At 40.1% G+C, this 1,069,981-nt stretch overlaps 16 protein-coding genes, 5 long non-coding RNA genes and 2 pseudogenes across 39 annotated transcripts; 14 read left to right on the forward strand and 9 right to left on the reverse strand.

Annotated features, from left to right (window-relative positions):
- Window positions 1-2,349: 2,349 nt before the first annotated feature.
- LOC134210861 (uncharacterized) lies at window positions 2,350-539,829 on the forward strand. 2 transcript variants are annotated; one of them, XM_062687235.1, is made up of 9 exons: window positions 2,350-3,194; window positions 434,964-435,345; window positions 436,015-436,299; window positions 436,363-436,838; window positions 457,337-457,521; window positions 525,837-526,032; window positions 536,614-536,826; window positions 536,891-537,121; window positions 537,190-539,829. In XM_062687235.1, the coding sequence occupies exons 1-9, from the start codon at window positions 3,059-3,061 to the stop codon at window positions 537,336-537,338; spliced, it is 2,253 nt and encodes a 750-aa protein (XP_062543219.1). In that variant the 5' UTR covers window positions 2,350-3,058; the 3' UTR covers window positions 537,339-539,829. The 2 variants fall into 2 exon arrangements, with proteins under 2 accessions (XP_062543219.1, XP_062543220.1); XM_062687236.1 differs by lacking the exons at window positions 525,837-526,032; window positions 536,614-536,826; window positions 536,891-537,121; window positions 537,190-539,829 and adding exons at window positions 472,378-472,573; window positions 472,633-472,845; window positions 472,918-473,148; window positions 473,326-474,942 and having other exon boundaries at window positions 2,354-3,194.
- On the forward strand, window positions 307,810-311,179 carry LOC134215129 (uncharacterized). Its single transcript, XM_062694383.1, has 2 exons — window positions 307,810-308,895; window positions 308,961-311,179. The coding sequence occupies exons 1-2, from the start codon at window positions 307,870-307,872 to the stop codon at window positions 309,615-309,617; spliced, it is 1,683 nt and encodes a 560-aa protein (XP_062550367.1). The 5' UTR covers window positions 307,810-307,869; the 3' UTR covers window positions 309,618-311,179.
- A 10,255-nt stretch (window positions 539,830-550,084) lies between the features above and the next one.
- On the reverse strand, window positions 550,085-555,471 carry LOC134215130 (uncharacterized). The gene is made up of 3 exons (XR_009980036.1): window positions 555,399-555,471; window positions 554,547-555,110; window positions 550,085-550,639 (listed from the first exon to the last, which is right to left on the reverse strand). It is a non-coding gene; the product is annotated as an uncharacterized LOC134215130 (long non-coding RNA).
- Window positions 554,481-555,227, forward strand: LOC134215131 (uncharacterized). Its single transcript, XR_009980037.1, has 2 exons — window positions 554,481-554,583; window positions 554,647-555,227. It is a non-coding gene; the product is annotated as an uncharacterized LOC134215131 (long non-coding RNA).
- A 9,564-nt stretch (window positions 555,472-565,035) lies between the features above and the next one.
- Window positions 565,036-582,796, reverse strand: LOC134210862 (uncharacterized). Its single transcript, XM_062687237.1, has 7 exons — window positions 580,975-582,796; window positions 580,010-580,921; window positions 579,903-579,944; window positions 565,800-566,805; window positions 565,543-565,694; window positions 565,305-565,475; window positions 565,036-565,238 (listed from the first exon to the last, which is right to left on the reverse strand). Exons 1-7 carry the CDS (start codon window positions 582,696-582,698, stop codon window positions 565,082-565,084), a joined length of 4,164 nt encoding a protein of 1,387 aa, XP_062543221.1. The 5' UTR covers window positions 582,699-582,796; the 3' UTR covers window positions 565,036-565,081.
- On the forward strand, window positions 567,520-571,422 carry LOC134215256 (uncharacterized; annotated as a pseudogene).
- Window positions 582,797-583,509: 713 nt separating the features above from the next.
- Window positions 583,510-595,167, forward strand: LOC134215132 (uncharacterized). The gene is made up of 4 exons (XR_009980038.1): window positions 583,510-583,603; window positions 583,669-583,927; window positions 583,994-584,986; window positions 594,948-595,167. It is a non-coding gene; the product is annotated as an uncharacterized LOC134215132 (long non-coding RNA).
- Window positions 595,168-596,961: 1,794 nt separating this feature from the next.
- Window positions 596,962-604,967, forward strand: LOC134209252 (uncharacterized). Its single transcript, XM_062685234.1, has 4 exons — window positions 596,962-597,064; window positions 597,126-597,235; window positions 597,370-597,544; window positions 604,885-604,967. The coding sequence occupies exons 1-4, from the start codon at window positions 596,962-596,964 to the stop codon at window positions 604,965-604,967; spliced, it is 471 nt and encodes a 156-aa protein (XP_062541218.1).
- A 1,649-nt stretch (window positions 604,968-606,616) lies between these two features.
- LOC134210863 (formin-binding protein 1-like) lies at window positions 606,617-796,697 on the forward strand. Its single transcript, XM_062687238.1, is given in 13 exon segments — window positions 606,617-607,086; window positions 753,972-754,087; window positions 769,803-769,856; window positions 773,394-773,829; window positions 773,917-774,095; window positions 774,178-774,200; window positions 774,203-774,366; window positions 786,626-786,655; window positions 787,021-787,367; window positions 787,450-787,536; window positions 793,479-793,639; window positions 793,703-793,866; window positions 795,600-796,697. Coding segments are annotated over 12 exon segments (1,785 nt in total). The 5' UTR covers window positions 606,617-607,062; the 3' UTR covers window positions 795,600-796,697.
- Window positions 796,698-804,691: 7,994 nt separating this feature from the next.
- On the reverse strand, window positions 804,692-805,664 carry LOC134215133 (uncharacterized). Its single transcript, XR_009980039.1, has 2 exons — window positions 805,299-805,664; window positions 804,692-805,206 (listed from the first exon to the last, which is right to left on the reverse strand). It is a non-coding gene; the product is annotated as an uncharacterized LOC134215133 (long non-coding RNA).
- Window positions 805,665-808,529: 2,865 nt separating this feature from the next.
- On the forward strand, window positions 808,530-845,883 carry LOC134210864 (potential E3 ubiquitin-protein ligase ariadne-2-like). The gene is made up of 5 exons (XM_062687239.1): window positions 808,530-809,307; window positions 836,251-836,978; window positions 837,979-838,347; window positions 838,415-838,681; window positions 844,846-845,883. Exons 1-5 carry the CDS (start codon window positions 809,238-809,240, stop codon window positions 844,990-844,992), a joined length of 1,581 nt encoding a protein of 526 aa, XP_062543223.1. The 5' UTR covers window positions 808,530-809,237; the 3' UTR covers window positions 844,993-845,883.
- A 6,478-nt stretch (window positions 845,884-852,361) lies between these two features.
- On the forward strand, window positions 852,362-857,670 carry LOC134209253 (uncharacterized). Its single transcript, XM_062685235.1, has 2 exons — window positions 852,362-852,764; window positions 852,809-857,670. The coding sequence occupies exons 1-2, from the start codon at window positions 852,362-852,364 to the stop codon at window positions 857,668-857,670; spliced, it is 5,265 nt and encodes a 1,754-aa protein (XP_062541219.1).
- A 13,122-nt stretch (window positions 857,671-870,792) lies between these two features.
- Window positions 870,793-907,126, reverse strand: LOC134210866 (zinc finger protein ZFP2-like). Of its 10 annotated transcripts, XM_062687240.1 has the most exons (15): window positions 906,805-907,126; window positions 892,218-892,505; window positions 891,297-891,435; window positions 891,157-891,234; window positions 887,979-888,062; window positions 883,153-883,236; window positions 881,575-881,658; window positions 881,294-881,377; window positions 880,788-880,871; window positions 873,324-873,407; window positions 873,126-873,209; window positions 872,969-873,052; window positions 872,790-872,873; window positions 872,218-872,428; window positions 870,793-871,747 (listed from the first exon to the last, which is right to left on the reverse strand). In XM_062687240.1, the coding sequence occupies exons 1-15, from the start codon at window positions 906,817-906,819 to the stop codon at window positions 871,066-871,068; spliced, it is 2,169 nt and encodes a 722-aa protein (XP_062543224.1). In that variant the 5' UTR covers window positions 906,820-907,126; the 3' UTR covers window positions 870,793-871,065. The 10 variants fall into 10 exon arrangements, with proteins under 10 accessions (XP_062543224.1, XP_062543226.1, XP_062543225.1 ...); XM_062687242.1 differs by lacking the exon at window positions 883,153-883,236 and having other exon boundaries at window positions 906,805-907,125; XM_062687241.1 differs by lacking the exon at window positions 881,294-881,377 and having other exon boundaries at window positions 906,805-907,125.
- On the forward strand, window positions 895,335-897,370 carry LOC134215263 (uncharacterized; annotated as a pseudogene).
- Window positions 897,418-900,112, reverse strand: LOC134215284 (uncharacterized). The gene is made up of 3 exons (XM_062694505.1): window positions 899,497-900,112; window positions 899,126-899,389; window positions 897,418-898,784 (listed from the first exon to the last, which is right to left on the reverse strand). Exons 1-3 carry the CDS (start codon window positions 899,516-899,518, stop codon window positions 897,418-897,420), a joined length of 1,653 nt encoding a protein of 550 aa, XP_062550489.1. The 5' UTR covers window positions 899,519-900,112.
- A 7,581-nt stretch (window positions 907,127-914,707) lies between the features above and the next one.
- On the forward strand, window positions 914,708-915,746 carry LOC134215136 (uncharacterized). Its single transcript, XM_062694387.1, has 2 exons — window positions 914,708-915,055; window positions 915,287-915,746. The coding sequence occupies exons 1-2, from the start codon at window positions 914,859-914,861 to the stop codon at window positions 915,462-915,464; spliced, it is 375 nt and encodes a 124-aa protein (XP_062550371.1). The 5' UTR covers window positions 914,708-914,858; the 3' UTR covers window positions 915,465-915,746.
- A 12,433-nt stretch (window positions 915,747-928,179) lies between these two features.
- Window positions 928,180-929,594, forward strand: LOC134215135 (uncharacterized). Its single transcript, XM_062694386.1, has 2 exons — window positions 928,180-928,519; window positions 928,751-929,594. Exons 1-2 carry the CDS (start codon window positions 928,323-928,325, stop codon window positions 928,932-928,934), a joined length of 381 nt encoding a protein of 126 aa, XP_062550370.1. The 5' UTR covers window positions 928,180-928,322; the 3' UTR covers window positions 928,935-929,594.
- Window positions 929,595-940,419: 10,825 nt separating this feature from the next.
- LOC134210868 (protein FAM136A-like) lies at window positions 940,420-948,769 on the forward strand. The gene is given in 3 exon segments (XM_062687254.1): window positions 940,420-940,695; window positions 948,316-948,502; window positions 948,505-948,769. Coding segments are annotated over 3 exon segments (423 nt in total). The 5' UTR covers window positions 940,420-940,608; the 3' UTR covers window positions 948,654-948,769.
- A 3,602-nt stretch (window positions 948,770-952,371) lies between these two features.
- On the reverse strand, window positions 952,372-956,960 carry LOC134215137 (uncharacterized). Of its 7 annotated transcripts, none has more exons than XR_009980042.1 (4): window positions 956,806-956,960; window positions 956,336-956,514; window positions 954,191-954,330; window positions 952,372-952,828 (listed from the first exon to the last, which is right to left on the reverse strand). XR_009980042.1 is itself a non-coding variant. In XM_062694389.1 (3 exons), the coding sequence occupies exons 2-3, from the start codon at window positions 954,203-954,205 to the stop codon at window positions 952,385-952,387; spliced, it is 459 nt and encodes a 152-aa protein (XP_062550373.1). In that variant the 5' UTR covers window positions 954,206-954,330; window positions 956,336-956,960; the 3' UTR covers window positions 952,372-952,384. The 7 variants fall into 7 exon arrangements, 3 of the variants coding, with proteins under 3 accessions (XP_062550373.1, XP_062550374.1, XP_062550372.1); XR_009980043.1 differs by having other exon boundaries at window positions 956,826-956,959; XM_062694389.1 differs by having other exon boundaries at window positions 956,336-956,960.
- A 1,528-nt stretch (window positions 956,961-958,488) lies between these two features.
- LOC134210867 (cysteine dioxygenase type 1-like) lies at window positions 958,489-990,429 on the reverse strand. 3 transcript variants are annotated; one of them, XM_062687252.1, is made up of 5 exons: window positions 990,165-990,427; window positions 989,916-990,063; window positions 975,057-975,407; window positions 958,825-959,293; window positions 958,489-958,744 (listed from the first exon to the last, which is right to left on the reverse strand). In XM_062687252.1, the coding sequence occupies exons 3-5, from the start codon at window positions 975,365-975,367 to the stop codon at window positions 958,736-958,738; spliced, it is 789 nt and encodes a 262-aa protein (XP_062543236.1). In that variant the 5' UTR covers window positions 975,368-975,407; window positions 989,916-990,063; window positions 990,165-990,427; the 3' UTR covers window positions 958,489-958,735. The 3 variants fall into 3 exon arrangements, with proteins under 3 accessions (XP_062543236.1, XP_062543237.1, XP_062543235.1); XM_062687253.1 differs by having other exon boundaries at window positions 990,028-990,429; XM_062687251.1 differs by having other exon boundaries at window positions 989,916-990,427.
- A 30,645-nt stretch (window positions 990,430-1,021,074) lies between these two features.
- Window positions 1,021,075-1,022,314, reverse strand: LOC134215139 (craniofacial development protein 1-like). The gene is given in 3 exon segments (XM_062694391.1): window positions 1,021,075-1,021,863; window positions 1,021,865-1,022,046; window positions 1,022,156-1,022,314. Coding segments are annotated over 2 exon segments (828 nt in total). The 5' UTR covers window positions 1,022,041-1,022,046; window positions 1,022,156-1,022,314; the 3' UTR covers window positions 1,021,075-1,021,211.
- Window positions 1,022,315-1,032,021: 9,707 nt separating this feature from the next.
- On the forward strand, window positions 1,032,022-1,061,095 carry LOC134210870 (transmembrane protein 170A-like). Its single transcript, XM_062687255.1, is given in 3 exon segments — window positions 1,032,022-1,032,801; window positions 1,058,839-1,059,627; window positions 1,059,629-1,061,095. Coding segments are annotated over 2 exon segments (393 nt in total). The 5' UTR covers window positions 1,032,022-1,032,801; window positions 1,058,839-1,059,375; the 3' UTR covers window positions 1,059,770-1,061,095.
- A 4,403-nt stretch (window positions 1,061,096-1,065,498) lies between these two features.
- Window positions 1,065,499-1,066,728, reverse strand: LOC134215140 (uncharacterized). The gene is made up of 3 exons (XR_009980044.1): window positions 1,066,496-1,066,728; window positions 1,066,357-1,066,427; window positions 1,065,499-1,066,258 (listed from the first exon to the last, which is right to left on the reverse strand). It is a non-coding gene; the product is annotated as an uncharacterized LOC134215140 (long non-coding RNA).
- Window positions 1,066,729-1,069,981: the final 3,253 nt, after the last annotated feature.

The following is a 1,069,981-nucleotide window of genomic DNA, read 5'->3' on the forward strand; positions in this document are numbered from 1 at the left end:
TTCAAGTTTCTCAAAAAAGCGAAGGACATGGAAGGAAGTTATGGATAAAGAATAATCGATTATTTAATACACGTAAGTGAAAAATAAAGCACTCCACTAAGTTGTGACGGCACTATATCGACTGTAAAAAATGCACGTTTCCGTGCCACCGTTAACGAAGAAGTGAAGCATTTAAGGCGACTGGAGCGGATCTACGCACCGTGTAATATCCTCTATCTTTGGTACTTTCCAGTTCTTTAGTTCATTCGCGATTTCGGAAATAAAAATTTCGATGTCAATATGATTGATAAAGCTGGAAATTTGTCAGTTGTTGGTTCATGCCGAGAAATGCTTTTTCTAAACTGAATAGCATGCTTATTGTCGCAATAAAACCACAATAAATAAGATCAAATGCCAAGAGCTGTGTGAATGTTACATTGGAGGAAACACCAAGCTCGTCTAAAATCGCGCCAATTTTTTTCTGTTCACAATTGTACAACTAAATGTTTCAGCAGGAAGGATTTCTTCCTGCATGCACTTATTTATCCTTTTTTCAAAAAAAAATGCATAATATTGAAGACAAGGTTCGAAGTCCACTGAAGATGACCAGAATCACTCAACTTTCAGAGATGCATTTTTTTAAATATGCTGCGTTTAAGCAAGCTCAAAGTGTGCTCTTCGATTATGTATGATAAAAAATTGGGCGTATTGTATTCATTATGCAAAAATTCTGGACCTTTTTCGATACTACTTGTTTCATATAAAATGCGAAAAATATTTCTATGTAACTTATTATGTAAGCAAAAAACACTTTTTCAATTTTTTTGATGGGCCGCCCTTTTATTTGATGCCCTGGTGCTTTGGACAAAATTTTAGCCAAATCGGTCAACGTTTGGGCGGTGCTAAGCTCGTTGGAAGTTGATATGCAAACATGTATGCAGAAATATCGAAAAACAATGATTTTCAGTTAGACGGCACAATTTACGATGAAGAACCACGATACTCATTCAGTTCTTGTAGAACTAAATACAAAATGCTGAAAACCGTGAGAATATTAAAGTTCATTAGGCGAAGATTTTACATAGTTCACCAGTGTATATGAATCGAATTAAATTCAGCATATTTTTGGGTCTGCTGTTATCCATTAATTGTACAGCCAATTTAGGGATATCCAGTACCAAAACCATAGGAATCTAAGTACCAATGAAACAATCATCCATATAGAGTAGAGGCAGTACATATGCAAATGATTACATATGATCGAATAATCGAATAATATGAACACCCTTTCGATGTTTAACAAATCTTATTTCAAACTTTAAGAAAGAGCGGATGACCCAATAACATTAGTTATCAACTCCTAATCATATCCAATTATATCTGGACTTAATGATCTATTGAAACTTTGAACCACTTAATGTATGCCATAATCGCATAAAAACATACGCCTACGATCGTTTCACACCGCTCGGGACATAGCTTCTGTGTTCTCTGACTCTCTTACTTCTCGCATCAGCTCCTAACTATATGCCGGATAACTTCAGCCCATAATGCTGACCAAGGTGTCTCTGCCTATCTTTCTATTGCACCTGAAAACGACGTGAAAAATCATCATCAAGCGAAGAGACAAGAGTCAGCAGCCGTTACACCACCCACTCCCATCCTACCGCGCCGGCTGCCGACTTCAAAGGCAACACACGACGAAGGCGTCCAAAAGCAAACAGCAAACAAGATCAACTACTCTAGCGAGCCCGCGCGCGATGATGACGGTTAAGGCAGTGGAGCGGGAGGCGAGACAAATAAAACAGTTCACTTTCGATCTCGTTTGAGAGCAACAATACGGTACCTACATGGCGGGAGCGGTAAACCGAGTGCATACCCAAGCAAGTTTAGTTGTTATGGAAGGGGTCACTGTTCGACGTTGGTTCGGTGGCAACGGTGGCGCTCTGAACTGGTGCCCCACTTGTTGGCTACCGTGGAGAGTGTCTCTCTTGCCGCTTCACCTGCGATTCTCAGCTGATCGCGATTCGAGCGCGGGTCTTGAGGTAGTTCGCTCGGAGTGTACGCAAAGGGGTCTTAAGCTCATAAAAGCTCTCGCAGAGCTCGGTGAGAAACCGTAACGGTACATAACGCCTCACACTTTGCTGGGGCCATGCGACTACTTGAGATACTGACTGTTGAGTAGTCACGGCTCGTGTGGATTAAATTGGCGTTTCTTTCGTGACTGCCCCTCTTGAAGCGGTAGAGTGGAGCACGGTGCGCTGCGATCGAGAGAGCCCAGTTCCGAGCCCCGTCTGGAGCCCGATCTAGTCTAGACCAGAGGTGCCCGATCGATTCGCAAAGAGAAAGGTTTTATATAGCGATCGCATTTTCGATTGCAATTTCAGTCTGAGCATAGCACGGGTCGCGTGTTGATATAACCACACGGCGAGCCCCCCCGGTTCTGGAGTTACATCCGAGTCCCTCTCCCGAAGGAGTTGATCCGTTGCAGTCCCTTCCGGTGCGTTCCCACAGGTAACCCGGTTCATTACGTCATCGTACCCCGGGCCCCGGTGATCCTGCTGCCGGTTTGAAATCTCTGGAGATATTCGAATGTGTGATTGACGGTGACAGAGTGTGAAGTAGCAAATTTGTATCAACCTACACTGGAAAGTCGCGGAACACCTGGCATTCTTCGGAGCCAACCTTGTCTTAGGTTCGTGCGCGCGTGCCTCATTGCAAAGTGAACCTTCGAAGTGGAAACACCGCAGAGCCGCAGTCGGCTTCGGTTGTCACGCATGGATTAGTCCGGATTCCTTGAAAGGAATTTGAGAAACAACGAGCCAATCAAGGGTGGATAAAGTGCGTGTTGTGTGTGGTACGATCAATGTGTGTATGTGAGCACGTCGCACGGCAATAGCGAGGATTAACTGGTTGGTTCTCTCGGTGGAAAAGCGGAAAAACAAAAGTTGGAAATTGAAATACATTCACCGGATAAAAGCGAGGAATAGTTAAGTGGCCAAGCTTGGCATTTACCCACTGGAAATACTTCAAATTCTTCCCAAGTGCTAATACAAGTTCAAGTGATAACGTTCTTACGATGGCCATAGACTGGCGAAATAGTGTGAACACGATAGCACTCGGTGCTATCGTCCTGATGCTGGCTGGTGCATTCCAGATAGAGGCAGTTCGTGTGACGCCGGCGCAACCGCCGCTCAACTCCAGACGTGTATCAGGTGAGTAGGACGACGATCGAAACAGTTGTTGTAACAAGGATAACCTCGTACCAGTAGAGCAACATGATAACCAGAATCCGTATGACAGTGGATCGAATGCAATGTGGGAACATGTGATTTAAATTAGTGAAAAGAGATGAACTGATAATGGCAAGGACTGTTTATGCACACTGGGTAGTGGTTGAAGAATAGCAAGCTCACAACTGGAATTGTGGAATGATTTTGGAAGATTAGAGGCTATACAATTCAGTCATGCATTTACTGATTTGTTCAAGTTGCAATAATTAAAATAGTGAACCCTGTTTACCTCGTAAACTTTATTTGTTTTGGACATACACGCAAATTCACCTAAAATAATCAGTCGAAAAATTAAAATTAAAAAAAAAATATTAAATTCCAGTCAAATTTTATGGAAAAACTCCAAGAAAAGGTCAAATCCTATTAGTAAATCTTACTTATAGAATTTTACTTTTTCTTGCCATTTTTCCATAAATTGGCATTTAATATTTTTTTTATTTTGATTTTCCAACTGATTATTTTAGGTGAATTCGCGTGTGTGTTCAAAACGTGTTAATTTTCGAAATAGACAGGGTTCACTATTTTAATTATTGCAATTTGAACAGATCAGTAATTGTATGACTGAATTGTATAGCCTCAATAAATCATGATTTATTTCGAAAAAAATGTAGGTGTCGGCAATCTATTTGGCACTTAACAATAATTTATCTCACCTTGATTATCAAGAATGGAGAAAATTAAACAAAATGGCATGAGCATGATGACCGTGCATTTCGTAGCTGCAACTCCGTGCAGAAGCGGTAGCCATATGACCACCAAACAAAATAGTGAAATATCACGTTTCTCCAATTTTTTCTAAAAGAAGCAACATCTCCAAAATATAATTTGATCGATTTAATTTTAGGATATGTTCAACATATTGATCAATTGTGTTGGATTATTTGGGTTTGTATAATATCTTATCGGTACTGGATATAATACACTTCTACTGATGAATCACTGTATTGTTCTGACGATTCAAAATGTTGAAAACATACCACCAGACATAAAACGTTCCCTTCGAACCCTTGAAAAAGATGGCATATCCCATTGAAACGTCGGGCAAAGAAACAAACTTTCGTTTTCATCCAAAATCCAAACAGTCGAGAGAATCCAGTTAACTAATCATCAGAGTGGAAACTATTCGTACTTGTGTACTTGAACCTTAATAAAAACCAAATAAAAGGATCGATGATAAAAAACATCTTGGTATTGTAGCATGATTACTTAAAATCAGTATTTTTTTTGTGTCTTTATTAAAGAGACTTTCAGCCCGAGGCTGGCTCGTCTCCGAAAATCAGTATTTGATTTCCAAAGAGAACAATGACTGCTCCTTTAAGACTTTTTTTATCCTGTTCGGATGTCGAACTGCGACCAGTTATTAGATCTATTGTAGCATTACCCGTATCCTAAGTGTATATAAGAGCGAATTACTCCAGTGCTAATGAGAAGCAATGTAGTATCGGTTTCGATACAGATTTTGTTTTGTTTTTCTCATAAGCTTCAGAACTAATAAAATATTGTGACAAGGTCCCGCTATTTAGACCCTTCGCTGAGAGTTATCTCATTAAAGGCGCGCCCCTTATCAATCAATACTTACCTTTGTTGTGAGGAAACCAAAATAGTAATACTGTCATTTTGCCATGCATCGGAGACCCAGCCATATCCGTATCTCGCTTCTATAATATCACCAGTGAAACACCAAACCCGGGATTTAGCTCTATTTACAAAACCATTTCAATCTAGACAGTTTTTTGAGTAACAAGGATTACCGTGTGTTCCTCGAACTACCAATGCTTACCAGTTCATAAAAAGTTAGTACGTATTTAAACCCCCAACTAGATTTTTTTTCTGGCAGTCAGTTCAGCCTAGGACACTGACTCCAAGGTTTTTTAACTAATTGATAGAAAAGTTGTTTTCGCTGCATATAGTTTAGCCTCAAACAAGAAAAATTTGAGTCTTTCAACCATCTGCAGGGAAAAGTTATTTTTTGATATACTTCAACTGATACTGGTATAGAGAACTAAATACGATGAATTCCTGAATTACCACAACTTATTGACCTAGCTCGAAAAATGGATTAGACTAGGGCTCGGTTTGGTAGATCTTACACCATAAAACACTAGGTAAAAGTGATCTACCAGCTTTTGGGAATCCTATAAGACTTGGTAGAATTCCTACTTCCACAATTTTACCAAGTACTAAAATGGATTAAAACAATTAGTTCTCTGGGCATTACCATTATAAAGAAACTTTTCTTTTAGATTGATTATTCACGACAGTTCGCGTGTTTCTCCCTCCTGTGAAACATTTTTTATAGTCGTGAAAAATTAAAGCTCTTGGCAGTTGCCAAAATCAAATCAAACATCATGATGAACGAATCTTCCATTTATGAACAAGACATTTTTATTTTGGGAAAACCGGAAGCTGCAAACCAAATCTAATGATATAAAACCTGTCTCGAGTGTACTTTGCCTTTGTTTGTCTATACTCATTTGAAGCAACACCAATTCCAGATTCCATTCCAGATATTTGCATGCAGAGGGGCTATTTGTTTTTAATTTTTTAGTTGAATGATTTGTGTCGAACAAACTTTTGGCATGTTGCTTTACCAAATAAAAATTAAAAGCACCGAGTTAGAACATTTTTCTTCTATTTGGGCGATGTACCATTTTACCGATAGATATTATGCGGAATTCATATTTGCTCCAAAAGACAAGTTGGTGGATTTCCATTTGGCGGAACATACTATTTTTCGAAATCCAGTTGGGAATAATGATTCATTTAATGATTACGTAATTAGTTGCAAGTTTTAGATCTAGTGTATAAGATCTGTTCGGCCACCTGAAATGAGGCAGAAAGACATGACTCATTCTTTGAAAATCGTGTCTGCTCAGGTGACACGAGGAGATAATTTCTTGTTTACATGAGCTCATCTTTACGATGCAAAACCGGTGGAAAGCTGTATAAATTAAAGAGAGGAGTTTTTTCTTCTTTTAAAAACAAAAATACATATCTGCTCAATATAAAGTATAGAAAAAAATTATTCCAAGAGAGGAGATAATGCCTTCTTTTAAAACTAATCTTCTGCTCGGTAAAATGCAAAGGCAAGAGTAAAACTCTTCTACTTAAAATGCGTCTTCATGGTAATTAGGCAAACAGGGGGAAAATTTCTTGTTTTAATCCGTACATAATGTAATGGTTTCGGACCCGTACATAATGTGTATAAGACCAACAAATGAGATGTCTGCTACACTTGTGCCCAGTACAAGGCAGAAGGCCGATACATCAGTCAACGTACTTAAACCAAGCTTTGTACGGCCGACATAGGAAAAAATAAAGTGCGATAATTCCACTTTTGAAATAACGCATCTGATAACGGGCCGAACAAATATTTCTATACGTATTCTCGACGTAAGAAAATCATTTGTTCTGAATTAGTTAAGTTGTTAAACAGCAGGCACGATAGATCATCACCTTGTCGTAACCCTCAGTGCATTTCAAAGGGACTCGACAGCGTCCCTGAATCTTGAACTACGCAAATCAACCGATCCATGGTTGCCTTGACCAATCGCATCAGTTTGTCAAAAAATCCCTGTTCTTGCATGAACTATCATAGCGCAGTTGATGCTACAATCCAGTTTATCGCCCCTTTGTAGATGGGGCGTACAACGCCTTCCATACACTTTTTCGACAGAGCCTCATCACCCTTCCAAATCTTAGTGATTTTGCGGTGCCCTAGCCAGTTCAACATCACCGTGTTTAAGTGGCTCCCCTGACAGTTGATGATCTGCAGGGGCTTTACTGTTTTCTTGCAGGCCAATCTGTTGACTGAATTTACTTGCTTCCAGATTCTTTACCATACCGCTCTCGAACGATGTAAATATCCGGGATTTCGTCGTAGATTACTCGGTCGCAATCATTGAAGCCGAGGGACTGTGATGGCAGTAGGCTGTATTGAAATAATAATTAAAGATACCGAATAAAAGCATGAATTATTTGAGTGCAATTAAATATGTTAAACAAAGCAATCGAGTTTCAAATGGTACATGTCCATTATTACTCAAATATGAGCTCGATTGACAGAACGAAATAAAGAAACAGAGGCGGTACTAATCCGAACGTTTGGTAAATCACCAATTGATCACTAAAGGTGCTTAATCTGGAGTCAGGACATATTTTTGAGCCTCCAGCAGGAGTTAAATTTGTGAAAATGGCCAAACAAGAATCCATTACAAAACCCAATAGAATTTTCATCTTTGTTGCAAAAGTAGTCAATAAGATTTCACCTCGAGCTACCATGTCGTGTAGGCGTGCGAGAAGCATCATGGCCCCAGATCTGCGTCGACTGAATATCTCCAAGTCCGAGAAAAACAACCAAAGGAAACTGTTTACGAGTTTTGATCTCGAATATACGTCGCTGGTCCACCAATTCTTAAAAGTTGCCCTTCGCTGTCGTACTCCCTCAATAATGCCTTCCTTTCGATGTTGTTGTCTCCCAAGAAAATGCTTGCTTGTCCCGTTACACATGTGAAACATCGCCTAGAATATCAACTATGTGAACATCAGCATCATAATTTATCAAGCATCCTAAATCCCTTTCTTTCCTACTGTATTATTGTATTTCATTGACCAAACCGCGAGTCTTCAGGTTTCCTAAAACTAGCATTATTGTATGAGAATCACAAAAAACTGTATTCAAAAACATTTCGGCAAATCAGCCGCCTAATTGAATGCCAGATAAAACAAAAACATTACCTCGTATCGAATTAATATGAGCTGGAATAATCGTTGATTTGGATAAAATCGTTGATGACGATGCCACATGAGTAAGAGTTATAGTGAGAGTATGCGCTACGACAAGCCTGCCCAACCTTTTCAAGTCACGGGAAATTCTTTCAGAATGACCACTTGCTGGCGGGCTAGAAAATATTCGGTATATATTTTTTCTACATTTTCAAATAATCTATGTAGAATACATTTTTTTTTCAGAATAAAATTTTTTGTAGAAAAAGCAAGCACGATTTTATTGCGTCTTTTGGTCGATCATTGAGAAACTACTCTTCAATACTCTTCAATACTCAACGAATGTTGATTTCACCATCGGTGAACAAATTTCGCAATCAGATAATGAAGATCAACAATTACTATTCACTGCTTTCATTCTTTTTCATGTAACGTAGTTTTCAAATCTTCAGCGATTCTTTAACCGAAATTTCGTCATAATTGAGAGATCGATCGTAGTAATCGTCGCGAAAGGATGCAACAATAATTTCTCTCATGTCAAAACTCTGCGTTTCCATATAATATGATTCGGCTGGTAGTTTGATATTTAGTGAATTTTATAATGAGTGATGATGGTGAAATATTGTGCGCGGTACAGTGCGGGCGGCGATGGTTATCAGGTGGTAACAGGCTTTCAAACGTGTCAAGCTCAACATCCCTCACACTGAGATTGTCAAGATACTGAAAACTCGAATCTTCTGTCAAGAAGAACTACAGATCAACATTCCCATTTCTTTTCAAATGATGGCAAGGTTTGAGGGATGTTCTTGAAGAACTCCGGTTTGCAATTTTGTCTGGTGAGTTAGTTCCTTTCTTCAGTTTATAACGAGTGAGTTCAGAATAATTTATCTGTGTTTATTTTATTTCTTGAAGTAGCAGTTGTTCTTTCCTTGGTTAATTCGACAAGGAAATGAGATAAATGTGTAAATTTGTATTTCATCTAATAACGAAATTTACAACATCTGCGTTAGTGTTTAAACAAATCTGCACTTTGTAACATCTCGTGAAATCCATCATTTCCGTGATGAGAAAATCAGAAAAGCGTAATGAATGATAAACTGTATATAGACCTCTGACAAGATTAGCTTTCACACATACTATCGTCGTCTTAACACATAACTGGTGATTTAACAGACTGTTCTGAAGACAACTAAACCATCATTGGCAATCGAGATAATATAATTCATTATTTCAATCAATAGTGTTTAAATTTATAAGTCAGGAAATTAAATGTTGATGACATGCTTTTTTGGTCGAATTGAAAGAAAAGTGTGTTTGAGTATTTCCTTCAAATTTTATACACTAAATCAATATTTTCCTAGAAACGAGTTGTCATATGATTCTGGACCAATAATTATTCAGTTTCCATATATGGTGTCCTATGCTCTTTTGTACATTGCTGTGTAACAATAGAATTACTGCGATGCATCGATATTGAGGGAGCTAAAAAGATCATTAAAATTACTTGTCACATGACAATAATTGTATTGAAATAATACAGATTTTGTATATGCCCAATTATTATACAGTTTCTGCAAGGTTCTTATGCAGAACTGTATTAAAATCTGCCATCCGCTGGTTGGGTGTAGTGTCTCGTACTTGTCTCAACAATATTAGTACAAGCTCGTCTTATGACAAGTGAAATACATTCCACTAAAAGCATTAAAATAAGTTTATTGATTTCAAAATTACCTATACATATTTCACATTTCCATTTTTATTTTTCTCAAAGAAATAATGAATTTTTAGTTAATTGAAGAAATAATGATAGCGTTGGTCCAAATTCAAATGAACAATCACTCACTTTGGGCGATTGATGGTTTGTCCTCGTGATGGATGAACAATTTACCTTTTAAGGGGCAGCAGGGACTATGTCCAAGGGCTTGACGACCCCTCCCCATGGCCACTGTGAGTTAGGGAGCCTGCCTAGGATGTGGTGGGGTTTGACAGTGGGCTCTGTTAAACCTCTACGAAAAGCTGCATTTGTCTATAAGCAGGTCCTATCAAACCCAGTCAACACATGAACGTTTATGGTGTCGTATAGGATGCTGAAATGGAGGCGATAGAGGTACTTCTCCTTACAATACGTATGTATATCGTCTTAGCATGTATATCGTCTTTGCCATCTTGTACTGCACCATGTACGATTGTATATAGACTGGGAAGTGACCGTGTGCCGCTCAAAGCGCACAAGCCCAACACGAGTGCCAACCGGCACATCAGGATTAATACCAGTGAGATCCTGATTACGGTATACTGGTCACGGCAAGCGACATACACACGTGCGCGAAAGTAATACAAAATAAACTACATGTAAAATAAACGTAAATTAACAAAATATGTCTGGCTGAACATTCTTATTTAACCTCAAATAGAGATAAAATAAGGGTTGCTGATTCACATTAGCTTTCATATTACTATCAATCTGGTTGAACAGCCGTGAATATTACTTAATTTTCAATTTTAATCCATTTTCTTTTTTACTTTCCTTACGTTAAAGAAATGATGACGCGGGCGCCTAATCCGATATTCAAATGAATAATCGTTTACTTTGAGCGATTGATTGTTTATTCTCGCGAAGGATGAACAATTGAACAAATTAAGGAAATGCTAATACTTTAGTGTAGAAGTTGCATAGGTCACATCACTTTCCATGGTGAATCCCGATCTATGTTACTGATTACCCCACCCAACTAACAAAACATCCTTCCCGGGGTTATTGTGGAGATGCAGAGGTATTCTCGGTCTCTAGTAGCAACAATAACCACACACTAACATTCCCTCCCTTTCCCAACTGACTGTAAGGACTTGCACTTCGAGAATAGATGGTAAATCCCAACCACTATTCACTTGGATCGTAGTGCAATTTGCACCAGTTCTGATCAATCACGGAGTAGCAACCATTGATATGTACAGTCAGTCTAAGCTAAGCTAAGCTATTCAAATCTTCAGCGATTCTTTAACAGAAATTTCGTCATAATTTTACCGAAATTCGGTAAAGTGTACCGAAATATCGGTAAAAATGCTACCAAGATTCGTCGGAATTATTGCCGAGATCCCAACTGTTGGATTTTCGGCAATAGTAAAATTTCGAAATTCAATTTTGTAAGGCACAAGATATAACCAACAACTGATATGCGTTTCCTAACAAGTCCTTCGCTCTGGAAAGGTTTATCCATAGTGCCAAATTCTTATTAACATTTTTTTTATGTTCACAAATTAAGCAAACATTCCTTTGCGTTTCGATTTCATTTGGCAGAACAACGTAAAAACTCCTTTTTTTCCACATGCCGAATTAGGTTCCATTTGCTTGATTAGTAAACGAGTTATGCAGAAATTAATGTTCTATTTGTATAGGAGCCCCTCCCCCTTCAAGAGCAGGGAGGGGTCTCGAACTACCATAGAAACATTTCTCGTCTTCAAAGACCTCCAAATGCCAAACTTGGTTCCATTTGCTTGATTAGTTCACGAGTTATGCAGGAATGTGTGTTGCATTTGTATCGGAGCCTTTCTTCTAGAACGGGAAGGGGTGTCGAACCATCCTAAGAACCTACCCCGGCTTCAAAAACCTCTGCATACAAACGCTCACACCGATCGGTTCAGTAGTTTCCGAGTCCATAAGTATAGATAATGGAAAGCAGTTTCTCGAGCCAGATAGAAAAGCATGCGGGCTGGTTATGAAGTTTTTTTTTAAACGTTGCGGTCAACAAAGGTGCCGCATCCGGCCCGCGGGCCGTACGTTTGGCAGCCCTGCGCTACGAGATCTACACAATTTCGAATATGACAATTGTTCAGGATAATCGTTGTTTCAAGTTAGTAGCTCACTTTCCACTAAGACCCAGCTTCGCGTATTTTTTCCGATTTAACGAGATATGACTAAAAGGGAACTAACAATTTTCGGCTTGGATATGGTCTGGTGCACGATGATTGACGACGTACGGTGGCCGAAATTCGAGACGCCAACTCTGTTTACAATCTTAGCTGTCGGCTAGAAATTGATAAAAAAAGACACAAAATAATTCAAGCAACATCATTAATGTTTTTGTTACTACCTAATATCTACAATATACATAATTGAGTATCTTATGTAATGTAATAAGGGTTACTGCTCCTGGACTTCATCTCAAAGTTCCGATATTTATCCCACGGAAAACAATGCAATGGAACGAAATTTGATTTATTTCTCATTTCTAAGCTTTTGGTTGAATATTGAAAGTATTTTTTTTTTTGCGACGCGGCTTACATAACTAAAATCTTCATTAGCAATTACACGAACCTGTCCGATCTCGCTCGGACTCACTCTAGATCGGAAGCCATCAATTCTTCAGTTCGGAAGCCATCAATTTCTTCAGAACTCAATGAAAACGTTGCATACGAATAATATTCTCCCACTTCCCCATCAAATTTACTAACTCGTCATATATATAATCACTGAGAATCCCAAGCCGAACCGATTAGTGAGAAAATTTTGCAAATCGGACAACCCGTTCGTAACTTACATGGCTTCGAAGAAAATGCTAAAACATTTTTAAATATACAGATTTAAATAACAGTTGTTGACTTCGACTGTAGTGTTAATTTTTTAGATTTTTTGGCTATGCAGTCTGGTTTATTAGAACAAATTTTTAAATTTTGTCTAACGTTTCGACATCGGGTTCGATGTCTTCTTCAGGGAAAAAAATTTGATTGCTCTTTGTTAAGTGTGATGGGTGTAAGATAAGAACTATAAGATAAGAACTACAGTGCCCATAACCGTAATAGTTATAATTAATGTTTTTTTATACGTGACAAAACTATTGTGATAATAATCAAACCTATAAGATGCATACCGACCAAAAATCAAATTGACCGTTACAGAACACCCATCACACAGCAATCATTCAATCAATTTTCCATGAAGAAGACATCGAACCCGATGTCGAAACGTTGGACAAAATTTAAAAAAATGTTCTAATAAACCAGACTGCATAGCCAAAAAATCTCAAAGATTTAAATAACCAGAATATCATTCATGCCCAATCGTAATAACAGAAATTCGTTTTAATATCCAGCACAAGAACTGGAATAAGAAATAGTCCATGGCCAAAGCTGTGTGGTAGACCAGGTTGGCTTTCGCCAAGAACACCACACTTTAACAAGGAGTGTAGAAATCAAGAATTCTTGAAATTAGAAAACTATTCTCACTGTACCAGCATGGTTTGGAGTTTCACCTCCTTACAGTCAATTTTGGATTAGGAGAGGAAAATTAGTTTGACACTCATTGCTACAAGAAACCGATGATCGCCGAGAGTGCCATCTACAGGAAGTCACCTTGGTAAGTGACTGAATAATTATTTGGTATGAAGTAATGTCAAAGTAATCAAAAGCGGGCTTGGTAGTCATATGGCTACTGCTTCTGCCTCATACGCAGGAGGTCGTAGGTTCCCAGGTCCGTTCCATTCTCCTACTTTGTAACTTTCTCTTTATTTCTCATGTTCTAGCAATCGCTAGAACTGGAAATGGACTTCCATACCGCTTCCATTTCTATTCCTATACCTTCAACTTGAATATTCTAGCAGTAATCTGCTAGAATTGGAAATGAACTATAAAGCTCGTTTCCTACATCCAATTAGAAATTCCATCAGTTGCTTTCTCCTATCTATCACATTGGCAACTCGTTAACCAAGACGGACCTCTGCCTGTCGATCTTAACCCGAAAAATCCAACAAATTCCGCATGAACTCGTGGCAAGTGCAGAAGTATATTCGGCTTGTAGTAGGCGAGTGATTGCATCATCATTTCCTCCCCCTTCCCTACATTGACACTGACTTGCAAGTAATGTCAAAGTAATCAAAGTAAGTTCAGTAAATGATATGCTCAAAGCGTTCTTCGTTTTTCGTACAATGAGAAAACACGAACAAATTCGCACTCACTTTAAACACTGTTTATAATGGGGAAAGGCCGTTTGGCCAAAACCATTTGGCCGAATGCCACTTGGCCGGATATACCATTTGGCCGAACATACCATTAGGCCGAAAGTCATTTGGCCGAACAGGAAAAGGCCATTTGGCCGAATAGGTTATTTGGCCGAATAGGTCATTTGGCCGAACAAGTAAATTTTCCGAATATGCTATTTGGCCAAATAGGTCATTTGGCCGAATATGACGGTCTAATGACCGTAATTATGCAAAACGTTCGTTATGCCAAAAGGCATTATGCCAAATGACTTTACATCAAATGGGTCGCTCTTTGACAATATGATTCCTCCTTTCAAAGGGTGCATTAGGCAAAGGAAATATGGTTCCTATTTTAATTATTTGAGCTATTTTTTATAACTATTTTTTAATTTGAGCTTCTGGTTACTCCATGTGCGTAGGAAAAACAGGCTCCTGACTGCTCTCTCTCTCTGCTGTTTTGTTTTGATTCTGTGTTCCATTTCGCGATGTTCCACTTTTCTTTTTTTGCACACCACGTAGTTCAAACCAACCAGGTTCAAATGAAAAAGTGTTCAAATTCAAAACGGTCATATTACCGGGAGACCACAGGACACTTATTCAAAGGATGTATTTGCAAGACATAAAAAACGGAAAGATGTTGTTTTTGCTTTCAATTCATGCATTTACTCGGTTTAAGGCAGAAAGAGATTTGATTCCTATATTCAAAGCAAGGTAGAAGAAGATATAATTCTTACTTGAAAAAATCTTGACTTATGACATGAGAGGATAAAAACTCGCTTACTGCTTCAGTATGTAATAAATAATTTCGCAATTAGAAATATGCACATTTGAAAGTGGAAGGGTAGTTTGGCCGAATGTCATCTAGCAGAACTGAACTGAACGTATAACTGAAACGGTTATTAGGCCAGAAAGGTTTGGACGAAAGGGACATACGTCCGAAAATTTCAATCGCCGAGCTGATCATTTGGCCGGAAAAGTCGTTCGGCAGAAAATGCCATTTGGCATAAAGGGCCGTTTCAACTAAAATGTCGGTAGGTTGAATAGTTCGTATGGCACCATAAAAATGTCGTACACTGAACAGGTCATATGGTCGAAATGTCGAGTCAATTTGAAAAGTGTGAAGTGATTAATGACAAATGAGAAGTGAGTAATGAGAAATGAGACGTTAGATGGCTCTTTTGTCAAATCTCATTTCTCATTTACCTGTTTGGCCAAATGGTTCTTTCGGCCAAACGACCATTTCTGCCGAACGGCATTATCGTTAAAATTACCTGTTCGGCCAAACGACATTTTCGACCGTATGCTCATTTCGTCATTTTTTTTCTGTTTTTCGGTTTTTCGATATTATCATAACAAACTACAAACTATGCACGTTCAAACCCCTTCTCGAGTTTAATTTAATTGGTGTCACTTATTACGATTTCTCCATTGATGCATTACAACGTTTTTAAGATCGATCAGTTTCATTTTATACAGCGTTTAGGCCCGTATTTTTAGATTTTTCTAAGCTGAATCTGTTTATCATATTACTTTTCTTGATTTACCGTTTATCATGCAGGGATCTCCCAAAAATTAAATAATATTGTCTTGTGGGTACTCCTTTTGGGCCCTCCTTAGCCGTGCGGTAAGATGCGCGGTTACAAGGCAAGACTGCAAGGTGCGAGGCGGAAATGGGGAATGTAATGCTAATGAAGAAGAAGAAGAATATTGTATTGTAGTTTAATTTGTCAGAATGCAGCGATCAACTGAACTATGATCTACATTAGCAAACTTTGCTCACATCGCAACATTACTTTATTTTACCAATGTTAATATTCAACTTAATTCAACTAAGTCGTATGCCAACATGTTCTGACAGCGCAATCTTCAGATCATTTCATATACCTTCAACAAGATGAGAGCTTGGGATGGAAAACTGTTCTCTACTGTGGTAGTGATTTACTACATTAGCAACAACTCCGCAAAAAAATGTTCCACTATTTTCCCATCCGATTCGCACGAATATGTGCAAACCAAATCGACCTGCAGCTAATGCAAAGTCACTGCGAACGGGGTGTTGGTAAGCGATGATTTCCCAGTTCTGATATCGCTGCCGTGTGCAATGTCGCGCAATGTTCATCCACCATCGCTTTTCCGTTTCGCTCGCTACTCGAGAGAAGAAACTCCCAAAGTAGAACAATCATGCTGCCGTTGTTGTTGGAAGTCGGTTGGCTCTCTTGCACGCCACCGCCTTTACTGACGATCGTTATCTATCCCACACTACTGCTGCCACACTGTTTTGCTCATTCATGGGGCCGCCGCCCGCCCCTGCCAGAGTGACGATATTTACGTTCTGGTTTTCTGGTGCAACATGCTAAGGTGCTAGTGCCATCCAATGTGTGTGAAGTAGCTTTAGCATTGCTGCATGCACTTAGCCCGGGTAGGTACCCTAATTGCGTCAGCGAATTAGAAACGTATGATTATATTGTATGTGGCAGCAACAACGGCTGCTAATTTTCGCGAACCCATTATTATTGGTAGAAGTTTGCATGCTTAGGGTGTATCAAACGAAAACCATTCTGAAAAGAATTCAAGACATAGCCGGAATTCCCATCTTTGAGAATAAGTAAAAACTGGTTGAATGGGCACCTACGCCGAAGATGCAGTAGTAAGAGGCGTAGTTCTTTGAATCTCTCTAAAAGTTACAGAAGTTTTTGAGATACTTTCAGACATTTAGAGAGAATATCATTCGCTGATTCCTAGAACTTTGTCCGTCATTCAAAGATAGATAACTCTTGAATACTGCTCTGCGCAATTTTGTTTCTTGAATATTTTGTGTGCTTCTATTCAATTATCAATCCTGGAAACCCAAACCATTTATGCTTTTCGTAAATTACCGCATTTGAACTTATCTTGTACTCCCTAATGAATATGTGCGAGTGTAGTAAAACTCCTCGCCTACGCGCGCAAGAAATTCCTACCCGCTGGAAAAACGAATTAAATAATCGCTGACGTTTTTCTCGCAGCCCTTTTCTGGGTAAGGTCTCTACCCGAAACAAGGGAACTGAAAGCAATCTGCACAATGACTCAAGGCTGCAATAATGTGCAGTATGCGTTATGATTTTGTTTATGATTTTTTGAAACTAAATATTGTTCAGTAATAAAACAGAATGAAAGAGGCAAGGTTATTGAAAAACTGTGCTAGCAAAGTGTATGATTTACTTAAACCATGTCCAACGGAATCAATAATTAAAACAAAACTAAACCAGAAATAGGTTTCTAGCTGAAATTTGTTCGATTTTCCAATTAATGCTCACTTGCAATCCAAACCATCGCATACCCTTACGGGCCACTACCCACCCACAGCAAACGGTTCAACGGTTTCGAGTCACTTCCATGACTAGGTGAAATTGGCACTATTTTTTTTTCTCACCGATCCGATCGACCGTGCATTGCTGGTGGTGCATAGAGCAGTTCTCAGCCCCAGTCAAACCAGGTGCAAGCTGTCTGCCCCCTTTTCCCATTTTCCCTTTGAGATCTCAATGAAGTTGGGCGGCCCTCTGACTGCCTATAACACTAACTGTAGGTAAGTAAGGCACTGAGCAATGCACCAGCCACCAACGACAACATTATGCAATATTGTTGACTCTTGGACACGATCGATTTTCCTCCGGTTTTGGGCTCTCCCGTGCAGTTGCCGATGCAACACAATTCCGACGTGATGAATTGGCATACCAATGATCGTCGGCGGACATGGAAAAATCTCGTTACATATTACTCAAAATTGTCCCAATTCTTGTAGGCTGCGCTTTACAAACATTCCTAGGAATAGGGCCTCGACTTGGAAGTCGGTGGTCGAACCGTGCGCTTCCCCATTTAGGAACCAATGACTACGGCAAAGTAAGGAATGTTGATTGCCAGCCCAACGTGGGACCTTTCTAGGAGAAGATGCAACGTGAGCGTACCATTTACGCTCGTACACCCCGAACGAATGCACATTGGTTGGTTGGTTCGAAAATGGAATCATCGTCGTCGCCAAGCTTTTAATTTTTTCTACATCGGACTCCTCTCTGATACAGAAACCCACTTTTCTCGGAACGTGATTTGGTGGTAGCCACTTTTTTCTTCCTTCCTTGGGGTGCTCCTGCTGTGCCTGACGTAGGCTTTAGCCTCAACGGACGGTTGGTTGGTCGCTGTTGGTGAGCTGCAAAGTGCGCCATGTCAGAGCGCGTTATGGTCAACGGCAAAGACGATATCGTTTGCTTTTGCACTTCACACAATTTTGCTTGCGGTGGATATTGGCTCTTGGCTGGAAGCGCGCAGCAGGTGTTGTGTTTGGCGAAACCACGCTCGAACGCGCGCGCCACCAAAAGAGTTGTGCGAAACCGTTGAAAACAAATAAAAGATAAATAAGTCTCTCGGGGACGGCAGGCTATTTGTTTAGAGATTCGCTGAGATTTTTAGGCATCATCTTGCTAATTAGTGGTAACGGTTTATAATGGGCCATTCGAGCGTGTAGAACAAGACATTACGCATCTCATTCTGTAATGGAGATCTAAAAGCTTTCCCCACGGGTAAGGGTCGGTCTCTGCCTGCTACCATTTTCTGCGTCTTGGAAAAGTTTGTGACGAAGATAAGGATTCTCTTTAGTGGAAATCGTCTGCAATGTCAACAAGCGTTAGTACCCTGTATGTATCAATCCATTTAATGTTTAACTGGAAATCAATTTTGGCAAATTTATACCAAAGCAAGCATTTCTAAGAAAAATCACGGTATGTATCAGACAAAGTTAACTTTCTTCTATCGGATAAGAGTTTTGAAGAAAGACGTTTACGTTCTACGAAATCGATAAAATAATTGTTGTTTACCAAGTAAAGCACACCCCAAAAGCAAGATGGGCCCAATATAAATGCCGATATATTGATTGAGGTTTCCTCTTCACTAACATCGCATTCCAAGAGTAAGGCACTGTCACCTTGTAGCGCGGTATTCATTCAGTACTTCCACAAACTAGTCGCCTTCGGCAATGTCATAAAAAAGGACATCCACGGACATCCACGGAAGGCCGCAATTCGAGTGGCAGTTTCCAGAGAATGAATCGACTGCTTTGAGCGTGTTTACAGCGGCACACTAGGAGTTAACTTCCTGAAATCAGTATGGCGAAAGGCATCTAAGGTTCGATTTCTCAAAATTAAGCACTTTAATCGAAAAAATATTTGGTAGGCGTAGTAGCGGACACCATCCCTCATAACCGGTACCAAATAGTTTTTCTTGAAAAGTTCATAATTTTGAGAAAACCAGCGTTAGATGTCTTTCGCCATACAAATTTCTGGCGGTTAACTCTTGCTGGCTATTTTGTGCATATACTATAGCGCCTGGATGTGGCTGCGGCGAGTAGAAAATCAGCCACTGCCAATAATTCATTACAACATTAAAGGGAAGGGCGTGGGACCAAACCACGGCTGCCTTCTGAGTATTTGACAGATACAGAAAATGTTGGGCTGACTGGCTCGACTTGAAAGACTATGATACCACGCGTCAGTCAGAAAGGCAAGCTACATAACGTACAGGACAACCTCACAAAACAAAATGCAGTTTTCGTAAAGAGAACAACAGAAAGAATAAAAAACGAAATGAAGACATTTTTGAATCAGAAACACGAAATCGCATATGTTGCAAAATAAGATGCTAAAGTGAAAGCAATATACGCACATATTGTATTGGGAAGGATTGTACCCCGTTTGGCATAAAGTCATTTGGCATAATGCCGTTTGGCATAATGTCGTTTGGCATAAAGTCGTTTGGCATAATGGTCGTTTGGCATAACGGCCGTTTGGCATAATGGTCGTTTGGCATAAGGTCATTTGGCATAATTGTTATTTGAGCTGGGTAATTGATAAGTAAGATTTTTAGAGCCATTCAGTTACGTGATTTCCTTCATATGAGTAATAATTGGGAACCGAGTTGTACGGCGTGACAAATTTAGAATAAATATGCTTCCTGTCAGAACAGGACCATTTGAAATATTAACGCACCTATCAGCAAGATAGATCAGCATTAAATTAAATTGACATTGAATATTTTTTCTGTAAGGGCAAGAAAGAGAACTTAAGCAAACGGTTTCTAAGAAAGGACCATATCTCCCCTTGCATTGAACCGAGCGAAACAAATGCTTAAATTGAAAGAAGGAGTCATATCGTCTCTTGCCGTCTGCCGGGAAAATGCACCTTTTGAAAGAAGGGAAATATCGTTCCGTGTCTTAAACCAAGCAAATTCCTGAATTCAAAGAAGGAACCTTTTCGACTCAATGACGCCACCCATATATCCATTACCCATAATGCCAATATCCCAAAGGCCACTACCCCGAACGCCATTACCCCAAATAAGCCAGTACCCCAAGTGGTCCTGATTTCAAATTTATAGTTTATTTCAGTGAAAAAAATTAATCAATAGAAATTTATTTATAATTGATGTGAACGATTACTACTTGTTTTCCAACTTATTCAATAGCAGGGCGACTCCAGTTGAGTAAATAATACAATTTTTATAATAATTTTTATCGTTGATCCTTACTTATTTTTCGATCCTTTTACAAGGTTCACCGTGTTGGACACGTGATTCGTTTCATCAAACTCCAACTGTTTGAAAACAGTATAGAACGAATAGTTCTCGGTCCAAAAACTCTCATTACATATCATGTGCTACCTTTGAAAACTGTTCATATCGGGCAAATGCCTTCATCTAAACAAGGCATTATCATCTCATTATCATCTATCATTAAACCGACAAAAGCGTTCATTTAAAGAAGGCATTATCTTCTATGTTCGCCTTATACCGGGCAAATGCGTTCATTAAAAAAAAGTATTACCAACTCTGTTCGCCTTACATCCAGCAAACGTGTCCATCTAAAGAAGGCGTTAGAAACTCTGTTTGCCTTAAACCGGGCAAACGCGTTCAATTTATTTATTTATTACACACCGTCTTCGAAAATAAGTAGTACGGTCAGAAGCTTCATTTGAAGATAGCGTTATCAACCATGTTCGCTTTATATCAGGCGTATTTGCGTTCATTAAAAAATACATTATCAACTCTGTTTGCCTTAAACCGGGCCAACGCATTCATTAAAAAAAGGTGTTATCTCCTATGTTCGCCTTATACCGGGCAAATGCGTTCATTAAAAGAAGGCGTTATCAACTCTGTTCGCCTTATATCGGGCAAATGCGTTCATCTGAAGAAGGCATTATCACCTGTGTTCGCCTTAAACTATTATCCTCTGTTTGGCTTATATTGCACAGATGCGTTCATTAAAAGAAGGCATTAACAACCCCGGGGCGCTCCTTAGCTCTGCGGTAAGATGCGCGGCTACAAAGAAAGGCCATGCTGAGGGTGGCTGGGTTCGATTCCCGGTACGGTCTAGGCAATTTTCGGTTTGGAAATTGTCTCGACTTCGCTTCATCGCGTTAGCCTCATGATTTACTAATGCAGAAATGGTAACTTGGCTTAGAAACCTCGCAGTGATTAACTGTGGAAGTGCTGAATGAACACTAAGCTGCGAGACGGCAATGTCCCAGTGGGGGATGCAATGTCATTGGAGAAAAAGAAGAAGAAGATCATCTCCGTTCGCCTTAAACCGGGCAAATGCGTTCATTTGGAAAAAAGCTTTACCTCATCTGTTTGCCTTATACTGGACAAATGCGTTCATTTAAAGAGGTATTATTTCCACTGTACACTTATGTTAATAGAAAGAACCATTTCGTAGGATAGAACTTTTCCAGATAACAATGAATGATAATTTAAGTCAAAAATGTTTATTAAACAGAAGCTTTATTGCGTTTCTCTAAGTGACTCTAAGTAGTACGTTCCGGGATGCGTTCCGTGTAAAAAAAGTTTTCAGTTCAAAATTTGAAAATCCGTGTAAAAAAAGTTTTATGATTTCTCGACGAATCATGCAAAATGGAGCAATTTTGCAAAAAATTTGTATGGGAATTTTTTTTCACGGCCGTGTAAAAAAAATCCGTGTAAAAACAGAATCGGGTGTATATAATTTTGTTCTAAACAAATTCTTTTCAAAGATTGTCATTTTACGATTCATCGGTATCTGTGGGTGTTAAAAATAGTAATAATAAGTAGAAATCTACAGATTCGAAATGTATTCGGGCTAATGGATTTTCGGGGTAATGGATCTCGGGGTAGTGTCCCATTCGAGGTAATGACTTTCGGGGTACTGTCCCATTGGGGGTGGTTGCCTTCGGGGTAATGGCATTCGTGGTACATGAGTGGAGCCACCAATTCCTCTCTTGACTTCTGCCGGGCGAATGCATTTTCTGAATTAAGGGATCTCATCTTCCCTTACCTCTAACCGGGTAAATGCTTGAAATGCAGGAAGGAGCCATATTATCTTTTGCCTTCTACTGGACCTTCTGCCATCCTCTGAAAGAAGGGATTATATCTTCCATCGCATTGAACCGAGCAAATGCCTGATTTGGAAGAAGGAACTATCTTCGAACTTCGCTATCTGCCGGGCAAATGTATCCTTTGGAAAATTGAACCATATCTTCTCTGATGTAACTGTCGGGAAGATGCATCCTTTGATAGAAGGGATCATATCATACTTTGCCTTAAACCGAGCAAATGCCTTCATTGAACAAATGAAAAAAATCTTCCCTTGCCTTCGCCAAGAAAATGCATCCTTTAAAAGAAAGAACTATATCTTCCCTGAACTGAATATTGAACACATTGAGAAAAGAACCATACATATTCTCCCTTATGGTATGCCTGACAAATGCATTATTTGAAAAAAGAAGCCATTTTAGACTTATGAACGACAAAGTATGCTTTTAAAGAGATGAATATATGTCATCCAGATATAACTTCATTTGCTTTTCATTGCCTTTTTTGTGTAAAAGTGTTTTTGCTCTTGAGCACTTACAATTTTGCTATTTGACTCTCCATATTTTGTAGTTTGTTTTAGTCAACGACGATCTTGCTGCTGCCCCAGAGATAATAAGATTCTAAGTGAAATAGGCAGATAATAAAAAGTCTATCAGAGTGATTTGATAGAATCTGAACTTTAATTCGAAAAAAAAAATTAAAACATCTCTCTTATAATGTTAAATTGACAATCATTATACATAATTGAACACATTATGCAGAAGTCTCGAAATTGATGATTACACAACTATTATGCCAAATGACCATTATGCCAAACGGCCATTATGCCAAACGGCCGTTATGCCAAACGACTTTATGCCAAATGACCTTTATGCCAAACGGCCTTATGCCAAACGGCGTTATGCCAAACGACTTTATGCCAAATGACCTACCACCAGTGGGAAGTACCTATATCGTCTCCACTTTATCATCTGATATGACCCTATATACGACCTACGAAAATACTGGCACCCGGTAATGATACTCTAATATAAAAAGAATATATGAATCATACTTCTTCTCCTTCTTCTTATTGGCATTACATCCCCACACTGGGACAGAGCCGCCTAGCAGCTTAGTGTTCACTTAAGCACTTCCACAGTTATTAACTGCGAGGTTTCAAAGCCAAGTTACCATTTTTGCATTCGTATATCATGAGGCTAAAACGATAATACTTTTATGCCCAGGGAAGTCGAGACAATTCCCAAACCGAAAATTTCCTAGATCGGCACCGGGAATCGAACCCAGCCACCCTCAGCATGGTCTTGCTTTGTAGCCGCGCGTCTTACCACACGGCTAAGGAGGGCCCACAATGAATCATACATTGGATCGCTTTTACGCGGTAAGATTTTAGCAATATCTCGGTCTTCCTCAATGTCCACAACTTTTTAAATACCTTCTGTTTTTTCTTCAATTTTTGTGATTTTTTCGTGAGGTCTACTCAATGTTTCATTAAATCAAAGGCCAGAAAAAAAAACAAAATAAACCATATAAAAAGCGACCGCATGGCGCAGAGTATGTCCGAGATTGTTTCTACAAACGAATTTACAGAATAAACATGATCGTTGGTTACAGTTTTGAAAAAATGGTTATCAAATAAAATTCAAACAGTGTAACAAACCTATTGAACCATAATAATACGTTCAGGCAGACGATACTGACTTTTCTCTCCGCTATCTACGTGTGCTCGTAACTCAAAAACAAATAACAAATATATGAAATGACAGATGTTGTATTTAAATTATGACAAAATAAGTATTGCTGGACTTGTGATTTTACATTTATTTTAGCATTAGCATTAGCATTGTTACGGTGTAATTCATAGATTGGACACTAGTGATATTCATGTTTTACTTTTGAGATCCTTATCTAGAATGCAGTCAGAAATCAAGAAGAAAAGTGGCCCTTGATTCCATTCTTAAAAAAAATAACAAAAGCATGAGGATTACTACTGCTGGCCACGCCCATCTTCATCCTAACTAGGAAGAGGAAGGAAGTGTTGATGTGGTACTTACTTAACGAGAGGCCACTGACTTAGCGACACCCTCATAAGTACCATGGAGTTGGATAATGAGGAAGGTATCCGTTGGGTCAGGATTTGCCTGTAGATGGCAATGTAACCGTGGTAGATCTTACCCCGTAACACACCACGTGAAGCTGTCTACCCAGCGTTACGGATCCTTGTGATTTTACATTTATTCACTGGTCATTAAGTTAACGTCTCAGTTAGTCAACCCTGCTATCATACAGGTACGCTTTGATAAGGAGAAAAACAGGTTATTTGTTAACCAAAGAATGTTGTGACCGAATTTAACTTAATAAACCTTCAAGACAATAATAGAACACAACCAGCCAAATCCACCGTTTCCCCTGTAGATAAATCTAGGCACATCACAGATAGCGTGGTGATGTGGCTAGAGTAAGCGCACCCCTACGGCTATTATTGTTACTATTCTGGGTTCGAATCCCGGCGCGGCCATACAATTTTGTAATTGTTTTGTGATAATGTTCCCCCGGTTTACGGTAATTTATGTGGAGTCCTTTGAGGAATTTCTGAAGAATCAAGAGAAATTCCTTGAGGAACTTGAGAACTGGTGGACATTCTAGAGGATCATCCGTTGAAAATCTAAATAATCCGCAGGTAAGTTTCTGGAGGAATTCACGGTAATACAGTCAAACCTCCATGAGTCGATATTGAAGGGACCATCGACTCATGGAAATATCGAGCTTCTGGACGAAATACTGGAGGAACTTCTGGACGAAATCTTGGAGGAACTCCCTGACGAAATCCTGGGGGAAGTTCCGGACGAAAATGTGGAGAAAGTTTCGGACAACATCCTGGAGGATCTTCAGGACGAATTCCTTGAGGAATTTCTGGATGAAATCCTGGAGGAACTTCGGAAGGAATTCTTGGAGAAACGTCCTGAAGGATTCCTGGAGGAGCTTCCGGACTGAATTATTTAGAAAATTCTATACGAAATCCTGGATCAACTTCCGGAAACCCTGGAGAAATTTCTGGACGAAATTCTGGAGGAACTTCCCAACGAAATCATGAAAGAATTCGTTGGAAAATCGTGGAGGAGCTTTTGGACGAAATTCTGTGGAAACTACTGGATAAAATCCTGGAGGAACTTCCGGACGACATCCTGGAGGAACTTTTGGAAGAATTCCTGGATGAACTTTCGGATGAAATCCTGAGTAACGTCTGGACGATATCCTGGAGGAACTTCCGGACGATATACTAGAGGAACCTCCGGACGAAATTCTGGAAGAACTTCCGGGCGAAATTCTGGAGGAACTTGCGGATGAATTCCTGGAAGATCTTTCGGATGAATTCAAGAATGAACTTCCGGATCCTGAAGGAATGTCCAGACAAAATCCTGGAGGAACTTCCGGACGAAATCCTGTAGGAACTTCCCGATGAAATCCTGGAGAAACTTCTCGCTCGCTGCGCTCCACGCCGGCTCGTACCTGCCGGATCGGAAGCGAACACCATCTTCGCAGGGTTGCTGTCCTGCCCATCGCACCCTTCCGGCTTTAACTACTTTCTGGATACTGGGTTCACTCATGGTTCATTCTTCACCGCCACACACCGTCTTCTTGCACACCGCCAAAGATTGTCCTAAGCACCCGTCTCTTATTGAGGTACTCCTGAAGAAATTCCGGAGAGTTTTGGATGCTTGAAATAAGTCCACGCCGATAATCAACGGCGGAGTGATGCTATCGCCGCCTGCTGAAAATGGTCTATCACGCCGTCGCCGGTAAAATTTCAATAGGCGCACATGCCCAATAAAAAGATCATTTTTAAAACCTCGCTTTTCGATCACAGCCGCAACGAGCAATCATTACTCATGTTAATATTGCTTGGGCAGGGTACAACAATACAAGTATATTGGTATAGAATCTATGACAAAAGGTCGAAAAGACAAAAGGTCGAAAGACAAAAGGTCGAAAAGACAAAATGTCGAAAGGACAAAAAGTCGAAAAGGCAAAACTTTTTTTTATTTTCTTTATTAAAGAGGCTTGCAGCCCTAGGCTGGCTCACCTCTGGAGAGGGAAAAGGCAAAACGTCGAAAGGGACAGAAGGTCGAAAGGACAAAAGGTCGAAAAGCAAAGAAGGTCGAACAAAACAAAAACAAAAGGACAAAAGGTCGAAAAGGATAAAAGGTCGAAAAGGCTCAAAAGGACAAAAGGTCCGAAAGGAAAAAAAGGTCGAAAGGAACAAAAGGTCGATCAAGAACAAGTTGATAACAAGTTGGGTGTATTCCAAAAGAATTTGGGAAATGCATTTAACTTCAAGCAGAAATAACACACGCATAACATCAATCAAAGTTGAAGAACGAGCAATTTTCAAAGAAGAAACAATATTATGAATATCAAGATAGTTCTGTTAGAGATAAAAAAACATTGTTGATTTAGGAAATGAATAAAACTTGTATTGCGCAAGACAGCGTTGTCCTATACAGTTGGCAAAAAAGTTGCTTGTTTATTTTAAACTGTGCGGCGTGCCTAATTTTGACAGATCAAAGTTTCAGAAAACTCAACATCCATCTATTAGTTGTATCACTGAATGAATTTTATTTAATTGTTAAAAATTGTTAAAAATAAAAGAGTAGAATTTTTGCCAACTGTGTAGGGCAACTCTGGTGCTAGATTGACTCTCTCCGTTTCAGTTCCTTGTCCCTTTCGACCTTTTGATCTTATTGATCTTCAGATTCTTTCGACCTTTTGTTCCGTTCGACGTTTTGTCCTTTTCGACCTTTTGTTCCGTTCGACCGTTTGACCCTTTAGACCTTTTGTCCTTTTAGACCTTTTGTCTTTTTCGACCATTTGTCCCTTCGACATTTTGTCTTTCGACCTTTTGTTCTTTCGACTTGTTGTCTTTTGACCTTTTGTCCCTAACCCATTGGTATATGTGTATGTGTTATCTACGTGGCTGTCTATTGCATTCAAAATCAAGAAATACTGTTAGCTATCGTCGATTTCATTACATATATTTTTTTTTCAACCTGCATTGTTCGCATGTTACTTATCGGATGCATTGTTGGTCAGTGTTTTGAGCCAGAAAAAGCAAATTGAAAATTCGACATTGTACAGTGATTCAATCTGCATACTGCCTTCATTATGATCAGCCGTACGGGATTACATCATATGCAATGGTCTGTATCTGTTGCTTGATGACACCAAACTTTGGAGAAGCGGTCGCTGTATGTGAAGGATTTTGTGCCATCACATACCATTCCAAATGTGTTGGATTGTCCACCGAAGAAACAAACAGCTACAAATTAAAACGTCACATGTTCTGGATAATCATTAAATAAATAAAAAAAAGTTAAAAATTGAACCCATCTACCAGAAACCGTAGAATCTGTTTATTTGGATCACCTAACCTAACCTTTAACTAGTAGAAGTAACTGAGTGGTAACATGACGGACTCTCACTCAGTGAATCGGTGTACAAATCCCGTCTGGGTTATAATTTTGTTGTTGTTGATCCTTTAATTGAGTTCTATTAAGGTACACCGGGGTAAGCTGAAACGGTATTTTCAAAGTTGAACTTTGAAGTGCTGTAAAACAATCACCCTTTGATTAAATTTGAATCCGTTTTCGGTGCTTACTAGTTCGAACCAAAGATTACACATAAAAAAGCAACATAACTAAACTTTCTTTAAAATATTTTATATTCAAAAATTATTTTATTATATGCATCGTTCCACCTTATACAGACATAAGCTAATATTGCCGTGTTAAAAATCAAATATATGTAGTTCGTGAGACTTTAGCCCCCGAAATAATTATAACGCCAGCGCTGTTTTTCATACAGAATAGTCAAGTTTAAGGATCACAATCTCAATCTCTAGTGAAAATATTAAGGACATATTTTGCCTCGCAGCCTAGAAAGAGCTCAATTTTAAATTATTGAATGTTATTTGGATCCATATTCACTGAAAAGCCAGGCTTCAGTTGGAACGAATTATAAATCCACCACTTTTTATGGGTCTTCGTACAAGTGGTGTTCACACAAGTTCACAAGTAACACATTAACCAGCGTGTCAGTGGGTGGGGTGGGTGTAAGAGGGGACTGGGAAGAATGTTTACATGCTTCAAGTTTCAAATTCTTAGAGCAAGTGCTTACTAAATATGGGGAAAAGTAGATTAAGAATTTCAAAACTATACCATTCAGTTATACATGGCTCCTTTCCTTTCTTTTCTCTAGTGGAGATTAAAGGAGAGTTGCATTTATGAATAACAAAGGGAAAGACGGAAATTCATTAAATATATTTTTAGAAATGTGAGCCTTTTTCTAATCTTATGTTTTCCGGACTATGTTGAGTTATGGAATAAATTATTACTTTCAATTGCGTTTTGAATCGTAGTTTCAACTTGCCCCGCAGCATGTATTTCTATTTGCCCCGATGGGTTGCAGATACGAAGCGATTTGAAATGAACAAAATCCAAAGAAAAAACGGGTCTTTCATCGATTTTTCATAATCATTATGCTTATTTAGCATTGAATGATAACCTACAAATAAAATTTGATGGAAAAACTCTTCCAAACAATATTTTGAGACCTATTTCACTGGCACGCCAAAAAGTTGGCTTGGATTTCGTCAAGGGTGAAAATTTAATAATGGCAGAAAGCCATCTATGTAATCTGCAATTTTTCGGGTATAACAGTCAAAACGTGCGCTTAGGGGAGTAGTTTGTTGAAAAAAATAACCAGATCATTCGGTCATTTTCGGTATAATTTACAGCTTCCGTTTCAACTTAGGGGTCGTACACTAATTACGTAAGCACTTATGGGGGAAGGGGGGTCTGCCATTTTCTTACGCTCCATATAAATAAAAAATGATTTGTATGGGAAAAATCTTACATGGGGGAGGGGGGTTGAAAAACCCAGAAAAAATGCTTACGTAATTAGTGTACGGCCCCTTACCACCATTTAAACTTGCCCCGGTGTACCTACTAACACAAATTCAAAATTAAAACGTGCATTCATCAACTCCATTAGTTATAGCGTGGACCAAATGTCCTGTTCGGCCAAATGACTTGTATTGCCAAATGACCCATTCATCAAAATGAACTTTTCGGCCAAATGACCTATTCGGCCAAATGACTTTTGGCCAGATGGGTTTCGGCCTAATGGTATGTTCGGCCTAGTAGCATTCGGATGAACGGCTTTCAGCCGGATGAGTTTTGGCCAAATGACCTTTCCCCATTATATACCGATCATGAGAACATTGCAAAAACCTTGGTTGAACCTGTAGATATCTTGGGTTGGATTGGGGAACGTTTTAAAGCATCTTGAACAGCTCGTATTCAAGAGAATTGGGTTTACATGAAGTGCATGTACTTATTGAACCAAATTGAGTAAATACCGGTGCTAAGCAGTGGTGGAAATCTGCGAACCATGCTCACAGAAGCAGGCAATGCAAAATACTCGCGTGTTGCCTTCTTCTTTTTTACTTGCAGAGAAAACAGATAAACGAGCTCTGCAAAATATTCGTGAAGCTTCGTAAGTCATTCGGGTTAATTTGCAAAATTTCATAAAACACAGATGTTTGAACAAGAAAACATTTGTTTATTGTTAATGTGTATTGATATTTATCCATGGGGGTAACGTAGCGTAGTTGGCTACACGCTCGCCTTATAAGCGGATGGTCATAGCTTCGATTTCCAGCCCCTTCTCCAAACCCTCGTCAGTCGCCGGATCCGATATTTTAGTTACCAGATAAAGATTGTCGCTGTCGTCGCTGTCCGGAACACCTTTGCTGGCGAGGATACGGGATCTAAATGTCAATGAAGGCAAAATACATGCGATTTGACAGTTAGGTACCACACATGTTTTGGACAGCAGAACAAAGGGAACCGAAGCGACAATCTTTATCTGGTAACTAAAATATCTTTTGTTTCGACGTATGTTGAATCATTTTTGATAGATATTTTGTTGGTTTTGCTGGGCAGCACCAGCCATTCTTATGACCGAAGGATTTCATAATTTCCTAACTGTCACTTTTAAGTTTAATTTGATTTTAATTCGCGAATCGGACCGAAACCTAAGTAACCACAAATACTCGCGAACAAAATACTGCGCTGCTTTTTGTCTGTTTGCGCCAGAAAAATGCAGGAAGTAGGTTTGCGTGAGTGTGGCATTTTTGCTAGGCTCAATTACACTATTTTCTGACTTGTAAAGCGAGTATTTCCACCACTAAGTGCTAAGGACATTGCAAAAGCTTCGGTTGATTCAGTAGCAAATTAAAAGCTTTGCTAAATTAATGATTTCGTGTGTGTTACTTCTACGTGAAGTTGAACGATTTACAATGATATGGAAATGCTAATATCATCTTCCAAATTCGGACGTACATGTTCATGATAGCATTAGAGGCGAAAGTATAGAATTGATAGTTCCGTTAGGATACGGCAGGCATGAAGAATGTTTTTATAGAAGTCGATTTGAAAGCGAGCGGAGGGCAATATTTGTGATGGCATATATCGCACGACCTTCCTTCTGCCAAGCTCCCGTATGAAGGGGGAGGGAAGAATATCAGTGTGGAAGCTGATATATCTCCACTGGCAAAGGAAGGTGGTTTGACTTGCTCATATGCCATCGCGTGCGGAAGGATTTGCTATCGACGAGTACTGTCTCCAAATTTCTAATATGACATCAGCATTTAGACGCAATGAGAAAACAGAACTGTGCAATAAAAATCCTATTCGACTAAATGCTGATGTCATATTAGAAATTTGGAGACAGTACTCGTCGATAGCAAATCCTTCCGCACGCGATGGCATATGAGCAAGTCAAACCACCTTCCTTTTGCCAGTGGAGATATATCAGCTTCCACACTGATATTCTTCCCTCCCCCTTCATACGGGAGCTTGGCAGAAGGAAGGTCGTGCGATATATGCCATCACAAATATTGCCCTCCGCTCGCTTTCAAATCGACTTCTATAAAACATTCTTCATGCCTGCCGTATCCTAACGGAACTATCAATTCTATACCTTCGCCTCTAATGCTATCATGAACATGTACGTCCGAATTTGGAAGATGATATTAGCATTTCCATATCATTAAAAGCCTTGGTTGAACTCGAAATCGTTTTGTTTCTTGAACATCTCGTTTTTAAGAAATTTAGTTAACATGATGCTCATATACTTATTGAACCATATTTGGAATATACCAATCCTGATTGATCTTGTAGATACCTTGGGTCGAACTTTTTTTGAAGTACTTCGACAATCTCATATTTACGAATATAAGGGGAGATCCCCCAGTGCCGGACATATAAGCCATTTAACGAAAAACTCTCTAATTATCGGTGTTATGTTTACTTGTACACCATATACGCAAAATATGATCATTTATGATTCATACAAACTATAACAGATCATTTGAACACGTTTTTGGACGATGTATTTTGATGTTGAATTTTGGTGAAACTTTTCACGGTTCAGAAAAGTGTCCCCGAGTGCCGGACACTATTGCATCATGTTCAAATATGTCCATGTTCCTATTACATGAGTAAAGACATCATTTAGAATAGTAACATTTTTCATTTGCTTCAAGTTGTAGATATAAACACGTGTTAATAGAGCTTATTTGACTCTCCAGCTCAATTTCTTACATCATACTCAAAATTCCCTCCATGCTCAATGACATCTTCAACTTTTGTTTCTGATTATTTATTTGGTTTTCTGATACATTAGCAAGAAAAAACAATTAAATTGTAGTAAGTTTAGCAAAACAAGTGCAAAGAACGGTTAGTTGATCACATGAAAAACTCACTGTCCGGGGGACAGCTACTTGATACAGAGATTGATTTTGTACCATAGATTTATAATATATCTAACAAATCATGAGCGCTATTTGAAATATGACTAATGTACCCTACTTATTGAACCAGACTAGGTAAATTCCGATGCTTAAGACATTACAAAAGCCGTGGTTGGTCTGGTGTCTAAGCTCGAGAACGGTTTGCAGAACCTTGAGCATCTTGTATTCCTGAGAATTGATCCTTGACTTAACGTTCAGGCTGACTAAACTTAATTGAGTGTTCAGAATTATCTAACAATGTGGTTTCAAACATTTCGGATTCATTTGCATGCTTTCGGAATTCTTCCCAAGGTTTCGGTTATCTGTATCTTCAGGGTATAGTCAAACTTGACCTCCGATATTTTTCTGTAAAGCCAGCATTCTGATAAACAATTTTGCTGAAGAAAGTTGCGACTTAGCTCTTTTGTATGATTTCACACAGCCACTCTAAAACACTGGGCATATATGACCATACATCCTAAAAGCGTTAACAGAGCCCATTGATAAACACACCACATCCTTAGCAAGCAGCACAACTAGCAGTGACCCAGGGTGAGACCGTCAAGCCCTTGTCCATGCTGTCCGGAAATATCCTTAAATTAGTAATCAAACGGAATCATGTAAATATGAGACAGAGGCACACTGTCCACTTTGCAGCATGTACTCTGGGCCTTAGAAATATGTCCAATTTTGAAACCAACCCAAACCATGCGAGGCAATACATACAGAGACTTTTTGAGGATCAAGAAAGTTTTGGAAGTGGCAGAAATAATTCAAACACGAGTATCAAACTTTATAGTTTGGCGAGGTGAGATCACAATGGTATAAACCAGCGGTTCTCAACCTGGGGTACATCCCAAGTAGCACATGCAACATTATGATATTAGAAAAATAATAAAATAGGTTGTTAATGAGTTATAGTTAGGATTTGTGGTGACTAAAAGTATTATATTAGTGATAAAACAGTCTCCAATATTCTTCTTACAAACATTACCACCAATGTTTTAGTTTAACCCAATAAAAACATTTGGTTTCTTATTGCCATAACTGCCACTTATTAACAACTCGTTAATATCATAGTAATAAATCGTAAGGTACATTCAAGTAATTTTGGAACCTTGTTAAAACAGTTGGAATTGCCAAACAAATATTACATTTATTTCACTGGTTTATAATCGTTCGATGGACGCCAAGCACAGATTTCGCTTAATAAATAGCACTTAATGATCAAAATAAAAAGTAATCCAGAAGTTAATGACAAATTATATTCCATCATCTTGGATAGGATGCTGGTGAAAATGGTATCTGGTCGGCACCGCTTTCATTCCTTGTTCACCTGAGAAATAACCAGTAGTCAGATAAACATACTTATGATCAAACAAACTGTCCTACCTACCGTTTTTAAAAAAGCTTTACCAGAAACGCATCTGATAAACAAGTTAATTTCTTCCTGTTTCGTCGTGGTTAGACCGAGACAGTGAACAAATGTTTCTCCATAGCGAACATTGCACTTTGTTTACTGAGTAGATAGATAACTAAGATCGATATCCCTGGATATCATCAGCATCTTTGCTCAGAAGATCGAATAATGGGATAACATGCAATGCCTGGTTTCAAACCACTAATTATCCTGCATTCTGCAACTAATATACGCTTTTAAACCTACCTTCGAATATTTTTTAAAACAAACGGTCACAGTCGTTTATTTTGTCCATCCCCTGTAGGTATGTTGAACAGGTTTGCTTTTCGGAAGCATATTATCAGTGTCAACCAATATCTTTTATAAGATAAATCCTGCTGGTTTATTACACTTTGCTAAAATGCTAACCATATTACCTTTCGCAAACTTCAAACCTTTGCCTTGTATCCGTACAAGGAAATTCATGGTGAACCACTTCTAGCGCAAATCCATTCTTTCCCGGGGAGACCTTGTTCGGCAAGAATTCAACCAGAACAGCTATGACCCCAATTCCGAAAATGCGCACATGACAACACGTTTCGTTTGCACAGCATTGAGCCTCGATGCGGTGGTGGTTGGTTGGTTCCGCTCTGGCCGAGGCGCTATTAATTGTTTCAATTTAATTTTTACCCTCAACGGTGTCCCGGGTCTTGGTCGAATCTAGATTAAATCCCCTTGCCGCAATAAAGTATTCCGGCAACGAGCGGTGCCTATTGCAGTGTTGCAGCGGGCCGACACCACGGCAGCCGCATAATCCATTTTAGATGTATCATTACAAACTAAATAGTTGCAACCGCATTGAATGGCTTATTGGAGAGCTCGAACGAACAAACGCCACATTCCAGGAGCTATTGGGTCGTCGTCGCCGTCATCGTTACTTGCAAGACGGAGGAGGAGGAAGCACCGGTGCCCACTACGGCAGCACCGGAGTGTTATAGATATAACCTCATCTACATTAATGACCCGAAGCGATAGGTACCTCATGTTCAATAGGTTTCGCATAATAATACTCCTCGAGGCCTAACATATGCTATGGAGCATGATATTGCTTTTGGACATGAGCGTCATTGTTTGCATACAGTAGAATCGGCCCCGGTTACCCATTCACCTACTTACTGGGCCATAGGATGTTCCAAGAAATACAAATGCTAAAACAATATTATTTTAATTTAAATTCATGGACTGAAAATGTAAAAAATACTCATTTTATGAAACAAATTTTGTAAATCTCAGAAAAAAAACTGAATAAGGAAAAGATTATTTGCTGCCTTCCTACGACATATTTTTTCTGAATCTATTGTAAGCTCTTTGATGTGGGGAAAAAATAATAATTTATTTAAATTTTGCATTTGGAGTACCCTACGCTCTTTGTAATGAGCCATCAAGGGACCATTGGTTCCATTTATATCTGGCTGGCTATATCTTGTTAGGGAAGGCACTACCGTGCTTGAGCTTATTTTTCCTCTATTATTTCTTTGCCGCTCGGCTGTTGGCTATCGTCACTTATTTCATGTTTTAAGAAAATTCATGTCGGAAAATACTTGACGCGAAGTCGTGCAACTTCTTATGTTTATCTGAACGTGAGTAGGGCGCTCGACTGCTCGGTGTTCTCGACCCCCTAGGGGTTGCTTTGTAAATACTTTTGCGATTTGCGTAGGTACTTAACGATATGCACTCTCAAATGTGACCGACACGTTGGTCGCCTTGGTGGTGGCTGGCTTCGGCAAGCAGTTGTTGATTAGACTTTATGAAGGAGAACAAATGGGATAATTTCGTTACATGAACTTTGAGACGTTTAGTGGCGATTACTGATACATGACGGAAGCTCAAAGGGGTTTTGTTCATTAATAGGTACTCTGGCAACCCGTAAAATTAGCTTTTATGTGATCGCATTATGCAAGCTGTCATTATAACAAACGTGGGAATGCGAGTGCACTGATTGAAGCGAGCCGCCTCCCACAGACTGCCGCGAAGGACTTCGTCATCGTGACCAACGTCCGCGTAGCTGAACCAGTTTGCCGTTTTGGCGAAAGTTGATCCAGTTTAGATCGTTTTTCGAAAGTTGCCCCAATCCCAGAAAATATATGTTTTAATCTACATCACATGATGTTTCACCTTCAATAACAATACCACACACCATAAAATTATCCCCGAAATCATCCAATTATGACCATCGAACCACTCGAGTACCGCTAGTTACGCCTAGGATCAGCGCTCCGAAAATGGTGCACCAGAACTCGTTCGTCTGTGATTTTGTTGCTTCCATTTAGGTTCATTGTTGAATGGTGGTTGATCGCTGATTCAATTATCGGAGCAGCGCAGTCTCAGCCGAACCAGGTAAAACTATGAATGCGAGAGTTGAATCCTTGAAGCGGAAAGAATTATTTAATCGAGCACTTTCCTTTACTTTTTCCAACCTGTCCGCACGCTGGTAATGTGAGCTCTTGTTCCAATTTTCCATGTTTGGCAAGATGTTACTTTTTAAACAATTTGAACGAAAAGCGCGCGCGTGTTCGATAGGCCAGATTTCACTTGCATACCCGCCCCCGCTGTTCATCATAAGTAAAAAAAATCCCATCGATGATAAATGATCAACTGGGTGGATGGGTGGATGGGTGGATAAATCGTGGTATGGCAGGTGCCACGCGTGGGTAGGTCCATGTGCGTGTATATTAATGCGTAACCGCTTATCCGAGTATGCGACTTTCAATCTCGATAACAGCGGATTTGGGCGAGCCAAACTCGAGGGTGGTAATCTGAAACTAATCGACGATGGGAACTCACGGAACTGTTCCAAATTAATTGTGTTCATTAGCATTTATTCATATGCTCGCTGATTGCGTCTTGATAGCTAATTTATGGAGGTCGCCTTTTGATTACAATTTTCTATACATTTTAGGTACAGCTTCATGTTTTTTCTAACATTCAAGCGTTGAAGACGCAAGGCGCCAACAAACAAAGATGAGCTGCAAATAAGCATACAAGCCGAATCATTGTTCAATTGTGATCTTCATAGCTGAAAAAAATCAATGCTGAATAAAACGCTAGAAAGATTTTATTGTAGTATGTATTTGATTCAATCAGTATTCCTACTTGGCCTATTTTGTTATAGATTACCGTTATTTAAAGTCGAGCTAACGTTTTTCGCTCCAGTGTAGTCGAATAGACATTGGATAGAAAAATAACAAACATTCTTTGCTTTGCATTGACCATTATTCTATTATACTCTTATTAACCATGAAATTCTCCAATCACATGTCAAATAACTGCAGTGTTTATGTGTGCAACGAGCCAATGATTTGTTGAGGCATATTCAACCTCTCTGTCTACAGACGGAGAGACACTCACGCAAATATATTTGCGCCAACTGTAGTGGATACGGCAGCTCAATAACTACTTACAGAAGTGTTCCACGTCCATGTAGCAGCACTCACTAAATTCCTTGGAAAATTCCATTTCGAATAAGTTCTTTTTTTCCTGTTCGGGTGTGCAAATGCGACCAGTTATTCGATCAATTTGTAGCGTTACCCGTATCCTTAGTGTTTAAGTGCATGTCGAATTACTCCAGTGCTATTGAGAAGCAATGCAGTATCGGTTTCGATACAGTTGTTGTTTTGTTTTCTCAAGACCACCATGACAAGGTCCCGCTATTTAGACCCTTCATAGAGAGCAATCCCATTGAAGGCGCGCCCCTTATCAATAGGAAATCAATCCTTTCTTGAGAAAACAGAACAGTAATACTGTTTTTGGCCATGCATCGGAGCCCTAGCCACATCCTTGTCTTGCTTCTAGAATATCACCAGTGAAACTCTTAAAACCCGGGATTTACCTCTGTCTACAAGACCATTTCACGCAAGAGAATTTGTTCAGTAATAAGAACTTCCGTGTGTTCCTCTCACTACCATTGTTCACCAGTTCAAGAAGAGTTAGTACGTATTTAAACCCCTAACTCGATTTTTCCAGCAGTCAGTTCAGCCTAGGACTGGGTACCGAGGTTTTTTAACTAATTGCTTGAAAAGTTGTTTCCGCTGCATACAGTTTAGCCTCAAACAAGAGGAATTCGAGTCTTTCAACTGTCTGCAAGGTAACATTAATTATGTTTTATTTCTGAGACTGCTGTTGGTAGCGAGGACTAAATACGATGAATCCTTAATTACCACAACTTATTGCCCTAGCTAGAAAAATGGATTAGGCTAGGGCTCTGCTTGGTAGATCTTACACCGCAACACACTACGTCAAAGTGATCTACCGTGTTACGGGAAGAATAAGTTCTTGATCTCCTCTGTAAGTTTTTCGTAAAGGAAGTTAACAGTTTTTTCCACCTTTGAAATCGGTTTTCCCCAGTGTACATTGGTACTGATGGAATACAATAGACCCAATTTCTATCTCTACCTCTCCGTGGTACCGGCAGGGGTACAAGAAGCCTTACCGGAGATCGGGTAGTAAACCCCGGTGGGAACTATGGTCGTATGTTGACAGAGAAGGGGAAGGTTTGACTCTCTTCTGGGGTGAAAATCAGATCGAACGCCTGTTCTCTTAGAAGCGACTCAAAACAGTGTCTGTTCCCCATTTTAGAGGCGGATGATCATCGTCCGAGAGGCAGTGAGGGACGTGATACGGGTAGCGCAACCACGGCGATGTAGTCCACTGAAGATTCTACCAAGAAAGACAAAAGTAGAGCAAACGGATGTATTCAACGGCAACATATCCGGAAACAAATAAAGGACAACGATTGGAAAGTATGTTCTTGAAACGTGAGAACTTTTAACGGACCCGCACGTGTTGGGCTCGTGGTTCGTTAGCTGCAGAAGGTCGGCGTGAGCGTGGCAGCGATCCACTGGTCGACGAAGGTAACATGGACGAAATATAGGTGAACAGTTGATCCAAAAACCCGGAACCGGTCGAACAGCAGAGATCCAAGTATCCATTGGTGGCCTTGATGCAGGACCTGTTGTCGGAGATGCTATAGATGTCTTAAGGTGATGACCATACCGCAGGAGTCGCCAATCTAACTTTTGATTCCATATGGTCGATAGATGAACTCAGTATGAAGAGATTTTCGAAAACTTGTGCTAGATTGAACGCAGGTTTATCCAACAGGTAACTAGACTGAACAGAACGCCTGGTAACAGACGAAAACAATATAAAATCAGAACACTTTATTAAAGTTTTCGACGGCAGCATTTTCAAACTTGCGGTGCTGCAAGAAACGACCAGGAAATAGATGGAGCGGGTTAGCCGACGTTGTTGGAATGGGAGAGGTGTGTTGCCCTCTCCTAGCTGATCTTATTGGAAACCATGGTTAAGGTTGAAAAAGGGTGCTTAGAATCCGGGTTAAGGTTCCCGGGTTGCCTGGTCATTTGGGGTGGGAGCTTACAGCCTTGGGAGAATTCAAGGAAAGCCCGAGCGCCTCGAGTTAAGGGTATTATACCGAGCTTATCCTTGTTGAAGCCGTTTGGATTGGATGTTCCTATATAAGTCCCCATCTTTGAGGAAACAGATGAAGGCAGTGATGCTGGGTGCATCATTTGAAAGCGCGTTCATGATACTGGCAGGTATCCCCAGGAACCTGGAGTTTGGGACATTGGCATATATAATGTTTCACAATGTTGTAGACCCCGCAAACCTCGCAGATAGTCCGGAAGGAGCTCCCCCCAAAGCTGTGTTAGAGCCGCGTGTGTCCTGTTCGGAGCCGAGAGATGATTTCTTGGTCCTTTATTTTGCCCAGGTTCGTGCGTTGATTCTCCGCAGCTGTCCGGTTGTGCAAGCTCTTCATGACATTTCCCAGTTTCTCGCACTGTCTTTCTTATTCAGGTTTTTACACAGGGACAGTTGACCCATATCGCTGAACTTGATAACTGATTCCGATAACAAAATGATCGGCCGTGGTGTTGCCAGACACTCCGCAGTGCCCCGGGATCCAGGCAAAGGTCGTATTCGGGAGCATATTTGCTAGGATACCTTGGATCCAGGGGTGTTTAGGCGTTTCGCTCTGGAGTGCGGAGATAACACTAGCAGAGTCGGATAGGACGAGGATGGGCTTCGTGGACGGGTAGGTGGCGGCGATGAGAGCTGCAGCTGCTTCGGCCGAAAAAATGGTACAGATGTCCGGGAGACTATCCGAGATAGTCATGTTGGTCCCAGTGACCCTGAGGCCTACTCCACGGCCTGAAACGGACCCATCCGAGTTTTTGTGATCGTAAATTATTGAATTCTCTATTTAAAAGCTCGGCCACCAAACTTCTGAGAGCCAAGGACATGCCAATGGACTCGCGCCACTACTGGGAGGAGACCAACGCTGGCCATAGCGTGCAGTACCCGGTCTCCTTCAATAAGAAGGGGGATCCTTTATTTTCCGGAAGTTACGGCGACTTTGCGGCATATGGCCGCTCGCACACGATGGCTAAATAGCAAGAAGCCTGCATCGGCACAGGCAGACTCAGCTGGTGTAGAGGATAGCAACCCGAATGCGACTCGAACGTATGAGTTGAAGCTCGGCAACAGAGTTTCAATAAGGTTACGGTGGGCGATACACTTAAATTCCAAGCCGTAGAAGAAGCGGCTATCAATGATAGCTTGCGCGATCCTTAACCGGAGCATTATGTTATTGATTCGGTGCGGTTTGGATTGAATCCGAACCAGATTAACTGTTGTCTTACCAGTGGCGCCGGGAGTGGGTGGGACAAGTAGGACATGTCCTAAGCATGGAAATACCTGGGTAGGATAGTCGAAGCATTATCCTACCCATGATTATAATAAAAACATATTATATGGATAACTAAAAGATCCGATACTGTTTCAATTTCTAGATTAAAAAAAATTCTTTTAAACGTTTCAAAGTTAATTAGAGGTTAAACTGACAATCGTGAAGGTTTTCGGGATTATAATAGAGAAATCTATTCCAAAAGGCACTTCAGAGTCTCTGAGGATTTTTTCTATTCCAAAAAGTGTTCATTGATATATTTAGATTTTCCTACAAAGTCTTGAATTTTCTAATAGTTTTTGTTCTTCCATAAAATTGTAGGAAATTTGATGGAATATCATAAAATAGACAGAGCGACAGGCGAATTCAACAAAAGCTGAATATCTAAACAAGGATATAGCCTGTATTTTGAATGAAAAACAACTTATGTGTTTTCTTTCTCCAACGTTTCGATCCTTAATAGGACGTTTTCAAGGATTCGAAATTTTGGTTGTTTTTTCGTCAAGTATAGTTTTGTAACTTTTAACCGTCATTCCTTGTTTCGTTTTTCGTTCCTTTTTCCTGAAGAACTTTGAATATTTTTTTTTAATTTGTCAGGATTCGGACCGCTTATTACTATTATTGCGCGCTTTTTTTTCTCAAAATAGCATAGATTAACTTGTACTTGTCAGTGGTTGACTAATCAGGTTTAATGTAAATTGCGTTCGATCCAACTGAATAGAGGTTGGAATTTACCACCTATTCTGGATGTACGCGTTTAGGCAGCACTCTAATATGGATCAATAACGTTGCCTGTCAGTTGGATACCCGCAATACAACGGAAAGGAAATTTCTGTAGGGTAGATAAACAGAAGTGTACCACATCGAGGATTCACTTAAAAAAGTGATGCAGTCTATGCCACATTATGTAATTTATTCTTTGTCGGACCTTTTGTCTATAAGTGACCTCCTGTCTCTAGCGACTGCACTAAACGGCCGAGCTCGTCTCCAAAAATTGAAAAACTAAGCAAGGATATGGGAGAAAATTTCCAGAAATATGCAAAAAATAAGTACTCTGAGGCTTCTTCGAGTTTATTGAAATCTGTAGGAATCACAAATACATCTACATTTGCATGAAATCTTAGAAGTTAGAAAAAAACGTCTAAAATTCGGAGTAATATTATTCTTAAGATTTCTGAAAACCAATAAATGCTACTGTACTGTACAACTACTAGTACTGAACACACTGAAAGATTCTTGGACGATAATAAAGTTTACTGGTAGATCGTAGCGTTGTTTCAAAGATTTCTAAAGGCTCAAATTCCTAGAAGTTTGTGATAGTTGCTTGATTCATATTCTTTAAAATTTACAGAAAACCACAATCAATTATGTAATTTCGCAAAGATGTTTGAGGACGTACTTCTCCGAAATGTTCTATAAACTCTGGATATGTAATGATTGTCTTAATAGTCATAGAGAGTTTTATAACTTATCTGTAGATGTCCGGAAAAATCTTCTGATATCCAAGAGGATTACCGGAAAGTCCCAAACTCTCTAAAAGTATTCTATAGATTTGATAATACAATTTTTGTCCTACCCACGTCTCGGAACGTGGACGCGCCTCTGTGTCTTACAATTAACTTTGACTTCGCGAAAGTGTGGTAGGAATGAGAGGCTCCGGTCTATGGAAGCTCTCCCAACATGACGCTTGGTCCGGACAACTGGTGCCTACAACGGTAGACATATCCTCTGACACACTTACTGGTGGTTACTTACCGAGACTAGTAACAGTGACTTTCATTCACTGCCCGAGCCATCCCCAGAAAGGATGTACGGCAAAGACGGACGCTTCGATAATTTAATTATTCTCAAATGGCCCTCGCATACTTCAACACCTTTCAAACCATTTTCACACTTGTCGCTGCCTAGCGATAACATTCAGACTCCGTTTCTTTCCCATCTGCTTTCTCACACACGCTGCTCCCTTCCTCTATACGAGCAGCATCAAGACCGATATGCCAATAAAATTAAATTTAATATTATCTATTTCTTGCAATTTGCCATTATTATGAAATTCAATAGTGATCAACAGCGTTTTAGTCTCTGTCGGATGCAATTTGTTGCAAGAAAATCGGTTAAGGGTTTCTATGTGAAAATTTGGCTAATGTTTTTTATGGCATTTTGTGCACACACACACATACACACACATACATTTGTTCAGCTCATCGAGCTGAGTCGAATGGTATATAACACTATGGGTCTCCGGGACTTCTATCAAAAGTTCGAATTTGGAGTGAAATGATAGCCTTTCGGTACAACTTAGTTGTACGAGAAAGGCAAAAGGAGGTTGCCGGAAAATCCCCAGTCCTGTTGAAGAGCTTGGAGATACCCAAGAATACCAGGTCAGCGTGTTTGCCCTCATTGTAAGCGTTTTGCAAAACGTCACCCAAGTTTGCAAAGTATGTGCCAGTACCGTACCCTGGGCGGAACGCGTGCTGCCAGAATCCGAGTCTACCTTCTGCTTCTAGTTTGTCGCACAGCCGCCGGTTCACCATCCTCTCGACGACTTTGGACACACAAGAGGTCTGCGAGATCGGCCGGTACTTCGTGAGATCCCTTGAGGAGATTTTGTTCTTAGGAATGGGTATGGAATGGGAATGGAGTAGCCGTTCACCAATGCTACCCCGGCAAAGTACTCCCCAAGTGTGTTGGCTACCTCAGTGTGATCGGTAATGGTACTACCAGGTGTCAAGGTGGATGGGAGAAGATCTTTGCTTGCCACAAAGCGCGTTGACTTTCTCCCTGAGTTCAGCAGCGGGTTGAGCCGGATTGACCGAATCGAGGAAATCCTCCTACTGTTTTCTCTTGGCTTCAAATATTATTGACCTGCATTCATAGTCCTTCTCTTTGTAGGCTTGAAAAGCATTTACTTTATCAGGAGTACCAACGGGAAGTATCCGTAGTGCTCGAAGGGCCTTTCTTCTCGCTTAAACCACCCGATGCGTTTTATCTGACCACCAGCGTAGGGTCAAAGACCCAATAGTGGAGGAACTAAGCCAGTCTCAACACTATTCACTTAATTTCACACAATATATGAATTATCAAGCTTACCTCATGGATGCATCCGGTAGCTATTGGCATCTATTTTACATCCATAGTGTTTCCATTACAGTAAAATTCGTCGCTGTGCTCTAAAATACCTCCAATTACTGGTACACTGTGCCAATAGTTGCGATCTTTATTATTTTTTGTCCCCATAGTCGCGAATCCCATTGTTTTCATATGGGACTCGCAACTATAGGAACGCTACCGCAACTATTGGTACAAAGGCAATCAAATACTAATGAAAATTAATGATACTTTACCAGTTTCGAGTAATTCCGAAGATGTTTTCTGAAAATGTGTGTTATGACACGTAATGTTATTGAACAACAATGTGGGTTGCTGCGATTAATTCGTATTTTCTGCGTAGAATACAATACCGCAACTATAGGTACACCAACAACTATCGGATCATTTGCCCTAGTGCCTTTCGTCCAGGCTGGTGCTGGTGCTGATTTGCGGGATGCAGGCAATGGCGACATCCAGGAGGGTTTGAACGAGGGTTGTGGACGTGTCTCGTTCAAATGTAGGTTGGAGGTGGAGGCCAAATCAGCAGCATCGTAACGCTATCTTGGCCTCCGGGTGATGTCCGGTGGCGAGGTGACAAAAATCGGATAGTGGTTGCTGTCGAATAAGTCTGTAGACTCTTCCCACTTGAGAGCGGAAAGAATAGACCGACTGGCGGCAGTCAATGGCAGTGGCTGAGTGGCCATTAAAAAGCTGGGCGAGCCTTTTCTTACCTTTCTTATGATGCCCGGTAGATTGCCACAGGGTAAGTAAACGTTTACCACGCTAACTGGACAACTACCTCGGGGACGGAATCCGACAGCTGGGAGGTCTTCGAACTGGAGTACATCGAACGGGACATCCCTATCGCCACGGAATGTCGGATATTAGAACCTACCTTAATAGTCCACTTGTACTTCCTCCAAGGGAGCGATCCATGGAGTCGAGTACAACACGATTGACCAGCTGCAGGCCAATTATTCATGGCTGGCTCCCGTTCATTAACAATTCCAGATTGGGAAGGCTATTTCAGAAGGCGTTGATGTTCCACTGGAGACAGAAATTCACCTCCAGCGGAAGTGTGGAAGTATTGCACTGTTCTAGGGCAAACTTATAAATAAATCGATCATTTCTAGGGGTGTTTTTGATTTTTCGTATGGTGACGGCATCGATCTAACAATGCTTTAGCAATTGTGGCTTATAAATATATGTGTCATTAGACATGATTTAGTTGCATCCATTGACAATCTTTTGAGGGCATGCTAAAACGGTTTTGGAGCCATTGAATATTCAGCTTTGTTTATTTTTATGTATAAGTTTTACAATAAAAGTAGGAACAGCTGATCCTCAATCAATAAACGATTCTAAAAATGTATGAGCTGACAATTATTTTGGTTGTTAGAATGCACATGTTCATATATATCGTTGAAAAAATCCTGAATTATTGTTGAGTCAAATGCGGGTCAATATGATTCAAACCACCAAGCCAAAGTGTTAGCTTTGTTAACACCGTATAAGAAAAAGAAAGTTTATCTTATTTGTATCTATTAGAAATAGAGGTGTGCGCCGCCGTCGCCGACATTTTGGCATCGGTGCGCCGCCGTTTGAAATTGATCACGCCACTGTTTCATAATTTTCCACGCCAATTCAAATTTGAAAATCCAAAGATTCAGATCACGTTGAAACTCTTGGAACTTTTTCGTGAAAATACCAATGATTTCCTTGAAAATTCCATACGATTTCCCGTCGAAATTTCGAAAAGATCTTCGTTAAAACTGAAAAAACTTCGTGTGGAAATCCTTAGGATTCCCTGTTTGACTGAAAAAGTCGGTTGCCGAAAAGTGAAAAAAATTGACCAAAAATGCCCTTTGGCCCAAATGATCGTCTTGCAGAAATGGCAATTAGGCTGAAATACACATTCGGCCAAAAATATCATTTTGCCAAAAAGTCTTTCAGCCTAATAGGTCATTTGGCAAAACAAGCCGTTTACCCCAAAAAGTTGTTTTGCTTAAAAGTCATTTTCGAGCCATTTCTACCAAGCTATTTCTTCGAAAAATGATGTTTCCGGTCAGTTAATCTATTCGGTCAAACGACTTTTTCGGCCAAACGGCCTTTTCGGCTAAACAACATTTTTAGTCAAGTAACCTGACAGAAGAAACAACAAGCCAAGTTTGGCCGAATGTTCCTTTCGGCTGTATGTCGCTTTTGGCCAAATGACATTTCCGGTCAAACCGATTTCGATCTGACAACCGTTTCGGACAAACGTTCGATTCGGCAAAAAGAAATTTGGCTAGATGACTTTCGGCAAAATGTGTTAATCGGTCAAGTGGCTTCCAAACAAACAACGGTCAAACAACGCCGAGGTCATTTAGTCGAACAAACCATTAGGCCAAAACCCATCTGGTCGAAAATGTCATTTAGCCAAAATAGACATAAGGCCATAAATGTCGTTCGACCGAGCTGCTCATTTGGCTGAGGATGTCGTTTGCCCAGATATGCAATTTGACCGAAAATACCATTTGTCAAAATGGTTCTTTGGTCGAAAAGGTCATTTGGCAGGAAAGGTTCTTTGGCCGAAATGGTCGTTTGGCAGAAAGAACATTTGGCCGCAAATGTAATTTGGCCAAACGGGTGGACATTTTTGACCATATAATACCTGTTCAGTAATTGACAATTGGTCGAATGACATTTTGGCCCAAATGTACCTTTCTGTCAAACAACTATTTCGGCCAAACGGCATTTTCTGCCTGATGACCTATTAGATCAAAAGACTTGTTAGGGCAAACAGCAAACGACCAAATCATCTGTTCGGCCGTATGTCGCTTTGGCCAAATGAAATTTTCGTTCAACATATTTTCGATGCATCACCCAAACGATCATTTCGGCTAAATGCAATTCGGTGAAATGACTTTTGGTTCGACGTGAAATTCAGCCACATGTCTATCCGCCAAAATATTTTCAGCCAAACAACCCTTTCTCTTTTTAATAATTTCTTATGTAATATCAGAAGAATTTGTTATGAACAATACAATGAATTTTCCGTAAAAAGCCAAAGAAATTTCTTCAATATTCCGTTGAAATACAGAACAGATTTCCGTGAAAATATTTTTTTGCAGATATACTGAAGAAATTTAGTGGAAAATCCTGAAAATACTTAGTAGAAATTCCAAAGAAATTCGAAATAATTCCGTGCAAATTTAAATGAATTTTCTATTTTTCCGATGAAATCCAAACATTTTTTGGTTGAAATCCACATTTTGAACAATCTCCCACGGAAATGAAGAATTTTCCGTGGAAATTCCGGAGAATTCTCGTGAAAATTCCAGAGAGTTTCCAGCGGATATTCTGAAGATTTTTTGGTGTGAATTTCGAAGAATGCTCAACAAGAACTCCCGTGGATATTCCGAACATTTACCTGTAGCAATTTGGAACAATTTCCCGTAAAAATTCTGAAGAATTGCTCATGAAAATTCCAATGAGTTATTATTATTATTTCAGACTAAGGCCGAAGTGGCCTGTGCGGTATGTAAGAGTCTTCTCCATTCGGCTCGGTCCATGGCAACACGTCGCCAGCCACGCAGTCTACGGAGGGTCCGCAAGTCATCTTCCACCTGATCGATCCACCTTGCCCGCTGCGCACCTCGCCTTCTTGTGCCCGTCGGATCGTTGTCGAGAACCATTTTCACCGGGTTATTGTCCGACATTCTGGCTACGTGCCCGGCCCACCGCAGTCGTCCGATTTTCGCGGTGTGAACGATGGATGGTTCTCCCAACAGCTGATGCAACTCGTGATTCATTCGCCTCCTCCATGTACCGTCCGCCATCTGCACCCCACCATAGATGGTACGCAGCACTTTCCTTTCGAAAACTCCGAGTGCGCGTTGATCCTCCACGAGCATCGTCCAGGTCTCGTGTCCGTAGAGGACTACCGGTCTAATGAGCGTTTTGTAGATGGTCAGTTTGGTACGGCGGCGAACTCTATTCGATCGAAGCGTCTTGCGGAGTCCAAAGTATGCACGATTTCCAGCCACTATACGCCTCCGAATTTCTCTGCTGGTATCATTTTCGGCAGTCACCAGTGAGCCCAAGTACACAAATTCTTCTACCACCTCGATTTCATCACCACCGATGCCAACTCGCGGTGGGTGGCTCACATTGTCTTCTCTTGAACCTCTTCCTATCATGTACTTCGTCTTCGACGTGTTGATGACTAGTCCGATCCGCTTGGCTTCCCTCTTCAGTCTGATGTAGGCTTCCTCCATCTTCTCAAAGTTACGTGCCATAATATCTATGTCGTCGGCGAAACCAAATAGCTGGACGGACTTATTGAAAATTGTACCACTCGTGTTAATCCCTGCTCTTCGTATTACCCCTTCCAAAGCGATGTTGAATAGCAGACACGAAAGACCATCACCTTGCCGTAACCCTCTGCGGGTTTCGAAGGGGCTCGAGAATGCCCTGAAACTCGAACTACGCACATCACCCGATCCATCGTCGCTTTGATCAACCGTGTCAGTTTATCCGGAAATCCGTTTTCGTGCATTAGCTGCCATAGCTGGTCCCGATCGATTGTATCATATGCGGCTTTGAAGTCGATGAATAGATGATGTGTGGGCACGTTGTATTCGCGGCACTTCTGCAGTACTTGGCGAATGGCGAACACCTGGTCCGTGGTGGAGCGTTCGCCCATAAAACCCGCCTGGTACTGCCTCACGAACTCCCTTGCAATTGGTGCTAGTCGACGGCATAAAATTTGGGAGAGTACCTTGTAGGCGGCGTTCAGCAATGTGATTGCGCGGTAGTTGCTACAATCCAGCTTATCGCCCTTTTTGTAGATGGGACACACGACACCTTCCATCCACTCCTGCGGCAAAACTTCCTCCTCCCAAATCTTGGTAATGACCCAGTGCAGCGCTCTAGCCAGTGCCTCACCACCGTGTTTAAATAGCTCTCCTGGTAGTTGGTCAACCCCAGGGGCTTTGTTGTTCTTCAGCCGGCCAATCTCCTCCTGGATTTCCTGGAGATCCGGGGCCGGTAGAATTATGTCCTGCGCGCGTTCCCCTAGGTCCATCACCATACCGCCATCTTCGTCTGCCACATCGCCATTCAGGTGCTCTTCGTAGTGCTGCTGCCACCTTTGGATCACCTCACGCTCGTCCGTAAGAAGGTTCCCGTTTATGTCCTTGCACATATCAGGCTGTGGCACGTGGCCCTTACGTGAACGGTTCAACTTCTCATAGAACTTTCGTGTGTTATTAGTGCGGTACAGTTGCTCCGTTTCTTCACGGTCTCGATCTTCCTGCTGACGCTTTTCCTCCGGAAAATCGAGTTTTGTCTGTTCCGCGCCTGTTTATATCGTGCCTCATTCGCCCTCGTGCGGTGTTGCAGCAATCTCGCCCATGCTGCATTCTTCTCTTCTACTAACTGCTCACATTCGCCGTCATACCAGTCGTTTCTCCGATCCGGGGCACCGTGCCAAGTGCAGCGGTTGCGGTGCTACCAATGACGGACCGAATATCTCTCCAGCCATCTTCAAGAGACGCTGCGCCTAGCTGCTCTTCCGTTGGGAGTGCCACTTCCAGCTGCTGCGCGTATTCTTGGGCTAGCCTACCGTCTTGTAGCCGCCCAATATTAAGCCGCGGCGTCCGACTTCGACGCGTGTTGTACACCGTCGAGAGTTTTGAGCGCAGGCAAACTGCAACGAGGTAGTGGTCGGATTCAATATTTGCACTGCGGTAAGTGCGGACGTTCGTGATGTCGGAGAAGAATTTACCGTCGATTAGAACGTGGTCGATTTGGTTTTCCGTTTCTTGGTTAGGTGATCTCCATGTGGCCTTGTGGATATTTTTGCGGGGAAAGAAGGTGCTTCGGACTACCATTCCGCGGGAGGCTGCGAAGTTTATGCATCGTTGGCCGTTGTCATTCGATACGGTGTGCAGACTATCCGGTCCGATGACCGGTCTATACATTTCCTCCCTTCCTACCTGCGCGTTCATGTCACCGATGACGATTTTGACGTCCCGCAGTGGGCATCCATCGTATGTCTGCTCCAGCTGTGCGTAGAACGATTCTTTCTCGTCGTCGGGTCTCCCTTCGTGTGGGCAGTGCACGTTGATGATGCTATAGTTGAAGAAACGGCCTTTAATCCTCAGCTTGCACATCCTTGCGTTGATTGGCTGCCACCCAATCACGCGTTGGCGCATCTTTCCCAGCACTATGAAGCCGGTTCCCAGCTCGTTGGTGGTGCCACAGCTTTGGTAGAAGGTAGCCGCCCGATGCCCGCTTTTCCACACTTTCTGTCCTGTCCAGCAAATCTCCTGCAGCGCCACGACGTCGAAGTTGCGGGATGTAATTCATCGTAGATCATCCTGTCGCAACCTGCGAAACCTAGCGACTTGCAGTTCCATGTTCCAAGCTTCCAATCGTGATCCTTTATTCGTCGCCTAGGTCTTTGCCGATTATATCGAGTCGCATTATCTCTTATATTGTTCGTAATTATTGGTTTTCCAGGCGGCTTATTGGGCCTGCGCAAACCTCCTGTCTCGCCGGAGGGCCGTCGTGTCAGGGCTGTTTAGCGTCCCACCTAACACCAGGACTTGGGCTTGTGCGCTTTGAGCGGCACACGGTCGCTTTGGCGGAGCCTACTTGCGGATACATGCAGCTTTTTATAGAGGTTTAACAGGGCCCACTGTCAAACCCCACCACATCCTAGGCAGGCGCCACAACTCGCAGATGGCCTGGGGAGGGATCGTCAAGCCCTTGGACAAAGTCCCTGCTGCCCCCGATGAGTTTTCCGCGAATATTCCAAACAATTTCCCTTAGGAATTCCAAAAAGCTTCCCTTGTTGATTTCATAGGAACTTGATAGTATTTCCCAAGATAGGTAAATTCGAAAACAATTCCCAAATGAACATTTTTATAGTTACTTTTTTATTTTCATATTTTCCTGTGACATTCAAAATATTTTCCCGTCAAGACTAGAAAATGTCCCAGAAAATGCAGGAAAAAATCTATAAGAAACGAGAGTAATAAAAAAAAATTATCACGCCAATCCACGCCGCCGCAAATGCTGGCTAAAATGGCTTTCAGCCAAAAGATATTTTAGTTACAAGATAAAGATTGTCGCTTTGGTTCCCGAACTTATTGGGTATCGAACTGTCAAATAGTATGCATTTTTCCTTCATTGATATTTAGCATCCCATCCTCGCCAGCAAAAGATGTTCCGGACAGCGACGACAGCGACAATCTTTATCTTGTAACAAAAATATCTATTTTTCGGCCTGACACCGAAAACGCCGCCGACCAAAATTCTAACACCGTCGCCGATTTTTGGACCAGCGCATTCCATTAGAAACTGACATTGTTCGTATTTCAATTTAAACATGATATACACTACGAAAAAGCGCAAGTTAACATGGGAACAGTGATCTTTTATCCACTGAATGAAAAACCAACCTTTCCTTAAAAATAAGACGCGATCCGGATCGAAGGGTGGAACACATTAATTAGTGTTACTATTATTCTAGCACAACAATCCATTGTTTTATTTTTATTTGCAACCTGCCTACCTTAACCAATCACAATCAAGAACTAGTTCTCTGCAAATCGTTTTACTATACGACATCGCAAGTCACAACAATCGATCCAGATGTTAAAAATCGCGCATACCTCCCCATCAGCGTTCTACTACACTACTGCATTGACTTTGCCACCAAAGTGTACCAAAGTGTAGGACTTGACATTTGCGATCCTGGCTGCCTGCCCGCCCGCATTCGCCGGTTTCGCTGCGCTCCCAAAGGTTGCGATCTGACCGCGCACATGCACATGATCTACCAGCCAATTGTATAACTATTTAGGACCCTCTCTCGGTGCCTAGACTAATAAAATAATACCAAATCGTGACATCGAACGCCTTCACGCTGCGCGCAGTTCGGTGCGGGCAGACGAGAAGTCACTACCAACTGACGACTGCCACTGACTCAGCCGCCGAGACAGGGTTTCGATGCCTAGTAGTTGTAAGGTTCTGCGGTTTGTTGGCGTGGTTCGGAACACGGAGCGAGCGGTTAACCGATGGATCAAACTGTGATGTGGGACTGGTTATGGCGATCCCCGATCGAGGAAGTTCAATCGGTAAATCAATTACAAAGTTGGTACTTAGTTTCCAATCAGACTATCCATTGCGCAAGGGCGTGGGATTACCATACTGAAGGTGGTGAGTTTAAATCGCCCGCAGAAATCGGAAATGATACTGACTTTGAACAGTTTTAAAATAATGAGAGGCAAGCAAAAAGTGTATTTATGTTTTATAGTTTTGATAAAATGAGCAGCAATGGTTTATTGCCACCGGGTTCGGCTTTCACGGACAGTCTAGAGGTCGATCTACGAAGCCATTCAAAAAGTGCACATAAATTGTTGTTTCTGATCTCAGGTTAATCAAAGCCATTGTCAAATATGCTTAGTTAATAAAACACTTAACCATACTCATTTTCATTTGATCCATCGTCCTTTTTTGTAAATTGTACGACAGATCAAAAATCGTCGAAAGAGGATGAAGATGAAGGAATTATAACTTTATAATAGGAATTTTGCATTGAACGAAATTAATCCTACCGATTGTACATGTCTTCATGGGCAAGCAATTAACCACTACCACATAATAAATCATACCATCATTAGTCTTTGAAACGCCAACAAACTTAATTAGATGTAGAACCATTTACGCAAGGTCACCGAGCGAACTAAACACGCCCAGTTTCACCAATTCGCCAATTAACACCCGTCTCCTTGTAATGGGCTGTTCGCCATCGCGTCTAACCTGCCCGAAGACTTGCTAATTAGATATGCTCACGAAAAAAAAAATCCGCATACCTCTATACCCATATTGGGATGTCGGTTCCACACTGCCCTGCACAAGATCGCTCGCAATTTGAGCGTAAAACCAACAAAATCAAATCAGCTCCGATGCAAATGGTTTGACGAGCCTGATGGGGTGTAGCTGCACCGCGATATCGTCCACCTTGCGCGATGGCATTACAGCAATAATGAAACGATGACGGACGGTGACGGCCGCGATATATTGCGACCAACCAATTCCTACAACAACAACGTACGTGTTTGTGTTTGTAGAGCTGCCCAAGTTCAATGAGCCGCAAAACGCACCATCAACATCGCGATAAAATACACAAAAATTTGCGCTTAACAACGTAGCAAAATGTGCCATAAAAGTCGCCTAAAACCATGGTGCGTTGTTCGAGCACATACAAAAGCATTCATTATACATACCAAATAGAGTTTTGTCCAGCGTCGTCGGATCACTGTGCTGATCCGATGGAAATTCATCGAAACACAATCGGTCGACCAATTTCGCTCAAATTGTTTGGCGTAAACAAAATAGCGAGCTCGCAGCGCTTTGCTTGAAATAGTTATACGAAATTCCGTTGGGTAAACATTTTGCTTGCCCTTTTGGATTCACCCATCAACTACCCACGATTCTGAATCCGAGGAATGCTTTCAACTAACCACAGCTTAATTTCATGCGTGTTGTTTATAACTTAATTAAATAATATTTTAACGATTGCTTTTTTCTCTCTGTTCTTCTTCGTTGCAGGTAAATGGAGCTTAAACGACGTACTACCTACCTTTTGAATAAAGCTGTATCTGCGCATCGTATCGAAACTTTGAAGAATTAGTCGGCTGTCACGGCACGATGGCGGCAGGTTGGTTATTAAAGAGTTTTGTTGAGTTTGCGCTATTGCTAATTGATCGGCCGAATCTGTGACAAAAACGATCGCCGTGCAATTTATTTGGCAAGGCAAAAAAAAATCTTTAGTCGATCTATGGTCGATCCGGGCTAAATGAAGAAGCAAACGCAAATTTCCGTCTAACACAATGCACCTAACGTTCCAAGAATGAACCGTATTTGTATTGCCGGAAAGCCATGCTCTAGCATAGTTTGCTATAATTCATTTCGTTTCACTGAATCATTTGAAATAAAAGATATTTTAGTTACTAGATAAAGATTGTCGCTGTCGTCGCTGTCCGGAACATCTTTTGCTGGCGAGGATAGGGGAGCTAAATGTCAAAGAAGGAAAATCCATACGATTTGACAGGTATGTACCACACATGTTTCGGACAGCAGAACAAAGGGAACCGAAGCGACAATCTTTATCTAGTAACTAAAATATCTTTTTTTGAAATCAATAAATTAGTCAAGAACAAAGAATTTCCGAAGCATGTCGAGATACAAAGACATCGGTAAGAAAGTAATCGATATGCAGAAAGCAAACATGTAAATGAATTCAAGGAACCACAAAAAAAATCATCAACATGGGCAAAGATATCGAGAAATCGAACATTGACATGATAAGAGTCGACTGCACTCCCTGATCAATATTCAATCGGAAAGTGAACAGTGCAGAGCTGACCATGTTCTTTCCTGAAATCAACTGACAAATAAGAGAGATGGCCATTATTGCTTTTAGCAGGGACAAATCTAATTCGAGAAATACAAAACGATGTTTCTTGACTAAATGTAACAGTAAATACGTCGCAGTCTCGCAGTAGTACCATTACTTTCCATGGATTACCTCCCACCGGAAGCTTTCTAATTCCGCATAAAAACCATTTGACACCAAAATTAACAACCTTCGGTTACTGCTACGAAGGTTCGCAGTACCGTCGTTATCGTCTGGTTTCACGGAAGCACCCAACATCTTCTCGTTGAATTAACAATGCTGTTTGCTCGTTCGCTCAGTGACCGTGAAAAGTTGCGGTGAAATTATCCGGAGCCGCGCTCTCGTGCCCTTCCTGGGGTAGAATAAAAACAATACGTTGAGCACTGTTCTGTGCGTTACTGGCTGCCACCACCTCTAACCGGTTTGCTTGACACGAAACAGACTACACCTACTTACCATCAGGATCTGACATGAATGATGGAGTTTGAGAGAAAATGGTAGGGAACCAAAAAAATGTAGCATAACGAGAACAACATAATGAATAGAGTAAATATAACAGCACGATGACAAAAACAAAATCCGCGCTGTGTTTCTTGGGGCGAGCGGCTTAAGAAAGTTGGTATGTTCTTTTAAATAAGGTAGGAAAAAACTATTCATTAGAATACTTTTTACCTTATCAAATCATAATGTCAGTCGAGATTGAGTATTCAACCTATCTCTCAAGAAGAAGCGTTTTATAGTACTCACATGTCTTGTATATTGTGAAGACAACAATCAATTAACAATTTACATGATTACATTTTGCATAACTAACATACAATTGTAGAAAAACAGTTCAGAACGTGGACGCTGGCCTATTAATTTGGTCAACGCGAACAGTAAGCTTCTCGGTTTAGTACATCCTTGTTCTTAACGCGGTTTTATTTTAGTAGATTCAGTCCTCCGCCTTTAATGCAATTTTGACTCCTAGTAAAAATCCACAAAAAACAAAGAAAATTCAGGTGATATTATAAAACCTGTGTATGATTAGTTGACCTTCTGCTTATTGGTTAAATATAATATTACATCCCCCAATGGGACATTGGCGCCCCGCTGCTTAGTATTCGTTCAGCACTGCCACAGTTATTAACTGCGAGGTTTCTAAGCCAAGCTACCATTTTTGCATTCGTATATCATGAGGCTAACACGATGATTCTTTTATGCCCAGGGAAGTCGAGACAATTTCCAAACCGAAAATTTCCTACACAAACCGTAATTTCTTGTCAAACTTATATGTTCACAGTGTAACTAATAACAGTAATACAATCAGTTTGTGAAGCTTGGGAAATGTAAGCTTGAAACCAATAATCGCATCATAATTTTTGAAAAGGGTCATTCATTAATAACTTATAGGCATACTTATTAACTATTTGAATAATAAATATTATAAATAATATTGTATCAATCCAAAAGAGAATGAAAAAGTCTCACACCTATCATCTCTGTATACATATACGATATGTAGCATAACGTGAGATACTTTTTCCGCAAGCTGTCATGATAAAGCACTGCTTCGGAGGGCTGTGCTCCATGATAAATTTCTTTTAAAAAGCTCTAAACGCAGGGAGCACTGGTTCTAATGATGCATTTCATCTTGTTCTTCTCAGCTGTGCGGTCCCCAACACAAAATGAGCGAGAACAAAGCAAAAATCATCACTTCTCGGTGGGGCGCTATCTATCCGATTTTCGCACTTGTATACAAGTCTTATAAATGTGTTTTCATTGCTTGTTATGATTCTGAACAGTTTTGTCTTTCTTTTGTCGTTGCTCGTTATTTATTGAGAGCGATATCGGCAAACCCTGGTCATGGATTTAGTGATGGTTTTCATTTTTTCGGCGGGGATTTTTTGGCTTTGCAGTCACTTTAGCAATGAAAACGAAAGTTTGTTTCTTTGCCCGACGTTTCAATGGGCTATGCCATCTTTTTCAAGTGTTAGAAGGGAACGTTTTTCGTCTGGTGGAAAACGTTTCCTTCTAACCCTTGAAAAAGATAGCAAAGCCCATTGAAATGTTGGGCAAAGCAACACACTTTCGTTTTCATTGGTAAAGTGACTGCAAAGCCGAAAAATCCTTGGTGCTAAGACATTGTCGCTTCACAGATTAATAGTCATCGAGTACTGAAAAGTTCATTATTCAATGCGAGGTTTCTAAAATAAGTTAACATTTATGCATTCACATATCATGAGATGATACTCCACGATCAGGAAGTCGAAAAAACTTCCTGCCAATTTGGGAATGGAAACCAGTCGCCATGCCTTGTATCTGCGCACCTTACCGATGAACGAATCATCGTCTGTATCACATAAACGTTGAAAATGATAATGAATCAACCAACGTGTTATCATAGCCCTGAATGAAAGTATTTCGCCCGTAGATGCGCATGAAAATTTCTATTTCGCTAGAAGTCATATACGAAAAGTCCATCGTTACGCTGGTTGATCCGTAAGTCTATACTCCAAGAAGCTCTTGGATGACCTTCAAACATTGTAAATGATGATAAACCACCTAGCGTGCTTCTATGGATCAGAATCGAGCTACCTCGCTAGAAGCCACAAGTGAGAAGTCCATCGTTGTGCTGGTTGACCCGTAGGTCTATTCTTCAAGGAGTTCTTGGATGACATTCAAACCTTGTAAAAGATTATAAGACACACAACATTCAAACCTTCTAAATGATGATAAAACACCTAACGTAATACTGTGGTCCAGAATTGGACTACTCAGCTAGAAGTCACTCATGACAAGTGCATCATTACGCTGGTTGATGTGAAGTACTATACTCCAAAGAGCTCTTGTATTGCCTTCAAGAAGTTCTTGGATTACCTAAACTCACTATAAGGCTGATCTGGCCCTTATAATTGTTCATTCATTTATTTAGATAACACTGAATCAACAATTTGACGCCACAATGCACGGTTCGAGGCCGCATCTCTCCATCCTCGGATACGCCCCACGCTCGCCAAGTCGTTTTGCACCTGGTCTGCCCATCTCGCTCGCTGCGCTCCACGCCGTCTCGTACCTGCCGGATCGGAAGCGAACACCATCTTTGCAGGGTTGCTGTCCGGCATTCTTGCAACATTCCTGCCCATCGTACCCTTCCGGCTTTAGCTACCTTCTGGATACTCGGTTCGCCGTAGAGTTGGGCGAGCTCATGGTTCATTCTTCGCCGCCACACACCGTCTTCTTGCACACCGCCAAAGATGGTCCTAAGCACCCGTCTCTCGAATACTCCGAGTGCTTGCAAGTCCTCCTCGAGCATTGTCCATGTTTCATGTCCGTAGAGGACAACCGGTCTTATAAGCGTCTTGTACATGACACATTTGGTGCGGTGGCGAATCTTTTTCGACCGTAGTTTTTTCTGGAGCCCGTAGTAGGCCCGACTTCCACAGATGATGCGCCTTCGTATTTCACGACTAACGTTGTTGTCAGCCGTTATCAGGGATCCGAGGTAGACGATTTGTGATTCTGACTGCAGTGGTGATCTCCAGGTGTACCGATACGGGAGGCTGTGTTGGAAGTAGGTGCTGCGAATGGCCATATTCTTGGAGGCGGCGAAATCAATTAGTTGCAGGCCGTTTTCAATCGTCAGCCGGTGAGCGCTGAACTTTCCAATAGTCGGTCTATACTCCTCCTCTTGGCCAACCTGAGCGTTCAAATCTCCTATGATGATTTTGACGTCGTGGGTTGGGCAGCTGTCGTACTCACGTTCCAGCTGCGCGTAGAATGCGTCCTTATCATCATCAGTGCTTCCGGAGTGTGGGCTATGGACGTTGATTATGCTGAAGTTGAAGAACCGGCCTTTGATCCTCAACCCGCACATTCGCTCATTGATCGGCCACCACCCGATCACGCGCCTTTGCATTTCGCCCATCACTATGAAAGCTGTTCCCAGCTCGTGTGTGTTGCCGCAGCTCTGGTAGATGGTATGATTACCTCTAAACGTTCGCACCATTGATCCCTTCCAATAAACCTCCTGCAGCGCTACGATGCCGAATCCACGGTCCTTGAGCAAATCGGCGAGTATGCGTGTGCTCCCGATGAAGTTGAGAGATTTGCAGTTCCACGAACCGAGTTTCCAATCGCTAGTCCCTTTTCGTCACAGTGGTCTTCGCCGATGGTTCCGGTTCGTACTCTCTTGTTGATTGTTCGTTGCTTATGATTTTTTAAAGGCTGGCTTGCAGGGCCTGACACCAAACCCCCTAAATTTCCGGAGGACCATTCCTCCTTATTTCCGGTGGACCATGGTGCACAGTTTCACTTAGAGTCCCTCGCTGGCACCCGGACGATGATCAGCCGCCCCTAACATGGAGAACAGACGCTGTTGTGATCCGATCCTGACATGGAGAACAGACGCTCAAAAAGATTTGCACCTCCGGAGAGGAGCAAACCACCCCTTCTCTGTCAGCATACGACCATAGTTCCCATCGGGGTTGGTTACCCGATCTTCCCTAAGGTTGCTCGTATCCCGGCCAGCACCGCGGGGAGGTAGGGATAGGAGTTGCTGGGTAAGAGGCTAAGGACCGCGAGATTTTATTCCTTCAGGCACGCGAAGTGCCAATGGTACGCTTTACCCAGCATTTGCCGTGCCTTATAATTGTATCTCATGCAGATATGACAGTATAACTATTGTAATGATTAATGATTCACAGTTGTTGTGGACCAAAATTATGCTGCGACGGTAGTGATTAGGCTTGAAAGTATTCTAGTTGCATTGTTGACCGAGTTAAACGCATGGGTCTAGGGAACCACTTAATGAAAACCGTATCTCGAAATGTTGTGCCAAGCCCGAGAAATCAGCGTTACAAGTACTGTCCTTTATACAGAACGCTGGGACTTGCATCTGTCCTATTTTTAGAACGATGGGATACTATGAGTTAATCAAGTGGTGGATGGGGTAGTAGTAGAGTAGCTCGTATTATGACAAGTGAAATCTGTAAAGATACAATGACTAGGGACTAAATTCGGCACTTATCGTTGAGCTACCTAAGCGTTATTTTATTTTTATTTTTTCAATAAACACAAAGATATTCAGGTTGTATGCAATGAAAGTCCTTGGCTCTTGCCTCGCATAGGGGAAAACAGTGCATAATGCACCCTCGGGGCAAAATAGCCTCACTCATAAAATCACTCATATAATCTGTTGTAGGACATTTATGAACGAATATTGCCATTACAATTCATAATTAGTTATTCATTATTGAGTTCCATTAGAAAAAATGAGTAAAATCCTTTCATATTCACTCAAATTTAACAATTTGCGATTCTTCCACCTCACCCGTAAGATTGCCATTCAATCCATTAAGAAAAAAACAAACAACCATGCGTTCATCATTATTTTACATGCAATTGAGTCATTTTACACCACCATTCAGGCGTTTTGCCCCATGCCTATGGCACAATGGGGTCTTGTCCGACCCTATCCGGGTCGGAGCTGGTGTGAGGCAAGGATGTATTCTATCATCGTTACTGTTCCTCATCGTAATCGACGAGGTTCTGGTAGGTGAGATTGACCGTGAACCAAACCGCGGGCTGCTATGGCAGCCTATAACCATGGAGCACCTAAACGACTTCGAATTGGCTGATGACGTTGCACTCCTCGCTTAACGGCGCTCTGATATGCAGAGTAAGCTCAACGGCCTTGCCGAGCGCTCTTCTTCGGTAGGCTTAGTCATCAACGTCGACAAAACCAAATCGTTGGATGTAAACACGGTGTCCCCTTCCAGTTTCACAGTAGCCAGGCAACCAGTGGAGAATGTTGAAAGCTTCCAATATCTTGGTAGCCAAATGGCGTCAGACGGCGGTACCAAGATTGACATAGGTGCAAAGATCAAGAAAGCAAAGTCTGGCTTTGCGATCTTAAGAAATATCTGGAAAAACAGGCAGATAAGTGAACGCACCAAAATACGAATTTTCAACTCTAACGTGAAATCTGGCTGTTATACGCTAGCGAAACATGGTGTGTATCAGTGGAGAATACTCAACGGCTGCAGGTGTTCATCAACAGATGCCTGCGGTATATAATTTGGGCCTGGTGGCCTCACAACTGCATCTCAAAACACGAGCTCCATCGTCGTTGTCTACGTAGGGGCGGAAACGAAATCTATAAACAAGCATTAGACTGAGACCCAGCGGGCCATCGCAACAGAGTTAGACCCAGAGGCTCATGGCGGCGGCGAAGCCTCAATAAATAAATAAATGAAGTAAGTAAAAAAGAAAGTTTGAAAGTCAGTTAGTCAAAAAAGTGTGTAAGCCTTATTGTTTTGAATAGGAGATCATTGTGAAATGTAGCTGGTTTTCTAAATTTTGCATCTACACGTTGAAATGTTTCGGAATTCTTGTTTATGTTGATGAAAACATCGAAAAAGCTTTAGGGGTGCATTTTGGACCGCTCTCTCCTACCTTGATGGTCTCCCGATGGCCTTTCGCGAAGTCAATAGAATCCCCGACAAAGTGTGTTTTTCCTGTCCTATATTTTAAGCCGAACGCAACTTTATTTTTGTCTCTAGAATTCTAGGCTACGCATCTGTTCGAAGGGCTGTCTTTCACATGCGAGGAGGAATCGTCAACAGTAGCAGACATACTAGAATAAGAGATCGGCGGAGATGCCATCTTGTTTTCAATCGACCGTCAAAAGCGGTTTCAATTCGTCATGTTTATATTTTTTACCCATAAGAGTTCAAGTGATTCCAGCTTTATTTTCTCACGATTTCACATTTTTTCATACGTTGCCATTTTGACAGTTTTTCACTCCGCTAGTAGTAGGACAGCAGTACCATTGCCGGGAATTCTTATCGTTACATCATGAACAGAGTTTGCGGAATTCGCGCTCATAGTGAACAACGATAAAAGAAGGGCAAAAACCATTGGCGTAACTAGCCCCGATGGTTGGGGGTAGGGGAGGTGTGGGTCTATAGCCCCTTCATATATTTTATCTATTTTGAGCTTTACCACCTCATTAAGCTATCTTAGTGGTAATGTGATAAATACGGTTCAACCACCTAAGGCAATTGCGGATCAATCACATTCACCCATTTTCTCTTTTCTCAAGCACGTGCTTTAAATATGCAAGGGATTCTGGAGCAAATCGTCGAAGTATTCTGAAACAAATCGTCGAGGAATTTAGAAGCAAATCTCCGAACGATTTCGAAACAAATCCTCGAACGACTCTGAATGATTTTAACGAAAGATTCTGAAGAAAACCATCCATGGATTATGAAGAGTATCCCCCACAGATTCCCAAGGGTATCCCTCGACAATACCGAAAGGAATCCAGTGTGAATTCTTCTGGATTCCAGTTGGAATACTTCGACGATTCTGAAAGGAATTCTTTAGAGATTCCAATGAGAATTCTTCTCATCTCTTCTTCTCACTTCAGTATCGGATGATTGACCACATGACTTTGACTGCTGGCGAAGTACCACGATTGTTTCGAATGATATTTTGGTGGCTCTCCGTTGTTGTTCATATAAGGCTTACCTTGATGCTTTAAAATTAGATATTACATTTTCATTATTAACACTGCCACCACACAAGAATCTTTCTCAGAAATGAGAAACAAGCTCATTTGCTTTCCACTCATTTCATTATTATAGGGTGAATATGAAAGACAACTCTTCGGTCTTCAAACTTTTTCAGTAATTCATATGTTATACATATGTTGAAAAATCATATCACTGCTAACTAACTTTTCGAATCCTAGGGGGGTTTATTTTTTTTTTCTATAGAGGGACAAGACCTCCAACCACCCCCCCCCCCAGCCCCCCCTTATTTACGCCAACGGCAAAAACCACATCGAAACATAACAAGAATCCATGATAAAACGCTTTGTTATCGCTCAGTTTTGTGTTGGGGTAATTATAAGATAAGTATAAGATTTTTCAATTCTGCTTTGCATTCAATGCCTGAATTAATAAATATAGGAAAGGCATTCTCTATTTAAATTTTCGCTTTTCAATTATATCTACAAAAGCTTATTATTCTTGAAACTATTCCAAATCATTTAATAAATTCATAATTAACTAAGATATAACTAGGATTATGTGTACTTAGTATACGCGAAAGGCAAACATAGTTCAAAATAAGATAAACTAGCGTCAACAACGTGAAGTAATGAATTTGTTATTGCGACTGTTTTCATTCATGTTATATGACCAAAAGAACCGAACAACAATTGGAAGTGCAATTGGACCCCCATTATTATTTTCTTTAAGATTAGTGATTCCAATTCCACTTGTTAACCTATTACAACAATCCACTGGGTGGTTCATTAGGGTCCGATCCACGCAAGAAAATTAGATGTTTACTACCGCCGTCCAGTTAAACACCGGAACCGTCGCCTTCGGGCCAGTTTTACTTAACTCCCAACAATAAATAACCCGCAGCGTGTGGTCGGCCTCCCTGGTTTACTGAGTGCAACAAGTTTGGCTGAAATCGGAACCCGAGGCATAAATTACCGCTCGTTTGTCGAAAACGTGAACAATCACAAGCAACTGACGCGCTTTCTAGCGCCCCATGACTGTGGTAGCCCTCGATGGGAATTTAATAACACCTAAGACAACTACGACGATCCGTACAGTGTACAGTTAGTTGCATTTCAGATGTCTCTCACTAATAAGATGTGTAAAACGATTCGGCATTTTCTCCGGCAATCAACGTCGTCGTCGTCTGTTTGCGGCAGCGCGTGGACTAAACGGCAAAAATCCCGCTTGGTGCAAATTGCAGCAATTACAAAAATATGGATATCATTTCCCCCAATGGATGACGCGCGACCGTCATGGTCACACTCACTGCCCTGGACACTACTGGGACCGTATAATGCAGCACTTTTTCTGGTTATTTTCCAATTTAAACCCCCTCCAATATAACCGTATCTAATGTCCAATAAACACGCGCTCGTCGTTTTCCCCGTTTCGATGTTTTCTCGTCACCAACGGACCCTTAAAATGATTGGACGTACGGACCCAGGGTGGAATCAAGTGAAAGCGCGATACGTCCCTTATTCATCTGCTAGACGTTAATTGAGTCTACTCAGGATGCGAACATACGCATTTATGAAATACAAAATAATCCTCTTCAACTCGAAGCAATCCTATTTAGAGCACTTTCCCGGAAAACATGTCATAGCTCACATAGTACGTCTCTGGAAACAAGTGGATTGCTCATTAAAAGCGCATTATTACGAAATTGTTATGACTTCATTTCAAAAGTAAACCGGAATGAAAGCGATTCTTAAAGTTTAACTCAAGTGCCGAGCCGTTTGCAAAAACAATGCCCCGGCAACGGGAATGGCTGACTGGCACTGTCTGTATGGTTCTATGGCGTCGTCGTTGTGCTCGCTCGGTCCCATTGAAAGCTGGAAAATCCTTAGGGCGGTCCGACGGTCTTGCAGATGGCATTCCACTCAGTACCAACCAACCAACCAACCAACCGATCAACGAGCAGGATGAATGCAAAGCGTAGCGCTGAAACAGTGGATACGGTGGCGAGTTGTAGATATACTGAAAAGGGCTGTCACAGCAGGAAATCTGAACTAACTGCAAACATCGCCAGGATAAGAGATCCAACGTCGGAAGACCGTGGAAGTGCAGAACTATGTTGCTTCGAAAGTTCCTACCGCTCCTATACACCATATTATGCAGATATAGCTTCATTTTGTTGTACGGAGGCAAGTGACACTCCAGTTCAAGCATGTTCCTCGGGTGATGTGTTGACTTTAGCTAACTTTAGCTTGGCGAGTCTAGGTGGGTGTTGATGCCGGATTTTCCACAAATTTGACAGACGTTGAATGTATCCGTCCATACTTTGTGGGAGTTTGTTGATACTTGATTGTTGATTATACCAAGCTTCGGAAATGGTACAATCCACATAAAGTTTCCCATGCTTGGTAAATTTGCAAAAATATCATCAGCCATGATTAGGAAAATGGAAGAAACTTTCAATTGTGAGTTTTTGGTTATTTCTCTTTAGCACGGTTTTGTTTAACTTCTGAGAAGTCTGTAAGAGCGATGAACGAATCTCACCTTAACACCCGTCTCCATTTCCGATAACGGTATTAAATCGAAAAATTTACTTAACAACCAATTAGTAAATTCTTCTCAAACGAGCAAAATATGACACAAATTGAAACTACGAACACTAGCATAATGGTTTTGTTGTTGAGTTGTTATAAGCGAGGACAGATATTCAATTCGAGAGACAATGTCATCATAAATTTGGTAGCAATTTGAAAACAGCTCCACCAGCCATTCTTTCAATTTACCAATTCGCATTGACTAGCCCGTCATAAATTCTCTTGGTAAAATAATAACCGAGCCAGTACACCGATTTCGCCACATTCAATTCGAACTCATAAATAAAAGAAAAACAAACTGCAAAACTCAATCGTTTGCAAAACTTATTCTCACGACCCACGTGCTCGCTCGAAGGTCCAGCCAGCCAGCAACAATGTCCACTAATAAAGAGCCCAACATTATTGCGATGACGATGGCTGCGATGACATGGAACGAGCCTTGCACAAACATACTTAGCGGGCCCACACGCCGGTTGGTGGTTTGGCGATCGCGCGCTGGACGCGGTCGATTGCCTCTAATTGGTTTATTATTATTCGATTTCGATTCGTTTCGGTGGAAATCGATATCGATGCGTTTCGCGTTGAGACGCGGCCAAATGGTTCAATTTGCGTGCGTGTTTATTATTTAGCGATTTGTTGTTTATTTCTGAACTGCACAGTGGCATGGTTTTCATGTAAAAGTTTGGGGAAAATTAAAATAAATACAAAATTCATAATTGCAAATAATCTATTATTCAATAAGGCTGGGTTCCTGAATTCCTGCCATTAGAATATTTCTGTCCAAGAACCCTTGTAATCAAATTTCTGAAAACACATATACAAACTTCTTTTTACTGAGTTTAGTAAAATTTGTGCCAAAATTTTATTTACATCTAATGCCACATCATACAGGGTGAGGGTAACATATTTTTCTGTACAGATTTAATACGTTGACTACTATTATATAAACTCTCTAGTTTGCCAATAAAAGTGCATGAACCAACGAAAATCAAATTTTCATCTTGCTGCGTTACATTTTGCCATACAAAATATTTCAGCGAACGCGCTCCTGAGGCTCTGGAGTGCATTTTTTAATAGTTTGACATGACATTTATAAAATTTAAATAACCCTCTATTAGTTACACTTACAAAACTAAGATTATAAAATAGCTCAGATGGAGTAAAATCAAAGAGCAGAATCTTTTGCACAGAGTGTAGGAAAACACTTATCAGAGAATTTTTCAATTGTTGGCGAAACGAAGTTCGTCGGGTCTGCTAGTGAACGCTCCTTTTTCGGAGTTATGCGAGGAACTAGCCAAATTAGGAAAATGGCCTAAACTGGTACAGTTACCCTAATATAATTATAATTTTCTGAATTACAAAAAAAAAACAATTTGTGTTCCTCTGTCTACGTAATGAACAGAAATACCGTAAATTAAATGTATTACTAGACCAACATTTAAAAAGGGCGTAATAGCCAAAATTTATTCCTTCTGATTCTTTGTTTATATATATAGCTATATATGTAGACCAGTGGTTCTCAACCTGGGGTACATGTACCCCTGGGGGTACCTTTTCCGGACCCAGGGGGTACCTCGGACAAAAATGCATAATGGTGGATTTATTACAATTTTTGATAAAGTTTTGATATATGTGTATTTTTTTTATTTCAGAATTTCGTCTTGTAGATAATATGCATGGCATCCAGTAATTCAGAGTTCCTCGAATCCTGTCCTCCACAACCAGCACAGTGGATGAAGGGTTGTAGGACAAAAGATCAAAAGGACAGGACGACGAATGAGCAAATTTTAAAAATCTCCTATGCAATCTACCTGATCGAAACAAAATGTTGAATGATATGTTAAGAATATGCTTCTGAACTTAAATTTAGAGTCTATACGATCAGAATCCTCTATTTGAGAGACATGAGGGTTTTTTTATTTTCAGAAAAGCTCGGTTGCTTCGTTGCAAGAGGATTGGAAGTATCTTTCTACGCTTCTCGAAAGCCACCTTCTAAGCACCTCGGAGTACTCCTTCACGAGGATTGGAAGCCTCCTTTCAAGGACCCGGAAGCCTCCTTTCAAGAGGCCAGGAAGCCTCCTTTCAAGAGGCCCGGAAGCTTCCTTTCAAGAGGCCCGGAAGCCTCCTTTCAAGAGGCCCGGAAGCCTCCTTCCAAGAGGCCCGGAAGCCTCCTTCCAAGAGGCCCGGAAGCTTCTTTTCAAGAGGCCCGGAAGCCTCCTTTCAAGAGGCCCAAAAGCCTCCTTTCAAGAGGCCCGAAAGCCTCCTTTCAAGAGGCCCGAAAGCCTCCTTTCAAGAGGAACGAAAGCCTCATTTCAAGAGGCCCGGAAGCCTCCTTTCAAGAGGCCCGGAAGGCTCCTTTTAGGAGCCCTAGAAGGCTCCATTCAAGAGACGAGGATTGGAAGCCTCTTTTCAAGGACCCGGAAGCCTCCTTTCAAGAGGTTCGGAAACCTCCTTTCAAGAGGCCCGGAAGCCTTCTTTCAAGAGGCCCGGAAGCCTCCTTGCAAGAAGCCCGGAAGCTTCTTTTCAAGAGGCGCGGAAGCCTCCTTTCGAGAGGCTCGAAAGCCTCCTTTCAAGAGGCCCGAAAGCCTCCTTTCAAGAGGTCCGGAAGCCTCCTTTCAAGAGGCCCGGAAGCCTCCTTTCAAGAGGCCCGGAAACCTCCTTTCAAGAGGCCCGGAAACCTCCTTTCAAGAGGCCTAGAAACCTCCGCTCAAGAGACCCGGAAGCCTCCTTTCAAGAGACCGGGAGCCCCCTTTCAAGAGGCCCGGAAGCCACCTTTCAAGAGGCCCGGAAGCCTCCTTTCAAGAGGCCCGGAAGCCTCCTTTCAAAAGGCCCAGAAGCCTCCTTTCAAAAGGCCCAGAAGCCTCCTTTCAAGAGGCCCGGAAGCCTCCTTTCAAGAGGCCCAGAAGCCTCCTTTCAAGAGGCCCGGAAGCCTCCTTTCAAGAGGCCCGGAAGCCTCCTTTCAAGAGGCCCGGAAGCCTCCTTTCAAGAGGCCCGGAAGCCTCCTTTCAAGAGGCCCGGAAGCCTCCTTCCAAGAGGCCCGGAAGCTTCTTTGCAAGAGGCCTGAAAACTTCTTTCAAGAGGAACGAAAGCCTCCTTTCAAGAGGCCCGGAAGCCTCCTTTCAAGAGGCCCGGAAGGCTCCTTTCAAGAGGCCCGGACGGCTCCTTTCAAGAGGCCCGGAAGGCTCCTTTCAAGAGGCCCGGAAGCCTCCTTTCAAGAGGCCCGGAAGCCTCCTTTCAAGAGGTCCGGAAGCCTCCTTTCAAGAGGTCCGGAAGCCTCCTTTCAAGAGGCCCGGAAGCCTCCTTTCAAGAGGCCCGGAAGCCTTCTTTCAAGAGGCTCGCAAGCCTCCTTTCAAGAGGCCCGGAAGCCTCCTTTCAAGAGGCCCGGAAGCCTCCTTTCAAGAGGCCCAGAAGCCTCCTTTCAAGAGGCCTGGAAGCCTCCTTTCAAGAGGCCCGGAAGCCTCCTTTCAAGAGGCCCGGAAGCCTGCTTTCAAGAGGGCCCGGAAGCCTCCTTTCAAGAGGCCCGGAAGCCTCCTTTCAAGAGGCCCGAAGCCTCCTTTCAAGAGGCCCGGAAGCCTCCTTTCAAGAGGCCCGAAGCCTCCTTTCAAGAGGCCCGGAAGCCTCCTTTCAAGAGGCCTGAAGCCTCCTTTCAAGAGGCCCGGAAGCCTCCTTTCAAGAGCCAGGAAGCCTCCTTCCAAGAGGCCCGGAAGCTTGTTTTCAAGAGGCCCGAAAGCCTCCTTTCAAGAGGCCCGAAAGCCTCCTTTCAAGAGGAACGAAAGCCTCATTTCAAGAGGCCCGGAAGCCTCCTTTCAAGAGGCCCGGAAGGCTCCTTTCAAGAGGCCCGGAAGGCTCCTTTCAAGATGCCCGGAAGGCTCCTTTCAAGAGGCCCGGAAGCCTCCTTTCAAGAGGCCCGGAAGCCTCCTTTCAAGAGGCCCGAAAGCCTTTTTTCAAGAGTCCCGGAAGCCTCCTTTCAAGAGGCCCGGAAGCCTCCTTTCAAGAGGCCCAGAAGCCTCCTTTCAAGAGGCCCGGAAGCCTCCTTTCAAGAGGCCCGGAAGCCTCCTTTCAAGAGGCCCGGAAGCCTCCTTTCCAGGGGCCAGAAGCCTCCCTTTCAAGAGGCTCAGAAGCCTCCTTTCAAGAGGCCCGGAAGCCTCTTTTCAAGAGGCCCAGGAGCCTTTTTAAGAGGCCCGGAAGCCTCCTTTCAAGAGGCCCGGAAGCCTCCATTCAAGAGGCCCGGAAGCCTCCTTTCAAGAGGCCCGGAAGCCTTCTTTTAAGAGGCCTAGAAGGTTCCATTCAAGAGGCCCGGAAGCCTCCTTTCAAGAGGCCCGGAAGCCTCCTTTTAAGAGGCCTAGAAGGCTCCATTCAAGAGGCCCAGAAGTTTTGTTTCGATATGCTCTGAAGTCTTTCTTCAAGGAGCATCTTTTGAGCATTTTTTTGGGGCTTGGAAGTCTACGTTCAAGAGGCTTAGAGGCGTCATTTCAAGATGCTTAGAAGCCTCCTTTTAAGTGACTCGAGAGCCGTCTTTCAAGAGACTCGGAAGCCTCTCTTCAAGAGCTCAAAATAATGAAAATTTCAGCCAACTTTATGAATACTCATATATTCCGTTAATTTTCAGTTCCAATTTTAATATATTTTATGAGTTACACTTATTTTCATTTACAGCAAATAGGGGGTACCTCATTCGATTCAAAAGTGCGAGATGTACCTTTCAAGAAAAAAGTTGAGAACCGCTGATGTAGACGAAAAATCAGAAGGAATAAATGTTGGCTGTTACGCCCTTTTCAAATGTTGGTCTAGATTAGAAGAAGGATTTCGTGATTAATTGTATAAAACTTATGTTTATTATTGTCCCTTGCAACAAAATGACAACTTTCGTGATCATTTTCCAAGGCACTCATAGATGTGTAATCCGCAACACAAAAAGCACGTGTTATCAAAGCATTCACCGTCAGAATCCACCACGTAGCAGTCAAATTTTAAAAAATAACAAAGTAGCTTTTTTTTGGAAGGTCTTTTTTCTTAAGCGGCTATCTGGCGCTTATTTTTCGTTGCGACTAAAAATAAGAAGAGGAGTAGATTTTATTTTGAGCGGTACTATAACAATAAACACATTTGGGCTTATTCTACGAGCGGAGTGACGTGAGATTGCTCGAATGACGTGAGAAGAGTCGTATTTTTTTTTTTTTTACAAGGGAGAATGCATTTACACACTAACCCAGTACACGTGCATTGTAGTTGCCAAACTACCACACGGAAGTGTACTGGAGTGTCGGACTCGACCATACCGGTAATACCGACTAAACTCCCTTGGGCTCCACCATCGTTTCCCCAGGAACTACCTCGCAGTACTACTTCTGGGGATGGCAGTACTAAGCGTACTCGCTCATTATCGCTCACACAGGCACTCGTCCCACGCGAGACTGACTTGGGTGCTCGCACACCATTCACTCCATTTGAGTCTTACTTGGATGCTCTCCCGGGCGCTCCGCTGCCATGCCTCGAGGTGTCAATAGCGGTAACTGCCTGGGCCTACAGATATTACGCTACGACACTCCTGCCTCAGCACGAGCAGATCAATCACACCACTGCCGAAGCAGACCACACGCTATCCTGCCGAAGCAGGGACACTCCCCATGCACCACATGTGCACAACTGTAGGTGTGTGGTACAACCCACTGCTACCCTGCCGCCAAAGCAGCTTCTCCAAAGACCATTCGCTCCATGTGACCCTTTTCGGGTGCTCACTCTAACACTCCACTGCCATGCCTCGAGGTGTCGATAGGTACCTCGACTCCTACCTCAGCATGTGCAGTCCATACTCAGATTTCTGCTGCGCTTCGAGGTATCAATAGCGGTAACTGCCTGGGAGTTACAGTTATTACGCTACGACACTCCTGCCTCAGCACGAGCAGATCAATCACACCACTGCCGAAGCAGACCACACGCTACCCTGCCGAAGCAGGGACACCCCATGCACCACATGTGCACAACTGTAGGTGTGTGGGTACAACCCACTACTACCCCTGCCGCCGAAGCAGCTTCTCCAAAGACCATTCGCTCCATGTGACCCTTTTTCGGGTGCTCACTCTAACACTCCACTGCAATGCCTCGAGGTGTCGATGGGTACCTCGACTCCTACCTCAGCATGTGCAGTCCATACTCAGACTTCTGCTGCGCTTCGAGGTGACAATAGCGGCTACACGCTGCCACTCCTGCCTCAGCACAACCAGATCACTCACTCCCTGCCGAAGCAGCTCATGCGCTCTCCTCCCTAAGTAGGGACGCCCCCCATCCCACCCGAACACTCCACGGCCGTGCCCCGAGCAGTCGAAAGCGGTATGTAGGGACCAATCAACGATACTACGCTACGACACTCTTACCTTAGCATGTGCAGTCCATACTCAGACTTCTGCTGCGCTTCGAGGTGACAATAGCGGTGACGCGCTATGACACTCCTGCCTCAGCACAACCAGATCACTCACTCCCTGCCGAAGCAGCTCACGCGCTACCCTACCGGAGTAGGGACACTCCCCATGCCAATTGGCACTCCCTGGCTTGTGCATTTGAAGCGGCACACAGTCGCTTTGATAGAGTCTGCTTACGGACACTTGTGGTTTTTTTGGGAGGGATTTAGCAGAGCCCACTGCTAAATCCCACCACGTCCTAGGCAGTTCTCCCTGACTCGCAGACAGCTGGGGAGGGGTCGTCAAGCCCTTGGACATGGTCCATGCTGTCCCTGCTGTCCCGAGAAGAGTCGTATGGCCCCATTTGAATAACATGGTCACCTCACGTGAGAATTTCTATAATCGACTGACCTCACGTCACTCGGCTCGTAGAATAAGCCCAATAAACGATCTTACGCATATCGATAGCTCCATAGATATCGTCTGCTTGACCATTTCCAGCTGTCATTCCAGATCGAAGGCCATACAAGTCCAATGCAAAGTTTCCACATCCCGGAGGAATCCTTTGAATCTATCTAATAGAACTTTCTTTCAACACTTTGCCAAGCACATTAAATTCCTGCCGTCAGGTTTGTGCTGCCTTCTTGTTTTGTTTTTTAAGTCTTCTCCAAGTTCCAATTGTCGGCTTCAGTATGTAATACGTTTAATGCCAAATTTGATCAAAACGGATCGGAATAATTGAATCCGATGCCCAGACAGTTGCGCATTGCTTCTTTATTAAGTGATGTGCCCTTGAAAAGGCGAGAAGATTTTAATTTGGATTCCGGAAGGCTTGTCTTTAAAGTCACAGGAAAGGGTGAACGCGTCGCCGGAATATCTTCGACAAATATATTTTGGAAATATATGCAAAAATATATTTAAATATATTTCTCCAAAATATTTTAGCCATAACTTTCGAATCCATAGTGCGATCTGGCCAATGCAACTTGTCGCAAGCAAATCAGTTAAAGATAAGTGCCAAAAAAATGAGTGACACTTTTTGAACTTTTTGCGCACACACACATACATACACACATACACACGCACACACAAACATCACCCGGGTCAACGGAGTCTTCTTCTGCAGCTGCGGGGGCAGATCCTGCTGAAATCACTGGCCATGTTGGATGTGAACTTGGTCACTGTCAATAGCAAAAGTACCTACAGATAGAACCGGGCCGAGTCGATTATCGACGTTACGTTCTGGAGCCCTGGCCAAATGAGTAGTTCGAACTGGAGGGTAGATGATGGCAACACTCACAGCGACCACCTGGCGGTTCGCTACAGTATCGACTATACGACCAGCATTCAGCGGACGGAAGAAGGGGCGAGGCCTAGTCCTCGTATGTGGAAGACATCATACTTCGACGACGAGGTGTTTAAGGAAGCGCTCCGCCGCGAGCACAATACTCTCGGTCTGAACGGCAAGCAGCTGGTAACAGTACTCTCGCGTGCATGCGATGCCACCATGCCTAGGAAAGTCCACCCTAGGAATGGGAGACCACCGGTTTACTGGTGGACTCAAGCAATTGTGAACCTGCGCCGCGCATGCCTATGGGCACGGAGGCGGATGCAGCGAGCACGCACAGATGAGGAGCGTGTGGAACGACGGGTGGCGTTCGTGGCTGCTAGAGACCTCTCTGAAGAGTGAGATTAGATCAAGCAAAAAAGCCTGCTTGGAGGGCCTGTATCAAAGTGCCAACGCGAATTCATGGGGTGACGCCTATAAGGTCGTAATGGTCAAGACACGTGGGGCGATGGCCCCTACAGAGCGGTCTCCAGAGATGCTGGAGAGCTTCATCGCGGGGCTTTTCCCACGTCACGACCCCTTTGTGGAGCTGCCAGGGCCACGGTGGCCGACGAGAGAAGAGTAACTGTGGCGGAACTTGCGGGGATTGCACAGTCCCTTAGTGTAGGTAAGACGCCAGGACCGGATGGTATTCCGAACCTGGCCATCAAAGCGGCCATTGCTGAGGCTCCCGAGATGTTCAGATCTGTCATGCAGAGATGCCTGGACGAGGGAGTCTTCCCTGAAGCATGGAAAAGGCAGAACTTGGTCCTATTGCCAAAGGCGGGAAAACCATCCGTCGGCATATAGACCAATATGCCAGCTTGATACGGGGGAAGGTGCTCGAGAAGATCATCCTCAACAGGTTGTTGATACGGGTGCAGATGGTCTATCGAGTAACCAGTTTGGCTTCCGAAAGAGTAAGTCGACCGTAGACGCTATCTTGTCGATTACCAAATCCGCGGAGATAGCTATCCAGCGTAAGAGGATATTGTGCAGTAGTGACTCTCGACGTGAGGAATGCTTTCAATAGTGCCAGTTGGGCAGCTATTGCAGATGCGCTCCTGCGTGTTGGAATTTCCGAGTACCTGTACGAGATCCTCGGAAGCTACTTCCAGAATCGAGTACTGGTATAAGACACGGAGGCTGGGCGGAAGTGCGTTGACATAACCTCAGGGGTTCCGCAAGGTTCCATACTGGGTCCGGTGTTATGGAACGTCATGTACGACGGTGTCTTGGGGCTGAAGTTCTCGGTGGGCGTGGTAATCGTCGACTTCGCTGACGATATTACGCTGGAGGTCTACGGCGAATCGATCGGAGAGGTGGAGTTGGATGCAGCCCACTCGATCGCAATTGTGGAGGAGTGGATGAGTTCCAAGAAGTTAGAACTTAGCGGTCACCTCTGAACGCTCCATCAAACTCCTGGGGGTAATGATCGAGGATAAGCTCACCTTCGGTGGCCACGTCAATTACGCCTGCAAGCGTGCCTCTACAGCTATAGTGGCATTGTCCCGGATGATAGTTCTGCGGTTTATGCCAGCAAGCGCAAGCTTCTGGCTAGTGTCTCTCTGTCCATACTGAGGTATGGGGGGGCAGCTTGGGGCATGGTCCTGCGTATTGACTGCTACAGAACGAAGTTAGAAAGTGCTTATAGGCTCATGTGCCTAAGAGTTGCGAGCCTGTACCGTACCGTGTCGCACGATGCACTTTGCGTCATCACCGGTATGATGCCTATTGACATCGTTATCGGTGAAGACATAGAGTGCTTCGAAATACGCGGCACGAGAGGCATCCGTAGGACTGTAGGGTAGATGGACATATAGGTTGATACCGGAGATAGGTACCTGCGTCAAGAGGCGCCATGGAGAAATCACTTTTCACCTAATCCAGGTCCTTACAGGCCATAATTGCTTCAGACAGTATCTACACCGGTTCAGACTTTCGGCCTCGCCCGAGTATCCGGTGTGCGCAGGTTTAGAGGAAACTGCGGAACACGTACTGTTCGTGTGTCCGCGTTTTCGCGCAATGCGTGACCAGCAGGGAATCATTTTTTTTGGAATGCGCCTGCGAAACAAGCGACAAAAGAGAACCATCGACAAACCTTTGTTTTTGTCGGAGATAATAATGACAAAGATCCGAAAAATTTTGTCAGCAACAAAAAAGAAAACAATCTTGTTGCTAACTTTTCATCCCGTTATTTTGCATTATTTCTAGTGAAAATTTCGGTTTTATGCTATCATAGTTTCTGCTTTTATGGAAATATTCGAGAATCGAACAATGATTACAAAATTAGCAGCGTATTTTCGGAGATATCAGCATGCAAGGCAAATGATTCTTGTCATATTGTGTTTGGGTTCTGATAAAGGTTTGTCGCTAGGTGCGTTTGTCAGTGACAAACTCTGTTGATGACAAAGAGAAAGAGTATATTGTTAGGCGTTGCTCGAATATTGATTCCCTGGTGACCAGCTTGCCACATGTGGTCTGGACACTACCCCGGACAACCTAGTCCGGAGGATGTGTAAAGATGAAGTTGGCTGGAACGCCGTTTTATCGGCTATCGCCCAAATCATCTCGGAGCTACACAAAAGGTGGCGCGTGGACTCAAGGATGGCTAGTTCAGGCGCAAATAAGAGGTGGTCCAGGGTTCGGAGTCGGCTTCATGGGTCATACCGGTGGTCATGCCATGTGGTCGAACTCGATCCTTTTATCGAACAAGTGGCCGCGAGAAGAACAACATGGTATCGTTGCTTTCGCGGCGTCGGTCAACCGGGCGGGTTCCGAGCCCGAGGACGGAAAGGGGTCCTCATCAAGGCTGGGACAGGTGTAGACACCGCGTCGGCAAGTCCCTCTGTGTGTTGGCGAATAAGCCCTATCGCGGAGAGGTCAATTTGGGATACCAGTGCAAAGGGAAACAGATGCGAAGTCGACCCTTCTCACCTTCCGATAACATAGGGCGTCGAACTGAGTCGATCGGTATATAACACTATGGGTCTCCGGGCCTTCTATAAAAAGTGTGTTTTTGGAGCGATCATATAGCCTTTACCGTATACTTAGTATACGAAAAAGGCAAAAACAACGAATGACATTTTTATCAGAGTAAACAGAACACGATTTTTTCTTCTATTTATTCCTGCTTTTTTAAGTACTTCCTTACGACACTTTAACTCCCATACCACATGCCTTCTAACTACGGAAAAATCTATTTCACTTCTAGCTTATTGTAAAACTTTAACGGAAGCCGTGACAAAGTGGAAAGAAAAGTGCAATGTGCTATTTTTTCGTCCTTCCTAATTGGATGACTCTTTTGCCTGGTCCACGAGAAGAAAACTTTCAATTGGTTAATAGTTTCAGTCGCGTTGAGATGTCTTTGCGATGACATACTTCGGAACTGTTTTAATTAGCTGTTCCGGACAGTGCACAGCAGTGGTTGTGGTTATTTTTCAACATTTGATAGGATTCTGATGAAGTTTTGAAGTTTATTTCCCCCAAACTTGGTTTCAAACAAGATAATTGACATTATTCTGTGCAACGATATAATTTTTTAGCATAAGCATACGGTGAATACGGCGCACACCAGCACAGCAGTCTCTCGTGGAATGAGGAAAACGCGAAGCATACTGCTCTTGATGGCCTTTATCCAGAAGTTGCACAGACTGCGATCGTTTGGCTTTGTTTGGCTGGGCTGAAGGGCCCGCAGCCAAATACCTACTCTCCAGAAAAGATGTGAGTGCCGGCACTTGAATTCGTGACAAAGTGGTAAATGTCGCACAAGATGTGTCGCCCCCTGGGTACTCGTTAAGCTGAAATGTTACGCTTTCGCGAAGGGGACAGACGAAACTGTTTATGCAAGAGGTTAGTCACACTGAATCTGGTTCTAGGGAATGTGAAACGAAATTAGTTGTGTGGTTTTTAATTAATTGAAATCCTAAAAACACAAATTTGAATCACAAAACCTAAACAACATTATTTTTGCAGTACGGTATTAAAATCGTTCAGTACATCACATGTAGTAAAAAAGTTCTAATTGAATCGACTAATAATTCCATCGCAATCCCAACTCAGGTGCATATTGCCATTATAACTGAAACATATTTAAAACCAGGACTCTCCATTAAAAGAGATCCAAATTATTTTATCTACAGAAATGATCGTTTTCACTATGAGCATATTTTTGCAAGCTCTCAGACAAGATGGATGTAAAATTAAATGCTATTGAAATATAAAATAGCTTTTCGAATATGAATTTGAATTAGATTCGAATGAATTCGTTTTATCACGGGAAATTCCTTCGAAATTCACCGGGAAAATCCTTGAAATTTTGACAAGAAATCAAATTGAATTTCTACGGGGAATTTCTTTTAAATGATGATGTTCTATTGAATTTGCGGAATGCTGTTTATCACCAACCATGAGAATACTAACATTATTTAAAACACAAAACTGTGGGATTCGAACAAGAGAGAACTATTCTGAACCATTTTGTTTTACCGACTATAAACAAACAACGTTATATGCACTGCCAACCATTGCCCAATCATGTTTTGAACTTTTCAGAGTCTCATTCATTCCAATCGCCTAAGGCCATTACTAAACCCAAAAAGAATTCCGTGGTGTTCTGGTGGATGTATTTCTCAACCTTAACCCGTTCCCTGTCTATTCTCCAAACAAACACCCCGGTCCAAACTCACTGAAACTTAAATCGCTGTTTGCGGCAACCGGCGAGTTCCAAGTTCAGATCTCTAACTTCGGTTGCACTTTTCATTGGCACAAGTAACTGCACTCTACCTGTTCTGCCGACCGATGCTAGCTTCAAGTAAGCAACCGGCATGCATAGGTTTCATGTTTCAAGTTTTCAACAACCGTACTCGAACCCGCTTCACAGTTCGGCTTTATTTAGGTCAAGACACAGTCGATTCTACATTGCGAAACTTTTTAGTCTCCGCACACCGTGCCCCCGCTCGCCATCTAGTTCGTATTATTGCAAACTGCTCCAAAGTAACCTCCGACTTCCAGCCTAATGTGCTGACTTCCGGACGTTCCGTTTTTTTGGCATTCCCGCGCCACTGAACGTGCGCTCGCATCTCAGAAATAAAACTTTGCCCAAAATAATTTATGGCTCGTTTGCCCTTCGTCTCGTCCGGCGAAAATGGCAGCCTTTTTTGACAGCCATCGCTTCTGGTATGGATCTATCCATGATGGGCCCTCGGGGAGAGATAATTCACCGTTCATCCATCCACATTGGTGGGGCGATCGATGCGCAGTTGCCGGGCGGTTGTTGGTTCCTCCTGGAGGGGAATTCCCTATTTTCGTGACTAGCTCCGGGGGTTTCACGAAAATATTTTATCGATAGCCAGCCGGTTACTTCACCAAGCTTCGGCCAACGTCGTTGAGCTGGCTGGAGCGGCGTGGACGAGTTGGGTCCATTAGTTCTCTTAACTGCTTAATTTATTTGGCGCTTCTGGGAATTGGCTCGGCACGAGCTCGGGCGTATTGGCACGGACGCGGGTATTGAGAAATTTGGAAACTCTGTTTGTTTGGTGGATAATTATTGCCAATCTGGGGTCATTTCTCGTGATTGATGTAATGCAGTTTTGGATTGTGCCATAATTGCTGGTTTTAAAATCAACGTGTATTTATTGCCGGTAAATTGTGTAAGCATGGTATTGTTATTTGAATTGCAAAAAAAAGTTGTACAATTCGTGGTTTGACATGACTGAGAGCCTTATCACATGATGCTTTCATCTTCAAAAAATCGTATTGTATTAACGGGTTAACGGGTGGCCTGAAATAAAGTGATTTTTGATATTATTTAACGATTACTAGGTATACCGTATTTACACACCCAAAAAAACATATCTGACAATTATTGTATAAAACTCGGTAATATACAATTCTGTAAGATTTTTATACAGATATTGTATTAAAATAATACAAATCTGTATAATTTCAATACAACAATTGTATTAAAATCTTCCGAAATCGTATATTTCCAATTATTATACAGCTTCTGTAAGGTTCTTACACAGAATTGTATTAAAATCTGCCATCCGCTGGTTTCCATCGGCTGGTTTCCGCTGGGGCCTTCCTTAGCCGTGCGGTAAGACGCGCGGCTACAAAGCAAGACCATGCTGAGGGTGGCTGGGTTCGATTCCCGGTGCCGGTCTAGGCAATTTTCGGATTGGAAATTGTCTCGACTTCTCTGGGCATAAAAGTATCATCGTGCTAGCCTCATGATATACGAATGCAAAAATGGTAACCTGGCTTAGAAATCTCGCAGTTAATAACTGTGGAAGTGCTCAATGAACACTAAGCTGCGAGGCGGCTCTGTCCCAGTGTAGGGATGTAATGCCAATAAGAAGAAGAAGAATCCGCTGGTTGGGTGCAATGTTTTGGAAAACTGAGATGTAAATACGTGCATTCTTCTTTTTCTTATTGGCATTACATCCCCACACTGGGACAGAGCCGCCTCGTAGCTTAGTGTTCATTAAGCACTTCCACAGCTATTAACTGCGAGGTTTCTAAGCCAAGTATTACCATTTTTACATTCGTATATCATGAGGCTAACTCGATGATACTTTCGAATTTAGGGATAAATCATCAATTCAACCCGTACACAATCTTTGGATAGACTAAGTTTGAGATCCTCGAAGATCATGCGGATTAGTTTTGCGGAGTTAACGTTCCCCCAAACACACGCGATGCAACAGTCGCGACGCGATTCTATCGCTTGGCGACTGCGATTCTGTCGTCGTTAATATGGAAGTGTAAATAGAAAATTGCCTGCAGCGACCCAACGATAGAATCGCGGCGACTAGTTGTCGCCATCGCGGCGATGAAATCGCTTAGGTCTGGGGGAGCCTTTATGTTTTAAAAGCTTAAATACTGCACATCAAAAATTACATCATGCGACATTTCAGCCATAGTTTACATTAAATCATTAATAAACAGAAAAGTTTTCATTATTTGAATGTAGTAAAACATGCCGTACTCATAATTTGAAACAAGCAATAAGATCCACTTGATGGAGTGCCAATTTTGTAAGAATTTATCTCAAACGGGACCCCTATCCGTTTTACCCACCCTGTCCATTTCGAGGTTGTTAACGTTAATCAACGTTTAACGGTGTTACGTTGAATCGTTGACGTTATTTTCAACGTTAAACGCTAAATGCCCTGGTTAACGTTAACATTAACGAAATTCGTTAATTAACGTTAACTTTTCGCGTTAGTTATACCGTTGATTAACAGAAACCTTAGTAAAGCAGCCTCACAATAATAACAATTATGTACAAAATAACAATCCGGTACTTACTAAAAAATGAACTATTTTTGCTATGTGGATATCGGCAGCATCCGGCAGTTTCACTCCCGTACCACGAACACCTTTTTAGTGACAAAGTACAAGTTTGGTTTGGTTTTGCATCCCAAAATTTTCACTCATGGCACAAATCTTCCACTATGAGGTGAACGTGCCCCCTGAGCCGAAGTTTCCTGATCGGTCCTTATTACAAACTAGTCAACCCGGCAGACGTTGTCCTGCATAGTAGGCGAAAATGCGCGTTGTGAATTGCCCATGCGAAATTTCTATACGAATCCTTATTTTAGTTTATAACAATTTAATCAACCTTACCCGAGCAGGAGCGACGACCTCAATAACAGAAATTGGTATGAAGTAGCCTTGTATAAGAGGCAAAATACCAAAAACTGCAACTGCAGAATACTTGAGGCATAACATGTTTAGGTATTTCAATACCAAACGAATAATAATTGGTTATGCATTTGGTATTGAAAAAGAATTTAATAACAGAGTATGTTATGGCTTATTTTTGGTATTATCACTTTGGTATTTGACCTCTTAAACAGGGCTAGTTCATAACAGAGTATGGGATCAATAACAGAATTAGGTATTATTTAGCCAATTTCTCCTGCTCGGGTACTCATGATTTTTGCATTCATATGCACACATTTCAATGCATTTTACATTCATATAAACCCGTCGGAAACGATAACGAACATATCGGCTGAAGAAATGCAGAAAATCCATCCAGCCGTTTTCGTGTTATGCGGATACGAACACAGACCATTTCATTTTTATTATATAGATAGATAGCGTAACTTGATCTTCTAATGATATTTTAGGGCAAAATATTGATATTATTTTATTTCTTATATCAATCATGTCCATATCTCATTTTGCTATCTTATCAACATTTGATATTATTGAGCTATTTTCGTCTACTCGAGTTACAATTTTTGCATTCGTGTACGGTTTATTAGAGAAGAAAACAATAAAAATCACTTTTTTCAAAAAATCGCCTATGAAATATTTTAAAACACCCTGTACCTCATTTCTAATGACCTTGCCTAACTTTCTGTGAAAAAAAATCAGAGGTACATGAAACTTCGATAATAATCAATTTTTTACACCGTATGTGGCGAATAAAACAAAGATATATTTACATAAAAATGTCCAACAAATCAATCGCGCTTGGTTTCATTGACCAGAAGGCTTTTAAAAGGCCGTTTTTACCCCCATTTCCTGATTGATATAAAAACTTTTGATATTTTTCAGCATTTTTTTAAATCGCTATTGGCTGCGGCTTATAACCAAAAGTTATTCTTATATGAACACGCCCAGAGTATCGGCAGCTTTTGGTTTTATTAACCTTTTGTCTGTGCTCTGGGGTCAATATGACCCCAGGCCACTTTGAGTAGTCGCCATTTTTTTTTTATTTTTCAACCGATTCTCCTAAATTTTGGTAGTTTGGTAAAACTCGCCGAGATCTGTCTCCTAGGTGCAAATTCGTTTGAAAAATCTTGAAAATATGCGCTACAGTGTGCTTTTTTCAAAAAACTTACGTTGTCTGTGCTCTGGGGTCAAATTGACCCCAAATTTAAATTGCTATAACTTTTTTAATGTTTGGCCATTTTTGGATTTTTGGGGCTGTTTCGAAAGATAATTTAATCATCTCATCAGGTCGTTACCAGATATTGACTATAGGTGGGCGGGTACATCGCGGGGAGGGGTTTTCGTAAAAAAGGGTACAAAAAAAGTGATTTTTCATGATTATTTTACTTATATCTGAAAATCCTACCCATTTTGCACCTTTTCAAAAAGGTTATGCAGGAAGGCGTGTGCTTTGACATGAGGCATTGATTAGTTTAGAGCTTGGTCGCTAGGTGGCAGTATATTTGAATTCATTATTTTAGACTACTCATGTAATTCCGATATACGATATATTTTCCTCATTGTAAATATTCTTATCGCACAAATTTGAAATTTGTAAAGATGACGTCTTTAACAAAGTTCGTCTGGTGGGAATGGTCTGTCATGTGATGGAATAAATAATGGCAGCCCTTACTTTGCACCGTTCAATGTGGAAAAACGATCCATAAAAGAATGAAAAACGATCCAAATGAATGTTCCATAAAACGCTACCATAAATCCATAAAATAGTTCGAGAGATTCCATAAATAATATTTTTATGATCCATAAAGACATGGCAAATGATCCATAAAAACTATATATTGATCCATAAAATTTCAAATTTGCGCAATTAATATCCTGATGATGATCCATAATTTCAGCCATATGATCCATAATTTTGGTCATATGATCCATAATTTTGATAATGTGATCCATAATGCTTGGAAAGAAGGCCAATGAATCTATATTAATTGATCCACACATTTTTTAAAATCTATGGACCATTTATCAAAATTTATGGATCATATCACCAAAACTATGGATCATTTGAACAAAATTATGGATCAATTGGCCAGAATTATGGATCATATGACTAAAACTATGGATCATATTACTGAAATTATGGATCATCATCACGATAAAAAAATGCGCAAATTTGAAGTTTTATGGATCAAAATATAGTTTTTTATGGATCATTTTCCAAAGATTTATGGATCATTTGTCACATTTTCATGGGAAAATAGCAAGAATTGTATTGTTTTTCTTGACCATATTAATGGAACATATTTCCCAGTTAATTGCTAAATTTTAGCTTAGTTATGGATCGAAAAATTATTCTTTATGGAATCTCATTAACTATTTTATGGATTTATGGTAGCATTTTAAGGAACATTCAGATGTTATTTATGGATCGTTTCCCAGTTTATTGGATCCGTTATGGATCCGTCTTTATCGTTTATATGCAAAAGTATGTTTTGCCATAAATAATTAGGAAATTTACAAATAGGCGGCGCTAGTGTACTTCCAATATTCTTGCATGTTTGCATGTTATTGCTTTAGCCTGAGATCCCTCATACCTACTCCCAAGTTGTATTCGGCAACATTGTTCAGGATGTCCAGGATTACAGAGTGGTGCTCAATATAATGAGCACTTCTTCAAAGATGCGTCGCTAGTGAGCTGTTATATTTGAGTATATTGTTCCATGTGAGATATGATGTATTTTGGTTTTTAGCATTTTTAGCAAACATGAATGTTGTGGTAGAGTTCATCAAAAGTTTTCTTTGTATTCAACATGCTCCAGCGATGCTGCAAATAATAGAATGTGTCCACAGATTATGTTTTAGGTCATCCAAGAAAACCCTGGAATTAAGGCCTTTGGGTCTACATGCGTAACCAAAGATCAGCCAATTTGCCGCCTATTTGTAAAATTCATAATTATTACTTCCGTCACAAGATAGTCCATTCCCATCAGACGACCTTTGCTTAAGACACTATTTTAACAAATTTTAAATTAAATTTAAATTTAAAATCAATTTTAAAGAATATTTACACTGAGAAGAATTCTATATATCGGAATATCTTGAGTAGTCTGAAATAATGAATTCAAATATACCACCACCTGGCGGCCAAGTTCTAAACTTATCAACGCCTCATGCCAAAGCACACGCCTTCCTGCATAACCTTTTTGGAAAGGTGCAGTTCAAAATGGGTAGGATTTTCGAACATAAGAAAAATAATCATGAAAAATCACTGTTTTTGTACCCTTGTTCACTAAAACCCCTCCCCGCGATGCACCCGCCCACCAATAGTCAATTTTTGGATACGACCTGGAAGATGATTAAATTATCTTTCGAAATAGCCCCAAAAAACCAAAATCGGCCAAACATTAAACAAGTTATAGCAATTTCAATTTGGGGTCAATTTGACCCCAGAGCACAGACAACGTAAGTTTTTTTTAGCACAGACAGAAGGTTAACCGGAGAGCATTTTAGAAGTCGTTTTACTCGAACTCCCTAAGTAATATATTAAATTTTGATATAAAAACAAACCACGACTGTTCGGCATAACGTTGCTCAGAATAACGCCGTTTGGCATAAAGGTCGTTTGGCATAATGTCCATTGGCAAAACGGTCGTTTGATATGTATATGTATTGGTATTTTGACATAGTATTCAGTTGTGTAATCAACGATTTTGGAACTAATGCAAATTATGTTCAATTTTTACACTTATTTCTTCGCTTGAACGTCATAAGAGGAATCTAACACAAAAGGTCAAAGGACAAAAGGTCGAAGGACAAAAGGTCGAAGGACAAAAGGTTGAAAGGACAAAAGGTCAAATGGACAAAAAGCCGAATGAACAAAAGGTCGAAACGACAGAAGGTCTAAGGGACAAAAGGTCGATATTACAAAATGAATTAAAATTGAAAAGCCATAGTCTTGAAAACAATACAAAGCAAAACTATTATTTAGGTACCGTCATCGGAGGTAACAATAGGCCAAATAGGGTTGGGATTGAGGCCTTCCATAGCCGTGCGGTAAGCAGCCCGGCTTCAAAGCAAGACCATGCTGAAGGTAGCTGGGTTCGATTCCCGCTCCGGTCTAGGGAATTTTCTCGATTTATCTGGGCATAAATGTTAGCCTCATGATATATGAATTCAAAAATGGTAACTCGGTTTAGAAACATCGCGGTTAACAACTGTGGAAGTGCTAAAGGGACACTAAGCTGCGAGGCGGCAATTTCCCGGTGGGGGATGTAATGCCAATAAGACGAAGAAGAAGGGTTAGGATTGGGCTATGTTTTCAACAACTTAGTATGACTTTATAATGGAATTAATGTATCTAAGGACAAACAAGATATCTTTTTATTCGATTTGGATATCCGACCTACAGACTGTTCATGAGAACGATAGCCCAATCTTGGTTTAAGCCCACGAACTCATATTTTAACACAAACGTCTACCATCAATATGCAATATCCATATGCAAAACCATGATTATAAACCATTGATTATGCACCATGATTATGTTGTGTGCCTTGCCGATGTTTTAGTTAGTGTTCTACAAAATACAACAGCGTGTGTGTTTGAGTGATAGTTAACATTATTGTTCGTAAGGCTGAATCGCCGAACAATTTGCAATTAATTGTGTTATGCACAGTCTATATTGTTGGTGTATGTTATTGCCTTCGCGAATACTAAGTATACGTAAAGGCTATAGGATCACTCAGAAACCGAACTTTTTATAGAAGGCTCGGAGACCCATAGTGTTATATATCAATCGACTCAGCCCGACGAATTGAGGTGATGTCTGTATGTGTGTATGTATGTATGTGTGTATGTATGTATGTGTGTGTATGTACAAAAAAATTAAGACACACTTTTTTGTGGGTATACTCCGCGAAGCGAGCCGAGTCCTCTCCGGAGTGGCCCCAGCAATCTCCAGCTCCTAGGGAATGTGATATGGTCGGTGGAGAGAACAAGCTCTACCTTAACTCTAATTTATTAATTCTAATTACGTGCTATATATACATTGTCAGGTGACTATCGAGAGGTAAATATTCATAATTATTTACCCGTCGATGAGCTGCCTGTTTTTATCATCCTAAACTACCTCGACGGGTAGTTGGTAAAGGACAATGTAGTGGTAGATCACCACATTACTCATCCCCTATGAGAAAATAAATGATTTACTATTTAAATCATTTATTTCTTCGGATTAGCTGCTTCTTCAGTTAGGGATTAATGACGAGGTGAATATGGGAGAAACAAATTTTGCAGTGATTTAGGCTATTTTACAATTCCTGCACTACGAAGGCACTTCTCGAAGCACGGGAGTGAATAAATGGTTGTAATAACGACTTCGTCTCGAGAAGGATCATTCATTACACCCTGCAAAATACCTAGCTTAAATAGAAAAAAAACACTTAATTCAATTAGATGCACCTCGCTAAGTTAATCCGTCGCTGATAATTGCTTGCGCTGCTGCTGGACGATGTGATGAATCTTTCCTGTCCTCAAACGTCCTGCGAACTGCTCAACGCATCCCACCGCTGCCACCAATGAAGCGAGCCGAGTCCTCTCTGGAGTGGCCTCAGCCATCTCCAGCTCCTAGGGAATGTGATATGGTCGGTGGAGAGAAGAACAAGCTCTACCTTAACTCTAATTTATTAATTCTAATTACGTGCTATATATACATTGTCAGGTAACTATCGAGAGGTAAATATTCATAATTATTTACCCGTCGATGAGCTGTCTGTTTTTATCATCCTAAACTACCTCGACGGGTAGATGGTAAAGGACAATGTAGTGGTAGATCACCACACCCGTTAGGCATAAGTACGTTAGGCATAAGGACGATAGGCATAAGTACGTTAGGCATAATGGACGTTAGGCATAACGGACGTTAGGCATAATGTACGTTAGGCATAATGGACGTTAGGCATAAAATGACCCAAAGAACAGCTGGGGGGTCCCATAGCGTAGTTGGCTACACGTTCGCGCTACAAGCGAATGGTCATGGGTTCGATTCCTAGCCCCTCCGCTAAACCCTCGTCAGTCGCCGGATGCGCAGCCCAGGGAACGCGTCTTACCGTCACGGTTGCCTGATGACGATTGACAACTTGTTCTTCCCGGAGGCATTCCTCCAACGGACCCAGCTTAATGGACACTGAACAATGCAACGAACATTGGATGCACGACATGGACAAACAGACACAATGAACTCACAATGAGATGGACTGGCAACGACAACAATAATGGTAATGGAAATCTAAAACAGATTCTGTGTGGATTCTGTTCAGCAGAATACCACAGAAGATTTCGGCACAATAGCGGTTGAGTAACACAGAGTGCCTAACAAATAAAGAAAGGAATAAAAAAATAAAGAAGGATGCAACAGGTTGCAATCGACGCGGAATCCTTCCTAATTTTTCGCTGTTGAAAATTTGCCGAATCGGTCATTGCGTTCCGGAGTAACAATTATTACTTATATTACTTTTTTCCCCATTTTTCCAAAAGGTTCCCCCTTGGAAATTTGTTTTTTAAAATCGATATTTTTTCAAAAACTGCTGCAATGCATTCAAATGAACGTAAATAAAAGTGAATTGATGGAAATATTTAAATCTATCTCTCTAAAGTGCACTTTTTACCTCTCTTATGTGCTTTTCTTGTTACTTTTATGAGTTTTCTTGTTTTATAATACACAAGAAAGGCACCATCTCCGCTAGTTGGTGGTGGTTCTTAATTTCACTTAAAGAACTCTTTTACATTTTCGCGAAATATATTTTGAACTTCCTTATGATTTTTTGTTTTCACTAAATAATCTTTTGAATAAATAAATGAAGTTTAGCTTAGAACTTAGACAAAAAGTTCCCATGAATTTCTCAAAAGAATTCCATTGCAATTAACTGAAAAGTTATTCTGAAGTTTCACGAACATTTCCTTTGACATATGTACGAAAAATTGTTTGATTGATAATTCTAAAGATATTTTTTTCCATAAATACACTTTGGTAAATACCCACAAAACAATCTCACGAAAAATTTCCTTTTTGAAATTCTTATAAATCTGCCTGCATTTTTTTTATTTTCCTTGGGAAAATCTTCAATACAAACTCTTCGGAATTTTCTCGAGCCATGGTCCAGAATTCCCTGGGAAACTCTTACGAATTTCTTCGAAAAGTTTTTTTTTTTAATCCCTTAGAAAAACGTTTCAGAAATTGCTCAAAAAATTCTTGGGAATTTCCTTGAGAAACGCTTCAAAATACCAGAAAAATGGGAAATTCTTCTGTATTTTCAAGGGAATCTTCTTGGAGTTTTGTGAGAAAACTCTCCAGAATTCCTCGGAAACCCTTAGGAATTTCTGCGACACACGCTTCGAGATTTCAGAATATCATTTGTAAACGATATCAAATTTCCTCGCAATTTTCTTCAGAATTTTAATTGGCAAACGCTTCGGAACTTTCCAGGGAAAGGCTTCGAAAATTACTTGGGAAACTCTTTGTAGTTTCCTAGGAAAACCTATACTGTCAAAAATTTGCATAGTAAACGCTTCGAAATTTCTCCATGAAACGCTTTAAAATTCCCTTGGGAAAATTTACGCGTGAATCCTTTCAGAATTTTCTCAGTAAACGCTTTAAAACTTCCTTGAAAACTCTTTTAAATTTCATCGGAAAAAACTTTAAATCTTTTATTGGAAACTCTTCGTAATTCCCATGGGAATCTCTTTAATATCTCCATGGGAAAGGATTCCAAACTTCCTCCTGAAATATTTCAGAACTTCCTCGGCAAACGCATCGAAACTTTCTCATACAACTCATTGGAAAAAACTTCTTCTTCGAAATTTTCCCGGGAAACGCTGCGAAATTTCCACGAGAATCTTTTCAGAATTTCCTCGAAAAATGCTTCAAACATATGATCAACAATCAAAGCATGTTCAATCTAGAAAACACACAAATAATAGATCGTACTTTTCGAGAAACAGCTCTACCAATATTAGAGATGTGTCATATTCAAAACACACCCAATACAGCAAACTACCATACCGTGCTGATGTTTTTTTTTTTTTTTTACAAGGGAGAATGCATTTACACACTAACCCAGTACACGTGCATTGTAGTTGCCAAACTACCACACGGAAGTGTACTGGAGTGTCGGACTCGACCATACCGGCAATACCGACTAAACTCCCTCGGCTCCACCATCGTTTCCCCAGGAACTACCTCGCAGTACTACTTCTGGGGGACGGCAGTACTAAGCGTACTCGCTCATTATCGCTCACACAGGCACTCGTCCCACGCGAGACTGACTTGGGTGCTCGCACACCATTCACTCCATTTGAGTCTTACTTGGATGCTCTCCCGGGCGCTCCGCTGCCATGCCTCGAGGTGTCAATAGCGGTAACTGCCTGGGCCTACAGATATTACGCTACGACACTCCTGCCTCAGCACGAGCAGATCAATCACACCACTGCCGAAGCATACCACACGCTACCCTGCCGAAGCAGGGACACTCCCCATGCACCACATGTGCACAACTGTAGGTGAGTGGGTACAACCCACTGCTACCCTGCCGCCGAAGCAGCTTCTCCAAAGACCATTCGCTCCATGTGACCCTTTTTCGGGTGCTCACTCTAACACTCCACTGCAATGCCTCGAGGTGTCGATGGGATACCTCGACTCCTACCTCAGCATGTGCAGTTCATACTCAGACTTCTGCTGCGCTTCGAGGTGACAATAGCGGCGGCGACACGCTATGACACTCCTGCCTCAGCACAACCAGATCACTCACTCCCTGCCGAAGCAGCTCACGCGCTACCCTACCGAAGTAGGGACACTCCACATGCCAATTGGCACTCCCTGGGCTTGTGCTTTTGAAGCGGCACACAGTCGCTTTGATAGAGTCCGCTTACGGGCACTTGTGGTTTTTTGGGAGGGATTTTAGCAGAGCCCACTGCTAAATCCCACCACGCCCTAGGCAGTTCTCCCTGACTCGCAGACAGCTGGGGAGGGGTCGTCAAGCCCTTGGACATCATGCTGTCCCTGCTGTCCCTGCTGCCCCCATACCGTGCTGATGTGGAGGGTCTGAATATAACATATTCATATTCAGGTATACTCCACACCATTAAAGCAAATTCCTCTCGCAGAGGAATTGCTCACCACCACTCAATATCAGAAAGTGTAAATGACTTTGAACAGATTAGAATTTTATAGCATCCGACACCGTGGGCTTCGTGGCCGTGCGGTTAGCGACGTCAATCGTCCAAACGCATGCTCTGTGGAGTGTGGGTTCGATTCCCGCTCCGGTGAGGAGAAAACCTTTCGTAAAGCGAAAAGTTCTCCACTGGTCCACTGGGTGTTGTGTAAATGTCCTTGTCCGTTGTCTCATGCTAGATGTTAAGTGTTCAGTCTGTGCGACCTGTGACGGTGATCCTGTCTTTTTTTTTTTTTTTTTTTTTCAAACCAAACATTGAACATTGTCTAGTCCGATCTATTATTGTAGTGCAAGTCTCGTGCAATAGCAGTGTTCTCCAAAGTCCCTATGTTCAATGTTTAAACTGTAAGACAATTCTCATGTGAATTAAGTTATGGCCTTATTATGTTTTTATGTGTTACAATTGAAGGATCACGAAAGGCCCTCCCTATATGAAAAACGGTAAACCAAATAACGAAAAACGGTAGACTATGTTTTATTTTACTATGCTTTATGTGCTATGTTATGTACCTGTTAAAGTCCATGTTCTATTTTAGTTCACCCTTGAAAAAGGCCAAATATACAGGCCGAAACGTCGGGCAAAACAAAACTAATAGTTTTGACTAAATTAGACTGAGAAAGCCACACAACAAAACGCCAAGTCGTAACTCTTTTGCAATGCTTCAAAACTTCCTCAATCTCTTTGGAATTTCTTCGAAAAACTATTTAAATTTTCTCGGCAACACTTCTGAATTTCCAGGGGAAACTCTTTGAAACTTTCTCGAAATATACTTTGGGATTTCCCCGGCAAACGCTCCAACATTTCTTTGGAAAACGTTCGGAATTTTCATAGGACTCTTCCGAATTTTCTTGGGAAACGATTCAAAATTTCCTCGCGATACTGTTCAGAATTTCATCATGCGAACGCTTAAAAACATCCTCGGGGAACTCTTTGAGATTTGCTCGGAAACGCTTCAAAATTTCCTCGACAAATGTTTCGAAGCTTCCTCAGAATACTCTTTGGCAGGGAATCAATCTTTCTTGGATACGCTTGCGAAACAAGTGACAAAAGAGAACCAACGACAAAGCTTTGTTTTTGTCTGAGAGATTAATGAAGATCCGATTTTTTTGTCAACAACATAATGGAAGGTACACACGGTCAAGCAGTTTGACAAACATTGACTCCACCTCCCGTTTATTCAAACATCCATCAAGTTTTACTAACAGCGACACGAACAATCAATTTATTCGACCAACAATATCACACACGAACGACCGAAGCACCAACTCGATCACCAACCATCAAAAAATATATGGGGGTTTGTGCAACTTCACTACAAATGCTCAAACATGTTCGGCGAACCTTGACTCCACCCCCGACAACTCAAAAAAAATCAAACCGTTTTAATTTTTTCTAACTGAGCCGCCAACTGTCAAATGGTTGTTCAAACAACTTCACACACGTTCAAACAAAGCAGCAATCGAAGCGTTTTCTTGGGGGCGGAGTCAATGTTCGTCCAACTGCTTGACTGGTGTGTACGTTGCATAATAGAAGACAATTTTGTTTCAAACTTTTCATCCCATTATATTGCATTATCTCTACAGCAAATCTCGGTTTTAAGTCATCATAGTTTCTGCTTTCATGGAAATATTCGAGACTCTAACTATGATTACAAAATTATCATCGTATTCTCGGAAATATCAGAGCATGCAGGCCAAATGATTCTTGTCATATTGTGTTTGGGTTCTGGAAAAGGATTGTTGCGAGGTGTGTTTGTCAGTGACCAAATCTGTTGACGACAAAGCGTATATTGTTGGGCTTTGCTCGAATATTGATTCCTTGCTCTTTGGCATTTTCTCGGGAAACGCATCAGATTTTTTTTCGATGTTCTCTTTAGAACATCCACGGTAAACGCTTCAAAATTTCTTCAGAAAACGCTTTAAAATTTCCATGCGAAACTTTCCAGAATTTTCTAGAAAACACTTAGAAACTTCCTCAGAATACTTCTTGGAATTTACTCGATAAACGATTCGAAGTTTCCTCGGGAAACAGTTAGGAGTTTCATGATCTTCAAAAATTCTTTGGAAAACGATTCGAATATTTTTCTAAATACTCTTCAGAATTTCCACGGCAAACGTTTCAAAATTTCCGCTTGAAACGCTTCGAAATTTCCATGGGAAACCCTTTCAGAATTTTCTGGGCAAACGCTTCGAAACATTCTTGGAAAACTTTTTAGAATTTCCACGGAAAGATTTCCAAAATTTCCTCGGCAACATTTCAGAATTTCCTCGGAAAACGCTTTAAAATTTCTTTGAAAAGCTCTTTGGAGTTTTCCCGGCAAACGCTTCGAAATTTCCTCGGGAAACGATTCGAATTTTTCGTGGGAAACTCATCAGAATTTCCTCGGCAACTCAAAACATCATCGGAAAGCTTTTTGATATTTCCTCGGAAACGCTTTTAAAATTTTCCCGGGAAACGCTTCGCAATTTTCATGCAAAACTCCTCAGAATTTTCTCAACAAACACTTCAAAACTTCCTCAGAATGCTTTTCGGAATTCCCTCGGAAAACGTATTGGATCTTTTTTCGAAATAATCGTCAAAATTTCCTCGTGAAACTCTTCAGAACTTCTTTGACAAACGCATTGGAAATTTTCCGGAAAACTCTTTCCGTAATTTCCTCGAAAAACGCTTCAAAATTTCCCTGTGAAACTCTTCGATATTTCGTGGGAAGCCACTTCGGAATTTCTGCTGGAAACTCTTTGGAACTTTCTCGAGAAACTCTTTGGAATTTCCTCAGAAAACGCTGTGATTTTTCTTTTAATGCTCTTCAGAATTTCCCTGAGAAACGATTCCAAATTTCCCTACGAAACTATTCATTATTTACTCGACAATCGCTTCGAAATTTTCTTCTAAACCTTTTAGAATTTCCCCGGGAAACTGTTCATAAATTCCTCGGGAAACGCTTTAGATTTTTTTCTGGGAATGCTCCGAAAATTACTCGGGAAATATTTCGAAATCTCTCGACTTACACGGAATTTCTTTTTACTGACGGTTATTGATTTAAGGCAAAGAAAGATTTAATACCTTCTTTCGAAGAATGCATTTGCCCAACAGGTGATAAGATATAATGTGATTGCTTTGGTAAAAAGCATGCATTTTTCTTCTCTCGGATTCTCGGATTCAAAAAGAGAACACATAGCACGATAGATGGTCCGGAGTTCCATAGTGTTCCATATTAATTGACTTCGCTCAAAAAATAGAAGTAATGCCTGTGTGTGTAAGCGCTTTTTAAAGAACGTGAAAATATAATTCCTCTTTGAAAATATTTGTCAAAACGCATGAGAGAATAAGATTTTTTTTTCCTAACATAAAAGAGAAATTCACAATGGACAAGTTTTTCTGTATACCCTTACATGGAAAATAAATCTAGCCACCAATGTCAAACTAATTGTCCATGGTTTGTAGCCGAATGCTCCTTACCACCGAGGCATGGTCATCCTCTTTGTTGTACGTGTTAAACAGTGCGTAGAACCTCCCTCCCTCTCTTAAGCTTTCAACTTAGTGCTTCAATTGCACTAAAGTATCAATTTTGCATGAATGTTCGCATGCGACTTGAATCCATAATTAGACAACGGGAATACCAATGGCAGATATTCTAAAGATAATGTCATCTGAAACCAAAAGGTTTTCTGTCAAGCATTTTCCGTGAAAAACAAGTTGAAGTTAAAATTAACTCTGATAAAGAAAAAAAAATCGCAGCATTTACCGTCGGAATCTTGAATCCCACATGGACAAACGTTTCCTCACCTAACGGCAAAAGGATAACCATTTATGCAGTGAGTAATTTTCTCGACTCGTTACTCACTCGCCTAATGAAAACGTTACATAGGAAGCAAAAAGCGATCAATCTTTGTTAACTGTCCCCTGACGTCCACCCAAAATGTGAACGTGCCACCAATCTCTATGCTAAGACGTCCGAAGCCAAATAAACCAATCCATTCTACTTAGTGCCATGTATCGCCCAGCAACAGCCTCATTGCGATACGTATTAATATTACTCCACCGTGTATCTCAATAATCGAAATGTTCACAATAGAAAAGCTCAATTCTAATAAATCACAACTGTTGAATTTCTCAATGCAAACCAGCATATGACTGGAAAACGCTGAATGGACGCAGCGCGCGGACTAATGTAATCTCCGGCTCCAATTGCTTCGTAGATTTGTCACAACCAATCAATCCGCGGCCAGCCACCGATACAACTGAGATTCAAATCTTAGGAGATGGCGGTGGCGTGTGGAGGCTAGCCATCTGTACTCACCTACGCCTATTGCGGTTAGTGGTCCCGTCATGGTCACTCCCATCATCGATGACGATGAACGATGGGAACTTTCGCGTATCGGTAATCGTGCATCTGCACCCAATCGCGTGTTTTACTACGATGCCGGGTATGCCGAGAAAACTGACACAGTTGTACATATGTCATCTGTTGCGATCTCTCTAATTTATTTTCTGGCTCGGATCTGTGAAGTTGAAGTTGATTGTCACTTCATCAAGGTCGCTGGCAAGAATGTTTTGCAATATTTCGTGGTTGTGATCAAGTTTGTACCAGAAGCAACAGTAGCCTAATGGGCTCCTACAAAATTCCATAGAAAACAAGAAAACGGCTTAATGAGACTTCTTTGAACCACATTGGAGTCGCCCGCCTGTTTAAGAGGTGGAATTGAGTTCAATTCAGCAGCGTTTTTTGACAAGTGCACATTCCAGTTATGGTCATGCGGTGCAGCGAGCAAACTGCCAGCAGCAGGTGATGGAAAAGGCTGCCATAAGAAGTCTTCAACTTGGCCGACGTCGTTAATGTGGAAGAGTTTGACAACATTGCTCGTCCATGCGACCGACACCATTAATTATTCCGTCAGTCAGTCTTGGTGAAACCATATGCGTTCGGCCATAGACCCATAGACCTCTGCCTTTGCCGAGTTGTTGCCCATGTGCGACTGCTGCGAGCGACGAGCGAAGCTCTTTTGATTGCATTACGTCAGGTCGTTCGTTTTCAGAACAAGGAAAAACAGCAGCAGAACGCGTGCACTACCCTGACACCGTGCGATCGGGCTGGGTGTTTCAAGGTTGACCGAAAGCGGCCCCCAATGGTATGCGAAAAAAAGAAAGTGTCGGCTGTAGCGGAGGCCAAGAGCAGCTATTGCTGGGTACTAGCTATGGCCTCGGTAGCAGTAGTACCGCACTCGTGGGAACAAGTGAATGGGGGATTACGTCAAAGGATTTTCAGGGCTACGAGTGGATGTGTTAAAAACTTTTGCTTTAAGAGGGAAAGGATTTTATTGTGGGTGAGGCAATGAGAGCTTATGGCTTCCAGCAAAAAAAAAGTTTGCAATCATTAAGAATATGCTCTTATGCTTGTCATATCCCCAGACAGACGAACCCAACTAAATTCTTTCTTAACTGGTCATTATGCGAGCTCACAGCTGAAACTAGAGGAGAAAACACAACTCGGAGTTAACGCCGTTTTTTCAGTATTTCAATTTTGCATTTTTTTTATCCGCTCAAAATTTTGCATATGCATTCTTCATGTGTCATAAGCCATGTTTAGTATTATTCTGTTTAATTCCATCACGTCTTTACCGATACATATTTCGACCACTGTAAGGTCGTCTACAGTGTCTCGTGTTGGAGTTTACTCGACTTAAGGGTTGTCAAATGTTGATCTATTATTTGTTACTTATGAACGAAATTTATTTTCCTTAGAAGGTGATATGATAAACCAAAAATGATGGATTTGGAATGATCATTTTAATGGAATTTCGTGAACAACTAGTTTTTAGAATTAAAATTTAGGTAAATAAAGTCTTCGTTAGACTTTAATGAAAATATAAAAATTTCAATACAGCTCTGAAGTAAACCCCATGTTTAAACAAATGGAAAATTCGATCTTTTATCCCATCTCACCTTTTGACCCGTCGACCTTCTGTCCTTTAAACTGATTGTCCCGGCGACCTTCTGACCCTTCAACCTTTTGTCCCTTTGACTTTTTGACCTTAGACCTTTTGTCCTTCGACCTTTTGACTTTCGACCTTTTGTCCTACATCCCTTAGTTTATGGGATTGAAAGCGGATAGATGGTGGAATTCATATCGCCTTAACACTATAACTGTTATTGAGAGTAATGTACTACTATATTATCAAAAACTTTCAGCGAATAAAATCAAAAGATTGTTCTGAAAAATCTAGATCTAAACACTGACTAGACTGAGCTGTTACTATAAAGGCATCATGGTCATTGAACGCTACAATAGTGGATGATAATGAATATTTGTTGTTCCGCTTTGGATGGATGAAGCGAGAGCAAGAACCGATTAGAGAATCATGGATTGTACTCCGTTGGATAGAAAGGTTTTGAGTAGAAACAGAAAAGAAGGTGGTTTATCGTGAACTTATGTGCGATCGTATTTTCGGCCAAAAACTCATAGACAGATTAGCAAGATTATTGCTATGTTTTTTTTTTGGGAATTCTAAACTCCATATGCGCAAACTTCAAACAAACTTCGTTCTAGCAAGAACAGCTACGATCGGTGCATTGACGACTCAAGGGAGCGTAAGAAGTAGCCATTGTTCAATAATCCAAGCAATTTCCGTCGTCAACTGGCACTTGCAACACGGCTTTGACCCAATTTGGTGTTGATACAATTTTGATGACTCTAGCAGTCCCGGGTTTTCTATTCTAGAATAGCCCCTTCTTCTTTTAATAAGGAATCACATGCCGCCATCGGTCCTCGACTGGGCGTTGCACAATCAGGCCTCCATTGAAGCCAATAATCGACGTCGCCGATATTCGACCACCAGGGGGTGCCATTCAGCAAAGCAAAGCGAGCTTTCACTGAAGACACTTCCCGCCGTTGCCTTCCACTAACAGGACACGTGTCAACCGCTACTCTGCCGCTCAGCTGCTGTAGAGCTTCTTTCATGCTCCTTCCATTTTATGCTTTTTATGATCTTCTTTTCATGCTTGGGAAACGAAGGTCTTAGCGGGCTTGGTAGTCATATGGCTACTGCTTCTGCCTCATACGCAGGAGGTCGTGGGTTAAATCCCAGGTCCGTTCCATTCTCCTACTTTGTATCTTTCTCTTTATTCCTCATGTTCTAGCAATCGCTAGAACTGGAAATGGACTTCCATACCGTTTCCATTACTATTCCTATACCTCCAACTTGAGTATTCTATCAGTAATCTGCTAGAATTGGAAATGAACTATAGAGCTCGTTTCCTACATCCAATTAGAAATTCCATCAGTTACCTTCTCCTATCTATCACATTGGCAGCTCGTTAACCAAGACGAACCTCTGCCTCTCCAACCTAACCCAGAAATTCCAACAAATTCCGCATGAACTCGTGGCAAGTGCAGAGGTATATTCGGCTTGCAGTGGGCGAGTGATTGCATCATCATTTCCTCCCCTTCCCTACATTGACTTGCATTCTGACGTGGCAGGCGCCAGTATGACCTAACAAATGAGATCACCAGTACTTGTACATTGAAGATGTGTGCTAGTCCCAAGCAAACATCTGTTGGTTCCCTGTGCAAGAACAGCTGATCTGGTCATAATGGAGTAGCAACTACGAGCAGTCAATCAAGCTCAAGCTCAAGCTCAAGCTCTTCTTTTCATGCTTGGAAAACGAAGGCTAGATTATAATATTGTATGTACGAACTTTCTTCTGGAAGGAGATTCTCTATTCATCCCGTGGATTCGCATAAGTGTCTCTGCTTATGGAACCACCACACCCATTTTTGGCCCTTCATACAGGAGTCTGATGAAATACAAACAGTAGTATAGTCATGATCAAATCGTTTGTCAGATATGGCCAGTGCTATCGGCAGGTGCCTTGCTACAATAGATGGTAGTATCATCATCATCATCATCATCATCATTTATGATCTTCTTTTCATGCTCAAAATTCTAAACCACGCCTCCCTTCTTCCGCCCAAATTCAAAATAACGTTTGAAAAAGTTTCAAACATTTGTATAAGGAAATTTTGAATTGGTTTCAGAGTTTTTTTTTTGCAGATGAACTAACTTTGAATAACAATACTCGTTTGACAAATAATCCGATTACGTTCGTGTCTGTTCGTAAAAATATACTTTGTTTACAAAACTACATTTAAAGAACTCGTAAAATAGCCGGCTACAAATATTTATATTGTATATGTTATCCGCGCCGAGCACTCAGCGATAAAAGACCCAATAGTGGAGGCAATAAGCACCCGCTATAATTATTTAATCGCTTACATCTGATCGATATTGCATTCAACTTACCTTGAGGGTGTATCCAAAAGCTCATTAACACTATTTTATGCGAAATATGGGACCTAACCACTAGGAATTCTATCTTACTTACTTACTTATGGATCCTGTACACCTCCGGTGGTGCAAAGGGCCGACAGGAATTCTATCGCTGTCGCCTAAAATCATTCCTCCAATTATTGGTACACAATGTTACAATAGGTGCCCCAAGCAACACCACTTGTCTCTCAGTGAGTAACATCAACTGTGGTGTGACTTACAAAATGTTTGACTTATGCACGACGCGTCGTATTTGGAACTTCTTTGTGACACAAAAGCGCAAGAGGTGGAGCCTGTTTGCAACATCTTGCGGCTACAATGAAAATAAAAACACAAAAAAAAACCGGGAATCAAACCATGGACCTTGAGATTTGCAACCTTCTACTATAACCATCACACAAACAATTCTATTTGGAGTATCTGCTACAAGTGCACTACATAAACAACAAAGTCATTTGTAACTTCATTGTACCTTATACGGAACATGCAGGGGACTGTCAAAAATAAAATTCTGCTCAGCTGAGCTCAAAGTGTTTTGCAACATATCAGAAACATTGTCGTAACAGCAATGAACCGAACTGTTATTAATTCTGCAACTTATTTGTTTTGTTTCTGATATGAAACACATCGAATTTTAAACTACCCAAGAAGTCAGATGGGTAGAATATTGTGACGTCACTTAAACGGAAATGAAACATTGTGATTATCTGAAACTGGGAAGTGGCTGAAATGTGACTCGATGTATTGCCAGTGTCTTCAATGCAATTTATTAGGAACAAACACCTATTTGAAAGATGTTGCGCGTGCTGCTTGGGGCGGTATTGTTTAATTCGTGTTCCTATAGTTGTAAATCCCATTGCTTTCTTACAGGACTCGTAACTATAGGAACACTACCACAACTATTGGTACAAAGGCCAAAAATAAATCAGGTATTGGAGGATGTTTTACCGTTTTCTAGGATATTCCTAAGCTGTTTTTATTTGTTTCGAATAATGACAGCTCACCTAATTGATTAATGTGGGTTGCTTCGATTAATTTGTAGATTATCTAAAAACTACACTGCCGCAACTACAGGAACATACACGACTAACGGAATTTTTACCCTAGTTGTTACAAAATGTCAATTTTGTTTATAAAAAACTGTTGGAAAACATATGTTTACTCGAAATTCGAGAAGCTTTATCAATAGGCGCCATTTTGTTGGATTTTAACTATTTTATCTCTTTTCAAAAATTAACGTTTGTGAACTGGACTAGTAAAATTCATAACTGGCCTCTCATGAATCATCTACTGATTATTTCAAAAGCAATGCTTTTTATACACAGTTACCTTCCCGAGTATTCAAACGTCGATGGACGTGTAGTCTTCTTATTAGCCTCCCGACCCCGACATCTATGTTTCGAGCCCAGTCTGCCGCACTTTTTTTTTAAATAAGAATCATCATTCATAAGGCAACATATTGAAATTCATACCGATTCATTGTGGCAAATTTTCATAAGGCGTTTGGTTGAAAATTTTCCATCTTCCTCAGTGAACAATGAAGAAAACTCAGTCAAAATTGGCCAATCTGTCTGTTTTATACTGTCATGTAAAAGTGTCCTCTCAATAAACAGAACAGTCCTTAATGTCGGTTGGTTTTGTAAGTGTACCGATGTCAAAAATAGAGCTTCTATGCTGAAATTTGAGAGCCTATGACAAGCGAGGTATCATCATCGTCAATAGACATAGCCCGCTGTCATCACTGAAAAGCAATATGACAAAAAATTGTGCCCGGGATATCAAGGCTACAATCTGGCTATGGGCTAACAATAGGATGTCAGTAGCCTGGAAATTTGTATTGCAAGATTTGACAGTATTATTTATGTATGAGTGAACAACATGTACAAATATGGTCTATCGGGTCGCTTTAAACCTTCGAAACGCGTGCGGTCCTGGATCGTTCATATTTTTTCACTACACCCAAACGGTGATTGTTAGATTTTCTAACAATTCTGTATAAAAACCTAACAAAACCTGTATGAGAATATATTGTTGAAAACCCTACAATTTTGCCAGCTTTTTCTTACAATATTTGTTAGTGAGCTTACATTTTTCTGTATAAGAATCTAACAGTTCGCATATGTAAAGATCTCATACAGGTTTTGGTATGTTCTTACAGAATTGTTGAATTGACCTTTCCCGTCAAAATTTTTTATTCGCTCAATCGATTCTATATTTTATTTAGGATCAACTTTCCCAAATAACCCATATTTTTTACGCCTTTTTACGTATTTTTAAAATTTAAAACAAAAATTCCAAAAAGTGCTGGTTTTCAAGATTGGCCTAACATTTGCCCGATTTTGAACGAACATCGGGTGAATTTTTCAAGCCGGTTTAACACGTTTAGCACTTTTTCGGTTTTTGTTTTCGATTTTTAATATAGTTAGAGGCTTAAAAAATATGAATTCTTTGAGAAAGTTGACCTTAAATAAGCCAAAGAGTCAAGATAATAAAACGAGATACAATTTTTGACAGGAAAGGTCAATTGGCATGAGACTCTTGCTCTCATGTCTCTCATGTCATGTCTCACTGTCTCTCGGAAGAAGAAAAAGACTCGAAATCATCTACGAGACGAGCCAGTCTCGCTAATAAAACAAAAAAGACTCGAAATCACCCATGCATTTTTTTTTATCTCGTTCCCCAGTTGCATCAGGGTCACACTCACATTCCTTCTTTTTAACTTTAAAAGTAAAGAGTGGTTGGCCTTACTATTGACCGTTAAAAAGGATAAACTTTTGGAACACTAAATCGAAAAGGTTTGTTTGTTTGCTTATGAAATTGCTAATGTTTTTTCTGTTTTTTTCTTTCCAGGTAATCAGATGTTCTGAGCGGTGGAAAATATGGAAACGGATCCACTAACGGTTTGTCATATGTGTAAAAAATCTTTCGAAAAGTGTTAACAAGAATCATTCAAATTAAAAATGTTATATGGTGCAACCTATGAATAGAAACAGTGAATATTTGAATGATTGATATTGAATTAAACTTAAATAATTATTTTAAATATAAATCGTCTCGATCAAACCATAATCATGGTGGTGCATGGTGGTCCAACTGGTGGTCCAACTTTTTTACTACCGGACCTCACTGGTCTTCTAGAACCACTTATCCCACTGCAATCCAATGATCTGTCATCAACACTATCGATTACGTAGTATTTTGGTGATTCCAAGCTGTTGTAAGATCAGCTGAGATCAGTAAGCAATGAGGACGTCTGGACGACTTTTATACGACTTATTGTTTTAAGATTTATGGCATCTACAAATCTATTGGGACGATAGACTACCCGATGGGTTGATTTCGAAATGGAATGAATGGCTTCAACAAACAGCAACGCTTAAGTTAGAATACCATAATATTATTTCCCAAATATTTCGTCGTTTAAAGGTATAGAGCTTCATGCCTTTTCGGATGCAAGCGATGAAGCCTTTGCCAGCGTAATTTTCATGGTACACCGATGTTCGGATAAATCGCACGTTGCATTGGTTCTGGCAAAGTAACGTGTAGTTCCTTTGAAGTAACAAACTGTTCCAAGACTTGAATTGCAAGGATATGAAATATTTTGTAAGTTTACACTCATTTTGATGCACATATTCGGAGCATAAAAAAGACGCAAAAATGAATGTTTTAATCTTAAATCTAAATGGATTTAATTCATTGATTAATGTGAAAATAGTTTTAAATAGTTTTAATAGTTTATATTTGCTTTTCTATTTTATTTTATTTTGCAATTCTATTTTACGCGTAATTTAAGTATCATTTGTACACGCCTCGTCAATCTTCTCGGCCCTCCTAACACCGAGCTAGTCATCCTGAGCGTTTATGTTTTGGTCTCAGTTCCTTCATGACTTCTGCTAACCAGCTTTTGAATGTTTTGGATTAAAGCTCTTCTTAGACTTTTGCTGACCTGCTCCGATGAATTCGATACGCCGCTACCCATGATTAACGCAGTCAATTCATGATCCCACGGCGCCACGCGACCGATTCATGGATCTCGTACTGCGATTACGTCAAAGATTAGTTACTTAATTAGTTGGGACTAGTTTATCGACACTAAGTTGTAGATCTGGAACCATTCCTTGGCCTATAACCTGTTGATGAATAGGGGGAGCTGTAACCGCTGGTAGAAGTATCAGTCAGTAACCTGCAATGGAGTATAGGGAACTCTACTATTGTGTTTTCGTTGTGTCATTCGAAGGCAAATTCCTGTTGAAGCAAGCATTTTTTTAGAAAACCACCGTATGTATCCGACAGAATAAGCTTTCCTCTATCAGATAAGGGAATCGATAAAACAATGTTTGTTTACAAAATAAGTTACGCCCAAATCGCAAATCAGTCCCGGAATGGTCTAAGCCTGTGAACCATTCCAGCGATTCGTTTAACTTTTAGTCAAAATTTGACAGTTCGATGGTTATTTCTCTGTGGTTAAAAATAACCCTGCTCCGGAGCATGGTTAGTTTTAACAGTTCGATAGTTAAACTTTGTTCGCGAGAAAATTGGCGCCAAATATATTTTGTTCCAAATAACTATCAATCTGTCAAAACTCAAATGGGTCGGCTTCGGGGTAAAAATTTAACCACGATGGGAAAATAACCATCGACTTGTCAAATTTTAACTAAAAGTTAAACGAATCGCTGGAATGGTTCACAGCCTAAATCTATATATATAAAAATGAAATGGTCTGTGTTCGTATCCGCATAACTCGAAAACGACAGGATGGATTTTCTTCATTTCTTCAGCAGATATGTTCGTTACCGTTTCCGACGGGTTTATATGATATTTCCTTATGCGAAAATTACGCGTAAGGTCGTGCAAATTGTGAAAAACTAAAATTAGGATTCGTATGGGAATTTCACATGGGCATTTTCGCCTACTATGCAGGACAACGTCTGCCGGGTCGACTAGTCCAATATATAATACAAACAATCAAGCCTACTTCGACGGACAGCGAACGCGTCTTTTCGAACTCGGCGAACATTTATTCCAGAAACCCTACTTTCCGATACAAACGCAAATACTATTTGCTTTTTAATGTCAAACCAAGGATCGATTTGAATTAAAATTGAATTTAGTTTTAATTTGAATTCTGTATCATCTGGCCTTTCTAAAATATGAACTTTACCCCTAAACTTTTCAAAACAAAAAATAATGTTTTAAAAACATCGAAAATTTCCGGGATCCCGGGATTTCCCAGGATATATCAGAATTTTCATCCCGAATCCCGGGACAGAAAAAATGGCCGAGAAAAGGAAACTCTACGTCTGATGAAGCTGTAAATTTTCATGTGTACATCAAGTACATGAATACGAAAATACTATAAATTTGCCCGATATTCGGCGATTCTCTGACTACAACCGTTTGATAATATCAATTATTATTATTATTTGAAAATGAGAAAAATTCTATCACTTTCAAAGCACGAAAAACCAAAGAAGTTTACAATCAATGTGCACGATATGGAACAAGCAATAAACATGTGGTATAAACGAGTTCAAATAGAATCCTTTTTCGATGAAGTTAGCAGCCTGAGAACAACTGGATTTTGAAACAATCAAGCTGTTTATATGCATATTTCCTTTTATGATTGATAGAATCGTCAGGATGAGAGGACATATTCAAGATAAGAACAAAACGTTCGCTGTTAGCAATCCCGTCATATTACCCGATAATCATAATTTTACTAATTTGTTGATTGAAACGTTTCATAATGCAAATGCTCATCAAGGATTATCAAGTCAAAAAGTTCAGAAATTCCTGTATAAAATGCAAGGAGCTACACGGAAAACCGAACAAATGGGTAATTTGCCAACAGAACGAACAATTCCTTTTGTTTTTCCTTTCACACACACTGGGATTGATTATTTCGGTCGACTATTGGTAAAAATTGGACGGCGTATTGAGAAACGGAGGTTCGTGTTATTCACTTGTATGACCACCCGAGAACTACATTTGGAAGTGGTACCATCTATGAATACAAGCAGTTGTATGATGGCCATTAGGTGTTTCATGGCAGTTCGCAGCGTTCCTACAGAAAATCTTAACGATAACGTTACAAACTTTACGGGTGTAAATCAAGAGTTGAAGAAATTGACTAAGGAATTTGACCAGCAGCAAAGTTAAGAAACTCTAAGCGGGAGAGGTGTAGAATGGAGTTCCATACCACCAGGATCCGGAGACGAGCCAGCCTCGGGCTGAAAGTCTCCTTAATAAAGACAAAAAAAACACCAGGATCGCCACATTTCGGAGATTGTTGGGAACGATTGGCACGTTCAGTCAATACAGGTCTAAGCGCTATGTTGGAGGAAAGACATCCTACGGAATTAGTTCTTCGTACTACCTTATGTGAAGTTATGAATATTATCAACAATCGACCATTAACAGAAATTTCAAATGACCCTCAAGGTCCTGAACCAATATCTCCAAACTTTCTGTTACATGGAAGAAATAACCACATGCAGTATGATTACGATTTCGAAGAAAGCAATTTGGATTGTATAGCAGCTTATCTTCTTCTTCTTCTTATTGGCATTACATCCCCACACTGGGACAGAGCCGCCTCGCAGCTTAGTGTTCATTAAACACTTCCACAGTTATTAACTGCGAGGTTTCTAAGCCAAGTTACCATTTTTGCATTCGTATCATGAGGTTAACATGATGATACTTTTATGGGAAGTCGAGGCAATTTACAGTCCGAAAAGTGTCTAGACCGGCACAGGGAATCGAACTCAGCCACCCTCAGCACGGTCTTGCTTTGTAGCCGCGCGTCTTACCGCATGACTAAGGAGGAACCCATCAAGCAGCTTATAAGCATGCGCAAATATTTGCTGATCGTTTCTGGCGTAAATGGGTGTCGGCTTACCGGCCGAATTTAATGAAGCGACAAAAATGGCAAGATAACCGAAAGTATTACGAGTTTGCAGTAGGTGATTTGGTTTTGATTGTGGACGAAAATCTTCATCGTGGATGTTGGCCTAAAGGTATTATAGAGAAGGTCAATTGTGGACCAGATGGAAAAGCACGAACAGCGACAATACGAACATCCCGAGCCATACTTGTCAGACCAACTTCGAAAATAATAATTTTACAGGCTAGTTTCGTTGATGCCTTGGAGAATGTTGGAGATCAGTAAGCTATGAGGACGTCTGGACGATAAATTTTATTACCTTAACATCCGTTGTGTAGAGCAGATCAATAGAATTTGTTTAATTTTCACACCGTATAAAAGTCGGATTTCAGCTTTTTAAAAAACAAAGAAGAATTTTCAGATAGGGGTTTTGGAAGCTCTACATTTTTGTGTTGTGAATAAGAAATGCATGGTTGCATCAAGCTCGGAGCCATCCTGAGTGCCCGACCGACTGAAGTAACACAAGCGGTACAATGCACAACGGATCCATAATTCTTAGATAAAATCGCTTCTAGTGAACACTTCACAATAACTGAAGTGAAGAAATAGAAAAAAAATAAAGTTAACTCTAATAAATATTTAAAAAATCACAATTACTGTATTACGTTGAGTACTATAGATTGGCTAAGCTATGACCGACGTAGTTTTAATATTTCGCTAGTTTTTGCTAAAATACGGAGACAGTACATGCACAACGAAACAGTAAATATACATACAATTAAAGTCATACAATTGAAAATGTATTGAAAAATTAAAGATCGTTGTCCAATCTACAGACAAAAAAAACCGTTCTGCCGATTGAAGTAGCCTTCCCCAAAGACGCTTCTTTCCTGTCCCCACTTTGATGACATCGAATGTTGAACCTCCACAATGAGCCTCGAGCTTGGGAAGCGTAGCAGTTGCTATTGTCTTTCATAGAAGTAATTATTTTCGATTGATTGATTATATGCACTCTCATCTGAGGTCGCTTGAGTGAAAAAAAAGAATAGTTCATCGGTTCTTTTTGCTATCATGTGTGTTTACCGATAAAAAAATATGAAATAGGATGGAAATAAGTGAAATGAGCTTCATCTCGTTTCCTACTGCAATAAAATTTATTATGGTATTAAAAAAAATCATTAACATCCTTATATTTTAAGAAAAAAGTAATGCTGACTTTATTCCATCTAGGAAAAAAGGCTCCAAAGTGTCCCCCCCTCCTCACCGAGGGAAAACGCCTTGCGTATTCCCTCCTAATTACCGTGTTTAAGGCCATCTTAAAACAAACAAACAAACAGACATAAATTTATGAAGGTTGGGCACACTTTTTTGTCAAAATAATAGATACCTAGATAAAATAATAGACATTTCGGCGAGACAAAACGCCCTAGTGGGACTAACGTACAATGCACTACGCGTCTCGACGCACGGTTCATATCAGAATGCAGATTCGCCGACGCGGGGTACTTTGTTCCCTAAGAGATGCCAGCTAAAAGGCGTTTTGCCTCATGAGTTTTCCTTCAACGAAAAATCATCACTTTTTTGAAATGTGAATATTATCAATATAATTAAGATTTTCCTATATTGCCCCCCTCCCCCTTATCCTACTCAAATACACATTCGGCACATTAGCAAAACGAAACAATTGTAATGGCCGTTTTAAATTTCCAGGTCAAAACCATTAATCCCCATTTGAATATATTTTCCCTAATACGTGGAGATGTTCCCACAACATAGGAATGGCATTGCAAGGTTGCGTACAAAAATCGTCCATGGCCTGCACCACATATGACGATGATGCTGTTCTCCGAGTGATGGATGGTTTTCCAGAACCGAGAAACCACATTAACGAAATTCAAAACATAAATTCGAAGCCATGTGGTTTCTGGTTAGTTTCGTTAGACATTCAATTACTCCGTGCACCTCAATCGCAAAGTCTATTCATGTGGAAAGTTTTTGGCAGTGCCAAGGCAATGCACATTTTATGCCGGTCTGTTGTTTGGTGGGATTCTTCTTGTGATGACCATCATGTGCTCACTCAAAGCTTCAAAATCGTTTAGTGTTTATTCAGAAAAAAATATCCAAAATCTGAAATCTATTTGCAAAACCAGATACAACTTAATATAAAAGATTGCATGCGATTTGAATGAATTCAAACTTGTTTCAAAATTCCCAAAAGCTTACCTACTTTTTTCATACATCTGAGATTCAATTTAATACTTTTTATAGGCTCCCACTAAAACGTTATACGTCCAAAGCAAAAATCCAAATCACACTGCAGGCATTGCCCAACAAAGGACAAACAACCATAATAATTCATCTTTATCATGAATCTATCTATTCCCTCTGATCTGTACGACATGCCTTTGAAGGACGTCGTTGGTAAACCAGTCAACTAGGTATAATAGATAAATAAAGCCTCCAGAGAGAAAAAATACTAACAAACATCGGCATCTGCTGATCATTACCGAATGTTACTGCACGATCGCTCCCACGACGACCGCGATCGGTCACCAAATTAGTCCCACTATAAAAGGCCACTAATAATAAAGCACGTCCGTCCATCTCGGTACCCCTTATTCCGATACAAAAGTAAGGTATCTAGCAAGAATACCGAACTCGGGCGTTTGCGTTTATTACCACCTACTGAAGGCACAGCACGCCGAGAGCAAATTTAATAAATTGATACCGCACATCAACGCACAGATTTGGAACGCGACCCTGGGAACGCAAACCAGAAAGACCCCAGCTTCACTGCAAAGTGCAGCGGGCGGCCGGGGCGTAGCAAGCAACACAGAAGCAGCTACTGGTGGCTGCTGTGGAATGTCACAATATTGCGCGCTTTCCGTCCGTTCGTTCGTTCTATGTGACTCGAAGGGAACTTTTTCGGTTGCCCTGTGGAGCCGAGGAACAAGCTGTCCCGACATCAACTGGAAAATTAAAAAAGTTTTCGCCGCTCTGATGCAGTCGGAAGCCGACGTCGCCGTCGTCGTCTCCACCACAAAATGAAATATTTTCTGTAAGTCCCTTTCGGGAGGAGCTGACAAATAGTTGTAAAAACTTGTTACGATAAAATTTAAAATGACCACTAATGTTGAGAAGCATGAATTCAATCATCGGTGAATATAATATTTTAAAAACGTTACTTTGTTAGAAACAAGGAAACAGTATTTTCTTCTGCTTTTATGAAATTCATTTTAAAAAAATCTCGGGAAATTCTAATGAATTTCTTCGAGGAAATCTTCTGATTTTCTCCGTAATGGAAAATTCTTCTGAATTTCAGCGGGATGTTCTTTCAAAGTTCCAATGAGAAGTATTCAGAATTTCAACCTAAAATTCAGGGAAAGGGCATTCGCCTGAAAATTGTTACGATTTAAAGATTTGGTAGAATTGGGTTGACTAAGGAATATTGCATCTCGTTTTTCTAATTGTGCTTACTCCTGTCACGATAAAACAGAAATGGTGCAGCCCAATCGGGTTGTACGCAAAGGTGACGTAGGACCACGTAGCTATACGAAATGGATATTATTTGTCATCATAATTTGTGTCTCTTTATTAACATTGAACAAACTGCTCGCAGGTCAACCAAATTACGAAGCCGAATAGTAGCTCCCAGTTGGACTTTGAGTATTTCCGACCGCGATGGAAGCGTATGTATATCGTTTACTAAGGCGCCGGTGGCAAAGTGAGAAGAATTTCTAGCTTTAATTGCACACAGTCCTTTTCAGGACTAAAACTATTTATTTAGGAGAGGTATTGATCGTTGGAAAAAAAATCTTCACTCAGACAAATGACTTTTTATCCGATTAAACGACAATGACGATATTGAAAAGATCCTTTATTTTTAACAATGCGCCATTTCAAACATTAAATCAGCTAAACGAAATTTTCACTAAGGTGGCGTCTTCATAAATTTGGCTGTCGTCGGCGGAAAGTGAAATTTTCTGGCAAGATTCTTTGGTTTCGTTTCTGATAGTCATTTGAAATAAAATAGATTTTTTCCGGGCCATCATTTTATACAAAAGAAGGTTAATCCGAGATAAATTTTCTTCAAAATGCAAAACTTAATCGTTTGGCGACGACAGAAAGTTGCCCTTCGGTAGCAAAATCACAAGCGCGCGTCGGAGGGAGATGATGCAATAAATTTGTTTGAATGGATGGAATCACTCACAGTAACCAAGCTACCACGCCTAATGCCAATACCACCGAAACCGTCGATTTTTGCAATAAACTCTTTCCGTTCAGAAAATGCTGGTCCTGAGAAAAACCAATTGTCTTTCCCCAATCCGCCTTTCTAAAAACTAACTGCAACCGAACGTTTGTCAGAACCATGCGTTGAAATTCCACTTCGTCCTGTTATTGTTCGACGGCCACTCGATGACTTTTCGCCACCATTGGGAATAAATTTTCAGCATTTTCAGCATTCTGTTAAAACTGCCACCAGCGTAGCGGCTTCGTGCTGCTGTGTCCACTCCGCTTCTTCCGCTCTGCGTGAAATCTTGTTCGACCACTCTCTGCGGAATCCCGATCCAAATGGTTCGCGCGCGCCAGTAAGCAGCTTTCTTGCATTCGCCGGAAATCAGCTTGTAAAGTAAGCCCGTTAGCTCCGCCCTCTGTGATCTTTTTTGGGAGTAAATATGATGTGCACTCACAACGATTAACGGAGGGGCGGGGCTGTTGGGGTTACTTTAAGATACAAGAAAGCTGCTTTCCAGCGCGCGAGCCATTTTGATCGAGATTCTACAGACAACGGTCCAGAAGCATAAGAGACACTGGAAATTCAAATCATCTTGTGAAATTTCCTCGCAAGATTCTGAATTTGGCTATGAGCTGTTAATGATTCAAAATATGTTTTGTTGAAAAGAGTAACAAAAAAAATTGACCCAGGACGAAGCTATGGTCGCCTATCGGTGGTTGCTGTAGAAATTTTCCTCTAAAGCAGCGGTTCTCAACCTGGGGTACATGTACCCCTTGGGGTACCTTTGCTGGTCTCTGGGGGTACCTAAGGCAAAAATGCGTAATGGCGGATGTTGTATTATATAATTGTAAAAAATACTCACTTTAGGATTGATCTTGAAGTTTTAAACGAATTTTATTCTGTTTATTTCATTCATGTGACGTTACAACCAGAGAGAACCTTTTTTGTGTTTAGCAGATTTGTTGTCCTGAATAAAGAGTACAGTTCTTATGAGTTTAGGGATTTGATGAGATTTTACAATCGCTGTTCAAAGCCCAAGATCAAAATGTATTACACTTTTTTAGACAAAGTTCATCAATTGATGTAGGAAAATTGTTTGAAAATTTATTCTCAAACACAACATAACATGTTGACGAAATTATAATTTCAATTTCGTATTGGCCAGAGCTATTTCTATGAAGTTTGGGACAGGCTCTGTAACATGCATTACGTCGAAAAGGGCGAAACGGAACTACCAACGAGGTTGCAACGAATTTCCCGCTAATACAGCAAACCTACGTATTCTGCTTTCAATGTCTGTCAACATCATTTGGAATTGGTGGTGGTTGAGCTCCCTCGCGTTGATAAAATTGATTGTCGATCGTCTAAACTTCAAGAATATTGATCGTTTTCGCACTTATAATTTTCTTGGTGAATAATGCAGTGTGCAGGGAAATGCCATCATAAAGCTGGTGATGCTGCTCCTTTCTTAGAAATGTCATAATGACAGTAGTGTTCTTTCCAATGATTGCCGGTGCCAGCAACATCAGATGTAAGGCCAGTTTTTAAAAGAGAGTCCTTAAGACAGGTCATAACATCTTTTCTAAAGTATTTTCCGGTAGTCGTTGCACTCATTGGAATCAAAACTGCCAATTCCTCTGTGATTTGAAGACGATCTACAATTCCCCTTGAGAAAATGAAATGATTTTCTGCCAAGCGGCTCAGCGCTTAACGCGTTCGAACATATTGAGCACTCGGCAATATATCAAAAGTTGTAACAAAGATAACTACCTGTGCCATGTTTTCACGAATATCGAATTCGAGGCAGGAGTCTTTTTCACATAATGTAGTTTTCAAATCTACTGCGAGAATTTTTTATCTTCATTGTGTTCCGTGACAAACTAATACTACTGAAGTATGCTTTTTCTTAGGGCAGACGATGCCAAGAACAACCGATTTGGATTCCGTAACCAATTTCTGCGTTCTTTAAATCGGAATGGTTTGGAACTGTTGACAAAATCTCACCAACAGCAAAACTAACACGGGCTGCATTTTCAGAGTTGGTGTTTGCTCACTCTTCAATAAATAATTTCAATCAATATTGTAAATTTATACTCAATAAGCACCTTACATTTGAAGCTTTTTCAACTATTTTAATGATCCAATAAAAATATCACATTTCGTACAAAGCTTGGTCTCGTAATGTCGTTAAAATTCCTTCAAAATCAAATCAAACATAATATTCCCTCAATACAGTAACAGTCGTAAACTTTTCTTTCAAAATTCTTTGCATTTGTTTCTGTTAGTCATTGAAAATGAGATCGATTTTTCCGGTCCACTATTTTATGCAAAAAACCCGACTTGAATGTGAATGGAACCCTTCTTACACCTTTAAAAGGTTATGGGTGCACTGCATATTACAATTTCTATGCATAAACATGAACTTTAATTGGATAACAAATAAACGAAATTTTATGCTCGAAAAAAAGTTCGAATCTTTAGTTGGTAATTTTTTTTCGGATTTCAGAGATATCAGCAGGATCCAATATCCGATTGAAAAAAAAATCATTTCATGTCAATATTTTAGCTTCCGCTTATAGTTAAGAGAGCTCAATCAGATAGCAACCAATTGAGATCTTGAAGGCTCTATCTTGTAACATACACATTTTATATCTAGTTCTTTGATCTGAGTTGATAGTTATGCGATTAGGGTAATAGTAAAAGGGGAAAAAAGTTTTATGAAATTAATATTTATTATTTTTACAAACAAAATAATTCAAGCAGCACCAAGACACAAGTGAGAAAGTCGTATATCCATTAAAAGCGAAATAAGCATAAAGCAAACATTGGTCGCTAAGGAAACGCTAGTGATATTTTTTATTGTTTTCAATATGAAAAAGCAAACATTGGTCGCTAAGGAAACACTAGTTATAATTTTTTATCGATTTCAATATAAAATATTATTTTCATCGATTTCAAAATAAAAAACCCTGATTAATCCACCTAGCGGTGATGGTGCCTTTCTCGTGCATTATAAAAATAGTGTTTTGGCCATTACTCTTAATCCCATAATCCGATCTGGCTCTGGCCGATCAGTTTTCAATAGGAAACAATGGGAGAGTATTCTGCGTCGAATGCAACTTGTCGCGAGTAAATCGGTTAAGGATAAGTGCCATAAAAATGAGTGACATTTTTTTACTTAATTTTTCTATAGAAGAAAGTGGTATTTTGGCCATAACTTCCAAGCCCTTAGTCCGATCTGACCAGTTTTCAATAGGAAACAATGGTGGAGTATCCTGCGTCGAATGCAACTTGTTGCGAGTAAATCGGTTGAGTATAAGTACCTGAAAAATGAGTGACTTTTTTTTGGGCGGGTGCGCACAGACACACACACATACACACACACACACACACACACACACACACACACACACACACACACACACACACACACACACACACACACACACACACACACACACACACACACACACACACACACACACACACACACATACACACAGACATCACCTCAATTCGTCGAGCTGAGTCGATCGGTATATAACACTATGGGTCTCCGGGCCTTCTAAAAAAAGTTTGTTTTTGGAGCGATCATATAGCCTTTACCGTATACTTAGTATACGAGAAAGGCAAAAAAGGTATAATTTTCGATCCCATAGTCCGTTTTGGCCAATTTGAAATAAGAAACAATGGGACAGGATTCTGCGTCGAATGCAACTTGTTGCAAGCAAATCGGTTGTGAATAAGTGCCCGAAAAATGAGTGACATTTTTTACGCGATTTTTTCGTATGAATTTGTATTTTGGCCATAACTTTCGATCCCACAGTCCGATCTGGCCAATTTCAAATAGGAAACAATGGGATAGGATTCTGCGTCGAATGCAACTTGTTGCGAGCAAATCGGTTTAGGATAAGTGCCCGAAAAATGAGTGACATTTTTTACGCGATTTTTTCGTATGAATTTGTATTTTGGCCATAACTCTCGATCTCATAGTCCGATCTGGCCAATTTCAAATAGGAAACAATGGGACAGGATTCTGCGTCGAATGCAACTTGTTGCGAGCAAATCGGTTTAGGATAAGTGCCCGAAAAATGAGTGACATTTTTTACGCGATTTTTTTGCATGAATTTGTATTTTGGCCATAACTTTTGATCCCATAGTCCGATCTGCCCAATTTCAAATAGGAAACAATGGGACAGGATTCTGCGTCGAATGCAACTTGTAGCGAGCAAATCGGTTGAGGATAAGTGCCCGAAAAATGAGTGACATTTTTTGAGTAGTTTTGCGCACACACACACACACACACACACACACACACACACACACACATACACACACACACACACACACACACACACACACACACACACACACACACACACACACACACACAGATATCACCTCAATTCGTCGAACTGAGTCGATTGGTATATAACACTATGGGTCTCTGGGCCTTCTATAAAAAGTTTGTTTTTGGAGCGATCATATAGCCTTTACCGTATACTTAGTATACGAGAAAGGCAAAAAGGGATATTTCTGGAAATTTAACAATTTTTAAAAAATACAAAAAGACTGCAGATTTGATTTGCCGCCTTAAATGGCAATATTACAGCTTCTGTTTAAGCCCAAAAGAGTTCAAATCGGGTCATAGACGGCTGACATATTGGTGTGACAATTCTTCATTAATATTCTGAAAATATGTCTCATATTCGTATTTCACAGATATCTCTGAAACCGAATTTCCGATTGCAGAAAAAAATTAATGGGTCCAATGACAAAAACATAGCTTTCGTTTAAAGATAAAATCATGCAAATTTGTTTACAGACGGCTGAGATATTCATGTGACATTATTTTGTTAGTTTTCTGAAAATACACTTCATGTTCGTATTTCTCACATATCTCTGGAACCAAATGTCCGATTGCAAAAAAATTGAACTTGTACAATGACAAAGTCATAGCTTTCGTTTAGTGTTAAAATCGTGCAAATCGGTCCACGGACGGCTGAGATCTTGATGTGACATTTTTGTAACGCACACACATACGCACACACGCACACACACACATACATACATGTGCTCAGTTCGTCGAGCTGAGTTGATTGGTATATACGACTTGGGTCTCCGAGCCTCGGATAAAAAGTCGGTTTTTCAAGCGATCTGTATACCCTTCTTAGGATGTAAGAAGGGTGAAAAGGTTGAACCGAGATTTAAAAAAAAACTTAATCAGGGTTAAGAGACTTCCACTATAATCCTATGACAATTATATACTATTCGTATACTATAGTATACTATTCCATAGAAGTAAATGGAATATTGAAGTATTTCAACCCTGTAACATTTCCCCCTAAGACGCTCAATACTAATTAATCAAAACATAATCGTTTGGTTTGTCGTATTACTATTATAAACAATCGTTAAGTGGCGACAGAAAAATGCTCTTCGGTACCAAAATTACAAGCGCCAGAGGAAATAAATTTGTTCGAATGAATGAAATCACTAACAGCAACTCAGCTATCACGGCGATGCCACCGAAACAGTCTATTTGTTGCAATCAACCCCTTCTATAAAATGGTCATGAGAAGAACCAATTTTATTCCCCCAATGCGCTTTTTTAATAACTAATTGCAACTAAACACTTGTCGAAACCCTGTGTTGAAATTTCACTTCTTACTATTATTGTCCAACGGCCACTCGATGACTATTCGGTAAGACGCCACCATTTAAAATAAATTTTCTGCATCGCGCAGATTCGCAACAGATACCTTATCTAGGATTGTCGGTATTGTTCATCAACAAGAAGCAGAGGTACTTACGAAGAAACAAACTGACAACACTGGAACCGATCGATGAACCGCTGAAGAGGGTATCGGTCCCCTAAGATAAACACATCACCCACCAGCTACGCCATCGACTAAGGAAATTCGGCATCGATTTAGTATTCTCCAACAGAAATTTACTTAATAAAATGCTGGTTCGTTGAGGTTGATTGACGACCAGCCGTGATGGTTTTCCGTTTGAAATGCTACCATCGCCTTTATGCAGCTGTATTCGCTCTACGTTAAATCTTATTCGAACTGAGGATTTGAACCAAACCCGAAAATTGCTTGATTTTGATGTTTGTGCTTGTGATGCATGTACGGGATTGGTTGTTTTACTATTTTCAAACTGTTTGACATTTTTTAATAGTAAATAGTTGAAAATATATATTTTTAGAACAATACAATGAAGCGTAAACTCATACTTGTTCGAATGGTCCAAAAATATTGGAAATTCATCGAGAAACGGCTGAGATATTAACTTTCAAAGCCTATCATGACGGTCTCCGATTTTCACAATTGTAAAGTGTACCCCAGTATAGAAAAGACAGACGTAGTCCTACGTTAAAAGTGTACCATGAGCAAATAAATCTAATTTTTAAGGTAATTTTGCTTGCCCTTCTAAAAACATAGTTGACAATTAAATATTAAATAGAGCATTGGCTTCATTATTAATACAATTCCCTTATTTATTTTATATTCGAAAAGGGAACGATTTCGGCTTAATTGGGGTCGTATTGTATCGCTATCGTGCGTGTCCACCGTTGAAAAAAGACAAAAATGAGAAACAAAGTAATTTACGCTCCAGTTCTTTGTTTTTTCGAATGTTATTGATATGCGTAAATATTATGCATTCAAGGAGCAGTAACCCTAAATGAATGAATTATTCAAGACAATCCCACGAGATTGAAGTAATTTCCTACTCAATCCTATCTTCGTCAGTGTTTTAAAAGCTCGTTTAATGTTTAATCGGAATTTTGTGTTTTTCTCCACATTGCCCAAAGGCACTGACATAGGGCAAAACAAGAACCATCAGACAACGTCAAGCGGCCCCTCTCACCTTACTCGTAATATTTGTAGACTTCAATGTTTACACGCCCTTAGCCCCGGCTCAAGAGAACAAACATTTCAATCCACGTTCACCCGCATTGCCTACACACAGTACCCTGCGAAACTCCATCGAATGATTTACGATGGAAAATCCTTATTCCACCGAAACGGATGAATTTCGTTCCTTTGTAACGCATATTCGGTGGCTTACGATACCGCGCGACTTCCACGAACTGCTGAGGCAATTCGGCGGAAAATAAAACCAAGTGACGTTGTTATTGTGATTGTCAACGATATCTCGCTCGCTGATACGCATCAATGCCGTCAGAAATTTCGCATACCCCGCAGTTACCTGGCAGTCGGTAGGTGCTGCCGGTGCTGGATAATTTCTGATTTTGACTTAGCTCCATCGTTGTATCTGCCTCGCCCCTTGTTGGGGGTCTGTGGAATGGTAAGCAGTGGCACTGCCCCACAAGCAGTGGTCAGTCCCCGAACGGACATAAACTGGTTCAAGGTTAATTAATAGCGTTGCGATCGGGCTTAAGTCGAGGTGGATGTTGCAGTCTCTATTTGTAGGGTAAAGGAAGGCAAAGTTGAACGAAATAAATTTTGACCATATTAAAACTTTACATACGTTAAATTACACTAATTAGAGATTGCATCAAGAAAAAGACACTTGAGGTTATTGCTTTGTATCTGTTAGATATCCGTTAATTTGCAATTTATCATTACAGCTCATAGTAGACAAGCTTCTTCTCATTTTTAGGTCGTCTTTCAAGTACGTTTTAGTAGCAAGCCTGTAAATGTACCTCGATTTGAGAAAGTGATCGATATTTTTAGAAGTACCGATTGGTATACTAAGGTCACCCCATTCTCCCCTATAGATGATGCATATCGATTGCCCCGGTTGCATAAACCGCACGGAATTGAGCGAATGCGTTGCATATTTCTCGTTCCAGTTGTTCACTGTCAGCAGTGCCTTTGGGGTCGTAGGAAATAAAACGACGATGGCGAAAGTTGTCCTGTCTTGGGCACCAGCCGGGTGTACTCAAGGACGTCGTCGCCCGATAAGAGCGGTTGGATTTATTTTTTCTGTTTGATGTTTGGCATGCGGAGACCGTGTGAGTAGGTATCTTACGAATGAGTATGACTCAATACGCGGTTGCAAATTGATTGCAACTTAACAGCTTCCCAAGGTCGTTTCTGGTCCCACACATATGGGGGCTCGGTAATGGTGGTTCAATGACACTCGTTTGAGCGATTGCCGCAAATTTGAGGGGAGTTGTTGGGCTTTCCGAAATGGAGTCCTTCACGCCTTTATCCCACTGGCGGTTTTGGATCACAGATCAAAGATACTGAAATGGAAACATGCAATTAGGAGGAGCGCTTGCATCGTAAACAATTTATTAAAAACAACGTTGAGCTCGTTTATTAACGGCTTTATTTCATATGATTGACGGATATCGTTCAACTTCAAGTGGACTACGGTTGGAAAATGTATGAAATTAATATAATGAGCGCTTTTAATGATTCTTTAATTAAAATAGTTATATTTCTCATTATCAGACGATTCAACACTATTGCATTTAATTCCACCACTTATTTGACCTCCATTTTGAAGTATTATCAGTGTATTACTGTTATTGATACACTTCTTTGCCTACGTGCAATACATGTTGGATGACAGCAATACTGTTTCTTTCGATGACTAAAAAAATCTAAAAAAGCAAACCTTAGTCCCAGCTTGCTGGGAGCATACTGGAAGGTGACTGAATTCGATTCCCGGTCCGATCTAGGAAATTTTCGGGTTGGCATCGAACCTTCATTTCGTTTAAAATTTGTCTTTATTGTATTTATTGTTATTGAACAACATCGCCCTTGATTCTTCGACGTGGCCAAAAGGAATCGAGTTCCGGAAGCTTGACGACTGTATCCTTCAAGAAATTCGGAAACCCACAACTAGGACTCCTAGATTATTTCTGGAAATACAAATACTCAGACAACGCTTCAGCACTCCTCTACGAAAGTCATAAGCAAGCCACCCGAAACAGTCGAGCCTTTGGAATGCTATCAGATTTGAACTATCTATCAATCGTTTGTCTTCTACCATCAAGGTCAACCTAAAACGAACGTGAGCTGTACGACAACCTCACCCTCCGTTGGAAATCTCTTTCTCTGTTCGCCGAGATCTTCTTTCTGACTGATATTTCATATGATGAAGGCGAATGCCTGGTCTGCATTTTAGCAAGGTTGATTAAGTATTACTCTGGGACATTCAAATGTCGATTGGGATTGTTTAAACATGTGTTTGGGTGCTATCGAAATGTTGAATAAATTCTTTCCCGTTGCATTGTTCAAGTTCAAGTTGCAATCAAATGTAATGCTCAATGGCGTCCAAAGTCGGCTCAAGTTGTGTTATGGTGTTGCTATACCGATCTAAAAGCGGCCTTTGTCAAGATCGATCAACATGTTGCTGGTCAATTTTTTTATCACAGCCACTAAATTATCATCACAGTTAAGCTCACAACTAGCTGAAAGAAAGATACGAGTGATCGATTATGGTGTTTCATCGATTTACAGCACTGCATCTTCTATACTCCAGTGAAACACTATTATTTATTCAAATTATTTCAGGCCGGAGTGACCTTTATCTTACACCACAAAAGTCATCACCATTCATGATTCTTCTCGGTCCATGGCTGCACGTCGAAAATCACTCAGCCTATCTTCCACCTGCTCGATCCACCTAGCTTGTTATCCACCTCGGCACAGTAGCCGGGTAATCAGTGGAGAATGTTGAAAACTTCCAATATCTTAGTAGCCAAATGGCATCGGACGTCAATCGACATAGGCGCGTGGATCAAGAATGCAAGGGCTTTAAGAGATATCTGGAATACAGGCAGAAAAGTGAGCGAACCAAAATAAGAATTTTCAACTCTAACGTGAAATCTGTGCTGTTATACGCTAGCGAAACATGGTGTGTATCAGTGGAGAACACACAACGGCTGCAGGTATTCATCAACAGATGCCTTTAATATTTTGGGCCTGGTGGCCTCACAACTGGATCTCAAACAACGAGCTTCATCGTCGTTGTCACCAGAGGCCGATAGCAACAGAAATTCGAGATCGAAAGTGGGGTTGGGTCGGCCACACTCTACGTAGGGGCGGAAACGAAATCTGTAAATAAGCATTAGACTGGAACCCAGCGGGACATCGCAGCAGAGGCAGACCCAGAGGCTCTTGGCGGCGAAGCCTCAATAAAGAAATAAAAGAAGTCGACCGAAATCTAACCTGGCAATAGGTTAAAGCGATAGCTGGGCAATGCAACTGGGCAACTGGGATGGAGATCTTTCAAGTCGGCCCTTTGCACCACCGGAGATGTACAGGATTCATAAGCAAAAAACTCAGAAACCTCGCGGTTAATAACTGTGGGAGCCTACGCCGTTAAACTCCCAAAGGCAGCCCTTGCTTTCTTGATTCGTGCACCTATGCCGATCTTGGTACCGCCCTCTGACGCCATTTGGCTACCAAGATATTGGAAGCTTTCAACATTCTCCACTGGTTGCCCGATTTGGTTTTGTTGACGTTGATGACTAAACCTGCCGAAGAGGAGCGCTCGGCAAGGTCGTTGAGCTTACTCTGCATATAAGAGCGCCGTTGCGCGAGGAGTGCAACGTCATCAGCCAATTCGAAGTCGTTTAGGTGCTCCATGATTATAGGCTGCCATAACAGCCCGCGGTTTGGTTCACGGTCAATCGCATCTACCAGAATCTCGTCGATTACGATGAGGAACAGTAACGGTGATAGAATACATCCTTGACTCACACCAGCTATGACCCGGATAGGGTCGGACAAGACCCCATTGTAGCACTCTACACGAAAAGGCCTCGTACTGTGCCTCGATGAGGCCGATGATTTTCTCAGGAACCCCCTTTCGTCTCAGGGCGCCCCACATATTCTCGTGATTGAGACGGTCGAAAGCTTTTTCGTAGTCAATGAATACTAAGTAAAGGGACGCTTCGAATTCGTTGACCTGCTCCAGAATGATGTGGAGTGTGACAATATGGTCCACACAGGATCTTCCGGCACGGAATCCGGTCTGCTGCCGCCGGAGAGTCGCATCGATCTTCTCCTGAATCCGGGCTAGAATAATTTTGCACAGAACTTTAAGAACGTTACACAGCAACATAATGCCTCGCCAGTCGACTGGGAAAGTTGCTGTATCCCAGATATTACGAAATAAAGGATGCAGTAGTTGAGCGGATGTCAGGGGGTCAGCTTTGAGCACTTAAAAAAGTTGTTCGAAGTGCTCGATCCAGCGTTTCAGCTGCTCAGTTGGGTCGGTCAATAACTGATCATTCGTGTCTTTCACAGGCATCGTTGCATTCATCTTCGCTCCGCTTATGCATCGTGAGATATCGTAGAGGAGGCAAATGTCCCCGGTTGCAACGGCTCTCTCTCCTTCGTCGGCCAGAGAGTCTGCCCACGCTCGCTTGTCTCGTCGACATGAGCGTTTTACTTCCTTCTCAAGAGCCGCGTATCGTTGACGGACTAAAACTTTGGCTCCTCTTGTTTTTTATCGCTCTATCGCGGCTTTGGCTTCTCTTCGCTCCTCTATCTTCCTCCAGGTCTCATCGGTGATCCATTGTTTTCTCTGGGTGCGCAGTTCGCGCAGATTGTTCTCGCTGGTGGCGATGAAGGCATTCTTGATGGCGGTCCATTGGTCTTCCACGCTGCCACCTTCCGGAATATCTGCAGCACGCGTCATCCAGTTCTTCAACGAAAGACTGTTTCACCGTGACATCTTCCAGTCGGCGTGTGTTGAATCGTCGTCCAACTCTTTCCTCCTGCCGACGAATCCGCGCAATGCGCAGGCGTATTTCGCCGATAAGGAGGTGATGATCAGACGCGATATCGGCACTACATTTATTCCGTACATCAAAAAGACTCCATTTCATTTTCGGCTGTTGCAGATGTTGTCGTTTTGATTTTCTGTAAAGCCGTCACGGGATACCCACGTGACCTTGTCAACCAATCGAGGAGGGAAGAGCGTTCCCCCGATCAACATGTCGTTATTACCACAAAATTCTGCGAACAGCTCTCCGTTTTCGCTCATTTCTCCGAGACCATGGCGTCCCATAATGCGCTCATGGTTCGAGTTGTCAGATCCGATCTTCGCATTGAAGTCGCCCAAACAGATCTTGATATCACCCTTCGGAATTCTATCTACGACGGCATTGAGTTGACTGTAGAAGTTCTCTTTGTCTTGCAGATCGGCAGCATCGGTTGGCGCAAAACATTGGATTATAGTAAGGTTTCGGACCCGTGTTCTAAATCTGGGAACGATTATTCTTTCACTTATAGGTTCCCACTTCATAAGGGCAGATTGTGCCTTAGCGCTTAGAAGGAAGCCAACTCCGCGATGCCGGGAGCGTGTTCACCTCGTAAACCAGAGTATATCAGAACTTGTCTCGACGGCGTTCTGTGTTCTCCAAAGCTTGGCCAACGGACCTCGCTCATTCTCAGGATCTTAAACAAGTTGTGCCAATTTACCCTGCTGGGCTAGGGTTAAAACGTTCCATGTTCCTATTCGTGTCCGTTGTTTCGCGCTAAGCGTCGTCGCCGTAAAATCAGTCCGTATTCTTTCATTATCGAATTCTCGAACAAATTGATGTTTCGGGAACAGTAGGTTGTTGGCCCAAGGTTCCCCATCCACCAGGATGGGGCTGCCATCTTAGGTATAGCTTCTGGGGAATAGCATTTTATACTCAGCCGCTGGATGCCAGAACAGACGCTGTTGGGGCCGCACATCCTTGGTGAACAGACGCTCGATCAGTCGGGTCAAATTTGTTTAAAGTCCCACCCAACACCAGGACTAGGCTAGTGAGCTTTGATAGGGCCTGCTTGGGGACACATGCAGCTTTTTATAAAGGTTCAACAGAGCCCACTGTCGAACCCCACCACACCCTAGGCAGACCCCACTGGACCCACCCTCTCACTCTAGCTGATGTCAGAAGGACAACAGTGCCCAGGCTACACTGCCAGCTAAGTACGCAACCCTTAGCTGGCGGTCAATTGTCATCGGAAAACCCGTGGAAGCGCGAGTATTGGAACTTGTGAGGACCCGAGCTATGTTAGGCGCTCCTTCCCGGATGTCAACTCACCGATTCGTAGCCCGAGGTTTCTAAGCCAGGTTACCATATTTGCATTCACATATCATGTGGCCATCACGATAACACTTTTATGCCCAGGGAAGTCGAGACAATTTCCAAACCGAAAATTACCTAGACCGGCACCGGGATTCGAACCCAGCCACTCTCAGCATGGTTTTGCTTTATAGCCGCGCATCTTATCGCTAGACTAAGAACAACCCCTAATACACATTTGGTCGAAAGCATATATTTAGCATACATTACCTCGAATGGACATTTAGTGGAAAGCAAATTTTCGAATGTTTTTTTTTTAATTAGCTCGCTGAGTGTGAGTCCAGTATGCTCACAAGGATAACTCCGGAAACATGTTTCCACAAGTAATAGGGTAATCATATGTTTTCCCACAAGAACGGAACCGTGCAACCTAAAGTTTCTAGATTCAATATTCTGTAACCACTAATATTCTTTAGCTCAATGCGGGATCGTCCTTATTCGGTATTGAAGATATAGAGTAAGAGAGACTCGACTATTTTTAATCACTTGCTGTTTTACCGTTTCGATGGCAAACCTTTTTGAAGGCCCATCAGCTTAAAAAAGCATGCTTCCGGAATAATTTCAATAATGTTGATACTTATCAGGTTTTCCCGAGCGATAACGACCACCAGCTTAACTCTGGATAGTTTCAAATGACGTTCCTCTGGAGGTCAACCGCAACCACTGTTCTGAACATTCTAAACAATATGGCAAAAAAGAAGCTGTGGATGCAATAGATCCACACTTTCCTATTGGCTGCATTGGTTTTCTTTTATTTTCTTTACCTTCCAGTTTCTTCCTTTTTCTCCCGTCAAACTTCTCCCTACTCACTTCTCGCATATCACTTCTCACTCTTCACTACTCACTTCTTACTTTTCCTTTCTCATTTCTCACTTTTCACTTGTCTCTTCTTATTTCTATCATTTCACTTTTCTTTTTCCACTTTTTACTTTTCACTTCTCACTGCTCACTTCACACTATTAACTCCTAACGTGTCGTTCAATCTAAGACCATTCGGCCTAATTCTTGAAACAATTCTTAAAATTTTGATGTCCATATTGTTTCTTCTAAATGAATTTGTGGCCACTTCAGGGCCTCCGGGAACCTGTTCCAGGATGGCCGTTCCGATTGCCATCAATCCTATGGTCTAAACTACTTTTAAAACATGTGTCCGAGACAATTCCAAGAACTTTGATACCCATATTGCCAGGGTTTCTACTAAATGGATTTGTGACCACTTTAGGCCCCACGGAAAACTGTTCCAGAATGGCCGTTCCGATTGCCATCGACCCTATGGTCTAAAGTCTAAACTACTTCGAAAACATGTTTCCGAACGAATTCCAAGAATTTTGATACCCATTATGACAGGGTTTCTTCTAAATGAGTTTGTGGCCACTTCAGGCCTTCCGGGAACCTGTTCCAGAATGACCATTCTGGGTGATATCCATCCTATGGTCTCAACTACATGAAAAAACATTTTCAGAAACAATTCCAAGAATTTTGATACCCATATTGCCAGGGTTTCTTCTAAATGAGTTTGTGGCAACTTAAGGCCCTCTTGGAACCTGTTCCAGAATTACCATTCCGGTTGATATCTATCGTATGGTCACAAGTATATGGAAAACATGTTTCCGAAACAATTATCAGATTTTTCTAAGAATTTTAATACCCATATATCCAGGGTTTCTATAAATTATTTTGTGGCCACTATAGGGCCCACGGGAACCTATTCCGGGATGTCCGTTCCGAGAGCAAATGGTCAGGTGGTCCTCATACGTCGAGAAGTCATAATCCTCAAATTTTCTACGTAACAGTTGATTCAAAAGTATAAGATTGTTAATGTCGTTATTGTTCGCGTGACTAACATCTAGGTTACTTCGACCTGGCAGCCAAAGTACCGGTACTGCAATTGTCAAACCATGTCAAACCGATGTTGGTAATGAAACCCAACATGCACTACAACATGATGCATAAATTATGGCCAATTGAAGCTTGTTGAAGCATAATTTGGCAAAATAATTCAAATGACTACAGCGCCACTAGCGTTCTAGTACTTATGCTTCTACTCTGGTAACTCAGGATACAAGACATCACATGCATACCAGGAATGACAATATTATGAAACTAAGATGAACCTGTGATCTGTTTTCACAGGGTTTTAGTATTAATCATCCCCTTCCAGGAAATCATGCGATCAAAATATTCTATCGGTGAAAATTTAAGAAAATTAGGTTTTAAGATTTTACAGGGGTTGACATAAAGGTTTATATAGAAAGAAGATTGTCGAAACTCAAATTAGCTAAACTTTTCGTAAAACTTTGATAAAAATGAAACCATTGGATGCTGAATTTTTTTTAGGTTTTACCACAGATTAAATTTCATATTGTAGATGTTCCGGAATTCCGAGGTATGGGTATGGTATGCATTTATTTACTGATGCTTTTCATTATTTAAGACGTAAACTTTGAATATTGTTTAGGCTTTCTCCAGGAGCTAGCACTAGCCCAATGCGGGCTTCATGTCGATAATTTGCAAAGAATTCTCAGATATGTGGACGTTCTTGTGGAATTGATTATGGGAATGTAAACGACGTTGGAAAGACGATGACTGTAGAGATTTTCAGGTGGGCTAGTTTCCTTGTAATATGTTGTTGGGTATCTAGAGCGTGAGATACAATGGCCACTCTGTAACAGGTTTTCGGTGCTCGGGAGTCGTGACAATTAGTTCAGGGAATATAACCAAATTGCTAACAAATGAATTTATGTTTATATGGGTATCAAACTTTATAGTTAAGTGAAGCGATGACTATAGAGACATTTTCAAGATAATAATTAGAGCTTTTTCCAGATTAGCCAAGAATGCCATTTTTTGTTTTTAGAACACAAGCATTCACAGTAGAAATTCGTCTGTCTACTGTAACAAAATTCTTTTCATGGCCGTTGCTCATTACAATTGTTCAATTTGATAAGCAAATTTGGCAAATGCTGATTCCACTTTTCTATGGTACTCGGAAACTGATAAAGATTGGTCAGTGAGACTTACAGTCCTGGAAATCTAATCAAAACCAGAACAGGAGGTAATAACATACATATATCATAACCCCCGCCCCCCTCCCCCCCAAAACAAAATTTTTAGAAGAAATTTTTTTTTTGCGAAAAAAAAATGTTCAGAAAACCCCGCAGACCAATTTTCTGGCTACGCCACTGGCTGCATCTGATTCTCAGGGTGGTGCTAACATATATCATAACTTGATATTAATTAATGATACTTGTCATAGATAAGTAACAATGACTGTAACACGACCTTTTTAGTTTATATGAACATTGCTGTGAAAAAGTCGGTCTAAACTGTGTCGATAGAATTATGAAAATCTCAACCGGGTTTCTATTGTGTATTTGGTATTCATGGAACGTGGTTGAGTTTCTATTTCAGAAGAAAATTATTGCTCATTTCTAGTGAAAAATTTTCATTGTCATAAGACTAGCTTAGTACAATTCCATTTATTCAATTCATGGAAAATTTTTGGTCTGCAAATTAATGAAATGTAAAAAAATATAAAAACCCAAATTAATCCTCATAACGATGATGATGCTTTTCCCGTGCCTTTGAAAAAGTTAAAAAGCATACAAGAAAACTCCAAAACATCACTGATAGGTAGATAGGTCCTTATTTATGCATTCGTTTATACTAATTTTTAAATTTCACATCGAACGCAATTTGTTTCGAGTAAATCGGATGAGTATAGATGCCAAAAAAAGAGGTTCTTAGTGTGCCATGAGTAAAGACGGACGTATATTTTTTGCTACGTCAGTTTTGGTCTTTGAAATCGAGTTTGAAATAGGAATAAAAACCGGGATTATATGTATTTCAAAATGTGATCACTGACAAAAATCGTCAAAGGCTGGATACGGATATCGTCAAGCTGAAGTCCGACCGAAGTCAACAAGCATATGTGCGATCAAGAGGAAAATCGTTGACAAATCTACAAGCTTTGGAGTGCGGCCCACCGGATAATTTTGGATTTCCTCAAAGTTGCTGTTCAAGACTTTAGAATTCGCATGGTTTCCGGTTTGAGATTCATTTATTTGGATCAATAATCCTTGAGTATAATTTGTCTATATATTTTCTGTTTCCTTTTTCTATTTCTGTATTTCTGTTATAAACTCTTTTTGGCTTCTTTTATATAAGCTAACGGATTAACATCCTTATGCTCTTCAGATGGTCAAAGGGGCGAAAAAAAATCCGTCTGTTGCAATATGCAAGCTATGTGAGTGTGTTTTAACAATAGTATATGGAGCGTTGACAACTGTTGAAGACGGGGCGCCGCCGTCAGCTAGTAAATAAATTCATAAATAATTTTTATTCTAATTTTCATCTACTCATTATTGTAGGATTGTATTTTACGTCTCTTTTTTACATGGACATTGTGCTCGATTTCCGTCAGAAGCAAGATCACTCATAGTTTTAAGTAGTGCTTTTGACGGGGGTCGAGTAGAGTTTCCGTGGAGAAGGCAATACGATTTTACTCAATCACTGAGTAGTTAGGTTCTCGCAGTACCCAGGTTAGGTTAGGGTGAAGCCAGAGTAGACGCGACCGCGTTTAGATTTTTACAGAGGAAAAAAAGGACAACGTCGATTATTCTAAGTGTGATATTCATGATCCCACGACGACGAAATTTTGAATATGCCAATTATAAATTTTTGATGTATGGTGACTGGTGATATAACGAGCTTCAAAGCTACAACATGACATATGGCCGGGATTCTGTCAAATAACACCATACGCCCTTGAAAAATTAACCATTTTTTCCCTAAGTTTTCATGTAACAGATTCAATCAATAACAAACTGCATTGGATATTCGCTAGAGCTATAACTGAGGATATCCTGCAAGAAATGTTCGCAAAATGATTGCGCGATTATCTAAATATATCCAAATATCTTCTTTGCCATTACTCCCAGAAAAATTGTTACAGATCACTAGGTTTCATCAACGCAAATTTAAATTATTTTCACTCAACCGGAACTACGGCTGAACAACCCAAATTTGGCTTCCACGAAAAAAAAAAACACATTAGGTAAAACCAACTCTTTTTAAAAAAATTTCATAGACGAGAAAGAGAGAGAGAGAGTGAAAGATCTGGTGAGTTTAAAAATCAAACTTTGTATTCAGTTTGGAGTAGTTTAAACTATTTTTAGGTATTTTATTTTTTCTGTGTAGTGCCCGTGCGATCGTGTTTTCTATTGTATGCAGAACAATCGCGCGATCGTCGTAATTATTTGTTCTGCGTTGTGCGGACGAGTAAATCAATTAGCAAGTAAAGATTTGATCCGCGTCCGATCATGTTTCCTTTAGCACGCAGAACGATCGCGCGATCATCGAAATATTTTGTTCTTCGTTGCGGGTGAACAATTCAATTACAAGTAGAAATTTAGTGCGCATACATCGTGTTTCCTTTAGTACGCAGAACGATTGTGCGATCATCGAAATATTTGTTCTACGTTGTGCGGGTGAGTGAATTAATTAGCAAGTAGAAATTTGGTGCGCGTACGATCACCTATCGTTTAGTACTCAGAACGATCGCGTGATCATCGAAATATTTTGTTCTGCGTTGTGCGGGTGAGTAAATTAAATAGCAAGCAGAAATTTAGTGCGCGTATGATCGTGTATTCTTTAGCACGCAGAACGATCGCGCGATCATCGAAATATTTGGTTCTGCGTAGTGCGGTCGGTGAGTCAATTAATTAGTGCACGTTCAATTGTGTTTTTGTTTGAACCTTGATAAAACTACACGCTACACCAGGCATACCATTTACCAAAACGAACCCTGCTACACTACCTACCATATATCCAACATCCCAGTGATTTCTCGTGGAAGTGCAGATGACTCGTCGGTTTCCATCAAAGCGAGTATCACGTCAACATTTTCCTATCTATTCCCTAATTGACCTGCATTCGGACACGACAGGCGCTGGTATTGCTGCTTAAATGTGGGTCACCAGTTTTTACACATTGAAGATGATGTTAGTCCCAAACATCATCTTTTTTTTTTTATTTCATCTGTTGGTTCTCTGTGTAATTACAGCTGACCTAGCAATAAAGGAGTAGCAACCGTGGGCGGTCAATCATGCTCATGCTCATGAGTATAGATGCCAAAAAAGTTATTTTTCTAGACACGTTTTGAAATTAGTATTTTAACCATAACCTTCGAGCCCATAGTCCGACCTGGCCAATTTTCAATAGGAAACAATGGGAGTATGGAATACAACCCGTTTAAAGCCAATCGAATAACACTGAATTATTTAACGAAAAATTATGCTAAATTGAATTTCGACATTTTTTCCTATCTCAACCTTTATATCTAACCCCTGTAAAATCTTAAAATATAATTTTCCTAAAATTTCACTTGATCGCATGATTTCCTGGAAGGGGATAATTAGTACTAAAACCCTGTGAAAACAGATCGGAGGTTCATTCTAGTTTCATAATATTGTCATTCCTGGTATGCGTGGCATCATCATTTGGTTTCTATACCATCAGCATATACATTTTTGAGACATGGTCCAGCAAATTCGCAACTCCGTTAACCAGATAATCCAAATAGGTTCAATGTAGTATAGATCGGATAGAGGACGAATTTCTGAATCCATAGCTAACGGAATCGTCCAAATCGGTTGAAAACTGACGAAGCCCCCCCTTACTGGATTTTTATTTTGATATCACCCAAACCTAAATTTTGCCGAGTTTGAAGATGTCACGGAGTTTCAGTTCCTGCGATGCTTAGAAACCTAAAAAAAATCATTTGAAAACGCAAAAGGTACCCGGGTACCTTGTCGGTAACATAAGGGTTAACAGTAAAACGTTATATTGATAACAAAACATGATATGAACTTGTTTGAAATAAGAGTAAAAATATCAAAAATTTGCCCCGAAATATCATAAAAATATCAAGTTTTGCCATTAACAGGAACTTCTCAATATCTTGAGCTATTAGTTTGGTCTTGTTAAAAGCAAATCCTGATATTTCTATGATGTTTTGATGCAATTTTTTATTATTTTCGCTTGTTATTTTTACTCTGATTTCAAACAAGCTCATATTATGTTTTGTTATCAATAACACGGCTTCTACCCGGGCAATGTTGAAGAAAATCATAAAAATAAGAAACAAATCAAATTGCTTTCCATTGCTTTGTTTTCTATGGGATGAATATCGGAGCCATGAGATGAATTCCAGGAGCAGTCCCCATGAGAGCCACGAGATGAATTCCAGGAGCAGTTATTGAATGAAAAAGTAGAAATCAAAGAAAAAAATTGTAAACTTCTTGCAGACGTACTGAAAGCCTTTGCCTTTGTATCGAGTAAATGAAAATCAGTCGAACGGGGAAGCGACCGCAATGCAAAACGATAGCCTTGAATTTCCACAGTTCCGCATTGCAAGGACGGTAAAGAGAAAATCTTCAATTGTCCACGCCACACCATTTCGAAGGCAGCTGTTCAGTTCATTGGTGAGTTTAGCTGAGGCACACTGGCTGGACACGCGACGTAGACGACGACGACGACGACGACGACGACGACGGCAATGGCTATTGTCGATGCCAAAGGCGAACACACTTTTTCCACCATTAGCCTCCATTCTAATGATTATTGTTATTGGCGCGAGAACGAGAACAGCCCGCCCAGTTGCTCCATTCAGTGTGCTCACTGCCAACGACGACGTCACCGCATCGCAGCAGTCAAGTGTACGTTTGAGTGCCCATCAACGCCACGGCGTTTTGGAAGAATCGTGTTCTGAGTAGTCCGATTCTTATTTGATTGGGTTTGATGATCAAAAAATTCGGCTTAATGTGACTTAAACATTATCTCTGAGATGTTGAAGCTATTGAGAAAGTTTGAATTGTATTGCCTTCTTGAAATTAAAAAGCTTTTCCAAATGGATTGAAATATTTAAACTGTTCTAAGGGACTATTTGCGATATAATTACCATATTCAGCGCTAACCGTTAAAGCTGGCCGTACTGTTGAGTGCGGGGGTATAAAAGCCTTCTAATACGCGGCAGCGTGTAGCGAAAATGGAAAATGGTAGCAGCATAAATATTAATAATGCACCAGCAACAGCCATGGCCACCATGCGGTTGCTAGGGTTTAGGTTTGGCTTCCTCCAGATAAAGCAGGGGTTTTGCCTCCATTCACTCAAGCTTATTTGGTGGTGAACCCAAACGAAGTGTAGGCGAGGTAATTTCACTGAATGAATTAAAATGGGATTTTTATCAGTAATCATTAATACCGGAATTGAAATTGCTGCCGTTTAGGAGTTGGTTGTTATTTTAGAAATTGGATAGATCTAAAATAAGCTGGCCCAAACTAATTGCAGAGTGCTAAAATATAATTGACCATTTCGTTATAATGAATAATAATCTTCACCCCAATGGAGAATGAATGTCAAATGATGATTTTACTCAACATATATTATTGTTATCCCATAATTCCAAAGTGAACCATACGTTTTGGAATTCTTTTTAACGTTTCACCCACGTACTCAACAAGTCAAGCCGCCGTAGGTAAGCGAAGACATGGGAAATCCGGCTTTCCTGCAGGTGCCTCAACCATCGCCCCGATCCTCTGGGGAAAATTTGAAAACGATTCCGCCCTTTCCGTTCCGCATGAATTATTCCTTTTCCCAGTTTAGCAACCAAGAACCAATCAAGCAGCCAACCCGTTTCCGTCCCCATATGGTACGGTCTGATAACTCGCCGAAGCAATCGTACGTGATTGTGTGAGCGGCTGAAGCCAATTTCCCGTGGATCGGGGATTGTTATCGTATGTAAACTCGCTTACGTGGGGAAAACTCCTTGAAGTTATTCTACATGGTGAAGTTGTGAGCTGACAAATCATACAATGTGAATACAGCAAAACTGATTGAGGAAAGCTTAGCTCCCGGTCTGATTACAATTCAGTGCTATGAGTGTGTACTGTGTATGTGCGTACTTGGCGGGTTTTTCACATATTTGCTCACTACAAGTTTATTTCGACAAATAAAATCAGTTGCTAATGACATTAAGAATGAATCAGATTAATCAGTGTGTTTCGAGAATACACCCAGGTTTTTTTTACACGGTTGGAATTTGTTAATTTCTCAGTTAACCCGAACTTTTACTGCTTTTTAAATACCACCTGAATTTTCTTTGATTTTTATTTGAAATTTTCGTGGGGTTAACTCATTGTTTCATTGACGCTGAAGGTCTTAAACGACTAAAACCAAACCGTGTAAAAAAAAAAAACCTGGGTGTATAGCCAAAACACAAATTTCAGTCAGTGAACTATTAAAAAAAACTAAAACTAAATAATTTATTAGCTTTATAAATCTAATAAATGAATTTATTTATTTTTCAGGTACATCTACAATTTCATGAAGCAATGATGAAGCATGTTTAAAGGGTAATTACAGATTCGGTTTGTGAATATTATAATAATAGCACAGCTTGCATTAAAGATACTCCCCAATATTCAAACTATGAAATATTGATTTTAGTAATTCCATTTATATTGTTGTTGACAAACGAGACTTCGCGATTATAATGATCTCTAATGGAACTAATTGACCCAAAAATTGGAGCAATAGCAACTTTTGCTATAATGGGACACTAAAAACGTTTACTTTATGACCTCCGTTATAGCAGTGGACTTGACCAACAGATCCCACCCAGGCATTCAACCAAAACAAACTCTGATGGTGGAAAGTGTCCGATATCGCCTACGATAGCGTCGACAATGTGAATGTGATGCAACACACCCGGGGGTAGCCCGGACGGAACGAAAGCACGCTGCCACCATAGAGTTCATAAACATTGAAATCCGCACTTAGAGTTGAATCAGGTGCCATGAAATGGAACTGGGGGGCACGGTCTAACGAACCAGACCAAAAATCTGCTATTTTCACATTTCTTCTTCGCGGGTTTCATTTTTGTTTTTTTTCCGAAGCACATTTTCTTTTGGGTTTTGTTTCGGTACGGTGCCCCGCGATGACCACTCAGATCGGTGGTTCAGCGCAGGGCAAACCGAGGAAACACCGTTATTTAATAGTGGCGGAGGCAAGGTGTATACGTGCAGCAGCATGGGGGCCAAACTGAGCGAGCGCCACCGTGTCCAAATACGGACAACCGGAGGTCGACATGCCAACTGATTAATTAGAAGGAAGGAGGGGTTGTACCTTTGGCGACCCTTGAGGTGTTTTGTTTGTTTGGATTGAAATTTGACAAATGGCAGGCAATTAAGAGGTAGACTAATGCTCGGTAATTGTTTCGACATATTTATTAGGTTTATGTCTTCTGGTGGGTTACACAATTTCGGTAACAGCTCACAACCAATCGGTTTTTCGATCTCAGAAGGAATTAGGTGCAGACATGATCAATTTGGGTTTTACCCCTATTCCCGTCCCCAACATTAATTGCTCGGCGGCGTTCTTGGTTTTTATCACATGGTCACTTCCTGTAGCCGTTAGTGTCAGATATCAAACTTAAGTAATAAAAGCAGGAACGGTACTACTATTTCACAGAAAGAGAAACAAAAAAAAAATATTTTAAAAAATCGCAGATCGAAGCGTTTTTTTGGTTCTATTTTGATCGCACTAACGAGTGTTGCTCGTCTTCCTACCTGAAGAGTTTCAGTCAATTCTGCTATGGTTCCATGATGCTCGACGTACACGATCGATACCCTGTTGGTTTCACAACACGGAGCTTACTTCCCGGAAGTGCAAGCGACAAGTGAGTGGATATCATTCGATACATGGGTCTAATGAAATCTCATCCCATGTTCAATCTTTTTAGTCATGGTTTATAGATATCTGCGAAATGCAGCCACCTCTTGAATCCCTATTTTTTATAACCAATTAGTCAACTATTGATCAAATTCATCAAAGGTCGCTTGTGCATATTGCACGGGAAAACCTCGTTGCACGATATGAGAACATAGTACTTTTATTTATTACTCCAGTGTGTTTTCATGCTATGAAAATACACTCGATTCATGATTGCATGAACTATTTACAGGTAACGCATCCGGTGAGTTACGATTTGGCTCTTAGGATTGAAAAAAACCGTCTTTGCTTCTTAGGAACGAAATAATCGAAGAGTAATTGGCTATGCATTCAATCAACTGATGAACATTGTACAGGTCATGAAGTTTGAAATTTATTAAATAGGGGAACTTTTCCGTTTTCCATCTCACTGAACATATATTCATCACACCGCAAAACAAAGAAATACAGCACCAATCTTGTCGCTTCTGTTTGCAAACACGCGTGCTCACTTGTTAAAAAAATCACAAAAATGAGAAACAATCCAAATTCCTTTTCATTGCTTTGTTTTTGATGGGATGGAAATAGGAACTATGAGATGTAGTGCTGAACCGTTCCCCTACTTCGAAGAACAAATTTTAGAATCCATTATTTCAAATCCGGATTCACTCTAGCACTATCTTTTCTTTCACATTGTAGCTTGAGCTTGAGCTTGATTGACTGCTCGTAGTTGCTACTCCATTATGATCAGATCAGCTGTTCTTGCACAAGGAACCAACAGATGTTTGCTTGGGACTAGCACACATCTTCATGTACAAGTACTGGTGATCTCATTTGTTAGGTCATACTGGCGCCTGCCACGTCAGAATGCAAGTCAATGTTGGGAAGGGGGAGGAAATGATGATGCAATCACTCGCCCACTGCAAGCCGAATATACCTCTGCACTTGCCACGAGTTCATGCGGAATTTGTTGGAGTTTCTGGGTTAGGTTGGAGAGGCAGAGGTCCGTCTTGGTTAACGAGCTACCAATGTGATAGATAGGAGAAGGTAACTGATAGAATTTCTAGTTGGATGTAGGAAACGAGCTCTATAGTTCATTTCCAATTCTAGCAGATTACTGTTAGAATACTCAAGTTGAAGGTATATGAATAGTAATGGAAACGGTATGGAAGTCCATTTCCAGTTCTAGCGATTGCTAGAACATGAGAAATAAAGAGAAAGATACAAAGTAGGAGAATGGAACGGACCTGGGATTGTACCCACGACCTCCTGCGTATGAAGCAGAAGTGGTAGCCATATAACTACCAAGCCCGCTCTTATCTTTTCTTTCACATTGTAGGTGAAAAAGGCGAAACATAAAAATTATTCGTACGATTGTTGCATTTTGCTGAGTGCATAACAATCTAATTTATTATCTCGATTTAAAACGGATAGATTGTGGAAAATGGCTTCAATTTCGCAAAAATGCAATAATTTCACACTGTCATGCGATTTCCAATCGGCAATCGGCCTCCGCAACACTAACCATCGAAGTAAATTGCGCCTCCTCACGGTTCCTCATATCATAATAAAATCAGAATAAAAGCGGACGCATGGTGCATCGGATCATTGGCAAATTCAAGATTTTTTTTATTATTATCTTTCAGCCCAGGACTGGATCGTCTCCGGAAATTCAAGATGATTTCGGTGGTAGCGGGCGCCCTAATGAGTTTGAGTCTTAAAATCTTCAACCTTTTCTTCTGCAATGGTTCTACATTTCAACCGCACCAAACGCCTTTTTGATTGACTTGTGATACTTTGCTCGTAAAAGAAAAAAGGAAATAAATTCTTATAAATCTATTCGTATATCTGTAACGGAGTTGAATAAATACGGTTATTTTAAAATATTTACATTATTTCATCACCATTAACCAATTAATTAATGATCTTTATGTGGGTTTTCACAGAGCGGATAGTTAAAAAGCGAAAATAAAATTTTTTTTTGCCCATTTCTTTTGATTTTTGCCATTAAAAATGTGTAGATATGTATTATGCCGATAGAAATATTTAAAAACTATTTTGTCTCCTCCCCTCCCTCGGATTTTTTAGCCAAAAAGTAATATTTTGAGGGGGCAACAAAATAAAATTCGGATAATTTTGAAGATTTTCAAAACATTCTTAAACAAATCCGAGGAGTTTTTAGATTTTTTTTATTTTAATATTAATTTTTTATTTTTCACGCCCCCCCCTGACCTATCGGAGACCAGTAGGACAAAAAGTTAATTAAATATTTGTAACGACCTTAGTGAGTATACATAAGGGCTATTGTTAAATAATGGTTTGTGCAGGAACCAAATCGTAACTTGGTCCTCGGTTAAACTTAGTGTTTTATCAGATATTCCACAGATATTATTTTCCATGCCTGCCATATCATTGATATTTATTATGTGTAGCAAGTACAAGAAAGTCGAGAATATTTTCCATCCGTAACATCCTAGTCCGCACCGAAAATCTAACTTGTCATCTCCAGATTAACAATCCTAAGTATTTACTCACAATGCTTTCTGGAAACTGGAGTCATCAGAAACGGTTGTTAACATAATAATCCCTTTTTACTCAGTTCATATCCACCCAGGTAGGGACGTTTGAAAAAAAACATTCCGCCGAAAGCTATTTGGATGAAGTGGACATTAGAGTGACTCAAATTTTGACTTTTTCGCTCCCCTGTCCTTAAACGATTGTTTTTGCTATTTTAATAGTCCTCCCAAATTTTTAGCTGATTTGGATGTAATTTGGTTGTGCACGTGCCGTTTGAAGGTTATATGAAAATTACTATGAGCATTGCCACTTATGTAAAGGATCGTTTCGTGAAGCAGCCCAGAATCTATTTGAATATATTTAACGCATCGCCATCATAGAATAGATCTTAAGCTGAAAGTCAGTTGTTGTTGCGAAGCAATCTGACTTTTGTTAGCAAAACTATAAAGAAAACAGAAATGCTCATTATTGATATTGATGTTATTCTTTCACGTGTTAAATTGAATTTCCCTCAATTTAGTATTTCCCTAATAACTTTCGTTGCCAGCATCAAATCGTTTAGCAACAACGACGATATTTTCCCTTGTTAAATTTTTTATGTTGCTAACGTATTCATACATTTTTAGAGCTTAATGGCCAATGATGGGGAACGGTTTTTCACAAAAGTTACTGTTTTCATAGTAATTTTCATACAAACTTCAAACTGCATGTGCTCAGTCAAATTACATCCAAATTAGCTAAAAATTTAGGACGATTATTAAAATGGCAAATGCAAAAAAGTCAAAATTTGAATCACTCTAGTGGACATACGGCCGAAAATGTCGTTCGCCCTAATTGGTCAATTGGCCAAAAAGTCGATTAGCTAAAATGGTCATTCGACAGGCAGAGCCATTTGACCGATAATTTTGTTGGGCTGAAAAGATCATCAACCGTGAATGATGCTTGCTGAACGGGTCATATGGCCAAAAATGTCGTTAGGCCGAACAAAAGTGATTTTGGAGATTCTCATTTCTCACTGCATACTTCTAAGTTTTCACAGTGAGAAGAGAAACGAGAAATGAAGCGTGTGAATTGAAAAGTGAGAGCCTCATTTCTCACATATCAGCGCTCATTTCTCGCTTCCTATGTATCGCATCCCTTTTCTCACTTCTCATTTTTATAGTGAGCAGTGGAAAGTGCTGACAAGTGCGAAGTAAGAAATGCTTAGTGAGAAATGATAAACGGGAAGTGAGAAATAGGCCGTCTTTAGCCCAGAAGTGAGAGATAAGACTTCTCTAGTCTCATTTCCAACGTCTCATTTCTTTCTTCTCACTTCACACTTTTTACTTTTCAAGTGAGAAACGAGAATTAAGAAGTGAAGAGCGAGTCGTCTCATTTATTACTTCTCTCTCGCCATTTCTTACTTGCCACATCGCAATATATATGCTTTCCACCATGCGATGTGAGACTATTCACTTCTCATTTCAAACTTCTGACTGAGCATGAAAAGTGAGACGTCTCTTTACACAATTCACACTCCTCACTTCTTGCTGTGAAAAGTGAAGATGGAAAAGCGAGAAGTGGGAAATGAGACGTGATGTGTCTTACGTTTTATTGCTCATTTTTCACCTCTTACTTTTTACTTTTCAAAAAATCAAGTTACGAGGATGTCGAACTATTGCCACCGCATCTCCGGTTTTTGTATGTACGCAAATCATCGAGAGCGTGCTTCTTTTCAAATACATGCCTACCGCCAGCGCGAAATATCCATACGAATCTTAATTTTTTGTTTTTTACGATCTATTCATGGTTTACGCACGAGAAAAATAAACTATAACAAACGTAATCTGCTGAAGGGATAAAGAAAATCTATCCAGAGTTAGGCGGATACGAACACAGACCATTTTATTCTTTAACATATAGATTTATTCAAATCAATCAAGCTATCAACATATTGACCGATCAAAATATTGACCAACGGCAGTGTGATAAATTCGTTCGCAACAAGTTCTATTCGACGGGAAAATTGATCCGACTGTTTCCTTTGAAAAATTGCATTCAGGAACTATTAAAAACATTTTTCTAGAAAAGGACTGCTCTAGCAGTTATTTTTATTGAACAATTAATTCAAACGTACTCCAATTAGATTTAGCTTAGCTTTAGCTTAGCTTTAGCTTAGCTTTAGCTTAGCTTTAGCTTAGCTTTAGCTTAGCTTTAGCTTAGCTTTAGCTTAGCTTTAGCTTAGCTTTAGCTTAGCTTTAGCTTAGCTTTAGCTTAGCTTTAGCTTAGCTTAGATTAGCTTAGCTTAGCTTTTAGCTTAGCTTAGCTTAGCTAGCTTAGCTTAGCTTAGCTTTAGCTTAGCTTTTCCAGCCTTAGTCCACCCACCCCTGTTCCACCCTGTTCCCACCACCACCCCACCACCCTGTTCCCACCACCCCACCCTGTTCCCAGCCCTGTTCCTGTCTGTTCCAGCCCCACCCCCACCTGTTCTGTTCCCTGTTCCACCCTGTTCCACCCCACCAGCCCCACCCCACCCCACTCCTGTTCCCCACCCTGTTCCCACCTGTCTGTTCCTGTTCCACCTGTCTGTTCCCACCTGTTCACCCACCCCACTCCTGTTCACCCTGTTCCTGTTCCCACCCTGTTCCTGTTCCCTGTTCCTGTTCCCACCCCACTGTCTCTGTTCCACTCCCCACCCTGTTCACCACCCCACCCTGTTCCCAGCCCTGTTCCCACCCTGTTCCACCTGCACCCCTGTTCCCACCCACCCTGTTCCACCTGTTCCTGTCTCACCACCTCCAGCCTCAGCTCCCACCTCCCCACTCCCTGTTCCTCAGCTCCCACCCTGTTCCCAGCTGTTCCAGCCTCCCAGCCTCCAGCCTCACCTCACCCCAGCTTAGCTTTCAGCTTAGCAGCCCCCAGCTTTAGCTTAGCTTTAGCTTAGCTTAGCTTTAGCTTTAGCTAGTTCAGCTTCAGCTTTTAGCTTAGCTTTAGCTTAGCTTTAGCTTAGCTTTAGCTTAGCTTTAGCTTAGCTTTAGCTTAGCTTTAGCTTAGCTGTAGCTTAGCTTTAGCTTAGCTTTAGCTTAGCTTTAGCTTAGCTTTAGCTTAGCTTTAGCTTAGCTTTAGCTTAGCTTTAGCTTAGCTTTAGCTTAGCTTTAGCTTAGCTTTAGCTTAGCTTTAGCTTAGCTTTAGCTTAGCTTTAGCTTAGCTTTGACTGACAACACATATATATGATTGCTACTCTGTGACTGACCAGAATCAGTGAAATTGCACAATGAATCATCTCAATGATTTACTGGGATTGTTCAAGCAGGCTCACTGTGCAAGTTTCAGTGACTCAAATATTCAAATGATCTATAACGGTGCCGGCCACGTCCTTGTCATCAGTTAGGATTTTTAGTAAGTGATTTTTGCTGTTTGAAGACCGTGTTTTCCTCTGCGTCTCCACAAAAACCAGAGGAAGGATCATCAGCTAGTGGGTAGGATCTGGATTCACTCAGATAAGCGATGCGACCGCGTCATTTTTTTACACATTGATTTTAACTAATTATGATTCGGCCGCACAAAGCAGAACTACCTTACTACTTGCACATCGAGCAGGAACACGATCAAACGTATATAAATTAATTTACATCTCGACCGCACAAAGCTCAACGATACCAGATCGTTACAAATTACCTTGTCCATCGACGAGAAAAAAAATCACAGAGGCTAATGCAAACTGTGGAGGATCGCACTTTAGATGATAGGAAAGACGCGCAGCACTATGTACTTTCTTGCTCGATGGCTACTACAAACTCTTAATTCTTTTTTTTTTATTTCTAAGACATTTTTCTATTTTCACCTCGAAAATACATAAGTAAGCACTAGTTTTCTATTATAAAATGAGTGGAGAATAAAAATGATCCGAACGTTCGGCGGCATCGCGAAGTTTTTTTTGGTGGTATCTAAGCTCGAGATTTGGTCGATCATTATTTTATTTTCATCCGAACGGGGAGCAGCGTGACTTTTCCAAGCAACTGTTGTTACCATGATGGCATTTGCCTTCCGAATCCTAGTGCCATGCGACTTCCGGCTGTTAAGTATATCGGTCGGGGTGGTCCATCGGCAGCTTTGAAATAGTTCAAATACGAACTGTAGAAGAAATCACGACTGAGGTTCAATCCGCTTTTGGACACTGACATCGATTAGCCGCTTCAGTGCTTTTTTCCGCATTTCTAATCATTACTTGTAGAAATAATTTCAAGCACTTTCAGCTAAAACACCGGAAGTCTTAGGATCTCACGAACGAACACACCGTGACGCTTTTGCGACGCTTTTGTTATTTTTCCCGCAGTACTTCTTATCTCCAGAAGGTAATGGACCAGTATGTCCTGCTTTTTCGTTCTTAGCTCGAAATTCATTTGAGGATAGCAAGCTGATCGTTTTTCCTATCGAAACTATTACACGATCATTGAGGTGGCTGAAAAAAACACCTTTTCAAATTTTCTGATGAGCCGCCCTATTATATTTGGTTCTGTTTAATGCCTTGATGCTCTGGACAAAATTTCAGCCAAAACGGTCAACGTTTGGGCGGTGCTAAACTCGTTGGAAGTTCATATGCAACAATGTATGCAGAAACATCGATAAACAGGGATTTGCAGTTAGACGGCACAATTTACGATGAAGAACTATGATAATCCTTCAGTTGTGTTGTGTGGGTGGATTTATTTCTTTTCAAGGATAAAAGAAACGAAATTTGCTCAAACTACACTTCAGAGAAATGCTAATAACTTCGCCTGGTTAACACTTATCTTATCGCAATTTCATTCTATAATTATTTCTTCAAGGTCTGAATGAGTATCATAATAATGTATCGTCAATTGTGCCGTCTAACTGCAAATCACTGTTTTCCGCTGTTTCTACATATATTTTTGCATATGAACTTCCAAAGAGTTTAGTAACTCCCAAACCTTGACCGATTTTACTGAAATTTTGTCCAGAGCATCAGGGCATTAAATAGAATTGAATAAAAGGACGGTCCATCAAAATATTTGAAAAAAAAAACCGTCTAAGACGAATTAAGTACTCTCTGAGTGAGAGTACTTAATTCGTCTTAGACGGTTGAATACATTCCACTAAAAGAGCTTGATATATTTTTTCTGATTTGAAAATAGTTTTTTCTATACTAATTTGAGCCACCCTAGCGATCATCCAGATTTGAAAATTTTCTATATTCCTCCTTCTAGGCGTTTGATACGGTTTAGCAGACCCACAACAAATGAGTTTAACAAGTTTTAATTTAAATCCCAATTTGAAAGTCCAACAACATTTGCAATGAAGTCGTTGACACTCCCCAAACAGCGATGACATCACGCACATCGATCTATTCATGCATTCATGAAAACAATCAATCCAATCCTGCCTCACCATCCAATCCATCGCCAGCCGGTAGAAATTGAAAGTGCAAGCAAACTAACTACAATTCCGACTCAGCTGACCCACATTCGGGCCGGGCAGCACTTATTCTCATTTACAATTACGCCTCACCTTCCATTAAACGACGATGACGGCAACGACCGCGACACGGTAAGGGCCAAACAGCACGCGAGAACTTCGAAGCGAAACCTAGCTGAAAACACTCCAGTTCAGGCTCCTGAACGGGGAGAGTGTGCAGAGACGCTTTGTTATGTTATGTATTCTTTTAAAAATTTTAAAAGTCGTTATCCTTGTTTGTCCCACAGGTTTTGACTTATCAGATCTTCTATGATATTTGTTGAAATCGACTAGCAAACAAAACATTTTCTTTTACATATATGACTATTGTATGAATTTGAATTGAACAGCTTTCAATTCCTTCAACATGATTCTGGTTCTTTCTAAGTAATATGAAGTATAGCAATGATAGAGTATTAATAGCAATTACCAACTCTTAAATTTGTAAAAATGTTAATTCGGTTTTGTCCACGTACCCCCTAAGAATATTCGCAAGTTTACGCTGGGCGGCGCACGACCGGTCTCCCCATCTCCATTAGCCAAAAGAAAGAAACACGAAAAAAGTGATCGTAAATTTAACGTTTACGAGTTTGTGGTGTGCACTCGGTGCACAACGTTGCGGCGGCCGGAGTCGGTACCGTGGCGGACGGAAGAACCGGTTTTCGTCCGGTTCGGTTTGATCTGTTTCAATCAACAAGCCGTGATTAACCTCGCCGAAGGAAGGCGCTCGCGCGCGCATTCGATGATACAATCTCGGCGTAGTAAAATATAACCTTCATTTTCCTGTGGCGGGGTCCGCGGCTCCTACTCCCATTTCGCCGTTTCCCATGCCGTGCCGTCGGGCAGGAATGGATCCACGTAATATTATCTGTCCTAGAGCGTTTGAATGCCCTGAGGGGAATTGACAAAATTTTACTTTCGCTTTCGGTGGCGGCTGCGGCGCGGTGATTTCGATGTGAACTGAGCATTTTTATGTCTGGGGTGGGCTGGTGAACCTTAATGGACGTCCCTACAAGGGTCATTGGGGTAATAAAATGGACCAAATTAGTGTTTTCATGGTCAATTGAGCTCCCAAGACGATGGATTGAGATCAGTGATAGTACGCTACGGGGATGACGACGGCGACGGTAGATGGTGGAATTTTGCGATTCTATTATTGTCACTGTGGAGTATCACTTGGTTTAGATTACAATCGATGATTGCAGCGGATGCAGCTGTCATAAAGTCGAAATTAATGTCACAGGTACTCAGATCACTTGGCGTGTTGCTGCGTGGTAGGTTCCTGAAATGTATTTTATGGAATTCTAGAAAACTTGATCCAGATAACTGGAGCTTCTCTCATTGGACATTAAGCATAGGCTATTCCAAAATCAATTATTTAGAATAATTGTGATATTATTATTAACTGATTATGGATCGACTGTACGATTATATTTATTGAACGGCTATCGAAACGTCGGGTTGATAATAAACTCGTTGTGAAACTGCGGTTCAATAAATTTAATTACTATTGCCTAAAGTTAAATATGGCATTGTTTTATTATTCTATTCTGTTCCGAAAAGTAACTACGGTGATTCGAAAGATTTCTGTAATTCCGAACACAATCGATCGTAGATTGCTTTCAGATTCTTTGCCCAAAAAGATATTTTTTTTTTTTGTAAGCTCCAAATGATTTTAGAAGCCTAGAAGATCTTCATTCAGATGCACAAACGATTCAGTTTAGAAGACCAAAAGATCACCGCTCGAAAGATCAAAAGGATTTCTGATTGGAATCTTTTCGGTTTTCCGTTGGGATTTTATTCGAAAGCACAAACAATTCCGTTCAGAAGCCCAAAAGAATTCCTTTCGGAAGCATAAAAAGGATGAAAAAAAATCCGTTCACAAGCTGAAAGGTCTCGGATCATAAGCTCGAAAGATTTCCGTTCCATTATTTTGGGTCTCAAAACGGATTTATTTTGGCCTCCGAGTGTGATCAATTTGGGCTTCTAAATGGAATGCTTTCTAGCTTCTGAATGAAATTTATTTTAGCTTTCAAACGGAATTCTGTTGTGCTTTCGGACGGAATCCTTTAAGGATTATAAACGGAATTCTTTTGGGCTTCTGAACGAAATCATTTTGAGCCCTCAAATGTAATCCTTTAAATTCTGAGCTCAATTCTTCTGGGTTTTCCAATAGAATTCTTTTGGACACAATTCTCCTGGGCTCCAAAACGAAATTGTTTCGAGCTCCCGAACGGTTTTTTTTCGTATTTCGAACAGAATCCTTTTTGTGCTTCCAAACAAAGCCCTTTAAAGATGCGAAAAAGAAGCTTCTGGAAATCATTTCGCAAGCACAAAAAAAAATCCGTTCAAAAGCCCAAAAGAGCTTTACTCGGAAGAACAAAATAATTCCACTCGGACGGAAGTCCAAATTATTTCTTTCTGAAGCCCAAAAGATCTTCATTCGTAAGCTCAAGAGAAGTCCTTTTCGTTCTTCTGGGTTCTAGAACAAAATTATTTGGGCTTTCAAACGGTATCCTTTTGAACTTCCAAACGGAATTCTTTTGGAATTCCGAACGAGATACTTCTGTGGTTTCTTTCGGAAGCACAAAATAATTCCATTCAGAAGCCCAAATAGGATTCCATTTGAAAGCCAAAAAAGAATTCTATTAGAAATTCCAAAAGGATTCCGTTTACAAGCTTGAAGAACTCCGTTCTTAAGCCCAAAATAAGTTCATTCGATTATTTTGAGTCTCCGAATGGAATTATTTTGGCTTCCAATTGTAATCCATTTTGGGGTTCTGAACGGAATACTTCTTGGCTTCCAAATAGAGTTCTTCTGGGATTTTGATCGCGATTCTTTTTAGCTTTTAAATGTGCTTCTGAACAGAATCCATTTAAAATTCCGATAGGGGAGTACCATGGATTCCTTTCGGAAACACAAAAAGATTCCGTTCAGAAGCCCAAAAAAAGATTACATTTGAAAGCCAAACAGAATTCCGTTGGATAGTCCAAAAATATTCTTTTCACAAGATCAACGATCTTCATTCGTAAGCCCAAAAAATAGATCGATCTATTTTTTGGGTCTCCTAATTACGAATGTAATCCATTTGGGCTTCTGAACAAAATTCATGAAATTCTTTTAGTTTTTGGATCATCTCAGTTTTCGAACGGAATTCTTTTGGGCTTTCGAACGGAATTTTTTCAGGCTTCTGAAAAATATTCCTTCGAGCTCCCAAAAATAATTCTTCTGAGATTCTGAACTGAATTCTTCTGGACTTTCAAATGGAATTCTTTTGGGATTATGAGCACAATTCTTCTCAGTTTATGAACGGAATTGTTCTGAGCTTACGAACGGAATTCGTTTGAGATTTCCAACAGAATCCTCTTCTGCTTCCGAACAGAACCCTTTTCAAATTTCGAAAGGGTTGTTGCTGGATTTCCGTTCGGAAGCCCAAAAAACTCTACTCGGAAGTACAAAAAGGTTCCGCTCAGAAGCTCAAATGATAGCTTTCCGAAGCCTAAAACATCTTCATTCGTAAGCTCAGATGAAGTTCTTTAGGATTCCAGAATAAAATAGTGTTCGTATTGTAGCTCAAAAGATGTCCGTACATAAGCCCAAAAAAAAATCGTTTGCAAATTTTGGATATGCGAACGGAATTATTTTGGCTTCCGAGTTTTATTCTTTTGAACTTCTGAACGGAATTCTTTCGGGCTTTTGAATGGAATCTTTGTTGGGCTTTTAAATAAAATTCTTTTGGGCTTTCGAACGTTATACTTTTTGGATTGGGAACGGGTTTCTTCTGTGATTCGGATGCACAAAAAACCATTCAACAGAGATATTATTCGAAAAAACCACTGGATATTCCTCGGAATTTCCATGGAAATTTAATCGCAATTCCTGCAACAATTTCTTCAGAATATTTTCAGGAAATTCTTCAGAATTATCACAAAATATTTTATTACATAATTCCACGCGACCTTATTTTTGGATTTTTTACGGGATCGGATGGTTTTTAATACATTTGCGATCGGAGTTCATTTACTATGAAATACAGATAATAAGCGTGCGCAAGCATCATCAAAGCGGCACTCAATATGCAACAGTTATCAGTTATAAAATAGTGTTGGAAAATGTTCAATTCCTTTTACAATCGCATTCCATTTGGTGGAATTAAACGTTAGACCGAAAACTAGTAGGCTGAATAAGACATTTGGCCGAAGAAGCCATTTAGCCAAACAGGATTTATGAGCAAACATGAACGGGTCATATAACCGAAAATGTAATTTAGCCGAAAGGAACATACAGCCGAAAATGTCATCCGGCCGAACTGGTCATTTGACCGAAACAGTTATTTGGCAGAAAGGTGCCATTTTGCTGAACAGGTCATATGGCCAAAAATGTCGTTTTTGCTGCCGCAGACATTTTCTCATCGGTGCGCCGCAATAAATTTCGAAGCGTTTCCCGAGGAAATTTAAGAGTATTTCCTGAGGAAATTCCGAAATGTTTCCACAGAAATTTCGAAGCGTTTCCTAAGAATAGCTTGAAGCGTTTCCCAAGAATAGTTTGAAGCGTTTCCCGAGGATATTCTGAAGTTTTTGAAAAGATTCTTAAGGGATTTCCGAGGAGTTTTCCGAAGAAATGTTAAAATGTTTCCATAAAAAAAAATCGAAGAGTTTCTCGAGGAAGTTTAGAAGCGTTTTCCGAGAAAATTCTGAAGCGTTTCCCGAAGTATTCTCAAAGAGTTTTATTATGGAAAATTTAGAAGAATTTTCCGAGGAAATTTCCAATTGTTTCCATAAGAAATTGCGAAGAGTTTCCTGAATAATATACAAAAAGAGTTTCCGGAGGAAATTTCAAAACGTTTCCATGGGAAATTACTTTGAAACGATTCTCAAAGAAATTTCGGACCGTTTCTTGAGGAATTTGCAAAGTGTTTCCTAAGAAGAGTTTCCCGGGGAAATCACGAAGCGTTTCCCGAGGATATTTCGAAGCGTATCCCAAGATAATTTTAAAGCGGTTCTTAAAAAAAATCAAAGCATTTTCCAAGATAATTGCAAAGCGATTCCCGAGAAAAATTAGAAGCGTTTCCTGAGGAAATTTCAAAACGTTTCACGAGGAGCTTTTGAAGAGTTTCCCGAGAGAATTCCGAAGGAAATTCGATGCGGGAATTTCGGAAGGTTTCCCGAAGAAATTTCGAAAAGTTTCCCGGGGAAATTCCAAGAAAAGCATCCCGAGAAAAATTCCGAAATTTCCAGTGGTAACTAAGTGAGTACCTAAGTTAAATTAATTATTGCAAACAAATCTCTTCGTTTCACTTAGTTTAGTATCCGAGGTACAATTTAAGAATTTACTCCATCAGAATATGTACACTTATACGACAAACGATTTTGTACAAAGCTCCTTTTGAAGAAGACTCGAAATAGAGTCGAAACGTCGGAAAAAATCTAAAACCTTCGTTTTGATTATTCAAGACTGCAACGCCGTTAGAAGATCCGATATTTCTGAAGAAATTTCGAAGCGATTCTTGAGGAACAATTAAAGCGTTTCATGACGAAATTTCGAATAATTTCCGAGGAAATTTCGTGATGAGTTTTCTCGAGGAAATTTTCTAGCGTTTTTAGAGGGGAATTCTAAACGTTTCACTAGAGAATTTTGAAGCGTTGTCAGAGAACATTCCGAAGCGTTACCAGAGGAATTTTCGAAGTGGAAATTCCGGAACGTTTCCAGAAAAAAACTCCGAAAATTTTACTTACAAAATTCCAAAGCGCTTCCCGAGGAAATTCTAAGAAGATAAAATTTCCTAGTTTTCCGATAAAATTTCGAAGTATTTCTAGATGAAGTTTCGAAGCGTTCCTGAGAGAATTTTAAAGGTTTTATGAGGGAATTTTAAAGCGTTTCTTGAGAAAATTTCAATGCGTTCACCGAAGAAGTTTTGAAACGTTTTTCAAAAAAAAAGTTGCCGAAGAGTTTCACTGGTTAATTTAAAAAAAAATCAAAGCTTTTCCAGAGGAAATTTTGAAGCGATTCTTGAAAAAGTTTCGAAACGTTTCTTAAGGAACGTTCAAAGCATTTCATGGGGCAATTTCTAAGCATTTCCCGAGTAAATTTCGTGAATAGTTTCCGCAAGAAATCTCGAAGCGTTTCCCGAGAAAATTTCGAAGCATTTCCCAAGGCAGTGATTCTTGAGCAAATTTCGAAGCGTTCTGAGGGAACTCCGAAGAGTTTTCCAAAGACATTCCTAAAAAAAATTCCGAAGAATTCCCAAAAAAAAAAAATTAAAAGCATTTCCTTAGGAAATTTCGAAGCGTTTCACGAGGAGTTTATGAAGAGTTTGTTGAGGAAGTTCTCTAGCGTTTCCCAAAGGTATTTTGAAGAGATTCCTAGGAAAATTCCAAGGAAATTTCAAAGCATCTCCAGAAAAAATTTGAAGCTTTCCTTGAAGAAATTACGAAGCGTTTCTTGAGGAGTATTCAAAACGTTTCATGAGGAAATTTTGAAGCATTTCTCTAGGAAATTTCGTGCAGAGTGAGTAAATTCAGAAACATTTCCCAAGGTAATTACGAAGTGACTCTTGAGGAAATTTCGAAGCGTTTCCCGACGGGATTCCGAAGAGTTTTCCAAAGATATTTCGAACAAATGTCCAATGAATTCCCAAGAAAATACAAAAGCGTTTCCTTCGGAAATTTCGAGCCATTTCACGGGGAGTTTACAAAGAGTTTCGTGAGGAAATTTTCAGGCGTAACCCAAGGGAATTTCGAAGCATTTTTCTAGGTAATTGGGAAGCTTTTTCAGAAAACATTTCGAAGCATTTCCAGATGAATTTTCGAAAAGGGAATTCCGAAGAGTTTTCCAAAGAAATTCGGAAATGTTTCCAGAAGAAATTTCGAAAATTTTCCCGTCGAAATTTCGAAGTTTTCTGAAGAAATTTCAAAGCGCTCCTGAGGAAATTCCGAGAAGAATTCCTTTGATAAAATCTCCTATCGTTTTCCGACAAAATTTCGAAGTGTTTATTAAGAAGTTTCGAAGTTTTCCAGAAGAAATTTTGAAATGTTTCCTAATGAAATTTTGAAGCGATTCCCGAGGAAATTCCGAAATTCCGTTCCTTCATAAAATTTTGAAGCGTTTCCATAAAAAAATTCGAAGCGTCTACCAAAAAAAAATCGAAGCGTTTCATGACGCAATTCGGAAGCGTGGGGAAGTTTTCTGGAGTATACCAGGGAATTTCAAAGCGTTTTCCGAGGACATTCCGAAGCATTTTCGGAGGAATTTTTGAAAAAGCAATTCCGAGGAAATCCCGAAACGTTTCTAGGAGAAATTTCGAAAACTTGTCCGACGAAATTTCAAAGTTTCATGAAGAAATTGCTAAGCGCTCCCCGAGGAAATTCCGAGTTGGCTTGATCTAATTTCCTAGCGTTTCCCGACGAAATTTCGATCCAATCTCATCCTTTTTTGTACGCGTGCAAGATGTCTGCTCACTCCTCATTTTTCCTTTTACAGGGTGTTCAATAAGTTTGGATACACTTTTTATGTTTTCCTGTGTCCTTTTTATTGAAAGCACTGTTTATAAGGAACGGTACAAAATTTCTCTTAGAATTATCTCTGTTTTGTACTTCTTCACGAGTTTCAAACGTTCATCGAACCCATCGCAAAGAGCACGCACGGTCTGCATGGACATTTCGTCCCAGAATTTCAGAATTACCGCGTTTAACTGGTCCAAGTTGCTTATTTTGTATTCCTTCAGCTTCGGCCTTATATAGGATCAAACAAAAAAGTCAAGAGGGTTTAAATACGGGGAGCTGGGAGGTCACAAAGTTTAGTCCAAGAGTGTACAAAAAAAATGAGACACACTTATTTTTCTCTATTGAAAGTTGGCCCAATCGTCCATTACGTTCCAGAGTTATTTAAAAAACATCGTTTTTTTTTTCATTTTTCCCATAGACAATTTTTATTTAAAATCGAATTTTTTTTCTAAAACTGCTGCAATGCATTCAAATGAATGTAAATAAATGTGAATTGATGAAAATAACTAAATCTACCCCCCTAAAATGCAATTTTAACCGCTCTGACGGGCCTTTCTTGTTACTCTTATGTGTTTCTTGCTTTATAATAAACGAGAAAGGCACAATCACCGCTAGGTATATAATTCTGGGATTTTTTTACCAATTGGTTCATATTCGAGGTGCTGCTTAGCCCAGCTTTAAGATGCGCGGCTTCTTCTTATAAGGTATTTCACTCTTTTTGTGATGCCCATAATTGGATCATAATATGTCACAAAAATATGCATGATATGCAATGTAAATTTAAATTATATTGCATGTAATCTAACGCGACTCGACACGACAAAAACACGTGATACGTAACACAAATTTAAGTGTTGTAAACTGAACTGAATTTTATATGAATGTCATTGGAATTTATTCATGTGACCTTCAAATATATTTGCTGTGATACTTTTCGATCAAAATTCCTTCCTGATAGCTGCCAATAAAACGTCATACGACGTGCGAGGTGACATTAGGTACAATGATACAAAATTGAAAGATATTTTTCCGAATGGTTAACCGACAGAGTGATCGTACGCCCAATGTCACTGTCACGCTTGGCCGGCGGAGCCATGGATATTTATGGACCTCCGGCAATCCCATGCGAAAGGCCTGCGTTGAACTTGAGACAGCTGAATCGATTCGATCCGTTTAATCGAGCTGTGCTATCGTTTATATTGGGGGGCAATAAAAGTGTATTCAGTTTTTAGCCTTTGTTGGCCACTGCACAGCCTGGGGTAAGGACATGCCCGTAGTATGTGACAATCGATTTGATGTTCTCTCAGCGGTGACGGTGGCGGTCGCCAGAAAATGCGGGCGTTTGCTACTGGCTATAATTGGTTCCAAAATATGAAGACATTCTTTGATTGCCATTTAATGATAGGTGGGAACTTTTCAGAATCGAATGGTTACCAATTCTCGCCTTCACCTTCTAAGGCAAGTTTTTTATTACCTCATTATTAAGTCTAAGTTTTGATTTTACTGCGCGACTAACCTTACACAATCAGGAAGCGTTGTAAAAAGATCCAATTAGAAAATTCGCATTTTTCGATTTGTTTAGAACCGTTTCTGTACGGCATAAACCCTTCATGAATTGAGCTGATGAACAATTTATTTTTTCCTTTAGGTGTATCAACCATGGTTTTCTGTTTGAAACATTGTACTTCCAAGACCCACATTAGGTACAACAAGTTTGTAGCACCATTGGATTATTATAGCGAAACTCATTAACGATTATTATTTTACAATTAATCATAAATAGTTTCAAAATGGACCGATCTGTTTTACTTATTACAACCCTTCGTCATGAATATTGCAGCATAAAATAAACCAGCAATCAGCGAATATATTTCTGTGCCAATTGGTGGTGGCCCGATATTGCGCGCGCACTTGGAATCCGGTTCCACCTCGTGCCGTACGTCGTGAAAGCCATCCCTACTGAATATTCAATTTGACATGCGGCAGCAGTTGCACACGCACAACATGCAATTAAAACATCAAAATGCAATTTACCCAAGCGGCTCGTCCGAAAGAACTTCATCAATGCGTCCAGTCCAGCGCGAAAGTCTAGGGAGCAAGACGCGTGCGGCTGTCGTTGTCATTTAGTAACTCTGGGTACTCGCTGCAATCAGTCGTCATTCCGTCAGTATCAGCTGGGTTGCAATATTTTACGCAATTAAGACCGCTTAATGAATAAGTCTTATTTTTTCTGCGACTATGACACACGCGAGCCATGAAGTTTACCTTTGTTACTTTCTCGGGAATGAGCGTAGTGAGTTTTGTTGAATAAATTTTGATCGGACCTACAACAAAGAAAACCATTTGGGTCAGTTTTAAATGACGTCCATTTAAAACACTTTAAATGTGAATTATTTTCACGCCACATAGATTCACCACATCATCTCCCACATGATCTATCCACCTTACTCGTTTGTCAAACGGCGCCGGACACGTTTTTACTCTCAGTTATGTAGATGGTAGGAATAGCAGTAAGCGATTTTTGATATTTTATTTAACGCATTTACCTCTGCGTTTCCACAAAAGTCAATGGATGGAATAATAGTTAGCTGCTAGGCTTTGTTGAATCTGGATGAACTCTGATAAGTGATAAGTTTCTAAATTCAAAAAACTTCTTCCGTGTTCATATAAAATTCTTTCGTGTTCATAATAATTTTATAAAAAAAATACCTTTCAATTCCCTCAATCCGCTAGCAAGTTAAATCGTGACGAACCTTTTCTCCAGTGATTCAGTTTACTCCGCAAATAGTCTGCCACATTCATGCTTTCTAGGTACATAATGGGAAAAGTCGCATTTCACGATCCGACGAGCTTACACCTTCAAGTGAATCCTGCAGCTCCGTTGCCACCATTTTTTTTGCCATTATTCCATCATCGAAAGGATTACTGCAAAAGCTTGTTTACTTTCTCTTTTGTTTTAATTTAAGCAAACAGTCGAAGCGTGCATCAACATGGGGATTACACAATCGCTGCAAGCACTTTTCGGATATAGGTAACTTAATTCTGCGATTCTTTTCACAAAGTTGAGCCCGCCGCTGTCAGTGGTAATTCAAATGAATAAAATAGGGTAGGAATACCTTCTTGAGCCCTCTCAAAGTAATTTATATGTGTGACATAAATGTGTGAGATCTTGAAAATGAAAATATAGAAGAATTCCATATATTTAACATGAAATTGTTTCGGAATTCGTAATTGGAAGCGTATTACAAACACATTTACCCTGGTAACAGCTCCATGTTGTGGGAGAGGGGGTGGGAGCGAAAAGTCTTTGTCTGACATCGTCGTCGTCACCGTCAGGATTTCACGGGAAAAACGTTTTGACGTTCACGGATTTTGGTTGGATTGCGATAAAAGATGTAACAATTCCAGTTTAACCGTGAAATGGATAACTGAGTATAATTGAAGAACGACAAACAGAAAATGCATCGTGCGATATCTGCAAACAAGATACGGTGTCGCATTTTTTGTTTTTTGAAGAGCCGGAATTTTTCAGGCAAATTAACACCACTAAGGAAGTTGTTATTGTTGACACCAAATGTAACATATTTAACTGATAGAAGCTTCTCAAATGGTAACCTGAAAATAGTAAGGAACGAGTAATTTTATTTCAAACTTTGAAGTGCATACTGCATAAGCTCTGTGGAGCTGTGTGCGAATGGAAGGCGGCAGCTCAAAAATACTTGAGTGGAATTTCACTTTCGGTATCTAACTGTTAGAGTGTTTGATGATTGGCAGACAAAGTTTTGTTTGATTTTAAAGATGTAATTAATCTGATTGTGAGGCACTTATACGGCGATGGCAAATAGGTATTGAGTTTGGAATAGTATTTAGCGAATACTTGATGCGAGCAAATTGTGATTGCTATCACTGACGGTGTTCCAGAATTTGGATAATTGTAGAGCGGAATTGATAATATGACGTCAGCAGTGAGAGTTATAAATGGAGAGGTTAATTAGTTACGTGATTAATCAGTTAAAAATAGTCAAGCATTTTAAATGTTCGAATTTCTAATTGTATTTTCTGGAAATGCTTTAGTGATTTATTGAAGAAGCTTCTAAAATTTTTAATAATTTGTTCTCCGAAAACTTCCACTACCTGGAATTGCTTCCGAGGGATTATCTTGACATGCGGTCTAAGTAACAAAGTCAAAAACAGGGTAGCAAACAAAATCCTATTTTAACTCTGGAATTAATGCCAACAAAAACATAAAAAAATCAGAACTGGTGTCGACCCGTTATCATACTTCTTCGGATATTCTTAAAAGTTGCTTGAGACTTTACTGCAGGAGTTCCATCCAAAATTCCTCCAGAAATAAATTGGAATATGAATTTATGTAACATTGCATAAATCTATCCAAAAACTAAACCCAAAAATCCTCCAGAAATTCCATCGTGAATATCCTCAATTACCTCTAGATATTAACTCGGTAAATCACTCAGAAATTCAAAAATTCCTCCAGGTTTTTTTTCGGAAATTCCTCCAGTAAATCATTTTAAAATTCTTCCAGAAATTCCTCCAAAAAGAACCCAGAAAATTCTTCAAAGATTCCTACAATCTTCTTCAGAAATTGCTTCAAGGCAACCCTCAAGGAATTCTTCCGGAAATTCCTTCAACTTTTTTTTAATTCTTTTAGAATTTCCTCCGGAAATTACTTCAGGAATTCCTTTCGAAAATTCTTTTAGGAATAATTTCAGTAATTTCTACAGGAATTCCTTCGGAAATAATTTCAAGAGTTCCATTCCTTCAGAGATTTCTACAGTGATTCCTTCGGATTCTTTCCATAAATTCCTTCCAAATATCTAGGACGAAATATCTAAAAAATCATCAGGACTTTCCGAAAGAATTCCCATAAAACGTCCAATATACTTTAATTTTTCTAAGAATTTTTTTAGACATGAAAATCTATATACATAAAAATGAATTTCTGTCTGTCTGAACCTTATAGACTCGCAAACTACTGAACCGATCGGCGTAAAAATTTGCATGCAGAGGTTTTTGGGGCCGGGGAAGGTTCTTAAGATGATTTGATACCCCTCCCCGCTTTGGAAAGGAGGGCTCCCATACAAATGAAACACAAATTTCTTCATAACTCGAGGATTAATCGAGCGAATATAACCAAATCTGGCATGTGAATGTTTTGGAAGCGAAGATATGCTTCTGTGGTATATGCATAACTCGAGATCTAATCAGAAAATAAATCAATCTTAGCCGAAACGAAGTTCTTCGGGTCTGCTAGTATTTCTAATAAAATAAAAAAAGGGAATTTTAAGAATTAATTCAGAGCTTACTTCAAGAATTCCTTCAGAACTTGCTCCAGTAATTGCTTCGGAAATTCTTTCAGAAACACCATAGCAAATTCCTTATGAAATTCTTTCAGAAATTTCTTTGGTGGCTCTTTGGAAATTATTTCCAAAATATCAGCGAACATTTCTTCAGGAATTTCTATGGCAAATTATTTAGGGATTTTTTCGAAAATTCCTTTACGAGCTGTTTTAGGATTTCTTGTGGAATAGATATTCCTTCGGAAATACTTAAGCCAATTCCTTTAGGAATACCCTCGAAAATTGTTTTAGGAATTGCTTCAGAATTCCTTCAGGAGTTTCTTGGAAAATTGATTTAGCTATTCCTTCGATTCCTTTAGCAATTATTCCAGGAATTTCAATGATAATTTTTTCCTGAAATTTCTTCTGGAAACCCTCTTTGAAATTTCTCTAAAATTCTTTCAGGAATTCTTTTAAAACATTCTCCTGGAATTTTTCAAGAACTTTCTTCGGGAATTCTTCAGGAAGTTCGTTTATGAATTCATTCAGAAAATTCTCTTCGAATTTCCAGAAGCAAATACAATTAGAAAGTAGTTCAAAATATATTCAAGATTCTCTTCATTCTGGATTGTTTAACCTTTTTGGGGACGTTAGATTTAGCATCCAAGTTCTTCCAAAATGATCTTGAGTTAAGATCAAAATATCTACCAGATGCACAATGACTAAGGAGGTGTTTGTGTCTAGAAATGTCCATTTGAATGCACTAACGGTTTTTTTTCTTGTTGGGATGTAGAATGAGAGCACAACCAATACTGCAAACGATAACGGTCCGGACTCCCTCTGGAAGAAGCCAAACAGGCCTTCTATAGTAGTACTACGTTGTCGAATTTCCGAACAGCCGACTAATGGCCGAGCCACCTCACCAAGTCACCCGATCTCTACAAAAGAAAAATGTGACAGCAAATAACCAACTACCAGGCGAAAGGTTATGCCCATCACCCTACGCCAAGCGAACTAAACGCGTCTGGCACCTCTCGTAAACCCAAGGAAACCCGAAAAACTGTGCATTGTCTGGAATGTAGCCACCGTAGTGCTACTGCTGCTGACAATACTACTGAAAAGAGAAAAATTGTCATAAGCGCCGATATTATGGAAATGTTCAATGAAGTGCAAAAACGACCATCGAAAATCGATAAGCCCAGAGGTTCCTGTGAAGGGACAACCATTTTTGAATCCACATGCTCACCATGTTCCACCCAATGTGCCAAAAATGTGAATGCCGACGATAACGCAGAATTGAGTTTCCAAGAGCAGCTGTTACAAACAAAAAGAATCACTAAGCCGACGACTGTCTGGATAGTGTCAAAAGCATCGACAAAGCTTTACAAATGGCTTCTGAAGTAAAAACAGTTCACGAGCGAGCAGGTTTGAAAATACGACACTTGATGTCGAATTCCCCCGAAGTACTTCAACGATTTGGAGAAGGAGAACAAAATACTAGAACAAATATCTAAATATCTTCATAATGGACAAGGACAGACAACAAGAACGCGTCTTAAAAATGATCGGGGTTCCTAACGAGGACATCTTCTTCTTCTTATTGGCATTACATCCCCACACTGGGACAGAGCCGCCTCGCAGCTTAGTGTTCACTTAAGCACTTCCACAGTTATTAACTGCGAGGTTTCTAAGCCAAGTTACCATTTTTGCATTCGTATATCATGAGGCTAACACGATGATACTTTTATGCCCAGGGAAGTCGAGACAATTTCCAAGCCGAAAATTGTCTAGACCGGCGCCGGGAATCAAACCCAGCCACCCTCAGCATGGCCTTGCTTTGTAGCCGCGCGGCTTACCGCACGGCTAAGGAGGACATGTTCTGATAAATGACAAACTTTCGTATCGAATTGAAACACATTTTCCCCTTAGAAATCATTCCTATCAAACGAGAGGTTCTGAAGCTGGTAATGAGTATGTGCGATCCTCTGGGGCTCGTTGGATAGTTTTTCGTCGAAGAGAAAGTCATTATCTAAGAAGTTTGGATGACAAAGGACGGTTGGGACAAACGTATCCAATTTCATATCGTTCCTCGATGGCGACAATGATTGGAGGTGATCTGACCACTGGTTAAAGCTGAAGATTCCCAGGATACAGCAAGGAAGCCTATGGATCACTCGTACTACGTCTACGTCGACGCAAGTGGGAGCACTTTTACCGCCTACTTTAGAATCGTCGATAAAGGACAGGTTCGTTCCTGTTTAGAAGGAGCGAAAACTAAAATTGCCCCACTGAAACAACTCTTTATCCCTCGCTTGAAATTACAGACAGCTACGATTGGAGCGCGGCTAATGAAGTCCATCACTGACAACCATACCGTTACAATCAGATGCCGATTAATCTGGAGCGATTCACAAACCGTGCTCTTGTGGTCAGATCAAAAGCGATACCGTCAGTTCGGGGCATTCCGTGTCCTGGAGATAGTAGAAGAGAAGAGCGTTGCTAATTAGAACGTGTTGAGTTCTAGATCTGGCAGTCTTATTATTAACTCGAACGAACTATAATGTTCTTGCTCAGACGTTTCGGTTCGGATTTGAGACCTTCTTCATGGATACAGAATTGATCGCCTAATACCTAACCACGTTACACACCTTCTTGTAAATTGATGTCACCGGAATTTTGGCCACGCAAAGCTACGAAAAGCTGCAGTTGATGCTCTGGTTCTACCTCAGGTTCCAAAAATGGTTCCCCTACCGTTGGCTCGGATTATGCCCTACGTATGGGGGCAGCAGGGACAGCAGGGACAGCATGGACCATGTCCAAGGGCTTGACGACCCCTCCCCAGCTGTCTGCGAGTCAGGGAGAACTGCCTAGGGCGTGGTGGGATTTAGCAGTGGGCTCTGCTAAAATCCCTCCCAAAAAAACCACAAGTGCCCGTAAGCGGACTCTATCAAAGCGACTGTGTGCCGCTTCAAAAGCACAAGCCCAGGGAGGGAGTGCCAACTGGCATGTGGAGTGTCCCTACTCCGGTAGGGTAGTGCGTGAGCTGCTTCGGCAGGGAGTGAGTGATCTGTTTGTGCTGAGGCAGGAGTGTCATAGCGAGTCGCCGCCGCTATGGCCACCTCGAAGCGCAGCAGAAGTCTGAGTATGGACTGCACATGCTAAGGTAAGAGTGTCGTAGCGTAGTATCGTTGATTAGTCCCCACATACCGCTATCGACACCTCGAGGCATGGCAGTGGAGTGTTAGAATAAGTTGTGGAGTGTACCTACTTCGGTAGGGTAGCGCGTGAGCTGCTTCGGAGGGAGTGAGTGATCTGGTTGTGCTGAGGCAGGAGTGTCATAGCGTGTCTCCGCTGCTATTGTCACCTCAAAGCGCAGCAGAAGTCTGAGTATGGACTGCACATGCTGAGGCAGGAGTCGAGGTATCCCATCGACACCTCGAGGCATTGCAGTGGAGTGTTAGAGTGAGCACCCGAAAAAGGGTCACATGGAGCGAATGGTCTTTGGAGAAGCTGCTTCGGCGGCAGGGTAGCAGTGGGTTGTACCCACACACCTACAGTTGTGCACATGTGGTGCATGGGGAGTGTCCCTGCTTCGGCAGGGTAGCGTATGGTCTGCTTCGGCAGTGGTGTGATTGATCTGCTCGTGCTGAGGCAGAGTGTCGTAGCGCAATATCTGTAGGCCCAGGCAGTTACCGCTATTGACACCTCGAGGCATGGCAGCGGAGCGTCCGGGAGAGCATCCAAGTAAGACTCAAATGGAGTGAATGGAGCACCCAAGTCAGTCTCGCGTGGGACGAGTGCCTGTGTGAGCGATAATGAGTGAGTACGCTTAGTACTGCCGTCCCCCAGAAGTAGTACTGCGAGGTAGTTCCTGGGGAAACGATGGTGGAGCCCAAGGGAGTTTAGTCGGTATTACCGGTATGGTCGAGTCCGACACTCCAGTACACTTCCGTGTGGTAGTTTGGCAACTACAATGCACGTGTACTGGGTTAGTGTGTAAATGCATTCTCCCTTGTAAAAAAAAAAAAAAAAATGCCCTACGTTTGACTTTAACGCATAACTGGACTATTTAGGGCCTCTAATAGTTTGACAACCCGGACAATACACCTTTTTCAGAATAATAGCAGCGGAAGCCGTTTTTCATACAAAATGGTCAACTTTGACAAGCTGTAACTTTGTACCCCGATGACCGATTGAGCTGAAATTTTGGCAGTGAACTACAAATATGTTGAAATTCACACATACTAAGTAGCATTTTTTTTTTGAATGACGCGTTCAAAAATTACGCACTAGGTTAAATTGTTAAAAAATAGCAGCCTTTATTTTTGATATATTGGCCAATTCAAATGTCGAATTCAACAATTTGTATTTTTTAAATCATAAACTAAGTGTCGCGCAGCACCTGATATCAAATTGATAATATTCCAATTAATTGTTTTCGTGATATTTCCAAAACAAAAACTGCTATTTGTTGAACTGGTCAAACAAATGCGATGTGTCAACCAAACTCTCGCTTCCAGTATCACTAACCTACGGGCCCAGTGAAAGCTCAACTCTCTTTACGCCCCTCACATGGGTGGCGTGTAGCAGGGGCTTGTACGCTCCGTTAAGAAAGCACTCGGCCAAGGGGCAAGAAACTATTAACTTTGCGAAAGTATTACTCATTGTCCCGCCATAGTATTTCGTGGTATTTCTAGTATCCATGATTTCCTCAAACGAAGATACGGTTGCTAGTTTGATTGTTATGGCATTTGACAGTTAGTTGTTGGAACACAGTGTTCCCCCGTTTTGGGAACACCTGATTTGTACTTTCTGCAGATTCTAGATATCTTTCAAACCATATTACATATTTCTAATTGAGCTTGAGCTTGAGCTTGATTGACTGCTCGTAGTTGCTACTCCATTATGACCAGATCAGCTGTTCTTGCACAGGGAACCAACAGATGTTTGCTTGGGACTAGCACACATCTTCAATGTACAAGTACTGGTGATCTCATTTGTTAGGTCATACTGGCGCCTGCCACGTTAGAATGCAAGTCAATGTAGGGAAGGAGGAGGAAATGATGAATGCGGAATTTGTTGGACTTTTTGGGTTAGGTTCTAGAGGCAAAGGTGCGTCTTGGTTAACGACCTGCTAATGTGATAGGCAACTAACTGATGGAATTTCTAATTGGATGTAGGAAACGAGCTTTTCAGTTCATTTCCAATTCTAGCAGATTACTGTTAGAATACTAAAGTTGAAGGTATAGGAATAGTAATGGAAACGGCATGGAAGTCCTTTTCCAGTTCTAGCGATTGCTAGAACATGAGAAATATAGAGAAAGATACAAAGTAGGAGAATGGAACGGACCTGGGATTGAACCCACGACCTCCTGCGTATGAGGCAGAAGCAGTAGCCATATGACTACCAAGCCCGCTAAACCATATTACATATTTCTAATGCCAACAAACCAAAACGGGGACCCCAAAAATTGTCCAAAAACTATTAGTAATAGAATTGTTGGTCATTTATTTTTTGAGAGTTTAAAGTAGACAGAAATTATAAAAAAATAAAAAAGGGTATCTGCGATCAATTTACCATAGATACGACGTAGTTTACCGCCAATATTTTAAGTATTTTTGGATACTGCCGTGAATTACCTTCTACTGACCTACTTACCCCTGATCAGTTAAATGAATGAAGCCTTTGTGACAAACCATGTTTTGCTCCTGAACTCATTCGTGGTAGTTTAACCAGCAACGATGCACACGTTAGAAGAAGCAGCTCTCCGTTCCAATTGGAATGCTATCCTGGTTATGCTGGACAACTTCTGGAAGCGATGGATTAATGAGTATCTCTCAGTAATGTCACCTCAATCAAAATGGTTTGGGGAGATGCAAAATGTTCGAGTTAGAGTTAGACTCAGAGCGAATAAGGCGAGTCAACATACAGACTACAAAGGAAGTTCAAGAATGTCCTGTATCAAAGATGGCTGCACTGAACGTCGCTGAAGATTCTGGTATCGTTGGAAGTTCTGGCAGTAACACGAGTTGGTGTATGAAGTCACTGAACCCATGTCGTGCCGCCCCAACAACTTCGTCAAACTTTTAATCGAAATGAAATCGCTCGCACCAGTAGTGTGTCAAAACAAATAATAAAAACAACATCAAGTCGCAAACCACAAGCACGTGAAAAATTACTCCGGCACTGAAACCGAGTTTGTCTAAAGAAATTTTCGAAATTCCGTCCCATATCACACTGCGTTGGGATCCCCGTAAGCCCTGCGAGCAAAGGGGTTATGGCGAGTACGATTCTCGGTCCAGCCTAGGATATTTTCGGGTGGGGAGCATTCTAGGCTGCTTGGGCATAGTCTATCTGTTGTGCTTGCCACACAAGATACATATTCAAGCAATTAACGGGCATATAGAAGCTTTCAATTAATAACTGTGGAAATGCTAATGGAATACTCAGCTGATTGGGAGGTAGTGCAAACATATGGAATTCCAGGACGTTTTAGAGAACCGAAAAGGTCTGTAGTAAGTAACTTGTATGTATGTATAATAAATGATTAAAGTTATATCAATCAAATGTAATGTAACTAACTTTTAAATAGCTACGCTCCCAACGAGAAACTCATTTATTTAATATTTTATTACTATTTCTATTATCTGGAAACGTTTGGTACGGGAGGTCCCCGCTTACTTCCTTTCCCTTCGATTCCAAGATATGAATCGACTTTAAGAGTTTACAAATTCTACATAGTTGGCCTGGTCCTATGAAAAGAAAAATGATGGAATTAAAAAACCGTTATTTTCCATGATGCTTTTAGGTATTTGGCTGTGCAAGTATGATATTAGATAAGGTTTGATTAGACACAAATTAAATGTACCTACTGGATTACGATAAATCGGGGAAGGGTCATTTGGCCAAAACCCATTCGGCCAAAAATCATTGGCCGAAAGGGTCGTTGGGCCGAATGGGTCGTTTGGCCGAAAGGGTCATTTGTTCGAAAGGGTCATATGGCCGAAAGAGTCATAAGGCCGATAGAGTCATTAGGCCGAAGGTGTCATTTGGCCGAAAAGGTCGTTTGGACGAAAGGATCATTTGGTCGAATAGGTGATTTGGCCGAATAGTTGATTTGAAAAGTGAGAAATTAGGAATAAGAAGAGAGACGTCTCACTCTTCATTTTTTTCTTCTCTCTATAAAAAAAAGCGAGAAATCAGTAGTAACAGTACTACCCACTTCGCACTACTCACTTTCACAGTGAGAAGTGAGAAATGAGGAGTGACAAGTGAGAAATGAGGAGTGAGAAGTGAGACGTCTCATTTCTCACTTCTCGCTGTTAAAAGTGAGAAGCGCGAGGTGAGCAGTGAGACGTCTCACTATTCACTTCACGCTTCCACTTTTTACAGTGAGAAGAAAAATGTAGTGAGACGTCTCACTACTCATTTCGTGCTTCTCACTTTTTACAGTGAGAAGAGAAAAATGGAGAGTGAGAAATGAGACGTCTCTCTTCTCATTCCTAATTTCTCACTTTTCAAATAAACTATTCGGCCAAACGACCCTTTCGGCCAGGGGCCCTCCTTAGCCGTACGGTAAAACGCACGACTACAAAGCAAGAGCATGCTGAGGGTGGCTGGAATCGATTTCCGGTGCTGGTCGAGGCAATTTTCTGATTGGAAATTTTCTCGACTTGGCATAAAAGTATAATCGTGTTAGTCTCATGATATACGAATGCAAAAATGGTAACTTGGCTAAGAAACCTCACAGTTAATAACTGTGGAAGGGCTTAATGAACACTAAGCTGCGAGGCGGCTCTGTCCTAGTGTGGGGATGTAATGCCAATAAGAAGAAGAAGAAGAACCATTTCGACCAAATGACCCTTTCGGCCTCATGATCCTTTCGGCCAAATGACTCTTTCGGTCAAATGACCCATTCGGCCAAACGACCAAACGGGTTCCGGCCTTATTGTTTGTTTGGCCTAGTGGCATTCGGCCAAATGGCTTTCGGTCGAATGAGTTTCGGCCAAACTACCCTTCCCCGATAAATCATTCATAAGTTGAATAATGTGAAAGATCTTAAAATCTGAAATCCATAACATTTTGAAGAACCGAAAAGGGTCTGTAATACAGTAGATCCTCCATCAGTCGCTAATGAAAGATCCACTGCAGCTTGTAAAAGTAATGAGTGAAGTCCCATTAGCTCGATGGATCTGCTGGGTTCTTCTTCTTCTTCTTCTTCATTGGCATTACATCCCCCACTGGCACATTGCCGCCTCACAGTGTTCATTAAGCACTTCCACAGTTATTAACTGCGAGGTTTCTAAGCCAAGTTACTATTTCTGCATTCGTATATCATGAGGCTAATACGATGATACTTTTATACCCAGGGAAGTCGAGACAATTTCCAATCCGAAAATTGCCTAGACCGGCACCGGGAATCGAACCCAGCCACCTTCAGCATGGTCTTGCTTTGTAGTCGCGCATCTTACCACACGGCTAAGGGACCTGCTGGGTTGTTAAGCGATATACTGATATGTGATTGGTTGATCGTATGTTTTGAACTCCAGAACGTTTTGGAGACCCTGACATAGTACGGTTTGGACGGCCTAAAAAATTCGAGAAAAAATGTCAACGCCTTCTTAGTTCTGTTCATATAGATTCGGTAGGATCCAGTAATTAAATCTGTTCGTTAGATCTATGTACATAAAAAATCGTCCTAAAGGGCTTAAGTAAAGCCAAAGGAATTTTCGAAGGATTTCCTGGGGCAGCAAAATAAAATTTACTTAAAAAATTAGACATTTTCCATAAAAAATAGGAAATTGCCAATAAGGAAATCAGAGTATAAGCAATAAATAACTATACAATTGTCCTATATAATGCTACATTCCCCAAAACAATAAATAAAAATAAATCAGCACTTGTGAAAGCAAAAATTGCAATTTAAAAGAAAAAAAAATCCACAACGAAATCAAAATTTTCCATTGAAAAAAAATATATAAAATTTCCATAAACCTCCGGACAAAATTTATTTAAAATCCCCAGAAAAATCTTTCAAGTTTAAATTTCCATTAGAAATTCTTTGAAAATTCCACGTGAAATTGTTAGGAATTTCCAAGGAAAGTTCTTTGGAATTCCTGAGAAAAATTGTTTGGAATTTCCAAATGACAATGTTCGGATGACAATGTTTGAAATTTCTGCAGAAAACTATTCGGAATTTTGGAAATTTCTTCTGGAAGTCCGCAGGAAATTCTATGGAATTTTCATAGATTTTTTTTTTTCAAGAGCAGAACTCTTGGTCATACGCCAAATAACATTTTCGGCCATATGACCCATGCTGCCAAACAACTATTTCAGTCAAATTACCTATTCCGCTAAACAACTATTTTGGCCAAAGGAACAGTTCGACCAAACGACAATTTCGGCTGTATGTCCATTTCGGCCAAATTACATTTTCAGTCAAATGGCCCTTTCTGCCAAACAACCATTCCGGCAAAACGGCATTTTCGGCCAAATGACCAGTTCTTTCAAACTTCAGTCAAACGGTCGATCAAACGGCTTTCGGCCTTCAGCGGAAATATATTTATTCAAATGCCACTTGGCCGAAAAACACGATGAGCCGAAAGCCATTTAGGTGAATTTTGTTTGAGCGAATTAAACGATTTGTGCAAACGAATATTTGCTCGAAAATGATTTGGGTGAAAGCGACATACGGTCGAAAGGGACATACGACCAAACTGGTTATTTGACTGACAAGTCGTTTGGCTCAACAAATAATAGGACCAAAAATGTCGTTTGGCCGTTTGATTAAAAATATCGTTTGACCAAACAGGCAGTTTAAAAATTTGATTTTACCGAAAATTTATTTGGTTTTTAACGAAAATTGCAAGGATATTTTTTTATTTGATTTTTCTCGTAATAGTTTTCCGAAATGTGCAATGTATCAGAATAACAACGGAAAATTCTTTCAAATATTAACTCGGAATATCGATGGGAATAACTTCGAAATTCTCTATAAAAAGCTGCATGTATCCGCAAGTAGGCTCCGCCAAAGCGACCGTGTGCCGCTCAAAGCGTACAAGCCCAAGTCCTGGTGTTAGGTGGGACGCTAAACAGCCCTGACACGACGGCCCTCCGACGAGACAGGAGGTTTGCGCAGGCCCAATAAGCCGCCTTTAAAAACAACTATTACGAACGACATAGAAGATAATACGACTCGATACAATCGGCAACGACCTAGGCGACGAATAAAGGATCACGATTGGAAGCTTGGAACATGGAACTGCAAGTCGCCAGGCTTCGCCGGTTGCGATAGGATAATCTACGATGAATTACATCCCCGCAACTTCGATGTCGTAGCGCTGCAGGAAATCTGCTGGACAGGACAGAAAGTGTGGAAAAGCGGGCATCGAGCGGCTACCTTCTACCAAAGCTGTGGCACCACCAACGAGCTGGGAACCGGCTTCATAGTGCTGGGAAAGATGCGCCAACGCGTGATTGGGTGGCAGCCAATCAACGCAAGGATGTGCAAGCTGAGGATAAAAGGCCGTTTCTTCAACTATAGCATCATCAACGTGCACTGCCCACACGAAGGGAGATCCGACGACGAGAAAGAAGCGTTCTATGCGCAGCGGCTTAACATTGGGCGGCTACAAGACGGTAGACTAGTCCAAGACTACGCGCAGCAGCTGGAAGTGGCACTCCCAACGGAGGAGCAGCTAGGCACAGCGTCTCTTGAAGATGGCTGGAGAGATATTCGATCCGCCATTGGAAACACCACAACCGCTGCACTTGGCACGGTGCCCTGGATCAGAAAAAACGACTGGTTTGACGGCGAATGTGAGCAGTTAGTTGAGGAGAAAAATGCAGCATGGGCGAGATTGCTGCAACACCGCACGAGGGCGAACGAGGCACGATACAAACGGGCGCGGAACAGACAAAACTCGATTTTCCGGAGGAAAAAGCGCCAGCAGGAAGATCGAGACCGTGAAGAGACGGAGGAACTGTACCGCGCTAATAACGCACGAAAGTTCTATGAGAAGTTAAACCGTTCACGTAAGGGCCACGTGCCACAGCCCGATATGTGTAAGGACATAAACGGGAACCTTCTAACCAACGAGCGTGAGGTGATTTAAAGGTGGCAGCAGCACTACGAAGAGCACCTGAATGGCGATATGGCAGACAACGGTGGCGGTATGGTAATGAACCTTGGAGCACGCGCGCAGTACATACGACTTCCGGTTCCGCATCTCCAGGAAATCCAGGAGGAGATCGGCCGGCTGAAAAACGATAAAGCCCCTCAAGTTGACCAACGACCAGGAGAGCTGTTTAAATACGGTGGTGAAGCACTGGCTAGAGCGCTGCATTGGGTGATTACCAAGGTTTGGGAGGATGAGGTTCTGCCGCAGGAGTGGATGGAAGGTGTCGTGTGTCCCATCTACAAAAAGGGCGATAAGCTGGATTGTAGCAACTACCGCGCAATCACGTTGCTGAACGCCGCCAGCAAGGTACTCTCCCAAGTTTTATGCCGCCGACTTACACCAATGGCAAGAGAGTTCGTGGGCAGTACCAGGCGGGATTTATGGGTGAACGCTCTACCATAGATCAGGTGTTCACCATACGTCAGGTATTGCAGAAATGCCGAGAATACAACGTGCCCACACATAATCTATTTATCGACTTCAAAGCCACATATGATACAATCGATCGGGACCAGCTATGGCAGCTAATGCACGAAAACGGATTTCCGGATAAACTGATACAGTTGATCAAGGCGACGATGGATCGGGTGATGTGCGTAGTTCGAGTTTCAGGGGCATTCTCGAGTCCCTCGAAACCCGTAGAGGGTTACGGCAAGGTGATGGTCTTTCGTGTCTGCTATTCAACATCGCTTTGGAGGAGTAATACGAAGGGCAGGGATTGACACGAGTGGTACGATTTTCACGAAGTCCGTCCAGTTATTTGGTTTCGCCGACGACATTGATATCATGGCACGTAACTTTGAGAGGATGGAGGAAGCCTACATCAGACTGAAAAGCGAAGCTAAACGGATTGGACTAGTCATCAACACGTCGAAGACGAAGTACATGATAGGAAGAGGCTCAAGAGAGGTCAATGTGAGCCACCCACCACGAGTTTCTATCGGTGGTGACGAAATCGAGGTGGTTGAAGAATTCGTGTATTTGGGCTCACTGGTGACCGCCGATAACGATACCAGCAGAGAAATTCGGAGACGCATAGTGGCTGGAAATCGTACGTACTTTGGACTCCGCAAGACGCTTCGATCGAATAGAGTTCGCCGCCGTACCAAACTGACTATCTACAAAACGCTTATAAGACCGGTAGTTCTCTACGGACACGAGACCTGGACGATGCTCGTGGAGGACCAACGCGCACTGGGAGTTTTCGAAAGGAAAGTGTTGCGTACCATCTATGGTGGGTTGCAGATGGCGGACGGTACGTGGAGGAGGCGAATGAACCACGAGTTGCATCAGCTGTTGGGAGAACCATCCATCGTTCACACCGCGAAAATCGGAAGACTGCGGTGGGCCGGGCACGTAGCCAGAATGTCGGACAGTAATCCGGTGAAAATGGTTCTCGACAACGATCCGACGGGAACAAGAAGGCGAGGTGCACAGCGGGCAAGGTGGATCGATCAGGTGGAGGACGACTTGCGGACCCTCCGCAGACTGCGTGGTTGGCGAAGTGCAGCCATGAACCGAGCTGAATGGAGAAGTCTTTTATGTGCAGCACAGGCCACTCCGGCCTTAGTCTGATGATAAATAAATAAACTTCGAAATTCGAAGGAATTTCACTAGTTTCCAACGGACATTTCTTCGGAAGCTTTTTTTCAGTTTTTAAGGAAAGCTTTTCGAAATTTCACAGCGAAATTGTGCAGAATTTTGAAGAAAATCATTGGTATTTTCACAAAATAAATCGGAGTGAAATATTTTGAGCCACGGCGTGAAAGATTTTGAACAGCGGCCTAGATGCAAAAATGTCGGTAGCGGTATGATGCCTATAACTGTTGGTAGTGGCGGCGCAACCTTTAAATTTCTGGCGGTGTTCCCAAAAGAAGTTCAAGAAGATTTTCGGAATAAACTTTTAAAGAGATTCATGTAAGAATTTTCTAGCGGGTTTGAAAATATTACCAAAAATTGCTTCGGAAATTATTTTAAAAACTTCTGCAAAAATTCCTTCGGAATTTAATTCAGAAACTCCTTCCTGAATTTTTCTCAGGAATTATTTTCTTTCCTCGAAGAACTCATTTGGGTTTTTTTTCTTCTAATTGGCGGAAAATTAGTTTTTTTTAAACAATGAAACTTTTTTTTATTGTCTCTTTATTAATGAGGTTTTCGGCCCTTGGCCGGTTCACCTCATTACAGTTAAACTTGCAAATCTAAATTTCGTCTAATTTTTTATACAAGATACTGAAAACTGCTAATACCATTCTTTTGAAGTGGCAATGAATTTCCTCCTTCCTGATTGAATTTATCAACCCATGTATGCAACGCAACAGGCTACCCGTTTTCCAACTTTTTATGACCGCTGAGACTGCTGCCTTCCTCAGGCACTTCACTTCACCCTAGGCTACACAACACTTTCAAAGACACACCATCCGAAGAGTGGCAGAATCAGGCACACGCCGAACGCGTTCGAAAGCATGTTCTGTACTTTTGCACAACACACGAAGCTAGTTGCCTGCCGGCTCAGCCGACCTACCAACCAACCCAACCAACCTACTGACCAACAACTCTACCGAGCCTGCTGACCTAAATAACCGAACGACCAGCGATGGTCGCCGGCCTTTCGGTCAACTGTTGCTGCCGTGTGTGCTATTTGAATCTTTATGACTTTTTTCCCGCTTCTAAGCTGGTGTATCTTGCGCCGAAGCTGCAATAATTCTTCTAAACACACGCCTTGGCCGGACGATCAACCGACGCGCTGACGGTAAAGGACGGTGAGGCCAACTCGTTCCAAAGGAACGCGTGCCGTGTGTGAGAGGAATGATGCCGGGGAGAACGGTCCGAAATGTACCAGTTGAAAATAAAAAGCCAATTTGTTCGAAATTTTCATTCCGTTTTACGACGCGAAGTTAAATTCAAACAATTTTATTTTTGCCCGAAGAAACAAATTAATTACGAAGCGTAACCTTACTCCGATCCCTGGTTGGTTATATTTGTCCATCCTCTCCTATTTTCTGACTCTGACTGGTTGAACAAAATTCTCCACTTGTTTGTTCGATTGATTGACAGGTGCTGCCGATGTCGTTGCTGCTGCTGCAGCCAACAACATAAGAGAAAGAATCTGACCGACCGGACCTGTGTTAGTGTTGTAGTCACCCGTGAGCAGCTTCGAAGCGATGAACCGGGGGATGTTTAATTCATTCTGGGCCATTGAGTTATGCAATCAATTTCTCACTTCGCTGTTGTATGGAGGTGACGAGATTGAATGGATTGTTTGCAACAAGTTCGTAATAAATTGAAAAACTATTAACAATGTAGTAAATTGATTTTGTTTGGCAGTTGTCTGATATGAAAATCATTCGATAGTTCATAGTTGGAAGTTATGAAATTTGTTCGTTAGGTCTGAAAATGATTTAAAAGTACATTGGGTAGTCGTTGCCAAAACTCAAAATTCCAATTCCAAAATTCGTCACTTTTTTTAAACCTGCGAATTCACGAAATCTCTCCAGTAGACAGCAGATCAGTTTGAAACACAATAATATATTTGACAAAGTGCACAAAAGTCCATTGCATAATCTAATAATTTCCAAGATAAATATTCAGGGCAGTGATGGAGTGTTGTTTGTGAATAACCAAGATTAACCGTTGGGTCCAAGTTCCCACCCAACTCGAACATCATTTAATTCCACATTTATCTTACGATCGCTCTCATGTCAGTTCATCAAACAAAATTTAACGCTAATCCCCATTAACCTGATTTGCCGTGCACGCAAAATTTCGCGGCTGGTCACGAAAACCCATCATAAATTGATAGAACCAGACAATGCCATGGCATGCAGCAGCAAAACCTGCCACATACCATGCCCTAACTCATATATTGGGGTGGTCCAATATAGTACCTTTTTTGAAAAATGGAGTCTAATTATATACGCTTTAAATTTAATTGTTTTTGCTTTAAATTTTCCATGAAACTTTTCCGTTTTTCATCTTTCCAGATATTAGTTCGATTATAAATATGATTTTATATCACGCATGGAATATTTTGTCAAAAAATCGTACCTTTTCTCACATTGAGTGGAATACCCTAATAACCATGTCCTATCCCACAAGTGCTCACTAACCACACTCAATCTCACGTGGAAAGAAAAATAACAGCATACAGAAATTACCTCATCGGAACACACGATTAGGGCAGCATGATGTGGTACATTTTTCGGTCGGTCTGCCCCATTCACCAAAAACTAGGTAACTAGCATCATCAGACTTCGACTCCTTCCGACTTCTCCCTGCATCCACCTCACTCATATGCGCCGGACCGGGCTGAGCTAGTTTATTGAATTTTGTAATACCGACAAAGCGTTATAACCACGAGACTTTCTTTCTTCCGACCATCCCATCCGGAATAACGATGATGGCTAAGACAGCCAGCGACGACCGACGGCCGGGCGGCAGCGATTGTTGAAGCGAAGAAAAAGCACAATTAACTGCGCTTTTGGCTTCCACCTTTTGTATCGGGTCGGGCGGGAGCTGTCTGTGAGCCGTTCTCATTTTTCAACGTCCCGTCCCGTCCCCCCATGGTGGTGAGTTCGCTTAATCGGACCTCCCCAAGTGATAGCAGTCGAATGGAGGTGCCTGCAGGCGAACACTGCTGCCGGCTGCGCAAACTCTGACAGCATACAAATCCGATAAGAGGTCCATTATTGTCCATTTCCATGGGATTTACCATTCCGCGGCGTATGGAATGGATGAACACCGAAACGAACTGCCGATTAACAGTTCCATAATGGGTGCCACTCAAGCCCGCTCTTATCTCACAGGATTAGTTACGTTTGAAGTGGTCCAGCATGGGACTGAGATATGGGAACAGGTTAGCGAGCATGACCACAAGGTTTGCGAATTTTAAATTTATCATTGCCCTAGTTTTAGGCATTATTGCAATTTTATATTTTATTACTTATTCAGATTTCTTCGAAACCATGAGCATGATGAACCTATAATTGCTTATGTGCCCACAGCAAACCAAATTAAACATATAACTTACGACTGGGCAAAATTTCTGTTATGTTTAATAAGAAGGTCGGTTGACGGTTACTTAAATCCAAATTTATAGAAAATTGAAATATGTTGAATCCAATGACTTGTTGTAAAGCGAAGGATTTCTTGTGTAAAAAAGCTGTTTAATTGAAAAAACACAAGTTCTGGCGCTGTTCACTCAATTTCAAAATTGGGTAGTGTTTACAGGGAAAAGGTTGACCGAGCAGTTGTTTGCTCATTCACTGTCTAAAGATCTATGGAAAATGTTCATAAAACAGCATTTCAGTTGCGTCAATGTGGTCTTCATAAAAATAAAACAAAAGTATCTATTGTCTGGTTAAGTCACAAAAATTGGCAAATATAGCATTTTTGGAAAACCTCGAACCAAAATTCACAAGATGTGATACATTGACATTACAACTCATTTGCATGCTACTAAAAATGAAAAAAAAAACGTCTCAATCTAGTGCAATATTTTGCCGAAGTTCGTCACAATCTCTCAAGTAGCTCTTGAGATGGCATAGGAGCAAAAGCAGATCCGCCAAAAATCATATGCGCTATCATGGAAAAACCCACTAGGCCGCACAGATTGATCGGAAAACAACTGGGCGTTCATAATTCGACGATGAGTCAGACGACTCAGCAGCGGGTAGGCAGCGTCGAAGAACCGAAGACAGTTAACCCGGTGAAGGCCACGAAAGTCTTGAGTCTGCTCAAGTGTCTGCCGAATTTTTGAAACGCAATGTGACTAACAAGGAGGATGTTTCCGTCTGGTTTATCTGAAAGACGATGAAACATGCAGCCTTCACGATTAGGCAGATAGCAAAGCGGAGTGACAAACTTAGCATCGTGGTTCAGAATTAGCGCCAAGAAACTATACCAGGATGAGGGGGGGTCCCGTAGCATAGTCGGCTACACACACATAGCCCCTCCACCAAACCCTCGTCAGTCATCGGATCCGCAGACCATACGGTGGCGTTTGGGGTACGCGCTTTACCGTCACGACTGCCTGATGACGACTGACAACTTGCTGTTCTCGGAGGCATTCCTCCAACCTTACCTGGATAAATGGAAACCGAACAATGCAACGATCATTGGAGGCACGACATAGACAAAACGGACACACGATAAGATGGACTGGCAACGACAACAATAATGACTAAATGGAAATCTAAAAATAGATAATGGATTCTGTGGATTCTGTATAGCAGAATATCACAGCAGATCTCGGCACAATAGCGGTTAAGTAACAAAGAGTGCCTATATATATGATATATCAAATAAAGAAAGAATAAAAAAACTATACCAGGATGACTGATCCAACAAAGGTGTGTCATAATGGAAGACGTGGCTTACATTAAGGCGGACACAAAGTAGTTTCTAAAGCAAAAGTTAACGAAACATCGCATCGTTTTACTCAGAATATAACTTCCAGATCTTGATTAATTAACTTAACTGTTACGCACGCACAGCAGGAATTGAGACTAAGAACAAAGTTGTCTCTTTTTTCCAAATGTAATGGATATGGTCAGGGTTTTGCAGAAATCGCTCTCGAAAAATAACAATAACAAATATAGAAGAAAGGCAAAAACTGTTCCGAATCGTAACAAGCCATGATAACAAATTTATCAAACTTGTATACAAGTGCGAAAACAGAATCGGATGGGCGCCCCCACAGAAAAATGATGATTCTCGATTTATTGTCGCTCATTTTGTGTTGGGGACAGCACTGCTATGTATTTCAAGTTAAAATGCAACATCAGAACCGGAGAAGGGCCGTTTGGCCGGAAACCATTCGGCCGAAAGTTGTTTAGCCGAATATACCATTTAGACGAAAGCCATTTGGATGAATAGGTCATTTGGCCAAATAGGCCATCTGGCTGAACATGCCATTTGACCGACCATTTGGTCGAATAGGTCATTTGGCCGAATAGGTTATTTGGCCGAAAAGGTCATTTGGCCAAATAGATCATTGGACGTCTCACTTTTCATTTGTAGAACATTATTTCTCACTTCTCACTGCAAAAGTGAGAAATAAGAAGTTAGAAATTATGAATGAGAAGAGAGGCGTCTCCCTTCTTACTTCGCTCTTTCCTTTTCTCACAGTAAGAAATGAGAAATGATCAGTGAGAAGTGAGAAGTGAGACGTCTCACTTCAAACTTCTCGCTAATCATTTCTCACTGTAAAAAGTGAGAAGTGATAGGTCTCACTTCTCACTAATCATTTCTCACGTCTCACTTCTTAATACGTACTACACACTTTTTACAGTGAGAAGTGAGAAGTGAGAAATGAGAAGTGAGAAGTGAGTAGTGAGACGTCACACTTCTCACTTCGCACTACTCACCTTTAAAGTAAGAAGTGAGAAGTGAGAAATGATTAGTGAGAAGTAACAAAGAACTGTTCGGCCACATGACTTTCGGCCAGATGGGCTTCGGCCGAATGGATTTCGGCCAAACGACCCTTCCCGATCTTGATATCTGTTTCCTGAGAGGGAGCCTTGAATACTACACATCAAATTAAATAAATACTGTCGTCATGCAACAAGCAAATTTTATAGTAATATTGCCTTAGAAAATGTTCTTGCCGACAGATTTGATTTCGGCTCACTCTGACAGCTATATTTCAGCTCGGCTTGACATACACATTTTTTTAATCTGGTTCTTCCTCCCAGGCTGTTTCCAACGCGCTTGCTTCTTGTCAAATCGCCACCAATAAAGAAATCAGGGTATGAGCAATAAATAAATATCAAATTTTCAAAAATAATGCGGAATTTCCATAAACATTTAAGAATTTTCCACAAATCAAAAATAAATAAGCACTTTTAATAACAATTTTAAAAGAAGATTTTTTCTAAAAGCAATCAAAATGTTCCACGGAAAAAATACAAAAAATTCCATATCTAAATCAATATCAGCAATAAACATTTACTAAATTTTCCACAAAATCAATAGGGGAACTGTACCGGTTTTGGCCATGTTCCTAATTTGGCCAATTTTGCGAATAACTCCGAAAATAAAGCAATTCGCGAGGGTTTTATTAGTTCCAACAAAAGATATATCCCTCACGGCTCAACGCTGCTTTCAACTGATCGATTATTTTGGAAAAATATGTATTTTCCAGGGTTGGCCAAATTAGGCACTAAGTTGGCTAAAGCCGGTGCACTTCCCCACTATTAAAAAGAAAACTTTCCACAAAAAAATCAATAAAAAAGAAAAAAATGTTAAAATTCCCATAAATAAATATAAAAATGAAATGGAATTGAGCATTTTTGTATAGATTTCACCTTCTTTGAAAGTGGTTAAAGGTTAAAGTGAAAATTTTATCAATTTTATTCCTTTTTTGTATTTTTTATGGAGATTTTCTTATGTTTTTATTGCTGTTTATGGATTATTTTGTGAGAATTTTTTTATTTTTCATGGAAAAACACATTAATTTTGTGGAAAATTTTGTAATTGTCTATTGCTAATATTGATTTATTTAGGGAAATTTTGGACATTTTGACTTCTTTATGGAAAATTGTTCTTTTATAATTAAAAATTTGGCTTTCAAAAGTGCTTATTTTTTTTTGTTTTGTTAGAAATTCTCAAATTTTGTCGACTATAGTCGGCAGTAAAATAAAATTTCCGTGGAGAAATAGAAATTTTGCATAAAATATATGAAATTGTCAATCAATCAAAAATCAATAAAATTTCCACAAATAATGCAAAACATTCATTAACAATTGAAAAATTTCCTCAAAACAAAAAAATAAGCACTTTTAAAAGCAAATATTGCAATTATAAAAGAACTATTTACAATGAAGAAGTCGAAATGTTTCACGGAAAAAATACAAAATTTCCATTAATAGTCGGCTCTTTTCGACTAAGTCAGAACGATTTGAAATCAAATTTCGGATCTCGTTTCCTCGATGTGATGTTCATAAGCGAAAATTTTACATCCTGAATGTTAAGTCGTAGAGGCGTTGCGATTATCGAATGCGAAAATCGAAGTGCTTCTCGAGAACATGATAGACTTTGAACGTTGATATCTCAGCCGTTTAACGCTGGATTTTTTTGGATCATGCGATCAAGAAAGGGTCAACTCTTCCTTATAATTTTCTAAAAATATAAATTTTCAATTATTTATCATCGATAATTAATAAATAGTTTAGAAATGGGTAAACCAACCAATCACGTTTACGTATCGCAAGCACAGACATCCAAATCGAGTAACTTGCGGATGGAGCCAAATCCTTAGTCCGAACAAGTAGCGGCGACTACGAAATATGATCAGTACCGGTGATGGTCGTCAGGATGTTTGGCTACGAAGAATTCAACCTCAATTATGGCAGCTGTTGCAGTTTAGCGGTAAATCATGGAATGGTTGACTAGCAGCTGCCTATGGTCGCATATCAGTCCCATGTGAATTTTCGACGTTTTCCAGTTAGAATCTCTAACGTTCATATTTATCATAATATTATCGCATTTTTTTAAATTTATTACCAGGCCGGAGTGGACTGTGTAGTACACAAAAGTCTTCTCCATTCAGCTCGGTTCATGGCTGCATGTCACCAACCATGCAATCTACGGAGGGTCCGCAAGTCATCTACCACCTGATCGATCCACCTTGCCCGCTGCGCAACTTCCCTTCTTGTGCCCGTCGGATCGTTGTCGAGAACCATTTTCACCGGGTTACTGTCAGACATTCCGGCTACGTGCCCGGCCCACCGCAGTCGTCAGATTTTCACGGTGTGAACGATGGATGGTTCTCCCAGCAGCTCATGCAACTCGTAATTCATTCGCCTCCTCCACGTACCGTCCGCCATCTGCACCCCATCAGAGATGGTACGCAGCACTTTCCTTTCGGAAAATTTACCGTCGACTGAAACGTGGTCGATTTGGTTGTGAATATACTCATCGCATGCAACTCTTAAATAGGGATGCTGCTTCAGGAAAACTCGATAAAAAATATCAAGCCAGATGGAAAATGATTGCATATGAGTCCCGTTTTCTGCGAAAATGGGACTCATATGCGGGCATTTTCAAGGTAGGACAAGTAGGCTTCCAGTTTGATCCTTTTTTGTCTTTATTGTAGAGGTTTTGCTACCCTGAGCTGGCTCACCTTTATGCTGTTTGATCCTCATTTTCTACTATTGATGTTTTTTATATGGGACCATTGTGATTGAAAAGACGCGTGAATAAAATTAATTAGGGCCAAAAATTGTATATTAGAAAAGAAGAGAGTGAGAGTAAATCGGACAGGAAACATTATATGAAAATCACAATCGGAAAGGACGCAATTGAGACGCCTATATTTAATTTGGTGGTATATCATCGAGTAGTGATTTTTGGCAGAAGCATTTCCTCGCATGCTATTAGTGGTTGCAGAAGCCCATTCTTGAAATAAATCGGTCGTTTTTGAGACCACAATTTAACAAAGAGAAATGTTGGATTTGACATATTTGATTTTGATACTTGAGTGAAAGTTCTCGCGAAATTCTAATTTGTTTTTCTGCTGTTAGTAATTTAAAAACCCAGATTAATCCACCTAGCGGTGACGATGCCCTTCAATCCCTTGGTTTTCCTTACGCTTAGGCTCTTGCGAATGCTATAAGGCAAACAACCAAACAACCGCATATGGTTTTGAACGCAATGACCGATCGTGATTATATTCAATAGTGATCAACTAGGGTTTGTCATTACTAGGTAATGTACTAGCCCTGCATAAGAGGTAAAATACCAAAGAAGTTATATCAAAAATTATTATGCACAATTTCTTCAAACATAAAATATTCAGTTAAAAGACTATTTATTCTTCCATTTACTTCCACTATTAACTTTTTATGTATCAACAAGCAGATACGTATTTCGTTTCCTACTTGGAAACTTCTTCAGTGTTTGTTATCGACTGAAGAAAACATTGCTCATTAACTTTAAATATGGTGTGAAGGTAGAACTGTAGGTAAAAATTAGGGCATGTCGCTTGGACCGATTCGTCGTCGTCCCGTGGGTAGTAATCTAAACAGCCAGGTATATCCGTTTCCTTGATCTTTGTTAAGTAAGTTTACTTGTTTTTGTTTGTAAATTTCTGAGCTTTCCGCTACGTCAAGTTTCCAAGGATTTTGTATTTGTCTGAGAAGTGATATGTTGTCTTTGGTTAATTGATGATCTTCGTTAAATATATGTTCGGCTACTTTAGATTTGAAATGATAATGTATACCTTTTTCAGTGTCTTTGTTTGCTTTAGTTACTTCTGCCAAATGTTCTTTGAACCTCGTGTCTAGTGTTCGTTTTGTCTGTCCTATGTAGATTTTGTCACAGTGTGGGCATGATATTTTATAAACTCCAGATTTTCCTAATGCGTCAACGGGGTCTTTTGTGCTTCCAAGTAGTGTCTTCAGTGGGTTGTTCCTGCTACTGAAAACTAATTCGATTCCAATTTTTCTAAATTTAGAGCGTAATGGTCTGGTTATATTATGGTCAAAATTAACGGATACTCGTCGCAATTCATTTGTTATTGGTGATAATGTAGTTAATGATTTTCTGTACTGGGTTTTTCTATGTTTGTCTATAATAGCTTGAATAGTTCTAGTTGAGTATCCGTTTAGTCTAGCTGTTTCAAAATGTAATTTAATTATTTCTGTTTTCCCTGTGACGCTAAGTGGAAAAGTCTCGAGTATATGTATCATGTGTTGGAATGCGGCTGCTTTGTGTTGGTGTGAATGGTTTGAAGTGTTGGGTATAACTTCTTGTGTGTATGTGGGTTTTCTGTAAATTTCAAAATTCATTTGGTTTGATTCTCTAACTATTAAAATATCCAAAAAGGGCAATTTTCCGTCTTTCTCTTGTTCAGTGAACTTGATATCCCTATGTGCACTGTTAATGGCTTCTAGGATTGATGGAAGTGCGTCTTTCCTAATGATGCTGAAAATATCATCTACATATCTCCACCATCGTTCAGGAATGGCCCCTTTTTCATTCAAATCCTTTTCAAGATTAGCCATGAACAGTTTACATAAGAAAGGGGACAGAGGATTACCCATTGATGCTCCTTTTGTCTGCTTGTAGTATTATCCTCTGAATGTAAAATAGTTCTCCTCTATGCAAAGTCTTGTTGATTGTAAGTATGGGCGTACTTTTGTCTTCCAAGTTGCGTCGGATTTTTGTTTAAGTAACCAATCTTCCAACAAGATAATAGCTTCTTTTACGGGTACACTTGGGAATAGTGCAGCCACATCAAACGAAACCATTATCTCGTCTTCTTCGATATTTCCTGAGTTTTGCAATTTTTCAATAAACTGTTTTGTGTTTTGTACTTGTCTAGTGTCTGTTTGTGTATGTGTGTAAAGTGTTTGGAATTCTTTGACTAACCATTTTGCTATTTTGTGAGTTGGAGATCCTTCCGCAGATATTATTTCTCTGATTTCGTTTCCGGGTTTGTGAATTTTTGGTTGTCCTCTAATTCTAGGCAAAGTTGGGTTGGAAATTTTAAGTCGAGGCAAATTTTCAAATATGGGTTTACATTCTTTGATGGTTTTATCTACTTTTTTCACAATATCTGTCAAGGGATCTTTTCTTTGTTTTCTGTATGGACCATTATTAAGTTTTTCTATCATAAGGTTATCGTAATTAATTTTATCTAGAATGACAATTGCATTACCTTTGTCGGCTTTTGTATAGAAAACTGGTTTGTCTTTTAATTCCTTAATAATGTTAGTCTCGTGTGTGTTGGGTGTGTGTTCTAGTGTCTTTAATGTGTGTTCTGTAAATGTCCTAGCTGTGTTTTTCTGGTCAAGGGAAATTTGGCAAGAGTCTATGGCCGTCTCTAAGTCTATAATTATTTGGTTTAAATCAGGCTTTGAGCGTAATTTAAACCATTTTGTAATACCTGTACTTGTTCTGGTGAAAACTCCTGCGGTGATCTGTTGACGACGAATCCTTCCAAGGGTTGCACTTTCACTTTATCACTTTTCACTATATCACTTTTCACTTTATCACTTCGGAATTTTAATAAATTTAGTTTTTTAACATGTAACAATCTTTTGCGCTCAGACTCACATTTTTCTGCTAGTTTTACTTTAGTCAAAAAAGAGGGAAATTTAATCATAATTATCATTTATTAATCATAAAATATTCAGTTATTACAATGCCAAACGCATCACAAATTATTATTCGTTTTGTAATGAAACCCCTAATCATGGGGGAAGGTCTATTTACCCGAATACCGTTCGGTCGAATGCTGCTAGGCCAAAAGTTGTTTTCGCCAAGTATACCATTTGGCCGAAAGTCATTTGGCCGAAAAGGTCATATAGCCGAATAGGTCATTAGGCCGAAGCCATCTGGCCAAATAACTCATTTGGTAGAATAAGTCATTTGGCCAAATAGATCTTTTGGGCGAATAGGCCATTTGGCCGAAAAGGTCATTTGGCCGAATAGCCATTTGGATGAAAAGGTCATTTGTCCGAATAGCCATGTGGCTGAAAAGGTCATTTAGCCGAGTAGCCATTCGGCCGAATCGATCATTTGGTCGAACAAGTCATTTGGCCGAATAGGTCAGCTGGTCGAATAGATCATTTTGCCGAATAGGTCATCTGGCCGAATAGGTCACAATTTGAAGAAGAGATTTTCTCTCTTCACGTCCGGAGGAAAACAATTGAGGAAACTATTATCCCCGATGTTTAAGAGGGCTTATCTCTGCAAAGAATTGTCTTTCTTGAGGACGGACCTTAAAATATTTTGAAGCTACACTTTCATGTTCGATCAAACATTGCATTTCCATAACTTATTCAATTTCTATAACTAATTCAGTAAAGATCTTTTCCATACTATGTACAGATATTAGAACGTGATGTATAATAGTATCAGAATCTGATTTGCTTTCTTTTTTTGTAAGTCCTTTTCTAATATTTATCGAGAGTTTCTCCAATTTTGGAAATGCCTGTAGAACTGCAATACCAATATTTTTATATTTCCTGTTTATAACTATTTCATATCCAAACGACAGATCGATAAAAGCAGTGATAAACTGATAGATTTCTTCATTTTTCTTAAAAACTGTGTGCTATATGGTCCTGAATTGATGATGATTTTCCCGCAGAACAGTTATGCAACACATTCCACTCAAAATCGGCCCAGATTCCATTTCCCATTTTACAAATTCCAGGGAAAAAGTAACAACATCGTTCACAACCCCAACAGCGGATGATCACTTTCGATTGTCTGCTACGCAGTGATGGGAAATGTCAAAAAAATGTCATGGGGTTGCTATTACTAATTTGCTAATAACTTTTTTCAAAAGTTGTTTACAATTCGGATTTTTGTATTAACATGTAATGCTTAAAGGATCCTACAACTTTGCCAAACAGGTCATTGTTCTAAATATACAGTGTGAGGCATGATAACGAATTTAAAAAAATGTCACGGAATGTCATGACATTAATGTCATTTGACACTAATTCGGCTCTCACGCCGCCAATTTCAGTTTTAGAGCAATGACCTATTAGAAAAAGTTTTAGTATCCTTTGAGTGCTTTATGTTTATATAAAACATACGATTGTAAATTACTTGTGAAAAAAGTTATTAACAAATTAGTCCCATGACATCAATATGACATTTCCCGTCACTGCTGCTACGGTGCTCGATGGGCATGAAAACAAAAGTGAACCGAATGCGCCTTGAATGTGAGCAAATCGTTCAATGTACATTACCATGTAATAGATTTGGCACGCCGCCAGCTGCTCTCGCGGAGCATTTTCCAGCAAAGAAAGGTGAACGAGGTATCAGTGGACCTCTCGGTGCCCTTGCTTTTGACATACAAAACAGAGTCGGAATCTACGTTGCTCTATGTAAGATGCTTGTCGTAACAAAATCATGCTGAAGGTGGCTTAGTTCTCGAAACCTGTTTCAATCCGACAAGATTTTGGGTAAACAAATTCCTTATATCGAATCAAATCGTTTTTTTTTTCACGTATTTATGTGAAAAAAGTATTTTTTAGAGAAAAACACGAAATTAACTCACCTTCTTCTTCTTCAATGGCTCTACATTCCAACTGGAGCTTGACCTGCTTTTCAACTTAGTATTCTATTAGCATAAATACTTTTGTGCGAAACGGCAATATAAACCAAACATAGTTACCCTATTTGAAATCAAGAATTTCGCTATTTAACACGAATTTTTAACAAATGGTCCATCAACAGCGGATTCACCCTACTGTACCTTTCGGATGCTACATAACTTCGATTCGAATCACCCACAGAACAATGCGCCGCGTATGCTCCCCTTCAGCGGCGTTTTGTTACTTTTTTTTCCATCGCCCACAATGGAGAAACATTCCGAACCTATTACAAGAATTATGTATGTTACCTTCCGTCTTTCCCCGTAGCCCACCATATTCGATTGATACGACCGTCCCGGAGTCGCGTCGTCGCCGGTCGGAAAGGTATACGCTTTTTCGATGTTTTCCATGTTTCCGAACTGTTGCACTCGTTTTTTTTTCTGCCGCATGAAAGATGGAGTGTTGAGCGGAAGACAGTCGATGTACTTGAGTGTTCGAGCGATTTACCATCGTACAACGTTTAGCAACATAGGATCGGATGATCAAGTACTCGGTTTGTAATCGATAGTGTTGCGGTGTGTTACAGTTTTGTTGATAGGTAGGTGCAATTAAATCGATAGTTTCTTTATGTGCCTATACACAATCCTCGAGAGCCCTTGTCGGAGTTGCTAAAAGACACAAAAGTAGGAACTTAAAAGAGCTTTAAAAAAAGTTATACAGTGTCATAGTACCACTTTTGCGTTTTTTAGCGACTTTTTCACAAAACTTACTTGCCGTATTAGTGAATAATAAATCACACTTGTTTCAATATGTCATTCAGATGGAAAAATAATAAATATCATCATCTTCGCTCAATGAGTTTATCAACATGAATACAAACACCTGATGGAATAGTTCACCCATTTCATAACCCGATCTCGTAACCTCTAACTTTTCTTTTCAAGTACACCTCCGGCACTAAACACGTCTGTTAATGCATTTTTTTTTCGGGTCATACTTTCGCAACCTCTTTTCTGCACTTCGCACACAAGTAGGAGGTATGAATCGGCGAATGAGCAAAATTGCGCCACCAGCAACCCGATATCTTGCAATATGAGGAATAATCTCCATCAGGTTATAAAATTAACACCCCGAAATAGCCGGGCAAAAGAATTAACATTGCCAAAAATGGCACGTCTCTTGTGCATCTGTGTGTGACTTTGCTCCCCTAGGGGCCAAAAGGACCAGCAACAAAAAAGTGCCCCCAAGTTGCAGCAAGGGGATTTAATGGCTTCAGTCCCATGTCGATCGCTCTGATGGACGTCGTCGTCGTCGTCGTCGGTAGTCAAAGGCTGTTTGCGCAACCGATTCAGTCAATCAAATTCATCGTATTGGACGTCTCTGTCGTTTGGCGTCGTCATCCACAGCGCACACAAAGTTGTGCCAATTAGAAGCAGATCAAGTGGAGGCTTCTCGCGATGAAAGGCCTACGTATATGAATTTCAAATGTTCAAATGTGTGTCACCGGCGAGGGCATGTCGAACGGTGCACGAAGTGATTGACATCACCACGGTTGTCGATGTACGGTACAATTGAAACGATTTGCGAATTATTGGTTTTCATGAGACGGTTGATGCGGCTTGGTTGTTTGGCATTGAGCATATGATGCGGGAAATAAATTGTATGGAGAAGACATTTCTCAGGTCCCCTTTTCTACGCCATGTTACGTTTCTTTTGAAAAGATGGTGAAGATTTATTCCATATGATTGGCTTCAAAACCAATTTTAAGCGAGAAGTCTGAAATGTGGCCGTCATTTTCTAATTACGTGCGGTGAATATGCGTAAGTGTCACACATTGAGGCAATTGATATGCGTGATATTAGGCCATTGTCGAGCGTGTTGTAAAGCATCATCTTCACCGGTGTTGAGGGACGTTCATCCAATTTCCCCGAATGCTTGGAGCATGCAACCAACTTGTGTGTACCCTTCAACAATTGTTTTCGATAGTATTTATTGCAACATTAGCACTAATAAACCGGCCAACTAAAGAGTTCTGTAATAATTATTATATTTAAAATTCTCACCGTCTGTTATGCGTTTGAAAGCTACGAAAACCAGTCCATCTTTTAGAAAGTCCTAGGATCTGGACACGTAAAATACCAACAAAGTATTCGGGGTTTGATACAAAGCAATTTTAATTTCAGAGATCTAAGCTGCAGCACACAAAAACCTTCCTGAATTCGTAAACTTGCCAAAATACTTCTTCTTTGGTGGCCTTTTGTTCCAACTGTACAAAAGAAAGCATTCCCGAGTTCTCGAACCAGCAAAACAGCAGGGTTCGGGAGCACAAGTTACGTTTTCTAAATCGTTCCAGAAAACGTGACTGTTGTTACCGAAACCGTGAGGTCAATCACGGTGTATTTTTGCTGATCCACGAATTCGGGAACGCTTCTTTTTGCGTGTGGTACTTGGCCTGTTTTTCAATTGCGAGACTTTCGTTGGCTACCCAATCCGTAGAAAGTCTTACATCATTATCACATGTCACAAGTGCATCAAGATATATAAACTCATCGACAACTTCAAATCGCATCCCTTCCATTTCCATCTTGGAACAACCATTTGGACTGCGTCGTTCTTTGCCAGTCACCAAATATTTTGCACATCAGATCTGATCACATCAGATTAGAGACCGCATCACCCTGCTCCAGTCCGTCTAATGTTTTGAACAAATCGAATGTCTCATTAGACTTTCTAACGCTCGATTTGGACTCAACGACATCGTATGAATCAGCTTTGTCGGAAAGCCATATTTTAAAAACTGCCACACTCCGTTCTATTTCATTGAGTTGTAAGCTTCTTTAAACTTTAAAAACAGTTTATGAATTCGGGGCCTTCCTTAGCCGTGCGGTAAGATGCACGGGTGTACAAAGCAAGACTATGCAGAAGGTGTCTGGGTTCGATTCCCGATCCGGTCTAGGAAATTTTCGGTTGGAAATTTTCTCAAACTTCCCTGGGCTTAAAAGTGTCATCGTGATAGTCTCATGATATACAAATACAAAAATGGTAACTTGGCTTAGAAAACTCGCAGTTAACAAATACTTTATGAATACTAAGCTGCGAGGCGGCAAAATCTCATTGGGGGATTTAATGCCAAAAAGAATTATTATTATTATTAAATTCTTTATTAACGAGGTTTTTAGCCCAAGGCTAGTTCACCTCCGAAACATGTCAAAAAGAAGTTATTGCAGAAATTCTAATGTTCTAGCAATCGCTAAAACTGGAAATGAACTTTCAAACCGTTTTAATTTCTATCACCTAAACTTGACTATTCTAATAGTAACTGCCAGATTTGGAAATGAACGAAAAAGCTCGTTTCCTATATCCAGTTAAAAAACGGAACCCTGCCCCTCGATCTCTTGCAATGGGCGAGTTATTGCCTCATAACTTCCTCCCTCTTAGAACCCCCCTAAGAACGTTAGGCATAAGAACGTTCAGCATAAATACGTTAGACATAACATTATGCCGAACGTCCATTATTTCTAACGTACTAATTTTTAATGGGGTATACCCGCTACAGAAAGCCATTCCTCTAGCTGCAGCAAGATTCACTATAGTGGCTATAGCCTGAGGCTGTTTGTCATTTGCAATTTCGTGAGGTCTCTCCGATTGCTGGGCGAAAGAACTCATTCCTACCGATCTGTGCATTTGCGTCACCGGTCATGAGTTTCACGAAGCATTTTGGCCATTGGGTCTGTCGTTGGATGGAACATATGTATTGATCAAGCTGTAGTTGAAGAACTTCACCTTAATTCTAGAAACGTAAACTCGATCACTTAACATCCTTTTTGCCTTTGGGTTAAAAAATCTGCGCGACAGACACCTGAGCACCAAACAATGCTCGAAGGCGTACAGGGCTGGGCTCCTGTCCGACCTACCAAAAATGTGCCTGCCGGAAATACAGAAGATGTTTACCGGGTCTCTTATCCTTTTTACCTCGATCCCTCGAGACCACGAGATGCTGCGACTTTTAGTCCCTAGCGTAGGCTACTTCGCCGACTGGTTGGCTGATCCACTGCTCCACTGCCACGATCCTCCTGACTCCTGGAAACTTCCGCACTGATGATGCTCCGAATACCGGCGGCTATTTCAGAGAACGCTCTCGCGTATTTCGCCGACTTCGTCTTCGGGTTGCAAAGATGGTCCGAAAGTTCCGGTGGTGGATGACGTCCGCACTGGCGGTGCCCCACATGCCCGAAGCACTGCCTTCTGCTTTCTTCTTTCTTCAGCAGGTCGGCTGATCGAGTGCCGAGGTCGCACAGTGCTGTGTCCCTTGGACAAAAATGGAGAAATCGACTCACGTATTTAGTCGAATCAAGTAGACCATGATATTAACATATGTTTCAGTTATGCTGTATGCGCATTAGTATATTTGTGAGGTCACTGGGACGATCAAAAAAACTCTATCGCTGAAAGTGGATGATTTATCACCTGTTAATGAAAAGCATCTTTTTCATTGCCTAAGTTTTCGAACGGTCCCTTTCACTGTGAAAATCGATATGGAAAGCGTAAAATCAAGTAAGTAAGATCCAATTAAATGTGTTTCGGGACATATTTCGATCATTGTGATAAGTGAAGCTTCCAAGTCTTGGGCATGACGTTATATAGGAAGAAATAATCTACAAATTTAAACAGCTTTTAAAAAAAAGTACATCTAAACACATCTCTGAAAATCGCACCAGATCTCACTTATAGTACTCTTAAGAGAATGGAAGTGATTCCAGCTGCTCCTATTTGCTCTATTAATAGCTGTTAACGATTTTCTTGATGATACTCCTGCGATCAATAACATGGATTTAGACAAACAATAGCTTTCCGTTGATCCGTCCTAACGAAAAGCTCGTGTGTTGAAGTTTGTGTCTGATTTATATAATCCAGAAGATTTCTCCGAGGAACTTGAGAAAGAACTAAAGTAGTTTTGCAAAATCTTTTGTTTGAGAATTGATCAAAAATAATTAAAGAGCTTTCGATCATCCGAGAAATTCGAGAAGCAAAACTCTCTGATTGTCTTCGATGGTAAATCTTCTTCGCAATCCGAAAATAAATATGAAGGAGTGCCGAGTCTTCATTCAACATCGCGAAGGGTAGACCTCAAAAACCGTTTCAGGAATATTCGAATAAAACCAAGAAACTCTGTGTTGAAGAACTTACCAATAAAATGAACCTGAGGAGCTAGCATTTGTGGCCAATATATCAAGTAGCTCATGCACAAATCATGAAAAGGTATTGACAGCGACACAAGTACTGGCGTTGTACATTGACTTGAGTTCATACGACAGAAAGTACAATCTGCTGCAAAGTACTTTAAACGAGGTGGATGCAAATCTGCTTCCTAGCCTTTACGCGTTGAAAAAGGAAAAGGAAAAAAAACATTCCTAAACAGGTTTCCCCGTCTGAAACGTCCGCTGAGGTTAATTTGCAAGACCTGATGAATTGTACCTCGCTAAGAATTATGCAAAAATTTTCGGTAGAGAGCTCAAGGACGGTGAAACTTGAATGGAAATAGAGTTTTGATGGACGCATAGGACATAGCACCTACAAACGAAAATTTTCGGAGGATGAGAGCTCAGATGAGAGTCTGCCTGTTGCTCTCCTGCCCATGATTTCATAGTTAACGTATCAACCATTCGAAATATCAGCAAATTTCCTTCATTCTGCTGGTGATCCCAGTCACCACGAGAACGCTGGCTTCTACCCTGTTACTGTTACTAACTTCATAATAAGATGATATGATTGTACATATCACAAAGAGCCATGGCTCCGTAAAGAGTTATACACGCCTGAGATTACCAAATAAGCAAACTTGGAAAAAAATATAACAAGTTCCAATGATTTCTGATACCGTCGTTAAAAAACAATCCCTCAAATCATTACTAAGGATATTCTTATTCTATAGTATAAAACATGAGAGGTAGCGTTTACGTCACTTATGAGATGATCAATTGAAAATTGGTCATTTATTGTAATAAAAACTGTTATCATACCACATTATCATATCATATATTTTTCGTAAAAAGATCCTGGTTCTTTGAGGCATATCGTAAAATCTGGCGTTTACGGCATTTATGCAATTATATGGTAACATAGGTCAATTACGCAAATAGTAGTTTTTATCATAAATGACAATTTTCCCAAAATGATCTCGATTATACGAAGCGTATTATATGTAATTAAATTTGGCGTTTACGCCACTAATGCAATTATCAATTTAACATAGGTCAATAATGCAAATAGTAGAAAAACTAGTTTACAATCATTTTCCCAAAGACACCATTGAGTTAAAACGTGTAGAATGTAAGTTATGATTTTTGTCCCGTAGTTCCATACGTTCGAAGCACTGTGGGTCGGTTCGATGATACTGGTTGACAGAAGACTGGCTGGACTCACTGCGCTGGATTTTTTTTTTTCGAACCGACGCTTCTGTGCTGGTCCTTTCCCATCTACGCTGCAACTCTGACAGCATTTACGTCACGACCCTACTTACCACATTCCACGTATCCGCCCTCAGGGCAGGCATTCCTCTACGTGCTTCCGCAAACCTCGGGCTGTCGAATAACACGTGCTCTGGAGTCTCCTCTACGTTGATACATGCCGGTCGAAGTGGCGGTGACGCATGGCCACACCGATGCAGATATTGGCGTAAGCAGCCGTGTCCGGGCATGAACTGAGTGAGGTAAAAGTTCCATTCTCCATGCTCCCTGTTCACCCACGTCGACTCATTTGGGATGAGTCACCTTCCCTTATCCGCATTGTCCCACTGCTGCTGCCATTTCACCATAGAGTCCAGTCTCACAAACTGCCTCCGACGAAATGGTTCTGTACGCACTCGCAACTCGGATGGCCATTAGACGAAATACGCTTTTCAACTTCCTGCGGTTACGTTTCGTCTTGAGCGCAGCTCTCCAGGCTGGAACTCCGTACCTCAGTACCGAGGAAGATACTTCCACCAAAAGACGCCTACTGCTGCCTTTCGGACCACCGACGTTCGGCATGATCCTTGCTAGCGCAGTGACCATCTTAGCCACCTGCTCGCAGGAATAGCCGACATGGGTGTTGAAATTCAACCGAAAATCACTCCTAGATGTCTTAAAGCCCACACGGACGGTATGTCGTACCCTCCTACGGTAATCTGCATCCGCTGGATCCTTCAGCAGTTGCTGACCAACATCAGTTCTGTTTTGTGGAGAGCAAGTTGCAGCTTGACTCCATTCATCCAGTTTTCTACTGCGTTGGTCGTCTCCGCCACCAGCATATCTACTTCTTCCTGCGACTCTCCGATTATCGTAAGAACTAACTACAAATAGTCAGGGACCCGCATACCGTGCAGCGCTACGGCGATGGCCTCCAGCTAGCACTGTTAGACGTTTTTGACGTCAATCGTTACTACAGCGCAGAATCGATTGCCGCACATTTTCTTCTGAAAGGTTGATAGCTTCCACTGTCGAACTACCTTGTCGGATTCCGAACCGCTTTTCCGATATGCCAGTCTCCGATAAGCCAAGCTCCGTGAACTAGTCAGCTGATTAAGGATAATCCTTTCCTGTAGTTTTCCCAGTGCATTCATCAGGCATATGGGCCTAACCGATACTGGATTCCCTGGTTTTGGCAGCAGCACCAGTTTATGGACCTTCCGCGTATCAGAAAAATAGCAATCTACTGAACACTTCTGCAAAACCATCCTGAACAAGTCAGGAAACGCCAAAATTGCGGTTTTCAAAGCCACATTTGGAATTCCATCCGCCTTTCTCTATATTCAGACTTTCCGCCACGATGACAGCTCGCTATTGGGGACTTACATACCTGCAGCAGTTACTCATTTTCGTACGGTGTAGGTGGCCACGTCGTAGAGCCATGCTGCGAGAAAAGACCGTCCCCGATGGTCTTTAGCTTATCCGGACACATTTCCGCTGGCGTCACTGGACCCCTGATCCTCGCTGTTACGGTCCGATAAGCGTTGCCCCAAAGATCAGCGTCAGTTTCTCGTCACAACTCCTTGAAGCAGTTGAATTTGCTGATTTTGATCTCCCGTTTAAAAGCCGCTCTAACATCACGGAAAACTATCTTGCGCTCCTCTCTGATTATTTAAGACCTAACCCTCTGAAAGTGTCTCTTGGCTTGAAGACAGGCAGCGTGAAGGTTGGTTGTTCCACCATTAATTTGGACGCCGGATGTACGTTGGTTCTAATTTCCTCGGCATCACCGCATCGCAAACCCTCGCTAGCGTTTCCGTCAGCTGATTTGCGTCAAGGTTTGTAGCGCTGCTATCTGCTAGAAGTGCTTCGATGAAAAGATCCTTATCAACATTATACCGGATCGCCTGGTGATCGCCATGGGTATAGTATTCACAAACCCTCCGGTTGATGAACCTCGCCAGTGACGAACTGCAGAACGTGACGTCGATGATGGATTCCCTGTCATGTCTGCGAAATGTGCTTACGGTACCTTCGTTATCCAATCTCACTTCTAGCTTTGCTAGCGCCTGCAGCATACTGTAATCTCTGGCGTTAGTCAGTCTAATTCCCCAATCCACTGCCCAAGCATTGAAATCGCCTCCGATGATTACCGGGTTTCGGCCGATCAGCTTCTCCGTTATTTCCTTCTGCCTATAGCTTTGTAAATGTTTTACCAGATATTTTTTTTATTCCTTTCTTTATTTGTTAGGCCCTCTGTGTTACTTAACCGCTACTGTGAATACTGCTGTACAGAATCCACACAGAAACTATTTTTAGATTTCCATTAGGGACACGGCAGGTATTTTCGTCTGTTCGTCATAGTCTCGAAAACCAATAAAAGAGACGCTTTTTTGTAAAACTCATACGTACCAAATCGTAAGCTCAGGAGAAACGTTCTGCTATAGTGGAGTTCTAACAAATGTACGTTGCTTTCGTTGGTTTTAGCCCCTACGACGATGGACGGAAATACCTGCCGTGTCCCTACCATTATTGTTGTCGTTGCCAGTCCATCTCATCGTGAGTCCATTGTGTCCGTTTGTCCATGTTGTGCATCCAATGTTCGTTGCATTGTTCGGTTGCCATTTATCCGGGTACGTTCGAGAAATGCCTCCGAGAAGCACAAGTTGTCAGTCGTCATCAGGCCGTGACGATAAGACGCGTTCCCCAATACGCTACCGCATGGGCTGCGCATCTGGCGACTGACGAGAGTTTTGGTGGAGGGGCTGGGAATCGAACCCATGACCATTCGCTTGTAAGGCGAACGTGTAGCCAACTACGCTACAGGACACCCCCCCCCCTCCCCAGATATTTTTTTTAGTTAAACAGAATTTGAAAATAATTTACTGCGATATTCTTTTTACGCTTAATCCTTCACTCTTTGAACCTTCATAAAAATATGGACCAGCAACACCTTATACCGTAAATAGTTTGCATTTATCCTGAAGTCCTCATTCTAGCATTACATCTACTTCAGCCGCCGTAGTTGAATCCACAGTGCAGAAATCTCGTTCTCCTGTTCCTCGTCTTAAAACCTGCTGAAGAGCTGCAAGAGCCGAACAAGCTGGCTAATAACTTGGTTGCACGCCATTATAGGGATTTAGGCGGACTTTAATCGGAAAATCCACTTTCACCAATAATGTTTTCACAATTTTATTTCGAAAGTAGATTCGAGGTATAGTTTTTGAGATATTCGTTATCAAAGTTGAGAAAAGGTAAAAAAGGTTTTTTTTTCTGATACGATACCAAGGTTTATGTATAGCATTGTAAAGATAATTAAAAGAGCTTTCATATCGTGCTAACGAAAATCGTGATATCATAAGGAAAAAAAATTAAAAAAATTAAATACGGGGAAAACACTGTAAATTAGATGTATTTTCAAATTTAAAAGTCAGCCATTTTTTCCCACATTTCCTTGCGGATATATTCAGTTGGGAATCATATTTGAGATGTGTACTTTTAGATTCATTTGAAGAATCTAGCGCAAAAATGCGCCATTTTGAGAAAACGTGATTTGAAAAAAAAAAAACGCTTGTGGGGCAAAACTTGTCTGTTTTTCCTTAGTGTTTGTCCACCAGTTTGTATGGGGAGGCCCCATAGTACACACGTGCTGTGTGATGTCCATCCATGTTGGTTGCCCGATGAATGAAGATGTTGACTCATGGGGGTATACCCCGTTAGGCATAAGTACGTTAGGCATAAGGACGTTAGGCATAAGGACGTTAGGCATAAAATGACCCAAAGAACAGCCTAATAAACATGACATAAGGAAGGCAGAATTATGCCTAACGTCCATTATGCCCAACGTCCATTATGCATAACGTACTTATACCTAACGTCCTTATGCCTAACGTACTTATGCCTAACGTCGCGGACCCGACTCATGGCCTGCTATTCACTAATGAAAGATTGCCAAAGATGTGTTATACGGATGATAGATCCATATCTTGGTGTGTATTACCCAATATCAATATATCACACCCTCACACCAAGTACCGTGTTTCCATTGAGTTCCCGTCGTACATTGCTGTACCATTGTCGATTGTTCAAGCTATTCACTATAGACGAATTCAAGTAAAAATAAGAAGAAGACACACGACGGTGTTAACTTTGACAGACCCTTCAGCACAGCATAGGAAGATCATTTTAAAATGCTTATAATAAATTCTAGACAAAATTTAATTAAAATCTGATTGAAGTATGATACGGAAAAAGTTCCGAACTGTATGATAGCCACATTTTTGGAAAATATTCAAAAAATTGAGATAAGGTTCCAAACCTGTAATTCAGAACTTTTTCCGTATCGTACATCAATCAGATTTTAATTACAATTTGTCTAGAATTTATAATAAGCATTTTAAAATAATCTTCCTATGCTGTACTGTAGGATCTGTCAAAGTTAACACCGTCGTATGTCTTCTTCTTAATTTTACTTGGATTCGTCTATTCTCAATTACATGTTTGGGGTTAACTATTTGTTTTAGATATGTCTACTCACCAAGGCAACGGCACCAGAAGGATTATGCACGACGCCCTTGCCCAATTGCCATCCCACCGTTTCGTAGCCTAATCTGAGCCAATATAGCATTGATATTGTAAAACTTTTTCTTCAGCTTCCGGGATTCGCATGGTCCTAGATCGCTCACGCAGTCCCGCCCTTGTTGTGAACAAAAAGCGAGCTTATTTCGAAGGTGTTGTACTTTTTACAACTGTACGAGGCTAAATGTTAAATGTTATCCCTTCAGACAATTCCCATTCATTAAATATTACTTATCATTGCATCTGTTTCATTAAATAAGAAAAACTTCTGATCTTTTACCCACCGTTATCTACACTCATACCAGATTTCTACCATTTCACCGAGTGAATGGCTGCCAAGCTTCATTTCCTCAAAGCTACATATCAGCCACATTACTGTCCATTACCAGTGCAGTGTGGCGAGGGCGTGTTTGCCATACTCCACATGTTCTATGGCAACTATCATATTTACAACACAATGTTTCCAACCTGCATGTCTCCACCTTCACCATAAACTATCAATGCTGGCTGCAGCCCATTACGATTCGGTTATGCAACAAAAACCGCCCATTTCACTAAGATATTACCCATTCGACGGTGATGTGATGTTCGACCCCTTGATGCGAACCCCGCCGTTCGTTCGATGTCGGACCGTTCGATCGATATTTTAGAATCTTTCAATGTAGGTCACACAATCCCCGTCATACTACTGCTGGGTTAATCTTATATTCACTACTATACCCCGTTGACAAAACAAGATTTATTAAATATTGATACAGAAAATACATTGCACTAACTTTTGCCTCGTCCACCCCCGCCTTCGTCACCATCTGCTTCCACTGCAGTAATGTGTCACATTAGCGACTTGGCAGGCACTTAAAACGGCCTCGCTGTGAAACCAAACTGCTTTTTGTTCTACACAGAGCGGCCTGTCCTCACCGTGCCGTCGTGTGATGTTCGATTGTGGATTGTGTTGTGTTCCAGTCGGAAAGCTCACTGCAACGCTGATTCGTATCGATTCGTGTGGTTGACCGACTGTGGGGCTATAGAGAACAGATGCCCGGTTCAATCGTGATGCAATAAATTATCGTCTAATTAAACATTTCTCAGCTCATTGATCTGTGAAGCGAGTGGCCCACCACTGGAAAACCGTCGTTGGTCGGCGGTTTGGTGCCGTCCTTCTCGGTAGGCCGCTGGCTGGTCCGCACGGAGCTGGCCGTTGAAGAACCTCAGCCTACTGGCACAGAATCGTGATTTCTTTGAACAATATGAGTTTGGTTTTGAAATTTTGCACACTGAGTATCGTAGGGTGGTAACCCTAACTACAGTCGCTGTAGTTATTTATATAAAGCGTGTTGTAATCGTAGATAATTAAGTACGAAAATCCTGATTTTATTTGAATACATTCAAAAACACAAAGCAAATTTTTTGCTTCAAAACGTTTTTGTGAATAAAAAAAACCTAATAAGCATTTTTATTACATTGTAGACTTCTAAATTGTACAAAGCTATGGAAAAAAAGAATTTGAATACGGATAAGAGATTGTTATAATACGAATTGAAAATCCTGGGATCTGCCCCATTGTGCATCGTTAGGTCTCCAGTAGACGTCTGGGGCCGAGAACTGCAAAAAGAAAAGCCGGTGTGATACTTGTAGATGCCTCAAATTGATAAGTTGATTGACGACAAGGGCAATCTGACACGCTCCAATCATTCACTAGTCTTTTCAACCATGCTCCAACAGGTTTTGGTATGGCGTCCCGGATTTCAGTCCCCAGCACTGTATGTGCGGACAACGAATCGATTGACCGATGGTTCCACTCACGGGTGAATGGCGAACTATTTGCCTGTAATGGGTTCGACGCGCTATAAATCTATTTCTAGGGCCATTACTTTAATTTTGTGTAACTGTTTGTACTGCAATAAATTCGCATTATGGGTTCACGCCGTTTACGCAGTCCGGGCCGATGGCACCGTTGGACGGTAGTCGGTCTCATTCTGCTCATGCACCAACAACAAATTTGCAGTCCATTTTGAAACAAAGACCGCCCGGGTGGGAGCATGTGCTCCGAACAGATGAGCCGGGTAGCCCAAACGGGGCTACCCTTTCAATAATCATTTTCCTCGGTCAGTGTTGGTAATGAAGATTGATGATCTTAATCCACAGTGAAACCGGTGGCAATTTCATTTCGGAAATGACTCGCCAACAGTGATCAGATCAACAAGTGAATTATTTGACGGCATGGTATACCCCGGAATGAAATTTGGTTTTAAAATCAGATCATCATGATGAAAGTTGCCCTGGTCGAAATAATGAGAAAAATCAAAATAACCGGACGAATATGGAGTTAAGTTTCGTGAAATTACAATTATTCACCAAACTCCAGTTTGATGCTTCGAATTTAACGATTTTTAAGTTTACATATATCCAGGGCCAGATTTATGGGGGGCCGGGGGGGCCGTGGCCCAGGGCCCCCACAAATCTTATGTACCAAAATTAACCTTTTTTGTACATTTTGGGGCCCCCACATACCGTCGGCCCCGGGGCCCTCTTCCGGCTAAATCCGGCCCTGCATATATCCTATAGGACAGAACATAAGGGACAAATTCTTTTCAATATAAATTCGTTAATTAAATTTAAGACAAATCATATCATAAAACGATATATAATAGATTTTTTTTATTTTTTATTTACAGGTAAATGCCAAACATTGCTGAAGAATGTTTAGAAGTTTAAAGTATTTTGAGATAATACACTTTTGCAAGATTATTCAACGGATAATGTAAGTATGTACTGATATTGCCTATTTCGACTAGAATATACAATTTAAAACTCTTAAACAGGAGGGACCGTTCTTTGCTGCTGAGCTTGAGCGAGAATTACGAACCTCACATTTAAAAAAAAAGTTTCATCACATTCTTTAATGATTTTTTTTAATCTAATAATAATTATTATTTATGTGGCTCACATCTGTCAACAATTTTGCGCCACCACAATACACGATTCGAGGCCATCTTTCCATTCTCAGTTGCGCCCCACGCTCGCAAGTCCTCCTTGGGCATGGTCTAAGTTTCATGTCCAAAAAGAATCACGGGTCGTATGAGCGATTTGTACATGATACGATTTCGTATTTCATTATTATAGCCGTTAGCAAGGATCCAAGATAGACAACATCGACCACACAGGTATCCCCGACTACCGTAACACTGCTTCCTAGGCGGTACCTGTCGCGCTCGGTTCCGGCCACTAACATGTACTTTGTCTTCGGCGAATTCTTCACCAGTACAACTTTCATAGCTTGACGTTACAGGCGGGTGTAAAGTTCTGCCAACTTTTCAAATGTTCGGCCGACAATGTCTTGATCATCCGCGAATTGACGCGAATTGAAAATTGACTGGATCTGTTGAATTCTGTACCCCGGCTCTTCGCATGACACCATCACCTTGTCTAGCCCCCAAATTCAACAAACTGAAGTAAATGCTAGATCTAAGTTATTGCTAGACAGGCCGTTTTGAAAAGCAATCCTTGAAATAAGCGAAACTAGGTATGCGTTTCAGTATGAAAATTTCCAAGGATAGTTCTTATGAATTTCCAAGAGAAACTGTTTTCAAGATTCCAAGAAAAAATCTTTTAATCTTCCAAGGAATATTCTTTTCAATATTCAAAAAATATTTCTCTGAAATTTCGTTGGAAAAGTATTACGAATTTTCCCGCGAAATTCCTTCATATTACTCTAAAGTAATTCTTCTGAACTTTGAGCATGTCTAGTCTCTTTATTCTTCTTCTTCTTCTCTTCACTATCTTAAAGCTAGCACTCACTTCCACATCGTATCTCATACAGTGTACCGAGTTTTCGCTCCAATCCGATTCATTTTCGGCAGCGATGCGCTAATTACTCTTCCCTATCTTAGGTCAACTGGACAAATTCACGCGCCCTAACTTTTATGGCGAACTTGCCGAGCCTTCCTTTGAAGATGCGCCTTGTAACGTGAAGTGATTGTCGTTAGCATTACTCTCGTACCGGATCGAATTTCCGTGCTTTCTTGTCCAGCTTCGAACCTCTGTCTTTTCCAATTGCGCTGGCGCTGGTTGTTTGTTTTTGTTTGGCTTCGTACATCGTTCCACCGTGGTAAATCCACCTAAGCCATTTAACGCAAAATTCTCAATTTTAAGGCTATAGACTTTCTTCATACTTTTTCCTTTGAAGGCGAAAACATTTGTTTGAGGAGATGAATATTTATGAAATATGCATAATTATTCATCCACTGCCAGAGTTTTATACAGATCAAATTTCGTTTCCGGCTGCATGTTCCATGCATTTTGAAATACATCGGCGCAAAATTTAACGGTTTTTAAAAGTGTTCCCATATAACACCGGACACTGCTGCAGTATAATTATGGACAAATATGATCAAATTCCTAATACTTTATAGCAGCGATCCCCAAAGACAGGCCCACGGGCCACATGAAGCCCTCTAAGCCTTTTCATGCAACCCGTGAAGAATTTCAGAGAAAATACTACATGTGGCCCAAAAATTACATGAAGGGAGAAGCGTTTCATCGTACCTATTTTTCGTGGTGCCGTAATTCGGGGGAAAATAGATCATAAGTTTTTATTATTTTGCATATTTTTCCTCCGCAAGTTAAACCATGGCATTTTTCATATGTTGAAAACTAGTAGGGGAAGTGTACCGGTTTTGGCCACCTTAGTACCGAATTTGTCCAACAATGGAGAATGCATATTTTCCAAAACAAAATGTCGATCAATTAAAACAGCGAAGAAAGATAAGGAATATATCTCCCGTTAGAGCTTATGAAACCCTTTAAGACTGCTTTACATCTGGACTGCTGTAATCTGAAAAAGTGACGTTTGTTTTGATTATAATCTATAATTTATTTTGAAATTCGTTTATTTGATAGGCTCAAGCGTGTATAATACTTTACTGCCGTTGTGCTCGATGTATGGTTCAACTGGGAGCATCTGCCGGATGGTTAGGGCTACAGAGCTCTACGGAACATGAAAGCAGAGACAAAACAAAAAAAAACTTTATAAAAGAAGAAAAAACAAAGTAGGGGAACTGTACCAGTTTTGGCTATGTTCCCAATTTCTCGCATAACTCCAAAAATAACGAAATTTTTGAGGGTTTTATTATCTCTAATCCCGTTGCTTCTTCATTGTTGAAACTGAACTATATTTTTTGGAAAATATGCAATTCTCAGAGTTGGCCAAATTAGGCACTAAAGTGGCCAAAACCGGTACACTTACCCTGTTAGACTTTGATGTCAGAAACGTAAAGGAAACTATGAATAGCCTGCATAGGGGAAGGAGGGGCATTATGCCCTAGCTAAGCATATACTGCTTTCATACCTTAGCTATAACGTTTTTCATGGGTGTTTCTACCTCATGCAACAGTTGAACAATATAGCTAGCTGATGCCATATGTAAATTAGAAAAGAACTCAATCATATTGATAATAATAACATTTCAAAAATGTGGTGATAACATAAGGCAAAACGCCTTTTAGCCGGCAGCTCTTAGGGAACAACGCACCACGCGTCGGCGAATCAGCATTCTGGTATGGACAGTGCGTGGAGACGCGTAGTACATTGTAGGTTAGTTCCACTAGGGCGTTTTGCCTCGCCGAAATGTTAGATGTTTCATCAAAATGTGTAAAATTTCGAGCTTTAGCCTCTTTTAGCGTTTTGGGGCCTCTTCCCCTATAGACCACATCACGATCTCCCAAAACACCTCTTACTTCCCTGAAGAATTGTTTACCTCGCCCCACAAGGGTATCCAATAACTGCTCTCTGGAGGTGTCATTTTCCGAACAGTAGCAAACTACATGATCGATGTCATCGTAACATTGACGAGAAATGTCGTTTCTTTTAACTGTTTCCACAAGTTATTCACAATTATGTGTTCCATATAAACATGTAGCCGTTGAAAACTTTTTCTAACAGGTAATTTCTCTAAATATGATATTGGCGATGTGAGAGCCGAATTAGTGTCAAATGACATTGATGTCATAACATTCCGTGACATTTTTCAAATTTCGCTCTGATGGCTCACACTTTGTATTTAGAACAATGATCTGTTCGGCGATGTGGCGAAGTACTACATGTTAATAAAAAAATCCGATCTGTAAATTACTTTTGAAAAAAGTGATTAGGAAATTAGTAATAGCTATGCCATGACATTTTTTTTACATTTCCCATCACTGCATCGTAACCGGCTCCAAACCTACATAGATTTACATCGACAAGGTTTATTCTGAAGAGATGTACGTTTAGTAAATAGTGATTGGACATAAGCCTCGACATCACGCGAATGAAGCCTCGACTGAAGTCCTCACCGCTGAGCCACGCTCTCCCAGAAACTGGCAGCCTGATGTATAAACTTAATTTAAACTATTTGGAGACCGTTACTGTGTGGGCCTTACCACCTAAATATCAGTAAATCTGGAATGTCACTATATGAGGAGTACCAAAAATCTTTACATATATCATTTATTATTTATTATCATTTATTTATTACATCAACAGACTTGATACAGCCCCAATGATGGTTAAAAAAATATATAAATACAATATCACATCACTACATTAAAAACATTGTCAAGGATTAAAATACAATACAATCACAAATACATTAACTATAGTCTATGTGCGTCATTTGTTCTGGTCGGTGAAAAATGATGTGAAGAACCGGCGGAGGACATCTCTCGTCAAGTGGAAATCAAACACCGACGCCACTCTATTGAAAACACGCTGCCAAACCATGCACTACGTAGTCCATAGTTTGTGCGACGAAAAGGAAGTCTTAGCATTAGGTTACTCCGCAGTTGTCGGGGTTGTGCGTTGACGTTTATTTGCCGCAGAACCAAACCATGCAAGCAGGCTGCCTCCAATTCCCAATCTATCAAGCTTGGCGATCGCAATGCTGTGGTTCAACTTATCAAATGCTGCAGTTAGATCCGTATAAATTACATCTGTTTGATCACAAGCAAGCATACTGTCTGTAACGTATGATGTAAGACACAGTAGATTCGTACCTGTGGAACGTTTTTCCATAAAGCCATGTTGATCGGTACTGATATAATGTTTACAGTGACCATTTAGAGAATCCATGACGACCAGCTCAAACAACTTCGATACAGCGCAAAGCGACGTGATTCCTCGATAATTATTTATATCGCACTTGCTTCCCTTTTTGTACACAGGAAACATTTCAGCTGTCTTCCAGCAGGACGGAAATACACCATTAGAAAGGGAGAGCTGGAAGATTCGATGAAGTGGATCCAGAAGGCAGGAAATGTTCGTTTTTAGGTAAACCGACGGAACACCGTCAGGTCCCGATTTGTACGTCGTTTTTAGCCGCGAGGCTGCTCTCGCTATGACATCCTGTACTTACATCGACAGCGTTTAGCGTTTGATTCATTAAGGGTACATTACCCGCTGCGCTGGTTATGGAGTCATTGGAGAGGCGCTCATTGACAAACACGCTAGCAAACTTGGCCGAGAATAGGTTACAAATCTCTTGTTGAGTTGACGCCATGTCTCCATTGTAGACCATAGACAATGGAAGACCTACTTCCTTACACTACTCGTTAATATAGTTCCAAAAAGATTTCTGATGGGATTTAAGTCGTCGCTGTATCCTTCGCTGATAACATTGTTTTCAACGACTTAACCGTTTGTATTCATGGTTCACCCTAGCATAATGATGTTTCAGAGGAAGAGTGCGGAACTTCGGCAATACTGCAATAATTCGCCTTGCGAAAAACATATGACACAGCCGTTGAAGTACCAACATAGTCACGGACGTCATCATTCTCAACTCCAATTACTAGAGATGGATGGTGAGGGGAAGCCTTGACCAAAGGAACAGGTGCAGTGGAAATAAATGGAGCGGTGTAACGACCGCCAACGAAGCACAGTTCCAGCAAGCGATTATTCTCATTCACGATGCAGTTAACTTGAAATAAAGTTGCAGTTCTGTAATTATCCAGCAACCTGAGAGCTCCCGGGTGGAACGAGGAATGCTCCTGATCAGGGCGTAGGAAACCGTTGTGAATTGGAGCCCACGCGACTCCTGCAAGGTTGAAGTCGCGCAGAACGATGATTTCATCGTTGAGAGACGCTATTTCCGACGCAAAGAAGACTGGTCGACAGTGCGTGTCGATGAGTTCCAAGTCCCGAGTTCGGTCTGGAGGAATGTACACCGCACAAACAAATAGTTTAAGGCCTCCAAGCTGAATAGATACCCAAACCTGCTCCACGGTGTTGAACGAATCGTCTTCAATTACTGATGCCTTCAGCCTAGAACTTACAGCGATTATGATGCCACCTCCTGTCGATTTCCTGCTGTTATTCGAGTTTCGATCACATCGAAAAACCTCGTAACCAGTTCCAAAAATATAGCTTGAAATTGTGCGAGAGTCTAGCCAAGTTTCGGTCAGAACTATGATATCGTAACAATGATCCTTGAGCGCTAGTCCATAATCTTCCACTAGACCATTCATTCCGCCAACGTTCTGGTAGTACATTGTAACGTGCGATTTCGGACGGGGGGCTGTTGCTCTGGAAATCGGGATAATATCAGGAAGAGAGGCGGTGGTTGATTGATCGTACTTGCCGGTTATAGGAATTCGGAAGACCCCGTCTCCCTTCCCATGCGCAGGACCAGGACGGCTGCTGGACGCTGGCAGGAGGGGTTCGACTGCGATGGGAGGAATAAGGGCTTCCTTAGGACTTGTGACACTGAAGCGTGTTCCGTTAGCAGCAGACTTGGTTTGGCTTGACGAAGTTCCACTGGAAACGATAATCGATTCAGGCAAGGAATTGTTCGTAATAACAACGTACTTGCCTGCAGGAGGAGTTCGGAAGACCCCGTCTCTCAACTCAAACGTAGGACCGGGATGGCTGATGGTCGCTGGCGGGAGGGGCTCGACTGCGATGAGAGAGATAGGGGCTTCCTCATAGCTAGGGGCAAGAGTGCATCCCGTACAGCAGAATAACGGTTGTTGATTGCTCAGTTGTCCAAGACAACTTCTTTTGTCAGATGGCTCCATAGATTCGCACACAGCAGTGGGTTCGGGCGTAGAGATTTCGCGGTTCACGTGATTGCATACAGTGTCCAAAGGACACTTATTCATAGAACTTGTAGTACACTTGCGTGCAGATGTCGAAACGGTTAGAATTGAAGGCGGTTGTTCAGTTGATAGTCGACTGGAAACAAGGATTTTTTCAGGAAGCAAAATGTTGTGAATAGGAGCGTACATGCCTGAAGGACAGGCCCTCCTTAGCCGTGCGGTAAGACGCGCGGCTACAAAGCAAGACCATGCTGAGGGTGGCTGGGTTCGATTCCCGGTGCCGGTCTAGGCAATTTCCGGATTGGAAATTGTCTCGACTTCCCTGGGCATAAAAGTATCATCGTGCTAGCCTCATGATATACGAATGCAAAATGGTAACCTGGCTTAGAAACCTCGCAGTTAATAACTGTGGAAGTGCTCAATGAACACTAAGCTGCGAGGCGGCTCTGTCCCAGTGTGGGGATGTAATGCCAATAAGAAGAAGAAGAAGAAAGAAGAAGATGCCTGAAGGACAAGTACGGAGTTTGGAGGACCCCCTCTCCGGTCTCAAACACAGGACCGGGACGGCTGCAGGTCGCTGGCAGGAGGGGCTCGACTGTGTTGAGGGGATTGGGGTCTTCCATGAAACTAGCAGCAAAAATGCGTCCCGGTGAAATGCTGAAGGAAGTTGCTAGAATCACTCGATTACCACCATTTCTGTTTCCGCCGGAATGCCTAGCGGATCGTTGGTCGCAGGTGGAGGTTTTGGCCGCCAAAAATTCTCTGGAGTTGTCGTCGCAAAATTCTCGGTAAATAATTCCTTTAGGCCATGTCGAACTCAAAAGCGCTCTCGACTTTAATTCGGCATTTATTCCAATTTAGAATGAGACAAAAGATAGCGAACTTATGTCTTTCCTCTTAGGCACCAAACGAGCTACTTGAACGTCATTGGTTTCACGACGCATTTTTGTCAATTCGCCAATTTGATCAGCTGAAACGTCTGGTGCAATCCGCGACAAATAAATCCAGAATTTAGGCTGGGGCTTAGGGACGGTCTTGGTTTCTGATGAAGGCGAAAGAGTGCTGCCGGTTTCGAGCAGGATATTAGGTTTCGTAACTGGGACAGAATCGTTAGTCATACTGAAAAGGCGCCGTTTCTTCGTAAACCGGGGTTCCAATATGACTCTGTTCGTTGCCTTCGGGGTGAGCAAGTTAGAGTTCATTAATTTGGTAAAATTCGTCTGGATTTCAGATTTCAGCTCCGTCAGTATCTCAGACTTAAGCTGCGCCAAAATATCCCCATGATAATTCGAATTCCAGCCAACTGGGCAACTTGAACGGTATTCCGGAAACGCATATCCTTCATCAACGAGGTGCACGATGGACAGAACCAAAAAAAACTTGATTGATATCCTTCACCATCTCACGCACGTCGGCAGAAAGACCGGTGCATTTAGGGTGAAATGTCGCTTTACAAAATCCTCCACATTTGACGTAGGTTTCGTTTGCGTCACCGGCACAAGAGTGGCAAATCAGAGACATTTTCAACATTCACAATTTGAATTTCTAAAATTTGCCTTTCGCAAAACAAGACAACTTGACGGGAGCACGCGTCAGTGCTATTCGCGATGTTTTTGATCAGACCACCACGTATCGAAAAACTATAGTGCTTGAAGATATACCACTCGCAATTCAATATCGGTGAAGAGCAGTAATTTCCTCGGCAATTTCTCAATCTTCCTAGCAATTATGCCGATAACTCCACTTCGCGAGTATGAACTAACACTTTAAATGTACGATCACACAAAACACCACTTTAAAAAATCGTTCGAATACGGATAGTAGCTCGAATTAAATACGCTACGAAACAAAACAAACTGTACACTTATGCTGTGTCCACACAAATGTATTTGATGTCTTTATACTGAGCAGAGTGACCTAAGCTTAGTTTGGAACACACATTACGTGTCTACATGATTGTAGATCTGACGACCTGAACTCAAGAACATTTTGGATGGCCTACGGTGTGTTGGAATACAGAAAGATTTGTATCACATATGACCGAAAAATCTGTTAAGCAAAAAACTAGAAAAAAAAAGCATTTAAAATCTTAACCGTCGGAGGAAACTACGTTCAAGAAGCATACATTTTCTGTGCAACTATCATCATTGAAATTCACAATTTTTAAATGAAATATGAAGTCCAAACTACCCCCAAAATAAAAGCCTTCGGGGTTTGCTTATCAATGTTTCCTACCAGTTGGCCAATTAAAAATGCAAATTCGCTCGCCGGTCCTATCGAAAATCGAGTGCCGCTTCTGAACTGCACCCGTCAATCAAATGACGCACAGAATTGATCACCCAATCGCGTGATTGGGCTGGCTTGTTCGGTCGGTCAGTTCGTTTGCATCACAGTTCTGCATCACCACCGCCGGCCGTCCGTGTGGCGGAGCTTCAATGGTATGGTGGTATGCCTTCATTTTATAACCTCAAGGCAATCGGCTGGCTAATGCGTTCAATTGAGTGCCACTCGGCATGTTCAACAGGAAACCGAACCAAAACCAACACCCAAAAACAGAACACAGGTAGCTAATTGGGGAATGAGAGGCCGACCTGCTGCTTAATCCTTTCACCGCAGCCGAAACGTCGTCGGCCCTCGCCTCGGTCGGTAACAAGATCTTGTTCAGTGGGATGTCGACAGAAGACGAAAAGTTGTGCAATACACGTGCCCGGTTGCTGGGCGATTCTTTCACTCGAGCAGGTAGGAGTCCGATGTGGTTTGTTCAACATTTTTACTGGTTGTCGGAACTCCCGTATCGTTTATCCGACACATGCAAGAATTTGGGTTCTGGTCAAGTTTGCCTTTGAAGGTGAGGACTGCGCTTATGCAATGACGGCTTGCCATTTTTTTCTCAGTTACGCTCTGTCAAAACGGATACATACATCAAACACACCTTTCACTATCTTTCGAGGTTGCCTATCAGATTTTGTTTATTTTTGTGGAATCAAGTTTTTGCTCTGGTTTGTCGTGGGATTAAAATTTTTCGAAATAAGAAAAGTGAAAGGAACCGAATGATACAAGGACATGGTGATTGCAATCTTTGTGTTAAAATTGGGTACTTTAAAACAAAGGAGCGCAAGAAAGCCAAACTACTTTCACTCCCGCATTTGGTTTTCGAAACTCAAAACCAAGTTATTTTCCACTGCAAAATAATTTAAATTTGGATCCGAAATGGGTAACCATAAAGTGAGTAGACACAGAAAAGATCTTCAAAAAAACGGATACCCTCTAATGTAATGCATGACATATTAGACTGAGACACAAATATTGAAATTGCCTGTCAGTTGACGTTGACTTATAGTTAGAATACACAGTTGAGCGGAGATAAATCTTTTGTCGTTAGAAGAACTGTTAAACGTGTCTCCAAATGTATCTACACTATCTTAAGTTGAAATTTCATATAAGATGCGTACCAGTCTACCATGAACCTGTTTGCAACAACCTGATCGATTGTTCCTGTGAAATGAAATCATTGGACACTTTCACTGAATTGGATGGATCCGGACCGGCATTTATCGAACAATGAAATTAACAAAAGTAAATAGACAAGACAGCATCATCGCCAAAATGGATAACATCGTCGAATCAGCAGATGATGATCGTGAGACTTTTTATCGCGGTTGGTTGACCGCCGCGCGCCGTCGTTTGTCGGAAGCCAATCGTTATGAGCCGTCAAATTTGTTTCGCAGATCATCGCCGGCGGATTTGAAGGCTGGGCAGATGATGGAATCAACGAAACTGTGAATTATTACTTTACTCAGTCCGTTAGTTTTTGCTTGACGCTGGTTCCACTTCGCCGGCGCAAAAACAACAATTCGAAAAGAAAATAATTAAATTCAGCACGAGGTGTTACCCGCCAGTTTCCTACCGTCAGTTATGTGGTATCATCATGCTGCGAGAGCTAGGCGGAATTGGGGAGGCCGTCATCTGGTTTGAAGGGTTGAATTGTTGGTTTCTGTAGAAATTTTAAATTAAGTTATTTTTCCTGGTGTATGCACTTGCCTCGGGAGGTGGCGCTGATGAAACATTCGTGATAAAGTGAAGGCGGTGCTTTCCGGAGATGTATTTGGTTGGAGATTGTGTGAAGAAGAAAGGGATGATTTGCTTGCAATATAATTAGGTATTTGTCGAGCTTGATATTTTATTCATTTTTTGAGTGCGATTCGGGTCGAAAAATAAGATAAGACCTAAGCAAGACGCTTTAGCATTTTTTTAAAGCAATTGAAATATGTACATAATTAAAAAATGTGTGTTACTTTTATCATCCACTAAATCGTTATCAATGTATCATGTAAAAGATTACGTTATCGATGTAAAATTGCTGAAGGGACCCTCCTTAGCTGCGTGGCCACAAAACAAGACCATGCTGTCGGTGGCTGGGTTTTATTTCCGTTGACGGTCTAGACAATTTTCGGTTTGGAAAATGTCTCGACTTCCCTGGCCATAAAAGTATTATCATTGATATACGAATGCAGAAATGGTAACTTGGCTTACAAACCTCGCAGTGATAATTGTGGAAGTGCCTAATGAAGCTGCGACGTAGCGGTGGGGGATGTAATGTCAATGAAGAGAAAGAGAGTATGTAAAATCAATGTAAAAATTTACAACTCTTAGAAATTGGATTGGACTGGCCTTTTCATCATGTCGAATAAAGTCACTTCCAACTAAAAATCATGTAATTCTGCATCAACTTTATCTTCATAAAGTCATGGCTGAAAGATTTACAAAAGGTTTTGTCGCGTGCCACCGTTTGAATTTTTTGTTGTTGTCTTGATTTTTCCGTGCTTTTTTTTCGGCGTGGAGATACCGTGAACTATTTTGGACTCTTCTTTCATGATGTGAACCAATCCGTTTTGTAACCCAGATAAGACGCCAATTGATATAATGATTGAAATAATAAGAATTAAAAAGGTAACGGTATGATTCCTGGTTGAATTGATTTTTTGTGTTTGGACGAAGTCAGTAGGTCGAATTCCTATCCCAAAAAAGACTCTCCTTTCATGATGCTTCCAAATACCGGCCTATCTCACTGACCTCTTGCATATCAAAGGTCGTACAGAGGCTGGTCAACCACCGACTGCGTGAGAAGCTTGTAGCTGTCAGCATATTCGGCTTCCGACAACATGCCTTCTGTTCGGGGTACGGCACCGGCTCCTACTTTGCGAATTAGAAAACGTCCTCCAGGACGCCTGCGGCTGCGAGTAGTGTGAACACACAGACCTAGTACCCTTCGACATCTCGAAGGCGTTCAACCGTACGTGGACGCCTTTAGTGTGGGGATTTCCCGGCAATATTTTGGCCTTTGTCGGATTTTTCTTTTAATTGAGGGATTATCTTCTAATTAAGCCCTTGATCTCCTCTGTGAGTCATCCGTGAAGAAAGTTATCAATTATAGTATAAAAAATTATGTCAAAAGAGCTTTCAGAGTTGTTTGACCTCAAAGTCCCTTTTACCCGAAGGTTCTGGTTGTCAAACCAGTAATCTATCAATCGACTCGGAAACTCTCCAGCAATTTGTAAATTTCGTTGAAATTTCTGATTATTTATGATAAACTATTGAAAATTTTAACTCTTGTTCTTCTTCTTCTTCTTCTTCGTCTTCTTCTTCTTCTTCTTCTTCTTCTTCTTCTTCTTCTTCTTCTTCTTCTTCTTCTTCTTCTTCTTCTTCTTCTTCTTCTTCTTATTGGCATTACATCCCTACACTGGGACAGAGCCGCCTCGCAGCTTAGTGTTCATTGAGCACTTCCACAGTTATTAACTGCGAGGTTTCTAAGCCAAGCTACCATTTTTGCATTCGTATATCATGAGGCTAACACGATGATGCCTTTATGCCCAGTTAAGTCGAGGCAATTTCCAATCCGAAAATTGCCTAGACCGGCACCAGGAATCGAACCCAGGCGCCCTCAGCATGGTCTTGCTTTGAAGCTGCGCATCTTACCGCACGGCCAAGGAGGGCCCCGTTCTACCCAATACAAATATCAGAACCAACCAATCCCGTCATGCATTCCCAACACAGACATCATAATGATGGAAGTTACGGGCCTTTTGACCCACCGTTTCATATTCTCTGGGTATAAAAAGACCCGTGTTTCGCGTTTGCGCGTTGAGGTTAAATTAAACCAGCAATCAACTCGCGCGTTATTTATCTTCGAGGATCCACGGTTAGTTGTCATGGAGAATGGACAGAACGATGGCGTTGGTGGCGGTCCCAGCATCAATGACGGTGGTTTCTGCATCTGTAGCAGTTCAGTGGCAAAATATCCAGTGGCTATCGTCGGCGACAGTGGCACTCCAGTGAAATTTTGGAAGGCGTATTATTGAAAATAAATCGAATCTTTTCAGAACCTCAATATAATAGAGAAATCAGAAAAGTTATGTACAAGACACGGCCACCCGACGTAAACTACGTAAAACAGATTATAAGATAATTCATTTGATTACCTATGTAACTGATTTAAGCATGAGCATGATTGACTGCCTACGTTGCTACTCCATTTTTGCCAGGACAGCTGCAATTAGAGAGAGAGGGAACCAAAATATGATATTTGAAACTAATATCACCTTCAATGTGTAAAAACTGTTGACCCAAGATTAAGCAAACCCGGCGCCGGCCGTGTCCGAAAACAGGACAATCAAAGAATGATTAGGAATATAACAAGTAACATGTTAAGTTTATAACACTCTCAAAGACCATTACTATGTCTGAAACTCGATTATGCATATGCACAACATGTGATAGATTTAGTTCGGAAAAGGTATTGGAGGGTAACCGCCGCTTCGGTGGGCTTTGATCCCACAAGCTCAGTACGCTAGACAGGTGCTTTCCCCACTAAGCAACGAAGGACCTCCGTCGTCCTCCGCAGCTTAGCGGGTACTGATGAAACCAAATTCCCAGCACCGGGCCACCAGCCGAACTTTCGCAATACATTTTCAGAACTAACTCTCTCATATGTATTTTTGTACACATGCCAACCAAGTAGGATGAGTATTTAGTATTGTCCGATGATCACTATGATGATGGATATATTGGGCATGGAGGTAGCGAGGTTCGTTTTGGTGAACGGTATGCCGAGTATAATGTGTAGTTTTCCGAACAAAGTGGAAAATAATCTGAAACTGTTCTGTTTTCGACCGCACACAACAGATTTAAATAACTCGATTCTCAAGACCGTTCTGCACATCCAAATCATGTTCAATCGCGCATCAATTTTTTGATTACCTATTTCACTGGTTTCGAGCAAAACTCGCGTAACTCAAAATATGAAAATTGTTGGATACGACAATGCAAAATTTTCACTTGATAAGCCCAAATTTGTATCTCAATGGTGATGATGATTTTCTCCGACTATTGGATTCGAGTGGTTAATGCATCTGAAAGTTAATTGCCAATAAAATGACGATTGAATTCTTTGAAGTGTGCCAGAATCGGTGAATCGGTCGCGACTGATCCGAATCGAGATCCGTGTCACACGGTTCTGAGCTGGTAGCGCGCAGCTCTCGCTTCCATGTCACAGCAATTTCGAGCTGGACGACAACATGAGCTGAGAGTTGTTCGGATCTTCGGATCATTTGCTTGGTACGATTCGTTCGCTACCGCACTACTAGGTATCTTTTGTGTGTCCGTTCGTAATGCCGAGTATGTGGGTATGGGTATAGAAATAGACAGTAGGCTAATTTGATTATTTTAGCTTGGGGGCCGTACACTAATTACGTAAGCAATTTTTCTGGGTTTTTGAATACCCATCATGTAAGAATTTTTCCCATACAAATAATTTTTTCTTCATATGGGACGTAAGAAAATGGCAGACCCTCCCTCCCTCATAAGTGCTTACGTAATTAGTGTACGACCCCTTGTGTGTTTCTTATTCCTTTCTGCAGCAGAAATGAGTTCTGTTGCTTGCCTTGACGGTGCTTTAGATGCAAATAATAAACGCTTGTGAGCGGAGCCCCCCGGAGCCTCCTGAGCGGAGCGCCCATCTCTACTGGGCAGAGTCAATCCATTGCATTGTACTTGCCACACAAGATACATATTGATGCTATGGTGGGCATAGGAAGCGTCAAAATCGGCCATTTTCCAAATGTCACAAACTTTGTTCATATGAGTATTAAGTTGGCTCAAACTTCAGAATTTTGCAAGACAAGTAGAATTATGACATCCGGATATGCTTCTGGGGACATTGACCACCTTGAGGCCAGTTTTGGGGGCCCATGGGGAGCTTCCGGAAGCGTCAAAATCGGCCATTTTCAAAATGTCACAAACGTTGGCAATATGGTTATCAAACTTCAACATTTTGCAAGACTGGGGATACCAGAGGAGCGACATCCAATTTTTTTACTATGGATTTTGACAGGTTTGCCTGTTCGTTCTTTTCTGTCAAATTACCCCAATACTGATTTATTTTGCAATAGTATGTGCGCGAATTTTGAATGTTTTCGTTTTTACAGGAGAATATGATGCAAAACACCCATGCCACTTAATAATGCAACATGATACAATCATGATTTAATAGAGAAAAAGAGGAACAAACTGTAAATTAAAACTATTTTACACTCGATTCCTTGCTTTAAACTTAAGAATGTTCAACTTATTTGCTCATTTCTTCAGAATGCTACTTTCACAAGGTACTGTCTATGCTTTTGTTCGTTTTATATCATGTTCACCCTCGTAATTGTTTATGTTGCATTCGCAGTGCACTCGTATTGGTGACTTAGAAAAGATGTGACAAAGATGGCGTAGCTTGTCATCCCCGTGGGGGATACTGACCATCCTGAGTTCAGTTCCGAGGCTCTAAGAGACGGTTTATGAAGCATCAAAATCGGCCATCAATCGGCCAATATCATTTGTATTGCAAAATCTTATCCCATTTGTCTTGTCTTGCTGATACTTGATACCCATACTGCTATAGCTTGTAGTATTTTACAAATGCCCAATTTCGATGCCTCCGGAATCGAAAATATCCCCAGAATCATATCCGGATAATATTGTTTTGCCAAATTTTGAAGTTTGATATTGCCATACTTTGTGGTATTTTGAAAATGTCCGGATGCCGCAAGGGCATCGCTACTGACCTGAGGTTGGCCAATATCTCCAGAAGCAAGTCTCAATGTCATAGTCCTACTTGTCTTGCAAAATGCTGAAGTTTGATAAGGACTGTTCATTAAAGAAAGTGGACACCTGTTTTTTAAAGGAACATGTTTATTTTGAAACAAATTCATAAGGTTGCTTTATATAAATGACAATCAACATACATATGAACGAATTCAGGTGATTTTGAATATTTACTTCTCTTTTCTGAAGAATGCTCGGACTTTTCTCTTGACAGCTCCCATTAGATTCTGCACAACTTCTTCCGTAACTTTCATTGTGCCGCAGACCAAATTTTCTTGAAGCAGTCATCAGAGCTTGTTTCTCTCCCATCTACCTTAAGATGCCGCGTAATTATTGCCCAGTATTTTTCGATAGGACGCAGTTCAGGGCAGTTTGGTGGATTTAGGTATTTTTCGACAAAATCGACTTCTTCCTTCTTCAGCATCTCCAACGTAGCAGAAACGTAGTGAGCCGATGCCAGATCCGGCCAAAACAATGGCGGATCCGTATGCTTTCGGTAGATGGTTAGAAGTCGTTTTTTGATACATTATTTTCATCAATTTTCACCGTTGTTTGTGAAATACGGAGTCACAGGAGCAAATTGCTTGCCATACCAAAACATTTCCCCCAATTTTTTCGGTTCGGATATATCGCGCGTCATCAGGCACATCTGTCCTCTGTTCAGCGTTGAAAAAATGTGGCCCTGGAAGTGTACCGGTGGCCAATTTGAGGTATATCTCGTCGTCCATCAAAATGCATTATACCATTTGTGCAGAATTAATCTGCGAGTGATAAACTGATCCTACCTATCGTTCGGAATTTCTAAGGTTTTTCCAAATTTTTCAGGTGTGCTGCAAAAGTAAACAATTTCTTTACAAATAGAGCGAAAATTACGAATTTTCGTTAAGTTTTAACCTTAAACCATTCATAAAAAGGTGTCCACTTACTTTAATGAACAGTCCTTAAGCATATTGCCAACGTTTGTGACATTTTGAAAATAGTCAATTTTGATGCCTCCGGAAGCTCCCCAGCAAACATTGAAAGCTGAAAATAGGCTTATTACATTAAAAATATGCCTTTCTAGCTAAATATCCAGCTTATTCAGCTTAAATTGTTTGTAAGGTCACCCAGGTGCCTCGGAACTAATCTCAGGGTGGTCAATATCCCCAGAGTTATATCCAGATGTCATAATCCTACTTGTCTTGCAAAATGCTGAAGTTTGATACCCATCTTGCCATAGTTTGTGACATTTCGAAAAAGGCCGATTTTTATGCTTCCGGAGGCTTCCTCGAGGGCTTCGGAACTGACCCCAGGATGGACAATGTCCCCAGAATCATATCTGGGATGTCATAATCCTACTTGTCTTGCAAAATGCTGAAGTTTGGTGCTAATATGGAGCGAAAATATTGAACTGGCCATTTTGGGGCCGGTTCCCAAAGGGTCACTTCAAAGAAACCTGTTGTTGGCCATTTCTGGAACAGGTGTCACCATGATTTTTGGTTCTGATATAATCCCTATATACAAATCTACCGAAATGGTATAAATAGGGACGAAATAAACGTCATTTTCTTGGACTTATATCGCCAAAAAAGGAAGTTGTGGTCAAATTTACTGCATCTGACCCAGTGACCCACCGGAATAACTCCGGATAGGAGGACCACATCACAAGTCCCAACATGTATTCTGAATTCTGGGATCCGTACGAGCAGAACAGTAATAAAACCAGGCCAATACGACATAAAATGACGAAATGGCAGCAATTTGATTTTTTTTCCTTCACTCAGGCCGATACGGGTTAATAACTGAGGAAATGCTTATAGAATACTAAGTTGAAAAGCTGGCTAAGTTCTAGTTGGAATGTAGAGCCATTGAAGAAGAAGAAGATGAAAAATAGTTATTGTTATCGTCTTTATTAACGAGATTTTCGGCCTGTCTCATGTCGAGCTTAATAAATACATAACAAAGTGTTCTGCGTCCATGAAACAGCACTCACTGAATTCGTTAGAATATAATCTTCTGAATGCGCCTTTGTGAGTTCTTCGTGAAGAAATTTTTCTACCTTGAAATTAGATTTCTCAGGGCGCATCGGTGGTGGCGGCGCACAGATCTAGTCCCAAGTACTAAGCTCCCAGGGAAGCTTATGGGATACCAACCAGTATTGTTTAGTTATCTATCAATTCGGTGGTACTTTTGAACTCCTTGACCGACTACCAACAAATTTCAAACACATGTTCTCTTTCATAGGAAGATGATTGTAGATTGGTCATAAGGGCAATGGGTGCGTAGGCATATTTATGAAACGAACGGTTTTGCATAACATTTGGAAAAAGGGGAGGTATGTGGGAGGTGTAGAGTGCGAGGTTGTGCATAAGTATCTGAGGCATACAAACGTTAGGCATAATAAACATTGGGCATAAAGGACGCTAGGCATAATTTAAATTCTCCATTCTTACAGTTAATGCGAATTTCTTTGAGATTCCTCTACAGGGTGTTCAATAAGTTCGAATACAAATGTTTGATCATTGTGTTTGTAAGTCCAATGTACATATTCTGTATTAGTATTGGTGTCAGCGTTAGCGGTATAGACTAACGCAAAATGAACTCCCCCAAGAAATTATGACGTTTGAGCGGGTCGCATAATGAACGCAAAATGAACTTTTGTTCGAGAAGACGACCCGCTCAAATGTCAAAATCCATCGGGTGAGTGAATTTGATGAACTCCTGCACAGGTCTATAGAGCTTGCTGACGTTAATCATCTTTCTCTTGCACGCACACGGAGGGGATAGGATTTGTTTTCATCGGGAAACGCTTCGGAAAACAAATCCTATCCATTTTGTGCGCGCACAAGAGAAAGATGATCAAACGTCAGCAAGCTCTATATATACGCTAACGGATGTGTGTGGTGTTGACATTTTGTCACTTGTTGTTTGTTTATTACGCAATTTAAACCTTATATGGGGACAATTTCATCGACTTTTTGGACAAAACTTTGCAACCCTCCAGATTCCCGGATTTGAACCCTCTTAACTTTCTTGTTTGGTCATTTATTATGTTAAAGCTGTACGAATACAAGGTCAGTAACTTGAACCAGTTCAAGACGTTATTTTCAAAATCTGGAACGAAATGCCCATGCAGACCATGCGTGCCGCTTGCGATGGGTTTTAGCAACGTTTGAAGCTCATGAAGAAGTACAAAATAGAGGTCATTCCAAAAGAAATGTTACAATCGTTCCTTATAAACAATACTTTCAATGAAATTGAACCAGGAAAAGAAATAATGTAATCTCGATTTTTAAACATTTTTTGAAAGTATATTCAAACTTATTAACCTAATGCACCTATAACACAAAAATGTCATTTACCTGAGAATGGCATTTTCCTGAATATGATATAACATTTCCCCGAAAATACTATTTTCCTATTTCCGGAAAATGATATTTGCCCGATTATGATATTTCTCCGAATGTGACATTTCCCCGGAAATTACATTTCTCCGAAAACTTTTCCAGGAAATACCATTATCTAGAAGATAACAAATTTTTTTTCGCTATAATTAATGTATCCAAAGAGAAAATATCCCTTCTTTCAATCATTGAATATTCTGTAACCAATATTCTGCCCTTCTCATCAAATGACCAAGTATCAATAAAAAACGCAATGACGTTAGTGACAAACTGGTTTTATCAATTCTCGTTTGTAACAGTAAATGAGAAAGATTTTTGCAGACAGCGTTCTGGAGTTATGTTATCGTTCCTGCCTTCAGTACAGGCGTACTGCTTAACACCATTACGGAAATCCTCCGCACTGATTTTTTTCTTGGCCAGTTTAATGGGTCGATCCTATGTGTGTTAAGGTTGGACGATTCACCTCCAGATAATCCTGTACATCCCCTTGTTTCAACGTTCCTCGATTGGAATTCCCCACCGTAGAAATCGATTACCCCTACTGTTTTTGATGTCCTTCGTCCTCGTCATCAACTCATTTTTAACGATTTTAAAGTGTTTAGCATTAAGTATTGCTTGTTAACTTTGCTTGCGGAAGTCCCCCAGGTTGGACTTTACGATCACTGCTTCAGCCTTTTCCCTCAGCCAAACGCACTGACGGAAATTACGAGTGAAGAAATAAAACCATTCCATAATTCACACAAATAAAAATTGGTAAAAAAAGAACCGCCGAGCAAGCTGTGAAATTAGTTAGACCGAACTTGTTTTTTGGTGGTGACCTAATACCAGTAGTGTTATGTATCTTTTGATTGAAGAAGTAATTATGCCTCAAAACTTGGATGGCCGAGCGGTGAATTTGGTTCTTCCGTTCTTGAACGAAAAGCCATTCTTCATAATTGCAACGATTTTTTTTCCGCGAATTCAAACGAAAACTTTCGAATTTCCCACGTAAAATTATACGCAGCATTAAATTATGTAGCATTCTTCGGAATTTCCACCGTAAATTCAACGGAATTTAATATGAAAATTTTTTGGAACTACTAAGAATTTTGGTTTACCATTTTCCTCATATTTAACCATTCAGCTTGCGCGCGGTTCTGGAATGCTCATGCAAGCTCGTTCGTGCTGTGTACTGCGAGCGATGTTTTTTTCGTTTGTGTTGTACAAAATACAACAGCTAGAGTGTTAATACAATCAATAAGGCTCGTAGAATCATTGAATTATTTTTCATTGTCTGACTTCGTAACATGCGATTGGCCAGAAAATCTTTTTGAAACAACCCATCGCAGATGCTTATGCAGATATAAACAATTGTACGTAAAGTTACAGCAAAAAAAAATCCAGTTTTGTGAGACGTGTTTGTGCCTAGTTCTAACTGATTATAATAAAGTTTTTTCACCTACGCCGTTATTTTAAATGAAATAATAATGATCCATGAACCAAGAAGTCAACTACGTACGTTTATTGGCTCTCACCATCATTATTAACGATTTATCATACCCTATTATAAATATACTTCATAATGACGGAACAATCTGAACCTACATCATGAACATAACTCGTCCGCAAATAGAGCAAAAAATTCACTCCACGATGGAGAAAAAAAAACAATGTGGCTAACAAACAACATTGCCACAATGCAAACATTTTGCTCGCTATTGTGAAAAACTTAAACTGTTTCAACGCGTGCCCCATGCACAATCCGAGCAGAACCCACACTTACCGTTTGCTGCTTGCACATGATTTTTTTTCAGCTGCACATTTTCCGAGAAGAAAAATCCAGCTTGCTCTGCGGCACACGCTATACCTACCCCAGTCAGTCAGTCAGTGGGCAAGCCTATCACGAGCACCATTTCTTCTAAGTTGTTGTCACCAGAAGCAGAACTCTCGCTCCATACCGCGCCACAATCGTCAGGTGATTGGCTGAGGGATTGCTCCACCGGCTGGCTGTTTTGTTGTGGCCGCACACGTCATAAAAGCCACCCTTTGTGCATCCAAGTCACGTAGGTTGGCTGGAAAATTGCGCAACACCGGTCTAGGGTACCAGTCAACAATAAAAAAACAGAACATTCTTATAGATAATGCTGGGCTCGTAGACTCAAACTACAAAATTCTCGAGTTTGTTTGATCTGGTTTTCCTTGCCATCAGGAGTAGACGCAAGGCTCGTTTCCGACCTGTATTGAAGAAAGGAAATACATTTCAATGAAATCTGTTTTCAAAGAGCAGTTCTTCGAAAATTGACTTTATATTTATGTTGAGCTTCGGCGAAGAAGACGAGTCACTCATGCCATTGATCAACTAGTTTCAACCACATAGAATGTCTCCATATTTGTACTTCTAAACAATGTAGGATTTTGCTCGGAAACACAACTTTCTTGGTAGGTTGGTGATAATTAAACTATTACGTCCAGAGCATTTGTTTTTTATGTCAGCCCACAAAACAGAAACATAATTTTTATTCCTATAAATCATAGTAGTGAGAAATAAGTAAAAATAAAGGGTAAAGAAGATGAAAATCGGTATAAGCTGCTTGAAAATGGATTTGATGTTCTCAATGTGTTGATAAATACTTTTTTAAACTGTTTGGACGTCTGACCTCTACCTTGATACAGATTCACTTCAAAAACGATTCACACCATTGAGGATGGTACTTATGGAAGACATTTGGAGCTCGCATTAAATTTAATTCGATCAGATTCATAATTCAGAACAAAAAACATGCTTAATGGATTCTGAATAATACATCAACTGAGACAACATCAGCAATTTGAGCAGCTGAGCAGCTCCCAAAACGAGCAACCGTTCAACATAATGGAAAGCATGCTGCGTTCGTAAAAAGTTAGCCAAAATGTTATGTTAAGCGAAATGTTGGAAGTTTGATATTTGAAGGCATAGAAGGCATATTGGCTCATTTTCACCTATTATTATCGAGTGAACATTATGACGGCTACTTCCAGAGAAGTCGAATGGCAATCGATTGTATGACAAACTAATTAAATTATGATGCTGCTTACCGTCCTAATGAATTTCCACAATACCCTACGGGATCCATGCGTATGTGTTGAACTAATTGATGGCATAGGTATATCGAGATAGTCGTAAGTTATTTCCAACTTGTCGAGTGTTAGCTTGTAATAGTCGTATAAAATAATCACTTGGCTACCAGGATTTTGAGTTTGGAGTGTTTTTTCTAATTCTTATTAAATATTGGGGATTCTAGGGTCCAAGCCGATTTTATGTTCGAAATTTCTTTTTCTCGTTATGAATCTTTTGAGCATAATTTCAAGCTTGTTTAATTTCTTGCAATGAGGTGAGTCACTTATGCTATCGTTATCATTGCAACGAACTACTGTGGTGATGCTAATTTCCAATAATGGAGCAATGGAGTTTATGGTGGTCGATGGTGACGATATGATTGACATAGTTCATAGATTCCGATGGCATCATAATTAATATCACTATTGTATCCAACTAATTGGATGACGACTACCAAGAATATAAACCACATGAACTGGAACATAATTTCAATCATTCCGTATCTTATCGTGCGGAACTATCAACATTGTGAGAATTTGGATTGGATTTGGATTGGATTTGGATTGGATTTGGATTGGATTTGGATTGGATTTGGATTGGATTTGGATTGGATTTGGATTGGATTTGGATTGGATTTGGATTGGATTTGGATTGGTTTGGTTGGATTTGGATTGGTTTGGATTGGTTTGGATTGGTTTGGATTGGTTTGGATTGGTTTGGATTGGTTTGGATTGGTTTGGATTGGTTTGGATTGGTTTGGATTGGTTTTTGGATTGGTTTGGATTGATTTGGATTGGTTTGGATTGGTTTGGATTGGTTTGGATTGGTTTGGATTGGTTTGGATTGGTTTGGATTGGTTTGGATTGGTTTGGATTGGTTTGGATTGGTTTGGTTGGTTTGGATTGGTTTGGATTGGTTTGGATTGGTTTGGATTGGTTTGGATTGGTTTGGTTGGTTTGGATTGGTTTGGTTGGTTTGGTTGGATTGGATTGGTTTGGTTGGTTTGGATTGGTTTGGATTGGTTTGGATTGGTTTGGATTGGTTTGGATTGGTTTGGATTGGTTTGGATTGGTTTGGATTGGTTGGTTGGTTGGATTGGTTTGGTTGGTTTGGATTGGTTTGGATTGGTTTGGATTGGTTTGGTTGGTTTGGATTGGTTTGGATTGGTTGGTTGGATTGGTTGGATTGGTTTGGATTGGTTTGGATTGGTTTGGATTGGTTTGGATTGGTTTGGATTGGTTTGGATTGGTTTGGATTGGTTTGGATTGGTTTGGTTGGTTGGATTGGTTTGGATTGGTTTGGATTGGTTTGGATTGGTTTGGTTGGTTTGGATTGGTTTGGATTGGTTTGGATTGGTTTGGTTGGTTTGGATTGGTTTGGATTGGTTTGGATTGGACTTGGTTGGACTTGGATTGGTTTGGATTGGTTGGATTGGTTTGGATTGGTTTGGATTGGTTTGGATTGGTTTGGATTGGTTTGGATTGGTTTGGATTGGTTTGGATTGGTTTGGATTGGTTTGGATTGGTTTGGATTGGTTTGGTTGGTTTGGATTGGTTTGGATTGGTTTGGATTGGATTTGGTTGGTTTGGATTGGTTTGGATTGGTTTGGATTGGTTTGGATTGGTTTGGATTGGTTTGGATTGGATTTGGATTGGTTTGGTTGGTTTGGATTGGTTTGGTTGGTTTGGATTGGTTTGGATTGGTTTGGATTGGTTTGGTTGGATTGGTTTGGTTGGTTGGATTTGGATTGGTTTGGATTGGTTTGGTTGGTTTGGATTGGTTTGGATTGGTTTGGTTGGTTTGGATTGGTTTGGATTGGATTTGGGATTGGTTTGGATTGGTTTGGTTGGTTTGGATTGGTTTGGATTGGTTTGGTTGGTTTGGATTGGTTTGGATTGGTTTGGTTGGTTTGGTTGGTTTGGTTGGTTTGGATTGGTTGGTTGGTTTGGATTGGTTTGGTTGGTTTGGTTGGTTTGGATTGGTTTGGTTGGTTTGGATTGGTTTGGTTGGTTTGGATTGGTTTGGTTGGTTTGGATTGGTTTGGATTGGTTTGGATTGGTTTGGATTGGTTTGGTTGGTTTGGATTGGTTTGGATTGGTTTGGTTGGTTTGGATTGGTTGGTTTGGTTGGTTTGGATTGGTTGGATTGGTTTGGATTTGGTTGGTTTGGTTGGTTTGGATTGGTTTGGATTGGATTTGGTTGGTTTGGATTGGATTTGGATTGGTTTGGTTGGTTGGTTGGTTTGGTTGGTTGGTTGGTTTGGATTGGTTTGGTTGGTTTGGATTGGTTTGGTTGGTTTGGATTGGTTTGGTTGGTTTGGATTGGTTGGATTGGTTTGGTTGGTTTGGTTGGTTTGGTTGGTTTGGATTGGTTTGGATTGGTTGGATTGGTTTGGATTGGTTTGGATTGGTTTGGATTGGTTTGGATTGGTTTGGTTGGTTTGGTTGGTTTGGATTGGTTGGATTGGTTTGGATTGGTTTGGATTGGTTTGGTTGGTTTGGATTGGTTTGGATTGGTTTGGATTGGTTTGGATTGGTTTGGATTGGTTTGGATTGGTTTGGATTGGTTTGGTTGGTTTGGATTGGTTTGGTTGGTTTGGATTGGTTGGTTTGGATTGGTTTGGATTGGTTTGGATTGGTTTGGTTGGTTTGGATTGGTTTGGATTGGTTTGGATTGGTTTGGTTGGTTTGGATTGGTTTGGATTGGTTGGATTGGTTTGGTTGGTTTGGATTGGTTTGGATTGGTTTGGATTGGTTTGGATTGGTTTGGTTGGTTTGGATTGGTTTGGATTGGTTTGGATTGGTTTGGTTGGTTTGGATTGGTTTGGATTGGTTTGGATTGGTTTGGATTGGTTTGGATTGGTTTGGATTGGTTTGGATTGGTTTGGTTGGATTTGGATTGGTTTGGATTGGTTTGGTTGGTTTGGTTGGTTTGGATTGGTTTGGATTGGTTGGATTGGTTTGGATTGGTTTGGATTGGTTTGGATTGGTTTGGATTGGTTTGGTTGGTTTGGTTGGTTTGGATTGGTTTGGATTGGTTTGGATTGGTTTGGATTGGTTTGGTTGGTTTGGATTGGTTTGGATTGGATTTGGTTGGTTTGGTTGGTTTGGATTGGTTTGGATTGGTTGGATTGGTTTGGTTGGTTTGGATTGGTTTGGATTGGTTGGATTGGTTTGGATTGGATTTGGATTGGTTTGGATTGGTTTGGATTGGTTGGATTGGTTTGGATTGGTTTGGTTGGTTTGGATTGGTTTGGATTGGTTTGGATTGGTTTGGATTGGTTTGGTTGGTTTGGTTGGTTTGGATTGGTTTGGATTGGTTTGGATTGGTTTGGATTGGTTTGGATTGGTTTGGTTGGTTTGGATTGGTTTGGATTGGTTTGGATTGGTTTGGATTGGTTTGGTTGGTTGGATTGGTTTGGTTGGTTTGGTTGGTTTGGTTGGTTTGGATTGGTTTGGATTGGTTTGGTTGGTTTGGATTGGTTTGGATTGGTTTGGATTGGTTTGGATTGGTTTGGATTGGTTTGGATTGGTTTGGATTGGTTTGGATTGGTTTGGATTGGTTTGGTTGGTTTGGATTGGTTTGGATTGGTTTGGATTGGTTGGTTGGGATTGGATTTGGATTGGTTTGGTTGGTTTGGATTGGTTTGGATTGGTTTGGTTGGATTTGGATTGGTTTGGATTGGTTTGGATTGGTTTGGATTGGTTTGGATTGGTTTGGATTGGTTTGGATTGGTTTGGTTGGTTTGGATTGGTTTGGTTGGTTTGGTTGGTTTGGATTGGTTTGGTTGGTTTGGATTGGTTTGGATTGGTTTGGTTGGTTTGGATTGGTTTGGATTGGTTTGGATTGGTTTGGTTGGTTTGGTTGGTTTGGATTGGTTTGGTTGGTTTGGATTGGTTTGGATTGGTTTGGATTGGTTTGGATTGGTTTGGTTGGTTTGGATTGGTTTGGATTGGTTTGGATTGGTTTGGATTGGTTTGGATTGGTTTGGATTGGTTTGGATTGGTTTGGATTGGTTTGGATTGGTTTGGTTGGTTTGGATTGGTTTGGATTGGTTTGGTTGGTTTGGATTGGATTTGGTTGGTTTGGATTGGTTGGATTGGTTGGATTGGTTTGGATTGGTTTGGATTGGTTTGGATTGGTTTGGATTGGTTTGGATTGGTTTGGATTGGTTGGTTTGGATTGGTTTGGATTGGATTTGGATTGGTTTGGTTTGGATTGGTTTGGATTGGTTTGGATTGGTTTGGATTGGTTTGGTTGGTTTGGATTGGTTTGGATTGGTTTGGATTGGTTTGGTTGGTTTGGATTGGTTTGGATTGGTTTGGTTGGTTTGGTTGGTTTGGATTGGTTTGGATTGGTTTGGTTGGTTTGGATTGGTTTGGATTGGTTTGGATTGGTTTGGATTGGTTTGGATTGGTTTGGTTGGTTTGGATTGGTTTGGATTGGTTTGGGATTGGTTTGGATTGGTTTGGATTGGTTTGGATTGGTTTGGTTGGTTTGGGATTGGTTTGGATTGGTTTGGATTGGTTTGGATTGGTTGGATTGGTTTGGATTGGTTGGTTTGGATTGGTTTGGATTGGTTTGGATTGGTTTGGATTGGTTTGGTTTGGATTGGTTTGGATTGGTTTGGATTGGTTTGGATTGGTTTGGATTGGTTTGGATTGGTTTGGTTGGTTTGGATTGGTTTGGTTGGTTTGGATTGGTTTGGATTGGTTTGGTTGGTTTGGTTGGTTTGGTTGGTTGGTTGGTTTGGTTGGTTTGGATTGGTTTGGATTGGTTTGGATTGGTTTGGATTGGTTTGGATTGGTTTGGATTGGTTTGGATTGGTTTGGATTGGTTTGGTTGGTTTGGATTGGTTTGGTTGGTTTGGATTGGTTTGGATTGGTTTGGATTGGTTTGGATTGGTTTGGATTGGTTTGGATTGGTTTGGTTGGTTTGGATTGGTTTGGATTGGTTTGGTTGGTTGGTTGGTTGGTTTGGATTGGTTTGGATTGGTTTGGATTGGTTTGGATTGGTTTGGATTGGTTTGGATTGGTTTGGATTGGTTTGGATTGGTTTGGATTGGTTTGGATTGGTTTGGTTGGTTTGGATTGGTTGGATTGGTTTGGTTGGTTTGGTTGGTTTGGATTGGTTTGGTTGGTTTGGTTGGTTTGGATTGGTTTGGATTGGTTTGGATTGGTTTGGTTGGTTTGGATTGGTTTGGTTGGTTTGGTTGGTTTGGATTGGTTTGGTTGGTTGGTTGGTTGGTTTGGTTGGTTTGGATTGGTTTGGTTGGTTTGGTTGGTTTGGATTGGTTTGGATTGGTTTGGTTGGTTTGGTTGGTTTGGATTGGTTTGGTTGGTTTGGATTGGTTTGGATTGGTTTGGATTGGTTTGGATTGGTTTGGATTGGTTTGGATTGGATTTGGATTGGTTTGGTTGGTTTGGTTGGTTTGGTTGGTTTGGTTGGTTTGGATTGGTTTGGATTGGTTTGGATTGGTTTGGATTGGTTTGGATTGGTTTGGATTGGTTTGGATTGGTTTGGATTGGTTTGGTTGGTTTGGATTGGTTTGGTTGGTTTGGATTGGTTTGGATTGGTTTGGATTGGTTTGGATTGGTTTGGTTGGTTTGGATTGGTTGGTTGGTTTGGATTGGTTTGGTTGGTTTGGATTGGTTTGGTTGGTTTGGATTGGTTTGGATTGGTTTGGATTGGTTTGGATTGGTTTGGATTGGTTTGGATTGGATTTGGATTGGTTTGGATTGGTTTGGATTGGTTTGGATTGGTTTGGATTGGTTTGGATTGGTTTGGATTGGTTTGGATTGGTTTGGATTGGTTTGGATTGGTTTGGTTGGATTTGGATTGGTTTGGATTGGTTTGGATTGGTTTGGATTGGTTTGGTTGGTTTGGATTGGTTTGGATTGGTTTGGTTGGTTTGGTTGGTTTGGATTGGTTTGGATTTGGATTGGTTTGGATTGGTTTGGATTGGTTTGGATTGGTTTGGATTGGTTTGGATTGGTTTGGATTGGTTTGGGATTGGATTTGGATTGGTTTGGATTGGTTTGGATTGGTTTGGATTGGTTTGGATTGGTTTGGATTGGATTTGGATTGGTTTGGATTGGTTTGGATTGGTTTGGATTGGTTTGGATTGGTTGGATTGGTTTGGATTGGTTTGGATTGGTTTGGTTGGTTTGGATTGGTTTGGATTGGTTTGGATTGGTTGGATTGGTTTGGTTGGTTTGGATTGGTTTGGATTGGTTTGGTTGGTTTGGATTGGTTTGGTTGGTTTGGATTGGTTTGGATTGGTTTGGTTGGTTTGGATTGGTTTGGTTGGTTTGGTTGGTTTGGATTGGTTTGGTTGGTTTGGATTGGTTTGGTTGGTTTGGATTGGTTTGGATTGGTTTGGATTGGTTTGGATTGGATTTGGATTGGATTTGGATTGGTTGGATTGGTTTGGATCGGATTTGGATTTGGATTGGATTGGATTTGGATTGGATTTGGATTCAATTTGGATTGGACTTAGATTGAATTTGGATTGTATTTGGATTGTCATTAGGATTCGGATTTACATTTTGATATCTGGATTTGAATTTGTAATTGAATTTAGATTTTAAATTCGATTTAAATTTGGATGTGGATTTTTATTATGTGGGATTCAAAGTGAGTAAGGAGATGATTTTTTTTTAAAAACGGGATTTGGCGTTTATATTCAGATTAAATTCTTGATTTATAATTTTTTACTTTTGTTTTTAACGAAAGTATTTAGATTGTATGGGTAAGAAATTTATTTCTGATTATGATTATAATATTAGGATATTTTCAATTGAACTTGCAATTGAATTTTGACAAGTACTCAAATTTGGAATGATGTTTTATTTGAAAATGTGTTTAATTTTATTCCTGGATTGGGATTTGCATTCAAAAATGGAATTGGATTTAGTGGATCGCGGCGTCAATCTGAATTGGATTTATTTGATTGGTTTTGGATATTGGATTTGATTAATTTGAAATTGGAAAATAAATATTTAGAATGGTTTCGATATGAATCATCAAAGTACAATTCAGAGTCAGCCGTTAATAGCTTAGCTTAGCTTAGCTTAGACTGACTGTACATATCAATGGTTGCTACTCCGTGATTGATCAGAACTGGTGCAAATTGCACTACGATCCAAGTGAATAGTGGTTGGGATTTACCAACTACTCTCGAAGTGCACGTTTCAGCAGCTCGCAAATATTGATCAATAACGGCGCCGGCCAAGTCCTTACAGTCAGTTGGGAAAGGGAGGGAATGTGAGTGTGTGGTAATTGTTGCTACTAGAGACCGAGAATACCTCTGCATCTCCACATTTACCACGGGAAGGAAGTAGTGTTAGTTGGGTGGGGTAATCAGTAACATAGATCAGGATTCACCATGGAAAGTGATGTGACCTATGAAACTTCTACACAGCAGTATTAGCATTTCCTTAATTTGTTCAATTGTTCATTCTTCGCGAGAATAAACAATCAATCGCTCAAAGTGAGCGATTGTTCATTTAAATTTCGGATTGGGCGCCCGCGTTATCATTTCATTAACGTAAGAAAAGTAAAAAAGAAACGGGATTGAAAATAATTGATAGTAATCGGAAAACTAGTGTTATTCAGCAACCCTTATTTTATCTCTATTTGACGTTAAGTAAGAATGTAAATTTACGTTCATTTTACATGTCGTTTATTTTGCATTACTTTCACGCGCGCGTGTCTGTCACTTGCCTTCACCAGTATACCGTAATCAGGATCTCACTGGTATTAATCCTGATGTGCCGGTTGGCACTCGTGTTGGGCTTGTGCGCTTTGAGCGGCACACGGTCGCTTCCCAGTCTACATAAAATCGCACATGGTGCAATACAAGATGCTAAATTGGAGACGATATACATACATGTTGTGTGGAAAAGTACTTTTATCGCCTGCACTTCAGCATCCTACACGACACCATATATGTACGTTCATGTGTTGACTGGGTTTGATAGGGCCTGCTTATGGACACATGCAGCTTTTTGTAGAGGTTTAACAGAGCCCACTGTCAAACCCCACCACATCCTAGGCAGGCCCCCTAACTCGCAGTGGCCATGGGGAGGGGTCGTCAAGCCCTTGGACATAGTCCCTGCTGCCCCTGCAATATTACAGCTTCTGTTTAAGCCCAAAAGAGTTCAAATCGGGTCATAGACGGCTGAGATATTGGTGTGACAATTTTTCATTAGTAGTCTGAAAATATGTCTCATATTCGTATTTCACAGATATCTCTGAAACCGAATTTCCGATTGCAGAAAAAAATTAATGAGTCCAATGACAAAAACATAGCTTTCGTTTAAAGATAAAATCGCACAAATCGGTCCAAGGACGACTGAGATCTTGATGGGACATATTTTACCAATGTGTGATGCAATTCAGAGTCAGCCGTTAATACTTTAAAAACTGAATATGAGTTTTGACATGCGTGTGTTACCTTTTACGTAAGAATAAATAGATATTTAAAATGTTTTCGCATATTTATCTGAGGTAAAACCAAACATATGATCGGGTTTTATATAATCTCATCCAATGTCATGTAATCCCCGGCCTCGCATGTTCATTGTAGTAATACAATCCTTGTCATCCATGAAAATGAACCATAATGAGATCAATTCACATGGGAAAGTCATATTGCCAATGACGATTAAGGCCTACATTTGCCACCGGTGCGGTGTTGCCTAGTAAACAAAAAACTTTCAATTAACTGAATTGTGTGCGTGCTTTACATTCTTGTATTACATTTGCATATGATTGATCAACAAACTGTGTCTCCACAGACACGGACACAAAATGATCGAAGCCCAAAAGCAGCCTTAATCTGATGCTGAGCGGCAGACTAGTTCAACCGAACTATCTGTCAGTTTATTGCGCTTTCGCTCTCGAATAGCAATTGGTTGACGAGTTCGGCGATCGACCGCACTGGATGGATGGCACTGATCCGTTTATTTTTTATTTATTTTTGTCTTCTTGCACGTAATCAAACCGAATCGGGCCGTCACAAAATAGATAATTGGCTGGAGTGAAATTTTGAACGCGAGTTCCCTTGTCGCAGTTGAGCTCAATCTGGCGGGGCACCGTGGCCGAAACTCGGACGTTTCCTTGTAATCAAAATTTAACTAACTGGCCAGCAGCACGTTGTCTTGCATGGTAGTACAGTATTTAAAAAATCCTCAATCCTTGATATTTATTCGCAATCTTAGTATTAAACAGTTGTCCCAATTTTCTTCAGTTGTCTCCTAATTTTCCCAATTATTTGATGAATCCATCAGTTAACCTGTTGGACCCTCGTTCCAGATTTAAAAAAATATTTGCTGAATATTAGTATTTTTTAAATATCCATCTAACTTGTATGAGGCGAGAAATATTTGAATGTAGAACTTTGATTTGTTTTCTCAAAACTATTATTTTATCACTTACATCTCGTTGCGTTTCATATTTGACATCCAATAGTAGTGTTTATACTAATTTATCCAACAATCAAACGAATGCCCTCCACTCTCATCGAGAGTCTGCGCCGGGCCACGCCAGCGGATGTTGATGACGAATGAAGGCCGTCGTCCGTCGCGCCGCCGCCGCCGCCGCCAGTCCGTTGATTAGCTACGCGGCGCAGTGCGGATACATTACTGGTCGGTAAGGCAACTTACGTTACAAATCTGATTTCGATTGTTTTTTTTGCCTCATTTAATGGATTAGTCCGCGCGCGGCTCTGCTCGTTTGCCGATGCTGGCCAGCTGGAGTGGTTAATAGCGAAAACAAGATCAGCATACAACAATGCAACTATGGATGTCTGTGACTTAATGTGCTGGAACGCGGATTTCACCGGCATTTACCTGGCTGCAATAGATGTGAGAAGCTTTTTCTTCCACCGCTATTTGCAATGCTTTCGATTTCATTGCTGCAATGTGGGTGGACGGGGGCTTGTGTGTGATGTCAATTCAATTGCCGTTTATTCCTCCCTCCATTGGAATGGGAACTGAACGTACATACAATACGACACGGTGAGATTAGCTCATTTTGTGTGATTTATTGAGTGAAGGAGCTTAAATAACGCAGCTTGAATGTCGAATTAAGCCGGGTATCTTCTGAACAAATGTTTGTCTGCGAATTACCGCGCAAAGGAATGCCACATTGTTAGCATAATGTCGTTGACATTAGGCCGCTAATTTGCTGCTGATTCACCTGTCCAATAACGTTAATTTATCGAACGTTGCATTTGCCGCACTCACCATTTTAATCCTCCAATGACTGGTTCTGGCAATCTACATAAAATGAATGAATTTTTCGAATGGGCGGTCCTGCTATTGTGACGTTGAACTAAATGTCACCGAATTCGGTGCATTCAAAGCACGTAGTTAATTTTGATTATTTTGGTTGTCGACGAGTCCCATTCCGTAATTGATGGGTTGTGGTTATGCATATAAATTTATCTTATTAAAGTGGGATTAATCCATTTGGGAGTTACCGCGGAACTTCTCGTTGTGTTCTCCAATCAGAGAACATGCGGCCATTCATGCAATTTGAATTGAATTAAAATTATTTTAATAATTAAAAGTCAATGCTACTAGGCGCTAATACAACTTTATTTTTTCAGATCTTTGTAAAGTTATATTCTAATTTAAATATTTTTTTCTTTTTCCAGGTAATCCCCCTCAACTAGACTACTGGTACAAGTCAACAATATTTTCATAATTTATTCACACACACGGTAATATTTAAAATTTCCTGACTTCGTAAACTTGCAAAAATCCTGAAGGACATCTTGCTTAGCTCACACTATGAGTACAAGCTGAGCATTTTTATATAAGTAATGGACTTACGCGATATTAACAAGAATAAATATTTTAAAAATTCAATTGTATATAAATACTAGAGGTACAGATTTAGTTGTTAAACCTTTTATACGGCTAAACTTCATCTTCAAGCGTCAAGAACTCGCAAACCTGTAAAAAGACAACATCAGCGAGAATAGTTCACTTAATGAACATTAGTCAAGAAATTTGCATGAGCGATCCATGACCATGCCATTATTTCCTCTGATATTTTCGTTTGATGATTACAGCTTGGCTCTATAACGTTTATTTGTTCTAATTATTAGTTGGCGATCAGTTAAGGTAAGATAAGTCATTTAAGGAGTCCAGGCTTAATTCCAATTTTCTTCAATTTGAATATCATCATGAGAATATCTATGCGATCAAATGATTTACTTAAGTCCGTATAAAAAGCTTTATCGTGGTTTCCTTCATCAATTGCATTCAGCGTATAATAAAAAAAAATCAAGGAGATTTGTTGAACTTGAAAGAGCCATGCTGCGCATCTGAATACGGTTTTTTTACTTGCTGGAATAATTTTTCGTTTTGGAATACAAGATTTGATGGATACTCTATGATAATTACGTATGTCTGATTTTTGCCAGATTTGAAAATGGGTATCAGAAATGAGTTTTTCCACATATTTGTGCATTTTCTTGCTTCTAGTAACCTATTATATAGCCAAAACAATGGAGAAGTTAGTTTCATTGCAAGGGTTTGTATAAATAGAGGAGGGACTCCGCCAGGACTAGGACCTTTCCAGGCGTCAAAACTTTATAGGACCTGCAAAATATCCTGAACTTGAAGTTGATTTATTCCAATATAAGTCGAAACGTGAATAGATGTAAACTTTAACCTCCGGTGGATGTTTTGATTAGCGATTAGTATTTGATTAGCGCTTTCAAAAAAAGATTCATACTTGTTTTAAAAAGCGTGATTCTGGTGGGAAAAACTCCAGCTATATGAGTTTTTACTAGACATGTTGAAATTCTTTGAATTTATTTGTTGTGATGATCACCCCGCGTTCAATGTTGGTGAGCATTTTTTCAACCTGGGAAATCGACTCATCGTGTGTGTTATTCAGTGCCTCAAAGTTTGTAAGCATCTTGTGGTTTGCCATTAATGTGTGTTCAATCTTCTCTGAGATGCTTTTCAGAGACATTGACAATGTATTTAGATTTAGCTCTTGAGCAAACCTTTCTTGGCAATCATTACAAAGAGGCAGCATAAAAGTACGTAACACCTCCTTGTGATTCCGTTGAACGCCAATGCATACTGCGTGAAAGGTAGGTTTGCAGGATCCGTGGCAGTGCCACAAAAAGTGATTGTAAGCAATTTCCAATTCCACACTTCTCGCTTAACTTTTCAAAAGGTCCTAAGTAACATTTTTTTCATGAATTAATTTGAATAGCGCAATCAACAGACCAACATGAAAGCTTTTGATTGCAGTACTCAAATTAATTCATGAAAAAAATGTTACTTAGGACCTTTTGAAAAGTTAAGCGAGACTTCATTCATATTCCACACTTCAAACGCGCGGGTTAAGATACAAAAAATGTAAACGCGGGTATGTAAAATAAAAATATTTAGCACGTCAAGATTGGATGCTTAAAAATTGTAAAGAATATTCTTGTATGAATATGTTGTAAACTACTACCATTTAAAAATGCAGACCCCATTCAATTTTGGCAACACCTTCGGAATATTTATGTTACCAAAATCGAATGGTTTTTGTTTTCTCATGAGCGATTCCACGAACAAGTGGAAAATTTGTCCAGTTTTTTTTTGTATTTTTTTTTTGCATGGAACCTTGCATACAAGTTTTTGGGGAAGAAAAGCGCCGTTTTGCATACTTGGTTCGCCATTTTGAATCTAGCCTTACTTATGAGGAGAGCCTATGAAAAATGTACATTATATCTTCAAAAAATCTTGTATCTCGAAAACGATTTGTCCGATCGGTTTGGTGTCTTCGGCGAAGTTTTAGATAATTGTTGGTGCTATATGAAGAAAATATGCACGGTAAAAAAATGTATGGTTTTTGTGTTTTGAACTAAAATATATATTTTCCCTTAAAAGTTACATGTCAATAATTTTTAATAATTATCCTTATGTTATAGCTGACTGAAAATGCTATCTAGTGCACAGTGGGTTGTTCTGGAGAAAAATAGGTAACAATGAAAAATATTTTTTTTTGTATAACGATTTTCAAAAAAGCTATTAAGAAAAGTCAAAAAAGTTTGTCACCCTAATTTTATGTACTTTCATCAAATTTGCAAGCACACAGTATTTTGGCACTTCGATGATACCTATTTCACATTTCTTCACTTTTTGTGACACGGATTTTTAAATCTAAGCGATTACACTGAAAAAAAAACTTACACGGTCTAACCAATTTTTTCGTCGTTTTCGGGGTTTTACAATTTTTTTTACGAGAATTTTGAAATTTGAGCATTTTTCTTGGAAAGTTTTTTGTGATTTTTTTCTCATCTGTTTACGGCTCTAACCAGATTTTATACAAGGACTATGAGATTTACGTAGTTTATGAGCAACATAAAAAAATTTAAAAAAATTGTCGCCAAAACCGAATGATCATGTTGTCAAAATCGAATGGCTTTGTTGCCAAAATCGAATGGGTCTGTACACTGAAAAAAATGTTTGTTGAAGGTTAAAATTGTTAACCCACATTTATATACAAGTTTGTTGAAAATAATTCCTCTCATATGTTTAATTAATGGCTCAATTATATTAGCTGGGCATGAGGGCAAGTCACTTATTGTTTTGATTTCTGATCTCGATTTTTAAAATAGCAAACTCTAGCAGTACACACGTTTCACATAGGTTACAGCAACTTAAATATGACCAGATTTAGTTACAATCAAGTTGCTGCAATCATTTTTGCCGCTCGGGAAGTAACACCATTTTAGATATGTGATAACAAATGTTCCAAATCTGTCACTAGAACTATTTTTAATGGGATTACCCCCAAAAAAATTCTTTCAAATGGCCTCTAAGAATGTGGTCAGGAATTCGTCCGGAATTTTCTCTGTCAGTAACCTACAAAATTCCTTTAGAGAATCTATGCATTGACGCTTCTGGAATATCTCAATGGATATTTACAAGGGAGAAAGATCGTTTGGCCGAAATCCATTTGGCCGAAAGCCATTTGGCCGAATGCCACTAGGCTGAAATTTTTATTAATAAAATTTTTATTAATTAGGCCGAGTCAGTTGACAGCAGGTACTCTCAGACGCCAGACGCATTGCTTCTATCGCTAGTGTTTTTTACTCGGTTTGCTTACTGTTTGAGATGAGCGTTCTACGAAAGAATACTTTGGTGATCGACTTTGGCATCCTTCCTAAGCGGCCCGATGCAGGAAAGGTCCAACAATTTTTGAAGGAGGATATTCAATTGGATTTATCAGAAGTGGAAAACATCCAGTTCCATAATATAAGGAATTGTGTTTTTGTTGGAGTGAAAGATGGCGAAACTGCTGCACGCTACCAGCGGCTGCACAACAACAGGCATATAATCTTTTAAGAAGATAAAGGTTTTAAAGGTAAATTGTGTTCCAGTGCGGGTTCACGATCTTCAGCCGGCGATGAAACATAACACGGTAACCGATTTCCTTAACAAGTATGGTGAGGTCTTATCGGTTCCCCGTGAACGCTGGAAGAATTATTTTCCTGGCGTCTGCAATGGTGTTCGTATTCTTCATATGAAGATAAAGCACTCGATTCCCTCGTACGTTTCTATTAATGGATATTCTACGACGATTTCTTATCCGGGGCAACGCACGTGCCAATATTGTCAAAAAGCTTCCCACCCTAAGCAGAAATACCTAGAGGTGGCACAGGAAACAATCAACCAAACTCAGAAAACAAAAACTCCGAAATTATCGAGTGCATGCTGTTTGTCTGGTATGAATGATTTCCCTCCACTACATCAACAATAAGAACCAGCTCCGTCAGCATCAGCGCAGTTACTGGCTGAACCATAACCGTACCTACGGCTGCGGAGCCAGTTGAAATTGAATCTCCAAACCAGAATCAGGAGCAAAGTAACTACGACAACGACGACGACGACGACTACGGGGAGAACACTAGTTCATCTGCTTCTGTACAATACGATGCCACAGTAACAAGCGACGAGTGTCAACTAGACGTGAGAAGGAGAGAAAAAAAAATGTGCTCGAGCCAGGGATTCCAAAGTGATATGCCTAGTTTCAGCTATCGTCTACCTAATACCCTAATAATAAAAAAAGAAATGATTTCTTCGGGTAATAATAAGCTCAACAGTTCAAGTAATAATTTTAAAAATAAGAAAAAATAAACAAACTTACAAAAATAAGAGGTGAGTCAGCCTAGAGCAGCAAACCCCTCTAATAAAAAAAAAAGGAAAAATTAGGCTGAGACCCATCTGACAGAAAGTCATTTGGCCTAACGGGGCATCCGGCCGAATAGGTCATTTGGCCGAATCGGTTGAGACGTCTCCCTTCTCACTATTTATTTTTCACTTCTCACTGTGAAAAGTGAGTAGTTCGAAGTGAGAAATGAGGAATGAGAAGTGAGGCATCTTACTTCACAATTCTCACTACTCACTGCTCACAGTGAGCTAACTATTCTCACTCCTCGATTATCACTTCTCACTGTGATAAATGAGTAGTGCGAAGTAAGAAAAGCGACGACTCACTACTGACTTCTCATTTCTTACTGTAAAAAGTGAGAAGCGCGAAGTGAATAGTGAGACGTCTCACTTCTCACTTCACACTTTTCAATTTTCACAGTGATATGTGAGAAATTAGGAGTGAGAAGTGAGTGATGAAATGACACTACTCAACTCTCAAGCCTCTTCTTTCACTTCGTACTGTGAAAAGTGAGTAGTGCGAAGTGAGAAGATGGACGTCTCACTACTCACTTCGCACTACTCACTTTTTCCAGTGAGAAGTATAAGATGAGAAGTGAGAAAAAAGACGTGTCACCCCTCGCTGCATAAAATGAGAAGAGCCTCTCATCTCACTAATCACTAACTTCTTTTTCTCAATTTCCACAGTGAGAAGTGAGATGCGAGGTGATCAACCTGTTCGGCCAGATGACCTATTCGGCCAAATGACCGTTTCTGTCAAATGTCCTATTCGGCCAAATGACCTTTTCTGTCAAATGTCCTTTTCGGCCAAACGACCTATTCGGCAAACTTTCCTATTCGACCAAATGACCTTTTCGGCCAAATCGCCTTTTTGGCCAAATGACCTATTCGGCAAGACCCTTTCAACCAGATGACTTTCAGCCTAATGGTCTGTTCGGCCAAATGATATGTTCGCCCAGCAAACTTTCGGCCTAATGACCTTCGCAAAATGGCATTTGGCCGAACGGTATTCGGCCAAACGGCCCTTCCCCTCCCTAAAGTACTGCGGAAAATCCATTGTGAGTTCGTTCAAGATTATCTTTTAATTTTACTCCAATACATTCGAGATAAACTTCATCCTGTGAGTAAATAATTTCCGCTTCATTTTGTTCATAAATTCACCTGGCAAATGTTTCGCGATTTTTCTTCAAAAGTTACTATGTCTGAAACACGAAAATGTTTTGGAGGGAAACCACTACCTTCGGTGGGATTGGATTCCACGAAACCAGTACGCTAGACAGGTGCTTTCCATACTAAGCTACGAAGGACCTCAGTAAGGAAAGCACCTGTCTTGCGTACTGGTTTCGTAGGATCAAACCCCACCGAAGGAAGCGGTTACCCTTCAATGCATTTATCAAACTTAATATGTCACATGTTGTGCATATGCAATGCATAAATCGAATTTAGACCTCTGCGCCGATTGTTATTTTACCAGCTGAGACGTAATAGATCATTTTTAGCCAGCGTTGATGATCGGTGGCGTGGATCGGCGTGGGCTAATTTTATGCATAAAATATTCTGCGGACTTCTTTGGAAGATTCCTCGAATTTCTCAGGAAGATCCTCGAATAATTTCTTTATAAGTTCCTCCAGGAGTTCATCCGGAAAATCCTCCAGAAGTTCCTGCAGCGATTCCTCCAGAAGTTCCTCCAGGAATTCCTCTGCAAGTTTTTTCCAGGAATTCCTCCGGAAGTTCCTCCAGAGATCCCTACGGAAGCTCCTACAGGGACTTCTCCGGAAGTGCATCCAGGAATTCCTCCGGAAGTTCCTCCAGGGATTCCTTCGGAAGCTCCTCCAGGGATTCCTCTGGAACATTCTCCAGGGATTTCTCTGGAAGTTACTCCAGGGATTCCTCCAGAAGTTCCGCCAGGAATTCCTCCGAAAGTTCCTCCAAGAATTCCTCGAGAAGCTCCTCCAAGAATTCCTCTGGAAGGAATTTCTCATGAAGTTCATCCAGGAATTCCTCCGGAAGTTAGTCCAATAATTCTTCCGGAAGTTCCTCCAGAAATTTTTCCATTTCTACGGCCGTTCCTCCAGGACTCCGGTATTTCCTCGTCCAGGAATTTATCTGGAAATTCATCCAGGAATTCCTCCGGAAGTTTCGCCAGGAATTCCTCCGGAAGTTCGTCCAACAATGCCCCCGTAAGTTCTTCCAGGAACTTCTCCAGACAATCCTCCAGGAATTCCTACAGACGTTCCTCCTGGACTCCGGTATTTCCTCCAGGGATTCCTCTAGAAGTTCCGCCAGGAATTCGTCCAGAAGTTTCTCCAAGAATTCCTCAAGAAGCTCCTCCAAGAATTCCTTTGGTAGTTTCTTCAGGAATTTCTCCGGAAGCTCGTTCAGGAATTTCTCCAGCAATACCTCCGGAAGTTTCTCCAGGATATCCTCCTGAAGTTTGTCCAACAATTCCTCCGGAAGTTTCTCCAGGAATTTCTCCAGACATTCCTCCAGGAATTCCTACAGACGTTCCTCCTGGACTCCGGTATTTCCTACAGGAATTTCTTCGGAAGATCCTCCAGGAATTCCATCGTAGTTCCCGGAAGTTGTCCAGATTTTTTTTCGAAAGTCCATCCCGAAATTCCTCCTAAAGTTCGTCCAAAAATAGCTCCGAAATTACCCCCGGAAAATCTTTCAGAAGCTCCTTCGGGAAATCCACTAGGAGCTAACGCAAAAAGTTACATGAAAATTGGATTATTTAACAGATTCATGAACTTTTCATAAATAACTCTCCTGGAATTCTCTTTGAATTCATTTCGAAATTCATTAGGAATCCTCAATACTCATCTCCCATCAAGCTTCCAAGAGTTTTACCGGAAATTCCTCCAAGTATTCCCCCAAAATTCCTACAAGAATTCTACTTCAGAAATCCTTCTGATTATTCTTACACAAATTGCTACAAAAAAAAATCAAAACGAGAAACAATTGAATTTTTTGGCGATAGTAGTCCGTTTTTCGCTCCTACATCCGACTAATCGAAATGTCGGAGCAAAAAACGTATTTGATACTTATTAAAACTGCTATCGTCGAAAAATTTCCATCTCAAAAGTACAACTTCACTCGTCCATTACAAGAAATTACCTAGATAAATCTTCTGGATTTCTTTCCGCTAAATTCCTTCAGGAAGCCCCCTTGGAAATTCTCCCAATTTTTCATTTACGAGGTTTCCTCTAGGAATTCTTCCAAAAGAATCATCCAGGATTTTCCTCGGAATTTATTTGAAGAGTTCTTCCAGAAATCCCTCCATGAATTTCCCCAATAATGTCTATGAAAATTTCACGGGAATTCATTTTGTAATTTCCCCACAAATTCCCCAAGATATTCATTAGAAAATTGCATGAATGGCGCCGGAAAATTCTTCTTTTAGAAGAAATCACGATTAAATTTTTGTAGAAAAATTCGAAGGAGGTCCTGAATGATTTCATGAAACAATTCCTGGAGGATTTACTCAAGAAATTGGTGATCTCCAGGTGTACCGATGCGGAAGGTTGTGTTGGAAGTAGGTGCTGCGAAAGGCCATATTATTGTACGCGGTGAAATCAATTAATTGTAGGCCTTTCCAATAGTCCGTTTAAACTCCTCCTCTTGGCCAACCTGAGCGTTCAAATCTCTATTGACGATTTTGACTTCGTGGCTTGGGCAGCTATCGTACTCACGTCCCAGCTGTGCGTAGAATGCGTCCTTATCATCATCAGTGCTTCCGGAGTGTGGGCTATGGACGTTGATTATGCTCAAGTTGAAGAACCGGCCTTTGATCCTCAACCTGCATATCGCCCGTCACTATGAAAGCTGTTCCCAGCTCATGTATGTTGCCGCAGCTATGGTATGATTACCTCTAAAAGTTCGCACCATTGATCCCTTCCAACAAACTTCCTGCAGCGCTACGATGCCGAATCCACGGTTCGTGAGCACATAGGCGAGTATGCGTGTGCTCCCGATGACTTTGAGAGATTTACAGTTCCATGAACCGAGTTTGCAATCGATAGTCCCTTTTCGTCGCTGTGGCCTTTGTCAATCCGATTGCCTAGACTCGCACCGGGAATCGAACCCAGCCACCCTCAGCATGGTCTACCTTTGTAGCCGCGCGTCTTACCACAAGGCTAATGAGGGCCCCACAACCGCCTTCTTTATCTAATAATACTCCCATCCCCTCCACAATCGTCTACTCAGGATGAAGAATATTTGTACCAATCTTGGTTGAAATCGGTCAAGGGGGTTAGAAATTACAATGAATTTTCTATTTTCTAAACAATACCCCTCAATTCACTCCCTCTTTTTTTTCAATGACCCTCCCATATAATCGTTTCCTCACACAGATCATATGTTCAAAAGAATCCATGAAGGAATCAATCAGTTAGAAAGGATACAGATACAAAGGGTTGCTGGAAATTCTAGCCATGAATGCGAAAACACTCGGACACAATCGCCACAGCATGCTTAACAAGTACTGTATGTGAAACATTTCTTCAGTTAGCATAATTTCCACTACATCAATCTTTGCTGCATATTAATCATTTTGAAATAAACATAGCGTCTATAACAAAAGTTTGCTCATCAAATTCAAAATCATTATAAACATTTTAATAACCTTCCATCACCGTTCAACAGCAATCATGCTCTGACTGATATGCGATGTCACATGTGTGCAATATTTTCATCATCACCGTCACTACTTCCATCTGTGCCATCAAAACTTTAAACGATTCCACTAAGAAATTGCCGTAATTACCAACATTGCGTCTCATTCTCATACACCACCTCACTTCTGCATCAATTATTAACTGGATGCCACACACAAGCCGTACGTCTTCCCTGTCTCAATGTGTACGTCTTCGCACCATCGTTGTCAAAGTCTCACGCGCACGCAATCCGATCGTTTGTTCTAGACACCGACCGTCGTATCTATGTACATATGTACCCGCAGAGTTGAAATGCAATGCCGCCAATCAAGTTTTAGCACCTCAACGACCTCCCAGCCAGCCAGCCAGCAGCCGTTGCTTCTCAACGCAGCTATTCCCACCAAGCCGGGCACGATTGTCGAGGAAACCTTCATCTGGAGCAGCTCTACCTATCAACCCGGGGCTGCTGCTGGCTACACGCAGTCGGAATGGAACTAATTCTTAAATGTGAGATTGTTCCTCTTTCCACCCAGTCAATAAGCTAAGAGGTGTGAGAACTTTTGCGGTGGGTGGCAGAGCTTGTACCGAAGGCTCTAATTAAGTTGCTCATGTCTCACGAAGTTTTACACACACGCTTAATTAGTTCGCAACGAATCACTATGCAAGTTTTGTGTCTGCTCTAGATTTCCGCAGCAACGAACTTGTTGGAAGTGGTGTCGTCGCCGGTAAGCTCGAGATCGCTGCATCGGTACAGCTTCTCCCAGAGTTGATACGATCTGTCGGATTCTGTTGGGCTGTGGTTTGTGGAAATTGAGCAATTTGGACACCAAACTGAATGAGATAAAAAAGATGAGAAATTTGTTCATAGATGCAATGTACGCGGGTGGAGGCCATGCAACGATGTTGCAATATGGGCGCATATGAAGTTCTCAAGGTGCACTCGAATGGAGATTAACTTTTTTGCGCTGCATCAAACGCATTGCTCCGGCAACCGCCCAGTTGTTTTAACTATAACCAAGTCGCGATATTAATAAAATGTAGTAAAATGCACGCAACCACGAAAAAATGTAGCCGCATTTACGTTTGAATGTGGTTGGATCGTAGTACGAGTGCTGACGACGTTGCAACGGTAAGTGATTGCCCTCCCGTCAGTGTCTGGAACCGGTGAGTTGCCTGGCGATGGCAGCGTGGGTGCGGGAAATTAATTTATGAGTGCAGTTCGCCCTGAGATGATGAAGTCGTAACGTATGCGTGTAAAAAGTGCCGCGGAATGTCGCAAGCGTACTACAGCGTACTTTACGATGTGCTTGAACCAGCCTCCGCTGCTGCTTGCTACTGACTACATAGCGGTTCGTTTAACGCAAGGTAGTGTTGATTGATTCTAGGAAGCGAAGGACTATTTATGTAGATTTGCGAAATAAGGAATTTCCTTAGAGCGTTGGTTTATGTTGCAAACTGAGCTGTAAACGTTGCACATTAAACGGCTTAATGAATTGATTTTACGAGGGAACTATCGAGTACAGCCGTTGAAACTAAAGGAAAAAAATAAGCAGGAAGTTGTATAATTGCTGATCAATATTTTGAACTACAATAGATGATTTTGCTTGAGTCGGTTGTTGATCTTTGCTGAATACATGGACTTATTTGCACCATAATACATATAAAAATTTAACACCAACAATCATTCATCACATCGTACATCATCAAGCATGTTAACCATGTGGTGACCTAATTTACGACACAAATTGATGTTACTACACGCAATCATACACCAATTGAAAATGCTGCAGAGTGCAGAGAACTGTTTAGCATACATGTTGGAAAAAAAGCATAATTAAAACGTTGTACTGTTTCAAATTAAGGATATGCGATATTCAATACACAGTATTAACTGATTAAGGAAAACGGGCTTAAATTCTTGCCTGTTGTTAGTTTCCAATAAAAAAAAATACATAGCCCTTGCTGTTCTATCAAAACGATAACAGGTAATTATGTTCCTCGTGATTCCAGTTCCCGCATTTCCATCTACGTCAGAACTGGTCCGTCATTGCGTCGAAGGTTCGACTGGCTTCTGCAGGCTTCCCTGAAGTTCGTATCACCCCGTTATAGACCTGTGCGCCGCCGCGCCACGCCACGCTTATTGACGTACGCCGACGCCGGTCAAGGTGTCGGCGGCGCACCATACGCCGGTTGGCTCCACGCCGCCGAATTTCGTATTTCACGCCGATGTTTGGCCAACACAAAAATCACATTATGCAGTGCGTTTGCATCTGCCGGCCCAAGGCAACCTATCAAGCATTAATTAAATAGTTATTATACCTTTAGCAGATTTGTTTACTTTTATCCCTGTCACTTTAACCCGCTTTGGCGTGTTAAATATTAGGTCATCCAAAAACTTATTGGCTACAGATCTACAAACTAATGAGCGTGGCGATTAACTTCTAATCTCATATGTAACTTCATGTGGAATAACCTCATTCTGGTCGCATTGGGTGGTTCATAATCTTTTTAAAGGTTGGAATGTTACATATCTTAAATGGTCCAGTGCTTACACACTCAGTTTTTATTTACACAACTCGGCAAATTACACACAGCCGTTAGCCCAGCAAAATAAAAACTGATATCCCGTCAAAAATAACGTTTGTTAGCTGGTTTTCGGTAAATAATTTGCTGATTTTCAGCAATTTTTACAGAAATCTCGGCAAAATACATGTTTGCTGGGGCTCGGCTGTACGAATCTCGGTAAAAGTTCAACAAATTGCTGAGATCCCGGAAAAAAAAATAGGTGTGTACAAACGCGGCTACAAATCAACACCATAATGAATGTTGGATTTGGATTCCCAGTCTGGTATGATTTTTTTAGCTTCTCTGGGCATGGAGTATCATTGTGTTAGCCTCATGATATGCGAATGCAAAACTGATCTTTTGGCTTCTGGAGCTGGAGCACGATTGGGCACGTGACCCAACAAATTGAACATTTCCTGCACTCTTCCTTGTAATTGCTAGATTTGTTTAAAAAATTGGTTTCGATTTATTTGGATAAACAATTCCCAAAGAAATTTCTTGGTTTTCTTGAAATAATTTCCAGGAAGTCCTGAAGGAAGTTCTGAAGGAATATCTGAAGAAAATTCTTAGAGCCTTGAGAAATTTCTGAATTTATCTCCGTTGTAATTTCTGGAGGATTTTCTGAAGGAATCTCTGGAGAAAATCAAAAAGGAATTATACGAGGAATTTCCAAGGAATTTGTTTAAGAAATTTAAGTATGTCAGTAATTCCTTTAGGAGGTCCTTTGAAAATTGCTCTAGGAATTCGTACGGAGATATCTTAAAATTCGTCCTACAGTTTTGGAAGGAAATGGTGTTGAAATGTCTTATGAAATACCTGGAAAAATTCCAGTGGAATTGTTAAAATAATTTCCGAAGGAAGTTTGTAAAAAAAATTAAAAGTATGTTTGTATGTATGTGGTTATCCATCACCCTGGCTTGAGTCTTGCTCTGCATGCGGCTCCATCCATTAGTACAATCGAATTAAATTACCATTCTGCTTTCAATGCACTTCTGTGTGAAGGGCAAGAAACGGAGGTGGCGGACCCGTAACCAGAGACACTTACGCGAAGCCCGCGGGATAGAGAGAATCTCCTTTCAGCAATGTAATCCAACAGACTAATAAATAGATTCGCAATCCTTTTTGATTTTTCCGAGGGATGGCTTCTTCGAAGAAGGGCACGTCGAGTCCATTACAACTGTGGGGAAGTGTACCCATCTACATGAGTAGAAAATATTAAAAGTATTCCAAAAAGAATTTCTAAAGGAATTCTTTATGGAATGGTCAATATGAATCTTATATGAATTTTTGAAGGAATTTCCAGAAGAATTCCTTAAGAAATTTCTTAAGGTCCTAAGAAGTTCGGAAGCAATTCCTAGGGGGAATTTAAAAGAAAAGCCTGGTTTTATTTGTGGATAGTTTTTTAAAGGACTTCTTGAAGAAATCGACCACGTTCTGATTGATGGACGGCACTTCTCCGACATTATCGACGTCAGGACTTATCGTGGCGCTAACATCGACTCTGACCACTATCTGGTGATGGTTAAACTGCGCCCAAAACTATCCGTCATCAACAATGTTCGGTACCGACGACCGCCGCGGTACGACCTAGAGCGACTGAAGCAACCTGATGTCGCCACTGCATACGCGCAGCATCTCGAGGCAGCGTTGCCGGAAGAGGGTGAGCCTGATGGGGCCCCTCTTGAGGACTGCTGGAATACAGTCAAAGCAGCCATTAACGACGCAGCGGAGAACAACGTCGGGTATATGGGTCGAAGTCGACGGAACGATTGGTTCGACGAAGAGTGCAGACAGATTCTGGAGGAGAAGGACGCAGCGCGGGCGGTCGCGCTGCAGCAAGGTACCCGGCAGAACGTGGAACGTTATAGACGGAAGCGGAGACAGCAGACCCGCCTTTTTCAGGAGAAGAAACGCCGCCTGGAAGAAGCGGAGTGCGAGGAGATGGAACAGCTGTGCTGTTCTCAAGATACACGCAAGTTCTATCAGAAGCTCAACGCATCCTGCAAAGGCTTCGTGCCGCGAGCCGAAATGTGCCGGGATAAGGATGGGAGCATCTTGACGGACGAACGTGTGGTGATCGAAAGGTGGAAGCAGCACTACGAGGAACATCTGAATGGCGCTGAGAGTACAGGCAATGAAAGTCAAGGCAGCGGAGGAGATGACTACGTCAGTTCAGCGGACGATGGAAGCCAACCAGCCCCCACCTTGAGGGAAGTTAAGGATGCCATTCAACAGCTAAAGACCAATAAAGCAGCTGGTAAGGATGGTATCGGAGCTGAGCTCATCAAGATGGGCCCGGAAAAGCTGGCCACTTGCCTGCACAAACTGATAGTCAGAATCTGGGAAAACGAACAGCTACCGGAGGGGTTATATGCCCCATCTACAAGAAAGGTGACAAACTGGAGTGTGAGAACTTTCGAGCGATCACCATCCTTAATGCCGCCTACAAAGTGATATCCCAGATCATCTTCCGTCGTCTGTCACCATTAGTGAACGAGTTCGTGGGAAGTTATCAAGCCGGCTTCGTTGACGGCCGCTCGACAACGGACCAGATCTTTACTGTACGGCAAATCCTTCAAAAATGCCGTGAATACCAGGTCCCAACGCACCATCTGTTCGTTGATTTCAAGGCGGCATACGACAGTATAGACCGCGTAGAGCTATGGAAAATTATGGACGAGAACAGCTTCCTGGAAAGCTTACCAGACTGATCAAAGCAACGGTGGATGGTGTGCAAAACTGTGTGAAGATCTCGGGCGAACACTCCAGTTCGTTCGAATCGCGCCGGGGACTAAGACAAGGTGATGGACTTTCGTGCCTGTTGTTCAACATTGCGCTAGAAGGTGTCATGCGGAGAGCCGGGTGTAACAGCCGGGGAACGATTTTCAACAGATCCAGTCAATTTATTTGCTTCGCGGATGACATGGACATTGTCGGCCGAACATTTGCAAAGGTGGCAGAACTGTACACCCGCCTGAAACGTGAAGCAACAAAAGTTGGACTGGTGGTGAATGCGTCAAAGACAAAGTACATGCTTGTGGGTGGAACCGAGCGCGACAGGGTCCGCCTGGGAAGCAGTGTTACGATAGACGGGGATACCTTCGAGGTGGTCGAGGAATTCGTCTACCTCGGATCCTTGCTAACGGCTGACAACAACGTTAGTCGTGAAATACGAAGGCGCATCATCTGTGGAAGTCGGGCCTACTACGGGCTCCAGAAGAAACTGCGGTCGAAAAGATTCGCCACCGCACAAAATGTATCATGTACAAGACGTTAATAAGACCGGTTGTCCTCTACGGACACGAAACATGGACAATGCTCGAGGAGAACTTGCAAGCACTCGGAGTATTCGAGAGACGGGTGCTTAGGACCATCTTTAGTGGTGTTCAAGAAAACGGTGTGGCGGCGAAGAATGAACCACGAGCTCGCCCAGCTCTACGGCGAACCCAGTATCCAGAAGGTAGCTAAAGCCGGAAGGGTATGATGGGCAGGGCATGTTGCAAGAATGCCGGACAGCAACCCTGCAAAGATGGTGTTCGCTTCCGATCCGGCAGGTACGAGACGACGTGGAGCGCAGCGAGCGAGATGGGCAGACCAGGTGCAGAACGACTTGGCGAGCGTGGGGCGTATTCGAGGATGGAGAGATGCGGCCTCGAACCGTGTATTGTGGCGTCAAATTGTTGATTCAGTGTTATCTGTATAGATGTAGACTAAATAAATGAATGAATGAAGAAATTCTTGATCGGATTGCTGACAGAGTTTTTGAAGGTATTTTAGAATGAGTTTTTTGATGACTTACCGAATTAATGCCTGAATATTTTTCCTAGGGGATTACTTAAGGTATTTATGAAAAAAAATCTGTTGAAATTTCCGAAGGAACTCGTGCAGGAAATTACCAAAGAATTCTTGAGAATATCCGAATATCTGCAATCTCGATATTTTGGGAGTCTTGATTCTAGATCCAAAACTGACTTTGTTTTACTACTGTCCGGACTTTCGAAGAAATTTCTGGAGAACTATAGGAATTTCTGTGTACATACCAATAGCTATTTGTTCGGTTAATCCATTAAACATTTCTTCGTAATTTACTTTCAGAACTCTTTCGGATATTCCTTCAGAAATTCATTTATTTTTTTATTCTTTATTATAGAGTTTATACTTTCGTGATACTTATATGACTGAAAAAGCCGATAATAGTCCTGGTTAATGGCCCTGGTTCACCTCTTTGAAATTCATTTGAAAAATTCAGTTAGATAATCTTTTCATGTTCTCTTTCGGTTATTCCTTTAAGAATTGAGTCGGAAATTCATCCAGGAGGTAATTTTTTCAGAAATTCGTCCTGGAGTTCCTTAGGAAATTCCTTCAATAAACTATACAAATTCATACAAGAATAATTCCGGAAAGAATTCATATGTAGAGGAATTTATAACGGAATTTTCGAAGAAATTTCCAAAGGTATTTGAGCGTTAAACTTATTTTCAATTAAAAAAAAACACTTAAACAAAGGTTCAAAAAAATTAAAGGAATTTAAAAACAAAATTTTAGAAGATTTCCCAAAAGAATGTCTGAAGATATTCTCGAAAGAATTTTTAAAGGAATTTTGAAAGAAACTTTCGAAGTTCTACAGGAATTTCTGAAAGAGTTGCTAAAGGAATTTCCGGAGGAATGTTCGAAGAAATTCCTATAGGAAATTCGGAAAGAATTTCGGGAGAAATTTCTAAATAAGTTCCAGCGGGAAATTTTGAATGAATACCAAAAATATCTTCCTAGAGTCTTCGAAGAAATTCTTTAAGGAATTACTGGAAGAACTTCTATTAGAAATTCCTAAAAGAAATTCTTGAAGGAATTAAAAAAAAACAAAATCAAATTCCGAAGGCTTTCTCCTAAAGGGATTTCCGGATGTATTCCTCAAACAGTGTCCGTAGGTATTCATGAAGGATTTTCCATGGGTGTTTTCTAAAGAATTCTTAAAGGAATTTCCGAAGGAATTCCCAAAAAAGTTTTCGAATGAATTTCCGAAGAAATTCCCAAGAGACTCCGTAAAGGAATTTCCGAAGCAATCCCTAAAGTAATTTCCAAGGAAATTCCTGAAGGAACTTTTGAAGAAATTCTGGAAAGAATTTCCGAAGCAATACCCAAATAAATTTTTCAGGGAATTCTTGGAGAAATTTCTGGAGGAATTCATAGGGTAATTCTGAATTAGTTCACCGAATTCCTTTTTCGAATTTTCTGGGGAATATCTTGAGGAATTTCCAAACGAATTTCTTGATTTATATCTGAAGTACATTATGTGGGAGTGCCTAGACGTCTGAAGTTTAGCTATTAAGATTGATTTTTTTCGGCGATAGCGGTCTTAATAAGTAGCAAATATTTTGTAACGTCGGATGTAGGAGCAACAAAGCATATGCTACTTATTAAGACTGCTATCGCCGAAAAAATTCAATCTTAATATCGGAAGTATTTTCCACTGAATTTATGCTGAGATACGACAATATCCTAGTGGTGGATGTAATGTAAACTTTTGCTATGGAGATGCAAGGTATAGCTATTAGCATGTTCACCCTATCAGTCTATCTGTAGCTAGCAATTGTACAAAAACCTAAAATACAATAAAAGCATGAAAGCATGAAAGGCCTTGCTGCGTGATTTTTTTTTCTCAGCTTAAAATTATTCTCGCCGCCGCCGAACATTGCTTAAGACGTGACGCCGCCCACGCCGTCGCCGCCGATGTAAAAATGGCCTTACGCCGCCGCCATTCACAAATACTTCCGCGCACAGGGCTACCCCGTTAGAACTTGCTACATTCCCTGCTACTGCCACTAGCGTGACTCGGAATCCGCGTTAGTGAACTTCTGCGTTAACTGTTGGTCGATGATATTCTTCTCTAGTAGTAACTCGTTACTGGAACCCACGAAAATCGTTCCTCGGTCCCTGTGGATCTTTTTTGATGCCCCACTACGTGCAACAAATCTTCGGACGGTCATCTTGCAGGACTGTGTTGAAAGTGAATATACGACCTCCAGGAGAAGAACATAGATGGTGAAATAAGTAAATAATGTCATCTTTTGCCACTATTTCGATCGATTTTGGTCCAAAGTAGTCAGTTGCATCATAAGAGAAAGGACGCTCAAATACTTCAAGTCTGGCTTCAGGAAGGAGTTTCATATGCGGTACAGCTGGAACTGCCGACTGAACACAACATGCATTCCTTTTTCTTTTTTCGGATGATTATACAAGAAAGTCTACTGGCGTTTCTCGTTAACAATTGTCTATATATTTCCATGAAAATACCATCCAATTTTCTGACGATATAGCGAGGCACGTACGCTGTCGCACGCCACAGTAGCGTCCATCAGAATCAGGTATCAGAACGCTCACCTCACATTGGTAGATTTGTGCCCTTCCCTTCACTTCACAACCTTTTTTATCACACACCTTATGAAAAAGGGAGTGAAAAAAAGGAATGTGGATGGAAGAAAAGAGAGAAAATTTTGGGAAAAATGTCCTTGAAAAGGACATACCGTTTTGGCTTAAATTCCGAACATGACATATATTCCGAACGCTAGCTTTGAAATGGTCATTTTGGCTTTATATGTGTAATTCTCTGCATACAAGCTTGAATTCGTTTGTAACCTTTATTCTCAGTACGGAAAACCGATAAAAACTTCAGTTTAAGGGCGCTAAAACGCCAGTGTTTGGAATATGAGTCATGTTCGGGATCTGAGTCAAAACGGTACCACACACAAGCATACAACGGGTTAGAACAACAAAATACCTTGAAGGTTCAGATTTCCGAAGTCAATTTCAATAAGCAAGTATTTACCAAATTTTTGGAAGAGTGATTGCGCATTAAATGGGCAGATGAGAAGTTCCATGATCGGATTCACAACTATCAAAAAAAAAAATGATTCAACGCATTGCCATGTGATAGTTGAGTCGGCAGTGAGTTGTCAAGGCCATGATTAAGACACGTTTTGTTTGATGAAATGAAGTTAAGCTACTCCAATGCCGTTTGTGCTGAGTGGAAGCCCAAGAGCTAATCAAACGCTTCACTCAACACTTAGATATTGGAATAGCTGGCTCAAGACCTCCAGGATGGAAGAATGGCCAGGTACCCATATAAGGTGTAACGTATTAACTGAATTCAGTTCCTCAATTTGAGTTCGACATGCGATTACTAACTTCGACCATAGGTTGCCTAAGCCAGAGCTTTAATAGCTGCTTGGATATCTGAACAGAAGTATATTGCTTCGCCCATAATGTGTTGCTGCCGTGTGGATTGCACTCCACACATAATGGCAAATATTTCCGCCTAAAAGACAGTGCAGTGTCTATCCAGTGAGTGGGACTGTTCCAATCTCGGCTCACGCGAATAGACGCCTGCACCTGCTCTACCTTCGAGAAGGGAGCCGTCAGTGTAACACACTATGCCGAATGCAACAGGCGCCTTGTTGACTCTTTGAACTCAATGTTTAGTGTTCCTGGAAGATTTGAATCTAGAACTAGACCCACATTCTTTACCTGATCATTTTTATCAGTTATAGTTATACGGCGAATCCCGTTTCGGGTACGTTTTTCAGTGAAAAGAACCATAGATATTTTATTCGGATTAATCAAAAGGCCGTATTGGTGACACCAATGTTTTGTATCAGATCGAAAAAAGTAGTAATACACAAACAGGAAAACCACCATTATTGAGTAGTCTAAATTGCGTATCTGCAACGAGATTCAACAAAAGTGGAGCTAATACTCCCTCTTAGGGGTATTCGTAGATGCTTAATTTCCTTTCGCAGCTTGACGTAATGTCGAGTAGAGATGTGTGGTTTTAAACATCTGGTTAATCCATTTAAGGGAACTGCTCCTTGAATTCATACCATGTACCCAAATCAATATCATTCGAAAACAAAGAATTCGTGCGCAATTTGTTTTATTTCTCATTTTTGTGACGTGTGGAACACGATATTAGAAGCTTCTGAGCCTCTTGTAGAGAGGCTTCCGAGCCTCTTGAAGGCGGTTTTCGAGCCACTTAAAAGGAAGCTTCCGTTGCATCTTGAAAGAACGCTTCTGAGCCTCTTGATAGTATGCTTCCACGCCTATTGAAAGAAGAATTCTGAGCTTATTGAAGCGAAGCTTCCGAGCCTCTTGAAAGGAGGCTGCCGAGCCTCTTGAAAGAAGGCTTCCGAACCACTTGAAAGTAGGCTTCCGAACCTCTTGAAAAGAGGCTTCCGAGCCTCTCTTGGAAGGAGCCTTCCGATTCTCTTGGAAGAAGGCTTCAGAGCCTCTTGAAAGGAGGTTTTTGAGTCTCTAGAAAAGGAGGCTTTTGAGCCTCTAGAAAAGAAGGCTTTTGAGTTTCTTGAAAGGAGGCTTCCGAGCCTCTTGAAAGAAGGCTTCCGAGCTTCTTGGAAGAAGGCTTCCGAGCCTCGTGAAAGGATCCTTCCAAGCCTCTTGGAAAGAGGCTTCGCGGCCTCTTGAAAGGAGGCTTTTGAGCCTCTTGAAAAGAGGCTCTCGAGCCTCTAGAAAGGCTCTTGAAAGGAGGCTTCCTGAGCCTCTTGAGAGGAGGCTTGAGGCCTCTTGAGAGGAGGCTTCTGAGCCTCTTGAGAGGAGGCTCTGAGCCTTCTTGAGAGGAGGCCTGAGGCCTCTTGAGAGGAGGCCTGAGCCTCTTGAGAGGAGGCCTGAGCCTCTTGAGAGGAGGCTTCCTGAGCCTCTTGAGAGGAGGCTTCTGAGCCTCTTGAGAGGAGGCCTGAGCCTCTTGAGAGGAGGCTTCCGAGCCTCTTGAGAGGAGGCCTGAGGCCTCTTGAGAGGAGGCTGCCGAGCCTCTTGAGAGGAGGCTGCCGAGCCTCTTGAGAGTAGGCCTGAGGCCTCTTGAGAGGAGGCTGCTGAGCCTCTTGAGAGGAGGCTTGAGCCTCTTGAGAGGAGGCTTCTGAGCCTCTTGAGAGGAGGCTTCTGAGCCTCTTGAGAGGAGGAGGCTTCCTGAGCCTCTTGAGAGGAGGCTTCCTGAGCCTCTTGAGAGGAGGCTCTGAGCCTCTTGAGAGGAGGCTTCCTGAGCCTCTTGAGAGAGGAGGCCTGAGCCTCTTGAGAGGAGGCCTGAGGCCTCTTGAGAGGAGGCTTCCTGAGGCCTCTTGAGAGGAGGCTTCTGAGCCTCTTGAGAGGAGGAGGCTTCTGAGCCTCTTGAGAGGAGGCTTCTGAGCCTCTTGAGAGGAGGCTTCTGAGCCTCTTGAGAGGAGGCCTGAGGCCTCTTGGAGAGGAGGCTTCTGAGCCTCTTGAGAGGAGGCTTCTGAGGGCCTCTTGAGAGGAGGCTTCTGAGCCTCTTGAGAGGAGGCTTCGAGGCCTCTTGAGAGGAGGCTTCTGAGCCTCCTGAGAGGAGGCTTCCTGAGCCTCTTGAGAGGAGGCCTGAGGCCTCTTGAGAGGAGGCTTGAGGCCTCTTGAGAGGAGGCTCGAGGCCTCTTGAGAGGAGGCTTCTGAGCCTCTTGAGAGGAGGCTTCTGAGCCTAAGAGGAGGCCTGAGCCTCTTAAGAGGAGGCCTGAGCCTCTTAAGAGGAGGCTTCTGAGCCTCTTAAGAGGAGGCCTGAGCCTGCTGGTTGTGGAAGGCAGGATTCAATTTGGATTTATTGATCGCATTACATATTATGTGCAATATAAATTTTGAAAAAAAATGTACAATTATCAAAACTTTATCAATAAGTTTTGATTGAAATTGTAATATGTCCGCCATTACGCATTTTTGTCCGAGGTACCCCCTAGGGCCAGCAAAGGTACCCCCAGGGGTACATGTACCCCAGGTTGAGAACCGCTGATATAGCATGTTATTAATAACGGAACAGATACCCTAGTTATTATATTAGGTGGCAGCGTGCGGCTTCTAATATGGTATCGAAAGACACATTGTCAAAAGCATCCCCAACATCTAAGAAAAGACCCAAGCATGATTGCTTTTGAGAGAATGCTTTCACGATGTCCTAAACAACTTTGTGTAAACAACTTTGTTAACCTTCCAGATATGTGAGCATGTTGATTAACATGAAGAGGCATGTTGCCAAAAAGTCATCTCGAATGTGATGATCGATAATATGTTCTAAGCATTTCAGAAGAAATAAGTTCAGACTGATGGGCCTAAAACTCTTTGCTTCTTCATACGAAGCACGTCCTCCTTTTGGAATAAACTTTACAGTGACATCCCGCCAGGATATGAGAATAATATACCCAGTAGTAAAACGGCAAACTAAAAGTTTTTTCAAAACATGTTTGATATGTTCGAAACCTCTCTAAAACAGAACGGGATAAATCCCATCCTTCTTTGGAGATTTGTAAAGGGTAAAACTGTCAAGTGCCCAATCGGCTCAGTAGTTATGATTCTACGAGCTTGAGCCTAAGTCCCATAACTACATAAAAAGTCACCTGAAACATCCGAAAATTATATATCGACGCATCCAGGGAAATGCGTATCAAATAAATGCTCTAACGCTTCTTCATTCATCGCCAAATTGGAAATCCTTGCATCTCGCAAGAATTTTATTTAACCTACTGGCTTCACTCAAATTGGAAACATTTGCACAAAGATTTTTTTTTTTCCAGCCGGATCGCTCAGCAGATCGTAGAGCCTTCTTGTAGACTTTCCGAACCAACTTGAAAGACTTCATCCCTGTTGAATAGCGTTTATTCCAACTCCTCCTGCACTCCTTCCTGAGCTTAGCCAAATCAGAATTCCACCATGGGGTTCCTCTCGAGGTTTTCACAGAACGAAAGCTTCAACGATGTGCAACGTTGTAGTATCAACGGAATCATCCAAGTTGGAAGGAGTTTCAATGGATGATAGATATCCATGAAATTTTGTTGAGAGTAACTCTGTATAAGGGCCGATGTTCACGAAGCGGTTTTTTAAGCTGCGTCCACGCAAGGTACCCAGCATCAAAAGGAGTAATGCACAAGTATACGTGTGCACGACTATATTTGATGCCGGGTACCTTGCGTGGACGCGGTGTGAACGCATCTTGAAAAAACGCTACGTGGGCATCGGCCCTAAAGATCCAAGTTGGTTGAACGAAGATTTCTCAAACAAAAGGTCTACGAAGTAATATTGAAGTGATAAAAGCAGATGCAGCGATGGTCAGATGGGTTGGTTCATCGTGTAGTAAATAAACGAACAATTGATGTATTTCCTGACGGGGGTTCCACCAGTTTATGAATTATGACAGCACATCTCTGGTTGTTAGTTTAGAGATAAGTGTAGCAACGATAGCATTGTTGACAAGTACATATGCATGTGACATTCATCGAGAATTTGCCATTCTACAACTGAAAGCAGCACAAATCGGTTTCACTATGTTACCTAGATAAAAGTTACCCTTGCGGCAAAAATAGGTTTCCTGTACCAAAGCTTTTTTGGATTTGTCATTTTGCATAAGTCTTCACAGACTAATAGTTACTGTTCTTTTATGCTGAGGATTGATTTGAGCTATTCTAACTGTAGCCACTGCGAATCAGGATAATACACTCAACGATTTCAGCATTAACAAGAACAGCAACGATGAAACCAAATTGGTATCGTATCAAGAACGTCAAAGACGAAACACAGAGTACACAGTGAAAAACGCATAATGCGAATCCATATGGATGACAGTTGTTGAAAAACTAAATAAAAACAACTAAATACTCCTAATCTAATCCTTATTTAACCCCAAGTTGAGATTGAATTAGAGTAGCCGGAGAAGCAAAACGTCAACTACGCTATAGCTACGATTAACGCAGTAGAGGATCAATTCTGCAAAGGGTGCCCTGGTGCCCTGTAGGTACGGTAAACATAAAGCCACGTTACACCGAGAACCAGGGGTGTGTATGGTGGACTTTTACCACCGGAACAAGCAACCCGTAGCGTTATTTTTAGCGAGATAACTGGCTGCCGACACCACGCGGCAATCTGGGCTGTTCGTGAAGAGAAGTTGACATTGACTTTACATCAAGTCTCAGTGTGGCCGAACATGCATTCCATACCACCGTACGATGATTAGACCACAAACGCGGTCGTATCTCGTTAACAATTGTTCATTTATTTTCATGAAAATACTATGCGGGGTGACTCGACATATTACCCGCCACTCTATATTCTAAAGTATCTATGTCGACACATCCGTATTGAAGCGAGGTCGATCGGAAGCAGGCACGGTCATAACGTGAGTTGGCATCCAAACAGGTACCCGAGTAGACAAAAATAGCTCAATAATATCAAATGTTGATAAGATAGCAAAATGAGATATGGACATGATTGATATAAGAGATAAAAGATCAGACGACAATATCAATATTTTGCACTAAAATATCATGAGGATATCAAGATATGTTATTTGTAATAAGTGATCGATATCAAGTGCCATTAGTTTGTTCTTATCCATAGCACATATTGATATTTAAATGATATTTCGGTGCAAATTTCTGATATTGTTGCCTGTTCTTTTATCTCTTATATCAATCAAGTCCATATCAAGTTTTGTTATTCTGTTCATGGCTTCTGCCCGGGTAGGACGTGTTGCAGCAGAGTTCTTAGCGAGCGTAATGGGTGATTTCTTCACAAATACCACCCCATTTTCCGACGACATAGCGAGGCCACTCGCGCTCAAAATGTGTTGGCGATTTGGATACGCACTGGGCACTATTGTGAGCACTACTCGCGCTCAAAATGTTTTGGCGATTTGAATACGCACTGAGCACTTATGCGAGCACCACTCATGCTCAAAATCGAAAAATTCTCCACTGGTCCACTGGGTGTTATGTGTCCATTGTCTAATGCTAGGTGTTAAGTGTTCAGTCTGTACGACCTCTGGTCGAAGAAGGTGTTCCTGTCTTTTTAAAATATTTTTGCGATTTTTCACACATATTAGACTTTTTTTGTGAGCACTTTTGCGAGAACCACTCGCACTCAAAACGTTTTAGAAATTAACGCACTAAGCACCACTCGCGCTCAAATTTTTTTAACGATTTTTCATACGCACTGAGTACTTTGATGAGCACATGAGCACCATTCGCGTTTTTTTGTAGCTTTATTGAGCATTTTTATTTATTAACTTTGATCGGTCCATTCGTTTCCGATGCGAAGTTTATTAATTTGAAACACAACCAGGTTATCTAGAGAATTGAACGTAAAGTCTAAATTATGCCCAGCAAGGATCGGAAAAGGACCAGCCGAATACGGGGACAAAATAGTACTTACGTCTCATCCGTAATTAACCAGAGGAAAAACTTATTGCTTTACAAACGTATTGTAAGTCGTAGCCTACTGACGCTCAATTCAAATTATGCCGCGTTGCGTTGGTGCGGTTGCGTATGGACTTAACCACGAGCGTCTTCTTTTTCCACGATTCTTTTTCTTATCTTTTTCTTATATGTCGAGGTTCATTTTTTGTAAACATTACCCGCAGCGGATGTTTTCTTCTTACTGAAAATCGGCGCGTGACGTCATCATGGTTTAGTCCATGGCGAGTCACGTGAGATGTAGGACCGATCAGACATATATTGGCAATGGATATTATACATATTACACACCACCAAACAAGAATTTAAATAACTTAAAGTGATCAGATTTTTCTTGGTCCAATCCGGGACAGCATAGGCATTATATATTTTGAAAGCGTATCAAATCTATAATGTCATTTTCCTCCTTTCAATCTACAACCTCACACTATGTTCATTCGAAAGCTTTCGGCGAGTGTAGTGTGATGCCAATCGCTCAATTTCAAATAAACAAATTCCTTAAAATCTTTGGTTTTCAAATATATTTGAAATAAGACATGATTTACCATCTAGACCTCATGGTTATACGGCGCCTGTCGTCTGAGCATATTTCATAGTTATATAATGTGTATTATGAGTTGAGATTTCTCGCTTTAGTCGTGTAAAGTCTTCGATAAACAGAACATTCTTTATTGGTCTACTGAATGTTGTCCGCTGCCCATTGTCTTATGTAAGTGTCCAACGGAACGACCGTCGTTGATTGACGATAGAATTGTCTGTTTCAATCTTCGCATGTTTCAAGCATTTTCTTGATTATGAATATTTTTAGAGCTTTGCAGATTTAAGGATACTTCAGACTTTACACATTTTCTGAGGTCTCATTTTCTACAGATTCTGGAGCTGGCCTGAGCTTCTCAGAATATCTCTAGACATTTTTAATTTTGTTGATCATAAAAACTCTTAATATTCCCACATTCCTTCTTTTAGTTCATTAAAATGACTAAGATTCCGGAGATGACTAAGATTCCGGAGAGTTATCTAAAGGCTGACTCAATTTTTGTTGTTTCTTTAAAATGCTTGGAATAGTTAAGACAGTCTGGTCATCTGGTTCGCAGTTTGCTGAAGCCTTCGAGCAAGTGAGTACAGAGTGCTGCGCTTCCGTGCGGTCGTCCAAAACACGAATCTCCTCAGTTTTCATAGCCACATGTTTTAACATTTTTATCTTTTAACTCGTATTAGTGTTATTTCCCATCCCATAGATCGCATCGCTTACCAAAGTGAATCCAGATAAATTATCCTTTGTAACTAAAACGATATCCTATCCTAAGACAATCGTGGAGATGCAGAGGTATACTCGGTCTCTACTAGCAATGAGAGTCGGACTAACAATCCTTCCATTCCTATATGACCGTAAGGACGTGGCCGGCACCGTTATTAACTTTAAATATTTGAGCTCCCGAAATGTGTACATTGAGAATGGGTAGCTAATCCCAAGTCCCATTCATTGTGTTCTCTGTACAATTTCGTAAGTTCAGTCAATCACGGAGTAGCAACTACGAATTGTGCGGTCATAATGCTCATGTTCATGCTCATGCTCATAGATTGTTAGTTACTTTCCGGATTAATCATGGAATGCGGGACGTTTTCCGGGACACCTGACAATGCGGGAAAGGTATTCTGTATCCTCTGGTATCTGTCTAGCACTTTAAAATAACTATAAATTCATGACACACAATCTTCTGCTGCATTCAAACTTTTAACGAGCTATGCTGTTCATGTAGAGCACGTAGATCCAAATGCAGCTACATCCGTAGTATGAATGAATCTCCGGATTTTGTGTTGATTTCTAGAGCAGGAGCAACCGTTAAAAAAAAATTGCCATCATTTCACGGCCTCCAAAACAAACAATATTCAAACAGCAACATTTTTGAAAGTCTTTTAAGTCTAGGTACTCTATTTTGATGGCGAGTATGCCAGTGTTCGGTAATCCTTCAAACCTCATACCACATTCTCCTGGCTAAAATCCAGTAAATGCGGTGAGCAAAAGCAAGGAAAATATTGCTAGTAGGGAATCTTTTTCGTTTTTTATCTCACTGAACATATATTCATCTCATCGCAAAACAGAGAAATACGGAACCAATCTTGTCGCTTCTTTTTGCTAACATGCGTGCTCACTGCTGAAAAAAATCACAAAAATAAATAACAAATTAAATACCTTTTCATTGCTTTGTTTTTGATGGGATGGAAATGGTAGCTATGAAAGAGATGAAGTGCCGAACCGTTCTCCTAGTTAAAATAACTAATCCAACGCTGTGCAGAGTGTAGGGCAAGTTTTTGAGAATTCAACAGCCAGCAAATTCGGCGTCTTATCAATCAGGACCCTCGATGCAATATCAGCGGAGATTTTGGCCGTGTACGATGCGACCTGAAGCTTCAACGCAACACTTCATACATCATACGTTCACTTACTCTGTCAAAACGAAACATTAAATTAGTAGCGCTATAGATTAAAAAGAACAAAAATAACTCATAATGAATAATTTTAGATGTTTCTTATCCGTCCGCAACGGTGGTACACTATTTATTTGCAGTCATATTGGAAGATGTAAATTCTCAAGCGAAATTCCATGAAGTTTTTATAAACAATAAAAGGTCATGACCGTCAATCAGTCAGGCAATGAATGATTTTCATTCGAAAGAAGATGGATTCTGCAGATGAAATTTTTCTGCAGGGTCTTATTATTCAAAAATTGAAGGAGAATATCAAATATTCGAGCAACATTTCAGTCAAAACAAGGATTCATTACTGGTTCAGTGTTCTCATGCTGGTCTCGGGAACGATAAATACTTACATAGGTCCAAAATATCTCCCTGGAGGTCACTAGCAATAATTCGCAGTTTGATTCGGTGTGACTCAACTATCCCACATTCAAAGCGCGTAAAACTCCCTCATCACAACAAAAGCGCTTCAAATACACCTTCTGAGCTAATCCAAAATGGTACTGCCGAAGGGAGTGATTTGCAGTATTTATCATTGTCATTGTACTGCAAATGAAGCAGCTAAAGAAGATAAAATCAATTCGGAGAAACGAAAAACATGCTAGTTACAAGTTATCTCACATGGTATGGTACCTACCTTACTCTTCCTTTGCAACATGATATTCAAATGAAAAAAATATAGCTTCCCAAGTACCATTCCAAGTTTTATTACGTCCTTGATTACCATAACTTACTCTACAAGCTTATTATAAAACCAGCATAAAACCAAAATGTTACTAGGGTTAGCTTTGAAACCCATCTGTTGAAAATTATGGCAGCGCTAAATAAACACGGCAGCAGGAGGTGGCAATGTTCCAGTAGGGGTTGTAATGGCAACAATGAAGGAGATGCTCAATTATAGTATAAAATCTTCATACGTGCCGTACTCTAACACGTTCTAACGGCGCTTAGTTTTCATCGACTATTATAAGCATCCCTCGAACCTAATAATTCATGCCAAACTGCGTTAACATGCAACATTGTTTCAAAAAAGAAAATGCAATGCCCAGTTTCAATCGATCATGCGGCACCACTTCTCGACTCTGCTCTCATCGAAGTAGTAAGTAAGATTTACGCTGTGGCCCTACTTGTCACCATAAATCACCTCAATGGTGCACTTATTCAAGCAACAACGTTTCATCACACATACCTTACCGGCCAATGGCGGCCGTCATCGGTTAACTGAACTCTGGGCCGAGCTCGGCACCGGTCACTTGATACTAATTTGAATAAAGTATTCTCATTAAAATTATCCGCAAATGTCCTACGCCCAAATGGGGTGAAAATGTAGACATTCCGACTGTGCTGACCAGGCTTGAACCGGTAGTTGTCACTCGCCGCAGGCCCCATTAACGGCAGCAATCTGTCATTCTAATTAAACAAATGTAAAGAAAAAAGAAGCACTGTATGAAATCAGCAGCAAAACCTAGAGCCGGGCTCATGATTATACGCAATATCAGCCCAATGCAGGCAGTAAACGAATTACGACATACCCAGATCTCAGCCTACACCCCAAAACCTGTTCCAGTTGACCGATTCATCCACCACCGGGGAGTTTGTGAAAATTGCAAGCCGATAACCGATAGATTGCATCCGTTTAACGACTGGCAATAACAGCTACAACAACAACGGACGTTAGGACCCGCTGCAGCAAACCCGTTGAACCAGACATTGACCGGGGCCCCGTTTGTTGGTAGTTGGACGATGTTTGTCAACTTCACTGGCCGCCATCAACGTAGACAGATAAACAACTTTCCGGACGACCACGCATTTTCAAGCATGTGCGTCTTGTTGCGCAAATAAACACAATCACCTGGTTGTGACAAAACAAGTTCCACCTCATCGATAAGTCTCCGGGACCGGATCGTAGCATGAGGTGAAATCTGCCAGTACCGAAAGGATGTGAAAACAACATCTGCATGTCAATTTGCGCTGAGCATTCGGTTTGGCGTAGACAGAGAGAAAAATGATTGAATTTTCAGTTATTCCGAGGAGTGGAAGCATTTGGCATTCGATAAAAATATTTTCCAAATGCGTTGATGCTTCATCGTCCTTGGATTGCGATCTGAAGTTCCTGGTACGGCGGCGGTACCTACCCACAAAAATATGTTGCGTTCCGTCTTGGAATCGTTAGACCATGGTAAACCGCAATTTCAATTTCCAATTTGACAGGGTTGTTAGCATCTTAAAGTTCAATGATGAAGGTACAAGTAACTGCCTCTAGCGTGAGCACCGTACCTACTCCAAAGCAACAGCTAGTCAGGCCACAAAACATCGATAAACGTGATAAACTTGAAAGCTCGCCAAAATCAACAGACGCGATGGATGCTTTGCGCCCGCACGCTAGCAGCACCCCCAAGCCGATCGTGCATTTTCCAGCCGGCTATCAATGTCGAGGCTGAGGCTGAGGCAGTACCCATGCTGTGCATCTCTGTCAGCACCCCAATCCGAAAGCGACGTGGAAAGAAAATAACTTTAATATTGGCCGTGGCACGCGACGACCTACAGTCCACAGTGGCGCGGCTCCGAACAGAACTTCAATAAAGTATTAGTAATGGAAAAGTTGATCCGAACATTTTTAGTTTATTTCAATTCCGGTAAAACATTGAAAAAAAAAACAGGAAAGTTTGAAAGGAGGAAATTATCGGGACTGGTTGTTTCTGTTTGACTTGGAGAAAAGTTTCGAAAGAAGGTGGCAACGGCTAGTAGGTCTTTCCAGTTAAAGACACACCGGTTCATAAACTATGGCGGGTTGGCAAGGCAACTATCAATTGTGTGCTGGGAAAGGATTGCAGAATTCGTTCTGAACTTATAATGAACAAGGATAAACTTTAACCAGCCATTGGAACAAGTCGAAACCTAATAAAATTGTCTAATACAAACAGAAACTGGTAAACAGCCCCCACTTCACCCCCGAACGGTCGCCGGACCGGTTGGCGAGGATTATCGAAGTACTCTTCCCGAGCCACAAGTCCCTGGCCTCCTCCTGCGCTGCAAGGCGCTGGGAGTGTGTGAAGTGAAATGGTGGCTCCGGTGACGAACGAAACTTACTCGCAGTGGCTAACACCCTTGCGATGAACAAAGCTCCAGGGCCTGATGGAGTTCCAAACAGCGCACTCAAGGCAGCGATCATAGCGAACCCGAACATGTTCAGGCTAGCTATGCAGAGATGCTTAGATGAGTGTCGTTTCCCTGAGAGATGAAAAAGGCAGAAGTTGGTACTGCTGCTGAAGGCCGGGAAGCCTCCGGGCGACCCATCAGCGTACAGACCAATTTGCCTGATCGACACGACGGGTAAACTGCTCGAGAGGATCATCCTCAACAGGCTCACTCCATACGCAGAGGGTATGGATGGCCTGTCGAGCAACCAGTTTGGTTTTTGGAAGGGTAAGTCCACGGTGGACGCTAAAGACTGCAGAGGTAGCGATCCAACGGAAAAGACGAGGAATTCGATACTGTGCGTTGGTGACACTGGACGTGAAGAACGCATTCAACAGCACAAGCTGGGATGCCATCGCGCTTTCGTTACACCGGCTTAGCCTGCCGGTGGGACTGTACCGGATCTTGGAATGCTACTTCCAGAACCGTGTGCTGCTATACGAGACCGATGCCGGTCAGAAAAGTGTTCCCATTACCGCAGGAGTCCCGCAAGGGTCAATTCTGGACCCGGTACTATGGAACCTGATGTATGACGGGGTTCTGAAGCTAAAGTTCCCTCCTGGTGTGAAGATCGTCGGCTTTGCTGACGATGTAACCCTAGAGGTCTACGGGGAGTCAATCCCCGAAGTAGAGCTAACCGCAGAACACGCGATCAGCACTGTGGCGGACTGGATGAGTGCGAGAGGCCTTGAGCTAATTCAACATAAGACGGAGGTGGTTATCGTCAGCAACCGTAAGTCGGCACAACATGCAGTTGTACACGTGGGAGACGTCGCGATCACTTCAAAGCGGAGTCTGAAGATTCTTGGGGTCATCATAGACGACAAGCTTACCTTCGGTAGCAATGTCGAATATGCGTGCAAGAAGGCTTCGACTGCTGTGGCGGCATTATCGAGGATGATGTCCAACAGCTCCAAGGTGTGCGCCAGTAGACGTAGGCTATTGGCAGGCGTTGCCGCATCTATTCTTAGGTACGGCGGCCCGTCCTGGGCAAAAGCACTGGGGTAACCTGTTACCTGCAGAAACTGGAGAGCACCTACCGCCTGATGTGTCTCAGGGTGATATCGGCCTACCGCACGGTATCGCACGACGCATCCTGCGTGATAGCGAGTATGATGCCAGTCGGGCTGGTCATCCGGGAAGACGAGGAGTGTTTTGAGCTACGTGGCACCAGAGGAGCCCGCGAGCGTACCGTACCGTACGGGTGACTTCGGTTGCCCGATGGCAGCGCGAGTGGGATAGGTGGATCCACCGGCTGATTCCTAAAATATCAAGCTGGGTGGGGAGACCCCATGGGGAGGTTCACTTCCATCTGACACAATTCCTGTCAGGCCATGGCTGTTTCCGACAGTACCACCACAAGTTTGGGCACGCGAGGGTCCCCGTCTGCCCTGACTGCCCAGGTGTTGACGAAACTTCAGAGCACATACTGTTCGTATGTCCTCGTTTCGACGTCGAAAGAAGATCAATGGTATACGTTTGCGGCCAGGACACAACTCCGGATAATCTTATCCAGAGGATGTGTCAAGCGGTTCAGAAGTGGAACCCAGTCTCGACTGCAACCACTCAGATTACCTGCAGCTTGCAGAGAATCTGGCGCGCCGAGCAGCAATCGACAAGCAGTAACTTGTGATTGGTTAGTCAGAGCGAAAGTGCCGAACGCGGAGAAGTGTGTGAATGGTCTGGTCCATCTATGCGTCCAATTTGGGAATCTCGAGCTCGTTCAGTAGCCGCTAGGTTGCGAGGAACGACGGAGGTCCTTCGTAGCTTAGTTGGTTAAAGCACCAGTCTAGCGTACTGTAGGGTCATGGGTTCGAGTCCCATCGAAGGGAAAGTGGTTACCTCCAATACATTTTTCCAAATCAATATCTTCCACATAACGTACATATTCACATATGAGTTTTCATAACATTGTAAATAAACATCCAAGTCGGGTGGTTTAATCCCCGGAAATAGGCAATTAACTTTGATTGAACTGATTACAGCGATAATTTTTTACCCTATGAATCAATATGGTCGAAACTTAGGTGTGGTAAAATTCAAGTTATATCTGAGCTCTGGTCAAATTTTCAGCAAAAATGGTTCACACGCAATCGGGATCTAGATCTCCAAAGTTGACCATTTTGTATGAAAAACGGCAAGTGGGCTTTTATTATGCAGGTCACTGTAACAGCTGTAAAAATGTTCAACAAATATGAAGTTGCGGGGCGGCAATGTTTGAGATTTCAGTCTTCTCCCTGTCACTGTGCAGTCCCAACGGGTTGTTGTTTTCCCAACTACACCCCACTCGCCGTCTTCTCCAATCTTCTCCAAAACCGGTTGAGGGTGGGATGTGCATGCAGTCGACCTATCAATCGCAGCTTGATCAGCATCAACATCATCATTCGATGGGGCTGCTGCTGCTGCTGCCTCATCACTATTATGCTATCAACACCAGCAATCCATAACTACTGCCTTTGTACATAATAGCCATCTGGTAGAGGGGAAACTTCAGATTTTCGCCACTCTCAAGGGGTCGAAAGAGGACAATGAAAACTGCCATCAGTATTGGATTGATTTCCGTTGATTCCGTCGCCCTTGGGGATGGCTGGGACCTTTTCGTTTGTTCTTATTTTTTTATTCGATTACCTACTAATGATTGTTTCATTGTTTCTGTTTCGTTTCAGGTGATTATTTCTTTTATATTGTGACTTTTTTGTAAGTATAAGTTAACAGTTGTTGACAACAGTTTCTTTTTTAGTATTTAAATGGAGCTTCATTTGTGTGTACTTTTTAGCATGAAGCACTACAATCATGAGAGGTCATAATCTTTCTTTAGTACATACTACTTATGAATGATATTTCAAATTAATATGGTTCATAGATAATTAAAGAACGACGAGGATTCTACTCTCCAAAGAGAGTGTTTCTTTGATCCATCTTTTAGCATCTCGCTACTGTACTTATTGCCATTTGAATATTCCTTTGCTTATGCTGAAGTTGACACATGAAACCACGCACCCCGTCAGCTTATTATTCATCATTTTTTAACGAGCATCATTTTCCTGGTTTCCACAAAACGCATGTTGTTTGAAAACTCTTAGCGTTAGTTCATTCTACTAGTTTTTTCCTAAGAGAACTACTACTCTGTAGATTTTTACTTCGATTATTTGAAAGAAATGTATATCAAAGTCTTATACCCGTATCATACATTTTCTAGATATTCATGCTGAATTCAATTTTTTGTACCACTTTTTTCAGTACCGATGTCATCATTGGTGAGCGAAGCCTCGTCGTCCCATGCGTGAGATTGCTTTACTGTCCCATGATAAAATCAAGCTTTACTTTGATATCACATTTCATTGGATACTGAATACGTTGAGCACAGTTCTTCGAAAGCTCTTCTATTTATTATTAAAGCATTTTCAATCCCATTCTGTCTACTGTCTTGTTTCATACTTCAAAGACGGTTTTTATTACCCTTCTGTGAAAAGGCAACAACCAAAGCAGTGACCTTCTAATCAACAGGCAATTAAATTCTCCAACATTCATTGGAAAAGCAAAGTTCCCTCGAAACAAATTCCAAGAACGGACCACCCATGGATCGCTAATGTTCTGAACAAATAATAATACGCTCATATCCACCAGGACCAGCTACTGAATTTCTTGGGGCACAGTGCTCATGACAGGAAAAAATTAACAAGGAAAAAAATATACGTATCTCCGTCAATCATCAATCAATTATCGGTTGACCCGATTCTGTCAGACTCCTAAACGATTGATTCAACTTGCTGGTACCTTACCGGTGTGGCCGACTTGATTAAATCTCGGACGTTGGAGACGCGAATGGTGACGGTAGCCAGCGCAGCCGTGTGATGGCGGCCACGATGAGGGACGGTTCCGTTGCCCACAACAGGCCAGCCCAGGTCACTGCGGTCGGGGTCAAGTGTGAGGAGAGTTGACCGTGACTGTTTTATCCACCACCCCGACCGGACGGAGGAGGTCTCCGGTTCAGTCTCAGTCTCAGTTACAGTCCGGTAATGTGTTGGTTTAATTGGTAGGGTGCGGCGGGCCATGGGTTTCTTTCGCGTTTCGTGCCAGTTAACGAATTCCATTGTTGCGTTGAGGCAGTCTGGTGCGGTGTGGATCACAAGTCGAATGTTAAGGTTGCAAGGAAAAATATTTTTTGAGAGTCACGACATACTGTCTGGTGCCGTGGGTGGGCGTGGGAAAGATACTTAAATTTAATATTAATAAATTGTAGGGTAGTAAATTGAGATTGAGATTGTGTGGCAGATTATCTCAATTTTGAGTTATGATTCTTTTGTGATGGTTATGACTTTTTCCTTTAAAAAAAAACTGATCGATTCGGAACGGAAAATCAACTTGGAGTAATACAAGCCAATTTAATCATTTAATAAGTCAGTCGAGGTATCTTATTGTTAAACGATTAATCCGGTGAGTACGAACTAACACCGTTCTGCAACACCATTGAAAAAGAATGCTTTGCATTCGCCTCTATTCAACATATTTCAATAATATGTTCACGCCAACAAAGGTGCATTAAGAATTTCAATTTCATTATAACTTCATTATGCTTGTTCTTGAGTTAAAGTTTTTTTTCATCTTTATCTTATTTAATTTGGCAATCCAACTGAATACGGATCAATGCCTCTTTTCTTTACATGTGTGTAACACAGCTTTGCTTACAAGTACTCCAATAGAGTTGCCAATAATTAACAACGCTTCAACTCGTCCTGTTAGACATGAAGATCGAATGTGTCACTCAAAACGACAGCTCTCGCTAATTACAATAATTACATATTTGTGCAAGTTGCGGCTCGCTAAGAAATAGCTTCTAAAGCCAACAGCAAAGCTGTTTGCCATCTCAATTATCAGGATTGTTAGGCAGCTTACTGCAACCATCTTCTCGCATCGTTGTCGGTACAGCTGAGTGTTAATTTTCATGATCGCCACTTCTTTGAGGTGAAAATTTTCACATTCATTCACGGTGGTGCGCCAGATGCCAAATTGCCAGGCTCTCGGTTCACTTCATTAAGTCGTTCGGTTTATTGGATCTTATGGGTGTAGATTTAGAGTGTGGCCAAGGCCACAAAGGCGGATATATTTTTTCCGAACGGAGTCGATTGCGAGATTAGTGGCGCAGATCGGAGTGTGCTGATAAAGCGATAATCGTGGAACGTGAAGCTTGAAATATATTTTTGCTTATTTTTTCAAGTCTTCAAAGGAAGAGCAAGTTCACTAAAAATTGGAGCTACTTGAGGCAATGAATGAGGCAAAAATTATAGTGGCATTTGGATTTTGTCTATTAATTAATATTCTTGGAATTTTAAATGAAAATGCATACAGGAAAACCTCAAAATGATTTTTTTTACATGAAACACAAATAAACCCATTTGTAAACTCATGAGGCAAAAAGTCACGATTTAGCTAAAACGAACAAGCGTTGTACTTTAATTCTCCGTACAATAATTTATTGAAAGCTCTTTCAAAAAAGAATAATGAAGTTCACGCTCTGGAATATTATTTTTCTCCTGTTCTGACGTAAATTGGACAGTTTTTTTATGTTCTGCTAAAAGTCGGGCACACAAATATGGAGTCGCCTGAAAATTTGTTTTATAACTAAAGACATGGTTGGTGCTGTATAATTAAACGTCATAATGCTGGATCTACTGTGGTGCCACTAGAGCCACGGTTAGTCAAATAGATCACAGTGTAGTATATCATATTTATAGATAGAACAATTTTTTAAATACCTTTCGATGTCTCACTTTTCGCTGGTATCGCTTTCTGTAATTGGATAATTATAGACTTTAACAGCCCACATTTTTTGATCTGCAATCAACAGTTCGAAAATTTCATTGCCAAGAGAATTCATATTGCCAGTATCAGACCGGGATTTGAGCCCAAGGCCACGTTACAAGTTTTACCGCTGAGCTACCTTCTATTGACATAAATAATTATGATTAATTATTTGCAAGCGTCTTAGGGGAAATTTTTACACGGTTAGTCGTTTAATCGTAGAAATAATTATGATTCTGTTATCAGAATGAAAAGAAAAAAAGGAAATTTCGGTGTACTGACTGATAGAACCGCACACAATTCAAGACTGTAGACAGAATGATGACTAACGTTTTATGTAAAATCTCTATACATATTTGAATGAATTTGCATTTTCTTTGAGGCATTATAACACACAAACGGGTTGACCGATTTGCAAGATTTCCTCGCCAATCGATTCGTTTTGGAATCAGAGCAGTGTTCAAATCAACAAAATTTTGCAAATTTGACCGGGAAAGTTGAAAAATTGTCAAAATACAATGTTAGTGTGAGTTGGACGCAAATCCAATGCAATCGCCCAAAAAAATATCTAGAGTGCGGTGTTGTAAAATAAAAATCAAGAATTGACATTTAGAACGCCAACAAACCCGAGAAACGCAGAGTAAACGTAAAAAATTTAATGTTATTTATTATTCAGATTTCTAATACCTTTTTGCCAAAGCAGGCGCATCATGATATTTATAAGAAAAAACTTATACCTTGCATAGGCCACATGCATTCCAAAGCTTATACTTTTCATTAACTTAAGAATATCTTTAGCTTTTTGGTTGCCATAAGTTATAAAGACTTTTACGTGTACGTTCTGCTTTTTCTATCTTCTTCTTCTCTATCTTCTTTCTTCTTCTATCTATCTTCTCTATATATAAAAATGTGTTTGCATTTCCTTTGAGGCTATATAACCTACGAACGGATGAACCGTTTTGCAATATTTTCTCACATATCGATTAGTCTTGGGCTCAACTGTTTTTATATATTGTGCCTTGCAACAAAATGACAACTTTTGTGATCATTTTCCAAGGCTCTTATAAATGTAAAAAAATTCTCCGCAGTACAAATAGCACGTGCTATCCAAGCATTCACCGCCGGATGCACCACGTGGAGAATTTTTTTTTTTTAAATATCGAAGTGGCTTTTTTTCTGGAGGTATGTTTTTCTCAGGCGACTATCTGGCGCGTATTTTACATTGCGACCAAAAATAAGCGGAAAAGTAGATTTTTTTATAAGTGGTACAGTAAATGAAAAGATAGAACATTTCGCTGGGAAAGTGGAACAAACGTAAAAATAATACGTTTTCATGAATTTTGAAGAAAACCATCAAGCTCAAACTGAAATCGATCTAGAGTTCGACGCTGCAATGATTGACAGGTCGAAAAAGACAACAACCCGAGCAAGATCGGGTAGGTTCATTTAGTATTAAATAAATATAAATTAAAACTATAATGTCTACATTAATATCACTTAGAAGCTGGGAAATACGAAGGGTAATAACCAAATGACTGGCTGTCAGAAAGTTTAAGGCTAAAAGATTTATTATTCCAAATGCAAATGCTACTAAAAAGCTGAACAACCAAGCTCTTTGTACATATACTGGTCTACTTCCGAGCCTCTTGAAAGGAGGCTTCCAACCCTCTTGAAAGGAGGCTTCCAAGCCTCTTGAAAGGAGGCTTACTAGTCTCTTGAACATAAATGGCGGCTTCCGAGCAACTTAAAACTTCTAACTTCTGAGTATCTTGAAAGAAGAATTCCGAGCCTTATGATGGGAGGCTTCCGAGCCTCTCGAAAGGAGCCTTTCGAGCCTCTCGAAAGGAGCCTTTCGAGCCATTTAAAAAGAGCCTTTCGAGCTCTTAAAAAGAAGGAGAAAAGAAAAATTAGAAAGAAAAAAAAGCCTAAAAGAAGATTTCCAGCCATTTGAAAGTTGGCTTTCAAGCCTGTTGAAAGTAGACTTCCGAGCCTTTTAAAATGAGGTTTCCGAGCCTCTTGAATAGAAAAGAAAATGAAAAAGGAAAGAAAGTTTTAAGAAAAAAGCTCAAAAGAAGGCTCCCGGATCTCTAAGAGAGTTTCCGAACCTTTTGAAATGAGGCTTCTGGGCCTCTTGAAAGGAGACTTCCGAACCTTTTGAAAGAAATCCTTCTAGCCTCTTGGTAGGTGGCTTCCGATTATCGTAGAAAGATGGTTCCAATCCTCTTGTAACGTAGCAACTGAGCTTTTCAAAAAAATACCCTTCATGTTTCCCAAATGGAGGCTGCCGGATCTGTAGACTCTAGATTTCAGTTCAGAAGCATCTTTTTAATATATTATTCAACATTTTATTTTGATCATGTAGATTGCATAGAAGATTTGCAAAATTGGTTCATTCGACATTTTGTCCTTTTGATCTTTTGTCCCACAGCCCTTCATTCCCAGTGCTGGTTGTTGAGGGCAGGAATCAATGATTTACTGATGCATATTTTGTAGATACAAAAATGTTTTGGAATAATAAAATTACACAATTATCAAAACTTTATCAATAATTTTTCATTAAAATTGTAATTCATCCACCATTAAGCATTTTTGTTCCAGGTATTCCCTGGGCCCGGCAAAAGTACCCCCAGAGGTACATGTACCCCAGGTTGAGAACCGCTGCTCTACGAAACAAAAAGGCAGAGACTTAACAAAAAAAATTAGAAAGAAAAAAAAACAATCCACAAAGTCTAATAATTAATCTATAAAGGTAATCTTACCCATAGTGAAGGTAATGGGTTTTGATTAGATTTTCTGCAATTATACTTGTAGCGTCAGTTCTAGCACAGACAAACAGACGTAACACTATAGAAATTACCATCAACCATGACTTCAACGATCCATTTGAATTTGATTGAATTTGAGAGGCGCTAGCGTCGTAATCATTCGAGTTTGGCATTTCATTCCAGCGCCAGCGCCTTCTGGTGACACTGTCATACGAAACATTGTTTCCTTTAACATCGCAAGATAGTGGTTGAGAAGTTGGACGATGGGCAAAAGGTTCAAATCCCCCGATTTTGGCATATGAGGTCATCCAACCAGCTGGCAGACAGTTCTTTATTCTCCCATATTTTCTGGATGATGTGGTGGATCGAGTGATGCAGCTGCTCACTTCCGTGTTTGAGAAGCTCGACTGGGATCTCGTTTAGAGCCTTCTTTATCTCGTCCAGCGTTGGTGGTTCCACAGCTTGACCGTCGCCGACTATGTCCATTGTCCATCCTACTACTAAATTAACAACAAATCTTCGAAGTGCCCCTTCTTCGTGGCTGCCACCATAGTCTTTTCTGTCAACAAATTCCCCTCTCGGTCAGTGCACATGGCGGGCACTGGGGCAAACTCATGCCACGCGTCATTGACAGTTGCGTGAAACCTTGTCATATTGTTTCTTTCCATGTTCTCTTGCGCTTCTGCTACCACATTCTCTTCGTGTTGTCTTTTTTTTCTGCAGTGGATTCGTTTCTCTTCTACTCTTGCTACACTATACCGCTCTCTGTTGGAACGGGTACGAGCTAAAGTCACTATCACCCAACCAGCGGATAGCAGATTTTAATACAATTCTGCATAAGAACCTTACAGAAACTGTATAATAATCGGGCATATACAATTTCGGAAGATTTCAATACAATTGTTGTATTGAAATAATACAGATTTGTATTATTTTAATACAATATCTGTATAAAAAGCTAACAGAATTGTATATGCCCAGATTTTATACAATAATTGTCAGATTTGTTTTTTGGGTGTAGATATAAAGTCTGGCGAAGACACTGACAGGTCACCAATCGAACATGACGCTTCCCGAGTAGACGAAAATAGCTCAATAATATCAAATGTTGATAAAATAGCAAAATGAGATATGGACATGATTGATATAAGAGATAAAAGATCAGACGACAATATCAATATTTTGCACTAAAATATCATGAGGATATCAAGATATGTTATTTGTAATAAGTGATCGATATCAAGTGCCATTAGATTGTTCTTATCCATAGCATATCTTGATATTTAAATGATATTTCGGTGCAAATTTTTGATATTGTTGCCTGTTATTTTATCTCTTATATCAATCAAGTCCATATCATGTTTTGTTATTCTGTTCATGGCTTCTGCCCGGGTTCAAATGGGCTTGAAGCAATGGAGAGTATTGAGATAGTGCTGATAAATATATTGGAAAATTATTCCAAAAATATAAAAAGCTACAAAGTCCAAATAAAAAGGTAAAGGAATTTGTTCTTGGATTTACTAGTTGAACAACATTCTATTTGATTTTTCGCGAATAAAATGTGGAAAAAGTGTTTTTGCTTTGTGAAAGCAACTTATAAAAGCTAATAGTCGTGCGAGAGCTTGAACTTTTTCAAGGGCTGCGAAAATCTAACAAGAATTTTTCGGATTGGAAAATCTCACGCTTTTCACTCCGCCAGACTTTATATCTAGTGACTTTAGTACGAGCCACTAGCATTCGACTCCTAGCAGCATTTTTCTCGTCCGTCACTCGTTGGCACTCCTCATCAAAAAAAAAATTCTATTCCGATCTGCGCATTTGAATCCCCGATGATAATATTTACATCGTGTGTTTGGCACTCTTCGTAGGCCTTATCAAAGCTCTCATAGAACTCATCCTTCACGTCATCAGGCTTATCGTTCGTTGGGGCATAGATGCTGATCAGGCAGAAGTTGAAGAATTTGCTCTTCATTCTCAACACGCAAATACGGTCGCTTATCGGCTTCCACCAGATAACTCGCTTTATTTGCTTCCCAATCAACATGAAGCCAACTCATCGTTCTGCTCTGTCACCGCGCCGCTATAGTAGATGTGGTACTTGAATGAAGTGTTAGCTATGGGATCCACCGGCCAGAATTCACGTTCTCCAGTTCTTGGCCACCGTATTTCCGGGATTGATGCCACACTCACGCCGACATTCTGTAGCTTACGAGCCAGGAGCCCAACACATGCGGGTTCATTCAAAGTTCTCACGTTCCAAGATCTTACTTTACAATCGTTGTCCTTTATTCGTTGCCGGGTCTGTAGCCATTGAATCAATCTGTTTGGTCTACTTTTGCAATTCTTGGTAACTGTAGAAACTTCGGAAGGCTACCTTACCAGAGTTGCGATACCTACATCGCGTTGAAGGGGCTGCCTTCTCGATGCTGGCACGATGCAGCATGGTGTGCACAGTTTTGCTTGGAGTTCCTCGCTGGTACTCTGATCTGACGATGGTCTGATGATAAAATCATTAAAATTTCAATTCAATGCATCTTAATTTTACATGATTCCATCGGAAACTTGGGTTGGCACGCTCGTGGCTGTCAAAACAAATAAGAAAAAAAAACTTCATTTCATGAAAACCGCAGCTGGCACCCTTAAATAATAAATAATATCATAAAATATATCTTTGCATATAGCAACAAAGCAGCTCAGTTTCAAAAAGCTTTGTCTTGAAAGAGATTCCGTGTCACACAAAGGCAAGCTGTCATTTAGTCTGATGAAGAATATTTCAATCACTAGAACGCTCAACCTGTTATATCTGGATCGGCTCGCTGAAGATGCTGAAATGATTTCACTCTGCAGACCGAAGTTCGATTCCCCCATGTTGCCACTTTTTTTTTAATTTTCCATTTAAAATATGAACGATGAAATTACAGCACGTGTAATAAAGAATCATTAGTAGGTGATTTTTGCTATTTACAGACCGTGTATACCTCTCCATCTCCACAAAAATCACAGGAAGAATCATTTGTTAATGGGTAGGTATCGTTGGGCCTGGATTCTATAACATATCCTATGTTTCAACCCAAAATATTTCCCTTTTGGTGATAGTTTCCCTCGAAAATCAAGAACAAAAATACTGTACTTAAAATATATCTATTTTGCAAGAACTCTATTTGAATTATATAAATTTAACTTGTACCGTATCGCCTTAAGGTGGTTATACAACAAAGCCACAAATCGGCCATCTTGGAAACCACGTGCTTTTTCTAGTGATTTTTCAGGAACACGAATTGAGAGAACCACAATGCTCATGGGGATGAAACATCCGTAGATCGTCTGCTTACTTACGGTAAACAATCGACTTTAATTTCAGCATTGTACGAAAATTATTACGCAAGATATGAACTTTTGATAATAGGAGTAGAAATCAGTGTGGTGAGTATAAAACTCACCACATAGCTTGATTGTATAATCACCTTAAACCGCCAATTGAAATATTTCAAGTTAATAGATAGAAAGATCAGGTACTGATAGGGCACATCAAAAACTATACGTCGATAAGCGACTACTGGCCCTGCTCGAGAATTCTCATGCCGACGAAACACACCAACTGAAGCCTGTGAGTGTTTATTGAAACCAAAATCTCCACACCATCATGTGTAGAATGATATGGGTGAAATGATCATCTGAGTATCGAATGACGATCACGCGATATTCTACCCAACAGCTATATAAGGACCGGCTTCCTACTTGTCGGTCTCTTTTTTTAGAAAATTCCTGGGAAGCGAGAAAACGGTGCGATAGTCAGAAGTGTAGTTCAGCAAGTTGAGGATCGAACGCTAATAAATCTGGAAGTAGTGATTCGTAACGGACAGTGAGTTTATCCTAAGTGATTTTATCACCCTTCCAATAGATCCTCAAATAGACAATTTAAAGCATAGTCTTTGCTTAAATCTAGCTCGCGTTGAAAGTGAAAACTTTTAGTGGCCACTGGGTGGCGAACTGGACCTCCTTACTGCCAACGTTGAGGCCAGTTAGTGTTTAGAGGTCGTCCTCCGGTGTTGCAAAAGTCAAGATGATACGAAGAACTGTCCGTGTAGTTAAGCCACCGGAAGACAAGGTGTCGCGATTGCGAGCTAGATAGTCCTCTAAATTAAAAACTGCAGTGATCAGTGCAGTGATGTGATTCCGCTCCCAGATGCGCTGAACAGGTCGTCCGTCAACATACGACCGCGGCCAAACGTTATATACGGCCTGCACCAAACGGAATTCGAGCCCGGATACGGGTGAAGCGCTCCAGCCAAGAAAGCTCCAGCATCATCTAGTAGCGAGGGAACCACGTGGCAACAGCAGCAGAGGCAGATTATTGAAGGTAACTCGAGCAGAGACCCAATTAGGCTTTCCAAATTATAAGTGAAAGGAAAATGAATATAGATCTAATTGATGTGGCGATTATAATTAGCTTTTCCTATTGATTTCTTGCATCCACTGAAAGAAACAGTTACAGGTTGAGACATTTTAAGTGAACAGGTGAGTTTTCCCCAGCACGTTGTGCCGACCCTGAGAAACTGAAGAGGTTAGCTGGCTCGAGACGTAAGGACGTCCATGCCACAGACGCATGGGCGTCATTGGTAGTTGCAATTCACGCTGATAAGTGATGTGACCATCAAACGTATAAACGTGAATCAACCTATAACTTTATGTTGTTAAACACGTAGGTCAATTTGTTACATCTACTTGAACGGAAAATTACAGGTTTTGTTCGAACTGTGTAGAATTAAATGCACTGGAAATTTAGTTATTTTTTTGCGAGGGTAAAATCAAAAAAAATCTTAGAATCGGACACCACGCCTATTTATGCTACCGGCTAAAAATGTTGACGCAGTTACCTATCAAAATTACATCAAACGCCGCCGCAGACGATATTCAGCTCGTCACATACCTACTAGCTCAACCCTTTCAGGCCCACGGGGTCATGATCCCAACAGAAAAATGGATGTATAAAATTGCACGATGGATAAAAGCGAACACTATCGTCAGCAAAATTGCTTAAAATTAACTACCCTATCAGGGAAACTATCAGGCATGGGCGAACAAGGCCCTACGAAAACCTAGAATGTCATGAACACGGTAAAGTTACAAAAGAGAAAATTTTAGGTGTATTGGCAGCGGATTGTATTGATTCAACATAATATTTTTATTCTAACGTATCCGTAGAGCTACTGTGATGTACAATAAATTATTTTTAAAGTTCCTTGTACATCCTAGGCCATCCAAACATTCCTTGAGTTTAGGACTTGGAATCTATAGCTGCAAGAAAATCGTTTTTCAGTACTGAAAGCTTCAATATGCATTGAATTATATTCATTAAACATCCCGGGAGGACAAAGTATATCGTAGGACAGTTTTGAGATATTCTGGGCAATCCAAACTGTCCTTGAGTTCGGGACTTGAGATCTACAGCTGCTTAGAAGCTCCAAAGCTTCAATATTCGTTCAATTATACCCACTACACCTCCCGAGAGGTCAATGGGTCTGGTAAGATAGTTCCGAGATGTTCTGGGCAATCCTAATTGTCCTTGAGTTCGGAACTTGAGATCTACAGCTGCTAAGAAGTTCTTTTCGATACTCAAAGCTTCAATATGAATTCAATTATATCCATTACACCTCGCGGGAGGTCAACGGATATCCTAAGATAATTTTAAGATATTCTGGATAATCCGAACTATCCTTGCGTTCGGGACTTGAGATCTACAGCTGCTTAGAAGCTCTTTTCAGAAGCTTTAGTTTCCGTTCAATTATATCCATTACACCTTCCGGGAGGCAACGCGTATGGTAAGATATAGTTATGAGATATTCTGGGCAATCCAAAATGTTATTGAGTTCGGAACTCGAGATTTTTTTTGTCTTTATTTGAGAGGTTTTCAGCCCTAGGCTGGCTCACCTCTTGGACTGGAGATCTACAGCTGCTTAGAAGTTCTTTTTGGTACTGAAAGCTTCAATATCCGTTCAATTATATCCATTACATCTTCTGGGAAGTCAACGGGTATGGTAAGATAGTTATGAGAAATTCTGGGCAATCCAAAATATGAATGAGTTCGGGACTTCAATATTCGTTCAATTATATCCATTACACCTCCCGGAAGGCAACGCGTATGGTAAGACAGTTATGAGATATTCTGGGCAATCCAAAATGTCATTGAGTTGGAACTCAAGATTTTTTTTTGTCTTTATTTGAGAGGTTTTCAGCCCTAGGCTGGCTCACCTCTTGGACTGGAGATCTACAGCTGCTTAGAAGTTCTTTTTGGTACTGAAAGCTTCAATATCCGTTCAATTATATCAGTTACACCTCCCGGGAGGTCAATAGGTATGGTGAGATAGTTATGGGATATTCGGGGCAATCCAAAATGTCATTGAGTTCGGGACTTGAGATCTACAGCTGCTTAGAACCTCTTTTTGGTACTCAAAGCTTCAATATTCGTTCAATTATATCCATTACATCTTCCGGGAAGTCAACGGGTATGGTAAGATAGTTATAAGATATTCTGGGCAATCCAAACTGTCCTTTAATTCGGGACTTCAGAACTACAGCTGCCTAGAAGTTCTTTTCGTTATTCAAAGCTTCAATATGAATTCCATTAGGGAGGTCGACGGATGTCGTAAAATAGTTTTGAGATATTCTGAAACAATCCAAACTGTCTTTGAGATCGGGATTTGAGATCTACAAAAAAATAGAGAGGTGGTTGTAGATCGCAAGTTCTGACTTCAAGGATAGTTTGGATGACCCAGTATATCTCAAAACCATCTAACCAAATATATTATGGATATAGTTGAATACATGTCCAAACTTGAAGCGACGAAAAAAGCTAGAGTGGTGGCTGTAGATCGCAAGTTCTGAACTCAAAAACGGTTTGGATAACCCGGGATATCCCAAAACCATCTTATCATATCTCATGGTCTTCTGGAGTATGTTACGGACATGGTTGAAAACATATCCAAGCTTCTAGTGGCGAAAAATCTAATTTCGTGGCTGTAGATCGCAAGTTCTGTACTCAAGGACAGTTTGGATGACCCAGGATATCCCAAAATCATCTGACCATGTCTTTTGATCTTCAGGAATATGTTATGGACATGGTTGAATACGTAACCAAGCTTAGAGTGACAAAAAAAGCTCGCATTGTAACTGTAGATTGCAAGTTCTGGAAAGGGAAAGGGTTAAGGAAATTCGCGTTGGAATCCAATTTAAAAACTACATAGCGTTTTCAGGGGCAAATAACTCGAAAAGTAAACAACAAACAACAGAGAAAAGTAGTTTTTCTTCTTTGCTCACTTGCAGCATAGACGAAAAAATGGTTTCATGATGTGCTAATCGCCTCAAAATTTGCATTTGTGCGAGCAAAAAGGCGTGGTGAGGGGTAGCACGGCTCTTGTGACTGCCATTTTTGGACTCTATCGTAATTCACCTTAAGTACACCGTTAGTTACAAACTCGTATTGGGTAGCTGCTGTTTTTAGCCTGCTCTCATCATGTACGTCTTGGATATGTCCAGTCCAATCCTCTTAGATTGTTTCCTCGGGCTAATGCAGATCCTTCATCGTCTCATAATTATGTATCACATTGGTTCTTTCTGAAGAAATCTTGAACAGAATCCATGATCGATCATCAACTTGCCGTATCCTTCTCGGGATTTGTGACCATTAAATTTTAAATCGAAGATTATGTCTTGCTGCACTTGAATGTTACAAAAATTACACCAAGAGCCTAAATAATTTTTCTGACACCAAAATGGTTTCAAATTCGGAAGCAATTAGTTCATCCCATGATCTCATGGGATGTTCATCCATGTATTAACAAAACTTAATATTATTAGACTATGGAAAACGGTTCATTCACTCAAATAAATTAAGTTGAAGTAATATCCCCAACAAATAATTGATTTCTAATTAGAAGTCCATCGCATAGTGTTCGGGAAATCACACATTCAGTATCATCACAAACACTTAACTTCGATTTTATGAGATTACTTACACTGCTCATTGAAACAATTCATAGCATTGACGTATAGCTACAGGCAGCACTCTAGTTGCACATTTCTGTCATCAAATCCTGCATCGTAGACTCTGTAAGTACAACACCATCCGTTAGTCAAGAAGGCTGCTCATTAACGAGATTGTAACATTTAATCTACCATCTACCGCCCATAGGGCTTGATCGTATCATTCGATAACGTCGCTGTCTAAAAAGCTCTCATTCAATTTCTTTTCGTCACCTTCCATTTTTCTCGGCTACACTTCTGCAGCATTACCTCCATGCCTATGATGGAATTATGGAATGCTTCTCCACCTCCATCACGCCGCCGTAGTAATTTTCCCACCAACTGACCCTTGTGTACGAGCTACTTATTTGCTAAAAACTAAACTCAAAGCCCTAGCTTGTCTCCATCGGACGTCGTCGTATTAGTGGTCGTGATGCAAGAGAAATTAATCAGACACTCTACGCCGCCGTTGCAGTTTACCATATCACCATTGAGCAAAAATATCTCACACGCCCCTATTTTCTGTGCAGCGCATAATTAGCCGAATCGAGGCGCCGCCGCTGCTATGTGAACTCGCTGACACCTCAGCGACCGCCATCGTACCGTATGCCATGTTGGTACCCTTGCGTCCAACATCATCATTCGATTTTAACTCCACATGCTAAAGGCGAAAGCATGCAAGATTATCGAAATGTTTTTCCCATGATGGCCTCCAGTTGGTAGTTGATGGAATGGAAAGATTACACCTATAATGGCATCACAGACCACAATCGATCAAGCTCACTTGATGTTTATTGCGAAAAACGCGTTTCCAATTTCTGTTAACCGAATTCGACACGGGCCAATGCAGAATGGGTGATTTGGATAAAAAGCACCAGCGCGAAATGCGTTCGGAAGGCTTAGGCTGCGAGGTCGGTTGTTATAATTGGACGATGCCCGCCAGTTGGAAACCCAAACCCGGTATGTATGTGCGTGAATCGAGTGAATATTGCTGGTAATCGCAACAGAATGAGGTTCAATAAAGCGATCCGTGCCTAATTGAAAGGCTGTTCGTTACGCTCTCATTATCAGGACTCGCCATTTCGGACATTGATTGGTGTTATTGCTGTCCGGATTGATGGGTATAGTGATTGAGACTTAAACTTGAGCGCCGGCAGGAAATTAGGGAGCTTCATTGCGGTGGTGAAGGATTGAATTGCTTATGTGATATGTTTTGGAATAATTGAATAGGGGAACCGCTTGCAGCAAGAGTTTTGAAAATGTTAGCAGTTTGTAACGTTTCAAATACAATCGGGAATATATCTTTTCATATCTTGATTTATGATAACATCTATTGGATTCTATGCTAATGTATTTTCCTATATATCATCGACGACAGTCAATATCTGAGCCAAGATTCTAGCGTTCAGGTCTTCATCCACGGTATTTTTGTTCTACTTCCTCCTTAGAAAGACCCTCAGTACTGGACAGATTTCAATACCGAACAGTTTTCACAAATGACTTTCATATCAGTTATTCCAGTAACTATATTGAAAGTTATTTGACCTACATGCAACGTAAACGATGTAACCTTAGCTAAAAGTTTGACGTTGTGCTTGCACGCAACATTTTGCATTCAAAAAAAAGTCATATGCTTATCATTTTGAAAATTGAACTTGACTGCCTCTCATTTAACACGGATAAACAGAATGAGACATAGTCTTTCTGTCGCGCCTTTTTGACAGGTTATTGAATAAGTTAACACATCTCAATAGTCTATTCCGCCAAACCGCATCGAACACTTTCCAATTCATGTTTCATGTTAATACTACTTCGCAACATTCTGTATTTGTCGAAAGTTAATCGGCAAGTTTTCCATGTATCAAAATAATCTCATTAATATTTCCTAAAACGAAGCAACTAAACGCAGAAAGGCTTATTCACTTATTACAAACTCACGAACGAAAATAAGACATCATACTTTCATCTCTCCAATCAGCCTTCTTTCAGTCTGGATTACGGATTGGTGGACACCGAAACACAATGGGAAAAGGAACATTCAACCCACGCTAATTATGCAAAATGACTCAATCTACCGGTTGACTACTTGTCTTTAGTGGTGTTTTATGTTAAGCAGGTGAGCTCCCGGGACTGCTCTGTTAACATACTGACTGACTGGATACCAGCATCCAGCATCTACATTTACTTCACCAGTCTTTTTTTATTGAAACCACCACAACCCATAGATTATTGTGTGCCGATAAATTGGTACACCGGCCGCGACCGACGTGCACCCAAAGACTTCCTCTTCCCGAAGCCGAAACCGACGACCGAACCGAGACAAAAGATGATAGTCAAGTGAATATACATTTTTCTTCTCCGATTAGACCCGATACGGAGCGCAGTGTGAAGTGCGATACATCGGCGTAGCTGGAGAGTAACAACAGAGCCGCTACAGAACTGTTATCGTCATAACACTTTTCCAGGATATTTTCCGCAATCAGCACCCCATGCTCGCTTAACTCCTTGTTATGTGAATAATACGAACTTGAAGTTACATTCCAAAATTTCCATTCAGGAGTGAAAAAGTAGCGATGAATATTACCAAAGATTCCCAAATAGCGACTACATGTGATCGATCACTTCGGAGTATTCAATAAACCGTAACTTCTTCAAGTCAATCATCCATTTATAGTAGCTGTCTATATTGACGATGTAATTACCGCCGTTTATATGAAATATCTCTGAGCCAACAATTTGGAACTGTTGCTCTGGAACTTGTTTGACGATCATCGGTTCTTTGACATTGGTGCGACTGTGCTTCTGACAATATACAGTACAGTATTGGATTCTTCACGTCTTTTCACGCTCAGAACATCTGCGATTGGTACATTTTCACTTCGAACGTACACGATCTCTGCTGCACCTGTACAACAAGTATGATTCACTTTAGCCTTAGTGGTGCCTTGTTAGGGGGAAGGATTGTTTGGCCGACCAATTCGGCCGAGAGCCATTTAGCCGAATACAACTTTGCCGAACAAGCAATGAGGACGAAACCCATCTAGTTGAAAGTCATTTGGGCGAACGGGGCCATCATGCCGAAAAGGTACTTTGGCCGAACAGGTCATTTGGCCGAAAGGGTCATTTGGCCGAATAGGACATTTGGCCGAATAGAACATTTGGCCAAATAGAACATTTGGCCGAATAGGACATTTGGCCGTATAGGTTATTTGAAAAGTGAGAAATGAGGAATAAAAAGTAATACATCTCACTACTCACTTATCATTTCTCACTGCTTGCTGTAAAAAGTGAGTAGTGAGACGTCTCACTTCTCACCTCGCACTTTTCACTTTTTACAGTGAGAAGTAAGAAACGAGGAGTGCGACATCTCACTACTCACTTCTCATTTCTTACTGCTTACTGTAAAAAGTGAGTAGTGCGAAGTGAGAAGAAACACGTCTCACTACTCACTCACTACTCAAATGAGGAGTGAGAAGTGACACGTCTATTTTCTTACTCCTCAGTTCCCACTTCTCACTGTGAAAAATGAGAAATATAGAGTGAGAAGTGAGACGTCTATTTTCTTACTCTTCAGTTCCCACTTCTCACTGTAAAAAGTGAGAAATATGGAGTGAGAAATGAGACGTCTCACTTTTCACATCTCATTTCTCACTTTTCAAATGACCTATTCAGCCAAATGTTGTTATCTATGTGCGGACAATCAGAGGTCCAAACATTGACTCTGATCACTACCTTGTTGTCAGTAAAATTCGATCACGGTCGTCAACTGTATCGAACGAAAAATCACAGCGAACGATGCATTACAATCGACGAACGGAAAAGTGCAATCAACGTTAGCGACAACATCAACGATCTATGAGAGTCGATTCATGGAGCGGAGAACACAACAGCACGAGAAGTGGTAGGCACTGCACAGAGGCGACCCAGGACGGGTTGGTTAGATGTGGAGAGTCAGAGAGTGACAGACGAGAAGAACGTTGCCAAAAGCGGGATGTTGGTGTCGGGTACCCGATCGAATGGAGATCGGTACAAGGAAGCAAGAGCAGCTTCTGGCTGAACTTCTCAAACATGGCTGTGAGCCGCTTTATGCAGCTTGCCGAAGATATAGGAGTGAGATCTCTGTCACCCGAGGTGAATAGCGAATGCCTCCTTTAAAATGTGTGGGTAGTTCCGTTGCGCTAATGTAAGCAACTTCGAAGCATACGAAACATCCAGCTTGGAGTGAGCTCGTCTTCTGTTACGACGTAGCCCAGGTTGGTAATGGGTTTCTTCGAAAACTGGCACATTTTGGAATTTCTTTGGACTATTGGACGTGGTCATGGTTTTTAAAACCTTGTTGGCCGATGCGTTGGGCAAACGATAGACACAAGCATGAATAGCGGTTAGGTACTCCTGGGAGTTCTCGGCTACCTTGACTTTCCAGAAGACAGCATTTGTTTTCACAGTTGGCGGATCAATACCCAGAGGAATTCTGTTAGTTCTACGCATTTTTATGTTACGGGTGTGGGCCCTCTGTGCTCTTCTTTCCTTCTTCAAAAAATGTATTAAAGAAATTTTTTAAATTAGCTTAAATTTATCATTGCCCGTCCTGCTTGATTATAGTACTAATCTCTTGTGCAGATAGCTCATGTTGGCAGAAACCCGAACGTAACATCCGGTTTCCGGCTTGGTACGCACTCAAATGCTTCGAAAAAAAAAATCCAGTCCTTGAAAACGAAGGCATTCACGTGAACACACAGGTACGTTCTGGTATCAATCAAACCAGGACGCTCCGGGTATCCAGAAACTCCATTACCCGTAGTCATTGGTTTCTGGAGAGGCTGCACAAATCATCGATTCGTTCAAGAACAGTGCTCCCAGTTATTAACTGGATTGGCAAGCATTAGTAGGAAAATACGCCAACGAGTAGCTCCTTAAGAAGCGAGATCCAACGGGTAGAGAAGGATATCACAACTTCTTCACACCGATGGTCGATGATTTCGAACTTAGAGCACCATTTTTCCAATAATTTTGTTTATTTTCTAGGCTCAGTCGTGTGTAACACTTTGCGGAGCCATCACCAAATTTTTGTATTCGTTTACAAAAAAAAATCTTATTATCTAATAGAAACTTGATTCAAACTAATCAAGGAAAATTTCAATCTATTCAACTGCAATACAATACGCTTCTGCTTTCCTCGCCTTGTCATCTTCAATGATCCATTCATACGTCGGGATTGTAAAACGTCACTGCCGCTCATGCTTAGACCAATCGGAAACCCTCCCAAGTGAAAACGTCGTCAAGTGCAGCAGTCAATAATCTTAAAGTACATATGTAAGTCAATAAAGTGCTATGCCTGGGACTAGTGTCATCCATTGATAAAGGATATGGAATTCGATAGGATGAGCGCAGCAAATCGGCTGGCTTTGGTCAACTCCTACCGAGTGTGCTTGTGCTATTTCCGAGCCGATCATGTCTCCAGTAGTTATCCATCCAAGTATACGTGCGTCATGCAGGTTCTGCAGAAGACGCCAGCATTATCTCCTTCATGACGTTTCGGGGACAGGTGTGGTGTTTCCAACTCCGATCAAAGTCCATCAATTGCTGCCGAATATTTCCAAATAATGATTCCACATCCGTCCTTACGGCCGCAACGTCCGCAAAAACGGCGGAGATCGCTTGCAGTCTCCCACTCTGAAGCGATGAAAAAGATACAAAGCGGTTTAGCCTAAAGTCATTTAGCCGGCAACCATTTGGGTGAAGGTCACTAAGTTGTTTGGACAAATAAGCCGAGGACCGAACAAGTCTGTCTAAACAAGCCACTAATAACAAGGTTAATAACACGGCTAAGAAAGGCCGAAATGGTCGCTTGGCAGGAAGGGGCCATCCGCAAAATACGTCACGCTCTTAGGGGGGGGGGGTCCGATAAGCGTGACGACTCATACAAAAATTTTAGAGGTTCCATACACAAAGTGTGGCGGAGGGTGGAGGGAGGGTTGAAAATCGTCAATTTTTACGTGACATACTTTATGGATCTTTCCAAAGAGCCATTTGGCATACAATGCCATAATGTTTGGCCGAATATGAAAAGTGTGGAGTGATTAATGATAATTGAGAAGAAGTGAGAAGTAAGAAATGAGAAGTGAGAAATAAGAAATGAGAAAATAGTGGTGAAAATAAGAAGCGAGAAGTGAGACATCTCACATTTCACTGTGAAACGTGAAAAGTTAGAAATGAAGAGTGAGAAGTGAGACGTCTCACATATCACGCCTCATTTATTACTTCACACTTTTCACTTTTGACACCGAGAAGTGATAAGTAACAAATGTGAAAAGAGAAGTTAGACATCATTCTTCTCACTCTTCATTTCTCACTTTTCATTGTGAAAAGTTAGAAGTAAGAAGCAAGAAATAAGTAATGAAAAATGATTACTGAGAAGTAGGAAATGAGGAGTAGTAAAAAGTGACAAGTTAGACGTCCTTCTTATCTTGTTCTGAACTTTTTGTGGAGTGTTTGTCGATATCCACCGAATATACACTACCTTTTGGTTTCAATAAAACGGGCTTGAATTTAAACTAAAACGTTATTCCTCGCCATTTTCCACACCACGTAGAGCCCAATCTCCATCGACAACCACTTTTTTTCATGTAGCCTTTCAATTGATTATTTTTTTTTTTTCTTGAAGTCCGGTTAACACAGCATAAATGTTTATATTTAAAAAAAAAGCTGGAATTTCCGAACATATTTGAAATTTGACCGAAAATAGTTGCTAATAATAATGCTAATTGGCAGTATCTGAAATTCTCGAGTAATCACGGGTTACTAAGAATATGCGGTATTCAAAAAAATCGTTTCAGGTGATTTAAAATGAATGGCCCATAATTTTTTTTTTTTAATATTTTTTAATTTATATTTTTGTACATTAAAGGGTTATTTCTACTATTCACATATACTGCCGCTAACCGCAAGTCGAGCACATCTGTGGACCCTATATACAGATGTGCTCGACTTGTGGTTAGCGGCAGTATATGTGTGTAAGAAAACGTATCATAAGAAAAACATTTGTATCTAGTGAATGTATTAATGAAAAAATGTTACTATGTAACATAGTCTCTCAACTATGTAACTACGTAACTATAATTTTGATGTTTTCACATTTTTTATGGACCATACTGTAGTTAAATTCCAAAAAATTCACCAGCAAAACCAAACTTTTAACGAAATAAAAAGGAATTCCGCGGAACCCGGGAATTTTTTTATCAACACCAAACTTCATATCATTCAAAAAATCGACTGCGCACTGAATAAAATCTTAAAGGCTATATTCAAAATCATAAGATAAAAGGTTCGGACAAAACTGGGAAAGGCAAAAATTTATCAAAATTCAAACGACCATTACTACGTGTTCGATAGGAAAAATCATCCAGTTTTTGAATCAATTTCAAATGTATGTTTAGACTACCAGATACCGAAAATAATCCGGATTTAGTTAAAAGTCAAAAATACTATTTTGAGCCATTATATTTTTCACTTGGGTGGAGTATTGGCTCTTTTTAAATTTTTCATAGAGACTTGCGAATAGGACATTTGGCCGAATAAGACATTTGGCCGAATACGACATTTGACCGATTAGGTCATTTGAAAAGTGAGAAAATAGAGGTGAGAAAAGAGACGTCTCAATTTTCATTCCTCATTTCCCCTCATTTCCCACTTCCCACTCATTCCACTTATTCATTTCCCATTCCACGAAGTAAGTAATGAGACGTCTCACTATTCACTTCGCGCTTCTCACTTTTCACAGTGAAAAGTGAGACGTCTCACTTCTCCCTCCTCATTTCTCACTTCTCACTGTGAAAAGTGAGAAGTGACGTCTCTCTTCTCACTCCTATTTTGTCACTTTTCAAATGACCTATTCGGCTAAATGTCTTATTCGGCCAAATGACCCTTTCGGCCAAATGACCTTTTTGGCTAAACAACCCTTTCGGCCAAGTGACTCTTTCGGCCAAATGACCCATTCGCCAAGGGGAATATCGTTCCGCCGAATACCGTTCTGCGAATGCCATTTGGTCGAAGGCTATTTGGCCGAAAGGGCCATTTGGCCAAAAGGGTAATTTGGCCAAACGGGTAATGTGGCCAAACGGGTAATTTGGCCAAAAGGGTCATTTGGCCGAAAGGGTCATTTGGCCGATAGGACATTTGGCCGAGTACAACATTCGGCAAAATAGATCATTTGAAAAGCGAAAATGCCTTATCCCCAATGATAAACAAAATACGCGGCGTTTTGTCATAGCGTGCTTCTTCTGTTACTAAAACACCATTAATCGCAAAACATTTATTTGACTTTAAAAATATTCAATTAAAATTGCGGAGTTTCGTTTCGTAAGATTTCGAATCAAACGAGCCTTGATTTCGAATGATTTCGAAGACGCGAAAGTAAATCTAGGTAGGGGAACGGTTTGGCACTTCATCTCATAGCTCCTATATTCATTCCATCAAAAACAAGACAAGATTGGTGCTGTATTTCCTGTGAAATGGAAAACAGAACAGTTTCCCTATATTTCGTTTCGAGCTAACAAATTAATTCCGAATTTCGTTTCGTTTCGTCAGAAAAAAGTGTGTTATCGCATTGCAACTGAGCTTATTTCGGAAATAGGAACCATGACATAAGAATACCTGTCGTTATCATACTTTACCTAGCTACACCATTGGCGCAGTGCTCCTATCTGGCAAGCAAACATAAACATCGGTCGCGTGGTTGGTAATTTATTCCTGGCACCTTTCCTTCGCGCACTGCTCCTGTCTCCAGACTCCTGAGGTCTGAAACACAGCAAACTAGCAAGAGCTAAACCAAGCAAGTGCATTAAATTGATGGCGTTGGTGAGTTTAACCGAGCTCCTACAATAAAGCATAATAAGTCTCTCGTTTGCTTGTTAGCCGTTGCGCGCGTATACCATCGCGACTAGCCCGTCGTCAGCATCTCAACTTTCTTCAAGCCCCAAGATGATCCGGTAGCCTGTCTTTAGATGGGAAGCACCAGTAGCTCTAAACAAGTTACCTGATACCGATCGGCATAGGCCTGGCGCTAGTGCGCTTACTTTGTAGAAATTGCTGTGCTACTGGCACAGGACACAAACTGGCGAGATGCAAGGGTCGATGATAGTCGTCGGGTAGGACGATTGCAGTGTACCAAGTTTCTCGCCCTGCGATTATAAAGATTGCTAAACAGGCTACTGACTGTGCGCTGCGACGAGGCACGTGTGGCATTTACCCTCAACAGCGTACCTCAGTGTGCCTGAATCGTTTATTAAAAACTACTATGGATATATGTATTCGATAAACACCAATTATTTCACCTGCCCATTTCTACTGGACTGGCCTGCTGGTGGTTTGGTAGCTACCGTAATTACAATAAATGGAACAGTAAAGAATCTTTTTCAAATCTTACAATACACGCAAATTCCACCCAACACAACACAATTCCAAACAGCTTTAAATTTCTCTCAGTTGTTCAACACATAAATTCATAATCAACCGGACGCAGGATGCCATTCTAATGTTACCCAAAAATATCATCATCAGTGAGCTTCCCGTCATCAACATTCGTTAACACAGCCTCTGTTTCTCAACACATATTCATATGCATCAAATAACATATCATAAATTATCTTTCTTCTGCTCATTTTTCATCAAGCATGTCCATTTCCTTGTTGCAAACCACACGCTAATCACATACTAACCATTCCACACATAGACTGTAATACATCCATCATCAGCCGCAGCTTACAATTATGTATTAATCAAATATCGCGCACGTTACAAGGTTGAGCCTTTTCTCCAAAGAAGCCCTCCTCTGTACCGTCCCTCATTCATCATTCATCCGACCTCAACCAGACCCTCCTGGCCTACAATCAGTGTTGAAGCTGCTGGTGCCACTGGCTCTGCTGAGTTAAGGCGATTATCGCCATCATAATTTACCCCGGCCAATGGGATTATTGTTTGCTCGCGAAACAGTTTTCCGATTCGTTAGACCCCGGGCTGGCTGGTGGTGGCCAGCCAACGCCGACAGTAGCACCACGGAAGCATTCTTTTCAATTTGATATCAATCGTTTGCGATCCAGATCCATGCAACAAAATGCAGTCGTGTAGCACCGTGGAAAATCGATTGATCGCTTGATTTCTGCACCTGATTCCAGCGAAAGAGCGTACGCGCTTATGCGCAAAGCCGACGATGGCCATAATTTGCTGAAATACATTGTAGCTTTGTGTTGGGAGGCGAAAAAGTTTCACGAGCGGATGCATCCCCTCGATGCCTCAAACTTCCTACCAGTTGAAATGACGATACGATCGGGCGCTGATTGGTTCGAATAGAAACAAAACGGAGATTGATTGGCGCGATGTAAAAAGTGCATTGCGGGACGGCTTGTAACGATTTCTTCTAACGATGGCTGCGATCGCGTCGTTGATGATTTAATGAGTGAAAATGAGTGAAGTAACACGTCTGATGATCAATCGCTTCGAATTGAAAATTACATCAATAGCGAAAGTGATATGATGATGATGCTAGACGTTGGTTCAATGAAGTGATTATTTGTTAAATTGTAGACAAAAGAATTTGTACAAGATAAGCTGCTGTTCCGCTGAAAATTAAAATTAAAGTTATCCTCGCAAAAAATATCTATTACAAATCTCTTTTTTTCTTCTTTCCTTTAGGTACGACCACTTGTAGCTGAGAAAAGAAATGGCAACATTCATCGTGATTCACACGAATCTTATAAGACCGGGCGGTGTGTCTAATGTGCAAAAAAAAACTAACTCCTCTTTGAAGTTATTGTCTACCAAACTGTGCACTTATCCCGCAACTATCAGCCCACTAACGTTTGCCTCCGAAATCGAATTAAAGAGCACTTCCTTTTTCCTGCCCTGATGATGGTCATGGTGGAGGCAGTAGCACGCCAGCTTCCAAGCGAGGTGAGTTATTTGTAGCACAACAATACGTCTGCCGCTTTGCTCTGCGGGCCACATCCTGGCCGAGAATACAAGGAAAAGTGCCCGCAATCACGACTGATTATGGTTGTCTTTTTGTGCGGTGCCCTGTCTTACTGTCTTGCGCGGAAATTGCATTTGTGCTTCTTTTTCTTTCTTGTTAGCTTCTGCTGCAACCCTGATTCAATTATCTTGTTGGGAGAAATAAGGATCTATTGTTTGGAAATTTAGGTTCGATGAAATAAAGGGCTGGATTTTATATCAACACTTTAAATGATTAAAAATTCTCAAGTGAGCACACAAGATTACGGACGAGTTTTGGCAAAATAATATAACTATCTTTGGATTTTAAACCTGTGCTGCGAATACTACCCATTAAAAATCGTTAACTTAATTTTAGGAATACAAAAAATCACTTTTAAAAAGTATACCTATAAAAAATTGAACGAATCAAATTTAGAAGGCCAACGTTTGGTCTCTAAATAAGCATATGAGAATTTTCTTCGTCAGCAAAAAGAAATGGAGATCCAAAGCTATATTGCTGCTTCTCCCTTATTAACGAAAATTCCTTCACAAGTCCTTCGCTTTCGCCAACAGTGTTTGGCATCAGACTACCGTTTAAAATTTTTCGCGCCGAGAAGTCCGTAGAATTGTCCGTGGAGTTTCCGTAGAGTTTCCAAATTGATTTTTCCCAAATATTACCTTAATTTATTTCAAGAAAATACTAATAATTTACTTAAAAAATCTTCCAGTGAAAATTCCGAAGATTTTCCCAGTGAGAACCAAGGAATTCCTTTCGAAATTATTGAGTTATCCCTGCTGAAATCCCAAATAAATTTTCGTGAAAGTAGAAAGATTTAGAAAAATTTTCCGTGGAAATTCGTAAGAATTTAATTCTTTATTTTGAAAAATATCCCGTGGAAAATAAAAAAAAATTCCCTTGAAAATTTGAAATAACTTCTTGTGAAAACTCTAAAGAGTTTCCTAAGAAAATTCGGAAGAATCTCCCGTTCAAATCCAAACAAAAATCTCGTTGAAATCGAATTTTTATACGGGGATAGGCCATTTGACCGAAAATACTGTTTGGCCGAAATCGTTTTGAACAAAAAGCCATTTAACCGAAAATGACTTTGAATTCCTCGCAAAAACCCTCAAAACTTCCACTGGAAGTTTTTCAGATTTTATTTTTCGGAAATTCCACTGCATTTTCCTCTGGATATTCCTTTGTATTGAATTTCTGCAGTAAGTTTCACAGAATTTCCCGAAAAAACTCTCTATGATTTTTCACAAAAAAATCCTCTAAATTTCCACGAATATTTCTTCATTTTTTTTCAAAAAAAAAATCCTTTGTGTTTCACTGCAAAGTCTATCCGAATATCAACAAAACATTTATCTGGGATATAACAAAAAAAATAAATTCCCACTCACTCAAATTTTTCGAGATTTCCTCGGATTTTTTTCTGGGAACGGTTAGGAATTCTTTAGGGAAAATCTACTGAAAATGTCAATATTTTCTCAAAAAACTCTTCAAAATTCCCCCGGAAGAATCTTCAAAGTTTCTTTGGGAAACTCTTCCAAAATCTCTGGGTAAATACTTCAGAATTTCTTCGGGAAATATTCCAAGAATTCTTCAGGAAACTCTTTAGAATTTCTTCAGAAAACTATCCGAAAAGAAACTCTCGGAAAACGCTTCAAATTTTTTTTTGAAAACTGTTCGACATTTCCTCGGAGAAACCATCGATTTTTTAGAGAATTTATACTAAAGACATTTTTTCAAATGACATTTAGTTGACTGACATTTGATCGAAAGGACATTGCGTCGAATGGACATTTCGTCGAATGTAAATTTCGTCTAATGGATATATGAGAGAAAGGAACTTTTGCCAATAATAATTAAAAACTTATGAATAATTGCGGTGTTTCAAAAAGTTAAATAATTATTGGTCCAATATTGACCAAAGAATGATGGGTTCATAAAAAGAATTGGAAATGGAAAAACGGAATATATTTCCGACAGGATAACTGACTTTGACTTTGAGCAGCTCAGTGAAGCTGATTAACCCGTAAATGTCCAGGACGAACTTTTAATTTTGGTTTTTATAGGTTTTTGCCTTTCTCGTACAACTAAGGCTATCATTTCACTTCGAAAACGAACTTTTTATAGAAGCCTCGGAGAACCATTGTGTTATATATCAATCAACTCAGCTTGGCGAGCTGAGCAAATGTCTGTCTGTCCGTGTGTATTAGGGTGGCTCAAATTAGTATGGAAAAAACTTTTTTCAACTTTTTTGATGGGCCTCTTATTCGGTTCTATTTGATGCCCTGATGCTCTGGAAAAAAATTTCAGCCAAATCGGTCAAAGTTTGGGCGGTGCTAAACTCGTTGGAAATTTATATGGAAAAATGTATGCAGAAACATCCAAAAACAGTGAATTGCAGTTGGACGGCACAACTTACAATGAAGAACTATGATACTCATTCAGATCTTGAAGAATTTAATACAGAATGTTATGCAGAAAACCGCGAGAAGATTAGAGTTTTCCCGGCTAAGTTATTAGCATTTCTCTGAAGTGGGGTTTGAGCAAATTTCGTTTCTTTTACCTTTGAAAAGAAATAAATTCACCCCTACAACACTCCAGTAAAATGCTAATATCTTTGCCTAATAAACTCCAATCTTCTCGCGGTTTTCAGCATAACATTCTGTATTTAATTCTGCAAGAACTGAATGAGTATCTTGATTCTTGATCATAAATTGTGCCGTCCCACTGCAAATCACTGTTTTTGGATGTTTCTGCATACATTTTTCCATATAAACTTCCAACGAGTTTAGCACCGCCCAAACTTTGACCGATTTGGCTGAAATTTTGTCCAGAGCATCAGGACATCAAAAAGAATCGAATGAGAGGGCGGCCCATCAAAAAAATTGAAAAAGTGTTTTTGAGCCACCCTAGTGTGTATGTATGTTTTTTATTCAGTTATGACACTAATGTCTGCACTTCCTCGCTAAACTGCTTGGAAACATTCACCATCACCCCTTGCTACCTGCTAGGGGGATTGGGCTCTGGGGTTCACGCCTGCTATGATACCTATAATTAGGTAATCCTTGTTTCTATGGAAACTTGCTTCCACTGTGATGGGAGGAAAACCCTCAAATGAGGGAAAAAAAACTCCTTTCCTAGCTTTGCTATGTTGCTCCTCCCCGGGGCCGCAAGATGCGTCTTCTACTACGAGCTCATTCGAGCTTATCATCAAATCTTTCTGTGTCGATGCCTGCACTTCTCCGGAACTACCAATCTGCCGTGTGTATGTATGTGTGTATGTGTGTGTGTATGTGTGTGCACAAAAGCTATAAAAACATTAGACAACTTTTCGTATAGTAATCCTTAACCGATTTTCCCGAATCAAGTTTCATTCGACAGGGGACAAAGCCTTGTTGATCACTATTGAATTTTATAACGATCGGTTATTGCGTTTCAAAGTTATGAAGAAAATGGTACATCGGACCATATAATCCCCATATAAGGTTAGTGTCTTAACTAAATGCGAGAAAGACACCACCAACGCTAGGTGAATTAATCTGGGTTTTATTTAGAATTTTCACTAGAATCAAGGGTAATACTTTCATGTACATGCAAACCCTCCGCTCCGCACCCTCCCCCTTTTTATGATTCAATAAATAATACTAATAATAATAAATACAATTCGAATAATTTTCAGGATTTCCAAAACATTCTTTAACAAACCCGAGGAGTTTTTTTTTAATATTTATTTTTTATTATCCTCCCCCCTCCCCTTGACCTTTCAGGGACCAGTAGGACAAAATGTTAAATAAATATTTGTAATCCAACATGTACATATAAGTCCCTAGGGCCCTTGCGAATGCTTCACCAGTCAAATAAGTCCAACGCAGATGTTCTAGGGTCTTCAAATTGTCCAGGAATAGAGAACTAGTGATCTTGTCAACTACGGCCAACCAGGTCAACTACGCCTGGCATCAAACAGATAGCAACCCAGCGTGGCCATAAGAGTCCTCAGAACTCTTGTGAATGTTTCACCAGTCAAAAAAAAGTTCAAAGCATAACGCATAACAACGTTCAATCCGGAGGTTGAGTTCAATGGATCTACCAAATCAACTACGCCCTACATCGAACCGATAGCAACCCAGAGTGTCCATAAAAATCCTTAGAATCGTTCACATTGCTTCGTTCAAAACACTTCACCATTCAAATATGTCCAATGCAGATGTTCTAGGATCTCCAAATTGCCCCTAAGTTGAGTTCAATTGGTCTGCCAGGTCAACTACGCCTGGTATCAAACCGATAGCAACCCCGCGTAACCATATAAGTCCCTAGAGCTCTGTGAATGTGTTCAAATAAGTCCAACGCAGGTGTTCTAGGGTCTTCCAGTTGTCCGGGAGTTGAATTCATTTGATCTACTTGGTCAACTACGCCTGGCATCTAACTGAATGGAACCCAGCGAAGTCAAGTCCTTGCACGCTGACACGCTGGGTTGCTATCAGTTTGATACCAGGCGTAGTTGACCTGGTAGATCAATTGAACTCAACTTCCGGACAATTTGGAGGTCCTAGATCATCTGCGTTGGACTTATTTGAATGGTGGAGCATTCACAAAGGCTCTATGGTCTTATATGGACACGCTGGGTTGCTATAGGTTTGATGCCAGGCGTAGTTGACCTGATAGATCAATTGAATTTAACTCCCGGACAACTGGAAGACCCTAGAACATCTGCGTTGGACTTATTTGAATGGTGAAACATTCACAAGGGCTCTGAGGACTTATGTGGGCATGATGTATTACTGTAGGTTGAAATAAAATTTTAATTTATTTAGAGCAGCTTTACCACAATCTTCCAGATGTGTTGGAGGCCTTACGATAGTTCTTGTTACATTATTTGCACAAATCTCATACAATCGAATTATATTGAAGAGCCCTGTTCATACGGGCTGATAAACGAATCATTGAATCGTCAAATATGACCAGTTCTATATATAATTGCCTTAAATTGCACTTTTGGGCCACCTAGTTTTCAGAACCATGAAAAAGGGAGGATGCGGAGGGGAGGGTTTGTATGTACATGAAAGTATAACTATTCTCCTTGATTCTAGTGAAAATTCTAAATAAAAACCTCTGAGATACATGGTTTTCAAAATTAAAAGTTCGTCCTGGGCATTTACGGGTTAAACGAAAAACATACTCCTAAAGGAACTTTTGGTTGCTTGGGCCCTCTAAGCAACTAGATTGAATCTATACCACCTGGTCAAGAGACATTTAGTCGAATGATGTTTCGTCGAATAACACTTAGCCGAAAAGACATTCGGTCGTATGGGCCATTTGGTCGAAATTAAATTTTCTGCCAACGGATATTATTAACTAACGATTAACGAAATTAAGGTTGGAAGTAAATTTTATGCTGAACTGTTTTCTGTATAAATATTAAGTGAAATAGAGAGTACCCGTGAGAATAATAAGCAAACCTATGCTGCACTTTACTTTCGATTGAATATGCATCAGATCAAATGTCCCTTCGACAAAACATCCTTTCGACGAAATGTCATTTGATCAAGCGTTATTAGAGTAAATGTCAATCAACGATGTCCCAAAGCCAACTACGATATATTGACGGTATTTTCCCAGCGGTACCTAGTATTGTGCTATTTTTGTAGGATTTCATTTTTGCTTTAGCCCACCAGGGTCTCCAGAAGTTTCCGTTTGCTCAGGCGAAAAATCCTCATTAGATTCCGTATTCGTTTCTTTCGCTGCCAATTAAACTTCTTCACGTCCACTGAATTCCTCCAATTAGTTTATCCATGTATCTAGTGGATTATTTATTCAAATTCAATCAAATATCCATTGACCAACAAACCATTCTACTAAATTATCTATTATCGATCGAGTATGTTGAAATTCACTTTCAACATTCGACTAAATTTCCATTTGACTAAATGACTAAATTCGAATAAATGTCCTTCTGACTAATTTTCCTTTCGACTGAATGTTTATTCGACCAAATGTCCTTTCGACCAAATGTCATTCGCTTAAACTTCATTCGACGAAATGTCACTCGACAAACTGTTTCAAAGCCTTTTGGGAAGTTCTTCGGGATTTCCTCGAAAAACGCTTCTAAATTTCCTCGATAAACTGTTCTAAAAATCCTCGAGAAACTGTTCAGGATTTCCTCTAAGGGATTTCCTAGGAAAATTCTTCCGAACTCTTTAGGGAAATACATCGGAACCTCTTCGGAAAATTTCCGGAGAATTCTTTAGGAAACTTTTTGCAATTTCTCCAGAAAACTATCCGAAATTTCTTTGGAAAACTCTTCGGAATCTCTCTCTTCTTCGAAATTTTTCTTTCAAAAGTCGGGATACTGTTCGTGTTTTCATCGGATAACTCTTCTGAATTCCCTCAACAAACGCTTCCGAATTCCCTGGGAAAATACTTCGAAATTTATTCGGAAAGTTGCATACGAACTCTTCGGAATTGCCACGGGACACTCTTCTGAAAATCCTGGGAAAATTCTTCGGGATTTCATCAGGAAATGCTCCGAAATTCCTTCGGATTGTTCTCCAGAATTTTGAGCCGGCGTGATGAATTATAAATCAGTGGCGTGACGGCGCGACTAACAGATATTTGCTTGGGACTAGTTCTTATCTTCAATGTACAAGTACTGGTGATCTTATTTGTTTGGTCATTCTGGCATTCCACGTCAAAATGCAAGTCAATGTAGGAAAGGGGAAGAAAATTATGATGCAATCACTCGCCCAGTGCAAGCCGAATATACCTCTGCACTTGCCACGAGTTCATGCGGAATTTGTTGGAATTTTTGGGTTAGGCTCGTTGAGCAGAGGTTCGTCTTGGTTAACGAGCTGCAGTTGTGATAGATAGGAGAAAGTAACTAATAGAATTTCTTATTGGAAACGAGCTTTTTTGTTCATTTCCAATTCTAGCAGTTACTGCTAGAATAGTCAAGTTGAAGGTATAGCATAGAAATGGAAACGGTATGGAAGTCCATTTCCAGTTGTAACGATTGCTAGAACATGAGAAACATAGAGAAAGATACAAAGTAGGAGAACTGGGATTGAACCCATAACCTCCTACGTATGAGACAGAAGCACTATCCATACGACTACCAAGCCCGTTACTTCGTAGTTGCTAGTACTGATTGGACGAAAATTAACAAATATGCACAGGTCACCATTTGAATAGCCTTCTTAGGATTTAAAAAGTATTCCATTCGTATAGACATTACGAAGAATCTTCCGTGGAAGCTCCAAATAATTTCCTTCAGAAATTTTATTTTAATTCTCATTCTGAAACTCAAAACCATTTTCCAAGTGAATTCCAAAAAGCTTTCTCCAAGGAATTTCCCGTGGAAACTTCAAAGTATTTCCCATGGAAAATGTGAAACAAAATTCAAATAAATATGTTGGGAAAATTTAGAATGATTTCCTTGTGAGCTTCATTAGATTTTCTCCGGAGAAAATCTAAAGATTCTTCCGTAATTGTGTTGAAAATATTTCGAAAAAATCTCATAGAAATGAACGCAATAAAAAAAATCTTCAGGTCGATTCACGCTGTCGGCCAAATTTTCGGACCAGCGCCGCTCACCTCTGAAACCCTTTTCAAATACTTCCAGAGCTGATGTAGTTTAAATTGTGTTCTATTCATAGGCAAAATTATTGCAAACACATGATATAACAGGGCGCAAATAAATGAATGGATACAGGCTCTCGGCGCTAGAATGGGATTAAACCAAAACTTTGAATTCGCTAAGTAAAAAATGAGCTTCTAAACTTCTGTAAACCATCCCGCCGAAAATGCTGGCATGTTATCATAAGTGTATTATATAAGGATGGGATCAACCATGAAACTTTTTTGGTGCAAACGTGACTGAAAACTTGCCAGCTACGTTTTCCACCGAAATTTAATTTACTGGAACGATATGACTTTGCTCGCTCTCACTGTTATCGGATTATCAAAGCCAGCAGGCAACATGCGATATATGGGATATAACGCTAAAAGATACAAACTTCACGCTGTGTGAGCTGTAACGCGTTCGTGTCATTAAGCCTTGGTTTGTTTTATTCAAGGGAAATATTTTATGCCGAAAAGTCAAGCAACCTGTTATACGCCACACAACGATTGTCGGAGATTATAGTTTTATGGGCAGATTAACGTACCTCACTTTTGGTGGGATCATATTTTAAATTATGCATCATCATTAGCGAATTATTTGCGTTAACTGTGGCACGCAGAAGAACATCTCATTTGAGCTTTCGTGCAAATTGAAAGCAACGTTCATTGTTTGCCAAAGCGGTGAAAATTGAAAGTGATAAAATTGGTACATTTCTTGCGCAATCGATTAGTCACGCTAGGCCTTGAGCCGAAAGGTGAGAGCTTACTGACTGTATGAACGAGCTAAAGATTACGACAGTTGCATAACAGAGCTAAGTCGATGAATAATTCAGCTCAAATACAGGTACGCTATTTGATAACGGCCGCCCGGTGGTGTAATTCAGAACTTGGTGCACGAGAATCGTGGGTTCAAACTAGTTCAAGCTTCAAGTAAAATAACCAGTATTGGGTATCATACCTAACCCATTAGCAATTAGCTGTTACTTTCCTCAAAACATTATCTTCTTTGAGGTCTACTACATATTTATCACTAGTCATTAGCAAGTTTACAACTTGCCCCAACTTGTCTTATTATAAGTGGTCTGGGCACATTTGTTAAGCGCACCCCGTTCTTGCTCTGTTCATTATAGGTGCACGTGCTTTACAGTTTTTCACTACCTTCTAGAAGAGCTTTCGTTTGTCATTTCGCAATTCGCGAATCGAATGGTGTCACACTCCGAAGCGATGGCCTACGCGAAGCACATGCCTATTAGAAAGAAAAAAAATCCGAACTCAATTCAAACTTCTAACAATGTTACAGAGCACAGCAAGAACGCTTCACGCCCAGTTGATCAACATGATATGATTAACATTTTTATTGAATCGACATCATTGCCGACGATGAAAGTGAGCGGCTTCTGGGTGAAAGGGCTCGGCCCACACCAAACCGTCATGATTCGTTCCGAAGTGTGTCACTTTAGCGATACCCATCGTCGCAATGTGGGATATTCGTTCAAAACGGTGGGCAAAAAAGCAGCTAGAGCTGCTGAACATCTGCAAACGAAAGGCGAATGCGAATTTCGAACCCTATATTGTCCCAGATTTAAAAACAAATGACAAATTTTAATATTCAAATGATGTTGAAATAGTTGAACAAAACAATATTTTGAAAAAAAAAATACAGAAGACATTGTAAGTTGAACACGTTCTGGAATTCATGAATTTATAATCCACAAAGCCGTCCACAAAATTGTAATATTTTATGACAATTCTGGACAGCTGATCGAACGAAAATATCTCGTATGTGTGCCGGGCACTTGCTATGTTCAGTTTAAAACGTAATTATCTTGAAAGTAGCCGCCGCCGGTCTGTTGGTTCAAGTTGGCCGGGTAAGGGCCCAATCGATCGTGGCTCGGCAGACTGCTGGGCACGTTTTTGTCACCCATTATTGATTGAATTACGCCATTGAACGTGAAATGATGAGGCAGGAGAGAAAGAAAAAACACGAACAGGAATTTCAATCAGTCGAATGATCAGGTGCAAATCAGGTGTATGTTTTATAGTTGCAGACGGTGGAGAGTACGATCTTGGCTGTGGAAAAACTTTACATTATTTCCAATGTATTGTGAAATGGTTGCAGAAGAATTAAAATTGAGAGGTGAACGAATGCATACAACTTAACTAGGGTAGTGCAAGTTCGTATATTATGCGTTCTCACTAACATGGAACGGAGTCAATTATTATCATTCATTTGTTCCAATTTGAAAGGGAAAATTTATTACATTTATTGGCTTTTGATACTTTGCATGAAAATTTTCCTATTTTTCTAAAGCTTATTACATTATGAAAACCGGCCACAATAATATTTGATACTATAAGATTCCGCGGGACAAATTTTCGATTAAAAATCTTTACTACTACTTAATTAATTAATAAATATTTATTAATAAATAATTAATAAATCGTCTTCCAGCTGATCGATCCACCTTGCTCGCTGCGCACCTCGCCTTCTTGTGCCCGTCGGATCGTTATATTAAACTATTATTATTTGGCAGGCTCATTTGCCGTAAAGCGTTACGGAGCCAGTATCAATCATGTTTTAGAGTACAGTTTTTTACGATTCTTATAAAGCAATGTTAGTTTTGGGGAACCGAAAGAGTTTAGGGAATACAACTATACAATAGGAAAGGAAGGGAATTTAGAGTGCTTAATGAATTACAATGCTGATGTTCACACAGTTGAAATCCTTGGCAATGTTTCACATCTGGAACGAGACAAACATTTTTTAAGAGACAGCAACAAGAGGAAGAAATACGAATGGGGTTTAACGATAGACAACAGGAGGAAGTCATTCTTAAGGGATTACGACAGCAAAGGGATAGATGAACGACGATTATAATCTAATATAAGCAACTTTCAAAAATTGGTGGACAAGGGACATGTATTCGAGATCAAGACCCGCCAACACTTCCCTAAATGGCTTCGGCTGCTTTCCTCGGACCCGAAGATGTTCAGTTAGCGCAGATCTGGGGTCACGATGCTCCTCGCACGCCCACTCGACATGGTCAATGTCTTGATAATCTGGTAGTCTGGTGTTCCATAAACTTCCTGCTCCATGGACAGATCAAAAATAACAGAGGAACTGAAGAAGTCTAAGAAGTTAGCACGATTGGTATCTACCGAAGAGGGGCTTACCTCCAGCGCTATGTACCAGTGGTAAATAGTATTTACTAAATACTCATGAATCGAGATTGAGGGTTTTGTTCGAGCAGCTTCTCGAAGTTGTCAATGAACAATGGATTGATAACCTCACAGCGGATGAGGAACCGGAGCGATAATTCCGCGAAAATCCGTCGGATCGTTATTGAGAACCATTTTTACCTGGTTATTGTCCGACATTCTGGCTACGTGCCCGGTCCACCGCAGTCTTCCGAATTTCGTGGTGTAAACGATGGATGGCAACTGGTGGTTCATGTATCGTCTTCCATCTGCACTACACCATAGATAGTATGCACAAAAGACCATCACCTTGGTAGCCCTCTGTGCGTTTTAAAGGTACTCGAGAATGCCCAGGAAACTCGAACTACGCACATTACCCGATGCATCGTCGTCTTGAACAAACGTATTAGTTTATCCTGAAATCCATGTACGTGCAATAATGACCATAGCTGATCTCGATCGATTGTATCATATGCCCCTGAATTTATTTTGCTGCCAAATAATTTCAAATACATCCCCGTCAAGCCCTTATCTTGCCCTTGCACCAACACCGCTGTCTCTATCCGCAACCAAGTTCTTCATCTGAATAAAACTGATTTATCATCTCGTCATCACCTCATTCAGAGAGCGTAACGGCTCAACTGTTTTCCATGTGTGATAGTACTATTAAACTCGCGTTTGATCGTGTCTGTTCGTGCGAGCACGTCACAAAACAGTAACAGAACGTCACAGAACAGTGAAAGTAGGTAGATTAGTGCTCGGCAGATCATGTATTTGCAGTCGATTTTTCCTTTCGGTATGATTTTTCTACACGGATTGCAAGTAGTTCGTTGAAACCAATTGGTCAAAAATTGGCACAGAAAAGAGTTCCAAGAATAACATTTAGTGTATGAGAAGGTGAGGAGACTTGAACCCTCCTGGCCATTCGGTTCAGAGAACATCAATTAGCGAAGCAATCTAGTTGAAAATGCAATCTGCGACGAAATCTATTTCCAAAAAAAAATAAGGTCCTCTTCTTCAAAAAAAAAATCAAAAGCTCTTGATAACCAAAAGTGAATATCTGAAATAAATCGGGGCGATCAGTCCTAGATGGCTTCCCTGTGCTATACCGGATGGAGCATAAAAACTTTTAGATGTGCATTCTCTAACCGTCAAGTTACAATCGGAGAGATACGAATGAGTTCATGAGTTCAAACCAGATCAGGAGACTGCCACCAACTCCGAATAGGTTCAGTTTTACAATAGCTAATGAGCTATTCAACTTATCGAAGGCTGCAGATAGGTCAGTATAAATAACATTCGTTCGAGTCTGTCAGACTGTTCCTAATATAAGACTGAGGCCCTGAGGCTCAGTAAATCGGTGGAAGTCGAATGACCGGCAGTAAATTCGTGCTAATCGCCACTAAGAAGTTGCCTACAGTGCGAAAGCCATGGTTCCAAAACGCCGAGTTTAAACGGAGAAGGGCCATTCGGCCGAATACAATTCGGCCAAATGGCATCCAGTCGAATGGTATTCACCGTTTAAACTCGGCGTTATTGAACTACTAGACCGAAAGTTGTTTGGCCGAAAATACCATGGACATTAGGCCGAAAGTCATTTGGTCGAAAGGGTCGTATAGCCGAATAGGTCATTTGGCCGAATAAGTCATTCGTCCGAAAAGGACATTTGGCTGAATAGCCATTTGGCCGAAAAAGTTAATTGGCCGAAAAGGTTTTTTGCATGAATGGATTATTTGGGTGAATAGGTTATTTGGCCGGAGAGGTCGTTTTGCGAATAGGTCATTTAGCCGAAAAGGTCATCTGGTCGAATAGGTCATTTGGCCGAATAGGTCATTCAGCCAAATGTGTCATTTGATGTCTCACATCTCACTTCTCACTGTGAAAAGTGAGAAATAGGAAGTAATAAGTGATGAGTGAGAAGAGAGGCGTTTCCCTTCTCACTTTGCTCTACATACTTTTACGCAGTGGTATGTGAGAAATGCGGGGTGAGAAGTGAGAAGTGAGACGTCTCACTTCTCCATCTCCATCTTCTCACTCCCCATCTCATACTTCTCACTGTGAAAAGTGAGTAGTGAGACGTCTAGCTTCTCATTTCGCACTACTCACTAGTCACAGTGAGAAGTGAGAGATGAGGAGTTAGAAGTGAGACGTTTCACTACTTATTTCTCACATCTTACTGTAAAAAGTGAGAAGTGAGTAGTGGAACGTCTGCCTTCTCACTTTACTTTACTCACTTCTCACTGTAGAAAGTGAGTAGTGCGAAGTGAGAAGTAAGACGTCTCACTTCTCACTGTGAAAAGTGAGAAGTGAGAAGTGAGTAGTTAGACGTCACATTTCTCACTTCGCACTACTAAATTTTCACAGTGAGAAGTGGGAAATATGTAGTGAGAAGTGAGACGTCCCACTTTTAACACATCATTTCTCACTTTTCAAATTACCTATTCGACCAAATGACCTATTCGGCCAAATGTCCTATTCGGTGAAATGTCCTGTTCGGCCAAATGACCTATTCGACCGGATGACCCGTTCGGCCAAATGGCTTTCGGTCAGATGGGTTTCGACCTTGTTTGGCCTGGTGGAGTTCGGCGAAATGAATTTCGGCCGAATGGGTTTTGACCAAACGACCCATCTCCGTTTAAACAGCTTCGAAATGGCACATAATGACGTGATAATTGTTCACATCGTGTTTATCGTTCTTTCTGTAGACTGGGAACATGACTATACGACGGTCTTAGCTGCTTTGTGGCTCTTGGGATCATGCCATCATCGATGTTGAAAAACAACCCCCCCCCCCTCCTCAAGCGTTCCTTGCTGCGATAGAGACTTGTCTGTCACTCGTTCGCGATTTTTTCAGCAAAGTGGCTGCAGAGTTCCTGAGTAGTTGAGGTGATTTAGATTTCACCATTCAGATCCATTGACGATGGAAGCCCGGATTAACTCCAGAAGGATTTTAGTTTAGATTGAATTTATGTTAAAGCTCTCGTTAGTACTGTGCAAGGCTTTGACGACAGGCTCGTTGGTACTCATGATAAGGCTTCACATAATGGTTTCTCAGAGGTACTTGTGTGGCAGTGAAACAGCACCTGCCGTTTACTATATATAGCAATTATTCAAATTTTTCGAAACCATCGAAACCACACATTATTATTATTAATTGCATATTATTCGGCAACTCGGCCGTACGAAAACCATTTTTTTGTTAAATATCTTGGCTGTGCATATGCACAGCACATGTTTCGAAATGGACAAATTGATATGAAATTTGCGAAAAAGAATCCACGTGTCTTGGAGGGACTCGAACCCTCAACCTCCTACTCTCTAGATAGGCGTGATAACCCCTACACAACAAGACCACTTAAAGGTCACGTTTGCGGAAAAGCCATCAGAATCCGAGTACCAACCTCCACCGCGGTTAGCTCTCTTTTTTTGCAAATTGAATATCTTTCGGATGCTTGATTTGTCCAATCTCCACATGTGCTTTACTGTTGTATATCCACAGTCAAGCGAGTGCACATTGTTTATTAAACGAGAGGATCGCACTCCATGCCCCCCAACAACTGGTTGGGCGGGATGGTATAGAATGCGAATCAATCGCACTCTGCTGTGCCTAACCACGGTGGAGGTTGGTACTCGGATTCTGATGGCTTTTCCGCAAACGTGACCTTTAAGTGGTCTTGTTGTGTAGGGGTTATCACGCCTATCTAGAGATTAGGAGGTTGAGGGTCCGAGTCCCTACGACACGTGGATTCTTTTTCGCAAATTTCAATTTGTCCATTTCTGAAACATGTGCTGTTACCCGAAAAGAGGAAGAAACTGTCTTCCCTGGATTGCGCCGTAAGAAAACAAAAATCATCCCTAGAAGCTTGCCGAAATCTGATGGTAATGGGGATTATTTAAAATTCCGAAGCATCCTGTCTATACTGCTCCTTTTGACCCATGTTGCAGTAAGACATTCCCGCCATTGCCTAAAACTGATGTTACAGAGAAACATCAGGCAAGGAATATCTCTGAGCAGAAAACTGCTACTCGCACTTCTATGAAAAGAATCTCGTCCAAGCGAGGATTGATATCCTTTAAGGATCTTTGTGGATCGTATTTTGAACTTGTTCAATATTCTGAATTCATTGAGGCCAATCATTGACCTCTTTATTCCAACAGTTGAAAGTTATCTGAAGCAATTGACTGTTTCATGGCCCTTCTTGCAGGACTTGTATCTTTCGATGGATAATACAGCCATACAAGATACAATCACTGTGCTGCAGTGGAACTGTCATAGTCTGAAACATAAATTGACGTGTTTAAGTTTTAATTCGCAACCTGATTGCGATATATTTGCACTCTGTGAAACATGGCTTTCTTCTGAAGATGAAATCAACTTCCACGATTTTAACATTATTCGCCAAGATCGGAATGATCATTATGGTGGCGTTCTTTTGGGAATCAAAAATGTCACACTTTCTACAAAATTCCCATTCCGACTGTTAATGGTTTAGAAATCGTCGCTTGCCAAGTAAATGTAAAGAATAAAGACCTTTGCATAGCTTCAGTGTATATTCCCCAAATGCCTCACTTAATCGTCGGCATCTTTGGAGCGCAGTCTCTCTTTATCATCCCCAGTTTTAATACTGGGTGATATGAATGCACATGGTATTGCATGGGGCGAAACTAGAGACGATAACAGAGCGCCTATTTTCTATGATTTGTGCGACGATTTCAACTTGAATATTTTGAACACAGGCGAAGTAACTCGAATAGGACCTCAAGGTCAGGAAAGTCGTATTGATCTGTCTTTATGCTCTAATTCACTATCATTAGATTGCACGTGGAAGGTAATCCAAGATCCCCATGGTAGTGACCACATGCCGATAGTCACCACAATCAAAAGCGGCTATCAACGATCAGTGCCAGTTAATGTTCCTTTCGACCTCACGTAAATCATCGACTGGCAAAAATTTGCATCGGCGGTAAACATTGGTATTGAATCAACTGATATTCTTCCTCCACTGGATGAGTATCGATTCCTTACCGAATTGATTCATAAAAGCGCACTAGAAGCTCAGAAACGACGCGTTCCAAGTACATCTGTCATAAGAAGACCAGCCACTCCTGGATGGGATGATGAATGTACTAAGTTGTATTCCGAGAAATCTGATGCCTTCAAGGCTTTCCGTAAACACGGAAGGTCTGAGCTTTTCGAAGAGTATTTGAGGCTTGAAAGAAAGCTCAAAAATCTTCTCAAGGCTAAAAAACGTAGCTACTGGCGACGTTTTGTCGAGGGACTATCACGAGAAACCTCAATGACAACACTTTGGAAAACGGCCCGCAACATGCGGAACCGCATTTCCACCAACGAGAGTGAAGAATACCCAATCGATGGATATTCAACTTCGCAAAAAGGTATGTCCAGATTCCGTACCAGCTGAACCGCTATTTCGAGAATCTACGCTTGATCCCGGTTCTTTGGGTGGACCATTCTCAATGCTGGAACTATCTATGTCTCTTCTTTCATCAAACAATTCTTCTCCGGGATGCGATAATATCAAATTCAATCTTCTAAAAAACCTCCCAGATATCGCTAAAAGACGATTACTTGACCTGTACAACTGTTTCATGGAGTACAACATCGTACCACCAGAATGGCGCCAGGTCAAAGTAATAGCTATTCAAAAGCCTGGGAAACCAGCGTCTAATCACAATTCATACCGACCGATTGCCATGCTATCATGCATGAGAAAATTATTGGAGAAAATGATCCTTTCAAGAATTGACCATTGGGTCGAGCAAAATGCATTACTGTCAAATACTCAATTCGGGTTTCGAAAAGGTAAAGGAACAAATGACTGTCTAGCGTTGCTCTCTTCAGATATACAGCTGGCCTATGCGCACAAGGAGCAACTGGCTTCAGTTTTCTTGGATATTAAGGGCGCTTTTGATTCTGTTTCCATAGAAGTACTGTCGGAAAATCTGCACAGTAGTGGATTACCCGTTATTTTGAATAATTTCTTGTACAATTTGTTGTCAGTAAAACACATGAACTTTACTCTCGGCACTCTGACAACTTCCAGAAATAGCTACATGGGCCTTCCCAAGGTTCATGTTTAAGTCCCTTGCTTTACAATTTCTATGTTAAAGATATTGACAATTGTTTGGAAGGACAATGCACGCTTAGACAACTTGCAGATGATGCCGTGATCTCCTAAGAGGTTCATGTGCAGAAGTCCTGCAAAGACTATTGCAAAATTCCCTAAATAACCTGACTGTTTGGGCCAGACATTTAGGGATCGAGTTCTCTCCGCAAAAACTCAATTGGTTGTGTTTACTAAGAAGCGGTACCCTGCTCAACTGAAACTAAAGCTGTTGAAAGATGACATAAACCAATCTTTATCTTCTAAATACCTTGGGGTCTGGTTTGATTCTAAGTGTACCTGGAAGACCCATATTGATTATTTGTTAGAGAAATGCCGAAAAAGGATCCATTTTCTCCGTTCTATCTCCGGAACATGGTGGGGCGCTCACCCGGAAGACCTCATCAAACTATATAAAACGACTATTCTCTCTGTTTTAGAGTATGGCTCTTTCTGCTTCCTCTCAGCAGCTGAGTGCCACCTAATCAAATTGGAACGAATTCAATATCGTTGTTTGCGTATTGCCCTTGGCTGTATGCATTCAACGCATAACATGAGCCTGGAGGTGCTTGCTGGAGTCACTCCTTTAAAGCACCGTTCAGAGTGTAAAATAATCGAAAATTTTTAGTGAAGTGCATTTTTCTTCATTTGTCAGTTCACTTCCGACACATTCATAGTCGGCTCTGGACAGTCAATATTCAGTTGAATATTACTCATTGAATATTTATGCACATTTTACAAATTGATAAATTATCTGAAATCTGAACACGTTTCAAATGAGTAAAGTAATTTATCACAAAGGACTGAATCCGATTTTCATCCGCGAGGCACTTTCAGCGGTAAACATCAACATAAACAATGCTAATTATGTTTTTTTCTGCACATAGTAAACACATTCAGTGACAGTCGAATGAATGAGTTCGTGGAGTAGTCATCTGACTATGTCATTCTATGTTTTGAATATTCATGCGATGTTTGTCAAAATTCGGACCGAAGTTGCTTCATGAAGATGAATATTTTAAGCTCTGGCACCGTTACTGGGAGCTCTCACTTATAATACTGATCAAATGTGGAACAAGTAACAAACTTGTATTAGAAAACTTCGATAATATGCTTGAACTGGCTCATCATTCAAGATACCTGCGAGTCTACACCCAACCGGCGGTTGTTAGATTTTCTAACAATTATGTATAAGAATCTACCAAAACCTGTATAAGATCTGGGCATATGCGAAATTGTTAGATTCTTATACAAAAAATGTAAGAAAAGCTTACAAAATTGTTAGATTTTTATACAATATTTGTATAAGAATCTAGCAATTTCGCATATGCCCAGATCTTATACAGGTTTTGGTAGATTCTTATACATAATTGTTAGAAAATCTAACAACCGCCGGTTGGGTGTATCTCAACTACATATCGACAGATCTCTGTCTTCCATGTTATAATCCACCTCGAGTTCACTTCGTCAACGACAGTTCCTCAATTGAATACGATCTGTCCATGAAACACGCTATTCAAGGAATACCAGATCATCTTCGACAAATATCTATCCCTTCCATTTTTTTCTGAAAAATATGAACATGTCAATTGCAATAACAGATATTTCACTGATGGTTCTCGCATTAACGGATCCACTGGCTTCGGTGTTTTCAACGTAAATTCAACCACCTTCCGAAAACTTTAAGAACCGTGTTCGGTTTATGTTGCTGAGCTGGCAGCAATTAATTTCGCTTTGGGGATAATTTCCGATCAGCCCGTAGACCATTATTTCATCTTCTCGGATAGTCTTAGTTCTATCGAGGCACTCCGGTCGATGAAACCTGTTAAGCACGCATCTTACTTTCTTACAACTGTAAGAGAGCAGATGCGTGATTTGGTCGAAAGATCATTTAAGATTACCTTTGTATGGGTCCCATCCCATTGCCTAATCTATGGCAATGAGAAGGTGGACTCGCTAGCAAAGGTGGGCGCACAGGAAGGTGAAGTTTATGATAGACAAATCTCGAACAACGAGTTTTTCCCATTAGTCCGTCAGAGTACTCTTCAAAATTGGCAAATGATTTTGTCACACAATGAACTTGGACGGTGGCTCTTTTCCATAGTTCCTAAAGTTTCTGCGCGAGCGTGGTTCAGAGGTGAGGACTTAAGCCGAGGCTTCATTCGCACGATGTCGAGACTTATGTCCAATCACTATTCACTAAACGCACACCTCTATAGAATAAACCTGGTTGATAGCAACCTATGTAGGTGTGGAGCCGGTTACGATGACATCGATCACGTAGTTTGGTATTGCTCGGAAAACGACGCCTCCAGAGAGCAACTATTGGATACCCTTGTGGCCCGAGGTAAACAACCCTACAGGGAAGTAAGGGGTGTTTGGGGGGATCGCGATGTGTTTTATAGGAAGGCCATCTATCCCTTTTTTTGCCCTTCTGACATAAAAGTCTAATTCCCTATCTTTTTTCTTTCTCGTTTTTGTTTTGTCTTATTGTTCTGTGTAATACGAAGCTATGGCCATCCGGAAGATGCTCCCTGACGAACCACAACTCGAGCCCGACGCTACGCCATACCGTTATTGACGTCAAATACCCGGATGAGCAGCTGAAATACCTCAAACCTAAATCCCAACCTAGTCCGTCCTGAAATTACGCAATCTAACCTTGAGTCGCCACGAGTATTTTGGTCTATACCCTTTCCCCTTACTAACTGTTGATAATAAGATGATATCGATTGTAAATATCATAAAGTCTCGGCTCCGTTAAGTGTTATACACGCCTGAGCCTGTCAAATAAACACAATAGATAAAAAAAAAAATAAAACATGTGCTGTGCATATGCACAGCCAAGATATTTAACATTATTATTATTATTTATTTAATTCATCTGACAGCCTTTTCCGGACCTTTCTACCCTACTTATGAACAATCTACAATTTTTTCCAAAATCAAAGAGATCGTCTACTAAAGAGAAAATACGAACACACGATGTAAGCGGTTCGTGGAATCAGTGTTGGTAAAATCATTCATAAATCTCAATCAACGAGCACTTAGGTGCGAAAAAAATCGTCTGCGTTTTTAATGGAATGCATCGCGCTTTAATTTTTCATGCTAGAACGCATCGTTTCACTCATTTGCCAAAAACCATTTCGGTTCAAAAACGCATTTGAAATCAATTTTGGAACATCCAAAGGTGTGCCTTTGGATGCCATCCAAATTTTAGGTGCTGAGTGGGGTGCGTTTCAACTCACGCTTGATGTGAGTCGTTCATGAGGTTTGAGATTTTGAGTTTTTACTAACACTGTGTGGAATCCGTATGTCGTTCGATGGAATCTGGTCATCAGCAAAGACGAAGATCGCAGTTGTCTACCAATGGTACGAAATTCGATGCGGGACAGGAGTTCAGAAGCATCAATCTCACCTATTAATATTTTAGCAACTAGTGAAGCCTGTTCAAGGATGTTATCGATCATTTAGTAATCTGCCTTCGATCATTTAGTAGTTTGTCAATAACTCATTCCAGAGGCTAAATTTCAAAATGTGTTGTATGGTGGACATCTAGTCAAAAGTTTATCTACAACTTTGCCTAACAGTTCGTTGTTTGAATTTCACTAATAACGGAGCTATAGTAGCAGTAACTTAGACTAAATGATTGCATATTTTGTTATCACTTAGTATAAGTATAGAAACTAGCACCGTAACTCCTTTAATAGTGGAATTCGAACATCGATCTCTTAAAGAGAGTAGTAGAAAAACCTTCGCACTAAAAGTCCACCATACAACACATTTTGAAATTAGGCCTGTGGAATGAGTTATTGACAAACTACTAAATGATCGAACGCAGATTACTAAATGATCGATAACATCCTTGCCTGTTGAATTTTTTGGCGTCGAAGCAGCATATCAAGTCCCAAAAGCCGACAACGCTCTACGTACGGAGCAATAAAGGCAATCGGGCAATGTGTCGTGACCACATTTAGTGAACAAACAGTCAGTGGCATAAGGTGTTCCAAGTGGCTTCCGTTTGCCAACAGTCAGAATAAACTCCACAGTAATACTCGATGTTTTTGAAAAAATTCTGAAAGCTGCTCTCTTAGTGGACTTCAGTTTTCGTAGTTCGGTCGAGAACTATGGAAAGCGTGATATTCTCGGTAATTAGTTTTAGTCAATTAGTGTTAGAGTTCCTAAATACTTCTTAGGATTATTTTTGAAATTAAAAAAAAACGAAAAACTTACAGATTTCTACTTGCAATGTATGGATTCATTGCTAAACATTAATATTGAGTTTGTCATGATAAATGTATTTATTTTTAAAATTTAATAAGGCACATGTTGTTTTCCTTGTTCATTGTCAACTCTTCGCCCTCTCTATAATATGGAAACGTAGTTTACACCTCAATATAATAAAACAAATAAATACACAAAAAAAAATTGTTGTCCATTCTATTTAAAACATACTCTCGATTCTCAATCCACAACGAACTCTCTTTGGTTTTAGTGAATCTAGATGTTTACATCTTTTTCACTAAACCTATTAGAAATTCAGTAAAAGCAAAAGAGAGGGCAAAGAAAACTACTTAGTCGCTCATCAAGATGCATAATTAGGACACACTCTTTGCTTATGATATGCAACCCCATCTGTGATGGCCATACATTTTTACAAATCTGCAAATGCGATTGCCTTATGAGTGTCGGTAGCAAATTCGCTTTTCCAAATTTGACACTTCTGTCAATTCCACTTATGTGTAACTAACACAAACTGCCACTTAGTGGAAGCGTTGTCGATGAGCATTTAAGATTATGGTACGCAAAACTATCTTAACGTGACTCGGAGAGGCACTACACATCGTGTTATTTTTCCAATCTTTTGTCTCTTTCTAGCATTGTCACCTCGTAATTTTGGAACAGCGTATTTCAGTTTTCAGTTGTTTGATGTAACTGTAAATGTGTCAGCATGTAGATTGCGAGTAAGCACGCGCCGGTGATACTTTTTCAAAATCATATTTATTGTAGAAAAAAAATAAGCATCCAATGATGAAAATGATGACTATTTGATGATTGATCGTGCTTCCTGTGTCACCTTAAACTGTTTTGTAAAATTAAATTTTTATTGCCAAAAGATGTAAATAGAAAACGTCGTTTTTTATCAAATTTAAGATACCTATTCCCAAATATCGAACCTACACCATAAGTTTTTTTTTCTCGTTATACCATGATATACGATGGAATACCGAAAACATATTCAATCAGATTCATCTTCTTTCTATTCTATGAATCTTAGGATGTTTTAGAATATAGAAATCAAAAACTTGATATGACTATTTTCACTATTGTCGTGCACTAAGTATACGTAAAGGCTATATATTCGCTCCAAAAACAAACATTTCATAAAAGGTCCTACCATTTGACTATGTTCAGCGAATTGAGGTGATGTTCATGTGTGCGTGTGTGCGCTCGCCTCGCACATTTTTCAACAATCATCCTTAACCGATTTACTTGTAACTGGATGCATAAAACTTGGAATCCTGTTCCATTGTTTCTTATAAACACTTGGTCAGACCGGGTTATGGGTTCAAAAGTTATGAGCAATATACCGTTTTTGCTTTCTCGTACAACTAAGTTGTACCGAAAGGCTATCATTTCACTCCAAATTCGAACTTTTGATAGAAGTACCGGAGACCCATAGTGTTATATACCATTCGACTCAGCTCAATGAGCTGTACAAATGTCTGTCTGTCCGTATGTGCGTGTGTGTGTATGTGTGTGCGTGTGTGTGCACAAAATGCCATAAAAAACATTAGCCAAATTTTCACATAGAAACTCTTAACCGATTTTCTTGCAACAAGTTGCATCCGACAGAGACTAAAACGCTGTTGATCACTATTGAATTTCATAATAATTGCAAATTGCTAAAAATAGATAATATTAAAATAGTGATGAGATATAGTGACATAGAACAATAATGTGTTATGAAAAATGCCTTGCATCTATGAATATTTTTAAAGTTTATCCGCGGCTTGCTCCCATTAAGAATTTCATCGTACTATAAAGATGCTCGTGTTGCACGCATTTAGGCGTAAGTATGCTCTTCGTTCAGTTTCATAGTACTATGAAATTGTCCGAAAGTCAAAATTCGAACATAGGAAATTCGAGAAACTTTTGGCAGCGTCATCTATCGTCTACTAGTGTAAACTTTCTATCATAACATTAGACGGTGTAACTATTTTGCCTTTCTTGTACATCATCGAGGTGTAAGCATAAAGGCTACATTTATTACCTTTTTGCGCGAGAAAGGCGCCATCACCACTAGGTGGATTAATCTGGGTTTTTCTATAAAAATGTGTAACAAAGTGTCGCTCAGTTTTCTGGCACTTATCCTTAAACGAATTGCTCGCACGAAGTTGCATTCGCCATGTTTTTTTTTTTAACGGGTTCCAGTTAATGCAAGTTACGGGACGTATTCTGCTATCAGTAGAAATACTAGAATAAGAGATCGGCCAAGACGCCATCTTGTTTCCCATCGAACCGTCAAAAGCGGTTCCAATTCGACTTGTTTACTTTTTGCATCCATAAGGAGCAAGCAAAAGTTCAAGGGAGGCCAGTATTATTTTCACGATTTTATGCATTTTCATACCAATTCGACAGTTTTTCACTCCGCCGGTCTCTGGTTATAGGGTGGCTAGCTATCAGTACTATGCTTTATTTTTCTGACATACTTTTTACCTTATTACCAAACGTACAAGAAAGACACCCACACCGCTAGGAAGATTAAGGACAAGCCTCCCGGAATCCAAAACAAATTTCACTCGCGTTTTTAAGAGGGCCTTATTCGATACGAAAGCAACGCTCAACTGTAATTTTTATTATATCAGCTTTGCTGCGACGCTTTTATATCAAACAGCGTGATCTGGTGGATTGTTTTAAATTTTATGGAGAAAATTTTATTATCAACGAGCTATAAATAACAAGATTTCTGTTCGTGATCATAAAGATTTTATTGAAATGTAAACACCTTGAACTATAAAATGCTCCAAATTTGCCATATCATGTGATTTTTTTTCTATATGTTCATGATTGTTATAAAAAAAAACTTGGTGTAATTGCCTTCCTTTTTAACATGTCTATCTCTCCCAGGTAGTCGCACACACACATACTTTTAATAGACCCAAATAAATCTGTTATGGATGTTGCTACCGAGATTGACAAAATTGTCAGGTATTCAACACTAAGTACAACCTCCAAAATAAACTATCCTTTCGACGGCAAAGGGTAGCATAGCAAGTATAATCCATCATGCCAAAATTCATACCCGAATGGCCATTTAAAGACACGCATTCGCAGTTTTACCTTTTTCGTTTACGTACATTCTGTGCGATGCTTACCAAAGTGTTCATCATTTGTTTCCTTCCCGTTTTCGTGTCATGGTGGCTATTCCAAACGTGTTGTCGCATGCTTCGCATCGCACGTTTAATTGGGGCGAAACGAGCATCATACAGTAAACCACCGCCTAAAGGACCTCGACTGACGGACTTTCCTGTTGAACTGTTGGAGCACATCATATCGTTTCTTCCGCTATCCGATCGTAAGTCAGCGTCGCTGGTATGTCGCTTGTGGAACGAGGTCGCCTTCAGCCGTCGATTTCTGCGCAACGTAGCACTCAAACTGACCAAAAGCCGAAGACGCTGCCAGTGCAACCACCTGCAAAGAAGCATCCGCCGATATCGGAACGTGTTTATCAGCTTCGGATGGGTGACATGCTGCGAGTACGATTTCGTAATGATCACCGAAGTTTTGGACAGGTTTGGTGAGGGTCTGGATAGCTTCCACTGCATGACTAACCTCACCGAAGAACAACTGTGGACGGTGATGAGTCGTGCGCCAAACCTCCAGCAGCTGGTAGTCGGATGGGATGATAAGGCCGTGAATCAACTGGGGCTCAACTTTCCGGTGTTGAAGCATCTGACGGACTTGGGATCGTTGGGCAATGTGCTGAAGATCCCAAGCCTGAACGTACCAAAGTTAGTTCACCTGAGTGCAAACTTCACCAAACGAACGGACGCGGAAGCATCGATGGCAGCTCTACATCGGTTGGGTCAACAACTGAAGAGCTTGGAACTGTTTTCAACAGAATATTTCATTCCAATCAGCAAGCTTCAATTTCCTAATGTTAGGGTACTAAAACTGAAAGGGAATATTTGTGAGGCGGCTAGTGATTGTGCATTGGGACGTTTCTTTGCCGGATTCCGGATTTTGAAAGAAGCTAAACTGTATTTCGATGTTAAAGTGTCGGTGCTGGAAATAATAACAAAGACTCATCCGGAGATTGAAAAATTGCATTTCGAAAATTTTCCATTGAAGTTGCATTCATTTCGCTTGTTGAGTCAACTGAGTTATTTGAAGGTGAGACGACTAAAAATCTACCTCAGTCAACAATTTCATACTAACACTTATTTATTTTTCATCAGAATTTGAGCATCGTTGGAAGCATCGAATCCCGCATTAGTTTGAAATGCAAACCATTAGTAAAGGTTGAAAAGTTTTGCTTGGAATTGTACAACCTGATGACAAGCATGAGCGGCGAAGCCAGTGTCATTCGAAGTTTTCGGAAACTGCTACCCAATGTAACTGATATGAGCATAATACTGACGGAACATAACACACCCAAGTGTGTTCTGGAGCATGTCTGCCGTAATTTTCCCCACTTAAAGAAGCTTACTATTACCAGCGACCATAAATATTGTCAGATCAGTAGTTTGGAAGCTCTGCGTCACCTGGATTGTCTGGAAGAACTTACCCTCAAGTGCATCCACACCACGATGTCGCTAATGCTGCCGAACAAATGTTTGCGGCGACTGACGATCGACGATTGTCCCCTATTGATCGACGAAGACCTCCTAATGCTCTCGGAGTCGTATCCGAACCTGAAGTATCTGGAGCTGGCCTGGTGGCGTAGCACCCAAGTGACGTCGTGGGGCGTGGAAGAGTTCCGATCACGTCTGACGGACTGTGTAGTGCACTGCGTTCAGTATGCAATCAGTTTCATGGAGGATATCCGCACAACCTCCGAAGCGAGGCGATTGATATACAGTCACTTTGCCGAGTTGCTTCATCCTCAGGTTTGAATCGAATTGTGGTTTGGGGCAGCAATGCACGTCACAATGCTTTTCAAATGACGTCCGACCATCATATTTCACTCGCAATGCCATATTTTACCCATTTTGCAAATAACCTTTTTTCCGTTGAATTGAAGAGAAAACATTAGGATCGCTTGCCAGTTGTTTTTAATCAACGATGATATTAAAGTCCTACATAATTGAAAGTTTCCCATGCCATATTATAAACTAGCAATTATAAACCGAACCAAATAAAAATAACAACTTGAATCACGCAATGTTTAAAAGTTATGATTTTCAAGTGAAATAATAGCCTTCCAGTATTGCTTTGCAATAAAATAATTAAATATTTCCTCGAGCATGTAAAAAGCCAACATATGCGTTACGGAGTCATAAAATTATTCCCAAAACTAACGCCTCTAGCTGTGGAATGCTGAGTCGTTTTAATTTTAGTACACATTGAAGTGGAAGCACTAAGTCAAACATTTTAAAAGATCACTTAACATCAATTTCTTAGATACTATCCGATGATAATAACATCATAGCCCGGAAAAAATCACTCAAACTTCATCAGTATGTTGTCAGTGTTCTCGTTGTGGGTGTTTTTTCAACATATTAAAAAAATCATCGGTTTTAAATAACATTGAAATACACGACAATTAAGCTCATGATAATTGATTATATTATTTATTGTGGTTGTTGTGAACACAATCATGCTAGTCCCGCAATTATCATCTCAAGCTCAAGATTTCTGAATCGGTTCATTTATTGTTCAGCTCACACTTTATTATCATTCAAGCTTATTTCGATTTCCATGCCCGTTTGAAAACCAGACACAGATTGCTGCTTTCAGTAGAGCAATCTGTTCCAAAAAAAACATCGTTTCAATTCTAATTTCCAATCGAGCATGGCATCTCGGAGGTAAATTGGCGATGCCCCTGACGTATTGAAACAATTGACTTTAATTCCAGCGGGTGGTTTCTAGAGGTCTTGCAGATAATCACAATAAGCTGCAGAAAAAACTACGACCGGTGAGAAACGATTTTTAAACAAGGTTTTTAATTTCCAATATGCATTGATAGCGGCCTTGGCCAAGTGCGAAGCTGCTGAAATATACACGTCCCAGAATAAATTCTTTTTCGATTAAAACGCGAAATGTAACTATAAATATGAGCAACGTTAAGATTTATGATCGCTATGAACTAAGCAACATTTTGTTTTAAAAATAGTGTTTTAAAAATATGCAAGAGTCAGTTTGGATAAGTTGAAAGTTCTTGAAAATTAATTATAAAATACTTAAAGGAAAAAGATCCTTTTTGTTCATCATTAGCAATTTTTATGCAAAACATTGTTTTCTCATTAGAGTGAACTTTCAAAACAGTATTAAATTTATTGTGGCGGCGTTGATGTAGTCGCAATCAATCCTCGAAAGTGGATCAAAGCCATTTTAAACCAACTATTACACTGTTTGTCGGACGACAAGGGGGAAATGGCCAAAAATGGAATAGCTAAATAAATAAAGTAATAATGAAAACCATTTGAGCAAACGCAAAGGGGTGTAAGTGACAAAAAGTTGGTTTTGAGAAAAAATTGTGCAAAGTTTTCCAATATTTTTTTGCTTTATGCAAATTGTATGGAAGTTAAAAAAGTTACTAATTTTCTGTGAATTTTCACATTTTTTATAAACATCGTACAGACTATATCAACATATTGCCGCAAAGCTCGAGAGACAAAGTATGTTTTGCTGTAGTCAACTCAATTTTAACCAAAATGTCACTTACACCCCTCTGCTTCTAACCCCCTCATTTGTTTATCATTTATCACACTCTGGAATTTGGCCACAAAATGTATTTTATTTTATTCAGAACTTCAGTTTTTTATTGTATTGTGCCGTTTAAAATATTAAATAAAAATTAGGTCCTACTGTCTTCGAAAGGTAAATTGTGTGTTGTATGTTGAAATGATTTGATATTAAAATTTATATTGAAGCATAATGCCGTCTACAAACAAATAATTCACCTCGGATTGTCCTCGGCTGACGATCATTTCAGAACGGTGTATTGTAAATGCTGCAAGTAACGAGTTTCATTGTCTTTCGATCATTGCGTTGACATAAGGGAATCGTGGTGGTGTCTTTCAGATGCCTTCCAACCTTGAAAATAAAAATGCATTTTAGACCATTCTCCCCCGTTACATATCGACCAACCATATTTTGTAAGCGGCTTTCTGACAAGTTATGATTTATCGACCTATTTTCACCACTTTCTCGGATAGTGCAGAAACAATTTTTGCCAACTGTCATCTAGCGGCAGTTTTTAGCATTAATCTTAATTAGTGTGTTAATTGTGAACCTGCGAGGCTTTTTTTCGTCTCGAGCAGCTCTCGATTTGCATGCCCGCCAGAGGAGACGTGCCAAGATCATTTTTCACTGTCTCAATTACACGGTCAGTCGCGCGACGGTCGCGTGAAAGGCCCACGCGGCAGCAGTAGTGCGTTGCAATTTTTTCAAAGGTTTTTAATGGCTTTATTTCAGTTAGTCGACATGCTGTTTTCTCGCCGCCGTTTCTACACATTGTCATAAATCAATTTTTGCATTTTTTTATTATTTAAACAATTATTTTCATTCGGGGATTTGAGGACCAATACTTAGCTTTTGATTAGAATACGATTGCTTCTGCCATGTTACGATGATCAAGATTGATCGCTTGCACTTTAAATTTTGTGTTATTAAGAATAATTTTATTTCTACATCATTTTTTTGGCAACTGTGAAAGTCCATAAATTTATTTCGCAAAACTCATATGGCTCAGCGAGAAATAGTAAAACTTTTCTTTCACGAATTTCGAATAATTAAGTTCAAGAATTAAACTGATATTCCCAGGTAACACACAAAACATGTTTTGAAATTCGAGTTTAAAAAGTGTTAACACAATAGTGATAATTGCTTACTTTCGTCAAATTTGAACTCTAGTTATAAGAATAAAGGTTACGAGAATGTTCATTTTACTTCAACGTAAGCCTAACTAAGTTAAAATTTGTCTCAAAAAAAATCCACATTATTCTTCTTCCAACTCATAATAATAAAACTTTTCGAAATAAAGTCTAACAGGAATTCTGTGCAAAGGACTTATCACAACTCATTTTCACTTCTCGTTTCTCATTCTCGCTTCTCACTCCTTACTTTTCACGTCTCACTTCCCACTTCTCACTTCTCACTCCTTACTTTTCATTTCTCACTTCCCACTTTTCACTTCTCACTTCTCACTTTTCACTTCTCACTCCTCACTTCTCACTTTTCACTTCTTACCGTACACTTTTCATCATTCACTTCTCACCTCTAAATGACCACTTCTCATTTCACTCTTCTCTTTTCTCACTTCACATTTCTTACTTCCCACTTCTCGCTTCTCACTTCACACCTCACTCTTCTTACTTTTTTTATTCTCACATCTCACTTTTTACTTCTCACTCCTCAATTGTCACTTCCGACTTTTAACTTCTTCAATCTTCTGTAGAAGGCCGCAGGCTTCGTGGAAGGCTGCGTACACGATGGCTTTTTGCAGTTGAAGAGGACCTGAGGGCGCTCAATGTTCAGGGCGACTGGAAGCGATTGGCCCAGGATCGAGTCCAGTGGAGAAGGATACTCCATTCGGCGTAGGTTCATCGAAGAGCTGTAGCCCATCAAGTCAAGTCAAGTCAATCTTCTGTATACTGGGAAGCGAGAAATGTCTCATTCCTAATTTCTCACTTCATACTTCGCGCTTCTTACTTCTCAAAAAAATCTTAAGATTTTTTTTTAACTGACACCATTTTGACAGTCTGTTGACTCCACGTCGACAACAAAACGCGGCCGGAAACGCCTGAAGAAAACAACACGTACCGACTCGTCAGGTTAGCAACACCCTGACCATTGATACGCTCACCAAATATTTGCAATCCCATGAATAAAATTAATCGTGGACCTTATGTAGAAATAATGATTTCTCCAGGCTGTACTAAGCTGCTCTGGAGATTAAACAAAATTCTAAAATGCAAGCCTAAGCTCATTTTCCCTCTGATCAACAACAATAATGGCTCTAAGGATCGCTCGATAACTCGTGTAGATAAGGCCAAAGTACGTTACCAATTCATTAGATCACCCAATTATCAGTCTATATGAAGCCGTCGTTAACGGGCTTGCGAACTTTCATAACACTCCGAACGACTTTCGGAGAAAAAATGGCGATATCAGCTAACGATCTGATGGACGCTTCGACCCTGAATCATGAACTCAAACACACGAGTGCTCCGTTTTTCGAGCACTTTTCGCTTATTTCAATCAGTGTCTCCGAGTATTCGACTCAATTATTTCCCATTACCTTGTAAGTCAGCGAAAGTCATTCTTATATGGGAGTCTAGAAAGAATCCTTCTTCCCCAAAAAGTTATTCGCCAATCAGCCTTCTCTCAAAGTTATCCGATCTATTTGTACACCAACTGACCTGAGCTACCAATATCCTCTTGCAGAACAAGTTTGTCTCTAAAATCACCGCCATGGTCGTATTTGAAGTCAAAATGGACTTCGACAATGTTTGACATGATGGCATTATCTGCAAACTACAACGCTACAATCTTCCCAGCTACTTGATGAAGATCACCCCCAACACAACTATCCGTCGGGCAGAATATTCCGAGTCTCAATCAGTGTAGGGGAAGGGGGGGCAATATGCCCTAGCTAAGCAAACACTGCTCTATTGTCTCATTTGTAACGCTATTCATGGGTATTTTTACATTATGCAACAGTTAAACAAGATAGCTAGTTGATGCCATTCAAAAATTGTCAAAAATCTCAATCATATTGATAATATTCACATTTTAAAAAAGTGGTGATATTCTGTTGCCGGAAAACTCATGAGGCAAAACGCCTTTTAGCTGGCAGCTCCTAGGGAACAAAGCACCATGCGTCGGCGAATCAGCATTCTGGTATGGATAGTGCGTGGAGACGCCAGTACATTGTAGGTTAATTTAACTAGGGCGTTTTACCTCGCCAAAATGTTAGATGTTTCATTAAAATGTGGAAATTTTCGGTTTTTCCTACTTTCCCATACACTATTTTGAAACTTTTTTCGCCTAACCTACATAATTTTAGATCTAGTTTTGTTACGGTCATATTAATGACGATGAATATGAGGGAAACCACGAAAGGTGTTTTGCCTCGCGGGGGCGTTTTGGGGCCTCTTCCCCTAGCGATATGCACGACATCATCGCAGGCAGTAGAAGCATAAGTACTGGAACGCTAGTGGTGCGATAGCCATTTTAATTTGTTTGCCAAACTATGCTTTAACAAGCTTAACTGTGTGTCATGTTGTAGTGCATAATTGGTTTCATCTCAAAATCGGTTTGACTTTTGACGTAGGATTACGTCCTTCGGGAAGATAAGGGGGTCATTCTGCATATTCAAAATTCTGCATATTCAATATTCAATCATCACAGAAAGTGGTCAGAAAGTATGGGCTAATATCTCAGCCATCTTCCAACCGATTTCGGAGATTTTGGTATCAATCGATTGATGAACTCTCTAAGATTTTGCCCAACTATTAAAAACAATAGATTAAAAGCGCTAATTTATTGAAACATTGAACTTCGGGAAGCACTGTTGAAAATCGGTGAATCAACCAATCTCGTACGTGCATCGCAAGCACAAACATCAAAATCGGGCTAGATTCTAATGCTCAGTTTATTCAGGACATCCTGGACACGAGGACCGCACAGCAGCTGTCGCAAGGTGACGCCCAGCGGAAAAAGCGATTTATACATCAATTGACCGTCGCCAACAACAACAATAGAAATTTTAACACAATGTTTGGACCTTCGTTTGGGAAGGAAATCAGCTCTTTTCCAGTGTTGGTAAAATCGGCGATTCAAATCATGCGTGAGTCAAATCCCATCAGAATCATGTCCCAGAGAATCGCTCATAATTCGAATCGCGATTTGCCTCATTGCATGATTTTTACTTGTTCTTTATTGTTTAATGCATTGAATTAACTTTCTTCGCTTAAAACAATGTCTAATAAACGCATACATAAAACCAAAACATACGCTCGATTGCGTTTTGACGCTTTAAGGAATGAAATCATTTTTCGGTGAGTGAGCGAAGTGATACGATTCGGTCCAAGAAACTTAAGCGCGATGCTCTCCCTACAGAATCGCAAGCAAGCTAGCTCGTGCATGAACCCTCGATGATTTAGATTTAAGTATTATTCTACCAACACTGCTCTTTTCCGGACAAAATGGCGTTGGTTGCGGTCCGGGACATCTGTGACGATACTGAATTGATGTATTCTAAATGGTGGCGGAAAATCATCGAGCGACTGTCGGGCAGCAGCAGCAGTCAAGTGAAATTTTTACACGAGGTTTGGACTAACGTTTGGTTTCGTGAGTTATTAGAAATCCGCATTGAACGGAATCGATTCTTTTCTGAATTTCCGTTTTATACAAGAAAAAGTAGAGCCGCGATAAATTTTATTCAAAGTGCGAATCATAATCGCTTGACAATGCTAGAAATTCTTGGTCGGTAGCAGGGAGGGAAATGCTCCAAAAGTTTTTTCACAAGGATGGTCTCAAATCATCGAGTGACTGACATGACGTGGCGTCAGTTTCAGTCAAGTAAAATGCTTCCGATTTAGGATTTGTTGCTGTTTGTGATAGGAAAGGCGCACTATTGAAAACAAATCGGTTCATTACGGAACCATCTTTGTACACAAGATGCATGGATGGTACCTATCGTGTTTCAACGGTAAATCTTCGAGTGGCTGACTTTGTTGTTAGTAGCAGTGAAGTGGACTTATCTTTCAAAACTCTGATTTTCAGCGTGCGTGGTACAAAGCCCCCTCTCTTCTGTGAGCGCGGCAGGTGCCCTGGAAAGGGTCGTTTTGGAAGGATCTACGTCCTCGTTCTTGGTCACTTAGAGCTGGTGTAATTGGTGACGGCTTTGGTTTTCTCCGAGACGGCGTCGTGCTTGACCAGGTCGGCCGGCAACAGGAGGCGGACGGTGATCTGAATCTCGCGGCAGGTGATCGTATAGCGTTTGTTGTAGTGCGCCAGATGGAAGGCCTCATCCACGATACGCTCGCTTTCACGTTGTTCAGTACTTCGTTTTGGTCGTTCTGTCGATCGGTCAGGAAAACCGGACTTTGGCTTGCCAGTATCCGATATCAATTGAGACTGAGGCCTCGCCCCTTCGGTATCCGGTACCGTTGGTGTCGTCTCGTTTGCTTCGCCTTTCGTTCGTTCGATGGCAGTGTATTCTTGCAAAACCAATATCAAGGCATTTGCATTTAAGTGCAAATCATAATCGCTTGGCGTCGGTAGCAGCAAATTCATTCGCATGGATGGAGTCTATCGCGTTTCTGTGGCAAATCATCAGGTGGCTGACGTTGGTGTCAGTAGCAATAAAATGAAGTTTTGCATGTGTATGGAAAGTCGTATTATTGAAAACAAATCGGATCTTTTTAAAACCATCATTTTGCACAAGCACTCGTCGTTGGGAGACGCTGCTAAATGACGTCCATCGCGTTCCAGCTACAAATCATCGAGTGGCTGATGTTGGCATCAGTAACAGTAAGGTGAAATTTTCTCTCGAGATTCAGATTTTGGTTTTGTTGCTGTTAGTAATTGGAAAAAAACACAAAAACCTTATTGAAAACGAATCGATTCTATTCGAAGCCAACATTTTATACAATAAAAAGTTGATTCGGGAAGAATTTTCTTCAAAATAAAAACCGTAATTACCTAATGACTGTAGTTTATCACAACGATGGCATCGGTAACGGTGGGACCTTGTCATCAGGTTTAGTAAACATATTGAAATTTTCAAAATTACTTACACTACATTTTACCTAATCCTACGTCCAATCGGCGGTCGTGCCTCGGATGCAACCTTCTACTTTTTTAGTACCAGTACTTTGGTCGCTATGGCCAGGAAAACGAGGTGTTGGCAACGCGAAATGGAGTGACATTAGCCATCATATGCTTTCGCTCCTACTGTGCAACCCGTTTACCACCGGTAAGCCAGAACCTCCAGAAGGCGGCATTATGTTTCTATTTGTAGATGACACCTCTCTTGTCTACAAAGCTCGAGTGATCAGAGCGCTGGTGACTAAACACCAACGAGGCCTGGACGTCCCGACAGAGTACCTGTCCCGAGCTGGAACGTGGCGAAGACCGTCCTTCTCCACTCTAAATCTTCCAAACATGTTCCACCTGAGGATTGTAAAATCGCCCCCAATAATTGCAGCACGACAATGTGATGGGTCAATGAGACTGATTATCGTGGATTGAACCTAGACAGCCTGTTGCCTAGAAAAGTTTGACAAAACAGTGACGAAGCTTAACGTTTTGTTGAAACTACTGTATCCGCATTTGTATTGTGTTGGCATTGTCTCTGAAAAAAAGCTTGCTGTATGCATGCAGATCATGCCGCCTTGATCGAATGTGGCATGCCGATATTAAAAGCTACGCAACGAGTTTAAAATAAATTAGAAGATGATCCTCTACACTCCTCCCAGGACACGAATTTCTGAGATCCTACGTCTGCTCGGGAAGAGTGTAAGGATAAGTTCAGAGTTCGTTGCTTACAGTCCTCAACAAGGTTGAAAAAAAAATCGTTTTGATTTTTAAAATTATAGTTCTAATTCGTTTAAAAGAATAAACTTTAAGAGATTTTATTTTATGAATAAATTAATTAAAATTAATTAGAAAACATATGGACATATAAACACAAAGACACTTACACACACACTTATAAAATGGGCACGATTAGTTTATATCTTTTGAAGCTGGCTCCAGAGAAAAATTGATGGGTGAAAGATGCTTCTCACCATAAACAACGAAAAACAGATCCTCCTCCTCAGACGCTTGCATTGGTCTCATCGAAACGAAAAATTGAAACCCGACTTTTATGCTGCTCCTTCTGAGGACCACTATTTTAGGCAAGATATAGTTGATTCGAGGGAGAAGGGCCGTTTGGCCGAAAATCATTCGGCTGAATGCCACTTGGACGAAGTTTTCAAGGCCGAAATATAAGATTTGGCTGAACATTAGGCTAAAAGTCATTTGGCCGAAACTGTCATTTGGCCGAATGGGTCATTTGGTTATTATTCGGCTAAATTACCTATTCGGCCAAATTACTTCCGGCCTAATGGTACTTCGGCCTAGTGAACTTTGGCCAAGTGGCATTTGGCCGAATGACCTTTGGGGCCGTACACATATTACGTAAGCACTTTTGGGAGGAGGGGGGGTCTGTTGTTAGGCTAAATGACCTATTCGACCCTATGACCTGTTAGGCTAAATGACCTATTCGGCCCTATGACCTTTTCGCCCGTATGATCTGTTCGGCCAAATGATTTTCGGCCAGATGAGTTTCGGCCTAGTGGCATTTGGCCAAATGGCTTTCGGCCAAACAACCCTTCCCCTTCTGAAAGGGTCATTTGGCCGAAAGGGTTGTTTGGCAGAAAAGATGATAGGTCGTATAGGTCATTTGAAAAGTGAGAAATTAGGAGTAAGAAGAGAGACGTCTCAATTCTCATCCCTCATTTCTCAATTCTCACTGTAAAAAATGAGAAGCGCGAAGTGAGAAGTAAGACATCTCACTGCTCACTTCGCGCTTCTCACTTTTTACAGCGAGAAGTGATAAATGAGGAAGTGAGAAGTGAGACGTCTCATTTCTCACTCTTCATTTGTGTCTTCTCACTGTAAAAAAAGAGAAGCACGAAGTGAGTAGTGAGACGTCTCACTACTCACTTCGCGCCCCTTATTTTTTACAGTGAGAAGTGAGAAATGAGGAGTAAGAATAGAGACTTCACTGTAAAAAGTAAGTAGTTCCAAGTAGGTAGTGAGACGTCACACTATTCATTTCGTGCTTCTCACTTACAGTGAGAAGAGAAAAATTTAAAGTGAGACGTCTCGCTTCTCATTCCTAATTTCTCACTTTTCAAATGACCTATTCCTATTCGGCCAAATTACCCTTTCGGCCAAATGACCCTTTCGTCCAAATGACCCTTTCGGTCTGATGACCCTTTCGGCCTTATGGGTTTCGGCCTAATGGTTTGTTCGGCCAATTGACTTTCGGCCGAATGGGTTTCGGACAAACGAAGCTTCCCCTATTTTTATATGGGACTTTAGCATGGGAACACTAACGCAACTCATGACTAATTTATTTGAGTGAGCAAAAATAAGGCACTTTAGTGATACTGTACCGATTTTGAGGAAAATCCAAACCTGTTTTTTTTTTCTATTTCGTTCAGTGACAGGCCAACAAATTGATGAATAAGATGGGTTGCTCCGCTTCAAACGTAGATTATGTAAAAACCACACTACCGAAACTATACTGCCGTAATCTGAGAAAGTTACGAAGCGTTAAATTACATCATGTATATTTTTCATTGTTCTGTTTGATCGCATATTTGTAACATTCGCATTTTTGTTCATTTTGTAAAGAGCATATAAATCTTTCAGAAAGCTCATTTTACTGATTCTAATCCCGTAACACTAAAATAGGCTTTACTATCTTGCTTATCTGTGGTAGGCTGGAAATAATTGAGTTTGTGGGAAGGATTGACAAACGATTTACAAAATCAACCAAAATGCAAATGCTACAAATTTGCGATCATGGGCAGTAAAGAGCTCGATGAGTATTACTCGTTAAAACCATTTTTGGAAAATGACGTAGACGTCACTTCTTTAGATTACGGCAGTATAGGAACACCCTCGACGATCGGATATTTTACCCTTCATAATGTTTGGTCTTGAAGATAATTATTGCAATAGCAGAACTAGTTCTGAAATTGTTTTCGATTCTGCGTGATATATGTGTTTTCTGATAAGTATATTTATGTTTGAAAAGGTAGAACATTTCGCTGCAAAAGTTTAACAAATGACTACCCCAAGGAACACAATCGAAGCAAATTTGGTTGATGCAACTTGATTATGACTGAATCTAGTCACAGAGAAGTTGCAGCAATCTATGTGAAACATGTGTGTTGCTCGGGACGTTTTCATGACTTCTGAATAAAACCATCTAGCTCGAACTGAAATCGATCTAGAGGGCGATGACTGAACGATTGACATTTACGACGAAGAAAAAACAACCCGAGCAAAATCGGACAGGTTCGTCTAGTCCTAAATAAATATGAAAGCGAATTGTTTGCTACGTCAAGTATGAAATCATGGGCAGTGCCAGATGCTATAAAAATTATTCTTTCAATACATAGGATTCATCGTCCATAATGCTACATGAATAATTCTTGACAAAATAATATCGCTATCTTAGGTTTTTAAGCATGTGCCGAGAATACCTGACATTACCCTACTACCCAGATGGCATTCCTCCTTCATTCGGATGCGCGCCTCCTTGCGATGGACAAGTCTTCCTCTCAACCGCAATAATTAGCGGCGCAATTGACCAAACCAATATCGCCCCCAGCACAGACTGGCGATGATGGTGGCGGCGGCGGTTTTCGGATTGTTTACTCAGATATCTTCCTGTTACCCCATCATCGTTTGCAAACATATCTCAGCTACATATGTCGAGTGGTGCTCTTGGCGCTCTTAGACCAAAAGTGGTTACCCCATCAGCAAAGTGCGGTGGTCGTCGGCCGGTCAGTTGAAGCAATGATTAACAACCATAGGATCTTATTAACCGCAAAGCTCGCCCGCCCGGCTGGCAGTGATTATTTCCCACTCTCCCACGGGTGGTGGGCAGTACTGCAATGCAGCACAGTCGGGATGAATTGAACCCAGGGATAGGACCGGACGAAACGAAAGTGGCGAGTACTTTCATTTTTACAGCCGGTGTGTAGCAGTGGATTGGATGCTGTTGGCGATTGTTCCAAATTGGAATGTTTATTTTACATCACTCAGTATCAACTTCCTACTAGTCCATTGATTGAATGAAATATTTAGTTGGTATGCTTTAGGGTCGGATTGAGGCGGCGTTTTTTATTACTTCGATGATAGCACTTGATAATGGTATCTCAATGCTTCAGTAGTGCAGCTTTATATAATCACATAAATTATTCAATATATCTGTTAATTGAGGCGAAATTTCCCCATCGTAAATTATCCTAAAGGTATCATTGCGAATTGGCATCGAACGGTAAACGATCAACATGGTGGAAGTGGATTTTAGTTGAAGGTTGTGATTAATGATAGGTTGTTCTCTGCTTTCTCATATAATATAACTGTATGGTGTATGTTATTGATACATACATTAATGGTTTGGGGAATTGCAACCCGATTGGCAATGACGTAGGCCAATCCATAAATTACACATTTAACTTTCTGTGAATTGAAAAGTTTTATTGCACCGCGGGCATGTTATCCGTAAATTTGGCTTTCAAAAATTATTCAGAGCAGATGCAACGTGCAACATTCATCGAAGCAGTATCCTGTGACACGATGCTGTCAAGTCTTCGTTTCTAACCAGAAAAGATTCAACTTACTAAGAAACTGGGTTTGGAATCCTTGCACTAAACTGGTGATTTTTAAATTTTCTAACAATCCTGTATAAGAACCTTATTTATTTATTATGTAATCAGACTAAGGCCGAAGTGGCCTGTGCGGTATATAAGAGTCTTCTCCATTCGGCTCGGTCCATGGCTACACGTCGCCAACCACGCAGTCTACGGAGGGTCCGCAAGTCATCTTCCACCTGATCGATCCACCTTGCCCGCTGTGCACCTCGCCTTCTTGTTCCCGTCGGATCGTTGTCGAGTATAAGAACCTATCAAAACCTGTATAAGAACTGGGCAATTGGGCATATGCGAAAATGCTAGACCTTACAATTTTGCAAGCTTTTCTTACAATATTTGTTTGTGAGCTTTTTTGTATAAGAATTTAAAAATTTCGCATATGCCCAGTTCTTATACAGGTTTTGGAAGGTTCTTATACAGAATTGTTAGAAAATCTAACAGTTGCTGGTTGGGTGCTGTTGGGTGTATTCATACGAGTAAAAACCAAGAATTGATGTAAATTGGTTGAAACGGTTTTTTCTTGTTTTTGAGAATTTTTTTTTTAACTTCATTAATGTGTAATTGTTTTTGAGTAGATTGATTCAAACATTTAATATCCACACAAAAAAAAATTTAAAAAAACAAATGTTTAATTGTACTGGAAGGTTTTGATATATTTATTTCCGCCTAATTAGATTAGTGTGCCTAATCATTTATATGATACCAATAAAGATGAATAAATGCAAAAGTAGATGCATGATTAAAAAAACGATAAATAAAAGTTAAATAATAAATCTACATTAGGGTGGCTCAGAAAGCACTTTTTCAAATTTTTTGATGGGCCGCCCTCTTATTCAGTTCTATTTGATGCCCTGATGCTCTGGACAAAATTTCAGCCAAATCGGTCAACGTTTCTGCAGTGCTAAACTCGTTGGAAGTTTATATGGAAGAATGTATGCAGAAACATCCAAAAACAGTGATTTGCAGTTGGACGGCACAATTTAAGATCAAGAACCATGATACTCATTCAGTTTTTGTAAAATAAAATACAGAATGTTATGCTGAAAACCGCGAGAAGATTAGAGTTTATTACGCAAAGATATTAGCATTTTACTGGACTGTTGTAGGGGTGAATTTATTTCTTTTCAAAGGTAAAAGAAACGAAATTTGCTCAAACCCCACTGCAGAGAAATGCTAATAACTTAGCCGGGCAAACTCAAATCTTCTCGCGGTTTTCTGCATAACTGCATAACATTCTGTATTAAATTCTCCAAGATCTGAATGAGTATCATAGTTCTTCATCGTAAGTTGTGTAGTCTAGCTGCAATTTACTGTTTTTGGATGTTTCTGCATACATTTTTCCATATAAACTTCCAACGAGTTTAGCACCGCCCAAACGTTGACCGATTTGGCTGAAATTTTGTTCAGAGCATCAGGGCATCAAATAGAATCGAATAAGAGGGCGGCCCATCAAAAAAATTGAAAAAAGTTTTCCCCATACTAATTTGAGCCACCCTAATCTACATTGAATAACAAATATGAAAAATATTATGCGTGAAGAGTTCGAGCTCAATTCATTAACTTGAAACCGATGCACACGATAAAATCTGTCGATTAAATTAACGTTTAACATTCTGTTAACATGGTTGAGCTGGCTTTATTTCAAGCAAGTACCTCAATTCAAACCAATAAGCATAAACCGAATTGCAGGTAATCCGAATTCAAGTGTTGCTTTTAAATCCATTTATCACGCCACGCCGGACAATTATCCGTCAAATTGAAGCACTTGATAAAACCCTACTTAACACCGGCAACAATGGAATAAAAAGCCGTAAAGTGGGACCACCTTCAAACCCGACGAAAAGACTTCCATCACTCATAGTCGTAGTTCGTCAGTCGGTGAAGCCGTTTTCAGCGCAGTTCCCCACCTCTGCGGTGCGGTGTGGGTCGGTTACTTTGAACTTTGAAAGCCACAGAAGCAGAAGTGTAATTGTATGTCGTCGTCGTCGCGATTAGGCACTTGTATTCCGAAGACGTGTGCCGGGGTGAGCTCTACAGGCGGCTGAGATTTTGATGATGAATCGTAAAAAAATAAATTCGGTTTGCACGCAGCGATGATGGTTGTAAAATGGCGCGGTGACAATGTTCCTGCATTGCGTTTTGTCGTCAACTTTGGCTTCTGGGGAAGTGGGAGCAAAGCGGGCGTTTGATCCATTTAAAATAAATGGTATAACACTGTTGTAAGAAAATCAAATAAAAGGGCGAAAGACATCCCAGATAGTGTTGCCTCTTTAGATCTAGAAGTTAGAACAATTTCCATATCTATATCAACCACTTATGAGCTGTCCACAACTCACGTAGACCGAATTTTCAAATTATCAATCCCTCCCCTCCTTAGTAGACTTTCGTAGACTTTTCCAAACTATCAACGCGCCACCCACCACCCCTGAAGTCTAAGTAGACTTTTTCAAATTTCACTTCAACAAATCCATTACGAAAGAATATGGTCTACGTTTGCTGACGCCAGGTCTCGAAGTCAACTAGTAGATTTTCCGGTGTATTCAATTCCTTCTAGAGGTAAAAGTGGAGCAATCATGAAAATAGGCAAGCGGTAGTCTGCTGGAAACTATCACTCCAGCCCAGACTGCGATGGTTCACCACTTGCATTTGACTGACGGCAAAATGCCAACAATTTCTTTGATTATTATTTTGGAGACCCTTAGTTGTACTTCATAGAAAGCTCACTTCGATGTTTTCAAATCTATTGGATATTGTGCCTTGCAACTTTCGTGATCATTTTCCAAGGCTCTCGTAGGTAGATGTGTTAAATTTATCCCCGATACAAATAGTACGTGCTATCGAAGCATTCATCGCCACAATTCTTCACGTGGCGGCCGAATTTTCAAAAATATTAAAGTAGCTTTTTTTTTGAAGATGTATGTTTTTCCTAGGGTCTCCAGTTAGCTTTGCGAGCAAAGGCGTAGGATTGCCAATCCGGAGATGGCGAGTTCGATTCTCGTTCCGGTCTAGGATGTTTTCGAGTTGGAAACATTCTCGACACCCTGGGCATAGTGTGTCCATTGTACTTGCCACACGAGATACATATGCATGCAATGGCGGGCAAAGAAAGCTTTCAATTAATAACTGAAGAAATGCTAATAGAACACTAAGTTGAAAATCAGGCCAAGTAGGAATGTAGTGCCATAGAAAAACAAGAAGAAAAAGATGTTTTTCCTAGGGGCAAGCCAGAGTAAACGCGACGTGACAGTGCAATTTGACAGCCTGTTGATAATGATTGTTATTCTTTTACGTGAGTCGCGTCGCGTCGCATCGCTCGTCGCGTTTACTCTGGCAGGCACCTAAGGGTGAAGCCAGAGTAAACGCGACGTGCGATGCGACGCGACGCGACAGTGCAATTTGACAGCCTGTTGATAATGATTGTTATTCTTTTACGTGAGTCGCGTCGCGTCGCATCGCACGTCGCGTTTACTCTGGCGGGCACCTTAGGCGACTATTGTTTGTTGCGATTAAAAATAAGCGTAGAGACAGAGTACAAAATGTTTTTTTTTTTTCATAATTCACACCAAGTACCATTTCACTGCCACACAGTAATCGCCACTACCGCCGAAAGTATTTGGCATCCTGCCACCGCCGACTTTTTTGCATCGACGCGCTTCTTCTTCTTCTTATTGGCATTACATCCCCACACTGGGACAGAGCCGCCTCGCAGCTTAGTGTTCATTAAGCACTTCCACAGTTATTAACTGCGAGGTTTCTAAGCCAGGTTACCATTTTTGCATTCGTATATCATGGGGCTAGCACGATGATACTTTTATGCCCAGGGAAGTCGAGACAATTTCCAATCCGAAAATTGCCTAGACCGGCACCGGGAATCGAACCCAGCCACCCTCAGCATGGTCTTGCTTTGTAGCCACGCGACTTACCGCACGGCTAAGGAGGGCATCGACGCGCCCCTGTTCAAAATCACGCACGTCGCTAAAATTTAATTTTCCAAACCAATTCCAATTTGTAAAAGTCCGAAGAATTGTCAATACAAATTTCGATGAATTTCAAGTCGAATTTTCTGTTTTACATCTCTAAAACTTCCAATTAGAACTCTAAATTTTCCAATATTTTCCCTAAATATTCCATGCAACTTTCCGATTAAATTGTGTAGAATTTTCTGTAAAAAATAACAAAAATTTCCAGTGGAGATTCTGAAGAATCATATGATGAAATCCATAGATCTTCCAAAGAATGGTATATTTCTTGATTCTTATACATAGTGTTAGTTTGGGGGACCCGAATTGTCGCGGTTTGGTCATGGATAGGAATACAATAATACAGTAGGAAAGAAAGATAATTTAGGGTGCGTAATTGAGATTGGGCCCTTCTTAGCCATGCGGTAAGATGCGCGGCTATGAAGCAAGACCATGCTGAGGGTGGCTGGGTTCGATTCCCGGTGCCGGTTAAGGCAATTTGCGGGTTGGCAATTGTCTCGACTTCCCTGGGCATAAAAGAAAGCATCGTGTTAGCCTTATGATATACGAATGCAGAAATGGTAACCTAGCTAAGAACTGCGAGATTTCTGTGTAAGTGCTTAATGAATACTAAGCTGCGAGGCGTCAATGTTCTAGTGGGGTACTGCCATTTAAGAAGAAGAAGAAGACGAAGAAGTAATTACGATACTGATGTTAATTTTAGCAGATATTCCAAGATATTTCCGTGCAATTTTAGAATAACTTACTATGGATTTTTTTTAATTTCCCTTGCAAATTTTGAGCTATTTACTGTGAAAATTACCAACAATAATATAGTGTAGAAATTCGAGAATAACAAAGAATTTACCACGGATATTCCAAAAAAAATCCTGCAAAAATTTCGATGAATTCCCTTTGCGAAATCTGAAAAAAAAACTTCTTGCGCGTTTAAAGAATTTTTGGTAGTTTCGACGTATATCCCGTGGATATTCTAAAGAATTTCATATGAAAATATCAAAGATTTTTTCTTGGAATTTCCAAAGAATTTTTCGTTAAAATTCTTCACGAGAAAATTTAGAAAAAAGTTGTTAAATTCCCAAAGAAGTTATTGTGGAAAATCCTAAGAATTATATGTGGAAACACAAAACTTTTACTTCAGTGGAATTCATTAAATTTTCCTGTTAAAGTCTTGCGAAAGAATCAGGAATCATGATACCCCCCCCCCCCCTCTTCAGTAAACAAACGTAAAATTTTCGAAAACACCTCCCCTTTCCCCACAAGAGTCTTCGTGATTTATGGACAGCCCCTAATTCGCAATCCTTTGTATAAATGTCGGCCACAAGAAAGACCTGTCGAATGATTAATTAATTGGTGCGCGATCGAACATTATTTGGATGCGCAGAACAGTTTCGATAATTGTTATTTTGCTCAGCTGTATACGGTCGAAGAGTTAATTGGTGCGCGATCGGTGCAGAACAGTCTCAAGATTCGCACATTACACGCGGCATAACGTTTACCAAAACGAACTATGCTACCTTGGATGTATCCAATATCCCAGTGATTACATAGATCAACAAAATTGTGTCCCTAGTAGATTTTGGTTCGCTGAATCCGAATCTGTCTTCAGATTTGCTCTAACACGTCGAGATTTTGAGATATACCACATTAGCATAAAAATTCCATTGCATGGCACTATAAATTATAGTAATGGTTGGACTGCATCTAAAGAACTCGTGGCGTATGTTAAATTGAGCGCAAAACCATTCAGTTCAACAAATGAAAGTTGGTCGTTTGAGAGTTACGGCAAATTTCCCCACCATTACATTCTTTACAACCCAAAGATTCTATCCAAGATAAATTCTCGGTGGGATGTAGAGGGAGTGGGAAAATAAACCGATTTTCTAGTACAGTTTAAAAATTTTTTAGGCTGTTTGTCGGTTAAATCGGGTCAGACCCTACCATATATTACTCTTTGGGATACAGAAAGTTCATGCGAAAATAAAAATTGCACAAAGATACAAAATTAAACAAAAAAAAACAAATTTTGGATAAACTCACATTTTCAACGATAATTCCTTCACAAGAGTTGCTCATAATACTAAAATCTTGATTTTTGCTGAAAACACCATCATCCTATCATGCTCATATAAAAAGGAGAGTTCTGAATTATGTTTATCACCATATGAAAACCTACTTATCATGTGGAATACACCCAACTTCTAGGAGGCAACCCTAAGGAGTTATTTATTAATGCCATGATTTCATGATATCCGAATGATAGTGTGCATGCAAGTTTTTGAACCGGACTTGCATGGAACATTTTTAAATTAAATTCACTAAACTTAAATTCCAGAAACCCGAATAGAAAACAACTGTAACGTGCAGATCTGATGAAAAATTATTAGATCAGATGTGCTTATACCGTTTCGGGTATTGATTGACCTAAAATTATGTTTATATACTACATAACAATCCTTCGAAAAAGCAAATTTCTTCAAATTAGCGGTTTTTATCTAACTATATCTCAAAATTTGGACGTGTTATATGTGAGGACAGATTCGGATTCAGCGAGCCAAAATCTACTGAAGATACATCAATTGGTTCTGAGGACCCACAAAAGGTTAAATTTTGTTGTCCTGTGATATTCGTGGAAGTGCAGATGACTCGTCGGCTTCTATTAATGCAAGTGTCACATATTTCTACTCACTCCTAGAGGTGATTATACAATGAAGCCCGTGGTGAATTTCAAATTCACCACACGTTTATCTACATACATTTCCAAAAGCCCAAATCTGGCTTAATACTTTTCGTACAGTGCCGAAACTCAAATTATGATTGTTCAGCATAACTAAGCAAACGATCTACCATTATTTCAGCCTCATAGACATTGTGGTTCTTTCATCTCGTGCTCTTGAAAAAAAATATTGGGAAAGCACGTGGTTTACAAAATGGCCGATTTCTGGCTTTATTGTATAATCACCTTAATTGAAACGCATTCGGACACGGCCGGCGCCGGTATTACTTAGTTTTGGGTCAGCAGTTTTTACACATTGAAAGGAGTATGCGTTTTTCATGTTACGAACAGCAGAACGATCGCGCGCGTTCGGAATAAATAAATAAATAGTCGCTTACCAAGGCGACTTCCTATAGATTACCTTATCATCTAACCAAATATCCCTTTCCCGTGGCACTCACGGAGATGCAGAGGATTCCTCGGTCTCTTGTAGCAATGAGTGTTGGACTAATTTTCCTCCCCTAATCCTAAATTGACTGTGAGGACGTGGCCGGCATCGTTATTGGTCTTGAATTATTGAAACTCCAAATCATGTACAGTGAGAATGGTTTTCTAATCCCAGGAAAGCTATTCATTTGGTGAGCTGTGCAAATTTGTTGTTTCTCGGCCAATCACGACTAGCAACTACGATGTGTACAGTCAATCAAGCTAAGCTAAGCTAAGCAGTTTTTACACATTGAAGGTCCCAAATATTATCTGCTGGTCCTCTTTGTAGCTACAGCTGGCCTGGCAATAACGGAGTAACAACCGTGGGCAGTCAGTGCTCATGCCAGTGACATATGTAATCAAATGAATTATCTTATAGTTTTCTAAAAATTGTTTTAAATAATCACTATAAAAAAGTATTAAAAAATATATATGATGCCACATCCCTTAATGCACCAAACTGTTTTACGTCTCGGTGTCTCTATAGGGAAATATTATTTTTCGAAAATCAGTATCTCTGAAACACCTACCACGCGAAAGTATGTGCTCCCCCTTTTCATATAGTGGGTAAACTAAAATGTTTTATCGGGGGTCTAGAATTTTTTTTTATTTTTTACCCTTTTTGTGGTGCAAACTCCTTAGAAATCTCAAATGATACCCGATTTAACCTCCCCAAAAATGAATGAAAAAATGACCCCCAATACCCCCCACTTAAGTGGTGGAATTCAATGGGATTGTACAAACTCGTCTTATGACAAATTAAAAAATGCACTTACGTGAAAAAGGAAAATCTATACTTTCATGTACAGGGTGTTTTTGAGATACTGATTTTTGAAAGCAGAGCAGCAATGCTTTCAAATGACCGCTATTTCGACCACTTTTATGTGTTTTATTTTTTTTTTAAATGAGCGAGAAAGCCAACACCAACGCTAGGTGGATTGATCTGGGTTTTCTTCCTTCTTTCTTCTTTCTCTTTTTTTATTTCTTCATCTTTTTTCCTCATTCTTTAATTTCCTTTTTTCTTTTACCTACTTTTATATATCCTCTTTCGTATTTATATATCCTTATTTCGTATTCTTCTTTCTTCTTTCTTCTTTCTTCTTTCTTCTTTATTCTTTAAACTTTCATCTTTCATCTTTCATATTTCTTCTTTCATTTTTCATCTTTCTACTTTACTCTCTCTTCTTTTTTCTTTCTACTTTCTTTTTTCTTTTTTCTTCTTTCTTTTTTCTTCATTTCTTTTCCTTCTTTATTTTTTCTCACTTTTTTTTTTCTTCTTTCTTCTTACTTACAGAGGAATACAGAGGAATACTTGAAAATACTTACAGAATAAATGCACGGCCCCTTAGTTGGGAATGGCTGTTTGACACTAAACCCAAATAACAAGGATTTGGCGAAACTTTGAACGTTACAAATATGATAGATTCTTACTTTGTGGTAAACCGAACTGAAACGTACTGCTATTTCTACAGAAAAGATCACATCAACTATTCGGAGAATTATTACATTCGGAGGAAAAGCATTCTGGAAATCGTCACATTCTGGGATTTTGTACTTGGTAATTGGTTTACGGGGAATTGTCGAAAAATCAATATCCTTCCGGGATTCGCTTAGTCCTGAAGTATTCATACAGTCTTGCCTCCGTTGTGAAAGACAAGCGTGATTTTTCGCTAGTGTTGTACTTGTTACAACTGTGCGTGTCCCCGAGGGTTAAAAAGCACCCAATGGTGGATATGTAATATCAAAAAGCATTTGATTTTTCGTTTGTGCTTTCGGCGAAAAGCCTGATTTAAGGCTCCTCCAGACCTAAGCGATTTGATAGCGCGACGGCGACAACTAGCCGCCGCGATTCTATCGTTGGGTCGCTACAGGCAATGTTCTATTTACGCTTCCATACCAATTGCGACAGAATCGCTGTCGCCAAGCGATAGAATCGCGTCGCGACTGTCGCGTCGCGTGTGTTTGGGGGAACCTTTAAGCTTGTAAATTTTTCCTTTTTGAACTTTATTGGGGTGCAGGTGAGGACCCTTTCACTGACTTGGAAACCTCACTGTTTTCAACTGTGAAAGTGCTTAAAGAATAATTTGCTGCGATGCGAAAATGTCCCAGTCGATATTATAATACTACCGAAAAAACAAGAATTCCTTCCATTCTTTCTCCTTTTTTGAATTTTTTTTTGATTTTGTTTGAATAAATTATTATTTTATGCGGAGAGTAAATTTGAAAATCACATGTTTGATGTACTTCAGAAAAAAATTAGAAAGAAATATTAGCCTTCAGATGAAAATATCCTGAAATGATATTTTTATCTGTGGAGGCCGTTTTTGATATCATTTTTAAGCCAGTGTTAATTGTTACGAAATATGCATAAGCGGATTTGTTTATTTATTTCAAAATATTCATGCATGATAACGATTGCTTGATATATACTATTTTTTCTGTCATGATATTTGGTAAATCTACTTCTTAAAACACTGGGTTTAATTTTGTTATTGGAGGCCTTTAGATTTCATCAAATATTGAGCTGACATCACGAAATAAAATCGTAAAAATCAAGTCGTACTAACAAGTTGTGGAAATAGTGATAGGCAGAGAAAATGAATAAATCCATCCGCTTAGAAAGTGCGAAACTTTCGATACATTTATGGCAAATCAAACCCGAATGGCATTCTTGCTCGAGCCCTTATTAAAAAAAAAACATGCAACCTTTGTTCTATGAAAATGGCTATCGAAAAATGTTTGTTTCTTCTTCTTCTTATTGGCATTACATTCGAACACTGGGACAGAGCCGCCTCGCAGCTTAGTGTTCATTAAGCACTTCCACAGTTATTAACTGCGAGGTTTCTAAGCCAGGTTACCATTTTTGCATTCGTATATCATGAGGCTAGCACGATGATACTTTTATGCCCAGGGAAGTCGAGACAATTTCCAATCCGAAAATTGCCTAGACTGGCACCGAACCCAGCCACCCTCAGCCTGGTCTTGCTTTGTAGCCGCGCGTCTTACCGCACGGCTAAGGAGGGCCCAGGGGGGGTTTGTTTCTAGGCATGAGTTTTTATCTATTAGTAGATAAAATTAAATTTGAATTCAATATCACTCGCACAAAGTCTTATCATAAATCTACGATCGTACGGAATCGTTAACGACTATGGAATGTAATTACCATCCAAGTTCTTTCAATTTTCATAAGCATTCTAATGACCATGTGTGAGAAACAAGTTGATCAAGTCCACTTTTTCGATACTATAGGCTTGTTATTGCAATGAAGAAAAAACACTTGAAGCAATATGAATTTATTTCAGATTAACGGCGTTCTATTAACAGCTTTATACAAAACTTGAGCACTTTTACACCTGGCTATATGACCCGCTCTATAAATGTTGTGGTTTATTGAAACCAATATCAAAGGCAAAACAAAACTTCTATAACCATGTATTTGCTTTCAAGTATACACATACCGCATAGTAAAAGTCCAAACACTTAAAATTATATTAGCTTGTCCTGTTCGCTCCAACTTCCCCTGCATAAATTACGGCCATATCTCCGGAGCGAAATAAACTGAGCATTTACGAGATGATGAAAGTTTGTTTGTGACATGCGAGTGCCATTTCGAATCAGCATCGTAAACATTTGCATGCGTTCGTGTAAATTGGTATTGCTCCGTTTCGGTCCACTTCAATTGAGATATTCAAATCGTCGAGAATAGGTAGCAGACCATTTTGTGAAAATATTTAATAAAGCTTGTATCATTTTGGGAGTGTTCTATTTAATCTGCTCTAATCGCTAAACTGCTTAAAACTAGAAATAAATTTAAATCTAAATAAAATGCCAATTTTTGAAAAGAAATGGGGTATGGTACATAAGGTCAATTATAATCAAAAACAATTTGCAAATAAAAAGGAGTTTATCATCATTTATCAAGCCACATGAAAAAAAATAGAGATTTTGACAATTGGATGCCATGCTACATATTACAAGTAATATTTTTTTGTTCCATCAACAAAGTTAATCAATCCAATTAGATAGTGATGGATATTTCCACCAGGGGTGTTAATCCTGGTACATTCTCACAAACAATAGTAATATTATTCTTTCTAATGTTCATCGTATTCCGCTTGCTTACAAGGTTTTTTACAATGCAGCAATCTTAATTCAAATTTAACATATTTTAGTATTTAGTATTCAGAAGAGTATGCCGAAGAGCAATAGCTCGTGGGGATTGCCAATCAGTTCCCTATAGCTCTCATGACCAACATTAACCTTCCATAGTCTGAAGGCATAATGTTTACATCATTAATGTTATCAATAAGTCTTTTTCCCAGGCGTGAAAATACTAAACAACAACCTATTTACATTTAAAAAAAACTGTCTTTTCATGTTATTTCATACGAAGTATGACCTGATATCATATTGAAAATAAATGGAAGCAATAAAGTGTATCAAAACAAATCACTAATTTATCAACAAGGATACGTCTATTCAAAACTCATCATCAATTTAATAAAACACAATTTCCCATTCGTTGTACATATCGCTCATTAATTCATCGTCGTCTAGTCACGTTCCCACGCCGCCACTTCGTCAATACGCTATAGCCGCACTTGACCATAGTCTCCGGTTCGTTCGTTATTATACCTTCTGTCGAACTAACAACCTAACTCAACCTCAAAGCTTTCATCGAGGACTACCTCAACAAACGCCACTTCGTTGTCGACAAGCGAGCTCATGAACTAGAAAAAAACGTCGAATCGTCGCCACGCTGCACTGAGATTTCAGGCAACGAAAAAAACGTTGGTTAAGAGCATACGGTGCTAAACGACGAAATGCTTGAGGCTTGCAAATTAGCTTTTCATACACATATAGGTACGCGATGCGTTTGTTTGTTTGTAATTTCATTGTTGATATGAAAATAAACGAAGATAATTTTCCATGCTCTGGATATTAAATTGTTGCCCATTCCCAGCCATAGACGAAAAACATCAGCCGTTGTTAAAAGCGTTCAACTTTTCAATGCAAAAACAGGAAAATCACTGCTCCAATAGTAATCTACCGGGGCGAAGTGCGAGCCGCGATGCAAGGAAATTGATTGATTTACAACTAACTTTGTTTGGATATATCCTGGTCGTTCAGTCGGTTTATGAGTGGTTGAAGTGTTTTTCCTTCACTCACAATACAATCTAAGTGCACCCCTCAACAGATTCCAACAGCGAGTATAGTGCACCGAAGCCATAAACAAACATAATTCGATTAATATTTTTATCTTCATCATCATCGCAACTGACTTTCTTACTTTTTTCCCTTCCTTGCAGGTTCGTCCATAAACTCTACTGAAGGGAAAACCATCAACAGTATAACGCATCACCAGTCACCCGGGCTGGTCATCGGAAGCGTGAGTCAGTCAAGTCACAGACAAAATGTACATCAATCCAAGAGTAGTCGCGTATCTACCTGGATAACTTTATGGTTAAAGCGTGGCATTACGGAATTTTCATGCGGATCAACGAAGATCGTAAGACTTTCCTGTGGAAAATCAGAATTTATCGTGAAAAATCGTTAGATTTATCCAAGTAAATTCAGGAGAACTTCCCATGGAATTCCGGAAGAGTATATTCCTTGGAAATTCGGAAAACTTCCCTTGGAACAAAATAATAAGAAAAGAAATTCCCGTGGAAAGCAGAAAAAAAATCCCGTTGTGTTCCAAAAAAAAAATGCCGTGAAATTCCGTCGGAATGTGTCAGAGTTTCTCGAGGAAATTCTTTTAAACTACCCATGGAAATTCGTAAAAAAATTTACAAGAATTTCTTTCGGAAATTAAAAAAATCACTTGTAAATTCGGAAAAAAAAATCTGCGGGGAAATTCTAAAGAATTTCCCTTTAAATTTGAAAGAATGTCCGTCGAAAATTTGAAATTTCCTCTAAGTGGTTTAGGTGGGATGGTTTGGGTTTTGCTCATCTTTTCACATGTCCCCAACTCCAATTAATTTCAATATGATTGTCTGTGGTCACGCACTATTTTTCGATACGATGACGTCGCCAAGAAATGAGGTTACCCTTAAGTGACGGATATCCTTCGCTTGGATGCATTTGCAATGCAGTAACAGGACGACTCGTGGAAAAACCATGATTAGAGGGCCCTTTTGTTATTGCTTGACTTACCGACGTTTACTGGCACTTACGGCCGAAAAGATAACCAACTAACTCTTTGAAATTCTGATACAAAAAAATAATTCTTCATTTTTTGTTTACAGCTCTATTGTTTATCCATTAAATTTTCTCATAACCTTCAATCTAGGAGCACTATTTAAAACAAAAAATGTTGATAAAATATTATCACCAAATTATTGATTAAGGCTTGGTAATGCACAATTTACACACGAGTTGAATAAATCGCTCCAATTGCTAACAGCTAAGTCCATACACCACCCACCCCACACCGTTTGGCAATTATGAAGATTGCTCCATTTATGTCAAGAATCCACGAAGAACAGGCTCAATTGCCAAACTCCATTGATACGTATTAATTAAGACCGCATTAACCGCACATTCCATCCAATAATGCTGATCTACTAGGTGAGTGTCCAAAACCAAACGCGATCGCTTGGGAAATTCATAAACCACCTTCCATGCGGTGGGACCGCTTGCAACGGCTTCGTTCGTACGAAACGTCCCATCAATTAAATTGATACAAGAATTTTTTCCTCTCCCTCATTAGTGACTAACTCGGACATATGCTTCGGGTATTGTGAAGCAGGTTTACAACAAAGTTCTGAGAAACAAACTCCGGGGGAAAATTTGTAACAGATTTTATGTCACCAATCAGACAGATATATACAACGCGTTGGAACCGATCGCCGAGAGTTGTGATCCGTCAACGATTGACGAATGGACGGACACCGCCGCCGGTCGGTGGCCTTGCGCAATTAGATCGGTTTCACGCGCTAATCAACGCGCACTCTCTTAAAGGAGACGCGCGAAAAAAACAACCCTACGCGCCGCTAACAGCGGGAGAAAAATATTTATTTTTCAATTAATATTATTAATAATGTTAAATTAACGACTGTGCAGCGAAAACGGCTAATGAAGCCATGTCGACGGTACAGGCATTCCTCGAATAAGGTGGTCTCTAGTCATTCCACTCTCAGAGGGGTGTTTAATTTCATTGCTTTGGAAATTTGTCGTAAATCATTTTGTTTTGTGAAATCTGTGAACCTATCTTTCGAAGCAAAAAAAAAAATGTACAAAATTGAGCAAAATATAATTGTCATTTTTGGATTTAACTGACTGCCTGTTAAAGTGGAAAGTATTGTAAAAAAAAAAGAGGTTTATTAACTAGAACTTAGGTAATTACTTTGCATCGAACTCGAATTGATCGTTTAATTACGTTTGAATCGATGGGACCTCTCCGATGCCAGCTGTACTGCGAACGAAGTCCGCTGATACGACAACGCGTTACGCATCGCGAATGGTAATGGCCGGTTCGTTTGCAAAAATAAACCAATCGATCAAGGCTGCCCATTTTGGGGATGTGCCACACCGCCAGATCACCGCACGCACCATGGTACCGGTACGCCCGACATCAATTCACAGAGGTTTTGCTGTCATAGCGTGTTGTGGCAGCAGAGAGAAATGGTGCCATTTCATTAAAAGTCTCAATGTATGTTCTTCACACTTCGATCTCATACCGAGCGTTCCATGAATGGCTTCTGGGTGGTACCTCATACGTACCGTTTTGAATATGGGGCTGCTCGCAGGTCTACGCGGTGAAGGCTTTGTATGTCAAAGTATGCTGAGCACGGTCAGTGGTGAGCACGGTGAGGTAGCCGTCCCGGTCAACTAGAGGCGCCTCGAAGTCTACCGAGTACATACAATCATAAACCGACACGGTCGATGTATGTGAGCAGACAAACGACCGTTTTGAGTATGCTGGAAAGGTAATAAGTTTTGGTACGTTGAGCCTGTTTTACTACCTACCCCTATTCAAACTGATGATACTTCAATGTCGGTAATTTGAATAACGTGATATTCACTGCGTAAAATCTAAACACAGCGTGTTACGACAAAGCTTGCACATAACTTAATAATATCGTTAATCGACTTGTTAACTTGAATCAGTTCTTAAAGTATCTTCCTTGCTGGATGATCTTTTCAGAACTTCTCCTAGTTAATGGTATCAACAGGTATCAACGCTTGTGATAGCGTTGAGATAGAGTGAAACTTAATTGCGAAAAGTTGTTTTTCTCCTCATAAGAGTAAAATCAGCAGTGATGGAAATTCTTAAGCGGCATTTATTTTGAAGTTGAATCTAAAGTATTTTTTAGTTGTTTTGTTGTTGTTGAGTTTTGAAAGCTTACAGTTACAGTTACACTCCTTAGATTTATTTCCTGCAGATTTGAACCACGAATAAATCACGGAATACAAATATTTTTCATTTTTTTTTTGGCGTATGAATGCGTCACTTTATCTGCAGATCAATTCACGCTGCAATTACGGTACCTTTCTTTGCCGCAACATTATTATTCAATTAAATTGAAAAAAAAATAACCGGAATTGAACACTGCCGGCAGGATGAGAAAGCTTGTTGCGACCTAACATGCGTACGACTGCATTATTTAATTGATATGTATAACAGGAAGCAACTTTTTCTGAATTTTGTATAATACTGCAATGGGGTTCACTTCTGCTTAACAAATATCTATTCTTGCTAAACATCGTTTGAGAAAGCTTTTATTTGATGTAAATAATCGAGGTGTAGCACGTATTTCAGTCACAGCTATTGCTTTTTCGGCATACTTCAATTCAATTCCCGGCATAAGCGATTTTTACTCAATCTCTCAACATCTTAATCTCTCATTCCATCTCGGGGCGGTAAAAAATGCGACGAAAACAAAAATATTCACGTTCGACGACAACGTGATGCCAGATGGTATTATTCATATATATTTTTTTTTTGGTTGAGAAGATCCAAGACTCATCCAAACTCCATCCAAACACTCAAAAACAATATTTTTTAACCTTTCGAAATCGAGAGAATTAATAATAACATGATAGCGTTAACAAATTAGACAGTTTTTTTTATTGAAGATGAAAGATTATTTTCATACTCCTAGCTGGCAGCACGGTGCGGCTAGAAGTTCTTGGGCCGATATGTTTATATAAGTTCCAGTGATACGAACAAATAGAAAATATTGAAGTGCGTGAGTTTAGCATTATGGTATGGTGATCAACAGCTTCAAGCAATGATTGTATCGAGCACTGTGACGATTTTTAGGTAGATGTTTATTTGATGATACCGCTTTGTAAAAGTGGAAAGAATCACTCCGGCTCAGTGGTGTAGAAACAAAAAGCGAAATTTTTAAATCTACATTTTTATTTTCTATAATTCGATCAATTAGAAGTAAAACAAATCGTTGAACAATATTGAGTATAGTGCTAGATAAATGGGAGACTTTTTAAAAATAATTAATCATAAACCTACGGCTTCCAAACAGTATAAATCATTAGTTTTCTGTGCAGTGAGCCGGAAATCGGGTCCATAGGCCCAAGTAGTGATTTACCCCATGCATAATTGAATGATTTTCTTCAACAAGTGAAGGGGCTCCTGAGCAAAAACTAAAAAAGTAAAAAACATATTTTGATATCGACATCAAATCGAAATCATGATTGTTTTCACATGAAATCACATGTTTTCAAATTCAAATTTTCGTAATTGATTACATTTTTTATTTTATTTTACTGTAGACTTCTGAACTGTATGATATGACATCAAACTGATAGCTTATTTTGTTAACGAAAACCAACATCAAAGTTAGTTTTTAATTTGCATTCATGGACAGCTAGAATAATTTCCTATTTGAAGTCACAGTAAGATTTTTCTACTATAGATTGTGATCTTCCAACCGCTAAAGCTTCCAAAAGGATATCAACCTGAGTTATCAAAATTAGGCGATTTAACAACAACAAAATTACATAACGATTTGCTCTCAAACTTTCAGAAAGGAAAATACAATAGAATTACATTAAAATATCATAAAATTACAATACATTTTATTGATGAACATTCAATTCTATTGTTCTTCTATTGTACCAATTAAATTGCCTTATTGTTATTCCAATAAACGTACAATTAAATCGATTTCAAGAAAAATGTTGACAATAGAATTACAATAAATTCTATTGTAATGGCAAAATTTATTCGAGAAAAAAAAACATTTACCAGGGTTCGTAATGCTCACTCAATTTCAGGAGCACAGGATGCTCCCTCACGAAAATTTTCGGGGAGAACTCGCTTTTCGGGAAAGAAAAACAGCCTGGAGAGTGATAACCATTTTTCGCTCACTTCGATTGCCGCCAAACGTTGGTTTGCTCTTTTTCTTTCATATTCGAATCTTTTCGTGGCATGAAAAAAGATTCTCTCTTGGCCCAAAAAACGCTTGCTTTGGTCTCATTGAAACGAAAAGTCAAAACCCTGACTGAAGTCATCATTTTTATTTAGCTACTTAAAAAACGTACCCTCTGCCATACTCGGGTTTGTTGGCGTTCTTAAAATAGTGTGAATAAACCATAGATGAAGATTGTCGCTGTCGTCACTGGTGAAACATTTTTTTGCTGGCAGAGGTAGGCTGGGAACTAAATCTCGGCAAAGAATCGTTACGTTTTGACAGATATGTACCCGGCATGTTAGCGATTGAAAACAAAAGGAACAGCAGCGACAATCATTCTCTATGGTTTATTATTTAAATGACAATTTTTGAGTTTTTCTTTCGACACCGCACTCTTGATCATTTTTTTGTGCGATTGCATTGGGTTTTCTCCCAACTCACACTAATATTGTATTTTAGCAATTTTTAAACTTTCCCTGTCAAATTTGAAAACTTTTTGTACATGCAAACACAACTGATCCCTAGACAAATCGATTAGTGAGAAAATATTGCAATTCGGACCATCCATTCGTGAGTTATATTGCACCAAAAGCAATATATATAGAGATTAAACAGTGCAACAAATCTTTGTCTTAAAAACATTGTGCCCCAAGAGAATTTTTGTGCGCTGACTTCAGATTTGCTTTAACATGTAAAGACGAACATGTTTACAGGCATGAACTGTTATTCCTGATCATTTTAGCAAACGTATAACTAGTACCAGTCTATCAACAGTTGGGAAAGAATCGTTTGGCTAAAAATCATTCGACCGAAAGTCATTTGGCCGAAGTTTCATCTACCGAAATTCCATTCGATCGGTTATTTGGTCAAAAAAAGTCATTTGGTAGACAGCGTCATGCGGCCGAAAGGGATATACGACCGAACTGATCATTTGGTCGAAAAAGTTGTTTGGCCGAATAAGTCGTTTGGCCGAAATGGTAAAATGTTGTTTGAACGAACCGGTCATTTGGCCGGAAAAGCTGTTAGGTCTTATACGTCATTTGGTCGCATATGCTGATTAATCTAAATGATCGTTTGGCAGAAAGAGCTGTTTGGCCGAAAATGTATTTTGGTCGAACGGGTTATATGACCCAATTATAAAAATGTCATTTGGCCGAACTGGTCATTTAGCCGAATAGGAAATTGGTTGGCAGAAAGGATCAATTGAACGGAAATGTCATTTGACGGCCAAAAACGTAGTTTAATCTGTTCGACCGAACAAAAATATAATTTGGCCAAACAATCGTAAGCGTTGTTTCCTAAGCGAGAATGAAGTTTCATTTCTTACTTCTGTTCTGACTGCTCATTTCTCTTTTATTTCGTACTTCTCACTTCACACTTCTCTTTTTTCAGTGAGATTTCTCACTCACTCCTTCACTCTTCATCTCTCACTTTACATTTTCGAGTTATTACCCAGTCAACATTTTGGTACCTATAACTCTTGATATAGGTTATTATATAAGAACCAACTGAATCGTATATACTGCACAGATTGGCTATATACGTACCAAAGTGGAGGCGATATAGGTACATTCGATTTTATTTCACGATTTTTCCCGACATCATACGAACAGTATTACGATTAAACATTAAAATATGAAAAATTAAAAAAATCTCACCAGCACCAAGGCTCAAACATGCGATCTGTGGATTTGTAGGCGGATACTGTACCACCGCACCGTACTGCACATCTTGAAGTGAACTGGATTTGTGTCCAACATAAACTACACAATTTATATCTTTACAACTGCTTGAAACTTCTACAAGCCATTTGGACTGAAGTGGTTTCGATTGTATTACGATGCACATAGACATTCATTCGCACTGATATAGGATATTGCAAGGAATATAAGTCATTACGAGATTTTATTTACACAATTACGATTGATTTTCACTATGGTGAAAATTATCGTATACGATACATTCAATACAACATTTTTCGTCAATAATCTGACAATGTTTGACATACATTGAAATTCAGATTTTGTTTGGACGAAAATGCGACTTTATTTGCTGTTTGTTGTACGATATGTGGTTTACTGGGTACACTATGAAGTGAGACGTCGCATTTTAGATTGTACGACAATTCCCGAATAACAATTCCCCGAATGCAATTTCCCCGAATGCAATTTCCCCGAATAACAATTCCCCGAATGTATCAACTCCCCGAATGTAACATTTCCCCGAATGCATCTCCCTTCTTTTAGAGTGCGGCACAAGGCGATGGGTATTAAGTAAGCCATGCGAGCAAAGGCGTATGATTGCCGATCCGGAGGTTTCAGGATGGGAAGCATTTTCGGCTCCTTGTGCACAGTGTATCCATTGTACTTGCTACACAAGACATTTATGTAACTGGCAGGTACCGGAAAGCTTTCGATAACTGTGGAAATAATAATAGAACACTAAGTTGAAAAACAGCCCAAGTTTCAGATAGAATGTAAAGCCATTGAAGATGGAAACAATGCGCTGAAAGAAAGCAATGCTTTCTTTGAATGAACGCATTTGATCTGTATAAGACGAAGTGAGGAGATCATGCTTTCTTTAAATTAATAAGTTTGCTAGGTATGATGAACGCATCTGCCGCACAGCCAAGGGAATGTCTGTTTAAAATGAACGCGTCTGTTCGGTATAAGACGACGGTAGGAGATAATTCCTTCTTTAGATGATAGCATCGTCGGTATTAATGAACACATTTGCCCGGAATAAGGCAAAGAGGATAGATAGCCCCTTCTTTAAATAAACTCGTTTGTCTGGAATAAAGTGAAAGAATGAAACAACGCCTTCTTTAAATGATCGCGTATGTCCGGTGTAATGAGAATGGAGGAGATAATGCCTTCTTTAAATTAAGGCCTCTCGAGACAGAAATTCTGTCCGCAATAAAGCAAAAAGAGGAGACAATTCGTTTACTAAGCAAGTAGCACGCTTGCCAGGTATAATAAATGATTGATATGAAGCAATTATGTGTTTCAAAACTGCTCTACACCACACTTATCTAAGAAAATGCTTATTTGTTTAACATTCTGGAAAACGGCATTCTTCCAAAGGTCATTCTGAAAAAGGTAGAATCCATCAAAAGTCACACCACGAAAGTTACAGACCGCCTAATGCTATATTGAGAAAAAAGAATTCGGCAAAATGTTTTTCGGTGAAATATAATAAATTCAATACATTTTGCGTAATAAGGGATCTTATATATTTTTTCCTTATTATGGCCAAATTCGCCTGCATCAAAATAAGAGATCAGATTAGTCCTTATAATCATTTTCAATTTATTCATCTTCGCATTATTTCGAGCTAACGCCTATTTTTGAAGGACCTCATCTACAATTTTCTTACTTTGTAAAAATGCCTCCTTTTCAAGAATGCATCACATCCCCCATTATCATATTCAGGGCAGATACATGTTATTAAAGAACGAATAATAACATTCATTATCTGGTGAAAGGACACTGAAGAAAGGACACATTTACTATTGCATTATTCCGAGCAGATGCGTTCTTTTTAAAGAAGGAATCACATTCGCCATTGCCTTTTTCTGGTCAAACGCATTATTTTTGTTTACAAGGATTCACATCCACCATTGCCTTATATATTTGAAGAAGGTATGTACAGGACAGGAGTTTGATTCCGAAGATGGGAAAAATATTTACCATCGGAATTGCAGTTTGATACTATTTTAGGAAAATAAAAAACTACCTTAGAAAACACTGTACTCTACTCTGATATCTTCTCTAATTCAAGAACACATCTTGGAGGATCAAGAACTACAAATACTACCAAAGGCTATTCAGCTGATAATCTCCAATAAGACACTCTTGAATGTATCTTTGAACGCTGCTTTTTTCGGACGCATACAGTCGATTGCGAAGATGTGTTTGCAGAAGGTATTTTATTTTCGGGGAATTGTTCCATTCGGGGAAATGTTACATTCGGGGAATTGTTACATTCGGGGAAATTGCATTCGGGGAATTGTTACATTCGGGGAAATTACATTCGGGGAAATTGCATTCGGGGAATTGGTTTTCGGGGAATTGTCGTACAATCCGCATTTTAGACAAAATGGCATATTGCACCAAATGATTTTTTTTGGCCAAATCATCTTTTCGGCTAAACGACATTTTTAGCCGTATGACCCAGTCGACCAATTCCAATTCCAAAGAAAGTATAGAAGCTTGACCCAAAATTTATACTCTTTTGATACCATTTTGAAAAATGCGGCATAATCATCATGACATGTTGATAAATAATATCTGGAACAGTGAAACACATGCATTACTATCATCAGCCATAAGTGTGGGGTCACCTCTTGGCTCATTCTCCAGAAAATTAGAACCAAATATTCAGATTATTTTGGAGCAAAAAGTACATTTTTGGACAAAATTTTCACATAGATTTCAAAAATAATATGTTTTTTAATTTCTCAAATTTAAGATCCACCTACTCATTATCTTTCAAATAAGCTGTGAAAATCGCGACATTACTTTACAGAAATATGTGCTTAAAACTGCTGTATATTTTTTGGAGGGAGACCACAAGCTTCTGCTACAAGAAATAGTTAGTTCATATCTCGTTTTATACTAAAAAAGTCAATTATTCTGTTTTTAATTAGGCTCGAGACACATGCCGTTTGCTGTCCTTATGGCTTAACGAGAGCCGGGAAAACCATACAAATGATTGCTCTTTTTGTAAGATCAATATTGCAGGATAGGGACACGGCAGGTATTTCCGTCCATCGTCGTAGGGGCTGAAACCAACGAAAGCAACGTACATTTGCTAGAACTCCACTATAGCAGAACGTTTCTCATGAGCTCACGTACGTATACGTGTACGTATGAGTTTTACAAAAAAGCGTCTCTTTTATCAATTTTCGAGACTATGACGAACAGACGAAAATACCTGCCGTGTCCCTACTCATCGATCCTCAAGTAAAAATAATCACCCGAGCATCAATGTATCTACGAATCCCGTATTCTGATGTTTATTCAAATTTCAATTTCACTTAATTTATCAAAAAAGAACATATGATGTTGAAGAAATTGCCGATATGGTAATAAAAAGTTTCAACTGTTTCAACTTATGCTTCGAGCGTTGGGCTTCATTCAATGAGTCGAAGCTACTTGAATAACATCCGAACTGTTGGCTTCTAGATTAAAATAAAAGAAGTGTATTTCGATCTACCGGCAAAAACATCAAGCGTTAGCTACTTTTGTGATTAATTTGATCTTCTTTTTTACCTGAACATGGAGTCAATATCGAATGCATGATTCGAGAAATTGTTATACAAATATCGAGGTTTTTGGGCTATGGGGCAGGAGTTTTCCACTGAATGACAAACTAAAACAATTAGTCCTTCGTTCAGTATCACACTGCAATGTTTCTTTTATTCAAGACCAATAACGATGCCGGCCACGTCCTTACAGTTAGTTAGAAAGGGGGAGGAAAATTAGTTCTACACTCATTGCTAAAGGATACCGAGGAATCCTTTGCATCCCCATGAGCGCACTGAAAAGGAATAGTATGCTAGTTGGGAAGATAATCTATTGGAAATCGCCTTGGTCAGCAACTAATTATTTATTTTGAACGACGCCATATTCATGATGATATAGAAACGGAAAAGCAACCCGTGTCGAACGTATTTTCCCGATTATTGATTCAATATCTCAACTACTTCGCGAAGACTGAAACACGCACTGTACTTACTGGCTCGATGGCTACTGCAAACTATTGAAGATCGCGCTTGTTTCGACCGGTGCAAGGCGCAATACATGCGCATGGGCCACCGAACACTAGATAGATAATTTATCATTCCCGCGCCGACTGAAACTTGCTCAGTGGCTACTCCCTTACCTAAGATTCGTGAAGCGAATAAAATAGAGTTTTTATTGCAAATTACTCAGGTAATGAGCACAAAGCGGGCTTGGTAGTCATATGGCTACTGCTTCTGCCTCATACGCAGGAGGTCGTGGGTTCAATCCCAGGTCCGTTCCAGTCTCCTACTTTGTATCTTTCTCTATATTTCTCGTATTCTAGCAATCGCTTCAACTGGAAATGGACTGCCATACCGTTTCCATTTTTATTCCTATACCTTCAACTTGAATATTCTAGCAGTAATCTGCTAGAATTGGAAATGAACTTAAAAAAAACAAAGCTCGTTTCCTATATCCCATTAGAAATTCCATCAGTTACTTTCTCCTATATATCACATTGGCAGCTCGTTAACCAAGACGGACCTCTGCCTCTCGAACCTAACCCAATAATTCCAACAAATTCCGCATGATCTCGCGGCAAGTGCAGAGGTATATTCGGCTTGCAGTGGACGAGTGATTGCGTCATCATTTCCTCCCCCTTCTCTAAATTGACTTGCATTCTGACGTGGCAGGCGTCAGTATGACCTAGCAAATGAGATCACCAGTACTTGCCCAGTCAACAGAAGATCTTAAATGATGTTACATAAGATGCTAAAGTGGAGGCGATATAGATACTTCCCCATACAACATGTTTGTATATCGCCTCCACTTCAGCAGCTTATGTTGCATCATGTACGATTTTGTGTTGACTGGGTGTATATTGAAGATGTGTGCTAGTCCCAAGCAGACATCTGTTGGTTCCCTGTGCAAGAACAGCTGATGGTCATAAGTAGCAACTACGAGAAGTCAATCAAGCTTCAGCTCATGCTCAAATTACTCAAGTAATGAGCACAACCACTGTGAAAACAGTTGGTGAAACTGAGTACACCCAGTTTTTTTTTCACGCAATTCGAATTCATTAATTTTATTTATTGAACGGCTACTCAGTCTTGCAATTATTACAACGAGTTTTTTTATTTACCCGACGTTTCGATACGGGAATTGTGTCTTTTTCAAGGGGAACTGTAATTTAATGATTACTCTAATTGTCCTAATTTTATAGATAATAGTCAATTGGACTTTATATTTATGTTTTGTTGTTTGTCGTCGTATGTTTAGTCTAACTTGCGCCGTCTGTTTGTCTAATTGTCCGTACATGCTGAGAATTGATGATTTAATTTAATTTGTGTGAAAAATTTGTTTCTGGATATTTAGGAAAATTTGTTTAAATTCTTACAGTTCGGAATTCATTAATTTCTCGGTTAACCTGAACTTTCACAGTATTTAACCCCCTGAATTTTCTTTGATTTTTGTGAATTTTTTTTGTGAGGTTAACTCATTGTTTCATTGACGCTGAAGGTCTTAAACGACTAAAACCAAACCGTGTAAAAAAAACCTGGGTGTACAAGCATGACGGAGACTTGAGGAAGTTTGCTTCAAATTTTTGGGAAATAAATTTAAAAAAAAATGGACTTCAATATGACACTAAAGATTCAATTCTCTTAATCTTTTTTCGAGAAAATGTTGTAAATGTCAGTAAAGAACACATCATAATTATTTTCAACTGTAACATGCATACAAATAACATTCATTGGTTGAAAATTTAGCTCATTTTAAGATGAGTTCTTAAAATGTGCTAATATGCTATGCCCTAAATCTAATTGCTGGGAATCGAGATTTTGATCTTCAAATTATTTTCGTTCGGTGGTTGACGCACGTTTTAATGGTGGTGCAATAGAGCAGCGGGTGAGATTCGAGCATACTGAGTGCTCTATTGAAAAGGGATTGATTGAAACGTGGGTAGGGGACTCTACACTGGGGTAGCTTTTCACGCATTATAGATTTCAATAATTTCTCAGTTTACCCAATAATGTTAAAATGTTTAATACCATATGATTTATCTTGAACTTTTCGTTTATTTTTTTTCCTTGGGTCAACTCAATGTTTCATTAAACCCAAAAGTCAGAAATAACCAACAACGAATCGTGTAAAAAACGACCATAGTGGTGAGATTGCTCTTGAATACAAATGCTCGCGTAAAATTAAATGCTTCCGTCCTTCGCATATAATGAATTGCCATTTCGCAACAATTATTGATGCGTAATGCTGCACGGATAGGATAGGCACAACATTTCTACAAATCAATATGTACAAGTATGTCGTCAATTTTCTACAATTTACAGAACAGACGATAAACAGACGATCATTTTAACAACCGTTCACCCTGGATACCCTGCCAACATTTTTCCTCTCATCTGGATAACAGCACTCGTACATACGAACAGTAGATATAAAGATTTTTGATATAATACGCATTTGGTATAAAAAAAAGTGTTCTTCTGGTGTGCATCTTACTGTAGTATGAATTTAAATAATGTTTAACGCTCATTATGTCAAATGAAGGAATTCCAAATGGGGTATACTCCCGCACAATTATCGCCTCATCATCGTTGTCGCAGGCATAAATCCACCACGACACCACTTGGTGATATTTTCATTAAATTATCTACAATTTCCAACTTGCCATCGCAGCCGGCTAAACCATGCTGCACCACTCGACTCGGCAGCAGCTGCTCATCCGGATCTACACTAGGAGAGACGGTCCACGTCGGGCTTGTTGCCCGCAGCGCCGCAGAAAGTGACAATCTCCAACTCTCTATTGCTGGAGCGCATTAGGCATTTACCAACCTGGGTGGAAAATGCTCGCACGTAAATCATTAATATGGATCACCACCGCGATGCGAGGAGGCGATGCACGCCGGCGGCGGCAGGGAAGCAGAAGGCGATATTTAGTACGCATCTTGGTTTAACAAACGATCCGGTGAATTGCCCATCCGGAGTCGCATAGTTGCAATCGTCGTCGTAATCGCGTAATCTGTGAAAGGGTGCTGCACATTGGAGCCGGTGGTGTTGTGGTCAGTAGATAATCTTCATTGAATTAGCGATGCTTAGATAATAGACGATGACGACTACGGCAACGACATACGGCGGACGATTGGGATTTGTACTGTGAATGGAGTTGGCCGCGCGTCACCCATCCATCTTCGGTTGACAGGGAAATCGCTTAAGGAAATTGTTTTATTTTTTTGTCGGGTAATGCTCCGAGGAGGCGGCTTTCCTTGAAATCGATAGCTACGCTGCAGCTTTGTGGATCAGAAGGAATGGAAACGGTATGTGTTGACAAGTTGATGATGTTGCAGAATAAACCGCTGTGGGTTTCGTGTACAGCTTCGTTGTTTGCTGTATTAAGCTGTATTATCGGATTAATGTCGTTTCATAGACGGATTCGGTTCATTCAGTGTACGCCATACTGGGGCAACAATGTAATAATGCTGAGCACTGTACTCCCACTTTGATGAAATTGGAAATCACAAAGGCTGAGCCAGGGAATTGTGTACATTAATATGAAAATTAGATTCGTAAGTTATGTTTATCCTGTGTTTACATGCTTGAGGTATGTAATCTGACATATGAATGTCGTTGAAATAGTTTTTAAGTAAATGCGGTGATATCTATATGAACGTTGTGTATAAGAGTTTCCTTATATGCTGCAATCTGTAAGAATCTAACAGATGTGTTACAAATAAACTTGACCTTTGAATCGGCAAGCGTTGTTTTCATAGTTTCTTCATTTCCTCCTTATTTGTTGGGACTTTGCTTTGCCGTCTGACAGCTTAGGAACGAACTCGTATATCGTGTGGTTAGCACAAATATATTTATAAGTGGTGATTCTTTTAAAACTGTGAGCTACGGATGATTGTCTTACGAATCTTGTTTTGCGAATTCCTTTGAGAATGCCTTCTGGGTTTTTTTCGGGAAATCCACATTCCTATAAGAGTTTATCCAAAAAATTCTTCAGGGATTCAAATCAGGAACTCGTTTGCAAAGTTATTCAGTAATTTATACGAGAATTCCACCACTCCAAGAAGTCCACCCGAAATTCCAACGGAAATTCATTCAAAAATTAACCGATTTCAATTTTCTTTAGGAATTCCTTTGCCAATTTCTCCAGGAATTTCTTAACGAAATCCTCCAGGAATTTCTGGAAGAATTTTTGAAGTAATTTCCGGGGAATTTTTGGAAAAGATCGTGAATGAAAAATCGGTAAATATTTAAGAAGAATTTCCTGAGTTATCTCTTAATGATATTGTAGGGATTTCTGGGTGAGATTTTGGAAAAAAAAATGGTGGATGATCCAGGAAAAGTTTCCAGAGAATTTCCGGCCGGAATTGCTGAAATTTATATAGGTATGAATTTCCTATATTAATTTCAAAAGATTTTCGGAGGAAACAGAGAGAAATTTTCTGAAGTGAAGTGGAGTGTTTTTTGGGGGAATTCTCTATTAAATCTGCATAAGAATTTCTGCAATAATTCCCGGAAGTATTTCTGAGAGGAAAAGCGACGTTCGATGGAGTTCCGCGTGAATTTCGAAAATAATTATGAGGAAATGTCTGAAGAGTTCTCGAAGAAATTTCCAAATAGGTCTCTACAGAAGAATTTAAGGAAGAATTCCCAGGGAATTTTTTTTTCGGAATTACTAATGTATTTTCTGTGCGAGTAAACGTGAAGGAATTTCCAGTGGAAATTTTAAAAGAATTCTCGCAGAATTTTTTGGTAGATCTCCTGTAGCAACTACTGAAAGAATTTCGTTGTAGATTCCCAGAGCACTATTTAAAGGAATCACGGAAGAAACTTTCAGAGTAATCCCATGAGGAGCTTCCAGAGGAATTCTCAGAGAAACTTCCTAAGAAATTCCCGGAGGAAACTCCAGAGGAATTCTGGAAGGAACTTCCGGAGGAATGCCTGAAAGAACTTTCTGAGGAATGCTTGGAAGAAATTCCGGAGTAATTCCAGGAATAACCTCCTGAGAATGCAAAGAGAAACTTCTGGTAGAGATCCTGGGAGAACTTCCAAAGAAATTTTTGAAGGAACTTCCGGAGAAACCGAGTAGCACACATGTTTCAAATCAGTTGTCGGAACTTATATGTGATTAAATTTGATCACAATCAATTTGTTGTAACCAGATTTGATTGAAATGTGCTGCTAGGAGAAGAAACTTCCGGAGGAATTCTTGAGAAAACTTCCGGAAGAATTCTTGGAAGAACTTCCGGAGGAATTCCTGGGGCATCTTCCCGTGGAATTCCTGAGGGAACTTCCAGAGAAATTACTGAGAAAACTTGCAGAAAAATTCCTGGGGGAGCTTCCGAAGGAATTCCTGAGGGAACTTCCGGAGGAATTCCTGAGAGAACTTCCAAAAAAAATCCTGGGGGAACTTCCGGAGGAATTCCTGGGGAAACTTCCGGAGGAATTCCTGGGGAAACTTTCGGAAGAATTACTGGGGAACTTCCGGAGGAATTGCTGGGGAAACTTCCGGAAAAATTGCTGAGGGAACTTCCCGAGGAATTTCTGGGGGAACTTCTGGAGGAATTCCTGGGGGAAATTCCGTAGGAATTCCCGGGGGAACTTCCAGAGGAATTCCTGGGGGAACTTCCGGAGGAATTCCTGGGGAAACTTCCGGAGGAATTTCTTGAAAACTTCCGGAGGAATTTCTTGGGAACTTCCGGAGGAATTTCTGGGGAACTTCCGGAGGAATTTCTGGGGAACTTCCGGAGGAATTTCTGGGGAACTTCCGGAGGAATTTCTGGGGAAACTTCCGGAAAAATTGCTGAGGGAACTTCCCGAGGAATTCCTGAGGGAACTTCCCGAGGAATTCCTGGGGGAACTTCTGGAGGAATTCCTGGGGGAACTTCTGGAGGAATTCCTGGGGGAACTTTCGGAGGAATTCCTGGGGAAACTTCCGGAGAAATTGCTGAGAGATCTTCAAAAAAAAATCCTGGGGGAACTTCCGGAAAAATTGCTGAGGGAATTTCCCGAGGAATTCCTGGGGGAACTTCCGGAGGAATTCCTGAGGGAACTTCCGGAGGAATTCCTGGGGGAACTTCCGGAGGAATTCCTGGGGGAACTTCCGGAGGAATTCCTGAGGGAACTTCCGGAGGAATTCCTGAGGGAACTTCCGGAGGAATTCCTGGGGGAAATTCCGTAGGAATTCCTGGGGAAAATTCCGGAGGAATTCCGGGGGGAAATCCCGGAGGAATTATTGAGGGAACTTCCGGAGGAATTCCCAAAGGAACTTCCGGAGGAATTCCCAAAGGAACTTCCGAAGGAATTCCCAAAGGAACTTCCGGAGGAATTCTCAAAGGAACTTCCAGAGGAATTCCCAAAGGAACTTCCAGATGAATTCCCAAAGGAATCTCCAGAGGATATCACAAAGGGACTTCCAGAGGAATTCCCTTAGGAAATTCCGAAGGAATTCCCTAAGGAACTTCCGATGGAATTCCCAAAGAAACTTTCGAAGAAATTCCCAAAGAAACTTCCGAAAGAATTCCCAAAGGAACTTCCGGAGGAGTTCCCAAAGGAACTTCCGGAGGAGTTCCCAAAGGAACTTCCAGAGGAAAATCCAAAGGAACTTCCAGAGGAATTCTCAAAGGAACTACCTGAGGAATTTCCAAAGGAACTTTCAGAGGAATTCCCAAAGGAACTTCCAGAGGAATTCCCAAAGGAACTTCCGGAGGAATTCTCAAAGGAACTTCCAGAGGAATTCCCAAAGGAATTTCCAGAGCAATTTCCAAAGAGCTTCCAGAGGAATTCCCGGAAGAACTTCTTGAGGAATTTCCGAAGGAACTTCCGGAGGAATTCCCGGAGGAGCTTCCGGAGGAATTCCCAAAGGAACTTCCGTAGGAATTCCCAAAGGAACATCCAAAGGAATTCCCAAAGGAACTTCTGGAGGAATTCCCAAAGGAACTTCCAGGGGAATTCCCAAAGGAACTTCAGGATGAATTCCCAAAAGAACTTCCAGAGGAACTCCCCAAAGAATTCCGGAGGAATTCCCAAAGGAACTTCCGGAGAAATTCCCAAAGGAACTTCCGGAGGAATTTCCAAAGGAATTTCCGGAGAAACTCCCAAAGGAACTTCCGGAGGAATTCCCAAAGGAACTTCCGGAGGAATTCCCAAAGGAACTTCCCGAAGAATTCCCAAAAGAACTTCCGGAGAAATACCCAAAGGAACTTCCGGAGGAATTCCCAAAGAAACTTCCGGAGGAATTCCCAAAGGAACTTCCGGAGGAATTCCCAAAGGAACTTCCGGAGGAGTTCCCAAAGGAACTTCCGAAGGAATTCCCAAAGGAACTTCCGGAGGAATATGGCGTACCACCGTGGATAACGGTTTGTTTCAGATTCGAGTCATTTTAATCTCAAGTAACTGTTTATTGAGAACGGCTCGGGTAGTTAGCAAATAATCCCTCAGTTTCTGTTTTTCTGGTTAGAGAATTCAAAACGCGATGTAACTATTCAGCATATGAAGTTTCATCCATTATCTTGGGTATTCCTTTAACTTCCCTGAAGAAGGCCCATACCAAGGATCGAAACGTTGGATGCAGTAGAATAACTGCGCTTTTCCGGTTTTTGAATTCTTTGGCTAGAAAAGCCAAGGCAGAAGGATTATTTTTTAAACATCAAGCACGACAAATTGTTTTCGAAAATAGCACCAATAAATAGAAAGAAAAGTAAAAAAGTGCCGTAAAGTACATCTACTCGCTCTTCAAAATAATTGATAGCGAATAATTCACGCTTCCCATGCCATGCTCTTCAGTTGCATCGAAAGCGAAAACGCCCTCCTACTAGGCGCGGAAAAAAACAACAAATCGATGCATGCGTACGTTTTCAGTTTGCAACCCGCGGTGTGCGCAATGAAAACCCTCGTTGAAACTCGATTTCAAGGTTTAGGTCGCAGGCAGCAGCTAGCGTATGTATGCAACCACACCGCACCACCCTCATCGCGTTCGTTCCATCGGAATCATTTTCAATGCAAAAAAAGTGGGGTATTTATCATCGAGACGGGGAAAATGCGCTTCGTGTACTGCAACGGCTCACCTTTCATGAATAGAAGTGCATTCAATCAATATCGAAGAGCCGAGGAAACACTGTGGATTCACGTTCAAAGGATGAATGAATGAAATACAAATTGCAGCGAACATCCCAACGAAAGGTGTTGAGCAGGTACCACCACAATGTTTATGCAAATCACGTCTGGAGAGCTTTGTCTGTGGGAAAATAAAATCAAGATTCTAAAAAAGTAACAGGAAAGGCGGAAAAGAGGGTTGCAGTATAAAACATTTGTAGATTCAGCCAGGGTGTTAAAAACAACTTTCTTTGTGTTTGGAATGAGTGCAAAGTGGAAGCCAATTGGACGATGAAATTAAATGATTTGAAGTCCCCCTCAAGGAAACCATGAGCTACGAATCCAGTCGAAGACAGCTTAAACTTAAGCTCTTGTTTAATACTTTTGTGGGAGAAGTTGATCCTGATGCAAAAGCCATTTAATAGGATAGATTCAACCCATCAATGTTGAACAAAGCTGCCCGATGTCAGTTGTATGAATAAGCCGAGCTTATATTGCAATCACTTCTAATCCACAATAAATGTCATCCATGACATCGTTGTCAGTTTCATTGTTTCAATTCACGCAGCATCCTCCTCAACAGGAACTAACAGCAGTCACAGCGTTCTGCTCTACCGGCTGCTGACTAAGTATTACATTATGGGTACATCAACCACGCCGAGCAATTGTGAGTGACAGTGAAAGGACATACAATAATATCCTCGCCCTCGGTTCTTCGGCACCCTCTCCTCCAGACCCCGTTTTGAGTTATAGAAATTTCCTTTATACATTGCCTGGTTTGAAATTTATTCAGTGCGGATGGCTCATTACTCATTGCTGTACTGTATCGAGTTGAGTTTGTCATTGTTACATGGTTCAGCAAATATACGGACTTCCATCTGCATATTTTCTATTTTATAAGCGGAATGGATGCGGAGAAAACTGACAAACGATGACAGAAGTCAAGCAATTTATCAATTATTCCGTAAACTTGCAATGGATTGACATCAAGAGTCATCACAATGAAAAACGTGCAAAAACGTGAACAATTGTGAGATCGGCCTACATATAATCAGATGAGTAGGATCCGCATCGTTTATTGATAGCGAAAGGTTCAATAGTTGTCTGCCTAATTGGGAAACCAACAAATGTCATTGATGACATGACACTTCTAGGAAAAAGTTTTCGATATACCTAGCCGATATACATGTTTCGACCTACAGCCCAGTAGCAATCGTTTCAAATGACATAACTTTCTGCCTTCCATCCTACTGAAAGTGATTGGTCGGAGTTCTAGTCTGACATCGACTATAAAAATAATCGTACTAATGAGTAAACAGTAACTTGGCTTAGAAAACTTAGCAATGGACTTCTATATAAATATTTAAAGAATATTAGGCTGTGAAGGTTGCGATTTCAGAATTAATTACACAGATTCTCAATTTTTTTTTCGATCCGGCAAATACAATTCAATATTATTGTTTGTGATTTCAATATAGCGTTGCGATAACTGAATCAAACAATTCGATCGTTTTTATTGTCTCGTCTGCGTCAAATTTCCTACCGTCGTCGTTGCAACCACGTCGCTGAATCAATATGGCATCAGTCCCGTTAACACCAATTGCATCGCATTTCGTTACGTGTGGCATAAATTGCAAATAATTACAATAATTGCTTCCAAACTCCAGATGTTCAACAACCACCATCCGTCGATGTCTCGTTCGCTACCGGCAGGACCAATCGTCGTGCGGCCATCTGTAATTAATATTTGGTGGTTGTAGAAGCAAGTATCCATTCGTTGACTCGAAAAAAGCAACCCTGTGAAGTCAAAAGGCGAGATTGATTTAATGATTGAAATGTTTCTCACTGGATGCAGATTGATCTGCTGGGAATTCTCGTTTCGAGTTCGACCACGGTACAGGACCAAAACCGCAGAGGACCTCGTTTGGAATGCAGTATGTGTCGCTTGGTTCTCGAAACGCGACGACAATTCGTAGCTCGCAGGAGTTGAGCATAACTGCATCGCTGCGCAATTTCGAAGCTCTGCCGCAGCGCACCGACGACCATAACCGCGTGGGTTCTCAATGGCCAAAAGAAGCAATTTTAATTGCTCGAAAATGTCGTTTTGCAAATACAACAACGGACAAGTGCGGATCAATCGAAACGGTGACGATGGAGATCGGTTGTGAGTTTTGAAATGCCGATCAACCGGCGCACTGTGGGGATTCAGATGGTCAAAACTTATAAATTATCCACCCATATCCATGGGTTGAGTCGACTTAAACATCTTGAAAGCTTCCAGTTTTGGTTACAATTCTACATTTCATAGTTTCCATATTTTTCCTAACAAAAACGGAGAAAATAGATGGAAAATAAGTCGTTTCCTTATTTCGAGATTTTACAGTGAACATGATAATCAAATGAAGCGATTAAATGAATTCCGTATTCTCCTGTTTCAAGATGATATGAAACCGTAACGAAGAAAATGTAATAGTTTCCATATCAAGGATTACATGGAAAAACTATAAACTTGGAAGACTTAATTTTAGAAAAGTCGCTCACATCCAGTGCATTTTTATTCAAGCAACCATCAAGCACATTGATCCCTTGGTCAGGGACTGATGTGGGAGCTGCTGTTGCTGCGTTGGTGAGTGCTATTGACGAGCTATTGACAGACGAGTGTAATGACGACGCGACGACGGTGCGATGGGCCGATGAGAGAGTGGTGTAATTGGCCAGAAGGGTGCTGACGTGACGGTGAGGTATTAAAAATGGAAAACTAAAGTTAATTGCCGGTGGATATACGAATGGGTAATGGTACAAGTTAACAAGCTTGCAGTCGTAGGTAACGGACATGAGTGCTGATCGTGCGTATTGTCCATATGATATGACAATTCAGTTTTACGAGATGCGGATTGTTGATTGGGTGATGGTTTGATAATTAGCGATATGTAGTTTGCATCATGAGATGAATCCATATTGGGGGTAATCAATGTCATATATTCAAATTAAGAAATAAAAAAAGTTATGTATTGGTTTTACAACGTTTAACGGCAACTGAGAATTTAATATCGATGCTTGCGAACTTTAAACAAGATCATGCTTTAGGCAAATTTCGAAATATCACGCTTTTCATATAAAAGCGTTCATATGGATCGTCACGCTTCTCTAAACCACTCCCACTTGAGCATGACCTCTGCTTCATAATATCTGTTTTACCATTCGTGTTTGGGTGCTGTAAAGTAAAAACAGTGGCATACCACTCAAATGATTTCATTTTGCTCAGCTACCGTTAATTGAGTTATTAAACGGTGTGTAACGCATAAATACCTTCGGAAGCGGGTCATTTGGCATAAAGTCATTTGACATTACGCCATTTGGCATAAGGTCATTTGGCACAAATAAATAAATAAAATTCCAATTTTTGCTTTTGAATGTTCTAATTGATTTTTGTTTTGTGGAAAATTCTTAATTGTTCATGGAAATTATGCATTATTCAGGAAATTTTTATATTTATTTATTGTTAATACCCTAATTCCATTTTAAGCAATTTCCTAATTTTTTATGAAATTTTTTTATTTTTTAAGGTGGAGTTATTTTTGTATTTTAATCTTGTTATCCCTCCATTGAATTTATGGTTGGCTCAGTGAAAAGCAGTGTTTGTTGTGCTTTCTTCTTCAAAAATAAAGAATCTATCGGGATTCGTTTGCCCGGAATAAGGCAATCAGTGACGCCGGGAGTGGGTGGGACAAGTAGGACATGTCCTACGCATGATTTTTCATGGGTAGGACAGTCAAAGCATTGTCCTACCCAAGTTTACGGTAAATGGAGTTATTGGCTGACAAGTATCTGCATGTAGGCAAAAGATGATTTCAAAGTTAATCAGAGTCTTAACAATAACCTTAGGGGTTTTATGGAAACAAGGATTTATTTATTTATTTAGTAAATTGGGCTCGATCATTTTGTAGCATGTTGATAACTCACTCCAGAGACTAAGTTTTCAAATGTGTTGTAAAGTGGACTTCCAGTGTAAAGGTTTTTCTACAACTCTGGCAACCAAATCGTTGTTTAGATTCCACATGAAACGGAGTTAAAGCTATGAGAATTCTACTGAATGATAACAAAATTTTAATCACGCTATAACTGCGTTGTAAATGGCATTCAAACAACGAACTGAGGACTGTTCAATTTATTGAAAGGACACTTTTACATGACGATAGATTGGTTAATTTCAATTGAGTTTGCTTTATCGTATATTATAATACACTGTCAATCAAATATAATTTTTAAAACGTGATAAGGCGCATATTGTCAAGGCTTTTCCAATTCCAAATTTTTATAAGCAAAATTGACAGTTTGTAAAAATGTAAATCGCCATGTCAACAAAATCATCGGATCGGATCGGAAAGAAACAGACTTTCAATGACTTATCGATATCCACAAACAGTAGAGCCTGTGGCAGCCCGAAAACGGAATATAAACGGCTGATAAAAATCCAATAAATTCAGATTGTTATGAATATCGGAAATCGGATTTCATTTCTAGAAGGTCAGATCTATATACATAAAAATGAATTTCTGTCTGTCTGACCCTTATGGACTCGGAAACTACTGAACCGATCGGCGTGAAAATTTGAATGCAGAAGTTTTTTGGGCCGGGGAAGGTTCTTAAGATGGTTTGAGACCCCTCCCCTCTTTGGAAAGGGGGGCTCCCATACAAATGTACCAGCAATTTCTGCATAACTCGAGAATTAATCAGACAATAAATCAATTTTAGACGAAACAAAGTTCGTTGGGTCTGCTAGTATTGAATATATTGATTGAATATATAACGAAAAAAAAACAGATTTCTAAAAAGATTGATGGTTTAAAAAACATAGACAATGCAAAGGCAAAGTTGCAGCAAAACCTTCCCACAAGAAGTCCACAACCATGAAACACATTTAGCTTCTGGACTTAGTTATTGGCAAACTGCTAAATGATCGAACCCAGTTTACTAAATGATCAAAAACATCGTTGGTCTAATGATTTTACAGAGGTAAAATAGTGGTTGTTGAAATCTGCAAATGAGATTGATTAAACAAATTTTAGGTAATGATAACACGGTGTGCCTGTGACGGTTATTAACGAAAAAAAATGTTCATCCATTCTGAACTCGCCTTTCGAAAGATATAATATCCAGGCGTCTGCTATGAAAATTTCAAAATATTTCATCTAGGGAATCGAAAGTTATAGCAGTTACAATTTTAATGATTTTTGCGTTCGATATTTCACTAATATGCAACCATATATACCGTGAATTTCCTCCTGATTACATCCAAATAAATTATCATCAAATATGCAATTTGCAACCTCAACCAACTATAACCTAAAACCTATTCTTTGAATAATAGAACAAAAATAACAAAGGATGTTAGAAATAATATTGTTCTAATGTCAATAACAAAATATCACCACAATGACCACAATACAGTATTCAAATTACAGAATTATTGCACTTCAATCTCCTAATCATACCAAAGTGTGAATATTGTCTATGACAGACAATTAACTACACTCTGTATGATGATTCTGCTTTTATTAAATATGATAATAGTTGGTAACATAGAATACCGCGCTGAAACAATTTTGTCTTTCATGGGTATTGGGTAGTTAGTAAGACTAGTAACCAACATTTAAACAACAATGTGCATCATTTGTTGTCTGTTATACAACCATCATCCAGTTCGATTCAAGCAGTGGTACAAAAACGAGTTCCATTTGGAAAAAAATGTGAAAGGCTAAATCACACGAGGAAAACCGCCTTTTCCGAAAGAACGGTAGACCGAAAGAGCATATATACCCCCACTTCGGAACGCCTCAACAATTTAACTGACTTGTTGAGCTACGATGCATTACTTCATAAATTAATGCATTTACTACATAAATTAACTGACACAGGGAATACTAGTATCCGACTTAGAACTAGAAGAGGGAAACCATCGCATTTCCATAAAGCCAGGTAATAAAATGAGAGATTTTAAAAGACTGAAACTATTTAAGAAATATTTCACTGTCATGAGACGAGTTTAGTACAATTCCATTCAATTCCACCAAATCGTATTACGTTTACATATACGTATTTCGACCATAACTGTATACACTTAGTTTTTATTTCTGCAGCTCGGCAAAAATCCGCACAGCCGTACGCCATCCAAATATAAAGCTGATATTCCGGCAAAAATGATGTTTGTTAGCTGATTTTTGGCAAATCATTTGCTGATTTTCAGCACTTTTGACAGAAATCTCGGCAAAAAACATGTTTGCTGGGGCACAGCTGTGCGAATCTTGGTAAAAGTTGACCATTTTGCTGAGATCCCGGTTAAAAAAATTAAGTTTGTAAGATCGTCTCGTACTTGACTCGACTCACGTCGAGACACTGAAGACGACCTTACAAGTCAACAAACTTGAGTCGAGTCAAGTACGAGACACTGAAGACGACCTTACAGTTGAGGTCGAAAAACGTATATGTAAAAGTAATACGATTTGGTGGAATTAAATGGAATTGTAGTAAACTCGTCTCATGACAGTGAAATATTTCTTAAATAGTTTCAGTCTTCTAAAATCTCTCATTTTCTTACCTGGCTTTATGGAAACGCGATGGTTTTTCTCTTCTAGTTCTAAGTCGGATACTAGTATTCCCTGTGTCAGTTAATTTATGTAGTAAATGCATTAATTTATGAAGTAAATGCATCTTAGTTCAACAAGTCAGTTAAATTGTTGAGACGTTCCGAAGTGGGGCATATATGCTCTTTCCGTCTACCGTTCTCGGAAAAGGCGGTTTTCCTCGTGTGATCTAGCCTTTCCCATTTTTTTTCCAAATGGAACTCGTTTTTGTACCACTGCTTGAATCGAACTGGATGATGGTTGTATAACAGACAACAAATGATGCACATTGTTGTTTAAATGCTGGTTACTAGTCTTACTAACTTACTAACCCAGTACCCATGAAAGACAAAATTGTTTCAGAGCGGTATTCTATGTTAAGAACTATTATCATATTTAATAAACGCAGAATCATCATACAGAGTGTAGTTACTTGTCTGTCATAGACAATATTCACACTTTGGTATGATTAGGAGATTGAAGTGCAATAATTCTGTAATTTGAATATTGTATTGAGGTCATTGTGGTGATATTTTGTCATTGACATTAGAACAATATTATTTCTAACATTCTTTGTTATTTTTTCTATTATTCAAAGAATAGGTTTTAGGTTAAAGTTGGTTTAGGTTGCAAATTGCATATTTGATGATAATTTATGTTGATGTAATCAGAAGGAAATTCACGGTATATATGGTTGCATATTAGTGAAATATCGAACGCAAAAATCATTAAATTTGTAGCTGCTATAACTTTCGATGCCCTAGATGAAATATTTTGAAATTTTCATAGCAGACGCCTTTCGAAAGAGTTCAGAATGGATGGACATTTTTTTTCGTTAATAACTGTCACAAGCACACCGTGGATAAATGAAGCACCTTTAAACAGATATTAGAGGCCCACGGAAAAAAGTTTCATACAAACATCGGAAGATTTTTTGAAATCTGAGGAACTACTAATATCCCAAATTCCGCCTTGAAATTTGATTCGTATAGGATTCTGAGCTCCGAAAATTCCTCAACGGCCTTACAGATGAGATCAAAATACGTATCTGTAAATATTACAACGTGGTGGAAATAAATGGAATACTATTAAATTAGTCTTATGACGTGTGAAGTCATTGCACTAAAAAAGCCTAATAATTTTCTACTAAAAAGATTATTATTAATCATGCGCTGTCTTTAATCGTTAAATCTGTAACCATTTCTGGAAGTTAATATAAAATCCTGGCAGTTAGCAGGTTTTGGAAGACCTTGATTCTCTTCTAAAAGCTATATCAATTTTGAAAATCGAAGCAAATTTCTCGAATCATGTCCGCAAGAACTCTGGACTAAAACCCTGATTAAATATTTTAAATTGATTATATGCCCGCCGCAAGCATAACTGTCCCATATTGTATGTAATGTATTGTATGGAATGTATTTCATATCAACATTCCTAACTGTTGCCCAAATCGGAGACAAGCTTGGTGGTCTAGTGGCTACCACTTCTGCCTATAAGCAGGAGGTCGTGGGTTTGCTCGCAGGCTCGCCCCTTTCATATTATGCAGGGGGAATGACGGCTTTGGCAGGTTTTGTTCTATTATTGTCAGGGGTTTTTTTATGACTGATTATGCTCAAATTTGGGCTAAACATTCTATGCGTATCAAAAAATATTGTGGCCAAATTTCATAAAATTTGGTCGAGCCGTCTTTTCCCCTATGTGAATGTGTGTGAGTGTGGCGTTTTTGGTAAGTCCAATTACACTCTTACTAACAGTTGCAAAAACTACCCCTATGGGAGTTCGTAGAGTTCTACGCACATTTCTTGAATAGGTGTTCGTTCTTTCCCCTAGAACATTCGCTAGTACATAGCCAGGACAGATCTCGACTGTTGGAGACTGCTTCTGTGGTAACGGATGGAAGAGACGCTACTATCATACAACAGTCTAGGCATTAGGAAATCGATTAATGCTAATGCCAATACCAGAACTGTTGCCCAAATTGACATTTCCCATTTGTTTTGTCCTACCCACGACTCGGAACGTGGATACACTTCTGAAGGCAATGATTGATGTGATCCCTTCTTTAAAAGTGGGTGCTTGCCCGGATTAAGGCAATGGTGGATGTGATCCCTTCTTTCAAAGTAGGCGCTTGCTCGAATTGAAGCAATGGTAGATTTGATCCCTCATTTAAAAGTGAGCGTTTGCCCTGCAATGATGGATATGATCCCTTCTTTCAAAGTATCTGCTTGCCCAGACTGAGGGAACGGTGGATTTGATTCCTTCTTCAATAGTGAGTGTTTCTTTTTTTTAAAGGTAGGCATTTGCCCGGAATAAAGCAAAGGTGGATGTAATCCCTTCTTTAAAAGTAAGCGCTAGCCCTTTTTGGGATAATGTTGGATTTGATCCGTGCTTCTACAGAAGGTCTTTGCAACAGGAATTTAGGATCATTTTTTTTAAGTAGCCGTTTGCCTGCAATAAGTCGAAAATGAATTTGATCCCTTCCATGGAAGTAGCTCTACCGTTTCGTTTGTCCGTCCTTCCGAAAAATGTCTTCCATCAGTCCAAATTTATCCAGAACATATCTTCGATCTAACGATGGCACAAATTCAAAAGTATCATCGATCTACTATATCATAGTGCAAACTGCCGAGCAGTCGCTAGGTTTCAGCCGAGATTCAGTTTATACATGAATAGAGTGTGAACGAGAAATATAGATTTTTAGCAGCAAAATAATGTATTTAATGTATCAGCGAGCAAGGTTATTTGAGAATTATTGAACTGTCACTTTTAACATTATTTTGATTTTAATTCGTGAATCAGACCAAAGATGTCAGGCGACCCGTGCCAATGGGATGAATGACCTGGGGGGTGAAATAATTAGCCAGGTCGTTAACGGAGCCTGAGGAAGTTCTTCAGAATGAGGGCCACACACCCCCAAGTGGTACACATGTGGTGCAAGCGAAATGGAGCTGGAGGTATTACTCGTAATACCCCCACAGAGAGAGGGACAAGAAAGAGCACAGAAGTAAGCTTTGCATGGTACGCATGGTCGATAGTGTTAGAATGACTGAAGTCTGGTGAGGCCTGGCAGGAGTGTCGGGGCACCTCAGAATTAGGGGACACGAAAGTCTCGCTATGCCTGGCAGGAGTGTCGGGGGGGTTGATGCTTCTGCTGCACCTCAAAAAAATGGAGACGTGTAAGGTAAGTTGTGCCACTCCGTTACAGGATGGGGTGGCCACCACACTGATTGAGGACTATTTGAGCTTCGAAATGTCAATAAGAGGGTACCTACTGTAAAGTACCTGAACCTCGACCTGACGACAGTATCCAAGCCCGGGTAAGTGAGCGAAAGGCACGCGTGACGTGCCGGGTGTTGGACGCCCAAACGATGCACAGGAGGTGCACAGAGTGGAAACAAATGGGAGATGGGGGTATTACAGCCCCCACGGAGCGAGTGACTGAATGTCAGAGGTGTGCTGAACAAGTGGTGCAAGCAAAAGGGACGGAATGTACGAGCGAACACACAAGTAAGCATCGCATGGCACGGATGGTACTAAGGGTGGCAGTGGGTGGTACCCACACACCCGGAGGGGTGCGCGAGGAGAGTCCCTGATTGGCAGGGAAGCGAGTGAGAGTAGGGCATTAATGCCCTCATGGAGTAATTGGACTGCCTAGGCAGTAAAACTTCGAGTTGTCGTGGCAGACAGTCGTCGCAAGACAGTCGCAAGCCGCTTCCACTAGGTGGCCAGTGGATGAAGACAGGATGAAGAGGATGAGTGGGTCTGCCTCGTAGCTGAGGTAGGAGAGGCATAGGAGCCACCAACGTAGGGTCGCCTCCGGCTTGGTAGACAAGTGCTGCCACCCTGTTGCAGGACGGAGTGAACACCATACTGAATGAGGACTGTCTATGTTGTAAGATGGCAGCATGGGGTACCTCCTGCAGGGTACCTGTAAGATTCTTGCAATCATTCGAGCGGCATAGGCAGGTGAGTGTTGGGGAACATGTGGTGCCAGTATGTCTTGTGCACATGTGGTGCATGGGGAGTACTAGGAGAGTTGAGGCGCATACGTGCACTTGTGTACGTCATGTAGGAGGCACAATGCCCAATAGTCATTCTCCGAAGTATTGCTTAATTGCGGGCCGGGGGAATGACTGGAGATGAAGGAGTTGGTTTTAGTGGTACAGTACCTGGGTACGCCTTCCCACCCCATGTGTCTGGTTGCAGATTTCCGTTACCTTCGTTAAAAATAAAATAAAAATAAAAATACTATTCAACCCACCTGTGCTCGATTATTTTGATAAAATCTTCAAAATGAGAAGCATCTTCTTTAGCTGATACATTGTTATGTTCAACAAGGCTGATGTACGATTGGAACTCCATATCCGATTCCAATACTCATCTGAATACATATCTGAAGAACGTTCTCCAGTTTTCGCCAAGTGCAATTTAACAGATCGTTAATAATAATTGTCATTTCTTTGGGTGAGTCGCGTCGCGTCGCATTGCACGTCGCGTTTACTCTAGCGGGCATCTTAGTATTTATAAAAGGTTACTGATGCTATTGCTTAGCCTATCGCCAGATCGTAGCCAGAATGTCCCGGGCACTATTTTTCTCATATTGCTGTTCAATGATAACGTCGGGCTATGTTTATTGATGACGATTACACCATGCTTGACACAGGCTCGATTTGTACTCATTGCGAAAAAATCTATACCAACATTTGAAAAGGATGTAACAACCAAAATATAATCATTTCAGTTTTTCATCTATAAACATAGCTTTATACATTAACAAATACACAGGATTCTGTTTTAACACGATTCTTTTTCGCTCTTATTTTTTATCGTGTGACTTCAATTTGTCACCAAAACCTTCGCAACATGTTTTGAAAAATCTTAAATAATTCAAAGAAAAATCGCATGGTAATTAATATGCGTTAAACATTTGGGATGGGTGCAAAATTGAGAAAATGCAAATAGTCTAAAAACAGAATCCAATGTAACTGGAATTATCGCACTATAGCTAATACGTCCTTTTCAACTGTTGGTCTAGAATCGTTACTAAATACAAATGCGAAAAAAAATCTGAGAGCTGCATCTTCCGATGAGCTATGACCAAGCTTCGGAATTCTCATTCATGTTCTCCTGTGAGCAAGTGTTCTCAAACAATATTTTATCCGGATAGACAGACGGGAGATAAACTCGTGAGCGCCGGCTTGGATAATTTAATTTAGCACCTCCAAATTCGCCATCTCGTGTATGTAGGTCCGCGACGGGATTCGAACCCAAAACAATTAACCACTCTTCCACACGAATTGATTGAAAGCAAACAGATAAACTTTTGTATCGAACCTTCTACTTATAGTGGCGCATCGTCAGATGCAATCAGTTTGGAGCGGAAACTGAGGGGCATATGCTTTTCGCGAAACATTCGAAGATGGATAACAATTTTTCGCACAATCGCTTGTGTCGGAGTTTATCGCACTGTCATTCCTCCGGATAAAGTGGAGGTGGAGAAATTTGTTGAGAAGTGAGTTAGTGAGAAATCCGAACCTTGCCCGTGATAAAACCACAACGCTCCGTTTTCACTTGATTGTATAGAGCAGCGGTTCTCAACCTTGGGTACAGAACAAAAATCAATAAATCAAATACTTTTGAATCCTGTCTACCCCAAACAGAGCAGTGTATGAAGGGCTGTGGGACAAAAAATCATAAGGACTAGCAACCCTATAACCAGAGACCGGCGGAGTGAAAACATCGGAAGAGGTTCGGAAGCCTCCAGTTGAGAGACACGAAGGTCTTTTTCTGAAAAGCTTTCAAGAAGCTTGGAAGCCTCCTGCCAATAAACTCGGAAGCCTCGTTTCAAGAGGCTCGAAAGCCTCTTTCAAGACACTTGGAAGCCTCCGTTCAAGAAGCTCGGATTCCTCGTTTCAAGAATTCTTCGGAATACATCTTTAAGGGGCTTGGAAGCCTCTTTTTAAGAGGCTTGAAAGCCTCCTTTCAAAAAGCTCATAAACACAGAACACAGGAGTCTCCTCTTACGATGCTCGGAAGCCTCCTTTCAAAAGGGTCGAAAGCTTCCTTTCAAGAGGCTCTGAAGTCTCCATTCAAGAGGCTCGAAAGCTACATTTAAAGAGGTTTGGAAGCCTCCTTTCAAGAGGCTTGGAAGCCTCCTTTCAAGATGCTCGGAATTCTTTCAGGAGGCCTTATTTCAAGATGCTGAAAAGCGTCCTTTCAAGATGCTCGGAAGCCTCCTTTCAAGACACTCGGAAACCTCCCTTCTAGAGACTCGGAAGCTCCCTATCAAAAGGCTCGTAAGTCGTAATCCTACTTTCAGGAGGCTTGGAAGCTTCCTTCCAAGAGAGTATGTAGGTGCAGCAATTGCAGGCAACGTACCGACACCAAAACATCCAGACAGTTACATCGCACAAAACATAACAAAAATTGAATATTTTTACGTTACGGCTGACTCCTAATGATATACAAGACTTTGCGAATTTTGACTTAAACCTATTGGATGATCCAGTAAATCAGACTGATTTGCCTTGCTACGCAATCACGAGGAAGGACTACTTGTTCTTATTTGGTGCAGCAATACTGAAAATCTGAAAATCAACGGAACGTGTATCAAAAAGGCAACATGTTCATACCAAAGACGACTTTTTGATGGTAGGCCCGGAGACCCTTAGTGTTTTATACCAATCGACTCAGCTCGACAAATTATGGTGATTTCTGTCTGTGTGTATGTGCGCAAAATGAAACTAACTCTTTTAGACACTTATCTTTATCCTATTGGCTTACAACAAGTTGCATCCGACGAGGAATCCTGTCCTATTGTTTCCTTTTGAAAATCTGCCAGATTGCAAAATATGATTAAAATACGATTTTAATTAAAAAAAACGTTAAGAAATTTTCACTCAAGTTTTTAGTATATCTTCTTCTTCTCATTGGCATTACATACCTAACCGTGTTACATTTAAAACATGTAAGCCAATAACATGTATAAACTTAGGGCGTAAGCAACAGTAAACAAATAAAAAGAATTCATGAATCTGTAGAAAATTCCACACAAATATGCAAACTTCCCATTGACAAAAAAACTTTTATATCATCAAACTTTTGTTTTCAATCCACTCTCCTCCTAAATACATACTCACCTTCAATAACTTCAGAAAAATATATTAAGCTCTTTTAGTGGAATGTATTCAACTGTCTAAGACGAGTTAAGTACTCTCCATTTAATTCCACCAATTATTTTCGATATCTTTGCAGATACGTATTTCGACCACAACTGTGTGGTCGTCTTCAAACAGTTGTGGTCGAAATACGTATCTGCAAAGATATCGAAAATAATTGGTGGAATTAAATGGAGAGTACCTAATTCGTCTTAGACGGTTCAATAACTTACCATTCCTACATTGTTGCAAGTGTACATTCACTCAAAACACATCAAATACATGAAACGGAAACTATGCAACAATTCGCGCACTAATTACCGACTGAACCAACCTCGGCAAAGTGCATATACTGGGTTACAACGACCAACAGCAGCAGTTTAACATTCTTTTCGAGGTTTCCAACGAGGACTTGTGAACAGACTCATTAGACCACCTGTCGGTTGATGTTTAAAAAGCGAAAATATGCCACCAAGGTGACATTATCCGCACGCCATTCTACAAGCCTCAAATCATCATGATCTACACCGCACTTTTGATTGCCCCCCTGCTGCTCGTTTTAAGCTTATTATTTGTGGGTGCATATCAGCAGCCAATGTGCGCGCGCAATTGATACCCAACGGTAAGTGGTCGGCGCTTTTGCGGTCTCTAATTCTGCTAAGGTTGGATACGTACTTAGATAATGGGTGCACCGAGAGTACACGAAATGCACTTGTATTAAAATTGTGTATGCTGCTGTACTGTCACAAGAACCAATCAAATAAAGAAATTACTCACGCTGCGCTGACTGTCACAACCGATTTTATGCAAACCCATAATTAGAAGGGTCGTTTCTTCCCACACTAGTGCCGTAAAATCAGCACGTTCTCAACGGAAAATTATCCACTTTTTATAGCTTTGGAAAGGTATCGAAAACAACTGTTATCATAAAGTTGTACGTAATTATCTTGGAATATTAAATGCGATATTGTTTTGTCACACCATGGAACTTAATCTACGCACCTGGATGTTGATAATAAAGTGATGGCAGGAATGTTATGCAGTAATAACTGACGTCGTTTATTTAAATAATGAATAACTGACAATACCAAGGTCAAATAAGTCGAAATAAAAGAGGCTATATATTTTTTTTAATCCTTGTTGACGAGTGTAAAAACGATAAGTATTGTGTCTTGTCTCGCGTTGCGTTTATTAGTGGCGTGGTGTTTTTATGTTAGTATAAACTACAAAAACCAAACATGAATATATCCCAGAACAGAAATAAATAAAACATAAAATTACATTACAAATCAAAAGTTGTTTGAATTTGTTATCTGATATGTCCAGAAATAATCAATACAGTAAATGAATAAAAAGAATGTTCTTTAAATAGCTTTTTAAATTATTATAAAGAAAATGCTTATTGAGAAGCAGTTCAAACAACTGTTCAATCTTGAATCCAAAATTATATGGAAAACGCTGAGAATATTTCTCAAGGACCGCAATCAGTTCGTCATCCTTACAACAAGGAATTACCCCCGCTACAGAATGCAAATAAAGATAGCAGGATTTCGCATTCGCATTCTCAACAAATTGCTAGCACTCTTTCCGTGACAGCAAAACACGAATCCTATGCAAATATCCTCGGCAAACTCCGCCTCCACCGCAACCCAATCTGGCGGGCGATCGTGATTGTTAATTATATTTTTATTAGTATCCCACCGTCACCTCATACCCCGTGATTGGGCACCCTAACGAACGGGCGAATGCCACTGTTATTCCAAGTTGGCGTGGTCTCGAATCCCTTTCTCATTTGATTGATAATTTGCTACCATAACATCGATTCCAGCAATCAGTGACTAACTTACGATTAACTCTTTCAGCAAGGCATACGTGGAAAAACATGGAGAAAAGTGGTTGAAATTAGATGAGCATTTTTTTATTTAAAATATATAAGGAAACTAATCGTTCTAAATAATCATAATTGAATTTTCCAGGAGATTTTAAATATCGCTAGACATGAACAAATGTCGAGTTAAAAAAATATCCGCCTTGTTTATATCGTCAAAGAATTTCGAGTCCATGGATTTCAATAAAATCGACTCACTATCCACGGTGCAGAATTCATGCAAATTGTATTTATTGACTCGTCGGTCTTGTCTGGGTGGTACTCGATAGGAAGTGTTGATTGCTTTTGAACGTTACGGACTGGAACGAAGCAAAAGTACGAGTCATGACTTGCACTTCTTGCGACGTATTAAATCGAAGTTAAGATACAAACTTGTCCATATATGTTCTCATATGGTGGGAACGTGCCTTGTGACTACCTACCTAATGATTTGTTTTGTCCGGAATGACACTTTGTGAATTGTGGGATTTATTCCGTTGGGAGTAATTTGAACTTGTGAAGCGGGTTGTCAAATACCTATGATTAACAACGACTGCAATTTCTTCGGTGGTACAAAGTATTATTCATGAGCAGTTTTTACCGACGCCAAATTCCTGTGATCTCATACTAATGTAAATTTTTTGTTCTTTCTCGTTACAGGTAACACCAAACCACTTTATATAACCATTCGGTTGGAGTATGGCAAATCATCATGCTATTCAAGGCAATCGAGGACCGCAATGCAATTGAGTAATCAGTTAACATGACTTAATACGACTTCGGTGAAGTAAAAGCGATATCTATCCAAACACATAAAAAATAAGTACAGGTTTCGCTTGTCACGATTTAACTCGTGAAAATAATAACCGATTATCGGGAATTTTTCTTTGTTCAATTCATCTTAAGTTTCGCAGTGATTAGTAGCGTATAGCAAAAGTGAACCTAGGTATAACATACAGTACCAAAACATGGTACATGGAAGATCTAAATTGTAACATGCTGGAATGTAGATCCCTTGAAGAAAGATTAACAAAAAAACCGGAACATTTTTTCCATGACCCCTGGTGTTCTTCGAGTAGTCCCACTCCCTCGGAAAATGAACATAAACATTACTACTATCAGCAGAAAACACAGGGCTCCCCCCATGAGGCCCTTTTCTCGGTAGCTTTGCTCGGTTATAGTACCCGTCGTGATGAACGGCTGGTGTATGTTACCACAATCACCATCATGGTCTGCCAGTTTGAGAACTTTTCGGTGATTTTTTAACTATTTTTATCTTTATCTCAACAAAAACGGTCATCGTTGACGTGACAAGTCAAAACTTCTACTTCAACAACGGTTTGGTGGCCACCATGCGTAAGTTTCGTTCCCTATCACGAGGCGCCTTGAATCCGCATCCAGTACAGCTTCATGACCCGGTTTTAACATCTCAGGTTTGTTTATCGTCCCGGTTCGGTGTCTTCCTGACCATGGTGACGTAGAATCCGACACTTTTTATCATTTTTAGCACTTACCAAAAGAAAACATTCGCCTGCATCACAGCATCGTAAATGGAAAAATTTGAAATTTTGGGAAAAAAAAAATCCGAGGAAATATATAAGAACTGAGGACTTTCGAATGAAAATTTAAAAGCATTTCACTAGGAAATTTCTAAAAATTTCACGTAGAAATATTGAAGATTTTTATTCGAAAATTTAGATGCAAATCCCTTGGAAATTAGAAATATTATCCGGTGGAAACTCAAAAACATTTCTTGTGAAAAAAATGTCAGAATTTGCCGCGGAGATTCCGAAGATTTTCTTGTTAAAATTTTGAATCATTAAAAGTGGAAATTCAGAAGAATTTTCCGTAAAAATTCAAAAAGTATTCCTCGGCAATACGGAATAAAATTGCGTGGGTAGTCGGAAGGATTCCCCGTAAAAATTCCAAAAGAAAATGATTCCAAATGAAAATGTAAAATGATTTTTCGTTGAAGTGTTGACAAACTTCCCTTGGAAATTTAAAAGACTTTCTCGTGGCTATTATGAAGAATTTCCCATTGAAATTCGTAAGAGTTTCCTGTGAAATGTTAAAGAATAGCCCATAGAAGTTCGGAAGATTTTTTCGTTTTAAATGCAAAAGAATTACCAGTGGAAACTTGAAAAAAAAATTCGTTGAAGTTTTGATGAACATTCATTGAAAATTTAAAAAAATTTCTCGTAGAAACTCGTAATAATTTTCGAAGAAACTTCAAATTTTTATCTGATGGAAATTCGGAACAATTTCTTGTGAGAATTCCGAATAATTTCCCATGGAATTTGGGAAGAATTTTCCGTATTAATTCGTAAAAATTTCTTGTGCACAGGAGAATTTGCCGTGGAAACACGGAAAACAATTCCATGGAAATTCGGAATTTTGGAGAGAAAAAAATACGGTAGGAAGTCGGAAGAATTTCCCGTCGATTTTTTTCCTGGAAATCTGGAAGAATCTTCCGTGGAAATTCGGAAGCATTTTTCATGGATATTCGGATGAATTTTGCGTGGCAATGCGAAAGAAATGGCAGCAAAATAAAATTTCCATGAAGAATTAGAAGTTTTCCCAATTGCCAATAAAGAAGTCGAGGTATGAGCAATAATTAATATAAAATTTCCACAAGTAATGCAAAATTTTAATAAGCAATTTAAAATTTCCACAAAACAAAAATAAATTAGCGCTTTTAAAAGCAAAAGTTGCAATTATAAAAGAAGAATTTTCCATAAAAAAATCAAAATGCTCCACGGGAAAAAATACAAAATTTTGATAAATAAATCAATATTGGCAATAAACAATTATAAAGTCTTCCACAAACAATTTTCTAAAAACATTGAAAATTTTCCACTAAATCTATATACATAAAAATGAATTTCTGTCTGTCTGAACCTTATAGACTCGGAAACTACTGAACCGATCGGCGTGAAAATTTGCACACACTCAGTTTTTATTTCTGCAGCTCGGCAAAACCCGCACAGCCGTGTGCCCAGCAAAATAAAAAAAAAACTGATATATAATGGGGTTTGATAGCTGGGTTTCGGCAAATTATTTGCTGATTTTCAGCAACTTTGACAGATATCTCGGAGAAAAACATGTTTGCTGGGGCTCGGCTGTGCGAAACTCGGTAAAAGTTCAACAAATTGCTGAGATCCCGGTAAAACAAATTAAGTGTGTATGCAGAGGCTTTGGGACCGGGAAATATTCTTAAGATGGTTTGAGATCCCTCCCCGCTTTGGAAAAGGGGGCTCCCATACAAATGAAACACCAATTTCTTCATAACTCGAGAATTAATCAAGCAAATGGAACCAAATCTGGCATGTGGAGGTTTTGGAAGGGAAGATATGTTTCTGTGGTGGTTCGAAACCCCTCCCTCTTCTGGAAAGGGGGGCTCCCATACAAATGAAACAGAAATTTCTGCATAACTCGAGAACTAATCAGAGAATAAATCAATTTTAGGCGAAACGAAGTTCGTCGGGTCTGCTAGTAATCAATAAAGAGCAATAAAAAAACGAGCAATGGGTTATGTTTTAAACGTAACGTATTTACATTTAACTGTTGAAATTATGGGGTTTGATTATATGTATTGATATTGGAAACCAAAACTTCCATGCTGTGTAGAATTATTAGCAATTTTTTTTCATTTCATATTTTATATAATATAATTTTATATTATATAATAATAATTGCTATGTTTTAACTATTAAGCCCTTACAGATTTTTTTTTTGAGCATCCCCCGCATAAATAGTTTTTATTTCATTCTTCATTTTTTATGCGCTCTGTGTTACTGCTGGAAATCGAACACAAGACAATCGGCTTGTAAGGTGAACGTGTAGCCAACTACGCTACGGGATCCCTGTTTAAAGATATCTTATTGATGATAGTATTTAAAGTTTAAATATTCTATTAATAAATTTGTATACCTGGGAAAAATGTGCTATTTTATGGGAACTGTCTAGTTTTCGCAACCAACACCACTGCATCCGAATATCATCAAGCATAGAATGCCAAAAAAAATTGTCCTCTTCCTCCAAGCATATTCGCAGACCCACTGGCAGCACTCCCGCTGGCGACTGCATGCTGTATAGGTACGTTAACACAGCGAACGATCGAGAAAAAACCCAGATTAATCCACCTAGCGGTGATGGTGCCTTTCTCGTTTTTTTTTCAAGTGAGTAATTTCTAAGCACTTTGGGAATGAAAAAAAAAAAGTATTTTGGCCATAACTTCTGAGCCCATAATCCGATCCGGTCAATTTTGGATAGGAAACAATGGGACAGTATTCTGCGTCGAATGCAGCTTGTTGCGAGCAAATCGGCAAAAGGTTAGTGCCTAAAAATGAGTGAGATTTTTTTTTGAAAAAAAAGTATTTTGGACATAATTCCAAATTCCATCGTCCGATTCCGCAAATTTTCAATATGAAACAATGGGACAAGATTCCGCGCCGAATGCAACTTGCTACGAGTAAATCCGTTAAAGAGAAGTGCTTAAAAAGTGAGTGAGAACTTTTCTTGTAAAAAATGTATTTTGGCCATAATTTCGAAGCCCATAGACCGATTGAGCCAATTTTCAATACGAAACAATGGCACAAGATTCCGCATCAGATGTAACTTGTTGCGAGCTTTAGGTTTAGGATAAGTGCCCAAAAATGAGTGACATTTTTTCGCGATTTTTCAATTAAAAAATGTATTTTGGCCATAACTTCTGAGCCCATAGTCCGATCTGGCCAATTTTCAATAGGAAACAATGGGACAAGGATAAGTGCCTAAAAAATGAGTGACATTTTTTTTCGCGATTTTTCTATTTAAAAAAATGCATTTTGGCCATAACATCCGAGCCCATAGTCTGATCCGGCCAATTTTGAATAGGAAACAATGGGACAGGATTCTGCGTCGAATGCAACCTGTTGCGAGAAAATCGGATGATCATAAGTGCCTGGAAAATGAGTGACACTTTTTTCGCGAGTTTTCTATAAATCAAAGTATTTTGGCCATAACTTCTGAGCTCATAGTCCGATCTGGCCAATTTTCAATAGAAAACAATATTAGATTTTGATTTGCGTCGAATGCAATTTGTTGCGTGCAAATCGGATGAGGATAAATGCTTAAAAAATGAGTGACATTTTTTTCGAGATTTTTCTATTAAGAAAATGTATTTTGGCCATCCGATCCAGCCAATTTTCAATAGGAAATAATGGGACAGGATTCTGCGTCAAATGCAATCTGTTGCGAGAAAATCGGATAAAGACAAGTGCCTGAAAATGAGTGACACTTTTTTACTCGAATTTTCTGTAAAAAAAAAGTGTTTTGGCCATAACTTCCGAGCCCATAGTCCGAACTGGCCAATTTTCAATAGAAAACAATGGGACAAGATTCTGCGTCGAATGCAATTTGTTGCGTGCAAATCTGTTGAGGGCAAGTGCCTAAAAAATGAGTGATATTTTTTCGCGATTTTTCAATTAAAAAAAAATATTTTGGCCATTGCTTTCGAGCCCATAGTCTGATCAGTCCAATTTTCAATAGGAAACAATGGAACAGAATTCTGCGTCAAATGCAATCTGTTGCGAGAAAATCGGTTAAGGATAAGTGCCTGAAAAATGAGTGACATTTTGCGCACACACACACACACACACACACACACACACACACACACACACACACACACACACACACACACACACACACACACACACACACACACACACACACACACACACACACACACACACACAGACATCACCTCAATTCGTCGAACTGAGTCGATTGGAATATTGGTATATATATATTGGTATACTATGGGTCTCCGGGCCTCCTATAAAAAGTTCATTTTTGGAGCGAACATATAGCCTTTACGTATACTTTGTATACGAGAAAGGCAAAAACACAAAGAAAATCTTGCGGTAAACCTAAATGCCCGTGACTTACATCATTCTGATGTCCGTGTTAGGAATTCACGAACGGAATTGGTTACATCTGAAATTTTTACTTACTTTGACAAAAAATAAAATGTTCAATGGCCTATCGTCTTCTTCTTCTTCTTATTGGCATTACTTCCCCACACTGGGACAGAGCCGCCTCGCAGCTTAGTGTTCATTAAGCACTTCCACAGTTATTAACTGCGAGGTTTCTAAACCAGGTTACCATTTTTGCATTCGTATATCATGGGGCTAGCACGATGATACTTTTATGTCAAGGGAAGTCGAGACAATTTCCAATCCGAAAATTACCTAGACCGGCACCGGGAATTGAACCCAGCCACCCTCAGCATGGTCTTGCTTTGTAGCCGCGCGTCTTACCGCACGGCTAAGGATGGTCCCGAGGGCCTATCGTAAATAATTTAAATTTGCAATGAAATTGATATATCTTCTTCTTATTGGCATTACATCCCTAAACTGGGACAGAGCCGCCTCGCAGCTTAGTGTTCATTAAGCACTTCCACAGTTATTAACTGCGAGGTTTCTTAGCCAAGTTACCATTTTGCATTCGTATATCATGAGGCTAACATGATGATACCTAATGCCCAGGGAAGTCGAGGCAATTTCCAATCCGAAAATTGCCTAGACCGACACCGGGAATCGAACCCAGCAACCCTCAGCATGGTCTTGCTTTGTAGCCGCGCGTCTTTCCGCACGGCTAAGGAGGGCCCCTGAAATTGATATATAAATCTTCAAAATCCATCGAAAGATAAAGGCGCTAGTAACGTTCGAATCTTACCTTTCAACGTAACGCTCTCGATTTCCAAACATTTGAATGACGCCCAGTATAGTAAAGAAATACGTAAGTCGTACGTCAACAAAAAATCCTTGAACAAAGACAAAAAACAATAAAATTGATAAAAAAATTTCCTCGAACTTCGAACGCTTTCAAAGAAGGGGTCATCTATGGAGAAATGCTCAGTGTATTGCTTTGTTATATTTTTTTACGGAAATTTTGCAAATTTTTAATTGCTCTTTATTGATTTTTTCGTAAGTAATTTTTTAAATATTTGTGGAAAACAAATTCATTGTATGGAAAATTTTGTAATTGTTTATTGCTAATATTGATTTAGGGTAAATCACTACTTGGGCCTATGGACCCCATTCCCGGCTCACTGCACAGAAAGCTAATGATTTATACTGTTTAGTAGCCGTAGGTTTATGATTGATCATTTTAAAAAAAGTCTATTTATCTCGCACAATACTCTACATTTTTCAACCATTTATTTCACTCCTAGTTGAGAACTCCTAGTTAAGAAAAAAATGTAGATTTCAAGTTTCGCTCTTCGTTGCAACTCCACTGAGCCGGAGTGATTCTTTCCACTTTTTACAAAACGGTATCATAAAATAAACACCTACCTGAAAATCGTCACAGTGCTCGATACAACCATTGCTTCAGGCTATTTATCACCACACAATAATGCTAAACTCACGCACTTCAATCTTTTGTAATTGTTCGTATCACTAGATTTTATATAAAAATATTGGAATACATTTGAAAATGTATCCTCAAACCGAACAAAAAATCACCTCGGCCCAAGAACTTCTAGCTGTACAGTGCTGCCAAAAGGCCATAAGTCTTATTTTAGTATGAAGATAATCCTTCATCGTTAATAGGAAAACTGTCTAATACGTTGACGCTATCATGTTATTCATAATTCTCTCGATTTCAAAAGGTGGAAAAGATATTGTTTTTTAAGTGTTTGGAAGAAATTTGGATGAGTGAAAATATCTTCTCAACTAAATAAAAAATATTTTAAATAATATCATCTGGCATCTTGGTGTCGTGCCACATGCATATTTTTGTTTACGTCGCATTTTCTACCGTCCCGAGAGAGTGAATGAGAGTAAGATGTTGAGAGATTGAGTAAAATATTGCGTATGCCGAGGAGATTTGGGGTATGCCGGATAAGCAATCGCCTATGACTGAAATGAGTGCTGCACCATGTTAATTTAAATCAAATAAAAGCTTTTTCAAGCGGTGTTTAGCAAGAATAACTATTTTTGAAGCAGAGGTGAACCCCATCGCAATATTACACGGCCCACAAAATTCAGAAAAGTTGCCCCTAGTCATAAATATCAATTAAATAATGCAGTCGTGCGAATATTAGGCCGGGAATGGGGGGAGAAACCCTATTTATGGAAATTGAGTATTTTTTTTTGTTGAGCATTTTTATTTCATTATGGAAACTTCTTCTTTAATAATTGCAATTTTTGCTTTTGAAAGTGCTCATTTATTTTTGTTTTGTGCAAAATTCTTAACCTTAAAAGACCCAGGATGAACGGATTTTTATTCACATGACACGCATTGAGCACCTGATCGTCGGAATTCCTCGCGGTTTCGTTTGTGCTAAATGGGATTAGCTATATTTCTGCCTTGATACATTTTCAGACCGAAATTCCTGTTCAGATACGAGTTATTGCTAGAAATAAGTATGGACGGGAGTATTTTTCCTGTAATACGAGTATCACCTCAATGTTATGGGTTGCAGCCCGAAATTTATCAAATCAACCATCACACCATCTCCAAAATATATTTGTAAAGATTTCTAGTCGATTCCAATGGTTTTAATATTTGAGCAGGGCAAGATTGACTCCATTCAGGGCCAGATTCAGGGGCTCAAATGGTACAGTATGGGCTACAAAATCAATTACAATGAAATATGCATGCGGAAATGGGCATGTGGCTGCTCAAACTTTACAAATCAGGAGTTTAAAAAATTTCATTTTCCATTGACATTGACCACCTGAAATTCTTACCAGGGCCGAATTCAGAGGAAATGGGGAATTACAATGAAACTGGGCATGCGACCGCTCAAACTTTATAAAAATACACCAGGACCTCAAAGAATTCTGTTTGAATTTAAAATTGACCTTCTGAGATTTTGACATGGGCCGGATTTAGGGGTCGAAATGGGGAGAACAGGGGTCATAACACCAATCACAATGAAACTAGGCATGCGGCTGCTCAAATTTCAGGAAACACATCAGGAGGTCAAAGAAAATACCAGGAATGCAAAGAATACCATTTCGAATCGAATTTGAATTTTATTTCAAATCGGATTCGATGATTTGTTTTATCCTTTATTACCATGTAAGTCCTATGTACCATCTATGGTGGAGTTTAGATGGAAGGCTTTACATGGAAGTGAATGACCATGAATTGCAACGCAAAAATCGTGCTGGTCGCGTAACCAGAATGTCTGACAACAACCCGATGTTAATGGTTTTCGATAATGATCCGACGAGTACAATAAAGTGAGGTGGGCATGGTGAATCAATGAGCGATGATGAAGCGGGCCCTCCATAGACAAAACATTAAAGTTATGAGATCAACATTGGGCATGAAACATTAAAGGTAACGGATTTTCGGTTCTTCATCTCATAGCTCGTTCGCAAAATTAAAGAAATTCAATTTGATTTGTTAATTATTTTTGTGATTTTTATTCTGCGCCAAAAAATATTTGCAAAAAAAACCGACAAAATTGGTAGTTTATTTGCATGATTTTATCTTGAGAAGTTTGAGTAGTCGCATGACTTTGCTCATTCATTTTTTTTTGGCCTGGTCCAACAATTATGACCCCTGAAGGCGGCACCCCGAGTAGAAGCCGTGATATTGATAACACAACATGATATGAACTTGTTTGAAATAAGAATAGAAATAACAAGCCGGGGTCACAACACCAATTACAATGAAGCTGGGCATGCGGATGCTCAAACTTTATGAAAACACATCAGGAGCTTGAAGAACTCTGTTTGCAATTGAAATTTCGACCAGGGCCGGGGGTCAAAATGGGGAGAGCAGGGGCTATAACAATCAAACTGGTCATGCTGCTGCTCAAACTTTATGAAAACAAATCAAGAGCTCAAAAAATACCATTTTTTGGAAAAATATATAACGCTCTTTTAGTGGAATGTATTCAACCGTCTAAGACGAATTAAGTACTCTCCATTTTTTTTTTTTTTTTTAAGTGATTTTTAAATGAATGCTATTTGAAATTGAAATAGTTCTTCTGAAATTTCGACCAACGCCGGATTTAGGGGCCGGAATGGGGGAGAGCAGGGAACATAACACCAATTACAATCATACTGGGCATGCAGTTGCTCAAACTAATAACTAATAACTAACTAATGGCATCAGGAATGCAACAACCATTTCAATTTAAAATTGAATAAATCTTTCGGAATGATGTCCAGTCCTTGGTAGATGATAATAGCTTATTAACAGTAAATCGTGATATTGATAACAAAACACGATATGGACTAAAAATAGTAAATAAGAGTAAAGATGACAAGCGAAAATAACAAAAATTTGCACCGGACTGTCAATAAAATATCAGGTTTTGGTATTAACGAGAACAAGCTAATAGCTCAAGATATTAAAAAAGTTCTTGTTCAATTGCAAACAGAGTTCTTCGAGCTCCTGATGTGTTTTCATAAAGTTTGAGCATTCGCATGCCCAGCTTCATTGTAATTGGTATTGTGACCCCTACTCTCCCCCATTTGATCCCTGAATCTGGCCCTGGTAAGAATTTCAGATGGTCAATGTCAATTGAAACTGAAATTTTTAAAATTCCAGATTTGTAAAGTTCGAGCAGCCACATGCCCATTGCCGCATGCATATTTCATTGTAATTGATTTTATAGCCCACTCTACCACTATACCCCTGAATGGCCCTACCTTACTCAAATATTGAAACCATTGGAATCGATTAGAAATCTTAATAATAATTTTTTTAGATTGTGTGATGGTTGATTTGATAAATTTCGGGCCTGAACACGTCCAGAACATTGAGGTGATGTTCGTATTACAGGAAAAATACTCCCGCGCACACTTATGTTTAGCAATGGATCTGAACAAGAATTTTGGTCTGACAATGTATCAGCGCAGCTTAAACCGCGAGAAATTCCGACAATCAGGTGCTGAATGCAAGCCATTTGAAAAAAAAACCCGTTCGTCTTGGGTCTTTTAGGGTTAATTGTTTGGGGGAATTTTACATTATTTGTGTAAATTTTATATTTATTTATTGCTCATACCCTGATTTCTTTATTGGCAATATCCTATTTTTCATGGATAATTTCTATTTTTTTAGTGAGAGTTTTTATTTCAGTCGAAAGAAATCCCAGTGAAAACTTGGAAGAATTTCTCGTTGAAATAGAAATTTGGAAAAAAAAATTTAGTGAAAATCTAAAGTAATTTATCGAGATAATTCGGACGGATTTCGGGAGGAAGTTGGATCATCTTTCCCATGGAGATTAGAAAAAAATCCCATAAAAATTTGAAAGATTTTTTCTTGGAAGTTCAGTGGAAGTTTGGAAGAATTTTCAGTGAAAATTTGGAAAAAAAATCCGTGGAAATTGGAAATATTTTTTTCCGAGGTAATTAAAAAGACTTTCCGCAAATCATTCGAAAATCATTCCCGTGGAGATTAAGAAAAAATCCCGATGAAATTTGAAAGTAATTTCCTTGGAAAATTGGAAGAACTTCACGGGGAAATTCGAAAACAAATACCAATTGTATTCAAAAGACTTTGCCATGGAAATTTGAGAACATTTCTTGTAAAAAAATGGAAGAATTTAAATTGGAAACTTTGATGAAATCCTGTGAAAATCCATAAGAATTTTTCTTGGAAATTTGAAAGACTTTTCCGTGAAAATTAGAAAAATATTCCTCGAACATTTCGAAAAATATTCCGTGGCAAGTCAGAGAATTTTTTTTAGTTAAAACTTAGTAAAAACTATTTGAAAATATTGTCAAATTTTCCGTGGTGATTTGGAAGAATTTATAAGAAAAAATTCTCGTGGAAATTAGAAGGAATTTTCCGTGTAACTTTGAAAGATTTCTCCGTGAAAACTCTGAAAATTTCGCATGAAAATTTGAAAGACCTTTCCATAGAAATTCGTAAAATTTCGCATGGAAGCTCGAGAGGATTTCCCGTGGAATTTTGGGATATTTTCGGGTGAAAATTCAAGAGAATCTCTCTTGTAATTTTGGAAGGATTTCCCGTGAAAATTCGGATGAATTCTCCGTGTAAATTCGGAATAAAATTCCTTGGAATTTTTTTCGAATTTATCGATGAAGTTCGGAGGAATTTCTCTTGGAGATTTGAAAGAAAAAATCTTTGGAATATTAGAAAAAAAATTTAAACGAAATTCGGAAAAGAGTCCATGTGGAATTTCAGAAGAACATCGCGGGGAAATTTAAAAAAAAAATCTTTTGAATATACGGCAGAATATCCAGCGAAAACAATTGATCCTTTTGTTTAAGAAACTGCATATGTAACATTTTTAGCCAAAATGAGATTTTTATATATTCTGAATCATCGTCCATCGTCAAAAAAATACGTATCTTGGCAAAAAAAAGAAAAAAAAAAATTTATTCAGGAATGTATGATTTTTTTTTTTGTTTGAGAAACTACATATGTGCACGCACTTTGAACAGCAATTATGGAGTACTGCTTACAGATTTTGCACTGTAAGTGCCCAAGAGTGTTGAGTTATGCCAAAACTATTGAGCTGTATAAAAGAAATCGAAAGAATCGGTGCCAAATTGTTCAAATACAGTTTTTTGTTATTTTTTCGAAATTGTCGGAAAAATTTACCATGGATTTTCAGAAAAAAAAAACCTGTGGAGATTCGGAAGATTTTTTTGTGGAAATTCGAGAAAAAATCTCGTTGAAATTTAAATGGTTTTCCCTAGGCAATTCGATATGATATTCCTTAGAAATTCAGATGAATTTCCCGTGAATATTCCCAATAAATTCCAGGAGAAATTCGAGCTTTAGTGAGTTCATTATTATCCGCAGTCGTGTTTCTCCAGTAAGCAGATCGGCCGATCACCGTAACTTTGTTCTGCTTTGCGCGAGTGAGGAAATAAATCAGAAAGTTAAAGTTTGTTCCTTGTCCAGTCGTGTTTCTCCAGTAAGCGGATCGGCCGGTCGTCGAAATTTAGTTTTGTTTTGTGCGGAAGTAGTTTGCAGTAGCCATCGAGCAAATGAGTACAGAGTGCTGCGCTTCCGTTCAGTCGTCCAAAACAGGATTCTCCTCAGTTTGTATATGCCACCGGGCGTGCATGGTTTAACATTTTTCTCGTGGCGAGACAGTGGATTAGTGTTATTTCCCATCGCATCACTTACCGAAGAGAATTCAGATAAATTATCCTTTGTAACTAAAACGATATCCTATCCCAAGACAATTGTGGACATGCAGAGGTATACTCGATCTCTAGTTGCAACGAGAGTCGGACTAACAATCCTTCCCTTTCTATATGACCGTAAGAACGTGGCCGGCTCCGTTAATAACTTTAGATATTTGAGCTCCCGAAACGTGTACATTGAGAATGGGTAGCTGGTCCCAAGCCCCATTTATTGTGTTCTATGTTTCGCAAGTTCTAGTCAATCACGGAGTAGCAACTACGAATTGTGCGGTCATAATGCTCATGCTTCAGTGAGTTGATTATTATCTAAAAATTCTAAAAAAAAAAATGATTTGATTATGCTGAATTGTTACTCAGTTCTCTAGGGTAATTGATTGTTTACGTCCTCCAGTTATAGTTATGCAGATCTCTTAATTGTGATCCCTCTTATCGTAAATACTGAGAAATTGATAAGCTAAAAAAATGCAATTTTATCATTCATTTCCCAGAATATCTATCATATTAATAGAGATATCGATTCCCAAACATGGTCTTTATGAATAATAATCATACCCGTTTTTTTGTAATATTTTTTAAAGCCAGTATCAGTAAAATGTCTGATTTATTCTCAAAAGTTTCCCTTTGTCTACATCATTTTCACGGCTATCTGATTGAACAGAACAACATATTCGCACAACAAACAAGCCGCACAGGCTGATAACAATGCCAACCATGCGATTCATCTAAACCATTCTAATTCCAACTGGTTCAGTATGGCAAATGTATTGCCCGGTCGCACAACTCGCAATCATCGACACGCGGTTCTACACCGCCAGATGCATGTTTTGTGTAATTTAACTGTCACCGCAAATATGAAAATGAACGTGTCAGACCCGTCATGTCCCATTTGTGGCGACACTCTCCTGGAGGTCCTGCCTGAATTTCAACCAACCAACCAGCCACGTGCTCTATCCGTCCGGTTCGAGTGACGGCAAACGGCGTTGCCTCTGTCAATCACTTACGGTGTGTGTACTCACTCATTCAGTCACCTACGTCCTACAAGGTATTACGTACGACCAGTAATAACAAATCGGAGTGTGGGAGCGCAAATTATCTCACGTATGGAATTCTTTTAAAATATCTGCAACGGAAAATTGCAATGCAGTCGCATGATGGAACGGTTTCATTTGTCCACGTTACTCTTCTATGTACGATAGCCTTTAAAATTCTAAGGTTCGTTTCGCGATAGGTATACCTCCTTAACTAAGTAAAAATATAATAGCTGCTCTTCCTCTTCATTGTTGTCGTTACATCCCTATTTCGACAGTGCCACTTCGCCTCTTACCATAGTTATTAACTGAAATGTTTCTCAGCTACCATTTTTGCATTCATATTTCATGTGACGACTAAAACGATGATATATAAATGCTCAGAGAAGGCATGAGAATTCTCAACTCGGAGTTTTCCTATATCGGACAGAGAATCGACCCCAGCCATCTTCAGCATAGTTTTGCTTAGAAACCGAACACCTTACCTATAGGCTAAGAAAGGCTCCTTATAACGGGCGACGATGATGAAAATTCCTCAAACGTGAGATCTCACAATACGTACTTTAAGTGAGAAAAATTACTTCCATTAGAGAGTTTTTTTTCGCAACACTGACCTGGATCTTGATTAATGCACGCGGAAGTTTTTCGCCAATTATTGCACTCTGGCAGAAGGACTATCACTAGGGTGAAGCAAAAAAAATTGACAAAGAAAAAGCAAGTGCTAAACCTAGCAAAATGAAAATAAACAACAAATCTTATAATAGTGAGTAGAAATAAAAATGATAGAGGATGTCGACAAAACAATTTATTTTTTTCTTTCGCTGGCATATCATACCCGCGTAGCAGCGGCTAGAAATTTCCTATAGTCCGAGCTGACTTCGAATTCAGACACTTTCAGCATGGAAAGCCCCATTGAAGGACTGCTTTTTTTGGATACCCTAACCATCACCCGTCTAGTAGGTAAAAATTACGTCGGTCAACAAACGCTGAACTTTAAGCTTCGTTGAGGTTAATCTCCGTATTATTCACTTTCGTCTGCTTCGGACCAAACGCGATCGGGGAGTGCTTACAAATAAAATGGCAAGGTGAAAAACTCTTAACTGCCGCACAATGTGATACCCCTGCAGTTTGGTAGCCACAATTAAGGGTTCCGCTCTGTAGTTTCGCGGTACGCTCAAGGATGAAAAAAGCAAACCACTGCCGGCAAGCGGTATGATCGGCCCAATGGAGGAAGGCGAAAAATTTCCAATCCCGTCTCAAGTGAAGCTGCTGCAACACCTTCCCGTCCGCTTGTTGAAGTCTAGATCTTTAAGTGCTTTTTTCATAAGGCCACATGCATTTCAAGGGGCTTCCACCATAAATTCATTAATAGGTATGAAGAGTTTTTGATTGAAACAAAAATCGTGAACTCGGCTACTGCAAGATTCGAATGCACTCCACCGCTCAGCAGAGCACTGGGTAAATGGAGTATGGGCTCTTTATTCCAGCGCCTCATCGAATGGCGATGCTTGACCGCTTGTGGTAAATTAAGTGGCAGGGTGTTGGTAGCCCTCTAATTGAATTAATTACGAGGGCCCGTAGCAAATGGCGAATGGATAATCTGGGGGTTACAAGTGATGGTCCCGGGGGTATTGTATAACTGGCAGCCAGCGTCATCGGTCATCATCAGTGGCACGTAATGCGATCAGCTGGGAATAGGCGTCGCTGGCTGGGAAGATCCCAGACAGCCCAGATGAATAGCTCGTGTGTGTGGATGAGGTGTGAGATTAATGATCGACCTGAATTGGTGTCGTGATCGATGCAGTGTTTGTACACGATGTCTGAAGGGGTTGCTCAATGGCTCTTATACAAGTAGGAAGTACAACAAAGTGTTAAATGCGGTTTGGTGCTTTAAATGAAATATGTTTTGATTAATAGTTGGGCGAATCCCCATTAGTGGCTTGCGATAATCATGCATTACAAGGGTTGAAACATGATAGATCTAAGGAAATACTAAATAATGCTTCGTTCGATACCTAATTGATTAACGAATTGTAAAAATTTGTATCATTAAACTGCTCTCAGGTTATTGGTCTTCGATAAGTCCACGGAAAACACGAGTCTTGTTCTCACTCCTTTCGGATACGTAGTATTGGGCCGCTTCTTTCGGATAGTAAAGATTCCCGACTCCTCGGACATAGTGTATGGTTGTTCTAATAATATACTAATTGAACAATGACAAAATAGTTTTCAATAATAACCAGGAAAATCCGTTTTAAAATACTAAGTTGAAAGGCATACCGACTGAAAACGATTTTTACTTTACTTTACGTGTTACTAGTCATATTGACCATGAAATTTAAAATCTATAGCAAATAACCAGGAATGCACTCGCCAATCAAATTACAAGAATTTCATATATTGAATCTAGAATCTTATCCAGCCATCTTCAGTATAATCTTGTTTATTATTCTATTTTGACCTGTTCCATGTGCTTTTCATGTGCTTTCCATGTTATTTTCATAATTTGCACGAGCAAGAAGCAAATATGGTTAGGTGGATGAAGCGATATTCCTCCCTTGGTATTTTTTTTTTCTTTTTTTCAATCTAGTACTTATTCTTTATTGCTAATTGCTTCTCAATATCTTCGTATCTCGATGATCCCTAAGATATCGTGATATGAAGATTGGACTGAAAATATGTACTTTGTAAAAATAATATTGAAAAGTATTGTTTTTCATACAAATACATATTTCTCTCCAAAATCCTATACCTACCATTTTTTTAAATAACGACATTGTCCGCCACTGATCCAAGCAAAATTTAATTACCGACGGACGATCCCGGAAAAATGGCCCACTCAATAACTTAATACAACTTTCAACCCAATTGAATTTTCATCAGCACGGTGCAGAACATTGGAAAACAATCGAAAAACATAAATCTCATTACAGTGACCGCCTCCACTCTGCCCCAGTTCACCCTCATAAAACGAATGACTTAATCAGTTGTCCTCAATCAGAAGCCACACTGTGTGTAATACCCATACGAGCCCACGTTGGCGTTGATGCATAAACAAAAGAACGAAATTGCATTATCCCTCAGCCTATAATGCACAATCCAATGTCATTAAATATTCATCGGTTTTCGATTTACCGTGGACGAATAATTTATGTCCTTCGGTTCGATAATATTTTTCCCGATGCCAGTTTTCCGGAATGGCAAATTTAATGTTGTACGTCACCGAATTCAATTAAAAATGTTGAACTCAACTCATTGATGCAACCATTAGCGACATTATTTAAACCATGTCGATTCGATTCCCGGTATTGGTCGACGGAATCTTTCGAGTTGGTGGTGAAGTCCAACGTTTTTTTATGTCCCATGCTAAAAAGTGTACTACTGGAAACTTCCCGCATTTTATTTATTTACAGACAAATAGCATTTAGCAGTTCGCACACATTCGTAAGTGGTACAAGCCACACATATTGATTTGGAACCAATCACTAACTCTTAGATGGAAGCAATGCACTTTCCAATAGTCGAGATCTGTCCTGGCCACGTCCTTGCGAATGCTGAGGAAGGGAAGGATGGTTAGTTGGACACCTACTTAAGAAAATTGCAGAGAACTCTACGACCTCTCATAAATGCCACGGGAGTTTTTGGGATTGTGTGGAAGGTTGCAACAGTAGGAATCGTTTTGGTAGAACGTGAAACACAGAAAGAACTAAGATAGAAATACAAAGTATGAACCTGGAATTGAACCCACGACCTCCTGCTTAGAAGGTAGAAACGGTAACCACTAGACCACCGAGCTCGTCTGCATTTTATTTATTTCCAGGCAATGTCCCGCAAAATACATAAACATTAAAGCGCAGGTAGTATTCTCAAAAAAAAACTCAGTAGAGTCCGTGCTAGTCAAGTCCATATTAAGGAGCTAAGTTGAACTATATTTTGTCCATAACTTTGGCCCAAGTTGGTATTATGCAGACAATTGTATACCAATGGAAAGTTAGACGAACATTCTAGCGAAGAAATTAGGTTGATTTCGTCGATTTGAAATATATTTTATATTTAAAATTTTGAAAATTTGACTTTTTTGGATATTTCAATGTTGTGGTTCGGTTGTGGGCACCCTTGGAAGCACGGCTAAAATTTTAAAAAAATGGAAGGAAGCCGAACAAATTAAAAAAAAAGATTTATTTACTTTAGTAGCCATGATGCATTAAAAACTCAGTTTGATTCACGTAGCAGCAATTATGCCTCTTTCATGAAGATAAGGAAAACAATCATTCAAGAAATATCCATAATAGCATTTTAGGTGGACGGTTCTCATATTTATATATACATCATAGACAATTTTTTTTTGTTTTTTAATTCCTTTTTTTATGAACAGGTATATGAACATTTTTGACAAAAAATACTGCATAAAAACGCCATTTAAATAAGTTTATTGACAACTACAGCATTACAACCGATTTGAGCAGCGTTTTTGAAACGCGATGAAAAAAAATCGTGCTGAAATTTTTCGATAGCAATCGTCTATGATCCAATCGTCTATGATAATAGATTAAACTCACCAACAAGTTTTAAACATGTTCATCATATTAGCATACAAGCATATGGAGACGCATGGTGCATTGTTGCATTACTGTGTGACTAAACTTTTTTGTGCAAAAATTAAAGGTTAACAGTGAACTCTTCCTCACTCGATATTGTAGAGACAGACAGGTATCGAAATAGGGAACAACTTGCCTCAGCATGAAGAAATATTAAAATGAACTGAATTATCTTTATTTACGAGATTTTCGGCCCTAGGCCGGTTCATCTCGTATGAAGAAATATCCCAAGTAACCAGTAAACAATAAGCCATCCAATTCACCAAATCGCCATATAAGGCCAATATACGGCTATTCAAAAACTTATAAGCATTGAAGTAGCACTGTTTGGCCGATTTGGCGAATTGGAGTGCTTATTGGTTACTTGGGATGGTTTAAAATCATTTGGCCGAAGGGTCATTTGACCTAAAGAGTCATTTAGCTGAACGCCGTTTAGCCGAATAGTTAACATTTGTTATCTAATTAAGTGAAGTGAAAAGTAAGATGTCCGAAGTGAATAGTTAAAAGTGGGCACTGAAAAGTAAGAAATGAGATGTTCGAAATGTGTTCTTGGAAATGGAAGCGAGTACTGAGTACAGCCATAAGTGAGAAGTGAGTAGTGGTCTCTTCTCATTTCTCACTTGTAACTTGACACTTGAAACTTCTTACTTCTCACTTTTCATTTATAACTTAACAACTCTCACTTCGCACTTCTCACTTTTCATTACTTACTTCTTATTACTAACTTTTCACTTCGTACTTCTCCCTTCTCACTTCTCACTATTCACTTCTCACTTCTTACTTTTCACTTCTCACTTTTTGCCTTCCACTTCGCACTTCACACTTCTCAGTACTCATTACTCACTTTTCATTTCGCACTTTCCTTTCACACTTTTCACTTTTTTATTCTTTCTTTTCACCTCTTATTTTTAACTTAGCCCTTCGCATCTCTCACTTCTCACTACTTAATTCTCAATTCGCGCTTCTCACTCCTCATTTCTCATTTTTCAGTTCTCAATTTCCACTTTTCATTTCTCACTTTTCAATTCTCACCTCTCACGTTTCACTAATCGCTTCTCAGGACTTATTAGATGTGAGAAATGTCTCACTCCATACTTCACGCTGAGCCTTTCATGTTTTTTACTACTCACTTCTCAATACACACATTTCACTACTCGCAATCAAAGTTTTTTTTTAACTTTTCGGTCAAACGGCATTCGGCCAAATGGCGTTCGGTATTTTTTCGGTTCGGTACTATTTTCGAGCAACATTTTCGGCCGTATGCCCGTTCCGGCAAAATAACATTTTCGGCCAGATTTTGGCCTAATGGTTTGTTCGACCAAATAACAAATTCAGCTAAATTGCTTACAATTTTGTGACCAGGGGCAAACATGATTGACAATTCTTTTTACCATTCATCCTGCCAAGTATTCAAAGAAAAACAAAACTATGACAACGACAGCAGCAGTCACGGCCAAGTAGACTACAGTCAGCACATGCTTTTACTATTTTCTTTCTTTTTGTACAAACATTTCACAACATATAACCGTTCTCTGGTAGCAAATATTAAGGTCGTTACTCCTTAATCATTTTAGAGATTAGAACTAATAAATCAGTACCTGTGACAAGCACTCTTACAAAGCAGTGTGCAACAGATAATTTATTTCGTTTTAATTCTGATTGCACTGCGCACGAGCCGAAATGAGAAAGTTCATGCAAATGCTGAGGCTACCGGCGGCACGAGACAAATGTAAATATTCAGAGAATGTAATATTGTCTCTTCTTCTTCTTCTTCTTATTGGCATTGCATCCCCACACTGGGACAGAGCCGCCTCGCAGCTTAGTGTTCATTAAGCACATCCACAGTTATTAACTGCGAGGTTTCTAAGCCAGGCTACCATTTTTGCATTCGTATATCATGAGGCTAACAAGATGATACTTTTATGCCCAGGGAAGTCGAGACAATTTCCAATCCGAAAATTGCCTAGACCGGCACCGGAAATCGAACCCAGCCACCCTCAGCATGGTCTTGCTTTGTAGCCGCGCGTCTTACCGCACGGCTAAGGAGGGCCCATGTAATATTTTTACTTTTTTATAATAATGCGTGTAACCATCGACCAAACAGTCTTCCACGTTGTGTACCCGAAAACCGTCTGCCTTAAATAGGCGCCTGGCCGAACAGGTCATTTGGCCGAAAATTTCGTTTGACCGGAATGGTCCTTTGGCAGAAAGAGTCATTTGGCCGAAAATATCAAAGGGCCGAACGAATCATGTGGCCGAAAATGTCACTTGCTAAATGGGCATCATGGCTAAAAATGTCAACCCGTTGGGTCAAACATCATTTTCGACCAAATAACCCTTTCTGCCAAACGGCCATTCTGGCCATATGACCAATTCAATCAATTAAGCAATTTCGACCGTATGATCATTTCGGCCAAAATACGCTTTTGGCCAAATGGCCCTCTCTATCAAACGAACATTTCGGCAAAGCGGTATTTTTGCTCAAATGACCTATTCAGCCAAACGACTTTTTCGGAAAAAAATTTTTTCGGAGGAATTCCACAGGAAATTCTACTAGAATTTGTTCCAAATATTTACGAATATTGAACAAAAATTAATTTTGTTGTACAATTGTGTTTATATAATTTCATTAATTAAGTTCGTCAAACCTTTCGATATAATTTTGAGCATCCCTACCTTGTTTTTACTATGGTCTGCCCGGCCCGTCAAGCTGTAAGTCAACTGTCAATGTGTTGAATTCCATTAATAACTACTTTCAAAATTAATTTTATATATGAATATAAGAGGTTTACGAGTGAGAAAAAAATATATTGCAGGTGTTCTTTGGAATGCACTACATAAATAAACAAATTTTCACTAATAAAAAAAACGATTCATGGAATATCCATAGGGAATGTTACGCAAAAAAAGTAATTATCCACCTTCCCTCCCCTTCGCTTCGTCACACTTGTAGTAATTCTCAAAAAAAATTGGGATAATTATACGCTTAGTGTAGGTAGCACCAATAGTGGAGGTAGTGGGTTTTTATTGAGATTTTTTCATAATTATACACTTTACAATCATTTTAGTTGATGCGTCGTGCTTTAAATAGTCTTGTAAATGCAGCTTAGCCTAAGATTTTCCTTGGAAAACTATTGAAAACAATTTCATTATAAAATTTACACCCTTGTGTCTATAATGGAACAACTGTACCAATAGTGACGAGTTTAACAAGAAATCAATGGAAAAGAGAAAGCTATGGGAATTAGAATGAATGGTGCAATAGTGCAAGCAATATTTGATAGTTATTGAAGTTAAATTACATCAGTGGGCAAATTTGATAGCTTATCTATTAGCTAAGCTATTAAGGCTGTTAAATTTGCATTATAATCGACTTAAAAAAAATTCTTCTACGGTTCAACTAATACCTCCACTATTGGTACAGTTACCCTTTCCTCGGAATATGATGGCCTCTAAACAGGTTATCGCTCACCTTGAGCGAGAATATAGATTTAATAGGGGGAATAACGGCTTCGGCATCTTTTGTTCTATTATTGGCAGGGTTTTTTTATGATTGACTAGGGTGATGTCAAAGAATATTGTGGCCAAATTTCATAAAATTTGGTCGACAAATAATGCCAATAATAGAATAAAACCTGCCAAAGCCGTCTTTCCCCCTAATATATTGCTCATTTTCTCGAATCATTTCTTTGTACCTGAATTCAAAAACTCAATGTTTCCCTTTGAAAAATCACTTAAAATAAAGTTTATAAATAAATTGTACAAATTTTGCGAAAAAGTTTCTACTTAGTATGTAATGCTAATTGCTATAAAATTTCTTGTTTCTTGTTGAAAAATTCACAGGTTGATATCTTTTTAAAACTTACATTTACATCTGTCATAAGACGAGTTTATACCATCCCATTGAATTCCACCACTTAATTGTATCTTGACAGATACGTATTTCGACCTCAACAGTAAGGCCGTCTTCAGTGTCTCGTACTTGACTCGACTTCGACTCGACTATAAACTCGTCTTATGACAGGTGAAAACATTCCACTAAAAAGCTCAAAATAATTTTCTTATTACATTTACATGGTAAGTTGATATCGGTAGAACTTTCAAATTGTTGCAACCAGGAGGAGGAAGCGGGGGTTTCACTGGTGGATGGATGGCTCGTTTCGGAAATGGGAGGATCGGGACTGTTAGTTGGAGAGTCGGATGGGCGAATTTTTCACTTTCTTTAGTACTAGAACACGGTCTTCTTCGGCAGAGTCCTGATGGAAGCCTTCTTATGCATTTATAGGAACTACACTTGCTCTCTGTTTGAGAAGCTATTGAACTATCATAGTTTCACGCTAATTTTTTGAACTCAAATAATAAGTCTTTTGAAATTTGCAACACAAGAAAATATAAACTTGAGAACGCTTTTGTTAAGCATTTAGCGCTTTTTAGAAAATCAAATAGGTAAACTTCCATATTAATGCCCATCACGAAGTATAATTTCTCCATTTCCTACTCGAGTCGCATGTAACAAATATGCGATTATACACCCAACCACCGGTTGTTAGATTTTCTAACAATTCTGTATAAGAATCTAACAAAACCTGTATAAGAACTGGGCATATGCGAAAATGTTAGATTCTTATACAAAAAATGTAAGCTCTCAAACAAATATTGTTAGAAAAGCTAACAAAATTGTTAGATTCTTATACAATACATGTATAAGAATCTAACAATTTCGCATATGCCCAGTTCTTATACAGGTTTTGGTAGATTCTTATACAGAATTGTTAGAAAATCTAACATCCGCCGGTTGGGTGCCTATAGGCAGTTTAGTACTCGAGCGGTCTCCAGTTAGCCTTCCGAGCAAAGACGTAGGTTTGCCAACCCAAAGATTGACCAGTGCGCCGATTTACTTCGAACGAACAACGGGCAGGGCCAGCCAGCGCCAAGCCTCGATCTTGCACGGCAGCGACGTGGTGGACCGGCCTAGATCAAAATTATTCCTTAAATATTTCCATTACCATACCCCTATTTAAATAAATTTGCCTTTTTTTGAACATTTATGGTGGTAAACAGTAACGATGATACTATTTGGTTTCATACGGATCCAAAATATTCAAGTATGAATTTGGTATCTACTTAGTAAATCATCAACAAATCTCATTATAACTGATTACTTCAATTCTATTTTAAGAAAAAATGTTATACGATTCTGCATATCGTCACACAGGGCACTTTTTCAGTGTCTACTCTAGAAGTACTGTTCACCCTCCATAACTTCAAACAATGAACGCCATAAACACTGCCATAAGTACCTTGAAATTATTGAATTCAATTGAGCGTATAGATTACGTAGAACAAGATTATTTCCAAATTCTTCAGGTCGAAAAGGAGAAAGGAAAATAGACAGACTGCTTAGCGGCTTTCAGTTAATGAGTAGAAAAAAATCCCACCAGTAAAAAAACGTCTTAACTCTATCAACCAAAAAACGGACGTCTGAGCCGGTATCCAACAGCGCATGTAATCGATACGCTCCGTGGACGCACCGCCGCGCCAGCCGTTTCACCTAATGCCGTTAAATTGTTGAAGTGTATTAACAAAGTCTCATTTCATCACATATCGATCTGAGTGGCGGTAACCAGGGTCCAAAGGAAGGCTGTCCGTCCATGTCTTGTCTACACGTCCAGTCCATCCTCAACGACCGCCGGCGCGTCGCATCAGTGTCCATCGACGACGTTCCAGATGATCGAACCGACTGCGTCTTGGTGTTGTTGGCTACTTGATTGGAAAAAAACACAACAACCACTAGGTATCGGCAGCTAGGGTGGACGGACAAACGGAAAGAAACCGTTTTTCCACCCTGCTTTTGGACGGTTCACTAGCTGTGAGATGATCGGTACTATTAGTGACGGTTAATTATAGGAAATTGATTTAATTGCTTTGACTTTTTGTAGTCGCTTGCCGTAACTACGCTCGAAGTGCAACCACACACTTTGAAACTTAGCTACAGATTGGAACTGATGCATTTGCTTTGATCAAGCCGTATCACATATGTGATTGGTGAAACAATTTCAATCAAAAAGGGAAAATTGTTACGAATCTTCGATTCGTTTTTTTTTTCATAATCGAAAACATGAATGAGCTTTTTTTTTGTTTCAATTCAACGTATGCCGTATGGAGTTCATAAGCTTGATCATGAAGGTAGACTTCGATGCATTTATACGAAACTGTGCTTTCTCTACTCAATGACTAACGATTAATTTTCGACGTACCTAAAATGTTTAATGCATGTCACGTTATAAGATCTCGGGCCCAATTTTCCGATTCGGATGACGGCCCTTCATTGTGGAATTTCCTGGTTATGCCAAGTAACGAAATCATGAATCATTCATTTCCTATGGCTATTTTCCGAAATAAATCTCTGTATGTCGTCCGCGGCAATATTTACACTTACCATCTATTAGGTAAATCATTCACAATTCCAATCACAACCCGTCGAATCAAATGATTTCACCCTTCTTCGTCCGGTGCATACCACCAGCAGCAGCGGCACTTCGGCCCGAGAGGCAGGATGATGTTTCCATCATTTACATTTCGCTTTCCCTTCATTAGTTTCCCACATGGCAGTCATCTGGTCGGTAGGTGGTACTATGCAACAGGCAACGAACCCACGATGCATGTCGTGATTTCTACTTGCTCTGCTTTTTGAGCTTCCAATAATTATTATGCAATTGACATTTGCAGATCACGTCATTTTCAACTTACTGCACCGGGCTGAATAGATTACCTACACGTGCTGCAGCCGGGTTCGTTTGTTAGAGTTTGTCGGATGGGGGGTTCGTTTCCCTGGAAAATGGATCATATATACTTTCGTAGTTACACATTGAGATATGGTTGGACAACAGCAGGGAAATGCGTATGCAATGCAACCACTGTTCGCCCAGGAAAAATTTCGTAGAAATACAGATTGTATTATTATTATTATTTAATCAGACTAAGGCCGAAGTGGCCTGTGCGGTATATAAGAGTCTTCTCCATTCGGCTCGGTCCATGGCTACACGTCGCCAACCACGCAGTCTACGGAGGGTCCGCAAGTCATCTTCCACCTGATCGATCCACCTTGCCCGCTGCGCACCTCGCCTTCTTGTGCCCGTCGGATCGTTGTCGAGAACCATTTTCACCGGGTTACTGTCCGACATTCTGGTTACGTGCCCGGCCCATCGCAGTTCGCCTCCTCCACGTACCGTCCGCCATCTGCACCCCACCATAGATGGTACGCAGCACTTTCCTCTCGAAAACTCCAAGTGCGCGTTGGTCCTCCACGAGCATCGTCCAGGTCTCGTGTCCGTAGAGGACTACCGGTCTAATTAGCGTTTTGTAGATTGTCAGTTTGGTACGGCGGCGAACTCTATTCGATCGGAGCGTCTTGCGGAGTCCAAAGTACGTACGATTTCCAGCCACTATGCGTCTCCGAATTTCTCTGCTGGTGTCATTTTCGGCAGTCACCAGTGAGCCCAAGTACACAAATTCTTCTACCACCTCGATTTCGTCACCACCGATGCAAACTCGCGGTGGGTGGCTCACATTGTCTTCTCTTGAACCTCTTCCTATCATGTACTTCGTCTTCGACGTGTTGATGACTAGTCCGATCCGCTTAGCTTCCCTCTTCAGTCTGATGTAGGCTTCCTCCATCCTCTCAAAGTTACGTGCCACAATATCTATGTCGTCGGCGAAACCAAATAGCTGGACGGACTTATTGAAAATTGTACCACTCGTGTTAATCCCTGCTCTTCGTATTACCCCTTCCAAAGCGATGTTGAATAGCAAACACGAAAGACCATCACCTTGCCGTAACCCTCTGCGGGTTTCGAAGAGACTCGAGAATGCCCCTGAAACTCGAACTACGCACATCACCCGATCCATCGTCGCTTTGATCAACCGTGTCAGTTTATCCGGAAAACCGTGTTCGTGCATTAGCTGCCATAGCTGGTCCCGATCGATTGTATCATATGCGGCTTTGAAGTCGATGAATAGATGATGTGTGGGCACGTTGTATTCGCGGCATTTCTGCAGTACTTGGCGAATGGCGAACACCTGGTCCGTGGTGGAGCGTTCGCCCATAAAACCCGCCTGGTACTGCCCCAAGAACTCCCTTGCAATTGGTGCTAGTCGACGGCATAAAATTTGGGAGAGTACCTTGTAGGCGGCGTTCAGCAATGTGATTGCGCGGTAGTTGCTACAATCCAGCTTATCGCCCTTTTTGTAGATGGGACACACGACACCTTCCATCCACTCCTGCGGCAAAACTTCCTCCTCCCAAATCTTGGTAATGACCCAGTGCAGCGCTCTAGCCAGTGCCTCACCACCGTGTTTAAATAGCTCTCCTGGTAGTTGGTCAACCCCAGGGGCTTTGTTGTTCTTCAGCCGGCCAATCTCCTCCTGGATTTCCTGGAGATCCGGAGCCGGTAGAATTATGTCCTGCGCGCGTTCTCCCAGGTCCATCACCATACCGCCATCTTCGTCTGCCACATCGCCATTCAGGTGTTCTTCGTAGTGCTGCCGCCACCTTTGGATCACCTCACGCTCGTTCGTAAGAAGGTTCCCGTTTATGTCCTTACACATATCAGGCTGTGGCACGTGGCCCTTACGTGAACGGTTTAACTTCTCATAGAACTTTCGTGTGTTATTAGCGCGGTACAGTTGCTCCGTTTCTTCACGGTCTCGATCTTCCTGCTGGCGCTTTTTCCTCCGGAAAATCGAGTTTTGTCTGTTCCGCGCCTGTTTATATCGTGCCTCGTTCGCCCTCGTGCGGTGTTGCAGCAATCTCGCCCATGCTGCATTCTTCTCTTCCACTAACTGCTCACATTCGCCGTCATACCAGTCGTTTCTCTGATCCGGGGGCACCGTGCCAAGTGCAGCGGTTGCGGTGCTACCAATGGCGGATCGAATATCTCTCCAGCCATCTTCAAGAGACGCTGCGCCTAGCTGCTCTTCCGTTGGAAGTGCCACTTCCAGCTGCTGCGCGTATTCTTGGGCTAGTCTACCATCTTGTAGCCACCCAATGTTAAGCCGCGGCGTCCGACTTCGACGCGTGTTGTACACCGTCGAGAGTTTTGAGCGCAGGCATACTGCAACGAGGTAGTGGTCGGATTCAATATTCGCACTGCGGTAAGTGCGGACGTTCGTGATGTCGGAGAAGAATTTACCGTCGATTAGAACGTGGTCGATTTGGTTTTCCGTTTCTTGGTTAGGTGATCTCCATGTGGCCTTGGGGATATTTTTCGGGGAAAGAAGGTGCTTCGGACTACCATTCCGCGGGAGGCTGCGAAGTTTATGCATCGTTGGCCGTTGTCATTCGATACGGTGTGCAGACTATCCGGTCCGATGACCGGTCTATACATTTCCTCCCTTCCTACCTGTGCGTTCATGTCACCGATGACGATTTTGACGTCCCGCAGTGGACATCCATCGTATGTCTGCTCCAGCTGTGCGTAGAACGCTTCTTTCTCGTCGTCGGGTCTCCCTTCGTGTGGGCAGTGCACGTTGATGATGCTATAGTTGAAGAAACGGCCTTTAATCCTCAGCTTGCACATCCTTGCGTTGATTGGCTGCCACCCAATCACGCATTGGCGCATCGTACCCAGCACTATGAAGCCGGTTCCCAGCTCGTTGGTGGTGCCACAGCTTTGGTAGAAGGTAGCCGCTCGATGCCCGCTTTTCCACACTTTCTGTCCTGTCCAGCAAATCTCCTGCAGCGCCACGACGTCGAAGTTGCGGGGATGTAATTCATCGTAGATCATCCTGTCGCAACCTGCGAAACCTAGCGACTTGCAATTCCATGTTCCAAGCTTCTAATCGTGATCCTGTATTCGTCGCCTAGGTCTTTGCCGATTATATCGAGTCGCATTATCTCTTATATTGTTCGTAATGATTGGTTTTCTAGGCGGCTTATTGGGCCAGCGCAAACCTCCTGTCTCGTCGGAGGGTCGTCGTGTCAGGGCTGTTTAGCGTCCCACCTAACACCAGGACTTGGGCTTGTGCGCTTTGAGCGGCACACGGTCGCTTTGGTGGGGCCTACTTGCGGATACATGCAGCTTTTTATAGAGGTTTAACAGGGCCCACTGTCAAACCCCATCACATCCTAGGCAAGCCCCACAACTCGCAGATGGCCTGGGGAGGGATCGTCAAGCCCTTGGACATAGTCCCTGCTGCCCGAAAATACAGATTGTAATTAGGAATGAATATACATGAATGCATTGTTCAGTAACACATTTATGAATTGCTCTTCTTATATAATATAGACAGGTTTTGAAACCCTAGTTGCAGTGTCTTTGGCGATCTTACTCCAGTTTCCTCAATCATTTTTGCGCCTAAATCAACACTCATTGCCCCACGTAATTATTTTAAAATCAACAGATTGAAAGCCGTTCGCTAGGGCGCGAACAAGTACGAAGCGACATAATATGAAAGGGAGGCATAGAGACCATCTATTGAATAGCACACAATCGATGTGCGAATCTTCCTGTCTAACGTTATGGTTGTGGGCGGCTTAGTTATTGGTATTAAAACCATTATGTCAAGGCAGGCCAGGCATAGCCTATGAATAAATTAATCATCATAATCATGATCGTGAAATCTAATTAAGGAATTCAGGATTCTCGGAATTTCGGAAATTTGTAAATTAGGAATTAAGGAGTTCAGAAAACTCCACAGGAATTTTGGAACTTGGGTTATTTAGGAATCCCTGAATTTAGAAATTTAGGATTCTGACAACTAAGGAATTCAGGATTTTAGGAACGTGATGTCGTGAGTTTTCACGGGAATGCCGTTTCTTCCGGAGCTTCATGGGTTGATCTTGTATTCCTAAATATGTCTAAAAGGATCCTTGCAGCTTTTACTTTAAATACCACGAAACGGGTTGATTCATCCTCGACACTAGCCAACCTCAACGAATCCGTTAACAGATCCACGTTTCATAGTCCCGACCGCCATTCTGTTCACCAGTTACTATGAGCCTGCACTCCGGTACATGGGTGGATGAAATCGACATTTGGTTCACTGATGTCATAAATCTTGAAATCTCAGTCTCGGACTCATTCCTGTGCTGGAAGGACCCGCATTTTCTAGGAATCTGTTGCTGTCCATGCTTTCAGATCGAGGGGTCCTCAAACTAACCTGCAGAACCGCTATCGTTTGCCTTTTATAGTTGCTTACTCAATTCGATTCGAGCAGACTTTTCTTCAGTCACCCAGTCAACACAAAATCGTATATGATGTTACATAAGATGCTAAAGTGGAGGCGATTTAAGTACTTCCCTCTACAACATGTACGTATATCGCCTCCACTTTTGCATCTTATGTTGCATCATATACGATTTTGTGTTGACGGGGCAGCTCCTTTAGAACTGCATCCACTTTCAAGCTTTTTTCTTCATTTTCCTGTAGAAGACAAATAACTAATTTTACTTACGTTATCTTAAGGCCGGAACAAATATTTAAAATCTATTTTGTCTCCCCCCCCCCCCTCGGATTTTTTTGCCAAAAAATAATATTTTGAGGGGGCAACAAAATAAAATTCGGATAATTTTGAGGATTTTCAAAACATTCTTTAACAAATCCGAGGAGTTTTTTGATTTTTCCATTTTAATATTTATTTATTATTATCTCTCCCCCCTTGACCTTTCGGTGACCAGTAGGACAAAAAGTTAATTAAATATTTGTAACGGCCTAAGTATGATCTACTAATGATTTCTCGATGAAGGGCTCATGGGGTGAAAATGTTATATTATTAATTCTCTGTCTTTTGATAAACTAGTCTTTAGTCGCTATCCTGCCCTGTGTTTCATTTTGTATCTTCTTATTTCTTCCTTTTTTTCATAACCCAGAATTCTCATGCTCTAAGTTTTAAGCTTTTCCCATTGCCCTGATCCCCATGCTTATTTGAAGTCATCTTGCTTCTTCTTATAATTGGAGTCCTTTTGTTCCTTCCTTTTCCATACCCAGTGTCTCATGCTCAGAGTTTCATTTGGAGTCATCTTGCTCCTTCTTCTAAAAGAAGTCCTTTTGCACTTTCTTTTTCCATACCCAGAGTTCTCATGCTCAGAATTCACTTGTTTACTTTTCGTCTGCTTTCTGTCTATTACACTTGGGACTTTATGATTTTAGAAATTTGTAAATTTTGTAATTTATGAGATTAAGGGTCCAGGAATGTATGAGTTTAGAAATTTTGGAATTTATTATTTATTTATCTTTATTAACGAGATTTTCGGCCCTTGGCCGGCTCATCTCGATTTTGGAATTGGAATTTATGAATTTAGGAATTTCGGAACATAGGAATTTGGGAAGTTATGGATTTAAGAATTTAGAAATTTAAGAATTTGGGAATCCTCATTGAATACCTCCTAATGTTCTACCAGAAAGTCTTAATGAAGCTCGTTTAGGAATCCAACCTGAAGCCTTCCAGGAAACCATCGTAGAGTTCCTCCAGGATTCGATTCAGGAGAAACAGAAACCTACAGGAGTTACTCCTGATGTTCCTCAATGAACTATACCAAGAGATCTTAAAGAGTTTCTTCAGAAATTCCTTCTGCAGTTCCTCCAAGAATATCCCCTGAAGCTCCGCCAGAAATTCTAGAAATTACTCTAAAAAAATTCTCATAAAGATAGAAATTTCCCCTGAGGAGCCCAAAGCAATTCCTCCCGAAGTTCCTACACAATTCCACCTTGAAATTCTTCCACAAATGTATCACGAAATTCCTCCGAGAATTACACCAGAAATTTCTCCTGGAGTTCCTACAATAACTCCATCCAGATATTTTTGAGAGTTCCTTCAGAAAATCTTCTTGGAACTCCTCCAGTGATTCCTGCTTTGGTTCCATCAGAAATTTCTCCTCGAGACCATTGAGGAATATCTCCTGAAGCTCTTCTAGGTATTCGTGCTGAAGTTCAATAAGCGAATCCTTCTTGATTTGCTCCAGGATTTTTTCCTGTAGAATTCATCAGGAATTCATCTGATATTCCGCCACTAATTTCTTCTTGAGTTCCTCTTCGTATTTCTACAGGAATTCCGTCTGTAGTTGTAGACCAGCGCACAGATTTAGAAATCGTAGGCGGTGGAGTTTGTCGTGATTTTGCTTGGCAGCGGCATTTTCTCCTCGGCAAATTCTTCGAAATTTCCTCAGCAAATTCTTCAGAGTTTCTTTGGCAGAAATTTCCGCAGGAAATTCTTTGGATTCCCGACCAGAATAAAATAACCGAGGTCGTGTTATTTAGTTATGTACCTTTTTCTAACAGATACTATTACAAGTTGTTTCAAGTTCTAAAAGTTTAAATAATAGAAAATTACATCAACCCAAAATAATGAAACGTATCTGTTATAAATTTGAAAAAGAAAATTTACTCAAAAATAATGGTAGTTTACTAAATTTTATCAACAGTTAATATTTATATATGAAATTGTTATAAGATTTATGCAATTTTCATTTATGGTCCTGGGCGGGTTTCACTTAAGAAAATTTTCGGGGTGTTCGGGTAATTCTTCCGAATTCACGTAGGAATATTCTTTGGAATATCAGTGGGCTTCGTGGCCGTGCGGTTAGCGACGTCAATCGTCTAGACGCATATTCTATGGAGTGTGGGTTCGATTCCCGCCCCGGTAAGGACTAAACTTTTCGTGATCGAAAAATTCTCCACTGGTCCACAAGGTGTTATGTGTCCTGTCCGTTGTCTCATGCTAGATGTTAAGTGTTCAGTCTGTACGACCTCTGGTCGAAGACGGTGTTCCTGTCTTTTTGTTTTATGGAATATACAACCGAGATTCTCTGAAATTCTCACGACAATGTTGGAGGAAATCTGCAGGAAATTCAGGAGGAATTCCTGCAGGAACTCCAACAAAAAATCCTGAACGAACTTTGAAAAGTAATCCTGAAAGAGTTTCTGAAAAATCATTTCATTCATTCCAAATTCTTCCTGGAATTCATTCCGAATTCCTCCAGGAATTCATTCCGAATTCCCCCAGGAATTCACTCCGAATTCCTTCAAGAATTCATTCCGAATTCCTTCAGGAATTCATTCCGAATTCTTTCAGGAATTCATTCCGAATTCCTCCATGAATTCATTCCGAATTCCTCCAGGAATTCATTCCGAATTCCTCCAGGAATTCATTCCGAATTCCTCCAGGAATTCATTTCGAATTCCTCCAGGAATTCATTTCGAATTCTTCCAGGAATTCATTTCGAATTCCTCCAGGAATTCATTTCGAATTCCTCCAGGAATTCATTTCGAATTCTTCAGGAATTCATTTCGAATTCCTCCAGGAATTCATTTCGAATTCCTCCAGGAATTCATTTCGAATTCTTCCAGGAATTCATTTCGAATTCCTCCAGAATTTCGTTTCGAATTCCTCCAGAATTTCGTTTCGAATTCCTCCAGGAATTCATTTCGAATTCCTCCAGGAATTCATTTCGAATTCCTCCAGGAATTCATTTCGAATTCCTCCAGGAATTCATTTCGAATTCCTCCAGGAATTCATTTCGAATTCCTCCAGGAATTCATTTCGAATTCCTCCAGGAATTCATTTTGAATTCCTCCAGGAATTCATTTCGAATTCCTCCAGGAATTCATTTCGAATTCCTCCTGGAATTCATTTAGAATTCCTCCTGGAATTCATTTAGAATTCCTCCTGGAATTCATTTAGAATTCCTCCTGGAATTCATTTAGAATTCCTCCAGGAATTCATTTCGAATTCCTCCAGGAATTCATTTCGAATTCCTCCATGAATTCATTTCGAATTTTTCCAGGAATTCATTTCGAATTCCTCCAGAAATTCATTTCGAATTCCTCCAGGAATTCATTTCGAATTCCTCCAGGAATTCATTCCGAACTCCTCCAGGAATTCATTCCGAATTCCTCCAGGAATTCATTCCGAATTCCTCCAGGAATTCATTTCGAATTCCTCCAGGAATTCATTTCGAATTCCTCCAGGAATTCATTCCGAATTCCTCCAGGAATTCATTCCGAATTCCTCCAGGAATTCATTCCGAATTCCTCCAGGAATTCATTCCGAATTCCTCCAGGAATTCATTCCGAATTCCTCCAGGAATTCATTCCGAATTCCTCAGAAGTGGTGACAATTGGTAGGGGCGGCGTATCACCCTCATTTTTTGTGACACCTAATACCGATTGTAAGGGATAGGTGCCACATCACTATAATTTTTATTCAAAACGTAAACTGCTTACAAACATAAACTACAAGCTTTTTAAAGGATTCACATAATGAAATAAACATGTGGATTCGAAATGATTTTCGCAAAACCGTACGAAAAATCTTTATTACAAATAGCGTTAGAAATTTTACGGCCTCGGCGGTATAAATAAAAGCGTGTAACCATCACTTTTTTAGCTGAACTTTTTTAGCTGATAAGAATCAGCAGTTACTATACTTACGTTTTTATTGAACGAGATATTGTTGCGGTTATGATGGAAGTACCGACAATTCGTGGAAAAACGGAAATATTTGTCGCCTCAGCATACTTTCCGGGAGATGCTGACGATGTGCCTCCACCAGAAGTAGCTGCTTTTATTTCATATTGCAGGAAGCAAAATAAAGCTTTCATTATCGGTTGTGACGCAAACGCTCATCACACTATTTGGGCTAGTTCGGATATCAACAAAAGAGGTGAAAACCTGTTCGACTATATTGCAAAAATGATGTAGATATATGTAACAGGGGAACAAACCCACTTTTTCAAATGCCATCAGGCAAGAAGTTCTTGATTTAACCTTGGGTAGTCATACACTTTCGGGAAAAATCAAATATTGGCATGTATCAGAAGAAATATCTCTATCTGATTACATGCACATATTATTGAATATGAGGCTGAAATCAACTCATAGAAACCAAAAGAGATCCCAGGAAAACTAACTGGGAATATTATATCTCAAACTTGGCTAGTGAGGCGGAAAACTTAAGCACCTCATTAAATACTAGTCATGGACTTGAAAAAGTTCTACGCAACTTTCTTGCTTGATACTGAAAGCTTTTCAAGTCAGCTGCCCTGCTAAGAAACGTTCTTCAAACAGAGACGTATTTTGGTGGAATGCCAATTTACAAAAGATGCAGATAATCCCGGAAACTCTTTAACTGGGCTAAACGTACACAACAGTGGGAACAATACAAAAGAATCCCTAACTGCTTACAATAGAGAAATTCGAAGATCTAAAAGGATAAATTGGATACACACTTGTGAAAACATTGAATGTACTCAGTAGCTAATAGATTGCAGAAAGTCCTTGCACACACAAATGGTCTTTGAACTATAGAAAAGATGATGGATCTTTTACCAAGGCATCCTTTGAAACATTAGAAGTAATGATACAAACACACTTCCCGTGTTCTATCATCCAATTCACATGAGGACCAGAATGCATCTGTTATGCAAACTGGTGTTAATGAAGCCAGGCGAGATATTCAACAAACGAATAAAGTCACTGGGATGAATTGCACCAGGAGCAATGCTGGCATTCTGGCCAATGAAATATTCACTGAACAGAAAGTTGAATGGGCGATTGATTCACTTGAACCCTTCAAATCTCCAGGTAGGGATGGAATTTTTCCTGTACTACTACAGAAGGAAGAGTAATCTTAACACCCATTCTGACTAATATGTTTCGATCGAGCTTAACATTAGGCTATATTCCGACTGCATGGCGGAGAGTGCGTGTCACATTTATGCCTAAAGCTAAAAAAAGGGTAAATCACACCCAAAATCCTTCAGACCAATTAGCTTATTGTCCATTAAAAATAATGGAAAAACTAATAGATGAGTATATAAAATCATCTTATCAAACGAAAACTGTTTTAAGCAAAAATCAGTTTTCATCTTCAGTAACAGCGCTTCACAAGTTAGTTACAAAGTTGTAAAGATATTTTGAAGCAAAAGAAATTTCACTTGCTGCGTTCCTCGACATTGAAGGAGCATTCGATAACACATCTCACAGTTCAATGAAGAATGCTATGTTGGAACGAGGTTTCAATGTATGCATTTTTGACTTGATTGGCGAAATGTTATCAAAAAGAGAAATATCAACTGACCTTGAAAGCCCATCAGTTAGTGTGAGAGCAGTAAAAGGGTATCCTCAAGGTGGTGTACTATCACCTCTATTGTGGTCTTTATCCGTTGACGATCTTCTCAAACAGCTGGAATCTCAAGGCATTGAAATAATTGGCTTCGCAGATGATATAGTTATATTGGTGAGAGGAAAATATGACTGTGTTATTTCTAATAGAATGCAAATTGCCCTAAATTTCATCACATTATGGTGTGAAAACGAAGGATTAAACATAAACCCTTCAAAGGCCACACTAGTGGCGTTTACAAGGAGAAGAAATTATTCTTTACCTACATTAAAACTGAAAGGAGCAGATTTGAAACTTTCAAACTCAGTCAAGCATCTTGGCGTTCGACTTGACAGTAAGCTGAATTGGAACTTACATCTTGAAGAAGCATTAAGCAAAGCTACAAATGCTTTATGGATAAGTAAGGCGACGTTCGGTAAAAGTGGGGACTTAAGCCAAAAATGATTCAATGGATTTATACGGCGATTGTGAAACCCAGAATATCATATGCCGCATTAGTATGGTGGCCAAAAACAAAAGAAAGGGTGGTACAGAAGAAGTTGGGAAAACTTCAAAGATTAGCTACTCTTTCAATAACTGGTGCGATAAGAAGCACGCCGAACACAGCACTAGACGCTTTGCTCCACGTGCTACCATTGGATCAATTTATTCAATTAGAAGCAGAGAAGAGTGCTTTGAAGATCAAAAGAGATTCAAACCTCTTCGAAGGTGACCTAACAGGACATCTTAGTATTCTAAACAAAATAAGTATCAACTCACTGATCACAAACAACGATGATTGGATGAGAAGAAGATACAACTTTTATCGATGTTTTGATGTAATTAATCTTGAGCGAAGCACATGGACAAATGGTGGACAAAGTCTAGGTTCAGGATCGATTGTGTTTGACACCGATGGTTCAAAACTGAACAATCAAGTTGGAGCAGGCGTGACTGGCCCAGGGACGAATATTTCGATTCCCATGGGAAAGTGGCCATCTGTTTTCCAAGCTGAAGTTCAGGCTATTCTTGAATGCTCTAATTTATGCATACGTCGAAATTACAGGCATTCAAATATTTGCATAATGTCTGATAGTCAAGCAGCATTGAATGCTCTGAAATCAGCAAGATGCACATCTAAACTCGTTTGGGAATGTGTTCAGTCACTAAAAGCCTTGGGTAGTCGTAACAAAAGCGAACCTATATTGGGTTCCTGGTCATTGTGGCATTGAAGGCAATGAACAAGCTGATATGCTGGCCAGACTTGGTTCATCTCGACAATTCATAGGTCCAGAACCTTTTGTGGTGTATCAGCGTGTTCTCTTAGAATGGAACTGAAATCTTGGGAACATTCAAAAATAGAGGACATTTGGAAGAACACCTTGATTGCGAGGCAGTCTAAACGTTTCATCACACCAAACGTATTTATCACTGCAAAATCTTAGATCTTTCAAAAAAGATCTTAACACATATACAGGTCTTGTAACAGGCCATTGCCCGAGCCGTTATCACTTGAAGCTGCTAGGAAAACTTCAAGATGATGTATGTCGCTTCTGCGGTATACATGTGGAAGACTCGGAACATCTGTTATGCCATTGTCCGGCAATTTTTAGAAAAAGATTACAGTTCTTCAACAGGGGGCTGATAGAACCCTCTGAAGTTTGGAGAACAAGTCCCAATTTGGTAGTGCGATTCATCAGAACCATAATACCGTATTGGGAAGACGCTGGTAGTCAAGGTGATGCAATTGCTCTACATATGTAGCAATGATGCGTCAACTTGACAAAGCTATATGAAATGGGGCATATATCACAATAGATCTAACAAATGGTCGCAGTGATTAAAATACCCAACAGGGAAAAAAATACTTCCTTTTTTATTTTCGTGACAAAACACACACTCATTTGCTCCAATAAATCAAGTCTGTTCTAATAGACCTTTAAAGTGCGGCAACTATACCGACGAGGCATCTCACCCGGACTTTTTCTAACATATTTACTTAACCAGTACTCCAGAAGGTTGCTACACACGTTTTCCAAATTGGGTGCTGTGATATACACACCACACTCCTAGATATATTCCGCCTTTTGAAATTTCTTTGATCATCAATAAGCTTATCTTCTAATTTGCATACCATTTTCGCATTCGTATATCATGACGCTAACACGATGATACTTTTATATCTAAGGCAGTCAAGAAATTTTCAACTCGAAAATTTTCTAGACCGGACCGGAAATCGAGCCCAGCTACTTTCAGTATGGTCTTACATTTTAGCCGAGAATTTTACCACACGAATAAGAGGGGACCACAATTGAAGGGTCGTAAAGTTTAATGATTGTTACAGTAGTTTTTGAACTTTTTCCTCAGCTCAGACTCGTTTGTGCCGAATGTACTACTGAAGTCCATTATTTCTTCACCGCGAAATAAGCTTGTAGCAGTAACATTCAATCCGCCAGTCTATGACATAAATGATCAATAAATCACAATACAATAAATAAATATAACGACAGTGCTGATTTTAATAGAATGTGGTCATGTTTGAGAATCAAAATCACGATTCATGGCGATTAGATTGAAGCATCCCAGCTTAGAATGACCTAAATGTTAAATCATGAGAATTACAATAGAGTAAGAGAAGTTTTTATTATTCATTCTCAAATTCCAGGAATACATATCGGGCTGTTATTGATTTAGATCCACGCTTTACAACTGATATTGCCGACCCTAACGAAGTATCTTTATCAATAATATTCAATATAATATTTTATTCGATGGCTAAAACCTCACGTAGCCACCATTGAATGGAACTGAAAAACAACTTGCGTCTGCTGCTAACGTTTCTGTACACCCTTCGGATATACCACTTCAGAAAATTCTTCACTGATTCCCAAAAGTTATTCTGTCATCTGTTTCCCCAACAAATCACCTTCTTAGACAGAAAAGGCAAAATAGCTTTTTCTAGCCCAGGTGCAACAAGTGAACCAGAAGTGACAATTTATTGATGTTTCTCTGTTCAACTCCTGCTAAGCTCTGAATTTTCCATTTCTATTCCATACTACATTTTCCGACGTCTTCCCCGGTCTCACTCCAACCCACTTTGGTTGAAACTGTTGCTCTGCTTATAAATAAAACTTTTCCTCCGCTCACCACCTACTGCCTATCCAAACTCCCCTACCGAACCACCAGGACCTAGGTATTGAGGTGGAAATAGATTTGCACATCGCATATGTGTACTACCAAATTTGCATCATATTTCATATTTTTACAGTTTTCTCGCGCTTCTTCCCTTCTAGAGGAAGGTCAACAAGATTGCATGGAAATCGGAAGGGAAGGAGGATGGTTGGTTTCCGACTGGAAGTGAACCCATTTCCAAACCGACATTTCAGATACATATAGCTGCGAATAGGTATATCGGAACATATTCGGAGTGGAAATGAAATATGGGTGTTGGTACCCTTGTGCGAGTAGATGCAAATGGGTTCTGCTATAGTTTCATTTCGAATGCGAGTCTGACGTCGCACCGACAAAAAGTTTAGCATATTCGACTGGCAGACCAATATTGGTTTATTAGCATATCAAAACGGAATCCAAGTTCCATGAGCTACAGATAACGGGTCATTTTGCGGTATTCATTTCGGTGAGTGATATCACACCGGATCCAGACCGGTGTGTACAGATATTAATTATATTTGTGCGAGTGGGTGTGTTTTTGTGTGTCGTTTCCCAACCAGATGTTATTTTTCGGGTGAGCTCCAGCGGAAGTAATCGGGAAATTACTGTTTGCGCAAATATTGAATGCGATGATTCACTGACCGGATAGCGGGTGGACAATTCAGCTGGACACACATCTAGGTGCAGTTTAAAATGTCAGGGACAATACGGTAGTAAAGTTTGATTAGGCGGGCGTAGTGCTTCCAGTAAATAAAAGGAGGTGTTTTGCTTGCTTGTGAGGTGTGGCATGGGAATAAACCGACACCCACAATTTGCTGTCAGGTTTCACACGCTACGGCTCGTAGCTGCTTGAGGGATTATCAATTATTCAGAATTAATGGGCGATAAGTGATTAACATCCAATGCTATGTTAGGTCGAGGGAACATCAATCTTGTTTATGTCAATTACAAATATGTGTGTGATTTCCATGGAGTTCCTATTATTGACTGTTCAGCTATTCATACCTTTCATTATCATTTATAATTGAATTATTAAGAAAATTCTGCTTTTTATAGATAATTTGTGTATTGCATAAAGACATTTGGGAGAATTGTTGTTTGCCATAATGGTTCAACTATTTTATTATTACTTCTCAGACTAAGGCCGGAGTGACCTGTGCAGTATACCTATAAATAAAAGTCTTTTCCATTCAACTCGGTCCATAGCTGCACCAGCCATGCAGTCTGCGGAGGGTCCGCAAATCGTATTCCATCTGATCGATCCACTATGCTCGCTGCGCACCTCGCCTTGTTGTGCCAGTAGGACGTTGTTGAGAACCATTCTCTTTTTATCCGGTATTTGTCCGACATTTTGGCTACGTGCCCGGTCCACCGCGGTGTGAACGATGGATGGTTCTCCCAACAGCAGTTGCAACTCGTGGTTCATTCGCCTCCTCCATTCGTCTTCCATCTGCACCCCGCCACCCCCGAAAACTCCAAGTGCGCGTTGAACCTCGAGCATTGTCCAGGTCTCGTGTCCGTAGTGGACTACCGGTCTAATGAACGTTTTGTAGATAGTCAGATCAGAACGCTTTGTGGAGTCCAATGTACGAACGATTTCCTACCATTATGTGTCTCCAAATTTCTTTGCTACTATCATTATCTAAGGTCACCAGTGAGCCCAAGTACACGAATTCTTCAACCACCTCGATTTCGTAACCAACGATACAAACTCGTTGTTGGGTGGCTTACATTGTCCTCTCTAGAGCCTGTTCCTACCATGTACTGAATCATTTGTTTGAGAAACTGCATATATCCATTTCATACAATTCCGAGAAAACAACAAAATACTGTTTTTAAACAAATTGGCACCGAATCTTTAGATTTCTTCGATACAGATCAATAGTTTTCGGCAAAACTCAACACCATGATGTATTTTTTACCAGAATACATATTTTTTGGACAAAGATTGAGAGTTCAGACTACATAAAAATCTTATTTAGCCAAAAAAGTAACACATGCAATTTCCCAAGGAAACGGTTCAAATATTGTTTGATATGGGATTCGGCATTGTTTTCCTGCACAGGTGTTGTAACAGCACCCATTCAACGAATGCTATCAAAACAAATTATTTATAATGTTTGCAACTCGATGCGCATAAGTATGCACATATGAAGGATTTATTTCGAAAAATAAATTGGAGCACTTTCCGTCGGTGGGGATTGAACCCACGACCCACGGTAGCTAGACTGGTGGTTTTTCCAAGCATAGGACTTTTTTTTTATAAATACTTCAAAAACATTGTACACAGATAAAAATATGTTGTGATTTTAAATGAATTTTAATGCACATATTTGGAACATGCAAATAAACGTAACATTCAATCGATCTACCTATTCTTTTAAATCGAAAAAAATTTAAACGGTGCTTGCTTGTAAAATTAAATAAAATTTAATTGAATATCGAATGTTAATTCGTTTGATGGGATAAGCTGCAATTTTACACGTAGTTGAATTTTCAAAATTATTTGCTGTGTATTGTAAAGTCATTTAACAAAAAGCCGGATGTATTAGTTATGGTGGTTCATAAACCTTCTTACGAAGCTGCGAGTTCCAAGAACCACTCCTAAGGATCTCAGAAGAGATTTCGGGGCGATTTCGATTGCTGAGATAACAACCGGAATTATACGCACGTCCTCCAGTTGCCACATCTACTTCAACTACTCCGGCCAAGTCGTGGTACTCCGTTATCTTGTTGGAGAATGTTGTTTGGACATTGTGGTCTAGCGGTGCAGTAATGTCGATGAGGGTAACCCGCTTCATCCTTTTATCGTAGACCACATTATCGGGCCGATTGGCACAAATGAGGACATCCGTTATGATTTCACGATCTGGGAAACACATAGTGTCTGTATATCGGCGACGCCTCATCCTCCTACTGTACGTGATGGGGTGATTCTTTCAATGTACGATTTTGAATGGCGCATGCGATGATAAGTGAACGCCACTCAAACTGCTCGTTCTAACTCGTTCCCCAAGTCAGTCTTGATCCACCTAACCACCCCGAAACTATACGTCAACAAGGGCAAGGCAAATGTGTTTATCGCCTTCACTTTGTTGCCGGCCGACAAGAAGCTCGTCAAAATACCGTTGATACTATGCAAAAGCTTTTCCTGCAGCTCCTTCTTGATCATCGTGTGGCAGATTCCCTTCAGTTGCAGGAAACCTAGGAACATGCCTTTAACCATGATTCGAATCTCCTCCTGTTCATTGACGCAGAAACTGTCGGCATCCATCACTTGACCCAGATGTAGGCGTATGGATCGACATTTATCGATACCAAACTCCATCCAGATGTCGTAACTGAATCCCATGTCAAGCTGCAGGATCAGCATCTTCACAGACTCCACAAACAGCTTCAAATCGTCCATAAAGAAGGTGTGAGTAATGTTTGTACTCTTTTTTCCACTCTTTAAATGATAGCCATAGTTGTGTTGGTTGAGTGCTCTGCTAAGATGGTTCATGGCAAGGCAAAACCATATAGGACTAAAGGAATCGCCTTGGACTATGCCCCTTCTGGTGCAACGTAACACCTTTTCTCCATCGGACAAGTAAAGGGATGTGCTCTACATCCCCATAGCGTGCTGCATTAGCCTGATGACGTTACCGTCTATCTTGTATAACAGCAGTACCTTACGAGGTACGGTACGAGTGAGGTACTGAGTCGTAGGCCTTCTTATAGTCGATATACACCATACTCAGATTTCTTTGCTTGTGGGTGTCCTGCCCAACAACCACTGCAGCAATTATGAACTGATCCTCCCTGGTTCTCCCACAGATTGGACCAAAACTGCGTGACTTCTCCAATCTCCGGAAGGTCTTCGCCAAAGTCGGCTTTGTCGTTTCGGATATGGTTGTAGAACTCCCTTTCGTTGATGTGGAACTTTCGGTTTTTGCTCCTTCCTCTTTGAACATTCTTCATAACGCCGCTGTCGTTCAGAACCGCTATACATGGTTATGTTCGCCTCGGTGAGATCACGGAGTTATGTGGGTTTCACAACTTCAGCAACATTCCAAACTAGCCTCGTTGGTCGATTCCCCTGCTTGTACTGTGCTAATCAACCTATCTTTGACCGTAGTGTGGCGATGCGGATCTCCAGACGTCGCATCCACGCGGGTTTTTGTACTTTTGTACTTTGGGGCGTGCGCATCCATCACTCTCATCTTGGGCGCGTTCGCAAACCCCACCATAGCAACACACATGTTGTAAATCAGTTTATGATAAGACTCATAAGTGTATGACCAAATTTGGTTATATATGAGTTATAGCAACCAAATCAACGTGAATTGTGCTGCAAGGTCAATGTCCTTACAGCAGCCACTACAGCCGAATACACGATAAACTGCGTTATCCACGGTTTCCAAGTACTGTGGCAATGTATCCTGATTAGAGGTGCTTACTGCACTCGTCAACCGATAGAAGTACTGCAACATGGGTATCCGATGTCGGGATATGGAGTCTGTCCCACGGAGCTGTGTAACTGCTGTGCCCATATGATTGGCTAGTTCGTCCTTCAATTGCTGTTGTTGCAATTCCACTGTTGGTCCTGGAGCGGCGAGTGCAATCAAATCGCGGCGGTGATGCATCGAACCCAACAGAACTCCTTCTCGACGTATCGCTCGATCTTGCCGCCTCCTCTCCTAGTTCCCTCTGCACTTCCCACTTGATGTACTCTACATCTTGTAATAGCTCTCTGGCGTGTGTACAACTTGTTCTGATCAAGCTGGGGTGCAAACCGAGGGAACTTGAAGATCTCCAGCATCGCCGGCCTGCCAGACATATCCGTCTCCATCCTGGTGCAAACGTAGTAACAACGGATCATGTACTGATTCATCTCCCTTGTCCACATGATCCGCTGCCGTCGGCGGCCTGCTAACGTGAGTGATTGACGTCGATCAAACACAGCAACATCCGCAGCATTGCCTTAGTGATTTCTTCTGCTGCCGTTTCTGTTCTTCCTTGGCGGTACGGGCTGTGTCCCATGACCAGCTGAAGTAGGGGCTCCTTCCTCGGGCAATCGCTTCGGTATTGACGAGTGTTATAAGTCGGATCGTAGGCAGATCATGCCAAGGTGGTGCTGGCCTAGCTGGCACTTAAAAAAATGTTCAATATGCTCGAACCAGCGTTTCAGCTGGTCAGTTGGGTCGGTCAATTACTGACCATTCGCGTCTTTCACAGGCATCATTGCCTCCATCTTCGCCGTGCTTAAGCGTCATGGGATATCGTCCGCCCACGCTCGCTTGTCCTGTCGACATGTGCGTTTCACTTACTGCTCCAGAGTCGAGTATCGTATCGTTGACTCTGGCTTCTCTGGTTTTTGTTCGCTCTATCCCGGGTTTGGCTTCTCATCGCTTTTTCATCTTCATCCAGGTCTCTGCGGTGATCCATCGTTTTCTCTGGATGCGCAGTTCGCCCAGAAGCATCACTCACCTTGGCATCTTGCAGTCAGCGTGTGTTGAATGTTGATCCGTCATCCAACTCTTTCCTCCTGCCGACGAATCTGCGCAATGCGTAGGATTATTTCACCGATAAGGAGCTGATAATCAAACGCGATATCGACACTACGTTTATTCCGTTCATCAAGAAAGTTCCGTTTCCATTTTCGGCTGACGCAGATGTTGTCGATTTGATTACCTGTAAAGCCGTCACCGGAGACCCACATGACCTTGTTGCGATCCCCTTGAAATTTGTTTAATGTCCCTCTTGACTCCAGCACTAGATTAGTGCGCTTTGGGTGACACACGGTCGCTTTGATAGGCGCTGCTTGCAGATACTTGCAGCTTTTTATCAAAGTTCAACAGAGCGCACTGTCAAACCCCACCACATCCTAGACAAGCACGCAGGTCTCCTCACTCTACTGCCGTAATCTGAGAAAGTGACGTAAGCGCCAAATTACTACATGCACGTTTTCCATTTTTCTGTTAAAGAGCTTGATGAGTACTACTCGTTAACACCATTTTTGTAAAATGGCGTATACGTCACTTTTCCAGATTACGACAGTCTTTTTTTCCAGTAGGGTGGGAATCTGCATCCAGACACCGGTGGGCTACCCTCGCGCAAACCTCCAACATTCCGCTCCTCACTTCGACGAAAAGGGGACATACGAATAGTACGTGCTCGGCAGTTTCGTCGACCCCTGGGCAGTCTGTATGCCTGTATTTTTTTTTTTTTTTCCAAGGGAGAATGCATTTACACACTAACCCAGTACACGTGCATTGTAGTTGCCAAACTACCACACTGAAGTGTACTGGAGTGTCGGACTCGACCATACCGGTAATACCGACTAAACTCCCTTGGGCTCCACCATCGTTTCCCCCAGGAACTACCTCGCAGTACTACTTCTGGGGGGACGGCAGTACTAAGCGTACTCGCTCATTATCGCTCACACAGGCACTCGTCCCACGCGAGACTGACTTGGGTGCTCGCTCTATCGCACCCTCAAACACACCCTACATACTCTGTTGCACCTCTGTCATGCCGTGCGGGTCTAACTTGTGTGCCCACCCTTCTCATGCCATGTGGGTCTAACTTGTATGCCCACCCAAACCCTTGATTCATGCTCATACGCTCCATGCTTGCACACACATTAACGCTCCTATGGGTCTGACTTGTGTGCCCACCCTTCTCATGCCGTGCCGGGCTAACTTTTGTGCCCACCCTTCTCATGCCGTGCGGGACTAATTCTATGCCCACCTTTATCGTACCATGTGAGACTGCTCACCTCTTTCATTCAGTTCGCGCTGACACATACTACTCGAGTCATTCGACCTATCACTCCCTCTGGCATCCCTTGTGGGACTCTTCGCTTAGGTTCCCACTTCTGACATACCATGTGAGTCTGACTCACCTCATTCATGCCATATGAGACTAGCTCAACACGACTCAACTCATTCCTTTCGTACCATGTGAGACTGACTTGGATGCTCCCCCACTCCTCTGCCACGCCACGGGGTATCAGCAGTCGTACGAACCAACATTCCTGCGCTACTCCCAGCGCGGCGTGTGCAGTCCATACATGCACCTATTCATTCACACTTCTGCCATGCTTCGAGGTTACGATCTCGGTTGCCACCCGCTGCGCTATTACCTCTGCAAGGGCAGACCACTCACACCCTTCTCCGCGTTCGGCACTTTCGCTCTAACTAACCAATCTTAAGTTAGTCATGCTTGTCGATTGTTGCTCGGCGCGCCAGATTCTCTGCAAGCTGCAGGCAATCTGAGTGGTTGCAGTCGAGACTGCGTTCCACTTCTCCACCGCTTGACACATCCTTTGGATAAGATTATCCGGAGTTGTGTCCCGGCCGCAAACGTCTAGCATTGCTCTTCTTTCGACGTCGAAACGAGGACATACGAACAGTATGTGCTCTGCAGTTTCGTCAACACCTGGGCAGTCAGGGCAGACGGGGACCTCCGCGTGTCCAAACCTGTGGTGGTACTGTCGGAAACAGCCATGGCCTGACAGGAATTGTGTCAGATGGAAGTGAACCTCCCATGGGGTCTCCCCACCCAGCTTGATATGTTAGGAATCAGCCGGTGGGTCCACCTACCTTTCGAGGAGTTATCCCACTCGCGCTGCCATCTGGCAACCGAAGTCACCCTGGTACGCTCGCGGGCTCCTCTGGTGCCACGTAGGTCAAAACACTCCTCGTCCTCCCGGATGACCAGCCCGACTGGCATCATACTCGCTATCACGCAGGATGCGTCGCGCGATACCGTGCGGTAGGCCGATATCACCCTGAGACACATCAAGCGGTAGGTGCTCTCCAGTTTCTGCAGGTAACTGGTTACCCCCAGTGCTTTTGCCCAGGACGGGCCGCCGTACCTAAGAATAGATGCGGCAACGCCTGCCAGTAGCCTACGTCTACTGGCGCACACCTTGGAGCTGTTGGACATCATCCTCGATAATGCCGCCACAGCAGTCGAAGGCTTTTGCACGCATATTCGACATGGCTACCGAAGGTAAGCTTGTCGTCTATGATGACCCCAAGAATCTTCAGACTCCGCTTTGAAGTGATCGCGACGTCTCCCACGTGTACAACTGCATGTTGTGCCGACTTACGGTTACTGACGATAACCACCTCCGTCTTATGTTGAGCGAGCTCAAGGCCTCTCGCACTCATCCAGTCCGCCACAGTGCTGATCGCGTGTTCTGCGGTTAGCTCTACTTCGGGGATTGACTCCCCGTAGACCTCTAGGGTTACATCGTCAGCAAAGCCGACGATCTTCACACCAGGAGGGAACTTTGGCTTCAGAACCCCGTCATACATCAGGTTCCATAGTACCGGACCCAGGATTGACCCTTGCGGGACTCCTGCGGTAATAGGAACACTTTTCTGACCGGCATCGGTCTCGTATAGCAGCACACGGTTCTGGAAGTAGCATTCCAAGATCCGGTACAGTCCCACCGGCAGGCTAAGCCGGTGTAACGAGAGCGCGATGGCATCCCAGCTTGCGCTGTTGAATGCGTTCTTCACGTCCAGTGTCACCAACGCACAGTATCGAATTCCTTTTCCGTTGGATCGCTACCTCTGCAGTCTTGAGGACTGAATTGATAGCGTCCACCGTGGACTTACCCTTCCGAAAACCAAACTGGTTACTCGACAGGCCATCCGTACCCTCTGCATACGGGGTGAGCCTGTTGAGGATGATCCTCTCGAGCAGTTTACCCGTCGTGTCGATCAGGCAAATTGGTCTGTACGCCGATGGGTCACCCGGAGGCTTCCGGCCTTCGGCAGCAGTACCAACTTCTGCCTTTTCCATCTCTCAGGAAACAACACTCATCCAGGCATCTCTGCATAGCTAGCCTGAACATGTTCGGGTTCGCTATGATCGCTGCCTATAAGTGCACTGTTTGGAACTCCATCGGGGCCTGGAGCTTTGTTCATCGCAAGGGTGTTAGCCACTGCGAGTAACTCTTCGTTCGTCACCGGAGCCACCATTTCGGCCACACTCCCAGCGCCTTGCAGCGCAGGAGGAGGCCAGGGACTTGTGGCTCGGGACGGGAAGAGTACTTCGATAATCCTCGCCAACCGGTCCGGTGACCGTTCGGGGGTGAAGAGCCCCTTTGGTCTTGGCCATCACGATCCTATAGGCGTCACCCACGGATTCGCATTGGCACCCTCGCACAGGTTGTCGAAGCACGCTCTCTTGCTGCTCTTGATGGCCTTGTTAAGGGCCAGTCTCGCAGCTTGAAACACTTCCCGGCGGACCGCTCTTTCCTCCTCGGTGCGGGCTCGTTGCGTCCTACGTCTAGCCTTGAGGCAGGCTGATCGTAGGGCTGCAATTTCGGCACTCCACCAGTATACCGGGCGTCTGCCATTTCTTGGCAGGGCTTTCCTCGGCATAGTAGCGTCGCACGCGCGTGATAAGACAGCTATCAGCGCATCCCCGCTTAGACTGTCGGTGTTGGCCTCCAGTCCCAGGGCCGCGGTGAAAACTTCGCTGTCGAAGTGAGTGGTCTTCCACCCACGGACCTGACAGGGATCACCCGCCCTCGGACACTGCACACCATAATTGATCTTGAAGCGAATTGCTAGGTGATCACTATGGGTGTAGCCCTCGTCTACCCTCCAGTCCAGGTCCGAGACCAGACTAGGGCTGACAAACGTTACATCTATCCATGACTCGACCCCATTCCTACGGAATGTGCTACTGGCTCCGTCATTGACAAGCACTGCGTCGAGTTTTGCAAGTGCCTCGAGTAACGCTTGTCCCCTCTGATTGGTGCAGCGGCTGCCCCATTCCACTGCCCAAGCATTAAAGTCTCCCGCTATAACGAACGGGCTCCGACCTACTAGGTCGGCCGATAGCCTGTCGATCATCTGGTTGAACTGTTCCATTGGCCACCTTGGTGGGGCGTAGCAGCTACAATAGAACACCCCGTTGATCTTGGCTATCGCGACACCCTCCGCGGAGGAGTGTACAACCGCCGACCTAGACCCGTCCGCCACCCAGTTGCCGTTGCCGGCAGGGACGTTGTACGGGTCGGACAGGAGGGCGACATCGATCCTCGACTCCGAGACCGCCTGCCACAGCAGCTGCTGGGCAGGTGCACAGTGATTCAGATTCAGCTGTGTTACTTGCACGGCTTTTTCCGATTGGCTTCTCCGAAGGGACACGCAGGCCCGCCCATAGCATGGTTCCGGGCCTGCTTCTTACTGGCGCAGATAAGGCCCCGGGGTGCTTTGTCGCTTCCCTGTGTTTTGTGCCCCCCCCCGCCGCGGCGACGACACTTCTTGTTGGGGTCGGGGCCCTTGCAGTCAAAAGTTTTGTGCCCGGACTCAAGGCACCGGTAGCACCTGTCCACTGAAGGTGGCTGGAGCACGCTTACTGGGCATACTGACCAGCCGATCTTCAGCTTCTTTTCTCGATGACCTTTTGGCGTCAGCCACCGGTAGTCTGAGATAGGCTACCTGCGTACCAAAGAATCCCCCTCTTAGACGTACAGAGGACCGCTCAACCTCTGTGCCGCACTGCTCTTTGACGGCAGAGACGACGTCTTCCGCGGTCGTGACCTCATCCAGCTGCTTACACTGGACTGGAGGGTCACTTCCGCACCCAACGACCTAACCTGAGCGCCGTCACCCAAGACCTCCTGGGCAAGCTTTTTGTAAGCCGCCCCGCTGGATTGCGCGCCACGCTTCAGTACCAAGATCATTTCACCGTTCTTGGTACGTCTAACGCTGCGCACGTCCTGGCCCAGGGCCGATAGGCTATCGGCCGCTCGCATCGATTTAAGGACATCGGCGTATTTGTCCTTGTCGGTTTTCACCAACAAGGCCTCGCCTCTGTCTCTCACTTTCTTCATTGGTCGAGGGTGTTCGACTTCCGCCCCTACTGACCAGTTGCTGGATTCGCATCCCCTTCGGCGGGTACCGATGGCTGGCTGGGGCCAGCTTGTGGCTCAGCAACTTGTGCCTGTCTAGTGCCTTTCGCCTTCTTGGGCATACGCCCTTCAGGCTCCAGTGCACCATCCAGGCGACGCTTCGCCTTAATGGTAGCGCGTTTGGGTCGCTTCTTACTTGGCGTTTTCTTGCCCTCACTGGCCGTAAGGGCGGTCGCCTCTTTCGCCGCAGTAACACCGCTAGGGGAGGAGAGGCCTTGGTCTGCGTACCTTTGGCTATCCTCTCTGCTTCCGCTACATCGCCTGATGTAAGCGACCTGTTCTTGTCTTGCGACACGAACAGCTCGCCGGAGCACCAACAGGCTCTGCTTGAGCTCCTTGTTGGTGTTCTGCCTGCCGCTTACGAACTCGATGATCTCATCGAGTTGCTCGGCCACCACCCGTATCCCGGGTAGTGGCTCGTCAGGCGTGCAGGCAGGGCTACTCCCCACCACCGCTGGAGACTCTTCGGTGCTGCCAATAGCAGCAGCCGTCACTCCACTTGCCCCCTCTTTAATAGGGGACCTCGCTAGGCCCCTTTTGGCAAAGGTCACCTCCAACTCCAAAGATAGGTTTCGTTCAGTACTCATTTCTTATGGGTCCCCCTTGCGGCTGCCGCCGAATCCTACTGGAGTAGTCGCCTTTAGTGATCCCATGGTTATCTATGCCTGCCTTGCGGCAAGCAGGGAGGCCATGCGAGGGTTGACACTTGCGTGTTCAGAGCCAGATCAGCGCAAGTCAGGAAAGGGCATCTGAGCCTACTCCCACCCAGTAGGCAAAACTGGATGGCAGGATTGGGCAGCGTGCTACAAGGCCCGCCACGGTTTTATGGGACGGAAGACAGCCTAGCCATTAGCCCACTCGCCGTTTCGAGTCAGTGTCACCTGACCCTACTAAGAGAGTAGAATGTCAGACTGCCAGCCCTCACTTCACAATATAACAATATCCAAATACGAAACCAGTACACGCAACCAGTATGCCATAATCAGGGTCTTACTGATATCAACCCTGATGTGCCAGTGGCACTCTCTGGGCTTGTGCTTTTGAAGCGGCACACAGTCGCTTTGATAGAGTCTGCTTACGGGCACTTGTGGTTTTTTGGGAGGGGTTTTAGCAGAGCCCACTGCTAAATCCCACCACGCCCTAGGCAGTTCTCCCTGACTCACAGACAGCTGGGGAGGGGTCGTCAAGCCCTTGGACATGGTCCCTGCTGCCCCCTGTATGCCTGTATGCCCAAACCTGTGTATGTACCACCTAAAGCAGCCATGGCCTGACAGGAACTGTGTCAGATGGAAGTGAACTTCCCCATGCCTCCTATTAACCCATCTTGATACGCTAGATATCAGCCGATGGGTCCACCTACTCTTAGAAGAGTTATCCCAGTCCCATTGCCACTTGATAGACGAGGTGACTCTAATGGCTTTACAAGCTCCTCTGGTTCCGTGCATTTCGAACCTCTCCTCATATTCCCGTATGACTATCCCAACATACACGCGATCACACAAGCTGCATCCCGTGATACCGTGGGATAGGCACTTATCACTCTGAGACACGCTAGCTTGTGTAAACTCTCCAGCTTCTGCAGGTTACATTCGACGCTAAGCGCCGAGGCCCAAGCTGGGCCGCCGTATCTAAGGATAGATACGGCAACCCCAGCTAATAACCTGCGTCTGCTGAAGCGCACGCCCGACCTATTGGACAACATCCTGGAGAATGCCACAATAGCTGTCGAAGCTCTCCTGCAGGCGTAATCGACGTGACTGCCGAAGTTCAGTCTATCGTCGATCAACACCCCGAGGAGCTTCACTTCCCACTTGGAAATGATCTCACAGTCGCCAACGCGAACCACAGTCTCCTGTACCGACTTACGGTTGTTAACAACAGCTGCCTTGAGCTCATCCATACCTCTACTATAGCGATCGCGTGGGCCGCCGTCAGTTCCACCTCAACAATCGATTCTCCGTAAACTTCCAGCGTTATGTCGTCAGCGAAGCGAATGATCTTAACACCTGGGGGGAACTTCAGTCTTAAAACACTGCGGTAATAGAAGCACTACCCTCACCTTCATCGGTCTAGTATAAGAGTACGCAATTCTGGAAATAGCTTTCCAAAATGTTGTACAGGCCCACCGGAATGCCGAATCGGAGTAACGAGAGCGCGATGGCAATGATGGCATCCCAGCTTGCGCTGTTGAATGCATTCTTGACGTCGAGCGTCACAATCGCACAGAATCGAGTTTCCCTCCGCTTGCGTTGTATCGCTACTTCCGCAGTTTTCACAACCGAGTTGATAGCATCCACCGTGGACCTACCCTTACAAAACCCAAACTGATTGCTTGGCAGGCCGTTCGTACCTTCGGTGTACGGGGTCAGCCTGTTGAGGATGATCCTCTCAAGCAACTTCCCCGTGGTGTCCAGTAGGCAGATTGGTCTGTACGCCGATGGGTCACCGGGTGGTTTCCCGGGCTTCGGCAACAGCACCAGCTTCTGTTTCTTCCACCTATCGGGAAAACTGCGCTCGTCGAGGCATCTCTGCATGGCTGTCCTGAACATGTCTGGGTTAGCCATGATCGCTGCCTTCAGAGCGAGGTTTGGCACTCCGTCGGGCCCCGGAGCTTTGTTCGTGTCAAGGGTTCGGGCCACCGCAAGCAACTCTTCGTTCGTCACCGCTGCCACTTCAGCCGCACTCGCGTTCTGCGGTGCTGGAGGTGGCCAAGGACTTGTGGCATGGGACGGGAAGAGAACCTCGATAATGCGATTCAACCTTTCCGGCGACCGTTCGGGAGGCGCCAGCCCCCCTCTGGTCTTCGCCATTACTATCCTGTAGGCATCGCCCCAAGGATTAGCATTGGCGTTCAGGCATAGGTTGTCAAAACACTTTCTTTTACTACTACTGATGGCCTTGTTAAGGGCCAACTTCGCAGCTTTGAACGTTAAGCGGCGTTCATCCCTTAGTTGCTCAGAGCGAGTTCTCTGCATCCTTCGCCTAGCCCTAAGGCTGGTTGACCGAAGATTACGGCAGTCTAGCTAATATCAGAAGGACAACACACCCCACGCATCCCTTAGCTGGTGGTTGCATATTTTTATCAGTAGAAAGACAATTTCCAATGATCCATTATCCCATGATAGCATAATTTATAGCATAACATTTATCAGCCGGCACTTGGTGGGAAACCTCTCCAAGATGCGAGGACTTTCGGTCATGTCTGTCTCCAAAGATGTGTAGACGTCGAGGGTCTCTTTTCGATTATTTTTAATCGACCACATGATCAACTAAAAATCCCGTTCACCCTCGATGGCTCGCCACAACCGAAGCACTTCCCACGAGTGCGTTTTTCTATACTGATTTCTAAGGCTGCTTCTTTCGAATGGCGATCACTTTTTAGTATGATCTCGACCGCATTTCCGCTATTTCGCTCGCAATTCCATCCAATAGCGTTTCGCAAGTCATCATCGCTAGATAAAGTCTTGACCAGATTTTATCACTCACCAATTGTGTCTACCCCTACTGATGGAATAGAAAAATGATGGATGCAATCCGGGCCCCCATGAATCTTTTGGCCCTGGGCCCTCTGTCAGTGACTCGCCACCGTGCTTTGGTAGCTCTCTTGGTAGGGCAAAAACGCAATATAAAACTTTTTTTTTTCATTGTTGCATGTCATAGAACTGAAAAGTTCTTTATTGTAGAATTATTTTAAATGAATTCGAAATATTACAAAAAAAATGTAGCTTATTTCATAGTAAAACGTTGTGAAGGTATTTGATTCGATACGTGATTGGTGGCTTACCAGTTCACCATGCTTTAAAGTCTACAATCACCGCCACATTAGTGGCATAATAATAACAATAAGCATAACGATAATAGTTTATAATAACTGCATATCAAGAAATTGTACAATTTTATTTGAGAACAACAACTTATACATTAAACTACCGGCACAAAATTGCAATGAATTAATGAATTCCTCCACCTAGCTCGCGGTAGTCATTTGTTCTCACGACTTCACCTTCCGGAGGCGATTCCATCATTCAAGCTGTCTACCGTGCCGACCATCGGCCACCTCGTACCTGCACTCAACCACCTAGTAAATCACGAGCCGAGAGCAATTAATTTATTGAAAATACCTAAACGCAACGGCAATTATTATAAACAATCATCGACATTAGCAATAAAGCCATAGAGAGTCGTCCGAGGTACCGCCCATGCCACAGCCCGTGCGATTTGGCCCGGGGTTGTAGGAGTCTAAGCTGCACAAATCTTAGCACGCTCGCGCCACTTCGGGAAGTTGTGCTCAGCTCAGAACCTTCATCAGAACACTCGCGGAACAAATCGCCAATACAATCTACTTCCAGTTGTAATGTCTCACCACGTCGTCATGTTTGTCGATGACTAACCCACATGTCTCAACATCGCATTTCGAACCCAAACAGCAAATAAATACCCACCGCAGACCCTTTTATATCTAGATTAACTCCGGTTCCAATTTCGTAATACAAACAATAAAGCTCAAATCCGGCTCCGAGATAGTTACAGTCGATCGTCACCCACCTTTATTGACCGTTAAGCAATCAATTCTTGTGCACGGTTGTAGATCTGACATCGTCGATAAAACAATTGTCCTCATTATTGATCCATTCGTTTGACTAGCTGGAAAATCCGTGTTCCACATACCTACCATCTATCGATACTGGGTAAATAAAAAACCACCTGTTGGTATAGTATCTCACCGGAAATTGGAATTAGAATAACAATTTTTCTAACAAATCAAAACTATTTGCGTGGAAAAGTCATCCTTACTGTAATCAATACCAATTTTCTCGGCACTTATTCAACTTGGCACTATGGGAATAGGATCTGATTTTTTTGACCAAATGAATCTTCGAAAAGTTTAAAGAATAAAGCAAACAACCATAACCGTTTTGGAAAGCAAGTCTCTCATGAGAAGGTCCTAATAAGTTAAATGTGTGTGTATACTGAAAATTATTAGAAATCTGATCTTACACCATTTACTACATTGGACTGTACGACAAATATTGAAATTATTAGTTGCATATTTCGTAAATGCACTTGGTGCTCCCTGAAGCGATGAAGCCACGCATAAACCTTCGATTGTTATGCAAATTCCTGCCACCATTCAAATGCGGTTGTGACACAAACCTAGAGGTTCCCAACATGGGAAAAACACAGTCCCCCATCAGTTCAGCAACACTTCAACACACCGTATTCGAGGTTGGCCCCACTTGCTGCTGTTATTGCTGTTATTATTATCTGTCATTTGCTATAAATAACCATACGTGGGAACCACAGTGGGGCCTTCCACAGTTTATCGGATAGTTGTGCAGCTATAAAGTAGTCCTCTATGAAGACGACAAGGTTCGAACTACTGTCCGTCCTAAGATTTTTTTTTTAAATTTTACTATGTTTCGTTACCCACATAATATACAAGTGCATGAATTTTGTTTGGCATAATAAGCAATTAATAACAGTGAATACTAAACTGCCTCGGGACAGCAATGGCTCGGTACAGGTACGTAGCGCCAGCAGAAGAAGAAGAAGAAGGAACCACAATCAATTGCATCCATGCAATGTGGGGCCTGATTTGTAGCCGCTGCTGCTGAAGCTTCGCATGCCTAAGCGAGCGAGCCAGTATTGTAGCATGCAAGCAAATGCATTCAATAAGGCAACCCGAGTCAAGGTGCACTTACGAACGGTTCGGCGAGAACTATATCGGGCACCGTGGAGCTATTTACATGAAGCGAGATGCAACCTAACCTGCTGCCAGCTCGTTCATTGTTGTTGTTGCTGCTGCTGCTGCCACTGCTATTGCCGGTTGGATCCATATGTGTGATCAATAACCAATGGAGGCACACGGTGAGGAGGCTCAAAAATCTCCAGTCAGGTGCAACATGCTGCCTACATGGTACCTATTTTGCATTTCCATCGAGCCGGTGTAAGTTGAGAGCGTCCATTATCTGCGGGGGATGGGGTAACGACGACGTGCTGAAGTTTTCCCAGGTGAAGGGATGTATTCAGTTATTATTATTTTCGAACAGAAAAGTAAGTATTACCAACGGAAAATTCTTTTGGATTTTCTAAGTTATATTCTTTTAAACAGAATTTATACTCGTAAAAAATTAGCACTTTTTGAAGAAATAGTTTTTAATTTACACAAGAATTTCTTTTGTGCGTCCACGGGATATTCTTCTGTAACAGGAAATTCCTCTGAATTTCGGATAAATCGGTCTTAAACTGTGGTGTTAGAATTGGGATCACTGGTTCCAACCTCACGATATCGGGAAATCTTTCCAGCATCTGTGTATTTCCACTGAAGCCACCGCAGCCAACGTAATAATAATAACAACTATTATGATCACCATCCCTTTGCAGCTGAACTTGGATAGGCGGAACATAGGCAAAAGTCGTAGTAGAAAAATTCTTGCGGGTGTGACTAGTGCGATATTTTCTCTTTGGTCCAAAGAGATCACTCTGTAGGGTAAGACGGTATAATGCGCCCCACCTGGCCAAAACTAGAAAACTATAACTAACCAAGGGTCAAAATCAGTTGGTACCTTTAAATATGGGAAAATGGTAAATACATCATGAAACAATCATGATTACCCTTAAACAATTGAAAAATGCTCCTTAAAAAATCTGATCAGTTTTCCTCAAATTATTGAACAAATTACCATGGAATATATAAAATGCTCCGTAAACATTTGAAAAGAGTACCGTAGAAACGAAAAAAATGTACAGTAAACAATTTAAAATGCTCCTTAGAAAAACATAGATTTGCTATTTAACTAATGATAATTGCGCAGTATTTTGATTTAAGAATTATTGTGAAATAGTTGAAAAAGTACCTTGAAATTGGCTGTCATAAAGAAGAATCTTATGCACCATTGTATAGCCCCTGGAGTATGAAGCTGATTGTTTTGCTTGGTAACCCTATTCAACAGAAAAATGCTCCGAAAACTAAGGAAAATGCTCCCTAAAAAGAAGAAATACTCCTTAAACCAATAAAAAATGCTCCTTAACCTGAGAAAATGCTCCTTAAACTAAAAACAGTGCTCCGTAAAAAAAAATGAAATCCTCCATAAACTTATACAAAATGTAATCTTAGCCTACAAGCAATTCAAAGCATTGTTGAAGAAATTGTGCACCAGACTGCTCATAGACAAACAGACGTCCCATACAACTGCACATCGCATAAACATGCTTGACGATACGAATTTCATTAAAATCACATTGCATATTTTTAATGCTAATAGGTTTATTCATCAATTTCCTTGCATAACCACAAAAGATATCTTAGTTACAAGATAAATATTGTCGCTTCGGTTCCCTTTGTTCTGCTGACCGAAACATGTTGGGTACCGAACTGTCAAATTGTATGTTTTTTTCCTTCATTGACATTTAGCACCCTATCCTCGCCAGCAAAAGATGTTCCGGACAGCCACGACAGCGACAATTTTTATCTTGTAACTTGAATATCTCTTATAACCGCCCACGGCATGAGGAACTCGAAATTGTCGAAATCTGCGCTTACAAAATTTTCTAAGGAGCATTTTCAATTGTTTACAGTACATTTTTTTCGTTTTTACGGTACACTTTTCAAATGTTTACGGAGCATTTTATATAGGTATTTCAAGGTAATTTGTTCAATAATTTAAGGAAAAAATGATTAGTTTTTTTAAGGAGCATTTTTCAATTGTTTAGGGATAATTTCATCTGTTTTAATGGACAATTTTTGGGCTGCCTTTAAATATTTGTAAAACCATCATACTATGTGAATGTGAAAGTATTTTTGTATTACATAATGAAAATATTGGCAAAATACAAAAAGTGTCAGTTTTGATGTAACTTTCAATGTTTGTTTGCTCAACATTCTGGAGTGACGCTAGCATACTCTCCGCAAAGCTTGCACTGGAACACTCAGTTGGGCAACAAAATAACTTTTCTCAGTGGTTAATCTATATAATAAAAATGAGTTGAGGTTTCCTTCCTGACGATTTAACTCGCGAACGGGTTGACCGTTTTGCAAGAGTTTTTCCCTGATCGATTCGTTTTGGGATCCGCAAGGTTTGTATATACAAAAAGTTGGTAGATTTGGCGGGGAAATGTAAAAAAAAACATTAGAATACACTTTTGGGTCAGCTGTTGAGGAAAACAAAAAAACGCACGGAAATTGATCTAGAGTGCGGTGCTGCAAATAGTACATTGTGACATTTGCAACACCCAAGCAAAGCTGGGTTTCTTTCGCTAGTATGATATAAAATTGCTTCCATCTTCAAACATGTTTCACTGGTCAAAATACCCCAGTGTAGGCAGGACGATATGCTCTAACCAACTACACACAAGAGCGGCGAGCTTGCAGGAGTTGCTTCCAAATTATATGGAAACTATTGAAATGTAATTCAAAGCTGCATAAATGGACTTATGTTGTTTTTTTAGTGTCAAGCACATAAGGATTTGTAGCTTTTGTATTATGGGATTGATAAAATACTAATAAAGGGCTTCGAAACGTCTTTGCTTAAGGTGTAGGCTGACCAGATCAAACGGGACCAACGCACTTGCAAAACGGGACATGTCAAAAAATCTTGTGATAAAATCCAAGAGATGTGTAAATTTCAAAATTTACGTGCTTAATTTTCATGTTCCGTATATAAGAAATGAAAAATATTTTAGAGTGAATCATTTACCACCATAACATTCTATTGTATTAAGTTAGTTGTGGAAAAATACTAAACTACAAATATTTCACACTTCAGAGAGCGGACAAATCCACAAAGGAACAGAAAATTACGCATAAGCAGCATAAATGTCAAATCCAATCAATTCACAGTCCTTTTTGATCGAAATTGATTTAAATGACGCTACAAGTAGCATTACACCTTGGGAATTGGTTTTGTTCCTATGTTCTCCCAAAAAGCGGGACTCATGCAATTTTGTCGTGAAAAGTAAAAATAATCCTTGCCAATTTATAGTCTGGTTTACAGCTCGGACTCTTGGAGAATTCCGCCAGATATTATTTTAAATTGGGCCGCTTTTCTAATTTTTCATAAAGGAATAACATAATAAATCCCGTCCACACACATGGGAGAGAAATTTGCAGACAAGCTCCCAATGTGAAGTAAGTGAGGACCTTAAATCTAGCCTTTAATACGACCAAATTTTCCCTCGGTTCGAAACTGCCTTAAACTCGATTTTGTTCAGAATTATTCAGAAAGACTTTGAATGGTTCTTAATGTTTCGAAATGAATAAACTGATTGAAAAATATGTGGTAAACCAAATCTGAAAAAAAATTGCATACTTTGGAAGATTGAACTTGAACTTAATCTGAAAAATAGAATGTCTGTTCCCGCGCTTCATTTTATTGACTGTTTTTCAGGAAATAATTGCCTACCAAGTTACTAGTTCCGTTCAATCTTCTGATGAAATTGGCCAAATTTTAATGTCTCCGGAAAAGCCACTGTTGTCATTAACTTTTAAAAACCTTAAAAAATCGATCAATGTAAAATGCAAAACGGCATAAAAAGCATTCTTTTAAAAGTAACACTAATAACATAACATCTCACACTTTTTTATGGGATTCTTCCTTTTTCTTTGTTGAGAGATGAGCCAGCCGAGGGCTGCAGATCCCTCTAATAAAGACACAAAATGAAATCATTTTCTATATACTTGATTTTAGATTCCTGCCTAAAATACTGAATTTGTATGAATAATATTTTGGAGCTCTTTGGGAAAATGAAAAAAGGGACAAATTGAGGATTTTTTAGATTACGACGGGGCAGCACAAAAAGGTCTAAGAAACGGGACTTTCCCGTTAAATACGGTACTTATGGTCAGCCTATTAAGGTGCCCCACCTTTGCCCAGGCACTCCCCTACACTTTAAAATCAGAAATTGTTTCTCCACTATTTTTGCCTCAACCAAGGCATCCACTATTTCTTGGATGACGATGTCGGTGACTTGGTTCTTCAATAACAGTTTCAAAAACAACACACTTAAAATAAATCGCAGATTTCTGTGAAATTTCACCGAAATCTCAACAGCAGAACTGTTCGGTGAATAATTCTACAGATTTTCGGTGGTTTTGACAGTTGAACAAAGGAAAAATCGCAGAAAATTTGGTGAAATAATTACCGAACAGTTCTGCTGTTGAGATTTCGGTGAATTGAAGCAAAATTCGCTTCACAACGACTATCCCCCTGGCTGACACAAAGACCTGGATCGATTATGCATATGTACAACATGTGATAGATTTAGTTCGGAAAAGGTATTGGAGGGTAACCGCCCCTTCGGTGGGGTTTGATCTCACGAAACCAGTACGCTAGACAGGAGCTTTCCCTACTAAGCTACGAAGGGCCTCCGTCATCCTCCGCAGCTTAGCGGTTACTGATGAAACCAAATTCCCAGCACCGGGCACCAGCCGAACTCTCGCAATACATTTTCAGAACTAACTCTCTCATATGTATTTTTGTACAATGCCAACCAAGTAGGATGAGTATTTAGTATTGTCTGGCTCCTACACATTTGCTTGATCAGCAAAGGTGCTCGATGGATTAGGGTGAGATCCCAGCCCGACCACCCATCTCAGATGATTGGGACCGCAGTTCGAGGACCTCATGAATAATCCCTGCAACCTTGCAGTTGTTATATATTGTCTTGAAGATTAGGGCTTGTGTCGCTAAATATGACAGTTGCATTCATCATTGATCTCTTTAGCTGCATATATAACTGTGTAGTCCCATGGTCGGAGGAGAGCAGGCCTTCCATGTTTCCTCCTGGAATGTAAATCCTCCCTCCCTTAGTGACCAAGCTATCCGGACACCTTAATATGGGTCATGAAACATATTTCTATCCCAAACTGCACCGCAAACCGCAAACATCAAAGTCAGGGGGTTTGTTTCATGACGAATAAAAAATTGCATTATCACAATTTTCTACAATTCTTTTGATTCGAAAATATGTCAACTAACGAATGCTTCATTGCAGACAGTACGATGTGATGATCGCTTAGTAGTCTCGTAGGGCAACGAATATTCACCTTTGAAGCGGAGATAGATGTTCTGTATATCTGTCTACGACCCATTTGCTCGCCGCTAAATGGAGAACTCTTCCTAATAATGTTTTGATGTTTATTATTTGATCTACGAATAATATGAATGAATAAGATTTTCAAAATTCTACAAGGAATCACTCCAAAAACCATTATGTTTTTGTTACAGTTTTTCCGTTAAATATATCATTAACATCATTGGGTTAAGTTTGATGAAAAAATTCTGGAGTAGGGTAGACTTGATCCTCTTTTCTGGTTTTCGATGTATCACAGCCACAAATAAATAAACATACGCGATTTACACACAGACTCTCTAAGAAATATAGTATTTAACTTTACTGATATATGACAGTCCTTAAATTATTGTTGTTATTGATACACAATCGATTTTTTAGAGTGCTGTCAAAAATCTACTTTTAAAATATTCGGGGGAAATTGATCCCTCTCCAAGAACTTGGTTTGATAAAATTAGAAAGGTGCCATCAGATTTTTTAAATATTTTTCCTTCAAAATACGCGCAATTTTCGAATTGCTGTGCGTATACATGAACGATTTTTGTTATTGGATTCGACAGCACATGCAATTTAAAAATTTGGGGAAACTTGATCCCCTTTCTATGATATCTACGCAATAAATAATTTTTCCTGCCAACCCTTCATCAAATCTGTTAAATCTACAAAAAATAGAAACCTGAGAACAGATTTATATTTTTTGATTTTTTTCGCCAAATTTTTGTATGGGTGACTAATGGGGGATCAAATGTCTCCATATTGAGGCAATAACTCCAAATCCAAATATCCTAAAATATTCATGGAATGTTGACATTTTCATTTATACAAATCATTAAGCACATTTTTGGCTTTGTGCTGTGAAAAAACGAAATTATTTGGTCATTGTTATGAAAAGTTATTCAAATTTTGCGTGGCCAATAAAAAAATCTTTAGGAAGGTCAAAATATACAAACCGCCCTGCAGAATAAATAAGGTTGTCAATCCAAAAAAAACGAGCAATGGGTAATGTTTTCAACATAACCGCGAGTAGACGTAGGACTTGTATAAATGTAGCGTATTTACATTTAACTTCTAACTTTTGGATCTTTGGAGTTTGATTATAGTATTGATATTGGAAACGACAACTTCCATGAATTATTAGCAATTTGTTTATTGTTAAACTTCTTTAAATAAAACTAATAATCAAATACATAATTAGAATTAAATTGTTTCTAACTTTTAAGCCCTTATTTACTCAAGCAAATGTAGGGCATTTATAGATTTCTTATTGATGATAGTATTTGAAGTTTAAAAATTCTATTTATAAAATTTTGGGCAAAATGTGCTATTTTGGAGGAACTATCCCGTTTTCCAAACAAAGAAATACAGCACCAATTTCGTTGCTTCTTTTTGCTAAAATGCTTGCTTACTGCTGAAAAAATCCCAACAATAAGAGCAGTAACCCTATTAAAATAGAGGAGGTACTGCTAATACATCAACAAAAAATTATTTAATGTTCTGATTCCAAACTCCGAGTCTACATCAAATTTAATAATACAATTTCTCAGAAAATGAAAAGCAAAGAATAAGATAAAGTTTATTTAAATATTCTTCTGGAAATTATTTTTTGCGGACTTTTTTAAAAGATTTACATGTAATACAGCGAAATTTTTTAATCTAAAATGGATATTAACACTATTGCTGATTGTGCATCTTTAATTGCTAATGCCTTCTGCAAATAAATGAAAGTAATTTATTTAATCAAATTTTTATTTTCATCATTATAGTTGATTTTTTTTGCTGGGGAATCAGAATTGTTATAGTATAACCATGTTTTAATGTACGTGTCGTTTAGTGACTCGTACCCATCCCGGGATCATGTGGATTATGAAACCAATCACTTTTCGTGTATGAGCAGACCAAATATCTCTAATTTTCTTCTTCTCCATCCACCTCCGCTGCCATCACTGCCTCAGCCAACATCGGCCTCTAGCCGTGAACTCCGAGCGATGCGATAAGCGATTGCATCCATCGCAACCGACATCACTGCATCCAACCATCATCAAGCACAGAATGACAAAAAAATGCGCCCACTTCTTTCATGCATATTCGCAGACCGCTGGCGACTGCATGCTGTGTGGGTAAACACAGCGAACGAACGAACGAAACAAAAAATGCGCGAGCAAAAAGAAAGTCAATTCGCGCTGCTGTCACAAATTGTAATGACTCGCACACGGCAGGCACTGCTTCTTTTATACACAAAGAAATTCTTCCGGTAGACCCGAAGGCCCGTGACATACCGCATTCTGATGTCCATGTTAGGAATGCACGGGATTGATTACATATGAAATTTTTACTGGCTTTACCAAGAATTGAAATTTTCAACAGCTTATCGTTAATAATCTTAAGTTTCAATGAAATAGAAAAATGGTGGAGAGTGTCCGAGTCGATTGATATATAAATCTAAAAAATCCATCGAAAGATAAAGGCGCTAGTAGCGTTCAAAATCTTCCCTTCCAGCGTAACGCTCTCGATTTTCAAAAATCTAAATGACACCCAGTATAGTAAAGAAAGACGTAAGTCCTACGTCAATAACTCACCACATAAAGGTCATTTGTCTAGAGGATCTATACTAAAAAATACGCTAGAACAAAACTACTTTAGTTCTCGATAAAACAGGGGGTGATCAAGTCTCCCCGGGGATCAAGTTTACCCACCTTCCCCTAGACTAGTGGAGGTTTTACATTTACTATTCGACATGGCAATAATCGGCAAACTGAAAATGTGTTATTATCTAGGTCAATGAATATCTTTCATTCGGTATACATTGAACGTTTTTGCTATTGCACAATGAGGACAAATATTTTAAACGATCTTTTGAGAGTTGGCGTACATTGTTGAAAGCTTGGGTGGGTGTTACACATGAGAAAGTCGATACGAGATTTTTGCCATTCACGCATTTAAATTATACGAAAAAACCGTGTTGGCGTTATTTGGGAAGATAACATTAAGCTTTTGACTGTCCGACGATAGACAAGAATTGCTAAATTTTCCTTTGAAAGGGACACTTGGTTCGAACGTACATTCAACCGCGAAAGGCAACAAAAACACAAACCTTCGGGCAAAGTAGAGAGATATAACATTAAGTAGGACCAGCTTAGAAAAAGATCATCATTCGCTGCCCTATAACTAAGCGATAATCATGCTTTCTGAAATAAAACATTCGTTAGTTAAAATCTATTCTAATAAACATAATTGTAGGTAGGAAAAAGTGAATTTTGATTGTTTGTTGATGAAAAAATAACATATTTTGGGTTGTCGTTGGACGCGAATAACTTCAATGGATGCTTGGACGAAAAATTCAGTTCAGTGTCGGGAAGCAGTTAACTTCAAATTTGTTATAGCAACCGCCATTATGGCGAGCGTGGAAAGCTGGTATGGTAGATTTGATTTCACTTTTTGCGCAATTCAACAATAGACTTTGAGTCAACCCTGTCACTAGCTTCTCTAAAGAAAAGGAAATATTGAAATAGTCAGATTATTTTCAAAGCCTGAGGTGTGGTGAGGTGCAAGCACTCGTAAATCAGAATATCTGCTAGAGGAATTATTTTGTCACTCCCTGCATTGTTACAATGCAATGCAGCCAATTAGATTTCACGGCTTTGAACAGTAATTGATGTATTTGCAATCACTACTTTCTTTCGCATTTTATCTTTTATTTTACTCTTAAAGACTTTACTACTTTACTACTTTAAGACTTACGCTACGCTTTAACATTCGATCTCGCGCTTTGTAGCATTTTATACAACAGCGATGAAAAAATCTACGACACAACGAACTTGAAAAAAAACCTCGCACTTCTAATATTGCAATAGCATATCAGTGCAAAATATCATTCTCCTATTACTTCTTACAAATTGTGGGGATTTAATGAGATTAAAATTGTCTGAATTAGCTAGCTTCTTCTATAAACTTATACCAAAATTTGCATTTATACAACCACGCGTCATTCAAGAATGTGCAGACCAATATCTACTAATTTATATACATTTTCTTCTTCTACTGACGAGGAAAATGATGTTTATCGATAGTATTCTAAGTAAATTGTGAACGAACAAAATTGTTAATCAAATATAGGCGTGACGAAGTTCGCCCGGTTTCGTTTCAATGAGTATGGTACACAAAGATTAAAAGATTGAAAGTTATTTTATATTTCTGGAAAATTGTGCATACCACCCTCACGAAAAAGGGACCATTTCCCTTGCGCAAGCCAGCATGCTTCTACAAGTGCTCAATGTTGGTCCAGTTCAGCGACAAATGGCACACTGTTGTAATAGATTTTAAAAGGGGTATACAATTAAACCCCCACCACTTCCAGTCCCTCTTGTCACGTACCTCCGATATGTCTAACCACTTCATTCACCGATCGATTTGAATAGGAATGACTAAGCAGCTCACATTTCCTGAGACGATTCGAGCATGCATGTGTCTCAGCACTACCAGACTGCCAATCTGGGCCACTTGTCGTCCACCTGGGGAAGGCAAACGAGCGAGCCCCATGGCGGCTGATATGGCTGATACACAAACTCCCTTGTGATTGCAGAGCGAGTGGAGATCTGGCGATTCGAACCCACTGATTACGCCAGGTGGTAGCTAATTAACAAGCTAGTCGTCATTGCCGTAGCATGATTCCGATTTGCCACTCCGGGTGAACACTTGTGATTAGAATGTTCGTTAAATTTAGCAGCTATGTAGACGCTAATCACACACCTTCTCTTTCTCGTATCGTTTTCCCACAGAAGATCAAACTCCTGCCTCGTCTTGGTGGTCATCACAGGTTGCTGACGCTGTGCCGTCACCGAAGAACTACTTCCAGGCCACACATGGACTGGTGCAGACACATCCGGCCCTGACGAAAAGTCAGGCGCTGCCACTGACGCAGCCCAGCCACACGCGATCGCCAGTCGTCGGATCCCTATCCAGTGGGTTCCCCTCAATTGCCAATTCCAACCCGCGGTCACCGTTCCGCCATTTGGACTTCAGCAGTAGTGCCACCGCCGAACTGAGGCGTAATCCAAGCCTTTCCGCGCCCGATGAGTGTGCCCGAGCTTGCCGCGAAGGAGAACCACCAAGAATTTGCTACTATCACTTCACTGCCGAGTACTACACCGTTTTGGGAGCGTGAGTTTTATTTAAAAAAAATATTTAGACCATTTTAATGAAATGTCTTCACTTGATTCATAATACAAGTTAGTACTATTCCATTTAATGTCACCATTTGATGGTGGAATTAAATCGAATCACCCAACCGAAGATTATTAGATTTTCTAACAATTCTGCATAAGAACCTACCAAAGCCTGTATAAGAACTGGACATATTCGAAAATGCTAGATTCCTATACAAATATTGTATGAGATCTTACAATTTTGCAAGCTTTTCTTACAATATTTGTTTGTGAGCTTACATTTTTTCTATAAGAATCTAACAATATCGCATATGCCCAGTTCTTATACCAGGTTTTGATAGGTTCTCATGCAGAATTGTTAGAAAATCTAACAGCTGGTTGGGTACACCCATTTTTTTTTACACGGTTGGTATTCTTTAATTTCCCGGTTAACCTGATTTTTCACAGCTTTTTAAATACCACCTGAATTTTCTTTGATTTTTTGTGATTTTTTTCGCGGGGTTAACTCATCATTTCATCAACGCTAAAGGTCAGAATCAACTAAAACCAACCCGTGTAAAAAAAGAACCGGGTGTAGTACTAACTCGTCTTATGAAAAGTGAGCGTAAGTTTATTTTTCTATCGGGTGATCGAAATTAACTTCCTCAACATCACATTTTCACAGGGCCTGTCAAGTATGTACCCCGAATGCCACGAACACCGTATGGAGCCACTGTCAGTGCGTTTTGGCCGATGGTGTCGAGCGAGGTATCCTGACCATCAATCGTATGATTCCCGGACCAAGTATTCAGGTTTGCGAAAACGACAGAGTTGTGATCGATGTCGAAAACCACATGGAAGGTATGGAGTTGACCATTCACTGGCACGGAATCTGGCAGCGTGGAACACAGTACTACGATGGTGTTCCATTTGTGACGCAGTGCCCCATCCAACAGGGAAATACCTTCAGGTATGTATGAATTGGGACCAAAAATTATTCTTTATGTTAACCTCAAACATGCTTACTCAACAGATATCAATGGACTGGTAATGCAGGTACTCACTTCTGGCACGCGCACACCGGTCTCCAGAAACTGGATGGTCTGTACGGAAGCATCGTCGTCCGTCAGCCTCCGTCCCGTGACCCTAACTCGCACCTGTACGACTTCGATTTGACCACGCACATCATGCTGGTAAGCGATTGGCTTCACGAGGATGCCGCCGAACGATACCCAGGTCGTCTCGCCGTCAACACCGGTCAGGATCCCGAATCGATGCTCATCAACGGCAAGGGACAGTTCCGTGACCCCAACACCGGTTTCATGACCAACACACCGCTGGAAATCTTCACCATCACTCCCGGACGCCGGTACCGATTCCGTATGATCAACGCCTTTGCGTCTGTATGCCCAGCCCAAGTCACCATCGAAGGACACGGACTAACAGTCATCGCCACCGACGGAGAACCAGTGCTTCCAGTGCAAGTCAACACCATCATTTCATTCTCAGGTAATTGGCTCAATTATGTTTGAACTGCTGCATTATTGCGACGCGGCACTTGAATTGGGGTTGCACAGTTGGAACAATGGCCCCTATCGCGCACAGCTGAGGGCTGCTCCATTGGGTTTCCCACATGGAAACCAATTACACTTAAATAATATCGACCATTCTTGTGAATTGAGCCACTAACGAGCCAGCGTGGTTTTGCTGGCTGGCCGGGTGTTACGACAAATAATTTAAAGCTGACAGTTAAAGGGCCGGCTTGGAAAATTCCACCGGTTCAATAACTTGGCGTTGGTGGCGTTTGAAATTCAGGTCAAACTCTACTACCAGCCGACCTTTTGCTGTGTTTTGTTTCAATTAAGGGAAGCACCGAAGAGCGCTGTTGATAGATGATGTGTGCAGCACTGGACCTGGTCCACGAGGTGCCAATTGCACCTGCCTGCAGTAGCGTTTCGGTTGGTGCACAAAGTAGAACCATCAATCAAAAATACACTCGACGGGGGATCCGATACCAGCCGTAACAAAAATACCGGTGTGGAATCATACTAATAAAGTGAATAATGACTTTTACTGCTCAGTTTTCATCAGGGCAGGGGGTCCAAACGGAATTATACCAAAATAACATGGAGCACAAAAAATATCTTCATTACCTATTACAAAAATCTACGGTGGAATATTGACAAAAGATAATTGATTTTAAGCCTGTAGATGGAATGGATCCCTGAAGGCATATTTTTTTTATGCGTTTCAATGATCGAAGCTTATTATGTAACATATTTACTTCACTTGGTAAAACATTTAACTAAACAAGTTAAACCAAATCTGTTCCCAAGTGAGTATTATACCGCTCTTGGAGAGAACGATTTAGTTTTCAATAATGCTATAATGCCATTATAAATCCGATTATGTTACTAGGAATTAGTGCTGACTGGTGAATGACTGTTCTACGAATGGCATATGGCATATTGAGTAAGTTTTATTGAATCCTAATCAAGTTATTATGCATAATTTTCATCACTCAAAAATGTTATAACCACTCGAAGTTATAGTGAAATTGTCAAAAGTTCTGTACCTATTTTATTAATTTTCACAATAAATAAATTCATATCGAGCATGTGTGGATTCAATTGTACAAGATTTGGAAAGCTCATCAAAATATTTCATGGCAGTCTCTCTTAAGCAGAAGAAAACTGTTGCACAGTAAATGAATAATACGCAATTGAGAAAGAAGTTCCTATTTCATGAGTAAAGATACATTTTCTTCAAGTTGTAGATATTAAAATGTATTAGGGTAACCGTACCCTTAGTGGAGGTAGCACCAATAGTGGAGGTAGTGGGGTTTTAATGAGATTTATCATATTTATACAGTTTACAATGGTTTCAGTTGATGCGTCGTGCTTTAACTATCCTGTTAAATGCAACTTATCTTAAGATTTCGCTTGAAAAACTATTGAAAATAATGATTTTCCTTAACAAAATTGACTCCCTTGCACCTATAGTGGTGCAACTGTACCAATAGTGGCGAGTCTCATAAGAAACCAATGGATAGCACCACTATAGGAACCAAAATTAATTTTTACCGCCACTAAAGGAACAGTGTACCCATAGTGGTGCAAGCAATATTTGGTAATTTTTTATGTTAAATGACATCTATTTCATTTTTGTTAGCAAATTTACTAGTTTATCTATTGACTAAGACATTAAAGCAGTAAATTTCCCATAACTATCAATTTTAAAAAATTATTCTCTTTTGTGGATCTACTAATACCTCCACTATTGGTACCGTTACCCTAGTAGAGCTTATTTGACTCTCCTGTTAAATTTCTCACATCCTACACCAAATTCCCACCTTTTTCAATGACATCTTCAATTTTTATTTCTGCTTCTTTCTGCGGCTTTCTGATAAAGAAACAATTGAATTTAAGTAAGATTAACAAAACAGGTGTAAAGAATGGCTTTTTGATCACATGAGAAATCTTACTGTCCGGATCCAGGAGACGGCTACCGGATACAGATCTATCAAATCATGATCACTATTTAAAATATGGCTAATATTGGCCATCTCCACAAAATCAGAATGCATTCGATTGATTTTAATATTGTTTATTCAAACCTTCTGAGGTAAGGTAAAACATGCAAATTTTGACATTTTTGAAGGTTTTGAATTTTGTACAAAATTTACAACACGAGGGTCTGATATTTCATGCAGGTAAAATACTTTTCAATAGCTTTCTTTTGTACCACATAATATGGTGGAGGGACCTTTGCAAGTATTGTTGTGAGAAGTGTCCAGTATTGGGAGATGTCCTGTGCCGGTGGATTCCCCCTACCCATAAATAAAATTTCTTCAAATAACATTTCTGGAGGCATTCCAAAGTAATTTCAAAGGGGGGAGTTTCAAGAGGAATTTCGAGGGGGGAGAAGTTCTTGGAGGAATTACGGAGGAATTTCGAGGGATTTTTCGGGAAGAATCCCTAGAAGAATTTCAAGAAGAGTTACGTGGAGAATTTCGGAAGAAGTTTTTAGGGAATTTCCTCAGATTTTTCGGAGAAGAGTACCCGGGGTAAAACATGGAGGAATTTCTAGGTGAATTTACTAAGGGGCTTTAGGGGGTGTTCCCGGTCGAATTCCTGGCGGATTTTTTAGGAATTGAGCAAATCCTCATGCTGTTGGAATTTCCGGTAGTATTTTTCGGGTAGTATAATTTTTGGGGGGAAGTTTCCGGATCATTTGTTTGATAATTTTCAGCGATATTTCATGGGAAATGGCTGATGGAATTTGCAAAAGAATTGCTGGCTGAATTTTCTGAGAAATTCATGGATGAATTTCTGAATGAACTCATTGAGGAGAAATTCCTGCTATATATATATCCATGCAACTTTAAGCACAATTATAGAACATTCGATACGATCTCTGAGTTGAAAATTCCTACAGGCGTTAACTTTTGCCTATAACTATAGATATGGTAACCGTAACTGTGTGATCCGTACATAAAAGCACGAGGCTTAAGCGCCACTCCATAAGGGAGACCACGGTCCAATTTAATTTGCCCGGATGAGACTCTCTCAAGGCGAGTCCATTTAAATTTTCCCGATAAGGATTTATGGATCGTCCAGCCAGCAACAACGAAATGTGCCGAAATTGGTCCACCCTATCTTCACATCAATACCGTACAGTCACCTCATACACTCAAAGAATTGGTGAGAACCCACCAGAACCTAATACACTCTAAGTAGGAGTGTGCCTCTCATCATTGGCAGACTCTCTCCTCTCACCAACAACCATCAATGAGCTGGAAGCAACATAAACAACCCACAGTCAAACTCAACACGCATGGAGGACGGGACTCAAATACTATTCGCGAAGTCGAAGCAAATTCTGCTCTTCCCTCCTATGGGAAATCCCATTGCTATCTGTCAGAGTTTGAGTGAAACATGGCCGCCATCTCCTCCTCTCTGTTGCTCTACTGTAAAAACCCATAAAGAACTGTCATTGTTTGTGTGAAGAATTTTGCTTCGACTTCGCGAATAAACAATATCGCGCTGTGACGTAAAATTATTCAATTCGCTTGGCTAGGAGAACGACAGAGAAACAAATGTGTTTGTGTTCGTTCATACACGTCTGACTCCTCCTATCTTGTGTGCGGTTTATCTTCCTTGGCTGTCTTCTCTATTTTCACTTGTGCTCTGTGCTTAATGTCTACGTGACGTCACGGATGTGGATGGCGCTAAACTTCTATTAAGTCTGCGCTCCTGGCATCTGACGGGAATTCAGGTGGTTGCGAGAAGCGGCTCACGCACGCATATTTTCAAGGGTCCATGATGGCGGACCCTCGCGATTGTTAGTGGGTTCTCAGACTCCGACTAACGACAAATTGTTTCAGCTTTCTAGCAGCACATGACTCTTCAGCTTGACTTGCACAAACAAACTTTCTCCCAATGCGCTCTCCTCGGATGCCGCACTCCAATCAAAAAAGGGTTTGATGACTCACCGGTTTATTGTCGCTTACTGACCCAGTCGATGACCTGCCGGTGGGGTCGACGCTCCCGGCTTGTTGACGGCGGTGATCGCTTCTTAATGAAGCCGACGAAACGTGATGGCGGTTGCTTGCCGGCGGTTTGACGGACCGACTGGTGGATCTCGTCCACGTGGAGGTCCCCTTCGACCGATATAGCGACGGATCGGTCCGCTTCTGGCTGGTTGACATTTGCCAGGAATAATTAATTACACTTAACGTCACTTAAAGGTACATACTTATTCACAACGAAACATTACTATTTAGACCAACGCGGACACTTCCAACTTATCGAGTAGTCACGGGCGAAATGATTGGGTCCGTGCATCCTCAGATCAAGGAAGGTGGGCTCGGACACAACAACATGATCGTGGCCTTATTGGTACGATGGATAATCTGATACGAAAGTTGTGCTGCTTTCCCTCTCCCACCTTATCCGAAAAACAAATGGCTTATTAGTAAATGCCCGCTTGCCAATGTCCAGGAAAAAATTATGTACATTAATTAGCAATTGAAAGACGAAATTGCTTACAATCTACCTTATTTGTAAAAGCTATATGCCTTTTTTTACAATATTCCTGACTGCTACAATCTGTATCGAAAAAATGAAAGAAATAGTGCCAAATTATTATAAGTTTAATGGTCATTTGGCCGAATGTCGTTTGACAGAATGTCGTTTGGTCGAATTTCATTTGAGAATTGAGATGTTGGTATATAAGTACAGTAGGCTTTCTACATCTCGATGAAATTAAAAATATTAATAGAAAAATATTTAAAATATTTAATATGAGAAATGAGTATTGAAAAATGAAATGTGATTGATGAAAAAAGAGAAATAAGATGTTAGAAGTTAGAAACACAGAAGCAAGAGGTGAGAAATGAAAGATATTAATTGGGATGTGAGAAGTAAGAAGAAGTAAAATGGAAGAAAGTTAAAAAAATACTAAAGCAGCATGAATAAAAAGAAGAAGGAACTAGAACAGCACACTTGTAATAGAGGAGTATTTTATTAACAATATTAACGTGTTTTTTTTTTCATATGGAAATTAGGTTTAACACTAAAATAGAGGACTTTCTGAAACTTATATACGACCATATCGAGTCACACTACAGTGTTGGTAAAATCATCGGCGATTCAAATCATGCGTGAGTCAAATCCCATCAGAATCATAGCCCAGACAATCGCTCATGATTCGCGATTTTCATCATTGCATGATTGTTACGTGTTCTTCATTGTTGATTGCATTGAATTAACTTTATTCGCTTAAAACAATGGCTAATAAAACCCACATGTAAACTAAACATACGTCTCGATTGCGTTTTGACGCTTTTTAGTGCGAAATCATTTTTCGACGAGTGAGCGAAGCTATGTGATTCTGTCCGAGAAACTTAAGACCCTTAAAAAACTTAAAACCCTACAGAATCGCAAGCGAGTTAGCTCGTGCATGAAGCCTCGATGATTGAGATTTGAGTCACGGCGTATTTGGTAGAACAATATTATCACAAAAAATGAGCATCGCTAAAATTTCAACTACGTGAAAATATAGCTTTTTATCTTTCATTTCCTGGGTATTTTAAAAAATCTCCCGAGGGGTCCCGAGCAACTTTTTTTTCTTTTCCAAATGGAACCTACATTCTAATCCAATACAGCAGCCATTCACGAGTCACTCCCAAGTTGAGGCTTTCATTCATTTTTTGATCATTCTGCATGAATCAGAGGCCATAAATAAATGTTCTTCTTATTCTTTTATTTTAAACTTAATTTCAAAGGCTCAGATGTGGATAAGCATAACGGAGCCGAAATTAAATTCAACATTTGGCTAGCAAACATTACCGCTTCGCAATGGTGACACATCTCTCCTTGATCAATATACTTTTGTTTTGTTACACTTTTTGGATTTAAATGTAAATTAGAAAAATTCGTAGAGATTTATCCAAATATATGCGAATTTACAAATTGATTGTTTGAGCTCGAAAAACCAAGGGTTTTTGAAAACCTGACGCTTTTTATCACATTTCCAAGGATGATATTGTCAAACCATTTTTACCTACCTGTGAGCTGTGTATGCCAAGACCATGGAGGTGGCTGGGCTGTATCCTCGGTTCGATCTAGGAAATTTTTAGGTTATTTTCTTGTCATTCCTATGCGGGATGATTTTTTTGGTTTCGATAGTAAGGAACAAATTTGTTTTATTGAGTTTTGACAAATATTAGTGGGGTGATCATTAGTAAAGTTTTTTTTTAATTACGGTTCTGAACATTGTTCATCTAGATTCTTTCCTTCAGATAGATGAATGAAAGTGAAGCTCATCGATCACTTCAAAGTCTACTAATTGTACTAAGAAATATGAAAATAAGTATCGTTTGGAAGAAAATGCATTTGAAGTATGATTTTCGTTTATTTGTTTAACTATTCTGAACTGTGCTACAATTTTGTTTTCATAAGATTCATCCCTTTAGCACGATTTTCTGACTAAAAATCCAAACTTTTGAAAATCCTTCACAAAACTACCCTGATTCTGATCGTCCAGATTTTGTGTTTGCGTTTTCTGTTGGTGGTATTTGGCTTGACCTCGGGCTTGACCAAATAATTAAATGTTATTGAAAGTGATTGCCAATAGCAATAATGCGACTATAAAATGAAAAGTGAACTAAATTTTAAATATAAATTTTAAAATAATCGTTTCAAATGGCTATTTCTCCAAACTTACGCATTGCAATATCATAGAAAACTGGCGTGTTAATATTTGTTATAAAAATGGGTGAAAACTAAGCTACTGTTTGAAAGAGCCACATCATTTGTAGTGAAATGAATTTTCTTTTTGATTGAATCACTCGTTCTCATTAACTACGCATCGCAGCGATATGATTTCTAGGACAAAAAAAGCATTTTTTTTAGAATAAAATTTTGTACGTTTTTTTTAGTTCCGTTTAGCATGGTGTTGTTTTGTAGACGCATATATTACCGTTTGGCTAAGGAGGGCCCCCATATTACCATGGTAAATTATTGTTTAACAGGAACAATCGTTCTGAATAATAATAATTTTGTGACACCAGTTAAACTTGTTCATTGACATAACAAGTTTAAATTTTGGCATGTGTTGGGAAATAATTGGATGTATATTTGACCTGTGCGCCGGTCATATAATCGGCGGGGGCGGCGTAGTGGTCACTTTTGCTCCGGCTGCGGCGGCGCGCCATTGGCTTTTATCGGCGGCGGCGGCGGCGGCGTGAACCGGCGTGAATGAAAAATTCAATGGCAAAAAAATCAATTTTAACGCGGATTTTTTAATTCACGTGGTTTTGATTCACACCGTACGAATCGCCCGTATAAAAATCGACTTCAGTGGATTAAAATTGAAATATTCTATGTTTGTCGATCATCAAACAGCACATTTCATAGTAAATTACCAGCAACACTTTTTTTTGTCTTTATTATCGAGACTTTCAGCCCGAGGCTGGCTCGTCTCGACCAGCAACACTAATAAGTACCTGATCTCAAAATGTTATTTAAATTAAAACTATTTTATTATTCTCTTTGATGAATCAAAATTTAACAACGAATCCTGCTTCACTTTTCGTAACCCTTGAGCAGTATTGAGAATTAGACTTCGGTGTCATAGGACTAATTTGTTAATATTTTTTCCAAAAGTTTTCCCAATTTAGGATTTTGATAAACTCCAGTCGATTTACTTCTCAATATATCTAAATTTCAGAAAAATTCTAACTACTATTCTTTGAGTTACATATACAATTGGGCAATGTTTGAGCGGCTGCATATCTAGTATATTTAGAGAATTTGCAGTGCTACTTCGTTCACCTGCTGTGACCCTTGGATCCTAGAAGGGCATTCACGATGGAGTCCACTAAGGACAACCACAATAAACAGTTTACTCCCCACCTCCCGTTCTTTTTTTTTTAAGACAGGGTCACCGTCTTCGACCAGAGGTCGCACAGACTGAACACTTAACATCTAGCATGAGACAACGGACAGGACATTTACACAACACCCAGTGGACCAGTGGAGAACTTTTCGCTTTACGAAAAGTTTTCTCCTTACCGGGGTGGGAATCGAACCCACACTCCACAGCACATGCGTCCAGACGATTGACGTCGCTAACCGCACGGCCACGAAGCCCACAGCCCTTGTATGCACAAATCTCAATAGATGATTAACATAACTAAAATGAGCTCTGGCTGAGTAAGACTGGGGCACGATGATCAACCAAATTGAATATTTTCCTCAAAAGTTGGTAAAATATGACAAAAAAGTTCTTGGTGGAGTTTCTGAAGAGACTTCCGGAGGAAACTACGATTTTTTTTACGAAAGTTTCATTAGAAAAAAGAATGAAGAATAAAGAATGAAGAATTAGAAATTCCTTTGTAAAACCCTATAAGCAATTTTTCAAGCAATAAGCAAGTTTTCAAAAACCATTAAGGTTCTCGTTGGGAAATTCCTATAGTAAAGCCACAGGTAAAACCGTAGACTATTCTTTCAGGATTTCATTCGAAAATTTATTAAGGAATGAAATAGTTTCCAAAAGAATTCCTAAAACAATTTCCGAAGAAATTGCTGAAAAAATCTTCGAAGAAGTTCAGAAAGGACTCAACGAGGGAATAGCGAAACTTAGTGTAAAATTCACTATTGATCCCACGACTCACTTCCCACAAATCACACCAAAGAAATTCAAAACCTTGCTTAATGTAGACTCGTTTATTCGTCATAAAGAACAAAGGTTTGGTCACGAAGGCCTTGCTTATTATATTTGTAGGTATTTTATAATTTTGCCCGGAAGCATCGACTTCAAAAATAGTTAACATTACGGAACCGAAGGAATTCCCGTAGAAAAATCAGAAAGAATCTTTTCAGTAAATTTCTAAAAAATGTTCTATGGATTTTTTAGAAGAATTTCCGGCGGCGCACAGGTCTAGTGTATATGTGCATAATATTACAATGCAGTGCATAATCTCCATCCAAGCCTTTCTTAGCTATTTTCGGATGATAACAAAAATTTATCGAGTTCGGCTTCGTTAAGCTATTTGTCGCTTGAGCTTCAATAAACCAGTTATTTAGACTATAACTTGGTTATAATCGATTCCGCCCTGGATTTTATATGACGATAGGAAGAAAAAATCCAGGCTATCTTATTTAATTAACGCTTATAAATAATCGGTTTTCCAACTAAAAAGTTCCGTTTCAGTGAGAAAAAAAAGTTGTGCGGGATCCCTCGGTAGATTTTTTTTTCGAATAGTCAGGAAATGAAAGCTGAAGAGCTATATTTTCACGTTGTGAAAGTTTTAATGATGCTCTTTTTTTTATCATAGAGGTCCCCCATACACACCGGGGAGTATGATTCTACCAACGCTGGTCTCACACAACAGTTGCTGCAACCAAAACAGCTGAAAGCTGAAAGAAGAAGGAAGAAGGAAGAAAAAAGAAGGAAATAGGAAATGGAAGGAATACGGATCAATTTTTAAATTTTCAATTCTCACATTCCACATCTTACAGCTCACTGCTCACTTCTCTTCCCACTTTTCACTTTCATTTTTAACTTTTCACTTTTCAATCATCACTTCACATTTCACATTTCTCACTTTTCACATCTAACTTTTTACTCTCACTCCTCAATTCATCCCATACTTCTCGCGTGAAGTGAGAAATGCTAAACTATTCGCAGTCCGCAGTTCGTACTCTCGTTTTCACTCTCATTTTTAACTTTTCACTTTTCACTTTCGTTTTTCACTTTTAAAATTTTAACTTTTCACTTTTCAATCATCACTTCATATTTCACATTTCTCACTTTTCACATCACACTTTTTACTCTCACTTCTCAATTCGCCCCATACTTCTCTTTTTCGAAAAAAGGTTTTTTTTCGGAAGGCTTTACGGGAAGTGTTATTTAAGGAAACTAATATTTCAAGGAAATCTTTTTTTCGGGGAGAAAATAACATGTTGACTCAAATTCCGAACATGGCTCATATTCCGAATACTGGCGTTTGAGTGCCAGTTTTAGTAAGCGTTTAGTAAGATCGTTGGCGTTTTAGTAAAATCAAAATACAAATTTTCAATCATGCCTAATGTCCATTATGCATATCTTACGGTATACCTATCGAACTTATGCCTAACGTAAATATGTCTAACGTCGTGCATCATATTATTTATCAAAATTGAAATATTGTAACAACTTTTCCCCAGCTAGATCATATTGCCAGTGATAATTGTGCACGATATGTAATGTTGACAGATTCCGAAGTATTTCAAACGAAATTGTATAACGATTTTTTGTATTACTTTGAAAATTGTTAAACTTTTGTTTTCCGTTACATAGTTGCCACAGAATTTAACGTTCATTTATAATAGAATTCCAAGCTCAAATCTATTTACATGCTATAGTGTAGGTATTTGTTTATACAATCTTCAGTTCAAAGTTTGGACAGAAGGTTTTTCTCCACAGTGTTCATCTGTATTTGGTCATACTCTGAAAAATATCAAATAATCGGAAATGTAAAAAAAAACATCCGACATTGGTATCCCTTGCGTACCATCGCTCCAAACGATAATAATTAAATAATAATTTCAGTTACATTCTTCATAAGGGTAGCTCTCAATTCTGGTTGTTCAAAATGTGAGCTATTGGTGGTTTATTTTTTGTAATGAAGCAAAAGTATAAACAGAAACACAAAGTCATCGTTTTTCATCGTTTAATTAGTTTTGCATTGATTTGTTTCCGTGCTACAATTCGCTTTCATAGAAGGGAACCCTATCATGAAAACATATATTGCACTTGATAAAATCTGCCTGCGCGGAAGCAGAATTTTTAAATTGAAAATTAATTTTGCGTTATCGATGGCACATAAAATAGCAGCACTTGTCGTTGAGAGAGGGGACGTTTGTCGCACCATATATGTAGGTGTGTTGATTTTTTTCACAATCAAATATGCAAGCTTTAAATGAGCTTACAGCACCAGGATTTACCGAATCAGATAGGTAGAAAATTTAAAATGATCATGCACATAATTTATGCATGCTCGAAGAATTTTAGAAAAATATCAACTCAAATAAATTATTTACCGAACTTGGAATTAAACTCAGCCAGCTTAGCTTTTCTTTATATCTGCTCTAATGAAGAAGATCTTTGAGTATCAGGAAGGCACTTCTTATATTCATATAATAAATTTAACAAGTACTATGTTTTGTAATAAACTGAATGCTCTACGGTTTTAAACTTCTGTGAAATGTTCTTATACTCTGGACGTACGACCAGATGAACATTTTCACACATTCATATAAAATCCAGTACATCAATCCAAATACAATCACTATGTTATAGATGTTAAAAAACGTCTGCCAATAATTTCCACTTATTATTAATTAACCAAGTGTATCACAAAAGTAATTTTAAAATTACCCTAACACTCCCAAAATACACTCCCGGCCAAAAGTTTGGGTTCACCCTCGAAAAATATAGGCAATGGGTTTCATTTCACTTTTTATTTCTAAATTTCGTGGATTCAATTTTGAGAAAAATCAACATATTTTTACAACATAAATATAAGAAAAATGAGTATCTTAATGTAATATTTTGGTACATAAAAAATTGGAAATTGTTAGTTTAAAATGCCTACAAGATCTACTCATATTCTTACTCATTGATATTATTAGCTCCAACAGAAAATACATCCCTTAGGATTCTATACTGTTGTACTGGTGGATTTTTTTGAAGTAGAGGAAAAGACGGCTTTGGCAGGTTTTGTTCTATTATTGGCAACCCCCCTGCCAATTTTATGAAATTTGGCCACAATATTCTTTGATAAGCAAAGAATGTTTAGGCCAAATTTAAGAATAATCAGTCATACAAAAATCCCTGAGAATAATAGAACAAAACCTGCCAGAGCCGTCATTCCCCCTACTTATGTTTCTGGGCTGGTCAAAATCGACACTGCTGTGACCAAATTGAAATTATTACCTCTTCGTAGCTCAGTAATCACTAACAGGCTTAGCGAAACGTCTAGTTTCAATGCTGATCTATACAATAAACGAAATAAAAAAAAATTACCCTTAAGATAAATGCTTAAAAGCATTTACCTTTAAGTAATTTTCACTATATCCTACTATCAGACGCATCAAGCCGGATTCTCCGCGGACATAATTCCCTTGTTTTGATACCGAGAAAACGTCATTGCTATCCACTGTCTGATGAAATGCAGAAACTCATGCATGCATGCAAGCATTAATCGACCGGGGCGATGGCTCGCTTCAAATGTGTATCTATCTATCCATCTAGGTAAGCACTTTGCTGTAGTAAGCACCTACACGCAAAAGTGAGTGATACCCTGAATTATAATTGCTTCAATGCATATGTTAGTTTAGTTTCCAAATGCACTTTTCCACCAGGAAGCTTGCTGCTCAGCACGGGTTGTCTAAAATGCTTCACGTCGGATCATGAAAACATGTACACACCATGAGCAAATCACACCCGATAGTTGAATTCGATATCATCGTCTCTAATAGTCTCGATCCACAGCCACAAAGTAATGCTTTTCGTCGATTTATTCCTATGACAGTGAATGTTCTGAAATGTATCATGTGGTAAGACTCAAGAAATCTAATATGCGCCGTTTTATTACCACGGTCTCCAAATAACGCACCTTTCGAAACAATACTTTCGATAGAAGTGCATCACAATCATTCGTTCCGATACCAGCACGAAGATGCGACGCTCATCGAAGCATGGGGCGATAGGTTGACAGCTAGGTGGATTTTGCACTTTCCCGCCCGGGCCACAAACTAATTCCCAACTTCAAACACGTTTTCCGTTGCATTTGCAATCCGTCGACAATTGACGCCGTATCGTGTTGTGTCGTCTGCACAGCTTGAACTAGGAACACGGTCTCAGTTGGTAGCCAATGAATGCAAACAAGAGTGCATCAGCAACATCGTATCGTCATAAACGAAACGATACAAAATTTCACCATTCGGTCCGTCCGGTTTTCACTGCAGGTCGTTTGGGATGCGTGTGCATACACACGCGTACAATAATGCGATAGAGCTTAATAATTATGAAATCAATCAGGATCCGGTGACGATTGGCAATAAGTCCGCCTGCAACATAAAGCCTGGTTAAAACAGTGCTGAACGGAACGATTTCGTAATCGAGACTTTGATCATATCAACTGTTACCTTGAGCTATGAAATTATGGCAAATTAGGCGATTGTGACCTTCGGTTTCAACGAACCAATGGATTAAGAATAATCACGACAGAATCCAAAAACGGCTAACATAATGATCTTCTCTGCCTTCACATCGCGTTTAAATGACACAAATCCTAATTAATATGCGATCAGGACATCTCAAAATCATCTTTCCCTGCATGCAAAATCATGTTTTCGTGCATTCTGGAGATTTATCCTTTTCAACCATCTGAAGGGTGAAGGCTCCCCCAGGGGGACCCAGGGGGAATGACGGCTTTGGCAGGTTTTGTTCTATTATTGGCAGGGGTTTTTTTATGACTGACTAGTCTCAAATTTGGCCTAAGCATATCAAAAAATATTGTGGCCAAATTTCATGAAATTTGGTCGACAAAAACCCCCCTGCCAATAATAGAACAAAACCTACCAAAAGCGGTTTTTCCCCCTATATAATTTGCTTTTTGATCTGGGCAAGGTAGCATATTCTTTACCGCTTCTAATTCCATCCGTAATAGCAATGGACACTTGCCGCTGAAGTTTGATAGCTGGGCAGTAGCATCTTTTGCTTTTGGCCATCAAACTTAAGAAGAATATGTTAATTTTAAAAAAAAATAAATGCTTAGTTTAGATTGGTTTAGCTTAATTGACTGTACACTTCGCAGTTGCTAGTCGTGATTGGCCGAGACAACAAATTAGAACATCTCATCAAATCAATTGAATAGCCTTTTTAAGATCAGAAAACTATTTTCACTGTCCATGCTTTGGAGTTATAATAATACAAGACCAATAACGATACCGGACACGTCCTCACAGTGAATTTAAGATTAGGAGAGGAAAATTAGTTCGATACTTTTTGCTACAAAAACCGAGAAATCCTCTGCTTCTCCGTGAGCGCCACGGAAAAGGATAGTTGGTAAGATGAGAAGGTAATCTATAGCAAGACGCCTTGGTAAGCAATCGATTAATTATTTTGTATAAAAGTCCTGTCAAAGTAATTTACTTACTTGCACATAGCAGAACTAAGCCATTCAATAATCGACCGCACAAAACAGAGCTAAATATCCGGATCCGATATGAAACACGTTCAATTGCAAACCAATTGATTTACTTCTCGACAGCACAAAACAGAACTATGGCCTGTCCACGTTGAATTTCCGACACTTGTTCAATGTTCAATTGGTTTGTCTCCATGTCATCAATTTGGATGAGTGGTGAAACATGCTGAAAGCAGCACATAAACCAAAAATGATTAAACTATCATGTGAGTAGTGGTTTCAAACACCCGGATCCGTGTCCGATACGAAGCAAGTTTAATCGCGCACTCACAATAAAACCACGCTAAATGGTCTTGAAGCTACCATACGTTCTGCCAAATATTATCGTAACCACCGACTACCAGCCTCGTGCACTCCAAAAGCAGGAAAACAGTGCATTCCTTAATTCTGGACGATGGAAGCAAAAATCCATTATAATTATCGGCCTTAACTTTTATTTCCATCCAAATGTTTTGGAAGCATATCCAGAAAGCACTATTGCCTGACTGATGACACGCTCAATGTGAGCATTTCAGTTCAGTTTGGCACCACTCCCAGGCTTAACACCCTTTTCACTGAAATGCATGTTTAATTGTTTAATCCTGCAAGCTTAAGTGTTTTTAGATTCACCTTCATTTTCTAGTGTACTGTTTTAGGTACAATTATTATTGGTGACGAATTAATGCTTGTCAAATTGAACTTATCGTCCCTATCCTAATTTTCGCTTGCTACAACCTATGATAATTATTGTGTACCACAACGACTTCCATCTTATGTTGCGCTACACAAGTCTCCTTGAGTTGAGCCATTCTTCGACCCTACCAATCGCATTAAGAAGCTATTAGTTCTTCGAGAGTGTCACCAGCGTTGCATTGCATTGCATCATCCACGTATTATTACTTTTTTTTTATTCATTTCTTTATTTGGTAGGCACTCTGTGTTTCTTAACCGCTACTGTGCCGTGATCTACTGTGGTATTCTGCTGTACAGAATCCACACAGAATCTATTTATAGACATTCGTTGTTGTTATCATTGCCGGGTCTATCTCATCGTGAGTCCATTGTGTCCTTTTGTCCGTATCGTGTATCCAATTGTTCGTTGCATTGTTCGGTTGCCGTTTTATCCGGGTACGTTGGAGGAATGCCTCCGAGAAGAACAATTTGTCAGTCGTCATCGGGCAGCCCGTGTCGGTAAGACGCGCACCCTAAAACGCCACCGTTTGGGCTGCACCTCAGGCGACTGACAAGGGCTTGGTGGAGGGGCTGGGAATCGAACCCATGACCGTCCGCTTATAAGGCGAACGTGTAGCCAACTACGCTACGGGACCCCCCTCACGTATTATTACTATATTGTATACATCCCCTGGGGTATTGTTTGCCTTTCTACACAGATCCTCAAAGCAGGTTCTCTTACTACATTTAATTTCTTAGTACAAAGCTCTGCAGCTGTCTGGAAAACCCGGCGCTATCCAGCCCTATTCGCATTGGTTCTGGCGTGTCGCATCCTTCTTTTAGCTCCAAGATAGTTTTTGCGAAGGTCAGCGATTGCATTCGTTCACCAGTATACGGTAAGATTTTCTCATCGTGATGACTCGTTCATCAATTCCTGGATGAACTGTGAGATTCGCCATCCTGGATCCGCTAAATAGATACGCTTTCTGGTTCTGTTAGTGGTGACTAAAATAAAAACTCCCAAAAAAAATAGAAATTTTCCATTTAAAAAAAATGGAAAGTGCCAAATCATCAGGGTGTAAGCAATAAAAAATATAAAATTTCCCTAAATAATGCGAAATTTCCACAATCAATTAATTTTCCACAAAACAAAAATAAATTAGCACATTTAAAAGCCAAAATTGCAATTCAAAAAGAAGAATTTTCCATAAAGAAATCAAAATTTCTCGCTTCTTTCTTCTCAATTCTAGCAAATCACTTCTTGTTTTTCACTTTCCAATTCTGATTTCTTTCTTTTCATCTTTCACTTCTCGCTTCTTACTTTTCACTTCTCAAATATTTAACTTCTTGATTCGTATTTTTTCTTCTCACTTCTCACAGCTCATTCCTACAAACTTTTTTTTTACCGGGATCTCAGCAATTTGTGCAACTTTTACCGAGATTCGCACACTGCCGTAATCTGAAAAAGTGACGTATGCGCGATTTTACAACATAAAGCCTGTCTACGTTAAATTTCGGACACTTAGCTAATGTCGTCGTTTCATCAATTTGAGCTTGTTTAAAATATGCTGAAAGCAGCACATAAAGCAGCCAGATTCAGGTATTATGTAAATTGATCGCCTCAGCGGATAGTGAAAATATTCAAAAATCGCGTTATAAGATGGGTGTCCGAAATTTAGCGTGGACAGGCTTTACATGTTTTCCATTTTTCTGTTAAAGAGTACGGTGAGTACTATTTTCACTTGGTGCATCTCGCTTACTACATTTTTTCTCACTTCTCGCATCTTGCTTTAATTCATCTCGCGTCTTGCCTTCACTCTATAATTCTCCCTTTGCACTTCTCGCATTTCTCTTATTGATTCGGTTCTCACTTTCTCGCGTTTCACTCCATGCCTTTCGCTTCCTACATTTTATTTCTCATCTCTCACGTCTTGCTTTATTTCTTCAATTCTCCCTTCTCAATTCTCGCTTGTCACTTATCAATTCTCTCATTTTAATTCAAGCTTTACACTTTGCACTTCTCACGTCTCAGTTCTCTATTTACATATCATTTCACAATTCACACATTTAACTTTTTGTTTCTCATATCTTATTTCTCACTTCTTTCTGCTTGCTACTCACTTTTAAATGAAATGGGATATGAGAAGTGGGAACGACTTTTCTCATATTCTATTTCTCAATTTACAATTCTCGACTGAGTAGGGGTTCAATAAATATAATAAAAACGTACACTCGATCCATAATGTATGCTTTATCAAATAAAAAGAGTATAGACTTTTCAATAAGTTGGCACAACCCTTACTAATGTGTTCTTCCAGACAAATGTTGAAATGGTTTTTAAAAAAAATGTGTTTATCTAGGGAATAAAAAACCGCAACGAAACAAAAACTTAAATTTTATCACAAGGAGGAAAATACAATTTTAATTTCTGAAATCTAATTACACATTTTGTAAGCGTTATTTTTAAATTTGTGGGTTCAAAACATGGTGAAACATCTCTCTTTAAACTTATTTCAGCTTATCTACCAAGAAATTCGGAGACGAGCCAGCCTCGGGCTGAAAGTCTCCTTAATAAAAAAACAAAACAAAAACAAGAAATTGTAATGGCTCGTATTAACTGACTAGCGCATTTTAAACCGAATTTCCCTTATACAAATATTGTATGAGACGGAGACCTAACCATTTTGCAAGCTTTTCCTTCAATACATGTATAAGAGCTTAAATTTTTCGACTGGAATCTATCAAATTTCGTGTATACCCAGTTATTATACATATTTTGGTACGTTCATATGCCGAATTGTTAGAAAATCTTTCAATTTATAACTGTGAAAATTCTAATAGAATACTAATCTGTAAAACAGGTCAAGTTCCAGTTGTAGTGTTGAACCATTGTAGAAAAAGAAGATAAAGATTTTTTAATTTACAAAAAAAAACAAGGAAAATGAGATAGGCATAATCGATCTGAAGATACGATTTGAAAAATAAAACGCCATTTATCCTTAATGGTCTTTTGGCAAAAGGACCACTAGGAAGAGTGAAAAGTGAGAAATAAGAAGAGAGAAATTTCAACCTTTAAACTTTCCTGTGAAAAGTGAAAAGGATATGATTAGTGAGAAGTGAGACGTGTCACTTCTTACTGTTAAACGTGAGAAGCGCAAAGTGAGTAGTGAGAAGTCTTACTTCTCACTTCGCACTACTCACTTTTCCCATCGTCAAGACGTCTCACTCATCATTTCTCAATCCTCACTGTCATCATTTCTTACTTCTCTTTTCTCACTTTTCGCAGTGAGGATTTCTTACTTCTCATTTCTCACTTTTTGCAGTGAGGATTGAGACATGATGATTGAAAAGAAAGACGTCAAATGGCCTATTTGTCCAAATTACATATTCGGCCAAATGGCCTATAGGGCCGAACGACCTATTCCGCCATATGACTTATTCAATCACATAACCTATTCGGCCAAATGACTTTCGGCAAGATGGGTTTCGACCTAATGTTTTTTTCGGCCTAGTGTTATTCGGTCAAATGGCTTTCGTCCGAAATATTTTCAGCCAAACGACCCTTCCCCGTTATACCTATAGGGTAACTGTTCCCATTTTTCATCACAAAACTTCCAAATTCATCAAAATCAAACACAATAGAATAAAAAGCAAAGTTTGTTTATTACTTTTGTGATTTTTTTAGCAATAGAGTGCGCCTATTAGCAAAAAGAACCGACAAAATCGGTACTTTACTTCATTTTTGGATGAGATTTATTTGATATATAAATGAAAAATTACAATCATTTCAAAATTCCCAGAAATAAGGAAGAAAAAATATATTTGTTACTGTCAGACGTAAATGAGAACAGTTTCTATACATAGAGCCAGTAAAATATTAATATCAGAAATAAAAAAAAAACTACAAAAAGCAAGGCATATTATAATAACTTAAGCATATTTATTATAACTGCACCTTAACAAGGGGCAAATTGTGGCAGACAATCTCATACGTATTCAATGTACAAGTAATTGACTATGATTTAATAACTGAACTCTCGAGTAGTAAGCGGATGTAAGGTATGTTTAATCAAAATCAATCTTCACTATTTTGCCATTATTCTTGAGGAGCTTCAAGTAGGCCTTAACCTCACGCCAGGTTGTTTTGATCATAACTTCATGCAAATATGCTCTAAATGGTATGCAAAATACTATAAATTATTACCTTTTGCAAAAAAAATGCTTATATGATGAACAATAACATGTTTGTAGGCATAAATAGTAATATATTTCCAAAAGTAATGAAATTACGAACTAGGCCTCTTCGACAACGTTTATCAGAAAAAGTTTGCTACAACTTTTGTGAAGGCACAAATCTCGTATGTTGTAAAATGAAAAAAAAAAAATTTTAACTCTTTTAGGGGGATCGATCATAAAACTGAATACCTCCTAAGAAGCGCATTAAGTTACTGATGAAATATCTGGAAGACACCATTAGGCTAAATCGTATAATAAAAGTATTATTAAATAATTTGGGTGATTTGAAGAAAAAAATGCATGGAAGGATTCAGTCTAAATTATCACTACTTTTAGAAAAAAAAAAAATGAAGAGAAGACGCATTGCTAAGAGAGCTACTAGCGTGTTTATTTTGTAACTATCTTACTATTTTATGTTTGTGAGCGAGTTGAAAATGTCAATAGTAGGTGTTAGCGTTCCGTTTTTTTACTCAACCCTACCACACAATTCCTTTACAAATCACCCAATGGCGACAGATTCAAAACCACCATAGAATAACATGCTGTCACCTCTTGAAAAGAAATCAATCAGTCCAGTTGATGGAAAAAAATGCTCCGCAGTATGCCAATTCCACACCTGCATCTCGGACAATACAGGTCCATATACAAGTCTCGAAACGAAACATCCCCATTCCGTGTAGTTTTCTAATCATTGCATGGGATGAAAATGTTTTCAATGCCATTGGTGCTGGCTGAATGCTCTGTTCAATAAAAAAAAACGTGAGGGAACCACCCATCCAACCCACATATCAACCATATCAGCAGCGGCACCGGCACTACTGCCCTAGGCCTCAGGATTCTGTTCCATGAGCAACGGGCATACAAGAAGCATTTTTTGTTTTGTTTCGATTAACGCCCGTTTTGTTGCATGCGTGATAGCTTAGCATGTACTTCCAGTACTGTTGGGCGGTAAATTAAAAGTTGTACTGGAGCATATTTGTAGCTTTTCATTAACACTTGCCTACAATAACATAGGAGAGTAATTTTCGCGCTGTTGAGCCAGTGGCGATCACGATTAATGTTTGCATGCATTCGAGATTGTTTTCTAATTAAGATTACGCGAACCTGGATTGAACCATTCCAATATGGTCCTTGAATTGCAGTTGAACAGTATGTTCACGTATGTGGGTGGAAAGCAACAGATTGCTTTTCATATTTATCAGGAAATTAATCTTTGTGAGAAGTAGAATGTATAATTAAAAAGTCGGAACTATGTTTTTGAAGGTTCATTTGATACTCTGAATAGTTAAGAACATGCTATATTATTTAAATATTGTTTATATAAAAAATAATATATTTTCTTATCTTTTTTTCTTAGGCGAACGTTACGACTTCGTCATCAGCGCCGACCAGCAAGTGGGTGCCTACTGGATCCAGCTCCGAGGTCTCGGCGAGTGCGGTATTAAACGTGCCCAGCAGTTGGCCATCCTCCGATACGCCCGCGGTCCATACCAGCCAACCTCGCCGCCACCGACCTACGACGTTGGATTGCCCCAGGGAGTGGTAAGTAGCAACACTGTTGTGGCGTTCTTTTCGCTACGCACCTTTCAATCCCATCTCCATCCAGCACCAAATAAAGTCTCCCATTATCCCACGCATCGTACTGAGAACCATCTACGCCAGTTCATTTGTAAATACTGTGACAGTTTTGTGTACAAAGTTTTATCACACCTCACGACTTTCTTCTTTCTATGCAAACCAATAATGCAACACCATACATTATCAGGTGCTGTGATTTATATTGTGTGAATATTGTTGAAGACCGTATATTTCCTCACCGCGTGAACATTTCAGTTTCAATTCCAGTCTTTCACCAAAATATGTATATACAATATTCTCTTTGAAATCCACTTCTCCGCAATGATTTATTCTCAAGTGTACATATTTCCTCCCACTCGATTTCGGTCTGAAGTGCCTTCCGATCTCTACCCTAAACTAGTTCTACAAGCTTTAATGCTACCGCAAACATATTTGTACAGAAAAAAAATGCAAATCTACTCACACACAAAATACCCAAATCCGTTTCGAGACGATTCCGGTGATGAAATGGGAAAATCCACAAAAATTCGCCACCCTTTGTATAAATTGTGTACCCAAATCGTCAACCGGCGTGGTTCGTTTCGCAGCAATGAAACCAGCAGCTTTCAACAAGTCCGGAAATTGTACCCAAAAACAGCGCACTCCACAACTCGACAGACAGCTAGCTAGTAGGGACTGAAAAATAAGCCAAGAAAAATGGAATAACATCAGAAAACCAATTTGTTTGATTCGGGCAAAGGACAGGCACGTCGTGAGTGGTGTCCTACAAGGGCGGTGGTTCTCAATCTCCTAGGCATTATGTTTAAATTACCTGATGATATCAGAAGGACAAAACTTGCTTATTCCACAATAGTCAAAACCAAGAAAAGAACTTTAAAAAATATTCCTTGGATATTCACTGGTAGAATTTTAGATAGAAACATAGATGCGACTGGTGCTGGGCCTTCCACAGCCGTGCGACAAGATGCGCGGCTACAAGGACAAGACCATGTTGAAGTGACTGAATTCGATTCTTCGACCAATTAAGACCCAACACTACTGCAGGTCTATTCACAACTTGAATTCATTTTAATATGTGTTCTAATTAATCGATCATGAATATGTAATAGAAGTCATCAAACTAACATCATTTAGTCTGACCAGTCAGTCAGAGGACGGGTTTCAGTGCAACATGGAATTGCAAATTAAATAACAGCTAAGCAATGAATTGAATTGATATACCTTCCAACAGTTCTCATGAAAATATCGCTCTTATGAAAAAATCATTCTGAAATAGGTTTCAGAACTGAAGACAAAAAATAAACAACGAAGAGAATAATTCTTCCTATAACTGCTCATTCGATGGCCTTCTGCATCAATTAGCAAACTCATTGAATTTTTAGCAAGAGGCCAAAGGAAACACTACAAAAAAGCTGGAGCTTTGCGAAGTTTAATAATAATTCCAGAAAGACTCAAATTTCCTTTCCAGAAGGTAGATGTCACAAAGTAGCAACCAAACAGTTGCCGGATTTTGATTCAAAAATAAAACGAGGAGATAAACAGGTTCTTCAACATCTCAAACTGTTCATAATCTAGAAAAGAAGCGAAACTACGTACGCATCTCCATAGTTATTAGAACTTTCGATCCATCTAATGCACAAACTCAAGGATCGCGTGCATATTTGTTTATTTCTGGCCTTCTTCATTTTTATCTTTCTACCTGTTACATTCTTGCTGGTCTGTTCTCCCTGAAGTAGAAAAGCTCTGATTCCATAATCAGAACCATTTCTTTTGATTTCAAGATTTTTCATTTAAATTCGAGATTTCCGGAAATCGATTCCATTCTTTGTTGAATATAAATCTTCAGTGCTGAATATTCCAAGAATTCCGAATACTTTAGAGTTGAATATGCTCGGAAAATGTAGAAAGAAACATGCCTTGTGTAAAAAATGTAGAATTAAAATGGCATTTGAGGCCGCATTCGTTTCCAGCTGAATGTGCATCTTCCTCGTCGGAGATTCTTAAAGTTTTTAAATCAACACAATTACAACCTAATTACCAATATTATTTTAGACAAAAGTCTTTTTTTGATTAATTTCTAGATCTTAAAAAATATGAAGATTTTGTGAAGTGTCGGAAGAATGATTTCTTGTACTGTGTATTTCTGGAGATTACAGTGGATCAGATTTTTCCATTTTTCAGTTGGAAATTATGTACCAGGGTCTTTTCTATATGCAGAAAAATCTTCGAAAATTGCACGTGAAGTTCATCGGAGTTTTCACATGATTTTTTGCCAAAATATTCACGGAAAACTCTACAGAGTTTCTAAAAGAAATTCTTGAGATTTTTCAAGGGAACTTCTTTGGTACTTTTACGGGTAAATATCCAAAATTTCTTCGCGCATTTTTTTTTAATTCTACGGTAATTGTTGCTGATTTTCCACGTACAATTTTCCTAATATTCTTTTGAATTTTTACGTGAAGTTCTCTTGAATTTGAAACGAAAATTTCTCGGAATTTCGACGGGAAATTCTTCTGAAATTCCAAGGGAGAATCTAACATTTTCCGATAACTTGATTTAAATTTCAATGGGAATGCTTTAAATGTTACATCGAAAGTATGTATAGGAGTTAAAAACACTGTAGAATTGACACACCCAACCAGCTGAAGTTTATTACAATACTAGATAAGACTCTATCAGAATCTGTATGAAAACTTGGCATTACAACATTGCAAGATTGTAATGCAAAAATGTTCAGGTATTTAATGCAAACTTTACAAAAATTTAAGGTCTCATACAATAGTACCCAAGTAACCAATATGCACTACAATTTGCCATCTCGGCCTTATAGTGCTACAGTATCCTACTTTAATGCTTAAAACTTTTTGAATAGTCGTATATTAGCTCTATTTGGCGATTTAGCGAATTGGTTACTTGGGTAGTATGAAATCTAGCAGGATTGACAGGCTGGTTCAATACACGGGAAGTGCTTTGGAAAAAAACATCGAAAATTCTTTAAAATTTTCACGTGTTTTCCTTTTGAAGCAAATATTTAATAGTTTTGAAACGATCGAAGTAGGCATAATGCGAACAACAACTGATAGTCACATTATTAGCAAAGCAATCGGGCAATGTGTCGACCGACAGCCACATATAATAGTGAACCATCAATGGCGTAAGGTGTTCCAACAAACTCCCGCTTGCCTACAGTCAGAATGTACTCCACACGTCAGTCAGTCAGAATTGTAGTGATTATGGTAGATATTGATAAATTGTTTAATAAACGAATATGTATAATTTTAATATAGTTTTGATGCTACTCTATTTAAATGAATATTGAACGAGAACAAATATGAACGAGAACGATATATTTTGCCTAAAAATGTAGGCACCCTATAGTCTGACACAGCAACGAGTTGCGAGAGTGAATCGTTGCTATGGAAAGGAGTTCGATGTTTGGAATTCAGTTTGCTAACGACTTTTGTGACGACAACACTACACTGCTTCCTACACCGGTCGTTTGCTTCAAATTTTTAGAATTCGGCTGATGCGATTTGTGCGGGATACGACATGACGCAGTCGGTAGAACTTTTGTTTTATAACTGGCACATGAAAATGGTGCTTGCCACATCCATTAATGTGCTAGTTACTTGGTAAGTATGCTCACATTTAATTTTGTGGATTTATGTTGAAAAAAGTAATGCATTGCGGAGCGAGCAGGTCTCCGAAATCAAACAAAAATAATACCGAAGCGAGCAGGTCTTCGAGTGTAAAAAAAAAAGATAATCCCGGAGCGAGCAGGTCTCCCGAGGATAGGAAAAAGTTACCGAAGCGAGCAGGTCTTCGAGTGCTTAAAAAAAATTAATCCCGGAGCGAGCAGGTCTCCCGAGGATAGAGAAAAAAGTTACCGGAGCGAGCAGGTCTCCGAGGCATTTTTTGTTTGTGTTTTCCGGAGCGAGCAGGTCTCCGTGATATTTTTTTGTTTATTCCGGAGCGAGCAGGTCTCCGAGGCATTTTTTGTTTATTCCGGAGTAAGCAGGACTCCGATGTATTTTGTTGTTTATCCCTGCGAGAGTGGGACTCCGTTCCATTTTGACGTAGGATACCGTCTGTGTATTCTTTACAGGAGTACACTTTGCGAATGCGGAAATAGAAAAGCAACATGAAATTAAAATACACTGAGAAAAATATTTATATAGATTATATATGTCGTTTATGATATTTTATTTAGAGACTGGATTTGAAAAAAAAATGAATTTATTTGGCCGTTTTGATCAGATCAGATTTCAAGTCGGAAATCGGGTTCGGGGTGATTTAGTTATACGATTTGGATTTGGCGATCTTATTAGGAGATTTGATTCGGAGCTGTGATTTGAAGATTAATCTTGGATGAAATATTAAATAGAATATCAGTTCCTCTAGGATTGAATTTGGTAATTCCTTTGGGAAATTGTATATGGGTGTTGGATCTGAAGTGAATCAATGTGATTCTAAAATTTGGATACAAGATGATGGAATCCGATTGGATAGATGGATACGAAAGTGGTTTTGAAGGATAGATTAAAAAAACTAAAATTGAGAATTTAGCGTGATAAAATTTAGAAGTTCGTCAATGTTGTTAACGAATAACAAATTTCGATGATTCAAGTTGTATACTGTTGTTGTTATTAGTTTGCAACAGTCGGTAAATTTACCTGCAACATTATTTTTCTTGTTGCATTTTTCAAAAACTCTGTGCGATGCAAGCTAATCTATATATTATATGAATATTGAACAAGGTATTCATCGTTTCATGATAGCAGATATTCTAATAAAGAGTAGAGAAGAGAAAGGATGTAATAATTATGGTAGATATTGATAAATTGTTTAATAAACGAATATGTATAATTTTAATATAGTTTTGAAAGTAAACTATTCAATATGCTACTCTATTTGAACGAGAACAAATATAAACGAGAACGATATATTTTGCCTAAAAATGTAGGCACCTTATAGTCTGACACAGCAACGAGTTGCAAGAGTGAATCGTTGCTATGGAAAGGAATTCGATGTGCGGAATTCAGTTTGCTAACGACTTTTGTGACGACAACACGAAGCTTCCTACACCGGTCGTTTGCTTCAAATTTTTAGAATTCGGCTGATGCGATTTGTGCGGGATACGACAAGAATGTCTGCTGTAGTTAGTTGTAAAAAGATAATTGGTCGCTGACAACATAGGTTTTCAAACAAATTCCGAGACTCGATGTACTGTGACCACTATACATAGTACTAAACTGAATGTACTCTATATTGAAAAGTACAACGAATTAATATCGAGTAAAAATGGGTAAATTTTCGAGAATAGCATGAAAAAAAACTGATAAGAGTGAAATCAGGAGTGATTCAGTTTCCTTCCAAATTTTCGACCACTATTCTAGTTTGAATCTGGAGCCAAATAGAACAAACTCGCTGGTTTCCCCAGCAGTGTTCTATTCAAGTTTTTCAAATTTTCAATTAAATGAAATCATCATGTTGGCGCCAAGAAAGGCGCCGTAATTGCAAAGTGGATTGATCCGTAGATAAAATGACGCATTCATACACCAAAACAATTGGAAAATATTTGAATCTCGTGATTTAATCGTGGTTCAAATCTGCAGATAATAGAACGGAGAGTTATACCAAGTTTTATTTTTTTTTGACATTTGACTGGTATAAAAAATGAATCTAGAACAGCTGCTGGGAGAATGAATGTTTCAGATTCATATTCAAACTGACAGCCCCGAACGATTTGAATCACTGCTGATTTTAACCTAAGAGTAGTTATGATTTACATCAACCATTTCGAGTTACAGAACATTGAGAAAGCGAGAGAGTTCACTGTAATCAAATCGGAATGTGGTACTCATGTTGCCAGGGTCCTGATCTGATAAAGTTTGAGGACCCCCTGTCCCCACGCTAATTTGGTCGCATGATAACTGTTTCAAACCATCATATAGTCTGAATATCTGTAAAAAAAAACTTCAAAAACAATGCAAAGAGTTTACAAGGATTTGCCACATTGCAAGGATTTCTTCTGAATGAGATTGATTATGAAACGTGTTTCCTGGTTGAATCATCCTATGGTCCATCTACTTAAGAAAACGTGTTTACGTGTTTAAGTTTGCCTCTTCAATCCCCACAGGAATGCTTCCCCCCTGTGCAATTGCGATTGTTCTGGTCGATCACGGAGTAGCAACTATGAAATGCACGGTCATCATGCTCATGCTCATCCTCAAGCCTCACAGGAATGCTTCCAGAATGATCGTTCTTGTGGCCAATCATCTTATCAACCAACGACTTAGGAAAACATGTTTCCGAAGTAATTTAAAGAATTCCTAACCCATATTGTCAAGGTTTGCAATAAATTAATTGGTTTCCACTTCAGGTCCTGGTGGAAAACCATCCTACGGTCCAACTACTTGGAAAAACATTCCAAGTGTTTCGGTACCCACATTACAAGCCTGGGCGTAAATGAAGGTAAAGCGTGGCCTGGCTCTCCTCAGATCCATTTTGTAGCCATCTCCCTAAAATTTGAAAAAAAAGAAAACCAAAATAGTAAACTTAATGTTAACATATACATCATCCACGGCTCCGTAATACCTGCTAGCGTTTGAGCCTTATAAAAAAGATAAGTCAAAAAAATATACATGATCCTCAAACTACAATCATTGAGTACTCACGAGCGAGCAAACTCGTTTTAGATTTCAAGAAAAAAATATCGCGCTTGAGTTTGTCTTGCAAAATCCCATCGTTTCACTTATTGACGGACAAATCATTTAGTTTATAAGGCTTTGGTCCCATTCGTAAATTAAAATCGAACCAAACTTAAAAATAACAGTTCAAAAATTTCCAAATAACCCTGCTCGCAGAGCAAGATCACTTTTGACAGATATTGAATTATTTTTGATAGATGTTTTGTTGGTCTTGCTGGGTAGCACCAGCCATTCAACGGAACTACAACGGAACGGCGACGGAAACGGAAAATTTGACAGTTAGCCCATATATTTTCTGTCAAATCTGCCGTTTCCGTCGCCGTTCCGTTGTACCGTGCGGGACCGAAATCCGTACAGCACCGAAATCCGTCCACCTCATGAGATATCAATAAATTAAAGGGGGTTAAAGGTAATTAATATAGAAATAATTAATCTTATCCTGTTCAGATACTTGGCAGTAAGCTTTTAGGGCATAGAAATGGAAAAAAGGCTTTGAAATTAAAACAACAAAAATCAAAAACTAATCTCCACCCACCAAATGCGCAGTTTGTGCCGCCATTTTGTTTTCGGGTAGAGCATAATTGCACCAAAAGTGACTGTGTTTTAATTGCTAATTGTGAATCATTACATAAGATAAGCGGAATACAAGGTGCGCATCGAACTATTTACAGTCGTAGTTTAGTCAATCAGACTGTTCCAATTTAAATATTTAGTTAAAAAATAGCTGTACGGATTTTGATCCTTTGATTCGAAATCCGTCCACGGTGGACGGATTTCGAGTCAGGAGTAGTTGATTTAATTCATTATTTTATAATGTTTTTCGTAGTTTTTAATGAGTAAATGTGAAACACTTCAAAAGTAGAAGCTTTTATGCTCCTGTGTCAATGACAAACGTTTTATTTACATTAGATTCCTATTTTCTAATGACTTTTTCATATACTAAGGTGCTTACGTGTACGGATTTCGATGCCGCACGGTATTGCGTTTGGGGCTTAAAACTCTGTCTCATTTCCTGAATTAACTTTAATTTTACTTACAAGTGACAGTTCGAAAATTGAAAAATCACCCAGCCATAAGAATGGCTGCGTGCTACCCAGCATTTCCAAAAAGACATCGATCAAGAATGATTCGCTATCTGTCAAAAGTAATCTTGCTCTGCGAGCAGGGTTATTCGATAATTATTGAACTGTCACTTTTAAGTTTAATTTGAGTTTAATTCTCCAAATGAGACAGAGCCTAAGTTTAATTCGATTTCAATTGACCTTTCCCGTCAAAAATTGTATCTCGTTTTATTATCTCTTTTAAAATCTCTTCTTAACTCTTTTAAAATCGAAAAACATTCGATTTTTGTGCTGTTTTTTTAAGATTGGCCCGATTTTGAACGAACATCGTGTGAAATTTTCAGGCCGTGCAGCACTTTTTCGGTTCTTGTTTTTGATTTAAAAATAGTTAGAGGCTTTGAACAATATGGGTTATTTGTGAAAGTTGACATTAAATAAGCCAAAGACAAAACCAACAAAGCAAAGCAAAGCAAGCAAAACCAACAAAAAATACTTCAAAAATCATTCGATATCTGTCCAAAGTAATCTTGCTCAGTGAGAAGGGTTATTTAAAAATTAATGCACTGTCGTTTTCCTCAAACTGCTGGGACGAATCATGACAACTTAAAACAGCTCGTTCTCGGTTAATTTTCAACTAAAATGCAAGCGGTTTCAACTGTGATCAAGAGGAATAGTAGTTCCAGAAAGTAGATGGGTAAAATGCTCAGGATGACCCTCCCTCTTTTAGAGGGGGATTTTTGAAGTGTACCATAAGTCATTTTTTTTAGCAAATTTTCAGTATTTTGAATTTCTCAACGTTATAACAGGTGTTTTAGTATAAGTAATTAATGGTTAATGTAAATAATTGACAACAATAGCCATATAGACATAAATTGGCCTCCGGCCCGGTTCCGGAAACCCGGAATATCCGGTATAAAAGGTCAACATAGAATCACGGAATATATCGGTTTTCCGCAACTCAAACTTCTCAGAATCTCATAAGTATCTTAGAAATCGCCATAGTTTCTTGCTAGGGTAAAACTGGCCATTTTATGGTCATGGAACAGATTCTGGAAACCCGGAATTCCCAGTAAAAAAAAAAGTCAACATAAAACTACAAAACAAATTAGGCTACTGACTCCTCAAACTTCTCAGAAAAAATGAGGGAAAAACAATGTTTTTAATAACTCCGGAACGCAATGGCCGAATTAGGAAGGATTCCGCATCGAATGCAACCTGTTGCAAGCAAATCGGATAAGGCTAAGTGCAAAAAACACACACATACATACATACACACATACAGACATCACCTCAATTCGTAGAGCTGAGTCGATTGGTATATAACACAACAATTTGATTTTGGAGTGATCCAATAGCCTTTACGTATACTTAGTATACGCGAAAGGCAAAACCTAGAAAACTCAAACAAACACGGAGATTGCAATAAAGAATTATTTTAATAATCCTCACAATGCACAATATGAAATATTAGGGACTCTCCTTAGCCGTGCGGTAAGATGCGCGGCTACAAAGCAAGACCATGCTGAGGGTGGCTGGGTTCGATTCCCGGTGCCGGTCTAGGCAATTTCCGGATTGGAAATTATCTCGACTTCCCTGGGCATAAAAGTATGATCGTGGTAGCCTCATGATAAACGAATGCAAAAATGGTAACATGGCTTAGAAACCTCGCAGTTAATAACTGTGGAAGTGCTTAATGAACACTAAATTGCGAGGCGGCTCTGTCCCAGTGTGGGGATGTAATGCCAAGAAGAGGAAGAAGAAGAAGAAGCACAATATGAAAAAAGGATGTATTTTTGGCCAAAACTAAGAATCCTACTATAAATGGTGGTATTTGTAATACAATCATAGATAGATATCAAACATATTTTTCAGTGACGTTAATGAGGCATGGCGTCAATTTTCGGCACAGTATCAATTTTTTGTCATATTCTACAATTTAGCATTAGCATTAGCATTAGCATTGAGCAATTCGCACAAATTCGTAGGTGGTACAAGCCAAGACTATTGTATGAGAGTAGCATCACATTCATCCGTTACCACAGATATTGATTTGGGATTAATCACTATCTCTTAGATGGAAGTAATGTACCCTCCAATAGTCGAGATCTGTCCTGGCCACGTCCTTGCGAATGCTGAGGAAGGGGAAGGATGGTTAGTTGGACATCTACTTAAGAAAGATGCAGAGAACTCTACGACCTCTCATAGATGCCACGGGAGGTTTTGAGATTGTAAGGAAGGTTATGACAGTAGGAATCGTTTTGGTAGAACGTGAAACACAGAAAGAACAGAAATTTAAAGTAGGAAAGGGACGAGCCTGGAATTGAACCCACGACCTCCTGCTTATAAGGCAGAAGCGGTAGCCACTAGACCACTGAGCTCGTCTTTTTTTGTCATATTCTAGAATTTGGTCACTTTTTAGCTTGCAACAAGCCTGTTTGTGGTGGATAAAATCCTAATATTCATATGAAGGTTTCAACAATATATTCAAGTCACAGACAAATGGACGAATCACAGATTTTCCAAAACGATAAAAAAGCACCACAGACCTGTGCAGGAGTTAATCAAATGCACTCACCTAATGGATTTTGACATTTGAGTGGGATATTCACTCGAACAAAAGTTTATTTTGCGTCCATTATACGACCCGCTCATACGTCATAACTTTTTCGGGGCATTCTTTTTGCGTTGGTCTATTAGCTTCTGGAGTTATTATTATTATCATAGACTTTATTAACGAAATTTTCGGCCCTTGGTTAGCTCATCTAGTAGCATCTGGAGTTAATTCAAATTCAAAATGCAGCATATTGTGACCTCAACGAAAACGAGTTTTATTAATTGGGTATTTCATCAAGATTTCTTCTATAACAATAAAAAATATTAGGCGCAAATGTTACGTAAATTGTATTTGACGCCAAATTAAATTAAAGTGACATTATTGAAGTGTGATGCGGTACTGTACTACCCATTATTACTTAATTCAGATGGATCAGAACAAAACTTATTTTACCAAAAACCTGATTAATCCGGCTAGTGGTAATTTTACCTTCCTCGCGCATTGTATAAAAATAGTATTTTGGCCTAAACTCTGAGCCCACAGTCCGATTCATCCCGTAGTTAATAGAAAACGATTGGAAAAATTTAGCGATGCATGCTTTTTGCGAGTAAATCAGATAAGGATAAGTGCATTAAAAATTAGTGAAAATCCATAAAGTACGTCACGCAAAAATTGGCGATTTTTAAATCCCCCTACCCTTTCGTCATGCTTTTTGTAACAAGCCCCTAAAGTTTTTGCTGTGATCGTCACACTTCTCAAAACCCCCCTCCCCTTCGAGGCGTGACGTACTTTGTGGGTGACCCCTTAGTGAGTTTTTTGAACATGTTCTGCGTACAAAAATGTATTTGTATTGTAAGTGCCTGGAAAAAGAGTTAGATTTTTTTTTGCTCACACACATACGAACATACACACACACATACGCACATACAGACATCATATCAATTCGTCGAACTGCGTCGATTGATATGTAGATTTTTTGATGTTTTACATCGGGGTACTAAACTGATTTGTTCGTAAAATGTTGCGTTAAATATGCTTTTACAAAACTATGTAATAAAAACTAAAATCTGGACGAAGCTATTATTACGTTATCAAGCCTATTGCGTAGATCTGTTCAATAACTTTGTAACGATGTATGAATATGATACTTTTGAGACGAAAATATGGCCGAGCCGCCCATTTTGCCAAAAAAAACGCAAAATTATCGTTTCTAGGAGTGGCCCGTTTGAACGCCTCGTCCGAAACCACCCCGATTATAAAAATTCGGGTTATAATATGTGTATTCATCATATTTTACACGCGAAATTGACATATTGGTAGTTTTGACCACTCCTATTGTGCAATGTAAACTAATGATATTCAATTCAGAGGTGAACCAGCCAAGAGCTGAAAACCTCTTTAATAAAGAAAAAAAAAATAATGATATTCAATTTAAAACTTTATTTTTGACATTTTTACTAAATACACACAGATAAACAAACGAGTTCTTAAGGATCCTCCAAGGTTATCGAAAACTCCTCTAATATGTACATTCATTGTACATTCAGAATAATATTCCACTTCTTTACACAACAGAATTTAAATTAAATGATAATTATCAAAGATTTTAAGATTACATCGAATCGAACATTCACAAATCTCTTCAATTTTTGTAGAGAAATCTCTGATCTCTTCTGAATACCATACTTTTTAAAATCTAGATAGGCCTCCTAATCTTATTGCATGACACTTTGCTTAAAATCCTATCGTAAGCCACCAAGACTTGTGATGACCTGGAATTCCATCATTTTCCTTCTGATAACTCATAAGAAACGCTTTACTATTTCCATTTTTTTTTTTCGGTTGTCGAGCATCTCAAAACTTTTTCCTTTCTTAGGACGCTCTTGGAACCATTATTATATTATTACGAAAACTAATGAAAACTGGTAAAAATGAGCGCAAGTGACGACCATGAAAAATATACATTAGGGAACAATAGAGACTCATACAAAATTTTTATATGCTTTATATGCAAAAAGTTTGTCACACGAGAAAAGGGTTGAAATAAGCCAATTTTTCCCGTACGTAATTATAATTAGTATATCTTCTCTTACTCGCTAAGGTTATGCACAACCCACCCTTCTCAACCCTAGTCTGGAACTCTAGCCATATTGCCAATATGGTTTTCTGGACAAGTTTATGTTCATTTTCGACTCCAAGCGAACCTATCTCCGGAATGACCATTCCAAGACCAAATCAGCAGATTGTCCTATAACGTTTATAATCCATAATCTTCGAACGGTCTACGAAATCCGTCACTGGGGATACAAAAAAAAACTTTCATTCGGTATAACTTCAAATTACTCCGTGTACATTTTTTTTCGCGAACTGCATCATTCTAATCCATTTGTAATTTTTACAAAAATTTGCATCATTTGTAAAATATTCGAAAAAATAAAATTTCAATGTTTCCAATCCCATTTAAAATATTCCATATTTTATTAAAGTTACATGATGCCAACAATGCAATGTACCCTTAGCCGAGAATAGCTTCGTATACCAAGTGATGAAGTTTTTTCAAATAATAAAACACAGGGGAATTAAAATAAAAATAAAGTGTAGGTAAACAATTTCAAATATTCAAAGCTACGAAGAAAAAGTTACGCTTTGAGGGTTTTGCAATTTCATCGTGATATTTATTTCAACATATTTTGGTATTCGTAAATTTTCTGTTGTCTTCTTGAATACCGTTCATTTTGCTGAATTCATTACCGTCTTAAAAAGTAGAGTGTACGATATTAGCAAACGGATTTCTGTCAATAGAATTGTATAGAGCAAAATGTCAAAATTACTCGATAAATAAACGAGCAGATTTTTTTTCTAAGATAAAGTTGCTGCTCCCGTTAGATTATATGGAAATAATTTCAATAAATAATGCCTTTTCCCAAGAATTGTTCATCCATTCTTTGGATGTTGATGAGAGATTTTTTTTTGCATTTCAGTGAACAGAATACAACTTTTTTTAAAAACCAAAGATAAAGTTCTATTTCTAAGTTTCACCGGTCAAAATGATTTTAAACTACATATTTCTTTGAACGTTGGCAGACCAACATATTAGTATTGCCCACACGCAAACCAAGAATGTCCAATTTCGAATTTAGATTCCAGTGTCGTATGTATTACCATATTCAGATTGACAACCACTGCCGCGTAGGAAGCACACTCTCCAGCATTAAGCCACAAAAGCAAAGAAACTGAAAATATTCGGTCCAATAAATTTGTGTTTCCGATCATGCCACCACAACTCACGAAACCCAATAGGAGGACAACAGGAATCTCTGTACAGAATAGGAATGCAAATCAGTTCCCTATCCCAACTCGGCTGGTCTCCTACACGATTGAAGAGCAAACATGGCAGACATACATACAACGACGAACGATGGCTGGGTTCTGTAGGGCAAAAACATTAAATTGTAGCAAGTTGAGAAACGAAACCCGAACAGGAAACGCGATTTGTGGGGAAAGCGATTTTCTTCACTTTTGCTGAAAATTGACTTTATTGGCAGAACGCAGGCCAGCGTATTCAGTAAATTAATTGCGCCCCCTTATCACCTAATGGTAGAATCATTCGAAACAGGAAGACAGAATGGTTGTTTTTTTTACTCAATCGGATTATCAACTAGAAGGGTGTTCGTTCATTCTAAGTAGGGACGATTGGAGTGAAGAGAAAGAAACAAATGACTGCCAAATGCAATTAGGACTTTGAAGATGGGTTGTTTGCTCCTGGATGGGACCGAATGAGGCTCTGAAATGCGGATAAGATAGGCGCAAAGGTGGCTAGAGAGAGCCAGGAAATGGGCCAATTAGAGACAATTTGGTTGGCACTTTCATCGATAACAGAAAAGAATTATGAGAGCGATTTGTGTCACGAAAAAAAAAACTCAAGACATTTTTTGAGATAGCAATGGTTGGTAATGTCTTCCGTAGATTTCAACGTATTTATAAACTCAAGATCATAACTATGGATGTTAATGAATTATTTTCCGAAATGCAAACATAATGGATTTTTAAGTTGCGTTTTTCTTTCAAATTTCTTAAACTTGTGTAGCTTTGTGCTTTCCCTGGTTATTAAGTTATAGAGACGTCATTTCTGGTAAATAACGCATTCAGGAAAGATGGATTTTCATAAAAATTATTAAAACATCCTGTTGTTTCTAGGAACGCATTCGGAATATTTTTGTTGTTTAAATATCCATTATGTCTGTTAAAGGAACTAAACAACATAATTCTCGACACTGAGCTCTTTCGGTTTGCTCAACATTAGACTTATCATCAGACAATGACTAAATCAATGAACATCGCATCTGGCTTTTTTATCTATTTAAGAAAACATTGAATGTAGCTAAATCAAATTTTCTTTTTGACCCTCGCGAAAAAATACGCACTATCCTCCCCTATAACCCCTAAATCCCCCTTGCTCGCGTAAAACAAAACACTCGCCAACTCGAAAATCTAGGTTCTCAACCCCCTGGACGCCCAATGTAACGTCCAGCGCGATGACGCCGTCTGCGTTAGCCAGCTCAAGAACGCCAAGGAAATCGACCGTGCTCTGCTGCAGGAGAAACCCGACGTCAAAATCTTCCTGCCTTTCCGTTTCTATCTTTACCGACCGGAGGAACTCTTCCAGCCCAACACATACAATCGGTTCTTAGGTATGCTTCCAATGTCTCGAAATAAGAATTCTGTTTTACAATGATTCTCGCACTTTCAGTTGCCCCTACCGGAGACCACGTAATCTCGCTGATTGACGAAATTTCGTATTTGTCCGCTCCGGCCCCACTGCTGTCGCAGTACGACGATATCAACCCGGAACAGTTCTGCAATGGTGACAACCGGCCAGCGGATTGCGGCGCCAACTGCATGTGCACCCACAAGGTCGACATACCACTGAATGCGATCGTTGAAGTCGTGCTGGTAGACGAAGGTGAGTTCAACCGAACGAATGAAGTTTAACAGGAACTAACAGTGTCTGACCAACAATCAATTAATGTTTCAGTTCAACAACCGAATCTGAGCCATCCGTTCCATTTGCATGGCTACGCATACAACGTGATCGGTATTGGACGCTCGCCGGACTCCAACGTGAAGAAGATCAATCTGAAGCACGCGCTCGACCTCGATCGCCGTGGTCTGTTGCACCGACAGTACAACCTGCCCCCGCTGAAGGATACCATCGCTGTGCCCAACAATGGCTACGTGGTGCTTCGTTTCCGCGCCGACAATCCTGGTAAGTGCCTACGCGAGGGAAGGAATTATTTCGTCGGATGGGCAGAAAGAATTAAATGATTGTTTACTCTTAATCGGTTTGAACTTTGAAATCATCGTCGATAGGGAATTGTGGAGTTATTGGCATTATAAAGTATACAAATCACACAAAACTGACTAATTCTTTGTTCCATTCTAGGCTTCTGGCTGTTCCATTGTCACTTCCTGTTCCACATCGTGATAGGCATGAACCTGATCCTCCAGGTCGGTACGCTCCAGGATCTGCCACCAGTGCCGCCGAACTTCCCGACCTGTGGCGACCACTTACCTCCCATTCAGTAAAACGTCGAACGACTTATCCGAATCTAGCATAAATTTACGCCGCCCCTCCAAAAAGGGCAACAGCAAACACACACAGAGAACCTTTTCGACTACAGCTACTTACTGCCCAGAAGAAGAAAACCACAAAAGTACACTAGTCGGAAAAGTCATATCTAGGAAAAATGTTAAGTATATGAACTCTCGATAGCGAAAGACAGATGAAAAATGCGACGAAACTCCGAATTCAGAACTCAAACGCAACTTCGTTAGTCGAGAGGCAGAAAGATAGATGCAGAAACTATTTTATTTTATATATTGTCGAAAATAAGATTCTTATTAGGGTTAGTCGAACGAGAGAGAAATACCGAGAATACTCCACAACCATAATTACCATACAAACATACTGACAGTGTTTTGTTTGGACTTTATAGACAGAGATTTTTTGTTTTAATTTATAGTGTTTATTTTGTAAGTAAATTAATTCTTAGCTAGAAAATCGATGCTCCGGAAGAAGAGCGCGCAGGATGCTATACCATAGGTACCATTACACACATACACACGCACAGCTAAACTCGGTTGAAGACGCTTCTTTTGAGTTTTGTATTTCTCTGACGTTTTCCTCTATTTTCCAAATTTTATCTAATCTATTTTATTTCGTGTACAGATACCCGTGTGACGCCATATTTATTTACTTGTAATCAAACTGTTCTTGCATTTGCTTTACTTTCCAGATAAAAACGAAACGAAACTTTCGCGTTACTTTTAAGATGAGATTTATGGTGAACTTGTGTGTAAATATTTATAATACTCAACCCAACTCATACGTCTTGCAATCGAGAAATGATCCGGAAGCTAGCACCATTTAATGTAAATCATACTTCATAAGCATTCCATTGGAGCGAACCACCCCCCAGACGCTGTAAATTATTCCATTCCTCATTTAAAATTCCACAAAAACGCATTAACTTTTGAGTTGTAAATAATTAATTTTTTGCAGCACCCATCTAAGTCAGCACTGCCATCACTTCAGCGGAAACCAAGGCAATATCAAAATTTGACTTTGAAATGTAGCACGTGCCTGCTGAGCTTCTTTATGGCAGTCTTTCTCCACCAAATCAATCAAACAAAAAATGGTGCGAGCTTTCCGTTGCAGCTTAGTTTCTCGTTTGCAAGTCTCAACCATTAATCATGTAGCAGATTTTTTATCGTTTCTTGTTCTATTTCCATCGAATTTTTGTTCAAGTTTTTTATTACCAAACAAGACCATCAATCCACAGTTGTTTGTTTAGAATAATTACGACACTGCCCTAAATGCGCTAAGTGAATCCAACGTCTAAGGTTATCAGCGGTGTTAGACTACGTGTATGCGAGAAAGTCATCCAATTTATGAACTGTAAATCGAGCTGCCATTTTCTCCGTACTGCGTATTCCTCTGCCAAGAATAATCTTTAGAAAACGATTAAAGTGTGTATAAAAATTGTGTATATAAAAATAATTATTGCTTTTTACTTTCTTATCTGCACCCATTATCCCAATCACCTAAATTACCCACCCCACGAGTTTCAATAATTGCACGTTTATACTGAGCAGTTTTGAGACAAAAAAAAATCAACCACCGAAATTTCCCACTCTGTAAATATATTTCGTCCCTGTTTTCCCGTTCAGCCGTATTTTTCAAGGGTATCCCGAAAGGTCACAATTGGGAAAGTCGTAGAGCATTTAAAGTCTTTTAGCTATTTTATTAGTCAACCTGGTTGTCCCACAAAAATATCAAATAAATAAACATTTTCCCAGCCGCGACTTTTCGGGACACCCTTTTAAAAGCACTTGTACATACCAACATCAACGGCAGGGAAAGAGCGAGCAGAATGTAAATTAAATGTAAATGAGGACGGCAAACTTTTTGCTCACTTTCCCCACATTTTACCTCTCTAAGGCTATCGGGCTGGCTAATGGCGATCTGATCTTTTGCCTTTTTTCCCTCAATACTTCCCATGCTGTGTATAGAATCCATCGAGGGTTGCAAGAAAAAACAACCCCCAGTGAACACCTCATAAGGTAAGTCATTTAATCACCCCCTGTATATAGAGTGAAGTAGGAGCCTGGAAAATGAAATCAATATTGCACAATCCTTCTTTTTTTCCTAGGTACGCAAAACACTGCATTAGGTCCTCGCCGTTGCTTGAAGCGACGAGTGCGCGGAATTAATTAGCTGAGTTAAGCCTTTCAACTTAACACTTCAGAAATTTCCGCCGGAATGATTGAGGAAACGAAAGAAACTGCGGATCGTTCTGCTGCCATCTGGTTATTTACAATCCTCTTTTAAAGTAGCCCCCAAGGATATAATAGAACAGAACAGTGCGGTTCAGCATCTCATATTGCTGGTCCTTAGAATTTGAAATTTTCATTTTATTGTGGCAATTCCCCGAAACACAACAAACTGCCAACTACTTTGGCGCGAAACTTTGTAAATATATTAAAGCTAGCGAACAAACAACAAACATTGTTTGCCTTATAATGCTTTCACTACCTGTGTTATGAAGCCCTTTGCATGGTCCAAGACGGAAACAGTAGTGTCGAAGCAGCAATCGAGAGAGAAACTATTCGATGGAGAAACTTTGCCAAATAATTGCACGAAACTTTGGTACTCAACTTGAGCTTCGTTCTAGCCAAAGAACAGGAAGTTGAAAAATAGACGAGTATTGTTGTCCTTTGTTGACTTCCTGATCATTTTTGATGTTGATAATGCTATGCTGTCTGCTTTGAACTGTGATGCATTTGTTATATCAAAATTTGGAAAAACTGAATGACAGAAAGTATCATTTGTGGGGTGAATGAGCTCAATTATGATACACAGATTAAAGTTTGTTTAGAAAAAATGGGGGAATACCGTTTGGACATACACTCTTCAATTAAAACGTTCAATCGACCATCTTCCATTAAGTACAAACGTATAACGAATAATAAAGCAGCCACTCTTGATAAGAACTGTATCAATAATTGATTATTGAACGGAGGGTAAATTCATTACTTTGGAGAGCTTTGAATATGTTCATCATCATATGAGCATACGAGCATATGGAGACGCATGGTGCATTAACCTATCAACTCCTTGTAACTAAGCTTTTTGTGCAAAAGTGAAAAGTTAATAATACAGTAATATCCCGATTTTATCACCCCCCTGGTGAATTTTGGGGTGATAAAACAGGGTATGTGACAAAATCGGTAAAAAAAATATTTTAAATTTTTTATTCCATTTCACAAATATGAATCGTTTTATGCATTGGAAAGACAAAATGCGTGAACGGTACCAGTTTTTTCTTGTCGAAAATGCTTATAGAATCCTTCCCAGGTACTCAGAAATCATTCATAATAAACTACTAGCGGTGAAAGTTATTTCATGGAAATCAACGTTGTTTGCAGTATTGTTTACGAAAATGAAAAGAATGACTAAAATTTTCAAAAATTTTTGGGGTGACAAAATCGGGTCGAAAACGTGACAAAATCGGGACGTGACAAAATCGGGTCGAAAACGTGATAAAATCGGGGGTAGACAAAATCGGGGGTAGACAAAATCGGGGAGTGACAAAATCGGGTCAATACTGTATTATTGATTGATAGCCATTTGCATCAAGTTACGATTAAAAACAACCTGGCTACAGGTCTAGTCCTACTTCAAAGTTCCACATGGATGATAATGAAATACGGAAGAATAATTTCAGCTTTGTCTACTAGGAAATGATTTTTGATTGAACATATTTATTTTATTTTATTAATTTTTATTCATTATCTTCAACATTTACTTGTTGCATAGATTATTAGGAAGTATTGAAATCGAAGATATTATAAACGTCTTTGCAGAGTCTACAACATGTCTTCACTTGAGTAGGGAGCTATTGACCGACCATACAACGCGCGATGTGCCGGAAAATAGATTAGAGCTTGGTTACAAAACAAACGGCGTGGAACGCGAACACTGTTTGTCAGAAGATCAAACCAAAACATTTTCTGTAGAAAAATTATCTAGAGGCCAGGGTACTGAGGTCGATTAACATGTATTTTTGAAGAATTTGCTCTACAGGACCCGAACAGTAGAAGGTAACAGATTTATATCAGAATATAACTCGATGTGTTACATCAGCGGCTCACAACCTTTTTCTAGAGAGGAAGGGGTACCTGTGTTTTTGTATTATTTGTGGTACCCCCTATTTTAATAACCGTAATTTATAATATTTTCTTAAAAGAGTGCTTTCGAACCTATTGAAAAGAGACTTTTGAGCAGCTTGAAATGACGTTTCTGAACCTTTTGAATGTAGGCTTCCAAGCTTCTTGAAAGAAGAATTCCGAGCCACTCGAAAGGAAGTTTCCGAGCCTCTTGAAAGGAGCCTTTGACTCACTAGTCAACAGTTTTTCACTCCCTTCAACCATTTTCAGTGTACTTAAAAGATTTTTCTTCGCTGAATTCAGTCATGTATTCAGATTTTTTGTAACACGTCCAGGTTTTGATTCACAAAACTACGTATTCTCATCGAAATTTGGTTTCTCTATTCTGGAAAGCTGGTTTTCGGCTTCTAATTTTGTGAATGAGGTTTGAATTATGTAGAAGAAATCGTACTTAATCCAAACATGTTGTTGAATTTTATTTGACACGTTCATTTGTTGTGAAAAACGGAATTGATTTCATAAAAGTAGGTATTTTCATAAAAATTTGGTTTTTCTGTTCTGCAAAACTGAATTTTGGCTTCACGCTTTGAGAATGAAGTTTGAATATCGTAGAATAGGTCTTGCAGAATGCATATAGCTTGTTGGATTTTCTTTGGCACGTAGATTTGTTGTGATAACGGAATTTAATTCACAAAAGAACATATTTCCATAGAAATTTGGGTTCTCTGTACTGCAAAGCTGAATTTCGGCTTCTCTCTTTGAAAATAAAGTTTGAATATCGTAGAATAGGCCTCACAGAAAGCATATGGTTTGTTGGATTTTGTTTGGTACGTATATTAGTTGCGATAAACGGAATTTAATTCACAACACAACAAATAATTTTAAAAATTCAGCGATGTGTAAAATTGCAACTACTCCTATCAAACGAATTAAGGTTCGATATTCAATTAAATTTGACTGAATTTCAAACAAGCATAGTTTAAATTCATTTCGATTTAAAAGGACAGTGAGATCGATTGAATGTTACGTTTATTTGCATGCTCCAAATATGTGCATGAAAATACATTTCATATCACAACATATTTTTATCTGTGAAAAGTACGTATTTTCATAGAAATTTGGTTTCTCTGATCTGAAAAGCTGAATTTTGGCTTCTCGCTTTGAGAATAGTCAGCCTTACAGAGGAGAGAAACCAAATTTCTATTAAAATACGTACTTTTGTGAACTAAACTCCGTTTTTCACTACCAATGTATCCAACAACCCACATGCATTATACAAGGCCTATTCTACAAAATGTAAACCTTATTCTCAAAGTGAGGAGCTGAAATTCAGCTTTGCAGAGCAGAGAAACCAAATTTTTTTTGTGAAATTAATTTCGGTTTTCACAACAAATGAACGTGCCAAATAAAATCCAACAACTCACGTGCATTCTATAAGACCCATTCTACGAAATTCAAACCTTGTTCTCAAAGTAAGAAGCCAAAATTCAGCTTTGCAGAGGAGAACCAAATATCTATGAAAATACGTACTTTTGTTTATTAAAATCCGTTTTTCTCAAAAACTGGACGTGTTACAGATAATCTGAATATGTATCTGAATTCTATGGATGGATGAAGGGAGCGAAAAAAAAGTTTATTTTGTTGGATAGTGCTATCTTAAAATGAAGTTGCTGAGCCTTTTGAAAGTAAGCTTCCAAGCTTTTTGGAAAAAGCAAACATTGGAAGCTAAATATAGGTTTATTACATTGAAAAATTTGCTACTTCAGCTAAATATATAGCTTATTCAGCTTAAATTGTTTGCTGGGCATCTGGACTTCTTGAATGAGAGCTTCCTATATTTTTGAAAGGGGGCTTCCGAATCTCGTGAAAGGGGGCTGGCTGGGTGAAAGAAGAATTCCGAGCCCCTTGAGAGGAGGTTTCTGAGACTATTAAAAGCGTGTTTCCGAGACGCATGAAAGGGGTCTTTCTAGCCTCTTGAAGCAGGTATTGATCATTAGGGTGCCAATGGAATGTATGGGAAAAAAATTGTCATCGAATTTCAAAAAACGACATTACTCACAAGTTTCATTACCCCAAAATATGACCCCATGCAAAATTTGAGCTCAATTAGGGGGTGCCTAAAATTCACCAAAGTTTTGAAATTTTTACCCATGAAAATTTTCCCACAGCCAAATGACTTAAAAATGCATGAAACGTCGAGATCTGATGTTATCTCAAAATATTTTTTTTTAAATCGATTTTTTCTTTTAGAACATTTTCGGGATTTTTTTTTCAGATGATGAATTTTTTTTAATCGAATTCCAACACCGGACTATACGCAAACGTTTTCGTAGCCAAAAATATCCCCCAATCCAAAATTTGATCTAAATCGGATATTATTTAGAGGTGCTCAAAATCTTGCCAACAAAAATTTTTTGTTACTTGATCTTTACACGTTGTGTTTTGAATTTATGCGGTACCGCGTAAATATAAACCTCAGTGTAATAAACATTGCCAAGCAATCTGATAATTTTCTAAATCAATCTGATCTTAAAAGTTTTTAAAGTTACAAAAAATTCAAAATTTTTTAGCAAGATTTTGAGCACCCCTGAATCATGTTCGATGTGGCTCAAATTTTGCATAGGGGCATATTTTAGGGCTTAGGAAATGTTTGCGTAATGTTCGGTTTTTAAATTCGATGAAAAATTGTTTTCGCCTTACACATTTTTTTCAAGTCCCAAAACAGTCGATTTTTTCAAAAAAAAATAATTCTCAAAGTTGCATGCATTTTGAGCCCTTCGGCATCAAAAAACAAAAAAAATATTTCTCCCTTGTGAGAAGAAAAATGAAGTTTTAGGCACCCCTAAAAAATGTCCAATTTAGCTTAAATTTTGCATAGCGGGATATTTTTGGCTACGAAAACGTTTGATTATCGTCCGGTGTTCGATGAAAAAAAAATTCATCACCTGAAAAAATTACCAAGTCCCAAAAATATTCTAAGAGAAAAAACCGATTTTTTTGATAGCATCCCAAGTAACACACGCAACATCTTCCAAAAAGCAACTTGTTTCTATTAAGTTTCATTAAAGGCATTGGAAAAACATCAAAGCACGAAAAAGTTGCATCAAGATGTCAAAAACGTTCGAGTTGTGATCAATGTTTCATTAACATTTCAATGCAGTCCTGTTCGACATTTGAAACAAACAACCAAAGAATACTGTACTTTATGTTGCAAACACGAAACAAAATCATCAAGTTGCATATTTTTTACCATGCAACTTCAATGCGCCTTTCAAAATTTATTTGTTTGTTTAAATTAAGTTGCAGATAAGTTGAGTGTGTCTTCATGTTTAATTTAGCATCGTTCAACGTTTTGACAACCCACATTTTTTTTTTCCTGTGATGGTGCAATCAAGTAACAGGAAACCCGAGTACAAAACTTCATAATCGTATGATTTTTATGGTGAGTCAACATGCAGTCCCTTCGAAGTATTAAATGGTGCTGTGGTAGAGTGAACGACTATCAATCATTTTTTTTTCGCTGAAGTATTTTGCAACATTATTGCAATTTTATTGCAATTGAAGGATGTTTCCGTAGGCACCACCTCTTGCGCTTTTTAGATTGCAAGAGAGTTATATTTGATGGCGATACGCAAAGATTGTTTCTTTCCGAATAGTTGCAACGCAGGGAAATATTCAGTAGTAAACAAGTTGTGCTGCTTGGGATCAAATCTCGACGTTTCATGCATTTTTAAGTCATTTGGCATCAAAAACAAAAATCCGATTTTTGACTTTTCCTTTGGTTCCCCTTTGGACAAATTTTCATGGGTAAAAATTTCAAAACTTTGATGAATTTTAGGCACCTTTAAATCATATTCGATTGAGCTCACATTTTGCGTAATGAAACTTGTGAGCAAGGTCGTTTTTTGAAATTCGAAAATGTCATTATCATTGGCACCCTATTGATCATCTAGAAATGACGGTACAGAGCCGTTTGGAAGTAGGCTTCCAAGCTTCTTGAAAGAATTCCGAAAGTTTCCTAGCCATTTGAAAAGGCCTTTCGAGCCTCTTGAAAATGGGCTTCCAAGTCCCTTGAAGGGGGCTTCCAACCCTCTTTGAAATGGAGCTTCCGATGCCCCTGAAACTGGGTCTCCGACCCTTTAGTAAATAAGCTTCCGAGGCATTTGTGGGAGTTGGCTAAAAGAATTTCGAGCCCTTCGAAAGAAGGTTTCCGAGCTTTGTAAAAGGAGGCTTCCAACTCTTCTGAAGGGGGGCTTCCGACCCTTTTGAAAAGAGGCTTCATACCGTTTTCAAAAGAGGATTTCGAACCACTTGAAAGGGGGCTTGCTAAAAGGTTTCCTTGAAAGAAGGCATTCGAAGAAGGGGACTTGAAAGGACGCTTTCGAACCGCTTAAAAGAAGGCATCCAAGAGTATTTTTTTGGAAAACAAGCTTTTATCCCTCAAGGCTTCTGAACCTTCCAATTTAATATTTTAGTTAAGAAGTATTCTCTTAACATATTGCATAGTTTTGTTTCGCTCAAGTAGATTACTTTTGAAGATTTTTTTGATATTTTGCCCCACAGCCTTTCATACACTGTGTTGGCTGTGGTGGACATGATTTGATATGTTTTGATTTACTGATTGCTATGCATATTATGTACAATACAAAGTCTTGAAATATAATTTTTTATTGGAATTGTAATACGTCCGCCATTATGCATTTTCGTCTGACGTACCCCCTGGGAAGCTACTCCCGGGGGTACATGCACTCCAGACTGGAACCGCTGTGTTACATGAAAGTTACAAGAAAAGAAATTATTACAAATTATTAGTCTGGAGTTCAGAGCATTGGTTTACCAGGTCAATTACACTGGTACGAAACCAATAGCAACCCATGGTGTCCATACAGGCCCTTCAATTTTCTTCAAATCATTCTGGAGTTCAGACGAATTGATCTACCAAGAAAACTGGGCTCGATACAAAGCCAATAGCAAGCCATTTGATCCATGCATGCTCTTGAAGGTCATCTGCATGGTTTACGGATTAAATATGTCCAAATCGGATGTTCTAAGCTCACCAAATCATTCTGGATTTCAGACGATTTGGTTTAACAAAACAACTGGACTCGATACAAAGCAATAGCAACACATGTGGTGCATACAGCCATGTGCATGATTTACGACTTGGATATGCCCAAGCCGGATGTTCTAAGTACTCCAAATCATTCTGGAGTTCAGACGAATTGGTCTACCAGGTTAACTGGGCTCGATAGAAAGCCAATTCCAACCCATGGGGCTCATAATTGCCCTTAGAGGTCATGTGCATAACTTACGATCTAAATATGTTCAAACCGGATGTTGTAAGTTCTCCAAATCATTCTGCAGTTCAGACGATTTGGTCTACCAAGACAACTGGGCTCAATACAAAGCCAATTGCAACTCATAAAGTTCATACAGGCCCTTAGAGGATTTTTAAATTAGATATGTCCAAACCGGATGTTCTAAGTTCTCCAAATCATTTTCGAGTTCAGACAAATTGATCAAAAATTTTCAACCGAGTTAGATAATTTTGACCGTTTTGAAAACAAAAACTTATGTACTTACTTACTTATGTAGTTTATAACTCCTTAAAATAAAAGGTATTCACAGTATATTTTCTGGGTCTCCAAAAAACCCTGGAGTTAGGCCTCAGTCATCCATGAAACCCCTAGAGTAAGATCTTAAGGTCTGCCTGCGTAACCAAAGGTCCATCGTCCAAATTTAAATGCGGTACATGATTTTTGTGGTACTTAGCATAGAATGCGTTCACAGTATATGATCCAGATCATCCAAGAAGTCCCTAGAGTGAGGCCTTCACTGCCGTAATCTGAAAAATTGACGTATACGCCATTTTCCAAAAATGGTGTTAACGAGTAGTACTCATCGAGCTCTTTAACAGAAAAATGGAAAACATGCATGTTGTAATTTGGCGGTTACGTCACTTTCCCAGATTACGGCAGTTCAGATCTACACGCGTAACCAGAAGTCTACGGAAGTTCCAAAACATGCTCTTTGTGATCCTTAGAAAAGAATGTGATCGTTACATATGTTCTGCGCTATCTAAGAAATCTCTTGGATAAGTCCTCAGTCATACAAGAAATCCCTGGAGAAAGGCTAAAGGGCTTATATACGTTTCCAAAGCCGTATCGGCTAGTTTTTAAAGTGGTACATGCTGTTTGTGGTCCTCAAAGTAGAATTTGATCTCAACATATGTTCTTTGATATCCAAGAAATTTTTGGTGTAAGGGCTTAAGGTCTACACGCGTATTCTATCGCTCTGTTGTAGTATTTCCCAAGCCAAACCACTTATTTCTCTGTAAGCTACAGCAACTGTGGTGTACAGGTCTAACTTTGGCACAATGCATCGTATGAGCAACTGTATTGTAGCGCAGAAAGCGTAAGATCTTGCGGCTACAATGAAAATAAAAACATCAGCAAACCAACAATTTTCTTGAAGAATCTGCCTACAAATGCACGGCAAAGGTGCACTCGAAGGTGCAGCTGTACGCAAAGCTGACGCAGGACTAAGCTGCTCATGATCGCATATTCTCACCATTTGCATTTTTTTTTCGATTTTGAGTTAAGCTGATGAATGTCTTCTATTTGTTGGTTCTTTCAACTGGCCAGATGAAATCAAACTACCAAGTTGTTTTGTAACATATGAGCTGCAATAACTTATACGAAATTTGTGTGCTGCTCGGGTTGAAGGTCAACTGAATCAAGAAGCCGGATAGTAGCTCCTAGTTGGATGGACTTTGAGTCTCCAACCGTGGAAAAGGGATTAACACGACTAATTGGCCGCATCGCCGCTGAAACCACTCGACTGGCTTTCAGTGAAAGACATCATAATCCTAGAAGACACCATACTCAACAATGTCCGAAATGAAGGAGAAATAAGCAGAATCGGAAGTGGCGCGAAACCAAACGCAACGTTTGGTTTTCGCCTGCGATGGAAGCGTAACGTGTATCGTTTTCTATGGCGCGGGTGGCAAAGTGAGAGGAACGACAATGACGACTCTGAAAAGATCCTTTATTTTTACCATTTCGAACACTAATCAGCTAAACGATATTTTCCACTAAGATGACGTCTTCATCGATTTGGCTATCGTCGGCGGAAAGTGGAACTTTCTGCTTTCCGGCGCGCGCGAGCCATTTTGATCGGGATTCTACAAATAGCGAAAAATCACTATTTCTGAGGTCCACCATTCTGGCCTGGATAATTTTGGACATTCGATTGCACCGGGTCTTAAGCGCAGGCATCCCAGTACGTTGGTATCGCCTGCGAGTGACATTTCGCAGATGTGACTAGAGATGTCGCAAATTAATCGATTACTTCGATTAATCGATTCATCGTTGTGATAATCGATTAATGTTGAATCGATTATTACCCAACGATTAATCGATTCAATAATCGAGAGGAATCGTGAGTAATCGATTAGTTACTAATCGATTAATCAGAATTTTACGACATCATAAGGATGTCGCAAATTAATTGATTATTTCGATTAATCGATTCATCGTTGTGATAATCGATTAATTTTGAATCGATTACTATACAATGATTAATCGATTCAATAATCGACAAGAATCAAGAGTAATCGATTTGTAACTAATCGATTAATCGGGATTTTACGACATCTCTAGATGTGACAAATTTTTGGTGAGTATATTAATGTTTAGAGTGTTGCTCACTTGCTGAGCCTTTGGAACATGGTGCTCACGAGCTAGCGAAAACGCTTCCTGGGTAGCATTCAGCTGCTCGTCGTCGTCTTCGGATGACACCGGATGCCGCTGGTAGTCGCTCTGCGTGAAATCTTCTGATATGGGTGTACACTCACAACGATTAATAAAGGGGGGTGGGGCTAATGGGATTACTTAATTAGATACAAGAAAGCTGCTTTCCGGTGCGCGCGAGACATTTTGATCGGGATTCTACATAGAGCGGTCCCGAAGCATGGGAGACTGGAAATTCGAAGCATCCTGTGAAATTTTCTTGCAAGATGCTGAATTTGATTATGAGCTGTTAATGATTCGAAATAAGTTTTGTTGAAAAGAGTAACAAAATAAATTTGACCCGAGACGAAATTTTCTTTATAGTACAAAAATCATAATCGGTTGGCGTCTGTCGGTCTGAGAGACGGTCGCCGGTGGCTTTTCCTCTAAAGTAGCGTCGTCTTTGGTTTTGTTTCTGTTGGCCATTGTAAATGAAATCTATTATTTCCAGTCCGCCGTTTTATGCAAAAGAAGGTTAATCCGAATTTTTTTTTTCAAAGTGCAAAAACTATAATCGTTTGACTACGACAGAAAGTTGCCCTTCAGTAGCAGAATCACAAGCGCACGTAGGAATGGATCAGACAATACATTTGTTCGAATGGATGAAATCACTAACAGCAACCAAGCTACATCGGCGATTCCACCGAAACAGGCCATTTTTGCAATCAACACTTTCTATCCAGAAAAGCTGGTCCTGAGAGAATCCAATTTTCTTTCTCCAATGCACTTTTCCAATAACTAACTACCACCAAACTCGATTACTCAGACTCATCAGACGACATTTTTTAATCTCTCCATAAAATGCTGGTTCGTTGAGGTTGAATTTCGACCACCGACGCCGATGATCACCATCAATGCGATGGTTTTCCGTTGAAAATGCTACCAGTACCATCGTGCTGCTGTTTCTGCTCCTCCGCGTCCGCTCTGCGTAAAACCTTGTTCGAACTGAGGATTCAATGCAAACCCTCAAGTTGCTTGATTTTGATGTCTATGCTTGCGATGCATGCACGAGATTGGTTGTTTAACTATTTCTAAATTGTATGGCAATTATCAATAATAAATAGTTGAAAATCTGTATTCTAAGAACAATACCATGAAGCGTTGACTCAACCTTGATCGAATGGTCCAAAAATATTGGAAATCCATCGACAAATGGATAAGATATTATCGTTCAAAGTCTATCATATTTTCGTGACGGTCTCCGATTTTCGCAATCGCAAAGTGTACCCCAATATAGAAAAGACAGTCGTAGTCCTACATCAAAAAAACAAAGTTATTTGCATTTCACAATACCTTTTAGGGAATATGCAGGGGATTACTATATAAAATGCTACTCAGTTGAGCACAAGGTATTTGCCACCGATCAGAAACATTTCGGCAACAGCAATGTACCTATTTATGCAACTTGTCTCTATTGTTTCTGACATGCAACAACCCATTAGTATCCAAGAAGTCCTTTGCGATGCAACGTCAAAGAAACGAAAATGAAACCTAGTTTTGAACCTGGAAAGTAACTTTAATGAGACTTGGTGTATTTTAAGAATATCCAATACAACATATTAGAAACAAGCTGCTCTTTAAAATATGTTGCGCGTCCTGCCTGGGTTAGAATAGAATGTGTTCTCACCATATGTCCAAGGCTATTGAAAAAATCACTGAAGTGAGATTTTAAAATTTACACTCGCAACTGAAGATCTATCAGCTTGTTTTAAATATAGAAGATATTCCTTAGGGTACTTGGAAAAGCATGTGTTCCGGTAATATTTTATGTTCGTTCAAGAAAAGTCAAGGTCACACTCTGTTCTAACGCGTGTAGATCATAGGGCCTTACCCCAGATATTTTTTGGATTACACAGAGCATATGTTGTGATCACATTCTATTCTAAGAATCACAAAGAGCATGTACCACTTTTGAAACAAGTCAATAGACCCATGGCTACGCATGTAGATCTCAAGGCCTTACTCCAGAGTTTCTTGGATGACCCGGAACATATACTGTAAACGCATCCTAATTAAGTACCACAAAGAGCATATACCGTATTGGAATTTTGACGATCGGCATTTGGTTACGTGAGTAGACCTTAAGGCTTTACTCCAGGGTTTATTTGGATGACTAAGACCTTACTCCAGGTATTTTTTTAATGATGCGGAGCACATACTGTGAACACCTTCTATTCTAACAACCGCAAAGAGCACGTAGCATATTTGAAACTGGTTGAAAGGCCTTTGGTTACACGTGTAGACTCTTAGGCCTTACATCAAGGATTTCTTGTATAATCATGGACAATAGCTGTAAATCTTGAGAGCGGACAAAACGTATGTTAGTTTCCGGTTCCAAAAAGGCCAAAATTATCGAAATCAGTTGAAAATTTTTGAAGTTATAAAAAAAATATTTATGAGAATATGGGTACCCTGTCAACGTGTGTTTTATTTTTGTTTGGCGCATAAAAAATAAGGACCCTTAATTTCCATATCAAAAACCATTTTTCGGCGGTCTTTCGTATGTCAATGGTTTTCAGCATTCAAGCCTTTGTGATATGCAACTCAATACAAAATAAAATTCAAATCTACCTTAAAAAATATCAGATTTTATAGACCATGCATCAGAGAAAAATGTAATTTCTTGGATACCACAAAGGACGAAATCTGAAACAAATAAAAAATCATTTCCAACTATGTATTTATGTTAATATTCTAGCTAAACTGTTGTAAAGGATGGGCTTTTATTTCACTTTCGCAGTTGTTAATCTCATGTCCCGACCTCGAAGACATATTCTTTATTGTTGAGCACGAAAACAATCTAAATAAGCATTGAATTGACTGCTTAAAATTATCTGAAAATTTTTAAACCTGATAAAGTTAAAATCAGAGACCATAAAACAAACCAAATGAAAACCGACCTTGATTTGCAATACTGGAGATTGTTTGTAAATTAAGCTGTTAAGAGAGTCGTCCTAGTCCTTTTTCGGAATCATATTGTAGTTGAACCACTTTTCATGCGCATTTATCAGCACCGGATTCAACTCCTTTTCTGCACACGTCTGCCTCTTTCCGTGATTTTTATTAGCGTAACTCCATTATTGCCAGCAAACTTTTCCCTGCGATTCGATAACTTTTCCATGAATGTGGAAAATTTATTATCCTTCATTGAATCAAACGACCGATGTTCCGCGAAGTGATGGCTTCGATAAGATTCTGTTATTGGCAGGGTTTATCATATACGTGGCCACTAGATACTTATTAATATGCAAATGATGCTCAGTTCAGAAACCTTTATTTTTCTTAGCCTTTTTCAAAGCTTTCTTATTTCTTATCGGAATAGGTTTTACTAAGAAGTCGCAGAAGAATAGATAACGAAAATTACTTCTATAAATGAAAACCAACCCTCATCATGTTCGCGAAACAAAATATGTAACGAATTCGGATAGTCCAAATGATTGAATTCAATCACTAGTACGGGTAATTCAGCGCTTTATCTTCCATGAAGGCACGCACAAGTTGTTCCTTTCTTCCAAAGTAGGTATCCGTTAACTGTAACTGTATGAAGAAAGCATGACACCGCTGTCGATTTGGGATTTCTACGAATCAAAATCAATTTTAAATGATGAACCGTCTATATTTGATTCGGCATTAGTGGCACCGGCAAATCACTTTCGATGGGCCTTTGCGAAGGAGCCGAAAGGATCCTTCTGACAGGTTCGGATACTTCAGTATTGGTCCCAAGTCTATTAAAATGCGAATGCGATAAGAAGTTAAAGTAAAATATGGCACCTCATAGAATTATAATACCCATCGTTTGCCCAACTTGCACATGGTATCCTTCTTGTAATCCAAGTTATGAATAACAATCGCCTGTTGGCACCAAGTGCGACCACGTTTCGGGTATGTACGTCACCAGCCTAGCTCAGTTCGAACTCCTTAATTTGTTGAGACATTGCTTTACATCCGAAACGAGGCAGCTCCAGTATTGGATTTGAATATAAATAGAATTGTCATACGCAGTGCCGTATTACCAGAATTAAAATTGGAAATTCTCCTGTTCCCTATTGGATATGATGATGCGAACCTTCAGTTTGGCAAGAACACACTCTTGATTCCTAAATCCTGCACATATTTACCTGTTCACAGCATTATTCGCATCACTAAATTCAAAAGCCATGCTATATTTGAGTGCCTAGTTCCAAGCAGGCAGTTTCTCATACCCTCAACTGGATAGTGGATATGTTGCTTTACTCATCAAAATGCATGCATGCAATGTTCTATATAATGTAATCCTGTATGCAGTGTCCTATATTCAAGTTATATTACCTTGCCGAGATGATATAACACAAAACATAACATGACAACCATCCTGACTTATTTTGATGGCGAAGAATCGTTCGATTGTGCTAATAGCGGAGCAGCGATTACATTAAGATAGTTGTCGAATCATATAGGGGAACGGTCATGATCAATGGGGGATTGATGATGGAAAATTTATTTTTACCACTTCACAAACATATAACGTTTGATTCTTCATAAAAATTGTAGCAAAAGTTCTCCTGAAAAACTTTGTCGAAGACACCAAGCTCGTAATTCCGTTACCTTTTGGAGATTTTTTACGTTTTATGACAACACTTTAAAAATGGATTTTTCATTATATCTTTTTCATTTTCATATCGATATTTCTTGCATGTTCTAGAAAGTTTTAGATAATATTAAAATATGGAGACGAGCCAGCATCGGGCTGAAAGTCTCCCTAATAAACACAATAAAAAAATATATTATTATACGCCGTTTGGTTGCTATTGTGACTTAAAAACTTGAACAAATAAAAAGTTATAACAGTTTTATTGGATTTTTTAGTCATATTTGATTTAACTGCTACTTGACACCGGGCAAATTGTGGCAGTCAATCTCGTACGCAAAACGAAGTACAAGTAATGGACTTTGAACTGTAGAGTTGTAAGCGAATGTAAGGAATGTTTCATCAAAAACCATTTCCTACTTTGCAAGGTAGAAATCAATCACCCATCACAAGGAGTTGATGAACCAATGCACCATGCGTCTCCATATGCTTGTATGCTTATACATCGAACATGTTCAAAACTTGTTTGTATAAAATGCAATAAATCTACAAAAGTAATGAAATTACGAACTCGCTGTATTCGACAAAGTTTTTCAGGAGAACTTTTGCTACAACTCTCGTGAAGTAATTTCATTACTTTTGGAGATTTATTGCATTTTATATAAACAACCTTCCATGTTGTAAAGTGGAAAAAATATATTTTTCATCTCACTTTTAGGGGGATTGAACATAAGGCTGAATACCTCCAAATAAGCACGTCGACTTACTGATAAAATGTCTCGAAGACGCCATTACGCTAAATCACAAAATAAAGGTACTATTAAATAAAAACGCTAAAACACGATTTTTGCCACTGTGCAGTGAGCACGCGTGTTAGCAAAAAGAAGCGACGAGATTGGTGCTGTATTTCTTTGTTTTGCGATGAGATGAATATATGTTCAGTGAGATGGAAACGGAATAGTTCCCCTATAACACAAATGGAAAGAAAGTATGTTGCTTTTTGAAAAATCATTCAAGTTCCTTTTAAAAATACATGAATCGGGCCAATTTTGAACAGAAAACAAAGCGGGGTATTTATCCCTTACGTACACTTAGTGTGCGAGAAAGACAAAACTTAATAGGGGGATTCACTTGACGGCGTAGGTTGCTGCGTATCTGATTATAGAAATGTTTCACAATCAATCACAAGGGACATATTTCAAATCGCCTATGAAACATTTCTATAAACAGATACACAGCAAACTACGCCGTTAAGTGAATCCCCCTAATATTTTTCTATGGTGAACAACTTAATTCCCATTGCAAAAAAACATCGAAGTGATCAAATCTAGACCAACATTTGAAAAGGGTGTAACAGCCAAAATTTATTCCTTCTGATTCTTCGTCTACATATAGCTATATATGTGGACGAAGAATCAGAAGGAATAAATTTTGGCTGTTACGCCCTTTTTCAAATGTTGGTCTAGAAATGAAGCAGTCCGTGCACGATTTCACTGATGTAAGGATAAAATCAACACTACAAGAGTTACCTAGCAAGCCAAACGCCCTCAAATTGCACTCTTAGCAACATCCTGTGTCCGACGGTATGATGAATATGTACTGGCAATATTATCAACAGCCTTTTGAAGTGCTGTGAGCGTTGATTAGTTTAAAAGCATCCATCACTCATGGGCATGGGGAATGGTTTATCCTGTGTTGTATAAATATAAAGTGAATCCACTACTGGTGCCACCAATAACGAACACATTACTGTTGGCCAGTAAAGATATGGATTTGGCAGCAAAAGCTTTCATCAAAGGTAAATGTGCATTAGACGAGAGTTTGAAATAATCACAGGTGCACCCCAATCAGGTTGTACGCAAATATGGCGTAGGACTACGTAGCTATATGTAATGGATTTTTTTAGTAGTAGCATCCGACCCTGCATTGCTTAGGGATTGGTTGGTAAATGTTCGTTTAGCGTATGTCAGTTGGTTGCATCGAGGCACTCTAGATCCATTTCTATATAATTGTATTGCTTCTCTATCCGATCCACGACTGAAACTTCAGCAACGGAAATTTTCTCACAAGATTCCTACTATCAGTTTTTTTCGTTAGTGATTGGATATGCGCATAACTGAAAATTCATAATTGATTTTAACAAACAACAGAACAGCTGAAATATATTCTGATTTTGAATGAATTCATTGAATTAAAAATTAATTTGGAATACCGAAAAATTGAAAATTTATTTATCTATTTATTGATTTCATTTATTTATTTCATCAACCATAATGTAAACTACATTAAAAAACTTATAACTATGTTCTATTGCAGCGGTTCTCAACCTTTTTCTTGAGAGGTACCCCTTCGAACATAGGCATTAATAGAGGTACCCCTATGTTTTTATGCTTGAATGAAAAGAAAATAAGCTCAACTAATAACATATATGAAAAATGAATCTAGAAACTAACGGGATATATGGTTCTCCATAGAGTTGGTTTAAACTTTCATTACTCCGTAAGTTCATAGATCAAGTTTCCTACAGGACTTTCATGACTATTGGAGCTTTCCGAATCTTTTGAAAGGAGGCTTCCGATCCTCTTGAATGGTGCCTTTCTTGAAAGAAGATTTTGATAGGACGCTTCCAAGCCTCTTGAAATAAGAATTCCGAGCCACTCGAAGGGAGGTTTCCGAGCCTCTTGAAAGGAGGCTGCTGAGCCACTTGAAAAGGGGATTTCAAACCACTAGAAAGGAGGCTTCCGAACTTCTTGGAAGGAAGTTTCCGAGCCTCTCGAAAGGAGACTTTCGGGCTAATTGAAAAGATTTTTACGAGCCTCTTGGAAGAAGGCCTCCAAGCCTCTTAAAAAAACTGTGTAAGCGTCTTGAATAAGCCATCCAAGCCATCCTTTGTCTTGAGTCTTCCGAGCCTCTTAAAAGGAGCCTTGTGAGCCTCTTTGAATAATGTTTCAGAGCATCTTAAAAAGAGCCTCTTGAATGGAGGCTCCCAAGCCACTTAAAATGAGACTTCCAGGTCTCTTGAAAGGAGGCTTCTGGCCTCTTGAAAGGAGGCTTTCGGGCCTCTTGAAAGGAGGCTGGGCCTCTTGAAAGGAGGCTTCTGGCCTCTTGAAAGGAGGCTTCCGGGCCTCTTGAAAGGAGGCTTCTGGCCTCTTGAAAGGAGGCTTCCGGGCCTCTTGAAAGGAGGCTTCTGGGCCTCTTGAAAGGAGGCTTCCGGGCCTCTTGAAAGGAGGCTTCCGGGCCTCTTGAAAGGAGGCTTCCGGGCCTCTTGAAAGGAGGCTTCCGGGCCTCTTGAAAGGAGGCTTCCGGGCCTCTTGAAAGGAGGCTTCCGGGCCTCTTGAAAGGAGGCTTCCAGGCCTCTTGAAAGGAGGCTGGGCCCTCTTGAAAGGAGGCCTCCGGGCCTTTTGAATGGGGGCTGCTGGGCCCCTTGAAAGGAGGCTTCCGGGCATAATGAAAGGAGGCTTCCAGTCCTTTTGAAAGGAGGCTTCCGGGCCTCTTGAAAGGAGGCTTCCGGGCCTCTTGAAAGGAGGCTTCCGGGCCTCTTGAGAGGAGGCTTCCGGGCCTCTTGAGAGGAGGCTTCCGGGCCTCTTCAAAGATGGCTTCCGGGCATCCTGAAAGGAGGCTTCCGGCCTCTTGAAAGGAGGCTTCCGGGCCTCTTGAAAGAAGGCTTCCGGGCCTCTTGAATGCAGGCTTCCGGGCCTTTTGAAAGCAGGCTTCCGGGGCCTCTTGAAAACAGGCTTCGGGCCTCTTGAAACAGGCTTCCGGGCCTCTTGAAAACAGGCTACTGGCCTCTTGAAAGGAGGCTTCAGGCCTCTTGAAAGGAGGCTTCCGGGCCTCTTGAAAGGAGGCTTCCGGCCTCTTGAAAGGAGGCCTGGGCCTCTTGAAAGGAGGCTTCAGGCCTCTTGAAAGGAGGCTTCAGGCCTCTTGAAAGGAGGCTTCCGGGCCTCTTGAAAGGAGGCTTCCGGGCCTCTTGAAAGGAGGCTTCCGGGCCTCTTGAAAGGAGGCTGGGCCCTCTTGAAAGGAGGCTTCGGGCCTCTTGAAAGAAGGCTTCTGGGCCTCTTGAAAGGAGGCTTCCTGGTCTCTTAAAAGGAGGCTTCCGGGCCTCTTGAAAGGAGGCCTGGGCCTCTTGAAAGGAGGTTTCGGGCCTCTTGAAAGGAGGCTTCAGGCCTCTTGAAAGGAGGCCTGGGCCTCTTGAAAGGAGGCTTCGGGCCTCTTGAAAGGAGGCTTCCGGGCCTCTTGAAAGGAGGCTTCCGGGCCTCTTGAAAGGAGGCCTGGCCTCTTGAAAGGAGGCTTCCGGGCCTCTTGAAAGGAGGCTTCCTGGGCCTCTTGAAAGGAGGCTTCGGGCCTCTTGAAAGGAGGCTTCCTGGCCTCTTGAAAGGAGGCTTCCGGGCCTCTTGAAAGGAGGCTTCCGGGCCGCTAGAAAGGAGGCTTCCGGCCTCTTGAAAGGAGGCTTCGGGCCTCTTGAAAGGAGGCTTCCGGGCCTCTTGAAAGGAGGCTTCCGGGCCTCTTGAAAGGAGGGCTTCTGGGCATCTTGAAGGGTGGCTTCCGGGCCTCTTGAAAGGAGGCTTCCGGCCCTCTTGAAAGGAGGCTTCCGGGCCTCTTGAAAGGAGGCTCCTGGGCCTCTTGAAAGGAGGCTCCTGGCCTCTTGAAAGGAGGCTTCCGGGCCTCTTGAAAGGAGGCCTGGGCCTCTTGAAAGGAGGCCTGGGCCTCTTGAAAGGAGGCCTGGGCCTCTTGAAAGGAGGCTTCTGGGCCTCTTGAAAGAGACTTCCAGGTCTCTTGAAAGGAGGCTTCCGGGCCGGCCTCTTGAAAGGAGGCTTCCGGGCCGGCCTCTTGAAAAGAGGCTTTCGGGTCTCTTGAAAGGAGGCTTCCGGGCATCTTGAAAGGAGGCTTCCGAGCCTCTTGAAAGGAGGCTTGGGCCTCTTGAAAGGAGGCTTCTGGCCTCTTGAAAGGAGGCTTCGGGCCTCTTGAAAGGAGGCTTCCGGGCCTCTTGAAAGGAGGCTCTGGCCTCTTGAAAGGAGGCTTCCGGGCCTCTTGAAAGGAGGCTTCCGGCCCTCTTGAAAGGAGGCTTCCGGGCCTCTTGAAAGGAGGCTTCCGGGCCTCTTGAAAGGAGGCTTCCGGGCCTCTTGAAAGGAGGCTTCGGGCCTCTTGAAAGGAGGCCTGGGCCTCTTGAAAGGAGGCCTGGGCCTCTTGAAAGGAGGCTTCCGGGCCTCTTGAAAGGAGGCTTCCGGGCCTCTTGAAAGGAGGCTTCCGGGCCTCTTGAAAGAAGGCTTCCGGGCCTCTTGAGAGGAGGCTTCCGGGCCTCTTGAGAGGAGGCTTCCGGGCCTCTTGAGAGGAGGCTTCCGGGCCTCTTGAAAGAAGGCTTCCGGGCATCCTGAAAGGAGGCTTCCGGCCTCTTGAAAGGAGGCTTCCGGGCCTCTTGAAAGAAGGCTTCCGGGCCTCTTGAATGCAGGCTTCCGGGCCTTTTGAAAGCAGGCTTCCGGGCCTCTTGAAAACAGGCCTCCGAGCCTCTTGATAACAGGTTTCTGGGCCTCTTGATAACAGGCTTCTGGGCCTCTTGAAAGGAGGTTTCCGGGCCTCTTGAAAGGAGGCTCTGGGCCTCTTGAAAGGAGGCTTCTGGCCTCTTGAAAGGAGGTTCCGGGCCTCTTGAAAGGAGGTTTCCGAGCCTCTTGAAAGGAGGCTTCCGGGCTTCTTGAAAGGAGGCTTCAGGGCCTCTTGAAAGGAGGCTTCCTGGCCTCTTGAAAGGAGGCTTCCTGGCCTCTTGAAAGGAGGCTTCCGGGCCTCTTGAAAGGAGGCTTCAGGCCTCTTGAAAGGAGGCTTCCGGGCCTCTTGAAAGGAGGCCTGGGCCTCTTGAAAGGAGGCTTGGGCCTCTTGAAAGGAGGCTTCCGGGCCTCTTGAAAGGAGGCTTCCGGGCCTCTTGAAAGGAGGCTTCCGGGCCTCTTGAAAGGAGGCTTCCGGGCCTCTTGAAAGGAGGCTTCCGGCCTCTTGAAAGGAGGCTTCTGGCCTCTTGAAAGGAGGCTTCCGGGCCTCTTGAAAGGCTTCCAGGCTCTTGAAAGAGCTGGGCCTCTTGAAAGGAGGCTTCCGGGCCTCTTGAAAGGAGGCTTCCGGGCCTCTTGAAAGGAGGCTTCCGGGCCTCTTGAAAGGAGGCTTCCGGGCCTCTTGAAAGGAGGCTTCCGGGCCTCTTGAAAGGAGGCTTCCGGGCCTCTTGAAAGGAGGCTTCCGGGCCTCTTGAAAGGAGGCCTGGCCTCTTGAAAGGAGGCTTCCGGGCCTCTTGAAAGGAGGCCTGGGCCTCTTGAAAGGAGGCTTCCGGCCTCTTGAAAGGAGGCTTCCGGGCCTCTTGAAAGGAGGCTTCCGGGCCTCTTGAAAGGAGGCTTCCGGGCCTCTTGAAAGGAGGCTTCTGGGCCTCTTGAAAGGAGGCTTCCGGGCCTCTTGAAAGGAGGCTTCCGGGCCTCTTGAAAGGAGGCTTCCGGGCCTCTTGAAAGGAGGCTTCCTGGCCTCTTGAAAGGAGGCTTCCGGGCCTCTTGAAAGGAGGCTTCGGGCCTCTTGAAAGGAGGCTTCCGGGCCTCTTGAAAGGAGGCTTCCGGGCCTCTTGAAAGGAGGCTCAGGTCTCTTTGAAAGGAGGTTTCCGGTCTCTCTTGAAAGGAGGTTTCCGGGCCTCTTGAAAGGAGGTTTCCTGGCCTCTTGAAAGGAGGCTTCGGGCCTCTTGAAAGGAGGCTTCCGGGCCTCTTGAAAGGAGGCTTCTGGGCCTCTTGAAAGGAGGCTTCTGGGCCTCTTGAAAGGAGGCTTCCTGGCCTCTTGAAAGGAGGCTTCCGGGCCTCTTGAAAGGAGGCCTGGCCTCTTGAAAGGAGGCCTGGGCCTCTTGAAAGGAGGCTTCCGGGCCTCTTGAAAGGAGGCTTCCGGGCCTCTTGAAAGGAGGCTTCCGGGCCTCTTGAAAGGAGGCCTGGGCCTCTTGAAAGGAGGCTTCCGGGCCTCTTGAAAGGAGGCTTCCGGGCCTCTTGAAAGGAGGCTTCCGGGCCTCTTGAAAGGAGGCTTGGGCCTCTTGAAAGGAGGCTTCCGGGCCTCTTGAAAGGAGGCCTGGGCCCTCTTGAAAGGAGGCCTGGCCTTGAAAGGAGGCCTGGGCCTCTTGAGAGGAGGCTTCCGGGCCTCTTGAGAGGAGGCCTGGGCCTCTTGAGAGGAGGCCTGGGCCTCTTGAGAGGAGGCTTCCGGGCCTCTTGAGAGGAGGCTTCCGGGCCTCTTGAGATGAGGCTTCCGGGTCTCTTGAAAGAAATCTTCCGATAATCTTGAAAGGAGGCTTCCGGGCCTCTTGAAAGGAGGCTTCCGGGCCTCTTGAAAGGAGGCTTCGAGGCCTCTTGAAAGGAGGCTTACGGGCCTCTTGAAAGGAGGCTTACGGGCCTCTTGAAAGGAGGCTTACGGGCCTCTTGAAAGGAGGCTTACGGGCCTCTTGAAAGGAGGCTTACGGGCCTCTTGAAAGGAGGCTTCCGGGCCTCTTGAAAGGAGGCTTCCGGGCCTCTTGAAAGGAGGCTTCCGGGCCTCTTGAAAGGAGGCCTGGGCCTCTTGAAAGGAGGCTTCCGGGCCTCTTGAAAGGAGGCTTCCGGGCCTCTTGAAAGGAGGCTTGGGCCTCTTGAAAGGAGGCTTCCGGGCCTCTTGAAAGGAGGCTTCCGGGCCTCTTGAAAGGAGGCTTGGGCCTCTTGAAAGGAGGCTTCCGGGCCTCTTGAAAGGAGGCTTCTGGGCCTCTTGAAAGGAGGCTTCCTGGCCTCTTGAAAGGAGGCTTCCGGGCCTCTTGAAAGGAGGCTTCCGGGCCTCTTGAAAGGAGGCTTCCGGGCCTCTTGAAAGGAGGCTTCCGGGCCTCTTGAAAGGAGGCTTCCGGGCCTCTTGAAAGGAGGCTTCCGGGCCTCTTGAAAGGAGGCTTCCGGGCCTCTTGAAAGGAGGCTTCCGGGCCTCTTGAAAGGAGGCTTCCGGCCTCTTGAAAGGAGGCTTCCGGCCTCTTGAAAGGAGGCTTCCGGGCCTCTTGAAAGGAGGCTTCCGGGCCTCTTGAAAGGAGGCTTCCGGGCCTCTTGAAAGGAGGCTTCCGGGCCTCTTGAAAGGAGGCTTCCGGGCCTCTTGAAAGGAGGCTTCAGGGCCTCTTGAAAGGAGGCTTCCGGGCCTCTTGAAAGGAGGCTTCCAGTCCTCTTGAAAGATGGCTTCCGGCCTCTTGAAAGGAGGCTTCCGGGCCTCTTGAAAGGAGGCTTCCGGGCCTCTTGAAAGGAGGCTTCCGGGCCTCTTGAAAGGAGGCTTACGGGCCTCTTGAAAGGAGGCTTACGGGCCTCTTGAAAGGAGGCTTACGGGCCTCTTGAAAGGAGGCTTACGGGCCTCTTGAAAGGAGGCTTACGGGCCTCTTGAAAGGAGGCTTACGGGCCTCTTGAAAGGAGGCTTACGGGCCTCTTGAAAGGAGGCTTACGGGCCTCTTGAAAGGAGGCTTCCGGGCCTCTTGAAAGGAGGCTTCCGGGCCTCTTGAAAGGAGGCTTCCGGGCCTCTTGAAAGGAGGCTTCCGGGCCTCTTGAAAGGAGGCTTCCGGGCCTCTTGAAAGGAGGCTTCCGGGCCTCTTGAAAGGAGGCTTCCGGGCCTCTTGAAAGGAGGCTTCCGGGCCTCTTGAAAGGATGCTTTCGGGCCTCTTGAAAGGATTCTTTCGGGCCTCTTGAAAGGAGGCTTCCGAGCTTCTTGAAGGGAGGTTCTAGGGCCTCTTGAAAGGAGGCTTCCGGACCTCTTGAAAGGATGCTTTCGGGCCTCTTGAAAGGAGGTTTTCGGGCCTCTTGAAAGGATGCTTTCGGGCCTCTTGAAAGGAGGCTTCCGGGCCTCTTGAAAGGAGGCTTCCGGGCCTCTTGAAAGGAGGCTTCCGGGCCTCTTGAAAGGAGGCTTCCGGGCCTCTTGAAAGGAGGCTTCCGGGCCTCTTGAAAGGAGGCTTCCGGGCCTCTTGAAAGGAGGCTTCCGGGCCTCTTGAAAGGAGGCTTCCGGGCCTCTTGACAGGAGGCTTCCGGGCCTCTTGAAAGAAGGCTTCCGAGCCTCTTGAATGAAGGCTTTCAAGCTTCTTGAAAGGAGGCTTCAATACCTCTTTGAAGGAGTCCTAAGAGCCTATTGAAAGAGGCGGGCGTCTTGAAAGGAGGCTTCCCGGTCTCTTGAAAGGAGGCTGCCGGGCGTCTTGAAAGGAGTCTTCCGGGTCTCTTGAAAGGAGGCTTCCGGGCCTCTTGAAAGGAGGCTTCCGGGCCTCTTGAAAGGAGGCTTCCGGGTCTCTTGAAAGGAGGCTTCCTAGCCTCTTGGAAGGGGGCTTCGTAGCATCTTGAAAGGAGGCTTCCGAGCCTCTTGGAAGGAGGCTTCCGAGCCTCTTAGAAGGAGGCTTCCTAGCCTCTTGAAAGAAAACTTCCTAGCCTCTTGAATGGAGGTTTTCTAGCTTCTTGAAAGGAGGCTTCAATACCTCTTTGAAGGAGTCCTAAGAGCCTATTGAAAGAGGCTTCCGAGCCTCTTGAAAGGAAGCTTCCGAGCCTTCTAAAAGGAGGCTACTGAGCCTCTTGAAAGAAAGATTCCGAGTCTCTTGAAAAGAGGCATCCGGGGAAGAGGCATCCGAGCCTCTTGAAAGTTGGCTTCCGAGTTGCTTGGAAGAAGGTTCCGAGAAGCATAGAAGGATGCTTTCAACCCTCTTGCAAAAAAGCAACAACATTATCAACTCGGACATTTTATTCAACATTTTGCTTCGATCAGGTAGATTGCACCAGTGCTGTCATGGTGGTTACTCCAAGTTACTCACTGAGTAACCAGCTCTCGGGACCAAAAAAAAAAATTTTTTTTGCCCTCTTTTCACCGAAACGAAAAATAATTTTCTTCTGAAAAATTGTCCGCTCTCTAAGATCGCTTTTACTGCTCCTACCATTCTGAAATCGTTCCCCCTTATATTCTCCATGTATCCTATTCGGGATTCCCGCTCCCCTAGAACGTATTATTCGAACATTTTGCTCCCCCGTAGATTTTGAAATATGTCCTCTGCAGGATCTCCGCCCTCCTATACGAATCCCTCTAACTGATTTGCGCCTCCTTAGATTAAAAAAAAGTCCTCTACGGGATCTAGAACGTATTATTTGAACTTTTTTGCGCCCCCGTAGAATTTATTTAAATATCTCCGCCCTCCTATACGTATTCCTCTAACTTTTTTTGCGCCCCCGTAGATTTCAAAATATGTCCTCTACGGGATTTCCGCTCCCCAAAAACGTATTACTCGAACTGTTAGCGCCCCTGTAGATTTAAAAATATGTCCTCGGCAGGATCTCCGCCCTCCCATACGTGATCCTCTAACTTTTTTTGCGCCCCTGCAGATTTAAAAACATGTCCTCCACGGGATTTCCGCTCTCCTAGAACGTATTATTAGAACTTTTTTTCGCCCCCGTGGATTTAGAAATATGTCCTCTGTAGGATTTCCACCCCTATATGTATTACTCTAACTTTTTTGCGCCCCCTTAGATTTCAAAATATGTCCTCTATGGGATTTCTGCTCTCTTAAAACGTATTTTTCGAACTGTTTGCGCCCCCGTACATTTTGAAATATTTCCTCTACAGGATCTCCGCCCTCCTATACTTATTTCTCTAACTTTTTTGCGGCCCTTAGAAATCAAAATATGTTCTCTACGGAATTTCCGCTCCCCTAGAACGTATCATTCAAACTTTTTTGCGCCCCCCGTGGATTTAGAAATATGTACTCTGAAGGACCTCCGCCCTCCGATACGAATTTCTCTATTTTGTGCCCCTGTAGATTTTGAAATATGTCCTCTGTAGGATCTCCGCCCTCCTATATGTATTCCTCTAACTGATTTGCGCCTCGTTTTCCGTATTGTTCGAACGTTTTTGCGCCCCCGAGGATTTAGAAATATATCCTCTGCAGAATCTCCGCCATCCTATACGTATTCCTCTAACTTTTTTGCGCCCCCTAAGATTTCAAAATATGTCCTCCACGGGATTTCCGCTCCCCTAAAACGTATTATTCGAACTGTTTGCGCCCCCGTAGATTTAGAAATATGTCCTCTGCAGGATCTCCATCCTCCTATAAGTGTTCCTCTAACTTTTTTTTGCGCCCTGGTAGAATTAAAAAAAATTGTCCGCTTCGGGATTTCCACCCCCTAGAACGTATCATTCAAACTTTTTTGCGCCCCGTACATTTAGAAATGTGTACTCTGAAGGATCTCCGCCCTCCTATATGTATTCCTCTTACTTTTTTGCACCCTGTAGATTTTAAAAAAATTGTCAGCTTCGGGATATCCGCCCCCTAGAACGTATTATTAGAACTTTTTTGCGCCCCTTAGAATTCAAAATATGTCCTCTACGGGATATCCGCTCCCCTGAAACGTATTATTCGGACTGTTTGCGCCCCCGTAGATTTAGAAATATCTCCTCTGAAGGATCTCCGCCCTCCTATACGTGTTCCTTTAACTTTTTTTGCGCCCCTGTAGATTTAAAAAAAATTGTCCGCTTCGGGATTTCCGCCCCATAAAATGTATTATTCGAACATTATTGCGCCCTCATTAATTTAGAAATATGCCCTCTGCTGGATCTCCGCCCTCCTATATGTATTCCTCTTACTTTTTTTGCGCCCTGTAGATTTTAAGAACATTTTTCGCTTCGGGATTTCCGCCCCCTAGAACGTATTATTCGTACTTTTTTGCGCCCCCGTGGATATGAAAATATGTCCTCTGCAGGTCTCCGCCCTTCTATACGAATTTCTTCAACTTTTTTGCGCCCCCGTAGATTTCAAAATATGTCCTCTACGGGATTTCCGCTACCCTGGAACGTATTATTCAAACTTTTTTGCGCCCCCGTGGATTTAGAAATATGTCCTCTGCACCCTCCTATAGGTGTTCCTCTAACTTTTTTTTGTGCTCTGGTAGAATTAAAAAAAAAATGTCCGCTTTGGGATTTCCGCCCCCGAGAACGTATTATTCAAACTTTTTTGCGCCCCCGTAGAATTAGAAATATGACGTCTGCATGATCTCTGCCCTCCTATATGTATTCCTCTTACTTTTTTGCGCCCTGTAGATTTTAAAAAAATGGTCAGCTTCGGGATATCCGCCCCCTAGAACGTATTATTCGAATTTTTTTGCGCCCCCGTAGATTTCAAAATATGTCCTCTACGGGATTTTCGCTCCCCTAAAACGTATTATTCGAACTCTTTGCGCCCCGTAGATTTAGAAATATGTCCTCTGAAGGATCTCCGCCCTCCTATACGTGTTCCTCTAACATTTTTTGCGCCCCTGTAGATTTAAAAAAATGTCCGCTTCGGGATTTCCGCCCCATAAAATGTATTATTCGAACATTATTGCGCCCTCATTAATTTAGAAATATGCCCTCTGCTGGATCTCCGCCCTCCTATATGTATTCCTCTTACTTTTTTTGCGCCCTGTAGATTTTAGGAAAATTTTCCGCTTCGGGGTTTCCGCTCCCTTGAACGTATTATTCGAACTTTTTTGCGCCCTCGTGGATATGAAAATATGTCCTCTGCAGGATCTCCGCCCTCCTATACGAATTTCTTCAACTTTTTTGCGCCCCCGTAAATTTAAAATATGTCCTCTACGGGATTTCCGCTACCCTAGAACGTATTATTCAAACTTTTTTGCGCCCCGTGGATTTAGGAATATGTCCTCTGCTGGATCTCCACCCTCCTATACGTATTCCTCTAATTTATTTGCGCCCCCTAAGATTTCAAAATATGTCCGCTACGGGATTTCCGCTCCCCTAGAACTTTTCAAGCCCCCATAGATTTAGAAATATGTCCTCCGCCCTCCTATACTTATTCCTCTAACTTTTTTTTTTGCGCAACTGTTGATATAAAAAAAATCCGCTTCCGATTTCCGTATTGCTCAAACTTTTTTGCGCCCCCGAGGATTTAGAAATGTATCCTCTGCAGAATCTCCGCCATCCTATACGTATTCCTCTAACTTTTTTGCGCCCCCTAAGATTTCAAAATATGTCCTCCACGGGATTTCCGCTCCCCTAAAACTTATTATTCGAACTGTTTGCGCCCCCGTAGATTTAGAAATATGTCCTCTGCACCCTCCTATAGGTGTTCCTCTAACTTTTTTTTGTGCCCTGGTAGAATTAAAAAAAATGTCCGCTTTGGAATTTCCGCCCCCGAGAACGCATTATTCAAACTTTTTAGCGCCCCCGTAGAATTAGAAATATGTCCTCTGCATGATCTCTGCCCTCCTGTATGTATTCCTCTTACTTTTTTGCGCCCTGTAGATTTTAAAAAAATTGCCAGCTTCGGAATATCCGCCCCCTAGAACGTATTATTCGAACTTTTTTGCGCCCCCGTAGATTTCAAAATATGTCCTCTACGGGATTTCCGCTCCCCTCAAACGTATTATTCGAATTTTTTGCGCCCCCGTAGATTTAGAAATATGTCCTCTGAAGGATCTCCGCCCTCCTATACGTGTTCCTTTAACTTTTTTTGCGCCCCTGTAGATTCAAAAAAGTTGTCCGCTGATTTCCTCCCATAAAATGTATTATTCGAACATTATTGCGCCCTCATTAATTTAGAAATATGCCCTCTGCTGGATCTCCGCCCTCCTATATGTATTCCTCTTACTTTTTTGCGCCCAGTAGATTTTAAGAAAATTTTCCGTTTCAGGATTTCCGCCCCCTTGAACGTATTATTCGAACTTTTTGCCCCCGTGGATATGAAAATATGTCCTCTGCAGGATCTCCGCCCTCCTATACGAATTTCTTCAACTTTTTTGCGCCCCCGTAGATTTCAAAATTTGTCCTCTACGGGATTTCCGCTCCCCTAGAACGTATTATTTAAACTTTTTGCGCCCCGTGGATTTAGAAATATGTCCTCTGTAGGATTTCCGCCCTCCTATATGAATTCCTCTAACTTTTTTGCGCCCCTGTAGATTAAAAAAAATAATTCTCTGGAGGATTTCCGCTCCCCTAAAACATATTATTCTAATGATTAATTATTTTATTATTTTAGAGCGTCTTAGGAAATGGTACAAGGTTAAAAGACTATAATAGTCTTTTAATATTATTCTAACTTTTGCGCCCCTTGGATTTAGAAATATGTCCTCTATAAGATCTTCGCTCTCCTATACGAATTCCTCTATTTTGCGCCCCATAGATTTTGAAAAATGTCCTCTGCAGGATCTCCACCTTCCTATACGTTAGATCTGTTCACCATTTTCAAAAGTATTTCAGATTCAAAGTGCCACCGCTCTATTTCAATGAGTATCTTTAATGGAGTCTCCTGATCAATTTTCAGCCAAATCCATGGAGATTTAGAGGTGCATCAAACGAGATTTGTGATTTTTCAGACTTTTTCGTAAAAATATCATCTGAACGCATCAATTTAACTCCACCTAATAAAAGGATTAGTCGGTGATAGCTTCTTTAGACTATTATCTACCACTTTGTCATTGATACTAAGATGGTTAGAGGGCTTATTCTATGACTTTTTATTAGATTTAGCTGAAAAAAATGCCTTAAACCAGAAAAATAATTTTAGCCCTCCTACACGCATTCCTCTAACTTTTTTGCTCCCCTTAGTTTTAAAAAGTGCCTTTAAAAATATGTCCTCTACGGGATTTCCGCTCCCCTAGAACGTATTATTCACACTTTCTTTTGCGCCCCCGTGGATTTAGAAATATTTCCTCTATAGGATCTCCGCCCTCCTATATGAATTCCTCTATTTTGCGCCTCCGTAGATGTTCAAACCAACAGGGAACCATGCGCTCCCCTAGAACGTATTATTCAAACTTTTTGCGTCCTCTTTGATTTAGAAATATGTCCTTTGCTGGATCTCCGCCTCCCTATACGAATTCCTCCATTTTGCGTAGATTTTGAAATATGTCATCTGCAGGATTCCTCTAAATTTTTGTGCCCTGTAGATTTAAAAAATGTCCGCTCCGGGATTTCCGCCCTTGGAACGTATTATTCGAACTTTTTGCGCCCCGTGGATTTAGAAATATGTACTCTGCAGGATCTCCGCCCTCCTATACGTATTCCTCTAACTTTCTTGCGCTATCTTAGATTTCAAAATATGTCCTCTACGGGATTTCCGCTCCCCTAGAACGTATTACTCAAACTTTTTTGCGCCCCCGTGGATTTAGAAATATGTCCTCTGTAGGATCTCCGCCCTCCTATATGTATTCCTCTAACTAACTTGCGCCTCCTTAGATTTAAAAATATGTCCTCTATGGGATTACCCTTTGCAGGATCTCCTATACGTATGTTCTGGGCTGCAAGAATCAGCGAAAAATGCATCCGGAAGATTTTGTTTACAAATTACAGGGGAAACATCCGGAAAGCAGCGGGAATGCTTCCGGACGCGTTCGTTTCATAATGGTACGCTTCGAATCAACAATCCCCAGCATTCAGAGGCTGTTCCAATACGGGAACCAAGCGAAATGTTTGTTCCGGGATCCGAGAATCAGCGAAAAATTTATCCGGAAGATTTTGTTTACAAATTACGGGGGAAACATCCGGAAAGCAGCGGGAATGCTTCCGGACGCGTTCGTTTCATAATGGTACGCTTCGAATCAACAATCCCCAGCATTCAGAGGCTGTTCCAATACGGGAACCAAGCGAAATGTTTGTTCCGGGATGCGAGAATCAGCGAAAAATGCATCCGGAAGATTTTGTTTACAAATTACGGGGGAAACATCCGGAAAGCAGCGGGAATGCTTCCGGACGCGTTCGTTTCATGATGGTACGCTTCGAATCAACAATCCCTAGCATTCATAGGCCATTCCAATGCGGGAACCATGCGATCTGTATGTTCCGGGCTGCGAGATTCAGCGAAAAATGCATCCGGAAGATTTTGTTTACAAAATACTGGTGAAACATCCGGAAAGCAGCGGGAATGCTTCCGGACACGTTCGTTTCATGATGGTACGCTTCGAATCAACAATCCCCAGCATTCATAGGCCATTTCAATGCGGGAACCATGCGATCTGTGTGTTCCGGGCTGCGAGATTCAGCGAAAAATGCATCCGGAAGATTTTGTTTACAAATTACGGGGGAAACATCCGGAAAGCAGCGGGAATGCTTCCGGACGCGTTCGTTTCATAATGGTACGCTTCGAATCAACAATCCCCAGCATTCAGAGGCTGTTCCAATGCGGGAACCAAGCGAAATGTATGTTCCGGGCTGCGAGATTCAGCGAAAAATGCATCCGGAAGATTTTGTTTACAAATTACGGGGGAAACATCCGGAAAGCAGCGGGAATGCTTCCGGACGCGTTCGTTTCATGATGGTACGCTTCAAATCAACAATCCCCAGCATTCATAGGCCATTCCAATGCGGGAACCATGCGATCTGTGTGTTCCGGGCTGCGAGATTCAGCGAAAAATGCATCCGGAAGATTTTGTTTACAAATTACGGGGGAAACATCCGGAAAGCAGCGGGAATGCTTCCGGACGCGTTCGTTTCATAATGGTACGCTTCGAATCAACAATCCCCAGCATTCAGAGGCTGTTCCAATACGGGAACCAAGCGAAATGTTTGTTCCGGGATGCGAGAATCAGCGAAAAATGCATCCGGAAGATTTTGTTTACAAATTACGGGGGAAACCTCCCGAAACCAGCTGCAATGCTTCCGGACGCGTTCGTTTCATGATGGTACGCTTCGAATCAACAATCCCTAGCATTCATAGGCCATTCCAATGCGGGAACCATGCGATCTGTGTGTTCCGGGCTGCGAGATTCAGCGAAAATGCATCCGGAAGATTTTGTTTACAAATTACGGAGGAAACATCCGGAAAGCAGCGGAATGCTTCCGGACGCGTTCGTTTCATGATGGTACGCTTCAAATCAACAATCCCCAGCATTCATAGGCCATTCCAATGCGGGAACCATGCGATCTGTGTGTTCCGGGGTGCGAGATTCAGCGAAAAATGCATCCGGAAGATTTTGTTTACAAATTACGGGGGAAACATCCGGAAAGCAGCGGGAATGCTTCCGGGCGCGTTCGTTTCATAATGGTACGCTTCGAATCAACAATCCCCAGCATTCAGAGGCTGTTCCAATACGGGAACCAAGCGAAATGTTTGTTCCGGGATGCGAGAATCAGCGAAAAATGCATCCGGAAGATTTTGTTTACAAATTACGGGGGAAACATCCGGAATGCAGCGGGAATGCTTCCGGACGCGTTCGTTTCATGATAGTACGCTTCGAATCAACAATCCCCAGCATTCATAGGCCATTCCAATGCGGAAACCATGCGATCTGTGTGTTCCGGGCTGCGAGAATCAGCGAAAAATGCATCCGGAAGATTTTGTTTACAAATTACGGGGGAAACATCCGGAAAGCAGCGGGAATGCTTCCGGACGCGTTCGTTTCATAATGGTACGCTTCGAATCAACAATCCCCAGCATTCAGAGGCTGTTCCAATACGGGAACCAAGCGAAATGTTTGTTCCGGGATGCGAGAATCAGCGAAAAATGCATCCGGAAGATTTTGTTTACAAATTACGGGGGAAACATCCGGAAAGCAGCGGGAATGCTTCCGGACGCGTTCGTTTCATAATGGTACGCTTCGAATCAACAATCCCCAGCATTCAGAGGCTGTTCCAATGCGGGAACCAAGCGAAATGTTTGTTCCGGGATGCGAGAATCAGCGAAAAATGCATCCGGAAGATTTTGTTTACAAATTACGGGGGAAACATCCGGAAAGCAGCGGGAATGCTTCCGGACGCGTTCGTTTCATGATGGTACGCTTCGAATCAACAATCCCTAGCATTCATAGGCCATTCCAATGCGGGAACCATGCGATCTGTGTGTTCCGGGCTGCGAGATTCAGCGAAAAATGCATCCGGAAGATTTTGTTTACAAAATACTGGGGAAACATCCGGAAAGCAGCGGGAATGCTTCCGGACACGTTCGTTTCATGATGGTACGCTTCGAATCAACAATCCCCAGCATTTATAGGCCATTCCAATGCAGGAACCATGCGATCTGTGTGTTCCGGGCTGCGAGATTCAGCGAAAATGCATTTGGAAGATTTTGTTTACAAATTAGGGGAAACGTCCGGAAAGCAGCGGGAATGCTTCCGGACGCGTTCGTTTCATAATGGTACGCTTCGAATCAACAATCCCCAGCATTCAGAGGCTATTCCAATGCGGGAACCATGCGATCTGTATGTTCCGGGCTGCTAAATTCAGCGAAAAATGCATCCGGAAGATTTTGTTTACAAATGACGGGGGAAACATCCGGAACGCAGCGGAATGCTTCCGGACGCGTTCGTTTCATGATGGTACGCTTCGAATCAACAATCCCTAGCATTCATAGGCTATTCCAATGCAGGAACCATGCAATCTGTGTGTTCCGGGCTGCGAGATTCAGCGAAAAATGCATCCGGAAGATTTTGTTTACAAATTACGGGGGAAACATCCGGAAAGCAGCGGGAATGCTTCCGGACGAGTTCATTTCATGATGGTACGCTTCAAATCAACAATCCCCAGCATTCATAGGCCATTCCAATGCGGGAACCATGCGATCTGTGTGTTCCGGGCTGCGAGATTCAGCGAAAAATGCATCCGGAAGATTTTGTTTACAAATTACGGGGGAAACATTCGGAAAGCAGCGGGAATGCTTCCGGACGCGTTCGTTTCATAATGGTACGCTTCGAATCAACAATCCCCAGCATTCAGAGGCTGTTCCAATACGGGAACCAAGCGAAATGTTTGTTCCGGGATGCGAGAATCAGCGAAAATGCATCCGGAAGATTTTGTTTACAAATTACGGGAAACATCCGGAATGCAGCGGGAATGCTTCCGGACGCGTTCGTTTCATAATGGTACGCTTCGAATCGACAATCCCCGGCATGCGGAGGCTGTTCCAATACGGGAACCAAGCGGAATGTTTGTTCCGGGATGCGAGAATCAGCGAAAAATGCATCCGGAAGATTTTGTTTACAAATCACAGGGGGAAACATCCAGAAAGCAGCGGGAATGCTTTCGGACGCGTTCGTTTCATAAGGGTTCATTCACAAATTACATAACGCGAAATTTGACCATTTTCAACCCCCCCCCACCCCCTCGCCACGGCTTTTGTTTGAAAGGATTTTGGAATTTGTAAGGGCCATAACGGTCTTGCAGGTACCCTCCCACCCCCTAAAGTGTTATGTAATTTGTGAACGGGCCCTAATGGTACGCTTCGAATCAACAATCCCCAGCATTCAGAGGCTGTTCCAATGCGGGAACCATGCGATCTGTATGTTCCGGGATGCGAGATTCAACGAAAAATGCATCCGGAAGATTTTGTTTACAAATTACGGGGGAAACATCCGGAAAGCAGCGGGAATGCTTCCGGGCGCGTTCGTTTCATAATGATACGCTTCGAATCAACAATCCCCAGCATTCAGAGGCTGTTCCAATACGGGAACCATGCGATCTGTGTGTTCCGGGCTGCGAGATTCAGCGAAAAATGCATCCGGAAGATTTTGTTTACAAATCACGGGGGAAACATCCGGAAAGCAGCGGGAATGCTTTCGGACGCGTTCGTTTCATAATGGTACGCTTCGAATCAACAATCCCCAGCATTAAGAGGCTGTTCCAATGCGGGAACCAAGCGAAATGTTTGTTCCGGGATGCGAGAATCAGCGAAAAATGCATCCGGAAGATTTTGTTTACAAATCACAGGGGAAAACATCCGGAAATACGGGAACCAAGCGGAATGTTTGTTCCGGGATGCGAGAATCAGCGAAAAATGCATCCGGAAGATTTTGTTTACAAATCACTTCTGGAAACATCCAGAAAGCAGCGGGAATGCTTCCGGACGCGTTCGTTTCATAATGGTTCGCTTCGAATGAATGATCCTCAGCATTCAGAGGCTGTTCCAATGCGGGAATCAAGCGAAATGTTTGTTCCGGGATGCGAGAATCAGCGAAAAATGCATTCGGAAGATTTAGTTTAGAAATTACAGGGGAAACATGAGGAAAGTAGCAGGAATGCTTAATTATGTTTAATTATTTTTGGATTGAGCGCTCGTCGGATTCCATGAGGGCGGTCGCAGTATCATTTTGAGTTCAATTCGGTTGCTTGATATGAGTTCAATATGGTAGCACTTATGTGATGATAGTGGATTGAGCGCTCGTCTGAGTCCATGAGAGGGGCGCAGTAGCATTCTGAGCTCAATTTGATTGTTTTAACGAGATAGTAGAATGAGCGCTCGTCTGCGGACGGGCGCAGTGTCGATATGAGTTCAATATGGTTGAACTCATGTGATTATAGTGAATTGAGCGCTCGTCTGAGTCCATGAGGGTGGGTGCAGTAGCATTCTGAGTTCAATTAGGTTTCTCTAATGAGATTATAGAATGAGCGCTCGTTTTAATCCTTGGGGGCGGTCGCAGTGTCGATATGAGATCAATTTGGTTGCACTTATGTGATGATAGTGGATTGAGCGCTCGTCTGAGTCAATGGGGGCGGGCGCAGTGTCGATATGAGTTCAATTTGGTTGCACTTATGTGATGATAGTGGATTGAGCGCTCGTCTGAGTCAATGAGGGCGGGCGCAGTATCGATATGAGTTCAATTTGGTTGCACTTATGTGATGATAGTGGATTGAGCGCTCGTCTGAGTCAATGAGGGTGGGCGCAGTATCGATATGAGTTCAATTTGGTTGCACTTATGTGATGATAGTGGATTGAGCGCTCGTCTGAGTCAATGAGGGCGGGCGCAGTATCGATATGAGTTCAATTTGGTTGCACTTTTGTGATGATAGTGGATTGAGCGCTCGTCTGAGTCAATGAGGGCGGGCGCAGTATCGATATGAGTTCAATTTGGTTGCACTTATGTGATGATAGTGGATTGAGCGCTCGTCTGAGTCAATGAGGGCGGGCGCAGTATCGATATGAGTTCAATTTGGTTGCACTTTTGTGATGATAGTGGATTGAGCGCTCGTCTGAGTCAATGAGGGCGGGCGCAGTGTCGATATGAGTTCAATTTGGTTGCACTCATGTGATGATAGTGGTTTGAGCGCTCGTCTGAGTCCATGAGGGTGGGCGCAGTAGCATTCTGAATTCAATTAGGTTTCTCCAATGAGGTTATAGAATGAGCGCTCGTTTTAATCCTTGGGGGCGGTCGCAGTGTCGATATGAGTTCAATTTGGTTGCACTTATGTGATGATAGTGGATTGAGCGCTCGTCAATGAGGGCGGGCGCAGTATCGATATGAGTTCAATTTGGTTGCACTTATGTGATGATAGTGGATTGAGCGCTCGTCTGAATCAATGAGGGCGGGCGCAGTATCGATATGAGTTCAATTTGGTTGCACTTATGTGATGATAGTGGATTGAGCGCTCGTCTGAGTCCATGAGGGTGGGCGCAGTGTCGGAATGACTTCAATTTGGTTGCACTTATGTGATGATAGTGGATTAAGCGCTCGTCTGAGTCCATGAGGGCAGGCGCTGTGTCGATATGACTTCAATTTGGTTTCACTTATGTGATGATAGTGGATTGAGCGCTCGTCTGAGTCCATGAGGGGGGGCGCAGTAGCATTCTGAGCTCAATTTGATTGTTTTAACGAGATAGTAGAATGAGCGCTCGTCTGCGGACGGGCGCAGTGTCGATATGAGTTCAATATGGTTGAACTCATGTGATGATAGTGAATTGAGCGCTCGTCTGAGTCCATGAGGGTGGGCGCAGTAGCATTCTAAGTTCAATTAGGTTTCTCTAATGAGATTATAGAATGAGCGCTCGTTTTAATCCTTGGGGGCGGTCGCAGTGTCGATATGAGATCAATTTGGTTGCACTTATGTGATGATAGTGGATTGAGCACTCGTCTGAGTCAATGAGGGTGGGCGCAGTATCGATATGAGATCAATTTGGTTGCACTTATGTGATGATAGTGGATTGAGCGCACGTCTGAGTCAATGAGGGCGGGCGCAGTATCGATATGAGTTCAATTTGGTTGCACTTATGTGATGATAGTGGATTGAGCGCTCGTCTGAGTAAATGAGGGTGGGCGCTATGTCATTATGAGTTCAATTTTGTTGCACTTATGTAATGATAGTGAATTGAGCGCTCGTCTGAGTCAATGAGGGCGGGCGCAGTGTCGATATGACTTCAATTTGGTTGCACTTATGTGATGATAGTGGATTGAGAACTCGTCGAAGTCATTGAGGGTGGGCGCAGTATCGATATGAGTTCAATTTGGTTGCACTTATGTGTTGATAGTGGATTGAGTGCTCGTCTGAGTCAATGAGGGCGGGCGCAGTATCGATATGAGTTCAATTTGGTTGCACTTATGTGATGATAGTGGTTTGAGCGCTCGTCTGAGTCCATGAGGGTGGACGCAGTAGCATTCTGAATTCAATTAGGTTTCTCTAATGAGGTTATAGTATGAGCGCTCGTTTCAATCCTTGGGGGCGGTCGCAGTGTCGATATGAGTTCAATTTGGTTGCACTTATGTGATGATAGTGGATTGAGCGCTCGTCTGAGTCAATGAGGGCGGGCGCAGTGTCGATATGAGTTCAATTTGGTTGCACTTTTGTGATGATAGTGGATTGAGCGCTCGTCTGAGTCAATGAGGGCGGGCACAGTAGCATTCTGAATCCAATTAGGTTTCTCCAATGAGGTTATAGAATGAGCGCTCGTCTGAGTCAATGAGGGCGTTCAGTGTTGACATGAGTTCAATTTGGTTGCACTTATGTGATGATAGTGGATTGAGCGCTCGTCTGAGTCAATGAGGGCGTTCAGTGTTGACATGAGTTCAATTTGGTTGCACTTATGTGATGATAGTGGATTGAGCGTTCGTCTGAGTCCATGAGGGTGGGCGCAGTGTCGATATGACTTCAATTTGGTTGCACTCAGACGAGTAGAATGAGTGCATTGAGCGCACGTCTGAGCCAATGAGGGTGGGCGCAGTGTCGATATGAGTTCAATTTGGTTGCACTTATGTGATGATAGTGGATTAAGCGCTCGTCTGAGTCCATGCGGGCGGGCGCTGTGTCGAAATTACTTCAATTTGGTTGCACTTATGTGATGATAGTGGATTGAACGCTCGTCTGAGTCCATGGGGAGGGCGCAGTAGCATTCTGAGCTCAATTTGATTGTTTTAACGAGATAGTAGAATGAGCGCTCGTCTGCGGACGGGCGCAGTGTCGATATGAGTTCAATATGGTTGAACTCATGTGATGATAGTGAATTGAGCGCTCGTCTGAGTCCATGAGGGTGGGCGCAGTAGCATTCTGAATCCAATTAGGTTTCTCCAATGAGGTTATAGAATGAGCGCTCGTCTGAGTCAATGAGGGCGTTCAGTGTTGACATGAGTTCAATTTGGTTGCACTTATGTGATGATAGTGGATTGAGCGCTCGTCTGAGTCAATGAGGGCGTTCAGTGTTGACATGAGTTCAATTTGGTTGCACTTATGTGATGATACTGGATTGAGCGTTCGTCTGAGTCCATGAGGGTGGGCGCAGTGTCGATATGACTTCAATTTGGTTGCACTCAGACGAGTAGAATGAGTGCATTGAGCGCACGTCTGAGCCAATGAGGGTGGGCGCAGTGTCGATATGAGTTCAATTTGGTTGCACTTATGTGATGATAGTGGATTGAGCGCTCGTCTGAGTCCATGAGGGTGGGCGCAGTCCATGAGGGTGGGCGCAGTTCGATATGACTTCAATTTGGTTGCACTTATGTGATGATAGTGGATTGAGCGCTCGTCTGAGTCAATGAGGGCGTTCAGTGTTGACATGAGTTCAATTTGGTTGCACTTATGTGATGATAGTGGATTGAGCGCTCGTCTGAGTCAATGAGGGCGTTCAGTGTTGACATGAGTTCAATTTGGTTGCACTTATGTGATGATAGTGGATTGAGCGCCCATCTGAGTCAATGAGGGCGTTCAGTGTTGACATGAGTTCAATTTGGTTGCACTTATGTGATGATAGTGGATTGAGCGTTCGTTTGAGTCCATGAGGGTGGGCGCAGTGTCGATATGACTTCAATTTGGTTGCACTCATGTGATAATAGTGGATTGAGCGCTCGTCTGAGTCAATGAGGGTGGGCGCAGTGTCGATATGAGTTCAATTTGGTTGCACTTATGTGATGATAGTGGATTGAGAGCTCGTTTGAGTCCATGAGGGTGGGCACAGTAGCATTTTGAGTACAATTAGGTTTCTCTAAGGAGATAGTAAAATGAGCGCTCGTTCGAATCCTTGGGGGCGGTCGTAGTGTCGATATGAGATCAATTTGGTTGCACTAATGTGATGATAGTGGATTGAGCGCTCGTCTGAGTCCATGAGGGTGGGCGCAGTGTCGATATGACTTCAATTTGGTTGCACTTATGTGATGATAGCAGACTAATTGATGATAGCTCTGTCGATATGAGTTCAATTTGGTTGCACTTATGTGATGCTATTGGATTGAGCGCTCGTCTGAGTCCATGAGGGCGGGCACAGTAGCATTTTGAATTAAATTTGGTTTCTCTAAGGAGATAGTAAAATGAGCGCTCGTTTGAATCCTTGGGCCGGTCGTAGTGTCGATATGAGTTCAATTTGATTGCAGTCATGTGATGATAGTGCATTGAGCGCACGTCTGAGTCAATGAGGGTGGGCGCAGTGTCGATATGAGTTCAATTTGGTTGCACTTATGTGATGATAGTGGATTGAGCGCTCGTCTGAGTCCATGAGGGTGGGCGCAGTGTCGATATGACTTCAATTTGGTTGCACTTATGTGATGATAGTGGATTGAGCGCTCGTCTGAGTCAATGAGGGCGGGCGCAGTATCGATATGAGTTCAATTTGGTTGCACTTATGTGATGATAGTGAATTGAGCGCTCGTCTGAGTCCATGAGGACGGGCACAGTAGCATTTTGAGTTCAATTAGGTTTCTCTAAGGCGATAGTAGAATGAGCGCTCGTTTGAATCCTTGGGGGTGGTCGCAGTACCGATAAGAGAACAATTTGGTTAAACTTATGTGTCGATAGTGCATTGAGCGCACGTCTGAGTCAATGAGGGCGGTCGCAGTGTCGATATAAGTTCAATTTGGTAGCACTTTGTGATGATAGTGGATTGAGCGCTCGTCTGAGCCAATGAGGGTGGGCGCTGTGTCGATATGACTTCCATTTGGTTCCACTTATGTGATGATAGTGGATTGAGTGCTCGTCTGAGTCAATGAGGGTGGGCGCAGTGTCGATATGAGTTCAATTTGGTTGCACTTATGTGATGATAGTGGATTGAGTGCTCGTCTGAGTCAATGAGGGCGTTCAGTGTCGACCTGAGTTCAATTTGGTTGCACTTATGTGATGATAGTGGATTGAGCGCTCGTCTGAGTCAATGAGGGTGGGCGCTGTGTCGATATGAGTTCAATTCGGTTGCACTTATGTGATGATAGTGGATTGAGCGATTGTTTGAGTTAATGTGGCTGGGCGCTGTGTCGATATGACTTCAATTTGGTTGCACTTATGTGATGATAGTGGATTGAGCGATTGTTTGAGTCAATGAGGGCGTTCAGTGTCGACATGAGTTCAATTTGGTTGCACTTATGTGATGATAGTGGATTGAGCGCTCGTCTGAGTCAATGAGGGTGAGCACTCTGTCGATATGAGTTCAATTTGGTTGCACTTATGTGATGATAGTGGATTGAGCGATTGTTTGAGTCAATGTGGATGGGCGCTGAGTCGATATGACTTAAATTTGGTTGCACTTATGTGATGATAGTGGATTGTGCGCTCGTCTGAGTTAATGAGGGCGGGCGCAGTATCGATATGAGTTCAATTTGGTTGCACTTATGTGATGATAGTGGATTGAGCGCTCGTCTGAGTCCATGAGGGCGGGGAAAGTAGCATTTTGAATTTAATTTGGTTTCTCTAAGGAGTAAAATGAGCGCTCGTTTGAATCCTTGGGGCGGTCGCAGTGTCAATATGAGTTCAATTTGGTTGCACTCATGGGATGATAGTGGATTGAGCGCTCGTCTGAGTCCATGAGGGCGGGCACAGTAGCATTTTGAATTAAATTTGGTTTCTTTAAGGAGATAGTCAAATGAGCGCTCGTTTGAATCCTTGGGGCGGTCGCAGTGTCGATATGAGTTCAATTTGATTGCACTCATGTGATGATAGTGCATTGAGCGCACGTCCGAGTCAATGAGGGCGGGCGCAGTGTCGATATAAGTTCAATTTGGTTGCACTCATGTGATGATATTGGATTGAGCGTTCGTCTGAGTCCATGAGGGCGGGCACAGTAGCATTTTGAGTTCAATTAGGTTTCTTCAAGGAGATCGTAGAATGAGCGCTCGTTTGAATCCTTGGGGGCGGTCGCAGTGTCGATATGAGAACAATTTGGTTAAACTTATGTGTTGATAGTGGATTGAGCGCAAGTCTGAGTCAATGAGGGCGGGCGCAGTGTCGATATGAGATCAATTTGGTTGCACTTATGTGATGATAGTGGATTGAGCGCTCGTCTGAGTCAATGAGGGTGGGCGCAGTATCGATATGAGTTCAATTTGGTTGCACTTATGTGATGATAGTGGATTGAGAGCTCGTTTGAGTCCATGAGGGTGGGCACAGTAGCATTTTGAGTACAATTAGGTTTCTCTAAGGAGATAGTAAAATGAGCGCTCGTTTGAATCCTTGGGGGCGGTCGCAGTGTCGATATGAGAACAATTTGGTTAAACTTATGTGTTGATAGTGGATTGAGCGCTCGTCTGGGTCAATGAGTGCGTTCAGTGTCGACATGAGTTCAATTTGGTTGCACTTATGTGATGATAGTGGATTGAGCGCTCGTCTGAGTCAATGAGGGTGGGCGCTCTGTCGATATGAGTTCAATTTGGTTGCACTTATGTGATGATAGTGGGTTGAGCGATTGTTTGAGTCAATGTGGGCGAGCGCAGTGCCGATATGAGTTCAATTTGGTTGTACTTATGTGATTATAGTGGATTGAGCGCTCGTCTGAGTCCATGAGAGCGGGCACAGTAGTATTTTGAGTTCAATTTGGTTTCTCTAAGGGGATAGCAGATTGAGCGCTCGTTTGAATCCTTGGGGCGGTCGCAGTGTCGATATAAGATCAATTTGGTTGTACTGCTCGTCTGAGTCCATGAGGGCGGGCACAGTAGCATTTTGAGTTTAATATGGTTTCTCTAAGAAGATAGTAGAATGAGTGCTCGTTTGAATCCTTTGGGGCGGTCGCAGCGTCGATATGAGATCAATTTGGTTGTACTTATGTGATGATAGTGGATTGAGCGCCCGTCTGAGTCAATGAGGGCGAGTGCAGTGTCGATATGAGTTCAATTTGGTTGCACTTATGTGATGATAGTGGATTGAGCGCTCGTCTGAGTCCATAAAGGGGGGCACAGTAGTATTTTGAGTTCCTTTTTATTTTCTCTAAGGAGATAGCAGATTGAGCGCTCGTTTGAATCCTTGGGGCGGTCGCAGTGTCGGTATGAGATCAATTTGGTTGTACTGCTCGTCTGAGTCCATGAGGGCGGGCACAGTAGCATTTTGAGTTCATTTAGGTTTCTCTAAGGAGATAGTAGAATGAGCGCTCGTTTGAATCCTTGGGGGCGGTCACAGTGTCGATATGAGATCAATTTGGTTGCACTCATGTGATGATGGTGGATTGAGCGCTCGTCTGAGTCCATGAGGGCGGGCACAGTATCATTTTGAGTTCAATTAGGTTTCTCTAAGACGATAGTAGAATGAGCGCTTGTTTGAATCCTTGGAGATGGTCCCAGTGCCGATGTGAGATCAATTCAATTATTTTAATAAACCTAAAATTTATTTCTTATTACAGCAATCGTACACTACTTTTTTATAACATTTACTAACCGTCTCATAGTTTTAATCCACAATAAATAGAAGTAGATTGTTAGAAACCCGGATAAAATTTAGAAAAAAAAAAAAGTGATATTGTAAAGACCTCAGCTATTAGCAGCAGGACTTTGCGATTTCGTAGAAACTTCTTATAGTTGGGAAAATCATATTTGAAAAGAATTTCTACCTCTAATTGAATATTAAGTTTTCTGGACTTGAAGATACAAAAGTTGAAAGTTTAATCATACATCGTGAAACTAATGCTAACAGAATCCTGAATTGGCATCAAAACATTTTCACTTGGTTGAAAACTACCAAAAATATGTGAAGTGTGATAGTACGGTTTTTTGTTCAAGAAAAAACACGTTGGGGACATAGGAGGAGGAGGTCAAAATCTACAAAAAAAATGTGGATTGCTCTAGTAATGAGTAGAGACATAAGCCATTGAACTAATTCTTTCATAAAAATAATTTATTTTTGATTAAAGAAGTTAAGAAAATTTTCAATGAAATTATTATGCGGATACATTCAGTACAAGCAAGCATGTATATATTTTCTACATTTCTTCCGAAAAAGGCACAATTTCCATCGTGGTATGCCAGACCCCTAAGATAATTCTCATTGCCACATGGTTAAATTCATCTACCCAAAATGAAGTTCAAACAAGTCAAAATTAAGTTCAATTTCCTTAATTCTAGATCGTTGCTGGGGAAGCCAAATTTCAGTCGAATGGGTCAGCCTGAGCTTTAGTATTTGATTTGAGTTTGCGTTTGATCATGTGTAGAAAAGTATCTGAATTCTAAGTTGTTTCCACCTAACGAAAGGTTTGAATAGGTTCAAAAACCTAAGTTTGAGATAAACCCTTCAACCCAATTTTTATTCCCCGTCGAACTGCTATCGTTAGGTGGTTTACTTTTTCTGTTTCTGATATCATCGGGTGGAATGGGACAACTAAAACAACTCAAAATTTAGGGTTGTTTGATCGATCCGTGTATAATAACCATATTTCATCATATTGCTTTTGGAAATATTAATTTAAAATGAACAAATCTATTAACAAGAAAACAAAACCTTTTTTATCTTTATTTTTGTATCTTTATTAAGAAGACTTTCAGCCCTAGGCTGGCTCGACTCCAATAAATCTCTCTTAAATTCAATTACATGAAAAATGTGAACAGTACTGCCCATGATATCATGATTGACGTAATAACCTTCCAAAATTTCAGCTAATTTAACTTACTTTCGCATTTACTACGGTAATTCAATCGTTTTAACATCAATAAGTTGCATGTCTCAAACCTCATTTAAGTTTTTACGGGTAAATTGTTTAAGATTTGCGTTACTTGTCTTCAAGTAATTCCAAATATCAACTATAAAATCATGGGCAGATTAAGTACCCAACATTTTATATTTAATATTCAAAAATAGCAAAGTTCATTTAATCATCGTACAATGTTCTGTGAAATTGTTCTGTAACATACCAACAATCGAGCGATCAGAACCAATTTCCAAATCGAATGTCGAATGTCGGAGGTGTATTTTCCTATAAATTTTGACTCAAAGCCCCATAAAAACATCTAATCAAATGCGCAGCTTATGCTACAAGCGATTGAGCTGAAATTTTGAGGGATTGATATTCTTACCATAAGACACAATCCAAGGGGGGGGAGGGGCGTGGAATTCGACAACTTTTTGTTTCCTGGGCGAGTCTACTGGATACTTTGCGTGGGCGCGGCGTTCATAGTGACTTGAGTGCTTGCCAGAGCCCCATGATGGAAAACACAGCACGAGTTTGAGTCTAAATATGTTGCACTGAGACGATCATAGTGACTTGAGCGCTCGCCAGAGTCCCATGAGAGCGGACACAGCATGAATTTAAGTACAAAATTATTACTCTGAGACGTTCATAGTGAATTCAATACCTAATTTCCATAACGATTATCTGCTTTTGTAAATAAAGATTCAAACGTTGATTTGACGAATCTGATGGCACTCCACGCTAACCATCACCATCTACACGTAAGTGAAGGCTTCGGCTACCTGTTATGGTGTTGGTTTGTGTGGGAGTGCCATTAGATTCGTCAAATCGGCGTTTGAATCTTTATTTACAAAAGCAGATAAGTCGTTTTGAAAATTTGTTATTGAATTGAGTGCCCCCCAGAGTCCCATAAGGGCGGACACAGCATTTGTTACTCTGATTCGTTCATAGTGACTTGAGCGCTTATCAGAGTCCCATGAGGGAGAACACAGCATAAGTTTGAGTCTAAATCTGTTGCACTGAGACGTTCATAGTGAATTGAGCGCTTGCCAGAGTCCCATAAGGGGGAAAACAACATGAATTTGAGTACAAGATTGTTACTCTGAGACGTTTATAGTGAATTGAGCGCTCGCCAGAGCTCCATGAGGGCGGATACATCATGAGTTTGAGTTCAAAACTGTTGCCTTGAGACGTTCATAGTGTCTTGAGCCCTCGCTAGAGTCCCATGAGGGGATGACTCAGATTCGAATTGATTACAATTTGGTTACTCGTAGGTGCTCATAGTTAAATGAGTGATCGTCTAAGTCCCATGTGGGTGGACATGAATTTGATTTGAGTACAATTCGGTTACTCTGAGGCATTCATAGTGAATCGAGCGATCATTTGAGTCCCATGAAGGCGGACACAGATTCGATTTGAGTACAATTTGATTACTCTGAGTCTGAGGTGTTCATTGTGAAATGAGTGATCATCTGATTCCCTTGAGTGGGCGGACATAGATTTGATTTACCCTGAGGCCTTCATAGTAAGTTGATAGATCCTTTGAGTTTTGTAGTGCGGACATAGAATCAATTTTAGTACAATATGTTTGATTCGAGGCATCCATAATGAGCTCAGCGAACGTCTGAAACCCATGAAGTTAGACACAGATTCGATTTGAGTACATTATGGTTACTCTGAGACCTTCATTGGGATTTGGGCGGTCTTGTGAGTCATGTGAGGGCGGCCTTAGTAGCAATTGGAGTACAATTTTGATTGCTCTAAGGCATTTATAGTGAATAGTTTGTTTTGGTCGATTGATGAACATTTAAAATTAAAATTAAAGCCGGTAAACCTTATTAGTTTTCATTTTACCGTGACACACCACGATAACAAATTTGTCTTGGCCTAGACAACGGACAGCACTTTCATGTAACACTTTTGTTGATTAGTGATAAATTTTCCGATGCCGAAAAAAAAATCTTTTTACTAGGGTAGGAATCAAACCGACATATCTCAGCACATGCCACACACCCAGAAGCATTTTAAACGTCTAAAACACATGGGCGTAAAACTATTAATGAAGTAAAGTTTAGGAGTGTGAAAACAAGCATTTTTATGGAATGTTTGTTCAATGAAGATACCTAAATTTGTGGAGACGAAACTTAAAAAAAAAGAAAAAAATGACGGGTGCAGGCGAAGTTCAACGGACGCGGACGTAAAGACATTTGTTCAGTTTGTTGAGCTGAGTCGATTGGTATACAATACTATGGGTCTTTAGGCATGGGGCGCAATTTTCAAATCAATAAAGTTTGATGGGCGGATTTTCCAAGGGGCGCAAAATTTTAAATGTATGAGTAACCAGCTCATGATTTGCCATGACAGTACTGGATTGCACTGAAATGTTTGAAATTTGTTCATTCCACGTTTTGTCCTTTTGATTGTCCACAGCCCTTCATACACTGAGCAGGTTGTGAAGGACAGGATTCAATAAGCTTTGATTTACTGAATCTCGACAATTCCAATCAAAACTTATTGATGGAGTGTACTTCTTTTTATTTCAAAACATTGTTTTTGTACATAATATGTATGACGATCAGTAAATCAAAGCCTATTGAATCCTGTCCTCCACAACCCGCTCAGTGTATGAAGGGCTGTGGACAATAAAAAGGACACATCCGCCATTACGCATTTTTTGTCCAAGGTACCCCTTAGGACCAGCGAAAGTACCCCCAGGGGTTCATGTACCCCAGGTTGAGAACCGCTGTTCTATTGTAACTAATACAGTCGCCTCTCCACATCTCGATATTGAAACGACCATCGAGATAGGGAGAGATCGAGGAATGGAAGAAAAAATTAAATGGGTACTAGATCCAAAAAACCTCGTTGCTATGAAAAACGATAACAAAGCAAATGTCATTTCTTATTGTTGATGTGTTTGTTATTGTCCAAAAATGGCCTAGTAGCCTTAAAATTTGAACATATCGACATAAGGAGAGGGACCGAGGAAACCATCGACATAGGGAGAGATATCGAGATATAGAACATTGAGATGTACAGTGACCTGCATAATAAAAAAACCCACTTGTCGTTTTTCATACAAAATGGTCAATTTTGGAGATCTAGATCTCGATTGCGTGTGAACCAATTTTGCTGAAAATTTTACCAGAGCTTAGATATAACTTAGATATAATTTTACCTCACCTGAATTTCGACCATATTGATTCATAAGGTAAAAAGTTATCGCAATTATGTACACCAAAACGATTTTTTCGACAAAAAATTATTTTTTTATTGTCTTGAAAACTACAACTCTTAGTGTACAAGTATAGTCTGCAAACTTTTTTGTATTGCCAAAATACGCGTTTTCGCTGAATAAGAATAAGTTTACAACCTATAGAATTCAAGATATTTAAAATTTTTTTTTTTTTTGCCAGAAAATTCATTTTGGTATTACCGCAATAATTTTTTACCCTATGAATCAATATGGTCGAAACTAAGGTGTGGTAAAATTCAAGTTATATCTGAGCTCTAGTCAAATTTTCAGCAAAATTAGCTCACACGCAATCGAGATCTATATCTCCGTTGACTATTTTGTATGATAAACATCTAATGGGCTTTTTATTATGCCGGTCACTGTAGAGAGTCGACTGTACCCCTAAAATATTTTCTTAGGCTCATACGAGGCATGGTTAAACCAATTGCTTCACAATACTGATTGCAAAAAGACATCATTTGTTATTAAAATTTTACTTGTAGTGCCTTTCCACAGTTTTTCTCTGCGTTCCAATAAACTAAGTCCAATTTATCTATATGTGTGTGTACGTCTTCCTCTATCCCTCACCCAACCGGGGGTGTTGATTAAGTAGTACTACGAATAATTTGATCAGATCTCATGCTCCGTAATGGTGCCCTTTTTATTACGACAACTAGTACGACACAAGGCAATCACATCTGAAGCAAGAAATGATTCTTCAGGCTGTGGAGGGAAAGGGATGTACAAGTTGTTCATAACAGGTACAGCCAAGGACGCCCTTATTCAGGGAGTAGAAGGTCAAGAAGAGCCACCGTTGCTAACTAAAGCTTGAACCGGATACCTGAGACTCCCACAATATCCGCGGCAATAGCAACAAACAATGTGCATATTTTTATAGATTGGTGAAGCAACGAGAGAAAGGAAAGTAAAGAACTGGAACGTGCTCACCAATTTAGTTTGTCCAAAAGAGCTTCAATTTTGAACAGCAAACATCAAAGATATACGAAGAGACCACATAATTTCCTAAAGTCATTTAATTTTCTTCTCACTAATGTTTGCTGTATTGTTCGGTAGCCATTACGCTTTGACCACGACGTCGGATGGTAGCACTATCACACATATTGGCACAAGATCAAACCGCGGAACATTTCGGGTAGCTGGTCCCTGGCCCTATCGAGAAATGTAGATCACTTCTCAAACGGATAAGTTGAAGGCCATGTGCTGATGTATTTGAATAGCCACTGAGTCCAATTTATCTATATATCTTCTATATAATAAAAATGAGTTTAAACTCCCTTCCTGACGATTTAACTCAAGAACGGGTTGACCGATTTGCAAAATTTCCTCCCTAATCGATTCGTCTTGGGATCCGTAAGGTTTGTATATACAAAAAGCTGGTGAATTTTACTGGGAAAGGTAAAAAATCGATGGAATACAACTTTGGGTCAGTGGTTGAGGAAAGCAAAACAATCGCACGGAAATTGATCTAGAGTGCGGTGCTGCAAATAGTTCAGTCTCTTTGTGACATTTGCAACATAAACACCCGGGCAAAGCTGGGTACTTTTTGCTAGTATATATATATATATATAAATGAGTTAAGATTTCCTTCCTGATGATTTAACTCGAGAACGGGTTAACGATTTGAACGATTTGCAAGATTTTTCCCCCGATCAATTCGTTTTGGGATTCGCAAGGAAGCTGATATATTTCCACACTGATATTCTTCCCTCCCCCTTCATACGGGAGTTTGGCAGAAGGAAGGTCGTACGATTTATACCATCACAAATATTGCCCTCCGCTCGCTTTCAAAACGACTTCTATAAAACATTCTTCATGCCTGCCGTACCCTAACGGAGCTCTCAAATCTATTCTTTCGCCTCTAATTCTATCATGTACATGTACGTCTAGGTATTTTTTAATAAAGCGTGGAAGCTTGTTCCGTAGTCATGGAACATGACCGGAAAGTCACGACACTATCGAGAATAGCCAGTCGATGATTCGGTACAATTGACCTTTACCGTCAAAAATTGTATCTCGTTTTATTATCTCAGTCGATTCTTTGGCTTATTTAAGGCTCGACTTCCCGAAGAACCCATACTTTTTGAAGCCTCTAACTATTTTTAAAATCGAAAACAAAAACTGAAAAAGTGCTGCACGTGTGAACCGGACCAATCTTAAAAAACAGCACGAATTTTAAAAATACTTAGAGGCATAAAAAATATGGGTTTGTTAGGGTTGACGTTAAATAAGCCAAAGAATCGATTGAGCGAATAAGGTCAATTGTCAAACATCTTTCGAATGACTGCTGCTGATACTGATAACGGCCACACGATGATTACAAGAAAACCGCTACAGATGCCCACCCACGATGGGGGGAAATTCTCTGGCAGCAACCATTGAAGAAGAAGAATATTAAAGTCTACAGCGTCTGTTATAGCGTCTATGGTCAGTCTAGTGTCTGTTTAGTAGCTCTGCTTCATGAACTCAGGTACCAACAATCAATCACAAACTCGACGTTCATTCATGAATTGAAATGAACCCTGAAAACCCCTTAGTTGGGTTTTCTTCATTTTTTGAGCTGACGTCTAATCATATCGTAAGACCCAACCCCTGGTATCAAAATAACGACGTGCCTTCGGTTCGACGACGTTTTGTAGAACTAGTTCCCAATACGTATTTTATCAGTTCAATCAAAGTTAATTGTCTATTTCCGGGGATTAAACCACCCGACTTGGACATTAATTTACAATGTTGTGAAAACTCATATGTGAATATGTACATTATGTGGAAGATATTGATTTGGAAAATGTATTGGAGGTAACCACTTTCCCTTCGATGGGACTCGAACCCATGACCTTACAGTACGCTAGACTGGTGCTTTAACCAACTAAGCTACGAAGGACCTCCGTCGGCCTTCGCAACCTAGCGGCTACTGAACGAGCTCGAGATTCCCAAATTGGACGCATAGTCAAATCACTCGCAATCCATTTCTCAAGCCAACACTTCCACATGTGTGTAGTACACTTTCACATTAGAGGAGCGTGAGTATTTAAAATGTCTGGCGGCTATACACATTCTTCATCAGCAACTGTACTGATCAAGTGAGGTTGTGTAAGCCATTTACCAGTATTTTATATTATTTAATTTTTATTCACTTATGTAGCAGTGCAATTGCCGGACCCTGTAACAAACATCAGAACAGCTGGAAAATATTCTAATTTTGAATGAACTTACAGAATAGAAAATCCTGAGTAATCCACCTAGCTGTGATGGTGCCTTTCTCGTGCATTATAAAAATAATGTTTTGGCCATAACTATCAAGCCCATAGTCCGATCTGGCCAAATTTAAACCTCTATCAATCATAGGATCCTAAATTTATCAACAATCAGTGGCAGCAGAACGAAAAACGATCGTTCAATACATCTTTATAAAAGGCTATATAAAACTTAAATAATCCGGAACCAAATGTTCTTTCGCAATGCCTCTAGCAATTAACACAGAAAATTATTACCCGGCCCCATCACTAATCCTTCCATTTGCTTAACTTTTTCTTCGTATTCGTTTCCGCCCCATCCTGGAATACTATCACCTCACGTTGCGCACAAACTCGAATTATCCGCCATCATCAAGGTGCTGAACCCGCTGGATGCCGTCTGTAATATGCCCCGACCGGACGCGATCTGTGTGAGCAACCTGCGAAGTGCCCAGAAGCTCGACAAAGCCGTCCTCACCGAACGACCAGATGTGAAAATTTTCCTCCCCTTCCGGTTCTACTTTTACCGGGTGGAAGAACTGTTTACGCCGAACACCTACAACAAATTCCTCGGTAAGTAGAATTATTGATGTCCTGGATGGCTCTGATTTCTTATTCTAGGCCTTTGATCAGCGTTTTGCTTATGTCTATTAGCTTATAGGCGACGCTAATCTTAATATTGTATGATGCACAGTTATTAATTGAGGGTTTTCGATGCCAACCAACAAACAATTTGGATTTGTTCTTCCAATTAAGCTAATTTTCAATAACGAAAAACTAGGCACCATTCCGCATCGAATGCAACCGGCTGCGAGCAAATCGGATAATGCTTGACCAATATTTGAAAAGGGCGTAACAGCCAAAATTTAATCCTTCTGATCCTTTGACTATATATATAGCAATATAATAGACGAGGAATCAGAAGGAATAAATTTTGGCTGTTACGCCCTTTTCAAATGTTGGTCTAGAATGCAAAGTCCAAAAAAAATAAAGTCAGCAAATCTAACTACTTCAAGGAGATGTGTCTGAAAGCTGATCCTTGAGGCAATGCTTATCGAATTGTATCAGCGAAGAATCGAGCTCCAACAACACCAGTGGGAATTTGAATGTGTGGACAACCTTTTCCCGCAGCGTGGTTCTAAGACGTAGCTGCCTTACACCGTAGAGCGGTGGTCCAACATATTTAAGTTATTTAAAAATTGGTCGTATTTTGGTCGATTGGAATACCATACTTTCAAGCCTTTTCTTGACAGTCTACCAGACGTGCCTTGTGGTATTCCAAACCACAAACCATTTTACTATTTTTACGCGTCTTGTGGTTTTGCAAACCACAATCAATTTTCCAGCGGTCTTCGAGACGCGCTTTGAGATATTTAAAACCACAACCAATTACGGTGGGGGGTCCGGTAGCGTAGTTGGCTACACGTTCGCCTTACAAGCGAAAAGTCATGGGTTCGATTCCCAGCCCCTCCACCAAAACCTTCGTCTGTCGCCGGATGCGCAGCCTTATACGGTGGCGTATTGGGGAGCGCCCTTGCCGTTACGACTGCCTGATGACGACTGACAAATTGTTCTTCTCGGAGGCATTCCTCCAACGTACCCGGATAAATGGTAACCGAACAATGCGCAACGATCATTGAATTCACGACACGGACAAAAGTAAGGTGACCAGACGTCCCGCGTTTCGCGGGACAGTCCCGCATTTTCGCCATTTGTCCCGCGCTGAAAAGAGTCCCGCGAAATGTCCCGCGTTTCACTTATTTCAAGATTATGTCCCGCGAAATAAAGAAATATTTAATAAATAGAAAAATTTATTAATTTATAAATAAAAATTTATTATTTATTATTTGAAAATTTATTATATTGATTAATGATTTTCGATTTTCGTCACATACAAAGCATCGCTCCGGAGGCTTGATGAGTGGTCTTTCACCCAAGGCCACACTCGTATGTTGTTTAAACCTTTTTTCTGCGTCCGCACACAGCATACGTTTGCGTTGCGTTTGACAGTTTTCCCATGGGAAATGTGTCAAACGCAACGCAAACGTATCCTATGTGCGGGGGTCTTTACTGTGAGGTGTGTACAAGCCTTATTGCATCAGTTTCCTTGCCCTGCTCTATACAACACAAAGTCAATCGCATTCTCCTGACATCACTGTGTGACAAGAGTCGACTATCAGCATGATGATGCTGTCGACGGTGCCGGCCGGCGTCTTCCCGATCATCATTGTGTTGTGAAGCTCAGTGCAAACCAGACGTGTCCTTTGCCCAGCAGATGCATCGCATGAGTTTTACGGATTGCAATATTTGAGAATTCACACTTACATCTTAACAAACAGAATAAAGCTCCAAACCGATGTGCTTTACTACAGGTGTGGCCCAAACCCTAAAGTAGTATTTGTTCAACGAATTTTCGCTCTTTTGAGAGAGAAACTCTCAGCTGGGTTGCCGAAGATGGCCGATGGCAGCCGAATGTGACGTCACGTCTGGCATACTCAGTACATTTTTCATAACAGACGTGACGTTTCACTCCGTCCGCCCACTGTGGGTGGCAATGTTTTGGTTATTTTTTCGACTAATACAGACAAAGGGGACTTTGGCCCACACCTTTACTGAAGCACATCGGCTCCAAACGCAATACAACGGAACGGCGACGGAAACGGAAAGTTTGACAGAAAATATATGGGCTAAATGCCAAATTTTCCGTTTCCGTTGCCGTTCGGTTGTATTGCGTTTGGGGCTTAAGGAAGAGCTAAACATATTTGTTTAGCTCTTCCTTACTCTGTTTGTTACTAATGATAATTTTTTGAAGATGTGAGAGAGAACACAGAGAAGAGTTTTCTCCAGGGGTTTCTCATATTGTCATCAACTTCATTTGTATCTTTCCGTCTCCAACAAATTTATAACTGTGGTAGTGCAACGCCGAGCGGCCTTAAAACACGTGTTTGTTGGTTTCCAATTTTATTTCGTCCTAAACTCTAGCGAGTTTGAAGAATTTTGACAAGCCTGCTTTGGTGTATTCTAGTAGTCCTAGTCAAATCCACATGGACACGAGAACGAGGATGTTTAATTGGATACAATAACAATGCTTTTAAAGTGAAGAACTGAAATCATTTCAAAATTCACAGAAATAATAAATTTTCGAGATTGCTTGATTTATAAGAACAAAAATTTTTAAATTTTGTCCAACGTTTCGGCATCGGGTTCGATGTCTTCTTCAGGGAAAAAAAATGTTTGCTCTTTGTAACGGAACGCCTATCATACTTAACAAAAGGCGATCAATTTTTTTTCTCCTGGAAGAAGACATCGATCGAATCCGATGACGAAACAAAATTTGAAAATATGTTCTAATAAATCAGACTGCATAGCCGAAAAATCTCGAAAATCAACACTACAGTAGAAGTCACCAACTAGAAATAATAAAAAAAAAAATAACAATGCTCCTTTGGCACAGATTCTGACAGTACTCAATGCTCGATTGGCTCAAGATCTCTGAATCCCTAGCTCAACAATTTCAACTCACATCGTGTTCGTATGTTGTTATTATTTTAGTAAAAACTTAATTCACTTGAAATCTGATCAAGTTCGACGAATTTTATATAGCTCGGATCTTTTTTTTGTTTCAAGCTTATGGAAAAATTAATGATGAATCGTCTGTCAGTTTGCGGGGAATAATGAAAAACATGAGTAAGATGTAGGCATTTTAAGCAAATTTGAGCGCTCTGCCTAATTGCATAAAACGAATAATACGATCGCTTTGAATGTTAGCTAAATGAATCATGCAACCAATACAAATAAGTTTAACCATCAGGAACTCGCACCGTTGTTAAAAGTTGAACAGATTCATTCACAACAGAGTTGGGATTGTGTGATTGATCCAGGTCCAAGTGAGTTCCAGAGGGGTTTATCAAATTTTAAAGTTTCGACTTGAGCACATTTTTGAATAAAAATAAGGATTTTAAAAAAATTGTCCCGCGTTGGCACAAACTATATCTGGTCACATTAGACAAAAGGACACAATGGACTCACGGTGAGATGGACCAGCAATAACAACAACAATGAATAAAGGAAAATCTAAAAATAGATTCTGTGTGGATTCTGGCAGCAGAATACCACAGTAGATCACGGCACAGTAGCGGTTAAGTAACACAGAGTGCCTACCAAATAAATAAAGGAATAAAAAAAAAACAATTACGGTCTTCCAGACGCGCTTCAAGATTTTCCAAACCACAATCCATTTTCCAGCGCTTCATGATTTTCCAAACCACAATCCATTTTCCAGCTGTCTTCCAGACGCGCATTGTGATTTTCCAAACCTTTACCCATTTTCAGGCAGTTTTCCAGACGCGCTTTATGATTTTCCAAACCACAACCAATTTTCCAGCGGTCTTCCAGACATGCTTCGTGATTTTCCAAACCACAATCTATTTTTCAGTGGTCTTCGGCACGCGCTTTATGATATTCCAAACCACAACCAATTTTTCAGCGGTCTTCGAGGGGCACTTTGCTATTTTCCAAACCTTTATCAATTTTCCCGCGGTCTTCCAAATGAGCTTCGGGATTCTCCAAACCATTGTCCATTTTCCGGCGGTTTACCAGACGCACTTTGTGACTTTCCAAACCACAACCAATTTTTCAGCGGTCTTCGAGGGGCACTTTGCTATTTTCCAAACCTTTATCAATTTTTCCCCGGTCTTCCAGACGCGCTTTTTAATTTTCCAAACCATTATCCATTCTCCCGCGGTCTTCCAAACGAGCTTCGGGATTCTCCAAATCATTATCCATTTTCCGGTGGTTTTCCGGACGCGCTTTGTGACTTTCCAAACCACAACCCATTTTCCAGCGGTTTTCCAGACTCGATATATGATTTTTCAAACCACAACCAATTTTCCAGCGGTCTTCGGGGCGCACTTTGTAATTTTCCAAACCATTATCCATTCTCCCGCGGTTTTCCAGATGCACTTTGTGATTTTTCGAACCACAATCCATTTTTCAACGGTCTTCGAGGCGCGCTTTGTGATGTTTCAAACCACAATCCATTTTCCAGCGGTCTTCGAGACACGCTTTGTCATTCTTCAAACCACAATCCATTTTCCAGCGGTCTTCGAGACGCGCTTTGTGATATTCCAAACCATTATCCATTTTCCGGAGGTCTTCCAGAGGAGCTTCGTGATTCTCCAAACCATTATCAATTTTCCGGCGGTTTTCCAGACGCACTTTGTGACTTTCCAAACCACAATCAATTTTCCAGCGGTCTTCGAGTCGCGCTTTGTGATTTTTCAAACCACAATCCATTTTCCAGCGGTCTTCCAAACCACAATCCATTTTCCAGCGGTCTTCCAGATGCGCTTTGTGATTTTCCAAACCACAATCCATTTCCCAGCGGACTTCAAGACTAGATTTTTAGTACCGGGAGTACCGGTGCCGGAATTCCCGGGAGTACCGACCAATTTTCGGTACCGAAATACCGGTACTGGCGTAATGAAAGTACCGGTATTTTCGGTACTAAGCAAAAAGTTTTGGTTAAAACTTCCGGTGGTTAAATACACATTATTTGAATGCAGCAGCTAGTAAGAAAGATATTTTTTTTACTAAAATTTCAAACACCTGACAACAGAGGAAATAAACCATAGAGGACGATTGTCACTGCGGTTCACTTTGTGTTCATCCCCAAACATGTTGAGTACCTATCTGTCAAAACGTACTGATTTTTTCCTTCGTTGACATTTAGTGCCCTATCCTTGCCAGCAAAAGATGTTTCGACAGCGACAATCAATTTGGACAAACGTCAGGCGTCCGATGACGTACCTCAAGACAATTAAACCGCAACGACATCGTCACATCCCAAAAAAATCGTCACACTTCATCAGTATTTTTCCAAATCGTCCCCGCTTGAGGCAAGAGTGTTCCTGTAAGTTCGATTACTGCACCAGGATTCGTAAAGATTGTAAGACAAGAGTTAACTCACAACGAATCAGAAAAAGCTGAAAGGAAAATATTTGTCAATGCTTCATGATTCACTAGCAACAGTTCGCCCTACTTCTGTAGGCTCAGAAAGAGCGTTCTCTGTTTCTGGAAGCTTCGCTACTAAAATACGATACCGTACGTCTGACGAAACATTGAATATGCTGTGCGTTTTGAAAGTCTATTCCAAGGATAAGGACAAGCCCCAAGACAAGTGTTGAATTCATACAAAGCAATGAATAAACCATTAAATCCTGACTTTTTATTGATTTTAATGATTATTTTCCCGGTACTCCCGGTACTGAGGGGTTCAGTACCGTAGTACCGGGACTCGCCAAAAAGGGTCGGTACTTAAAACCCTATCCAAGACGCGCTTTGTGATTTTTCAAACCACAATCCATTTTTCAGCGGTTTTCGAGACGCGCTTTGTGATGTTTCAAACCACAATCCATTTTTCAGTGGTCTTCGAGACACGCTTTGTGATGTTTCAAACCACAATCCATTTTCCAGCGGTCTTTGAGACGCACTTTGTGATTTTTCAAACCACAACCAATTTTCCAGCGCTCTTCGAGACGCGCTTTGTGATTTTTCGAACCACAATCCATTTTCCAGTGGTCTTCGAGACGCTCTTTGTAATTTTCCAAACCATTATCAATTTTACCGCGGTCTTTCCGACGCGCTTTGCGATTCTCCAAACCACTTTCCATTTCCAGCGGTCTTCCAGACGCACTTTGTGACTTTCTAAACCACAACCAATTTTCCAGCGGTCTTCGAGACGCGCTTTGTGATTTTTCAAACCACAATCCATTTTCCAGCGGTCTTCGACACGCGCTTTGTAGTTTTCCAAACCATTATAAATTTTACGCGCTTTGTGATTCTCCAAATTATTATCCATTTTCCAGCGGTCTTCCGGACGCACTTTGTGTCTTTTCAAACCACTACCCGTTTTCCAGCGGTTTTCCAGACGCGTTTCATGATTTTCCAAACCACAATCCATTTTCCAGCGGTTTTCCAGACGCGTTTCATGATTTTTCAAACCACAATCCATTTTCCAGCGGTTATTGAGACGCGCTTTGTAATTTTCCAAACCATTATCAATTTTCCCGCGGTCTTCCAGACGCGCTATGTGATTTTCCAGAACACAATCCATTTTCTAGCGGTCTTCCAGGCGCGCTTTGTGATTCTCCAAGCCATTATCCATTTTCCGGCGGTTTTCCAGACGTGGTTTGTGATTTTTCAAACCACAATCCATTTTCCATCGGTCTTCCAGACGCACTTTGTGATATTCCAAACCACAATCCATTTTCCATCGGTCTTCCAGACGCACTTTGTGATTCTCCCAATTATTATCCATTTTTCGGTGGTTTTCCAGACACGCTTTCTGATTTTACAAACCACAATCCATTTTACTTTGTTACAATAAAATCATCTAGTCTTGTAATGTTTTTAAAAATCCATCCAATATTCTAACACATTAGCCACTTGGGGGTCCTCCTTGGCCGTGCGGTAAGACGCGCGGCCACAAGACCATGCTGAGGGTGGCTGGGTTCGATTCCCAGTGCCGGTCTAGGCAATTTTCAGATTGGAAATTGTCTCGTCTTCCCTGGGCATAAAAGTATCATCGTGTTAGCCTCATGATATACGAATGCAAAAATGGTAACTTGGCTTAGAAACCTCGCAGTTAATAACTGTGGGAAGTGCTTAATGAACACTAAGCTGCGATTCAGCTCTGTCCCAGTGTGGGGATGTAATGCCAATAAGAAGAAGAAGAAGAAGCCACTTGAATACAACTCACCTTTTGAAATCAGCGTCAGGATCCAAAAAATAACCTGGCAAGATCGCCAAAATGTTTGGCTCCAGTTAACGCAGCCATTAACGTCGCAGCGGAGAACAACGTCGGGTATGTGGGACGAAGTCGGCGGAACGATTGGTTCGACGAAGAGTGCAGACAGATTCTGGAGGAGAAGGACGCAGCGCGGGCGGTTGCGCTGCAGCAAGGTACCCGGCAGAACGTGGAACGTTATAGACGGAAGCGGAGACAGCAAACCCGCCTTTTTTCAGGAGAAGAAACGGCGCCTGGAAGAAGCGGAGTGCGAGGAGATGGAACAGCTCTGCCGTTCTCAAGAAACACGCAAGTTCTACCAGAAGCTCAACGCATCCCACAAAGGCTTCGTGCCGCGAGCTAAAATGTGGCGGGATAAGGATGGGAGCAGCAGCTGGTAAAGCAGTATCGCAGGATAAAGCAGGATAAAGCAGCTGGTAAGGATGGTATCGGAGCTGAGCTCATCAAGATGGGCCCGGAAAAGCTAGCCACTTGCCTGCACAAACTGATAGTCAGAATCTGGGAAACTGAACAGCTACCGGAGGAATGGAAGGAAGGGGTTATATGCCCCATCTACAAGAAAAGCGACAAACTGGAGTGTGAGAACTTTCGAGCGATCACCATCCTTAATGCCGCCTACAAAGTGATATCCCAGATCATCTTCCGTCGTCTGTCACCATTAGTGAATGAGTTCGTGGGAAGTTATCAAGCCGGCCTCGTTGACGGCCGCTCGACAACGGACTTTACTGTACGGCATATCCTCCAAAAATGCCGTGAATACCAGGTCCCAACGCATCATCTGTTCGTTGATTTCAAGGCGGCATACGACAGTATAGACCGCATAGAGTTATGGAAAATTATGGACAAGAATAGCTTCCCTGGGAAACTTACCAGACTGATCAAAGCAACGGTGGATGGTGTGCAAAACTGTATGAAGATTTCGGGCGAAAACTCCTGTTCATTCGAATCGCGCCGGGGACTAAGACAAGGTGATGGACTTTCGTGCTTGTTGTTCAACATTGCGCTAGAAGGTGTCATGCGGAGAGCCGGGTGTAACAGCCGGGGTACGATTTTCAACAGATCCAGTCAATTTATTTGTTTCGCGGATGACAAGGACATTGTCGGCCGAACATTTGCAAAGGTGACAGAACTGTACACCCGCCTGAAACGCGAAGCAACAAAAGTTGGACTGGTGGTGAATGCGTCAAAGACAAAGTACATGCTTGTGAGCGGAAGCGAGCGCGACGAGGCCCGCCTGGGAAGCAGTGTTACGACAGATGGGGATACCTTCGAGGTGGTCGAGGAATTCGTCTACCTCGGATCCTTGCTTACGGCTGACAACAATGTTAGTCGTGAAATACGAAGGCGCATCATCTGTGGAAGTCGGGCCTACTACGGGCTCCAGAAGAAACTGCGGCAAAAAAAGATTCGCCACCGCACCAAATGTGTCATGTACAAGACGCTAATAAGACCGGTTGTCTTCTACGGACATGAAACATGGACAATGCTCGAGGAGGACTTGCAAGCACTCAGAGTATTCGAAAGACGGGTGCTTAGGACCATCTTTCGCGGTGTGCAAGAAGACGGTGTGTGGCGGCGAAGAATGAACCATGAGCTCGCCCAGCTCTGCGGCGAACCCAGTATCCAGAAGGTTGCTAAAGCTGGAAGGGTACGATGGGCAGGGCATGTTGCAAGAATGCCGGACAGCAACCCTGCAAAGACGGTGTTCGTTTCCAATCCAGCAGGTACGGGACGACGTTGAGCGCAGCGAGCGAGATGGGCAGACCAGGTGCAAAACGACTTGGCGAGCGTAGGGCGTATTCGAGGATGGAGAGATGCGGCCTCGAACCGTGAATTGTGGCGTCAAATTGTTGATTCAGTGTTATCTGTTTAGATGTAGACTAAATAAATGAATGAAATGTGTGGCTCCAAAATAGCTGGAGCGAAATGCGATGACAGCAGCTCTCCGTCGGTGCGTGTGCACGCCACGGAGATCTGACAAGAAGAGGCCGAATCATGGCTTGCTGCACACCGATAATCAGTAATCAAATCACACGCTGATGGTAACTTACTCAAATCCCACAAGTACCAGGCGGGAGTCATGGGCGAACGCTTTACCATATACCAGGTGCTCGCCGTACGCTAGATATTGCTGAAATGCTGCAAACATCATCTATTCATCGACTTTAAAGCCGCATACAATACAATCGATCGAGATCAGCTTTGGCAACTGACGCACGAACACGGATTTCCGAATAAACTGATACGGTTGGTCAAGATGACGATGGATCGGGTGATGTGCGTAGTTCGAGTTTCAGGGTCATTCTCGAGTCTCTTTGAAACGTGTAGAGGGTTTCGGCAAGCTGATGGTATTTCGTGCCTGCGCTTTGGAGGGATTAATACGAAGGGACGAGATTGACACGGGTGGTACGATTTCCACGAAGTCCGTATGAACTATTCGGTTTCACCGAAGATATTGATATTATGTCTCGTAACTTTGAGAAGATGGAGGAAGTCTTCATCAGACTGAAAAGGAAAGCTAAACGGATTGGACTAGTCATCAACACGTGGATGATCGTGGAGGACCGACGCGCACTTAGAGTTTTCGAAAGGAGAGTGCTTCATACCAGCTATGGTGTGGTGTAGTACGTGGAGAAGGCGAATTAACCACGAGTTGCAACAGCTATTGGGAGAACCATCCATCGAAAATACCGCGAAAACCGAAAGACTGCTGTGCACCTGGTACGTAGTGGAGACATTATTGGTGCTGATCGAAGTGCTAATCATTTCAACATCCAGTGAGTAGCACTTTGATCAACAGTGTTGATGTTATGGAATTGTCTGCATTCAACACACTCGTGAAAGGTGTGACACCACTTCAAAATCAAAGGAATATCATTTTCAATAATAGTGATTTTAAAGTTGACCATTCAATAGATGGAACAGTTAAATTGAGCGTGTTGATTTTTTACCGTGTAGCCAGAATGTCGGACAGTAAACCGGTGAAAATTATTCTCGATAGTGATCTGACTGGCACAAGTAGGCGAGGTACGCGAGGTACGATTTGCGGACCCTCCACAGACTGCGTGGATGGCGTCGTACAGCCATGGACCAAGCTGAATGGAGACGACTGTTACGTACTGTGCATGCCACCCCGGCTTTAGACTGAATGAATAATAATAATAATCGTGGGTTGCAAATTATTTTGTATAAAGTGACACGTTTTGGTTCGTCGGTGGGAATTGCAAAAGTGAGGACGCAGAACAGTCCTTAATATTTAAGAGTTTGCCTTATATTTAAATATTAATCAAATAATCACATACGTGAAACATGAAGAAGCAGCATAAATTTTGTTTTTTTTTCTGCAGTTGCCCCCGGCGGTGATCATTTGATTTCGCTGATTGACGAAATTTCCTACGTGTCACCGCCATCGCCGATGCTGTCCCAAATCGAGGACATCCCACCGGAGCAGTTCTGCAACGGCGATAACCGCCCACCAGACTGCGGCCCGAACTGCATGTGCACCCACACCGTTGATATTCCCCTGAACGCGATCGTCGAAGTCGTCCTGGTAGATGAAGGTGAGGTGAAATGTTTTCCCTGGAGTGATACGCAAAGACTAATACCGCTTTCATATTTATTCAGTCCAACAAGACAATCTCAGTCATCCGTTCCATTTACACGGTCACACGTTTAACGTGATCGGTATGGGCCGCTCGCCCGATACCACCGTCAAGAAGATCAACCTGCGCCATGCTCTCGATTTGGATCGTCGCGGTCTGCTGAACCGACAGTTCAACCTACCCCCGCTCAAGGACTCGATTGCAGTGCCCAACAATGGCTACGTCGTGATGCGGTTTAGAGCCAACAATCCAGGTTTGATCGATAAATGACTCAATTTTAATTCATACATTTGACCATTTCGCTTTTTCTTCCCATCGCAGGCTACTGGCTATTCCATTGCCACTTCCAGTTCCACATTGTGATCGGTATGAATCTGGTCGTCCATATAGGATCCAAGGCTGATCTTCCACCAGTGCCACCCAATTTCCCACGATGTGGTAACCACATACCTCCGATCCGGTTCAACTAGGATCCCGCTAGTTTTAAGGCCTCGAATAGGATAAGCGAACTATGTGTTTAGGATAGCGAGACGACGAAAAGCTGTTATGTATTGCTCATAGGACTCAGACAACCCGACCAAACCAGACGATCGTACAAGAACCTATAGGAGCTGCATTGAATAGTTTGTTGGGTTGAATGAATGTAGTGAAATACCTATGTATTTGTGTTGATACTTAAGCGCTTTGTTAGCTATAATTTAGTCCAATTGAATCGTTATTTTCATCTGACTGTCTTCTAGTTTTTATTAATATTATTATTATTATTTGGTTTTAGTTTTTGTTTCTATATGAGTTTGACCTGATTTTCCTACCGAAAGACGATAATATATTAACAAATTAATATTATATTTAGGATAGGTAACTCAAATCCAGTTATTCACGCGACCCTACGCGTAATGAATGCAGGATGTTCATCTGGTTTATGCAGTATGCTCTATTGAGGTTTTTTTTATAATTTTCTGACACTCAGCTCAAGGCTCAAAAATATATAATTTTTGATTTTCAGTTTGAATAGTTGTCGTATATAAGTATTATTTTGTTTATAGAAATAACAACAAACAATAAAATCATATTGAGTATTAACTATTATTGCTAGCTCAAAATTTTACAGTATAACCTCAATAAAGCATACTTCAAATACTTAAAAATGACACCACATTTATATTTCTGAAAATTGTTTTCAAATATCAAATGTAAGATGAAAACATGAAAACAATCAAACAAATATTGTACAGAAGAATCATTTCCGTATATGTCATTACTCATTAACTAAATTGATGGCTAATAATATAAATGATAATATAAAAAAGTAAAAGCGAAAAATTCTACATTTTTACATATGCCACAATACTATACGGAATTTGGCCCAATACAATACTATACGACTAAAATGGCCCATGGAAATCAAGGAAAGAAATCAAATCATTCTAAAATGTAGAAAACTTATAATAGAAACCCATCTCTGTTAACATGGCATCTACATGTTTTGTTAAATATTTTCCAAATCTTAAGCAAGATCTAAATAATGAACATCAGTCATCTTAACTTCAAAGTTCAAGTAGGTAACAAAAAACTCTGTCATAATTCACAAACATTTTGGCTTAAACAATAAATTAAGTCCATTAAAAGTTATCCATCATTAAGATGGATGACGGCTTCCGGAAAATACCCTAGAAATAGTGAAGTAAAGCCATGATTATGAAATTCGATAGACTAATATCTCCTGCAAGACACAGACCTCCGGCACACAACAATAAATAGAAATTTATGTTTACTTGTAATGGGTACCATAATCACAGTGCGTATTATCAGCGTATTATACGCCCTCAACTGTTAAGCCAATCTTATCACAATCTTATTATAGTCAGCAAAATACTGAGTACATAGACAGCACAGTTTCTTTCGCCATAGCATAATCAATCATATTTAAACCGCACAGATGGTCCGCCCATTTAATGTTTTATGTTGACTTCTATTCTCTTAGTAAAAATGATTAGCTACTTTCCCAAAAGTTATCCTCATCATCAGCAGCAGGATTCCCAAGCTGCCACCATCATCAGAACATGTTAGCATTAATCTTCTCTTTTTAAGTGTTCGATTTTAAGATGAAAAATCATCAATTACGAAAAATAGGAGTATGCCAGGAAAAGGATGTGTCCGTGTGCGGACGTAGAGATATAATCGATACCAAAAGACTCTAGAGACCAACCAACCGACCGACCGACCTACGACCAAACCATGAATAGTTCCGGTCGGAGACACCAATTTCGGACGATGAAGCCAATTCCACGTGTGTCGTACCGGCTACTGTGCCCACATACAGGCACACAAACACATGCATAAGCGTTATTAAATGCTCATAGATAGGACGACAAAGCATGGGAGCAGTTGCAGAATAAATAACCATAGATATGATAGATAGTCAAGTTGATTAGGAAATACCGACGATGTTGCTCAGAGGTAGGACAATGTTTGCACAGTTTGATACAGCCGCAACAATGACTTCGGAGAAGATTGTGTGTCGGAGCTCAAGTGGGCTCGGAAGACACGACGAAGGAGCTTAAAGTGCTTGGAATGAGGATATAAAAGTCCAAAATTAGATGCATTCGGAAACAGTTCGGCGGATGGAGAGTGAATGCCGCATCCGTCTGATTGAGATGAAGTTATTCGGAACGAAAGATTACGAGAAATGTAATATGTGCATGCGAAGAAATCGAGTCTAGTTTGAAGTAACACGTAAAATAAACATAAAAAGTTTAATTGGATCGGAGCCATTGCAGATGGATGACTGGGTCTAGTGTATGTTCAATTATTACTTTAACTCGTTGAGAATACTCAAATGAAAACGATCAAAGGAGTGTAAGCCGATGTTCGTTTTTACGTTCGTAGGACTCGCGCGTGAGATTTGAAAGAAATCACGTTTGTGAATACCAATAAAGATAAACGAATCTTATAATATGACTGTTCATAACTTATTATTTGGAAAGAAATTTCACATCTATAGGTAGGGTAAAATACGGTATTAGCAGTATGCGACTATTTTTATTTAATTTGTGTAAGGTACACTGGTACACTGGCGGAAGTGGAAAAAGGGGGTAAGTGTAAAAATCGACTCGAAAAATTGGAATTGTACTTACTTTACAGTTTTTACCGCATCATAACATTATGCAAGAATATACTTTGATGCTCAAACTAATACTATGTTGAAATTTGTATAATACATACACTAACACGGTTAACGCTTAAACTGTAATTTTAGGTTTCGCGAAAAGTTGATTTTTGCATTCATAAAATCAATTCTTATTTGCACCAATTGCTCTTTTTTCAAGTTATTTTTTATCACTGGTGACCATTATAATACAATTAAACTAATCCCATTCAATTGGTAGTGGTTTGTACCAAGAAAGCAAATAATTCAAAGATTTTACACATACCCCAGGTATCAAACACTGCGGGGAAAGTGGATAATCTTCTAAATACGCATTTTTTTTTTCATCCCTCCATGGTTTATTTCGATAGCTGTGAAGCTTAATATGTTCCTTCTTTGTTATCATTGTGATTCCAGCGGTGATTGGACTCACATAAATAAGAAAATGCTTGATTAATCCACCTATCGGTATTGATGCCTATCACATGTTTTACAAATGAAAAAAAATGTATAAGAAAGTTAAAAATAGCACTGATAGGTAAATATATTGTATAATTCACATTAATTTTTATTCATAACAAGTTTCGCCGTTGAATGCAATTTTTTGCCAACAAATTGGTTAAGAACAAGTACTTAAGAATTGCTGATAATTGTTTACGTGCTTTGCGCACACACATACATACAAATACGCACATACAGACATCATCTCAATTCATTAAACTAAGTTGATTGGTTCAAAACCCTATAAGTCCCATTTTTCCTTTAATAAGTTCATCTTTTGGGCGAACATATAGACTTTACGTACACTTAGTGTTCGAGAAGGCAAAACCAGCCCTCCCCTAGCTATTACGAGAATTCCTTGAGGATCTATTCCGTTAAGGTAATGAAATTATTCCACAAAAGATACTCAGAGCAATTATTGTATTGATTTTAGTTATATGTAACTACTTATCACTATTGAAGGTCAAGGTAATATGGGTTTTCCACTTCCCCCATCCCACTAGGGTAAGTGGAAAAACAACTCCTAATTTTAAAATCTATTTCCATAAATTTCAAGCTACCAAAATGGTATGAATTACCGCACAGTTGGTGCAAAATTGACTGTTTTTGATAGCTCATTTTGATTGAACGCATTTAAATCATTTAAACTGGTTTTACACTAATTCAAACATGTACTATCGATTTTTCCTTTTCCACTTCCCCAGTGTACCTTAATTTAACAAAAAATCCACCACTTAGGGTAACTTTACTCTGACTTGCCCCTAAGGCCTGGATGCAACGTTGGCTCATCACGAAATTAATCAATAATTCGACAATAATATGTATAGCATTTTGTAGAGAGACATTTATCAATGCTTCTTTGAAAAGTGTATCAAGAATAGTTTATTTAAATAACACAAGATTAATGTACTTCTTCAGGCAGGCAGTGAAAGAGATTTTCTGTGTGCCCAATAAAGTAGTTTTTAGAATTGACTTACTTATTTTCGCACATTAGATGAACGGATAACAATCACACTATTTTAGCATTCATATTAAATTAACTTTTTTTATTAGTATAGTGAAACAATTAATTTTCACTTGAAGCAGCACATTATACACCCGATTCTTTTTTTTACACGGATTATTTTCACACGGATTTTTTTACACGGCTTTTTTACACGGATTCTTGAAATAACACGGATTTTTTTTGCACGGTTTCTCGAAATAGCACGGATTTTTTTTTACACGGATTCTCGAAATAACACGGATTTTTTTTTACACGGATTCTCGAAATAGCACGGATTTTTTTACACGGATTTATTTTTACACGGAACTCATCCCCCATATTAACAAAGCACGGATTTTTTTTGCACGGATTCTCGAAATAGGCGAATTCGAGAAGGATCCAGTGGTAGAGTGCGCTGCGAGAGTTTGGGAGAAAAGTCGTCAGAAGCGATTATTTACATTCAAAATCAAATTTTCTTCGTAAAATTTACTTCACTTTTTGGTATATGGTGACATGTTTTCCACTGGCAATGGCTTCTTACAGTCTTTAAGCAGCTGTTGAAGACTAATCCCACCCAAATAAGCCGCGAATTAAAAATCCGGGAATTCATAACCACGATAGTGCGGTGGAGGCACTGCAAGAGATGTGCTATTTAATCGAAAAAATCATATGCAGTACCCACCGGATGGAAGCTCATCCCAAAGAAAACAAAATTTTCTTCCAATTAGCGACTATTTCAGCTTTCATAAATGGTTGGATTAACCGGAAAACGCGAAAATCTGACACCCTCCGTAATATGCTGCCAATGCACTTTTTTGGCCAACGACACTTTTTTCGTGGTTCTTGTGAGCTTTACTCAAATTCGCCTATAACACGGATTATTTTTGCACGGATTTTTTTTCACACGGCACGCATCCCCCGTGTAAAAAAAGAATCGGATGTAATTGCCTACCTTACAGCTTTTACAAACGATTAACCTACAGTGAATGATGCACCAACATTTCATGGACTGAAAAAACATCCAACACCAGGGCTGAGATTAGGAAAATTGGCTGAACATGAAGTCCATTACGCACGAAACCTTTGATGTATCAAATAACAGATTGTGCACAACTATTGTTGCTTTTGAATACTTGGTATAACAACCAAGAAAGCGTTATTGCATTGCCAAAGATAACAGCACATGAACAGCACAGAAAACTTGTCAAGGGGTGGAACGCTGAGCCCAATGTTCCAAATCCATTGTGGATTCACAAGTTTTTTTTTCGATTACTATTTTATCTAAGGCGCATCATCTGTGGAAGTCAAGCCTACTACGGGCTCCAGAAGAAACTGCGGTCAAAAAAGATTCATCACCGCACCAAATGTGTCATGTACAAGACGCTGATAAGTCCTCTACAGACATGAAACATGGGCAATGCTCGAGGAGGATTTGCAAGCACTCGGAGTATTCGAAAGACGGGTGCTAAGGACCATCTTTGGTGGTGTTGAAAAACGACTGTTTGTGGCGGCGAAGAATGAGCATACAAATCTATGGCGAACCCAGCTAAAGGGTACGATGGGCAGGGTATGTTGCAAGAATGCCGTACAGTAACCCTGAAAAGATGGTGTTCGCTTCCAATCCGGCAGGTACGTGATGGCGTAAGCACAGCGAGGGGCGTGGGACGCATTCGAGGATGGAGAGATGCGGCCTCGAACCGTGTATTGTGACGTCAAATTGTTGATTCAGTGTTGAGTGTTGATATACATAAAAATGAATTTCTGACTGTCTGAACCTTATAGACTCCAAAACTACTGAACCGATCGGCGTGAACATTTGTATGCAGAGGTTTTTGGGGCCGGGGAAGGTTCTTAAGATGGTTTGAGACTCCTCCCCCTTTGGAAAGTGGGGCTCTCATACAAATAAAACAGAAATTTCTGAGTAACTCGAAAACTAATCAGAGAATAAATCAATTTTAGGAAAAACGCAGTTTGTTGGGTCGTTAAAATTTTTTCCAAACCATTCTGGGTCCCAAACAACTGTGCAGAATTTGGGCACGATTGGTTACTTCCTCGCTTTCGGCACTTCTCACTTCTCAGCAAGCTTTTCCGTCATATTTTTTGAAAACCTATTCCGACCGATTATTTTTTCATTTTTGCTAGTGAAAAGAAAAAGTGATAAAAATCAAAACATGTGACAGATGTTTTCTGCTGAAACTTCAGTATAGAATGCAACAATATTTTAATTACTGAAGTGAATGCACAGGGAAATATATTTGCTGAAGGCATTTCAGTTATCTATTTTTCTGAAAGGCTAAATGGATATTTGCTGTGTAAATATATAACAGTGTTTATCTTTGAAATCATTCTTTACCTAAATTGAGATTTATATTGTTTTTTTTTTAAATAATGTAAGGTAAAGGACAAAATTATTTATTTGATTATAGTTTGATAAATGGTTGGTCGGGGTATGTTTTCAAAAGGTTAAGATTCACAGGACTTCGGAACGGGAAAACAAGAATTCCGTATTTTAAACATATGGCAACTGTAAACTAAGAAAAACGATGCTAACGGGCAGATAAATTCATTTGTAGAAGGCATTTTATTTCTTCTTTCGCCTTATACCAGGCAAAGTCGATCATTTTGAAGGATGTATTATCTCCTCGATTCGCCTTGTACCGGGCAGACGCGATCATTCAAAGAAGGCATTATTGTTCCACGGCAGACGCGATCACTTGAAGAAGGCATTTTTCCTCAATTCATTTTTCACCCGGCAGACACGTTCGTTAAAAAAGCGAGATTACCGTCTTTGACCAGAGGTCGCACAGACTACACAGTTGACATCTAGCACTAGACAACGAGCAAGACATTTACACTACATTCAGTGGACTAGTGAAGAATTTTCCGCTTTACGAAAAGTTTTCTCCTTACCAGGGGGGAAAACGAACCCACACTCCACAGCACATACGTCTAGACGACTGACGTCGCCAACCGCACGGCCACGAAGGCCACAAAAAAGGCATTATCTCCTCCCGACGCTCCCGACGCCTTATACCGAGCAGACGCAATCAGTAATCGATTAGGTCTATACCGGGCTATACTATTGAGTTCGTTGGTCCGGAAATTGCATAAAAATAATGTAAGAATCATTGTTAATTTTGGTAATCAATAGTAATCAGTCATTATTCAGAAATCAATGAAATCAAAATAATCCAAAGTAATCATCAATAATAAAAAGTTATGAGCTGTGAAACCATTCTAGCTTTTAGTATTATATAAACCCGACAAAATCAGAAATACATTTTTTGCGCGATGTTGACCTCTGCAATCGACTGGTTACTGGCGTTTATTGTTTGATTGAGAAAATTCCGGGACTATTTTATCACAAAGAAGAAAAGGGTTCATCGCTTCAACGGCATTGAAGATACTTCCATGTTTGCATAATTGCATGTTCATAAAAGTTAAAATGTTAAGTTATTGCGATAATCTAAGATATTACAATATCTGAATGCCCCATAAGTGTTTTCAGGCAAAACTGGGTCCTCCTAGGGGAAACGATAGGTAGGGATTCTTAAAACTTCATATAAGCATAAAAGCATATGGAGACGCATGGTACATTTGAGCGATGATTCATCTTGTGACTAAAAACTGTTTATGTAAATTTCATCACATCCGTTTTTATTAAATAAATAAACAATCAATTGCATTTAACTTGTATTAAGAGAAAGCAGAACCTAATTGGAGGTTGGGAAATACATGTTCTTCATGTCGAGTACCGTGGGGCATCGAAGTCCGTACACTTAAGCACCTTAGTATATGGAAAAGTCATTAGAAAATAAGAATCGAATGTAAATAAAACGTTTGTCATTGAAATATCTACTTTTGACGTGTTTCACATTTACTCATTAAAAACTACGAAAAACATGATAAAATAATGAATTAAATCAACTACTCCTGACTCGAAATCCGACCACCGTGGATGGATTTCGGATCAAAGGATCAAAATCCGTACAGCTATTTCTTAACTAAATATTTAAATTGAAACAGTCTGATTGACTAAACTACCACTGTAAATAGTTCGATACGCACCTTGAAAAGCGATCCCTTCGATTTGTATTCCGCTTATCTTATGTAATGATTTGCAATTAGCAATTAAAACACAGTTACTTTTAGGGGAAATTATGATCTACCCGAAAACAAAATGGCGGCACGAACTCCGTGTTTGGTGGGTGGAGATTTGTTTTTGATTTTTGTTGATTTAATTTCAAAGCCTTCTATCCAATTCTATGCCCTAAAAGCATGCTGTCAAGTATCTGAACAGGATAAGATAAATTATTTGTTCATTAATTTTCTTTAACCTCTTTTAATTTATTGATATCTCATGAGGTGGACGGATTTCGGTGCTGTACGGATTTCGGTTCCGCACGGTACTGCGATCAAGAAATCAAATTAGAATTATGATTTCAAACAGCAGGTTCTCGGACGTCTTCTAAGCGACTTTCACAATTCTTTCACGGTTGTCTTATCCACCTCATCTAGGTTGCTAGTTTGTTAAGTTTCTATGCCCCCTTTTGATGCAAGATCAGCTGATCGTATAATTAATGGTATAATTATTTCTAACTTTTTTTCGTCAAATGACATTCCGTTCTACAGATCTAAAGCAGTTTTTGTTGGAAGGAAGAAACACAATACAATCTGAACAAACAACTCAGAAATCAAGAACGATCACAGATAAAAATGATAAGCTGGAAGAGCTTGTAAAATCATATAATTCATCGGGAGGCTTGTTGTATTAGCTGACTGGAATGGCTCTACCTCAGATCAACAAATGAACAGAACAAATACTTTTGAATACATAATTAGTCTTAATGTAGGGTAAGGAGGGGCAATATGCCCTAGCTAAGCATAGACTGCTTTTATGCCTTAGCTATAACGATTTTCATGGGTGTTTCTACCTCACGCAACAGTTAAACAATATAGCTAGCTGATGTCATATTAAAATTAGAAAAAATCTCAATCATATTGATAATATTCACATTTAAAAAAAGGTGGTGATATTTCGTTACCGGAAAACTCATGAGGCAAAACGCCTTTTAGCCGGCAGCTCTTAGAGAACAACGTACCACGCGTCGGCACATCAGCATTCTGGTATGGAGAGTACATTGTAGGATAGTTCCACTAGGGTGTTTTGCCTCGCCGAAATGTTAGATGTTTCATCAAAATGTGGAAAATTTCAGTTTTTCCTACATTCCTATCTATTATGTTGACACTTTTTTCGCCTAACCTACATAATTTCACGTCTAGTTTTATTAAAGCTCTCTCAAACATGGTAAATATAAGTGAATACCGGAAAATGGTTTCGCCCCGGGGGGGGGGGGTCGTTCTGGGGCCTCTTCCCCTAATGTTTTTCATATAGCTGGAAATATACCAGAAAGAAAATTATTGATTTATATTTTTACGATTTTTAGCGAGAATTCTATTTTGGGTAAATGCCTTTTCGGCATATGTTACATTCTAGGCAGATATTCTGATGTCTATGCAGATATTCTGAAGCTCGATTTGGACCCACACCGCGTCGCACGACTCAGACTAATATGCTAGCCATTTTCTAGCATTATACGCCACAGTTCTGATCCGTTGTTGATCGTCCTTCTTGAAAACCGCTTTAGTATTTGCCGACAAAAGTCTCCTCAAACCGGCGGAATCTTCTGAACAAAATTCAAGAGAGTACCTTGTAGAAGGTTGTGAGGAGTTTTACCTTGAAACTTAGCACAATTAAGTCTATGCCCTCATATGAGGCCATCAAGCCAGCTCGAAGGCATTTCTTCTTCCTCCCATGCGATTTCAATCACTTATTGACATGAGAAAGGTTGACATGTTACTTTAATATTGAAATTACTAAGCTTGTGGTACAAGCTCTTATATTTATTGAACACCAATCTACACAGAAGAGTATGAAATTATATAAAAATGAGCTTTATACGTGTTTTTGGGAAAATTGTAATTAGGCCGATACAAATATTAAATTTACTTTATGTCAACCCCCCCTTTATTTTTCCAAAAATATCAGGGGGGCGAAAAAAAAACTTTTTTATGATAGATTTAGTTTTTTTTTATTTTGAGCATTATGTTTGTTTTTATTTTGGCACGAATTTGTCACCAAGAGTATTTAAAGTGAAATTACGAGCAAATATTTCTATCGGCATAAATATTCTATATTCGTCTAAGATCCCTTGCAATATGTGACCGACCCATTTCCATCCACGCTTTCGAACATCTATTGTTATCGGTATTTAGTATTTATCGGTTGCTCGGCACACGATATCCAACTGTTATCGTCTTGACCTCTTTAGATTTCATGCGTCGAATGGCTGAGACTTGAAGTGCTCGAACCAACATTTCAGTGTTCAAGTCAGTGAGAAATTGAGGCAATAATCTCCGGATGCTGAGCCATCCTTTCTTCATCGGTCAGGATGTCCAGCTATGCCCGACTGCCCTGTTTTCAGCAGCGCCCGACTCCCACTGACAGATAAACATACCGTCCGCCGCGTAATCCATTCTTTTCGTTTAATGCGCATCTCACCCAAGTTGTTTTCGCCGGTTTCGATAAAAGCATTCTTCGCCACCCACTTCTCTTCTACAATGCTACCTTCCAGAACATGCACTACTCGGTTTTCCAATCTGCCAGATTCACTATTCAGCCATCTTGGATTTAAGTATGGCAGAGCCAGCGAGTTTGTTTGCACTAGGAATGAGTTTTCCACCCCGCCTTCTTCTCTTCCATGAATTTGGCAGATTGGAAACCTATAGTAATGTATTAATCTTGGTCCTGCCAACTAAAAGCAGCTGCTGAGAAGTAAATCAAACGCTTGCTGCAGACGGGAGGAGCAGGTGCGACTCTAACCGAAAATGCAAAGGGGGGAAAGCCGCAACAACCGGCGATAATCGCCTTCTCTAAGATATTTCACGAAATCTGATTGGAGCAAGGACAAATTGAGTGGATGGCAGTGAAAGACGTGACATGTCAGTCACTCACCGATCCAACTGATCAGTTTAAACGTTGGCTCGACCACTTAGAACAACTTCTTCAAGTTCTGACGACTTATCCTAATTCGTATATAGGGAAAGGTTGACATTTCTCTGACGGCAGCCGGCAGGATTCCGGCCCGGTTGATCATGTGAGAATCATACTGTCATGCTTCGCATTATCCTGGAGCAGGTCATTGAATTTCAAGAGTCCCCCCATTTGGTCACGGAGAAGCCTTCGATTGTCTGAATCGCAAAAAAAAACTGTGGGCGTCCCAGGGAGGTCTAGACAAAATCGAGAGTCCTGTGCAATGGAGTCGCTAAAGTGAGGCAAGGATAAATGTATTGTATCTCTGTTGTTGCTCATCGTAATTGACGAAATCAAGGGCCGCTCTAGCAGCCCACCACCATAGAGCAATCGAATGACCTCGGTCCTCGAGTCAGAAGATGATACTGCTCTACCAACGTAAGAGCGCTCTACCATGTAGAGTAAACTGAATGACCTGGTCGTACACTCCCACTCGTAAACGTCAGCAAGACCAAATCGCTGTATATGAACAACTCCAACTCTACGGTAGCCGGACAAACAGTGGAGAAGGTCGAAAACCAAATCCAGCCAACGTCGGGTGGTGGACCAATATCAACATAGAACATCCAATCGGCCCAGGCTCTTGCACCAAACCTCGAATACACAACTCTAACGTGAAATCTGTGATGTTATACGCCAGTGAGACTTGGTGCGTATTAGCAGAGTTCATATAGAGTTGCAAGTATGCATAAGCCGATGTCTACGTTTTACAGCTCGGGCCTGGTAGCCTCACAACAGGAATGCTGAGCCCCATCGACAATGCCATCGAAATCCAATATCAACAGCAACTCCACAGTGTGAATGGACGTAGGCCGGCTTCACACCACGTAAGAGCGGAGACGAAATCTGCAAGCTAGCGCTGGACAGAAATCTGGCCGGACATCGCTGCAGAGGCAGACCTGATATATCTTGGCGACGGAAACCTAACAGAGTAATAAACGAAGTCGTTAAGAATCAGACTTGGGCCCAAGTCAAGAATGGAGAAAGAAGGAACCCAATCCCAGTGCCGTATAGCCTATGTAACAATGTAACAATACCCATAGCGATGGAGTTTACAGAGTAATAGAGTTTATTTTTGAACTTGTTTGGAAGAATGTTTCATCTATCTATATACATAAAAATGAATTTCTGTTTGTCTGCACCTTATAGACAGGGAAACTACTGAACAGATCAAGGTGAAAATTTGTATGCAGAAGTTTTTGGGGTCGGGGAGTGTTTGTAAAATGATTCGAGACCCCTCGCCAGTATAGAAGGGGGGGGGGGCTCCCATACAAATGGAACACCAATTTCTTCATAGCTCGAGAATGAATCAAGAAAATGGAACTGAAAGGAACTCAAAAGTAAGCGGCAGGGGTTTTCTTCCAGGGTAAAATAAACTGAACTAGAGAGTTCGAGGGTCTAAACAAAACTGAATGTATTATCATTTTCTCCATCTAGTGTTAAGATCGAAGTTCCCTTTTTACAATGACTCTACTATTCTCCACTCTTCTCTGTACTTCTCACTATGCTCTTTCTCTCATATTTATACTTTCAACATTCGAGTGGTCGCTACAATCCTTCACCCTGAAGTAGTTGAATATTCGAATGAATTTATATGTATTTTTGTATTAAATTGAATTTAAGTTCAGAACTCAAAATTATATTTTGAAATCACACTAAAGGTTTTCTTCTTATATCTAGTTCATTATTTAAATATATTCTAATTGTAATAAACAAATCCTTCTTTTCTACGTTTCTTTGCAATTCTCTTCGAACGTTTTCTCACTTCTATGTTTGATGGAACTTCATGCAATTCTTCTGGGAGATTTTGTAAATGTTCAGCATAGATAAATGATTCAGCAGGAAATCCGTAAAATTCATCCTCCTCATCGGAACCTCGATCCGAACCATCATCTCTTCTTCTTTTGCTAGTACTGCCTTTACCACTTTTTGTTGAAGAGGCATCCTCACGGACGAAATAGCGCTTATTTCGGCGATAATGCTGCGATTGCGCTAATTTCAACTGACGCTTATGCGCCAAAACGATTCTGCCACCCAGGGAAATCTGAAAAGTAGTATCAGAATTCTGTCTTAAAAACTTTGCAGGTAGCCAACGTCTTATGTCTGTGTTGTTAAAATTCTTATAATAAATCAGATCACCATTTTTCAACTTGGTATAATCATCAGGATAATCTTTGGTGTTAGCATTGCAATTGTCAGTCGTGTCGTGTAAAATTGTTTGGTTTGCTTTAGGTTTATTTTTAGGATTAATCAAATCCAATAGAGTTTTAGGCTTGTAACTCAAAAGTCTTTCAGAGGGAAATTGATGCGTGTCCAAGCAAATATTACGATAGTTAAAAAGAAAAAGTGCAAGCTGTTCTTCTATATCCTTATGTCTAATATTTGGGTCTAGGAAGAACTTTTTTAGTGCGTCCTTCACTACGCGGACCATCCTTTCCGCTTGGCCATTACTCTCCGGGTGATATGGAGGGCTTTTTAATACGTTGATTCCTTGGTTCTCAAAAAAATTTATAAAATTATCAGAATTAAAAGGCGGTCCTCCATCGGTGACTAAAGTATCTGGCAATCCAAAACTTGCGAAAATGCGAAGGAAAACTTTGATTACTTTCGTGTGGTCCGTACCGTTTTTCATATGCTCAACCTCTATCCACTTTGTGAAGCTGTCAACGACTAGCAGAAATGTCTTCTTTTCAAAGTAAAAAAAATCAGCATGCACTCTGCTGAATGGTTTATTGGTTGCTATCCATTTGGAGTAAGGAGCCTTTTTCGTCACCACGTTCATTTCATTACAAATTTTGCACTGTTTTACAAAATGTTCTACATCCTTATTTAAACCAAACCAATAAACAGTTCTACGTGCTAATTGCTTGATTTTATTTATACCTGAATGATTTATGTGCAGTAGTTTCAACACTTTCTTCTTCATTGATTCAGGAATAATTACACGATCTTGGAATAACACACATCCTTCGACTTCCTCCAGATCCTGGTAGTGTGAAAAAACATCAATGAAACAACGATCAAGTCTTTCCGGCCAGCTATTCCGCAGATACTGCAACAACGTTTGTAAAAATTCATCCTTGGACGTCTCCTCTGCTACCTCTTTGTAATAAATGGGAAATTCATAAGAAAAATTGAGATTCTTAACATATTCTCTTGATAAATCCTTTGGGACTTCTTGGGGCAGGGGAAATCTCGAGCAAAAGTCGGCGTTACCCAATTTGGATGATGGACGGTACACTATATTAAAGTCGTAAATAGCTAACTCCATCACATACCTCTGTAACCGTGTGACCGAAATTGGATGTTTTCCTTCTTTCCCGAAGATCCCAATTAAAGGCTTATGGTCTGTAAAAATCGTAAATTTCATTCCATATAAAAATTTATGGAATTTTTTTACGGTGCTAACTATTGCAAGTGCCTCTAAGTGTAAGATGGGGTATTTTTTTTGGGCTTCATTGAGAGAGAAAGAAACAAAACATATGGGTTTCTCATCACCATTTACAACATGGGCCATAACTCCTCCAAGGCCATAATTACACGCATCGGTCACTACAACTACTGGTTTGTATGGGTCAAAATATTCAAGCAGATTTGGTTTAGTTAGAATTTGCTTACAATCATTGAATACTTTATGGCATTCCTGACTCCAAAAAAATTTAACATCTTTTTTTAAAAGTTTATAAAGACAATTTATACGAGAAGATAAGTTTGGGATAAATTTGGCATAAAAGGTTAATAGTCCTAAAAATGCCTTCAATTCTGTAATATTTTCCGGGGCCTTCGCTTTACGTATTGTTTCCACCTTGTTCGGACAAGGAAGCAAGCCTTTGTCTGTAAGAACATGCCCTAAATAAGGTAACTCATCGACAAAAAATTTACACTTTTTAAAATTTACTTTTATATTGGCCTTGGCTAGCCTTTCCAAAACCAACAAAAGTTTATTTCTACAGTCCTCAAAATCTTTCCCTGCTATAAGCACGTCATCCAAATAACACGAAACGTTTTCCAAACCTGCCAAAATTTGGTCCATGACTTTTTGAAATATTGCCGCACTAGATGATGCTCCTTGGGGCAACCTGTTATAAGAATACAAACCTTTTATTGTGTTGATAACTAAAAACTTTCTTGACCTTTCTGATAAAACCAATTGGGTGTAAGCGCCCTCCAAATCCAAAGCGCAATACACCTTAGAGCCGGAGAGGGTAGCAAATAAGTCCTGGGCCAATGGCAAAGGATATGTGTTTGGCACTATCACTTTGTTTATAGAGACTTTACAGTCTATAACTAACCTAATGTTGTTGTCCTTCTTTATAATTACAACTACCGGGGAAGCCCATTCACTGGCTTCTACCGGTGTGATTACTCCGTCTCTTTCAAGTTCGTCCAAATAATCCAAAACTTTCTGGCGTAGTCGCAAAGGCACCTGATATGCTTTTTTAAAAATTGGCCTGTCTTCCTTTAAAATTAAATCGCCAGTAAAACCTTCTATTGGACTTGAGAAATCCTTGTTGAAAACTTTAGGGAACTTACTTTTTATGTCTTCAATAAGATTATCTTGCTCAAGCGACGCGATGTTTCCAACTGGCTGAATCAAGTTTGCAAATGTGTTTCTCCATCCTACAAAAAACTCGTCCAACCATGAACGGCCTACCAGTGGGACGAAATCGTTTTGGCAACGCAAAACCACAAAGTAAAGTTGCTTCCGCATTCCGTTAAGTTGAGCAAGGACTTGGACTTTTCCTAAAACCGTCAACTTGTTACCATCTACTTCCAGTATAAAAGTCGTTTATTGCATTTTTCCAAATCTAGATGCCGGAAATTCCTATTGAAAAGTTTTTCTGGGATAACACTTTCCGCCGATCCACAGTCCACTTCCATTGTCAAACGCTGTCCTTCAATATTGGCATCCACGTAACACGGCTCATTTATTTGTTTGAATGACACAACGTTTAGGCAAGCTGAATCTTCTTCATCTGTGTCCGAATCAAGATCTTTTTTATCGCTTAAAATATCAGATGTATCTGAAACAGGTGGAGTAGGCTTTGGCGAATCGACAAACTTCACGCTATATCTTCCTCTTTCTGGACTTTTCATGCTCAACCGATAGCAGTATTTTCTTGTGTGCCTTTTTTTTACAGAAAGAGCAAAAATATGAAGGTTTATCAGATTCGCCTCTATTCCGGTACCTGCTACTACCACTGTTTCTTGAAAACGATCTATTTCTCTCATAACTCCTACTTCTGCTTCTGTATCTCCCTCTTGAAATATCGGGTTTGGGACCTAATCGATTTACTATACTGACTCTTCTGTCATCGTCATTCAATAACTGAGTTCTACTAGTTGAAATTTCTTGATTGAGAATAATTTTCTCTGCTCTAGAGGCTGATAAATCCTCTTCGTCAAACAACCTTTTCTGTAGATTTGAGTCGTAAACCCCTAACATGTTACTTACATGTCCCTTATCGCTCTATCCTTGAAATTTCCAAATGCACACTTTTCCGCTAACACTTTGATTGCTATTACAAAATCTTCTAATTTTTCGTATTTTCCTTGACGTCTTGTCCAAAATTTGTAACTGTGTATTACTTCCGAGTCTACCTTGTCATATCTATGCTTTAGCTTTTCGGTCATTTGTTTGTAAGTTAAATCCTTCAATTCTTGTCCGGCAAATAGTTTTTTCAATTCAGTAAATACTTCGGTACCACATACTGCCAAAAAGGATGTTTTGTAACGTTCTGCTGGGTACTGGTTGTGTTCAAACATGTATTCAAGTTGTTCGAGATATTGTGAGAACGGAATGGATCCTGGTAAATATGGGTCTGGTACAGTAGCCAAAGACATGCTTAGAAAAAATAAACAAAGCAATCCTCTCAGTATGCTCACTGAATAAATGAAATTACACAATTCTCTTTCAGCACTTCAATCGGTAGAAAAAAAATGTCACGTACCTGCTTGAGAACTACTTAACCGAGGCAGTCTGGTGGAGTACAAACTCGACTTATCCTTCCAGTCTCTTCAATTCTAGATCGATCCTATTTCTCTCCGCAGCAACAACAGCAACAAATGCACCAAATAGCAACAACAGCAGCACCCGAAAGGAAGCACCGAACTCAACAGCAGCAGCAACACCGGAACAAAAGCGTCTAGCTTAACAGCAGCAGCAACACCGAAATTATAGCACCAGCAACAAACCAAAAACGTAATTACAGCTTTTTTTGTCGTATCCGATGCACCGGAGTTGCACTAGTCTTCACTTTACAATCGTAACTACCACCAAAACAAAAAATGATGGCTCTTCGATCGCACTATGCACTTCGATGCATTTTTAAACTGGTATCGGTGAATGCTCTGATCTCAGATTTTTGGCTGTGGCACACACACAACGGTTGCTGCCTGGGCAAAATGGAAGCTTTCGATAGATGTATCGGTGTGTCAATGTCACTGTTCCGTTTCACCGCGTTCCTTCCGTGCTCCCAAAGTGTATAGGGGTGAAATGAGTGTTGCAACAAAAGCTGTAGGATAAGATGAATGGGAAATTATAATTATTGTTAGCTGCAATTGTGTAAATGAGAACCCAAGCCACTGGCACTCAAAAAAAAAACATAAAACCGAAATCTCTAATCTCTTTATCTTTTTTTTTTTTTTTTTTTGTGTAATTCTTTACAAACGGTTATCAAAATGGCTAATATCTCTATTGTTCTGGAGAAAATAATGAGCAAAAAAAAGCCTCAGAACAATAGTTATTCACTTAACAGCCAAAAATGGAACAATTCAGTAAAGCAACACAAAGGCGTTCATACCATTAGCCGCTAAAGAAAATTCCACTTACGCCAAAATTTCACTTGATTTTAATAAACTCACGGTAGAATATTGAAAAGATTCACTAGTAGGTATCACAATTTTAGAGTTTTAATCCTCGTCGCCACTGAAAGGAACTCAAAAGTAAGCGGCAGGGGTTTTCTTCCAGGGTAAAATAAACTGAACTAGAGAGTATGAGGGTCTAAACAAAACTGAATGTATTATCATTTTCTCCATCTAGTGTTAAGATCGAAGTTCCCTTTTTACAATGACTCTACTATTCTCCACTCTCTTCTCTGTACTTCTCACTATGCTCTTTCTCTCATATTTATACTTTCAACATTCGAGTGGTCGCTACAGGAACCGAACTGGCATGTGGAGGTTTTGGAAGGGAAAATATGTTTCAGTGGTGGTTCGAAACTCCTTCCCCTTCTGGAAAGAGGAGCTCCCATACAAATAAAGCATAAATTTCTGCATAACTCGATAACTAATTAATTTCAGGCGAAACAATGTTCGTCTGGTCTACTTTAACTCTTATCTGCAACCAGACACCTGAGAAGACATCTCAGATCTGTAGTATCCGCCCCTAGCTACACTACTGGCTGTCTGGTACAGCAGTAGCAATCGATCAAATAAAAGATCAGTTTTATCACTGACTGCACACCCGAGCAGACTCGCGTTTATCTGTATCACTTACAGTATCACGGTCTCGATAGTAATTAGTTTAAAGAACCCAATCTCCCACGAGTATATTACAGTGGCGACGAGGTGGAGATTTTGTTTTCGCGTCCCGGGAAGTGCTTATTAGTGCAAGTAGTCCGGTTTTCCAGTGAAATTTTGGTGTTTTTCACTGCTGTTTGGACGAACCTGCGAGCGAGCCATTCATCCGTTCGGCGATTGATTGGTTTATTGCCTACGGAGGAGCAACAGTTTGCGCTGCGCGGTAGCAGTACCTACACTGCAGGAGTTGGTTTGTTTTGCTGTTTCACACAGGTTTGCTGCAAAGTAATATTGAAAAGTGGAAATAAACAGAGAAAATCGTGTTTTACTTTGCATGCGTTAAAGTGTTGAAATCAGTTTATGAGCCATTTTCTTGTGCCTAGCAAGCAAAGAAATTGTGTTTCATTTTGTTTCCGTACAGTGATCCGGCTTTGTGTACATAAGACGATGCCCACCAGTGCGTAAATAAAGCCAAACTAGCAACCTCTATCATGACGCGAACGCGCACCGGTCGTTGGTAAACGGGTTTGGGAAATGTAAACGCAACCTTCGGTGAACAGCGAGTTGGCAAATTTGGCGACCCGCTCCAACCGTTGCCAAACCATCACACGGAAATATAAAGTAACCCATAAATAAAAAATCTGCCGTCTGCTGAAAAATTGTTCGGGTATTAATCATCAAAACCATTGTGATGGAGGTCAGTTTAGTTTGGATTTCAACTGATTGGCGGCGCTAGCGCATATGAAATAACCTGATAGGTTAGATATCTCGAAATCTGGAATTTTTAGAATATTGGCGTCTTCTACAAAGTTGTTCGGGTGGTCAAAACCATCATGACGAAAACAAGTTTAATTTGAAATACAACCGCTAGGCGGCGCTAGTGAATTGGAAATAACCTAAAAGGTTAGATATTTCGATAGTTGAAATCTTAAGAATATTGCCGTCTTCTACAAAATTGTTCGGATGATTAAAACCATCATGACGAAAGCAAGTTTAGTTAATAATACAACCGCTTGGCGGCGCTAGTGTATTGGAAATAACCTGATAGGTCAGGTATCTCAAAATATGTAATTTTTAGAATATTGCCGCCTTCTACAAAGTTGTTCGGGTGGTCAAAACCATTATGACCAACGCAGGTTTAGATTAAGATATAACCGCTTGATGTATAAGAAATAACCTGCTAGGTTAGATATTTCGAAAACTGAATCTTTTTGAATATTGCCGTATTCCACAAAGTTGTTCGGATGGTGAAAACCGTCATGATGCTAGCAAGTTTAGTTTTAAACACAATCGCTTAGCGGCGCTAGTGTATAAAAAATAAACTGATAGGTTAAATATCTCAAAATCTGGAATTTTCAGAATATTGCCGTATTCTACAAAGTAACTTGCCATAAGACGAGTTCGTACAATTCCATTTAATTCCACCACTTGGTTGTACCTTTGACAGATACTACAGTAAGACCATCTTCAGTGGGTCGTATGAATAAAAAGTAGCAAAACTCAACCCTTGTAGTATCTACTCAAAAATAAAGTCCACAGAGAAAACTACATGTTTGATATGAATAAAAACATTTTCGAACTTATGGCATATGCTACATTCGAACTTAGCCTTTACTACAGTTTACTACCATTTACTACACGGAGAAACGTCAAAACAAAATAGACTCCATGATGACGATGATGATTTCATCATTTTTTTTGCGGTTAATCAACAAAAGACATGTCTGTTTTGTTTGGTTTCCCTAAATTGGACTTCTATTTTCAAGAACAAAGCCGATTCGCTTCGATTCTGATGAATAATCTGCATTTGAAACATGAGTAGCAACGTCTTGAGCAGACTACAAGAAATCAGTAGTAAACTCTTGTTTTATTCATACCGAATCAGTTGTTTGTAGTATGTTCGAAATGTGTAGTGTAGTAAAGTCTCTTTTATTCATACGAACATGTTCCACAAATGACGTTTACTACTGAAAATGTAGTAAAGTTGAACTTACTACTTTTTATTCATACGACCCAGTGTCTCGTACTTGACTCGATTCGACTCAACTCGAGCGCCAAGGGGTATTGCGGTTTCAAACTAAACTTCTGGTTTTGACTCCCCTTTTAAATCTTACATAATAACCAACCTAACAGATAATTCGGATAACTTTGTAGAAGATGGCCACTTTCTAACTCTAACGGATTTAGAAATATTTAACCTAACATGTTATTTCTCATATACTAGCGCCGCTATGCGTATGAATTCCAAACTAAACTAGTCTCCATCATAAATGTTATGGTTACACGAACAACGTTGTAGAAGACAAAATCTTTCTAAGTCTTATAGATCTCGAGATATACACCTCACTAAATTATTGCATATAAGCTAGCGCCACCTAGCAGATGTGTGTCTAGCTAATCTGATAATCACAAAATGTATTACGCACATATTTATATTACAAAAGTTGGAGCGCGTTCTGAAATATCTGAAAATAAATAATATTTTTTCCTGATTTTATTTATTTCCGTGTTTGCCTCAATAGCAACCGGATATTCACCACCGGTGCGAAGCATGATTGCACTTCAACAACCTTGATAGAAACAACCGGTGCGAGAACAAGTGCATAAATAAAATATGAACGCATTTCGTTCCTATACTAGACACTCATTTGGATACACATTGGTGGGGATCGTCTAAATAATAGCTAATTAGAACTTGTTTCGTCACAGCCGAAGAGTTTGTCACGTACGAGAGTTTGTTTCAACAACAGTGTAGTGCAACGCACAGTGTATATCAGTTTGTTTGCAACTTGTTTCGCAACGCTGATACTGTTGTATTGGTTTATGCTCATGTTTAATAGCAACTACAGTTTATGCTTGTGTTGAGCAACACCATCGTTTTTGTTTGTTTGTGTTTCACGTTTGGTTTGTTTCGTTGATAAAGTTTGTCGTTGAATACGATTGATCCGAAACGGTTGAAGTTTGTTTGGTTTGACACAGAAAGCAGTTTATGTTTTGCACTGTGGAGCAAATCGTTAAAAAGTTGAACAAAAAGGTTTACAAAATAGTTTTGAAAATTTTGTTTTAAATTTGTCAACTGTTTGTTTCGATCAAGTTTATTGGATTATTACACTGAAAAAAGTTTTTAGTTTTGTTTTGTGTGATAATTTAACTAATCGTTTTTCACAGTTTTCGTCGTTTTCATCGCTGTCAGTATGCCGTTAGTGAATCACGTTGAGCCGTACATACCCGGTACGATTCCGTTTAGCCAGTATCTGGAGCAGATGGACTGGATTTTCATCGATAACAAGATGTCGGATGCGAATGAACAGAAGGCATCGTTTCTGGCGGCATGCGGAAAGGACGTTTATAGCGAGTTGAAGCTTCTGTTTCCTGGAAAGGATTTGAAATTGGTGTCGTTTAAGGAGATCACCGATGCGTTGAAGAAGCGATACGACAAAACTGAAAGCGACATGATCCAGCGTTACAAGTTTTATCAACGAGTGCAAGGTTCTACTGAAAGTGCGGAGGATTTCATTCTCGCGGTGAAGCTACAAGCGGAGATGTGTGAGTTTGGCGAATTTAAGGACATCGCAATCCGCGACAAGCTTGTGTGTGGCATTCGCGACCCGGATGTTCAACAACGTTTGTTTGATGAGGAAGGTCTGACGCTAGCCAAGGCGGAGAAGATCATCATCAACAGGGAGCTAGCTGGAGTGAATCGAAAGCTGGTTTCGCGAGAGTCCGGTCGTGTGAGTGTGTTGAACAGGCTTGGTAAGCGAGAAGAGAGTGTTGTTTCACGTAGTAGATCCCGTGGTAGAAGTCGTGGACCAAATAAGCGTTTTAGGAGCCGTAGTCGTTCTGGTTCGTTTGATCGTGGACATCGTTCTTCATCCCGATCGCAGAAGTTTCACTGCAGTTACTGTGGCAGAGATGGTCACACACGTCGCTTCTGCTATGACTTGAAGGATAAGGTGAAGAAATCTGTGAAGTTTGTGGATTCTCCAGCAGCAAAGCCGAAGTTGACAGAGTACCAGAAGAGTTTGCGTCGTCGGCTGAACAGATCTATCTCGGATGATGAGGAGATGGATTGTATGTTGATCTCTTCAATCGGAAAAATCAACGGACCGTGTTTCCGTACAGTTTTGGTTGAAGGAGTACGAGTAGATATGGAGATAGATTGTGGAGCTGCAGTTTCCGTCGTCAGTAGAGAGACGTACGAGGGAGAATTCGCTGATATTCCGTTGCAGAAGTGTACGAAGAAGTTGGCAGTGATTAATGGAAGTCGTTTGGTTGTTGAAGGACAGATTCCGGTAACGGTTGAGCTGAATGGACGACGAAAGGTCGTTAAACTGGTTGTTTTACGCTGTGGAAGCTCGTTTACACCGTTGTTAGGACGAGATTGGCTGGATATCTTCTTCCCTGAATGGAGGAAAACGTTTGGCAGTGGTGCAAACCTGAACCAGCTGTCTTTGCCGACTTCAGAGGAACGTGTCGTGGAAGATATTAAAAGTAAGTTTGCCAATGTGTTTTGTAAGTCTATGTTTACTCCCATCAAAGGTTTTGAGGCAGATCTAGTGTTGAAAAAAGGAGCAGCACCGATTTTCAAGCGTGCCTATGACGTTCCATTACGTTTAAAAGACAAAGTAGTCGAACATTTAGAGAGTTTAGAGAAAGATGGCGTCATAACACCGATCGATGCAAGTGAGTGGGCATCACCGGTGATTGTTGTAGTGAAGAAGGATGGCGGAATCAGGATGGTGATCGACTGTAAGGTTTCGATCAACAAGGTGATCATTCCAAACACCTATCCGCTGCCGTTGGCACAAGATATGTTTGCTTCACTAGCTGGTGCTAAAGTGTTTTGTTCCTTGGATCTGACCGGAGCGTATACACAGTTGTTGTTGTCGGAAAAGTCGAGAAAAATTATGGTGATTAATACAATCAAAGGTTTGTTTTTGTATAATCGTTTACCACAAGGTGCTTCTTCAAGTGCTGCTATATTTCAGCGAGTCATGGATCAAGTTTTGAAAGGCATTGACGGAGTTTATTGCTACTTAGACGATGTTTTGCTAGCTGGTGAGGATTTTGAAGACTGTTTAAGAAAGCTTAATTTGGTTTTAGAGAGACTTTCTAAATTCAACATTAAAGTCAACTTGCAAAAATGCAAATGGTTTGTGACTAGTTTGCCATTTCTGGGTCACGTGTTGACTGATAAAGGTTTGTTGCCGTGTCCAGAAAAGGTGGAGACAATTCGTAGAGCCAAGGTTCCGAATAATGTCACCGAGTTGAAGGCGTTTTTGGGTTTGATAAATTACTACGGTAAGTTTTACCCAATTTATCCTCACGTTTAAGCTGCTTATATGGTTTACTCAAAAAGACGTTAAGTTTGTCTGGACTGATGAGTGTCGTCGTGTGTTTGAAGAAAGTAAGCAGTCGTTGTTGTCTTCAAAACTTCTGGAGTTTTTTGATCCGCAAAAGCCTGTCGTTGTTGTGACAGATGCTAGCAGTTATGGGTTAGGTGGTGTGATTGCTCACGAAATCAAAGGAGAGGAGAGGCCTATTAGTTTTACCTCCTTCAGTTTAACTAACTCGCAAAAATCCTACCCAATATTGCACTTGGAAGCGTTGGCCGTTGTGAGTACCATAAAGAAGTTCCACAAGTTTTTGTTTGGAAAGAAATTCACTGTGTATACCGACCACAAACCGTTGATAGGCATATTTGGTAAAGAAGGCAAGAATTCGTTGTTCGTGACGCGTCTGCAAAGATATGTAATGGAACTAAACATATACGACTTTGACATTGTTTACAGACCGTCATCGAAAATGGGCAATGCAGATTTTTGCTCAAGGTTTCCTTTGCCTGATGAAGTGCCAGTTTCGTTGCAACGGGAGTTTATCAAGAGTTTGAACGTTTACGATGAGTTTCCTTTGGACCATGTTTTGATTGCATCTGAAACAGAGCAAGATGAGTTTATTCAAAGAATCGTTTCCTACATGAAGCATGGTTGGCCAAAAAAGTTGGAGCGTAGTTTGTTGGATGTTTATGCTCAGCATCAAGATCTTGAACTGGTCGATGGTTGTTTATTGTACCAGGATCGTGTGTTTATTCCTGCTAGTTTACAGAAGCAGATGTTGAAGTTGTTGCACAGGAATCATTCAGGAATCACCAAGATTAAGCAAATGGCAAGGAGGACAGTTTACTGGTATGGCATGAACAGTGACATCGAGACTTTCGTCAAGTCATGCAGTGTGTGTTGCCAGATGAATGCAGTTACGAAGCCAGTTTCAAATTCTAGTTGGATTCCTACTACAAAACCGTTTACACGTATTCATGCAGACTTCTTCTACTTCGACAAGAAGGTTTTCCTGGTCATTGTGGACAGTTTTTCAAAATGGATTGAAGTTGAATACATGAAGTTTGGAACAGATGCCAGGAAAGTCAAGACCAAGTTTTTGAACGTTTTCGCAAGGTTTGGGTTATCTGACGTAGTTGTTACGGATGGCGGACCACCGTTTAGCTCGAAAGAGTTGATTGATTTCTTCGAGAAGCATGGAGTCAAGGTGATGAAGAGTCCACCGTATAATCCATCGAGCAACGGTCAAGCGGAACGTATGGTCAGGGTTGTGAAGGAAGGTTTGAAGAAATTTCTGTTAGATCCGGATTTGGCTGGTTTAAGTACTGAGGATATGGTGTCGTACTTCTTGTTTGGCTACCGGAATACTTGTTTGGAGGATGGATATACGTTTCCTTCCGAAAGATTGTTTAGTTTTTAAGCCGAAGACGCTGTTGGATTTACTCCATCCAAAGAATAGTTTTAAGCATCATTCGACGAAACCAAAGGAAGTGGATAAATGTATTGTAAATAGTCCTAGTCCCAAGAAACATGACTGGATTGACAAGTTGCGTCCTGGAGATATTGTTTACTATAAGAATTTCAGACCTACGGATATTCGTAGATGGTTAGAAGCCAAATTTCTCAGACGTATCTCCTCACGTGTTTTTCAGGTTTCCGTTGGAGGGAGAGTTTACTCCGCTCATCGAAATCAGCTGAAGCTGGTGGGCACCCCAAAGCGCCGAGGTTTGTTCTTGGGGAGGAGCGAGAGGGTCCAGCGAAGAAAGCGTGCTAGAGAGGACGATGACGAAGACGTTAGGTTAAGCGACGACGAAGACGACTTTTATGGTTTTCCTTCGGATTCTTTCATCTACGGTGACGGGGATGGTCGTAACGGGGTCACGGGTCGTGGTCCTGAGGCAAGGTTTGGTGTTTCGCGCCGTCGAAGTGAGTCGTCAGTAGACGATGATCAGCGAGGGTCGTCGAGTTTGCCGCCTGAGCAGGTTGATCCGCAGGCTGGTCCATCGAAGCGAGTGTCGAGCCGATCGTCACCATCGAAGAACCGTGTGGAAAGTGTCCGACGTTCGGAGCGACTAAAACGTCTCAAGAAAGATGTCGAATTTAAATATTATTGAACTATTGTGTGTTTTAAAAAAGTTTAACTGCCACAGAGGCGGTCAAAAGTGGACTAGTTTATCGGTAGTTATGTTTTGCCGAGTTCTGATGTTGTTTAGCGGTAGTGAAGTTTAGCCGCATGTTGAAATGTTTACGGCAGTCGAGTTTTGCCGGTTGTTTAAAGTTTAAGCAGTAGTGAAGTTTTGCTGCAATCGATTGTTAATATGTTCAAACTAAAAGGGGGAGAACTGTAGTATCCGCCCCTAGCTACACTACTGGCTGTCTGGTACAGCAGTAGCAATCGATCAAATAAAAGATCAGTTTTATCACTGACTGCACACCCGAGCAGACGCGCGTTTACCTGTATCACTTACAGTATCACGGTCTCGATAGTAATTAGTTTAAAGAACCCAATCTCCCACTAGTATATTACAAGATCGTGCCTCAGATGAGCCACAATGAACCCGTATGCACACCCGTGCACGTTTCTTGCATGGGTGAATTTCGCGTCCTGTATCCTGTCTATGGGTTTGTCCGAGGTCATAACTATGCCGCTAACAAGCATGGCATTCCAATCATTTTAGGAACGTGAGCATGCTGATATGACGTGCTCCACCGATTCTACTTCAGACTTCACCTATGTATTCCGTATATGTAGCCCGGGAAGTCTGCAATTCCGAACCTATGCAAGAATTTGCACTTTTCCAAAAACAAAAACCAAATTTTCTTCAGAAATAAGTTTCAGTATTTTTTTATTTATATAAAATTGTGTGTTAAATTCACTACTGGATAAAAATATGTTACAAATATTCATATTCTTTGTTTTCACTAATATTTCAAATTTTGCACAGAATAATTGCATTTTGGACTTTTTTTTGTTTCCTTGTTATTTTTTTATTCCCCCCCCCCCCTCGTACCTTCCAAGAGCCGTCGGACATAAAATAAATTTAATATTTGTATGGGCCTTATTTCTATCTTTCAACTTTACGACTAAGTTGCAATTTTCCCTTATGTTGTGAATACAATGATACCTTTTTTTTGCTCGATACCAACGAGTGAAAACTTACTTTTCAAACATTCCCAGGACACATTCAAGGGCTTAAGATTATAGCATATTCAGACTACGAGCTTCATCAGTTGATAAACTTATGTACTTACTTTGGGTCCTGGTACAAAGGGCTGACTTGAAAGATCTCCAACCTGGGCTAGGATGTCCAGCTGACGGTTTAACCAATTGGCAGGTTGGATTTCGGACGACTGTTTTATTTCTTTATGAAGACTAACTTGATAAAGAGCGTGTATGTAATAATTTCGGGATTATTGTAATGTCTCATAAACTTAAAATGCGCAGAATAAGGGCGGACTATCAATCAGTAAAGACAAAAATTGGGCTTGGTTCTTATTAACGGGTAAACTGTACTGCTGGCCGATAACTGTTGTTATAAGTATCAACGATTAAGAATTTTCTTTTCAAGAAATTATAAAATAATCATTGTAATACGTATTTCTATTTCAAATCAACTATAAAACATTCGTCAACAATCAATCACGTGATGCTGTTTAGCATATTCCCACATAAAAATAGCACCAGTTACATGAACATTCAATGAACGCACCACACCAAATTGAGGAATTTCGACAATTATATCCAGATGCGAGATGATTTGCGCCGGTAAACCTTCTTTCTCATGCCTACGAACAGAAGGAAAAGTTTTTCAATCATTATCAACAAATCTTTTGCATTCGCTGACAGCTCACCCCAGCACCAAAATTGACCGCTTCGGAAACTTAATCTTCTGTATTGGTCGGCTGCCGGTCGTTTGCTCCGCACCAACAATAGAATAGCCTTTGGATTTCATCTCCAGAAGATAGTCCACAATCTGAAAGGATTTCAGCTCCCCAATGTTCAGCCACTTTTCGGCCGTCATACTAAAGGTTTAAAAAGAAAACCTATGTTGGACCAAAGGCGAGATCAAATTCATTCCTCTGAACTTACCTCAAGGCTTGAAACTCTTTGTTCTCTAAATCCTTCAAAGAATTGACGATAAACTGCGTTACAGCGAATATTTCACTACTTCGAGCTAGGCCACCTAGGTTGGGTGGCCTGTTGACTAAACTGGCGACAACTATCATCCCTTCCAAGTTATCCTACAATTATATAGTTGATCATAAGTGTACACATTAGCTAAATTATTAGTCATAGACAAAATAAGCGCCCGTGGAAAAGATAACTTTTTCTTGTTAGAAACTTACCTTCTTTTTCAAGCAAAACTTCTCCGGCAAGTTCGTCAATAGTTCTAACGCCGGCTCCAAACACTTCAGCGGTACAATCTTTTTCTGAATATGATCCGAACCGCCGAAGCCCTGATTGAGAAAAAGATTCTCCTTTTTCTCGCTGGTCAACTCATCGAATTCCACGGCCACGCCCAGGTTATTTTCGTTCAACTGCAACACTTCGAAGCACTCCTTCAGTACTTTGGTAGAGACCACATCTTCCGAGGCCATCCTGGACACTCTGGGAATATTGTTGAACACATTTTCCAACGTCAGCAGGTTGTCGTAATCGAAGATACTGTTGAAGCGGAAATCCTTCATACATTTCTCCAGGTTCTTCTCCACGTTGCCCTGCTTGAGGTAACTATTGATGGCACAGAAGATGTTACTGAATGGACACTGATCCGGTCTGTTTGGCTTCTCGTAGAACTTTTCCAATAATTTGGAGATAGTAATTTGCGCGTACAGACGTGTGGAAAAGTTTTGTGCCATGGTCCATGGCAGCAAGAAGTTAATGTATTCGGCATCGAGGTAGTTGGTTTTACAGCATCGCAACCACAAAATGACGAACACCGACTGTACCCCCGACACCTTAACTTTGTCGTTTTTGAGCGAGTTGATTATGGTGAGCGTATCGATCGAGGAATCAGCGAGGATCAGTTCGATGAGGTAATTTATGTTCGGTTGATTCGTCTCGTACAGGACGATTTCCAGCAGGGAGTACGGTTTGGTTCCCGTTAGCTTGACGACCACGCAAAGAGCTTGGATTATTCGCAGTTTGTGGCGGTGTGTTTGCGAGTCGGCGTAATAGCGCTCCTTGGATTTAGTTATTTGTTGAAACTTTTCCACCAGCATTCGCTCTAGCTTCAGAAGGAAGAGGGTTACATCCGGGTGATTGGTTCTGGCTAAACGGTAAAGAAACAAGACGCAAAGTATACGAACTCGAGCATCCGATTGAAGTGGGGTTGTTGGTGTGTAGAGTAATCTGGAATGAGGTCAATATAAATCAAATTAGCTGAGTGATTAAAAAGAAATCTTGTTGGTAGGGGCAGTGTCGATAAATATGGATTGTAGGGGCAGTGTAGACAAAAAAATGCATCGTGCATACACTAGGGGCAGCATTATTTATTTCTCAGACTAAGGCCAGAGTGGCCTGTGCAGTAAATAAAAGTCTTCTTCATTCAACTCGGTCCATGGCTGCACGTCACCCGCAGTCTAGGGAGGGTCCGCAAATCATCGTCCACTTGATCGATCCACCTTGCTCGCTACGCACCTCGCCTTTTTGTGCCCGTCGGATCGTTGTCGAGAACCATTTTCACCGGGTTATTGTCCGACATTTTGGCTACGTGCCCGGCCATCAATCAAGTGAATATAGCAGCCAGACGTAAGTTCGTTAACTTGGAAATCAATGGGCATCCGGTAAGGCGACAACTAGACAGCGCAGCAGACATTACGGTGATTTCTTCAGACGTTTACAAGCAAATCGGCAAGCCCATAGGTAATTCAGCATCCATCAACGTTGTCAAAAAATCCGGTGACAACATGGGTCTGGGTAGCCGAATTTGAATGTACTGTTACTTTGAACGAAGTTGTGAAGCAAGCAGTGGCGCCGGGTGTGGGTGGGACAAGTAGGACATGTCCTACGTATAAAAATACCTAGGTAGGACAGTCGACTCGAAGCATTGCCCTACCCATGAATATGGCACTATGGTAAGAAAATACCATATGAATAACTAAAAGATCTAATACTATCATTTAAACGTTTCAAATTTAATCAAATGTTTGAAAGTTTATCAGAGGTTAAACTGACAAACTAAAAAGTTTCAATTATGTATTGAGATTTTCCAAAAAGTCTTGAAGTTTCTAATAGTTTCTGCTCTTCCATAAAATTGTTGAAATTTTTCTGGAAGTACGTAATTATTTCTGCTAGTTCAGGGAGGCTCAGATAATTTTCTGAAATTTTATAATAACTGAAACACCGATAGGTGAATTAAACAAAAGTTGAATATTTAAACGATGATATACAGCTTAGCTTAATTTAGCTTAGGCTGACTGTACTTGTCAATGGTTGCTTCTCCGTGACTTTAGTGATGAACTCTAAATTAAGAAAAATCACTCTAATAAAGAAAAAAAAATCTCCGTGACTTATCAGAACTGATGTAAATTGCGCTACGATCCAAGTGAATAAAAGTTGAGATTTAACACCTATTCTAGATATACACGATTCATAACGCTCAAATTTAGATCAATTACGGCGCCAGTCACTTGGGAAAGGAGAGAAATATAAGTGTGTAGTTTTTTATGCATGATGTGTGGGCACGTTGTATTTGCGGCATTTCTGCAATATCTGGTATGGCGTACAGCGAACACCTGGCCCGTGGTAGAGCATTTGCTTATAAATTCCGGCTGGTACTGCACCACGATCTTGCAATAGGTGTTAGTCGACGGCAGAACATTTGAGAGAGCACCTTGTATGCGGTGTTCAGCAATGTGGTAGCGCGGTAGTTGCTACAATCCAGTTTATCGTACTTTTTTTGGCCGGGACACACGACACCTTCCATCCACTCATGCGGCAGAACCTCATTCATCCAAATCTTGGTAAATATGTACCCAGTGCATCGTTCTAGCCAGTGCCTCACCACCGTATTTAAACAGCTCTCCTGGTATTTGATCAACCCCCAGGGCTTTGATGTTTGCAGCCGCCCAATTCCTTTCTGGAATTTGTGGAGATCCGGAGCCGGAAAACGTATGACCTGAGCGCGTGCTTCTAGGTTCGTCACCATACCGTAATTGTTTCCTGGAACATTGCCATTTAGTTGCTCTCCGTAGTGCTGCCGCAACCTTTGGATCACCATAGCCTCGTTCGTAAGAAGATTTCCGTTTATGTCCTTACACTTTTTAAAAAACTTTCGTGTGTTATTGGCGCGGTCTCTTCACGGTCTCGATCTTCCTGCTAGCGCTTTTTGTTTCGGAAAATTGAGTTTTGTTTGATTCATTTGCATCGTGACCTACGCATTCGCCCTCATCAGAGATGCATCCTGAACAGAACATGAGCTAAGAGCGTGCCTTGGTGTTTTTAGTTTTGGGTTGGTACGCAAGCAAAAACGACCGTGGTAACGAACCCAACTAACATTTGAGGTGAATGTAATCGTTCTTAAAGCTACTTTTATTCAACTTGAAATTGTATAAAGGGCATGTACAATTCATTGAAGCTTCTAAACAAACATTACACCTACAAATATGGCGAACTTAACCAGCATTTGGTACTCTTAAACAACTTGTTTACATTTATAATAAAACTGCTATACAACAATTATAAAAGATTTAAGTCCATCATCGCTTGTAAAATCCATATTCACACATCTTACAGCCGTTTTTCAAAGATTCGCTGAATAATTGTCATATAGATTTTACGTAAGCATAAACATTTTCAACCAAATGACAGAAACAAGATAAGTGTAGCAATACAACTTATGTTGCCTCTATATCACCACAAAATATCACCTACTCAACACTGGTTCAAAAACTGCTTATATTACGCTGTCTCAGCTTATTTGCTTCCTTGTATCGTGGTTAACAAGATTATACAGCGATAATACAGCATTTGAAAAGCTTTTATGCAGTTGGATGTCATAACTCATATATGATCTATTCATAAAAATTGATTGTATAGGGATTTATTTAATGCTTATGACTAAGCTTACAAAGCTAAAAAAGATATAAAATAATTTTCAACCATTCACTACTACTGTTCTGGAATGGTATTATTTCGCTGCAAATATTTTTGAGTATTTAGAATTAGGTACCATATCTTTACTTAAACCTTTGATCATTTTTATTCACTCATATCTTCTGGTGTGACGTTGATTTTTCCCTCGGAGCCACGATGGATGTTATGGAAATCAATAATAAAAGATAAATCTTATATATAAAAATGAAATGGTCTGTTCATATCCGCATAACTCGAAAACGGCTGAATGGATTTTTTTCATTTCTTCAACAGAAACATTCATTATAGTTTCCGACGGGTTTATATGATATTTCCTAATGCGAAAATTACGAGTAAAGTTGAGCAAATCGTGAAAAACTAAAATTGTGATTCCTATGCGAACTTTGCATGGGCAGTTCGGAACGCACATTCTCGCCTACTGTGCAGGACAACGTCTGCCGGGTCAACTAGTAGATAATAAAAGATAAGAAAAGATATATGATATATGATAATTGATGCTTCGAACAGATTTCGATGCTGTATAAATGTTTAGGTTAGTAACCTTTAGCTAAATAAGCTTTAAACATTCGGGACACTTCACATTCTGATAGCAACGAGATCAGTGATGCCAAAAAGCAGCTGGATTTTATCATTGAAAAAATATTAGAGAGCAAATATAAATGGATTGAAGAAGAACGGAGAGTTTTGAAAAACGATTTGTTAATCATAAAAAAAAATCATGAAAAATGTGAATTCATATTTGCAAAAGTATTTTAAATTTGTTTTACGATTTAACGGAAAAATGAAAAAAAAATAAAAATAAAATATTGGAAACTTATCGAAAACTGGCACCACTTACTCTCAGACTGCATAACCAGCACTAAAAAAGTAATTTTGCATTCTGTCGCTCGCGTTCCTTGGAGTTTTTTTTATTGTAAAATTCAAGTGGAGTAATAAAATAGCTGAAATAATGATCCAAACTACTGGTAAATATACTAAGTAGAATACTAAGTACAAACGTACGAGGCAGGACGGCCTGTGCTGACGACGGTTCTCAGCCAAGTATTTCTTGGAACAAAATGCTTTGCAAAGTAAAAAGACATTTCATCCCCACGTTTAGCGAAGCGGAACAGGAGCTGATTGAACTATCAGGTGTTAATACCGATTCTGATATTGGAAAGCCTCCTGTTCAGAAAATTCGGAAGAAAGCGCCTAAAATCGAAAGCTTGACCGGTATGGATTTAAACATGCATTTCGCGAAAGAAAATATAAAATAATGTTCAACCATTCACTACTACTGTCCGGTTGAATTAATTTTTTTTAGAAAATATAGCTAAAGCTGCTAGTATTCTGCATTCCTGTTACAAAATTGCAAACCATTGATCTGAACTAGCGTCGTAACTAGCGTGATCAATTTGGATGAGGTAAATCTTAAGATTTGTTCTTCTTTTTGTATTTATGATTTGCTTATTATTTTCGACTCTTTAAACTTGAAAAATTCTCATTTTATTTATATTTTCATTCACTCTATGCCCCTGAATTTAGACAACACTTAACACCGTCGCTATGAAGGAGGAAATAATATACAGCATTGAGAGTGCCAAGACAGAAATCATAACCAGCGTCAAGGAACACGTCGAGAAGCTGATGGCGAAGACGATGGCAGCCATGAAAAGTGATTTCGAAGCTAAACTGGAACTTATTCGAGAATCTACTGTCACTGAGGGAGGAAGCAAGCATGACATACAGTTTATGTTTCACCCGGTCTCAACCATAGAAGAACTTCAAACGCTGAGTACGCGTTGGTATTGGTATGTTTTATTCAAACATTATTGTGCTTGTTCTGCATCTCGTATGGCTCGAGAATTGTCGATTTCGACACGTCTCACGTGAGACGACCGTGTATGGTAGGTATCGACAATTCGAAACGCCTCATCCCATACGAGACACAGAATGAACACATATATAAGTGATTAACTTCCGCACAATGTTGTTTGATTGTAGGTAATTGTGCGTAACGCTTTATCTACAGCGATATGTGTTTAATGCGTATTACTATGTAACGATAAATAATAATTCATAAATCAACTTTCTTTTTTCAATTTTAGATGCGACATATGAAACAACTGATTGGATCTACGGGTGACCAATACAATGGCCAAAACATATGCTATGAGTTGGTGGATCGATTTTTCGACAGGAAGTTCATGACTAAATGCTCATGGACCGGGCTAAGTCGAACTGATGTCCCTAAGATAGCGATTCAAAACTTCAAAAATACGCTGGATGTTTTCTTTTCTATCGTCAAGAGCGTGAATGAGCATTTCTCACAAAAGGCTATGAACGATTTTTTCAAATCAATCACGAGAAATTCGAAAAAACGAAGTGAAGCTAATCTGATGCGACAATCTGCTATCTAGCGCCGGTGTCGTAAAAAATGTGATTCATTCAAATCCTGATTACAATGATGCTCTGTGCCATTCAACATCCATCGAGGCATTTGATGTATATTGCATAATATAGGCCATAACTGATGCTTAGAACACTTGTGAATAGGCAATCCGTCGACGTTTACGTTGAGTTGAATGACAATATTTTGGTCCAAATCCTTGAAAGCGTTGCGTAGGCAAGTTTCCAGCACTTGATGCCAATACTGCCCACCTGGAATATTACCAACCGCTGTCGTTTTTGGAGTATGCAACAAAGTTCTTGGGTCCGTAGGGAGGCCTGTATCACTATATTCATGTTTGATGATTGTTAAAAGTTCTTTCACCGCCTGATGGTTTATGTTGTACTTAATTGCCCATTGTTGCAAGGCTACGTTAGAACTGTTCCGGCTGTATTCCTTAATTATGGTGCAGTTTTCAAAATCACCTGTTTCTGGCGTTGAATAAGAGCTGGGGCAGTGAGTGTGTTCAGCATTATCAGTAGTTTTAACGCTGTTTAAAAGATTGATCTCACAAAGCGACATTTCACGTCGATTAGCGAGTACTGAAGCATTGAAATTTTTTCACATGATTGGTATTTACATTTCTTAAATTATAGACAAACCTGAAATGCTGCAGCTCTGCTGAAGAAGTTATGTGCAACTGCCTGCTTGATTAGAACCACGGTCAGAATCGGAATACAGGTTCCGTATACGTTTCATAGTTCTTTTTTGAACATCTTAGATCGAAACTAAACTCCGATTTACAAAATGAATTCAAAACACTATACTGACAGACTGTGTGATTGCGGTTTTGACGAAGCTGTTCATTTCAACCTTGATGATGGTTATTCAACTTCATTTAACGTGTGTCTATAAAAGCTGTGTGTATGTAAAAAAAAGTATTTATGTTGTTTTTACACAGCTCACGTTAATATTAGTTGCTCTTTGTTGCCCTAAAGCAAGTTTACACAACGTTGAAATGATTTAGAAAATAGCTTAGCGTGATAACCTAATAATAGTTTTTAAAAAGCTGCATAACAGCTTTCGCGCATTTTTATTCAATTAAAAAACGATGCTGTATAATGGCTTCTAATTAGTTGTTAGAACATTTTTCAGCTATTTTTATGTAACTTATGACTTATGAGGCGTTTGTTGCTTTAATACAGCTTCTATATGATGCATGAGCTAGTAACACTAGCTTATTCGACCAAAAATGTTAGTTGGGAAGGTTCCATAGATTTGGAAATATGTAAAAATATACGAGCCTGCTTGATTTCCATCCGCTAGATGTCCACGTGTTCCATTACTAGACGAAAAATGTGTAGCATGCCGTCGCTTGAATTGTTTTCCTAGGATACAAGTTGCTATGTTAGGCTAGTGCTCTTGGACAGTGTGCTGTGTTCAGAACGTTTTGAACACTCATTCTCCTTTTCAGAATGCATCTATGGCTCTCATACGGTGTTGCAGCAATATAACCCATGCTGCATTCATCCCCTCCACTAACTGCTCCCATTCGCCGTCATACCAGTTGGTTTCTCTGATTCAGAAGTACCATGCCTAGGGGGCAGCAGGGACTATGTCCAAGGGCTTGACGATCCCTCCCCAGGCCATCTGCGAGTTGTGGCGCCTGCCTAGGATGTGGCGGGGTTTGACAGTGGGCCCTGTTAAACCTCTATAAAAAGCTGCATGTATCCGCAAGTAGGCTCCGCCAAAGCGACCGTGTGCCGCTCAAAACGCACAAGCCCAAGTCCTGGTGTTAGGTGGGACGCTAAACAGCCCTGACACGACGGCCCTCCGGCGAGACAGGAGGTTTGCGCAGGGCGGCTACAAGACGGTAGACTAGCCCAAGAATACGCGCAGCAGCTGGAAGTGGCACTCCCAACGGAAGAGCAGCTAGGCGCAGCGTCTCTTGAAGATGGCTGGAGAGATATTCGATCCGCCATTGGTAGCACCACAACCGCTGCACTTGGCACGGTGCCCACGGATCAGAGAAACGACTGGTATGACGGCGAATGTGAGCAGTTAGTAGAAGAGAAGAATGCAGCATGGGCGAGATTGCTGCAACACCGCACGAGGGCGAACGAGGCACGATATAAACAGGCGCGGAACAGACAAAACTCGATTTTCCGGAGGAAAAAGCGTCAGCAGGAAGATCGAGACCGTGAAGAGACGGAGGAACTGTACCGCGCTAATAACACACGAAAGTTCTATGAGAAGTTGAACCGTTCACGTAATGGCCACGTGCCACAGCCTGATATGTGTAAGGACATAAACGGGAACCTTCTTACAAACGAGCGTGAGGTGATCCAAAGGTGGCGGCAGCACTACGAAGAGCACCTGAATGGCGATGTGGCAGACGAAGATGGCGGTATGGTGATGGACCTGGGAGAACGCGCGCAGGACATAATTTTACCGGCCCCGGATCTCCAGGAAATCCAGGAGGAGATTGGCCGGCTGAAGAACAACAAAGCCCCTGGGGTTGACCAACTACCAGGAGAGCTATTTAAACACGGTGGTGAGGCACTGGCTAGAGCGCTGCACTGGGTCATTACCAAGATTTAGGAGGAGGAAGTTTTTCAGCAGAAGTGGATGGAAGGTGTCGTGATTGTAGCAACTACCGCGCAATCACATTGCTGAACGCCGCCTACAAGATACTCTCCCAAATTTTATGCAGTCGACTAGCACCAATTGCAAGGGAGTTCGTGGGGCAGTACCAGGCGGGTTTTATGGGCGAACGCTCCACCACGGACCAGGTGTTCGCCATTCGCCAAGTACTGCAGAAGTGCCGCGAATACAACGTGCCCACACATCATCTATTCATCGACTGCAAAGCCGCATATGATACAATCGATCGGGACCAGCTATGGCAGCTAATGCACGAAAACGGATTTCCGGATAAACAGACACGGTTGATCAAAGCGACGATGGATCGGGTGATGTGCGTAGTTCGAGTTTCAGGGGCATTCTCGAGTCCCTTCGAAACCCGCAGAGGGTTACGGCAAGGTGATGGTCTTTCGTGTTTGCTATTCAACATCGCTTTGGGAGGGGTAATACGTAGAGCAGGGATTAACACGAGTGGTACAATTTTCAATAAGTCCGTCCAACTATTTGGCTTCGCCGACGAAATAGATATTATGGCACGTAACTTTGAGAAGATGGAGGAAGCCTACATCAGACTGAAGAGGGAAGCCAAGCGGATCGGACTAGTCATCAACACGTCGAAGACGAAGTACATGATAGGAAGAGGTTCAAGAGAAGACAATGTGACTCACCCACCGAGAGTTGGCATCGGTGGTGACGAAATCGAGGTGGTAGAAGAATTTGTGTACTTGGGCTCACTGGTGACTGCCGAAAATGATACCAGCAGAGAAATTCGGAGACGTATAGTGGCTGGAAATCGTACATACTTTGGACTCCGCAAGACGCTCCGATCGAATAGAGTTCGCCGCCGTACCAAACTGACAATCTACAAAACGCTCATTAGACCGGTAGGCTACGGACACGAGACCTGGACGCTGCTCGTGGAGGACCAACGCGCACTCGGAGTTTTCGAAAGGAAAGTGCTGCGTACTATCTATGGTGGGGTGCAGATGGCGGACGGTACGTGGAGGAGGCGAATGAACCACGAGTTGCATCAGCTGTTGGGAGAACCATCCATCGTTTGCACCGCGAAAATCGGACGACTGCGGTGTTCCGGGCACGTAGCCAGAATGTCGGACAATAACCCGGTGAAAATGGTTCTCGACAACGACCCGACGGGCACAAGAAGGCGAGGTGCGCAGCGGGCAAGGTGGATCGATCAGGTGGAAGATGACTTGCGGACCCTCCGTAGACTGCGTGGCTGGCGACGTGTAGCCATGGACCGAGCCGAATGGAGAAGACTCTTATATACCGCACAGGCCACTTCGGCCTTAGTCTGAATAAATAAATAATAATAATGCCTAGTGCAGCAGGGCAGGTGCTACCAAAGCTACCAATTTTACAACATTGACGGTATAAGTAATTCCCAGTCCACTAAACTTTTAACAAGCTCAGACATTCCTCAAGAAAGCCATATTGGTTCTTTGATATTCCTTTTGTATTTCAACGAACGCAAAAATTGGACATTTTCAACCCCCCTTCCCCATATGTCACACTTTTTGTATGAATCATTTAAAAATTGTGTATGCCCCCTCCCCCTCTAAGCGTTACGTAATTTATGGAAGCTCCCTAATGTGCTACGAGGACCGCGAGTGTCGTATGCGTATGATATAAAGCTTTATCCACCGATATTTTATTAGTATTAAATTAATTGGAATAATTATCCCGAGATGAGCCATCCTAGGGCTGCAAGTCTTGTTAATAAAGATATTTGAACCAAAGGAATAAGCATCATTAGGACCTAAGATGTCTGTTGATGTATTAAACAATGAACCTCCACTATAGAATATCATGTCGTAACCAGTTCCATGATTTAAGCTTTCAAACATTAACCATTGAATAGTCGTTAGTTAGGGCTGCAAAATGGTGGGTTGACATCAAGGAAGGAGCGCCCAACAGAGCTCTGGTCCCCACAAGTCCCTATCTCACGCTTCCACGGGTCGTCCGATGACAAAAGACCGCCAGCTAAGGGTTGTGTACTTAGCTGGTAGTGCAGCCTGGGCACTGTTGTCCTTCTGACATCAGCTAGAGTGAGAAGGTACGCCTCGAGCGTCTGTTTACCAGGAGGTGCGGCTCAAACAGCGTCTGCCTGGTACCCAGCGACTGATTAACGAAATGCTGTATCGCGTCAGCTATACCTAAGGTGGCAGCCCCATCATCGCGATGTAGGTAACGCGACCCCGGTAAGGTAGCTTACTGAAGCCTCTCAAATACCACGAAAAATGGAGATAGAAGAAAAAGAGAACGTTATTTTTGGCAACCGACCCGGCAACGAAATACATGGAATGTCCGGACCGGTACCTGGAATGTCAGGACCCTAAATGAAGCTGGACGAGTGAGCGTTCTGGCTCGTGAACTGCAGAAGGTTGGAGTGAACGTGACTGCTATTCAAGAAGTCCGATGGCCTAGATCCGGAGAACGTGAATTCCGAGCCGTGGACCCCACGACCAATACTGCATTCAAGTATAACATCTATCACAGCGGCGGTGAAAAAGCAGAGCATGGAGTTGGTTTCGTAGTGATGGGCAAGCAGATGAAGCGAGTGATGCGGTGGAAACCCATTAGCGAACGAATCTGTGTGTTGAGGATACGGTACAAATTCTTCAATTACAGCCTAATCAACGTATACGCGCCGACAAACGATAAATCCGACGACGTGAAGGACACGTTTTATGAATGTCTTGATAAAGCCTATGGAGAGTGCCCAAAGCATGACGTGAAAATTGTTATCGGAGACGCTAACGCTCAGGTCGGTAGAGAGGACTTTTTCCGTCCCATAATCGGTAGGGAGAGCCTTCACTCCGCTACCAATGACAACGGCCTACGGCTAGTAAATTTTGCTGCTGCCAGAGGGATGGCCATCAGTAGCACCTACTTCGCACGAAAGAACATCCGAAAGCACACCTGGAGACACCCAAATGGTGAAACTTGCAACCAGATAGACCATGTTCTGGTGGATGGGCGCCATTTCTCGGATGTTATCGATGTGCGGACATTCAGAGGTCCGAACATTGACTCTGATCACTACCTCGTTGTCAGTAAAATTCGATCACGGTTGTCAACTGTATCGAACGAAAGATCACAGCGAACGATGCGTTACAATATCCAGCGATTGTCGGCGGAAGGAGTATCGGCTGAGTACCGCCAGAAGCTCGACGAACGGATAAGTGCAATCAACGTTAGCGACAACATAAACGATCTATGGGAGTCGATCCATGGAGCGGTGAGCACAACAGCACGAGAAGTGGTAGGCACTGCACAGAGGCGACCCAAGACGGGATGGTTCGATGTGGAGTGCCAGAGAGTGACAGACGAGAAGAACGTTGCCAGAAGCCGGATGTTGGTGTCAGGTACCCGATCGAATAGAGATCGGTACAAGGAAGCAAGAGCAGCCGAAAAACGAACCCACCGCAGGAAGAAAAAAAGAGTACGAAGAACAAGTGATTAGTGAGGCGCAGGAAAAAATGGAGCAGAACGATATGCGGAGGTTTTATGAGTCTGTCAATGGCGTGCGGAGAAAGACAGCGCCATCTCCCGTCATGTGCAACGACCAACAAGGGAATTTGCTGACAGATAAAACTGAAGTGGCTGCCAGGTGGAAGCAACACTTCGAGACTTTGTTGAATGGAGGAAGTGACGGTGCATCGGTGAACAGAATAAATATTAGCGATGATGGACAAGCTGTAGAGTCACCTACACTAGATGAGGTTAAAAAAGCTGTCAAAGAGCTGAAAACAATAAGGCTGCGGGAAGGACCAGCTCCCGGCTGAACTTCTCAAACATGGCAGTGAGCAGCTTTATGAAGTTCTGCACCATATTATGTCGAAAATATGGGAAGACGAGGAAATGCCTGCTAGCTGGTTGGACGGCCTCATTTGCCCTCTCTTTAAGAAAGGGCACAGACTGGAGTGCGCCAATTACCGAGGAATAACCCTCCTTAATTCGGCGTACAAAATTATGTCCCGTATTCTGTTCAACAGATTGAGACCGCTTGAAGAGTCCTTCGTCGGCGAATACCAAGCAGGTTTTCGTGAGACGGATCAAATGTTTACCCTGAGACAAATCCTTGATAAATTCCGGGAGTACAACTTGCAGACACATCATCTGTTTATTGATTTCAAGGCGGCGTACGATTCAGTGAAACGGAATGAATTATGGCAAATTATGCTTGAACATGGTTTTCCGGCGAAACTGATACGGCTGATTCGTATAACGTTGGACGGATCGAAATCAAGTGTAAGGGTTGCGGATGAAATATCGACGTCATTTGTTACCTTAGATGGATTAAAGCAGGGTGATGCACTCTCGAACCTACTGTTCAATATAGCGCTCGAGGGAGCGATTAGGAGAGCTGTTGTGCAAAGAAGCGGTACCATTATCACAAAATCGCATATGCTCCTGGGATTTGCGGACGATATCGATATTATCGGAATTGATCGCCGTGCCGTGGAAGAGGCTTTTGCGCCTTTTAAGATGGAGACAGCGAGGATTGGACTCACGATCAATACCAGCAAAACGAAGTACATGGTCGCTGGCAATCAACGTGGGTTCATTAGTGGTGGAGGTAGCGAAATAGTGCTGGATGGTGAAAAATTTGAAGTGGTAGAAGAATTTGTGTATCTTGGAACATTAGTGACGTCCGATAATGATGTTACCCGCGAGGTGAAAAGGCGTATTGCAGCTGCAAATAGGGCTTATTACGGACTTCGTAACCAGCTTAAGTCCCGTAGTCTGCAAACGAAAACAAAACTCGCGCTGTATACTACTCTGATTCTTCCGGTGGCTTTATACGGCCATGAGACATGGACGTTAAAGGAGGCTGATCGGAGAGCTCTCGGAGTGTTTGAGCGTAAGATGCTGTGGACAATACTCGGCGGTAAACAGGAGAACAGTATCTGGCGGCGTCGCATGAATCACGAATTGTACCAGGTGTATAAAGGGCTGGATATTATTAAGCTTATACAACACGGCAGACTACGGTGGGCTGGTCACGTTGTTCGTATGCCGGAAGAACGACAAGCGAAGATAATATTTAGTAGAGAACCCGGAAGAGGCCGCAGGCTTCGTGGAAGGCCGCGTACACGATGGCTTTTTGCAGTTGAAGAGGACCTGATGGCGCTCAATGTTCAGGGCGACTGGAAGCGATTGGCCCAGGATCGAGTCCAGTGGAGAAGGATACTCCATTCGGCGTAGGTTCATCGAAGAGCTGTAGCCCATCAAGTATCAAGTAAGTAAGTCGTTAGTTATAGATATAGTTTGTTGTACGGCAGCAAATAAACGAAAAACAAATAAAACAAGTACTTACGTATCAAAGAATTGGCTGGCTACACATGTTTCATCTTCGATCCTGAAAAATTAAAATACAATGAAACATAGCATAAATTGTCATTGCAAGAAAAAGCGAATACTCGCCTCTGCTCTCGTTTTTGGCCATCTCCAAAAACCAAACCCGCAAGAAGCAACTTTCCAAATGCATTCCATTCCAGCAATGTTTCGATCGACAGCAATAGCACTTTCTCAAACAACACATTCGCCAATCCTCCAATGACCGTTGCTTGCTCCAAGAACATCAGAAAATACTCAGTTACGACATCTTTCAGCCATCGACTACATCCGTCATCAAATTCAACACTTCCCGTAAATGGAGTCAAAACGGTGATTACGAATGTTTTCATCAATTTCATAAAGTGATCTGATTTGCGATAGATAAGTATCTCTTTATAACACCTGTCCACCACAGACTTAAGATCGTCGAAATCTTTCTCCTCGTTCAAATTTTTCGCCCCGATCTTGAATGTCTCCGCAACAATTTCCAGAGTGTTGAACAACACATGTACGTCCCCAATGTCAATCAGTTTTGGGTAGTCTTCAATTATCTGAAGTTTGGTCGATAAGTTACCAGTATTGTTCTTCAATTTGAGCAGAAAAATGTCACTCAAAGTATTGAAAACAGATCCATATAAACTTTTGTCTCTATTGTCCGTATGTATTGTTTTTATCAATTCCTCCAATGTGAAGGAAGCTAAGAATTGATCAACCACATCTACTCGATTGAGAAGGGCAACAATATGCACCAACTGCACCGTAATAGCAATGCCTGGAGAATGATAAGACAGTCGATCTATTCGTTTTTGTAAAATGTCTATGAGCTTCTGTTTCTGTTGTTCAACTAATGATGAGAGATGTGTATTTTGTACGAGTTCTTTGTATATATCCAGCGATTTGAGTGCAGTTTCTGAGTTTTGGTTGAAGGTCATAAACAAATCTTCAAGCTTGCAGATCAATTCATTTATGTTGAACAACAAATCTCCGTAGCGTTGAATCCTAAAAACAGCCAAATGTTATATCAAAATCTTTCTAATTAGTATATAATTTACCTTACAGCCAGGAGCAAATCTTGATCGTAAATTTGCTTCAATCCGTGTTCTGTCAATAATAGATTCTCTTGTACATAGGGAATAATCACACCCCTAATTACGTTCTCATCGGAATACTCCACTTTACTTAGTATCCACTGGAAGGACTCTCCATCTATAAGGTGTACTAATTGATTCCAGTCACTAAAATCCGAAAAGCTTTGCTTGGTTACCCTCGAAAGGGTATTCAAATTAAATATGACTTCAACCACAGAAATCTTTTCACTCAAATCTTTTCTGAGAGTCAGCTTAAGCAGCATTCGGGAGAGTTGTAATGATGCTAGGCCTCTGATATTTAAATTCTTGATTGCCAAACTTTGATCAACTAAACTGTTGATTGATTCATTCAAGTTGTACACTTCAGTGGTTGATTCAAGTAGACAATCCAAGACTTCCAGCAAACACATAAAGGGTACAGATCCCCACGATGCATTCTTGAAATTGGACAGTAAAAATGAGCATCCTTTTTTGCCCGAAAAATACTGAACCAGAAGACGCTTCATCTCATTAAAATCCTGAAACACTGTCGTCTTGTTCAGTGCTAGCAGCAGCGCTTCTTCCAACAATTGGCGACGTCCATCGAATTTGCTCTTTCTGAGTAGGTAATCGATCCCCCATCCGGCTACAGCCGAATTGTCATGTGTTAAGATCAATTCCAGAACTGAATGCTTCCAATCAACTGGAATGACGCCCAATTTTTCAATCAAAGGCAAAGCTGGCATTACCAAATGGGTTTGCGTTTCGCTCAAAGTCTCAACTATCGTTACATAGCACTGCCATGCTTCGGTTACACTTCTGGCGTTGTTATTGTTCCACTCGAACAAATCATTTGAAGTGCTGTATTCGGAGATGTCGTTCAAAAAGGCTAGAATATTCTTAATTACAGACATAGCTTCCTTCCTGATCAACTGATCTTTTGATTTGCAATTAGATTTAATGATCTTCCATGTATCTAATGATTGTATGATTATTTGGATTGAATCGTTACAATCTTTCCTCTGGATCAAGGCTTCAATTAGATGGCAGAGCATGAAACTACAATGCTCTTGAGATATACTTCGTCTGCCATTCACAATAGCTCGATGCCATTCTTCAATGACTCCTTGTCTGTTCATCAACAGTTGTAAACATGCCAACGATTTCATTCGTATCTGATGTGACTCCGAATAAAGATTCCTCACTAATGCTTTAATATTCAACTGATGAAATGCCTGTTGCAGTTGCTCCTTCTCTAAAGCCACAATCAACAATGTCCTAAGAATGTCATAAAATAACGGCAACTCAAAGAAATCTTTTTGGAATTTGTTAACGAAGAGCTCAACGTTTCGGCAACAGCTTGCGTCGTCTTCTTCCAGCGCGGCTACCAACCCCAGTATGTTCAGTAACAATCCCAGGCATTCCTCGTTCTTTTGCAAGTACAGATGATTTTGCTCAATCAGCTCTAAAACCTCGCGCATTCCGATTATCGGTTGGGGTTCCGTCCTTGACTGAACGGAAGTGTTTCTTTTATTCAGTTCCAAAATCAGCACATAGACCGTCGCTTCAAGAGCCGGTTTTTGCAGACGACTCACGTTAGCCAAGAATTGTGGCTGATTCCGTGCAAACAGCAACAATTGCTCGTAGATGGTGACGTCTCGTGAGGCCAATTGGCGCAAGAAACTTGTGTGATAGTACCTTACACTCATGTTTAATCACTATTGTATTAATTTTAAATGGTTTTCATGTCTTATATTCAAAAGAATTATTGTACAACAAATTTCGCGAACACTCAGTACCAGCCAAAGTAAATAAATTCTACCAGAAAAAAAAATGTTGACAGTCTTGTTTATCTATTTTCTTTTTGTTTCATTTTTGTTTACAGACAAACAAAAGCTTAACTTCAAAATGTTGGCAGGGATGTTTTTACACGCTAACCTGCATTTACTTAGATAGACTCACACGGAAGAATAAAAGTACCCAGCGTTGAGTTTTTTTAAACTTATTTTTGGGTTTTTTTTTCTCTTCTCTTTCATCCACTCTTTCTTCTGTTGTCAAAAACAAAAGAGCCAATCAATCCAACGACGCCGAATCGCCAATAAATCCAACGAAGCCAATCAATTCAAACATTTGGGTAAATTAATTTTCCGTTGGGTATACTTTTTTAACATGGGAGTAAAGAGCCCCACACATACACAGCAAAAAGAAATGTAATTTGCTCCAATGTAATTCATGCTATGTACTTAAATTCCAATGTAATAGGCATTTTCAGATATAAATTTGCATTCACTTCAACACAATATTACATCGCTCTTCAAATTACACACAAGTAAATTCGCTTTTCTAATTACATTTTTTCTATGTATAAATACGTAGAAATAACATGAATATTACATAGATGAAAATGCAACCCATTGATTATAATATGACTGTGTGAAATTACACAAAAAGAATGTAAGATCACATAAAAGTATAATGCAAATTTAAATCTAGCAACACTGTTCATCCGCTTTCCATCGCTGAAGTTTCACAACGCTCAGTCCGCTCTCCGCCATCTTTCGCAGCGAAGTATTTTTTCCAACATCATTTTTCGAAAGGTGTATTGATATTAATGGTAATATACATAGTTTAGTTTATTGTTCTTCAAAATGTTCTCTAATGTTTTTTTTTGTTTTGCAGCTTTATTGAAAAACAAAAACGAATAGCCGGAATCGCTCTCGGGAGTTCATTTGTGCGGACAATCGAACAGAAGCTATACAAGTTGCATCCAGATTCCAGACCATGTATCTATAAACCGGTACCAAGCTTGCAGCTCCCAACTAAATTTATTACCGGCCGGAGCAATGCTGAAAAAATGAGAAAAGGCCAAGATTACGCCCCGTTGTAATCCGTAAAAATGTCCTCAGTTATCTGTAACCGCAATGCAGCCAGGAAACAGGTACACCTGCATAATAATCTGCTTTTTGTTACTGTTTTTCATTTCTTATCCACATCTGCTTTCCAGAAACCAATTTGACACCGTAGCGTAGTACGATTTGTTGAACACAAATATCGCAAGGACGGTACCGGTCGTATGACTGGTGGCACACTCCTCACATCTGCTGGCTGGATGTAGGATGCACCGAATCGACGAGAGTTAGATGTTTAGTTTACTTGTTTTTTTAAAGCTTGTCCGGAATTTTCGCAAAAAAAACGCCGACTTTACCGACAGCAAAACTTTTAGCCAGAATGGGTTGCTGCGTACATAGACCATCAAGAAGCTCATTAATGAGAAATATACTATACTCGGCTGACGAGGAATCTCCACAGACATGCGCTGCGTCGAAGAAGTGGTTATTATTCCTACCGCCCCTGCGCAACTTAATTGCCGCGTTCGAGAAACATCTGAAAAAGCGTCTGCGTCACTCCCAGGTGCGTGGTATTTCCATCAAGCTGCAGGAAGAGGAACATGAACAAAGGGTTAACTACGTGCCAGAAGTATGCGCTATGAAGCAGGACACCATCGAAGTTGATCCGAGACCACCTTTAACAACATTGTCGTGCAGGTAACGAATCGTTCCGCACAAGGTTATAACCGACTGCAAATAACAACATGATTAAGTCCGAGATCACTGGAAAAATTTAAACATCTGTGGAAGGAGAGTATTTGTATTGTATGTAAATTGGCTGATTTGTGGAAAGAAGTTTGTAGAAATCTGAACGGCGACATATGCATCAAATGCTGGGAGCAGTTTGCAAAGTTTTCAACGAGGAAAAATAAACGCGCTTTCACCAACTGAGGTTTGGTTATGACACCAGCTGACCACAATCAATTTAGATATCCCCTCTGTACGCCGGGTAGGGCAAGTTGGAAGCAAAATCGATTGTACGGTGTCTCGCCAAGTGGAAATACAGGTAGTCAGCGAGTTGAACTTGCCACCATGACCTGTGAAGTGAGTCATCCGGCGGAGAATTCAACGAACACTGGATGAAGTTTTTGAAGCAGTGCAGGTATGAGGTAAAGTGAATTTAAAGTTTGTTGTTGATGTTAGTATTCAGGTTCCCCCAAACACACCCGACGCGATTATATCGCTTGGCGACTGCGATTCTGTCGCCGTTGATATGGAAACGGTAATGGAATATAGCCTGTAGTGACCCAACGATAGAATCGCGGCGAATAGTTGTCGCCGTCGCGGCGATGAAATCGTAAAGTGTGGGGGGCCCTTAATATTACACATGTTGTTTCAACAGATTTAAGGTTTCCCAGACCTGAGCGATATCATCTTCCGCGACGGCGACAACTAGTCGCCGCGATTTTATCGTTGGGTCGCTGTAGGCAATATTGCATTTACGCTTCCATGCCAATAGCGACAAAATCGCAGTCACCAAGCGATAGAATCGCGTCGCGTGTGTTTAGGGGGAACCTTCTGTCGCGATTAATTCCAGAAAATTAACGAATAGCAAACTGTATAAAAGTTGTGTCTAACATTTGTACATATTATGATTCTACGAATCCGGTGAGATTCATATGGGACAGTGGCGCATGAAAATACCTGAGTAGGACAGTCGAAGCATTGTCCTACCCATGATTATAGTAAGAACATACCGTGGAGGACAGAAATCCGTACAACACCGAATTCCATTCACTTCGTGAAATATCACTATAATTTGAAGTGGGTTTGGGGGATTACATTTATTAATCATTTATCTTACACTGATCTTGACAGTAAGCTTTCTGGCCGTTGAATGGAAATATGCTCTGAAATTTAAATATCACAATTGAATAACAAATCGCCACTCAGAAAACGCAATGTTTCAGGCGCCATTTTGTCATGTTAAATATTAAAGTTAGGAAATAGTTGTACGGGTTATGATCCTGTGATTCGAAATCCGTTCAAGGTGGACGGATTTCGAATAAGATTGTATTGATTTTATTCATTATTTTATCATATTTTTCGCTGTTTTCAATGTAATACAGTGGAGCACATGAAAAATAGAGGCCAGCGGGCACCTGTCTGTATCAATAACGAGCGTTCTATTTGTATACGACTCCTATTTGCTAGAGCCTTTTGACGTAGGACTTACGTCTCTCTTTACTATACCTGGTGTCATTTCAAAATTTCTAAATCGGCCGCGTTACGCTGTGTTGAAAGATTTCAAACGTTAATAGCTTTTACCCTAGTGAACAGATTTCTGCAGTTAACCCCTCAATCGACAGCTTTCAAGTATGCCTTTCATATTAATGCTTGATAATATCCGAAAACTTGTTTCAATAGGCCTAAAACTGTTTTCAAAGCAAAACATTGAATTCACGAAAACCTATAAATATGGGTACCCCATCATTCTTGCATCATTCCATTACCACGTTCTGATTGGTGCAGACGTCAACGAATGAGCTCACGCTAGGTCTGCTAAGAAGGCATAAAAAAGCGCAGCGCGAATTTTTCCTCTCAATCTGACCGAAACAGGCAAAGCAATAACAGCATCGCATCTTCGGAATTTTAGAACGGTTGCATCATCGTCTCAGCCACGCATTCGCAAACCTAAAGCCTTTTTAAGAGGAAGGCAGAATCGTCAGCATTCTCAGGTCAGCATCATCGGCATTTTCAGCCCGGCATTATTGTCGAGAAGCCAACAGTAAGCGCGGCACGGCGGTGTGTGACGATAGAGTGTCGACGACAACACTACTGATCAAGTTTTCTCGGCCGATGGCAGCAGCGGTTAAGCGTTTGGTATTCCTGCAGACATCGATTCATAATGTTTTAAACAATCATAAACTCCCAGTTGAACCGCTCAAGAGGAAATTTACATCTAACATTGTGAATGGATCTTTTCAGAACCACTAATATACTTACTAAAGAGTTTTCGCAATAGAATCATTTTGAAAATGTAGTACAATCAACTAATTAGAGAGCGTTTGTGTGACAATTTTATTAATTCGCGTTCATGGCGATGAAATGTTACAAAATTCTGTCTTCCTCGCTCACGACAAAAGAAAATGCGTTTCTTATTCTAAGGTTTCAACGAAAATTTTTGAAATTTCTCCATCAGAATTCCAAAATTGTCACTATTTTGAGTCTAAATATTTCAATTTAAAATTTGATTTATTTGTTGATGTGAATAGGTAAATAGCTACTGATTTTGTGTAACTTTCAAACGTTGGTATAAAGCTTTTGAATATTCTTGGTTAACGTGTTTTGTATTTCAGCAAGTATACTCTATTACCACTATTACCACTGAAAATCCATTCTGCGCCAAATCCGCGAGACCCAAAATTAAATTCTAAGCAAATACACGTTAAATATCAATGTTAAATATTACGCTGAACATTACAACAATTTAGTGAACGTCTTTTTTCGAGTTCGTTTTTATAATATTACTGATTTTAAGTATATGTTTTAACTTCAACGTTACACACGTTTGTACAAAATTGAAAATAGGATTAAGGAAAAAGCAGTTGATATAACAACTCATCTAGATGGTCCTTCTTGGAATTTCTGAAGAAGTCGCTCCAAAATTGTCTGCGGGTGTTTCTCCGAGAACATCTGTGGAAATTTCTCCATTCTTGCAAAAGGTTCCCCGGAAATTTATGCGGAATTTCATTTTTTGACGTAGAACTACGTCTGTCTTTTCTATATTGGGGTACACTTTACGTTTTCGAAAAATCAAAAAACGTCACGAAAATATGATAAACTTTGGACGTTAATATCTCAGCCGTTTCTGGATTAATTTTCAGTTTTTGGACTATTCGATCAAGACAGAGTCAACGCTTCACTTCACAGCGTACACTGAAGTCATTTTTTACGCGGCTTTTGTACACGATTCGCTTTTTATGCGATTTTTTTTCATTCGAATTTCGAGATTTCCATGGTTCGTTCAGACATATTTTGGGATTTACACGGTTTTTACGTTGTTCTAATTTACGCGGCCCACATCCTCCGCGTAAAACTGACTCCAGTGTGTTACAATATTTAGGTATGATAATATTTAGTATTGCAAACTTGCTAACAGTTTAGCAATAATAATAATATTTAGCAGTTTAGGTTTCGGTGAATCAGTCAATCTCGTAAGTGTATCGCAAGCTTCTTCTTCCATAGCACTACATTCCAACTGGAACTTGGTCTGCTTTTTAAAGTAATCTATTAGCATTGTTTTAGTTATTAATTGAAAGCTTTATATGCCCTATATTGCATGAGTATTGAGTATGTATCTTGTGTGACAAATACAATGGATACACTATGCTCGGGGTGTCGAGAATGTTTCCCATCCGAAAATATCCTAGATTGGATCGAGAATCGAACTCGCCATCTCCGGTTTCTGGACCTTTGTTCCTAAGGTCAACTGGAGACCTCAAGCCAGCATAGAAGTCAAATTAATGCAACTTACAGGGCTGCACCAGCTGGTGCAGTTCGTTTCAGCTAACTTACACGCGCGTTTTCTCTCAAAACCTTGAGGGCGTTTGACGGCAGCTTCTCGCTTACGTCTATGGATGCCAGTAGAAAAGCTCGGAATGTTCTTCACTGCTGCAGTGGATGTGTTCTGGGATACTTTCTTCGGTGTTTTTGCAGATTCCTAGCGGTTGCCACTGTCGAGGCTAATATTTCGTAACCGGACAGATACTTCCTGAATTTTTTTTGATCATTTTTGTTCGAGGTAGATTTGATTTCTGTGTCGGTTTGATGAGAAGATTTTGCCAAGGAATGGTATGCAACGCCGATTATTTATCCTGAATAGTTGATGTGAGAAATTTGGACATATTATGTATCTTAAAGGCATGGTCAAGTCAAGTCCTACGTCCACTTAGCGGTTATGTCACAGACATTACCCACTGTTCGTTTTTAATAAAACTAAGTGCTTAGGTGTATGGATTCCGATGCACCACGGTAGCACAGACAAACAGACATAACACCACAGAGAACAGACGTTCATCTTCATTCGCGTGCTTGTGTAAAAGTTTGTACTGGTCATTTTAAAGTATGTCGTTATGCCCCCGTTGCGCGGTGCTAGTGTGCTGATAAATATGGTTAAAATTTGCCGTTTTTTACTTTTTAGCGCTAGTGTTCATTCCGAATTGCTCCCAGGCTCACTCCTAGGTGGCAGCACTACATTGTTTATGAAGTGTATGCGAACGCCATCACTTAGTGGAATTGAGTTTTATGTAGGGCAGCCTGCGTTGGTGGCGCTGAGGTGTGATTTAAATCTTTACACACGTTTTTAACGAAAATTTGTTCGAGCATCCACGTCTGTTCTCTGTGATAACACATTGAACATTTACTCATCAAATTCATCGTCGTTCAAACACTAACGACATCTGTTGATTTCAGTTAGTTGGGCAAATCACGAACCAGATGGCGGTAGTGAGCAAAAGTCAAACTAGAGCAAATCCGATGCGCGCGCAACGAGTGATCGATTGGCCAACTAATGGTTATTTGAATTGACTAGTAAATCAGTGAATGATGGAAATTTGACGAGTGTTATGTCTGTTTGTGACGGTAGCATATGGATCAATTAAAGATCTAATACTATCAATACTATTTCAATTTCTAGATCTATAAAAATATAATTAAAACGTTTCAAAGTTAATCAGAGGTTTGAAAGTTTATCAGAGTTTATTTAACTGGCAATCGTGCAAGTTTCCAGGGATTACTTACTTACTTGATGGGCAACAGCTCTTTGATGAACTTATGGAGTATCCTTCTCCACTGGACTCGATCCTGGGCCAATCGCTTCCAGTCGCCCTGAACAATGAGACCCTCAGGTCCTCTTAAACTGGAAATAGCCATCGTGTACGCGGCTTTCCACGAAGCCTGCGGCCTCTTCCGGGTTCTCTACTAAATATTATCTTCGCTTGACGTTCTTTCGGCATACCAACAACGTGTCCAGCCCACCGCAGTCTGCCGTGTTGTATAAGCTTAACAATATACAACCCTTTATACACCTGGTACAAATCCAGTCTTCAAGATGCAGCACCAAGCAAATGTTTATCCACAGACAAACAGACATAACACATTGAACATTTACTCATCAAATTTATCGTCCTTCAAACACTAACGACATCTGTTGATTTCAGTTAGTTGGGCAAATCACGAACCAGATGGCGGTAGTGAGCAAACGTCAAACTCGAGCAAAAACGATGCGCGCGCCACGAGTGATCGATTGGCCAACTAATGATTATTTGAATTGACCAGTAAATCAGTGAACGATGGAAATTTGACGAGTGTTATGTCTGTTTGTCTGTGGTTTATCCGTGCTGCCGCACTCGAATGAACTTTCGCTTCGGACTGGAACGTGCACTCGTAAAAATGAACATGAGCCCGAGGGTAGGCTGGATGCTCATGTTTTGCACCGAGCTCACAGCGGCGCTCGAACATTGATGTTTTCAGCGCGGCTGTGAGCGCCGCTTTGAGCACGGTACAAAACATCGGTTACAATCAACAGACAATGCTTAGTTGGCTTGGCTTAGTATTTTGGTGTTAAAACCCTATACTTCTAGCCATTTTCAATTAAATTTTACAAAATTTTTATACGCTGGTGTTCGTGGAACATATTTATTCTCCTCGCACATCGAGAAAACCTTTGCATCCTCAAATACCACAGAAAGGAGATTTCGTTAACCCGGTAAGGTAGATGAACAGAAATATAGATCAAGGATTCACTTAGAAAAGTGATGTAGTCTTAAGTTGAGAAACTAGTCAAAGATATGAGAGAACAATCTCAGAAATATACGAATATGTAGCACTATGATGATTGTCGTCCACTCGTACCAGACGCAGGCCAATGAGAAAAACAATTCTGAAAGCTTCTAAGAGTTTATTGAAATCTGTAGGAATCACAAATATACACCTATGTTTGCAAGGAATTTTAGAAATTGAAAAGAAAATGGTCTGAAATTCGGAGTAACATTGTTCTTGAGATTTCAGAAAACCCGTGAATAATACTGAACACCCTTAAAGATTCTTGGACGATCAGAAGCTTTACTGGTAGATCGTAGTGAAATTCTAAAGAATTTTTAAAGGTTAGAATTTCTAGAAGTTTGTGATAATATTGAAATAATTGAAATTGTATTGAAATCATCCAATATTTTATAAAATTTACAGGAATCCATTACCACTTCTGGAAATTCGTAAAAATGTTTGAAGATATGCTTTTAAGAAATGTTCTATAAACACTAGAAATGTAATTATTGTCCTAATAGTCTTAGGGTATCTTATAACTTATCTGAGGATGTCCGAAAAAATCTCTCTTCTGAGAGGATGCCCGGAAACTCGCTGAAATTCCATAAAAGTATTCTATAGATTTGATAATCCAGTTTTTGTCCTACCCACGTCTCAGGACCTGACCGCGCTTTTGATATAGGAGGAGAGAAATATGGACTTCCGATGGGACTTCTCAAGGGCTTCTGAAAGGAACTCTTTTGGACTTCCGGGAGAAAGCCTTACGGGCTTCCGAAAGGAATCGGTATGGTCTTCTGAATGAAATACTTACGTGCTTACGTGAATCCATAGTGCTTTCGAAGGGAATCCTTACAAGCATCTGAAGGGAACCTTAACGGGCTACCTAAGAGAATCTTTATGGTATTCCTAAGGGAATCCCCTCGGGATTTCGAAGGGAATTCTCACGGACTTCCAAAGAGAATCCTTATGGACTTTGGATAGAAATCCTCACGGCCTTCTAAAGGGAATCCTCACGGGCTTCCGAAGGAAATCCTTGCGGCCTTCCGGAGGGAATTATTGATTCCTACGGGCTTTCGAAGAGAATTTTCACGGGCTTCCGAAGGGAATCCTCACGGGCTTCCGAAGAGAATCCTTAAGGGCTTATAAAGGAAAGCCTTACGGGTTTCCGAAGGGAATCCTTACGGTCTATCGAAGGGGATTCCTCATGTACTTCCAAAGGGAATCCTCACGGGCCTCCTCACAGGCTTCCGTAGGGAATTCTTCGGGCTTCTGAGGGCATCCTGACGGGCTTTCGAGAGGAATCCTTACTGGCTTCCGGAGGGAATCCTTACGGGTTTCCGAAGGGAATCCTTAAGGACTTTCGAAGGAAAACCTTACGAGCTTCCGGAAGGAAACCATACGGGCTTTCGAAGGGAACTTATTAGGGCGTCCGAAGAAAATCCTCACGGGCTTCCGAAGGGACTCCTAACGGATTTTCGAAGGAAAACCTTACGGGCTTTTGAAGGAAATCCTCACGGGCTTTCGAAGGGGATTCCTCACGGGCTTCCGGAGGAATTCCTCACGTACTTCCTACGGGAATCTTCACGGGCTTCCGAAGGGAATTCATTAGGGTGCCCGAAGAAATCCTTACGGGCTTCGGAAGGGAATCCTAACGGACTTTCGAAGGAAATCCTTACGGGCTTTCGAAGGGAATCCTCACGGCCTTTCGGAGGGAATTCTTACAGGCTTGCGAAGAGAATTTTTACGGGCTTCCGAAGGGAATCATCACGGGCTTCTGAAAGGAATCCTTGCGGGCTTTCGTATACAAATTCATTAGGGCGATCGAAGGAAATCCTCACGGGTTTTCGAAGGGAATCCTCACGGCCTTCCTGAAGGAATTCCTACGGGCTTTCGAAGGGAAGTTTCACGGGCTTCCGAAGGGAATCCTCACGGGCTTCCAAAAGGAATCCTCGCGGGCTTTCGAAGGGCATTCCTTGCATACTTCCTACGGGAATCTTCACGGGCTTCCGAAGGGAATTCATTAGGGCGTCCGAAGGAAATCGTCACGGGCTTCGGAAGGGAATCCTAACAGACTTTCAAAGGAAATCCTTACGGGCTTTCGAAGGGAATCCTCACGGTCTTTCGGAGGGAATTCTTACGGGCTTCCGAAGAGAATTTTTACGGGCTTCCGAAGGGAATCTTCACGGGCTCCCGAAAGGAATTCTTGCGGGCTTTCGAAGAAAAATTCATTAGGGCGATCTAAGGAAATCCTCACGGGTTTTCGAAGGGAATCCTCACGGCCTTCCGGATGGAGTTCCTACGGGCTTTTGTAGGGAATTTTAACGGGCTTCCGAAGGGAATCCTCACGGGCTTTGCTTGCAAAGGGGATTCCTCACGGGCTTCCGGAAGGATTCCTTACATACTTCCTACAGGAATCTTCACGGGCTTTCGAAGGGAATTCATTATGGCGTCAGAAGGAAATCCTCACGGGCCTAGAAAGGGAATCCTAACTGACTTTCGAAGGAAACCCTTACGGGCTTTCGAAGGGAACCCTCACGGGCTTCCGAAAGGAATCCTCGCGGGCTTTCGAAGAAAAATTCATTATGAAGGCGATCGAAGGAAATCCTCACGGGTTTTCGAAGGGAATCTTCTCGGCCTTCCGGAGGGAATTAATACGATCTTTCGAAGGGAAGTTTCTCGGGCTTCCAAAGGGAATCCTCACGGGCTTCCGAAAGGAATCCACCGGGCTTTCGAAGGGGATTCCTCACGGAGTTTTGGGGGATTTATTACGTACTTCCTAGGGGAATTCTCCCGACCTTCGAGGGGAATTCTCACGAGCTTCCGAGGGAAATCCTCACGGGCTTCCGGAGTGCATCCATACGGGCTTTCGAAGGAATCGAAGAAATCTTAACGGGCCCTGAAGAAATTGCATATGGGGCACCTTGGGATTCCCTTCATAATCCCATCGAATTTTTCGAAGAATCCCCTCAGGAATCCAAAATGGATTCCCTTCAGAGTCCCAAAAGGATTCTCTTTAGAATTCAAAAAGGAAATCCATCTGAGACTTCCAAGGAATTCTTTTTCAGAATTCGAATATTTATTTTTCTATTCCTAAAAGGATTTAAAAGGTTTTTTCTTAGTATCCAGAAACGGTTTTCCTTCGGAATCTCACGATTCCTTTAGAAATCCTTATAGGATGCTCCTCGGATCCCAAAAGGATTCGCTTCGGGTTTCCGAAAGAATTCACGATTTACTTCGGAATAACGAAAGAACTCATTTCGGGATCCCTGAAAAATTCCCGTCGGGATTCACGAAGGATTCCTTTTAGAATCTGATGGAAAACCTTAAGGGCCACCAAAGGAATTCTTTTTTAGGATCCGAAGATCCGAATGGGTTTTTATTGAATTCCAAAAGATTGTCTTCGGAATCCCAAAAGGTTTCTTTCTGGTATCCAAAAACGATTTCATTCAGAATTCCACGATTTCCTTCGTTTCTTCGAATCCCAAAATCATTCTCCCCGGAATCCCAAAAGAATGCACTTCGTATTCATTTTGGAGAACTCTCATTAGGCTTCCCTCCAAAGCCCATAGGGATTCCTTTCGGAATCCTATAAGGTCATAAGGACTCCATTCTGAATCCCCTAAGAGGTCGTATACTAATTACGTAAGCACATATGGGGGAGGGGGGTCTGCCATTTTCTTACTCTTCATATAAACAAAAAATAATTTGTATGGGAAAAATCTTACAAGGGGGGGAGAGGGGTCCGAAAAACCAAGAAAAAATGCTTACGTAATTATTGAACGACCCCTAAAGACTCTCTTTGAAATCCCATAAGAATTCCCTTCGAAATCTCAGGATTTATTTTGGAATTTCATAAAGACTCCTTTTGGAATCTCATTAGGATTCCCTTCGAGTTCGATAAGGATTTATTTTGAAATCCCATAAGAACTTCCTTTGGAATATCATCAGTGCTCCATTCGGAATGCGTAGCAGGATGCTCTTTGGAATATCAAAAAGATTCTATTTTGAAGCTCAAGGATTTTTTTCGGAATCCCAGAAGGTTTTCTTTCGGAATCCCAGAAAGATTTCATATGGAATCCCATTAGGACTCTATTTGGAACTCCAAAAGAATTCTATTTATAATCCCAGAAAGATTCCATTCAGAACCCAGATGCATTCTTTTCAGTATCCCAGGGATGTTTTCAGAATCTCACAAGGCAATTCTGGGGAATCATCAGTGATGTTTTTCAAAAAATAACAAACATGAATCGTTCTAAAAAATATCTATTATCGCTCACAAGCATCACTTTTTATTCTCATTTTCAGCGTTCGACGTCCCCCAAGACTTCTGAAGTCAGTGCCGCTGTTGTTTTCCACGCTGGCAAGTTATCTGGAAGTGATCTGCGAGTTTCGAGTGAGAAGCCGCTCACGTTTCGCCGCATCGGAAGCTTATATTCACTATGGCTCTTTGACCTGGCTGATATTGCCATTACATTTTAGAGCTGCGGATAGACCGATCCAGGACAACGAATCAAAAATCAAATAAACGAAAAATGGTCACCGAGTTGCATTAGGGCTCATTCACAAATTACATAACGCAAAAAAGCACAGATTTAAACCCCCACCCACCCCTCCGTGACTTGTTTGTAACATTTCCTTTATACCCACCCACCCCCATCTGTGACGCATAACGTCTTACCAAAATTTCACAAAAATGATAAATTGGTATTTTTAGCGAACTCTTCCTTAACTTTCTTCATGGTACATAATAATACTGTCAAATTTGAATTTAATTAGAAATTTCGTTTTTTATATTTTATTATCTTAAATGTTACCCGTAACAGAACTAAGCAAACCCACCCACCCCCTAGACAAACCGTAACATTTTGTAACGCAATACTGTGTACCCACCCACCCCTTTATGCGTTATGTAATTTGTGAATGAGCCCTTATGCCGCTTCAGCTGTATAGAAAAACATTTCTTTGCATGACATTATTTTATTAATAGAAACATATATTATCAAATTATAAATATATAAGAACAATTAAGTATCATGCCAATTCAATAAAAATAAATTTGAAAACGAAAATTCATCGGAATAATTTCATTCATTTCAGTGCATTGCGCACGGATTTACATCACATTCTTCTACATCGTTTTGATTACATCTTATTTTTTACATCGAAAGAAATTACATCGCTCTTGTTTATTACACAGCAAGCTCTCGAGTACATCGTGCAATGTAATATTCAACAAGCGATGGATTCAACGGGTTGCAGCGATTTCGATGTAATATTCAACAACTTTTTTTGCTGTGTAGCATACGTTTGCGTTGCGTTTGACAGTTTTCCCATGGGAAATGTGTCAAACGCAACGCAAACGTATCCTATGTGCGGGGCTCTTAAAGGTAAACTACTTCGACCCTACTTACTCAATTTTGGCATCCCGTACGGATGTTCGAGGTTGGGTGAATTAAACTCACTACTGGGTAGTTTACTTCTTCCGTGCCAGACGATTGAATCTTCTCTCAAAAAAAAATATCACGGTAGAGTACACGGATAAAAATATACACTAATAAAAATCCACACATTTTTATTGGCAAAAATCTAAAGAAATTTCCAAATAAATTTTATGTGTGCGTTAATAACCACCCGCTATGGGAAAATCCACATAAAAGTTATTAGTTAATAAGAGTTATGTGTGTTTCCACATATACGTTATGCGAATTCACATAGCCGTTATGTGGGAAATGCTATAGTCAAAATGTATGTGTGCCACACATAATGGATATGATTGGATTTTTGTCAGTGTACCATTGACTATTATGTGGGAACAATCCAATTACATTACATTATATAGTAAACAATAGGTTATACAGTTATTGAATGGGTACATCAGATGATCTAGAATATAAAATACAACACAAAAACTTTGTTTTCTATTGTAACATTTTAAATATATTGTTTTTCTTTTGCTTGGGAAAATTTTTGTTAGAAATGAGAAAAATGAACAGAAAAATATTTTTTTAAATCATACATCATGATAACCTTTTTAATGTTATGAGTTATCCAGACTACGAGCTATATCGCTTGATATAGAGTAGCTTGATATCAAAGTTCACATATCTTATTTTTACTGCAAATAATGCATATGACATCTCATGTCAAGATACCATCAAGTGACATAGCTCGTAGTCTGGATGGCACATTAATCGACCCATTGCACAAATTTAACCAACCTTATAATCAGTCTGTTAGAAATAAAAATTTTGGGTTCATACACTAAACCCCCGATTTGAGTGAAATGTACCGAATATTAGATACTTTTTTCTAACCGTGTATGTTTTCTGACGAAGTTCATTTTTGTTGTGACATCCTCAACCACAGTTGCGTGAAAATATCTCCGAATTCTCCGAAGAAAAGAAATAATGCCTCCAAGAACGGTGAGTAAATACCCGCAGTTTGAAATTAGACAGAAAATAAATCTTTCATATTTATTTTCAGCGGGAGCAGCAAATAAATCCGCCCGTGATCTTGCCCGAGACACAGCAGCAAAACAAAATGGCGCTCGTAAACGTGCAAAGCTCTACAACCAGGGATATTTATTGGAAGCTGTAAGTTTAATGGATAACGTAGATAATGTAGATTACCTCACGTGTTCAGGGGTTGAAAATGACCGATTTTTACGTGACGTAACATTTTTAATGCAATTAATTAATGATAAATTCCTACTCCTAATTCTTTCCAGCTCAATGAAGCGATGTCCAAGAGGAATGGTGCCGGTTTCACCAATAGTGGCCTTGTATTTGTAGCGACAAACACCGCTAGAAGCACGACAGAGGACAATGGGCAAAGATATTCCGACCCATTGAATTTAAGCCAAAAGGCAGTTCAGGTAGACAAAAATCAGTATGCCGAAAAACGTTCGACTGCTGGCAAAAAACATCGGACAGGTTTTGAACTCAAAAACAATTGTACAATGACAAAACTAATTCTCACCGTACACAGAAAAAAATTTCGTGGTAAAAACTACTATTTTGTAGACTACGCTCTGTTTTTAAAACTACCATGAAATTTCAGTGAATTCTACCACGGTTTCAGAGAAATTCACCACTGTTTCAGTTCATGTGACAACATTCCGCATGGGCCACAGTTGATTTTTACTGCGCGCATGGTAAAATCAAACGGGTTTGTTATCTGCTGAAAATCGTCGGTGCATATTCTTAAAATAACCCTCGGAATGGTAGTTTCGACTGCAATATTTTTTTGCGTGTAGTCAGAAAAATCGTCAATCGATTCAATCGTTGACATTAATGAAAATAGCTAGTCAAACACGACGTCGTTGAAACCAGGTTCAGCTAGAAAGCTAGTAACCGAGTTTACTGCCAACGTTTCAAATAACCCAACGAAAAGCTCATATCAGCGATGGAAGCGTCTGATCCCAGATTATCCACCGAGTTGTAAGGGAAATTGAAGATGCCTTCGATGACTGGGATGTTGGTCTAAATACAAGTCCACAAGTCCTTGCCAGCAAAGTGTCTGCTGATGATATGCAACCAGACTCAAAGCCCGATGATCGATCACGTTTCCCAGTTCCTTGTCTGTCTCACGGTCATGGTAATGGATCTCGGCCAAGTAATCGCGCCTTCTCAATTCTTCCAACAAGCTCTGACGAAGATTTACCGAATGACAGGAAGCTTGCTAGACCTGGAAATAATAAATACGTTTTATACATTCACCAGAGAAAGTACAGCAGCGGGTTGCTTCAAGAGTAGGAGAAAACAATTTGTCACAGATTACAACATTGGCTTTTGCAACACGAATCAACAAAGGCATCGCTGAGAAAATCGCTAACTTGAACAAAGCAATGAAATACGCAGTTGCGCGTAAAGTTATTCGAGACGTTGAGTGTCAATACATCAAAATAACCATGACAAACTGTTTTTTCTTGAATTTCATGATTTATTTCTTGAATCTTATGTGACTTTATTTTTACTTCACGTGGTTAGTCATTAACCACAGAGCATTTGGGCTATTCTACGAGTCGAGTGACGTGAGGTGAGTCGATTTTAGCAATTCTCACGTGAGGTGACCATGTTATTCAAATGGGGCTATACGACTCTTCTCACGTCATTCGAGCAATCTCACGTCACTCCACTCGTAGAATAAGCCCAATTTTCATAAAATGTCTCCATTTTCACTTCACGTGGGCTGTTGCCATATACAGGACATTTTACTTGAATTGTTACGTTACTTTTCATCTGTTTGTTATGTTTATGATAAACCAAACCATGTTTGGTAAATTTTAACATTGTATGGCTTTCATTTGATTAATAAATAAATATTCATATCAAAAGCAGTTTATTCAATTTTCTAGTAAAATACTATCGAACAGTAAAAATTGTGGTTATACCATACACCGTATTGTAGAACTACTTATTTCATTACTATTCATAACAATACGTGCATAATACCCCTTTTTGTACAGCTACTTTAGAGAAACAATTGAATTTAAGGTAAAATTCATTTAATGCTCAGTTTTATCAACAATAAGTTTACTATAAATCGAATTTTTTTTTTTAACCAGTTCATTTATTTTGTAGGCTCAGTCGTGTGTGACACTTTGCGGAGCCGCAATTCTCAAGTATGATATATTTACATGGTATATCATCTTATCTTAACAGTTAGTTGGGAGGGGACATAGACCATAATACTCGTGGCGACTCAAGGTTAGAAAAACTTAATACAGGACGGACGGGGTAGGGATTTGGGTTTAGGTTATTTCAGCTGCTCATCCGGGCGTTTGACGTTGAACGTTGAAAACGGTTTTGCGTGGCGTCGTGCTCGATTTTGGTTCGTCAGGAGCATCTTCCGGATGGCCAGAGCTTCGGGGTACATGGTACAGAGAAACAGAATCGGACAAAAAAAAACTGAGAAAGAGAAGAATATAGGCATTAAACTTTGATGTCAGCCAAACAAAGAAAGGCATAGATGGCCTGCATATATATCACATCGCGATCTCCCAAAACACCTCTTATATCCCGGAAGGGTTGTTTACCTCGGGCCACAAGGGTATCCAATAGTTGCTCTCTGGAGGCGTCATTTTCCGAGCAATACCAAACTACGTGATCGATGTCATCGTAACCGGCTCCGCACCTACATAGGTTGCTATCGACCAGGTTTATTCTGTAGAGATGTGTGTTTAGTGAATAGTGATTAGACATAAGTCTCGACATCGTGCGAATGAAGCCTCGACTTAAGTCCTCACCTCTGAACCACGCTCGCGCAGAAACTTTAGGAACTATGGAAAATAGCCACCGTCCAAGTTCATTGTGTGACCAAATCATTTGCCAATTTTGAAGAGTACTCTGACGGACTAATGGGAAAAACTCGTTATTAGAGATTTGTCTATCATAAACTTCACCTTCCTGTGCGCCCACCTTTGCTAGCGAGTCCGCCTTCTCATTGCCATAGATTAGGCAATGGGATGGGACCCATACAAAGGTAATCTTGAATGATCTTTCGACCAAATCACACATCTGCTCTCTTATCGTTGTAAGAAAGTAAGATGCGTGCTTAACAGGTTTCATCGACCGGAGTGCCTCGATAGAACTAAGACTATCCGAGAAGATGAAATAATGGTCTACGGGCTGATCGGAAATTATCCCCAAAGCGAAATTAATTGCTGCCAGCTCAGCAACATAAACCGAACACGGTTCTTGAAGTTTTCGGAAGGTGGTTGAACTTACGTTGAAAACACCGAAGCCAGTGGATCCGTTAATGCGAGAACCATCAGTGAAATATCTGTTATTGCAATTGACATGTTCATATTTTTCAGAAAAAATGGAAGGGATAGATATTTGTCGAAGATGATCTGGTATTCCTTGAATAGCGTGTTTCATGGACAGATCGTATTCAATTGAGGAACTGTCGTTGACGAAGTGAACTCGAGGTGGATTATAGCATGGAAGACAGAGATCTGACGATATGTAGTTGAGATAGACTCGCAGGTATCTTGAACGATGAGCCAGTTCAAGCATATTATCGAAGTTTTCTAATACAAGTGTGTTACTTGTTCCACATTTGATCAGTATTCTGAGTGAGAGCTCCCAGTAACGGTGCTTTAAAGGAGTGACTCCAGCGAGCACCTCCAGGCTCATGTTATGCGTTGAATGCATACAGCCAAGTGCAATACGCAAACAACGATATTGAATTCGTTCCAATTTGATTAGGTGGCAATCAGCTGCTGAGAGGAAGCAGAAAGAGCCATACTCTAAAACAGAGAGAATAGTCGTTTTATATAGTTTGATGAGGTCTTCCGGGTGAGCGCCCCACCAAGTTCCGGAGATAGAACGGAGAAAATGGATCCTTTTTCGGCATTTCTCTAACAAATAATCAATATGTGTTTTCCAGGTACACTTGGAATCAAACCAGACCCCAAGGTATTTAGAAGATAAAGATTGGTTTATGTCATCTTTCAACAGCTTTAATTTCAGTTGAGCTGGGTACCGCTTCTTAGTAAACACTACCAATTGAGTTTTTTGCGGAGAGAACTCGATCCTAAATGTCGCCCAAACAGTCAGGTTATTTAGGGAATTTTGCAATGGTCTTTGCAGGACATTTGCACATGAACCTCTTAAGGAGATCACGGCATCATCTGCAAGTTGTCTAAGCGTGCATTGTCCTTCCAAACAATTGTTAATATCTTTAACATAGAAACTGTAAAGCAAGGGACTTAAACATGAACCTTGGGGAAGGCCCATGTAGCTATTTCTGGAAGTTGTCAGAGTGCCGAGAGTAAAGTTCATATGTTTTACTGACAACAAATTGTACAAGAAATTATTCAAAATAACGGGTAATCCACTACTGTGCAGATTTTCCGACAGTACTTCTATGGAAACAGAATCAAAAGCGCCCTTAATATCCAAGAAAACTGAAGCCAGTTGCTCCTTGTGCGCATAGGCCAGCTGTATATCTGAAGAGAGCAACGCTAGACAATCATTTGTTCCTTTACCTTTTCGAAAACCGAATTGAGTATTTGACAGTAATGCATTTTGCTCGACCCAATGGTCAATTCTTGAAAGGATCATTTTCTCCAATAATTTCCTCATGCACGATAGCATGGCAATCGGTCGGTATGAATTGTGATTAGACGCTGGTTTCTCAGGCTTTTGAATAGCTATTACTTTGACCTGTCGCCATTCAGGTGGCACAATGTTGTACTCCATGAAACAGTTGTACAGGTCGAGTAATCGCCTTTTTGCGACATCTGGGAGATTTTTTAGAAGATTGAATTTGATGTTATCGCATCCCGGAGCAGAGTTATTCGATGAAAGAAGAGACATAGAAAGTTCCAGCATTGAGAATGGTCCACCCAAAGAACCGGGATCAGTGATTGATTCTCGAAATAGCGGTTCTGCTGGTACGGAATCTGGACAGACCTTTTTTGCGAAGTTGAATATCCATCGATTGGAGTATTCTTCACTCTCGTTTGTGGAAATGCGGTTCCGCATGTTGCGGGCCGTTTTCCAAAGTGTTGTCATTGAGGTTTCTCGCGATAGTCCCTCGACAAAACGTCGCCAGTAGCTACGTTTTTTAGCCTTGAGAAGATTTTTGAGCTTTCTTTCAAGCCTCAAATACTCTTCGAAAAGCTCAGACCTTCCGTGTTTACGGAAAGCCTTGAAGGCATCAGATTTCTCGGAATACAACTTAGTACATTCATCATCCCATCCAGGAGTGGCTGGTCTTCTTATGACAGATGTACTTGGAACGCGTCGTTTCTGAGCTTCTAGTGCGCTTTTATGAATCAATTCGGTAAGGAATCGATACTCATCCAGCTGAGGAAGAATATCAGTTGATTCAATACCAATTTTTACCGCCGATGCAAATATTTGCCAGTCAATGTTTTTCGTGAGGTCGAAAGGAACATTAACTGGCACTGATCGTTGATAGCCGCTTTTGATTGTGGTGACTATCGGCATGTGGTCACTACCATGGGGATCTTGGATTACCTTCCACGTGCAATCTAATGATAGTGAATTAGAGCATAAAGACAGATCTATTCGACTTTCCTGACCTTGAGGTCCTATTCGAGTTACTTCGCCTGTGTTCAAAATATTCAAGTTGAAATCGTCGCACAAATCATAGAAAATAGGCGCTCTGTTATCGTCTCTAGTTTCGCCCCATGCAATACCATGTGCATTCATATCACCCAGTATTAAAACTGGGGATGATAAAAGAGAGACTGCGCTCCAAAGATGCCGACGATTAAGTGGGGCATTTGGGGAATATACACTGAAGCTATGCAAAGGTCTTTATTCTTTACATTTACTTGGCAAGCGACGATTTCTAAACCATTAACAGTCGGAATGGAATTCTGTAGAAAGTGTGACATTTTTGATTCCCAAAAGAACGCCACCATAATGATCATTCCGATCTTGGCGAATAATGTTAAAATCGTGGAAGTTGATTTCATCTTCAGAAGAAAGCCATGTTTCACAAAGTGCAAATATATCGCAATCGGAGTTGCGAATTAAAACTTAAACACGTCCAATTTATGTTTCAGACTATGACAGTTCCACTGCAGCACAGTGATTGTATCTTGTATGGCCGTATTATCCATCGAAAGATACAAGTCCTGCAAGAAGGGCCATGAAACAGTCAATTGCTTCAGATAACTTTCAACTGTTGGAATAAAGAGGTCAATGATTGGCCTCAATGAATTCGGAATATTGAATAAGTTCAAAATACGATCCACAAGGTCCTTAAAGGATATCAATCCTCGCTTGGACGAGATTCTTTTCTTGGAAGTGCGAGTAGCAGTTTTCTGCTCAGAGATATTCCTTGACTGATGTTTCTTTGTAACATCACTTTTAGGCAATGGCGGGAATGTCTTACTGCAACATGGGTCAAAAGGAGCAGTATAGACAGGCTGCTTCGGAATTTTAAATAATCCCCCATTACCATCAGTTTTAGGCAAGCTTCTAGGGATGATTTTTGTTTTCTTGCGGCGCAATCCCGGTGAAGACAGTTTCTTCCTCTTTTCTGGTACGTGTACCTCCGCAGAATCATCCATATCGGCTACGTCAGAGTCCGATTCGTCTATGGAAATGACATCATAAAAATCACTTACTTGAACGGCAGCTGAAATAGCAGCCGTTGCGTTGGCAGTTGCGGATGTGTCTTGCGACTTCATCATTTCTGCATACGACTGCTTAGAGCGCTGTACTAACGAGCGCTTAACTTTTTGGTGCGCTTTTTGTACACCGGGCATTCTTGCAGAACCATGGGGAGGGTCCATGCCACAATAAGCGCACTTTGTAACTTGTTGTTGGCAGGACTCCTCCTATGCTTTTCAAAACATTTGCCACAACGGGGCTTGTTGTCGCAAAACTCGGCAGTGTGCCCCAACTGTTTGCAGTTGGTACAACTGAAAACTCTGGGACGCACCGGAAACAACATATTTTCGATATCTACATATTTTGGGAGTATCGAACCGGCAAACGTTACCCGTAGCGAACCTGACTTCGAATATACTTTTTACCATCTACCATAGCTGCTGAATGCAATTCCTTGCAGTCCAGAATATCCACGGTAGACTGCAGGGCATTCTTTAAACGGCCTTTTCCTGCAAGTACATCCTTGCAAGTCAGGCTCGCTGCGGTAATTACGCCTTCAATCTCGACCTCCCGCGAGGGGACGTAAACCAAATATTCAACATTATAGTTCTGGTCTTTTGCGATAGCATTTGCATCCTGGTATGTAGGTGCGGTTACACGTAGTTTGTTCCGATTGATCTGATGAAAATCAGTTTTCGGAAAACGACGCGTCAAGTCACGTTTGATTCCTAAGAAATCAATACTTTTCACTTTCTGCCGAAAGTAAACAACCCAGGGACCAGGTGATGTGGCCTGGTAAAATCGCGTGCGAACGACATTGTCTTTGGGAGGCGTTTCGCCTCCACTCACTTCGTCCATGTATCAAAGATAAAAAAAACTTAAATAAATTTATTTAAGAAAAAAATATTTTTTTGGACCAGGCTAATGCCCACTCTTTCTGCACTGTCCGATTCTTTCTGTCGAGAAAAAAGTGTACCCAACTCCACCGCATGCAAACAATACAAAGCGAATAGGTACTTATCCGTTTTGTTGCTGCCTTTGTAGGTGCCTACGAACGTCGTCCTACGGGGATGGATGATGCTCTGTCCGAATGCTGATATTCACGGCGCTGTAATGATTACCGGTTGGTAATTTACCAATTACAGCCCGCTTCCTTCTGGTCGCCAGGAATTCACCTTGCGAAACTTCGGTGCCGGTGCGGTGGCAAAGTAAACTTAAAAGCACTTGATCGAGTTCGCGTGAAGAGATCCAAACTAAATGCGTCTGACTCGTTCCGATGCGACACAGGGAATGAATAAATCGAATTGTTATGCGAAAAAAAATGTATAAAATTAATCATGTTTTTGTATTGTTACGATGCTTAGCCATTCATAGTTCAGTAAATAGTTCATAACAATACATTCTAATGTATTTCTATAATTGTATCTACAATATATTCTATATTTATATTATTGTTTTAAAAGGTAGTATTACAATAAATTGAATTGTTTTGCTAAAATATTTTTTATTCGGGTACACTACTAAAAATCCACACATATTTATTGCAAAAATCCATAGATTTATTATAGGGTGCTGTCAATACGATACATCGCGCGGCTGTTGTAATGTTTCCAAAAACGCACTTGCACAAAATTCCACGCGGCGTTCCGTTTAGTGACCGTTGCACCCAAAAAAAATCTGCACGTTCTTTACACCTGAAAAAATACGTAGATTTTTTCCACCTGAAATTCACGTAACTTTTACCTGATTTTCCAATAGAAATATCATTCTACGTGAAAATCAGGTAAGTTCTACCTAAGTTTTGGATAGAATTCACCGGACACGTAAGTTTCACCTGAATTTTCTGAAGCATTTGCAGCTACGTGTGCACGTAAAATGTACCTGAAAATTCAGGTGGAAACAACGTTTAAATTATTTGGAGTGTGCGATTATACCTGAGAAGCAACCAGCAGGAAGCCGCAGTATTCTATTTTATCTCGAGATGCACAATCCTATTAATTCCAGCGTACCGTTACAATACTAAAAATCCACACATATTTATTGGCAAAATCCATAGATTCAACTTATGATGTATATCAGCGCACACATAACCATTCTCCACGCGAACTACTTATAAAATACATATCTAAATAAACTTTATGTGTGGTCTCGAATAAGCAGTTATTTAATTTATGTATGCTTCTATATCGATTATATTAGGGTGGAGCTATTGCAAAAATTTATATCGGCGACACATATATCTTATATAGATATTTTTGGCAGTGTAATATTTACTAAAATGAGTATTCCAATGTTACCGTGTATTACTCCGTGTAGATGTTTGCAGGGCTGTACTTCGCCGTTTAATTTCCGTTGCAGACGAAAACGGCGAATTTACGCTTTTCGCCGCCCGCTTAACGCGGCTACTGTCAAGCGAATTAATAACGACAGACGGCGAAACGGCCGCCGTCCCTGTCCCCCGTTCAAAGTCGTTTTCTTCTTCAGTCTGAGTCAGTATTCCGGTGTGGCCTGTTGTGTGTGTCGTTTCGCTACGCGTGTGAACTTTGTTTTCCATGTTCTCTGAATCTGTTCTGAAATGCAAATGAATGGCAGTGAATAGAAACCACCATCATCGTTATCCGCGAGTGTGACAAACGCGGTGTGTCGGATTTTGGCGTTCGTGGGCGGTTTGTCGTCAGTCATAATAATTTTCAAGGCAGTGCCCTGGCACGACCACGGGATGAAGGCAAAGTGCAAAATTCGCATCTAAACTAGAAGGAGAAAACAAAATTGGATCAAAGGAGCCCAAAGGCATCGCAGACTTCGTCGATCTGTGGAAAAAAAGAGAAAGAAGGGTGTGTGTTGCCCATTTGGATGGTGTGTTTGGTGCGAGGAGAGCAACGAGGCGGTGTTTGAAGTAGTTTTGGAGTTTTTTTTTCTTCCCTGAAGACAGGGTCTTGTGGCAAGGAGTGGGGAACTTCGACGGGGCGTTTCTCTCTGTTGATTGTGTATGATTTAAAAAATAGTGAAAGGAATAATTCCTGATCAATTTTATTCCTGTGCGTATTTTAATTGTCCATATCTGGCAAAAAAAATTAATCTGCGAAAGATTATTGAATGCAGTACCTCTGGAAAATTTTTATGGTGCAATTTATTCAGTGAATGATTAGGTAAAAGTGTTTGTGAAATCCGATTTGAAACTAGCAGAAAGTGCTCAATTTTAATGAAACCGTAAACAGTTTAAAGGATTACTTGCAAAGTGAGGAAGGTCATCACAACGAACAACGTAAGGTTGTTTTATTTTTCTGGAACTGAACATCAGGATCAACACCACATCCACCAAAATGGGTTGGGGAATCGATCTATGGGTAAGTCACAATTTGCATTGAAATCTGATTAATTGTGTTGATATGTACCTAGACCTACCTACTTGACTCAAATTAAAATTTTGTCGATTTTTCGAATTTTACTTCCGGCCCTTGAAAAAGCTAACAATATTACTCAAATTGAATTGACAAATTTCAGCAATTTCTCCGCAAGTTCATCCAGAAATTCCTTCGAAAGCTCCTCCAGTAATTTGTCCGGAAATTCCTCCAGGAGTTCCTTCGAAAGTTCATCCGGAATTCCTCCACGAATTCCTCCAAAAATTCCTCCGGAAGTTCTTCCAGGAATTCCACCTGAAGCTCCTCCATTCATCCGAAAGTTCCTCCAAGAATTCCTGCGAAAGTTCCTCCAGAAATTCTCCCAGAAGTTCCACCAGTAGTTCCTCCGAAAGTTCCTCAAGGTATTCCTCTGAAAGTTCCTCCAGGAGTTCCTCAGGAAGTTCCTCCATAAATTCGTCCATAAATTCCTCCGGAAGTTCCTCCAGGAATTCCTCCGAAAGTTCCTCCAGGAGTTCCTTCGGAAATTTCTCCAGGTATTCCTCCGGAAGTTCCACCAGAAATTCCTCCTGAAGTTCATCAAGAAATTCCCCCGGAAGGTCCTCCAGGAATTCCTCCGGAAGCTCCTCCAGGGATTCTCCCGAAATTTCCTCTAGGAATTCCTCCGGAAGTTGCTTCAGGAATTTCTCCAAAGTTCCTCCATCTTTCCATTAATTACTGCGAGGTCTTTTCAGAAATACACTTTGATTTTCTTAAGAAGCCCTCGATAGCCTCCTCTTTCTCACGCCCCAGGAATTCTTCCGAAAATTCCTCCAAGGACTCTCATTTCAAAATTTTGTCTTGTACATAATATGGAAGGCGATCAGTAAATCAAAGCCAATTGAATCCTGCCGGCCACAACCTGTACAGTGCATGAAGGGGTGCGGAACAATAGATCAAACGGACAAAACGCAGAATGCGCAAATTTAAAAAAAATCTTCAATGCAATCTACTTGATCTAAGCGATATTTTGACTAATGTGTTTAGAATATGCTTTTGAGCTTAAATTTAGAATATAAAGGTTCGGTAGCCTCCGTTTAAGAGGCATGAAGGGTTTTTTTACAGGGAAGCTCGTTTGCTTCGTTCTTCTTCTATGGCTCTTCATTCCAACTTAAACTTGGCCTGCTTTTTAACTAGTAATTTATTCGCATTTCTTCAGTTATTAATTGAAAGCTCTCTATGTCCGCCATCGCATGAGTGAGGGGAGTCGTCGAGAATGTTTTCCATCCGAAAATATCCTAGACCGGACCGAGAATCGAACTCGCCATCTCCGGATTGGCAATCCTACGCCTTTGCACGCAAGGCTATCTGGAGACCCAGGTTGCTTCGTTGTAAGAGGATTAGAGGCATACTTCTACGCTTCTCGGAAGGCTTCTCTCAAGCAGCTCGAAGGCCTCCTTTCAAGATATTCAGAAGCCTTCTTTCAAAATTTTTGGAAGCCTTCTTTCAAGAGGCTTGGAAGCCTCCTTTCAAGAGGCTCGGAATCCTCCTTTCAAGATGCTTGGAAGCCTTTTTTCAAGAGGTTTGGAAGCTTCCTTTCAAGATGCTTGGAAACATTCTTTCGAGAGGCCTGCAACCCTCCTTTCAAAAGGCTTGGAAGCCTCCTTTCAAAAGGCTTGGAAACCTCCTTTCAAGAGGCTCGGAAGCCTCCTTTCAAGAGGCTCGTGTACTGTCCAAATGATGGGTTTTCGGAGTAGGATTAGAGATGCTGTTTAGTTGAGAGCCGATAATAAACTGACGGCGTATAGTAGTGTATATTCTCAAGAAACCTTTTACATGAGATAGCATGATTCGATGGACTCTAGTTGTCCCTTTCTCTGAGCTGTCATTTGACAGGATACCTCAGTTCTTCCCTTTCAAAAGAGATCATTCGCTAAATTCATAACACTTAACAACTTAGATTAAAATTTTGCTTTTGTACTTAACACTAAAAATAATTTTAATAATTTCGAGTCAAAATACTATTTTGAAATTTAGATTCATTATTCTGAGAATGCTTCATGCACTTTTAATCAATCATATACAAATTCGAGGTCGACCTTTGCCGTTCGTTTTCTTTTCGAACGCCTAGGCCCTGGCGTAGAATCGAGCGCAGCATCAGGGCGGCTTCTCTTCCGACTGTTCTTCGATGTTGTTTGAATTGAATCTGGCAATCCTTTGTATTCCTCTCACTGCTAGCCGGCAGCTCACTGTTTCGTTTTTGGAAGGAAAGCGTCAGATTCGGTATCGCAGCTGCTTCATTAGTAACCACTTTTAGCTGATGACGATGCGCCATTAGGCGAACGCTTCCAATTTCCACCTGAAAGGTATTTTTGGAAATTTGTTTTAAAAAGGTCGCTTTACACCATCGTGCAAAGTGATGTGGGTTATTGTTTCTGTACCATACCACATCACCTGTCATCAGGTTATATAGAGGGTCATGCATCTGCTTGTTAGTTTCAATGTAATCATTCTTGTTATTATGATTAGGCTTTGACAGTAAATGATTTTTATAGTATTTTTTTGGATTAAGCAAATCCATAATTGTCTTAGGGTTAAATGAGAACACTTTCTCCGATGGGAATTTACCATCAAGCGTCAAACAGCTATTCCTATAATTGAACAAAAACAAATTAACTTGGTCCTCCAAATTCAACTCCAGCAGCTTCAAGACTTCTTTCACTGTTCGTACCAGCCGCTCTGCTTGCCCGTTGCTTGATGGATTATACGGCGGACTTTTTAGCACATTTATGCCCTGCTTCTTCAAAAATTCAACAAAGATATGCGAGTTGAATGGAGGACCACCATCAGAGACTAAAACATCAGGTAACCCGAAACGGGCAAAAAATGCTATCAATTTCCTTAAGACTTTACCGCAGTCAGTACCTGTCTTCATCCAATCTATTTCTACCCATTTCGAGTGACTGTCCACAATAAGTAAAAATGTGTGATGGTTGAAATGAAAGAAGTCGATGTGTACCCTACTGAACGGCCTGTCAGTAGGAATCCATTGAAATTTTTCTGCAGGTTTAATGGGAATTGCCATACTATTACACTCTTCACATCGCGATACATATTTTTCTATATCTTTATTTATTCCAAACCAGTAGATTGTGCGCCTAGCCATTTGCTTCATTTTGACCATGCCAGCATGATTGGCATGCAATAGTTTCAACACATTTGCCTGAAGAATCTGTGGTATTACCACTCGCTCTTGATATAAAAGGCACTCGTCCACTATTTCCAAATCGTGTTGGTTCGAAAAAACGTCCACATACGATTTTCCAGGCTTCTCTGGCCACCCATTTTTCATGTAATCCATAATATTTTGAAGAAATACAGCCAACGTTGTCACCCTTGCAACCACTTTAAGTTCAATTGGAAACTGGTTGCTAAAATTGATGGTTCTTACATGTTCTATATCAAATTCACTAGGTATCGGTTGTTCCAGAGGGAATCTCGAACAAAAATCCGCATTCCCCATTTTAGCTGACGGTCTATACTGAATAGTGAAATCATAGATCGATAATTCCAGAATATATCTTTGTAGCCTTGTCACGTATATAGAATGTTTACCATTTTTTCCAAATATGCCAACCAATGGTTTATGGTCCGTATAAACCGTAAATGCCTGTCCATATAAGTATTTGTGAAATTTTTTTACGGTGCATACCAGGGCTAACGCTTCCAGATGCAGTATAGGGTATGATTTCTGAGCATTATTTAATGAGAACGATGTGAAGCTAATTGGCCTTTCCATATTGTCAACCACATGGGCGATTACGCCACCTAAACCATATCCCGATGCGTCAGACACAACAATTATTGGCTTTTTGGGGTCGTAAAACTCCAAAATATTTGCCCTTAACAATGATCTTTACTTTCATGAAATGCCTTATTGCAATTATCGTCCCATTGAAACTTCACACCTGTTTTAATAAATTGTACAGATACGAAAGCTTTGCTGATAAATGAGGAATAAATTTGTTATAATAGTTTATGAGTCCAAGAAATGATTTTAATTCGGCTGTATTTTTGGGCACCTTTGCGTTTTGTATAGTTTCAACTTTCTTTTCGCATGGCAGCAGACCTTTTTCGCTTAAAACATGCCCCAAATAATCTAGTCTTGTAACAAAAAATCTACATTTTTCCCAGTTAACCTTAATATTCGCATTTTGCAATCTTTCCAACACCAGATATAACTTTTTTCTACACTCCTCAATATTTATCCCTGCAATCAACACATCATCCAAATAACAATAAACATATTCAATATCTCCTAAAACTTGATCCATAACATTTTGAAAAATAGATGCGCTCGATGCTGCTCCTTGCGGTAACCTATTATAGGTATACAATCCCTTTATTGTGTTTATGGTCATAAAATGTTTAGACCTCTCTGATAATGCTAATTGGGTATATGCCCCCTCCAAATCTAATGCGCAAAAAACTCTACATCCAGCCAAACCTGCGAACAAATCCTGTGCCGTTGGCAGCGGATACGTATTGGGAACTATAACTTTATTTATTGACACCTTACAGTCAATCACCAATCTTATTTCATTATTTTTCTTCATTACGATGACTACGGCCACTACGGGTGATGCCCACTCACTTGTCTTTACGGGCGTAATCACCTTCTCATTCTCTAGTTTTTCCAAATAACTTAGGACTTTTTCCCTTAGTCTGTACGGAACATCATATGCTTTCTTGAATATAGGAATATCAGATTTTAGCACCAATTCGGCCTCAAAACCATTGATTGGAGACGAAAAGTCCTTTATAAAAACATGTTTGTATCTGCGCCTAATATCTTTTACTTCTTCCATAATATTGTTCTCAATCAAGTTGTTCACTGTCATAGTACTCGAAAAAAAATGTCTCCATTTAGAGAAAAATACATCAAGCCACGTTCTGCCCAGTAGGGGGGTAAATTTATTATTAGTGTTCAAAACCAATAACTTCATTCTAGCTTCCGTTCCATTGAACACCACCGACAGAACTGCCTCTCCCACAATCTTAAGTTTTTCCCCGTTAACCACAATCAGTTGTTTGGTATAATTTTGTAGAGGTGTATTAAATAAGGAAAAATAATGGTCTTTACCAATAACCGATACTGAAGAACCGCAATCTATTTCCATTTGCAAGTTTTTGCCCTCAACCATTAGTTCTATGAGGCAGGGATCACTAATCTTATTTATAGAAGAAATCATCATGCAAGTTAATTCACCTGAGTCTCCATCATCTGTGTCACTATCTGAGTCGTCTGTTCGCATACGGTTTAGCAGATTTGAGATGTCTGTGCTGGTTTCCTGGTCGTAGGTGTCCACCATGTGGACAGTGTCGCGTCTCATGTTCTTTAATTTAAAACATTTTCTTTTGATATGTCCTTTTGTTCCGCAGAAGTGGCATATCACATCTGCGTGATTCGGCTTTGATCGCCATTGCCCTGGTCTAAATTTTTCTGTTTCCTCCAATCTTGCCTTCCAGATCTACTATTTACTCTCCTATCATATGGTTTATTACCAAGCCTGTCCTTAACCGAAGCTCTAGGCGAACTTGTTGACGCTCCACTATTGTATTCCCTCGCAAGATTATGAGCAGCTAAAAGTCTCCCATGCTGGATCCAACCCTTGCAGGTGGATGATTCAAAGAAGCAACTTGGCCAAATGGACCATCATTGCTATTATTCAAGTTTTACTATTCTTTCCTGCTATCTCCCACGTTGCAATTATTTTTTCTGCAGACGCAAGAGTTAATTTTTCTTCATTTAACAATCTTTCCCTAAGCGACTTTTCGCGAACTCCTGCTAAAATGCGATCCCTTATCGCCAAATCTTTAAAATCACCGAAGGAGCAGAACTCGGCCTGCAGTTTTACTGACAGAACAAAATCCTCAACCGTTTCTTCGGGTTGTTGTATACGGTTGTTGAACTTCAACCGCTGAATTATGTCAGATTCTGTTTTATCCAACCGTGTACGAAGTTTAGTTACCATGTCCTCATAGGACACTGTAGATAAAGCAGTCGTAGGAAATAGCAGTTTTAATTCATGGTATATCACTGGGCCACTGAGGGTTATGAAATATGCCCTCTTTGCCGTAGAAGAAACTTCATTTAAGGAAAATAAAACTCTAAGCGCTCTACCCATTCGCCGAATGGCATACCCTTCCGATAAGGCTCAATGGTAGTAGTTACATTCACGTTAGACATATTATGAATTGTGGATAAGGCTAATAACAAGGCAAATGCGTACTGCGGAGCTATGAACAAAATCAAAATCAGCTCACTGAGTAAAGATACAATTAAAACGGACTCACCGACTTCAGTTCTTTTCTACAACAGATACTAGCGCACTGCACGTAGCCAGTGGATTGGATTATGGTTCGTCAGTCCTTTCGGCGGCCACTTGAAGTAATCCGAAACACCGATCGTCTCCACTTTGTCCAGTTATAGCCGATATTCGGAACAGTTTTAAATCTTCTGGAAATCCACGTCCTTTCCCAGGTGTCACTTTTTCCACTCGGCAGCAGAAACAGCAAAGCTCACTTTGATTTAATTCTTTGAGTAGCCGCACCACTCGCAACTTTCCAATGGAATTCTATACGTCAATTGGATAGAGAAAACAGTTTTAGAATTTCCAATAAGACAGTGTAAATATCCAAAAGAATCAATTGATAAGTAGAATAAAACACTTTGTATGTCCTTTGTTGTCAGTTTTCCTGAAAGAATCGAAAAGGCCTTTTCGTTTGTTCGCATATAATGGGTGTCAGATGTATTGTTAGGGTGAATAATAGGTAAATGAATAAAGCCACGATACCAAAATGGCGTAAATTGTAGCACTGATTGCCAAATTAGCAATAAATCAGATTCACCATTGCTGTTTCACACTAATTTACCTCAAACCACAATACCTTAAATTTTTGCAAATATGGTGAAGATTTAACTCGCCGCTCCAAGTGTTTGACTTCTCGAATGCTAATCTCCACCCCGCAGTATCGTATCCTAAGGCAGTTGCTCCGCTATGGATAGTTTCCCAAATGCCTATCTAATGCCGGGCTCGACAATCACTTTTTCTGGGCACAATTAAGTTGTTCCTCGTCGCCAAACTGTACTGTCCAAATGATGGGTTTTCGGAGTAGGATTAGAGATGCTGTTTAGTTGAGAGCCGATAATAAACTGACGGCGTATAGTAGTGTATATTCTCAAGAAACCTTTTACATGAGATAGCATGATTCGATGGACTCTAGTTGTCCCTTTCTCTGAGCTGTCATTTGACAGGATACCTCAGCTCGGAAGCCTCCTTTCAAGAAGCTCGGAAGCCTTCTTTCAAGAGGCTCGGAAGCCTCCTTTCAAGAGGCTCGGAAGCCTCCTTTCAAGAGGCTCGGAAGCCTCCTTTCAAGAGGCTCGGAAGCCTCCTTTCAAGAGGCCTAGAAGCCTCCTTTTAAGAGGCTCAGGAAGCCTCCTTTCAAGAGCTCAGAAGCCTCCTTTCAAGAGGCTCGGAAGCCTCCTTTCAAGAGGCTCGGAAGCCTCCTTTCAAGAGGCTCGGAAGCCTCCTTTCAAGAGGCTCGGAAGCCTCCTTTCAAGAGGCTCGGAAGCCTCCTTTCAAGAGGCTCGGAAGTCTCCTTTCAAGAGACTCGGAAGTCTCCTTCCAAGAGGCTCGGAAGCCTCCTTTCAAGAGACTCGGAAGGCTTTTTTCAAGAGACGGAAACCTTGAAAGGAGGAAGCCTCCTTTCATAAAGCACAGATGACTCCTTTCAAGAGGCTCGGAAAGTTCTTTTCAAAAGGCTCCGAAAGCAAAGGGCTCGTAAGTCAACTTTCAAGAGTCTCGGAAGCCAACTTTCAAGATGCTCGAAAACCTTACATAATACTGGTTCGGAAGCCTCCCTCCAAGAAGCTCGGAATTCATACTTTCAAGAGGCTCAGGAGCGTCCTTTCAAGATTTAAAGGAATCCTCCTTTCAAGGGACTCGAAAGCCGCCATTCAAGAGGCTTGAAAGCCTCTCTACAAGAGGCTCAGAAGGCTTTTATCGAGAGGAGCGAAGGCCAACTTTCAAGATATTCAGAAGCTCCTTTCAAGAGGCTCGGAAACCTCCTTTCAAAGGGTTCGGATTTTTTCCTTCAATAGGCTTGGAAGCCTACTTTCGAGAGGGGGTACCTCAATTAATGCAAAAGTTCGAAGGGGTACCTTTCTAGAAATAGGTTGAGAACCGTTGATCTAAGAGATAGTCTTAGAATGGGGTAAAAGAAAACGACGGAACAAACTTGAAAAGCGACTGTCTTCAACTGAGGTTTATTAAGAAGCTACCATTTGGAAACATAACACTAGACGAAGTTGCAATCGTTGTCTGCTTCTTGCTACACCAGATTGCCGAGGATCCAACCAAATACTGTAGAAAGATAGCCACTTACTGATTTCCGATAGTCTGTGACGCCCAATCGGCATCAACGTATCCATCCAAAGGGTTGCTTGTTGGGTCTCGCTTGAAATTCAGCTTCATTCTTATCGTACCGTGCAAGTAACGAACAATTTATTCTGTTCAGTGCTTGCCAATGCTCAGTGGTCGGTTGTTACTGGAAACGCCCCAAATATCCGACAGGATACCTAATTTTCGATCAAACACTCAGCATTATGTACATCAGTGATCCCAGTAGTTGATATGTAATGATATGATATGGTTGGCTTGCATCCGGTCCACTTCGGTTAAGCGTGAGGCCTTTCTCCATTGATGTACGAGTTGGATCACACTCGAACATCCCAAAAAGGCTCACAATTTTTTTGATACTGCTATCTGCAGTTATCCTTTGCCATGATTATATATAATCTTCATCCCCAATAAGTGTCGGAGCTCCTTACAGTCAAACATTTCAATCTTTGGTGCAATGTCTTTCTTTAGCTTCATCACTGAGTTAAGATTGCGTCCAGTGATCAGTAGGTTATCAACGTACAGAATTAGTACCAACTCATCGTCCTTATCGGACTTCGTCTACATGTCGTGGTCTTTTGAAGCCCATCTCAAGAATTGTTTCCCAAGAAACCAATCAACATGAATTTTCCTTTTTTTATCCGCCTCGTCGTTTTCTGTTGCTGTTGTTGTTCGTACACGAAAACAATATTATGAAAACATGGTCCTCCGTGGAATTGAGGAATACCATGAACAGACTCCTTGCCGGATAAGCCCATAATGAAATGACGGAGCAAACTTAAACAGCGACTGTCTTCAACTGAGGTTTATTAAGGTCACTCCTCACGGAATCCAAGTTTCAAAGTGCTCGCGTTTTCGGGGGCACACCACTCGATACGGAAGCAACGCACAACTGTCATTTTTATTATTTCACGCATGCTGCGACACAGCAAAGCTAAATCAACAAAAATGACAGTTGCGCTGCCTCCGTATCGAGTGGTGTGCCCCCGAATACGCGAGCACTTTGAAACTTGGATTCCGTGAGGAGTGACCTTAAGGAGTTACTATTTGAAAAAATAACAAACTGCTAGAAACAGATTCTGATCCTGAAATATTTTAACAGTTTTTTGTTAACTCGATCAGCTCGAATAGTTTCTAAACTAAGTCATTGAACTGCACTCGTATACTTCACCCAAAATAAGGGGTAAGGGGTAGGGAGGTGTGTTATTTCTTACGCTCCACATGAATAAAAAATAATGTGTTGGGAAATATGTAATCCTAAACGAGGGGAGGAAGGGCTGAAACCCCCACAAAAATACACAGCGAAAAAGTCAACGTTGTAGAGTCGAAGACATCATGCAAGCTGAGGAATTTCAACGGATGGATGTTTATAGGATTTTGGTCGCTTTCTAGAAATCTTGATCGGAAACAATTCAGTCTAGGGTTGTGCAACAACAATTCCTACGAAGCAAAGTCGGAGGAGCTACATTCAAGTGATTGGAGTAGTTGTAGCGATGAGCAGATATAGATTTCTTATCTGACACATTCCAATTAGTCAACTCGTGATCGATTCTGTTGGAGCAGAGAGCTATGTCAACCACTTCTACTCTAGCACATGTGGACGATTCCCTATATTACGCAAATCTAGATCATTGCAATTTAAGAATTTCGTCATGCTTTTGTTTAATTATTTATTTAATAACGTATTTTTGCTTTTTTAAACGACGAAAACTCAACCGACTTATGATTCCAATAAGAAAAATGTACTTATCCCAACATGTTCGTTCCTTATCAACACTCTCTAGATCTTAAGTTATGAATACTATCTTATCCATCTTATCTCACATTTGCACACAAACACCATCAGAATGTTTCCCCATGCAAATGCATCGGTGTTGGAGTTGGAAAACATGTCAAAGCCTCAAACTACTACGCGATACGTGAAGACTCTCGCAACATGTTTACGGCAGTTCCCAACCAACGAAAACGGAAACAACAACAACTGAAGCTTGTGGTGAGTTGAAAGAGGAGATAATCGTCGATACGGCGGGGTCTCCCCTTCCATAGGATTGAGCTCGTTAGTCTAACCCAAAAGGGAATGCCGGTAGGTATAGGGTAACCTACCGTTATGATAGTGCTTCCGAAATTAAGTTGATTTCTTCTAATCAGCGGAATTCATAACAAACCACGCCTTATAAATATTTATAAAAGTTATGCAATGGACGTTTGAAATGGATTGTAAATTGCAAACTTCAACATTTTAGGCACCTCTATCCTTTTCATATCAGATTTACATTTTCAACTGATAAATGGCGCTAGAACAAAGTTTTATCATTCGGTTAGTATGACTGGAAAAACCGATCAAACTATAGATGATGTCTTATGTGTACATTCGGAGACTTTTAGCAATGCATACTTTTTGTAAATATTTTTTTATTTTTTTTGCAAGAAAATGTAGGATAAATATTGTTGTTTTTGTTTGTATACTTGAAGCTTTGAATTTCAGATAGAAAATAATGAAACATCATGAAGAAGCTAATCACTAATCAAAATCAAGTTGGTTACCCTAATGATATTAGACCAGGTTTCTACAGGCACTGAGCAGTAGCAGGTTGTGAGCTGCGACTGTCTGACACTCTCACGACGATCATATGAAAGACGAAGAATTTGATGATGTGGTCATTCTTTGGAAAAATGCGAACCAGCTTAAAGTAATACCTGTAGGCTGTAAGCAACTCGAGAGCTGTAAATACGCAAAGCCTTTTTCCAGTACTTTTGGCGTACTTTATTATCCGTTTAGTCAGAAATGAACAATAAATATAACGAAATCTATCATGAAAGTAGCAAAAAGTTTTTTTTTAATTTTAGATCAAGAGTAGGTTTAAACATATTGAGGTAATCGCTAATAAGAACGTAAAGTTCCTAATTATATTTGACAAAATTTGTGATTAAAAAAAATATTTACTTAAGGTACCATCCACAAAATACGTCACGCTGTTGGAGGATTCGTGAAACGTGACGATTCATACAACATTTTTAGAGAATAAATATAAAAAGCGTGACGAAGGGGGAGGGTTGGTTGAAAATTTGCATTTTTTGCGTAACGTACTTTATGGATCTTCCCTTAGCTGCTGACAAGTGTGATAATCATGAACTTTCTGTGTTAAAGGTTTCTAGTCTGAAACCAACCATCAGCTGAACTCGCTCCACCGAGGTCATCCAAATTGGCACCGAACCGTGACCGGCAAGAGCATATTTATGATTCTGTGACCGGTGTGGGGAAATGCATCACTCATTGAATTCAAACCCAAAATTTCCCTCGCCTGGTTCCGCGCTTCTGATTCTGCTGGTTTCGTTCCCTCAACTCGTTCGCTCGTTCGTGTAGGCACTAACTTGTTTTAAATGTCACGGTCTTTTGACTCTACGACGATTCCAGCAGCAGCCGTGTGACAACCAACGATACCGGGCAATTCCGATTCCTGTTTTGATCTGGCGGAACGCTTCACTTAACACCGCACCGTCGCCGAGCTGCTCGAGTTAACATCATGCTGGTGTGTGGATCGTAGATGTTTATTCTTCGAAACGAAATCGTCAAGTGACGCAGGAGTGAACAAGGTTCGATTGTTCGCAAAAAATGTACAGAAATGCAGCAATGCATTCGATGATGAAACTCATTGGCTGTTTGTTCTGCAACTACTTACATCATGTTTGGCGTATTTTGTGAAACATAATTCCCCCATCATTGCGACCGGATGTCTGAGAGAGTTGCGTAAATGATTGCGTACTCTTGTAGGCAGTGACCATGAAATGACGCTTTTTCCGGCCTAATTAGTGTGACCGCCCGGTATTGCACAGAAACATTTGTTTAAACCATGAGCTTTAATATAATAATATTGACCAATATTTACCAATCTGCATTTTCGCGGGAGTCATGTGGGTTAGTAATAATTACATCTATAAGATATAAAATGTAATAATTGATAATCAAAACAAGCAACGGAAAAATAAGCTTATTTTTAAATCAGATGTGCTAATAGTCACTCAACCAGTGAGAGAAGGACCACGATCAATCCTTGTGTTGTTTATATGGCGATTTGGAAGATTTCTATAATAATCAACTCTTATGCACCTTAACCTGGTATGCTTTGTAGTGGCACAGCTTATTGCTAAGCTACAAACGGAAAGTTTCTGTAAATTACAGTACCTATGTAGTGAAATGTTTACAGTTCGATTCTCTGCTACTTCCGGCATGAATTCGACTAACCGCTTAGTACATTTTAAACAGCGCACACACCAGAAGATTTAAATCATTTTGACGATAAAGGCGTCGAAAATCAATTGAGATATAATTTATTGTTTACACCTGCAAAGGCGATACAAACGGCAGAGAACAGACAAAACACTATTTCCGGAGTAAAAAGCACCAGTAGGAAGATCGAGACCGTGAAGCGATGGAACAGATGTACCACGCTAATGACACACGGAAGTTTTACGAGAAGTTAAACCGCTCATGAAAGGGCTATGATACCACTGACTGTAGATACACAAACGAGAAATTTCTCACGTACCAATGTAAAGTGATCTAATGATGTCGACAGCTCCACCAAGAGCATCCGAATTGTGAAATAGCAGCAAAACTTGGACCGATTTACCAAGTGTGTCGCTTGGGCGTGAGTGATATGGCGATTAATCATTCCGGGGATGGCTACTCGGTGAAGTCTTGACTTGTGTCCAGGCCTGATTACAATTGGCTTCTATTATCTCCTGGTTGCGGATCCATCCAAGGTGCGGGTAGAGGTATCCGAGAGGGACTTGGAAAATGATAGCCGGCCAGTTAGCATGCTGGTTTATGTTGTTACACATCACGATTTTCCGTCTGGTGGCATCATTTCCATTGAGGTACTTGCGTCACGAATGCATTTTGAAATCGATGTTGACATCATACGGTTAGAGCAAATTTCATTTCTGGCTGTAATCTGTATACATACTGGATATTAATTATTTTATTTTTACAGATATCTCTATTGATTCAATTGATCTAATAAATATGGACTGACCTGAAACAGCAAAGTGAACATTGGATCACCACCTAAGCCATCGAACATTTGCCTGCCCGTAATGCAAATTTTCTTCCATCGGCAAAGATTCACCAGCGCCGACGCAGGACTCAGCCGCGATTCCTTGCACTTGACAAACAACTTTATGTTCCAAAAACATGTAAATCAGTTAAATTTTCGTGGTTATGTCCACCAAATAAAAGTGACATTGAACTTCAAATGTTCTTTAAAACTACCAATTGGGAAGTCCTTTTTCTGTGCTTTTCTTAATGCTTCTTCAAATGAATTCGTCAGTTTGAATGTTTTTATTTTAGCGGAAGTGGTATTTTTTTCTCTAAACAGCGTTCCCATAAAGAAGAAATTTTGGATTCTCAATAAGACAATATACACACTTTATATATGTAATCAAGCTGTCGTATGTCGTCGTTACATTTTCGTAGCTTGCTTGTCTTTTTTGCTGCAGTGTCCTGCCAAGTTCTATATCAGAACTTAGCTACAGATTTTATCTCCGCTTTCCGTGAAGTGTAGACGACTTATTTTCATTTATGTGCACGAATTTCTGTTGATAACGGTTTTCTGCCAGCATTGATGGAGCTCAGTATTCGAGATCGATTTTTAAGACCATTAGTTCTGAATTTAAATCATACACCCCCGGAAATAATTATAAAGCATTTGCTGATTTTCATACAAAATGGTCATATTTGAGCATCATAATCTCGATGTCTAGCGATTAGATTGAAGACATTTTTGGCATCCCAGTACATTTTTGGCATTCAAAAACAACATTTTCTCAAAAATAACATTTCCCTGAAAATGACGTTTCCCCATAAATGATTTTTTTAGAAATAACATTTCCTCGAAAATAACACTTTCCCAAGAACAGTTTTTTTCTCGAACATTTTCAGAATATTTTCTCGAAAATGACATTTCCTCCGAACATTAAATTTCCACCGAAAATAGTGTTTTGAAACAATTGAAATTTCCTAGAAAATATAATTTCCTTAAACATGAAAATTTATTGAAAATATATTTCCTCCCGAAGAACCCTTACCTCAAACATACCATTTTTCTAAAAATAATAATGATTTAGGCTTCTGAGCCACTTGAAAGTAGGCTTCTTCGTCTCTTGAAAGGAGGCTTCCGAGCCTCTTGAAGCAGGATTTCTAGGCTTTTGAAGCCTTCCAAGCCTCTTCAAAGGAGCCTCCCGAGCATCTTGAAAGGAAGCTTCCGAGCCTCTTGTAAGGAGGCTTCCGAGCCTTTTGAAGGAAGGCTTCAGAGCCGCTTGAGAGGAGACTTTCGAACCGCTTGAAAGGAGGCTACCGATCTTTTGAGAGAAGGCTTCAGAGCCTTTTGAAAGAAGGCTTCCGAGCCTTTAAAAGGAGACTTCTGAGCCTCTTGAAAGGAGGCTTCCGAACCGAAACTTGAAAGTAGGCTTCTGCGTCTCTTGAAAGGAGGCTTCCGAGCCTCTTGAAAGCAGGATTTTGAGGCTCTCGAAAGGAGGCTTCCGAGCCTCATGAAAGGAGCCTTCTGAGCCTCTTGAAAGAAGACTTTCGAGGCCCTTGAATGGAGGCTTCCAAGCCTCTTAAAAGGAGGCTTCCGAGCCTTTTGATTTAAGGCTTCCGAGCCTCTTGGAGGAGTCTTCCTCTTAGAAGGAGGCTTCCGAGTCTCTTGAAAGAAGGCTTCTGAACCACTTGAAAGGAGGCTTCCGAGTCTTTTCAAAAAAGGGTTCCGAGCCTCTTGAAAGGAGGCTTCCAAGCTTCTTAAAAGGACGCTTCCGAGCCTTTTGAAAGGAGGCTTCCGAGTCTCTTGAAGGAGTCTTCCAAGCCCCTTAAAAGGAGGCTTCCGAGCCTCTTGAAAAAAGGTTCTGAACCGCTTGAAAGGAGGCTTCCGAGCCTCTTGAAAGGAGGCTTCCGAGCCTCTTGAAAGGAGGCTTCCGAACCACTTGGAGGTAGGCTTCTTCGTCTCTTGAAAGGAGCCTTCCGAGCCTCCTGAAAGGATGCTTCCGAGCCGCTTGCAAGGAGGCTTCCGAGCCTCTTGAAAGGAGTCTTCCAAGCATTTTGAAAGGAGGCTTCCGAGCCTCTTGAAACAAAGCATCCGAGCCTCTTGAAACAAGGCATCCGAGCCGCTTCCAAGGAGGCTTCCGAGCCTCTTGAAAGGAGTTTTCCAACATTTTGAAAGAAGGCTTCAGAGCCTTTTGATAGGAAGCTTCCGAGCCTGTAGAAAGGGGGCTTCCGAGCCTCTTGAAAGAGGGCTTCCGAGCCTCTTGAAAGGATGCTTCCGAGCCTCTTTAAAGGAGGCTTCCGAGCCTCTTGAAAGGAGGCTTCCGAGCCCCTTGAAAGGAGGCTTCCGAGCCTCTCGAAAGGAGGCTTCCGAGCCGCTTGAAAGGAGGCTACGGAACCGCTAGAAAGGAGGCTTCCGAGCCTTTTGAAAGGAGGCTTCCGAGCCTCTTGAAAGGAGACTTCCGAACCACTTGAAGCTAGGCTTCTTTGTCTCTTGAAAGGAGCCTTCCGAGCCTCCTGAAGGATGTTTCGAAGCCTTTTGAAAGGAGGCTTCCGAGCCTCTTAAAAAGAGGCTTCCGAGCCTCTTGAAAGGAGTCTTTCTTGCATTTTGATAGAAGGCTTCAGCGCCCTTTGAAGGAAGCTTTCGAGCCTCTTGAAAGGGGGCTTCCGAGCCTCTTGAAAGGGGGCTTCTGAGCCTCTTGAAAGAGGGCTTCCGAGCCTCTTGAAAGGAGTCTTCCAAGCATTTTGAAAGAAGGCTTAAGAGCCTTTTGAAAGGAAGCTTCCGAGCCTCTAGAAAGGGGGCTTCCGAGCCTCTTGAAATAAAGCTTGAAAGGGGGCTTCCGAGCCTTTTGAAAGGGGGCTTCCGAGCCTCTTTAAAGAGGGCTTCCGAGCCTCTTGAAAGGAGGCTTCCGAGCCTCTTGAAGGGTGCTTCCGAGCCTTTTGAAAGGAGGCTTCCGAGCATCTTGAAAGAAGGCTTCCGAACCGCTTGAAAGGAGCCGAGCCTCATGAAAAGATGCTTCGAAGCCTTTTGAAAGGAGGCTTCCGAGCCGCTTGCAAGGAGGCTTCCGAGCCTCTCGAAAGGAGTCTTCCAAGCATTTTGAAAGAAGGCTTCATAGCTATTTGAAGGGAAGCTTCCGAGCCTCTTGAAAGGGGGCTTCCGAGCCTCTTGAAAGGAAGCTATCGAGCCTCTTGAAAAGAGGCTTCCGAGCGTCTTGAAAGAAGGCTTTCGAGCCTCTTGAAAGGAGGCTACCGAACCACTTGGAGGTAGGCTTCTTCGTCTCTTGAAAGGAGCCTTCCGAGCCTCGTGAAAGGATGCTTCGAAGCCTCTTGAAAGGAAGCTTCCGAGCCGCTGGCAAGGAGGCTTCCGAACCTCTTGGAAGGAGTCTTCCAAGCATTTTGAGCCTCTAGAAAGGGGGCTTCCGAGCCTCTTGAAAGGGGGCTTTCGAGCCTCTTGAAACAAGGCATCCGAGCCGCTTCCAAGAAGGTTTCCGAGCCTCTTTAAAGGAGTCTTCCAAGCATTTTGAAAAAAGGCTTCAGAGCCTTTTAAAAGGAAGCTTCCGAGCCTGTAGAAAGGGGGCTTCCGAGCCTTTCGAAAGGAGGCTTCCGAGCCTCTTGAAAGGAGGCTTCCGAGCCTCTTGAAAAAAGGCTTCAGAGCCTTTTAAAAGGAAGCTTCCGAGCCTGTAGAAAGGAGGCTTCCGAGCCTTTCGAAAGGAGGCTTCCGAGCCTCTTGAAAGAAGGCTTCCGAACCGCTTGAAAGGAGGATTCCGATCCGCTTGAAAGGAGGCTACGGAACCGCTAGAAAGGAGGCTTCCGAGCCTCTTGGAAGAAGGCTTCCGAGCCTCTTGAAATAATGCTTTTGAGGCTCTTGAAAGGAGGCTTCCGAGCCTCTTGAAAGAAGGCTTCCGAACCGCATGAAAGAAGGCTGCAGAGCCTCTTGAAAGAAGGCTTCCGAGCCTCTTGAAAGGAGGCTTCCGAACCACTTGAAAGAAGGCTTCCGAACCACTTGAAGGTAGGCTTCTTCGTCTCTTGAAAGGAGCCTTCCAAGCCTCATGAAAGGAAGCTTCGAAGCCTTTTGAAAGGAGGCTTCCGAGCCGCTTGCAAGAAGGCTTCCGAGCCTTTTGGAAGGAGTCATCCAAGCATTTTGAAAGAAGGCTTCAGAGCCTTTTGAAAGGAAGCTTCCGAGCCTCTAGAAAGAGGGCTTCCGAGCCTCTTGAAAGGAAGCTTCCGAGCCTCTTGAAAGGGGGCTTCCGAGCCTCTTGAAAGGAAGCTTCCGAACCTCTTGAAAGGAGGCATCCGAGCCTCTTGAAAGGATGCTTCCGAGCCTCTTGAAAGGAGGCTTCCGAGCATCTTTATATGAGGCTTCCAAGCCTCTTGAAAGGAGGCTTAGAATGTTCATTGAAAGTGTATAGAAATGTTAGTATTGTTGTCTAAAATTGGTTGCAAGTATGTTGCGACTGTTAGAAAACGTCGAAAAAGTGCACTTCTGATTTCTTATGTGAAGTGAAAAATGTCTCATTCCTCACTTCTCACTTTATACTTTGCAATTCTCAATATTTTGCATTCATCACTATCCATTACTTTTAAGTGAAAAAAGTCACTGTTCGGCCAAACGGCAAGTGTCCAGATGACGTTCAGCCAAACGGCCCGCCACCCTTTATTCGGGCTCCTAGATCGACCTGAGTTCTTCCGTCCATTCTAATTGACGAAAGCATCTTCTTCACTGCTTGCCCGGGTAGTCGGGTACCGTAAAGTGGGATGAGATTTTAATACAGTTCTATATTAGAACCTTGCAGGCTCTATATATTTCAAGATTTAATACAGAATTATAGGATTATATTTTGCGCTTGCGTCTCAGGAATGAATTTAAATTATTGAAGGGAACCATTTGTCGTTCGTGTGGTAAAAATTGATCGACACATTGCTAAAATGTCGTTTAATAGCTTGGTAAAAATGGTATTCAAAAGAGATCCGATGGGTACAAGAAGACGAAGTGAGCAGCGACGTGTACGGGAGATCGATCATTTGGAAGCAGAATTGTGGACTTTCCGTTGGCTGCGTGGTTGGCGATTCCTAGCTATGAACCAAACAGAATGTAGACAAGTTTTGTGCAATTCACTATGGGTCGGCTTTTCGGTTCAATATGTTTCGCTTTCGTGTTAGTATTATCTATTTACTGTACCCATATAAATCATTATCCATTACACTTGATTAGATATCGTTCTATTTGCGCGTTAGCAAAAACTTTTCTTTGATTCCCATCGATATGCTTCAACCTATCTATTATGCAGTGCAGCCAAATAGCATTGACTGGTCACCACAGTCAAAGGTCGAATACCCCCGCAGATGCATACTTATGTACATTATGTGTCTTCTGTCTAATGCCTGTCAGGCAGCTGGTCGCAACACTGCCGTTCAATGAACAATTGCGTATGATTCACCGAGAGCACTGCCATTATAACCGCCGTTGTTGCCTGTCGAAGCAATTTCGCTCTTATCGCCTCGTGCAGAGCCCGCCACAAGTCTACACCGAGTGGGGATGGGTAGATTTTCGTTTGGCTACATTTTCTATTTTTGCATCGTTTGTTATAAACCATCTTCGCGTCACCAGCGCCAGCATCTACTTCAAAGGAATGCTTGAGCAATTGCTCGGAGTTGATTGGACCCACCAATTCGGCTCAACTCGTTTATAATAATTGTTTTACACTTGAGTTGTTCAGGGTACTGACCTTCGAAATTTTGGGTTACATGCTTGTTGCTTATGCAGCTGAAACATCAGCAGCAGGTGTTTCTTAAAATTAGGTCTTGCTCCCTTTTCGTCGGCTGCATTTAATTAGATCAAAAGAATAATAATATCGCAAAATAGAAAATAATGAGAGTATGGATCTTTGGCCTCGATGCAACATTTAAAACTAAGCTCATGCAGATTTTTTTTTGGATTTATCAACAGATACCTAATTAGTAATTACCCATAATGCTTGAATAGCTGCATCATAAATGTTCATATTGTTACGATAAACTATTAGTGAAAGTTTGTTCCTTCGAATCGTTTTTGACCTCCTCTTAAAACCCCTGCCGTGAATAATTATTATGAACTAGTTTATTTGTGGACGCAATAGCGCCCGTAGCAAGAGTTTTTTTTCCAATTTTTAAGAGTGATAGATTCTATTCTACATTTAAAAAAAATCGAAATGTTCGACGTCTGTTGTCTGTGATTTTTTTCATCAAATGCTGTGTCTGGTTGTCTAAGGTTGTCACTGATTTTGTTTTCTGCATCTGATAGTAAAAAAGAATTGAAGTGTCAAATATTTTATTTTTTGTGAGAATTTCCCCGCGTGCTGCGTCTGGTTGGCTAGTCACCAGACAGACAAACAGGGCTATTATATATATGATATCAAATATTTACGATTTTTGTAGAGATTGAAACTTCAACATCTTATGATCATCCAATGAATTAAATACTAAGGTAGTCATGATCATCAAACAATCTATCTAAATTCCATAACTGAAACAGACTATTTTGATCCAAGTTGTTAAACTAGTTTCCAGTTCTGTTATTAGGATTTTCTTTTTTTACGATTTCATTTCGTTCGTAGGATGCGACTTGCACTGTCCTACATAAAACGGCCCCAACAAATGCACGCCTCATTCAACGCTTTCTTATCGCCGCCGAATCATGCTACACTTGTTTATCTAGACTGGGCTTTTTCACCAGCCTCTGTGTGTGTGTTTCGTTTGATTAAGTTGACTCGTGCTGTATGTTTACGACTGTACTCAATGGTGGATGCAATAATCGAGGTAGGGTTGTGTAAATTAAAACAGGAAAATTGATAAGAGTTTTTTCTCTCGTCGAAGTTTGCTTGCTGTACCGGGTGATGGTACTTTTAGGAATGTTCGTTTGCTAGTGAACGAACAGTATGTAGGCTGCGGGTGTGGTTTACAATGATTCACTATTCATAAAAACAAACTTTTTTTTTTGTTTCTCCGAAGCGCAGTGGATTTCCGTTAAGTCACGTATGTATTGCTGCTGAAACCCGTTGCGCTACTGACATTGATTAGATAAATATTTCGGTTTTCAGATTTTTCGCTAGAGAGAGTTTATTACGATTAAAGCTTTATACAGTCTGCACACTACTCGCATATCGCACGGCAACTAACTGCATCCACTGCATCGATTGCTGCATTGACGGACGTATCGACACAAGAATGTCACACCGTTCGGCTATCCAGGGCGCACCTCATCACGTTTGCGCACTCATTAAAATACGATCCATGCACATGGAGTTAGTTCGTCTGTTTTTCGCCTAGTTGCATTTTTGCTCGTAATCCTATCCTCCAGTCTTAGCCGGCTATGTGGCGCTGTCGTTGCCTTTGCTAACGTCACCCTCGCGAATGCGGTTCTCGTAATCGAATTATGTAAATTGTATATTTTTAAGGCTCTCTAGGCTACCATGGTGTCGGTTCTGTAGCTGTTCATTGGCAATGGGCCACTAGCAATACACGGCAGAGCTAGTGGCGAAAATAAGTATTATTAAAAACTGAAAAAATGTTTATTTGTATTGTCAATTTTTACTAAAATACTGTACGTTCCACCCGACTTTATTCTATTTAACAATTAATCCATGATTTAAATTGTATATTTTAGATTATTCATTTATGGTATAATAAGGAGTGACAATTTTTCCTTCATATGTAGAAAAATATTGTTCATATGACTCAAACCTTGGCGTAATAGCAGCCATTAAACATATTTATCCTTACTGATCTCTAAGAATAGTAATTCTTACCAAAATGATGCTACTAACAGACCTAGTCATTTTTTCCCGAAAAAAGTCACTATTCCCGAAATGAATCTAGTATCGCAATAAAATTGTTGGGGCCATTCTTAGTCTAACGGTAGGATTATTTCCCTGGGCATTAAAATATTGGCTTCATGGTCGTGCGGTTAGCAACGTCAATCGTCTAAATACATGTGCTATGGAGTGTGGGTTCGTCTCCCGCTCCGGTAATTAGGAAACTATTCGTGATCGAAAAATTCTCCACTGGTCCACTGAGTGTTATGTGTCCTGTCCATTGTATCATGCTAGGTGTTCAATGTTCAGTCTGTACTGGTCGAAGACGACGCTCCTGTCTTTTTTAATATCATCGTCAGAAAATTATGAAGCTCTTGTAGTGTAATGTCTTTACCTGTCATAGGACGAGTTTAGTACTATTCCATTTAATTCCACCACGTTCATACATACAAATACGTCGACCTTACCTGTAAGGTCGTCTTCAATGTCTCATTCTTGACTCGACTGTCTAATACTAAACTGCCCATGATCGCATATTTGTAACACTCGCATTTTTATTCATTTTGTAGAAAAGCCTGTGAATAGTTCAGAAAAGCTCAATTTTGTTTAAAACTCGTCCTATGACAGGTGAATATCATCGTGTTAGCCTCATGATGTACGAATGCAAAAAAGGTTTCTTGATTTAGAAACCCCACAGTTTATAACTATGGAAGTGCTTATGGATCACAGGCGACTTTCGAAAAAAATATGCAGTGATGTAAATCGCGTGTCGTATAATGAACGATTCTGTGGGCCATGGGTTAACAGGGATGTTACTCGTACTTGTTTTGTATCATGCACAAGATTTAAAAATTTGATTATTTCTCAATATAGTGCAAAGTCAGCATTTGCTTTCTTGAGGACAATCACAAACCAATTAAAAAATGGCTGCCACAATGACCATCCTAGCCCGTCCACTAATTCCCTCGGCTACTGTGGAGCTGGAATGAAACTGGATGATTGGAACGTAATGATTCACGTCAATGTTCGAATCTCCGAAGGCCGTCTCATCTTTAATATCAGAATAATACCGTCCGTCAATCAGCTCGAGGTCTTTTTTTTTACAAGGGTGAATGCATTTACACACTAACCCAGTACACGTGCATTGTAGTTGCCAAAGTACCACTCGGAAGTGTACTGGAGTGTCGGACTTGACCATACCGGTAATACCGACTAAACTCCCTTGGGCTCCACCATCGTTTCCCCCACGAACTACCTCCCAGTACTACTTCTGGGGTCTCGAGGTCTATATTGGGGCAAGTGTCGCCTATCATGTGTTGCCAGATTTATTTGTGAATATTCTTATGAGCGAACTAGTTAGGTACTGCTGATTGCAATCCCTCTAGCGGCAGTGAGGCCACAAGTCGCAGGCCGTTGCCGTTAAGTTGACAGCTGGAAAGATGTTTTCCCTCACAGATCTGCGCTCTTGCGCCTCCGATGACTATCGGTAGATCGTGTTTTGTTCATCATCGGTAGGCCTCGTCATGGCTTCATAGAATGCAACTTATACCTTATCGGACGTAGCGTTCATTGACATATTCGGCTTCTTTAGTTTAGCTTTGACTGACTCTAGGACTCACTACTTACAGAAAGGTTGCGATAAGAAAAAATAATCGAATTAAACTTTGCATAAAATAATCCGATTTTGGTGAAACCATTATGGCCTTTTATCAGGCCTGGTAGCAGATCACTTTTTACAGCCTTTTTTCGAGTCAGTCACTAAAAAGTCTCTTTTTTCGAGCTCAAGTCACTAAAGTCACTTTTTCTCGCAAAAAGTCACTATTTCAACTATTTTGATGAAAACCCAGGGTTAGGGCCCTAAACCCAGGTTTCATCAAAATACAGATTTCGAAAAATACATTGTGCTAGAATTTTGGAAAAATGTGAAGTTTATGTACCCGTCGAATGATATTTTGCCTAATAGAGAAACAATGGATCGAGAAAAAATGAAAGCTTAAGGCTTGTGTACCCGAAAGTCGTTCTCAATTTTTCCGATTAATCAAACGTTCTAAGTGTGCAAGTTTTATTGAATCATATTTTAAAATGGGCAATAACGGCGCTGGTAAGGTCCGTGTTGTCAGTTACTAAGATAGAAGGAATATTAGTAGGTAGCTTTTGCTGTTTGAAGACCGCGTTTACCTCTGCGTCTTCACAAAATCCACAGGGAGGAATATTAATTAGTTGGTAGGCATCGTTGGATCTGAATTCATTTTGATAAGTGATGCGATAGTGTTAGTTTTATCTACAAGTTATTTTTACAAAATACTTTTAAATTCGTGTTGAAAAACCATAATCTAATTGACAATGTTCTGAAAATTCAGATGTGAATATGCACATTATGTGGAAGATTTTGATTTGAAAAATGTATTGGAGGTAACCACTTTCCCTTCGGTGGGACTCGAACCCTATACTCTAATTTTCTCAGTGGTTTCTGCACGGGACGTTTTTTTTCTCGACCGAAGCAACGCGAAATTCAAAAGCACAAACCACCAAGAACTTATAATTATTACTCTAATTATTGTCTCTCAACGTTTCGCAATGAGCAAAAACATCCTACATGTTCCATGGCTTCTTCAAATTAGGTCTCACGAACTATCTGCCTACTGAATAGAAACATGATCAAACGTGCTCTATTCAGTTCACTTTCCGATCACATAAAGAATAAAACCTGATCGCACATACTGTTGCGTTGCGTTGTAACGGAGTATTTCGTAGCTGATAGTACTATTGATAGCTGTCATGTATATTCTTTAACTTCATTACCCCAACTGCTTATGGATTACTATTTGAGATTTAATAGCAACCCAATTGGTGTCCAAAATTATAAAGCGTGAAAGCCACCATTACTGGCCACAACCATCTTATCCGTTACTAGAGAAGGGAAGAAAATGATGATATGACATCTACTTAACGAGAGGCCACCGACTCACCTATGCCCTCATAGATGTCAAGGGATTCTTGAATGCAGTGCAAGGGAATGCAGTTCAGGAATATCATCATAGGCAAATGATATAATTATATTGAAAATATGTTGGGAGTGAATATGCTAAGAAGTTTATGTCACTCCATTGTTTATTTTCCTGGGATGGGACGAAACTATTTAGTTTGCCCTGGCTAATTAGCCTAAGTTTAAGCGCCATTGTTCGCTCTCTGAAACGAGAAAGCAAATGAAATATATTAAATGTCCCTCCCCCTATTTCTTTCCAAGTTATGAATTAAAAGTTTGACCAATTTACACCTATTTTTGTTGGACCAGCTTTTGATCGTCACCTTTAATGTTCAGAGGCGTCGCGTGGTCAATTCTTCAACTTGTGTACTATTCCGAGAAAAACACATAAAAGGTAACTGAAATGGTAAACGAGTCATTTTCTAGCGCGTTTCTCAAAAAGTTTTGCTTATTTTGTTGCATCTAACTGGTTCTTAGCTACTTCTTATTTTCTGAATTCACTCAAACTTAACTAAGCTTAAAAGTGATAATTCGTAAAACTAAAAATTACTATTATCAGAATCGTTTCCAATGTGACTAATCAGACATATATCTATTCGGAAATTATTGAGCTGGTACTTCTAATTTGAGTTATTTCGTAAAATGAGACTACGTTTTAAATAGAAAAAAGGCAATTGGACTATATCAATCATGCAAAGTTACTAATAATAATTTGTAATTAGCATGTCATGCCAGAAAAATAAAGTCTATACAATAAAGAATAAACAATGAAGTTCATAGCCTTAACTCTTCTCAATTAATAATTATTCTATTTACAATTTATTTCTTTGATCAATATTCTCGATTGGACAGATGTTGAACAATTTTCCGTCCATCAGCATGGACATTTCTTCACAAAAATTTTCATAAATTTGTGTGGACCATTGACATTTGACGTACCCCCCCTCCTTAACTAAATATATTGGATTTCCCGAAAAAAAAATCTCTGTTTAAATTGAGCTAATGCCACGCTAGTATTATCGGACAGTACATTGTCGCCAGGATTAGTGGTTATGTATGTAAACGGGCCATCCCATTCAATATCAAATATCAAAAGCGCTTTTGCTTCGCGGTGCTTATTCAACGTGGAACTTTCGTTATGGAACGCTTTGAGGGAGCAGAAATGCGCGAACTCTAAGGCTCCCCCAGACCTAAGCGATTTCATCGCCGCGACGGCGACAACTAGTCGCCGCGATTCTATTGCTGGGTCGCTATCCTTCCATACCAACGACGACAGAATCGCAGTCGCCAAACGATAGAATCGCGTCGCGACTGTCGCGTCGCGTGTGTTTGGGGGAACCTTTACTCTTCTCTTTCAATTTTGTTCCGATTGCGCTCTCTTCACCGAATCGCGCATGCGATGTTTGAAGCGGTTCTTGATATGCACCAAACCGTGCACTGCCAGCGAAAAACGCTTTGACTACCTATACATCGCCGATTGCGCTGAGAGCAGATGATCCACACATACAAAATAATGCGTGTATGATGCATGACAAAGCGTTCTCGACTGAAAGTTCCGTGTTGATGCAACATGTGGTGTCGGTGGGTCGGTTCGATTTCGTAGAGATAAATATAATGCGCCCCCATCGCAGCATTTGTTGCCTCACATCACATACCGCTTATACAAAAATCATGCATATTTTCCGTTTGTATCTAATAATCAAATTTGCATAAAACATCTATCAAATGCACATAACACAAATATATGTTTTGATTAGAAAGACAAGAAATCCATCGAGAGTTTAAATGTTGGGAATAAAATTGCCACATGTGCAGTGCACAGGTTGCACATGCGGACGCGACGCCTCTGAATATCATTAAAAAAAAAAAAAAAATTTCAAAAATCACATTGCAGGAATTCAAGCGAATATGTCTTTATCATTTCTATTTGCCTACAATGCAAAATCAATACTCTGTCCTAAGAACACATTTTGACTTATAAACTAGTTTTAGACAATTTACGTTGTTCCAATATGGACTGGTTAACGCAATACCAGTTAGAAGCCACTTCGAAGAATTCGAAACAAAATTCCGAAGTTGTCTCACTGTTAATGTACCAATGTTCATCATAGATTTTTCTTTATACGAAAATGTTGAACTCATCTACTGCTCCTTAGTGTTATAGAACAATAAAATTTAAAACATTGTACATGCTTCCTTCAAGGATCAATTCAAACAGTAGAAAAAATTTACTGTCGAAGGCAAATGAAACGTATAATAAAACCCTGATTAATCCACCTAGCGGTGTTGGTGCCTTTCTCGTACAAAAAATACTAAAAAATATGAGTGAATGTTTTTAGCGTGTTTTGCGCATAGAAAATAGTATTTTGGCCATAACTTCTGATCCCATAGTCCAATCTGGCCAATTTTCTATAGCAAACAATTGGACAGGATTCTCAGTCAAATGGAAGAATATTATTATTCATTCAGACTACGGCCGAAGTGGCCTGTGCGGTATATAAGAGTATTCTCCATTCGTCTCGGTCCATGACTACACGTCGCCAACCACGGAGGGTCTACGGATGGTCCGCAAATCATCTTCCACCTGATCGATCCACCTTTCCCGCTGCGCACCTCGCCTCTTTGTGCCCGTCGGATCGTTGTCGAGAACCATTTTCACCGGATTACTGTACGATATTCTGGCTACGTGCCCGGCCCACCGCAGTCGTCCGATTTTCGCGGTTTGAACGATGGATGGTTCTCCCAGCAGGTCATGCAACTCGTAGTTCATTCGCCTCCTCCACGTTACGTCCGCCATCTGCACCCCACCATAGATGGTACGCAGGTCTCGTGAGGACTACCGGTCTAATGAGCGTTTTGTAGATTGTCAGTTTGGTACGGCGGCGAACTCTATTCGATCGCTCCGACTTTCAGGAGTCCAAAGTACGTACGATTTCCAGCCACTATGCGTCTCCGAATTTCTCTGCTGGTATCATTTTCGGCAGTCACCAGTGAGCCCAAGTACACAAATTCTTCTACCACCTCGATTTCGTCACCACCGATGCAAACTCGCGGTGGGTGGCTCACATTGTCTTCTCTTGAACCTCTTCCTATCATGTACTTCGTCTTCGAAGTGTTGATGACTAGTCCGATCCGCTTGGCTTCCCTCTCCAGTCTAATGTAGGCTTCCTCCATCTTCTCAAAGTTACGTGCCATAATATCTATGTCGTCGGCGAAGCCAAATAGCTGGACGGATTTATTGAAAATAGTACCACTCGGGTTAATCCCTGCTCTTCGTATTACCTCTCCAAAGCGATGTTGAATAGCAGACACGAAAGACCATCACCTTGACGTAACCCTCTGCGGGTTTCGAAGGGACTCGAGAATGCCCCTGAAACTCAAACTACGCACATCACCCGATCCATCGTCGCTTTGATCAACAGTGTCAGTTTACCCGGAAATCAGTGTTCGTGTATTAGCTGCCATACCTGGTCCCGATCGATTGTATAATATGCGGCTTTGAAGTCGATGAATAGATGATGTGTGGGCACGTTGTATTCGCGGCATTTCTGCAGTACTTGGCGAATGGCGAACACCTGGTCCGTGGTGGGGCGTTCGCCCATACTGCCCCACGAACTCCCTTGCAATTGGTGCTAGTCGACGGCATAAAACTTGGGAGAGTACCTTGTAGGCGGCGTTCAGCAATGTGATTGCGCGATAGTTGCTACAATCAAGCTTATCGCCCTTTTTGTAGATGGGACACACGACACCTTCCATCCACTCCTGCGGTAAAACTTCCTCCTCCCAAATCTTGGTAATGACCCAGTGCAGCGCTCTAGCCAGTGCCTCACCACCATGTTAAAATAGCTCTCCTGGTAGTTGGTCAACCCCAGGGGCTTTGTTGTTCTTCAGCCGGCCAATCTCCTTCTGGATTTCCTGGAGATCCGGAGCCGGTAAAATTATGTCCTGCGCGCGTTCTCCTAGGTTCATCACCATACCGCCATTCAGGTGTTCTTCGTAGTGCTGCCGCCACCTTTGGATCACCTCACGCTCGTTCGTAAGAAGGTTCCCGTTTATGTCCTTACACATATCAGGCTGTGGCACGTGGCTCTTACGTGAACGGTTTAACTTCTCATAGAACTTTCGGGTGTTATTAGCGCGTTGTGACGGCGAATGAGAGCGAATGAGTTCCGTCTCTTAACGGTCTCGATCTTCCTGCTGGCGAGTTTTGTCTGTTCCGCGCCCGTTTATATCGTGCCTCGTTCGCCCTTGTGCGGTGTTGCAGCAACCTAGCCCATGCTGTATTCTTCTCTTCTGCTAACTGCTCTCATTCGCCGTCATACCAGTCGTTTCTCTGATCCGAGGGCACCGTGCCAAGTGCAGTGGTTGTGGTGCTACCAATGGCGGATCGAATATCTCTCCAGCCATCTTCAAGAGACGCTGCGCCTAGCTGCTCTTCCGTTGGGAGTGCCACTTCCAGCTGCTGCGCGTATTGTTGGGCTAGTCTACCGTCTTGTAGCCGCCCAATGTTAAGCTGCGGCGTCCGACTTCGACGCGTGTTGCGTGTCGTCGAGAGTTTTGAGTGCAGGCATACCGCAACGAAGTAGTGGTCGGATTCAATATTCGCACTGCGGTAAGTGCGGACGGTCGTGATGTCGTAGAAGAATTTACCGTCGATTAGAACGTGGTCGATTTAGTTTTCCGTCTTGATTAGGTGATCTCTATGTGGCCTTGTGGATATTTTTTGCGGGAAAAGAAGGTGCTTCGGACTACCATTCCGCGGGAGGCTGCGAAGTTTATGCATCGTTGGCCGTTGTCATTCAATACGATGTGCAGACTATCCGGTCCGATGACCGGTCTATACATTTCCTCCCTTCCTACCTGTGCGTTCATGTCTCCCTTCGTGTGGGCAGTGCACGTTGATGATGCTATAGTTGAAGAAACGGTCTTTAATCCTCAGCTTGCACATCCTTGCGTTAATTGGCTGCCATCCAATCACGCGTTGGCGCATCTTACCCAGCACTATGAAGCCGGTTCCCAGCTCGTTGGTGGTGCCACAGCTTTGGTAGAAGGTAGCCGCTCGATGCCCGCTCTTCCACACTTTCTGTCCTGTCCAGCAGATTTCCTGCAACGCTACGACGTAGAAGTTGCGGGGATGTTATTCATCGTAGATTATCCTGTCGCAACCTGCGAAGCCTAGCGTCATGCAGTTCCATGATCCAAACTTCCAGTCGTGATCCTTTATTCGTAGCCTAGGTCTTTGCCGATTATGTCAAGTCGCATTATCTCTTATATTGTTCGTAATTATTGGTTTTCCAGGCTGCTTATTATGCCTGCGCAAACCTCCTGCCTCGTCGGAGGGCCGTCGTGTCAGGGTTGTTCAGCGTCCCACCAAACACCAGGACTTGGGCTTGTGCGCTTTGAGCGGCACACGGTCGCTTTGGTAGAGCCTACTTGCGGATACATGCAGCTTTTTATAGGAATTTAATAGGGCTCACTGTCAAACCCCATCACATCCTAGGCCAGCCCCACAACTCGCAGATGGCCTGGGGATGGATGTAGAATTTACTCATCTTCGGTTTGAATTCTAACTAAATTTATGTTAATTTCACTCAACTTTGGGAAACATTATAACCCAATGTTGCAATACCCCTGACTCCTGTTTTGTTAATAATTTTCTGACAACAAAGGAAAGAGGAAGTGAGATGCAAGAAATTTAAAAGTCTATTTGTTTTTTTTTTTTTAACAGGGCATGAAGTCAAAAACTCCATGTTCTGCTCTGTCACCGCCACTATAGCAGGTAAGAAAATCACTACTCTGTTTAACACATTTTTTTGCAATTCCTGATCATAATACCTGGTTTACGTGTTTGAGTGATAAAACGGCCTACTTTTCCATACCAGTAAAATGGGTGCTTTAATGATCATCAAGCAACTCAAATGGGTTGCATAATAGTAGTTTGTGCAACTAATTGCAAAAAGATGATTTTTTCAGCACGAGTTGTACGTTTATCCAACGAGGCTTGCCGAGTTGGATAAATACTACGAGTGCTGAAAAAATTGAGTTTTGCAACGAGTTGCACACGCAATTTTTTGCAATGATGAAAAATGGGCTTTAATATGATAAATCTATACCAAAATTGTACAATCGAATTTACTCCACATGATCATTCATGCCAATAAATTATGTTGTGGCAAAGAACAATAAGATTCCATCTTATAGTGCCAAATTGCATAGCTTGAAAAGCTATGAAGCGATGGATGCAATTGCCTTTGGAAAATTGTGATGTTATGTCCAACAAACCATTTCATTTATTACAAGACGCTTAGAGTACACTATTTAAACACTCACCCAAACTAATTCAGCTAAATGTAGTCATGTAACTACTGTCCCAATGTAGGTTTTTCATTATAGCATTTAAATGAGTGTTATAATGAATATTATGCAACCCATTTGAGTTGCATAATGGTCATTAAAGCACCCATTCTGTTGGTATGGAAAAGTAGGCCGTTTCATCACTCAAATGACAACTGTAAACCAGGTATTATGATCAGGAATTGCAAAAAATCCTTTATAACACTCATTTGGGTGCTACAATTTCATTTTCATTTTATTTCTAATAACTTCATCTGCGTATGCTTAATGAAGCCTTAAGATGAGGAAAAGCCATTTTGAGTAGACCATCAACATATGTCTTGCTCAAACAGGCGTAAAAACCTCATTTCTTTTCTTAAGCATTACAATTTGTGGTACATACAATAAAACTTAAAACTAAGATTCGTAGTTTTGCTTTTATAGTCATCAGGGTACGTCAGGATGATAGTCATCAGGGTTCGTCAGGATGTTGCGGGATCAGCGACGACAGGAATCAAGAAAAAATACATCATATAACACCGTTATAAAAACTTTAAAATCGTTGGACAGAATCTCACCTGTGTCTTATCGGTAATATGCCCCTAGCTTGTAAACGACGTTGAAAAGCGGCACCGGAATGATTGAAATCAAAAATGTGGAATACTTGAATCTGGAGGACATGAAGCGGATGGGATCATGAAGGCCATATTCCGCATGGCGTTGTTCAAGCTGCAGAAAACCACGTTGACGGAGACTTCTCTCGGGTGCGTAGATGTTCAAATCTCGCATGATTTTTGAAAACATCGTAAGTCCAAAAGAGAGGCTCTCTTTGTTTACTTTCTCTTTCGATTATTACGAAGCCATACTAACATTTACATCGGATTTTTTAACAGAGATCTGAAGATAATTGCTTTGTCTAGTGTGTTGAGGTGAAAACATTGCAATAAATGCAAAATTAGCTTAGATATTAGTGAAAGAGAGCGTAATGAAAGAGAGCCTCTCATTTGAGCATACGACGTATTCAAAAATCACGCGAGAAATGTCCCAATACTTCAGCGCAGTCTATATCACCCAGCAGCAATTTTCCAGCGAAGACCGCCTGGCTAATATATCGACACAGTTGTTTCATAAGGGCCAATGTCGCAATGAGCTCGAATGGAGAAAAATGGGTTCCAATGTTCCATGATAAATAAAATTTACTTTGGAGTGATTGCGATTTGAAAATATGATTAAAAAACTAGTCGTCCCTTTTTTCTAATAGTATACACTTGCGCCCTTCAGAAATGCGCCATAATGTTTTTGACAACATCCTTTTCGCCCAAATTCCACGCCCGGCTGTCAACCTATTTGTCGATATCGCCTGTTTGCATCGCCCCGTTGTGTTTTCAAAGTACCGTTTAGCCCTTTTGCTCACATGTGTTTTTGGTGCAAGAACGAAGTGCCATAATGCAAAAATGAACCACAGTTTAGCCCCTTTGCTGCCATGGAGAGAACGGGGCGCAATCGCACCAAGAAAAAAATTCCAACCGAAATGTAATATCGCCCTTCTGTATTTTTCTGTTTTTACTGCAAAAAAACAACATTATGCACTATTTTTAATATGCTACATATAGTACATTTCCAGGAGGTTCGATCTATATCATAAACTCGATTTGTTTACATTTGCGACTTCGGCCCTTATGAAACCACTATGTCGATATCTTCTTTCTTCTAATGTCTGCAGTCCCAGTAGCCTGCAACGATCTTCATAGGGCGGTAGATTCTGCGGATGTGCTTGTTTGACAAACTTTCTTTGAATAGCCTCAAATCTCAAAATCCACGACGCCTGATATGGACATTAAATAACGGATCACGATTCCAATATAGAGCGCACTAGTGCACAGTATAATGACCGGAGACATAGAGGATCACGAAATTCGCTAGTCAGTTTGAAAATAAAACCCAGCTGCCTGTTGGCTTTGAATATAATGCTTTCATAGTGGAGTCGGTATGAAAAAGCTGGATCGAGGATGACTCCCAGGTCACGAATATGATCAGTGCGCTCAAGATGCTGATTCAAGATGGTATAGTTATGTAGAATTGGTCGTAGTTTCCGGTAAAATGTTATGACGTTGCATTTTGCAATACTAAGAGTTAGTTTGTTTTTGGAGCACCATTCAACGAAAACATTTAATAGTTCTTGTAGCAGATAGCAGTCTTGGATACTGTTGACTACAATGAAATTTTCACGTCATCTGCATAGAATAACCGATAGCCTGCATAGAATAACCGATGAAGAACCAACATCAGAATAGTAGTCACATGACCACATTTAGCTGAATAAGCTTGAGTAAGTGTTTAAATAATGTATTATCTGCGTCATGTAATAAATGAAATAGGTTGAAGGACATGACTTCAAAAATCTCCATAGGCAAGTTGATCTATCGCTCCATGGTATGTCGGGCTATGCCTTGTGGCACAATTACATGGAATCCGATTGTTCTCTGCAGAAGCAACATGATTTATTGGCAAGAATGATCATGTGAAGTGAATTAGACTATACCCTTTTGGTACTAATTTATCATATAAAAGCCCATTTTTCGTCATTGCAAAAAAATAGCGTGTACAACTCGTTGCAAAACTCGATCACTATTAGTATTTATTGTATATAAACAAACAAATCGTACTGAAAAATCATCTTTTTGCAACTAGCTGCACAAACTACTATTATTCCATTATATTTAAAATTCAAATTACACTGGTCAACAGTAAAAAAATGTCTGGAGCTCATGGATCGACGAAATTTTATAGTTTTTTTTATTGTTTGGAAAAAATACAAGGTTGGTCACAAAATTGGGTTCAACCGACTTGCAATTTTATCGCTTTTGAAATTTCCTTGAAAACGTTACAATACCCCCCAGCATGTATTTATCGGATCCTAACGATGTTTATCATCATATTACCATGCAAAGGCGGATGACGATATTAATTAATTATTTAAAAAAAAAATGTTGAAAAAGCAGGCCATACTCAGGTATTGAAAAAGAAGATGATGATTAATTTTCAATAAATTATCAACCCTTTATTATAAGGCTAATGAATGCTTCTGACTATTTGTGCAACCATGTCTTGAATCGCACAGGCAACGATTGAAATGGCACAAATCAGGCTTTCCTCATTATGCATTTGAAATGCACTCATAAATCAGCACACTTATAGGAAGGCTACCGTTTACCGAAATCTAAAGCAACAATCCAATTTCCAGTTCAAAATCTAACGTTTCGTTTCACGATCGCTGCCATACGTCGCGCGTGGTTCAACCGAAACACTGCTTTAGTAGAGAAAACGACAACAAAAGGCGCATCAGATTACGTTGTCGTTGCTGTTGTCGTCAGATCAGCACGTTTGATGCCACTGAATAATGGATGTAATGTAATTTTATTTGTGTCATCATTGCATGTTGCAGAATAGTGTTGCATCACAAAAACAACACTCGAATTTTTCCACCTATTTGTGGTGATACTGCCGTTTTCTTTATTTGCTAAGATATTAGCGTTTGTTGTTTCATATTGTAAAGTGCCTTCATTCAAATGAGCAAAAAACAATGCCTTACAATGACAAGTTTCAAATTGTTTGTAACTTATTAAAATTAAAGAGATTATTATCTCGATCAACAAATTGAATCTGCATATAATCATTTTTATTTTCTTAAAACATATGAATTGACAGCTCACAAACAGCAGAATTTTAAGGCTCATGAAAAGATAAATTATTGTTGATGTCTTCAAGTTGTTTCTTTCAATGGTAAACACATGTCCAACTGCTTTGTGGACTATCGACAAAGCCTTTGCCCCATAGTGATCAATGTATAAAGCTTAGCTATTTCAAACACTATTCTAGCGATCGTCGTGTTTCCTCGAGGCCGCGAAACGCCGTGCCTTTCCATCTTCTGACAGTTAAAAGCTTCTCTTCTACTAGGTATCAGTAGAATAATGGCACTGAGTTCGCTTCAATTGAAAACAGGTTCTTCGCAAACAACAAACCGTGCACGTACACAACGATCAACATACCTACCTGCAACACACATTGCAGCTTTGGGTATGCATGCGACTTACCATACGAACGAGAGAGACTGACACATATGAGAGCAATTGCAGCAAATTATCGGCCAAAACAGTTTTCTACATACTACATACTTACATTCTATTTACTATGTTTTCATAATTATTACAACAGATTAATTTGATACTTCTCGTAAAAACAAATTGATGTCTACTTTCGACCAGTAACTTCGTCCAGTAACCCGTATGCGCATCGATGGTTGGCGGTATTGACAATGCTGTTTAACTGCCTTATTGCGCTTTACGCGATATGACACAGCAAGTTGGGCCAAGACGTGACCAAAACCAGCCAACAACTGTCTGTCGTCCGTGCAAGATCCGTTTCATTCTCTGTTGTCGTTGCATTCCGCTGCCGCAACATTCATTACCTTCACTCGGTCATTTTTCGAAAGGAACACCTGATTTAATATTTGATCGGTGCCACAAGAGCCGACCCGATCGCTCCGCTTGCGGTGCAGTTCAGAGCGGTGGTTGTGGGTCAGCTCCAACCTTGCCTTCCAGCACACCAATCTATCCGAGCATTCTAATTGCTTTTCAACGTTTCATGGAAAGTTTGTTCAGGTTTTCACTGCTGTACCCATGTACGACTCAGTCGAATCAGCATCGTCAACACCGTAGTCGCATTGATGATTGGTGATGCGAACCGGATTTGTCCCTAAATGGAAAGAAAGGTTTCCCTCCACATGGTCAAACTTAGTTAGCGTTTGACTCTAATCGATTTTAGGGACCGCAGAGCTCATAGCAAAACTAGCGGCAGTTACAGCGGCGTAGTTGACCTTCACCGGGTGACCACAGCGCGGGACTCTATATGTTGTGATTGAGAGTTCTTGTGTTGTTGTTTCGTTAATTCGTTACACTCGGCAAATAACGTCGTCGCTAAGAACGCTGTGGATTGGATGAGAACCGGTTTGTCGGGAAACGACTAATTTCGAGTAAGCATATTAGTGTTGTTTGTTTTGTAGTTGAGATAAGCAGAATTAAATATACTACAATGTACTTCGTTGAACGTAGCATTTAAAGTAATTCAGTTTTTTTAGCTTGAAACGTTTACGAATTCGGATATGAAAGTGATGGTCGTGTTTTTCTTCTTAGTGAGTAATCTATAGAACTTTAAAGGCTTCGTATCTACACTTACAGTCTAAATAACCTGGAAATTATGAGTACCAAAGTATTATTTTTTTGCCGAATGTTTTGAACAAATTGTTTTGAAATTATAATAGTGTGAAACTGGAAAAGATTATCACTTGTCTAGCGCAGCGTACTTGTTTCGTGGGATCAAACTCCACCGAAGGGAGCGGTTACCCTCTAATACCTTTTCCAAATTAAATCTATCACATGTTGTGCAAATGCATAATCAAGACACAGTAAAGATTATCCGCCTAATAGAATTCATTGCATTAAAATCAGTGTATAAAAAGAACTTTTACCAAAGAATATATCGTCATTCTCATATGATAAATGAAAGCTATTTCAAAAGCTTATGGAAAGCCAAAATAATTAAGTAGGGTTGTGAACTGCCCTAATAAAAAAGAGCCAGCTGTATAAATCTGTAACCAGTAACTAGGTTTGCAACTCATAATAACGTGGATGTTTCATATTTATGTAGTTGATCAATTAACCATTACTAGCGTGGATGCATGGGGCCGAATGAATTACAACCAACATTAAAATTATTTTCAGATTAAACATGTATTTATATTTTATTTATATGATGGCATTTTCTCTAGTTTTTTTACCACGCTTGAAACCTAATCCGTCATTCTCCAACAACGAAACGAAATGGTACATTACGGTTCTTCTCACCGTAAAACCAGAGAATTCAAACTATAAAACCTCGAACCATGAAACCGCATGTAGGTACGATGCGATGCCAGTCGCATCAATTTCCGTTTACCCATCTCACCACTAAAACCATTCTGTTGCTGCATTGGAGTTGGATATCATAGTTGTTTCGTGCGTGTGAAATATCATTTCATCGTTTCCCATGTTTGCTTTCGTCTGAAAATCACGATGTTGACCGTGACAATTCAATTCAACCCAGTTGCATGGAGGCTTTCTTTCTAACCTCAATCTATGATATCTTCAAGAAAAAAAAGCAATTGACAATTTAACTCAGCTCAGTTGGTTGAAACTTCAAGAAAAAGTATTCCACTTGTAATATCCTGAACGCATTACAAACAAGTATCTCTTTTAGAGCTAGCACAATTTAATGATTGCATCCAATCAGAAACCAGAGGAGATGACATAATGTTTTAATTATGCGCTACTTTTTTGAGCTGGTCACGGTTTCAACCGCTTCTCATAGTGCACTTTGTACGAACCAACTTGTATATACCCTCGGTGCGCGCGAACCTTGGTACCGTCATGACTTTCAACCCCGTTTTGGTATATTCGCGAGAGAGACAGCCTGTCGGTTCAAGATTCCATCTCTTGTTTGGTCGGCCGACACACTGTCTTTATACTAAGTCGGCGAAGCTCATCTCAACACTGGCTGCTGGCTGTGTGAATTCATCTGCACCGTTGTGTCGTTGGTCCGACACAAAGTGCCTGCAAAAAAAAACGAGGTTACGTCACTGAAGGTGAAGCGCATCTACTCGGAACGCCGGTGCGATGCTTCGGGCTTTCTGGGGGGATGCAACCTACTATGCAAGGGTTGGTTTTCTGAGAAAGATCGTCAGAATCTCATTCGAATTTATTCGTTTTGGATGCAAGGAACGTGATTTTATGAAATGCCATTCATGATTGATTATAAGTGTAGCCGAGTGGACTAACGATTTTTTTTTTTTCCTTTTTCTTTTTAGGTAAGGATCAGTTTTGCACACGATGAGGTCAGCCAACCGCTCAGGGGAGTGACCAAAATGACAGATTCTTGCGTAGAGGTTCAACGGAGTTTATTGGTGAGGTGGACAGTCTTCAACCAAATACAATATTAAATTTTGTGCTTTCGAGTGTATGTTTCTGATCGGATTAACCAGAAAAAAGAACTCCTAATAGTTGGATTGTCATGAATATTTTCAACTCGATTAACTGAGCTGATCTGGTCTTGATTGTGATATTGAAATCTGCTACAGACCCCATTCGATTTTGACAACAGGTTTAACACATTTATATTTCCAAAAATCGAATGGTTAATTTTCACGATACTCCACGTTTCTGTATTTATTGTGCCACTAGAAACACTGTGACACTTTACACAAGGATTTTGGAATCTATGAATTCTTCTTGAAATTTTTTACGCCGGTTTTGGGATTTAACTGTTTTTTATGCGGTTTGAGGCTTGTAATATGTGTTGTCAAAATCGAATTGTTTTGTTGCTAAACTCAAATTGTGACTTATCATATTTTCGGGTTAGTCACTAATAAGTCTCTTTTTTTCAAGCTCAAGTTACTAAAGTCACTATTTTCAATTGTTTTCGACAAAATCTTGAGTGTTGTTAGGTACATTGTCTTAGAACGGAAAACAAATTTTAAAATTTAATTTTATTAGCTTTTCAACAGTGGTTCATTTCAAGGGTACTAAATCACTGTTTATGAAAAGGGATATAGAATCTAAATATATTCGCAAGGCTGACTGCAAATTCTCTGATTTTCTAACTAAAAAAACTATCAAAACTCATAGTATTACTTAATTTTTTCAGATTGATCTATTTAATTTTAGATCCTGCTATTTTGAGGAAACCAACAGAGGGCGGAGAGTTGTTCAAATGCTTTAAGTCCATATTAAAATTAAAAAAATAATTATCAGTTTTTATAAGAAATATGTTTGATTCAAACATATCATCAGTAACATATACATATTTATATCTAATTCGAATTAACGAAATTTGTATTGTTTTGTTAGACTTTATTAGGAAATTCGTATCTATGCATATATGAACCGGTGCCACCGAAAGTGGTGGTTACATTGAGTAAGTTTTACGGAAGACGCTCCAAATACTTCGAAAATAAAATTGAAATTTGCAATTTTTTGCTACTCAACTGTACCAACGTGTTATCACTGATGTGTCTAGCTAAAGGCAGTAATGACAGTAGGCAGTGTATTTAAAGTTTGCTGGAACAAAACGCACATGTACCACTAGTGATGGGAACAAAAGGCAACAGAAACCGAAAATCGTTGCCAGTAAAAGTGGTACATGTACGTACATTTATAAAATTATTTTAAACGGCATTGAACCATCATGAAATTCAAAGTAGGGTTTAAATGTGTTGCGGAAACATCTAGGGGAAAAGACGGCTTTGGCAGGATTTGTTCTATTATTGTCAGGGGGATTTTTGTAGACCAAATTTTACTAAATTTGAACTCAACATTTTTTGATATGCAAAGAAGTTTAGGGCAAATTTCAACATAATTGGTTATAGAAACCCCCCCTGACAATAATAGAACAAAACCTGCCAAAGCCGTCATTCCCCCTATATTGTTAAATTTTCTTTTCAATAATCTGATTTTAATGGGAAGAACTGTACATGTACCACTATTCCTGGCAACGAAATTGCCATTGTGATATATACCTTAAATTAAAATGTGAATATCTCCAGATTTAGTTTTCAAAAATCAATTTTTCGTTATTTCTTTAATAGATCTTTGCAAACAGAAGCCGTTGGTGTAAAAAACACAAAATCGACAAAAATGGTTCAGTTTTTGATTACCTATTATTTTAGGTTTTTTAAGATTACCTCCAATAATTCATGATTCATATGCAAAATTAGTTGATTATTAAATCGTGTTGCCGCAGAACTCCAATAATGAGAAATTTAAGTTTCAATACGTGAAAGTCTCTAGGACGAAAAGTTGAATATTTAGCTTCCTTTTTAAATTCTTTTATTATTCTATTCTTTTCAGGGATCTAAAATAACTGAAATTATAAAGTTTGTTAGTTTCATAAATATGTACCAGGGTGTCTACTACTTGGAAAATCTGGAATTATCAAGAATTTTTCCCCACCTGGCACAATCAGAGAAATTTCGATGCCCGATAATCAATACATCATGAGTAAAACTCTTTCAAAAGAGCTTTCTACGCATGCCGTCGCGTGTACTCAGACGACTACTGACGCTAGAAGACCGACACTTGATTACAATTAATTGCATTTTATTCGGCAACTCGGCCGTACGGATATCATTTTTTTTGTTAAATATCGTGGCTTTGCATATGCACAGCACATGTTTCGAAATGGACAAATTGATATGAAATTTGCGAAAAATAATCCACGTGGCTTGAAGGAACTCAAACCCTCAACCTCCTACTCTCTAGATCAGCGGTTCTCAAGTCTCAACCTGGGGTACATGAACCCCTGGGGGTACCTTCGTCGGGCCCAGGGGGTACCTCGGACGAAATGCTTAATGGCGGATGAATTACAATTTTAGTCAAAAACATATTGATAAAGTTTTGATAATTTTGTATTTTTTTAAGTTTCTAAACATTGTCTTGTACATAATATGTATGGCTATCAGTAAATCATCGCCTATTGAATCCTGCTTTCCACAACCAGTACAATGGATGAAGGGCTGCGGAACAAAAGATCAAAAGGGCAAAACCTCGAATGAACAAATTTTAAAAATCTTCTATGCAATCTACCAGGTCAAAACAGAATGTTGAATAATATGTTAAGAATATGATTATTAACTAAAATCTAGAGTCTACAGATTCAAAAGCCTCCATTTGAGAGACATGAAGACTTTTTCCCAAAAAGCTCAGTTGCTTCGTTGCAAGAAAATTGGAAGCATCCTTCTGCGCTTCTCGGAAGCCTTCTTCCAAGCAGCTTGCAAGCCTCCTTTCAAGTGACCCGGAAGCCTAATTTTAAGAGGTTCGGTTCTTTTAAGAGGCCCGGAAGCCAAACTTTTTCCAAAAATTTCTTTTTTTTTCTGCTTTGTTTAAAGCCTCGGATCCTTTCTAGAGGCCCAGAAGTCTTCTTTTAAGCTTTCTTCTTGTTTCCTTCCTTTTTACTTTTTCCTTCTTTCAAAAAGCTCGGAAAGCTCTTTTCAAAAGGCTCGAAGGCTCCTTTCAAGAGTTTGAGCCTCTCTAAAAGCCATCTCTAAAAGAGGCTCGAAATTCTTCTTTCTAGAGACTTGGAACCGTACTCTGAAAGCCTCAGAAGCATCCTTTCAAGATACTCAAGCCTCATTTTAAGTGGCTCGAAAACCTCCATTCAAGAGGCTCAGCGGTTTAGAAGCATCCTTTAAGCCAAAAGGGTAGGCGGCCTCCTACTGAATGGCTTGGAAGCCTTTTTTAAAGCCCGGAAGACTACCTAGTAGCACAAATCTTACTGCTTTGGTTGCCACCGCACTTATGTGACTCGATTTGGTCGTATATGAGTTACAGAAACTCGTGTATGTCTACTCGGGATCATTTAAAAAGCTCGAAAGCCTCCTTTCAAGAAGCTCGGATGCCTCCTTTCAAGAGGCCCGGAAGCCTCCTTTCAAGAGGCTCGGAAGCCTCCTTTATAGGGGATCGGAAGCCTCCTTTCAAGAGGCTCGGAAGCCTCCCTTCAAGAGGATCAGGAAGCCTCCTTTCATTAGGCCTGAAAGCCTCCTTTCAAGAGGCTCAGAAGCCTTCTTTCAAGAGGCCTGGAAGCCTCCTTTAAAAGGCTCGGAAGCCTCCTTTCAAGAGGCCTGGAAGCCTACTTTCAAGAGGATCGGAAGCCTCAGGAAGCATCCTTTTAAGAGGCTCAGAAGCCTCCTTTCAAGAGGCTCGGAAGCCTCCTTTCAAGAGGCCTGGAAGCCTCCTTTCAAGAGGCTCGGAAGCCTCCTTTCAAGAGATCAGAAGCCTCCTTCAAGAGGCTGGAAGCCTCCTTTCAAGAGGCCTGGAAGCCTCCTTTCAAGAGGCTCGGAAGCCTCCTTTCAAGAGGCTCGGAAGCCTCCTTTCAAGAGGATCGGAAGCCTCCTTTCATTAGGCTCGAAAGCCTCCTTTCAAGAGGCTCGGAAGCCTTCTTTCAAGAGGCTCGGAAGCCTACTTTCAAGAGGATCGGAAGCCTCGAAAGTCTCCTTTCAAGAGGCTCGGAAGCATCCTTTCAAGAGGCTCGGAAGCATCCTTTCAAGAGGCTCGGAAGCCTACTTTAAAGAGGCTCGAAAGTATCCTTTCAAGAGGCTCGGAAGCCTCCTTTCAAGAGGCTCGGAAGCCTCCTCCCTCCTTTCCAAGCCTCATTTTTAGTGGTTCGGAAGCCTCCCTTGATGGAGTTTAGTAGCCTCCGTTCGAGAGGCTCGGAACCCTCTCTTCAAGGGGCTCGGAATTCTTTTCTAAGAGGCTTGGAAGCATACTTTCAAGCAGCTCAGAGGCTTCTTTTCAAGAGGCTCGGACGCCTCTTTTTAAGTGGCTTGAAAGCCGCCTTTCAAGAGACTTAGAAGCCTATCTTCAAGAGGCTTGGAAGGTTCTCTCGGAAGAGGCGCAGAATCCTACTTTCAAGAGGCTCGGAAGCCTCCTTTCAATATGCTCAGAAGCCTTCAATAGTCAAAACAGTCCCCGAAGTTAGTTCCCCGATGTAATAACTTAATTTTAAGTGGAATGTTTCATATACTTTAAGAGCTACGATTTGTTTTCATTTACAGCAAAAAGTCATAGGGGTACCTCAATTAATGCAAAATTCGAAGAGGCATCTCTCAAGAAAAGGTTGAGAACCGCTGCTCTAGAAAGGCGTGATAACCCCTACACAACAAGACCACTTAGAACTCACGTTTGCGGAAAAGCCATAAGAAATCGAGTATCAACCTCCACCGCGGCAAATAGAATATCTTTCGGATGCTTGATTTGTCCAATCTTCACATGTGCTTTACTGTTGTATATCCACAGTCAAGCGAGCCCACCTTGTTTATTATTCGAGAAACATCACACTATATGCCCCCAACAACGGGCTGGGCGGATTTGAATAGAGTGTGAATCGATCACACTCTGCTGTGCCAAAGGCTTGCTTGGCTAAAGCAATTGATGAGTGTGATTGTTTTCTACGCGTGAGGTCGCGTCCATTATTGTCTTTTATGTTGTAGTGCATGTTTAGGTTTCATCACCAACATTAGTTTGACACTACCGGTACCGGTACCAAACTAGATGTTGACCATTCGAACGAGAACGCCATTAGCAATCTCATACTTTTGCATCAACTGTATTTCCTATCGAATTTCCAAAGGAACTCTTGAAGAAGTTTCCAAATTAATTCTTTAAAATATATCCGTGGAAATTGCTCAAGATGTTTCTACTCTTGTCGTAAGACGAGTTTGTGCCACCACTTAATTGTACCTTGACAGATACGTTTTTCGACCTCAACAGTAAGGTCGTCTTCATTGTCCCATACTTGACTCGACTAGTCGAGTTCTTTTGACAAGTCGTGCGATTTTTTCCACGTGCTTTTTTAGCAGAAAATTCTTCTCTCAGACTTTAAACAATGCTGTAGACCTCGGTTTAACATTGAGGTTTTAATTAAAAATAAATTCGGTGTTACAACTTATAACGTACTGCCTTTCTACAGCTGAAACTATAAGTCACTGTTTGGTAACTTTTTCTGCAATTGAAAGTCACTTTTTGTTCTCTTTTTCCGTTAGCGTTGGTCACTAAAGTCACTTTTTTGATCAGCATTGATCACTACCAGCCCTGGTTTTGTTCAAAATCGAATGACGTCTGTATGTCAGTATTTCAGTAATAATTCAGTATAACTCCCAACTAAACGAATGTAACATATCTTATATATAAAAATGAAATGGTCTGTGTTCGTATCCGCATAACTCGAAAACGGCTGGATGGATTTTTTCATTTCTTCAGCAGAAACATTCGCTATAGTTTCCGACGGGTTTATATGATATTTCCTAATGCGAAAATTACGAGTAAAGTTGAGCAAACCGCGAATAACTAAAATTGTGATTCCTATGCGAACTTTGCATGGGCAGTTCGGAACGCACATTCTCGTCTACTGTGCAGGACAACGTCTGCCAGGTCGACTAGTTTGTAATATTAATTCGTGATTCAACTCTAAGCATGTTTGAAACAGATTACTATGTTAACAATTAGATCACATTAGTTATTAAAATATCATTTTTTTTGTAATTGAAAAAATAAAGCATATTATGTTATAATTTTGACAAGATAATAATTCAAAATAATTATAATAGCAAGTTTGAATAACTGAAATTTGTTATATTTGACGGGGGCAAACGCAAAGGGGTGTAAGAGACAAAAACGTAGTTTTGAGAAAAATGGCAAAGTTTTTCAATATGTTTTCGTTTCATACAAATTGTATGGAAGTTAAAAAATTACCAATTTCCTGTGAATTTTCACATTTATTATAAACATCGTACAGACTATATCAGATTATTGCCGCAAAGCTCTAGAACCAAAGTATTTTTTGCTATAGTCAACTCAATTTTGACAATAATGTCACTATTATTTATTCATTAATAATTGTATCGTAAGATTAGCCATCTTTTTCATGTTATTTTATTAATAATGAAACAATAGATATAATTTTATTTTTTGGTCTCCATCGAGTGTTATGCTTTTCCATTATTAGGCTTGTTGAATATTAGGCATCCCTATCTCCCAATTACTTAATAAAACTCTGGGACGATGCCAAGTCGCATAGTTGTCAATTCTAACTTCTCGACGGTAGTGCATCCACGGCTATCAAATTGTCACGTACAAACTGCAATCTGCAGAGACCCAGCCGGCAACATTCACCGTGATATCGATCTGCGGTGTCACCTAGATATGTGCATATAAAATAGCGTCCCAATGTTGGATCACATTTCCTATATCGCAGTCCACGTGGTACCATGCAAAACTATGTGCAGCAAGTAACACATAAACATAGGTCGTTTACAGTCGACATGGTATGATCTGCGCTCCCAGAAGGCATTGAACTGCCGCCATTCAGTCACCACTGCCCGCCAGTGTTCACATGAACATAAACATAGCCACACATACATATGAGAGACCTGCTGAGGGGATGTGAGCATTGACAGTACAACAATAGAAAGCGCTTCGGTGCTCTAACTAACTCGAGCTCTAAGTGCTGAGTGAGGAGATACGAATCGCCATGGAAAAGAGTGGAGAAAATGTATTATTTAAAATGGCATGTTGCCAATGTACGCTGATGAAACGCCTTCAGCAACATTAAACGCGCACAGTAGTGCTGTTTGGGCTCGGCACTTCTAATAATTATTATCGATGTTGGTGTCTACTCCTACGAGAGATTCAGATTGATGATATTACTTTTATCATTCCGAGCTCAGTAAGAGCAGGGTATGTTTACCTATACACCAACTGATTTCAATATGGCAATGTGGCTGAATGCTGCATCTCTTTTTCCAGGAGAAAACAGTCTGAGTAATACTATTTCCTTTCGGCGATTTACAGCAGTAGCTTGTTTGGGTCTCGTCTGCTAGCCATCCAATCAACATCGTCATCGCCGTCACGTCGTCGCCGCCGAGAAGAAACCTAGAAACAGCCAGAGTAATACCAATGACTAATGGGACCATGCAACCGGTCATGGATTCGAAAATATAACCCCTTCCGTTGTTCTCGAGTTGAACATAGGTACTCCATTGCGGCGGTACCTACTATATCGGTCCAGCGAAGACGACGAACGACTGCTGAGCAACGATGTAGAACGTTACGGTGGGATCTCCAATGTAAACAAAACGTTTCATTGTGCTTAGTTTGAAATTGTTTACCAAGTTCAAAATTGACGCGTCCATGATCGCGCACAGCTCGAAGATTCGTGCCGCATGGTGGGATGTTTATGGGCGATCAAGTGTTGTCCATAATCACAGCGATCGCATCAGGGTGTTTTGCCGCTGAGTTCCGGACATACAGCTGAAGATGTTTATTCTTTGTAGCGACATGTTGTTGGCTAGTAGCAGTATACATGACTTTAAAAATAATTTAATTGGAAATTGAATAGTATTTTTGTAAATTTTAAATATAGATATGTTCTTTAATATTATATGGAGTTTAAAGAAAATAACTTAACATTCATTGAATGTTTCTAATGGTAAACAATCAGTATATGCAAGTTTACGGTGATCTTCTTAAGTGAATCTTAATAAGTGAATAATTTATTTGAGAAACTACATGAAACTTATTTGTATGTATTGTAACAGTTTTGAAAAAAATGCAGCTAATTGGGCAAACTTAACACCCTATGTAACACCCTATGGTAGACCTGACTCCTTAAAAATTGAGAACATAATCTCAAACTGATTGAACCAAAATACGGACGATTTCATATCGTGTCACTTTCGTGTTACTATGGTCAGGGATTCTAAATCGCTATGAAATCGACAGCAGATAGAAAAAAATGCATCAAAAGCATTAGTGAAAACCAAAGGTGCAACAAAAAATTAAGCGTTTTGTTCTCTGATCAATAAAGTTGGTCGGTACGGCCCATTGGAAGGATTGGCGTTGCCAGCATGATGGAAATTGCTTTTCATTAAATAGTTGTTCTTAAGTAAATGATGATTAGTACAGCAACCCTAGTGGCATCTTTTGCTGTTTTCAACAGCAATTGTAAGCAGAGCAAGCAGCACAACAGCTCCAGGATATTCCGCCTTCATTTCCACGAACGAAGGCGGCAACAATTCATATATTTCATAATGTGCCTTTGATACGGGGTTCAAATGATGAAACTTTGTCCTGCTGGAACCATCAAGCCTGCAGCTGCAACGTCTGCGTCAATTCTGTTGGGTATGATATCATCAAACTATCGCCCAATGGGGCATTTTTCTCGCACATCAGAACTAAACGAATCAAGTCAAGGATGGGAGGGACGTGGACGGTTGGGACTACGACGACTTCTACGTCCGTCCGCGTGGTGGGTCCTTCAACTCGCCAACGCACACACAACACATTTCCATCCCCAGGAGTGGCGGCTTGGTTAAAATAACCGGCGTCTGTCTGGTTGTGTTTTCGTTTATTTTGCCAGTAGCACTTCCGAGCTTTACGTTCCATATGGATGAAAAAAAAAATGGAAAATCGTTAAATTTCATTAATTCAATTCGTTCTCTCGCAGAAACTCACACTTCTTCAAACAGAACGGTCTGGTTGTCGGTTATGCAGTGTTGAGGAGTGTTCATTATCGTAAATATTTACCTTTATATTACCAGAGTGTTTTGTTTTTGCTTCCTAGCATAGAAGAAACGGTGTGGCACGCTGCTTCCATTCGAGAAGTAAAATGAACTCTTTTTTGTTTTGTTTTTCGATGCTTTGTGTTCAAACTATGCCGGGCCGTTCGTTTTTTGTTTTGTTCAATATAATTTAAGACAGAAGTAGACTGGCTAGGGTTTAGCAAAGTCTATGGATGTACCGTTGGTTTCACTTTAAGAGAGTCTTGCTTGCATTCCCTCAAAATAAAAAAAATGGAATTGAAGTGTATTTACTTTATATGTGAATTATGAATCAAGTATCATTACAAATAGAATCAAAATAATGTTTTACATACTTGAAAAAACCGTTGATAGTTATTCAATTACTATTTATTCATTGTTATGGTATCATCCGAACTGTTGATTTCAAACCCCGATATACCTACCTAGCAGTGATGATATCTTTCTTGCTGTAAATAAATCTTTAAAAGTGATGAAAATACACATACATTTGCTGTTTTGTTTTTGAAGAAATAAATAATTCGTTTTCATTTTCTTGGAATGAAGTTGTTTCAATTTTGTATTCATTCATTGAATTTTAAAAAAACGTTATTTTGGCCCTGCAAAACATCACTGTTCTGGTCGAACTCTTTGTTGAATTCAGCTTGTTGTCGGAAAATCGGGTAATGATAAGCACCAGAATTGAATTTGTACACCTTCATACAGATATCTCCTCGGATCGTCAAGCTGAGTAGATTGATATATGTTTAGCACTATTGGTCTGCAAGCCTTTTGTTAAAAGTTTGGGTTTGGCCTTGACGTACTGTACGAGAAAGGCAAAACGTCTACTACTCAAAATTTCACATGTCAACCTTTTACTGACTGAGTAAAGTTGGGGTACGATGGAGCATAAGAGTGATACATATTTAGATATTCTCACCTCTCCCCTATGTTTAAACGATTAGTTTTTCTTTTAAATAATTCTCCTAATTTTTAGCAATTTTCTTAGTTATTTGACTTATCACGAGCAGAAGTTCGTATGAAAATTTCTATGGAAACGGTCATCTTTGTGAAAAACCATTTCGCAACTTTGCTCATTAAGCTTTAAAAATATTTGAGTACGTCGAAGACATAGGGAATATGGCAGGGGAACAAATTGTTTTTGTTGCGAAACGATTTAATGCTTGCAAGAAAAGTTATTAGAGATAGATTGAATTGTGAGAAATTCAATTTAACACAAAAGAATAACATCAATATCAATAGTAAGCCTTTTTGTTTATAACTTTCCTGACAAAAGTTAGATCTCTTCTAGCTTAGGAAGTATTCTGAGAAGTCAATGGTAAGTTCATTGGAATTTTTGCTGGATTTCCTGAAATGATTTTGGATGGAGTTTTAGGAGATATTTAGGATTTTTTTTTTTCGGTCGATGTGAGCTCGGTGGTCTAGTGGTTACCGCTTCTGCCTTATAAGCAGGTGGCGTGGATTCAATTCAAGGCTCGTCCCTCTCCTACTTTGTATTCTTATCTTAGTTCTTTCTGTGTTTCACGTTCTACCAGAACGATTCCTACTGTTACAACCTGCCACACAATCCCAAAACCTTTCGTGGCACCTATGAGAGGTCGTAGAGTTCTCTGCATCTTTCTTAACTAGGTGTCCAACAAACCATCCTTCCCCTTCCTCAGCATTCGCAAGGACGTGGCCAGGACAGATCTCGACTATTGGAGAGCGTTGGTCCTCCACGAGCATCGTCCAGGTCTCGTGTCCGTAGAGGACTACCGGTCTAATGAGCGTTTTGTAGATTGTCAGTTTGGTACGGCGGCGAACTCTATTCGATCGGAGCGTCTTGTGGAGTCCAAAGTATGTACGATTTCCAGCCACTATACGTCTCCGAATTTCTCTGCTGGTATCATTTTCGGCAGTCACCAGTGAGCCCAAGTACACAAATTCTTCTACCACCTCGATTTCGTCACCACCGATGCCAACTCGCGGTGGGTGGCTCACATTTTCTTCTCTTGAACCTCTTCCTATCATGTACTTCGTCTTCGACGTGTTGATGACTAGTCCGATCCACTTGGCTTCCCTCTTCAGTCTGATGTAGGCTTCCTCCATCTTCTCAAAGCTATTCGTAATTATTGGTTTTCCAGGCGGCTTATTGGGCCTGCGCAAACCTCCTGTCTCGCCGGAGGGCCGTCGTGTCAGGGCTGTTTAGCGTCCCACCTAACACCAGGACTTGGAGCTTTCGGATTCATTTATTGAATATTGTTTTCGCTATTCTTTCTTCCGACATTCGCACTTAAAGATCACTGAAGTCTGCCATATTATATACCTACTTGATACTTGATGGGCTACAGCTCTTCGATAAACCTACGCCGGACTGGACTCGATCCTGGGCCAATCGCTTCCAGTCGCCCTAAACGCTGAGTGCCCTCAGGTCCTCTTCAACTGCAAAAAGCCATCGTGAACGCGGCCTTCCACGAAGGCTACTGCATCTTCTGGGCCCTCTATTCCGGGCCCTACAATTCGTGATTCATGCGACACCGCCAGATACCGTTCTCCTGTTTACTGCCGAGTATTGTCCGCTGCACCTTACACCCAAACATTCTAAAAGCTCTCTGATCAGCCTCCTTTAACGTCCATGTTTCATGGCCGTTTTAATCCACCGGAAGAACCAGAGTAAAGCTTAGATCATTTAGAAATGGGACACTTGATTTTAGCGATAGCGGCGCTCCCAGTGGTCAGATATACAAGCTCTTGACAGCGTTTTGTTGTTTATAAACAGTACTGCTCGGTAAATTTTTTTCGCTGCCTAAAACTAACGTAGTTCCGAGATATTTATCATGCAGGAAGAGAGAAGAAAAATAATTGTGCACAACCACCTGCAAAACCCATTTGCGTCAGCCCGGAAGCTGGAAAAACTGCTGGGTTATCCCAAAAGTACCGTGGCGCGAGTGATAAAACGGTATAAGGAGACCCTAACGACTGCTCGCAAAGTGCAAACCAAGCGTCGGAGTGGAACTTTTGATCGTCAACTGCGGTTGAAGGTCATTCGAAAAGTCAAGGATAATCCCAACATCTCTGATTATGATTTGGCGAAAAACTGAATGCTGATCGCTGTACAGTGCGGCGAATTCGTCTCCGGGAAGGCTACAAGTGTTACTGTGCAAGTAGGCAACCAAACCGAACCCTCAAACAGCAAACAACGGCCAGATCCCGAGCTCGTAGGCTGTACGACCGACTGCTGACGAAACGCGAAGGGTGTCTCTTGCTCGACGATGAAACTTACGTGAAAGCCGATTTCCAACAAATCCCAGGGGTCAAATTCTACAAGGCACCTGCACGCGGCAAGGTTCCTGGTAAATACAAGTTCATTTTCGCAGATAAATTCACGAAAAATTCATGATTTGGCAAGGGATCTGCTCTTGCGGAAAGAAGACCAGCGTTTTTGTGACGAATAAGACCACGAATTCGGAAGTATACACTAGGGAGTGCCTTAAGAAGCGGGTTTTACCATTCATTAAATCCCATGATGGTCCAGTTACGTTTTGGCCAGATCTAGTCAGCTGCCATTACAGCAAGGATGTGGTACAATGGTACAACAACAATGGAGTAAAATTCATCACCAAAGAGTTGAACCCACCCACTTGTCCCCAGTTTCGCCCGATAGAGAAATATTGGGCAATAATGAAGCGGAAACTGAAGATGAAGGGTGCAGTCATCAGCGACCTTGGTCAGATGAAGAATTGGTGGAACCGGATGGTCAAAACCGTGACTGAAGGAGGTGTGCGCCGGCTAATGAGAGGTATTAACGGAAAAGTATGAGAATTTCTTCGAATTCGTGATGAATGATTTGATTCACATTTTTTCATGAAATATAATAAGATTACCCGTGTTTCTTTCTTAGAAAGTGTTTTGATTGAAAAAGTGGTTTAAAAGATACACGCATTTCAAAGTGTCCCATTTCTAAATGATCTAAGCTTTAGTATACAGCGAAGACTATTTTGTCTTCGCTTGTAGGCTACAGGACTTAAGCTGGTTACGAAGTCCGTAATAAGCCCCATTTGTAGCTGCGAAACGCCTTTCACCTTGCGGGACCGTGTTATATATGATTCACAATATTTTCTACATTGTACACTTGATACAGCTCGTAGTCGTGATTCATGCTTCTGCGTCTCACACAATTTTCTAGTTTCCCTCTGAGTATTGCACGCAGCACTTTTCACTCTCGAAAACCCGAAAGCTCTCCGGTCCACCGCTTAACGTCCATGCTTCATGTCCACTAGTAGAATCAGAGTTTTATACAGAGCAAATTTCGTTTCCGTCTGCATGTGGTTACGTAATTTGTAAAAAAAAAACTAGTAAATTTGACAGCTGATCAAGTGTAGGATAAATGTCACTTTTATTCGAGGAATATTGAGAATGAATATTTTTACCGCAAGGAAACCCGGCAGCTCCATTTATTTTATTATTTGACATTTGCGTTACAAAATTTGGTCTACTTGCAAGTTCAATACTGCATGTTAGCTACCGTCGTGTGGGGCTTCTTTTGACTCCGGGGGCTACTTTGGATTTTTGATTTTATAAAAAAAAGTAAACGAAAAAACTAACAAATTTGAAACAGAAAGTTGCCATCTAGCTATCAACAATCCACCCGAATGGTGATAATGGCAATTTGATAGAAATTCACGTTGTTATTCTTGTTAAATGTCCAAAGTAGCCACCGATTTGTCAAAAGAAGCCCCGCACGACGGTACTCAATAAATATCAGTAGCGGAATCGTTCCTTGACCATTCCTTGTTCTATCTTTTTGCACAGTACTTTTGAAGTGCTTGCTACCCTTAAAGAAAAGCTTAAGATGAATGAATGGCAATAAAATAAATTTTTCCATGAACAATTTGGAACAATTGCTAATAAAGAAATCTAGGTAGAAGCAACAAGTTTTTTTTTCTGAATATTACAAAAACTTTCACGAAAATTAAAAATTTCTCAAGAAAAAAAAATTATGAGCACTTTAAAAAGTAAAACCTGCAATTATAAAAGAGGAATTTTCTATAAAGATCATTGAGCTTGATTTGGAATAAGGGCGAATGTCACAAGAGAGGTTCATGTTCATGTCTAAACATTGATAACTGATACTTATTTACCCGAATACTTCTCAAAATGCGCGGCAGGCGATGATTGTCCTATTCTGTTGCAGTTTGGGACAAACGCTTATTGCGAGTTGAGTTTTTCCTAACATTTCAAGAGAAAAATTTCAATACGACTTATCTGCTTTTGTAAACAACACTCAAACGACGATTTGACGAATCCGATAGCTCTCCCACGCAGACCAACACAATCAACAAGTAGCGGAAACCTTCAGCTACCTATTAATTGTGTTAGTTTGCGTGGGAGAGCTATCAGATTTGTCAAATCGTCGTTTGAATCTTTGTTTACAAAAGCAGATAAGTCGTTTTGAAAATTTTGTCTTGATTTACAAGAGAGGACAATGTTATTGTCATTGACAATGCTGTTATTTTACATTCCCTGAATACATCACGTATTTATAAGACTCTTTGTTTATAAAAAATCATGTTATTTATAGCGCTCGTGTAAACCTTAAACCTAAAAATAATCACTGTAAATTTGAAATTTTTATTTGACAATTGTTTTATGTTCTTATTGAACATTGTTTTTTTTATTTATAAAATCAACCTGCGTATTTAAAACTGTCAGCAACCTCTTACAATTCCTGATTGTAGTGCCTTTTTCGGTACAAATAATATACTTTTCTCCTGGCTCTGTTCCGAGCAGTATGTTTGCCCTCTCATATACATCAAATCATTGAAGCGTACACACAAGTGAAAACCCGGCATCGAACGATAAATAGGTCATGTCGTGTCACATTATTATCTTTATTCGTATTCCACTCTCAAGAGCCAGATACACCTTGCTGTTTGCTGCTACTATGTGTTTATTTTACTATAGTGGTAGCTAATGGCAAGCTTCTCGTGGCTGAAATATCTTCTCTCAACAAAGTGGTTGGTACTTCACCAAATTGGCATCAGTCAAGCAGTGCTGACACATAAATATAGAACACGACAGCGACGAAAACAGTGATTTTCCACCCGTTCGTCGTTCCCTGTTTGCTGCTACAACGCGCCAGAACTTTGGCTGGAAAAGCCTTTCGAAAGTTATAATTATGTGGCCCCTCCAGCTATCGGCCACAGCTCTGCGTAGTCAATGTATACATGTTTACGCGACCACCGTTCGGAAAACCAGTATGCTTCGCACTCGAGAACCAGGTTAGGCTGCGATTTGAAGTTTATCCGTAGACTGAATTTTTGTAAAGAGAAAATTGGTTCAGTAAGTTAAGTACCCGTTTTTGTTGCAACCGATGGCAGCAAAAAGTTAACCACACGTGTCCGCGGTAGGTGCCTGAAGCAGACCCAAGACCACCTCGTACAGTATGCGGGCGTTCAAGATACAAACAAAGGCGGTTGCAGTTGAACGGTTTCGGTCTCCCAGTACAAAAAAGACCGGTAATTTTTGCCTGCGGTGTACACGGCCACTATTGACCACACCGTGTCAGTTCGTGTTGTACGTCTTGGAACTGGACTGAAGGGAGCCGAGTTTATTGACTCACTTATTTACGACTTCCGCTTTCAAAGTGTTGACGCGGAGAGTGATTCTTTCAATATTCTGCTAGGCGATCGCAAGTATGTCGTTGCGAAATGACTGGAGACATCCCCGAGTAGAAGATAATTACACTTGGCACTGATATGTGAGGACGAATATCATAATCATATCATAATCAGAATGTTTTGCAGTTTGGCATGTAAATTGGCTTTACATTTTTGTTTTAATATGCTATATTATGAAAACATGTCCTAGTTTGATACTGCATCCGGTGCTTGTTATTGGTAAAATTCCATAAAAATGTAAGAATTGTTGCAAAATAAAATTTGAGAACAAACAATAGGGTTCAAACAATTATCGATTTTGAATAACACCCTGTGGAATTATATCACGTCGTAATCATTTTCGTCACATTCCATAGGAACATTTTCCATCTGCCTCAACTCTGTGTAAACGATACATTAGTGATAATAACCATTTTCGTAAGAAATTTGTATTGCAGTCAGTAACTGTCGAAGTATTAATTCAACACTAAACTTTAATACGACAATATTGTGGCACTGTTACCCTATACCATAGAAAGATAGCAAACGTTTATTTCTTTCAGTTCGGGTTTATTATGAGACTGCACGGCAACGTGCAGCAACAGTAACAAATTCTGTTCAGTGCTCTATTCATTGCTCGCGATGAATCGCGAAGAGGTACGTTTCGCTACATAGTTGAATGAAAGGAAGTAGTGAAGAAATGTGTCAGCGCTCCAGCAGCTTTAGCATCAATTGGCACTATTCTACGCTTTTAGCGTCTTGGAAATTATGTACAGACATCACTACAAATGATAAATCTCGCACGGTTAGATGCAACAGGACCGGCCGGTTTGTACCGTAAGATGTGATAAACCAGCAGAACTCGTCGAATCGTACGGAGCTAACCAGGAGCTTACATATGGTTGCCTCAGCATTGGAATGCTGAATCGTAGGAGAGTGGTTTTATGTGGGTTTGCTGATGATTTCGTGCCGTCTTACCTTTTTCGTACATTATGAGCTGAAAGACTATATTTTCGCTCCGAAAACAAGCTCGTAGCCCAATAGTAAAATATGCCCATCAACTCAATTCAACAATTAGAGATGATGTCTGTATGCACTTGTGTGTGTGCGCGCAAAAACGTCTAGCTCACTTTTTTGACATTTATCCTTAACAAATTACAGTTTGCATTCGACGAGGAATTTTGTTCCATTGTTTCTTATTGAAAACTTACTGGATAAAATTATGGGCTCAAAGGTTATGGCCAAAATACTTGTTTTATGATGCACATGAAGGGCACCATTATCGCCAGGTGCATTTATCAGGGCTTTTTTGTGTAAGTTGAGGCATAAATAATGAGGTAGTTAAGTATATAGGTAGGACAAGCTGTGGAGCCGCCTACACTGAATGAGGTTAGAAAAACTATTAAAGAGCTGGAAAACAATAAGGCTGTGGGGAAGGACCAGCTCCCGGCTGAACATCTGAAACATGGCAGTGAGCAGCTTTATGAATTTCTGTACCATATTATGTCGAAAATATGGGAAGACAAGGAATTGCTGCTAGCTGGTTGGACGGCATCATCTGCCCTCTCTTTAAGAAAGGACACAGACTGGAGTGCGCCAATCACCGAGGAATAACTCTCCTTATTTCATCATACAAAATTATGTCCCGAATTCTGTTCAACAGATTGAGGCCGCTTGAAGAGTCCTTCGTCGGCGAATACCAGGCAGGTTTTCGTGAGGGCTGATCAACAACGGATCAAATGTTTACCCTGAGACAAATCCTGAGACACAGTTTTCAAGGCGTCGAATCTACTGTTCAATATAGCGCTCGAGGGAGTGATTAGGAGAGCTGGTGTGCAAAGAAGCGGTACCATTATCACAAAATCGCATATGCTCCTGGGATTTGCGGACGATATCGATATTATCGGAATTGATCGCCGTGCCGTGGAAGAGGCTTTTGTGCCCTTCAAGAGGGAGACAGCGAGGATTGGACTCACGATCAATACCAGCAAAACTAAGTACATGGTCGCTGGCAATCATCGTGGGTTCACTAGTGGTTGTGGTAGAGAAATGATGCTGGATGGTGAAAAATTTGAAGTTGTAGAAGAATTTATGTATCTTAGAACATTAGTGACTTGCGATAATGATGTTACCCGCGAGGTGAAAAGGCGTATTGCAGCCGCAAATAGGGCTTATCACGGACTTCGAAACCAGCTCAAGTCCCGTAGTCTGCAAACGAAAACGCGCTGTATACTACTCTGATTCTTCCGGTGGCTTTATACGGCCATGAAACATGGATGTTAAAGGAGGCTGATCGGAGAGCTTTCGGAGTGTCTGAACGTAAGGTGCTGCGGACAATACTCGGCGGTAAACAGGAGAGCGGTATCTGGCGGCGTCGCATGAATCACGAATTGTACCAGGTGTATAAAGGGCTGGATATTATTGCTTATATATCCAGATGCTTTTCGTAATTGGGAAATTCTCTCTGAAATCATGTTTTTGCCTTTCTCGTACAACAAAGTTGTACCGAAAGGCTATCATTTCACTCCAAAATCGTACTTTTTATAGAAGCCTCAGAGCCCCATAGTGTTATATACCAATCGACTCAGCTCGACGAACTGAGCGCATGTCTGTCTGTCCGTGTGTATGTATGTTTTTTTTTACAAGGGTTAAAGGCGATCAAAAATCTGCGCGACAGACACCTCGAGCATCCACACTATGCTCGAAGGCGAACAGGGATGGGCTCCTCCTGACCTGCTAAAATGTGCCTCCCGGATAAACCGGGTCCCTTATCCTCCTTGCCTCGATCCCCTGGGACCACGGGATGCTGCGACTACTTCGGTGGGGTCTGTGCTCATGCACTTCTTCTAAAATTCCGGCCCCTAGCTTAGGCTAGTTCGCCGACTGGCTTGCTGAGATCCACTGCTACGTTGTCTCGATCCCTCGGCGGTCGTGCCACAAACTTCCTCACTCGAATCCTCCCGACTTCCCCGGCGTAGAGGGTGGTCCACCAGTTCCGGTGAAGGAAACTTCCGCACTGATGGTGTGTGTATGTGTGTGTATTAGGGTGGCCCAAATTAGTATGGGAAAAACTTTGTTCAATTTTTCGGTTCTATTTGATGCCTTGATGCTCTGGACAAAATTTCAGCCAAATCGGTCAACGTTTGGGCAGTGCTGAACTCGTTGGAAGTTTATATGAAAATGTATGCAGAAACATCCAAAACAGTAAATTGCAGCTGGGCTATACAACTTACGATGAAGAAGTTGTGATACTCATTCAGATCTTGGAGAATTCAATACAGAATGTTATGCAGAAAACCGCGAGAAGATTCGAGTTTGCCCGGCTAAGTTATTAGCATTTCTCTGCAGTGGGGTTTGAGCAAATTTCGTTTCTTTTACCTTTGAAAAGAAATAAATTCATCCCTACAACACTCCAGTAAAATGCTAATATCTTTGCGTAATAAACTCTAATCTTCAGCGGTTTTCAGCATAACATTCTGTATTTTATTTTACAAGAACTGAATGAGTACCATGGTTCTTGATCGTAAATTGTGCCGTCCAACTGCAAATCACTGTTTTTGGATGTTTCTGCATACATTTTTCCATATAAACTTCCAACGAGTTTAGCACTGCTCAAACGTTGACCGATTTGGCTAAAATTTTGTCCAGAGCATCAAGGCATCAAATAGAACCGAATAAGAGGGCGGCCCATCAAAAAATTTAAAAAAGTTTTTTTTGAGCCACCTTAGTATGTATGTGTGTGTATGTGTGTGTGTATGTGTGTGCACAAAAGCTAAGTAAAACATTAGACAACTTTTCATATAGTAATCCTTAACGGATTTTCTCGCAACAAGTTGCATCCGAAAGGTGGTAAGGGCTTGTAGATCACTATTGAATTTTGTGACGATCAGTCGTTGCGTTCAAAAGTTATTAAGAAAATGGTTCATTGAACCCTTGATTGAACCATATAAGGTTGGTGTCTTGGCTAAATGCGAGAAAGGCAGTATCACTTTTCGGTGTATTAAGATGGGTTTTTTTTCGAGATTTCGATTTTGTATTTTTTTTGATTTCTCTGAAATTTTGCCTATACATTCTTTGTGATCAAAAACATAATTTGATCATTTCCGGAGACGAGCCAGCCTCGGGCTGAAAGTCTCTTTAAAAAAGACAAAAAAAAAAAAAAAAAAAAAAATTGCGTAATTGATTTGCCATTTTGACTCTAGCCTAACTTTTGACAAAGGCCTAAGCAAAACCACTTTGAACACACGAATTTTTCAATTTTTTCTATTTTTTGATATGTTGTAGCAGATAACATATGTATTTTTTGTACTATAATGGAGAAATGACAATGACAAAAAAGTTGTAATTTTTAAAAATTTGTTGGTTTTTCAAAAATGGTGGAAATATTTGTTTACGTTTTTATCGACCCAATGGAAAAGGTACACAGTATTTTTTTTTTTTCTGAGTGCTACCGTTACTGAGAGATACAAAGCAGTTATAAGATAAAATATCCTGATTTTTTAATTTTCAGTCGTTTTCGAATGTTTATCGATTCTATTCAAACTAGAATCAAATTTTAATACCTTACGTAGAAAAAAACAAATACTTTGTTTTTCGTAATTCAACCTTTAAGTGAACCATCTTGGGAAAGAATCTTTCAACTATACTAATTTTTGATATATGTTATAGCAAAAAACTGTTGCACAGTAGGTCAAGGTGGGCAAAAATTGAAACTAAAAAAATATACAAAAAGACGGGTTATCCCCGAAACGTTTATATATCATATAATGATATATGATATTTCAATCAAATGCCCTCCTGTTATAGTTGGCAAGTATAACAGAAGTAGCATTTTATTCATTTTGACAACGACAATCACATAACAAGCTTAGGATAGTTCAGGAGATAATAATGCATTTTAAGATGGACACCTGTTGCAAGGGTTATTAAACGTGCTTAAAAAACGTTTTGGAATTCTTTCTGATTGTCAAATTAGTTGCTGTAGATTTGGAATTGTCCAGACAAACTACCCAATCTAGTGGTAATGATTTATTGTGTAATGGAGAGGAAAATATTCGAATGATTGATCTTAGTTCAATAAAGTTTTCAAGAAAATTCACTGTTAGGACTCTACAATTTCAACTTTTGGCTATATCTCTTAATTCATGCAAGGCCAACACAATTTGAATACTAGTTCATATACTTCAACGAATGCCAAAGAGTTAAAACATGCACACGGCGTTCCCTCTGCTATTGGCCACGAATACTCTAGGCTTCCTTTTCATTGTAATTTTGCAATTTTCAAATTTGTTTCTTATATTTGTCTATCACTTGTCTATCCTGATTATTCAATATTGAATAGAAGCCTTTAGCTAAATGATGTACCAAACATAAATAAGGTTGAAAGATTCGGATTTGATTTTTTCTAAGTAAAGATTTTTTTTCTCCACATATCATACCATGAAAATGGTCATCCATTACTCCATTACTAGCATTTGTCAATAAATATCAACGGTTCAGTAAAATTTGATTCTAGGTTGAATATAATCGAAAAAATATCGAAAATGACTGAAAATTTTAAAAATCGGTTTATTTTATCTTATAACTGCTGTATCTCAGAAACGGTAGCACTAAAAAAAAAATTGTGTACCATTTCCTTTAAAAATTTAACGCACTTTCATAAAATTGGGTCGATAAAAACGTAAAAAAAATATTTCGGCCATTTTTGAAAAAACCAACTAAATTTAAATAATTCTAACCTTTTTGTCCATCATTTCTCCATTATGGCTCATAGTGCAAAAAATACTTAAATTATCTGCTACAACATATCAAAAATAAAATAAATTAAAAATTCGTTTTTGAGAAAATCGATTTTAAGTTTTATTTTTAATATTTGAACAATTGTTTTTCGCAGTGTATATTTTTTCACATACCCCCAATGATTACCTTGAACTTTGCCGAAGACATAAAAACGATCGGACAAGCCGTTTTCAAGTTAATTTTTTTTGAAAGTGTTCGAGGTTTTTTTGCTTAGGTTCTTGTCAAAAGTTAGACTAGAGTCAAAATGGGAAACCAATTATGCAAATTATGTTTTTTCATCACAAACATTGTGTGTGCAAAATTTCAGAGAAATAAAAAAAATACAAAAAATACAAAATTGAAAAATATCGTTAGATAGTTTTGGGATATTCTGGATCATCTATTGTATTGTATTCCATTGTATTCCAGACTTGAGATCTACTGCTGCTGATTCAATTTTATACATTCCTTGTCTTCTAAGGTTCAACAAATATCGTAAACAAGTTTTGGGATATTGTGGGTTACAAAAACTGTGACGAGCACGGTGGTCTAGTGGCTATCGCTTCTGTTTTATAAGCAGGAGATCGTGGGTTCAATTGCAGGCTCGTCCCTTTCCTACTGTTATATCCTTCCACACAAGAGAGGCCGTAGAGTTCTCCGCACCTTTCTTAAGTAGGTGTCCAACTAACCTTCCCTCTCCTTCCTCAGCATTCGTGGCCAGGACAGATCTCGACTATTGCTTCCATTTAAAAGATAGTGATTAGTCCCAAATCAATAGCTGTGGTAACGGATGAAAGTGATGCTACTCTCATACAATAGTCTTGGCTTGTACCACCTACGAATTTGCTCAATGCTAATGCCAATTATGGGTTACCCAAACTGTCTTCAAGTTCGAGACAAGATCTACACCTGCTCAAAAGCTTTTTCGTTATTCAAAGCTATGATATGCATTCATTTATATCCATTCCATCTTCTGGAAGGTCAACAGATATCGTAAGACGTAAGACAGTTTTGGGATATTATGAGTCATCCAAACTGTCTTTGAGTTCGTGACTTGAGATCTACAGCTGCTAAAAACGCGTTTTCTGGTACTCGAAGCACCGATATGCATTCATTTATAACCATTTCATTTTCTGGAAGATCAATTAAAAATATATTATAAAAACATATTATCAACAACTGATAGTATACATAGTACAGAGTCATTAGTGCTCAAATAGTGCACAAATCAAATACCTTTAACCAAAACAAAATCGGACTTTCCGGATAGTAATTTACACAGTCGTAGCAATTCACACCTATGTTCATTACTACTCCTATTGGGAACCAAACCCATATATGACCAGACCACCCGATAACCAATTGTCTCAATCGATTTCACTGTTTGATTTCTCCGCCAGTTCCATTTGAATCCACCCTTTACCATTCGAAGCAGTTATTCCGAAACATTCCTTTACGAAAGCAAATTATCACCAATTAGTATTCCTAAATACACGGCATTGAATCCAAATTTCTCCTCATTGGGCACATTTAACACGTGCAGCGGCTAGGTGGGCCTATAGCTAATGTACCTCGGTAAGCTAATCATCGCCAATTGTGAAACCATATATTTCGCTACTAATAATCAAGAGAGAGATTGGATTAGTACCTCCAGTTCTGTTTCGCCGATAACTGCTATTGGCGTTTGCCGGTTTGCAAACAAGTTGATAGTGAGCTTTCCATACCAACATTCACGAACAGTCGAACCTCGTTGCTGTATTTTCTCAATCAACAAGGGAAAATAAAGCAGAGAAGGTTCAACTAGTGACGACCACGCAGTACACTTCTTTCGGCTGCTACAGTTTCTGTGCACGTCGACGTATGATGTTAAGTGCATTTACACTCCCTGGGGTGTTTTATGTAACACTCGTAATTAAAATTACTCCAAACAAAATTATGAAGGCGTATTCCACCATTTCGCTCTCTCTCTCTCGCATACATCACATAATGCAGGGCTGTTTAGAGGATACTGTCCGGTATCGCATATTTAGAGGCATCAATCACAACGAGGAGCAACGGACAACAGTCAGCTTTTTTTATATTGGCTTTGTTGCTCTACATTTAGCGCAAAATAATTATTGAATTTCTTTCATTGAAAAGTTTTTTCATAAAGTGTACTCTACAAAAAATGCGAAATTTGGAAAGATCGACCATGTTTGGATTTTAAATGGTTTATGGTTTCAGCTCAAACTATGCAACGCCTGTTCCTTCAAAAAATTGAGTTCCAAGTTTCTTTTACAGCCCTGCAATTCTCCTACCAACGACCAAAATGCTCAACGTAGATCTTCTTTCCCAGGTTTGATATAAGCAAGCGATCTAAGGAAACAATAAAGTATTTAGCATACCGTTGAGTTTGTGCTTTTGTTTCACCCAGCAAAAACGTGCTGAATGAACTCGCCGCCCTTTCGTGACTTTATGTCAAATATTTAGATTTTAAGTTTACCGGCTTACGTCGAAGAAAAAACCGACGAAAAGGAAAGTTACACAGCGATGATCGAGTGGGCCAATTTCAAAAACATACAATAGGGAAACCTGGGCGGCGGCGATGCCGGTGGGTGTGAAGTTTCGCGGATTCAATTTATACAATAGTATCGAATTCTGACCGTTGGTAAATCAACGAAACTTGACACGTCGCTCGGTCGGGATTTGGAATGTATTTGCGTGAGGGAAACGTTTAACCGCCATCGATCGCGATGGTAGGAAACAATGGCTGTCAGGAATAGGGCATTGAACGGGCATGGCGGGGGTTAGAAAAAAAACTACTCGGCTTATGCTGTGAAATCGGATTATGTTGGCGCGCATTTCAATAAACCAATAAACGCTGAGCTACGGGCGTTTCATTTGGTGAACACGTCGGTCATTTGTGGTCAGTTGAACAGGGGTACGTGAAGTAACGCAACTTCTGGAATTACACAGTTTATGCAAATTTTATTGAATGGCGTGTGCTAGGAATTAGAATTTCACGAAGTATAAGACTCATTGCTTTTGCGTTCCGTTTATTGAAAGCAATAGCAAGGTAACATACAAATCGTTACTTCGTAATTATTTAAGACACTTTTGTTGAAAATTCGTGTCTTTATTCGAACAAAAGTAAAGTTAAAACGTTTTTTACACTATTGTTCTGTAGTACCCAAATATTGTAGATCAGCATTCTGAAGCACTTATCAAATTAGTTTCATGATGAAACTATTTAAAATAACCCATCACGTTGTTTAATGCTTTCATAAAGTTTATGTTTACCTTTGTTTGGTGATATAACTATTGGAATTCCACAAACGCAAATGACAAACACAATGTTTAGTTTCTACTTCCTTTCGCTTGTAATAATAGAGACCTGTCTAGAAATAAAGCTGTGGAATAACACCTTCCTCGAAATTTGACCGGTTTCTCCCAAAGCCGTCTATGATGTATGAATATCTGTTTTTAATCATGGGAATATTATTTCCATCTTTCTTCTGCATCTTCCAGCTCGATGTGTTGCACATGGTGCAAGGGACTCTTCAAATCACCACGGAATGAACGTTATTGTTGTTTTATACAAATCGATTCCATTTTCAACGCTCGTCTAATCGACAACCCGTCCTCTCACCCGCATTCGGAGTGGGTTTGTTTGTTTTTTCTTTCGACTCCTATTCGACTTCATCCGAACCAATAGCTTATACTAAAACATGCGTTGTGTTACTAGTTCGACGAGTTAGGCTGGCAAAAGGTTGTTCCAGTTTCTGGTGAAATGCGATTGTTCACATTTTGTATTATCATTCTAAGACTCGCAAGGATATGAATCACTTACTTTTACAACTGTGCAAGTTCTCGGCAATTAAAATATGTTATGAAAAAGGCTAAAAAATATTAGATTTGATCACATTTTATTTGTGGAGTGTGTTTGCTGAAAGTTTAGGTGATGATCGCGTCATATCTTGTGATTTGCTCTTTTAACATGTAGCAACGTGAATATTGCTCTTGAGCAGCGTGAGTAGTGTGCGGGACGATAGTTGTGCAATGAATTCGTTACCTTATTATTCCACTTGCCTTCACTCTCTTCTAATGAGTCGTGATCTTGGTAGGTGTACTACGCATTGGAGCTCCATCGCGACCGATGGTCCAGTCGTTGCATACATTCAAAGAAACCGGTTCCGAATAAAAACTTGGTTTTCGCGGCACCTCTCTGTCGAAATAAAATTGTTACGATGTGCAAATATATTAACATTGGCAATCAAAGCTTGGAAGAATATTTGGCATCATGTTTGCACGATCAGATTGGGCAAGTACCCTCATAAAGTCGTCATTTCCAGCCGTTATACTCAAGAACAGACGAAACAGTAATTGGACCAATTAAATCAAATTACTACAAGCTGAATCGTTGAATGGAGTCTGAGCATGTAGCAATAGCCACTGACACAGTAGTAGCAACGGTGGAACATTTGACGACGGCCTCCACTGAGACACACATTATATAGCAGAAAGGGATTTTTTGGTAAGAGACATTTTCAAGTTAAGAATCAAGTTCGTATCTACAGTGACCTGCATAATAAAAAGCCCACTTGCCGTTTTTCATACAAAATGGTCAACTTTGGAGATCTAGATCTCAATTGCGTGTTAACCAATTTTGCTGAAAATTTGACCAGAGCTCAGATATAACTTGAATTTTATCACAATTTTATCACTCGAAACCATATTGATTCATAGGGTAAAAAATTATCGAGGTAATACTAAAACGATTTTTTTTTGGAAAAAAATGATTTTATAATATCTTGAAAACTACAACTCTTAGTGTATAAGTATATTCCGCAAACTTTTGTATTGCCAAAATACACATTTTTGCTGTATAAGTCATCAGTTTTCAACCTATAGAATTCAAAGTATTTAAAAAATAAATGTTTGGCCAAAGAATTCATTTTGGAATTATCGCAATAATTTTTTACCATATGAATCAATATGGTCGAAACTCAGGTGTGGTAAAATTCAAGTTATATCTGAGCTCTGGTCAAATTTTCAGCAAAATTGGTTCACACGTAATCGAGATCTAGATCTCTAAAGTTGACCATGTTGTATTAAAAACGGCGGGTGGGCTTTTTATTATGCCGATCACTGTATGTACTCACTTAAAAATACTGATCAGGGCTATATGACATGTATAAAATGTATAAGTTTATAAATTAGGGGCCCTCCTTGGCCGTGCGTTAAGACGCGCGGCTACAAAGCAAGACCATGCTGAAGGGTGGCTGAGTTCAATTCCCGGTGCCGGTCTAGGCAATTTTCGGATTGGATATTGTCTAGACTTCCTTGGGCATACAAGTATTATCGTGTTAGCCTCATGATATAGGGTAAGACGGTATAATGCGCCCCACCTGGCCAAAACGCCCCTCTTTGATTTCTAGAAAACTATAACTAACTAAGGGTCAAAAACAGTTGGTACCTATAAATATTTGTAAAACCATCGTACTATGTGAATGTGGAAGTATTTTTGTATTACATAATGAAAATAATAGCAAAATACGAAAAGTGACAGTTTTGATGTAACTTTTCATGTTTGTTTGCTCAACATTCTGGAGCGACGCTAGCATACTGTCCGCAAAACTTGCACGGGAACACTCAGTTGGGCAACAAAATAACTTTTCTCAGTGGTTAATATGATATAAAATTGCTTCCATCTTCAAAAGCGTAACGATTTTTGAAAATATGTTTTACTGGCCAAAACGCCCCAGGGTAGGCAGGACGATATGCCCTTACCAACTGGACACAAGCGCGGCGAGCTTGCAGCAGTTGCTTTCAAATTATATGGAAATTATTGAAATGTAAATAAAACCTGATTAAATTGACTTATGTTGGTTTTTTAATGTCAAGCACATAAGGATTTGTAACCTTTTTATTATGGGATTGATAAAATACTAATGAAGGGCTTTGGAACGTCTTTGGCTAAGGTGGGGCGTATTGCCCAGGCACTTTTTGAAATCCATTTTTCACGACTTTTCAAAAAAGCATTATTACGTGTTATCTGTAATATTTTTATATGACTACTCACGGGCAATGCATTTGCGACTTCTTGCACTACCAAATAACACAAAGTTTGCATGAATTGCGATGAAAAGTAAAAAGTTATCAAGGTTTTGCCTTAGGGGGGGCATATTATACCGTCTTACCCTACGAATGCAAAAATGACAACTTGGCTTAGAAACCTCGCAGTTAATAACTGTGGAAGTGCTTAATGAACACTAAGCTGCGAGGCGGCTCTGTCCCAGTGTGGGGATGTAATGCCAATAAGAAGAAGAAGAAGTTTATAAATTTCTGGAGCGCAAGGAAAGAAGATATTCCTGCTGTAATCTCTTAAAAAATTCGACTTCGAATTTCTTTAAAAAGATCCCGTTATGTTTTCTGGTATACTTCAAGGAAAAGTACATGAAAGTATATTTATTCCTTTAGGAATTTTACAGAAATTCATCCTGTGAAAATTCCAAAACAAGAAGATTTCCAAAGCATGAAGATTTTCGGTAAGAGTTTCGGGGAGAATATCGGTTTATCCCTTTCCTTTCACGACTTTTTCAAAGATTTTAATAGGAAGGAATCATATTTGATAGAAATGCATGAACAAAAGTTTTTCGGCATAGCCAAAATTAGTTAAAACGATTCAGAAGTTGTGTGATTGTTTTCAAAGTCTATCTATGTATTTTTAAAGTTGGAAGGTGCATAATTTGCTGGTGCTTCACAGCTACCATGGGAAGGAAAGAGGTAAATTTCCTAAGAAATGCCTGTAATGGTAATGGTAAATGGACAATACGTTTGACAACCTACAGTTGGTAAGAGTCGTAGTCACAATAAAGAGGGAAAGAGTGACTTTACCTACCTATATCAATTATGGTCCTACACTCCGTGTTGGCCGTAGCAAAACCGAATGTAATGTCGTATTTGAGGTCGTTCGTTCTTGGACCGCCAGTCGTCAGTCGGTAGATCAGGCTCATGCGCATCTTCCTCGATTGCACACTGCCAGCGAGTGCGGGGCTTTCCCCGGAGCATATGCCTTCTTCCAGAGTTCGAGGTTCTCCATAACCTTAAATCGCATCCCAGCATTTTCCACCTCGGCACCAACACCTTTTGGATTGTCCCGTTCTCTGCCAGCCACAAGGTACTTAGCTTTGACAAAGTTTATGATCAGTCCTATTCGCCCTGCTCGATGGGTCAGTAGATTTTCGGAACTGTCATTGATCATGACTGGCATTTCTTGCGCATGTTGTTGATCGTTTTGTAGAACTTTCGCGAGACGTTTTGAGACGAAAGCTTCCCTCTGCCTCCTAGAGTACTTTTTCGTCAGAGTCCCTTTAGGTTTTGTAAAAATGCACGTTCCAAATAATGGTTTCGTAAAATTTTTGATTGATTTAAGCCGTTGAAAATCTAAAAATCTAATCTGCGTCGGGAAAACCTATGCCCAAATTGGTGGAGTAATTTGGAAGATGTAGACAACTAGACAACATTATTTTACAGGAAATTAATTAATCATTCGAAATCCAACAGTAATAGGAAGCAACTGAAATTTTTCGTGCGGCAATACAACCTTGCTCTGATGAGCTCAATATCGGACAGGTCATTTGGGCTAGACAAAATATGGACAGCCGGATCCACCATATCATGGTGAATGCCAGAATATTTTCGAAAAAGGTGGACGTTGTTGTTTTTATAGTGTCTAAATAAAGTCTCTCATTCCTATTTAAATATGGTATTATGAGAGAAATCCTTGATTGATGGCAAGCAGATCAAATAAGATTTAATGTTTCACCATGAGGCTTTGGGCAAGTCCAAAATAGACGTAATCGGCATGCAAATCTCCGATATCTGAGAAGCTTTTGTCTTTAAACTGAAGAAAGCAACGAACACTAACGGGCTTGGTGGTCATATGGCTACCGCTTCTACCTTATACGCAGGAGGTCGTGGGTTCAATCCCAGGCCCGTTACATTCGTCCTACATTGTATCATATTTTCAAATATTTCTCATGTTCTAGCAATCGCTAGAACTGAGAATGGGCTTTCATACCGTGTCCATCTTCCTTCTATCACTATACCTACAACTTAATTAGTTCTAGCAGGTAACTGATAGAATTCGAAATGAGCGAAAAAGGCTCGTTTCGGCATTCATTCATTCCTATCACATTGCCAACCCGTTAACCAAGACGAACCTCTGCCATAGAACCTAACCCCCAAATTTCAACAAGATTCTGCAGGAACTCGTGGCTAGTGCAGAGGTGTTCTTGGCTTGCAGTAGGCGAGTGATTGCATCATCAATTCCTTCCCATCCCTCCGACAGACCGTGGGGACGTGGCCAGCGCCGTTATTGACCGTTCAGAATTTTAGAGCTCTCGGACTGTGTTCATTGATGTTGGAGAGCAAAGCCCATGCTTCCTTCCATTGGTTCCTTGTGCAATTGCGATTGCTCTGGTCAATCACGAAGTAGCAGCTACGAAATGCACGGTCATCATGCTCATGTTCATGCCAACTGAAGAAAGCAACGAACACTACGATATATGAGCTGCGAAAAATATCTCTCTCACCTTATCGATGCCAAATGTTTAGAAATGGTCTTTTTGATGCAATATAAACCCGTATAATAAGACTGATTTTGCCGGTTATGTGGACAGAGTGAAAAAACGAGATTAGAAACAGTTTTTCGAAAATTTGAATGATTATTAGTAGGGCTCGTCAGTACATGGAAAATCACAAGAATAAGACGTGCAGCCCACACCCAATCAGCGACTGTTAAATTCTCTAAGTTTTGTATAAGAAACTACCAAAAGTAAGAACTGGGTATATGCGAAATAGTTAGATCCTTGTACAAAAATGTTAGCTCACAAACAAATACAGGGTTTAAACAGAAGGGTTGAGATAGGCAAAATTTTGTCGAAATGTAATGTAACTTTGCGTATAATAAACCGATTTTGGTAAAACCAGGACCATCCTACGCGGAAGCTTTTCTAGTATTCTGTCCCCATCCTCATACTTGCCTTTACCCACCAGAGATGTTCCGAGGTTTTCAAGGCTATGATAAAAATGCATTTTTTCTTCTGTTTGTCATTTTATGTGACGTTTACTGCCATCATGTGTTATGTTTTCCTCAGACACTTGAATTCATATGCCGGCCAATGCTGGCTGCAGATCGAAAATCAGTCCGGTATACGCAGAAATATGGCCATTGCTGTGAAAACGGGTCAGGTTTGGCCATACACCCTGAACAAATGTCAGATAGGAGAACACCTGGAACCTGTTACAAATTAGCCAGTGAGTCTTACAGTCCTTAAAATGTATATTTAATATATATTCTATATTCATCTTTCTGGAGGAATATCCGGAAGAATTGCCGGAGAAATATCCGGGAGAAATCCTGTAGAAATATCCTGAGGAATTCTTCTTCTTCTTCTTCATTGGCATTACATCCCCACACTGGGACATTGCCGCCTCGCAGCTTAGTGTTCATTAAGCACTTCCACAGTTATTAACTGCGAGGTTTCTAAGCCAGGATACCATTTCTGCATTCGTATATCATGAGGCTAACACGATGATACTTTTATGCCCAGGGTAGTCGAGACAATTTCCAAATCAAAAATTTCCTAGACCGGCAGCGGGAATCGAACCCAGCCACCCTCACCATGGTCTTGCTTTGCAGCCGCGCGTCTAACCGCACGGCTAAGGAGGGCCCTATCCTGAGGAATTCTTGGAGGGAAATCTGGAGGAACATCCGGATGAATTCCTGCGGGAATATTCGGGAGAATCCCTTCGGGATTCCTTTATGCCTCAAATCCTGACGAACATTTGTCTTATTTATCTTATTTGTCTTAATTGTCTCACTTGCCTTATTTTTCTCGTTTGTGTTGTTTGTCTTATCTTGTGTTCACAAGTTATTTACAATTGTGTTCACTTGTCCGTATCATGTATCCAATTGCTCGTTGCATTGTTCGGTTGCCATTTATCCGGGAACGTGAGAGGAATTCCTCCGAGAAGAACAATTTGTCAGTCGTCATCGGGCAGCCGTGTCGATAAGACGCGCACCCCAAAACGCCACTGTTTAGGCTGCACCTCAAGCGACGGACAAGGGTTTGGGAATCGAAACCAGGCGAACGTGTAGCCAAGTACGCTACGGGACCCCCATATATTTACAATTGTGATTTTTATATAAATATGTAAACCGTCTAAGACGAATTAAGTACTGTCCATTTAATTCCACCAGTTAATTTTCGTTATCTTTGCAGATACGTATTTCGACCACAACTGTGTGGTCGTCTTCAGTGTCTTGTACTTGACTCGACTCAAGTCGAGTGAAGATTGAAGACGACCACACAGTTGTGGTCGAAATACGTATCTGCAAAGATAACGAAAATTAACTGGTGGAATTAAATGGACAGTACTTAATTCGTCTTAGACGGTTTAATACATTCCACTAAACGAGCATAATATATTTTTCTGATAAATATGTAGCTCATATAGGATCCTAACACTTTTTCTAATAAGTCATTGCTCTAAAGCTGAATTTGGCGGCATGAAAGCCGAATATTTTTTAAATTTTGTTCTCCACTTTGTATGAACAATCCAACAATCTGTTTGACAAAGTTTTAGGATCCTTCAAGCATTACATGTTAATCAAGAAATCGGAATTGTAAAAAACGTTTGAAAAAAGTTTTTAGCAAATTAGTAATAGCAAACCCATAGATTTCCGAAAAAAAAACATGTGCAATGTCATATTTAATGAACATATGTTATACTTCTGGTAAGTTTTTCAATTATTGAATTATGCGAGAATTTGAGGACACTGTGTAGATTTTTTACATTTTCTGCACTATTCTATGCTTGGGATACTGGAACAAAACTATATTAGAAACTAGCTGCTTTAAGTACATGTTCGTGATTGTAGCAAACTACACTCTGGTTACAGAGTTACTCCCATAATATAAAATGCCTTAATCATAAATTAATAATGTTAATATCTATGTGAGGTTATTGTAGCTATACCTTGCCTAAGAAAAACGTTCGACCTCATTTGTCATGTTTGTTTATGTATAAAAGCGATAAGTAACTTTACATTCACATTGGATTGAGATGTAGTAAAGAACCGTTGAATATCACTGTAAATTTGTATTCAGTTTATGAAAACAAAACTCGAACCTACGACGTTGAAAAGGCGCCCGCCCGTTTAAACCAGTCTGCAGTCCAATGCGTTGCGGTACTTTTTGCTACTTGGCTTTTGCCTCAACAAGTATACAAACAGGTGTGCCAGGTTGGATGATTTAATGAATCAGGTTTGGACCGCATTTTTTTTCACCATGACCACATTCTACCGCTGAAAAGCATGATGGGAGTTCGTTAGCCAGTCGTGTTATTAATAAAGGGTGTTTTATGAGAAGCGCAGATATTTTGCATACAACAATAATAACAGGTTAGAAATTATGTTGATTGGAAGTCAATACAAAGTTATTCAACGTACCGTTGTTGATGTGTTTTTTCTCGTCTGTTCACCGTTGATAATGTTCAATCAATTTATTTCAGTTCGGCCTATTATGGCTAAAATATATAGTATGAATTTCAAAAGTACTGTGCAAATACAGGAGAAGGAATGCTTGCTCAACTTTTCAAAAGGACCTAAGTAACATTTTTTTCATGAATTAATTTGAATATAATAATCAACAGACCAATATGAAAGCTTTTGATTGCATCACTCAAGTTAATTCGTGAAAAAAAATGCTACTAAGGTCTTTTTGAAAAGTAAAGCGAGAATGGTCAAAGCTTGATTCCAAAACAAAATTTTCTTGAGCAGTACGGAGTTAGAAAGTATAACAAATTTCGTTTCACAAACAACGCCTGCTACCTATGTAAAGTAAATGGAACTGCCACTTTTCTTTGTGGAAAAATATTCCTTCCCATTATTGCTAAAGAAAAAGTGACATATCTCCCTTACTCGAGCAGCTGTCAAACTTACTTGAGTAATTTAAGCTAATATTTCTTGATCGCTCTCTTTATGAGCAGCATACTAGGTTTAATTCATAAAATCAATTTGTTCGAAATCTTCATGAATTTAAACTGAAATTAGGGTACATACACCCGTAAACACCTTGTGGTGCGTTACAGGATAAGATCTACAACAGGTGTTAGGTCTCCGAAGCTTCTACCAAAGTTCGGTTATGGAATGATCCTTCATCCTTTGAATACACTTAGTGTACAAGAAGCGCACGACCGTTTTGGTTTTTTTTTTATGTCTTAATAAGATTATTTGTTTGTGTTTATGAGGTTTTACCGCCGCGAGAAACTTATTGATGGATTTTGCGTTGGCTTTAATTGAATATTTATCCTTAAAACTACATGATTATGCTAATTAGAGCCAACTAAACGCCGTGCAACTGTCACCTTGTACTAGGGTAACCGTACCCTTAGTGGAGGCATCACCAATATTGGAGGTAGTAGGGTTTTAATGAGCTTTTTGGCAATTATACACTTTCTGATTGTTTCAGTTGATGCGTTGTGTTATACATATGCTGTTAAATACAACTTAACCCATTATTTTGCTTGAAAAACTATTTTTAATAATTTTTTTTTAAATAAAAATGACTCCTTGTATTGTCCTACACTCTGTGCAACCAAATCGGCTTTTTAACTAAGTAAGTGCAACTAAAAGAGGAATATTGGATTTTTCTAAATGCCATGTCAAACTATCAAAAAAATGCACACCAGAGCCACAGGAGCGAGCGCACTGAAAATACACCATTATGGGAAATACTTTGCACCACTATGGGAACCAAAATTAGATGTTACCTCCACTAAGGGAACAGTGTACCCATTATTTAGTTTTTGATGTTAAATAGCAACAATCTCAATTTTATTATCAAATTTATTAGTTTATATATTGCATAAGGTATTAAAGTTGTAAATTTCGCCTAATTGACTATTTTTTTATATGATTTCTTCTGTAGATTTAATAATATCTCCACAATTGGTACCGTTACTCTAGCAATGTATTTATAAATTGTTAAATATGCTAATTACACTCAACAATTGTGCCGCTACATTTACCGGTCACAGTCGACTGTCAGTTGTTAGTGCCCTTCCGCGTTCACACCATCTGCTTGTGTGGCGGTTTCGTACGTTCCACTATGTTCTTAATTTATAAAAAAAAATACTACACAACCCATCTTTTGAAGAAACAAAACAAATAAAAATATGTCTACCACAAACCAATACTTACATCTGGCGTATCACTTTTTTCGCTTTCTGCCTGAGGGATTCCCCAAAACAGATAGACCCACTCACAGCCACAGCAGCCGAATCGTCGTCATCCGACAGCTCTTTCTTGTAACTTTAGACCAGAGTGTGTCCCAAAAATAGCTCCTTCCTGTGCTGAATAATCATGCATCGTCGCGGCGTCCTCGATGCCGGCGCACCAGACAGATGCACCGAAGGAATCGCAATTTTCGTTGTAGGTCATTCGGATTTGCGGCGACTACGACTTTTATTGTAGTTGTTGCATGGTTTGGTCCCACAAGCAGAAATTTCTCAACGATTATTATTGCTTCTTGGCGGCTCAACTCAGCGTCGTTCCCTCTTTCCAGAGCGGTAGTGGCGGTGTGTGTACAGGTTGACCCAGATTCAGGGCTACTGCCGACCGACGACGCTTCATTCTTTCATAATCACCATTTTTACCAGCGATCAAAACATACCGTCGCCGCCGTCATCGTGTCGAGCTCCATTGTCATCAACTCGTTTCTCGTTGAGAAAATATTGCTCGCTGTAATAAACACTCTATGGCATGTACAGCAGTGCTTAACGCGGGTGGCTTCAAATGTGGAACACAAAGGCCAGCTGAAACCCTCTTCCAGTTGAACTGCGTTATACACGTTCCATAATCAAAGATGAATTTTCTATAGTTAACTTACATCGAGAGAAAATGCAAAATTAAATATATGTTCGAAATATTTTATAGACTTGCATTATAACCATGAAAAGTGCTTCATTTTATATTCTTTTTTTATGTAGTATATTTAAATGGCAGATCTCAATTTGTTGATCTCTTTTAGACCTCCTGTTACTGACTAAAGCATTTGAAAATTGCACGACTAACATCTTTTTTCCTTATTGTTTTCTTCTTGCAGGTGAGTTTCAACCAAATGGCTGAAAGAAGGTGTTGCATCATATGGTAGTTATATCTGGAGTAGGGTGTCCCAAAAAAAATCGATGTTCGAAAAGTCATGGTGCTCAACCCTGAAATGAAAGATATACCTGTCTGGATAATTTTTGTAGAACAAACCGAATTTCTAAAAAATCGTTTAGAGGTCGCGCCAGATCGATTTTTGAAAAATGAGCTTTTTTTAGGTAAAAAATCAAATATTGGGTCCTTTCACAATTTTTTTTCAGGGTCACCCATTCGTTTTATATTTTTTTATTTTTCTGTGGATCTTTGCCCATATCCTCCATGAGTTAGTTTTTGGTATTATGCGTTTTTACAGTCTGCAGAACTTTTTAAATATCGAAAAATACACATTTTTTTGACGAATTTTCGCAGTTACTTCATCCTAACGCAAAAAATATTTTTTCTCGTTTGATAAAACTTAGATACCACAAAGAGTTATTTATAACGAGTATTTTCATAAAAAAATATCCAAGAAATGTTGTTCTGGGGCTGAGATATTGCAGTTTTAGTAAATAGTCAAAAAGTGTACAAATTCGATACTTTTTCTTTACATGTTATAATTTCATCAAGATTGCACCAATATTTTAATTTAAATTAAAAAAAAATCAAAATCAAATAAATGGGAATATTTTCTAGGTAACATAGCTTTTCTTTCCGATGGAGTTGGTTACCTGAATTACAGGATTTTGTCGGAGTATATGGATGGAGTCAGTTATAAAATGATATCACACCCAACAGTTAATATGTAGCAATATATAAGTAATCAGGTTTACTATGATCTCTTTATTAGTTTTGATTCAATCATAGGATGCTTTTCACGGCATACAAAAAACAAGGCAGGCTCAGCACGTATGTAAACATTTAGTTTGAACGTAAACATGTGTCGTCACTACTATCTTCGCACAAGCTGAACTGAGATGATGCTCTACGGTCTCAGCATGCTTACTTTTGTACTCCAACATGTGGCTTTAAAATATGCGTCACTCTTGATGTGATTTTTACGTTTTTACTTTACGTTTATTCCGTTTTTTTTTTCAATATCTCAAGTGAACTCATGGAAAAGCTGTCGAACTGATACGACGAAACATATTGTTTAACTGTCATATGACGTATCAAAATCATCACGGTATACCGACAACAAGGTAGGCTCGTAAGAAAAGTGACACTTCAAGAGTGACGCAAATTTTAACGCCACATGTTAGAGTACAAAAGTAAGCATGCTGAGACCGTAGAGCATCGTTTCAGTTCAGCTTGTGCGAAGATAGTAGTCACGACACATGTTTACGTTCAAACTAAATGTTTACATACGTGCTGAGCCTGCCTTGTTTTTTGTATGCCGTGAAAAGCATCCTATGATTGAATCAAAACTAATAAAGAGATCATAGTAAACCTGATTACTTATATATTGCTACATATTAACTGTTGGGTGTGATATCATTTTATAACTGACTCCATCCATATACTCCGACAAAATCCTGTAATTCAGGTAACCAACTCCATCGGAAAGAAAAGCTATGTTACCTAGAAAATAGTCCCATTTATTTGCTTTTGAATTTTTTTTTATTTAAATTAAAATATTGGTGCAATCTTGATGAAATTATAACATGTAAAGAAAAAGTATCGAATTTGTACACTTTTTGACTATTTACTAAAACTGCAATATCTCAGCCCCAGAACAACATTTCTTGGATATTTTTTTATGAAAATACTCGTTATAAATAACTCTTTGTGGTATCTAAGTTTTTCCAAACGAGAAAAAAATATTTTTTGTGTTAGGATGAAGTAACTGCGAAAATTCGTCAAAAAAATGTGTATTTTTCGATATTTAAAAAGTTCTGCAGACTGTAAAAACGCACAATACCAAAAACTAATTCATGGAGGATATGGGCAAAGATCCACAGAAAAATAAAAAAATATAAAACGAATGGGTGACCCTGAAAAAAATTGTGAAAGGACCCAATATTTGATTTTTTACCTAAAAAAAGCTCATTTTTCAAAAATCGATCTGGCGCGACCTCTAAACGATTTTTTAGAAATTCGGTTTGTTCTACAAAAATTATCCAGACAGGTATATCTTTCATTTCAGGGTTGAGCACCATGGCTTTTCGAACATCGATTTTTTTTGGGACACCCTAATCTGGAGTTGAAAGTATGAAATTACAATGTGATTAAAATAATAGAACTGTAAATGTTAATCATGGTGGAAACTGATTATCGCGAATCTTGTACATTTTGTATTTTACGGTGGTGACTGGTGTCTCGAGTTAACCTTGTGAGCAAAGACGTAGGATTACCAATCCGAAGATGACGAGTTCGATTCTCGGTCCGGTCTTGGATGTTTTCTAGTGGGAAACATTCTCGTCTCACTAGTCCCTAGGCATAGTGTATCCATTATACCTGTACCATTATCTTTTGATAAAAAAAACTTACCAAAAAAGGAATAGGATGGGCCCTGGGGAACTTAATGTTATTCTTCAGCTACGTTGCTGAATATCCATTTACATCTATTTTTACATCACTAAGGAAGCCTAAAATAAAAACTCCTCCTAAAAAATTAGATATTTTCCATAAAAAATAGGAAATTGCCAGTAAAGAAATCAGGGTATGAGCAAAAAATAAATTAAATATTTCCAAAATTTGAACAGTTGAGAATTTTTTACAAAACAAAAATAAATTAGCAAAAAATGCAATTATAAAAGAAAAATTTTCCATAAAGAAATCAAAATGTTCCAGGGAAAAACCCTAAAATCTGAGTAAATCTCATTCATAGTGTATTGTTTACATCTGCAGAGTTTCATAGTTATTCATACAGTGGTTCTAATCATGTCGTCCGAACAAGAAATTGCCAGGGATTTTTTTTGTGCATCTACAATCAAAATCCGGAGGGGTCCCATCGATCGATCGCTTAAAAGCTTGGGATTGCTAATTCAACTGTATCTCGTGTAATGAGAACCTTCAAGGAACGTCTGAGTACTTAAACGAAGGAAGTGAGTGGTCCAATTGACAGTAAAATGACCAGGAGTGGTACAACAGCCCAAGAAGTTTCAGAACGTGTGAATTCGAGATGCCGCTAACAAGTACAAGGTGTCGATTGGTTTTGTGGGTTACATGTTTACAAGGTGCAAAAAGTTCCAAACCGTAATGCAAAGCAAAACACCACTGTTGTAAAAACCCGTGCCCGGAAACTTTTCACGAAGTTGTTCATCAAATCGTGTTGCATCATGATGGATGATGAAACCTACGTCAAGGCCGACTTCCGTCAACTTCCTGGGCAAGAATATTTTGTGGCCAAGTCTAAGTTCGCTGTTCCGGAGGATGTCCGAAAAAGAAGTTATCAAAATTTGCAAAGAAGGCAGGCGATTTGCGGATGTGGTGAAGTTAGCGCTCCCTCTTCCGGAACAATCAACGGTACGATTTACACCGAAGCCATTCATAAGAAAACACAAAGTATCAACTCTGTTTTTGCCTGAAATGTCGTCCTGCTATTACGCTCGGAACGTTTTTGTATTGCTCTTTATTGATTGTTTTGTGGTTTTGTTTAATTTTTTTGTGAAAAAAAATGTGGGGAATTTTGTAATTGTTTATTGCTTATATTAATTTATTTATAATTGCAATTTTTGCTTTTAAAAGTGCTAATTTATTTTTGTTTTGTGAGAAATTCTCAATTGTTTTTGGCGATTTAACATTATTTGTGAAAATTTTTACATTTATTTATTGCTAATACCCTGATTTCTTTATTGGCAATTTCGTATTTTTTATGGAAAATTTCTAATTCTTAATGTAAATTTTATTTTGTTGCCTCCCCACAAGGTACGTCAGGTAAATATTAGCGTACTTTGTGGATGGTTCCTTATTGAGAGGATGTAGAAATAAATACGACGTACGAAGAATTATTGCTTAGATTACTTTAGAAAATCATTGGCCGATACAAATATTAAATTAATTTTATGTCCGACAGCTCTCAGAAAACACGTGGGGGGGGGCAATAAAATAATAACACAGAAACGAAAAAAAGTCCAAAATGGGAATAATTGCATGAAAAATTTGGAATTTCAATGGAAAATGACAGCAAAGAATGTTTAGAGAAATCAAAGAATATGAATATTTGTAATATATTTATGCAGTAATGAACTTAGCACAAACTTTATATTATTTAAAAAATACGGGAACTTATTTTAGTTTTTATTTTTGGGAAAGTTTTTGCTGATGGACTCTAAACTATTGAATCCATAACACCAACATTTTTAAAGTGCAGCTAGAATTATAAGCTTTTGTTTAAGTTAAGTAAGAAGCTCAAATTGGTTGTATTGGGGCAATGATCAGGTGTACTTTTGAGATCATAGATATGTTGTCTGAACATGGATGTTGTATGAAGGTTCGGAATTGCAGACTTCCCGGACTATACGGAATTGATAGGTGAAATTTGAAGTAGAATCGGTGAAGCACGTCATATCATGCTCACGTTCCTAAAATTATTGAAATGCCATGCTACTTGTTAGCGGCATAGATACGGCCTCGGATAAACCCGTAGAGAGAATGCAATGGACGTTGAACTTACTCATTCAAGAATTATGCGTGGATCAGCTACAGGGGTTTCTGTATAGTCGTAAGGAGGCCATTTCTCATGCACGGCGATTGCTGTCTGGTCGCTTCCCAATCCTTACATGATCTGAGATGTCTTATCAGGTGTCTGGTTGCAGATTTTGGTTTATCTTACTCCAAGGTACGATACACTAAAAACAACCTTGCTTTTTGAGAGTTACAGCTCGACTTGTTTTATGAAAAATAAAACATTCTTCCAAACAAGTTCTAAAATAAATCTCTATTTCTAAGCTAATCAAAGTTACACAATTCATAGGCTATACGGCCTAGGATTGGTTTCTTTCTCAGCCCCATGTACATTTATTTATTACCGATGGCCTTTGCAATACATAAAAGTCTTCTCCATTTAGCTCGGTCCATGGCTGCACTTCGCACAATCACGCAGTCTGCGGAGGGTCCGCAAATCGTCCTCCACCTGATCGATCCACCTTGCCCGCTGTGCACCTCGCCTTCTTGTTCCCGTCGGATCGTTGGCGAGAACCATTTTCATCGGGTTACTTTCCGACATTCTGGCTACGTGCCCGGCCCATCGCAGTCTTCCGTTTTCGCGGTGTGAAAGATGGATGTTTCTCCCAACAGCTGATGCAACTCGTGGTTCATTCGCCTCCTCCTCGTACCGCCCGCATCTGCACCCCACCATAGATGGTACGCAGCACTTTCCTTTAAAAGCTCCCAGTGCGCGTTGGTCCTCCACGAGCATCGTCCAGGTCTCGTGTCCGTAGAGAACTACCGGTCTATTAAGCGTTTTGTATATAGTCATTTTGGTACGGCGGCGAACTCTATTCGATCGGAGCGTTTTGCGGAGTCCAAAGTACGTACGATTTCCTGCCATGATGCGTCTCCGAATGTCTCTGCTGGTATCGTTATCGGCGGTCACCAGTGAGCCCAAGTACACAAATTCTTCAACCACCTCGATTTCGTCACCACCGATAGAAACTCGTGGTGGGTGCCTTACATTGACCTCTCTTGAGCCTCTTCCTATCATGTACTTCGTCTTCGACGTGTTGATGACTAGTCCGATCCGTTCAGCTTCGCATTTCAGTCTGATGTAGGCTTCCTCCATCCTCTCAAAGTTATCAATGTCGTCGGCGAAACCAAATAACTGAACGGACTTAGTGAAAATCGTACCACTCGTGTCAATTCCTGCCCTTCGTATTACTCCCTCCAAAGCGATGTTGAATAGCAGACACGAAAGACCATCACCTTGCCATAACCCTCTGCGAGTTTCGAATGGTGCCTCTGCTGCGATGTCCTGCCGAATTCCAGCGCTTGCTTGCAGATTTCGTCTCTGCTGTTACGTTGTCTACGCCCATTCACACTGTGGAGTTGTCGTTGATATTGGATTGTCGATGGGGCTCAGTATTCAAGATCCAGTTGTGAACCAATCAGGCCCGAGAACATAGACATCGGGTGATGAATACTTGCAAATCTATGTGATTTCTGCCAATACGCACCAAGTCTCACTGGTGTATAACATCACAAATTTCATGTTAGAGTTGAGTATTCGAGGTTCGGTGCATTGCCTGGACAGATTGGATTACCATGTTCTATGTTGATCTTGGTCCGCCGTCCGACGTTGGCTGGCTTTGGTTTCGACCTTCTCCACTGTTTGCACGGCTACCGTGGAGTTGGAGTTTGTTGAGTGGGAGCATACGACCAGGTCATTCAGTTTACTCTACATGATAGAGCGCTGTGGCGTTAGTAGAGCAGTATCATCATCTCGTTCGATTGCTCTATGGAGGTAGACTGCTAGAGAGGTCCATGATTTGGTCGACTAGGATGAGAAATAGCAACAGAGGTATAATACATGCACCCTTGTACTCACTCACTCTTGTACTCACGATTCCGTGGTCCATCAGTACCAAATAGAGGGACTCTTGAAATTAAATGGCCTGCTCCAGCATGATGCAAAGCGTGACAGAATAGTTCTCACATGATCGTCCGAGGCGGAATCCTGCCTGCTGCCGTCGGAGAATTGTCAACCTTTCTCTATATCTGAATTAGGAGAGGTTGTCATAACTTGAAGAAGTTGTTGTAAGTTGTCGAGCCAACGTTTCAGCTGATCAGCTGGATCGATAAGTGACCAACAACTCGCGTCTTTATCTATCATCCACGGATTTGTCCTTGCTCCATTCAGGCGTCGTGAAATATCGAAGAGGAAATGAATATCGCCGGTTGTTGCGGGTTTCCTACCATCGTCGGCCGGGGAGTCATCCTGCGCCCGCTTCTCATTTCTGCAGGCAGCAGCATTTGACTTACTTCCCAGACCCAGTTTTGGTTGGCAGGACAAGTATTTAGTTCCTCTGGAAATGGATCAGCTGAAAACGGAGACGATGCCTTCTTGAGTCCGTAATCCGAAAAAATCTATTGGCTCCTTTGAGAAATGAAACAGGTTCTTAGTGATTATTTTAATAAAATAGGATTTGTATTTATTGGATGCATGTTTCATTCAAGGCATTACAAGAATTGGAGTACAGGGTCAATCAGAATTTCAAGGGCGAGTTGAATTTGAACAACTCTGTAAGGGCTATTCAATTTAGTTTTACAAATCATTCTTATCATACAACGTTTTAAAATAGTGATGAAAGGACATAACTTACAGGTGCGGTTCTTAAGTTCTATACTGCAAAGAATTTTAATTTAATCCGGAATGAAAAAGATGAATAATTCTTTAGATCATAAAGAAAAGCTCTAAGCAGGATTAACAGACCTCTGGTGACGCGTATAGATCATGGCCTAAACTCCTGATAAATCTTGGATGAACTGGGATGGAACAGTTGTTTATCTTATTTAATTCTATGGATCACACAAGAGCATGAACCATTTTTGCCATTAAGGCGTATACTTCCGGAATTACTTGGATGGACAATTGTTGAAGATGCATTCAATTTGATAGTATACATCATTAAAAGAATGAAAAAAGAAGAAAAAAAGGAAATTTTCGGATCAACTTTCTCTATTATAAAATAGTGGTCTCGAAAAAGATCAATTTATTTTCAATATGGCGCCTTTCCAATCAATAACAGTAACAAAACGAAGGTAAGAATTTTATTAGAAAATTTTACTTGAGTGCTACTGACGCCGACAACAGCCACTCGATGATTTAACGCTGAACCTCTACAGACGCCATCCCTGCGAATATTTTTGTTTCAGCAACCGCTGCGGCTGGGACTGATTTTTTTTGCCGTTTTTGAGTTATGCGGATACGAACACAGACCATTTCATTTTTATTATATAGACGAATAACAAAATATTCGATAATAAAATTCTCAACAGTGTTGTGCTTAATCATTATCAGACGATCATGATTGCAATTTTCATGTGAAAACTTTTCACGTGAAAACAGTAGGTGAGTTGTCGCCGGCGACAACTTCTCAAATTTTGTACTCAAACGATAATAAACACAGAATTTTCATTCAATCATTAATCTTCACTAATAATAGCTAATTGTCAACAGTCCCGTTATACCTTCTATTTGGCGTTATGGTTTCATGCTAGTAAGGAAAAATAGTTTAAAAGGTAACGGTAAATGCTTCAAATCAAGATACGATTTTCAAACGATTCTTAATCGCTGGCGAGTTTTAATCTTCTGATAATTTAAAAGTAAAATCGCGGGTGAGTTTGATCATTTTCGATTTTTCGAAAATTTGATTTTTCCCAACCCTGATTCTCAAACCCGTACTCGACCCGAACCCGACATTGTACTAATTTCCCAAACCTAAACCCGACCCGAACCCGACCATCTCTAATGCACAATTGCGCTACCGACAAAAACTTTCTGCTAATGGCCAAGAGTTTATGTTTTCACTTTTAAGAAAATCCGTCTCGGATAATCTTTCTCTTGTATAAAATAGTGCTGTTTTATCTCCAATATCATCATCGGGGGTGACAATGGATTAAATGGGGGTCAGAATGGGTCACTGTTTCAACTACTTAGAATGCATGTAGAATAGACTGAATGTATCTGAGGGCATGAAGAATAAAATATAAGAGACCATTTTGAACGATTTTGCTCTATGACCTCCTGACTGCCGGTGAAAGCGATGATCCATTCTAACCCCTCAGACCCATTGTCACCCCTGATGGCGGTGATGCACCTTTCAATTATTCAAAGCAATCGCTGGATTGTTCGAATCTTGCGAGAAAATGAGACGTGAGCTGCTGGGCTGCTTCCAACGATGAAGACCACAGCTTCGAAAAAATAACTCTTGCGTTCCACCCGAGTGCTGTTTTCGTTTTTACCGCCACTCGATGATAGAATCTCTGCAGCAACCACAATGAAACCGCAAATGGTGCCGCACTGTCATCAAATATTTGTTTGATCAAATTTTGAAAATTTTATCAGATTTAGAATTAGAACCAAGCACGTAAGTTGCACGCATTTGATGTCTGTGTTTGAGATGCCCAACAGGATTGACTAGTCAACAGACTTTAACATTGGCTAACAAAATTTAATCTCTCCTTGGCGCTTTAAATCAATTGTTTTTAATAGTAGTGAGAATTTACTGATCAATTTTTACCAAAATCACGATAATCGGTTTAAAAAAATGGTGAGCTATTAACCCATAATTCACTTTTCGTGACGGTCTCGATTTAAAACTGCAGAATGACCCCCCCTATCTTACTGAAAGACGTGATCGGCTGTATTCAACCTCAAGTTAATATTGATATTCCACACGCCCTTTATAAATTTAAATACCTAGTTTTAAAATTACAAACTTTTGCAAAAGAAGTCATTTAAATTTTTTTTTAGAATTGAAATATCCATAATAGAAGTAGTAAAGACGATTTTTTGACAGATTTTATATGTTGAGCCATTATTTTGCTTTGCAAAAACCATTCTATACCGCCAATCATTTCCATAATGCCAACAAAGTTTCTTTGAATACGGTGAAATATTTTCAAACATAGACTCGAAAGAATAACTAGCACAAATGCACATTGCACAAAATGCTTTCAAATCAGTATCGTTCGCATCGTGCAATCGAGAAAAAATAGGTAATTGTTAGTCAAATAAGAAATTTGTAAAATGGTCCGAACTGCAATGAAGGGCTGAATTCCGCCGCTAAAATGCGGGCACGCAAGCTGTGTACAAAAAGTCAAAATTTCATATTTTTGTGATGGATGATAAGACCAGTACTGGAAAAGGTTGTGATAGTCATGGGACAGCGTGCAAAGCGAAACAGGGACAGCTATCTAAGGTATCCAATGTACTTTCCCAATCACTAAAAGCAACTTAATCATAGTCTGAATCTAACTGCCTTTTGACGATCACCATTTGATGATTTATTGACAAACCGCTAAATATGCCACCGTTGCGTTACGATATAATTTTTGTCAGCAACCACCGCCACTGTGCCGGTGCATTCTACAGTCATCATGCGGTTGTGTTTTGTATTTTGGAGAAAATTCCGAACAGGAGAGTGAACTCTTCCTCAATCGAATGAAAAGGTACAATAAAATTTTAAATCCATCGAGAACCGTGCCGCTATAAAATGTACCCCAATATAGAAAAACACAGTCCTACGTCAACATTTTACTGTGGTATTAATATCACTTTCCTATGGTTAGAAGAATGCATTAAACAAATTTCTGTTAATAGCCGATAAGGGAATGTTCTATGAACAAATCTATACCATACATATTCTTTCGTCTGTCAGAGCCATTATCTATGTGAAAAGTTACATCGTTATCAGTTTGAGGAACCATTTTCTCATATACTGCGGTGTCGTCACACTCAAATGCCTGTCGCAAAGTGTCGCAATTGCCACCATATAGTTATACATAAACAAAGTGCAATCTCATTTGCGAGCCATGTGTGCAATCAACCGAACCGAAAGCATGCAGCGGAGCAGAAGATTGAGAGTAAACGCGTTTTCTCGCCTTGATTCAATTTTATGTCGGGAAATTTTATGGGCTCCGTCCGTCGCCTGTACTACGAGCTCGCACGTACCGCATACTATGTACTTCCTAGTCGTTCTGTTTATTGTTATTGGTGGCCGTTTCGCTGTGACTCCGCACAACCATGTGAATGCTACTTCATTCGAATGTGCACATAAAGGGAAGATCCATAAAGTACGTCACGCAAAAATCGGCGATTTTCAACCCCCCTCCCCCCTTCGTCACACTTTTTGTAATACACCTCTAAAATTTTTGTATGGATCGTCACGCTGCTCTGAACCCCCCCTCCCCCCTAGAGGCGTGACGTACTTTGTGGACGGCCCCAAAGAGGTATACCGATAGTGTGACTACAATTATACGATGAACAGAAACTACGGACGCTCAAGTTTATGATCCAGAACTAAAACTTCCTATCTTGAGCTGCCCTGCGATGCCGCTTTCGTCATCCACACAGCTTGATTGAAATTAGAAAAGTTTTCCACTTTCACATCTGGCCTTGATAATGCGCACACTCACCGGAAAACGCACCCAAACATACTCCCGTTCAATTGCACATGGAAAGCAGTACATGTTAGTCATCAGGCTCCGAGTTTCTTTCGGGATTCTCAACTTGCCATGCATGTAAAGCATTTAAATCCAGGAAATAAAAATATGCTAAATGTGTAGCAAATATACCGTGATGGCGATCGAAAATCGATAGAGTCCAACCGATATCTCATATGAAACACACATAAACGAGGCGAGGGTGGCAACAAGGTTGAGAAACACTAGCCAACAGGAAAAGAAATTCGAGCAGTTTGGGTGGGTGGCCTATATTCATGTCAGAGCAAAACCATGGAAGGAATACGATGATGACTAATAATTCGCATCTTGCAAAGCTGTGTTTGTGTTATCGAGCTTGTCACCCAGCACAGACTACCGCACTCACATTAGCGATGATATCAAGGATATTCCGGTGCACAATTTCGCCCAGAGCTTCTTCCGCTGTTGTATTCCTGCGTCTCCTCTTAGTTTGTTTACCATCATAGCGCTCCGGCTGGGAAGGGCTTCAACGAGCTCGAAGCACATCACTGGATGAGTCATCGTCGTTACCGTCGTTGTTGTTGTTGTTGCTCACGCTTCCCTACTAGGTATATAGCACCGCGCTGCTGCCGCCGGTTGTCGAAGCAAACCGATTATTGCTTGTTTCAAATGTGCTTCCTGTTGGTTCTTGGCTGCACTGAAAGCGAGTATGGATCAGACTCTATGGCGAAGAAGTTATTCGTCATCTTTTGTGTTGCGTTCCACAACCTTGTGAACACAACAACAATAATAAGATGCAATTTAGCATTTGTGTAGATGCGTACGTGGCATGGCACGTGACCGAAATGGGATTCTGATAGCATTGCTAGTTGAACCCGCTCTCCCGATGCCGAAGGACAATGGAATCGTGAAGAAATTACACACCTTAGGGGTTGCTTTATTGGTAATATCCTTGAACTTGTTTGTTTGTCATTCGTTTCCTTGGGGAATTACACACACTTTGGGTGTGTGATAGCTCTATATAGAGGGGTGCACTGGAACCATAGCGTAATGGTATTTTGTTGGTTGTTTGACACGATAGTTTAATGGCCAAATTGATACGAAGGTTCGTAAAAACCTACAAAACATTGAAAAAAAAGTCCTGGGCATCCGTCAGATGCCCTTTGTACTGTTGTTGTAACGAAATAGATGTTTTGAAATACGGTTTCAGAGAACTTTTTCTAATATTAATAATTATGTTCTCCTTATTTGCATCAGGAGCTCATAAAAATATTTGTTTATTTAAATTATCACCTTATTTACACTTTGCTTAACATTAATTTCTCGATTACTCAAGCAATTTAACTTCGCTGATTTGAAGCAATTTGCACAATATCTCGCTGCGATAGATTTAGTTTCAATAAGCATTGTATTATTTTTTATATTTGAGCAAAAGTCTATTTACCGACCACACGGTTATTCCACAAGCGTAAATAACCAACCCATCAATTTAATTTGACTACTTACGCTTAGTGTAGTCATCAGACCGTGAAGTATATTCTTCCTATAGAAAGATTGTCATCGCAAAGAGCGTATGTATAAATTGCCTGTCTTGTTGTGCCATCTTTCATCGTTATTCGCTGTTGTGATCTCGTTTCGCCATTTATCTTAAACCCTACGTGGATTTGCACCAGCAGGAAGTACTTCAACACTTGACATCGCTGAAGGTCAATAGCAGACAGCATGTGCAATGTGCATATAGTTTCAGTCCATTAGTTGCAGGAGCACTTTCATTCAGTTCAATCACTCGAGAATGCATTCTGATTTTTAAAGTCAATCTTTCAGCACTGCTTGGACTTCTCAAAACTCATTTTATTCACCCCATTAGATGTGTAATAGCACGCCGCCTGTCAATGAGACCAGTTTAACAGTTATGATACCCTCGATTCACACCAACTATTACGGACAACGACCAGCGACTTTCTTGTCAGAAACGTCGTATTGCCTGTGAGCAACAGGTTGAATTATATCCGCCCGCTTCACTATCCTCTAAGCGCGCTACTTCTGCCATGGTCACCTCTGGTTATGGCGATGACGAGTGATCAGCCAACGCTTCTCGTTCATTCAAAAGTGAACGAAAAGAAAGTGAAAAACGTTCCTCATTAAAAAAGTATACCCGTGAGCAGCACAACAGACAACAAACTTGCTTTACTTGTTAGATTGGAGTTGTAGAGCAATGACCAAGACGCGTCGAGTTCGTCGTCGTTGTTGGGTGGATTGGATTTTGTTTTATCAACATTCCGCTGTTTATCACGTGCACTCGATCGCGGGAGTCGTTCAGGTTTAGCGCGGAGGTTTTAGCTCCACCCGGCCCGGGTTGGTGAGTGAGAGGTGCTGTGCGTGTTGATGGCAGGTAAAAGGTAAACAAAGCCCCACGTAAGAAAGGGGCGCTCTCTGTTGAAGCAAGCATCATTACCGCTACCGGGTCTTGCTTGGGTTGGGGTGCTACCGCATCGTAGTATTACTACACTCATTATGTAGGCTCAAGACCTTTCCCATTGCGAGAGCCCGATACTGTAGTGCTACCGGAGTTATAATAAAATTATGATGTGAAAACTGGCTTTACGAGTTTTGTCAATATTTGATCATGTTTCACGTCATACCTGAAGGGAAACTGTCATTTAGAGAAGTTTAAAATCTGATATCGAAAGGGGAAATTTTTTTTACGATTGTCTATTAACGGCATACATCAGTATATATAAAAATGAAATGGACTGTGTTCGTATTCGCATAACTCGAAAACGACTGGATAGATGTTCTTCATTCCTTCAGCAGATTAGTTCATTATAAATTCCAACTGGTTTATCTGACTTTTTTATGCAAAAATCACGACTAGATTTGAAAAAATCGTGAAAAAATTTAAAATGGGATTCGTATGACAACCATGCTTTTGGGAGGAGGAAGACCAAGATTTGGGAGGAGGAAGTTTTGCCGCAGGAGTGGATGGAAGGTGTCGTGTGTCCCATCTACAAAAAGGGCGATAAGCTGGATTGTAGCAACTACCGCGCAATCACATTGCTGAACGCCGCCTACAAGGTACTCTCCCAAATTTTATGCCGTCGACCAGCACCAACTGCAGGGAGTTCGTGGGGCAGTACCAGGCGGGTTTTATGGGCGAACGCTCCACTACGGACCAGGTGTTCACCATTCGCCAAGTACTGCAGAAATGCCGCGAATACAACGTGCCCACACATCATCTATTCATCGACTTCAAAGCCGCATATGATACAATCGATCGGGACCAGCTATGGCAGCTAATGCACGAACACGGTTTTCCGGATAAACTGACACGGTTGATCAAAGCGACGATGAATCGGGTGATGTGCGTAGTTCGAGTTTCAGGGGCATTCTCGAGTCCCTTCGAAACGGGCAGAGGGTTACGGCAAGGTGATGGTCTTTCGTGTCTGCTATTCAACATCGCTTTGGAAGGAGTAATACGAAGAGCAGGGATTAACACGAGTGGTACAATTTTTAATAAGTCCGTCCAGCTATTTGGCTTCGCCGACGACATAGATATTATGGCACGTAACTTTGAGAAGATGGAGGAAGCCTACATCAGACTGAAGAGGGAAGCTAAGCGGATCGGACTAGTCATCAACACGTCGAAGACGAAGTACATGATAGGAAGAGGTTCAAGAGAAGGCAATGTGAGCCACCCACCGCGAGTTTGCATCGGTGGTGACGAAATCGAGGTGGTAGAAGAATTTGTGTACTTGGGCTCACTGGTGACTGCCGAAAATGACACCAGCAGAGAAATTCGGAGACGCATAGTGGCTGGAAATCGTACGTACTTTGGACTCCGCAAGATGCTCCGATCGAATAGAGTTCGCCGTCGTACCAAACTGACAATCTACAAAACGCTCATTAGTCCGGTAGTCCTCTACGGACACGAGACCTGGACGATGCTCGTGGAGGACCAACGCGCACTTGGAGTTTTCGAAAGGAAAGTGCTGCGTACCATCTATGGTGGGGTGCAGATGGCGGACGGTACGTGGAGGAGGCGAATGAACCACGAATTGCATCAGCTGTTGGGAGAACCATCCATCGTTCACACCGCGAAAATCGGACGACTGCGGTGGGCCGGGCACGTAGCCAGAATGTCGGACAGTAACCCGGTGAAAATGGTTCTCGACAACGATCCGACGGGCACAAGAAGGCGAGGTGCGCAGCGGGCAAGGTGGATCGATCAGGTGGAAGATGACTTGCGGACTGCGTGGTTGGAGACGTGTAGCCATGGACCGAGCCGAATGGAGAAGACTCTTATATACCGCACAGGCCACTTCGGCCTTAGTCTGAATAAATAAATAATAATAATAATAATGACAACCATGCACGATGGGCCACACCGGAAAATTAGGAGGAAAAAATTATTTTCAACTTGAAGATAATATTTTAGGAACAAAGAAAAGTCAAAGCTTATAATTTAAGCTGTATTTTAAAGTTTGTCCCACTACGTTTTGAGAAAAAAAAATGAATTTCTATATTTCTAATTTCAGCATTGTACAGTGTTCTAGAAAGTTGTTCCTTAATTAATTTTGAGGCACTTTGCTGAAGAAACCATTGTTGTACGTTGTTTTTATCATTTGTTATGATAATTTCAAATAATAATATTAGGGTGACACTGAAAAAATCATTATTTTGATTGTAACCTTTTATTTTTACAATGTTGTGGAAACTCATATGTGAATATGTACATTATATGGAAGATATTGATTTAAAAAATGTATTGGAGGTAACCACTTTGCCTTCGATGGGACTCGAACCCACGACCCTCAGTATGCTAGACTGTTACTTAAACCAACTAAGCTACGAAGGACCTCCGTCAGCCTTCGCAACCTAGCGGCTACTGAATGAGCTCGAGATTCCCAAAATGGACGCTTAGTCGAATCACTCGTAATCCATTTCTCAAGCCAAAACTTCCACATGTGTATAGTACACGTTCACATTAGAGGAGGGTGAGTATTTAGAATGTCTGGCGGTTTTTTTTTTCAAATCAATATCTTTCACATAATGTACATATTCACATATGAGTTTCCACAGCATTGTAAATTAATGTCCAAGTCAGGTGGTTTAATCCCCGGAATATAGGCAATTAAATTTGTTTGAACTTTTTATTTTTGTTAAGAAAATTATTTTGAGCTTTTTAGTGGGTTTTTATTTTTGTTTTTATCGAAGTGATGTCCTCTTCAAAGTTTTAGAGCATAACAATTCCACGTTTTGGTTGCACAACCGAGTGAATACATTTGTGGATTGCAGAGATATCACTGTTTTTCTTGAAAAAAATCCGCCATTTTCAACTGCCTGTATATTTGGTTGGGAAAAAGGGGATCCATTCCTTCCTGAGACCGACAGAGAAAAAGCTAAGGATTGCTTTGCATATTTTGGAACTGGGGAATTTGAGGGAATTTGAGGTTTTTTCATCATTTCAAAAAAGGCTTTTGTACGAGGAAATCAAAATGATCAGTTCTAGAAGGGTTGTAAAACCGGAAATTCCGCCCAAATCGTCAAAATCGTCAAAAACGAAATGCTTGTAGTAATCATGAGACACACACTTTACTAACTCATGAATAGGAGTGTGCGCTGCTGCCGCCGCCGATATTTTTACAACAGCATCGCTTGTTACTGACTAACATTTTCCACTCCACAAATTAAAATGTCAGCCGAAATTTGGAACAATTCTCGCGTGATTTTTGAAAACGTCGTAAGTCCAAAAGAGAGGCTCTCTTTGTTTATTTCCTCTTTCGGTTATTACAAAGCCATACTTACATTTACATTAGATTTTCCAGCACCGATCTGAAGAAAATAGCTTTGTGTAGTGTGCTGAGGTGAAAATATTGCAACAAATTTTAAACTAGCGTAGATATTAACAAAAGAGAGCGTAATGAAAGAGAGTCATTTGTACTTACGACGTTTTCAAAAATCACGCGAGAATTTCTCGTTGAAATGCAGACAAGTTTCCCGTTAAAATCTGTCGTGGTAATGATCCGGTGATATGAACTTTCATAATCCTCGTTCTCGGTGATTTGAACTTTCTCTAATCCTCGTTTGAACTTTCATAATCTCTCTGTCATACCTAATTTAACTCACCAAATAATGTGTAGTGGTGCTTACTACATATTAACAAACCGTATCGAACATTTCTCATCTCAGTAATCGAGGATATTCTTTGTCAAATCAGCGCATAAATACATATGACTATTGTTCGTGCCCAAAGCGAATTACGATTAATGACATTGCATAGCATTGCATATGTGATTGTTGAAATCGTGGGTGCTTGTACAATGCTCATTTGCTCATTTGCTCTTACAATCACGGAAGGAAGGAAAGGAATGTTAGTTTACCATATCTACTTGTGAAAATGCAGGGAACCCACACTACCTTCTTAGATGTCTCGGGAATGAAAATTTTTAGAGGGTAAGGTGAATAGTAGGGAGCAGGGTTTGAATTCAAAAGAGAATGAGAAAGTCTCTCACTTACCATCTGAATACAGAGATTTACGATATGTAACATACATAGAGACTTTTTTTGCAAGCTGTCATGATAAAGCATTGATTCGGAGGCCTATACCCCATGATAAATTTATTTCAAAAAGCTCCAAACGCGATGAGCACTGGTTCTGATGATGCATTTCAACTTGTCAACACAGCTGTGCAGCACCCAACACAAAAGGAGCGAAAATCATCATTTCTCTGTAGGGGCTGCCTATCCGATTCTGTTTTTTCGCACTTGTATACAAGTTTCGTAAAGTTGTTATCATGGTTTATTATGATTCGGAATAGTTTCTGCCTTTTTTTATCGTTGTTCGTTATCTATTGAGAGCGATTTCTGCAAACCCTGATAGGGAGCTCTATTCGACAATATAGAGCGTTTGTCAATAATAGTATATGCTGAAAACTTTTTAAAATATATTCAATAATTTACTTACGAACCGCCAAAGCAGAACAAAGTAACCCGGATCTAAAAATAAAAACTCCACCTGAAAAATTAGAAATTTTCCATAAAAAAATTGAGGTGGTATGAGGTGGTATGAGTAACAAATAAATATAAAATTTCCACAAATAATGCAAAATTTCCATAAACAATTAAAAATTTCCCACAAAACAAAACCAAAATCAGCACTTTTAATTGATTAAATAGCAATTATAAAAGAAGAATTTTCCATAAAGAATTTTGATTTCTTTGACGAAAAAAATGCAAATTTTCCATAAATAAATCGACATTTTTTTCCATAACGGTTTAAAAATTTCCACAAAATAATCAATGAAGCGCAATAAAAAAATATAAAAATTTACATAAAGAAATATAAAAAAGCAATTTCATAATTTTTCATGAAAAATTTCTAATTCTTCATTGACATTTGACTGATCGTGCAAATGTTTCGCATCATATACCAAACACGTTCAATCCCACACTTAATCACCGAACGCTAAAAACAGCGGGGTTTTTGCCTCTACTACTAACAAAATTGTTTCAAAAAAGAACACGCACTTCCCATTCCGACAGTTCTCCGCTAACCGTTCGTAACCAAACATTTGGTCCTTCGAGCCGGATCTACGAGCGATCCGCATCTTGTGTGTTGCACCCGAGACAGGGTGAGTGCCGTCAATCTGACGATTGCAGCCAGCCCACACCACCGTCCCTTATAAAGATAACTGCAGTTATCTTGAAGACATAAATGCACTAATACCCAAAGACCTGATCTGACCTCTAATCCTCGTTTGAACTTTCATAATCTCTCTGTCATACCTAATTTAACTCACCAAATAATGTGTAGTGGTGCTTACTACATATTAACAAACCGTATCGAACATTTCTCATCTCAGTAATCGAGGATATTCTTTGTCAAATCAGCGCATAAATACATATGACTATTGTTCGTGCCCAAAGCGAATTACGATTAATGACATAGCATAGCATTGCATATGTGATTGTAGAAATCGTGGGTGCTTAAACAATGCTCATTTGAGCAATCTACTGTATATTGTCGTAAATTGGTAGATCATGTTCTTACAATCACGGAAGGAAGGAAAGGAATGTTAGTTTACCATATCTACTTGTGAAAATGCAGGGAACCCACACTACCTTCTTAGATGTCTCGGGAAAGAAAATTTTTAGAGGGTAAGGTGAATAGTAGGGAGCAGGGATTGAATTCAAAAGAGAATGAGAAAGTCTCTCACTTATCATCTGAATACAGAGATTTACGATATGTAACATACATAGAGACTTTTTTTGCAAGCTGTCATGATAAAGCACTGATTCGGAGGCCTATACCCCATGATAATTTTTTTTTCAAAAAGCTCCAAACGCGATGAGCACTGGTTCTGATGATGCATTTCAACTTGTCAACACAGCTGTGCAGCACCCAACACAAAAGGAGCGAAAATCATCATTTCTCTGTAGGGGCTGCCTATCCGATTCTGTTTTTTCGCACTTGTATACAAGTTTCGTAAAGTTGTTATCATGGTTTATTATGATTCGGAATAGTTTCTGCCTTTTTTTATCGTTGTTCGTTATCTATTGAGAGCGATTTCTGCAAACCCTGATAGGGAGCTCTATTCGACAATATAGAGCGTTTGTCAATAATAGTATATGCTGAAAACTTTTTAAAATATATTCAATAATTTACTTACGAACCGCCAAAGCAGAACAAAGTAATCCGGATCTAAAAATAAAAACTCCACCTGAAAAATTAGAAATTTTCCATAAAAAAATTTAAATTTGCCAATAAAGAAATCAGATTATGAGGTGGTATGAGTAACAAATAAATATAAAATTTCCACAAATAATGCAAAATTTCCATAAACAATTAACAATTTCCCACAAAACAAAACAAAAATCAGCACTTTTAATTGATTAAATAGCAATTATAAAAGAAGAATTTTCCATAAAGAATTTTGATTTCTTTGACGAAAAAAATGCAAATTTTCCATAAATAAATCGACATTTTTTTCCATAACGGTTTAAAAAAATCAATGAAGCGCAATAAAAAAATATAAAATTTACATAAAGAAATATAAAAAAGCAATTTCATAATTTTTCATGAAAAATGTCTAATTCTTCATGGACATTTGACTGATCTTGCAAATGTTTCGCATCATATACCAAACACGTTCAATCCCACACCGAACGCTAAAAACAGCGGGGTTTTTGCCTCTACTACTAACAAAATTGTTTCAAAAAAGACAGCCGAGACAGGCTGAGTTCCGTCAATCTGACGATTGCAGCCAGCCCACACCACTGTCCCTTATAAAGATAACTGCAGTTATCTTGAAGACATAAATGCACTAATACCCAAAGACCTGATTGCTGAAGCTGTAAGGATACGGTGGGCAGGGCATGTTGCAAGAATACCAGGTAGACATCCTGCAAATATGGTGTTTGTTTCGAATCCGGCTGGTACAACAAGATAGAAAGCGAACGAGCTTGGTGCATAAGTGGGGTTAGGGGTGTTAGGTCGAAAGACGAAAGGTCGAGAAAGACAAAATGTCGAAAAAGACTTCCTTTTTTCTTCCTTATCCCTTTTTCTTTTTTTTTTCTTTTTCGATTACCTTCTTTTTTTTCTTTTTCACTTTGTCCTTCTTATTTTCTTCCTTTTTTCTTCATATATCTTTCTACTTTCTTCATATATCTTTCTTCTTTTGGCCTTTCTCGTACACCAAGGTGTAACGAAAAGGCTATATATTCACTTCCAAGACGATTTTGTGATAGAAGGTCCGGAGACCCATAGTGTTATATACGAATCGACTCAGCTCGACGAATTGAGATGATGTCTGTCTGTGAGTATGTGTGTGCGTGTGTGTATGTATGTGCGCAAAATAAAAATCATTCATCTTTTAGGCATTTATCTTGATCCGATTTCTTTGCAATAAGTTGCATTCGACGGGGAATCCTGTCCTATTGTTTCCTATTAAAAATTGGCCAGATCGGACTATGGGATCAAATGTTATGGCCAAAATACGATTTATATACAAAAAACACGCTAAAAAATTCTCACTCAATTTTTTTTAGTACATATATCTAATGTATGAGAAAGGCACGAACACCGCTATGTGGATCAATCAGGGTTTTTCTTTCTTCATATGTCTTCCTTCCGCATTTCTTCTTCCGTTTTTCCTCTTCTTTCTTTTTTCCCTTCCCTTCTCAAACCTTTTTCCCTTCTCGATCTTTTGTTCCTTTCGACCTAATGTCGTTTCGAACTTCTGTCCCTTTCAACCTTTTCTCGTTTATTCGCAGAAGAGATCTTGGTCTCTATTAGCAACGAGAGCCAAACTAACATTCCTATCCTTCCTACATAGTTTAAGGACGTGTCCGGCGCTGTTATATTTAGAATTCCGTGAAACACGTGTTTTAAAAACTAACGGTGTGAACAAGTATGTATAGGAGGATAACGTAGCCTTGTGTATCAAAAAGATAAAAATTTATAAAAATAGACAGATTCTCCGTGACAACAATACTTTTTTCGGTTCGTCCAGCCGTGGAAATTTAAGAAATTAAAGGCGTCCTATTTGGGTTTTGATGCCTTTTGGACAAGATTCATTTTTCGTCGATTGAGCGAAACTATGCATCACAGACGAGTTGGCTTGCGCCGGAGGCTTCGATGATTGAGATTCAAGTATGATTCATTCAACACCTAATAATGAGATAATTCCTTCTAAAAATATTTCGAATGCAAATTAGTTCCAAATGTCAAACTCTACCCTTCTCCTAAAGCATCTTAAAACAAAATTAGGTGAATAATAACCAGTTAACCCTGACGAAGTGTAGATACCGTAGTTGGACCAATTATACAAATTGACCTTGCACTCATAACCCTACTACTGCAGAACTTTGCCTCTGAACATATCCACATGATATGTTGCACATCCATTACTAGGGTAAATAGCAGACACTTTAAAAACTCTTCACGTGCACGGTTGATGGTTGTAGTTCACCCATTTGATGCGGTAACAGTTGTTGTCTACCCCTCTACTTACCCCGTTCCAACCGAATGTTTGCATACCCTGAGTAGTAATGATTTTGTTACAAACTAGGGGACCCAATATCCCTACATTGGAATTCACTTCCTGGGTGCGGCTCGACCGAACTAAATTATGTAATTCGATCACCGTAAAATAAAAGTCATATCAGTGGGGTGTGGGTTATTACCCGGCCGACCAATTCAGGTTTTCTGCTTCGGTAGAAACTATGGTAGTTATTATTTTATCTTTATGGGTAATAAAATATTGGCTTCTGCAATTTTTGAACTAGTATTAGTATACATAAATCAAAAACAAATAAAAATAACAATACTGTAAATCTTCATATTTCACTATTCGATTTTATGAGAATTTTCTGTCAATTCTACATAATACGAAGTACGTTTTGTATGACATTTGCCGATGATTTATTTAGGCTTATTGAATGATTTTCTGAAAAAGTAGTTGTCTGGAGAGATCGTATATGTACTACTTGAAGACGAAAAATTCCCGCAAGATAAAAATGAAATTTTTCATGAAGAACACAATTTATTTTGTGAAATAACGTTGGAGGATTACAATCTTCATATATTCGCTGAGCTGTTTATCCAAAACCATTCCTCTCACAGAACCGGTCTTGAGACAGCTATTAACAACCTACATAATTATCTAACTCTTGGTTTCTCGATGCTGTATGATGACAAATGCTTCAAGTTTTTCGACGTTTCCCATGTGAAGCAAAACTATCAATAATTATTGCTCTCGCCACTAAACACATTCATCTAAACTAATCTAAATACTAAATATTTTTTGCTCCATCACCTTTGATCTGACTTCGTTTCCTCCCGTCATTTCTTATTCAATTTTTATGTCGCACATAAACAATTCTATCAAGCCCATACCGGCAGTGTATATTTGTTTGAATTGAACTTTGTAGAGCACATGCGAGGCAATAAAACCCCTGCAACCTGACGTGTGCCCTTACCCCAAGTTCTGTGGGGTCTCAGAAATACGATTGTGTAAAAGCCGTATTTTTCTCTTCCCCAAATCGCCGGCGTCTAGTCCGATGCAGCCAGGCTTAGCGACATGTGACTTTGTATATTATTTTAATACGACTAGACGTCTAGAGGAGGAACACACAAAGCGTAAACCAACTGCCGTCAACAGCAACAGCAATGCACACAGAAACACCGGGAAGTCGTGATTCGTGTGACTGACTAAAATGACTAGCAGAATGGAAAATCGTAAAATAAAGGAGCTATTATCATGGCGATCATCATGTGGGTAACGCTAATCAACTTGTGAAACCACGCAACCACTTTTGTTGATTATTTATCATAAAATTGTCATGCTAGTGCGCTATAGCAATAGTCTTAATATTCGTTCGATGGCTGAGGCAGGCTTTGTTGTTCTATTATCCTCAGAGCAATTTTCTGAAATCGAACATTCTGAAATTCGGCCGTAATGTTTTTAAATGAAAATTCCTGTAAATCGTAGTGCAATTATAAATCTAAAAAGAAACCATAAATAATTTCATTTATTTCAGCACAGCGTTTACATTTTTCAAAATTCTATTCTTCATTATCATTGTTTAATTTATCGTTTACTTTTTCTTTTCAGGTACGTATTTCATCTTTTCTATTGGAACCAAAAAAGCAGTCCGATGATCAAAGCAGCATTGCCGATGATCAATTAAATCTAGGAAAAATGGATGTGCGTATTTCATTCTTATTACATCTTAGGTATCAGTCTATTCTTAACATATCTAGCAGCAATCTATTATAGAAGTAGTACTATAAGTAGATATGTATACATATAACGCTCGAGAATATTTCATCGTTCATTGATTTACCGGTCGATTTAAATAATCATTAGTTGGCTGTGTGATTTTTTTTGACGTGCAAATAGATTTTGTCGTTAGCTCATTACCGCCATCTGGTTCATGATTTGGTCAAGTCAATGTGAACGGAAAACGTGGATAGTGTTTTCCTAATGCTGATTTTGATCTGTAAACGTAATCTGTTTGTCTGTGCCATAAGTTTTTATTAGTCCAGAATATTCACATTTGTAGTTCTTTCTGGTCATCACACGGTATGTAACTTTTTCCAATTAACTTTCAATTTCATCGTCCACGAAGTGTGAATTTCACTATTTATCTCTACAACGCCATTCACGTCGTCCTACACACTATTCCAAATAGGGCGACACACGATAAAAAATCAACACGCGCTCTCCGAAGGTGAGATTTAATAGATGTCATAACCTTTTTTCACTTTCGTCATCGGCTATTTAATTTGACGAAGCATTTATTGATTGCGCCAATAACGATCGATCGAGAAAGTGCATCCCCTGGTTTTCAGCCTCGCCGAAAGAGTCTCTTCCGTCGTCGCGACTTCGTTGCTCATCGTGTGTGGTGTTTACATTCAAGCATTCACCGATGATCGATTTCAATACAGCTATTAAAAAGAAAATAGAGCGATCAAGATTATTCATAAATCATTCAATGTCATTGAAACGATCGCCTTTATGCGTAGACACACTCAAACCAACGATACAGCTCCATCACCAGTATGTGGTGTAGAGAGTGTAGGTTTTCATGTGCTCCGAGTGGTGGTGGCAGCTGTGCTTCATAATTTGTAATATCGATGTGATCTGTCGTGTCTTGCCTAGGCAGATTGTAGAAGAAATCTCGGTTAACTTTTCAAAAGTACCTAAGTTACATTTTTTCATGAATTAGTTTGAGTATTACAATCAAAAGGTTTCTTATTGGTCTACTGATTGCAATATTCAAGTTAATTTATGGAAAAAATGTTACTTAGGTTTTTTGAAAAGTTAAGCGAGAAATCTTTTTTATTAGTGTACTCTCGTATGTGAAGGTAAAGATTAAGATGAATCTAATGGAATTTGCTCTTATCGTCATATTGTTTGTATTCCTACATACTTACGTGTAAACGCGTATGCATGTTATATTGAGCGTTTAACGAGCAAGCCCCCAAGCATAAATGTTTTGAAAGTTGAATTAACCTAACTTCCATCCATTAGCGTTGGTTGATTTGCCGTGCACAGTGGTCAAACTGGTCATGAAGCTTAATGCGTGTAAGTGCAGTGGATGATTGTAAAACGCATATAGGAGGATATCATTTTCAATATAATTATTTCTTTATGTAGTGCTGAAAACCGTCTCTGGCATGGCATAGCGCAATTGTGGTGCAGAAAGTAGGGCAGTTCGACATAGCTGTTCATCGCTATCAATTCACTCATATCCGTTTAGTCATGTCAAGAAAAGATTATATTTATGATCTTTTTGCCTTTCTCGTACAACAAAGTTTTACCGAAAGGTTATCATTGCACTCCAAAAACGAACTTTTTATAGTACCTTAGAGAGCCATAGTGTTATATATAAATCGACTTAGCTCGATTAGCTGAGCAAATGTCTGTCTGTCCGTGTGTATGTGTGTGTATGTGTGTGCACAAAAGGGAAGAAAAACATTAGACAACTTTTCATATAGTAATCCTTAACCGATTTTCTCGCAACAAGTTTCATTCGACAGGGGGCAAACGCTAGTTGATCACTATTTAATTTGAAACGATCCACAGTGGCGGAAAGCCGGACAAAACTTCAAAAAAAAAATCGTGATTTTCGTGAAGCCCATATTTTTTTAATTTAACATACACTCAGGTTTTTTTACGCGGTTGGATTTCATTAATTTCTCGGTTAACCTGAACTTTACAGTTTTTAAATACCTCCTGAATTTTCTTTGATTTTTGTAAATTTTTTCGTGGGTGACGTGCTTCATTGACGCTGAAGGTCTTAAACGACCAAAACCAAAACCGTGTAGAAAAACCTAGGTGTATATATTAAATGGGCTAGTTCCAATTTTGTTTTATTGTAGCTTGTAAATAAAATTTTTCGTGTCTTGTTGAAGTTCATTCCGTAAAGTGTCTCCCGAACAAATATGTACGGCGAAATGAAACTTTTTTGGGAAAGATTCGAAAAGATCTGTTATTATGTATTAAAATCTATATTTTTGTCTATTTTGGTGAATTGTTCATAGCTGCGCCAAAGTGGGAAATTGACTGGTGCAATGTTAGAATGAGGACGCTGTCTTTGTTCTAGATCCTAGGGCCTGGGCTTGCGGAGGCCCTTGGATAACACAAAGTATGGAGCCTAGGGTGGTTCAAAAAATCGATTTTGCTCCACAGCGCTCATCTGATTCTATATCATATTCTGAGTGTCCTCTGAAAATTTGAGCTGATTTTGATTAAAACTGATTTAGTACAAGCCGTTTCAAGTTTCATGACTAAAGATTCGCAACCTGTCTTAAAATCGATTACTAATTATTGGTATAATTAATTAAGATGCAGTTTTCGCTGAGTGAAAGCTCTTGAGTCTACCATTTAGCTATGTAGGTTTTCTTTTAACCTGCGCTTAATTAAGAAGCGTCATTATCAGTATAATGAAAAAATAAATTTCCGCATACTAATTTGCATGCAAACTTGAAACGGCTTGTGCTAAATCAGTTTTAATCCAAATGAGCCCAAATTTGCAGAAGGTATTCAGAACATGATATAGAATCAGATAAGCGCTTTGGAGCAAAATCAATTTTTTGAACCACCTTAGGGGCCGTACACATTTTACGTAAGCACTTATGGAGGGAGGGGGAGTCTGTCGTTTTCTTACGCACCATATAAATAAAAAAAATAATTTGCATGAAAAAAATCTTACATGGGGGGGGGGGGCCGAAAAACCCAGAAAAAATGCTTACGTAATATGTGTACCACCGCTATGTCGGATAACCATTTTAACCTCAAAATGAATGTTACGTTTCAAAATTACTCTGTGGTGAAGTTTTGAACGCAATCTCAGGTTTTGTCCGGGATTTATATGGGAGCCCGCCACTGTGCGATTGGCCGTTGCGTTTAAAAGTTATAAAGAGAATGGTACATCGAACCATATAAGGTTGGTGTCTTGGCTAAATGCGAGAAAGGCAGTATCACTAAGGGGTCGTTCAAAAATGATGTCACAGGTTTTAGGGGGGGAGGGGGTCTAAGATTTTGTGACAGTACATGTACTAGGTATATAAAAAAGCGTGACAGAGGGAGGAGGGGGTCTAGAAATTCCAAAAAGTAGTGGACGTCATATTTGAATCGCCTCTAATCGGTTTAAGTTGGTTTTTTAAAAATAGGCGTAATTTTATTTGACTTTTACATTTTGAAACACCATTGTTATGTGGGGCCTTCCTTAACCGTGTGGTAAGACGCGCGGCTACAAAGCAAGACCATGCTGAGGGTGGCTGGGTTCGATTCCCGGTGTCGGTCTAGGCAATTTTCGGATTGGAAATTGTCTCGACTTCCTTGGGCATAAAAAGTATCATCGTGTTAGCCTCATGATATACAAATGCAAAATGGTAAAGAAAGAAAAAGAAAAAGGAAGAAGGAAAGGCAGAAAGAAGAAGAAAGAAGGTAGATGACAAATATAAGAACAAAGATGCAAGAAGGGAGAATGGAGAAAGGTGGGGGGTTTTCACTTTTTGCCTCTTTTTGCTTTTCGGCCTAATGACCGGAGCGAGAACCAAGCGTTTTATCAAACCCTCTCGGTGAGGGCTTCGAATCAGTTTTTTTTCAACTTGTATACAAGTCTGATAGTTTTATTTTCATGGCTTGTTTTGAATCGAAGAGGTTTTTGCCTCTCTTTTATCGTTGTTCGTTATCTATTGAGGGCGATTCCTGCAAACCCTGGTCATGGCCTTAGTTTTATTTTCATGGCTTGTTTTGAATCGAAGAGGTTTTTGCCTCTCTTTTATCGTTGTTCGTTATCTATTGAGGGCGATTCCTGCAAACCCTGGTCATGGCCTTACTCGATGTTCAGAAGGCTTTTGACGATGTTTAGCATGATGGCCTTGTGGCCACAGCTACCAGACCATAGACCTAACAACTAGTTGCAGTGGTACTCACGAGCAGATATAAAATAAACTTATGTCAGTCTATTTTCTTCAACTGATAGCAACAAAGTTTCCAATATATGCAGATAAATTCGAGAGCAATGTCGCCATAAATTTATTAAATGTTCTGTGATAACGAAATTTTATTTACAATTCATAGTACACCCAGATGTTTTTTTACACGGTTGGGTTTTAGTCGATGATGTCCTTTAGCGTTAATGAAACTATGAGTTCAACCAACGAAGAAAATCACAAAAAATTAAAGTAAATTCAGGCGATATTTCAAAAGCTGTGAAAATTCATGTTAACCGAGAAATTAATAAATACCAACCGTGTAAAAAAAAAATGGTGTTTTGCGCACTCTATTGGTCTTATCTGAAAAATGAACTTTTTTCGAATATGCCATTTTTTTATTTTGATTGTGACCACAGACCACGAACAATGCAATTTTTGTCGAAAAATAAAACAGATGGGGTTCTTGAAGATTTTTAAGTAAATGATAAAATAAATATGAGATCAAAATAAGTTCGTGCAATGTGACAGAAATAGAGGAAAATTGTAACAATTTACCAATGTGAAATATTGCCAGGAATATCTACTATGTGAATAGCAGCATTGTAAATGATTAAACACCCTAAATTTTCTCGCTTTCCTTCTCTATTATTGCATTCCCTAACCTCGACCGAACCGCGAGTCTTTCGGTTCCAAAAACTAACAATGAGAATCGTGAAGAACATGATTCCGGATCCGTAGAGCATCAGGGCAAATGAGCCTTCCAAATAAACGATAGATCTAAAAAAATGTGGAGCATTTGTGGGTCACTGATTAATTTTTTATTACAAATGCGAAGATAATCAAATCAGTTATTTGCAATAAAATATTGTACACTTTCTCAGCTATTATTGTAATTTGAAAGTTCGTAATAACCCGATCACTGCCCCTCAGAAGTTAATTCTTTAAAATGAATTCAAAATAATGTTCACAGGCAACCACTTTGTTGCTCTTCCAACCATCACTGTCACGCCCCATCACCATCAACCAATACCATGGTGTCGGTCTTGCTCTGCTTGCTTCCAATACTGCATCGCTTTTCGACAGTCAGTGTGTCAACAACCGAACTTTCGTCATAAGGTCACTTCAGCAATAAATCAACTTCTGCGGGCCGGCACAGCTCGAGACGGGTGTCACACTTTGATGTGGGGTAGCATATATTTATTGGATCCATTTCCATCAACCCGACGCAGTGTGTAACAAAAATTAACTGCATTTATCTCCGGAGAAATAATCATCGTGGAAATGTTGTCTTCGCATATAGCGCTCTGTTGAGAAAAGCGAAAAGCAGATCAATCACAAAACTCGGTCACTGATTTATTGCATTTATTTTTTGTTTATCTCAACTGGCTGCAGCATAGTTTCACACGCATCCATAATCGCATCACAACGAGCGATTATTGCTTACTTACTCACATAGCTAACTTGGCTGTGGAAGAGTCTTTTCGTGTCGTGGTTTTACTAATGTTGTTTGTTTTCAACTTTTTCTTCCAAAATTTATAATTATCCTCGGCCTGCAATAAACTGCATAATTTCATCAGGGCTATTGTATGTTTTCGTTTGAAAAAAAAAGAGAACAGATTGATCCTCCCACCTCACAGTAGTGCTACAGTTTTTCAAACATTAAACGTTAAATTTTAACCACTATACCCGGGACAGGATGGGATTTTATACATTATTATCAAACAACTTCCTAAAAGTTGAATGTTTACAATTTTCATACTTCCCATATAATTGGAAACCGCTAAAATTACCGAGTGAGTAAAAACATCGCTTTAAAAACTACTCCAGAGTAATACTTATTGACGAAAATTTTATTTTTGCTGATGAACAGTTCGGTTTCCGCCATGGACATTTAACTGCTTATCGTTTTACTACAAATAGCATAGGGGAAAGACGGCTTTGAGAGGTTTTGTTCTATTATTGGCAGGGGGTTTTATCGACCAATTTTATGAAATTTGGCCACAATATTCTTTGATATGCAAAAAATGTTTAGGCCAAATTTGAGCCTAGTCAGTCATAAAAAAACCTCTGCCAATAATAGAACAAAGACGTCATTCCCCCTACTTCTTCCTCTAGTAAAAATTGAATAATTCCCCCAAATGATTGCAAACTCGACTTATAATTCTACTGTTTACCCACATTTCCCACTAAATTATAAAACTCTAAATTACTAGACAGTATGTACTGCCGTTAACTCGCAAACAAACCCGCTACCAACCCTGCTATAATAAAGCAAATTGCGCCAGCTTACTAGACCGTAAAAAATATTGCAATCGCAGGAGGTGGCCAAATGCAACTGCTGAGTTTGAAATCTCGGCCCGATTTCCCAAGCAGCATCATCGCTGTCCGAAGATTAATCTGCAACGACGACGTAGGCGACAGGTCTTCTGCCAACGACAAGTCCAGTTAGCTGTGAGGTAGCCGCTGCTACAACCAGCCTTGTCTAGGCTTGCCCTGAGGAAGATACATCCGAACCGTTTGGAATAACGCGAGAACAGTTATTCCGCGAAGGCTAACACGTTCCAAGTTGATGATAGCGTTGATCTCTGCTTTCTTGGTGCTATTTCAGCGAAGCACTGAGCAAACCCACCAAGCCAGAATTTATTTTATTAAGTTAAATTAAATTCAACGTTTCCGTCACTGCCAGTGCCAAACCGGTCCCCCACAGGCGAAGAGCCGGCACCCTTCACTCGCTTTGTGGTGTAGTCTTCGCGTGTCAAGCACAAGGGATCACAAGTAGGACACAACCTAGGCAAATCTTGTTCGGACCGTGGTAGGACAACTTGCTGGCCGGAGCAGTCGTAGCCTTCACATCACATACATGTGCGGCTGTCGGGAATGGTTTACACACTTGTCCGAGGTCCAATGATCAGTTGTGGGCCTATCAGTTGACAGAAGGAAAATGTTCTTGGTGCGGGGAAGAGATATGTGCTGTCTGGCTAAGCATTGATCGGTGATTGGTAGGAGTGGATAAACAAGCTTCAGAATTGCCAGGTTGATACAACGGGAATTTTTAATCATAGCTGAATAAATTTATCTCGATTAGTGACCAGACCTTGCTATGTAGTCGACATGCATACTATCGGCAAAAAGTTTTATCTTAGACCAGAATTATTGTATCAGTAGATTTTATTATCCAATGTGGATTTCACGTCCTATAATCGTTAGTGCTTTAGGGGAAGTAACGCATTTAGTTGGTAAACACTTTAGAAACCACAAGAAAACAATTCTAAGGGTATTTGAATCTTAGTGATGCTTAAAATAAGGAGGATTATTGGAGGATAAACGCGTTCTGTTTGGAATTCACATTATTGATTATTCAATTAAGGCAACATAGGCTATTTATATTGAATATTTATTCATTATTGCGATATGTTTTGATACAATCGAAAGAGAAAATAACAGCTGCAAATTCGTAAGTTTGTCAAACCAATCAAGATGTCCATTCTCATTAGAGGCTATGTGCTAAATCAATAAAGTTGTTTATCGGACATCCATCACATTGTGTTGCTACGTGCAATAAGTCACAAATATTGCGTAAATAAAACATACGTAACATGAAAAAACACATCGACCGTGAACGCAACGGCCGTTTTGAATTTGATTAATCGGGAGTTCGGAAAAAATTGTTTGAATGATATTATGCGATGTAATTGATAAGATCCGAATGCAAAACAAACAACACAGATAAATAAATTTTCACTAAAAAATTAAAATATAACAAAAGATTTACAGATTATAGATTTATTTTATAAAAATCATTAATATTGCTTTCAAATATAGAAAAAAAACTTGTTAAACTGTTAAAACTGAGAATTGGGAATTGAAAAGTAAGATGTGACAAATGAGGAGTGAAGAACTGGGAGTGCGATTTGAGTAGTCAGAATTGAGAAATTAGGAATAAGAATTGAAAAATGAGAAATTACTCTTTAGTCTTTACTACTTTTAGAGCTGTTTAGAAGTCATTTCAGAATTCACAGAAATAAAGATAAAAAAATTACCTACTTTTATCCTCCTTCCTTATTGCTTGTTTCTTCTTTCTTTCTTCTTTGATCTTTTCCTTGTTCCTTCATCCTTCATTTGTCCTTCTTCCCTCATTATTTTTTTCCTTTTTCTTTTTTTTATGTCTTTTTCTTTGTTCTTTTCTATTTTCTGTCTCAATTCTCAACATTCATTACTCATTTTTCACTTCTCACTACTTACTTCGAAAATCCCATTCCTCATTTCTCACAACTCACTTCTGAATTTTCTCTACTCACACTTCATTTCTAATTACTCACTTCGGAAACAATTTCAATATCGGCTCTTCAGCCAAACGACCCTTTCGACCAAATGGCATTAAGCCAAATAACCATAAACCTCAGACACTCGTGGTATGGCTTCCTGGGCCAGGTTTTGGCCGCTGATTGTTGTTTGTCATTCGTTGTTCCTTCTTCCTTGTTGTTTCTCCCTTCTTACTTGTTCCTCCTCTCTTTTCCGTTGTTTCGTAATCCTTATTTTATTTTCCCCGGATTACCTTAATCATCTTGATTTTCTTCACCACCAAGACCTTCGAGAAAGACGGATTTCCATGTGTTGTTCGATATTTTGGTGGAACGCCAACGGATCACAAGATTTTTGACGGATCTGCTGACGGACCTCGATAGTTGATTGATAATCTTCTTCTTATATATAAAAATGAAATGGTCTGTGTTCGTATCCGCATAACTCGAAAACGGCTGGATGGATTTTTTATTTCTTCAGCAGAAACATTCGTTACAGTTTCCGACGGGTTTATATGATATTTCCTAAAGCGAAAATTACGAGGAAATTTGAGCAAACCGTGAAAAACTAAAATTGTGATTCCTATGCGAACTTTGCATGGGCAGTTCAGAACACACATTCTCGCCTACTATGCAGGACAACGTCTGCCGGGTCAACTAGTTTATAATAGAATTCTGCCGGCGTAAATCTTCTTCTCTTCTTCTATATACATAAAATGAATTTCTGTCTGTCTGAACCTTATAGACTCGGAAACTACTGAACCGATCAGCGGGAAAATTTGTATGCAGGGGTTTTTGGGACCGGGGATGGTTCGAGACCCCTCCCCACTTTGGAAAGGGGGGCTCCCATACAAATGAAACACCAATTTCTTCATAACTCGAGATCTTATCAGAGAATAAATCAATTCTAGGCGAAACGAAGTTCGTCGAGTCTGCTAGTATTACATACAAATCACAGGTCTGTTTCGATTATTGTTTTCGTAATTATGTGTGCCGACATTCGCACTAAATGACTAGCTCACTAAAGTCTGCCGTATATTATACAATTGTTGATACTTCCTTCTTTGTACGCATGATGCATCTCGTAATTCATGCCTTTTAGAAACACATAATTTTCTAGTTTCCCGCCGAGTATTGTTTACAGCATTTTGATCGAAACCGCGAAAGATTTCTGCTCTGTCTTTTGACGTCCACGCTATATATTGTGGCATAATGGGTACATACTATAAATGTGTAAATAAAACTAGATGTGATAATTGCGGCAAATTACATGTATATAAATAAAATTTAGTAAAATAAATTGATTTTGTTTCTTGTTATGTTTTGGATTGGCCACGTGGCTCCGTAAATATTCCGGGTGTACTGGGATAAGTTTTTTTGCACCAGTGGGAACACTTGTTTATCACTTCTATAAGTCAACGTGCGACATGTCAAGCTTCATTATTTTGCTAAATAAGATCAACCGAGACCATCCCAGGCCAGATAGCGAGTCACTTTTTAGTGACTTGGTCACTATTTTGAGTCTATTCACTAAAAGTCACTATTAGTATCCAAAAGTCACTGAAGTCACTATTTTTCGAAAATGGTCACTAAAGTCACTATTTTGCATTGGCTATTGAAATAAAGTTCAAAATAAAATCATTTGTACCTACTATTATTATCAGCCAAATCAAATGTGATTCTGGTAGCAATATATTGAATTTGGAAGATGTGCACCAATGAAATGTGTTGTGAAAATCGTGAGCTTATTTCCGATTCTTGTCAACTATGATCTTTTCCTTCACGAATGAAATTTGTGAAAATGTGGAAGGTCCCCGTAGTGCTGGGTAGACACATTTGCGTGGTGTATTACGGTGTAAGATCAACCACGGTCACATTGTCAGCTACAGGCAAATCCTGACCCAACGAATACCTTCCCCAATATCCAAACTATGTGGTACTTATGAGAGTTTCGCAAAGTCGGGGGCCTCTCGTTAAGTAAATACTACATCAACACTTCCTTCCTCTCAAAAGTTACGGAGAAGATAAGCGTGGCCAGGAGTAGTAATCCTCATGCTTTTGTGATTTTTATCCTAGATTGAAATCAAGGACCACACCTACCTTGATATCTGATAGCAATCTGAATAAGGATTTCAAAAGAAAAACATAAGTATCACTAGTGTCCAATCTACGCAGTACAGCTAACTATGCTATGCTAAATTTGTTAAAATGCGAAAGGCGGACCTCGAGTATCGAATACAGAATTGGGGAGAATTGGAACCAAATCCACGTCTGTTTGTGACCGTTAATACCCTTCGGTAACAAAGATAGTGAACAGCCTCAGCCACTGAATTCAAAAAATTTTGATTGGAATTATTTCAGAAATATTATTCTGTTTTGTTTATGTATGTTAATAGGATTCTGTTAACCCAAAAACTAGTGTGAAGATGAATGAATTGGTCGGATTTTTTAAATTTAAAATAAAACAAAACTAATAAGATTTAAAAGTTTTTTAACTCGAGATTATTTGGCCACCCATTTTTTAATACCTTTAATACTAAAGTCTGAGATTTAGAAATTATAGTTTATTGAAATTTCTGGATTTCTAATAAGATACCATGGTTTTATTGGATTTTCACAATTTCCCTCAAAATGCCACGTCGAGTTCAAAATTTCAAAAACTTCGTTTAAATTTTTGTTATTAAACCACAGTTTAATAATGGATCAAATTGTATTTTAAATTTTCGTTATTATTTTAATTACGTTATTTTTTCGAACAAATGGTCCAACCAAAGATTTGTGAGTGCAAATGGTTCATTGTCTAGGAATCAATTAATTAGATGATTTAATATCATTCTTTAACTTTATCCCCATATTAAACAATGAATGTTGTTGTTATTGAGAACATAATTTTGTGGCACAATTTGTAACTCACTACCTGTTCCCATGACGACGGTTGGATACTTTCTCGTGGTGTTACTCAATATGGTACCATGATCACATTGCTAGCTTCTGGCTGATCCAACGAATACCTCTTCAATATCCAACTTCGTGGTACTTATGAGCGTGTCGCAGTCACTGGCCTCTTGCTTCTATCGTCTCCCTCCTTACGGCAAAGATGGACATGGTCAGTAGTAGCAATCCTTATGCTTTTGTTGTTTTTGCCTTTTCTTGATTTCTGATACCATTGTAGATAAAGATTTCAAAAATAATATGTACACTAGTTTGCAATCTACGAAGTATACCGTAACAATGCTAATGCATCTTGTAGCTCTATACCCAGTTTAAGACTTCATACAAAAGTCACTATTTGGTCACTTTTTCTGCAATAGAAAGTCACTATTTGGTCACTTTTTCGTCATCGGTGGTCACTAAAGTCACTATTTTGAACGGCATTCATCGCTACGCATCATAATAGTTTTTGGACCAGTTGTGTTCGGGAATGTTCCGGAAACCTGATCCGCCGGTTAGCATGGCCATTTTCTATCAGTGTTACACCCTAGCTTGCGACATCTCAAACTTCATGATGTTGCAAAACAAAATCAATGGAGCTCATTTTGAGGGTTTCTGAACCAGTTGGACATGTTCCGGAATCTTCCGGAATGGTGCCCCGGGTGAAAATGACCATTTATGATCATTTATGAAGCCTCGCTTGCGACATCTCAAACTTCATGATTTTGCAAAACAAGATCAATGGAGCTCACTTTGAGGGTTTCTGGACCAGTTGGACATGTTCCGGAAACTTCCAGAATGATTCCCCGGTGGAAAATGACCATGAAAAAAGAGAATGATTTGCTTGCGGCATCTCGAACTTCATGATTTTGCAAAACAAGACCAATGGAGCACATTTTGAGGGTTTCTGAACTAGTTGGACATGTTTCGGAATAGTTACTTACTTACTTATGGATCCTGTACACATCCACTGGTGCAAAGGGCCGACTTGAAATATCCTCATCCTCAGCGATGTCCAGCTATCGCTTTAACCCGTTTCTGGTCTGACCTAGAAATCAAAATTGAAATAACCTGCGTAGGCTCATTTTCGTCCGATTGCCGTGAAATTTTCAGGGAAGAAGCGTTATCATGTCTATTTTTGGTACATGACTTGATTTGACCATGGTGCCAATCCGGCCGGATTTATTAAGGGGGGGTCCTGGGTCAGATGCAGTCAAAAACGGGTCATTTTTTTTAAAACCATTGATAAATGAACGAAAGTGACTAGAATGCTGATGCAAACGTGGTCAATCATCATTGACCAGCATCAGAAGTTAGTTTTGATACATTTGAATCACCAGGACATGGTTCCGGATGTTCCGGGAACCTGGTTCCCTGGGGTATCCCTGGGGTGGTGGACACTTTTCAAGTGGACACAACCCAGTCTTGCGACATATCAAACTTCATGGTTTTGGAAGAGAATCCTAATAGATGAGTTTTTGGGAGGTTTTGGACACATTGGCCACATCCGGAAGTGTTCCCGGGAGCCTGGTTCCCTCAAGGAAGTGGACAAATTTTGATTAGCACCGAAACCCATCTTGTGACATATCAAACTCCATGATTTTGAAATACAAGCTCAATAGATGAGTTTTTGAGAGGTTTTGGACAAAGTGGCCACGTTCGAAAGTGTTTCCGGGAACCTGGTTCCCTCAAGAAAGTGGACAAATCTTTCCTAGCACCAAACCCATCTTGCGACATATCAAACTCCATGGTTTTGAAAGACAAGCTCAATAGATGAGTTTTTGAGAGGTTTTGGGCACATTGGCCACATCCGGAAGTATTCCCGGGATCCTGGTTCCCTCAAGGAAGTGGTCAATCTTGCCTAGCACCAAAACCCATCTTGCGACATACCAAACTCCATGATTTTGAAAGACACGCACAACACATATTTTTTTGAGAGGTTTTGGACACATTGGCCTCGTCCGTAAGTGTTCCCGAGAGCCTGGTTCCATCAGGGAAGCGAACAAATTTCGAATAGCACCGAAACCCATCTTGCGACACACCAAACTCCATGATTTTGAAAGACAAGCTCAATAGATGTTTTTTTTAGAGATTTTGGACACATTGGCCACATTGCGGTATGCCAAACTCCATGATTTTGAAAGACAAGCTCAATAAATGAGTTTCTGAGAGGTTTTGGACACATTGTCCTAGTCCGGAAGTGTTCCCGGGAGCCTGGTTCCCTCAGAGAAGTGAACAAATTTTGATTAGCACCGAAACTATCTTGCGACATATCAAACTCCATGATTTTGAAAGCACGCACATCACTTGATTTTTTGAGATCTATTGAACACATTGGCCTCGTCCGTAAGTGTTCCCGGGAGCCTGGTTCCCTCAGGGAAGCGGACAAATTGCGATTAGCACCGAAACCCATCTTACGACATATCAAACTCCATGATTTTGAAAGCACGCTCATCACTTGATTTTTTGAGATCTATTGAACACATTGGCCTCGTCCGTAAGTGTTCCCGGGAGCCTGGTTCCCTCAGGGAAGCGGACAAATTGCGATTAGCACCGAAACCCATCTTACGACATATCAAACTCCATGATTTTGAAAGACAAATTGAACACATGAATTTTTTTTTTTGAGATTTTGGACACATTGGCAACGACCGGAAGTTTTCTTGGGAACCTGGTTCAAGGGAGGGAGGGAGGTATCAAGGAAGTAAACAAATTAAGATTAGTACCGAAACTCATCTTGTGACGTAACAAACTCCATGATTTTGAAAGTCAAGCAAAATAATGAAGTTTGATATTTCGCAAGATGGGTTTTGGAGCCAATCAAAATTCGACCACTTCGCTGAGAGAACCAAGCTACCGGGAACACGCCCGGACGTGGCCAGTGTGGCCAAAAGCTCTCAAAAATTCATGTATTGTGCTGGTCTTTCAAAATCGTGGAGTTCAACATGCCGCAAAATGGGTTTCGTTGCTAATCGAAATTTGTATGGTCCCCTGAGGAATCAGGCTCCTGGAACACTTCCGGATGTGATCAATGTGTCCAATACCTCTAAAAACCCATCTATTGAGGTTGTCTTTCAAAACCATGGAATTTTATGTGTCGCAAGATGGGTTTCGGTGCTTATCGAAATTTGTCCGCTTCCCTGAGGGAGCCAGGCTTTCGGGAACATATCCGGTCGTGGCCAATGTGTCCAAAACCTCTCAAAAACTCATCTATTGAGCTTGTTTTTCAAAATCATGGAGTTTGATGGATCGCAAGATGGGTTTCGGTGATAATCAAAATTTGTCCACTTCCCTGAAGGAACCGGGCTCCTGGGAACACTTCCGGACGTGATCAACGTGTCCAAAATCTGTCAAAAAATCATGTATTGTGCTTGTTTTTGAAAATCATGGAGTTCGATATATCGCAAGATGGGTCTTGGTGCTAGGCAAGATTTGTCCACTATCTTGGGGGAACCAATTTCCCGGAAACACTTCCGGACGTGACCAATGTATCCAAAATCTCTAAAAAAAACATCTATTGAGCTTGTCTTTCAAAATCATGGAGTTTGGTGTGTCGCAAGATGGGTTTCGGTGCTAATCGAAATTTGTTCACTTCTTTGAAGGAACCAGGTTCCCGGAAACACTTCCGGATGTGGCCAATGTGTTCAAAATCCCTCAAAAACCCATCTATTCAGCTTGTCTTTCAAAACCATGAAGTTTGATGTGTCGCAAGATGAGTTTCGGTGCTTATCGAAATTTGTCTGCTTCCCTGAGGGAACCAGGTTCCCGGGAACACTTCCGAACGTGGCTAATGTGTCCAAAACCTCTCAAAACCCATCTATTGAGGTTGTCTTTAAAAACCATGGAGTTTGATGTGTCGCAAGATGGGTTTCGGTGCTTATCGAAATTTGTCCGCTTCCTGAGGGATCCAGGTTCCCGGGAACAATTCCGGACGTGGCCAATGTGTTTAAACCTCCCAAAAACGCATCTATTGGGCTTGTCTTTCGAAATCATGAAGTTTGTTATGTCTCAAGATGGGTTTTGGTGCTAGGCGAGATTTGTCCACTTTCTCGAGGGATCCAGGTTCCCGGGAACAATTCCGGACGTGGCCAATGTGTCCGAATCCTCTCAAAAACTCATTCATTGAGCTTGTCTATCAAAATCATGGAGTTTGGTGTGTCGCAAGGTGGGTTTCGGTGCTAATCGAAATTGGTCCACTTCCTTCAGGGAACCAGGATCCCGGGAACACTTGCGGATGTGACCAATGTGCCCAAAACCTCTCAAAACTCATCTATTGAGCTTGTCTTTCAAAATCATGGAGTTTGGTGTGTTGCAAGATGGGTTTCGGTGCTAATCGAAATTTGTCCACTTCCCTGAGGGAACCAGGCTCCTGGAACACTTTCGGATGTGGCCAATGTGTCCAAAACGTCCCAAAAACTCATCTATTAGGATTCTCTTTCAAAACCATGAAGTTTGATATGTCGCAAGACTGGGTTGTGTCCACTTGAAAAGTGTCCACCACCCCAGGGATACCCCAGGGAACCAGGTTCCCGGAACATCCGGAACCATGTCCTGGTGATTCAAATGTATCAAAACTAACTTCTGATGCTGGTCAATGATTATTCACCACGTTTGCATCAGCATTCTAGTCACTTTCGTTCATTTATCAATGGTTTTAAAAAAAATGACCCTTTTTTTATTGCATCTGACCCAGGACCCCCCCTTAATAAATCCGGCCGGATTGGCACCATGGTCAAATCAAGTCATGTACCAAAAAATAGACATGATGACGCTTCTTTCCTGAAAATTTCATGGCAATCGGACAAAAAATGAGCCTACATGGGTTATTTCAATTTTGATTTCTAGGTCAGACCGAAACGGGTTAACCTGTTGCCAGGTTAGATTTCGGTCGACTTCTTTTATTTCTTTATTGAGGCTTCGCCGCCATGAACCTCTGGGTCTGCCTCTGCTGCGATATCCTGTCTAATGCTTGTTTACAGATTTCGTTTCCGCCCCTATGTAGAGTGTGGCCGACCCAGCCCCACTTCCGATCCCGAATTTCTGTTGCTATCGGCCTCTGGTGACAACGACGATGGAGTTCGTTCTTTGAGATCCAGTTGTGAGGCCACCAGACCCGAATTATATACCGCAGGCATCTGTTGATGAACACCTGCACCCGTTGAGTGTTCTCCACTGATGCAAACCATGTTTCGCTAGCGTATAACAGCACAGATTTCACGTTAGAGTTGAAAATTCGTATTTTGGTGCGTTCACTTCACTTATCTGCCTGTTTTTCCAGATATTTCTTAAACACGCAAAGGTAGCCCTTGCTTTCTTGATTCGTGCGCCTATGTCGATCTTGGCACCGCCGTCTGACGCCATTTGCCTACCAAGATATTGGAAGCTTTCAACATTCTCCACTGGTGGCCGGCTACTGTGATACCGGAAGGGGCCACCGTATTTACATCCAACGATTTGGTTTTGTTGAGGTTGATTACTAAACCTGCCGAAGAGGAGCGCTCGGCAAGGTGGTTGAGCTTATTCTGCATATCAGAGCGCCGTTGAGCGAGGAGTGCAAAGTCATCAGCCAATTCGAAGTTGATTAGATGCTCCATGGTTATAGGCTGCCATAACAGCCCGCGGTTTGGTTCACGGTCAATCGCACCTAACAGAATTTCGTCGATTACGATGAGGAACAGTAACGGTGATAGAATACATCCTTGCCTCACACCAGCTACGACCCGGATAGGGTCGGACAAGACCCCATTGTGCAGCACTCAACACGTAAAGGCCTCGTACTGTGCCTCGATGAGGCCGATGATTTTCGTCTCGTTTCCCATACGTCTCAGGGCGCCCCACATATAGTGGGGAATAGTGCCCGGGGAAAAATGCCCATTTATGATGATTTATGAAGCTTCGCTTGCGACATCTCAAACTTCATGAGTTTGCAAAACAAGATCAATAGAGCTTATTTTGAGGGGTTTCTGAACCAGTTCAACATGTTCCGGAGTCTTCCGGAATGGTGCCCCGGGGGAAAATGGCCAATTATGAAGCCTCGCTTGCGACATCTCAAACTTCATGATTTTGCAATACAAGACCAATGGAGCTGCTCATTTTGAGGGTTTCTGGACCAGTTGGACATGTTCCGGAATCTTTCGGAATAGGGCCCGGGGGGAAAATGGCCATTTATGATCATTTATGAAGCTTGCGACATCTCAAACTCAAACTTCATGATTTTGCAAAAGAAGATCAATGGAGCTCATTTTTAGGATTTCTGGACAACTTGGACATGTCCCGGAATCATCCGAAAAGGGCACCAAGGGACAAACAAGACCAATGAAGCTTATGTTCCGAAATAGTACCCCGGGGACAGACGGCCATTAATGATCATTTAAGAAGCCTCGCTTGCGATATCTCGAACTTCATGATTTTGGAAAACAATGGATAAAAGAAATCAAAACTGAACAAGTTCACACTGTTATGTTAAATATAAGACGTAAACGTTTTTTTTTCTCAAAAATGAACATTCAAGTTCATTCAAGATGACCATTGCTAATATGCTTCAGGTCCGATACGTTATGAGGGAATCAGTTTTCTTTCGTAATTTTATGTTGGCAAAAGATTGAGATCGGGAAGGTTGATGGTCTTTGGGAAGGTTCTACAATCCCGGACACGATTAGAACTAGCTTATGGCATATCTAACGCAATTTGGGACCACACTGGATTATTTCAACAGTGGAAAGATCACGGATACGGGTTTTAGGTTCTTAGTGTCGTGAATCTGTTGTAGCATGTTAAAGCGATGTTGTGTTTGGTGTCCGCAACACTCTCTTCAGATGATGAGTCAGCATGTTGTCCGTTTGACATAGTTTTGATTCTTAGTACACCTTCGTTCTTAACGTTCAACAAATTCTTGACATGCTCCTTTTATCTGGCTGCCATCATAGTCTTCAACTGTCTAAGACGAGTTTAGTACTTTCCATTCAATTCCACTACGCTTACGTTCACTACGAAACGTAGTGGAATTGAATGGAAAGTACTAATCTCGTCTAAGACAGTTGAAGACATTTTTCTAAAAAAGCTTAAATAATTTCTATCATAGTCTCGTCTGCCAGCAAGTTTCTCTCGGTCATTCCACATGGCGGGCACTAGCGTAGTCTTGTCCCGCGCACTATTGACAGTAGCATAAAACCTTTACATATCGTTTCAATCCTTGTTCTCCGCCGAGCTATCACACTCTCTTCATGTTGGCTTGTTTCTGTGGTGGATTCCTTTCTCTTGTGCTTCTATTTATCGAGCACATTCTTTTAATGTGTCTTCTACATATATTAAAATGGTCCAATCTCCCTACATTATATTTAAGTTTTCAATTCTTTTAACATAATTAAAAGCGTAGTATCTGTAAGTGTAAAAAGCTTGAGATTCTTGCGGAATTTTATGAAGGATTGTAAGGTTGAAAAAGTAACAACAATCAGAAACAAGTCTATCAGTTAATGGTTTTATGGATGACGGTAAAATTTTTATCAAGAGATATGCTCTAAATTGTCGTAGTGTCATACCGCCACCGGTAGCGTAACCATACGCAAATTACATCATTAGAAACTCGTTTCAATCTCTCCTCTGCTTACAACGATATATAGGCGCCCATTGTCCATCACCACTCTCACGCAGTTCGGACTACAGATCTCCCGGTCAACATAATCAACCATTGAGCTTCGGATGGGTGCATTTGTATAACTAGAGATTAATTTAATGCCTCCAGTCTCGTTTGGGAATTTGTCATCACCCATCCGGGAGAGAGATGCATGCTGGTTGCCACTCGCCGGCGACGTCTGCAATGTATGTCGCATGCATGGCGACACTCCCTGATGGGCTATTGACTGGCACTGGACCCCAGTCTGCAAGGCGATAAAAAGGGGGACGCTCGTGACACGTTCCATTCCAATTACCATATTGTTTATTTAGGGCCCGATTCGGTCGGGTGATGAATGTGGGGAATTTGATACTTCTGGAGACACTGCAACGTCAATTGCATAATCCGATTATTACAAAAGGTCATGGGGCTTACGATTTACTGATTATGTGGAAATTGTATTTACTTTTCATTGACCTGTTTCACATGGATTTTTAAACATAATTAGTAGTGGGCACTGGGAGTTTTAGAATCATTTGAAAATTTAACCTTTCAATATCGGTTGATGAATTAAACCGCATCTCTTTTGTATCATTGAGCACTAAATGGTTCAGGAACTGTTTCTAAGGAAGGTGCAACTCATGATTTGGTGTCATGGTTCAATTTCTCGGAACAAGACAAAGATGATCTGCAGAAAAAAATGCGATTTCATCACGCGATCTAGCAATCGTATTCTTTGTTGTGGCTAAAAGTTTTGAATTCCTTTTTAGCGAAGCAGTTCTCTTCGTGGCATTCCATTCCGTTAATTAGGGCGTTATAAAGCCACGGCACGCCTTCGTTCTTTCAGCAGTTTCAGTCCGGGCTGGAGGCACTTGAAATTCTGGTTCGATCTGGGCTGGACACCAGCCAGCAGCGGTTCTAAACTAGATTCCCGCTGAAGCGAAAAACCGCACCACCACAGCGGCAGCGGCAAGACAGCAATCCAACGCAGACAGGAAGGCTTTTCGCAACTCGCTACGAAACCATTAGACATGAAGTTTTCCCATAAATCGTCAGCCCTGACTGTGGTTGCATGCCCTCTGATCCGGCAGTGTGGAAGCCGGAGGTTGCAATTTCCGTTTTTCCTCGTCGTTGGTCACCGGCGACGGTAGTTAATGTTTTACGTTTTGTGTGCAATAATTTGTGAGTTTGTGTTTGTGGTAGCCTGGTCGCCTTCATGGTATGTTATTGTAAACCGAGAGTTTTTTTTTCGTGGGAAATTAATTATCCAACGTCAGGATGGCTCCTTAATTTTCTGTTCTTCGCAATGGTTCTAGGTTCAATCTCAGCCGGTATTTTTTTTTTCTCAGGCGAAAAATGTCTACGGGGCCTGGTTACTAGGATAGGAAAAGTAATGTCAATTATGTCTCGCTTAACTTTTCAAAAGGACCTACCTAAGTAACATTTTTTAATGAATTAATTTGAATACAGCAATCAATAGCTTTTATGTTGTTCTGTTGATTACACTATTCAAATTAATTCATGAAAAAAATGTTACTTAGGTCCTTTTGAAAAGTTAAGCGAGATGTCCATCGTAGTTCAAAATACCGTTTAAGATGTAATTCTGGTGGGTTGTTCTTTTATTTTAAAATAGGAAAATAAGCACATCAAACAATTACAAATTTTTTGATGGGCCGCCCTTTTATTCGATTCTATTTGATGCCCTGATGCTCTGGACAAAATTTCGTTGGAAATTTATATGGAAAAATGTATGCAGAAACGTCCAAAAACAGTGATTTGCAGTTGGACGGCACAATTTACGATCAAGAACCATGATACTCATTTAGTTCTTGTAGAATTAAATACAGAATGTTATGCTGAAAACCGCAAGAAGATTAGAGTTTATTACGCAAAGATTTTACTAGAGGGTTGTTGGGGTGAATTTATTTCTTTTCAAAGGTAAAAGAAACGAAATTTGCTCAAACCCCACTCCAGAGAAATGCTAATAACTTAGCCGGGCAAACTCTAATCTTCTCACGGTTTTCTGCATAACATTCTGTATTTAATTCTCCAAGATCTGATTGAGTATCATAGCTCTTCATCGTAAGTTGTGTAGTCCAGCTGCAATTTACTGCTTTGGATGTTTCTGCATACATTTTTTGCATATAAACTTCCAACGAGTTTAGCACCGCCCAAACGTTGACCGATTTGGCTGAAATTTTGTCCAGATCATCAGGGCATCAAATAGAACAGAATAAGAGGACGGCCCAAAATTGAAAAAAGTTTTTCCCATACTAATTTGAGCCACCCTAATATGAAGTTATTAATTGGCGAGTATTTGTGTGTTAGTAAAAAATGATTTTAAAGTTAATCAGAGTTTAAACAATCTTTCTGAGACCCTAAGTGCAAAAGAGGTCTGTAAGATAAAAGATGTCGAAGATGGCAATATAGATTGCTCCGCCTTGCTACAGGACATGTCGCTAAGCGTGCCACAGCGTCAACTTTGACAGTCAGACTTTATTATCATTCCCAGATATAGAACATATTATGTATATAACAATCGGATGTGCTCCTGTTTATGGACTTTCAAAGTAGTCAGTGATCGTTTTGATCTTCGATCTTACTATGTCTAAACAATGTTTAAAAAATAGATTAAGGATTAGATTAAGTCAGTCTGTGCGATCTTTTCGAAGATCCTAATAAATAAATAAAGGTTTTCCAGAGGTAAGAAACGTTGGACAAGATTAAATAACAGTGTTTTGATTGACTGATAAGCCATCCCCGAAGCATTAAACTACAGTCAAAATTAATAGTTTAAAAACATTCTGAGCTGAAGCGGCAAATGTTGATGTATTCCTCATTCCTCATGTGTCATGTGTTTATTTTTTTAGTTCATCATCAAAGGGAAATATTTTCCGACTGTGCTATCTGGTGTCAAGTACCGCGACCTAACTTTAAAATAAAAACATGGTGAGAAAAGATAAAAATATGTAACAGAGCGTGCTCTCAAATAAGTAGCATACCGAGCTTCCGCGCACCGGCAGACAGTGTGTTGCCTTTGTTCATCGATTGAGGACGGACATACATACGTCAAGTTCATACGGGAGTATGTACATACATGGCTTTGTGTAACCGATTCAGCGTTGACACCTGATGATGAATTACAGTGCGCGCAGTCAAGTTATGTTTTATTTTGACTGACTTCACTATCTCGTTTTTCTAGTTTTTCCAACTTAAAAGCTTAGGAATAGTTTTTCCAATGATTCTATAAAGATACATACGAGAGATGCTCAGAAATCGTTCATAAATAGTTCATCTCGATGAATAAAAAAAAAATGGGGTTTAAAAGATTTGTTTATTGAGCTAGCATGTCATAAGACAGTTAGTACTTTTCCATTCTATTCTATTCATAACGTCAGACCATAAATGTGCAATAGATTGAACGATCTAATGCTTGTCTCGCTTAACTTTCTTAAGCACCTTGATCAGATGTCGATTCATTCTTCAAACTAGGCATACAACAGTGGCAAAATCCAACTCGGCGTCGTGTACCTTAGTCACCCATCGTCATATTGCCTGGTTCGATGACTTCCATATAGAAACAGACTAATTGAGTTGTCGAACAACAACCTCCCACTCAATAACTCTTCATCTGTCGATGGCCAGTTTTGCAACGATACACACTTATTCCTTCAAGTGAAATGATTGACGGTTCGATCCTGATGCAGCTTCCATTCCAAACAGTCCGAGTTGAATAACACCACTTTGCTGAAGTCAGTGTTTTATCCGCGTGGTTGACGGTGCGTGCAGTTTTTCCTCATCGATTACAATTTTTCGTTTGGTGGACTTTTGAGTGGCTGTTAAATGACGGAAAGTGATTTCATATTTTCTTCAATCCACCGTCGTCGTCGTTATTATTTGAACACTCCCACCAAGGAATAATTTTCGTTTCCGACACACTTCACGCTATAGGCATCAAGTTCATTCATCTTTTCGTTTGTCTTGGTCTGCATTCGTCAACCACGGAGCCCGGAGTGCGGATTACGCCCGTTTCCAGCGTTTTCTCAGCTTCGTCTTGCATCTCTCATTAAAAATTCCAATGTCAATGTTGAGCCATACATACGACCAGCCAAGACTTTGCGAATGTATAAATTAATACCAGCGAAACACACCTCTCTATATAGGCAATAGGCGGCGCTCAACGTGAGCTTAAGCTGCCATCATTGTTCACAGGCAACGAAGAGGACTGGTTTCACTGTCCGTTAAACCAACGCACCGCGACGACGAATAAATTTGATGGAAGCATTTTTGCGAATATTTTGTGTAGGTTGAAACTCTGAAAATGATCAATGGATGAAACTCTGTGTTCTGTTGAATATTTAATTTATGTGCTTATTCAGTATGTGGCTGCGTCATTGGCCATAGCCATGCGTTGTGACTATGAGCGGCCTAAAATATATATTCTGCTGTTTGCTAGTTTCTGCTTTGATACAGTTGCCCATACACCAGAAATGTCAACTGATTCGTTCAGATTTGTTTTTTTGTTTTTATGTTTTCGAAAAGAATCGTATAGCTTTTTCGTGCACATTGACTTATTTTGAGCAAGTGTCACGCTATATTGTATTTTTTTAAATATAACGGACATCGTATCTTTACTACTTGGTCACTACTTATACGAATACAGCGTTGATCATACAGCCGTGGTGCGGTAGTCTTGCCAATAACGTTTAAGCTTGGATAATCAAAAAAGTAAAGAAGTACTATTAATATATTTTTGCTCAAAATGTATTTACAAATTATTTCATTCTTCTCTCCTTTCAGGTAAACAAGTGCAAACATTATTTTACCAAACATAAATAACGTAGGGAGTAATGACGGCTTTAGGTTTTGTTCTATTATTGGCAGGGGGGGTTTTTATGACTGATTATGCCCAAATTTGGCCCAAACATTCTTTGCATATCAAAGAATATTGTGGCCAAATTTCATAAAATTCGGTCAACAAAAACCCCCCTGCCAATAATAGAACAAAACCTGCCAAAGCCGTCTGTTCCCCTATTTAAAAAAAATAACCAGAAGTAAGTAATGAAACAGAACAACACATAACTCTTACTGAAATCTCTTCACGTACATGGACACACTTCATCTACCCACGATGACTGATGAATCTCAATAAAAACCGGCGATACTGTCGCTCGTTTCAACATCAAACGTAAACTTCCAATGACCTCCATTTTGCAATAGTTTCCAACCTTCAATGTGCTTAGCAAATGTATAAACAACGTATCCGTCAATTAGAATCCTATATCAGAGTACCACCAGTTATGGAACTTCGAGCCACAGTATGCAGAAATCATTAATTTTTTTCTCCACCACCATCCAAATGTGTGAGTAAACAATCTTAACGATTGGCAATTTCCTCCCGCACCGACAAGCGGACTCATCCGTCATTGTTTTTAGCTGTTCTTCTTTTCAGCTTACAATAATATATACAAACCAATCACCCCAAAGTTGTTATGACTTCATTATTAGTCGATCGGATTTACGGTGCTACCGACCATTTCATTCATGTGTGGGATTGTAATGTATATTAGATTTTGCCAAAAATAATCACCCTTCTTTCAATGTTGCCCGATTCCAGACCAGATCTGTTCCGTGCAATTATTGTACCAATTTGCGAAAATCTGTAAAGGTAGAGTACCCAATAACTGTGTTGTTTTAGTCCACATTTTTTCAACTCATGATCGATTAAATTTATGCGCGAGTTGATACATCCCGGACCCATATCCTCCTAAATTTACGTGCGATCCAACTTCTTTGTTTAAAATTATCGCAGAATTTATCTTCATTTCACTCTATTTTTCTCTTAATTTCTCTGTTATTTTTTCTCTCGAGTTCGCGATTTATCATGTTCGATAACTAGTGACTTCCCCTTCTGCCTTATAAGCTGGAGGTCGTTGGTTCAATCCTAGGCTCGTCCCTTTTTAAAAGAATGTGGCGTAGACAACACAACTTTCCAAGGTAAATTCGCGATCTATGTTTCTGTTTATCTACTCTTCCCGATTAACAAAACATTCTTTCTGTATAGTGGGATGCAAAGGTATTCTCGTTCTCCAGTAGAGTAATTCTCGCTGAGACCGGGCTACTATTTGCACGAGGTTCTTAAAAATGCCTAAATTTATATTCATTCGAAAGCTTTCGGCGAGTATATTAAGGTCTGAGGGAAGCTCTCAAGCGGTAGAGCGCTGTTTTCATACTAAAATGTCTATAACTCAGAATTGGGAACGAATTTCGCTTATCTCAACTGACATTCTCTTTGAAATTTTTCAAGGAATGTTCCTAGAAAATTTTGTGGAGCTACTATTTCCCAAATTTGAATTAAGCTCTAAATACTGAACTATTGTACAACTCAAATGTTCGCTTCTCAGTACCTCTCTCCGATGATTTGAGGCATAAAACAACCGAATTTTACAAAACCCAACTGACAAAAGTTCTGAAATTATTCAACGATCATTTTGATATAATAAAAAGTATATGTGACCGCAATAAATTTTGCAGGAAGCTCTATTTGCTTCAACCAAGTTTCCCAAATTCCATACAAAAATTACCATTTCGGGAGAGTAGTCAACACCATATTTTCTTGTGGCGCACGGCAGGAAAGGAGCGATGAGAGCGTTAGAAAGTTTGTCAACTTTGTATGTAGCGTGACACTAGAAAAAAGCCTATTCCCATTTGTAAATACGGAGATACCAAATAAGTAAATAGAAATCAAATGTAGGAATGGGGCGAGATAAATAATTGATGGTAAATAAGACAAGAAGTTCCTCCAGGAATTTCTCCGGAAGTTCCTCCAGGAATTCCTCCGGAAGCTCCTCCAGGAATTCCTCCGAAAGCTTCTCCAGGAATTCATCCAGAAGTTCCTCCATGAATTCCTGTGGAAGTTCCTCTATGAATTTCTGTGGAAGTTGCTACATGAATTCCTGTGGAAGGTGCTCCATGAATTCCTGTGGAAGTTCTTCCAGGAATTCCTTCAAAAGTTACTCGAGGGATTGCTCCGGAAGTTCTTCCAGGGATTCCTCCGGATGTTCCTCCAGGGGTTTCCTCCGGGAATTCCTCCGAAACTTCCACCGGGAATTTCTCTGGATTTTCCAGCAATACCTGGAGGAACTTCCGAAGGAATTCCTGGAGGAACTTCCGCAGGAATTCTTGGAGGAGCTTCTTGTCTTATTTACCATCAATCATTTATCTCGCCCCATTCCTACATTTGATTCCTATTTATTTATTTGGTATCTCCGTGTTTACACATGGGAATAGGCTTTTTTCTAATGTCACGCTACACTTGCATAGGAACTTCCGGAGGAATTCCCGGAGGAACTTCCGAAGTAATTCCTGAAGGAACTTCCAAAGGAATGCCTGGAGGAACTTCCAAAGGAATTCCTGGAGGAACTTTCGAAGGAATTCCTAGAGGAACATCCGAAGGAATTCCTGGAGGAACTTCCGAAGAAATTTCTGGAGGAACTTCCGAAGGAATTCCTGGAAAAACTTCCGAAGGAATTCCTGGAGGAACTTTCGAAGGAATTCCTGGAGGAACTCCCGGAGGAATTTCCGGAGAAATTCTTGGAGGAACCAGGTATCCATGTAGGTATGCATTATAGCTGGGGTCTCCAGTAGCCTTGCGAGCAAAAGCGTAGGGCTGCCAATCCGGAGACGGCGAGCTCGATTCTCGATCCGGCCAAGGATTTGGAAATAGTGTATCTATTGTACTAGACACACAAGATACATACTCATGGAATGGCGGGCGTAGACAAATGTTTCAATTAATAATTGAGGAAATGCTAATACAATACTAATTTGAAAAGTAGGCCATGTTCCAGTTGGAATGTAGAGCCATTAAAGAAAAAAGAAGAAGAAGTATTAAAGGAGCACTATATGCCCGATTTGGCGGAATATACGGCTTATTTTTTATCGTGTATCCAAATATATGCATCGTTTGTTTCTATATAGTCAATTAGTTCTGAGCACACTTATGTGATGGCACAATTGGCGTGTTTACCCTAGATATAGAACATCTGACACGTTGTCGATCGATTCGCTGAAGCCGACCAGCAAAGGAAACAAAAATATAAATCGTACTATGTTTGCTCGTAAAATCGGGAAACTGTTTGCACTCTCCAACTGTGACTGATTGGTAAACAATCTTTTCTTGTACTCTTCGCCTGTGGTGCACGTACAAAGAATCGGGTTGTTCACAAATTATGTGCACATAAACAGTTTTTGTTGGTTTACAAAAGGGGAAATATATGGTCTCGGGAGTTTTCTTTCTCCGCGGTGTTTTGCTGCCTGGTGTCGGTTAAGCTTCATTTCCGGTGCCTTTTTCAACTGGTATCAGTATTTCAATACTCGTTATTCAGATGGATGCGCTAAATGTGCATTTATCACTTGTTCAAATTTCATTCTCATAATTAAAGCCTGTCCACGTTAAATTTCGGACAGTTAGATAATGTTCAATTCATTTGTCGCCATTTCATCAATTTAAACGAGAGCTAAAACATGCTGAAAGCAGCGGTTAAGCGAGATTGAGCTGTCATGATGTAAATAGTTCGTCTCAGTGGTTGAAAAAATGTTTAAAAATCGCGTTGGATGATGGCTGTCCGAAATTTAACGTGGACAGGCTTTAGTTATTACCCGTTCTAGCCTTTAAACCCGTTTTCCCCTGTGTCGTGCATTTAGTGTACCTTAAGACTATTGGATAATTGCAAAAACGATCTTTTCGATCGGGGTCCGGGAACTAATAGTGTTAAATACCAATCGACTCTGCTCGATGAACTAAGGTGATAATATCAGATATTATCTGTGTGGTTCTGTGTATGTGTATATGTATGTATGTGCGCAAAAAACTTATCCATTTTTTTTAGCAATTTGCGCTTAAAAATACTAATTTCCTCGTCTCTATTTTGTCACAGTTCTGTGAAACCAAACCCCAAGTATCAATAAAAATAACCTTGCCATGCAAGAGTTTACGTGTAGCAATTCCTATTAATTAGGATTTGAGATAAATTTATAAAGAATACACCGAACCTAATATTGATGCTACCCTCCTAATCCCAATTCCTATACAGTTGCGTCATTCCATACCTTACGAGCAATCGCACCTACAGGAACGGAGCAGCAGGTCCATTCCAATACCGTAATCGAAACCGGTCCAAGTTGTTGGCAACTGTACTTGACATCCAACTAATGGAAGGCCCTTTCTTCGGAACCACCATAACCGCACTCGACAAACTGCATAGTTTCATTTCAAGCCCCCAGCCAGCTAGCTAGTCTCAAGGAAACTAGTTATGCATCGCGTAGTATCCCATTTTGCATCAATTCCATAACTTTTTAATTTACATCAGTTTATGGTCGAAACGAGAAAAAAAAAGTACACACAACCAATCCAACGTCCATGCCAGAAACGCTGTCGCCACGTTACGGACAGTTAAACGTCTGAGCAAACAGCCAGCAATGCCAGATCTCGCTGCCTCGATGGCTTTGCAAGCACTTTGCTGATAAGCAGCCCGGGTTATGTCTCCAGCGCCGGCCGCCGAGACCGCTGGACCCTGAGTTATTGACCGGAAAAATTAGGTTTCATGGCTTTGGCTGTTTCGTTGGCACACTGCAATCCGGACTGCATTAGTAGATTCCGCTTCGGGTAGAGCCATGTCCCGTCTTTCGCGTGAATGTGTGTAATCGACGAAAGAATAACTATGCAACTGAAATGTGTCTCGTGAGGGATTAGACTGGCCCGAAGATAAAAGAATGATTATATTGGGTTGTATTGGGAAGTATTTATTTATACGATTCATAAATATTTTCTGCTTAGCCGAAAGTTCTATAGCGCATTAATTACGATTTAATTCTAGTCATATAAAATGTTACAACAGATTGAATATTATGGATAGTGGAAGGTTTCAAAATCAAGTGTTTTTTTCTGAATCAGTCTTATAAAGTATTGTACCGTGGAACAAACCATGTGACGATGATGGTAATCGTGGCGAGGCGGTTTCATCTTGCTTTCCAGTCTGCGATTGCTCGCCACAGCAAATGAAATCAACGGAAAGATTGGAAAATAATATTATTGCATTTCATATCAAAGAGATTAATGAAGCAACGCACCATAGTAGAAGGTCCAGCTGATGATCATCATCGGTAATAGTGTTTATAGTCATGCAGGGCGATGCTCGGAGCACTCCGATTTGTCATAGACCTTGAAAAGTGCCAGTGGATTCAATTAACGCCAGATGTCTGATTAAATATACCAAGTAATCCAATAAGCCGTATTGTATTGACTAAATCGACCATATAATACAACTTTAGCATATCGTAAGAGATATCTATACATCTATCTAGGGTAACTGTTCCGTTTTCCATCTCACTGAACTTATATCCATCTCATCGCTAGAACAAAAAAAAATCACAAAAATAACAAAAAACTCGTCAAATTCCTTTTCATTGCTTTGCTTTTCGTGCGATGAATGTCGGAGCTGTGAGATGAAGTCGGGGAGCAGTAACCCTATATTGAAATATTAATTATTAGGTTCTTCAAGTACGAGACATTGAGACGCCTTAGGTATCTGTAAAGATTACAATGTGGTGGAATTAAATGGAATATGTATTACTAAACTCTTCTTATGACAATATCATTTACAACTTTTTCAACCTAAATTAAATTTGATTTTAGGGATGTCTAAATTATAACATAATGTCATTATATTTTAGACTAAAAAAATGTGAACAACGTCGATTTTTGTAATTCTAAAATGTTGCAATAATTGCAATATAGTTCGTGGGGTGGTGGTATTCATGGGCGAACTTTCTACAACGGACCAGGTGTTCGCCTTACGTCAGATAGTAAAGGTCGCGAATACAACGTACCATACGCACACATATTATCCACTATTATCCATTCATCGACTTCAAAGCCGCATATGACACTATGACACTATAATAATGAACGATCATGGATTCCTGGATAAATAGTTATGATTGGTCAAGTCAACGATGGTTTTTCATGCTTGTCTTCCATGAGGCTCAAGAATGGACAATGTTAGCCACGGTGGTGGCGGAATCGGAATGGGGATGACTTCATGATGGTACGCAAACTTTCCAAACAAACAAAAACGCGTAGGTCCTGCACGAGCATTGTCCAGGTCTTATATCCGTAGGGGACTACCGATCTAATAAGCGTTTTTTTAAGTCCGTTTATTTGGTAGGCTCAGGCTTGTATAACACTTTACGGAGCCACGTTTCTTTGTGATATATACAATCAATGTCATTTTATTTTTCAGTTAGTAAGAGAGGGGTAGGAGCCAACGTACTCGTGGTGACTAGAGGTTATTTAACAATGTTTAAGGATGGACGGGGCTTAGGATTCGGGAACAGGGAATTTCGGCTGCTTATCCGGGCATTTGGCGTAAGGGACGATGTGGCGTGTCGTCGTGCTCGAGGATTGGTTCGACTGGGAGCATCTTCGTGATGGTCTGAGTAACGGGAATCTACGGAACATAGAGACAGAGACAGTACAAAAAAAAAACTTTGACAAAAGACAAAAATTAGATTTTGATGTCAGAATTACAAATTAAACTATGAAATAAAGACCGCATTGCGATTCCCCAAAATACCTCGAATCTCCCTGAAGGGTTGTTTACTTCGGGCCACTCTGGTATCCAATAGCCGCTCGCTGGAGGCGTCATGTTCCGAGCAGAACCAAACTACGTGATCGATGTCATCATAACCGGATCCGCACCTACAGAAGTTGCTATCGACAAAGTTTATTTTGTACAGGTGTGCTTTTAGTGAAAAGTGATTGGACATAAGCCTCGACATCACGCGAATGAAGCCTGGACTTAAGTCTCTGAACCACGCTCGCGCAGAAACTTTGGGAATTGAAGAAAATAGCCACTGTCCATTTCCTTTACCGGCTCTGAAGAGTACTCTGACGGACTAATGGGAATAATTCGTTGCTCGAGAATCGTCTATCATAAACCTCACCTTCCTGTGCGTCCACCTTTGCCAGTGAGTCTGCCTTCTCATTGCCCTAGATTGAGCAGTGAGATGGGACCCAAACAAAGGTAATATTAAATGATCTTTCGACCAAAACACGCATCTGCTGTCTTTTGTTTGTAAGAATGTAAGATGCGTGCTTAACAGGTTTCATCGACCAGAGTGCTTCGATAGAACTAAGACTATCCGAGAAGATGAAATAATGGTCTACGGGCTGATTCGAAATCGTCCCCAAAGCGAAGTTAATTGCACAGAAACATAAACCAAACACGGTTCCTGGAGTTTTCGAAAGATGGTTGAAGTTACATTGAAAACACCGAAGCCAGTAGATCCGTTAATGCGAGAACCATCAGTGAAATATATTTTATTGCAATTGACATGTTCATTCATTCATTCATTTATTTAGTCTACATCTACACAGATAACACTGAATCAACAATTTGACGCCACAATACACGGTTCGAGGCCGCATCTCTCCATCCTCGAATACGCCCCACGCTCGCCAAGTCGTTCTGCACCTGGTCTGCCCATCTCGCTCGCTGCGCTCCACGTCGTCTCGTACCTGCCGGATCGGAAGCGAACACCATCTTTGCAGGGTTGCTGCCCGGCATTCTTGCAACATGCCCTGCCCATCGTACCCTTCCGGCTTTAGCTACCTTCTGGATACTGGATTCGCCGTAGAGCTGGGCGAGCTCATGGTTCATTCTTCGCCGTCACACACCGTCTTCTTGCACACCGCCAAAGATGGTCCTAAGCACCCGTCTCTCGAATACACCGAGTGCTTGTAAGTCATCCTCGAGCATTGTCCATGTTTCATGTCCGTACAGGACAACCGACATGTTCATATTTTTCGTAAAAAAGAGAGGGAATCACCTTGAATAGCATGTTTCATAGACAGATCGTATTCAATGGAGGAACTGTCGTTGATGAAATGAACTCGAGGTGGATTATAACACGGAAGACAAAGATCTGTTGATAAGTAGTCAGGGAATCAATATTCGAGCAACGCCTAACAATATACTCTTTGTCATCAACAGAGTTTGTTACTGACAAACGCACCTAGCGACAAACCTTTATCAGAACCCGAACACAATATGACAAGAATCATTTGCCTTGCATGCTCTGATATTTCCGAAAATACGCTGCTAATTTTGTAATCATTGTTCGATTCTCGAATATTTCCATAAAAGCAGAAACTATGATAGCATTAAACCGAAATTTTCACTAGATATAATGCAAAATAATGGGATGAAAAGATAGCAACAAGATTGTCTTCTTTTTTGTTGCTGACAAAATTTTTCGGATCTTTGTCATTATTATCTCCGACAAAAACAAAGCTTTGTCGTTCGTTCTCTTTTGTCGCTTGTTTCGCAGGCGCATTCCAAAAAAATTGATTCCCTGTAAGTAGTTGAGATAAACTCTACGAAATCTAGAACGACAAGACAGTTCAAGCATTTTATCGAAGTTATCTAAGACAAGTGTGTTATTTGTTCCACATTTGATGAGTATTTTAAGTGAGAGCTCCCAGTGACTCCAGCAAGCACATGTTATGCGTTGAATGCATGCAGCCAAGGGCAATACGCAAACAACGATACTGAATTCGTTCCAATTTGATCAGGTGGCAATCAGCTGCTGAGAGAAAGCAGAAAGAGCCGTACTCTAAAACAGAGAGAATAGTCGTTCTATAGAGTTTGATGATGTCGTCCAGATGAGCACCCCACCATATTCCGGAGATAGAGCGTAGAAAATGAATTTTTTTCCGGCATTTTTCTTTAAAATATTCAGAACGGAATTTATAGGTACATTTAGAATCAAACACGACCCCAAGGTATTTAGAAGATAAAGATTGTTTGATGTCATCTTTCAACAGCTTCAGTTTCAGTTGAGCAGGGTACCGGTTCCTAGAAAACACAACCAACTGAGTTTTTTGCGGAGAGAACTCGATCCAGAAATGTCTGGCCCAAACAATCAGGAATTTTGCAATGGTTCTTGCAGAACATTTGCACATGGACCTCTTAGGGAGATCATGGCATCATCTGCAAGTTTTCTGAGCGTGCATTACCCTCCGAACAATTGTCAATATCTTTAACATAGAAATTATAAAGCAAGGGACTTAAAAACGAACCTTAGGGAAGGCCCATGTAGCTATTTCTGGAAGTTATCAGAGAGCCGAGTGTGAAGTTCATTTGTTTTTCTGAAAACAAATTGTACAAGAAATTATTTGAAATAACGGGTAATCCACTACTGTGCAGATTTTCTGACAGTACTTCTATGGAAACTGAATCAAAAGCGCCCTCAATATCCAAGAATACTGAAGCCAATTGCTCCTTGTGCGCAAAGGCCAGTTGTATATCTGAAGAAAGCAACGCTAGACAATCGTTTGATCCTTTCCCTTTTCGAAATGCAAACAGAGTTTTTTAAAGCAATGCATTTTCTTTGACCCTATAGTCGACTTTTGAAAGGATCATTTTCTCCAATAATTTTCTCATGCATGATAGCATGGCAATCGGTCGGTATGAATTGTGATCAGACGCTGGTTTCCCAGGTTTTTGAATAGCTATCACTTTGACCGTCGCCATTCTGGTTACGATATCTGGGAGATTGTTTAGAAGATTGAATTCGATGTTATCGCATACCAGAGCAGAGTTATTCGATGAAAGAAGAAACATGGATAGTTCCAGCATTAGGAATAGTCCACCCAAAGTACTGGATCGGTGATTGAATCTCGAAAAAGCGGTTCTGCTGGTACGGAATCTAGACAGACCTTTATTGCGAAATTCAATATCCATCCATTTTAGTATTCTTCACCCTCGTTGGTGGAAATGCGGTTCCGCATGTTGCAGGCCGTTTTCCAAAGTGTAAACAAATTCTTCAACAACTTCAAACAAGGTTAAAGACTATTATTCTTCCATTTACTTCCACTATTAACTTTTATGTATCCACAAGCAGATACGTATTTCGTTTCCTACTTGTGTTCAGTGTTTATTATCGATAACAAACACTGAAGACGTTTCCAAGTAGGAAACGAAATACGTATCTGCTTGTAGATACATAAAAAAGTTAATAGTGGAAGTAAATGGAAGAATAATAGTCTTTTAACCTTGTAGCATTTCCCCTAAGACGCTCTAAAATAATTAATCATAACTTCAAACACTTCTCCATTAAGCACTACCACTAGGTCTTCCTACCTGCCACCATGTACTTTGTCTTGGTAGAGTTAATGGTTAAGCCTATCCTCGCCGTCTCCCTCTTCAGTGGGACAAAAGCCTCCACTACTGCTTTGCGATCGATTACAATGAGATATATGTCGTCCGCAAAGCCCAGAAGCATATGCGACCGACTGATAATAGTGCCGTTCCTCTGCACGCCAGATAATGCCCTCGAGTACAATGTTAAATAATAAATTCGAAAGTGCATCACCCTGCTTCAATCCGTCTAAGGTCTCAAGCGAGGTTGACACTACGTCTGTAATCCGAATACTTGATTTCGAGCCATTCAGCATTGAACGTATCATTCTAATCAGTTTCGCCGGAAAACCATGTTCGCTCATTATCTGCCACAGCTCATTTCTTTTTCACTGAATCGTACGCTGCTTTGAAATCAATGATCAGAAGGTGAGTCTGCAAGTTGTACTCCCGGAATTTATCAAGGATTATCCATATGCTAAACATCTGATCCGTCGTTGATCGGCCCTCACGAAAACCTGCCTGGTATTCGCCGACGAAGGACTCCTTAAGCGGTCTCAGTCTGTTAAACAGGATACGCGACAGGATTTTGTACGCCGGGTTCAGATGGGTGATCCGTCTGTAATTGGCACACTCTAGTCTGTGCCCTTTCTTACGAATAGTAATTTGTGATGCGTTGGCACTGCACTGGCGCAGTCTTATGCTGCGCGCCATTGACAGTTGCGTTAAACCTCCACGTATCGTTTCTATCCATGTTCTCCTGCGCTTCAGCTATCACTCTCTCTTCGTTTTGCCTTTTTTCTGCGGTGGATTTGTTTCTCGTCTGTCCTTACTACACTGTACCGCTCTTAGTTGGAACGGGTACGAGCCACTAGCATTCGACTCCTAGCAGCATATTTCTCGTCCGTCACTCGCTGGCACTCCTTATCAAACCAACCATTTCGTTGGAGTCGCTGTGTAGTGCCTAACACTTCCTGCGCTGTTGTAGTCACAGCAGTCACGGCCGGCGCCGTTATCGACTTAAAATACGCGAGCTTCTGAAACGTGTACATTGAGAATGGATAGCAAATCCCTTGCTCCATTCACATGGTTCTCTGTGCAATTTCACAAGTTTCAGTCAATCAAGGAGTAGCAACTACGAATTGTACATAATGCTTATGCTCATGCTCAGTTGTCGATTGGAATAGCTTCTCATAATTTGCTATTATTATTATAGGGGGAAAGACGGCTTTGGCAGGTTTTGTTCTATTATTGGCAGGGGGGTTTTTGTCGACCGAATTTTATGAAATTTGGCCACAATATTCTTTGATATGCAAAGAATGTTTAGACCAAATTTGAGCATAATCAGTCATAATAAACCCCCCTGACAATAATAGAACAAAACCTGCCAAAGCCGTCATTCACCCTATTTAATTGAAAAATCACTTTACTAAAGCAAAAATAAAAGTTTCATTACCACCAGGTTGCAACATAATATTTATTTCGTAATCACCAATGATAGCATAGATTGACAATAGATCTTGGACTATGTACCTATATAATGTCTTTATTATCATTTTAAAACGAAAGTACAAACCCTGTATTACCAGAATGGTGAGAAAATTATCTCCACCATCATTTTTACATGTTGTTAGACATGCAAAGGAATCATTAAACATAATGCGAAACTTTTGATGAACTTGCTGTAACGAACAACACCAACCGCACATATCAGTGACATAATAATTCTTCAATTCAAAGGATCTTATGTAATACAGCATGTCTCGTGTCTATGTCCCTCATGTGCTAACACAGTACAAGGGCAGCCACTCCCACGAGCCCTTTTGGTGATCATAAATTACTCTGCCAACAACAGCCCATCCTTGAGACGGTGCTCTATGATGTATAGCGGTGAAAGTCAATTAGTTTGATAATATGTGTAATAAATTGATTTTGTGGGAAGTTTTTGCTTCCTACCCATGTTGCATCTGTTTGGAACCGATCTTTATCTTACCGATGTCCGTGGGCAATGGTGTCATCGCACGAAGCTCGGTTGGATTCGAATTTCGGCTGGTCACAATTCACTGCAGCTAATCTGCTTTTTCCCAGCGCTGCTTGTGTGACATACCTACAAAGGGAAGTAGGTATATCAAAATCAAGACAGATGCGAAGAGGCGGTCATTTAAATTCGAATCCTCTCCACTAATAGCTGCATCATGCTGGCTGTATTCGGAAGCTGTAGGACCTAGAAAACGGTTTCGTGCAGTCAATGAAAATAGTTATCACCCTCGAACGCCCAAACCTAATTGATTCCTTCTGGTTACGTGTGATAACGGACGAGGGTTAATCAAAAGCAACACTTAGAGGACCAATAAATTCGCCGTCCTGTCTTGTCTAAGGTGCATAATCTGACCGGATTAGTGATCAACCGGCTTTGTTCGGGGGGTCTTTCGTTTGTCGTAAATATACTGATATTGAGGAAAAGCATAGCGGGATCATTATAATAGTTGATTCGGTGTTGAGTTCAGTATTGTTCCGAGTCATTCGACTATTGAATAAGGTGGATTGATACTTTTAGACGATGCTGATCGAAACCTACGCTGTGTATGAAAGAGGTTATTAAAGGCAGTCCAATTGATTGAATAAAAATAATAACTATAGCGGGTCACAAAATTTCGTTAGCAAAAACTGGTTTGGATATTACTTATTGTAAAATTTCAGACTATAAAACCTTATGCCTGTAATCTACTACATCAAGTTTTTTTTTTTGAGCGCTTAGTGTTCGTTGATTCTCAACAATGCGCAGAAATCCACGAGTTTTTAGGAATGAATGATCTTTAAGGTTAATATCCCTTAAAAAAACAACCAGCACAGCACAAGTCAACGCATTAACTTTTACTGCCTGTAATTGCATAGGGGAACGGTTCGCCACTTCATCTCATGGCTCCTATTTCCATCCCATCAAAAACAAAGCAATGGAAAGGAATTTGATTTGTTTATTATTTTTATGATTTTTTCAGCAGTGAGCACGCATGTTGACAAAAAGAAGCGACGAATTTGGTGCCCAATTTCTTTGTTTAGCGATGAGATGGATATATGTACAGTGAGATGGAGATCGGAACAGTTCCCCTATATGTTCCATATGAATAGGAAACCCAACAAACATGAGACAAATATGTGATTACAATGTGTTATCAATGGATAACACTCAATGGATTCAGATGCTGCTGTATATAACTCGAGTCTGGTGGCCTCACAGTTAAAATAACTTTGAGCTCTATCGTCGATATCATTGAAAGCCGATAGTAACTGAGATTCGTAAACGGAGGTGCAAACAAGCGTTGGATTAATAATGTTTCCTGCGCATATGCACAACACATGTTTGAAATGAATAGCTATCACATTTGCGAAGAAGAATCTACGTGTCATTGTGGTATTTGAACCTACAACTTCTACATATACACTGCCGTGAATCGCGTATTTGTCCCATATGAATAGGAAACCCAGCAAAGATGGGGCAGATATGCGATTCACGGCAGTACAGGCTTGATAACTCCTATACTACAAGTCCAATTAGCTGTCTCGTTTCCGAAGATTACTCCAGTTGACCCACTCAGTGTGCGCAGCAAAACTTATTATGAAGATGCTTAGTGAATCGAAAAGAAAACAATAGAATTTACCAACATTTGTGTTATAGGTATATTGGTGTGTTTGTCAATCTCACGACATCAATTTCTTATACATATTTCTGCAACGTCAAATATGAGCCGAGAAACAGTTCAAATTACAATCAATAACTAAATAGTAACTCGGTTTGATTGGTTTTGGCTATCTAAAGACAGTTTTTATTCAAAAGAGCCCATGTTTCTAAAGGATAGTCAGAACTGGTCAACTATCAAATAACAGTCGAAGGCAAACATATCGTTTGGACCAAAGGTTAAATACGATTCGCCGCTATTCTAAGAAGGATGTTGCCAATTCATGTTCATGTATATTCTGACATAATATGATACTTTCGTTTTTGATTCAGTGCAACCTTCGAATATCAAAACGTATAAATCAAATCCCTTGCCTTGCAAATAACCTAGTTTGGCATACACGAACGAAAAAAAAAAACAGAAAACGGTATTTTGCCAAAAAAAAAAATCGTTAACTGTTGCCCCCCGAGCGAGAGTGCAACTAAATTGAAACAATGCCATTGCAGCCAGCGAAGCATTTCTCTAAATTTTCGTAGAGCGAGGCAATAACCTCGCTCGAAAATTTTCGAAACACTGGCATAAACCTTTACAGAGCAATAGGGTCATTCGCTATTTTTTTTCCTGAAAATTATTGTTTGTTAAATCGAAACGAAAATAGAAGGCATATAATAAATTTACTGGAGCTATAAAATATATAAATGGAAAGTCATTTGAGTTCTAGAAAATTTCGCAAGATCTATTCTTTGCTAATTGAATTAATCTAATTGCATTAAATCACATTGTAACAAATAATTTTATTTTAAAGTAGAATTATAGTTGCTGTAAAGCCTCATAACGCTAAATAAAACAGGACAAAAACTAGCTCTAACCCTACCACCACTAAATGGTCCCCGGTATTTATGGATACAGAATTTACATTTGCATATTTATTTACCATCGACTATGCCATAATTAAACCGCTGGCGCCCAATCTCTTGAATGGGTTTTCCCTCGTTCTACTACTGTTTTGAAGCTCCTAAAACCATCGGAATGTAATTGCTTGGTTTTTGGGTTGGAGTGTTGTTTTTGCTCTCCTGGTCCATACTAACTGCGTGAAACTCATTGAGCTGAACCGGAGAACGACTTTCTGACCATATCGTGTGGTGGGTATGTATCTTATCTTAATTTCTTTCGACTGACCGTTCGATGACGACAACCGGTTTCCCAGCGCCGCCAACCATTCAGCCTATACGAGCATTCCACAGTGGCGGAAGGCGCACTTGACTTGGACGCCACTGCTGGTGGTTGGTGAGCAATGTATATCGGTTGCGAAATTAATAGTGATAATTTCTTAAGTGTGCGAGAGGCTTGACTCCCAAGCAACATATCCATACCCAAGTTTTCAATCTCAAGTGACTCAACGGTGCTCAAGTTTTTAACCTCTACCGTTCGGTCAGGTTTTGACCTTGCAAAATTGAGTTTTCTGGTATTAAAACTGATTGGATCGAGAGTCTTGTTTTTCTGAATTAATGTGTTTTGATTTTGGATGTAATTAAGAAAATATGTTCTAGTATTAGACTTGGTATAGGTAAGACATCAGCTGGAGTGAGAAAATACGTATCGAGGGTCTGTTCACCAGGAGGTGCGGCTCAAATTGGTATTTAGCAGCGCCTGAATAACGAAACGCTACGCTGTATCGCGTCAGCTAGAATGAAGGAAGAAGAAAAATGTTATATTTGGCAATCGACCCGGCAACGAAATAAGGACTATGATTGTAAACTCAGTACCTGGAATGTTGAAACCCTTAATAAACTTGGACGAGTAAGCTTTGTGGCTCGCAAACTGCAGAAGATTGGAGTGAATGTGGCCGCTAAGTCTGACGGCCTAGATCCGGATAACGTGAACTCAGAGCCGTGGATTCCACGATCAACATTGCTTTCAAAAATAACACCTATTACAGCGATCTATGTGTTTTTTTTTTTTTTTTTCCTTGAGCAAGGGTAAACGGAAATCTGCAACCAGACACCTGAGGAGGTACTCAGGTAGTGTGGGGATGGGTATGTCATGTAACTCTTACCCGACCCACTAAAACCAAAACCCTTTCGCCAGTCCGTCCCCCGGCCCGCAATTAAGCAATACATCAGGGGGGGACTATTGAGAACGCTCACGCCTATGCTAACGCACTTGACGTCAATACACACAACATCGACTTCAAGGGTGGCTACCTCACCACCCGTCGATCGCAAGCTATGATAGTAACCTAGCGGTCCGTATCATAATCTCACGTTGGAAACGAGCACCCTGACAACAACCACCGCGCGCGAACCGCAATGACCTCTATATCTACATACTGAGGTCCCCGCAGCCCACCCGCGACATGTTGGTTGCGGGGTGAGCAAAGTGTTCACTGCATCACAGGTGCCCTTACTGCACTCGTTGGTTTTGTTCAAGACGCCACCACCGCTGCAGTTTCGACATAATCTGTTGAGATGCTGTGTTCACCGCATTCCATATAGCTTCTTCCCGGCACATCCTCTCGACGAGGTTGTCCGGGGTTGTATCCATACCACTAATAAGCAGCATGGTATTGCGTTCTACCTCGAATCGCGGGCATGCGAACATCACATGCTCTGCCGATTCTACCTCACCTACACATTCAGGACACTCCGCAGAATCTGCGAAGCCAAACCTGTGTAGGAATTTTTTAAAGCAGCCATGTTCAGACAATACCTGTGTTAGGTGGAAGTTGACTTGACCATGCTTCCTATCAACCCAGTTGGACACATCTGGAATCAGTCTGTGGGTCCAACGACCTTTGACTGCGGTGTCCCATGCTCTTTGCCATTTGAGCAACGAAGCTGCTCTCTTGACACGTCGCACTTGCACCGAGTCCCTTTCGTTGTAGCACTCCACATCCTCCTCTAGGAGTGTGTCTATCGGCATCATTCCAGCTATAACGCACACCGCCTCATATGATATGGTGCGATATGCGCTCGCGACACGTAAGCACATCAGCCGGTGTACTCTGATCAATTTCTTTACATTGTACTCGGCTTTTAGTGCTACGGCCCATGCCGGCACGCCATAACGGATGATAGACAATGCTACGCCAGCTATCAGCCTACGCACTTGACTATGCACCGCCGATCTGTTGGACATCATTCGTGATAAAGATTTTAACGCCAATGAAGCCCGCTGACATGCATAATCGACGTGACTCGTAAAATTGAGCTTATCATCGATCATCACGCCCAGATGCTTGAGAGACCTCACGGAGTTAACTGTGCAGGTCCCTACTCTTATCCTCGCCTGTTGCAGCCCATGACGGTTATGCACTACCACGACTTCTGTCTTGTGATGTGCAAGGGACAACCGCCTCGAGTTGAGCCATTCCTCCACTCTGCCAATCGCGTATGAAGCCTTCAGTTCGACTTCGTCGAGAGTGTCACCTGCTACTTCTAGCATTACGTCATCCGAGAAGCCTTCTAGCTTCACCAGGGCCGGAAGACTTAGGCGTAAGACTCCGTCGTACATAACATTCCACAGAACCGGTCCGAGGAGCGAAGCATGGGGGAAACCCGCGGACACTACGATCGACTTTTGACCGGCATCAGTGTCGTATAACAGCACCCTATTCTGAAAATAGCTTTTCAGTATCCTGCACAGGTAATCCGGAACTCTCAATCGGTGCAGGGAGTCAGCAATTGCTGCCCAGCTAGCATTGTTGAACGCGTTTTTTACATCGAGTGTAATCAACGCGCAGTACCTAATACCTCTTCTGTTTCGACCTCTCGCTATCTTGGCCGTATCCGTTACCGCTCGAATTGCTTCGATGGTAGAACGGCCCTTACGGAAGCCATACTGGTTGCTAGATAAGCCACCAGCACACTCTGTATAGGCCGACAATCTATTCAGAATGACCTTCTCTAGCAGCTTTCCAGCTGTGTCGAGTAGGCAAATTGGTCTGTATGCCGAAGGATCCCCCGGCTGTTTGCCAGGCTTCGGTAATAGCACCAATTTCTGCCGTTTCCATCGATCTGGGAAGTTTCCTTCGTCCATGCATCTCTGGAGGCAGCTCCTGAACATATCTGGATTGGCAAGAATGGCGTGTTTAAGGGCCAGGTTTGGAATACCATCCGGGCCTGGCGCCTTTTTGAGCTTAAGTTTTCTTGCGGCTACGATAAGCTCTTCGTTAGTCACTAGCGGTACCACGTCAACTGACTCGTACGGTGTAGCGGGCCAGTTCGATGATTCATGCCTCGGAAACAACCCATCGACTATTTTGGCCAACATCCCCGGAGATTTCTCAGGTGGCGTGGTATTGGTTATAGCCATCACCGTCCTGTATGCATCATGGATTGTCGTTTGCCATCCTACACAGCCGCTCGAAGCAGGCTCTCTTACTACATTTGATCTCGTAGTTCAGAGCTCTGCTCGCTGTCTGGAACACCCTGCGTCTCTCGACCTTTTCAGCGTCTGTTCTGGCACGTCGCAGCCTTCTCTTTGCTCTAAGGCAGGTTCTACGAAGGTCTGCAATTGTGTCAGTCCACCAGTACACAGGTTGCCGATTTCCGGGGGGTTTGGTCCTCCTAGGCATCGTCACATCGCATGCACGGGTTAGTACATCGATTAACTCGTCGCCACTTAATCCCGTTGTTCGCGTCTCCCATCGTAGTGATTCTTCCATGAGTTCTGGGTTGAACTGCGAGGTGCGCCATCCTAAATCGGCTTTACCGATCCGCCTTGTGGTTGCTACGGGGGTATACCGGATCACAAAACGGATTTCCTGATGATCGCTGGAGGTTTGCCCCTCATGAACTTCCCATTCTGGCTCCACCGTCCATCCCGCGCTGCAGAAGGTCACATCGATGCATGAATCACCGCTCGGTCCCCTGAACGTTGGCACTTGGCCTTCATTCAGCAGGACTACGTTTAGTACCGCTAGCGACTCTAGCAGGGTATGACCTCTGGCGTTTGTGGACCGGGATCCCCAGTCCACTGCCCACGCATTGAAGTCGCCTGCTACAACTAACGGTTTTAAGCCAGTTAGTCTTGATGCAAGAATATCTACTACCCAGTAAACTGCACTATACTCCACCTGGGAGGACAGTAGCAGCTACAAAAGTAAACACCGTTTACCTTTGCTATAACGAAACCCTCATCGTCAGGGTGATGATATTATCTCCTGGATGGGATATCGCCCGCAAGTCCAGATGGCCACCATCTGGGACTTATCCGCAATCCAACTACCGTTACCGGCAGGGGATGCGGTAAGGATCGGACAGCAAGGCTACATCAGCTTTACACTCAGTAACCGACTGTTGTAGCAGCAATTGAGCCGCCTCGCAGTGGTTCAGGTTAAGCTGTGTTACCTGCGTGTCTGGGTCCTTCTAGAGGCCGGACAAGCCTGGACACCGGTGAGGTGTCTGTTGTCTGTACCAGGGGACAGATCAGACACCTTGGTGCAGCCTGACAGGTGCGAGCTTGGTGGCCTTCAGCTCCACACCTACGGCATAGCTTACTGCGATCAGGTCCTTTACAGTCATAAGACTTATGACCGTTGCCAAGACACCTGAAACAGGTCTGAAGTGGTTGGCTTATACTTAGCGGACATACCGACCAACCCACTTTCAGTTTAGCCTTATCCATTACCTTTTTGGCCTCAGCCTGAGGTACTTGGAATGAGGCAACCTGCATTCCCGCGAAGCTTTGCGTAACCGACCCGTAGATTCCTGGATCTCGACATTGCACTGATCTCTCAGTGCGTCGACCAGGTCTCGAGCCTCGGTTACTTCATCCAGGCCCTTGCACTGGATGTTCGAAACTGGACATAGGGCTCTTACTTGAACCCCATCGCCCAGGACTTCCTCTGTCCACCATTTGTACTCAGAACTCTTCTGAGCAGCATCCCGCTTCAAGACGCGGATCATCTCGCCTCTCCGCGTCCTTCGGATGCAGTTGACATCCTCTCCTAGGCCAGCGAGTTTGTCATTAACTCTCATGGCCTTCAAGACTTCGGCGTAGCTCTTGTCGTCAGTACTGACGATAATCGCCTCACCTCTATCTTTACGCTTACCACTGACATTGGAAGGTTCACCCGTCGTCTTCTGGGCTCTACTCCTTCTTAACAGTGGCGCGTATCGCTCCGCCTGCCGCTTTCTCTGCGGTCTGCTGTCGTTGTCGTCTCGCCTTCTTGGGGTTCACGACTTCCCTCCAGGGTAAGTCTTCCTCCCGGCGAGCTTCAGTGGTCCTCACTGGTGGAGGCACTGGGTTCAACGGCTTGGGATGACCATCCTTCTGCTCGACCTTCTTCCTTTTCGCTGACTTCGGGGCTGCGGAATTCTCGACAGCTGTTTTCAGGTTCGCCTCCTGCGTAACCTTACTCAGCTTCGGGGTCGCTCCCGTTACAGCCATCCTTTTGCGGAGTTCCTCGACCTGGCTCTCCGCCAGTCGTTTGCCCTCGGACAAGAGACGAATTTTCAATTCCGCCTCCTCTTTATCCTTATCCGCCTGCTTCCGCTCCTTGACGAGTTTGCGGAGCTCTTTCTCTGCACTCTTACTGGCCTCTAGTAGGGACCTCCACTCCGTTTTGGCCTCAACTACTAGGGCACAGAGTGCCTGTACAGCAAGTTTCAAGTCCTTGCTGTAGTTAACCCGGTTGTCTAGGAAGGACATAATCACGTCGGATACTTCCGTGACTACTTCCATCGTGTGACCACCGCGTTCTTCGTGGTTCGCCATCACAGATTTGATGACGCGGGTCAGGGTAGGGCCGTCCATCTTTACTTCAACCGGCACCTCCTCAGACCCTCCACGGGCTTCACCATCGCCTTCCCCGGCGATCTTTGGGGAGACCTTTTCCAGGCCGCTGCGTCTGGTGAAAGGGTTCTCCTTACCACCATTCGCTTCACCTCCTTCCTTCGTCGTTTTTATTTTAATGGGATTACTCATGTCTGATGGGTCCTCCTTGCGGCTGCTATCAAACCCTGCTGGTGTAGTCACCTTCACGATCCCATGGTTATCTATATATACCTTGCGGCATGCAGGGGAGGCCATGCGAGGGTTGACACTTTCGTGTTCAGAGCCAGATCAGCGCTAGTCAGGGAAAAGCATCTGAGTTTACTCCCACTCAGCTGCCAGCTGAGCGACAGAATTGTACCGCGTGCTGCAAGGCCAGCCACGGGTTTAGGGGACGGAAGACAGCCTGGCCATTAGCCCATTCGCCGTTTCAGGTCGGTGTCACCCGGCCTTACTAAGAGAATAGAATAACCAGACTACCAGCCCTCGCGTTCACAATATATCTCAATATCCAAAACAAGACCAATAACATGCAACCAGTATACCATAATCAGGATCTTACTGGAATCAATCCTGATGTGCCAATGGCACTCCCCTGGGCTTGTGCTTTTGAAGCGGCACACAGTCGCTTTGATAGAGTCTGCTTACGGGCACTTGTGGTTTTGGGAGGATTTTAACAGAGCCCACTGCTAAATCCCACCACGCCCTAGGCAGTTCTCCCTGACTCGCAGACAGCTGGGGAGGGGTCGTCAAGCCCTTGGACATGGTCCATGCTGTCCCTACTGTCCCTGCTGCCCCCGATCTAAGTGTAGAGGATAGGGTGTGTGCTGGAGTGCATATGGCCAATGTAAAAGATTTTCCATCCATTTGGACGACTGCTCGCTTTAGCCGTGACCTGGGCCCAGGTCAGATTCCTGTCGACTTCCTTTATTTCTTTGTTGAGGCTACGTCGCAAGTGCTGCCGCATTCAAGCCCAGCGCTTACTTGCAGATTTCGTCTCCGTTCTTTCGTAATGTATGACCGACCCACCTCCATTTACGCTCTAGAATTTCTGTTTTGGTTTTTGGTGGCATCGTCGATGGAGCACAGCATTAGAGATCCAAGTGTGAAGCCATCAGGCTCAAATTATCAAACGTGGACTCGCAGTTTTTGCGTGATCTCTGCTGATACACACCAAGTCTCACTGGTGTTATATATTGAGTGGAATATTCAAAATTTGGTGCGTTGACTAATCTGATTGGATCTACATATGTTTCGTAAACTCGCAAAAGCAGCCCTAGCCTTCTTGATCCGTGCTCCTATGTTGATCTCGGTTTCGCGATCCGACGTTAACTGGCTGCCAAGGCTACTGTAAAGTTGGAGGGGTTGTTCGTGTTGACATCCAACGATGTGGACTTATTGACGTTGATAGTTAGACCCGCCGTAGAGGAGCGTTCGGTTAGGTCGTTCAGCTTACTCTGCACATCAGAGCGCCGTTGAGCGAGGAGTGGAACGTCATCAGCCAATTCGAAGTCGTTTAGGTGCTCCATGGTTATAGGCTGCCATAACAGCCCGCGGTTTGGTTCACGGTCAATCGCATCTACAAGAATCTCGTCGATTACAATGAGGAACAGTAACGGTGATAGAATACATCCTTGCCTCACACCAGCAACGACCCGGATATGGTCGGACAAGACCCCATTGTGCAGCACTCTACACGAAAAGGCTTCGTACTGTGCCTCGATGAGGCCGATGATTTTCTCAGGAACCCCCCTGCCTCTCAGGGCGCCCCACATATTCTCGTGATTGAGACGGTCGAAAGCTTTTTCGTAGTCAATGAATACCAAGTGAAGGGACTCTTGGAATTCGTTGACCTGCTCCAGAATGATACGGAGCGTGACAATATGGTCCACATAGGATCTTCCGGTACGGAATCCGGCCTGCTGCCGCCGGAGAGTCGCATCGATCTTCTTCTGAATCCGGGCTAGGATAATTTTGCATAGAACTTTGAGAACGGTACACAGCAACATAATGCCTCGCCAGTTATCGCATACAGTCAGGTCACCCTTTTTGGGCACCTTCACTAAGATACCATGCTTCCAGTCGACCGGGAAAGTTGCGGTGTCCCAGATATTACGAAATAAACGATGCAGTAGTTGAGCAGATGTCATGGGGCCAGCTTTGAGCATCTCGGCTGATATGCGATCGACCCCTGGGGCTTTATTCGATTCCATGCTTTGGATGGCTGTTTGAATCTCTGGCAGTGATGGAGCTTCGGTATTGACGCGTGTTATACGTCGGATCCTAGGCAGATCATGCCGAGGTGGTGATGGCCTGGCTGGCACTTGAAAAAGTTGTTCGAAGTGCTCGAACCAGCGTTTCAGCTGGTCACTTGGGTCGGTCAATAACTGATCATTCGCATCTTTTACAGGCATCGTTGCATTCATCTTCGTCCCGCTTAAGCGTCGCTAGATATCGTAGAGGAGGTGAATGTCCACGGTTGCGGCGGCTCTCTCTCCTTCGTCGGCTAATACGATGATATATTTATGCCCTGAGAAGTCGAGAAAATTTCCAACCCGAGAATTTCCTAGACCAGGCCGGAAATCAAACCCAGCCATCTTCAACATTGTCTTGCTTTATAGCCGCGCATCTTACCGTATGGCTGAGGAAGGCCACAGCGTCACAACGTTACAATATCCAACGATTGTCGGCGGAGGAGTGTCGGGTGAGTACCACCAGTAGCTCTACGAACGTATCAGTGCAAGCAACGCTACCGACAACATTAACGATCTATGGGAGTCGATTCATGGATGATGTGCCGAAGCGACCCATCACCGGTTGTTTGGATGTGGAGTGTCAAAGATTGATAGATGAGAAAAACGTTACCAAAAGCCGGATGGCGGTGTCGGTTACCCGCTTCAATAGGAAGCAAGAACAACCGAAAAACTAACCCATCGCAGGGAGAAACAAAAATATGAAAAACAAGCGATTACTGAGACACGGAAAAATGGAGCAGAACGATATGCGGAGGTTTTATGCGACTGTCAAAAATGTGCGGAGAAAGACAGCACCATCTTCCATCATGTGCAACGACCAAGAAAGGAACCGAAGCGGTGAAAAACAATAAGGCTACGTGAAAGGACCAGCTCCCCACTGAGCTTCTCAAACATGGGCAGCTTTGCGAACTTCTGCTTCGTATTATGTCGAAAATATGTAAAAAAAAAAAGATAAATTGCTTTCTATATAGCTGGTTGGACGGCCTTATTTGCTCCCTTTTTGAAAAAGAACACAGCCTGGAGTGCGCCAATTACCGGAGAATAACCATCCTTAATTCGGCGTATGTTCCGAATAAAGGAGGGTTATTCCCCCTGAATGTATAAATGCTGCTGCTGCTTTCCAGCTGCTACAGTCGCGTAGTTTGCGAACGAATACGCTCTCTATACTACCCTGATTATTTAGAAGGCTTTATACGGCCATGAAATATGAACGTGGATGAAGACTGATCAGAGAGCTTTCGAAGGATTTGAGCTGCTCGGAACTCGGCGGTAAACAGGAATAATTTACACCAGATGTATTGGACACTTGACACTGGGGTTGATAAACGGGCCAGCTCATTCCTCCTAGGAAACGACAGCAGACAACAGCTCGACAGTTAGCAAATTAATCGGTTAACTCTAGCCTTGAGAAAGGCTGTTTGCGGACAGCTCCGCGGCAAGAAGGAAAGCCACAGTTTTAACTTATTTACTACTGTATTGACCAAAACAAAGTTACAAACTACATGAATGAATGAATGAAATAGGAAAAGCACACTTCTTTAATGGTGGAAATACTGCATCGGATGCAGATATCTCGCTTACTGACGATTAGAGGCGTTGCTTCGGTAAAAGTATGCGTGGATGTGTTTGTCGATCGGTGACATAAGCAAACCAAACAAACGATAGTATGCGTGTAAGAGATAGAGTGATAGATACTGAATCTGTTTGCATGTGCAGAAACTGCGAAAAGACGCAAAAATGTATAAAGGGATGAATATTGTGAAACACATACAACACGGCAGACTACAGTGGATTGGACATGTTGTTCGTATGTCGGAAGAGCGTCAAACGAAGATAATATAGAGTAGAGAATCCGAAATACTATCACTTGAAAGAAAAATACAGAATGTTTGTGCCGAGTGATTATCAGCTACAGCCCGCTGTTGGCAAACCGAGTTTGCTATCCTATTCTTGTCTTTCTGATTCAGAGGCATCATCATAGGCAGGGAGGGGCAGAGAAAAATAGAAATCAAATGAATCTAACTCAGCAAGTGCTGTTGATAAAGGGCTGGAGCTGACCGTAAACATCGTGGTAGGCCGCATATACGATGACTTGTTGCAGTTGAAAAGAACCTGAGTCCCCTAAACGTTTAGGGCGACTGGCAGCGATTGGCCCAGAATTGAATCCAGTGGAGAAGCATACTCCATTCGGCGTAAGATCATCGTGGAGGATGAAGTTTCTTCCCCTAACAACAATTCGCAAACTATCCCGCATCATAAAACTTGAATTTTACATTTCTCTTAAACCGCGTAGAACTTATTATTTTGCGGCTTTGGCTGTGATATATCAGAAAAGAAGAAAGAGGATCAAGTCTCCTTAATCTGCCCTACATTTTATTAAAGCATGAAAAAGACATCATCATCGCTAGGTAGTAATAATAAAGATTTTTGTACAAAAAATAATCAATTTGCAATCGATTCTATATTTTATACCATTGGAAAAAAATTTTGTGTACATGTTGGAGAAATGAATCCACAAAACGGACTTGATTTTTTCCTCATTACCTGGCTGTTATAAGACACTAATCTTGCGTAAAGTATTTTTATTGTGTTTTATTTATTTATCATACATGAATCGTCTTCAGCTTCTTGTTATTTTACCCATCATGCTATCAGACCAATCTTCTTAATCAAAAGCACACCTTTCGCACACGAGCGAATTATTTCGAGTCACAAAAACACTAATCTTTTTCGTCTCGTCGATTTTTTTCTTTCGCCTTATTTCAGGATCAGTACGAGAACCTGGCGACACATACACAGAAAGGGATTGATTTTTTAGAACGATATGGTAATTTTATTCGTGATCGCAGTGCCATCGAAGTCGAATACGCCGGAAAGCTAAGGTGAGTTGTGTTTGGGGTCTCTCGGAATGACTTTGTAATCGAGTGTATAAATCTTTCTGATGCTGTTGTGCTGTGGTCTAAGAGCAGGATGATTTATGCGATGGGACCCGGTTAATTATAATTCCCGATGACGACGGCCGCGTGTGCGACGAAACACGTTTTACGGATGCATATTTGTAGTTTTGTTTGGGTTTGGCAAGGTTGTTATTATAAGATCTTTAGAGGAATGATTTATATTTGCTGGTGTGTTTCTGCTTTTAAAACAGGTAGCTAGCAGGTGACAATGACTTGAAATTCGAGACTTTTTTGTTAGTTTGTTAAACAATGTGAAACCAACAAAAAAAAGTGATATCCTCTTCCTCCTTGCCGTGGAGGGTTACACCATATTAAACTCACGAAGTTGCCATGTATGAATAACATCGACTATGCATCGTGCAATCTGAAATCTTTGAATTATCAGGAACGATTTTTTTAAATTTTTACTCATGAAACCATTTTTTTAGAATTCCATGAGTTGTGTTGATACGAATTGATTAGTCATGTTTTAAAGACCATTTTTTTCCGCGGGTTAAGTCTTAACTAACTAAGCTACCAGGAAGCTCAAGCGAGATGCCACAAAATATGTCATTTGGCTTTTCTAACATAAGCATCGTTTGTTACTTTTATATATGGTCTAGTGCTCAAAAAAAACCCATCAGGCCGAGCATCAGAGATCAAAATCATAATCGCTGCATTTTGGGCACTTGAACTCATTTTTATGATAAGAAAATTATTTTGAGCTTTTTAGTGGAATGTTTTCACCTGTCATAAGACAAGTTTATACAATCCCATTGAATTCCACCAGTTAATTGTATCTTGACAGATACGTATTTCGACCTCAACAGTAAGGCCGTCTTCAGTGTCTCGTACTTGACTCGACTCGGCTCATTTTTATGACCGACGTATTATTCGTTTCGTTAAGATCAGCACTATTTAACACTTTTTCCGAACCATATCTTACCATGGGGACTGAACCTTTTCTCATTAATTTCCGATCTACAGATAATACCTTTATAACAAAAGATAAAACAGACCTGAAAAAAAAACAAAAATGGTGTAGCGGAAAATGCTTTCACTTCCCAAAACATAATCATTAACTCAGAGAATAATCTAAAAATAGATAGTAAAATCTTTTAGTATCTTATGTATTTATCTCATACTTCTTTACATATTTTCAACATCTTAAGGAATCTACATAATCATTTACCACATAGAGTCGCTTTCAAATACCTTATCCAGCTCGGGTTGCATCAACCACGTTATAACCTCTCATGTTTCAGTCTCATATGCGTTGTGCGATGATAGTCCCACAGTGTCAGCCCCATTGCTCTTTTGGCAGCCCCACGGTAGGTTCGGTGCATTAAACATTCAAGGCTAATTGCAGTCGGCAGCACTTCGTTTTCACTCCTACGAAATACCGGTGCTCAAACTCTCCAATCTAGTTGGAGATATTTATAATTACATCGTGAGCAGGCACAAACGAAACGGACCCGGCTTAATATGAAGCTCTACAGCAGCCGTGAACCATATGTTTCAAATTGAAGTGCAAAACGCTCCACCACCACGTAGGGCGTATCAAGTTTATTAACACAAAACGCACATATATCCTAGGCAAAAGGCGCAAAATGTATATTTAGAATCAACTCGAACTTGGCAGTGCGCTTGTTATTGATGGTAGGTCTAACGCATCTGCCGTCTCTGGTACCACTGGAAAAAGATATATTGATTATATTGCATTGGTAAATATGCTGCCTTAGTTGATAAGAACTTGGTATGTAAAAGGATTTCGCGCCAATTATTCGGTTGCATTCCTTGCGACGATGTGTCCATAATTATCCAAGATCAGGTAGGGATTTCTACTTCTTCTCAGTTATTGGAACTATTGGAACATTCCCTTAGTTCAGTTCAAATAACTGAGCTGTGGCTCTTATTACCTCCACATGGTTTTCCGGCGTAACCAAATAGGCTGATACGTGCAAAGCTTGATACGAAATCTTATTTTCGTATTTGTAATGAACTGTTAACCTTTTCGACATAAACTATTTAATTGCTAGTTTCCTATAACCAGCCACCAAGGGGCCATCCACAAAGTACGTCACGCTTGTAGGGGGAGGGGGGGTTCCGAACAGCGTGACGACTCATACAAAAAATTTAGAGTTTTAATACAAATAGTATGACGAAGGGGGGAGGGGGGGTTGAAAATAGCCACATTTTGCGTGACGTACTTTATGGATCTTCCCCAAGAGCTCATGTACTCTTAATGAGTAGTAGTGTAACATCCAAAATGTAATAAGCATCATAGGAAGTTGAATCAGGATATAACATCCAAAGTGAAATAGGCGTAATAAAGCATTAGTTCCAATACGATGGTAGTACTGGTAAGATTGTCAATGTACTGTCAATTGTGGTAACTTGCAACTTTTTAGCAATCCGATACATGTTGCAAGGTTATTTGTTTATTATTTTTTAACCTGGCTCAACGCTATCAAATGTTAGTATCTGTTTTGACGTACAGCTCCAATTTGCTGTACAGCTCATATTTTTAGTCCGTTTCGTTGACAAACATTTCTTAATAGATTTTTGCTTAAAATTGAAGTTTGACAAACATGTTTTGTTTTGTCCTACTCAGATGATATTTACTCAACGCGCATAACTCTCATTCCTCAAAATATCAACGAACAAAACTGCATAGTACCTACCATAGTGATTCATTTATGTTTTGGACATTTATCGCAATATGTGACGATTTGATATTTTAATCCAAAAAGTGTGAAGGGAGGAAGGGAGGGCTGAAATGGTTAGGTTCCAATTATTATCTCATAGTTTCTAATCCAGCGGTTCTCAGCCTGGGGTCAATGTACCCTTGGGGGTACCTTCGCTGGCCCTACGGGTACCTCGGACAGGAATGCGTAATAGAAACTTTTTGATGAAGTTTTGATTCTAAACATTGGCGTAAATAAGGGGGGGGGGTTTGGAGGGGGTTAGCCCTCCCTTGAAAAAAATTAGCCCCCCTAGGATTTGAAAAGTTAGTTAGTAGTAATATCAGTTTTCAACATGTAACATTAATGAATTACCGAAAAAGTTTGAAGACAAAAGAGTTATCCCCCTATTCACCCTATTCATACAAGCACAGGAAGCACGAATAGTCATCAAATCGTCATCATTTTCATCATTAAATGCTTAGCTTGTTTTTCTACAACAAATATAATTTTGATAAAATATCACCGGCGCGTGCTTACTTGCAATCTGCATGCTGATACATTTACAGTTACATCAAACAACTGAGAACCGAAATACGCCGCTCCGAAATTACGAGGTGACAATGCTAGAAAGAGACAAAAGATACGAAAAATAACACGGTGTGTAGTGCCTTCCCGACACACCTTAATGATATGAGTGGAATAAAAATTAGCTGGTTTCTCATTTCTGAGAAAGATTCCCATAAGCATCCGGAAAGGATTCTCATTACACAGAACCCGAGAGAAACTCCCATTGGAATTCTCATTGGAATCTCTTAAGTTTTCATAAGACGAGTTAATACAAGTTATGCCAAGTGAAGACATTCCACTAAAAAGCTCAAAATATTTTTTCTTATCTCTAAAGTATTCCTTTCAGAATCATCGAAGTATTCCAATCGGAATCCAGAAGAATTCACACTGGATTCTTTTCAGTATCGCTGAAGGATACCTTTGGGAATCCATGAAGGATTTGCTCTAGAATCTTTCGTTGATTTGGTCCGGAATCTTTCCAGAATCGTTCGAAGATTAGTTTAGGAATTCCTTGACGATTTGTTTCAGAATCCTGCGACGATTTAGCTTCTTAACCTTTGAAGATTTAATTGGAGTCTCCAACCTCGGAGTTTTGCCTCGGATCCCTCAATGATCTGCCTTTGGATCTCTACACCCAAAAACAAATCTGGCAATCATTGTATAAAATCTTTGCATATACAATTCTGTAAGCTTTTTATACAAATATTGTATTAAAATAATACAAATCTGTATTATTTCAATACAAAATTGTATAAAAATCTTCCGAAATTGTATATGCCAAATTAATATACAGATTTCTGTAAGGCTCTTCTGCAGAACTGTATTAAAATCTGCCATCCGCTGGTTGGGTTTAGACGATAAGAAATCCTTCTGACGATTTGCTTCGGAATCATTCGATGATTCGTTTCGGAATACTTTGTTTGCTTCAGAATTTCTCAAAGATTTAGTTCAACGATTTTTTTGATCCGATTTGCTTCGACATCCTTTGATGATTTGCTCCGTAATCCCTCAGCGATTTGCTTCAACAACCTTGGCGGATACTCTTCGGGATCGCTGAAGTATTCTTTTCGGAATCCCTGAAGTATTAATTCGGAGTCGCTCGACAATTTGCTTCGAAATCCCTCGACGGATTGCTTCGGAATCTTCCGAGGATATGCGTCTTCATCCTGGAGGATTTCCGACGGAATCGCTGGAATATTCCCGTCTGAATTCCTGGAGGATGAAGGATCTCTAGAAGATTTGTCGCTTTTTACGTTGTTCCAGCGCTCGCACTTTCGCATCTACGCTAGACGTCCCGGTGCGGGTAGTCGAGTTGTTTTAGTCGGATTTGTCCAATTGTTTGCTGGGACGAACCGTCTTTTTGGCGTCCTTCTGCTTTTGGTACTCCTAAGCCTTCTCCTTACAGGCTTTGTTTTGGCAGTACCACATCTTCGGTAGTTTTTCTTCCGGTAGTCTCACGCAGCGTGTGGAACCACGCGGAACATCCATTACAACCGAGTATTGTTGATAGACCACATGCCCCAGACGGAGTTCCTCTGGGGTTTATCAATGGTTTCGGAATCGGAAGCCATTTTGTGGACGGACTCACCCATCGACATCTCGGGAGAACTTGGAATTCCTGGAATATTCCCGTCGAAATCCCTGGTGGGTTCCCTTCATCACTCGCTTCATGATCCCAGGAGGCTCCCTTCGGTATGATTGGAGAATTGGTTGAACCGTATTTGTCACATTACCACTGATAATTTGATGAGGTGTTAAAATGTACGGGAATTTTTGAAAAGAGGCTCAATTTCGAGAAAATAGATAAAGGGACTATATAGTCCCCCATCGGAGGTAGTTACGCCAATGAAAACTTTGTACTGTACATAATATGCATGACGATTAGTTAATCAAATACTTTTGAATCCTACTTATCCCAACCAGCACAATTTATGAAGGGCTGTGGGATAAACGATCAAAATGACAAAACGTCGAATTTATTTTTTTTAAATCTTTGATCCTCCTGATCGAGACAAAATGTTAATTCATATGTTAAGAATATATTTCTGAACTAAAATCAAGAATCTGAAGACGAAAGTCTCCATGTGAGAGCCCTGGAGGCATTTTTCTGGAAAGCTCAGTAACTTCATTGCAAATGACTAGGAATCCTCCTTTCAAGAGGCTTATCAAGATGCTTGGAGAGCTCCTATCAAGAACATCGGGAACCTCCTTTTAAGAGGCTTGGAAGCATTCTTTCAGAAAGCTCGGAAGCCTACTTTTAAAACGCTCGGAAGCCTTCTTTCAAGAGTTTCAGAATTCGTCTTTCAAGAGGCTTCTCAACATAAGCGTCCTCTCAACATCTCAGAAGCCTCTTTGTAAGAGGCTCGGAAGGCTCTAAAAATCCTCAGTCTTATAATAAGCTTGATGTATAAACGTAATTTGAATTGGAAAGTTTAAAAAGTTCTAAATGGTATCTCTAAAGAAAATTTTTGAGAACCGCTGTTCTAATCAATCAAATCACAAGATCGGTTATCCTTCCGGGACTCGCATAAGCCTGGATCACTCACGCAGTCCCACCACTCTTGTGTGTTTTTTCGAAGGTGTTATATGTACTTTTTGCAACGGTGTAATTCTCGGAAGGTGAGGTAAGATGCATGGCGCATTTTACATATCCCATTAGAGTTCCAGGTTACGATGCTCGTGGAGGACCAACGCGCACTCGGAGTTTTCGAAAGGAAAGTGCTGCGTACCATCTATGGTGGGGTGCAGATGGCGGACGGTACGTGAAGGAGGCGAATGAACCACGAGTTGCATCAGCTGTTGGGAGAACCATCCATCGTTCACACCGCGAAAATCGGACGACTGCGGTGGGCCGGGCACGTAGCCAGAATGTCGGACAATAACCCGGTGAAAATGGTTCTCTACAACGATCCGACGGGCACACGAAGGCGAGATACGCAGCGGGCAAGGTGGATCGATCAGGTGGAAGATGACTTGCGGACCCTCCGTAGACTGCGTGGCTGGCGACGTAGCCATTGACCGAGCCGAATGGAAGACTCTTATATACCGCACAGGCCACTTCGGCCTTAGTCTGAATAAATAATAATAAATAGTGTTCCAGGTTACGATGGTATTTTTATTAGCTTGCTCTGCCTCATTTATCAACAAACTTTGAATTTGAAAATATTGCAACACATCCCATTTGGCGGTACCATGTTTGACAGGCGTGTCAGTGTCCTGGTTTTAGTTCTCGCACGTAAACTGTCAAGTGTTTATTTTAGAAACCAAAATAGATATACAAGATTTAGAATATCGTAAAGTTTTGAATGAAATATTCCATTCATCTATTTCAAAATAGATACAACAAGTATGTGTTCTGCGTAATAAGCGCATGAACCAATATTCGTGGTCAACGATAAATAAACAAATTATGTGCGAAATTCCGAAACTCCCACCTCTCCCCCTCTGTTCAGCAGTTTTGACCAACAATTGAATACGCGTTTTGTAGCTGTATGCCCACTTCTGGTTTGTTTTTTCTCGACTGATTAGTTTCAAACAGTATGAGTCATTAAGATTCAATCCATGTCATTGATCAAGTAGGCAGGAAGGTTAAATATTTCTTATGGCTTTTTTAGCCTATTCAGACTTTAAGCTTTAACAGTATCTTCATCTAAAACGTGCAGCAATGACGGATTTAAATTAAACAGCCATTATTAGTTCTTATTTCAGATGTATAGTGGTGATTGGATAATTATTACCATAATGTATTCTTAACAAACGTTAATACGGTTATATTATTGAAGATAGTTTGTTAAAAACATTGATATTTTGACATTTTTCGCGAAGGAAAGTAAATTCGAATTTCAGATGATTTCAATTTTACTGAAATATGCAAACAATCGCAATTTAAAAAGTTCTTCTTCTTCTTCTTCTTCTTATTGGCATTACATCCCCACTGGGAAAGAGCCGCCTCGCAGCTTTGTGTTCATTAAGCCCTTCTACAGTTATTAACTGAGAGGTTTCTAAGCCAAGTTACCATTTTTGCATTCGTACACAGATAGAAATAGTTGTTGAAATTTCATAATGAAAGTGATGCACATAAAGGGAATGCCAAAAAGTGTAATTTCAAATGATATTTTTCGCTTGAATTTATGCAATTTGTATTGCATTATGTCACTATTTATTCGATTAAGTGGTACAATGCCATACAAATTGCATACATTTAGGGCGAAATCGTTGGAAAAAAGATTCATGTATGCTCAGAATAGTATAATTTTCCGAGTCTGTATTTTTACACGCTGATTAGTTTTCATTATTTTTTCTGTGTATATCATGAAGCTAATACAATGATACTTTTATGCCCAGGGAAGTCGAGACAATTTCCAAACCGAAAATTGTGTAGACCAGCGCCAGGAATCGATCCCCAGCCACCCTCATCATGGCCTTGTTTTGTAGCCGCGCGTCTTACCGCACGGCTAAGAAGGGCCCACAATTAAGTTCGCAACAAAAATTTTATTACGTATTTGATTTGTATATAAAGGAACAATGGCAATACAGCTAGCCTTATTGTTGTTTTTTTTTTCAGCGAAAATAAACTTTCCTTATGGGCGCAAATAGTTTAGCTCTTTTTTTTAGCACTTACTTTACTTTATTTTCTCGCAACAGGTCGCATTCGATGAGGAATGCTGACCAATTGTTTCCTATTGAGAATTGGCCGGATCAAACTATGAGCTCAAAAGTTGTGGCCAAAATACTATTTTTTACAAATAGCGAATAAAATTGCTTATTTTTTGGCACTCATCCTTTACCATAATGCTCGCAATAAGTAGGATTTAGTGAGGAATCCTGTCTCATAGATCGGACCCTGAGTTCAAAAGTTATGGACAAAATACTATTTCTATGGGCAACATTACCGCTAGGTAAATTTAGCATTAACCGATTTGTCAGCAAGTTACAACAAGTTACATTCGACGATGGGTTCATTTAAATGAATAGATAGATTTTTGTATTCCAGAGTTATGAGTAAAACCCTGTAAAAAAACAAATTACTCTAACTTCGAAGAAATCGAAGAAAAACTGGTAACAATTATTAATGAAAGTGGAAAATGTTCCCAATCCCCCTATCAAAGCCACTTTTGACCTACTGTTACACACTTTTTATGCATTTCCTAATGAACAAAAATGGTCGCATCATGGCTTGTTTTTTTTTCTCTCTTCAATCATTGTTTATTTATTTAGCATCTTCAGTCCAGTCACGCGTAACACACAAACAAATTTACGAGTACTTTTGTTTTCATCCTCATTTGCTTGGTATTTGTACAAATAAAAACTACACGAATAATATAAAACAGTGCGACAATCTCCCATCGTCATCAGTATCGTAATTGTTGGTGTAGTCGTCGCCGTTGGAGTATTATGAAATTAGCACAGGCGGGACAGCAGTAGCCAGTCTGCATATTGCTGGCTGTGTGCTATGCATAGTAAATTGCGATTATGTCAGACCCATTGTAGGTTTTGCTTAAATTGGAGTAAGATTGTTTATAGTGCGTCTGTTTTGCCTTTCTCATCCAATGGAGTCAAAGACTGTAGTTCTCAAAAAACCTTGATTGATCCACCTAGCATTGTTGCTACCTTTCTCGTGCATTAGATTTATAGGACTAATTCGAGTTAGATTTTTTTTAGCGTTTTTTGGGTATAAAAATAGTATTTTGGCCAAAACTTCTGAGCCCATATTTCAATTATCAATAGCAAACAATGGGACAGGATTCCCCGTCAAATGGAACCTGGAACCGCTGCATTGAACTGACATGTAATATATAGGGCACTGCACGGAAACATCTCTTTCTCTTTCGTTCTTCATAAATTTTGACGTTTACTGGCCTTGTTGTTTTCTAAATTCTTTGCAGCGAGAAAGAGACAAAGCAGTCCGTGCAGTGCCCTATAGGGTATCTGTTCCTATATCAATAACAATAAGGCACATAAAGTACATTAATTTCTCACCAAATTATCAAGAACCGTGAGAATAATTATGCTCAAGTCACATAATATTTAATTGAGAACAATTTGGTGACTTCAAAAATGTTATTTATATCACATTTATGAAGTATTTAACTGAAAAACATCACCGCTATGTACCCATTTCAATAACATTCAAAAACAGTTAATCCTATGCCTGTACCTATTTCAATAATACTATTTCCAACATAAACTACACACACTATTACTCGTGTGTATACGTAACGATATGATTGCAGTGATGCCGAATTCTTCGATGTTTTGTATTTATGTTGCAACAACTGAAATATTATTGAAAATATAATTGCAACATTAAAGTTTTTATAGCAGTTTTCCATCTTATCAATTCAATTCTATGTTTGTCATAATTTATCTTTTCGATATAACTTATTTTACAAACATGAGAGTTGAATTTCACAGTGAAAGTTCATTCAAGCATTTTTGAAATAAAAATCTAGGCCGGCAACCCTTCAAAGTACTGCAGCCATGTAAACAGTTTGGAATACGGACAAGGATAATTTAGACGTTGTTCGAAATAAACCTATATCAAACTATAGGAAATCGCGTTGGTTTTTCAAATTTAATTATCTTTATAGTGAAAATGTGATGTGCTTTATGTGTTGTGAAGAGAATTTTGAAAGGATACATTTATGTAAGCTTGAAATTGAGTGGAAAACAACGGCGTGAAAACAAATGAATCTGCTAGTAGCAATCGAGCAGTGCATGAAACCAACAGCTCAGAGGTAGGAAAATGAAAATTATTGTGTTTTACAATTTTGTTTTTAATAATTTGAGTCTTGTGAACTTAAACATTACTCAAACGGAATTTCAAATAATATTCCAAACATTGAAGAATGTGGTCCATGCATTTTTGTGTACGTTCGATGTGAGATATTGTAATTAAATTGATTTTCAATTTGGTTCATTGCCGGTTGGGATTAATATACGGGCTGTTATTAATATGGGAGCATTTACCCTAGTTTGCATCCTCCTACTACTGCATTCCAGCTCCTTCGTGCATTTTTATTTATTCATCACCCGAGTAGTGCATCTACACGCCGTGTAACTTAGGAAGTGCCTACCCGTTGACTGTTTTACGTACTACCGAGCCCGCCCAGTCAACATTTTGGTACCTATAACTCTTGATATAGGTTATTATATAAGAACCAACTTAATCGTATATAATGAACAGATTGGCTATATACATTATTACCAAAGTGGAGGCGATATAGGTACATACGAGTATTATTTTACGATTATTCCCGACATCAAAAGAACATTATTACGATTAAACTTTAAAATATAGAAAATAAAAAATCTTACCAGCACCAAGTCTCGAGCATGCGATCTTCAGATTTGCAGGCGGGTACTCTACCACTGCACTATACTGCACATCTTGAAGTAAGATGGATTTTTGACCAACATAAACTACAGAATTTATATCTTTACAACTACCTGACACGTCTACAAGCTATTTGGACTGAAGTGGTTTCGATTGTATTACGATTCACTTAGACATTCATTCGCACTGATATAGATATAGGATATAGGAATACGAATCATTACGAGTTTTTATTTACACAATTACGATTGATTTTCACTGCGGTAAAAATTATCGTATACGATGCTTTCAATACAACATTTTTCGACAATAATCTGACAAAGTTCGATATGGAATACGATTTAGATTTCTGATGGACGCAAATGCGACTTTATTTGCTGTTTGTTATACGATATGTGGTTTACTGGGCGGTACTGCATGGGTGTGCAACCCGTAATAGAAAAGAACTCACAGGTTATTGCTCCATTTTGCGCCATTGCCCTCAAACTATGAGGGTACCATATTTTCTTGTAGCAGTTCCCAGTCAACATTTATATACGTATAGCCAATGATATAAGTAATAATATACAAGCAAACTAATTCGTATATAATGCACAAAATCGCTATATACCTACTAAAGTGGAGGCCATATACATACTGAAAAACGACTTTCCCGAGTTTTCTAAGGCATTAATACGATACGGTGAAAATAATTAAAAAATAAATGTAAACAACACTGTCTCGTACATTCGACCACTGGTTCTGAAGGCAGATGCTTTACCCATGTACTACTCAGCAACTCTTGAAAAGCAGTAGAGTTTTGACAATCATAATCATACAGTATACGATACATACTACATTGATACGATTTAAGTACCTTGTTGCTTTACGTATAAATGTAGCTTGAATCGTATATGGAAACAGATTTTGATTATTCCGATAATTATCATACATATTAACGATAATGCAGCATTGCAAATGACTCTGCATGCATGTAAACAATAATGAAATGTCAACACCAGTAGTGATTTATATCCCTTTGATTACTCTCGAGCAGTTTCATTCGGATGTTTTTAGTTGTTTTAGTTATTGTCGGGGAGTGATAATAGCATAGAAGTGAAAGTTAGAATTCAAAAATACCGGATAGAGTGGAGTAGGTAAGTGCAAATGAAATTAATTTCTTTGAAATGTGCAGTGCAGTGGTCTTTGATAAACGCTCTGAAGTAACAAAATATATAGGTACATCGCGTATGAATATACGATTAACATGACAACACGCGTATGTATAAGCGATTTTTGTGATTCAATCCGATTACACTGATATTTTTTATACTGATTTATGACATTTTTGAAAACAGTCGCATATATTCCATTCCTAGGTTTTATTTACGACAGTAATCATATTTTGACTATATTTATAAGTAGTCATATACGAGTGTGATATAAAATAGCAGTATATGCGATAAAATTTCTCCTTTCATATACGATCTGTGGTTGACTGGGTTGCCGTCGTATTTGCTAATTGGTCGGAGCTTATGACCGTCGCCGCCAGTTGTTATGTGGAATGAAGCTGCTGCCGGGCGCACGCAATCGGTTCAAAATGCGACAACTCGCGACAAGTATGGTTGAGTTGCAAAAGAAATTATAAGCAGCCGTACATTGGCTGTAGTAAGAATCGCTCCTGTTATAACTTTTTTCTGTTAACCCACGCATTAACGCGTGGGGTGGCTGGGTTGGGTCCGTATACTGTTGAAAAATACATAATGAAGGTGCTACCATATCACTATGAAATCATATTGAGGTGAATAGTCAACTAGGAACAAACTCTACAAAATGCTGCAACTGTGAGTCACAGTCTGTGACTGACCTAGCCTAGCGTGTGTTGCCAGCACGAGCTTCACCTAATGAATTTATAGTAGTGACTGGTATTGTATCAACCGATGCAATCCGCGTATCATAGACCCCTCTCGGTCAGATCGAAAGATGGCTTTAAAAGGTGCTTTCGGGGTGAATCACTGCGTCTATTTAATTAAACTTTTGTAGTATACTCTATACAAAAAGTATACAAAAAGTGAAAATTTTGATATTTCGACAGCCCAAATGGAAAAAAAATACCAGAGTCGTTTATACTAATCAAAATCTAGTTATTCTAGGCATTACAGCACACACCGCATTCCTTAAATTTAAACTCAGTGCACAGGTAAATTGAGGTTAGGGAAACGCCACTGGTCAAACAGAGTATGCGTTGGATTGAACATGATATCAAAACAACTGTCATGAAGCCCAAAAAATTGAATAGCGTGTTTATACGAGTATACCCAACATGATGTGAGGATTAATCATCAGCACCCTGTCGGTGTCATCTAACTCGAAATGTATAGAATTGGTCCCCGATATTTATGTAGTAACTCAAGCCACTGAGAAATATTCATCAAATTTATCAAATTCTAAAGAATGTCATGCAGTGTCGTGTGATGTTTCATGTCCTAAACCATTTTGCTCGTAAAGATTGGTTTTATCGGCGGCTAACTGTTCCACAACCCAAACACCATGGGGCCAGTGTTCTTCGAGCGACGAACGATCGTTCTGGTAAGCTGATACAAGCAGGTTTTCATCGAAGTTTACCAGAGCTCGCTGTTAAAAAAAAACCCTTCACATCCTAGGCAAGTTCCACAAATCGCAATGACTAAAGGAAGGGTTGTAGAGCCTCTTAGAAATGTCATAAATATAAATGAATAAGTTGTTTGAGAAACTGCATATCCATTTTACACAATTCCGAGAAAACAAAAAAAAAACTGTTTTTGAACAAATTGGCACCGAATCTTTTGATTTCTTCGATACAGGTCAATAATGTTTGGCACAACTCAGCATCCGGGGGTACTTCCAGTTCGAAAACTGCAAGCAGTTCTCCATAATTATTTTTCAAAGTGCGTGTACATATGCAGCAAACAATCGAAAAATTCTTCATACATTTCCGAACAAAATTTTTTTTTCGTATTTTTTGCCTGTATACGTATTTTTGGACGAGGATTCAGAATATATAAAAATCTTATTTTGACCAAAAATGTCACATATAAAGTTTCTCAAACAAACGGTTCAAATACAAACAAAACATTACAAATTTAGCATTAGCCGCCTTTGATCAAAAACCTGGAAATAGTCATTGGAGGCGCTTTGAATTCACCAGGATTCCCAATAACGTGGCTTAGAAACCTCGCGGTTGATAACTGTGGAAGTGCTGAATGAACGCTAAGCAGTCAATTTCCCAGTGGGGGATGTAATGCCAATAAGAAGAAAAAAAAACATGAATTTGACCCAGTTTCCCAAACTAGATGAAGTTTCCCGTGAAACACTGTGACATCGCAGCTTAGTGTTCATTTAAGACTTCGATAGTTATCGACTGCGAGATTTTTACACCAAGTTACTATTGTTGCTAGCATGATGATACTTTTAGGCCCAGGGAAGTAACGAAAATTTCTAGCCCGAGAACTTCCTAGACCGGGTCGGGAATCGAACCCAGGGATCTCTTCAGCATGGTTCTTGCTTTGTATCCGGGCATATCACCGCACGGCTTATGAAGGCCCAAGGAACATCTCTACTTAAAAGTAATGCAAGAATTCGGACCTATAAATGGCTGAAATCATACTATTTGGAATAATAATGCAAATGAAGAAATACAAATAAATAAATATGTTGATATAATAATAATTGATTTTGAAAAGCGTTTGTCAATCCTCCCCAAAAAAACTCAATCATGCCCAGCTTACCACAAAAAAAGCAAGATAGTAAAGCCTATAGGATAAGATGCAGTAAATTTAGCTTTCTGAATGATTCACAGGCTTTTTACAAAATGAGCAAAAATGCGAGTGTTACAAATATGCGATCATGGTCAGTGTAGTTAAGTCCCTGGATTTCAGTGCTCATTTTTCTAAAAAATCAACCATCAGGTGGCTTGCGTACATGTCAGACAGTGGAAAAAGTAATCAATTTCATATTATGTATTAATGATTAAAGTTGTTCGCATTATGTGTCCGACATTTTAATTGATTAAGATGTTCAATATGACTAATTTCATTGGAATTTATTGTGACGAAGAAGATGCGCTGTTTTCACCTGTCTCATGTATTTGTCCATGCATGAAACAGCAACCCAATTGACAATGAATCATCGCGAAACACACACTTCGTTTACATGTGTGACGCACGTTTGAACTTGAATTCAAGTTCACACTGACGGCTGAATAGTCAAACGAGGGTGGCATAATAATCACAGTGGATATCCAAATCAGGCATAACTGTAGAGTAAAGTATAGAACGCCGTTGTCGACAACATGTTGATAGGCTGGCTGTTGCTGAATAGTATCTTCGCGCCGCAGCTGCAGTTCTTGCTTGTCATTGTCATGCGGTGCGATTGCTTCCTCAGTGTGTCAGTCAGCCTCAGAAGGAAGTTCCGTTTGATCAAGCTGTTGGTATTACAAGAATGCGGCAGGTTTCACGCTTCAAAACATTAGTTCCAATCGGTATGGTCGTGTATAAATACTATCGTTGACATCATCATCATTATTGTGAATTATATTATCATTGGGTCTGTGGTGGATCTCGCTCACCTTAGGCTACATTAATGATTTACAATTTTTGTTTTCTTTATTTGTATGATCAAGATGTCGGCGGAACTGTCGAGAAGCGTCTTTATGATGAGCTTGACGAATTTATCCGCTTGGTTAGACACGACCAACAACAATTTTCAATATTATAGGCATATTCACCGGAAAGATCCAAACGTAGATATTAAATTTAACAAACATAAAGTAAACAACTGTCGAAGACACATCAGAGCGTACATTTTGATCACAGTAATTACCGTTAGTGGTACAGCTAGGCGACACCTGATTAGACATCCAGAGAAAAATTGCATGTTCCACTGCCTTTGGCTTGAACTTTTTACCCGTCAATTACCTGAGCTTAACTGTTATGCATCGCGCACACTCCAGCAAACCAAATTGATTAAACTCGTGCGAGCAAAAGTGATCCAGATTTAGTTTTGATCTTTGATTTTTTTTTTATATTCATAGGTCTTTTTCTCTTCGTTTCAGGCGGCTCGTCAAAAGCTATCAACCAAAAAAGAGCAAAGAAGACGAAGAAAACGAGTAAGTATACACAAGAAAACGGGAATTGTAATGTGATTAAAAATCCGTTAGATATAAAACGATAGAGCTAACTGATTGTCAGACCGCATTGACTGGTGGTTTCGATGGGTTCGATTTGGGGTAGCCCTTTTCGGTTGAAGGGTTATTTTGTCTGTGTTCATATTGAATATCTGTCGGGCAAATGGAATGTGGAAAGTGCCGACAATAACCTCAATTGAGTGCAGTGTGTAACTGGAATTTGATGAATAAATACGCGCCAGTCGCAGGAGCTTTTGTGTGATTGTGGATGGAATTAATCGGTGAGAGAATATACAACCGTTTTGTTAAATGTTTGTTTGGGGTTATATAGTTCAAAATTAAGCTGAAAAGGCATATGTTGGATTAAACACAAATCACTCTCGTACACGTAGTTTTGTTATGTTGTCAAAAATGAATTATTAGGGTAACGGTAGAAATATTGAGGTATTAGTAGATCCACGAAAGAAAATATTTTTAAGAAAGCCAGCCAATAGAAAACTAATAAATTTGCTAACAAAAATTAGATTTCTTTAATGATAGTAAAATTAATTTAGGTTCGTTTCTTAAAATCAGAATTATAGTTTTATACAGAGCAAACATCGTTTCCATCTGCATGTTCCGGGACTTAAGCTGATTACGTTAGCCCTAGAGAGTAGCAATTCGTATTTTTACTTAGATCACATCCCCATCTGTCTGTTTCTACCGGCAACAATGTACTATGTCTTGGTAGAGTTATTGGTTAAGCCTCTACTCGCCGACTCCTTCTTCAGTGGGCAAAAGCCTCTACTACTGCCCTGGGATCAATTCCAATAAAGTCGATCTCGTCCGCAAAGCCAATTTGCACTTATCAGCCTAATCAGTTTCACCGGAAAACTATGTGCAGACATTATCTGCAGGTCATTGCACATGGTGGACTTCATACCAGTCTTGTGCCGTGCGTCAGTTGACAGTTGAGCAAAACTTCTTTCATGGGTTCGTTTCTCTTCTATCTTTGCTTAACTGTGCCTTTCTCCCTTGTATCGAGTGCCACTCACCATTATTCATCTTAAGGCTCAAGAAAAAATGGGCAACGAAAAGAGCTTTCTTAAAGATTTAACACCGGTGTGTCATCTGTGTCTTTCTGTCCTTCGTGAAATTGCGATTGTGCATCATCGAGAATTAATAAGGAAGAGGGGAATGAAGAAGAAAGGAGAAAAACGATAGAACTCGTTAAAAAATATGGATTTGTGTAGTGGGTTGTTTCCAATCTATATAATGTTCAAAAACGGCTCTGACCCATTATCACCCTATTTAAGAATAATGGTTTTATTTAGAGTGAAGAGGGATGAACAGTAATATTGATTTTAGATTTTTTGTCAAAACTTCTATTAGCTCAATCGATTTTTAATTTACTTTTCCGAAGAGACGGCTCTAATCGTTTGTAAAATTTAAAACAGAAAAATTAAACTGTGAAACCTGTTTTTTCAAGTTTGGCCTAACATTCGTCCTATTTTGAACCAACATCAGGTCGGTGCACGTGTCAAAACTTTCCTAGTTTTTTTTTTTATTTTGAAAATAGTTGAGGCTTAGGAAATTGGGAACGTTGACCTTAAAGAAGTCAAGTCAGAATTGACTGAGACAATTTTGAAGGAAAAGATCTTTCAAAGCATACTGTAGTTTATTTAAAACATGCACCGAGTTTCGAGCACATGAGAAACACACAGAAGAAATTAATAAAGGATATAAGTGAAATCGTTTCCAGTTACCCCTGCGAGCAAAGACGTAGGATTGCCAATCCAGAGATGGCGAGTTCGATTCTCGATCTGGTCTAGGATGTTTTCGGGTGGGAAACATTCTGATGTGAGGAAACACAATGAGAAGTGAGTAGTAAGAAAATGGAAAATAATAAGTGAAAAGGAGGAAGAAGAGGAGACATGTGAGGAATGCGAAGTAAGGGAGGAAAAAGGAAAAGAGAAGAAAGGGAGAGGTGAGATAAAGAAGAAAGTAGCAAGAAGGAAAAGTAAGAGGAAGAGAAAAACAGAAGAAAAAGAAAGAAAGAGAAAGGAAGTAAGGTGAAAGTAGGAAGTAGGAAAAAGAAAAAAATAAGAAATAATAAGGAAGAGGGAAATGAAGAAGAAAGGAGAAAAAACGATAGAATGAATGAGGAAGGGAAAAAATAATAATGACTAAGGAAGTAAGAAGAAGGGAGAAGAAAAAAGTAGATGGAAAAAGGCATAAGGAAAAAGAAAAAAGAAAGAAAACAGAAAAAAGTTGAGGTAGAAGGAAGAAAACAGTAGGAAGAACGAAGCAGGAAGAAGGAAAAAGGAAGTTGAAAGCAAGAAGAAGGAATTTTAAAGAAAGAGAAAAGCAAAAGTGAAGAAGGAAAAAGGGAGAAGGGAGAGGAGAAAGATGAAAGAAGAAAGATGAAAAGAGAAGATAGAGGATGAATGAAGAAAAGAAGGAAGAAATAGAAAGGATCAAGGAAGAAGAATAAAGTAAGAAAGAGTAAAGGAGAAGACAAATGGGTTCTTCCATTTCAATAACTTCTCACGTTCTATTTCTCATCTCTCACTTTTCATTTCTTACATCTCATTACTCCTGATGCTGTATCTATTGTACTTGCCACTCGAGATACGTACTCATCCAATGGCGAGTATAAAACAGAATTCAATTGAAAACTGAGGAAATGCTGATAGAATACTAAGTTGCAAAGTTGGTCAAGTTTAAGTTGGAATAGAAGAAGGGAGATAGTACGGTCTCCATTCATATTCAATTCGAGCGAATGCCAAAATGTCAAACATATTTAGCATGGAACAAAATATAACACAGGCTGATGTTAAATTCTGGTGTAAGATGCGCGGCTACAAAACAAGACCATGGTTCGAAGTTTGGTCTAGGACATTTTTAGGTTGGAAATTCTTCCGACTTTCCTGGAAAAGTATCATCGTGTTAGCATCATGTTACCTACAATGTTAGCCAATACGAATACAAAAATGGTAACTTGGCTTAGAAACCTCGCAGTTAACAACTGTGAAAGTGCTTAATGAACACTAAATTGCGAGGCGGCAATGTCGTAGTAAGGAATGTAATACCAATAAGATGAAGACATTGTTTTTCTTCGATATCACTTCCTCATAGTTAGTAATCCAAGTTATACTATATTTACAGTTATCATTGGTACTAAAGTTGTACTTTTTAGCATAATAATGGCCGTTACAAATATTTAATTAAAATTATGTCCTACTGGTAACCGAAAGGTCAAGGGGAAGGGGAATATAAAAAATAAATATAAAAATCAAAAAAATCAAAAAACTTCTCGAATTTGTTGAAGAATGTTTTGAAAATCCTCAAAATTACCCGAATTTTACTTTGTTGCCCCCTCAAAATATTATTTTTGGGTAGAAAAATCGGAAAGGGGGGGGGATAATATTTGTATCGGCCAAATATGATGAGACACATTCAAAGATAAATTAGAAAAAAAAGCAGTAAAACATCGTTTTTAAACATTGACTATTTTATTATTGTTCTTACTATCTGCAGATTCTCCTCCTTCCAAGCGTTCAAATGTGTCCTCAAAGAAGTGGCCGACCTCGCCGGGCAGCGGGAAGTCGTTGCCGAAAACCTCCAGTTACAAGTCCTCCAGGGTATCAGTCTATTGGCCAAAAATTTAAGGGACGAGCGAAAAAAGTCCCTCAACGAAGGTGCACTGCTCACACAGAACCTCAACAGTCAGATAGCTGCCCTAGACCGGGCGAAACGAAACTACGAGAAGGCGTTTCGAGAGGCAGAAAAATCTATCGACAGTTACCAGAGGGCGGACGCAGACCTAAATCTGAGTAGGGCTGAGGTGGAGAAGCAGCGAAACAACATGAACATCCGCTGCGGTCAGTCGGAGGATGCAAAAAACGAATACGCTAACCAGCTGCAGAAGACCAACAAACTGCAGCAGACGCATTTTGAATCGTCGTTGCCAGAGGTGCGAATCTAGGGCCGCACGTTAGAGAGGCGGGAGGGAATCGAATTGGGAAACAAGATTTATGATCTACAATCATGTCTTTGACAGGTTTTTAACCGATTACAAGAGTTGGACGAGAAGAGAACACGAGGACTGAAGGAATTCATTAAGGGTGGAGCGGACGTGGAATCAGCGGTGGCACCCATTATTGCGAGGTGCCTTGAGGGCATGGTCAAAGCAGCGGACGCCATTAACGAGAAGGAAGACTCACTCAAAGTCATAGAAAAGTAAGTCGCGGCGAAATCGAAAGTTGTTTGTTTGTTGTAAGTTGCAAGGTTATCTAACACTGTTTTGCCGTTTCCTCGAAAGGTATCAATCAGGCTTCCAACCTCCCGGGATTTGCCGTTCGAGGATCTCTCGAAGGCGGACTCGGACACCTCCAATAACTCGCAGACCTACACCTCAACCAGCGGACTGAATCACCTCACGGCAAAAGGAACGACGACGCAGAAGCTGAAAAAGCGCGTTGGAATTTTCGGCATCTTTGCCAGCAATAAGGTAAGATGTTCGTTTGTGTGTGCGAGTGCTGCTAATATGTTGTTATAGTTTGGCTCACCAAAAGCTTTCGATATCGTTTACCACTTAACAAACTTACACTCGAGATAGATGTTGTCCAAGTAATGAAGCATCAATAATATGCCTGGTAGACATTTCAAAGATTATAATGCTTCTTTTGTGTTCACAAAATATTAACGGTGGTTCTCAATCTCTTTGTTACGATGTCGAGGAATTAAATTTTAAAAATAAGTTCTTTAAATTTGATAAATATGGATTTTTCTTACAATACATCTTATAGAGCTTATTTTTTATCTATAATATGTTTAATTTTATTCCAGAGCAGCACACATGTTGTAAACAAGTTTTTGTTGCTCATATTTGATCACATGTGAGTTACTGCAACCAAACCGATCTGGACTTTGCTACCAGCGAAATTTGAGAACCACTTGTAATAATATCCTACCCCTCGGTCCAAATCAATACTGTATTCAATTTGTAAAAAAAGAAGTCCCAATTATTGCTTACAACTTAATTGTTATTGCTCTGATACTGATTTCCATTCACAACTGAACTGGAAATTCGTTGTAATAGAGGTTGTAGGTCGTAAAACTAGTTATCTATAATTTACTGATTGCCGGTCTTAAGCGGATAGGAAGCACATAAAGAAGGAATGGCGGATCGTTTGTCTTGCTGAGTATGTAATTCGAGCACGCAAACCCAACATTTGTTCATGTGAAACCGAAAGGAGAAAATGTTATTCATCGAAGACATGTGTATAGATGAAATTTTTTATTTGTAGTTACTTATCACTTAGCGTTATCTTACTACATTTCTGCCATCACAAACGCTGATTATACCATTAGGCAATATTTGGGATTTGTTTCGCAGTATAAAATGAGAACACGTGTTGAGCTCCATCAGCACAAAAACAAATAAAAGAACGCAAAACGAAAAAAAGTAAACATAGATTCCTCACCAATAGAAAATCAATCAATGGTTATCAGGCCCTGCATATCAGCACGATCGATGTTTCTTCATTTTCCATACCTCCAAAACGACGAACATGTTAATCTAAAAGCCTTTCTGTTTACGTTTTCTCATTTCTGTGCCGGACCTTGCGCCAATGTATCATAATGTGTGCCTTATGGCTCCGTTTTGCGTGATGCGTGAAACATTGTGTTCGACTAACCTGAATCACGTGATAACACGAAAACAAACTCTCCGGCCATCGAATAAAAATCGACAAACGGCTGAAAACGAAATGCAATCAACCAACTGTTGTTGCGGACCATTGTGAGTATTCCCATTGCTGAGTGTGTAAGTGTGCGCTACACGAACCAAAACAGACTGCACATTATGCTTAAACATGATAACAAAATACACAAAACCAAAATCAAAATCTGCTGCTGTAGGCTGATGCTTCGTATCTGTTGCAGGCAAACACATTCACAATTCACAAACATGAGCACATATGTACTAGAGTGGGGCGCAGTTGTATGGAAAAACGCAAACTTTGTCCGATCAAGTGAGATCAAGGTTTTTCTGAATCATTTTAGGGCCCCAATCATCTGTGCAAAATATGGGCTCGATTGGTTGCAACCTCGCATGCCGCATCGCGTTTTAAATTTACATAGAGATTAGTATGGGAAAACGTACTTTTTTATATTTTTGCTCTTAGCGGCTTTAATTTATCATCAATCACGTGACTCAATACGTTAACATATAGTCTGGAAGATGCCGAAAGACTTTGCCGAAGAAGGTACGTAGCTGGAAGGTCTACAAAAAATGTTATTACGTTTCGAAAATTGATTGTTTAAACCATATGCAAGAAATCAATGTTTCTGCCAGCACTACCGGACGACCTATGGTTATCGAAGGGCAAAACCCATCTTCCTTCTTGTCGGATTTTTTTCTTTGTGAAATAATTCCGGATAGCTCCCATTAGCTCTAAAGCCCTATAAGATCAATTATTTTGAAATAACACTCAGTTAAATTATTGGTCTACGTAGTACGGCAGTGCTGGCAGAATAAACGATTTTTTGCATATGGTTTGAACACTCAATGTTCGAAGCGTTATAACTTTTTTCGTGGACGTTCCAGCAACGTGTCGTCTTCATCAAAGTTTTTCGGCATCCTTTGGGTTATACTTTAACGCAATATGCCACTTGGTTTACGATAAACTGAAACCTCTAGTAGTAGAAATGCAAAAATATACGTTCTCCCATACTAATTTCCATACAAACTTCAAACGCGATGCGGAAAGCGAGGAAGCAACCAATCGGTCCCAAATTCTGCACAGTTATTCAGGACCCAGAATGGCTTCGAAAAACCATTGATTTGAAAAAATGACCATGACGCCCCACTCTAATATGTACTCTACAATAGGGTGAGATTACTTTCAGATTTACACTCTAGGTTGTATTTCGGGTTTCAAAATTCTTCTCTATATACAAAACATATCTCGTCGCCACGAAGGGCACAGATTCAGAAACTACTAACTATTAGTACAGTGATAATTCGCTTATACTAAGGACAAACTGTTGGTATTCATTTACCATAGTGCAATTATTTTGAAATAAATGCTGCAATGGTAATTCGATGGTTTACTGTTTCCAATTTTTTTTCTTATTTATAAACTGTAAGTGATGTACGTAGAAGTCCATTCCGCTCTGTCCATTGGTGCAAATTACCAGGCACACAGTTTACGAACTCGTTCAAATAAACAAAATTCCAAGGGAATAATGGATACTTTTCAATCAGCAGAAACGGTTTTTTGTCTAGGCTCAAATCATGGTAAAATAGTCTTTCCAATGAATTAAATCAAAATCCGAAATCAGCTAGGAGTGTAATTTTAAAATTTAATCCACCCTATAGCACAACGCAGTTTCTAATAGCAAGCAGCAAAGCTTCATGCAGACGCTTTCGATGTTGTGATTTGATTTTGCTCCTTATAGCTCTCATACTTCGCTCACTATTGCTGAACATTGATTGCATACCAATTTCTACTGGGAACGGGTTTTTGAGATATCCACATCGTGGCATTCTTCTGATGCATACCAACATTTGTGTTATGTAGATTACATCGAGACACTTTTAATTCAAACCATTTCGGACCAATTGACGATAGGGTATGTGTGATTTTCAAGGTTCGGATTTCTCACTCGCTCACGCGACAACAGATCGCTCCACCATCCATTTTATCCGGATAATTTACAGCGCGATAAACTCCGGCACAAGCGATGGTGCGAAAAATTGTTATCCCTCTTCCCATGTTTCGCGAAAATCAAATGCTGCTTACTTTGCTTCTCCGAACTGATTGCATACGACGACACGCCACGATAAGTAGTAGGTTCAAGACTGCAGTTTTTCTACTTGCTTTCAATCGGTTCGTGTGGTGGTGTGGTTATAGTGGGCGCTCTACAGATTTTAAAATTGTTTTGGGTTCGAATCCCGCCGCGGACCTACATTTTTGTGAATATGCTTTCAAAACTTATCTGGAGAAGTGGCGAGGTGGAGAATTTGGAGGCCCAAAATTAAATTATCCGGCAAGCCGGCGCTCGCGAGTTTATCGTTCGTCTTTCTATCCGGATAAAATATTGTGTGAGAACGCTTGCTCAAAGGAGAATATGGAACAATTGCACTCCGCTGTTTGGATCAATCCTGGGTTTTTATTCATATGAGTGAGAATTCCGAAGCCTAGACGAGCTCGGTGGTCTAGTGGCTACCGCTTCTGCCTTATAAGCAGGAGGTCGTGGGTTCAATTCCAGGGTCGTCCCTTTCCTACTTTGTAATTTTATCTTAGTTCTTTCTGTGTTTCACGTTCTACCAAAACGATTTCTACTGTTATAACCTTCCACACAATCCCAAAATCTCCCGTGGAACCTATGAAAGGTCGTAGAGTTCTCTGCATCTTTCTTAAGTAGGTGTCCAACTAATCATCCTTCCCCTTCCTCAGCATTCGCAAGGACGTGGCCAGGACAGATCTCGACTATTGGAGGGTACAATGCTTTCATCTAAGAGATAGTGATTAGTCCCAAATCAATATCTGTGGTAACGGATGAAAGTGATGCTACTCTCATACAATAGTCTTGGCTTGTACCACCTACGAATTTGTGCGAATTGCTCAATGCTAATGCTAATGCTAATGAGTGAGAATTCCGAAGCCTGGATTTTATAAAAGCTGTAAAGCTTTTCGAACCTCGCATTTCAATAATGTAACTTTATTTCCAAGACATCAAGAACAGAGATCGGAGAGAGAAAAATGTTCAGCAAAGGAAATGTATGGGAAAAACTAACCACCGAATTCACAATAATTTTAAATTCTTCGTTGCAACGCCACAGAGCCGGAGTAAATCTTTTCAGTTTTACAAAACGGTAACATCAAATAAACACCTACCTGAAAATCGTCACAGTGCTCGATACAATTATTGCTTGCAGCTGTTAATCACCACAGAGGCGCGGTCACCTTCCGAGATGTGCGTAGGACAAATAAAAAGATTTATCAACCAGGAGAAAAACGAATTTGACAGGAATAACTTAGGTGTAAATCTCGATTCTATTAAAAAAGCTATATTCTCCTTCATAGTTCATGATTGGCCGAGAATCAACTATTCTGTACATGCTTTAGAGTTTCATAAATTCAAAACCAACAACGATGCCGGTTACGCCCTTACAGTCAATTTGGGATGAGAAGAAGAAAATAAGTTCAACACTCATTGTTTCAAGAGACCAATGAATCCTCTGCATCTCCGTGTGCACCACGGGAAAGGAATAATAATTATTGGTTAGTTTAGAACTGGGAGCTGCGGATAGAGTCGAAACGAGTGTCAAAGAATCTCCAAAGTAAGCTGTCAATGGATACTTTTTGACATCGAGAGAGGGTTTGTGCAAAAGATATTTTAGTTACTAGATAAAGATTGTCGCTTCGGTTCCCTTTGTTCTGCTGTCCGGAACATGTGTGGTACATACCTGTCAAATCGTATGGATTTTCCTTCTTTGACATTTAGCTCCCCTATCCTCACCAGCAAAAGATGTTCCGGACAGCGACGACAGCGACAATCTTTATCTAGTAACTAAAATATCTTTTGTTTGTGCATTTTGAGCGTAGACGAGAGAGTACACGTATAAATCAACTCATACTAAATATAGCTCATTTTCAACCAATTTCAATTTACTGGCGTCATTTTAAATATATCGACGGATTCAACATTACTTGAGGGTATGAATTAATTAATTAATTAATTTTATAAAGATAAACATAATGAAAATTCAATGTGAGAAAATCGTAACGTGTACAGTGAACACTGGGAGGAAATTTGCGAGTTTCAAGCAAAATATCTTGAAAATTTGATTCGGTCGAGTCCGCAGCTCCCAGGTTTAGAAGATAATCTTGGTAAGCGACCAAAAAATCATTATTTCGAACTTTATTGATGTATTTCGCTTGATGAGCGATAGCACTATTCTAAATCTACTCAGCGCAATGCACGTCCGACGGTCTATGCGTCCTGAGAAGAATCGTTCCTCTTCCGATCAAATCATGCGCACTACAGAATCATGATCTATCAAACACTAAATTATTTATCTTCTTTGTTTCTCGACGAGAAAATAACCACGCACGCCCATTGCCTTCTGTATTCTGAGGAGGATCGCGCTTTTTTTTCGATTGAAACGACGGGTACCACAGAAGCACGGTGCATCAAGCTTCTGCATTCTCATAATGGTATGCTAAAGCATAGCTGAGAAAAACTTTATAAATGTTTTCACTGTAGCACTCTGTAATCTAAGCTACTTTTAAGAAATATCTTAAGGTTTAAAGAGATATCGCCGGGTATAATACTTAAATTATTCAAGACAATCTATGGAGATTTTTAATGGTGTCAACCGGATATCACTATCTTTCTAACTATCTGGAATCCATTGGAATTTCGGAAGGCTAGAGACCACTAGTAACTTTGAGTAACTTTGAATCAATGATATGGAAATGCTAATATCATCTTCCAAACTTAGACGTACATGTTCATGATAGGATGCATCCATCAACTTTGAATCGTCCAAAAACCTTACAGGATTATCAAATCTCGAAAAGGATTTTCAAAAATCTTTATGAATCTCACAGAGTATTTATGCCATTATTTATGGCACTCCGGATTTCGGACTTCCATTTCATGTAGTGAATGTAAAGAGAACAAATCTAGGAACTTTTTTCAAATAGGCGTAACTGTATTTGACCTTGAAATTTGAAACGACTCATACTCTCTCTATTCAGCATATTTCGTTCAACTGACGTTACTCCCTGATAGATCGCAATCTATTCTTTCTGTTGGGTACATTAGTTGACCGAAATAGTTTGAATTAAGAACACAGTCGCCATTCCAAAAATCAGTTGGGCCCATTTGAAAAAAGTTCCTAGAAATGTACATTTTACATTGTGTGATTTCCCAAGAAACTTTTAGGAATTCAAAAAAATATACTTTTAAGAATATTTCTGACTCACCAAGGACCATTACAGCTTTTAGACAGTTTTCAACAAAATGTACGAAATACCAGAAAACGGTAAAAAAAGGATTAGACTTCTTGGGGAAAACCTTCAGACGTCCTTGAATCAATGTTGGATGTCCTGGAATCATAATAAAATCTCGAGAGACTGTTTAGGGAAAAATCTTTTCAAAACCCAGATTTTTTTGGATATTAGCAAAATCCTTTGATTAGCTCTGAAATCTTTCTTTAACTAATATACAGATTCTTGTTATCTAATATCTGCATCAATATTCAACTTGATATTTAGTATTAAAGTTTTTGTCATAATCATGGGTAGGACAATGCTTCGAGTGTCCCACCCAAGTATTTTCATGCGTAGGACATGTCCTACGTGTCCCACCCACTCCCGGCGCCACTGCACCACATAATAGTGTTAAAGTCACGCACTTCAATCCTTCCTATTTGTTCTTATCACTAGAACTTATATAATCATATTAGAATACATTAAAAAAATATATATCCTCGAACCGAATAAAAAATCACCTCGGCACAAGAGCTCCTAGCCCTGCCAAAAGGCCAGGAGAGTAATTCTCTGTGAAATCATGATTTTTTTTTCGAGATTTCAATTTTGTATTTTTTGATTTCTCTGAAATTTTGCATATACATTCTTTGTGATCAAAAAACATAATTTGCATCATTGTTTTGCCATTTTGACTATAGCCTAACTTCTGACAAGGGCCTAAGCAAAACCACCTTGAACACTTTTTAACAAAAAATTACTCGAAAACGGCTTGTCCGATCGTTTTGATGTCTTTGATGGCAAATTTTTAGCTAATCAATGGGACTATGTGAAAAAAAATATACACTGACGTTATGCTGGTTTGAATTTCGACAAAATTTTGCCTATATCAACCTTTTGGTTCATCCCCTGTGTAGTTCAAATTACTTTCGAAATTTTATCCAAGTTTCTAACAGTTAAGTTCTATTGAGACTGATAATAGATAAGATTTAAAAGTTAGGCGATAGTGCACGACTGCTGAAAGTTTATTTTTAGAATCTATTAATGGAATTAGACTTTAAAAAATTTGTTTGAATACAGTTTTGCGCAAGCCTAAGTTTAAGAAATCTAGTAGTCGTAATTTCAACTAATTCAATAAAAAATTAAAAGCAGTCACTGCACAACAATTTACTAGGAAAACTAAAATAAATTTGTTTCGTAACAATTGTGAAAAATTTCCAAAAAGAAATGAGAAGCATATCCCTTGAAAATTTGAAAAATTACATTCTAGAACATTCGTTGGAAACATGTTTATTGTAAACAGGATGAACCTGCCCGATCTAGCTCGGGTACCTTCGCCGGGCCCAGGGGGTACCTACGACAAAAATGGATAATGTCGAATTTTAATCAAAACTTATTGATGAAGTTTTGGTTATATGTGTATTTTTTTATTTTAAAATTCTGTACATAGTATGCATGTCGATTAGTAACTTAATGACTATTGAATCCTTCTCTCCACAACCACCACAGTGGATGAAGGGCTGTGGGCAGAAGATCAAAAGGCCAAAACGACGAATGAACAAATTTGAAAAACAGATAGACATGGAGGTTTTTGCTCTTCGATGCAAGAGCAGCACGCGCAACATCTTTCAAATAGCTATTTGTTCCTAATAAATTGCATTGAAGACACTGGCAATACATCGAGTCACATTAAAGCCACAATCCAGTTTCAGAAACACACAATGTTTCATTTTCGTTTAAGTGGCGTTGCAATATGCCACGCATCTGTCTTCTTGGGTGGTTTGGAATTCAATGTGTCTGATATGAAAGATACAAAACAGATAAATCGTAGTATTAATAACTCATCGATTTATTGCTGTTACGACAATGTTTCTGGAATGTTGCAAAACACTTTGAGCTCATCTGAGCAGTATTTTATTTTTGACAGTCCCCTACATAAAACCGTCTAAGACGAATTAAGTACTGTCCATTTAATTCCACCAGTTAATTTTCGTTATCTTTGCAGATACGTATTTCGACCACAACTGTGTGGTCGTCTTCAGTGTCTTGTACTTGACTCGACTTACGAAGTCGAGTCAAGTACAAGACACTGAAGACGACCACACAGTTGTGGTCGAAATACGTATCTGCAAAGATAACGAAAATTAACTGGTGGAATTAAATGGACAGTACTTAATTCGTCTTAGACGGTTTAATACATTCCACTAAACGAGCTTAATATATTTTTCTGAGTCCCCTACATGTTCCGCATAAGTTACAAATGAGTTTGTTGTTTATGTGATGAACTTGTAGCAGAATCTCCAAATAGAATTGATGGTGTGATGGTTATAATAAAAGGTTACAAATCTCAAGGTCCATGGTTCGATTCCCGGTTGATTTTTGTGTTTTTATTTTCATTGTAGCCGCAAGATGAGATAGGCTCCACATCTTGCGCTTTTTGTGCCACAAAGGAGTTCTAAATACGACGACTTGTGCATAACTCAAACCTTTAGTAAGTCACACCACAGTTGTTGTTGCGCACTGAGATACAAGTGGTGTTGCTTGGGAAATTGGAAGTATCCTTCTACGCTTCTCGAAAGTCTCCTTCTAAGCAGCTCGGAGGACTCCTTTCAAGAGATTCGGAGGACTCCTTTTGAGAGGCTTGGAACCTTTCTTTCAAATGGTTCAGAAACCTACTTTCAAGAGGTTCAGAGTCCTCCTTTCAAGAGCCCCGGAAGCCTCCTTTCAAGTGGCCCAGAAGCATCCTTTCAAGAGGCCCGGAAGCCTCCGTTCAAGAGGCCCGGAAGCCTTCTTTCAAAAGGACAGGAAGCCTCCTTTCAAGAGGCCTGGAAGCCTCCTTTTAAGAGGCCCAGGAACCTCCTTTTAAGAGGACCGGAAGCCTCCTTTCATTATGCCCGGAAGCCTCCTTTCAAGAGGCCCGGAAGCCTCCTTTTAAGAGGCCCAGGAACCACCTTTTAAGAGGCTCGAAAGCCTCCTTACAAGAAGCTCGGAAGCCTCCTTACAAGAGGCTCGGAAGCCTCCTTACAAGAGGCTAGGAAGCCTCCTTACAAGAGGCTCGGAAGCCTCCTTACAAGAGGCTCGGAAGCCTCCTTACAAGAGGCTCGGAAGCCCCTTACAAGAGGCTCGGAAGCCTCCTTACAAGAGGCTCGGAAGCCTCCTTACAAGAGGCTCGGAAGCCTCTCTTCAAGGGGCGAAGCGTCCTTCCAAGCTGCTTAGAATTTTACCTTAAAATAGCTCGGAAGCCGCGTTTCAGGAGGCTCGGAGTCTTCTCTTCAAGAGCTATAATGAAAATTTGAGCCAACTTCATGGAGAGCCATGAATCTCGTTAATTTTTAGTACCATTTGGGGCAAGAGTGGGAAATTTCGATCGATTGCTCAGAGGATCATAATGGTTTCTTGAAAAAATTAGGATAGTCCAAAATAATCTTCCTGGAAAATTAAGAAAAAAAAACATATCAAGAAAAAATTTCAAAACGACTTATCTGCTTTTGTAAACAAAGATTCAAACGACGATTTGACGAATCTGATAGCTCTCTCACGCAAACCAATACCATCAACAGGTAGCGGAAACCTTCACCTACCTATAGGTGGTGTTGGTTTGCGTGGGAGAGCTATCAGATTCGTCAAATCGTCGTTTGAATCTTTGTTTACAAAATCAGATAAGTCGTTTTGAAAATTTTGTCTTGATATATAATATGTTACCCTGCAGAACTGAGGATAATTTCCACTGCAAATTATATTTTTTTTAGTGAACGCTAGAATGTTTTCCTTTAGGAATTGAGAAGAATTTGAAAGGGAGTTTTCCAGCGCCTTCAATGGGATTGCTCTCTGTGAAGGGTCTAAATAGCGGGACCTTGTCATGGTGCTCTTGAGAAAACAAAACAACTGTATCGAAACCGATACTGCATTGCTTATCAATAGTAATGGAGTAATTCGACATGCACTTAAACTCTAAATTCTAGACCAACATTTGAAAAGGGCGTAACAGCCAAAATTTATTCCTTCTGATTCTTAGTCCACATATACAGCTTTATATGTAGACGAAGAATCAGAAGGAATAAATTTTGGCTGTTACGCCCTTTTCAAATGTTGGTCTAATAATAACAGGTCGCAGTGGCACACCCGAACAGGAAAAAAAATTCTACCTTCTTTATGTCATGGGATGTTCTTTGGGTAACATGCCTATCGTCCGTTATGCCTAACGTCCATTATATCTAACGTACTTATGCCTAACGTGGTATATTCAGCCATATTAACAATTACCTCTAAACCATGTCTATTTGAGCACATTTTTCATAAGCGAGTAGAAGAAGCTTTTGCTGATGTCATGTGACTATAGTATCGTGGTACATTTTGATTCATCAGACATTTTTCCACTTACGTTTCAAAAGCTCACAATGCTTTTCATACTGTGCCAAACCATGAGTCGATTGCTCAGCATAAGTATTCAAAACATCTATGTACCATTGTTTAATAACTTTCTGCGTAATGGTTTTCTCAATTCGACCAATCTCAATGGACCGATGATCATGCTCATTCAGTCTGGCTACAACAGAGGACAAATTCAGCAATATTTTTTAACCTAACACATTAACGTAGTACTTTGCTCTTCGTCAAGACGCATTCAGTTCAAACATCTCAACAAGAAAGTGATAACACTTTGGAGTGGGTAGAAGCAAGGGTAACAAAATCGCTTGTCAGCGGTGAGCCAATGTGAACAACGTGGTCGATCAGACCGGACACATTTTAGGGCAACCGGATACAGCGTCTTTCCCGTCCGCCGCCGTCAGTCGATACAATGTTTACATTACAATTCACAGTTTTGTTTTCATATCGCGTCGTCGCCAGACTAGTTGACTCTCGACTGACGTGACTGAACGGTATGATTGGTATTGTACAATCATCGTGATGCGCCATGGCGCCACTTCGCAAGCGATGGATGATATGTGAATAAGTCTCATAGGTTTTCAAAGCATAGAGTTCATATTTTTTGATATCTCTAATTGTAAAGCAATCAATTATTAGAAAAACTGTAACTTAGTTTTTTTGTATGATGTAATAAAAATGCTAACAAATTTAAATAAATTTAATTAAATCTTGGCACATGGCACCTATTCACCTACTAGTGCTTGTGCATCTTTTTATATACTTTTAATTATTTTCAATGCACTGCACTTTTTGTGCTAGCTTATAACAAAACCTGTCATATAAAACTTCATCAAATTTGATGCGCCAGAAATTCACACGTTTCGTTCAACCTGTGTACGTAAAAACCAAAATACTTCGGCACAAGAACTTTAAGTAAATAGCAATAAGATGTGAGCCAGCCTAGTACTGCAAACCTCTCTAATAAAGATATATAAATAGCAGTATACATCAAAAACTAAATTACCATTTTATAGAAACTTACATATGTAACTCATGCATTTAGCATTTACCTTTCAACCTATGTCCTAAATTCCGTTAGCATTGCCAGTCTGCTTAGAGTGTTGTTTTCGCTTGTCGTACCTACATGTTTCAACTTTTGAAGAAGAGTGTGAATTGTATTTCTTCCAATAATCGTGTTTGTTTTTTGCTTTCTTCTTTTCCTTTGCCATCAACTGACCTTCCACTAAATCGCTGATACCACGAATTCAATTGATTTGTGGAAATTCCACCATCATAATCCATTATTTGACGAAACCCCCCATTGGACGATATCAAAATCTGCTTCAAAATTCAAAATTATTTCCGTCTTAACACTGAATAAAAAATGAATAACAGAAGATTGTTGAAGCCTGCATTCAAGTGAAGGTATGCTAATACTCGATAATCGTAGTTTTTTTCTTAGTTTTCTTTGGAATGAGCTCGAAAAAAAAGTTTATATGAGTGACGATTGCAACTGAGCTGGTATTCTCATAAATTTTCCCGTTTTAATCACCTTAAGGTTTGAATACTAACCAAAACTAAATTTTGTAATAAATTGTGTGTGAGTGACTCAGTAATGTTGAAAGCGTGGCGTATTTTCTATGTAAATTAATTCAAGACCCACATTCAAAACTATGATTCGTATTGAACGAAATTTTGTTGCATGGAATAAATGTAATATTTTGCTTCATTTTGGTATGTTTTACTCCTGCATCCAATAATTCATTCATCCGTTACCATTAACATTCCAGAACAACCTCTCCACGGACGGTATGAAGGAAGATTTCAGTGACCTACCCCCAACGCAGAGGCGGAAAAAGTTAGCCGGTAAAGTGCAAGAACTGCAGCAAAAAGTGGCACAAGAGCAGGCCGCTAGTGAAGGACTGATGAAGATGAAGGGTGTCTATGAAGCGAACTCTCTGCTTGGTGATCCACGATCGGTGGAAGAACAGCTAAACGAATCGGTCAACAAATTAGATAAGCTAAGAATGGAACTGCAGCGGTACCAGAAACTGCTCGACCAAGCAAATAGCCAAACCATCGTCCAGCACAGTCCTCAAGCGAATCGGGTGATACAAAACGGACAACGGTCGTCCAGGTAAGGCCGCCAAATTAAAAATAAAATCGACGCGTGCATGGTTCTGTTACGTCTAACCGATAATCAGTCTTTCAAGTTACAGACATTCCAATGGGAGCAACCATCACGACCACCACAATGATGACCACGGCGAAGACCACCCCGACCATGACGCTGGCAGTTTAAGCAGGTCAGCATCAGAGAGTAGTGTACAGCAAGCGCAAAATGGGCTTAATATTAACAATAACGGGTATAACTTGAATTCTTACAATTTTTATACACACAGATTTCCATTCTTGGCGAAAAATCATTTTTCTGCATCGTACACTTGCCATACTAGATATTACTGTTTGATATCGTTATTTATTGTTCTTTCATTTTTCCTCATCCAAATCAAAAGACCATATAGTTTTCCGTTGCATTCGTTCATCAGTCATACATTCAATCGATTAGTAGATATTGGAGTCATGTTCATGTAACTAACAAAATCATATTTATATCTCGTGATTGCATGGTTGTACAGTGTGCGTTATTATTTAATAATATTTTGGGTTACTATTGTTGCCGTTATTTGCATTCATTATTGTTCTATTGTATGCAGTATTCCTGTTTTATTTTTATCAAAATTTATATATTTTCTTGAGTACCTAATTCTATCTATGTTCATCAAAATTTAACGAATACAAAAATTTAACTTGCAAAACAAATATATTTTTAGTTACCATTTTTCAAAAGACTATCATTAAATGGTAGCTCCACCCTGCCACCCTAAGATGCGTTACATAAGGCGAACTGTCAGTGCCCTGAAACCAAAACATCCTTATTACACTTTTTAATATGGTTCTAGGTATAAAAATAGTCCATAACCTGTTCTGTATATCAAGAGTCTGCGATGATGAAAATTCAAAATTTTTATAAAGCAGGGCAAAATTGGAAGCTACCTCAATTGGCATAATGCTATTTGGCATAACGAGTTGTCAGACTATATGGCATAACGACCGTTTGGTATAAAAATTAGAAGGATTGTAAAATTTCCATTATTAATTACTTTTAAAGTACTTTTAAAAAAGGGATCATCTACTTATTTGCTTTTTTCCGTTCTTTTTAAGAAAGAATTCCACATTATTCGCCTTAGTCCGGGCACATGCCTACTTTATGGGGTCATCTACTATTTCGCCTTTTCCGGGAAAATGCATACTTTTAATAAAAGTATCACCTACTCTTTTGCCTGATTCCAGGCAAATCCGTAATTTTAATACGGAATCATATAACCTTTTGACTTATTTCAGGCAAATACTTCATATGCTTAATTTTTATTTGTTATAAATAGTCCTTAGGCATTTAACTCGTTAAGCCAAACCGCATTATTTCATATGGGCTTCCCTCCCAAAATGAATAAACTTTTATCCTTCCTATCCTATTCTTCCTATCGAAATATTTGAAAACAGTCAAGCGCCATAATCAGTATAATGAAAAATTTAATTTCCCCATACTGAGTTCCATGCAAACTTGTAACGGCTTGTGCTAGGTATGTCAGTTTTTATCCAACTCAGCTTAAATTTTTGGAGCACACTCAGAACATGAGACACAATCGAATGAGCGTAGTGGAGCAAAATCGATTTTTTTAATTGCCCTAATGTACACCCTACGTATTAAATCAATATTAACTGATTTGATACTAATACTTATTGACCACCAGCTCCGTATTGAATCATATTAAAAATCGGGAAATTTCAATCATTTTTAACTAATCTCTTAAAGGTAACAGAGCAGATTGGACATCCACCTTCATAAGCAGAAAATTAACTGACTAACCGTGATGTTTCCTGATTTCGCGTGCGCCCTAACTTTATGCATTATACAATTATATTTTTTCAGGTGCTTTGACAATTGAATAATCGGGAGAATTACAAAACATTATTGTCGTTGAATGTTTTGAAAAATAAACAAACAAAATTATTTCAATTTGGTCCTCTCATCGACCGCTATTTTTGATTGTGCTTAGCACAGAGCAGGGATTGAACTTATCATTTCAATATCATTTAGTATTCAGCCAATAACTCATTCCATAGGTGGAATTCCGAGCAAAGTACCCTTAGAAAGTTGTAGAGGGGAATCAGCGCTAGAAGTTTGCCATACAACACTTTTCCGAATTCCGCCTCTGGAATGAGTTATTGGCTGAATACTAAATGATAATGAAATGATAAGTTCAATCCCTGGCACAGAGACGAAGAACACGACTTAAGTAAACAATAGCTTTTACAGTCCAAGAAATGCTCCGTTGGATATGTTTATTCGCGTGAAATTTTGTGTATTTTGTATTTATTTAGATTTTAACTTTGTGCGGCATATGAGAGTAATTAGAACGCCTAATTTTGTTTATTGTTGTTTCGTAGTTTTATTTGTAAAATTCTAACGAAACATAAGTAACATAATGCACAGAAATCGACACTTTTACAGTGAATAAAACCAAGAGAGTTCATTCCATAAGCTTTGTAATTAATTTTCTGACGGATTACCACCGACGTCGACTAATGTTGACTTGATAAATCTTTTAGCACAGTGCCTGCAACAGCTTTCGAATCCAATTTGAAAAATGATGCTAATCTTAGGTCAAGGAAAAACTATAGCAGCTTTTTCAATAATGTATTTATATTGAAGATGCCTTATTCCACATATATTTGAAGATGTCCTATGTGAAAGATAGCGGAATTTAAGTCTTCCATACATGATGTGTCGAAAGTTAAAACATTTTTCAATACACCAAACCAAAGTAAAATCTAAGTAAAGGTCCAGGGTCGAAATAGAGAGGTATGGCATTCCGACTATAAAATGGGTACTGACGGGTGTCTGATACCGTTATCTGCATATGTTTAGCAATGGATGCATGCTTCTATTGGTCAATTGATTATATTTCATCGAACCTTGTAATAACTATAATGACGTGAATCGCATATTTGTCCCATATAAATGGGAAACCCAGCAAAGATGGGACAGACATGCGAGGCACGACGGTATATTCAATTTCAAACATGAGCGACCACTTTTTCGCGAAATTATGAACCATCCTATTTTCATGCGCGAAATATGGAACATACAATGGTCTCAGATACATACCGCAATTTTTTGTATGTAGCAGCATCATATGCAAGTACATAACATTTATTTGAGAACCCAGAAGCATTCTACTACGTGATGCAGTACCGTGCACGCACCATACTTTGCGCAGTTAAGGAAATGCAAAATTGAATCAACTCGTACAACTTACAGAAAGTAGCTATCTGCCTGAAATTTCCGTGCTGTAGTATTATTATCATATTATTGTTTGAGAACTAAATTTGTGTGTGTGTGTGTATCTTCAATCTAACCCCCACTGTCCGGCAGTGGTATTATGGAAGAAAGCTATCTTTAATAAAGTCAGCTTTAGCCCGGGAGTTAGAAGGTGTTAGCTCTACTGCAGCTCCAGTGACCCATTTCAGACTGCCTGGTAACTCACGTCCAGTCCGAGGTCACTTTCACTTGCAATAAGCCCCGCCTGTTTATGCTACCATTATCAATTGGATAATGGATCCATAAACAAACTTCCGGATTTTAAAATCCAGCGCGTATTTAGTTTTGGAATCATATAAAACATATTGAAACAATCTCACCAAATTGATCCAGTTCCGGATAAACGAACTGAGGAAGAGAAGACCACAACTAGTGTCCACGAAAAAATCACTACTCTTCCAGCGCTATTGCGAGCAATTTATTTTTATCCATATTTTCCTGGTATTATCACTCATTCATTCATATTTTCACCAAATACATCCCCTTATTTAAACTACACAAACGATTTATCACGCTCAAATACACTACAAGAATATACACTTGAATAAAAGTCACCGAACTCTTAAATATCAAACTCTAGATCACTTAAACTGTTTTCTTCTAGTACATATGCAAAATATATACATCAGTCGAATCTATTTCTTGCGGAAACGAACAAAAACCGTGACAGCAAATTTAAAAGCAACCGTGCGCGCATTGCTTGCTGCGATCCCCGGTAACATACGGCTACCATTGTTTGAGAACTAAATTTGGTACAAAAATTTGAAATAAATAGTAAATTGAACTTCAAAGCAGACCCCTTATTATATGCCTAACTTTGCGCACATAACTTGGAAAATTTCTAACACGAGGCAAGCGTCTATCATACAATTTTTCATCCAAATTTTATTTTTTTCAGCTAATACTACTATTACAATTCATGTTCATTCCATTTGTAGGAATATTTGAGCATATTTGAGAATATGAGGATGCCCAGCATCATTTTCTTATGATTCGACATACTTAGTATGTTTTCACGTCTGGTGGTGTATGTACAGCCTCATTTATGTACATTGGCCACAGCTAACAAAAGTTATTTTTTGCGTAAACCCTATTTCGACGAGGTATATCATAAATGTTGAAAATATCGAAGAAATACGAGTTGTGCGCAAAATTAGGTACACTGTATTGAAAAATTGTTCCTAACATTGCGCATCATATATTTTAACGAAAAATGTAAATAAGATTCCAAATTCTCATGAGATGGGTTCAACAATATTATAATTATTGGATCCATGTGTAATCAGTTGTCAGCGAATGTAAAATTTACAAAAAATACAGTTTTTCGGGTAGACCGTCACTTGTCATTTGTGCTAAGAACACGCCATTTTGGTCATTTTCACTGTTTTCAGTACAAGTTTCGACTATTAAAATGAAAAATGTGTCATTTAACAGCGAAAACATGCATGCACTGTTATGATAACATGTATATTGTGATGACAAGTTATAATTATGTTTCGAAATTCAATTTAAACGCATTATATTACAAAAATAACCGCAAAATGCGCAAAGTTAGGAGCTGCCTAAAGTTGGGTGCGTGCACGGTTACAAATGGGCACTACATGTTTTTCTATGAACGTTTCCAGAAAAGCCAGATCCAAGGGCGCGAAATTAGGGTACTTCACACTTAAATCATTGCACAGACTTCGGCGAATTTTGCTTCAATTCACCAAAATCTCAATAGCAGATTTGTTTGGTAATTATTTCACCGATTTTCTGCAATATTTTCCTTTGTCAAAACCTCCGAAAATATGTTAAATTATTTACCGAAGAGTTCTGCTGTTTCAATTTCGGTGAAAATTCACAGAAGTGAGTGAGTATGGATTATTTCAAAATTACCCATGTATTTATCTCTCTGCTATGTTTTTGTATAGGCATTTTACATTATGTATGGACTATCAACCTCCGAATCTATATATAGTAAAGGGCTGATTAACAAACATTGTTTGAGCCGACTTAATCCGAACATATATCCTTCCTCTTGAGTGACGTTATGGACTTTTTCAATGATTTTTTTTAATTCCATGATCCATGATGAATGGAAAATAATACTTTACGTAGTGTAAAGATTCTTCATTCTTTGTTGTGAACAATACAAATGACAGTTGTGTGTGGATCCCATTTGAATGGGGTGCCCTTGCATGGGGCATTAAGTTTTGGATTCCTGTTTGTCATAATGACAAATATTTGTCAAGTCAGCCTGAAATCCATGTCGATTTCTAATCAGTCTGATAGATGTCAGAATAAACTTGACAAATTATTTATCAATATCACAAACAGTGGACTGCGGGCTTTAATCTAATCACTATTATTACAAGGTTTTCAAGCCATGTGACTACCACTATTTACTCTCATTGCCACTACACGTTCCTACGTTACTTATGTTATTTCTATTTATGCTCTGTTGTTTACGAACAACGTTTGTTTTAATGTGATTTTTTATTACAATAGAGTTTTCTAGTCCTTGGCTGAATCTCTGGAAATCCTATTCGTTTTTTTTTCATGTTTTTACCCATTAACAACAAGACCAATAAGCTTTTATTCTAAACTGCACTAGGTACAACGAAAAAAAAATTTATGAACGGATAAATAACTAATTATTTTCATGTTACACTTACATATTAACTAGATATTTGCCTAACTAGAACAATTCTTGCTTTAGCATCATTTTCATTATTACAGCATGCGTGCCAAAGGAATGCAATCTATTGAAATGTCAGGGTTGGAAAGTTTTCTAATGATTTACATTCTTCGCCCTTGCAGTAGCTCAGCCAGTCCCGAGAGTGGTCTTGGGACGTCCCACACATCGCTACCCGGTTCCGGTCAGGGTAGCACCAACGACCAGCCTATTAATGACGAAATGTATTACGAAGCAGAAGCCCTACCGCCACTAGGCACCTGCAAAGCATTGTATCCCTTCGATGGTAATATATTTATTAAATAATTATTATATAACTTCCAATGATTTAAACTATTCACCTTTGTAGCAACGAGTGAAGGAAGCATTCCAATGTCGGAGGGCGAGGAGCTTTTAGTGATAGAACTCGACCAGGGTGACGGTTGGACCCGAGTGCGAAGGTTATGTGGTCCCAATGGATGGGAAGAAGGATTCGTACCGACCAGCTACATTGAAAGTACGCTGTATGCGTAGGTGAGTATTCTGCATAGGTTTTGACACAACCTTAAATGTTATTCTGTACGAACCTCTAGAGCTCGCGAGAAAATAATATGTACAGGGATTAGACGAAATGCTGTGGTGGGCAAATCTCTGTCGAAATTCAAATCAGCATAAGTTTGTTTAGAAGAGTCCAATTTTGATAAAACCGGTTCTGCTAGACGCGAAAATTCTTCTAGTATTCTGTCCTCGGTCTCTCGAATCTCGTATCTCGAATCGGTCCATAAGCATGTTAAAAATGCATTTTTTTTTCTTCTACTTGCCATTTTATGTGACGGCAATAATTCTGCGTATACCTGACGAATCTGCATCCCGTTGGTCGACAAATTTGTTCTAGTTTTTTGGGAAACCTATGACATTCAAGAGAAAACGTCACATAAAATGAAGAGCAGAGAAGGTAAAAGCATTTTTAATTGTATGGTTTAGATACAAAAACAATAGTATTAAACTGTATTAACAAGTCTTTTAAGTTATTTTCTATGAAAACACTGTTATATTCAACATTGATGTCGTGATCAGGGTGTTTCTGATTCCTTGTTAATAGTTAAACATAAATACTGTCCAATAAGCAACTCGAAGCAGCTCGAAGTTATCCCCAACCCTCTTATGTCCATTTGTAGACAAAAAAGAACGAGCAGGATGGGAACAACTTCGAACTACTACGAGCTGCTCATTGGACAGCACTTTCTGCCGTTATACGGATAACTGTCCCAAGTACATAGAAATCCCTGCAAACATGGGACAAATATGCGTATGGCGGCAGTATAGTGCTTGCCACAAAGATACATATTCATGCAACTACAGCCATAGATGTGCTTTTAATTAATAAACCATAAAAATATTAATACCTATAGAACAAGTGGCAGACGAAGTATAGCATTTATATTCCTTTTATACCCAGGGAGGTGAACAAAGAGGAAGATTATCGCTGTAGTCACCTTTGATTCCAAACATGTTGGATACCGCCACCGGGGGTGACAATGGGTCTGGGGGGGTGAGAATGGGTCATCGCTCTCACCGGCATTATGGAGGTCGTTGAGCAAAATTGTTCATAAACTGCCGTGAATCGCATATTTGTCCCATATGAATAGGAAACTCAGCAAAGATGGGACAGATATGCGATTCACGGCAGTAAAGGTCTCTTATATTTTGGTCTTCTTGCCCTCAGATGCATTCAATCTATTCTACAAGCATTCTAACTTCTAAGTAGTTGAAACAGTGACCCATTCTCACCCCCATTTGACCCATTGTCATCCCCGACGATGGTACATTACTGTAGAAAAGTATAACCTTGCCTGCAAAGCTGTCGACAGTGACAACAGCGGCAATCTTCCTCTATGGTTTACTACCTCTATTTTTAGATGACGTATACTGGCCCTATTCGCATAAGCGTCCCATGTCAGTTTCTTCAACTTTTTACCAACTCTTCAACAGCTTGTGCGAGAGTGTATCAAAATCTTGAATGTGACTGTTATGCGAATAAATAGCAAGATGGGACAACACAAGTGGGTTTTGATTTTTAAATTTCTAGAACAAAGCCTATTATTTTATCAGTTTTACTTAAAGATAAGTTCATTTTAAGCTTATTTCTGAAATTAAATCGTAAATTCGTAAAAAATCGACATGGGACTCTTATGCGAAACGCGGCAGTATAGAATCAAACTATTGAAGTATAACGCATGTTTGAACTTCTAATTATTTTTTTCCAGTGTTGATCACAACGCAGCTTCAATTCACAATGAAATGCCAACCACAGCAAAGGTAAGCGATACAAGTATCGATTTTCAAAACAGTCAACCATGCTCGTTTATAGCCACAAATAATAAACAATGTAATAAATGTTGACGAACAGCAAACGATACATAAACTCCTGTAAATATTTAAATAAATTCCTTAAAATTAGAATCAAAACAACTGGAAGGATGGTAAGCTACTATTAATGTGATAGTAGGGCATGTCATTAAGCATTCAGAGATAAGAACCTAACGAAATCAATTTAGCGTGTAAGGTTAAAATAAATTATTACGTATGTAACCGTTCTGGTAAATGTGCAAATCGAATCAATTGCCTTGTTGCTTGGTTCAGTATGTTTCAGCTTTCTTCAATGGATGAGCTAACGAAAAAACGAAGTCGAATCCATTGCATCGTTAACTGAGAAACTTTATTATTACAGTATACTTCAACATGCGATAGTAGATCAATTTAGCTTAGTTATATTGACAAGCCGTCTGTTTTTATTCAATTGTAATTGTATGTGAGCCTGAGAGAATGAATAAGTTAGAACGATTGTTGGTAATGCGAACATCAATGCTCAAAAACTAAGATTTATTTTTGTTTTAATAATTTTGTAACATAATAATGACTAAAATTCATTAACCAATATAAAAGCGTGAGAAGGAATAGTCTACCCATTTCTTTCGAAATATGTCGCTAACATTGCCATTAATCATTACAAAAATGAGAAAACAAAATTTAGGGAGTCATTTAATTTTCCTTTCTTTGAAAGAAATATTGCATAATAAAAAGCTTCACCCATATCTACGAATTACAAAGTAACGAACAAAACAACATGTCACTACACAGACATAACTGCTATCTACTAAACCAGATAAAAAATAGCACTGTGTATAAAACATTCATAGGCATCTCACTTGAAAAATGCAGATGAAATTTACCTGAACCCCCAGAATACTATTACAAAGTAGGAGTGCAACGATTAGAACTTCAGAATGTTTCAATCTTCTCGACAACCGAACCTACAATCTATAACAGCATTGAAACTTCAAATAAACTCAGAACAAATAATCCTTTGATTGTGTTTTTCATGGAAAGAAATATCCTTTTATAACGATGGATTTTATAATAGCTCAAAAAAATATCCCTGCCAAAGGCGGCCGAATTGAAGAATCCTCATAACTCAAACAATAACATTTGTTTGAGTTCTCCTATTAGTTTATTTACCTATTAAGGCTAATGCAGGACCTTTTTTGTACATTAAACGAAAAGCAAAAGTCTTCTCCATTCAGTTCGATGCATGACTGTACATTATTCATTTTATTTATTTAGTTAACATCTAAACAGATAACACTGAATAAACAATTTGACGCCACAATACACGGTTCGAGGCCGCAACTCTCCATCCTCGAATGCGCCCCACGCTCGCCAAGTTGTTTTGCACCTGGTCTGACCAACTTGCTCACTGCGCTCCACGCCGTACCTGCCGTACCTCATACCTGCCGGATTGAAAGCGAGCACCATCTTTGCAGGGTTGTTGTCCTTCATTCTTGCAACATGTCATGCCCATCGTACCCTTCCGGCTTTAGCTGCCTTCTGGATACTGGGTTTGTCGTAGAGCTGGGCGAGCTCGTGGTTCATTCTTCGCCGCCACACACCGTCTTCTTGCACACCGCCAAAGATGGTCCTAAGCACCCGTCTCTCAAATACTCCAAGTGCTTGCAAGTCCTCCTCGAGCATTGTCCATGTTTCATGTCCGTAAAGGATTACCAGTCTTATCAGCGTCTTGTACATGACACTTTTGGTGCGGTGGCGAATCTTTTTGACCGCAGTTTCTTCTGGAGCCCGTGGTAGGCCCGACTTCCACAGATGATGCGCCTTCTCATTTCACGACTAACAGCCGTTAGCGAGCCGTTAGCCGTTAGCGAGGATCCAAGAGAAACGAACTCCTCGACCACCTCGAATGTATCCCCGTCTATCGTAACACTGCTTCCCAGGCGGGCCCTGTCGCGCTCGGTTCCGCCCACAAGCATGTACTTTGTCTTCGATGCACGTTTCACGTTTCAGGCGGGTGTACAGTTCTGCCACCTTTGCCACCTTTGTTCTGCCGATAATGTTCATGTCATCCGCGAAACAAATAAATTGACTGGATCTGTTGAAAACCGTACCCCGGCTGTTACAGCCGGCTCTCCGCATGACACCTTCTAGCGCAATGTTGAACAACAGGCACGAAAGTCCATCACCTTGTGTTAGTCCCCGGCGCGATTCGAACGAGTGTTCGCCCGAAATCTTCACACAGTTTTGCACACCATCCACCATTGCTTTAATCAGTCTGGTAAGCTTCCCAGGGAAGCTGTTCTCGTCCACAATTTTCCATAGCTCTACGCGGTCTATACTGTCGTATGCCGCCTTGAAATCAACGAACAGATGGTGCGTTAGGACCTGGTATTCACGGCATTTTTGAAGGATTTGCCGTACAGTAAAGATCTGGTCCGTTGTCAAGCGGCCGTCAACGAAGCTGGCTTGATAACTTCCCACAAACTCATTCACTAATGGTGACAGACGACGGAAGATGATCTGGAATATCACTTTATAGGCAGCATTAAGGATGGTGATCGCTCGAAAGTTCTCACACTCCTGCTTGTCGCCTTTCTTGTAGGTGGGGCATATAACCCCTTCCTTCCACTCCTCCGGTAGTTGTTCGGTTTCCCAGATTCTGACTATCGGTTTGTGCAGGAAAGTGGCCAGCTTTCCCGGGCACATCTTGATGAGCTCAGCTCCGATACCATCCTTACCAGCTGCTGTATTGGTCTTTAGCTGTTGAATGGCATCCTTAACTTCCCTCAAGGTGGGGGCTGGTTGGCTTCCATCGTCCGCTGAACTGACGTAGTCATCTCCTCCGCTACTTTGACTTTCACTGCCTGTACTCTTAGCGCCATTCAAATGTTCCTCGTAGTGCTGCTTCCACCTTTCGATCACCACACGTTTGTCCGTCAAGATGCTCCCATCCTTATCGCGGCACATTTCGGCTCGCGGCACGAAGCCTTTGCGGGATGCGTTGAGCTTCAGATAGAACTTGCGTGTTTCTTGAGAACGGCACAGCTGTTCCATCTCCTCGCACTCCGCTTCTTCCAGGCGGCGTTTCTTCTCCTAAAAAGGCGGGTCTGCTGTCTCCGCTTCCGTCTATAACGTTCCACGTTCTGCCGGGTACCTTGCTGCAGCGCGACCGCCCGCGCTGCGTCCTTCTCCTCCAGAATCTGTCTGCACTCTTCGTCGAACCAATCGTTCCGTCGACTTCGTCCCATATACCCGACGTTGTTCTCCGCTGCGTCGTTAATGGCTGCTTTGACTGTATTCCAGCCGTCCTCAAGAGAGGCCCCATCGAGCTCACCCTCTTCCGGCAACGCTGCCTCGAGATGCTGCGCGTATGCAGTGGCGACATCAGGTTGCTTCAGTCGCTCTAGGTCGTACCGCAGCGGTCGTCGGTACCGAACATTGTTGATGACGGATAGTTTTGGGCGCAGTTTAACCATCATCAGATAGTGGTCAGAGTCGATATTAGCGCCACGATATGTCCTGACGTCGATAATGTCGGAGAAGTGCCGTCCATCAATCAGAACGTGGTCGATTTGTGATTCTGTCTGCAGTGGTGATCTCCAGGTGTACCGATACGGGAGGCTGTGTTGGAAGTAGGTGCTGCTAATGGCCATATTATTGGAGGCGGCGAAATCAATTAGTCGTAGACCGTTTTTGTTCGTCAGCCGGTGAGCGCTGAGCTTTCCAATAGTCGATCTAAACTCCTCCTCTTGGCCAACCTGAGCGTTCAAATCTCCTATGATGATTTAGACGTCGTTGGGCAGGTGTCGTACTCACGTTCCAGCGCTGCGCGTAGATTGCGTCCTTATCATCATCAGTGCTTCCGGAGTGTTGGCTATGGACGTTGATTATGCTGAAGTTGAAGAACCGGCTTTGATCCTCAACCTGCACATTCTTTCATTGATCGGCCACCACCCGATCACGCGCCTTTGCATATCGCCCATCACTATGAAAGCTGTTCCCAGCTCGTGTGTGTTGCCGCAGCTCTGATAGATGGTATGATTACCTCTAAACGTTCGCACCATTGATGCCTTCCAACAAACCTCCTGCAGCGCTACGATGCAGAATCCATGGTCCTTGAGCACATTGGCGAGTATACGTGTGCTCCCGATGAAGTTGAGAGATTTGCAGTTCCACGAACCGAGTTTCCAATCGCTAGTCCCTTTTCGTTGCAGTGGTCTTCGCCGATGGTTCCGGTCCGTACTCTCTTGTTAATTGTTCGTTGCGTATGTTTTTTTAAAGGCTGGCTTGCAGGGCCTGACACCAAACCCCCTAAATTTCCGGAGGACCATTCCTCCTTATTCCCGGTGGACCATGGTGCACAGTTTCACTTAGAGTCCCTCGCTGGCACTCGGACGATGATCAGCCGCCCCTAATATGGAGAACAGACGCTGTTGTGAGCCGATCCTGACATGGAGAACAGACACTCAGTAAGATTTGCACCCCCGGAGAGGAGCAAACCCCTCTTCCCTGTCAGCATTCGACCATAGTTTCCATCGGGTTTGGTTACCCGATCTTCCCTAAGGTTGCTCGTATCCCGGCCAGCACCACGGAGAGGTAGGGATAGGAGTTGCTGGGTAAGAGGCTAAGGACCGCAAAATGGGGTCTATTTTATTCCTTCAGGTACACGAAGTACCAATGGTACGCTTTACCTAGCATTTGCCGTGCCACCGGAGGTGTACAGGATTCATAAGTAAGTACACCCAATATTTATTTTTTTTACACGGTTGGTATTCTTTAATTTCCCGGATAACCTGATTTTTCACAGCTTTTTAAATACCACCTGAATTTTCTTTGTTTTTTGTGAATTTTTTCATGGGGTTAACTCATAGTTTCATCAACACTAAAGGTCGTAATCAACTAAAACCCACCCGTGTAAAAAAGAACCGGGTGTAAGTAAATACGGTTCGAGGCAGCATATCTCCATCTCCATCATTGCACTTGGTTTGCCCACCTCGCTCGCTGTGCTCCACGCCGTCTCGTACCAGCCGGATCGGAATTTGCATGGTTGCTGTCCGACATTCTTGCAACATGCCCTGCCCTTCGTGACCTTCCGGCTTTAGCTATTGTACGTGGATTTCCCTATTGGACCCGACCGTTCGAAATAGTCGCTCCTTGAACGGTCGTTGAAATCGCCGTTTTCACCTTCACACCCGTCTTCATAGTAAAATCTGTCAACACCGACAAGTCTGCGGCGAGCTTTTTGCTGTTTCCCTCGGACTTCTCTTTCTTTTTCCGATGTTTTGAACCTTACTGGAAAAGGGAACGTTTGAAATAGGCAAGTGAACCGACCTTCGAATCCATTGGTCAAGTAAATCCACAATACCTTCTGGATACTAGATTCGCCGTAGAGCTGGGCGAGCTCGTGGTTCATTCTTCGCCGCCACACACCGCCAAAGATGGTCCTAAGCACCCGTCTCTCGAATACTCCGAGTGTGTGTGTGTTTCATGTCCGTAGAGGACTACCGGTCTTATCAGCGTCATGTACACAGAAAAAATAAAGAACCTAAAAAAAAGTTTAAAGAACTCAACTTTGAGTACGAAGTTTAAATTTTTAACTCAATATTAGGTAGTTTTCTCACTCCCTCTCATGAATGATATTATAAACAAAGAGAGCTGCATCGACCCAACGTGTGCTCTTCCGTGGAAGAAGCCAAATTTCAGTTGTTTTCACCATAGTCTCGGGTGAGTGAAAATAACATAAATTTGAGTTGGTGAAACTACATAGTGGGTGAAAATTCAACACCGGAGTAAAGCCAAAGTACTCACCGGATTTTCTCGCATTTTACTTATTTTTGGCTTCTTCCACGTAAGGGTTGCTTTGGGTGAAAGGAACCGTAAAGTGAGTTGCTTCGCGGTTCCGTGTACATCACACATTTGGTATGGTGGTGAATTTTTTTTGACCCAAATTGTTATAGGGGAACGGTTCGCCACTTCATCTCATAGCTCCTATTTCCATCCCATCAAAAACAAAGCCTATCACCTCTGTATACATTTGCGAACGATCATATGTAGCATATCGTGACAGACTTTTTTAGCCGGCTTTCAGGATAAAGCACTGATTCGGGAGGCTATACCCCATGATCCGGTTCTGTTTTTTCTACAATCGTAAAAAAAATTTAATGTTATTTATTATTAAGATTTCTAATACTTTTTTGCCAAAGCAGGCGCTTAATGATATGTATAAGAAAACCCAGATTAATCCACCTAGCGGTTATGGTGCCTTTCTCGCGCAAAAAGGTAATAAATGTAGCCTTTACGCTTACACCTCGATGATGTACAAGAAAGGCAAAACAGTTACACCGTCTAATGTTATGATAGAAAATTTACACTAGAAGACGACAGATGGCGCTGCCAAAAGTTTCTCGAATTTCCTATGTTCGAATTTTGACTTTCGGCCAATTTCACAGTACTATGAAACTGAACGAAGAGCATACTTACGCCTAAATGCGTGCAACACGAGCATCTTTATAGTACGATGAAACTCTTAATGAGAGCAAGCCACGGATAAACTTTAAAAATATTCATAGATGCAAGGCATTTTTCATAACACATTATTGTTCTATGTTACTATGTCACATCACTATTTTAATATTATCTATTTTTTGCAATTCGCGATTATTATGAAATTCAATAGTGATCAACAGCGTTTTAGTCACTGTCGGATGCAACTTGTTGCAAGAAAATCGGTTAAGAGTTTCTATTTGAAAATTTGGCTAATGTTTTTTATGGCATTTTGTGCACACACACACGCACACACATACACACACACAAACACGCACACACGGACAGACAGACATTTGTTCAGCTCATCGAGCTGAGTCGAATGGTATATAACACTATGGGTCTCCGGCACTTCTATCAAAAGTTCGAATTTGGAGTGAAATCAATGAGCGTAGATACTAAGGTGAGGAAGAAGACCAAATGCAAGCGTATTAGTGGATGGTGCAAAACGTAAACAAAAAATGGTGACGTACATATTGCGGGTTTCACGAATTTTGCGATTTGTGTGTAAATTGTTCAAACCCAAATTATAATCACACTCACCAATACAGCTAAAGATATTTTGACGTTTCAATACAAATACAATACAGACACAAGAATCATTCAACTTGACGTTAGTGAAAACAAATAATTATTTTCAAAACAATATTTATTGATCAAATTCACATTTTTTGATTATTTGATAATTTTAACGATGTTTATTTATTTAGAAGCTTTGGTCGTTGTCTACTTCCTCATAGATGATCTATATCGTCTTGCTCACCCACATTGTCTGCCAACGATTGAGAAAATGGACTTTCTTCGACTTGAACAGCATCTTCTGCAGCGGAAATGAAGGATTCGCACATAGCATCACGGGCCTGCAATGCTTCGATACGTCGTTTCATCAGTTGCATTTGTGTGGACAATGTTTGAACGGTAGCTTCCAAATCATCATACATCTCTCGGATCGCGATTATCTCGTCGTGGTACCCAGCGTTCACGCTATGAGCCATGGAGAAGTTTCGTTTAACCGCACGTAGCTTAACTGATTCCTTAGCCGAGAACAGTTTTACAACATCCTGGGGTGGTGGCTCGTCAACCATAGTATCATGGAGATGTGGTTCTGAAGAATGAATAATGTTGGCCCACATTTTCCAAGCAATATCTTGAGCTTGAATACGTCCACCGTGCTTAGCTCGTAATTTTGCAACCAGGTTGTGAACTGATTTGTTGGCAGCTGCTCCGGATTTATCTCGGATCGACGGGTCTAAAAGAGTCTCCTTGACTGTCTTAAAGACACTCTTGTTGCTCACCGAAAGCGAATAAATGTGTATGAAAAGGTGAATTTCTTTGGTCTTCCAATGCTGGAGAATGTTCTCTGTAACTTTGTCAACATTGTAGGTCCTACGGTTTGCTTTGTCGTGAAATAATGCGAATTTTCCAAAGTCAGCTTCCTCTGGATTCTTGCCACTCCATACTGGTTTCGCTGCGTCACCTGCCTCACCACAACGGAATACGACTTCTTGCTTCAAATGTTTGTGGGCCAACAACCAACACTGGTGGGTGAAAGCTTTGGCATTTTCGGCAGCAACACCCCATTTCCCAATATCTTTCCCGGAAGAGTGACCTTTGAAATCTCGAACAGACAGCAATAACCAACAGCCATAATTTCCTTCCGGTAATTCGTGCTGTGAAAATTTACCGGATACTGTGTCTTCTGCTTCATTAGCCCTTTCGCTTGTCGAAGAGTTGAGATCATATTCAATTTCCAATGGAAGTGGATTGAGCTCACTGTGCTGATAGTTTTCACCTTCATTTATCATTTCCGGATCCGTTCCAACATCCATCAAGAACTCTTGCTCTGTGTAAAAGCTGGTTTCTAACTCCGATGATGGATCATCCCGATGACTTCTTTTTTTATGAGATTCGGATTTTGATGTAGATTCCATTTTGTTCGTCTATCAATAACGAAAAGGGAGAGTCATTTAGGGTTTTCAATTAATGTAATAATAAACAACTCACCAAGCAGTCATCGAACTATGTCGAACAAATAATAATTTTCCAGCGATATCTGAATTATAATTGCTACAGACAAGCAGATGTGCGTTGTGGAATATTTGCTAAGCATATTGTTGCCAATAAACCACTAACACAATCTGCTGTTTGCACTGTTACGCCACCTGTTGGCGATAGTATTCACTCCCAATGATAGTTTATTACCTACGCTCTCTTGGAATAATCCCGATTTTCCTGCCCCCTTACTGTCCCATGTACAATCCAATTGAAATTGTGTTTGGCCTTGCTAAACAACGTCTGAAACGCATCTATCAAGAGGGTGGTCATCGGGATATCCAGTTTGTCGTGGCAGAAATAATGGAATCGTTCTCAAGGTTTTGTATGATTAACCTATTCCGAAAATGCGGCTACATCAGAGGAGGAAGATTTGACCCAACACTGCAGTTCAAAGAAGATGCTGTAAACCTGGTTCATGAAACATCGTAAACATTTACGAGCTTTTATTTAGTTACATATATTGTCGACATGTCTATTCGCTTTTTATTGTTATAACAATATAACTATGTATTCCGAATTCCATTATATTTATATTAATAGTTGAAAACCGGAATAGTCATTTCGCGAAGTTGGTAATTTGTCATAGAATCCTTATGAAAAAACTAATTTTAAAAGTATAGCTGTGTAGTCCTTCGCCAATTTAAACAGTGCTCTACTTTTGAAGTCAGGTATGCCATACGAATTATATGAATATTCTTCTCTTCTCTAACAGACTATTCCGGTTTTCAAGTACATCGAGAATAACTTTTCACTATTCCTTGAATATTTGTCGTTTGTGACCTCTTCAATGGCCTCCTCCTGGGCTTGTGAGATTCTGGTGTAGCATTTTGTTGAAGAGCGACTTTCACTCCACCCTGCATGTCTCTAGCCATTACTTTTTTATATCCGAAAGAGTTGATTGTTTTGTGTTACTGTAGACATCCGAACCTGCGAAAACGAAACTGTTTATTTTCACAGCTAGCTGTTGCGTTTTTGAGATGCACAAAACTGAAAATTTGAAGTGAAATACAAGGTTTTACCTGTGGCTTGTAGATAAATCAGCAACATAACAGATTATCTCCGAATCCCATGCAGCTCCCAGCTCCGAGTTCCTGTCCATTTTATGCCGCACTGCCGATGATTCCAGGTCCAAAAGATATTAACTTCCAAAGCAATTTTTGTACTTGCAGATTCAAAACAGTTCGCCGTCGCTCTTCGAACGTACTTCATAAACAAAAACAATCGTGTTGGAAATAGAGATGAGTGACGTTTAACGCTCGCACAATTTTGTGCAAATCGGCTTGTGTAAATACGGTAAATACATGTTTGTTTTCCTTCTGCTCATAACCTCAAAATTGATCGAGTCATCACAATGGTTGCGAAGGAGTCAAAAAATATATGGAAATATACTCATTTTTACCCAAATTTTGCTGAGTAGCTTCATCTAGGAGTGTTTGTTTTCCTTTTATCGCCACTCACACATTCGGACGTGAGAATCTCAATATGCGTGAAAGAAAAGCTTGTATCGGACACAACTGTCACATTTCTTTGATTGTATGGACTGTGAGAAAAAGATCACTGTGAGAAAAAAAATCTCGCAGAACAGAATTGATATACGTTGGCCCTGGGACGGGACTTGCAAAGAGGAAAAAATGTAACTTCAGCTGCTGCCAGTCAACTGCTGTCACGAACTGTCAGGTGCACCCAGCAGCTTTTCGTGTGAAAGTATTGGTATCCCAAATAAAATCATCCGCATGAATTTTGTTTTACGAAAACTTTTCCACTTAAACGAGTATTCCAAATCATCCGTTTAGCTTACTAATAATCAGTTAGAAACTTGTGTTTTGTTCCCGGTATAAAAATCCTTATGAAAATGAATTTACTAATTCGCGAATTGGATACGCTTTTATTGTGCTCTGAAGAGTCCTCCCGGGGCTTAGGTGAAACAGTCAGTCAAGGAAACAGTTGAAACTCGATGGTCAACTGTGATAAAAAGAAGAACAAGTGTCAAAACAAGGAAAAAGAAGCTGTCTTTGCCGGTCTCGTCTCAGCCTGGGACGGGACTTGCAAAGAGGAAAAAATGTAACTTCAGCTGCTGCCAGTCAACTGCTGTCACGAACTGTCAGGTGCAGCCAGCAGCTTTTCGTGTGAAAGTATTGGTATCCCAAATAAAATCATCCGCATGAATTTTGTTTTACGAAAACTTTTCCACTTAAACGAGTATTCCAAATCATCCGTTTAGCTTATTAATAATCAGTTAGAAACTTGTGTTTTGTTCCCGGTATAAAAATCCTTATGAAAATGAATTTACTAATTCGTGAATTGGATACACTTTTATTGTGCTCAGAAAAGTCCACCCGGGGCTTAGGTGAAACAGTCAAGGAACCAGTTGAAACTCGATAATCAACTGTGATAAAAAGAAAAACAAGTGTCAAAACAAGGAAAAAGAAGCTGTCTTTGCCGGTCTCGTCTCAGCATATGTGACAACATTCCGCATGGGCCACAGTTGATTTTTACTGCGCGCATGGTAAAATCAAACGGGTTTGTTATCTACTGAAAATTGTCGGTGCATATTCTTAAAATAACCCTCGGAATGGTAGTTTTGACTGCAACATTTTTTTGCGTTTTTTGATACAGTAGCCGTTCGATAACTGCAAAATGTTTACGTTTCAGTTAACGAATGCCGTTCGATAACTGCAATGCATTCTAGACGTCAAACGGTTGTCAAACGACGTCAGATGCAATAAAAATGCATCTAAATGTGCAGCGCAATGCAGCTGTCATTGAGTCTGACATCAGTTTGAAGTTATCGGACCGCATAACTGCAAAACAGTTGCAACTATTGAATTGCAGTTAAAAAGCATTGCAGTTAAACGGCTTGTAGTTATCGAACGTCTACTGTACTTGGTTGCGTAGAAAAGTGTCAAAAAACGGCAGCCATTAATGCGCCTGAAATGCTGGATTCTGAGCCGAATAAAAAATACAGTAGAATTACAATACAATTTATTGTAACACTACTATTAATAACATTAAATTGGAAATAGATTATATTGTAAATGAAACCATAGTAATACATTAGAATGCATTGTTATGAACTATTTACTCAAATGTAAATAAATTTTCGCAATAGAATGTACGGGTTGTTAAGTATCGTAACTATACAAAATCTGAGATTTTTCCATACATTTTTTTCGTCACAAAATAGAGTGTATGGTCAATATATTGTTGAAATATCCGAACAAAACTGTTCAAAATACAATGGATTGTATTTGTATAGTAAAACAATACGATTTTAAATTACTCAGTTGTGACAGCTTTACTGTTCAACAATGCAATTTAAAGGGAAAAAAATGCATAATTGGCGCTATGAGGCAAATATTGTTATATAGTTTATATCCAATGTAAAGAAACGTTTCAAAAATTATCAATGTATGAAACTTATGTACGAAAACGTTCCAAAAACAATTGCAAGTATAGTTACATTAGAGAAATATGTTGATGTATTGTATCCTCAGTGTTGATACAATCTGTGCAACCATCAAGAAACAATGTATCCTATTGTATACCGTACATTTTATGGTAATTCAATTGTGTACACTATTGAACCAATAGTACATTTTTATCCGGGGAAGAGCCCCGCAAATAGCATACGTTTGCGTTGCGTTTGACACATTTCCCATGAGAAAACTGTCAAACGCAACGCAAACGTATCCTATGTGCGGGGCTCTTTAAAATAACCCTTGGAATGGTAGTTTCGACCGCAAAAATTTGTTGCGTGTACTGAAAACAAAGACGTAGTCCTACTTCAAAAGCTTTGCAAATATTATCGCCACTTTTTGTTTACATTTTTTTCTATCCACTAATACGCTTGCGTTTAGTGGCTTTCGCAACTTATAGAGATGAGTGACGTTTAACGCTCGCACACTTTTGTGCAAATCGGCTTGTGTAAATACGGTAAATACATGTTTGTTTTCCTTCTGCTCATAACCTCAAAATTGATCGAGTCATCACAATGGTTGCGAAGGAGTCAAAAAATATATGGAAATATACTCATTTTTACCCAAATTTTGCTGAGTAGCTTCATCTAGGAGTGTTTGTTTTCCTTTTATCGCCACTCACACATTCGGACGTGAGAATCTCAATGCATGTTTCATTGGCCGACGATGTTGCTTTGTTTGCGTCGCGAAATTCCTTAATGTTCGTGAGCAAACCATGAGATTGTTGTATTCCTGCGTGTGTTGGTGCATGCATCAGTCTTTCATCTTTTCAGTTTGAGTGTAGCCCCCAGCCTTGACTGACGTTTGTACGATACTATTTTGCCTTCTTGATGGATCGTGTGTCTCGAAATTAGTAAATTTTACTATAAACTAGTTGCACTTGAAATAAGTATTTCGATCTTCGCATAATTGCTTTTGGCGATTTTCTCGTGTCGGATAAGTTTTTGTTAGTTTAATGTGTGTAGGAAGGTGCGAAAATTTTGTGTGTTCCTAAAAATGCTTCCTGGAGTTTCCTGATTTTTGGGGATGTCGTTCAAACATCCATCCCAATCCCTTCACTCCTGCGGATTGAAAAAAACGCGTAATTTCTAGCCTGTAAGCAGTTATTCTAATAAATTCATCTGATCAAAGAATAAAATCCTGTGGACCAGCAAAAAACAGCTGCAACTAATCTGATGCGAGAGGCAAATGAGCGGAAAGGAAAAGTGATAAGTAAAATTCAAGGTGAAATAAAAATATATCCAGTGCTTCAAGAAGCTGCTGTGACAAATTTGATACCTGTCAAGTTTAGCGTAAACAAAAAGGGCAGTAAATAAGTGCTGAGTGGTGAAGTAATCTTTAAGAAAGAGAAAGTGCCCACTGAAATACGGGCAATACACAAAATCGATCATTTGCGGAGAATCCCAGACAGCGGTTCTGTTTTATGCTTTGATACTGTTGGCCGGAAACAACCAGGACCCAAAGTTAGACGACCCAGGAAATATGGCAGACCAGGAATCGGACATGGATTACTCGTCCGATAACGACGAGTTTGAGGATTATTATAATTCAGGTGAGTAACAACTGTCCCCGCTTAGTAATATACGTACCTACTTCGAAATTTGTAACGAAGACAGTATACAGGAGAAGGTTTACGACGTCTGTAAATTACTGTTTTTTATTCTCTTGAATCGAATGGTCACAGTCCGGAGAACATGGCCTGCGATTTAAAAAATCCAATGATACATTGTATGGTGTAAGTAAATGATCTTTTGGATTGGGATGCTTTTCTCGTACGCTAAGTTTACGTATCGGCGTCATAGGATCACACAACAATCGAACTGTTGATAGGAGGAGGATGGGAGACTCGTATAGTTTTGGGGCCAACCGAGACAGCCCGACGAATGAAACGAAATCCGTGGATAATGCCCAACTTTAAAAGAAAAGCTTTATTAAAGTGATTTTTCTTATAAAAAGAGTTCATCGCTATTAAAAGAGAAGAAAAAAAGCCAGAGGGTCAAGTAAAAATATTCTAAATTTATTGATTCAAAATATTTATTTCACGCGTTTTTGAATGCGTATGTCCGACTTTCTTGCTTGGCTTCTATTGGAAGCGCATTCCAAAACGTCCGTATACGCATTGTTCTGTTGTTTTGTGTATTCATGACGCTGGATAGTTGCACCCTATACCACAAGGCTTTACGTACTAATGACAGAGCGAAAAAAGGTTTCCCTCCCGATCTGAGCGTTTGCATACCCGATGGCAATCTTTACATCGTGTGTTGGGCACTCTCTGTAGACCTTATCAAGATTCCCTTAGAACGCATCCTTGACGTCATCAGGCTTATCGTTATTTGGGGCATAAATGCTGATCAGGCTAGTAGTTGAAGAATTTGCCCTTCATTCTCAACACACAAATGCGGTCGCTTATCAACTACCACCGGATAATTCGCGTCGAATAACCTGATCATCATAAACCCAACTCCACATTCTACTCTGTAATCTCCGGTATAGTGGTACTTTAATGAAGGTGTATAGTAATGGGATCCGAACTCGGTGGTATATTGCCCATAAATTCATAACAGTCCCATGTTTGCTTGATTTCCTATCTATATGGGAATGTTATGAATTTATGGGCAGTATAGTGGCTACCGCTTTTGCCTTATAAGCAGGAGGTCGTGGGTTCAATTCCAGGCACGTCCCTTTGTATTTCTATCTTAGTTTTTTTGTGTTTCACTTTCTACCAAAACGATTCCTACTGTTATAACCTCCCACACAATCCCTAAACCTCCCGTGGGACCTATGAGAGGTCGTAGAGTTCTCTGCATATTTCTTAAGTAGGTGTCCAATAAACCGTCCTTCGCCTCAGCATTCGCAAGGACGTGGCCAGGACAGATCTCGACTATTAGACTATTGCTTTCATCTAAGAGATAGTGATAAATCCCAAATCAATATCTGTTACACAACACAGATGAAAGTGATGCTAAACTCATACAATAGTCTTGGCTTGTACCACCTACGAATTTGTGCGAAATGCTCAATGATAATGCTAATGCTATTGTAATGGGATCCACTGCTCGGAATTCACGTTTTAGAATTCTCCGGTTTTGTATTTCGTGGATTGCTGCCACGCTCACACCAACCTTCTGCTTATCCCACGAGCCAGGAGCCCAACACGGGTGGGTTCATTCAAAATTCTGACGTTCCAAGATTATTATTATTTAATCAGACTAAGGCCGAAGTGGCCTGTGCGGTATATAAGAGTCTTCTCCATTCGGCTCGGTCCATGGCTACACGTCGCCAACCACGCAGTCTACGGAGGGTCCGCAAGTCATCTTCCACCTGATCGATCCACCTTGCCCGCTGCGCACCTCGCCTTCTTGTGCCCGTCGGATCGTTGTCGAGAACCATTTTCACCGGGTTACTGTCCGACATTCTGGCTACGTGCCCGGCCCAACGACGTTCCAAGATCCGACTTTCTAATCGTTTTTCTTCATTCGTTGCCGGGCCGGGTCTATAGCCGTTGAATTCGTTTGCTCTATTTTTGCCTTTCTTGATTGATTATGGTTGATTGAAGAAGAAGAAGTCGAAGGATGATATTTGAAATAAGTTGCGCGAGGAAACATACGGGAATTTTTTTAAAACTCTTTTAAAAAATTCCAGAAGCATTTTAACTAAAAACGGAAAGCAGTACGGGGTTGGACTTTTCTTATATTGTGTATCAAGTGTGATATCACAAAATAAAATACGAAATCGAAAAATTGCGTTTATTATGCAGTAGAAGGAAAGTCCAACCCCGTACTGCTAACCGTTTTTTATTAAATTTACTTTACTTATGGATCCTGTACACCTCCGGTGGTGCAAAGGGCCGACTTGAAAGATCTCCATCCTGAGCGTTGCCCGGCTATCGCTTTAACCTGTTGCCAGGTTAGATTTAGGTCGACTTCTTTTATTTCTTTATTGAGGCTTCGCCGTCATGAGCCTCTGCGTCTGCCTCTGCTGCGATGTCCCGCTAATGCTTGTTTACAGATCTCGTTTCCGTTCCTACGTAGAGTGTGGCCGACCCAGCCCCACTTCCGATCCCGAATTTCTGTTGCTATCGGCCTCTGGTGACAACGACGATGGAGCTCGTTGTTTGAGATCCAGTTGTGAGGCCACCAGGCCCGAATTATATACCACAGGCATCTGTTAATGAACATCTGCAGCCGTTGAGTGTTCTCCACTGATACACACCATGTTTCGCTAGCGAGCTATCTGTGCTGTTAACAGATTTCACGTTAGAGTTGAAAATTCGTATTTTGGTGCGTTCACTTATCTGCCTGTTTTTCCAGATATTTCTTAAACTCGCAAAGGCAGCCCTTGCTTTCTTGATCCGTGCGCCTATGTCGATCTTGGTACTGCCGTCTGACGCCATTTGGCTACCAAGATATTGGAAGCTTTCAACATTCTCCACTTGTTGCCCGGCTACTGTGAAACTGAAAGGAGTCACCGTGTTTACATCCAACGATTTGGTTTTGTTGACGTTGATGACTAAACCTGCCGAAGAGGAGCGCTCGGCAAGGTCGTTGAGCTTACTCTTCATATCAGAGCGCCGTTGCGCGAGGAGTGCAACATCATCCGCCAATTCAAAGTCATTTAGGTGCTCCATGGTTAGAGGCTGCCACAACAGCCCGCGGTTTGGCTCACGGTCAATCGCAATTTTTGACCAAAAAGATATTAGAGGGAGACATAATTTTTGAAAATTATTTGTTTCAGCCTTATTAACCTTAAATAAAAGTCAATTTCCTTCACTGAAAATGAAAATAAAAGTCACTATTTGGTAACTTTTTCTGTAGATAAAAGTCACTATTTGGTCCCTTTTTCACCAGTGTTGGTCACTAAAGTCACTATTTTGAGCAGCATTGATCACTACCAGCCCTGCTCTGGTTTTCGATCGCTCTATCGCGGCTTTGGTTTCTCTTCGCTCCTCTATCTTTCTCCAGGTCTCATCGGTGATCCATTGTTTTCTCTGGGTGCGTAGTTCGCCCAGATTATTCTCGCTGGTGGTGATGAAGGCATTCTTGATGGCGGTCCATTGGTCTTCCACGCTGCCACCTTCCGGAATATCTGCAGCACGCGTCTCCAGTTCTTCAACGAAGGACCGTTTCACCGTGGCATCTTCCAGTCGGCGTGTGTTGAATCGTCGTCCAACTCTTTCCTCCTGCCGACGAATCCGCGCAATGCGCAGGCGTATTTCGCCGATGAGGAGGTGATGATCAGACGCGATATCGGCACTACGTTTATTCCGTACATCAAGAAGGCTCCGTTTCCATTTTCGGCTGATGCAGATGTGGTCGATTTGATTTTCTGTAAAGCCGTCACGGGAGACCCACGTGACCTTGTGAACCGGTCGATGAGGGAAGAGCGATCCCCCGATCACCATGTCGTTATTACCACAAAATTCTGCGAACAGCTCTCCGTTTTCGCTCATTTCTCCGAGACCATGCACGCTTAAAATCAATAACACAGAGATGTGTTTGCTTCACACAAAACGGACCTAATGCAGAACATCCCCTAGGTGAGCGACAGTTACACAGGCACAAAAATGCCTCGTACGGTCGTGATAACGGTTCTTTTCAACATGTAAACGTTTGTACAGATTCCTTGTTTCATGAGGAACCAAATACTGTTGAAAATATTGAATTCCAAGCTTCAATAAAACCACACAAGCTATTTTTGTGGTTGTGTAACTGTCGCTCATCTAGGGGATGTTCTGCATTAGGTCTGTTTTGTGTGAAGCAAACATATCTCTGTGTTATTGATTTTAAGCGTGTGGCGTCCCATAATGCGCTCATGGTTCGAGTTGTCGGATCCGATCTTCGCATTGAAGTCACCCAAACAGATCTTGATATCACCCTTCGGAATTCTATCTACGACGGCATTGAGTTGACTGTAGAAGTTCTCTTTGTCTTGCAGATCGGCAGTATCGGTTGGCGCATAACATTGGATTATAGTAAGGTTTCGGACCCGTGTTCTAAATCTGGCAACGATTATCCTTGTGTGCCAGAGTGCTTAGTAGGAAGCCAACTCCGCGATGCCGGGGAGCGTGTTCACCTCGTAAACCAGAGTATAGCAGAACTTGTCCCGACGGCGTTCTGTGTTCTCCAAAGTTTGGCATCTGTTAATGAACACCTGCAGCCGTTGAGTGTTCTCCACTGATACACACCATGTTTCGCTAGCGAGCTATCTGTGCTGTTAACAGATTTCACGTTAGAGTTGAAAATTCGTATTTTGGTGCGTTCACTTAGCTGCCTGTTTTTCCAGATATTTCTTAAACTCGCAAAAGCAGCCCTTGCTTTCTTGATCCGTGCGCCTATGTCGATCTTGGTACCGCCGTCTGACGCCATTTGGCTACCAAGATATTGGAAGCTTTCAATATTCTCCACTGGTTGCCCGGCTACTGTGAAACTGGAAGGAGTCACCGTGTTTACATCCAACGATTTGGTTTTGTTGACGTTGATGACTAAACCTGCCGAAGAGGAGCGCTCGGCAAGGTCGTTGAGCTTACTCTTCATATCAGAGCGCCGTTGCGCGAGGAGTGCAACATCATCCGCCAATTTAAAGTCATTTAGGTGCTCCATGGTTAGAGGCTGCCATAACAGCCCGCGGTTTGGTTCACGGTCAATCGCAATTTTTGACCAAAAGATATTAGAGGGAGACATAATTTTTGAAAATTATTTGTTTCAGCCTTATTAACCTTTAATAAAAGTCAATTTCTGTCACTGAAAATGAAAATAAAAGTCACTATTTGGTCACTTTTTCTGCAGATGAAAGTCACTATTTGGTCCCTTTTTTCACCAGTGTTGGTCACTAAAGTCACTATTTTGAGCAGCATTGATCGCTACCAGCCCTGCTCTGGTTTTCGATCGCTCTATCGCGGCTTTGGTTTCTCTTCGATCCTCAATCTTTCTCCAGGTCTCATCGGTGATCCATTGTTTTCTCTGGGTGCGTAGTTCGCCCAGATTATTCTCGCTGGTGGTGATGAAGGCATTCTTGATGGCGGTCCATTGGTCTTCCACGCTGCCACCTTCCGGAATATCTGCAGCACGCGTCTCCAGTTCTTCAACGAAGGACCGTTTCACCGTGGCATCTTCCAGTCGGCGTGTGTTGAATCGTCGTCCAACTCTTTCCTCCTGCCGACGAATCCGCGCAATGCGCAGGCGTATTTCGCCGATGAGGAGGTGATTATCAGACGCGATATCGGCACTACGTTTATTCCGTACATCAAGAAGGCTCCGTTTCCATTTTCGGCTGATGCAGATGTGGTCGATTTGATTTTCTGTAAAGCCGTCACGGGAGACCCACGTGACCTTGTGAACCGGTCGATGAGGGAAGAGCGATCCCCCGATCACCATGTCGTTATTACCACAAAATTCTGCGAACAGCTCTCCGTTTTCGCTCATTTCTCCGAGACCATGGCGTCCCATAATGCGCTCATGGTTCGAGTTGTCGGATCCGATCTTCGCATTGAAGTCACCCAAACAGATCTTGATATCACCCTTCGGAATTCGTATTGCATTGAGTTGACTGTAGAAGTTCTCTTTGTCTTGCAGATCGGCAGCATCGGTTGGCGCATAACATTGGATTATAGTAAGGTTTCGGACCCGTGTTCTAAATCTGGCAACGATTATTTTTGTGTGCCTGAGCGCTTAGTAGGAAGCCAACTCCGCGATGCCGGGGAGCGTGTTCACCACGTAAACCAGAGTATAGCAGAACTTGTCCCGACGGCGTTCTGTGTTCTCCAAAGTTTGGCCAACGGACTTCACTCAGTCCCAGGATCTCAAGCTTCATGCGGCGTGCCTCATTGGCAAGTTGTGCCAATTTACCCTGCTGGGCTAGGGTTAAAACGTTCCATGTTCCTATTCGTGTCCGTTGTTTCGCGCTAAGCGTCGTCGCCGTAAAATCAGTCCATATTCTTTCATTATCGGATTCTCGAACAAATTGATGTTTCGGGAACAGTAGGTTGTTGGCCCAAGGTTCCCTATCCACCGGGATGGGGCAGCCATCTTAGGTATAGCTTCCGGGGAATAGCATTTCATACTCAGCCGCTGGATGCCAGAACAGACGCTGTTGGAGCCGCACCTCCTTGGTGAACAGACGCTCGGTCAGTCGGGTCAAATTTGTATAAAGTCCCACCCAACACCAGGACTAGGCTAGTGCGCTTTGAGCGGCACACGGTCGCTTTGATAGGGCCTGCTTGGGGACACATGCAGCTTTTCATAGGAGTTCAATAGAGCCCACTGTCGAACCCCACCACATCCTAGGCAGACCCCACAGGACGCACCCTCTCACTCTAGCTGATGTCAGAAGGACAACAGTGCCCAGGCTGCACTACCAGCTAAGTACGCAACCCTTAGCTGGCGATCAATTGACATCGGAAGATCCGTGGAAGCGTGAGTATTGGAACTGAGGACACGATCGCCTAATAAGCAAATGGCCATGGATTCGATTACCAGCCCCTCCATCAAACCCTTGTCAATTGCCGAAGGTACGGCCCAAACGGTGGCGTTTTGGGGTACGCGTCTTACCGACAAGGCTGTCCGATGACGACTGCCAAATTGATCTTCTCGGAGGCACTCCTCCAACGTACTCGGATAAATGGCATCCAAACAATGCAACAAGCAACTTGATTCACGATATGGATAAATGGACACAATGGACTCACTGTTAGAGCTGTGCGCCGGTCCGAAAATTGACGGCGGCGGCGTTTGTCTTTTGGCTGTTTGGCGTCACGCCGACAGTCCTTTTAACCGGCGGTGACGGCGGCGTAAATCGACGTGGTGATTTTTTAATATAATGTTCTTGAAGATTTTTTTTACATTTTTTTGGGATATTTTTAAGAAAACAACGCGAGCATCTTTTCCGGAAAATTCTTCAAGTTTTTTCCAAAATATTCATTATTGGAAATCATTTTCCATTTGATCTTTCCCGTCAAAAAATGTATTTGCTCAGTCGATTCTTTGGCTTATTTAAGGTCAACTTTCCTGAAGAACTCATATTTTTTGACGCCTCCTAGTATTTTTTAAATGCCATATAAGGTTGGTGTCTTGGCTGAATGCGAGAAGGGCAGTGTCACCACTCGGTGAATTAAGTTGGGTTTTTGATTTTAAAAATGGTTAGAGGCTTCAAAAAATATGGGTTCTTTGGGAAAGTTGACCTTAAATAAGCCAAAGAATCGACTGAGACAATAAAACGAGATACAATTTTTGACAGCAAAGGAAAATCCCAAGGAAAATTGTTTGTAAATTAACATGAGAAACTTTTCACAATTTTCATGAGAAATTGTTCCAAATTTTGTACAGGAAATTGTTTGTAAAATTCCTGTTTAGTACTCCAGAATGCTCAACAAAATATTTTGCCAAATTTACACTGTACATTTTTCGAAATATCTGCGGGAGACTCGCTGGATTTCAACGATAATTTTCAAGAAAATCATTGGTATTTTTACGAAAAATTCTCTGGAGTCCCAACGTGATGATATTGGGATCATTCGGGAAATTCTACGGGAATTCGAATGAATCTTCGAAATTTCCACGGAAAATTCTGCGGACTTCTTTAAATTTGAATCGGCGTGGAAAAATATAGATCAGCGGCGTGACAAATTTTGAAAGGCGGCGCGCCGATGCAAAAATGTCGGCGGCGGCGGCTTGGCGTGGCGGCGCACACCTCTACTCACGATGAGATGGACCCGGCAATGATAACAATAACGAATGTCTAAAAATAGATTCTGTGTGGATTCTGTGCAACAGAGTACCACCGCAGATCACGGCACAGTAGCAGTTAAGAAACACCGACCAAAAAAAAGTTTGTTATACATTTATCATTTGCATTTTCAACATATTAATAATAACTTTTTTGATATTTCCAGTTTTTGCAAATATTTTGCTATTAATTGGCTTGCTTATAATGGCAAAATGAGTTATTTTTTAGCTGTTCGCAATGTCTGCAATTATTTTTATTATTTTAGCAACTATATCAAACAAAATAACATCAGATTTTGCTATTCTGTTATGCATGTATTAATGGTAAATTTTGTTATTCTTTTGCTATTTTCTTCTACTTGGGTAGCCGCTTCTATACTGCCGTGAATCGCATATTTGTCCCATATGAATAGGAAACCCAGCAAAGATGGGACTGATATGCGATTCACGGCAGTATAGGGGCTGTCCATAAACACGTAGACACAAATTTAACATTTCTAAACCCCCTCCCTCCAAGTAGATTTTCGTAGACATCTACCGCCGCCTATCCTTGAAAATTTTCCTGTAAAAATTGCGAAGAGTTTCTCACAGAAATTCCGAAAACAGTCCTGCGGAGATTCCAAAGATTATTTCTTGGAGATCCAAAAACTTCCCTAGGAAATGAAAAAGAATTATCCGTTGCAATTCACAATAATTTCCCATGTAATTATGAAGAATTTCTTATGCAATTTCAAAGAAGTTCCTGTGGATAGTCCAAAGAATACACATAATACACACGTGGAATATCTGAAGAATTTTAAGTGCAAATAACAAAAGTCTTACAGAAACTTTTTTTTTTCTGCTCACACAGGAAAATTTCCTGAGGAAATCCAGGGCCGTTTTATGCCGCAATGCAAACTATTACTTCAGTAAATTTAAATAGATTTTCTGGAGAAATTTAAGAAGTCTTGCAAAAACTTCGGAAAAATCCCCGGCTCTTCCTTCTGTTCCCTGTTAGCATACGACCATAGTTCTTAGCTGGGTTGTTTATTCGATCTTCCCTTTGATATCCCGGCCGCCACCACGCGGAGACAGATAGAAGGTGCTGAGTAAGAGGTTAAGAATCGCGTAATGGGGTACATGTTATTAAGAGATATTTTAGTTACTAGATAAAGATTGTCGCTGTCGTCGCTGTCCGGAACATCTTTTGCTGGCGAGGATAGGGGAGCTAAATGTCAAAGAAGGAAAATCCATACGATTTGACAGGTATGTACCACACATGTTTCGGACAGCAGAACAAAGGGAACAGTAGCGACAATCTTTATCTATAGTAACTAAAATATCTTTTATATTATTCCTCCAGGTTCGCAAAGTACCAACGTTACGCATTACCTAACGTTTGTCATGATATGTGTTTAATAATACAGCACCCGCAGGGTTTAAATATGGCCCTGATTATGAGTGTTTTATTATAGTATATGTAGGTATTTACTATACAGTTACCTTTGAATTAATTTTTTCTCCGTTCCGAATTTTACAACAAATTTAAACATCGAATCGATCCACGCACATTTCGCTGTTCGATAAGTCCGGAGCAGGTATTGACTCCTTTGTTTTCACTTGTGCATGCTTTTCGAGAATTTGAGTTTTTCTTAACACTGCTAATCGGATCTGACACGATCAACATAAGAATACCTTCTCATTAATTGATGTAGATTTTTTCTATGCTTTTCAAAAGGCTCGTAGATGCAAATGTTTCAAAAACCTTGAAAACCTGACTCATGTGGGACCAATAGGCAATCATAGATAGAACGCTACCCGCGAGTTACGATTTCAAATTTTGCGAATCTATGTGTTTCCCAGACTATCGATCAAATCCCATACATGTGGTCGTGCATTTTAAGAAAAACTGGTTTCTTAAAGTCGAAGCAACTATAGAGGAACTATCCACAAAACTTCTAGACTATGGTTGACTTTCCCGCACTGCATATTAGACTGACACAGCTTTACATGATTACACATTGAAAATGTGGGCATGGCACCTTCCAGCATATTTTTTTATAATCTTATTTTAATTATATAATAAATGGGACCAGTCGTAACCACCCATAATAGTTTTGGGCACCAGATATTATTTTGTGAAGCTAAAAATAAAAATTGAATGCCTTACAAGCTTATTAAAAAAAACATTTTTTTGTATATCTTTCAACGAATTTAAATGTTTTTGGTGTATGGAGAATACCGAATAGTACAGCATAATTTTTTAATCGGAGTGAAGCTGTAACGACGTAGATTTTATTCTTGATTTTTGGTCTAGTTTCCCTAACATTATTGGACTTAAAATCTTACTCGCATTTAATCCATTCACATTGATTACATTATCTGATCAATTTGTTTCTATCATCAAAAGACCTGCTTCAGAGATCCATATAAAAAATAGAAGCTTTGGAATTTGTGGATCAGTCTACTGTACGAACTATGTTATTGTTGTAGACCGGTCGGTTCATACCGTGCGGTGACTTGGCGGTCGTTGGCTACGTTTAATGTTAATGAAGAAAACATAAAAATAAAACGTTTTGCTTCTGGTTCCGTTTGTGTTTCAGCGGGACGATGTAGGTATAGTGGAAGCGGAATTCAACGTGCAGAACCACGCGCGTGGTGCTGCGGTGCGGTTATGCAGTCATAACGCAACTTTATGTATGTTTTCCTGCATTGTTGCTGAACCTGCGGTAGGCATAAATTCATCGCTTCGCAATATTTATATCCCTCTTGCGATTCAACTGTGCGGCTGGATATGTTTGTCAGGTGTAGTATATTCTGACGATAGTGCTGCTTACCTGTTGACAAGCAGATTTCATTCGGGGACTTATTATGGCTTTCAAACGCTTAACAACTAAAGTTTGGATCTATGCACAAATTTATTATATTTATAAAAAGTAAAATAGAAAGAAGTTTTATGGAAGTCGGCTCAATGGATTCCACAGGCCTGGTAGCTAGTCACTTTTTAGTCACTATTTCGAGTCTAATCACTAAAAAGTCAGTATTTGCATCCAAAAGTCACTAAAGTCACTATTTTTCGGAAGTCACTGTTTTTGCATTGGCTGTTGTGAAAAAGTTCAAAATAGAAATCATTTGTACCTAGGTATTATGATCAACCAAATCAAATGTGTTAACGGGCTTGGTGGTCATGGTATGGCTACCACTTCTGCCTCTTACTCAAAAGGTCGTGGGTTCAATCCCATGCCCTTTCTATTTCTATCTTCTACGTTACATCTTGACTAGTTCTGGCGGTCTGAGCGACAAAGCTTGTTTCTGGCGTCCAATTTAGATATACCACCTTTCCATTACTACCACATTAGCAACAACCCGTTAATCAAGTCGAACCTATGCCATGAAAACCCCTAGATTTCAATAAAATTCCGCATGAACTCGTTACGAGTCCCATGCTCCATCCATTGGTTCCCTGTGCAATTACGATTGGTCTGGTCAATCACGGAACTACAAAGTGCACGGTCATCTTACCCATGATCAATCAAATCAAATGTGGATCTGGTAGCAATATATTAAATTAGGGAAATATGCACCCAAAAAGTTCCAAATATGTTGTGGAAATCGTGAGGTTATTTCCGATTCATGTAAACTATGATCTTTTTTTCACGAATTTTGTTATAATGCGAAATACGAACCTCAAGTAAAGAGTACAGAAGCAATAAGGGCGTCGAGGTTAAATGATTGTTAAATCCGTTTATGATTGTTCAATATGCCTTGCGACCCTTCGAGATAAGTGTCGAAAAAAAAATTGTGGTAGTGATTATATTTATTAACAATTGAGAAAAGATACCCAAAAAACTAGTGTGGAGGTGAATGAATTGGTCGGAGTTTTTAAATCTAAAACAAAACCAAAAAACTAATTAGATTTGAAAGATTTTTCAACTCGAGATTTTTTGGCCACATATTTTTAATTAACTTTAATACTAAAGTCACTAAATGTCACGGTAAAAACTTCATTTTTTTTCCTGTTCGGGTGTGCCACTGCGACCAGTTATTAGATCTATTGTAGCGTTACCCGTATCCTCAGTGCATGTCGAATTACTCCATTACTATTGATAAGCAATGCAGTATCGGTTTTGATACAGTTGTTGTTTTGTTTTCTCAAGAGCACCATGACAAGGTCCCGCTATTTAGATCCTTCACAGAGTGCAATCCCATTGAAGGCGCGCCCCTTATCAATAGGAAATCAATCCTGCCTTGAGAAAACAGAACAGTAATACTGTTTTGGCCATGCATCGGAGCCCTAGCCACATCCTTGTCTTGCTTCTAGAATATCACCAGTAAAACTCTTAAAACCCGGGATTTAGCTCTGTCTACAAGACCATTTCAAGCAAGAGAATTTGTTAAGTAATAAGAACTTCCGTGTGTTCCTCTCACTACCATTGTTCACCAGTTCACGAAGAGTTAGTACTTCTAGTAAAAACTTCATTTAAATTTGTTATTAAACCATAGTTCAATAACAGGTAAAATGATCATACCAATTATTTATAAACTTTGTGAGTGAGGAATCTATAAGATAAATTTATATAATTCTTTAGCTGTAACTTCGAGCTCATACTAAACAACAAATGTTGTTGTAATCATCCACATAATTTTGTGATACTCATGAGAGTGTCGCAGACGCTGGCCTCCTGCTTTCATCCTCTCCCTTCTTACGATGAAGATGGGCGTGGCCAGTAGCAGTAATCATCATGCTTTTGTTGTTTTTGCCTTTTCTTGATTTCTGATAGCATTCTACATAAGGATTTCAAAAATAACACACTAGTTTGCAATCTTCGAATTATACCGTAACAATGCTAATGCAACTTGTAGTTCTATACCGGGTTCAAAACAACATACAAAAGTCACTATTTGGTTACTTTTCCTGCAATTGAAAAGTCACTATTTGGTCACTTTTTTGTCATCGTTGGTCACTAAAGTCACTATTTTAAACGGCATTCATCGCTACCAGCCCTGATTCCAGAATGTTTATGAACTTATCTTTTCCATGAACCAATTTTGAACAACAAAATTATTGTTTATTCAAACTAAGACGTTTAGTGCCTAAAAGATTTCTCCATTCCTGCAAACATGTGAGATCAACAAAACAAATTTCTTTCGTAGGGCGAAGTGCATTTTTTTTTAAATTTTTTTATTTCTTTATTAAAGAGGCTTGCAGCCCAAGGCTGGCGAAGTGCATTAGTTTTGCCCAAAAAGATTTGATTTCCTTCCTATATTTTGAAATGCATTCTAAAACATTAAAACTATTGTATCTTGGGAACTTACATATATCGTATAGTTCATTTACATTCTTTATTGCAAATGTTTCTTTTCAATTTAAAAAAAATGACGTTGACAAATGTAGCAAGCACTTAGAATTAGCTGATGTTAAATAATTATGAAAAAATCACATTTCCCCTTACACATGACCTACCTTGAACTATTTTTTTCTGCCGACTTTAATTCATCCATGGTGTCTGACTCGATTTCGGTGGATTTATCATTATCCAATTCTCTGTCTGAGCAACCGTTATGCTTGTGTTTGTCCTTCTTATAGCGAAGAGGGTTAGTGGCCCATGGTAAATGGGTGTTTATTATGTTCGTCTTAATATTGCTAGGAATAGTGCTCAAAAAGAACGTATAGAATTTCTTATAAACGGATGATAATATGTAATGCTGTATGATACTTTTTTCAACATGGAATTCTTGCCTACCATAAACATTGAAATGACGTAATATATACAATTTACATTTGTAATATTCGTAAGTACTCTTGATGCATTCTGGAGATGGATTCAGGCAAATTCTAATGGTGGTAAGGTCTGTTCAAATATTACGTAACGCGAAAAACGTTGTTTTTGGGACCCCCCCACGTAACAATCTGTAACAATTTTCAGAACTACCCCGACCCAAGATTTTTGGTAGGATTTAAAACATGTTACAATAAATTATTATGCGTTGTATATTTTATGCTATTGTAATAATTTTAATAATATTTTTTTTATAATTTATAGTATTGTGCCAGTCGTGGTTATAGCACTAGTTGTCACAATAGTACATTATACACTAAATTGCACATCATATCACCACAAAATATATTCTGATCAGTGAACCATATTCACATGACACGATTACACCTTTAGTCTCCTCCACAACAAACAAAACATAATTGTAAAAATTGATTTTGCCTTATTTTTGGGGTCCTTTGCACCAGTTGTCACACTACTGGTCCCATTATGGCCAATCCCATAAAAAACAATGGGATTTGCCATAATAGGAACCAAAATTAAGAATTGTGCCACAACTGGTACATGCGTTCCTATTTATGGATTAAACATTTTTGGGCACTACTACGAATTTGATTGCGTTTTTTACATTTCTCGGGTACTTATTCAAAAGGACGTATGTGATTTTTCAAACAAAGATCCAAACATCAAGTTGTCCAATCTGATAGCACTCCCACGCAAACCATAACCACAGACAGGTAGAGAAAGCCTTCGGCCACCTGTTGGTGGGGTTGGTTTGCGTGGGAGTGTCATCAGATTGGACAAATCAACCTTTGAATCTTTGTTTACAAAATCACATACGTCCTTTTGAATAAGTATCCGAGATTCGTTCTAAGGAGCAAGAAAGGAAACCTTCCGTTTAACATATCAATACCAACCACATGCCTTTTATGTATTTATTTAAAAGTAGTTGTTCTTAAGTATGGTGACGACTGGTACACCCACTCTAGATAATAAATATGATTATTGAGCGGGATTGGGTATATACTGATGGTGAGGACATTGCAAAGACCTTGGTTGATCCGGTGGATATATCACAAACAAACAGGCATAACACATTGAACATTCGCTTATCAAATGCATCGTCGTACAAACACTAACGACATCTGTTGTATTCACTAAGTTGGGCAACATACAAATGAAGAGTGGGACTAAACTGAATAATACACATTCGTCTCGTGGACTAGTAAGAACATTCGTAAAGTATCAAACGATTAAATACTTTTGTCAATCAACTACCTTACTTTTACTGTGTATACAATGGTTTCAACAGCACTGGTGTATACTCATTATGCAAAACATTTTCATATTCTAGTTACGTCCAATTTGAATTCACTCGTAAGAAATATATATTTGATTTTAAAGAGAAATAAACGATGTTGAATGTCGACCATCGTATGTAGGTACTCATCATCGTTTACCTTGTCATGTTGACGTTATGTCACGAAAGAAACCTTCCAAGTGCAGCTGTGCTTGCCTTTAAACATAACAGAAATAACGATTTGCATTGTGTATGGTGAACTGGATTGACGCAACCTTCATCGACAAAGAGAAATTAAATAGTGGTTGTTTCTAGCATGTCGTTTGTGTAGGACACTGTTGATAATAGATTGGGCTCGCATGGTAGGTAGAAGCAGGAGCTAGAGTACACACTTAGCTTTTACCCGAATGTGGAGCCCTTAACAGTTCTAATACCTGTACAATGGATTGTTTGTTTCAAAGGTCAAGAAAACTAAGGACGCTTATATCCTTTTTGAACGAATCTAGTATGAGTATGGCTCAATCTTACCCTAAAGATTAATTGTCATGCTGATGATGGCACATGTGGGTTGATTTATATACCTGCATTCTAATCGGAATGCTTGATTTTTAGGGTTAATAAAAACTATCAAAAGTTGTTTTTTGGAGTAGTCGGTTTCGGTACAAGTTTGTTGTACGAAAAGGCAAAAAAACTAATCTAGACCAACATTTGAAAAGGGCGGTTTTCAATGTTGGTCTAGTAATGATCTATACTCTTTGGAAGCCGGAGGATTATGATGGACAGTTTTCAAAAAGTCTCCCATTTATCTCGCATAATACTGCATATTAATACTTCTGATTGGTCCAATGATAGAAAGTTCTTCGGAGTATGTAAATCTATTCACCTTTACATCAATCGTTAAAACGATTTAAATATATAAGAAATCGAAATCTTATGCGAGTACTGGTATCCAACATCATGGTTTTGCGAGATGACGATTACAGAAACATTTTCAGTTTAGTTTATAGTTCTATACTTACTGAGTAAATACAGCCAAAATTTCTGAATGAATTTAAAAAAAAAAACTTGCAAGCATTTGAGAATTTCTTTTTTACATACCGTCAACTGGGGGGAAGATGATCATTGAGGTGAAGATGATCATTTGATGTGTCAGTCAAAAGTGCCAAATTTTTTTATGAAACGGTAGTCAACAATATTCTTCGTTCAAGTAATGTTACCGCTAGGTAGAAATCCGAGGTTTTCGATTATAATCATGAAAATGTATTTTGTGGAAGAAAGAGAGAGATAGTCATAAATGACGCTGTTTGCGTTTCAAATATTGACTTCTTAGACTTCTTTACGTAGTAAATTCAACATTCATACAAATAACCTAGTGTTTTTTGACTACTAGGTCATAATGGTTTTAGTAGTGCTTGATCAACTTCACCCCAAACCAGATTATTAAAAAAATGTGTTATAATTTAATTTATTTTAATAAATGCGAACGCATTTCAGAAAACTAAAGTTGTTGATTATTGCAACGTATAGCAGTACATGTTTTGAAAATATTTGTTTCGATTTAAAATGTAAACACACATTGTTATTGCATGTTTTGTCTTAAAAATGATCATCTTCCCCCCAGTTGACGGTACTTATCAAAAAAATTGTTGAGAGCTCTTTATCCTTTTTGATTAATTTAGTTAACAAAAGTTTTCAATTGACATACTTCCTAGATAAACAGAAATACGCCAAAGTTGTTCCAATTTTGAGCCGGACAAAAATCCAGCTGAGGCTTCTAGTTATCGCCCAATCAGTTTGCTTTCTTCAATAAGCAAACTGTTTGAAAAGATTATTTTAAATAGAATGATGATTCATATCAATGACAATTCTATTTTTGCTGATAAGCAATTTGGTTTTCGCCATGGGCATTCAACCACTCATCAGTTAGGGGTGATCGGGGCAATATTGGCCACCTTAGGAAATCGATCCGAAAGGTGCTCAAACAAAAGCTCAAAAAATCATTTTTCAAATGTAGTTGACTAATACTAGGGAGTGTTTACCTTTCATAATATGGATTTCGTAATATGGATGAATAAGATATTCCTACAATAGTTTAAAGTACTCCATACAAAATGAGATTAATAAGCCGCACAACAGCGGACCGAACCGATTTGCCACACTTCCCCGTTTGCACAGCCACATTTCAATTGGTCAATGAGCATGTTTTCTGTTCCGATCGCAGGTATTGTAATTTATTCGTAATGAACCTAACATAGATGATAATATTCTTGTATTTGGCAACTGAAATTTGAACTTGTTCGCATATTAAGGCGTAATATGTTGTTCTGTGCAGGTATGACCGTATTGCCCCATAGATAGTGGTTTTGGAAAAAAATGATAAATTCAGATTTGTATCAGTACAAACATGTGTGCACAATATTCAATCCTTTGATTGTGATGCATTTTTACCTGTATTTTAATCAGTTTTGTGTCAAAACCCTATTTATAAACTTCAATTCTTATAAAATTTCTGCCTATTCAGTGAAAATCTTCATTTTCAAGGGTATTTTCATGTTTGAATTGAATTTTATTGCAATTTTCACGTTGAGGCATGTGTGGAGCATCCTCTTAAAGATCATATAACTTTGACATGATAAAACTTGTCAATAAGCTCAAATTGAGGGTGGCTCATATTGCCCCTTTTTATTTATTTATCATCAGACTAAGGCCGGAGTGGCCTGTGCTGCACATAAAAGACATCTCCATTCAGCTCGGTCCATGGCTGCACTTCGCCAACCACGCAGTCTGCGGAGGGTCCGCAAGTCGTCCTCCACCTGATCGATCCATCTTGCCCGCTGTGCACCTCGCCTTCTTGTTCCCGTCGGATTGTTGTCGAGAACCATTTTCACCGGATTACTGTCCAACATTCTGGCTACGTGCCCGGCCCACCTCAGTCTTCCGATTTTCGCAGTGTGAACGATGGATGGTTCTCCCAACAGCTGATGCAACTCGTGGTTCATTCGCCTCCTCCACTTACCGTCCGCCATCTGCACCCCACCATAGATGATACGCAACACTTTCCTTTCGAAAACTCCCAGTGCGCGTTGGTCCTCCACGAGCATCGTCCAGGTCTCGTGTCCGTAGAGAACTACCGGTCTTATAAGCGTTTTGTAGATAGTCAGTTTGGTACGGCGGCGAACTCTATTCGATCGAAGCGTCTTGCGGAGTCCAAAGTACGTACGATTTCCAGCCACTATGCGTCTCCGAATTTCTCTGCTGGTATCGTTATCGGCGGTCACCAGTGAGCCCAAGTACACGAATTCTTCAACCACCTCGATTTCGTCACCACCGATAGAAACTCGTGGTGGGTGGCTTCCATTGACCTCTCTTGAGCCTCTTCCTATCATGTACTTCGTCTTCGACGTGTTGATGACTAGTCCAATCCGTTTAGCTTCGCTTTTCAGTCTGATGTAGGCTTCCTCCATCCTCTCAAAGTTACGTGCCATGATATCAATGTCGTCGGCGAAACCAAATAACTGGACGGATTTCGTGAAAATCGTACCACTCGTGTCAATCCCTGCCCTTCGTATTACTCCCTCCAAAGCGATGTTGAATAGCAGACACGAAAGACCATCACCTTGCCGTAACCCTCTACGGGTTTCGAAGGGACTCGAGAATGCCCCTGAAACTCGAACTACGCACATCAACTGATCCATCGTCGCCTTGATCAACCGTATCAGTTTATCCGGAAATCCGTTTTCGTGCATTAGCTGCCATAGCTGGTCCCGATCGATTGTATCATATGCGGCTTTGAAGTCGATAAATAGATGATGTGTGGGCACGTTGTATTCGCGGCATTTCTGCAATACCTGACGTATGGCGAACACCTGATCTGTGGTAGAGCGTTCACCCATAAATCCCGCCTGGTACTGCCCCACGAACTCTCTTGCAATTGGTGTTAGTCGGCGGCATAAAATTTGGGAGAGTACCTTGTAGGCGGCGTTCAGCAATGTGATTGCGCGGTAGTTGCTACAATCCAGCTTATCGCCCTTTTGTAGATGGGACACACGACACCTTCCATCCACTCCTGCGGCAGAACCTCATCCTCCCAAACCTTGGTAATCACCCAGTACAGCGCTCTAGCCAGTGCTTCACCATCGTGTTTAAACAGCTCTCCTGGTAGTTGGTCAACTCCAGGGGCTTTGTTGTCTTTCAGCCGGCTGATCTCCCCCTGGATTTCCTGAAGCTTTGGAGCCGGAAGTCGTATGTCCTGCGCGCGTGCTCCCAGGTTCATTACCATACCGTCTGCCACATCGCCAATCAGGTGCTCTTCGTAGTGCTGACGCCACCTCACGCTCGTTCGTAAAAAGGTTCCCGTTTTGTCCTTACACATATCGGGCTGTGGCACGTGTCCCTTACGTGAACGGTTTAACTTCTTATAGAGCTTTCGTGCGTTATTAGAGCCGTACAGTTACTCCGTCTCTTCACGGTCTGGATTTTCCTGCTGCCGCCTTTTCCTGCAAAAAATCGAGTTTTGTCTGTTCCGCGTCCGTTTGTATCTTACCTCGTTCGTCCTTGTGCGGTGTTGCCGCAATCTCGCCCATGCTGCATTCTTCAGTCTTCCACTAACCGCTCACATTCGCCGTCATACCAGTCGTTTCTCTGATCCGGAGCCACCGTTCCTAGTGCAGCGGTGGCGGTGGTTCCAATGGCGGATCGATTATCTCTCCAGCCATCTTCAAGAGATGCTGCGCCTATCTGCTCTTCCGTTGGGAGTGCCACTTCCACCTGCTGCGCGTAGTCTTGGGCTAGTCTACCGTCTTGTAGCCGCCCAATGTTAAGCCGCGGCGGACGACTCCGACGCGTGTTGATCACCGTCGAGACTTTTGAGCGCAGACATACTGCGACGAGGTAGTGGTCGGATTCAATATTCCCACTGCGGTAAGTGCGTACGTTCGTGATGTCGGAAAAGAATTTACCGTCGATTAAAACGTGGTCGATTTGGTTTTCCGTTACTTGATTAGGTGATTTCCATGTGGCCTTGTGGATATTCTTGCGGGGGAAGAAAGTGCTTCGGACTACAATTCCGCGGGAGGCTGCAAAGTTTATGCATCGTTGGCCGTTGTCGTTCGATACGGTATGCAGACTATCCGGTCCGATGACCGGTCTATACATTTCCTCCCTTCCTACCTGAGCGTTCATGTCACCGATGACGATTTTGACGTCCCGCAGTGCGCATCCATCGTATGTCTGCTCCAGCTGCGTATAGAACGCTTCTTTCTCGTCGTCGGATCTCCCTTCGTGTGGGCAGTGCACGTTGATGATGCTATAGTTGAAGAAACGGCCTTTTATCCTCAGCTTGCACATCCTTGCGTTGATTGGCTGCCACCCAATCACGCGTTGGCGCATCTTTCCCAGCACTATGAAGCCGGTTCCCAGCTCGTTGGTGGTACCACAGCTTTGGTAGAAGGTAGCCGCTCGATGCCCGCTTTTCCACACTTTCTGTCCTGTCCAGCAGATTTCCTGCAGCGCTACGACATCGAAGTTGCGGGGATGTAATTTATCGTAGATTATCCTGTCGCAACCTGCGAAGCCTAGCGACTTGCAGTTCCATGTTCCAAGCTTCCAATCGTGATCCTTTATTCGTCGCCTAGGTCGTTGCCGATTGTATCGAGTCGTATTATCTTCTATGTTGCCCCTACTGCCCCTATTAACAGTTACAAATTTAATTCAGCTCAACAAAATTTCCTATTTTATACACAAATCGTTGCAATCTTCTATTGCAACGATTACCTCCTTGTACTCTTAGTATAGATTAGGTTAAGTTTAAAACATTGTAGTTCCTACATGGTTCAATTCAACCAGAGGAAAAATCCTAACTGCCAGGGGCAATTGAAATTTATTAATAATAACTAAAAATGTATCATAGCAAATAAGGATGACAGTGTTAAGAAACACGGAACCCCTAGTCTAAGAGATGAATGCATGTGTTAGATAATTAGCAAATAAAATTAGTTTAAAAAACACAGTGCGAACCCGACAGCTTTGGGGTTGGAACTAGTGCGAAACAAGTTCCAATCTGAGCGAATAAAAAAACGTTTTGACAGCACTTAGGTTGAAACTTTTAAACGAATTCGACATTAATTTGAAAAATGAATTGAAACTCGGCTATTTGCCTGGTGTTGGGAACTTGTGCTCATCAGCTAAGCTGTGGAGGATGACGGAAGTCCTACGTAGCTTAGTAGGGAAAGCACCTGTCTAGCATACTGTGGTGGGAGGTTCAATCCCCCCAAAGGAAGTGGTTATCCTCCAATACATTTTTCGAACTAAATCTTCCACATGTTGTGCAATTGTTCAGATAGATTTTTCAAACATAGTAATTGAGTTTGAGATTTTTATTAAAGGTAACATGGGACAAATATGCGTAGAACGGTAGTACAGATAAATAATAATATATCAAAGATTTTATTTTATTTAATCTTTATTAAAAAATATCAAAGTTTCAGAAAAACTGCAGATTTTACCAGTTTATTAGATTTTTTTTCTATCTCTTCATGTAAAACGAGTTTACAAACTTCAACGGGATTGTTATGCGACCAGGGACAGTGTTCATGAATATAAAGTTTCGATAACGTATGTAATCGTCATCTCCTTATCAGTGAGAGTCGTCTGCGCATCGCACCAACTTACCGGTAGGCAAACATTATTTATAAAAAATAATAACGGTCCAAATTCAATAACACGTTAACAGTGCTTTGTGGAAAATTTTGAGACCTTTCATGTCTAGAGATCTTTACTTACAAAATATAAATGCAGAACTTATTGTCTCTTATTGAACCATAGATCGTACAGATTGAACACTTAACACTTAACATCATTAGAAAGCGGCAAACCACTGCGAGGCAGCGCAAGCGCTGCTACAACAGTCGGTACACGAAAATAAGACTGATGTTGTCTTGCTGTCCGACCCGTACCGCATCCCTGCTAAACATAGCAGTTGGGTTGCGGATAAGTCCGAAATAGTGACCATCTGGACTTGCGGGAGGTACCCCATCCAGGAGATAGTGTCATCTCCTGATGATGAGGGTTTTGTTATAGCAAAGGTAAACGGAGTTTACTTTTGTAGCTGCTACTGTCCTCCTAGATGGAGCATAGAGCAGTATACTAGGGTGTTAGATAATCTTGTAGCGAGACTAACTGGTCTTAAACCATTTGTTGTAGCAGGTGACTTCAACGCGTGGGCAGTGGATTGCTCCTCTCGGTTCACCAACGCTAGAGGTCATATCCTGCTAGAGTCTCCAGCGGTACTGAACGTAGTCCTGCTGAACGAGGGCCAAGCGTTAACGTTCCGAGGACCGAATGGCGAGTCATGCATCTATGTGGCCTTCTGCAGCGCGGGATGGACGGTGGAGCCTGAATGGAGGGTTCACAAAGGGTATACTGCTGATGACCATCAGGAAATACGTTTTATGGTCAACTATACCCCCAACAGAACCACAAGGCAGGTCAGTAAAACTGATCTAAGATGGCGTACCTCGCAGTTCGAACCAGAACTGCTGGAAGAATCACTACGGTGGGAAAATGTCCTAACACGAGTATGTGACGTGTAAATGCCAAAGAGGACTATGCCAACCGGCAACCACAAACCGGTGCACTGGTGGACAAGCACAAGTTGATAGCTGATCTTCGCTGAACCTGTCTTAGAGCTAAAAGAAGGTTGCGACGTGCTAGAACCGAAGCGGACAGGCTAGAAAGACGCCGGGTTTTCCAAACAGCGAGCAGAGCTGTGAACTACGAAATCAAATGTAGTAAGAAAGCCTGCTTTGAAGTGCTGTGTAGGATGGCCAATAATACTCCATGGGGGTTTGTTACCGAAGCATGACTCATCGGACTGGCCCGCCACACCGTACGAGTCAGTGAACGTGGAACCGCTAGTGACTAACGATGATCTTATCGCCGTTGCAAAAAAAAAACTTAAGCTAAAAATAAGGTACCAGAGCCGGATTGTATTCCTAACCTGGTCCATAAGCACGCGATTCTTGCCGCTCCAGATATGTTCAGAAGCTGCCTGAAACGTTACTGGATGAAGGAAACTTCCCAGATCGTTGGAAACGGCAGAAGTTGGTGCTATTGCCTAAGTCTGAGAAATCCCCGGGAGAGCATTCTGTATACAGACCAATTTGCAGACCAAGCAACCAGTATGGGTTCCGTAATGGCCGTTCTACCATCGAAGCAATTCGGTCTGTAACGGAAACGGCTTAGATAGCGCGTGGTTTGAATAGGAGAGGTATTAGGTACTGTGCATTGAATACACTAGAATGCATTTAATAACGCTAGCTGGGCAGCTTATAGGGACCCTCCTTAGCCGTGCGGTAAGATGCGCGGCTTCAAAGCAAGACTATGCTGAGGGTGGCTTGGTTCGATTCCCGGTGCCGATCTAGGCAATTGGTAGGCGAATGCAGAAATGGTAACCTGGCTTAGAAACCTCGCAGTTAATAACTGTGGAAGTGCTTAATGAACACTAAGCTGCGAGGCGGCTCTGTCCCAGTGTGGGGATGTAATGGCAATACGAAGGAGAAGAAGCTGGGCAGCTATAGCTGATTCCCTGTGCAAGATTCTGAAAAGCTATTTTCAGAACAGGATATTGTTAGTTGACACCGACGCTGGTCAGCAGTCGATTGAAGTGTCAGCAGGTGTTCCACAGGGATCGATCCTCTGACCGGTTATGTGGGATATCATGTATGACGGAGTATTACGCTTAAATCTCCCGGCTGGTGTGAAAATAGAAGGCTTTGTGGATGATATAATGCCAGAGGTCACAGGCGACACTCTGGACGAAGTTGAATTGAAAGCTTCGTACGCGATTAGCAGAGTCGATGAATGGCTCAACTGAAGGAGGCTGGCGTTAGCACGTAGGGACCTGCACAGCACAGTTAACTTCGTCAGGTCATCAAAACATCTGGGCGTGATGATGATCGTCGATGAGCTCAATTTCACGAGCCTCATCGATTATGTATGCCAAAGGGCTTCATTGGCAATAACATCTTTATCGCGAATGATGTCCAACGGATTGGAGGTGCAAAGTAAGGTGCGTAGGCTTATAGCGGGTGTAGCATTGCATCTACGGGTTGCAAGCGCAGACTCGGTGCAAGTGTGACGTGTCAAGAGAGCAGCTTCGTTGCTCAAAAGGAAAAGAGCATGGGACACTGCAGTCGTAGGAGTCGTAGGACTCACAGACTGATTCCGGAGATATCGAATTGGATTAGTAGTAAGCATGATCAGGTCAACTTCCACCTATCACAGGTGTTGTCTGAACATGGCTGCTTTAAAACGTTCCTGTGTAGGTTCAGGTTCGGGGATTCTGCGTAGTGCCCGGAATGTCTAGGTGAGGTAGAATCGGCAGAGCATGAGATGTTTGCATGCCCGCCATTCGATGTTGAACGCAATGCCATGATGCTTGTCAGCGGCAGGTGGCGTCTTGAACAAAACCAGCAGCTGCCGTAGAGAGTACTGTGATGCAGTGAATACCATGCTCAGCCCGACAACAAAAACGTCGCAGGTGGGCTGCGGGGACCTTCGTATGTAGATATAGAGGTCATTGCGTTAACGCGTGGTGTTTGTTGTCGGGGTGCTTGTCTCCTACGCACATTTATGATACAAAAGGATTATAGGTTACTATCATAGCTTGCGATCGACGGATGGTCAAGCAAGGTTACCACCCTTGAAGTCGATGTTGTGTTATAACGTCGAGTGCGTTCTCAAAAGTCCTCCATGATGTATTGCTAAATTGCGGGTCGGGGATATGGACTGGCGAAAGGGTTTTGGTTTTAGTTGGTCGGGTGAGTCCATCCCCACACTACCCGAGTTAACCTCCTCAGGTGTCTGTTTGCAGATTTCCGTTTACCCTTGCTCAAAAAAAAAAAATCATTAGAAAGCGGGCAAGGCGGGCCTACCTTGTATAGTAGGCATTTGGTTTATCCTTTTATTACTTTATTTACTTGATTTTTGATATTTGATAAAAGTTCATCACGGAAATCGGGTCTAACTGTGTATACTCGCAATTGATTAAATTTTAACGACTTTATAGACACGCATGGTCATATGCAGACATCTTTGCTAACCGATGAGATATTGACTTGGCTATTACCCTATCACGCTAACTAGTTAAATATTCGACGTTATGACATTCCGGAAAGAAATGAAAATATCTCTCACTTATCATCGCTATAACTTCAGTATCCATCTCCAGTATGCCTTTAAAAAATATAGTTTTACGGCAATTGTACGATAATAAAGCGTTCTATCTCGTTGGTAGGGGGTAGGGCTGTTTCTTCGAGTATCAGGTTGTCCTCGTGGCTTATTACAATTGTCCGAGATTTATGCCTTTATTTTTTTTTTTTTTTTTTCTATTTCGTTTATTTGATAGGCTCAGATGTCGTATAAAACAACTCAACAGAGCCATAATCTTTTTAATGTGATAATATTAGATAAACATTTTATAATGGTTTTTCCTAGGGAGTGTAAAGGACGGGGTTTTGACCCGATGTAAGGGTTTTTTCTTCCGCTGCGTCATCCACTGCTCCTCCGATTCTCTATTGCCCGGCGTCTGAAGCATTTCACACGTCGAGTGGTCCGTATTGTGACCGTCACTTTCACTCGTACGTTTTCTTTCAGATTTCTCAGTATTTGGATTTGACACATCCATTACTAACTCAGTCTCCTTTTCCAATTCATATCCCGTATAGACTGAAGGATCCTCTTCCACCACTACCGAAGCGTTTGCTGGTTTGCTTTTTCTGCTGCTTTGCGAAGTCCTGCCGTTGTTTCTTTTGTTGTTCCTGGTTTGCAGAGAAAACATTTATTCTTGTTTCCTTCATAAAATATGTTCCCCTTCCGATTCATGAAATGTAGCGATGAAGGGATTTCCTTCTTCACATTCATATACACGCCACGTACACCAGTGTACGCGTCGAGGCAAAGTTCAGCGGGAAATTTTTCGCGAACAACATTTTTCACTTCGGCATACTTTCCCAGTACTACAGCTAGTTCATGGTCAGTAACCTCAGGGTAGGTCGTGCACCCGCACATATTGAATGTAGTCCCCCGCATGAGACATGCATACAGCGGCGTCTTTTCCATCCGCATAATGGAAAGTTAGATCCTCCGAGTTGGAAGTCAATGCATGCAGCATTGCTTCCTCCGTTTTAAACTTGATGAACACGGCTTTCTCTTGCGATATTCTATAAACAGCCTCAATTTGGCCGTAATCAGTCTCCAACATCTTCACAAAATGAACAATTTCGCTCATGTTTGGCTTTTCACTGCCAATCGGGAAAGTAAACTCTATTGTGTTTTTAACCTCACACATCGTAACGACAAAAGCGATCGAATTGATGGCAAAGACAATGTACTGAAAAACAACAGACAGCTACCGCGTGGTTCGTACCGAACAAACAACTTGTTACTCTGTCGAGAGCTAAAAGCAGACTGTTTTATGCCTTTATTAATCGTACGGTAATTTGCCAAATGTTGAACGGCTAATTTCTTCGCCTATTGTTAAACGCATGTGCATTTCTTATGGAAGTTCAACAATTGGCGACAGATTTAGCCATTCAACATTTGGTGGTTTCCCCTATATCAATTAAGAACGAATTCTGAAAGCTCTCTAATGCAATGAGTTGCGTATAAGAATTTGTACAACCACATTGATTGACACATTTTTTTTTTCTCTTCTCTCGTAGGCCTAGAGGATTGTGACATCGAACAGATTGACCCTAAACGGTCCGATCCGGAGTATTTCGTGTACGACTGTCTGAACGTCGAAGAGGTGGAAAAGCTGCTTAACGAATCGGTAGAACGACTGAGCAATCAACTTCATATCACACCGTCTTTGGCCAAGGTGCTCCTTCACGAAACCAAATGGAACACAGCCGAGGTTGTGGAAAAGTATCGAAACAACGCATCTAACCTTCTAGTTAGCGCCCGTATTAAAGCTGCCCCGGCGGTTATGGCAATAACTTCGCCCGCGACTGTTGTTCCTCTGTTAGCTGCTGGCAGTAGCGGTTCAGGCGCAGTACTTATGCCAGTTTGTGGCATGATTCCAGCGAGTGCTCCCATCCCCGGTACCAGTACGAAAGCATCCCTCCAAACCATTGCGCCATGTGCATATCGAACTCACCTTTGTCCGGTATGCGTCACCGTCCAATCGATGGATAAATTTCACAGTCTTTCTTGCCAGCATTCGTTCTGTCGTGATTGTTGGGCAATGCACTTCGAGATTCAAATCAGCCAGGGAATATCCACGCAGATTGGCTGCATGGAACAACGATGCGACGTTCGTGTGCCGGAGGATTTGGTGTTAAATCTGTTGAACAGGCCTATTTTGCGAGATAAGTACCAGCAGTTTGCCTTTGCCGATTACGTGAAATCCCATCCAGAGTTACGATTTTGTCCTGGTCCAAATTGTCAGGTAAGAGAACAAGCAAAATAAGTGGTTTAGGATTGTCTCATATAGGAAGTAAGTGATAGTAATGGACTCCGTGCTATAATAGACGCTCTGAACAAAACCCCAATTTAAACGCTGAAATCGACGATTTCCTGTAAACTTCCATCTGATGAAGGACCAGCAGGACAGAAGTTCTGCAAACAATTGTTATGGACTAGGATGCAGGAATTTAGATAAATTAATGTGTAAATCTAAATATGCTAAGGGTCCATAACTAGCACATAAGGGGAAGGGTGGGGGGTTGGTCCATAATAAATACGTATATATTTTTTTAATTGACATTGCGTATTATATATACGGGGGTGGCCATAATAGGCTTACTACCCGAACAAAGCTTAAGAGCAAATCGATATTTTTTTTTGATGTTGTGGAATCGCTGATTATGATTAGATCATACAATTTATGTCAGATCATACAATTTAGAAATCTACAACAAATCTCAAAATGTGTAATCAATCATGATGATTCATATTTGAAAACAAATTATGATTTCAATTTGATGGCAAAATCAAAATATGTTTTCTAATGCTCTCATTATGTTTCCAGACTTTGCTCGGGTAGCTACAACATTTTAGAATGCTTGCTTTAAGTCGTTAAAGAATCCATTACTAACATAATATGTTTGAACATTTCACCAAATAAAACGATGTCATGATAGCCATGTTTTGATTTTTGATGAAAACCACGGTATTAGACGATGCGCGGAATTAGGGCCGGTCACGGTACTAATATTTGGAATCGTTGATAGGTCAATGTTATTTTACTTTAAGCCACATTGCATCCTCAGTCAGGACTTAATATAGTGAAACAACACGCTCTCCCATATAATATAAGACTTTTAATATTTGCCGTTGTCAAATCTTTTCCAATATCCCGTGTTGAACTTAATGTAACGTTAAAAAACACATAAATAAAGCCCTAAAAAAATTTCCAATATTTTACCAACAAGGATTTTTTTTTCTAGATAATCATTCGCAGTGCGGACATCAGTCCAAAGAAAGCTACCTGTAAGGTTTGTACGTCTGCCTTCTGTTTTCGCTGTGGGACGGACTATCACGCGCCAACAGATTGTCATATAATCCGGAAATGGCTTACCAAATGTGCCGACGATAGTGAAACGGCCAATTATATTAGTGCCCATACGAAGGACTGTCCCAAGTGTCACATTTGCATCGAAAAGAACGGCGGTTGCAATCACATGCAGTGCTTTAACTGTAAGCATGACTTCTGTTGGATGTGCCTTGGTGATTGGAAGGCACATGGATCGGAATATTACGAATGTTCTCGCTACAAAGAGAATCCAAATATTGCACATGAATCCGTACATGCTCAGGTAGGTCATAAACAACGTTTTGAAGAAAAACAAATTAATTTCAAATTATTTATATTTTACATTTCAGGCTCGTGAAGCACTCAAAAAGTACCTCCATTACTACGAACGGTGGGAAAACCACTCGAAATCACTTCAACTAGAAGAGCAAACATTGGATCGAATGAAGACCCGTATTAACGAAAAAGTAATGAAAGGCCTCGGGACCTGGATTGACTGGCAATATCTGTTTGATGCGGCCGCTCTGTTGGCCAAATGCCGATACACACTGCAGTATACCTATCCATACGCTTATTTCATGGAGGGGTCGCGGAAAGATCTTTTCGAATATCAACAGGTAAGCAAACTGTTAAGTCCCTTCGGATCGCCATGATGATGGTCGTTTCCAGAATTTATCGCAACAGATCATATTTTTTTCGGGGGATATTCTTTTTTTTTCGATGGTGAAGCAATACAAATGTGTGAATATAATCATCGCACTTTGTTTTGGTGATCGAAACAGTTTGGAAAGCCTCTGAATAAATATGAAAAGTTTAACTTGAAAACAAATAATTGAGGTTACGTCCGTCGGTTAGCCGTTAGCCGTCAGTTACACTTAAATGAGTAACATGGCAGTTACTCATAATATATGTTGTTCCAGGAGAGCCCCGTTTTGTGTGAACGGAACACAAAATTGTGTTAATCATTTTAAGCGTGTAAATTCCGCATGAACTTTTGGCAAGTGCAGAGGTATATTCGGCCTGCAGTGGGCGAGTGATTGCATTATCATTTCCTCCCCCTTCCTTACATATTGATTTGCACTCAGGTGTGGCAGGCGCCAATGAGACCTAACAAATTTGATGAGTGCTAGTCCAAGCAAACTCCTGTTGGTTCTCTGTGCAAGAACTGCAGATCATAATGGAGTACTAATTACGGGCGATCAATCAGGCTCAAGCTCTATAGAGTTTATGACAATTCTTCAGCAAAAATACTGGAAATTTTTACCTACCGCAGACAATCTGAATGCCAAAGGGGATAAGGCTCTGTGAGCCTTGTCTCATTCGCCGGTTGACTTAAATCCTATAATAGCGTTTATTCAAAGAAGGCCCCCTAGCGTAGTAGGCTACACGTTCGCCTTATAAGCGAATGGTCATGGGTTCGATTCTCAGCCCCTCCACCAAACCCTCCTTTTCATGCATCAAATTTTACTCCTCTTGTGGGTAGTCCCATTCTCCCGCAAAAGAGTGTATTTCTGCCCAAAAGAGCATACTTTCAGCTGGAGCTGGAGGCACTTCTCCAACGTACTTCGATTAATGGCAACCGAACAAAGCAACGATCACTGGATTCACTACATGGACAAATGAACACAATGGACTCACGATGATATAGACTGGCAACGACAACGATAACGAATAATGGACATTATTTATTTATTCAGACTAAGGCCGAAGTGGCCTGTGCGGTATATAAGTCTTTTCCATTCGGCTCGGTCCTTGGCTACACGTCGCCAACCACGCAGTCTACGGAGGGTCCGCAAGTCATCTTCCACCTGATCGATCCACCTTGCCCGCTGTGCACCTCGCCTTCTTGTGCCCGTCGGATCGTTGTCGAGAACCATTTTCACCGGATTACTGTCCGACATTCTGGCTACGTGCCCGGCCCACCGCAGTCGTCCGATTTTCGCGGTGTGAACGATGGATGGTTCTCCCAGCAGCTCATGCAACTCGTGGTTCATTCGCCTCCTCCACGAACCGTCCGCCATCTGCACCCCACCATAGATAGTACGCAGCACTTTCCTTTCGAAAACTCCCAGTGCGCGTTGGTCCTCCACGAGCATCGTCTAGGTCTCGTGTCCGTATAGGACTACCGGTCCAATGAGCGTTTTGTAGATTGTCAGTTTGGTACGGCGGCGAACTCTATTCGATCAAGCGTCTTGCGGAGTCCAAAGTACGTACGCGATTTCCTGCCACTATGCGTCTCCGAATTTCTCTGCTGGTATCGTTATCGGCAGTCACCAGTGAGCCCAAGTACACAAATTCGTATTACCCCTTCCAAAGCGATGTTGAATAGCAGACACGAAAGACCATCACCTTGTCGTAACCCTCTGCGGGTTTCGAAGGTACTCGAGAATGCCCCTGAAACTCGAACTACGCACATCTCCTGATCCATCGTCGCTTTGATCAACCGTGTCAGTTTATCCGGAAATCCGTGTTCGTGCATTAGCTGCCATAGCTGGTCCCGATCGATTGTATCATATACGGCTTTGAAGCCGATAAATAGGCATTACTGTCGTACTTGGCGAATGGCGAACATCTAGTCCGTGGTGGAGCGTTCGCCCTTAAAACCCGCCTGGTACTGCCCCACGAACTCCCTTCCAATTGGTCCTAGGCGACGGCATAAAATTTGGGAGAGTACCTTGTAGGCGGCGTTCAGCAGTGTGATTACGCGGTAGTTGCTACAATCCAGGTTATCGCCCTTTTTGTAGATGGGACACACAACACCTTCCATCCAATCCTGCGGCAAAACTTCCTCCTCCCAAATCTTGGTTATGATCCACCGTGTTTAAATAGCTCTCCTGGTAGTTGGTCAACCCCAGGGGCTTTGTTGTTCTTCAGCCGGCCAATCTCCTCCTGAATTTCCTGGAGATCCGGAGCCGGTAAAATTATGTCCTGCGCGCGTTCTCCCAGGTCCATCACCATACCGTCATCTTCGTCTGCCACATCGCCATTCAGGTGCTCTTCGTAGTGCTGCCGCCACCTTTGGATCACCTCACGCTCGTTCGTAAGAAGGTTCCCGTTTATGTCCTTACACATATCAGGCTGTGGCACGTGGCCCTTACGTGAATGGTTCAATTTCTCATAGAACTTTCGTGTGTTATTAGCGCGGTACAGTTGCTCCGTCTCTTCACGGTCTCGATCTTCCTGCTGGCGCTTTTTCCTCCGGAAAATCGAGTTTTGTCTGTTCCGCGCCTGTTTATATCGTGCCTCGTTCGCCCTCGTGCGGTGTTGCAGCAATCTCGCCCATGCTGCATTCTTCTCTTCTACTAACTGCTCACATTCGCCGTCATACCGTCATCATAGTCGTTTCACTGATTCGATTAGAACGTGGTCGATTTGGTTTTCCGTTTCTTGGTTAGGTGATCTCCATGTGGCCTTGTAGATATTTTTGCGGGGAAAGAAGGTGCTTCGGACTACCATTCCGCTGGAGGCTGCGAAATTTATCCATCGTTGGCCGTTTTCATTCGATACGGTGTGCAGACTATCCGGGTCGATAACCAGTCTATACATTTCCCCCCTTCCTACCTGTGCGTTCATGTCACCGATGACGATTTTGACGTCCCGCAGTGGGCATCCATCGTATGTCTGTTCCAGCTGTGCGTAGAACGCTTCTTTCTCGTCGTCGGGTCTCCCTTCGTGTGGGCAGTGCACGTTGATGATGCTATAGTTGAAGAAACGGCCTTTAATCCTCAGCTTGCACATCCTTGCGTTGATTGGCTGCCACCCAATCACGCGTTGGCGCATCTTACCCAGCACTATGAAGCCGGTTCCCAGCTCGTTGGTGGTGCCACAGCTTTGGTAGAAGGTAGCCGCTCGATGCCCGCTTTTCCACACTTTCTGTCCTGTCCAGCAAATCTCCTGCAGCGCCACGACGTCGAAGTTGCGGGGATGTTATTCATCGTAGATCATCCTGTCGCAACCTGCGAAACCTAGCGACTTGCAGTTCCATGTTCCAAGCTTCCAATGTGATCCTTTATTTGTAGTTATCGAGTCGCATTATCTCTTATATTGTTCGTAATGATTGGTTTTCCAGGCGGCTTATTGGGCCTGCGCAAACTTCCTGTCTCGTCGGAGGACCGTCGTGTCAGAGCTGTTTAGCGTCCCACCTAACACCAGGACTTTTGGGCTTGAGCGCTTTGAGTGGCACACGGTCGCTTTGGTGGGGCCTACTTGCAGATACATGCAGCTTTTTATAGGAATTTAACAGGGCCCACTGTCAAACCCCACCACATCCTAGGCAAGCCCCACAACTCGCAGATGGCCTGGAGAGGGATCGTCAAGCCCTTGGTCATAGTCCCTGCTGCCCACCAATAATGGACATCTAAAAATAGATTCTGTTTGGATTCTGTACAGCAGAGTACCACAGTATATCACGGCACAGTAGCGGTTAAGAACACAGAGTGCCTACCAAATAAATGTACGAATAAAAAATGAAATAGCGTCTATTCCGGATGTATTAGTTTTGGTAGTTCAGGAACTTTTTTTCCAAGAACCACAGTCTCTTGGATGCTATGAACATCTCTGCCAATGCATGAGTATATATCTTGTGTGGCAAGTAGGTACTGTAACAATGGATACAATATGCCCAGGAAGTCGAGAATGTTTCTCACCCTAAAATAAGGCTCACCCTACAGGCAAAACTGAAAGTATGCTCTTTTGTGAAGAAGTATGCTCTTTTGCGGGAGAATAGGACTACCCACAAAAGGAGTAAAATTTGATGCATAAAATGCATAAGTTTTAAACATTTTTCCTGTTTTTATGCATAAAAGTTAATCATTTGTCGATGTGTTCCAGCTCTTAGTCGATGTGTTCTGCACAATGCGATCATCTCGTCGACAATTTGATGTCGCAATTCACCTGACAGTATTCTTGTGACGACACAGGGCTGTGAATCCGCGATCAGCATCACTCACAGCGCGATAGACTTTGTGGAGGTTTTGGCTCTCCACGAAGTATCTTCGCAACTGCTGAATCTGGTAACACATAGTGCTTGTATATCGGTGACCTTTTTGCTCCTCAGGTATATGGTAGGATGACACTCTGGGTGGATGATTTTGGATGGCGCGTGCGGTGATCGGTGAACGCCACTCGTCCTGCTTGTATCTTGGTTTATCTTACCACCCAAAAATTGTCTGTAAACAGAAGCATATCGTGCATTCATCGCCTTCACCTTGTTGCCGGCTCTTCAAAATACCGTTGACTCAATTCAAGAACTATTCCTGCAGTGTTTCCTTGATCATCTCCCTTCAGTTGCAGGAGAATTAGGACCTTGTATGTGTATAATATTACCGATGGAAAAAAAGTGGCCAGGGCCAGGAGGCATATGATGTAGAGCAATGTGCTCCACATCTCCATAGCGTGCTGCATTAGCTTGATTACATTACCGGATATCTTATACAACTACAATGCGCAATACTTTAAGGAGGTACGAATCTGAGTCGTACACCTTCTTATAGTCGATATACTGCCGTGAATCGCATATCTGTCCCATCTTTGCTGGGTTTCCTATGCATATGGGACAAATATGCGATTCACGGCAGTATACGTCATACTCAAGTTCTTTTGTTTGTGGGAGGCCTGCCCAACAACAATTGCATCAATGATGACCTGATCCGTGCAGCCTCATGTGTTACGTCTACAACCATTCTGTTCCTCAGTCATCAGGATGCAAACGTTGCAATGACCCAGCTCCTCCATCGTGTTCCGATTTTTCAGCAGACGATAATTTATAACCCTAGTGATGAATTCTGGTAACGGGCCAGAGTTGAAGCATTTCGCCGTGAGTTTTTTTTATACCTACCAGAAATTATGCACATAATCGAGTCCTTAAGCAGACTAATTCCTATGGCCTGCGTATGTCTTAACCGTCCAAGACATGATAAATGATAAATGAATAACAAATTTTGTTATGATTGCAAAATTTGTTCATTATTTGTTGTTCTACTCCTGTTTACAAGAACATATAAATAACAGATTTTGCTATCATATGAAATGTGTTATCCCATGTATATTCCAATTATTTTATGTTATTAGTTATAACAAAACTTGATATCAAAGCAAAATTTGTTATTAATTAGACCACTTAAAGGTCACGTTTGCGGAAAAGCCATCAGAATCCGAGTACCAACCTCCACCGCGGTTAGCTCTCTTTTTTGCAAATTGAATATCTTTCGGATGCTTGATTTGCCCAATCTCCACATGTGCTTTACTGTTGTATATCCACAGTCAAGCGAGTGCACATTGTTTATTAAACGAGAGGGGGCATGGAGTGCGGGTTATCACGCCTATCTAGAGAGTAGGAGGTTGAGGGTTCGAGTCCCTCCAAGACACGTGGATTCTTTTTCGCAAATTTCATATCAATTTGTCCATTTCGAAACATATGCTGTGCATATGCACAGCCAAGATATGTTATTAGTGTCAATACGGATAAGCATTTCCATTTCCAGCGTCCACAAATTACGTAACGCTTAGAGGGGGGAGGGGGGTTGGCAAAAGTGTGACGGTCCATACAAAATTTTCAGACGTTTCATACAAAAAGTGTGACATAGGGGGAGGGGGGTTGAAAATGCCCAATTTTTGCGTTACGTAATTAATGGATCTTCCCTTGAGTATCATGAAAATAAATGTTTTATCATAGAATTTTTAAATTGAAATACAACTTATATAATTAAATTTCACAAAAAAAAACAGAATAAAAATAGCTTATTCTATACGGCTTGCAACAATTTCGCTCTATCTAACGCAGGCCCAACTTGAAGCGGAAATCGAAAACCTCTCGTGGAAAGTGGAAAGAGCAGAAACTACCGATCGAGGCGACCTTGAAAACCAAATGGACGTTGCGGAGAAGCGAAGAACCACCCTGCTGAAGGATTTCTTCCCAACCGAAGCGTGAGCCGCCGAGGCCGCTGGTTTGCTGATCGATACAGATCCTTCAGAATCGCCTAGAGGTAAATGAACGAAAACTGAGATATTACAATTATTCCTCCATAGCTCCCACCTTGTTGTCCCCTGTCGTATTAGTAAGGGTTATGTACCGCATCCTTACGATGCGTGAGAAATATTGTAGAATAAAAATGTGAAACTTTCCTTTTCATTTCGATGATTGCGTATCTTTTGATTTAAACTATTTTCGGTTGATTTTTTTTTTTTCGAAATTTTGTCAATTATGACAAATTGTATTTAAATTCAGGGTTTGATTCAATTTAGTAAAACAACACATTTTAAAATGGAGAGCGTAATAGAAATTAGAAATGAAATGTTTATCATCGATATTAGTTCTCAAATTTAATATTCCTATGATTGCACCAAATGATCTTGAGGCATAATAATTATTGTACAATATGACACAATAACGATAACGAATTTTGATTCCGATGCTGTGTGTTATTGTTAAGATAAAAGAAGAAAAAGACGTTTTTATTTAGCAATTTCAAAAGCTCAATTTTTGAAGTTGAACAGCTTTCAATTTCCTAGATATAATGGACGTTTGAGTTTTTATCTTTTAAGATCGCGAAGAAGTAGACCTTCAAAGTCAGCATAGCTGTTGCGGACCTTGGTTCGAAACAAAGCAACAACATAACATAAATCTGACAGACTTATAAATACTTTGAAAATGAAATGCATATTTAATGAGATGATTTTCGATACTACTCTCGAAACAGCGTGAAAGTAAATTTGAACTATTTATACTACGAACTATGATTGTATATGGTAGGAAAGTAAAGAGTACTTTAATCAGGATTATAGTATAAATGATAACTATTACGAAAATTGATTCTAGGCACATGGATAGCTCTTATTTTTTTTTCTCTAAAAACTACCGAAATCCTTCCGTGTTTAATGCAAGGAAAAAAACTTCTATTGTAACCTATCGTAATAAGTTATTTTTGTTTATGTTAAACGGTCTACCGGGAAAATTTCAAAATTTGAACCGGAAAAACCGGGAGTTTGAAAACAGAGTTGAAATTGAGTGGCCCCCCTGTTATATTATCCCATGGCCACAGAGAAACATACGTCTAACTTAGAACAAAATGCAATCAAAATCATCATCACGGAAACATTATCGCCCAATGATAAAAGCACTGTGTGTGTCCAAGCGACAACCAGATGGCAGTAGTGGGCGCAACCGTCAAACACAAGCAAATTCTATGGAAGCGCCATCGGTGGCCGATTGACCACCTACAAAAAATTTAATCAACCGCGTAAATAGTGATTATTCATTCATTCATTTATTTAGTCTACATCTAAACAGATAACACTGAATCAACAATTTGACGCCACAATACACGGTTCGAGGCCGCATCTCTCCATCCTCGGATACGCCCCACGCTCGCCAAATCGTTTTGCACCTGGTCTGCCCATCTCGCTCGCTGCGCTCCACGCCGTCTCGTACCTGCCGGATCGGAAGCGAACACCATCTTTGCAGGGTTGCTGTCCGACATTCTTGCAACATGTTCTGCCCATCGTACCCATCTGGCTTTAGCTACCTTCTGGATACTGGGATCGCCGTAGAGCTGGGCGAGCTCGTGGTTCATTCTTCGCCGCCACACACCGTCTTCTTGCACACCGCCAAAGATGGTCGGACCCGTCTCTCGAATACTCCGAGTGCTTGCAAGGCAAGTCCTCCTCGAGCATTGTCCATGTTTCATGTCCGTAGCGTCTTGTACATGACACATTTGATGCGGTGGGGTATCTTTTTTGACCGCAGTTTCTTCTGGAGCCCGTATTAGGCCCGACTTCCACAGATAATGCGCCTTTGTATTTCACGACTAACATTGTTATCAGCCGTTAGCAAGGATCCGAGGTAGACGAATTCCTCGACCACCTCGAAGGTATCCCCGTCTATCGTAACACTGCTTTCCAGGCGGGCCCTGTCGCACTCGGTTCCGCCCACAAGCATGTACTTCAACGAAGCCGGCTTGATAACTTCCCACGAACTCATTCACTAATAGTGACAGACGACGGAAGATGATCTGGGATATCACTTTGTAGGCGGCATTAAGGATGGTGATCGCTCGAAAGTTCTCACACTCCAGCTTGTCACCTTTCTTGTAGATGGGGCATATAACCCCTTCCTTCCATTACTCCGGTAGCTGTTCAGTTTTCCAGATTCTGACTATCAATTTGTGCAGGCAAGTGACTAGCTTTTCCGGGCCCATCTTGATGAGCTCAGCTCCGATACCATCCTTACCTGCTGCTTTATTGGTGTTTAGCTGTTGGATGGCATCCTTAACTTCCCTCAATGTGGGTTGGCTTCCATCGTCCGCTGAACTGACGTAGTCATCTCCTCCGCTGCCTTGACTTTCACTTCCTGTACTCTCAGCGCCATTCAAATGTTCCTCGTAGTGCTGCTTCCACCTTTCGATCACCACACGTTCGTCCGTCAAGATGCTCCGATCCTTATCCCGGCACATTTCGGCTCGCGGCACGAAGCCTTTACGGGATGCGTTGAGCTTCTGGTAGAACTAGCGTGTTTCTTGAGAACGGCACAGCTGTTCCATCTCCTCGCACTCCGCTTCTTCCAGGCGGCGTTTCTTCTCCTGAAAAGGTGGGTCTGCTGTCTCCGCTTCCGTCTATAACGTTCCACGTTCTGCCGGGTACCTTGCTGCAGCGCGACCGCTCGCGCTGCGTCCTTCTCCTCCAGAATCTGTATGCACTCTTCGTCGAACCAATCGTTCCGTCGACTTCGTCCCACATACTCGACGTTGTTCTCCGCTGCGTCGTTAATGGCTGCTTTGACTGTATTCCAGCAGTCCTCAAGAAGGGCCCCATCGAGCTCACCCTCTTCCGGCAACGCTGCCTCGAGATGCTGCGCGTATGCAGTGGCGACGTCAGGTTGCTTCAGTCGCTCTAGAGGTCGTACCGCGGCGGTCGTCGGTACCGAACATTGTTGATGACGGATAGTTTTGGGCGCAGTTTCACCATCACCAGATAGTGGCCAGAGTCGATGTTTGCGCCACGATATGTCCTGACGTCGATAATGTCGGAGATGGACGGCACCATCAATCAGAACGTGGTCGATTTGTGATTCTGTCTGCAGTGGTGATCTCCAGGTGTACCGATACGGGAGGCTGTGTTGGAAGTGGGTGCTGCGAATGGCCATATTCTTGGAGGCGGCGAAATCAATTAGTCGTAGGCCGTTTTCGTTCGTCAGCCGGTGAGCGCTGAACTTCCCAATAGTCGGTCTAAACTCCTCCTATTGGCCAACCTGAGCGTTCAAATCTCCTATGATGATTTTGACGTCGTGGCTTGGGCAGCTGTCGTACTCACGTTCCAGCTGCGCGTAAAATGCGTCCTTATCATCATCAGTGCATCCAGAGTGTGGACTATGGACGTTGATTATGCTGAAGTTGAAGAACCGGCCTTTGATCCTCAACTTGCACATTCTTTCATTGATCGACCACCACCCGATCCCGCGCCTTTGCATATCGCCCATCACTATGAAAGCTGTTCCCAGCTCGTGTGTGTTGCCGCATTGATTATTATCCGCCTTTATTCCCCTTTCAAGCGCTACACCAAGCAAATTGAATAACAATCATAGAAAAGGTATCAATTAATAACTGTGAACATGGATCAAAGCAAAGCAAAGCATTTAGAAGTAACAAACTCAAAAGCAGGTATATTAATTGTGTATCTCGTTTTACGGGGTTTACAATTGACGGATGGGCGATCTTACTATCTATCCTACCTCAATTTTATACTGAACGTGGCTCTTGTTGAGGAGCTCCCACGACGCGTCGAGATGGTGTGATGATTTCGTTGGCGTACGAATGAAAGTCAATTCGGTTGGAGCCGTCTTGCCGTCACACGGTCGAACAGTGAGTCGCAGACCAAGACGCGCGTAGTTCAAATGGTTCGCCAATGAACGCGTGAACCGCACCGAAAGTGCCTTCCGGTCAAGCAGATTTCCACGAGTGACCGGCGCGTGTGTGTATAAATGAACCTCTCAGGCGGCGACCGAAACGTTGGTGGGCGAGTACTCTTCGGCAACGAAGCTTTGGGGTTGGCTATGGGTCGTACGGTTGGAAAACGCAACACGTCACTTACGACTAGGACGAATTGCTTGATTCGATTGTGGAACCACTGCTCGATCCAACTGACTGCTGGGTGACTCGACTGATAACGACTTGATACGGCAGCACGTGTGGTCAGTCCCTTCGCGGAGTACACATAGGCACCCCAAGTTAAGTAGGGATTCCTATTCAACGGGATAATTAGGCCGATTTTTACAAAAGGGTAATCATTATAGCTTACCTAAGCTGATTGGGATAATATCTACCAATCCCTAGTCCTAGGCTAAGAACACGTTCTTTCGTACTATCGTGTTTTCTATGAAATTTTAAAACAGGACTAGTAATTTTCATTAGCAATCATTTCTTCACAACTAATTATCTTGTAATCTTGTAATATCAACGTACCCTCTGACCATAGCCTATCTGCGTTGTATTTAAATACCGCTGAGCGATACGTCTACCGGGCAACACGTCCGGTGTGCACTGCACTAAGATCTCCTTAGATGCAACCGGACCGAGATCTTACTTAAGGCTCCGAAGGGTCCCGTTTCGTTGTGATATGTTGCCATAAAATATAAATTTATGCACTTGCTTTTCTAATCTACGGGAGTATTTAAATTTACTAATGATATTGATTATTCACGATGTATCTAAATATGTGACAAGTACATTCATTCATCGATCAGATTAGAACGAGCTCAGTGCAATTAAAATATAAACGCAATACTTATCTGCAATTCACAGAAGATGTTGGGATTGTCCTTGAAGTAATCACGTTGTGAACACAGACTTCCTGTATTGACGGTGGTTGTTATGAATATGAATAGCACTGCTGATACCGGAACTATGAGATTTTCTTCATCATTGATCGTCTGGAAAGAGGTAGATAAAAGAATTGGGCCGCTTTCACTCGCCGGCCCGCAAAACATTAGTAAGTAATTAATCTTACTACAAAGACAAAAATACAGTTCTAATAATTCTGTCTTATTAATGGTTATCATACATGCATATCTGATATTTAACTTAACTAAAACATATCCTCAATACCTAATAAAACGATAACTGTATATAGTTTCTATTATTGTCCATATATACCTACTGTTTCTCCCTGATATATGAAGCTTAAAAAACTAAATTTATCTTCTAAACTTTAAACACTTAATCCATACAAAACTGTTATACACAACACTAAAACAAAATAGACACCCCTAAACGTTGTACTGCACATACATTGATAACACATAGTGATAACACGAAGTTGACCGAATCACGATTATATATATACCTAGCAATAGACAGGAGAACAAAATTATAAACCTACCGGCCAGTCAGTAGCCACTCGATAGCCCTCAATAAAGGTCGTACCAACCACGCGCGCGCTTTATCATAAAACTTAAAGTAATATAAAGTGCAATTATATCTACCACCAAATTCGCTGTTCTCAATAAAGTGTATGCATATAAGTTTGTTCTGCTAATGTAAATCGTATCTAGTTTGCATAACTGAAGGAAGAAAGGACTGTTAAAAAGGATATGTGGGTGATGTATGGTGGATTAGTGTATTAAAAGGAAGGATTAGTGGATTGGTGAATTGGAAGGAATTGAAGTGGACGGGAAAGAAAGGATACGGCAAGGATCTGCATATTCGGATACGCCAACTAACTCGAAGGTCAGTTTTGCTCAACCCAACGAATCAAGCCGGAACATTGTATGGTGCCGTGACCAGGATCTGTGGTTGAGCCAGGAGCCATTGCACAGGAGTCCTTTGTTCGGAATTTGGCGGGTATTGTGCATCAGGATTCGTCATTTTGCTGTCACTCGGAGACCCAAGCCAAATCGCCATTGGAGAGGAAATATTTCACCCGTCGGTACTGCACTCAAGCAATCAGCCACCCAAACTCACTGGAGGCTCAACAGACGATAGTGTCGCAGAATCACTCTTGTAGCAGTAATACCCCACTCACTGGCTGGTGTCAATTAATTGAAATACAAGGCCCTATCCAATAAGGCCACAGGTGAGTGGCATTCCAAAACGATTTGCTCTATTTGTCGGTGCTACTTGGCTCTTTCTGTTTTCTTTTCGCGCATATTGAGTGGACTAGTGCTGTTGCTGCGAGGCAGGATATGATATGCGAGTAAGTTGGATTTATTGGCTAGACGATTCATCGATCAACAACAGTGAACGGGATTCTATGCGACATACAGCGTGCGGAGTTTTTGGATATCGGTTGGCGGAATTTTGAAATAATACAAGGTCTATTGATGACAGACCTCAGGTGAGTGTCTGTCCAATATTTTACATTCGCCATTGAGGTGTTACGTGGTTCTTCCTATTCCTTCTATACACGTTGCTGGATCGATATCGTAAGCGTTTCGCAAGGATTAGCTGATACTGTTAAATTAGATCGGTGGCTACTACGGTTTATACTAGGAGGAAATTCATCGGAAAACGATCTACGGCTTTCACAATCAGGATAATCTCGAAGTGGGTGCTGTTGCCACTACTCGCTGGTGGCTCTTAATTGTGTGGTGTGGAACAAGAAGGAGCAAACTTAAAAATACAAGGCCTATACTCGGTAGGCCACAGGTGAGTGGCCTTCCAAACAAATCATATTGGTGACTGGTGCGCTTATGTATTTATTACTTTTTCGCTGCCTGCTGAGGATCTTATATCGCTAATCGAGGGCTTAAGGATTACCATCCACCGCACTATGGAGCTAAACAGGGGTACCAGAAGCAGTTATTTTATATACAAGGTCTATTTTGGACAGGCCTTAGGTGAGTACCTGTCCAATTGACTCACTTTTGGTTGGAGGTACTTCCTGGTTCCGTTTGGTTATTTATTTCTCTGTGGTTCGGATTTTTTTGAGGACTAAACTAGCACAGCAAGCGAGGCTTAAATGGATAAGACGAGAAACTGCTTTGTTATTAAATACAAGGTCTAACTTGGACAGGCCTCAGGTGAGTTCCTGTCCAATAGAACAATCGTTGGTTGGCGGTACTTCTTGGTTCCGTATGATCTTATTTATTTCTGGGTGCTGCTGAGTTCGAAAAGCTGAATTAGTTCGTGTGCGGTATTATTCTGGGACCGGAAGCTGCAACATTATAATATACAAGGCCTAATTTGGACAGGCCTCAGGTGAGTGGCTGTCCAAATCATCCCACTTTGGTTAGCGGTACTTCCTGGATCCTTGTGGTTTTTCTCTTTCTTGGTGTTTCGGAGATCCGGGTTCCTGAGCTGGTTATCAACATGACTGAACGTTTGATGAAGGAGAAAATTAAGAAACGGGAGCGCATGTTTGTATCACTCAAAAGGCATGAACAATTTCTTGAAAAGTATAATCATGAAAATCAGAGTGGGCAGGTTCAGAGTCGGCTGGACAAATTGGACGAGAAAATGGCTGCGTTTGAACAACTTCAGGAAGAAATTGCTGACATGGACGAAGATGAGCAGAACGAGGAGGAGATCAACAAAGCTTCAACAAAGTTTGAGAATCAGTACTACGAGCTACGAGCAGCGCTATTGATGAAAATCACTCCGCCTGTAGCAACTCCACCTCCGCTGGATACGACGCGGAACATCGCAGGTGGTTTTCATTCAGGAGTTCGATTACCTCAAATCTCATTGCCAGATTTTGACGGTGATTATCGAGGTTGGCTGACCTTCAAATCGACTTACGAATCTCTAATTCACGAGTCTACGGACCTACGTATTCAAAACTTCATTATTTGAAGTCGGCGCTCAAAGGTGAAGCGGCGAAATTGATCGAATCGTTGACGATCACCAGCGGAAACTATGTGATAGCGTGGGAAACAATCACAAAACGTTACTCCAACGAATATCTCCTGAAGAAACGACATTTGCAAGCCCTAATGGAGTACCCAAAAATTGAAAAGGAATCATCGACTGCAATTCACGGTTTGGTGGACGAGTTTGAGCAACGCTTGAAAATTCTCAAACAGCTAGGAGAGAAGACAGACACCTGGGGAGCGATGATCGTGCACTGGATGTGTTCGAAGCTGAATGGCCAATCGCTGCAACTGTGGGAGGATCATGCTGCGTCGCTGGAAGAACCAAGTTTTACGGATTTGGTGAAATTTCTGGAGAAAAGAACGCGTGTATTGGAAGCTGTATCGTCGAATGCATTAGAGCCAAACAGATCAACTCAAAAATCGACAGGAAAGGTCTTCAAACAGATGGTTCATGCTGCTACAGGAAATGAACGAGAACGGATGTCTTCATCGGTGGCTTGCCCATGCTGCGGGGAAAATCACTACATGGCTCGTTGTGCGAAGTTCATTATGCTGGGTCTTAAAGAGAAATTGGAGTTGGTGAATAACAAACGTTTATGTAGCAATTGTTTTCGGACTGGACATTGGGTGCGGGAATGCAAGTCTACTTTCAACTGTCGCACATGTGGAAGGAAACATCATTCGCTGATTCACCCTGGATTTCCTCCAGGTAACAGTAATGCTGGGATCATTGGGATGGCTGGGACATCTACTAGGACAACCGAGCATCAAGGAACAACAACAAACGTCGTAATTAACGAACAACCATCGGAGAATTGCGAGGTGGCGCAAGATGAGCCAGTTGGGACGTATAATGTAGGAAGATCAGGAGCAACTTCTACTGTCTTCTTGTCAACTGTAGTACTGGTGATTCGGGATCAAAGCGGAAACAAGCAATTAGCTAGGGCCTTACTCGACAATGGGTCACAAGCGAATTTAATGAGCGAGCGAATGTGTCAAATTTTGAAGCTGAAGCGACGTTCAGTGAATGTTCCAGTTTACGGAATTGATGAGTCTGAAACAAGGGCGAAACATGCAGTTAGCACCATCATCAGTTCTAGAGTGGCAGAATTTTCGGTGGGTGTGGATTTCTTAATACTACAACGGGTCACTTCTAATCTGCCTGCTGCAACTGTATCAACATCACAATGGAAGATTCCAGAGCATTTACCCTTGGCTGATCCAAATTTCAACGATGCAAGTCGGATCGATCTATTGATCGGTGCGGAACATTTTTATCAATTTTTCTATGAACGTGAAATGAAGCGAGTCTCTCTGGGTCCAGGACTTCCCAATTTGGTACAGACAGTCTTTGGTTGGGTAGTTTCAGGAAGGTATTCAGCACGAGGTAATCAACCGATCAACTGTTGTCTAGCAACATCGCCGGATAATTTAGAAATCGCACTGGAAAGATTTTGGAAAGTGGAGAGTACGGAAGATCAACCCTTGTGGTCCAAACAGGAACAAGATTGCGAGACACATTTCTTGGAAACTCATAGCCGTTTGGAGGACGGTAGATACGTTGTTCGTTTACCAAAGCACGTCAATTTCAACCGAATGATTGGGGAATCGAGGAAAATGGCGTTGGAGCGATTTCTGAAAATGGAAAAACGATTGGAACGAGATGCGGAAATGAAAATTCAATATCATGCCTTCATGCAGGAGTATGCTAACCTTGGGCACATGAAGAAGGTAACAAATGAAGACACACTGAGGGAGAATGCAAGTTCTGGAGCGCAGAAGGTGCTATACCTGCCTCACCATGCGGTGTTGAAGGCATCAAGCAGCACGACCAAAGTGCGCGTTGTGTTCGACGGATCAGCGCGCACAAACAGCGGATACTCTTTGAACGATGCTTTATTGAAAGGACCGATAATCCAGGACGAGCTTTTGAGTCTTCTACTGCGTTTCCGTAAGCATGAAATCGCATTGGTAGGAGACGTGGAAAAAATGTACAGGCAAGTTCGCGTACATCAGGATGATACAAGCCTTCAACGAATCCTTTGGAGATTTTCGGCCGATGAACCTATTTGCGAATACGAATTGCTTACAGTCACCTACGGATTAACACCATCATCATTTCTTTCCATTCGAGCGTTGCATCAGTTAGCAGTAGACGAGGGGGCTGAATTTCCTGTTGCTAGTGCGGCTTTGATCCATGATTTTTATGTAGACGACTACATCGGCGGGGCATCCAGTGTTGCCAATGCAACTCAATTGCGGGAAGATTTGACGAAATTGATGTCCAAAGGCGGTTTTGTACTGAGGAAATGGTGCTCGAATTGTCCGGAGGTACTGAAGGACGTCCCTGCAGATCAGCTAGGAACGCATCTGTCGATTACATTCGATTTGAATCCAGATGAGGAGGTGAAAACATTAGGAATAACATGGGAGCCAAGATCTGATCAATTGAGATTCAACATGGAGGTTGCAGTCGACAGCGTAGCGTGGACAAGGAGACGAATTCTTTCGTGCATTGCGAAGCTATTTGATCCTCTAGGATTAATATCGCCAATAGTCGTTTATGCGAAGATAATTATGCAGCAGCTTGCTTTATTGCAAACTAGTTGGGATTCTCCTGTTCCAATGGAATTAGAGAAAAGGTGGACGGCTTTCTACAACGAATTAAACAATTTGTCGAAACTACGAGTTCAGCGGTTTGCCTTCATATCTTATTGGAACGATGTTCAGATCCACTGTTTTGCAGATGCATCAGAATCAGCTTATGGAGCCTGTTTGTACGTTCGTACAATGGATGCCACTGGAAATATACATATCGAAATGCTGTCTTCGAAATCCCGTGTAGCTCCATTAAAAAGGCTTACTCTACCACGTTTGGAGTTGTGTGCTGCTAAGGAGGCAGCTACTCTATACTCTAAGGTCATTAAGGCAATCGACCTGGGCCAAGTTCGCTCCACATTTTGGTCTGACTCAACAATTGTGCTTCACTGGCTTCAAGCTCCTCCAAATACTTGGAAGACCTTTGTTGCCAATCGAGTCTCGACCATTCAAACTATAACACAAGGTCATCGTTGGCGACACATAGCTGGAAAGGAAAACCCTGCTGACTTGGTATCCCGAGGATTGACCGTCAACGATTTTCTTCAGAACCTGTTGTGGAAAAATGGACCATCTTGGCTACGAAACCCAGAGGATTCCTGGCCATCTCAAACTCTGGAGATCAGTTGCACGGATGTCGATATGGAGACTAGAAAGTTAGTAACACACATTACAACTACGTCAACGGAACTCAACGAAATCTTCACGATCCGGTCAAAATTGGAGGCACTTCTACGTATTGTCGCTTACTGCATTCGATTTGGTCGCAATTGCCGTGCTCCTGATCAAAGAAATCGCTCTCCGTGTTTGACTGTAGAAGAGATTTCTGCTGCTAAATTAGCCTTGGTCAAACTAGCCCAAGCTGAGAGTTTTGAAATCGAGCTTGAACATTTGGAGAAACATCGGAATGTCAATCGCAAGTCTTCACTTAGGCGTCTCTCACCTTTTCTCGACAAAGCCAGGGTGATTAGAGTTGGAGGACGTTTACGTCATGCAAATCAGGAATATAGCATGAAGCATCCTGCAGTTCTTCCAAGCATGCATCCCTTAACAAAGTTGCTCGTCGACTATTATCATCGGCAAACAATTCATGGAGGACGCCAGTTAACACTCTCCACAATGAGGCAAGAATTCTGGCCTATTCATGGAAAACGCGTAGTCGACTGCGTTCTACGAAAGTGCTACCGCTGCTTCCGCATAAACCCCACACCGGTACAACAACCAACAGGCCAGCTTCCGGGCACGCGAGTCCGTCCAAGCAGGCCTTTCTCCATTACAGGAGTGGACTATTGCGGTCCATTTTATTTGAAACCACCGCACCGTCGTGCAGCAGCGCCTAAATCATACATTTCGGTGTTCATATGCTTTTCAACCAAAGCCATACATTTGGAGATCGTGAGCGATTTGTCCACAGCCGGCTTTCTTTCAGCCCTTCGTCGATTCTCAGGACACCATGGCATTCCAACTGAAATTCATTCAGATAACGCCAAAAATTTCGCCGGTGCCAAGAACGAATTGCACGATTTGTATCATACCCTGAATGATAAGTCCAGTCAAGAACGTATCGGCAACGAACTGTCCCTGCAAGGCATCACGTGGAAATTTATACCCCCTAGAGCACCGAATTTCGGGGGTCTTTGGGAGGCAGCCGTCCGTTCTGTGAAAACCGCTCTTAAGAAGGAAATTGGAACCCGTCAGCTTAATTATGAAGATTTCTCCACGCTACTTGTCCAAATAGCCGCAGCACTAAACTCGAGACCATTAGCCCCACTTTCTGATGATCCAACAGATCTAAACGCGCTCACACCAGCGCATTTCTTAATTGGCACACCGATGAATGCTATACCCGAGCGCAATCTAATCACTACCCCAGCCAACCGCTTAGACCACCATCAACAACAGCAGCAAATGTTCCAAAAATATTGGGATCGTTGGAGCAGAGATTATTTGACCGAGCTACAAACGTCCAGCAAATATATACAACCCAGCCCAATACGCATCGGCACTTTAGTAGTATTACGTGAAGACAACATGCCACCGTTGTGTTGGCCTTTAGCAAGAATCACTGATGTCCATCCCAGCGCAGAAGGAGTCGTTCGTGTAGTGACCGTCAAGACTGCTAGTGGAGTATACAAGCGGCCCGTTTGCAGAATATGTCCACTACCATCAGAGACCGTCATCGAAGAGGGATCCTCAAATAGTTTATAAGCACAATTATATGTTAGCTGTAAGTTCATGTGTATTTATAATAGGTAACATTGATAGCTTTGTGAAATAGGCGTTGAAACTAGTTCAAAGGGGCCGGTATGTTTCTCCCTGATATATGAAGCTTAAAAAACTAAATTTATCTTCTAAACTTTAAACACTTAATCCATACAAAACTGTTATACACAACACTAAAACAAAATAGACACCCCTAAACGTTGTACTGCACATACATTGATAACACATAGTGATAACACGAAGTTGACCGAATCACGATTATATATATACCTAGCAATAGACAGGAGAACAAAATTATAAACCTACCGGCCAGTCAGTAGCCACTCGATAGCCCTCAATAAAGGTCGTACCAACCACGCGCGCGCGTTATCATAAAACTTAAAGTAATATAAAGTGCAATTATATCTACCACCAAATTCGCTGTTCTCAATAAAGTGTATGCATATAAGTTTGTTCTGCTAATGTAAATCGTATCTAGTTTGCATAACTGAAGGAAGAAAGGACTGTTAAAAAGGATATGTGGGTGATGTATGGTGGATTAGTGTATTAAAAGGAAGGATTAGTGGATTGGTGAATTGGAAGGAATTGAAGTGGACGGGAAAGAAAGGATACGGCAAGGATCTGCATATTCGGATACGCCAACTAACTCGAAGGTCAGTTTTGCTCAACCCAACGAATCAAGCCGGAACACCTACTACAGTCGACTCTCTACATCTCGATGTTCTATATCTCGATATCTGTCCCTATGTCGATGGTTTCCTCAGTCCCTTCAATCTACATACATTTTAACTTTCTACATCTCGATAACCTCCCTATCTCGATATCTCTCTATCTCGATGTGTTCTGATAATACTTTGTTCAGGATTCACTCTCCCTATGTCGATTTATTTAAATATGTAGGTCACTAGACCATCTTTGGACAATAACAAACCCATCAAAAATAGGAAATAACATTTGTTTTGTTGTTGTTTTTCGTAGCAACGAGCTTTTTTGGGTTTAGTACACATTTCAATTTTCCTTCCATACCTCGATCTCTCCCTATCTCGGTGGTCCCTTCAATATCGAGATGTGGTGAGGCGACTGTATTCCATCTAGGATTCCAAATCGGATAAATTAATTCAGTTCCTAACTAAAAGCTTATCCTCAACGCTTTGACTGTCAATAGTCTCCACAATATGAACTCTGAAGGTTTTAACTTTGTTCAATCCTACATCTGTTTATATTAGAACTCAATCCTAATTGCCCCGAAACCGCTTTCAACACATAACTGCCCCGAGCACAGCCACTACATGCGACCCACAGGACCCCAATCGAGGACGGCCTACACTATACCGTTGTGAGCTTACACCCTCTCCTGGGCTGTGCGACGCTGAAAACATGCTCCTAACGTTTGATGCCTAAAAAATAAAAATAATTAAACTAATTACACTTTTGATCGAACCCGGCTGACATTCGCGTTAAACAATGTGTTCCATGAGTGCTGATCACTCGCCCATAACGCCCCGAATCGGCGAATAAAATGCAGTTTAACGCAGAGTTTAAACACCGACGAACCGACGTGTCACTGGCGCTCTCTGATTGTCTCACACTTTTTAACGGTCATTCGCTTTTGCGGGCGATCGCTCCTGTCAAATGAGCTAAGACACAACTCCGCTGCAATGTTAATACACGTAGGTTGCTGGCTGAGCTATGAAAACTTCGCGAGCCATTATGGGGGTGGCGGTAGTGTTCGATGATTTTTCATCATGGCGTCGTGGGCAGCAAATTTGAATTATTTTCTATGAAGTGACACGTCGGTTCGTCGGTGGTTTAAACCCTCTCTTGCGCTAAGTAATGCTGAAAACCTAACTTCTAGGAATTTGATTCGTAGAAACAAATTATACTGAAATTGGTGCGTGGCAAAATAAGTTATACTATTAGCTAATTTAGTTAAACCCTGACTACCCCACATTATCCAGTTTTCCGCGAGCGGTAATGGCCGCCAGCTTGCCTGCGGGTCAGTCTCTGATTTGACGTTTCTGGAGGTCAACTGCACCCACCGCTCCGAGCATTTTGACCAATGTTGCATATAAGAAGGTGCTGATTCAGTGAATTCAAGCCTTCTTATATATCACATTGATCAAAATGCTCGAATGGTGGGTGCAGTTGACCTCCAGAAATGTCAAATCAGAGACTAACCCGCAGGCAAGCTGGCGGCCATTACCGCTCGCGGAAAACTGGATACTGGCCCGTTTGGAGTCATCCGGTGGCACTTGGTCTTAGCATTCGTTTTCTTTTTAAATTCTATAACAATTGACCACGCTTACCCCCATATTAGTAATATGTAGAACGAATGCTTGACTATTACTATACTAAGTATATTTTCCCGTAACACGGTAGATCACTTTGACGTAGTGTGTTGCGGTGTAAGATCTACCAAACAGAGCCCTAGCTTGATCCATTTTCTAGCTAGGGCAATGAGTTGTGGTAATTAAGGATTCATCGTATTTAGTCCCCGCTACCAACAGCAGTCTCAGAAATAAAACATAATTAATGTTACCTTGCAGACAGTGGAAAGACTCGAATTCCTCTCGTTTGAGGCTAAACTGTATGCAGCGGAAACAACTTTTCAAGCAATTAGTTAAAAACCTCGGTACCCGTCCCTAGGCTGAACTGACTGCTGGAAAAATCGAGTTAGGGGTTTAAATACGTACTAACTCTTCTTGAACTGGTGAACAATGGTAGTGAGAGGAACACACGGAAGTTCTTATTACTGAACAAATTCTCTTGCTTGAAATGGTCTTGTAGACAGAGCTAAATCCCGGGTTTGTAGCTTTACTGGTGATATTCTAGAAGCAAGACAAGGATGTGGCTAGGGCTCCGATGCATGGCCAAAAACAGTATTACTGTTCTGTTTTCTCAAGACAGGATTGATTTCCTATTGATAAGGGGCGCCTTCAATGGGATTGCTCTCTGTGAAGGGTCTAAATAGCGGGACCTTGTCATGGTGCACTTGAGAAAACAAAACAACAACTGTATCGAAACCGATACTGCATTGCTTATCAATAGTAATGGAGTAATTCGACATGCACTTAAACACTAAGGATACGGGTAACGCTACAATAGATCTAATAACTGGTCGCAGTGGAACACCCGAACAGGAAAAAAAAAAAAGTATATTAAAAGACCGGAAGTAGAATTTGGGCCAGCCACCACCATCATTTCTTCGCAACTAATTATCAGCACTTACTAGGTTTTCAATACTATCTAAATAGTATTAGAATTAAATACTGCGAACTGGTTGATAACAATTTACCAAATTCGCTTCTAGGCTTCGCTTAGCTTTCAAATTGCACGTTAAAGTATGTCTGCATTGAACTAAACACTCTGTCCAAATGGCGCAATAATCCGATACAGGATTCTATTGTACCCCTATAGGTATGTATAGAATTTCCAATCATTGTTTGGATTAATGAAAACCTACTCGGGTGATTTCCAGGTAGGTACAAAAGACCCCCACTTAAAATTTAGATAATACATTCGATTACTCAGTGCAAACCATATTGCTAGAGCCCCATCGGATGAACATAACATCGGTTGCCGTCGTTTGGTAGAGTAGAAGGAGTGAACAACTTATATGAGTGGAGCTCAATACATCTTCGCGAAATTACACCGTCAGCGTTACCCTAGTATCCGATAGGTGGCAGCACAAGTTTGCCGAAAGCTCATGTTGTATATTTTTGAACGGACATGTGAGCAAATATAGGGTAGTAAAATTAATCGTTACAACATAACGCTTTTGTTGGTACGGTATTCAGGAAGATACGTTATAGCCTATACAAATTTTAGAACTCTTTCATACAGAAATCATTACGAGAAGTTACGGGATGGGGGTTGATAGTAGTCAATTTTGACGTTATGCCTTTTGTGAATGAAGCCAAAGCCTATTGAACAAAGACCAGTAGTAGTGCCAATCTGGAGATAGTTATTAGTACAATGGATGACTGCTTTTATAGTATGTATTTGTATTGGATTTCGGATGAATGAAATAAAAACTAGAATATACTTCTTTAAAGGTTATAAGCTTTCTATATGTAGTTTTTATTTGATTGTGTTGTAATTATAGGAAGGCATACATATAAAATGAGAAATCTAAACTATTTCTTGTGTACAATTGCTATAACGAAAACATTTGCGCTTCTGGTGTGGAATTAAAATTCAAAGAAAAGTCGTCACCAAATGTGTTTGTTCTAGCATTGTTACTAGCAGATATACTCAAAAATCAACTGGGGTCATATTTCTGATTCGTGGAGTTTTAAACTTAGGCTATTAATTATTTATGCATCGCACAGCGTAAAGAATATTGGTGTAACCGGTCAACGTATTATAAACTCTTTCTCTTTTCTTTGCCTCGCTTCATACCGTCTATCTATTTGACTCATCTAAAAACAATGTTTAGGTAAAAGTATGACATTTACCCACATGCCCTTATAAAAACTTTCTTTCTCTGCACCTGTGGAACCTTTCCAATCCATTTGCACTATGTTGTATAGCTAAATAAAACTGTTTTGAACAGCATTGCTTTACTCTTATCTCTTTCAAACTGACTCTTTCTGAACATACTGTTCGTCTTTTGACTGGCATTCATCACTTTCTTCTACAAATATCTCATTTCCAAATTTAGGTAACACTTGCACGTTCCTGCTTCTTCGCCACCTATGCTATGTGTGTATGAATGTGTCTGTTTATGTGATTATGTTGGTTTGCTTGTGTTGTGTGTATGCATCGTGTCCTTGAATGTGTTCTGTGCAGATTACCTTTCGTGAAGGTCTTCCCCCAAATCGTTACTTATTGTATAAATTTTCACTAAAAAATGCTGTTTGGGATTTTTGCTCAACGAAATGTGCCGAAAAATCTTAGATCTCTTTCAGAAGCAATGATAAAATCGTAAAACAAGAATAGAGGAGATTTTTAGCAATAGATTTTAAAATTGGACCAGATTTTGGAATGCTGAAGCTACAGAAAAAAATAAGTTCTAAGAATCTTCGACCTAAATCCATACGCTGATGAGAAAGATCCCAATTTGTATTAACCCTTCTGTATTTTTGAGAATCTGCTTTCAATCCTTCACCAGGGGTCAGGATATTTCACTGTATGTAAAAGGAATAAGGCATTTCATGAGACAGATCGAATCAGCTGTTTTTCTCGTCTGTATTTAGTCTGACTATAATTATTATTAGTGGTTGCTCGATTGTTTGGTGAGTTCGAGCTGAAAATTTCGATAGGTCCTATCTTTAATTCTACCGTACATGTTTTACTTTCGGTTACCAGGGCTTTAAAACAAAAAAAAAACATACGATTTTTAAAACGTGTAGTAAGATTACCTATTCATACAATTGCATTCAAAGGGTCTGTCTCATATAGAGAATTGAACTGAAATTTAACTTAAAAGTGACATTTTAATAATTATCGAATAACCCTGCTCGCAGAGCAAGATTACTTTTGATAGATATTGAATTATTTTAGGGGGAAAGACGGCTTTGGCAGGTTTTGTTCTATTTTATGAAATTTGGCCACAATATTCTTTGATATGCAAAAAAATGCTTAGGCCAAATTTGAGCCTAGTCAGTCATAAAAAAACCCCTGCCAATAATAGAACAAAACCTGCCAAAGCCGTCATTCCCCCTACATCGATGTCAGGTCAAGGATGAGGAATATTATTTTTTTAAATTGAATTTGCCTAATTTTTTTAAATTCGGACCTAACGGAATGTTCATGCAGAATCATACCACAACAAAACATTAGAAGTAAATACTCGGGCTACCGCGAAACGTCTCATAAATACCTTGTTATTTTTCTTCGTGTTCATTCTGATGTAATTTTGCCAAAATGGGTAAACATATAGCTTTTGATTGCCACTACTGATGGAGCCTTATTATTGTTGGACTTTTCGTTATAACATCTTGTCTGTGATTAATGTTTAAGCATTTTAGTCTCTACCAGCATCCGATAGTGACAAAATATGATTGTAATCATAATCAATTGTTGAGAGTCCTAAGTCTTATACGTATATGTTTTCTTCTTATCATTTTAGTGGTTGGGTGATCCCGATCGGAGATAGCCTTCTTCACTGAATGTTTCTCATAGAAATAAAACGAATTTCTCGATTCGATTGATCACCCCACAGCACGATTTCTACTCACTAGGTGTTAGTAAAAAAAAGTAAACCTAAACCTGAATTTGAAGATCAAATAAAACCTATTCTTCGCATTGTTCGAGGAAAAAAAACATATGTAAGAGTCATATCGACCATCAATGATTTTGTTGTCTTACCATGCACGGTGTTGTAAAAGTTTTACTTGACGGAAAGCTTACAATCTAACAGCTCGGTTAGAAATCACATATGGAAGACTTTTAGTATGGATTCGTGTAGATACGACTGCCCCCAATAAATGATATAGCACCGTGCAGGTATTATTTGTCAGTTCCTTAGCAACAATGAATAGTATTATAGCGAAATCTCTACCTCTCAGTCGAATATCTTACGAATAACGAGACGAATCACCAAGCCAGTTATGTTGTGCCAATAGTGGTATCAAACGAGAGTTAAAAAGTTTTCAAGAATGAGCCCATGCGAATGTTGTCTTTCAAAACGCTGTGTCGGAAAAAGGCTCGCAACGGTTCCGTCTGTAATAAATGCATTTTTGTTGAATATTTTATATGTAAAAATTTAAATAACAAGTTGTAAGGTTAGGCAAAACATTAATATTTTGGTGAATTGAAAAAAAAAGTCCATTTGTTTTTGGAAATATCAAATGTGTTAACAGCAGCCATTATCAGGGAGACCTCAAGCTTTGTAAATCCAAGTTGTTTTAAAATTGATTTATTGGTTTTGTTCTGTTGTTTTTAAACTATTTTCTTTAATTTCACATTAGCAATATTACGTTGGATATGATGTTCCGAGAAAGGCGATTATTTGTTTATATTTGCTGCTTTTAAAATGTAGAGCCTGTCTTGGTGATTCGATCTATGCTAATTGCTGTGCCTTGCCATATCAATATGTAAAACTATACTGCTATTGGAGCGAATACGGTGAACAAGATCATTCCTTCTCCGTTTTAATATTCCTACGAATTCTCGTATTGAGTGTTACTTGGTTTTTCATTCTTTTGAAGACTAGCACAAATAGGAGCAAATAGGTTCATGATCATTTTTTATATTCACTGAGAAAATGGCAAACATTTCATTTTTCCTTGTTTGAAAAAAAGAATTACAAAATCAAGCTATACACACAAGTAGGGCAAAACGGAGATATTCGTTTTTATTGAGTGTGTGATGGTGAGATCTTAAATGCACATACGTCGTAGTAAATTCTCACGGAGATCGTAACCCTAAAGGCGATTATTGGCTCGTTGACTATGACAAACAGAGTAATAATTGGAATACAAAAGCTAACTAATGTCTAATAGTTTCATGCTGTCCGCTGTTTTCCTTTTCTGAGATTAGACTTTCCATTGTGTTGTTACGTTCGCAACTATGCAATTTTCTTCTCTATGTTCGATGAATTAGGAACTGTAGCCCGAACTTTGATATTTCATTACGAGTTAGTAATGCATGTGATTAATATAAGTTTTAGATAAGGGCGAAACCAACATGACGCTACTGCATTTTTTGTTTGGTGTCGCTTTGCATGATTTTTCGTTACGACAAATCACAAATCATATCTCTAAATTCATCATGGCAAAACAAATACTAGATTAGATTCGGGGCGCTATGTGCTTTGCTTGGGTTCTGTTGTTGCTACAGTGTCTAATTGTATGCGCTTATGTGCTAGAAGTGATCATACATTTTTATACTTTTCCATATTTTGCTTTTGTTTAATGGATTTTGTTACACTGGTTATGTGTCGTCTGTCGCAATTCTTGTTTTTAAACTTTACTTTTGAAATGTAATTCTTGTATTCTAATACTTCTAGTGCTATATTACTACATAATATACAACTACAATGTTGATCATTCGCTGAATTATTTATGTCAAAAAGAAATGTTATTCAAGAGGAGAACAATAATTTGTCAGAAATTAACTTTGTTGGCCCCAAGACGTAAAATATTGATATTTTCGTGCTTCTTAATGTCAAAAATTCATCAAAAAATTAGATCAATCATGACAGAAGCCCAAAATCGCTGCCACAATAGCCGTCCTAGGCATAGCCCTCACCTCGTGTTTTTGACGGTGGTCAACGCATCTCTAAAATTCATCTTTTCCGTGTCAGCTACAACGAAGCAAAGTGAATAATTTGTGCTTTTCCTGCGTCTAAAGGTGGAGCCGTTTTAATTTTGAATGAAGTGAGAATTTTTGATAGTTACATAGTCGTCTCATATGAAAATAATCTAAATTGACAATTCTCGAGTCATTCGAGACGCAGAATAAGCACAACTGATTTTTGCAGTTATATCGCTTATCGCTTGCCTTCCGAGCTGTGTGTCCCTGAAATCATGAAGTTTTCAAATTGGATTCTAACGCCGCCAATAATGGCACGTCATAATTTGTTTGAGGATTACCTTCTCAGTTCTCATATTGATCTTCGTCGTCAGTGGATCCAAATGCCGATAGAAAAGCAATAAAAATCGAAAAGTTAAAGTGTCTGCACGAGTTTTTTTTGTGTGTATGTGTGTGTGTATCTTCAATCTAACCCCCACTGTCCGGCAGTGGTATTATGGAAGAAAGCTGTCTGTAATAAAGTCAGCTTTAGCCCGGGAGTTAGAAGGTGTTAGCTCTATTGCAGCTCCAGCGACCCATTTCAGACTGCCTGGTAACTCACGTCCAGTCCGAGGTCACTTTCACTTGCAATAAGCCCCGCCTGTTAATGCTACCATTATCAATTGGATAATGGAGCCATAAACAAACTTCCGGATTTTTAAATCCAGCTCGTAGGGGCAGTAGGGGCAATATGAACATACGGGGCAATATGAGCCACCCTCATTTTGAGCTTATTGACAAGTTTTATCATGTAAAAGTTATATGATCTTTAAGAGGATGCTCCACATATGCATCAACGTGAAAACCGCATTAAAAATCAATTCAAACATGAAAATATACTTGAAAATGTAAATTTTCACTGCATAGGCAAAATTATTATAAGATTTCAAGTTTATAAATAAGGTTTTGACCCAAAACTAATTAAAATACAGGTCAAAAATACACCACAATCAAAAGATATATTAAAATTGAATATTGTGCACACATGTTTAAATTGATACAAATCTGAATTTATCATAAAACTTTTTTTTCCCAAAACCAGTCTCTATGGGGCAATATGGGCATACCTGCATAGAACAAGATATCTGGCCTTAAAATGCGAACAAGTTCAAATTTCAGTATTCAAATACAAGAATATTATCATATATGTAAGATTCATTACGGAAAAATTACAACAGAGCATTACTGCGATAGAAACAGAACAAAAGGCCATTGACCAATTGAAATGTGGCTGTTCAAACGGTGAAGAGTGGCAAATCAGTTCAGTCCGCTGTTGTGCAGTTTTATCATTTTATTTGGTATGGAATACTCACAACTGTTGTAGGAGTATCATATTCTTCCATATTACGATACTTCTTTCGCCTAAATAAAGGTTTTGGAAGGGTGGCCCGTACTGCCCCAAATGGTGGCTCATATTGCCCCGTATAGTCGGGAACACACATTGAAATCAATACATTTTCAAAAGTGCATTCCAACAATTTTCAAACGCATTTTTCGTCATTCATCGACGTAATATGAAAGGTAACATTCTCTAGTATAAGTCAACTACATTTGAACGATGCTTTTTTGAGCTTTTCAGCGCTTTTCGAAACGATTTCCTTAGGTGGCCCATATTGCCCCGATCACCCCTATTTAGTTTTGGAATCATATAAAATACATATTGAAACAATCTCACCAAATTGATCCAATTCCAGTTAAATGAACTGAAGAAACGATGATCACTTCTAGTGTCCACAAACAATTCACTTCAATCTTCCAGATCTATTCTGAGCAATTGGTCCATGTATTTCTGATATTATCACACAGCCACACATATTTTACCAAGGAAATTCCCGTATACAAACTCCCCAAACGAGTACGCGCACTCAATTAGGAAATACACTTCATTAAAGGTTACCAAACGCGTAAGTTTTAAATTTCAGATCACATAAACTTTTTTCTTCTAGTACATATGCAAAAACATATGTAGTACATATGCAAAACATCAGCCAAATCTATTTGTTGCGAGAACGAACAAAAACGTGACAGAAAATTCAAAAGCAACCATCCGCGCGCATGGCTTGCTGCGATCTCCTCTCTGCACGAGTTTTTTTTGTGCATCGAAATAGATTATTCATTACTCAAAACAACTATGATATCAGCAGGTATTCCCGGCAGACTATTGTGTTAGCAGCATGGTCAAACTATAAAGAGATACCAAATATTGCTTTTTGTTGTTGGAACAATTTGGTGATGCAAAATCTGATGGTGTTCTACTACAGCGCTACCATGTGAAGGAAAAGTGTAAATTCATTGTTCATTCTTTTGATAACTACATGATGGACTGTGGAATAGTTATCCAGGTAAAGAAACATGTTAGAACAGTCGACATTCGATCTATGGGGTTCATATAAAAACGATGCTCCACGACTTCTCAACACAAGAGGCTATAATCAATGTAATCGTAATTCAATCGTATTCAAAATAGTTTAGACGATCAACAGCATTCCGCTAGCATTCAACCCAGTTCATTATTTTCTCCTCTTCAATAAACATGACAGTATAGCAACAATATTGCTCATTTTAACAAAGTAACTTATTCAAATGATACAGCGATTTTCTTAAATGTGCTTCGTTCTTTCGTTAACCTCTCTTCTCTACGAGATTAAACTTTCCTCGTCCTTAGCAGTATGCAGTCGAGAGAAACCCTGCTCATGTCCTGGAAAAAATATCACATCAGGATGTTCAACGCGACTTCGAAAACTTTCAATCTTCGTTGTCGCAATCCTTTAACCTTTTGGCTTGGTATCCTCTCGCCAATTCTACGACCTCTCAGTATTATAACTAGCCTGCTCTTAGCGCATATATCATCTAAATCATCATCCTCCAATATTTTGATTTTCTCCTAACATGGTGTTGTCAAACAAAACGAAACAAAGGCATGGTACGCTCGCAACGGTCACACTCGTGCCAATATAAGTAACATGCTTATCAACAATCAAATTTCCATCTTATTTTCCTTACGTCCCTATAGTCAACTCCAACAGCAACACCAACACCGAACCGCCGGGTTGGGCCAATCTTTTGATCCGAAAACTTATAGGAGAAAGTTTCTCGTTAATATTATTATAGATTTCTTATAAAAGTAGAACTGTTTCACATTCATTGCCGTTTTTTTTTTTCATATCAGTAATACTCTCTGAGTATTCTTATTGTAGTGTAGTGCCATATTTCATACCTTGCATTTGGCTGTCGTATCTAGTTTTGATTAAAGTTACTGTTTGCTGCTTTCTCACAAGCCTTTCTTTTAGAGGTTGAAACTGCGATTTTTTCGATCTAGTTTATCAGGGTTGTTATAGGAAGTAGGATTTTGTAGATTCACATTTTTTTGTGCTGAGACTTTTACAATAGGTGCCGCTCTCACCAAGGAAAAAAATAACTAGAAATAAATCTGGCTATTCTGTGCCATATAAAAAGTGATGTCCTTCATTTCTCTGGCAATTTTAACAGGCTATATCAAGTCTAGTTAAGCCGATTTATTTCAAAGTGTAATGTGAGGCCGGAATAATACTTTTTTCTTTTGGCTCCTCTCTCGATTTTATATGATCAAATTTTATAATTTTAGGGAAGGAACTCAAAGTTAAATTGAAAAAATAATTCAAAAAATTGACTTCTCCAGAAAATTATTTTAAAAAAACTGATTTTTTTTATTGTTTTATTATATATTCTTTTTTTATTTGTATCAGGCAAAGGTTATATCATTCAGCAGCAAATTTAGTCAAGATTAAGATACCTCATTCACAATAAGTAATTGTATTAACAGAAAATTATAATTTATTCATTTCTTGAAAATGGTTTAACTGATCAATGATATTCCGGCAATCAAATAATGATTATTTAAATATTTTTCCTAATTTTAATTCTTCTAATATGAAATGAACTGACTTGAGAACGTAACTTAATAGACAGGCCAGATAAAATTATGAATGAAGATATTTGAAAACATATATTTCACTGGTTGCGGAGTTTAAGCACTAGTAGCAATAAGAAGATGGAGGAAGCCCTAATCAGACTAAAAGTGGATCGGACTAGTCATCAACACGTCGAAGACGGCTTACATGATAGGAAGAGGCTCAAAATAGAATAATGTGGGCCACCCAGCACGAGCTTGTAACGCTGGTGAAGAAATTGAGGTGGTTACAGAATTCATGTATTCGGGCTCACTGGTTACCTCCGAGTAACGATACCAGCAGAGAAATTCGGAGACGCATCATGGCACGAAATCGGACGTACTTTGACTCCGCAAAACGCTCCGATCGAATAGAGTTCGTCGCCGTAACAATAACTGACTATTTACAAATCGCTCATTAGACCGATAGACCTCTACGGACACTAGCCTGGACAATGCTCATGGAGGACCAACGAGCACTTGGAGTTTCCGAAAAGAAAGTGCTGCGTACCATCTATGGTGGGGTGCTGATGGCGGACAGTACGTGGAGGAGGCGAATGAACCACGAATTGCATCAGCTTTTGGGTGCTGTGTATGTGGTATGCGTGTGTGTGTATGTGTACAAATTTTGTAGACATACCTACTTTTTGGAACTTAGTATTATCCGTTTTACTCGCAACAATTTACATTCGACGGGAAAAGGGCTCCCATTGTTGTTTGCTATTGAATTATGACAGGTGAGGAGACATTCCACTAAAAGAGCTTAATAATTTTCGTGTACTTCTCACAGAAATGATTATTTTGCTTGAAAATTCCTGTTTTCAAACGTGAATATGGGAGCGATTGTATTTAAAAAATGGAACAACTGTCCTAACTTAGTTTAAAAATGTTGAACCGATTTCCTAAATAATGTGATTGGCTTTTAGTTAAAGAATAAAAACTTCAAAAAAGCGCATTATATTCAAAAACAAAATAAATTTGTTCGAGCTGATATAATCGATTTCTATCCTGGAGCGAAGCTTCTGGTGCAGCTCCTGTGAAAATCGCCCTAAATCCATACCTGCTTATAACAACCCTGGTATGCACTATTAATCAGCAGAGTCTTCAGCAGCGGACTCTGACGGGGAAGGACTGTTTGCTGCTGTTGTCGTTACAGTTATGGCAGTCTGTTCTGGAGATCCGCCACACGGTGAGGATCCCCGGCTCTCGTTCCATTATGTACTGTGATTGTTGTTAAACGTAGGGATGTGGAATAGGGGCGATAAGATCTTGTGCGGAATATTCTGGAGGTGAGGAATATGTGGGTGATGGAAGTTCACTTGATGATGAAGATCCGTTGGACCGTGGTCCTGGTGGGGAAGGTGTGAGGATATTAGGTGGTGTGAGAGCTGTTGCTGGAGGTGAATCGGTAAATTGTGCTGCTGCTGGAGAGACAGGTGCTGTTGGTGTGAAACTGGAGAATGCTGCTGTTGGTGAATATTAGATTGTTGTTGTGCTTGCTGCTGCTGTTGTTGTTGTTGCTGTTGGTGCTGGCTGGCAACTTCTGGAGGAGTATGTTGTTGTTGAGGATGTTGAAGATGACCAGCTGCGGGGTGGTGGATGTGGCTTGTGGTCAATGTATGTCCATTGCCCATCGTCGATGCGGATGAGATCACCGAAGTCAGAATTGCGGACGGTATGTGCATCGGGGTCTGGGATTGACTGTGAGGTATGGTGATGTGCTGGGCTATTCCAGAGTTGGAGCTTCCATCCATATCTATTTCACTCTTTATGTTGATGTGTTCCAGCTTAAGGCCATGGTTTCCATTATTGAGTTCATTGCATTGTTTGGTATGCCTTTCAAATTCGAGAATATTTTCAAACTGCATCTTGCAGGTTTGACAATTGTATAAAATCCTACGAAGAAAAAAAAATGCATTTAACATTATTGTTGTTTATGGAGATGAACAGTGTATTCTATTGCTTCCAGGACCGGATTTAGCCGGAAGGGGGCCCCGGGGCCGACGGTATGTGGGGGCCCCAAAATGTACAAAAAAGGTTGGTTTTGGTACATAAGATTTGTGGGGGCCCGGGGCCACGGCCCCCCCGGCCCCCCCATAAATCCGGCCCCGATTGCTTCTTTAATCAGTATGAACCAAACTTTGAAAGTTATCACGGTTTTTTCAATAATGTGTGTAGTTTATCATCACAATAGATTTCAAAAGAAAAAGTAATCAACGATTTATAATTTCCAGCGTATTTTATATTAACATTTTTGATTGAATAAATAGAAATTAATTCCGAACATCTGTTGACTTCTTTTCCCCTTGTCTATTAATATCGTCACGCTTTCAATAGTAGTAAAAGTAACATCCTAGAATACTCACACCATGACTTGGCCATTCTGCTGCTGCTGCTTCATGGACTGTTTCTGATGAACCAAAAGATGCTTCTTCAAATTAGAATATTGCGAGTACGATTTGGAGCACAGTGGACATGTGTGCGGACGAATTCCGAGATGTACCATCTCGTGCTTCTTAAGATTGGCACGTTGTGAGAATGCTTTATCACAGCTCTTGCATTTGAATGGTTTTTCACCTGGAGAACAATAAGCTTTCATTAGTAAAAAATCAGAACAGCGCAATTCAAATAGATTAAGTGAAACGGATGAGCATCAAATCGTACTAGGTTTTAAACTATATCGTTTATGATTATATCTGAATCATGCTTGCTTTAAATAGTTCCATTAAAATTTCCACTTCCTGGTAGAGTAAACCGATCTGATGCTCATCAACGGTAACAGACACTACGGGATAACACAGAATAGAGGAATGTTAATGGAAATACACAATTAGATATACCGAACAGAAAAACTAATGAGTGCTGAAGAATGTTAAAACTTTTTAAACGACAAGAAAAACAATGGGTAAAGTAAAAAAAGACTTGCATAGTTATTTACCGGTGTGCAGCATTTGGTGCTTGACCATATTAGCCTGCTGGGCAAAAGCCTTGTCACAAGTGGGACATTTGTACGGTTTAATTCCTACACATGCGCGAACCGCGTCAACCGAAAATTAGGATAAAGAAATGCAATTAAGAAACAGCCTCGCAGTTAGGCGTCGGGGACAAATCTATTACCGCTGTGCAACATCTGATGTTTGACCATATTGGCTTGCTGTGCGAATGCTTTGCCGCACACTGAGCATTTGTAGGGTTTCACTCCTAAGCAGAAGAAGGAATATATTGTGAGAATTTTAGTGTTTGTTTGATTCGGACTCATATTATGTTCAATTACCAGTGTGAAGCATCTGATGCTTGACCATGTTCGCCTGTTGTGCGAAGGCTTTACCACACGTACTACATTTGTATGGTTTAATACCTGGGAAACGCAAGAAATGAGAGCCCTAGTTTAGCAAAGTTGATATGATGCTTATTCGTTTCTATCTTCACTAGCTAATTATGCGTTAGAATATGACTGAATAGGTCTAATTACCAGTGTGAAGCATTTGATGCTTGACCATGTTGGCTTGCTGGGCGAATGCTTTACCGCACGTGCTACACTTGTATGGTTTCAGCCCTGTCAAGATGATTTAAAGAGAAAAAAATGTGTTTATGCTAGTTCTTTTTCATGTCATTTTGTCATGTTACGTAATTTCTTATTTATAACCCTAACTAAATTATAGGTTCCATTATTTTAACTAAGTGCAATTTAATGGTGTATTGTCGTTTAATATATAATACTGAAACCAGTGTTATATTGAGGAGCAATTTTGAGTTTTTAATAGCGGTATATAATATTACTTATCGAAATATTCTCACTGAGTATTACTTAGCCATCCTTTTGAACATACAAAATATGATAAATGAGACTTAAGCTATCAGCATAATCTTTCATAATGACATATTTTTTAACCGTACACTTTGTAATTAAACAGGACCAATAAATGGGGCACGGTATTTGCTTTCCAACATCAATGTGCACAGTTCGAGAGCTCTAGAGCTATTTAATTACCTACTGACTTTTCATGGGAATTGTTGCAATGCATACCATTAATGTTAACAACAAACAAACAATTTCATATACAGTTTGTACTTCTTCTTATTGGCATTATATCCCCCACTGGGACATTACCCTCGCAGCTAAGCACTTCCACAGTTATTACCTGCCGAGGTTTCTAAGCCAAGTTACCATTTTTGCTATCGTATATCATGATGATACTTTTACGCCCAGCGAAGTCGAAAAAATATCCAGCCCGAAAATTTCCTAGACCGGACCGGGAATCTAGCCCAGCCACCTTGACCTTCAGCATGGTTTTGCCTTGTAGCCGCGCATCTTACCGCACGGCTAAGGAAGGCCAGTTTGTATTTTTTTTGTTGGGGCGTAGAACCACTGCGTCCATTGAGTTGAACTTTTGTGGTATACCCCTGATTACTCTTAACTATGTGTTCGCATCTTGTAGGTTGTGGTCACCATTTGTCAAGTAAACAACCTAAGACGCGTCTTTTCCCAGTCCGGTATAATTGAGTTAAAAAACCCACTACCTCTCCAGGATTTGCCACAGGATTTGCCAGGATAAAGCCACAGAAGCGGTGAACATATGACAAGCTCATCAATTTGTCTGGTATTACAAAAACAACAAAAATATCACACAGTGTTTGCTTCAACATTTGGTGAGAAGTTACGACAGTGATAAGCTGTATCATTAGTGAGATTAATGAGTAGCTACTTACGGGACAAGTGAGTACAGTGAACGCTCGCTAATTGTTTTTTCTAGTTGGAGCGCTTTTTAGTTGGGGGTTCGCTAATTGGGGCGACACCCAATTAAAAAGCAGCTAAACGTCAGAATGTGATGTCAAAAATGCGTTGACGTCTTGTTTCCGTGTTTGGCGGGATCGATATTTTCTGGCGCGTAGAATTTTTCTTAGTTCAATGCAAAAAGTAAACAACATTGACGTTTGTTAAAACGCCCCAATTAGCGAACGTCATTCGCTAGTTGGGGTGAGGTCGTGCCGCAATTAGCGAACGATCACTGTCCGTAATCTAAAAAAGTGACGTATACGCCATTTTCCAAAAATGGTGTTAACTAGTAGTACTCATCGAGCTCTTTAACAGAAAAATGACAAACATGCATGTTGTAAATTGGCGCTTACGTCACTTTCTCAGATTACGGCAGCTGTAATACTATTTTTATTCGTAGAAAGTGCAGTTATTTGAACAATGTCTATTCCTGACATGAAACCACTATCATATTGGTAAATCGTTTTGCAATTATATAGAAAGATTTGAAACACTGTGCAAGTTGAATAAGGTTGAACTTGAAGAAAAGAAGCTATGATTTATTCCTTGCAGTGGCGATGACGTCTTTAATGAAATAAAATTGCTGTTTCCGAAGAAAAATGTTGAAGAGTTAGTTTATTATGAAATAATAAAAAAAAATTCTATCATAGGCAGCCAATTCATGTTCTGTTTTTACTGAGCATTCAACTGCTTCAACTGTTGTTGATTCTGTAAGTAGTTTGTAAGTAAAAAGTAAGTATATTGCATTTATATAGTAGTTTTTTTAAATGTGTCTCAATAATCCGTTTGGTTTTTTTTATTGTTTCGTTTCAGAGAGCGAGTAATGGCGCTTTAATCTAGGCATAAGAGCCAAGACATATGGGAGAATTCCTGTGTTTCAACCCTAGAAATTGTATCAACAAGGAGTGACACTAATCTTCGTAGCAATGTCACTCCCAATGTCACGCTTCCATTTATCCCCTGAATATGAAACGGTTGGTCCGGTTGTCCCCGCTTCTTTCTTTCGCGAACTCAAAACTCTTCGTCGATCATGTTATTCATTACTGAATAATCTGATTGCCGGTGAATTATGAATTATTTTCCATTTCAAGCCTGCACGGTGGGCCTGGCCATTTTAATATTTGTATCATATTTATGATATGCTGCAAATATAAATGCTGACAAGAAAATGCTCGGATACACAACCGACATTTCCAGGATGCTTTTCAATACTGGCTGTGCATGTGCTAAGACAAGACAAGACAAGGAATAATAAAAAAATGAAGTGTCGGTTTGACAAAACCGAACTTGCGCTTATGCACAGGTATAAATTTTACAATAAGTTTCAAGGGCCTACTGTGAGCAATATGATCTTAGAAAATATGGTACTGAGAGCACCAAAAATTTTGATTTAGCTGTGAAACTATTAGCGGAAAGTTGTAATTTTAAAGAAGTTAAGGATTAAGTGATACGATATAAATTCATATTCTGGTTGAAATAACTGTAGAAGCATTAGAAAGGTCATCATTGACGAAGAAGCAAGTCAGAGAACCAGACAGATTATAGATCATAATGAAACAGCAACCGTCATGTCAGTGAAGCATCGGTTAAGAAGATACGAATATAATTTTAACAGTAGGTCCAAGCTACGAGACAGGAAATTTAGATCAAGGAGTAGGAGTCAAGAACGGTTTGGTTGTCATAATAGGAGCCTTGTGTGATAGAGGTTACAATTGAAGGTAGTAAATTGATGATGGAGGTAGATACAGGCTCAGCAGTTTCTGTGGTTAGTGAGAAACTTCTTAAAAAATGTTTTTGCTCTTGGAGCTTGGCAACAGAAGATTAGTAGTGTTAAATTGTGCTAAACTAGAGAAATAGAACTATACAAATCTTGGTAGAGGTTGGAATAGATAAACGAAGGATCATGGGGAAACTTATAACTTTGAAAAATTTAACTGATTTCACTCCTCTATTATGTAGAGATTGGATGGATTTTTTATTCAGATTGGAAATATTAAACATAAATATTCCAAAGTTTTCAGTAAGGAATTTTCTGAACCAATTGTAGGTTTCAAAGCTGATTAAACTTTCAAGAACGAGCAACCTATATTTAAACGTGCGTATGAAGTACCGTATAAATTAAAAGAAAAATCCGTAGATCATCTATGCAATTTTGCATTTTTTGTTACATTTTCACTTCATGGAACTAGACAAAGCTGTTGACTTTAGATATCTGCCTAGAAATCCGAACTAAACTTTAACATCTAGACCAACATTTGAAAAGGGCGTAACAGCCAAAATTTATTCCTTCTGATTCCTTGTCCACGTATATTAGGTATATATGTATATATGTAGACGAAGAACCAAAAGGAATAAATTTTGGCTGTTACGCACTTTTCAAATGTTGGTCTAGACATAATAGTTGTGTAGAAAGAGAAAGGAATCAAAGATAGACTCTCTTTTGCGCATACGACTTTTTCTCAAAGCACTCTAGCAGTAATCGCAACAAACGGAGAGTTTCTTTGAACAACATTTTAATACCTGACACCTATCCTCTTCCACTCGCTCGAGACATTTTTGCATCTTTAGCAGATAGCAAAGTTTTCTGTTCGTTAGACTTAACCTTCCTTCTGTCCTCAAAAAATCTTAAGTTGTCTGTGCTCTGGGATCAAATTGACCTCAAATTGTATTGCTATGGCCAATTTTAGATTTTTGAGGCTGTTTCGAAAGATAATTTAATCATCTTTCAGGTCGTAAATATTCTTATCGCACAAATTTGAAATTTGTAAAGATGACGTCTTTAACAAAGTTCTTCTAGTGGGAAAAATCAAATTTTTGTTGTATCGTTACACTGCCGTTGGACGCATAAATGTCACATCACAGCCAAACAGACGTAACACTAGAGAAATATCCATCGACCATGACTTCAACGATCAATTTGAATTGGATCGATGGCGCGTTTCACAACTAGAGGCGCTAGCGTCGTAATCCTCCAAGTTTGACATTTCACTCCAGCGCCTTCTGGTGACATTGTCATACGAAACATTGTTACGTGCAACATGCTCGCAAGATGGTGGTAGAGGAGTTGGGCGATGAATTTTTCTGAAAAATGTTCAAACTGTTACGTCTGTTTGTCTGTGGTCACATGTTACATTTTATCATTTTTGAGGTTTCGATGTCTAACGTCATAATTTGATACGTATTTTTGAAATATTTTGTCAAACCAGAGGTTTTATTCTAGAAAACTAAAAAAACAATTTGTCACATTCGAACAAATGGACGCATACTTGTCACACCGGGATAAATGGACGCATATTTGTCATACTAAAATAAAGAGATAAAACAATCACACAAAAAGACACATAGCACCGCGTGATGTGTCCTGAGGACCGTCCATAAAATATATCATGCTTTTAGGGTCATCTACAATCCACGTGGATAGTTTAGAATGGTGGCTGGTAATTATGCAAGGTCTTTCCCTACTTTCAGAATTTATATGGACGGTTGTCCATGAAAGAAGAGGGGAGGTATTATATTGTCTAGAACCTCTCCAAGTATAACATAAACGGTATAACTCCAAGTATAACATAAATAATTAAAATATTCAAGGCCCGTAAAAAAGTGATAAAGAGGAACACTTTAGCAAATCCTTTTTTTTTGTAAAACTCATAATTATTGTGACATGTTATGACGATACAATTTATTCAAAGTATGAAACAAGTACAAAGATTAATCAAAAGCTTCTTGCTTCGTCGGAAGATCAATTAAAAACGAGTTTTTCTCTTCGGTAACAACAGGTTGAACCATTTTCATTAGAGAAGTTTTCTTTTCTTCTTCAATTCCTTGAGGAGCATTTTGCCAACGTACATTTGTATCAGAAGAGGATGAATCCTTTAAAACCAACTTAAATTGCTTCTTGGAAAACAACTTGCAGTATTTAAGGTCTTTACTGTTGATATTGTTTGAATATCTAAGTTCATGACGGCCTTTTTCAAACACCACTTTTCGCATGGCATCCACGTACGGGCGTGGCTTGCAGTGGTTTATCCTATACTCCAAAACGGTTAGCTTTGAAGAAGTCATTTGCTTGCATATCAAGTACGTCAACATTGTTCTTTGCATTGCAAACCACAAACTTGAAGTTTTCATAACTGACGACACGTTCATGGCGCATTTTGGAATCAAACGCCGCATGGAAAGAATCAGCGGCCATTATTGTCAGATTTTCTAGATATGATACACTGCGCGGCGTTTGTAGTGTTCCCAAATGGGTGCTTGCATAAAACTTCACGCGGCGAATGACTGTCGAAAGGTACGGCCGCGCCAAATGATACACCGCAATGCTATTCACCCAATGAGACTAGATAGAAGGTCATATGAATTTCCATACCTCAGTATTTATTTTCATTGCTATTCACCCATAAGAATCAAGTAAACGAGGTGCAGAAAGCGCGGCGGTACCTGTCATGAAGGGTTCGCCGCGTGCAATTTTGAGAAAATCAGGCAATAACATATGTCCCGATTCAAAGTTCTCCAGCAGCATGCGCTCGACCTGAATTTCATTACTGTTTATCAGTAGGGTAATGTGATGGAATAAATTCCAGTTCTTATTTTGCGAACTACAATTATCCAACCAAAAGATAAAAATTGTCTTCAAGTCAGCGTACTTCATAATAACTTTGCAAAACAGCTAAGGATTTTGTTGGCTGTGCGACCATTAACTGACTCGGACCAAATGCACGCAGACAATGAGAATGCTCGTATGTAGAGGCCAACAGGCGAAAAGCTGTCATTAAAGACCAGCAGCCTTTACGAGAAAATAATGCGCTTGAAGCAATCCAAGCGTGGAAGCCGTATGACCTAGAAAATAAGTTCATAACTTATAAATAATTGAGAACTTTTTGCAAATCCATAGAAAAAACTGCTTCACCTGGTAGCACTTTGTAACCGATAGGACAGTCGTCGATAAGACAGCCGTGATTTCTTTGGACGTTGAAGATGTAGTGCATGTCCTTGTCCCGGGCAAGGAAACTACGCCTATGGTCAACCTCTGGGACTGGTAATGGAACGTTTGCCGACTCCGCAAACGGAAAACGATCACCTGTGTCATTTTTTAAATCTAACCCGAGGAAGTCCTCTCCCGATTCCGCGCCACTGGATTAGCTGTATTGGATATTCCATTTCCGGTTCCACTTCTACCGACAGCGAAAAATCACACCAAAGAAATACAATCGTCGCTCGCGAAATGTAAAAACAAATTAACAACAACTATCTCTCAGTTCACGGTGTGACAAATATGCGTACATTTTTCGCTTGGTCAGTGAATTTCGCGGCATAAGTGTCACATTCGGGTTTTGATTGAAAAAACGTGGAAAAATAGTTGTTTTTGGCAATGTTTGAGTCCGGCTCAACGAATATGAATATTCTTCTATATAGTTTATTGTGTTAAAGTCAACAAAAAAAGCGAAATTTTGCGATAATAAGATGAATGCATTTTGAAACTTCAAATTGTGTTTTTCTCATTTTTCTCGTTTGTAACATGTGACATTTATGCCTCCGACGGTAACAATATGTAAGACATTTGATTACAAAAGATGGTTTATTACCATCCCCGGACAAAATGTCTTATGGAAATTATTGAAATATTTATTTAAGTTTAAATTAAAAGGTAGTTATACAATTCTTGATGAATTTAACTAAACTGTTATTTCACTTTAACTGCAATGTCAGAAGATATGTGTGTTAAAATCTAACAGTGTATTAAAATGAAATGTTTTTAAATGAAGCTCCGAAGAGTAAAATAAAGAGAGTCAGTCGAACTTGAGCCGCAGGTATACGTATGCGGAGCCATTTAACCAGTGTCTTTTATTCTTTATCAAAATCAAGCAAGAAAACCAATCTTAATTCCAAATGTATTTGAAGTTTAATATAATAAGATTCTATCATGAACATGTATGTCTAAGCTTGGAAGATGATATTAGCATTTCCATTTGAATACCCTTTTGAATACACCCCTTTTTCTAAAATCCTTACGTATTTACTGCATGACCCCTAACCAGTAAATTGACATACACATTGTTATCAGAAATGGCCTTCTCTACTTTTCCAAGCGTAACAATTACAACACAGATTAAACATAGGATATGGAACTAAAGATATAAGAAAAAAAGCAAATATTACCGGTGTGGAGCATCTGATGCTTCATCATGTTCGCCTGCTGGGCAAATGCTTTTCCACAGGTTGGACATTTGTACGGTTTGACTCCTGCAATTTGGTTGGGTTTCAATCGTTATTACACAGTTCGTAGTAGCGGTTCATTAGGGGAGGGACGGTCGGTTGGCGCGAGAAGCGATGCATATAACGAAGAAAAACAGAATTATGGAAATGTACGAAAACGAAATACAGAGGAGAAGGGAAATATAGAAAGTACAATGTTAGTATGAAGAGTTGAAATTAAAATTTCGGTTTTTATTTGCTATTTTTTGTTTTGTTTTTCGATATCATATTTTTGGTGTTTATTTGATAGTTCAAAGATGTATTTTGCTTTTCTTCGTTTATAACACAACGATGCTCGTCCGCGCGGGAATCATTCGGCCTGTTTTATGCTTATATTTTTGTTTTGTTTTAAACACAGTGAGTTCTTGAAGATTCAAAAATCTAGTCAACTTAAGCTTTCTAAGATTTACCGGTATGAAGCATCTGATGCTTGACCATGTTTGCCTGCTGTGCAAATGCCTTGCCACACGTGGAACACTTGTAAGGTTTTACTCCTAAAATAGGATGTGGGGAGTTTTGTTTTTTTTGCAAAAGTTGGCAAATTAGTGTTGGGAAAAATGGGAGAAAATAGACGGTCGAATATTAGTGAATTCTCCATACGCATGTTTCTTTACTTAAATCTGAGATTATTGCAAAGGAGGTCAAGGATAAATAATCTATGATTAGCGCAAACTTGTTTGAAGTGACTTACCCGTATGGAGCATCTGATGTTTCACCATGTTAGCTTGTTGGGTGAATGCTTTATCACAAACAGGACATTTATAGGGTTTCAAGCCTGTAAATATAATTAAATAGAATTAAACATTTTTAGATATTGTCGAAAAAAAAGTTGCCTTCCAGTACATTAATTACAAAAAACGTCTTCGCTAACTGAATATAACGTATCCAAGTAGATTTACCATTGTTAGATTAGCTAAAACCTTCAGCGGTAAAGCACACCACTTATTCCAAACAAATGCATACTTTAAAAGAAGTAGGCATCTATACTGCCAATGATCACACATTTTCAACATTCGACAAAAAGTAGGCATGGGAGAAAGTAAAGGTTTGCGTATGGAAATCTAATTAATTTTCTCTGAGTGAAGAACTGAAGTCATTTAAAAATTCACAGAAATAGAAAAAAAAAAGTTTTTTAAAAATAGACAAAAACTTTTGAAGTTGTAATTTTTTGGAGCGACGTCTACTTAACTTGTTATTTGAGTGCAAGCGACAGACTTGTCCAGTGTTAATGATGTGCGGTCACTCTGCTCAATGTTACAAAACAACTTGGTAACATTTCTGATTTCACTTAGTCTGCTGAAAAAACTAACAATTGGGGAACTATTCTAGCTTAGCTTTGACTGACTTAACATATCTATGGTTGCTACTCCGTGATTGACCAGAATCGGAATCAGATTGACCAGGATTTGTGAATAATTCTCACTGTACAATTTGTTTGCCTCTGCGTTTTTACAAACGACTGCGGAACGATGCATAAGCTTAACTCAAAATTGACAAAAAATACAAATGTTACGAATATGCGATCATGGACAACTATATGCATTTTATTTATGAAGGCGAGTTTCCACCTTCTCAATTGACAAAATTAATTGTCGTGAATTTTCACTTATAGTATCTTTTTTTCGGCACATAGAACTTCTTGATATTGCAAAAAGAAAACTTTCAACTCACTTCTAGAAGAATTAATCATCAAACTCAAAAAATTCAATCCTGGAAACGACGATTTTCCACACTTGATATAGCCTAACGAGTGAAATTTGACTGCAATCATATATCAAGCTCTATCTGGTAAAAGGGCGAATGTCGCAAGAGAGAATTCTCTTCGTCGACTTCGCCTCTTTTAAATAAAAGTGACAAGTAGAGGATTTCTTTGCAGTTTATCACATCAGAATGCAAGTTCGCATTGTTTTGTATCGTGCTGAGGTGATAAACCACTAAGAAATCCGCTGTAAATGTGCTGTCTGTTGCCTAATATATGGGGATTTATGAAGAGGGATGTATTGTTAATATATTTGATTTGCTGTAATCTAATAGAGATTTTTTTTTCATATTATTTCTGCTTGGGTACATTTTATTTCAGTTAGCGAATAAATATTTTACCATAAATTTACATAAACAAAAATAATTTGAACACTTCAGGTGAATATTTATAATACATATTTGTAACTGAGGGAGCGTGGAACGCATTAATGTTATATGTGGACAAAAAGGTATCTAATATCTACAATGAAAAAAGGCTGATAATGATATAAAAGTCAGCGACATTTACCGGTATGAAGCATCTGATGTTTAACCATGTTGGCGTGTTGAGTGAAGGCCTTTTGGCACACTGGACACTTATAAGGCTTCAAACCTGCAAAGTTAGCCGTTGGTGAAACGAGAAGAGAAAAATAGAGCAAAATCAGCTTTTTCGCCGTTGGGGTCAATTGGAAAGAGAAAATTATATTAGCAAACAAAACTATGACCTATGTTAGAGATAAAAAAGCGTCCGTATCATGAATAAAGGAGTGATGAAAAACCATAAGCGTATAATAAACTAGAGTGAATTTTGTAAATTTGTTTTTATACCATATAAATAAAATTGAATTGGCTTAGAAACCTCGCAGTTAATAACTGTGGAAGAGTTAGTAGAGAACACTAAGCTGCGAGGCGGCAATGTCCCAGTGGGGAATGTAATGTCAATAAGAAGAAGAAATAAAATTGAAATTAATTTTTATTGTTTAATTTTGAATTAAGTGAAATTGGAATCCATCATTATCAGACAGTTGATAGGCCCGACGGTTTTACTTATGTTTAGTATCACAAATAAACAAAATCTGTTGGATTACCTAGTTATAGTCCATTAGTCTAGTCAAGGCATTGCAACATTTTAAGACATTCTAACCCATAAACGTTGAAAATTATTATTCCGCATATATTGCCTTTCTTGTACAAAAAATTGTACTGAAAGGCCATCATTTGACTGCAAAAATGAAATTTTAACAGGAGGGTTGGATATACATAGTGTTATATACAAAACGACCCAGCTCGTCGATCTGAGCAAATGTCTGTCTATCCGTGTGTATGTGTATGCGTGCAGAAAAACTAAGAAAAACATTAGACTACTTTCTAAATATTAATCGTTAAACCGATTTTCTCGCAACAAGTCGCATACGACAGGAGGCAACTCGAAAGGCTGAAAAATCATGAGAAACCAATTTTAGTGGAAGAATTCACATTTGACGTTAATAGGGGCACAAACTAAAATGATCCGCAACCTTCTTGCGTCTTCTTGTTGTCTTTCAATTTTTATAAGGAATTCTTATTTTTTACTCTATACAGCTAAAAATGTTGAGGTAACATAGAAAGGAACAAGATTTTGTTGTTCTTGATTCTTGTGTTTGGTTTTTGATTCTTGGCAAGATTACTTTCTTATTTTTTATTGTTTATTCCGAGGTTTATTCTTCTTTCTTCTTCCTTCTTCTTTTCCTTCCTTTATTCCTACTTCCTTCTCCATTTTTTCTTTTTCCTTCTTTTTTATTCAATTTTCTTCATTTTTTTTCTTCTTTCTTCTTCAACCCTTCCTAGTTCCTTCTTCCTGTTTCTTTCTTGATTCTTTTTCTACCTTTCTTCTTAGTTCTTCCTCCATAGTTCTTCCTTCTTAATTCCTTTTTCCTTGTTCCTATTTCCTTCTTTCTTCTTCTGCCTTCTTTGTTCCTTCTTTCTTCTTCTTACTCCTTTTTTCTGGTTTCTTCTTTCTTTATTTTGTTCTTCTTTCTCCATTCATTCCTTAGGCTTTCTTATTTCTTCCTTTTCCTTGTTTTTTCTTCTTTCTTCCTTCTTTTATTTCCTTGTTTTTCCTCCCTTTATGTCTTCTTTCCTCTACATTCTTCCTTTCCTAGTTTCTTCTTCCTTTTTCCTTATTCCCTTTTCTCTATTCTTTCTTCATTCTCTTTATTCCTTCTTTTTTCTTCCTTCTTTCCTTTTTCCCTTTTCTTTCTTTCGTCTTTTCTTCTTTTCTTCTTTCTTCCTTGTCCCTTGTTTCTTCATATTTCTTTCTTCTTTCGTTCTGTTTTCTTTTTCCATTATTTTCCTTCTTTTCTTTCTTTTACCTTCTTCCTTTTTTTTCCTTCATTCTTGTTCCTTCTTCTTTTTTCCTTCTTCTATATTTATCCTTTCTTCCTGTCTTCCTTCTTCATTTTTTCTTCTTGCTTCATAATTATGCCTTCTTCCATCTCTATCTTACTTTTTCCTCTTCTTTCTTCTATGTTTTCTTTAATCTCTCATCTTTTTTTCCTTCTTCCTTCTTCCGTCTTCTTTCTCCCTTCTTCCTTCTGTCTTTTTTCTTCCTTGTTTCTTCTTGCTTCATCATTATTCCTTCTTCCATCTTTATCTTACTTTTTCCTTCTTCCTTTTTCTATGTTCTGTCTTCCATCGTTCATCTTTTTTACTTCTCCCATCTTCTTTCTCTCTTCTTCCTTCTTCTTCCATCCTTCCTTCTTCTTTGTACAATTTTTAATTCATCATTCTCTATTCTTTAATCTTTAATTTTTATTTTTTATTCTTTACTCTTTATTCTCTATTCTTTATTCTTTATTCTGTATTCTTTAATCTTTATCCTTTATTCTTTAGTCTTTATGATTTATTCTTTATCCTTTATTATTGATTCTTTATTATTTATTTCATTTTTAATTCTTTATTCTCAATTCTTTATTCTTTATGTTTTATTCTTTATTCTTCTTTATTCATCATTCTCTATTCTTTATTCATCATTCTTTAAGTTTGGTAATCATCCTCTATTCTTCAAACATTATTCACTTTTCATCCACTCAACATAGTTGGTACAACATATCGTATGGTTGGGATTAATTTCATCCCATCAATTTCAGCCTTTTGAGACTTTCAGCCTTTTGAGTTCAGCCTTATGAGTATTCAGCCATATGTGTTTCTATCTTTCGTAGGACACCCTTTAGTGGAATGAGGTATCTTTAAATTATAAACGATTGAATTGTGTTGGGGCGTGCTTAGTTCATCCATTATTGGATCATTTACCCTAGATGTTAACCCTCTCTTCCCACGACTTTTTCAAAGTTTTCAATAGGAAGCAATCATCTAGGGGAAAAATGCTAGAACAAAAGTTATTTGGCATAGCTAACATTAGTGGAAAACGTTTTTGATTGTAGATCAATAGTTACTTGATTGTTTTCAATAGTTTAACTATTTTTACACAAAATTGATTATATTTGCAGTCTAATGAAACCATAAAGTTGTGCCAAATACTGCTTTTTGTTGTTGAAATAATTCGATGAATGTTGGAAGGTGCAAAATTTGATGGAGCTCTACAGCTACCATGGGAAAGAAAGGGTTAAGTGTTCAGTCTGTACGACCTCTGGTCGAAGACGGTGTTCCTTTTTTTATTATTATTTAACCGGCATGGTAGATGCTACCATTGGTACTCCGCGTATCTGAAGGAATAACTCCTATCCATACCTCCCGTGGTGCCGCCTGGGTACGAACAACCTTAATGAAAATCGGGTAACCAACCCTGGTGGGAACTATGATCGTACTATAGGGGAGGGAGCAGGGTTTGCAGAAATCGCTCTAAATAGATAACGAACAACGAAAGGCAAGAAAGGCAAAAACTGTTCCGAATCATAACAAGCCACGATAACAAATTTATCAAACTTGTATAGGGTAAAATGCCCAATAGTGGACCCCTAGTAGCGAAATTTTGCTCTTCCGGGCATAATGAGTGGAAATTTGCAAAATATTAATTTTGCGTGATATCTAATATCAAGCTCTGCATCTCCTCTTCACGATACATACATAGAACACTCAAATACTGACGTTATTCTTCGAAATTAACATTTTAAAGTCGGACTGAATTTGTTCTATAGTAGACCCCTGGGGGTCCATAATAGGAAATTGCTTCCTATAGTCGACACTTCATTTGATTTTCATGTTTCGTTTCGGGACGTTCTTCTTCCCTATTATGGACCCCCCCAAAATATTCCTATAATGGACACCCTCGTGTTTATTTTTATAGAATTGTAAAAAATCATTTAATTTTACTTTTCCATAGCATTTTCAATGCATGTAATCAAATGATAGGACTGTAAGGTAGGTTCTCCTAATGGAATTTCATAGCAAAATGTTTCCATTGTGCTGTAATAATGAAAAATGGCTGGAGGGTCCACTATTGGTTGAGGGTCCACTATTGGGCACTTTACCCTAAATACAAGTAAAAAAACAGAATCGAATAGGCAGCCCCACAGACGGATCTGACGACGTCAACATATTGCGGGAGAACATCGGTACATTTATTTATGTTGCCATAATCGAATAGTTTTTGTTGTTTCATGATACTTCAAATTTCTTCACTTATTGTGACACACTGCGACACTTTGTCAGCGAATTTTAAAATTAAAGCATATTCTTTTTACGCGATTTTCTACTACTGTTTTTTACGCTTAAAAAAGGTTTTAAATTATTTAGAATCCCAAAGATAAAAAACAATTATTTTGTTGTTATAATCGAATGGTTTTGTTGTAAAATCAAATCTAGACCAACATTTGAATAGGGCGTAACAGCCAAATTTTATTCTTACTGATTCTTCGTCCACATACAGAGCTGTATATGTAGACGAAGAATCAGAAGGAATAAAATTTGGCTATAACGCCATTTTCAAATGTTGTTTTAGAAATGTTGCCAAAATCTAATGGCATTGTTGCCAAAATCGAATGGGGTCAGCACTAAAGAATCATGGAAAATCGTATGCATGGGATAGGCAGTCAGTGTCGTTATTTAACATGTTAGAAAAAAAAAATGGTTGCATAATGTATTCGAATAGACAAAGGACCTATAATAAATTCCTTTTCTCCATCTTTTTATATAAAGTATCTTAAATAAAACTAGGGAAACTGTTCCACTCTTCAACTTGCTGTAACAAACTGATCCTATCGCCGAATAAAATAAATAATGTTAAATTTTTGTAATCATGCTATGCTCATTTGCGTGTCATTTCTTTGATTTTCATTAGATGAACATAGGCGCTGTGAGATGAAGAACCGGAACAGTGACCCTACATGAAGAAAAGAATACTATCAGTTTACATACCTGTGTGGAGCATCTGATGTTTGATCATATTGGCATGTTGCGAAAATGCTTTCTGGCAAACGGGACACTTATAGGGTTTAAGTCCTGCAATAGAAACAAAATATATCAGTATAAATTGAAATATTTACTTTTTAACAAAACAAAATAAAAAACTATAAAAAATCAAGGAGATCTTTACATCTGTATAACTGCCCTTTTATGAAAAGGTATTAAACAACACAGAAATCCAAGCAAAATGGAACAATCATACATATAAAGGTATATGAAAAGGGCTTACTGCCCTTAAATTCATAACACTCCCATGTTTGCTTAATTTCCTATCTACATGGGACGGTTATGAATTTATGGGCAGTATAAAGAGATGAATAAAAGAAGCATACTGTTGTTTTCGATTTTGAAATTATTTTTACAAAACAAATAATGCTTGTGGAAAAACCAAAGAGAAGTAACGAAAACATAATATGATGGAAATAGATTTACCGGTGTGAAGTAGCTGATGCTTCAGCATATTAGCCTGTTGTGTGAAGCATTTTTCACAGATAGGGCATTTGAAAGGCTTCAATCCTGATTTTAGTGGTTGAGAGAAGACATTGGAAAAGATTTGCAAAATAGAGGAGAGTAAAATATTTTAATTTTATTAGCTTTCTTTGATTCATCTCTGACAATACGTTGTAGATTTTTTCGAAGCAAGTGGGTTCGTCCGGTCATGGTCTCAGTGTTTAACCATAATAAAGTGAGTTAGGATTAATACTATTTATATGTGAAAAATATATTACTATGTCGAGCTACATCTAGTACATAACTAGTATGCTCTTTTGTCATGACATCCGCTCAACTACTGCATCGTTTATTTCGTAATATCTGGTACACCGCAACATTCCCGTCGACTGGATGCAAGGTATCTTAGTGAAGGTACCCTGGTGATCTGACTGTATGCGATAACTGGCGAGGCATTATGTTGCTGTGTACCGTTCGCAAAGTTCTATGCAAAGTTATCCTAGCCCGAATTCACGAGAAGATCGATGCGCTCCGTATCATTCTGGATCAGGTCAACGAATTCCGAGAGTCCCTTCACTTGGTATTCATTGACTATGAAAAAGCTTACGACTGTCTCAATCACGAGAATATGTGGGGCGCCCTGAGACGCAAGAAAATCATCGGCTTCATTGAGGCACAGTACGAGGCCTTCTCGTGTAGAGTACTGCACAATGGGGTCTTGTCCGACCCTATCCGGGTCGTAGCTGGTGTGAGGCAAGGATGCCCGAGTAGCACACTTGTTGCATATCAGTCACTGTGACTCATATGCGACCAAATCCAGTCACATTGAAGTTGCTGCAATTAAATCGATGTGAACTGTGCTACTAGGGTGTATTCTATCACCCTTACTGTTCCTCATCGTAATCGATGAGATTCTGGTAGATGCGATTGACCGTGAACCAAACCGCGGGCTGTAATGGCAGCCTATAACCATGGAGCACCTAAACGACGTCGAATTGGCTGATGACGTTGCACTCCACGCTCAATGGCGCTCTGATATACAGAGTAAGCTCAACGACCTTGCCGAATGCCGAGCACTCCTCTTCGGCAGGCTTAGTCATCAACGTCAACAAAACCAAATCGTTGGATGTAAACACTGTGACTCCTACCAGTTTCACAGTAGCCGGGCAACCAGTGGAGAATGTTGCAAGCTTCTAATATCTTGGCAGCCAAATGGCGTCAGACGGCGGTACCAAGATCGACATAGGCGCACGGATCAAGAAATCAAGGGCTGCCTTCGCAAGTTTAAAAGATATCTGGAAAAGCAGGAAGATAAATGAACCACCAAAATAGGAATTTTCAACTCTAACGTGAAATCTGTGCTGTTATACGGTAGCGAAACATGGTGTGTATCAGCGGAGAACCCTCAACGGCTGCAGGTGTTCATCAACAAGTGCCTGTGGTATATAATTCGGGCCTGGTGGCCTCACAACTGGATTTCAAACAACGAGCTCCATCGTCGTTGTCACCAGAGGCCGATAGCAACAGAAATTCGGGATCGGAAGTGGGGTTGGGTCGGCCACACTCTACGCAGGGGCGGAAACGAAATCTATAAACAAGCATCAGACTGGAATCCAGCGGGACATCCCAGCAGAGCAGACCCAGACGCTCACGGCGGCGAAGCCTCAATGAAGAAATAAAAGAAGTCGACTGGCAACAGGTTAAAGCGATAGCTGGACAACGCTCAGGATGAAGATCTTTTAAGTCGTTCCTTTGCAACACCGGAGATGTACAGGATCCATAAGTAAGTCTTTGTCATAACGCCAAATGATTGTCTAGTTTAGGACCTAATTACGGATTCCACATTTACTCTCACCTTCACTTCATCTAACGAACACTTCACATTTAAGTTCATGAAAAGTTAATTGCATATATTCCGGGTATTGAGTCACCCGAAGTAGTTATTAATTATTATGCCTGAAACCTGATTTATGCACCACATGCACAACATGTGACAGACTTTATTCGAAAAATGTATTGGAATGTAACCACTTCTTTCGGTGGGGTTTGTTGGGATCTACACGTTTTTTCAAAGTGGTCGAGAAAAAAGTGTCCCTAAGGAAAAATATTATTTCCTAAGAATCAATTTCCGGAAATATCCACTATTCGAAATTATGAGCTCTCCTCTTTCATATCATATGTAAATGAAAATGCTCTATTATAGGGGGTTCTAGAACAATTTTTATTTTTCTCAGGATTTTAGTGCTAATCCCCAAATGGTTCCCAAAAAGAGTGTGATAATGACCTCCGACAGAACAATTTGTATACTTAGGTACGTTAAAGAGGAAATCCTATACTTTCCTGTAGTGGATAGAGATTCAGAGATACCGTGCTGTGCCCGTATTTCGTTCACCTAAGGCGATGCGCTATGGTTTCTAAAATGGTTCGAGACCCCTCCTTCCTTTGTAAAGGGGGGTTCTCATATAAATGAAACGGAAATTTCTGCATAACTCGAGAGCTAAGCGGAGAATAATTAATCAATTTTATGCGATACGAAGGTTCGTCGGGTCTGCTAGTAATTGCATATAAAAATGAATTTGTGTGATACCATATTATATAAGTGGTAAATGTTGAGTTATTAACAAAAAGTATTAATGAAAAACTGCATCAAATAATTATAATTGCCAAAAACTTAACTTACCATTGTGAACCAGATCATGCCGCTGCAGATTCGCCAACTGAGTAAAACCCTTATTACAAATCTGGCATACAAAAGGACCTGTAATATAATTACGTATACAAATTAGTCTATTATTCCGCATTATTGCTAAATATTCTTACGGTCGCCAGTGTGAGCCTTCGTGTGCTTCCACATAGAACTGTGACTGGGAAACTCTTTCAAGCAGATCTCGCACTTAAACTTGTTCTCAGTCAGATGCTTGGTACGATGTTGCTGCATCTCCTCCATCGTATCGAAACGCTGATATTTTATGGAACATATTGGTTTTCATACAATTCCAAAATGCGTATGGAAGAATATAAAAACAAACGAAAAAAAACTTTTCAGTATTACAAATCACTTGAACTGCCGATCTACTAGGACATTCAAACTATGAGCTATGCCATTTGATATAGAGAAAATTTCAGCCACGGTTCACACATCTAGTTTTCCTGTTATAAGGTATAATATAATGTACATATTAAATACTTTATTGAAATTTATTTGATGGACGCTGTATGTGCTTCATCGATCAGAACTAACAAAATTGTACAATTTCCCATCTTCCTGCGCTCTAAACTAAAGAACAAAGCATAAATCATTGTTATCTCACGCGCTATTTTTTATTGTTAACCTACAAAACACAGGAACTTACTTCAGAACGTTTCCTAAATCATACATTTAACCGAATTTGAATTTTATTTGATTGCTTTAGAATAAAATGTGAATTTGCCAAAGGTAACCTACCTACAACATAATAACATAAAATTTGTTCACTAATTAATGATTTTGAATGTATTACTTCTACGTGAAGTGCGATATGTGCCATCACAAATATTGCTTTCAAATCGACTTCTATAAAAACATTCTTCATGCCTGCCGTATCCTAACGGAACTATCAATTCTATACTTTCGCCTCTAATTCTATCATGAACATGTACGTCTAAGTTTGGAAGATGATATTAGCATTTCCATATCATTATAAAATTTGTTTTTTTTTTGCGTTGGGCTGAGCTAAGATTTCTAACTTGTTTACTTCTTACCTTTCTGCATTGAGGACATTTGATTCGGTTCAGATTTATTAATGCGTTTCCTAGCGAAAGTGATACCGCTAGGGGATGTTTATGTTCTGTCATGGTATCTTGCCCAAGCATCTCTGTGCGGGCAAGCGAAACCGCTAGCGAGTGCTTGTTATCGACCATCTGGTTCTGGACAAGCATTTCCGAACGGGCAAGTGAAACTGCGAGAGAGTGCTTATTCTCGACCATCGGATCCTGGACCAGCATCTCCGTACGGGCAAGTTCGATCTCCCCATCCTCAAAGGTTGGTTGCTGTTGAAAGAATAAAAAATATATTCGTTACAATTGTGTTTATTAACTTTACCACACACAAACAGACATAATACTCGTGAAATTCTCATCGTTCACTGATCTACAGGTCAATTTAAAAAAATCATTATTCGTATTTGCTCGGGTTAGACTACCGTCATCTGGTTCATGATTCGCCCAACTCAGTGAAAACAACAGACGTCGTTAGTGTTTGTACGACGATGAATTTGATGAGTGAGTGTTCAATGTGTTATGTCTAATGTCTGTGACTATATTAGAACTTTTACGCTTTTACACCGTGTGGCGCAACGACAATCAATACCGACAAACTATATGGATGAAAAGCAGAGCGGTCAAATGCAAAACACAAAAGAAATTCGTTTTATACTTGCTCTCTTTCTAATATCTAGGATAATTTTTCATTTGTTGGATTTTTTCCTCAGCACGTGAGACAATAGTAGTTTGTGCAACAAGTTGCAAAAAGATGTTTTTTTCAGCACGAGTTGTAAGTTTATGCAACGAGGCTTGCCGAGTTGGATAAATACGAGTGCTGAAAAATCGAGTTTTGCATTGACTAAAATTGGACTTTAATAAGGGATACAAACATTTACACAGAATAGAATTCACAAAGGCACTATATTAGTGCTTTTCTTCTATATGCACTTCTCCATTTTAGTTGACTCTCTAATATGAGTCTATGAATTTAAAAGGGAAATATCGAGATGTACATAGAGCTCAAAACTATTTAAAAGGTTTTTATTTTTTTGAGAATTCATTTTTTTTGCGGTCGGTAACAAACATTTTGATTGACACTGTGATGTCACTCAGAAAGACTTCATTGCCTTGTCCATTGCAATGGTTTCGGATATTCTTTAGGATATGTGTCAAGATGAATGCTTTCTTTAATTTTGCAGGTGGCGCAAGAATTTACAGCAAGTGCAATCGAAAGTTACACAATAAATCTCGAATGCAAGGAAAAATACATTAAACATACATTTTACAGTCAATAATTTAACTGAATTTGTTGAAAATCAACTTTATGCGCATTATGGGTGACCATTAAGATATCGAATTATAAATATATAAATGGAATAAAATGTCATTTTTCTTTTGTCATAATTATTGCGTGGTCAAAAATGTGCTTGCGTTATTCAAACCATTTGTATAACTCAAAAACAACTTAATAGTTTTAAAAATGTAAATAATAACTAATATACTACATAAGTGCATGTATTATAAAAGTATTTCATAAACGTTTTTATTACTTTACTTGTTATAGTATATTATATAATGTTCATATAAGTCATATACATTAGTTATACTGATGGAATTTAAAACATATATTATGACATGAATGATGTTTTCTAAGACGCCATTTTTTGCGCTTTTTTGGGCTATAAGCATTAGAAAACCCCAATTTATCCACCGGTGGTGATGATGCCTTTCTCGATTCAATATGTTGAATTCGAATTAATGCTGTAATGCAGTACTTATTGCCTACATCTCGGCGGTAACAAGATTTTGTGCAATTCTATTACGTTGCTTAAAATTACTTACCTTGGGTTGCGCCACGGCTAAAATGATTAATAATTCAATGTGCATTTGTGTTTTTGTTGATTAAAAAATAAAAATATAATCCAAACTGCTTGATTTATTAAAAAACAAAAACAATAGTGTCCAACTAGGAAATTTGCTCCGTCGAATGAAACCAGTTGCACTCGAATCTGTCAAGCCCTTCTATATGAAACGCGTTTAACAAAAAAAATATTTATGGGCTACACACATACACACTTTTGGAGTGAAATTATCCAGCTTTTTACGCAAGCCATGCTATAAAATTTGAATCACCCCTTTTTGACATTTCTCGTGTCCAACCATAATCTTTATAATTCAATCAAAGTATTCTCAGGCATGTTAGAAAAATATTAATAAGTCCATGGAAACGTCACAAAACCAAATGTTTTCATTTACTATTGTTGTGTTTCTGGTTTTTACCAGGTTTGTACTACATAATTTGTTCATTTTAGGCAATTCAAGGGCTGCGGACTGCTAATCGTATTATTAAATACGCCTTTAAAAAGGGGCAAGAGCGTTAGACTACATACTGTGGACAAAATTACCATTGAGAGAACAAAAACAGTGCCAGGGCAATCAATAAGGGTGACATACGGCAACAGTACAGCACGCAAGGTTAACTTGAGAAGCTAAAACAATGCCCTGAAAAAGCAGAATTTGGGACTCGGAACGTATCTACGTCGGTGGTTTAATTTCCGTCATGGGTACTAAAACTTAGAGGGGATTTAGAATGCCGTCACCCTACTCTCTTTCTTTTCTCCGTAGGTATATGACTTCTCTAAGCTCATGATCTATTACATTACACAATAAAGTGCTCGACGGCACACTACCAACCTTTTCCCGATCGAGAACCTGTTCAGAACATCCACTCAGGGAATGCATTCTCTTCAATTTAAAAAAAATGTGCTGATTTGAGTTTATTTATAGAAAAGATAATGGATCAATTTAAAATGGGGTAGACTGGGTAAAATTCAATAGAGGAGTCTCACGAAGAGACCGTTTTCAGATTGTTTGGCGCAAAATGGGTGGACCACTAGCACTTGTCTAACTACTGAGTTCATCTTCTAGCGCTGGACTTTGAACACCACGATCGATTTTTTTTTTCTCAATTGGCATTCAAATGCAAAACATAATCCTATGGTGGCGACACCTACATTTCAGTTGTGTAATTGACGAAGTGATTAGAAGTTTAATTTCCATAGATTGCAGCGATACGGTGCTGAGCGAAATAATCCTTTTTCGTGTGATAAATCCAGGATGCAGCAAATGGAAACCAGTTCAAAAGGTAGAAATTATAGTTTTCTTTGTCATATGCGTATTTGTGATATTTGAATTCGTGTTATTGTATGCAATAATTGAGATCCGGTTTCATTTAGTGCAATTTGAGGTTAGTATATTTTGTTCAAATTTCAGGTACCGAAGATCGGGATGTCGAAGTTACTATCGTCGACATTCTTGATTACGTTGGTGACTCTGTACGGCCAATCAAGGAAGGATTTGCGGTTTTCAATGCAAACCATATAGTTTGTCTTGGATATCGAACATTCAATTCGAGTAATGTCCATATCACAGCATACGTTACACAAAGTTCTCATCCGGTCTCATTCTCCGCACCAAGTTAATCTCAACTTGGGATCATCGGTGGACGATTGGAAGCTAGGCTGTTCATGTAAAGCTGGGACGGCGAAGTGTAAGCACATTATTGCTTGCCTTCTTTACATTGAAAAGTGAGTAATTTTCTTCTGCATGTAGGATCTTGTTATACATGGGGTTTATCTGAATATCATTATTAACCATTTTAGGTACAGGAAGCTGGAGTTTCTTTCGTGCACTGACGTATCGCAAGCATGGGGTTTGTCAAAGTCCCAAAAAATGACACCTTGGGGAGCTAAACGGGTTCAAGATATGTGCTGTGCGCCTACTGTTAAAAAATTAGAAGACAAACACAGTTTGGAGGAAGAATGCATAATTTCCGAGTCATTCACAAGGATACTTTCGGGTAAAAACAATTTGTAATTTCTAGTTTTTGTACGTATACTTCGACCTACCAGAAGTCCATTTATTCTCTTCGAAGAAATGATGTTTGATAATTTCCCAGTGTCTAAATATTACATTTAATAAATACAATTGATTCACACTCACTTTATATCTATATAGCTCATCCTCATACGCATTTTTTATTTTATTTTTCAGTTGCGAAAAATTCAGCAGTTTCCAAACATATGAGTGGACGACAGATGAATGAACCTATAATATATCCAAATCGAGCCGTGCAGGCTGTGTCCAGTATTGATACTTCGCCGCTATTTTGCACAACGGAAGAAATCATATACTGCTTATCGCTTACGCATAATCGAATTGAATCCATTTCTTGTGCGTTCAGAAATGACAACGAACTTGATTATTACAATTCAAATATGACTACTGATATTAACCGATCAGCAGAAATAGCTGTGTCTACTAGGGAGCAAAATTCAAATGAGTGGATGTTCCAAAGATCTACCAGAATAACAGCCAGTTCATGTTACAAACTATATACTTACCTCAGAAACAAAACACCTAACTGGACTAAGAAAATTGATAACTATTGGAATACAAAACCATTAGGAGTCAAAGCGGTTATATATGGAAGAAATGTAGAGGTGAAGGCATTTGAATGCTATCGTAGAATGCGTAACCCGCTGATAAAAAAGTGTGGATTGGTTATTCACCCAGCAGAACCTTGGATTGCAGGTTCTCCAGACGGAGTTGATCCGCTAACAACAACATTACTTGAAATCAAATGTCCTATTGGCAGTGAAGCTAGTTTGGAAGACATTTTGCAATCTCGAAACGTGAAGCGATATCTGAAAAAGTCTGAAAATGCACAGATATATGAATTAAACCAAAACCATGAATATTACTGCCAAGTGCAAGTTAATCTATGGATATTGAATTGCTCAATTTGCGACTTTATCGTATATTCAGAAAAAGATAACGATTTCATAGTTGTTGAAATTCCATACAATCTTGAATATACGAGCAAAATCGTTAACTCCCTGAAACAATTGTATTTTGACAAAATGTTCCCAACGCTAATAAAATGATGTATTTGAAGCTTTTCAATGATTTGTGTAATAAAAACTATCGTTGAGCTCTGATGTAACAGTTATTTTATTGAACACATATGCTAAAAATGAAACTTAACATTAAAACTTTATTAATATACAGCAGTAGTAGAACCAATAAATGCAGGGTTGGTCCAAATTCACATCCAACCCAATGATAAAAAAATGCAGATTCAAATCGTTTGACAAATTCTCAACTTTTATCTAATTACATCTATATTCCTTTGACCTCATCAGAACTTGTTATCAGCCAGAATTGGTGCAGTAAGGTTTACAATTCCACAAACTATTATTGTTATGTCATCTATATGTCCAAGGATTGGAGGTGTTACACAGTCAGTTAAAACATTGAAAATTTTAATCCGTTGAATCACCCTTTCAACATGAATCCTTGCTTTGGCAATGGCCTCGTTATTGCTGGCCTCCAATGGACTAAGCCGCTCACTTCGCATAAATGGGGGTATATGCAGTTTTATATGATTTGTGAGGCATTCATGTTGAATCGAAACACCCTTATCTACCATCACTTCGTCGCGGTGTGCCTCCAGACGATTAATAATTTGCTCCTGATTGAAGATATATTTGTCCGATGATTTGCCAGTGTATGCATTACTTATAAACGATATTAGTCCCGCGGGGGTGACTCCTATTAGAAACTTGATTGTTCGACGACCTTTATAATTCGAATAGCACGAAATTCTACAGTTAAGGCATTTCGGTGTCGCAACTGGAACTTCCGTGCAGTCGAGCACGATAGTAACGTTTGGAAAATGTTCTCGAAAACACAACGGAATGTTCTTTAATATTTCTTCCTTTGCTGGCCAGTATACGAATGGTTTGAGAACCCTGCGCAATATTTGTACCATGTGCGAAAAATAATTTGAGACTGTTACGCCTGATATGCGGAATAATATTCCTAACGCTTCAAATGACAAATTCTGTTTCAGTTTCGCCAGCGTTAAAATAACGCGATTGGTAGTATGCATGCTGAACTGTCTGCAATAGAAAGATGTCTCAAGCTTTCTACAAGCTAAACAAATTTCTTCCAACAAGACTAGAGTTGGCACGCCAGTCCAAATGTTAACCTCTTTGTCTGTCAATAACAAGTCCGACAAAATGAAGTTTTCGGATTTAGCTTTGCTTACTTGTGAGTTAGATATTGCAGATTTGTTATATGAGTTCTCTAAGAAGCTTGCCTTAACTGAATTCTGCAAACTATCTTTTTCCGCAGGTGGTTTTTTAGCGGTGCTCTCCGCAATCGGTGTATTTATCGAAAGCTGAGATGTGTCAAGCAGTAGGGTATCGTTTAAAATTTGACTTTCTTGAAAGCTCTGGCCAACCGCAAAATCATTTGATCTATTTCCACCGATTTCACCATCGTTATGATCCTCACACGAATCCACCACGAAAACCGGCACATGCGTGGATTGGTTCTCCGAAATCCGGTCACTTGAAGTATTTTTCTTCGCTTGATCCTCTTCGTGGCAATAGGTAGAACCGTGCGTGGGGCTAACTTCAGAAGAACTTGTTGAGTCCGAGCCGGTAGTTGTATTTGAGAAATTCAACGATGGAATGGCGTCTCGTTTTAAACGTGATCCACCTGTCAGATAAAAATGATAATTAGGGTTGGTGTACCATTCGGCGCCATACATAACAACTTTTTTAAAAAGCATGTGGGTGGACTTATATCAAGCATAATAAAATTTGTAATAATTCTCAAAATTGCTTAATCAAAAACAGGAACGCATGCACCAGTTGTGCACTATTCTTAATTTGGGTTCCTATTATTGCAATTCCTATTGTTTCCTATGGAATTGGTCATAATAGGACTACTAGTGTGACAACTGGTGCAAAGCACATCAAAAAGCTTAAGTTCGAACATAGAATAACCACTTATTACTTACCGGGACATTTTAGAGTTCGCCGTAGGTAGTTTAGAACACTTTAAAACTCGTATCCACTCCTTGAATCTAACATCTTTTCGACCAGGAAACTTATGTAGTTTTATGTCCCCTTCCGTTTTCGATCGACATTCTTCGACGTAACATATCCGGTTACTCCGCGGTGGGCAGGCATACTCACTATAATTATGATCTTCTAAGTGGATTGGCAAATTTAGCTTCTTTAAATCCCTTCGTGGAAGCTTTATTATCCGACTAATCTTCTTGGACGGAACTGCGGTAGCTTTCAAGTATCTGGAAGTCACTATAAAACAAATAAGAAGATTGAAATGGGCTTCAGATATATATACTCAATTGTAAGCATTTGTCTTGTATTGACGAATTGGATTTCAAGTATAAATAATAAATTACCTTTAACAAAATCAGATAACATGAAATGACGATTACAAATCAGTAGGCCTGTTGTGTCATCAGCTTCTTTCAAACCCAAGGCAATCTTCCACCTACGTTGGATTTGCTTTCCAGTCGGAAAACGGTGCAAACTTGTCTTTCGTTTGCTGGGTTTACATTTAGTGACGCAGCAGGATCCTCCATATTTCACCGAATGTTCCAGCTTCACTGATGGAACTGCGGTCTTCCTGAGTTTCCATCGTGTGTCTGGAGTCAAGTAAAAATAAGCACAACTAATATGAAAATGCTAAATGTAAACACTTACTTTCTATAAAATCGCTGGTCACAAAATGTTGGCTGCAAATTTTCTCCTTGCGGTCTCCGGATAGGACCATGTATTTGGTCCACCGCGAATAAACTTTGTGCCCGGTAGATGGAACGGAAAAAAAATTTACTTTGTAGCCGGCTACACCGGAACGATTTTCGCAGCCAGGAATTACGCACTTCTGAACTGTCTTCATTTTGGCAACAACCACTCAAATACACAAAATGGAAAGTTTTACCGATCTAACGCGTCAAATAAAAACTTTTTCAGCTAATTTCGGCGAAAAATTGAAAAAGAGATCAAATATTTTGAAATAACAAATCTGTTTGACATTTAAATCAGATTATATCATCGTCATGGCAACAGCGCCATCTGATAGTGAATTTTTACTCTTGACAGCGAATAAGACTATTCAGGTATTTTTCTAGAACGTATCGTTTTCTTCAAAGCGATAACGCTTGGAGTTGAATATAACATTCTTTATCTAAATCCTTATGATTGGCGCAACAAACTTGGCACTTAGTATCCTCACAGACTTTTCTAGGTACTTGATCTTGTTAATCCCTAAAATAAAAAGAATATTAGTTATTCATTTTAAACATAAAAGCTAACCAGTCCTGGAGATCCAGTCATTTTTTCAAAACAAAACGGAAAAGTCTGACAGTAGTTGATGAACAATTAGGTTCTGCAGCGTCTGTATCTAACCTCAAACTGATGACTGATTAGTAGTACTTCGCGTTGGACTCGGGGGCAGCCAACCAATCACGAACTCGATCCTTGTCGGAGTCAGTGGAAAGTACTACTGAACTGTCAAAAAAGTTCATTCGACGAGGACCGAATTCATTCGTGACGTCATGCTGCAGAACCTAATAAAATCCATGGCTACTGAGACGTCGCCAAGAGCGTCGCCATATGTTTGTACACAGCATACGTCAAAGTTGATTCACCCCTTGTTTATTTATCGCTAGCGTGTAAAGCTGGATAGCCTTCTGGTACAACTTTGTTGTACGAGAAAGGCAAAAAGGTAATGTATTCATGAAGAAATACATCATACGGGTCTACTACGAAAGGCCGAATCACAAAAGGCCGAATCACGAATGGCCGAATTACAAAAGGCCGAAAGCAAAAAAGGCCGAATGCACAAAAGGCCGAAACCACAAAAGGCCGAAATCACAAAATACCTGCCGATTTTATTCATACTTTTTTTCATTCAAATACTTAATATAATTTAGAATATTCGGATTATTTTGTGATTTCTCAGTGAAGTCTTGTGAAGTCATTTTCTCAAAATGATATGCATTGAGGAACACCGCGTTACCGCAAGTTATACAGCTTTTGGTCAAAAGCATAATAATTGAAAAAGTCTATTTTGTTTAGCTTCTGATGTCGCAATTAGATCATGAGTAGTGCACATTAGAAATACTAGAATAAGAGATCGGCAAAGACGCCATCTTGTTTCCAATCGAACCGTCAAAAGCGGTTCCATTTCGACTTGTTTACTTTTTGCATCCATAAGAAGCAAGCAAAAAGTTCAAGTGCTGCCAGTATCATTTTCGCGATTTCATGCATTTTCATACGTTGCCATTTCGACAGTTTTTCACTCCGCCGGTCTCTGGTTATAGGGTTGCTAGTGCACATCATTAGCCAATGCACAACCATGCATCATGAAGTGCACAACTCCTACATTGATGCAAATCGGACTTCCGAACTTTTTTTTTCTCGAGAAAAAAATCTTATAAAAGTGTTGTCTCTGGGGGGGTTGTGTCCAAAACCACCCCCGTGACTACGGCATTGTGACAGATGATTCTGTTCCAATTCTGACCTTGTTATTACACTGGCCGGCATAATAAAGTGCCCACTTGCCGTTTTTCATACAAAATGGTCAACTTTGGAGCTCTAGATCTTGGGTTCCCGTGAACCGATTTGGCTGAAAATTTTACCAGAGCTCAGATATAACTTGAGTTTTAACATATCTATGTTTCGAGCATATTGACTCACAGGGTTAAAAATTATTGCGGTAATACCAACGTGAATTTTTGGCAAAAATTGTTTTTCAAATACCTCGAAAACTACATCTCTAAGTGTACAGGTATATATAGCAAACTTTTTGTATTGGCAAAATACGCGTTTTTGCTGAATATGTCATCAGTCTACAACCTATAGAATTCAAGATATTTAAAAATAAATTTTGCCAAAAAATTCACTTTGGTAATACCGCAATAATTTTTAACCTGTGAATCAATATGGTCGAAACTTAGATATGGTAAAATTCAAGTTATATCTGAGCTCTGGTAAAATTTTCAGCCAAATCGGTTCACGGAACCTGAGATCTAGAGCTCCAAAGTTGACCAATTTGTATGAAAACGGCAAGTGGGCACTTTATTATGCCGGCCAGTGTATATCTAGTCACTGTACGGCAGATATGCTCTTATGCTTTATTCCAGGAAAATGCGTGTTTTAAAAGAAGGCAGGAAGGGAAATATCATTCTGGAGAATTGATCGTTCTGGGAAATATTATTCTGATTCTGGGCATTGACCTACAACCTATCATACCTGCACAGAGCAACATATTGGGTCTTAATTTACGAACAAGTTCAAATTTCATTTGCCGAACACAAACATATTATCATCTAAAAGCTAGATTCATTACGGATAAATTACAATATCGCATTACTGCGATCGGAACAGAAAAAACCCAGATTAATCCACCTAGCGGCGATGGTACCTTTCTCGCGCAAAAGGTAATAAATGTAGTTTTTACGCTTACACCTCGATGATGTAGAAGAAAGGCAAAACAGTTACACCGTCTAATGTTATGATAGAAAATTTACACTAGTAGACGATAGATGGCACTGCCAAGTTTTTCGAATTTCCTATGTTCGAATTTTGACTTTCGGACAATTTCATAGTACTATGAAACTGAACGAAGAGCATACTTACGCCTAAATGCGTGCAACACGAGCATCTTCATAGTACGATGAAACTCTTAATGGGAGCAAGCCACGGATAAACTTTAAAAATATTCATAGATGCAAGGCATTTTTTATAACACATTATTGTTCTATGTGACTATGTCTCATCACTATTTTAATATTATCTATTTTTTGCAATTCGCAATTATTATGAAATTCAATAGTAATCAACAGCGGATGCAACTTGTTGCAAGAAAATCGGTTAAGAGTTTATATGTGAAAATTTGGCTAATGTTTTTTATGGCATTTTGTGCACACACACGGACATTTGTTCAGCTCATCGAGCTGAGTCGAATGGTATATAACACTATGGGTCTCCGGGACTTCTATCAAAAGTTCGAATTTTAGTGAAATGATAGCCTTTCGGTACAACTTAGTTGTACGAGAAAGGCAAAAACCCAACTTAATTCACCGAGTAGTGATACTGCCTTTCTCGCATTAAGCCAAGATACCAACCTTGTATGGTGCTAATATGGTTCAATGTACCATTTTCTTTATAACTTTTAAAACCCAACGGTCGATCGTTATCAAATTCAATAGTGACAACTAGGCTTTGCCCCCTGTCGAATGATATGAAAAGTTGTCTAATGTTTTTCGTAGCTTTTGTGCACACACATACACACATACATACACACGGACAGACAGACATTTGCTCAGCTCCACATGCTGAGTCGATTGGTATATAATACTATGGATCTCCGAATCTTCTATAAAAAAAAGTTCGTTTTCGTAGTGAAATGATAGCCTTTCGGTTAACTTTGTTGTGCGAGAAAGGCAAAAATGACGACAGACCAATTGAAATGTGTCTGTGTAAACGGTGAAGAGTGGCAAATCGGTTCGGTCCGTTGTTGTGCGGTTTATTAATCTCATTTTGTATACACTAAACTGTTTCCTTAGGTGGCTCGTATTGCCCCGATCACCTCTACATGTTTTCATTTTTGCTTCTAGTGGCTTCAATTTATTGTCAATCACCTGACTCAATATGTTTAATCTGAAAGATGCCGAAATACTTTGCAGAATAAAGTAGGTACGTTGCCCGGAAGTCTACAACAAAAGTTATAGCGCTTTGAAGATTGATTGTTCAAACTAGGGGAACGGTTCGCCACTTCATCTCATAGCTCCTATTTCCATCCCATCAAAAACAAAGCAATGGAAAGGAGTTTGGCTTGTTTATTATTTTTCTGATTTTTTTCAGCAGTGAGCACGCATGTTGACAAAAGGAAGCGACGAATTTGGTGCCGTATTTCTTTGTTTAGCGATGAGATGAATATATGTACAGTGAGATGGAGATCAAAACAGTTCCCCTATATGCAAGAAATCAATGTTTCTGCCAGCCCTACTGTGCTACCTATGGTTGTCAAAGGGTAAAATTCTCGCGTAACATACACGGAAGAAATAAACTACCCAATAGTGAGTTTAATTCACCCAACCTCGACCATCCGTACGGGAAGCCAAAATTGAGTAAGTAGGGTCGAAGTAGTTTGCCTTTACTCCCATGTTAAAAAAGTACCCAACGGAAAATTTATTGACCCAAATTTAAGTTTAATTCACTCAATTTCGACCTCAGGTAATAAAACTCAAAATTGGCTTCCCGTATTGAACTGGCGTCGTTGGATTGTTTGGCTCTTTTGTTTTTGACAACAAAAGAAAGAGTGGATGAAAGAGAAGAGAAAAAATAACTCAAAAGTTTAAAAATACTCAATTTTGGGTACTTTTTTTCTTCCGTGTATGATTACGGCTTATAAACCAAAACCATGATTTTTAATTTTCTGGCATGAACGTTTGCTTTGTAAATTATTCTTCATGATAGTTAAAACTCCGTACTTGATATCTCTTTAGAAACACATTAATTGCTATTTTGAGTGAACGTCTCATGAACCATTTGTACCATAGTGGTTTTTAAGTCCTTTGTTGGCGCCCTCAACTACCATGCGGAATGTTTGCTTTGGTTTTTAGGCCGTTCACTTTATATTGTTTATTTAGAAAAACTAGCTTCAAGTTATTTTCAAATGTATATTCTTACTAGGTTTTCGATATATCGCATAGCAGAACTGCTCTGGCTAACAAATCTAAACCAATCCGATGGTGTTAGCAGCTTTGAGCAAACGGCTTAAAAACCAGACGTGTTGACGATGATGCGAGTAAACGGCGCGATTTTTGTTTTAGCTGAAATTTTGTAGATTTCGAATGGTTTTTCATTTAATCTTGATCTGCTGTCATAATATAACAATTTACTTATAGTATTGACATGGTTTTGGCAATGAAATTAGTTTCTACTTCAATAAATGAATTAAATTAGTCATAGAAAATTTGAACCTCATTTTTTTCGGTTCAGCTTTGTTGGTTTTTCGCCCCAATCATATGTTGCTCGAGAATTGTTCTTCCTTTTTGTGCGGATTTTCACTTTGAGAAATAATTCCGAATGACTTCAAGGAGCTCACCAACCTATATGTATATATTACACTACTATAGATATATGATGTATGATGAACAATTTAATTTCTCCACACTAATTCCCACGCAAACTTGAAATGGCTAAATCAGCACAGACAAAAAGACGTAACAGCTCGAATAACTTTCTTAAAAATCCATCGCTCAGTTAACTGTTGTTCTCGGTTGTCTAGTTAGTTTCAACATAAGTACGAGTATAACTTTATCTTATTAGCATTGTTTTAGTCATAATAAAAATGACAAAATTTGCCCAACAATTTCTATTTTCTACATCTTTACATCAATATCCACTTTTTCCTTCTATCTAGCTCCTGCCTTACGATTTAACAAAGGGGTGTAGATGACAAAAACTTAAATTTTGAGAAAAATGTGTTCGAAGTTTTTCAATATTTTTTCGTTTCATACAAATCGTATGAAAGTTCAAAAAATTACTAATTTTCTATGAATCTATACATTTTTTTAAATAACGTGCAAACTATATCAACATATTGCCGCAAAGCTCTGAAATCAATGCATTGTTTGCTGTAGTCAACTCAAAATTGACTAAAATGTCATCTTCTCCCCACTGTTTCTAACCTCCTCAAATATTTAGAAGATTCTGTGAAAGAAAATGTAAAATTTCGATTACATTTCCGCTAATTTCAGGGAGATTAGACCCAACTCACGTTATCTTCTGCTTTATGTGGTAAAATGGGAGGAGTGTCAGCAGTTCCCGGTGGGAGCGGTTTTAATTAATGGGAAATTTGCAATAAAAAAAGTGTAAGACTTTTGTCACAATGTCAATTTAGGACGACTTGAAACCCTTGAAACACACGTTCCTCCAGGCCTATTAGTTGGAAATTCGATTTTAAGCCATGCACAATTTAATAAAGAAAATTCAAAGTTTGAATAAAGATTCTCTTCAAACTTCCGTATTCTGCTGACCAGTTCTGTTTGTTTAAGGGCAAGGGCCAACATAGCACACAAATAATACATCGCTTCAAACAGCCGGGGCGTCTTCATCCATCATTAATCGCCAGTTGCCTCCCTTCCCTTCTATATAAGTCTATCACGGTTTACCCACCGCCTCTATCCGTCACCGCGTGCCGTGCAAAACCCTGACCTGTGATCAATTTTATTCTCTTTATGCCTAATGTAGCTATGTGGAGACCGGTGTTCCTCCAGGAAGATCACATTCTAAAAATGGATTTCGTTTTTTTCTTCATAGTCGGGTAAATTACAACAAATTAATCAATCTGCACCGACTGATTACATGAGCATTCGCTTCTAATTTCACGCGAGACATTTTTGTTACCCTTTCAATATTGATGTTGCTCTCCTATGAAACTCACCGCGTGCTGCAACCAGCAGCAGCAGTGTGCAGGAATTTATTTGGTGAGCCTTCATCTTTTTTTTTCGCTCGTGTTTCCTTTTCCCTTTTTATGTTCGTCGGTGAACTCCGCAAGCACACCACATAAATGGATAAGGAAAAATACATTTTCACCCCCAAGTCTGTACCCAAAACTGAGTAATAATGTTTCTGTTCCGGCATCCGACAATAATGGGAGATTGGATGGAAAAAAGAAGCAGCAAGGTACTCACCAGCGGATAAAACATTATTTTGAACAAAAATTTCCTCCTTATGAAACAATGATTCTACTGAAAAAAAACCGACGATCTCCCGAAATGGACGCTACAATTCCGCCGCAAACAATTTTTGTACAACTCGCGACACTTTGCGTGATTCTTTTACAAATAATATCGAATAAAATGAATATTGAGCGACTGTGGCTCCTGTTGTAGGAAAAATTTATGTATTTTCCTATCACACTTCTTCACTTTACTCTTGCTGCTGCTACTTGGCCAGCATCGAATGTGGTGCTTTTTCCTCTTTGCGGACTGGCGGTGCACGGACGAGATTGGTGTGCGTGTCCACCCGAAGCGGCAAACGACGAGCGAAATTGTGACGTTCGGGGCGAAAACCGCGAGATCAACGGGCAACGCCCAGGTGGCAAAACAAGACAAATGGCTTTTCAAGCTTTTGCTACGAATAAGGACAAAGATTCGAGAAAGAGTTCTGCCACGCAAAAAATAATAGACCAATGCAAACTTTAACTTGACAACCTCACTTATTTTGACAGTTCACAGAGCTTGTTTACAAGGTGTTACAAGAAAAATCGATAAGGAGAAAATTAAAATTCATATTTTTAGTTAAAAATTGCTGTGATCCGAATACACTCTGAAATAATTTTAAACAAAATAGATTTAAAGTCATACTAAGGGTCTGTTCAAATATTACGTAACGCGAAAAACGTTGTTTTTAAGAACCCCCCACCCCCTTGTAACAATCCGTAACAAAATTCAGTACTTCCCCCACCCCTATGCGTAACGCGTAACGTAACAAATGCTGTTTTTGAGAAAGATCCTAATTTTGATATAACTTGAAGAACGGTGCAATACATTATTATGTATTGTATATTTCATGCTTTTTTCAAGATATTAAATATTTTTTTGAAAATGAAATAATATTTTTTCTCTATGCAATTAACTTGTTACGCGTAACAATATTTCGAAGGACCCCTACCCCCTATATTTTGCGTAACAAATCATAACAAAAATTAATCTACCCCCCACCCCCTATTGCGTTACGTAATATTTGAACAGACCCAAATGGCTATTCGCCTGGTTGACCCCGGCAATAAGTTTAACTGCCGACAAAACGAGCTTAGTATAACTTTCACTTATGTGGAGAAAGTATAATATGGAAAGATTTCCGAGATGGATTCTGCAGCGGACAATTTTGTTTTGTTTGGGCTTTGTTATACTAATGACACACTGATGGTATTCGTACCATGGTACAAGTTATTACCACAGGTGGGTCGCCTTGTACCATGCTGGTACAACGTGGAAAACCATGGTACAATATGTACTAGGGTATATAACCGTGGTATACCACGGTCCTTGTACCACCAGTGTGTCTTTAGTATTAGTTAAAAATTTGTAGAATGAGTTAAACATTGAAATTTTATTGGACATAAAGCAAAAAATGACAAAACATTTAACTCTTGTTCTTAAATATAACCACGAATGGCGTCAATAAATATTGAATTGCCTATAGGAAGGGATAGAATCTTTTGTGATAAGATTGTTGATCTTCCTGAAAGCTTCAAGATGGTTCCTGCCTGTAGTTGGATAAATCACCACGGTCACTGGTGCAATTAACTTTCCGGATCTTCTCATGCGAGTACATTATATGCTCCAACACGAATAATGTTGCCTATAAATAATATTTATTTCAGTTATTGCCGATTCGATTACAGCTGCGATCAGCTGACGATTTTTGTTTACCTTGATTTTTTGACAGATTCTGACCGGTCTGACAGAACAATCCAAAGGAAATTGTTAAGCGCGGTTTACACCAGAAGTGAGTTGCCTTCAACTGCATACACACTTTGTTTTGATTTCGATTGTCAGTTCTGTCGGGATTTCTTTCATATTTAATTAGCACTCAACACTTATCAATAGGGTTCACACATTCTTTTCTATTCATTTCTTTTTTTTTTTTCATTTGTTTGGTTACACTTCACACAACCGTCAGCAACTACGTTCGTCACAAAACTGAGCTTTCCTAATCGATCTTGTGCATTCATGTCCTCCACGAGCGGTATTTTCCGCTTCATGCTCAATCACATGACTCTCTCTCTCTCTCACGCAAGTCGTCACCATTGAATGTGTCTCGCTGACACTCTCACAACTTTGTCCATCCAACACGGCACATAACGCGACTTATGCTCCAATTAAACAGTTCCTGACTGCATCAATTTTATTATATTTAGTATTATTCTATTATTTCCTACATCCTCCTTTACCTCTACTCTAAATTATAAAATTCAGAAAACAAATAAAATATATAAACAATAAAATAAAATATGAATTGGTTATTATCTAAACGGAAGATACAACAGTTGCAGTAGAATTATTCTGGAAAGAAATATAAGGGTATTATCATAATAATTATACTAATGATATGAAACGATACTTACCAAAACCCGATTTGTAACTCATTTGAAAACCAATTATTAATATAATGTAAACGGTGAATTCAATACCATTTATTGCAAAAGTTTTGCCTTTCTCGTAGTGAAAATCAACCTTTCTTCAAAACCAGAAATATTCCATCAATACTTTCAGTTCATCTCAGCTTACACTTTCTAACACTATACCATCACAACAGCTGATCTTGTTTATGCAATCATGGGTAGAGCTTACCAGGCCCTTTTAAAACCAATCTTGCATCAAAACCAGAAATATTCCATCAATACTCTCAGTTCATCCTAGTTTACACTTTCTAACACTAGACACATGGCATCAGCTGATCTTGTTTATGCAGTCATGGGTAGAGCTTACCAGGCTCTTAAAATTCAATCTTGCATCAAAACCAGAAATATTCCAACAATACTTTCAGTTCATCTCAGTTTACACTTTCTAACACTATACCATCACAACAGCTGATCTTATTTATGCAATCATGGGTAGAGCTTACCAGGCCCTTTTAAAATCAATCTTGCATCAAAACCAGAAATATTCCATCAATACTTTCAGTTCATCTTAGTTTACACTTTCTAACACTATACCATCGCAACAGCTGATCTCTTTAATGAAGGCATTGGTAGAACTTACCAGGCCCTTGAAAATCAATCTTGCATCAAAACCAGAAATATTCCATCAATACTTTCAGTTCATCTTAGTTTTCGTTTTCTAACACTAGACACATGGCATCAGCTGATCTTGTTTATGCAGTCATGGGTAGAGCTTACCAGGCTCTTGAAAATCAATCTTGCATCAAAACCAGAAATATTCCTTCAATACTTTCAGTTCATTTTAGTTTACGTTTCAGTTCATTTTAGTTTACACTTTCTAACACTAGACACATGGCATCAGCTGATCTTGTTTATGCAGTCATGGGTAGAGCTTACCAGGCTCTTAAAAATCCATCTTGCATCAAAACCAGAAATATTCCAACAATACTTTCATTTCATCTTAGTTTACACTTTCTAACACTATACCATCGCAACAGCTGATCTTTTTAATGAAGGCATGGGTAGAGCTTACCAGGCCCTTGAAAATCAATCTTGCATCAACACCAGAAATATTCCAACAATACCTTCAGTTCATCTTAGTTTACACTTTCTAACACTATACCATCGCAACAGCTAATCCTTTTAATGAAGGCATGGGTAGAGCTTACCAGGCCCTTGAAAATAAATTTTGCATCAAAACCAGAAATATTCCAACAATACTTTCAGTTCATCTCAGTTTTCGTTTTCTAACACTAGACACATGGCAACAGCTGATCTTGTTTATGCAGTCATGGGTAGAGTTTACCAGGCTCTTAAAAATCAATCTTGCATCAAAACCAGAAATATTCCGACAATACTTTCAGTTCGTCTCAGTTTACAATTTCTTACACTATACCATCACAACAGCTGATCTTGTTTATGCAATCATGGGTAGAGCTTACCAGGCCCTTTTAAAATCAATCTTGCATCAAAACCAGAAATATTCCATCAATACTTTCAGTTCATCTTAGTTTACACTTTCTAACACTATACCATTGCAACAGCTGATGTTTTTAATGAAGGCATGGGTAGAGCTTACCAGGCCCTTGAAAATCAATCTTGCATCAAAACCAGAAATATTCCAACAATACTTTCAGTTCATCTCAGTTTTCGTTTTCTAACACTAGACACATGGCATCAGCTGATCTTGTTTATGCAGTCATGGGTAGAGCTTACCAGGCTCTTAAAAATCAATCTTGCATCAAAACCAGAAATATTCCATCAATACTTTCAGTTCATCTTAGTTTACACTTTCTAACACTATACCATCGCAACAGCTAATCTTTTTAATTAAGGCATGGGTATAGCTTACCAGGCCCTTGAAAATCATGTTGCATCCAAACCAGAAATATTCCAATAATACTTTCAGTTCATCTTAGTTTACACTTTCTAACACTATACCATCACAACAGCTGATCTAGTTTATGCAGTCATGAGTAGAGCTTACCAGGCTCTAGAAAATCAATCTTGCATCAAAACCAGAAATATTCCAACAATACCTTCAGTTCATCTTAGTTTACACTTTCTAACACTATACCATCGCAACAGCTGATCTTTTTAATGAAGGCATGAGTAGAGCTTACCAGGCCCTTGAAAATCAATCTTGCATAAAACCAGAAATATTCCAACAATACTTTCAGTTCATCTCAGTTTTCGTTTTCTAACACTAGACACATGGCAACAGCTATCTTGTTTATGCAGTCATGAGTAGAGCTTACCAGGCTCTTAAAATCAATCTTGCATCAAAACCAGAAATATTCCTTCAATACTTTCAGTTCATTTTAGTTTACGTTTCAGTTCATTTTAGTTTACATTTTCTAACACTAGACACATGGCATCAGCTGATCTTGTTTATGCAGTCATGGGTAGAGCTTACCAGGCCCTTTTAAAATCAATCTTGCATCAAAACCAGAAATATTCCATCAATATTTTCAGTTCATCTTAGTTTACACTTTCTAACACTATACCATCACAACAGCTAATCTTTGTAATGAAGGCATGGGTAGAGTTTACCAGGCCCTTGAAAACCAATCTTACATCAAAACCAGAAATATTCCAATAATACTTTCAGTTCATCTTAGTTTACATTTTCTAACACTATACCATCACAACAGCTAATCTTTGTAATGAAGGCATGGGTAGAGTTTACCAGGCCCTTGAAAATCAATCTTGCATCAACACCAGAAATATTCCAACAATACCTTCAGTTCATCTTAGTTTTCGTTTTCTAACACTAGACACATGGCAACAGCTGATCTTGTTTATGCAGTCATGGGTAGAGTTTACCAGGCCCTTTTAAAATCAATCTTGCATCAAAACCAGAAATATTCCATCAATACTTTCAGTTCATCTTAGTTTACACTTTCTAACACTATACCATCACAACAGCTGATCTTGTTTATGCAATCATGGGTAGAGCTTACCAGGCCCTTTTAAAATCAATCTTGCATCAAAACCAGAAATATTCCATCAATACTTTCAGTTCATCTTAGTTTACACTTTCTAACACTATACCATTGCAACAGCTGATGTTTTTAATGAAGGCATGGGTAGAGCTTACCAGGCCCTTGAAAATCAATCTTGCATAAAAACCAGAAATATTCCAACAATACTTTCAGTTCATCTCAGTTTTCGTTTTCTAACATTAGACACATGGCATCAGCTGATCTTGTTTATGCAGTCATGGGTAGAGCTTACCAGGCTCTTAAAAATCCATCTTGCATCAAAACCAGAAATATTCCAACAATACTTTCAGTTCATCTCAGTTTACACTTTCTAAAACTAGACGCATGGCATCAGCTGATCTTGTTTATGCAGTCATGAGTAGAGCTTACCAGGCTCTTGAAAATCAATCTTGCATCAAAACCAGAAATATTCCAACAATACCTTCAGTTCATCTTAGTTTACACTTTCTAACACTATACCATCGCAACAGCTAATCTTTTTAACGAAGGCATGGGTAGAGCTTACCAGGCCCTTGAAAATAAATCTTGCATCAAAACCAGAAATATTCCAACAATACTTTCAGTTCATCTCAGTTTTCGTTTTCTAACACTAGACACATGGCAACATCTGATCTTGTTGATGCAGTCATGGGTAGAGCTTACCAGGCTCTTAAAAATCAATCTTGCTTCAAAACCAAAAATATTCCAACAATACTTTCATTTCATCTCAGTTTACACTTTTAACACTATACCATCACAACAGCTGATCTTGTTTATGCAATCATGGGTAGAGCTTACCAGGCCCTTTTAAAATCAATCTTGCATCAAAACCAGAAATATTCCATCAATACTTTCAGTTCATCTTAGTTTACACTTCTAACACTATACCATCGCAACAGCTGATCTTTTTAATGAAGGCATGGGTAGAGCTTACCAGGCCCTTGAAAATCAATCTTGCAGAAAAACCAGAAATATTCCAACAATACTTTCAGTTCATCTCAGTTTTTGTTTTCTAACACTAGACACATGGCAACAGCTGATCTTGTTTATGCAGTCATGGGTAGAGCTTACCAGGCTCTTAAAAGTCAATCTTGCATCAAAACCAGAAATATTCCATCAATACTTTCAGTTCATTTTAGTTTACGTTTCAGTTCATTTCAGGTTACATTTTCTAACACTAGACACATGGCATCAGCTGATCTTGTTTATGCAGTCATGGGTAGAGCTTACTAGGCTCTTAAAAATCAATCTTGCATGAAAACCAGAAATATTCCAACAATACTTTCAGTTCATCTTAGTTTACACTTTCTAACACTAGACACATGGCATCAGCTGATCTTGTTTATGCAGTCTGGGTAGAGCTCACCAGGCTTTTAAAATCAATATTGCATCAAAACCAGAAATATTCCAACAATACTTTCAGGTCATCTCAGTTTACACTTTCTAACAATATACCATCGCAATAGCTGATCTTTTTAATGAAGTCATGGGTAGAGCTTACCAGGCCCTTGAAAATCAATCTTGCATCAAAACCAGAAATATTCCAACAATACTTTCATTTCATCTCGGTTTACACTTTCTAACTCTAGACAAAATGCAACAGCTGATCTTGTTTATGCTGTCATTTGTAAAGCTTACCAGGCTATAAAAATCAATCTTGCTTCAAAACCAGAAATATTCCAATAATACTTTTAGTTCATCTCAGTTTACACTTTCTAACACTATATCATCACAACAGCTGATCTTGTTTATGCAATCATGGGTAGAGCTTACCAGGCCCTTTTTAAATCAATCTTGCATCAATATCAGAAATATTCCATCAATACTTTCAGTTCATTTTAGTTTACGTTTCAGTTCATTTTAGTTTACACTTTCTAAAACTAGACACATGGCATCAGCTGATCTTGTTTATGCAGTCATGAGTAGAGCTTACCAAATCAATCTTGCATCAAAACCAGAAATATTCCATCAATACTTTCAGTTCATTTTAGTTTACACTTCCTAACACTAGACACATGGCATCAGTTGATCTTGTTTATGCAATCATGGGTAGAGCATACCAGGCCCTTTTAAAATCAATCTTGCATCATCATCTAATTCTATACAAAACCATCCGTTGATGTTTGTCTCTCGGTAGATTTGCTCTCAATAGACCTTTCCCGTCCGACCAAACACCTATGTTTTGTATTTTTCCCTAAAACATCCTTGAGTTTAGATAACATTGCGCATAAAATAGGGTGTTTTTATGAAACGGTTATTTTCATACAATTTTTTGAAAAAAATAACATCGTCTGTTTTACGAGGTGAATATTCCTACCAGACGATGGTGATCCTATGAGATTCAGCATATTTGGCAACACTTGACAGCGGTGAGAACATCGTTCAACTATTTTTTCTGGCATCTCTGTATCATGTTTATTTACATTTGAAATGTCATAAATATTGAGTGCACGATGTGAAAATAAATTTCATTCCGGAAAGTTATTTTGTTTTCTTGTTTCGTCGGTGTGTCAAAATCATAAACAACGACATTTACGAAACATTCACCGATACGGAGCGTCTGATTGGAGATGTCGGATCAAATCCGGTCATAATGAATCCAACCAACATCATCTTCGATGGTCCGCCATTTAGACGAACATGGAACACTGGTTGGATGGGGTCTCGATACAGGGCAAGCCAAGATCCTGGACGAATGAAAAAGTCCCAAGCAAATCCACAATCAAAACAACAGTCCTCCTTTCCACTCATCAAACCAGAAGGCAACATATTTTTGGTGCCCCTCCATCGGTAAGTACATTTTGAAAGCAGTTTTCTTCCCACTACCCACTGGTAAGCAATCCTATCACGACGTACATAACATTGTTGTTCTCATCCTACGAACGATTCTTGTAGCTAAGTCGTTAGTTTTTCATTACATCATCAACCACGGCAGAATTTTTCTTGTTTGTTTGTCATTCTTTTTTGTAAAATGTGTTTGGTGAAATTTGTGAAAATCTAATAACCGTTTCGTTACAACAGTTTTGCTGAAATGGGATCGAAGCGGAAAGCTAGAGCTCGGCTCGGTCGGTTGACCGACAAAAGCGCAAGGAGCATAACGCCAACACCATCCAGTGGAAGCAGCAAACGACCGCTTCGTAAACGAATGCCTTTTTGGAAAAGTTGCGATGGGACCGCCGCGGAAAATTCCAAATCATAAGCAGACGAAGACTGCAGCTCAAGAATGTAATGAAGGTGTTACTGATCTCCGACACGACTCCGAATAAATCTAACCACAGCACTCAATCGTGGGTCATCTGAGCGACCCGCACGTAATTTTCTGGTTGGCGTTTGATCGCTTTTCGCAGCTTTTCATAGCACCACTGTACCACCACCGCTACTACCACCCAGATCAGTCAATCACACCATGTACAATACTATGTAGCACTTGTCGCTTAAATTAAACATAGTGTGGAACATATGCCTAGTACCAATTGCACTTTTCTTTCCCATCATTTGTAAATTTCAATGGAATATTATTGGAAATTATGGAAAGACACATAATCAGTGCAGTTAGATTTCCAAGCAATCTTGCAGGTAAAACATTATCCCAAATGAATTCCTTTCGAAGGTGCTTGGGAAAAATATCGTACTACTCGGAGAAACCCAGCAAATTGAACTTGTCGACTGATGCGTAATCGTTTGTCCAAATTGACGTCTGGAAAGTTACCTCAATGGATCATAATCCAACTGGAATTTGGTCTTCCGATAGTTATTTTCGATTAGCAGCAACATTTCCAACAGAGACTTCAGAGGGAGATTCCTCAACCATATTAGGATGGATGCACCCGTAGCCAGCAAGCGACCATATCCGGAAAAATTTCAAGGCGGCGTTTTTCATCCCTTCAAAACACTAATACCATTCACAATGTTAAACTTTGTATCAAAAATAAATCTTGGAAGAAATTATACAAAAAATAATTAAAATAGTTCTAAAACATATATTTATTATTGACATTAGTTTATGTAAAACAAAAAACACAGATATGGCGAATTCATTTTAATTCAAACATTCTCGACTCCCTGGACACAGTGTCCGTTTTCACGATTCCACTATTTGATAGTTCATCGCAAAGCAGATTCTACCCTACTTGAACCAATTGCTTTGCTCGCCTCAATCCAGGGTGGCCAGACCTAACGATTGTACTGATGGCATTCATAAGAACTTTTCCGCATACATCGCATACTAACAGGGCAATATCGGAGGACATACCCACACCATACTGTATTAAATTGGCAATTGGTGCTTTATTAAAAACGATAGCCTGTTAGTACAAGACTTTTGGATCAGGTCACCACCAGTATTATCGGATATTTTGAAATAGTTAAGTTCTTAGGATCGTTGATGTTGTGATGCTGAACCACGGTTAAAAATCGGTGTCCACGGTCGCAATCACCAGTCCATTTGAGAATTCTTGTAGAACAGATGTATTGTTGAGCTATACCGCAATTCACAATGTTGTCCACCACAATTTAATTTGATGTATGTACCACGACCCCACTAAAACAATGCCTTGCCAAGTACATATATCTATATCCGAGTTGACGGTAGCGAATCCGGAAATAGAACATCCTACCAGGTACAAGCTAAGCCATGAAAACGCCGATCTGGTGTTTATGAAGATAAACTTCCACATGTGAAGGTTCTGTACAAATTCAGCTATATATGTTGTGCTCCGGCGAACTTATTCCAAACAGCCGTTATCAATGATCAGCTTGCAGCTATTTAAGCTCAGTTCAACAGGAAATGCAGTCATTTATACAAGGTGGCCTCGTACGATTTGATGACGTATGCATACTAACTTCAAAAGGATTCACTTTCCTCGATCAGCGGAACCGTAGACTTCAAATTAAACTGTTAATTTCCCGTACTGGGCTTCCACACACTGAGGGAATAATCCAAGCTTGTAGTGATCAGTTTATTTTAATTCGGTGCCAGCAGCTTCAATAGATCACTGTCATTCACTCTCCAGGAGGAAATGATAACTCCTGTTCGTACATCGAGGACGGTTACGTGCTCGGAGCTGAGTCTCACGGCTATCCACACACCAGAGGGTAAAATAGCAATGGTTTTTACCGAACCAACCAGGACACTGAAAATACGCCTTTCGTTGCAGTAGCTGAAGGTGCGGGTATCGATCATGCGAATGCGGCAGTTCCGGCCAATACCAGGCAGCTGGGTGGCGGGAGTGTATTCATCACAGAAACGGAAGTGTATTTAGGTGCGTCCAGCTAATCGATTTGGGTTGGTACGAACGGATCCTAAAGGTTAACCCCGGAACCGGATGGTTAATCTAGCAACAATATAAAAATGCATAAATTAGTATGTGCTTTAACATTTTTTCAAAAGTACTAACCTTATCGATTCCATGAAGGCCAAAGAATGCACGGGTTTGCGGTGATTGGTGTAGTTAACCGTAGGTTTTGTCGAAGGAAGCAAAGTTGCTTCCGGAAAACGAGATGTGTTCCCGCGGTTCCCTCGTCATTTCTCTACCGATTCATATTGTGATCACGTAGAGTATTGACTAGTTTCCGAACCAGGTCCGATCGGGCGAAAAACCCACATAATAAATTTGGCTGACTGACGAATAATTTGATGGATGACTGAATGGAGAAGAAAGTCCTGAAGGTGGTCCATCACAGTGCTGTCATTCAGGTGCGGAATCACATTTGACATGCTGCAGGGAACTAATTAAGCATCCTTCTAGAGTTTGGATGATTTTCCTGCGACAGAGTCCGATCAGTTCAGTGATATTTATGCGGGCCGATACAGATGAACACTCGATAACGATAATATTAATATAACGATTATATATATCCAAATATCTTGTATTTAGTATTTTTTCGCGAGAAGCGGTTGTTTTTTTCCACATGAAAAAAGCAAAACAAAAACAAATGAAATTTCACCACTTAAAATGACAGGATGGTAAAGGGTAGACTTGGGTTCAATGGGTTTTGTGGAGAATAAAATGATAGAGGAAACAGGAGTGAAAAACTCAAAAAAAAAGTTTTGATTGTTTTTCAATAGTTCCAGGCGTATAAAAATACAGGTTTCTTGGGAAAAGTGTCTCAGAAAAATAAAAAGAACCATTTGAGCAAATAATATTTTTTCACGGGAAAGGTCTATTGTTTCACATCGTTTTAACCATTTCAAGGATTTGATTTACTCTCAACCGATCCACCCGGATCAAACATCTACACGCATGTAGAAGACATCGGAGACGTACCAACCCACTCGGAAGTTGGATTTACTTTCAATTGATCCACACCGTTCCAACCTATTCGAAGATTGGATTTACTCTCAACTGATCCACCCGGATCAAACGCCTACTCGCATGTAGAAGACATCGGAGACGTACCAACCCGCTCGGAAGTTGGATTTGCTTTTAATTGGTCCACACCATTCCAACCTATTCGAAGATTGGATTAACTCTCAACTGATCCACCCGGATCAAACGCCTACTCGCATGTAGAAGACATCGGAGACGTACCAACCCGCTCGGAAGTTGGATTTGCTTTTAATTGGTCCACACCATTCCAACCTATTCGAAGATTGGATTTACTCTCAACTGATCCACCCGGATCAAACGCCTACTCGCATGTAGAAGACATCGGAGACGTACCAACCCGCTCGGAAGTTGGATTTGCTTTTAATTGGTCCACACCATTCCAACCTATTCGAAGATTGGATTTACTCTCAACTGATCCACCCGGATCAAACCCCTACTCGCATGTAGAAGACATCGGAGACGTACCAACCCGCTCGGAAGTTGGATTTGCTTTCAATTGTTCCACATCGTTCCAGCCCATCCGAAGTCTGGATTAACTGTCAACTTTTCCACTAATATTAAACTAATCTCCAATACAACGTTTTCATCCCTCCAAGCATGCAAGTTGTCATAGATGTCAACTTTTAATTTCCGAAATATCTTGCCAAGACGATGTTTTTATACACACTAGCGCCACCAAGTGGGGAATTCAAACCCAACTTATCTTCAAATCGACGTTTTCGACTGTCCGAACAACTTTGTCAAAGATGTTCACTTTCAAAATCGCACAATTTCCGAAACATCTTACCAAAACGGTGTTTCCATACACACTAGTGCCACCAAGTGGCTGAATTTAAAACCAAACTGATTTTCAATTCAACGTTTTCGACTGCCCGAACAACTTTGTCAAAGTTGACTACTTTCAAAAACTCATAATTTCCGAGATATCTTACCAAAACTGCGTTTCCATACACACTAGCACCACCAAGTGGCTGTATTCAAAACCAGACTTATCTTTAATTCAACGTTTCCGACTGCCCGAACAACTTTGTCAAAAATGTCAACTTTCAAAATCGCATAATTTCCGAAACATTTTACCAAAACGGTGTTTTCATACACACTAGCGCCACCAAGTGGCTGAATTCAAAACCAAACTTATCTTCAATTCGACGTTTTCGACTGTCCGAACAACTTTGTCAAAGATGTCAACTTTAAAAAACTCATAATTTCCAAGATATCTTACCAAAACAGTGTTTCCATACACACTAGCCCCACCAAGTGGCTAAATTCAAAACCAACTTTATCTTCAATTCAACGTTTTCGACTGCCCGAACAACTTTGTCAAAGATGTCAACTTTCAAAAACTCATAATTTCCGAGATATATTACCAAAACGGTGTTCCCATACACACTAGCGCCACCAAGTGGCTGAATTCAAAACCAAACTTATCTTCAATTCAACGTTTTCGACTATTTGAACAACTTTGTCAAAGATGTCAACTTTCAAAAACTCATAATTTCCGAGATATCTTACCAAAACAGTGTTTCCATTCACACTAGCGCCATCAAGTGGATGATTTCAAAACCAAATTTATCTTCAATTCGACGCTTTAGACTGTCCAAACAACTTTGTCAAAGATGTCAACTTTCAAAAACTTATATTTTCCAAGATATCTTACCAAAACAGTGTTCCATACACACTAGCGCCACCAAGTGGCTAAATTCAAAACCAAACTTATCTTCAATTCAACGTTTTCGACTATCCGAACAACTTTGTCAAAGATGTCAACTTTCAAAAACTCATAATTTCCGAGATATCTTACCAAAACAGTGTTTCCATACACACTAGCGCCACCAAGTGGCTAAATTCAAAACCAACTTTATCTTCAATTCGACGTTTTCGACTGCCCGAACAACTTTGTCAAAGATGTCAACTTTAAAAAACTCATAATTTCCGAGATATCTTACCAAAACGGTGTTCCCATACACACTAGCGCCACCAAGTGGCTGAATTCAAAACCAAACTTATCTTCAATTCAACGTTTTCGACTATCCGAACAACTTTGTCAAAGATGTCAACTTTAAAAAACTCATAATTTCCGAGATATCTTACCAAAACAGTGTTTCCATACACACTAGCGCCACCAAGTGGCTAAATTCAAAACCAACTTTATCTTCAATTCGACGTTTTCGACTATCCGAACAACTTTGTCAAAGATGTCAACTTTCAAAAACTCATAATTTCCGAGATATCTTACCAAAACGGTGTTTCCATACACACTAGCGCCACCAAGTGGGTGAATTCAAACCCAACTTTATCTTCAATTCGACGTTTTCGACTGCCCGAACAACTTTGTCAAAGATGTCAACTTCAAAAAACTCATAATTTCCGAATTATCTTACCAAAACGGTGTTGTCATACACACTAGCGCCACCAAGTGGCTGAATTCAAAATTGAACTTATCTTCAATTAGACGTTTTCGACTGTCCGAACAACTTGTCAAAGATGTCAACTTTCAAAATCGCATCCTTTCCGAGATATCTTACCAAAACTGTGTTTCATGGTAACATGATAGAACAGTCATCTAAAAGTAACAACAGGTAACAACGTACTCAAACAGCCCTTTAGTGTAGCCAGAATCCCTAAAAATCTCAACCTGCCCTGTACACACACCAACATATATATAAATCGTTATGCTGGTTAACGTCACGTCAAAAGGTTAACAAAACAATCGGGCAAATTATATCAAGCATGACTCTCTTCTATGAAATCAGCTTACGCTTCTGGGCAATTCCTGCATTAGTACTTCAAAGCTCAATTACAAATACAATGGTAACTGGACATAAAAACTATTATACGAATTTAATCATATCAATTTGCTTAGTGCGAAATTATTAACAGTTTAAGCTCATACAAAATTATTCCAAACATGCGATAAAATTCTGAAACAACCCTGTACTGCGCGTCTGCTAATACTACTTTCACTCCGCGGGTAGCAGCTCAATGCAAAACAAGGAACATAATAGATCTGTGCAGGAGTTCATCAAATTCACTCACCCGATGGATTTTGACATTTGAGCGGGTCGTCTTCTCGAACAAAAGTTCATTTTGCGTTCATTATGCGACCCGCTGAAACGTCATAATTTCTTGGGGGAGCTCATTTTGCGTTAGTCTATCGTGGTTACCATATTTTGTTTATACTGTACGCACCATCCGGCAAAATCGAATGAAAAGACTTACGGTAATGATGCGGCAACAGTGAAACTTCCAGCTGTAGCGTTCCGGAACATCAGCCAATCGCAAATAAATCCAAAATGGATATCGAGTACACTCACTTCACTAAAAAAAAACCCAATGATTTGGGAGCGTTAAACCTTGTACCGACTATGCCATTGTCGGGATTTCTTTCATATAAGGCTATCTGACGTTTATCGTCTTTCTCTTGCACGCGCACAGACGGGATAGGGTTTGTTTTCATACGGAAACGCTTCGGAAGCGTTTCCGTATGAAAACAAATCCTATCCTTTCCGTGCGCGTGCAAGAGAAAGATGATTAAACGTCAGATAGCCTTATTTAATTAGCACTAAACACTTATCAATAGGGTTCACACATTCTTTTCTATTCATTTCTTTTTTTTCATTTTTTTTTGGTTACACTTCACACAACCGTCAGCAACTACGTTCGTCACAAAACTGAGCTTTCCTAATCGATCTTGTGCATTCATGTCCTCTACGAGCGGCATTTTCCGCTTCATGCTCAATCACATGACTCTCTCTCTCTCTCACGCAAGTCGTCACCATTGAATGTGTCTCGCTGACACTCTCACAACTTTGTCCATCCAACACGGCACATAACGCGACTTATGCTCCAATTAAACAGTTCCTGACTGCATCAATTTTATTATATTTAGTATTATTCTATTATTTCCTACATCCTCCTTTACCTCTACTCTAAATTATAAAATTCAGAAAACAAATAAAATATATAAACAATAAAATAAAATATGAATTGGTTATTATCTAAACGGAAGATACAACAGTTGCAGTAGAATTATTCTGGAAAGAAATATAAGGGTATTATCATAATAATTATACTAATGATATGAAACGATACTTACAAAACCCGATTTGTAACTCATTTGAAAACCAATTATTAATATAATGTAAACGGTGAATTCAATACCATTTATTGCAAAAGTTTTGCCTTTCTCGTAGTGAAAATCAACCTTTCTTCAAAACCAGAAATATTCCATCAATACTTTCAGTTCATCTCAGCTTACACTTTCTAACACTATACCATCACAACAGCTGATCTTGTTTATGCAATCATGGGTAGAGCTTACCAGGCCCTTTTAAAATCAATCTTGCATCAAAACCAGAAATATTCCATCAATACTTTCAGTTCATCTTAGTTTACACTTTCTAACACTAGACACATGGCATCAGCTGATCTTGTTTATGCAGTCATGGGTAGAGCTTACCAGGCTCTTAAAAATCAATCTTGCATCAAAACCAGAAATATTCCAACAATACTTTCAGTTCATCTCAGTTTACACTTTCTAACACTATACCATCACAACAGCTGATCTTATTTATGCAATCATGGGTAGAGCTTACCAGGCCCTTTTAAAATCAATCTTGCATCAAAACCAGAAATATTCCATCAATACTTTCAGTTCATCTTAGTTTACACTTTCTAACACTATACCATCGCAACAGCTGATCTTTTTAATGAAGGCATGAGTAGAGCTTACCAGGCCCTTGAAAATCAATCTTGCATAAAAACCAGAAATATTCCAACAATACTTTCAGTTCATCTCAGTTTTCGTTTTCTAACACTAGACACATGGCAACAGCTGATCTTGTTTATGCAGTCATGAGTAGAGCTTACCAGGCTCTTAAAAATCAATCTTGCATCAAAACCAGAAATATTCCATCAATACTTTCAGTTCATTTTAGTTTACGTTTCAGTTCATTTTAGTTTACACTTTCTAACACTAGACACATGGCATCAGCTGATCTTGTTTATGCAGTCATGGGTAGAGCTTACCAGGCTCTTAAAAATCCATCTTGCATCAAAACCAGAAATATTCCAACAATACTTTCATTTCATCTTAGTTTACACTTTCTAACACTATACCATCGCAACAGCTGATCTTTTTAATGAAGGCATGGGTAGAGCTTACCAGGCCCTTGAAAATCAATCTTGCATCAACACCAGAAATATTCCAACAATACCTTCAGTTCATCTTAGTTTACACTTTCTAACACTATACCATCGCAACAGCTAATCCTTTTAATGAAGGCATGGGTAGAGCTTACCAGGCCCTTGAAAATAAATTTTGCATCAAAACCAGAAATATTCCAACAATACTTTCAGTTCATCTCAGTTTTCGTTTTCTAACACTAGACACATGGCAACAGCTGATCTTGTTTATGCAGTCATGGGTAGAGTTTACCAGGCTCTTAAAAATCAATCTTGCATCAAAACCAGAAATATTCCGACAATACTTTCAGTTCGTCTCAGTTTACAATTTCTTACACTATACCATCACAACAGCTGATCTTGTTTATGCAATCATGGGTAGAGCTTACCAGGCCCTTTTAAAATCAATCTTGCATCAAAACCAGAAATATTCCATCAATACTTTCAGTTCATCTTAGTTTACACTTTCTAACACTATACCATCACAACAGCTGATCTTATTTATGCAATCATTGATAGAGCTTACCAGGCCCTTTTAAAATCAATCTTGCATCAAAACCAGAAATATTCTAACAATACTTTCAGTTCATCTCAGTTTTCGTTTTCCAACACTAGACACATGGCATCAGCTGATCTTGTTTATGCAGTCATGGGTAGAGCTTACCAGGCTCTTGAAAATCAATCTTGCATCAAAACCAGAAATATTTCAACAATACTTTCAGTTCATCTCAGTTTACACTTTCTAACACTATACCATCGCAACAGCTGATCTTGTTTATGCAATCATGGGTAGAGCTTACTAGGCCCTTTTAAAATCAATCTTGCATCAAAACCAGAAATATTCCATCAATACTTTCAGTTCATCTCAGTTTACACTTTCTAACACTATACGCATGACAACATCTGATCTTGTTCATGCAGTCATGAGTAGAGCTTACCAGGCTCTAGAAAAATCAATCTTGCATCAAAACCAGAAATATTCCAACAATACCTTCAGTTCATCTTAGTTTACACTTTCTAACACTATACCATCGCAACAGCTGATCTTTTTAATGAAGGCATGAGTAGAGCTTACCAGGCCCTTGAAAATCAATCTTGCATAAAAACCAGAAATATTCCAACAATACTTTCAGTTCATCTCAGTTTTCGTTTTCTAACACTAGACACATGGCAACAGCTATCTTGTTTATGCAGTCATGAGTAGAGCTTACCAGGCTCTTAAAAATCAATCTTGCATCAAAACCAGAAATATTCCTTCAATACTTTCAGTTCATTTTAGTTTACGTTTCAGTTCATTTTAGTTTACACCTTCTTACACTAGACACATGGCATCAGCTGATCTTGTTTATGCAGTCATGGGTAGAGCTTACCAGGCTCTTAAAAATCAATCTTGCATCAAAACCAGAAATATTCCATCAATACTTTCAGTTCATCTTAGTTTACACTTTCTAACACTATACCATCACAACAGCTAATCTTTGTAATGAAGGCATGGGTAGAGTTTACCAGGCCCTTGAAAACCAATCTTGCATCAAAACCAGAAATATTCCATCAATACTTTCAGTTCATCTCAGTTTACACTTTCTTACACTATACCATCACAACAGCTGATCTTGTTTATGAAGGCATGGGTAGAGCTTACCAGGCCCTTGAAAATAAATTTTGCATCAAAACCAGAAATATTCCAACAATACTTTCAGTTCATCTCAGTTTTCGTTTTCTAACACTAGACACATGGCAACAGCTGATCTTGTTTATGCAGTCATGGGTAGAGTTTACCAGGCTCTTAAAAATCAATCTTGCATCAAAACCAGAAATATTCCGACAATACTTTCAGTTCGTCTCAGTTTACAATTTCTTACACTATACCATCACAACAGCTGATCTTGTTTATGCAATCATGGGTAGAGCTTACCAGGCCCTTTTAAAATCAATCTTGCATCAAAACCAGAAATATTCCATCAATACTTTCAGTTCATCTTAGTTTACACTTTCTAACACTATACCATTGCAACAGCTGATGTTTTTAATGAAGGCATGGGTAGAGCTTACCAGGCCCTTGAAAATCAATCTTGCATAAAAACCAGAAATATTCCAACAATACTTTCAGTTCATCTCAGTTTTCGTTTTCTAACACTAGACACATGGCAACAGCTGATCTTGTTTATGCAGTCATGGGTAGAGCTTACCAGGCCCTTTTAAAATCAATCTTGCATCAAAACCAGAAATATTCCATCAATACTTTCAGTTCATCTTAGTTTACACTTTCTAAAACTAGACGCATGGCATCAGCTGATCTTGTTTATGCAGTCATGAGTAGAGCTTACCAGGCTCTTGAAAATCAATCTTGCATCAAAACCAGAAATATTTCATCAATACTTTCAGTTCATCTTAGTTTACACTTTCTAACACTATACCATCGCAACAGCTAATCTTTTTAATGAAGGCATGGGTAGAGCTTACCAGGCCCTTGAAAATAAATCTTGCATCAAAACCAGAAATATTCCAACAATACTCTCAGTTCATCTCAGTTTTCGTTTTCTAACACTAGACACATGGCAACAGCTGATCTTGTTTATGCAGTCATGGGTAGAGCTTACCAGGCTCTTAAAAGTCAATCTTGCATCAAAACCAGAAATATTCCATCAATACTTTCAGTTCATCTTAGTTTACACTTTCTAACACTATACCATCGCAACAGCTGATCTTGTTTATGCAATCATGGGTAGAGCTTACCAGGCCCTTTTAAAATCAATCTTGCATCAAAACCAGAAATATTCCATCAATACTTTCAGTTCATCTTAGTTTACACTTCTAACACTATACCATCGCAACAGCTGATCTTTTTAATGAAGGCATGGGTAGAGCTTACCAGGCCCTTGAAAATCAATCTTGCAGAAAAACCAGAAATATTCCAACAATACTTTCAGTTCATCTCAGTTTTTGTTTTCTAACACTAGACACATGGCAACAGCTGATCTTGTTTATGCAGTCATGGGTAGAGCTTACCAGGCTCTTAAAAGTCAATCTTGCATCAAAACCAGAAATATTCCATCAATATTTTCAGTTCATTTTAGTTTACGTTTCAGTTCATTTCAGGTTACATTTTCTAACACTAGACACATGGCATCAGCTGATCTTGTTTATGCTGTCATGGGTAGAGCTTACCAGGCTCTTAAAAATCCATCTTGCATCAAAACCAGAAATATTTCAACAATACTTTCAGTTCATCTTAGTTTACACTTTCTAACACTAGACACATGGCCTCAGCTGATCTTGTTTATGCAGTCATGGGTAGAGCTTACCAGGCTCTTAAAAATCCATCTTGCATCAAAACCAGAAATATTTCAACAATACTTTCAGTTCATCTTAGTTTACACTTTCTAACAATATACCATCGCAACAGCTGATCTTTTTAATGAAGTCATGGGTAGAGCTTACCAGGCCCTTGAAAATCAATCTTGTATCAAAACCAGAAATATTCCAACAATACTTTCATTTCATCTCAGTTTACACTTTCTAACACTAGACACATGGCATCAGCTGATCTTGTTTATGCAGTCATGGGTAGAGCTTACCAGGCTCTTAAAAATCAATCTTGCTTCAAAACCAGAAATATTCCAATAATACTTTTAGTTCATCTCAGTTTACACTTTCTAACACTATATCATCACAACAGCTGATCTTGTTTATGCAATCATGGGTAGAGCTTACCAGGCCCTTTTTAAATCAATCTTGCATCAATATCAGAAATATTCCATCAATACTTTCAGTTCATTTTAGTTTACGTTTCAGTTCATTTTAGTTTACACTTTCTAAAACTAGACACATGGCATCAGCTGATCTTGTTTATGCAGTCATGAGTAGAGCTTACCAGGCTCTTAAAAATCCATCTTGTATCAAAACCAGAAATATTCCAACAATACTTTCAGTTCATTTTAGTTTACACTTCCTAACACTAGACACATGGCATCAGTTGATCTTGTTTATGCAATCATGGGTAGAGCATACCAGGCCCTTTTAAAATCAATCTTGCATCATCATCTAATTCTATACAAAACCATCCGTTGATGTTTGTCTCTCGGTAGATTTGCTCTCAATAGACCTTTCCCGTCCGACCAAACACCTATGTTTTGTATTTTATCCTAAAACATCCTTGAGTTTAGATAACATTGCGCATAAAATAAGCTGTTTTTATGAAACGGTTATTTTCATACAATTTTTTGAAAAAAATAACATCGTCTGTTTTACGAGGTGAATATTCCTACCAGACGATGGTGATCCTATGAGATTCAGCATATTTGGCAACACTTGACAGCGGTGAGAACATCGTTCAACTATTTTTTCTGGCATCTCTGTATCATGTTTATTTACATTTGAAATGTCATAAATATTGAGTGCACGATGTGAAAATAAATTTCATTCCGGAAAGTTATTTTGTTTTCTTGTTTCGTCGGTGTGTCAAAATCATAAACAACGACATTTACGAAACATTCACCGATACGGAGCGTCTGATTGGAGATGTCGGATCAAATCCGGTCATAATGAATCCAACCAACATCATCTTCGATGGTCCGCCATCTAGACGAACATGGAACACTGGTTGGATGGGGTCTCGATACAGGGCAAGCCAAGATCCTGGACGAATGAAAAAGTCCCAAGCAAATCCACAATCAAAACAACAGTCCTCCTTTCCACTCATCAAACCAGAAGGCAACATATTTTTGGTGCCCCTCCATCGGTAAGTACATTTTGAAAGCAGTTTTCTTCCCACTACCCACTGGTAAGCAATCCTATCACGACGTACATAACATTGTTGTTCTCATCCTACGAACGATTCTTGTAGCTAAGTCGTTAGTTTTTCATTACATCATCAACCACGGCAGAATTTTTCTTGTTTGTTTGTCATTCTTTTTTGTAAAATGTGTTTGGTGAAATTTGTGAAAATCTAATAACCGTTTCGTTACAACAGTTTTGCTGAAATGGGATCGAAGCGGAAAGCTAGAGCTCGGCTCGGTCGGTTGACCGACAAAAGCGAAAGGAGCATAACGCTAACACCGTCCAGTGGAAGCAGCAAACACCGGCGACCGTTTCGTAAACGAATGCTTTTTTGCAAAAGTTGCGATGAGACCGCCACGGAAAATTCCAAATCATAAGCAGACGAAGACTGCAGCTCAAGAATGGAATGAAGGTGTTGCTGATCTCCGATACGACTACGAATAAATCTGACCACAGCACTCCATCGTGGGTCATCTGAGCGACCCGCACGTATTTTCCTGATTGGCGTTTGAACGCTTTTCGCAGCTTTTCATAGCACCACTGTTACAGTACACTGTACCACCACCGCCACTACCACCCAGATCAGTCAATCACACCATGTACAATACTATGTAGCACTTGTCGCTTAAATTAAACATAGTGTGGAACATATGTGACTACCATGCTTAGTACCAATTGCACTTTTCTTTCCCTTTCGAAAAACAACCCCCACCATTTGTAAATTTCAATGGAATATTATTGGAAATTATGGAAAGACACATAATCAGTGCAGTTAGATTGCCAAGTAATCTCGCAGGTAAAACATTATCCCAAATGAATTCCTTTCGAAGGTGCTTGGGAAAAATATCGTACTACTCGGAGAAACCCAGCAAATTGAACTTGTCGACTGATGCGTAATCGTTTGTCCAAATTGACGTCTGGAAAGTTACCTCAATGGATCATAATCCAACTGGCATTTAGTCTTCCGATAGTTATTTTCGATTAGCAGCAACATTTCCAACAGAGACTTCAGAGGGAGATTCCTCAACCAAATTAGAAGTGGAGCAACTGATCATATTCGGCAGAATATCAAGGCGGCGTTATTCATCACTTCCAAAACACTAATACCATTCACAATGTAAAACTTTGTATTAAAAAGAAATCTTGATATAAATTATACAACAAAAAAATCAAAAAAGTTCTAAAACATATATTTATTATTTACATTAGTTTATGTAAAACAAAATCACAGAGATGGCGAATTCATTTCAATTCAAATTTTTTCGACTCTCTGGACACAGTGTCCGTTTTTACGATTCCACTATTTGATAGTTCATCGCAAAGCAGATTCTACCCTACTTGAACCAATTGCTTGGCTCGCCTCAATCCAGGGTGTCCAGACCTACCGATTGTACTGATGGCATTCATAAGAACTTTTCCGGATACATCGCATACTAACAGGGGAATATCGGAGGACATACCCACACTATACTGTATTAAATTGGCAATTGGTGCTTTATTAAAAACGATAGCCTGTTAGTAGAAGAATTTTGGATCAGGTTACCACCAGTATTATCGGATATTTTGAAATAGTTATGTTCTTAGGATCGTTGATGTTGTGATGCTGAACCACGGTTAAAAAATCGGTGTCCACGGTCGCAATCACCAGTCCATTTGAGAATTCTTGTAGAACAGATGTATTGTTGAGCTACACCGCAATTCACAATGTTGTCCACCACAATTTAATTTGATGTATGTACCACGACCCCACTAAAACAATGCCTTGCCAAGTACATATATCTATATCCGAGTTGACGGTAGCGAATCCGGAAATAGAACATCCTACCAGGTACAAGCTAAGCCATGAAAACGCCGATCTGGTGTTTATGAAGATAAACTTCCACATGTGAAGGTTCTGTACAAATTCAGCTATATATGTTGTGCTCCGGCGAACTTATTCCAAACAGCCGTTATCAATGATCAGCTTGCAGCTATTTAAGCTCAGTTCAACAGGAAATGCAGTCATTTATACAAGGTGGCCTCGTAAGCTTTAATGACGTATGCATATTAACTTTAAAAGGATTCACTTTCCTCGTTCAGCGGAATCGTAGACTTCAAATTAAACTGTTGATTTCCCGTACTGGGGTTCCACACACTGAGGGAATAATCCAAGCTGGTATTTAGTGATCAGTTTATTCTAATTCGGTGCCAGCAGCTTCAATAGATCACTGTCGTTCACTCTCCAGGAGGAAATAATAACTCCGGTTCGTACATCGAGGACGGTTACGTGCTCGGAGCTGAGTCTTACGGCTATCCACACTCCAGAAGGTAAAATAGCAATAGTTTTTACCGAACCAATCAGGGCACTGAAAATACGCCTTTCGTTGCAGTAGCCGAAGGTGCGGGCATCGATCATGCGAATGCGGCAGTTCCGGCCAATACCAGACGGGAATGTATTCATCACAGAAACGGGAGTGTATTTAGGTGCGTCCAGCTAATCGATTTGGGTTGGTACGAACGGATCCTAAAGGTTAACACCGGAATCGCAAGAGATGGTTTATCTTTAGCAACAATATAAAAATGCATAAATTAGTATGTGCTTTAACATCTTTTCAAAAGTACTAACCTTATCGATTCCATGAAGGCCAAAGAATGCACGGATTTGCGGTGATTGGTGTAGTTAACCGTAGGCTTTGTCGAAGGAAGCACAGTTGCTTCCGGAAAACGAGATGTGTTCCCGCGGTTCCCTCGTCATTTCTCTACCGATTCATATTGTGATCACGTAGAGTATTGACTAGTTTCCGAGCCAGGTCCGATCGGGCGAAAAACCCACATAATAAATTTGGCTGACTGACGAATAATTTGATGGATGACTGAATGGAGAAGAAAGTCCTGAAGGTGGTCCATCACAGTGCTGTCATTCAGGTGCGGAATCACATTTGACATGCTGCAGGGAACTAATTAAGCATCCTTCTAGAGTTTGGATGATTTTCCTGCGACAGAGTCCGATCAGTTCAGTGATATTTATGCGGGCCGATATAGATGAACACTCGATAACGATAATATTAATATAACGATTATATATATCCAAATATCTAGTATTTAGTCGCGAGAAGCGGTTGTTTTTTTTTCCACATGAAAAAAGCAAAACAAAAACAAATGAAATTTCACCACTTAAAATGACAGGATGGTAAAGGGTAGACTTGGGTTCAATGGGTTTTGTGGAGAATAAAATGATAGAGGAAACAGGAGTGAAAAACTCAAAAAAGTTTTGATTGTTTTCAATAGTTCCAGGCGTATAAAAATACAGGTTTCTTGGGAAAAGTGTCTCAGAAAAATAAAAAGAACCATTTGAGCAAATAATATTTTTTCACGGGAAAGGTCTATTGTTTCACATCGTTTTAACCATTTCAAGGATTTGATTTACTCTCAACCGATCCACCCGGATCAAACATCTACACGCATGTAGAAGACATCGGAGACGTACCAACCCACTCGGAAGTTGGATTTGCTTTCAATTGGTCCACACCGTTCCAACCTATTCGAAGATTGGATTTACTCTCAACTGATCCACCCGGATCAAACGCCTACTCGCATGTAGAAGACATCGGAGACGTACCAACCCGCTCGGAAGTTGGATTTGCTTTTAATTGGTCCACACCATTCCAACCTATTCGAAGATTGGATTAACTCTCAACTGATCCACCCGAATCAAACGCCTACTCGCATGTAGAAGACATCGGAGACGTACCAACCCGCTCGGAAGTTGGATTTGCTTTTAATTGGTCCACACCATTCCAACCTATTCGAAGATTGGATTTACTCTCAACTGATCCACCCGGATCAAACGCCTACTCGCATGTAGAAGACATCGGAGACGTACCAACCCGCTCGGAAGTTGGATTTGCTTTTAATTGGTCCACACCGTTCCAACCTATTCGAAGATTGGATTAACTCTCAACTGCTCCACCCGGATCAAACGCCTACTCGCATGTAGAAGACATCGGAGACGTACCAACTCGCTTGGAAGTTGGATTTGCTTTCAATTGTTCCACATCGTTCCAGCCCATCCGAAGTCTGGATTAACTGTCAACTTTTCCACTAATATTAAACTAATCTCCAATACAACGTTTTCATCCCTCCAAGCATGCAAGTTGTCATAGATGTCAACTTTTAATTTCCGAAATATCTTGCCAAGACGATGTTTTTATACACACTAGCGCCACCAAGTGGGGGAATTCAAAACCCAACTTATCTTCAAATCGACGTTTTCGACTGTCCGAACAACTTTGTCAAAGATGTTCACTTTCAAAATCGCACAATTTCCGAAACATCTTACCAAAACGGTGTTTCCATACACACTAGTGCCACCAAGTGGCTGAATTTAAAACCAAACTGATTTTCAATTCAACGTTTTCGACTGCCCGAACAACTTTGTCAAAGTTGACTACTTTCAAAAACTCATAATTTCCGAGATATCTTACCAAAACTGCGTTTCCATACACACTAGCACCACCAAGTGGCTGAATTCAAAACCAGTCTTATCTTTAATTAAACGTTTCCGACTGCCCGAACAACTTTGTCAAAAATGTCAACTTTCAAAATCGCATAATTTCCGAAACATTTTACCAAAACGGTGTTTTCATACACACTAAGCGCCACCAAGTGGCTGAATTCAAACCAAACTTATCTTCAATTCGACGTTTTCGACTGTCCGAAAAACTTTGTCAAAGATGTCAACTTTAAAAAACTCATAATTTCCAAGATATCTTACCAAAACAGTGTTTCCATACACACTAACCCCACCAAGTGGCTAAATTCAAAACCAACTTTATCTTCAATTCGACGTTTTCGACTGCCCGAACAACTTTGTCAAAGATGTCAACTTTCAAAAACTCATAATTTCCGAGATATATTACCAAAACGGTGTTCCCATACACACTAGCGCCACCAAGTGGCTGAATTCAAAACCAAACTTATCTTCAATTCAACGTTTTCGACTATTTGAACAACTTTGTCAAAGATGTCAACTTTCAAAAACTCATAATTTCCGAGATATCTTACCAAAACAGTGTTTCCATTCACACTAAGCGCCATCAAGTGGATGATTTCAAAACCAAATTTATCTTCAATTCGACGCTTTAGACTGTCCAAACAACTTTGTCAAAGATGTCAACTTTCAAAAAACTTATATTTTCCAAGATATCTTACCAAAACAGTGTTCCATACATTACACTAGCGCCACCAAGTGGCTAAACTCAAATCCAAACTATATTTTCAATACAACGTTTTCGACTATCCGAACAACTTTGTCAAAGATGTCAACTTTCAAAAACTCATAATTTCCGAGATATCTTACCAAAACAGTGTTTCCATACACACTAGCGCCACCAAGTGGCTAAATTCAAAACCAACTTTATCTTCAATTCGACGTTTTCGACTGCCCGAACAACTTTGTCAAAGATGTCAACTTTAAAAAACTCATAATTTCCGAGATATCTTACCAAAACGGTGTTCCCATACACACTAGCGCCACCAAGTGGCTGAATTCAAAACCAAACTTATCTTCAATTCAACGTTTTCGACTATCCGAACAACTTTGTCAAAGATGTCAACTTTAAAAAACTCATAATTTCCAAGATATCTTACCAAAACAGTGTTCCATACACACTAGCGCCAACAAGTGGCTGAATTCAAAACCCAACTTATCTTCAATTCAACGTTTTCGACTATCCGAACAACTTTGTCAAAGATGTCAACTTTCAAAAACTCATAATTTCCGAGATATCTTACCAAAACGGTGTTTCCATACACACTAGCGCCACCAAGTGGGTGAATTCAAACCAAACTTTATCTTCAATTCGACGTTTTCGACTGCCCGAACAACTTTGTCAAAGATGTCAACTTCAAAAAACTCATAATTTCCGAATTATCTTACCAAAACAGTGTTGTCATACACACTAGCGCCACCAAGTGGCTGAATTCAAAATTGAACTTATCTTCAATTAGACGTTTTCGACTGTCCGAACAACTTGTCAAAGATGTCAACTTTCAAAATCGCATCCTTTCCGAGATATCTTACCAAAACTGTGTTTCATGGTAACATGATAGAACAGTCATCTAAAAGTAACAACAGGTAACAACGTACTCAAACAGCCCTTTAGTGTAGCCAGAATCCCTAAAAATCTCAACCTGCCCTGTACACACACCAACATATATATAAATCGTTATGCTGGTTAACGTCACGTCAAAAGGTTAACAAAACAATCGGGCAAATTATATCAAGCATGACTCTCTTCTATGAAACCAGCTTACGCTTCTGGGCAATTCCTGCATTAGTACTTCAAAGCTCAATTACAAATACAATGGTAACTGGACATAAAAACTATTATACGAATTTAATCATATCAATTTGCTTAGTGCGAAATTATTAACAGTTTAAGCTCATACAAAATTATTCCAAACATGCGATAAAATTCTGAAACAACCCTGTACTGCGCGTCTGCTAATACTACTTTCACTCCGCGGGTAGCAGCTCAATGCAAAACAAGGAACATAATAGATCTGTGCAGGAGTTCATCAAATTCACTCACCCGATGGATTTTGACATTTGAGCGGGTCGTCTTCTCGAACAAAAGTTCATTTTGCGTTCATTATGCGACCCGCTGAAACGTCATAATTTCTTGGGGGAGCTCATTTTGCGTTAGTCTATCGTGGTTACCATATTTTGTTTATACTGTACGCACCATCCGGCAAAATCGAATGAAAAGACTTACGGTAATGATGCGGCAACAGTGAAACTTCCAGCTGTAGCGTTCCGGAACATCAGCCAATCGCAAATAAATCCAAAATGGATATCGAGTACACTCACTTCACTAAAAAAAAACCCAATGATTTGGGAGCGTTAAACCTTGTACCGACTATGCCATTGTCGGGATTTCTTTCATATAAGGCTATCTGACGTTTATCGTCTTTCTCTTGCACGCGCACAGACGGGATAGGGTTTGTTTTCATACGGAAACGCTTCGGAAGCGTTTCCGTATGAAAACAAATCCTATCCTTTCCGTGCGCGTGCAAGAGAAAGATGATTAAACGTCAGATAGCCTTATTTAATTAGCACTAAACACTTATCAATAGGGTTCACACATTCTTTTCTATTCATTTCTTTTTTTTCATTTTTTTTTTGGTTACACTTCACACAACCGTCAGCAACTACGTTCGTCACAAAACTGAGCTTTCCTAATCGATCTTGTGCATTCATGTCCTCTACGAGCGGCATTTTCCGCTTCATGCTCAATCACATGACTCTCTCTCTCTCACGCAAGTCGTCACCATTGAATGTGTCTCGCTGACACTCTCACAACTTTGTCCATCCAACACGGCACATAACGCGACTTATGCTCCAATTAAACAGTTCCTGACTGCATCAATTTTATTATATTTAGTATTATTCTATTATTTCCTACAAGTTCCATCGTTGAATGTCCTCATGGATAGCCTAATAATAAAAGCCAAAAAAAAATCAAAGGATCGATTAAGCGAATGAAATTTTTTGACGAACAAGGTCAATTATCGAATAACCCTGCACGCACAGCAAGATTACTTTTGACAGATCGGCACCAACATTTCAAAAGGGCGAAACTGCTTTTGTAAACAAAAGCTTCTCACGTCGCTGGTGGGTTAATTTGAGCCCACCCACGCAATCCAACACCATTGATGGAAGCATCGAATCCTCTTCTTTCATTTAATGGTGCTGGATTGCGTGGGTGAGCACAAATCGAGGGGCGATTCACTACTATCGAATGATGAATTGAAAATACGTAAATGAAAATAATGCATAAAAATACAAATAATGCACGAAAATGCAAATAATGCACAAAAATGCAAATATTGCACAAAAATACAAATAATGCACAGCAATACACCTAATACACGGAAATAAAACTAATTCATAAAAATGCATATTTACACGAAAATATCAATTATCATATTTTAATGCAAATAATGCAAAACAAATCATCAAATACATCTAAATTCGGGTGAGATCGCCATTACGCAAAAAAGAACATTATTTGCTGAGAAACGTATGCCTCAAAGAAGACAAAAGCTTAGACGTCTTTCATACTTAGAATCCCATCCAATTAAATCTAAACAAAATATTTTCAACAGATTTCGTGGATCTGCCTGTCGCTTTGCATTTTGGACAAGCAAATCATCTTACACATTTGACTACATTTGGGATCAGGAAGTGACCCAAATTTAGGTGTGAACAGCGGATCCCTAAAATATAACTACAAAATGCAATGCGACTGTTGGATTTTCACCGAGACGTGATGACAAACATCGGTACGCCGCAGGGGGATTCATATTCGCCATATTAGTTCGATGATTAGAACATATTCAGGACTTGGATTGTCTGTCACGACATATGAGAACCCAGAGATGGGAAATGTTGATTATGTTTCAGACAAATAATAATTGCTTTATTGTATTACATATATCCTATGGGTCTCCAATTAGCCGTGCGAGCAAAGGCGTTGGATTTCCAATCCAGAAATGGCGAGTTTGATTCTCGCTCTGGTCTAGGATATTATAGGGTGGAAAACATTACCGACTTCCTGGGCATAGTATATCCATTGTTCTTACCACACGATTAATAACTGACGAAATGTTGAACAGCAGGCAAAGCTTGAAGGCTTGAATGTAGAGTCATCGAAGAAGAAGAATTTCTGTCTTTCATTTCTATAATAATAAACTTATATACACAGAAAAAACGAATATTGTTATAATTAAAAATGTTGTACTTTGTAACTGAAGAGTGAGTATTTTTCTTTAAAATAAAAGTCAAATCGCTTACAAGCAAAGTATTGTATTTGATTCGAAAGTATTCTTCCTTTGTTGAAAGTGTGAATTCAAAAGTTTTATTTTTCAACTTGAGAATTGTAGAACTGTCAAATTACCTAGCATGGCCGGCATAGAACAAAGAAAAAATCTCAACTTTGGAACACTATGGGATGGCTCAATACAAAAAAAACTCGGAAGAAATAAGAAAACAATATTTACTCTAATATGTTTTTCAACTATAGCTCATTGTTCGATTCAAAGCATCACATTTTTTTAATGCTATATAATACCTTTATATAAATATACTTAAAACAATTTGACATTTATTATGTGCACGAGGAAATACAATTTTGACCATCAACTGATTTCCTATAGGTCCACAATGCAACGAGACTGTCTCGGTCTTCTTTTGACATTCACATCACATCATCAGTAAATAAATAATAACAAGTTTATCACCGCGAGACCACCCGTTAAAATTGTCTTCATGTTGTGCCTCCGATAAAAAGGCAGACTTGGTTTCGATTCATCCTATCTGTGAGCCATTTTTTATAAGGTAAGTAAACAGGCATCCTGCTGAATGTGCTGCTGTCCGAGGTTCAATTTCCATAAGGTTTTACCTCATATTATTGTTTCGTTTATCATTGCAGAAACTCCATGCTTCTGATGCTTCTTCCCAGAAATCCGGACAATCATGAAGTTAGGACAATTGTTCTTTGAGCCCGGGACATTCCTTATACAGGTAGGAAAACTATTTTGATGCGCAAGATAACCTATAGGTAACTTTAAACATCTTTTAGGCTCTGTCTCATTTGGATAATTAAACTGAAATTAAACTTAAAAGTGACATTTCAATAATTATCAAATAACCCTGCTCGCAGAGCAAGATTACTTTTGACAGATATCGAATCATTTTGCATCGATGTCTTATTGGAATTGCTGGGCAGCACCAGCCATTCTTATTACCGGGTTATATGCTAATTTTCGAACTGTCACTTTTAAGTTTAATTCTCCAAATGAGACAGACCCTTAATGAAGTATACTCTTCGAATCTCACAGAGTTTCATTGGTGAAATTCAAATTTCTCCAGATATTTCCACAATTTGTTTAAAAGTTTTTCAATGCCTGATACGGCATGCATGCCTGTATGGCATGCACAATGGATAAAATATGCATATAGGGAGTCGAAATTATTTCCCATTTCGAAATATCCTGTACCGCGCCAAAAATCGGATTCGATACTAACAGACTCGCCGGATTGGATCCACACTTTAATGAAGCAGAAATTTATAATAAAATGCAATGAATATGCAAGTCGGTTTAAATCATACGAGTTGGATAAATAAAAACATCGAGAAAAAAAATAGTTTCAATTTAGGATCGATCGTAAACACTGAAAAGTCAAAATATACGAATATTCGACTTGAATCAGTTTATTTGCAAAATACACTAATATTACATAATTACACAACAATTTCTTTAAATTCAATTTAATTCATTATTACATTCAATACGTGAAAATACACGTAAAATACATCAAATCGTTATTCAATACGTCAAACTGAATCGAAAATACACAAGTGAATCGCCCCTCGGCACAAATAAGCCCACCAGAGACGTGAGAAGCTCTTGTTTACAAAAGCAGTTTCGCCCTTTTGAAATGTTGGTGCCGAGATATTATGCATCCCAAGATAAACACTCAGATAGACCTGTGCAGGAGTTCATCAAATTCACTCACCCGATGGATTTTGACATTTGAGCGGGTCGTCTTCTCGAACAAAAGTTCATTTTGCGTTCATTATGCGACCCGCTCAAACGTCATAATTTCTTGGGGGAGTTCATTTTGCGTTAGTCTATCGTGATCATCTCAATCAGCCTCCGATGAATTTATTAACTTTACACACGGCGGCTATTCAACTATGGCAACCCCATTCGGCGGCTTATTAAATTAAACAGCATGTCATTTTGGAATTGCTGGGTAGCACCAGCAATTCTCCAAATGAGACAAACCCTATTAAGTCATGTTTTGGGCTGAGCAACTTCTGTTGCTGGAAAGGCAAAATTTCAGAACGAATGAACCAGGTGGGTGGCACGACGCCATGTTTTTGCAGCCAACATCTCAGTGTAAAATTCATAATAGTATGTGTACATCACATTTGATTCTCATTAGGATACAGAACTGTCAGTGGGATACGGTCGCGCAATGTTGGCTGCAAAACAAACCTATTGTGTGAGATAGGGATGCCACCGGGCTGGAATGAACCATCAGACCAAAACGTCAGGCCGTCATATTATCAATTGGGTCCTAAAATGGGTCCTACATTCGATTTTCTTTCATGGAACGATGAAGCTAATCATCCTGAATGCGTCAGTTTTTCTTTAGACTCATAAATCGAAAGAAACATTGTTTAATTTGAAATTTGAAAATAGACATTCCATTCCTTCCTCGACATTGTTCCACAATGTTCCATTCGACTTCTGAGTCGGGAAAGAATCTGACGCGTTCAGGACGATTAGCTTCATCGTTTCCTGAAAGAAAATCGAATTTCGATTCTTCATTTTAGGTTTTTTTATCTTTCCGTGTATGTGTGTGCTTGACCACTGTTGACTTCTCGAATTATATAAACAATCAACTGTGACAGTTTTACATCTCTGACATTGACACACCCACACTCCCACACCACATGTGCACCAGGGGGAGAAGGTGGAGCACTGAATCCCTACCCCAACATGTGCGACATCTGGATTTGGTTCTAAACTGTAAACAACAGTGTTAATTCTCTACCACCTTTTTGTTATGGCGAGGCAATTTTTGTGCACACTTTTGTTTTCGATATTTTATCAAAATTAAACACTCAATCATGCAGCAATATAACGATGTGGTATGCTTGAGATACCTGCTTGAATGTAGGGACTCGAAAAAGAATTTATTTGCAGTAAATAACCGAATATAAAAATGTTCACATTAACGATTGCGCCCTAACACCGGTTCTAAGCTTCGATGCAGAGTACACGAGCTTTGTTCGCCAGTGACAGGCGTATGAGGCCCTTGATGTGCACGCATGTCGTGTGAAGTGATCTGCCGGCCTTGGCAAGTGTTTTTTGTGCGAGTTCTTCGATAAACTTTCCGGAATCAGAATCATAAATTAAACAGTTCAAAAAAAACCTCTCGAAGAAACGCACGTAAGGGATTTGTATGACATTTTTCAATCGCTAAATAATTAAAAAATGGTGGAACAACAGAAGCAAAGAATTGAGCTAGAATTATCGCGCCGCGTTGATGACTTGGATCGCACAATCTTGCGTAAGATGCAGGTAAGCATTTTATTGTTTACATGAGGTTTTGTCGGACGTTTCTCGGTTCCTTCAAATATTACGTAACGAAGTTTTTTGTTTCAATATTGGAATAGGGTAAATGTTCCATTTTGAACCCCTAGAGGAAGTGCTTACCGATATCTGCGCTTATATGTATCAAACTTTTGATATAGGCGGAAATCACACCATTTCATAGATGGAAGTCTCATCTATGAAATACAAATTTGAAATTGGCATAAAGTGTTGATAAATCTTTCTGAAATGAAAATAGTCTTAGTTTTGGACAGTGCAACATATTTTGGACCAAATGTACACATTTTGGACACCTCCAGCCCCAATTTAGTCTTATAATTACAATACTATAATTATTGGATCTATGTATAATCAGTTATCACCGAACGTGAAAAATACAGTTTTTCGGGTAGACCGTTACTTGACATTTGTGCTAAGAACACGCCATTTTGGTCATTTTCACTGTTGTCAGTACACATTTCAACTATTAAAATGAAAAATGTGTCATTTAACTGCGGCAAAATGTATGCACTGTTATAATAACATGTATATTGTGCTGACAAGGGGCCCTCCTTAGCCGTGTGGTAAGACGCTCGGCTACAAAGCAAGACCATGCTGAGGGTGGCTGGGTTCGATTCCTGGTGTCGGTCTAGGCAATTTTCGGATTGGAAATTGTCTCGACTTCCCTGGGCATAAAAGTATCATCGTGTTTAGCCTCATGATATACGAATGCAAAAATGGTAACCCGGCTTAGAAACCTCGCAGTTGTAATTGTAATTGTTTATTTCTTTTTAACGATAACCAGTTAGTATATACATACTTTTTATCGTGTCAAGGAAGCAACTGTCTTAAAATATAATTACATTTAGATAGACTGATAGTTTAACAGTATTACGGGTAAAGCAGAGAATCAAAAGTACAGAGTAGCAAAAAAAACTAAAGTAAGCTTGTTAAATTTATGCTAGGGTCTTCAATGCGGTCTTGAATGAGGTTAGCGTTGGTTTCTCTTTCGTTTCGAGCGGCAAGCCGTTCCAGCAAGTGGTTCCAAATACCAGCAAGCTCTTGCCACTTGACGATGTGTGTCTAGGGATGATGAAGTTCTGAGTACGTTCTTGCTGTCCTCGTATCAGGTGTTGCGAAATGTAATCTGGTTGGTTCCCGAAGTATGCTTGTCTCATAAATGTACAGATGCGTAGATGATAGTTTGCGGGTAGATCATGACCCAAAATCGAATTGCGAACCGTTGCTGTAGAGTCACGTCGACGAAGGTTGAACACAAATCGTACAGCCGATTTATAGCACCGGTGAAGCTGATTTTTGAGGCTGACAGTTAGTCCTGAGTAATACACAACATCCTTCCTTCCTTCCTTCCTATTGGCATTACATCCCCACACTGGGACAGAGCCGCCTCGCAGCTTAGTGTTCATTGAGCACTTCCACAGTTATTAACTACGAGGTTTCAAAGCCAGGTTACCATTTTTGCATTCGTATATCATGAGGCTAACACGATGATACTTTTATACCCAGGGAAGTCGAGACAATTTCCAATCCGAAAATTGTCTAGACCGGCACCGGGAATCGAACCCAGCCACCCTCAGCATGGTCTTGCTTTGTAGTCGCGCGTCTTACCGCACGGCTAAAGAGGGCCCCTATACACAACATCACTATAAGTAAAAATGGGTACTACGGCAGCTTGCACCAGCTTTTTACGTGTTGGAAGCGATAGTACTGGAGAGAATCGGCGAAACGTACGGAGTGTGTTGTATGTTCTCATGACTACATTATTCACCTGGTGAGACCATGTCAAGTTGTTGTCGAGCAGCAACCCTAGATTTGTGACTTTGGCAGATAGGGGAACTACTTCTCCACAGAAAGAGATAGCGGTTTGAGGAGTTATAGTTCCTGTTTTAGTGAAAACTATTGCTTGGGTTTTTTTTGGATTTGGGGAAAGCTTGTTGACTCTAGCCCAATTGACAATTTCTTGAATATCATCGTTGATAGCTTGGATAAGCATGTCAATGTCTGTTGCAGGTCCTGAGATGTATACTTGTAGATCATCGGCATACAAATGGTAGTTGCATTTAAGGGACGATGGTAAACTGTTGATGTACAGACTAAACAATAATGCGCTTAAACAGGATCCTTGCGGGGTACCGTCAGATACATCACACTCATCAGACACGACGTCAGCCAGGCGAACTTTCTGTTTCCGTGGAGCAAGGAAAGATGATAAAAGGTCACAGGCAGCTTGGGAGAAGTAAAACTCATTGTGGAGTTTTGTATTCAGGATCTGGTGGCTAACGCAGTTAAACGCTAGGGAGAAATCAATTAGGACCATGGCGGTGCAGTGGTTCCTACCGAAACCATCATAAATATCATGAACAATTTTAGTCAAGGCGGTGGTCGTGCTGTATCCTTTGCGGTATCCAGATTGGTATTTAGCTAACATTGGAGCAATTGGATTATCGAGATGTTCGGTGATTTGAGCTAATAGGATTTTTTCTAGTACCTTCGACATTGCGGGGAGCACGCTGATGGGCCTGTAGTCTTTAGGTTGAACAGGATTCGAGACTTTGGGGATCGGCGTAATGATTGCTTTTTTCCAGTTGGATGGAAAGGTCTTCGAGTCAATAATCGCATTGAAAAGATGGGAGAGTGCTGGTAGTATGAAGGGACAGAGCAGTTTGATGAAAGATATTGGGATATCGTCCGATCCGGTAGCGTTGGTATGGATCGGTTAAAAGTTAAAAACTGTGGAAGTGGTTAATGAACACTAAGCTGCGAGGCGGCTCTGTCCCAGTGTGGGGATGTAATGCCAAGAAGAAGAAGAAGATATTGTGCTGACAAGTTCAACAACGTTATAACAAAAGTAATCGCGAAATGCGCAAAGTTAAGAGCTGCGCAAAGTTAGGTGCGTACCGTGTACATTCTTTCCGACGGCAGCAATTCTCAGGCACTTCTTGAGGGTTCAAAAAGGCTTAGGCTTGGGTCTGTCGGAATGCCATTTGCATTCTCGTGCGTATTGTCCACTCTATCCGAGTTACTGCAAGGATTTATACCAGCTTTTTTTAAATAAAATCCAGCCAAAGTAAAAAACGGGAAATGCCTGTCTACTGGCATTTAATAACATGCATCAGTCAGAATGTCAGATGGATCTAGATTGAAACCATCGAAAACGTACTGTCGTCTGTCACCGTCTACAATCATTACTCCGGACTGACTTAGTAGCGATCAACGATAGTGAACATAATAATTCGTTGGTCCTTCCTCACACTACCCATTGTCCAACACGAAGTTTCTGCCGTCAAACGTTTTAGTTATCTGTGGTTTTAATAAATGCCTGACTTAATTCAAATCTTAGTACTTGCGAGAAATATTGCACACACGTTTTCAATGAATCAAATACAGTGGCTGGTTTCCTACCCGCCGCTGCCAGCACCAGGCGCTAACGTATATGTGAAAAATAGCCAGCATGAGTTAACCATCCGAAGTTTGTATGGCGAAAGGCATCTAACGCGGGTTTTCTCAACAGTTGTAACTTTCAACGAAAAACTATTTGGTACCAATTATTATGAAGGTGTCCGCTACTACGCCTACCAAGTATTTTTTCGATTAAGGTGCTCATTTTCGAGATATTAAACATTAGATGCTTTTCACCGTACTGATTTTCAAAAGTTAACTCCTAGTGTGCCGCTGTAAGCACGCTCAAAGCAGGCGATTCATTGTTATTCCTGAACACGTAGCCCTGCCTATCTACTCATTTCGGTCGAAAACTGGGGAGCATTAGCAATCATATTATTTGGGGTTTTTCTATTCCCTCTCTCGCTCTGCGCTCGGTAACGCGATGGTATAAGCACAACATCCAGTAAAATCTGGAAGATGATTTGATTATGCTTTGTTGTCGCAAGTAATGATTATTTGCATCAAGTTCCGTCTTAGTTCGTCTTCCACATTTTGACCCTTCTTGCTCTCTCCTCAGATCATACAGCTACTACACTTTTTCGTTTTATCTAGAACTAGATGATTGAGTTATATACCTATGTAAAACAATTAATTTTTTGCCTTTCTCGTATACTAAGTATACGGTAAAGGCTATATGATCGCTCCAAAAACAAACTTTTTATAAAAGGCCCGGAGACCCATAGTGTTATATACCAATCGACTCAGTTCGACGAATCGAGGTGATGTCTGTGTGTGTGTGTGTGTGCGCAAAACTACTCAACAAAATGTCACTCATTTTTCGGACACTTATCCTCAACCGATTTGCTCGCAACAAGTTGCATTCGACGCAGAATCCTGTCCCATTGATTCCTATTTCAAATTGGCCAGATCGGACTATGGGATCGAAAGTTATGGCCAAAATACAAAATCATACGAAAAAATTGCGTAAAAAATGTCATTCATTTTTCGGGCACTTATCCTCAACCGATTTGCTCGCAACAAGTTGCATTTGACGCAGAATCCTGTCCCATTGTTTCCTATTTGAAATTGACTAGATCATACTATGGGATCGAAAGTTATGGCCAAAATACAAAATCCTACGAAAAAATCGCGTAAAAAATGTCACTCATTTTTCGGACACTTATCCTCAACCGATTTGCTCGCAACAAGTTGCATTCGACGCAGAATCCTGTCCCATTGTATCCTATTTGAAATTGACCAGATCGGACTATGGGGTCGAAAGTTATGGCCAAAATACAAAATCCTACGAAAAAATCGCGTAAAAAATGTCACTCATTTTTCGGGCACTTATCCTCAACCGATTTGCTCGCAACAAAATGCATTCGACGCAAAATCCTGTCCCATTGTTTCCTATTTGAAATTGGCCAGATCGGACTATGGGATCAAAAGTTATGGCCAAAATACAAAATCCTACGAAAAAATCACGTAAAAATGTCACCATTTTCGGGCACTTATCCTCAACCGATTTGCTCGCAACAAGTTGCATTCGACGCAGAATCCTGTCCCATTGTTTTCTATTTCAAATTGGCCAGATCGGACTATGGGATCAAAAGTTATGGCCAAAATACAAATTCATACAAAAAATCGCGTAAAAAATGTCACTCATTTTCGGACACTTATCCTCAACTGATTTGCTCGCAACAAGTTGCATTCGACGCAGAATCCTGTCCCATTATTTCCTATTTGAAATTGGCCAGATCGGACTATGGGATCGAGAGTTATGGCCAAAATACAAATTCATACGAAAATATTGCGTAAGAAATGTCACTCATTTTTCAGGCACTTATTCTCAACCGATTTGCTCGCAACAAATTGCATTCGACGCAAAATCCTTTCCCATTGTTTCCTATTGAAAATTGGACAGGTCGGACTATGGGATCTGAAGTTATGACCAAAATACCTTTTTTCATGAAAATCACAAAAAATGTCACCTATTTTTCGGCCACCTAACCTTAATCGATTCACACGCAACAAGTTGCATTCGACGCAGAATCCTGTCCCATTGTTTCCTATTGAAAATTGGTCAGATCGGACTATTGGCAGTGGTGCTCAGCACTTTGGGCGTTTTTCCTTAATTTACTTCTCACACCATAAAATGAGCCTAACCCATACAAATTAGCACTTTGGTCGAAAGCTTTCAAATATATCTATCTGCTGAGGGTAATAAAACGGATGTTGGTGTTAAATTCACTCCGTACGAAACGATCAAAAGCAAAACAAAGTGCGGCCCGCGGGCCGCAGGGTAATTTTACTTTGATCAAGTCGTACGGAATGATTTTACCACCAATATTCGTTTTAATATCCTCTGCTGATAGATATATTTGAAAGCTTTCGTCCAAGTACTACCTTTTCAAGATGAAAGCTCATTTTTATTGTGTGATAAGCAAATTAAGGCAAAAACACACAAAATGCTGAGCACCACTGGACTATGGGATCGGAAGTTATGGCTGAAACACCATTTTAGCCTTTTATACGAAAAGGCTGTATGTTCGCTCAAAAACCAAACTTTTACAGAAGGCCTGGAGACCCATAGTGTTATATACCAATCGATTCAGCTCGACGAACTGAGATGATGTCTCTGTCTCTCCCACTTCATACGGGAGTTTGGCAGAAAGACGGTCATAAGATTTATATCATAACAAATATTGCCCTCCGCTCGCGTGATGGGAATGACATTTTCGTTTTCTTTTTGTGTAGTCGGAGCTTCAGTTCAACTAACATCCAAAAGTGATATCCTTAAAATATATGACTGGGTGAAATAAAACAGGGTTATGTACGTTAAAAAGATTGGAAAAGGAAACAAAAATGTCGAAATTCTTATTAGCATATTGTAGATCAAGCTGAAAACCGAACCGAGGTCCCGCGAAATCGCATTTTCTCGCATTTCCGGATGTTGCAACTGCATCGCGAGTAGTGCGCAACTGTGCCATAGTCGGGCACCACTCGCGATGCAGTTGCGACATCCGGAAATGGGACAAAATATGATTTTCGGTTTTCAACTGGATCTACAATATCTTTGCCATAAATAATCTGATTTTCATAGAACGGACAAAGAAATTTGTCTTTTTCACTCCTAGCCACTAGCTCATCTTTTTTCAAGCACACACATTTTACGAAGGTCGAGAAAGGCACCATCACCGCTAGGTGGATTAATCTGGGTTTTTTTTTTAAAATACCTGTTTGCCCTTATGATAGACGAAACCAATGTGGATCAGCTTGAAACTGTTGCCACACTTCGAGGTTTCCAACACCGTTCTCATTTATACCCACATCAATGGCAAGACCGAACTACACGTATCTACATTTATTTAAAAAGTATTTACTTGCTTAACTGACATAAATAAAACCAAAAATTTAGTTTGCTTCATAAATTTATCGAAATCACGCACAAAGAGACATCATCTCAGTTCGTTGAGCTGAGTCGATTGGTATATAACATTATGGGTCTCCGGGCCTCCTATAAAAAGTTTGTATAGCCTTCACGTATACTTAGTATTCGAGAAAGGCAAACAATTACATTTTTGATTTTTTCAAAGCTTATTATTAGGCTGGTGAATTCTCAGTAGCTACTGAGTTAAAGTAAAATTGCGCAATGAACATACTTTCTATAAGATCTTCCCTAAAGATTGTTAATCGAAAAAGTTCAGACTTGTCCAAAATATGTATATGTCCAAAAGGTCGAATAATACAAAAAGCCGAAATCTTAAAAAGTCGGATAACACAAAAGAACGAATCATAAATAGGAATATTACAAAATATTCAATCATCCAACCCAGGAAACGGAGTAAACCCATAAATGTGTGTACGTTTTGCTGTTTAATTTAACAAATATTATCCGAGCGTTCTATGAATAAGACAGCTCTTATATCTCCTTATATCTCCTCTCCTACATTCAATATTTCATAATAAGTGATATTCACTCACAAGATTGTTTACTTCATTCAATTACCTGTTATTTTTTTCTTCAAACGGCTTGTTAATTATTCAAATAACCCTCGGTACGTCTGCATTAATCAAAGAATTTTGTTATGGTCATTCGATAAAAAAGGAGCAGTTTTTGAATGTTCACTTAACTTTCACCACTCTACACTAACATTATTTGGGAATGAATAAAGATAAAAAAAAACATTCCATGTGGTTTTCCAGGGCGATATGCACGAATGTGCAGCACGTTGTTGCAGAGATAGCAACGCCAGCATGGATTCTGTACAGCGTTGCATAGAAGCTTGCTCGACGCCAGTGCAACGTGCCCAACAGCACGTAGAAACCGAACTGGGAAATTTCAATAACCGACTACAACGTTGCGTCATGGACTGCAACGATACCATCAAAGACAAATGGGCCCGAAACCATCTGACGAAGATATTTCCAAGTACACATCGATGTTCGAGCGTTGCGCAATCAAATGCGTCGACAAACATGTAGATCTGTTACCCGGGCTGTTCAAGTCCATGCAACAGGTACTAGGGAATAAAAACTACTAATTCTGGATATGTTTGCTTATTCGCAACTTAATTTTTATAAAACTGGTTACCGCAAGGCATTTCACTGTTAAAATTGTGGAGAGATTTTTTTGTAATATTAAAGTGTATAATACGAATACTTTGTACAATTTGTCAATAGATGATGAAAGAAATCCTTAATATTATCGTACAAACATCAACAAGATATATCATTTTAATCAAATTTTGTGAAGGGAGTTACAAATGCATTTTCAGGGTCATAGTGTTCACTGCCTTTTTTAAAGAAAAGGTTCCCAAACTTTTTAGTCATGCGACCCACCAGGACAATTCGATAGTGCGAGCCATCATGTACAAAATGCATGTACTTGAAGCCGTAAAGTACCGTGACCTCGCGCATCATAAAATAATATTTTTATTAAATGTATAAAGTGGTACCGTGACATCTAAAAAATTGAAAGAAATACAAAATATTGTTGTTATTGACGTTGTTAACGCTTCGATCCACGAATTACCTAGAAAATCGACACGATTTTTTATTTGTTTTTGGCTTTGAAACTATCTTATATCCAGTAATTTTGGAAAATATCAATGAAAGACCAGAAAAACTTACCAAACAGAAGATTTTGACAAACCTCAGTTTCCATCAAGACATATTAGACATCATATTCAAACATCTTTTTTGCGTTATGGTATATAAATATTGGAAATTGTTAGAGCTGGTGTAGTAGGTTTACATAAGACGGATTAAAAATTTGATAAATAAGTACCATTCAATTTAATTCCAGCAATTTGAAATTTTTCTCACCGGATATCCTGATGCTCGATTTGGTGGCATCAGAATATCCGGTGACACATGAATCAGCTTAATCAGCTTTGGCCACAAATCGTATCAGATGTACCTCAACCGCATAACTGAGGATATCCTTCAACAAATGTACGTTTAAATTGATATGAAATGAGTTCCGTTAACAAACACATCAACAACAGGAAAGTACATTTGTTTCCTTTTTCATAGCAACGGGTTTATTTAGATCTAGTACCCATTTAAATTTTTCTTCCATTCCTCGATCTTTCCCTATCTCGATGGCCCTTCAATATCGAGATGTGGAGAGGCGACTGTATTCTCGTTTTTTGTCTCAGTCGAGTCCTTTCCCAAAAAACTATACTACAGTGAACTCTCCCTTACTTAATATTGAAGGGACCATCGAGTTAGATAGGTATCGAGATAGAGAAAACGAGATTTTCTTCCATAATATCAAACACTTCTCATAACATGTAGAAATAGAGTCACTTGACAAAATGCTATTTGGCCGAATGCCGTTTGGCCGAATAGCTAAAATTGATTTCCTTATGAAGTGGAGTGAGGAGTGAGATGCTAGAAATGAATAGTGAGAAGTAAGAATTAAGAAGTGAGTTATTTCACATTTTTTCATTTCTACCTTCTCAAGGAAAGCAGAAAGGAAGGAGAAGGAATGATGTGAAGAAACAAAGATTAAGTTAGAAAATTCCAATTTTCACCTCACTTTTTACTTCTCACTACTTAGTCCTCTTACTTCTCAGTTCTCACTTCACTCTTTTCACTTCTCACTACTCACTTTGCACTTCTCACTTCTCACCATTCGTTTCGCACTTCTTGCTCCTCATTCCAATTCATCCGATATGGTGAGATCAAGGTTTTTCTGAATCGTTTTGGAACTCCAATCAACTGTGCAAAATATGGGCTCAATTGGTTGCGACCTCGCATGCCGCATCGATTTTTTTTTGCATATGGCCCAATCTTCGAAGTGTTATAACTATTTTCGTGGATGTTCCAGTAACGTGCCTTCTTCAGCATTTTTCGGCATGCTTTGGATTATACTTTAACGCAATGTGCCACTTGGTTTACGATGAACTGAAACCTCTAGTAGTAGCAATGCAGAAATATACGTTCTCCCATACTAATTTCCATACAAACTTCAAACGCGATGCGGAAAGCGAGGAGGCAACCAATCGGTCCCAAATTCTGTAGAGTTGTTCAGGACCCAGAATGGCTTCGAAAAACCATTGATTTGAAAAAATGACCATGACGCCCCACTCTAATGGTTATCGAAGGGCAAAACCCATCTTCCTTCTTGTCGTATTTTTTTTCTTTGTGAAATGATTCCGGAAAACTCCCATTAGCTCTAAAGCCCTATAAGATCGATTATTTTGAAATAACACTCAGTTAAATTATTGATCTACGTAGTTCGGCAGTGCTGGGAGATCATCATCATAATAAATCAGCATAAATCATTTTTTACATATGGTTCGAACACTCAATCTTCGAAGCGTTATAACTTTTTTCGTGAACATTCCAGTGACGTGCCTTCTTTGGCAAAGTTTTTCGGTGTCCTTTGGGTTATACTTTAACGCAATGTGCCACTTGGTTTAAGATGGACTTAAGGTGAATCGCGTTGGAGTCCAATTTCAAATCTACCTAGCACTTTTGAGGGCACATAACTTGAAAAGTAAACGACAGACAAAAGCAAAAACTAGTTTTTCACCTTTGCTCACTTGCAGCATACACGAAAAAATGGTTTCCAGATTTGCTAACCGCCTAAATATTCACATTTGTGCGTGCAATAACGCGAGGTGAGGGATAGCACGGCCATTGTGGCTGCCATTTTTGGACGCCGCCGTAACTCACCTTAAACCTCTAGAAGTAGTGAAATGAAAAAATATACGTTCTCCCATACTAATTTGCATACAGACTTCAAAGGCGATGCGGGAAGTGAGGAAGCAACCAATCGGTCCCAAATTCTGCAAAGTTGTTCTGGACCCAGAATAGCTTCGAAAAATCATTGATTTGAAAAAAATTACCATGACGCCCCACTTTAATACATACCTACTACATATGTACAGTGTACTTACATTCATAGATTGGATTTTATATACATTGTAGATGATTATAAATGATAGGTACTGTTAAAAATGTCAATATTCCTTCCCAATTTGAAGATTATAATTAAAAAAAAAGAAAAAAAAAAAAAACAAAAAAAGATAGGGGTAATGACGGCTTTGGCAGGTTTTGTTCTATTATTGGCAGGGGGTTTTTTATGACTGATTATGCTCAGATTTGGCCATGCTTTGCATATCAAAGAATATTGTGGCCAAATTTCATAAAATTCGGTCGAAAAAACCCCCCTGCCAATAATAGAACAAAACCTGCCAAAGCCGTCTGTTCCCCTATTTAGATTTGTGGTTGTTGATTCAATATGGGGACATTTCATCCCTCACTAGTCACGCATACAAAAAGTAGGCGAAAATATAAAAAAAATTCTTCTCAGTCTTCATCAAACTTAAATTAGTTTATGTTTCTCAAAACGTCTGTGCGAAAACCAAGTAAATTTATTTGTTTTTGGCTGTGATTCATCGGCAAAAAAAGGGGAAAAAGTATTCCCAGTCTCTCCTGATTCTTAAACGGAAGACTGGGTGTCAGCCTTATCAGGGGAACAAACTATTATAAACTTGTGATTCCTCTACCGAATGTACTGAGACTTGGGGTGTTCGCGGGAAAGATAAATAAAACACTTGTGTACTGTTCGAGAGTCGAGTTGAGAAGACCTCAATTCGGTTTTATTTAGTTAGACGAAGAAGACAGCAGTGTTGCCTGCAGCGCTGACTGTCTGCTGAGTTACACATTTAATTCCGATAACTCGGAATGTATATGGAATATACATTAGTTCTTCCCCTTTCGGAAAGTTCAAACTTGTATGAACAAACGTTCAACATATCTAATAATTACTCATGTAACTTAACTCGAAAGGCTTGGTAGAGCCAGAAAGCACCACCAGAACTACACTATAACAAAAAATATTATAATTTTTTTCCGAACGCCTTGGTAGGCCAGAAAGCGCTACCAGATCAGATATTAATCTTCCGTTGTCGTTCCGATCCGGTAACAGCCCGACATTTAAATCGTCCATGGTTGGTATCTCGTTCTTAGCGACAATCTCGGATCCAGCGATAGCTCGTAGCGTCCATCCAGTTTTGGGGTCTTCATCAGCCAGCACCAGCCGACTACTCTTGGCTTCATTGACAGTCAGTAGCAGCCGACAAGTCCTGGCCCGAACCACAGTCATCGATGGTCTTAGCAGATCCGATAATCTTTGTACATCCTCAACGATCTCATATTGATTCGGACAGGCAGTAGATGTCGCATTATTTCCAACCATGTTCTGTGAATAATATCGAGAAATTCGTTTTATAAATGATGATTTAACATGTCGTTTGGTTGCTTGAAGTATACAATGCTTAAGCCGCTTAAAGTTAATCAAACAGACTAACACAAACTTCACGTTAATATATGCTTTTTCTGAAGGAAAATTGTCCTCCAATGTCAAGTTCTTAGGAAACAAATGCATCAGGTCTTCAAAGCTAATCTTGCATCTTTTGCATAGAAGACCATTGTCAAACGCTGTAACGCCTGGCAATCCAAAACATGCAATAAATTTGATAAACTTTATCAAAATCACTAACCAGTTGTAAATTTTCAACCACCACTTTACCTCCACCCTTTTGGAGAAATTATTCACTGCCAAAACATTTGAAGCAGGTTTACGTTTCAAAATTTTAATAATAATTTGATGTTTTGAATTGATTGCCACACTTGCATAGACGTCATAAACAGCAATAAAATTTGTGTTCATTTCAACAAAGTGCACCGTGGTTTTAACTGTTCGTTTTATTCCAAAGACACCAACTTGGCTGCCATGTAAAAGTTTTAAAAAATCTTGAATTGTCTGAAGTATGCTCACTTTGTCTTGGAACAAAAAACACACGTCAAAAAATCTTAAAATTTGTCCATTTACCAAAATTCTTGCATTATCAGTTCTACCAAGCCCAACAGAATAAATCATTTCTTGTATAATATTATTATTTTTGTTTTCCCTGGCATTGACCAAAGATTTGTTAGATAAGTTATTTATTTCACTATTCAAACACTCATCATATCCTGTGGGAACTGATATATTGAAAGCTATCCGCGAATAAAAATCATTTGCAAAATCCATTTCCAACGAAAGTCTGCACAGAATTTTGGAATCAAACAAAGACAAATTAAAAATGTTCTCCCTCGAACTGTAGGGAATGTCACAATCTTTATAAGTAATTGGAAAATTATTTCCTTCTTCACTATCAGCATCACACACAGCTTTACTCAAATAATTGACAAATACATCACCAGGTTCAATCTTATCTGCAATTAGTGCTTTAATTTGTTTTCCAAACATATTGCTTAATGGTAAAAAATCACCAAAACAAATTCTACAGTTGATGAGAAAATTATCCAACCACGTTCTACTCAGCAAATAAATAAACTGGTAGTCACAATCAAACACTAACAGTTGATTAGAACTTTTACACAAAGGTAGTTTGAATTGCAAGATATACACATTTTTGCTCATCACTGTTACCGAAGAGCTACAGTCAACCTCCATCTGCACCAAATTATTTTCAATAGAAACATCTGGCAAACAGGAATTACTAGAATTATTGATGGAAGAAATATGCATACATTAACTTCATCGTTCCTATCTTACTTGAGCTTGTAGCATCTTCTCCGCACGTGTCCTCGTTGTCCACAGTAATTACAGATACGCTGATCGACAGTCCGTTGGTTTCCATCTAATTTGCTTCGTCGATGAGATGTACTTGCAGACGAACAGCGGTGCCTAAACTTCTGAGAATGGAATCCAAGTTGCGAGTTATGCTTATAATCCTCATTATTCGAATCACAAAATGGATACTTGGTACCGTCAACTGGGGGGAAGATGATCATTGAGGTGAAGATGATCATTTGATGTGTCAGTCAAAAGTGCCTAATTTTTTTATGAAACGGTAGTCAACAATATTCTCCGTTCAAGTAATGTTATCGCTAGGTAGAAATCCGAGTTTTTCGATTATAATCATGAAAATGTATTTTGTGGAAGAAAGAGAGAGATAGTCATAAATGACGCTATTTTCGTTTCAAACATTGACTTCGTAGACTTCTTTACGTAGTAAATTGAATATTCATACAAATAACCTAGTGTATTTTGACTACTAGGTCATAATAATTTTAGTAGAGCTGTCTTGATCAACTTCACCCCAAACCAGATTACTCAAAAAATGTGTGATAATTTAATTTATTTTAATAAATGCGAATGCATTTCAGAAAACTAAAGTTGTTGATTATTGCAACGTATAGCAGTACATGTTTTGAAAATATTTGTTTCGATTTAAAATGTAAACACACATTGTTATTACATGTTTTGTCTTAAAAACGATCATCTTCCCCCCAGTTGACGGTACTTATTGAAGCCACAAAGTCAACATTATTGTTAATCAAACATTTTGTATGATAAGTCGCCATTTCCCACGAAGCGATAATCCTTTCAGCCTGTTTCAATGTTAATTTATTTTCAGTAAAAAGGCGATGTTGAAGTAAGCCATCTTGCAAACCAACAAGGATGCGATCCAATATAAGGCTATTCTTTTGATCCCCAAACTCACATTGTTCTGCAAGATGTTTTAGTGAAAGTATAAAATCACTGGCAGATTCGCCAGGTTGCTGCGCCATTCTACTGAAATTGTATCTGTGGAGTAAAACTGAATCATCATTGTCAAGTCTCTCCTTAAGCTTTTGAATTAACACTTCATAGGTCACTTCTTCCAACAATTCATCTGTGGGAAACAGCTTACCTGCCATATCGAGCAAAAAATCACCTCCCAAAAATAACATCTGGTATTTTTTCTCATTTTCTTCAACTTTATTCACTCGGAAATGGCACGATAAACGTTTAATCCAAGAAGCGAATGATTGACCCTTACGGTAGGGCTCGATATTGGGAGCTACCACGTAGGACATATTCATCAAAATTTTAGAAAAAAGACAAAAACACAATATAATGTCACTCAAAGCCGTTTTCAACAAAAAAAGCAAACAATGAAATGGTTCAATACATTCTCTGACAAACATTCAAAGTAAGTTAGATATTGTAGGGTGCTGTCAATACGATACACCGCGCGGCTGTTGTGATGTTTCCAAAAGCGCATTTGCACAAGATTCCACGCGGCGTTCCACATTCGACAGGAACAACCGCACCTTAGGAAACGCCGCAATGTTATCTCCCCATAAGAATCGAGTATACGGGCAGCAAAAAGCGCGGTGCGTCGTTTCCTTTGGGGAGCGCCGCGTGTACTTTTGGGCAAATGCGTTAATATTGTTTTCTTATTGTGTTCTATATCTTTTGTTCAAACAATCAAAACTCGCCATGAATAAAAATGTTAAACGCACCAAAACACTATTATTTAGTTTTATTGTCAGTTCAATTGTGCAACTTGTCTTTAGCAAGCGAAAAATGAAATCACCAAAAATATTTACCAAATTTCCACTATCAACATGCCACTTTACTTGCACAAACTAATTACTTTTTTTTTAAACTGTGATTATGCGCTTATTCTTTGGCAATAGCGAAATCACCAATAATCAACATAACGAATAATAAAAATTCGATCATCAAAACTTCGCGGAGTTATTACTTTTCTCAATTAATTTCAATTACTATACTGCCGTCATACGCATATTTGTCCCATGTTTGCTGGGATTTCCTATATACATGGGACAATTATGCGTATAACGGCAGTATACTCTTGGCACAAACCAAAAAATGTTTTCATTCACCCTTTTGATCCGCTACTCTTACCTGATGCCACGAACAAACATCGATCCTTCCGGGCGGAGCGAAACAAAAACTGCAGCAACAATGGTTTGGTTGCTGTTCAACTTCTGTCGCTGTCCGTAGTGCGTTTGATGAAGAGAGCGCACCCGTAATAGAATTAAAATTTGCCGCACAATTCTTCCACCGTGCAGAATGATGAAAAACTGTTTAAAATAGAAAAGAAATACTCTTAACAACTTATCGAACAATTGTAGTACTTCACACAATTCCTGAAGAATAAAAATGTTTTATTAGGCTTTTATGTTTTCTTTTGTTGCGGGAACAACCACGCCAAAATCCAAATGGCCGTTCGGCTGGCAAAAGAACTCTTGCCACCACCGATATGACGCCAACCAATTAGCACTTTAATTACACCTCTTTCCTCCGGAACGCGAGACTGCCCAACCGATGTTGGTAGCGAATGGTGTCTCAGACGGTAAATCGAGTAAAATCACTTTGTCTAACGCTACCGCACCGTAACCAATATTTTCCTCGTCGCCACTATTATAAACTTGTAATTCCTCTACCGAATGTACTGAGACTTGGGGTGTTCGCGGGAGAGATAAATAAAACACTTGTGTACTGTTCGAGTGTCGAGTTGAGAAGACCTCAATTCGGTTTTATTTAGTTAGACGAAGAAGACAGCAGTGTTGCCTGCAGCGCTGACTGTCTGCTGAGTTATGCAACGTACACACTAGAGGCCTGAATAAGAGAAACGCGGATAGAAAATATGATTCTGCCAACACTGCAGTCAATCTTCTTCATCGAAGACCAACACATGAAAAGGAAGAAATGGTTTATGTAGATAAAATCTCACAATCCGCTATTCAATGTGTCCACATCACATAACAATAGAATCCAATAAACAATGCAATTTTATTTCATGATCTATAAATAACTTTCATATTTTATTGCAAACAAATGTTAAATTCATTAAAATTTGTTTATTAAAAAATGGTATAAAATCGAATTTAGCCGTTTCCAGTATTTGAGCCAACATATTGGCTGCTTGACAGGTCTCCTGCTCGATTGGCTGCTGTTTTTGGACGGTTCAATTGGCGGCACATATTGTGCTTCCAGTTGAAAACCGAAGTGAGCTCTCGCGACGATTGAGTTTTCTCACGTTTCCTTTTGTCGCAACTACGTCGCGACTAGTGCGCATCATGGCGCACGACGGTGGCATAGATGCGCACTAGTCGCGATGCAGTTGCGACATCAGGAAATAAGGAAAAACTCAATTGTCGCAAGAGCTCACTTCGGTTTTCAACTGGAAGCACAATACCTATCCGCGTTTCTCTTATTCAGGCCTCTAGTACACACCAGTCAAGCAGTTCGACGAACATTGACTCCACCCCCAAGAAAACGCTTCGGTTGCTGCTTTGTTTGAACGTGTGTGAAGTTGTTCGAACAACAATTTGACAGTTGGCGGCTCGGTTGGAAAAAATTAAAACGGTTTGATTTTGGTTTGAGTTGACGGGGGTGGAGTCAAGGTTCGCCGAACATGTTTGAGCATTTGTACACCGAAAAAATTCTTTATATTGAATATATTTGTCGCACACATAAATTTTTGCAATTTGGCGACCCAAATATATGCAATTTGTACCCACACATAAATTCAATAACTGCATATTAGAGACCACACATACATTTTATTTGATTATAGATTATATTTGTACTTCGCGTGGAGAGTGGTTATGTGTGCACTAATTAGAATCATGAATTAAATTAATGGATTTTTGCCAATAAAAATGTGTGGAATTTTTGTAGTGTAGTGAAGTTGCACAAACCCCCATATATTTTTTGATGGTTGGTGCTCAAGTTGGCGCTTCGGTCGTTCGTGTGTGATATTGTTGGTCGAATAAATTGATTGTTCGTGTCGCTGTTGATAAAACTTGATGGATGTTTGAATAAACGAGAGGTGGAGTCAATGTTGGTCAAACTGCTTGACCGTGTGTACGTTCCATTACACATTTAATTCCGATAACTCGGAATGTATATGGAAGGAATATACATTACAAACCACCCTTCTGTACGATTTATGTAAATTTGTAAACGATAAAAAAAGCTGCACCCTGCATTAATTAATCCTATTACTTTTGGTATGAGATAATATTACATACGTTTTAAAAACACAATAATTTCGTAGCCTGTTTTTATTTATTTATCTTAAATTACATATACAAAATTAAATGCAATGATTGAAAATGTTAAGATATAAAACTGTTTATATCTTTATAATAAAACAAACATTTCTAATCCTATAACTTTAGATTTAAAAAGGCCTGAATGCTAGAAATTCATTCAAATCTCACTCTTATACATCCGTGCTTTTGAAGCTTTTCACAGTCAGTTGAAAGCAGAGTTGAACATCGTGCCGGTTTGCGTCTAGTTGTCCTGCAAATAATAATAGTGAAAAAGAAAATCATTTATCTACTAATAATCGAAGGTGAGTAATGGTATCAAAGCAGTAATACCTGAGCTTGTCTCTTGCCGTATTTACTCCAGAAAGTAACCTTGCACTTGGTGCGTTTGCCATTCTGCTTGTTGAAGATAGAGCACGTGTCAAAGGGGGGACAGTATAAGTGCAGCGATACAGCAACGTCTGAGTGGCTTGGGTTCTCAACTCGGTGAAGCCCGAGATTATCGTTAATGTAGCACACTCCATTTGTCTCCAAGGAGGATCGGGAGATTTCCTCCAACTCTTCGCCATCGTACTCGATTTCGTCCGAACCGTTATCATTTCCAATGTGGGCTATGCTATCTTCGTTCACAGTCTTATCTTTAGGCCATGCGAAACGCACCTCCGTTAATTGTCCTTTGAGCATCTTCATGAAACAGTGTGAGTCAGCATGGTCGTGGATAGCCGAAGCATGTCCTTCATTCCAGCAGAGGATCATCAGATTGAACTTTCCATTGCCAGCGTCAACCAGATTGCGAGTGTATCTGTATGAATGCAGAAAAGATAATGAGTATCGTTGACCCGGTTATTTTAGGAAAAAAACGTTGCGATGACGTGTAAGACCAGTTTAGCTATTGGAAAACAAGATCGCTCATGTTAGCTATAGGGAGAAGGACCATTTGGGCAATAAACCTTTTCCGGACCACAACGTTCCCAATCAACCGCATTTTGATCTCAAGACAAAATTTTCAAAACGACTTATCTGCTTATATGTAAACAAAGATTCAAACGACGATTTGATGTATCTGATAGCTCTCCCACGCAAACCAACACCACCAATAGGTAGGTGAAGGTTTTCGCTACCTGTTTATGGCGTTGGTTTGCGTGGGTGAGCTATCAGATTCGTCAAATCGTCGTTTGAATCTTTGTTTACAAAAGCAGATAAGTCGTTTTGAAAATTTTGTCTTGAATCTAATGATTTGATTTTCGGTACATCACGAGAAACTTACACTGATACTAACTATGTACTAAAAAACAAGTAATTCGATTGCAAAGCCTCTGAGTAATAAATGTTGCGGACGAGAACAGTGGTGATGCTCGAATGGTCGTTTCCCCTATGTTGTTTTTTTGTAAACATATCAATCAATAGTGATTATATGATATGACGTATTATCAAACGGCGCGACAAAGTGGTGTGACGAGCCTTTTCTGTTTTTTGCCTTATAATGGACTGATTATTTTTTCTATCAGGAGTGTCAATTTCGAAGAATTACAAGCAGATTTGTCTTCGAAATGAGTTTTGGTTTTTTTTTATGACTTTATTTACGTGAGTTTTAATATATTATAAAAGTCATCAAGGAAACGTAATGGGATTTTTTTTTAAACTATTAAAGGGTTTTTTCAATGCGTGTGTGACCATAGCTTCACTTCATTTGTGGGCCATGCGGATGGCGGCGACAGTAGTCTATGCAATTTGTGTTTTCTGGAATGTGAGTTCGATTTCCCTATCATAGTAACAAGAAAACTGACCGTTTAACGATTTATTTAGCTCCAAAAGGCGTCAAAACCTAGAGTATTCCCCTTTAAGAATAATGGGCATTAGGCATAACAAGCACAAGGGGCCCTCCTTAGCAGTGCGATAAGACGCGCGGCTACAAAGCAAGACCATGCTGAGGGTGGCTGGGTTCGATTTCCGGTGCCGGTCTAGGCAATTTTCAAATTGGAAATTGTCTCGACTTCCCTGGGCATAAAAGTATCATCGTCAGCCTCATGATATACGAATGCAGAAATGGTAACTTGGCTTAGAAACCTCGCAGTTAATAACTGTGGAAGTGCTGAATGAACACTAAGCTGCGAGGCGGCTCTGTCCCACTGTGGGGATGTAATGCCAATAAGAAGAATAAGAAGAAGCATAACAAGCACCAAAGAACGACCGTTGACTTAAGGGAGTATTATGCCTAGCGTCCATTACGTCTAACGTAAGGTGACCAGACGTCCCGCGTTTCGCGGGACAGTCCCGCATTTTCACCATTTGTCCCGCGCTGAAAAGAGTCCCGCGAAATGTCCCGCGTTTCACTTATTTCAAGACAATGTCCCGCGAAATAAAGAAATATTTAATAAATAGCAGTAATTTAGTAAACGTTCTTCAAGAACCTATAAGATTTTGAAAATTTATTATATTGATTAATGATTTTCGATTTTCGTCTCATACAAAGCATCGCTCCGGAGGCTTGATGAGTGGTCTTTCACCCAACGCCACGGTCACACTCGCATGTTGTTTAAACCTTTTTTCTGCGTCCAAATTATATTTCTTACACCTTAAATAAAATTATCATCAGTAACAAACAGAGTAAAGCCCCAAACGCAATACAACGGAACGGCAACAGAAACGGAAAATTTGACAGAAAATTTGGACACAGAAAAGAGGTTTCTCCAAGGGTTTCTCATATTGTCATTAACGTCATTTGTATCTTTCCGTCTCCTACAAAATTATAACTTTGATAGTGCAACGCTGAGCGGCTGCACAAGCACTGACTTAAAACACGTGTTTTTGGTTTCCAATTTTATTTCGTCCTAAACTCTAGCGAGTTTGAGGAATTTTGACAAGCCTGCTTTGGTGTATTCTAGTGATCCTAGTCAAATCCTCATGGACGAGGATAGACATTAAATTGGATACCTACTAAAAGAACTATAATAAGTGAAATGGAAGATTTGAACGTGCTATTGAGGAATATTTTACTCAATCTGCAACAATAACAATGCTTTTAAAGTGAAGAACTGAAATCATTTCAAAATTCACAGAAATAATAAATTTTCGAGATTTTTCGGCTATACAGACTGATTTATAAGAACAAATTTTTAAATTTTGTCCAACGTTTCGGCATCGAGTGCGATGTCTTCTTCAGGTAAAAAAATTGTTTGCTCTTTGTAATGGAACGCCTACCATACTTAACAAAAAGCGATCATTTTTTTTCTCCTGGAAGAAGACATTGACCCCGATGTCGAAACGCTGGACAAAATTTAAAAATATGTTCTAATAAATCAGACTGCATAGCCGACAAGCCGACATCTCGCCGACATCTCGAAAATCAACACTACAGTAGAAGTCAATAACAATGCTCTTTTGGCACAGATTCTGACAGTACCGTCAACTGGGGGGAAGATGATCATTTTTTAGACAAAACATGCATTAACAATGTGTGTTTACATTTTAAATCGAAACAAATATTTTCAAAACATGTACAGCTATACGTTGCAATAATCAACAACTTTAGTTTTCTGAAATGCATTCGCATTTATTAAAATAAATTAAATTATCACACATTTTTTGAGTAATCTGGTTCGGGGTGAAGTTGATCAAGACAGCTCTACTAAAATTATTATGACCTAGTAGTCAAAATACACTAGGTTATTTGTATGAATGTTGAATTTACTACGTGAAGAAGTCTACGAAGTCAATATTTGAAACGAAAATTGCGTCATTTATGACTATCTCTCTTTTTCTTCACAAAATACATTTTCATGATTATAATCGAAAAACTCGGATTTCTACCTAGCGATAACATTACTTGAACGGAGAATATTGTTGACTACCGTTTCATAAAAAAAATTGGCACTTTTGACTGACATATCAAATGATCATCTTCACCTCAATGATCATCTTCCCCCCAGTTGACGGTACTCGATTACTCGATTGGCTCAAGATCTCTGAATGTAGGATCTCTTCAATTTCAACTCACATCGTGTTCGTATGTTGTTATTATTTCAGTAAAAACTTCACTTGAAATCTGAGCAAGTTCGACGAATTTTATGTAGCTCGGATCTTTTTTTGTTTCAAGCTTATGGAAAAAAATATGATAAATCGTGTGTCAGTTTGCGGGGAATAATAAAAAAACCTGAGTAAGATGTAGGGATTTTAAGCAAATTTGAGCACTTTGCCTAATTGCATAAAACGAATAATAGGATCACTTTGAATGTTAGCTAAATGAATCATGCAAACAATACAAATAAGTTTAACTATCAGGAACTCGCACCGTTGTAAAAAGTTGAACAGATTCATTCACAACAGAGGTGGGATTGTGTTTTTGATACAGGGCCAAGCGAGTCCAAGAGGGGTTTATCAAATTTTAAAGTTTTGACTTGAGCACATTTTTGAATAAAAACAAGGATTTACAAAATTTTGTCCCGCGCCGGCATAAAATATATCTGGTCACATTAGTCTAACGTATTTAAGATTATCCTACTCTGTCCGTGATTCCATAGTTGACGTATCAACCATTGCCCTTTCCAATGTAATTGGGATGATTTGCGGACACATTTCAACCCGTAGATACCTAGAAATGAGATTTGAACCATGCAACGTATCGATGTTACAGCGGTTGAATAACCTTTGTAAACGCGTAGTAAGTCATATTCGCTGAAATTCTTAATAATTGATACGTCAACTATGATATCATGTCTTATACTGCCGTCACACGCATGTTTGTCCCATATTTATTATATTATAAAGAGTAACTTGATTCCACTGGACATCCATCAATTTTCTATTTAAATAGTAATGCTCGTAATCTGCCGCATGTTTCATTTGGGGTCTCCAGTTAGCCTTGCGAGCAGAGGCGTTGGAATGCCAATCCGGAGATGGCGAGTTCGATTCTCGGTCCAGTCTAGGATGTTCTAGGGTTGGAAACATTCTCGACTCCCTTGGCACAGTGTGTCCATTAGGGTGGTTCAAAAAATCGATTTTGCTCCACAGTGCTCATCTGATTCTTTACCATATTCTGAAGTTTAACGATCATGACTAAAGATTCGCAACCTGTCTTAAAATCGATTACTAATTATTGGGGCGGTTAATCAACATGCGGTTTTCGTTGGGTGAAAGCTGTTGAGTATTCCCTTTAGCTATGTAGGTTCTCTTTTAACATGCGCTTGATGGCGAAGCGTCATTAACAGTATAATGAAAAATAAATTTCCATACTAATTTGCATGCAAATTTGAAACGGCTTGTGCTAAATCAGTTTTAATCCACATGTGCTCAAATTTTCAGAGGACACTCAGAATATGGTAAAAAATCAGATGAGCACCGTGGAGCAAAATCGATTTTTTGAACCACCCTTGTGTCCATTGTACTTGCATACTCATGACGGGCATACAAAAGTTTTCAATTAATAACAGAGGAAATGCTAATAGAATACTGTTGAAAGCAAGCCAAGTGCCATAGAAGAAGAAAAAGAAGAATCTGGATACTTTATTTTACTGCTTTGACAACGCGAGATAAAACGGGAAAGTCCCATCATGCGCGATTCTTTGGACGATGATTCTGGTGGGATTTATCGCGTCTGGGTTGAATCGATCATGAGTTTTGAGAATCTGAGCTTTTCCCAACATTGACTGCCCGCCTTTGCTATCAAGTCTCTTTTCGTATGACCAGTGATTTATTTAGCAGTGGGATGAGTCCCAAATTTAGTAGTTATTCAATAATTCATTTCAGATGCTATAGTTCAAACTGTTCAACATTGCACACGAGGGCGCAGAAGAACGGCACTATCATCACACGGTCGCATATGCTCCTGGGCTTTGCGGACGACATCGACCTCATTGAAATTGATCGCAGAGCAGTAGCGGAGGCTTTTGTCCCACTGAAGAGGGAGACGGCGAGCATAGGCTTAACCATTAACTCTACCAAGACGAAGTAAATGGTGGCAGGTAGAGATAGGAAAGACCTAGTGGTGTTGGTGCTGAGGTAGTGCTTGATGGGGATGTGTTAGAAGTTTTTGAAGAATTTGTTTACCTTGGAACGCTTGTGACATGTGACAATGAAGTTTCCCGTGAAGTGAAAAGACGTATTGCTGCTGCGAATAGGGCCTTTTACGGATTACGTAACCAGCTTAGGTCCCGCAACATGCAGACGGAAACGAGATTTGCTCTATACAAAACTCGGATTCTACCAGTGGCCCTTTATGGACATGAAGCATGTACGTTAAAAGAGGCGGATCGGAGAGCTTTCGGGTTTCGGGGAGCAAAAAGTGCTGCGTACAATACTCGGAGGGAAACTAGAAAATGGTGTGTGGCGCAGACGCATGAATCATGAGCTGTATCAATTATACAAAGAACAAAATATTGTGAATCGTATAAAATACGGCAGACTTCAGTGGGCTGGTCACTTCGTGCGAATGTCGGAAGAAAGAATAGCGAAAACAATATTCAACACAGAACCAGATAGGGGCCGGCGACTTCGTGGAAGGCCACAAATACGCTGGCTGCACGCGGTGGAATCAGACCTGGGGACCCTGAACGGTCTGGGAAACTGGAAACCCAAGACCGACGATTGTGGAGCTCTACAATACGCAAGGCATAGGTGTATCGACGCTGTAACCAACCAGGTACCAGGTAGGTAGTTCAAACTGTGTTAAATTGTGAACTTTTAGTGCGATGATTTTTTGATAATTATGTCGAAAACAGTACATTCAAAGTTAATTGCCTATATGCCACCCGGAGTGGAAATTAATTACTATGTCTGAAACTTGATTATGCATATGTACAACATGTGATAGATTTAGTTCGGAAAAGGTATTGGAGGGTAACCCACCGAAGGGGCGGGTACTAAGCTGCGGTGGACGACGGAGGTCCTTCGTAGCTTAGTAGGGAAAGCACCTGTCAAGCAAACTGGGGTCGTGGGATCAAAGCCCACCGAAGGGGCGGTTACCCTTTAATACCTCTTCTGAACTAAATCTATCACATGTTGTACATATGCATAATCAAGTTTCAGATATGTCGAAAATTTCAACTTGTACTAAATTATAACAAAATTCTTTCAAGAAGGCTTGTCTGATTGTAACAACTTTTATTTTATACAAACATAAAGATGCTCAAGCAACATGAAATAAATAACAAATTAAAATAATCCACGTTATCTCCTGGTGCCCCGAGAGAGACGGTTAGGTGGTGCCCACTACGGAAAATGACGAGGTTTCATATGAGATTTTGGTCCATCAGCCAAATCCCGCAAATATATTTTTATTGCGTATTGCGCTTTTTGTCTACAGCAATAAGTTTGCTGTATTCATAGCTGAGCCTTTGTATTGAGCCTTATCCTATTTGAATGATACGGAATCGATCGACTATCAACTACTTTTCGGACAATATAAAACAAACCGTAACACAACCTTATCCAACAGCGGAGAATTTTTCATGAATCGGAGAACCGATTCATGAAAAATTCTTAAGTTAACTAGTGACGAAAAATCTGACTAGAGCAGACTGGATACTTAACCTAGGCCACAAATATAAAAAAAAACTAAATCTATTGTAAACCTTAATAACGGTAGCGAATCCTACCAAAAGTTGTCTTAACGCCAATAAGTCTTCGCAAATTGTCCTATAATCAGATTCTTTACTACCCTAAACTAACTCTGATGATCCTACAATTAAATTGGATTACAAATGATTCTCGCGAAAAATCAAATGAATCACACACTAAACAATCAAATCGATACTTGCCATAATATCAAATCGTCATTACTATCATTGTGGGTTATTTCGCTGGGCGCCAGAGTAACAGGCCCCACGTTGGACGCAATAGTTACAATTTGCTATACAAACATAAAGGCACGCAATCAACCAGAAACAAATAACAAATTAAAATAATGCACGTTTCTTCTGGTGCCCTGAGAGAGATGGCTAGGTGATGCCCACTACGGGAAATGACGAGGTTTCATATGAGATTTTGGTCCATCAGCCAAATCCCGCAAATATATTTCATTGCGTATTGCGCATTTTGTCTACAGCAAACAGTTTGCTGTATTCATAGCTGACCTGTTGTGTAGGATGCTTATTCTATTTGGGCACCTCCACTAATTTATGCCATGTGGCACCAGCAATATAGAGTCTATGTTTATAAATCTCTCTTTTACTATTTTATTGCCTATCTTCAGGCCCAAGCACAGAACATCCACAAATCCACTCAAACATTTATCACTTACAAGTAAGATAAAATGAACCGTAACACAACCTTATTCAACAGCACAGAATTTTTCATGAATTTGAGAGCTGATTCATGAAAAAATCTTAAGTGCATTATTTTAATTTGTTATTTGTTTCTTGTTGATTGCGTACCTTCATGTTTGTATAAAATAATACTTGTTACATTGACGCCCCACGTTGGGCGCCAATGTTAGATTAAATCCTTGTCAGAGGGCAAAGAGCAAGGAACGAACCGGCTAATAAACATAAAACGCCTCAATTCATGAAAAGCTGTATCTATGGGGATATCCCTCAGTGCCGGACACATAAGCCATTTAACGAAAAACTCTCTAATTATCCGGATTATGTTCACTTGTATACCATATACACAAAATATGATCATTGATGATTCATACAAACTATATTTGATCATTTGAACACGTTTTTGGACGATGTATTTTGATATTGAATTTTAGTGAAAATTTTCACGGTTCAGAAAAGTGTCTCCTAGTACCGGACACTATTACATCATGTTTAAATATGACCAAGTTCCTGTTACATGAGTAAAGGCATAATTAAGAAAAATAATATTACTCACTTGCTCACTTTCCTTATTTGACTCTCCAGCTAAATTTCTTATATCCTATTCAAAATTCCCACCATTTTCAATGACATCTTCAAATTTTGTTTCTGCTTATTTCTGTGGCTTTCTGATACCTTAGCAAGAAAAAACAATTGAATTGAAGTAAGTTTAACAAAACAGGTGCAAAGAATGGCTACTATCACATAAAAAAACTCAGTTTCCGGACCCGGGGACAGCTAACGGAAAACAGAAATTAATTTTGTACCACATATACATCATATATCTAACAAATCGTGAACGCTATTTAAAATATGATTAATATTGACCATCTCGACATTATCAGAATGCATTCGATTAAGTTTAATATTGTTGATTCAAACCTTCTAAAGTAAGGCGAAACATGAAATTTTTTGACATTTCTGTTCAATTTAAAATTTTGTGCAAAGTTTATAACATGAAGATCTGATATTCCCTGCAGGTGAAGGACTTGTCATTACCTTTCTTTTGTTCTACATAAGATTATGGAGGGATCTCTGCAAGTGCCGTTTTGAGAAGTGTCCGGTGGAGGTGGCGCTGGGGAATCTCCCCCTATGCAAACATTTTATTTTCCTCGTTTGATCTGCTTATTTAACAGGGTTGTTTACCTTTCCCCCATCTCTTAACTTCTACCCTTCATGCCTGCTAACCGTCTACGCTTCCTTCCTTTTCTTCTTTCAACCCCATTCTCCCTTTTTTCCCCATCACGGGGCTAGTCACGAGCACTGCTCTCTTCAAACCAACTCTTCCTCTTTACACGGTGAACCGCTGCTTCACGAACCTGCGGATCACTACCACCGGTTCTTGCTTCCGGAAGTACTGGTTGGGGGAGGCAGCCTGCCGACTAGTCCACACCTTAGATCCTTCCTTCGACCGTGCCTTGGAGCACTTCCGACCGCACGGTGACTCAAACGAAGCCAAAACCAGAAACAAGAGCCCTGTCGAACGACTTACGTCAGCATTTGTACAATAGGTAACTTTCTGTGTCTACTTACTCCTAGTGGAGGCTCTTTTGGTCGGAATTTCGTCTCCGTTTAATTCTTCCGGTGAAATTTGGACACCTTGGAGCGTAAACAGCGCGCTCAGACTCAAGCCTTTTCTTTCCGGATTATCCGCTTCGCTGCCTGCGTTTCCTGCCTTGATTCGCTCACTTGGCTATGCGAAGAGGTGCTGTCTTACGTTCGGTGCTGTTGCCCTACCCATGTTTGCTGCTTTTGCCGCTGCTTTTGCCTGCCTAGCTTATCCGATTGCGCAGATCCGGACGGTTAAACCTTTGCCTCGATTTATGTTGTTCCTTCATGCGTTTTCTTGCGGCAGCAAAGAGCTAACGGCTTTTCTACCGATCTTAGGGGGTCTTATTTCGGGGACAATCGATTTTTAGCGGTCTGTCTTCTTTGCTATTTTGTGACAGCTGGTGGTGCAAGTGGGTGGCGAACGGAAACGACGTTTTTTCGCTGTGTTGGTTGTGACGAGATAATTCTGTTCTCCTTTTTTGTTTTCGAGCCCAGTGACCTTTGCAGCACCATATTATGTAGTAATGTATTCATTTTTATCTTAGGGTTTTTTAACGAAAACATTTTAGTTTGCACACATAAAAAATCAATCAATAAGCTTCAAAATACGAACGTAACACAACTTCACTGTGGGGATTGAATTTTTCATGAATCGGTATGGCGATTCATGAAAAATTCTAAACTTTCACTTCCTTTAAGAAGTTCTCTAGAGACTGAACTGATCATGGTAGTTTAGCTTGAACAGACTTCAAGACTATCTAATCGATACAAAATTCCAAACTAAACTCCCGCAAGTCTTACCATTTACCAGAGCGAGTAATCAAAATCCAAAACTCATAATGATATCACCAACGACAGCGAGTCCTGTCAGACAAATTGATAAGACGCCAACGAAGTCTTGGCAAATGGTCTCTAGAGAAGTTCTTGTCCATCATCTCTATGCTAGCAGTCCCACAGTGAGACATTCAACCCAATTGTTTCTAGTTATTGACCAAACCAGAACAATCTCACAAATAATGAATAACATAGAGGAATTAATGTAAGTAATTGGCTAAATGATTTAAGGCTAGGACATCATCGAGAGTAATGATTCCGCAAACTGCCTATTTTCGTGCCATTTGGCTTAGTCGCTGACTGCTGTCGAGTGCATAGCTATGTAGTTAGTTCGAGAAAGAGCGCATTTCCTCGCTCACAAGAAATAGGGCTCACAATTCCAAGTTGCCTTTTGGGTAAAACCCGGGATGATAAGTCATGCAAACGCCCGAACACTACGTGGTGCCTTGAAGACCTTAGTTTGACAGATTTACTGGATTATGTAGCACGCTGGATCTGACTGATACCGTGGACCCCCGGTAATATGACCGCTTTTAATCTGAACACTTTTTAATTTGAACCCCGTTCGTTTGAACATCGTTCAAATTAAAAATGGTTCAAACGTCATTTAACACGTGGAATCGAGAAAAGAAAAATGGAACATCGTGAAATGGAATGCAGAATCAAAACAAACCAGCCAAAAGAGCAGCCAGAAACCAGTTTTTCTGATGCAAATAGAGTAACCAGAAGTTCAAATTAAAAATGAACCCCGTTAATTTGAATGAGGTACCGTTCAAATTATCGGGGGTCCACGGTACTCTCTGCCAGAGCATAAAATTATCATCTTCATGAAGCAACTTCGGTCCGAATGTTGACAAACATCGCATGAATATTCAAAACATAGAATGACATAGTCAGACGACTACTCCACCAACTTATTCATTCGACTGTCACTGAGTGTGCTTACTATGTGCAGTAAAAAACATAATTAGCATTGTTTATGTTGATGTTGACCGTTGAAAGTGCCTCGCGGATGAAAATCAGATTCAGTTCTATGTGATAATATTACTCATTTGAAACGTGTTCAGATTTCAGATAATTTATCAATTTGTAAAATGTGGATAAATATTCAATGACTAATATTCAACCGAATATTGACAGACCAGAGCCGACTATGAATGTGTCTGGAAGTGAGCTGACGAGTGAAGAAAGGTGGCCTTCACCAAAAAATTTCGATTGTTTTACACACTGCTCTCTGCTGTAAAGGGTGTATTCGATAAAAATGGCACACACATATTTACTCACCAAAATCAAACCGATTATCGGATTGTCTTGAAATTTTCAGAGAATGAAAAACTTTTAATGAGTTATAATTTACAACATTTGTTTCATTTGATTTCATTGACCATCCCGAATGCGCGCACCTTTCTTTTCACTCAACCCATCAAATTTTGTGCAATCGATTTTTCCCATATTTTTGTTGTTTTTACCCAAAGTTTCTTCATCTCCAGCTCTGTTTTAATAACTTTAGGATATTTTCGAAGCTTCGTCTTCACAATTGCCCAGAATTTTTCATTTGAGTGAAGTTCCGGTGAGTTTTGTGGGTTCATATCTTCTGGCACAAATTTAGCTCCGTTTGCTCGGTACCAATGCAATACGTTACGAGCGTAGTTGCAAGACGCCAGATCAGGCCAAAACAGTGTTGATACTTTGTGTTTTCTTATGAATGGCAAAAGACGCTTCTGGAGTCACTATTCGGTGTAAATCGTACTGTTGAATGTTCCGGAAGTAATGAAGGGGGGGCTTACTTCACCACATCCGCAAATCGCCAGACCTCTTAGCAAATTTTAATAACTTCTTTGTTCGGACATCCTCCGGAATATCGAACTTAGACTTGGCAACGAAATATTCATGCCCAGGAAGTTGACGGAAGTCAGCCTTGACGTAGGTTTCATCATCCATCACGATGCAACAGGATTTGGTGAACAACTTCGTGTAAAGTTTCCGGGCGCGGGTTTTTGCAGTGGTGTTATGCTTTTCATTTCGGTTTGGGGCTTTTTGCACCTTGTAAACATGTAACCCAGCACGTTTCATGGTTTTTGTGCACGAAACCAACCGACACCTTGGACTTGTTAGCAACATTTCGTTTGGAAACTTATTGAGCTGTTCTACCACTCCTGGTCATTTTACTGTCCATTGGACCGCTTCTACGACCACTCCCTTCCTTCCTTTGAACACTCAGATGCTCCTTGAAGGTTTTTATTACACGAGATACAGTTGAATTTGCAATCCTAAGCGTTTTGCTATCGATCGGTGAGACGCCTCCGGATTTTGATTGTAGGTGCACAATTTTTTTTCACTGGCAATTTCTTGTTCCGACGATATGATTGGAACCACTGTATGAATAACTATGAAACTCTGCAGATGTAAACAATACACTTTGAATAAGATGGTCAAATTTTCAGGTTTCTTACTCATACGGTTCAAAAGTTATAGGAGATTTTCGGTGTCCCATTTTTATCGAATACACCATTTATCCATCGTCTGTACAACGTCCAGGAATCTTGAGATTGTGCTTCCCACGCATGGTGGGCTTCTTGAGTTTAACTCCTTGTAAATGGAGTCCTTCATTGCGTCTTTTTCTCTGTAATGGTGTTTGGTGTGTCCCTACTGTCTTCGGGATCCAATCTCCCTTGTCGTTGGCCCTTGCCTGTGGTAGGCAGCGTTGGCTGCCTATTCACCTTACTCACTCACTCCACACAGAAGTTATCCCGCTGCGCCTGATAGTGGCCGTAAGGTTTATGGTCTGCAGTGATCCTGCTTACATAGCTATCAACTGTCAAGGTGGAGAGGTAGTCGTGTCGAAGTTATTGCTCATCACACCTGACGTTCTTGCCCTGATTCCTGTTAGCACAGTTTTTGGGAGCACGGTGCTCATAGTTGACAGACTTTGCCGGTGGACATTAGACTGGCCTAGGATACAAAAAGTCGTCGGATTCTTGTGGGCACCCGCCAGGATTTTGCATTTGGGTAAGAAAATCATTTTCTGAAAATTTCAGCCTGATCGGTTATTGCATAAGCCGGCGCAATTGATTTGAAGTTAATATTCGGATTTCAGGCGAAATATATGGCAAAATACACCTCTGTTACTATTTCGTACAGGAAATTGGATGGAAGAGCCTGATTGAGCCCAAATTTGCAGGAAATGAAGTTAACATGCAACTGAACAATTCCACATAAAATTCTACTATGATTAAATAAACTTTAAATTAGTTTTAGCTGATTTATTTGGAGTTGGATTGAGCACTTTGAAATTCAATAATTGCCATGAAAACAAGCGCATGTAATCGCAGGTAGCTGCGATATGTGTTGTGGCGCGCGTGCAGTTACTTATGTTTCAGTGCGCGCGAAACCACGCATCGCAGGCACCTTTGATTGCATGCGTATGTTTTCATGGCAATTATTGTACTCAACCCAACTTCAACTGAAAGCCTCTTTAATAAAGAAAGAAAGACATCGATTTTATAGATGAGTACAAAACCAACAAAAGCATATGTTCATTGTTCGTAAAAGGCTTGTTTTGACTATCTGTATTCCATTGCATATTTCTTATTCCTAGCCTAAAATTAAATTGAATCATAATCTTCCTCCGAGTTATTTAAAAATATTTACGAGATTATGAACATTCGCTCGTAAAATTACGAGCTCTACCTGTCTTTGGATTAACATTTCATATTTTATGAGCATAATTTTTTTCAATATTCGATAAGATTTATTGGACGCGTGAAAAGATATATCATGCATTAATAATTCAAGACTTTCTTTAAACTGTTATAAGAATTTCTCCATCTAATTTAACGTTTAACGCAAGCGCTTTATTGTCTTTCAAGTAGCAGCAAAGTTTTCCAATTCCTAAAGTGCACATGGCTTCTCCATCCTCCGGTGTGACGTTGAACATTCGTTACGCAAAGCATTCCATCTCTAAGTATGGGAGTTACCCCAAGCTTTATTTGGCACTTGTCTCAGCTGACTCAATGCGTCGCTATCGCGGAATTGATTTGTGTGAGCGAGCTTTGTTATCAACGGGATTACAAAGGAGCAATTTCTTGATAAATTTATATTGTGTTTACTGTTGCCGAGCCACACTCGTCATTGCTGGGGGCATAATTGAAGACATACGGACATATTGATATGAGATATTTTCCTTCGAGATATACCCATACGAGTTTGAAATGTTTTTGCAAGGAAACGAATGTTTAATCAATCAACTGATCAGGAATATTTTGATTGGTGGATCTAGGTGTTTTTTTTATTGAACAACAGATAACATTGAATGTATGATGTTGTTTGTAAGAGATATGGAAAATGGGACGTTTTAAATGGTATTCATTAGTTTAATTAGGAAAATTAGGGTTTTACTACCGTTAGAGAAGACGTCATGCAAAACCAGGTGGTCTAATTCTTCTTCCCCTTGAACATTTTTGGTATGATTCGTCCCGCAACGTAAACCCAATAAGGATGTGACGTATTTTATAAACGGCCTCTTATGTACACAGGAACCCCAGCAGGCATTAGGCAAATATACATATATGACGGCAGTATACTGCCCTTCTACGCATAATTGTCCCATGTTACCCTTGATGAAAAATCTCAAACTCGAGTCAATTTGTCCCACTGAAAAAATGAAGTTGTTGTCTGATGATAATAGAGGCTAAAAACCGTTCAAATAAGTAGGGATTCGTTTAATGTCCTGGACAAGTGTTGCCTACGCTCATAACATCCCAAAATTATTTGTTAAATTTCATGATCGAATCGATTCTTGAATTGGTGGGACAAATTGACTCGAGTTTGGATTTTTTCATCAAAGGTAACATGGGACAATTATGCGTAGAACGGCAGTATAATCCTTATCAATTTGTTTATTTGTAAGTACTTCAACGAACCTGTGTGGTCTGATTGAAATCTTTTTGCTAATTTCTATTCACATCAATTTGGACAGTATATTTAAGTTCCTTATCCGTGCGATAAGGCTGCAAAGCAAGAATATGCTGAAGATGGCTGGGTTCGATACCCGGTCCAGTCTAGGAAATTTTCTCGACTTCCCTGGGCATACAAGTATCATCATGCCAGCCTTATGATATACGAATGTAAAAAATGTAATTTGGCTTAGGAACCTCGCAGTTAATAACTATGGAAGTGTTTAATAAACACTAAGCTGCGAGGCGGCAGAATGATAAGATTTAAATTCAAAGATCTTAGTTTTTGTCTATTGCCTTGCTTCTTTTTATAAATGTTAAACTTCTGTTTCGGGGGACAAATTGATCACAAAGGTGTTTCTTATCCTTTTTCTTCTTTTTTACTGGTATTATATCCTCCACTGGAACACTGTCACATCACAGCTCAGTGTAGACCCAGCACTTCCACAGTTATTAACTGGAAGGTTTCTGAGCCAAGTTACCATTTTTGTATTCGTATTACAATCATGCTAACACGATGATACTTTTTTGAACAGGGAAGTGCAGAAAATTACTAGTCCGGGATGACCTAAGTATGATCTTGACAATCTTTCTCTATGATTTATTGCCTCTATTGTCCCTATGAGCGCCATATATCTCGCAACACGTGCTCTTGAATAAATTGCGTATAAAAGCATGTGGTTTCCAAAATGCTTTGTGACTTTGGTGTATAATCACCTTAAACTGGGGAACTGAAATTTAGTTACATTAACTAACTTGAAAATGGAAACACATCTCACGATCCCTATTTCCACACCATTACTTAAGAAGATTTTAGCAATCTTCAATTTAATCTGCGGTATGAGATGTTGTTTAGACAAGCAGTCATTCTACATCGGCTAATCGCCATCATCCAATTTGTTATCAACCACGGGAAAGCACCACTTACCTAAAACGATCGAACTTGGCAAATTTTCGCCACTCGGACGGGTTGGACTGATAGCTGAGCAGGAGATGATTTACGACTTCGATGTTCACGCGATCGGATGCGAAGGCCTCATGTAGGGCGCTGATAAGGTCGGTGAGCGTCGCGCATGTAGGCGCGTTTTTTAGTGGCTTCTCAATGCCGGTGAATGTCTTAGTGAGTTCACGTAGGTAGTGCTCCCTGTTTACTTCACCATTGGCTATTTCATTGTTGTCTTTGGTGATATTGTTGTTGTTATTGTTAATAGTGTTCTCCATTAACATAACAGACGTCATTGTGGCAGTGGAGCTGAGACGTTCAAAAGCAACGCGTTATCTGTTTTGTGAAAAAATAAAACAAAATGATAATAAGATAACATAATATGTTGATAAAAATGAAAATTCACAATAATTTTATGAATAGAATGTGACACGTGTTAGTGATACAGAAAAGTCCAAATTATTGTTGAAACTTAAAAAATAAATTTTAGTTAGTTGTATCATTGTCTTTTGTGATAACAAGTAAAAACAAGTAAAACTGTAAATAAGAAAGGTAAAAATAATATTTTCTATACTATTTAAATTCATTTACATTATCTTCATCTGTTAAAATTAATTCATTAAACAGATCTTTAAAACCAAAAAAATAATCTTAGTCTTTTGTTATTATTTTTCACTTTACTGTATTAAAAATGAATTAATCAAGAGTGCGATTACTCTTCAACTCTGTTTTCAATATTGCGTGTTTTATACACATCGCATCAATTTGGACATTCAATAAATGGATTGGAAAGAGACGAGCCAGCCCCGGGCTGAAAGTCTCTCTAATAAAGATAAAACCCTGATCAATCCACCTAGCGGTGATGGTACCTTGCTCGTGCATTATAAAAAATAGTATTTTGATCAATACTTTTGAGCCCATAGTCCGATTTGACCGAGCTGAATGGAGAAGATTTTATTCATTGCACATGACACACCGGCCTTAGTCTGAGAAAATAAAGAACACAGGGGAACAAACTTTAACCTTTTGCGTGTCCTCAGAATCAAATGACGTGTCCAGTAGATTTCGGCTCGATGAATCCGAATCTGGCGTCATATATGCTCTTACACGTCCAAATTTTGGGATATAGCAACATAAATAGGGTTAATGTACCAGTTTTGGCCATGTTCCTAATTTGCCTAGTTCCTCGCATAACTCCAAACATAAAACAAATTTGGAGGGTTTTATTAACAGGAGATATATCCTTCATGCTTCTTCGCTGTTGAAAATGATCGATATTTATAAGCCAAATATGCATTTTCATTGTCGGCCAATTTAGGCACCGAGATAGCCAAAATCGCTACACTTACCCTTACCGCTAAATTGAAGAAATTGAAGGACTGCAGTATATAAATAGAATTTTAGGTCAATCAATATCCGAAGTGGTCTAAGCACATCTGATATATTGAATTATCATCATATTTCCGTGTTATAATTGGTTTCTATTTGGTTGTTGAAATGTTATTCTGTTATTCTGCACGACTTCCGGTTGTGGTTTTGCGATCAATCTACTTTCAATGGCCACGCGTAATCTTTTATATGGCTGCAACTGTGTTGTGTTTGACACTTAATCGAATAGTGCGCAGCATAAATCTCGTTAGTTTGACAGTTGACGGTTTGTCGAGACCTTAAAAAAGAAATCAATTTTCCCCACAAAAGAAGTTTCCAAAATCTTGAAGGTAGAATGTATTGCGAACATAGTGCTCCAGAAAGTTCTTTTCTCGGGAAAGAAACAGATCGGAATGCAGTTTGAACAAATTCAAATTCCCTACCAGATCATTCAAGCCACATTGACACATTCAATGTATTCCAGCGCTTGCAACATATGTTGAAACATAAATTTTTCGTTACTCCATCGGACATTTTCTCATTCATGCGATTATTTTGGATAAACATCAGAATGCAGAATTAGCGGATCGTTATGCTCGGGTAATTGATGTTTTGCTTGAGTTAAAACTGCGATTGTGACCATGCTGAAATAACAATTTCAGCCAAACCATAAGGACACCCAAAGGCATGTGTTTCGAGCCTAATTACAACCAGTTTATCCTTGATATCGGTGCTACACGCAAAAAAAGCGTTCATGAATTCGTGAACTATCAAGTTCACGGTGTATTTTTTCGTGAACACCAGCCACGGATTCAGGAACACAGTCGCGTTTTCTGGAAAACATGACTGGTGTTCCCGAATCCATGAATTGAATCACGGTGTATTTTTGCTGGTTTACGAATTCGGGAATGCTTTTTTTTTGCGTGTACCATCTTTTTATACGAATTTAACATTTTTTCAAGAAGCCTGTAACACGTTGAACACCATACAAGTAGAGCCCAAGTTTTTTTTCTGACGCATAACTTTGCTTCTGAAATAAAGGTCATAATGTTGAAACTTGTGAACTTTTTTATGTTTCACTGTCTTAATCTTATCACAGATAAAATAAAAAGGCATTGAGATTAGTGCAACATCTACGTAGCATTTTAAACGTGAATTTAAAAACGCATCTCACGCACGAGTAGATTGTTCACGTTTTCCGGTTTCTTCTGTGTAGCAGTAAACGTCTCTTCCTTCAGCTTGTATGCAATCATACACAAGGACGATCGAATGCATCTTATCGACTCGTTGTTTGATTTTGCTGATGAATAGTTTTTTCACCCAAATTTCTATCATAAGAATATTAAAATGATCATAAATAGCAGGAATAATCAAAATATATAGAATTGCGTACAATTCTCGTACTCGCTTTATTCAAATGAACATAATAAATGAGCTTCAATTGACAGCAAATACAGCATATCACTTGAATTGATTATTGAAATTTGTCATGCCAGTAAAGTACAACATCATATTTACATTCAATAGAATTTACTTTATTGAAAACATATTATTTTTTTCTTGGATAAAACTCTTATATTAAATTCTTGTTACTTTCCTCTTAAAATCGTCCGCAGAATATATCCTGGCTTGTATACAAATTATCGAACGTGGCTTGTTGAATATTATGTTTATATAACTTTAAAGATCGCTAAAAATTCATCACATTTCGAAAGATTAGATTTGTGTGGACAATTTTGGACTTTGATTGACTATTAATTATTTGTGGGTCGTTCTAAATCATTGATTTTACGACATTAATCGAGGTGTATCCTAAAATATCGACGTGTTAGAGCAAATCTGAAATCAGCTTCGGTTTCTGCGAACCAAAACCTACTAGGGACACCTTGTTTGGTGTTGAGGATAAAATCTTGTTGAGCTGTAGAATAAATTGAACAAATCAAACACCGCGAACGTTTAAAATATGAAAAACTGACAAAACGGACCCACATTTGAAGACGAATAGTTGAAGATAAATTACATAATAATCAAAATTATAGTCAAAGGTATAAAAATTAATGTATATTTTCATGTTATCGAATGAAAAACCTATTCTAATTTAATGCCAAAAAATAATATATAAATCAGTCATGTCATTAACTTGAATTTAATATTTTACAATGCAGTTTGATTTCTAGAATATTCTATTTTTTTAAAGTACATCTTTTATTCATACGAGTGTGTCCCACAAGTGCGTTATCACAACTTTTCATTGCTACGGACCAGTGTCTAAAGAAAGACCGTTCGTTTTTGGAGATATCCCATAGCGTACATACTGTACGAAAAAGACAAAAATGCAAATCTGTAATGGAAATGTGCTGGTTTGATAGTATAGATCGAAAAAAATTCTACTATATTATTAAGTTTTTTGCTCACTACGTTCCTGTTCTGCTCATTTATAACATTTACGTTCTAAAATTAAGATAAAAAATCAACCAGAACAGGAAAAACCACGACAGTGTAGACTCAGTGGGTATTCCCCATTTAAAATAACATCTATCAAAGACGTCACGAGGAAGCTCCGGTCAATAGCCAGCATCCCTTGTTATCAGTTCAACAATGACAAAATGCTAATAAACATTCAAATGTTGCTCGAGTATGTTCGTACCTATCAATGAGCTCGTTGCATACCTATGTATAAATCCTTCATTCAACTGATTTATTTTTATTTCATTGTTTTGTATGTATGTACATTCTACTTCGGTATCACTCCTACTCTAAGCCTTCTATTCTAAGATACATTACTTCCAAAGTACATGATTGTTTTGTACAGCATTATGACCTTATCCTTAACGATGCTAATTCACTTATAACAAATCATTTTGTTTCGGAACGGATGCAATAGCGATTGGGAATACGGCTGATACCGAAAACAGATCTGCTACCTCAGCAGCTCTTCTGGAAGAACCAATTAATTACCAAGTACTGTCAGAATAATAATAATAATGTCTTCATGGTTAACGTTGTATTGTGGCGCTGATGAGTCAAATGCAACGTGAAATCTGCAATTAATGTAAAAACAAGAGGCAATTCCGGTTATCTGCTCCACGCCCCACGTAGACAATGGTTCTGTCGGGTTTACAAAAACAAAATGAGGCTGTTTGATGCTTTTATGTTTTACTCGATAATGATTTGTCATCACGATTTCGCATTCCTATCACGATTTTATATAGATAATTAGAAGCTGTATGTTTCTTGTGGTGTACAAGAAACCAAGTCATTTGTTTGGAATGCGATCGAGTGTTAAAGGTTGGAAAGGAATGTGGATCTTCTCTGTACATAATACCGGATTAATTATTTTTGGCTGAGATAAGTTTGATTTTTTTGGGTAAATAGGTTTGATTTCCGGCCCTGTGTAGGAAATTTAAGGATTGTTAATTCACTTCCCTAGACATGAAAGCATCATTGCGTTAGCCTCATTATATACACTTATTATTATATGCAAACTGGTTTAAAAAATCATATTTAATAATTGTAGAAGTGCTCATTATAAACACTAAATTGCGAGGCAACAATGTGCCTGTGGGATGTAATGCCAAAGAAGAAGAAGTATCACTCCCACAGATGTTCTGAATGATTTTTTAGAAAGAAATTATTTTTTTGAAATTAATGATTTGGATTCCCAGAAGCTACTGTACAAAGACACACAATGGGACACGTGACCCACTAAATTGAATATCTTACCTGAAATTAAAATATATTCGTCACAATAGCCCGAAAAACCCGTCTTTTTTAAACCACTGGCAGAGTTAACCTGGTTCACTCCTTTTAGATATGGCGCTGTTGCTGAATGTAATAAAATCTCACGAATTTGTATATGCCAAAATTTTATACATATTTTACAAGGTTCTTCTGCAGAACTATATACAAATCTTTCATCCGCTAGTTGGGAGAAAACAACATCTGTAAAAACGTACTTTTTTTTTCATTTCTGTGAATTTTTAAATGCCTTTAATTCTTCACTTGTCATAATAATGCCAGTGCTAAGGGAGCAACTGACTAAGGTGGGGGCTGGAAGTAGTGACCCTCAGGTCCAACCTATAGGACCTTCCAGCAGAAAATACAATACATAATAATTAACAAAGCAAATAATAGCTACACACTTTAAAAAACGTTAAAATTTGGTGGGTTTATAAAAATAAGCGTTGATAAAACATGACAAAGGACATCATTCACGGTAGAGGGGTGCGGTAGTTTGCCTCCGCGAATAGAGTCTTCATCGATAAATTTTTGTCGGGTGGCAAGCTGTACGGATTAATTAATTTATAATTAATTATGAGGATAATAACAAATTTCATTGTGGTTTTCACAGCGGCTCTAAGGAGGAGGAAGTAAAACCTTTCCCTTGATATATAAAGTTCATCCACATGCCTTTTACTTATTTTTTAAAAAATAGTTATTCTTATGTATGGCGACAATTGGTACACCCACCCTAGTAGTTTTTAAATAACTCATTCCAGAAGCTGAATTTCAAAATGTGTTGTATGTGTTGTATGCTAGTTGCAGTAACTTAAACTAAATGATTGGTGTTTTGTTGTCATTTAGTCTAAGCTACTGCAACTAGCGCTAGGTCCTTACAACTGCGCCCCACTCTAATAAACAATCTTAGGAATATCAAACAGAAAACTCGTAAAATTTACAAGAAAAAATAACGATGTAAATTGAGCAAATTATTTAGATATCCGTTAGCAACTGAATTTAGTTCGGTTATGCGTTTGATGAATAAAATTCCAAAATTGTACATAACATACAGTCCTATATAAAGCGCATATTGGATTACGTTAAAATCTGACAATTTTCGACATGACTTCTTCTTCTACGGCTCTACATTCTAACTGGAACTTGGCCTGCTTTCAACCTAGTATTCTCTAAGCATTTCCTCAGTTATTAATTGACATTCAATTCTAGATCAACATTTGAAAATTTATTGGCTAAGTCGAGTCAAGTACGAGACACTGGGGCCCTCTTTAGCCGTGCGGTAAGACGCGCGGCTACAAAGCAAGACCATGCTGAGGGTGGCTGCGTTCGATTCCCGGTTTTTTTACTTGAAAATACCTTATACCGAGAATTGAACTTGCAATTTTCGGATTAGTAATCTTATGTTCAAGCTCACAAGGATAACTGGAGTCCTTGGCAATATGGATATAATTTTTTTTTGGATTCCCGTAAGACATAAAAATTGATCATAAAATTATTCAGGAGAAACCCTGGCAATATGGGTATGAAAATGCTCGGAATTGTTTTCAAAAAATGTTTCAAAAATGTTTTCGTAAAAATATGATACCCATATTGCCAGGGTTTCCTCTAAATGTGCCCCCTTCAGGCCGCACGGGAACCTGTTTCAGGATTCCGAATTCCGTTCCGAATCCGATGATCATTATATGGTTCAACAATCTATGAAAACATGTTTCCGAAACAATCCCAAGAATTTTGAGATCCTCTGCTAAATGATTTTGTGGTTGTTTTAGGGCCCACGGGGACGTTATTAATCAAATTTCGGTAAGTCTTCTGTAAAATTTACTCAATTTAATACTCTAATTAATTCGTAAAGGCTATTAATTATTTTGTTTTATTCTGGAATAACTTAAAAATTCTTGAGAAATTTCAGTGATACAGTTGAAATTATTAAAATATTTAAACACATTGAACTAGAGTCACATAAGTTCGAGAAATTACAAACGGATTTTTTGAAAACTTTCGTTAAAAACTGGAACTCCGCGTGAATTTTCTTGAAATGCTTGTTAAAATTTTTATGTTTCTGTAATTAAGCACTTAACTAGTCTGCATTTCTTCCGACAACTCCAAGTGCGCGTTGGTCCTCTACGAGCATTGACTACCCGACATTACAATACTCATTCTCACTTCACTTTATAAATGTACAAAACTTCTTATCCTGTAGTCCTATTAGGTAAATTTTTATTAGGAAACAATAACGAACTAGACCTGTGCGCCGATGTACTTTGAACCGGCGGCGGCGTGAATGTGTTTTTCTTACGGCGGCGGCGGCTTAGCCGGCGCCACGCCGCGGTTGTTTTCGGCGGCGGCGGCGGCGGCGGCGGCTCGATCGGCGTGGTTCAAAATTTTCCTTCAAACAGTTCAAGCAATTTAAATGTCTGCATTTCTAGTGCAATAAAAGCATAAAATATATAAAGTACGCCGCTAATTTTAACACTGTATACTAGCGAGAAAGTGTGCAAATACTTTTGCTGTTTGTTCTAATTAATATATCTTTTGAGGTGACATGGTTCGAAATAAGCCTCTTTTGGAAATTCCATAAAATTCCACAGAGATCCTACATGAGAAAAATCTTTGAAACTTCCAAAGAATTCTTCTGAAACTTCCACAATATTTAAGTAAAGCATTTTTTCGTAAGTCACCCAAGAATCCCTCCAGGACCTTTCTTCAAGAGTTCCTTATAAACTTCTCCAGGAATTCCTTCAGGAATACCATGAGCAGATTCTCCTAAGATTCCTTTAACAAATTTCAGGAATTTCTTAACGGTTTCCTCCAGTGATTTCTCCAGAAATTCTTTATGAATTTCTTCAATAGTTCTTCCGGGAGGGAGTGTAATTCGTAGTAAAAATACTAGCAAAAATTCTGAATTGTGCCTTTTTTAGCCTGGTGGCTACAAAGCAAGGCCATGCTGAAAGTGACTGAATTCATTTCATGGTACGGTGTAGGGTTTATGATACTTCCCTCTGCCTTTGAGCATTATCATATTAGTTTTATTACACAGGAATGCAGAAATGATGAATCGGCTCAAAAACCTCGTAGTTAATAACTGTGGAAGTGCTTAATGAACACTAAGCTGCAATATAGCAATTTTCAAATTGGGATGTACTGCCAACAAAGCAGAGCAGAAGAAATTCACAGGAGTTCCCCAATCAGAATTTCTAGGAAATGTATTATCAAATATTCAGAACTTCTGGACAAAGGAATCCCTAAAACTCTCAGAAAAGGATTTCTTCGAGTGGATGTTACAATTACATAACGCTTTTGGGGGTGGGTGGATATCTGTCTGAGCGTTACGGCCTACACATTTTCAAACCTTTCCTTACCAAAAGCATTACAAAGAGATGGGGGGTTGAAAATGATCAATTTTGGCGTTATGTAATTTGTGGATGAACCCTTACATTAGTTGCTAAGCATGTAGATGACAAAACCCTAGATTATGTTTCTTTCAAGATCATTCTAAAAGATAAGTGGAAAAATGTTGGCACTTAGTAGTTCCACTTGGCCAAACGGTATTTGATCTCGCGAGTTTATTAACCGTTCAAATAACGTATGGAAGCCAAGTCCAATTAATTGTAATTATCAATAGTTGCACGATGCGCAGTAAATTAACGTTCTCTATTTCATTATGTGTGGCTGTACAAATTGTGCTGTATTATTTATTACATTACATCTTATATTATTGTTAGTGATACCCTTGATAAAACCTGTTATTGTGATCTGTGTGATCTATTTAGAATTTATAAGTTCATTAAGACCACAGTTAGGTCAATAGGATATAAAAAACCAAATAAACAAGTATAAGTTACTGTGATAAAGCTATGTCCATTTAGAATCCGGAATCATTTTTTGTATTGCAGCGGCACGGAAAGTGACCGCTGCAAGAATTCTTTTGCAGCGGTTTGTCTACCTAGGCGCCCACTTGCTGTAGTATATATTTCACGATGTTTCGTGCAGCGAGTCAAAAATTATTCCAGATGGAAGCCGAAAGAAAAGACAAAAATCTGCACACCCACGTTGATAATCCTGCTCATCGATGATGGAACCTACGTCAAAATGGATTTCGGACAGCTTCCTAGCCAAAAATTCTACATGGCGACGGCACGAGGAGTAGTTCCTGCGAAGCTTAAGTTTGCTTTTTGGACAAAATTGCAAAAAAAGCAGATGATTTTGGCAAGGGATATCCAGCTGTGGAGCAAAGACCTAAGTGTTTGTGACGAATAAGACGATGGCCTCGAAGCTGTACAAGGAGGAATGTCTCAAAAACCGCGGTCTACCTTCCATAAATCCCATAAAGGTCCATAAAAGTCCCGTGAAGTTTTGGCCAGATTTGGTGAGTTGCCACTGCAGCCGGGAACTCATCCAGTGGTACTGCGATAATAACGAAGATTTCGTCGATAAAATATATCCACGCAACTGCCCACAAATAAATCCACGCAACTGCCCACAGCTCCGGCCCATCGAGACATTTTGGGCAGTAATGAAGCGGAAGCTTAAGAAAAGTGGAAAAACAGCTCGGGACGCGACTCATATGACCAAAATGTGGAACAAATGTGCCAAGGAAATTGACTTCGGAGGTGTGCAACTTTTGATGAGAGGAATAAAGAAGAAGGTGCGAATTTTCACTACAAACAAAAAGAAATGATTTGTATCATAATTTTTTCCTCAATGGACATAGCTTTATATGTGTAACATATGAGCTGCTCGGGTATAATTCACGGGAGTAGATTTCCTCATAAATTGTGCGGGAAAAAATCTCCAGAGTTGTCAGAGAGAGGAATTATCTATTCTATAGCATATCTGAGCTGATGTGAGTAATTACCCAAATCCTCAGATTAAGGATTTTTCTCCAAATTCCTAAAGAAGGAATTCCTCTTAAAGTCTGGAAGAAGGATTCTCGAAAATTCGTGCGAGATGATTTGCCCTGAGCTTTTGTAAGGCCAATTCTTAAAAATATCTGAGAATTTCTGCAAAATTTCTGTGGGAGGAATTCTTGAAGGAGGAATTTCCCAAAGTCTCAGAAGGAGAAATTCGCCAAAAAAACATAAGCAAGATTATACTACAATTCTTGTATAACGGCTGATTTTTTTGTTCATGCTTCCTGTAATGGTAAGTCCTCATAACTCCTGGGAAAGAATTTCCCAGTATTTCCCAGTATTATTTCCCAGTGGAAAATCAGTTTCCCAGAATTCAGGAGCAGAAATTTCCAAAAATTCCCAGGGAAGAGTTTTCTCATTTTTTCTCATTCGAAAAAGTCAAGGTTTTCTAAAATTCTTGGAAGACATACCCATAATTTCTAGAGGGATAAATCCTCAAAATTCCTGGGAAGAAATTCCTCAGAATTCCTAGATAAAAATAACCTTGTATTTTTAAAATATGAGTTTCCTAGAATTTCTGGAGAAAGAATTTTGCCGACTTCCTTGAGGCGAGCATCTCGGAATCCAAAACAAAATTCACTTGCGTTTTTAAGGGCACACCACTTAATATGAAAGCATCGCACAACTGTCATTTTTATTATTCCAGAATTTTCCCAGAATTAAAGAAGAATGAAGTCTATAAGATTCTTGGTGAAGCAAATATTTTCACAATACCTGGAGTGAGGATAGCATTTTGCACCAGAAAGACAATTCTCCAGAATTTTGGAAGAAAGTATTTCTCTACCTTTCTAAAAATGGCACCAGTTATGTAAAATGCGTTCGCTATTATTTTTAGTTCTTTTGTGTATGAAATGATTCAATTGTGGTTTTACTATTGCCTGAAATTCTATGCTGATCAGCTGATCACCTCATCGCATCCTCTGGTGGCATCTTACTTCAAAATGTAGTTTTGTATTGTAGTTTGTGTTTGATTATGCAAGAATTGTGTTTCTTTCCGACTTGTGTCCTGCGTTTTTTTAAATATAATAATATAGAATCTTTTCGTTTTTTGAGCTTCTATCTAGCAAGTGAAATAATCAGCACAACGTATCTTTTTCCAATTTTTACGAACATTTAGAGAACATATCACTCATCAAAATAAAAAAAAAGTTGTTCATTTCTTCTATTTCTGCTGGATGCAAATATTACATTAAACGCGAATATTTTTGTGATTATAAATTACAACCAGAAACAGTAACTTCAATAAATTAGACAGAATAACAAAAATGATGGATCACTTTTTATTAGCTTTTCCTATATCCAGGCCATATTTCAAAATATGCAAAATCTTATTTTTACTTCAAAGCATGAACATGATTTTGATTTTCTTAATCGTTTGGGTTGTCATGAGTATGATCCGCAACCTCCAGCACATGTCATGCCTGTATTTTCATCAATTTGCAAGGGAAATAATGGCAGAGAAATCCAAATGTCTGTATTTGCTCACTATGAATCGTCTGCAATTTCTTGAAACGCTTGAACGAGTTCTGGATTGGAAGACATTACTCGTTAGTTCCTTGCATTTCGAGTTAGAAAAGGCTATGCATTTACTACATATTCTTTTCAGCGGCGCAGCCGAAATTTTTCAAATTTATTTAGGTTTGCACGGAATTTTTCTTTTACCAATTTGGGGGTGGGGGATTAACCTTACAAAACGAAAACTACGTCACTAAAAATATTTCAACGGCGCGCCAAAAACTTACCGGCGGCGCGGTCAAAAAATTTCAGCGGCGCGCCGGTCAAAATTGGTGGCGGCGGCGGCGCTTAAAAATCGTCGGCGGCCGCGGCGCGGCGCGGCGGCGCACAGCTCTATAACGAACAGGTTTTTCTGTCGAATGCAACTTGTTACTAGCAAAGCAATTAAGATTAGGTGCCTGCAAAATGAGCGGCTTTTTCCGCTCACACATCTTCTTCTATGGCTCTACATTGCAACGGGAACTTGGCCTGCTTTTCAACTTAGCATTCTATTAGCATTTCCTCAATTATTAATTGAAAGCTTTTCGATTCCCGCCATGAGTGGCAAGTACAATGGTTACACTTGTCAGGAAGTCTAGAATCATTCCCACCGAAAACATCCTGGACCGGATCGAGAATCGAACTCGCCATATCCGGATTGGCAATCCTACGCCTTTGCACGCAAGGCTAACTGGAGATCGCACACATATACGTCACCTCAATACGTCGAATTATTCAAATGTGAATTAAAAGTTAAAGTAAAAGATGGAATCGAGCAGGCATCGCAAGGTAACCATTAGCACTATGTATATTACGCTTTTTCGGCTATATAGGGCTATTATAGGGCCTTTATAAAGCTCGTTAGCTCTGTGATAGCGTTATAGTCGTACATACTACTTATTTGATTGCTTACGGTTACCTGGATTATCATCGGTTTTGCCTCGTGCACTAAGTAAGTAAAGGCTATATGTTCCTTCAGAATCGAACTTATGATAGAAGGCTTACAGACCCATAGTATTATTAATCAATCGATTCAGGTTCCATTTCCATTATTCGGCCATTGCGTTCTGAAGTTAATCCAGAATCCCTGTTTTTTTCCAAAAGTTCCCCGTTAGAAAATGTTTTTGAATTTGGAAATTAAAAGAAATCATGAGACATACCTCCTTAAAGTACTATTTACGATCTTTATAAATGGCATCCGTTTCTATGCGCTATGCCTAGAGAAAGACACAACCATCATCGTTGGATTTATCCGGTTTTCTTTTATAATGCAAGAGAATCTTCTGAAATTGTATATGCCCAATTATTATACAGCTTCTGTAAGGTTCTTATACAGAACTATATTAAAATCTGCCATCCGCTGGTTGGGTGTATGACTTAGACGGAAGCAATGTACAGTCCTGTCCACGTCGTGATGAGGAAGGGGAAGGAGGGTTTTTTAGATGGACACCTAAATGGATGGATGTAGAGAGACTCTACGACCTCTCATAGGTGCCACTGGAGGTTTTGAAAACGTTAGTTGGAAAGGTATTAATAGTAGGAATCCCTTTGGTAGACCGTGAAAAACAGAAAGAACTAAGATTGAGATGCAAAGTAGGAAAGGGACAAGCCTGGGATTGAACTCACAACCTCCACCTCATGAGGCAGAAGCGGTAGTCAATAGCCATAAGGTAGAATCGATAGCCACTAGACTACTCGTCCACGTAATAAAAAGAACACATGCACAAATAATAATTATCAAATTTCCATTAAATGAAGCGCAACTTGAACCGATCTTGTAGCTATACGTCCTTCCTTAGGTAAATTTCTTTAAAAGGCATTTGGAAAAAAATGGGCAACAAAATATATCAACTAAATTTTGATAAAATAGGTATCTAAATTTGAAGTGTAATTTGCGGAAAAAAAAACATCAATCCACCTAGCGGTGATGAAAAACTTATAACAAAAGTAAATAATAGCAGTGATAGGCGAATAGATTCCACCATTCTCATTCACTGTGATCCTTCCCTGCGAACAATTCGTCTAAGGATACGTGCCTGATATACGAGTGACCATTTTTGCGCGCGTTTTCGAATAAAAATAGTGTTTTGGCTATACCTTCTGAGCCAAATGTCCGACCCGGCCCATTTTAAATGGGAAACAATAGGACAATATTCCTCGTACAAGGCAATTTGTTGTGAGCAAATCTGTTGAGGAAAATTGCTTGAAAAATGAGTGGCATTTAGCAATCGACTCCGCTATATGAATAAGGTGATGTCTCTATGCTTTATGTGTATACAAAAACGCACCTAGCGTTGCCCGTACTTGCAGTTGAAAATGGATAAATCGACATTGCGTTCCAGAATAGTTTCCAGCACACTTTTTTGATACAGTGGAACATATCGCTCAAACTGTTGGTAATAAAGCTCATACACTATTATTGATCGTATAAAGCATGAATACAATATGAAAGCCAAGAACAATAATCCCGTTTTACGATGGACAAAAAAGCAGCAACACTACACTGCTAGCTGGAATAATTATGGTTTGGTTTTGTCCATTGTAATGCACGAAACCCTACTATCATCGCTAGGTACATATTTAATTCATTGATCTTCTCTTGGAGCCAAACATATCTTAACACATCACATGTTGCCGTATGTTGCGTCAAAGTTATTACATTGTTTACAACTTATTTTTATGCCACGGTACTGGAAAGTACGCTGTGGAAAGTAGCCATGCAACTAGTTTTAATGGTTATTTTTATTGAAACATATTTTCTACCCCTCTTGATTTTTTGACCGAATCTTGGTACATGCATGACACATCACTAGTCAATCACCATTTCCCTGATAACTGAGAAATGCACATAACGAACGAGCCTTTCAACAGAGAAGAGATGAGAAGCAAAATCTTCAAGCCATAAGATATTCCGTTGATTACCAATGATAACATGAGGAATGATTCATTGGAGCATGGTTTGTTCTGTTACCCGAACCTGAGACAACAGCACAGTATTACTGGAGTCGGTTATTTATGGTTAGTTTTTATATGATACAACTGTCTTTTATTTGATTTTAAAGTTACAATTCTACATTTTGATGATAATTTAAAGCTTAACATCCACATTATTCACAAATGTGTAACGACATTTAACAAATACGGAACGCAACTATTTAGCTCCGATAAAAGTTCTAGCTATTTTTTGTTCTTTGAATGGTATGTAGGTCAGAAAAATTATACATGGTCATGCAGAAAGCTACATATGTCATTATCAATTTTGCTAGATTCGAAAATCATATGGAACAACACTGACCGTTGCTATGTTGCTTATCTGAGCTATGTTAGTATGTACCTGTTGTTGCACCTTCTCTCCTTTTCACTTTATGATTAAGTTTATATCCAGTTTTTTCTTCGTGCACTTATAATTTATTCTTATGTTTGAGTAAAGTTTCCTCTTCACACACCTTTTTATCTCCTTTTCTGCAGCTTGTTACTGAATTCTATAGAAATAAATAACACATATATGTACCACACAGAATTCACTTGAGTATGTTAGAAACAAGGTTGGAATTAAGCAATAATTCAAATAATTGCTATTTACGGGCTCGCAATGTCCTTTGTCAATTTCCCTTCAGATATTTGAAATGCCTTTTTTGCAGCAACGTGCCAAAGGTATGGCTGATAATTTGCACTATTTGTTCGTTTCACACTACGGGGCGCGATAATATTTAAAACTATCTCACGATGCTTTCGTCTCAACGTTCGGTTGGCGACTGAGTCGCTTTACCGAGAGGCAGCGAAAATTTAATGTTTTTGCACAAATGAAATTACACTCATCAGGCTACCGCGTAAGCCACTGAGCCTGGCGATTCGCGGGCCCGGTGGGCTATGAAGCACTGTTAACAGTATAGTGGAAAATCGGACGCAACCGTCACTTCAGTGGTGGGTTCGCAAGTTGTAATATATATCTCAAGACCAGGGGTTTTTAAGACGATTTCTTGCAATTGGGAATAATTAAAATAGGTTTAAGTTAACAAAACGGTCAAACGATAACATAAATGATAAAATCAAGTCCAGGGGTTTTTAATACGATTTCGTGGAATTGGGAATAATTTAAATAGGATTAAGTTAACAAAACGTACAAACGATAACATAAGTGATAAAATCAATGGTCAATGACTTTTGATCTAGTACTTTGCAGCTATATTATATTATGGTTAAAAATAGTTCAAAAATAGTGCAAATAATGTTGAAAATTTATTAGTATTATTTGACCAATTTGTTTTACAACATAGAAATTTCCAACAAACTTTCAACAGTTGAACAGATAGTAGATATGACTTTTAATGATAATTTAAAATATTTGTTTTCGTCCGGGATTTTTTTCAAGGTTGATGATTTCGAATATTTATTCTAACAGCTGAATATCGAAATATGTTGTATGGTGGTCTTTTAGTGTGATGGTTTTGTATACTACTTTGTCTAATATCATAGTTCTCCGAATACGCTAGGCTAGATGTACCAGTCGTGGCCATAGCACCAGTTGTCGCACTAGTGCTTTATATGCGAAATGGCTAATCAAATCACCACAAAACAAGTTCAGATCGATAAGGCATATTCATATGCGAAGCATAATTGTAAGCATAATTGTAAAAATTGATTTTGTTTAATTTTTAACGTCCTTTGCACCAGTTGTCGCACTAGTGGTCCCTATTTGGCCAATCCCATAAGAACACAACGGGATTTGCCAAATAAGGAACCGAAATTAAGAATAGTGCCACAACTGGTGCATGCGTTCCTATTATGGATTAATCAATTTTGAGGATTATATTGTGGTTTTCACAGCTGTTCTAAGGAGCAGGAAGTAAAACCTTTCGATCGATATATAAAATTAACCCGCATGTATTTGACTTATTTAAAAAAAACAGTTGTTCTTATGTATGGCGACAATTGGTACACCCACCCTAGTAGATTTCCAACATTAAATGTCAAAACAAAGTCCTGCAATAGACCTGCCACGCTACCGCTATCACGCCTCCGCACTGTGGTCGGCTATGGCGAAATCATGGCACTAACTGCTTAGGGTTGCCTCATAGAAGAAAATAATCAAATCTTCTATATATACAAAATTTGATTATTTTCAGCTCAATTTTGTATATTTATTTTCGCATAAAGTTTCTGTATCCCAGAGACTAGGGAAAGAAGTTCGGTTGTGGCCACCCCTTCGTATATTTTGACAGAAAATAGTTGCTCTCATACTAACAACTGTCATTTGTTTGCTATAGTAACACGATGTTTTGTGGTGGATACCAAACCAGATAAATATCTCTATTATGTACTATGGATAATTTTTTTTCTGCTTGAAAATCAACACGAAAGTTTTTTTACCTCTTTCAAAGTGTCATAATGTGAAGTGATTAAATTGAAAAAGTGAGTTACAATACGTATTCATACAGTATTATTATTATTATTTATTGGCGACACTTTACCAAAAACAATGGCATTCGTGTCGTAATATTCATACAGTGAATTTCATCTATTTTGAGGATCAATGATGATTGGCTATGAAATGGAGAGTTTACATCCGGGAAGCAGCGCCTAACATAGCTCTGGTCCTCACAAGTTCCAATACTCACGCTTCCACGGGTCTTCCGATGACAATTGACCGCCAGCTAAGGGTTGCGTACTTAGCTGGTAGTGTAGCCTGAGCACTTTTGTCCTTCTGATATCAGCTAGAGTAAGAGAGTGCGTCCTTTGGAGTCTGCCTAGGATGTGGTGGGGTTCGACAGTGGGCTTTGTTGAACTTTTTTAAAAAGCTTCATGTGTCCGCAAGTAAGCCCTATCAAAGCAACCGTGTGCTGCTCAAAGCGCACTAGCCTAGTCCTGGTGTTGGGTGGGACTTTAAACAAATTTGACCCGACTGATCGAGCGTCTGTTCATCAAGGAGGCGAAAGGATGATCGTTGCCAGATTTAGAACACGGGTCCGAAACCTTACTTAATCCAATGTTATGCGCCAACCGATGCTGCCGATATGCAAGACAAAGAGAACTTCTACAGCCAACTCAATGCCGTCGTAGATATAATTCCGAGGGGTGATATCAAGATCTGTATGGGCAACTTCTATGCGAAGATCGGATCCGATAACTCGAACCATGAGTGCATTATGGGACGCCATGGTCTCGGAGAAATGAGCAAAAACGGAGAATTCTGTGGTAATAATGACATAGTGATCGGGGGATCGCTCTTCCCTCATCGACCGGTTCACAAGGTCACGTCTCCCGTGACGGCTGGAAAATCAAATCGACCACATCTGCATCAGTCGAAAATGGAAACGGAGCCTTCTTGATGTACGGAATAAACGTAGTGCCAATATCGCGTCTGATTATCACCTCCTCATCGGCGAAATACGCCTGTGCATTGCGGGATTCGTTGGCAGGAGGAGAGAGTTGGACGACGGTTCAACACACGCCGACTGAAAGATGCCACGGTTCTTCGTTGAAGAACTGGAGACGCGTGCTGCAGATTTTCTGGAAGGTGGCAGCGTGGAAGACCAATGGACCGCCATCAAGAATGCCTTCATCGCCACCAGCGATAACACTCTGGGCGAACTGCGCACCCAGAGAAAACAATGGATCACCGATGAGACTTGGATGAAGATAGAGGAGCGAAGAGAAGTCAAAGCCGCGATAGAGCGATCAAAAACCAGAGGAGCCAAAGTCTTAACCCGTCAACGATACTCGGCTCTTGAGAGAGAAGTAAAACGCTCTGGTCAACGAAAGAGAGAGAGCCGCAGCAACCGGGGACATTGAATGATTGAATGCAATGACGATGACTGTGAAAGTCGCGAATGATCAGTTATTGACCGACCCAACTGAGCAGCTAAAACGCTTGTTCGAGCACTTCGAACATTTAAATTTCAAGTGCCAGCCAGGCCACCACCATCTCGGCATGATATGCCTAGGATCCGACGTATAACACGCGTTAATACCGAAGCTCCATCACTGCTAGAGATTCAAGCAACCTTCCAAAACATGAAATCGCCCCATGGGTCGATCGCATATCAGCCGAGATGCTCAAAGGGGTCACGGGGTCATGACATCTGCTCAACTACTGCATCGTTTATATCCGGGACACCGCAACTTTCCCGGTCAACTGGATGAAAGGTATCTTAGTGAAGGTGCCAGAGAAAGGGTGACCTGACTGTATGCGATAACTGGCGAGTCATTATGTTGCTGTGTACCGTTCTCAAAGTTCTATGCAAAGTAACCCTAGTCCGGATTCAGGAGAAGATCGATGCGACTCTCCGGCGGCAGCAGGCCGGATTCTGGGTCGGAAGATCCTGTGTGGACCATACTGTCACGCTCTGAATCATTCTGGAGCAGTTCAACGAATTCCAAGAGTCCCTTTACTTGGTATTCATTGACTACGAAAAAGTTTTCGACCGTCTCAATCACGAGAATATGTGGGGCGCCCTGAGACGCAAGAGGGTTCCTGAGAAAATGGCGTCTGACGGCGATACCAAGATCGACATAGGCGCACGGATCAAGAAAGCAAGGGCTGCCTTCACAAGTTTAAAAGATATCTGGAAAAACAGGCAGATAAGTGAACGCACCAAAATAGGAATTTTCAACTCTAACGTGAAATCTGTGTTTTTATACCCTAGCGAAACATGGTGTGTATCAGTGGAGTGGAGAACACTTAACGGCTGCAGGGGTTCATCTACAGATGCCTGCGGTCTATAATTCGGGCCTAGTGGCCTCACAACTGGATCTCAAACAACGAGCTCCATCGTTGTTGTCACCAGAGGCTGATAGCAACAGAAATTTGGGATGGGAAGTAGGGCTGGGTCGGCCACACTTTACGTAAGGGCGGAATCGAAATTTGTAACCAAACATTATACTGGCACCCATCGGGATATCGCAGCAGAGGTAGACCCAGAGGCTCATGGCGGCGAAGCCTCAATAAAGAAATAAAAGAAGTCGACCGAAATCTAACCTGGCAACAGGTTAAAGTAATAGCTGGACATCGCTCAGGATGGAGATCTTTCAAGTCGGCCCTTTGCACCACCGCGGTGTACAGGACCCATAAGTAAGTAAGCAAATGACGATTGCCATCAATCGACAATCGACCACCAATCGACTCAGTTCGACGAATTGAGGTGATGTCTGTATGTGTGTATGTATGTATGTGTGTGTACAAAAAAATGTGACACACTTTTTTTGTACTTAGTCTGATCCGATTTGCTTGCGACAGGAATCCTACTGTTGCGACTTGCAACGAAAAACACAGGTTTTCCAATTGCTTAACGTGTATTTGTAACGATGACGACGTTTCCGACAATGACGACGTTAAAAAAATCCTACCGAAGAAATGTTCAATTGACGGGTAGGAGCATTAACAATTATTGGTATAAATATGCTTCATTATGACAATATAATACAAATCTGGGTTTTTTAGGATGTTAGCAAATACATTATCAATATTAAACGCCGTACTACAAAAAAAAGTAATCAGAGGTGTAAAGAAGGGGGTCAAGCTGAAACAGCAACCTAGAAGAAGAGGTGTAAGGACCTAATAGTGAAGTACCCTAGTGGTGAGACTCTAAGAGAGTAAATAAGGACTGTATCGAAAACAAGTTATACACATTATTTTTTTCGAATAAAATTGGAAGAATTTTAAAAATTTATCAAAAGTTGCCTAGCAATATATGTTAATTCTGTTTGTTTAGTTTTATGAAAAAATATAATACTGAATAAATATTGCACTATTCCAACATTTATCCAAGCCTTTTTCTCCTAGTCACAAATCGGCATAAAATTGCTTCGTTTTATAAAATTGATTACTTTCTGGTTCAAATTCCCACATGATTTTGATTTTCTTCTTTTTTCCAACAGGTTAGTGAACGTGTAGTAACTAGTTATGCTATTCTTGTGTTGCACTTCCATTTTTGTGACAATGCTTACTTAAGGTCACTCCTGACGGAATCCAAGTTTAAAAGTGCTCGCGGGGCACACCACTCGATACGGAAGCAACGCACAACTGTCATTTTTATTTTTTCACGCATGCTGCGACGCAGCAAACCTAAATCAACAAAAATGACCGTTTTGCGTTGCCTACGTATCGAGTGGTATGCTACCGAAAACGCGAGCACTTTGAAACTTGAATTCGGTCAGGAGTGACCTTAAACACTGTTAGTGTTGATAGACAATTCATATTCAGACTTGCCATCAAATTAAAAGTGTACTGCAGAAGTGGCGCGGCAACGTTTGCGAACAAAAGTAACAGCGCTGCCAAATCGTCTGGAAATATATTTGCATGTATCTTATTGTAGGATCTCTAAGGCATACCATCAGAGATCATTATATTTTCCATCAAGACAGAGCCCAACTCAACCAGCAAATATTGTTCTGGTCTGGTATAGAGACCATTTAACGGATTTTATCCTGAGGGCAGAATGGCTTCCCAGCTTTCAATCCGGGATTCCGGTGTATTTTTTTAATTTTATAAATCTAGATTTACTTCATTTCAAAGCGGATATCAAAAAAAATTCGAAGAACTTGTACTCTAGTGTTAGTCAGTCAGACCCCATTCCCAAGCATTGAAATCGCCTCCAATGATTGCCGGTTTTCCGCCGATCAGCTTCTTCGTTAGTGTGTCCAGCATCCGGGTATACTGCTCCAAAGTCCACCTCAAACATTCTGTTAATCACAGACCGCATCGTGCTTTCGTGCTGTGCGGTTCTTTCTCTCTTTGCGGAAGGAAGTTTTAATACTACCCGAAGCTATTTTAATTTCAACGGTGCTTCTTAGCGCTATTTGTACCCACTGATCCCGTTACGATCTTTGCAAGGACCCGTGCCTTCGTTTTACGTTGGACCCGTTTGCGGAAGTAAAATTCCGACAAGCGGTGGTAATCCTGCAGGGACACCGTTCTGGGAAAAACCTCTTAGAAGGTCACGTCTCCACGCTCAGCAATGAGTATTAACAAAACAAGAGGAAGGGGAGTCTCTGAATTCTCCACTTCCTTCAAAGAAACAAGGTTTCAAGACCGTCCTGCCCAAGCGCGGAAAAATAGAAGGAAGCTGGAGAATTCAGATATTCCTTCTAACTCTAATATCGGAAATAATTCTTCTCCAATCGAACTGAGCAATCAGTTCGATTTGATTAATGATGATATTGAGCAAATCGAATCTACCTCTAGCCCAGGTGATTCGATTCATGCGAAAAAGCAAAGGATTCCGCCAATTGTGGTATCTGTTGCCGAGTTTTCTGGCTTCAGGAATGAGATTTTGAGTAACCTTCAGGGGATCAAGGTTTCATTTCAGATTGCTAGGAAGGGTGACTGCCGCGTTTTGCCGGGATCCTTTGACGATCGCAAACGTCTTCTTCACTATTTAACTGAGAAGCGCCATAAATTCTTCACATACGACGACAAAACTGAGCGATTGTTCAAAGTCGTCTTGAAAGGTCTCCCAGTGATGACAAATCACTGGATGAGATTAAATTGAAATTTCTCAATTACTTGGATTTTCACCAGTCCAAGTAATTAAGATGAAAAAGAAATCTCACTCTGGTACTTCCCAGAGGGCATTTCTCAAGAATTTTATTTAGTTCATTTTAACAAAAGTGAACTAAATAATATGAAAAGTTGGAAAAGGCCTGTATTATGTCTCATGTCCGTGTTACATGGGAACATTTCCGCAGGCCTGGGGAAATTTCCAAAACCCTACCCAGTGCCGTAAGTGCCAAAAAGTGGGGTCATGGAACCAAACATTGTCACATGGATGCTAAATGCATGATTTGTGGTGGAACCTCTCACGCCAAGGGCGCATGTCCTGTAAGAGAAGATTCAAATAAATTCAAGTGCGCAAGTTATGGAGCAATCACAAATCCAATTTTTGGGAATGCCCTTCACGCAAAAAAGTTTTGAATTCCCGTGCAAAATTGATGACGGAAATTCCAATCGGATCCCAGATTCGACGGGTAGAAATTTTTCAAACGCTCAAATTTCGAAACCGGTTACCGGTCGAGCAATTCATACCCACCACAATTCACAAACAAATTTTGCCGCTCGTCAACGGGTAGCAAGCACTTCAGTAAATTCCAATTTTTCCAATGTACCTACGTATGCAAACATCGCTGCTGGTAGACCAAATTTCTCTTCTCAAAATGAGGTTTATACCCATGTCCCAACGGAAAATAACGGTCATGTTGCCGATTCAGGTAGCATGACTGCTTCCGATTTGATTTTTAACTGAACAATTGCATCACATGATTGATGCAATGTTCAAAGCAAATACCATTCCTGAAGCTGTTCAGGTTGGTATAAAGTACACACAAAAAATTGTTATCGGACTCCGTTTCAATGGATCCAAATAATTGTGTGAAAGTTCTAAATTGGAATGCCCGCTCTCTAAAGGGTAAGGAAGATGAATTATTCAACTTCCTTTCAGTTCATAATGTGCATATTGCCATTATAACTGAAACGTATTTAAAACCAGGACTCTCCATTAAAAGAGATCCAAACTATTTTATCTACAGAAATGATCGTCTTGACAGCGCCTGTGGTGGGGTCGCCATTGTCATTAATAGACGTATCAAACATAAATTATTTTCTTCGTTTGAAACCAAAGTTTTTGAAACCTTGGGAGTTTCTGTTGAAACAAATTTTGGACAATTTTCCTTCATTGCAGCCTACTTGCCTTTTCAATGCAATGGGCAGCAAAAGAATTTGTTGAAAGCTGATCTTCAAATTCTGACTCGCAACAAATCAAAATTCTTCGTAATTGGTGACTTCAATGCCAAACACCGTTCATGGAATAATGCTCAAAGCAATTCCAATGGTAAAGTTTTATTTGAAGATTGTTCTGCGGGATATTATACTATTCAATATCCCAATGGACCAACTTGTTTTTCTTCCAGTCGAAATCCTTCTACAATTGATTTAGTTTTAACGGATTCAAGACAGCTGTGTGGCCAATTGGTAACTCATGCTGACTTTGACTCTGATCACCTTCCTGTGACATTTGAAATCTCACAAGAAGCCATTTATAATCCAATCAGCTCTACTTTTAATTATCATAGAGCTGATTGGGATTTATAAAACGTATACCGATAGGAATTTTGATGTTGATATTCCTCTCGATACCAAAAAGTGATATTGATAATGCTCTCGTATTTTTGACAAATTTAATTGTCGAAGCCAGAGGCATTGCAATTCGAAATGTGAAGTTAAATTCAACTCCATTATTATTGACGACGATCTTCAGCTACTGATCCGTCTTAAAAATGTGAGAAGAAGGCAATACTAAATAACTCGCGATCCGCGTTGAAAGTTATTTGGCGAAATTTTTAAAATGAAATTTAAACGACGTTTCGCTATTCTGAGAAATACCAACTTTGAGAATAATGTCTCGAAGTTGGATTCCAGTTCGAAACCCTTTTGAAATTAACAAAATTCTTAAAAACCTCAAAAGCCAATTCCAGCGCTTAAAGAGGGAAATAAAATTTTATTAACAAATGGCGAAAAGGCTCAAAACTTGCTCAGCAGTTCGAGAGTGCCCATAATTTTAGTCTAGGTCTCACTAGTCCAATTGAGGATCAGGTTACACGGAGCTTCGAAGACATTCTCAATCAAGATAATGTTTTTGATCCTTCGTTGGGAACTAATTTGGATGAAGTGAGATCTATTACTAGAAAATTTAAAAATATGAAAGCCTTGGGTGATGATGGTATTTTCTACATACTTATCAAACAACTTCCTGAGAGCTCTTTATCCTTTTTGGTTAATTTATTTAACAAATGTTTTCAATTGGCATACTTTCCAGATAAATGGAAAAACGCCAAAGTTGTTCCAATTTTGAAGCCGGACAAAAATCCAGCTGAGGCTTCTAGTTATCGCCCAATCAGTTTGCTTTCTTCAATAAGCAAACTGTTTGAAAGGATTATTTTAAATAGAATGATGGTTCATATTAATGACAATTCTATTTTTGCTGATGAGCAATTTGGTTTTCGCCATGGGCATTCAACCACTCATCAGTTATTAAGAGTTACGAACTTAATTCGGCTCAACAAATCTGAAGGATATTCGACTGGAGTTGCTCTTCTTGATATAGAGAAAGCATTTGACAGTGTTTGGCATGAAGGTTTGATTGTAAAATTGATGAATTTTAATTTTCCTCTGTACATCATTAAACTGATCCAAAATTATTTATCAGATCGCTCGCTGCAGGTAAACTATCAGAATACTAAATCTGATAGATTACCTGTAAGGGCTGGTGTCCCCAAGGCAGCATACTAGCCCATATTGTATAACATTTTTACTTGACTTACCTGATTTACCACCAGGGTGTCAAAAATCTTTGTTTGCAGATGACACGGGCCTCTCAGCCAAAGGGCGAAGCCTTCGTGTCATTTGTAGTAGATTGCAAAAAGTTTGGATATTTTCTCCACTTACTTGCAAAAATGGAAAATTTCCCCGAATGCTTCCAAAACTCAGCTTATAATTTTCCCACATAAGCCGAGAGCTTCTTATTTGAAACCTTCTAGCAGACATATTGTCACTATGAATGGGGTTCCAATTAATTGGTCTTGCGAAGCTAAATATTTAGGACTTCTGCTAGATCAAAAATTAACTTTAAAAATCACATTGAAGGCCTTCAAGCCAAATGTAACAAATATATTAAGTGCCTATATCCACTTATAAACAGAAAATCAAAACTTTGTCTTAAGAACAAACTTTTGATTTACAAACAAATTTTTAGACCTGCCATGTTGTATGCTGTGCCAATATGGGCTAGTTGCTGCAATACCAGAAAGAAGGCACTTCAGAGGATTCAAAATAAAATTTTGAAAATGATTCTGAAGTTGCCTCCGTGGTATAGTACCAATGAACTTCATAGAATTTCTAATATTGAGACATTGCAACAAATGTCCAACAAAATAATTTCCAATTTTAGACAAAAATCGTTGCAATCTTCTATTGCCCTTGTACCCTTGTACCCTTAGTATAAATTAGGTTAGGTTTAGTTTAAGTTAAAAACATTGTAATTCCTACATGGTTCAATTCAACCAGAGGAAAAATTCTAACTGCCAGAGGCAATTGAAATGTATTAATAATAACTAAAAGCGTAACATAGCAAATAAGGATGATAGTGTTAAGAAAACACGGAACACCTAGTCTAAGAGATGAATGCATGTATTAGATAATTAGCAAATAAAATTAGGTAAAAAAAAAAAAAAAAAAAAAAAAAAAAAAAAAAAAATTCTGTTAATTGTGGCCATCACGAAACCTTCGTTTGAGCTGTCTACCATTTCTATAGAAGGAAATCTGCCCATCACTTGGATAGCCACAATCCCCGTAGCATCCGTCACCCAGTTGCCGTTGTCGGAAGGATCCAATACCAATTGCCACAGTGTCTTCCTCTTTTCCTGCTAGCTTTCCACGATGTGCCAATCACCGTCCTTGACGCCTTCCTCCAGAATGCTGGCACAATCCTGAAAGTTCCGTTGTTTCTTTTCTTCCTGCTCTCCTGGCGTCACTAGTTGCTTGACCTTAGTGTGGGTGGATGTCCAGTGCGGGGCGTCAAAATCGATATAGGCGACATGAACGCTCACGTAGGAAGGAAGGAAATGTACAAACTGGCGACCGGACCGGATAGTCTGCATAACGTATCGAATCACAACGGTCAACGGTGAAGCCTTTCGCGGAATGGTATTACGCATTGCAAGAAAAATTTGAAAGCCTGTAAAATTCCTAGCGCCTCTAATAAATATTTTCCTGGCTAGTGATCAAAGGCAGCTTATGTTAAAATTTGCAAAGTTCAGTTTATATTTATATTTATGATATTTCACTATATTTTTCATTTAAGAATAACTGGATTGTTGAAACAGAAGTTGAAATAAATATTTGTTTCGTCACTAATCTTGGCGGAGCACAATGGTTGAAAACCCGAAAAAAGTGATCGTCAGCTTTTTCGGTATTAAATCGTGTTTCAAATGGCATTGTATGTACATCAAGAGGTATCATTTCAGAAAACTTTATTTTTAATTAATTCACTGAAAAGTGAGATAGAAATTTGATTTTTTGAAAAATTTGTTGAATCAAAATGGCGTCTTTGGAAAAACTTTGGTCTATCTATTGAAACGAACAAAATATGACTCAATTTTACATAAAAGGTCATTTAAGTTACATGGCATTGCAAACCATCCCATCATTCGATCTTTTGAGCAAAGATACTGATGAAATAATGGGATATCGATCTTAGTTATCTATCCGCTCAGTAAACAAAGTGCAATGTTCGTCATGGAGAAACATTGGTTCTTCACCTAGAAAGATTTTATCGCATTATCATATGTATTTTATTTTTTCAAAGCGTTTTTTCTCTTCGAGAATTTTTCCAATTTATTTTTTATTTTTTATTTGAGTGATTTTTTTAATTTGAATTAAGTTCATCACTAATTTTTAACACAGCACATTCAGATTAATACACAATCAGATTATTCGACAATTACATATTCAATACAATTTCATTTTGTTCCTATCAACGGACTTGATAAACGATCCTTCATAGAGAAAACAATTAGCCATGCATTTTATTACTAAACGCGTGCCTGAATTTGATAACTTTGAATTCCCTTGACAATCTGTTAGTTCTAAAACTTTTTTGGTAGTTTTTCAAGTATTGTCAAGTACAGTTCAATCAAAGGTAATTGCCTATTTCCGGGGATTAAACTGTTGGGTCATGGGTTCGAGTCCCATCGAAGGGAAAGTGGTTACCTCCAATACATTTTCCAAATCAATATCTTCCACATAACGTACATATTCACATATGAGTTTTCATAATATTGTCAAGTATTCAAGTACAATTCTGTAGCGCATTAGAAATCTCGAATTTCATATTACACCATTATCTTCAGAAGTTTCACATATTATTTTTGTCGCTCAACATTTCTTTTTCTATGACTTCTATGTAGCGTAGTATCATCCAGAAACCACGTGGTCATATTTTTGAAGATTTTCAACCCCCCCTCCCCCCATGTGGCTTATCGTGATCATTTGGCAGAACCCCCCTCCCCCCCTATGACCACGTGGTTTTTTCTCAAGTACAAAAATTTAAAAAAAACCTTATGTAACTAAAACATATGATTAAACCGATCAATTTTGAAGATGGACAGCATGGAAATTATAAATTTTCATGAATTCGAATATTTTGATGATGTTATCATGTTGTAATGTGTATCGGGTTTTAGGATATCTAGAACTCGTACACCTTCGATGCATCAGGAGGATACAAAAAAAATGTGGACTCGCGAATATGTTATAAAAATTTCAAGAAAAAATTGTAATGGTTTAGAAATTTTCCAAAATATCCAGCTTACTTTTTTTAACGGAATCTCTAAAGATTTTTTTTTCAAAATCCTGGGCAACCTTAATGAATCTTCAAAGGAAATTCTTCTAAATTTCCAATGGAATTTTTTTTCGTTTTCCAAAAGAAATTCTTAGACATTTTCAGCAGTTTTTTTTTAAATTTGCAAAACAAAATTTGTTTTTAACTATTCGGAATATGCCAAAATATTTCCGAAGGAAATTCCTAAGATTTTCCAGTAGAAAATCGAAAAAAGTTCATCTGAAACAACAATAATGAATTTTCCGAGGAAATTCCGATGTTTTTACAAGTGAAAATAACGAAAAAATTGTACTTTTGAAGGAATTCCTTAAAAAATTAAATCAAAATTTCAAAGATTTTCTGTGCATCTTTGCATGGTAAAGATTTAAAGCAATGTTTAGCTGAACCTACAAAGAAATCAAAATGACTTCCCGAAGAAGAATGAATTCCCGATGAAATTTTGGAAGAATTTATGGTACAAATTAAAAAAAACAAGAATCTCGAGAATTATAAAGATTTTTTTTTTGAAAATCCAAAGAATTTTTTGAAGATAATCCATAGACTCTTCCGTGGAAATTTTAATAATGCCTCGAATAATTTTTTTTTTAAATGTGATAGAATTTACAAAGAGCGTAAAAAAGTATTCCGAAAAAAATTCATTTCAAAATTCCAAATTTGAAAAAAAAAATCTAAAAACAAAAAAGCAACGGAAATATCAAAGTGTTTCATGTGGCATTGGCTGTTTAATATCTTTCAGAAATTCAGAAGAGTTTTTATTGAAAAATTTAGAAGTCTTCTTCTTCTTCTTCTATGGCTCTATATTCTAACTGGAAGTTGGTCTGCTTTTCAACTTAGTATATTCTATTAGCATTTCCTTTGTTATAAATTGAAAGCTTTTATATGCCAGCCATTGCACGACAATATATCTTGTGTAGCTAGTATGATGGATACACTATACCTAGGATGTCGAGAATGTTCCCCACCCGAACACATCCTAGACAGGAATGAGAATCGAACTCGTCATCTCCGGGTTGGCAATCCTACGCCTTTGCTCGCAAAGCTAACTGGAGGCTGAACATTTTAAAGTGCACTCCTTAAAATGTTCGAAAAACTTCTTTTAGAAATAAAGAAGAATTTCTGGTGAAGATTCGAAAGAACTTGTCGTAGAAAATTTCATTAGAAAGTTAAAAAAAGTATATGAAAATATGAAAACAAAATTTTCCACCGAGAATTATATGGATTTTCCCACGGGACTGTTTTGAATTTTCAGCCAGAATTCACATGGATTTTTTTCGGAGTTTTAAGGAAATTTTTTCGCAATTTACACTGGAGATGTTTTGTTTTTTTTCATCAACAATTTGTAGCAAAATTTCCAAGCAAAATTGTTCAGAGAGAACTGTTCAAAAATCATTCTGAATGCCAGCACTTTATCAGGATTAAATGAAGTAATGTCAAAGTTTTTACAGCAAATTTCTTTACTGGATTTTTCCTGAATATCCACAAGAAATTCTTTTGAAGTTTTTTTCTTGGATTATTGTAAAAACATGAATATTTTTCAAATTTGTAGCTGCTGATGCAAAAGTGTCGGCGGCGTGATGCCAAAAACCATCTGCGGCGGATTTTTTAAAAATATTTTCCCATTTTTCCTTTCCAAATTTTTGTTGTGGAAATTGAGACTGAATCGCAACCTGTTTTTTCGTTTATTTTTTTTATGGAAAAAGGATCTAAGGCTAAGATGGTCAAATAGCGCAGATATGCATCGGCGTTACGACCGACGCTGCGTTACCGGTTTTTCTCGATGCACACCTGCGTCTTTTTAACGCTGAGTTGAAAAGACGCTACGTGGGCATCGGCCCTGAGATGCGCTTTGCGTTCAATGATTAAATCATTAAATTTTAATGATTTGTATTTTTTACACCGCTATTGTTATTCACCAAAAGTTTTTCGTGTAAGAAAAACCACGTGGTTGGAGAGCAACACCCCCCCTCCCCCCATGTGGCTTATCGTGGTCATTTTCCATTTTCCATGGTCATTTTTCGTGTAAGAAAAACCACGTGGTTGGAGAGCAACACCCCCTCCCCCCATGTGGCTTATCGTGGTCATTTTCCAAACCGCCGCCCCCCCTCCCCCCATATATGACCACGTGGTTTCTGGACGGCCCCAATACACTATATTCAAAATGTGCAATTTAACATATGTTCTAGCATTTTTTTCTGCGTTTTGAGAATGAATAAATTGATTACGGAAAAAATAGTTTGCGTCCGATCGTGTTTCATTTTGCAAGCAGAACGAACGCGCGTTTATAGAAATTATCGAACCTTTTTTTTCGCAAAATCAAAGTTTGTATGGTGTCCTGGAGATGTTTAGTCATGAAAGAATTAGTCAGTTTTGAAAAATCTATTTTTTTTTTCTTTCTCGGACCGCCTTTCAAGATGCAACCAAACAATTACTGAAGTTTGGGATCCCTTCTGATCGGTATAGAAGAAATTTTTGGAAAAAACTGGAACTCGGCTTTGAAATCAAAGCGAAAGTTTGTTTCGAGTTCTGGTGATGTTTAGTCTAGAAGAAATTGATCAGTTTTAAAGAATCTCTTTTTTTATCCGCGGACCGCGCTTCAAGATGCATCCAAAAATTAACTGAAGTTTGGGATCCCTTCTGATCGGTAGGGAAGTAATTTTTGGAAAAAAATGGAAGAATTAGTTAGTTTTGAAAAATCTAATTTTTTCTTCTTCCTCGAACCACGTTTCAAGATCAGCCCCAAAAATTAATTGAAGTTTCGGATCCCTTATGATCGGTAGTGAATTTTTTTTTGGAAAGAATTCGAACGCGGCATTGCAATCCAAAACGAGTAGTTTTTGGACTCCTGGAGATGTTTAGTCTAGAATTGGTCAGTTTTGAAGAATCTCTTTTTCTTTTCATCCGAGGACTGTGCTTCAAGATGCAACCAAAAATTACCTGAGATTTGGGGTCCCTTATGATCGGTAGTGAAGAGAATTGTGGAAAAACTGGAATGCGGCATCGAAATCCAAAACGAAAGTTTGTTTGGAGTCCTATGAAGTTCAGTCCAGGAAGAATTAGTTAGTTTTGAAAAATTTATTTTTTTATATTCTCGGACCGCGCTTTAAGGGGCCGTCCACAAAGTACGACACGCCTCTAGGGGGGAGGGGGGGTTCAGAGCAGCGTGACGATCCATACAAAAATTTTAGAGGTTTATTACAAAAAGTGTGACGAAGGGGGGAGGGGGGTCGAAAATCGCCGATTTTTGCGTGACGTACTTTATGGATCTTCCCTTAAGATGTAACCAGAAATTAACTGAAGATTGGGATCCATTATGACAGGCAGTGAAAAAATTTTGAAAAAAAAAATGGAACGCGGCTTTACAATCCAAAACGAATATGTTTTGGACTCCTTTTTTTCATCCGCGGACCGTGCTTCAAAAATCAAGATGCAACCAAAAATTAACTGAGATTTGGGTTCCCTTATGATCGGTAGTGAAGAAATTTTTGGAAAAAATTAGATCGCGGCTTTGCAGTACAAATCGAAAGTTTGTTTGAAGGAAGTTTAGTCCAGAAGCAATGGATCCATTTTTGAAAAATCTCAAAGATTTCTTTCCCGGTCCGCGCTTCAAATGCAACCAACAAGTAACTGAGGTTTGATCCCTCTTATGATCGGTATTGAAGAAATTTTTGAAAAAAAAAAATGAAACCCGGCCTTAAAATCCAAAACGAGAGTTTTTTGGAGTTCTGGAGATGTTCATTCCAGAAGAAATTGGTCAGTATTGAAGAATCTCTTTTTTTCATCCGCGGACAGCGCTTCAAGATGCAACCAAAAATAACTAAAGTTTGTGGTCCCTTATGATCGGCAGAGAAGAAATTTTTGAAAAAAAAAAATTGGAACGCGGCTTAGAAATCCAAAGCGAAAGTTTGTTTGGAGTCCTGGAGATGTTTAGTCCAGAGGTACCTAATTGGTCAGATTTGAAAAATCTTTTTTTTTCTTTCGCGGACCACGCTTCAAGATGCAACCATAAATTAACTGAAGTTTGGGGTCCCTTATGATTGGTAGTGAAAAATTTTTTGGAGAAAAATGGAACGCGGCTTTGTAATCCAAAACGAAAGTTTTATTTTTGAGTCCTGGAGATGTTTAGTACGGTGGTTCAAAAAATCGATTTTGCTCCACAGTGCTCATCTGATTCTTTACCATGTTCTGAATGTCCTCTGAAAATTTGAGCTCATTTGGGTTAAAACTGATTTAGCACAAGCCGTTTCAAGTTTGCATGCAAATTAGTATGGATAAATTTATTTTTTCATTATACTTTTATTGACGTTTCCCCATTAAGCGCAGGTTGAAAGAAAACCTACGAAGCAAAAAGGGATACTCAACAGCTTTCACCCAACGAAAACTGCATGTTGATTAATCGTCCCAACAATTAGTAATCGATTTTAAGACAGATTGCGAATCTTTAGTCATGATCGTAAAACTTCTTTGAGGGCATCACTGAAATGTGCAGTGCAACATAGTAGCCTGAATTTGTGTGTGCTATCTTTCGCGCCACGAGCAGCAATGTTGCCTGTTGATGAGTTATGCAATTAGCTCCAGAAAACCACGGTATAGATTAAATTCGATTACTAATTATTGGAACGATTAATTGAGATGCGGTTTTCACTGAGAGAAAGCTGTTGAGTATTCCTTTTAGCTACATATGTAGGTTTTCTTTTTAACATGCTTGATGGGGAAGTGTCATTAGCAGTATAATGAAAAATAAATTTCCCATACTAATTTGCATGCAATCTTGAAACGGCTTGTGCTTATTCAGTTTTAATCCAAATGAGCTCAAATTTTCTGAGGACACTCAGATGATGCTAAAGAACCAGATGAGCACTGCGGGCCAAAATTGATTTTTTGAACCACCTTAATGTTTAGTCTAGAAGAAATTGTTCAGTTGTGAGAAATCTTATTGAGAGATTTTCAAAACTAACTAATTCTTCCTGGACTAAACTTCATAGAACTCCAAACAAACTTTCGTTATGGATTTCAAAGACACGTTCCAATTTTTCCAAAAATTTCTTCTCTACCGATCATAAGGGATCCCAAACTTCAGTTAATTTTTGGTTGCATTTTGAAGCGCTTTCCGCGGATGAAAAAAGATAGTTTTCAAAACTGACCAATTCCTTCTGGACGAAACGTCTCCAGAACTCCAAAAAACTTTCGTTTTGGCCGCGTTCCATTTTTTCCAAAAAAAATCTTCACTACCGAATATAAAGGATCCCAAGCTTCAGTTAATTTTTGGTTGCATCTTGATTCTTGAAGCGCGTGCGAGAAAAAAAAGATGTTTCATAACTAACTAATTCTTCCTGGACTAAACTTCGTAGGACTCCAAACAAACTCTCGTTTTGGATTTCAAAGCCGCGTCAAACCCAAGCCAAACCTCAGTTAGCTTTTGGTTGCATCTTGAAGCGTTTTTGAAGATATTTCAAAACTTTCTAATTCCCTCTGGACTAAACATCTCCAGGACTCCAAACAAACTTTCGCTTTAGATTTCAAAGCCGCGTTCCATTTTTTTCCAAAAATATCTTCACTACCAATCATAAAGAATATCAAACTTCATTATTAATTATTTTAGAGCGTCTTAGGGGAAATGCTACAAGTCTTGTTAATTTTAAATATGTGCGTACTTTTGTCTTCCAAGACAAACAAGACTTTGCATAGAAGAGAACTATTTTACATTTAGAGGAGAATACTACAAGCAGACAAAAGGAGCACCAATGGGTAATCCTCTGTCCCCTTTCTTATGTGAACTGTTCATGGCTAATCTTGAAAAGGATTTGAAGGAAAAAGGGGCCATTCCTGAGCGATGGTGGAGATACGTAGATGATGTCTTCAGCATCATTAGGAAAGACGCACTTCCATCAATCCTAGAAGCCATTAACAGTGCACATAGGGATATCAAGTTCACTTGTGAACAAGAGAAAGACGGAAAATTGCCCTTTTTGGATGTTTTAATAGTTAGAGAATCAAACCAAATAAATTTTGAAATTTACAGAAAACCCACACACACACAAAGAGTTATACCCAACACTTCAAACCATTCACACCAACACAAAGCAGCCGCATTCCAACACATGATACATAGACTCGAGACTTTTCCACTTAGCGTCACAGGGAAACAGAAAGAATTAAATTACATTTTTAAAAAAAGCTAGACTTAACGGATACTCAACTAGAACTATTCAAGCTATTATAGACAAACATAGAAAAACCCAGTATAGAAAATCATTGACTACATTATCACCAATAACAAATGAATTGCGACGAGTATCCGTTAATTTTGACCATAATATAACCAGACCATTACGCTCTAAATTTAGAAAAATTGGTATCGAATTAGTTTTCAGTAGCAGGGACAACCAACTGAAGACACTACTTGGAAGCACAAAAGACCCCGTTGACGCATTAGGAAAATCTGGAGTTTATAAAATATCATGCCCACACTGTGACAAAATCTACATAGGACAGACAAAACGAACACTAGACACGAGGTTAAAAGAACATTTGGCAGAAGTAACTAAAGCAAACAAAGACACTGAAAATAGGTATACATTATCATTTCAAATCTAAAGTAGCCGAACATATATTTAACGAAGATCATCAATTAACCAAAGACAACATATCACTTCTCAGACAAATACAAAATCCTTGGAAACTTGACGTAGCGGAAAGCTTAGAAATTTACAAACAAAAACAAATAAACTTACTTAACAAAGATCAAGGAAACGGATATACCTGGCTGTTTAGATTACTACCCACGGGACGACGACGAATCGGTTCAAACGACATGCCCTAATTTTTTTTTTTTTTTACCTACAGTTCTACCTACACACCATATTTAAAGTTAATGAGCAACGTTTTTCTTCAGTCGATAACAAACACTGAAGAAGTTTCCAAGTAGGAAACGAAAGGCGTATTTTCTTGTTGATACATAAAAAGTTAATAGTGGAAGTAAATGGAAGAATAATAGTCTTTTAACCTCATCAAACTTCAGTTAATTTTAGTTGCATCTTGATTCTTGAAGCGCGGTCCGAGAAAGAAAAAAAATAATTTTTCAAAACTAACTAATTCTGTCTGGACTGAACTTCATAGGACTCCAAACAAACTCTCGTTTTGAATTTCAAAGGAGTGTCCTATTTTTTCAAAAATTTGTTCGCTATACCGATCATAAGGGACCCAAAACCTCAATTAGTTTTTTGGTTGCATCTTGAAGCGCTTTTGAAGATTTTTCAAAACTTATCAATTCCTTTTGGACTAAACATCTCCAGGACTCCAAACAAACTTTCGCTTTAGATTTCAAAGCCACGTTCCATTTTTCCAAAAAAATCAACTACAGATCATAATGGATCCCAAACTTCAGTTAATTTATAAATAATAATAATAATCTTGAAGGGCGGTCTGAGAATGAAAAAAAATAGATTTTTCAAAACTGACTTATCCTTTCTGGACTAAACATCTCCAGGACACCATACAAACTTTGATTTTGGATTGCAGGGCGTTCCAACGTGGCTTTCCAATCCAAAATTAAAGTTCTTATGGAGTTCTGAGAATGCTCAGTCTGGAGAAGTTGATTTACTGATTTTTTAGCGAATATTTCAACGCTAAGTTAATGAGCAAATGGCTAATATGTATAGTTTTGTGAATTTTGTTCTTGTTTTTTTATTTAGAAATAAAGGGGTTCAACTTAACTATGTACGTAGTCATACGTTCTTTCGCGCCATGAGCAGCAATGTTGCCTGTTGATGAGTTATGCAATTAGCTCCAGAAAACCACGGTATAGATTAAATTCGATTACTAATTATTGGAACGATTAATTGAGATGCGGTTTTCACTGAGAGAAAGCTGTTGAGTATTCCTTTTAGCTACATATGTAGGTTTTCTTTTAACATGCTTGATGGGGAAGTGTCATTAGCAGTATAATGAAAAAATAAATTTCCCCATACTAATTTGCATGCAATCTTGAAACGGCTTGTGCTTATTCAGTTTTAATCCAAATGAGCTCAAATTTTCAGAGGACACTCAGAACATGGTAAAGAATCAGATGAGCACTGTGGAGCAAAATTGATTTTTTGAACCACCCTAATGTTTAGTCTAGAAGAAATTGGTCAGTTGTGAGAAATCTTATTGATAGATTTTTCAAAACTAACTAATTCTTCCTGGACTAAACTTCATAGAACTCCAAACAAACTTTCGTTATGGATTTCAAAGACACGTTCCAATTTTTTCCAAAAATTTCTTCTCTACCGATCATAAGGGATCCCAAACTTTAGTTAATTTTTGGTTGCATCTTGAAGCGCTTTCATCGGATGAAAAAAGATAGTTTTCAAAACTGACCAATTCCTTCTGGACGAAACATCTCCAGAACTCCAAAAAACTTTCGTTTTGGCCGCGTTCCATTTTTTTCCAAAAAAATTCTTCACTACCGAATATAAGGGATCCCAAACTTCACTTAATTTTTGGTTGCATCTTGATTCTTGAAGCGCCGTGCGAGAAAGAAAAAAAAAAGATTTTTCATAACTAATTCTTCCTGGACTAAACTTTGTAGGACTCCAAACAAACTCTCGTTTTGGATTTCAAAGCCGCGTCAAACCCAAGCCAAACCTCAGTTAGCTTTTGGTTGCATCTTGAAGCGTTTTTGAAGATATTTCAAAACTTTCTAATTCCCTCTGGACTAAACATCTCCAGGACTCCAAACAAACTTTCGCTTTAGATTTCAAAGCCGCGTTCAATTTTTTTCCAAAAATATCTTCACTACCAATCATAAAGAATGCCAAACTTCATTATTAATTATTTTAGAGCGTCTTAGGGGAAATGCTACAAGGTTAAAAGACTATTATTCTTCCATTTACTTCCACTATTAACTTTTTTATGTATCAACAAGCAGATACGCATTTCGTTTCCTACTTGAAACTTCTTCAGTGTTGTTATCGACTGAAGAAAACATTGCTCATTCTTTAAATATGGTGTGTAGGTAGAACTGTAGGTAAAAAAAAAATTAGGGCATATCGTTTGAACCGATTCGTCAATCGTCCGTGGGTAGTAATCTAAACAGCCAGGTATATCGTTTCCTTGATCTTTTGTTAAGTAAGTTTTATTTGTTTTGTTTGTAAATTTCTAAGCTTTCCGCTTTACGTCAAGTTTTCAAAGTTTTGTATTTGTCTGAAGTGATATATTGTCTTTGGTTAATTGATGATCTTCGTTAAATGACCTGTATTGTTCGGCTTTACTTTAGATTTGAAATGATAATGTATACCTTTTTCCCAGTGTCTTTGTTTGCTTTAGTTACTTCTGCCATAAATGTTCTTTTAACCTCGTGTCTAGTGTTCGTTTTGTCTGTCCTATATGTAGATTTTGTCACAGTGTGGGCAGCGATATTTATAAACTCAGATTTTCCCTAATGCACGTCAACGGGTCTTTGTGCTTCCAAGTATGAAGTGTCTTCAGTTTAGTTGTCACTGCTACTGAAAACTAATTCGTGCAATTTTTCTAAATTTAGAGCAGCGTAATGGTCTGGATTGCCATTATGGTCAAAATTAACAGGATGCTCGTCACACAATTCATTTGGTTATTGGTGATAATAGTATGATCAATGATTTTCTATACTAGGTTTTCTATGTTTGTCTATAATAACTTGAATAGTTCTAGTTGAGTATCAGTTAAGTCTAGCTTTTTTAAAAATGTAATTTAATTCTTTCTGTTTCCCTGTGACGCTAAAGTGGAAAAAGTCTCAGTCTATGTATCATGTGTTGGAATGCGGCTGCTTTGTATTGTTGGTGTGAATGGTTTGGAGAGTGTTGGGTATAACTCTTTGTGTGTGTGTGGGTTTCTGTAATATTCAAAATTTATTTGGTTTGATTCTCTAACTAATAAAACATCAAAAGGCACGATTTTCCGTCTTTCTCTTGTTCACCGTGAACTTGATATCCCTATATGCACTATTCCAATAGCTTCTAGGATTGATGGAAGTGCGTCTTTCTAATGATGCTAGAAGACATCATCTGCATGTCTCCACCATCAACTCCAGGAATGGCCTTTTCCAAATCCTTTTCAAGATTAGCCATGAACAGTTCCACATAAGAAAGGGACAGAGAGTTACCCATTGAATGCTCCTTTTGTCTGCTTGTAGTATTCTCTAAATGTAAAATGGTTCTCTTCTACTGCAAAGTCTTGTTTGTCTTGGAAAGACAATACCTTTTATGTTGGAAATTAACAAGACTTTGCATAGAAGAGAACTATTTTACATTTAGAGGAGAATACTACAAGCAGACAAAAGGGAGCACCAATGGGTAATCCTCTGTCCCTTTCTTATGTGAACTGTTCATGGCTAATCTTGAAAAGGATTTGAAGGAAAAAGGCCATTCCTGAGCGATGGTGGAGATACGTAGATGATGTCTTCAGCATCATTAGGAAAGACGCACTCCCATCAATCCTAGAAGCCATTAACAGTGCACATAGGGATATCAAGTTCACTTGTGAACAAGAGAAAGACGGAAAAATTGCCCTTTTGGATGTTTTAATAGTTAGAGAATCAAACCAAATAAATTTTGAAATTTACAGAAAACCCACACACACACAAAGAGTTATACCCAACACTTCAAACCATTCACACCAACACAAAGCAGCCGCATTCCAACACATGATACATAGACTCGAGACTTTTCCACTTAGCGTCACAGGGAACAGAAAGAATTAAATTACATTTTTGAAACAGCTAGACTAAACGGATACTCAACTAGAACTATTCAAGCTATTATAGACAAACATAGAAAAACCCAGTATAGAAAATCATTGACTACATTATCACCAATAACAAATGAATTGCGACGAGTATCCGTTAATTTTGACCATAATATAACCAGACCATTACGCTCTAAATTTAGAAAAATTGTATCGAATTAGTTTTCAGTAGCAGGAACAACCAACTGAAGACACTACTTGGAAGCACAAAAGACCCTGTTGACGCATTAGGAAAATCTGGAGTTTATAAAATATCATGCCCACACTGTGACAAAATCTACATAGGACAGACAAAACGAACACTAGACACGAGGTTAAAAGAACATTTGGCAGAAGTAACTAAAGCAAACAAAGACACTGAAAATAGGTATACATTATCATTTCAAATCTAAAGTAGCCGAACATATATTTAACGAAGATCATCAATTAACCAAAGACAACATATCACTTCTCAGACAAATACAAAATCCTTGGAAACTTGACGTAGCGGAAAGCTTAGAAATTTACAAACAAAAACAAATAAACTTACTTAACAAAGATCAAGGAAACGGATATACCTGGCTGTTTAGATTACTACCCACGGGACGACGACGAATCGGTTCAAGCGACATGCCCTAATTTTTTTTTTACCTACAGTTCTACCTACACACCATATTTAAAGTTAATGAGCAATGTTTTTCTTCAGTCGATAACAAACACTGAAGAAGTTTCCAAGTAGGAAACGAAATGCGTATCTGCTTGTTGATACATAAAAAAGTTAATAGTGGAAGTAAATGGAAGAATAATAGTCTTTTAACCTCATCAAACTTCAGTTAATTTTTAGTTGCATCTTGATTCTTGAAGCGCGGTCCGAGAAAGAAATTTTTTTTTTTCAAAACTAACTAATTCTGTCTGGACTTAACTTCATAGGACTCCAAACAAACTCTCGTTTTGGATTTCAAAGGCGTGTCCTATTTTTTTTTCAAAAATTTCTTCGCTATACCGATCATAAGGGACCCAAAACCTCAATTAGTTTTTGGTTGCATCTTGAAGCGCTTTTGAAGATTTTTCAAAACTTACCAATTCCTTTTGGACTAAACATCTCCAGGACTCCAAACAAACTTTCGCTTTAGATTTCAAAGCCACGTTCCATTTTTTCCAAAAAAAAAATCAACTACAGATCATAATGGATCCCAAACTTCAGTTAATTTATAAATAATAATAATAATCTTGAAGGGCGGTCCGAGAATGAAAAAAAATAGATTTTTCAAAACTGACTTATTCTTTCTGGACTAAACATCTTCCAGAACACCATACAAACTTTGATTTTGGATTGCAGGGCGTTCCAACGCGACTTTCCAATCCAAAATTAAAGCTCGTATGGAGTTCTGAGAATGCTCAGTCTGGAGAAGTTGATTTACTGATTTTTAGCGAATATTTCAACGCTAAGTTAATGAGCAAATGGCTAATATGTATAGTTTTGTGAATTTTGTTCTTGTTTTTTATTTAGAAATAAAGGGTTCAACTTAACTATGTACGTAGTCATACGTTTTACAGTTCGTATATTCAATCATACGGCTATCCCTTATAGCTTTTAATAATTACCATTATGTTATGTGTGATATATGTAAGTGACTGCAACCATGATTAGCTTTAAACGCCCATTCTCATTCAAAATTGAATATTTATGCACATCACTTCCCGAAATTGTCAGTAAGTGTCCGTTATGTTACCCGTGAGTGCACGTGAGTACCCTTGAGTGCCCATATCAGATTACCCGAGCAGCACTATTATTTATTTATTCAGACTAAGGCCGAAGTGGCCTGTGCGGTATATAAGAGTCTTCTCTATTCGGCTCGGTCCATGACTACACGTCGCTAACCACGCTGGTCCTTCACGAGCATCGTCCAGGTCTCGTGTCCGTAGAGGACTACCGGTCTAATGAGCGTTTTGTAGATTGTCAGTTTGGTACGGCGGCGAACTCTATTCATTTTCGAACTGGTATCATTTTCGGCAGTCACCAGTGAGCCCAAGTACACAAACTCTTCTACCACCTCGATTTCGTCACCACCGATGCAAACTCGCGGTGGGTGGCTCACATTATCTTCTCTTGAACCTCTTCCTATCATGTACTTCGTCTTCGACGTGTTGATGACTAGTCCGACCCGCTTGGCTTCCCTCTTCAGTCTGATGTAGGCTTCCTCCATCTTCTCAAAGTTACGTGCCATAATATCTATGTCGTCGGCGAAGCCAAATAGCTGGACGGACTTATTGAAAATTGTACTACTCGTGTTAATCCCTGCTCTTCGTATTGCCTCTTCAAAAGCGATGTTGAATAGCAGACACGAAAGACCATCACCTTGCCGTAACCCTCTGCGGGTTTCGAAGGGACTCGAGAATGCCCCTGAAACTCGAACTACGCACATCACCCGATCCATCGTCGCTTTGATCAACCGTGTCAGTTTATCCGGAAAACCGTGTTCGTGCATTAGCTGCCATAGCTGGTCCCGATCGATTGTATCATATGCGGCTTTGAAGTCGATGAATAGATGATGTGTGGGCACGTTCGCGGAATTTCTGCAGTACTTGGCGATTAGCGAATACCTGGTCCGTGGTGGAGCGTTCGTCCTTAAAACCCGCCTGGTACTGCCCCACGAACTCCCTTGCAATTGGTGCTAGTCGGCGGCATAAAATTTGGGAGAGTACCTTGTAGGCGGCGTTCAGCAATGTGATTGCGCGGTAGTTGCTACAATCCAGCTTATCGCCCTTTTTGTAGATGGGACACACGACACCTTCCATCCACTCCTGCGGCAAAACTTCCTCCTCCCAAATCTTGGTAATGACCCAGTGCAGCGCTCTAGCCAGTGCCTCACCACCGTGTTTAAATCGATCTCCTGGTAGTTGGTCGACCCCAGAGGCTTTGCCGGCCAATCTCCTTCTGGATTTCCTGGAGATCCGGAGCCGATAAAACTATGTCCTGTGTGCGTTCTACCAGGTCCATCACCATACCGCCATCTTCGTCTGCCACATCGCCATTCAGGTGCTCTTCGTAGTGCTGCCGCCATCTTTGGATCACCTCACGTTTGTTCGTTAGAAGGTTCCCGTTTATGTCCTTGCACATATCAGGCTGTGCAGGCTGTGGCACGTGGCCTTTACGTGAACGGCTCAACTTCTCATAGAACTTTCGTGTGTTATTAGCAAGGTACAGTTGCTCCGTCTCTTCACGGTCTCGATCTTCCTGCTGGCACTTTTTCCTCCGGAAAATCGAGTTTTGTCTGTTCCGCGCCCATTTATATCGTGCCTCGTTCGCCCGCGCCTCGTGCGGTGTTGCAGCAATCTCGCCCATGCTGCATTCTTCTCTTCCACTAACTGCTCACATTCGTAGTCATACCAGTCGTTTCTCTGATCCGGGGGCACCGTGCCAAGTGCAGCGGTTGCGGTACTACCAATAGCGGATCGAATATCTCTCCAGCCATCTTCAAGAGACGCTGCGCCTAGCTGCTCTTCCGTTGGGAGTGCCACTTCCAGCTGCTGCGCGTATTTTTGGGCTAGTCTACCGTCTTGTAGCCGCCCAATGAGCCGCGGCATCCGACTTCGACGCGTGTTGTACACCGTCGAGAGTTTTGAGCGCAGGCATACTGCAACGAGGTAGTGGTCGGATTCAATATTCGCATTGCGGTATTTTCCGTTTCTTGGTTAGGTGATCTCCATGTGGCTTTGTGGATATTTTTGCAGGGAAAGAAGGTGCTTCGGACTACCATTCCGCGGGAGGCTGCAAAGTTTATGCATCGTTGGCCGTTGTCATTCGATACGGTGTGCAGACTATCCGGTCCGATGACCGGTCTATACATTTCCTGTTACCAGCTACCTGTACGTTCATGTCACCGATGACGATTTTGACATCCCGCAGTGGGCATCCATCGTATGTCTGCTCCAGCTGTGCGTAGAAGTAGAACGCTTCTTTCTCGTCGTCTTTTTGCGTCTTTTTTTCTTCGTGTGCGCAGTGCACGTTGATGATGCTATAGTTGAAGAAACGGCCTTTAATCCTCAGCTTGCACATCCTTGCGTTGATTGGCTGCCACCCAATCACATGATGGCGCATCTTACCCAGCACTATGAAGCCGGTTCCCAGCTCGTTGGTGGTGCCACAGCTTTGGTAGGAAGTAGCCGCTCGATGATGCCCGCTTTTCCACACTTTCTGTCCTGTCCAGCAAATCTCCTGCAGCGCCACGACATCGAAGTTGCGGGGATGTAATTCATCGTAGATCATCCTGTCGCAACCTACGAAACCTAGCGACTTGCAGTTCCATGTTCCAAGCTTCCAATCGTGATCCTTTATTCGTCGCCTAGGTCTTTGCCGATTATATTGAGTCGCATTATCTCTTGTATTGTTCGTAATTATTGGTTTTCCAGGCGGCTTATTGAGCCTGCGCAAACCGCCTGTCTCGTCGGAGGGCCGTCGTGTCAGGGCTGTATAGCGTCCCACCTAACACCAGGACTTGGGCTTGTGCGCCATAACTTCACCATGAAAAGCTGGCCACTTGCCTGCACAACTAAACAGCTACCGGTGGAGTGGAAGGTAGGGGTTATATGCCTCATTTACAAGAAAGGCGACAAGCTGGAGTGCGAGAACTTTCGAGCAATCATCATCCTTAATGCCGCCTACAAAGTGATATTCCTTCCGTCGTCTGTCACCATTAGTGAATGAGTTCGTTGGAAGTTATCAAGCCGGCTTCGACAACGGACCAGATCTTTACTGTACGTCAAATTCTTCAAAAATGCCGTGAATACCAGGTTTAAACGCACCATCTGTTCATTGATTTCAAGGCGGCATACGACAGTATAGACCGCGTAGAGCTATGATAAATTATGGACGAGAACAGCTTCACTGGGAACCCAACTAACATTTTTGGTGCTAAAAGCTTCAACTTCTAGCCCTTGGCTGTGTAATATTTGAATAAAAGCAGCCAATGCTGAATAAAAGAAAAGCCTCCGCAAATAATCCCTTAAACTTCAACTCGACTATTACCCAAATATCTACCAGCTAGTCAGTGTGCCGAATATATTTAATCTTTTATCGTTTATGCAGCTTTCATATAGTCATAAAACAGCTCTGTCTGAATTAGCAACAAAGCTTATCGGTTAAGAGCTTATGTATGTAACTGAGTTGCTTGTTAGCAACTTCCCATATTACGGTGAGTAGCATTCACAATGAAAACGTTTTTGCTGTTGTTATAGCACTAACAATATAGCGTAATGGCGCTATAAATGACCTAACGAAGCTTTTAGGCAACTTCTGTACCTTTGAAGATTACACAACGTTTAAGTAAAGCTATTACTGCTTCTGTTAATAGCATATCAGTATGGAACGTCAAAACCGCTATGTTTACATTTAATTTTTGTTGCCGGAGCTGTGTATGAGCTATTGATTTCTGTAATGCAGCTACAAAGATATTCACCTGCTGTTATAGCAACTGACAAAGCGCTGTCATTAATGCTAGCAGATAGCGTAAGAAAACAAGCCATTTAGAAGCGATATTTCTGTTGACGGCTACTGTTAAACGATTAGCAGCAAAGTAGCATCTATACAGGTCGAGAAAATGTTGCCTAAAAACAATTTCAGCGATTGATGATGGATAATAGTTAGCCAAAAGAACATGCTGATAAATGTTTGAATAATGCTGAAAGCATAATTTTTAAGCTTATGTGCTAAAAGCAGCATGTATACCTCTTTCTAACGTATATACAGCATGAATAAAAAAATAGCGTTAGCAAAATAACCTATACGGTATGCGAAGAAGCACATCCATAATTTTCTTTGTTATTTACATATGTCAAAGTGACGGTGATGACAGAGCAGCGGCCATTGAATCAGGAGATCAGGAGTTCAAATCTAGAGGTTAGCAACAAAATTGATATTGCAGTTTTCACAAAAAAACATTAAATAAACTCCGAAATTTACTCTCCTCTCAAATAATATTTAATCAAATTGAATTCAGTGGCTGTATAAAACTTATTTAACAGATTCAAAAAATCTGAATAAGCGCAATTGAAGCGAATTATATTACTAAATGGTTTAGTAAAGATTGAGAAAAAAATGTGTAACATGCTGTAAAGTAGTTGTGCCGGCACGTCAAAAATAGCTGAATAGATTCGCCAGATTTGCTGGTAAAGGAATTGAATAGAAGTTATTGATTATATGTATAGCACACATATTCAGCTTGAAGCCGTATAAACGAGTTGAAATAACATTTACATTGACATTAAATGTTAGTTGGGAAGCTTACTACCAGCTACGGTGGATGGTGTGCAAAACTGTGTGAAGATTTCGGGCGAACACTCCAGTTCGTTCGAATCGCGCCGGTGCCTAAGACAAGGTGATGGACTTTTGTGCAATTTATTTGTTTCGCGAATTACATGGATATTGACGGCCGAACATTTGCAAAGGTGGGAGAACTGTACACTCGCCTGAAACGTGCTTGTGGGCGCACCGAGCGGGACAGGGGCGCTATAAGCAAGCTCAAAGTTCTTGAACCTTTTATTTTTTCGGGTATTGATTTTTAAGGCAATATTAGGCTTACTTGAATCTTTAAAACTCAACATGGAGCTTTCGTGCGAATTGGGGCATTTTTATATAATACACATTTTATGGCATTAACAATGAATGGAAATATAATGTCAGAATTTATATCTGCCAATGAATTTCATAGGAAAATGCTTTTTTATGCTTTAATCATGTAGTTCCGCATAAAAAGTCCACTATTGGCACTATTAGTCATTCCACCCTATGTGACCAATTCTGGATTTCGCTAATGGAGATCCTGTGCAGTAAATACTGAAAGCTGAATAAATTGAATTGCAAATAATATAAGGGGAAGACTTGGCTACAGGGCGTAAAATTAAAATTCCATTGCTTTGACTTCAACTGAACAAAAATATGCTCAGACAGAACGTAAAGCATAAGCACTCGAGTGGGCATGTAAAAATACTACCATTATTTAATGGAAAATCTTATTTATGGCTAATAACCGATCACAAACCATTAGTTGAAATTTTCAGGCATAGCATAAAATCATCGTCATGGATCGAAACTAAGCCTAATTGCATATATAAATTATATCGACCAGGTCATGGAGTCTCATGTTAATGCTCATCCATTATCAACGGATGGGCCTCGGTCCATTCGTAATCTAGAAATCCAGCAAAATCCTTCAATCAAGAATCAGAAAGGGTCATTAGAGTTATAGTTGCTTGGTCTATGGCTATATTTCTCTGGATGGAATTGTGAATGCAACCAAGGATGACACGAAATAATACAGGATGTTTTAATCCACGACAAAAGGCAATACAGTACACATATTTTTGATTGATAATAGTTACCACTTTTATTTGCCTATTAAGAAATTATGCAAGCAAACAATCATTTTGGCTGTTTAATGTTGCACTCAGTATGGGCAAATATGTATACATTATATTATGGGAATAATGAAAAAAATATCTTATCGGTTACTCTTGCTGCTTTGACGGAAAGACTTTTCAATCTCAAACTGTCGCACGTCTGCTCTTTGAAGGAAGTCTTGTCTCTCAAGGAAGCCATCCTTGCCTTTATTATGGGTTTGCAGTTCTTCTTCAATTCCTTGGGTGCGCTTGAAACTGTTCCAATCGAGCTTTGTTTTCTCTAGAGTGCTCAATTTATTCTTTTTGCCAAGTTGGCTTAATACTGCCCCGAGTCCACCTCCTGACGGTCTAGCACCTAATTGTTTCACTGTTCCAGCATTTCCGTTGAAGGCGCCCAATGCCGGTTTACTAGCTGTTTTAAGGGTCTGACTCCTAGAAACATCCTCCGTCACTTCGACTGCTTCTCCAGCAAATTCAAAAATTTTGGTGATTGTTGCACTTTTTTCTGATTTATTTGAAACTGATTTCTCAGAAACATGCTTAATGTCAGTTTTAGGAGGCAACTCTTTTTTGGTGCAGATAGACATTTTTGATGTCGAGGTTGTGGATCCGTTAGAACTACCTGCTCCTGACAGGAAATCCGCCCAAAGCGCATCTGTTAAACGTTCTTCATCTTCTTCGTCTTGCAATTTTTCCGTTTGATTGTTATCTTTACTTTCTTTGCCTACTGCATCTGTCAGCTTTCGTTTTTGTTACCGGCATTTTTGATTTTTGCTTCCGCTTTTTTTCACCAGCTTCGTCGTCCTTGATGTCTAGGTCTTCCACGTCCGATTCATCCGAATCTACTTCACTAGCAGATTCATCATCTTTATCTGGACGGAAATCTTCATCACTAGCATCACTATCACTTGGATAATTTTCTGGATCCATTTAAATCTATCAAATGTTAAAAAATCTTTTAAACAAAAATATGAATATCCGGCTGTTCAGATACACCGTATGTACCTATATATTATAAGACGAATTTTATCTTGTTGGTACTTACCTCGAAGTACCTGGGACCCTTGCTGGTTGCTGTTACCTGAAAAAGAAACTAGTCCGTTTTGAACAGCTTCTAGACAAGAGTTTTACTTGGACCGTGAATGGATGGATCTTTCTTCTCCGCAGATGAATGTTCGATTAAAAATATGCGTTCTTCATCATCAACTCATCCAGTCGGATTCAGTTTTGTTTGCTGTTTTCACTAACACTAATGCATAAAGACTGTCAAAACGTTGTCGGAGTTTTGTTTGGCTTATTCTCTAAAGCCAACACGCTCATTTGAATCTACTCAAAAGTGAGTCGAATTTGACTCACTTTGGAAAAAAGTGGAACAGCTCACTTTTGAGTAACTGGGCGGTTACTCACTTATGAGTAACATATCATTATGTCAAAATTAAAAAAAAAAAATGAGTAGATTTTACTCACTTTAGCATACAGGGAGCATTATGTGCTGAATAAAGAATTGAATTAAAGTAAAAATAAAAAGATTCGCCGCTCCTTTTTTTATTATTTTTAACAAGAACTAATATACAAAGGGCCTGTACAGTAGTGCCTAGCTTTATTAACTTGTAATAATATTATCTTATACATTATAGAAAAAGAACCGTTCAACTCGGTCGAATAAACTTTCTTACAATTCAAATGAGTTAAATGAAGATGTTTTTACTTTCAATATGCGTTCAATATGTGGTAAGACGCGCGGCTACGAAGCAAGACCATGTTGAGGGTGGCTGGGTTCGATTCCCGGTGCCGGTCTAGGCAATTTTCGGATTGGAAATTGTCTCGACTTTCCTGGGCATGAAAGTATCATCGTGTTAGCCTCATGATATACGAATGCAAAAATGGTAACCTGGCTTAGAAACCCCTCAGTTAATAACTTAATGAACACTAAGCTGCGAGGCGACTCTGTCCCAGTATGGGGATTAGGGTGGTACAAAAAATGGATTTTGCTCCACAGTGCTCATCTGATTCTTTACCATGTTCTGAGTGTCCTCTGAAAATTTGAGCTCATTTGGATTAAAACTGATTTAGCACAAGCCGTTGCAAGTTTGCATGCAAATTAGTATGGGGAAATTTATTTTTTCTTTATACTGTTAATGACGTTTCCCCATCAAGCGCATGTTAAAAGAAAACCTACCTAGCTAAAAGGAATACTCAACAGCTTTTACTCAGTGGAAACCGCATCTCAATTAATCGTTCCAATAATTAGTAATCGAATTTAATCTATACCACGGTTTTCTGGAGCTAATTGCATAACTCATCAACAGGCAACATTGCTGCTCGTGGCGCGAAAGATAGCACACACAAATTCAGGCTACTATGTTGCACTGCACATTTCAGTGATGCCCTCAAAGAAGTTTAACGATCATGACTAAAGATTCGCAACCTGTCTTAAAATCGATTACTAATTATTGGGACGATTAATCAACATGCGGTTTTCGTTGGGTGAAAGCTGTTGAGTATCCCTTTTAGCTATATGTAGGTTTTCTTTTAACCTGCGCTTAATGGACAAACGTCATTAACAGTATAATGAAAAAATAAATTTCCCCGTACTAATTTGCATGCAAACTTGAAACGGCTTGTGCTAAATCAGTTTTAATCCAAATGAGCTCAAATTTTCAGAGGACACTCAGAACATGGTAAAGAATCAGATGAGCACTGTGGAGCAAAATCGATTTTTTGAACCACCCTAATGGGGATGTAATGCCAATAAGAAGAAGAAGATGCGTTCCAGCCAAGTAACTTGATCAGCCTCTTCATTACTCCACGGTTTGCTTAATGACATGTACCACTTCACATACGAAGAGTCCACCAATCGTTTTAATCCTGATCTAAATTCTATCGAAATACTTCCTAGTATCATTTTCATCGAAGCATTGTCATTTACATGCATACATTCGAATATATCGGATTTGCAGATGACAATTCCTGCAATCAAAAAAGGTACTTTTATGTATAATCCATTAAATGAAATTTTCATTTATGAATAAGTCAATACCCTTCCTGGGGCCTTTTTTAGCCATGCGGTAGTTGGTTCGATTCTCGGTCCGGTCTTGGCACTTGCGGGTAGGAACATTTCTCGACTGCTCTGCTCTGGGTCTTAAAGGATCATCGTGTTAGACTCATGATGTACAAGTGCCAAAAAGATATTTAACTTGGCTTAGAATCACCGTGTTATCCTCATGATGTACGAGTGCCAAAAAGATAACTTGGCTTAGAATCCTTGTAGTTCATAACTGTGGGAGTTTAAACCTGATTAAAACCAATGAATGAACACGACCTATGCAAGTTGCGAGGTGGCAATTTCCCAGTGAGGAGTGTAATGCCAATAAAAGAATAAGAAGAAACATACGTTACCCTTTACATTCTGGAACGTTTCCGGAGCAGTCCCAGTTCACCTGTTCTGCACAAAAGACTTCAGAAAAAAAAACACAAGAACCTTTTCCATTAAAAATTTTCTAACTGTTTGACAGTTGAAAACCAATTACGCAAAAGTGAGTAAAGCATAAAATTCTTACAAGTGAGTAAAAATTGACTCACTTGCTAAATCGAATGTTACTCACTTTTTGACATTTCCATTTAAATTCAAAAGTGAGCCATTTTGACTCACTTTTGAGTAGATTCAAATGAGCGTGAAGGGCCGCATACGCCTGTCACTGGCGAACAAAGCTCGTGTACTCTGCATCGAAGCTTAGAACCGGTGTTGGGGCGCAATCGTTAATGTGAGCATTTTTATATTCGGTTAGTTACTGCAAATAAATTATTTTTCGAGTCCCTATAATCAAGCAGGTATCTCAAGCATACCACATCGTTATATTGCTGCATGATTGAGTTTTTAATTTTGATAAAATATCGAAAACAAAAGTGTGCATAAAAATTGCCTCGCCATAACAAAAAAATGGTAGAGAATTAACACTGTTGTTTACACTTTAGAACCAAATCCAGATGTCGCACATTTTGGGGTAGGGATTCAGTGCTCCATCTTCTCCCCCTGTCTAAAGCAGACCCCACACGAGGCATATATTGACAATACTTTTTTCGTCAAACTTTTCATCAAACTTTTCTTCAATATTTTCACTGATTAGCCAGCATGGCCGTATAGCTGAAGAAAAACTCATTTTTTTCTTGAACTAATACAAAAGATATTTTAGTTACTAGATAAAGATTGTCGCTACTGTTCCCTTTGTTCTGCTGTCCGAAACATGTGTGGTACATACACTCAGCCAAGAAAACTAGTGATAATCATACGAATATCTTATGTTTTTTTGCTATAAGAATTAGTTATAAGCTTTATACGATTTTCTTATAAACTGTGTGTTATACGATCAAGAATGATTTTCATAAGATTGTCTTATGAATATATTAAGTTTTTTCGGAACTTGTAACAAAATTCATGAGATAATCTTATGAACATCATGGATCGTTGTATATGCGGATCATAATATTTTCAGCACGATTTTGATATATGTTGTCCTTTCATTAAAAATAATACAAAAAAAAAATTATACAAAAAAAATCACAAATAAATGTGTAAGAAAAGATTTTATTTTTATCCTTAGGTGATATGAACAATTTTTTAAAGTAACATTTATCTTGGGCAACAATTTTCGTCTGCGGATCAGCATCATGTCTATCGTCCTCAACCTGAAAGGAGACAAAAGGTTCGTCCACCTGATCGGGGACCGAAGGTTCGACGTCAACCACCTCGGTTACTTCTCCATTATCTAGTTCGAGGATTTCGTAGGTCGTTTCCTCATGCTCGACTGGGCAACTGTAGAATAATGAATGCGTAGTCCAATGCCAAGGAATCCACCAAGGGGTAAACCACTCGGCACACTTTCAAAATGTCTAATTGTGCCCAATTGTGCCGAAAGTGTGCCGAAACGTGCCGAGAAAAAAAGCTTGGCGGCACTGGCTTTCATAATGTTGGCATCACGGGGAGAAATAATGTAAATAAATAACAAAAACAGAGGAACTTCGAGCTTCGAACCTTTGAAAGGAATTATTAATCTTAGCTGTTAAATAACATATTTATTCCGTATAAAACCGCATTCAGCTCCGTAGAGGTCAGTGAAATAACACACATGAAATATATTTAATTTTTCGTTACCCTTGGCCTCACACGCACCACACACAACGGAATTTTGCAAGTGGATCATCGCGGCCATCGAAAGCGGGTTTCATCACAGAAGTTACCGGCATAGTACTATTCCCAGAAGTAAGTTCCATTGAATTAATCCACCGTACAGTTTAATAACCAATCCCCATTCATCAGAACAGGCAATATGTTGCTGCCTCTCCGTATGAATGCATTATACGGGACATTATATCTATACCACGAAGCACATCCATCCTGTGGTGGCGCATTATCCTGTGCCAGCGTCTTTTATTCCCCACGTCCAACCGGAATTCCATGCCTACTCTTTTCGGAGGTGTTCTGGAACGATCCATCGCCGAGTAAACCTTGTCGACTTATGCGGAACCGTTTGTCTAAAATGCGCCAATACGCATCAACAACCGAAACTAACACTTTTGATTATCGTTTCTGACCAAAAGCAACCATTTGAACACCTTCAGAAGGAAATATCAATGTGGCAGATAAGCGTAGGATCCGACGACAAAGAGGATCCGGTGAGGAACAATTGACGTAGTCGTTGTTTTTAACAGTAACAGCATAAAAATAAGAATGTGAAAATAAAACCACACAAAACTGCCTTTATAGAAAATGAAGTTAGGTCACAGACTAGGGTACTAGCACTAGGTGACCGTGGAAGGTGAAAGACAAATGCAAATCCTCCATGTATTATACATCCTGTTCAAATTCCGACCTTTTTACTACCTTCATGTTAAATAATTGAAAATAAGATATGTGATCCCTGACATAAACATGCTTTTTATTTAGTGATAAAGCTATTCAATGTATTACATTGTGGGATGAACGATTGAATGACTTGATAAGACCATTGAATACATACCACTATAACTATTACCATTAGGGCCGATGTACACGTAACGGTTTTTCAAGCTGCGTTATCGCCGCGTCCACGCAAGGTACCCAGTATCAAATGTAGTCGTGTATACGTATACGTGTGCATTACTCCATTTGATGCTGGGTACCTTGCGTGGACGCAGCGTTAACGCAGCTTAAAAAACCGCTACGTGGACATCGGCCCTTATTGTCGCCTCCATCAGAAACCGGATGAGTGCCTTGAAAAACCCAATGCAACTCAATGTGAAATGCTTCCTGACGGGCAAACGTTTTAATAAGCATTAGGAAATTTGTTCTCCTTAGGGCCGATGCCCATGTAACGTTTTCAAGCTGCGTGCACGCCGCGTTCACACCAAGGTACCCAGCATCAAATGTAGTCGTGCACACGATTACGTGTGCATTGCTCCATTTGATGCTGGGTACATTGCGTGAACGCGGCGTGCACGCAGCGTAAAAAACCGCTACGTGGACATCGGCCCTTAGGGTAATTCACAAATTACATTTCCAGTTAGCCTTGCAAGCAAAGGCGTAGGATTGCAAGTCCGGAGATGGCGAGTTCGATTATCGGTCCGGTCTAGGATATTTTCTGGTGGGAAACATTCTCGACTCCCTGGGCATAGTGTATCTTGCCACACAAGATACATACTCATGTAGTGGCGGGCATAGAAAAGTTATCAATTAATAACTGAGGAAATTCTAAAATAATAAGTTGAAAACCAGGCCAAGTTCCAGTGGGAATGTAAAGGCATAGAAGAAGAAGAAGAAAATAACGCTTTAACGGTCAAACACAATGGATACGTTTGCGTGCGTTTTTTCACTGTTTCTGCGGTTGCATAGTTTTGAAACCTTGCATACAAATAAAATTTAACATGGGGAGGGTAAGGATTACAAATGGTCAATTTTGGCGTTATGTAATTTGTGAATGAAATGTTAGCGATGTTTTTCAGTTTAAGTGAAGGTTTAATTCTTCGGATATGTAATTGTAATTGTTGTTTATTAGGAAAACGGATCATCTTTGTTTCGTATTCAACTACATGGTTAGATATCTAATAGGTATACACGGTGTAGAGTAGATTATTTACTTTGTTTCATGATGCCATCCGAACTGTTGAGAATCGCCTACTGATACACTCATCATCGTATCCTGTCGGTCGTCAATATTGGTTTCGCTTCCATAGTAATCAGCCGCTGCATACTATGTATTTGATTAGCGCATTATTGTTATTTGGTACCGCCTTTATAATTATTAGCGCATGAAAAATTCTATTGGAAGACCAGGCCGCTGACGTAGCTTGTGATCGATTTGACATACTTTAGGATCAATTTATTGATGTAGTTTTCGTACACTTTCTTGACCTGTTCTTTTAAGGAAAATGAATGGAAATAAGGAACGAAGCCAATTTTGGTAAGCTGTCTGCTCCGCGATGCTGCTGCTCCTGGTCGCAGGGCGTTGCTTTCTTCGGGAAGTACAATGTCAGGTGACCACTTACCCCCAGGGTGTTTACTTATCCAGCAGCCGTGTACGAGCGCACTATTCTATTGTTTTGGCACACGTGTGTTTTCCGCATAAACGAGCCCACTGTTAGTGCTCAGTCCAAAAGCTCCTGCCGGCATCCCTCTCGACCGGAGATTCCCCAGCGAATAGCAGTTTGGCACATCGAGTTCTTCCTTGGAGAACAGTCTTCATGCTAAGGTAAAATTGTTGGATTGCTCTTTGGGTCATTTATCAAATTCCGGCACTGTATGGTCAACATATTCACAACGTCTGCGATCCAGCTTGTGAAGCGGTGTGTTGTGTTCGATGTTTGGTTTGTTCACGTCGGTGCCTGGCAGCAGAAGGAACAGCTCCAAAAAGTTTGTCAGGTTCCGCAAGCACATGTATGACATGTCCGTCTTTTTGCTTTGTTCTGTCGACTTGGAAGACAGTAAAATGTCGTATTCCAGGATATCCAGGATGACCTATATAGGTACTAAAGTGGGTACTAGTTAACTTTACGGAATCACGTATGGACACCCTCAGCAGAGTGGTTTTGTGTTTGTTTATTTATGCCATTCTTGTTTCATTTCAAAAGCATGACATCCTTGCTTGACACTGACAACTTAACTGTCAAAACTAGAAAGGGTGCCCAAATGTGCCGAAAGTGTGCCGTACTGTGCCGCGGGCACATTGTGCCGAGTGGTTTACCCCTTGGAATCCACTTCAAGATTGTTTACTTTAGAATGGGCGCTGATCTAGTGGTATAGTTTATTGAATATTCCCGGAAGGTTTTGCACTTGCCATCGTTTGTTTCCAACGGGAACTCGAAGTTTGAACAGGCGTTTCGTAGGACATGAATCCTGCAGAAGGTAATAATAAGCTCGGAATCGAATCTGTTGTCCTTGCTAAAAAAGTTCGCATCCTTGATTGATACAAATAACCGGTTGGACTGGACTGCCGTTAGGACGGAATTTTTCGTGAACGCTGCTGAGGGTGACAGACGTCGCTTAGCAGTGAGTATTTGTCGGTCCACTGGTGGATTCGATCGAGCCCGGACTGCACGAGAGGCTTTGTTTGAGCATGACGACAGAGAGCGCTTACGCTTGCTGCTGTGCGTGAATCAGATGAATATTGATCTCGAACGACTATACGGTGCTCGCCGGAGACATCGACTTGTTGATATTTGTTGCTTGTAACAGCTCGTGAATCAGCAATGGCTGTGATACAGTGAACGTTCGCTAATTGGGGTTTTTCTAGTTGGGGCGTTTTTTGTTGGGGGTTCGCTAATTGGGGCGAAACCCAATTAAAAAGCAGCTAAACGTCAGAATCTGATGTCAAAACGCGTAGACGTTTTGTTTCCGTGTTTGGCGGGATCAATTTTTTCTGGCGCGTAAAATTTTCCTTTGTTCAACGCAAAAAGTAAACAACATCGACGCTTGTCAAAACGCCCCAATTAGCGAACGGCATTCGCTAGTTGGGGTGAGGTCGTGCCCCAATTAGCGAACGATTACTGTATAGTACTTGGATGGCGAAAGCTTTTGCTGGGTCCGGAGTTTTTGCGTCGACAATAAGGTTCTGTAGAATATAAATTTTGATTTTAGAAGTAAGCAAGAGGATATGAAACCTTAGGAAAAGTAAATATTTACTTACATTTTTTATCCTCCAATTAACAAACGATCCCTTTAGATGGTATTAAACGACGATATTTGAAATTTTTCCGATTGACTAAGGAAGATTGCGTGATAATAACAACGTCAACATATTTCGCCCTCGATTCCGCCATGATGACTCACCATTTCATAAGACTTGTCTCATGAGTTTTTCACATCGAATGTTGTGATGAAAATCATAAGACAATTCTTATGTTCTATTTTTACTATGAATAACCTGCATGAACTTCATAAGATAACAAAACGAATTTCATAACAGTGCAATAGTTATCATAAGAGGCTCAATGAAAATGAAATTCGATTATTTTTTCACGCTTCATAAGATGGAGCTTATGATATTCCTAAGATAGTTAAGTTGAGTGTACCTGTCAAATCGTATGGATTTTCCTTCTTTGACATTTAGCTCCCCTATCCTCGCCAGCAAAAGATGTTCCGGACAGCGACGACAGCGACAATCTTTTTCTAGTAACTAAAATATCTTTTACTAATACGAATCAAATAGCGCTATAACGCACAAAACACGCACACACTCAACCGTCATCGACTCCTGTGGACAAACTGCGGGGGGAGATGAGGGGAAATATTGAAAGGAATATCAAACTTTTCTGATTTCCCTCAATATTTACTTCAATATTTTGGGTTCGCCCTCACACCATCAATCTTGTTCTTCAATAATCAAGAGTTTGTCAAACTTTTTCCGTCGTGTGGGGTCTGCTTTAAGGAAGGTGTAAATCGCAAAAAATATTTATAAACAAGGGGTAAAGGACTTCCCGCATAATAGACTAAGGTGCCCGCCAGAGTAAACGCGACGAGCGATGCGACGCGACGCGACTCACGTAAAAGAATAACAATCATTATCAACAGGCTGTTTAATATTGCGCATAAATCTTAAAATTTTATTCTAACCTTTGGGTTTCCGCGCCGAGCACTCAGCGCCAGACTCGGCGACAAGGCGAAAGTTATAAAGTTGGTAACCCTGTTTTTTGACAATTAATGTCAATTGTTTGTGAGAGTGCACCGATTTCAAAACTAGAGCTTTTAGATGAATTTTCTATTGTCAAATGCAAGTTTTGACAGTATTATTTATGTATGATTGAAAAACATGTATAAAAGTTCTATCGGGGAAGCAGTCGCTGAAGACAAATGTCATTGTATTCAAAGACGAAACGAAAAGTTTCAATGCAAAAAGCAATATCATTCCGATGAAATAGCTTGTTTAATAGTGGAATTTCGTGCACATCAATTTAAACGAATTACAAATCAACCGATTTGATCGATAAATATCGGGACTACCGATTTAAGCCCCAAACGCAATATAACGGAGCGGCGACGGAAACGGCAAATTTGACAGAAAATATATGGGCTAACTGTCAAATTTTCCGTTTCCGTCGCCGTTCCGTTGTATTGCGTTTGGGGCTTTAATATAGTGATTGATCGGCCAATGCCTGTGTTAAATTCCCATAAGCGACGGTGCAACAATCGCCCGATTCGCACCCGATTTAGTCGGGTCAATTTTCTATGGGGTAATTCAAGAAAAAAATGTTACTTAGGTCCTTTTGAAAAGTTAAGCGAGATTTATTGGAAGCCATCGCGCTGTGCACCATGCGCACCCCTCGAGCGCATTTTTTGTCGGACTTTGTGCAGTCCAAAACGTCGAAAAGGTCGAAAAACCCGAAAAACGTTACGAATGTCGTCGATAACGAAATGTCAGTGTTATGATTGTCAACACAAAAGAAAATGGAATTAAAAAAACTCGCATCGCATCGCGAAGTAGTGATGAACGACGACGAAATTGTTTCTGGCTCCTATAATGGTCTCGACGTCGCTTCTTCTCTGTCCGTGTAAAAGTAATTTTCAATTAAATCGCAGTAACGAAAATAACATTCAACGCATAAAATTCGGAATTACGAACGGGAGCGGTGTCAACATTATTGACTTGTAATTTTCTAGTACCAAATTCTGCCTGCGCCCCATTTTGGAACTCCGTCAAGATCTGGAAGGATTGTGTGTCCCTTGTGTGTGAAAATGTAAGGGAAGGGTTGATGAGTAAAAATTATTATTAATGTTAAGGCGTGTATTAGTTTATCTTTCAAGTGCATCGATTGAATCGTAAATATAGATATTGCTGAATGAAAGTGAAAAAATCAAATAAGACAGCATAATGGAAAAAGAGCGAAAATGATGAGTGCTCTGTGAAACGAAAGTGAATTCGGTAGAGTGATTATGAAAACATTCCTCCTGACTTGCTCTTCAAGGCTGTTGTGCTTGCAATTACTACTGCCAACAACTAATTGAGGTGGCGGTTCAATTGCAGTGGCATCTTGTCGGGAGGTGGCGTGTAAAACTTCCGGCTAAGAACACCAAGGGCATAAGTTTTACAAGATCATGCTTTGAGAAGAACTAAAAAATCAGAATAACGGGTAGCAGTAATTTTCGGGAGCCCTGAATGTACGCAGTAGAACGCAAATCTAAGGTCATCATAGCAAAAGTCAAAAGCAATAACTGATACAAAGGTAAGTTTTACAAAAAATAGTTCTAGAACTGAGGGTCGTAACAATTACTCAGCTTTAAGAGCTTAGATCTATGAGTGTGCTACAGAAATCTGGACACGTCTTTTTGTTGACGTTTCTGCTCATAGGATGTAGGACAGGCGGTACGTTATGTTTTGTGCTGAATAAATAAATCGATTATGTGGAGGTAGTCATCCATGTATTGTCGGGCAGCCAACAAACTGGACTTTGTCAGTAGAAACGTGAATCGTCACAATTTTGAATCATGTGCGCACTGATTTATATTCAGTATGAACAAATATGATAGCTCATAATTTAGGGGGATTGCCGTTTGGCATATAATATTTAGGTTTTAATTCACTTGGGCCTAATAGTCGATGCAAATGCCTATATCAATAAAATTTAATCATCATTTATTATTGTTCAAAAACGGATTAATACACCTATTGTGAGATTTTGACCTTTTGTAAATCGATGTTGAACTTAATCTATAGATTAAAAAAACACATTAATAAAGAATAAAAAAAAATTTGTAAATTATAGATTATAGTAAAAATGTTACAAAATCAATTTTATTTTATTTCATGACATGTCGTCACATCCCATCGGACCTTAGTTAAGACTTTTAGAGCTAGATAGGGGGTTTTCAAATCAAATTTTGAATAATAAAGGCAGTCGCAATCGTAGTTTCCTAATCTTAATTAAGGCCTTGAGTTCCTTCAGAGCTGCTATTTTTTTTATCGTTTATGCTGTTGTGGTGCATATTGAATTATTGGATGACAACATTTTTTCCATTTCAGTTCATTCAAGAATTCCCTGTAATGCAGGCCTTAAGGTCTGTACGCGTATCCAAACCGCTGTTATCTCTTTTTTCAAAATGGATATCCATTAATTACGTAACGCACTAATTGGTCATTTTCGACCCCCCCTCCCCCACACATGTCACATGTCAATTTATTGCTCTGCAAGATCTACAAATTTATTATTTACGTGAAACCCAACGCCATCTGAACGACTTATTTAGAACCGATGTCAGTTCGATTGGGAAGAATCCGAGCGGCTTTCCACTCTGCACTCACAAAAAAACTCCACATTATATTCATGAGTTCACACATGGATTTTTGCAATGGGGGTAGCGAAATGGATTCCATATTTTCAACACATATATTCCATGCGCCCGCATGCATTGCATGAGTGTTCACACATAGTATTCATGTGGGTCATAGTATCTATGTGTGAATTTGTATGCAATTAAACATGTGCCGACGCATGATATGCATATTTCAAAATACATAAATTTTTGTCATAAAGCATGTGTCGATTTTCCTGAGTGTGGTTCCACCATTATTTTGGAGTCGCCGACTGTTTAATCACACTAGAATCAAATTCATGCAACTGCAGGCCTCGAAACCTTTTAATTGACTGTGAAATAACTATCAAGTATCCTAATGGAACTATCAATTCTATACTTTCGCCTCTAATTCTATCATGAACATTTACGTCTAAGTTTGGAAGATGATATTAGCATTTCCATATCATTAACTATCAAGTGTTTGGGCTGAATTTGAAAGACAATGGATAAAATAATGTAACTTGATATAAATCGTCATGTACTTTATTTTCAGTAAAATGTAAATCTGTTAACAGTGTCATCAAAACGCTATTCAGCAAACGATAAAGCCTGGAGTTCTATTAGGCTATTAGTAATGCAAGGATCCTTTTATTTAAAAAACATGAAATTATATCAACTTTACCATTCAAAACATTATACGGCAGGGAATCAATATTCGAGCAACGCCTAACAATACACCCCTTGTCATCAACAGAATTTGTTACTTACAAACGCACCTAGCGACAAACCTTTATCAGAAACCGAACACAATATGACAAGAATCTGCTGCTTTGCATGCTCTGATATTCCCGAGAGTACGATGGTATTTTTATCGGAGTTAGATTCACGAAGTTTTCCATAAAAGCAGAAACTACAATAGCACCAAACCGAAATTTTCTGTAGAGATAAGGCAAAATATCGAGATCAAAAGTTAGCAACAAAATTTTGTTCTTTTTTGTTGCTGACAAAATTTTTCGGATCCTCGTCATTATTATCTCCGACAAAAACAAACCTTTGTCGTTGGTCCTCTTTTGTCGCTTGTTTCGCATACGCATAGCAGAAAAATTGATTCCCTGTACGGAATAATTAATTATTTTTCTAATGAAGTAGTAATAAAAGCATCGATAGATTAAAAGCAACAGTAGTGATATTTTGCATTGAAATCTGTTTCTACGTGAAAGGCCATTATTTTTGTATGTCGCGGTTTTGGTTTGGCAGTCGCGGATTTCATTTTGTTAATCGCCATTTCGCGGATTGGAATTTGATCAGTTTGTAACAGCCCTGCAGTTTTTGCGTGATCTCTGCTGATACACACCAAGTCTCAATGGCGTAGAAACACAGATTTCTGGTTAGAGTTGAAGCTGATTTTAAATCAATATATTTCGTAAATTCTAGCCTTCTTGATCCGTGGTACCATGCCGATCTTGATTCTACCGTCTGACGCTGACTGGTTGCCAAGATATTGCGGATCTCTTCAAAATTTTCCATTTTGCAGATTCCGCAAAGTTCTTCCGTAGCTGTCAAAGTTCTACCGCATGCCTGAAAATCTCCAATACACTGAAACAAAAACCTGATATTTGGCGATGTCATCTTAGAATGCCATGCCAAACAGTATAGAGAAAGTATGAAGTGACAGCTGCGGTAGTTTTGAAATTGCACCGGAAAGTGGAAAGTTTTCTCTGGAACAGCAATATTCAAAGTTTTCGAGCACGTGGCTGTCTTTCTCGTCAATGACTGGATGATGGTAATTTGAGCCTTAATGAATACTAATCTGTGAGGCGGCAATCCCAGTTAGGGGATGTAATGCCAATGAAGAAGAAGAAGAAGAAGACATTGATGGTTAGTCCGCCGTAGCGTTCGCCCAGGTCGTTCATCTTACTCTGCATAACACTGCGACGTTGTGCTAGTAGAGCAATATCATCATCTAAATCGAAGTCGTTTTTAATATGGTCCACACATGATCCTCCGGGCGGAATCCTGCCTGTTTCCGTCATGTCTATTTTCTCCTGTATCCGATTTAGAATAACTTTGCACAGAACTTTGAAAACAATGCATATTATGCCACGCCAGTTGTCGCACACAGTCAGATCCCCTTTTTTTGGGACCTTCACTAAGACGCCCTGCACCCAGTCGGCAGGAAAAGTTGCAGCAGAATAGTTGATGCACATTTGCGTAGATAGCATGGGGTCAGCTTAGAACATCATTGACCCAAGGCCAGGAAGCCTTGTGTTGGATTCTATGCTTAGGATGGCTGCTTCAATCTCCTGCAATGATGGAGCTTCGGTGATGCGAGATGTTGATGATTGGTCGGGCGTCGAAATTTAAAGAAGTTGTTCGAAATGTGCCAAGCAACGGTTCAGCTGATCAGTTGGGCCGGTGAATAACTGACCTGTCGCGTCTTTCATTGGCATCCTTGGATTCATCCTCGCTCCACTTAGGTGTCGAGAGATATCGTACTCAGGCAAATTGGCTATCGAATATCATAATTCTGGAAATTTGCAATTAGTTTTGGATTCAAAATTCAAAAGGACTCATTATGAAATAAATTTTCATGGTCAATACAAAACATAACATTTTCTTAAGGCACATTTTTGAAATTGCAATGAAGCATTATAAACGCTGTACACATGAATTAATCCATAGCCCTACCTTATGAATCGCAGAAGTAGTATTTGGAGGTCATAACCATGCCTTATAAATTTCGTATATTTTAAGAAGTGTCCTAATTATTTCATAATGCAGATTTATGAATTCATTATTGCATTTTGCGATATATTAAGCGATTCATAATGCTGCATTATGAGTTCCTAATTAACGTATATTGAAAATTTTCTTGAGTTATAAACATGCGTGATTAATGTCAGATGGTAATCAAAAATTTTTACTATGTCTGAAACTTGATTATGCATATGTACAACATGTGATAGATTATTGTCCGGCTCCTACACACTTGCTTCATCAGCAACGGCGCTCAATGAAGTAGGGTTGTGTGAGGTTGTGCCAGTTTGGTCGTCAGATCCCAACCCGACAACCCTACTTCATTGAGCGCCGTTGCTGATGAAGCAAGTGTGTAGGAGCCGGACAATACTAAATACTCATCCTACTTGGTTGACATGTGTATAAAAATACATTTGAGAGAGTTAGTTCTGAAAATGTATTGCGAGAGATCGGCTGGTACCTGGTGCTGGGAATTTGGTTTCATCAGTACCCGCTAAGCTGCGGAGGGAAAGCACCTGTCATGCGAACTGGGGTCGTGGGATCAAACCCCACCGAAGGGGCGGTTACCCGCCAATACCTTTTCCGAACTAAATCTATCACATGTTGTACATATGCATAATCAAGTTTTCAGACATAGTAATTATTTTCCACACCGGGTGACTTAATACCCGGCATATAGGCAATTAACTTTGAATGTGCCAAAAATTTTTGTTCATTCATATAGTTATGCATACATGACATGTGATTTCATATTTGCGTTTCGGTTGTATTCGAGGGGGTATGAAAAAGTGGGCGATGGAGAACGCGTTTCAAAATATCTTTGAATCTGGAAAAAGGTAATTATTTTATTCGAATTAAACCCGTTCCTTTTCACATATTGGGCCAATTATTATTTTACCGTTGAACACTATATTGTTCACCGTCGACACTTAAGAACACTTCAACTTAATATTTTCTTCACACCCCCTCGATGATGAATTCAACCGCACGACTTGAAAACTTTGCAATAAGTGAGAACATGATTCTCTTGACAGAAGCGCCTTCCTTCCGATTAGGGTAACTAAAATGAGCATGATGTCTTTCATAAAATGCCTTATGATTTCCTTCAAATCAGTTTTGAACAAAATTTCAAAAGGTGTCTCATGAAATTCAATCCATGCAACATACGTCCGCTAATGAAATCTAAAGAGCTGAAGATGGAAAACATGAGAGACTTATGTTTCAAATATTTTCATCAATCTTGTAGATTCATCATTTGTGCCTTATGTATTTCGCATGTTCATTTGCCTGAGTGTAGAGGAGGCGAATATCGCCAGTTGTTGCAGCTGTCTCTTCTTCGTCGGTTAGGAACTCCACCCACGCTCGCTTGTTTCATCTGCAGCAGCGTTTGACTTCCTTCTCTAGATCCGAATATTGTGACTAGACTCGTACTTGGCTGCTCTGGTTCTTGTCCGTTCTATCGCGGCTTTTGCTTTTCTACAATCCTCAATTTTCCGCCAGATTTCATTTGTAATCCATTCTTACGTTGAATGCGCAGCTCACCCAGGTTGTTCTCGCTTATTTCAATAAACTTGATGGCCGTCTGCTCTCCTATGCCGCCACCTTCCGAAACATCCGCTGCCTGAGTTCCAAGTTCTTCAATGAACGGTCTCTGGATTTTGTAGTCGGCGTTTGTTAAATCGCCGTCCGAGTTTCTCCTCCCGTCGCAGAATGCGAGCAATGCGTAATCGGATCTCGCCAATTAGAAGGTAATGGTCAGACACGATGTGGGTCTGTTCAAATATTACGTAACGCAATAGGGGGTGGGGGGTTGATTTTTGTTACGCTTTTGTAACCAGTGGTGTGTTGATCTGTCCAAGATTGTTGAGATTTTCGTGGTTTTTGTATTCGGTTTTTGTTGTATATGCCTTGAAAGTTATTGATCCATTGAAACTTGACCCAATCAACACCCACTGTGCCGACATCAGCAGCATAGGATAGTTCCGCTACTCAACACCAGGTGTACGCAAGGACATGGGAGGCCATGGTGGGTGGTGTAATGGGGACAGCAATAGGGCGAAAATGTGATGAGGGAAAAAGGTAACGGTCAACCCCAATGCCAAGCCTTTTCGCGCGAAAGACCACCATCGCTAAATGGCAATTAGCTTGCAACTTTTGCTAGAAAAAGACGTGAGTCGATTAGCTATCCGGAAAATTAAAACCAAGAAGTCGAAGATCTGTGAAAAAGTGAATTGCGCGACATAGGAGGAAATATCCAGGACCCCTTTTTTTTGGCTAGACCTTAGTGCACCCACATCAGTCTACGTGAACTCGGCCGTGGAGTGTTCTTGGAGCCATTAACCAAGCAGCGGTGGACCGCTTGCGTCCGAAGCTCGACCCTACACGCTCTGGGCCAGATTTGCCATTCTAGCACGTCCTTGGTACAACGGTCCAGAGACCGCTATTTTGTGGGTAGCACCAACGCTGCAGGCACTCCGTGACTGGGTTCGAGGTGACAAGCCAGCATCGAAACCTCGAGGTAGTGTCCCCCGAGACAGTCCAATACGGGCTATAATTGGAGCTACCCAGTAGCGACGGTAGAGGAAGCGGTTGTAGTAGCCGAACGTGAAGGGGCCCCCACCGAAGATTTAGAAAAGTGAGGTAGGAGGTAGATTAAGGAAGTCGGAATACGAAGGAGTAATAAAGGTACCTGTGTGAAATTTTAAGAATCCGGTTTTGGTGTTTAAGTGGAAGTTTCCTGTATTTTCTTGGCCGCGATAATCAAGCGCGTACGCCGACCCTGAGGCTTTTGAATAAGGGGGGTCTCATTAGTGCTGGGCAGGGATCGCCCCATTAGTTACACTTTGTTACGCAAAATATAGGAGGTGGGGGTCCTTCGAAATATTGTTACGCGTAACAAGTTATTTCCAAAGGGAAAATTATTTTTCAAAATTCAAAAAATATTCGTTCTCTTTGAAAAGCATGAAATATACAAAAGATAATAATTCATGGCACCGTCCTTCAAATTCTACTAAAATAAGGATCTTTTTAAAAAAAATGCATTTGTTACGCGTTACGCATAGGGGTGGGGGTGGTTCTGAAAATTGTTACGGATTGTTACGAGGGGGTGGGGGGTTCTTAAAAACAACATTTTTCGCGTTACGTAATATTTGAACAGGCCCTGTCAGCGCTGCGTTTATTCCCGGACATCAAGAAGGTTCCGTCTCGTGGTCGATTTGATTTTCAGTTTGTCCATCATTAGATACCCACACAACTTTGTGCACTAGTCGATGGGGAAAGAGCGATCCTCCAAACACCATTTCGTTGTTGCCATACATAATTCAGCAAACAGCTTGCCGTTTTCACTCATTTATCCAAGACCATGACGTCCCATGTCACGCTCATAGTCTGTGTTGTCGAAACCGATCTTCGGATTGAAGTCGCCCAAGTAGATCTTGATGTCACCTTTGGGAACTTTATCCTGCCGTCGTGGATTCACTGTAGAAATTCTGTAGAAACATTGGATTATTGTGAGGTTCCTTACCCGTGATCTGAATCTGGCAATGATTATTCTCTTAATTGGTTCCCACTTGATGAGCGCCGCCTGTACCCGGGTGCTAAGCAGGAATCCAACTCCTCGGCGCCGGGAGCGATGTTCTCTCAAATACAGGAATACAACAATAGCTGCCCCGACGGTAGTTTATTTTCACCAAATTTTGGCCAACGGACATAACTCAGTCTCATCCGAGCTTCATGCACTTGCTGGCAAGTTGTGCCAGCTTACCTTGCTGAGCTAACGTCAAACCATGCCATGTTCCAATTCGTCTCCTCTGGTTCATTCCAATAGTCGTTGTTGGTTTCTCGGACGGTTTGGGAACAGTAGATTGTTGCCCCAAGGTTCCCTGTCCTCCGGGATGGAGCTGCCATTTTAGGTATAGCTTACGGGCGATAGCATTTCATACTAAGCCGCTGGATGCCAGACAGACGCTGTTGGAACCTCACCTACTTGGTGAACAGATGCTTGATCAGTCAGGTAAAATTTGTTTAAAATCCCACCCAACACACGACTTTCGCTTTGATAGATACTGCCCAAGTAACCACCAAGTAACTTTTTTGGAAATAGCTTTAATGTTTTCAGGGATGACCGCGATTTCTCAGAATCTAACAAAAAGTCTGGCGGTGGAGTTCTAATTGCAATCTACACAAAATTTGATTCAGAAATAATAACTACCAAAAAATACAAGAACTTTGAACACGTCTGGGTGAAATCTAATATTGCAGGAGAAACCCATGTTTTCTCTTCGGTATATTTTCCACCGGACCATGAGCAAACAATTTCTTATGAAAACTGTGGAAGAAATTTTATCGCAACTTCCACCTGAAGTCAAAGTACATATTTATGGAGATTTTGATGGGTTAGGGACAAAAGGTCGAAAGACAAAAGGTCGAAAGACAAAATGTCGAAAGACAAAAGGTCGAAGAGACAAAAGGTCGAAAAGGACAAAAGGTCGAAAGTGACAAAAGGTCGAAAGGACAAAAGGTCGAACGGGACAAAAGGTCGAAAAGACAAAACGTCGAACGGGACAAAAGGTCGAAAGAAAAAAATGTCAATGAGATCAAAAAGACGGAAGGGACAAAAGGTCGAAATAGACAAGAAACTGAAACGGAAAGAATCAATCTCGCAACAGAGTTGGCCTACACAGTTGGCAAAAAATCTGCTCTTTTATTTTTCACTATTATTAACAATTAGATAAAATTCATTCAGTGAGTACAACTAATAGATGGATGTTTGAGTTTTCTAAATGTCACTTCGATTTGTCAAAATGGCGCACACCGCACATCAAATACACTGGCGTGTATTACACGCAGGTGTATTTTTAATGCACGCGTCTGCATGGCTGAGGCGTGCACTATTTTGACAGATCAAAGTAACATTTAGAAAACCTAGACATCAATCTATTATTTGCACTCACTGAATGAATTTCATTTAATTATTAAAAATGGTGAAAAATAAAAGAGCAATATTTTTACAAACTATATAGGACAACTCTGTCTTGTGCAATACAGGTTTTATTTCAACAATCTTTTTTAACTCTAACAGAACTATCTAGATATTCTTAATATTGTTTCATAGTCATTACTCCTTCTTTGAAAATGGCTCATTCTTCAACTTTGATTAATGTGATGAGTGTGGAATTTCTGCTTGAAGTTAAATGCATTTCAATACACAAAACTTGTTATTAGCTTGTTCTTGATCGACCTTTTGACCTTTCGACCTTTTTGTCCTTTTCGACCTTTTGTCCCTTTGGGCCTTTTGTCCTTTTCGACCTTTTGTCCCTTTCGACTTTTTGTCCTTTCGACCTTTTGTCCTTTCGACCTTCTGTCCCTTTCGACGTTTTGTATTTCGACCTTTTGTCTTTCGACGTTTTGTCCTTTCGACCGTTTGTCTTTCGACCTTTTGTCATAGATTTGATTTTGATTAACGCACCGTTGACTTTATTCCGGATTCAGAGAATGAGCAAATCACACTTCCAGTTGTTGGGGAAAATGAAACACTACTGTTTATATTTGATAGAATTGCCAGCTTAGGGCTTTACCAAATCAATCATATTAAGAATCAACAGAACTGCTACCTAGACCTTCTATTAACGAACATACAGGAAGATTTTTGTGTGTCAGAATCATTGAATCCCTTAAGGAAAAACGAAACAACACAGCTATTGAATACTCTCTGTTTGTTCATGATTATCAAAAACCCAGCGACTGTGACTTCGAAGAAGTCCTTGATTACCATAAAGCAAACTATGACAACATAAGACATAAGCTAAGTAGATTAAACTGGAAGCAAATTTTAGAGAATGAAGGGAATATTGAATCTTCCGTTGATGTCTTCTATAACATAATTTTTAATATTATTACCGAAGAGGTTCCAATAAGGAAAACCCAGATCAATCCACCTAGCGTTGGTGGTGCCTTTCTCGCGCATTAAAAAAATAAGAAAAACACACGAGAGAGGTAGAAATAGCACTTTGGGGGATTTTTTTTATTTTTCTATCAATACATATCCATTTGCGGTCATTTGAATGCATTGCTGCAATATTTGAAAAAAAAAAATTTTTTTCGTTTTTGAAATTTTTTTTCCCAAGGGGGGACCCTTGGCAGAAAAACAATGTTTTTTCAATAACTTTTTAACGCAATGACCGATCGTGCCAATTTTTAATAGGAAACAACTAGACCGCAATCCGCGTCGACTGCAACTTGTTGCGAGCAAATCGAATAATGCTTAATACCAAAAAGTGTGTCTCACATTTTCGTACACACACATACATACACACATACAGACATCACCTCAATTCGTCGAGCTGAGTCGATTAATATATAACACTATGGGTCTCCGAGCCTTCTATCAAAAGTTCGGTTTTGGAGTGATCCTATAGCCTTTACGTATACTTTGTATACGAGAAAGGCAAAAAGGTGGAACGGAAATTCGAAATATCCTATTTGGTATAATAGACAGATAAAAAATTTAAGGAATCCCAAACAAAAATTACAAAAAAATTACAAACTAGACAATTCGAATGAAAATTTGGAAAAATATTTAGACATCTGCGATCAAATAAAACTAGCAATTGATGTAGCATTTGAAGAGTATAATACGAAAACAGCAAAACGAAATAAAGTCATTTATTATACTCTTCATGCGATGGATAATGGCAACCAGAGCATAAAATAATCACCTTCACTAAGCAACTTCAGGCCGAATATTGACAAACGTCGCATGACTATTCAAAACATAGAATGACTTACTCAGTTTTCTTCTTCACATATTCATTCATTTGATTGGTACTGAGAATTGTCACTGCGTTTAAAGAAAACATAATTGGCCTTGATTATGTTGACTTTTCGCACTAAAATTGTCCTTCAGTTCAACATCGGGGTCAGATCTATGTGCGTAATTGTTGAAATCATCATTTAAGTGTTTAGTTTTACAGTAATTTATTAGTTAACGAAATCTAAATAAATACTCACTGACTGAAATTTGATCGGAAATTGTCAATGTTCAGCCGAATATGAATATGTACGAAGTGAGGGTGACAAAGAAGGCCGATGGGCTTCACCAAAAATATTCGATTATTTCAAGCTCTGATGGAAACTACGTGGAAGCTCTGTACACTGACTTTAGCAAGGCGTTTGATCGCATTGACAATCCATTATTACTCTTCAAATTGCAAAAACTTGGAATTGAGCCAGGACTCCTTAGATGGCTCGAATCTTACCTCACAGACCGGCAACAAATAATTAAATTTAATAGAAAGAAATCCAATCCCATTCAAGTCACTTCAGGAGTTCCACAAGGCTCCCATCTTGGCCTTCTTTTATTTATATTGTATGTAAATGACATTTCAATCATTCTCAAAAATATAAAGCTTTTAATTTATGCCGATGACATAAAGTTATTTATGGAAATAAAAAATGAAGATGACCATGAATCACGTTGCATGCTTATAAACATGCAAACATTGAAACAGCGTCGAGAGTTTACAACGGTTTCATTTGTTAACGATATAGTATCTCAACGTGTTGACTCAACTGAAATTTTGTCGAAATTAAATTTTTACATACCTTCTCGGCTACTTCGACATAGGACATTATTTTTCACTAACCACCGCCGAACAAATTATGCCAAATTTGGACCTCTTAATCGAATGATGGCTGTTTATAATCAACACTGCGAAGCTATTGACTTAACAATGTCTCGGCATAACATTAAACAATATTTTCAAAAAACAAACATAAGAAATTCAACAATTTAAACTCATAATTACAAACAACTTTAGCAAAAAAAAAATTATTTTAAATGCATTTTTATTGTATTTTATAATCTACTATAGCATTACGAATTAAAAAAAAGATGTATATGTATTTGTACTAGTCTACGTCGGTTGACGAAATAAATAAATAAATATTAATTATCGTATGTAATCAATCACAAATCAGCATATTAAATGCTAATTGCATTAGATTAGTTTCAACGATGCATTTATTCATTAACTGTCAAGCAACGATACACTAAGGACGATAAGTTGGATTGTAGCAACTACCGCGAAATCACATTGCTAAACGTCGCCTACAAGGTACTCTCCCAAATTTTATGCCGCCGACTAACACCAATTGCAAGAGAGTTCGTGGGGCAGTACCAGGCGGGATTTATGGGTGAACGCTCTACCACAGACCAAGTGTTCGCCATACGTCAGATATTGCAGAAATGCCGCGAATACAACGTGCCCACACATCATCTATTTATCGACTTCAAAGCCGCATATGATACAATCGATCGGGACCAGCTATGGCAGCTAATGCACGAAAACGGATTTCCGTATAAACTGATACGGTTGATCAAGGCGACGATGGATCGGGTGATGTGCGTAGTTCGAGTTTCAGGGGCATTCTCGAGTCCCTTCGAAACGCGTATAGGGTTACGGCAAGGTGATGGTCTTTCGTGTCTGCTATTCAACATCGCTTTGGAGGGAGTAATACGAAGGGCAGGGATTGACACGAGTGGTACGATTTTCACGAAGTCCGTCCAGTTATTTGGTTTCGCCGACGACATTGATATCATGGCACGTAACTTTGAGAGGATGGAGGAAGCCTACATCAGACTGAAAAGCGAAGCTAAACGGATTGGACTAGTCATCAACACGTCGAAGACGAAGTACATGATAGGAAGAGGCTCAAGAGAGGTCAATGTAAGCCACCCACCACGAGTTTCTATCGGTGGTGACGAAATCGAGGTGGTTGAAGAATTCGTGTACTTGGGCTCACTGGTGACCGCCGATAACGATACCAGCAGAGAAATTCGAAGGCGCATAGTGGCTGGAAATCGTACGTACTTTGGACTCCGCAAGACGCTTCGATCGAATAGAGTTCGCCGCCGTACCAAGCTGACTATCTACAAAACGCTTATAAGACCGGTAGTTCTCTACGGACACGAGACCTGGACGATGCTCGTGCGTGGAGGACCAACGCGCACTGGGAGTTTTTGAAAGGAAAATGTTGCGTACCATCTATGGTGGAGTGCAGATGGCGGACGGTACGTGGAGGAGGCGAATGAACCACGAGTTGCATCAGCTGTTGGGAGAACCATCCATCGTTCACACCGCGAAAATCGGAAGACTGCGGTGGGCCGGGCACGTAGCCAGAATGCCGGACAGTAATCCGGTGAAAATGGTTCTCGACAATGTTCCGACGGGAACAAGAAGGCGAGGTGCACAGCGGGCAAGGTGGATCGATCAGGTGGAGGACGATTTGCGGACCCTCCGCAGACTGCGTGGTTGGCGAAGTGCAGCCATGGACCGAGCTGAATGGAGAAGACTTTTATGTGCAGCACAGGCCACTCCGGCCTTAGTCTGATAATAAATAAATAAACGATACACTAGTTCAGCATTACGAATGTAGCGATATATTACTTTATGTTTTATTTCAACATGTCAAAGTAATGAAGCATTATTTCGGTCGTAAAAGGGCCTTTTTCCACTTTAAGTCAACTTTAATTATTGTATTATTTGCAAGCAATTTATTAAATAGCTTCATGGTTACTAAAAGCTTGCGAATACTTTTTATAGCTTTTTATAGAATTACAATAGAGCCCACTGTAAAACACCACCACATCCTAGGTAAGCCCCCAGATCGCACCCCCTTACTCTAGCTGATGTCAGGTGGACAACAGTGGCCAGGCTACACTACCAGCTAAGTACGCAACCCTTAGCTGGTGGTCAGTAGTCATCGGAAGACCCGTGGAAGCGTGAGTATTGGGACTTGTGAGTTGTGACCAGAGCTTTGTTTGATGCTCCTTCCCAGATGTCGTCTCACCATTTCGTAGCCCATATGGCCGAACATCTGTAAATTTGTAAATAAGTTGCATGAAAATGAATCTCTCTTGTTTACATAGAATGTTAAGTATTCTACTGGTTGTATGTACATCATGATCATAATAACGCGGTCCATAATATTAAACAACAATTTGGGCCTTTGGCAGCACTGCTCCAAGCAGAACGTACTGAAGCGTGCTGTAAATTTTCATTGGACATACAAACATTCGTGACTACTAAGCTGTGATGCGTCAATGTCCCAGCTGTGGAAAGCGATGCCAGTAAACAGTATATAATAAATCGTCCAAGGTACAAGTGCTTTTAATGGCAGTCATAATCAGTCGCAGATCGCCAGCAGTCAGCGTTGGTAATGATGGTACAAACGATGTCTGGTACAAGTGGTCAGATGCAGGAACATCTGGCGAATGTGTTTTTATGCTATGTAATAAATCAAGTCCATCACTAACGTGCTTTTTCGATGTTTTTGTTTTAATTTTATTGCGTTAACAGTATTGCTTTGCACTTGGCGTCAGAGACATTTAAACGTATTCGAAGAGCTTCAGTTAGTTTCGCGAATACGTTTGCCGAACTAACCCATTTCTAATGAGGAACATTATTGGAATATGTTCTCGATAATACACAAGGTGGGCTCGCTTGACTGTGGATATACAAAAGTAAAGCACAAATCAAGCATCCGAAAGGTATTCAATTTGCAAAAAAGGGATAACCGCGGTGGAGGTTGGTACTCGGATTCTTATGGCTTTTCCGCAAACGGGACCTTTAAGTGATCTTGTTGTGTAGGAGTTATCAGGCCTATCCAGAGAGTCCCTCCAAGACACGTGGATTTCTTTCATTTCGAAACATGTGCTGTGCATATCTAACAAAAAAAATGCAATTAATTGCAATAAGTGAGGTTTAGTCAAAATCTTGCATTGGTCTATCATAAATCAGCACATATCGCAGCAACAATGATGTGAACATAAACAATTTATATTTTGAGGTTTATGCGGAATTTTACGTTGTTTTAATTTACACGGCCCATATCCTCTGCGGAACAACTGACTCCAGTGTGTTACAATATTTATGTATGATAATATTTAAGGGAACTGTTCCGATCTTCATCTCGCTGAACATATATTCATCTCATCGCGAAAAAAATAGATACAGCACCAATTTCGTCGCTTCTTTTTGTCAACATGCGTGCTCACTGCTGAAACAATCACGAAAATAAGAAGCAAATCAAATTGTTTTCCATTGATTTGTTTTTGATGGGATGAATATCGGAGCCATAATTTGTTATCCATGATTGAGCTCCATTGGAAAAAGTGAGAAAAATCCCTTCATACTCAATCCCTCTCAAATTTAACGATTTGCGATTTTTCCACCTCACCCGTAAGATTGCTGTCCAATACATTAAGAAAAACAAACTACCATGCGTTCATCATTATTTTACATGCAATTGAGTCATTTTACACCACCATCCGGGCGTTTGCCCCAGGCCTATTTTTCAAACATTTTTTAAATGCCATAGAAAGTCATGAAAACCTTATTGTTTTGAATAAGAGATCATTGTGAAATGTAGCCGGTTTTGTAAATTTTGCATCTATACGTTGAAATGGTTCGGAATTCTTGGTGAAAACATAGAAAAAGCTTAAGAGGTGCATTTGGACCGTTCTCCCCTACAAGGCTTTTAGCTGGTGCAGTTCGTTTCTGCTAACTGACACGCGCGTTTTCTCTCGAAAGTTTGGAGGCGTTTGCTTCACAGGCGCAGCTTCTGATTCTTAAGTGTCTGCCGGAGTAAACGCAAGGTCTAACGCAATTCACGTGAAGGAATAATTATTATTATCAATGAATTGTCAAACTTCTTTGTCGCGTCTTCTCTGACTTCCTCCATAGGATGACCTCCATAGGATTGTTTAATTGCAATCATGTTACGCACCGGTGGTGAATATTCTTGGTTACTATTACAAACACGGAATAAAAAATCAGGAATAATACGAGGAAAACTATTTATAAATTAATTTATAAATATTTGTTATTTATTTTCAAACGCGCTTCAACTTTTGTAGTACTAGTATGTGCGTATTGTATTTTATGATTATCAGATTAGTTAGACACACATCTGCTTGGTGGCGCTAGCCTATATGCAACAAGTGAGGTGGATATCACGAGATCTATAAGATTTTGTCTTCTACAAAGTTGTTCGGGTAGCCATAATATTTATGATAAATAATAGTTTGGTTTGGAATTCATACGCATAGCGGAGCTAGTGCATAAGAAATCTCGCTTAACTTTTCAAAAGGACCTAAGTAACATTTTTTTCACGAATTAATTTGAATAGCGCAATCAACAGAAAAACATGAAAGCTTTTGATTGCAGTACTCAAATTAATTCATGAAAAAAATGTTACTTAGGTCCTTTTGAAAAGTTAAGCGAGAAATGACCTATTAGGTTAAATATTTCAAAATACGTTAGAGTTAGAAAGTTCTACAAAGTTATCCGGATGGTTGAAACCATTGCCAGTTTAGTTGGAAAGTCAACCACTTGGAGGCGCATGTGTAAAAGAAATTATTTGTTTGATAAGTAATCCCCAAATCGGTAAGATTTTGGAAGTTGCCATTTTCTACAAAGTTGTTGGGATGGTCAAAACCATTGTTATGTAAGCAATCTTAACTTATATTTAAACCGCTTGGTGGCGCTAGTGTTCATTGAATTATTTCTTCGGTAGATTGTCACTTTAAAATCTGAAAGATCCAAAAGTTGTTGCTGGTTTTTACTAAAGTTTTTTTTTTGTCTTTATGAATGCCAGATTTCAAGATATCTAGCCTACAAGGTTATTTCTTATACACTAGCGCCGTCAAGCGGTTGTATTTCGAACTATACTTACTTTCGTCATGATGGTTTTGATCACTCGATCAACTTTGTAGAAGACAGAAAAATCTAAAAATGTCAGATTCCTATCTAACCTATCAGGTAATTTCATATACACTAGCGCCACCAATCAATTGAAATCCAAACTAATCTGACTAATCCACCACAATGGTATTGATGATGAATAATCGAAGAGTTTTTCAGAAGACGACAGATTTTTGATTTATGACTTTACTTTATTTTTCCATGTGATAGTTTGGCAACGGTTGGAGCAAGTCGCCAAACTCGCTATTTACCGAAGGTTGCGTTTACATTTCCCAAACCCGTTTACCAACGACCGGTGCGAATTCGCGTCATGATAGAGGTTGCTATTTTGGCTTTATTTACGCACTGGTGGGGATCGTCTTAGTCTCTGTTCCAGTTTGCGTCAGTGATGGTTGCAGCGCTACACGTGGCTACACTTTTAGCCAGGGTTGTGCTGAATCATTCTCATACGATCATTATTGGGATTATCATTTGATAACTTCTCAGGTGTGAAAAGTAGGCGAGTTGTCTTCGGCGATAACTTTTCAGATTTTTGAATTGATTCATAGTAAACATAAAATTATAATTTTAGTGTAAACCTAATTAATACTAGTTTAATGTCAACAATGAAGTTCAATCGGATGTTTGGAATTGTGTGTTAGTGTTACGTAGGAAAATAAGTTCAAAAGTAGCATTTACCAATGCTTATAATCGAGATACAATTATCGAAAGATTCACACTCTCTAGCGAGTTTCTATCAATTGATAATTTGGAAAGAGAGTGAGAGCTTGAGAGTGTTGTTCATCCTCGATTATTTGAAAATTTGATTTTTATCATCCTTTTCAAATGTTGGTCTAAAAATTATATACTTCACCAGCGTTCGTAATGTTCACTCAACCTGAGGAACACAGGATAAACAATGGAAACAGATTCACCCTGGGCTTGAAATACGCTTGCTTTGGTCTCATCGAACATAAAAGTCGAAAACCTGTACATTTCATACAGGTACGTAGTTCAACGTCACCTTTGCGTACAACGCAATTAGGCTGCATCTTTGAGTTTTTTGAAAATATACCAAGAGCGGAGTTTCACCTAGCATGAAGAATCATTTACAAGGAAATCTCGCTTAACTTTTCAAAAGAACCTAAGTAACATTTTTTTCAAGAATTAATTTGAATGTTGCAATCAACAGACTAATATGAAAGCTTTTGATTGTAGTACTCAAATTAATTCATAAAAAATGTTACTTAGGTCCGTTTGAAAAGTTAAGTGAGAAATCGTTTATGCTAAAAAAATAAAAATCAGGCAAATTTTCTGACTGATCAATCATCCGACGGAGAATTTTGTCCCATTGACCCTTGCGATCAAAGGCGCAGGATTGTCAATCCGGAGATGCCGAGTACGATTCTCGGTGCGGTCTAGAATATTTTTGGGTTGGAAACTTTCTCGACACCCTGGGCATAGTGTATTCATTGTACTTGCCACTCAAGATACATACTTTCAATTATTCACTGAGGAAGTTAAAAAGCAGGCCAAGTTCCAGTTGGAATGCAGACCCATTGAAGAAAAAAAGAGAAGAAGTGTGTCGTGATAGTCTATTTTATTCTACTCATGTGATAATAGCGCTTTTCTGGTTTATTTTTTCTACGTTACACAATAAGATCGTCAATTAAAAAAACTTGACAAAAACATCATTAGCATATTACAGTTTTGACGTACGTTGAATAGCTATAATAGCTACACGCGGTTATTTCCATTTATACATCAGTTCAGCTGCTGTAGTTGATAATCGGTTAACCGACTGGAATGTCTTATCGTTGCTGCCAACAGTTATCATGAATCATGCTTTCATTGGCTTACTTCGTTATCACCGAAGGAACCAGTGAACTCTAATCTATCTAACCGGACGCACCCATTGTAGTTTATAAAGACTCCAAGGGTTTCCGTAATCTTTCGAGTGCCGTTCATTTCAAACTTGAATATCATAATCAAGACAACCAGCATCATCCAGTCTTGCTAGGAATAAATTTACAACCCAGTTGAATGATTCGTGTTTGTTACTCAAGAGTAATTGGTGTTCCGCAAATGGAAGATCCACAACGAGTTATTCATAGCATTTTTTCACAGCAATTGTATGACACTTTACGTAGTCGCAATTCAATATGATATTAATATTTTCAATATATGATTCAATATATATTCAATATGATAATTGATAAACGTTATATAAAGATTTGACCTTAGTCTTTAAACTTAGATAAATGAATAATAGCATATGTGGTCCGTGGTCCGCCGTGCGGCGTAGTTTAATCTTGCAGGTATCACATGACCGCTGGACGGCTGCCATTTCCGAATGATGTTTCTGATCCTATTGATGAGTTGAATCCGGCCTTCCAATCACTTTAGTATACAATGGGTCGTATGAATAAAAAGTAGCAAAACTCAATGCTTGTAGTATCTACTCAAAAATAAAGTCCACAGAGAAAACTACATGTTTGATATGAATAAAGACATTTTCGAACTTATGGCATATGCTACATTCGAACTTAGCCTTTACTACAGTTTACTACCATTCACTACACGGAGAAACGTCAAAACAAAATAGACCCCATGATGACGATGATGATTTTATATATTTTTGGCGGCTAATCAACGAAAGACATGTCTGTTTTGTTTGTTTTCCCTAAATTGGACTTCCATTTTCAAGAACAAAGCCGATTCGCTTCGATTCTGATGAATAATCTTCATTTGAAACATGAGTAGCAACGTCTTGAGCAGACTACAAGAAATCAGTAGTAAACTCTTCTTTTATTCTTACCGAATCAGTTGTTTGTAGTATGTTCGAAATGTGTAGTGTAGTAAAGTCTCTTTTATTCATACGAACATGTTCCACAAGTGACGTTTACTACTGAAAATGTAGTAAATACGAACTTACTACTTTTTATTCATACGACCCAATGGAGCTCAGTAGACCAAAAATACTTTAACAGTATTTGAAAAAAAAAATCGATTGAAATTGTCCACCGTGTACTTTTCTTACGATCTTTGTTCGCTTGAAAGAATTGTAAAATGGGCATCGCAGTACTTCCTGTTTTAATGGCACTTTACACAACTTAACATGTTGGAGTAAAAGTGTATGGGCGACAATTTTCTGAATATTCTAAGGATTTATGCACATAAGGCATTAATGCTCTCATAGAAAAATATTAAAGTATTTAAATTCCCGTTTTTTTAGTGGCCACCAGTTATAATGATACGAAATTCATATCAATATGTGGCAGTTATGCTTAAGGCGTCATTTTACACATCAATATCAGCTATTCTGAATAGTTGGTAAGACTGGTGCTCTGGGCCTCCAGTAGCCTTGCGAGCAAAGGCGTAGGATTATCAATCCGGTTCGATTCTCGGTCCGGTCTAGGATGTTTTCGGGTTGGAAACATTCTCGACTCCCTGGCAGGGTTTGCATTCACTCTTTTGGGATCAATTCCTGGTAGTGATATATTCGAATTCAAGCTATTAGCTACTTTGAACATTTTGTTCACAGTTCTATTCTGTCCACAATCGCATGTTTGTCCCACATGAATAGGGAATCCAGCAAAGATGGGACTGATATGCGATCACAGGCATTATTGTCCTGAAATAGTGCGGATTCGGATTTACATATTCCATGACATGAGTAGAAATAATTATAAGATTCTCAAGTGAATTATAATTTTCTCAAAATGCGTGTAAAAGTTCATGGAGATTTTTTAAGCTTCAAGAGCCTCAAAGATATTAATTGGAGCGGAGCAACCATTGCGTGATTTTTTGACGCGATAATTTTCAGCCACGATTGATCAATGAATCAAATACAGTGGCTGGTTTCCTACCCGCCGCTGCCAGCACCAGGCGCTAACGTATATGTGAAAATAGCCAGCATGAGTTAACCATCCGAAGTTTGTATGGCGAAAGGCATCTAACGCGGGTTTTCTCAACAGTTGGAACTTTCAACGAAAAACTATTTGGTACCAGTTATGTAGGAAAGTGTCCGCTACCATGCCTACCAAATATTTTTTTGATTAAGGTGCTCATTTTCGAGATATTAAACATTAGATGCTTTTCGCCATACTGATTTCCAAAAGTTAACTCCTAGTGTGCCGCTGTAAGCACGCTCAAAGCAGGCGATTCATTGATAACGCTTCTTATTCGTCAATGGATCGTGCCATGAGCAAAAGAAACTTCGACATGAACATTATCAAATAGATTCACACCATGTTTGCAAAAAAAATCTCTTCAGAGCTGGGAAGTTCGTCTCTTACAGTATGGGCAACAAAAGGTTGCCCTCAGAGAGGGGTCCTATCCTCTTAGTTGTAGACGATCTTCTAGGTAGCTTTGAAGAAAAAGGTTTCGAGATTGTAGGCTTTGCTGATGATATTGTCATCATAGTGAGGGGGAAATTTAACAATTTCGTTTTAGAGAGAATGCAATGGGCTCTAAAATTTATCCATTTATGGTGTATTCAGGAAGGGCTTAGCATTAATCCGACAAAAATTGTAATTGTACTTGTACCATTCACTAGGGAGTGGAAATTTAATCTAAAAGCTCTAACGCTTGAAGGACTAGAAATTCAGCTTAGTGAACAGGTCAAATACTTGGGAGCCATTCTGGATTCCAAACTGAACTGGAATGCTTATATTGAGTGTGCGATCGGAAAGACAACCAGTGCCAGTGCCAACATTTGGAAGAAAATGAGGCTTGAGACCAAAAATGATTAATTGGATCTATACTTCCATTATTCGTCCAAAACTGACATATGCTGCTCTTGTATGGTGGCCAAAAACAAAAGAGGTTACTGCACAGAGGAAGCTGACAAAACTGCAAAGGTTAGTGTCCTTAGTGTTGGGAAAAACTCAAAATCTCAAAACTCATTAATGATTCAAATCAATCGTGAGTTGAAACGCATCAACTCAACACCTAAAAACTCATGGCTGAGTTGAATCATCGTAAGTTTTCTTTCGTTCTCCTTCGTTAAATACCGTTAATTGACGTTCGTCGCATAGAACAATGAATAGTCTTGCTTGTGTAAACAATAAATTGCCAGCAAATTGATTTTAAACACTTTTTAGAGAGTTTACGAGGTGAACCGGCCCAGGGCCGAAAACCTCACAAATAAAGATAATAATAATAACTTTTTAGAGAAAAAAAATTTTTTTTGCAAATGAGTAAAATGATGCGTTTTGGCATGAAAAACTCAGGCGTGATGCAAATCTTTTAATTCGCAAACGAGTTTGCTCGTGCGGGAGAGCTCGATGAGTGATTTTTATGAATGATTTTACCAACACTGGTGTCCATTGCGATAACGGGAGCAATGCGTAGCACTCCATCAAAATCGTTAGATGCAATTCTAAATCTGCTACCGTTGCATGAATTTGTGCAGTTAGAAGCGGAAAAGAATATCAAGTCAGGAGACATGAGTATTTCACAAAATTTTCAATATGGGCCATTGGCCATTCATATTCATGAATGGAGACTGGATAAAACCTGTGGAGAACTATGACATTACTTATAACATATAAAACCATCACGTATGGTTTCATATGTCGGAGGTCCCACTGTTCGGGACGGATCCATAAAATTCTATACAGATGGCTCAAAAATTGTAACAAAAAACGGGAGCAGGAATCTTCGGCCCTGGGATAGCGATCTCAGTGGCAATGGGAAACTAACCAACGGTGTTCCAATCGGAGATTTTTGCTATAATGTAATGTTATAATATCTGTGTAGAGAGAAAGTATAGATAGGTATGCAAATATTTGTATTTTCACAGACAGTCAAACGGCACTTAAAGCATTGAGTAGCTTTAAATATAAGTCAAAACTTGTCTGGGAATGCATTCTTTCATTACGAAAGGTGTGCCAAGAGAACTCGTAAATCTTTACTGGGTTCCAGGACACTGTGGAGGTAATGAAAAGGCAGACGAGCTTGCGAAACGAGGTTCAAACACACAGTTTATTGGCCCAGAACCTTTCTGCGGTATATCATACTGTACCATTAAAATGGAATTGAAATGCTGGAAAGCACACAAGACCAACTGGTTGGTTGCCGAAAAGTGTGCTAAGTTAAAGAGATTAATAATTCCCATTGTTTCAGTAACCGAAAAGCTCTTGGAGCTCAGCAAGAGAGCTCTTTGCACCTTTACTGGCCCAATAACCGGGCACTGCCAGAGCGGATATCATTTGAAAAATATTGGCCGGATTCAGAATGATATCTGTCGTTTCTGTAACATGGAACGTGGAATCTCGAAACATCTGATTTGCAGTTGTGATGCATTGCACAAGATTAGATCTAAATTTCTTTTATTAACTCAATTGTGCCGGACAGGGAAAAGACGCGTCTTAGGTTGTTTACTTGGCAAATGGTGATCAACCTACAAGATGCGAATTGTTAATAGTAAGCAGGGGTATACCACAAAAAATCAACTCAATGGACTCAGGGGTTATATGCCCCAACAACAACAACAAAAAAACATCTGTCAGTAATTGAATCAGTAATCAGGATGTTGATTCAGAATTTTCTTCAGAAGGTACTATATCTTTCACAAGATTTTTCAGTTTACTTCAGAATTCTCTCTAGAATTAGAAAAAAAAACAATGCCCAAACAATTTCGTAGAGCTCTTTCGATTGTTTTTAGAGTTCATCAACGAATTTTAGAAACCCTAAACTTTTCCCAAAAGTGTGTCTACATTGTATTAAAATTCCGCCAGGAAATCCTCAAGCATTTTACCATTGGTTTAGTAATAATTAGAGTCGATGTAGCTCCACTCTTCCTATGCTATGTTAATTCTTCACTATCTACCGGAACCTTTACAAACTCCTTCTATTTTTTGTAGATTTTTTCCGTGGGGTCATATTTTCATTTAAACCGAAGACTACAATCTACAATAAACAACTGACTTCTGACTTCAGTTTGAAATACTATTCTGTGTTTACTGTAATGGATTTATGTGAACTTGTAAGAATTTGCTGGTAGTTGATAAACGCCAATGAGATTGAGTAAGAATTCTTACCACGTAAATATACCTGAGAGCCCCCATTAAGATTACTCGGCATCCATGATAATACTTGCAAGAATTACTTTCGAAATTCGACAAATTCTTAATATTTTGCTTCTAAAGTTATCAAGTGTCCAGTATCTCAAGAACATGCAGAGATTTCCATATACTACTAATAATAAGGCTTTAATAGGAATTCTTTTTAATTTTCAGAACGCATTGTGAACTCTTTAAATTACTCACTAGCAGTGTTAGGAGAATTTCAAAAAATGAAGTGAAAATGAAATGAAACTCATGTGGTTGTCCAAGATTTTGTGACAGTGTATATGGTATACAAAAAAGCGTGACAAAGGGGGAAGGGGGGTTTGAAATCTCAAAAAGTAGTGGACGTCATTTTTGAATCACCCATTTGAATCAATTCCTGTCCTGTCCAGCAAATTTCCTGCTGCGCCACGACTACGAAGTTGCGGGGAAGTAGTTCGTCATAGACCTGGCGTAACCTGCGTAACCTTATTCGTCGCCTAGGTCTTGTATCGATTGTATCGAGTCGTACTGTCTCTTGTGGCGTTCGTAATTTTTGGTTTTACTGGCGGCTTATTGGGCCTTCTGTCTCGCCGGAGGATCGTCGTATTTGGTCTGTTTAGTGTCTCAACCAACACTATGATTTAGACTAGTTCGCTTTGAGCGGCACATAGTCGCTTTTGCGGAGCCTTCTTGCGGATACATGCAGTTTTTGCCTTTCCCGTACAACAAAGTTGTGCCGAAAGGCTATTTCACTCCGAGATCGAACTTTTTATAGAAGGCCCGGAGACCCATAGTGTTATATACCAATCGACTCTGCTCAACGAACTGAGCACATGTCTGTCTATCCTTGTGTATGTATGTGTGTGCACAAAAGCTAAGAAAAACATTAGACAACTTTTCATATAGTAATCCTTATCCGATTTTCTCGCAACAAGTTTTATTCGACAGAGGACAAAGCGTAGTTGATCACTATTGAATTTGATAACGATCGACCGTTGCGTTTAAAAGTTATAAAGAAAATGGTACATCGAACCGAGCCATATTAGCGCCATATAAGGTCTATGACTAAATGCGAGAAAGGCAGTATCACTACTCGGTGAATTAAATTGGTTTTTTTTATATAAGTTTAACAGAGGCCACTGTCAAATCTCACCACATATCAGGCAAGCCTCACACCTCGCAGTCAGCGTGACGGGCCCACGTTCGTCCATCAAGACGCTCCCATGCTTATCCCTGCGCATCTAGGCTCGTGGCAAGAAGCCTTTGACGAATAAGTTGAGCATCTGATAGTACTTGCGTGTTTTTCGAGAACCGTATAGTACAGCTGTTCCATCTCCTAGCACTCCGCGTCGTTTCTTCTCCTGAAAAAGTCGGGGGTCGGTTGAGGATAAGTGCCCGTTGAGTGACACTTTTTTCCGCGATTATTCCGTAAAAAACCCTGGGTGTCACCGTCTATAAAGTTCCACGTTCTTCCGGGTCCCTTGCTGCCGCCCGAATTGCGTCCTTCTCCTTCCAAATCTGTATGGACTGTTCGTCAAACCACTCGTTCCGTCGACTTCGTCCCACATACTGCAGCAGTCCTCTAGAGCAGTTTTGTGCTCATCCTCTTCCGACAACGTTGCCTCGAGGAGTCGCTGCACGTATGCATTGACAACGTCAGCTTGCTTTAGTCGCTCTAGGTCGTATCGAGGAGGCCATCGTCGGTATTGAATGTTGTTTATGATGGAGAGTTTTAGGCGCAGTTTAACCACTGACAAATAGTAGTAACATTGATGAAATTCCCGTCGTCCATGCGTTCAACGATCTTTTTGAACTCGAATCTATTCTATGCACGCGAGATGCTGATAAAGTAACTGAGCAGTGGTTTGTTCAGGAAATTGCTCTAGCTGGTACATCTGTTTGTCTGTAGCTCAGTCATCAGTAGATAGTGGTAAGAGTCGATGTTGGCGCAACGATAGGTCCTGAACATCTCACTCAGATGTTGGAAAAGTTTCGTCCATCATTCAGAACGTGAACAATTCGTAATTATCTTTCCAGTGGTATATTTGCATATCCTCCGAGGCGGCCATAATGAACGTCTCGGTAGACGTATTGCTCAGTTTTAAGACATCGCAGATAGGCCAAGGTCTGGGGATGCGTCGACAATAACAGAGTAAAAATTATATGCCTGGTGCACTTTATATGGGGCCGTACATTATTCTTGTGAAGCAGTGAAATTCCCCTAAATATTGCAGATTTGATTCTGAGACATTTTTATAAGATACTATTCATTCAAATATTATTTCAACTTTCCACCATTTGACTTCCATAGTCGTCTCACGTAAGAAAAGAAATTCGAAGCGTTCAATTAATTGTTCTATCTACATTCTTGAAAAACATCTCTATCATTATTTTATTTCTGCTTTCTTTATAGAAACACACGATGGTGCACAGTGGTGCGTGTATATCGCACTATCTGCTGCGACCACCACCGTCATCGTCAGCAACATCACAGCTGTATTCAACCGCCATCGTAGCCAGTAGCTGTCGCCGCCGGAAAACTGTCGTCTTTCGAGAGGCAACTATCACACCAACACCTCAGCTCAAAATCAGACGATCGTCAATTCAAGCAGCATCTGCCACACGAGAACAAAATCTAGGATCATTTGATCTGCCTCTACGAAAGCAACCGAAAGAGGTCCTATTGTCTACATTTGAGAGGGTCTCAAAACGATAGCAAAGCTACAGCAACTTGATTATTCGGGTTCACGTTGATTCCTGTCACCAAGGATTGCCCTGTGAGACTGTGATAGGGCCGGATCTCGGAGCGCGCATACTAACAAAAAACTAGCACATAGATTCGTGGTTCAGGAAAGGACTGAAGAGATTAGTAGTTTTAGGAGGAATCGTAGAATTTAAGGCAAACATTAGTAAAAGATAACCTAAGGGGCTATCTGATTCGGCATAAGCAATGTATTCCGAAACAATATCGGAATTGGACACGATAGCCAATGTGATCGGTCTGCGCGGCGTAGGAACAAGTACGTTAACCAAGTTTGTCGATATGTGGTACCACGTCTTCCTGTGGGCATTATTTTCATCGATTGTTATCCATACTGGTGCAGCGGTAATAGCATTCGTTACGCTGCGCAAGCACAAGTTCGGACGATTTTTCTCAATTTTCATCCTAGTAATGGGTGTTGTATCTCCGGTTGCCGGAGGCTTTCGTCAGTAGTGCCACCATTGCCTTTGTACATAGAGCCTCGAATTTACCGATGTCGCCAATTCTGGCGATGGTGTATGGCGTTGGTCAGACCCTACTGTCTGCTTGTATCGGGTTCACGCGTCTGTTGGCAACACTGTAATTGCCATTGGAGCTCCGCACCCTATGCTCAACTATGGTGGAAAGCATCACATTCAAATACAAATACATCCATACATGTAACGTGAACACATCTAAATTATTGTACTAGAGGAAATTCTAAATAGATCAAAAACACGTTAGCCATTTTACGATAGTTCAGTTTTTATCAAAATGCGCAAGAGAAGAAGAAAAAAAATCGAAAGGAATGAGAATCCTTTGGGATAACAATGCAAGGGCCATACAACACGAAGTGACGTGAGACATATAGCAGACGATTAAATATTTCAAGAAAACATATTGTTTTATGACAATGATGAAGCGACAGCTTTTCTGCTACGATGAGAAAAACAAGAAAACAAAGGAAAGACTAAATGGAATAAGGAAGACGGAGAAAAGAATGCAGAATGATTATTATACATAGTCAAAAAACAAAAAAAAAAAGAAATAGTGATATATACCTTAACAAATAATTGAACCTAATTAGTAGAAAAACTAAATGGAAAAAGAGCAAACCTAGTTAAAGCAAATCAAACGCCACTGAAGCAAACCTTAAATGTGCTATTTACCGACCATTATCATCATTATCACACATACAACTATCGAACATTATGCTTTGGATACATCACCTCGTTTGTGTTCTAACTTTCCCATTTTTATAAAGGACGCTGCTATATTGCTTCACAGGTCCTGCATATCTCTGTAATGTAGAATGGGTAAAATATCATGTTGACATGAACTTATTTATTTGTCATTTTACTGCTTTACTTCCACTTTCTATCTCTCTTTTGAGGTCACACAACCTCTCAACTATGTAATAGTCGTTATACATATATCCATAGGTTTGCCTTTTTTCTTGCAACTTGAATCCGGCTGTCCTCTCGACATTCTTTGTAGAAATGTAGACTAGTCTAGTAAAGAGTAAAATATTTTGAATATGTTCCAAAATTTTAGGTTTGTCTCTGCATATTTATTAGTAGGTAGGGAGGGCTTGTATGTATATTTTTGTTTATTTTATTATCGGCGAGGAAAAAATGGAGAGGGAGTGTCACAGTAAATCCAATAAAATACTAATAATTGTTAAGCAAAACAGTGGGAAATCAGTAATCGATACTTGGGGCGTGGTTTAAAAAACGAGCAATTGATTCATTCGGAAGGGAGTATAATTCAGAAAGGGGTAGCATATGGGACATTGTGTTTAAGCTTCCCAGGAGTATGGAAAACACAATTTCTGTCAGATGCTCGTCTTCTGCATAAAGAGATAAAATGGATCCGGTTTTAATCATACATATTAAATAAATAAAAGTCAATGAACCGATAGTAAAACATAGGTATCATCTGGTTAATATTTTCTGAAACAAATATTCCCTGATGTCTAAAAGCGATAGATTAAACGCATGTGGTAAGGCATGTGGTCGTGGTTCTGCAAAACCGCACTAAGTGTCTTTGACTTGTGATATATTGTTCATATGAGGAAATCAAAAATCAATTCAAACATTAATTCAAACGTTAATTTGTTGTAGGGTAGGAAGTCAGTGCTCAACGACGGATCAAATGTTTACCCTGAGACAAATCCTTGATAAATTCCGGGAGTACAACTTGCAGACACATCATCTGTTTAGATTTCAAGGCGGCGTACGATTTAGTGAAACGGAATGAATTATGGAAAATTATGCTTAAACATTGTTTACCGGCGAAACTGATACGGCTGATTCGTATAACGTTGACGAATCAAAATCAAGTGTAAGGGCTGTGATGGATTAAAGCAGGGTGATGCACTCTCGAATCTACTGTTCAATATAGCGCTCGAAGGAGCCATTAGGAGAGCTGGTGTGCAAAGAACCGGTACCATTATCACAAGATCGCACATGCTCCTGGGATTTGCGAACGATATCGATATTATTGATTGATTGATCTCCGTGCCGTGGAAGAGGCTTTTGTGCCTTTTAAAAGGGAGACAGCGAGGATTGGTCTCTAAAGTGTCTAAAGTGTTAGAAGAACTTGTATATCTTGGAACATTAGTGACGTGCGATAATGATGTTACCCGCAAGATAAAAAGTCGTATTGCAGCTGCAAATAGGGCTTATTACAGACTTCGTAACCAGGTTAAGTCCTGTAGTCTGCAAACGGAGACAAAATTCACGCTGTATACTACTCTGATTCTTCCGGTGGCTTTATACGTTTGAGCGTAAGGTGCTGCGGACAATACTTGGCAGTAAACAGGAGAACAGTATCTGACGGCGTCGCTTGAATCACGAGTTGTATCAGGTGTATAAAGGGCTGGATATTATTAAGCTTATACAACATGGCAGACTACGGTGGGCTGGACGCGTAGGCATATGTTCGTATGCCGGAAGAACGTCAAGCGAAGATAATATTTAGTAGAGAGCCCGGAAGAGGCCGCAGGCTTCGTGGAAGGCCGCGTACACGATGGCTTTTTGCAGTTGAAGAGGACCTGAGGGTGCCCAATGTTCAGGGCGACTAGAAGCGATTGGCCCAGGATCGAGTCCAGTGGAGAAGGATACTCCATTCGGCGTAGGTTCATCGAAGAGCTGTAGCCCATCAAGTATCAAGTAGGGAGTTAGCGCTAGTAATGGATACCTTAACGACTGAAATTTACTTCAATCGCTCCGCTAGAGCGAGCCTCTTGATAAATAATAAGTGATGAACTCTATAATTTTTGAAAAATCACTATAATAAAGAAATAAAAAAAAATAAAAAAAAACTTGATAAATAACTAACTACAATTATTGTAGTTCTGCTGTACCAGAGGACAAACAACAAGTATCAGCAACGTATTTCGTACATAAAACTAGCCAAAACATTCATTTTTACTATTAAAGCACGAATTTTAAAATGATGTATAGCTGTTGGGCTTATTCTACGAGTGGAGTGAGTGAGAGTGAGAAGAGTCGTATAGTCCCATTTGAATAACATGGTCACCTCACGTGAGAATTGCTAAAATCGACTCACCTCACGTCACTCGACTCGTAGAATAAGCCCAAGTATGCCTATTATAACTGTTGGGCAAAATCGAACAGTATCTGAGTTAATAAAAAACGAGAATTCACTAAGAGCGTATTTATTATGATCTGTACTTCGTGCTTGTACAAAGTCGCGAATGAATAAAAAGGAAACGGAAATACATTTATAAAGGCGAAAAGGGTATACACGGTTGATTTCTCTCGCAGCGTCAAGTGATGTTGTCGTTTATCAAGGGACGTACTCTTTTGGCAGGTGGTGTAATCTAACATTCCTCCTCATCAAATACCGGTAGATAGTCCAAGTAAACCGGATAGCTGTCTAAGTTTAGATGTTCCTAACGGTTTTGTTAACAGGTCAGCCGCCATTGTTTGCGTGGGACAATACTCCAGCCGGATAACGTTTTGGTCGCACAGCTCACGTATGTACATATCTCTCCTTCGTCTCTATGTGCTTCGAGCGACGGTTAATTCTATCAGACTGTACGAATTGTATGCATCCTTGGTTGTCCTCCATAATGCATGTCGGTTCGTTCGGAGTTTCACCCATATCGCTAAACAATCTTCACAACCATATCACTTCTTGGACTGCTTCTCCTAATGCCACGTACACGGATTCCATTGAACTAAGCGTTACACAATGTTGGAGTCTGCTTCCCCAAGAAATGGCTCCCCCACCATAAGCTAGCCACTTGCCTGCACAAACTGATAGTCAGGGTCTGTCTCAATTGGATAATTAAACTGAAATTAAACTTAAAAGTGACATTTCAATAATTATCAAATAACCCTGCTCACAGAGCAAGATTACTTTTGACAGATATCGAATCATTTTCCATCGATGTCCTATTGGAATTGCTGGGTAGCACCAGCCATTATTATAACGGGGTGATTTTTTAATTTTCGAACTGTCACTTTTAAGTTTAATTCTCCAAATGAGACAGACCCTTCAGAATCTGGGAAACTGAACAGCTACCGGAGAAGTGGAAGGAAGGGGTTATATGCCCCATCTACAAGAAAGGTGACAAGCTGGAGTGTGAGAACTTTCGAGCGATCACCATCCTTAATGCCGCCTACAAAGTGATATCCCAGATCATCTTCCGACGTCTGTAACCATTACAGAATGAGTTCGTGGGAAGTTATCAAGCCGGCTTCGTTGACGGCCGCTCGACAACGGATCAGATCTTTACTGTACGGCAAATCCTTCAAAAATGCCGTGAATACCAGGTCCCAACGCACCATCTGTTCGTTGATTTCAAGGTGGCATACGACAGTATAGACCGCGTAGAGCTATGGAAAATTATGGACGAGAACAGCTTCTCTGGGAAGCTTACCAGACTGATTAAAGCAACGGTGGATGGTGTGGAAAACTGTGTGAAGATTTCGGGCGAACACTCCAGTTGTTCGAATCGCGCCGGGGACTAAGACAAGGTGACGGACTTTCGTGCCTGTTGTTCAACATTGCGCTAGAAGGTGTCCTGCGAGGAGCCGGGTGTAACAGCTGGGGTACGATTTTCAGCAGATCCAGTCAATTTATTTGTTTCGCGGATGGCATGGACATTGTCGGTCGAACATTTTCAAAGGTGGCAGAACTGTACGTACACCCGCCTGAAACGTGAAGCAACACTGGTTGTGAATGCATCAAAGACAAAGTACATGCTTGTGGGCGGAACCGAGCGCGACAAGGCCCGCCTGGGAAGCAGTGTTACGATAGACGGGGATACCTTCGAGGTGGTCGAGGAATTTGTCTACCTTGGATCCTTGGTAACGGCTGATAACAATGTTAGTCGTGAAATACGATGGAGTATCATTTGTGGAAGTCGGGCCTACTACGGAATCCAGAAGAAACTCCGGTCAAAAAAGATTCGCCACCGCACCAAATGTGTCATGTACAAGACGCTAAAAAGACCGGTTGTACTCTATGAACATGAAACATGGACAATGCTCGAGGAGGACTTGCAAGCACTTGGAGTTTTCGAGAGATGGGTGCTTAGGACCATCTTTGGCGGCGAAGAATGAACCGCGAGCTTGCCCAGCTTTACGGCGAACCCAGTACATATCAAGAAGGTAGCTAAAGCCGGAAGGGTATGATGGGCATATGCGTAACTAGAGTCTCGGTCTAGGGGGGGCATGGCACCAGCTGGTGGGATGTAATTTTCAAAGGCGATTTAAAGCACTGTGCGCATGGATTGCAATAGAAATTGTTTGACTAAGTTTATCGCTCATTCGTCCTAGAACTAACATAAAAAAAATCGCGAATAATACAATTGATTTCCAATGATGCTGTGATTGCTTCAAAACGCTGTGTCAACTTGGCTTCTCCATGTTATGTAAGCCTCTCGGCTGCTCAGAAGGCATTGAGTGTGGGAAATTGTCGAACACTGGGTCGTTTAATTGTATAGCACCATTTTACCCATTGCCCCACTCTTCACTTACCTTAAGTAGGAGCAATAAAAGTTGAAAAACTTGCGGAGAAGTGTCAGCCACCCGGTTCTATCGACCAAGGTGGACCAATATCGAGGTAACGGAGTCTTATCCAGGTGAACTACTAAGACCAAGGCTTGAATACCATTCAGGTACGGAACGGAACAATACCATGCATATGCAATGAAGGAGTGCTGCTCATAAATCACCTGACTCAATACTTTGTCTTAACATTATGATTTTATTCGCCCCTTGGGCATATTATATGGAGAGAGAGAAATGGTGTACTTACGCTTTTACGGGTGTTGTCAGGCAGCGATGGTCTCGTGGGCTACCATTGGGTCGGTGGCGATGGATGACCTCCAGCGGTATGCGAGGATTTCGTGAGCCTGATTGCTTCGGATCGTCTTGGAAGTTCGTAGATGGCTGGGCGGTGGAGAGTGTGCGACGTGGTGAGCACCGGCGGCGGGTTCTAGAGATGGCCAGACGGTTTACAGTTGGATACCCGCGTGCTGGGGGGGGGACCGTATTCGCCACTCGTTCTGTAGGCCTGTGTCCCAAATGGAGCGATGGCGATTGCTGAAGGTCGAGAGTTATTCGTCGTCGGTCGAAAGCTGATTTCCGGCGACCAGGCAGGCAAGATGGCGGTTTCTGATGGCTGTGGCCAATCGATGTCAGTCGAAAGATGATCGCTGGCGACCAGGCATGCGAGATGGCGGTTTCAGGTGGCTGCGGCCAATCGATGTCGGCTGGAAGATGCTTGCCGGCGACCAGGCAAGCGAGATGGCGGTTTCAGTTGGCTGCGGCCAATCGATGTCGGTCGGAAGATGATTGCCGGCGACCAGCCAAGCGCAATGGCGACTTGCACAGGATAGCGTTCCCAGGGGGCGCGATGGCGGCTCGGACGGTGATTGATTCCGTTCCCTGATGTACTTTGCCTCACCGAAAACTGACACAAGCCACGCCAACTAGTTTCTTCCAGTTTTGGGATCGCGAACTAGTTTCTGGATGGCACTGCGGAATAGAATGTCCTCCGGGGTCACACCCGTGGGCACAAAAAGAAAAGAAAAGGCCCGGAAGCAGAATCGGGCCTGCCCCGTAGCAATTAGCACACCATATTATCACTCTCTCTAGCGCATTTAACACCACTCTCCCATATCAATTAAGCACATTGTACAATATGATTTACCTTTTCTTCTATACAAATTAACACCTATTGAAGGTGAGCTGGCTTCTAAAGAGATGCTATTATCTTTTTCACTAGTAACAAAAGATACAATTTTTACAATTAGCTTTAGAATTACACCGTACTATCACTTGTAACTAACCGTACTATTAGCTTTTAAGTCTCTCACAGGAACTTTTTAGCATCTGTTTTTTTGTTTAGCACTAATTCACTTCATATGCATGCAAGTTTTCTTAAGTTTTATCCTTTTAACAAAGTTTTTAATGATCACAGCGGCGCGCACTACAACTGCCTTCGTAGTTCGACAGAAAAGAAACCACGACTCCCTCTCGACGGTCTATTTACCTGAGTTTTTTTTAATCTTTCTTTTGGTCTTATTTCGTTTTCTCTTCTATGCCTCTTACGAAAAACTGATTTTTCAAATCTTCGTAAATGTTGGCAGCACTTCCGCGCAGGAAGTATTGATTAGGTCAACACCGTTACGGGTGGTTGTCCAGACTCAAACCGCAGAAAGTACAGTGTGGGTGGGGATGAATGAAACAAGGACTATGCCTTTCACGATAATGCCGAATCTTTTTATTTCGGACAGCTGGGATCGCCACCAGTAAGGCTGTCCTACTACTTTCATTAGGGACGGACTGGGCGTTTGGTTCTTACTGGCGTGGGGGACGAGACATGGGGATGCTTGTGGAGGAGCCAACAAGCTACAAAATTGGGACCAACGGTTACAGTTACTAAATGTGGATAAGTGTGTAATCTAAGATTCAAGAATCTTCTTCGAATTATCTATAAATGTAATTCGATATGAGTATATTTCTGAAAGTTTTCAATCATTTCCATGATTACTTAATGCATAAAGATCTCGATTTTTTTGAAACTCTTTAGATGTGGAATAAATTCCACGAAATTTTGTCATAATCAATATAAGAATTCATTCAATTCCAAAATGTATGCTATGTGCTGAAATAGTTAAGTACCGATGAACACAAATTTGGAATCCTAAAGTGTTTTTTTATGAGTCATAAATTCCATGAGTCATAAATTAAATTCCAGAATAACATAGGGTTTTTGTAGTTACTGACGTTAGGAAGAGGCTTTATTATGGTTTTCTGAATAGGTGAGAGATTTCTCTGCAAAAACCAAAGAGACTTGAGAAGCAACCAAATCGATCTGAATTGTGCTGCAAAAGAAATGTTTTCTGATACGAATTGGTTTCTAAATCTATTTTTTTTATCCTGAAAAACAAATTCTAACTGAAGCAGGCACAAAAGAGTTTTCCGATGATCCTTATGAAATCGCCAAAAAATTAAATGGAACAAGATTTTTGGGGATTATAAAAATATTTCTTTAATGCAATCTCTGTTGTGAGTACGAAGGTTGCCTAAGTTTTATCCTATTACTTTCAATGGAATGTGTTGTTGATTTTTCTGTCATTGTAACAAAGATTCTTAAGTTTTATAATTTTATATCTTTCTGTGCCAGAATTATATAGCGAGAGCAAAAAGCCATAGCTCCATAGGAATTTGATCAACTGTTTTGCGGCATACCTTGCGATTAACTCGAAGATTTTCGAAAGAATGGTCGTTCGAAATTTCATTGACCGGATTTGTGTACATGTGCTCATTTTGATGTAGTTGCTTCAGTCTTTTTTGAAGCGGATGGTAGTTTAATAGAACAGAAATATTTATATCTTAATACAATTATGTTTTTATGTTTCTGCGACCAGGATACTAGTCAAACAAATGCAGAACAAATTTATTATTTTAAGCTAGCAACTGAATTAGAAGCGGCATTGATTTCGGCTTAAAAATCGAGAAAATGTTCCCGGGGGTCCAACTTAAATATTTCGATGCTTTGCTGAACAAATGGTCATAGATGTGGTAACGCAACAAAAAATATGTTTATAGAATTCATAATCAAAATTAAGAAATATGTACACCCAAAAAAATCTGCACGTTGTTTCCACCTGAAAAAGTACGTAGATTTTTTTCCACCTGAAATTCACGTAACCTTTACCTGATTTGTCGATAGAATTTGTATTCTACGTGAAAATCAGGTAAGTTCTACCAGAGTTTTGGATAGAATTCACCGGACACGTAAGTTTCACCTGAATTTTCTGAAGCATTTGCAGTTACGTGTGCACGTAAAATGTACCTGAAAATTCAGGTGGAAACAACGTTTAGATTATTTGGAGTGTAGGAAATATGTAAATGAAATAAAAACTGACTAAGTTGGAATTATTTTTCAAAATTTTCTGGGGGGGAGGGGCACAAGTAGGTCTGGAGGGGGCCAGAGACTGAGTGATTTGAAACGGGTGTGTGGGGCGCAGCCGAGGATGCAGAGATGTGGCCTCGAATCGTGTATTATGGCGTCAAATTGTTGATTCATTGTGATCTGTTTAGATCGTTTAGATGTAAACTAAATAAATGAAATGAAATATTTATATTCGGTTAGTTAGGGAACGTCCACAAATTACGTAACGCTTAGAGGGGGGAGGGGGGTCCAGTGAAGTGTGACAACCCATACAAAAACTTTAGACGCTTCATACAAAAAGTGTGACAAAGGGGGGAGGGGGGGTTGAAAATTCCCATTTTTTGCGTTACGTAATTAATGGATCTTCCCTTATAGTTACTGCAAATAAATTCTTTTTCGAGGCTCTTTCCAGTTTTCCGCGAGCGGTAATGGCCGCCAGCTTGCTTGCGGGTTGGTCTCTGATTTGACATTTCTGGAAGTCAACTGCACCCACTGCTCCTAGCATTCTGACCAATGTGGCAGAGCATTCTGACAAGCCGGTAGTCAAAGGCTTCCCCTACCTATCTGTGGTGATGGTTTGCGTAGGAGTACCATCAGATTGGACAAATCGACGTTTGAATCTTTGTTTTCAAAAACACATACGTCCTTTTGAATAAGTACCCGAGAAATGGTCTTTTCACGTATATTGGTTACTGGTACTGTAATTTTCCCAACGATATTTATTTGTATCATGTTAAATATATTTACGCGGAGGAAGCGATTTTTATAGATCTAGGCGTCGTTTTTTTATGCAACGTACACACCAGTCAAGCAGTTTGACGAACATTGACTCCGCCCCCAAGAAAACGGTTCGGTTGCTGCTTTGTTTGAACGTGTGTGAAATTGTTCGAACAACCATTTGACAGTTGGCGGCTCGGTTGGAAAAAATTAAAACGGTTTGATTTTGGTTTGAGTAGTCGGGGGTGGAGTCAATGTTCGCCGAACATGTTTGAGCATTTGTAGTGAAGTTGCACAAACTCCCATATATTTTTTGATAGTTGGTGCTCAAGTTGATGCTTCTGTCGTTCGTGTGTGATATTGTTGGTCGAATAAATTGATTGTTCGTGTCGCTGTTGGTGAAACTTGATGGATGTTTGAATAAACGAGAGGTGGAGTCAATGTTGGTCAAACTGCTTGACCGTGTGTACGTTCCATTAGATGTAATGGAACGTACACCGATCAAGCAATTTGTTCAACAACATGTCAAACTCTTGACTCACCCCGACAACTCAAACCAAAATTAAACCGTTGCATAATGGAACGTACACACGGTCAAGCAGTTTGACCAACATTGACTCCACCTCTCGTTTAATCAAACATCCATCAAGTTTTACCA

Source organism: Armigeres subalbatus, chromosome 2 (genome assembly GCF_024139115.2).
Source record: "Armigeres subalbatus isolate Guangzhou_Male chromosome 2, GZ_Asu_2, whole genome shotgun sequence".
Taxonomy (NCBI): Eukaryota; Metazoa; Arthropoda; class Insecta; order Diptera; family Culicidae; genus Armigeres; species Armigeres subalbatus.

Coding starts and splice junctions, on each gene's coding strand:
- LOC134215136 (XM_062694387.1), top strand. CDS start 914,859: ATGAATCCAACCAACATCATCTTCGATGGTCCGCCATTTAGACGAACA. Junction 915,056..915,286: donor TTTTTGGTGCCCCTCCATCG/GTAAGTACATTT, acceptor TCGTTACAACAG/TTTTGCTGAAATGGGATCGA.
- LOC134215284 (XM_062694505.1), bottom strand. CDS start 899,518: ATGTTATCTGATTTTGTTAAAG. Junction 899,390..899,496: donor GTTATCTGATTTTGTTAAAG/GTAATTTATTAT, acceptor TTTGTTTTATAG/TGACTTCCAGATACTTGAAA. Junction 898,785..899,125: donor GTGGATACGAGTTTTAAAGT/GTTCTAAACTAC, acceptor TTTATCTGACAG/GTGGATCACGTTTAAAACGA.
- LOC134209253 (XM_062685235.1), top strand. CDS start 852,362: ATGACTGAACGTTTGATGAAGGAGAAAATTAAGAAACGGGAGCGCATG. Junction 852,765..852,808: donor TTTTGACGGTGATTATCGAG/GTTGGCTGACCT, acceptor CTAATTCACGAG/TCTACGGACCTACGTATTCA.
- LOC134210866 (XM_062687240.1), bottom strand. Junction 891,235..891,296: donor GAAGGCTCACACTGGCGACC/GTAAGAATATTT, acceptor ATTATATTACAG/GTCCTTTTGTATGCCAGATT. Junction 883,237..887,978: donor ACATCAGATGCTCCACACAG/GTATGTAAACTG, acceptor CTAACTTTGCAG/GTTTGAAGCCTTATAAGTGT.
- LOC134210862 (XM_062687237.1), bottom strand. CDS start 582,698: ATGAGTGTAAGGTACTATCACACAAGTTTCTTGCGCCAATTGGCCTCA. Junction 566,806..579,902: donor GCCAGCCAATTCTTTGATAC/GTAAGTACTTGT, acceptor ACCTCATTCCAG/ATTACTCTACACACCAACAA. Junction 565,239..565,304: donor CGGTCAATTTTGGTGCTGGG/GTGAGCTGTCAG, acceptor TTCTGTTCGTAG/GCATGAGAAAGAAGGTTTAC.
- LOC134210867 (XM_062687253.1), bottom strand. CDS start 975,367: ATGACGTCTGTTATGTTAATGGAGAACACTATTAACAATAACAACAAC. Junction 959,294..975,056: donor GCCAAGTTCGATCGTTTTAG/GTAAGTGGTGCT, acceptor GCATTCATACAG/ATACACTCGCAATCTGGTTG.
- LOC134210864 (XM_062687239.1), top strand. CDS start 809,238: ATGGCAGACCAGGAATCGGACATGGATTACTCGTCCGATAACGACGAG. Junction 809,308..836,250: donor TGAGGATTATTATAATTCAG/GTGAGTAACAAC, acceptor CTTCTCTCGTAG/GCCTAGAGGATTGTGACATC. Junction 838,682..844,845: donor ATCTTTTCGAATATCAACAG/GTAAGCAAACTG, acceptor TATCTAACGCAG/GCCCAACTTGAAGCGGAAAT.
- LOC134215129 (XM_062694383.1), top strand. CDS start 307,870: ATGCTTACCAAAGTGTTCATCATTTGTTTCCTTCCCGTTTTCGTGTCA. Junction 308,896..308,960: donor GTCAACTGAGTTATTTGAAG/GTGAGACGACTA, acceptor ATTTTTCATCAG/AATTTGAGCATCGTTGGAAG.
- LOC134215137 (XM_062694388.1), bottom strand. CDS start 955,388: ATGAGAAAAAATACCAGATGTTATTTTTGGGAGGTGATTTTTTGCTCG. Junction 952,829..955,331: donor TTTTTTGCTCGATATGGCAG/GTAAGCTGTTTC, acceptor TATTATTCACAG/AACATGGTTGGAAATAATGC.
- LOC134210861 (XM_062687235.1), top strand. CDS start 3,059: ATGGCCATAGACTGGCGAAATAGTGTGAACACGATAGCACTCGGTGCT. Junction 3,195..434,963: donor CAACTCCAGACGTGTATCAG/GTGAGTAGGACG, acceptor GTTTTCCCACAG/AAGATCAAACTCCTGCCTCG. Junction 457,522..525,836: donor TTGGATTGCCCCAGGGAGTG/GTAAGTAGCAAC, acceptor GCCATCATCAAG/GTGCTGAACCCGCTGGATGC.
- LOC134209252 (XM_062685234.1), top strand. CDS start 596,962: ATGTTTTCTGACGAAGTTCATTTTTGTTGTGACATCCTCAACCACAGT. Junction 597,065..597,125: donor AAATAATGCCTCCAAGAACG/GTGAGTAAATAC, acceptor ATTTATTTTCAG/CGGGAGCAGCAAATAAATCC. Junction 597,545..604,884: donor AAATCAGTATGCCGAAAAAC/GTTCGACTGCTG, acceptor TACCAATTACAG/CCCGCTTCCTTCTGGTCGCC.
- LOC134215135 (XM_062694386.1), top strand. CDS start 928,323: ATGAATCCAACCAACATCATCTTCGATGGTCCGCCATCTAGACGAACA. Junction 928,520..928,750: donor TTTTTGGTGCCCCTCCATCG/GTAAGTACATTT, acceptor TCGTTACAACAG/TTTTGCTGAAATGGGATCGA.